We start from the raw sequence: 1047815 nt of genomic DNA, 5'->3' as shown, positions 1-1047815 counted from the left end.
GGGTGGGAGGTGTGTGTGAAGCAAGCAGGATCTGAAGACTCCCACCTACTGTGTTACCCCCCTTCCACCTTCCAGCGTCACTCTCCTCCCCTGGGAAAGTGGAACAGCCGATCCGTCCCTCAGCTTCTGCCCCACCTCCAGGAGGCCCTACCCACGCTCATGACCTTGCTATTCTGGGCCTGTGTCAGTTCTGTGGGGAGATGGACAGGAGACAGCTGAGCTCACAGGCTACCTAGGATGGGGGTTGACTGGGGGAAGCCTGCAGGCTCTTATTTTACATTATCCCTGGGGCTCCCTAAATCTTGGCCTTGACTAGGGATTGAATTGGCCCTGTTGTGGAGGTTGGGTGGAAGGCAGCTGGAGACCTGGGTGCTGCGTTCTCCAAGTGAGATTGTTAGAGACAGCCAATGGCCAGTGAGGCTGTAGCATCTCAGTGGGAAGGCCTGATCCTCTTCTAATCTCATGGCAACTGGTGCTCAGAGGCTCCCCTCCCCCCATGCCTTGCCACCTTCAGGGACTTGCCATTCTGAGGTGGGCAGAAAGATACCCCTAGACTACCCTGTCCTGGCTAGAAGAGCCCAGGAAAGAGACAATGAGATACCTGGTGCCTGAGTCTTTGTGAAACTCAGGAATGGGCCAGGCTTTGCTCTCGCACCTTTCACAGCCAGGCCTTTCCTCAGTCTCAGAACTCAGGAGCAAGAACACCTTTAATCTTGGTGGAGTGGGAAGTGGTCTGTAAAACTGCCCCATCTGCCCTTTCCCACCACAGGTCAAAAGGTGTCATCCTGAAGCTCTGAGCTGGTAGCTTTCTCTCTCCAGCCTTCATTTATCTCTCTGGGAAGCTGGGAGAGGTAACCTCAAAGAGCCTCTTTGGCAGGAGTGTCCTGTAAAGCCTGCGTCCTTTCCTCACTCAACTGCTTTGAAGCTGTGTCCCTACTCCCCCTCTCCATGTTTGGGCATTCCTGCTGCTGGAAGACTGTGCCCCTGTCACTCCTCCAGGTGCTGCTGGGGAGAGGCCAGCTAGGGCCTGAGCCACCATGGCTGCTGAGCCTGCCTCTGGCCCCAGATGGAGGGTCCCAAGCCAGGCAGAGATGCCTGTTTATGTGACCCCTACATTCTCACTCATTGTCTAAGCCCCTCCACCTCGGGTCACAGCAGGACTCTACCTCAAGGGAGGGGTTTGTGGGAACTGTGAAAAGAGGGTGGAAGGAACACCTTGTCCTCACTTCACCCCTCCCCCAAGTCTGGGCAGAAGGCAGGATGAATCTGAGGTTCAGCCTTTCACTTCTATCTGCCACCCATTGGCCAGCCCTCACCCTGACAAGCAGGGCTTCGTTTTGTTCTGAGGGCTCTGCTGCTTTATCATTCTGTCTGTGTGCTGAGCCCTTGTGTGGGACTTTTCAGGGAAACCGAAGCCTGGGTAAAGGTGGGACCTGTGTTCCAGGTGTGCTATGCTGCTGGCCCTCACTGACCTTTCAATCTCTAGTCCCACAGAAACTTCTCTGCCTCAGTTTCCTCCCTGCTTGTATCCTGGCCCACATACCCCGTCTGCTCCTCCAGCAGCTGCCTTGGTGGAAATCAAAAGATACCCCAATCGTGAAACGGGTGGGGAAGGGTGGCTCAGAGCAGCTGCTCTTCGGAGGAAGCTGACACCCAGGCCAGGCCTTCAGCAACAACTTGTGGCTTTGCACCCAGCCTCTGGGGCCCCGCCCACATGACTGCCACTGCCCGAACCCTGCTGTTTCTTTTCCCTCTTCTCCTCAGGCTTAGGAAGTCTGTGCTGTCTTTGCTGCTAACTCTGTCCTGTCCTCTTTCTTTATACCTATCTCCACCTTCCTCTCTCTGGAGCCTCTGCTTCATCTAGCTTCAGGGGTCCTGCCCTTGGTCCCTCACATGGGGCTGGCCCAGCTTCAGAGCATGCCTACCAGTCCTGATCCCCACTCCCTCTGTGGGCTGTTGCATCAGGGCCAGAGCTTCAGAGAACCCCACATCTCTGAGGGGTCACCATGAAGCCCTGGGGTTGAAGGCCAGTGTAGGGTGAGGAGATCCTTACTCCCCTGCCCCACCCTGAAACACTCATCCCTCCCCCTCTGCCATCAGCACATTCTGTAGCCTCTTGGGTTACCTGGCTGCCTGGGTGTCCCATTTTCTTCGGGGGGGATTCCCTGCCAGTTTCATGGGGGAGCTAAAGGCTGTGTTCCCAGAGGCTGAGCTAAAGCGGTAGTGGTGGGGGGAGTTCAGGAGAGACAGACAGTCCTGGCTTTGCTTACCAGGGCCTGGACACTAAATCCCTTGTTGATGGCTGCAGCAACCCCTCCCTAGGGTAAGGTTACCATCTGCACTGTCCCCTTGACCAGCTCCCTTCCCTAATTCCCTGTGTCTCTCTAGAGCTACTTCCTCTGTCCCCAAAGATGCTCTCCCCTTTACTTTGACCCCCCAAAGGCTTGGAATACTTCTTCTGTTAACTGAACATACTAGGCAGGGGAGGAGACTGTGACAGTGGAAAGGGGTTCAGGATGTCAAGATAAGGCTAAGGAGTGATGAGGCCTAAGGGCCAAGAGGGCTTACGGAAAGAGCTGCTCAGGGTGAGCTTGGAACGGAGCATTTAGTGTAATTGGGGAAGTTGAGGCAACTGGGGGTGGGGTCAGCAGCAGATAATAGAAAGTGACTTTACTCCCCCTCCCCTCTGGGGCCAGGGCCACCTTTGCGTCCCTTATGAGTGACACCTCAGGCTGCAGCCCCACTGTTCCTCTCTGTCAGCAGAAACCTCTCTCTCTCTTGACCCCTCCTGCTGGGGTCTCAGCCAGCCAATCCCTGACCTGGGGGAAGGGGGAGCCTGCCCCCCCACTCCCTCATAAGGACCAGCTGGGGGCTGGGGGGGTGGCCGGCTGCACAAGTAGGACTGGGGTCAGAACTTCGTGGAAAGGAGAAGAATCTGGGGGGGCAAGCAAGAAAAAGGAAGGAGCCCAGGTTAACAGGCAGGTGGATACACTGAAGAAGTCCCCCCACAAGTGAGAGGCCCCTAAGAAGGAATACATCACCCCCTGGCCCCCAAGAAGGGAGCAGAATGGAGGCCGCACACTCCAAGTCCACAGAGGAATGTTTGTCCTATTTTGGGGTGAGCGAGACCACAGGCCTTACCCCAGACCAAGTTAAGCGGCATCTGGAAAAATACGGCCCCAATGGTAAGTATCCCTCAGAGGAGAAGCTGGTATGGCTGCCTTCCTACCCCTACCAGTGGGAGCTGCTTCTTCCGGGTGTGTACGATCAAGTAGGGCAGTGGTCTGTTTTCCTGTAGGAGGAGGAGGATACTAAAGAAAAGTTCTAAAATCTGGAGTTTGGGGAGGTTCAATGTGACCTTGAGCCTCATGGGATGCCCTTTTGATTCCCTTATGTTAACCACAGAGTTTGGGGTGCTGGGGGACATGAAGCTGGGCCCCCACTGAATTTGTTCTTTTCTTCTTTTTTCCCTGGGTAGAGCTCCCTGCTGAGGAAGGTAAGTTACCCGGGGCCCTCCTGTGTGCCTCATTCCCAACTCCCTGCCTTCTCCTTACTGAGACCCATAGCCTTTACCCAAACGACAGAGGCCCTTTCTCAAAATTTAGTGTCAAAAGTCTCCAGACACTTTCCCTGAGGCCTCCTGCCCTGGAACAGTTGCCACAGATTTGAAGAGCCTTTTTGGCTGTTTCATCCCTTTCTCTCATGCCAAGCTGGGCTGCCCATCAACTTAGAGGACCAGGGCACTCTAGACTCTGGGCCCCAGCCCATCCAGAGCTGCAGACACTCATCGTTTGGACCTTAACCCCTGGAACTCCTCTTCTTGCCTCTCCCAGGCAAGTCTCTGTGGGAGTTGGTGGTAGAGCAGTTCGAAGACCTGCTGGTGCGGATTCTCCTCCTGGCTGCCTGCATTTCCTTTGTGAGTACTGTCTGAAGAATGACACGAGGCTTGGGGTCTGCCTGTGGCTCTTACCATCCTGGATGCCCTGGTCCAAACCCTAAACACCCTGTTTTCCACGCTGGAGCTGGGGGTGGGGTGCTGATTTGCTTCCTCCCCAGCAGAGAGGTTTTATTTTAAGCCTTGAGAGTGTTCTCAGCCAAAACACTGAAGCTAAGCCACCCTCCCAGCTTCAAGGGCTTCAAGAGCTCAGGTTACCCCCCCTAAGCATAGGGCTCCGGCTTCAATAAGGGCTGCCATGTCTACTGTGGGGCCATCATCACTCCCTGCCTGTCCTGGTTGCTCCCTACTCTGCTTCATCAATCCTGCCCTGCCCTCTCCAGCTTGTGATGCTGATTGACTAAAAAAAGAAAGACCTGCTTAGAGGAGTGGAGAATGTGCTTTGGTACAAGGGCGACTGCCAGTGTGGTCTCCAGACCTTCTAACCTTCCACACCCCACCCCTCAACTGTCTCCAGGCTCTACCACATCCTACTTCCATTAGGCCTGGAGCTTCGTGCCTACTTCTCTTTATCCAGCCTTATTCATCCTTACCTCTTGGTGTCTCCCGTTCCCTCAGAGCCTCAGGCTACCCCATCCCCTTGTTTCAGCTCCAGTATTCATAGCCCACGCTGCTGGCTGCTTGTCACCCTTCATTCCAGCAGTCCATCTTGCATTTTAGAAGTTCTTTAGCATCCTAGTTGGAAAATAAGACCTAGGAGAGAAAACAAAAACAAGAACCAAACAAACAAACAAAACCAATACTGTGTAGGCCCCGTGCGCTCCTGGGCCTAAGCTGGCAGAGCTCCCTTCTCTCTCCTCAGATTTGCTCCTTGACATTTGCCTGTGGCTGCTGTCTGGCAGTCGTAACAGCTGGGGTGGGGTGGGTGCAGGAGGCCTGTAACCCTACCTCCCTCCTGTTCTCTCATGAAATCGGAGCTTCCATGCCTTGGTGGTAAGGGAGGGCTGTGGGTGGGCTGGGCCCTTCCAGAACCGTAGGGATTTTCCTATTGGGCTTGGGTCCTGTGGGATGGTTGTGGCTGTAGGGTTGGTTGACCCTGGGTGTCCCCAGAGGTTTGCTTACAAGCCAACAATTTGCTCAGGGAAACCCGAAAGCTGTCCCAGGTAATCCCCAAGTGTGTGTGGCTGCATCACCAATCTGCACAAAATCACAAGGATGGCTGGGTCTGTGTGCTTGGGGCCCTGTGGCAAAGGGAAGAGCCTCATGTTTAAGTGGGGCTTCAGCATGCCACAGGCCCCTTAGCTCTTGTCCACCATCTGACTTCTGCAGCCACCTTCAAAAACCTTCCAATTCCTTTTGTCATTTAGGGGCTTTGTTATCATCCGTTTATTCTCCCTCCCCCTCTCAGGTGCTGGCCTGGTTTGAGGAAGGTGAGGAAACTGTCACTGCCTTTGTGGAGCCTTTTGTCATTCTCTTGATCCTCATTGCCAACGCCATTGTGGGGGTTTGGCAGGTTAGTTTTGACCCCTCCTCCCACCTCCTGTCTCAACACTGAGCAAGGGGCCACATTTCCTTCCAGCCTCCTCCAATATTCCCCTGGCCTTGCCCACTCTTCTGGTCTTCTCATCCTGCTTGGGAATGGTAGAGGGTGTTGGAAAGAGCCGAGGGATCATTTGCTTACATGTGACCACGTCCCTAAGCCTGTTTCCTCACTTGTGAAACAAGGCTAGTAAGCTAAGGGTAGTGGCACAGCCCTGCAGCACCCCAGAGGCAGAGGCAGGGGTCTCTTTACTTCTAGGCTAGCGGGGACTACAGTGTGAAGCTAGGCAAGGTGGGCACACACTTATAACCCCAGTACAAAGAGAAAGGAAAGGGCAAAGTCAGATGTGGTGGCACACACCCTCAATCCCACAATTGCAGGGGCAGAGGCAGGCAGATCTCTGTGAATTTGAGGCTCACCTGGTCTACAAAGAGGGTTCCAGGTCAGGCAGGGCTGTATAATGAGCCCCTGACTTAAAAGGAAGAAAGGAAGGAAGGAAGGAAGGAAGGGAGGGGGAGGGAGGAAGGAAAGAAGGGAGGGAAGAAGGAAGGGAGGGAGGAAGGAAGGAAGGAAGGAAGGAAGGAAGGAAGGAAGAAAAGAAGAAGGAAAGAGGGGTTGGGGATTTAGCTTAGTGGTAGAGCGCTTGCCTAGGAAGCGCAAGGCCCTGGGTTCGGTCCCCAGCTCCGTAAAAAAAAAAAAAAAAGAACCAAAAAAAAAAAAAAAGGAAAGAAAGAAAGGAAGAAAGAAAGGAAGGAAGGAAGAAAGGAAGAAAGAGAAAAGGAAGAAACAGGACTCATAAAACCGTGTTCTTCAGGCTTGATGCAATTAAAAAAGAACTGGAAGTTCATGGCACATGGTAGGCACTCTGTAAATTACTGGTTGATTTCCATTTCCACTCACATGACCACTTTGCTTGTCTCTTGCTTTCTGTTTTGTTCGTTGTGTTTTTCTTTTTAAAATTCCGTTCGTTTCAGCCCAAACCCCTCTCACTTGTTTTTAGCCACCATGACATTTCCTACAACAAACACACTCCTGCTCTCTGTGGGTTCTGTCCACCCCTCCTGTAACCGGACCTGCCTAAGCCAGTCTTTTCTCCAATATCCCTATTTCTGCTAGGACCCCAATCCTTCTTCCTCCATCTGTCTGTCCCTCACCTTTCCTGCATGTACACAGACCAGTCTCTTGCTATTTCAGGACCTTCTTTCTGACTCTGATCTTGTCTGCTCTCCTCCTCAGGAACGGAATGCAGAGAATGCCATCGAGGCGCTGAAGGAATATGAACCCGAGATGGGGAAGGTCTATCGGGCTGACCGAAAGTCAGTGCAAAGGATCAAGGCTCGGGACATCGTCCCTGGGGACATTGTGGAGGTGGCTGGTGAGTGCTGGTATGGATGGTCCAGAAAGGCAGGCCTGTCAGAGGACCTGTCAGCCCTACTCTTGCTGTCTATGAGGATGGTGCTTTGCTTCTCCTTCCCAGACTCCTCAGGGGTCACTCCAGGACACGCAGGCCACAGCACCCCTCCCCACTAGAGTCTCAATAGGAACAGCTAGTCCTTTCCCTGAGGCAGCAGACAGACCCCTGTCCCCCCTCCCCTCAACCAACACTTGCAAGCAACAGGTGGAAGCCAGTCCCTGCCAATGTCCCCATCTCCACCCCTTCCTGGGCCTGGCTCTCCTCTCCTTCCACCCACCAGTGGTAAGCTTTCAGTCTTGACCCCTAGTGTCCTTGAGGCCTCTCAAAGGGGAAGGAATGAGAGTAGAAGGGAGTGAGGTGGGGGTGGGGGTGGATGACTACCCCAACCACCATGTAAGGGTAACTCCTAGTTCTCTCCGGGCTAGGAGCACGGGACCTATGAGGAGGGCGCTCAAGGAGGGCCCTGCCCCCTCAGGGACACTTAATGCCGCTCAGGGAGGGGTGAGGCTGGGTAGCTAAGATTACTAGGATTCTGCCCCCCTCAGCGCTTTTTATATTTGCCCTGAGTAGGACTTTCCACCTCTCTTGGTCCCTAGCTTAGTGAATGTGTATTTCTAAGCTTCTGTCCCTCATGCTGTGTCACCTTCTATACCATGTCAACACCAGGAGAAGCACAGGGTGGAAAGCTGGTGGGCTGAAGACCCCTCAGCTCCATTACAGGGCAGTTCTGCTGTGGTGACAGTTTGGAGTCAGTGCCATGAATGTCTAAAAATACCACCTGGGCTTCAGTGACGAGTGTGTCAGTCTAACTCCATTGCTGACCTCCTCCCTCCTCCTGCTTCCTTTGGCACTGGAGGAGGGACCTTAGAAACCAAGAGAAAGGAAAGCAAGTGAACTTTGCCCCAGTTCCACCCATGGGACTAAGGTGGCTTTAGGCAGAGACCTGAGGAGGGGTGCATGTCCCCCAAAAGGTCTCTAAATCTGTCAGAGTGTCCTCCTCAAGCACCTCCCAAGGTGGGGCTTTCAGAGTCTGGCTTCCCAGTCCCTGTCTGTGAAGCCCTGAATTGCTGTCGGGAATGCTACCTCCACTCGTCCCTCCCTCTGTGCGCTCTGCAGCTTCAGGCACCGGTCATCCTCACTTGGCCTGGATTTTCTCAGCCTCACTCTCTGATCCTCTGAGTTACCCTCATCATTGTGTTTCCTTCTTTACCTTTCTCTGGCTTCTCTTTCCCAGTTTGAGCTGACTTGTCCCTAATGGCCCTTTCGGCTAATGAGATTACATTTAGTGAGCACACACGACACACCAGGAATTCTGGGGCTTCCTTCACAGGCTCACAGCTGGTGGGGAGACAGGCGTTTAATGGCGGACCATGGGATAGTATCATCTAGGGCAGGGGTAGAGCAGGATGGGAAATCTTGGGCTGGAGGCCTATGCAAGGCAGGGCTGGATGCTTGCTGTAGGAACGAAAGGGCAGATGAAGGGGAGGAGACAGAGGTTGTGGTGAAAGTAAGCTCTGCTCCCAGCTGAACTCACTCCTCTCTCTCCAGTTGGGGACAAAGTCCCTGCAGACATCCGAATCCTCTCCATCAAATCCACCACCCTCCGGGTCGACCAGTCCATCCTGACAGGTAGGCTGGCTCCGTGGGAGAGCATAATGAGAGAGGGGCTAGGTAGACAGAGAACAGATCTTGGTTGGATGAAAGAGGGCATCCTGCAGTAGGACCGCTTTCTGGTTCTATGGTAGCATTATCAGTGTGGGGTGGGCTTCATCCTGTCACAGGGGCATGGGAGAGGAGGTTTGACTACACTCCATGTAGCCTTTGCCCTACACCTTGTATACTGACCTAGGAGTGCAACCCTGCCACAAATTGCCTTATCTTCTCCAATGTCCCAGAGAAAAGCCCTCAAATGAGGGATTCTGGGATACAATGTGGACTTTGGATACACTTTAAACTCTGGGAGGAAAACAGTGCAAACTGAGCCCACAGCGGGAGGATCTGAGCCGTCGTCCTTGGTGGGGAGAGCACAAGGGTAGTAAGGACTTCTGTTTCCCAGGAACGTGCTATGGGGTAGACGGGTACTCCACACACACTGCTTATTTGGTTCCCACCAGGCCCTGGGGAGCAAATGGAAGTCAAGTTATCAAAACTCCGCAGCGCGCTGGGCTTGCTCAGTGTCTTTTAACTCTAAGGCAATGGACTTCCTACTTGTCCCAAGCACCTTCCTCCAGAGGCAAGACCTCTCCTGGAGAGCTTGCTTGCTGATTGGGAGGGGTCAGGATGTTAAGGAGAGGCGCACAGCAACACCCGAAAACTCTTTGGCCCTTTCTCCACAGGAGAGTCTGTATCTGTCATCAAGCACACAGACCCTGTCCCTGATCCCCGAGCTGTCAACCAGGACAAGAAGAACATGCTCTTCTCGGTAAGCAGTCATATACTCGGCCAGAGGACCTGGGTGTAGGAGGGAGTCATAGCAGAGGAAGAGGAAATGAGGCTCCTAACCTGTGGCAATGGGGACCATCTTTTGCCCGACTTAACCCTTCCTTCCCTTCCCTTCCCAGGGTACCAACATTGCAGCCGGCAAGGCCGTAGGCATCGTGGCCACCACTGGTGTGAGTACTGAGATTGGCAAGATCCGAGACCAAATGGCTGCCACTGAGCAGGACAAGACCCCGCTTCAGCAGAAGCTTGATGAGTTTGGGGAACAGCTGTCCAAGGTCATCTCTCTCATCTGTGTGGCTGTCTGGCTTATCAACATTGGTCACTTCAACGACCCTGTCCATGGGGGCTCCTGGTTCCGGGGGGCCATTTACTACTTCAAGATTGCTGTAGCCTTGGCTGTGGCAGCCATCCCAGAAGGTAAGCAGTCATTCCTTGCTCATCTGCTATCTCACCACAAAGAGTATTTCCAGATAAAATAACTATGATGGGGCCCATGAACAAAAACTTGATAGCGGTTGAAGAGATGGCTCAGCGGTTAAGAACACTGCTCTTCCAGAGGTTCTGAGTTCAATTCTCAGCAACCACATGGTGGCTCACAGCCATCTGTAATGGGATCTGATGCCCTCTTCTGGAGTGTCTGAATACAGTGACAGTGTATGTACATACAACAAATAAATAAATAAAAAATAAAAAAATTTAAAAAAAAGACCTGGTAGCTCTGGTGGCTGTTACATAGCAGCCATAGTAGGCCTTGCTCCTCCTGCTTTGTTCACTCACGATATCTCTGTCCCTATAGGGCTTCCTGCTGTCATCACCACCTGCTTGGCCTTGGGTACCCGCCGGATGGCAAAGAAGAACGCCATCGTGAGGAGTTTGCCCTCTGTGGAGACCCTGGGCTGTACCTCTGTCATCTGTTCTGACAAAACAGGGACCCTCACCACCAACCAGATGTCAGTTTGCAAGGTCAGGAGAAGCATAGGCCGTATGACAGATTGGAGCCTTCCTGGGGGTTACATGTGCCCTCTCAAGATGGGCTTCTTAGCATGACCTGGGAGATGTCAGAGGGTAGATTAAGTGCCACCCTTTGATCAGGGGAAGAGCTGTATTAGTTTGCCTTCTGTTCCTTTTCTAAAACTCTGAAACCAACTTGGGGGAGTTGAGGGTTTATTTGGCTCACAAGTCCCCATCACAGACCGTCATTTAGGGAAGTCAGGGCAGAAACTCGGGTAGGAGCAGAGACAGGAACCATGGAGGAACGATGTCCACTGGGTTGTTCTTTGTGGCTATGATAAACACCATGACTAAAAGCAGCTTTGGGAGGAGAGGGTTTATTTCTTATAGCTTATGGTCTATCATTGAGGAAAGTCGAGGCAGGAACTCAAGCTAAGAGCTCGAAGCAGATACTGTGGAGGGGCAGGGAGCAGTGCTTACTGGCTTGCTTAGCCTGCGTCCTTAATACACCCCAGGAACCCTGCCTGGGGAGGCCCTGCCCACAGTGGTCTGAGCCCTTTCACATCAGTCATTAATGTCCCTATAGGCCAATCTGATGGAGACAATTCCTCAGTTGAGTCTCCTCTTCTCAGGTGACTCTGATTTGTGTCAGGCTGATACAAACAAACAAATCCCTCCCCCCCAAACCCAAAAAACCCAAGCACAACAGCATGGTCCCTTGGCCGAGTGTCTCTCTGATCTTCACACCAGCCCATTCAGGGATATTCTCTTTAACCTTAGTTTTCAGGAAAGTAAACTGAGGTTTAGGGAGATTTAGGGGTCCACCAAAAGATATCAAGTTTATAAATAGCAGAGCCACACATTGCATGCCTGGAATTCCTGTTCTCAGGAGGTGACGGCAGGAGCATTGTGCCTGTGGCCTGCCCTGCATGCGTATTTAAAGGTCAGCCAGAGCTTGCCTCATGTATCTGGAGTCCCAAGTACTTGGGAGATTGGGGTACATGGATCACTTACATTGATGAGTTCAATGTAATGTTGCCTAGCAACAGTGAGATTTTTTTTTTGGTCTGGGGGGTGGGAGGGCAGCAGAATTGAGTTCCAAGACCAAGTATGTGTGGCTCTAACTTCTTGTAACTTCTGTCTGTGCAGCCAGCATACCCCCTACCCGCAGTGGCCACCACACGACAGGGCCAGCAAGTCTGACCATGCTAGTTCTGAACAGCATTTCTTTACAAAATTTAAAAACCTTTATTTATTTTATTTTAATTATTAATTTTTTTGTTCACTTGTTTTTTGTTTATTTTTGTTTTTCTAGACAGGGCTTGTCTGTGTGGCCCTGACTGTCCTGGAACTCACTCTGTAGACCAGGTTAGCCTTGAACTTAGAGATCTGCCTGCCTTTGACTCCCAAGTGATGGGATTAAAGGTGTGTGCCACCACTGCCTGGACTTATTTATTTATTTATTTATTTAAGAGCGAGTGTGTGTGCATCCATTCTCTTCTTTCACCATGAGGGAAGGAAATGATACACATCAGGGGAAAAAAGAGAGAAATTTGACTTTTTTTTTGTCATATAAGAATATCCTCCCTCCCTCTTTCCCTGTCTTTCCATGATAAGGTAGTATGCAGCCCAGGATGAGGCTGGCATTGAACTCCTAATTCTCTTGCCTCCATTTCTCAAGAGCTGGGATTGCTGGCCTATGCTACTATGTTGGGCTTCAAGGGCTCTTTTAGGTGTTGTCCATCGATGCCTCTTTCCCTGCTCTAAACAGAGTTCTGTGGAATAAAATGGCTTTTCTGTAGGGCTGAGGCTTTAGTTCAGTGGTAGAGTGCTAGCCTAGTATGCACGAGATCCTCTGTTCTAGCCCCAGCATTACAGAAATGAATGGATGGATGAATGAATGAATGCCTGGTGTAAGTAATCATGCCTGACACAGGAGAACTGCCAGGAGTTTAAGGCCAGTCTTGTAAGTTCCAGGAGAGACCCTGTTTCAAAAAGTAAATGAACAAAAATAAGGAAGTAGATAAAATATTTAAGAGGTGAAGACCAAAGAGTTTCTAGTGGGATGGAGGTGAAGTGGACAGTGTGGGCGGAAGGAGTTGCTAGCCTGAACATCATGTCCTCCACTTCTCTAACACATAGGCTTCATGGCCAGACACAGGCTTGTGGGACGTGGCTCTTGTCCTCCTATAAAAATAAGTTAAGGCACAATGTCATAGCAAAAGAACCCGCACTTTTAGCTCTTCCTGCAGGAAGTCCTGACCCCGTGTCGATGGTGGCGAGAGCAGTAAATTGAGCTGCTGCTCCCAGGTGCACTTGGCCCCAGTTCCACCACACCAGTTAAGCAAATCTGTGGACTGACCTGAGGAAGGTCTAGCATAGTAGCCACAGGAACTGTGGTGTTGTTTTATTTTGTTGAGACAATGTTTCTCCATGCATTCCTCAATGTCCTGGATCTAGCTCTGTAGACCAAGCTGGCCTAGACTCAGAGGTCCACCTACCTTTGTCTCCCAAGAGCTGGGACTAAAGCCTTGCACCACCACCAGCCAGTTCAGTAGCGTTTTTTTAAAAGGCAGCTGATGAAGAGCATGAAGAATTATTGCAATACAAGAAGTGACAGGGAACAGTACAGAGAGGTCAAGGAGAAAGGAATTGGGGGGAAATGCTTGGAGAGTTGCTTAGTCTGGACTTAGGGGTGCCTATGCTCAGGGGTGGGGATGTGGAATATTTGTGTGGTCCCTCTCCCCTGCAGATGTTCATCATTGACAAAGTGGATGGGGATATCTGCTCACTGAACGAGTTCTCCATCACTGGCTCTACTTATGCTCCTGAGGGAGAAGTGTAAGTCATCCAGGAGTTTCCTTAGTACTGTGTGCATACCCCCACCCCCATGTCTCTCCCACGGAACGATCTATTAGTTTCCCCTTCCTTCTCCCCCTACTTTTGCAAGCTTGGTCTCTCTCACCTCATCCTCCACCTCTCCTTCCGGATGCCTGTCTGCTTCTCTCTGCATCTCATGCTCTGTTCTCCATTGTTTCTCTCCTGCCTTCCTCTCTACCTTGCTGCCAGTTTGAAGAATGATAAGCCAGTCCGAGCAGGGCAGTATGACGGGCTGGTGGAACTTGCTACCATCTGTGCCCTCTGCAATGACTCCTCCTTGGACTTTAATGAGGTAACCTTCCATTCTATCCCACGCCCCAAAGGCTTACCCCTTCTATTCCTACTGCTCAGAGTCCACGCTTCCTTCCTGGGCAATCCAGAGGAAGGCATCTTAGGAAGCAAATGTAAAGGCAAGAAGGGAGTGGTTGGCTGGCTTCTTCTTGTTTCATCCAAACAAAGATGTGTGTGTTGGTTGAGGACAGGGGACAGGGAATCCAGGCATATACTTCCTCTTTCTCCTCTTCCGTTTCAGACCAAAGGTGTCTATGAGAAGGTGGGCGAGGCCACCGAGACAGCCCTCACCACCTTGGTGGAGAAGATGAATGTGTTCAACACGGAAGTGAGAAGCCTCTCCAAAGTGGAGCGGGCTAATGCCTGCAACTCGGTGAGTTGGGACACCCCTCCGTAGGCCTAGCCCCAAGAGTCATGCTGACCCAGACAGATAAAACCTTGTGTCTGTGCTGGGACCCCAACTAGGTAGGGCCCCAATGGCTTTACCCACTGCTTTTTCAATCTAGGCTGAGCTCGGTTAAAATACCCTTTCCCCATATTAATATAGCTAGTGCTGTCTGGTTACAATACCCTGGGATGTCACTTCCTCCTGATGTGACCCAAGATTGGACAGAGCTGGACAGAAGCCATGGTGCCACTTGCTGGGCTGGCCCTAACTTTAGCCATGGTACCTTGGTCTTCGTCCTTGGTCTTGGTGTGGGTTCTGGGCTGTGCAGCCATCTATCCCACAGGGTAGTGAGGTCTTCTCCAGGGGACAGGGTCAGTGCTTTCACTCACTGGGCTTTTGCTGTGACCACTTGCTGGTCTCGTGAATATAATGCTACCTCTCTTTCTTGACATCCTCCTGCCTCAGTCTTTAAGAGTTGGCATTAAGAGTATGTACCTGCATGGTTGGCTTCCCTCTATCTCTCCATTTCATCATTGGTCCTGGGAGATGGAAGCCAGAAACGTACATGTGCTAGGCAAATTTTTTTTTTTTTTTTTTTTTTTTTTTTGCCTTTTGGTTTTTTCAAGACAAGGTTTTCTCTGTGAAGCCTGGCTGTCCTGAAGCTCACTCTGTAGATCAGGTTGGCCATGACCTCAGAGATTTGGCAGCCTTCCTCTCCTGAGTGCTGGGATTAAAGGCATCCACCACCACTGCCTTTTTTTTTTTTCTTTTTAAATTTTAGTTGCATTGGCGTTCTGTCTCCATATGTCTGTGTGAGTGTGTCAAATGCCATGAACTGGAGTTACAGACAGATGTGAGCTGCCATGAGGGGGGTCCTTTGGAAGAGCAGCCAGTGCTCTCAACCACTGAACCATATCTCCAGCCTTATTTCTTTCCTTTACAAAAATCATTTTTTAAATTAATTTAAAAGCTCCCTTGTATGTGTGAGACATACACGCTGCTTTGCTTATTGTTCTGCATTTGTGTGCAGTGAGGGTTACGATATGTAGTGCGGAGCTCAGGTACTGTGGTGTGTATGTGGAGGTTGGAGAACTTTTGGGAATTGTTTCTTATCTTTCACTGTGGTTCTAGAATCCAACTCAGGCTTTCATAGTCATCAGGTTGTGTCCCAAATGCTTTTTCCACTATGTCTGCTTTAATATCACAAAAGAGTAAAACTATTTTTTTTTCAGTGTTAAGGATTAAGCTTTATGCCTGATAGGCAAATGCTACCTCCTTGGCTCTTGTTATTTCTAGTTGATTCTGTGGAGGGTTTGTATGTCTATCTATCTATCTATCTATCTATCTATCTATCTATCTATCTATCTATCTATCTACCTATCTATCATCTTTGTATCTATGTATCATCTATGTATCTATGTATCTATCTATGTATCTATGTATCATCTATGTATCATCTATGTATCTATGTATCATTTATGTATCTATGTATCATTTATGTATCTATGTATCTATCTTTGTATCACCTATGTATCATCTATGTATCTATGTATGTATCATCTATGTATCCATGTATCATCTATGTATCTATGTATCTATGTATATATCATCTATGTATTGTCTATGTATCTATGTATCTATGTATCATCTATGTATCTATATATCTATCTGTATGTGATACTGGGCCTGAGCCCCCAAGCCTCTATGTATCTATGTATCTCACATGCTAGGTTGGCACTTTACTACTGAGCAAGAGCCTTAGTCCCATCTGCAATATAGTTGGTAAATAAAGGCTGTCATTATTTTCTTTCACTTTGTTTTGTTTTGAGATAAAGCTGGGCTGCACAGGCCGGATTGGTCTTGAACTCACATCACTACTGTAGCTTTAGTATGCAGGTGCTGGCTTTATAGGTGTAAGTCATGCTGAGCCATGCTGGGCCTTGGCTCTACTTGTTTTTCACTGTGTGCTTGGTACTACTAAGCCTACACTGTCTAGTAATTCATGTGTCGTTTAAATTCAAATTAAACAGAGGTGCTTGGGAAGCAGAGGCAGGAGAATTATGGTAAGTTAGTTCAATGCCAACCTGGAGACCCTGTTTCAAGAGTCTCGGCCACACTGGCCACATTTCCCACTGCCACCATATCCGACGGAAACAGATTGTACATTTCTTTGCTCACTGAATGTTCTGTTGGGCAGCAACGTGCAATGCCACTCTGTTTCTGATGTGCTTTAAACTGGACACTTGATCTTTGGGTGTGGCTCAGAGGTAGTGCACCTGCCTGGCATGGATGAACCATGAGGTCTAGCCTCAGCACTACAAAAATGAAAGTCAAACAGCCCACCTTCAAAAATGGTAGGCTCCAGTCCAGGACTTCTAGGTTTGCCTGTCTGTAGCAGACTTTGCTTTAGGCCCAGCCTCAGCGTGGAGTTTACCCTGCCATAGATGCTTTGGGGGCTGTTTTAAAGTGATCTGGTCTCTGCCTCCCAGGTGATCCGCCAACTAATGAAGAAGGAATTCACCCTGGAATTTTCCCGAGACAGGAAGTCTATGTCTGTCTACTGCTCCCCAGCCAAGTCTTCACGGGCTGCTGTAGGCAACAAGATGTTTGTCAAGGTCAGGAGCCTTTTCTCTCTAACACTAGGACCCTTTCCTATGCCTGCTCTCCGAACCCTGGAAGGCAGGCAAGGATCTCTGAATGCTGTTCTGGTTTTCTAGGGTGCCCCTGAGGGCGTCATTGACCGCTGTAACTATGTGCGTGTTGGCACAACCCGTGTGCCACTGACAGGCCCTGTGAAGGAGAAGATCATGTCGGTGATCAAGGAGTGGGGTACTGGTCGGGATACCCTACGGTGCCTGGCACTGGCCACCCGGGACACACCCCCCAAACGGGAGGAAATGGTTCTGGATGACTCAGCCAAGTTCATGGAGTATGAGGTGAGCCAGTAAAGGGCTTTTTGTCCAAGGACTTGTGTTTTCCCGATAGCTCCCTCTTGCCTGCTGCTAGGATTCTCATCCCCTAGTGGGTCAAACTAATGGCTGTCCTATGGATCCCCAAATCACCAAGGCATTAAGACAGTTTCATGAAACATCTAGCCCAATAGGCTGAGATAGGCCAACTTCACAAGCAAGACCCCGTTTCAAAAACTACTATGAAAACAAAAGGCAAGAAAAGAAGACAGGATCATTTAGTCCAGTGCTGCCCATGGTGCTGGGGGCTGGAACCCAGTGCAGGCAGGTGTGCTCTGCCCCAGTTGGACTGGTGACACTGAGCATCAGAAGGGAATCATTGTCACCCAGTGCAGTGTCTGAACTTGTTTCGAGGCAACTGATGCACTTCCTGCTGTGGACTCTGAACAGCCCCAGAGCTCTGCCAGCATTTATAGAGGGAGACTGTGGCCTGGCAGGTAACAGGGTGTGCTCACAGTGACAAACCAGGGAGGGCTCTGCCAGGAGACACAAACTACCTCACTAACATGTAGTTTTTCCTTTCCTTTTCTTTCTTGGTTGCAGTTGTTGTTGAGACAGGGTTTTATAATGTAGCCAGGGCTGGCCCTGAGCTCGAACTCATGAACTTTTCTTTACCTCCTGAGTGCCAGAACCACACCCAGTTCCAGCCTTTTTTAAAAAAATAGTCAGTCAGTTTATCTGTCTGTATCTATGTACCTATTTTATTTTTTAGTATAGAATAGAGTTTATGCAGGGCATTGGGAGGGAGTTAAGAGGGTAGTTGGGGCAAAGACACATGCGTGTGCGCGCACACACACACACACACACACACACACACACACACACACACACGGGGTGGGGGAGTAGAGGAGTAGAGGCCGGCCATATGCACATGGAGAGAAGGGAGGAAGGGAATGGGGAGTGGGGGGAGGGAAAAGAAAGAGAGCAAGAGAGAACAAGAGGGATTTTTTTTTGTTTTTTGTTTTTGTTTTTGTGAGATAGGGTTTCCTCAGTGTAACAGCCCTGGGAACTTGCTTTGTAGACCAGGCTGGCCTTGAATTCACAGAGATCCACCTGCCTATTGCCTCCTAAGTGCTAGGATCAAAGGTATGCTCAGTCTTTCTGACTGAGCAGGCCTTGGCATTGCCAGTATATGCAGGCATTATAAGGAATGAAAAGTATTTCCTGGCCCTTTGCTTCCAAGATCCTGCTGTTTTCCAAAAACCAGGTCCCAAGGCAGCAGGCCCCAGCTTCACCAACATTACTGTCCATCTTCCTCTGAACTTCCTCCTGTCTGTCCCAAATTCCTTCCTGACCTGTCCCCATCACTCTCTTTCCAGATGGACCTGACGTTTGTTGGTGTGGTGGGCATGTTGGATCCACCCCGTAAGGAGGTCACAGGCTCTATCCAGCTGTGTCGTGATGCCGGGATCCGAGTGATCATGATCACTGGGGACAACAAGGGTACCGCCATCGCCATCTGCCGACGAATTGGCATCTTTTCGGAGAATGAGGAAGTGGCAGACCGTGCCTACACTGGCCGTGAGTTTGATGATCTGCCCCTGGCTGAGCAGCGGGAAGCCTGCAGACGCGCCTGCTGCTTCGCTCGTGTGGAGCCCTCACATAAGTCCAAGATTGTGGAGTACCTGCAGTCCTATGATGAGATCACAGCCATGGTGAGAAGTCTCAGAGGGCTGCCTGGGTCAAGGCTCTGAGTGTCCTCATGCATGCCCAGAGGGGATGGGCTCTTTCTGCATGGAATCTGGAGAGGGGAAATACAAGGCATCTAGAATCTGGACTTGCTCACGTTCTCCTTCTGTCTTCAGACAGGGGATGGTGTCAATGATGCCCCTGCTCTGAAGAAGGCGGAGATTGGCATTGCCATGGGATCTGGTACTGCTGTGGCTAAGACTGCCTCCGAGATGGTACTGGCTGATGATAACTTCTCCACCATTGTGGCTGCCGTGGAGGAAGGCCGTGCCATCTACAACAACATGAAGCAGTTCATCCGCTACCTCATTTCCTCCAATGTGGGCGAGGTGGTCTGGTGAGCAGCCAGGGCAGGCATCCAGAAAAAAACAGGGCTGAGGCGGGTGATCATGGGACTTGAAACAAATTAATATATGACCTCCTTCCTCTGGCAGTATCTTCTTGACAGCAGCCTTGGGGCTGCCTGAGGCCTTGATCCCTGTGCAGCTGCTATGGGTGAACTTGGTGACTGATGGGCTCCCTGCTACTGCCCTGGGGTTCAACCCACCTGACCTGGACATCATGGACCGTCCCCCCAGGAGTCCCAAGGAGCCTCTTATCAGTGGCTGGCTCTTTTTCCGCTACATGGCAATTGGGGGTGAGCAAGAAGGGACTCAACAACCTTTCCCAGTCCTTAGGACTGACCTCATCCCTGATACCAACTTTTCCCAATTCAAGTTGTCCGAAGGGGCCTCTTCCTTAGCCAGCTGTCTCCAGCTATGTGAGGCCCTCCTGATACTCCACTCCTCATTCCTGACTCCAGCTCCTCTCTTCTTCCCACCACAGGCTACGTGGGTGCAGCCACTGTGGGAGCAGCTGCCTGGTGGTTCTTGTATGCAGAGGATGGGCCTCATGTCAGCTACCATCAACTGGTAGGGAGGAGGATGGAGAGGTGGGTCCTGGGAGGGCAATGTTGAAGGCTTCTGTGGACCTCAGGCTTCTGTCTCTTCCTTTGTAGACTCATTTCATGCAGTGCACTGAGCATAACCCTGAATTTGATGGCCTGGACTGCGAGGTCTTTGAAGCCCCCGAGCCCATGACCATGGCCTTGTCTGTGTTGGTGACCATCGAGATGTGCAACGCCCTCAACAGGTAGGTCCTGTTCACTTGGGTGGGCTCTGATCTGCCTTCTCGAATCGTTTTCTTGTTCTCCCTACCTCTCTCCTCCCTCCACTCTGCCTTACCACATCTTTCTCTTGTCTCCCCGTCCCTTCATCTGCCTGGCCTTTGTCATAGCCTGTCTGAGAACCAGTCCCTACTGCGGATGCCGCCCTGGGTGAACATCTGGCTTCTCGGTTCCATCTGCCTGTCCATGTCCCTCCACTTCCTCATCCTCTATGTTGACCCCCTGCCGGTGAGCTATCACTCCTCCTCTACCCTAGGGAGCCCATGCAGAGCATGCATCCATAGGGTGCTCACAGGGTGTGGTAGTTCATGCCACCCTGATCCCCCTTTCCTTCTGAGGAAGCACTTGTCATTCATGATGCCTGCTGTGTTCCCTTCCCAGATGATCTTCAAGCTCCGGGCCCTGGACTTTACCCAGTGGCTCATGGTCCTCAAGATCTCACTTCCAGTCATCGGGCTAGATGAGCTTCTCAAGTTCATTGCTCGGAACTATCTGGAGGGTAAGGGACATCCCTTTTTCCTTGTACCCAATCCTGAGCAGAGCCCCTACCCTCTGCGCCGCGAACACGCACGCGCCACAAGTCATCCCCCTCTTCCTTTGTAGGTAGGTAAGTTCTTTTTGGCCCTGGTGGGACCAGTGTCCCCAGGGAGGGCAGCCCAAGCCCTGTCCCCACTCCAGCCATGACTGGTGGGATCTTCCCCCTAACCCGCTCAGCTCTATGGCTCCGAGGGCCTTCTTCCCTCTTGATAACGGCCTCTCTCTGTCCTCTCTGGCCATAGGATAACCACCCCCCTCCTCCATGTCTTTGAACCGTGTCACAGGTATTTCCCTACCCACCCTGCCCCAGCTGCTGTACCTTGCCGCTCGCCCACCAGCCCATGCGCACCCCTGCGGTCACTTGCGCTCGCAGCTCTCCCTGGAGCCACTGCTGCTGCTGCCACTGCCCGCTTCCACCTGTGGGCCATGCCGTTACTATGGGCACTGGCAGCTGTGAGGCTGTGTCCTGGCCGTCCAGTCTGCTGGGCTGCGCTGCGCTGCGTCGCGCTGGCTGTCTCTGCTGCTAGGGCTGCGGTGGCTGGGGGAGGGTTGGGGTCTGGCACACCACAGGTGAGTAGGGAAGGGGCCCACAGGCCCCTCCAGGTGAGTGTGCGGGAGACGCACATGGAGATGCAGCTCTCCCCCCTGTGCCCACCTGCTCCATCCCCTGCCTTTCTTCTTCCAGATCCAGAAGACGAAAGAAGGAAGTAACCAGCCCTTGTGCCCTGTCTTCCCCACCCTAATGGCAAGGCGTCTTCAGCCAAAGCTGAAGCACAGAGCCTTCTTCCCCTTGATTCTGTTTATAAATAAAGTTCCCCACCCTCGTCCCCTTCAGCAACCTGCTCTCCCTCTGAACCTTGTAAATCCCCTTCCCGACCTCACGACCTCACGGGGCTTACAGGGACAAGGCAACTAGCTGACTGCTTATTTATTGAAAATAAATGACAGAAAAGTCTGGCCTTGCTTCCTTATGTCTTGGGGCCTATTTCGGGTACCTATGGACAAAAACCTTAGTGTCATACAGTCCAGAAAGCAGCTGTGTGTCCCAGGGCCTCTATGTGAGGAGCCACTGAATCCAACAGCTTCTAGCCATAAGCTGGGTACGCAGAGAGTGGGACTGGCTGCTGGCCCGAGGTGATGGGGTGGGAGAACTGGATCCATGAGGGAGCATGGCAGCCTGAAAGCTTTGGTTCTGGGAGGAGGCTAGGACCCTCTTCCAGGTATCATCCCTGAGGGCAGGGCCAGCCACCCTGGGTGGAAGTAGTGGCCCGGGACACCACTGTCCAGGTTTGCAGCTGACGGACTCCATTCTGAGACCTGCAGTCCACACCTCACAGTTCTGGTAGAGAATGGGGCAGCTTCCCCAGCAGGGAGGCCTCTCGCCTGGCCCCTCACGAGTCCTTAATGTCCTTAATGTCCCTGAGGGGTGCCTCGTCCAGAATGCTACGTACTTGCTCCAGAGTGTCTGCTTGGCGGATCTGCTCCAGGCGCACCTGTGTGGTTGGGTGGGAGATATGGAAAGCCCCGTGGAGGAAACAGTCTCTGCCCAACCGGCCAGCCCCTCCAGTCAGCTCCACAGAGGCAATCTGTGTTTAGATGGGGTCAAGGGAAGGACTGAGTCCCAGGAGCTAGGCTTGAAGTCTGAGTGTGACTGGCCATTGCTGTGGCTGAGAGCATGAATCTGTCACAAAGCAGGGTACGCAAGAGAGTGTCTGTGTTTTGAGGAATATCTCAGGCGTTGGTCTGAGGGGTTGGGGTAGAGACCATGCCAGACCTAGGAAAAGGACCCATCCTAATTAGGGACTGTCTTTTTTTTTTTTTTTTTCCTCTTTTTTTTTGGAGCTGGGGACCGAACCCAGGGCCTTGCGCTTGCTAGGCAGGTGCTCTACCACTGAGCTAAATCCCCAACCCCCACCCCCTTTTTTTTTTAAAATAAAGATTTATTTATTTTATGTATATAAGTGCACTGCTGCTGTCTTCAGACACCAGAAGAGGGCATTAGATCCCATTACAGATGGTTGTGAGCCACCATGTGATTGCTGGGAACTGAACTCAGGACCTCTGGAAGAGCGGTCAGTGCTCTTAACCACTGAGCCATTTCTCCAGACCCCAGGGACTGTCCTTGTGAGACCCAGGACAACAGAGCTGTACCAGCTAGGTAGGAAAGGCTGGGTCATACCTGTAGGGCCTGGGACAGCCGTACGAAGTCCCTCTGCACCTGTTCACTGGTCTCCAGCTCAGCCTGCAGCCGTAGTGCCTTGGCTCTCTGTTCGGAGAGGAGATCTGTGAGCTGGGCCTGCAAGGACAAGATGTGGAGCGGGCCTGACTCATCTTAGGCTAGATGAGAGGGTGGGTGGCCATAGCCACGACGTGACCCACATCGGTGTCCCTTCAATACCACCAGACTCTGGCCTCCTCTGGCTCCAGCCAGGTGGCTGCTGCAGGGTTTCCTGCCACCTGGTCTGAGGGAGACAACAAGGGTGTGAGGGGAGCTATCACCACACTGTATTAGTCAAGCCAGGCCACCGGGGGCCACTCACCTTGTGATGCTCTTGTTGGACCCGCTCTGTCTCTATTCTCAGGCTGCACAGGGAGGCTGGGAAGTCAAGGTGCAAGGAGACTAGAAGTCAGGCCCGCATGGTCCAAGCCCACTGTGGTGACCCTCCACAAGGCACTGACCCCTACTCACCCTCCAGCACATCTGTAGGGAGTGAGAGAGAGAGAGGTCAAGACCGACTCTCCACTGTGCCTCCGCCTGATGCCCCTCCCTGATCCAGGAGGCCCTGTGCAGCTTGATCGTCTTCCCTTACCTGTCTCTTCTCGCTGCACCCTCAGCTGTCCCTCCAGACTGGCCTTGGCTGCTGTCTCCTCGTCTAGTGCCTCCCGCAGCTTCACAATTTCAATGCGCAGGCGCTCAGCCTCATGCTCCTGTGCCTGCTGCCTGGCCCGAGCCTGCTGCCGGGTGTGCCGCACCAGCTGGTGTAGCTCCTGCAAGAGACACAGGGACCTGCTGGGTGCAGGGCAGAAGAGGAAGGCAAGAACCACTGGCCAGGTGGAGAGTGTGGAAACGGGGAGGGAGAAGGGAGTTAAAACACGAAGAAACCAAATACCACAGTCAGAGAGGAAAGCAAGCTGTGGATTTACCAGGGTAGGGGGGGGGATGAAGGATTGAGAGACTATGACTACCACATAATAGAGAACTTTCATGAACAGTGTAGAAAGTTCCAGAATACTTATAAGCTTCCAAAGAACTCAAGTTAAAGTCTCCATTATGTATGTAATGAAAACTCCAATAAGGGGTAGGGAGGACTGGGGATGTGGCTCAGTTGATAGAGTGCTTGTCTAGCAGGCATAAGGCCCCAGTTTTGATCTCTAGCACTATGTAAAAACCGAGGACAGTGCCAGGCAGTGGTGGCGCACACTTTCAGTCCCAGCATTCAGGGTTCAGTGGCAATTGGATCTCTGATTTCAAGGCAAGTCTGGTCTAGAGTAAATTCCAGGACACCCAGGGCTACACAGAGAAATCTCTTGTCTTAAAAACAAGCAAATAAACAAACGAGCAAAAAAAAAAAAAAAAAAAACCCAAAAAAACAAAAAAAACCCAACCCATAAACAAACAAACAAACAAAAACCCGAGGAAAGATGGTAATGTGGGCCTGCAATCCCAGCACTCCTGAGATGGAAGCAGGGAAATCAGATGTTTAAGGTGTCCCGGGCTTTACAGGGCATTTCCAAGCTGCTTGGACTATAGGAGATCCTCAGCAAACCAACCAAACAAGAACAGGGAAGTGAGCAATCGAAGACACGGACACACTGGAGTGGCTGTCGGCAATAACCCTCAGGGTAGAAGAGGAACCAGGTGACCTCCTAGTTTACGAACAAATTATTCATACAGTAAAACAACAGAACCCATCATGGAGAACAGGTTCAAAGACTCTGAGGAACTCAATCTTCAGGACCTAATGTCACTGAGAAACAGCAAACAGCTGTGTGGTGAGTAGGCCCTACCTGTGATCCCACACTCAGGAGGCCAGCCTGTCACAGAGAGAGACCCTGTCTCAAAAAACTCAAGGGCTCAAAATATGGTTCAAGTGCACAGTGCTTGTCCAGCATGCGTTGTACGGTGGGTAACCCCAGCAGAGGTGACAGTACGGGTGGCAAGGGGTATAGTAGAAAAATGGCAAACATAACCACTGTCCCCTTCACTTTGGCCAGCACTTTTTAATTCTTTCTCTTCATGCCGATCCTGGGAAGACAGTGTGGATCTAGTCATCAGATGACAAAGTTAGTCTTAGATACAGTCAACACGAGAGAGCCAGGGTCGGTCCTCAGGTCTCCTTGGAGAGGCGACAGCCACAGGCTGTTGACACTAGGCTTTTAGTGTGATCTACCTGTATGGAGCTTGGCAGGGCCTCGTCCTGGTCCTCCTGCTGCTCTGAGCCCTGGAGGGCGGAGGATGGCAGCTGCTCAGCCCGGAGTCCTCGATTTTCTTCATTCAGTCTTTTAACCTCTTGGCTCAGGCACTTGTGAGAAGTGGCCAGTTCTGCCTGGGAGCAGTCCAAAGCACAAGGCGATTAGGCAATGGGTGTCTCTAGTCCCAGAGGTTAACCCCAAAGTCCCATGGTTAGCTAGACTGACATCTAGAAAGCCCTGGCCTTCTGACCTGCTGAGAGAAGAAAAACAACTTGTTTTTGAGGTGGGGTTTCTTTGTGTAGCCCTGGCTATCCTGAAACTCACTATGTAGAGCAGGCTGGCCTCAAACTCAGAGAGCCACCTGCCTCTTCTGAATGCTGGGATTAGGGTGTGTACCATCACCGACTGGTTCAAGAAGGAATTCTTTATTGCCCTTTCTGGCTCTAAGCTGTTTGGATTCTGTCCCTGGGGATACACTGGCTGCTTTAGCTCCCTGTGGGTATTTCATTTAGATGGCATGTTTTTTTTTTTTGGTTCTTTTTTTCGGAGCTGGGGACAGAACCCAGGGTCTTGCGCTTCCTAGGCAAGCGCTCTACTATGGCATATTTTTTTAAAGACTTGTTTTGTGTTCATGAGTGTTTGCCTGTGTGTGTGTGTGTGTGTGTGTGTGTGTGTGTGTGTGTGTGTGTGAGAGAGAGAGAGAGAGAGAAAGAGAGTGTTTGTGTGTGTGTGAGAGAGAGAGAGAGAGAAAGAGAGTGTTTGTGTGTGTGTGTGTGAGAGAGAGAGAGAGAGAGTGTTTGTGTGTGTGTGTGTGAGAGAGAGAGAGAGAGAAAGAGAGTGTGTGTGTGTGTGTGTGTGTGTGTGTGTGTGTGTCTGGTGCTCATGGAGGCAAGAGGGGGATGTCAGATCTTAGAACTGTAGTTACAGACAGTTGCTAGCTGCCACATGGGTGCTGAGAACTAAACCTGGGTCCTGTGAAAAGAGCAGCCAGTGCTTTTAGGTCCGAGGCCATCTCTCCAGCTGCACTCCTCCACCTTCCCACCCCACCTCCACCCCCTGCTTTGAGACAGAGTCTCAGTGTGTAGCCCTGGTTGGCCTGGTGACTCTCCGATCTCAGCCTTCTGTCTGAGTGCTGGGACAGGTACGTGCTATCCTTGGCAGTAACACATCTTTTGTTTTTGGTTTTTAAGCCCAGGCCTGAAACCCGCTGGGTAGTCAAGGATGACTTTAAACTTCTTTTAATTTTTTAAATTAAAAAATATTTTTTTTTAATTCACGAGTATGAGCATGAACATTTGCCTGCATGTCGTATGTGCACCACGTGTGTCCTGGTGCCTGAGGAAGCCACAAGAGGGCACTGGGTACCCTGGAACTGGAGTTACAGGGAGATGTGAGTCACCACCAAAGTAGTCCCTGGGAAATGGCTGCATGTGAGAAGGGGGCGTCAGATCCCACTACAGATGGCTGTGAGCCACCATGTGGGTGCTGGGAATTGAACTCTGGACCTCTGGAAGAGCAGTCAGTGCTCTTAACCGCTGAGCCGTCTCTCCAGCCCAATGTGTTTTTAAAAATACTTTTTATTACATCGTGTGTTTATGTATGTGGGTACCCATGCACTATGGTGTGTGTGTGTGTGTGTGTGTGTGTGTGTGTGTGTACTGTGTAATGTATCACCTTGCTTTATAGTCCAGGCTAACCTCACACTCATGATTCTCCCATCTCAAACTCCTGCCTACTGGGCTCATATGTGACTTTAAATGCACATGTGTGCACACACAAGCATGTGTGGAGGTCAGAGGACAACCTGCCAAGTCAGTTCTCTCCTTCCACATGGGTCCTGGAGATCAAATTCAGGTCATCAGGATTGGTGGCAAGTGCTCTCCACCTGAGCCAGCCTGCTAGCCCCTGAAACATGCTTTTTTAAATGCTAAAAAGTAATCACCAACTTTAAAACTTTAGACAATATATGAATTTCCAGATCTCTGACGTCTCTCTCTCTCTCTCTCTTTTTTTTTTTCTTTTTTTCGGAGCTGGGGACCGAACCCAGGGCCTTGCGCTTTTGGATGTCTGTTTAAAATCAGGCCATCTGACCACAGGGCCCTCACACACTTCTGAGTGGGGTTTCTCAGTGTCTTTTTGCTTTCAGTTCTTCTGACTTGCACACTAGATTCCACTAGCTCAGTTCATAGAGGTGGGAGCACACTTCAAGGTTGTGGGGTTAATTCAAGATTGCACAGCTCTGATGAGGCCACCTCCAATATCTTCACTCACCTAATGAGAGCAGCTTGGGGTGGGGAGCAGGACTGATATCCTGCCTTTCCATGCCCTCTGGGGCCCCACGTGGTCCTGACCCTTCCTTCCTTTGACCCCAGGCCCGGCACTTACCATCTGCCGCTGCACCCGCTCCTGGGCCTGGCTCACGATTCCCTGCAGAGTTCGGAGCAGCTGCTCTGAGTTCTGGACCTGGGCCAGGAGCACCTGCATCTGAGGCCGAGAGAGGGTGAAAGGAGAGGGATGCAGTAGAGGCCAGGGGACGCTGGGGGGGGGGGGGCGCTGGCTGGCAGTGAGGCTGAACTCACCTGCTTGGCACAGTCCTCATTGCTCCGGCTCAGTCCTTCCTGCAGTTCATCCCGCTCACGGCGGACACTTTCCAGCTCCTTCTGCAGCTGCCGCCCCTGCCAGACCCAGAGCTCAAACTTACTTTTCAGCTCTGCTGTTAGGGGTTGTACCTGGTCTTCCCTTCCCCATTCTTCCCTCAGGAGGTCCTGCTGCTCCTCCACAGTGGGAAGGAGAGATACATTTTACTTCTCTCTATCTCTGCTGCTATCTGTTGAAGTTTCATCTTTTACTGTGTATTGTATTTTTTATTCCTCACGCTAAGTGCGGGGTGGGGGTGGGGGAGACACGGAGTCTGCAATAAACCTAAGTGACCCTGCTCCTAAACTATTTCTGATTGGTGAATAAAGCTGCCAACAGCCAATAGCTGGGAAGAGGAGACATAGATGGGGTTTAGGTTTCCTGGGTTTGGGATCTGAGAAGAGCCACAGGAGGAAGAAGGTGCAAGAGGAAGACGCTGCCTTGAGTGAGGTGAGCCATTAAAAAACAAAACAAAAACAAACAAACAAACAAACAAACAAACAAAAACCAAAAACGTGGCCCTGAGGTCTGGCCAGTTGGAGTTAAGAGCAGCCCAGACGAAACAGAGTAAGCAGTAAGTGGTAACTCGGGGTTACAGATAGGAAAGTAGATTCTAATGGCATAGAGGGCAGGTAACAGCCCAGCTCTTACGCTGTTTAAGGCTTGTTGTAAATAAAAAACCGTGTGTGTCTTTTATCAGGGAACTAAAGGGTCAAAGGCAGGGTCAGGATTAAATAATTCCCACATTAGTTATCTTCTGGGCTAGTTGCTGGGGACTGAATTCTGGGTCTTGCACAGGCTAGGCAAGTCCTCTCCCTCTGAGCCACACCCCTGCCCCTTTTCAGTTGTGTTTTTGACATTTCTCGAGGTAACATTATTTTCTATGGCACCCCTGTGCATGCCCTTCCCAAGTTCCTTTGCTAGGAGGGGGCCTTTCTCCCTCCCACATCTATCTAGGGAGGCAGGAATGTCCACAGGCCCTAGCCCAATCCACTTACCTCTACCTGCAGTTGCTCCCACTGGCTGTCTGGAACAAGCTGGTACCCCGGAGGGGGTAGGTAGATGCCCTCGGGGACCAGAGTGCCAGTAGACACCAGAGAAGCTGTCTCTTCCTGCTCAGGGCTGAGGCCTTGGGGACCTCGTAGGGAGACACTACCGGCGGCCCCACCGAGGGAGAAGGAAGAGATGGAGGCACTGTCATCACAGTTGTGGGCGAAGGCCTCAGCAGCTGGGCCTGCGTCTCCACTTGGTTCCTCCGAGGGTTCCAGTGGTGGTGAGGGGTTCCTTGATAGTGGAAGCAACTCTGTGGAGCCATGCAGGGAGGCAGGCTGCCTTGGTCGTCTCTAGGGAAAATGGCAGGGAAGAGGCTGCTGGCCGGTGTCCTGGGCACCCCTCCTTCCCTCAGCACCTCTGGGTACCCCTCACCTGGATCTCTTGGATCAGCTCTTCCGCCCTCAGCAGCTTCACCTTCAGCTCTGCAATCTCCTGCTCCATGGGCAACACGATCTCCCGAAGCTTTTCTGAGTCTTCGTGAGCCTGGAGGGGCAGGGCATTGGGAAGTGACAGCCCCTTGATCGTGAACTACGGCCACTGTCTGTTCTCATCCTCCCTGAAGGTTATGCCCACCCATTCAAGACTCCAGAACACACTCCCTCTAAGTGCTTTCAGGGAAGGGAGCCAAGGCCATGACCAGCTCCTCTTGTCCTCTTATTCTTCACACAACTCTGCCCCAATATCCATCTTGTAAAACTGTTTTCATGGTCTTTGAGAATTTCATATCTGTATAGAATTATCCACCCCAGTCCCTTCCTGGCCTCAACACGCATCTTTTTATATCATAGGAACTCGGGTTTTTTTTTTTTTTAAAACTGGGCACAGCTGAAAATGGTTTTAGTTTTCCAATACCATCTATACCTCTCAGCTGCTTTGGAACTAAAAGTGATCACATAACTTAGTTCTAGCTAATGGGACGTCAGCACATGCTCAGTACATGCATTTATAGACCACCTCCTTATAAAGTGTGCCTTTGTACAATACTGCTGGCTGGAACGTGGCTATGATTGATTGGCACTCAAGCAATCATCTTGGACCACAAGGCAGCCTACTAGCTACAGTCAAACTGCAATACAGAAGCCTAAGTGTTTCTTCTTTAAGAAAAATTCAATTTTTTTATCTTATGTATATGCATGTTTGGCTGGCATATATACATTCCCTGTGTGCATATCTGGTGTCCTCGGAAGCCAGAAGAGGGCAGCCAATCCTCTGGGACTACAGTGTGGACAGTCGTGAGCCACGGAGTAAGTGCAGGGAACTGAACCTGGATCCTCTGGGAAGCTGGCAAGTGCTCGTAGCTGCTGAGCCATCTCTCAGTCCCAGAAGCCTGGGTTTCTAATGACTTGCTGAACTACTTAAAGAAGGAAAAGAGAACTTCCTATCCTATTTAAACCACTGCTCATTTAGGTTTCCAATCTCATGCAGCTAGTACCTGCTTTCCCATTCTCCCATCCCAACCCTCAGGCTTAGCTGACACTCCTTCCCTTTCCACTGTCCTAACCATAAAGAGGACCATTTCTCGGTTGTCTCCTTTCAAGCTTGGGATCCTGCATGGGGTCAGTAAAACAAAACAAAACAAAACAAAACAAAACAAAACAAAGCAAAACAAAACAACAACAAATAGTCCTGCCCCTGCCACATCTACAGGCAACAGCCGGTCATGTTTCATCTGTTAGCACCTTTCTCAACCGATTCCACTTCAACCTCTTGAATTCCCCCAAACTCTCCTTGGACAAACTAAGTTAACACTCCATGTGTCACAGACAGAGTAAGCCATCTGAAGTCCTGGGACACACACGCTATGCACAGGCAAAACACACATCCCAGCTGAGTGTGGGGCAGCCAGTATCCAAATCTGCAAACAGCGCCTTCTAGTGGAAGCTGCAAGTCAAAGATTTTACTGGGTCCTGGTTTTGTTTTGATTTTTTGAGATAGGATCTTACATCCCAAGCTGGACTTGGAACTTGGGTTTCTGATTCTCCTTCCTCCACAATGCTAGGAGTACAGACATGTGTCACCCTAACCCTGGGCTCCTGTTTGCTCTCTGCTTCCATAGGAGGGAATTTACTCTAGCTTTTGTTTCCTTGGGTTCTAACTAAATACCCACATCACAGAGCTTCTGTGAGATCAATTAAGAGCACATACTGCTGATAAGAGGGAGCATATGGAAATATATGTATCTAGAGTTTAATTCTTTCTACTGTCTTTGAGATGGAGTTATTACTATGTACCCTTTCTAGCTGGCTCTGGATGTGCACTCCTATAAATACCAGCACTCAGGAGCTGAAGCAGGAGGCCTTTGCCAAGTTCAAAGCCAGCCTCAGCTACATAGCAAGACCCTGTCTCAATGAGAAGGGGGCAGGGGAGGAATAGGACAGAAAGACAGATGGACAAACACTAAGGGTCTTACTTTGTTATCCAGACTGTCTTGAAGCCCTGGTCTCAAGCCATCCTCCTGCCTCAGACTCGAAAATAGCTAGGACAACCAGTACCTGTCATCGCACCCACCTTCCTATTGTGGTTAATGAGTGTTAAGAAAGCGTTATGCTGGGGTTGGGGATTTAGCTCAGTGGTAGAGCGCTTGCCTAGCAAGCACAAGGCCCTGAGTTCGGTCCCCAGCTCCGAAAAAAAAGAAAAAAAAAAAAAAGAAAGAAAGAAAAAAGAAAGCGTTATGCCACAATGGCTGAGAAAAAGACAGTTCACACTGGTGAGCACTTTGTACAGTGTCTGGCACAGAAAGAGTTACTTCCCTTCCTCTGCATGACTGACCTTGTTTCTAGAGGCAAATAAACTTAGTCACTTTTAGCAAGGATCCTGCTAAGCTCTTAACAAAGGGAAGGCTCTGTGCTCTACCCAGAATCATTGAGGTGTCCAATGACAGGTTACGAGACAACAATCCATTATGGTGTCCAATGACAGGCTACGAGACAACAATCACTATCATTTCAAACCCCAGCGATAGGGTAGGCCATCCCACCCCCACCTTTTCCATTTGCTTCTCCAAGGAGTCCAAAGGGTGGGCCCGGGCCAGCAGCTGTTTGAGGTGGCCCAGCTCTCGCTCCTTCTCCTCAGAGTCCTGTTGCTGCTGCTGCCGCTCCTGTTTCAGGGCTGCGATCTGGGTCTCGTAGCTGCTGATGGAGTCTGTGGGCAGGAAGGGTGGGTACTTGGTGCCTGCGCTCTCCAAGGTGATCAGCTGCAGAGGTTATCATGTGAGCTGGGCAGAAATGGCCCTGGGCAAGACCTCAGTACCTCTTGCACTAGGGTCCCCAGTAGCAAAAGGGAGTGGATGACCCTGAGTAATCCGATGACAATGAAGTAAGAGACATGTGGAAGATGTCAACCACCTGGCAATACAATAAGGGCCAACTAGACGATACGTTGCTCAGATATATCCCAACTGAAGAACTGACCACAGGATATTTTTACTAAAAACAGGCAAGTACGAGGCCTCGCTATTATTATTTTTTTTTATTTTTGTTTGTTTGGTTTGGGCTTTGTTTTTTCTCTCTGGTATAGCCCTGGCTGTCCTGAAACTTGCTCTACACACCAAGTTGGCCTCCTGAATGCTGGGATTAAAGGTGTGAGCCACCAATGCCCAAGGCCTTGCTATTAGTAAAAACAAAGGAAGCAATACATCATAAGGGCCAAAAATCCACTTTGTCCAAGCACAGCTAACATAAAACAAACTGAGGTCCTCCAAAACACAAGCAGAAAAGTCTCCTAGCAGGAGATTGTTCTGGTATGTGCAGGAGAGAAAGTGTTCCTTTCAAATCACCCGTAACACATTCACTCAAAATGAGTCCTCTATGTTGCTGGGAAGTAGCCCCAACAAAGAAAGTGACCTTTAGAGCTAGCCTTGGCATGGTGGACACCAAGAACAGACTGGACTCCTTGAGACACAGCCTGAAGCTTGGAGTGAACGGGAGGGCTGATTAAATAATAATTGTAAGATAGCCAAGTTAGGCAGACTCGTCACTGACAATTTCCAAATAGCCAACAACTGGTTGATAGGTAGTATGTGGGGTCCCCAAATGCCTACTCCCCTCTCTCAGAACAGTGTGATAGTATACTTGATTTTGTGGCTAACACAAGACCTGCATCCTAAGACATGTCAGATATAGTTCATGGCCCTGCTTATGACGCAGCAGCCTATGACAGAAACTGTAGACATTGATTGCAGTATGAGCTTAGATTTTTTTTAAATTTTTTAATTTTTTTGAGACAGGGTTTCCTATATAGGCCTGGTTGTCCTGGAACTTGCTCTCTAGACCAGACTGACTGTCTCCTGAGTGCTGCCACCACCTAGCAAGCTGGAATTCTTGTTATGGCTGTTGTCACTTCCTCTGTGACTTACTGCAGGGGTAAACTGTACAACTGAAGAATCGATTGTGGTAGCAGAAAGCCAGCCATGGTGGCTCCAGCACTCAGGAGGCAGAGGCAGGTGGATTTCTGTGAGCCAACTCCAGGACAGCTAGGGTGTATGTAGAAAGACCCTGCTTCAAAAAAACAACAAAAATCATGGTAGGCCTGTGGTCTCAATGCTTGGTAGCCTGTGGTGGAGGATTATACGACTGAGGCTAGCTTATGCTACACAGTGAGACCTGGTATCAAGCAAACCAAACTAAACTAAGGGAAATATATCACCAGTGTAGGGCTGGGAGCTGGCTCAGATGCTAAAGTGCTTACCTTGTTCAAATCCCAGGTACCATGTTAAAAAAAAAAAAAGTTCAGAGGCTGCTTCTCTAGAGAACTCGGGGTTCAATTCCTAACACCTATAACTCAAGTTCCAAAGGAGCTGACACCCCTTTGTGACCTCTGCAGGCACAGACACTCATTCAGACAAAAGACCCATACACATAAAATACAAATAAAGGTTAAAACAAACAAATATACACAACAGCATGTGCCTGTGATCCCAGGGGTAAGGAAGCAGACACAGGCTTGCTGGCCAGTCAGCCTAGCTTAATCCTGAGCTCCAGATTCAGTAAGAGACCCTGTCACAAATAAATACTGGCATCTGGCTTTCACATGGAAATGAGCACATGTGCACACAACACCACACACACACACACACACACACACACACACACACACACACACGTACAAATACATACAGAAAAAAATGGAAAAATCTGACCTGCAGAAACAAAATTGCCCAGTTAGCTCTATAAATGCTAAAGATCTAGTATCTATTCCTATTAGTATATCTGGAATAATCAATATTTGATAATAGTAGATATTTTATAATAATCAATATTTGATTCTGTAGATACAGCAATTAATCAGACAGCCCCACCATTTGGCGCTCACAGCTCAGTGAAGATAGCTGTGACGACAGTAGGGGTGTGGGATGAGAGGGCCCACTCCTCAGCTGTGGATCCCAGAGGATGGGTAGGGGTGTCCTGTGGGCCTGGCCAGAACAGGGTGCTGGAGAGAGAGAAGAAGGGGGGACAGAGTGACAGGATCGGAATGGACTGATGTGTCTGGGCATGCTGGCACATCAGAAGAGCGCAAGTATGAGATGTACAAAGGATGAGGGGAGAGGCGGAAAAGGTGACAGACAGCATATGACTCTCGAGGATCCAAACTCAGAGGTCTGGAAGTTCAGTCACAGATTAGCAGCAGGTGGCGGTGATGATAAGTAGACATTAACCTTTTGTATTTTTTCAGCTACTTATTCGTTTGTTTCGTTTTCAAAGCAGGCCTGGAGCTTGGGCTCCTTCAGAGTCTGCCTCCTAAGTGCTGGGACTATAGGTATGCAATACCAGGTCTGGCCAATATGTGGGGTAGTTTTGCTTGCTTGCTTGGTTTTTTGAGATAGGGTCTAACTGTGTAGCCCTGGCTGGCCTGGAATTCATTACAGAGACCAGGTTGGTCTGGAATTCACAGATACTCTCCTGCCTCTACCTCCAGGTACTGGGACTAAAGGAGTGCATCACCATACCCAGCTCCTTTACTTACTTTGGATTTATTTATGGGCTGGTAACATGGCCCAGGAGGTAAAGGTGCTTGCCGCCATTGCTGCCAGAGCAATAATCTGAGTTCTGAGTTCCTTCTCAGGACCCACTCAGTAAAAGGAACTCCTATGAGTTGTCCTCTGTCAGGGACACACATACAGGCGCACACACACACACACATACACACACACACACACAAAATATAATAAACTTTTAAAAAATTATTTTATTTCTGTCAAAGACTGTTGGCGCAGGCCTTTAATCCTAGCATTCTGGAGGCAGAGGCAGGCGGATCTCTGAATTCCAGGCTAGCCTGGTCTACAGATGGAGTTCCAGGACAGCAAAGGTTACACAGAGAATTCCTGTCTTGAAAAATAAAAACAAAAAAAAAAAACCTTACACACACACACACACACACACACACACACACACACACACACACAATTGTATTTCTTTGTGTGTGATCCTGTGTCAGGTCACACATGTGGAGGTTAGAGGATAATTTTCAGGGCTTGGTTCTGTTTCTGATGTTAAGGGTAGAGGTCAGGGACCAGCATGAGGGAGCTGGCTTTCTCCTTCCACCTTGCGGGTTCTAGGGGTTGTAAAGTCACCAGGCTTTGCCCACAGAGCTATCTCCCTGGCCCCAGCCCATTAGCTTAACATGTACTAGCATTAGATATAGACTTACTGGGTTCGAATCTGCTACTATGTGGCTATATCACTCTGTGCAGGTTAGCCTGTGTGTGTTTCTGTGCTTCTTCTGTAAACAGTCAGTTAATGACTCCTATCTCAAAGACTTTGTTATGAAGATGCAGCCAAGGATGATAGCTCCTACCCACATCCCTGGTACCTGTGAAGCTGAAGCAGCAGGTTTGTTTGCCTTTGGGTTTGAAGCCATAGTGGATTATAAAATAAACTCTAGGCTGGCTCCAGTTACAGCGTAAGATCCTGCCAGTGAAAACAGGGCAACAAAACAGGGCAACAAAACAGGGCTGGGGATGCAGCTCAGTTGGCTGAGTGCTTCCCAAGCACACACAGAGCCCTGGGTTAGATTCCCAGTATTGCATGAAGTGAAGCATGGTAGTGCATGTCTTAATCCTAGCACTCGGAGGTGGAAGCTCACCAGTTTAAGGCCATCGAGATGGTTCAGTGGTTATAGGTGCTTGTCACGAAAGCCTGACGACTGAGTTCAATCTCTGGAACCCACAGAAAGGTGGAGAGAGAGAACTGAATCCACAAAGTTGTCCTTTGGCCCAACATGTATACCATGGCATGGAATAACACCTCATATCTACACACATGTGTACATACACACACACACACACACACACACACACACACACACACACACACCCTGAAGTCAAGAAGAAAGAAGAAGAAAAGAAGAGGAGGAGGAGGAGGAAGAAGAAGAAGAAGAAGAAGAAGAAGAAGAAGAAGAAGAAGAAGAAGAAGAAGAAATAGAGTTGTTGTTTGCATACAGAGTATGAAGCCAGTCTGGGCCTTGCCTTAAAAGAAAAGAAAAAAAAAAAAAAAACCCGCTTACTTTATAGAGCACTTAGCTCTGTTTCTGGTATATGGTAAATGTTCAATAAAGAGCAGTCACAACTTAGGATACTCCTTTCTGTGTATGTGCACACTCACATAAGCCAGAGGTCAGTATTAAGTGTTTTCTTTATTTGCTCCGTCTTATTTTTTGCGATAGGGGATCTTATGGACTTTGGAGCTCTCCTTTTTGGCTGGCCAGCAAGATGTTGGGGATATGTCAGTCTCCAACCTGCAGAGCTGGGATTACAGATAAACTGCTATGTCTTGGCAGGATGGGGAGGGAATTTTAGGCAGTTTACTACGGGAGCCAAGGTCAAGGGCAAACCACAGAGGGAGATCTGTGAGAGCCTGGGGCAGCAGTCCAGTAGAGCTAGCCACAGTAATACTGCTGCTAGGACACAGAGTAAGGGCAGGTCTGTCATCCTTAAGGAGACTCTGGCCTCTGCCCAGAGAAGGGACAGAGAACAGGAAAAGGTGGAGGATATGGGACCAAGAAAGATGGTGTCTACCAATCTACAGAGGCCATGAGACAGAGGGAGAGAAGGAAGGAGATGCATGTATTTGTGTAGGGTACTGGGGTGGAGGGTGAGGGGTGGGAGTGGAGCTGGGAAGGAAGGAAATCACAGAACTAAGCGCAGAGAGAACAGGCTGAGTTTCGAGCCTCGAGGCCCAGACGAAAATGAGGTTGGTTCAGGGAAATGAGAAGTTTCTGGTTCATATTCAGGGCTGATTTGATGTCAGCAAGAATAAGAAATGACAACGAGGGAAAGATGATTGCTACACCTAGCTGTGACTGGACAGGAGTTGCTGACAACATTTGTGTTTTTCTGCAAAATGGAAAGGGGTACTCAGGGATTCTGGGACAGTCTTTTCTCTGTTGAGCTATCTGAAGCTCATTTGAAGCCTTCCTCACCCTGTATTCCCTGTGAGAGGGATGCAGACAGACAGACTGTAAGGTGGGTGTTTTGGGAGCAGGTTCCTCACCTTTCAGGATGGCCTGCAGGGAAGCCACCTCCTCTTGGCACTGTCTCTGCACTGCAGCCACCGCCTCTGCCTTGGTGCTCTCGCTCACCTCAGCTACAGCCTTCATGGTTTCCATTTCTGCCAGTGCACCGGCCAGTTCGGCACGAAGCCTACTGAGCTCACTTGATTCGGATGCATCCTTTTGCTCCTCTTGGGGCTGGGGATCCAGCGCTGTGGGGGCGGGGAGGAGGGACAGTGACCAAGATTTCTTTCCACGGTTCGCCGGGATCCTAACACGTCAGGCCATCTAGCAGTCCAGTATTCAGTTCCAGACTCTATCTGCATGGGCCTCATCCCACTCACTTGGCCCTGCCCCTCCCCGAGTCCCGCAGCTAACTTGACTGGACTGTCCAATCCCCTTCCAGTGGCCCCGCCTCGCCCCCTTACCTGCCTAATCCAAAGACCACGCCCACTGCATAGGCCACGCCCACAATGGTGGGCGCTATGCCCCGCCCCCTTCCCAAGTCTCAGCGCTGGCCGGCTGCCTCCAGCAGTCGGCTCTGCCCCCATTCCCTTGCTCCCTGCATGCACGGCGGCGCCCTCTCGCACCGATCCCTGGCCACCCGTGCCGTCGGTTCTCACCTAGGGCTGCTGGCGCAGCTGCCATCGTCTCAGCCCAAACGGCGGATTCCCGCACTCACTGGTGATGGCACTCCCGCTTCCGGGTCCGCTCGGCTGTTTCCGGATCCGCTCGGCTGTTTCCGGATCGGGTCTGCAGGGGCCCCGGGGGTTGGCGGGGCGGTATGGTCAAGAGAGGCAGAAGGCATTCGAGTGGACGCGGAGTGTGGGTCCCGCCTCTCTTGCGGCCGCGTGGACCGCCCCCGCGCTCCCGCGCTCCCTAGCTCCCTAGCTCCCTGGAAGCTCGGAGCGCTCCCGGTCTTCCGTAGTCTTCTTCTGGTGCCTCAAGAGTCTTCTCAGGCTCCACTCGAGGCCACCTCCTGGAACGCCTGGCCTTAGTCCTGCAGCGCGCGGCCTCCCCCTTCTCTCCGCCCGGCAGCCCTTCCGCCGTAACCCGGCTCGCGTTACAGCGAAGTGCTGCCCAGCCCGCCCAGCATCTCCGCCCCGTGGGCCAGGGCTGGGTTGGCGTTCTGAAGCCTGGCGCAGTCAGTGGCAGAGGTGCGAAACCTACGTGTCTCCACCCCCATTTTCACACGGCTTGGCTTTCTGCAAATCTCTTTCTCCACTCTCAGGGCTGTAAATCTTTTAGCCTGGGTCTAGGTCAATCTCTCATTATGTATGACCTCTCGCTTTGGAGGGTCACAGCAATTCAAACAAGTACAGAGCCTGGGTTCCCCGGCCTCCAAACCGGTTTTCTGTGGAAGACGTTTGAACCTGGAAGTCCTTGATTCGTTGTGGACTCCTTGGAATGCACACCAATGTACTTATACCAGGATGCGTTCCTCATTTCTCCAGCACTAACACCTAGTCGTAGTTCTCATTACTCCAGAACTAGCAAGATAACCCTCACCTATGTGCATACTGGTGGACTTTTAGTGTTACAGGGAGCCCACCACATGTGATCACCCACACAGCCTGTGGTGGTTTGAATATGCTTGGCCCTGGGAGTGGCACTATTTGGAGGTATGGTTTTGTTGGAATAGGTATGGCCTTTCTGAAGGCAGTGTGTCACTGGAAGCCAGTTTTCTCCTGTTTCCTTTCAGAACATGATGTTGAATTCTAAGTTCTTTCTCCACTATGCCTGCCTGGGTGCTGACATGCTCCCGCCTCTAAAATCTCATGAAAGAGATTTATTGGAGGGTCCAGGGTGTGGAGGGACAAATCCAGCGATGACTGCCCTCTGCTCTCAGGAACAGACAACAGTGAATTAATTAGAGGGCAGAACTTATATAGGATTTCTTAGGGGGTGGAGCTTTTCAGGGCAGAGATTTCCAGGTTTAGGATTGGTAGGATTTCAAGTTATGACCTTAGGGAGCTCAGAGGTTGGTGGGTTTTCCCGTTCAAGGATTGGTGGGGTTTTGTGGGAAGTCCAGGGATTGGTGGGTTTTCTTGCTTAGAGATTGTTGGCTTCCCCCCCCCCCCACTCCCTTTTTTCCTGCATCCAGCCCATGAGTTAGGGTAGGAAGTCCTTCCTGGCCACAGCCGGCTTTTGCTAAGGTGCCATCTCTGTTGGGGCTGCTGGGGAGGCTGGAGAGGTGCTGCTACTCCGGGCGGCTCTCGCGGTGATGTTTCACCGAGGCTGTAGGCTGAGGCAGGAAAGGTATTGCCACCGTGGACAGCTCCTGCTTAGGAGAGGTAGGAGGAGATGCATCCAGGTGGACAGCTCCTATGATGGCTGCAGGCTGAGAAGTCCCCCTCCTGGCCGCCATTTTGACAGGAGCTGCCATTTTTGACAGCTCCTGCGAGGGCATTTTATTGTGGCTGGGGCTGACTGCCGCTTTGACATATTTTGCAGGATACCGCTTAGGGACTACATTGTATTTGCTGTGAAAGCCAGAGGTTAGTAAACTAAGTTAGTTTACAGCCTCAGCACCCACATGAAAGCCAAGTCTAGCTGATAGTGCCTCTAATGTAAGCAATGGGAGACTGAGGCAAGCAGATTTCCTCTGAGCTACAGGCTAGCCTTGTAGAGGAATTTCAATCAAGCAACATGGTAAGGGATCACATCCAAAGACCTAGGTGTAAGTTTTATTCTATTTTTTTTCTGTGTATTTGCCAATTTTGTTTGTGGGATCTTCATGGATTTTTCTCCTGCCTCCTTATAATATCTTCTCTGTTCAGCTCTGCTTCTTCTGTCTCAACTGTCACCAACTGTCTTCTCTTCTCACTTAGCTCCCTGACCCTATTTTTCTGCCTACTGGAACCTTCTCTCTGCTATCCCTGAATCCTATTTCTGAATCCTACTCCCAGCTCTCAGCCCCTGCTGGCTTTTTATAACCTCTCCTGTTATCAGAATTCTGAGGCAAATGACAGTGAAGGGTATAAGGTCCTTTAAAGGGTCATACACACAAAATAAGTCATGCTACACCTAGGTCTGTGTGATCTGGCTGGAATTACACATCTTTAATCCCTATGGCTGGATACAACATTCCCTTAGTTTACACCTTTAATCCCCAACAATGTAGAGAAGGTTTGTAGAAGGGAGCAGCTATGTTTGAAAGTGACATCTCATTGAGAGGCAAAGTGATGGATCAGAGAAAGATTTGACAGAACGAGTCAGAGATAGGATATGTCCAACTCTCACAGAATAGCACAGGAAAGAGAGGCTACTTAAGAGCAGCGTAGAGAGAGCAGAGAGTTGAGTTAGTTCTGTGAGTGCAGTTGAGTTCAGGCAATGCAGTTGAATTCAGATGAGTTCAGTGCAGTTGGTGCAGTTCAGTTGAATGTAGCTGAGTTTGTGCGGTTCCATTCAGTTTGTGTGGTCAGTGAAGTTCAGTTTGTGGAATTCAGAGACAGTTTATCCAAGCAGAGCAATTGAGCCAAGAGAAGCCAGATTGAATCAGTTAGCTTGGAAGATCAGATTGTACAAAGACTAGAAGCTTTCAGCCTAAGCCTAAGGAGAACAGAGAAAGAAATACTCTGGCTTATCCCAAGCAGTATACAGGCACAGCTTGGGTACAGCTTTAATCTCATCCCTTCATCTAAGGAGATAAAAGTTACTTTTACAAGCCTGGTCTACATTACAAGTTCTAGGCCAGCCAGAGCTACATAGCAAGTCACTGTCTCAAAAAATAAACAAAACCATTAGTTTCCTTTAAAATCAAATATGCTAGCAGTTGCAGTGGTGTAGGGATGTATAAGATTCCACTTGGAAAGCTGAAGCAGGAGAACTGGATGTTCTGGTCTAGCCTGAGTTACATAGCAAGACCCTGCCTCAAAAACAGTCCCCCTCTAACCCAAGTGCTTAGTAGCTCAGGCCTGTAATTCTAGCACTTGGAAGACGGTGGCAGGACAATCAAGATTCTAAGGTCATCATGATGAGGCCAGCCCCAGTTACATAAGACTCTCAAGAAAAAAGAAGAAAAAAAGAAAAAGAAAAGAAAAAAGAAATGAAAGAAAGAAAGAAAGAAAGAAAGAAAGAAAGAAAGAAAGAAAGACAGACAGCAACAGAAGCAGTGCAAGCTCTCGGCTTATTTCCATAATTTAAGTACTTGGTAGATGGAGGCAGGAGGATTGCTGTGTTTGGAACTATCTTGGGTTATATAGTGAGTTCTAAAACAGCCTGAGCTATAGGGTAAAACCCTATCCCAAAATTTGAAAAAAAAAATCAAGGGCTGGAGAGATGGCTCAGTGGTTAAGAGCACTGACTGCTCTTCCAGAGGTCCTGAGTTCAATTCCCAGCAACTACATGGTGCATGGTGGTTCACAACCATCTGTAATAGGATCCGATGCCCTCTTCTGGTGTGTCTGAAGACAGCTACAGTGTACTCATATACAAAATAAATAAATAAATCTTAAAAAAAAAAAGACTACCATAACCACCAAAACCAAACAAAACCCAAAACCATGTCAATGAAGAATTAAGTCTAGCATTAGGGAGGTAGAGAGGCAGGACAGTTCAGAAGTTCAGCATCACCCTCAGCAAAATAGCGAGTTTGAGGTCAATATGAACTACATGGGACTGTATTTTAAAAACAATAGAAGAGGGAAGCAGTTAGGCCGTGTCCATCTCTTCTTCCTGGCCTCCAACTCCATTCTCCCAGTCTCAGCCCCAGCTCTGTAGCAGACAACCTGTTGTGGCCTTTCCTCACTCTCTGTCCCTACCAGCAACAGCATAGATACACAACCTTCTAAGAACCAGAGGGAGCAACAGAAACCAAGGAATAAAATAGCCACCCAACAAAGACAAGACCTGATATCAGTGTCTAGATTTACAGTTTCCTCAAGTGTAAATGCCTAGACATGATCATAGAAAAACAATGACAACCAGGGCAGTCTGTCTCACCAGAGCCCAGCCCCCCTACCACAGCTGGCTCAGAAAATGGCAACATAACTGAGACACAAGAGAAAGACCTTAAAATAGCCCTTATGAGTATGCTAGAGATTCTTAAAGAAGAAATGGATAAATCTCTTAAAGAAATCTAAGAAAACAGAACAAACTGGAAGGAAACAAACAGAACAGTTCAAGACCAGAAAGTGGAAGTACAACCAATAAAGAAAACTCGAACTCCGGGAAATCAGGAAATGAACATTTACGGGTTTGAACAGGAAAGCTTCACCAACATAGTACAAGAGATGGAAGACAGAACTGTTAGACTGGAACCCCTGCTCATCTCCGGCACAAGCTGGGAAACCCCATCTGCCCTCCTCCCCCCCAACCCCACCCACACAGAGGAAATGCCCTCATTTGCTTGGAAAACTACTTTGGGCTAACGTGAACTCCTCATCTCTGCATTTCCAGCAACCCACCCAAGAATGCCTGCCCAGGGGCTCAGCTTTGACCATGTATGGACACATCCCAGCTCCTAGTTTACATGTCACCACTCCTTGCTTAAACTCTGTAAAACCCCGTTGCTTTAGCCCAGATGTATGATGTCACCGATCTCCACCTGTGAGATCAGGTAAGCCACTGAGAGCTGCCTCCTAATAAACCTGCCTTTATCTACTTTTAGTCTGGTCTAATATGGCCTATATCAGTGTCATGAGGGAGAGAAGCGCCTAGCGAAAATCTTAAGCATTGAAGACATGATAGTATCATAAGGCCCATCTTAGCATAGCTGATTACATACATGATGAAGTACCATTCAGGTTGTGGAACTCAGCATGTAGACAGCACCACCAGCCAAAAAAATGAAAAGAAAGACCTAATCCGTCAAAGTCCATAGTTCTGGGACAGTCTCTGAATGTACTAACTGCTGTGAGTTGATCTAATGCTTGTATTATGTTAATGAGTCCCCAAAATTGCACGAGAATCTGCATGTAAAACACTGAGGGGCCTTGCTCCCAGTTGGTTTTGATTGGTAAATGAAGTTGCTAGCAGCCAATGGCTGGGCAGGGAGACAGAGGTGGAACTTTTAGGATTCCTAGGCAAGGGATCAAGGGAGGAGGAAGGAGAGCCATGCTAGAAAGGAGTAGCTGCCATGCCTGACAAGGCAGGTCAGAGAGAGAGACAGTCAACATGTAAGAGCTGGGGGTCGTGGCCCATGAGGGCTGCAGGTCTGGGTCGGGGCAGCCAAGATAGAATATAGGTTTTAGTAAGTGATGAGTTGGGATTATTGGGAAGTATGTCAGCCACATAGAGGTTAGGAAGTGGCCCAACCATTGAGCTGTTTAAGGCGTATTACAATATTAAGGCTGAATGTGTGTGTTTTCATGTGGGAGCCTAGAACATTGGGGCAGGTAGTAAGGAACGTGTGCCTCTGCTGCTGGGGTCAATTTGAGTAGAGATTAATTGGCTACTACTACAACTAACCTTGCCTTTGGCTTCTATAGTTCTGCTTCTGACTAACTGTTCTTGTTACTGGAGTGTGTCAACACAGAACATGTTTTTTGAGCTTAAAAGTACATGCTGAGGTCAGGTGGGGGTGGCACATGCCTTTAATCCCAGCACTTGGGAGGCAGAGACAGGTGGAGTTTGAGCTCAGCCTGGACTACAGAGAGAGTTCCAAAGCAGCCAGGGCTACATGGAGAAACCCTGTCTAGATAAAAGAAAAAACAAAACAAAAAAAAGTTTATGCTGAGAAATGCTCACAGCTATATTGAGATAACAAGAGCACCTAGTGTAGTTTCCAGCCCAATGACAAAGACTTTCTAAGGGTTTTTTTTTTTTTTTTCTTTTCTTTTTTTCGGAGCTGGGGACCGAACCCAGGGCCTTGCGCTTGCTGGGCAAGCGCTCTACCACTGAGCTAAATCCCCAACCCTGACTTTCTATGGGTTTAAACCCATGTTTGAACAGTCTTTTCTAGTGAATATCCCACAAAAATAGAAGAAATGGATACCTCAAAGAAAATGTTAAATCAAAAAAAATTATCAGTCACAAAACATCCAGGAAATCTCGGACACAATGAAGAGAACAAATCTAAGAATAGGAGGAATCTGAGAAAGGAGAAGAAACAACCTGGGTCACAGAAAATACGTTGTTTCTTTCTTTTTATTTTATTTTATTCATTTATTTTTGTGAGACAGTGTTTCTCTGTGTCTCCCAGGCTGTTCTAGAATTTGATCTGTAAACCAGGCTGGCCTGGAGCTCAGAAATCCGCACCTGTCTTTCAAGTGTTGGTATTAAAGGAGTATGCTACCACATTACAAATTTTTTTTTTAGATTTCTTTCACTTTATTTTATGTGTGTGTGTTGGGGTACATTGTGTGAAGGTGCATCTCTGTATATTCAATGGCTGATTAGCTGGCAGAGAGCCAAATACTTGCAGGATTCTGGTATTGCCATTTCTGTGGCTCATTAGTGGCTTTTCTACTTTGTAAATATTTGTTCTTCCTCACCTGCCTGAGGCAATCTAGAATATATCAGAGATTGTCTCACTACTGATTGGCTGTAATAAAGACCTGACAGCCAATAGTGGAGCAGGAAGTGGAGGCCAGAACTCTTGGAGAGGAAGAGACGCTGGGAGAAGAAATCGGGTGCAAGAGATTTGCCTGCAGATATAGAGGTGAGCAGTTGGACCAGAACAGAGCAGAAAGGTAGAGCCAGCCACATGGTGCATACCAGGATTAGTCAGGTAAAGCTAGATAGCTGGCTGGGAGGCTGCCTAGTTAAAAGGTCTCATCTTTAAACCATGTTTAAAGGCCTCCATGTCATTATTTTTACCACATGGTGGGTGTATTAGTCAGGGTTCTCTAGAGTCACAGAACTTAGGGAATGTCTCTATATATTAAGGGAGTTTATTTTGATGACTTACAGTCTATAGTCCAACTAACCCAACAACGGGCAGCTGTACCTGGGAAGTCCAAGAGTCTAGTAGTTGCTCAGTCCCACGAGGCTAGTTGTTAATTCTAGCCTTCTGTAGAAGTAGGTTCCAACAGATGTCCTGGCAAGTAAGGGCAAGCAGTTGAAAGGTGAATCTTCCTTCTTCCAATGTCCCTTTGTAGGTCTCCAGCAGAGGGCCTTGAATTTAGAGATTTCCTTGCCTCGGTCTCCTGGGATTAAAGTCGTATACTGCCTGAGCCTAAGCGTCTCATGACCACTATGCCTCAAGATCTCCATGTCAAGATCCAGGTCAGAAACCTGTCTATCTACCTTAAGATCTGGATCACAGGTGAGCCTTCCAATTCTGGATTGTAGCTCACTCCAGATATAGTCAGGTTGACACCCAGGAATAGCCACTACAGAGTCTGAGAAAGTCCTGCTCTATGTGTGCTTTTGTCTGCATGTATATATTTTGTGCCCGAGGAGAAGAGGGAGTCAGATCATCTGAAATTGGAGCTATAGACAGGTGTAGGCCTGTGCTGGGAATGGACATAGGTCCTCTGTAAGAGCACCATTGAGCCATTGTTCCAGCCCTCAAGATATTTTTCAACACAACCATAAAAAAAATTTCTCTACCTTAAAGAAAGAAATGTCTATCAAAGTACAAGAAGCCTACAGAACACCAAATAAACTGGATAAGACAAGAAACTCCCCTAGGCACATAATAATCAAAACACTAAATGTACAGAACAAAGAAAAATATTAAAAGTGCAAAGGAAAAACACCGAGTAACATATAAAGGTAGACCTATTAGAATATCATCTGATGGGCTCAGTGGTTAAGAGCACTGACTGCTTTTCCAGAGGTCCTGAATTCAAATCCCATCAACCACATAGTGGCTCACAACCATCTCTAATGAGATCTGATGCCCTCTTCTGGTGTGTCTGAAGACAGCACAGTGTACTTATATATAATAAATAAGTACATCTTTAAGAAAAAGAATATCATCTGACTTCGGTGGAAATTCTAAAAGTCAGAAGGGTTCTATAGACTCTTAGAGATCACAGATGACAGCCCAGATTACCATACCCAGAAAAACTTACAATCACAATAGATGGAGAAAATAAGACAGTCAAAGATAAAAACTAAGAATAAGCAAGAGTGTCTACCAATCTAAGCCTACAGAATGTGCTAGAAGGAAAACTCCAACCTAAAAAAGTTAACCACACCCAAGAAAACAGAGAATAAGCAATCCCAGAATCAACAGAAGGGAGACTGAAGTGGAAACTTTGTTTCTTTGGAAAATCAGTTATGTGTAATGCTGTTTTGCTGGGGCACACAGGGGAAAGAATGTCTAGGTAAAGTGAACACATGAAAGAATGTTTTCCTGAAGCAGACCCAGGGGAAAGGATTTTTGCTATAGCAGACATGTGAGAGGATGTGTGATGAAGGAGTATAAATACGACCCCACAGACAGTGGGACACGAACATCCAGCATTGGTTTGCTTGATCCACCTCCCTAGTCTTCACTAGCTACACACATGTATTGGTTTGCCTCACACAGTATGGGGCTCCAAAGAACTGCTCAAATGGTTCCTGCAGCAGCCAGTTGGCAAGTCTTGCAGTTTCTTCAGGATTGAACTACAGCTGCTGGTTCCTGTGTGGTGCCTTCCTGCTGAGAGGACTGGACTGTAGCTGCTGGTTCATATGTGCTATTTGTCTGCCTACTGGATTGGTCTGCACCTGCTGAGTTGTATTTGGTGTTTGCTACAGGACTGAACTGCTGACAAAGAAGACTGAGCTCACCCCCTAAGAATTATTGCTAATTTAAAAAAAAAAAAAAAGGGCTGGAGAGATGGCTCAGTGGTTAAGAGCACCGACTGCTCTTCCCGAGGTCCTGAGTTCAAATCCCAGCAACCACATGGTGGCTCACAACCATCTGAAATGAGATCTGATACCCTCTTCTGGTGTGTCTGAAGATAGTGACAGTGTAATCATAATATATAATAAATAAAATATTTAAAAAAAAAGAATTATTGCTAAACAGGTTCACTTCCTCCATTTCCTAATAACTTTCTCTTCCATTACTTCTGGTGGTTGGTGGGCTAGAGGAGAGATTGAAGGTAGGTTGCAAAAAATTTATGCTCACAGAAAACACACACATACCACCACCACCACCAACAACAACAATAAACATAGCTCATTGATATCTCTCAACATCAATGATCTCAACTCCTCAATAAAAATACATAGACTAACAGAATGGGGTGAAAATGGGGTCTATGCTTTTATAGCAAAGGACCCTAGGGGCTTTTGCCAGCCTTATACCCACTGCCTCAGGTCAAGATTAGGCCAAGTACCAGCTTCTGGCCTTGGGTCAAGGCTAGGCCAAGTTCCATTCTCTACCCACCGTTCTCAGGAGGAGCAGGGACATTCTTGAAAAGCCAAATGTACTGACTGATAGTCACCTGACCCTCTGGTCCCAGATAGAGTTTGAATGCATGTTATATGCTTGCTAGCCAATAGACTTCAAAGGTCAATATGCTTAGCCAATAAGTTAAAACTGTAACCTTAGGGGTTGGGGATTTAGCTCAGTGGTAGAGCACTTGCCTAGCAGGTGCAAGGCCCTGGGTTCGGTCCCCAGCTCCAGAAAAACAAAACAAAACAAAACAAAACAAACTGTAACCTTGCTGATGTAACCTGAACTCCTAAAAAGTATAAAAACTGCTTATGATAGACATTCAGGGTCGTCTTCTAGTCATTTGCCACAAGGGGCTGATTAAGGGTTGATCCTGACGTGCCAGAAAAATAAACCTCTTACATTTGCCTCGAACTCCATTCTCGTGTCTCACTTGAAGGGGTCTCCTGGTAGTTAAGACTCACTTCCAGCCTTACAATAGCATCCAAGAAGCACACTGTAATATCAAAGATAGATATCACTTTAGGGTATAAGGATGGAAAAAGATTAGATTCCAGTAAATGGACCTAAGAAACAAGATGGTGTGGCCATTTCTTTAAAAAGAGTTATTTTATTTATTTCATGTATATAAGGACACTGTTGCTGTCTTCAAACACACCAGAAGAGGGCATCAGATCCCATTATAGGTGGTTGTGAGCCACCATGTAGTTGCTGAGAATTGAACTCAGGAGCTCTGGAAGAGCAGTTCAGGCTCTAACTGCTGAGCCATCTCTCCAGTCCTGGTGTGGCCATTTTAACATCTGACAAAATAGACTTCAAACCAAAACTAATTAGAAGAAATAGAGAAGGACACTGCATACTCATCAGAGTGTTGGGGCCTAGATAAAATATTAAGACCTAGATGGAAAATTAAGGCCTAGGTAACAGTTACCTGGCTAGCCTGCCATTATAAGGAAACGTTCTCATATGTTTCTGCTGTTACTAAAAAACTTTCAAATGCTTCGATTGATTATGTAATTCTGTTATGTTCACAGAATCACAATAGAAGTCAGTAGAGCTGTTTTGTATAGTTACCCACTATAGGCTTGCACCCAAAATAACCACCCTATAGCAAGTTCATCTTGTACCTTTGTATAAGCTTTTATGCTATAAGCTGCCCCTGGGATGGACCACAACATAAGTGAGACACTTGCCCAATATAAGAAACTATTCGGAATAAGACTTCTATTTTGAGCAGTGCTCCAGTAATGTTTAAGTTCCCAAGACATCACTGGTAACTGATCCCGCTTGGCGAGTTAAGACCTGAATGTTAGACAAGTCCCATCCTTGTAGACAAGACATGAATATCAGACAAGCCAAGTCTCCTGCCACAGTTGAATACCCCAACCAATGGGAGCAGGGTAAGTGTACAACAAAGACACGTTCCTAAGGAAATCCCCATCCCTAAATCCTGATTGGTGGATAACTTGGCACAGATGTTTGTGGATTTTAGGCTTAAAAGCTCTGTAGAGGGCTGGCGAGATGGCTCAATGGTTGAGTGCTGACTGCTCTTCCAGAGGTCCTGAGTTCAATTCCCAGCAACCACATGGTGGCTCACAACCATCTGAAGACAACCATGTCTGAAGATGACAACAGCGTACTCATAAAAAGTAAATAAATAATTCTTTTTTTTAAAAAAATTTTTTTTGATCTGTCTCCCCTAAGCTGATTCTGGAACGACCTCATTTCCATTCGTGGGCCTTCCTAAACCCTGTTCCTCGACTCTGTTCTCTTAGTCCTCATAGCCAACCACCCTAGGGAGAAGGGAGACCTACAGGCCACTGTAGATTAAAGGTGAATATCAAAAACAGGAACAGCAGAAAGCTTACTGAACACATGGAAACTGAACAATTCACTACGAAGGAACACCAAGTCAGAAATTAAACTTCCTAGAATTGAATGAAACTTAATACACAACATACCCAAACTTACGGGGCACAATAACTCAGGCCTAAGAGGAAAGTTCTTAGCATTAACTGCCTACATAAAAATTTGGAGAATTCTCACACTAGCAACTGAGTAGTAGCTCACCTGAAGGCTCTTGAAAAAATTAACCACTGGGCAAAACTGCCCCATGACTCACCTGCTGCCAGGGCTGTACACAAACTGTAGCCACTTTTGGGTTATTGCCCTGTGTCTCGGTCTGGCAGACAGATACCCACTGTACTCTGCGTATCAGCTGGAAATTAAATTCTGTAGAACAGGCAGCAACAACTGACCACTGCCAGCCACGTAGAGACCATGGGAGCCTAGGGCAGGTAGTGGGTGAATCTCTGTCATTTTAATTGAAATAGCTATAATTTATTCTTCTCCGATCTCTGTGATATTGACTAACTGTAGCTTTAACAGCAGCAAGCATGCCAGCTCCTCCCCCAAGGCCATAGCTGCCTTCTCTTCCTTGGTAAAAAATCAGGCCTCAGGCCTCCTTTCCTAGAGCGACCCTCTCCGGCTGAGAAGACAGTTTACCTTGCCCAGACTCTGAAAGGAGATAAATTCAGAGAGGCTTTCAACCCAGAATCATTTTAGGGTTCCCAAGCTTTTACTATAACCCTAAGGCACGAATCTACTGCTCTTTTTACAATGTAGATTTCAGGATAGGTTACAAACAGAGGTAATGCTAACATATTTAAAATTTCTTATATTTTTGAAAACTTAAAAAAAATTATTGTAAGCTTCGGGGTCAGCAGGTCAATCAGATTCCAGAGAAGTACCGTCAATCAGTAGACTTTCCCCCCACCTGCCTATTCCACCCATTCCTGAAGGTAGGGGTCTCGATCTTTCTTCCCTAGTCTTAAAACTCCCCTCCCCCAACTACCAGGAAGGAGGGCCTGGAAGTTTCAATGGCACAAATAATTTTCCCCTAAACTCCTTAACTTTATCGTCTGTCTTTAGTTTGTCTGTCCCAGCAGATTTCAAATCAACTGCAGACTGCTCTAGCTGCTCGCCAGCCCCTGAATCTGCATCCCAGACAGCTCCAAAAGTGGCTAACCCCAGCCAGCCCAGCATCACAGACTGCTGTACTTCCCTAGCCCCAGATGGTGGCACAAAGCCTGGACAGCAAGTGTACCTCTTTCCCTCCCTCCCTCCCTCCTTCCCATCACCCTTACGAAGCATTCCGGCTTTTGTGGATCCCCAGCAATGACACCTCAGAGTCAAAAGGAAGTAGTCATAGAAAAGATTACATCACTCCTTATCAGGATGGTCCTTACTATCTATCAACAATGGAAGTTAGGTCTCAAACCTGAGGCAAAAGGCGGATTTAACATATCAAAACAGATCAAGTCACCAGGTTCTCCCAGCATCTCTATTCCTTGCCTGTTACAGGGTATGGCTGGCATACCCTGCCCCCTACCCTGAAGGCTCCAGTCCAGGGGCTGTCCTTCTCCCAGATGCTCTTCTGCATATAATCCAGTCATTCGGTTATGGGTTCCTTTTTACCTTTTACCCTTTTGGCCTCTTGGTCTCTTGGCTTTCCCCTCCCCACTTTCCTCACAAGGCCCAGCTCGGGGTCATGTTCATTCTGGACTTTCCCAGAGTCTCTGCCTCTGCCTTTGCTCTCTCTCATGTCTACAATAAACTTTTTCCTCCAGCATACTTAGGGGGAGTCACATGCTCCGTTTTTATTCCTTTTTTTCATTCAGGCACATGTGTGTATGTGAGGGTCCATGCATATAGAGGCCACGTGTAGATGTCCAAAATTGCCCTCCTCTGCTCTTCCACCGTAACTCAAATGAGCCAGGGTCTCTCAATCAATAAGCTAGTGTTGCTAGTCAGCAGGTCCTGCGAAGACTGAGATTTCAGTCAGGCTGCTTGGCATTTATGTGGCCTCTGGGGATTGTGATCCTCACACTTGTGTAGTAAGCCCTTTACCCACCACACCACCTTCCCAGATCGTGCCTGGCAATTTTACACAAGACTCTGGGGACAGGATTCAGGTCCTCACGTTTGGAGACAAGCCATCGTTCCACCTCAGGGAAAGGTTTTCTTTACTCTTCCCCACTTGTTTTCTTCCTTCAGTCAATAAATACATATTAAACCTTCATTAAACCAGAGTGCATCTAGGGACAAAAAAGATCTCTGTTAGCATGAACAGCCTAGGGCTGTGGATCCCCCCTCACAGGTAGAGCTCACCAGTGACATAAGACAAGGAGAGGACAGTCTGCATTCTGACTCGAGATGTAAATAATGAGATTAACTCCTAACGAGTATAATTTAAAACTGAGGCAAATGCTAGAACGGAAATAAAACAAGGATGTGAAGTACCTGGCAGTTCTGGGCAGGCCTTTCTGAGGAAGTAACATTTGAACTGAGAGCTAAGTGATAAAAAAAAAAAAAAAAAAAGGAGCTAGCCAAGTGGAAAGTGTTGTGTGGTGGAAAAGGTCTGTGGTGGGAGAGATGCTTGGTAAGTTGAATAAGAGGAATGAAGACGAAAGATGGAGGAATGAATAGAGAATAGTGTCATTTCCTCTGGATGTGGACTGGAGGGTTTTCTTGTCTGTTTGCTTTAGATGAATGGAAATCCTTTGTGGGTCTTAAGAAGGGAGAAACACTGCTGGGTGTTAGGCAAGTTTGTGCCCACTGTTAGAAGTCTCTTCTTCCCAAGCCTCCTTCTTTCTCCTTGGCCCCTCAGCTCAATCAAGGGAAATGAGGGCCCACCACCTGTGGTGTCCCCTGAGGTTTGCCTGTGGCAAACAGGAAGTCACAGCCCAGTAGAGATAGGCCTGGGACTCAACTCAGAAACTAGGTCTCTTGGGTCTCTTAGTCTTTCCTCTGAGTGCTGTCATCAGTGAAAGGTATGCACACATGCTCGGGCACACAGACTTGGGCACACAAACATGGACACACATATACACATACACACGCACACCACATACACACCACATACACACAGGCACACACAACACACACAGAGACAGAGATACACAGACACATCGACACAAGAGACACACAACATACACACAGAGGTACACACACAGACACATATATATACACACAGGCATACACACACACACACACACACATGCATAGACACTGTACTATCACTGTGTGACTTTAGATAATGCTCTTCCAGTCTTGAGGCCTAAACTTAATGTCTGTGAGTCTCTACAACAGAAGCAGGAATTACCTGGAGAATAAAGGGATCTTAATAAGAAGCCATTTCTAAAGACCACTGCAAAGCACATGGCTCTTGGTCACCATACTGCTGTCTAGCCTCTTCCCAGCTCTGATTGCTGTGCCCCCAGAACAGTTTCTGGTCAGCTCTCTTACTAACTTGCTTAGAGATAAGGAAATTTAACCATGGTTTTGCATGTAGCTGAGTGGGCGCCACTCTCAGCCACAAACTGATGATGACTCTCAGAAACTGAACTGTAAACCAAAAAAAGCTACACACACACACACACACACACACTCCACACCACATATATGCTCCCCTATATACTACATACAAAGTACATACACATACACATCACACCACATACACACGCCCCACACCACGTAAAAACTACATGCACACACACATACCACGCTACATACATACTCCCACCACACCCATATAAACTACACGCACACACACACACCATATACATACAAACCACACACATACACATACCCCCACCCCACAATCAAACTACATACACACACACACCATACCACATACACATACCCCCACCCCACATACAAACTACATGCACACACACACCATACTACATGCATACCACACCACACCACATACAAACTAAATGCACACATACACACCACATACACACAAACCCCACACACATACACATACATACACACATCATACTACAACCACCCACACACATACACCCTAGACACCACCCACTGTTTTTTCTTGTGCTGCAACTCAGGGAATTATATATGGTAGGCAAGTGTTCTACCATTGGTCTACATTATCTACCCAGCTCACATTCCTTTTTGGGGATATTGGGGGTGGGATTGACAGAGTCTCACTAAGTAGCCGTGGCTGGCCTGAAACTTCCAAGGATCCAGCTATTGTTGCCTTTCAGTTGCTGTGATTAAAGGTGTGTGCCTCTGTGCCTGTTTGGCTCCTCCTTTTCTGAGAGGGGGGTCTTGCTATGTACCCTAAGCTAGAATGAAGTGTGGTATGTGTGTGTGTGTGTGTGTGTGTGTGTGCGCGCGCGCGCGCGCGCGCGTACCTGTCTGTCTGTCTGTCTGTGTCTATGCCTGTGTGGTAGCAGGGATTAAATCTAGGGTCTTTTGTTTGCTTGTTTGTTTTTTGTTTTTTCCGGAGCTGAGGACCGAACCCAGGGCGGCTCTATCATTGAGCTAAATCCTCAACCCCAAATCTAGGGTCTTATATATATACTTTATCACTGAACTATGTCCTCAGCTTTTTAAAAAAACTTTTTAATTTTCAGTTAAGTTCTCCCTGAGTACTGTGGATTGGCTTTGAACTCACTCTGCAGTCCAAGATGGCCTTGACTTTTGTGATTTTTTCCAGTAACTGGAATTATAGGCCTGGATCACCAGACCCAATATAAAATCCTAATGCTATCCTCAGATGATAGAGAAAAAAAGTGGAAGCCAGGCACGATGGCGTATGCCTTTAATTTTACCAGCTGGAAACAGAGCTGTAAAATGGGGTCAGAGCTTGGAGCCTGGAGAAAGGAGGAGAAAAAAGACCCTAAATCTGTACCCACTCATTTGACAAATGTTTACCAGGTGCCACTGTGTGGAAAGCACTGTGCGTGCAGTGGTGAAGACATTAGCCTTACCGGACTTCCATGCCGAACCATACGTAAGATCACATACTTGGTTTAAATGCTGGGTGACAGGAGGGGACAAGTGTTGTGGATTTGGAAGAGTGCCTGCAAAAGGGGGCCCAAGGTGTGACCACCCCCTTTCCTCTATGTGGGGACTGCCACAACCCTCACAGACACCCATGGTTCATTGCCCACTAGGCTCCTGCTTGCCCCAGCATCCTCTGCGCAGCCGCGCAGAAGCCGGGTGCCCCAGGGAGCCTGGCTACCATGCCATCTCCTCTCCCTGTCTCCCTCCTCCTCTTCCTTACCTTAGTAGGAGGCAGGCCCCAGAATTCCTTACTGGTGGAGGTAGAAGGTATGTCTGTCTGTCTGTACGTCTGACTGGAAGGAGCTAGGGTTGGGAGCCTGGGTTCCTGGTTGAGTAACTGGCCTTCTTTGAGCCTCCATTTTCTTACTTGTAAACTTCTGAGAGGTGTCAGAAAGACCTTTAGGGCTTTCCATATGGTGAACTTCTGGGGTCCTTTGATTTATGAGGAGGGAAAAGGGGTTGGGGCTCTCCTTTTCCTCTCCCCACAGAGGGAGACAATGTTGTGCTGTCATGCCTCCGGGACTCCTCACCTGTCTCTTCTGAGAAGCTGGCTTGGTATCGAGGTAACCAGTCAACACCCTTCCTGGAGCTGAGCCTCAGGTCCCCGGACCTGGGTCTGCACATCGGGCCCCTGGGCATCTTGCTAGTGATTGTCAATGTCTCGGACCATAGGGGGGGCTTCTATCTGTGCCAAAAGAGGCCCTCTTTCAAGGACACCTGGCAGCCTGCCTGGACCGTAAACGTGGAGGATAGTGGTGAGTGCCTGGGAGGGCTGGGCTGTGGGGGTGGGCTGTAAAGAGGGTTTCTCCATGGACACAGGAAGTTCTTAGGTCTAGTGACGCTACAGCGGCAGGAAGGAGTTAGTTCTAGGCACCTGGTTCCTACGGCTTCGTAGCTGCTCTGAGCTACTCTGTCTCTGTCTCACTCATCTGTTAGTCATAGTGGCTTTCTCCCTGTATCTCTGGCTCTGCTTTTTGGGGCCTCTGTATCTCCCCCTTCTCCTGATCTGCGTCTAGTCTGGGGTCTCTTCTCAGGGGAGCTGTTCCGGTGGAATGCTTCAGACTTGGGGGACCTGGATTGTGACCTAGGAAACAGGTCCTCAGGGAGCCACAGGTCCACTTCTGGTTCCCAGCTGTATGTGTGGGCTACAGATCATCCTGAGGTCTGGAAAACAAAGCCTGTATGTGCCCCACGGGAGATCAGTCTGAATCAGAGTCTAATCAACCAAGGTAGGGGAACAGGGCTGTTCGAGTGCTGGGAAGTGAGGGCTCAAGGATAGGGATGGTGCTGGGAACTCGGGGGTGGGGGGAAATGAGACCCCCCCATGATACTTTCTTTACCTTTTATCTCCTGCCTTAGATCTCACTGTGGCCCCTGGCTCCACACTTTGGCTGTCCTGTGGCGTACCCCCTGTCCCAGTGACCAAAGGCTCCATCTCCTGGACCCATGTGCATCCTAAGACGCTTAACGTTTCATTACTGAGCCTAAGCCTTGGGGGAGAGCACCCAGTGAGAGAGATGTGGGTTTGGGGGTCTCTTTTGCTACTGCCCCAAGCCAAAGCTTCAGATGAAGGTACCTATTATTGTCTCCAAGGAGGCCTGACCATCAAGATGCACGTGAAGGTCATTGCAAGGTCAGGTAGGGTTTCTTCCAATTTTGGGAGCTACTGGAAGAATTAGAAGGGCTAGGGGTGTGGTTCTGTGGTAGAGTGTGGGCATAGCATGTATGAGGTTCTGTTTCCATCCCTAGAACTAACACACACACACACTCTCTCTCTCTCTCTCTCTCTCTCTCTCTCTCTCTCTCTCTCTCATGTGTGTGTGTGTGTGTGTGTGTGTGTGTGTGTGTGTGTGTGTGTGTGTGTGGAGAGAGGGGGCAGACAGACAGACAGAAAGACAGACAGACCAAAACTGGTGGTGTACAACTGTAACCTAGAACTTGGGAGGCTGAGGCATGAGTACAATACCAAGACAGACTTGGAACTGGCACCAGAACCAGCTTCAAGCCTCATCCCAAACTCCAGTTTGTACACTGAATCCTAACTCTAGCTCTTTGCTCATTGCTTCTGAGATCTCGTTTTTCTGGTTCTTCCCTGTGAGCTTTGCTGGCTTCTTCCTCCACCACTGCTCCCTTTTGGAGCCCCAGGCCTTGTACTCACTTCTATCCACACCCTCTTCTCATTTGGCATCCTTTACTCCCATGGTTCCTAGGTTACCACTCCTTATACCTTTCCTGGGCTCTATACTCCCCAAAACCAGTCATCTCCTGGGATTGCCATTTCATGTCCAGTGGACATCTCAGGCTTAATATATAAAGTCAAATCGACATCTTTCCCACATAGACACTTTGGATGGCTTTGCACAAATGGAGCACTGAGAAGCATATACAGGGTCCATTTGCCCAAGTTAGGAGCCTGACTGTCTTCTCTTTCCTCACTCCCTCCATCAAATTCGCCACAATGTCTTGCCTTGCTTCTCCTTAATACAACAGTACCATGCTATCCTGACCACAACTGTTAAGTGCTACCTCTGCTTCCACTTCAAACTTGATCCCAACATATGTTGGATCTCAACTCTAACTTGGAAGATTCACTTTTGCCCTCCATGTTGACCATGGTTATCCTTAACTGCAGAATTAACCATCTCCTAGTCCTCACATTGCTAGGATAATACCCATGCTTTGTATGTGACTTGTTGGAGTCTTGTGCTCTGTGGCACAACCCTTGTTCTCCTGGGAACAACTGGTTCTTCCTTAGTGGAAGGGAGAAGAGCTCCCTGAAGAGATTAAGACTTTGAGTCTGTGTCTTGCTCTAGTCTCTCAGCTGTACGACCCTTGAGGGGTTGGGGAATAAGATGTGTTGTGGGGTTCTTGTCTCATAGCACTTTCCTCTTAGCAGTGTGGCTCTGGCTGTTGAGGACTGGTGGATGGATAGTCCCAGTTGTGACTTTAGTATATGTCATCTTCTGTATGGTTTCTATGGCGGCTTTTCTCTATTTTCGAAGAGGTAAGTCATGCCCCTGAGTTTCTCTAAATTCTACCCCATCTTTCTCAGAATAAGCCTATGCTGGCCAATCTGACACATCCCATAGCCTCATGCTTCTTTACTGTCTCTCATACTTCCTGGAGGCCCTAGAATTTGTATGATCATCTCCTATATTGACCTAAGTGACCTCCCCTGTATCCCCAAATTCACCTCCTGCCTGCCAAACCCTCTCCTGATCCACCTCTTTACATCCCATCAGCCTTCATCCTGAGGAGGAAGAGGAAGCGAATGACCGACCCTGCTAGGAGGTAAAGTACAAATGCCCTTTTGCTGCAAGCTTTACACTCTTTGTCCCGTGGGCCTTGGGGCCATCTCTATTGGTTGAAATACTGCGCAAGTTCAGAGACCACCTTCCAAATCACCTTGCTTGGCATGGTCACAAACTCATTGGGTACGCATCCCTACACAGTTAATTTCCAGAATAGACTGGAACTGGGAATCCCTACGTGGTTCAGCCTTAAGGTACACCACCAACTCTTTCTTCCTCCAGATTCTTCAAAGTGACGCCTCCCTCAGGAAACGGGACCCAGAACCAGTATGGGAATGTGCTCTCCCTTCCTACATCTACCTCTGGCCAGGGTGAGGGACTACCCACCCTTGGGAGGCCTTCAACTTCCCTCTGGCAGTAGCCAGCTATGCATTGTCCTCATTTCTCCAATCTTCTTGGAGCAGAACCTTCCCCAGAGTAGAGCCCAGAACTAAATAACATCAGATCGGCCAAGTCCAGTGTCTGGACCCTGGCCAGAGTGAGCCTTGTCCTAGAACTTAAGGCCAAGGCCCACATTTCGATCCCTTCCCCACGGCTCAAGGCCAGTCACACAGGCACACAGAGGCTTTCTGAACAGCCTCTGACAGCCATCTTAAAACACTCTTTCCACCAGCCCATGCTCAGCGTTGGGCTGCTAGCCTAGGGAGTGGTCCTGTGTCCTATGGAAATCCACGCATTGAAGTCCAGGATGCTGGAGCTCAGAGACATGAAACAGGTCAGATTGAAGGGTGGTTCCTCAACTGGAGAGTGTCAGAGCAGCCTCTGGTGGGGTTAGCGGACTGCTGGTAGAGGAGAGATGCCACTCAGTTCTCCACACCGGTCCCAAACTCAGGACTGGAAGAAGAAGGGGAGGCCTATGAAGAGCCAGACAGCGAGGAGGGCTCTGAATTCTATGAGAATGACTCCAACCTTGAGCAGGATCAACTTTCCCAGGGTGAGGCCCCACTCTCCCTGGTCCCAACATTTCCCCAACTGTGGGCTGCTGACCTTTACTAGAGATAACCCTCTTTCTCTATCAGATGGCAGTGGCTATGAGAACCCTGAGGATGACCCCGTAGGTCCAGAGGAGGAAGACTCCTTCTCCAATGGTAATGTGGGGTCCTTGTGGGGCTGGTGGTTAGGAAAGCACTCTTGGTGCTGCAGAGCTCCTATTGCCTGAGCAACTCCTGGGCTCTCTCTTCCACAGCCGAGTCTTATGAAAATGCAGATGAGGAGCTGGCCCAACCAGTTGGCAGGACGATGGGTGTGTATCTGAGTGTTTGAGGGCTGCCACTCTTGGAAGAGGCTGAAGACCAGGAGAAAAAGTGACATCTTTGTCTCTCTTCTTGTTCCAGACTTCCTGAGCCCCCACGGGTCTGCATGGGACCCCAGCCGGGAAGCATCCTCCCTTGGTGAGAGTACTTAGGACATCTTTCTTTGGTCAATCTCAGATGATATAAACTTAGCTCTGATCCCCAAGCCTAAGCTTGACCCTGGCGTTGGACCCGATTTGTAACTCCACCCTCTAGCCTGTTTCCCAGTGTTTCTACCATCTCTAACCGTGAAGATCAGTCTTGACCCCAATGAACCTGACATAGTTGTGTCTAGAATTCCAGCTTGTGGGAGGCTAAGGCGGGGAGATTTGAGGCTAGCTTGCCGTACTTTGTGAATTCCAGGCCAGCCTAGGCTGAATGAGACTTTGTAACAAAAATTTAACAAAAAATAATCAGCCAACCAACTAAAGCATTGACCCCCAACATCTCCCCTAGAGTTTGACCTTTACCTCACTCCAGTCTAATAGTGCAGACTTCATCCTTGACCCCAGCTGTCTGTATCATTTCCTATGACCTTGGCTTTGACTCCTCCCAACTCTGTTCTCGACCCTTCCTTTGACCTTAGCCTTCTTACAACTGAGTAGGATCTCGATGATGACAAATCATTCCCACTTTGACATAAGGAGCTTCTACTCCCTGCCTAGCTCCTCTCTCCTGGGTAGGCAGCACTTCCCTTCCCCAAGCCCCAGCAGGGTTTCTGGGTCTCTAATTTTCCATCCCATGCCTAAGCAGGGTCCCAGTCCTACGAAGACATGAGAGGGATCCTGTATGCAGCTCCTCAGCTCCAATCAATTCGGTCTGGTCCCAGTCATGAGGAAGGTGGGTGTTTCTGCACTGTTCCTTGTTGTCTCTGGACCCCCTCGCCCCCAGTTGTCCTCTGGACCCGGCCGCCCACCCAGAGCTTCCTTCTTATCCTATTTATACTTTCCTTTTCCTGGTCTTAATCCAGATGCAGACTCTTATGAAAACATGGATAAATCTGACGACCCAGAGCCAGCATGGGCAGGAGAGGGCCACATGGGGACTTGGGGTGCCACGTGACTCCCAGGTGACTAGGTGAGCTGGACACTGCCCCTCAGAGAGGGGAGGAAGAAGGAGATAAACAAGGATGATGATGCAGCACTGGCTCCTGGGGAGAGGAAGGGGACCCGTTTCCTGGGTCCAGTGAATAGGGCCTAGACTTCTTCCCATATTTGTTTGTTTATTGGTTTGTTCTTTTACGTAGCCTGGACTTCCTTAGGTCCCGAGAACCCCATCTTACTCTGAAATCTGGAGATCCCAAGAAGATGGTGTCAGTCAGTGAAATAACCTTGTTTAGGATGTGTGTGCGCACACACACACACACACACACTCATATGCATGTACAAGCAAAGCTTCCTTTTGACTCTTTTTGCTTTCCCCAAATAAACTCAACAAGCCACTCAAATACTCTGAAGCATGCCCTTGTGTGGGAGAAGAAGGAAAGATGAGGCTGAATCCAGCTCTGAATCACCCAGAGGAAGGAGAGCTGGTCTGAATACATCCTGGCCCTAGCATGATATTTAGCCACTAACATCCAATGATGCAAATATGTTCAGCCATTATTCCATGGTGTCCCACAAGGGACAGACAGTGATGGGATTGGCACCCCTGCACAAACTGGGAAACCCTGTCTGCCCTTCTTCCCTTAACCCTGGCTGCTCTGGGCTAGCAGGTCAGTACCCCTCATCTCTGAGTTTCCGGCAACCCACCTGAGTGCCCGCCCAGGGTTTCAGCTTCTGACCATATGTGGACACCACCCCAGCTCTGAACTTACATATCATCACTCCTTGTCTAAGACCTATAAAACCCCCTTACCTTAGCCCAGGTGTGCCATTTCCCTGCTCCCTCCCCTGTCCTTGGGATCTGTGAACGTACTCAAGAGCTGCTCTCAATAAATCTGCCTCTATATGTCTTAATTTGGCTTGAATTGGCTTATTTCTTTGGTGGAGAAAACCTATTATCTTAGTACTGAGAACCTAGGAGGAATTGAGCCTAAAGCCCTGGCTTTAGTGCTGGGCCTCTAGCCTTGTGGGGAACTGATCCTCTCCTCTTCCCTCTCTCTCCTCCCAAACTGCCCCCCCCCCCCCGCCTGCCACTTCCCTGCATTCTCACAGGATGGTTCTTTTCACTTTCTTTTTTGATCATGCCCATCTGCCTGATACCTTTACTTGACTGTGATATCCTCTGCTGTTTTGGGGCCACCTCCTCCCCCTGGCTCCCATAATCTCTCCTGACTCCCATCTTCTTCTTCCTCTAGTTGCCTCAAGGATCACTACCTGAGACTGTCCTGTTCTACCCTACCGGATTCTCTCCACTCCTGAGTATGGGCTATTTCAACCCTGGTGATTGTTACTCATCACCAGATGGTCCTAGTTCACTTCAAGGACCCTTCTCCCTTCCCTTCCCAACCCTAGTTTCCCATTTCTGAAACCATCACCACAGACTCAAGCCCATCATTAACCACCTCCTATTTCAGGGACTTCTCCCCCCCCCCTTTAAAAATAATTGGATATTTTCTTTATTTATATTTCAAATGTTATCCCCTTTCCCTATTTTCCCTCCCCCTGCCTCTATGATGGTGCTGCCCCACCCACCCACCCACTCTCTCCTGCCTCCCTGCCCTGGCATTCTCTTACACTGGGGCATCGAACCTTCACAGGACCAAGGGCCTCTCTTCCCATTGATGCCTAACAAGGCCATTCTCTTCTACATATGTGGCTGGAGACATGAGTCGCTCCATGTGTACTCTTTGGTTAGTGGTTTAGGCCCTGGGAGCTTTGGAGTGTCTGGTTGGTTGATATTGTTGTTCTTTCAGGGACTTCTAATGCAACACTTCCATTCTCCCAGTGAATAAGCCTACCAGTTAGTACAGAACCTCTACCTCATTAACAAGGCAGTAATCCCAACCTACGCATGGTTACCAACCCCTACATCCTCCTCTCTAACATTCCTCCTAAGACTTTCAACTTACCATCCTGGACCTCAAAGATGCCTTCTTTTTTTTTTTTTTTTTTTTTTTTTTTTTAAGAACCATCTTTTATTGGGGGAGGGGTCATCAATCCTTCTTGGCCGCCGCCTTCCGCATGGCTGCCAGCACGTTGCTCAGCTCCTCCCTCTTTCTCTTGGCCCGGATGTGCGTGCCCACCCTCTTCTTGATAAACTTGAGTGCTCGCTTGTCCTTGGACACCTTGAGCAGCTCCATGGCACGCCGCTCGTAGGGCGCGAAGCCGCACACCTCCCGGATCATATCTCGCACGAACTTGGTGTGCTTGGTGAGGCGCCCGCGGCGGCGGCGGCTGTGTCTCGGCTTGCTGACGTTTTTCGTCACTTTGTGGCCTTTGTTGAGGCCCACGGCCATGGGGTAGCGCAGGGCCATGGCTGCGGGCAGCGGGAATAAGACAGCGACTGAGATACCGTACCTCGGCCCGCGCCCGCCCGCCTGCCCGCGGGGGCGCCCCGCGAGGCGGGAGGCCCGATGGCGGCAGATGAGCCCAGACGAGACGGACTTACCTGCCCAAAGATGCCTTCTTTACTGTCCCCTACACCCTTGTCTCAGATGGGGGTTTTACTGCTGTGAAGAGACGCCAAGACCAAGGCAACTCTTATAAGGACAACATTTAATTGGGGCTGGCTTGCAGGTTCAGAGGATCAGTCCAGTATCATCAAGGTGGTAACATGGCAGCATCCAGGCAGGCATGGTACAGGAGGAGCTGAGAGTTCTACATCTTCATCTGAAGGCTGCTAGCAGAACACTGGCTTCCAGGCAGCTAGGATGAAGGTCTTAAAGCCCACACACAGTGACACACTTCCTGCAACAAGGCCACACCTCCAAATAGTTTCACTCCTTGGGCTAAGCATATTCAAATCATGACAACCCTCCTTTCTAACATTCCTCCTGTAACTTCCCACTTACCATCCTGGACCTCAAAGATGCCTTCTTTACTGCCCCCTACACTCTGATTCATATTTTCTCTTTGCCTTCACCTGGGAAGAGTCTGATTCACAGGTGAGACGGCTTACATGGACAGTTCTCCTAGGGCTTTTATTTTATTTTATTTTATTTTTTGGTTCTTTTTTTCGGAGCTGGGGACCGAACCCAGTTCTCCTAGGGCTTTTGAGATAGTCTGCATTTCTTTGGCCAAGCCTTGGCCTGTGACCATTCCTCCCTTAACCTTAATCGAACTACACCTCTTCCATACACAGATGACCATCTACTTTGCAGCTCCTCCTTATCACTGTCCCAGAGGGTCACCGCTTTACTTCTAAACTATCTTGGCTCCCTAGGATACCCCATCTCCGAATCTAAAGCTCATCCATGCTTTCCCACCATAATATACTTGGGCATTCTACTTAGCCAGGGATCTAAGACTCTCACCTCTGACCGGGTGCAGGCTTTGGGGGACCTACAGCTCCTAATGACAATGGATCAGATTCTTTCATTTTGGGACCTGGTGGGGTTCTTCAGACATTGAATCCTCCAGACATAATTTTGCTATTATGACTAAGTCAGGATACCATGCAGCCAAGGAGACCCCTGACCCAGCTTTTTTCCTACTCTGGGATGTTCTTTTAACAATGCCAGCGTTGTCCTACCAGACCCTACTGGCCCTACCACCTCTTCACCAATGATAGGCTAGGGGTAGCAACAGGGGTCCTGGTCCAACACCTTGGGCCTTTCTCCCAGACCATCCCTTTTCTACCTAAACAGTTGGACTCTACTGTGTACAGCATTCACCTGTGAGGACCTCAAGATGACCCTACTCCAGCCAGTATACTCCACCCACCCGCTCTCTGATCTCCTGAGACACACTCTCTCTCTTTCTCTCCTTGGACACTCACAGTCCATACCTTTCATCTGTTATTTCTGGAAAACTCCCAGGTCACCTTGATCCCTAACCCTGTTCTTTTTTTTTTTTTTTTTGATTTACTTATTATACATCTAAGTACACTGTAGCTGTCTTCAGATACACCAGAAGAGGGCATCAGATCTCTTTACAGATGGTTGTGAGCCACCATGTGGTTGCTGGGAATTGAACTCATGACCTTTGGAAGAGCAGTTGGGTGCTCTTAACCGCTGAGCCATCTCTCCAGCCCCTAACCCTGTTCTAAACCTGCAACCCTTCTTCTGTTCCATCCTCTTCCCACTCCTGCCTAGAGGCCGTGGAGACCCCTTTTCACCCCCGACTCAGCCTCTTAGGCTTACTTCTCACAAACCCACCCTTTTTGTGGCTGGAAGTCCCCTTATAGATAACACAGGAACACCGGACAGCACATGTAGTGGTCACCTTGGCTGAAACAGTTGAGGCAAACCGCCTTCCAGTGGGAACCTCTTTATAAAAGGCTGAACTAATTGCTCTGACATGGGCACTCCGTGTTGCCAAAGGACTACAAGTTAACATGTACATGGTCTCAGAGTAGCTCATAGCCACTCTGTCCTATGGAAGGAAAGGGGGTTCCACCAAGGAGTAGAAAGGGGGTCCCTCACCATCATGGGCACGATTGTTGTCAGTGGTCCCCTAATAGCCAAGATCTTGGAGACCCTCCAACTCCCAGCAGAGGTTCCCACAATTGACTGCCAGGGGCACCAGACCTCCACAGACCCAGTGCCTCTGGATAATGCCAGGGCTGACTCAGTGGCCTGGGGTTTCTCTTCCAGTGCCTCTAGACCCACAGAGCACATCCTCTGCCTAGCATCTTCCCACAAACCTCAGCACCAGCCGCAGGAAAAAACCCAAATTCCTTGGCAAAGAGGCCACACAGGTGAAAGATGGATGACTTTACCTAAATCACCTAAATCACCATCTTATTCTTCTCCAGAAGTAGATGCCTTCCATCCTCTCTGACGTCCACCAAAGCCTACACCTGGGCCCCGAGGAGGCCCTATTCCAATTTCTAGGATCCCTTTTCCATCCCACTGACCTTCAAGCTCATATTTTACAGGCCCACACACGCTGCCAGATGTGTGCCGATACAAACTGCAGGGGGCTCTCCAGAGACATCAGTCTTTGCACCGGCTTTGAGGATACCAACTGGGCAAAGACTAGAAAACTGGCTTCACACACATGGCTACCCACAAGAAACTCTGCTATCTCCTACCTGTTGACACATATTGAGGAGCTCCCCACCTCCAGAGAAACATCAGACATGGCCCAAACTCTCATGGAACACATCATCCCCTGGTTTGGGCTGACAACAGCCAGGCTTTCACCTTCAAGATGGCTGAACACCTGTCTGAAGCTTTCATATCCCTTATAGTCCACAGTCTCTGGGAAACGTAGAAAGAACCAACAGCCTCACGGAACAACTCACCATGTTCTCCTTTGAGCTCAGGTTGTCCTGGTCTTCCCCTCTCCCCATTGCTCTCACCCACCTCTGAACCACCCCACATTCTCCTACAAACCTCAGTCCCTTCGATCTCCTGTACAGAAGGCTGTTTCTCTTCAATCTCCATCTCCCAGACTAAACTACCATGTTGCCTGGCTACTTACCCATGTTCCCTTCTCCACTGGCACACTGACAACTATCTCCGTACCCCCAGGTCAGTGGACTCAGCTGCTGCTGACCCTCTCCCCCTTTCCCTTGGAGACCAGGTACTTCTCAAACAATTATCTCCTCAGTCTTCAGAGCTCTGGTGGACAGGACCCTCCACTGTGAGCCTCATCACCCCCTTAGCCACCAAACTCCTGGGACATCAGTTTTGATACCATCTACCTAGGTTCAAAGGGGCCCCAGTTCAAGATGGATGGTCCATCCAGCAGTTGGGATCCAGTACTCTCAGGTTCTGCAGAGATCCTCAAGAACAGGTCTGAATGGCCGGCTATGGCTGCGTTCACACTCAGCAGATTCATCTTCATCTTTCTCTTTCTGGGTCTTGCTTATTTTTTCTCTCTGTTGCCACTGCCACACAGTGACATTGTGGGCCAGGCTGGCTGTCCCTCTGTGGGATGCCAAGATGTTCTTGCCACCCCGGTATCCCTCTTTAAATCTATAGAAAGGTTCTGTTACCCTGTGCTTTGCTTTACCTCTGATAAGATGGACAAAGCCTGTCACACCCAATGAGTCAAAGAAAATGGAGGTTGCCATGGGGCAATTGTAAAACAAAAAAGGCCCCTAAGACTGTGCACAAAAATGCTGTGGCTAATATGGTCAAGAATGGGCCACAAAACTGGTTCGTTCTTTCCCAGTACAATACAATACATCCCAGATCGTTGTGATGACCAGCGGGCTTAGGAGTAAGAGGCAAGGTCTAGCAAAGGAAACTGACTCTATATCCACCTGACTGGGCCTCATCCAGGAGGGAGCAGCCCTACTTAACCTCACCAAAATCTCCAACCTTAGGAACTGTTTTTTTTTTTTTTTTTCTGTGCTGCTTGGGTTGCTCCCCTTTAACTACAGTGTTCTTACCTAGTCCGTTCATGATGCCAGGGACTGACCCCCCAACCACGGGCAATTGCTATACATGTGCCCCTCTTCTGGGACTCTCTTGGACACTGAATCCATTTCTGCTGCACAGTACCCCACTCTCTTTGCAATACTACTAACACAACTTGGATGTCTGCCTGGTTGTCCCCAGTGGGGTGCTTCTGGTGCAATGACTTAATATCAAAAAACTTGTCCCCTGGTAATCCCTCTTCTCTGTGTACCCAGTGGTGTTTTATGGGAAGGCCAAAATGGCCACGCTCTCCTCTCCTATTGACTCCTCCCAGCTTCAGGCACTCTTTACTCAGACACACCCAGGGGGCCCAATTGCCGCACAGGCAGGGATGGCTACAACGACTTCAATGAGAGCAACCAGCTTAAATGTAGGCACCATGGGATACTTGGCGTTGGGATCTAAGGGGTCTGACCGTCTCCAAACGTCCATCAACAACTCAGCAGCAGCACTGGCCTCCCTCCAGGATTAGATCATATCAGTGGCCCTGATGGCCAGGCAGAACCGGGGAGCATTGGACTTCCTCACGGCAGACAAGGGAGGCACCTGCATGTTCTCAGAGAGTGCTGTTCCTATATCAATGAGTTCAGCCTGCTGGAAACTAATATCAGGTCACTCCACAAATTGAAGAACTTCACCAATATACCAGGGCCTATCTCTATTCCACTCTTTCTGTCAGTCTTCACTCGTCAAGGCTGAAGGTAATAACCTACTTTTTCTCCTAGTATCTTGCCTCCTCTAATTTCTCCAGGAATAGATTCCCAATGTTTCTCAAGCAGTGGTCAACCAATTGCTTCTGTAGCCAGACCTCCAGCTGAGCATCTGAGCCTGAGCCTACCAACTAGTCTCTCACCCCAAGCCATCCATTTTCAGCAAGAAATAGTCCTATCTTCAGCGATGCCCCTATATCCAGATAGGTTGGGATATTTGGTTGGAACTCATATTCATCACTGCACAATCGGGGAAACCCTGCCTGCCCTTCTTCCCTCAACCCCACCTTCCCAGAGAAAACTCTGGGCTAACATGTCATGACCCCCTCAAACACAAGACTGCTAGCCCAGGAGTTGAGTTTTTGAGCATATATGGGCATCATCCCAGCTCCAAACTTACACATCATTATCCCTCACCTCAGACCTATAAAAACCCTTACTTTAGCCTGGGTGCACAATTCCCCTGGCCCCATTCCTTGGAACTGGTGAATCCATTTAAGTGCTGCCCACAATAAACCTGCCTTTATATTTTTATTTTGTCAACAGAGAAAGCTTATTGCAGTCTAGTTAGAAAACATTATCTACCACCACTAAGGACTTAATTTAAAAAAAAAAAATTTATTTATTTCATGCATATGGGTACACTGTCAATGTCTTCAGACACACCAGAAGGGGGCATCAGATCCCATTACAGATGGTTGTGAGCCACCATGTGGTTGCTGGGATTTGAACTCAGAACCTCTGGAAGAGCAGTCAGTGCTCTTAACCGCTGAGCCATCTCTCCAGGCCCCACTAAGGACTTATTGCTTTCTCTATTCTAAGCATTAACATGTATGAGCCGTTTCATTGTTGCAATAAGTACAAACTTCTTGAGTATGCCAATATTGATCAAAGTCAATTTATATGTAGAATTGAAGTGTGTGTGTGTGACTTTTCGAGATGAAGTTTTGATATGTATCTTACTTAGGGTTTTTATTTCTGTGATAAACCATCTTGACCGAAGCCAGGGCAGGATTTGGAGGTGGGAACTGATGCATGGGTCATAGAGGAATGCTGCTTACTGGCTCTCTCTCCATGACTTGCTTAGCCTGCTTTCTTATCCCATCCTGACATTGGCCTGGACCCTCTCACAGTCATTAATTAAGAAAATGCCACCACAGACTTATCTACAGGTCAGTCTGATGGAGGTGTTCTCTCAATTGAGAATCCTCTTCTCAAATGACTCTATCTTATGTCAAGCTGGCAAAAAACTAACCGGCATACTATGTGTCCATCCCGGCCTTAAGCTTATGGGCTGAAGCGACCCCTCATCATGAATAGTTGGAGCTTCAGGTGAATGCTACTGTCTTTGTACTTTCCTTGTTGGTTCTCAGACCAAGCCTAGGGCCTCACACATGCTACTGAGAACACTGTGCTAACCGAGCTTCAAGGAATATATGTTTGCTTCTCGCTCATATCTCCTGGTGTTGGGTGTCTAGAATTCTTAGCCTCTCTGAAGTGAAGTGATATGTGTGTGTGTGTGTGTGTGTGTGTGTGTGTGCGCGCGCGCGCGCGCGTGCGTGCTTGCGAACATGCGTGCACGCTTGCGAACATGCGTGCACACCTAAGCATACCAGTAAGTTGACTGATGGTTGGCAACACCGAGGTAGCTTCAGGGTGGAATGGTCACCAGAGAGACCAGGTGGGATTAGAGGGTTGGGAATCTCAGGCCGTCCCACCTCTAGAAAGGAGAGGGGACCTGAAAGGTTAAGTTGATGGCCACTGAAGAAATTAATCATGCCTACATATAAATCTGGAGGGAGGAAGCAAGAGGATCATAAGTTCCAAGCCAGCTTGGACTATGGAAACAAAAGCAGAAAAGAGAGGACGGGCTTGGATAGCTCAACATGTGGAAAGTGAATTTGGAAAGTGAAATGACCCTGCGAAGGGGCTTGTGGGAGCCCTGGTTTGTATCAGTTTCTCAAAAGCACAGGTGTGGTGCACTACAGATAGTCTTAGGATTTACCAGGTTAAGGCAGGAAGATGGGGTGGCGGGGTTGTGCTCAAGGCCGTCTGGTCTCAGACAAAAACAAACTCGAAACAGCGCAAGTAGAACAGCCTTGGGTCTACAGCAGGGGCCAGCCTTGGGACTATTGCCCTGGTCCCGTGGGATCTGACCACTGTGGGTAGATACTGTCAACACTCAGCTAGATCAAAGGCTGTTACCTGGTGTCACCAAAAAGTTAGTTGCTTGTTGGTGGGGAGAAATCCCCATACCTTTTGGGATCACACAGATGTGTGTTGATTGCTGCTTAGTGAGAGTGTAGGAAGGGAAGAATTTGAATATATTTGTTCCTGTATTATCAGATTACGTTTATTAACTCATCCCCTTCACAAAATCCCTCCAAGTACACTAATCTGACAACTTCGTGGATAAAGAGATTGAGGCGGGCGGAGATCAATAACATGCCAAGACTTGTCTAGTTATCAGGTGGCGAGGCTGTTGGAGCTAGCTCTCAGGTGACGTTCAACCCTGATGGGTCTCCCTTCTAGTTCTTTATCTGTGTGCTTTGTGGCGCTGGGGATTACATGTTGGGCTCTGGGCATGCTTGGCCTGTGCTCTATCGCCGAGCTCAGCCCCCTCCCTCCCGACACAATACTATGGAAGGGGAACTAACCATCAGAGAAGCTAAGTGACACATCCTCAGTCACACGGTTCAAGTCTGAGCATATAGTCTCTCTCTCTCTCTCTCTCTCTCTCTCTCTCTCTCTCTCTCTCTCCCTCCCTCCCTCTTTCCAGTCGCCTGTCCTTATTCAAAACCATGCCTGCAAAGCCGTTCTGAGTAAGTCTGCAGCCCTGGAAACTGCCAGGAGCCAGCACCATGCCACCCATTTTGTGAAATGGCATTGGCCAATGATTTCCTGATGTCTTCCTTTGGTCCTGCTCTCCCTGCCACAGGTGTCACTAGCTCCAGTGACCTTCTGGAACTCAGACTGGCATCTGAAACCCAGTCTTTCTTTTAAGAAGTTTAAAGATTTTCATTATTGTATGTGTGTGGGTAGTTTGTCTGCATGTCTGTCTGTCTGTCTGTCTGTGCACCACATGCTTGTCTGGTGCCTGAGGAGGCCAGAAGAGTATGTTGGATCCCTTGGGACTGGAATTACAGATGGTTGTGAACAGTCACATGGTTGCTGGGAATTGAATCCAGGTCTTCTAGAAGAACACCCAGAGCTCCTAACAACCGAGTCATCTTTCCAGTTCCTAAAACCCAGTCTTTCTTACAAGAGAAATTTCAAATTTCAAAACTTTCTGTGAGACTGACTACATTAAAAAAAAACTTACCAGTATTCTTTTTATATTTATTTTATGTGTATGAGCATTTGCCTGCACATATGTGTACCATGCATGTGCCCGGAACCCACAGAGGTCAGAAGAGGGCATCAGATTCCCTGGAACAGGAGTTTCAGATGGTTGCGAGTCTTTTATATCTGTAAGAGCTGCAGGTGCCTCTTAACTGCTGAGCCATCTCTCCAGTCCCTATAACTTATATTTTATCTTTCTTTTTCTTGAGACAGGTTCTCACATATACCAGTCTGGCTTCCAGTGCTCTCTACAGCTTAGCATGACCTTAGGCTTCTGATTTTCCTGCTTTTACCTCCTGAGTTGTGGGATTAGAGGTGCGTGCCACTGCACCCATTAACCGTGATACTGGATGGAACACAGTACCATGCATATTAGTAAACACTTTCAACTGAGAGATCCTCAGCCTGCATGACAATGGCCTTAACTCCCATGTTGAACACCAGGGCTCTTGGAAGGATTTTTCTCCATTGTCTGTGCCCTGAAGAGAGGCATTCCTTTGCCAGTCCCAACTGCTGTCCCCAGGCCAGTATTCAAACTTCAGTCCTTGGGAGCTGCTTGACCACACATTTCCTCACCAATTACAGTGGCTTTGAATCTTATTTCTGGAATTATGAAGATTTTTCTACTTTTGAGCTCAATTATTTAAAAAAAAATGGCTGGGGGTGTGGCTCAGTGTTGTAGCACTTGCTTAACCTGGCTGAAACCTGGGGTTCCATTCCTAGATCTCAAAAGCCAAATCAACAAAGAAACACTCCTTATTAAATTTTCATAATGTATGCATGTATTGCATGTAGTTTAAAAATCTACCACTTTTCCCTGAGAGCAGATCGTGCTCTGGCCCCTCCCTGCTTCCCCTTTGTCCTACTTGGCTTAGCTCCGCTTAGCTCTGAGAGGTGATCTAGCTTCAAGAGGTGATCACGCAGCGCACTCCCAAGACCCTTGACTCTGCAGATAAAAGACACACACACAACTTTGTTACTTTAACTTGCCTGCTAGGCACAATTTCTGGGCGCAGATATCTCCCGCCTGGAAAAGCGTGCCCTTACCAATTTATTATCTCTGCCTCTCCTCTTGCCTTAAACCTAGTGGCTAGTCCCACCTAGCCCCTGGCAATCATCCTTGGCCACCCGCATGCAGTGGAGGCCGCAGGCTCTACCTGCCCCCTAGCCCCGCCCTCGGAGGCCTTACATGACTGTTGCATTTTTATTTCTCCAAAACATGACAGAAAAACCCCTCTCCTTCCTTGCATCTGTCTTTTTTCCCTTGGGACCCGGAAGTCCCACCTGTACCGTCCGCCCAGCAATTGGGGAACAGGGTTAGCACCAGAACCTCCCCTTACACGCATGCTTAAGGGTATGAACCTCCAGCAGTTCCTTGGGCTTCCATCTTGAACGGAAGTCCCTAGAACTCATGTTGATAGAGTGAGTGGACTGTGCAGCCACTTGGGTCCATGTTGATGTCTGTGACCCATGTTACCACCAAAGGCCATGCGGATGTCCGAGGTCTGTGTACCTGAAGCCATGTTAATGTCTGTGGGTCATGGTGCTGCCAGGGTCCACGTTGGTTTCCTTGACCCGTGTTATCTTGGAGTCCAGGTTGATGTCCTTGGCCGATGCTGCCACCGAGGACTGTGGTAATGTCTGTGGCTTGTGCTGAGGTAGAAGGTTGTGTTGATGTCCATCGAGTGTACTGTCACCGGAGACCATGCCGAAATCTGTGGCACGTGCCGACACTGGAGGCCATGTGGATGTCGGTGGTCCGTGCGGTGTGCAAGTTTCTGAAGAGTGTTCCTCCTGACTGTAAAGGACATCAAGAAAGCTAGTTCTACAGTGGTGACGGCATGCTCGCAGCTGATGCTTTCCTTTTTAAAATTATTTAACCTTTTTTTATGTGCATTGGTGTGAGGGTGTTAGAACCCTTGGAACTGGAGTTACAGACAGTTGTAAACTGCCATGTGGGTGCTGGGAATTGAACCCTGGTCCTTTGGAAGGACAGTGCCTTTAGCCTTTGAACCATTTTTCCAGCACCCTGACTCACAGTTGAGAAGGAGGGACACAGAAGGCATGGATGATAACCCTTCCCCTCCACAAAATAACAGCATAGACAGGAAAGCATCAAAGAGAACACTTAAAAATTAAAAGAAGGATGCTAAAGTGTAGCGCTCCACAGCTGATGGCTTCTGGTTGGAGTATGGGTGGGAAAACTAAGTTTTCTTTAAGGGGCTGGCCACAGGTAGTTTGACCATGTTGCAGTGAGGATACAGACAAGACAAATTGGACTTGAAGTTTTTTTTTTTTTCTTTCCCTTTCCTTCATTTTTATGGTGGGGTGGGTGGCAGACCAATTTCCTCTGTAACTGAAATAATATATAGATTTCAATCATCAACCCTCACCATTTTTTTAAAGATTTATTTATTTTATTTATATGAGTACACTGTAGCTGTCTTCAGACACACCAGAAGAGGGCACTAGACTCCATTACAGATGGTTGTGACCACCATGTGGTTGCTGGGATTCGAACTCAGGACCTCTGGAAGAGCAGTCAGTGCTCTTAACCACTGAACCATCTCTCCAGCCCCCTGCTTACTCTTTATATTTCTTGACTGTGGTACCCTAGTTCCTTCATCCTTTCCTCCTTCCCCACCTCCATCTTGACATAGTCTTGTTGTTTAGCCCAAGTTGGTCTTGAACTCATGGTTCTTCTGCTCGATCTCCCTTGTGCTGGGATTACAGGCGTGTGCCACAACCTGGCCTTATTGTTGACATTTCTTCTACAGAGGCTGATTTTTCAGAGCTGCACCCAGGTCTGCATTTCTCTAAACAGTCACCACAAAATGTGTCACAGGCATACACTGCAGGGTGACATGTTGTGGTCTGCATTAGGGCATTGGAGTTGAGGCAGAAGACCTTGCTTTCCTTTGATAGGAAAATATCGGCCCCTGCTGGTGGCTGCATGTCTTTGGTCCTGCCAGGGTTGAGTCACTTGGAGCATTTGGGGGTAATTTTGAGTTGGGGCAGGTGTGCAAGGGGTTGTCACTGCTGTGTAGTAGAAGAGGATGGACTGTGGGTAGCAATCCAGAAGCTGGTAGTGCACTCTTGCAGTCCTGGCACTGAAGAGGCTGGAGCAGGAGGCTCTGGACCTGAGCTATATAGTCAGACTCTCATCTAAATAAAAAGGAGCAGAGAGAGAGGAGGGATGGAGAGATGGTGTGATGGTTTGGTTCAGTGGTTAAGAACACTGACTGCTCTTCCAGAGGTCTTGAGTTCAATTCCCAGCAACCACATGGTGGTCACAGCCATCTGTAATTGGATCTGATGCCCTCTTCTATCTGCATGCATACAGGCAGATAGAGCACTCATTTACATAAAATAAATAAATAGTTTTTAAAAGGGAAAAGGAGGATTGGGGTCACAGCTAAGAGAGCACTTGTCAACTGACCAGAGTTGGGATCAAATGCAAACCTGTCGGAGCTGTGAGGGATCTTTTGGATCAGATTATTTGAACCTTTGCTGATCAGTCTATGATGTGCCCATCAGGTTTCAGGTGAGAGGTTAACGTGGAGATATACCATCTCAGTGGTAGGTGTTCGTCACTTTATGGGCTCCTTAGGAGGAAGCTCTACTCTTTTCTTGGTTTGGTCTGTCTGATAAGTTCTTGGATCTGGTTTCCCCAATTTGATTTTTTTTTGGGGGGGAGGGAGGGAAGTTGAGACATGCTGGCTGTCCTGGAACTAACTCTGTAGGCCAAACTGACCTTGAACTCACAGAGACTTGCCTGCCTCTGCCTCCTAAATACTGGGATTAAAGGCATGTACAGTCACTTCCTGGCCTCAAGTTGATTTTTAAATAAAAATTAATTCATTTATTTTTGTTGGCATTTCATTTAGGGTCCGTCCCACATGTCCCCTCCTCTCTCTTTTGTTCCCTTCTCTTCTCTGGTTCCTGCTTCCTTATCCTCTTTCCCCCCCTCCCCATTCTGCTCCCCTCTCTTGCCACCTGCTCATGGCCGGCCTTTACTCCTCTCTCTCTCTCTCTCTCTCTCTCTCTCTCTCTCTCTCTCTCTCTCTCTCTCTGCCTTTCTCTTAACTCCCCTCCCCATACCCTGGTAAACTGTATTCTAAACTATACCACCATGTGGCTGGTATCTCCAGGGGGAAGGGATGCTTCAGCATGGGCCCACAGAGGCGCCCCTCCCCCCACACCTTGCCACACTTCCATCAAACATATCCCTTCCTTCTTTTTTTTTTTTTTTTTTTTTTTTTTTTTTTTTTTTTTTTTGGTTCTTTTTTTCGGAGCTGGGGACCGAACCCTCCTTCTTTTTATAAAACACATTTTTTATTTTATGTATATGAGTGTTTTGTCTGCATGTATGTCTCATGAAGTGCCTGAGGAGGTCAGAAGAGGATGTTGGAGCCACTGGAACTGAATTCAGACAATTGTGAGCTGTCATGTGGGGCTGGGAATTGAACCAGAATCCTCTGGAGGAGCAGCCAGTATTCATAACTACTGATAACATCTTTTGGGGTGTGTGTGTGTGTGTGTGTGTGTGTGTGTGTGTGTGTGTGTGCTTATCTGTCTGTGCACCATATGAATGAAGGCACCTATAGAGGCTGGGAGCGGCTATTGGATACCCTGGAAATGGAATTCCAGGCGGTTGTGAGCTGCCCTGTAGATGCTGGGAACTGAACCTGGGTCCTCTGAAAGGTCTCTTAGTTACTGAGACATCTGTCCAGGTCCATCCATCTGAACTATGTCATGGTAAGTGGGGAGAAAAACTCTGTTAGTTAATTGGCTTTGGGGTTGGGGGAAGAGTGATACAACCAACTTATAATTTATGACAGTGGTAGTTGAATGTTGGAACAAGACCACCTCTGAGTCTAGACTCTGGCCCTCTCACTTGGACCAGGAGACTGGGTAGCTAATTCCTTTGATGTCTGCATTTCAAAGAATAGGCTCTACCTTGAATTGCTGAGTTGTGAAAAGGCAAGGGATTTATTAAGATATTAGAATTAACATGCACAGCCATGGTACTGACTGACAGAACTTACATTTTTCCAGTTGATTTTCTACATGCATGCGTGAATGTCAGCAGGGTATTGACCAGCAGAATTCAGACCTTTCTGAGTTTTGAAGTTGTATCATTTCCCAAACTAGCTAAGTGTGCATAGCATGTTGTGCTGGCTGCGACCCTCGAGGCACAGCTCCCAGTCAATCTACAATCATGAGCTTGAACTCTGTACTACATTGTGTAGATGAGTTGCAGGGTTCTGTAGGCAAGGTGTAGTAAATGCAAGGCCTTTATCAAGAGTAACCCCGCTGTAAGCCGAGGAAGCATTTATATTTCAATGGTCAGAAAAAGGAGGAGCCCAAAGGAAGCCTCTTTGCAAAAGGGAGAATGAAATAGGTCTCTTATTTTAATTTGTAATTGCCTTAAAAAGTGTTTCTGAATCGTGTTATGCTATGATATGTTGTGTTGATATTGTGTTTGAAGAGGATTTCCGAGGTGACATGCATGAAAGTGTTTAGTGTTGAATGGAACTCTTGCTACACAGAGGTTGAGTACACAAAAGGAATCTACAGCCTATGGTCTTCAGCTTCTAATGTTGGGCTCACAAAGCTTTTCCTATGGCTTCCGAGTATGAGGACTACAATTCCCAGGATGCGCCAGTCTTTCACAAACCAGGAAAATGGATTTCTCCAATGGGAGGGCCCTGGGGAGGTCAGAAGGAAATTTAGCCAATGGGTGAACTGTACAGAGTCAAACCCTCTTTTGATTGTACCAAAGGGATTGGAATCTTTGGCGCCTTTGTTTTAGTGGAGGGTAGATAACAGACAGGTAAATTGACCAATGAAAAGTTAGACAGGCGGATCCAGAGCGTGTGGGCGGGAAGAGGTGATGACCGGCAGGCTGTTCGTCCAATGAAAGGTACAGACGCTAATGTGGGGTGCCGGAGGCTTGTAGAGGCCGGTGTTTGTGGAAGCTGTGTGAGAGATGGCGGAACCCCTGAGAAGACGTGGTCCGAGGTCCCGCGGTGGCCGCGCTAGCCGAGGCGCTCGGAGAGCCCGAGCCGCCCGTGGCCGGTGTCCTCGCGCCCCGCGGTCTCCGACTAGGCTCATTCCAGACACCGTGCTTGTGGACTTGGTCAGTGACAGCGACGAAGAGGTTCTGGAAGTGGTCGCGGACCCAGGAGAGGTGCCTGTCGCCCGCCTCCCCGCACCGGCCGCACCTGAGCAGGACAGCGACAGTGACAGTGAAGGGGCGGCCGAGGGGCCTGCAGGAGCCCCGCGTACATTGGTCCGACGGCGGCGGCGGCTGCTGGATCCCGGGGAGGCGCCGGTGGTTCCTGTGTACTCTGGAAAGGTGCAGCAAGGTCCCCAAGGAGGGTTGTTGAGGGAGTGCTAAGACTGGCGTGGTGGGTTTGGTCTGGGGGAGTGTGTGTGTGTGTGTGTGTGTGTGTGTGTGTGTGTGTGTGTGTGTGTGTGAGAGAGAGAGAGAGAGAGAGAGAGAGAGAGAGAGAGAGAGAGAGAGTGATACCTATAGATTGGGGATACGAGGGAGTTCGGTAATGTTAGATGTATGGAGTTATCCTGGATTGTATCTTCGGGCAGAGGGAGGCTGAGGGACTAGGTACCAGAGAGGATCTGGAAGGACCGGGGACTAGTATTTTTGGGGCTGGATTTTGGGGTTAGAGGGAGTCGGAGAGTTGGATATTTTTGGGGGGTGGCATGGGAAGGTCTATGGGGATTTAGAAAGGACTGGGTGTTCCCAGGAACACAGGATCCTTAGATATTAGGGTGAGCCATAGGGCTAGGGCTTTAGAGGTAGTTTAGGAGGAGTAACTAAGCCTGCAGCCTCAGAGTGCCTTAGGGAAACGGGGTGAGAGGAGGGTACTGGACCATGGGGAAGATGGCCTCCTAGATGCCCTTTAGAGATTGGAGGCCTTCAAGAAGACAAGTGCTAGAATCGAGGGAAGAACCATTCCTGTCTTGAGTTGAGTTGGCAGGATGTGAAACCCACCTCCTCTCCCCCTTTGTCTTTGTAGGTACAGAGCAGCCTCAACCTCATTCCTGATAATTCATCCCTCTTGAAACTTTGTCCCTCAGAGCCTGAAGATGGTAAGAGTGGGCTTGGAGGGAGTATCCTAGACTTTACATTCCTGCAGTCAGTGATGTTCTCTCTCTCCCCCCCCCCCCCCTTCTCTCTCTGCTTCAGTGGAATCTAGGGTTTGGAGAATGGTTTTCAGGTGCTGTCCAGTTGACACACATTTTTGATTTTAAGTGGCATTGGGAAAATGGATTCCTGTATCTGACTTAGGGGAAAGTGATGGTCCAGAAAGGAGCTGGCTCATTAATCAGAAGTCACGGGTATAAGTATATGTTAGTGTACAGTTTTTGAAGTACCTCCCCTAGCCATTCTGATCTGTGTTATCATAATAGGGGTGAAGAGAGTGCTGAGACTTTGTGACATCTTGTTACACCAGCACTCCTACAGTGTTCCATTCCTTGGGAACACTCTAGAGTCAGAAGACTGTCCTTTGACTTTTATCAGGACTGCCCATTCTTTTTTATTCTCTACTGATAAGTTTTTGCAACCCTTTAATAAGGCCAGTGACTAAGAGTCAAGGCTAATAGGGGAGTGATGCAGTCTGCAAAGGCCTGGAACCAAGACTTCTTTCCTTCTGTTAGGTGAGGGAGTGTGGTAGGCTGATTAAGAACCAGTTCAGGGGGTTGGGGATTTAGCTCAGTGGTAGAGCGCTTGCCTAGGAAGTGCAAGGCCCTGGGTTCGGTCCCCAGCTCCGAAAAAAAAAAAAAAAGAAGCAAAAAAAAGAACCAGTTCAGGAGTCATGTGGCCTGTACTTGAATCCTTCATAACCGTAACTTTGGGCAAATTTTCCTCATGAGGAAAATGGGGATATTAGTGGACCTATCTTAAATGATTTTTGGTGAGAACTAAAGGGGTTTATGTATATTTTGTTTGCCTTGTACATGGTTAGGATAGCACCCGGAATATAGAAGTGTGACATAAAAGATGCCCCGATGTCCAGTAGAGCAGGGTGTCTCAGGAAGGTTCTTAAAAGTGTGGAATTGGAGTTGGGGAGATGGTTCAATGGGTACAAGCACTTGCCACATAAGCCTGACACCTGACACCCACATAAAAAGCCAGACAGGGTGGTCCACCCCTGTAATGATGCCACTCATGCTGGGTACAGGAAACTGCTAGAAGCCCATAAACCCAGTGGCGAAAATAATGGGAGACACTGACTCAGAAACAGGGTAAAAGGAGAGAGAAAATTGTCCTCTGACCCCAACATGTTTGCTATGGCATGAACAATGCCCCCCTCGCCTCAGTAAATAAGTCTTAAAGGAAAAAAAAAAAAGCAGGATCTCAGTCTTATAGTAGCTGCCACATTTAGTTAGGACAGTGTTTCTTAACGTCAGCATCACTGACAATTTAAATTGGAAAACTCTTTACTTAGGGAACATCATACACAGCAATTTTAGGATCCTGACCTCTAGTCATTAGCTGTCAGTAGCACTCTCTACCCGACTCTTGTGACAGCCAAAAGCACCTTTAGACCTTGTGACTTTAGACACATGGGAGGCAATCTTGTCTCTGACTGAGACTCCCGTGTGGGGTTTATCATCATAGTTCCGTTTGCCTGGTCTTTATTTTGTGAGAACTGAATGAAGAGCAGCTCATACTGAGCATCATAAAGAAACTTAGGTGTGAGTGAGTGTTGTAGTGAAAAAAGAATAAATGGGGTTGGGGGATGGCTCTTTCTGTAAAAGAGCTTGCTGAGCAAGCCCGAAAACCTCACTCAGTCCCAAGAGTCCACAGTGAGAGGAAAGAGCCAAGCCCTGAGAGTTGCTCTGTGAATTCCATATACTGCATTCACCTCACAGACATGTGAGTTTTTTTAACATGTGAGTTTAAAAGCATAGTAAATAAGTAAACATTTAAAAAAAACCCTCACATACTTGTCCAATATTGGAAAGAACTACATAGGGGCTGAAGGGATGGCTCAGTAAAGTGCTTACTGTGTTACCCTAAGGACCTGCGTTTGATCCAGGTGGAAAAAAGCTGAGTATGGAGGCAGTGCTGGAAATCCCAGCACTGGAGAGCTGGAGGTGGGTGGGTCTCCAGGGCTTGCTGGCCAGCCAGCCTGGTCTAGTCAGATGCATGGTGCCCGAGGAGTGATACTGGAGGTTGACTTCTGGTCTTTTCATGTACACATACACACTCAGACATGCACTTATACATGTGTACATATACATTTAAACTGCTATATGTGCCTCCTATCTTTTAGCACCCTCACACCCCTTTGTTAGTGGGGATTGAACTCAGTTTTCAGGGCCTCTGGATGCTAGACATGTGCTCTATCACTGAACTACACCACCACCTCTTGTCTATTCACTCTTAGAACAAAACTCAAAAGGACAAAAACTCCAGAGTGTCTGTAGTCCTCCAACTCCTGACCTCTGTCTCAGCCTCTCCAGCAGAGATTTTCATGTGCCACCAATCCTGGCTTCCTCTGTTCCTTCCTAAAGCCTTTGACTTGTTTCTTCTTGGCCTCTCCAACCATCTTTTAGCTAACTCTTTCCTCTCTCTTCTCTGCTCCTAGAGGCAGATCTGACAGATTCTGGCAGTCCTCCCTCAGAGGATGCCCTGCCTCCAGGTTCCCCCTGGAAAAAGAAGCTGAGGAAGAAGCATGAGAAAGAAGAAAAGAAAATGGAAGAGTTTCCGTGAGTAAGACTAGGGCATTAAGGCCCTAGGAGCAGGAAGGGCACTGGAAAGATAGGCTGAGGAAACAGGACTTGGTGGCTTCCAAAAGGCCAAGGAGAAGTGTTGCAAGATGAGGCTCATGTAGAGGAGGGTGTCTCATCCTGGAGAGTGGCACAGGACCTAGACCATCCTTAGGATGGTGATGGAAGTGGTGTAGGCTGTAACTCAGACTCCTCCTGCTAGCTGACCCTATCCTCTCTGCTGCTTGTTCCTTATCTGTAAAATGGGGCTATTCATGATACTTGAGAATCGTTGAGTAGCTGAATTTTTTAGTAAGTTAGTGCCTGGTGTCTGTTGAATAATCAACATTTTCCTAAAGTGAGATGTTTCCATTCCTCATTTTGGGGTCATGTACATATAAAAACAATGTCTCTTACTACACATGTCTTCTGGTAAAGAATGCTGCCAGGTTTCCTCTAGATTCTCTACTCTTAGTTAGGTTCCTGGAAGTCGCCAGCCTGTGAAGGGGAGCATGTAGGAGCGTGTGCTGGAATCTCCTTTGCTGCCATCCTGCCTTTCTCTTCTTTCTGTAGGGACCAGGACATCTCTCCTTTGCCCCAACCGTCATCAAGGAACAAAAGCAGAAAGCATACCGAGGCGCTCCAGAAGTTAAGGTGCTGGGGTTGGGGACTTCGGCTGTAGTGGAGAAGGGCAGTTTGAGAGGATCTTCAACCTCAATTGTCCCAATGTCTTCTCTATACCCAGGGAAGTGAACAAGCGTCTCCAAGACCTCCGGTCCTGCCTGAGCCCCAAGCAGCACCAGAGTCCAGCCCTTCAGAACACAGATGATGAGGTGGTCCTAGTGGAAGGGTCTGTCTTGCCACAGAACCCTCGACTCTTTACACTCAAGATCCGGTGCCGGGCTGACCTAGTCAGATTGCCTGTCAAGACGGTGAGTACTTGGAATCACCATAGACAGGATCAGTATCTTCCCTTGGAGAGACAGGTATTGAAATGGTAGTATACTAGCAGGAGGAACCCATCTTCCTTCCCATCATGCTCTCTGGGGGCACCCACCTTTCCTTCATCTCTCCATGCCTTGGCACTTGGTGTTCTGTTTGTCTATATTTTTCCTCATTCTTATCTCTTTTTGGCAAAATTTACCCATTCTTCAAGGCTCCTTAGGCATACCATCTTCAGGCCAGGCATAATGGTTAGCATGTCTGTAATCTCAGCACATGGCAGGTGAAGATATGAGGATCTAGAGTCTGAAACCAGCATGAACTAGACAGCTAGACCCTATTTGAAAAAACAAACACATACACAAAAATACACTGGATCTCTATGAATGTCTTAGTTAGGGTTTTAATGCTGTGAAGAGACTATGACCAAGACGACTCCTATAAAAGAAAACATTTAATTGGGACTAGGTTACATTTTCAGAAGTTCAGTCCATTGTCATCATGGCAGGCAGCATGGCAGCATGCAGGCAGGCGTGGTATTAGAGGAGCGGAGAGTTCTACATCTATATCTGAAGGCAGCCAGGAGGAGACTGTCTTCCACTCTGGGCAGAGACTGAGCACAGGAGACCTCATAGTCCACCTACACAGTGATGCACTTCCTCCAACAAGGCCACATCTCCTCCATAAGGCCACACGTCCTAATAGTGCCTCTGTGGCCAAACATGCAAACACGTGAGTCTGTGGGAGCCAAACCTATTCAATCACCACATTCCACTCCCTGGTCCCCCACAGGCTTGTAGCCATAACATAATGCAAAATGTTTTAGTCCCCATAGTCTATAACAGTCTCAACGGTGTTTAAAAGTCCCAAGTTCAGAGTCTCTTCTGAGATTTCATGTAATCACTTAACTGTAATCCCCTAAACAATCAAAATCAAAAGGCAGAACACATACTTCCAACATCACAGGATATACATCCCTATTCCAAAATGTCATGGTGAGGAAATACTGGGACAAAGCAAGATCAAAACCAGCTGAACAAACTCCGAACTCTGCATCTTCAGATCTGATGTCCAACTTTATTTTTTAGCTTTGTTGATGCAGCACACTTCTTTCTCCTGGGCTGGCTCCACTCCCTGGTAGCAGCTTTCCTTGGCTGGCATCCCATGGCCATGTTCCAGCCCAAGCAAGCAGCAGAACTCAGCAGCTTTGGCCATGTGGCTCTGGCTTTAGAGTCAAGAATAGAAGGAGCTACTGGGACAGTTGGTACTGGAGATGAGTATCGCTGAGGTGAAATTTTCTGGGAAGTGTTTTCTGAGATGTTCCAGAGAGCCAAGGTTGTACCTCGTGCTGCAGCTGGACTTGGTAATGTGTAAGAATCACCCAAGTGGTACTGGTTTTGAAGGCATGAAGGAGTCATAAAGAGCAGCTGAGGCTTTGCACTGTGAGAGGCCAGGGAAGGCCATTGGTGAAGGGGCTGCCTCAGTTGCAGTTGATGACCCAGGATTGAAGGGGTCATGCAAAGAAGCTGAGGCTTGGCACCATGAGGGGAACCTATGAGGGGCTATTGGTGAAGCCTAGTTGCAGGGGAAGACTTGGGTGTATTGAGATGTCAGTACTGTGGGGTGACCACCAAGAGCAGCAGCAGTGGGGTGGAGTCAGCCAGAGCCTAATACTCCTGCAGAGGGCAGAGCTGGAGAAGTGACCTAAGCAAGCCCTTTGGAGGAGCCCGGGAGATCAGGTGTGGATCCCCAACATGAGACAAGAAGCTGTGACGTTGAAGTTGCCTTAGATACCTCGAGATGTTAGAGATGTCAGAGCATGGGATACCTGACAAGGAAAAGCTGCTAACGGAGTGGAGCCAGCCCAGGAGAATGAAGTTTGTTGCAGTCATCAAAACTGAAAGGAGTTGGAGATCTGAAGACTGCTGTGACATTAGACATAGAGATGCAAACCTTGGAGTTTGCCCAGCTAGATTTCGGTCTTGCTTTGTCCATTTTTTCTTCACTATGACATTCTGGAATGGTAATGTATGTCCTGTGATGTTGGAGGTATTTGATCTGCTTTTTTATTTTGATTTTATAGGGGATTATTACAGTTGAGGGGTTGCATGAATTTCAGAGACTTTTAACTTTGTTGAGACTATTATAAACTATGGGACTTTTGAAGTTGGACTAAAAATATTTGTATTATGCCAAGTTTAGGTATGGCCCCCCCATAGACTCATGTGCTTGAAGAAGCCTATGGGGGTCAGGGAACGGCACTATTAGGGAGTATAGCCTTGTTCAAGTAGGTATAGAGGAAGTGTGTCACTGTGGGTGTAGGCTTTGAGACCCTCATCCTAACTGCCTAGAAGCCAGTCTTCTCTTTGCCTTTGGAACAAGATAAAGAACTCTCAGCTCCTCCAGCACATGCCTGACTAGATGCTGCCATGTTCCTGCCTTGATGATAATGGGCAGGAAACTCTGAACCTATAAGCTATCCCCAGTTAAATGTTGTCTGAGAGTGGCCTTGGTCACAGTCTTTTTACAACAATGAAACCCTAACTAAGACAAATGGTTTCCTTCATTGCCTAAGCTTGGCTGTCCTGGAAGTTGCTCTGTAACTGACCTTGAACTCAGAGATCTCCATGACTCTGTCTCCTGAGAGTTGGATTTAAATGTGTGTAGCACTATGCTTTTCTTTAATTCCTTCTCATAAGGTCTTTTATAAGTCCTGGATTGCAGTTCATTCCAGATGTAGTTCCTCAGAACTGTCTCTGGGGAATCTCTGGGACACCAGAGATCTTGAAAAATGGCATAGAGATCTTTTATTAATTATGAAAGTTTGACCTTAGCTGGCTTGTTCCCATCTAGACCATATACCTTTTTTTTTTTTTTTTGGTCCTTTTTTTTCGGAGCTGGGGACTGAACTCAGGGCCTTGCGCTTCCTAGGTAAGCGCTCTGCCACTGAGCTAAATCCCCAGCCCCTACCTTTTTTTTTTTTAAAAAAGATTTATTTATTTTATTTATATGAGTACACTGTTGCTGTCTTCAGACACACCAGAAGAGGGCATCAGATCCCATTACAGGTGGTTGTGAGATACCATATGGTTGCTGGGAATTGAACTCAGGACCTCTGGAAGAGCAGTCAGTGCTCTTAACCACTGATCCATCTCTCCAGCCCTAGACCATATAACTTAAAGTAGCTTGATTATACTAATCTATGTTTTACCTTGTGGCTTGTTATCTCCTGAGTACTGGTACCTGCTGCTTCATTTGCATTTGGCTGGTGAATCTCCTCCCTCAGACCCTTTCCTAGAGTTCTATTTCTGCCAGATGTCCCGCCTCCTCTCCTATTTTGCTATAGGCCATTCAACTCTTCATCAAACCAATCATGAGGTGTTGGAGGGAGTGTTACAAGATATGATGCAGCCAGGTGAAGAACACCACCAAAGTCTGGTCTCCATTCAGCTCTGTCAGCCAGAAATCCACATTTGAATAATTCAAAGACAATCTTCACACGATGCACAATTTTTTTTTTTTTTTTTTTTTGGTTCTTTTTTTCGGAGCTGGGGACCGAACCCAGGGCCTTGCACTTCCTAGGCAAGCGTTCTACCACTGAGCCAAATCCCCAACCCCTACACAATATTTTTTAAATTTATTTATAAACTTTACAATCCAATATCTGCCATTCCTCTCCTCCTAGGACCTCCGAACATAAGTCCTCCCCCATTCCCCTTAGAAGGGGAAGCCCCCACTCTGTGTGTCAACATCAAGTCACTACAGGACTAGGCACATTCTTTCTTACTGAGGCCAGACAAGGCTGTCCATTTAGGGGTGCAGGATCCACAGATAGGCAACAGGCTCAGGGACAGCCCCTACATCAGTTGTTTAGGGGACCTGCATGAAGAGCAAGCTCCATCTGCTACATGTATGCGGGGAGCCTAGGTCCAACGGTGCTCCTCACTCTCTGGTTGGAGATTCAGTCTCTGGGAGCTCCCTAAGGCTCCAGTTTAGTTGAGTTAGTCTTCCTGTGGAATCCCTGTCCTCTTCAGGTCCCTCAATATTTATCTCAATTCTTCTACAAGACTCCTGGAGCTCCATCTACTTTTTGGGTGTGAGTCTGCAACCCTTTCCATTGGCTGTTTGGTGGAGCCTCTCAGAAGACAGTTATTTTAGGTTCCTGTCTGCAAGCATAACGGTATCAATAGTGTTGGGGCTTGGGTCTTGCCCATAGGATGGGTCTCAATTTGGGGCACTCATTGGTTGGCCATTCCCTTAGACCCTGCTCTATCTATGTTCCTGCACATCTTGTCGGTTTTGAGTCTAAAGATGGCTTTGTGGGCGTGTTGTTGTCCTTATCTTTCCATTGGGAGTCCTGCCTGGCTACAGGAAGTGGCTGTTTCAGGATCCATATCCCCCACTGCTAGGAATCTCAACTAGAGTCGTCCCTTGCTGCCTTAGGACCCTCTGGGGGTTCTCCTTATCCCAGACCTCTGGCATGTCCTAGAGATTGCTTCCGTGCCCCAGCTGCTCTCCCTTCTTCCCTACTTGTATGATCCCTCCCCTCCCTCTCTTCCACCCAGTGTGTACAATAATCTTATCTCAACATATAGTCAAGTTGACAACCAAGAGTAGCTATCACAATCCATCCATTGTCAATTTGACACATAATTGTGTGTCCTTATTTTCAAAGAAAAACAGTAACCAGGTCATAATGGCTAACCTGATCTAATGACAACAGACACATAAAAAATAAGCTCATCTGTGTGTGATCTTGCCCAGAGGTCACTAGTCCCTTAATTCCACTTAATATCCTTAAGCATAGAATTCTGCTCCACTCCACTTCCTGGTTCCCCTTTAATGAACCACACATTTTGTATTTTTCCTTCCTAAGCTTGCCAGGCTTGATCAAGACGCTTTTCATGAGAGAGAGCAACAGCCTAGAGTAACTACAGCCTAGAGTAACTACAGCCTAGAGTAGCTACAGCCTAGAGTAACTACAGCCTAGAGTAGCTACAGCCTAGAGTAACTACAGCCTAGAGTAGCTAGAGGATAGAGTAGCTAGAGGATAGAGTAGCTAGAGGATAGAGTAGCTAGAGGATAGAGTAGCTAGAGGATAGAGTAACTACAGGATGGAGTCCATGCCAGGTTTTGAAATGTCCTTTGTCAGTGCAATTAATCTAAATCTCTTCACTTTAGCCTCAGGCAAACTCTTCAGAGAAGGGTAAAAAGCAGCTACATTGTTCACCAAAATATCACAAGAACAGTCTGTAGGCCACATACTGAAATTCTTCTTCTCTCAAACCCCTTGAGCCAGACCCCACAGTTCAAATCACCCTCAGCACCACTGTCTTCCATGTTTCTACTAATTTGGCCTACTAAGCCCCACTTGAAGCATTCCACTGCTTTCCAAAGTCCCAAAATCCACATTCCTTCGAACGAAAGCATGGTCAGGTCTCACAGTAATATCCAGTCCTTGGTACCAACTTCTGTCTTAGGGTTTTATTGCTGTGAAGACACACCATGGCCAAGGCAACTCTTACAAAGGCAAACACTGAATTGGGGCTGGCTTACAGGTTCAGAGGTTCAGACCATTATCATTATGGCAGGTAGCATGCAGGCAGACATGGTGCTGGAGGAGCCGAGAGTTCTACATCTATATCTGAAGGCAGCCAGGAGGAGACTGTCTTCCACACTGGGCAGAGACTGAGCATAGGAGACCTCATAGTCCACCTACACAGAGATATACTTCTTCCAACAAGGCCACATCTCCTCCATAAGACCACACATCCTAATAGTGCCATCCCCTGTGGCCAAACATGCAAACACGTGAGTCTGTGGGGGCCAAACCTATTTAAATCCTACAATGAAGTTTTTGTTTTTTAAGATTTACTTTTTAGGCTGGAGAGATGGCTCATTGGTTAAGAGCATGGACTGTTCTCCCAGAGGCCCTGAGCTCAATTCCCAGCAACCACATAGTGGCTCACAACCATCTGTAATGGAATCTGATGAAAGATTTATTTTTTAAATTATGTCTAGGTGTTACCAGGTGGCATTGGTGTGTGCCCTCAGCACAGAGGCAGGTGGATCTCTGAGTTTGAGGCCAGCGTGGTCTATAGAGCTAGCTCCAGGACAGCCAGGGCTACACAGAGAAACCTTTTCTTGACAAAGAACCCTCTCCCCAACCCCCAGCAAACATTATGTCTAGGTGTGTGTCTACATTTGGGCATATGCACAGGAGTACAAGTAGTGTAGAAGTAGAAGCATTGAACGCCCAGGTGCTAGAGTTACAGACCGTTGCGAGCTGCCTTATATGAGTGCTGGAACCCAAATCAGACCCTCTGGAATAGCAGCAGGACCATCTCCCCAGCACCTGAAGCTTTTGTTGTTGTTTTTTAGAGAATCCTCTAGGCTGACTCTTCTGCTTCTGTCCTTCCTGGGCTCTGTGATTCTCTCTTATGGTCTTACTGCCTTGGACCTGGCAGACAGCACACAATAATCCTGAGCTCCCCAGCTTCCTGGCAAAGGTTTATATTTGTGGAGGATGATCAGTTCAAGAGTGCTAGCAGAAATGAGCCTTCGTGAACACAGACCTAACATGGGCAAGCAGCTAAGCCCAAGCTTGCAAACTGGCAGCCTGTGGCCTCATGCGTGTGCTTTTGGCTCTCTAGGGTACGTCTAACAGAGACGAGTGCTTGGAGTTGTGTTTCACTGACAGAGAAGTTGGCATAGCTTATGTGACTACTTCTCTAGCACTGAGAGAAAACAATGAGTTTACCAAATCTTTAACAGGAGAGTTCCTAGATGTCTTGGTTTAAGAAAAACCAAGTAGTAGCAGTGTCTGGAGTGCAGATGAGGCTGTACCTCCATTCTCTCTTTACCTTCTAATCCACAAATCCATGCCTCCTGCACTTATTCTTTATTTGCTCTGTGTGTGTGTGTGTGTGTGTGTGTGTGTGTGTGTGTGTGTGTGTGTGCATGCATGCATGCATGCTTGTGCTGTCTTTATGGGTATGTGCCTGAGTGCATGGGGTGGGTGTGTGTGCATGAGTGTATGCATGCATGCGCCTGTAGAAGCCAGAGGACGGTATCTGGTATCAATTGGTTTTTTGAGATGGGCTCTTCCTCAACCAGGAGCTCCCTGGTGCCGCTCTTTATTTCCACCTCTTCAGCACAGGGATTTCAGGTGCTACCTGTCACGCCTAGCTTTCCATGTAGTACAGATGACCCAAGGTCAAATCTTGCTCACATGCTAGGCACTTTCTGACTGAACTATGTCCTTAGCCCCAGCTATTTAATGTCTCTGTGCTACTTGCCGGGACCACAGTTTGCCAGGTAAATATGAAGAATCTCACAAGTAGCTCAGGCCAGAAACATGTTTGGGGTGGTGGCTCAGGGGTGGGGTGCGGAGTCTCAAGGCTGGAAGATTCCCTTTTTTGTCTTCTAGTCGGAGCCCCTTCAGAATGTGGTGGATCACATGGCCAGTCATCTTGGGGTGTCCCCAAACAGGATTCTTTTGCTCTTTGGAGAGACAGAGCTGTCCCCTACTGCCACCCCTAGGACCCTAAAGCTTGGAGTGGCTGACATCATTGGTGAGTAGAAGACAAGGAAGAGGGGCCTTGCAGAAACTGTGCCATGGGTGGCAAAGTTCCAGAGGCAGGATCTACTTCAGTACTCCTGCCACTTCACTGTTACCTCAATCCTGCTTTCCACAGATTGTGTGGTGCTAGCAAGTTCTTCAGAGGACACAGAGACATCCCAGGAGCTTCGGCTCCGGGTGCAGGGGAAGGAGAAACACCAGATGTTGGAGATCTCACTATCTCCTGTGAGTAGAAGTGCTGGCCATGCCCCTTCTCTTTCCTTAGCCGGGCTCCTGTCAGTTGGCCAGTTGCCAAGCAGTGAATGCCTCCTAACCTGACTTGCTGCAGATGCCCCTGTTCCTGGTACCTACACAGTCTAGGTCATGAAGAGAAAGAATTCTGTTCTGTACTAGTTACTTTCTTTTGCTTTGATACCAGACCATGACCAAGGCAACTTACAGAAGGAAGGGGTAATTGGGGCTATGGTTTCAGAGGTGAGAGTCCATGATGACCGAGTGGAGGCTGCAGCTGAGAGCATCCTGGGGAACACCTAAAGGACGTGGGGGTTTTGTTATGTTTTTAATCACTTTATATCCTGCACACTGCACCCTTGCCAGTCACCCCCTCACAATCCTTCCCTCCATCCGAGAGAGTGGGGGCCCCCTGGGTATCCTTCTACCCTGACACTTCAAGTCTCTATGAGGCTTGGTGAGTCCTCCCCCAGTGAGGCCAGTGAGACAGCCCAGCTAGAACACAGGCCACCGTCAGGCAACAGATTTTGAGATAGCCCTGCTCCAGTTGTTCAGGACCCACATGCAGACCAAGCTGCACATCTGTGACATATGTGTGGGGAGGCCTAGCTCCAGCCTATGTATGTTCTTTGGTTGGTGGTTCAGTCTCTGAGAGCTCCAAGGGTCCAGGTTAGTTGACTTCGTTGGTCTTCCTGTGGAGTTCCTATCCCCTTTGGGGATTTTTAAAAATTAATTAATTAATTTTTAATGTAGGATGCCTCTACCACAGCTCGTGGGCTTGGAATTACAGAAATTGATTCTTACAGTTCTTTAGACTCAAGCTCCACATCTCCACATTGAATCCTCTCTCTCTCTCTCTCTCTCTCTCTCTCTTTTCCTTTTCTTTTTCTTTTTTTTCGGAGCTGGGGACCAAACCCAGGGCCTTGCGCTTGCTAGGCAAGTGCTCTACCACTGAGCTAAATTCCCAACCCTCTTTCTCTCTTTATAGCTTTGGTAGCATCCAAAGTTCCTTGGTGTATTTATTCCTGGTGACGCTCTGTTTTCCCTTGTGAAGACCTAAATCATAATGGATTAGCCATCTGAATAAGGTGTGACCACATCTTACCTTGGTTATAACTGCAGAGGCAGGGGTTGGGGATTTAGCTCAGTGGTAGAGCGGCCTTGGGTTCAGTCCTCGGCCCCGGAAAAAAAAAAAAAAAAGATAAAACTGCAGAGGCTCTAAATCTATCAAGGCCCCATTCACCTGTGTATGGCTGGGTGTCTGTGGGGCACACAGTTCAAGCCATAACACTTTTCTAAGTCACAGAACAACTTACTTTAAAATCTGTGTTTGTTCTGTCCGTGCTTCTGTTTCAGAGGGGTGTGACTGAGGCTTAGAGAGTCTGTTTATCCCAGAGAGGGGCCTGCCTTCCCCTCCAGGGTTCTCAGTCTCCTGATGTGCCCTTGTCTTCCTTGTGTCATGGCTTGGTTTGTTTTATTTTGCTCAATTTATTTTCAGTCAGGGTCTCTTTATGTAGCTTCGGGTGGCCTGGGACTCAATTTGTATCCCAGGCTGGTCTGAAGCTCACTGTGTAGTCCAGGCTAGCTTGAGACTCACTGGATAGCCCAAGCTGGTCTAAAATTATGATCTTTCTGTCTCCACCCTGCAAGTACTGTCATTTGAGGCATGTGTTGCGTGTTTGGCTAAAAGTTAACTTTTCTGTTTTGGTGCTGGGGAATAAACTTAGTAGCTCATTGAACTTGAAAGACTGTGTGTGTGTGTGTGTGTGTGTGTGTGTGTGTGTGTGAGAGAGAGAGAGAGAGAGAGAGAGAGAGAGAGAGAGAGAAGGGGTTGAGGGGGAGAGAGAGAGAGAGAGAGAGAGAGAGAGAGAGAAGGGGTTGAGGGGGAGAGAGAGAGAGAGAGAGAGAGAGAGAGAGAGAGAGAAGGGGTTGAGGGGAAGAGAGAGAGAGAGAGAGAGAGAGAGAGAGAGAGAGAGAGAGAGAGACCGAGACCACTGCTCCTGGACGCTGCCCCACGTCCTGTCTGCCCTGTAGGCTCTCCTGCCCGCCTTTCACATGTTTGCATGTTGTTTGTGTCTCTATGCAGGATTCTCCTCTTAAGGTCCTCATGTCACACTATGAGGAAGCCATGGGACTCTCTGGACACAAGCTCTCCTTCTTCTTTGATGGGACAAAGCTTTCAGGCAAGGAGTTGCCGACTGATCTGGGTCTGGAATCCGGAGATCTCATCGAAGTCTGGGGCTGAAGCTCCCTCACTGTGATCAGACGCAGAGCCAAGACATGTGGACATTAGTTCCCACTTTCATTATTATTATTTCTTGCCCCATAAGGGCTAACAGAAGCTGAACTAGAACTCGTTTACTTATTTATTTCTGGTGCTGGGGATCAAACCCCGGACTCTGCACATGCTAAGGATGTATGAAATTGAGGCAAAACCAAAGCATTCCCTTTGGCCTGCCTCCAGTAGACTGTAGTGTCAAGCAGGTGACTACTTGGTAGTTGTATGACTGTGTGTATGTTTATGCTGTATTTGGCATCCCCTGGGGCACAGAGAAGGAATCTCGGCTTCCCTACCCTTTCACGTTCACTAGTGCCCTTTACTTCATCAGATACCTGTTCTGTGAAGCTGCCTACGTTCAGTGTGTTGAACTAAATGAGCATTGCTTTGGATGTCCATGCCTGGGGTTTGTGCCACAGCTGGGACCAATAGTGACTTTCATTCTTATTCGGGGGCTGAGAATGCAGTTTGAGATACATTCCCTGGTGGGGACACTCGGTTGCAGGAAGATATACAGGCGATGACATAATGCTGAAGCTGAGGACTAGGTAGGAAAATGCGTCAGTTTAAAAGGCTTAGTCGTGTCCCGCCCTGCGTATCCACTCTGCTGGGACTCTAGCCAGGGTCTGGTACACACTTCCTGGCATGGACACCTAGCCACATTCAGGCACATGCAGCTGTTGAGTGTGAGATCTCTCTAGTTCTTGGTCTTCCTCCCTCACACTCTCCTGTTAGTATCTACCTAGGATATTTGTACCTTCGATATGAATGTCCATATGAGAGAAAGTTCTGAAAGTATGTGGTTTTACTGTATGTACACAGTGTTGTGCAATAGACCGCCTGTCTTCACTCAGAGTGAGTAACAGTCTAGCCATGTTAACACTTTCTAGATCCGTTGTTGCTCTGATCTGTGGGTGCCACATTGTGGCATTAGGTGATTTTACTCACACATTGCCTTAATGGGGGGAAGCCTGAGTCTCCAGCTCCTTGGAACCTATGCCAGGCCACAGCAAATATCTTTAATGTGTCCCCTCTGGGCCACGGTAGGTCCTGCTCTGCTGTACTTGTCAAGGCTGGGACTGTGGGCTACACAGGCTCATTTTTTTCTTTCGGTTTCTCCAGAGTTTTCTTTAGAATGTGGACTGGCCTTTCTTGGGACTTCTCTTTGCTTATCCTTACCAGCATGGTGTTGTTGAAATCCTGATTTTGGCAGTTGGTGTGTATAAAGCACCACATATCTTAATATCCCTTTACTGATGACAATTTCTTATGCATGGCCGCCTTCTGGATTTTCTTTGTTTAGCTGCTATTTTCTCATGAGGTGGCTTCCTTTTGTGTGTGTTTCTTTTCCTTGAGGAGTTGCTTGTGTTCTGGGCAGTTGCAAAAAAACCCCTCAGAATAGCACTTTGTGTATCCAGGGGATTTTCACCAAACAGACATTCTTAATTTTAATGTAGACAGTTGGCTTTTGTTAGGAAGTTTTTGTTTTGTTTTGTTTTTAAGGGAAAATACTAAAGAGCTTCAAGAGTGGGAGGGACTCTAGTGGAGAATCTCAGGATTGATACTTTTGGATTTCTAGGCTAGTTTAAGAAACTTTGATTTTCTTCTGTTAGCTTCATAGTTTTTTGTTTTTTGTTTTGTTTTTTTTTTTCTCTCATATTGAGACCACTAATGAAACTAGAGTTCTAACTGGTCTACCCTGGTGTAAGTAGACTGTTCTGAGCCCTCAACCCTGATTCTCAGTGGTTGCTTCTGGGCTGTGCTGGTTGCTGACTATTATATGTTACTTATAAACTGTCTGAAATGCACCTTTGTGGGGGAGAACAACTTTTATTTTTAATTATAATGAGCCAGTTTTCTAAGCTTTATCTATTAAAGTAAAATTAATCTACTAATATGTGGTCCGATTTTCACAAAAGTATGTCAACTCTTTTTTTTTTGTGAGAATATATGCTATTCCTTTGACTTTTGTAACATTTAAAAAATCCATGATATACTATGACTTCCAGGTCTTTCAGGTCTTGAGTGCCCACTAATGAGTCTGAACACACTAATATGTATCCAATCTCAGCTGAATAAAGGGAGAGCACTTGCTGGTTTCTGTCTTTGTGGTTCTCATGGGATCCCAGTTGATGTTCTTGTGATAGGAACCGTTAGTTATTCCCACACACCCATTCTTCCTTTCCTTGGTTAACAAAATCCACAGCTTTTAACCCACACAAAGACTCTCAGAATGAAGACACTCTAGACAGTCCTGAGAGTCTGAGCCACCATGGACTTAACAATGAGTCAAAATTATGATGGAAACTTGGCCATGAGATTACCTTACCTGTAATCTCAGCGCTTAGGAAGCAGTAGGTTTGTGAACTTGAGGCTAGCCTGGGTTACACACCAAGACCCTGTCTAATTTTTTATATATGGGAAAATATTTGTACCAGAACTCATACAGATTCTTCATCACTACTCTCTGAAAAACATGGTGTAACTGTTAATATAGCATTCATATCGCCTGAGGTATCAAAAGGACTCTAGCTAGGTGTAATTCAGCCTCCTAGGGCTGCCTTACCAGCGATATCTGTAGAGGCTGTCTGTGTACAGGCCTCTGCTTCCTTCCTTCCTGACAATTGGAGGTAGAGTTCTATGGACACAGAGACTTTCAGTACTGGAACTCAATGGGAACACAGACAGGGAACCTGTGTCTCGTCTCTGTGCCATACCTTAGGAGTTCCACAAGGCTCAGATAACTGCTGAAATCACTTAACCTAAGGGTTTCTGTCACTTACAGCAGCACAAAAGATGCGACTATTGCAAACAGAAAATTAGTGATTCCCATTGGGCAGTGGACTAGTTTCCCCAGATGTCCAGTTGCAGGGGTGGAAGGGGCATGAATATGTACCTAACTGCTCTCCAGGCCTGGTGGTACAGGCCTATGATCCTGGTTACTCAGCAGGCCCAGGCAGGGTGTTAGGAAGCTCAAGGCCTGCCTGGGATAGAGTGAGTTCAAGGCCAGTTTGGCCAGTGCACTAATACCCTGTCTCAAAACAAAGCCCTGGGCTACAGCCGCAGCTCAGGAGTAGTGTGCCTTCTTGGCTTTAGGGTCAGTCCCCAGCTTGTTGGATTCTGTAGGACTGCTCAGCCATGTGCTTGGACCTTTGACTCCTTAGCTAGAAGGTCTAGTTTCCTCCAATTTTCCCTTGTACTTAACAAATACTATTCTTTTTTGTTTTTAAAGATTTGTTATATACACTGTAGCTGTCCTCAGACACACCAGAAGAGGGCATCAGATTCCATTACAGATGGTTGTGAGCCACCATGTGGTTGCTGGAATTGAACTCAGGGCCTCTGGAAGAGCAGTCAGTGCTGTTAACCGCTGAGCCATCTCTCCAGCCCAACAAAATACTATTCTTTTGATCTTCAATGAACATTTAACTCGGCATTGCGGGTCATGGGTGGCATTTTCTATGATCTCATTCTTCAGAGCCCCACTATGAAGCAGAAGTATTAGAGAGAAACTAAAGCTTAATGAGAACCTGCCATAGTCGCCTACCACAGAGCCAGATCTAGACACAGGCAGGCCTGACCTGAGGAAATTCATGCAACTGCCATACTTGAGTGTGTATATAGTGTCCTGGGAACCTGGAAAACGCTGGAGAGATGGCTCCGTGGCAGAGTAATTGCTGCAGAGGACCAGAGCTTAGTTCTCAGCGCCCACATGAGGCAGCTTGCATCTCCCTGAAACGCAACCCAGGGGATCCAGTGCCCGCTTCTGGCTTCTCCGGGCGTTTTTTTTTTTTTTTTTTTCCTTTTTCCTTTTTTTCGGAGCTGAGGACCGAACTCAGGGCCTTGAGCTTGCTAGGCAAGCGCTCTACCACTGAGCTAAATCCCCAACCCCTTCTGCGGGCATTTGTACACATGTGGCCTGTACTCACACAGGGCCAGCTGTGGTGGTACACACCTTTATTCCTGGCACTCAGGAGGCAGAGGCAGAGGCAGGGGGATCTCGGTGAGTTCAAGGTCAGCAGGAGTGTCAGAGTGAGACCTCTAATTGGACTACCACAACAACAGAAGAACTAGGTAGGGAGCTGGAGAGATTACTCAGAGGTAAGGAGCACGCACTGCTCTTGCAGAGGACCCAGGCTCAGTTCCCAGCACCCACGTGGTGGCTCACGACCACCTGTTAACTCCAGTTAAAAGGGATCCCACATCATTTTCAGACGTCTGAGGGCACCAGGCATATACATACATGCAGACATACACACATATTCATAAAACGTGTGTGCGTTCACTGGATCATGGGACTGCAAAATGAGTGCTCTGAGGAGCCTAGGATGCCTTTCTCTGATGAGCACACTTGGCAGTGGTTTTTCTGTGTAACCCAGGCTATCCTCTAACTCAGGATTGTAGATGTGTGTCACCACACGGGCTATTTTACCCTTTCTTATGTTTCTTTGCAATCTCCAATCTCCCCAACCCCAAACTTTCTAACTCAGAGGTCACTTCTTCCTGGAAGCTTCTGCAGAGCTGGCCACATTGTACTATAGCATGAGGCAAGGCTCTAGCTGCCTCTACTTCTATTTGATTGTCTGTTTCTTGCTTTCCCATCCATTTGTAAGTGCCCGGCAAACACTGTCTTGTTCTTTTCAACCATGTCTAGCCCGGTGTTCATGATCTCACACACAGCCATTGCCTCCCAAAGTTTACTGAAGGAATAAATTTAATGTCTCAGAGAATCCCACTGTCATGCATGTTAGTGAGTGAGCCAGAAAAAATGTGTCGCCCCTGTCCCCTTTTTGTGCTGAGGGTGAAAACCAGGCCCTCATTTAGGCTGGGCAGGTGCTGTACCACTGAGCTATGTTCCAACTAGACTTCATACTTTGCTTTGTGATGCTAGGGATGGGGCCTGGGGTCTTAATGCTGGAAGTGCTTCCCCATGCCATGCATGCATCTGTAGCCTTGCAAGCTTCCCCCTTGATATTTGCTTCCTCTTCCTTATCTACACCACGTCTGAACCCCATACCTCCTGGTGGGGATTTGATCTGTAGCCCAAAAGCTTCTAACTTCAGTTTGTTCTCACACTGGGGCCTTTCTGCTCCTTTCCATCCCATGCCCTGCCTGAAGTCTGGTGGTAACACTACCTTCCTAGGACAATAGTAATTTGTATTCAGATTGTATGTATATTAAGGAAAACAAGCAACCTGGGGGGAGTGGTGGTATACACCTTTAATCCCAGCATTCTGGAGGCAGAGGCAGGTGGATCTCTGTGAGTTCATTCTTATCCACTGCCCACCTCCTAATTCTCTTCAATCTGTCTGCCACCGACTCTCTGCTTTTCTCAAATGCCAACATGATTTTAATTTTTTTTTTCCCTGAGACAGAGACTCATTAGATAGCCCAGATAGCTTCAAGTTTCTGGGTTCAAGTGATCCATTCGCCACAGCCTCCTGAGCGTGCGGGATGATAGGTGCCTGTATCCAGCCACTAGGTTTCCTTTGAATTGAGTGATGCAGTAGGCTGCCTATTATGCCATGCTCCTTCCATTTAACGGTGCTTTAAACTTTTAATCTATTAAATTGTTATTTTGTGTGCATGTCGTGGCACATGTGTGAGGTAAAGAACGGCTTGTGGCAGGCAGTTCTCTTTACCATTTGAGTAGGGACAGAACCCAGATTGTCAGCATTGGTACCAAGTATTTTATCCTCCGAGCCATCTTGCTGGCCCTTACGGATTTTTGAATTCTGTCTTGCTGTCTCTGTGTTGTCCCTCTGTGTCTCTGTGTGTGTCTCTCCCTCTCCCTTCTCCCTCCCTCCCCTATCATTATCTAGTCCAGGCTGGCTTATGACTCTCAATACAGTCCAGTCTTCAAACCCTCAAACTGCCTCAGTTCGCCTTTTCCTCCTCAGTGCTGACTGAGAGATCTTTAATTTTATTTTTTTTTTTTTTTGAGACTGGGTCTTATGTAACAAAGCTCGCCTTAGACTTAACTATTGCTATGAATCAAGGACCACTTTGAACTTCCAATCCTCTTCCTCCTACCTTCTGCCACTGGCCTGGTGAATGAGATACTGGGGACTTGAACCCAGGGTTTTAGGAATGCTAGGCAAACATACTATCAACTGGACTACACCCCAGTTCTCGAAGTAGGATCACAAAGCAGTATTTTTATAGGATTATAGTATTTTGTTTTTAGAATTTATGTATATTAAGGGAAACTAGCAACAGGGGTGGGGTGGGGTGGGGTGGGGTGGGGTGGGGTAGGGTGGGGTGGGGTGGGGTGATTGCCAGCAAACACCTTTAATCCCAGCATTCTGGAGGCAAAGACCAGTGGATCTCTGTGAGTTGGTGGCTACGCTGGTCAAAAAAATGAATTCCAGGACAGTCAGAGCTGTTATACAGAGAAACCTTGGAAGAAAATAAAAGCAAGAAAAATGTAAAAACAAGTCAAAACGAGAGAGAGAGAGAGAGAGAGAGAGAGAGAGAGAGAGAGAGAGAGAGAGCCTCTGCCCCGCTGAGATAAAAGGCTTAAAGGCTTAAATCACCACACCTTGTGGGATTTTTTTCCCCCAAGACGAAGGGGATTAAAGGCATGTACCACCAGACAGATTGGATTTGTTGTTTTAAAACAGATTCCTCGGGTTGGGGATTTAGCTCAGTGGTAGAGCGCTTGCCTAGCAAGCCCAAGGCCCTGGGTTCAGTCCCCAGCTCTGAAAAAGAAAAAAAAAAAAAAACCAAAACAGATTCCTCTGTGTAGCCCTGGTCATCAGGGAACTCCCTCTGTAGACGAGGCTAGCCTTCACCTCAGAGACTGGCTGCCTCTGCCTCTTTAGTGCTAGGATTAGAGGCGCATGCCATCGCCAGCCCGGTTTTCTGTGCGCGGGGGGTGGGGGTGGGGTACTTAGTCTTGGTTCTTCCCATTGCAGTTCGTTGGTTCTGAGCCCCTGCCTGTCCTACAGGAGAGACACCAGAGGGCGCGAGGACACCAGTAGTCTTGGTTGGTTGGAGGAAAATTCGTTGCGGCCATAGATAGGCATCTTTTGTTTGAAGCAGGGTCTCTGTATGTAGCCCTGGCTGACCTGGAACTCGCTATGTAAACCAGGCTGTCCTTGAAGTTGCAAAGATCCCCTTCCCTCTGCCTTCTGAGTCCTGGGACTAAAGGCATGCGCTACTACACCTGACTCTAAAGCAATCTAAAAGTCGACAGTGAAAGCTCGTGGTTGGTAAACAAAAGAAGGCAGCTGCTCACCGCTATTTATCCAACAATTACTGAGCAATGAAGCCATCAGTCACTGAAGAAGGAAAAGGAAACTACTCACTAGCATCTGTAGAGATGTATTATTTCCAAATAATCCTCTAGCTCATATGATGACGTGAAATTAGATAAACGGGTATCTAGGGTGCTTGACTTCGCCAATTTGCGAGGCCCCCTGGAGGCTGCTGGTGGAAGTAGGAACGAGCGTCGGGTTACCATAGCGCAGGAGCCCAAGAAACCCTGGAGGCTTCCGTAGTCGGTGGCAGGTCACGTGTTCAACCTTGCACCGGGTGACTTTCTCCAGTAGGGCTCCGGTGTCACATGACCTGCTCTTGGGCAACATGGCGGCAGTTGTAGTGCTGCTTTTGGACTGAGCAACAGCGAGTGTGGCGCACTCATTCCCGGGGTGAGGAGTGCGTCAGCGTGAGAAGAGGGGCTGGGTCGTGGTCTTCCTGCTCCTGTCCCAGCATCACCTGCATCTCACGTGTCCTCTCCTCTGTCGGAACCAGAGGGAATGACGAAACCCAGGGCTTTTCGCAGTGGTGCACTGTGCATCGGAGCACGCTCCTAGGCGACGGTGGGCAAGTCTCCTCGAAGTCCTTTCTCCAACCTCCTTCCGTCGGAGGTGGGGCCGAGGCGTGGGCGGTTGCGATTCCCCAGGGACCATGGCCGGATCCGACACGGCGCCGTTCCTCAGCCAAGCAGATGACCCAGATGACGGGCCAGCGCCTGGGCATCCGGGGTTGCCAGGGCCCATGGGGAATCCCAAGTCCGGGGAGCTCGAGGTCCCAGACTGTGAGGGGCTACAGCGCATCACTGGTTTATCTCGGGGCCATTCGACCCTCATAGTGGTGGTGCTGTGCTACATCAACCTCCTGAACTACATGGATCGCTTCACCGTGGCTGGTAGGCACTGATGCTCCGAAAAAGGAACATAGGCAAGGGAGGAGTTCCCCAGGATGGGGTTGCCTCTCCGCGCTCATCCTGTGCTTTTTCTTTTCAGGGGTTCTTACAGACATCGAGCAGTTCTTTAACATCGGAGATGGTAGTACTGGCCTCATCCAGACTGGTGAGTGAGGCTCCTGCTCACACAATCCCTCCTCCTTTGCTGCCTCAACTAGGCCTACATACATGTAGGTTTGCCTAGTGAGGCCCTGCTGACCAGGGCTCTTGGAGGTAATAGCCCTGGCTGCTCTAGGGTTATCGAGTTGAGCTGGGACATCACACAGAAGGAGCCAGCTAATTACTATGAGTCGGTAGGCAACACACTCACCTTTTCTAAGCCTCATCTTTCTGGTCTGTAGAATGAAGCTAATAATAAAATGGGCCAATTAGACAGGTGTGAGGACTGAGAAATGCCTTGTGTGGCACACAGTGGGAGCCAGTAAACAACAGCAGAGGTACTGGGCGACAAGGACTTTGGCGAGGCGTTCTTGCCTATCCTTCTATCAGCCAGGGAAGAGTGTTGTCTTTCCCATTTGTACCGATGGAACTACATGGAACTGCCTGTATTCTTATCAGAAGAGTTAAGATTTGCCCAGGGTCCCATAAGTAGATGGGTGAATGAACATTTGAAGCCAAGTCTTGAAGTATTTGTTTTCCCTACTCCAGGCCAATGAGGAACTGGAGGCCTTTAAATGTGGAGAAAATAGAACAAGGTCACGGGTCAAGAGGGTGTTGAGTTAGAGAAGAAAGAAATCTTTCTAGAAGGTTCCATTTATTCTTATTCAACGTGTGCATTGCGTGCGTGTATGATGCTAGGTTGTGGGTTAAAGGAGACACAGTCCTGGCCCACACAGAGGCTGACGTGCTGCTGTGCCTCGGCAGGGAGGGGGTGTAAAATGGGATAATTTTGAGGTGGATGGGGCTTATGTAAAAGAAGCATAGAGCCAGGTGTGGTGGCACATTCCTTTAATCCCAGCACTTGGGAGGCAAAGGTTGGAGGACCATTGTTAGTTTTACGTAATGAGACCTTCTCTTCTCCCCACCCCCAGAAGGAAAGGAAAAGAAAGTGAAAATCTGGTTGTATCTGAGTTGGAATTTGAAGCAGTTGGGTTTTTGTGAAGCTCAGGAGAGAAATGAAAATGTTCCAGATAGTTGGGACGTTGGGTACTGAACCCTAATATGATCTGGGCAGTTACCTTGAAGATGCAGAGAAGGGGAAAAGGAAGGGGGTGGGTTAGATAAGACACGTGGTGTGGAAGGTGGATTTTGTTTCAGGCTGGGTAGAAGGGAGGGACCTCAGCTGGATGATCCATTCTGTAATAGAAGTTTTGAAAAGTTGTGACCCTGGGCCTGGATTATCCCTCTGGCCCTGGTGGGCTGCAGGGTTCGGTTGGGGATGTGACATCAGTGAGGAGGGGGAGGGTGGTGAATTTCTGGTTAGGCAGTTTGTACCCTGCTCTCTAACTGGAAGTGTGTGTGTGTGTGTGTGTGTGTGTGTGTGTGTGTGTGTGTGTGTTGGGGGTTGCTGAGGGGCCTGGACTGGGCTGTGACTCTCTGCTTCCCCCCAGTGTTCATTTCCAGTTACATGGTGTTGGCACCAGTGTTTGGCTACCTGGGTGACAGGTACAATCGAAAGTACCTCATGTGCGGGGGCATTGCCTTCTGGTCCCTGGTGACACTGGGGTCATCCTTCATCCCCAGAGAGGTGAGGCCCTGAACTCCCTCCCCACTTCCCGTCAGTACTTGCTTTTGTTCTCTGGAGTCATTTTGGATTGAAAGTGGGGGAGCCTCCTTGCTGTGCCATCTTCCATTGCCTGAGTTACCCTGCCCACTCCATCCATCCTGTTCCCTTTTCTTCTAGAGCCTTCTTCCACTCACCACGTGGCTTGTCCCCTAACTCTCTCACTGCACACCTGACCACTAGGGTTCCCCTTCACCTCTGGCCTCTGTGCAGACGGCCATTTGTCCTCTCCCTCCCCGGTGTTGGGCTTGCTCCTGAGCCCGGTGCTAGTGTGGGTGAGAGAGCAGCCGGGGTCAGCTGCCCCTGTCACTGTCCGCTCTGTGGACAAATGTTCTCCTGGGTGCTTCATGTAGCTCCCTTTCTGGCCCCATCCTTGCTAGATCTCAGGGGAACTTCTGACACAATGACCCACTTCTCCCTTCCAAAAACAATCTGAAAACACATGATGCCATATGTTGCAGTTTCCCTGGCCAATGCTTTTTTGTGATTTTGAAACCTTCCCCTATGTGCTGCCCTCAGCCCCAGGCCCTAGTGCCCTCAGGCGACCATGTAGCCTGGCCTTAGCTCCAGGTATCTTCGGTAAGCAGATAACCCCCAGTTAAGTTGAGTATTCATCACTGGGGTGTCTTAGGTGGGAGGGAATGTAGGCTTATTTTACACCTATTGAGTGCAAAGTCCTCACAGCATTGTGAACAAACGATTGTTGTTCCCCTTTTACAGATGAGGAAAGTGAGGCTCAGAGAGGTTAAGCTATTTTCTCAAAGTCACAGCTAGTAAATGGAGCCAGGATTCCAGCCAGGTCTGTGTGACTCTAAACCCAGGCCTCCCTCACTGCCTCTGCTGTTTCTCTAGCGCTAGCTGGAGAGGTCTCCTGGGAGGCTGGCTCCAGGGTGGGGTGCCACCTCCCCCATGTCTCCTTTCCCAGCATTTCTGGCTGCTCCTCCTGACCCGGGGCCTGGTGGGGGTCGGGGAGGCCAGTTACTCCACCATTGCGCCCACCCTGATCGCCGACCTCTTCGTGGCAGACCAGCGGAGTCGGATGCTCAGCATCTTCTATTTTGCCATCCCTGTGGGCAGGTGAGCAGGCCGTGGTCCTGATGTGGGGCAAGGGCTTGCTGGGGCGTTTGACCGACCACACGTCCCTCTTCCTTCCCACAGCGGTCTAGGTTACATTGCTGGCTCCAAAGTGAAGGATTTGGCTGGAGACTGGCACTGGGCTTTACGGGTGAGTTTGGTTATAGTGTGGGGAGCAGCCGCATTCTTAAGGAGCTCCCTTTGACCTGTGGATACTCCCTTTTTTAATTCTCTTTTTAAAAAAATTGTGTGAGCATCCCTCTTGATGGTCAACTTTGGGAAGTTGATTTTTCCCTTGGCTTGAGGGTCCTGGAGATTGAACTTGGATCTTCTGGCTTGGCCTTTTACTCACCAAGCCAGTTCACTGATCTTATATACGTCCTTTTTGGTGGCAGTGCTCATTCCCCTGAGCCTGTAGCAAGCCTGGTCCTCAACGGGGAGACAGAGGTGACAGCAGCCACTGTAAAGCTCTGAGTGATGCTGACCTGGGAGTTCCATGCCGTCCCTGGAATCACTCATTTTTATTTCAGTTTCCCCGCCCTGCATTGACTTTATTCTCATGCACTTAGGAGTCCAAAGCGATCCCTTTCAACTGAGCAACTATAGTCATGAGATGATATCTGATTGGATGATCATGGGCCATGTGCCTGTTACATAGTTACTGAGGGCAGGAGCTTAACGTTCCTTTTGGTTAGGTCTTAGATCCAATTTGAACTGTGAGGTGAGAGAATTTGAGTGGGGGGGTGTCCCTGAAACAATCAGGGTGCTGTCACCAAAGAAGAAACAGTGTTGGGCTTATAAAACCAGGGTGTCCCAGTAGCAAACCTTCTGAAGCCCTCAGCCCCAGTGTCTCTGGTAGCTAAGTTGCCTTTACCCCTTGATCTCCAAAGCACCAGAGGTTCAGTATACCCCTACCCGTGTTCCAAAGCTTGCACTTTCCCCAGGTGACACCAGGTCTAGGCGTGCTGGCCGTCCTGCTGCTGTTCCTGGTGGTACAAGAGCCCCCGAGAGGAGCTGTGGAACGCCACTCAGGTTCACCACCCCTGAGCCCCACCTCTTGGTGGGCAGATCTGAAGGCACTGGCACGAAAGTGAGTTTACCCCTTTCTTCCACCTCTGAGGCCTCGGCGGGGGCTGGAGTCCTAATCAGTCCCAGTGTTGTGTCCTGCCAGGAGGCCTTGTATTTAGGGCCAGAGATGCGGGCACTGTTGCTTGCTGTGGCATTTGCCTGACATCTATGAATAGATCATATCCAATGTCTGACAGTAGACTAAGCCAGGGAGAGAGAGGAGGACATAGCTGCGGGGTCTGACTTCCTCTCAATATCTGCAGTCCTAGTTTCGTCCTGTCTTCCCTTGGCTTCACCGCTGTGGCCTTTGTCACGGGCTCCCTGGCTCTCTGGGCCCCAGCATTCCTGCTGCGCTCCCGTGTTGTTCTGGGAGAGACTCCTCCCTGTCTCCCTGGAGACTCATGCTCTTCCTCTGACAGGTACTTGTGAGGAGCTGGGTGGGTGACTGCATGTAGTGGGGCGTGAAGGGAATTCACACTCAGGCCAGGAAAGTTCAAATTCAGACTCTACCAGCTACCTCTACTCTTGGGAGTCTCAGTTTCTAAGATCAATGTGGTGAGGTAACACATGGGCCTGGGGTTCTGCGTTGGATGGATTTGGGTGTGAGGGCGGTTGGGATGGACTGTCCTCTCTGGGTCAGAGGGCCTTGCAGAAGGAATAGCTCTTGTGCCCCTACCACCCAGTCTCATCTTTGGACTCATCACTTGCCTGACTGGAGTCCTGGGTGTGGGCCTGGGTGTGGAAATCAGCCGCCGCCTTCGCCGCTTCAACCCTCGGGCTGACCCACTGGTGTGTGCAGCCGGCCTCCTGGGTTCCTCGCCTTTCCTCTTCCTGTCCCTGGCCTGTGCCCGAGGTAGCATCGTGGCCACCTATGTGAGTAGGATACTGGGGTCTGGTAGGTATCTTCACATGGGGGCAGGAGGGTGGCACGGCTTTCGGGGCACCACCATGTCCACCGGGGATGACCACCAGCAGGCAACTCATATGCAGGGCCTTCCAGCAGAGTAGTTGAGAGCAGACTGGAGGTGGAATACCTCCTTTCAAATCTCAGCTCGGGGCCTTCCCAGCCGGGTGATACTGGCCAGTGAGCATGACCTTGCTGTTTCCTCGGGTGTAAGGTGGTACTGAGGCTAGCACCTGCCTCGTGGGGTGCAATGGGGACTGAGTTAATGGATAGGCCTGGTCATGTGAATCTCTTCCACTTGTGCCACCCAGATTTTTATCTTTATTGGGGAGACCCTGTTGTCCATGAACTGGGCCATTGTGGCTGACATCCTGTTGGTGAGTAGCTGGGCAGATAGAGGTTAGTCCAGAGGCTGACGGGAGCAGGGCCGGGGTCAGGAGGTAGTGTTTAATCTTCAGACATCAGCCCTATGTGTACTTGAGTCCAGCCACAGAGGGACCTCTGGGCTTGGCCCACCTCATGTCTGCCTGCCTGTAACTCGAGTGAAAATTTGTCATGGACCTATAGTGGGCATGGCTTTTCACTGAGTTCTTCCCTACCCCCATCCCCACCTCCCCAGTATGTGGTGATCCCAACTCGACGGTCCACAGCTGAGGCCTTCCAGATAGTGCTGTCCCACTTGCTAGGTGATGCGGGGAGCCCTTACCTCATTGGTCTAGTAAGTGCTGTTCTTGGCTGGGATGGGATGGTTGGGGGACCTGGTACTCCCTGGCTGGTGGCTGGTGGCATGAGCCTGGGTGGATGGGATAGTCTGGCCCAGTTTAGGCAATAGATGGCTGTGGCACATCTCCCCTTAAATCCTTTGGTGGATGGGAAGAAGCTGTAGGAAGGCTTGCCCATTAGGCTGTAGGCCTCACCCTACGGCCCAAACATTCCCCTTCCCAGCTTCTGTTCATTTTCTTGGTCAGGGCTCCACATCCCCGTGTCTCTGACTCTCCTCTCCCTGCAGATCTCTGACCGCCTCCGAAGGAGCTGGCCCCCTTCCTTCCTGTCCGAGTTCCGGGCTCTGCAGTTCTCTCTCATGCTCTGTGCTTTCGTCGGGGCCCTGGGTGGCGCGGCCTTCCTGGGCACCGCCATGTTCATTGAGAATGACCGCCGGCGGGCACAACTCCACGTGCAGGGTCAGTGAGGGCCACTGTCAGGGTCTACCTTCACAGTGCCATCTGTCTGTCTGTCCATCTGCCTGTCTGTCAGCCTCCAAGTACACGTTCCACGGTTCTCCCTCCACTCAGACTGTCCCATACATTCATGCCACCAGCTACCTGCCAGGGGCAAGAGCCCAGCTTCCCTGGCTCATCCAGCTCAGCATTGAGTCTATCAGAAAGTGGATTGGACTTTCTGCCTGTGTGCAGTTCTGAGGGCCCTCACTGCTGTTTCGTCTGTATTCCTCTGCCTGTTTGTCCTCTGTCCCCTTGCTGGCTCTTATCTTACTGGCTTTGGCTCTGATCCCTTTCTCAAAGGTCTGTTGCATGAGACCGAGCCCTCAGATGACCAGATTGTGGTACCTCAGCGAGGCCGTTCTACCCGAGTCCCTGTGTCCAGTGTGCTCATCTGAGGAGCCGTTGCTCGAGCCCAGCCATAGATGTCACAGCTGGTCCTGGGCCCACCCCAAACGGTTCCCAGGCAGAAGCCCTCACCAGGCCCAGGTCCAAGAAGGAAGCCCTGGGATAGATCCCAGCTCCCAGACACTACATGGGCAGCCCAGGGAAGAGATGGGTGTCCAGAAATGGGGGTTGTCCTCTCTACTAGGGTAGCCCAAGGGGTTTGGTGCTATTTGTAACGGATGTAAATAAAATTTGTAATCAGACTCCCGACTGACTGCTTGTCTCTCTGTGGCTGCCACTGGCTTCAGGGAAATATCTGTAGCCTCCGGATTCACCAGGGGCTGTCAGGTCACCCTGTGGGTAAGTCCCTGTCTTCTGGGCTTGGTAATCTAGAAGGAGGGCTGCTCTTTTCTGAGTGAGCTGGCTCGGTGTGACCGTGACTCACCGTGGTCCTCTGGAAGTCGCTCTCCCAGTACGTGAGCCTAGGAGCTGGGGGCAGTGGTACCCTTGGTCCACACAGGCCCTGGCAGAGCCTCCTTGCAGTTCTCCCACCTGAGGAGGCTACAGCTGGCCTGGTTGGCACGTGTCTCCTTTCCTAGTGGAGGGGTTGCCTCATTCTGCAGCCTCAGACCCTTCCTTCACACAGTCCCTTTGCCTCCTCCCCCTTCCCACAACTGGGTGGGGGTGAGTGGGCAGGGGGCAGGCTCAGCCGGCTGAGGAGCCTGATGATTTCCTGCCCTCACCACAGCTTCCTGTCGCACGCGGGTGGTGAGAAGGAGAGGCAGGCGGGGAGCAAGAAAGGCAGGTACAGCTGGGCACAGGGATCGTGCAGCTGGTGGCTGGGGCACAGGCCCCAGCGCTGGCTCCGGGACTAACACCTTTCCGGAGCCAACGCTAATCTCAACTCAGTCGAGCAAGAGAGCAGACGCAGCTGCCGGCTGCTGGATCCCAGGCTGGGGCCCGCTTGGTCCCACACCCCTCCAGGGGCTGCGGTGCAGCAGGGCCTGGGGCAGGTGCTCTGCAGATGGAAGCAGACGCCTTGAGCCCTGTGGAGCTGGGCCTCCTGCTGCTGCCCTTCGTGGTCATGCTCCTGGCTGCCCTATGCGTGCGCTGCCGTGAGTTGCCAGGTAAGTGGGGAGCTTTGGGCAAACGGGATGCTGGACACTCCATCGAATCCTCATGCCGTCCCCGGCCCTTCACCCTCCAACTGTCCCTACTTCAGTCCTGGGTGGGGGTGGGGGACCTGCGTGTCTTGTTCCAATGTACCTGATCCTGCCTCATTGGCTGTCTCTCCTCTAGCCTCCTATGACAGTGCTTCCACAGAGAGGTGAGTGGCAAACCCATGGCCCTGTGTGTCTTCCCTTTGTTCCAATCAAGGACTTGGGGCTGGGGCCCAAGGCCCAAGCCCTTGTACTCAGGCTATCTCTTTCTTGCCAGTTTGTACCCAAGGAGCATCCTCATCAAACCACCTCGTGAGTTCCGTGACCCTGGCCTTCCTCGAGGTTTCTTAAGATTGTGCCTTTGTCCTGTTCATCTTTAGCTGTCTGAAGGGTTATTACCTGGCTTGGGATAGGGGGAAGTGGGAGCCCCAATGTCTGTCTAGGGCATGGTTTTCAGGGGTACATCTGTCCTTAGAGGCCTTGATGAGGGTGGGGGGATGTCTGGCATCATCCCTTCAAGCTTTCTTTGCTCTGTGTCCTCAGAAATAACCGTCCCCCGAACACCTGCTACTTCCTACCCTCTTGTCACTTCCTTCCCACCCCTGAGGCAGCCAGACCTGCTCCCCATTCCGTGAGTATCCCCCAACTCCCTCCCTCGGATCTACTGTGCTTCCACACCTTCTAGGTTGGGGAGGCACTTTTTCCTGGTTTAACCCCTCTTGCTCCCAGAGGCCTACCCAGATGTAATCTCTGGCCTTTGGCTTCCAGGAGATCCCCACAGCCCCTCGGGGGCTCCCATCGGATGCCATCTTCCCGGCAGAATTCAGATGATGGTAAGGGTGTAGAGCACAGGAGGGCGTTGGGGAGGAAGTGCAACCTGAGCTGACTCGGTCTTCCTTTCCCTCTCTCTTTGAAGCCAACAGTGTGGCGAGCTACGAGAACCAGGGTGGGTCTGGGGTCTAGGGTAGTGGGTGGGGTGGGGAGGCTGGAGCTGTCCAGGTCATGTTGACTCCCCTTCCTCATAGAGCCAGCCCGTAAGAACGTGGATGAAGATGAGGATGAAGATGACTATCCTGAGGGCTACCTGTGAGTGGGGAGGTGGGAGGTGGCCGTGGAAGTTGGGTACCCTTTATCAACTCATTCCTTCCTTCCAGAGTGGTGCTGCCTGACAGTAGTCCTGCTGCCGTCCCTGTTGTCTCCTCTGCTCCGGTGCCCAGCAACCCTGACCTTGGAGACAGTGCCTTCTCTAGTGAGTCAGGCTTTCTGTCTACCTCCTTCCGCCATGTGCTGCCAGCCTCTCCTTCCCTCCCTCTGTCTCTGTAATGATTGCCGCTCTTCCATTTCCTCCTTCAGATGTCCAGCTTCCTGCTCTCCACCTTCCATTGTCTTGTTTTTCCTTTCACCTTTGCTCCCTCCTCTCTGTTGTCCAAGAGATTTCCTGACTCTTCTTGAACCCTTCCATTGAAATTTCATTTCTCGGCTGGATGTGGGGGTGCATGCCTATATTCCCAGCATCAGGAGGCTATGGCAGGAGGGTTGAGTTGGAGGTTAGCCTGGGCTACATAGTGATACCCTCTCTTCAGAAACCAAAACAGCACTACGATCAACAAAAAGAAAATAAAAGAATCCATTTCTCTTATCTGAAAGTCCCCCCTCAGTTCTTTTTGTATAGTACCCTGTTCTTGTTTCTTGGAAGCAATATCATCTAATGTGTCTGTAAGAACTTTGATTACAGATTGTTTCTCTCTGTGTCTCTCTCTTGTCTCTGTCTCTGTCGTTCTGCATATCTGTCTGTCTCTCACCCCCTCTCACTGAAGATGTCTTCTGCGTACCCACATGGTCTTTGTTTCTCTTGGACCGCTTTTCTCTGCTTTGGTCTTTCTCCTTCCCTGAACTTTCCTCAAGGTCTGGTGATCTTCAGTTTTCTACCCTCTTGTCTCTGCATAGCATGAGTATCCTTTACCTGAAACACTTCGATACAGATTTAGAAATATTTATAAATATATAATAAATTCTTTTGAATATGAAACTCAAGATTAAACATGAGATTAATTCACTTATGTTTTATATACACCATTATATAATATATACCAAGTCTGAAGGTAGGTTTTTGTTTTGTCTTAGTTTTATTGACATCGGGCTTCATGGTCTAGTCCTGGCTGTCCTGGAACTTGATATGTAGACCAAGTAGACTCGAACTCAAATTAAAGGTGTAGGTTACCATGCTCAGTCTTGAAAATCTTTTGCATGAAATCAAAGTTTCATGGAATTTTCCATTTGTGGTAATGCACGAGTACTTAAAGGGTTTTGGATTTGGAATATGCTGAATTTTGGAGTTTTAATTCAGAAACACCCAACCTTCTGCATTTACCCTAGACTATTTACCCTAGACTATCATGTCTGTAATCTGGCTCTGGTTTTGTTGTTGTTTGTTTTTTGTTTTTGACAGAATCTCACTGTGTAACCCTGGCTGCTGTGGAACTCACTTTGTAGACCAGTCTGGCCTTTACCTCATAGAGTTCCAATTGCCTGTGGCTTCTGAGTTCTGAGATTATAGGTGTATTTCCATTTGGTTTTTATTGATAGTCCCCCCACACTCCCATATAGGGTTTCTCTGGGTGTCCCTGGCTGTCCTGAAACTCACTCTGTAGACCAGGCTGTCTTTGAACTCAGATCTACCTGCCTCTGCCTCCTGAGTGCTGGGATTAAAGACGTGCACCACCACCATTTGTAACCAGATTTCTAATCTGTCATTTCTCTCCTGAACCCTCGAGTGTTTGAATGATCTCTTCCATCCATCCGTCTGCTCTCACTCCTCATTTCCTGGTTATGTCTGCTGGCTTACGCTAGGGATTTAGTGAGCCAATTCAGCAAACTTATACTGGTAAAAGCATCATTGCTAGGGGCAAAATGACTCTTTTTAAATTCAGCAAGAGACTGTGTCTCAAAGAACTATGGTGGAGTGGATAAAGCCTCTATGTGTTCCCGAGTGTGTGCATAACTCACACAGAGATACTAAGAGAACTGCTGTTAACTGAGGACCTACCTTATGGCCTCGTAGTGTGTACAACTCATTAAACCTCACAGTTTGTGGGTGCTCTGCTGACTATACCCCCTTCCCCTCCTGCCCCTCCCTTCTCTAGAGTTTAGTTGTTTAAGTTGATACATTCTTGCTGTTGTGATGCAGTCTGTCCGTTAAGTCCTGAGCTCAAGTTACCTCAGCCTTCTGGGCCACAAGGTTTATCAATAGGTACATGGTAGCACATAGCTGTGAACTCCATTCTACAGACAAGGAAACCAGAGAGCATTTAGGGTACCTGTCTGAGGTTAGATAGTCGCTTAGTGCTGGAGCTGGGGTTCAAGTCAGTTTATTCGACTCAGAAGCTCAGCTTGTCCGCGTGCTCGCACAGAAACCAGGTAACCATGAAGCCAGAAAGCAAAAAGCCATGTAACATTGTGAGTGACCTTCGTGGGCCTGGGAGGTACGGTGAGGGCAGTGGCTGGTAATGTTGAGAAGCCAGACAGGTCTGAGAAGAGGAGATGCCAACTGGACCAAATGGGCCACCTCTTCACACATCAGCAAGCAACATCACCAAGCACTCTGCATTCTGTACTCTGAGCTCCTTGGATCCCTGTTCCCCATCCTCACTACCCCCTCTGTTCCATTTCCCCAGAGGCACTGGTCCAGTAGATCTTGCCCTGCCCAGTCTTCTCCCCGTGCTTTTCCTGAATATTCATTCTCTCTATATTGTGAAACTGCCTTGGGCGAAGGTTGTGTGTAGAGACCTGGATGTCTGAGTTGGGGGAGGAGGTGTTTCTGGGGACCAGTGCCTGGCTGAGTGTCTTTTAGTAACTGTATTGCAATGGCTGTCCTCCAGTGGAGTCATGTGAAGATTACGTGAATGTCCCTGAGAGCGAGGAGAGTGCAGAGGCATCTCTGGGTAGGTGACCACACTCCATGCACGGCCTTTAGCTTCTCCCCACCCTGTGCATGGCCTGCCCTTCACTCCATTGTCCCTGCTGATCTGTCCCCACAGATGGGAGCCGGGAGTATGTGAATGTGTCCCAGGACGCACAGCCAGTGATCAGGGCTGAGCTGGGTAAGTACCGAGGTGTAAGGGGGCAGGAGCTGGCTTGGCCTGCAGACTGAACACCAGTCTCCCTCTGCCTTTCCCTCTCAGCCTCTGTGACCTCCCAGGAGGTGGAAGATGAAGAAGAGGAGGATGTGGATGGAGAGGAAGCTCCTGACTATGAGAACCTGCAGGAACTTAACTGAAAGCCTGGTGAGTGGCCTCTGTCTCCACCCCTGCCCTGGGCCCTCTCTTCTTGGCCATCCCCAATGGTTAGGCACGTACTTTGTGGCTCTGGATACCCGAGTGGTTTCATGAGTCCATGATTGTGTCCCCCCTGTGTCCCCTGCCCTGCTGTGTTTCAGCTGCAGCTATCAGTCCTGGAACTGGACTTGCTGGGGGTGTCGCTAAGGGAGTCCCATTTGACCTCTGCCTTGCCTACAGCCTGAGAATCTCCCCTAACTTATTGTGACTTTGGAGCTCAGTCTGTGTCCCCAGTATTCTGCACCTTCTGATGAAGCCTGAGAATGAATCTAGTTCCAGCCGGACTATGTCATAGAATAAAGGCCACGTGGCCCAAAATCTCCCTTTTGTTTTATTTATTTATTTTGCTTAACTGGGATGGGTCTTGCTATGTTGATCAGGCTGGCCTCGAACCTGTGGGTGATCACCCTGCCTCTGTCTCCCAAGTGCTGGGATTACAGGTGCGAACCATAATTCACAGCTGTCAGCAGCACTGTGAGTTCTGGGGTCCTGGAAGGCTGGGAGATGGTAACTATGGGTTGAAGACGACCTTTTTCTTTGTGGGATGTTTGTTGAATGTGTATATACATGTGACCTTTGGGTCTAGGGGTGTGTGTGTGTGTACGTGTACATACAAGTCTGCAGTCAGAGCATCCAGATGGCCCTGTCTTTCTGTCTGTGGGTCTCCCTCCTCTACAGGGGTCCTACCAATTTCTCAACAGTCTTGATTAAGAACTGTAAGTGACAGCAGACAAGGACTTGGACACAGCCATGTTCTGAGTGAGACCTATGACCCAAGCTGTCCCTTCTGGGGCTCAGGATGTATCTCCTCAGAGGTTCATGGAAGTGCGTCTGTTCATAGTGACAGTGGCAGAGAAGGGTACTCTGGGTGGGAGCGTGCCCACCCTGAAAACTCCTATTCCCAACACTTGCGAGTCAAAGGACTGGCCTTGACAACACCTCAGCAGGTCTTTTGGTGCTTACCTTTTGTGTGATTCTCAGTGAAATAACTGGAGTGGTCAGACGCGGGAGTGACCACTGGTTAATCTCAGCTGCTCCAGGGGTTGAGGTGGGAGGATTCCTGGAGCCTAAGAGTTCAAAGCCAGCCTGACACACATAGTGGAAACCTATCTTTTACCAAAGTGGCCAAGGCAACTGCAGTAGGTACTGCCATCAAGTTTCAGTCCCGCCGTGGTAGCGTGCCCGCAGGCCTCACTGCTGCATCAGTTTACTAGGTCTGGAAGTGGGCAACGGTCTGATGAGTGGTTGTCCACTGGGCTGGCTCCCTCACCTGGGTTCTGAGAGTTTTCTCTTGGTCTCCTTCAGGACCCACTCTTCTCCCAGTTCTGTGTGGATTTAGAGGCACCAGCACAGGCCCCAGTCCTGGGATGTCAGCTGATCCTCTTCCTGCATTGCACGATGGTTCAAGTTGCAGATTTTGCAGATACATTTCACTGCAGCTCACTGGGCAGTGGGGTCAGCCTGGGGTCTTTGTAAGAGACCCCTTTTGATCCTAGCTGTAACTGGGCTGGAAGCTGTAGTTCTGGAGACCCCATTTGCATGCCCTGCCTCTGAGAGAAGCTGTGGAGAGGAAGGGTGGCTTAGACATGGATGTTTTCCTGAATCTACTCACTTATGAACCTCTACATCTCAGTCATGTGGGTCAGTAAATCACAGCGTGTGAGCAACTGGTTTGAGTTGGAGTGTGTGTTGTGTGGTCAATGCTGCTCCAATGGATACACAGAGTTAGTGGTTCTTTCTGGATGCAGAGGTGATCTAAACACCAAGGTACCCACTGAATCCCATCGTTTAATCACAATGGTGTCCCCATTGACATTTAGGGCATTTTGTAGGTAAGCGAACCAGAGAAGTGAGATAACGTGCTTGAAAATGCACAGCCAGAAATGATCTATGATTAGATCTGGGCCTCCAGAGTCACACTTCTTGGTAGCCTCTTTGCTCTGTTTATTTTGCAAAGTGCCAACAACAGGAGATGGGGAAGCCCTTTAGACAGCCAGCTGCAGCAGATTGAAGAGGGAGGGTTTAGGAAGTCTTGGCGTAAGTTGATGAGCTTAAATCCATTTATCTGGGTTGCTGAGGCAGGAGGATGAATAGGCAGAGGAGCCAACAGCAGTTTACTAGCAAGAGCAAACTCGCAGAAAAGCCTTGTGGAACAGTCTAGCAACAAGTGGTACAGCTGAAGTCAGGCAGGCCCTCTGCTTAGTGCATTGGCTGGATGGGACTTGGCCAACTTGGTGGATGCTCAGGCACAGCTCTGCAGGCAGCATTTCAGCGGCCACAGCAGCAAACAGTGGAGGACCCATTCCTTATGAATGGGTGGGATGCTGTACTGGTGGGTGCCAGCAGCAGAATGAGTCTGACCCATCAACAGGAAGGACATCGCTGACAGAACATGTGTGCAGGGGACAGCAATGGAAGCCATGTGCAGGCAGCTAAAGATGTAGGATGGGCTGTTGCTCCTTTGCTACAAGCAAATCCACGCTCACTTGGATTTGTTTAGACAAGGTCTCACTGTTTAGCGCTGGCCGCTCAGGAACTCCATCTGTAGACCAGGCTGGCCCTGAATTCATCAGACAGAACTGCCTGCCTCTGCTTGGATTTTTTTTTTTTTAATTTGGAATGTTTGGCTATCTTGGGAATGGGGTCCAAATGTAAACGTGAATTCTTGTGTTTCATATGTACATTATACAAAAGAAGCTTTAATCATTCTGGAGTTTCTCGGGAGTTCAGGTGTTTGGATTAGGGCTGTTCTCTGTGTGTGTGGCTCAGAGACACACGTGCGTAGTGTAGCAAGGGAGGTGGGGGTGGGGTGCAGATCACCATATTTGGGACAGTGTTAACTTAGCTGCGTGGAGAGAAATGAGATTGGAGGTCAACAAAAGCCTCAGCAGACTGTGCAGTTTGGACCTGGGGTAGTCAGTGGCAGGGAACTTGTACATGTGGGAAGTCCTGAGTTCAGTCTCCACCACAGCCTCAGTAATGGGGGAGGGCTCCACAAGTGTTTGATAAGTATTCTTGAAGTGTTTTCAGATCTGAGTGGTCTTGTAATAATTAAGACCAAGGGCCCAGGGCATGGTGGTTCGCATCTTTAGCCCCAGCGTTTGGGAGGCAGAGGCAGGCAGATCTCTGTAAGTTCAAGGCTAGCTTGGTCTATGTATCAAATCCCAGGTCAGCCAGTGCTACATAAGACCTTGTCTGAACAAACAAACCAAATCATCAAACACAAAGCAAGATCAAGGACCAGGAAGGAACGAGAGGGCACAAGCACGTGGCTTAAGCAGCCGTGGGAGAGTGTCACTGGTTGGTTTGTGACAATTGGATGAATTGCTTGAGATGCTCCAGCCTTTAGGGACAACATATACTAAAGACCTGAGGTGAGCTTGAGGAACTAACAAAAGACCATGCTATGACACTGGAGAAGGCATGGACTCCAGGGAACAGACAGGGGCTTTGCAAGCTGAAGGCTTTGTTCTGAGACCCTGGGCGGTGGAAATGAAGGCTATGGAGCCCAAGGGCAAGTTTGCATTTTAGCAACTATCTCTCCATTAATTGTGGAGACTAGCTAGGGGAGGCGGATGGCCTAGAGATGGGAGAGCATGAGGAAGCTGTGGGCTAGCAAAGAAAGGGCCACACAATGCAGGGGCCACATGGCTGTGGCTGGGAGGCACAGGACAGTCTCGGTGATCATTGCCTTGGTGGCTGAGGACGTTGAGGGACATCCAAGAATCAACCAGCGTTTTCCATTCATGATTCTTAGCTCCAGTAGGAGGGTGTTTTTGTTCCCTCCATTTTTGAAGCAGGTAGGACAGAAGAGTGGTCTGCCTCCTAGGCTGGGCTGGCCGGTGGGGAAATGGCTATAGATGAGAGCTGTTCAATAGCAAATGAGAACGGTTTCCACAATCGCGTTTGGGGAAGACAGCTCTTTGCTTCTAAAAACCATAAGTGGAGATGGTTTTCTGGATTTCCTTTCTTTCAGAGGCAGATCTGAGAGGAGGCCCTGGGATAAGGGTTTCATGTGGGAAATCTGGTCTCAGAATATACCGTAGGGGAGGAGGGCACATGTGACTAGACAGGAAGAGCAGTCACCTGAGGGTGCATGGTGAAGACCAGCAACTATGGTGGGCGCTGTCCTCGGGCCTGTAAGGGTCCTGGATGTGTGTGGAGCACACCCTGAGGACGGTGTGTATATCTTCCCTCCCAGTTCGCCACCAAGCGTGGATTTTTACGTATGTGTTGGGATCTGAACTTAGGCCCTCGTGTTTACAGCAAGCCGTGTACCCACTCAGTCATTTCCCGGCTCTCAGCTCTTTCTTCTCTATTGATCTATCACACGGCTTTCCCCTGCGTGGGTATGCCATGGTGCCGGCTGCTCTAGGGACCACATCTTTTCGGGATCCCATGAACTGTATGTACCCCAGTCTCTCCAGCAAAAGCACTAAAATTATTCTGATTGGGCTAGATTGGGACACGTGACCCCAGTGAGCCAATCACTGGCCGATAGTACTCATACAGACCAGCTAGTCCTGCGCATGTTAAATATCCTAATCCGAAAGCTAAGGAGATGCAAGTGAGAGGTACCTGAGGAAAACCAGGTACTGTCCTCTGAGGTGTGTGAGATACACTTACCGAACCACTCACGATCCATGCGCAGAAGGTCCACTCTGTAGACAAGGAAACAGGTCCAGGGCGTTAAATGATTTTCTTAAGGTCACACAGCTAATTTCAGAATTATTAACAGGAGCGCAGTTTACTGAGAGGTAGAGGAAAGGGGGCTGTGTACTGTTAGATGTTGGCAAAGATGAGAACACGGCAAAGCAAAGTCCATAGTCAGCAAATTCTCCTTTTACACGGGAAGACACTCTCCCTGAGATGGCCCAACAGCACAAGGCCTGCAGCTTCTGGGATCATCGCGAGGTCATAGGCCGCAGAGAAGGCAGCATGGGGAGGTGAGGGAGGCAGGTTTCTGAGAAGTACACTGAGGCCTGGAGCCGCCCGAGGAAGAGGTCAGGTCAACCCATGAAATTACTGCTGCGGGACATGGCTCTCCGGCATCCTTCTTTGGTCTAGATGGGCTTCAGCCTGTCTGCTGTTTGTAAATGAAAATGTCCTGACTCACAAAGACAGGATGCCGTCGGAGCATCAGCTGCACACAGCAGGGACCCTGGGTTCAGGCACCTGCAGTGCATCGTGTGCAGCGCCCCATGCTTTGTGTATAATCTGTTCGGGTGGCTTCGCTATGCTACCGTTTGTCACATGAGGAAACCGAGGCTCAGAGAGGGTAGGTGGTCAGGCTCAGCCAGGCATAGTCAGGATTGTGGTTCTCCCTGCAGGAGTAGTTCGGGGCCAGTCTTGCTTTGACTTTTCCTTCTCACCCACCACACACTCTTGTTAGTTTGTCCTTTGGAGTGGCTCCCGGGACCCTCTCCCTCTGGACCGCCCCCACAGGACTTCCCACTGGCGATTATTATATAGGACACAGCTTTGTGAGCTCAGTGGGGTGGGGACTTAGAGCATCAGTATTCTGGGGGTCTGGTGAGCCTAGAGTGCCTTGAGGAAGAAGTTGGCCATGCCCCGTTGCCCTCTTGCTGAACCTCTAGCCAGCCCCTCCTCCCCCTTGCATACCTGTAGGCGCTAAGCACTTCTCACCCTCTCCCACCAGGCTCACAAGCTTACTAATTTTCTCTCTTTCTGGGTCCCTGCAACACCCCACACCCCAAGCTCTCTCCCTTCCCTCTCCCACAGACTGCTTTCGGTTTTATCTCATTCTCAATGTCCACGCCTCTGCCTCTGTCTCCCTTTGTAAGTGTGTCACCTTTCTGACTCTATCTTTTTTTTTTTTTGAGACATTCTAATGTAGCCCAGGCTAGTCCTTAACTTTGCTATGTACTTGAGGATGACCTTGATTTTTGCTGTTGACCAGGGTGGCTTTGAACCCATAGAGATCTACCTGTTTCTGCCCCTAGTGCTGGTATTAAAGTCAACCACCGCAACTGGTAACCCTGAACTTTTGATCCTCCTGCAGGGTTTTTTTTTTTTTTTTTTTATTTATTTTTTTAACCATACCTGTTGTCTCTTTTTTGTATGTTTGCCTCTGTTTCTCTCTGTCTTTCTGTCTGTCTGCTTCTATCTTGGAAGCATTTTCTCTCTTGTGTCTGTTATTGCCCTTTTGGTATCTGTCATTCCCTCTTTTTTCTCTGTGTCTGACTCTGCCCTCTCCCTCTGCCGTCCCCCCTCCCTCTCTCCTCTCTCTCTCTCTCTCTCTCTCTCTCTCTCTCTCTCTCTCTCTCTGTCTCCTCCTCCTCTCCCTGCCCCTCCTTCCCCACATCCTGAGTTGTCTTTGGGGAACCGGAAATCTGGGGGATCAGAGAGATACCAGGAGGCTCAGCTGCTGCTGCCTGGAGATAGTGCCTTGGGGGGGAGGGGCAGGATTCCAGCATCTTTTAACCCTGTGCAAAGGCAGGCAGGCTCAGGGTCTTGCCACCAGCCTCCTCTGCAGAAGGATCTCTCTGTGGATGGGGCCCATGGAACCCACCTCCCTCACCAGTCTATGTGTGTTAAGGGCCAGACTGGAACAGTTGAGGGTAGTAGGAGAGAGCACGTGGTGGATCTTCTGACACTCGGGGTGTGGTGGTGGGGGTTAGTCAGCCAGGACTGGCAGGGGTCAGAAGAGAGGCTCCTGGGATGAGAGAGGTGGGGTGCCCTTGCTCTTACTGTGGGGCACTTATTTGGTGGCACTTTGTGACATGTCCCACTACTTTCATTTTACAACCCTGTGAGGTAGGTACCCTTAGTAACTCTATTTTGTAAGTGTGGAAACTGAGGTACAGAGAATTTGAGTCCTCCTGACAGGACCCTAGTCTGATTAAGCTGGTCTTTGCCAAAGTCTGGATTGGCTATAAGCCTGTTCATTTTGCTTGTTTGTTCAGACAGGATCATGCTATAATTTTTTTTAAAAAGTAAAAAAAAAAAAGTGTAAAAAATATATTGTTGGGCATGGTAGCATGGGTCTTTAACCCTAGCTCTTGGGAGACAGAGACAAGCAGATCCCAGCTGACACCCAGCCCTGAACTTTCCAGCCCAGGGGTTGGGCTGCCTTCCCCCAGAGGCTCCTTCCTATATAATCCAGACATCTTGGCCTCTCATCTCTCTCTCTCTCTCCTCTTTTCTCTTGAGGCTGTTCTCTTTTTTTCTCTCCACACCATCTCCATGGCAACTCCCCTGACCTTAATCCATGGGGCAAGTTCACTGGCCCTAGAGAAGTTTCCCAATAAATCTGCCTTTAATCCAATCTAATCTTTCTTGAACTGGCTCATTTCACCGTCAGGGAAATAACCTATCAGTATAGAGTGTCCAAATGTTGAAGTATCCTGGAAGACTATCCAAGTCCTCCAAGTTCCTGGTGGAATCTGCAGAAACCAGCTGGAGTTTTTTTTTTTTTTTTTTTAATTTACTTATTATATATGAGTACACTGTAGCTGTCTTCAGACATACCAGAGGGCATCAGATCCCATTACAGATGGTTGTGAGCCACATGTGGTTGCTGGGATTTGAACTCAGAACCTCTGGAAGAGCAGTCAGTGCTCTTAACCGCTGAGCTATCTCTCCAGCCCCCAGCTGAAGTTATTTAAAGCCAGAGAAACACTGGAGGGATGGCTATGCTGGGCATCATGGGAGAAGAGCAAGCAGTCAATGAGGAGGCAGGGGTGACACACTTTATAGCTCCTGTCTCCCTCTGATGACCTATACTAATCCTTTGAGTCAGACTAAATCCTACTCCCAAGGCTACTTCAGGGTCAGGGAGCATGACTGACCCTTTAGGGTGAGTGGGGCCTAGATTTCTCCAGCCCTACACACAAATGGGGATTGTCCCACAGAAGCCATTCCCCCAGACTTCCCACCACTCTCCAGATGATCTGCCCCGGTCTTGCTTCCCACCCCCATTCTGGGCTTCAGCGCATGCACACAGTGCGCAGGGTGAAGGAAGTCAGAGTGGACCGGGGTCTTTCAACTCTGGATCCAGAGGATGTTGAGGCAAAGGTGGGGCTTTGTGAGGCTTGTAGTGACTGCCCAGTTTCTATCCAGAACCAAACGGCTGGTCGATATAATTAATTTTCTTGTCATAGTAATATATTTGGGCTCCACCCCAACCTGCCCCACACCCCCATCCAGAATCTCAATGTGTGGGCCTGAAACTCATAATCCTACCGGACTCCTTCATAGTGGCCAATAGATGGCTTTTTATCGGATTGTGCATATGGGGTGCCGGTAATGCCTCCCGCTTGCTTGTTCCCCAAATCACTCTTGCTGCCTCCCAGATTCTGTTGGCTCAGGAGCATCTTTCTGCTTCTGGGCCTTTTCACTTGCTGCTTTCTGTCTGATGCTACCTATGGCCTTCTTCTGTCACATGGATCTGGGCTGAAATTCTCCCTTCATGCAATCCCTTCCTTCTCCCCGTGTTTCCGGTGACAACTATGGGGACTGCCTTCATCATGGTAATCTTTTTACTCTTCCAGTGTCAGGGATGGGCTCTGGGCCTTGACGTGCTAAGGACATGCTTTGCGTCTGAGCTCCACCCCTCGACCCCTAACAGTGACGCCGTTGATCCCTCGAATCTGTCCCTTTCTAAACTGTGTACTGCCTGCTCTCCAGTGTCACCGTGGGGTTCACATAGAGCTTGGTGCAGCCAATAGCGCTGGAGAAATGAGTTCGGGCTTAGGCTGCTTCCGTTCCAATAGAGCCGGAGTCACATAGCTCTTGCCTGGCATACCAGAGCCCTTTGTTCAATCAGGCATCACTGTCAAAGCAAACAAACTGCGTTTAAAAACTGGCAGATTAGTGAGTGCTGGAGCCATGGCTTGGTAGTTAAGCCACGCTGCTCTTATCCCGACCTGGGTTCAGTTCCCAGCACCCACGTGGTGGCTTACAACTATCTGTGACTCCAGTTCCAGGGGATCCTGACATCTTCTGGCTTCTGAGGGTATCAGACACACATGTGCACAGATGTAAGCGCAGGCAAAACAATCCTATAGATTAACTAAAAAGAAAAAATCATTTTAAAAAAGAAAAAAGAAAGGGGCTGGGGATTTAGCTCAGTGGTAGAGCGCTTACCTAGGAAGCGCAAGGCCCTGGGTTCGGTCCCCAGCTCCGGAAAAAAAAGAACCAAAAAAAAAAAAAAAAAAAAAAAAAAAGAAAGAAAAAAAAAGCCAGGCGCCTGAGCTCCACAGCCTTCCTGCTCTAACGAGACAGTGTGGGCCCGACTGGGGAGGCACTTTGTGAAGCAGAGTGAAAGTGGGAGACGAGAGATGTGCTTAGTTATTAAAAACTGTAGTAAAAAACTCCCACAGAACATAAATTACCATGTCAGCCGCACAGGAATTCAGTTCATATGTTTGTGTTGCCAAGGGACAGACAGATCTCCAGAATTCTTTCATCTTGTAAAATGAAAACTCTGTACGTTTAAACAATGTCCCACTTCCCCCCTCCACTACCGTAAGCACCTGGCATTCTAGTTCCCCTCTCTGGTCTGCCTTGTGACTGGATTCACTCACTTAACATAATAATGTCCTTAAGATTCACCCATGTTATAGCATGTATGAAGATTTCTTCTTTTTGAGAGAGAGGGGGAGAGGGAGAGGGAGATTATGATGATGATGATGATGTAGTCCAGGCTGGTCTTGATCTGGGCTCAAGTGATCCTCCTGCCTCAGCCTCAGCCTCCTGAGTCACAGGCCATCTTGCTCAGGGTTCCCTTCCAGAGGCTAAATAACACCATGCTTCACGGACAGACCACATGTCTCGTATCCTTCCGAGACTCAGAGGTGGTGTTGCTCTTGTGTGAGTGATACTGTTGTCTTCATGAGCGAGTACCCACCTCTCTGAAGCCTTGTCTTTAATTTTTTTATACATATTCCCAGAAAGAGTTGACAGACCGCATGTGTTGAATTCTTTCAGGTCAGGCCATGCGGTTTCCATGGTGCCCACACTGCTCTGCGTTCTCATCAACAGCACATACAACTTCCAGTTTCTCCTCCACATCTGGCTGACACTGGTTTCTCCCGCTCCACCCCCATTGCCCGCCCTTTCCTTTCTTTCTTTTTTTCTTCTCTTTTCAGACGGAGCCTTTGTCAGGCCACCCTAATTCAGAACTAGTTTAAACTGGCCTAGACCTCTGACCTCCTGCCTCAGTCTGTTGGGATCTCCACTTTCCTGGGGCTCAAACTTGGGTGTCAACCTGTGAACGTGTGCTTTCTCCTGCTGTCCTACCTTGCAGTTTTGTTGGTGGCTGACAGCTGTCCTGGTAGATTTGGGTTGGAGTCTTCACTTTGGTTTGGATTTGCATTTCCTGAGAGATAGTAAAGTTAAGCTTCTTTTACATTCTTCTTGGCCATTTTCGAGGTGTTTTTTGTTTGTTTGTTTGTTTGTTTGTTTGTTTGTTTTGTCTCTCTCTTTTTTCTATTTGTTGGTTTTGTTTGTTTGTTTGTTTGTTTTTTCAGAGCTGGGGACCGAACCCAGGGCCTTGAGCTTGCTAGGCAAGTGCTCTACCACTGAGCTAAATCCCCAACCACCCCTATTTGTTGTTTTTTGTTTTGCTTTGTTTTTGTAGAGATATGTCTGCAAATCTTTTACCTATTTTCAAAGCTGGGCCATTTTTATTGTTGATTTATAAGAGTTATTTACTTATGACATTAACTACGTATCATATGTATGATCTCACAGCTTTTTATTCCTGCCCTGCAGAAAATCTGGATTCTTTGATTTTTTTTTTGATGGAGTTTTAATTGTTTTAAATGTCTGCGGTACGTGAGTCTATATTCGTATGTGTGCCTGCCAAGAGAAGCCAGAAGATGCAAGAGCTGGAATTCTAGGTGAGACACCTGAGGTGGCTGCTGGGAACCCAACTCCTGTTCTCTGCGAGAGCAGCAGGTGCTCTGAACTGCAGAATTCTCTGTCCAGTCCCACTTTTAATTTTTTAAAACTAATTTCTGCATGAATTAAAGATTTAAAAAATAGGTACGATTTGTCAAATCATAAGCATATATTTATGGCACGCATAAATAGGCACCAGAAGGGTTTACTATGTTTTCATTGTTTGAGACAGAGTCTCTAAGTAGTTCAATCTAACCTCAAACTTGTGGTCCTCCTGCCTCAGTCTCCAGGGCGCTGGGGCTGTGAGTCTGCTGCCGGCGTCCTGTCTGACTATAGTGCATTATCTTGCTATCAGCTTTTTCTTGTGCTTCTGGGTATAGAAGTCAGGTCTTCTCACTTGCAAGGCGTTTGCTCTTCTACAAGTGACACCCCGGCCTTACCATTAAATACGAGTGGAGGCAAGCGATCTCACCACAGAGGCAGAAACGAAATAGTACATTACATTCCTTGGCCAAATGAAAACAGCTTTATTGCTTCATCCTTGTTTTTAGCTCCACCTCAGAGTGACAAGCTGATGGCGAATGGGTGAGAAAGAAAAGGGGAAGGGGGCCAACCGACAGCCTTCCCACCAGCTTGAGGCTTGTTAGAGAAATATGAAGACTCTCCATTCAGGGAGGTCACAGCTGAGGTCAAGGCTACTTATCAATGTAAAGATACTTGGAATTGTACTTTTGAATCTGGCCCCATAGCAACCTCAAATACAAACAGAATTCTGTAACTAAGGAGGAAGCACTCAGGCCAAAGAGAAGGCAACCACAGGCTGCCTGCTGTGGCTGCCATTCTGAGCACAGATGGCTTCATGGGCCTTTTCACTGCTGCCTCACTCAGATGCAGACCAGCTCACAGAGGCCTGCCGCTTCGGGTGTGTATGCTCTCGCTTGTTTTATTTGTAATTAAAACAATGTTTTTATAAGTCAGGCCATGCACTGCTGTGTCTCAGAATCCCAAAGGTGTCAAAGGGTACTCTCTATCCACGAATCAGACATCTCCGGGGACAGCCAGCCTCGAATTAAAAATGTCTGATTTTTAATCCCACCACTCATGAGGTAGAGGCGGGCTCATCTCTGTGAGTTCAAGGCTAGCCTGCTCTACATGAATTCCAGTCCAGCTACACAAAGAGAAGAATTTGGAGACGGGTCTTCTGTACTGAGCATGCACAGTCCTTCTCGTCGTTATTTAAACAGTACGACTCAGTAAGGCCATTTCACTGTAAGAACGCATTAGTTACCTTCTCTCCTTGTGGTGACAAAAATACCTGGCAAAAGCAACTTCAGGAAGGAAGGGCTTCTGTTGGTTACAGTTTGATCGTGAGCCTTTCATGGGGCTGAATCATGGTAGTGGGAGAGTGAGGCTGCTCACGTGGTGTCCACAGTCAGAAAGCAGAGCAGGATGAAGGCTGGGGTGCCGCTCACTTTCTTCTTTTATTCCGTGTCGGACTTCAGCTGAGAGGACGCTGCCATCCACATTCAGGATCTGCTTCCCTTCCCTGCTCTCTTAAACCTCTCTAGAAAAAGCCTCACAGACAGTGTGCTTGTTTTTTATGGTGATTCTAGGCCCATCAGATTGGCTGTGAAGATTCACCACGACAAGGAGGTGCTCCAAATATTCCAGAGTTAACTTAAAGCACAGGGGAAGACGTCCCAGGCTACATGCAAACACCAGGCCTCTTTACACCAAAGACGTTGGAATCTTCTGGGTCCTGGAATCAGAACCCAGGATCGATTCTGAGGGACAGCTATCCATGGAAAAGAATCTTCCTCTCCTTCCGTCCCAACAACCAAATCCTATCCTAAGCACAGGTTATCAACCATCAAGTGTTTGTGAGCTGGCTCACTGGGCAAAGGCGCCCGCTCGCTGCCATGTCGGATGGCCGGAGTTCCACATGGAAGGACAGCCTCAGCTCCAGCAAACTGACCTTTGACATCCATATTGCCGCTGTGGCATGTGTGAATACATGCCCTTTTTCAATAAATGAGTAAATAATAACAAAATCCACAATAATTTACATTTTAAATGATTTATAATAATCCAGGTATGTTGGCTTATGCCTGTAATCTCAATATTCAGCATGCTGAGGCAGGAAAATTACAAGTTTGAGCTCAGCCTAGCGTACATAAATCCCGTTTTATACAATAATAAGACAAAATGACAAACGACTTTTTCCGTTACTATAGAAGGGAATGCACACGTAGGCTCATTCCTTACCCTTCGTTCTGACGCAAATGCTATAATTCTGCACCGCTTGGATCTGGCATTCTTTACTCATTACCTCCTCCTCTGCCACTCTGTCATTCCAAGTTACCTGGGGCAAACTTCGTAAATCAGAAACAAACTGATTTTAAATTGACACCATTCCTTATAATTTGATGCTTCTGTCCAAGACCACACTGTCCCAACACGCACTGTCCCAACACGCACTGTCCCAACACGCACTGTCCCAAACACACACTGTCCCAACACTCGCTGTCCCAACACTCGCTGTCCCAACACTCTCTGTCCCAACACTCTCTGTCCCAACACACGCTGTCCCAACACACGCTGTCCCAACACTCTCTGTCCCAACACGCACTGTCCCAACACACGCTGTCCCAACACACGCTGTCCCAACACACGCTGTCCCAACACTCACTGTCCCAACACGCGCTGTCCCAACACACGCTGTCCCAACACGCACTGTCCCAACACGCGCTGTCCCAACACGCACTGTCCCAACACACGCTGTCCCAACACACGCTGTCCCAACACACGCTGTCCCAACACTCACTGTCCCAACACGCACTGTCCCAACGTGCTGCCCCTTTGTCCCCTTGAGGACAACAGTGGTTCTTGTGACTCACTTAGCTGTTGGCTCCGTCTGTGGATGGACTATGGTGCTCACTTTTTCTTTAGGATTTATTTATTTTATGTGTATGAGTGCTGTGCTTTTTGTTTTGTTTGTTTGTTTTTGAGTGTTCTGTCTGCATGTACATGTGTACACCAGAAGAGGGCATCAGATCCCATCACAGATGGTTGTGAGCCACCATGTGGTTGCTGGGAATTGAACTCAGGACCTCTGGAAAGACAGCCAGTGTTCTTAACCACTCAGCCATCTCTCCAGCTCCCCCCCCCCCCCCCCCCCCGCTTTTTCAAGACAGTTTCTCTGTGTAACTTTGACTGTCCTGGAACTTGATTTGTAGACCAGGATGGCCTCAAACTCACAGTGATCTCCTGCTTTTGCCTTCCAAGTACTGGGATTAAAGGTATGCTTAACCACCACCCAGTGTTCACCTTTTTTTTTTCTTTTTTCTTTTTTCTTTTCTTTTTTTGAGATATAGACTCCATGAAGCCCAGACTGGTTCTCAGCTGATAGGCATTTAGAGGCTCTGCTGTCTCTCAGGATGAGGGGAACTAGAGATGTTGCAGGGATAGTGTATCCCTTGCCCCTTGTACCAGGTTAGGACTGGGCCTCAGGTGTGAGCCACCACCTTGTCTGCACTGAGTCCCGGCTTCACAGCAGGTGTGAGAAGCTGCTCTGAAGTTCAGCGGGGGTGGGGTGGGGGTGGGGGCGGGGGAGGGTGGGAACCAAGAAAAGTATCTGGCAAGATGGGACCTGATAGGCTCTCACGGGAGGGTGAGTCATGTCGGGGCAATATGAAAGGTGTCAGGGTATGCAGGAGCTGGCAGTGTGGGTGGCTGTGGAAGGCTGCTGAGCTGCCCAGATTCACAGGGGACACAGCCCAGAGTTAGGAAGATTCAGTACTCTGTGGCTGTGCGACCTCCGGTGAGCGTTTTACTTCTCCGTACCTCAGTTTTCCCATCTGCACTATCAGGTTAACCCCACATCCCCTACAACCATGCTACTTTACCTCTGAGCACTAACCGGTTTTCTCATGCTTTATTGGAGCTGGGTAATTCTTACATCCAGTCCATTCAACAATGTGCAGTTCTCTCCTGTTGGAGGTGATGTGGAGTGGGGGACGGGACGTCTATGGAGAACTTGCTCTGAGGCATTTAACTTTTTAAAGCTCCATGCAAACTTATTTTATAGCTGGGAAAATTAAGGCCTTGCAGGAACCTGCTAGCCAGTTCTACAGTGGAAGCTGGCTTCAGACCCCATCTGTCTGGCTGTCCCCAGAGTCTATCTGTTGCCCACATAATTTCCACAGCAGGTAAACACCAAGGGTTTAAATGGGGGCATGTTTTCTACTGAAAGGAGGAAAAGAAGAATAAAGGAGATAAATCCTGAGCTGCACCCCAGTGTCTGACTTCTGGCAGGGAACCTGTGGAACCTGACTTACTGTATGTGAATAGACAGCATCTGTTATGAAAAGGCGGTGGGGTATCCCTTGCCTTGCCCTTGAATCATGGTGACAAGGACAGGAATGTTATAAGACACCTTTACTTGACCCTTGAGTCTCCTTTTTTTAATGTTATATAACATTTCTTATACTCATAGCATTAGCATGTGGGATGCTAACACATGCTCACCTTTCATCCCAGCACTGTGGAAGCACAGGCAGGCCAGTATCTGTGCATTTGAAGGAAGGCTTAGACATAGCGAGTTACGGGTCAGGCAGAAATTAACCTCAAAGAATGACTTAGAAAGGTAGCAGGTTTTTTTTTTAAATTTTTAAGATTTATTCATTTATTATATATAAGCACACTGTAGCTGTCTTCAGACACACCAGAAGAGGGCATTAGATTCCATTACAGATGGTTGTGAGCCACCATGTGGTTGCTGGGAATTGAACTCAGGACCTCTGGAAGAGCAGTCAGTGCTCTTAACCACTGAGCCATCTCTCCAGCCCCAGGTAGCAGGTTTTGATGATTTCAAATCCCTCCAGATAAAGTGATATAAACAAAGGAACACACTGAGACCTTACACCTGTGAGATTTCTAAGGTTTTAAGTGTATGGAACACATACGCACATTCTGAGCTGTCCAGTGTGTCTGGGCCAATGGAGAAAAGAAAGGGGGTGTTCCAGGGTTATCTAAATCACTGTAGGTTATAGCATTGAAGGAAACTCTTTTTTTAGGTAGGCAGCATAATCTTTTTTTTATTTTATTTGTGTATATGTGTGTGTGTGTGTGTGTGTGTGTGTCTGTGTCTATGTCTGTGTGTGTGTGTGTGTGTACACTACAGGTTGATATCAGGTGTCTTCCTCAACTGCTTCTCTACCTTATTTCTCTGAGACAGGGTCTCTCACTGAACCTGGAGCTCGGTGATTAAACTAATTGGCCAGCAAATCCCAGGCATCCCCCTGTCTCTGTCTCCCTAGTGCTGAGATTACAGGTAACATGATCTTCATATAGAAACCTGAGGCACACAGCAAACCAAGAAACAAACAAGAAGAACAAAGTGGAAAGAGAAGTTGAGAGACATCGCAGACCAGCCTCCCCACGTTCTCCGTGAAATGTCAGTCTACACGAGACCGAGGCCAGATGTGGTGGCTTACAGCTTTGATGCCAGCACGTGGGAGACTGAAACAGGGGGACTGAGGTTTGAGTTCACCCTGAGTGACAGAGAGAGACTCTGACAATGTATATATTTTATATTTTCATCTGGTATAAAACTATTGGGGAAAGTGATGAGGAAGGACCAAGCCAAGTTGAAGGCTAAGTTATACTTGCAACCAGGGCAGGCAAGTGAGAACAGTAAAATGGAGAAAAAGGAAAAGAACACACACACACACACACACACACACACACACACACACACACCACACACACACACACACAACACACACACCACACACACCACACAACACACATACCACACACACACATACCACACACACACATACCACACACACACACATACCACACACACACCACACACACACACCACACACACACATACCACACACACACATACACACATACAACACACACATACCACACGCGCACACACACACACACACATACACCACACACATAACACACACACACACACCACACAACACACATACCACACACACACACCACACACACACATACCACACACACACATACCACACACACACCACACACACACCACACACACACACCACACACACACATACACACCACACACACACATACCACACACACACACACACACATACACCACACACATAACACACACACACACACACACACACACACACACACGTGCGCGAGAGCGCAAAAATCAGTCCACAAACAGCAAATTAAACACACAACAGAGTCTCAACCTCACTAGTGGCCAGCGAAATGCAAATCAAAGCGCCAGAGGGATGTGCTGTCCATCGGGTAGAGGGAAATCTGTCGGCTGTGGGCTGTGTGGAGAAGCACAGCTTTTATATACAGCGTTTATATTGCCAGCCGCAATGCTGGAACTTATGCACCTAATATTAGTAATAGGGAGGTGGGGTAGAAGGACTGAAGGCTAAGCCTGGGCTGGATGAGAGAGAGAGAGAGAGAGAGAGAGAGAGAGAGAGAGAGAGAGAGAGAGAGAGAGACCCTGTCTCAAAATAAAACAAAACAAAAACAAAAACAAAAAACCCCACAACAAAGCAACAACAAACTTAAAAACAACAAAACAAAGAATGCAGATGTCAGTATAGACAGACAAGACACAGATGTTGTAGCAGGCATTTTGGAGATTGATATGGCAGTAGCTGATGAAAAGTTTTTTTGGCAAACTTTCAGATAACTCGTAGACCATTTGTTAGGAAAATATAGGAAAAGCTGCAATCTACAACAACAAGAGAAACCCCAATAAGAACAGACAGCTCCTGGTGGGGACTGAACGTCCAACGCAGGAAAGAGAAGAGGCTGCTCAGGGAGGATTCGGAGAAAGGACCAAGATACCACAGGCGTGGGGGCAGGTGGCCCAGCTCACTGCAGTGGAGAAGTTTCTCGAGGTAAAATTTGCAAACCACCTAAATCCAGCTGAACTGTCGAGAAATGATTTAAATAACTGGCGGAGTGTTCAAGGCTGAGCCAAAGGTAAGTATGGTACTGTTCTAAGCGGATAAAGAGGCGTCAGAATAAAAGTATCTCAAGATGAAATTACTTTGTGGGCGTACTCTAATGCTTGTGTTTTAGTTGTCAATGCTTGGCTTCGGGCTGGGACAAGGAATGGAGGTGCACATTTTAAGTGTCAAAGCAGATCTGGCCTACAGCTGCTCTCAGCACTTCTTAGTCCCTCATGGCATACCCTGGGCCCAACCTTGAACTTTCCAGCCCAAGGGGCTGGGCTGACTTCCTCCAGAGGCTCCCCCTTATATGATCCAGACATTTTGGGCCCCCTTCTCTCCCTCTCTCTCTGCACCCTTTCTCTCTTCTTCTCTCCCCTCCCTTCCTCCCCATGGTGATTCCCCTGGCCTCAATCTTTGGGCTTTGTGAACTCACTGGAGAACAGCTTCCCAATAAACCTGTAATATAATCCAACCTGGCTTGAATTGGCTCGTTTTACTGGCAGAGAAATAACCTATCGGTCATATTTAAATAAAAGCTTACCAGATAGCTCTTTTTAATGGTGTCCTGGGATTTTCTTTAAATTTGATTGATTTTATAACGGAAGTTTTTTTTTTTTATCAAGACACACCTATTTACTGAGTGATCAAATTTTGGCTTAAGGCATGGGTCTGCACCAGGCCCTCAGCGTATAGTATGGCCCTTAACTTGGTGGGTTTTTGTGGGACTCCTAACAGTGGGAGCAGGTGTGTCTCTGACTCTTTTGCCTGCTCACGGGATGCTTTCTTCCTGTTGGGTTGCCTTGCCCTGCCTGGATGTGAGGGCTTTTGGCCTCTTCTTATTGTATCTTGCTTTGTCATGTTGCTGTTGCTTCTTGGAGGTCTGTTCTTTTGAAGGGAAATGGGTCAGGAGGAGTGGATCTGAGGGAGCTGGGAGGTAGGGAGAAGCTGGGAGGAGTGGCCAGAGAGGGAACTGGTTGGAATGTATTGTATGAAAGAAGAATCTATTTTTAATAATAATATAATTTTAATAAAATCATAACAATGACTATTACCAATGAGGGAAAATGAATAATTCCAATAGTCCATTAATAATTCACTGGGGTTGGCACTCCCTGTGATGCAAGAGAAATTCTCTGAACACTTCGAACTCTTTGGGGGCCATCGAAAAGCAAAAAAGAAAATCAAAGAGGGAAAGAATCATATATAAATATAGTCAGTGGATGAAGCAAGACAAGTTCCAGTAACTTTACACATACATATACATACATACATACATACATACATACATACATACATACATAATACATGTGCAGGTAGGCATACACATTCATGCATTGGGTGGACAGAGCAAAGCTCCAAACAACTTTACATATATACACACATACATATATTTTTGGCAAACTCCAATGAGCAGGCTCCAACAAACTTTACACACACACACACACACACACACACACACACACACACACACACACACTGGATGGAGCAAACTCCAAGTTGACTCTTAAAAACTGAAACTTTTTCTACCTTTTCTACCTATATACTCTTAGCCTTTTCTACCTGTATACTCTTAGTCTTTTATACCTATATACTCTTAGCCTTTTATACCTATATACTCTTAGCTTTGTCTACCTATATACTCTTAGCTTTGTCTACCTATATACTCTTAGCCTTTTATACCTACATACTCTAAAACAGAGTTCTCTATGTAGAAAAAAGATTACCTCATAGCTATGTTACATATTCTCTAAAAACAATCACCACAAAAGCATACTTTTCAAGAACAGATTAAAATCATTACACAAAGGAAATTACAACCAAATTATTGATTATGTATTGTTCTTGTGAAACTCACACCTAACTAAACATCTCTCATCTATCTTTCTCTCTACAAGTTCATCGTAACCCCAAAGGTTATAAATCTTTTGTCATTGATTAACAAAGGTTAAGTTAGTCACTCTATAGTAGCAAGTTTTTTCCTGTGCTTAGCTGACGACAGTTTGTATTTACCAAGAAACAGATCATCATCTATCTTATGTCTTATTTTCGAAATCTTGTTCAGTTAAATCATCTATTTTCACACTCAGAATAGAAGTATTTCCTTCTTACTCATAACACTGTCTTTTTCTGGTGCACACTGAAACCTGTGGTCCCTAGATCACAGGATCCAGGACCTCGGGCCCAACCTAGAATGAATGCTTTCTTTGATCATTGACTTGTCCCAAGCCAATTTTCCTTCCTAGTACAGTCATGTGCTTGTGACCCATGAACGCTCACTGTGCTCCTTTTTTAACCTGTGCAGCCCTCGCTACTCTGCAAGGAGGGGGCACATTCTGCTCTTAATTCTATTATGTTTCTGGCAAAACAACTTTAACTGTTTCCTTAAACTTCCTATCAACTACCCTAACTTTCTAAAACTATTTAAATCAAATCAGGAATTCATCCATAAAAATCACTAATTCATCTAAGTGATATTATTTTATGAAAGTTTGTCTCCATGTTGATCTGTAGGAAAATTGTCTAGCAGAGTGGGCTATCTATCACCCAGGAGGTAATCACACCAGGCTATAGGCAGTGAGGGTCTCCCATGCCCAGTCACACCATCCTAGATATATGAGGGATGTAATAATGACAAACTTGAGAAGGCACAGCAGCAGCAAGAAGCAAGCCTGCCACGAAGCCCCTAGGGCTGCGCCTCTCCAGGGTAGACCGGTTGTAGCTGTGCAAACCCAGGGTTATCTCCAAAAAGCTCACCCGTTGACCCTGACTGGCCTGGCGCTCCCTATGACAGACAGGCCCAATTCATGGAAGAGCTGGGGTTAAAGGTGCTCTCTGAGGAATCTGATGCAACGATGAAGAATGAGGAAGCTGACTCCTGAGGGTGAATGTCCTGCAGGACAGGGTAGATGATCCAGTTAAAGCCCTGTAGATATAAAACTACACGCAAGGGCTGGGGCGATCACTCCGGGTGAAGTGCTGAGTTTGGATCCCCACACCAGTACAAAAGCAGGGTGTGGTGATGTGTGTCTGTACCCCAGCTCAGGAAGCAGGGCAGGGGGACAAGCAGATTCCACGAGACAGCAAGTCTAGCTGAAACCGAGCTCCAGGTTCAGTGAGAGATCCCACTGAAAAAATAAGTTGGAGAAGAATAGTGATCATGGGTCTCTGGCCTCTATATGGACACAAATGGGGCATGCATGCAAATAAATTCACAGGCACACGCACATGCACACACTCACACACGAGCACGTTCACTCGCTACACCTCAAACAAACAGCATACAGCTGAGCCACAGTGTGTATGGACCTTGTACTCTGACCGAGTCGTGGAGTCGGAACGGAACTAAAAAAAAAAAAAAAGTGACAGTGTAACTGAGAAAGTTCCCGTCCCGCCGTGTCTGGTGGCATAGGCATCCGTGAGGCCGTGAGACCGTGTTTGAAGATAAAGACAGGCTGGGATGCCCTTCAGTGAGGGAGGTTCAGCCTCACCACCACAATAAAGAGGGGGGGGAGGGAAGGAAGGAGGGGAGGGCCTAGTTCTGGGGCTGTGAGAGGGCCAATACTCTGAGACAAAGTGGTGGAGAAGGAAGCTGATCTCGAGGCTGGCGTGGTCGGAGGGAGAGCAGCTCACACCTGTGACTCTTTTGCTTCGCTGAGAGTACGGCACATCTTGAGAACTGTTATCATCCCAATTCTTTAAAGGAGCTATTTTCATTTCTTTAAATTATGTGGATGGCTGTAGGTTCATGTGCGGGTTTTTGCAGGCAGTGCAAGCACCCACAGAGGCCAGGGGTGCTGGATCCCCTGGGGCTGGAGCCATAAGCAGCCATCCATCCGATGTGGGTGCTGGGAATCTAACTTGAGTTTTCTGCAAGAACAATAGATGCTCTGATTGCTGGGCTCTCTCTCCCGCTGGTCATAGCATGTTTCGTTACCTCAGCTTCAGGCAGCTGGGTACCAGGGTAGTTCATTAGCCTTGAAAACTAACCAATTCTGATATACGGGCTGTGAGCCTTTGATATCTGTCTGGAGGTGACTGAGTCATGTTGCCCCTGTGAGTCTTAGCGATTGTTCTAAGCTTGGCTTCTGAAGGTGTGAGGTCTGGTGTGCAGCTAACCTTTTCTTTGTGATTTTTTTCTACAGCCTGAGAAGGAGCACCACACAGGAAAGGGTTGGTGCATTTCAACTAGTTCTACATCTTGTTGTTAAGACACGGGGCAAGATGCCCAGCAAAACAAGATTTTGCCTGTAAATTGAAAAGAAGAATGTCGGGAGGAAATTCCAGGAGCTTAAGCGGCAGTGCACACGTGTGTGTTGTGGAGTAGACGGAATCAGTATTCTGTAATACAGAAGGGAGCAGTGTGGTGAGACAAAAGGCCAGCCATAAATGGGTGTGCCCCACAGTGGCCAAATAAAGGTGTTTAGGAATGGAGGTGGCAGTCGGTGAGCCCCTGAAATGTCTGAAGCTGGGACAGTGTGGAGAAATCACATGGATTCCCGACACACTGGAGGTTGTGGAGAAGCAGTGCAGCGAACACCTTCTGTTCCACAGATAGCTTCTCATCCTAATGTGATTGATTTCCCCGTTTTCTCCAGGGATTATTTGAAGTGGACAGCAAAAGAAATCCAGGCCATCAACACCTTTGGTGAAAAGAAATACTAGGACTTCGGTCTTGGGCCCAGGCCCACTGCTGACAGCATGATGGAAGGATGCACTTGCGGTCTAGACTCCCCCTCCCGCCTCCTGGAGTGGGGGTGAGGCGGCGTGGGCAACGGTTGGGAAGCTGTCTGGAGGCCTCTTGCAGAGACATCAGAATGCTTTGTTAGAACAAGCGCTGGGGATCCATCCTGTGGCTCACCCTATCAAGCTGAAACCGGATGTTGCTGCCAAGTTCTTTGGAAGGCTAAACATTGTTGCCCTTGAACATCTGCGTCTGCAAAAAGGTGAGCTTGGGGACTGAGGGTAGGTTCTGCAGTTAGGGTGCAAGCACCAGTGCATGGGGCTTGCACTATTGCTCCAAGGTGACATTTTGAATCTGACCACTCTAGTGATTCACTTGTTTTCAATATTTGTTGTCAGTTCTAGATGTCAACCTTGTGACTATACTAATAAAATCCTTGAAAGGTGAACAGAGGACAAACTGTACCAAGCCTCTGGTCCAATGGCATCCTGGAGTGGAGGGGGCTGCTCTGTGCGTCCTGGAGGTCTCACCCTAACATGCGTCAGGGCAGAGGAAGTCTTGAGAACCTTGTGGACTTATCTGTGGCATCTTGAGGTAAGCAGTTCTGACCGTGGGGACAGAGTGGCAGTTTTCCCAGCTTGCTCAGAAATGCAAGCACACACAGGTTCTTGGATAAATGGCTGAAGTGAGGTGTTCTTCTGAGAATCGGGGGCTGCTCTTTGTTTCTCAAATGAACACGCACAGACAGGTGGGCAGGGAGAGCAGCTTCAAAACACAGCATGGACCTGGGTTTCAGTCCTGTCTCAGGAGAAGTATTGTTTCTTTTCGCTACAGACTAGGAACTAAATGAAGGTTTTATACGCAGGGTCATACAGGACGCCGGACACCGGACACTTATAAAAACTTACAAGTGTTAGCAAATGTTCTGGGTCATTCAGAGACTCACCAGTATATTAATAAATTTTAACAGAGAAGAGGCTTTTCATTCAAACACCGGTACCGTTCTACACTGGAGAACAGAGACTCAGGATTCCAGAATGCAGCCCCCAGCCACTTCAGTGAGGGGTTTGTAAAGGCAAAGAATACAAAGTTACAGTTTGCTCTGGTTCAGCAAAAACAGTCCTCTTTACAGAACCAGAAACAGCCATAAAAAATGTAACCTTAACAGCTCTTAATGTTTGGAGGTCTAGATGGGCTTTATGGTTCTGTTAAGCACAGAGATGTTAAGTTTTTAAACATAAAGTTAGCCATTGATGTGACTTTAGCCACCGTTGAGTTATACCCTGAGTCAAATCCTTGACTCTGCATTGGGTACCTTTTCATATTGGGACTTATTTACTATCATCTTAATAGCTCATAAGCAGGATTTATAGATCTGGTCTTAACCTTGGCCTTAGTTAGTGTTAATGATGCAGGGTCAACTATAATCAGCAGGCACCCAAGGAAGAACATGGGAGCCATTTATTTCCTCTCTGTGAGGTGTTTTCAAAGTTCAGCCAAATTATCCTTGATACTCCTGAGTGGTTTGCCTAGAAGCAGATGGCTACAGTAACCTCCTTGCCCTGTGTAAAGCAGATCAAGTCCCTACCATGTTGGAAGACTACCTCAGCCAAGAGTCAAGGTGTTCTTTTAATTTTGCAATGGACTTTTCTCAGGCAAAAAACATCTGGGTTATTTGAGGCCCTAAGTTTTTGTAGTTGACATTAGTTGTGCTGTGCCTGTTGTCCTGAGCGTGGCTCAAGCCATTCCCAATCCTAAATTTACTATGGGGGATGTAAGGGCCGGTGCCTGTGCATACATGTGTTTTCTCCCTACTGGACCATTATAAAGGCACATGCAGGGAACAGGGTTATCAAGACACAGATTTTCAGGGATTAGTGCACCTGCCAAATAGGTAAGCAAGGTGCCAAGGGTTAGCACATGTGAAACAATGTTTCAACTGGGAGGTGAAGGAAGGAACATTCACCTGAAGAAGTGATGGCTGGGAACTGTGAGACATCTGTGACAAGTTTGTATCTGCTCTTAAGGGGGATATAGAAATACATCCCACAAAAGAGCAGGAGTTAAATATAGTCACATAAAACAGTAGTAGTCTATAATTGTGTCCAGTTTATCTTTGGTGGATCCTCTCGGGCATTGTGACAGTTCATTTTTCTGCAGCCAGGTCATTGTGGCCTGTGTTGTGCTTGACCTGCCAATAATATACCCAGCTGTAGATAGATGCCATCTTCCTTAGCAGCCATGGGGGTGGTCAGGATGACAAAGCATGATCCCTTCCAACAAGGTCCCAGATCCTTCAGACCTAACATGCCAGCTTTTTGTTAAGGGGGGATGTGCTTACTTCTGTAACTGCTTCTCACTGAGATTAAGACACCCTCGTAAGAACCCATGAAGGCTGGAAAGCCAAAGGCCCAGGGGTGGGGCTCAGATTGGGGGGCTGGAGGCATTCACCATAAGCATCTGTTTTGCTGATCCAGCTGAAGAGACAAGGAGCAATTGTATTGGCTGGTCTGATTATAGGGTTGCACATCTGTGATCTTAGCATTCTGGAGGCAGAGGCAGGAGGATCTCCATTTGGAGGACATCCTGGGCTATATAGACTCTCATGCATCTATAAAGAAACTTTTGTTGTTCCTGTCTTGGGGCTGAATTAAAGCCACTGAGTACAAACCCCGCTGTTGTACTGTGGCTGCACCTGAGGAAGTCCTCTTGAATCTTAACGTTAACATATTAAATACCCAAACCTTATATTATGACCAAGTGATAAGAGGGAGGAGAGGGGTTGGGGATTTAGCTCAGTGGTAGAGCACTTGCCTAGCAAACGCAAGGCCCTGGGTTCGGTCCCCAGCTCTGAAAAAAAGAAAAAGGAAAAAAAAAAAAAGAGAGAGAGAGAGAGGGGAGAAACTGACCACAGAAAACACATCTGAGATCTGGTTGAGCCTTGGGTCCCTTCAAAATGGCTGCCTAGCATATGACAGACAGGTCCAGACTACCACTGGAGGCAGCAGAGAGCCTCTTGGTCTTCCTCCCAAATCTGTTTTGCCAGACAATGGCATCTCCCATGGTTGGTCTTAAGCATTGTCCTCTCAAATGCTGAATCCCAGGAGGTGGCATCTCCAAAGATGGAGCCAAGAAAGTGTCATCTCTAATGGTGGGTCTCAGATGGTGGTACCATCAGTGATGGAGCCCAGGTGGTGAATGTTGAGGCCCAGACCACAGCAAGCGAGGGGCGTTGCCTCTTGTGATGGTGGGATGCAGGGAATGGTACATGTAATAGTGTGTGGAGAATGTGGAGACACAGGTAATAAAATCTTTAATGTTGGGATAGTAACCTCTGTCCTAGTTAGGACTACCATGGCTGTGAAGAAACATTATGACCAAAAGCGAATTAGGGAGGAAAGGGTTTATATGGCTTGCATATACAGACAGAGTCATAGAGGGAAGGCAAGGCAGGATCTCAAACTGGGTGGGAACTTGGAGGCGGGAGCTGATGCAGAGGCCATGGAGGGTGCTGCTTACTGGCTTTCTTTCCTAGCCTGCTCAGGTGCTTTCTTATAGACCCCAGGACCAGCAGCCCAGCAGGAAATGGGCCAGGCCCTCCCACATTAATCACTAACTAATAAAATGCCCTACATCCCAATCTTATGGAGTTATTTTTTCAATTGAGGCTCCCTCCTTTCAGATGACTCTAGATTGTGTCAAGTTGACATAAAAATAGCAAGGACAGGGCTGGAGGGTTGGCTCAAGGGTAAAGACCTCTTCCAGAAGTCCTGAGCTCAAGTCCCATCACTACATGGTGGCTCACACTTATCTATACTGTAATCTGATGCCCTCTTCTGGCATGCAGGTGTACATGTAGATAACGCAGTCATATACATTAAAAAGAAGAAGAAACTGGGACAGCTGTCCAGTGAGATGTCATCTCCAATGGTGTGACTCAGGTGGTGTCTCTCCTCTTATCTTGCTAGCTTTGTATATATATAGATATATATACATGACCCCATGCGTGGCTCTGCCTCCATACAGCTTTCTCCACACTCATAGCTGTGTCGGTGGCATCCTGCATGTCTGTTTTCTGTGTGCTTAACATTTTATTTGTTTTCCCGTGTCTGTCTGAGTCTCTCTGCTTTTATGGGCATTGTTGGCGAATCCCATGCAGGAGAAGCTAGAGTGAGCAAGTGAGCTTCTAGGGTGACAACCCGCTCTCCCGGGCCACTTTCTGTAGAGCAGTATGAAGATGGAACTATTATAAAACAATACTGTTTAGAAGAATTCATGAATTTTACAGAATTCCTGATTTGATTTAAATAATTATAGGAAGCTAGGGTAGTTGATAGAGAGTTTAAGGAGATGGTTAAAGTCGTTTTTGCCAGAAACATATAATAACTTTAGAATTAAGAGTAGAATGTGCCCCCTCCTTGTAGAATAGTGAGGGCTACAGAGGTTAGAAAAGTACAGTGAGGGGTTGGGGATTTAGCTCAGCGGTAGAGTGCTTGCCTAGGAAGCGCAAGGCCCTGGGTTCGGTCCCCAGCTCCGAAAAAAAGAAAAGAAAAAAAAAAAAGAAAAGTACAGTGAGCGTTCATGGGTTAAAAAAAAAAAAAAGAAAAGTACAGTGAGCGTTCATGGGTTACAAGCACGTAACTGCACTAGGAAGAAAAATCGGCTTGGGACAAGTCAATGATCAAAGAAAACATTCATTCTAGGTTGGGTCCAAGTTCCTGAATTTTGTGAACTAGAGAAGTAGTCACAGGCTTTGATGTACACCCTGAAAAGGCAAGGTTATAAATAAAGAGTAATTATGAATAGAGAATAGAGAATAGATTATTGCCTAATGTAGCTGAACAAGACTTCAAAAGCAAGATGTAAGATAAATGATCTGTTTCTTGGTAAATACAAATTGTAGTCAGCTAAGCATAGGAAAAAACTTGCCATTCTAGACTTGGCTTGCTTAAACTTTGTTAATCAATGACAAAAGATTCATTGCCTTGGGGTTATGGTGAACTTGAGGAGAGAAAGAGAGATGGGAAATGTTTAGCCAAGTATGAGTTTTACAGTAATAATAATAATAACAATAATAATCAATAATCCTGTTGTGATTTCCTTTTGTGTAATGATTTTAACCTGTTATTGAAGAATATGTTTTGTTTTTGGGATTTACTTATTGTATGTATGTGAGTACACTGACACTGTCTTCAGGCACACCAGAAGAGAGCACTGTATTCCATTTCCGACAGTTGTGAGCCCCCAATGTGGTTGCTGGGATTTGAACTCAGGACCTCTGGAAGAGCAGTCAGTGCCCTCAACCACTGAGCCATCTCTCCAGCCCCCAGAGAATTTGTTTTTGTGGTGATTGTTTTTAGAGAATATGTAACTTGTGGCTATGACATAATCTCTTCTTACATAGAGAACTCTGTCTTAGAATGAAAAGGCTAAGAGGAAAAAAAAAATAAAATCGTTGGAGCCTGCTCGTTGAAGTTTGCTCAATCCACCAAATATGTGTATGTACACAAATGTATACAAAATGGTTGGCCTTAGTGCCAGTGGAATGTTAATGAAACCCAAAAGACCAGACAGGAGCCAATCACCACACCAGGCTCTTTATTCGAGCTAGTTCTTGCCCCTCAGCCCACTGCTAACAAGCAGGATGATTTTGGTTGAGAGGAGCCCCAAACATCTATCAAGCATGAGTGTGTGTGTGTGTGTGTGTGTGTGTGTGTGTGTGTGTGTGTGTGTGTGTGCACTCTCGTGCACTCGCGCACCTAATTGGAGAGCTCCTGTGACCTTAGCATAACTGGTTGGTGCTGTGAGTCAAACCATAAACTTAACTTCTGCTTCCCTCTGCATTGGTGATTGTTAGGCAGGGGCAGGCTTGTTGGAAATTAACCTGGAAATGTTGGATTTGTTAGGGGTTAGCCTAGAAACTGGAGTTGGGCTCTGGTTTTGTTGGGGGATAACTTAGAAACTAATGCGAGGTACCGGCCTGTTAGTTTACCTGAGTTCAAGTTCTCTAAAATGGAGTCTGAACCTAAAGGATTTGGTCTCTCAGGAGCTTGTTCATTGGAGCTTTGCTCCATCTCTCAAATGCATGTATGTGTGTGTGTATGTAACATGGTCAGAGCTTTGTTCCATCTACCAAATACATGTATGTGCATGTATATAACATGCTTGGAGCTTTGTTCCATCTATCCAATGTGCGTATGCATGTATGTATGTATATATATGTATGTATGTATGTATGCATGTATGTATGCATGTTGTATTTATGCATGTGTGAAGTTGTTGGAGCTTGTTGAAGCTTGCTCCATCTAGCCACTGTGTATGTGTATGTGTATGCGTATGCGTATGCCTGTGTGTGTGCATGTGCATGTGTGTATGATTCTTTCTCTCCTTGATTTTTTTTTCCTTCTCTCAGATCCCGAAGAATTCAAAGAGTTTTCCGCTGGTTACAGGGAGTGTTGGTGCCTATGAATCAAGCTTTACTCCCTCAGGAAAAGGTCTGCTGAATGTTCAGTCTCTGGCTTTACACCTAGCCTCAGCTTCCCTCGACCTGTCAAAGCTGGCTTCGACACATTGTTCTGTTGCTTCCCATTCATTACTGCTTATCTCTCTTTCTCTGTGTTCCTCATTTCTATTTCTCCTGTTCCAGTTACGTCTCATCCCCTGTTTCTGTCTTTGCCTCCCATTGGTTGTCTCTGTCCTGCCTTTGCATCCATTGGCTTCTAAAGTAGGCATTCCATCATTTTCATATATCGTTATTAGTATTGCATGCACGCCATGGTGCACCTGTGGAGGGTGAGGACAGTATTCAGGGCTTGTTTCTGTTCCCCCACCATGGGACCTGGGGCTCACACTCACAATATCCGCTCATGGGGCAAAAGCTCTCACCCGCTGAGCCGCCTTGCCAGCCCCCATTGGTCTCTTAACTGGTACTCATTCTTACAGCCCTTCCACTGAGACAAGCCAAACACTGCATGGTTTGGACTTCCTCCTGCACACCTCCCACCTATGATTTTGGAGGAATCGTCCTGGCAGCACTCTGTCCACACACTGTACGTACTCTCTTCGGATAACTTGGGATCTGGTTGTCCTTGCTCTGCACATTATGATCTGCAGTCATTAAATCTGTGAGAGTCACCTCCTTGATAGCTCAAAACCAGCCTGTCCAATGACCGGACCCCGGCAGTCAGCGTCCTCTTTTGAATACTCTTTCTTTTGGTTTCTATGCTGTGGCATACCCACAGTTCTCTGACCCTCTGCTTTCCTGCTCCTTGGACATGGACACAAGGCTTCCATGCTGAGAAGTAGTGTGTGATAAAATACAGCCGAGAATGCAGCCCAGCCTGAGCAGGGGTCTCGCCTGTGTGGTGACAGAGAACACACAGGACAGCTAACCACAGGAGTGGGCCTGGGCTGACAGATAGGTGGAGTGTCATTAGGTAACCATGGGGCTTTGTAAAAAGTATTTTTGAAATTTGATTTATTTATTTTTTTTTTTCGGAGCTGGGGACCGAACCCAGGGCCTTGCGCTTGCTAGACAAGTGCTCTACCATTGAGCTAAATCCCCAACCCCGAAATTTGATTTATTTTTATTTTGTGTGTATGTGTATTCACCTGAATGCATGCCTGTACACCACATTTGTGCAATGCCTGTAGAGGCCAGAAGAGGGTGTCAGATACCCTGGGCTGTACCCTTGTTAGCAGTGCTCTTAACCTCTGAGCCATCTCTCAACCCAACAAACATACATTTAAAAGTGTCTTAGCATTTTCGTTTTGCCTTTAAGATATAGAGTGGTTTTGCATGCAACAATCAGAGGTGCTAGGGGCTGGAGAGATGGCTCAGTGGTTAAGAGCATTGACTGCTCTTCCAAAGGTCCAGAGTTCAATTCCCAGCAACCACATGATGGCTCACAACCATCTGTAATGGGATCTGATGCCCTCTTCTGGTGTATCTGAGGATAGCGACAGTGTACTCACATACAAAATAAATAAATAAATAAATAAATAAATAAATAAATAAATAAATAAATAAATATTTTTAAAAAGAAGTGGTAGGAACAGGATTTGGAAATGTCTAGGAGCATCTGCAAACTAAAGTGCCCAGCGTAAAACATCAAATCACTTCGTTGGCCCATTTCACAAACATACTTGCTGTCGTTTGACGACGGGCAGGGCCAAGAACTGTATGCTGAGGCAGTCCATTCAAAGAGCCCTCCCTTTGCTAAAAACTGTTCACATTCTTGATGCCACGGTGCTCAGACACTCTCCTGCCAACAATTCCCATTGTAAATCTAGCCACATTCCTCTAGGGAAGGTGCTTTTTCTTTAATAACATCAACCCAAAATCTATCAATGCTAGTTGAGTTCCAGGGGCAGGTAAGAGCTCTGTTTATCTCTGTATATCGCAAAAGCCTCTAAGAAGACAATTCATTTCTGTGGTCACCCGTTAGTCATCCTAAGATATCTGATAGACGCTTCCCATTGAATTCGAAATGGACACCCTTAAAATGTGTTCTTTGTATTCAAGTAGCAGATATAATACTCAGCCTTCTATTTTATTTTATTTGTTTGTTTATTTTTAGATAGGGTCTCACAATATAGTCACAACTGACCTCAGACTTCCTACATAAACCAGGCTGGCCTCAACTTCAGATATCCACCAGCTTCTGACTCCCGAGTGTTAGGATTAAAGGTGTGTGCCACGATGACTGGCCAGAGCAATTCTTTTTTTTTTTTTTTTTTTTTTTTGGTTCTTTTCTTCGGAGCTGGGGACCGAACCCAGGGCCTTGCACTTCCTAGGCAAGTGCTCTACCACTGAGCTAAATCCCCAACCCCCAGAGCAATTCTTAATGGAAAATAATCCTATACTTAGAAAAAAATCCTTGAGAAAGGTATGGTGGTGTACACTTTTAATCCCAGCACTTGGAAGGCAGAGGCAGGCAGATCACTGAGTTTGCAGCCAGCCTGGTCTACAGAGCAAAAAAAAGAGGCCATGTTTCCCCATTACACTTAAAGGCAATTGAGACAAGCAGATAGTTGCAGTTAAACTATACTATTTTCAGTTAACAAGTGCTATTTCCAAAATACTGTTGCATGCACACACACATTTACACACATGACAGATATTCAAACATCCACTCACTCACTGACACGTGAGCACATACATGCATACAGCGTGCACATGCATACACAGAGGGTAGAAATGTGGCTGTCAGGGAATAAATAGTCAAGACCAGGGTGGGCAAATGAGTTGAGCAGGGACCTTCCTGAAGGCTTGTCTTACTGATTGAGCAGTAATCATTCCCTGACATCTTTTCCATAACAAGAAACTCTGAACTTTTAAAGTAACAAAATGGTAGTGAATAAGACAACCTTAGTATATTGGTATCTTTCTATTAGACAAGTTGGTCAGAACCTATTTTAACACATTTATCTATTTGGTTTTTTTTTTTTTTTTTTTTGGTTCTTTTTTTTTGGAGCTGGGGACCGAACCCAGGGCCTTGCGCTTCCTAGGCAAGCACTCTACCACTGAGCTAAATCCCCAGCCCCTATCTATTTGTTATGTGGTGCTTTATGTTGTGTGTAATTTTAAAAATATGTTTGCTCTTTCTTGAGAGCTCTGCCCGAGCTCCCTGCTTGAGTCCCCACGGTTAGCTTCACCAAGCCACCTGGCCTCACTCAGCTCCACCCAGCTGCCAGCTGGCGCTTTTCCCAAGAATGCCCATGGAACTGCGATTGCCCCCTCAACCCCTCACAGCAAGCTCCACCAAGCCACCACACCCACCCTGACTGTGCCTTTTCTTCTGCCCAACTTAGTCGCCTCCGATGGAAAACACCGGACAACCTTAATTTTTTAAAACCAGTCAGATACCTCAATGGCTGGGCAAAGAATTTATTGCCCTAACTGGATCAACTAGCTATTCTAGCCCTCCGCTAGCATGTTCAGCTCCCCAAGATCTTACATGGCGGTTGCATCCTCCCATTCCAAAAGCCTGCTCTCTCCCTCACTGTGTCCCCTCCTCTTTTTCCTGGGACCTGAAAATCCCACCTTTCCCCCTTCACCCAACGATTGACTTCCTCACCATCTTTATTGACACAGTCAAGAATCAATTAGAGAAACAATACCCCCACCTACAGTTTAAATATGCTTGGCCCAAGGGAAGTGGCACTTGTTGCAGTAAATATTCTTTAACGGTTTCTACTTCACCTTAGATCATTTAGTTCCCAAATAAAAGACACAGAACCTTTATATTTATAATAAGTCTTAAAGCATTGGAGCTGGGCAGGTATCAATTCTCTATGCTACTTTGTCTACTTCCCTGTCACTAACCTGGGATTTAACACTTGCTGTGTTCCTCCTAGGCCACTTGTATTCCAAAGGGCTGGCCTTCATGGCCATGAGCTCAGGATCCACCTGCCCCCAGGGCTCCTTCCTCCTCCTCCTTCTCCCTCATGGCATTGTCTCTTCTTAGAGCTCCAGGCCTGGGAACTGAAACCCCGCCTACCTTTCTTTGCCCCACTACAGGCTGTAGGCATCGTTTTATTAACCAATAGTTTTAAATCAAGGAACAAGGTTTGCACAACAAAAGCTGGCATAGGTGAGAGTTCACTCTTCCTGAGGGAACTAGACCTCAGGATACAGAATTTAGTAACAACACAGCAACAGATACTACTGGCTGGTAAGGCCTTATCGGAGGAGGTGTGGCCTTGTTAGAGGAAGTGCATCACTGTGGAGGTGGGGCTTAGAGGTCTCAAATACATGATCAAGTCTGACCAGTGGACTCAGAGGCTCCTCCCGGCTGCCTGTGGAAGACAGTCCTCTTCTGCTATCTTCAGATCAAGACTTTGAACTCTCAGCTCCTCTAGTACCATGCCTGCCTGCCTGCTGCCATGCTTCCCACCGTGATGATAATGGACTGAACCTCTGCAGCTGTAAGCCAGCCCCAGTTAAATGTTGTCCTTTGTAAGAGTTGGCTTGGGGCTGGAGAGATGGTTCAGCAGTTAAGAGCACCATATGCTCTTCCAGAGGTCCTGAGTTCAATTCATGGTGATCACAACCATCTATAATGGGATCTGGTGCCCTCTTCTGGTATGTTGGAAGCGTACTCATCATATATAATATAAAATAAACTAAAAAAAATAAAAATAAAAAAGAGTTGGCTTGGTCATGGTGTCTCCTCGCAGCAGTGAAACTCCAACTAAGACATGTTATAATAGTTAAATAATTATTTGGAACATAATTTGAAAGACTAGTTTGTTGTTTTAGTCTCTCTCTCTCTCTCGCTCTCGCTCTTGCTCTCTCTTTCTCTGTGTTTGTGTGTCTGTGTCCTTTGTCTTCTTGTGTGTGCAGGGTGTTGGTATCAGGAACTGCTTTTCCCTCCAGCAGTGACAGCACCTGTGCATCGGTTGCCATGGCAATAGCCATACATTCCCAGCATACATTTGGTTCAGTTCGTACCTTCATCTGGGAGCAGTTATGTCATGGTTCAAATAAAAAGCAGGCCCTTTCTACCTCCTTCCTCTCTCTTTCCTCTCTTTTCTTTCTCTTCTCCCTCTCTCACCCCTCCCTGTCTCCATCGTCACAATAAATCTCCTCCCTGTGGGACCATGCTGGCCTGGTGTAGTTTGTCTAGAAGCGAGCTGTGATTTCTATGCCAACACAGGGTATAGGTCAGTGCCTCTTCATGTCGTTACTGAGGCAGGATCTGTCACTGAACTCGAGCTCACTGATTCGCCTAAATTCAGGGATTACAGACTTGGCTGTTGTGCCTGGTGTATGTCTTGGTTAAACTTTTGTCTGTCTAACATATCATTTGGGAAGAGGGATCGCAACTGAGAAAATACCCCAACCAAATTACCCTGTGAACATGTCTGTGGGACATTTTCTTGCTTAATGATTAATGAGGGAGGGTTCAGCCCATGTGGGTGGTGCCACCCCAGGCCAGAGGTTCCTGGTGTATTAGAAAACAAACTGGGCATGCTTCAGGGAGTAAGCAGTAAACAGGGCTGCTCCATGGCCTCTGCTTCAACTCTTGCCTCCAGGCTCATGCCTTGAATTGCTGCCTTGACTGTTTTCAATAATGCACTGTGGTGTGGAAGTACAGAGATACAAACCTTCCTCTTAGGCTGCTTTTGGTTTTGGTATTTACCTCAATAGAAATCCTGACGAAAACACCCAGCTTCACGGAGTTGTTACATGGGTGCTAGGGATGTGAATTCAGGCCTTCACCTTTGCTTACTAAGCACTTACCAGCTAAGTCATCTCTCATAAGCTGTTTTAGAATCAAAACTATTTAGTCCTCCACGTTGAAGGTGGTAAAAATAAGTAATTATCTCACCCAAAGCTTTTGTTTGATCTTTCTTCTGTCTTTTTTCCTCTCTCTCTCTCTCTCTCTCTCTCTCTCTCTCTCTCTCTCTCTCTCGTCAAGTGTCTCAGAGGTCTGGTTCATTTCAGCTCCTTCGCTGCCTTTTCCTTTTCTGTTTGACCAGGCTGTAAGGTGCCCGCTGCAGCAAACTTTGAACCTCACATTATCCTTGTTCTCCTTGATCATGACAGACTTAGCATCCTTCTGCAGGCTGTGAGCAGAACGTCCTTGATTTTCCTCAGTTTTCCAGGGCATGCTGGTGGGAAAAACTCACAGCAGTGAGAACTAAAAAGAACGGAAAAAGAAGCAGCATTTGACTTTCTAACAGTTAAATTTCATAAAGTATACAGTATGCAGCTAAACATCACTACACAGCTGACCTCCACCAGAATCTGTAGCCCCCAACCCAGTAGCCCCTCAGAATGTTCGCTGAGACAGCCTGTCTCCCATGATAGTTGGTCTTGCTAGAAATAAGAAAGAAGGACCAGGAAAGCAAGACCACAAACCTACACATAAGCTGACAGATACATCAACTTTCTCATTCCCAAGTCTCTATATAAGCTCCAAGCGTTCCCCTCCCCCTGGCACATCCCCCTTCCAGAATAGGGGAGTCAATGCCCCTCACACCTGCTACTAAACACGATGTCATCTGTTGAGGTCAGACTTCAGTCTCTTTCCTGTTCTGCACCCCGAAATCTAACATACTTGGTGAGTCTTCAGAAAATCTGAAGTTCAGAAAGATTAGTGCCAAACAAGGAAGCCGGTCATATTACATGAAGTTTGTGTTTTAATTCCTTCCCAGTGTAGAAGGTTGCTAAGCAGCGTTCCACCCATGCCAATAAGATTCCATCGATACACCATAAATCAAAAGGGGAGGCTGGGAATCACTTCCCACATAAAGAGGCTGCTGGAAGCTAATATCCTTACCTCATGCCAGTCAGCTTGAAATACACCTTTTCTTGCCTGTCCATAAACCAGGTAGGTACCTCAGACTATCATACGATCCAGGATCTCTAGGCGGTATAGAAATGGACTGAAGTCATTCATACGACCGTTCTAAATCTGTACACTTTGCTCTGTCTCCTCCCACCAGACACCAGGTCTGTGCAGCCCTGGGCCTTACAGATACTTTCTTCTCCATTACCCTGGCGCCAGTGAGCCAGCACATATTGCCTATGAATGGATTCAACTGGATGGTAGGTTCTGTCACCCTCAAGAACTAATTTTCAGGGATGTGTCCTTCAACTGCTTGTCCCATCCCAGAAGCCAGTATACATTGGATGATGTGACTGGACATGTTTTATGTCTGGTTACTGAAAATTACCTCCATTTTGAGTCTCTTGTAATACTAGTGTCATGGTTACTTAGAAGTTTAATTTCACTCCTATAGGAACTTGGTTTGTCTGCACTGCCAGTGTCACCCGCTGTGTGGCCTCAGAACACCCGTATAATAATAATTCAGTTTTTGGTAAGGTGGTGCACAAGTTGCCCCAAGTGCATGCTTATTCAGGACCAGAAGGAACCCACCTCTCATTCCCTTTGGGTTGCCTCACTGGCAGCACAGATAGCCTCCTCTCCCCTTGTTCCAGTAACATTAAGAATGGGGGTGGCGGGGACTTTCGCCTTGTGTACTATGGCCCTAATTTGAGGAGAAACTGGGCCTACAATGAATGCATCATCAAATAGATGCAGACATTAGACACCTTTAATTCTCTGTTGATAGGCTCTATGCCCAGGCCAGTATCTGGCAGAAATTGTGCCCCAAGCCAGTGAGGAATAGACTTAGCTTTCATGTCCCAGGGAGGGAAGACTGTGTGTGACATTAGGAGAGGCTTTTTGCTTCTATGGCAACAAATTGGGAGTTATGGAAGAGATTTTACAAAAGGTTGGAGGTAGTTTAGGTACGAGACAACAGGAACATGAGTCAAATAATCCCTGGTATTATAAAATGTTTGATTAGAACCCATGACTCACAACCCTCCTCACTGGCCTGGCTGGTCCCTTACTACTCCTGTGTATAGGACTTGCTCTGGGGTCTTATATAGTAAATTGTCTTATAAAGTTCATCGGACAAAGAGTTTCCTTGATCAGAAGGGCAACAGTGATGCACGCCCTTGATCCCCACACTCAGGAGGCAGAGGCAGGTGGATCTCTGTGAGCTTGAGGCCTGCCTGGTCGACAGAACTAGTACTAGGACAGCCAGGGCTACACAGAGAAACCCTGTCTTGGAAAACAAGAATTAAAAGAAGAAAGAAAAGAATTCCATGGGTTAGGTTAATGATCCTCAGGACCCCAGTATTTACTCATTAGCCAAGATCAGACACTTAAAAGTAACGGGGCAGGGGCACTAGTGAAATGACAAGGGTAACACCATCCTGACCCAAATTTATTTTGCCTCTGCCCAACTCACTTCTCAGTAGCCACATCTGCCTTGGCAATGCTTTTGGGACTGTCCATGACCGGGACCATGGTCCAGACGTCTATAAAGTGTCTGGAAGACACTGCAGAGCTTTGCAAAGTCTCAGACGTGACTAGGCCACCCTGAATCCCTCACTAATGTAAACCCCCAACTCCCCAACCGCTGGTATAATTATTGTTTTGTCTTTAAAAATTGCTGTAACCCCGAGCTTAAATACCAGGAGGATTTCATTAGCATGAGCTTGCCCTTGGTGTGAACGTGAATAACATGACTAAAACCTTGTAGTTGGCATAATCAGCACGGTTGTCAGGAACTCTCCCATGTGGATCTTTTTATGGGGTCCTGAGACCTGAACTCTGATCCGAACAAGAGCAGTGTGTACTCTGGTGGATAAGCCATCTTCGGCACCCTCAGTATTTTTCTTTAAGAAGGAGGATGGAGATGGGGCTGGAGAGATGGCTCAGTGCTTAAGAGTGCGTATTGTGGTGCACATGGGAGCTCACAACCATCTGTGACCTCAGTTCCCAGGAATGTGGCACCATCTTCTGCTTTGTGGGCACCAGACACGCATGGTACACAGACATGTATGTATATATACATGTATGCATATATATATGCACACGAAACAAATAAATACAATTAAAATATAAAAAGGGAAGATACTATGAGGTAAAAACTCAATGCCTGAGCTGGAAAATCCACCAATACTGATCCCTGCATTCAAAACCCCCACCAATCCCTGGGCTCCCCCCAAGTTCGGGGCTTGAAATCTCCTAAGTCCCCATCCTAGAAATCTCCACCCTGAAAAACACCACCCCAAAGAAACCCTATCTAAAACCTGCCTCTCACTCCATTCTCTGCTTCTCTCTGGAACAGATGCAGCATCCTATTTTTCCCTATAAATCTTTCGTGTGAGGTGTTTGCTGTGTGACTTTGTGGTAGCCCTTGGATCCTGACTGCCAGGATCCACCCCCACCCCCATCCCCTGTGAGCTGTAACTCCTACACTAACAATTCAGGTAGAAAGGCTCCTTTGTCACACTTTGTCTGTGGACAGGGCCCTGGTTCCTGTCACACAAGGACAGCATTTCTTTCAAGTCATGGGAGACAAAGGTAGGAGGGCCAACCCTGACCCACCCTATTGAGAAGCAGACTTGTGATTGTTGCCATGAGCAACCTAATTTTTTTATGCTGCTGTTTCAGAAGAACTAAGATCCTTACTTCAAAGATTCCAAGTGAGAGTTAATCACCTTATTTGTAAAGTGTACTGCAGTAAATTGGTGGCAAGGCTAAGAAATTAGGATAAGAAAAGGAGAAAAGTAGTTAGCAAAAGGTGTCATAAATATGAGAACAGGTTTCTGGATACAGCAATGTAAGCAGACTTCATCAAGGGCACAGCATAATTTCCAAGCTGATGGAGTCTCATTTAGAGGGCTTTCCTGAGCAACTCCTAGATAAAGCAAGTATGCATGGGTTAGTAACTTATCCCAAGAGGATTCTGTCTGTTTTTCTTGATAGTCTACAGGTTCATATCTTCTTCTAAGTGAAAATACTGAAAGTACTCCTCAAGAAATTTCAACAGGGGTAAAACTAGCTAGTAAATTGTTGTGTAGCGATTTCCTATGGCTTGAAATATTCCCTCCAAGAGACTCAGAAAGTACACAACTCACAAGTCTCAGGAAGTTTCTAGAACTAGTAGGATTTACAAAGTCCTTACCCAAGATTATGAAGGCAGTAAACAGCTACTGGGGAGATGAAACTATTGACCAGCTGAACAGCACAGCTATTGGGAAGGCTCTGATGTTCACAACTGCCTAAAAGTCTCACAGAAAGCTCCAAGGATGCCATCCTTGAGTAGCCATCCAGGGTTTGGATGAAGTAACTCCCTTGGAGTCAGCTACATTCCTCTAGGGCCCTTAAGATAGCTCAGCAGGCAAAGGCACTTACTGCCAAGCCTGATGACCTAAGTGGGATCACCAAACCCCTGGTGGTGGAAGGTGGGAACACTGTGAAGTTGTGCTCTGACCTCCACTTAGGTACAGCATCCCACACCACCTCTCACCTAGATTTTTAAAAAAGAATGCAATAAACACACAAACAAACAAACTCTTTTTTTTTTTTTTGGAGCTGGGGACCGAACCCAGGGCCTTGCGCTTGCTAGGCAAGTGCTCTACCACTGAGCTAAATCCCCAACCCCACAAAGAAACTCTTTTATCATTTCCCTTTTGTGTCCATGAGGCCTGCTGTCCTCACACTCACTTGCCTGTAGGTGTTTGTAGTTGCTATTCCTTCTGCTAAACAGTTTCTGTTTTTATTTCTTAGTCTGGGAACTCTTTCCAAACACCTGACGCCTCTCAATTTGAGTTATGCTTTTCCTTCCATATGCTCTTAAGGAGCCCTACACATACTCTAACTGAGCAGTTGCCACGATCTAGTAAACAACGAGTTATTTCTAGGCAGCATTTTTAGTTGCTATCTCCCTGAAGCCAGTCCCCAAGTGGCATAACAGAAAATTTCATGTGTGCCAACTTAATACTTTAAGTCTTGATGCCAGCACAGTGTCTAAAACATAGAAGATGCTGAACATGGACTTGTTAAATGAGTGCAAGCAGTCATTTTTTTTAACCTAATGGTGGAGAAAAGACTAATACAAAGAGAGAAAGCAGAGGAAAGATAAGTTCCCAGAACTTATCCACTCAACGACCATCCACTCAGAGTAAATCCACTCTTCATCTTTGTGTTCTCCTGAAAAACAAAACAAAACAAACAAACAAACAAACCCAAAAACTAGTATCCGGGAGACACTTAGAATGTCTATCAGAGCAGAAATGAAAAAAACAAACAAACAAACGAAAACTATCCCATAAAAAGAAAATTTAAGAATGCTTAAATAATGAGGGATTCTAGCCGGTGTTTCCTTTATTACTTTATCAATGAATACGAGTTCAGAGGGGCTGGACAGAAGGCTTGACAGTTAAGAACACTTGCTATTCTTCCAGAGGAACCAAGTTTGGTTCTTAGCATCCATGTGGTACTCAAACTGTTTGAAACTCCGCTTCCAAGGGACCATGAGCTCTTCTGTCTTCTGTGGCACCACGCACACATGTGTGCACATACACAGATGCAGGCAAAACCCTCAGTCACATAAAGTCAGTAAATTGGGAGGGGAATTGAATAGGAACGGCTCCCATAGACTCATGTGTATGAATGCTTGGCCCACAGGAGTGGCGCTATTAGGAGGTGTGGCCCTGTTGAGGAAGTGTGGCCCTGTGGAAGTGGGCTTTGAGGTCTTCCTTGCTCATGCTAGGCCTAGCGTGGCTTATAGTCTCTCCCTGGTGCTTGTGGATCAAGATGCAGAATTCTCAGTTTCTTCTCCAGCACCATGTCTGACTGGATGCCACTATGCTTCCTGCCATGGTGATAGTGGACTGAACCTCTGAAACTGTAAGCCAGCCCGCCTCACTTAACTGTTTTCCTTGAGAAGAGTTGCTGTGGTCGTGGTCTCTCCTCATAGTAATAGAAAACCCAATTAAGACAGGGGAATTCAGGGGTTGGGGATTTAGCTCAGTGGTAGAGCATTTGCCTAGGAAGCACAAGGCCCTGGGTTCGGTCCCCAGCTCCGGGAAAAAAAAAAAAAAGACAGGGGAATTCAAGGCTTGCCCTATCTTGGCACCACAGTTGGAGGAGTCATCAGGGAGCAGTTATATAAGGACCACCAATGTTGTTACTAAATATCAGCCCACGCCTGTCCGGATTGAGCACACCAAACCAACACCAACACAGTTCCACATGGAGAGATTTAATGGAAGAACGAGACAAGGGGAAGGGGTGAGAGAAAGAAAAGAGAGAAGAGAAGAGGGAGGAGGAGCAGAAGCTTTTATTTAGAATATGATGTAACTACTCCCAGGTGGAGTTTCGAATTGAGCCAAAAGGTCTTCTGGGAATCTATGGCCATTGCCATGGCAACAGTGACCAAATGGTGTCCCTGCTGAAGGCAATTCCTGATACCAACAGTCAGAGGGAGAGTTCACCTATGAACTATACGAGAGAGAACATCCTCATCTTACAGCTGGCATGTACTCATGAAAAATCATTCAACTTTGTTATTGCCTTGGCTAAGGAGGTGAAGCAATGGGAGAGGGCAAGAGGGGAGAGCCCAGGAGGCCTACAACGACCAGGCCCCAGGCTTGGTGGCCTCTTTAGAGAGCACTGTCACTTGCCTTTGTTTAATAGACATGCTAAACTGTTCTTTCTCTAGCAGCAGTGTTCACTCCCTGCCATCTTCAGCGTGTGGCTCCAGGTGTTAGCATTCCTTCTAGGCTCCGCTGCCCTACGGTTGCCTGGCAACAGCCAGCCATGCCAGACTCAGTATAAAAGGGGCTATTTGCCCCTTCCTCACTCTCTTTTCACTCTCTTACTCTCTACTCTCTCTGTCCCTTCTCTCCCCATTCCCCTCCCCATTCTCTCTCCACATATTTATGGCCAGTCTGGTCTACAGAATGAGTCTCTCTCTCTCTCTCTCTCTCTCTCTCTCTCTCTCTCTCTCTCTCTCCTCTCTCAACTCCCCTCCCCCATGCCCTAAATAAACTCTATTCCATACTATAGCTTGTACCTCAGAGGGAAGGGACACCTCAGCATGGGCCTGCAGAGGTGTTATAAAATTAAATGGTTCTTATTGCCCCAGATACTACTGCACAGAGTTGTGGAAGTGGAATCACTAATCACGTAAGACAAGCCTTTGCTGTCAGCATGGCGTCCATTCCCACAGCACTGAGTGGGTAGGGGTTATGACTTGGTATCTAACCTCGGGAATTCGTATATTAAGAATGTCCACCTTACTGGCTGGTGGTGGCACAGGCACCCCCTTCCACCTCACCATACCTCATTCTAACAAATATATCCTGGTTTGTTCTTTCTTTCTTTCTTTCTTTCTTTCTTTCTTTCTTTCTTTCTTTCTCTCTCTCTTTCTTCCTTCCTTCCTTCCTTCCTTTCTTTCTCTCTCTTTTTCTCTCTTCTCTCTTTCTTTCTTCCTAAAACACACCATGTACGACCACAGCTCTGCTTGTCTCTTTTCGTTTCCTGCTTTCCTTCTTTAAGATTATTCTTCCATCTCATGATTATTTGACAAATTCAACAGATACCTTTTTTTTACTAACGAAAGGTTTTGGCTGCTTGATTGTTTTCAAGGCTCAGTGCTTCCACTGATAACCCTAGTTATCGTAGACTATGCTGGCATTCATGACCACAGAGCGGACCGATTTCAGAGCTGCATAGAACCTCACCCAGTGATGGATTCTGTGCACAGCCTCACCTGACTCTCACTGGTGGAGCAGGTCCTAAGTCGGTGGCCCTGGAACCACAGAAGCCAAGGCAGCCCCGCATGACAGAACTGCTCTGAAAATGTGTCATTTTGTTGATGAAGGCAGGGGCATGATCTGTTCCTCAGCGAAAGGACGGTAAAGAACCTATGCATTCTGAGGGAATTTATTCTCACCATGGTACTATTTACTGACTTTCCTTATGTACACAAACGTCTTCCCCTGATTGCCCAGTGGGGCAAACCCGCATCGCCAAAGAACCAGACCTCAAGTCAAGTGCTCACCATGGTCCTGAAATTGGCTTATGAGGCGGATGCTCATTTGCTTGTTTTTGTTTTTGCAAGACGGGATTTCTTTGCATAGCCTTGACTGTCCTAGTACTCACTCTGTAGACTGGGCTAACCTTGAACTTACAGATATCTGCCTGCCTCTGCCTCCCAAGTGGTGGGATTAAAGGCCTGTGCCACCACCAGCCAGTAAGGTGGACATTCTTAATATACGAATTCCCGAGGTTAGATACCAAGTCATAACCCCTACCCACTCAGTGCTGTGGGAATGGACGCCATGCTGACAGCAAAGGCTTGTCTTACGTGATTAGTGATTCCACTTCCACAACTCTGTGCAGTAGTATCTGGGGCAATAAGAACCATTTAATTTTATAACAATCTCAAGGAATATCTTTTGGCAATTTAATGTTAATGGTATTAAAAACTTACGGAATTCAAGTCCTTAGAAATGACTGAAAACTGGGAAAAAATTATACATGCACAGAAAGAAACCGAATATCAGAGAAAAGATTGTCCTTTTTAACAATGATGCCCTCTGGCCATGCTTCTGAAACTTCAGTAACGAATCCATGTAGAGAAGGAGGAAGAGAACCGGCTCCATCTGCCCTTTACTACAGTAGATGTAATGTGCACACACATACCCCTCTATTACACACAGTACAAATTAATCAATTTTAAAAAAAAAGGAAATTTCAGTGCTAGAGCCTGGGAAAGTTCTGTGCACTGCAGCGGGTAGAGCTGAAGCTGGTGGTCCGGGCTCCTTGAAGGCCAGATCTAAGTGGATTCTAAATGTCAATCACTGAACCTTTTATCCTGCCGAAGTTTGGTTTTCTTTGATTTAATTGATTGTATCCTGGTCTTTTCCTCCTAGAATAAGAAAGTATTCAGCTTGTTACTTTATTTTACAGGAACTCATAGTTAAAAGACCTTGGATGTTTTAAAAGACTGGAATTTTAAAGAGACTTTGGATATTTTAGAGAGACTATGAACTTTCAAAGATACTTTAAATGTTTTAAAAGAGACTAAGAGTTTGAATTTTTAAAGGTTATGGGACTTTTTAAAAGTTGGAATGTTTTACATTGTGTTGGTATTAATACAAGATCTCGAGAATGAATAAGAAAGGAGAGGTTGTGGTTTAATAGGTGATACATTCCTGTGTCAAGTTGACAATTGTAACCAGTTGTCTTTTCCTAACTGAGGAATCATCTCTGTAAGACTGGCCTGGGGCAAGTCCGTGGGGCGTTGTCTTATTAGCGATTGGTGAGAAAGAGCCAATCCTAGGGAAGGGGGACATGACACCCCTGGGCAGGTGGTCCTGGAAGGGAAAACAGGGTGAGCAAGCCACGAGGAGCAAGCCAGGGAGCAGTGGTCCTCCACGGCCTCTGCCTCAGCTCCTGCTCCAGGTCCTGCCTTAAGTTCCCAGCCTCACTTCCCTCAGTGGTGGACTGGGACCAGACCCGAGTGAATGCTGAAATGAATTATTTCACGCCCAAGTTGCTTTTGGTCAGAGTGTTTTACCACAGCAATAGAAATCCTAACTAAAGAAATGCCCATCCCAGTGTCAGGTGCTAACCTCCGGTGACAGCCAAGAGGTGTAGGAGCCTGTGTAAGAAAGCTGTGAGCATTCCCTGAACTGTGGACGGGGCCCAGTAGAGAATGTTCTTCCCACAAGGTGGTCTAGAAAGAATTGCATAAACTATGATACCTGAATGCTCTTGAAAGCAAGGACATGAAGGGTATGCCCTGGCACGTCCACATTATCTCTGCAGGAAAAGCACAGGCCTGGAAGGAGTGTTCTTGGCTCTTTTCATGTGACCCAAGATGATCTGACATAAGGTGCGTCCTTCTCTGTACTTGTGCTAGCTTAAGCCAGCTGTAAATGTCACCTCATGTTCTGCTTGCTTCAATACTAAATGAGACATGCTTTGTTGGCACTACTCTCTAGCTTAAATGCTTGTTGTGCCCAGGTTATCCCCATATATCAGCTCTTCAACAAACCCCTTTGAGTCTTAAAAACTTAGCCTCACTGGCCATGGGGCAGGTCGACAAGGAGGCCTTGCCTTGCTTACCCAGAGATGATAAAGTACCCTACCCATCTTAGGGACTGATGCCCACATAAGGGAATGGGTTGCCTACGCAAAAGTGACAGGCTGGCCACCCTGAGGTGGTGGATTGTCCTTCACAGGGGCCTGACCCACTCCCAAGTTTGGCCACATGTCAGGCAGCTTGAGTTCTCTCTGGCCTGAAGACACACCCACGAGACACAGAATAGGAGGTGGTTTGGGGAACCTCATTTCCCTCTCTGAGCATGGCGGCATCCCGTGGTGACCTTGCAGCAGAAAGGACATCAAGTGTCATGTTCCCTCAGGGGTGAGTAATGAGAGAACTACCTGGAACTATACATCTGTCAGGGCTGCTAATGGGGACAGTAACCTTGTGATCCTCAGCTGAGGTCATTTCTTTTCTCTGGGTTTGTATCAGGTAGAGCAGGGCATAAAACAGAGAAGCCATGATGATATCCACTCCTTGCCTAATGAGGTCCCACCCATTAACTTTCAACCCTGAAAGGCCTCTTTTTTAAAACTTGTATTTCGGGTTGAATTAGTTAGTTTACCCGTGAATCTGTGACTTCCCATTTTATTTAGCTAATCTGCAACTGCCAAAAAGTTGCTTCATTTTTCATTTCATTAGTTACTAGTTTTCTAGAGCTGTGTACCTGCTGCAGGCGATGGACACAATGATTCTAGAGAATTAGGATAAGATTACTTCTAGAGAGAAGTACACATAAATACAATTTCAGCCATTTTTCTTCTATTGAAATATAGACACTCACACATATGAGAAAGTTAGAACAGAAATGTCTAGTAGTAGCAACAGATAAAGCTAATATTTAGTGACATTAGTAATCTACAAGGTGAGATATTGGGAAAATTGAAATTATAAGGAGTGGGGCTGGGTAGGTAGCTCACTGGTAGAATGCTTGCCTAACATGTGTAAGCCGTGGGGTTTGATTCTGACCCTGTCAGGAAATTATAAATCATTGAAAGAATGAATTGTACACTTTATATCTAAGATGAAATGCACAGTTATGCAAGGGTTTGTATGCTACCCAGTATTTATACTTCCCCAAAATGATAAGAAATAAAATAAGAACCATAATAACATAGACTAGTCAGGTCACACAGCCTAGAAAAGTCAGTTTAAGTCATTTTGTAGTGTAACAAAATAAAACCAACTATAAAGTCTTCACAGGGACCTGGGACTTACCATCAGTAAACTACTTTTTGTATGCTCAAAGCCATAGTTCAGTTTCAGCACAGTATGAAATGTAGTATTAAATAAAAAATATATTCTATGACCAGGTGTAGTGGCCATGCCTTCAATCCCTGTACCCAGGAAGCAGAGGTAAGGGGTGGATCTCTATGAGTTTGAGGCTAGCCTGGTCTACATGGTGAGACCCTGTCTCTCTCTGTATATATACAACTTCTGCACTTAGACCAGCTCTGAACTTCTGTAACCTCTGTTCAAAGAGGAAGCTGCTATGGTGAGGGATGAGCTACACGTATCTGTGGGTAAAAGTGTTTAGAATACCAATACCGTCAGGAATTCTATTGACTTATGGAAATGGCCATCTGCCAAGTGATTCTGTCCCAGCTGCAGGAAGCCCGGATGCTCTCTGGAGGGGCAGGAGTAAACAAGAGTGCAAGGTCGAGGGAACAACTATGGGGGAGCTGTCACTTATGCTGGGATTTCTGGTGATGCCGCTGCTGTGGGATCGACCACACGCTTATAAGTAACCTCTTCCCGGTCTCTGAACAGAACCCTAATAAATTCATTGGTTTTGCAGCTTGGAATTTGGGCTGAAAGGGGGATACTTCAGGTGGGGATTATTCTGTCAGAATCTTAGCCACTGCTGAGGGGAAGCTGGTCTGTAGAGAAATACTTCAGGTAACTTGGAGAAGACGTAGTTCTCTGTATGTGTCTCTGTGAAGAAGATGGCTGCATAAGCCCAGCTTCACCTCAAATGGGCCATTAGGAATGTTAAAATAAAATGGCTTCCAGTAGGGATTTAGGACAACCAGGGTTACAATGTAGCAGCTATGGCAGTACTGTTGGTTATACTGGTGTTATTATTTTTCACAGAGGCAATCTCTTTATGTTGCTTGTTTGCTTACTGTCTATTTATTTGGGAGCTGGGCATATGGAGTTTAGGCTTACACATGGAAGTCAGGGGACAACTTGCAGGAGTTGCTTCTCTCCTTTCACTGGGTGGGTCCCTGGGATGGAACCTGAGTTGTTTAACTTGGAGGCAAGCGCCTTTCTCTGCTGCATCTCCCTGGCCCGAGTTCCTCACCTGTAGCTCAGTGCCACACTTGCTTCATGGAGTCTCAGATAGAAGAGGACACTCGATTTCTTATAAGTCCAGAATTCTTCTGTCACATGGGAGCAACCTGTGTCTTTCCACATTTGCTTCTTGGCCTTCGGTGCTGGACTCTGTCTAATGGTTAGCTTAAGTTATCTCCCGTTGGGGCTTTTCCAGTTAGTAGCCTTGGAGACATCTGTCTGTCCTTGAAAGGCAGGACTCTCTCAGCAGCATGATAGAGGATGATTTCATCCGGTTTCTGTGGGGTCTCATGTTGAAATGTTCTGTAACTTTATTAACACCTGATTAACACCCACCCGGCGCCGCCATCACCGCCCTGGGACTGTATCATCTCTGAAAATTTCTTCAAATAATGCTGTTCATTTACAACTCAGGAACTCTCTGCTTCTAAAACATCTCAATCTTAGCGAGGAGACTGGGATTCAAGAGAGGGTAGACACTGCCACCTCCTGGACCAAGCGAACATTGACAGAGGCACTACATACGCTATGGAAGGAACCCGTGCCATTTCCCACAACGCGTAAACTAAGACACCTTAACATTGTCCAGGAAAATCCTGAGGATGCTTCGGAATAGCCATATACGGGTTGTCAGAGTTGGAAGGGATGTCTTGTATGAAGGAGTGTTGTGGTATCTGGTTATTCCAGAAGAATGATGTGTTGGGCTGTTTTGCAGAGTTCCCCTGGGACAAAAATGCAACATGATGGGGCCCATGGCTAGACCATCAGAGCAGTTTTTAAGCACAAAAGGAATCTATGGGTGACAGGACCGACTTTAACCACAGGGTTCTAAAGATTGTGGAGATCTCCATGTCACTGGATTAAAATCACTAATATGATATGATCAATAGGTGCATAAAGCCACCGGGTACCCCAGCCACTTTGCCTTCCCTGCCACCACTGTTCGCTTTCTTAAACTGAAGGCCCAAAGTGACACTTCCTCCCTTAAACTGCTTCTAGTGTTTGTCACTATGATAAGATAATAAACTAATGGAGAAGTTGCTGCCAATCTCGGGCAGGTTGCTGTTACAAACCTGACCCTGTAGTTTCCAGGCTTTTGGAACTGATTTGTAGAAGGAATGTGGAGGAGTTCGCTGCTGTGGGTTAAAGACATCTTAAAGTGCTATATACAGACTTCAGGGCACCATTCTGGGGGCATCAGGAAGACAAGAATAATGAGAAAGATGTAAACATGGGGAGCTTATTCGTTCCTCTGCTCATTGCCATGAGCAAATCTGTGACTAGAAGCATTTTAAAGAAGGAGGGTTTATTCTTGTTGACAGTTTGGGGGTTCCATAAGCACAGAGAGGCATAGTGATAGGAACAGGAGGCCAGCAGGTCATACATCACTAGCCAAGAGGAAGAGGGAAATGAATGTTAGTGTCCAGGGAGCTGTCTCCCTTTGACTAAGTCCTAGACTCCAGTCCATGGGACATCGCCACTGACAGTTAAGGGTCTTCACACCTCAATTAACCTAATATGATTAGATAACCCTTTACAAGCATGCCCAGAAGTGAATCTGATCTAGACTCACAGGTGTGCCTCCTAGGTGATTCTAGAGTCCTCCAGGTTGACATTATTATTATTATTATTTTTTTTTTTTTGGTTCTTTTTTTCGGAGCTGGGGACCGAACCCAGGGCCTTGCGCTTCCTAGGCAAGCGCTCTACCACTGAGCTAAATCCCCAACCCCCCAGGTTGACATTATTAATCATAGCAACTCCACCTCTTGTCAACTTATTGCACAAACATATCACTTAAAGTCATGATTTTCCTTCCTTGGTTTCCAAAGACTCGTGTCCATTTCATAATACAAAAAAATGCATCCAGTCAAACATCAAAATCCCCATGGTTTTTAAAGGATTCCTATAATGTCTAAATGTCACTGGAGACTCAAGCGACCCCTTTACCAGTAGGGTCTATAAAATAAAAAGATGGTCATAGCTTTTCACCGCACAGTGGTGCACGCAAATGTTCCCACTTGCCTCCGTTACTGTTCTGTGGCTGTGACAAAACACCGTGGCCAAAGCAATTTATGAAAGCATTTTATTAGGCTCACGGTTTTAAGGGCTAGAGCCCATGGTGATGGAGCAAAGGCACGACAGCAGGAGCAGCTTAGAGCTCACATACTGATCCAAAATCTGGAAGCAGAGAGAGAACTGTGGGCTTTTGAGACCTCAAAGCCGAGCCCAGTGACACGCCTCCTTCAACAAGCCCACACCTAATTGATCCCAAACAGTTCCACCAATGAGAACCACGTATTCAAATACATGAGCCTTTGAGGGCAATTCTCATTCAAACCACCGCACCATTCTTTTTTTTTTTTTTTTTCAAAGATTTATTTATTTATTTTGTATACAAGTACACTGTAGCTGTTTTCAGACACACCAGAAGAGGGCATCGGATCCCATTACAGATGGTTGTGAGCCACCATGTGGTTGCTGGGATTTGAACTCAGGACCTCTGGAAGAGCAGTCGGTGCTCTTAACCTCTGAGCCATCTCTCCAGCCCCCACCGCACCATTCTAAAAGGGAAGAATGGAGTCATACCATGGAATGGCCACACCAAAGCAAGACTGAAACCCAGCGAAGGAACACTAAAATCCCCACAGTTCATGCCTAGCATCTGGTCTCCGTAGGTCTTGGGTAGCCGCACTCTCCAGCTTGGTTACTGGCGGCATCCACAGGGCCCCACCCCTTGTGCCAGCTCCACCCCATGCCTGCAGCTTTCCTTGGCAGATGTCTGTGACCCTGGTATCTCTAACATCGTGAAATCCCCCTATGTTTCTCAGGTCCACAGCTCCATGGCGTAGCTCCTCGGGGGCTCCTTTCAGGAACACCCTTCCTGCCTCACACTGCTTGGTTCTCTTGAACCTTGATGAAAGCCTCCATGACTCTGTCAATGGTAAGAAGCCAGTATCATGTGACTACTGCCGTGTTCTGCTCTCTGTGCCAGATGGAGCCTGTGCTACAGCGGCCACTGATCACGAAGAACTCTTCCCGAGCTGTGCTAGTTAGTTGGGCTTTTGTGTTTGTGTTTATATGAGCCTATGGGGGCATTTTCATTTGTTTTGTTGAGAAAGGATCTCACTATGTAGTTCCTGCTAGCCTAGAACTTGCTATGTAGACCAGACTGGCCTCAAAATCACCAAGATCTGCTTGCCTTTGCCTCCACAGTGCTGGCATTAAAGGAGTGTGCCCAGCTTGTTACTTTTTGTTTGTTTGTGTCAATTTGATACAAGCTAAAGTTTTCTGGGGGAAAAGAACCTCCACTGAGAAAATGCCATCAGATCATCCTGTAGCAAGTCTGTGGGGGCGTTTCTTGACTAATGGTAGATATGGAAAGGCCCAACTCACTGCGGAGGGCAGTGCTACACCTAGGCATGTGGTCCTGGGTTGGATAAGAAAGCAGGCTGAGCAAGTCCTGGGGAGCAAGCCAGGAAGCAGCACTCCTCCACCGCTTCTGCTTCAGCTCCTGCCTCCCTTTGTAACAGACTGTAAGCTGAAATGAACCCTTTTCTCTTCAAGTTGCTTTTGGTCATGGTGTTTATCACGGCAGTAGAAAGCAAATTAAGATACAAGGTGTTTTGTTTTCAATTGTTAATTAATTCTGCGAGAATCCTGTACAATGTGTTTTAGTCATCTTTACCCCCAATTCCTCTCACTAACCTCCAGATACACCCCCTTAACACTACCCCACCAACTTGCTGGGTTTTTGTTGTTGTTGTTGTTGTTGTTGTTGTTGTTGTTATTGTTGTTTAGTAAACCACTGACTCTAATCTGCCTCCCAGAGACTCTCAAGTGTGAGTTCATCAGGAGTACGGAGCGGGTTGACCTACCAGGAAACTTGCTCTTACAGAAAGCAGTCCCTCTCATCCCCAGAAGCCATCAGCTATTCATAGCTCCCCAGTTAGAGTTGAGGACTGAAGAACCCCTTCCTGCTCCATGCTAGGGTATTGACTGGCTAGATCTGGTACAGGTCTCCTTCAGGCAGCCACAGCTGCCCTGAGTTCATGAGCGTAGCTGTCCTGTCATATGCAGAGGACCCTGCTTCTATCTGGTTCTCCCAAACCTCTGGCTCTTCTGATCTTTCAGCCAACTCTTCTGCAATGGTCCCTGAACCTGGGAGGAAGGGAAGAAAGGTCTGATGTAGCTGTCCTACTTGTAGCTGAGCACGCCACACACACTTATTCTCTGTATTGTGTGACCTGTTGTGAATTTATGCATCAACCACCACCCATTGCACAAACTTTCCTGATGCATTCTGGGAGCTGTACTAATTTACAGGTAGAGAGTTATGACTCTGTTTTTGATTTAATCCCAGTGTGGGGTATGGAGCTGCTTCAGTGTCCACAGCAGCTGACTACGACTTGCCTTGTGCAGATACTTTCTGTGAATGTGTGGTACTGGAATTCTGGGGACTTTGAGAGGTATATAATGCTAGGTCCCCGAGAGGTGGGGTGGGTTGTTGTTGTTTGTTGTTTGTAAAGTAGCACAAAGAAGAAATTTGACGTCCTGGTTGTGCTCTTTGCTTCCCAAGCTGCACACTCTTGACGCCTTTCTGCCTGACTTCACTTTCGACTTGGGTAAGTGCAGTGAGCAGTAGCCATAGCACAGCCTGAGTGCTCTCCTGCCTTGGTATTCTCAAACTGGTGGATCCGTTATCTTTGATTCAACTTCACTTAGAGTTTCAGGATGGGGCAACATGAAGGTCACACAAATGGCCTCAAGGCCAGCTCCGGGAGAGCCCTCCTTCACAAGCCAGGCCTTCACCATCCTCTTTTGTCTCTGCATTCCTGTCTATCAAGCGTCCACCAAAAAGGCCCGTTAAGTTCCATATGGTATTTGAGGGTTTTGTTTCCCAAAGTTCCAAATTCCTGTACATTTCTTCAGAAAAACCAGTTCCAAAGGCCGAGAGCTTCATGGCCCATCACAGCAGTAGCTCCTCTTCTAGGTGCCAATTTCTTTTTCTTTCTTTTTTTTTTTTTTTGGTTCTTTTTTTCGGAGCTGACCGAACCCAGGGCCTTGCACTTCCTAGGCAAGCGCTCTACCACTGAGCTAAATCCCCAACCCCTCGGTGCCAATTTCTGTATTAGTTACTCTTTTCTTTGCCGTGGGCGAGGAACAATTCCGGAGATAGGAAGACAGGAGGGAGAGGAGGGTGGTTGGCCACAGCAGTCAGGGAAGGTGTGATGAGTGGTGGTGGTCAGCTTGCTTTCTCCCTGTTTTTACTTCCCCTCAGGCGCTGCCCATAATTAAATTGAGCTTCCTCAGCTCAGTTAACCTAATCCAGATAATCCCTCACAAGTGCACCTGCAGGCTTGCCTCTCAGGGGATTCTGGAGCCTGTCAAGTTGGCAAACAATACCAACAGTCACAGGAGGAACCAGGACTCTGCTGTGAGCTGGGCTATAGACCCATTACATTACAGTGTCAAAAAGAATCTGGCTTCATGGGGCTGGGGATTTAGCTCAGTGGTAGAGCGCTTACCTAGGAAGCGCAAGGCCCTGGGTTCGGTCCCCAGCTCCAAAAAAAAGAACAAAAAAAAAAAAAAAAAAAAAAAAAAAAAAAAAAAAAAAAAGAATCTGGCTTCATTCCGCTTGTGTCCTGGGAGCTTAGGGAGGCTGAATTCCAAATCAATGGACCAGACTCGTTGGTGAAGGACATTTCAAAGCAGTAAACATTAGTTAATGTTAATTATTAACTTGACTGGTTCTAGAATCACGTAGGAAACAAAACTTTGGGGCTGCCTGTGAGGGATTATCTAGGTTAGATTAGCCTCTGGCCATGACTACGATGGGTTAGCTCAGTTATATTAACTGAGGTTAGGAGAGCCACCAGGAAGACCCATAGGTGGCACCATTCTCTGTGCTCGGGGCCTGAACCGCCAGGGTGTGTGTTTGGGGTTGGGGTGGTGGGGAAGTCTTCACTCTGTTTCCTGTGGACGCCATGCGAGCAGCGGCCTCACACTCCTTCCGACATTACTTCCCTGCCAGGCTGGGCTGTACTTCCAGACTGTGAACCGAGCAGACCTTCTCCCTTAAGTTGCTTTTGTTCGGGAGTTTCATCAGAGCAACAGGAAAAGCAACCAAGACGACATAGCTTCCGGGTTGTGTCATGGCTTTGGCAATGTTTGGCTGCTGCTTCTATGTAAAATAATCCTGTGTTTTGACTGCGGTCCCAAAGTATGCAGTGCCATCTGGCATCCTTCTCACCACTCAAAACCCACAGACTCGGTGAGAGGGAGCCGGGCTGAGTCCTGGCTGCCTCCACTCAGTCCTCTTTGTATGAACCCAGCGCTTGGGGAGTTTGCTTAGGGGAAATACTTTCCCGTTCTATTTTAAAGACTTGTTTTTATTATTTTAAATTGCGTGCATGGGTATGTGCCTGAGAACGTGGACTAGAGGCATCAGGGTACCCTGGAGCTGGAGTTACAGGAAGTTGTTGGATGCTGGGAACTGAACTTAGGTCATCAATGAGAACACTAAGCGCTCTTAACTGATGAGCGCTTTCCAGACTCCTCACAGAAGTCTTAATGTCAGCATTCGATTCCCTTCCTTTGTAGAATGTATCTTGGGATTTTCTGGTTTGGGTTGGAAAGTTTCAGATTCCCGCTTTTAAGCAAAACAAACAAACAACCCAAAGGATTTGGTGGTATAGATAAGATAAATCTTATAATATTTCTCTTGGGGCTGGAGAGATGGCTCAGTGGTTAAGAGCACCTACTGCTCTTCCAGAGGTCCTGAGTTCAATTCCCAGCAACCACATGGTGGCTCACAGCCATCTGTAATGGGATCCGATGCCCTCTTCTGACCTGCAGCCACATATGCAGGCAGAATGCTGTACATAAAATAAATAAATAAATCTTTTTTTTTTTTGTTTCTTTTTTTCGGAGCTGGGGACCAAACCCAGGGCCTTGCGCTTCCTAGGCAAGCGCTTTACCACTGAGCTAAATCCCCAACCCCATAAATCTTTAAAAAAATAATATTTCTCTTGGTTTTTAAGTTCAAAATTATCATTTTTTCAAGAATTTATACATTAGTATGGTTCCATCCATCCATCCCTCTCTCTCTCCAAGTCCTCCTGCACCCCGTCCCACACCTCCTTCCCAAATTAGTTATCTCATCTTAGTCCAAAAGCAACTTGGGTGGAAAGGGTCTATTTGGCTTATATTTCCACACCACACTCCGTCATTGATGGAAGTCAGGACAGGAACCCAAATGGAACCTGGAGGCAGGAGCTGATGCAGAGGCCATGAGGGGTGCTGCTTATTGGCTTGCACCTCCTGGCTTGCTCAGCGTGCATTTTTATAGAACCTAGAACCACCAGCCCAAGGAATTTAACCTCAGCCTAGAATCACCCACAGTGGGCCAGACTCTCCCACATCAATCACTAATTAGGAAAATGCTGCACAGGCTTGCCTGTAACCTGGTCTTATGGAGACATTTTCTCAGTTGAGGTTCTTCCTCTCACATGACTCTGGCTTGGGTCAGGTTGACATAAAACTAGCTAGCACATCTATCTCGTAATTACCACTACCACACACACACATGCTCACAAGAGTCTACATAGTATGAAGATTTTTCACTGTTTTGTGGACCCTGGAAAATTTATACACATTTATAAGGTCTTCTTTCAGCCATTTGAAGATCCGAATATCACAGCATTCTCTATTTTATTTATATGTGTATTCATGAAAGTTATCCACTAATGGTGGGTGTAGTGGCATATTCAGAGGACAGAGGCAGGGAGATCTCTGTGAATTCGAGGCCAGCCTGAAGGAAGTATAGTGATTTCCAGGCCAGCCAGAGGTACACAGTGAGATGTTGTCTACAAACCAAACCAAACTACTCAGAACACTCACCCCACCTTCATCCTCCTGAGCCCATTTAGTGTCGCTCTTACGTGTGTTCATGGCTGCCCACTTGGACTTCACTCTTTAGGAAATACACTTCATCAAAGTGGTAACATCACAAACCCCAGCATACATTATTGCGATCTTCATATACAGGTCCAGCAGTTTCCCTCTAGTTCACTGGTTCTTACCCTTCCTAAAGCCAAGACCCTCTAATACAGCTCCTTGTGTCGTGGTGACTCCAACCGTAAAATTATTGTTGTTGCTGCTTCGTAACCGCAGTTTGCTACTGTTCAGAATTGTAATGTAAATATCTGATATGCGGGGAACCTGAGCTCGACCCCTGTGAGAGGTGCTGGCTTCTCACACCAACTCACACATCAGGGAAAGAGCCTTCTGGGCAGGACTCCCTGGGTGAGCTGTGTAAACCTTGTACACTTTGTAAGTGTTGTAAAGCACCACGGCAGGAAAGCAGCTAGACCCTCACCTAAGGAGCTCCAGCAGCCAGGCCTGGCCCCCAAGACTTCCCTAATGGCCCTAACTGACATTTTATCATGGTTATAACCGTCATTCCCAGCCCTGAGGTGGGAGAGCGGCAAAGCTTGCTCTGCAAGAAAAAAAAAATCCCACTAATCCCTGAACAGGAAAACCCACCAATCCCTGAGCTCCCCCAAGCTCAGGACTTGAAATCCCACCAATCCTTACCCTGAAAAGCACTGCACCCAAGAAATCTTATATAATCCCTGCCTTCTGCTCGGTTTTGTAGCATAACTTTTTCCCGCCTACATTATTAAGGGTTCAACCTCCCCTCTAGCCCACCAACCAGCAGAGATAGTGGAAGAGAAAAGTTTTTAAGTCATGGAGTAGTGGATCTGTTCAGAAATAGTTCTTTGGGGGCGAGTCCAACCTTTGTTGTCAGGATATCAGTACTTCAGTCCAGTAGCAAACACCAGATACAAATCACCGACTGCAGTCCAGTCCTCTGGCAAAACACCAACACGAATCCACGGCTGTAGTCCAGTCCACCCAGCAGACATCACACAGGACTGCAAGGGCAGGTCAGTCCAGAAGAAGCAGCGAGGCTCACCAACTGTCCCGAGTCCACCACAAATGACTTTCTAAAGAAACTAGCAGTTTCCACTTCTGTTTCTTACCTGAGCAGAGGCAGCCATCCTCCTGGGTTTTTCCCTCCCAGTAAATCTCCTGTGTGAGGTTCGCTGTGCCCTGTGACTTGGTGGTGTTCCCTGGCTCCCGACCTTTCCCCTCAGAGCTGTAGCACTTGTAAAAGTGATTGACTCCCAAAGGGGTCAAGACCCACAAGTTGAGAATCACTGCTCTAGCTGTAATTTGGCTGTACTTGAAAGTGAAGGTCTGAATCTGCGCATTTAAACTCTTCCTCTAGTATTCTAATGGCTCTGTCAGGAAACATTTGAGGAAATCATTTTCTGCAGACTTCCATTATGCATCCCTCATAACACAACACGCACAGAACTTGAACAGAAATGTTCATAGGCCCTGGGAGATCTCCAATCAAGCACCACATTCCACCTCCCATTAAACAGATCTCGCTGTCTCTAAAACATAGCCAGCCACATTTCCATAGCAAAGTAAAAAGCAGATGAGTGTGAAGACAGGAGACACAGGAGCCCTATATGGACGTATGAATCGGAGGACACATGCGAGTTGCGGAAGCAGAGAGGGAAGGAGAGTTTAACACGTTGGGGAGAATCAGGGAGAGAGGCTCTACTGCAGTGGAAATGCAGATCCTGCAGTTACTTTTCTTCTTGTCAGAGAAGGATACCAGACATGTGTTTAGCATATTTTTAAGTTCTCGGGGCTGGGGATTTATTTAGCTCAGTGGTAGAGCGCTTACCTAGGAAGCGCAAGGCCCTGAGTTCGGTCCCCAGCTCCGAAAAAAAAAAAAAAAAAAAAAAAAGAACCAAAAAAAAAAAAAAAGTTCTCTAAGCCGCTGTTCCTCTCCAGCAACCTCTGAGTGAATTTACAGTTATAGTCAAGATCCTTCTTTTTGCTCATGGGGGGTCTATACGATCTGAAGTTTTCATTGCCTCGTGGACCTCAGAACATTTGCACACATTTCTAAAGACCTCCACCAGGCCATTTGAATATATCAATGTCATAAGAAACTCTAATTTCGTTTACATTCTGTCTACCCAGAGGCAGCTGCTATTGCTATCAGAGAGCAGCAGCCATGCCTGCTCCCCCATGGCTCTGGGCCTCAACAGGGGCCACGGCTGATGAAGGATGTCAACAAGCTGACGCACAGCTGGTGCTGCCGGGTGCCTCAGCAAACACACCAGGTTCACGGGGGACATGATCTTCGATGTGTGCAGCTTTGTGCCCTAAGAGGAGTGGTGCCAAGGACAAGGGCATGCTCAAGTTCATCAAGAGGAGGGTGGGCAAGCACATCCATGCCAAAAGAAAGCAAGAGGAACTGAGCAGTCATGAGGAAGGCAGGGACCAAGAAGGACTAATGCTGCTCCCCAGTAAACATTTGTCCCCAAGCAGATGCTCACGTGCACGCGCGCACACACACACACACACACACACACACAGAGAGAGAGAGAGAGAGAGAGAGAGAGAGAGAGAGAGACTGTCGTCTACCCAGAATTATTATACTCTTGGGTATTCTGCCATACACTGAGTGGCAGTGATGTTGATGTATAAACTCACAGCTGAAAAGTGAAATAAGCTAGAAGATTTTAGACCATGGACACTCATTCAGGATTGTATAGATAAGGTTCAACCACACGTGGTGACGCACAGCTTTAATCCCAGCACTCAGGAGGCAGAGGCAGGTGGATCTCTGTGAGTCTAAGGCCAGCCTGGTCTACAGAGAGAGTTCTAGGACAGCCAGGGCTACATAGAGAGAGACCATGTTTCAATAAACAAACAGAGGTTCTCCTTTTCCTTTTGTACTATTTTTAGTAGAGTGCTAGGGACCAAATGCAGGCCCGCCATGTGCTATACAGATACTGTGCCACCAAGCCACATCCAAAGCTACTGCTGTTCTCTCTCATTCGCTCTGCAATTCTGCTTTCTGCTTTATCTTTTTAGAATAAGTGTCTTCACATTATTTGATGTTTAATATATTTTAGATTTTATTTTATGTCATGTGTATGAGTGTTTTGCCTGCAAGTCTCTACACTTGATTAGGTCAGAAGAGGGCACTAAATCCCCTAGTCCTGGGGTTACAGATGATTGTGAGCCGCAGTGTGGGTGCTGAAAACCGAACTCAGTTCCTCTGCAAGAACAGGAAGTGCTCCTCATGGCACAGCCATTTCTCCAGCCCCATCACTTGAAAAGTTTAGTTTTAACTTATATTTTATGATTGGATGGCAATTTTTAAATACTGTGTGCTTTAGGTCAATATAGGCTTTTATGCAAAAGGGAGATACTGGGTCAGATTGTCCATTTGGGTAAGAAGTTAGGAGAAAAACTGTGGTGGAAATTCTTCATAGTGCTCAATCCCATGGAATTTGGTGCAGTTCCCGCTCACACAGGTTTGTAGTGGAAGAGAGGGTCTCATTCCATGTAGTTACTAAGTAGCCCATAGCATGTACTATAGACAGGTTGCATCCAATTCCCAGACAGCAGAAGGGGGATAGGTCTGCCCTTTGTCACTGCAAGGTAGCCTGCCATCTCCTTGCAGCAGTACCTGGTAAGGAACTAAAGGGACACAGCCTGATCTATGTATGACCCAGTGGCTCCTGTCTTTTTTTATTCATATTTTATTTTATTTTTTCAAGATAAGGTCTCACCATGTAGCTCTGGCTGTTCTAGAACTCATTATGTAGACCAGGGTGGCCTTGAACTTACTGAGATCCCTGTCTTTTCCTCCCAAGTGCTCGTGTTAAAGGCATGTGTCCCCATACCTGGTTTTGTTTATATTTTTAAAAGGAATTGATGAATGATTTTATAGAAAAGGAGATAGATGAGGAGACATAAGATGTAATGAGCATTGGTTCAAATCTGCAACTGCTTTCTGATGAACTGGGTTGTTAGGTTTGGAGGCCTTTCCTTCTCTGGAAGTCTGGGTGAGAGGATGGTATCTGTGTTCATGCATCAGACCCATGGCGTCCAAGGAAATCTGTCTGGCATGCTGCATGGCCATCTGAAAAAATCAAGTTATCAAGTGGCCTAGAGTGGCTATGGATACAAGACTCAAAATGGTTGTTAAATGAGTAACTACAGGCATGAGTTATGAGGTCCGTGATGAATTTTGAAATAATCTGGGGGTGGGTGAGATGGTTCTGTGGGTCAAAGTACTTTTCACACATAGACTTTTATTGGTACATGGCTCATGGATATCTTTATTTTAGAATACTACTAGGTTTATTTTTTAATCTTTATATAGATATGTAGCATGCTGAGCTTATCCCTCCCTAAGCCTCCAGCCCTGGGTTTTCCAGCTCCTTCCCTTCCCAGGTTCTCCTTCCCCAATAGATGGGTTCATGGATACTTGCATCTCACACAGGCATGCATGGGTTTAGAAAGCTTAGGAACCACAATGAGAGAAAAGAGGCCATTTGTCTTTCTGGGACTGGCTTAATCCACCAAATATGATTATCTCCAGTTGCATCTATCTTCTTGGAAATGTCAAAATGTCCAAAACAGATGCCCTCCCTCTCTGCTGCTGCCAATCAGAGAAGACAAACACATGTAAAAACAGATGCCCTGATTTTAATTGTAGCTGTCCTTTTTATGACTGAATAATATTTATACATCTGCTCTTTATACATTTCATTTTGACTCAAGCTTCTCAGGTCAACGGAAGTTTCATTTGCTTTTGTCTTTTGTATTTTTGGATAACGTTTCAGTGTATGCTGGCATGCAGATGTGCCTGTATTCACCCATGTATATGACAGTACGGTACTCTTGCTCAGTTTAGCATGGGCGACCATTTCCATGCAAAGAAAAGCCTTTGGAAGAATGTGGTGAAGTCTTTATTGAGAATTCAACCGTCATTCAGTGGGAGAGAAAACCATGACTGGGGAGCTCATAGGCCCCAAGGCGGAACCTACTACTAACATTCTGCTCAGTAGATAGAATTTTCAGCTGCCCTCTAAATTTGTGTCTCTCTTCAGATGAATACAGCTCTCAGACCTCATCGGAGAAGCGTCTTTGTGCAGTGGCCATTCATTGATCGGTACAGAGACAAGAGGTCCAAGTGCAGAGAGTGTCTGTGGGGTGCTCAGCCACAGAAGGGACATCTGTATCACATTCCTCTCCCTACAAGGCCATGAATCATCACAGAAGAAGAGACGGAAAATCATAATACAAGCCAGAGGCTGGGGGAGACAAGACTAAAACATTGTCTTCTGGACACGACAGAAGAACACCGTCTGTGGTTACAAGGCCTGCCAGTCCAGCATGGAATGAGGATTCTCTCATGAGTCCCTATCCCTAGATGAGAAACTATTGACAACTGATGACTTCTCTGTGTATGTGTGTGTGGGGGGGTCAGTTTTCTTTTCTCTTCCTTTTCTTTTATTTTGTTTTTTGAGACAGGATTTCTCGAGCCTTGGCTGTCTTGGAACTCTCTCTGCAGACCAAGATGACCTCGAACTCAGATCTTCCTGCCTCTGCCTCCCCTGTGCTGGGATTAAAGGCATGTGCCACCAGTACTTGGTGAATCAGTTTTCTTTAAGAGGTCCACGGTACCATGGCACACATGAATGTCTGGGCAGCTGTTAAAAAGAGGGGGATAGGAAGTTGAGAGAGGGTTAGGAGTGGATCTGGGAGGAGTTAGAGAGATGAGTGGGGTGAGTGTGACCAAATTATATTTATGCATGCATGAAATTGTCAAAAATTAATTTATATGTGTTAAAGAAAGAAAGTGAGGTGGATATAAAAGAGATAAAACCTATGTTTTCTTTCACATGTAGAATCTGGAGCAGGGTGATGGGAGGGTCGCAGAATACATGGGCCATGGAGGTACAAGTGGAGGTATTCTGAAGAGGTTCCACCAAGGAGGGAGGAAGGGGGGCAGGAGAGAACATGTAGGAGACCGATGAATTAAAATATGCTTTCACATATGAAGATACCTTAATGAAGCGCTAGACAGAAGACCCACTAGAGGGATGACCCACTAGACAGGTGACCCATTAGAATGATGACTCACTAGACAGATGACTCACTAGATGGATGACCCACTAGGCGGGTGACCTACTAGATGGATAATCCACTAGACAGATGACCCAGTGGTTAAGAGCACTTGCTGTGGGGTTGAGGATTTAGCTCACTGGTAGAGCGCTTGCCTAGCAAGCGCAAGGCCCTGGGTTCGGTCCCCAGCTCCGAAAAAAAAGAAAAAAAGGAAGAGCACTTGTTGCTCTTGCAGAGAACCTGAGTTCAGTTCCCAAAAACCACATCTGGCAGCTCATAAATGCCTGTGATTCCAGCCCCATGGATTCTCTGACCTCTGTGGGCACCTGCACTCACATGCACACACCTGTACACAGACAGGCAGATACACATAATTAAGAATAAAAAAAAAGCATTTTTAAAAAGGAAATGCTGTAATGAAACCCATTACTTTTTGTACTAAATTAAATGCTAATAATTTTTTTAATGTTTTCCCATGGAACTTCTTGTCCTGGAGTATACAGAAAACACCTAGAGCCTTAGAAAATGCTTTCTTACATAACAATCTGTTTATAATAGAGGGAAAATATATGGCATGACAACTTCTGTTCTGGAATTTGAGATCATACCACATACCTACCCCTATGTGTGGATGCATTTTAGAAACAACATAAGAAACTTCTTTACAAAAAAAGATTTATTTATTCTATATAAGTACACTGTAGCTGTCTTCAGACACACCAGAAGAGGACATCAGATCTCATTACAGATGGTTGTGAGCCACCATGTAGAAGCTGAGAATTGAACTCAGGACCTCTAGAAGAGCAGTCAGTGCTCTTAACTGCTGAGCCATCTCTCCAGCCCCCCATAAGAAATTTCTTGGGGTTGGGGATTTAGCTCAGTGGTAGAGCACTTGCCTAGCAAGCGCAAGGCCCTGGGTTCGGTCCCCAGCTCCGAAAAAAAGAAATGAAAAAAAAAAAAGAAATTTCTTTTTTTTCCCTCCATCTTTATTAAATTGGGTATTTCTTATTTACATTTCAATTGTTATTTCCTTTCCCGGTTTCCAGGCCAACATCCCCCAACCCCTCCCTCTCCCCTTCTTATGGGTGTTCCCCTCCCCATCCTTCCCCTATTACTGCCCTCCCCGCAACAATCACGTTCACTGGGGGTTCAGTCTTGGCAGGACCAAGCGCTTCCCCTTCCACTGGTGCTCTTACTAGGCTATTCATTGCTACCTGTGAGGTCAGAGTCCAGGGTCAGTCCATGTATAGTCTTTAGGTAGTGGCTTAGTCCCTGGAAGCTCTGGTTAGTTGGCATTGTTGTTCATAAGGGGTCTCAAGCCCCTTCAAGCTCCTTCAGTCCTTTCTCTGATTCCTTCAACGGGGGTCCCATTCTCAGTTCAAAGAAATTTCTTAATCAGTAACTAGCACAGACCTGCACTGAATAGGGAAAATGGACTTCTAAGTAGAATGGGTTGTGCTAGATAGCAGATGTATGGTCAGAAAGTTCTCTTGTGCACTGGAAGAATTGCCGCGTAATCGCCCATTCCTCTGCCTGTGTTCTGAAAATCATCTAAGCCAAACAGGAAATGTGTACTTGAAGAATAGAAGCTGTCCGTGCCGTGGGGAACTGAATCGCACAGAAGCTTTGCTCACAGAAAGGGGGAATGTGCACACTCTAACGCACACTTGGATGCAGTCTAGAAACGCTTTTGCTTTCATGCACACACGTGCTGACACTGAGGAACAAAGAATGTTTGTTTACAAATCAGAATCACCTCAGAGATGCACTCTGTCACAGAATGGGAGAGTGTGCTTTCTCCTCATCCTTCTGCCATGCTTTTAGAAACAGTCTGAGAAGCAACTTCCCCCATGGTGCAAAGAGGCCTACACTGAGTGACTGGGAATATGGCCTTATAAAAGTCTGTTTGAGCTTGTTACAATGAACTGAACAGCTTGGTCAATGAATCCGTAGTTAAGAGTATTTATTGTTCTGAAGACCAGGGTTTGGTTCCCAACAGTCGTGGGTTTACAACTGCCCATAATTCCAGTTCCAGGGGATCCGATGTCTTCTTCTGGCCTCTGTGGACCCCGGGCACATATGTGTTATACATATATACATGCAGGTACAACACTCATACACATAAAATAAAATTTTATACACACACACACACACTAAACACAACCTCTATTGTGGAATGGAAGAGTGCATCATATTTATGCCATTCTCTATGATCTTTGCTCTGAGAAGCACATTTCTCAATGAAATATGTCTGTCTTGAGAGGTGAGTGATATGTGCTTTTAAAGCAAATGGAAGTGAAAATCTACTATATACTGTCTTAGTTAAGGTCTCTATTGCTGCGGTGAACACCGTGATTGAAAGCAAGTTGGGGAGGGAAGGGTGTATTCAGCTGATGCCTCACCCTCTCTGTTTATCACCAGAGGAAGTCAGGAAAGAATTCACACAGAGCAGGAACCTGGAGGCAGGAGCTGATGCCGAGGCCATGGAGGGGAGCTGCTTATTGGCTTGCTCCTCATGGCTTGCTTTGCCTGCCTTCTTATACAACCCAGGACCACCAGCCCAGGGATGGCTCCACCTACAATGGCCCTCTCTCATCAATCATTAATTAAGAAAACACCCTGTGGCTGAACCTTATGGAGGCATTTTCTCAACTGATGTTCTCTCCTTTCAGATGACTTTGGCTTGGGTCAAGTTGACATAAAAGTAGCCAGGACATAGACAAACTTCTCTAATGAGGTTGGAGAGTGTGCCTCAGTCTCTCCATTGTTTGCACAGACATGTTCTGACTTGTTCCATGTGCAGGTGAGCTACCCTGAGTACCAGTGGATATGTACGTACAGAACACATACGTTCATGCTGCATGAAAGACATGTCATGAACTCTAACGGAATGGAAAGACACACCACACTCTCACCCATCTCTGTATCTGTGTTTTGGCGGTGAGCTTCTCTTCTATCAGTTCATATACACACGGTGATGAGAAGTGTGTGCTTTTGAAATAGAGTCTATTCGTGCTTCGTGAAAGATGCACATTATGTGAACACGTCTTGTGAACAGAAAGATGCCGCCACAATATTCAGCATTCCATGGAAGTGTGATTTGGAAGTTGGCTAACAAGAATATGCTTGTAGTAAATATAAGACTTTGCTGAATATACAGGGGTTTGTTTCTCTGCTAACTAAGGTCGAAGTCTACCGTCGTCCTGTTAGCCTTCTCGGCTCGGTGCAAAATGGTGGACTCCTTTCCCAGCAGGGCTTCTCTTTCTCTGAACTTGTCTGAGGAGTTAAAAAAAACTTCCCATACACCTCTCCCTGTAGAATATCATCTAGTGTCATTGAGATAACAGGTTCAGTAGCTAGCACCTGAGATTCCCGGAATCCCTCCTCAAGCTAACGAGGCATCTAGGTACCATAAGCCTTCAGCCAATGGCCTTTGCCCACCCTGAATATTCATACCCTCTCCCCATCCCCAAACCACATAACCCTTGAATCATGCCAAGTAAAGTCGAACTGTCTCCCCAAGATGGTCCCAGTGTGTCATCATTACCGTATGTACTCACAGGGCTTCCAAAGTCCTGTTCCATTTTCCTGAGTGCGCAATATCAGCCAAGGATTCCTAAGGGCAGGGAGGGTCACGTGTTATAGAATATTGTATGTTTACTACAGATGAGGGGGCTTCATACACAAACACCTTATATGGGAAGAATAAGCTGCCACATTTCCTCCTGTCTGCACAGCTGACTACATCTATAAGGGCCCTGTGAGCTGCTTCATCTGGCATAGTCAGGAGTGCTCTGCACATGAGGTACATCGGGGCAGTAGGAAATATGTGCTTATAAAACTGACTGTGGACACCAAATAAAAGATATAGCTTCATAAAAGATAGATGTATATATACAATTTTCACAGTGCAATCAAAGAAACTCAGCTCACCTGTGTTTATAAATGCACTCTAGAAATCCACTAAAAACCCTTTCTCATCGTGCATATAGCCCTACAATGAGCAATGGAGATGCATATTCTATTTTATTTTTACCGTTTGATAGATTTTACTTTTTAAGTGGATATTTTATTTATTTATATTTCAGATGTAATTCTCTTTCCCGGTTTCCCCTCTGTAAACCCCCTGTCCTATCTATGCCCCCTCACCCTGCTTCTATGAAGGTGCTCGCCCACCCACTCCTGCCTCACTTCCCATTGATGCCAGATAAAGCCCCTTCAGCTCCTTCAGTCCTTCCCCTAACTCCTACTTTGGGGTCCCTGGGATCAGTCTGATGGTTGGCTTCGAGCATCCGCATCTGTCTTGGTCAGAACCTGGCAGAGCCTCTCAGGAGACAGCTGTATCAAGCACTTCTTGGCATCAGCAATAAAGTCTGGGTTTGGTGTCTGCATGTGGGATGGATCCCCATGTGGGGAAGTCTCTGGATGGCCTTTCCTTCAGCCTCTGCTCCACTCTTTGTCCCTGTATTTCCATTAGGCAGGAGCAATTCTGGGTTAAAATTTTGGAGATGGGTGGGTGTCCCTATCCCTCAACAGGGGAGGGAGGTTATGCCTAACCTCTGGATATAGTCTCCACAGGCTCTCCCTCCCCTTTGTGGGGTATTTCAGCTAATGACATCCTCGTGGGGTCCTGGGAGGCTCTTGCTTTCCTGGCATCTGGGACTTTCTGGTTGTGACCCCCAGTTCCCCATCCCCCATTGCTTCACAGCTCTGTTCAATTTCCTGACCCTCTCCTCTGTACATCTCCTCCATTTCCTCCCATACCTGATTCTGACCCTCTTTTCCCCCTGCCCTTCCTCTCTTCCTCCCAAGTCGCTCTCACCCTCTACTTCCCTTGATTATTTTGTCCCCCCTTCTAAGTGGGACTTAGAAGGAATCCACTCTTTGGTCTTCCTTCTTCTTGAGCTTCATATGGACTATAAGTCGTATTGTGGGTATTCCAAGCTTTCTGCCTGATATCCACTTATCAGTGAGTGCATACCATGTGTGTTCTTTTGTGACCAAGTTACCTCACTCAGGATGATTTTTCTAGATCCATTCATTTGCCTGCAAATTTCATGAAGTCATTGTTTTTACTAGCTGAGTAGTACTCCACTGTGTAAATGTACCACCTTTTCTGTATCCATTCCTCTGTTAAGGGACGTGTGGGTTGTTTCCAGCTTCTGTCTATTATAATTAAGGCTGCCATGAAAATAGTGAAACATGTGTTCTTATTATATGTTGGAGCATCTTTTTGGTATATGCCCAAGAGTGGTATAGCTGGGTCCTCACATAGTGCTATGTTCAAGTTTATGAGGAACCACCAGACTGATTTCCAGAGTGGTTGTATCAGCTTGCAATCCCACCAGCAGTGGAGGAGTGTTCCTCTTTCTCCACATCCTCGCCAGCATCTGCTGTCACCTGAGTTTTTGATCTTAGCCATTCTGACTGGTGTGAGGTGGAATCTTTTGATTTGCATTTCCCTGATGACTAAGGATGTTGAACATTTTTTTAGGTACATCTCAGCCATTCGATAGTCCTTAGTTGATAATTCTTTGTTTAGCTCTGTTCCTCATTTTTAATAGGGTTATTTGGTTCTCTGGAGTTCTTTGTATATTTTGGATATTAGTCCTCTATTTGATATAGGATTGGTAAAGATCTTTTCCCAATCTATTTGTTGCTGTGTTGTCCTAATGACAGTGTCCTTTGTCTTACAGAAGTTTTGCAATATTATGAGGTCCCATTTGTTGATCCTTGATCTTAAAGCAAAGGCCATTGGTGTTCTGTTCAGAAAAATTTCCCCAGTGCCCATGTGCTCAAGGCTCTTCCCCACTTTCTCTTCTATTAGTTTGAGTGTATTTGGTTTTATGTGGAGGTCCTTGATCCACTTGGACTTGAGCTTTGTACAGGAAGATAAGAATGGATCATTTTGCATTCTTCTACATGCTGACCTCCAGTTGAACCAGCACTATTTGTTGAAAATGCTATATTTTCCCCACTGGGTGGTTTTAGCTTCTTTGTTAAAGATCAAGTGACCATAGGTGTGTGGGTTCATTTCTGGGTCTTCAATTCTATTCCATTGATCTACCTGTCTATCTCTGTACCAATACCATACAGTTTTTATCACTATTGCTCTGTAATACTGCTTGAGGTCAGGGATGGTGATTTCCACAGATGTTCTTTTATTGTTGAGAATAGTTTTTGCTATCCTGGGTTTTTTGTTATTCCAAATGAATTTGAGAATTGCTCTTTCTTTTTTCTTTTTTTTTTCTTTTCTTTCTTTTTTTTTTTTTTTCAGAGCTGGGGACGGAACCCAGGGCCTTGCGCTTGCTAGGCAAGTGCTCTACCGCTGAGCTAAATCCCCAACCCCGAGAATTGCTCTTTCTAACTATGAAGAATTGAGTTGAAATTTTGATGGGGATTGTTGGAATCTGTGGGTGGCTATTTTTACTATATTAGTCCTGCCAATCCATGAGCATGGGAGATCTTTCTATCTTCTGAGGTCTTCAATTTCTTTCTTCAGAGACTGAAAGTTCATCTTGTATAGATCTTTCACTTGTTTGGTTAGAGACACCCCAAAATATTTTATATTATTTGTGACTATTATGAAGGGTATCATTTCCCTAATTTCTTTCTCAGTCGGTTTACCCTTTGAGTAGAGGAAGGCTACTGACTTGTTTGAATTAATTTTATATCCAGCCACTTAGCTGAGGTTATCAGCTTTAAGAGTTCTCTAGTGGAATTTTTGGGGGGCACTTAAGTATACTATCATATCATCTGTAAATAGTGATATTTTGATTTCTTCCTTTCTGAATTGTATTCTTTTGATGTCCTTTTGTTGTCTAATTGCTCTGGCTAGAACTTCAAGTACTATATTGAATAGATAAGGAGAGAGTGGGCAACTTTGTCTCGTCCCTGATTTTAGTGTGATTGCTTCAAGTTTCTCTCCATTTAGTTTGATGTTGGCTACTGGTTTGCTGTATATGGCTTTTACTATGGGCCTTGAATTCTGGATCTTTCTAAGACTTTTCACACGAAGTGGTGTTGAATTTTGTCAAATGTTTTTTTAGCATCTAATGAAATGATCATGTGGTTTTTTTTTCTTTGAGTTTGTTTATGTGGATTGATGGATTTCAGTATATTGAACCACCCCTGCATCCCTGAGATGAAGCCTACTTGATCATGATGGATGATCATTTTGATATATTCTTGGATTTGGTTTGTGAGAATCTCATTGAATATTTTTGCATCGATATTTATAAGGGAAATTGATCTGAAGTTCTCTTTCTTTGTTGGGTTTTTGTGTGGTTTTGGTATCAGAGTAACTATGGCTTCATAGAATGAATTGGGTAGTGTTCCTTCTGTTTCTATTTTGTGGAATAGTTTGAAGAGTATTGGTATTAGGTTTTCTTTGAAGGTCTGATAGAATTCTACACCAAACCCATCTGGTTCTGGATTTTTTTTGGTTGGGAGACTTTTAACGACTACTTCTATTTCTTTAGGAGTTATGGGACTGTTTAGATGGTTTATCTTATCATGATTTAACTTTGGTGCCTTATATCTGCTTAGAAAATTGTCCATTTCCTCCAGATTTTCCAGTTTTGTTGAGTATCGGCTTTCATAGTAGGATATGATATATTTTTTTTAATTTCCTCAGTTTCTGTTGTTATGTCTCACTTTTCTTTCTTTTTAATTTATTTATTTATTTTAAATACGAATGTAGAAGAGGGCATCGGATCTCATCTTAGATGGTTGTGAACCACCATGTGGTTGCCGGGAATTGAACTCAGGATCTCTGGAAGAACAGTTAATGCTCTTAACTGCTGAGCCATCTCTCCAGCCTCTCCCTTTTCATTTCTTATTTTGTTAATTATTTTGTCTCTGTGCCCTCTGGCTAGTCTGGCTAAAGGTTTGTCTATCTCGTTGATTTTCTCAAAGAACCAGCTCCTGGTTTTGTTGATTCTTTGTATAGTTCTTTTTGTTTCTACTTGGTTGATTTCAGCCATGAGTTTGATTATTTCCTGCCATCTACTCCTCTTGGGTGTATTTGCTTCTTTCTGTTCTAGAGCTTTCAGGTGTGCTGTCAAGCTGCTAGTGTATACTCTCTCCAGTTTCTTTTTGGAGGCATTCAGAGCTATGAATTTTCCTCTTAGCACTGCTTTCATTGTGTCCCATAATTTTGGGTATGTTGTGCCTTCATTTTCATTAAATTCTAAAAAGTCTTTAATTTCTTTATTTCTTCCTTGACAAAGTTATCATTGAATAGAGTGTTGTTCAGCTTCTGTGTGTATGTGGGCTTTCTGTTGTTTTTGTTGTTATTGAAGACCAACCTTGGTCTGTGGTGATCTCATAGAATGCATGGGATTATTTTAATCTTCTTGTATCAGTTGAGGCCTGTTTTGTGACCAATTACATGGTCAGTTTTGGAGAAGGTACCATGAGGTGCTGAGAAGAAGGTATATTCTTTTATTTTAGAATGAAATGTTCTATAAATATCTGTTAATCTATTTGGTTCATAACTTCTGTTGGTTTCACTGTGTCTCTGTTTAGATTCTGTTTCCATAATCTGTCCATTGATGAGAGTAGGGTGTTGAAATCTCTCACTATTATTGTGTGCGGTGCAATGCATGCTTTGAGCTTTAGTAAGATTTTTTTTTATGAATGTGGGTGCCCTTGCATTTGGAGCATACATGTTCAGAATTGTGAGTTCATCTTGGTAGATTTTTCCTTTGATGAGTATGAAGTGTTCTTCCTTATCTTTTTTGATAACTTTTGGTTGAAAGTTGATTTTATTCAGTATTAGAATGGGTACTCCAGCTTGTTCCTTGGGACCATTTGCTTAGAAAAAAATTTTCCAGCCTTTTTCTCTTAGGTAGTGTCTATCTTTGTCACTGAGGTGTGTTTCCTGTATGCAGCAAAATGCTGGATCTTGTTTACATATCCAGTCTGTTAGTTATGTCTTTTTATTGGGGAATTGAATCCATTCTTGTTAAGAGATATTAAAGAATAGTGATTGTTGCTTCCTGTTAGTTTTGTTATTAGAGGTGGAATTATGTTTGTGTAGCTATCTTCTTTTGGGGTAGCTGAAAGAAAATGACTTTCTTGCCTTTTCTAGGGTGTAGTTTCCCTCCTTGTGTTGGAGTTTTCCATCTATTATCCTTTGTAGGGCTGGATTTAGGAAAAGATATTGTATAAATTTGGTTTTATTATGGTATTATCTTGGTTTCTCCATCTATGGTAATTGAGAGTTTTGCTGGATATAATAGCCTTGGCTGACATTTGTGTTCTCTTAAAGTCTATATGATATCTGTCTAGGATCTTCTGGCTTTTAGAGTCTCTGGTGAGAAGTCTAGTGTAATTCTGATAGGTCTGCCTTTATATGTTACTTGACTTTTTCCCTTACTACTTTTAATATTCTTTCTTTGTTTTGTGCATTTGGTGTTTTGACTATTATGTGATGGGAGGAATTTCTTTTCTGGTCCAATCTATTTGGAATTCTGTAGGCTTCTTGTATGTTTATGGGCATCTCCTTCTCTAGGTTAGGGAAATTTTCTTCTATAATTTTGTTGAAGATATTTACTGGCCCTTTAAGTTGGGAATCTTCACTCTCTTTTATAAGTTTGATCTTCACATTGTGTCCTGGATTTCCTGGATGTTTTCAGTTAGGAGCTTTTTGCATTTTGCATTTTCTTTGACTGTTGTGTCAATGTTTTCTATGGTGTTTTCTGCACCTGAGATTCTCTTTTCTATCTCTTGTATTCTGTTGGTGATGCTTGCATTTATGACTCCTGAACTCTTCCCTAGGTTTTCTATTTCCAGGGTTATCTCTCTTTGTGATTTCTTTAATGTTTCTATTTCCAGTTTTAGATCCTGGATGGTTTTTTTCAATTCCTTCACCTGTTTGATTGTGTTTTACTGTAATTCTTTAAGGGAATGTTTTTTTTTTCATTTCCTCTTTAAGGGCTTCTACCTGTTTGCCTGTGTTCGCCTGTATTTCTTTAAAGGAGTTATCTATGTCCTTAAAGTCCTCTATCATTATCACGAGATGTGATTCCTAAATAAAAATCTTGCTTTTCATGTGTACTGGGGTTTCCAGGGTTTACTGTGGTGGGAGAACAAGGTTCTGATGATGCCAAGTGGCCTTGGTTTCTGTTGTTTATGTACTTGCTCTTGCCTCTCGCCATCTGGTTATCTCTGGTGTTGGCTGGGAGACAAGCTCTCTCCCAGAAGAATTTGGATATGGAGAGCTGTGGCACAAGATCAACTCCATGGCACAGACAGAAACCAGAAGTGAGATGCACATTTTAAAACTTAATATGTAGCAGGGTGGAAACACAGAAAGAGCCAGTCTGCCAGCAACCACAGAGTAGAGTCTCCAAGTGCAGAGAGCCACTCCACGTAGTGGCAGAGGCATGGAAGAGGCTGTCAGTGAGCCAGTAGGGAATCCAGGCACTGGGAGTCATTTCATGCAGCAGCAGAGGCAGGGATGTGACCCAGGGGTGAGTAAGCAAAATTCCTCATGGAGAAGCAGAATACAGACTCAAGCATGGTCAGCTTTGCTCACAGCCCAGAGCTGTGTGCTTGGTGCTTTACCAGCACACAGGGCACACAGGGCACATGGGCTTAACCTTCCTGACCCACCGAATGTAGTTTTATTCTCAATGTGATCACATTGTACTGTAGTACATGGGCCTGAAGGGATTTACAGAATCCCATTGAGGGGGAAAAACATTGTGACTTTGGTCTGGTGTCACTTTCCTGGGGTGACTAGATGTTCAGTCACATGTCCCCAGAAAAAACATCACAACACACTTAGTTCCGAAACAGAGGCCTACAGAACCAAAGATGAGTTTGGGTGGAGTGACTGGATGGTCTTAGTTGTAGGTAGCAAGACATGCACTGAAGCTCAATGGTCTGAGGACAGAGCATCCATGGAGGAAATTCTGATATAGCCATCTGTCTCCATGTGGTATGTGGTAGTATGATGTTGCTATAGCAATAGCTTTATGGATCTTGCTATATGTGTTGGTTTGAATGAGCTCCTATATTGGGGTAACTTCCTACACACTTACTGTATCAACTGGCTATGAAATGTGTCCCTATATTCTCAACTGTTAATTGCTGTGCCAGTACCATGTGGTGCTGGCAGGCTATGGAAATATTTGTTCCTTCCTCACTTGCCTAAAGCACTGTGATTGGCTTTAATAATGATCTGATGGCCAGTGGCTGAGCAGGAAATGGAAGGCAGAACTTTTGTGCAGAGAAAGGGTCTCTGGGAGAAGACAGAGGTGGGAATTCAGCCAGCAGACCATAGAAATGGATGGTTGATTCAGAGAGAACAGAGAGGTAGACCTGGCCACGTGGGAGGATGTAGCATGAATTGGTCAGGTTAGAGTAGCCTGGAGGGAGCTCAATATAAAGCCATAAGACTTTAAAATATATAAGAAGAGTCTTCATGTCTTTATTTAAACTGCTGGTGCATCCATGAAAGTCATGTTATACTCATATGTTTAAATACTTGGTCCCATTGGTGGAACTTTTAGGGAAGGATTAGAAGATGTGGGCTTGTTGAAAGAGATTGTCACTGGGGATGGGATCTGAGGTACCAACAGACTGGTACCATTCCTAATGTGCTCTCTCTGCCTCATGTTTGTAGATTAAGATGTGGGCCCAGCCATTCCTACTGCCATGCCTCTGCTCTGCCATTGCGGACTTGAACCTTCTGAAATGGTGAAATCAATTATTTTCTTTTGTAAGTTGCCTTGGTCATGGTGTCTTATCACAGCAATAGCAAAGTAACTAATGAACTCTGGGTAGTAAGACGGGTAACTAAGGTCGAGCCCTTTGAAAGTGAGGTGTCTGTGGAGAGAATCTTCTTCCTCTATTCCTTCTTTAGGAGAGGGCCACTGTGTGAGGACTAAGATGCCCTGATAATGGTTTGGAGTTTAAATTTACAGTAACATGTAAGGGATGAGAGTACCAGCAAGCTGCCATAGAGGTGTTGTGGCCACCGCTGTGTGTAATGAGAAATACATCTGAGGCGAACATGGCTGCCCAGTGGGAACCTGTGTGTGAAAGGAGGAGCTACCATTGTTACAGGCACAGGGCTTACACCCTCTGTGTTGGCTGCTGCTCTGGTGGTGAATTAGACAAGGCAGAGGATGAGATGGAGGGACTGGATTTTTGTTTCTTTTTTAATTTTTATTATTATTTTACAAATATGGATGTTTTGCCTGAACGTGTGTCTATGCCTGGTGTCCTCAGAGGCCCGAAGACAATGTGGAACTGGAGTTACAGATAGTTATGAGACACATGTGGATGCTAGGGTCCTCTAAGAGAGCAGCCAGTTCTCTTAGTCACTGAGTCATCTCTCAAGCCATTGGTTTGACATTTCTCTTGGCCGGGGACCCATAAGGAAAGGAGAGGACAACTTAGACCTATATTCAAAGGGCCTTCCTGGGCTCCAAACACTTGGAACTCACAAGAGAAAAGGGGAGCAAAGAGGAAAAAACCATGGGAGAAACACTAGAAGACACCCGACCTTTAATATAGAGGAGGAAAACCAAGATTCAGTATGCGGATAGGGCCTTAACAATGGCCAAATTAAAAACAAAACAAAACAAAACAAAACAAAAAACCAACAAGAAAACCACAACAACAGGGGAATACTCAGCACCAGAACTGCTTGAATTGGGAAATACCGTGGTTTTTTTTGTTTTTTTTTTTTTTTGTTTTTTTAATTGCAATGTGAGGGGCATGTGCATAGAAGTCAGAGGACAGCTTGTTGGCCCTCTCCTTCCATTATATGGGTCCTGGGGACTGAACTCAGCTCACCATGCTTGGGGACAAGTGCCTTCACTTGCTGAGCCATCTTGCTGGCCCAGGAAGGACTTTTAAATAAGCAGTGAAATGGCTTGCCACAGTCTGCACATGGGGGTAAACATGGTGACTTTGAGTTCTGTGGAGACAGAAATTTAATTAAGATAATCATCTTCCCTGAAGACGATCTGCAAACGCTGAGACAAGATGAACAGGGTTAGTCCCGGATAGTCTGGTTTATAGGATCCATTAGGAACACTTGGTTGTCACACCGAGTTCCCCTCTTGTCTGATTCGATTCTGTTGGCCTAGACACTGACAAAACTACACAAAACACTGACAAAAAGCAACTTGGTGGGGTCAGGGGAGTTACTTGGTGTCTTACATTCAAGTCACAATCCATCATCAAGAGAAATCAGGGCAGAAATTTGAGGCAGGAACCCGGAGTGGGGACCATGGAAGAAGCTGCTTGCCCACCCCCTGGCTCATCTCTAGCCTACCCTTGTCTAGTTTTCTCATGCAGCCCAGAGCCACTTGCCTAGAGAATGGTGACTCCCTCAGTGGACTGGAGTCCCCTGTATCACTCACCGATCAAAGCAATCCCTCACAGGCATCCCCAAGACAAACCTGGTAAAAACAAGTACTCAAGATTTCCTCTGCAGAGGTTGGAGTTCTCAGCACCCAAATGTAGCTCACCATACATATGTAACCAGGGATATGGTGTCCTCTTCTGGACTCTGTGGGCACGAAGAACACACACGATGCACGTAACACATGTTCAGGAAAAACATTTATACAACAGAAGTGAAAGTAAATAGATCCTAGAAGAAAAGCCTCCGTTTCCAGATGGCTTTAGGGCATATCAGGTTGAGAGCTAATGCTAACCAGGACATCATGAAATCAAGAAATGGAAGACCACAGAGGGCAGGCAAGCATTACTGGGAACTGAGATAAGAGACATGGCGTTTGACCCCCAGTTGACAAGGCCAGAAAGCACTGTCCTCAGAGAGGTTTAAAGAGAAGCTGGGGGCTGCAGGGAGGGCTCAGTGGCTAAGGGCTTGTACTCCTTTTCCAAAGGACCTGAGTTCAGTTCCCACACCCATGTTGCAAAGCTCACAACTGCCTGTTATTACAGCTCCAGGAGATCTGATAGTCCCTTCCAGCCTAGTGGGCACAGCAAGCACATATACAAACGCACACACACACACACACACACACACACACACACACACACACACCCATACACATAATTTTAAAATAGTAACTCTAAAAAGAACTTTAGTGGAGACCTTGATCAGTATGTGGCTTTAGTGGCTTTGCTGAGCCCCATAATGAGGTCTTTATAAAGCAGGAATGGCTCTGACAGATCTGAGCTATCAAGACAGGCTATAAATCTAATTTGTAAGATGCTAGAGTACTTGGGGTAAACTAAAGGAAGGAGAAAGCAGATCTGGGTCCTGTCTGAATTACCTGAAAAGCAAGCATGATAAGATTTGTGTTAGTGTTCCAAGGAGGAGAGGTGATGAAAGCTAAATGCTGTGCTGCAGAAGGCTTGGAAGTCTGAGCAGCAGCTCATCAGAGGGTTAAAAGCAGGAGTGGATGACAGGCACAGGTGGTCCTCCTGCTGTGGAGGAAGGGGACATTCTGGGGGCAGAAACTGCTCCAGCTGCTCCTCTAATGAGGTGGCCATGGTTGTCAATGAGGGCCATGCGCAGTGATCAGAGGCTTCATGTCGAATAATGGATTCATTTGTCCTATTAATGTACGGAATACATGGGCATCCATGTATGAATAAATGGTGCATCCAAGTGCACCTTAATTCATGGCACCCCCTCCCCACACACCCCAGCACTGGAGACAACAGCAGCAGTGGGTGATATGGACATAAAGGTGAGGTCAGAAAGACCAAGCTTGTCCTAGGGGTAAGAAATTATACACACACGAACATGCATGTGTACACACATAGACACACACAGACACACACACAGACACACACACACACAAGCAGACACACACCCATACACACACATACAGAGACACACACATACACACTGACCCACAGACACACACACAAAGACACACATACACACACAGAGGCACACCCACAGACACAGACACACACACACACACAGACACACACAGACACACAGACACATAGACACACACACAGAGACACAGACACAGACACATACACAGACACACACACACACACACACACACACACACACACACACACACACGTGTGCGAGCACTTGGTCTTTACTTCCCTAGAGAAGGAGGGCCTTCTGGGGAGTAGATATATTTCTGTGATAAAGACTGTGACCAAAATATCTTGGGGAGGACAGGGTCTCTTTCATCTCATACCTCTCTGGTCACACTCTATCACGGAGGGAAGTCAGGACAAGAACTCAAGGCAGGAGCTGGCCTTGTGGTCCTAGATTCTAGAAGAAAGCAGACAGAGCGAGCCATGAGGAGCAAGCCAGTAAGCGGCCCTCCATGGCCGCTGCTTCAGCTCCCGACTTCAGGTCCTACTTGAACTCTGCCCTGGCTTCCCTCGATGATGACGTGTGACCTGTCAGCCAAATAAACCAGTTTCTCTCCAAGTTGCCTTTGACCAAGGTTTTTATCCCTGCAACAGAGAATAAATGAGAATATGACACAGGCCCCACAGGTCAAGTGCCACATGTCCCCTCTCATGTGTGGATCGCCACAGCTTCCATTTACACTTGCTAGTTTAAACTGGAATGTTTGTAAAGACCTGAAATCGAGAAGGGAGCCCTGGCTGGGGCACAGGCAGCCTTAGTGGGGAACATTATAGAACATGTGCTGTGAGAATAGAGAAGGCTACTCAGTGCTGAAGCTTCGGAGGGGATGGAAGTGAATGGACACAGGGGAGGGAGGGGTAAACAGGAGCCAAGGCTGTGTAAAGAAACCCACTGCCTTATGGGACAACCTTAAAGCTCAGCTTTTTAAAATGACTTTGAACAGAGGCACCGCACATGGATACTGCCAATCCCAGAAACCCGGGGTTAATGGACAACCACCCTAGGAGCAGGGGTGGGAGCTGCTGGTGACAAAGGCTCCAGAGCTCCCGCCATGCCACTGATGGTCATTATTCTTGGGCCACCAGAACTGTCCGATAGCAAAACGCATACTTCAGAAGGCACCACGCACGTTGGTTGCTGGAACCGGACCAAAAGCCTCTTTGCTGATGGCCACCCTTCACAGTACTAGAAAGTGCTATGAAGGCAGCTGGGGGAGAAAAACCAGAACTCTTTGGTTTTTTTTCTAACTATGAACTTTACATGCTACAATGTCAACTTGTACAATGTCAAGCAATAGGACTTACTGGTGCCATGGTGACAACTGATTTTTGGTTGGATCTGAATCTCAGTCTACAGGAGAGTGTTCATGCCTAGCACTGAAGACATGATCAAGGGCCCATGACCAGAGTGATCATGGCGCTGGGACTGAATCTACCTAGTTTTGCTAAGTATGTTGTCAAATTGCCTTCTAAATACTTATATGTATACCCACCGTCAGCCATGACCAGAGAAACTTCTCTTTGTAGCAATCAGTGGTTAATTCAGAAATCTGTGGCTGGTTAAAGTGCTGAGAACAATCGACTATTGTGTGTTCCACCTTAAATGGCACAACCACATCACCATTCCACCTTAAATGGTGCACCTACATCACCAGCCCCAGGGATCAGGGGACATCACAGAAGAGGGTGCAGAGGGAATTTAAGAGCCAGCAGTAGGGAGGAAGGTCATGGAATGCTACTTTATGATATGGGCTGTGACACTCATGAACATCTGCGGTTGTCTGCGTGGGACCTGCATAAGACACTGTAAACAGTTACAGATGGAGAGGGACTCCTGGGACCCTGTCACACCCAGGTAAGCTAATGGGGACAGGAAGTTAATGTCTTCAGTGGTCTACCCTCTGGTGAGTTACTCCACTGCAGGGGGCAGCTCCACATTCATGCCCATGGGACTATCCTTGGTTAAACCCAGTAGGTCATAAGGCCAAAAGCTACACAAAATGACAATAAAAAGAGATAGTGGAGTGTACGACCAGAATGCATTGTGCACCTGTATGGACTTGTCAAAGAAGACAGCACTCACATAAATACAGGCATGGTCAGTGCCTGTGACCCCACCACTAGGGTCAGAGGCAGGCAGATCCCGAGAGGTCACCACCCGACCAGTCTAGCCAAATCTGATGACCTGGTTCAGTGAGAGACCCTGCCTCAAGGCAATAAGGTGGAGTGTGAGAAAGGAAGACCTCTGAGGTGCTGTTCTTGCCACACAGGCATGCGTAAGCACAGGATGTGTACACAACACACACGCACAGTCCTGTAGGGTAGGTGTATAAATGAATGAAATAAAGGCAGCTGGAACGGAAAAACAGAAAGAAGCGGGGTTTGGGGGAGGAAGTTCTCAATGACTGTGTGTTGTTGGCATTGGCTAAGCCTTCCCCAGGTTAAGCTCAGAGGGATAGGCTGCCTTCCTTTATGGTCTGAGTGTGTGGGCTAAAAGTGTCCACCATAGCAAGAGCTGTTTATAATATCCGTGGCCTGAAGACCACTCCCCACAGAGACTCTTCCTATTGAGATTAGCTAAGCCTGTGTCCTTGGTCCAGCTGTATAGCACAAACCCCGCCTCCTTATATCTGTACGCAGCTGCATTTTCTCCATCCAACGGCCCAGACCATCTGATGTCAGCTGAGGTGGCTTGAATGAGATTGACTCCTCCATCGACTTTTATATTTGAGAATTAGGAGGTATAGCCTTGTTGGAGGAGGTGTGTCACTGAGGATTTCAGAAACCCACACCATTCCAGTAGGCTTTCTCTCTGCTTCCAACTTTTAGATCCGGATGTAAGCTCCTACCCACTGCTCCAGCACCATGCCTTGCCTGCTGCCGTGCTCCGAGCCATGATGGTCATAGGCTTGCCCTCTGAAATGTAAGCAAGCCCCAGTTAAACGCTTTCTTTTATAAACTGCCTCGGTCATGGTGTCATCCCACAGCAATAGAAAGTAACTAAGACACCAGCTTTCTGTGTGCCCATGGGTCTGTATACCCACGGGTCTGTGTGTTCATTCCCTCAGCAAGTCTGTGGGAGCTGTGGATGAGGGAGAGCAAAAGGTGAAACAGAAGAAAGGTAAGAGCGGAGAGGTACACTATAAAGAGGGAGAAGAGAGAGCAGGAGTGGTACATGCTTTCAAGCTTAGCACTCTCCTAACTCTTGGGAAGCGCAGGCAGATCTGTGAGTTAGAGGCCATCCTGGTCTACATAGTGAGCTCCAGGACAGCCAGGGCTTTGTAGAAAAATCCCATCTTAAGAAAGAAAGAGAGAAAGAAAGAAAGAGAAAAAGAAAGAGAAAAAGAAAGAGGGGTGGATACGAGAGATAAGAAAAAACTTATTCCACAATAGCTAATAATAATAGTAGTAGTAGTAATAATAATAATAATAATAATAATAATAATAATAATAAATGAAAGAAAAGAACTACAAATAAAAACATGAAGCTTCGTTCAGAGTCCTCTAAAATGATAAGGCATTCTTGTCATTCTTGTGACTGGGTCTGGTGTTCAGATGTCTGTCAGAAGTGTCTTCTCTTCAGTAGCTGCCCTGGTTAGTTTGTACTGTCAGCTTGACAACCTAGTGTTACCTGGGAAGAGGGAACCAACTGAAGAATTGCCTTGGTCAGATCAGCCTGCGGTCATGGCTGTGAGCCTTGTCTTGACTGATGGTTACACCTACAGGGGGTGGCACCAGGCCTAGGCAGGGGCATCTGGACTGTAAAGAAAGCTGACAGAGAGGAAGCCAGAGCAAGCCAGAGGTGGAGCCAGTCAGCAGCCTTCCTCCTAGGTTTCCGCTACCACTTCCTGCCTTGAGTTCCTGCCCTGATTCCCTCAAAGACAGACTGTTACCCGGCGGTGTAAGCAAAACGAACCCCTCTCTGCACCCTGACCTGCTTTTGATCACAGCTTATCACAGCAACAGGAAAGCAAAATGGGACAGTTAGCTTCCCTCTGTGGGCCAGGAACCTCTGTGGCCACACTTAGCCTTGTATCTGGGCCTGGGCAGATTCTCCCACCCCCCTGAGTTAGGTTCCCCAGGAGAGGAAGTAAGAGGAGCGCACAGATCTGGACATGCAGACGGTCTCCGTACTTTCGTACCTGCTCAGCACTGCATACCCTGCCAGAAGGCTGAGGCTGCGCATGCCAAGAAGCCTGCAGAGCTTCGGATGTCCTTGTCACTAGGGCAGTGAACTTCACAGCAGACAAGCCAGCTCAGAGGCTGACCCACTGGCTGATGTTGGACTTGGAAATATCAGCCTCCATGGTTATCCTGAGGTGACAGGCTCACTAGCCACCGATAATGGGGCTACCTGTGCTTCGAAACCTAAGCCTTCTCCATGAGCTTTCTTTGGTATCCCACCACCCTGGCTACCTCCAGGGACTATCTCTTGTCTCGGGATCATGGCTGGTTGACTCCTGGCTCCCTGGCTTGTGACATTCTTCTTTGTTCTCAGTTCTCCGGGAATATCTGTCTTGACTAATTGGTTCTGTGTGAAAATGGTGCACAGCTCTGGCTCTCTGAGAAGTGAGCCTCTTTCCCACTGCTGGCCTGTCCCACCAGAAGACTTGCTGAGTCACCACCAAAACCTGCTGGATTTGAGGCGTGTGAGGACCAGAGGCTGGTCATGTTGGTAAGACTGTGGATCCTTTTCACTGGGACCGCCTTGAGGCTGATTGAAAGATAATAAAGTCTAAAGGGGCATGGGGCAGGGAAGAAGCCCCACCCCAGAATCCGGATGGGAATCAGGAACTGCAACACAACTGATAAAGTAAAACAGCTCACAGATTCTCCGTTCCTATAGCTGCCATGAGGCAAGGACACCAAAACCATAAACACACCATGCTTACCCAGAACCAGAATGGTCCTAGCCTTTGAGATAAGACAACCGCCTTTTCTTATCCCTACAGCTAAACACATGACCTTACAAACTACCTTACAGTTTCATTCGCAAAGGGAAATTCTTTAAGGAAAAGTATTTTTACACTTAATTTTAAATTTCAAAAATATTTTTAGTATGTCTGAATTTTTTGTTTGCGTGCTATATAAATGTGTGTGTATGTATGTATGTATGTATGTATGTATGTATGTATGTATGTATGTATGTACGTATATGCACCATGTACTTGCTTTGTGCTCTCTCAGGCCAGCAGAGGAAGCTGAGACCCTGGAATTGGAGTTACAGGTGGTTAGGAGTCACCATGTGGGTTCTTGGGACCAAAGCCAGGTCCTTTGGAAGAGCGGCGAGCGCCCTCTACAGCCCCACTTCATTTTATATCGTGCTTAATCTAAGTGCGTTGTAAATGCTTTGGACAATGTAATTTACACAGCACCAAGGCAGGCTCGTTGGTTGGCTCATCCCAAATCACAATGAACACAAAGGCAGAAGGACCTCCTGGGTGTTTGGGGCCAGCCTCTTCCACACACAGAGTCTCACCTGCTAAGGAGAGGCACTAAAATCTCATCTTGAAGGAAGAGGAGAGGAAAAACAAGGAAAGGGAGGAGGAAGGAAGGAAGGAAGGAAGGAAGGAAGGAAGGAAGGAAGGAAGGAAGGAAGGAAGGAAGGGTGGGTTCACAGAATCACGTGCCTAAGGGGAGCTCTCTCCAGGGCTTCCACCTGAAGTGTGTACCCTCCCTCATCTCCCCTATGATAACCTTACTTCACTCTGACCCTCCTGAAATTCTCTCTGTCCTGTAGTCTAGGGTCCAGCCTTACCAGAGTAGAATGGCAGTTTTGGACTCTACCTCCCTTCTTACTCCTGCAGGTGAGATTTCTCGCTTCCCTCCCCTGCAAAGGAGCTCACACAGCTAACACCTGCACGCTGCCTGCCCCTTTCCATTTTATTGCCCTTGTGTCTCTACACACTTAAAAAATCTATTTTTATTTATATACTGTGTGTGTGTACTCGGGTACTCAAGACACCTTGTAGCTGGAGTTGCGAGCCACCTGACTTGGGTGCTGAAAACCAAGCTCAGGTCCTCTGGAAGAAGACTCTTGACAGCCGCCATCTCTCCAGGCCTGTGTGATTTCTGATGCTATGTCACTATGTCTAGCTTGAGGATAGGGCAGTGGTTCTCAACCTGTGGACCAAGGCCCCTTTATGGGAGTCAAGCACCCTTTTCAAAGGGTTACATAAGACCATGGGAAAACATATTTACATTACAATTCATAACAGTAACAAGATTACAATTATCAAGTAGCAATGAAAATGTAATGGCTAGGGGGTCATGTCCACATGAAGAACTGTATTAAAGGGTCAGGGCATTAGTAAGGTTGAGAACCGAGGGGATAGCCTGTTCATTGTCTTCCTGGCTATTTGGCTTCTTCTGTTTCTGAATACCAGGATCCACCACTAGATGGCAGAAAGAACCTTCATGTTTGCTTTTGAAATTTTTCCTTCCAATATCCTTTGTCTTGCTGTGCTTAATAGAGACTGGCAAGGAGTCAGAGAATTCTGCACAGGACTCAAGAAGCATTCTGCACAGAAAGAGAACTTCCTTCTAAAATCCAATGTCAACTAGAACTTTTTTAAAGAAAGTGGTATTTATTTGTTTATGGGAGCAGGGCACATGTGGGCTGTAGGGGGGATATGGAGGTAAAGACAACTCACAGGACTCAGATTTCTCCTACCTTGTAGGTTCCAGGGACCCAGCTCGGGTCATAAGGCTTGTGTAAGGTACTCTTACCATGTGAGCCGTCCCACCAGCCCAATTAGAACTCTTTGTATTGAATTAGTCTAGAATGAAGACTCTGGACAGGAAAGGACAGTAAGACCCCAGCTTGAGCATCTCAGAGGCTGTAGGGACAGCCTGATCCTCCTGTAGCGTGTGAGGCTGGATTCCTTATGGTTAAACCATTGGCATGGCAGACAATGGTTTTACCTTAGAAGCTACAGGTGAGCGCTCGAGTTCACAGCTGGAGGAGGCTCACAGCCCTTGGTAAATGTTGGGGTTGTTCCCCTCCGATGGCCTGGAAGTTCTGAGTGAACACCAAGCTGTGTCCACTTGCCCGTGTAGATTTCCTTCCGCCCTCGTCATTTCAGAGAAGTGATTAGGCACACTGGAATGACTGTTTGATTTAATCTCGGATAAGAGTTCTCTCACTGATTTGCTGAGTGGAAATGTCTCTTTTTCTCTCCCCTCTTCCATTTCATAAATAATTATGTAACCTATTAAACATCTTGTTTTAGACACTGAGCTTCAAAGATGAACTAGAGATTCTGTCTTGTTTATTTGTAGACTCTCAGCCCCTAAAATAGTCTTGGATGTTCATTAATGAATGACAACTTGTGACAGTTTCCTTACTGTGTCCTCTGTCAGGCATGGAAGGGCCTGTGAGAAGCAGCACCTTGCCCTCGTCTGTCTCTACTCTAGAATTTACAGTCTAGCCAGAAGACAGGGGTGACAACACACAGCACTGCAAGGGGTGACAGTTGGAAGAAATCACCACCCTTCCTTCTGATTCATGGAGGTTTCTCACTGGGTTGGAGCAGGGTCTGAAGAAGGAAGGGGGAGGAAGGAGTCCTGGGAAGGTCTAGAGAGACCAGAGGGAAGTTAAAAGCCTTAGGGTGCAAGCATGCTCAGTGTCCATGGACGAGTAAGGCACCAGCAGCAAGTGGTACCAGGAGAGGCAGTGGACTATGGCTGGACAGCCAGCCCAGGTGGGGTCTGAGGGGCACTCTAAAGGCATCAGCTTTGACTTGAGGTGTCAAGGGGAGCTATTTAGGTTTTAAACAGTGATAGATCTTTTAGAAGAAAATAATTTTTCAGGCTGCTAGAACTTGAGGGGACTCCAGAGTTGTGGGGGGGGCAGAAAGGAAACTGCTGAAAGGGAGGGGTGCTGGATCCAAAAGTGGGCAAGCTGGCTGTTAGGTGGTCAATTCTTGATGTGACGGGGTTTGAAAGCAGACACACCCTTCTGCTGGTCGAGTAGGTAACTAGTGAGTGTATTTGGTATGCTTCCTGACAGCCGCCCCAGCATTAACTCTTACCCTGAAACCATTCTTAGTGCCCCACTGTCCTCCCCTGGTTCAGTTAACTTAGAATTCTCTGGTTGTCTATCCAGAGCTTCCTGTGACATCTTAAAACCTGTTGAGCTCAGTCACATGTCTTCCCAAGCCCCGGCCTTCTGTGAGTGACACACTTGTGACAATTTTGTAATTTTGATTTCTTTAAAAACACAGACATATTATGTTTTCATTTTATCCCAGGTGTGGGACATGGGGCTGCTTCAGACTCCACAGCAGCTATGACTTGCCTCGTGCTCTAGCAGGGGCACGGTTTTGCCAGCTGCAGATGGTTTCTGTGATTGTGTTTAGAATTCTGGGAACTTTTCAGAGGGTCCATAAATGCAAGGGCCCTGAAAGGCAGGGTGGCTGGTGGTTGTTCAGGGAGGGATCTCTCTCTCTCTCTCTCCTCTATCCTTTACCTTGCGATGGGGTGAAACTGGGAGGACAAAAGTTGGGAAAGAAGAACCCACAGAGCAGCAAAGCTACACACACTCCCATTGTTAGACTGCCACTGATATGTATACCAAAGGTGCTCACTAAACACTGCCAAGACGGTGGCGAGGAGCTTTCTATTCTAGTCCGGGCAGCATGGGCCTAAGCTGAAGCTGAATTCCAAGCTAGGACAACTCTCTGCCCCTCTCGCAGAATGTTCAGGAAGCATGCTCCCCCTCAACCCTGACCTCCCCCTCAAGAGACCTGGACACTGCAGATGCTACCCCAGAGTATGCTGGAAAGGAAGATCTGTGCACCCCTCCGAACCTGCAGCTGAAACAATCATTTTTCTAAATTTTTATTTTATAGCAATTGTCATAGTTAGAGAAGTAAATAACACATTTAAAAACCTCCTTAGGGCCAAAGGAAGCCAGAGTATTTACAAACACATGGGGTAGGAGTGGGAAGACAGGGGTGTGAGGCTCTACAGCTTGAGAACCCAGGCTCTGCCCCAGACTGGGACACTGATGCCAACCACCAGGCCTGTCCTGTGGGCTCAGGGAACATTACACAGCCACAGGGCTCTCCCGCTCACAGAACCTGGTGGGAGACCTCTAGCTACCCCGAGGCCTCACCTCCCATCCAGGGAACTCCCCTACACCCCACAAGCCAGCTCAAAGGGGCCCCTGGGAAGCACCAAAGGACAGGGGGCAGTGTGAGGGAAACACAGGCTGGGACAGGTGTCAATAGATGATTTGGCCTGCCTTGGGGTGAGACAGAGATGTGCACATATGTGTGCATACGTGAACAAACTGTACTTCACAGAAAAATTGCAAAGGAGGAGGTTCCTCTGTGGTTTGTCTTCTATGCCTCCATGTCTACTATGTTACTAATTTTTTGCTATTATTATTGGTTTCTTCAACAGAGACAAACTGAGGTAAACATCTGTAACCAACACCTCTCCTAAGGGGCAAAGGGTCCCAACCCAACCGACATAGACAGTACCAGCAGTGGCAAGAGCAGACAGAGGCTGACCCAGCCTGAGTCAAGCTGGTTGCTACCTCTAAACAATGGGGCTGGGCTACGTACCTAAAGTCTCTTCTGAGGACTACCATCCTAGATACTACAAGGGAGAAGCCTCCCACACAGGATCTCAACAGAGAGGGCGCTTATGGGATGCGGGATGTCTACTGTGGAATCTCGCTTCCTTGTTATTGCAGATCAGGGTGGAGAGGCCTAAGGCAAGAGGAGAAGTAGCGGCTGGGAAGGAGGGCCTAATGGCCCCAGGTGGGCCAGGGCAGTGATGGGGGCCTTCTGAGACTCGGCTCTTGGCAGGAGGAGGGGTTTGCTACTTACCTGGCATATGTGGGCCCTGTGTCCACTAGGGAAGTGGTGGCACCCCAGGAGAGTAGGACCAGGCCCTGGAGCAACCACAGTTTGTAAACTGGACTCAGGCAGGGCAGGGAGACCTATAGCCCTTTGTGGTGGGAGTAAGGGGGTGTGTAGAGGTGGGGGCTCTGGGCGGAGGGGTGGTTGGTGCCCCTTGTAGCTAGCCAGCCAGCCCCAAGATGGAACCTCCTTGAATGACCAGGGACTTTTTGGAGGGACCTAGGAGAGGCAACCCAGGTTGGCCAGTTGCGTGGTGCCAGGTAGAAGGCTCAGCCTCCTGGTTAAGGTTATTGCAGGGTTCCTCAAGCCTCTTGTGTCGGCTCCCAAAGGAGAGCCGGGGCAGGGTGAAGTCCTGTTTTGCTGCCTAAGAACCTGAGCCAACAGCAGGTATCTCCTGGGATTCCCTGAGGAGTGTGGTAAAACATAGGCCTGGCTCTTGGCAGCTGCCTGGTGAGGTGTGTGGACACTGAAGTCAGCAGACACACGTCACATTCACTCCTGTCATTTCAGTGGCGTCCTGTCCCATCCGTGATGTGCTCCACTCCTGAAAGGGTACTGGCCTAGAACCGAGGCTCAGGCATGTGACTCCAACAGAAACCCAGGAATAGCTGACACAATTGTTCCCCTGCTTGTGGAGTGCTCAGGGAGGGAGCAGCTGGGCTGTGGATGTACTCCCTAGCCCTAGGGACACAGGAGTGCCGAGCCTCCTGTTCCCCAGCCATCTGCTCCCCTACTCCCAGGAGGGGCACACATTGGAGCTCTGTTCCCAAAAGCCTCGTGGCTGCGGTAATAGCTCTCCCTCCTGGGTTCAAAGTCCCCATCAGCGGGAGGAAGTGAGGGGTACCACTAGATACTCAGGTCTGTTCCTGCACACAACTTTTGCTACATGTAAGGGGCTTGGCCTCTTCCTCTGACCTCCTGGACACCATTGTTATCAACCTAGTGCCTGTCCCTACCAGTTTCTAAGGATCTCGTGCCCATATCTGCCTGACACCAAAGCCCCCTTTCTGTGCCCAGGTTTGGATGGAATATTGTAGGGTTATCTGCCAAGGGGTATGAAGCGCCAGGAGTGTTCAGGTTCCAGAGCTCAGAGTCTGGCCCACAAGCTCCCGGCCTTTGTCAGGGGCCTCGGCTGCTCTGTGCTGAGGCCGGCCATATGCACGGTCATTTTGCTAGCTATGTCACCAGCCCACCACCCACCCGGTGTCTGGGCCTCCTAGTCTATGCTACTCCTTCCCACTGCCGCGCAGCGGCTGCTCCTTGTCCCTAGTACGGGTTAGAGCGCGCGGCTTCCCCGCAACAGCTGTGCTGCAGCGGCTCAGACGCAGATCTCGATGGCTGTGGCCAATACCACCTGCCCTTTGCTCTTGTCCGCACGGCCGTCGGTCCTGCCCGGGGGTGCGGGCGGAGCCAGACCAGCCTCAGGTACGGGTACTGGCACTGGCACTGGCACGGGTACCACGGGCCCTACGCTGGGTGGGGAAGGCCGCGAGCCGCTGCCACTCTCGGTGAGCACAGTGCGCTTGAGTGGCCCTGGAGCCTCAAGGCGCAGGGGCCCAGGCAGGCGGTCCCCAGGTGGCTTTCGTGCGCGGTGCGATGGCCGCCGCCGCAGCTCAGATGTGAGCTCATGCTTGAGGAAGCGAAAGACCTCCTTGGCGGGCCCACGCCGCTCAGGCTCCAGCGCCAGAAGCCGCTGGAACATGCGTAGAGCAGGCTCCGTAAAGCGTCGCCACTGGGATGGCAGCCCGGGCAGGCGACCCCGCTGCCAGCGCACAAATTCCTCGAAGAAGGCATCGGCACCTGACGCAGCCTCCCACGGGAAGTTGCCAGTGAGCACGCAGAAGATGAGCACGCCGAATGCCCACACATCCACGCCCGTGTCCACCGCGAAGCCATCGGCGCGGCCAGCCTGGCACACCTCGGGCGCCGTGTAGGGTATAGTGCCGCTTACTCGCTTCACACGGCAGCCTACGCGCCGCGTCATGCCGAAGTCAGCCAGCTTCACGCGGCGGCACTCACGGTCAAACAGCAGCACATTCTCGGGCTTGATGTCGCGGTGCACCAGCTGCCTGCTATGCATGAAGTCCAGTGCCAGCCCCAGCTGCTGCACACAGCGCTTCACCGTGTCCTCCGGGAGCCCCACCTGTTGGGAACAGAGAGTTGCTCAGGAGTAGCCAGGCCCGTCGGCCCTCATCCCAGTTCCTTCTTTTAGACCATGTCACCTGCCCACTTGGGGGCCACAACTCTCCTGCAGTACTCTGAACCTGTCTTGATCCTGGTGCCTGTTTGTCCTCCTCCCAACCTGGTGGGACACCCCTCCTGTTCCTCTGCTAGATGGCTTTTGACCTCGACCTTCACCCAAGGATCCCAGCCATGCACCGGGATCCTCCCCCGTTTGCTGCAGAGACCTCTGCGGCCTCAGTGCTTGTTCATTCACTTATTTATTATTTGCAGGGCCGAGGAGGAGTCAACCCAGGCTCATATGTATGCCAGATGAACACTACCACTAAGTTACACTCCGGGCTTTCCTGACAGGGTCTCACTACTCAGCACACGGTGGTACAGAATCCATGATCGTCCTGCCTTCGCCTCACTTCCCTGTTGCTGGGATTACAGGCATGCACTACACCATCCCCGGCCTTCTGATGATCAACCTGTTCAACTCCTTCCAGGATTTCATACTCTGGCAGCCCCAAAGCCCATCTCCCTCTCACTGCCACTATCTGAAGTACCTGAGGAGGGATGATGTCAAACAGGTCCCCAGCAGGTGCATACTCCTGAGCAAAGACATAGCACTCCTCCGTCTCGAAGACCACGTCGAAGACCTTGATGATGAAGGGGCTAGACGACAGGCTGTTGGTGATGCTCACCTCACGCAGGAAGTTCTTCAGCTTGGTCTTACTCTTATTCACAAATTTCAGGGCCATTTTAGTGCCTGTCAGGGCCACAACAACGGCAGTGAGACCCTGTCTCTGACACACCCCACATCTGGCTGGACAAGCTGTCGCTGCAATAGGCTAGTTGGTGGCCAGAGTCAGCACGATGGCCTCATGGCGCAGATGGGAAACTGACCCGGTAAAGAGAAGAAGGCGTGTCTAAGTCCACCACGCAGAGTGGTGCGGACACAGGTGTTCTACCTTGCAGCCCCTGATGTGAAAAATAGCCAGGAGGGCTTACTGCCTCCTTCCCCGAGCTGTTTTCCTAACATCCTGTCTACTTGTCTATCAGATTTATCTCCCTACCTAGAACACCACTCCCTGAGTGGTACCAGTGTCTCCAGAATTCACCACAGAACAGCTCATCAAATGCTTGCCAATGGGTGGGTAAGAGAGTCCCCTGTAGGGAACTAGTCCTCCAAACTGGGTGGGCATGAGTACTGTACTGGGCACACAGCTATGCAATAGCAACAGAATGCCACGCATCATAGGCCCTTCCTTCCTTCCTAAGCAGGGAAAATAAGTCCCACTGCCCAGGCTCATACCGAAAGCACTAAGGCGTCCCCATGCAAGGGTTCTGCAGCTGCCTTGGTTCTGTCTTAGAGACTCCTCCTACCTGGTCAGGAGAGAGTGTCATCCTAGTTCAAACTCACTGTAGTGCTGTGGCCTTGGCTGCCTGGCCAAGGGTCTGTGTCCTTATTGGAGAAACATGTCCAGACCAACCCCATAGGGCCATCTCCCCATACCCTCTAAATAAGGTGTCTTGTTCCCAAAGGCCTGTCCTCACCTCTGCCCAGCTCCTCAGCATCAGGTGTCACCAATGTTCTTCATGCACCCTTTCAGCAGTATCTTGTCCCTGCGTTCATCTGTCTCAAAGGCACTCAGATGGCCCCAAAGTAGCCTAGCCTTGGTTTGGGCACGTTGCCAACTCCTCCTGCTCTGCCCCCTTGCTGGCCTCCGTCCAGGCATGTCCCCAACCTTAATACCCTGCCACCCTACCAACACTCACCTGTGCCCTTGTAAGCCACCAGGTCGACCTTCCCGTAGGTCCCTTTACCCAGCTCCCGCACGAGCTCGTAGTGCTTGGTGACGTCGCTGGCAGCCAGTGTGCGCAGGGTCAGGGCTTGCATGTCTTCTGTGAGGAGGGGCACACCTGCACCAGGTACAGGGGCGGCCCCCGGCCCACAGCAAGGCAGGGAGTGGAGCGGTTCAGGCTCAGGGCAGCCCACGCTCATCTTCTCCCTGTTGTGGGGTATGGCATGATGAGTGACAAGCCCCCTCACCATCTTCCTCCCACCACCCCCCCCAGCGCCTAGGAGATTCCCAGCTGGGCCACATGGAGGTTAGGCATCATTATTCGACACCCTCCCTGAAGTTTCTTGAGATAGTCACTGTCCCTCGTTAGCGCTGTGTATCACAGACCCATTTGTCTCACGATAACCCACACAGTACCCAGCAAGCACACAGGTTTATGTCACAAAGCAGTGGCCACACATATGTTCTCATTCACAAGTTCTGGGTTTCTGTTGTGGGCGGTGCTGGGGAGGGGCGTCAAACCTACAGTTCTGCACATGCTAAGCATGCAATCTGTCACTGACCTACAGCCCTAGCCTTATTCACGAATAACGACGAAGCATCTGTTGTTTACCGGGTGACATCGGAGCCTTTGGGGATCAGCACTGCACAAATACACGAGAATCCATGCCCTCGAGGTTCATGCATCAGAAAGATGGGACAACAAACATGGAGAACCTATGAATGGCATTTCCCAGTGAGAGGCAGAGTGGGCTCAAGAGCATAGGCTGGGGCAATGACGTCAAATACCTCAGCCACACCATTTCACCCACACAGGCGAGAGAGCGCCAGTGTGGCCACACAGTAACAACGCATGCAGCCATGACCAATGGCATTCCCGGGGAAAACACAATGCCCTCTGGTACATACAATACCCATAGCCCACCTGTTCCACAGAAGTCCTGCCTGTCCTCTACAGCCCCAGCCTGAGACCCCTTTATCCACAGCAGGGGTGGTCTTCAGGCATACGTCCCTCACGGCTGCTGTATGCTTCCATACGGACCATCACCCTCTGCCACTCAAGTGTGGACAGCAGGATAGAGCACCACCTCGGCTGAAGCCCAGGCTGGAGACTGACTGACAGTAAAGCCGATACCCAATTTGGGGCCCTTATGCCTGCTTTCCACCCAATACTTTGCTTCACTTTTCTGTGGCTTTACTGGGGTTTGCTTGGTATATGATAAACTACATATTTAAAACACGATTTGATGAGCTTAACACATAAATATTCATGAATCCATCACCGCAATCAACATAATGAGCATATCTGTCATCCCAGAGTTTCCTTTGTCCCAGTACAAGCCTGCTCTGTCTCCATCCTTATCTTCCAGGCAGCCATCCAGAACCTTCTCTCAGCTCTGTGTGTGTGTGTGTGTGTGTGTGTGTGTGTGTGTGTGTGTGTGTGTGTGCGTGCGCGCGCGCGGGCACTGGGAGAAGAGCCTCTCCCAGGTACACTGGGCAGGTGTGTGCATGTGCATGAGTGTTATCAGCACTCAGACCTCCCATTGGCTGCCTCTCATGCACCTCCATTAAGCCTCTTATCCCTGAGCCCCCTGCCCACATCACAGTTATATACCAAGTCCTTATACCAAGGCATGACCTCTCAGGCTGGGTTTGAACACCCAATGTCACTTACTAGTTGGACACCTTGGGCAGGTTACATGTGTGCCTGTTTCCTCATCTATCAGGAGGTTAACAGAACTACTTCCCATGAGGCTCTGTGAGGTTAAACAGCAGGAAACACTGGTACACTGTAAGTGTGCGCCATGCCAAGTCTCCAGAGTTGCAGCTCCAGACAGGCTCCATGGGTGACCTGGTAAGGTGCAGTTGCTCCTTGGTTTCAGGGCTTCGAGGACCATACATCCATGCTGACTTGTGCATTCCCAGCTAGAAGCTGGGGGTGTTAGAAGCTCCCTACCCGCCATGAGCCCTGGCCAGCCACTCCCTTCCAGGTCAAGCCCTTTCCCCTGTCTTCCCTTCTTTTAGGCAGCACGACCCAGCCTCCCACTTCACACAGAGAGGAGGAACATCAGGAGGGAACTTCCTGGCCTCCCACCAGCCATAGGCGGAGTTCCATCTGTGCCGTCTTCAGCAATGGCTGAGACAGAGGCCCCTCCCTGCACTGGCTCCCACCTCGTCTACTTCCTCAGGCTCCTGCTCTCTCCATTCATGAACCAGCTCTGTTCCTAGACCCTGTTCTCACAGAACTGTCCCACCCCCAGCTGCAGCCTTTTCTGGGTTTTATTTTGACTTTGGATGTCACAGCATCACCCTGGGATCTAGTCTGTGGCATGGCTCTCCTTTCACAAACCCAGAGGACGGTGGGAAACCCAGTCCGGCTCCCCCTCACACTATGTGACTGGGCTCTGTTGTAGTGTCCAGGCTACAGTTCTGCCTCAGCCATGACTGAGCCATATTGAGGAACTGGGGAGAAGTGTCTCAGCTTCAGGGACCACTGAGTTCTGTCAAATGTCCACCACCTACCTAGTGAGGAAGACAAGTTAACTAGCTTCATCTCAAAAGGGAAGGGAAACCAATTTTGAAGGTGTGCCCAGGCCGTTGTCTCTAACCTTTCAAGGACGGTGTGGGGGTTTTCCTGAGGGTTTCTGATGAATAGATGGCCCTCTAATCTGGAGTCTTCCTTAACCCCCAGGGAGATCCGGGCTGCTGTCCTACCCATCTTATAGTGTGTGCACTCCTGGAGACAGAGACAGATGGCCTAGTGCTCAGGCATGTGTTCTCTGATACCTGATACAACTCCCCCACTGAGAGCATCAGCTCTGCTCCGTCACCTCAGAGGGTTTCTATGTCGTCTGGAACTTTGACTGACACTGTAAAAGGCTTTACTCCTTCCAAGTGCTTGACCCCTGGCCTCAGGACTGCCTCTAGGCACTCAAGCCAATGCACTGCCTCTGCAAACTTTAGTAGCTGCTAGACAGGTCACTGTTCTTTTTTTTTTTTTTGGTTCTTTTTTTTGGAGCTGGGGACCGAACCCAGGGCCTTGAGCTTCCTAGGCAAGCACTCTACCACTGAGCTAAATCCCCAACCCCCAGGTCACTGTTCTTAAACCCCTCTATGACTTCCTGTTCCCCTGCCTGACCTCTGTCCTTGGGTCCCTCTCCTCTATTATCCTCCGCTGCCCCAGCAGGTGCAGTTACTGGCACTAAAGAACGTGCATCTGCGCCTCCCCGCTGATCAGGAGGGGTACGACGTCAGCTGTGCCTACCTGTCAACAAGGCAAGAGCACCTGAGGGCAGAGGCCAGCCCCATCCCAACCCATCCTGTATTGCACCCTAAATTTACTGGGTAAGTTTCGGGGCTGCCCAGCTGTCCTCTTCCTGCAGTCAGGTTCTCGACAAGGTGTCAGCAGGAGGAAATGGCTGACTCCACACGTCTGTCCCTGCTGCTGCTGTGCCACCCCTCAGGTACACACTGCCTCTGACCCAGTTACCAAGCATGACTTAGCGGCACAATGGGGAGCTACAGAGATGACACGAGCCTGGAACAGTCCGGGCCTTGATCCTTCTGTGAGCCATTTCAGCTGAGTGACCTACGGCCAGTCCTGGGCCTCAGTTTACACATCCACACATTAAAGAAAACAAAAACATTAACCCAACAGTGCCTACTGCAGCCAACCCATTATGAGGACTCAGCAGTCGGTCTTAACTCTACAACGCAGTACTGTTATTCCATGATGAAATGAAACAGACCAGTAGCCTACCCGCAGAAACAGCTCACTCTGGAACCGGATCTAAATCCCATGCTTTAAATCGGTTCTTTCTTAAGACAAGTGTTGGGAACAATACACCCAGATCCTGCAGTAGCTGCATTGGAACCTCTGCCAAGGACACCCATGTCATCCTCACAGCGATGTCACGTGGCTCCTGGTGTATGTGACAACTTGAGACTGAGTGAAGCACGACATGTCTAGCTCCTGAGTGGTTGGAAGGATAAAGACATGTCTGACATTAGGGGACCACTGTTCTCCAGGTCCTGACACATACCCTTTTGAAGGTACTCAGCTACACAGTGTGCCTGTGAACTCCCAGCAACCAGGAAGTAGAGGTCTCTGTTGACCTTTGTTTCCTCTCTGCTGGTGCTCAGCAGGGCATCCTCCCACACTCTGGGTGACTGCTGCCCCAAGAGACCCTTTGGGAGGTACCCTACCAGGGTGTGTCCCATCTGTGTAGTGATCTGGAACTTCCCCCACCCACCAGGGAGATGCTGGGCTGCTGTCCTGACCATCTGATGTGTACACTCCAGGAGACAGAGATGGACATCCTAGTGTGCAGGCACAGCAGTCCTGGCTCTGTCACATGCTGGAGGGCCACCAAAATGGGGGAGGGTTTCCCAAGCAAGAAGCAAGACTGAACCGCCTACCACTTCCTGTTGGCAGGCAGCCTGGGTTGGGTGCCACCCTGTGATGCTACACCCAGCACAGAACCTAGCTCACAGTGCTTCGGAACTCTCCTACTTCACCACAGCAGAGACAAACGCACACAAGCCATAAGCGTATGCACACACACAGACATCAAACATGCACACAGACATACAAACACATGCACACGCAACAGCACCACCTTGGTAACATTTTCCTTGCTAAGTCCTCACGAGAACCCTGAGGAGAGGGCAAGGAGCTGCCTGTGCTTTATAGAAGCACTTACCTGTGGTGTGTCGCACACACCCATGAACACAGCAGTGATTTCAGTAAGTGTACAAACTGGGCAGCCACTGTCACCATCGAACGAAGTTCTCTGTTTTACAGATAACAACAGAGGCTCAAGAGTGTGGTGACTTGTCTGTGGCTATGGCAGACAGCCAGCTGCCATCAAACGGTCTCCTCTTCCACATTACAAAGTCACACTCATCAGTTTCCTTCATGTGGCCATGTGGCTGGCTCCCCCCACACTGGGACACGAACAGTGCGTGTTACTGCCAGCTCGGGACTTTTTCCAGGTGCAGAAGCCTTCTGGATGCTGACTTGAGCAGAGGACTCCCAAACCCTCAGATGTGGTAGAGCCCCCACTAGAGGCCCCCAGGAGGGGTGAGGATGGCACGCCCTGTATTGTTCTGTGAATTTCTGTGTTCCACCCCTAAAGCGAGGCTTGTGGCAACAACTACTGCTATGCTCAGGAAGGGCTATGCAGTCAGGAGGCAGAACTGTTTTGTACCTGCCTGAAACATGGTCAGACTACCAAGAACGGTGACAGAGATCAAGGACAAAAATGCCATCACAGGAATGGGCGGAGGGTGACCCATCTGCAGAGAGGGGGTTTTGCCTCATCCTGTTGGTGAGAGAATGGCGCCGCTGTATTTACTGAGCACTCTGGATGCTCTGAGCAAAGTGGGCTAGACTTACGGAAAGTAACAATCACAGCGAGTGCTATGGTTGCTACACTCTCACTTCCAAGTCCAGCCGTGAAACCTAATTGCTTTTTTTGTGTCCTGCATAGCCTGTGCCAGCTCAAACTCTTATTCCTCCTACCTTAGCTTTGAGGTAGGGAATTACAAGCCTGTGCCACCACATTCAGATCTGTCTCTTTAATAGTATTAAGTGAGATCTGGCCAGATGTTGGGGCACATACGTTTAATCCCAGCACTTGGGAGGCAGAGGAAGGTGGATCTCTAGAAGTTACATAGAACCCTCCTCGAAAAAGAACAGACAAACAAAGGAGAAGGAGGAGAAACCTGGGCAGGGGAGGTGAGATGGTTCAGTGGGTAAAGGTGCTTACAGAGAAAATCTGGTGACCTTAGTTCAATCCACAAGACACTTTAAGGTAGGAGAGAACTGTCTTCACAAAGTTGTCCTCTGACCCTCACATGCACACTAAGCATGCGTGTGTACACCCACCCATAAACATATACCATGTACACATACACCCCATATACAACAATACTAATAAGTATGATTTTAAAAAGACAGACTTGGAAACTGCTTAGAGGCAGGGTCCTTTCAAGGGCTCATCCTAGTCTTTGTTTCCTCTCCACCTTCTACCATTGGATGCCCTTGACCTTGATGTCCTTCCCTCTAGAACTGAGACATGCATCTGCTCATTACAACCGCCCAGTTAGAGGTCCTTGGTGGCAGAAGCAGCAAGCAAACCAAGACGGTTATTGGGGTACACATGGACTCAAAGCTGGCAGAGCTGGATCCAGACCTGGGGCTCCTGTCCTGTAGGACTCTGCAAGGCAGACATGGTACAGAGAAGAGAAAAGCATCCTCCATCTCTGGGGGGTGCAACAGAGGCTAAAGCTACCTGTGGGGACTTCGGGGTTATAAGATGAGGCAAGGCCAGGTCTTTCTTTTTTGTTTGTTTTCTTATTCTGACTGACCTGGAATTTACTGTCAACAGGATGGCTGAGAACCTGTGCTCCTCTTGCCTCTGACTTCTGAGGGCTGGAATTACAGGAGTGAGTCACAATGCCTGGCTCCAGCTGAGCCTTTCTGATCCTTACACTAGAGTCCCAAGACTCTAGAGTCTCTTGGACCTATGTCCAGGTCCCCTCCCTTGGGCCCTGGACCTACACTGTGTCCCATGCAAGGGCAAACTCCAAGGGTGTCTTAACAAAAGCATGGCCTCTCTGGCTCTGACTACTCACCCTCCCGGTGGGGACATCTGTGTGGTAGAATTTCAGAACTGAGTGGGGGCAGCTCAGGGCCTCTCTCCCTTCCATCATTGAAAGACAAGTGAGCTGCAGCTGCATTCTGACTCCAGCCCCAGTCCTCACCCTGTCTCCCTCAGAAGTCCTTAGACTACCATCAGACGGATGCTTTTCTCTCTGTACTTCTTTCAGTTAACACACACAAGGTAAGGACCTGTGGCATTTCACACAAGCCCGCCGCCCGCCTGCTGTTGCACCTTGCCCCACCCCTGCCCCAGCCAGACTGACAGTCAGATTTGACTCACTTTTTGCCTGGCTCACAAGGCTGCAATGGAGTTTGGATCACCTGACTGTTATCTGAGACAGGGTCTTGCCAGGGTGGCACTGAATTCTCCATCCTCCTGCCTCCCCCCAATCCCCCGAGTGCTAGGACTATAGCTGTGCACTGCACTTGGCCGTGCAGTGCTGTGGTGGCTCCTTCAATAGCCATGTGCTGTTTCCTTGGGTAGCGGCCATGTCCTGCTCTCTACACTGCTGTCAGGGGCAGGCCTGACTCAGGGATCCATTATTCCATCTGCCTTAAGATGGACATGTGCCCAATGGTGACCTGCTGCAGCCAAGCCCTGGGACGTCTGCAGGAGCTGTGGAGAGGCCAAGCAGAGGACACAGGGCTACAGCTGTGGGAAGCTGGCTGGCCACACCTACAGGGAACCTGCCTGACAGTGGGGTGGAAGAGATGTGCTGAGGCCACTTATGCTCCTGGACATTTGCTTCATGAATCGGTGATTTCTGTTCTGGCTTAATTAAGCCAGCTGAGTTTATATAACTCTCAAGCTAGACTCCAGACGAGTGTACCTAAAACCCAGCGAGAAAGCCGCAAGCTCCTTGAAAGCCAGCCCCGCCTTAATCATCTTGCTATTCCCAGCACTGAGCCAGGGGGTGACAAATGCCGGTGAATAATTCCTTACGTGTTTGGAAGTTGTAACTTTTTATATCTTGGCTTTCCTGAATATGACCCTGTAGGCACACAGTTATTTTTCTAGCACCACGTGAAGAACTGTTCGCCCCATTCTGCAGATGGACAGACTGATGGTCACAGTCACAGTCAGTGGCGGGCCACCTCAGGAGCCAGCATGTCTTTGGGGGTGAAGTGCTATTGTCCTCTAACAGCCTGACACCCAGGTGGCATGGCAGAGAAGCTGTGAGGAGCATTGGTCACTGTGGACAGTCTGGAGACACAAACAGAAAGTGACATTGATGAGCTGAATCCCATGGACCCATCACATCCTTACACTGTCTCAGTGTGGGAATATACTGACTCCAAGTTACAAATGAAGAGATGTAGGCATGGGTATTGTCTTCTTTCTGTATTTAATGCTGGGGATGGAGCCCAGGCAAGTGTTGCACCCCCAGCCCTTCTTACTCTAAAGCAAGAGTCTTGCTATGTAGTCCAGGCTGTCCTCAAACTTTTCACCCTCCTGCCTCAGCCTCCCAAGTACCACCAGGCCCAGCTTGGTCACATCATTATAGCAAAATCCAGGAAGCAGTAGAACCAGGCATCATCATCCTGTGACCCAAGCCTAAGCACTGCTCTACTACCTCTAAAGTGAAGTGGTAAAAATTACCATCTATTTTGCCATTTAATCTCTAGCAACTCCTTTTTCACAGAGCAGGATGCTAAGGCTCCGAGGAGCCTGCCTGCCCATGGTCATGCAGCCCACCAGCCTCAGGGCCAGGACTGAATCCTTAGTTTCTTGGCCTGCACATCATCTTTTTGAGTTTTAGTCTTCAGCTCTGGGCCCCAGGACTCCCTACAACCCATGTTCAGCACCACTGGTCTGGACAGCACCCACTGACGCCGGGCTAAGTGCCTACTGGAGGGAAGAGCAATCAGGGGTAGGGTGGGGAAACTGCAGAGCTGGATCTCCAGTGTCCATGCTGTCATTATAAAAAGTAAGCGGCCTTGCACAGAAGCAATCTGACACGCAGTAGAGTTAAGGGTATCTGCACACAGCTTCTAGAAACAGGCATGCAAGTTAAAGGGTGAGTGGGTTTGGAATTTTTGCAGAGAGCCATGGACCAAGTTGCTATGCTGATGGACACCTTGCCAAATCAGAAGTCTGCCTCTGGGAGAACACAGTAGCGGTCACCAGTTGGCCTGCCCTCTGGGCTCCAGATCACCAGATACAGTCAGACAGTTAGAGCTCTACTCTGACAAGGGGAAAGTAAGAACAGGTTTTTCATTTGTGAGTTCTTATGTTAAGTAGCTCCAGAACCCACACATTAGCGATGGTATTTGACCTTGAACCAATTAGCTTCCACTTCTTCTGCCTCACCCTCCAGAGTAGCGAGGACTGCAGGTGTGTGCCACTGGGCCAGGCTACGCTGTGACAGGACACAGCATCCAGTGTCACTCCACTCCTCCACTAGCCCATCTCACCCCAGTCTTTCCACTAGTCTTGTCCCCTGTGACTTGCAGCTCTGCCCCACCCCCACCCCTGCTTCCCAAACAATCCTATGCCAGCCTGGAGCTGTTCCCTCTGCCTGAAGAGCGCTTCCCTCTGGTGCCCACATGGATCTTTCGTCAGTGCTCTGCTTGGGTCCCACCTTCCCTTCCTCCACACCTTGCTCTTTCTCCCCAGTAGAACGTAGCACCTTTGAATACATTACATAATTTCCTGACTGTGATGACATCTACTAACTGTGTCTTTCTCACACTGGAACTGAAGCACCCCAACAGCAGGGACTTTTATGGCCTGGTCTTGTTCACTGTGGACTCTCCAGGAGCTGGCACGGCACTTGGCACAGAGCAGGTGTTTAGTAACTTTCTGTTGACTGAACAACTGAATCTCTTGGGGAGTTGGGGACTGAATAAGGAGGAAAGGAAGGATGAAACCTTACCAGGCTCAACCCGGCATGGTCTGGGGAGCAGAAGGGACAGCTGGCTGAGGCCAGGTGAGAGGAACAAATGAGAAACCTGCCTAACAGCCCATTAGCACCAAAACCCCATCTCCAGGGACGCCACACCCTACAGCCTGTGCTTAGCAAGGTCCCTTCTTCCTAGAGCAGGCATCCAAGTCTGGTGACGATGTGCTCCTGAATGGTCTCCCTCAAGGCTGTCCCCACCCTCCACCCTGGCTTACCCAGGACCACAACCTGTCTGCACTTGGACCCTTCTGTTCACAGCAATATCACAGCATAGGCCTGTTCCCACAGCCAATACTGGATGGCTGGGGCCTCCTAGGACACAGGGATTCTAGACAAGCCCTCTCTTTTGTTTTATCTTTTCAGTCAGGGTCTGGCTGCTAAACAGCCCAAGCTGACCTCAAACTCAAGATCTTCTTGACCCTTCCTGAGTATTGTGTGTACAGACATACAGCCACCATGGCTGGATTGCCCCAGTCCCTTGACAATCATATATAAGCCATCAAGTACTGTATCCTGGTCCAAAAAGCAAAAGGAAGAAAAGGGTATTCATAGTCTCCACCTTCAGGGAGCAAATCCTGCCACTGTGCAATGTGACCTTGGGTAGGTTGTGCCCCTACAGATGCCTCAGCTTGCCCATCAGTAGGACAGAGATAAGAATCCCCACCGAGCATAATGGGTTAGAGTGGAAACTAAAAAGGCATTTCTTACATGCTGGCTTGAAGTAGATACTTGGTAAGAATTGATCAGATGGAGGGACCTGAGGTCTAGTTCTCCCACTGTGCAGGCAAATCTGCCCTTCTAGTCTACACACAGAGGCCATCTTTCTGCTGCTAAGTCTTACTCTTAAACCAGCTACAGCCAGAAAAGTCTGTCCCCATTTGCCAGGTCTGTAAAATAGAGACTCAGGAGTGTTCCTGGGTCAAGCTATGACGTACAACCTTCCTCACTGTCCCTGCCACCAGGGCTGTCAGAGATCACTGTGCTATGAGAGACTCCAAGACTGACTTAGAGCCTCCCTCCCTCTCTTCTACCTGGCAGCCCACCCCTTCCCTAGGCAAAGCCTTGGCAGCCATGTAAGTTGGTGACTCTGTTACCAAGCAGGTTATCTAGCCTCGCTGGCCCTTTGGAAGGTGGGAGCCTCAAGTCACAAGGGGTAGGGCCCTCAAAAAGGGCCATGAGCAGGCCCAGGGTTTGTAAAGGCCCCCAAAACTCAAGACCTGGAAGATGCAGACAATTTAGCCCTCAGGATCTGGAATAGAGCAGGACACTGCGGGCAGAGCAGTCATCTACTGTTGGATGATGGGCCAGTGCCTTTAGCTAGGTTGTTCCTAGTGAGCAAGTAGTGACTGCTAGAGAGATAGCTGGGTGAGCAGAGGCTCTCGCCCCAGCCCCAGATCCCCTCAGGCCTGCAGCCTGCATAGCATCTACACCAAGGTTCAGGTGCTCTGCTAACATTCCTAGCCGCAGGGTCCTGTGTAAGTTATTTGTCCTCTCAGACTCAATTTCTTTCAGTTAACTAGGTGTAAGAGTTAAAAATGTGGCTCAGTGGCAGAGCACCCATTTGGCATGCCCTGAGCTCCAATGGGAGAGGAAAATGGGTATAAAATTGTTCAGGTTCAAGCAGAACTTACGGGAGCCACCCACCATTTACAAGCCACTCAAAACTGTTTTAGACATACCGACTCATTTAAACCTCAACTACCCTGGGGAGAAGCTATTTGTCCTTACAGCCAAGGAAACTGAGGCACAAAGAAAAAAATTAAGTGGTTCTATCCCAAGTCACAGAGCTAGCTGGTCATGGTTTAGAGATGATTTGTCTGATCCTGAAACATTTCAAAAGGATACATTGTACGCCTGCCACGTGTTCGTTCCTGTTCGGTGCTGCCCCTGGATCTGAGATTACCTGGGAGCCCTGCAGCCCAAGCATGAGAGCTCATACTGTGCAACACAATAGCCAAGCTCTAACCTCCCAGGGGAACTGCCAGGGAGCAAGGGGAAGGAAGCTGCCAAGGAAGCAGAACAGATCTCAGAGAAGGACTGAAGCCTGGGGACATCGAAGGCACCACAGGAAGTGGCTTTCCCTCTCAGCAGCCTGAAGTCCCCTAAGACCCTTGTTCCATGAGGGGTGAGGCACACAGCATGTGACCCTGACCTGGGCCTTACCTTAGGAGACTCTGATACAGCTGGGCTATAGAACCCTGAAACAGTCTAGTGCCTAGGTAAAGTCCCTGAGAACTTCACATCCACCAAGCCCTGTACTTTGTGTATGAAATAAGTGATCAGAACCTTACTTGAACCCCAGGGTGGAGAGAGCCTTGTGGAAAGTCCTTAGCATCAGAGTCCCATTTTCTTTTTTTCAGACAAGATCTCACTTGCAGTTTTGACTGGCTTGGAGTTTACCATTAGACCAGGATAGCCTCAAACTTAAAAGAGATCTGCTTGCCTCTGTCTCCTGAGTACAGAGATCAAAGGTGTGTGTGGCACACTAGGCCAGAGACCCATTTCATCTCTAAAGGAGAAGCTGCCATCCCTTTCTGCTCAGGGCTTTGAGCACTCTATCAGAGGCAAACCTTTGGGGTGCTGCAGGTGATATTCATAGCGCTTTGCAAACATCCATCCCCTCAGCCCTATCAACGCCCCATAAGGGTGCTTCTTATAGAAGAGAGAGCTGAGGCACAGAGAAGTTAGGGACTTGCCCAAGGCCAGGCCCAGTGGGTAGAGTTGTGTACCCTCTGAGGTCATCCTCTCAGGTCTGACAAGCGAAAGAGGAAGTTCTATGATATCCAGCCCAACCCTGCCCAGTCTCCCAGTGGAAACCGAAGCAGCAGCTGGTCTATTCTGGAACCTCTTGCTCAAACTGCAGGGAAGGAGTGCTAGGCTGAGAGAAGTCACGGCAGGTCTCCTGACTAGGGTCAGCTCATCTGCAGATGGTAGCTCAAGGTGAAAGAAGACCTAGAACGTTTGCAGACACTGCTGAAGCCTGCCTCACTGGTTCAAGGCTCAAGGACCCCTCCCCACCACTTCCACTGTTGGGAGTTCTGGGCACCCCCTTTGCAGTCAAAGCACAGGCCTCGAGAACTGACTAGTCCAAGGTCAGGTTAGTTAATGACTAGGCAGCCACTGCCAGTTCACCACAAACACTTGGCGGACATAGAGCTGGGCTCAAATCCTGCCGTGGGCTCAGGGCTGTGCTGGTCTAGGGGTAAAGTGAAAACCTGTCCAGAGCCTGGCACTGCAAACTGACAGTAAAAACTACTCCACTGCCTCCTTCCAAGCACGACATTAATGACATGGCTTCCTGGGTGGGGGAGGAGCTAGGAGCACTGGGGACAGAAAGGAAGAAGGGGGTAGCCACCAAGGGGACTTTGGCCCCTCCAGACTTGGAGGGTCTACCTCATGGGGCAGAAAGCCTTTGGCTACTCCCTCTTCTCCTGGAGAGAAGCAGAGGACAAAAGGGGCCTTCCTCCCAAGGACCGAGAGCTAACCTCCCCCAGACCTCCGAGACTGGGCTAGGAGTCCTCTTTGCTTCCCATCTTGGAGCTCTGCAGCCCTGCAGCCTGCCAACCACCAACTTCAGCAATGACTGCTTTCCCCAACCCCACCCCAAGCCCTACATTCTCTAGAGCAGCTCGCAAAGGAAGCTCGGCCATCCCTTGCAGTGCCCCTTTAATAAGACTGAATGATCTCTGGCCTAGGCTCCTTTCGGGCTTAGTTCATCCTACAAAGTATTATTCCTATTCTATAGATAAATAAACTGAGGTCCAGAGCAGCTAAATGTATCGCAAACCTATGGCGAATCCAGAGCTGGTGCTCTCCACAGGGCACTCTGCCACCTCTTTTGACCTTTGGGTACAGGAGACTTTTGTGCAGGAAGATTGCACACCTACCAAAGCCAAGGCCAGTGGCTAGGGCCTGGTGCTGGCCTCTGGCTCTGGCCCAGTTATTTGGCAATAGCCATCAGCTTCATGCTTAGGGAATGACACAAGCTGGGGAGGGACAAGGTTACTTTGTTTTGTTTGCTGGTTTGGGGTAGAACCTTGAATGTGGCAGACCCACCAGGTCCAACCCAGGCACAGAACTCAATGCTGGAAAGTCCAAGAAGAAGCCTGGAGAACCTCCACTTTCATCTCTGCCCAGATGAGTAAAACTGAGGCCAATAGCAGCCATCCTGAAGTCCTTTGTCCAACTGGCAAACCTAGAACTCTGGTCTACTGCTCCTAGCAATGACTATGCCTGTGCTTCCGGTGTGTGTGTGTGTGTGTGTGTGTGTGTGTGTGTGTGTGTGTGTGTGTGTTGGTGCTATGGGCAGGTAGAATGAGAGTCTGAGGAAGTCTGGCTCCTCTCCCTACTGACCCTAAGAACCCCAGATGGGCACTCTGCTCGTCCTAACCCAGCGTTGGGGGTAGCAGGGAACATGTGCTTGTAGACTACGCACACCCAGTGCTGAGCAATCATTTTTCCAGCTTCCACTCTACTTGGCAAACCTGGAGGTCAGTAGCTAGGCTGGGAGTTCACACCAATCAAGAACGGGTCAGGAGTTCTTGGGACAACTCGGAGCATGTGCCCTGTCCAAACGTGGCCATTCTCTAGCTCTGGGCCTCGAGTCACTGCATCCCCTGGTTTTTCAGGAAGATCTCCAAATCAGCATCTGAATATGAATTCTCGAGCACCAATACCAAATACAGACATGTAAAATGCACTGATCAGCACACTGGAGCTCTAAGCTGTATTATCCAAATGCTAAGACACCAGGCTGTAGGTTCAGCCGTGCTGGTGTGGCCAGAACAGGACAGCCCAGACTCCCAAAGCTGAGCCTAGAAATGGGGTCTCACAGCACATGGAAACACATGTCACTAAGCTGTCCAGCCACCAACCACTCAGCTCTCCACTGTGTGCCAGTCTAAGCCAGAACAAAAGCGGAGGTAGAGGTAGAAACAGCTGCCAAGTCATCCTAGAGTGGGACTCTGGGTCGGGGAAATTTCATATGATAAAGAATTAGAAGTATGGAGCTGAGCCAGGTATAGTGGGGGTGCTCGAGACGTAAATGAGGGCAGGTTGCAGAGAGCTGGGCTGCCAAGCTACTTTATTAGGGCTACTCAATGGGGAGCCGCTGCAGGTTAACAAGGAAAGAAAGTCTGCCTGCCAGTCCCCTTCTGGCCTCATAATGGTTCTTTTTGCTCTCAGTCATTTGAACTTCTGCTCTCCAACCTCTGCTTCCACTTTCTTGCCTGTGGAGTGTGAGACAAAGCCCTGGGCTCCAATCCACTGCACAAAATAAACTTCCAAGATGGCTAGGGCACACCTAAATGCTCCTGACAGTCTGGCTTCGATCTATATCCACCATGCCGGTTGCAGTGTATGTAGTTCACTATCACTCTCTCTGGGAAATGCCACAGGCTTGATCAAGGTCACCTAATCTTCAGGGCAACTGGCTTTTGAAATCCTCTCCTGGGGGTGACTGCCTTGACTGTCCTTGAGTCTGCAGGAGGCTCTGCAAGAGTGCTAACCCAGGCTACATCCTCACTCATGGGGCAAAGCTAGCAGTAGGGAAGAGTTCAGGCAGGGGTGATGGGAAGGCACCAGCTGCTCAAGTCTGATATGGGGTATCAGGTGTCTCCCGGGCAAGGGCAGCTGGTCCTGACATGGTCTGGACAAACAGAAAAGCCCAAGGATCTGAAGCCAGATCATTAGGAAAAGATGAGGGGAAGCCCCAGACTCCAGGGCTGGAACTTCAGAGGTTGCAATGAATGGATAAATAAACGAACAAACTTCTACAGGGCTCTGTGTCCAAGGTCCTGCCTTCCCTGGCCTCTCTACTCATCTCTACCTGACTTCCCACCTGCCTGTGAAAGGCTGAGAAAACCTTCCTGCCTTTTCTTGGGTTACAACACTCCCAAGATCTTTCGGACTTTGTTGAGGCCCTCTTGCTTACAGATGCTTTGGAAAGCTTAAGCAAGAACTCAGACTCAATCCTCCATGTAGAGGACACAGTGTCCTGGTCCTGGACTTGGCCCGAGGTGTTCCTCGGGTCAGGAAAAGGGAAGAGACTCAGGTTTGCTGTCCTTGGGACTTAGAGGGACAGAAAGGTGCTGTGACCTGAAATGGTTTTTCACTCAGGGCACCTCCCCTCCCCAAAAACTAGCTGTTCGCTTTGAGAGGGCTTGCCCTCTCCCTGTTCTGCAGGGAGCACAAAGAGGGACTGGGTGAAGAGTGCCACTGAGACCTGAGTTGGGGTATGGGAGTCAGAAAATAAGAGATTTCCAACTCATTCTCTCAAACACGCCCCTTCCCTGTCCTCTCAGACAAAGGCGCACACCCAAAGCCCCAGCTGTCACCAAGAGCTGCAGAATGCAGGCACCTCTCACCTGTGGGCGCCCCAAATTTTCTCTTTCCTGGGGGGAGGTGACACTTAAGAACTCAGGTTGGCCTTTGGGAGATGATATCTCCATTTCTTTATTCTTCAAAGGACCTAAGGTCTAACGCTCCAGGTTCGCCTTATGGGGAAGACTCTACACCCTCTTCCCCAGGGCATACTCTCTCCCGGGGTCCGAAGCTGTGCCAAAAATCTTAGGGTTGGGGTGGAAGGTGGGGGAAGGGAGAGGAGGAGGGGGCGGCTCCTCCAAGCGAGACACAAAGAGACGTCCTTCAGCCTCGGCTCCATGGCGACGCTGAGGAGGGGGAGCGCGCACTCTGGACTTCCTTCCCCACCTGCGGGGCTCTGGGGACCTCGCTGCCACTCACCTGCCGCCCCTCACCTAGGTTCCACTTACCTGGGCTGGGGCCGCGGGGACGCCGCGGCAGGGGGCCTGGGCGCCGTGTCGGTCTTCGTCTGCCCGGCCCGAGAGGGGCTCAGGGCACCACCACCACCATGAGCAGGGACGCGAAAGGCGTCGCAAGGGGTTTGGTCGCCCGGGTCCCGAGGCTTTGGGGCGCCCGCGGCTTCTCGTTAGCAAGAGGATCTCGCTGTCCTAGGTTTGGAGTCCCGGTGTGCAGGAGCAGCGGAGAGGGGGGCTAGCGCCCCAAGGCTTGGTCTCTGAGTCTTGAGGTGTGAGGTTGTAGGAAGCAGATCTTGGGGGGCCCGGGTTGGAGCTGTCGCTACGTCCCGGCAGCCGCGTGCAGGGATGGAGGTCACTACTCAGCCGCTGGGGGGTTCGGGCGCCGCCGCTGCGAGCAGCCCGGCTCTGCGGGCTCCTGCCCCGGCCTGGCGCGGGCTGAGGCTGCGGCTCCGGCTTCGGCTCCCGCTCCGCCCGGCGCTCGGGCTCCAGCGCCGGCGCCCGCCCGGGCTGCGCTCCATCGCGGCCTCGCGGCTCCGCCTCCCGCCGGCGCGTACCTGCCCGCCCGCCCGCCGCTCCGCCCTCCGCCTCGCGCGCCGCCGCACGCGCCTTTGTCCGCCGCGCCGGGTGCGCGCCCCGCGCACGCGCACTCCCGCCGCGCCCTCCCGCCGGGCGCCGCGAGCCTGGACCTCCCCCCAAACCGCGGGAACCGCGCGACGCCCCGCCCGCTTTCCAGCCACGCCGGGTCCTAGCGTCCGCCCTTCATTGGCACAAGCTTCTTTTCTAGGTCAGAACCCAGGAGGGGGCCAGAACGAGGTTAGAGAAGGCTCGGGGGAGTCACAGAGGGTCACCTGGTCCAGCTGCTTGGTCCCTGAGGGGCCAGACTGTCCCAGACTATTCCAGCCTGTGCTTGTGGGGCGGAGCCTGGATCTGTTTCAAAGAAGAAAAATAAATCCGAGCCCTCCTATTCAGAATGCACTCACTCATTCAACTACCGGTCCATCTGTTCACCCGCCTGTCTGCCCCATTCATCCTTCTACCTATCTATCCGATTTCCATGGGACATCAGAAAACTACCAGGCTACTTAGAGACTTGGGGTCTCCCGGGTCGTGTATGGTTCAGGCAGAGCTTTCAAGCTCTGTTGTAGGGAGACGGTGAGGGTTTAAGGAATAGCTAGGATGAAAGGTGTATAAACAGAACGGAAAAGGGGGGCGCGCGGCGGCGGGGCGGGGTGTGTTCTTGGCTGAAGCAGCAGCTGTGCAAAGCCGCCCGGGTGTGAAGATCTTTGTTCATTAACCGGAAATTGTAGCCTGGATGCAGGTGGGGTGGACGAACAGAGATGGCGACAGAATGGGAACCACGAAAGAACGCATCCTTCCGGAGGCCCAATCTCCCATGCCTCATCTCTGCAGCATACTATTTTATTCGTGGGACAAAAAAAGCCCCCAACACACCAAAAATCTCTCCTCCTTTTAACCTCTGATCAGACTGTTTTCTCAAATCAGCATCCTCTCCCAGCCACTCTGCTTGTAGAACTTTTAGAGCCATGTATTGCAAACTCAGGTAACCTTAGGTGGAGCTGGAAAGATGGCTGATTAAGTAAAGTGCTTGCCAGGCAAGCACGAGGATTTGAGTTCCGCCAGTGCCATGACACCTGTAGTTCTAGTATTCAGAAGGCCGAAGCAGGAGGGGATCCTGGGAGCCAGCCTAATCTGATCGGTGAGTTCTAGTGAAAGACCCAGTCTCTAAATAAATAAATAAAGGAGGAGGGATGTGAGACGCTGCTGAAGACCAGGGTTCAGATCCCCTGGACTCAGCTGTTGCTGGGCAGGTGTAGCAGCCTGTGATCCCAGCATTTAGGAGGCAGACAGGATCCCCAGAGCAAGCTGACTAGCAAGACTAACCAAATGGATAAGCTCTGGGTTCAAGTGAGAAACCATGCCTCAAAGTGGAGAACAAGTAAGAGGAATACGGCAGTCCACCCCTGTTTCCACGTGCACACACATGCATGCAAAAACACACATATGCATGCACACCACACACCCACAAAAAAAAAATAGTAAGTGGCCGGGGAGCGATTGAAGAATACGCTTCAATAAATTGTCAACTTCTGCCCTACACACACACACACACACACACACACACACACACACACATCTAAGTTGCATAAACTACAGACAGGAACTGGAGATGTGGCTCAGCCCTGGCATATGGAAGGCCCTGGACTCAGTCCCCAGAACTGGACAAAGAAACAAACGAATGAACACCCAAACCACAGACACCCAAAGCACAGACTTCTACTTGGCAACCTGTACTATTGATACTAATACTTTTAATTCCTTGCCCACCGTCCTCAAACCTTTACTTAAATTATGTTTTCTGAAACCAGTCTTTGTGGCCACCAGCTCTGTTGAAAGCAATTTCGCCTAGGTTGTATTCCTAAAGAACTTGCCAAGCACTCCCTGTGCCCTCCAGGGTGAAGCCCACTCTTCTTACCCTGTACTGTGGTTTGAATGAAAGTGGCCTCCATCGGTTCTCAGAGAGCAGCACTATTAGGAGCTGTGGCCTTGTTGGAGGAAAGTGTGGCACTGGGGTTAGGCTTTGCTACCATGCTTCCCACCGTGATGATATTGGGCTGAACCTCTGAACTATGGGCCAGCCTCAATTAAATGTTTTCTGATAAGAGTTGCTGTGGTCATGGTGTCTCTTCACAGCAATAGACACCCAAAGACGCCCTGTGTTGCAGGCTGTCAGCATCTAGTGCCTGCTTGCCACACCAGTCCTGGCAAGTATCATGGCAACTGGTGGAACCTCTCTTCTCCATTCAGCCTGGGCATCAGCAAATTCTTCTGGAACATCCATTTCTTGCTTTCCCACGTCTTTGTGTATTTGGTTCCTTCCATCCACAACACCAACCTTGTCTGCTGATTTCCACACACAAGTTATCCTCTAAAACAATTGTGTGGCTGCCTGCTCTCTTCCACTCCATCCCACCCCTGTCAGGGCTTTCAAGTTGACCCTGTCTTTGTCCTAATACTTGCCAAAGGAGGTATTAGTGCTTCAAACAAGCAAATTGGGGGTGTCTGTGTGAGTGATAGGGTGTGAGAACAGGAGACTGGAAGAGGAAGGGTGTCTTCTTGTATTTTCTAACTGAGTCCCGAGACACTCAAAGCTTAGAGAGTACTTCCTCATTCATGGGAACAGGCCTTGACATGTTCTTGGCCATGGCAATTGCTATAGCTGGCTCTTAAATGGCTCCCAGAGGCTTATATCAAGAGCTTGGCCCTTGCACTGGAGAGATGGCTCAGTGGTTAAAAGAACTGGCTGCTCTTCCAGAGGACCCGTTTCACACAACTCTCTGTAACTTCAGTTGCAGGAGATCTTGTGCCCTCCTTTGACCTCGAGAACCGCTCATGCATGTAAGTAGTGCACAGAGACACGCAGGCAGTGCACTCATAAAGGAAGATAAAATAATTAGAAATACCTTTCAAAGCAAAAAGAAAGGCTTGGTCCTAAAGCTTTGTGCCATTGAATGGTAATGGGAACCTTTAAAGGGTGGGACATTTCAGGTAACTTGAGGACATGCTCTCAAAAAGAATTGTGGAATACTTTTCTCTCCTTTTGTTCCTGGCCATGATGTAAACAGGCTTCCTCTGTCACACGGTCCCATCATGGTGCACTGCCTTGCCACTGGCCCTACAACAGGGTCAAACAAATGGTTAAAGCCTCTAAAACCTTGGGCCAAAACACAACTTTCCTCTCTATAATTCTATTGCCACAGGTGTGTTGTTACAGCAACAGACCTCTGACTAACAGTTGTCAAGAGATACCCAGTTCAAGACTTCCTTGATTCCTCAATTGGGGCTTTGATTATCCACAAAGCAATTACAAAAAGTTTGCTAGAACGAATTGTGGGGAATTCCTTCTCAGTTGCTCTCTTAGCAATGCAGGATGGGAAGTCCTGATTCTCATAGGCCAAGGACTCTTGTAGGAAACACATACTGTCCTTAAACACAAGCTAGGAAGCTGTGGGCTCCGTATGTTTTGGGACTAGCAAGGAAGATGCAGAACCCTGTAGAATAGGGCAGGACCGACTTCACAAAGCAGAAAGTAAGAAAAGATAATGCACAATTTGGGTATCTGTTGATTATGAAAGCAGCTGGGCCATGGTGGCATATGCTTTTAATCTTAGTGTTCAGGAGGCAGAGACAGGTAGATCTCTGAGTTTGAGGCCAACCTGGTTTACAGAGCTAGTTCCAGAACAGCCAAGGCCACACAGAGAAACCCTGTCTTTAAAAGCAACTGTCTCGAAGAACAAGCAAACAAGAAAAAGAGAAAGCCAAGCACTTGGATCTGTTCGGCCTGGAGATTGGGTCATGCCACTAGGTGACCCATCACAAGCAGCCCAAGCCTTAGTGAACTCAGTGGTTAATTTAGACTGCACGTTGGGAGAGGAGAAAGTGAGAATCTGCTATGGCCGCCAGCAGCCTGCAGCAAGGTAGAAAGAGCTCAGCTTCTTTCTCTCGCCTTCCCTTTCAAACTTTTCCCATAGGAGGAGGCTCACGGGATCTGTGGAATTGTACAGTGTAAGTGGTGGAGGTGATGATGTCTGAGCTTCTGCCACTGAGACCTGCCCTGTTTGGGACTGGAATCAACCATCACCAGTAGCAGCAGCTGGGAACCAGCCTAAGGTTCACAAAGAAGTTTCCCATTTGCTTCCTGTGGCTGATCCCTAGTCTGGGGAACTAGGGTTGAGCAGTTACTTGGGCACATAACATTCTTTTGATAGCAGCTTTGTGTCCGGGACTCCCCACTGGCTTTATGGAAGCATTCTAGGCTCTTGCTGCCCTCCCCAACCCCCTCTTCAATTGCTAGGTCTCTTGCAATCCGACACTCCTCCAAGCCTCCTCTAGTTCCCTCCGAAGCATTTTCCACAGTAAATTGCTTGTGTATCTGACCCTACCTTGGTCTGTGTCTCAGAGGACGGAACCTGTTCGGTCTATCTGACCAGAGGAACAAGGCAGCTGACGAAAATGCTACAGTCCTTTGTCCTTGACACCTAGAAAGGTGCCCATCAAAGCTGCAATTTGAATAGTAAACTGTGGAGTTACAACTTGGCCATGATTTCCACAGCCACAAAGAATACTGGAAAACAGAGATCTTCATGCATGTTTTCTTTGCTCAAACATACAGCTTGTTCTCTTTTGAAATGAAGTCAGTTTTGTTTTGTTTTGTTTTGTTTGAAACACTGCCTTGCCATGTAGCTCAGGCTAGCCTTAAACCCAAAGTCCTCCTGCTTCCACTTCCGAAGTGTTGGGACTATAGGGGTACAGCACTGTACCAGCAACAATGGCTCCTGGGTAGCTAGGGACTGCCTCCCACACAAAGAAACACACAAGGCCAGGAAACCCAGGGCCTTCTGAATACTGAGTTCTCCCTGTGACTGAGTCAAGTTTCTACTTCTTGGGGTGTCGGTAGAGGAGATTTTAGGAGGAATCATGAAAGTCTGTGCTCTAGAAACTATACATCACAGCATTCAAACTACTAGATTCTGGGTAACATTAACAGCTAAAGAAAGTGACCTTGGAAGAGCTTGGATTGGGTATATTGGTCATCTCCATGCTGAGGAGGATATCGGAGCATCTTGGACTACAGCTTTTGATCTTGTCCTGGTCATTACACAGAGGCAATCCTGAGTCATTGGCCCATGTACAGGAAGAACTGCCTCCCCTGAATGGCTACCCCATGCCTACAGCACTGATGCTGGTGACCAGCTCGTACAGCTAGTGATACTGGTGACTGGGTAATTCAGGAAGAAAATTAGGTTTAAGATGACAGATATGATGTCATTTGGGTGCACAGATATGGAAAGTACAGGCAACTGGAGCAGAAATGTCCAGGGCCCTGAGGACAGAGATAATCAGCTTCTGCTAGGGTTCCACAAGAACTCAGGCTGGCTCAGTGAGAATCAGGCATTCGGGATGCAGTAGCTGGGGGCAGGAGGTCTCTGAAATCTCTGTTTGGAATTCATCCCACGGGAGCATCAGAGTGTTCCAGCAGTGCTCTTGTGCTCTCTGCCCCACGTGGAAATACAACTGGGACCGTGGGTGGCCAGCAGGAAGCCACTGATGCCGACAAGTGCCGTATGATGCAGTTGGAGCAAAGACCTGCTTCTCTGTGGTTCTGCAGGCCTGCTGTGCTTTGAGGCAGGAACTCTGCTCCTTACCGGTGAGCCAGCCAAAGGCAGTAATGTACTGTCTGTAATATAAAGGCAATGTCTGTAACGTCAGGGAAGTGGCTGCTCCTGGAATAAATTCAAGATCTGGGATTGGGAGGAAGGGTTCTGATGGGATCCATGTTGGCTGTGGTTCATTTCTTAGTAAAGATATGGGATGTGAAGATGACAATCCATCAGCATTGACCTCCGTGGCAAACACCACTCACTGTGACTACACATTTTTCAAAACAATTGAAAATCACTCTGTGAAAGTTTTAATAAACGTGATTATTTTCCCCCTCAAGACAATCTCACTGTATACACGAGGCTAAAGCAGAACTCAACCTCCCAGGTGCTGACATCACAGGTTCATCTGCCTCCTTCGCTCCCTCCCTCCTTCCTCTCTTTCCTTCTTTCATCTGGTACTGACTCTCAAATAGCCCACACCAGTCTTGAACTTGCTGTATAACCAAGCATGACCTTGAGCTTCTTCTGATGTTCTTGTCTCCACTTCTCAACTGCTAGGGCCACAGGTGTGCATCACCAGGCAAAACTTGGAACTTTTCCACCCTGGGAGTCTGTGTTTCCTAAAGCCAGGTCCTAGAAATACTCAGGATAAACCCCAGTGAGGAGGCTCCCACCTATATATAACCCTAGTGTTTCAGAGGCAGAGGCAGGAGAACGGTACAAAAAAAAGGCCAGTCTTGATTTATCAAAGAAGACCCTGCCTAACACACACACACACACACACACACACACACACACACACACACACACACACTTATGTATGTATATATGTATGTAGGTATGCATATATTACACACACACAAACACACACACGCATACATATCTATATCTATATATACATCACTTACACAGAATGACCTACCTCATTGGTCATGCTTAGAGAAGCAATAGGAATGGGGAGACCTTGGCATTTTGGCATTGCTGGCCCTTACCACCCTGCTGTCTGGTTACCATAGTGATAGATGCTGTACTCTTCAGGCTTGGATGCAATTGTTACTTAGGTCAATAAGCACCTGATGGGGCCCAACCCCAGCCACCTTCACTGCATCTCTGTAGTCCTCTGACTAAGGCATAGACTCTCAGAGCTCACTCCGTTCCCACTCCTGGAGAAGTGACCCCTGGGAACACAGGCATTTGTAAGGGGTCAAGTGTGTCTAGCACACATCCCAGGAGGCTTGGAGGTGGGGGTGGCTTCAACAGTGTCCTAGTTTGATTTCTCTGAGACTGAGTTGAGTAAGTCCTTGATCTGGTAGAGGACCTCAGGGAGGGGAGTAGAAAGAGCAGGAAACAGAGACAAGGTGTGTATCATGGAGTCCGCCACCACTGCAGAACCCACACAGCCAAGCCCACTGAGGAACTCCGAGACAGCGCAGGACATGCTGGCCACATCCTGGAGGCAGGAATGGATAAGAGCTGCTGGGGTGGGAGTAGGGATGGGGGTGGAACCAGGAAGCCTTCAGGAAAAGAGATGAAGATGCAAAAAGCTGGGAAGGAGGCCAAGGACATCTGGGTGGGGCCTGGCAGGGACTGCCTCACATGCCTGCATTTGGAACTTTCCTGAGCTTGGCATGATGCCCACGCAGTCCAAGCAGCACAGACTCCGTTACCTAGCATCTGTCTACACGTTCTGCTCCCAGAGCCCCCGTTTCCCTTTAGGAACCTACATTCCTTGCCATCCCCTTCATAACTCAGGGGATCTGATGGTGATGGTGTCTGACTCCTGGGCTGGTCTTGTGACCCAGCCCCACCAATCAGTGTATAACACCTTTCCTTGGCTACAGGGGTCCTTTCTGAGACCACAGTGAAAGGCTGAGTGTAAGCCTGGAGTTGTCCCACCAGGGAGAGCCTCCAGAGGAGGACACCAACCAGCACAGCAGATGTAGAACTGAGATGGGGACAAACCTAGTCATGAACCCCTTGACATCATCCCTGTGTGCCTGAAGACTTGAACCTTTTAGTTCTGTGACCCAGTAAAGTCCCCTTCGAGTTTATTCTATTATTATTATTATTATTATTATTATTATTACGTTGGCATTCTGCCTCCATGTATGTCTGTGTGAGGGTGTCAGATCACCTGGAACTGGAATTAGAGACAGTTGTGAACTGCCCTGTAGGAGCTAGGATTTGAATTTTGAATCCAGGTCCACTGAGCCATCTCTCCAGCTCCCTCACCCCCTTTGAGTTTAAATCAGAGAGACTTGGATCTCTGTTACTTACAAACCCAAGTTCGCTCTCTCTCTCTCTCTCTCTCTCTCTCTCTCTCTCTCTCTCCTTTCTCCTCCTCTTCCTCCTCTTCTTCCTCCTTTTTCTTTTCTCTTCTGAAACAGGTTTTTTTGTGTGTATCCCTGGGTGTCCTGGAATTCACTCTGTAGATCAGGCTAACCTAGAGCTCAGAAATCCTTCTGTCTCTGTCTCCTGAGTGCTGGGATTAAAGGTGTGTATGGCCATCACCCAGATGAATGGGAAGTTCTAAAATGGTTAAATTCTGCGAGTGAGTTAAACAGCTGCTCATCTGACCCAGGTAAACACCACTTCTCCATTCTCTATCCTTGCTTTTGAGGCAGAGTCTCACAATGTAGTCCAGGCTAGCCTCCAACTTGACCTCCCTGACTCAGTTGCCCCATTCTCTATCCTTGCTTTTGAGGCAGTCTCACAACGTAGTCCAGGCTAGCCTCCAACTTGATCTCCCTGCCTCAGCTGCCGTAGTGTGGGATCACAGGTATGTGCCATCATGCCCAGATCTACATGCCTTTCCTCGTCCCAATGCCCAGCACATTCCTCCAGGACTCCAGACTGTAGAGCCTGACCCGGCATGGTACTCTCCCGGGCTATCTCCACCCTCCCTTCGATTCCTCAAAGTCCCACCCCTAGCCTCTTCACAAGGTCACTTGTGTACTTAACAGACACAGACTTGGGGCAGGCTGTGTTCTATGCATACTAGCATCCAGACCTCTCCACACAGGGGCTGTCCCTCTATCTCAGGGCACAGACAGAGGAGAGGCTGGATGGAGCTTTCAGATAGCCTGGGACTCAAACCCGTATTGCCTCTGGGGTCCAGGCCCTGGCATCTTCTCATGTTCCTTAGCCCAGCTTTCCCTAGCCCTCCTTGACACCAGCTCAGGCTCATCTCGGTCCATTTCCCCTCATTCCATCTGTTGCCCTGACCTGTTTTCATCTCTGCCTTGTGCTGCTGCTACGAAAAGCAGAGTCCTGGTGTCCTGTGGCAGAGAACAGGACACGAAGGGAAGGGAAGACCTGGGTGCTGAAGGCACTCGGGCAACACCTGCAGGGTTCTCAGCCTGTTGGGGGCTTGGCTGAACCAGGGCCTGGAAGAGAGACAGGCAGGGGTGGGAACTGGAGGGGGCTGGGTGGAGCTGGGCCTGCAAGCCCTAATTAAGCGAGTTAATTAGGAGGGGAGGAGAAGCCTTGTGGGAGTTAATAAGCTTGGCTAATTAAGTGGATCCTAAAGAATGGCTTGGATTCGAGTGGCTGGGGAGGTACGAGGGGTTAGCCAGAATGGAGGACAGAGAATGAAACACAGGCTCCTCCCAGGTATCACCAGGCTGTTCTCAAGGTCTACAGCTACCCACCAGACCTAAGGACACTACCACATCCTGCAGCTTCCCCAAGTATGGTCTGAAACCACGGGCAGCGTCTGCAGCCCTCAGTGAAGCCATCACTATTTTGGTCACTATGGTTCTAAGGTCACTACTGAGCTCCACGGTGTTCCTTCTCACCCATCCTTTGGAAGTAAAAGGTAGAGCCCCATTTGAACATTTCAAAGAGTAAGAATATAAATAGAGTCTAGGCTTCTAGATTTTGCAGAATAACCACGGACATGATCCATGCTGGTCAAGGACCGTGGCTGCTGATCACTGAATGCCCCCACACCCCTGAGGTTCCATGTGCAACAGGTTTCCGACTAGTTCATAGATGTGACAACAGAGGCCCAGACATCCAGTGGCTTGTTCCAGCCAGTTCTTAGCCTGTTGCTTAAGCTACAGGGACAAGGTCAGATGCTAGTCACCTCAAGGCTTTTGTCTCAGGTTTGCTCGGCCTGGCTCTCCCTGATGTGGCGTCCAAAGTTCCCTAGCACTGAGAGCTCCAGTAGACAAAAAAGTCTAACCCCCACAATGCACCTGTGCATTCTAGTTACAGACCCTGGAGCCCGGGGGCTGACCTGTGCTGCCCGTGTTCAGAATGCAGGGCAGAAGACTCTCTTTCTCCTAAGATCTTTTCCAAGTGGCTTTCACCTCTATTTAATACCGTACTCCCCTGGGCAGGAAGACATTCGCAGGACAGTTGCCTGGGGCCACCCTGACAGTGATCCATCCAAATGCAGTCCCCAGTGGAAAGGTTCTATCAGCCTTCAGTCACAGAGCCAAAGACAAACAGATGGAAAGATTCAAGACACCAATCTCAGGGTGCTTAGCTCCAAAGGTGGGCTCTATGCTTCTGTGTTGACAGGTCCAGCAGCCCCCTACACTATCCCACTCAGGCCTGGTTGGGTCACTTGGTACAACCAATGCCTTCACTGCACACTTTCATCTACCCACTAACAGGCAAATAGTTCCTTTGTTTGTTTGTTTGTTTGTTGTTGACATAGGGTCTCACTGGCCTAGACTGCACTATGTAGACCAGACTAGCCTTGTACTCACAGAGACTTGCCCACCTCTGCCACCCAGGTGCTGGGTTTAAAGACCTGCACCACCATGTGCAGCCAGGCAAATACTTTTATCTTTTTGTTTTCTTTTGCAGTTCTGGGAATTAAATTCAGTGTCCCTGATATGCCAGGCAAATTCTTTCTACCTCTGAGCTACAGTATACCTACAAATATTTATTACGTTCTCCCACACCGTTTGCAACTCAACTAACAACACAGAAAAGTCTCTGTCTTTGCAGAGCTTCTGCTCTAGTAAAGAGAGACGGTGACAAATAGGACACTGAAGTAATGATACAGGTCAAGGCATTAAAGTGGAAAAAAAAAAAAAAGAGCCAGGAAGAGGGCGCATGGCATGCTGGGAAGTCCTTGCAGAAATGGTGGTCTCTGAGCAGAGACTAGAATAGGGTGAGGGAGGAACGTGCAGCCCAGGAGCCAGGCCAAGGAAACAGCTAGTGCCAGGGCCCTGCCGTGCTTGGGGTGTTCAGCAGTGATTTCAATGCTGGGGGCCTGGGACAACAGGGTCAGTAAGAGGTAACTGGAGCCACTGGAAGCTTTAACTTTGATGGAGGTGGAACTCTTTTGATCAGAGAAGGGTTTGGGTGTTTAAGGAAAAGCTGGGGGTATGTAGGGAGACTTTATTGTGGGGGAGAGAACTCAGAAGCACCACCCGGGTGTGGGAAGTACAGAGGGCCTTGTGCTCACAGATAAGCATGAGGGAACCCAGGAATGTTATTAAACACACAGGGTTGTCTCTTCAGGGGGAGATGCATGATCTGGTTTCCACCCAGAAGGCTGGGAGTGGACATGATTAATAGCCTGGTGACTCTCGAGATATCTGTGTGGCTGAGGCCACACCAGATCCTCCTCCCCTGGGCCCTATCAGGAGCTTGTCAATCTGTAGAACCTATCTTCGTGGAAGGTGTCATGTGGAGTCCATCTATAGATCCCCATCGTTACAAAAGATGCCACTAGCACTTTACCAAGGGTTCGCTGTAGCCGTGTCTTAAGCCTTATTGTGTGTACAGGGTTGAGTTATCACCGGGAAATGTCCACTAAATTGTGCTATGTTTAAAGATGCCTGAACTAAACTACTGAGGGTCACGCTGTCAAAGTTTGAACCAACACTGGCTACTTAGTTGTACTGAGTCACAACCACCTTCTTGCCTCCCGTGGATCATCATGGAGGGCTGTGGTGCTGACAGACTGTAGGCAGGATCTGTGAGAGAGTCGCTGACCCATGCTTGGGGCTCATCTCCACACAGCTGTGCCTAGGTTAGCCGTGTGGGAATGTAGACTCGGGTTCTCCGTGTGGTAGCTTTCCAAAGACCTTGCAAATTTTGCTCCAAGAGCAGAATGCCCTGGGTTTTAAAGTGTTGGCTCCTTATATTTTTCTCCTTTGAGTCAGAGTCTGTCTGTACAAACCAGGCTACCCTTGAACTCAGTGCCCTCAACTCACTATTTTGATGTAGCCTTCCCCCCCCACCCCGCCCCAGAGTTGGGACAATATGTATGCATCACTACAAACTACATCCATTTTATGGCTCTTGAAACCACAATACAGAACAGTTAAGTTACTCTGCCAAGTTCACATAACCTACAAGTAGTGGACCTAGAGTATATGGTTTCAAACTCTGAACCTGACCAGTCATTAGACTGGGGGTGGGGGAAAAGTCAAGCTTGAGCAAACAGCGCCTTGCAGGGACAATCCCTGGAAATATGAGCACAGGGCTCCCTCTAGTGGCCAAAATTCTACAGTGCAAGACAGGCCAAAGGATCGCAAAAGCAGCCCTACACCCTGACACATTATTCCTTTCTGGGAGCGAAGAGCACATTTTCATCACTTGCTCCCCATCACCTAGGACATTTAAGTCCGGGACTGGTGCCTCTGGTCCACTCAAAGCCTCCTCTTTGGTTATGGTTGAACAGTGCCAGACCCAGCACATCTTGTTCCCCTGTGTGTCTTTCCCCATCTCTGTCAAGAACTTTGTCTCTGTCCACGCTGTGGTCCTGAAGCTCTGCCGCACATTGTGATGTCCTAGGAGCCTTCAGATGTCCCAGGCCCCAGAACAAATGACTGTGTTTAGACTTGTGAGGGACAGAGTTTAGAGAACAAAGTCATGTCAGAGAGCAGTCCTCTCATTGCCTGGATGTCCTAATGTCACCTCTAACCCACTCTGCCCCTCGGGACCATGTCCCCAGGTACAAGCTCACCCATCAATCACTCATCTTACCCTAATCTCTAAGTCAGTAGCTTCCTCACCGTTTCTGCCCTCTATCTACTCCATGTTTGTCCAGTTCCTCTGTGTGACAGCCCTTTGACTGCTTAGAGACAGACACCCAGTACAAGTTTATATTCTTACTGCCTGGCTGCCGGGTAGCCACCACAGCTCACCTCGTCCTGTCTGGGATCCACTCTCCATCACTACACTGATTATCCTGGAAAGTGCCCACTTGCTCCCCTACCCATCACCCACCCTCTTACTGCCTGCATCAAGCAAGTGGCTTCACCAGGGAGAGCCACATCCCAAGCAGTCATGTCCCTTAACCTCTAGAAGCATGGCTAGAGGGAAAAACTCACTGCTGCTGTCTCTGAGCGTTGCTACCCAAGCTTCCTTCTGCCTATGCATGAGTCTCCGGAGGATCTCAGTGAGGCCAGACATCCTGCACTTCAAGGTAGCTCCAGGTGATGTCCATGTGGCTTCCATAGACCCAACACTACACGGCAAGGCATGGATGACCCTTGCCAATGTCTCTTCTCTCCTCAAGGCGTGATGCATGGGGATATGAGTCACCACACTGACTCTGGCTACCAAGCCACGAACCTGGCAGCCACCCTGAAAATCAGTATGGAGGTCAAAGCCTGGAAACAGAACTAGCACATGAAACAGCAAAGGAACCTGCCAGCACAACACAGAGACACGTGCATACCCTTGTGTGTCGCTGCTCATCAGGATGCTCACCAACAGAGCGACAGACAAAAGGTAAGTTATATGTATTACAAAGGCAGAACTTATATATATGATAAAATGATATCTATTACTCTGCATACTAACCAAGCACCAACAAGAACAATAAACTAGAAAAAGAAAACACAGGAGGCTAGAGAAGGGGCTTGGTGGGTCAAGTGCTTGCTGCGCAAGCCTGGGGACCTGAGTTTGGATCCCCAGTACCCACATAAAAGCCAGATGTGGCAGCCCATCCCTATAACCCCAGACCTTGGGACAGAGAAAGGAGTGGCAGATTGTGGCAGGGTAGGGGGTGCTTCCTGGCAAACCCATTTAGCAGAAATGGTCAGCCATAAGTGAGAGACCCCAACTCGATAAATAAAATGGAGGCTGAGAGAGGAAGACACCCAGTGTCAGCCCCAGCTCCACACACACATCACAAACGAGCACATCCACAGCCACCAATGCCTCCATCCATCCATCCAGAAAGGAAACTGTGGTGGTTTGAATACGGTAGGCCCCTGTAGATTCATATGTTGAATGTTTGGCCATAGGGAGTGGCACTATTAGGAGGTGTGACCTTATTAGTGTAGGTATGGCCTTGCCGGAGGAAGTGTGTCACTGTGGAGGCGGGCTTTAAAGTCATCATTCATATATATATGAATATATATATGGCATAAGCTCCACCCAGTATGGAATCACATTAGTCTCCTGGTTCCCAGCAGAAGACAGTCTCCTCCTAGCTTGCCTTTGCCAAGATATAGACCTCTTGGCTCCTCCAGCACCATGCCTGCCTGCATGCTGCTATCCTTCCCGCCATGATGATAATAGACTGAACTCTGATACTGTGAGCCAGCCCCAGTTAAATGTTTGCCTTTATAAGAGTTGTCTTGGTCATGGTGTTTCTTCACAGTGATGGAAACCCTAACGATGACAGTCTCTGTACACAATAGAGTATTATTAAGCCATGAAGAATGAAATGATGTCACTTCCAGGGAAATGGATGAGCCTAGGGACCATCATGCTAAGACTAGCCATGCTAAATTAACTAGGCTCAGAAGGCAGGTGTCACCTGCCCTCTTGCATATATTGAATCTACACTTTTTAAAGGACATGAAAGAAGGGGGTCTGTTTAGAAAAAAGAAGGGGGGCAGTAGGAGAGGTGAGAGAGGGTTGTAGAATATGTGAATAGAATCAAAGTACATGGTACAATGTATGCAGTTGTCATAATGGAACCATAATTTTGTATAAGTAATATATTTAAAAAAAAGCCGAGGCTAAGGATATGACTCCGAAGTAAAGAGCAGGTACTACTGTTGCAGAGGGCCTGAGTTTGGGTCCTAGAACTCACATGCACACACACACAACACTTTGAAGCAAAATAATAAATAAAAATAAATCTTTTTTTTAAAATCTAGGGCTAGAGAGATGGCTCGGTGGTTAAGAGCACTAGAGTTCAGATGCCAGCACCTACATCAGGCAGCCCACAGATGCCCACAACTCAAACTCCAAGGGTTCAAACTCCCTCCTGACCTCCATGGGCTCTTGCAAGCACACACACACATACATGCACAAGCACATGCACACACACACACACACACACACACACACACACACACACACACACGTAAATAAAAGTAAAAAATAACCCAGCTAGTTCTCCCCAAGGATTTAGCCTGTTCACCCTTCCCATGAGCAGCCCCAGATGGGAATGGAGGGATCTGGTCTTAACACTCCCTTCTGCTGAGCCACCACCCTCTGAGCCACCACCCTCACTTTTTCAGGCTCCGGGGCGGCTCCCTGTTGGTCTCCTAGTCTCTTTTGGTCCTTCTGTTATCTCTTACAAAAATAAAGCAGGGCATGGTGGCACGGACTGGGCACTGAGGAGATGGGGGCAGGAAGATGACAGGTTCCAGGACAGCCTGAGCTACATATTGAAATGATGTGTGTCTTAGTTTGGGTTTCTATTGCTCGGACAAAACACCATGACCAGAAAGCCGGTTGGGGAGGAAGGGTTTATTTGGCTTAAACTTCCACAGCACTGTTCGTCATGCAAGGAAGTCAGGGCAGGAATTCAAACCAGAGCAGAAACCTGGAGCTGATGCAGAGGTTGCTTACTGGCTTACCTTACATGGCTTGCTTGGCCTGCTTTCTTACAGACCACCAGACCAGGGATGCACCACCTACAGTGGGCGGGGCCCTCCCTATTGATCACTAATTGAGAAAATTCCCTACAGCTGGATCTCATGGACCGGTTTTCTCAGCTGAGGCTCCTTCTTCTCTGACTACTCTAACTTGCGTCTAGTTGACGCAGGAAACCAGCCAGTCCATTAGAGTTGTTTTTCCCTTTTGTTCTCCCCCCCCCCCCCCCCCCCCCGGAGCTGGGGACCGAACCCAGGGCCTTGCGCTTCCTAGGTAAGCGCTCTACCGCTGAGCTAAATCCCCAGCCCCTAGAGTTGTTTTTATGAAATACCCTTAAATGTATTTTGTTTTCACACTGGGTCTTCCTAGACTCCAGCCCTAACTTTTGTTGCCGTCGTTTCTGGAGACACCCTCAGTATTTTTAATAATTACAATGTATTCTTTTAGTCTCTGAACACAGAGCCTCTATCTTGTTTGAAAGTTTTGTTTCTCTGCATACATTGTTTTCTTGTTTGCTTTGGTTCTGTTTAGATTCAGGATTTTCTGGGATCCCTGGTTTCCTGCTAACTCTCAGGAGCTTTCAAAGATTGATACAAACTGTAGTAATGCCCCTACCCCTTTGTGTGTGTGTGTGTGTGTGTGTGTGTGTGTGTGTGAGAGAGAGAGAGAGAGAGAGAGAGAGAGAGAGAGAGAGAGAGAGAGAGAGAAACTTTTTGGAAAGAATTGCCTGGATGGAGGTTTGGGTTACCCCTACATGGAGGCTTGGGTTACCCCAACATATACATATGTCAGAACTTCTTATGCTCATTGCTTACAAACTTCACATTCACTTTGAGTAAACCATGCACCCAATTTTTAAAAAGTGAAATTTGCAGTTGAGAAACCCAGTGCTTGAGGGGAGAGGGGTGCTGGGTGACAGAGGTTCAACATGAAATTTGGGCTGCGCCATTCTCTCTGTTTTTATATATTGTTTATCAGTGTAGCCATGGTTGTCCTGGAACTCGTTCTGTAAGACAGACTGACCTCCAAATCACAGAGATCTGTTTGCTCTGCCTCCCCAGTGCTGGCATTAAAGGCATGCACCATCACAGGCTCCTAAACTGCCCTGCTATACCTGACCTCCGAGCATTGTCCTCCCTTCTAACCACGTCATCAGCTTGGGAGATCTGAAGAGTTAACCGTAGTTCCGTGGGTTTGTCCACGCTCAACTTTTGGGGTTCTGTGAGGGATAACTTTCTTAGTCTATTGAATTAGTCTCCCCACATGCTGCCTTTCTCTCCTTTTCCAGCGAGTGCTTCCAGCTGATGTGTGCTATAACAGGCAGATGGAAAAAGAGAGAACACTAGGGGCCCCACAGTCCTCCCTGCAAGAACCTGCCCCACGGAGACCCACCTTCCTCACAGCAGGCCCCACCTCTTAATGACTCCACCACTTCCCAGGAGTGTCACCCTAGGGACCAAGCCTTTAACACACGGGTCCTTGGGGTACATACAAGATCTGAAATAAAAAAAAAATGCAGGTAAGTCTGTCCTGCACTGCCCATTTTTTGAAATGTTCTAAATAAATTCATCCTTAAAAAAAAAAAAAAAGAAAGGAAAGAAAAAATCTGCCAGAAGTCAGTGAGTTGGCTCAGTGGGTAAAGGAGCTTGCTGCCAAACCTTGAGGACCCGAGTTTGATTCCCAGGACCTACATGTTGGAAGGAGAGAACTTAGACTTCCATGTTGTTCTCTGATCTCCACACTCATCATGGTACTTTGTGCTCTCTCCTCAGAAATAAATAATTGAAAAAATAAAATAGAATTAATCCCGACTATACTTCATACTGGCTGACCCAGAAATTTTTTATATTAAAAAAGAAAAAGAAAAAAGAGGATGGGCTGGAGAGATTGCTCAGTGGACCCTAGTTCAGGTCCCAATACCCATGTCCTGTGGCCCACAACTTCCTATAATTCTATAACTCCAACTGACCTCAAAGGATACCCACACATGCATGGCATACACTTATAAGATATATAGATATAAGTTAAAATTCTTAATGGAGTCTGTGTGTAGGTTTTCATCCTGGAAGTCCAGGTAGCATTGCACAGTCTCTGTGGGGAACAGGAAGGTGTTGGCAGATACATTATATCAGGCGGGAGTACACAAACACCTGGATAGGTTCCATTCCCTCTGCTTAGGAAGCCACCGCTCACAGGCGCTCTCACCCCAGTGAGCTAACCCATTGAAGTCACCAGCTCATCTCTAATACCACAACTAAATTAATTTTCTATCTTTTGATATTATTGACCTAAGTCTTTGGAGATTGAACTTCTGTGTGAATTCCTGGGATAAATCATATTCAAAATGAACTTGCAGTCATCTTCTTCCCTTGACCCTGGCCGGCCCACAGGTCACCCACCCTACACATCCCTCCGTGACCTCAGCACCACCTTCCTCTATCCATGCTGGCCCGGTAGTCATTGATTTGCCCAGAGCAGCCCCAGGGACCTTTTAAAATGTCAACCAGATTTCACTGTTCCCCCCCTTAAAAGCTTCCCTATCCCACCTAAACTTCATTCTCAGCAGGGTTATCAAGGTCTGATTGATCTGGTCTATCCCAATCTCACCCTTGTCACTGTCCCACAATCCTCCGGTTTGTCCACACTGGCCTACCAGAGTGAGTGCTCACTGCCTGCCAGTGTCCTCTGGCCCTTGCATCTCTGTTCTGTCTGCATGGACGGCCCGTCCCCTTCCTCTTCCAGGTCCCGGATGCCAGCTTCTCAGCTCATCTTATACAAGGTGTGTGTTTCCTGTGTGTTGCCGTCCATCCCCCCGCCCCCGCCTGCCCCCCCACCGTGGGTTTGAACCTGATGATGGAGTTATAAGTTCACTTATATATCATCTGTCTCTCGTTAGCCCTGAGCTTCAGGACGGTGGAGCTGGTGTTTCTCATGTGGCTTCTAGCTCTCACCCATGAACGATACCAAGCAGCTTTGCTGAGTGACTGAATGAGCATGATTGGCACCAAAGGAGGCTTGTCTTTATAGACCAAACTATTCCATGATCATAATACCCCAGTGAGGTTGCTGCACTGGACTGCCTTTCCCAGGATCCCTTGCAGAGATAGCCAATGCACGCAGACACAGGTAAAAGACGCTATCTCCAGTTGTGACTCACAAAAACCTTGGCTGACATTTTAATGTATTTGTTTTGAGATAGAGTATAGCCTAGGCTGGTCTTGAACCCACAATTCTCCTGCCTTAGACTCGTGAATGCTGGGCTTGTGGGCACGAACCACACCTGGTTCCTCCATTCTCTCTTCTTTCTCTGTTAGTGGAATGTGGTTCTGAGTGATGCCTGCCCCATCACAGAAGGATCCAGGGTCAGTGAGAGACTGCTTGGAGCAGAGCCTCTCTCACTACACTCTGTTCCGTGGATATCAACCGTAAAGAATGGGATCCTGGGCTGGAGAGATGGCTCAGTGGTTAAGAGCACTGACTGCTCTTCCAGAGGTCCTGAGTTCAATTCCCAGCAACCACATGGTGGCTCACAACCATCTGTAATGGAATCCGATGCCCTCTTCTGGTGTGTCTGAAGACAGCGACAGCGTACTCATATATATATCGAATAAATAAATCTTAAAAAAAAAAAAAAGAATGGGATCCTATGCTCCAGGCTCCTGGGCACAACAGCTGCCTCACTCTAATTAACACCTGGAAACAGCGTGAGCAGGTGGTTAGTGACATGGTCGCTGACATGGGGCACAGTGTGCATCGACCCACGGCCTCTGGGGCCACAAAGCTCACACTCTCATTATAGCTCATGGAGATGCATGTTCACCCACAAAGCATTGGGCCCCATTAGGAAGATATGCCTGTCTCTGTGGCCTCAACATCCAGTCCCAGGAGGCTTCAGGAATTTCAACCTAAAAATGAATGAGCAGGTTGCCTATACCCCTTACAGCCTCTCTGTCTTTAATTTTGCTTGAGAAGAGATCCAAAGAGACCTCAGGGTTACACAGAAGAAGGCTGTGGCAGAATCATGGTCTTTAGAGATGGAAGTTGGGTGTTCCAGAGAAGCCCTGGTGCCAGAGAAAGGCCAGGAGAGGTGGTGAAGGGGTTTGGTGCACCACACACTCTCTAAGTCCAAGGTGACCCCACCCAGTGTCTCTGCCCTCCCAGCCAGCTCTGTTTGGCTCCCACAGCCTGGCTGTCCACATCACTCAGTATTTTTAGCTTCACTACCTGGCACCTGTGGTCACCATCTCTGCCCAGCCTGGCAGTGTCCCCTCCCTAGGCCTTAAAGAGCCAGAGTCCATCAGTTAGAAAGTATAGTAGCCTCTGCTATAACATAGGCCATTACATCCCAGAGTAGGAGAGAGGCCTCTGCTACACAGGAATCCCCAGAGCTGCAGGTGGGGTGGAGGAAAGATGAGGGAGAAAGGGCATAAGAGCCTGGCCCTAATGCTTGAGCCTCATCCTGGGGCTTCCTGAGTCACTCACTGGTAGGGATTGATTTGCTCCAAGACCTGAAGCCAGGGGACATCAGGGCAGGGCTTGACAGTGTGTTGTTGACAGTCAGCTCAAGGCTGAGAATTAACCTAGAATTAACCTTGCACATTAACATAAACGTGCAGGGCCCTGGGTTTTATCCCCACTGAGAGAGAGAGAGAGAGAGAGACAGAGAGACAGAGAGAGACAGAGAGAGAGAGAGAGAGAGACAGAGACAGAGAGGAGACAGAGACAGAGAGACAGAGAGACAGAGAGACAGAGAAATAGACACAGAGACTGATACAGAGAGACATGCAGAGACACACAGAGGTACACGCAGATAGAGACAGACAGATATAGAGAAAGACAGAGGCACACAGAGAGACAGGGAGAGACACAGAGAGACACGGAGAGACAGACAGAGAGGTATATAAACATAGAGAGATAGGCAAAAACAGAGAGACAGAGACAGATATAGAGATAGCAGAGACACAGAGACAGACACAGAGAGAGATAGACCCGGACAGAGACAGACAGATACAGAGATAGACAGAGGCACAGAGAAGAGAGATAGAAAGACAGTCACCACAGATGATGCCAAGGCCCTGTCTCCTCTGTCATTTCATTGGCTGACACAGTCATTCCCCAAGCACTCCAAGACTCCACTATGAAGAGTGGCTGTACTGGGGCTGTGGAGTTCAGTGGAGTAAAGAACAGTGTCACCCATCGAGCCTCACTGAGTCTTTTATCCGCCTGTTTGGCTTCCAGCCCTCCATGGCTGTTCAAATGCTCAGCTTGGAAGTCCAGGTCTATGTGATCTGATATACTACTGTCTTTGCCATCCTCAACCCATCCTTGTCCAGTTACTTTCCCAAACCACCAAATGCCGCCCCACAGCCCACCAATACCTCTTCTTGGGCCTCCTGCATTCCCTGGGAGACATCTGGACTTCTAGAGAGATTAGATGGAGTCTACCGTGGTCCCTGTGAGCAGAAGTGGTCCGTTCATCTTGCATCCTGACTCCATGGGCGCTATGTACCCACTCCCACTAATGTGCCCCCAATCTTTGCCCAACTTATCTACTAGCAGACCTCACCAGGGCTGTGCCAGGATTCCAGGCCCCATCTGAAGCCTGGCACTCTGCAGGTGTCCAGTCATTGTTTTGCACGGTCAGCTGGCAACCAGGGCAGGAAGCAGCTTCCCACTTCACAGATGATAACACAGAGGCCCCTGGCAGGGAAACCACAGATGTGGGGTCTAATACAGTCATGAGGGGCACCTCGTCCAGATGCAGGAGCCCACATTTTCTCTTCCTATTCTTTAGTGGACATGGACGAGACCCTAGCTGAGTCCTGTATCTGCCTTTCCCACAGTGGCACTGGCTTGAGCATACTGGGGTGGAACAGAGGTGGTCCTGTCAACTTGTACATCCACAACCAGAGGCCTGGTCACAGCTTGGGTAATCCACTTGGCTGGAGACAGGGTTTCCCTGAGGGTTGGGGTCACTGGCACCATGCCCAACTCCTCTCATCCCAAAGGTACTCACATCTGCTCCCACAAACCTGTATACACAGTCACAAATATGCAATCCCAACTTCAGAAACCTTCATCTTCTTTCTCCCTCCCTCCCCTCTTTTACACACACATGGGTGCTTGCACATGCACACACACATGTGCACATGCGCACATACACATTTTCACTATTAATTCAACAAGGACTGAACATGTGTTAAATGCCAGTGCAATGCTAGAAGGGCAAGGGGCTCTTAGATTGGAGCGGACCCCATGTCTTCTGGGAGGCCTTCCTGGAAGAAGAGGCATTTCAGCTGGGCCTGAATGGCGGGGAGCCAGGGTATTCCTGGTAATATTGGGGAACCAAGCGAAATGGGGCGTTAACACCAATCACACAGGTCTTGAATGTTGAGTGCTGGTTTTCTGTTGTAGGAACTGAGGAACCATGAAGGTCTCTAAGTAGGGACAAGACATGACCACAATGGGAGTGAAGGGACAGGTAAATCAATCTAGGTAGGGCCAGAGTGGGAGGAGTGGGAAGGTTGTGGTGACAGCCAGAGAGCTCAGCGGGAAGGAGGAGTGTGTGGTAAGCCTGGGCAGACAGATCCCATAAACATCTGTACTGGGCCCCTAAGTTCCTGGTAGAGGGCTGCACAGTGGTCCTGCCAGCCCACTGCCCACCCACCCCAGCACTGACCTCTGTAGTGGAACTTCTTCCAGTTCCTCCTCCTCTCTGTGGAAGCAGACCAAGCAGAAAGCTGGTACATCGTCAGCGCCACAGCCCAGGGGCCAGGCAGGAGGCAGCCGCAGGACAGGGCAGGGGTGACTGTTGGTGACCTCCACAGCATCATCCCCAGCCAGGACACGGTTCTCGGAGCCAGTGTGCTCCAGGGTCAGCAGCCTGTCGGCCTCAGGACCCCGGACCTGCCTACCTGCCACCTGCGCCTTCTCGCCCACGTTACCCGTCGCCTCGGTAGGTGGAGGAGCCTGTAGCTCTCTTGGGGCTCCTGTCCTGAGGCACAGGGGTTCCAGCCACGGGGTCCACACTTGAACGGCAGCTACCGGGCTGGATTCAAGAGGTGGCCGGTAGTGGACTGAGGTCCTATCACCGCCTCTGGAGAAGTCCTTAGCTCCTTAGCTGTCTACTCTGCTGATGTCTGCCAGGGGCAGGACTGTGAGCACAGACCCACGGCTGACTTGGCCTTCTGTCTGTCTGTCCAGCAGTCTATTCCTCCTAGTTGACCCGCAGGCACGTTGGTGGGTGACAAAGTTTGTTCTCTGCTGTAGTAAGTAGTGCAGTGGCCTGCAGGAGAGCCAGCTGACACCTGAAGCTGGAGGGTAGGCAAGGGCAGGTGAGCTGGCACAGTGTCTCCAGTGTCCCCAGGAAAAGTTCTGACCCTTGAAGTCAGGTGCGGGTCAGCCAGAGGAAGCTGCTCTGCTCCCTGCTCTCTCTCCTCAGCTCTGGGGCTCAGCCTTGTGGTGGCTGTAGATGGCTGGGCTGTGGGTATTAATAGCTCCACATTCACGCTGAGAAGCCTGGAAGTTAACTCCTTCTCTGCCAGAGCTGGGAGGCTGCGGCTGGCCACTGTGAGGAAAGCAAGGACCACGCCTCTGCTGGGAGCCTGGTGCACCAGCAGACACTCCGTAATCCCTCCTGCCCGTGAGCCTGTGCCGCACAGTCCCTGGGGCTTGGTCAGATTTGCTGTGCCACCTGGACCCTCCATGCACAGGTAGGGTGGATCTGGGTGGGACTCAGAGCTTTGAGCTCCGGGGAGCATCCCCGGGAGAGCCGTCCAGTTCACACCTACACTGTAACCAGTCCCTCCACATTCCCAGAAATCAGCATTGCTGACTCTGGGTCCAAGTGCATGACCACTCTGAATGGCAGCCAGGGATGAAGCAGACATTGTTTAGTGGATGCTCAGCTCGGGGATACCAGAGTGGGTCTTATTTACCTGTTTCCTTAGCATCTTTATGTGTTTGTCAGGCTCTGGGCAGGACGCAGAGCTCAGAGTCAGGGAAGGCAGAGGCTCCTCCTCCTTCGGTGGGCTTGTACCCCACAGGAGGCCGAGGGGCTTGCTGTTGGTCTACAAGGGGCGGATAAATTAGAAAGAGTGCTTCCTCCAGGCAACCTCTAAGCACCTGGCTGTAGTGGGAACCTGGGCTGGTTTTCAGCTCCCCTCACCTGTGCAGAAATTGACAACACAGGCAACCATTCCAGTGGCCCTGGCAGCAGAGGAAACAAAAGATGAAGAAATTCAGGCTGTGAAAAGGGCGGGGTGGGAGGGGAATTAAGCCGACTTGAGAGGGGCTGGGATGGACAGGCAGGGACTTAGAAAGGCTGCTTGAGGAAAAAAACAAACAAACAAACAAAAAACAAAAAAACAAAACAAAACAAAAAAACTTCCAACAAGGTGATGTCGGAGCAGCACCCTACAAGAGGGGGAGGAGCCAATCGAAGATCTAGACTGTAGGGGGAGAGCCTTCCAGCAGGAACACAGGAACTAGTTGGCATTTGGGGAGGAGAGTGAGAGGCAGGCAAAGTGTTTAAACTGGCCTTTTGGTATGGAGTAGATCTTTCCTGGGCGATCAAGAGGTGGGGCAAGACCAGCAGACCAGAGAGAATGACGGGGTAGTACAGTGCCTTACAAAACAGGAAGAGATAAACATGATCAGAGGCGTGGGAAGTGTTTGTTCTTAGCCACTCTGCTCACTATAGGGAGATGAAGAACGGGGGAGGGGGAGGTGTGGATGGGGAAGATGAAGTGGGAATTTGCCTTGAGGCTGAGAACCTGGGGAGTTTGCGGGTGGGAGAGTTAGGAGCCTGGAAGGGCCATCTGAACTGAGTTTCACTAGCTGGAAGAACAGGTCTAGACTTCCTTGGCTAAGAAGAAAATGGGGCTGGTTCCTGAGCAGTACACAAAGGGCAGACTGGCAGATAGCAGCTTGGGGCCGGGATCCAGCTCTGCCAGCCTGGCATGTTTGTATGGGACTTTGGGCTTGTTCATTAGCCTAAAAGGCATCCATCTTAACCAATCCTCCCCATTTCTCTTCCCCTTCTTTCCTCTCTTTTTACTTCTGACGCCTCAGTGTATAGCCCAGGCTGGCCTTGAATTCGTGATTTTCTCGTGGAGACTTATCTCAAACTGAAACTCATGCCTGTTTCTGGGAACAGGGTCTCTTTATGGGTTGTCTGCTCTGACCTTTACTCTTCTGGATGGCCTTCTATGAATTGGCCTGTCCAAAGCAGGTGCTTCTTTCTGCTAGCTCAAGATTGAGCTGGGGAGATGGTCTGGGGGCCCTGAGTCCTCCACAAGCTCTGCTGCAGCTTCCATAAGTAGTTTTAGACTTCTGTCCCCGACTAGAACCACAGACTGACAGACATACCTGGAGGTCAGCTGGTCCAATCCCTGCACTGCTTAGTGGAAGAGAACGTGCTCAGAAAGGAGGAGTAGCATCTCCCTTAAGGTTGTGATACTCGGGGACTTAACCTCTTCAAGGCTTAACCTCAGGTCTCTCAATATATAGACTTGACAGGGTGCCCCTCCAAAAGGTGGGGGGGGCATGAAATAGGAAGGGACAAGAGACAGGGTGGAGGGGGAGAGACAGCTCATGTTACAATTTCTGAGGTGGGAGTCAGAGGGGTCACATTGGCTCTGGACTCTGGATGTCCCTGCCTGCCTCCCCAGGTCCCATGGGGTTGTCATTTGCAAGTGTTAATTATTCATGAAGCTGTTCTTTGCCTGGTTTTAATGCACTCTGATGGCAGTCTTTAGCTAATGGGGAAAATCGATAGGTTTTAATTCTTAGTGGCTGTGAAGCTCTGACTGTCTCCTATTTGGGTGGCTGAACCTAGATCTTGGGTTAGGGGCAGGGTGTGACCTCAGATTCAGGCACAAAAGCCTAAGTCTTCACCTTCCCTGTCTATACGCCACTGCCTTTTGCCTCCAGTCTAGGGAGGAGAGGATCGTGGTCACCATGGCACCTCAAACTACCCCAAACTTCATGGAAAGCTGAATCAGACGGTAGCCAGCCTAGCCTTTGAGCTACACCTACGGCTCTGATAGGGCAGCTCCTCCCCACCAGCTTTGGGGGCTGTTGTCATGCCTGCAGCCTTTGACCTTGGAGCTGGGGGACCTAATAGGAGTATAGCTTCCTCTGCTCACTGCTCAGGATCAGCTCTGGTCTACTTTCCTCAGCAGAGGGAAGCTGGTCTGAGCCTGAAGAGCTACAAACAGAGCTCACTGTGAGAAGTTCCGCGTGTACACAGGCTGAGAATTGTTCTGGCAGGACTGAGAGGCGGTATTAGGCGGCCATCATTATAAACATCCCATTCCCAACCGCAGCCTGACCCGAGTATATGGCCTTCACGATTCCTGTAATTATCTGGAGAACAGAGCCACCACTTACACTCTGTGTGTGTGTGTGTGTGTGTGTGTGTGTGTGTGTGTGTTCTTGCTAATTAGACAAGTGTAAGCCTGGTGGTGGAGATAATACTGTTCTTTTAAAAAAAAAAGTGTTGGGGTTGGGGATTTAGCTCAGTGGTCCAGCGCTTGCCTAGCAAGCGCAAGGCCCTGGGTTTGGTCCCCAGCTCCGAAAAAAAGAAAAAAAAAAAAAAAGTGTTGGTGCTTCCAAAACACAGCAAACCCTCAGAAGATGAGAGGTCTCCACAGGGGTGGGTGGAGAATGCGCTGCCTGTTCTGTAGGGGTTGCTCTGGTGCTGCTACATCAGATAATAAATTCTGTACCCCAAGATCTGGCTGCCCCAAGATGAATGAATTCCCATGCATACCAGCTTTTGTTGTGCAAACCTTGCACCCCAACTTAAAACAATTGGGTAAATTAAAACGGCAGACAGCCAGTTACTGAGGAGAATAGAAAGGGGTGGAGTTTGAGTTTCTGGGCTGGGGTCATAGGTCGGGGCTACGAGGAGAGGAAGAGAAGGGAGGAAGAAGACAGAGAGAACAGGCAGTCTCCATTAGACATGATGGACCAGGAGTATCCTAGAGAAATCGTTCCCTAGGACAGACTGCTGGAGCAGAAGTCACCCGGGTGAGATTCAAACAGCAAGTATTTGGGGAGCACAGCTGGGAATTAATAGTCTAACAGATAGAGATATAGATTAGGGGTGATCCCCCCAGTAATTGTTCAAGCACTAAGTAAATAAATCATAGTCTGAGTCTCATTTATTCAGAAGCTAGACAGAGATAGACATAATCCAATTAATTTACATGTTTCCCACAGTCCTGCCTTTCCTGGTGGCCCAGAGTCCACTCCTGCTGGTTGAAAGGGCTCTGACCATCTAAAGACACTGACTTCTGGGGTCTGAGCCAGGTACGGGAGCCTCCATGACCCAGACTTGAAGAGTGGTGATGACCAGGCCTCATTAGAGATATCAAATGATGCCCAAAGGATGCCCCTTAAGGCGCATAGGTTGGCAGAGTGGCTCCCAATGCAGTAGTGCCCTGGAGTGGGGCCTCTGGGAAGGGATTTTAACTGCTGGGCATCTTTCTAGCCCCAAGAAGGAGTAACTTTTAGTTAATTGATTAATATTTTGAGACAGGGCCTTGGGAACCAGGTTGGTGTGTAACTCATAGCAATTCTCCTGTTCCAGGGCCCTGACCTCTAACCACCACCCCTCAACTCAGTGCTGCTAATACAGTTGTAGAAAAGCGCCAAAGGCTCTTCACTGCTGGGCCAGCTCTCCAGCCACAGAACAATGTTTTTAAATCTTTGCTCCTGTAAGTTATTTCCGCCAGGTACTTTGTTGCAATGACAAAACTCTAACCTCCCCAGCCCATCTAACCCTAAGCTGGCCTCTTCCCTGTCCCTACTCAGGACGCAGCAGAGGGTGGGCCAAAACCCAGTTTGAACGGAAGCTTTTGGGGCACAAGCTGTACAGGACAGACTTGAGTCCTCCCCAGGCCTCCCTCGCACTCCCCAGTGTCTGTGCAGCAGGCTGAGTGAGCCTTCATAGTCACCCTGTTACTTACTATCCGTGTAGGCCCCTCCCTCATCTCAATTCACATCTTCATTAATTAATTAAATTTTCATCTTACGTGCATCGGTGTTTTGCCTGCATGTCTGTCTGTGTGAAGATGTCAGATTGCAGACAGGTGTGAGCTGTCATGTGGGTTCTGGGATTTGAACCCGATTCCCCAGGAAGAGCAGTCAGTCCCCCCCCCCCCCAGCTGAGGACCGAACCCAGGGCCTCTACCACTGAGCTAAATCCCCAACCCCCAGTCAGTACTCTTAACCACTGAGCCATCTCTTCAGCCCCTCAATCCATATTTTGATTCCCCCATCCCACCCACCATGGATGCTTGGCAGGAAGGCCATGCATGAAGGTTTTCTCCAATCCTTATCTTGTGGGGTCTCTCAGAAAACTGTATTAGCCCAAGTATGCTAAATGTTTAAGTTGTTGCAAGCATACAGCAACTGACCGGATGCGAATCCCATTCCCCTCCCTCCTCCAGGGGGCCTTGGAGGCTCAGAGGAAACACCTTTTTGTTTGGTCCACTCAGAGCTCCTAAAACCCAAGTGAGCCTCCAGAACAGAACTTAGCTTGCTTCATAGTTCAAAGAGAAGCAAATACTATTGCAGCGCGCTCGCTCTCTCTCTCTCTCTCTCTCTCTCTCTCTCTCTCTCTCTCTCTCTCTCTGTCTCCCTCCCTCCCTCCCTCCCCCCTCTCTCCCTCTCCCTCCTTCCCTCCCTCTCTCTTTCTCTCCCCCCTCTCTCCCTCCCTCCCCTCCCCTCTGTGTGTGTGTGTGTGTTTGTGTGTGTGTGTGTGTGTGTGTGTGTGTGTGTGTGTGTGTGTCTCGGGCTCTGGCTCTGACTCTATAATTAACCTAAAGATTATTGTTATGTAGCCCAGGCTGGTCTCCAACTTGTGATTCTCCAACCTCAGTCTTTTAATGTACCACCATGACCACCATAGTCCTTTCCCTTTTAGATAAGAGTGTCTCAACAAAACACAATAAAAAAGAAAGTCCAATGCCAGATCACTAAAGCCCTGACGGAAGACTGACAGCAACATAGATAAGAAGCCAGCTTCCCGAAAGAGGCTTTACTTAAAATTTATCAGAATGTGGCTTAAGCATCTTGGCAAGAACGTCAATGTCTTCCTAGAAGGAACTTGTGAATTATCCTGCATAGACAAAAAATTATGCCCCAAACCAGATCTGGTCCAGGCTTTATCGGTGGAGAGATTCTGTTTCTCACATGGCTGTCAGAGGCTGGTGATTCTCTTGCTTGAGGGCATCTTGTTACCATTTTAGTTCTTAGGGAAGGTAGGGGGATACAGAAACCATATCTGTACTTTCAAATGTTTCTCTCAGCTAGCTGCAAAGGAAATTTAAAATAATCAGTTCCCAGTTGCACAGCCATGGGCACTGCAAACATCTGGGATAGAGGTGGGGTGTAACTGAAGGGAGGGAGGCAGTCTAGACAAGCAGCAGTCAGGAGGACCTAGCTCAGAATGGAGACTCCTCCCACCTGCTTCTGGCAGGTACCTTGAACTCTGTGGAGTAACTAACTTGTCCATATGGGACCTGGAGGACAGGGCTCTAAGATGTAAGGGTTTTGTTTGTTTGTTTGTTTGCTTGTTTGTTTGTTATTATACAACGTCTTGCTATGTAGCCTTGGATGGTTGAAGGTTGTCATGAAGATCAAGCTGGCCCCAAACATAGAGACCCACCTGCCTCTGCCACCCAAGTGCTGGGGTTAATGGTGGATACCACATACTCAGATTATATGTAACTTTTGTGGGACAGTTGGGTCTACTAACCAAAGATTTTGAGTTTTATCTGGAAGTTTTGTTGCTTCAATAAAGGTTGGTCAATAATAACTCTAGGAAAGTACAAACAGGATTTAAAAGTTGAACAAGAAAGGAAATGTAATCACAGCATAGTATGTGGCTAAAGTGTGAAAATTATCTACAAAGGTATAATAATGTAAACACCAAAACCTAGTTGAGCCAAAAAGCACATATAACTCTGCAGGGTTAAGGACAGGACTTGAGTATGTGGGCGAGCAGATATTGGTAAAGGAGAGATACGATTTCATTTTCTACCGTAGGGCGTAAGGTCAAAACCGGAGAAATGGAGAAATAGCTGTGTCAGCATCTTAGTTCTAATCTGGACATTCAGAGAGTGGTCCATAAAGCAGCATCAGCAGCACACGGCGGGGTATTGGAAACACAGAATCTTGGAAGCTGCCCTAGAGCTGCTGAATCAGACCCTGCTCTGTAGTGGGAGAGGGAAGTGAGTGTATTTCCACCACACCTCAGGGCATCATGCATGCTGGGTAAATGCTCCTCCACTTGGCTATACCAGAGCCCCAGAACCCAGAGTTATCAAGGACCTCCTGTGATGTGCATCACTGCTAGGGGGCCTGGCCGTCCAGCTCAGGACCTGGCTTAGAAATAGAACAGCAAATGGAAGGACAGAAGTGAGGGTTGAGTTCCCTGCCTGTAGGAATAGATGAATTCAAACACAGGTGGAAGAGAAGGGGACTGTTTTATTTTATTTTATTTATGAATCCTGAGGCTTTCTTTTAAATTTTTTGGAGAAAAGGCATGCACGAGATTTTAAATTTCAACAATACAAAATGGATGGAAATAACTTGCTCTGGGTAGAGACTCCAGGCTCCTTCAGAGTCTCCTAAGACATTTCTCTGCACATCCAGCCTTGGGCTGTGTGTCCATTCTGTTTATTTCTTTTACAAACACTTCCAAGGCACTCTGGGGCATCTTGCATTTTTACTCACTAACATTTTTGAGGTCACTCCATGTAAGCATGTATAGATCTGTGTTAAGTCACTTATGGACTATTATAGGAGACTTAAAATCGTAACTCGCTTTATTATTTCCTTCTGGGTCCATCTGAGCCTCCCACACAGTGCAGCCATCAGCACTGTGTGACCACAGTGCAGTCTACGTTAAGTGCAGAGTATCTGGGCTTGGAAACCCGGGGCTGCTGCTAAAGCCAAGTGTTTTCTCTACAAACTTCAGTTTTTGTAACTGTGAGGCGGTGATAAAAAGATATTCCCAGTAGCTGCTCTATGCACTCACATTCCAGATACGGAAGATTTGGCACTGAACAAAACAGATCGGAATCCCTGCCCTTGCAGAGCTCAGAGTCTAGCGACGGAGGACAGATGGTGAGCAGGGTGACGCTGAGAGCTAAAGCAGGTGGGACAAAGAGGAGAATTGGCTGGGAGGTTTGAGGTCTCAGATAAGGTGGGTGCAGGTAGCTCCCCAACAAGGCGATGCTGAGTGGCACACATCTGAGGAAGGGAAAGTGGCACCTTAATAACCAGCAGAGAGCAAAGAGCAGGGACAGGGAGTGCCACCGCCTTCTACACAGCTGCAGGCAATAGAAAGGACCCCCTGTTCTAAGGCTCTCCCAACTCTAAGTCTGCCCCTGAGGACCTCTAGATAATAAGTAGCCCCTTCCCCTGACTGCATTAATCCCAGTGACAGCAGGGCAGATGCCCCTGCCCTGTGAGTGTGGAGTGTGATGGAGCCACTAGAAGGATGACAGTGGCATCAGCCACCTCTAAAGTAGCTTGGTGACTTCAGCAAGGGTTCTGGATTCCCAGCCCCAGTGTCTTTGCTTTCTATCGCTGTGATAAGACACTGTGACCGAAAGCAACTTGAGGACAAAGAGCTTTAAAGACCTTGAGCAGGAACTTGGAGGTGGGAACTGAAGCCGACTCCATGGAGGACACGGTCATGGCTTACTGGTTTGCTCCCATGGCTTGCTTTCTTATACAATCACCCAGGGGTTGTGCCATCCTCAGAGGACTGGGTCCTCTTATATCAGCCAAGGCAATACCTTACAGACTTGCCTAGAGGCCAGTCTGATGGAGGCGTTCTTCCAGTTAAGGTTTCTCTTCCCAGATAACGCTAGCATGTGTCAGATTAACAAAAAAGCATCAGGGATAACCAGATCCTGCCCCAGGTTTGGATTTTTTTCTGGGTGAGGTGGCATTGGAGAGGGAGAAGCAGGAAGCAGGAATCCCTTCAGATGGGCACATTTGGATGCCAAACTCAGGGCAGAGGTTGGTGGACAGGCAAACTGTGTATGGGCAGGCAAACTGTGTACAGAGCTCACCAGTCAAAGTAAACCTTTCAAGTTCTCCTTCCAACCCATTATGATCAGGACTAAGATTTTTCTGTAGAATCTGAAGGTTCTGGCAACAGCCGTGTTGGGAGAGGGGAAGGGTGCTGGCTTTGTTGTGAGCAGCAATCGAGAGTAAGCATACTGTTGAACTTACAGTGTATTTCTTCCGACTATATTGGTTGTGGGAAGGCTAAAGTTCCCCTTCTCCAGCTATCTCAAAGCATCACTATGGCCTAGGAACTTGAAGTAAGGCCCTCGAGGTTCTAATCTTTACTGCTTCTCGCCCAAGCAGAAGGAATCAGCAGCCACCCCCTTGCGTCTCTCCCAATAAATCCCTTGTGTGAGGTTTGTTGTGCAATGTGCCTTTGTGGTATTCCTTGGCTCCTGACAGCTCTTCAGAGATGCAACACTTACTTGTCTTTCCCTTCAGAGCAGTAACACAAACCTTCGCCTCCAGCCTCCCAACCTCCTCTAGGGCTCCCTGTGGGCGGAGTTTGCAAGCAGTAGCAGCCTCTGCTTCACACAGCTCAGATGGATGCCGGTAGGTCTGAGCCAAAGGGTTCAGATAAGTACGAGGGCGGGCTGTTTCACAGTCTTCATAAAGTATAAATCTAGACTCTCACTGACCAGATGCCTCGCTGCTTAAAGCGTAGGAAACAACAGATGGGTCAGGCATTTCAAAGTTAAAAATAAAACTATAAAATCATTAGAATAAAATATGAATGAATTTTTAAAACGAGCAATGAGTCAGGCACGATGGCACACATCTGTAATCCCAGCATTTCTGAGGCAGAGGCAATGCAGACTGCCATGAGTTCAAGGCCTGCGCAGTTGACATGTTGAGATCCTGTCTGGATAAAACAAAAAAAAAAAACCAAAAAAAAAAAAATGTTGAAACCCAAGGGAGGTTTTCTAGGTCAGTAATCAAACTGGTGAATCATAAATATGTCTATCAAAAATTAAAAGAAGAGTTACAGGCCCTGGGTTCAATATCCAGCACCTGGGGGGAGGGGAGAGTTACACAGTGATAGGTACTAGAAACAAAATGAAAACAAGCAGTAAACTATTTTTAAAGCGTGTAACACAAAGAGCCGTCGTAACACAAAGAGCCTTCGTGTCTGCGATACAAAATTAGCTCTTACAAGGACAATGACTACAAACCACAGACTGTGAGCTGGGAGTTTCAAAAGCAACAGAAACAGCCGGAAAGTCTGTGGGAAAGATACACGCAGCTGCTCTCGGTTCTCAAGTGTCTTCACACTTCCTGTGCCTTTGGCTGGAAGCATCCTCCCTCAGACAACAACGGCTGCTGTTCTCTTCCTTCTCTTCAGAGGGACTGTTGGATGGAGCCTTTGGAAGGTGGTAGAGCCTTAGAGAGTTAGGGCCTTGCAGGAAGTCCTTTAGGGCCCTTAGGGGAGAGAGGCTTGCCTTTGAAGAGATCTGGGACCCTGGGCCCTTCCTCTTTTGTTCCCCGGCTGGGAAAAGCAGGGTTCTTTTTGTTCCTGTTGCTAGCTTCTTTTCTTTTCTTCTTCTTCTTCCTTTCTTCCTCTTCCTCTTCCTCTTCCTCTTCCTCTTCCTCTTCCTCTTCTTCTTCTTCTTCTTCTTCTTCTTCTTCTCTTCCTCCTCCTCCTCCTCCTCCCCCTCCCCCCTCCCCCTCCTCCCCCTCCTCCCCCTCCCCCTCCTCCTTCTTTTTTTGTGCACTTTGTGTTATGGTACTGGGTGTTGAAGTCAGGGCCTTGCACGAGCTTAGCAAGCACTCTGCCAGTGTGATACATGAGGAGCGGCTTTGTGCCCGTGTGATAATATACAGCTTGCCACAGGTCAGAGCAACATCGACCAGACCTCCCAAATCACTGAGCCAAAAGAACCTTTGAATGAAATAAATGAGGACACGTCAGCTCCTAGGATGCTCGAGGAGAAGGCTTATCGTAGATATGAGGGTGAGAACAGCCAGAGACATCTGGAAGGGTCCAGACTGAACATGGCCAGTGGACTGGACCGTGCCATGGGTGGGTCAGGGGGCATGGAGAGAGGGAACAGAGGTACTTAGGTACCTATTAAGTAGGAGTAGTTAGGACTGAAGGAGACTGCTGGCCAGAGTCTGCTTTGACACATTAAGTAGGCACCTCAGTTAGCCATTTGTCCTGAGTTTCAGACTAATCATTCCAGCCTTTTGTTGATAATAAGGGGGTGACATCTCTTCTATAGCAGCTTCCTTCTGAAACTGGGGTATCATTGTGGGGGAGGCAAGAAGGCTGGAATGATGGTCAGAAGGTAGGAAGGGAAGGGAGTTTAGGATGGTAGACATCGTTTCACTCGCTGCCCAGGTTCTGTGGACCACCTGGGACTAAGTGCAGGTTGCATTAGAGCCATCTGGTGCAGGCAGCTTCAGAGCAGTCTACAGTTGGTTGAAATCCACGGGGACAGATATAGAGTAGGGACAGAAGGTAAAGTTAAGGAGTTTAGAGGAAAGCTTTCATCTTGGGTGTATGTTTGAAACTTCTAGGCCCATGGCCCTGGTAGCTGGGGGAGCAGAGGAGTCCCAAGACCAGGGGAAGGGGGAGCTTACTCTTAAGGGTAAGCAGTAGGTGGGGAAACTTAGGCTGTTGATTGGCAGGAGTACTTATCTGGAGTCTGTTTGACTTGTGAGAGGTGGAGCCAAGTCAACCTCCTGAAATGTACATGAATTTTTTTAAGTTTACAAAAAGTGATAAAAGTTCTAGTTGTTGTGTTTATAAAGAGCTAAAGGGAGAGGCATTACGTTCTGTGGATGTGTAGTCAGGAATGGGGGAAGGGGGTGCCTCTGAAGGCCCATGCTGAGGCAGCCCTTCCTCCTGAGGGACCAGCCACATGATATAGAATAGAGTTTATTCAGGACATGGGGAAGGGAGTTAAGAGGGTAGTGAAGGCAGAGAGAGAGAGAGAGAGAGAGAGAGAGAGAGAGAGAGAGAGAGAGAGGAGGAATAGGGGAATAGAGACCAGCAGTGGCATGTGGAGAGAGAGAGAGGAAAGAAGGGAATAGGGAAAGAGAGAGGTAGGAAGGGGAGAAGGGACAGAGCAGGAACAAGAAGGCAAGAGCAAGAGAGACTCGAAGGGTCAAGCAACCCCTTTTATAGTAGGCATACCGGCTGTTGCCAGGTAACCATGGGGCAGAGCTTAGACAAAATGCTAACACTAGTTATGTTAGCATCACCACTGCTTGTAGTCTGTCCTGAAATCCACATTGTAGACAAAGCAATAAACATGATTTTGAGTCATATTTGTTTACCATGAGACACATGTGGTTGATTACGCTTGTCATTATAAAGAGCAGAAGTTTGAATTAAAGCAAGAAGTATATCCAAATGGTCTATATACTAGTTAAAAAGTCAGAGACTTACCCACTACCTAGACAGTTGACCTAGGCTCCAATGGACTCAGTGGCTTCATTGGGAAGAGAAGTAGTCTGTCTTTGGCTGTCACAGAGAACCGCATTAAACTTTTAGCTATTGCACAGGACAGCATTGGCCTTCAGCTGCCAGACCCAGAAGATCTAAGACATTTCCCTGTGGAAAAAGAACCTGACCAGCTGTGGCAAGAAAGAGCAGAGCAGTCAAGCCAACCTTGACTTGGAGAGGTTGGGAGAGGTAGGAGAGGCATGGGGCAGTTCTGCCCAATGATTAGTGTTACCACAGTCCAGGTGGAACCATCTGCCCCATTGTCTTTGGAAATTTTTGAGCTGCCATGAGGAGGAGCTGGAATTTCTGTCTACCATGGGAAGCCCTTTCTTTTTGGTTCTTTTTTTCGGAGCTGGGGATCGAACCCAGGGCCTTGCGCTTCCTAGGCAAGCGCTCTACCACTGAGCTAAATCCCCAACCCCTGGGAAGCCTTTTTATTGTGTATTTTGAATGCCATATTCAGTGGATCTCTGAAGAATTGGAGAACCATTATCTTTTAAGTGTACCTTATTTTAGACAAACTTTGTTTTTAGTTACTTGCTTTAGGCAACCTTGAAAACACATACAGGGGGCTAAATAAAGCTTGTCATTGTAAATTAATTTCATTTGTAATTAGCATCACTACAAGCCTAGTTTTGAGAACATTATGGGATTTGATCATTTATAAGGTGACTGAGGATTAACTTGCCTGTCTTACTTATCTTTAACAGTTTACAAGTTAGTAGCTTTTATAAGATTAAGATTTTACAGCTGAGTCTTAAATTTTTGAGTTGAAGATTTAATTGAAGATTTTTTTTATCATCAAAATAAAACTTTAAGCCATTGATGCTGTAAACTTTAAACTATAGACACATTCCATAGGAAGATGGGGAATTTTGGGATCCTTTTTATAGGATACGGAAAATCAAGTTTCTTGTAAGACTTAGTTTATCCAAATAATTAAAGCTTAATGAAGTTGGCAAAGACACAGATGCTAGACGTATATTTTAAGGCTGTTACTGTGTTACTGTTAATCTGAGTAGACTACAAGAGTGGAAAGCAGGTGGGTGAAGGAGAGCTGGCCCTGCCCCTTGCCAGCCACCACACAGTGGTGGCCTGGCAGAAACCCAGGCTAACCAATTCAGCTACCACCTAGACCCGGATGCAGGGCTTTGAGTTGGTCTACCCCAACATCTACCCCATCTGTGAGCTGCTGGAGCACGTGAAGGGGCCTGTACTATGGATATGGCTTCAGGATCTCCATCCATAACTCGACCACAGCAGGATACTGAGGTGTCTCAGCAAGGGTCCAGTCTTGATGGTGTAGCAAAAGTCAGAGGCCTTGAACCAGAACAACAACTCATGTTAATGAACATTTGCATTTGAAGCTGTTTGGCAAAAGAGTATATTGTGAGATACACTGCAGCTTCCAATGCCACTATGCAAATGTGTGATGGAAAGGTGGGGAAGATGGAGGGGTGGAGCATGGTGGAGCTGGAGACTCGACAGCTGTGAAGGGTGTGAGAGACGGCTGTGGTTGATGGAGGAGCAGGTTGTTACTCAGTAGGTCAGTCAGTCGGCCAGACGATGGTCAACAGTCTGGAGCTTGCTCAAACTCAGTCCCTAAACATGGTCACATGATTGCGCTGGTGCTGAACAGGGACAGGATGTTCTAGATGAAGAATGGTCCATGTGCTGGGTCGGATCTCCTCAAAAGACCTCCATGGTCCATGCTTTTCCTGCAGAACATGCTGGTCAGTGCCCGTGCTTCAGAAGAGGACCATGTTGATGTCAGAGTCCGTACTGCCACGAGAGACCAGGCAGAGGTCCTTGGTGCATGCTTGTGGTCTGTGATGTTGCCAGAAACCACGCGGAAGCCTCAGATCTGTGCTCCTGCTGACTATGAAGGGTGAGGAAGCTAGTCTTGCAGTGTTTTCGATGACTGCAGATACACTGTTGAGAAAGAGGAACATGAAAGGCTTCTGCAACAACTCCTCCCTCCACCCCACGCCATTCCACACCCCCATCCCCTACAAATGACAACCTAGAGAGGAAGCCATCAAGGAAAACTACCAAAAAAATTGTGATGTAAATGGTGGAGTGTAGAGATTTCTCCACAGTTGATGGCTTCTGGTGCGGGTACAGGTGGAGAAAGATTCAGCTTCCCTTGGAGGGATGGCCACTAGGAATTTGACTATGTTCCAGTGAGTATATAGACAACACAAAATGGACTCCCCACCCTGTTCTTCTTTGTTTGTGTGTGGGGGGGGGTAGCCATGGGGGAGGGAAGGTGGACATGGGAGGACTGGGAGGTGAACTCAGTTGGGATGCATAATGTAAGATTCCCAAATAACAAATAAATAAAAATAAATACTATGTTCAAAAAAGAAAAAGAGAAACAACAAAAACTCACACCAAAAATGTGGAAAGAGATGAGACTTTAGGGAGTGAAGAGCAGAGAAAGTTTAGATAAAAGAGGTTTTGGGATCATTTGTTTTGGGCCATGGCAGAGATTGTAACTCTATGAGAGAATTTAGAAACCAAGGCATGGCCATTGCGCTGTACTGAGACCAGGCAAGACAGCCAGGACAGAGGGGCTCTAATAAAATCTGAGCTGAAGGAGAGAGGAGGGAAAGGGTTGCAAAATAAACTCCGCGGGAAGGGGTGTCCCTATAAACTTCAAGAGGGAGCTGAGACAGAGAGAAGCCTGGAAGGACATTGAGAAGTCACAGGACTTTCAGGAGGGAGCTAAGAGGGGACAGGGTTGCAAAGTGTAGGAGCTCTATCCAAGGGAGGATTCCTCGAGGCCCAGGAGGGCTTAAGGAAGAGACAGAGCAGGCAGCTCCGGAGGGGAGGGGCTAAAACTCCGGGAGGAGCTGTGAAGCTCAGGTGAAGCAAGAAAGAGTTGTGGTACAGGCTCAAGACGGTTTAAAGAAGCTGTGGGACTTCTAGGAAGGAGTTGAGAGACAGAAAGAACAGGGTCACAGAGACCCAGAAGGGTTTAAGAAAACCAGGCATTTCCTAGGGGGAGGAGAGGAAATTCATAACCTCTAGGTCCAAGAAGGCCGGAGAAGAGATAGAGAAGGTAGCTTCAAGGGGAGGCAAATAGCCCAAAGGGCTTAAAGGAAACATGAGACTTAGCAGAGAACTCCCGGGGTTTGGGTCAGGAGTTGGTCTGATGCTTGTGTTGGGGTTGGTCTGGTGCTGCTAATTATTCAAAGGCTAAATACTGGCCCCTGAGATCTGGTTGCAGTGTCCTTCAATGGATTATGAGAGTTTGTTGTGTCCTTTAAGGCAACTGTTTGCAAGTTGTTAAATGGTTTTGATCAGGGAAAACACAAGGAAAGGAGGTTAGACTCGGGGATTTCTCTCCTTTCTTTCTTTCTTTCTTTTTTTTTTTTTTTTGAAGCTTAGTGGGGTTTTTTTTTTTGTTTTGTTTTGTTTTGTTTTTAAGATTTATTCATTTATTATATATAAGTACACACTGTAGCTGTCTTCAGATACCAGAAGAGGGCATCAGATCTCTTTACAGATGGTTGTGAGCCACCATGTGGTTGCTGGGAATTGAACTCAGGACCTCTGGAAGAGTAATTGGGTGCTCTTAACCGCTGAGCCATCTCTCCAGCCCCTCTCCTTTCTTTCTTTCTCTTTCTTTCTTATATAGGGGGAGAGGGGTTGAAAAGGAGGAATATAGAAATATTATAGGAATAATAGGGGGAAAAGGTAGATTATTGAATCTACTCTTAAACCAAAGAACATGTTATAACCAAAGTCATACATTGATATAGTTTTTTGTATATTGATACATATTAAGGTTATATTTTGTTACAGCAGTATACACTTTATATTTTAATAAAAACTAAGGTTATTTTTGTTACTACACACTATATGTTTTCAACTCTTATTTGAGGTAATGTACTCAAATAATTCTTAATAATGTAAAGTGAAGTTCTAGATCTTTTGAAAGCTGCTACTACAAAGTGTTAAAAATGTGTAAGAAACTCAAGTTAATAGTTAAAGAATCAAACTCATGGTCATGTTAGGTACTGGTCTAGTTAATTGTAATATGATGTTTTCATGGTTATTGGGATAGTAAATAGCTAAAACCAAACAATTCAGATATACTATAAATAGATAGATGGTCTTTAAAAACCTCAGAGATCCACAGAATATGGCCTTTAAAGATGTTTTATTAATGTAAGCCTTTTTTGAACAATGAGACAGGTCAGCTTCTTGCAGAACCCCATTTTACTTCAAAGAAGATGATGAGCATCAAAAAGCCTCCACGTGGAGTTTGCTACATATGTGACAAGCCGCCATAGGGCAAACAAAACAAAACAAAACAAAACAAAACAAAACAAAACAAAACAACAAAAGTCTGCCCTTGCTTCAACTACAAGCAAGATGCTGTCTACGCAGGACTAAGGTGACACAGAGAAGTCAGCTGCTAAGCTTTGCCAAGACAAGGTAAGTAGTCTTTCACATTTCCTGCTTCACAGAAAAGTGCATCAGACATACTGGGCCAGTAGGCTGAGGATGGATGCTCCAATGTTATACAGACAACTTGGGGGGACTAGCCAGGCAGCCAGCTCCTCTGATATTTATTCCTTCTCCAGTCCCTGATGGAGGTAAAGACAAAATAGTTATATTCTCACAAATAAACTTACGTTGTTTAAGAAGATGGTTTTAGGTCTAAAAATATGTTTTTAGGTTAGCAATACAAGTTGTGGTAGAAACTAACTTATGTACAGAACTCTGAACTCACCAAGATAGGATAGATAATAGAGTACTTTATCCAAAGTTGCCATGTATAGAGGGACTGGACATTGTAAAAGTAACCCCTACATAATAGTTTTCATAATTGTTTCATATTTGTTATTACTATAGAGGTGTGTTATTGTTAGAAAGCCTTTTTATTTAGACAAAAATGGGGAAATGTTGGGGATTAGTGTGGTGTTGCTATGTATTCAAATGCTAAGTATTGGCCCCCAAGATCTAGGTGCAGTCCCACAAGCACATTCTCAGGTACACCAAATGATGTTATGTAAACTTTGCTCACCAATCTTCTCTGATTGGCTAAGTAAAAGTAGCTATCAGTCAGCTGCTGGGGAGAATGGAAGTAGGCGGGGCTTCGGTTAGATTAGGAGCATGTGGTCATGGACAAGAGAAATGAATCATGTAAACAGACTGATGGAGTAGGAACAGCCTGGGCAGGACTCAAATAGCGAGTAACTTGGGGAGCACAGCTGAGAAATAGCCAGTCTAGCACAGAAAAATGGATTAGGGATAATTACTCAGTAACTTTGCTAAAGCTCATTAAATTAATAGACGATGTCTCAATTATTGGGGGGGAGCTGGCCATGTCATATTAAGAGCTGATAGAGTTATAAATACCATACCACATTGTGTGTGTGTGTGTGTGTGTGTGTGTGTGTGTGCATGCACGCACACGCATAAGTTCCAGGAAGCAGCAGGGAGAACAAAAGAAGCAGAGGAGAGGTAAGTGTCATGAAGACAAAAATTTTATTCTTAGGGCATCCCCAAGTGAATTGAGAGACTTGTCATAGAGAAATGTCCCACATCACCGAGGAGAGGTGTCCATCCTTTTCCAAGTGATAGGGGGCCAAGTAAGGTGAGAGGGACTTTCTAGCACGTTAGTATAGCTTTTGTATTAATAGTAGAAAACATATGCAGCTCTGAGGTGACACTTATGCAGTAGAGAGAAGAGAGCAGCTGAAGAGGTGAATGGGGGTGGGGGGTGGAAGGAGGCTTTTGGGAAAAGGGAGGAGGTATCTTTAGTACAGAGATGCTCACATGGGCACCCCAGGTCAGAGAGGTGAGATGTACCCAGGTAGGGCATACATTGTAGGCTGCAGAAGCCAGAGGATGAGTGCCCAGGAGGTGTAGCAGGCTGCAGGAGGCAGAAAGACAGAGAGTAGAGAAGCAGCTGAAGACTCTAGAATTTATAGTCAAATCTGGCATGTGGCAGAAGCCAGAAGAAACAAAAGATCCACACATACCTTAGGAGAGTCATATCAGCAGTTCAGTTCAGAGAGGGCAAATTCCTGGGAAAGGAGGTTGTAATGCCATTGCTGGGTTTCAGTGCCAGATGAATGAACGAGTGTGGACACGATTGCTCCCAGGTGTGTTGAGAAGGTTTAGTGTGCATCTGAAGGAGAAAAGAGGCAGAGACATCTGAAAGGGTCCAGACCAAACGTGTCTAGCAGACTGAACCAGGCCATGGGGTGAGGGTGGAGGGCAGCAAGAGAGGAAGAGAAGAGAGCACCTGGGAACCAAGAGGCCAAGAAAGTACATAGTCAAAATGGCTGGGTCAGAGAAGCTGGGGGAAGGGAAGGAAAGCTCAGGGGCTGGAAAGGTTGAAGGCATGGGGTGGGGTATGCCAGGCAGGATGAACTGAGGAGGAATTGATGGGGGCTGGCAGCCAGAGTCGGCTTTGGTATGTTTAACAGGCACCCCAGCCATCCATTTCTTTGAGATCCCACAACCTTTCTCTCTCTCTCTCTCTCTCTCTCTCTCTCTCTCTCTCTCTCTGGTATTTCATTACAGTGAGGCAAAGCTAACTAATATGATTTCTCCATTTACTTCCTATCTAATGATATGAAGATCCCACGAGATACCATGCAGATCTTTCTAGAAGTATGCTTGTGGAGAGTGGGAAAAAAGCTAAGGTAGTTCCCGAAAGGATCAGGGCAATACTCTATTTTTGAAATGTTAAATATTGACAAACTGTCTAACTTTTTGGCATTCGTTTTCTGCAGTGAGTAAAAATAGCCTCTTATTGTGGCATTTCTCTGGTTATGAATGACCTTGGTATCTTTTCTTAGGTAGAGAAGTTTCTCTTTAGAGACTAGCTTTTTTGATGGTTTGTTTGATTTTGTTTTAAAGACTTATTTATTTTTTCTTCCATTTTTATTAAATTGAGTATTTCTTATTTACATTTCAAATGTTATTCCCTTTCCCGGTTTCCTGTCCATCAGCCCCCTAACCCCTCCCCCTTCTATATGGGTGTTCCCCACCCCATCCACCCCCATTATTGCCCCCCCACAACAATCCCCTACATTGAGGCTCCAGCCTTGGCAGTCCCAAGGGCTTCCCCTTCCACTGGTGCCCCAACAAGGCTGTTCACTGCTACCTATGGAGTTGAAGCCTCGGGTCAGTCCATGTATAGTCTTTGGGTAGTGGTTTGAGACTAACTTTTTCTATTGGATCATTGAACTTTTTAGTATAATTCCAGGGATTCTGTGGAGTGGGCAGAATGCCCCTTCATGGGGATTATAAGCTGCAAAAGTTTGCCATTGTTCTTTTGACTCAGCTGTTATCTGGCTACAGGTTCAGGTCTACCTGGGTCTCAGCAGCCTTCCTTTCTCTTAAGTTTTGCAGCGGTCAGTGATGGCAGGAAGCACACAGAAGAAAAGACAATATTCCAAGTGCCCTCAACCCAAGGGCCGTCAACCCAAGGGCCGTCAACCCAAGGGCCTCTCTCTACTGTGCTGTCTCTCTTTTTCTTTTGAGACAGGATCTCAAGTGTCCCAGGCTGGCCTCAAACTCTCTGTGTAGCCAAAGACAAACCTGAACTTCTGGTCCTCCTGCCCTACCTTACAGGTTTGAGCTACTAATCAGGTTTCTGTAGTGTGGGGAATTGAAGCCAGGGGCTCATGCATGCTAAGCAAGTACTCTACCAACTGAGCTACAAAGGCCTCTGTCCAAAATTGTTGTCCAAAAGAAACTTAAGAAACTGAGTTGGAAGGAAAGACAGATGTATCTACTAGAGGTCTTGTGAGAGCTACATTGTTGCTGTGGTATGAGTGTTTGTGTCCCTTCAAAACTCATATGTTTGCCTCATATGAGGCAAATTTGCATAACATTAAAAGGGGACCGGGACTTAATTAGTAGAGTACTTGCCTTAGATTCAGCCTCAACTACATACTAAGTTCAAGCACCAATCAAAAGCAAGAAAGCAGTGGAGTCTTTGGGCAGCTATGAAATCACAAAAATAGAAATCTTTTAAATGGGATTGGCATCTTTGTTTGCTTGAATATGAAATGGCAACTGTACTGGCTGATTTTCTGTGTCAACGTGACACAAGCTGGAGTTATCACAGAGAAAGGAGCTTCCCTTGAGGAAAGGATCTACTGTAAGGCATTTTCTCAATTAGTGACCAAGGGGAGAGGACCCAGCCCATTGTGGGTAGTGCTTTTCCTGAGCTGGTAGTTTTGGGTGCTATAAGAAAGCAAGCTGAGCAAGTCAGGAGAAGCAAGCCAGTAAGTAACATCCCTCCATGGCCTCTGCATCAGCTCCTGTTTCCTGACCTGCTTGAGTTCCATTCCTGACTTCCTTTGGTGATGAACAGCAATGTGGAAGTGTAAGTTGAATAAACCCTTTCCTTCCCAACACACTTCTTGGTCATGATGCTTTGTGCAGGAATAGAAGCCCTGACTAAGACAGCAACCTTCGATGGTGGCGTTATTTTGGAAGGGGCCTAATTGATGGAAGCTGGTCATTCAGATTGGACTTTTGGAGGTTTACACTGGGTCCTTGGTCTTTTCCTTTCTATTTCTGGTTACCCAGAAGGTCTGCAGCCTTTGGAACCCAGAGCTGCCAATGTCTTTTGCTTATAGTGGCTAGTTTATACTTTGTATCTGGAATGGACTGAGACTCAGGCTAAACAGATTTCACTGCCCTCTCCCCTAACACTGGACCTCATTTGAAGGACGCTAATCCCATCTCTCAGTAGAGATGCCAGGCTGAAGGCTCTTTACTTTGATAAGTTCTTTCACTAGTATTGCCCTTCAATACTGTTTCTCAACAAAGTCACCAGGGATTGGAAAGGGACAGTGACAGTACAGATCTGGCCAGAGTTGCGACGTGTATGTCACATAGACCCAATGCTTCACATCAGATTTTGGCCAGTCCAAAAGGGATGACCCAGAATAAGTTAGCACCTTAGCATTTCTTCTAGGCTCTGCCCAACAGTTACCTAGCAACAGCCAGGTAGGCTTTTTTTTTTTTTAATAATAATAAAAAGGACTGTTTGGCCTCTCCCTCTCTTTCTGACTGTCTTCTCTCTCTGACCCCTTTCTCCCTCCTTTCCCATCTTCTCCCTCCACGTTCTGGCAAACCTCTTCCCTTTTCTTTTTCTTTTTTCTCTTTCTCTGTCCCCTCTCTCTACCTCTACTCCTATCTTAACTCCCCTTTTCATGCCCCTAAATAAACTCTGTTCTATACTAGACCTATTGTATGGCTGGTCCCTGGTGGGGGGTTGGGGGGATGTCTTGGCATGGGCACCATACCGCTCTACAAAACACATCACTGGTTTTATAAAACATATCAGAATAAGTTCTAGATTTTTTTTCCAAAATAATTTTTTTTGGAAGGGGGAATAAAGTAGACACTTTTAGTTTCTTGGGGGTTGTGTCATGTGATTTTTTTTCTTTTTTGAAAATTGCCTTATGAGATGATGTTTTGCTGAAGCAGACATGAGGGAGGGTCTTTTGCTGAGAACAGCCATGAGGCATTTTTCTGGAAGCTGCCTGGAAAGGGGGCATGTGGTGTTTTGCTAGAGCAGACGCTCGAGAGGACACGTGACGTTTGGAAAGGGTAGAAGTATAACCCGACAGAGTGGATGATGCTGTGGCACTGATTTGTTTCTTCTTTTTTACTAATCATCATTTGTCCTGATTTTATAGGAAGAAAAGCTCCAAAGAACTTCTTGTGATATTCTGGTGGCTTCTGGCTGCTTCTGAGGTCGCAGTTTCCTCTGTGTGGACTGCGGTTGCTGATTCGTGAACGGTGTTTGCGAGGGATTGAGCTGCTGCTGCTGATTCATGTAAACTGAACTGCTGATATCCTGACAACACAGGAATTGCCCCAAGAAACTATTTCTAAAGAGGTCCACATGTCCCTTTGCCCTGTTAGCCTTTCCTTCCCACTACCTCTGGCGGGTGGTGGGCTAGAAGGGAGGTTAAAACATAAGAATCCTTATTAAAGTAGGTTTTGAAAAATCTAAGCCAACAGGGAATAAAAACAACCAAACTCCTTTCCTTTAGGCTTAATCCTAAGAGGCTCTCAGCCCTGAAGAGCAAGGGTCTGTCACTAGGAGACAAACTTGTTCGAGAGCAAAGCAAAGTCTAACAGATAGGCCAAGCCCCCAAACACGGTAAGAGCCCTGGATCCAGCCATGCCTGAAAGCCACAAACAACTAGCTTTTCAATCTATGCGAGTCAGAGCACAGCACTGTTTGGTTAAGGCCAGTCTGAATCGCTTTTTTTTTTTTTTTTCAAATCATATAAACTGTCAATCCCATGGCAAACACTGGGATGCAGGCTGCTTGGCTGGGGTTTAAAACAGTCACCGCCCGGGGCTGGGGATTTAGCTCAGTGGTAGAGCGCTTACCTAGGAAGCGCAAGGCCCTGGGTTCGGTCCCCAGCTCCGAAAAAAAAAGAACCAAAAAAAACAAAAAAAAAAAAACAAAAAAAAAAAAACAAAAAACAACAACAACAACAAAAAAAAAAACAGTCACCGCCCACTGTTAGCTCCATTAGGAGGCTCTGGATGGCAAGAGCCTGAATCTGAAGTGTCCTGGGATGATTTACGTGCACAGAGTGCATCCTGATGGGCTCCGCCCCGCCTTTGGGGATTTCCCAGACTGTTGGGTTCAGCCTAAAGTGCGCCTCTCTGCCCACGCTGGTGGAGCTGCCCATTTGGCATGAAGAGTTGTACCGTCTCCTCTGCTGCTGTCCTGAGCTGGTCTTTCAGGCTTGGCAAATGGACCGCTCTTGGACGTTTCTGAGATGAACTCCTCCAGGCCAGGGCTGGCTCTTACTGACTTACTCTCCCATATAGCTTTTAGTAGAGGTCTCAGAATATGGACTGAATTTCTAGGGGAAGTGGGGGGGGGGTGGGGAACCGATGACCTGGAGTCCTAACTCTGCTTACTCTAGCTAGATGGTCTTTGGCTACCTAGGACAGCCTATTTTGAGCCTTAGGAGAATTATTATGGAGACTGACAAGATCTAGTCCTTTCAGTACAACAACAAAAAGATGTGAACTAGGCCTTTTATTTTTAATCTATCTGTTTATTTTGCTCTTCTGGGGATCAAACCCAGAATTCTGTGCTAAGCAGCAACTCTACCATTGTTGATATGGTCCTTGCCCTCTCCCACAACCTGGGGCCTCTTTTAAAGCACACTAATCCTATCCCATTCATGAGGGTAAAGCCTTCATGATAAAATCAGCTCCCGTAGGTTCCCTGTCTTAACTGTTACCATCACCTAAGTGATTTGATTTCAAAGTATGAACTTGGGAATGACATAATCAGACCACAAACAACAGTACTTTATCTACTCATCCCTTGTTTATTTTTATTTGTTTGAGACACTGTCTCATTGTGTCACCTAGGCTGGCCTGGAATGCACTGTGTAGACCAGACTGACCTTGAGCTCACACTCCTGCCTCTGCCTCCCAAGCACTGGGATCCCAAGTGTACATCACCATACCCACTCACAGTCATCTATGCTCTGTGTACTTGGCCACACCTAAGAGTATAGCCATGAGGTTCTGCTGGATACAACCTGCTCTTCTTGTAGAGGATTTGTTCCCAGCACCCTCGTGGTAGCTCACAACTGTCTATAACTCTTGTTTCAGGACATCTGATGCCCTCTTCTGACCTCAGAAGGCACCAGGCATACACATGAAGCACATATATAAATTCAGGCAAATTTTATAAAAATAATCTTAAAAAACATTTTAAAAAAGACATACTGACTGAGTTGTGGGACACAGAACTTGGGAGGCAGAGGCAGAGGCAGAGGCAGAGGCAGAGGCAGAGGCAGAGGCAGAGGCAGAGGCAGAGGCAGAGGCAGAGGCAGAGGCAGAGGCAGAGGCAGAGGCAGAGGCAGAGGCAGAGGCAGAGGCAGAGGGATCTCTGAGTTCAAGGACAGTCTGGTCTATAGAGCAAGTTCCAGGACAGCTAGGTTTACACAGAGAAACCCTGTCTTAAAAAGCAAAACAACAACAAAGGGGCATCCTGGTTGCAAGCAATGGTGGAGTATAAATGGACAACACGATCACTCCATGGTATGGTAAAGGGAAGGTTTTCTGAAGGAGAAAACAGCCAAAGGCATCTGGAAGAGCCTAGAGAGAGAAAAAGATTGAACCTGGCTATGAGAAGTAGGGGCAAGGAGACAGGAGAGGAGAGAAGAGGAGAGAGAGGAGAGAGAGGAGGGGGAGGGGAGGGGAGGGAGGGGAGGAGAGGAGAGGAGAGGAGAGGAGAGGAGAGGAGAGGAGAGGAGAGGAGAGGAGAGGAGAGGAGAGGAGAGGAGGGAGCCAAAACAACAGGGTTATAAGGAGAATGGGTAGTTGCGGGAGGGAAGCCCATGGAATTGAGAGTAGGGGAGGAGGTAAGAAGAGCTAGAATCCCAGTATGGACTTTGAACTGTGTAACAGGGTCTCCACTGGAAGACCCTGGAGCCCAGCATGTGCTTTTGTATGCTAATAGGCATCATAGAGGGCCGTCTGTCCCTTGTGGCCATGAAAAGTGAAATGCTCCTTTTGGTAGAGGGAACCTGTTTCACAAGAGAGCCACCTGCCTCTGAGCGCTGGAATTAAAGGTGTCTGCTACCAAGTCTGGCTAATTTTTCTTTTATTCTGTTTTAATGTGGGTGCTGGAATCAAAACTTGAGTTCTCATGTTTGCACAGCAAGTGCCTTTACACACTGAGCCCGTTCTCCAGCACTTAGACTACATTTCATGGCCTCTCTGCAATTGGGTGGGGCTGTAAGACTAAGTTTGGGCCTGTGGAATTTGGGCATTGAAGGTCTATTCAGTTGAGACCTTCCTCCTAACCCCCTTTCAGGAGAGCTGCTGAAGGGCCCTCAGGATGAACAGAGATCTTGATCCCAAAGATGGAAAGAGCCTGGGCCCTGAATGACAAGGTGGAGTATAGTCCCACTGCCGACCAGGCCCTCTAGGACACGAATATGAAAGACATTTTAACTATGCTTGTCTCCTAGAGCTTCATTCAGGTTCTGTATCATAGCAGCGCAGCCTACCCTACCATTAACCAGTGCCAACTTAAGTGAACGTGGACTTCCAGGAAGGAAATGGGCTGCTCATGCGGTCAACGACAGGCTCAGTAATGGGGTGAAGGAGGGCTTGTCACAAAGAGGGGTGCTGCTTCAGGAACTACAGCCAACCATTTTTATGCCTTAGTCTTAATGTTAAAATTCCTGGAAGAAAGATTAAGCTGATCTTCTTTGTCTAGAAGGTAACAGATAACAGATATTTGTTTAAGTTTTTTGTTTGATTTCGGGTTTGTTTTTGAAAGGATAGTGTCACTGAGTAACTGAGCTGACCTTGAATTTAGAGTGGATGCCATGTTTGGGGGCTTTTCCTGGTCATGACATACTGATCAAAAAGCACAGACAGAAGTTGAGTGTGGTGGTGCATCCCTTTAATCCCAGAACTTGAGAGACAGAGGAAGGTACATCTCTATGAGTTGGAGGCCAGCCTGGTCTGCCTAGTTAGTTCCAGGGCAGCCAGCCAGCACTCTGTAGAGAGAGACCCTTCCTCAAAGGTGAGAAAGCACCAAGAGGGTCTTGCCACATAGCCATATGTCTTAGGTTGTCCTCAGTCTCCCAAGGTCTAGAATTTCAGGTGTGAGCTGGACTGCCTGGTTAGGACCTTTGATCTCAATTCGTACTAATTGCGTTTAATGAGAGGATGGATTTTTCAAGAGGAAATAAAGGAGAGGCAGACAGAGGGCAGGCGCTCTGACTTAGCACATTTGCTTTGTGTTCCACACCAGTCACATGTTCCCCCAGTGGATGGGGGACAGTCATGGTGAATATATGCAGGAAAGCAAGACTTGCTGGACCAAAGAGAGGGGATATGAAGAGAAGAGCATAAACAAAGCCATAACTTACATGCAGATGTCTCTCTTGGTCCCCACTGAACATACAGGGATGAAACACTGACATTTCAGCGTTATGTAAAAACAGAAACAGGGAGGTCAAATCAACATGGCTTGCAGGTATATTATTTATACCTGAATTTTTGCTGCAAAATAAAATAGGCTAGGTGGAGCACACCTGCAGTGCCTTCGTGCAGGCACTGAAGGAAGGAGGAATGTAAGCTGGGAGACAGCCTGGGTTGCACAGTGAGAGAGACTCTTACCTCAAAAAAAATAAAAAATAAAGATGGAAAATTTCAGTGAGTTGTCTGGGTCTAAAATTAAGATAAAGAAAAAATCAATAGCTCTTCCACTTATACCAACACGGTCCTCTGAAAGGGCATAGTGGAAGCGGTGACCACACTCACTGTAGCAGCAGAGAAGACCGAGGGCCTAAGAATAGACTCAATACAAAAACCCATGCAAAGGAAACTCCCAGACACTGCTGAAAGACACCAGAGAAGACTGGAGATGGGGAGGGGGGTCTCACTCTAGCCCAGGTTGCCCTGGAACTCACGGCCATTCTCCTGCTTTAGCCTCTCAAGTGCTGGGATTGCAGGTATGATCTCTTAGTTTAATTTTTTAAATTGTATTTGTTTGTTTGTTTGCTTTTGTTTTGTTTCCCCAAACAGGATTTCTCTGTGTAACAGCCCTGGCTGCCCTGGAACTTGTTCCGTAGACCAGGATGGCCTCAAACTCACAGAGATCCATCCGACTGCCTCTGACTCCTGAGAGCTGGGATTAAGGTATGAGGCAGTCTCCTGGCCTTGAACTTGATCCTCCTGCCTCTCCTCCAGAGTGCTGGGACTATATCACAAACTGAGCTACTATGCCCGTTTGTGATTGTTGACTTGTTTTTGAAAGAGAAAAGTCAGCCCTGTTGCAGTTCAGAATAACTCCCCATCTGTTAAAGACTCACCCAGAGGCGTGGCCCCACAGAGACCTCCTGAACCCATAGTTCATTGACTCTCATTCTGCTTTTGGTCACTTAGCAAGACTGGTGGATGATGACTATTCCCTTCGCCTGGCAGTGGTGCTGCATGCTTTTAATCCCAGCACCTGGGAGGCAGAGGCAGGCGGATCTGAGTTCCGAGTTCCAGGATTTAGCCAGAGCTACACAGAAAAACCCTGTCTCGAAAAACCAGAATAAATAAATAAATACTCCCTTATGAATAAGCGTGTGCATGTGCATGAATGTGCATGCACATACACATGTGTGTATTCAAGTGGGTGCTTGTGCACATGTGTGTATGTGGAGGTCAGAGGACAACTTTGAGCATCATTCCTTAGGGGCCATCTATCTTATTTTCTGACACAGGGCCTCTCTCTGAGACCCAGGGTTTGCCCATTGGGTGAGGATGACCAGCTGGCGAGCCCCAGGGATCCCATTGTCTCCTCCTCAGGCCTGGAATTACAGGCATCTGCCGTCATGCTTGGCTTTTATAGAAATGCTGGTGATCAAACTCAGGCCTCTGCACTTACAGGCAGCCGGCTGCCCACCCCATGGATGGGGTCTATTGATGGTGCATGGCTGTAACTCCTGGACCTGGGGAGTAAAGGCAAGAGCGGCAAGGATTCAGTGCTGGGACTGGGGAGGTGATCCTGTGTGAAGAGCCTGTGTTGCTTACAGAGGGTCCAGGTCAAATTCCTAACGCCTGCCTGGTGGCTCACAACCATCCTGTTCCAGAAGCTCTGATGACCTCCTCTGATCTTCACAGTCACCAGGCACGCTCATGATGCACATAGCATATACATAGGTAAAACACATAAAACAAAACAAATACGTTAATAATAATGATAATGATAATAATAATAATAAGTAAATAAAAGAGTTCAAATCCACCCTGAGTTACAGTGTGAGCTTGAGGCCACCCTGAGTTATGTGAGAATCTGTCTCAAAACAAAAAAAGACTAACGTTCAGAAGGCAATAATGCTCTCATGTGCCTCTGGGTATCAGGTTAGTAGGGTTTTGGGTAGTGGTGACCTTGAAGGCTACAGGATCCTCAAAAGTCAAGTCATGAGCGGAGGTGGAACTCTATCATAGAGTACCTGCTTAGTATTACAAGGCTGGGTGCAGTCTCCAGAACTTAAAAGCAGAAACACAAGACCTAAAGCCACAGGCAGGCTTTGTCTGGAGCAGGAAGCAGCCAACACTCCTGTCCCTTCCCTTGTATCTTTGTTCCTCAGCTGTCTGGCCCTTGGGGCTTGCTATCTGATTCTCCTCTTGTCATCACTCCTGCTGCTCTTGTCATCACTCCTACTGGTGCTGCCTCCTGCTATTCTGGTGACTGAATTTGGCCAGCTCTGGGCACATCTTTTGTTCCAAGCATCAGGGTCTGGCAACTGGCCTGGCCTCTTGCTGGGAACTAAATCACCTTAGGCTGCCCCTGGTTTGGTTTGACTTCTTGAGTCTCAAAACAACGGTTGGACTCATATGTCATGCTGTATACCAAATATAGAAGCCAAGCAAATTGATGATTTACCCACCCACACCCTTTTAAAGCTATACAAGTATTTAAAAATTAATGGGCATGTTAGAGCACACCTTTAATCCCAGCACTCGGGAAGCAGAGGCAGGTGGATTTCTGTGAATTTGAAGTAGGTGTGACCTACATGTGAGTTCCAGGACAGTCAAAAGATGCGTGGAGTGACCCTGTCTCAAATAACAACAACAATAGATAATAGAATATGATATTGCAGGACTAAAAATCAGAGATGGAGACAGAAGAATGGATAAGAGTTCAAGGCCAGCCTGAGCCACATGGTGAGTTTGAAGCCAGCTTGAACTACCCTGTCTGAAGATCAAAACAAAACAAGGGTTGATTAAGTAGCTCTGCCAGGGAGTAGCAAGGTCTTGAGTTAGACCCCGCCAACTGAGCAAAACCATGGGCAATCTTCTTTATCATTTTGCCTTAACAGCAGCCTTTTAAAGTATTATTCAGAGAGTCCAGAAGCCTCTAAGGACTTATCAACTCAACTGTTAAAAAAAAAATCATGGAGTCTGGAGAGATAGCTTAGCAGTTAAGAGCACTGACTGCTTTTCCAGAGGTCCTGAGTTGAATTCCCAGCAACCACGTGGTGGCTTACAACCATCTGTAATGGGATCCAGTGTCCTTCTCTGGTGTGTCTGAAGACAGTGATGCACTGTATTCATATACATAAAACAAAAACTTAAATTAAAAAAAAGGACCTAGAAAATCACACTATGATCTCAGCACTGAGGAGATTTGAGGCAAGGAGTACATGGAAAGGTCGAGGCCAGCCTGGACTACAGAGTGGGATCATATATTAAAAACAAATGAATTTAAACCTGGGCATGGCAGGGCTGGAGAGTAGGTGAGTCATTAAGACCAGGGGTGGAGTCCCAGAACTTTCACAACTCCAGTTCCAGAGGATTCAACGCCATCTTCTGGTCTCTGTAGGCTTGGGGCTTAGGGCCATCTTGATCACAAGTCCTGATGGCTGTGGCCCACTCAAGGGAGATGAACTGGGAGAGCCAGTGGGTGTGGAGAAGAGCTGGGCTACTTGCTGGTTCTGCTGGAGCTCAACTTCTTCTCAATCACCAGGTTCAAACTGGCCTAGCAGCAGGTTATGCCACCCCACTGGAGGTCCTGCCCTGTAGAGCATCCTATGCAGACATGCCTTCCAAGAGCTCAATTCAAATGCTACTTTTTTTTTTTTTTGGTTCTTTTTTTCGGAGCTGGGGACTGAACCCAGGGCCTTGCGCTTCCTAGGTAAGCTCTCTACCACTGAGCTAAATCCCCAGCCCCATGCAACTTCTTTTTATAAAGAACCATTAACCAAGTCAGCATATATGGACACCAGTTCCTGGTCCTCAGCCTCCTCTTCCTGGTATTCTAGAACCTCATGACTGAGTTCCATAGAGAATTAGAATGCCTGCCTGCTAAGGACACCCAGACAATGTCTGCATCAAGCTCCCTGTGTCTCTCAAGCAATAGCCAGTGGAGGGTAGCTACAATAGTTGTTGGCCAAGAGAAATGTTCCCACCAAGAGCTTCTTTATTGCTGTCCTGCTTGCTACTGTTTGGATTTATTCTCAGGATGAGTCGATAAGGCCTTTCTCAAAGACCATCTGGATGCTCTTCAGCACACAGGAAGGGAAGGTAGATTGTGCCAAGAATTAAGGTTGGTTCCCAGGTCCCCACAACTCAACTAATCTAGCTTTGCCACCCAGTGGCAGAAGCTGAAACACACTGCCATCTCTTCCTCTGAGCTGGCCAAACATTAACAAGAAGGCCTGCAGCTGGGGATGCTTGTCTGAGTCTGGCTGGGCACACATAGTTTGTTCAAAAACCTCAGTGCAGGCTACCTCAATAAAGGTAAAGTAACATCTTAAACACAACAGACAATAAAAACCTGCCATATCACAGGGCTCAGTTTATTGTTATCTGTGCAGGGATAGAAGGTCTCTTCTCTCTTTTGTCAAAATTTGGATTCATCTGTTCATCATAAGTTTCACCTTTTTTATTTGTTTGTTTTTCAAGACAGAGTTTCTCTGTGTAGCCCTGGCTATCCTGGAACTCATTCTGTAGACCAGGCTAGCCTTAAACTCAAAGATCTGTCTGCCTCTGCCTTCTGAGTGCTGGGCATGCACCGCCACCAACAGTACCAGTACCACCACCACCACCACCACCACCACCACCACCACCACCACCACCACCACCACCAGACAGCTTCAGCATTTTTGTGTGCCTTTTAAAAAAATGTAATTAGAGGGCTGGAGAGATGGCTCAGTGGTTAAGAGCACTGGCTGCTCTTCCAGAGGTCCTGAGTTCAATTCCCAGCAACCACATGGTGGCTTACAACCATCTGTAATGGGATCTGATGCTCTCTTCTGGTGTGTCTGAAGACAGAGACAGTGTACTCATATAAATAAAATAAAAAGATATTGATATGCTTTAAAATAAATAAATACATACATAAATAAATGTAATTAATGCCAGGCATAGTGGTATATGCCTGTAATCCCAGTACTGCACAGGCTGAGGTGGATTTTAAGCTTCAGTGAACCCCATGTGGGGGGGGCGGGGAGGGAGAGGGAGAGGGAGAAGGAGAGGGAGAGGGAGAGGGAGAGGGAGAGGGAGAGGGAGAGGGAGAGGGAGAGGGAGAGAGAGAGAGAGAGAGAGAGAGAGAGAGAGAGAGAGAGAGAATCTATAAGCAGGCGGTGAATGCCTTTAATCCCAGAACTGGGGAGGTAGACACAGGCAGATCTCAGAGTTAAAGGCCAGCCTGTCAGCCCTGTGTAAAGACTGTCCTTGTATTATTCAAATGCTGATTTCTGTCCCCCCATATCAGGTTGCAATCCTTATTCTGAGTATCTCCTATCTCAGTGTTGCATAAACACTGTGCCCCCAATTATTGCCTGATTGGTCAATATAGAGGCTGATCCACCAATGACCCAGCAGAGTAGAGAATAGTGCTGACTTCCTCCCAGCCAGGGGAGGAGGAAAGGGGGTAGAAGTGGGGATTTTTCATAAGGAGAGGGTCCAGGAGACACCATGAGAACATACCCAGAGCAGAGAGAGCCAGGTCATTGCTAAAATGCAAGAATCTCAGGGATTTAGCTGGAAGGTAGCCAGATTAGAGGCTTGAAATAGATTAATACTGCTCAGTTGTTGTGCCTGAAGCTGTTAAATAAATCTAATGGTCCTGTCTCAATTATTTGGTTCTAGCCACACTGAGAGAAAAACTGCAGCACTTATAAATTTTCACTAAGAAGCCTGGTTTACACACACACACACACAGAGAGAGAGAGAGAGTTCCAGGACAGCCAGGGCTACACAGAAAATAACCCTGTCTCAAAAAAATCAAACAAAAAAGCTGAAGCTTATGATGAACGGGTGAATCCAAACTCTGACAGAAGAGGAGAGAAGGATGTCAGGTGTCCTACTCCATCAGTCATCTCCACTTAATTCCTTTGAGGCAGAGTCTCTCACTGAGCCTGGAGCTGGGCTGGGCTCCGTAACCTCAATGATTCTCTTGTCTCTGCCACTGCAGTGCTGGAGTTACAGATGTACCGAGCTGTTGTGGAATCTGAAATCTGGTCCTTGTGTAGGCATAGCTGGCACTCTTTCCCACTGAGCCTATTTCCAGCCCTGGAAGTTCTTTACTCAGCCTCCTCAGTACAGGGATTGTAGGTTTGCTCCACCACCCCCAGCTACTAACAAGATGTTGATGTGGCAGGGCTGCTTCTCAACATTTCACAGCCAGTAATGGCAGGCAGCCGATCTCTTTCGCCTATGGCCCTAGAATCACATTCCTTCCTCGATCTGACCCTGTTCCCACAGGTTGACCTCTGTGAAGAGAATCAGTGGACTCCCTTGTAGTTTGGCTTCTAAGTGTGTTGATCTAGTAGAGACCCAGCAGCTGGAGTTCAGGGAGGCCCCCTAGCTGGCGGGCTGGATTGCCCATCTCCTGGGCTGGCACTTCCCTCACTGCCCTCCTGTGTTCCCTGCCTTCTACCTTCTGGCTTTCTAATGGTCCTTCTGGTCCCAGAGATTCCCTGGGAAATCCTATTATTCTTTGTAGACTTGCTTCCCTCTGTCCTAAAAGCAACCAACCAACCTAAGAGTCAACTCTTCCCATCCAAGTTTGCACCTCCCAGAAGAATCGGATGATACAGGTGCCGTCCAGCCAATCAGCGCTGTTAGTCTCGTCTTCTGGACAAGAAATCTGAGATCGAAGAGAATTGTCAGGTAAAGGAAAGAAAGACTCAAAGCAAAGCATTGAACCTCAGACTAAGCCTTGCAGATATCTCCAGAGGGAGCCAGATTCCCAATCTTCCTTCCTCCTTTAAATCCACATTGAGTCTCTGTCTGCTGAGAGTGTGACACGTTTCTAGATTTGTGAAGCCAAGAGAAACCTCTGGGATCTGAGAGAGAGACCTCCCAGAACTGTGATTACAAGACCTTGGCAATTAATGAAATGTTCTGGAGCTTGTGGGTGGGAGCATGTGAATCAGGTCAGTCAGGTATCGGGTGCACTGATCACCATGATTGGTTCAGGAATGAGTGTTTGACCTTTGATGCAATCATAGCCAATGGTATTGCTTTCTTGGGACCGTGTAGAGACATCCCATCTTTTCTGCCAGGCTACAGCATGCTGACAGATAATAGCTGGTCCTGGCCTAGGCCACCATGGAGGTAAAGTACTTCTGTGGTATTGGGGATTGAACCAAAGGCTTCATATGTGTTAGGCAAGGCACCTACCACCTGAGCTTCAGTTCTAGCTCAGATAGAGGACCAGAAACAGGATCAGCAGATGAGAGAAACTGAGTTCTGTTTTCATTTGAGACCTGCAATCTATCAGGCTTGAAATACACACCCACCCTTAGTAGTTAATTTACATGAGACAATGCATTCCCTTCTCCATATAGTAGGATAGAGTCCTGTTCTAGAGTCCCGCCCTTGCCACTTACAATGGAAAGAGTTCTGACACAGTGAGAGACAGCCTGGCATGGGAGAAGAAGACTGCATTAGCCAGGTAAACTTGCATGCATCCATCCAGAACCAACACAAAGGTTACTGTATTTGTTCAGTCTTGCAAGGAATTGTTTCAAGGTATGCCTACCACACAGATGCTCTTAAAAGTCAAAAGGGAAGTCTTTATTGCTGGCCACTAGCTGCATAGGGGACTTACCCAAATCATGCAGCTCTAAGGTCCACAGACCTTTTGTCTTTTAAGCACAAAACCCACATCTTGGTTGTCATACCTCACTTAGTAAGAAGCAGAAGTTTAGAAGCCACAAAGTGAGGTTAGTGCATTTAGGGACTTTCCTGGAACTGTGGACTAGGTCTTCAATGGATTGGGTCTTTGTTCCTATTTTGGTAGGTGTTGGGGCCTATATGCTGGGTTTTAAGGTCAGAATGGTGTCAGCGATGCTAAGGTCTGGGGGCCTGTTACAGAACGACAGAAGTGTTTGCTCCTTCCTATGTCCTTTCATTCTTCAAAAGCATATACACACAAAGATGACAGCACGCACCTCCACGACAGCCCTCCGCACACAATGTTAAAAGTGTCTGTCACTGACACCTTTAGTCAACACATTTTCTGAATCCTGTTCATTTTGGAAGTTTTAGTTTTTTAGCAAAATGCATGATGCTGGGTTGATGCTAGTTCTTTTAAGGTTTGCTGACAGAGCAGCCAAATGAAGAAAGGCGGGGAGAGACAGTAGGATGGGCGGTCGGTGGGGGAAGGTGGATGGGGGCTGCCCCTGCACTGCCAACAAAAAGTAACCACAACCCTTAATCCTTTTTTGGAACAAGATGGACTTGAGATTAATATTAATAACAAATTGTTATTTAGCTGACCTGGGCAAACATCCCCGGGGTGAGATTACTAATAGCTGCCATTTGTTTCCTGCCTCATTGGCAGGTGTTTTATAGTGCACTGAATTAAAGCCTCCCCCAGCTTGGCAACGGACGGACAGAGGAAGGATGGTGGCTTCTGCTCAGTTTCTTTAGCTTCAAGAGAACCTATTTTAAGTCCACCAGAGAAGCTCATCTTTTTTTTTTTTTTTTCATCTTTCTTTACTATGGTGGGATCAAGGGTGGGCAGATGTGGGCCATGAGGAACAGAAGGATGAACTTTATTTTTCTGAGAAAGACTGTTAACAAAAACGGAGACTCCATGGATGTGAAGGGAAGGTTCACAGATCTGGCTGTACCTGGAACCTACCTGCATGAAACCGATACATGGCAGAGCCGAGCCAAGAACACCCTGGACTCAGGGGCACTCGCCATGCCTAGACAAAGCTGATCTATCTCTGAAAATCCATCCGTGGGAGTTACGTCATCCCAAAGTGTACCTTTGAGTGTGGCTTGGATACCTGTTTCTCATCCAGTTTCTAGTAAGGAAACAGACTTGTCCAAGGTACTTCAGCTAGTGATTAGGTATGGTGCCCATATTTATGATGCCAGTACTTGGGAGGTAGAGGCAGAAGGATCTAGAATTCATGGAGATCATTGTTACATAGAGTTTAAGACTAGTCTGAGCTATATAAGCCCATAGCAAAGATGGTCTTGGACTCCCTGTCTTCTTGTTTTCATTTTCTCAGTTCTGGGGTCCATTTGCTACAATGCCTGGTTGTATGAGGCTCTGGGATTGAAGGCAGGGCTTGGGGAATGCGGGGCAAACACTCTACCTAGTGCACTACATCCCCAGCTCATCTCTAGCGAACCTAAGAGCTGTCTCTCATTTCAAACACACCAAACATATCTCTTCCCGTCCTACTGACACATGAAAAGAGGACAGGTGACTCAGACCTGGTCCCTAAGTGATCTGGTTACCTCTTCTGGTAGCTTCCCCTGGACAATGCTATTTCTATGGCCTAGAATGTTCCATGCTTCCTTCCTTTGCCTAGCAACACCCAACTTGTTACAAACCTCAGTTTACATGTCCTATCCCCACCTTCTCCCAGATTAGCCTAACTCCCTAGGTAAGTTGATACATAACCATTCAAACCATGGTAATCTATATTTTTCTATTCTTACTTTTATCATAATTACAATTGATTATTGCACAATGCTTTAAAAAGTAACTTCTCTCAATTCCTAAGGGGCAAAAGTGTGTGTGTGTGCTGTTTAGTGTGGAACAGTGGCTGTCACTTGAGAAAACATGAAAACCATTGCTTTCCATAGTAATGAATTTGGAAAAAAAAACTTAGAAGGAAGAACAAAATCAAAAACATCCATGAGGGAGGGGCGTGGAACTGTACTCCTGAAGTTGATGGCCCAAACAAAATGGGGTTACCTATGCTGAAATTCCACATCACTTTAGCTATCATCTGAGAAGCTCGGGGACAGGGTATTGGGGAGCAAAGTTTCCTAACAGGCTAGTTTTGTCTGGCATGATGAGGAAATTAAATACTGCCCTGCTTTAACCTTTATAAGGAAAATAATTTCAAAATGACTATCTGACGTTTTCATATTCTTTTTCTGTTTCTGTCTTACTTAGGGATTTTACCGCTATGAACCGACACCATGACAAGGCAACTCTTACAAGAATAACATTTAATTGGGGCTACTTAGGTTTAAAGATTTGGTATATTATCATCAAGGTGGGAACATGGCAGCATCCAGGCAGGCATGGTACAGGAGGAGCTGAGAGTTCTACATCTTCATCTGAAGGCTGCTAGCAGAATACTGACTTCCAGGCAGCTAGGATGAGGGTCTTAGAGCTCACACTCACAGTGACACACATACTCCAACAAGGCCATACCTTCTAATAGTGCTACTCCCTGGGCCTAGCATATACAAATCATAACATTCCATTCTCTGGACCCCATAGACTTGTTCAAACACATGAGTCTATGGGGACCATACCTAAACATAACATAATACATTTAGTCCCACTTCAAAAGTCCCCATAGTCTATAGCAGTCTCAACAATGTTAAAAGTCCAAAGTTCATCCAATCACTTAACTGTAATCCCCAATCAAAACAGGAAACCAGCTGGGCAAACTCCAAACCCTGTTATCTCTATATCTGATGTCAATGTGGTCTTCAGATCTCCAACAAACTTCTTTCTCCTGGGCTGTTTCCATTACTGTTAGCAGCTTTCCTCGGCAGATAGCCCATATCTCGAGCATCTTGGGGCCTCCAAGGCAACTTCAACGTTACTGTTCTGGGCTTCCCCAAAGGGCTGCATCACATCTCCAGCTGTGCCCTCTGTAGCACTCTAAGCTCAGGTTGGTCTACTCCACTGCTGCTGCTGTTCTTGGTGATCATCCCATAGTAATGTCATCTTCAATACGTTGGAATCTCCTGCTACAGCTAGGCTTCACCAATAGCCTCTTGCAGGCCCTCTTCATGATGCCAAGCCTCAAATCCTTTGCATGACCTCTTCGGTCCTGGGCTGTCAACTGCAACTGGAGCAGCACCTTTACCAATGGCCTTCCATGGCCTCTCACAGTACAAAGCCTCAGCTGCTCTTCATGACCCCTTCGTGCCTTCAAAACCAGTACCACCTGGGTGACTCTTGCACATTACCAAGTACAGCTGCAGCACGAGGTACAACCTTGGCTATCTCTGGAACACAGCTTCTTTGTGCTCTCAGAAAACACTTCTCAGAAGATTTCACCCGAGTCATGCTCTTCCTAATCCCCACTAATTTCTTAGCTCCAGCTAACCAGCATCAATTGTCCTAGTAGTCTCCTTCTTCTCTTGACTATGAAGTCAGAGTCCCATGGCCAAAGCTGAAGTTGCTGAGTTTTGTTGCTTGCAGCAACTGGAACATGGCCCCTTGTTCTATTACATTATCACCAGCTTCCTCTTTTCCAATTCCTTCACTGTCTAAGCTTGGCTGTCCTGGAACTTGCTTTGTAGATTGACCTCGAACACAGAGATCTGCATGCCTGGCTCCTGGGATTAAAGGTGTGTGTCTCCATGCTTGGATTCAAGCTTTTCTTCATCTTGAATTTGCTCTGTCTCAGGGTGGTCTTGAACTCAAGAGATCTGCTTGGCTTTATCTCCTGGGATTAAAGGTGTGTACCACCATGCCTGGATCTAAATTTAGCTGGTTAGTATCTTGCCCCAAAGTCCCAATCCCTTAATTTGTTATATCTTTGAACACAGGGTTCAGCTCCATTTTACTTTCTGGTACCCCTTTAATACTCAACCATATATTTTATATTTTTCCTTTCCCAACTTGTTACACCTGTTTAAAATGTTCTTCATGGGCTGGAGAGATGGCTCAGTGGTTAAGAGTGCCGACTGCTCTTCCAGAGGTCCTGAGTTCAATTCCCAGCAACCACATGGTGGCTCACAACCATCTGTAAAGAGATCTCATGCCCTCTTCTGGTGTGTCTGAAGACAGCTACAGTGAACTTATATATAATAAATGAATAAATCTTTAAAAAAAATAAAATGTTCTTCATGGGGTTGGGGATTTAGCTCAGTGGTAGAGCGCTTGCCTAGCAAGCGCAAGGCCCTGGGTTCCGTCCCCAGCTTTGAAAAAAAGAAAAAAAAATGTCCTTCATGAGATTTAACCAGAGAACAAAGTCTTTTTTTTTTTTTTAGACTTCCTTTGTCAATGCAATTAAATCTTTTTACCTTGGCCTCAGGTAGACTCTTCAGACAAGGGCCAAAACCAGCCACATTCTTCACCAAAACAAAAACAGTCTCTATGCCACATACTGAAATTCTTCTCTGAAACCTCTTGGGCCAGGTCTGCACAGCTCAAATTACACTCAGCAACAGAGTCTTTCATATTCCTACTAGGAAGGCTCATTAAGCCCCACCTAAAACGTTCCATGGCTTTCCAAATCCAAAGTCTCCAAAACCACATTCTTCCAAACAAAAGCATGGTCAGACCTATCACAGCAATACCCCAGTCCCTGGTACCAACTTCTTAGTTAGGGTTTTACTGCTACGAACCAGACACCATGACCAAGGCAACTCTTACAAGAATAACATTTAATTGGGGCTGGCTTACCGGTTCAGAGATTTGGTCCATTATCATCAAGGTGGGAACATGGCAGCATCCAGGCGGGCATGGTACAGGAGGAGCTGAGAGTTTTACACCTTCATCTGAAGGATGCTAGGATGAGGGTCTTAGAGCCCACACCTACAGTGATACACTTCCTCCAACAAGGCCATACTTTCTAATAGTGCCACTCCCTGGGCTGAGCATATGCAAACAGTTTCCTTCAAACTTTTCTTGTCTATGAAAACGTAAAGATGATGCTGGGAAGATAGAAGAGCTTGGTCTGCAGGCATGAGGACCTGAGTCCCAAAATCAAGAATGTTGTGTTCCAGCATACTTGTATTCCCCATGCTGTGGAAGGTGAGACAAGAGAGTTTCTGGACTTACTACCCAGCCAGACTAGCCTAATTGGTAAGCTCCAGGACAGTAAAGGACCCTGCCTCAAAGAAAGGTGAATTACATTCCTGTCCTCTGGCTTTTGTATGCACACATGTACATGTACACCGGCACAAACATGTATACCCTCCTGTGGTGGTCTGAATAAAAATGGCCCCCATGGACCCATAGGGAGTGGCATTGCTGAGGCTTTGTCAGAGTAGGTATGGCCTTGCTGGAGGAAATGTGTTACTGGGAGTGGACTTTGAGATTTCAGAAGCTCAAGCCAGGCCTAGTGGCTCACTGACCCTTCCTGCTGACTTTGTATCTGGATGTAGAGCTCTCAGCTCCCTCTCCAGCACCATGTCTGCCTGTGTGTCACCGTGCTTCCCGCTATGATGACAATGGACTGAACCTCTGAACTGTTAAGTCAGCTCCAGTGAAATGTTTTGCTTTGTAAGAGTTACTGTGGTCATGGTGTCTCTTCACCATGCAATAAATTCTAAGACACCTCTCAAAAGAATGCACACATAATTTAAAGTAAAACTTGTGAAACCAACCTTTTCTGTCCTGTGCCTATTGTGACAGTTCCGTGTTATGAGAGCCCCTGAGTCTTGAATTGCAAACAAAGGCCAGCTAATTTCTTTGTTTTATTTTGTTTTGGTTTGGTGTCAACGAGGGTGTTGAGGGTGCCTGGAAGAGAATGGGTGACAAGAGACACAAAGAAGGACGCCAAGACAAGAGTCTGATCAAGGCAACAATTTTATTTTTCCCAAGGTTGAATTTATACCATAACAGGGGTAACAGAGGGAGGGGGGAAGTGTGAAACATTTACGAAGGCCAAGGGCACAGTATTCGTGTGGTCAGTGATGTTGACAGGATGTCAGAAATGTCACAGGTTTGTCATATCTATTAGTCAGCAGGATGTTGGGTTCTCAGAAAGGTTACAGGTCATCACATTGGGCATCTCGACATCAGATGTATTTCTCAGCAAGGTCAGAGCTTTATCATATCATTCATCTTGACCACTAGATTTGTATTAGTCTTCTGCAGCTGGCTGGGGATTTCCCATGAATCCAGTCATACTTAACTCTAACCATAATATTAACATCAATAATGGAGGGTTTCAAGGGCATCGCTCCCACCAGTTTGGTTTGGTTTGGGTTTTTTGGAGATGGGGCTTCTCTGTGTAGCCCTGGCTGTCCTGGAAATCTCTATGTAGACCAGACTGACCTGGAACTCACAGAGATTCTATGCCTCTCCCTCCATGAGTTCTGGGATTAAAGGTGTAAGCCATCACCATTGGCTCCAATTAAGATTCTTAAGGGCCAGCAGTTAGCTCAGTGTGATTAGCATAAGGCTTAATGACCTCAGTTTGATCCTCAAATTCCACACAGTGGGAGGACAGAATCTTCCCTGGTACTACAGGAGTGATGGCACACATGCACACACACACAAAATAAATAACTAGATACATTTTAAAATGTAATTCTAAAAATTTTAAAAAATTTATTGTCATTCTGTCTTTTCTTCCTCTTGACTGCTATGCTATTGAAAGCTATACCCTGAGCTACACCCCGTGGTTTTGCCTTTTGACTTGAATTGCATCATTGGCTTTCCAAATGTGACCTCTGGGCCTGACGCATCACCATCACTGGGGAGCTTGTTTGGAAAATATGAATTTTAGGACCCACCTCAGATCTACTGAGTAAGAAGCAAGATGGCCGGAGTGATTTCTGATTTAAGGTTTGTGAGCCCCTGGGTTAGGTGGGAGTGCTGTGATCTATGTAGTGGGAACACCTAGGGACTCAGTTTTGCTGCTTGGGAGAGCTTCTTGATGGAATCTCTCAAAACTGGAGCTGGAGAGATGGCCCAGTGGTTAAGGACACTTGCAAGAGGATCCAGGACCTGTTCCCAGGACCCACATGGCAGTTCACTTCCACCTGTAACTACACAGAGTTCCAGAGCATGCAGCACTCTCTTCTGGCCTCCCTGCAACAGAACACATATAGTCAGGCAGGAACAGACATAAAAGAGTAAAATTCAAAACAAACAAACCCCAGAACTCTGTTTAGTAAAGCAGGTTAGAGACTAGAGCAAGAATCACTACGCACTTGGCCCTCTGGGACTTTTGCAATTGCTACTTTTTCCCTCTGTCTTCTAACTCAGTGGTTCTCAACCTTTCTAATGCTGTGACCCTTTAATACAGTTCCTCATGTTGTGGTGACCCCAACCATAAAATTATTTCATTGGTACTTCATAATTGTATTTTTGCTACATTGTGCTTTCCAATGGTCTTAGGTGACCTATAGGAAAGGGTCATTCAATCAAAGGGGGTCATGCATGGCCCACAGATTGAGAACCACTGTTCTATCTCAACCCTTTTTTTTTCGTAACACTCCTTTTTTTTTTTTTTTTTTTTTGGTTCTTTTTTTTCGGAGCTGGGGACCGAACCCAGGGCCTTGCGCTTCCTAGGTAAGCACTCTACCACTGAGCTAAATCCCCAGCCCCGTAACACTCCTTTTTATACAGTTAACTTATTCTCTTATTCATTACTTGTTGCTTATTGTCCTCCAGGGCAGAAACCTCTGTCTGTCTGTCCGTCTGTCCATCCATCCTTTTTTTTTTTTTTTTTTTTTTTTTTTTTTTGTTCTTTTTTTCGGAGCTGGGGACCGAACCCAGGGCCTTGTGCTTCCTGGGCAAGCGCTCTACCACTGAGCCAAATCCCCAACCCCCATCCATCCATTTTTGATACAGGGTCTCTTCTATGTATTCCTGGCTATTCCTGAACTCAGTATGTAGATTAGGTTGGCTGCAAAACCATAGCGATCCTCCTGCCTCTGCCTTCTTAGTGGTGGAATTAAAAGCCTGAGCTACCTGCAAAGTTCTTTTTAAATGAGCTGTTGCTAAAAAGTACTTCTCAATTTGGGTTACAGGAAAACTAAAAGAAAGTTAAAAGCCTGGCATCTCTGTCTTCATTTTTTTTCTTTTAGGTCTCTATTGCTCTACAGTGTCCAGTTCAGCAAGAAGCGAGACTCTCCCCAACCCCCACAACTGCACTTACCTTGGATTCCAGGAAAATCAGAACTGACATAAGCACCTTTAAGACAGGAGACTGAAATGACCAAGAAGCAACTAACTATAAGCCTCAAAGGACAGACCACTCCCCAAATGAGGGCAATTATCTCTGATGGCAGGGCTGCTCCCAGAGGGAAGACATTATCACCAGGGAGGCAATTCCCTCCTCTAGTGAGGGCTGTAAATCACTTCTTCCAAACGTGCAGAAACAGGACTGCTAAGATCCACCGGTTACACCTTGACCAAGACTGCCTGATTGCACACACTTCATGCCCTTTGCCCCATTTTTCTATTTAAATCTGAAGCTCATTCAGGTGTTTGAAAGATTGGTGAGACCTCATTCAGGGTCTCACAGGAACACTTGATCTGTCCCTTCTCCTTATATTTTTGGTTGTGAGCCTAGCCTTTAACGGCTGAGCCATCTCTCCAGCCCCTGTCCCTTCTCCTAAGGGAAGCCAATTACGTACCTCAGGACAGCTCTGTGTATGGCCCGATGCAAAACTGTACACTTATTTATCATGAGGGTTCTTTTGCATGTTTTGCTTGTGCTTTTACAGTGCGGTGCTTAAGCATGAACTTCATAGAACTTTATGCTGGAGTGCAGTAGGTGGTATGCTCTGTGTGGTGACCACTTTCACGCCTCGGTGGCAAACATATCTTAATTCCAGCAACAAGGAGGTAGGGGCAAGAAGATCTCTGAGCTCCAGGCCAGCTGAGGTAACATAGTGAGACCCTGTCTTAAAGAGACAGACCCAAACCCAAACCTTCCTGCTGTGATGTCAGCATACCAGCAGCTTTGACTAGATCTCACTTCTGTACTTCTTCATCTCTTTAGTTGGCTTATTAGAGAGAAAAAACTGCCACAAAACCCCAAAAATCACCTCATTCAACATCTGTTATAGGCCACAAGAGACTATTTAAAAACCAAATTGTAATCCCGTAACTCTCAAACTGCATCTCCACATCTCAAACTAAACAGGGTCTATTCAGTCCAGGTTGGTCTTAAATTCATATCAGTCCTTCAACCTTCCAATTGGGGGGCTCACAGGCACAAGCCTCTATGGCTACTTCAAACTTTTTCAAGTTTATGAGAAATAATGCCAAATTTCTCAAGCAGACCACTCCCTCCCCCTTCCCCACCAGCTTCTCTCTCTCATTCACATTTTCATGATTGCTGGGGGAGATAGTAAAGAAACTACAACATGACTGCTCCGTCAGGGGAAGGGTTTTATTTTGAATAAGAGAAAACACCAGAGGTCCCTGGAGGAGTCCAGAGCAGAGAGCAAAAGCAGACTGGACATGGCCAGGGCCATCTGGAGAGAAGAGAGGGAGGAGATTGGGAGGAGGGGGTGGAAAATCACTGTTATAAGGAGGATGAATAGGTGGGGATGGGAAGCTGCCGTGAGTTGGAGCAGGCCTGGAAGTTTTATGGTAGAAGGGGAGGTGATGAGGGCCAGGATGCTAGTGTGGGATCTTTGAAGTGAGTATCAAGTGCTTGTGAGTAGGGACTAGAGGAGCCTGGAAGCTACTGGGGATATGCTGGAAGTGCCACAGCTGTAAGTTGAGAGCCATGTGTCCCTTCTGCCAGAGGTAAGAGGAGTGACTCCTTTTGGGGGGGGGGTAGGAGCCTGTTTCACACGTTTCCTGGGAATGCTGGTTTTTATCTAACCACCAGAAATCCTTCTATACTCCAGCTTGAACTCCTTTCTGGATATATGGACTGCCTGAGACCTAACATGTGTGTGTACATATGTGTATGTATGTGTCCATGTGCAAACACATCTTGATGCTAGTGTGGTCAAAAGACAACAATTTGTGGCAATTCATTTTCTCCTTCCACAATTGGGTTTTGTCTTAGTCATTGTCTTATTGCTGTGAACACATACCATGACCATGACAACGCTTGTAAAAGAAAGCATTTAATTGGGGGCTTGCTTATAGTTTCCAATGGTCAGTCTATTATTATCATGGCAGGGAACATGGTGACATGCATGGTCCTGGAACAGTAGCTAAGCACTACATCTGGTTCTTTTTTTTTTTTTTCCCAGAGCTGGGGACCGAACCCAGGGCCTTGTGCTTCCTAGGTCAGCGCTCTACCACTGAGCTAAATCCCCAGCATTACATCTGGTTCACAAAAGCAGAGAGACTGACAGACTGGGGTCTGGCATTGGCTTTTGAAATTTAAGGCCCACCCCAAGTGACATACTTTCTTCAACAAGAGCACACCTAATCATTCTAATCTGTTTCAAATAGTGCCACTTCTGATAACTAAGCATATGAGCCTATGGAGATGGGGGTGGGGCAGGCATTCCTTTTTAAACCTCCACAGGTTCTGAAGATTGAACTTAGATTGTGCTGTCAGACATAGTGGCAAGTGCCTTTAAAGGCTGGGCCATATCCCTTAAAATTACTTTTTTTACATGTATGCTTGTGTACCTATGTATGTGTATGCCATGTGAGTATGGGTGCAGGTGTCTCCAGAGTCCAGAAGAGGGTGTCGAGTCTCACAGGATTTGAGCCATGAGAACCCCACTGAAGATTCTCTGGGAGAATCATACAACTTCTTAACTGAAGAGCCATCTCTCCAGCTCACCCTACCTTTTGATTTAGGGTCTCACTAGTCCAGGCTGACTTGAAGTCACTGTATAGCCAAGGATGACCTTGAACTCTGGATACCCCTGCATCCACCCTCCGTGTTAAACTTATCAGTTAGTGACCACATCTGGCTCAGAATAGTTTTACTTCTTTTAAAACTCTAGGATCACTTTTAATAGAATGATAAGGACATCCCTCTTCTTGATCTCCACACATACAAAAGTAAACTATTATCTAGTTCTACCCCTCAGCTCCCTTCTCCTGGATTCATAAATACCTTTCAAACCAGTGTTTTCTCTAGGCTCCCTTTCATCTATTTATAAGACCAATGAGCTAGCTGTTCTGTTCATTGCAACGTTTGTTCTGTGTTTTCTTCTATTAAATATTGTCTGTCTCTAGAACTAGGGATGAAGCCAATTAAGATTGTGACTCTTTTTTTTTTTTTTTTTTTTTTTTTCTTGGAGCTGGGGACCGAACCCAGGGCCTTGTGCTTGCTAGGCAAGCGCTCTACCACTGAGCTAAATCCCCAACCCCAGATTGTGACACTTTCAATTTCATCCTGTGACACATTCTGGTCCTAGGAACTGTGGACTGAATGAATAAAGTCCCAGGAGAGCATAGGCCAGAATCGCCGAACTTCTAGTCCGGTGTCAAGGTCCGGAAAGGTGCTCAAAAAAGATTTACGGAATGAATGAGTGAAAGGAAACGAAAGGGAAACCTTTCCTTTACCAAAATGGCCGCGTGTCCCTTTACCAACGCGGCGGTCCCCGGCCGCTTGGGCAGGGACGCGATGGGCGGGGCCAGTGAACCGTCAGGTGCGGCCCCGCCCTCCTCTGCCCTCACTTGATTCCGGATTGGTCCGGTTCCAGCGCCGCAGCAGGCCGCGGGCTGAGGAGCCGCCTGGTGCTCGCCACTTCCGGCGCGTTGGGCTGTTGGCAGGGGCTGGTCGCGAGGGGCGAGCGGCCGCTGCGGGTAGCGCGCAGGGATGCGGAGGGGGCCCGCCGCGAGGACAGGGGTGGCGAGGACAGCGCGGGCCCGTGGGCCTCTCTTCTGAGCCGGCCGCGCCGCCCAGGCCCAGGCAGCCTCTGCCCCTTCAGTCTTAGCTGGGGCCCGTCGCCGCCTCGGGCCGCGGAGGCCAGGGAGTCCCTGCCTGGGCCCGTAGCCTCCCTCTCGGGGGTCGGGCCCAGGCGGGGGGCCCCGTGTAGCCGCCTCTGAACCCAATTTTCTGCTTTTGAGTTTGTCTGGGGTGGGCCGAGGTCTGGATGAATCGCTTCGGGGGGTCCCTGAAGGGGCCCGTGTGCTCCTTTTAAAGGTGTCGGCTGGACCCGGGTGGGGAACGGGTTGTCTTTGCATGGGCGGGGGACTCCCCGAGCCTGCCGGGACCATGACCTGAACTGTGCGAGCGGGACGCGACGGATCCCAAGAGCCAGCTCACCTGAGCCACCCACTTCCCGGCCAGCATGGTGAGTGGGTTTAGTGGCTGGGTTAGAAGGGTGGCAGTGGGCCTCAGAGCAGCTGAACTATCTCTTCTCTCTGGGGCGGGGAGAGGCGCGTGCGAGCCTGGCCGGTGACACATGCGTGCAGGGTGTGCTACCGGCTATACGCTCCCATAGCCCCCACCCCCACTGGATGTCTCGAGTCTGGTTAGGAGGATCTTGGAAGCGCCATGGCTACAACCCCCCTGCCTCACTGTTGGCTGTGTTCCTTGTGCAGCAAGTCGTGATTACCAGTACTTATTTATTGATGGCATACTGTGTACCATTTCCTTTGCTAAGTGAGTGTTAATACATCAACTCCCTGGTTGGAAATGGGGAGACTGAGGCACGGAGCAGTTAATTACCCTTCCCAAGGTCAATCGACTCTTTTGGGACAGTGGCACTATTTGAACATAAGCAGTCGGTTACAGAACTGGCTGGATTTTTGGAGAACATCCATCCTGCAGTAGTTTTGCATTTGTAGAAATCTAGAGTGGGATTTATAGAGGTTACAGGTAACAGACGATGGCAGAGTCAGCAGTGGGGTCTTTGGACATCTTGATTGCTGTTCTTTCTGCTTTCTGCTCCGGCCTTTTCCCTGGAAAACGATGCGCTTTTAGGTTCCGTTAAAAAACCTCTTTGAAAGGAAGATACCTCCCCCCTTGCGGGCCCTTTGACCCTTTCGTACTCCTTTGGGTTTGTGTACTTAGAGCAATTGTACTTAGAGCGCTTGTCTTTTGCCATTTTAATGTTTCTGAGCCTTATCTGCCCATCACAGTAGGCAAGGTGAAGTTAGTCTGATTCATTATCTGCCTCAGTTTGGCAACTAACCCATGATGAGTGAGTGAGTGCCCACTGTGCACTGTTTCCCCCAGTGCCTGGTGAATTAGTGGTGTATTGGAGATGCGCTGGCACAGCTTTTTAATGCACACACCAGACCAGACTGTTAAACTGTTGAGGAGTGAGTGGGTGGTGCATAAAGCCATGGTTAATGGAAAGAGGGTCTAAGGCACTAACTTTGGCCTCCTGGGTTTACAATCAAGCTGGGTAAAATACCATTAAAGTTGAGCTGCATGGCGTAATTTATACTATGTATGGTGTATACGTTTATATAAATACTATAAAAGGTAGTAGATTTGTTGAACTCAAGTTTGTTTCCTCATCTATACAATGTACAAACAAGGAACATCTATGAGTTCTCATTCCTTCATTAACAATTTTATGAAAAGTTTGAGTTTAAATCCCCTTCCCCTCCCAGACAGGGTCTCCCTATATAGCTCCCTCTGGCTGCTCTGGACTCAGTAGTATATAGATCTCCCTGTCTCTGTTTCCCAAATGCTGGGCCATTGTACACAGCTAAAATTTTGAATTTTTAAATTGTGATAAAATACACTTAACTACTTATATTGATTTCCAGTTCACTGACATTATGCATATTTCTATTGTGTGACTGTCACCTGGTGTTTACATCACTGGGGGATTTCATCTCCCCAAACTGAAACATAGTACCTGAACTACTAAATCTCTTGGTCCCTCTCTTTTACTTTTAGCAGTTCCTCTCCTTTCCCCCTGGGTTCCCATTTGTTTCCCTTTCTGTTTCTGCTCTTTTTTTTTTTTTTTTTTTTTTTTTTGGGTAGAAGAGTGTTCTCTTTTTATGACTGCCACATTTCATTGAATGGAGTGACTTCAGGGTGCATCCATGTTGTCGATGTGCAGGATTTCCCTCCAGTTTGTCTGAGTGCACCACCTTTGTGAGTGATGCTGCTGTAAGGAAGCGAGTGTGTAAAGCTCTGGGTTAGTTCTAAATGGGCTTTATATGCTACACCCTTGAGAATGCGGATACAAGCTAGACAGACCCTGTCCTGCCCTCAGGGAACTTAGCATGTTGCTGGGACAGAATTTTCTGTAGGTAGAGCTAGCAAGTCACTCATGTGCTCAATTTCATCTAGTTGGCAGTAATTAGGGCATTACAAGCATGATTACCTTTGAGTAATTAATTGTGAAGCTGTTGATTTTGTATGTAGCTCTCAATTTAAGCATGCAGGGAATAGCCACTACTCCCTGCTACATCAGGAAGCCACTGCCTGGTTTGTGTCTGACAGGACAAGGGTCTTTTCTAAGGGATCACAGCCCTTTACTTCAGTAATTCTTTTCCTCTTCATTTATACAAGCCCAGACCCTGTGGGGCTTGAAGGGTGGTTGTATACTAGTCAGGCCTTTGAACTCACTAAGTTGCCTAGGTTGGCATAGAACTCCTGTTTCTCTTGCTTGAGCCTCCTGTGGGGATTACAGACCTGTATCATCAGGCTTGGCTACATATTTACCCTTAAGATAATTGTTGATCTAAATTTAAGTGTTTTAAGCATCGTTTTTAAATGAGTAGACTGGCAGAGCAGGTTAAAACTATGTCTCTGACCAGGTGTGGCCCCAGCACCAAAAAGAGAACAAAAAGTTATTCTTTCAGGGTAATGTTCTGCTTGCCCTGGAGGGGAGCAAGTTTAGTGGGGATGAGTCACGTGGAGATAAGTAGATAATGGCGATAAGAATGAATGTAAACGATTGCTGAGGCAAAAGTGTTTGCCCAAAGAATGGCTGATTCAAATTAAGGGAACTGGGAGAAGTGAGGCTTCCTAGAAGGTGTGTTTGTGTCTTGAGGATAAAAGAAGAGAAAGGTCTTCCAAGTAAAAGTGCTGTGGAAGAGGTTTCAAGACCTCTTTCACAGAAAGAAAACAGGTGTCGGGTGACTGAAGGGGGGATGAACACCTGGGTACTTGGGCTTTCTAGCATTACCCATGTGCCACACAGTAATACACCATTTCTTTCGTCTTCAAAACCATTTTCTCCCTTTCATTTTTTGAGATGGTTCAAAAATCTAAGTTGGCCTCAGACTCCCAAATATAGGGTTACTTGGGGTCTATTACCATGCTCAGCCTGGCTAAAATGTGTCATGTTAAGAAAGCACCAGATAGGGGTTGGGGATTTAGCTCAGTGGTAGAGCGCTTGCCTAGCAAGTACAAGGCCCTGGGTTCGGTCCCCAGCTCGGGGGGGGGGGGGGGGGGGGGGAAGAAAGCACCAGATAGGGGGTGGGGATTTAGCTCAGTGGTAGAACACTTACCTAGCAAGCGCAAGGCCCTGGGTTCGGTCCTCAGCTCCAAAAAAAAAAGAAAGAAAGCACCAGATAGATTTGATTGCCTATGGTACTGAGGTACTGCCTTCTGTGAAGTATCTGGAGAAAGTGAAGCATAGGTTCTTCCAGCTAGTTGGGGGAGGGTTTCTAGTACTATTTAGCTACCTTACAGTAACTAAGATTTCCCTTAGAAGAAAATAGCCCATCTGCTGTGCCTAGATTTCATTGGTAAGGGAACCATAGATTAACCCTGTAGAATGTGTGTCAAAGGCCTGCTCTTGAATGTGCAGTTCAGAGTGGCCCAGAATTTATTATGGAGACCAGGCTAGCCTCAGTCTGCCTGCTTCCTGAGTGCTAAGTAGTTTAAAAAGGTGTGTGTTACCATGTCCTGAGAGAATTGTCATTTTAAAATCTCTTAAATGATTCCAGACTTAATCAGTGAAGGAAGGTAAAAAGCTAAATTGATTTGGAAAGCCTTTAACATGGGACTGGGAATAATTACAAACTTGAATCAGTTGGTGATTAGTAGGTGTGAAGAGTTAAAAAAAGAGTTGACAGATTGGTTATGTACTGACAAAATACTGGATTTGACTGTGTCTATTGTGATGGAGGAAATTGTGATGGAGGTGATTGGCACCTTGGAATACAAGGCCGACTTGAAGATTTTTAGGTAATTGAACTGTCCTGTGCACATTCAAGTTACAGAGAGCATGCTGGCATAGGTTGAAGCAAGAGGGACTTAACTCAAGTGTACCTGCTTCTCTGTTTTTATTCTTCCACTGTGAGGATTGAACTCAGAGCTTCAGGGGCGTTAGGCAAACACTCTACCATATAGTAGAGCTATGCTCCCTGCTCTGCCTCTGTTTATTTTAGATTTCCACTCGCCATTTCTACATCATTCATTGTGTAACCCATTGCACATTGACTTATAAAGGCATTCTTAGTATTTTATTTTGTCTGAGGTTCTTGAAAAGCACTTGTACCTATTGATTGGTACAGTGTGATATTGTGCTCAGTTAGCATGTCACCTTATAATTACCATTCCTTTGTAATGAGAACATTCAAAATCCTATTCTGTAGTGATTTGAAATTAATACATCAATAAAGTGTTAGTCAGCAGGCAGACTTTTGGTTTTTCAACTACTTTTAAAGACCACCTATAACCTCAGTGTGTTGGGTTCAGTGTAAATAGTTCAATAGCAAATCTAGTCTGAGGAGGCTGAGGCAGGAGTATGGTGATTTTTGAGGCCAGCTTGGGCTACATACTATTCTGTTTAAACACCACAGCCTGTTTTTAGTCTTTTTGTTTCTCAGCTACTTGTGGTCTCTGGTATTTACTGTCTCCTTTTCTTGAAATACACGCACGCGTATGTACACACACAACACACACACACACACACACACACACACACACACACACACACGCACGTATGTGTGTCTCCCTTGAATCTCTTTGTATCTTTCTCCATTTTATTAAAAAACATTTATTTTTAAGTTTTGTGTTTGTGTGGGCATGTGCATGTGAGTGCAGGTACACTTGGAGGCCAGAGGTTTTAAATCTTCCTGGAGTTGGAGGTATGGAGGTGATGAGCCCCTCAATATGGATGTTGAGACTCTGGAAGAGTGGTGAATGCTCTTAACTGCCGAGCCATCTCTCCAGCTTTGCTATTACTTTCTTGATTTAGTCTCCCTTGATCTTTGCTGCCTATGGCTGCAGTTGTGATCTGTGTACTGGTAGAAACTAAACCTTCTTTGGACATAGATGTGTACCTTAGTGAGCATTACTTAATATCTGAACCATATCTGTCATCTTTCAGGGTAATGCTCTTTCCCCGTGGCCTAGTTCTCTTAATGATGACCTCATTCATCCACTGTGCACGCTTAATGTTGCATCATACTTAACTTCCTTTTCTGCTGTACCTGTTGATGGTATTGCCAATATGTTTGTGTCCTATTTCTGGCCTTCTCGTCTTGCTTGGGTCAGGCTCTCAGTATCTCTCTTTTTAAAGATAGGAACCTTGTGTGCTGGCTGGATTCAAACTCAGGATCCTCATGCTTGAATGCTGGGATTACAGATGCTCACCACCACACAAATTTTGTGATGGTTAGGGATAGATTGGCAACTTGTCATACTTAGAGTTACCTGGGAAGAGTCTGGACAAATCTGAACAAACCTGGGATTGTTTAGATCAAAACGGTCAGCGGATATGTCTGAGGGGTGATTGTCTTGATTGTCTTAATTGATGTGGGAAACCCAGCCTGTTGTGCTTTTCCCAGGGTTGAGTCCTACACTGTATTAGAGAAAGTGAACTGAGCGTAAGGAGCATGGATGCATTCGTTTTCTCTGTTCCCGACTGTGTGTGTGTGTGACTAGCTGCTTTGTGCTTCTTTCTGTCTTGACTTCTCTGTGGGAATAGGCCTTGAATTATAAACCAAATACCCCAGATGCTTTTAGTCAAGTATTTTAATCATAGCAACAGAAATGAAGTAGGATAGGCTCCTGCAGCTTCCAGGTTCTCCTTCCATCAGTCTGCCTAAGTGCACTTTGCTACAACCACTCAGAGAGCCAGTATGTAAGGTGCCACTTGACATAATTCAGAGCAGTGCTGAGGGAGGTTCCCTTGGTTCTTGGAAACCAGGTTTTTTCTTTTCTTTTTTTAAAAGAGTTATTCATTTATTATATATGAGTACCCTGTAGCTGTCTTCAGACACACCAGAAGAGGGCATCAGATCCCATTACAGATGGTTGTGAGCCACCACGTGGTTGCTGGGATTTGAACTCAGGACCTCTGGAAGAGCAGTCAGTGCTCTTAACTGCTGAGCCATCTCTCTGGCCTGGAGACTGGGTTTTTGGTTGGGCAGGGTAGTTGGAAGACATGGACTATGGATTGATTTCCACAGGTAGTTTGACTTTAGACTTCTCAGTAGGGGAGAGGATGATGTATTAGATGCTAAAAGTGATGGACCTAGAATGTCTTTTAGACTTCACAAGTCATAGCTCATTCTCTTCTCACAGCCTCCCAGTCATCAGTCCTAGAACCCTTGGCACACTTTGCCCTTTCCTTCTTTCTCTCTCCTGCTGCTTCTGCCTCTCTTTTTCTTCTTTTTTTTTTTTTTTTGGTTCTTTTTTTTGGAGCTGGGGACCGAACCCAGGGCCTTGCGCTTCCTAGGTAAGCGCTCCCTAGGTAAGCGCTCTAACCACTGAGCTAAATCCCCAGCCCTCTCTCTTTTTCTTCTTTTGCAGATAAGATACCATCGTAAAGCATCACCTTTTTTGAGGTTTTCTAGGTCATTAGTTTAAATCTGTCACCTTTGATTATAGTGGGGTTTTTGTATTTGCCTTTAATATGTAATAATTAAATGGCTGCAGCTTTGTAGTGTGTCAAACAGTTGAGAAAGTTGAAGATGAGCCTCCTTGCCCACTGCTTTGCTGTTGCTGTGCCTAGTAACATTCAGCATGTTTGGATACTTGAATGAGGAGTGGTAGTTTGTAAGCTTTTGCCCTGGGCAAGTGCAGGACTTAGTGAGGGAGTTAGAACTAGTGCATTGTGGGTCATATGCTAAAGCACAGGCAGCCAGAGTGAGGGCAGAAAGGGAAGGGGACAGGTTTAGAGGAAAAGAATAGCTTATTTCTTAGTTACATTTGGTGATAGCCATTGTGTAGGGGCCCTAACTACTACCTCTGCCTCCTCATTTAATCTCTCTGTCTTTGTTCTGTGTAACTATTATTGTTTCCAATTTACAGTTGAGAAAGATAAGGACGTCGACTTAGAGAGAGTAAGGTTAATAGCTTGTCTACAGTTAATGATGATTGCTGGTTCCAACCTCCACAGCCATGCTATACACCGTATTACTAGATTTCTATAGTACACATTTATTGAAAATGTAGACTGTTCTAGAAAAACAATGCATTTTGTTTGCCAGCTGAATTTACAACTTGACAACATTCTCTCCATAGTGGACAGGTTGAGTCTTCCAGCATCTTTTTGTCTCTGGCTATCCTATAACGTGATAGGATTGAGGAAGTGTGAGCACTGAGGACCGACCCCATGGTGTACATAATGGATGTTCACAGGGAGGGACAGTTGCTTGCCTTCAAGTTTCATTTCAGATAAGTTTACTAGGCTTAGCAAGTTCATTTGTAGTTTGCCTCCTCTTTATCCTCACCTCTTCCTTTTTTGAGGCAAGGGTTGTAGGTCCCAGCTAGCCTGGAATTCACTGTAGCCCCAGCTGGCTTCAAACTTGGATTAATTTTCCTGCTGTAACAGCCCTGATGCAGAGCTCTAGCAAAAGGTAGCTAGTGGGTGTTTGGCGAGTTGAATGAAGGTGTAACAAAAGATCAGTGCTTTATAAGTTGGCTAACCAGTTCTGGGAAGCTTGATCCATCATCTTCTCATTTATCGTTCTATTGGTGTGAAGAGATAACATGAATAAAGCAGCTTTTAAAAGAAAACGTTTAGTTGGGGCTTAACATTTCAGAGGGTTAGTTCATGGCATGGTGCTGGAGCAGTAGCTAGCTAAGCAGTTGGCTTACTTCCCAATTCATAGACACTAGACAGAAAGAAAGTGAGAGACTGGGGCTGGTGTGAGCTTCTAAAACCTCAAAGTCCACCCTCTGTAACATACCTCCTTCAACAAGGCCATACCTCCTAAGTCCTTCTTAAACGGTTCCACCAACTGCTGACCAAGCAGTCCATGGGGGCTATTTTCTCATCCAAACCACCATTTCCCCCTTTTCTTTCTTCTATTAGAGTGTCAGCTGCATACATTCCTTAAAAGTGATCACTTGCTGATTAAAATGAAACTCCAGGAAGTATCAAAAAGTACAAAGAAGGTAGCAAAAAAGGGAGTAGAGTGTGTGTGTGTGTGTGTGTGTGTGTGTGTGTGTGTGTGTGTATACACATATAGGGAGGTAAGTACCTAAAATCAATACTTTTGTTAAAAAAAAGTGGTAGTGATAATTTTCTCTTTTGCTTTCTGTGCTTGTCTTTTTTTCTTGTGTGCCCATGCATATGGTAGGCAGAGGACAACTGTGGGCACTGTTCCTCAGGCACCCTTCTTCCACTTATTGGTTTGGAACTAGGTCAGTTATCTTGCTATTAGGGACCCACTTGTCTGCTTCCCCAACATTGCAATTACAAGTGTGTGCCACAAGCATGCCTTGCTTGTGTGCCAGTGTGTTCTGAGAATTGAACTCAGGTCTCCTAAATAAGTTATCTTCCCAACCTCCTCTTTTTGAGACAAAGCCTTATTCTGTGTGTAGTTCAGGCTGGCTTTCAGCAAAGCCTCCTGCCTTGTCTCTCATGCCATTATCATAAGACCCATTCAGAGTACGATGCTACCATGCCTAGATATGTTGACTTTTTGGGGAGGGCATCAAAATAGTTAAAAGATACTGCTGCTTGGGTTAAAAAACAACCCTTTATTTTGAAACAATTGTGTGCTCATAGGAAGTTGCAAAACTAGTGCAAAAAATCCTGTGTCTACTTTACCAAGTACTTAGTCATGTCCAAACCAGGAAATTAACATTTGATGTTTACCAGTTATTATTGTGTATTTGTTCACTATGTATTCATGGGTGTGCAGGCGTATGCATTTTATGTATATGATTGTACAGAGTCCAGAGGCTGGGGGTCTTCCATAATTGCTCCCAAACCTTATTTTGTTGAGACAGTACCTCTTATTGAACTTAGAGTCCACATATTAGGCTGGCCTGGCTGGCCAGTAGATTCCAGGGATGCTCTTGTCTCCACCTTCCCCTGTTGAAATTACACTTGCACATTGCTGTGCCTAGTGTAGGGATTTGCGTGAGAATGGCCTCCATATGCTCATATTTGAATGTTTGGTTCCTGATTTGTAGACTGTTAAGAAGGATTAGGAGGTATGGTCTTGTTGGAGGAGGTGTGTCACTGGAGGTGGGCTTTGAGATTTCAAAAGCTCACACCAGGCCCACTCTTGGTTCCTCTCTGCCTCCTGTTTGTGGATCAGAAGTAAGCTCTCAGCTGCTTTGTCAGCAGCACCATGCCTGCCTTCCAACTGCCATGCTCTCCGCTGTGCTGATCGTGGACTAACCCTCTGAAACTGTGAGCTAGCCCCCAGTTAAAGTTTTATTTTATGAGTTGCCTTGATCATGGTGTTCACAGCAAAAGAACAATACATGAAGCTCCCCCAATACCTGACGCTCCCCCCCCCCCCCAATGTGAGTCTAGGTGCTGGAATGTGTGATATCTGTAACTGTTTCCTAAAAATGAAAGTTAAGAAGTAGAACAAGTACTGTCTGTGAATGAATGTAGAGGATCCATTCCAGCAAGGCTGCGGAATCACACATTCATCTGGCCTGCAGCTGTTAATGGTGGGAGGGAAAGGATGAACAGAGGCTTTTATAGTTTTAAATTTTCCTGCCAAGAAGGTGGCGCACACAGGGAGGTCTGGAGTTCAAGGCTGGTTGAGTTCAAAGCCAGCCTGGCTAACTTGGATTTCCTAAAGGAGATGGTAGCAGCTTGGATTTCAGAGCAGATATGGGAAGTCTCTAGATAGAGTTTGGGGCATTTGGGGTATATGGTACAGTGGGTACATGTGGAGTGGGGAGCTAGATTGTGTGCTTCGTGATGTTCATAGTGGATGAATGGAAATGTGGAACGAGGTGTTTGCTAGGCAGTACAGATGTTGTTTGAAGGTATGACCTGGGAAGGGAACCCTTGACCTCATGAATACTCAGAAAATTGTTCATCTGAGTCTTTAGTCTGCTTAGAGGAAGAAGTGATCTATCAAGAATTTGTTTATTTTAAGTATTTTTTATTTTGAAGATAATTTTAGAAGTTAGGATAGTTCTAAATTCAATGAGGATGTCAGGAAGCACCCTGAGTGTTGATTTGTGACCAACTCAGGTTTTGCACTATCTTCATCCTAGTACTGATAGGCAGTTGAAGCTGGTGCTGCTTATTGACTTATAATATTATGCTACCTCTTGATTTTGCTCAGTAGTTACTCTGGTTGCAAGTTATTTTGAACTCTAAAATATTGGATAGCTTTCTTATTTTTAAAATAATTTAGTTTTATTTTATGTGCATTGGTGTTTTGTTTGCATATATGTTTGTGTGAAAATGTCAGATCTTGGGAGTTATAGATAGTGGTGAGCTACCATGTGTGTAATGGGAATTGAGCTGGGTCTTTTGGAAGAGCAGCCAGTGCTCTTTACTACTGAGCCATCTCCAGCCCTTGATTCAGCCCTATTTAAAAAAACAAGAAATTACTACCTGTATGTTTGCTTCTTTGTCTTGTTTTCTATTTACTTTCTAAATGGTTGTCTTTGCACTGTAAATGCACCTTTCCCATTTAGCAGTATAGTAGACGTGGTTTTTCAGATTGTTAAATAGTTCCCAAGTATTTATGATGACGGTGTAGCATTGCATTGCATGGATTCTTAGGCAGGTAAGATTCATGCCATAATAAACAATGTGTGGTTAATGCCTTTGTGAAAAGCCTTCTCTGAATATTAGGAGTTGCTTTAGGACAGATTCCCTGAAAGGCTCAACGGTAGGGAGATGCTCCTCCACCCTTTCTCATAAACCTTTTTTTTTTTTTTGGGATAATTTTAAGTTTACTGTGAACTTTTTTTTTTTTTGTTGTTCTTTTTTTCGGAGCTGGGGACCGAACCCAGGGCCTTGCGCTTCCTAGGTAAGTGCTCTACCACTGAGCTAAATCCCCAGCCCCTACTATGAACATTTTAAAGACACTTCATCGTGTCTTCCAGAAAGGTTATGCCAGCTTATTTTTCTTCCTGTCAATGTTAATAAATATCAGTTGCATTGATAATCTTAAGAAAGTACTGCTAGCAGAGGTTAGCGGCTGCTTAGCTGCTCCTCAGTGTTGTGTGTAAGTAGGAAGAGTTACTTGGGTTAGAGTTTACTTTCTGTCTATAGGAGCAGCTCTACTGTTTTGGAGGTAGATCTGTCTCTAGCTGGGGCTGGCTTTCACATCACAGTCTTCCTGCCTCAGCTCGTGCTGACTGACAGCTGTACTCAATCATCATGCCTATCTTAAAACTTGACATTCTAAAGTGTGCCAAATTCAGTGATATAGAACAAGAGGTGCAGCTCACTTGTAGAGCACCCATCCCACATGTCCCCATTTCAGTTTTCAATGCCGCAAACATGTGACATTGGTACATTTGAGACATAGAGTTTTAGTGTTTTGTCATTACTCCAGAGGGAGTCCTGTACCTACTCAGTTCTGTCTGTCTTTGTGTCTGTCTCCTCCAAGCTTATGTGTCTATGGATATATTTGCTGTGAATATTTTTATATAAATGAAACCATACAGTATGTGACCACTCAGTCTCTCCCTCCTTTGGGGTCTTGCTTATGTTGCCTAGGGTGCCCTTGAACTCCTAGGGCATCAGTCTCTCAAGCACATAGAACTAAAGTATTTTTTTCTAAACCATATAAAAGATGACTTAAAGGTTACATTTGTGGCAATTGGTGGTGGTGCATGCCTTTGACCCCAGAACTCAGGAGGCAGAGGCAGGCAGATCTCTGTGACTTAGAGGATAAACTGGTCTACCAAGTGAGTTCCAGAACAACCAAGGCTGTACAGAGAAACCCTGTCTCAAAACAATAGAAAAGATTACATTGAATCACACCTATGTATTATATAGTTAGAAAACGGGTAATCTCTTTGGTGGCAGTCTAGAATTCTGGAGAATTGAGCAGGCTGCCTTAGGCTGTACCATGAGGAAGAAGTAGTTTTTACAGTTAACTAGTAGAGGACAACCAGTGACTATAGGACCCGAGATAAGAAGGAATCTGAGACAAGGACAAAGGTGGCTTTTAACGAAATGGCAGCACGTTTCATGCTGGGGATAGGTAGGAACCTTGTAGATAACACCCTTGATTCTGTTTACACAGATAGAATTCTAGTGGGCATGCGCTGCTGTTGGCACACTTTGTTTTAACACCGGTCAGTAACTATAAATATGAAGGGACTAGACATGGCTCTGTGGGTAAAGGTGCCTGTCATTGAGCTTGATTAGTTGGTACCTAAGAATGCATGGTGGAAGGAGGGTGGAGGGCCAATATTTCAGTATTTTCTATATTGCATAAGCTACTATAATGTCATTATCTTGACTTGAAAGCCATCATAGATATGAATGAGTGTCAATAAAAATATAAATATTAGGGCGGTGCTGGGTATAGTCAGAGGGATAAACTGGTAACAACTTTGCGACATTGTCTTCATAAAAGTGAGTGAAGAGGCTGGGAATATAGTTCAGTGATAGAGCATGTGCCTGGTATATGTAAGGCCTTGGATTCAGACAGATGAAGTAAAATGCAAATGTTCACATGAAGTTCACATAAAAGAAATCTGTAGTAAGGGAGAGATTGCTCTTAACCAGCAGTTGCACACTGAGGTGTACTCCTGATTGTCTTTCATACCTCTGGAAGCATGCAGCTTTCCTCAAGTTACACAGGCTTGAATCAGTGGACTGGCTCTAGCCTGTCTTTTTCTACTGCCATGAATGATCTCTCTCAGTGGAGGCACTAGTGCTCATCTCACCTGCTGGTTTGTGTAGATAGCTTCTTTCTGTGTCCTTTATTCTTGTTGTGGTCTACATTTAGGGGTATCCTTCAGTACCCCATGCTGGAAGAACAGTTGAACATATTCTTCTGGGTCTGTTCTTCCTTGGCTTAGGAATGGTTTCTCCTTATGGCGTACTGAGGAGAACATCACACTGTGGGTCCACTTCTGCCAGGTGTGAAGTCCTGCATCCATGCATCAGAACCCTGCCTAGCTTTATATTAGAACTCTCACTGCCCTGTGCTGGATGTACTCTGCATCCTTGCTGAGGTTAGAGCTAGCTCTTTTCCCTAGCTTTGGAGTTGGGAGAAGGAAGAGGAGGATGAGGAGGAAGAAGAAGAAGAGGAGACAGACAGTGATGTCAATAAGAACATTAGACTTTGACTTGCACTTTGGATTTTGAGATAGAAAGCTACTGGGTAGATCCTGGATAGAAGAGAAAGGACATGCTAATGTACTCCAGTTCACATCTGTCTACAGACCATCTGGAGGCTTCTATCAAAATCAGGCAGGTGCTACTTGTTAAAGTTGTTAAAGTGTGATATCTGATAATAGTTTTGGATGAAAGTGTATAGGTTTTACAAAAGAGCCTTGCTGTTGGGACACTTGGTAACAACAATTGAAATTGTTTGCACAGGAGCAGTATTGTTGGTAGTTAGTTTTTCTTGATTGCAGAGTTGCAGTGTGCTCTTACTTTGGTGATCTGCTAATGTCACATTCATTACCTGATTGCATTCAGTGCAGTGCCAGTTCATTTTATCTTCAGACACTTGGAGCAGAACACTGGTGTGGAGGAACCATCCGTCAGTGGGTAGGAGCTCTGGTATTCTCTTGACTTCACTAATAACTGGGTAACTGTGGACAAACAGCTTTATTTTCCTTTTTGCTGGTGAAAGGTTGCACTTGCTGTTCACTGTGGCTATTTTTTCTGTCTTAAGATTCTTAGTCCTGTTTTAGAATTTCTGGATAGCATCTTTGTGTCATTATGCTCAGTAAGTATCACTGGAATGTAATTGATTAAACATGTTGGTGCACATGTCTATCTTCTGAGATCTGTATGTGGGAAAGAGAAGCAGGTGTGATGAAGAGAATACCTGTTGGTGATGCCTAACTAATTTTGGACAGTTTTCTTGTAGAATAACTTTTTATCATTCTTTTGCCTGTCTAATTGAAGCCCTCTGGGAGACATTTTTAATATCTAAGTTGTGTAATATCCCCCCCCCCCCAAAATGGGTGAAAATCTACCTGGCTTCTGAGTAATTTAATCTTTTTTCTATTAGACCCTGTCCCCTTTCTCATTTGCAAAGCTGTCTTGGAGCAGTGAGGAGCACAGTGAAAGATAATGGTCCACTAGGAGATTAAAACCTTTAGTGGGGCTGGAGAGCTGGCTCACAGTTAAGAGTCCTGGTTGCTCTTCCAAAGCTTTACTGCTAGCACCCACATGATGGCTCTACAACCGCCTGTAACTCCAATTCCAGAGAATCTTATGGCCTCTATGGGCACTACATGCATGTGGCACACAGACATACATACAGGTAAAACACCCATACACATGAAATAAAAATAAACAAAGCAAGCACACAAAACACAGTGCTTGTTTGGCAGCATATACACTGACATGGAGTGATACAGAGAATACCAAGACTGTATACCTGTGCAAGGAGGGCATTGCATTCCTGGAGCATGCCGTTTAAAATAATACCTTTTTAAAGGGGCTGGAGAGTAGTTAAGAGCTCTTGCTACTTTTCCTGAGGACCCCAGTTCAGTTCCAACACCCACACTAGGTGTCTTACAATTGCTGGAAATTTCAGTTCTAGAGGATCTGATACCCTCTTCTGACCTTGTGTAAGCACTTGTGTGTGTGTGTGTGTGTGAGAGAGAGAGAGAGAGAGACAGAGAGAGAGAGAGTACTCACAACAACAGAAACAACAATAGTAGTCTTAGAAACAAAACAAAACAAAAATTTATTCCATGGACAGGAAAGATGGCTCAGTGCTTAGGAATATTTGCTGCTCTTGTGGAAGAGCCAGGTTCAGTTTCCAGCACTCAGATGGTGACTCAAATGCCTGTAAACTTTAGTTTCAGAGGATTCAACACTGTCTTCTGGCCTCTGTGGGAGCTAGACAAAACTATGCACATTTATATGTGGAGGCAAAACACTCATACACAAAAATCAAAATAGATCTTAAAAATCATCACCTTGCTAAAACTAGGCATGCTTATGCACACTTGTAATTCTAATACTTGGGAGGCTGATACAGGAGGATCATGTGTTCTACACATGTAGCCTGGACTACATAGACTATGGAAACAAATCTTAGCACTAGGGAGACAAAAGCAGGCAGATCTCTGAGATCAGTGAGAGGTAACTGCTAGTGCTCATCTAGCTTTCTGCCTCTTACACTGTATGGGACCCCAGCCCATGGAATGGTGCACTCATATTTGAGGTGGTCCTTCCAGCCTCAGCCTACTCGAGGGAATTTGTCATAGCCATGGAGAGAAGCTTATTTCTGTCGTAATTCTAGGTTGCATTTAATTGTCAATCAGCATTTACACCACACTTTTTTTTTTAAATCATAGACTGGCTAAGAATCTACATGACCTGGTGTGCTGAGCATTCAGCTGGAGGTGTTAAGTGAGTCCTTTAGAAACACTGAGTGTGAGTGACTGTTGTTCTGACTACTCGGGCTAGAGAGATCAGCTGGATTCATTGGCTTGCTCAGAGAGAAACACAAGAAACCTTTGTTGAAAGGTGTTCAGTTTGGGTTTTAGAAATGAAAGTACCTGTAGATTCTAACAGAGGAACAGAAAAGCCGAAGGAGGAGGGGGTTTGAAGGGCGTGTATCTTGGCACTAGAGCTTCCTTCCTGTTCTTTGCTACTTTCTAGCTTTTTTGAGCCAAATGGCATTGGTGTGGGGGAGGGACACCCTCACACTGATTGCCATGTGTGTTAGTGTATGTTACTTTACCCTTGGATCTTAACTACAGTCAAAGACTTTTTTTGTTTTGTTTTCTGTGGTGAAAACTATAAGGAAGGAGTGTTCATTTGGGAGTGGGGATATCTATGGTGATGGTGTTATCTTTGAGAGAAAGTTTACTTGAGAATGAATTTCCTTGCTAATTCTATACTTTTGAACCTTGGTTGGCAGATAGTGCCAATATCAGTATCAATATCAGCGAGGCTGTGAACCTATAGGAAAGATGTCTGTGGTCCTCTGGGTATAGGACAGGAAGCAGAAAGTTTGAGAAAGGCTTCTTTTAAAGCCAAGGGCTATGTTGCAGAGACAAGTGTTTTAACTTCTTTTTACATTTGTGAACATATATGTTTCTGTGGGTGTATGTCCCATGGTACACATGTGGAGGTCAGAGGGCTATTTATAATACGTGGGCTTCAGGGATCAAGGCTTGAGCTAGCATTTTACGTAATGAAACACCTCTCTCCAGCCTGAGATGGTTATTTAGAGGTCATTAGGTGGAACATTATGGAATTGGTCAGGGTTTGAGAAAACTTACGTATTCATCTTGTCGCAGGAGCAAGGCCATGTAGACCACACACTATCAGGGCTTCTGTTAGGCTTTGTTAAAGGTACTTTAGCAATTATTTACACATTTATATTTTTAAAATAAAGATTTGTTATTTGTGAACAAAAGTCATATTTACAGCTCTCTGATGGGAAATTAATACCATACGTGCGTCTTTGGGGATCTGCAGTGTTCCTGAAGAGCCGGAAGCGAAAGCCGCACTATAGTAGCAACCTTGTTTTAAAACTCACCTAGAGGGGCTGGAGAGATGCTCAGTGGCTAAGAGCACTGACTGTTCTTCCAGAGGTCCTGAGTTAAATTCCTAGCAACCACATGGTGGCTCACAACCATCTGTAATGGGATCTGATGCCCTCTTCTGGTGTGTCTGAAGAGAGCGACAGTATACTCACATATATAAAATAAATAAATTAAAAAAAAAAAAAAACAACAACACTAGAATTGATCTGAGAACTATTGGAACCCCAGACCTGTTGGGTATTGTAGAAAACACAAACCTCAGACATAATCTCTCTCTCTCAGACAGCTTGTGTTGTGCTTAAAGAGATCATAACACTGACAGCATTAGCTTGGTTTTTGAGTCCCTACTTTATGCCTGGCATTGTGCTTATTATATGTGGTTTATGTATATTATCTTGTTTAGTCCTTAGAAGGAGTTACTGTCTTAAAATATTCATATTTTCATCTTTTTTACATAGGAGGCAAAGGTATCTGTTAAAAACTTGGCCAAAGTTCAGGTGTATTTGAATTAGAGCTTAGGGAACCTGACTTCAGAAGATAATACTCTTTATCTAGTACTTTGGATAGAAGTCTGTAGAACTGATTACAAGACAAAGATAAAGGGGGAGAAAGGGGGAGCAGAGAGGGGTCTAGGCTATAACCTTCGTGAGAAATTTAATGAAGGCTGAGCTGTAAATTTTCTCTCCCGCAGCAAATCAAGATGGAAGTCCCCGTGAGTGTTCAAATGTCATGATGATTCTCTTCCAGGGAGTCTTGGGACCTAGACAGCTTTTGAGTCTGTCCCCCCATCTCTGTAGATGTTTCTGCATTCCCCAGGACCCATGCACTAGATCCCTGGTTCTGGGCATGGAAGCTGTTCATACAGAACCCCTGCTGTAGGATGGTAGCCATCAGATTCTGTTTTCTCATTTGTAGCTTCTATTGTCTGCACCCTCAGGATCCTTCTGATCCTTTCAAATCAGGAACTGTCTGATTTATCTTTACATCTCAGGAGTATCAAGCTCATTTGCCAAATAAATAGCTTAGTTTCTCAGGTTTAGATTTAAGGGCTATGTAAAGCTAGATGTAGAAGAACCAGGGTTAAGTCTGCCTTTAGGGGAGTTTATTTGGCTATGAAGAACAGATTGCATCAGAGTTGGAAAAGTTGGTTTCAAAGTGACCAGCTAAAAGAAGCTAATTTTACAGGCAGTAAAATATGGAGTGGTAGAAATTGTGAGGGAAGAGACACTGGAAAAGTGAAAAAGCTGGAAACTGCAGTCTCAATGGAGCCAGCCATAGAAAGTTGGAAAAAGTCAAAATGTCAGAGTCTGTGACCTTTGTCTTCCTTTTAAGTTTTCTTTCTTTCTTTTTTTTTTTTTTTTTTTCCCCCCGGAGCTGGGGACCGGACCCAGGGCCTTGCGCTTCCTAGGCAAGCGCTCTACCACTGAGCTAAATACCCAACCCCTTAAGTTTTCTTTGATGAGGTGATTCTGAGCCTTGATTGGCTTTGGTTCCTTAATGAGTCAGAAGCACAGGTCTCTGAACTGCTTATCCAGACACAGAAATAGACAGCAGCAGAAATCTAGGCAGGCAGCTGTGTACACATGAAAAGTTCTGCTGCAGAGAATGTAGCTTTGTCCTAGATATATGCATGGCTCTCTTAGAGGATTCTAGAACAGCCATAGCTCATCATCTCATTTTGCCCAAAGATTTTAAGTATGTGTGCCTTTTTCTGTTGGGGTTAGCCAGGTTAGCCTTGGGGAGGCATAGGCAAACGAAACAGCAATCTATGAGTTTGCTGTGGTGGCTGTTTGGATACACAGGCAATAGTGGGACTCACATGGAGACTGCAGGTCTCATTACACTGTAGTGAGTAGTTGTGCTAACTGATGAAAATACCATTGAAACTCACGGTCTAATTTATAACTGTTACAGCATGTAACACTTAAACCAGCAGTAGAGTATTCTTGGAGTTCCAAGGTAATTCTTCCCCAGAGTAAACACTATTCTGATTGTAATACACAATTTAGTTTTGTTTAAAAATTTTAATATAAAGCAGGTTGGGCATAGTGTTGCACACTCTGAGTTCCAACTCTCAGAAGGCAGAGGCAGAGGGAGGGGCAGAGGCAGGTGGCTCTCTGAGACATCTACTAGAGAGTTCCAGATCAGGTAGGACCTCACAGAGTGTGTGTGTGTGTGTGTGTGTGTGTGTGTGTGTGTGTGTGTGTGTGTGTGTAAAACAATGTCTTTCATTTGTTCATTTGTATTTATGATATTTTTGTTGTTGCTACAAGATTCATTCATTCATGTTGTCTTATAGTATTCTCTCATATAAACAAACCAGAACTCTTTTCATTAGTGATAGACAATTGAGTTTTTAAATTTTTTTATTCTGTGTAATCGGTCTGTAAATATGTATGCACGTTTTATTTGATGTACATGCACAGATTTCCATTGGTTATCAGAATTGCAGTTATTAGACATACCAGTTTTCTCAAGTGTGTATGTTCCTGCCAATAATGTCTGTGTATCTCAGTTGCTTAGCCAACACATGGGACTGTCAGTTTTAGGAATTTAAAAAGAAGTTTTACTTATTTTTCTGTGTGTGGGTGTTTTGCCTGTGTGCTTGTCTGTGTACCATGTGCATGTCTGGTGTCTGACAGGGTCAGAAGGCGGCATTGGATTTCCTGGGACTGGAGTTACAGATGGTTGTGAGCTGCCTGCCATGTGGGTGCTGGGAACTGAACAGACAGTGCTCTTAAATGATGGAGCCATCTCTTCAGCTCACTGAGTCTAATTTTGCTATTCTGGTGGTTGTGTAGCAGCCTCTTACATTTTAAATTTGTATTTCTCTGCTGAGGTGAACACTTATTTTGGTCTTTCTTTTATAAGTAACTTTGTCCAAAGGCTCTTGACTTTTCTTTGTTTGTTTGTACTCTGATATGGGTTCTGTCAGTTTTCATTCAGTGTTTTTTCCCACTCTGCAGCTTCCTTGTGCCTTTTGATGAACAGTTCTGTTTATTTTTGTGTTTAGTGCTTTATGTGTCACAACCTTAGAAAGAATCTGTAACCTTGGTCATATAGGACTCATCCTGTAGAAGCTTTATGTGAAAGTTTTACTTTTCACATTTTGTGGCTTAAATTTAAGTTTTTTTTCTTTTTGTTTTTGATCTGTTGTGTGTGTATGCGCGTGTTTTATTTTAATACATTTAGTTGTGTTTTTATTCAGGTGAACGTATGCTTGCTAGAGGACACCTTTTGGGATCTGTTCTCTCCTCAGATTGGCAGGCTTGGTGTCAAGGCCTTTACCAGCTAAGTCATTGTGAGTGTCCCTCACTTAGTTTAAAAGTTAGTTTTTCAGACCTAAAACAGAAATCTCAGCAGAAGTTGTGACTCTAACACAGAAATCTCAGCAGAAGTTGTGACTCTAACAGATCGGTCTAAATCCTGAGACGCTGACCCGTCCGTCCCAGTTTAGAGTGTGTGGGGGGGGGGGCTTTCCTGTGTGTTCTCTGTCTCATTCCTTTAGAGTGTAGTGCTGTGTGGTATGTTAACTCACTGGTCTGGATCAGGCTTTGCCATTTGCTTGAAACAGCTGGCAAAGGATTCGGTGGCCTTCCTGCCAAAGGGATTTGGGGATCTCCAGTATTCTTTAACTATTTTCAGGTCTTGAATGCATCCTGTTTGTCTTCCACTTCTGTTGTGATTGTTTACTCAGGTGAAGCCTGGGACTCCTTTATTGTCCACTGTAAGTGAACACAGTTTGGTTTTTGGGATCTTGTGTGGGAAGCGCTTGTGTTTGGTATCCTCTTTAGGCATGAATGAGTACAGTTTTGTTTTGCAGTGTTCCTGCCTGTTTTTATTTGGTATCTAAGACCCTTCTTTGCTTTCTAGTTTATCCTGTGGTTTTGTATATAGATCACCTTATTAGATCTGGAGTTCTCAGGTAGATAATGCCAATGAGGATTCAGACATAGCCTGTGGATGCTCAACTTTTCTGCACACAGAAAACCACATGGGACGGTTTTTGCTACTGTTATTTAATTTTTTTTAAATGAGATCAGGTCTGTAGTCTAGGTTGGCCTAGAACTTGTCATCTTGCTTCAGCCAAGCCTAAAATCATAGGAGTGTGGCATTAGACTTTGCATGGGGTTTAGAATCACGCTTACTGGTGCAGCAGCTATTCTCTTGCTGAGTGAAAAGGAAGTGAAGATCCATGTGCCAGAGGGAACTGGGGTGTGCTCACAGCTTCGTGCTTGGTTGTTTTTTTTTTTTTTTTTTTTTTCCTTTTTTCTTTCTTTTTTTGCTTTTTGAGACAGGGATTCTCTGTGTAGTCCTGGTATATTGGAACTCACTTGGTAGTCCTCAAACTTAAGAGATCAGATCCACCTTCCTCTGCCCCTGGAGAGCTGGGATTAAAGATGTGTATCACCATGCCTTGTTCAAGGGCCTCCCTCTTACCTTGTCTCTTCTCACTCTGTCCTTTGGGGTCTGTGGCAGAGCTTAAACTTTGAGTGCCTGCCTAAGCTTTGCTCTCAGCTGTATGTACATTTATCTCTTGGCAGTTCATGTGAGATTGAAAGCTGAATATATGAAGCACCTTCAGAAACCCCAAGAGGCCAAGTGGTTTACATTCTCTATATTAACATCTGGGTAATTATCCAGGCAAGGGTGCCCAGGTCGTGTAGGCCTCCCAGGAGGCGTTCGTTCTCCTGTTCTACCCAGGCTCATTTACTTTCAACATTGTTTACAGTTGGATTTTGAATTACTTGTTTTTCTTTTCTTTAACATAAATAATTAAAATTACATGGTATGTATTTGTAGAAGATACTGAAACAGGATTTTAAGCCAGATGAAAATTTCTCTTGTTTTTCTGGCTTGCATTGTACATTTGCAGAATGTTGAACGAAGAATTTGGGAAGTAAATTACTCTTGGTGTGGATGGGACTTGGAACTGGGGCAGAAGCAGTTATTGATTTTTCTCAAATTCCTTTGCCAGGCATCTGAAGACGCCTCGCTCAGGGCATTGGAAAGCCTGATGACAGAATTTTTCCATGACTGCACAACCAATGAAAGGAAGCGTGAGATAGGTAAGTGGGGTGTGGGGAGGAAGGCATTGATACCCTTGGTTGCTCAAACCTGCATGTGCCCTTGAATTCTTGGCTGCTTTGCTCTGGTTCATGTTGGGCAGGTAGGGCTTGCACACCTAGCATAGTGATTGGTTTTCATGCCTTTCGGTCAAGTGGAGAAACATCTGCTTTGTTTCTAATCTCAATACTGTTGTTGAAAGTGGCCCACAACCATTAATTTCAGAACAAGAACAGTTTATCAAAGTGTTAGAACGGTCACAGTGGGACAGAGTAGAGTCTTGATGAGTCAGTCCCTAACTGGTTGGCCTCAGAGACTTCTCTGTGGTTTTCATGAACAAAGGCTCCTCAACAGAGAACATGGAGGTGTAAGCACCTTCTGACTTGGGGCCTCAGTATGTTTGAGAACCCACTTTTTTATTTTTATATCCATTACCACAATAATGTTAATCAAACACACTAGAAAGAAGATAATTTATTTGTGTCATATCCTGCCTCAGGGACGATCTGTGCTGCTTAAGCAGTCTTTCTCCTTTGAGTCCTCCCTTGGTCATTCTTCTGTGTGTGAGACTACTCTGGACTCACTGTATTGTTACTTTCCTTTCCTTAAGGCCTTTCTTTGCCTCAGAACCTTAAACACTCATTTCTGTCTCCATTGGCTTGACTAATGTTAGCCAAGTAAGCCTCCTGGCCCAGTCTAAGTACCACCCAAAGTACACATGGGGTCGAGACTTTCCCAAGGGGCTAGGAGATCTTTGCTATAGCCTGTTTGATACATCTGAGAGCTGGAACTCCCAATAGCCTCCACCCTACATCTACCTTTCTTTTGTGAGAGCGTACATTGTAGAGAAATAGAATGTGTATAGACAAAGGACTAGGAGATGAGCATCGTCTGCCTGAGGAGGACTACTTTGCTTGCTACTCTGGTTCTCTAATTACTCTGGTTATCCTCCTGCCCTATTGTGACCTCCTCTCCAGTTTTATGCTACTAACATAGTTATTTATAGTGAAGATACTAGATACAATTTTTACCAAAAAGATAGATCTTTTATTTTTTTAAAGATTTGTTTACTTATTATATATAAGTACACTGTAGCTGTCTTCAGACACACCAGAATAGGGGATCAGATCCCCATCACAGATGGTTGTGAGCCACCATGTGGTTGCTGATATTTGAACTCAGGACCTCTGGAAGAGGAGTCAGTGCTCTTAACCACTGAGCCATCTCTCCAACCCCCTAGATCTTCTCTTTGTTTGTCTCCTATAATCACCCACTCTGATTCTTTCAAACTCTTTTGTCATTGTAATAGAAATGCTTTTGGTTTTCTTTTGATTTGCTCATCAAATGTTGCTTACGTTTGCGCATTTCGTGGGTTGAAAGTGGAAGCTCTTGTATAAGATCTTCATGTCTGAATCAAACTTTTATGTAAACTAGGGGTGCAGCTGCGTGGAACAGCATTTGTCCAGTGGGGATGCTGTGAGACCAGCTGTGTTTTAATGGGAGCAGAATGTAGACCAGTGGCTTGCTGGAATCTGGTGACTTGAGTCCAGCATGTCATTTCTAGCTGTAACTACATTCTCTGTTTTTGTTTTGTTTTGTTTTGTTTTTGGTCTCTGGGTTACATAGAAACTTTTAATTATCAGGACATGCCATCATCTTTCACAGAATTTTTAAGACTTAATTTTTTAAAAAATTTTATGTATGTCAATGTTTTGTCTGAATGTGTGTCTGTGTACTGTGTACATGGAGGAGGTCAGATCCCACTGTGTACATGTGGGATCCCCTGTAAGTGGAGTTGTAGAAAGATAGGAGCTGCTGTGTGGATGCTGGGGATTGAACCCAGGTCTTCATAGCCCTCCTTCTGTAGAATGTTTCATGAGACTGCCCTGTTACACTTAGGGTTGCAAGAACTGGCACAAAAGTCAGCTGCAGTATTGTCATGGCAACCTTGCACTGGCCAGGCTTGCTGGCAGGTATCATGGTTAGTGCATGAATCAAGGTGGTTAATAGGCATTGTGCCCACAGGTGATGGTGGGAAGCTAGACAATTGATGCTTGCTAATTGTGAGTTTTGGCTGATGTTGTCAGGCCTGTGAGGAGAAGAGCCATTTTCACTTGACTGGATGCACAGTCAGGGCTGCTCTGCTAACTATTAGGGTTTTTACTTTTTTAAAATTTTTACTTATTTATTACTTTGTGTGTGTTACTGTTTTTAAAAATATTTTTGATTGGGGCTGGAGAGATGACTCAGTGGTTGAGAACATGGGCTGTTCTTCCAGAGGATCCAGGTTTAGTTCCCAGCACTCACATGGTAGCTCAACTACCTATGTCCAACTGTCTATTATAACTCCTGTTCCAGAGGATCCTACACTCTCAGGAATATATACAAGTGGGCAAAACACCAGTGCACATGAAGTAAAAATAAATAAATTAAAAAATTAAAAAAACCTATTATTTCTACTTTACGGGTACAGCTGTTTTGCTTTCGTGTATATCTGTGCACCCACTTTCGTGCCTGGTGCTTAGGCTGAAAGAAGGTGTCAGGTTCCTTGGACTGGAGATGCAGACAGTTGTAAGTTGCCATGTGGCTGCTCGGATTGTTAGTTTTCTCTTTCTGCTTCTCTAGCCTTCATGTTGACTGGGCATGTGAACAGTGTAGCTGTCACTGAAGAATTGTAGAACATGATGGTTTGTATTGCTACCTGTGGGGGCTAGTTGGTGTCCTTTTACATTTTGGAAAGGATTGCTCACATACAGCTTAAATAAGAGCTTAAACAATGGCTCTGTACTCTCAAAAGGTGTCTTTAGGAAAGTTAGTGACCTTGATGGCAGGGTCCGTTGCCTGTGTTGATGGTCACCCCCTAGTCAAGAGTATTATATAATCCCTTCACCTGGGTTTTGAGGTTGGTTTTTGAACTATTTGTGTTATGTGGGGAGGTAGGCATATTTTCAAAATGGCAGCAGTCTGATCTTTGTATTAATTTCATGTATTTTATAGACTTGTTTTGTACTGTTTAACTCTTCCAGAGGAACTTCTTAATAACTTTGCCCAGCAAGTAGGAGCTTGGAGATTCTGCTTATATTTTCTGTCCAGCACAAGGAATGACTACGTAATGATGTACAGCTTAACGGTTTTTGAGGTAAGTTGCTGGGTCATTTTATATTCCTGAAAACCATAGTGAAATTTACACTATTGGCACCAGGTTTTTGCTTTAATGTACAGATAACTGAGAAGTAGTAGGTTGACCCTCCCACATGGCACCTCTGTCTAGTTGCCTATTGTCTGGGGACACCTTTATAGCCAGGACTCCAAAAAGATGAGGAATGTGGTTGACTTTTCTGGTCTGCTGGGTAGGTCATATTTGGTGACTTACCTTTTCCCTTTGTCCTTTGAAAGACAAAGGTAGCTAGACACTTTGGAAGGACAGTGGTACTTGTATTGCCATCGTCTTCCAACCACAGAAACACTCATGCAAACTCTCATCTCTCTCCGTCTGCTGGGCATGCTCACATCAACCTCTTTCCCACTCTCCTTTCTGTTATGTTCTCAGAAGTGACTGCTTTATTCATTAACCCATTTGTTCTTTATGGGAGTGTGGAGTGGTACCTTGGTTAGTGTACCTCAGGCTAGCTTCAGACTTAACAGCCTCCAACCTCAACCTCCCGTGTGATTGGATTACAGAAGTGCGCTGTCATGTCTGGCTCATTCACTTATGTTTGAACATTACTTATATTTGTTTCTGTTACTATTTGGTGGCCAGATGGCCAATAAGACATGTTAGAAACAATGATGACATAGCAAATTTTTATACATAGAACTTTTTATATCTTAAATTGTTCAGCAGATCTCCCAAGAGGTGGGAGAGATGGGAGAGATGGGAGATGGGATTGTTTTGTCCTAAGTTTTTTTTAGATAGGGTTTCTCTCTGTTGCCCTGGTTACCCTGGAACTAAACTCACTCAGAGGTAAGTCCGCTTGCCTCTGCCTTTTGAGTGCTGGAATTAAAGGTGTGCACTACCACCATCCAGCTTGCCCTAAGATTTTAATATTTATGTTTATCTCTTTGCTAAATGTCCTAAACTGGTAGAGAGGGGTAGGTAGGTTTGTGCATGTATGTGACGTGTTACAGATAATTATAGAATGAAAACCACTTGTATACAGCTCATTAATTTAAAAGACATGTATTTGTTTTTCAGAATCTAATCAATAAAATGTGGCTTGGGGTCCCATCTCAGGATAAGATGGAAATCCGCAGCTGCTTACCCAAACTTCTCTTGGCTCACCATAAAACCTTACCTTATTTTATTCGGAACAAACTCTGCAAAGTTATTGTTGATATTGGACGCCAAGATTGGCCCATGTTCTACCATGACTTTTTCACTAATATTTTACAGGTAAGGATCTACCTGGGGATCTGTCTTATAAATTGTAGAAGTGATTGTAGCCCTTGACTTGAGTTTTTGCAGTTAGTCCTTGGGACTACAGTAGTAAGTGTTGCAGACTGGATTCGTACATTGGCTGTCTTTATGTTCTGTACCTTTGCATAGTGGAGGAGGAGGAGAAGGAGGAGGAGTGGAGGAAAAGGAAGCCTCGCTGCTTCCTTAGCACCTGTGAAGTTCTGCTCAGCAGGCCTTTGAAAGCCTGGCTCCTGACACGGTGGCTTTTGTGGTGAAAGGAGGGTTCCAGTGGTTTCAAAATTGTCAGGAAATAATCACAGACTGTAAATAGCCATTCATAGGAGAATAACTGTGGAATGTTTGCTGCTGAGGTATGTGTTACATAGCCTTGGGATTGATAAACAAGACCAAACTGGTTTTAGAATAAATTTCATCATCAAATGGTTGTATGTTAGCTGTCTAAAGTTTCTTTTGGCTCAGTTCTACCTTGATCTATTGGTAGTCAAGAATGTATTGTGACAGTTGGTGGGGAGTGCAGTTTATATTGTGGTAACTTCAATCGAGACTCAGCCTCCAGCTCTCTGCAGGTTGTTTGTACCTTTCTAGGCCACTGGGAAAGGAAGTGATAAGGTGAAACTGACCAGAGTTTTCCACACGCCGTAGTCTGTGGGTCAACACACCATTTTGTAAGATTTTCCCTGAGATTTCTGAAGCCTGCTGAGCCAAACCCTTGAACACATATTTCCTACGGCCAGATTACTAGGAACAAGCTGAGTTGGAAAGGGCGGCTTCTTCTTCCCTGATGGGGCTTGTAATGAAAACGGTTGAACCGTTGCAGGCTCACTAGAAACCTAAATCTGATCTGCAGCCCAGAGGACTTACTGCCTGTTGAAGTAAGGTGCAGAAGCGAAGTGTGTTTAGAATTTTAATTCTGTATTTAATTGATTGCCTTTCTGGATACAAGAACAATAAAAATAAAAAGTTACACGTTTTCTCCAGTTTTTCCAAGTAAAGGATTATGTGGGTGGCAATTTAAATAAGACCACCATAGTTCCTTGGTTTATTTAATTGATCCTCCACCCCCTCTGTCTTGGAGATAGAATTTTACCACTGTGCTGTTTAGTCCAGAAGTCACAAGAGATCCACCTGCCTCTGCCTCTGTTTCCCAAGTGCTGGACTCAAAGGTGTGCACCACCACACCTCACTCCATTCTTACTTGTCTGACACATTCTCATGTTTTATCCCTTATTTTAGCTTAAATAAAAAAGAAGAAAAAAAAAACCAAAAACCAATCAATCAAACAAACAAACAAACAAAAAACCCCAAAACCATCAAGAGTAAAATTTGCTCTGAAATGTTTCCTCATTGAAATGTCAGTTACTAGCTGCAGTTGTGTCTTGGAAACTGAAACTCCAAATATTTAATGAGTCCAGATTAGAAGTAGTTCCCATTCTACTGTAAACCAGCTAGAGTAGCCGACAGGAAAGAGGAGGCCAGAGAAAGCAGCTGAGCAAGCAGCTGCAGAGGTAGTCGAGCAGTCTCCAGGAAGTGCCCTTCCTTTAGAGGAGGTGGGAAGGTCACACCAGCCATATTCAGTTAGTTCATTGAGTCTCAGGAAGGAAGAAGTTAAAGTCAGCTCAGCTTTGGTTTGTAACCCAAGCGAGGGAACTTAGAAAGGTTCTAGCATTGACAAATTGACAATTTGTCCTAGCATTGACAAAATGAGGCCTAAGGTCAACCCTGGCTGGAGGTCAGGGAGTTAACCAGGTTTAAACTCTTAAGTCCTCAGAAGTGAGGAAGGTTCTCAAAGGCAATAGAGAGGGAGCATAGAGAGCGGAGAGGGGAAGAGCTCTGCTAGCTGAGAGTCAGCTTAAAGACATCTGGATGATGAAGGAAAGAGAATGAATGTCCTCTTTTTTTTTTTTTTTTCTCTCTTTTCGTCAGATCCTGGTGGGCCCTACAGGAAAGGTGGATTAGCTTTTGTGCTTTATAGGTTAATGTGGGAGGCAGCTAGGCCAGTGGTTCAGTCATTCTGTTCTGTTTGTTTTTTGAGACAGGGTTTCTATGTATTCCTGGGTGTCCTGGAACTCTCTGTAGACTACTCTGGCCTTGAGCTCACAGATATCCACCTGCTTCTACCTCCTGAGTGCTGGGATAAAGGTGTGCACTACCATTTAGCCACTCTTACCAATCATGATGATTTTTAAAAGGGTTTTTTAGTGTGTGCATGCACATGTGTGTGCCTGGGCCTTTGGAGGCTAGAATAGAGTGTTGGGTTCCCTAGATCTGGAGCTATAGGTGGTGAGCCACTGATGTAGGTGCTAGGAATTGAGCTCAGGTTCTGTGGAAGAGCAAGATGCTCTTTTTTTTTTTTAAATAAATATTACTATTTTTATTGGTGTATATTTGCATGTATCTGTGTGAGTCTGTGAATGCAGATGCCCTTAGTATTACAGGCAGTTAGAAACATCTGATATGGGTGTGGGGAACTGAACTGGGCTCTCTGCATGAGCAGTCAGTGCTCTTAGACATGGGACCATTTCTTCTTAATCCCTGAGCCATCTCCCTAGCCACTCAGGATTTTATTGAGGATGGGTGGCCATTGCTTCCCTTGCTGCAGCCTCCTTCTCTGAGCTTTCGATTTCTTCTCTGTCAGTATGTCCATCATCCACCAGCTCTTAGGAATTTGTGGGCCATGCGCAAAATGAGGCAGGTCTAGAAGATAGGCATCCTCATCATGATGTTGAGGTAGTGCTGATGAAAAAGGCGCGAGTGAGCAGCTCCAGGGTGTGGTGTAAGAGCCAGAGGGCAAGCCAGCCAGCCAGGTGATGGTGAAAACAATGGCAAAGATGAGGGAGACGTTATTGGAGATGATTTTCCGTGCTGTATAATTAAAACATCTTGGCTGACTCTGTCAGGTAATCAGAACACCATGATGGTAAGGGTTACTGTGCAGAGTTGACAAACTAGGAAAAACTAAGAATGATGGTGACCACTTGATAGATGATCTGTTTGTTAAAATTCAACTGCTTGACCACAGAGGCATCGCTGAAAGACCAGGGACCAATAGAAAGGAAGTTGAATCATGTAGTATTTCTTGTCTTGGGAATCTGAGTGGTTTCAAATGGGGTGCCCTTCCCAAATTTTGGTCATGCCTTAGAACCAGGGTTTAGCTACAGGGCTGGCCATGTCAGCACAAAGGGAACCAGGTAAGAATTCTTCTGAATATGTCTTGAGAAGACTGGAGACAGGCCAGTCCTGAGTGTGGCGGTGCTGGGAATGGTCATTATACCTGGTCTTTGCTTAGATGAAAGCTTCACCTCCACCTACTTGGGCTGCTGCCACTGGTCAGGCAAAAGTGCCCCAAAGTGGTATTGAAGTTGCTCACAGCTAAGCTATTTCACCATTCAGGAGGGTAGCTGATGGTGTAGCCACATGAAGCTCAAAAGGATATCAGATGACAAGAAAGCAAGGCCAGGGCAGGGGTAGTGTGATGTCTGAGGCTTTGGTACCAACTATTCATCTCAGTCTTCTGGACTGGCACAGGTTAATTTCACTGCAGCTGTAAGTATTTCCATCAGATGTAATCATGTAAGAGTTGGAGCAGAGTAGTAGGCTGGCCTGAATGGGCTCTATCCCCATGTGAACTCTATGGGCCACATGTTTTCATGCTTCTGTCCTCTTGCCAGTTCCCTCTTCTTTCCTGAAGCCCCAGAATCAGCCACAGCCAAGTAGAGAACACAAGAATGACTTACTTTTTTTATTTGTATTGAGACAGGGTCTCATGTGGTCCTGGTTGGCTTGGAATTCTCTAGGCAGACCAGTCTGGCCTTAAACCAGTGGTTCTCAACCTTCCCAATGCTGTGATCCTTTAATACAGCTCTCTTTTTTTTTTATGACCCCCCCAATCATAAAATAATTCTTGTTGCTAATTCAGAACTGTAATTTTGCTGTTGTTATGAATTGTAATGTAAATATATCTGTCTTCTGATGGTCTTAAGCAACTCCTGTGAAAAGAGGTTTGGACCTGCAGGTTGAGAACCTTTGCCTTGAACTCACAGAGGTCAGCAGCCTGTCTCTGCCTCCTGAGTGCTGGGACACAACGAATGTGCAACCACACCGAACAAGAGTGACTTCATTATGTTTTAGATCCTATATGTTTAGTCTTTAGTACTGCCAAAAAAGGAAATAAGTCAGGAAGAATGAATTCCTTCCTTCCTAACTTCTCTCTCAGGATGGAACCTAGGGCCATACAGTTCTGGCCAAATCCTTTACTATTGAGGGTCTTGCTGTGTAGTCCAGGCTGCCCTCAAATTCACGATCCTAGTGCTACCTCTGCTTCCCTAGTGCCAATGTTACAGTGTGTGCCACCGTGCCTAGTGATGCTTTCTTTTTCACCGGATTCTTGCTTGTGCTTTCTTTCCTTTGAATAAAGAAAGGAGATTTAAGATGGGTTTTCTATATTGTAGAGTGTCTGACAGTAGGTGAGGAGCACAGAGGTGTTTCATAGTTAAAGGAAAGTGATTATCTGAGCTGGAGAGATGGACATGGCTCTTAAAAGTACTTACTATTACAGGAGAACAAGGTTCATTCAGTTCCCAGTATTACAGGCAGCTCAGTTTCAGGGGAGTTGATGTCCTCTTCTGGCCTCTGCAAGCACTTAGACACTTGTGCACATAAGTTCATATAGCTGGGTGCACATGTGCACACATCTCTCCCCCCCACACACACACTTACTTTAAACCCCTCTTTAAAAAAGTAAGTGCTCAGTTGAAAATAGACATAGAAAAGAAAAAGGCAAAAGGAAGGAAAAATCTCAGAGTAGGGTTGAACCCAGAAATACCTACATAGAGAGCCTTAAAGAGGGTTTCTTATTTTTATTTTAGCCAAAAATTACACTGAGGCAGACATTATTTGAAGGTGTTAGAAATAATAACATTTTGTATAGAATAGAATAAAGAACATGTGGAGGGTGTTTTGAGAAGTTTTAGCTTTCAAGAGAGCTGCCTTTATAGAGAGCATCTCCCCCCTCCTTCCCTCCTTTCTCCTTCCCCCTTTCTCCTGATTGGTTCTTGGGTAGACTCGAGAATTCTCACCTGTAATTGCTGGGATTATTGTCAGCTACTGGCTTTCTTGGACTGCTTCTGAGTATAATGGAATTGCCCTTGAATTTCATTACTGAATTTAAAAAAAAATGATTTGTGTGTGAGAGGAAAAGGGAGGGAGGGAAAAGGAGAGAAAGGGAAGGGAGATGGAATATGTGTGGGCACACACCAGTGTTCATGCCCTGTCATGGTAGCTTAGCTTCCATCGTGAGTTTTGAACTTTGTCTAGGTCATCAGTCTTGTGTCGCAGGTGCTTATTTTTAAAACAAAAACAAACCTGCTGCGCCATTGTGCTATCCATCCCCTGGGTGTTTTTCTTGCTCTTCAGGGAGGGATAGACATTTCTGTAGTCTGTGATGGGAAGACAGTTAACTTTCTTTTTCTGAAGCTTAGAAACTTTGTGTAGCATAGGGAAGATACAGCAGGGAAGAGCCACATTTAAAGTCACACATGCTGGAAGAAAGGTTTAGGTACAGTGGTTTGCTTTTTAATTGTGACAGATACTTGTCCACCTTTATAAAAGTAACAGCTCACTTTTTAATAATATTGTTGAATTTTTTAAAAACCGGTAGGGTGCTTTAAGTAGCATCATGCTTTTGAAAGTGTTCCTTCTCCATCTCTTGCTGGAGACAGTATTACAGGGGATAGAAATAGTTACTTAATCTATTAAATGAGTATTTTAAAATTAACTGTAACTGGACATGCGTATAATCCCAGCATCTGAGAGGCTGAAGCAGGAGGACGGCCACAAGTACCAGAACAGCTTGGGCTACGTCGTCGTGTCTCTAAAACTCAGTGACCGCGGTAGTTGTTTAATGTTACAGATGTGTTGCTCTGCCACATTTCTTTTCTTTTCCTTTTTAATTAAAAATTTTGAGACGACTTTGTGGTCCATGTTGCCCTTAAACAAACTCCTTTTTAAAAATTGTATTTGTGTCCTTTGGCAAGGGAATGGTGGATATTATAACATGTATGTGGATATCATAACATGCATGTGGAGGTCAGAGGGAAACATAAATGAGTCAGTTGTCTGCCTCTACCGGGTGGGTCCCAGCGAGCAAACCTAGATTGTCAGCCTTGGTATCCTCTGCCTGCAGTCGCCATGCTGTCTCTTGCCTTGAATTTTGATTTGTCTGCCTTGGTCTTTGGCTGCTGGGATAACAAGTGTGGTGACACACCTAACCTCGCCTCATGTTTAATTCTAAACTTTCTTGCAACATGCTAAGGTCAAAAATGTTAAGATGTAGAACTCTGAAGCTGATTTAATGTGAATGTTGAAAAGGTCGCACAATTGATCTATATTATCACTGGTATGTAAAGTATTGTATTACTGCCATGCATATCACCTGGTGTCCTTGACAGGGGGATGCTGGGAAAAGTGCAGTTGGCTGACTGTGGTAGAGTATGCTTGCATACACCTGCATGGTAGAAAGAGCCTAGTCTACCGAGGCTGTGTGGTGTAGCCTGTTGTTTCTTGACTATAGACTTGCACCACATATCATCACACTGAATGCTACAGGCAGTTGTGACAGTATGTTGTTATGTGTCATAACTATATCTAACCATGGAGAAACTACAGGAAACCTAGTAGAAAATAGGAAATTTTAGGTCTAGTGTAACCTTAAAAGACCAATAGGTCTTTCAAGGATACAGTAGTTGTCTATGACAGAATTGTCTGTCATTCAGTATATAAGTATCTCTACAAATAACCAAAACTTGGGTGAGACTTGTACAAAATTTGTCCTGTTTGTTCCCAGCTGCTTTTTAAGTGCCTGCTGGTAGAATTTGAGAACTTGAGAATAAAATTTGAATGGTTAGTAAAACAAAGTTTCATAAATGAGTCTTTTGCAGAAGTGTTGCTTAAGGTGGTCTGTTCATGAGCTCAGCCCTTCACAGCTGAGTTTTGCAAATCCTCTTTGTAACTCATTGGTTCTATTCTGCTCAGAATTTGCTTTTTCCTGCAGTTGATCCAGTCCCCTGTGACAACCCCCCTTGGGCTGATCATGTTGAAGACAACTTCGGAAGAGCTAGCTTGTCCCCGTGAGGATCTCAGTGTGGCTCGGAAGGAGGAGTTGCGGAAGCTGCTGCTGGACCAGGTGCAGACAGTGCTTGGGCTCTTGACAGGTGAGTGAGTGCTTTGGTGGTGCCTTGAGACAGGTCGGCTGCAGATGTGCAGAGCTAGTCTTCTAGCTATCACTGACTTAGTGTAAATGTGGGAAGAGCTTAGTTCTGGTTTCCTAGCGCTCAGGGCCACAGTCTAGTGCATGGTAAAACCTCAGAGGAGATTTGTAACTTAATTTTCTAAGAGTCTTTTCTTAATTGGTCCTCACTGTGTGACTAATGAGGTACATATGTAGGCCAGGTCTTAGGAATGTGATTCGCATGTTATAGTGTAATTTAAGTAGGTAAGTGCAAGCTCTTTATTTAACATAATTTGAATTTAAGATTAGAAGTGGGAGTAGCAAGATGAAAAAAATTCCTCTGTAGAAAAGTGAGACGAGTTGTGGGGTTACCCCTGTGCCCTAGGTTGTAGTTTTATGTGGCATTCCATCCCAGCTATCTGATCACAGTCTGACTGTGCAAGGGGAAAGAGGAGAGGAAGTCTATCACACAGTGAGGCAGGAAGGTAGCAAGAACATCCCTGAAGACTGGGATGTATTGTAGAAATTATTTAATCCCAATTCTGTGTCTACCCTGCCTTTGATCGTTTAGTTCCTGGATAAAAGACACACAGCTTTTATGGTTTACAATAAACCTTAAACAGCATAAGAGTTGGGCAGATCTCTACCTTCGATGTTACTCAATTCTACTTTTTTATTGATAACCTGGAGTTATTACTTACTTTGTTTCATTTGGGCTTCTTTTAGTTTCATTTGGCCAGCCCTCAGGGCCATGTTTTCTTGACTCCTTGACCCATGGTGTCTTTTTTTCCTCCTCCACCTTTTTCCAAATCTCTTGGTTCTCCTCCAACTTCCAAGCCCAGGAACCCTCAACCCAGTCTTTGTTTCTTCTGTTCAGCTACTAGGCCCTTGAGGTGCCTGGAAATCACTTCTTAATTTGTAGTGGGAAGACATTTTTCCATATTGTATCTTTTCTATTTGGATATTCTGGAGCTTTTTTCCTTTTGTATGTCTGTTTTAGGGATTGGCGTTTGGTGGGTCCTTTAAAACATTGATTAAAGGAATGTTTGTTGGTGGTAAGCTTGTGTGCCACACACGTCTTCCTATCCAATCCTTCTCTTAATCCCGGATGGAAACTCAAGTCTCAGAGCATCTATTCATTCAAAGCACACGGAACTGGTGTTAACTGGACATTAAGTTTATAATCAGGAACTTATCTTGTGCACTTGCCCTGCATTTTATTCCTGTATACATATAAAGCATTGAGAGCAAGTTTAAGTGGTTTTGAAAGTCTTGCAGCCATCAACTCTAATTCCAGAACATTTTCCATCACCTCAGAAAGCAACCCTGAGTCCACAAGAAGTCACAATTCTTCTCCAGTCTCTGGCAATCACTAATCAACTTTTTGTCCATAGGGATTTGAGATTTTGTTTGCCAGTGCAATTAATCTAAATCTCTTTAGATTCAGGCAGATTCTTCCAACAAGGGCGAAAAGCAACCACATTCATTACCAAAATGTCACAAGAATTAAGTTTCTAGGCAACATACTAAAATTCTTCTTTGAAACCTCTTGAGCCAGACCCCTACAGTTCAATTCACCCTCAGCACCAATGTCTTCTATATTCCTACTTGGATAGCCCATTAATTCCCCCTTGAAGCATTCCACTGCTTTCTTAATCCAAAGTCCCCAAATCCACATTCCTTCAAACAAAGATATAGTCAGGCCTATCACAGCAATACCCCAGTCCCTGGTACCAACTTCTTAGGGTTTTATTGCTTTGAAAAAACACTATGACCAAAGTGACTCTTAAAAAGAACAACATTTAATTGGGGCTGGCATTTGGGTTCAGAGGTTCAGTCCATTATCATGCCAGGAAGCATGGCATTTTGTAGGCAGACATGGTGCTGGAGAAGGAGTTGAGAGTTTCTTCATTTGATCCAAGGCAGCAAGGAGGAGACTGACTTCCACACTAGGCAGAGCTTGAGCATGGGAGACCTGAAAGCCTGTCCCTGCAGTGACACACTTCCTTTAACAAGACCACACCTACTCCAACAAGGCCACACCTCCTACTAGTGCCACTTTCCATGGGCCAAGTATTTAAATACATGGCTCTGGGGGCCATACCTACTCAAACCACCACACCCAGTAAGGAAGGTATTGGGATCATCCTATAGGTTCGCAGGGGTAAAGAGTGCAAGTGGTTTGACCCAGGAAGCATTTGGGTATACTGATCTATCCTGACTGGATTCCTTGTCTGCTTTCTAAATCCCTTTCATGTAACCATAGAGCTGGTGCATTGAGTCAAATGAGTTTTGTGCTGGGAAACATTTGGTTGAAGCCACACAGTAGACAGTTTCTCCAGCAGAGAGAGTAAGATAGGAGAAGAAGGTTAGTGAGGGAAGTAGAGGAATGGTCAACGATCTGAATGGTGGCTGGGCAGAGGGTGGCAGTAATGAGGCTTGGAACCAGAGACAAGCTGAGAGAATGACACCACATGCCAGAGAAGGGTTTGGATAGTGTCCTAGAACACCAGGATGGCCAGGAGGGTAAGTGTGAAAGTGACCCTTGATAGATGTAGCGGTCATGAACAAGGTTGGAGAAACAGTTGGGGAGAAGCCACACTGTAAGGTCCAGAGGGAACAGTAGACATGCTGCACTGGGACAGGACTGTCAAACGAAGCTGGAGACATGGTTGAGTGGTTGAAGCACTTGGTGCACAAATAAGGAGACTAGAGTTCAGATTCCTAGGACTCACACAGATGCCAGCTGGGTTGGAGTGGGAGTGGGACACCTTTAGTTTCAGGCTCGGCTCCCAGAGCAAACTCCCTAGGGATACTAGGAAAGATATCCTGCCTCAAAAGAGTAAGGTGGAAGAACAATCAAGGAAGAGTCTCAATATCAATCTTGGACCTTCATGTGCATATGCTCATGCACATGTAAACATGTACACTGTACACCTACATGCATGAAGAGAGATAGCAACGAGTGGACTAGAAAGGCACAACTGTGTAGACATATAGAGAGGAAGGGAGATATGAATATTGGTGTTTGGTCAGTGGTATCAGGCTTTTTAATTTTGATTTTGTATGTTGGACTTAGTATCTCTCAAACTGTTCCTTTTTTTTTTTTTGGTAGGTATCTTGGAAACTGTCTGGGACAAGCACAGTGTTACTGCTGCCACCCCACCACCATCCCCGACATCAGGAGAAAGTGGTATGGTCTGCTGCCCTCTATGGTATCTTTGGCTAAATGTAGTTAGGGTCTCAGCTGGGAATTGCAATAGCGAATCTAATCCACCTAGGATGCAGATGTTCGTTCTTTCTAATCTTTTCTGGCCTTTCTGCCCAAGTCTTCTGAGGAGCTAGCTTTCTACTGTTTCCTTCTGGATAGTTGTACTTTCTAATGCAGTATTTTGAATAGCACGTATTGCTTCTTGCTTATCCGTCATGAAGATGACACCTTTGATCTTGTGCCGTTCACTTCTGTTCTGCCAATTTATTATTAAAACTTTTTATACTTATTTATTTTGTGCACAATGCTTGTGTAGAGGCCAGAGAGCAATGTTCAGAAGCTGGGGATCAAACTCAGGCTGCCAGGCGCCTGAGTACCTGCTCCTACCAGTACCTTGCCTGCCCCTGCCGGATTATACTTGCCATCCCTTCTGTTTTGTAACATCTTTGTTTTTTTCAGGTTCCCTGGCTGTTTTGTTTGTTCTGAGTTTTGCTATAAGCTGAGGCTTGAGATGACAAAGGGAGAGAAAGCTATCTTTTCTATTGACTGGGACAAAGGTCATATTGCCAGGGCAAATTGAGCACCAATGTGCAATAGTGTTGAGTTTACACTTTTCATGTAAATAATTGAGGATGTAAGAGTAATTCAGTGAAGTCTCTAAACAGTGGGTAAGTGATTCTGCTTATCCCAGATGCTATAAACGATTTCCAGGTGGGGCACAGGAAAGAGCATATTTCTTTCTGTCCTATAAAAGCTGATATGATGATAAGAGATACTTTTGCATTTCCCACCCCCTTAAGGAAGTGGGCTGTTGAATTAAACTTCTAAGCCCTAGGCTGTTCATACAGTTTGTTGGCATGTGTCTTGGTTAGGGTTTTATTGCTGTGAACAGACACTATGACTAAGGCAAGTCTTATAAGTCTTGCTTGGGTCTAGCTTACAGGTTCAGAGGTTCAGTCCTTTATCATCAAGGCAGGAGCATGGCAGCATCCAGGCAGACATGGTGCAGGAGTTGCTGAGAGTTCCACCTCTTGTTCTGAAGGCAGCTAGGAGAAGACTGCCTTCCAGGCAGCTAAGACAAGGGTCTTAAAGCCCATGCCCACAGTGACCACCTATTCCAACAAGGCCACATCTCCTAATAGTGCCACCCCTTGGGCCAAGCATATACAAACCATCACAACATGGGAGTTGAGATTCTTATAGACATCCTGTATCACTGAGAACACACTATGGTTTTGGGTTTAGGGCTACTCATAGAACAGTACTTTAATCTGTGTATCATACTCAGATTAAAAACCATTAGTCATTTTTCACAGTACTTAAGACATGGAGTTCTAGAGCATATATCAAGCCTTCACTAATGTGTGACCTTTGTGCTTAGTGACTATCTTCAGGTATTTTCAGTGGCTCAGCAGATACACATTTTTGCAGTATTTGAATAAGTAAGAAGAAATTTTGCAGATATAAAGAGAACTGAAGTTTTGTAGCATTACTTAAATTTAAAAGTTTACACTATCAGTACAGGTAATGAACTTCTTTATGCTCCGCAGCCTATAGCACTTAAATCATCCTGGTATATATGTGGTCTTGTTCATTGGTACATGTGTACTGAGTTGCACATGTGGAAGTCAGAGGATGCCTTTTCCCTTTCCACCTTACTCAAGGCATGCTCTCTTGTTGCTGTGCTGTGCATGCCAGGCTAGCTGGCCCCTACGCTTCTCGGTGATTCTCCTGTCTCTGACTCTGAACTTGCCATAGGAGTGCTGAAATTATAGATGTGTATACTGACTGCATTTGGCTTTTTATGTAGTTTCTGGGAATTACTCGAGGTTGTTAGGGTTCCATGGGTAATTCTTCTGCCCACTAATCTTATTTCTCTTTTCAATTTTTGTTTTGGTTGCTTGTTTGTTTTTGGTAAATTATGTGTGCCTGCCTCTCCTTCTGCCTCTGTCTCATAGCCCAGAAGACGACTTTGTTGGTTCTTCTCCTTCTCCCATATGGATACTGGGTATTGAACTTAGATTGGCAGGCTTGGCAAGAAGGACATTGACTTTCTGAGACATTGCAACCCCCACTTTACCTGTCTGTCTGTTTGTCTTTGTCTGTCTGTCTCTGTCTCTGTGTGTGTCTGTGTCTGTGTTTAATTCCCTTTCAAACCTGTTCTCTAATTCTCCCTTTCCCAAAACATTTAACTGTATATAGTGCATGGCCTCTTTGGGAAACTGATTGATGTTCATACATTTACTGTATAAGTAACATGGTAGTGTTGTACTCTGGTGCTGTCTGCCCTGTGCCCTTAGACACAAACTTCTGCATGGTTGTTGTATGAGGTGCTTGTCCTCAGTATTCTGTTTGTCTTCTGGCTTCACTAAGGAGCCTCGATCACTCCCAGCTGCCCCTATACAAGAGCCTCTATCTGTCCCCCATAGAGTTGTGTGAGAGTTGCTTTGAAATATGCTAGGAAGTCAATTGACAGAAGTGGTGACAGGATTCTAGAGGGCCAGATTCTGTGACAGAACTCTGTGAGGACTCTTTTGGCTTCTCTTGCCCCATGCGATGTTGCCAGCAGTGCTGTTTTTCTTTTTTGCTTATTAGATCACATTTTCTAAAGCCCAAACTCTGCACATCTTAATAAGCTGGCTGATCTGTTGCAAGTCTATAGAAAATTGTTTCTTCATGCCTACCACCTACTTGCATATGTAGATGCTACTAGTGGTGGGCAACAGTTCTTTGTGTTTGAAATTTTAGTTCTTTTGGTGTTAGGAATTATGGCTGACTTCTGATAGTTAGCTATCTTTCTGGTTACATCCTTTTCATCAATAAGAAACTATTATTTGATGATATGTTGTTCAACAACTCATTGGTATTTTTTGTCAAGGTTTGTGTTGTGATTGTTTTAATAAGTCTTTATTCTCTTGGTGTGGTCATATTTTCATGTTCCATTTTGTTTTTTTATGAAGCTTTGTCTTTGGTTTAAGCCTATAACTCACGTGGTCTTTAATTTTATATGTGGTGTTTTGGTATTATCTTTAGTTGTATTGACTATAAAGCATACTGGTTTTAGGGTTTGCTTTTATGGTGACTAAAGTGTTTTGGGAAAAGGAGAATTCATTGCAGTATTTCAAGAGGTTTGGTACGGGGTGCTGTAAAAGCATGTTTTGAATTTCCAGGTGATTTACTGAGTAACCTGTTGCAGAGTCCTAGTTCAGCCAAACTGCTGCACCAGCCCATCCCCATCCTGGATGTGGAGAGTGAGTATGTCTGTTCCCTGGCCTTGGAGTGTCTGGCCCACCTCTTCAGTTGGATTCCTCTGTCTGCCAGCATCACCCCATCCCTCCTCACCACTATCTTCCACTTTGCTCGATTTGGCTGTGATACCCGGGCCAGAAAGATGGCGTCAGTGAATGGCAGCAGCCAGAACTGTGTTTTGGGTCAGGAGCGTGGCCGACTTGGGGTCTTGGCCATGTCCTGCATCAATGAACTCATGTCCAAGAACTGTGTGCCTATGGAATTTGAGGAGTACTTATTGCGAATGTTCCAACAAACCTTCTACCTCCTGCAAAAAATCACCAAGGATAACAATGCCCACACGGTGAAGAGCAGGCTAGAGGAACTCGATGAGAGGTAATGAGAACAGGCGGGAGTCCTGTCCGGGAAAGGGCCTGGCTGCTTGTCACACCATGTCATGTGGTGTCTGTAACCACCTTTGGTTTCAGAATATGGGGCTACCAATAAAGATAGAAAGGTAGGTGTTGCAGAATGTTCAGACTGAACTAGAAGGGCTTGGGTGGTTAAGGGAAGTGAACTGAGTGTGAAAAGTGCTAGTGTAGTGTAGGCCTGTTGTCTCTTTCCCCATCCATCCACCTCCTGTCCTGTCCATACTCTGTCCCTCTTCCTCACTGTCTGCCTGCAGGTCTCATGTGTGCAGGAAGTGAGAGTGCGGCTCCTTCATAGGCAAGAACAGAAGCGGTCTGCAGAGGTACAGGGTTATATCACCCTTCTCACTTGCTACTGCTTGTTGGTTTTCACTACTGGACTTGCAGAGTATAGGAATGCTCTTAGTATTTTGAGTTTCACATAAATGATAGCTGTTGATCCAAGATAGGAGACATCTTAGAGTGGGTATGGTTTAGAGGCATATACTTGAATTGTATTGTTTGGTTACTGCCTTCTTGACCTAAAATTCCTCAGACTCATTTTTCTTGAGTACAAAAGATGACCTTAGTAAAGTATTTAGTCTGAGTCAAGGTTTCTTTATTACCATTGCAGGTTGATATTATCTGTTTATCTTACGGCTTTCTGACTCTCTCCTCCAACTCCAGTGGTGCTAGGGCCTGTGTCTGCCAGGCAAGTCTTTCTGCCACACATAATGGGATGTGCCCATGGGATGTAGGAGCGAGGCCACAGCATGTTCTTGGATAATCTGGTGCTGCTGCTGTGAAAGATGAAGGGCAGCTGGAGCTTGTGCTTCTAACAGTGTGGGCGTTGAAACTCCAGAGCTCTTGCGTGTATTACGCTAGTGAACAGTTCCGGACTTCCTGGGGCAGCCTGATTGTTATCTAGGGATGAGTGAGCTCAGCTTTTGTCTAGAGTAAGTGTGGTAAGCTGCAAAGTCAGCTGCCCCAGCTCAAGATAGATCTGTCATTTAAAGTGGGGCTTTTAAATTCCTGCTTAAAAACTGAGTGGAAGATTGGTTTGATTCATTGTAAATAAACTTTTTGAAACATTTGATTTTTATAGTCACGGAAGTACTAATAATCCATCCAATAGGATCTTTTTTGTTTGTTAAAAAATTTATTTATTTTGCAGTTGGGGGTGGGCACATGTTGTGTGTGTGTAAAAACCAGAATTGCTAGAATTGGTTTTCTTTTCCACCATGTGGATCCCTGGGATCAAACTTGGATCGATGATCAGGTTTGCCAGTAAGTGCCTTTACCCGGGCCATCTTTCCACCGCCCAGTAGGATTTCCCCTTATTATTTAGTAGTACCTTTCTGTATGGTTTTAAATGTCTCACAATTCACACAATTTCATATTCTTTCTAGCGTTGATAAAGAAAGGTCATCTTGTCTTCATATGTTAATAAAAATGTATATAACTGCTTATACCAACTGTGTTTGTTTTGACTTGTCCTGGATTCGAAGTGACAGCTGAGAGGTGCCTGGAAGCAGAAAGGTGACAGAAACCAGTGTGTGCTTGCTTCCTAGCTCTTGGTCCCTAACTAATTCTAAACCATTAGTTGGTGGTCAGATATTTAGGAGCTGCTTAACCAGGTCCTTGGCTTTTTTTCTTCCTCCTGCCCTTTTTAACTTTTACATTAGCACCTGTACCAGGAGGGTGGGCGAGGGGGAAAGTGAGGTGCAGACATCCCTAGTATCAGCTGTGCAGGAGCCTAGTTCTCGTTTGCGCAGGGACCCTTTCTTTCTTTCTTTCTTTCTTTATGGACAAGGTTTCAGCCCCTGGTTGGCCTGGAATTTGCTGTGTAGCTCAGCCTGGCCTTGAACTTGCGGCATCCCTCCTAACCTAGCTTTACTGGGTTGCTAGGATTAACAGCATGGTTCCCCATATATAGCTTGCATTTTTAAATTTGGGTTGAAGATTAAACAAGATTGATGGGTACTTTTCTTTTATGGTTAATAAGTGTTCCTTAAGATCAGTACGCTGGCTTGCTGGCTGGCTGTTGCCCCTGAAGATCCATGTAAAAGCCGTGGAACAGTACATATGCTCCATGAGAACTTGCTGTCCCCAGGAGTTCCTGGAGGTTGCAGAGAGAGAGGTTGTTGCTTTGTACTTTGCTTTCTCAAGATCAGTTTTAGTGCTGGGTCTGTGGCTCACATTTGTAATCCCCAGCACTGGAGAGGGAGAGAGGGAGAGAGGGAGAGAGGGAGAGAGGGAGAGAGGGAGAGAGGGAGAGGGAGAGGGAGGAGAGGGAGAGGGAGGAGAGGGAGAGGGAGAGAGAGGAGAGTCAGTCACCGAAGGTTTGAGGCCAGCATGGTCTATATAGTTCCTGGGCCACCTAGAGCTACGTAGCAGGACCCCATCTTAAAAAACAAAAAATCCCAACCAGATGATTTAATATTTAATGTCTTATTCTATGAGCCAGACATCTAGAGGCCAGGCAGGAGGGTTGGCCTCCCTAAGGACAGCAGGAGACTTTGGATTTCTGGGCCAGTTTGGTTCTTCTGAAAGGTCTTTTTTCCCTTCTGCTATTTCATGTATCTCTGCTTTTTACAGTTAATGATTTCAGATTTGCCTTTTCACATTAGTTAATATTCAGCCACGGTCTAGTATGTCCAGATAGTTTTTTGGAATTTGAAATGGGAAGGCATGTTCCCATCTCTCTAATCACTTTTTGTATTGGGACTTAAAATGCCAGTTTCTGAAACATGTAAGTGATAATGTACTGTGTGTTTAATAACAGAAACCTCTTACCTTGTAACCGTGCCTGGCTCACTCAGCTGTGAAGTGACTTGGGGATTATGGGTGAACTGAGGTGCTACTCCACAGTGCACAGGAAGGGCATTGCACGGGGAGTGAGTGGTAGTATCCTCTGCTGGGAGGTGGCTGAGGGATCTTGGTGGGCCACTTTACCTCTCGGAACCTCACCTATAAAATGGAAGCATGAGACTAATTTGCCTTCTAGCAGCCCTCCTCCCTTGGACTGGAAAGTTACTTTAGAGTGCAGTAGCAGTTCTTTGTTAGTTCTGGGTGTCAGAGGGGAGGACAGAAACTGGAGTGTGAACCTCACTGTATTTATGTAGATGCTGTCCTCTCTGGATAGACTGGTTCTGTCTCTGCCTAGTGCATTTTAACTTAATACAGCCTCCAAGCAAAGACCTGAGTTTTTTAGGTTTGCCAGATTTGAAAATGGGCTCATCTCCCCAGCTCCTTTCAGCAGCAATTCTTCCCCCTTAAGTGGGTCCTAACACTAATGCGTAAGAATGTGGTATGTGAGCTTGAGTTTGTAACAAGCAGGGACAGATAGTGTCTGAGGATTAAAGCTGCTTTTCTGCTGTGTTTCAGGTGATAATGGAATGAAGGGTTGCCTGTCTCGTAGGTAATTGTTGCAGGCCTTTGTGTCTTTAACTGAAATGTATTGTATGTTTGTATAGTGATGTACTGAGAAAGAGTTTGATTGAATCTAACTTTTCTTCTATAAAGGCGGCTGTATTTCTTATGCACCCTTTGTCTTGTCTTGTGTAGCTACGTTGAGAAGTTTACTGACTTTCTGCGGCTCTTTGTGAGCGTTCACCTAAGAAGAATCGAGTCCTATTCCCAGTTCCCTGTGCTGGAGTTCCTGACCCTTCTGTTCAAGTATACGTTTCACCAGGTAAAGCACCCCAACTAGCCTTCCTTTCCTAAACAGAGGGCCTCCTTCTTATTTCTAGGAGAAAGACCTCTTCCCTGGCATTTATTGTAGACTTTACTGTAGGAAGATTAATGCATTCAGTCTTTGTCAGAGCCCTATGCTGTAGCTCTTGCTATATTTGCATATAATCTCTATTTTATGGGTAAAGAGACTGAGGCACAGGGAGCAAGGTTCCCAGGGACATACAGTTCTGTGTGGAGCCAGGATTGAAGTCTGTAGTCCCTTCTAATTGTGCTAGATGAGCGGGATAGAGGAAAAATCTGGGTTTTGAAATATTTTGTTTTTTGAGATTATAATATAATTACTTCATTTTTCCCTTCCTTTTCTTTCCTTCAAACCCTTCCATATACTTGTTCTCTTTCAAATTCTGGGCCCTCATTCCCCCCAATTAATGGCTGTTGTGGTGGTGGTGGTTGGGGAGTGTGTGTGTGTGTGTGTGTGTGTGTGTGTGTGTGTGTGTGTGTGTGTTGTGTTCCTAACATAATTACAGGGCTTTCTTTCTGTTATGGAGCTGCTACTAAAGTTCTCAAGAAGACTACAGTGAAATACTCATGAGTTAAGTTTGGGTGGCACCTAGTTTTGTCCTCATTTAGGAGCTAAATACATAACCTTTTGCATAGCTCAGAATGGCTCTGTGTATGTGGTAATCCTTCGGCTTCAGTCTCTTTGAGAACTGAACAACTTGACCAAACAACTTTTAAAAGAAACCATTTAATTGGGGGCTTGCAGTTTTAGAGGCTTTTGATCATGATATCAGGGAACATAGTGGCAGGAGGGAACGCATGGCACTGGAGATGTAGCTGAGAGCTTACATCTGATTCATAAATTGTAGGTAGAGAGAGAGCAAGGATGGGCCTGGTGTGGGCTTTCGAAAACTCTAAGGCCATCTTTAGTGACACACCTTGTCCAATAAGGCCACTTTATTCCTAATCCTTTCTAGTCCACCAACTAGGAAACAAATAATCAAATATATGAGCCTATAGGGGCCATTCTCATTGAAAGCACCACATCATACACAAAACAAAACAAAACAAAACAAAACAAAATAACAACAAAAAAACCCCACATCAACCATAGGTGCACAGTTTGAATTTTCCCCAAATGAGTATAGCCCCTAGAACTACGATTCACATTAAGAATGTACTGACCACTGGAGATCTCTGTACATGTGCTTCCCTTCCCCACTCTTCTCCTGCCTTCTCTAGAAATAACCCAGCTTGATCTTAACAACAAAGGTTAATTTGCCTATTCTAGAATTTCTCTGAAGGAAACCATGTGATGTGTATTTATTTGGTCTGGCTTGAGGTATAACTGTTTGATATAGTGCTTTGTTCATAATCATTGTCTTCTACTAAATGGGAATCCTCTCTGCCGATCTGGGCCTTTTTGGTTTTGGGGAACCATGAATCATGGATCAAACAGTCTTTGTTTTGTTTTGCTTGTAGATAGGATCTCATGTAGCCTAGGCTGACCTTAAACTTGTGGAGCTAAATATGACCTTGAGCTCTTGAGTCTCTTGCCCCTACCTACCAAGTGCTGATATTACAGTTGTGTATCACCATCCCTGTCCTTTCTTTGCTTATTTGTGAGATAAGGTTTTTCTACATATATCAGAATGGCCTTGAATTTGTGGTAATCCTCCTGCCTCAGCATCTCTGGGACTATGATTACAGTTAGGCACCAGCCCATCTGACATAATCTTGAATATATTTTTTGATGTAGTCAGATAGCTTTCTATTAGTATATCCCTGGAATGGCACTGCTGGGTGAGTGAAGGATGAGGAGAAAAAGTTGATCTAAAAAAAACAAAACAAAACAAAAGCCAGTTTTCCAGCTGCAAGGGTCCAGGCTGAGAGTGCAGTATGTGTGTGGAAAAAAAAAGCAAATGGTTGTTCTGAAAGAGGGTCAGGGCGTGCAAAAACTGGAATGCCAAGAGGTGGCAGTGAGCTGAACCATTCCTGGGAGCAGACAATGGAGCAGGAGGTCATAGAGGAGGATTCAAGCTGAAGAAGTGTCAGGGTGGAGGGGTTAATGCATGCAGAGCCAGAAGTGAAACATCCTGTGTGTACCAGATCACTCAGTGGGCAGAGGCTGGGGTGGCTAATGAAGAGATGGTAGGTGAGGATGGAGGAAGAAAGCAGCTGCTGGAATGGGAAAGCTTTGAGACAGATTCAGAGATGTCTTAAAAGAGCATTTGAAAGAAGGTGAATCAAGTGTCAGTTAGAAACTATAGCTTAGCTGGAGCAGAAAGAAGGGTTAAAGAGCTAGTGCTGAGGTCGGAAAATAGGGCTTATATGGGAAAAGACATTCCTTAAAACTCATTGGACCCAGTTCTGTGTGTAAGCTCTGTTTTTTTTTGTTCAGTCTGTGCCCTGGCACAACTCATTTTTATTTCTGTTGCTTTCAATGTTCTCATCTTAGAAGATGGACTATGGACTACAGTAGGGATAAGTCAGGGCCATTCCCAGTGTGTATCTCTCAGTAGACTTGTATGTTTTCCATTGAACTGATGGTGATGGTTTTATATATTTGTAGGTCACTTAGAATTGGGAAAGAAAGAGTCAGACATGGTCAAGAAGCAAACAAGCCCCCTTCCTTCCCTTTACTTGGAGATTGTTGTCAGTCAGCTTGCTTCTGTTCTTCAGGCTTCCCATAAAAGAACCTTCTTTCTAGATGCACGCCAACCAACTGTGGGAGAGTAAGCTTCAGGTTTGGACTTTGCTGAGCACCAAGCTGAGGAACAGGAGTTGGCAGAAGCTCTGTGCTGGGTCACTGTAGGAAAGGTAGAACAGAGCATTAACTTTTCCTGGGGAGATGGGAACAAATGTCTGTTCACCCCAGATAGGGCCCAAATTGTAACAGATCAAATTATAATTTCACAAAAGTCAATTTGGTGAACTCCCAAGGACTAGCCTCAGCTTGGAGAGGGAGGGGTTCTGAGGAAGGGGTATTCAGGAACTGTGAAAGAACAATTGGAAGTCAATCATGGGTTACAAGCTAATAGCCTGACAGCTGACAGCTTGAGACAGCTCTCCAGAGATCTCCAGACAGCTCAGCTCTCGAAGACCAAACCCCAGTCTTTTATTTACATATTAATTCAGTCTTCCACTTCAGGTTCCCTTTTGACTATCCTACCAATCAGCATTTTTTTTTTTTAATCTTAGTTCCTTGAATCCTAAGAAAAGAGAAAAAGCACATTTTTCTTAACATTGCAAATGAATTGAGCTATCTGTCTGCCTTTTAAGTACAGACAATAAGCTAGCTGGGTGGGATCTGTTTCTGAGATCACCCTCTTCCATCACACATGTGCCTAAATTCGATCTGTCCTACGCTGACCTTCAACTCAGGAATCTGCCTGCCTTTGTATCTTTCTGACAAGCTGGCTCATAGTGCAGCTGCCTCTGTTCTTTTAGGTCTATGAAGCTGGTTCCACATATAGTTCATATTACATCCTTATATTTTGCATAGTTCAGAAATCCTGTTTATATATTTTTAAACTCATGTTTTCAGAGTTCTTTCCCACAGTGTTACGGTCTGTCCTGAAGGTCACAGCATTTACTTTACCAGTTTTTACTAAGGACATAGACATACCCTCTCTTCCTGGATGATTATCAGGGAATCAGTAGCTTTGGCAGAGAGAACATTCCCCAATGACCTTGGCAGGGAGAATATTTCCCGAAACAAGCCACATGCCCAGCAACTGTCAATACTCATGGAGGCCCATGCCTGCTGGCTTTGCTCCAGGGTAGGAGGCATGTCATAACATCCCTTTCATGACCACGCAGGACTCAGTAGTGAACCTATAGATTTATAGGGATTGATTACATATTTATGGGCAAGAGTTTATTTACAGGAGCACGGGTGACCCTCAAACAGCTACATCACTGTAAACTCCCACTGCATTATGGAGAGTGACCACATGGAAGCTGTGTCACAGCTTTTTAGTTAGCGTTTTACTTCCTGTACAGTCTAGCATGTCCCAAAGTAATCTGCAATTGTGGGGGGAGAGGTGACTAATGGGTAGACTCCTAGGTGAGGATTCTGGACATCCCCCATTAAGGGACGCTATAGCTCCATTGCTATATACAGACCTGGCTGTCACTATATTCTGCTCATTAGTAGCTATGGCTACTGCTCTAGTTAGCTTTCTGCTGCTGTGATAAACACTAAGACTGTAACACAGAGAGGAAAGGGTTTATTTGTCTATAGGTTATAGTTACAGTGTTATTGAGGGAAAACCAAGGCAGGGACTCAAGATAAGCCTTAAGCCGAAACCACAAAGGAATGCTGTTTATTGGCTTGCTCAGCTGAATTAAACAGCCCAGTCTCACCTGCTTGTGGATGGCATTGCTCACAGTGAACTGAGTCCTTTTGTATTAGTTACAATTAAGAAAATGCCTCACAGACATGGCTACAGGTTAATCTGATCTGGGCAATTCTTTATTTGGAATGTTCTCCTTTTCCCAGGTGACTGGGTTTGTTGTCAAGTTGACTGCTGAAGCTAACTGACAACTACTAGGCTGTGTTGTCCAGTTTATTATTGTTACTTTTTTTTTTTTTTTTTTGGTGTGTGTGTTTGTGTATGAGTTATGGGTATATGTGTGAGTTATGTGTACGTGTGTGTATTAACTTGATACAAACCAGAGTCATTTGAGAGTAAGGAAGCTCAATTGAGAAAATGTCTCCATAAGATGGCTCTGTAATGGGCAAGCCTGTGGGGCACTTTCTTGATGGGTGACTTAGGGGGCGGGGCCCAGCCTATTGTGGGTGGTACTGTCTGGCTAGGTTGTCCTAGGGTATATAGGAACATCACTGAGCAAACTAGGAGGAGGAGCACATGAGTAAGCAGCCTTCCTCCACTCCTGCTCCAGGTTCCTGGCCTGGCTTACCTCAAGAGGGTGACCTGAGAACTGTATGCTGAAATAAACCTTTCCCACTCCAAATTGTTTTGTCATGGTGTTTTATTATAGCAAAGAAACCCTAACTGTGGCACAAGCCAAGTTAATCTCTACACCAAGATGGCATCATGTTGTGATAGGAGTAAAAGACTGCCATGTAACATATGCTGTACATTAAGACCAGGGTAGAGTTCAGCTTTGGGGGAATTTAAAAGAAAGAAAAAAAAAAGGAAGCATTCTCAGGATTTCCAGTTCTATGCTCACTCACAGTGGGCTCTTTGTCACAGTCTCCTATTTATGAAGTGGGAAAGGCTGCTTTTAGCTTAGACCGTATTGTGGCGTGTACTTGGAAATGTCTTTTCTCAGATTCATGGAAGAAGCAGAAAGAAGCAGTTGGAGAAGGCTGGTGTCTTTTTTCAGCGGCTTTTCCTTTTCTGCTTCCTTCCCACCTTCTTTAGTCTAGGCTTTGCAGTCCTGTGGCTGCTTCGTACCACCCACTTGCTTTTATATGACTCTGGCTGCTGTGTCTTTTGGGGTAAATCTGTAAGGCTGAGCTTTCTGTTTTCCAGCCCCTTGTCTCACTGTGTTCTCACCAAATCCCTCATGAAATTGCTCATTTCCTTTTGTTCCTTCCCCAAAGTTATACCTGGGGTGGCTCAGTACAGAGAACAGGCTCTGGACACTGGAAGCTGAAGTTCTCGCTCTGTCCCTTAGCTGTTCTGTTGACTTGAGTGGGCAACTTTACTTTTTGGGTTTCAAAACTGTAAAATATGAAGAAACAAATGTTCACTTTCTAGGGATGCTACAAAGACTGACACAAGTGGTGAATCACCACTAACCATTTGAAGGCACAACTGATATGTGATCAGTTAGCCCTAGAATCAGAAAAGTAAATCTGAATACAGTTACTTTAATAAATGGATCAGAGAGAGTTCTGAAAATGTGAGTGATTCTAAAAGTCAGGTCAGCCTATCCTCTGCATCCATAGCTGTTGTCCAAGGCCAGCACATAGCCTGTGGGCAGGGCACTGGCTCTTACAGTGATTCCATCAGATGCAGGAGCGATGGGTAGTGCTTCCAGCTGTGCAGGGCTAGAAGGGCACATGTTTCTAGCTATGTATCTGTACATTGAGTGCATGCATGAGTGCATGTGTGCATGTGTGCGCAAAACCATAAGGTTTATTTGTTCTGGCTTTTAGAAAACATTTCCATGTGCATCTGATCAGCACATTCTTTTCAGGGGACCAAAGGGTATTCTCAAACCAAGAGAAGACAGTGAGGTGACTTACTTGAGGGGAGTTCAGCAAGTCAGCACTGTGAGCTCAGCAAGTCAGTGCTGTGACAAGACTGTAGGTGTTGTTATGGACAGCTTTAGTGGGCCAATCTATCAACTCTGTGTTACTTCTCCATGGTTCGATAGTCCATTTTCCCTGGTTCTCTGGGTTTGATTTATTGTGTGGACAGTTTGGTGGCGTGGGGTATCCTTTTAGCTTTCTGTGTGTTGTGAGACGGCTGTCTGCATAATATTTAGCATCTTTTACCTCTTTGGTTCTGGGACCAGAGCTCAGAGTCATAAGCAGATTAGATACATGCTCTGCTGAGCTACATCATGGCTTATTTTAATTTTTTTATATGTTACTTTTGTTTTAAGACAAGATCTTACTCTGACTTTCTACTGACTTTGAAATCTTGGTAATCTTCTTGCTTCAGACTCAAAGGAAAGAGAAAAAAACTTACATTTTAACTATATTTTTCCTGCCAGAGATTTCAGTTCCCTACTCCCTGTGTCCTGCTTGCTTCCTTGCTTGCTTGATTCTTTTCTTCCTCCCTTCCTTCATTAGTTATTCTTTGAGAAAATTCTTTATATGTCATTGAAGACTTTGAATTTCCTTGTGGATCAGAAGTAGAGGGAATCTTGTACTAATTTGTTTTCTGTTGCTGTGATAAACACCATGACCAACAGCAGCCTGGGGAGGAGCGGGTTTATTTGGCTTACATGTCCCCATCATAGACCGTCACTGCGTGAGTCAGGGCAGGAAGCCGAGCAGGAGCAGAGGGGGGAACCATGGAGGTTCCTTACTGACTTTCTCCCCATGGAGGTGGCACTGTCCTGGGCATTGTACATCAAACATTAAGAAACTATCCCAAAAGTATGCTCCCAGACCCTCCCTGGTGCAACTCCTTAGTTGAATGTCTTTCTTCCCAGTATGTAGCAGTGGACAAAAACTAAATTTAATAGAAACAGCTCATGTTTTCTTTAAAAAATTAAAAATTTACTTATTTATATATTTATTGTGTGTATATGATGTGTGTATTTATGTCATGTGTGCATGGAAATGGCACAAACATGTGAAGATCAGAGGACCACTTTTGAGAATCGATTTTCTCCTTCCACCCTGGGATCTAACTTAAGGTGGTCAGGTTTGCAAAACTATCACTTTTACTCTAAGGTATCTCTTCAGCCAATCTCTCTGTCTCTGTCTCTCACTCTCTCTCTCGTGATCCTCCTGCCTCTGCCTCCTTCAGCAAATCCTACCGGCATGCGCCACCACAACCGGCTCTCTCTCACTCTCTCACTCTCTCTTTCTAGCTCTCGCTTTTGGGCCCCAAGGATCCTAGTGCTTCCCACATGCCAGGAACAGGTTCACACATGCCAGGAACAGGCATCCCTCATTGAATTACACCCCTAAACCTTTTTGTTTTGTTTTGTTTTGTTTTTGTGATATATTTTCTTTTTGGAGAAAGAATCCTGTACCTCAGACTGTCCTCAGACTTGCTATGTATCAGGCTGGCCTTAAGGTCCTTCTTGGTCCTCTTGTTCTGCCTCTAGAGTGCTAGGATTATAGTATAGGAATGTACTGTCATGCCTGATTTAGGGAATGCAAAGGGCCTTGAATGCTAATCAACCCCCCACGCCAGTCCAAGTTTAGTCTTCACTTTGCATTTTGTGACAGGGTTTGGTTAAGTTGGCCAGGCTGACAATCAAAGTCACTCTATGACTCAATAAGGCTTTAAGCCTGAGATCTGTCTTCCTTAGCTTTTTGATTAGCTGATATTACAGGCCTGCACTACCAAACTTCTTTCCCCCAAATTCGGGGCATGGTGAGGTGACCAACTAGCAGAATCAAAGGACTCTTGTAGGTGACCAGAGTTAATCTGTTAGGAGGTGGAGAGGAACACAGGTTAAAAGGAAAGAAAGAACTGTGGTTCCTAGGTTTTGCATGAATAGATTCTCAAGGCTTTTAAGACATTTGCTAAGGCTAACTATCCAGGAACCAGGGCCCCAACTCTTCTCCTCTATTGTTTGTCTTTGTCAGCTGGTTTGATGTTGCTGTTGGCCTGTTTGCATGAAGCATAATATCCCGGATGCTACTCAATAGCTTCTTTTCAGTCTCCTGTGTGTAGAAAGACCTGCCATTGTACTGCTTCTGAAGGCACTCTGACTTACATTTGGTTTTGTGGTAGTTTTTAGTAAAAAGGACACAGCTGTGGTCAGAAGAGCCTGCCTCTATTGATGACCTTGAACGTTTCCTCTAGAGCTCAAGGTTCTTTTTCACAAGTCATACAAAGTAGGTGGCTTGTGAGAGCCCTCTCCACACAGGCTCTTGTTTTCTTGGCACCTGCTGTAAGCTCTCCAGAGCAGTCTCCTTAGGAGGTGTTCCATGCTGCCCTTGTCCTTTTCCATTTCACAGGGTCTACTAGTGAAGATGCCTCACTAGAATCCTTAGCGAAGGTTACTAAGATGGGACTGGAGGCCTTGGTTTTGCTGTTCTGGTGTGTGTGTGTGTGTGTGTGTGTGTGTGTGTGTGTGTGTGTGTTTCTAAGCATAATAGTTGCATTAAATAATTCCATTGTCTGGATTTCTTTTGTATCATAGCCCACTCATGAAGGTTACTTCTCTTGTTTGGATATCTGGACACTGTTTTTGGACTATCTGACAAGTAAAATTAAAAGTCGTCTGGGAGACAAGGAAGCAGTTCTCAACAGGTAAACTTCAAAACACCGATAAACAGATAGGCACTGTTGCCAGTTATTCTTGTGCCCTCAGGGGCCGTGCTGCTGGGCCTGCTCAGTAGAACTGAATCAAGGAAGCTGCCCAGAGCAGCTGAGCATTTTCTTTTTTAAAAAGTAACATACATTTAAATATTTGTAGGTATGATAATACTTTTAAGGTCCTAGTTTTAGAGATACAGTAAGTATTTGTTGGATGAAGTAATATGACACCTGAGATTTGCTTTACAGCCCATTGGAGGTGTAGAGGGCTCAGAGTGTGGCAGACATAGGGCTGACCTCCCAGATAAGTGACATGGGAGGAGATCAGAGCTCATTATGTTGTTTCTAAACTTTGAGATGGGTCACATTTGTTTTTTCTTTTTCCTTTTTTTTTGTTTTTTGTTGTTGTTGTTGTTGTTGTTGTTTTTGTTTTGTTTGTTGGATTCAAGACAGGTTTTCTCTGTGTAGCCCTGGCTGTTGTGGAACCAGGCTGGCCTTAAACTCAGAATGATCCACTTGCTTCCCCGTCCTGAGTGCTAGAATTAAAGGTGTGTCACTACACCCAGCTTCTTTCCTAACCAGTATAATGCTTGTGCCATGGGTCAGGGAGAGGAGGGGGGAGGGAAGCGTGTGAATTCAGCATGCTAGTAATGGCAGGACCCACACACAGGAAAGGTTAAACAGCCGCTTTTCTTAGCAGCATAAACCTTAGTTAGCATTTTAGCTACATAGGAGAATATATAATATGCTAAGGAATTCTTGCTGGCTCCTTTAAATGCTAGGAAATTTTCTCATTGATAGTTTTAGTTTTCCTTATCAAACATAATTTTTATGACTTATTTTTTAAAGGTTTATTTGTTTATTTGTGTGTATGTGTGTGTGCGTGCGTGTGTGTGAGATTATATGCCATGTAGGTACTTGTACCCATAGAAGCTAGAAGAGGGTGTCAGAACTGGAGTTCCAGGGAGTTGTAAACCACTCTCTGTTGGTGCTAGGAATCAAAATCAGGTATTCTTAGAAGAGCAGAGCTATTCTCAACTTCTGAGCCATTTCTCTATCCTCGTGGCTTTTTTTTTTTAGTCATAATTGTTTATTTTTGTCACTAAGATTATATGTTAATATAGTAATATAAGTTATGGAATAACTTTAAAAGTCTCACTGTCATTACAAGTTTCTAGTTTTAAGGTCCAGGATCTCTTTCTAATTTAAAGTCTCAACTGTGAACTCCTATAAAATAATAAATAATTTGCTGATTTTATTTTATTCTGCACATAGGAGTGATTTAATTTTTAAATATTTATATGTATACACACACCTTTAGCAAAGCAGAAAAATGAAAGCCTCTAAACTGGTCTGATTTCTGTTAAACAGTAGCCGCCTCCTTGGACCTGTTTTTTCGTACTTAACACTCTAGTGTAGTTGAAGGAGCGGACTGAAAGAGCAGCCCCAAGATAGTCTGCTTGCGTGTACAGAGGAGGACACTGACCTCCGCCCTAAGTTGGGCCTTACATTTTCATCTCCATAGCAGTGTGTGAGCGCAAAAGCTTCTGAATTCAGGGCTTGGGAGTCACTCCTCTGCCTAGTGTATCAGAACTGAGCAGTGTTGTTACAGGAGTAGCTGATAAGGATCATTAGTGCTGGTGATTACCATACTTATTTTTACTATGAGCATGCAAATGTGATCGAATGTTTGTCATCTAGTAACACAGGCATGTTTTCAGAATCACGTTTGTGACTTAAGCCAAAACTTCAAAACAGACTCATGTATAGGAAGTAGTCAGAAATTGTTTTCTTGGTATCTCAAATGGGAAATGTAGGTGTGGTTAAGTCACAAAGACAGTGCTCAGTTCCTTTCTTTGTGGTTTTTGAATTTTGCATCATTCGTTACAACAAAGTGGCATTGTAGGGTACAGACAGACTTTGAAGTACAAATTACTGAGATTTATTTTGTGGTTAGGAGCTGGGAATTGAACATGTTGGAAACTGCATGTTGCTTGCTCAGTGAGAATGATCATGTTTCTGGCTGAGAGCTGGTGGGACTTCAGGACCCAGAGACCAGTGATAAGATAAATGCCTGTATTTGAACCACGGATGGAGTTGATTGTCCTGCTCATTAGTTAGAGGTAGTGGCGTAGAGAACCCAGATCTCAGGTTCCATTTGTTCCTTTGTGTTGGGAGTGGTTGTATCTTCCCCATTCTGTGGATGAAAGCCCTGAGCCAGCATGTGGGGCCTTGGCTTGCAGTTAGTGCTCACTGAGAAAGAGCTTGCTGCCTGTTCTCCCTTTTCTCTTGGTGCTCATCCACAGGGCCGGGCATTTGTATAGAAAGTTGGGTTTTACAGGAAGAGGAAGAAAACGGTGTGTGAAGCAACCTAAGTTGTTGTGTCATGTTCTGTGAACCCCTTTGTCACAGTGTCACAGAGTACTGGTAAGTGTTGGCTACAGAGTAGCACAGGAATTTGAGTGTCATTAACTTAGACCATTAGCCAGTTAACACCAGTCATTATTTTATGGAGAGGGAAGCATCATGGAGGGTTTTGTGTCAGTCCCTTGCAGTCACTCCCATGAACTCTGTCTGGTTTCTGTGTGCTGACTCATTTTCATGCTCATTTGCTTACTTGTATTTCCTGGGTACCTACTTTCTTTCTTTCTTTCTTCTTCTTTTTTTTTTTTTCTTTTCTTTTTTTTTCCGGAGCTGGGGACCGAACCCAGGGCCTTTCGCTTGCAAGCACTCTACCACTGAGCTAAATCCCCAACCCTGTACCTACTTTTTTTAGTTGCTTTACCTTGGCTGGTTTTGTCTAGCTAAGTTTGGGTCTATTAGGGCTTTTCTCCATTTATACATACATACACATGTTTTAAAAGATTTTTATTTTGTGTGTATTAGTGTTGGCCTGTTTGTACATGTACCACATTCATGTCTGGTGCCCAGAATGGTCAGAAGAACATCATATCTTCTGGAACTGAAGTTACAGACAGTTTAGTTACTGTGTTAATGCTGGCAACTGAACCTGGGTCCTGTAGAAGAGAAGCAAGGCCTTCTTAACTGTTAAGCTGTTTCCCTAGCCCAGCATATGCACATTCAATCCTATAAATTTTCCCCTAAGTGCTACTTCAACTCTATTAAGAGGATATGTGTGTGTGTGTGTGTGTGTGTGTGTATATATGTATATGTATATCACTAAAATTATTATCAAATTTCACTTTAAAATCTTATTGTTTAATTTCCAAATATTTGGGTTTTCCCATATATCCTTGTTAATGTTTTCCAGTTCAGTTTTGTTTCCTGGATCTAACTGTATGATTTTTAGTTCTTTTAAATTTCTTAAGGGACTGGAGAGATGGCTTGGCAGTTACGAATATTAGCTGTTCTTTCAGAGGACCTGAGTTTGCTTCCCAACACTCATGATGGCTCACAACAATCTGTAACTTGGGTTTAGGAGATCTGAGCTCTATTTTGGCCTCCTCAGTCACCAGGCATTCAGGTGGTAGACAGACATAAATGCAGGCAGAATACCCACACACATAAAATGAAATAAAATTTATGCTCAGAGGGACTTCTCTGTCATGAGGACAGTGCTGCTGGTTAAGATCTAAACTCAATCCTTCTTTTTTTTTTTTCTTTTTTTTTCTCTCTTTTCTTTTTTTTCAGAGCTGGGGACCGAACCCAGGGCCTTGTGCTTGCTAGGCAAGCGCTCTACCACTGAGCTAAATCCCCAACCCCAACTCAATCCTTCTTACCTCTTTATACATCCTGTGCCCTGAGGGGCAGTTCTTTTACCTCATGGGTTGGGGTGAGGAGAGACACAGTTCATCATTTTTCATCTGAAGAACCTCATAGAGGATTGCTTACATAGTGTTAGTGCCTACTGACTAACACGACATTGGCACCTGCTGGTGGTGGTTGTCTTTCTGTGGGAAAGGCAGCTAGAGGGATTCCTCAGACAGCACATGCAGGACTCTGCCAGTGAGCATGAGCAGAGGAGAGGAAAGGCGAGGTCCTACTGCCTTAGTCAGCGCTCTCTCACTGGGAAGACGCGATGATCAAAAGCAATGTGGAGGAGAAGGTTTATTTCAGCTTATAGTGCCACATCACACTCCACCTCTGAGAGAAGACACAGCAGGAGCTGATGCAGAGAACGCTGCTTGCTGGCTTGCTCTCATGACTTGCTTAGTCTGCTTCTTATGCACCCCATGATCACCTGCCTGGAGTGGTACTAGCCACAGTGAGCTGGCTCTCCTACTTGAATCACTAATTAATAAAATACCCATAGATTTTCCCTACAGGCCAATTTGGTGGGAACATTTTCTCAGTTAAAGTTTTCTCTCCCACTCTAGTCTGTCAAATAGACATAAAAATTAGCTAGTATACCCAAGTCAGTAGTTTCCTTTACAGTCTTTTTTGTCTATTGGGAAATGCTGTAACTGTCCTTAATGCCAGCGTTCACTTACTCAATTCAAGGTGGGAGTGGTGGAGGAGGATAGATATAGACAAGCAGTTAGGGCCTCTGTCCTATCCAGAGGCCTCTCTGACGCCCACCATACACTTTGGGAGATGAATTGCCTGTGTGCCTTTAGTACAGTTCCTGATGGGCTTTAATCTCCAAGTATTACAGGACTTTCGCATGTGAGTTACCAGTGAGGTTTTTGTCTCATTTAAGAATCCTGTGTGGAGAATCTTGGAATTCCCTTTTAGTTGGGCAGTGGCAAAATGTATCTGTCTTCTACTGTGAAAGGGATTTTCTTCCTGTGAGAATGTTTTGATGTGACATAGTAACTTTTAGTAAAACATCTACTATTTTATGTCACAGACAAATAGTGCAGTTTTGTGGGGAGGGAGCCGTGTCTGCCCATAGGTAGGAAATGAGCTGTTGTTCCCACCTAACTGAAATGGGATAGCCTTGGGGAACTGTTAGAAGCCTTAGAGTATATCTTTGGCTTGTAATGCTTAAGACTAGAGGGACTGTAGTTGACCTTGGTTTGATTCCTTCAAGTTTAGCTCTTGGATTGGGTGGTACATTGATTTAGGATACTACCAGGAAAATGGGTACCACACTTATTTTAACCGAGATTGTAATATTGGTTAAATAGGTGTTAGAAGGGTAAGTAAACAATGAGGGAGGTGACGCAGTTGATAACTACAGGAAGCAGCTCAACCTATAAGCCAGGGGCAGAGGAAGGGTTAAATAATCTCCCTGTAGCTGGTGAGGGTTCAATCTCTAAGGAGTAGGCATCCTTTGTCCCAGGAGCTTTGAGGAGGCCTAGGAAGCTGGCATAAAGATTCCTTCAAGAACTCCTGACCCACTGAGTATGCACTTGGGATAGGTGCTGGGAATGTAGAGTGACATTGGAGAGGGTGTAGGGGCATAGCTAGGCAGCACTGACAGAGAGCAAGCCCATGATGGAGCCCTTCACTGTTCTTGCTACCTTGCAGCCTTCTCTAGCATCTCTGTAACAGTCTAATAGGCCCAGGAAAGTATGCTCTAGAGAGCCTCAGCTCCAGCTCACATTGCTTACAAGTGGGAACCATGTCTTAACTGCTCTTAGAAGCTAGATTCTCAGGAAAGACAAGCATTTAGCCAGCTTAATCTACTCTTGAAAATAAGTGGTTTAGGGCCCATGTGGTGTGCTGGGTATTCTCTAATAACATGGTATCTTCTGTGCTAGGTTCTTACTATGGAAAGTAGCCAGATGTAGGGCTTGAGACATTTCTTTGACAATTACTTTTAGATACAAACCAGAGGGTTAGGATTTCTCTGAGGCCTTTTAAATTTTTCTTTAATTTCTAAATGGTTTTAAAATTAATTGAAGATTGAGTTTTGGGTTTAAATGAAAGCCACTGGTAGTTTATGTGTAAAGAGAACATGAGATTTGAGTTAGGGAGTCTTGGTTTCAAAAAAGCTAGCTTTGTTAATCTTGAGCAATTTAATTGTAGTTTTATCTTCAGAAAATATGGGCGATATCCTTTTCCTCTCACCAATATTAAAAGTGTTAATGTGGGTATGGTGCACGTGCCTTTAGTCCTAGCTCTTGAGGTAGAGGCAGGTGGGTCTCTGAGTTCAAGGTTGGCTCGGTCTACAAGGTTACACAGGAAAACCCTGTCTTGAGGCTCCCCACCTCCCACGAGCCAAAACAAAAAGATGATATTCACATATAGTACCTGTATTCCCTAGGGAAATGATATTAAAAAAAAAAACAATAAACTAACAAACACTTAAAAATATGTAGTAAAATAAAAGGGGTTTTAAACTGCTGCACTAGAAAATATGTATTTGACACAAAAGAAGGTAGTAATTGAGGAATGTATGACATAGACATGGCAGAAATAAACCTTGCTTTTTTGATAATTATATATAATAGATTAAATTCTGTGTTAAGAAGCAGAGATGGGCAGAATGGATTTAAAATCCATGATTGAATTACCAATTAACAATAAGCACAAGAGCTAGTCACAGTATTAACTGTAAAAGAGAGTCTGCAAAAAAAAAAAAGTGTGACTAGTAAAGTAACTGCTTCTCTCTCCCACACCCATGCCAACTCAGAATAAAAACACTAGCATTTTAGGTGTGTCCAAGGTGAGTGCTGCTCCTATAGTCCAGAGTCCTGGTCAAAATCTGGAGCTGAAAGCTTTCTTTCACTTGATATTGAACCTCTTCCTTCTCCCTAGGTACGAAGATGCCCTGGTCCTTTTGCTTACAGAGGTGTTGAATCGAATCCAGTTCAGATACAACCAGGCCCAACTAGAGGAGCTGGATGATGAGACTCTGGATGACGATGTAAGAGCATTTCTCTCTTGCTGCTCTAGCTCATCTCACTGCTTCTGAAACATGCTGTACAGGCATTTTACCTGTATGGACTAGAAATAAAATTTGAGAGACCAGATGTGCATGAGAAATGCTTTAATGAGAATGTTGTAATCCAGTCCTCTGTTCTCTGGTTACCTAGTTAGATACTGACAGGAATAGTTGAAGAGGTGTTCAGATGAGAAGCCTGGGATGATAGTCTATGCTAGCCATATGCTGTGAGCTGGGTTTTTGGTTTTTGATTTTTGCTTTGTGTGGGTTTGTTGTTGCTGTTGTTCTTGTTCTTGTTTTTTGTTTGTCTGTTTCGATTTTTGTATTTTTAAGACAGTTTTCCCTGTCTTGGACTGACTGTCTTGGAACTCACTCTGTAGATTGGACTGGCCTCAAACTCTGAGATCTGCATGCCTCTGCCTTCCAAGTGCTGGGGGATTAAAGACGTGCACCACCACTGCCTGGTGTAAACTATTATTTTTAAACTGAACCTTGAGTATATTGCTGTTGGTCTGTTCAATTAATGAGGAAATATTTTTATGGGTACCATTCTAGTGGTCCTTGTAACTACCAACTACTTAAAAATGTCTAGTATTACTATTATGCTCAAAGTCAGAGTGACTGGTGCCATGACCATGACCTTGACCTTGAGAGTAGATTCTTAGAGTAAGAACAGAGATACTCAGAACCAGATGGCTTGGATTTGAATCTCTGCAGCTTTGGGTACAGAGGAGATGTTGTTTTCCATTTTTATGAGCCTCAGTTTCCTTGTGTCCGCAATAAAAATGAACTAACTACCTTGTGTTGACAGTTAGATGAGGCTACCACAATGTGGAAAGGTGAGTTGTGCTACTGACTGAACTGAGGTCAGGGCTTCCTCACCTTTAACTCTACTAAACATCTTTAGAACAGAATGTTGAAACATACTGATTCTGGAGGTTTGAGATGGAACCACTGTTTGTGTCCCTGGCTGGTTCCTGGGGACACTGATGCTGCCTATGACCCACGCCTTGAATGGTGCTCATTGAGTCAGATGCATGTAAAGAGATGACTGGTCCCTATTAGTGGGATAATAGAAAAGCCACTCAGACTTTTCACATGTGGCTCTCTGAACTCTACACATCTGTGATTTCAGGAGGAAAAGTGTATTGTTCTACATGAATTATTTGCTTTCTGAAGAAATAACTTTAGGAAAGGAACTTAGATTAAGTTCCTCATCTAACTGTCAACACAAGGTAGTTATTTAGTTCATTTTTATTGCGGACACAAGGAAACTAAGGCTCATAAAAATGGAAAACAACATCTCCTCTGTACCCAAAGCTGCAGAGATTCAAATCCAAGCCATCTGGTTCTGAGTGTCTCTGTTCTTACTCTAAGAATCTACTCTCAAGGTCAAGGTCATGGTCATGGCACCAGTCACTCTGATTTTGAGCATAATAGGAAGATTAGACATTTTTAAGTGGAACTGGAATCCCTGGTTTCACTATTTCCTGTTTTCTCAAGATTTAACATTTGAAAATAGATTTAAGGCTAAAGGGTCACTGATGTTGAAGAGGACAGGGTTCTGCTTGTTCAGGAAAACTGATGCCTTTGTTTCCCCCACAGCAGCAGACAGAGTGGCAGCGGTACTTACGCCAGAGCTTGGAGGTAGTGGCCAAAGTGATGGAGCTCCTTCCCACACATGCCTTCTCAACTCTGGTAACTCACCATTTGAAGGGGATCTACTTGGTTCCTGGCATAGAACATGACTTTTGTACTTACTTGTGTATTGATCTTTTCTCCTCCCTTTCTCTCTTTCTCTGTATCTACACATTATTTACTTACTTTGTGTTTGCATTTATTCATGTGCGTGCATGCGTGCGTGTGCGTGCGTGCGTGCGTGCGTGTGTGTGTGTGTGTGTGTGTGTGTGTGTGTGTGTGTGTGTGTGTACGCATGTGCGTTTTAAAGACAGTACCTCTTAGTGGCCTGTATAACTCACCAAGTAAGCTATGCTGACTGCAAGCCACAGAGACGCTCTTTTCTTCGGCTCCCCTAGTGCTGCGAGTACCAGAGCTGTGCCACCACGCACAGCTTTATATATTTAATGTGAATTCTGGAGGTCGCTCTCATGTCCCCTTGTTTGTGCGACAAACAAGCCATTTCCCTTGTCCTTGTTTATTTCAGAGATTAATTGCTATAAACCAACTTTCAAATTTACTATTAACATTTTCATAAACTATTTTAAACCAGGTTCTTGAAGTACTGTTTAGTCTTAGTATGAATTTTAGAAATGTCTTAATGTTTTTCATTAGTAGCTGGGAGGCAACCAGGTCAATAGCAGTGTTACTTGCAGAAATTGCATTGATAAAAGACTAGCCTGTGTTGTTCTCACCATGGACAGATTACCAAATCTCTCTGCGTTTATATGCTGAATTTCATCTCCTCCTTAAAGGCAAGATGAGTTACTGAGGTCAGCTCTGCATATAACAACTACAAGCCACTAGTTGGCATCCTCTCACAGGAAGTATCAGCTTACTATGCTAGCTGTAAGTCTTGATTTACCTTAATTGTGAGCGTAGAAGCCTAAGAAAGAAAGGGAGCACTATGAAGTCCTGTCTTCTAAATGAGCAAGGGAAATATACCTAAATAAGTGGGCCTGCCTTTTCTCTTTGCCATGCCCATTAATAAGACCTATGTGATTTTTTTGGGGGGGGGGGCAAGGTAAGGGACCCTCTCAGACTTGAGGGATGATCCAGCTCTTTAAGTTGCAAGTCTTGTTGAGGCCCCCCCTCTAGGACTATAGTGGTCACGCCCCAGAATCATTTGCTATCACTTTTAAAGCAATCAAACTGACATGGATTTCTTTATTCTGGTACTAGCAGGTTTATCTGTAAGAATTGAGGAGGGTACTGTACTTAGTACCTGTAAAAGGGATGCTGTCTCCCCATAGGCACTTAATGCTTTAGTGTTAAAAATAGTATCACAATTTGTATTTATGATTTTTGTTTTAAACTTTGTTTCTTTGTTTTCAGTTCCCAGTTCTTCAGGACAATTTAGAAGTTTATTTGGGATTACAGCAATTCGTAGTTACTTCGGGGTCAGGTAAATTGGTCTTTACTTTCAAATTTAGCTTAGCATTAAAAATATTGGACTAAGACTTAATTATTGTCACCTCTGCTGTGATAATGTGGTTTGCTTTGTATAGCTTTACATCTCTTCAACTCCTAGACAGAAGTTTTAAAAATTGTTGCTACAAAGAAGCGGTGGGGGAAGCTAATCAGGGCAAAAACTAAAAGCTCTGAAGTGTTTTCTTACATACCTTAAAACAGCAAGTGTGCTGGAAAGAAAATGGCTGTGGGCTTTCACTAAGGTAATGTCTACCTCTGGCTTGTAGAATGAGGCAGCCAGAGCACCAGCTCCAGTCATTCCGGAGCTCTCCTGCTGTGAGCGGCCTGCGCAAAGACTTCTGGTGTCCCAGGTTGGAGTGGAAGTTAACGTTTGTTACTCTGCTGATAATAATTACAGCCTTTTTGTAGAACACCCATTATATGCCAGACTATGTTGTTTACTCTGTTGTTCCATTTTTTCCTCTACTGTGAGATAGAAGTATTCTTGCTACTTATCTGTACTTTACAGAAGAGGACAGTGCTCTTCAGAGATGTCAGTTTACCCAGGGCCGCATAGCTGGTTTTTGCTAATAGCAGGGTTAGGTATAATGAGGAGCAATGGAAAGATGCTATAAACTGACATTCATTTTGCCAGGTGAAAATAGCAGCAACCTCAGTTTATGCTTCGCCCACCCCACCCTGTCCCTTTTATCCCACTTCGTACTGCTTTTGATCAGTTCTGTATGGGCTGACCTCACCTGTGGCTTCTTGTCAGGCCTGAGACTGAGCTTCCTCCCTCAGAGGACAGCTTGCTCCTGGGTGAACTAGTCATTCTTGGTAGGACCTTCATGGGGTCTCTTTGTGAGGCTGCCCTTCTTGGTAGCCTGTGACAGCTTGTTTTCATGATTATTAGTCATTCGTGTGCCCTAGGATGGCAGTAGGACTTGGCACACCTCAGGTACAGGCTCTGGCTTTGTAGCCTGGATAAGAACAGCTTATATAAACTTTGAGAAGGCATTTGCATAATGAACCCGAGTGTTTGCACTAATAAAGGTCATTTGATATGGAAATGCTTGGTGTGTTAGGGTATTTTCTCTCCCCGAGAAACATTGCAATTAGAATTGTACTTTTAAGAATGTTATCCTTGATCTAATTTTAAAAAGAGTATATCCCATCTTTCACTATTGACAATGAGGTCAATTCCGTGCTGTAGTTGACTCTTTTTTGGTGGTAGTGGTTTATCACTTTGCAGGCCACAAACTTGCTGTATAGACCAAGCTGCCCTAGAACTCACAGAGACTACTTGACTCTGCCTCCTGAGTGCCTCCACCATGCCTGGCTGTCATTGATTTTTGTCTCTGGGTAAATGTCTACTTGGGTTTTTAATCCTTTTCTGAGATCTCTGACATTCAGCTTCCTTCACTGAACAACAATCTTATGTCTCCCTGACCTCCCTGAAACCCATCTCCTGCTAGTTTCAGAGAGATCGTCTAGGTCATTGTTGCAGTTCATACTCTAGTGTAAAACCTCAAGCTAGAGAAATCATTATTTCTTGCTTTAAAATGAGTTTTCTTCTCCATGATGAAGCATCCTTCCACACCATAGTGTTGAAAGCCCACATTTCCAATGCAAAGGTTTTTGAAAAATTGAAAATGGTGAACAGTTTGTTCTTTGGTTCCCTGGTGGGTTTGTTCCCTGAAATACCCCCTGCTGTGCTGGTCGGTCTTCTTCCCTGGTGGGTTGCAGCTCCTTCCTTTCATTTGTGGTTTACCTCTTTGTAGTCTGCAGTCCTTCAGTCTCAGGTGATGGGGAGTGAGGTGCAGTTTGCCCTTCATTTGAGTCTGACTGTTTATGGCATGTGAGGATTATGATTGAGTTGCTGTGAAGCTCGGGGTGCTCTTCTCCCTCACCAATACATACTCACATTAGACACACTTGTTAGCGTATCTGCTATGACTGAACTTCTTTTCAATGCTCCCCTGCTAACAAAGCAAGGCAAATGTGTGCCTGTATCAGCTGCTATGTGCCTCTTGCCCCTGGCAGGTCAACCTTTGTTCTTATCATCAGTTTGTCCTGTGTAAGGAATGAGCCCCTCTCCGTGACTGTTCTCCTCATCCCTGTCTTTGTATTTGACTTTTGCTGTTCCTCCTTGAGATTCTCCTTGAGCTCTCAGTAAGTCTTTTAAGTTTCGGTCACACATGAGCTTTCTTGCCTAAGGGATTGTATTATTACAGGATAGAAAAGCTTGACATTTATGTTCTTTGCTATGTGAGGGTTGATTTTTGATTCATATATTCTCTCAGTGGAATACCTTAAATGCTCATATTTATACCTCTACCCCTTCACTTCTTGGACAAGGAAGCTGTTCTTTAGACTGCTTCCTGATAGCTTGGTTTATTGGGGAGAGGACATTTTAAAAAAGCCTCTGATCCTGTATGCAACGGGATATCCATCTAAAGGCTGTACCTCCCAGACATCCTGTTCTGTGCTACTGGATGTGCTCCTGTGAGGGATCAGTAAAGAGATGGGCTTGCAGATGGTTGTGGAGTGACAGGGAGAAGATTGCCAATGACCAAACCTTGGTCAAATAAGAAAAGAATGCGTCACTATACATAGTAGTCCTTCCCTGAGTGCTATGTGTGCTATGTGGTGGGGGAGATAGGGTTTCCTAGAGGAATGGAACAGGGCTAGAGAATTGAACTTGGGGTATGTCCTGCTTCTGTGTTTGTCTACCTTACAGATAGCTCAGGAAAGTTTCATCTGCAGTTTTGATTGCTGTGAACCTTCGATTGAACATGTATTAGATTGAACTAGACAGAATTAGTTCTATTCAGTTCAAAGTAGTCAAATACATAGACTTGAATAAAATATTGTATAAGCTGTTTTTTATTCAAAGTGCAATGTACATGGTTAGACAGACCCAGGCATGCTTGAAGGGGGATCACGTGATGGCGCTGTGAGGGTCCTCAGTAGCAGGGAATGAAGTTGTTCTTTAGGCAGCCTGAATGTAGGAAAAGGTGCAAACACAGGGCAGAATGGCTGTTTATTCTGACTAGTGGCCATGTTGGCTGTTGGGCATAGCCCCACACAAAGGGTTTTATAGTCAGTAAGGAGACAACAGATGCTGGTAGAGCAAACACCAGGGGAGGAGGTTTGGTGGTAGATGATGAAAGCCTGACGTGGCTATGGGAGGCAGATTTGAAAAGGGCTAGGGGGAGTGAGTTTTCAGGAGCCCCAGGCTAGGTCTTCATTAATGCGTCCCAGTTTGTCATTATCACACTCTAGTCCTTTTCCACACTGAGAATCCTCACTGCCTTCTGGCTTTTGAGTATTTGTGAAGAAATAAAGAGTGACTAAATTGAGGATATTTTGTCATCTTAACATCACACTTACTAGGTTTGGATGTTTATTGAAAAATAAAGTTTCAGGCCTTAGAAAATTTCTAGTTCTTTATGATCCATAATAAATACAAAATTAAATGATGCCCTATAGGTTGGAGGGTTTTGATGTAGTTGGTCTTATAGTGAATTAGGTGCTAGCATCTTTCTCATTTTAAGGTTGAAGAGATAAGCTGGGAAGGGTTGATGGTGCTCACAGAGGGAAAGTAGCAGGGGCTGTCTACTGTACCTGAGTCCTATGTCCTTTTTTCCCTGTTGTGCTAACCTAAAACCTGGAATAGAATGCATAGCACACCCCCGTTCATTTTTAGCTGGGTGGATCTTCTTTCAGCTTAGGAGTGTTCATTCTGAGACAGCCATGTGCAGGGATAGCAGAGCTGGAGGGACTGAGCTCAGAGTTCCAGCAGTAGGACTGTGCTGGCTCTTACTTACTGGACTCACCCATTTGCATGTCCTTTTTCTTAGGTTGGTAATGCCATAACTGTACTAGTATCCAAAGGAATCATCAGGGTAGGCCAGGCTGTCTGTCTTTGCCCTAGGTCCCTGGAGCAACTTAAAGTTGTAGGTGGAGGCTGTGCTGGGAAGCAACTGAAGATTTTTACTGTTGGAGCATTAGCTTACCCCATTTGACTTGTTTTGGAATGGTTGTTCATTACTAGAGCTTGTTCTCTGGGAAACTGAGAGATATTGTGTTCTAGGACACAGGCTGAACATCACAGCGGAGAATGACTGCCGGCGTTTGCACTGCTCCCTGCGAGACTTGAGTTCCCTGCTGCAGGCTGTGGGCCGATTAGCTGAATACTTCACTGGGGATGTGTTTGCTGCAAGGTTCAGTGATGCTCTCACAGTTGTGGAGAGGTAAGTTGGCTGTGCCATGCCCCCTTCCTTCAGAGCTCAACTCTCCTTTTTATGGGAGGGCAGCATGCAGCCCCATCAAGTGTCCTTTGTCCTTTTAGTCATGTACAGGTTAATATGGAGCAGACTACCGTTTGCTGTACTGAGCTTTTAAAGTCCCTCAGCTGCAAAACAGTGGGAAAGTTTCTTGTAGTTTTACTATGAGAATTAAATAAGGCACTTCATTTGGTATAAGACACAGAACAAGCAGTAAACACAAGCCAAGCTGTTACTTCATTGACAACCTTGTGTGTTGCCGTAAAGATGGTTTTGGACTCAGAAACTCTAGGCACAGTCAAGGTCCATCAAGAAAGCCCTACTGGGGGGTTGGGGATTTAGCTCAGTGGTAGAGTGCTTGCCTAGGAAGCGCAAGGCCCTGGGTTCGGTCCCCAGCTCCGAAAAAAAGAACAAAAAAAAAAAAAAAAAGAAAGCCCTACTGGGGCTGGGACAATACTTTGCAAGAGGGACATGAGTTTGATCTTCAGACCTAACATCAAAGAGCATAAAGCAAACAAACCAGCAAAAGAACAGTTAAAAACAAATCAAAAAAATCCAGGCACAGTGATGTGCACTTGTAATCCCAGCTCTGGGGAAGGAGACACAGTCTGATCCGAGACACCATCTCCTACTCAGTGAGCTTCTCACTGACAAAGGAAAAAAAGGAAAGGAAAGCCCCTGAGGAACAACACACAAGGTTGTCCTTTTGTCCTCTACACTGATATATAACATGTCCATGAACTTATTATACATGTACACATTTATGCACGAGAGGGAGGGAGGGGAAGGGGGCAGATTTCACTAGACAACAGCTTTCCTCTCCATGCACGCAGCTGGTGTTAGTGCTCTAGGTTTTTCAGGGTTGTTCAGTTCCATCAAGCTCCTGGGAAAGTTGTGCAGGCTGTAGTCCTGGCTGGAGTTTGGGTTCCAGGAAGAAATGCAGCTGTTTGCTGGGATATATCTCATTCGCCTGCCCAGTCCTCCCTCTAAAGATTTTGGACACTGAAGGACAGATAGAAGTGTTGGGAGCTGTAGACAGGTGATACTGGATTCGCAGCTGTGTAGGCACATGCACAGCTTGAAGCCTAGAGCCTGATGCTTCAATTCATGGAGTGGTCTCAACATGGGGAAGCAACCCCAAGAACTGAGCTAACTTGCATACCAAGTTTCTTACTTTGTTTATATGAGACAGGGTCCTGTTATGTAATCTGGCTAACCTAGAACTTACTATGTAGACCACCAGGCTGGCCTCTAATTCATAGAGATCCATGTCTCTGCTTCCACAACCCACTCATACCAATTTTTTTTTAAATGTACATTTTAGCTTAAAACTGACAATAACAGAGTTTTAAATCCCTTAACAACCACGTTAAGATAGCAGTAGTGAGCAGTAGTAGTCTGTGGTAGTCAGAAAAGTTCCCAGTGGTCTGACTCTTGTTTCATTTTACACTTTGAGAGGTGCGTCTTGCCGTTTTGCTTCTGAATAGATGTGGTAGTGGATACTGTGTTTGGTTCATATGTTAATGAGAAGGAACTTAAGATTTTAAGAGTTCGGGTTGGGGATTTAGCTCAGCAGTAGAGTGCTTGCCTAGCAAGCGCAAGACCCTGGGTTCGGTCCCCAGTTCCGAAAAAAAGAAAAAAAAAAAAAGATTTTAAGAGTTCAAATTCTAGGCTTTTTCCAAACTACAGAATTTTGAATTCCAGAGTGTAATTTTCTTCTCTGTCCTGTGCTATGCCCATTTCCACTAATGGTTTAGTAAGGATAGAATACATCTTCCTGTCTGAATTAGATAACCAGTATTTGAATGTGGCCCAGGAAGCAATTTAGATCTGTATGTCAGTCTGCTACCAAACACTGGTGAGATGACGTCAGAGAGCCTGAGCCATCATAAGGCCGTGTGTACCTGTCTACACAGCTTAGGGGTTCAACCTCAGCACTTAGACGCACCTGCTAGTTTGTCTGCATTAAGACTAGTGTGTGCAGTTGGTCGGTGGTGATCAGTGCCTTTAATCCCAGCACTTGGGAGGCAGAGGCAGAGGCAGGTGGATCTCTGAGTTTGAGGCCAGCCTGGTCTACAGAGTGAATTCTAGGACAGTCAGGGTTACATAGAGAAACTCTTGTCTTGAAACCCCACTCCCACCCCCCCACTCCCCGCCCAAAAGACTAGTATATGAGAGAAGGCTTTCCTATAGTCTCACGATCTGACTAGCCAGTATGATTACCAGTGTTTTCTTCTAGGTCACATAAAACCTGATATTACAGTTGCTGAACACATAGTAAATTACATGCTTAATGTACACACAATTTAAGGAGCTAAATACCAGAAGACTGGGAAAGATAGCTTAGCATACTGTAGGTGGCAAAGAGAGGAGGATGGCTGAGACTTGCTGCCCATCAGCCTAGATAGGTGTATCAAGAGAGTAAGGTAAGCGAAGCTAGAACAGAATACTTAAAAACCATCTATGGCCTCTGTACTGGCATGGCATACATACACAACTGTGGTTTTAACACTTGTTGTGCACAGTGCTATGTCGCTCACTGATAGTTGCTGTCGTTCCTGTTGCAGCAGAACTTCGTCTTAAGACTTTCAGTTAATGACTTGACTCTTTACTCTTGCTTTCTTGACTCTGTGGAAGTGCCCTTCACACTGTTCTCCAACCCTCAGTCCATATATGGTTTCCTTGTGGAATAAAGTTGTGCATTCCATACATCTGAGAGGAACATTTTCTAGAGCACAGGTTTCCTTTTTTCAGTACTAAGCTCTTTCGAGATGGTGATTTCCAGGCCCCCAACATGCCTTGGCCTGGGATCAAGCAGCTGCCCCTGTAGTGACCTCCTCAGTTGAGAGGTATGCTTGCAGGGTTGTATGGAGTTGGCCAGAATTTCTGCAGTGCTACTCTGCTCACTCAGCTCAGGAAGGACAGAGCATAGAGGGCCTTCCTGTGTCCTAAAGGAGCTCTCTGCTGTGCCTAGTGCTCGACATACACAGTGGTCCTTGAATAACCTACACACTTGACTGTTTAACTGTCAACATCTCAGTTTATTCTAGAAAGATCTGTTCCCTCCATCTGTTTGTTACAGTGTGCTATCATCAATTTATCATCAATAATTTCTAATCTTCAGAGAAGTTGACAGAATAATATGAGAAGAAGGGAGATAGGATGGATGGATATGAACCAACCACTTAGATTCTAGATTCTACAGCAGACATTTTACCCCTTATTATATATTGATCTATTGTAAACGTTGAAATGAGTTTGTTTCTCATGCAGATCTTTAGATAAATTGTCAAAAGAGCAGGCTTGCTTTCTCAAAATATTTTTTCTTTATAAAATAGTATATATATATATATCTGGGCAGAGATCATATGTATAATCTTAGCACTTGAGAGGCTGAGGTAAGAGGATCAGAGGACCAGTCTGCGCTACATAGTAATACACTGCAAAAAAGAAAAGTGTGTACATACATGCACATGGCATTAGATATCCATAGTATCCAATCTAGGGATGTAGAAAAGTAGAGAGGAAGCCGCAGTCTACCTACCTCCTCTACCCCACCTCTAGAGTAAACTGTGCCAGGGTGTTCTTCTGGTGAAAAAGTTTTCAGCCTTTCCTCTGTTGCATGTGCACATGTGAATGTGCCACAGTGTGTGTGTAATTGTGTGTGTATGTATGTGTGTGTGTGTGTGTGTGTGTGTGTGTGTGTGTGTGTGAGAGAGAGAGAGAGAGAGAGAGAGAGAGAGAGAGAGAGAGAGAGTGTGAGTGCGTGTATAGGTCAAAGGACAACTTGTGGAAGTAGGTTCTATCCTACTATGTGGGTTCCAGGTGAATGGGCTTGGTGGCAGGTGCCTTTACCCACTGAGCCATCCCACCAGATGTTGTTTTTAGGCTTTTTGATAATATAAATGCTGTGGTGCTTTAGAAAATGGTTTTATATATAGCCTTACTTTACAGCTCTATTTTCTTGGAAAGAATTGGAGATCAGCTTTTTTTTTTTTCTGTCTCAAAGTTAGCAGTCGGGTTTCCTTTGACACCTTGTCTGTGCTGGGTTTTCTTTTTGGGGGGGGGGCTCTCTCATGCTTATGTCCTTTCTCACCTACTCCTTTGTCAACAGGTTGGTCAAAGTTACTCTTTATGGATCTCAGATAAAACTGTACAACATTGAAACAGCCGTGCCATCAGTGTTGAAACCTGACCTCATTGATGTGTAAGTAAAGTGTTGTGAGTGCACCTTCTCAAGGGGGACGTTGATCCTATCTCCAGATGAACTGCAGTCACCCAACAGTAGTGGCTGCCACACATAGAGGGGGAAATTCTTCATTTGACCCTAGAAAGACAGATTGTTGAGTATTTCGGGGTTAGTGTAATTGCTTGAACTAAAGAGAGCAGGGGTGAGGCTCTACAGGGCAGGCACTACAGGAAACAGCAGGGAAGAGCTATGAAGTTAAGAATTGGTGAGCACTGAAAGGTACTTGGGAACGGCGTAGAAACACCTGAACCCTGTGTCTCTCACCCTGCACGTTGCTCACATCCACTGATAGAGTTGGTAGATAGTAGAAAAACCCAACCATTTCACACTCCGATGCATCCAACAAGGGGCAGGGGATATATGCGCTATAAACTGAGCATCCTCTAATTAACTCCAGTCTCATACTCCTTGTGGCCTCATGTTGAGGATTTAGTCCCCACGATAGCACTTCTGCATCTGCGTTCCACTGCCAGCTGCTGCTCCAGCTGTGCTTCTTATGCTGCTGGCTGGAAGTTGGGATGCCCATGTCTTCCTCTACAGATTGTGTTCATTTGCTGTAGTGAGTCTCAGAACTTGGCAAGACACATCTAGGTTTATTAGAAGAGATGAGTAGAGCAAGATTCATGAGGAGTTCTCTAGGGCCTCCCTGTCTTTGCTGGGCAGACTCCCTCCAAGAGCCTGCAAGTGTTCTGTGATTGAGAGCTCACATAGTCCCCTTCGGGTTAGTATGGAAGCGTGACTGATGGGCTAAGTCATCCGGGAATCCTTTAGTCCTTTTACCCTCTCCAGAGGCTAAATGTTGCTAAAATCCTAACCCACCAAGCACATTGCTGGTTCCCTGGCAGTTTGGCCTTATCCCCTAGCAATCTAGGGACTTTCTAGAAATTGCCTTGCTTAACATATGCTCGGGTGTGTTGGGAAGGGTTGTTAAAAGTAACAAAAAAAAAAAAGTCTTTGACCATTCTGAAGCTATTTCAGTAACTGAGGGCAAAGATCAAATGTTTTCAAGATGTCTTTATTTGAGGGAAGGTTGAAAGAACCATGGGAACTGTACACCAGCAATTTGTCCAAACCAAAATTCAACATTTTCCTTCAGATTTTAAGTTTGATAGGATGGCCCAGAGCCCAGATGTTTCTATATTAAATTAGAATCTCAGGTTACTTTGACACTTGACTCAAGATACTCATATAGAGTATGTATACTGGGAAGTGCATGGAAGAGTGACCTGGAAGGGTTAGCATCAGGAGACTGGAAATGAAACCTTATCCCTGTTAGACTGCCCAGAAGGCTTGCTCAGGTCTACAGCAGGGACTGATAAACCATGACCACACACACACACACACACACACACACACACACACACACACACACACACACACAACTTAAAAGTACAGAGAAGAGGACCAAGCTGCAACAGTTAAGACCTTTTTCCCCATCTTGGCTGAGGCAGTAGTTAATGGAGTAGAAGAGGTGTTCCAGTGAGTAAGCAGAAACAACAGACTCTCCATAGAGACTGAAAAGAAAAAGATGTACAGTGGGCTGGGACAGTAGAAACATGATGCTTAGCACCCAGCTACTTCAGGGTACCCTTTGTGTAAAGATTAAGTCAGAGGAAACTCATGCCTTTTGAAACTCCCCTCTGGGAAACTTGACTGTCAACTCAGGTTTTGCATTTGACAGACAGGTGAGCCAGCTGTGCTTCAGTTTGGAGGTGCAGAGCCTTTAGCTGAATCTGCTGGGGCTGAGGGCAGAAGTTGGGCAGAGAGTAGTGAGCCTGTGCACTTTGAGCATGCTTCATGGGAACACAGCCGTGGGCCTTCGTTTGCATAGCAGCTGTGGCCAGCTGACTAGCACTAGCTGAGAGTGTGTGGTCTCAAGGTCTAAATGTTAAAAACTTCAGTTCTAATAAAAAAAAATGTGTGGCTGGACAGTGGTGTTGTACACCTTTAATAACAGCACTCATAAGGCAGAGGCAGGAGAATCTCTGTGAGTTCAAGGCCAGCCTAATCTACAGAGTGAGTTCCAGGACAGTCAGGGATTCTTGGTAAAACCCTATCTTGAAAAAAAAAAAAGAACAAAAAACAACCAAGCAAAAACAGAACAAAACAAACCAACATGAAGAAAAAATGCTATTCTTTTCAGCTGCAAATTGAACAGGGGAAAGAGACTTATTTATTATAGTTTTATATTTAAAAATGTTACTTTCTTCTTTGAGAACTAGAGAAATCGGTTTGGCAGCTCCTAAGCAAGTTGCCAGTTGGCTGTTGGCCAGGACAGCTTGCACAGGCAGGGTTACAGGAGGCTGGAGGTCCCGCCTGACGCCGCCTCCTCCTCGTAGAGCTCTCTGGTGTATGCACTATGTAGATTGAAATGCTTAGATTCTAGTCACTGGCCTCACTGGCCTTAGTTTTGATTCTTAGACCATAAGTAAAAGGTAGAAAATGGTCTTTGGATTCCAAATATGAAAAAGAAACCAGCTGCCTGTTAAGAATTTCTATATTTTCCTGCTTTGTGCTACTTCGTTTCTTTCTTAACAAAAAGCTACAGATTTTTGAAAATCTGTAGAACGTAGTTTAAGAAGGGAAAACAAACAAAACTGTAGAATAGAATACAATACCTTCATTAGCCTGGAGTTATGAATTGATTTGCCATGTTTGCCTTTGGTTCTGGGAATTTCTGTATGTTTGCATTCTTAGGTCCTTTTTGTTTTTGTTGAGCAAGTTGACACAAATCAGATAGAGTGTTGCTTCATCCATAAACCCTTCAGGTATCTCTTGGGAGGAGCAGGGCTGCTTTATAGAACTACATTACCATTGTAACCCCTTAAACGCTGCAAGCTGGGCTGGAGAGATGGCTCAGCTGCTAAAGGCTAGACTCACAACCGAAAATATAAAAAGCTGCAAGTTATTGCATTGCATACACACATAGCTGAGGGTTTGATCATAATCCAACGTTAAGTCTATCTCCTATAATCTAGAGTAGTCCCTAGTTATATATGATTTGCAAGTAAGTAGAGGTGTGTATCAGAAAGAAAGAGGCAGACAGATACCATGGAACTCCAGGCCTTAAGCTTACTGTTTAAAGAATGTCCTACAGTCCAGACTTAGTTTCAGCCTTAGGCTAAGCATTTGCAGAAAGATGGCTGTGTCCTATGATGCCTTTTGTCTTACGTCATGTCAGTGGGCACTTGGCTAGTTGTTGACGCTGTTTTGAAGTGATCTCTGTCTCCATCCTAGCTCTGTCCATGAGCAGGCTCCAGAAACTGTGGTGCATGAGTTGCCCCTCGTACCGAGCTAGGCCTTGCTCTTTATCATTGTGATATCTCCACTAAAGGAACAGAACTCCTGTGGGGAATGCACTAAGTTTTGGGGCAGGATACTCCTGGAGAATGTTGTAGAGACACTAAATAAGGAAGTGGTTCCTGAACGTGTCTAGAATATGCAAGAACACATAGGAGCTGGCTTGAATTTCCTGGTTATACTTGGTCAGAAATTAAAAAAAAAAAATGACAGTGATTATACTATTTTGAGTAAAAATAGTCCATATGGTCATCCTTTTTTTGGGGGGGGAAAGAATCATTAGTCTGCATTGACAGTGTAATGGTGACTGAAAAAGGGGTCTTCATGGTGCCCGTATAATGGGGAACTCTATATTTAGACCTTATCAGAACAGCTCGGGTTGCTTAGTAGGAAAGAAGACTTTTAACTAGTGTTTTAGACTGGACTTCTGCCTTGCCTCTGTAAGATCTGTTTTTTAAATCATCTTTGATGAGTTGTGAGCTTTTGGAATTTTATATGTTCTGGGTCTTTGTCTGCTTTTTTCTCTAACTGACCTGGAATAGGCAGTGTAGACCACGCTGGCCTTAAACGCAGATATCTGCTTGCTTCTGCCTCTAAGAACTAAGATTAAAGATGTACCTGGCATGTTTTGGGGGTTTCGTTTGTTTGTTTGGCTATTTTCGGTGTTTTTTTAAACAGGCGAACTAAACAAGTAGTTTGGGCTGATTTGGAACCTGGAGTGTTCTTACCTCAGCCTCTGGAGTGCAGGGGTCACAAGTATGTACCACCATGCTTGGTTTCATTGCAAAATTTAAGTGTGTATTTTATACATGTGTGACCCAGTGCTGCCTTTGCAGAAGCCAGCCACCTGGATGCTCCAGGTAGACAGATACTTAGAGGGAAAGTTGAGCTTTGGAATCTTCTGTCAAAGCTGTGTAATACCATTACTTATCTAGACCAGAGTAAATTTTTACAGTTTTATATTTAGCACATTTTCCTTATATTTGTCATCTTAAATAAATTATGTGTCACAGAAAGATTAAGATCTGGTAGATATTTAGGAACTGCCATGTGTGTTCTCAGCAATGGTGGTCATATAGAGACAGTGTGAGCAGTTGATTGATTCTGTGCCATCCCCATGTCTTGAAATGCTCTGCACAGCGGATGGAGTTCTTTTCTTCCCTGTGGAGACAAGCTCATGCCACCAGGCTCACCTGGCCCTCTCAGATCACTGCTTCTTTCCTCCTTGCAGGCACGCTCAGTCACTTGCAGCTCTCCAGGCCTACTCCCACTGGTTGGCACAGTATTGCAGCGAAGCCCATCGACAGAACACACAGCAGTTTGTGACACTCATCTCTACCACAATGGATGCCATCACACCTCTCATCAGCACCAAGGTCTTAAGACAGAAAATGTTGCACCTGTTACTCAACTCTCTCCATAGTCATGTTCACCATAAGACCAAAATGCTATCCTGACTGGGTGGCTATATTGCTTCAAGTTCCCTTAAAATGTTTTTTTTTTTTTTTTTAAATCACCTTTATTTACTTGTGTGTGCCCATGTGTGCACAAATGCCACAGCATGCCTGTGGAAGTCAGGGAATAACTGGTAGGAGTTGGTTCTCTTTTTCACCATACTGGTCCCTGGGATCAAACTTAGGTAATAAAGTTTGTGTTGGTAAGGACCTTTCCCCTCCGAGCCTTCTTGCCAGCCCTCATGTGTCTTTTTCAGGTGTAGTCTTGTGTGTGCTCATATCGCTCATACAGTACCTACACACTTTTATTGATTAAAAAGTTTTGCTACTGTTTGATCTCATTCCTTGAAACAGTATTGCTCACAGTCAAGACTGGTGGCAGTCCTTCTAGATGTGTTTCTGTGATTTTACAGACAGTTGTAGGTAGTTGGAGGGACTGCTCTTATTCCCCATGTGCTTTGATTTCTTTTAAATATACAGAGCAACTCGAGTTTTCGTAGTACCCATTGTTTTCCTATGAGGATGTGTTTTGACTTTCTCATTGATGGAAAGATGCTCTCTTTTAATCTACTCTTTGACATATGCTAGAGGGCCTGGAGTGGTTTTCAGAAGTGAAGTTGCTAAGTAAATGTTATAGTTGTATAAAATGGACAGAACCTAGAAAGTCCTCAGCCCGGGAAGACTGCTGACTGAGTGGCACATGCATCCAAGGGCTCTTGCTATCCTTGCATACACAGGCAGTCAATTCTAATGAGAGCTGGGTTGACTTTCATAAACCTGTTGTATTTATAACGGTGATTTCTAAAAGTTCTGATGCCCCTGAGGAGTATGTTGCATAATTCACCTAGCTCTTGCTCCACTTTTAGGTAAATTTCATTGGGGGAAAAGTGGACTGGGAATTTAGCTCCGTTAGTAGAGTGCTTTCCTCACAGGTACGAAGCCTTGCATAGAAACTGGTTTGGTGGTACACACCTGAAATCCTAGCATTCAGGAATAAAGGTGGAATTAGGTCATCTTGGCTACATACTAAGTCCAAGGCGTCTGGACTGTACGAGACCTTGTGTTTAAATTAGTATATTTTTCGAAATATATACATTCAGAGATTATGGCTTTATTTTGTTATATGATTTCCTTAGAATAAGTAGAGATTATGGTGTTTAAAGGTGAGAAATATTTTGTGATTATAGGAATTACCATGATATATCCTTCTTAAATAATTCTGCAGACCGTGACCCTTTGGTGTGGTGTTTCTGCAGTCTTATCCATGTTGGTCCTTATTCTAAAAAGCCTTTTCAGATGCAGGCATGGCTATCAGTAGAGTGTGTGTGTTTAACACAGGCATGGCTGAGGCCAATTTCTAACCACTTCTTCCCAAGACCTTTTCTTTTATAGTTTGGAAATTGCCAGTGATTTGAACCAGATTTTTTTTAGGCATGTTGAAGTGACAGAAATAGGAGAGACCAGGAGACTGGTGAGATGAAATGCAGAAAGGAAGGGCTGAGTGAGACCTTGGCTTCATGAGGAGCCAGGGTAGGGACTCAGACTGCTACTGTGTTTGAAGAAAAGACTTGGACAGCATGCCAGCGAAGGCACTGTGTGATAGAACAGAGATATGCAAGTTGAGAGTGACTGGGAAGAAGGAAAAGAATGATGCTGACTTGAGGGCAGCAGCTAGTGGTGTGGAATAGAAGACAGTCCTTTGATTTGGGAGTCGTCATAGGAGACACTGCAGACACATCCTTCAGTGAATGGTATAGTTTGGCAGTCATTAGCTGCCGCCAACTGAAGAAACTGTCCAGTAGCAGTCACACAGAAGATGAAGTAAGCCAACATGTCACATGTCTTCTGTTTTTAGGTCCAAGACAAGTTGCTGCTGTCTGCGTGCCACCTACTGGTCTCACTAGCCACCACGGTGCGGCCTGTCTTTCTGATCAGTATCCCTGCAATGCAGAAGGTGTTCAACAGCATCATCGATGCCTCTGCCCAGCGCCTAACAGACAAGGTAGGACACATTCCATTTGGCTTCCTTGGAGTTCTGTGGTTGAGATCCAGGGAAGTGGAGGCAGAAGAGGCTGATTCTGATTTTACATTCTGAGTTGAAAGCCACCTCAACTACTCGAACTGCTTCTGTGGGCGGCACTGACACAACCTACTGGCTTTTCTGACTCACGGCCAAACTCCTGATTCAGATGGGAAAACTTTCCTATTCATAGGCAGAGACATCATTTGCCTCCTAAGGAGAGTCCCTGTGCTCGCCTAGGTTCAGGCCAGTCTGGCTTATATTCTCACACATGTTTGTTCTGGGGTTGAGAAGCTATTTGGAAGGCTTGGTAGTTAGGAGCAGGCGGTGGAGGAGGTAGGTGGATTAACAGATAGGTTCTTCAGAGACCTGAATGTGAGCAAGAGAGTGTTCTTGTGAGCCTGTTCTTAGCGGTTTCTTGTGGGTCAGAAGGCAGCATCAAAGGCCACGCTAGATTCTGTGTCTACTGAGATTTCTCCCTCTCAGGCTTTGGATGCCAGATTGAGCAGGGTGAACACCAGCTAGGCTTCTTGAGGCTGACCCTGTACATTGAGACCCAGACTTGGGGTTACTTTTGTTTTTCTCTTTCCTGCCTGGGTGCCTTTAGGTGGAGGATAGCCAGGCTGTAAGAAAGACATCTAGTATCTAAAGCAGAGTGTACAGGGTACTAAATGTTATGTATGTCTCTATTGACTATCAGCTTTCAATTCCTTTTGACCTTTGATGGATGCCTTTGGGTTCCTTCTAGGCACAGGTGTTGGTTTGCCGTGCACTTTCTAACACCTTGCTTCTTCCATGGCCAAATCTTCCTGAGAGTGAGCAGCAGTGGCCCCTGCGCTCCATCAACCATGCCAGCCTCATCTCTGCACTCTCCCGGGACTACCACAGCCTGAAGCCCAGTGCTGCTGCCCCCCAGAGAAAGATGCCACTGGATGACAGTAAGTAGCTCCTGTGTAGACGTTTGCACCTAAAGCCCTGGAGGTGACTTCCTTTGTTTATAGCAGCATCACTGCTCCACAGAAAAGGCTCAGATAGCAAGATACTTACCAAAGGAATTAATTCACTAGTACGTTTGCTGGACGTACTTCCTGAGAACATTCTCCTGAGGGTTGGAAGCCTAAAGAAAACCTCTGTAGAACCTCTGCGAGTGGGGTGCCTCCATCTATAAGCCCTAGGCTGACTGTGAACCTACTTCAGATACTTATGTGAACTGTCTTCTGAGTGGCCTTAACCTTTTCCAAATAAAAGCGTTTCAGAGGTTTTGGAAGAATATGTGCCTTTACATGTAATACTGAGATGTGAGTATTTACACATTAACAAGGAGAAAGAAATGAGACGATTCTAAATCACAGAAAAAGGATCAAGTTTCTTTGAAAATAACAACTACAAAATATTTTTAAAACATCTTTTCACATTAAGAGTAATGAAACATGTGGATGGTGTTGCTTGTAGATTAATGCCAACAGTAATGCCCTGAAATATCCCAGGTGGCAATAAAGCTCTTTTTGTTAGTGTGCTTGAGTTAGCTCTGACTGTATGTCTCAGGCCAGCTTGGAATGCATATAGTCCATGCTGGGCCAAAACTTGTGATCTCTCTGGCTCACATTTTCTTCACAGTAACCTGCTTTAACCACCGGTTTTCTTTGTTTTTTTGAGATGACTTTTCTAGAACTCATCACATAGACTAGGTTAGCTGACCAGTGACTACCAGCCCAGGATGGCCCCACCCACAAGGGGCCTTCCCACCCTTGATCACTAATGGAGAAAATGCCTTACAGCTGGATCTCATGGAGGCATTTCCTCAAAGGAGGCTCCTTTCTCTGTGATAACTCCAGAGACAAGTTGACAAACAAAACCAGCCATACAATATCAGACTATAGGCCTGACAGGCCAAAGATTGATCAAGCAATTTGTCCTGAAGCCAGCACTATTACACTGTATGGTAGGCTGTGCTTACGTGGTCAGCAGGTTGGGTGCTTGCTGAAGGGAGATGAGTCTGTTCTCCTCTGCTAATTGCCTGGCCGTTTGTCTCACCAGTCTCCTCATTAGTTATAGGGTGTTTGGTTGGCTAGTTGGTGTTTTGTGGAGAAGCAGAGGGTGTGTGTGTGTGTGTGTGTGTGTGTGTGTGTGTGTGTGTGTGTGTGTGTGTGTCTGTCTGTCTGTCTGTCTGTCTGGGAGTGTGTGTGTGTATGTGTGTTGAGTGTGTGTGTTTGGGAGTGTGTGTGTGTGAGTGTGTATGTTTGGGAGTGTGTGTGTTTGTGTGTGTGAGTGTGTGTGTTTGGGAGTGTGTGTGTGTGTGTGTGTGTGTGTGTGTGTGTGTGTGTTTATGTGTGTGTGTTGGGAGTGTGTGTGTGTTTATGTGTGTCTCCTGGAGCTCAGGCTGCTTCAGACTCAGCTCTGCAGCTGAGGATGACCTTGAACTTTCACTCCTGTCTCCTGAGTGATGGAATTAAAAGGCACCACTACACCCAGCTTCGATGTGATTCTGAGTATTGAGCCCGGGGCCTTGTGCTTATTAGGCAAGAACCTGAGCTATGTCCCCAGCCCACCATCTGTTTGATTGGTTACTAGTGGGTAGAGGGGGAGAAGGCATATGTCCAAGTGTGCAGACATGAGGACAACTGGAGTCTTGAAGGTAAGAAGGAAGAGGAGAGAGATAAGGACATGGCGCTTCTGGGGTCCTGTAATGAAAGAGATACATTCTATTGATTAGTAAGACTTCCCTCTTGTCTTCCTGGTCTCTCTGTAAGATTCTCCCCTCCCTTGTGTATGCTCCCTCTAATTATACTGTGTGTCAGACAACACATAACTCAGCTTCATCTTGACTTACAGCCAAAGTGATTATTCACCAGACACTTAGTGTCTTTGAAGATATCGTGGAGAATATTTCTGGGGAATCCACCAAGTCGCGGCAGATCTGCTACCAGTCACTGCAGGAATCTGTTCAGGTCTCCCTGGCCCTCTTTCCAGCTTTTATCCATCAGTCAGGTAAAAATTGGCTCAGAGGCCTGCGTCATGGATGATGGTGTTCACAAGGGCTAGAGTGCCTGCTTAGATCTGCAGAGCAGCCGGGCTGGGCTGTGCTCAGTGAGGGCATGCACACAGACAAAGGAAGGCAAATCGTGAGAGGAGAACAGAGAGGAAAGGAGAGGAGAACAGAGCCTGTCCTGTGACCTGGAGTTGCTTGCAGCCCCCTGCCTACTTTTCCTTTGTAAATTAAGGTGGGTGGGTGAGAGTAGGCATCATAACGGCAGGAAGGAGAGGAAAGAAGAAAGGTAGGTGCTGCTGACTTAGCCCCTGGCTGTTTCTCAACCCACCGTCAGTGCTGCTGACACTCTGGACATATTGTCTGACTCCTGGAGGCATTCACAGTAGACTTGTCAGTGTTAGGCAGCAGGGCATTTGTAGCTTAGATGCACTGATTGTAAGCACTTTGCAAATGGTAAGAACCAAAATGTCCCATGTGACTGACATTGCAACCTGGATATGGAACCACGCTAACCAGAATCAATAAGTCCATTTGGTGGCCCAGGGCAGTGTGACCTGAGTGCTCTGTCATTATCTACTTTTATCCACTTAACCTTGACCTACTACAGGGATGATTGGTCTTAGAGAGAAATGCCAAGGTACTCAGGTGTTGACCCAGTTGGATAATTTCTTGGATGTGAGCATAAAGTGGTTCATTTTCATTGAGAGTGCTGACCATGCTGGATGCGGGACAGTGTGCTGGGCTTCAAGATGAGACAACTCCATTTCCTACTGTGAGCAGTCAGGCAGCTGTTCCCAGGATCAGAGCCGTGTTCTCAGCAGGCCCTTAATCATCTTCCACTTTCTTTCATTGGCTCTGATGGTGTTGGGGACATTTCTTCCAAACGACGCATTAGAGAGAGATGACAGTGCAGATTGCAAAGGAAAATTGATGAAGCCAGGGATGTCATTAGTCCCCGTGCACAGGGTATTGACTGTTTGCCTTGTCCTTCCTTTAGATGTGACTGATGAGATGCTGAGCTTCTTCCTCACCTTGTTCCGAGGCCTTAGAGTGCAGATGGGCGTGCCTTTCACCGAGCAGATCATACAGACTTTCCTCAACATGTTTACCAGGTAACTACACACCACTGCCCAGCACTTTGGAGTCAAGGGACAAGTCTGCTACAAAATGCAGGACTTTCTGCTCCTTTCCTGTGCTTGCTGTAAGCACCACTTTCTCTTGCTTGCAGAGAGCAGTTGGCTGAGAGTATCCTCCATGAAGGCAGTACTGGCTGCCGGGTGGTGGAGAAGTTCTTGAAGATCCTACAAGTGGTTGTTCAGGAGCCTGGCCAGGTGTTCAAGCCTTTCCTCCCCAGCATCATTGCGCTGTGCATGGAGCAAGTGTACCCCATCATTGCTGAGGTAGGTGGGGCCAGGGGAAAGTGCCTTGTGTTTTCTCAATATTCTTGTAAATAGTTTTTGGAGGTTCCCCCCGCCCAGAAATGGATACATCATACACATAATACACAAAAAATTAACACAATAAAAAGAGTAAGTGTTTGTGGATGCCTAGAGTTTTTCAATGCTCATAACTCATAGCTGGAGAGATGGCCCAGCAGTTAGTATGTACTGCTCTTCCAGAGGACCTCTCCTCCCTGTCCCCAAGAATGTTTTCACCTTGGTGGTCTTATTCAAGGCGGGCTCTTGGTGACAATTCAGGTAGAGCTTTTAGTTGTCTGGGAACGTGAAAGGACAGGCACTGATTGACTATAGCAAGACCCAGAGTCAGCATAGACACAGACTGGATGTGACAGCAGTAGTTGGTGAATGGGAGCTGTTCTTACAGCTGTCCCCATGACCAAAGTCCAGGGTCCTGGGTACTGAGCCACACATGGCTGTGCAGCTGACAGTAATGTGGCTTGTGTGCTTGCCTAGGTAACTTGGACATTTGGGCTTAAGTTAGGAAATTGTGCTTCGGTGACCTCTGCGCTCTCAGAATCCTGATGGCGGCTGCAGGAAAAGGAGCTGCACACAGGCAGCAATTAGCACAGCGTGTTGCCTCTCCTGGGAGACCTTTAGATTCCCAGATTCCTAAGTGCTGTCCAGACTTTCTCTTGGGTAACAGTGCTGCTTTTAGGGCATCTTACTGTCATTAGCCTCTCAGGTTGCATAAAGGTTAGCCAGCTCCCTATTTCCATCCTGGGAGAGGGGTGGGCATAACCTGAAAAATAGGACCGAAGTGGCTGCTTTCTGAATAGAAGATCTACATTTTCATTGTCTTTGCATGTTGTAGCCCTTCTTCCTGTTGTTTAAAGCTGAGAGACTTGTTAGTAAGAGCTTCCTGGTACTCATCCTAATGTCTCAAGTGCAGTCCTGTCTCTCTAAGCACTCCTGGTGAACTGCCCCCTCAGATGGCTCAGAGCCTTCTGCATGGGAAGTGGCAGAAGTGTGGGTGGGATGTGAATACTGGCTACTGTTTGGCACCTCTTAGGCTTCTGTGGTGGCCTATACGCCAAGAGGCCTCCAAGCTGCGCGGAGGGAAGGTGCAGTGTTGTGTGAATTTCTCTGCAGCGCCCGTCCCCTGATGTCAAGGCTGAGCTGTTTGAGCTCCTTTTTCGAACGCTCCATCACAACTGGCGGTACTTCTTTAAGTCCACTGTCCTAGCTAGCGTGCAGAGGGGTATTGCCGAGGAGCAGATGGAGAATGAACCCCAGTTCAGTGCCATCATGCAGGTAAGGTAGAGTGCTTGCTTGTGAAGCCGCTGTGTGCCCTGAGAATATGTGGGCCTTGTTCCTGGGTGTCACCTACATTCTTTGGCCCTTGGCCCTTGGGTTCTTCTCAGGCATGTGGCCCCCTTCTTCCAACCTGGCCCTATAGCAAGTGTGGGGTCACACTGAGCTCTGACCCTGTTAGTATTTTAAAAAGTTAGATTCTTGGTGCTTCAGTCTCTTCATCTGTAAAGTGTTAGTACTGCTAGTTCCCAGGGTTATTGTGAGGTAAAGGAGAAGGCACATCATATACACGACAGCAGCAGATGTGTGCTGCATCACCCCTTTCCTTTATCAGCAGTGTCAGGAGGGACCTTTGTTGGACACATGTGGTGGCGCATGTAATTCCAGTCCACGTGGGCTGAAGAGTAAGACGCCATCTGCCTGAGAGCTGCCCGGTTCTTCTTTATAGGACACTACGCAGCTAGGATCTCTGGAGAGCCCAGCAGTCTGCATTTGGAAAGGACATTCTGCCTCCTATCATGATGCCCTGTTCAGGGCTTGGGCTTGGTGTGTTCTAGTGTTGGCAGACTTCTTTAACTGAGCTATGGCCTCTCACCCGAGGCTTATAGAAGTCTCTTTGAAAGAGTTTCATAGTTGAGCAATTTCTTAGAGTGTTACATATGTGGCTGAGCATATGATGTAGCAGTCTAAGGTAAATGACAGCATATGCTCACGCAGCCTGTAGAGACACCTGCAGCTGTTTTCATGATTGCTCTAGACTGGAAACAATCTAAATAGTCACCAGCTCTGCAAGGATGAGCCCACTGGCACAGGTGGGCCATCCCTCAGAAGTGAGGGACACTCCACTACAGTGGAGATGAACATACCTTGTGCTACGTGGAAAAAGCCAGAACCAAAGGCTTTGCCCCAGCCCAGCTTCAGTAACCCTGACATTAAGAGATAGATCCCACTACTATCGCATCGATGACAAGATTCCTTGTACAGCCAACAGCCCTGGGGTAGAGTAGCCACTTGATATAGGAAGAATTCCTGTAGGCTGCTAGCCTCTCCTCTCTGCCCCCCTCCCACCCCATCTCCCCATTTTCAGTTTGTATTGGAGCGGGAAATGTTGTATTGGGGTGTGTTTTCAATTTTCTCCTGAACTAGTGACTTCACACCTAGACATTTTACTTTAAGGCAGTTTACAAATATGCTGTTGCTTGACCCCAAAGTAGATGAAGTGATCGAGAAGGAACCTCTGAGGACTTGTGTCCTGTGAGGCATGTGTGCTAAGGAGAAGGAGAATCCCTGCAAGGATTGCCTAGGTAGGCAGGCAGGCTATGCTGTCTGCTCAGACTGCTCAAGGATTTGACTAGTGTGGGTGTCTTACTTCAAAGATGGGTTCTTGAAAAGATTCTAGAGCAGTGCTTCTCAACCTTTCTGGTGCTATGACCGTTTAATACAGTTCCTCTTGGTGGTGACTCCCAACCATAAAATTATTTTGTTGATTCTTTGTAACTATAATTTTGCTATTGTTATGAATTGTAATGTAAGTATCTGCTCTGTGACCCCTGTGGAGGTTCCGGCCCACAGGTTGAGAACCGCTGTTGTAAAGGTTCCTTTACAAAGGTGTAAATGAGACCAGAAGGAGTGAGGCCCATAGGAAGACTCGGGTGCTGAAGCACCAGAGGTGCACTACAGAGGTCTGCCCTGACGGCAGTATTGAGACTGGTGACTCGTCCTAGCCAGCCAGTGAGCTGCACGGTGTTGGTTCTGGTGTAAGGTAGAGGCCCTGGAGGGGTTGTGTCTGAGAAAGTTTAAATGCTGCTTATTAAATAGTAGTTTTACTCCTCAGGCTTTTGGACAGTCCTTTCTTCAACCTGACATCCACCTGTTCAAACAAAATCTCTTCTACTTGGAGACTCTGAACACGAAGCAGAAACTATACCACAAAGTAAGTACCCTCCTCTCCTGGAAGATCCCTCCTCATGTAGGAGTTCTGAGCCAAGTCTGAGTCCCTTGAGTCTGCTGGGGGAGTACTTTGGGGAACACACTAAGCCTGGGGTGGCCCCAAGGATCTTAGTGAGCCTCCTGTCCCATGCTCCTGCTCCTCTGCTTGCAGAAGATCTTCCGGACCACTATGCTGTTCCAGTTTGTGAACGTGCTGCTCCAGGTCCTGGTTCATAAGTCTCATGACCTTCTGCAGGAGGAGATCGGCATTGCCATTTACAACATGGCTTCTGTCGACTTTGATGGCTTCTTTGCAGCCTTTCTTCCAGAGTTCCTGACTAGCTGTGATGGTGTGGATGCCAATCAGAAAAATGTTCTGGGGCGGAATTTCAAGATGGATCGGGTAAGGAGAAAAGGCCAGGCTATGGGGAACACATGTGTGGGCGCTTGTGCTTGCTTCCTGTTCAGTGAGGGGCCTGTCTGGGTCTGGGTGTGGTTATCCTTAATAGTAGGTTGTCCTCAATACCTCAGAAACTTGCTGCTGGGGCTGGGTGTGGGGGGCACACTCTTTCTCAGGGACTTGGTTTCTGGAGCTTACACATTCTCTGTCTCAGCCGCTGAGACCCCAGGTCCTGGCCTCAGCAGGCCACACATTGTCAAGACTCTTTTTGTTCATCTCCCGCCCCTCAACACATATCTCTGCCTCCTCAATACACGTCTCTTAATGGTCTAGAAGGAACCATGCTGCCCCTCTGTGCTTTCAGGCAGGCTGAAAGATTGATACAACTTTGGGTCCTCAAGATATGTTGCTTGGCTGCCCTGGGCTTTCCTGTAGCTCTTCACAGTGCAGCACTGGCACAGCTCAAATTCATTAAAGGGGCCTCATAACACTGACCCTCTGTGCCACTGATCCCCCAGGGTGAAGTCACTCAAGGCACCACTGCCCCATGCTGTCAAGCTGTGTGTCTGCCCTCTTTCTGTGTTGTGTGGCCATAGCTCTTCCTTCCTGCTCTGTGTGCGTTAGGCCTTCTTTTGAACAAGTTCTTTTGGAAGCTTTTTGGATAAGCACTGCCCCTCTTGTCCCCTTGGGAGTTGAGACTGCTTGCTCCTGGTTTCTATTGGTGCTCTTCACTTCCATGCTGGAGTACTGTTCTGAGCACCTCTGGTCTCTCTCCCCCTCATTTGGCATGTGTTCTTGTGTCTTAGAATTGTCTTTTCTTTGGGGGTCTGTCTTGTTCTCTCTTTTCAGCCACTTGAATTGTTTTTCCTTGGTTTCCTCGAGACCAACTCCTAATATCTAATAGTTGTTTTGCAGTGGCATCAGTATTGGTCAACTTCTTGGTTAATACATTGGGTTCTAAATCTGGTCACTCCTAGGATGCATATTGAAAATGGAGAGGCGTGCTTGGCTCCACCGAGGGAGTTCTGGTTTGGTGTTTGGGAGCTGCTGACTGAAAACGTGCTGCTTGGTCAGTTTTTGGCTTGGTTTGGTTTGATTATTCTGAGATGAGGTCGCTTTGTAGCTTTTGCTGAACTTGGTTTGTGATCTTTCTCCCTCTGCCTCTCATATTTGAGCACTATCCACCTATTTTCTGCCCTCCTCCTCGATACACAGGGTCTTACTTTGGCCTGAAACTTATCGTATAGACCAGGTTGGTCTCAAATTCATAGAGATCCTTCTGCCTCTGCCTCCCAAGTGCTGGGGTTAAAGGTGAACACTACCAGGCCCTGTGCTATTCTTCAGGCTGAACTGAATCACTTTCCATGAGGTTGTGTATTGGTTCACCTTGCTGCCATTCAACTGCTTCCATGCATGCTTTTGTGGGAGACAGGCTGTGTGGTGTATTTTTGGGCCATGCTGTTCCTGGTACTTCGTGCTCTTCCAACCTCCTTCTAAAGAGCAGCTCTTTACTCCTTTTTGCAGATGGTCTTGGCTCAGAAGGGCACCTGGTAGTGGGACAGGCTCCCAGCTGATGTCGCAGGAGAGCATGCAACATGATTGATCTGAGGGCACTTTGAAAGTTCAACACAGGTGCTGACCAGACCAGCTAAGGCAAGGCAGGCAGTATCTGGTGATGGGGACAGGTTTGAGCTGAGTTCCAAAGGAGGAAGAAGGTGGGAGAGGCAGGAGCAGTATCAACTGTTTGATGTGGCTGAGTTTTGCACAGGGATCACCTTGGTAGCAAGGGCAGGCTGTCAGTTATGTTTGTGACAGTGTGTGTGTACTGTTCACATCCGCCGGCGCTCTGTTGTCTCACACTAAGCAGTATGGGAAACAGTGGAGCAATTTCCTGATTGCCACTCCCAGCAGGGCAGCTCTGTGGCTAGGCTCAGATGTCATGTAATTTGTAGGGACTTGTGGAACTCATGAGGAAGGACTCAGGTGTGCGCCATCAAAGGCTGGCCTCTGGGAAGGGGAAGGACAGCCAGGTGGTGCTGGAGCTCTTCCCTCCCTTCCTGTCTAACTTGCAAGATCCTGAGTTGCAAGCTGTGGGGCAGTTCTGAATTGCTTGCAGCAGGGGCTGGCCCGTGGAGCCCTGAAAAAGAATTTGCATGTGCATCTGACCCAACCAGTGCCTTGCTTAGGAATTGGAATTGTGTTTGCATAGAGCCAAACGCACAAGCGTGGGGGCAGCTCATGAGTTTGGCGGATGGTTAGCCTTGGCTGTTAGGGTATGGGGGACCTTTAAGAGCCAGGCTTCAGGGGCTGGGGATTTAGCTCAGTGGTAGAGCGCTTACCTAAGAAGCGCAAGGCCCTGGGTTCGGTCCCCAGCTCCGAAAAAAAAAAGAACCAAAAAAAAAAAAAAAAAGAGCCAGGCTTCAGTTTTTGCCCTGCCTTTCAGGACCTACCCTCGTTTACCCAGAATGTGCACAGACTGGTAAATGATCTACGTTACTACCGACTCTGCAATGACAGCCTGCCCCCTGGCACCGTGAAGCTCTAGGAGTGCCTGCTGCCACCGCCACCTACACCACCTGCACCTGTGCCACGGAAGTCTGTGACAAGCCTTGGCCACTCTCTGGATGGGCATGCCTTGAGCAAGTTGCCTGCCTCTGCCCTCTCCTGCTGCCACCAGCACAGCAGGTGTTGGAGTCCATTTGGCACTGGTAGAGTTTCCATGCATTTGGAGCAGGCAGAGGGCCCTGTGGCTGGATGCCAGGGAAGTACCAGAGACCCCACAGAGTGGTTCATGCAGATCATGTGTGTCAGTCCTGAGTCAGAATCGCCAAGGACCACTTACGACAGTGCCACCTTCTCACCATTCCACCTCTCCACCTCTCCTGGCCCAGCCAGCCCAGGAGAAATTCCACATTGGAACTGTTTCTGTCGAGCCTCCTGCCCCTCCAATTGCCTTGAAGTCTCTGCTCTTTGTCAGAGATTCTCGAAGACTCTCGGGTTTTTGTTCCTTGTTTTCTCATCATTCCATTGTGATACTAAGAAGCTTAATGAATAAATAAAATGCTTAAGTTGTTGTTATATAAACACTAGCTATGGGGCATCTTTGTACCTGGGCCATCACAGGCCAGCAGTGGAGCTCTGTGCTGCTGAGACCCGTGTTGTCTTGGGAGAGTAGTGAGAGGAGGCCCAACTGCCATGGACATGCCAACATCTCCCTCCTACTACCTCAAGAAACGTGCTCCAGGCTTGGGGAGCTGCTGTCTAGGACACTGACCTTGTGGTAGAGGCAGGCATATATCCCAAGGCTATCTTGCTGCTGGATCCATAACTTCCTCCCAGCTGAGATGTGTGGGACCCTGGGACTTGGGTCACCAGTGACTGGCCTTAGGGAAGGAGAGGTCACGGGCAGCCAGGCAGCAGGTGGGTATCAAGGATCAGGGCCAGACTCATCACAGGAAATGTCTGAATGGAGCAGACCTCAGAAGGTTAGAGAGGCAGAGGGGTGACAGTATCTCTAGGCTGAAAGCAGGGTGAAGTTGAGTGAAGATAATCTTGGGGACCAGACAGCTTTGGTTGGGTCCTGAGTGAGTCTTGTCATCCCTACCCCTTATGACACTAGGGAGTAGTAAGTAGACATTCTCAGTAGTAATTCTAGGACAGCATTGTATGTTGGGGCATGTCACTTTTGTCACGAGGCAACCCCTAGCTGGCTCTGTGTTATCCAGAATAAGTAGTGATTCCTGCCACCAACATCCCTTCCCTCTGGAGGAGTGTGGAGTAGACTGACAGGCAGTGCAGTGGGCCGTGTATTCAGAATGTTGGTTAATGTGCTTTGGCCACTGAGCGCTGTCTGCCTGCGTCAACTGTTCTCTGAGCCCTCCACTGTCTCCTCTCTCCACTGTCTCCCAGCACTGTGTCCCCTTGTGTGGTGCTGGAGCATTCACACTAAGAGGAGAAGTTGAAGATGGGAGTGCCCTGTGTTCCCAGCTTGATGCTTGGTGTGGAGCAAGGGCCTCAGACTGTTGAGTTGGTGAAGATTTTTCAGACGTTTGCACATGGCTCTTTCTCCGCAGGAGGCATGGGAGGAGCCTCCTGACTAACCCTCAGCAAATGAAGCAAGCGTCCTCACAGGGGCCTCACCTGAGCTCCTCGGGGAGGGCGCTCAAGTGCAGCTCTTCACTGACTGAAAGAGCTCCTGCTCAAGGGCTCTCTCCCTTTCTTCCTGCCTCTCAGCACTTGGAGCTGCCTTTAAAAGGCCTTGTTAATTAATTGACTGGGGTCTTCAGAATTGGGGAGTCATTGTTGATGGATCCAGGAAAACTAGCTCCAGAATCCACTGCAGGCACCTGTGGGAGGGGCATTTAGATAGGGTGGGAACTCACCCAGGAGTGCAGGTTCTCCCTGGGCAGGCATTTTAGAAATAGGTAGGTTTTGTTTTAAAAAACAAGCCACATTTATTTTTCCTGTTTTCAGTTTGGAAACGAATATGTTTGTAGATAAAGGAGAATGGAAAGACTTCAAGTCTTTAGCTTTGACCTTTGGTCCTCTTGCCTCTGCCTTCCAAGTGCTGCGGTTACAGTTGTGTACAGTTGTGTATACTATGCCTGCTCTCCAGAGGCCTCGACACAAACACACCACTTCCCTGCTTTGATCCTGTGCACTGTGATGGGGTTGATGCCTGAACTCTGGGTGACCTTGATTCCGTCCTCTGAAGGACAAGCAAGTCATCCTGGGGGGCAAGCTGTGCTCAGCCTCTGTCTCCTTAAAGGTTCCAGTCCCCTTACCCAGGACACCAGCCCGGGGATCTGCCTCCTGTAGATGCTAGCTTCTGTGGAGGCCCTGCCTGTGGGTCAGAGTGCTTACAGAAGAGGAAACAAGCTTGGGAAGGGGAGCATGTGCCCAAGGCCACACAGGCAGTCACTATGCTTGAGTCATTCTGGACCCTCAGCCTGGATGCTGTGCCAGCACTGAATCGCTCTCCTCAGCCCTGCCAGGGAGGCCTAAGGGCCTGAGATATTCATCTGCTCTCGCCAGTCACTCATTCACAGATGTCACCTTTGGTGACAGAGAAGGCGAGGATCGGCTGGGATGTGACTGTATACTCTGTCCTTGTCTTGGCTGGCGTACCACTGTCCGATGACTGTACAGTTACCGGGCAACTCTGCAGGAGTTCTAGGGCTAGGCCTGGCTGAAGGAAGAACAGGAAGCAGAGCCTCTCGGGCTCCAGGTTGGCCACACTTGCCTTCATCCTGCTCTTACTGGGTTGCACCCTCTAGGGTCATGGAGCCAGTGTGCACATGCTGCTTCCTGCTTCCTGGGGCTTGGCAAGGCTCTAGTCAGCTACTGCTGCAGTTTGCTTTGGTGGCTTGGTGAGTGGTTTGCAGGTGGCCCAGGCAGATTGTCCTTAGCATAGTGTGGGGTCCCTAGTGCTCTTCTGCAGTTGAGTTGGGTTTCCCTGTGGGCATTTGAACTTGCATTTCCTAAGACTCTGACCAGTATTGGATCAAGAGCGAGGTAGTCACAGGCAGAGGCAGCACACAGCCTCTGGTCTCAGGAGGGAATGGATGATCATAGGAAGTACCCTACTATTGAGCCACATCGCCCAACACAGGCTTATTAAGATACGGTGGCCAGCCACACGTGTGACGTGTGCTCACTAATGGTAATGGCCACATGAAGATGTCTGGGTCACCAGGGTTCCAGACTGGAGCTCTACACAAGCAAGGTGGGTCCCAGCCCAAGGAGCAAGGCGAGCTTGGGACCATTGTCTATCTGTCTTCTCTCCCAGTTCCAGGTCCCTCCCTCTGGAGGTGCCGAGGCACTTGGGAGCTTGGGGACACACAAGAGGCCTGATTATAAGTCAGCCTCCAGCAGGTATGGTTTTGGGTGTAGACACCATTGATTCCCAGGCCCTCAGCTCTGGGGAACATGGTGCTAGTGTTCCACTCTATCTCACAGTCATCCCAAGTCTGAGGGTTAACTGCCCAGCTGTGCCCCCATGTAAGGACAACTGTAGCCTTCAGGCAAGTCACGTACATAAAGTGGGATCAGGGCAGCGCCTCTGAGGTAGCTGGTGTATTTATTGGCTGCCACCATTGCTCAGTACACGGGTCCTGTAAACGGTAGCTGACTTTGCTACAAGCTCAGGGGTATATAACTCACAACCAGTGGCCCTGCATCAGTCACGGTGACCACAAGGTTCAGGAGACTCTTGATCTTTTTGTTGTTGTCTTAATGTGGTGATAGTGCTTTGTTTTTTCGAGTTGGGGTTTGAGATATCCGTCAAACCATGTAGTCAAAGATGGCCTTGAACTCCTGATTGTCCAGGCTGTACCTCCCAAGTGTTGGAATGGTGAGTGCAGCAACACACCTGGTTTATTTAGTACTAAGGAGTGAACCCAGTGCTTCATGCATGCGAGGCAAGCACTTGTTACCCGCTGAGCCATATTCTCAGCAGATTCTTGGCCTGGAAAGGCTGGAGTTGGCCTGAGTAAGGTGTCTGACCCTGAGTCAGGTGTCAAGAAAGAAGCCTGTCCCAGGCTGGACTCCAGGTCTTATCTCTTGCCTCCCCTTAAGTCCCTCATACATCCACCAGACTTGACACTTGGAAGAAGAGAGCTTTCTGTCCAGAGGTGTGCACAGCCCCACAGCTGAATGCAGCTGACATGACAGCCTGGCTTCAAAGGAGGACTGGTCACAGTGGGTGTGGGGTGAGTGGAAATGGGAACTGGATGACCTTAGTGGCCCAGGTCCAGGAGGAGTGGCAAGGGAACACCATTGATCACTACTGAGTGACTGCACCAAGGTGTGAACAGGAGTCATCCTCACTGCTTAAACATTCAGAGACATGGAGTTGAGGGTGTAGATCGGTGAGTATGTGCTTAGCCCTGCATTCGACCTCCAGCATCACAGAGACAATAAAGCAGGGGCTGCAGCCTTGTGATTCCCACTTGGGGAGGTCAACACTGCCGCTCATCCTCCCACCATGCCATCCTCTACAGAAACCTGAACAAGAACCTGTGGCTCGGCTAGTGCTGCATGTTGGTGCCCACAGCTGGCCCATGAACCCTGTCTCCTCCATGCTGTGAGAGAGGGCTTGAAGTGGAGATGCAGTGTGCATGCCACCAGCCTCTGAGGACACTGCCTGGACTCCTCTCAGGACGAGATATCAGGAGGTCATCCACCCTTGTGAACAAGAGGTCGGGGTTCCCTTGCAGTGGCAGCTTTCTCACCGTCATATCTGATACAAACAATTCAAGGCCATTTCAGAGGGCTCAATCCCTTGTCACTTGGCTCCCCGTGACCTGAGGATATGATGACAATAGGACCTTAGTTTTCACCTCATTACCAACAGGAAGCAGAGCATGGGAGAGGAAATGGCCAGGGACAGCGTACTCCCAAAGACCTCCCCTGATTCGCTTCCTCCAGCATGGCTCCACCACCTCCGTTTTCAGAAATATCCATGATAGCGCCCAGTGCTGTGTAAGGACCGTGTGTCAGGTCCCCATGGTGAATTGGTCCTTGTTGCACCGTGTACTTCAGAAGGTGTTTGTTTTATAATGCTGCAGAAGGACTGGAGAGAGGACTTGACAATGGAAAGCACTAGCTGCTCTTCCAGAGGACCCAGGTTTGATTCCCAGCATTTGTAGGATGGCTCAGGATGCAGCAGCTCCCTAGCCAGTGAGAGCTGCAGCCAGGGCATTCCTCTCCTCCCCTGCAGCCTTCCTGCCCTGCTTTCACTTGGACTTTGATGTTCACTGCCCGCTCCTTTCCAGGCCTCCATGTGCTCCCTCTTCTTTGAGGTCTGAGTTCAGGGCCACACACACAGCCCCTGTGCCTCAGCCTGCGCAGCTTTGGACTTAATCTGACCAGGGCAGTGGAGAATAAAGAGAGACAGGTGACACATGCACAGAAAAGTTGGGATCCAGTGGGCCAGATGGCACTAGCAGCTGCCTGGAAACTCAGTGGGATTAGCTACTCTTGGTCAGGAGCCTCTGACAGTCTTCCTGGAGGAGGTACCTGCCTTCGAAGAAGCCGTGGTGGGCACACCACCAGCACTGCATACTTGGATTCTGCCCCTCTCAAGGTTTGAGGGCCCGCGGCATGGCTGTGTTCATGTGCTGCTACACACATTCACTGGGCTTCACATGCTCCCCACAGTGCTGCCTGCCTTCCCAGCCCCCTGCCTCCCACCAGCTCCTCACCTGCTGCTATTTTCAGGGAGAGTGTGTCTGTCAGCTCTTGTCCAAGTGAGACCTGTGACAATCAACTTAAAAGGAGAGGTTTGTTTTGGCTCACGGGTTCAGTTTCAATCCTTGGTCTGAGGCAGCACAGACTCTAATGGCAGAAGCATGTGGTGGTCGCTGGTTTACCTCTTGATGGCTGGGAAGTGCAAAAATAGGAAGAGGCTGAGGTACCAACGTCCCCTCCAGGACTTGTATATCCTGACATGATTTCCTCTGCTAGGTATCACTGCCTAGTGGGACCTAAGGCTAGGGACCAACTCTTAATGCCTCCGGAAGACATTTAAGTTTCAAAGGGAACTAGCTCTTCTGTACAGATGCTCTTGTAGGGTTAAATTGAATGCTAGCTCCCTCCCCCAAATAGGTCTCCTTCCCAGAGTCCGTGTTTGAGTTTGGTTAAAAGATGGAGATGAGGTCATCCTGGATCATGCAGTTTGCGTCCAGTCTGATGACAAGTGTCTCCCAAAGAGTCACCCAGGACTGCGGGTGAAGCTCAGTTGGTAGAGCATCTGCATGGCTGGCACCAACACCTGGAATGTGTTAAAACTCCGAGGCAGAGGCCCTGTGGGACAGATGCTTCACCTGAGGTCAGGGCCCAGGTTTTAGGCTGAGGGGTCATCAGAGAGGCCAATCGTGGGCCTCCAGTGCTGGTTAGTGTGTGTGCCAGAGCAAGTGTTAACACAATAGGTCATAGTGGTGTGGCCACTTCCTGCAGAGAACTGCATGTGTGGAGTCGTAGGCTCGGTGAGGGTACATCCTGGGTTAAGGAGTTGTGGAAGGGGACTCTGGAGCACACTGGGATGAATTTACATGGGGAGGAGGATGATAGTGGTAAGTCCAAGGACATGGGATATGGCCAGGGATAGAAATGAGCAGAGTCTATCTGGGGTAAGACAATAGGACGTGGTGGGGACTGTGGTGCCAACAAACAAACCCACAGCAGTCATTCACCAGCTGTCACACGTGGCCCTACCAGCCTGTGTGGTAGACATGGCTGGACTGTCAGCAAGAAGGACTGGTTATGGTGGACTCAAGTCACAGGGACAGGATGGTGGCATTCCTGGAGGGACACATAACTATGTGGTACCTCCTTGGCTGATAATCAGCTGACTGGGAACACTCGTATCTGACAGAAACACTGACACTGTCACCCATGCTTGCCTGGGAGGCATCTTGTTGTGGAGAGGCCTTATATAAAAAGGTGAGTCTACCGCCTGTCTGCGTCCTCAGCACTGGGAAGCCCAGCGACTGGGCTTAGCAGGCAAAACAGCCTTGCTACGGTTTAGCTAGCCCTGTGCTGGGGGATTTGCTCGTAATGAATCTGCCTTGTTTTTCTGGTGCTGACAAACTCTTTCCCTTCATAAAACTTTCATGGCTCAATTTAGCACTGGGGAATGGACTCTCCCTCCCCCGCCCCCATGCCATGCAGAAATTGCCTCTAGTTCCAAGAACTCATTCTGGCTCTGACAGTGACGCCCAGCGCAGTGACTCCCCTAGTGGCCTGTAGGGAATTGGCAGGGACCTTTCTTGGTCTCAGATCCTGGTTCTACTGAAGGTGAGTGAGGAGCCACCTCACTCCAGCAGCCAACTGCACCTGCCCTAGTACCACTCCCCATAGACCTGCTAAGCCACCAGAGGGCTGCAGCCTGTGACTGAACCATGCCTGCCTGTGGACTCATGGGATATTCTTTCTTTGAAGTAGTCACTCAGCTCCCTCTCTCAGTCTTGGCCACGACGTTTAGGGGCAACTGGTCCCATACACAGTGATGTCCTCCTTACTGTTCTGTTGCTGTGAGAAGACACTGGTACCAGGTAACTTATAAAAGAAACCATTTAATTGGGGGTGTGACTACAGTTTCAAAGGGTTAGTCTGGGACTGTCAGGGTAAGGGGCTTGGCAGCAGGCAGGCAGACATGGCGCTAGAGCAGTAGTGAGGGCTTACATTCTGATCCACAGGCCCAGAGAGAGAGACTGAGCCTGGCAAGGGTTACAAGCCCACTCCCAGTGACACACCTCCTCCAACAAGGCCACACCTCCGACTCCTAAAAGGGTCAGGAACCCAACATTCTAATACATGAGTCTACGGGGGCCGTTCTTGTTCAATCCGCCACAGGAAGATTTTGACCAGTGGGGTCAGGGGGCAGTCAGAATATTTCATTTTCTCCCTGTGCACAGGGAAACTTAGGGAACCATTTGCTGGGACATCCGAGAAAGAAATTACCAACCGTCTAGGAGACGGTGTGGGAGGGGGCTGTGATGTCAGTAATGGAAGCAGCTGTCTCATCACACACAGCAAGACCTCTTCACAGAGCCAGAGGACGAAAGGATAGAAACAACACTGAAGAGAGAGCCGGAGAGCTGGGGAGCGGCCCAGGCCTTGGTGTATGTGCACGAGCTTCTGGACCAAGTGTGCCTAGAGACTGCCACTGAGCTGGCTTAAACCAGCACTGAGCGGTGCTCTGCCCTCCAAGGCGGGGCACGATTGCAGGATGGGGTACATTTAGTTGTTTTGTTCAGGAGCTGGACCTCTAGACAGACTTCATGAGAGCATCACTTCTGTGAAAAACCAAGTAAATTAGATACCCAGCAGCTGAAGAGTTTATACATCAATTCGGGGATATCACTCAGTTGTGACAGGTCTGGCATGTGTCACTTATTTCTGCTGACTGGGGTGGCCTCGGTTCAAAGACACCCATGGTTCCTGTCTCCTGTTGTCCTTGCCCAGAACCCTTTTCTCCTACCCAGGGCAAGACCAACCTGTGTGCAGGGCCGCCATAGATTGTAGGAAATAAGTCAGTGAGAGAAAATGAAAGAGTAGACTCAGTTCAGCCCTGAAATGGTGAGATCAGACTCTCATTGGTCTGAGAGGTGGGTGTCCTCAAACCCTGTGGCTTGGTATCCAGGGTGCAGGAGAACACAACAAACAGGGTCTGAGAATCACCGTTTTTTCTGTAGTCAAGAGTAGGAAGTGGGAAGGGCCTGGTTTAACCAGGTGCAGAAACTGCAGGGAGGGAAGTAAGGAAGACTGCCTGATTTTCAGACCTCCGGGCTCCAGGGAGTCTTATGCTGATGAGCTGTTATCTGGAATTCCATGGGTGGCATGTCTCTTAAAGGCTTGGGCTTGGTTTGTGGCCCTGTTCTTAGGGTGGTGGGTTTCTTTGGAAATGAATGTGTGACACCGAGGCTAGCTTCTAAGACAACTGGGAGACAGGCCTCATGTGGGTGTTGGAAACTGGAACACAGGCCCTCTGCAAGAGCAGAGCTCTCAGCAACTGAGCCATGTCTCTGTCCCCAGACTGATTGCTCAGGGAGTGGAGTAGACAGCCAGATGGTTATAAATCCAGCTGCTGCCCCTCCGGGTCTCCCGGTTTTTCCTCCACATACCTTCCTGCCCTTCTTCATCACATGACCCTCACCAGAAGCCGAGCAGACGCCAACCCCTCCTTTGTTTGTTTGTTTGGTTGTTGAGACAGGGCTTCTCTGTGCAGTCCTGGCTGTCCTGGAACTCACTCTGTAGTTCAGGCTGACCTTGAAGTCACAGAGATCCACCTGCCTCTGCCTCCAGAGTGTTGGGAATAAAGGTGTGAGCCCCCACTGCCTAGTCAAAATAAAACTTTTTACTTCATACATTATCTGCTTGTGGTGTTTGTTGTAGCAAGAGAACACAGACACATGAGGACGTGGTGGGGTTCTGCTGGGGAGAGGCCTCCTGCTCCCCTTTCCCATCTTCCTGGCGCTTGCTGAGCTGATGCCTACAGCCACTGTGGGACATGCCAAGCCGGGAGTGGTGAGACAGCTCAGGGTTGGATGCTGAGGGAAATAACCAGGGAGCAGATCTCCCATCAGCCTTTGCTCCCAGCACATGAGAAGTGGCCTCCAGTCCCCCTAACGCCACACTAGTTTGTTCTGCCAATCCTGGGGTTTATCGGCCAGTTCTCCATGGCTTAGACCTCACATCGGATCAGGTCTTCCTAGAATCAGCTGATAGCCCCATGTCTACCTCATCTGACTGTTTAAGCATGGCCCACAGTCAGGGAAGTGGACCTGCTCACAGTGGAAGCAGAGAGAAAGATCCACAGCAAAGAGGACAGTGCCGCATTGACTAAGAGCTGAGGCACTGATGTTATCCAACATGGATATAAAACTCACGTTGACACTTGGTCCCCCACTGTGGGGCCTGTAGAAATTGCTCATGAATGAAAGAATGGAAGAATGCTTTTCTCATGGGAATGGAGGAGCTGGGCCACCTCTCTCTCTCTCTCTCTCTCTCTCTCTCTCTCTCTCTCTCTCTCTCCTCTCTCTCTCTCCTTCTCCTACAGCCCAGGCTAGCTTGAACTTGCTTTGTCACCGAGGCTACCACAAACGTCAAATCCTCTCACCTCCACCTTCTTGGTACTGGGGTTACCACCACTCCCAGTTTCATGCAGTGCTGAGAGTTGAACCCAGGGCTTCATGCACGTTAGGCAAGCAGACTACTGACTGCACTGCAACGCCAGGCAGTTCCTGCCCTCTTGCTCTCTAGTTTTGCAAGCATACCTGCTGTGTGATTCGGTCCACCCAGATTCCTATCACAACAGCAGCAGACAGACTGTGACCTCCTTTGAGATCATCCCTCCCAACCTGGCAGGGCAAGGCAAACACAAAGGCCCCAAAAGTTATAAAATACTCCCAAGCCACCACAACAGGCTCTTCTTTCTTGCTGTGTGTCCCCAACCACATTGCCAGGTAGGTAGGAAAGGCGTCTCAGAGACACCACACCCAGCTGTTTTCACTTGTTGAACACTTTAGAGGTATAAGTTACCCAGACCCAGAACATCCCTCAGACTTAGTACCACCATTTTGTCACCAGGGTGCTGGTCTGCAGGTTGAAATTTTTCTTACATAATTTCGTAGTGCCTGGAATCAAACCTGGTGTCTCACACATGCTGGGAAGCTCCTCTCCATAAGACACCCCCAGTCCTGTTCCCCGCCTCGTTTTGTTTGTTTATTTTTTTCTTGATAATGTTCTTAACCCAGGAGGAGGTGCGGTCCCTTTCCTGGCTTGGTGTTCTGCTCCTCCCATTGAAGTTGATCATGAAGGCTGCTTTCTTATTGCCATGAGTGCGACACCCACCAAGAGGACCTCAGGGCAGCTGCCTGTACTAGGCTGTTCCCTGTTTAATGTGTGAAAGCAGGAGGGTAAAACGGATCAGTGAGGGAATCATACTGTTTCATCTGGAGTCCTGCAGGACTGGAAAGCCACACATGACTAACAGTGAGGGTCCACAGTGCTCCATACATCCTCCAGGGGGCGCCCACTCTCCCCTTGGCTAAGCTAGATCAGCTTGCCTGTGAATAGGAGGTCTCCACCCTTCTGTCAAGCCAGCTTCTCAAATAGAATCCTCTCCCTTGCCTCAGCCTGTCCCTTGATAGGACTGTCCTGTTATGCATTAAACAGCTGATGTATCCCCTAACGTTTCCCCCTGTGTCTCAGGGCTTCTCTTGGTTTAATGAAACCTTCCTCGAATGAAGTTCTTTCCTTTTCTGGTAAAAAAAAAAAAAAAATCCCAACAAGGATGAAGCTGGCTGCTCATACAGCTCCCAGGGAGGTTCCAGAGAATATGTGATGGTTCTTATCGTCAGCCTGACAGGATCTAGGATCACCTGAGAGCAGGTCTGTGAGGGAGGTCTAGCCTGGGTTAACTGAGACGGAAAGACCCATCAAGCAGTAGGTAGTGCCGTTCTATGGGATCCCAGACTGAATGAAAAGGAGTAAGCTAGCAGAAGAAGATGGCGGCTCTCCCACCCATCACCAACGTAGATGCAACGTGACCATCTATCACCCTCCTGCCACAGTGACTGCAGGGATGAGTGCAAAATCCTCAGTCGCTTTTGTCATAACAACCAGAAAAGTAGTTAATACAAATGGCCACCATGTCAAGGCCACTGTGTAAAGGCTTGCTAGGCCACTAAGATAGAGTCGCACACTCAAGGTTCTGCTTTTGCCTATGATCTGGATTCTCAGCCTCAGTTTCTCCTATGATAGGGAAACACAGAAGCAGCCGCCCTACAGAGAAATTGGGATTTACATAGTTGAAGAGAACTGACACACAAAAGCTGTCTTCTAGGGGCTGAAGAGATGGCTCAGCAGTTAAGAGCACTGACTGCTCTTCCAGAGGTCCTGAGTTCAATTCCTAGCAACCACATGGTGGCTCACAACCATCCGTAATGGGGCCTGATGCCCTCTTCTGGTGTGTCTGAAGACAGCTACAGTGTACTCATATACATAAAATAAACAATTCTTTAAAAACAAAAGCTGCTCTCAGCACTCTGTAGGCCCACTGTGGCACATGCATGTCCCCACACATGCACATATATGATAAACAAATGCAATATTAACAGAGCATATGCAACTGAAGTGCTGTTAGTACAAAGTTCAGAATGACTACTTAAAAGCCAATCGGGGGACAGTGGCGGTGGAAATGACTCATTTTAAATGAGTGACTGTGTAGTCTCTTCTTTGCACATTTTGGACTTTTACATATGCTTTCTACAGTGTTCATGGCGTGTAACATGGAGATGCTGCTGCCATGGTGGCCTCTGGTCTTTCCCACTTGGTCGACTCCAGATCCCAAACCCTGGCAGTTTTTAGTTTTTTGGACGTGGATGAGCAAGACTGGAAGTTCTGCTCTTGACCTCTAGGAGGCAGCAGAGGGAAGCAAACAAGAGCCTTGAGGGGAAAATGAGTGGAAAGCAGCCCTGAAAGAAAGGGCTGTCCCAGAGGCATGCAAGTTTCCCTCCTAGGGACGAGGGTAAAACAAACCACTGTAAGGACTGAGGAAATGTGAAGCCAAGCCAGCCGCCCCACGGCTTATTTTGAGTGGTGATGTTTTAACCTGAATGCTTGCCTCGTCTGAAGGCATCACGGATGTCGGCTATGGAAGGTCAGGGGATCCCAGGGTGGTCCTGGACTCTGACCCTTACTCTACTCCTCCTTGAGCCTCTTCTCCTCAGTTTAAATTTGAGTGTGTGGGGAACTTGAGGAGAACTCCATCAAGCTTCAGTTACAATCCTTTGGATCATGTGCCTGACATACACAGTTGGCGCCAATGAGTGTTTGTTGCAGACCTGACCCTTCTCCTGCCCTGATGTCTGAGCCAAGGCCAGCTTGCTGGGTGCTGGCTTCCTGAGCACCGTTGCTGCTGCTGTTTAGAGTGTGTAATGTGGTGGGCTCTGGGCTCTTCTCTGAGCGTGGCTGAGTTCTGAGTTCTCGGTTCCCTCTCATCACAGGGCTGGCTTCTTCAGTACTTGGCATGAACAGGATGTGAGTCTCCTGTCACATCTCTAAGACATGCCACCCACATGCACTCACCCGACTGCTCTCACAGCAGGAAACAGCCGCAGGCATGATGTCATTCTTCTGCCCCAGAGCCATCGCTGGGTCAAAGCCCCAACCTGCGCAGACCCTGAGATAGCAGCTCTCCCAGCCACAGCCACATCTTTGTACATACGCCGTGCTTCCTTCTGCTGAGGGCTTGTGCAGATGGTGGATGAAGCCGCTGAGCAACCTCAGTTTCCTCATTTGTAAGACAGACAAGATGAACCCATTGAGAGTTGAGACTGACGAATGGGGACATTGTGATGAACAGCACATGCTGCTGCCATCTTCCTGGTGCCTACTGCAGATGAGAAACTGAGGCAGGCAGGGAGGGAGGGGGTCCAAGCAATGACCCAGATGCACAGGCCAGATGTGCTGGAGGCAGGATTGTCATCTATCGAGGTTTGCTGCAGTGGGACCCTGTGTGCCCTTGTCCCAGGTTTACTGTCCCACATCCCTCTCCTGCCCTGTCACCGTTACTTCGGTAACCACAGGACTTTTAGTCATTGCTTTATTGATATCTTTCCCTGAAACTGAAGCTCCATGAGGTGCCGCCCTAGTATGTCTTTTTTATTGTCTTGGTTACTGTGTCATGTATTTTGAAACAACATCTCACGATGTAGCACAAAATGATCTTGAACTAATGACTGACCTGCCTCCCAAGTACCAGGATGCCACTCAGCCTGGCTTCCCATCTTGTCTTGTTCATGGAGACCCTAGGGTAGTGCAAGGACTGAGAGAAACTTCCTGAAGTGCTCATGGGGCTGGCTGTACTGTCATTGAAGACTAAGCTGAGAGGGTGCTGGTGGGGCTGCCGACAGGGCACTTCCCTCGTGTGTATGGGCCTGGATTTTATACTGGGTAGCGCAAACAACAGAGCGGTGGAGGAGTTCCAGCCCATCACTGTCTAATGAGGCCCGTTCCTTTCTCCCCGGAGACTCTGCCCTCTGGGAGGGAAGGCTTTAATTGTACAGAGCTCCGGGCCCCTCCCTCTTCTAAAAACCCTGCCCGAGTAGCATGGCCATGCTGGCGGGAGCAGGGGAATGAGGTGGGCCTTTGGCTTCGAAGCTATGAGATTGTTTAAAAACCTCCCTGGTGATTGGCAACTGCCTAATAACTTGCTATAATTAGGAGAGCCCAGAGGCTTGGGGCTCTGTTCTCAAGGTTTAGGAATCAGGAAGCTTAGAAGGAGCCGGCTCGCAGCAGCTGACTCCAAGGAAATCCAAGTCCCCTGGGAACATGTCCCTTCAAAGCACATTCGTTTTCCTGAAAAGTGCCACTTTCATTTTCTAATAGCAACTACTTTTTTTTTCTGGTAAAAATTTTTTTAATGTAAAACGATATACAATTCTCAACTGTACAGTGGTGAACACACCTAGTGACCAGTCCCAAGGCACCCTTGCAGCCCGTCCCGTCCATTGTTCCCTTCCTAAGGGCCATCGCTGTTCTGCGCTTGAACACGTGGGAGACAGGGCTGGGACAATAGCTCAGATGGTAAAGTGTTTGCCACACAAAATGAAGACCTAACATCAGCACCCACTTAAAAACCCGGCTGTGTTGGGGGCACACTTAATAATCCCAGGGCTGGGGAGGCAGAGATGGTCAGCCAGCCTAGCCCAAAAGCCTAGGGTCCTAGTGAGAGACCCTGGTTCAAAAACCAAGGTGAATTCTCCTGAGGACTAACACTGGAAGTTGACCGTTGGACCTTGATGTGCACACTCGTGTACGAACACACACACACACACACACACACACACACACAGAGAGAGAGAGAGAGAGAGAGAGAGAGAGAGAGAGAGAGAGAGATCATTCTGTTCTGATTCTCACCCTCAAAGGCACCTGTAGCCTGGCAGGTTCCCTGAGTGCTGGGAAGGTGAAGACCCTGTGGTTACCCTGGCTTCTCTACAGGAGCATCAACCAATGTCTTCCAGACACAGTTGCAGGCCTAGTGCTGGAAGGTAATTCGATCTTGTAAGAGAAGCCGAAACCTACATTTTTATGGCAAATCTTAGATTCTTGAATTGGCCAATGAGGAAATGTTGGCACATTGTGGTGCCAACTTCATTCAAGCCAAACCAAACATGCTTCTGGCTGGATTCGAACTGCCAGCAGCCAGCATAGGGGATCTGGAGGGCCCCAAGCCCATCGGAGAAACAGGTCTGAAGGTAAACCTCACCATTTAGATTAATTCACTAACACAGGGTCAGAGAGGGATAGACTGCAGTTGCCAGGACAGCAGGAGCAGGTCGGACACTCAGGATGAGGTGGCAAGGGCATTCCAGGCAGTGGGAACAGCTTGAAGGATGTGCAGAGTCAGGGACCACAAAGGGATTTGGTGTTGTCGTGGCAGTGGAGATGTGAGCAGAAGCCAGTGGTGTTTGCAGGGCAAACCAAGGTGAGATGGGACTGGGTCTTCTGGCAGCAGGTGCAGAGGAGGGCAGCTCAGGTGAGGGCTGGGGATGGCAGGCCTGGGCTATGGCAATAGGATGAGGTGAAAACCAAGGTCTTGGGTACAAATTTCTAGTTCCTTAAACCGCACTCAACTCCTGTCTATTGCCAAGGTCAATGCAGCCATGACTGTCTTTTCACTACGTAGTCCCAGTTTCCCTGAACTCATAATCCTCCTGCCTCCACTTCTGGGGGTCAGGCCGTGCCACCCTGCCTGGCTGCAGCTCTGTCATTATTTGGTATGGAAATATCCATGGTATCTAAGGGGCTTGCTGATGCATTGAGAGTGTTTTCAGGAAGGCAGAGGGAATGGTAGCTCCTCCTACTGGTCTCTACCCTCAGCTCTGGTGGGAGCACAAAATCAATCCCAATTTGAATTTTTCTCCATGAGCCCCTGACCTTGCAAATGTCCCTGACAAACCTCCTTACATCCTGTGTTCCATTTTGACTTGAACAAATTATGCTGGGTCTGCTTTTCAAACCACCACCCCACCCCCCCCACCCCCAGAAGGACTGGTCGAGGCTCTGTGGTACAGTGGTACAGCATTTGCCCAGCAGACGGTGACCCTGGGTCCCATCCAACCCTGGGTTGCATTGCCTAGAGCAAGCAAGCAAACAGAAATAACCCAGAGCTTCCCTGGCCTTTGATCCATCTTGCCTGGGCCCCTGGCCTCACTTACCTACTCTGAGCTGATCAGCAATCAACTTTGGTCACTTAGCAGCTGGAGTGCTCCTCTCTAGATCATTAGATTCTGCCCAGACCCTCTGCAGGCCCCACATGACTCAGATCTCTGTGATCTGTCCTTCTCTCCTGTTCCCTTGCTGTCCCTTGTTCAGACTGTGCTCCCTCCCCCCAACACCCCAGGGCCTGCACTGGTCATTGGTTCCCCTGCTAGGAACTTTCTTTCCCTGAATGAGAGCCTTTTGGTGTCTCCTTCACCCCACTCAGGGCTTTGCTCCAATGCACCTTCCTATGAGACCTTCCTCCAAGCTCCGCCCACATCTACCCCTCCCTGCCCTTCACCCCTGTGCAGTCTGCGCTGGTTTTATTAATGTCACTCATGTTCTCTCTTCTTTCCTGAGCTGAGCATACAGTGGCTGCTCAGTGAGCAAGAGGTTGGGTGCCTTCGACAGGATATTACAGCGGTCTGTGCTTCTCTCACAGCTGTCTGTGCTTTTTCCCGTGTTACTTAAGAAGAGTAGTCCCTGAGACTTTTTCCTCTGGGTTCTCCTTGCTTTGAACTCTCCCTCCCCCAACCCCGCCCCCGGCCCAGAGCAGGGTTCCCAGCTTGAAAGGAACACATCCTGCCACAGGAGTACTGAGTCTCAAGACCAAGGGCTGGCTTTAAATGTGGACGGGCTTAGACTCAGATGATACATACTGCATGCCTGTTGAGAGCAGCAGATTCCGTGTGGCGGGCGGGTCGTTCACATTAACCGATACTGGAATGCACCATTGCAACCCAGAAGTTCTCCTTCTGAAAATAGTTAGAAACTCCTTGCTCGGGGCCAGAAAGGAGCTCTGAGAAGCAAGTGCAGGGCTCCCCTGGCTGTCCTCACACCAGGTGGGCAGAGATATTGCCCACAATGCTTTAGACTCTTCTGCCCCCCAGGCAGCATGGCAGCAGCTGGCAGTGAGTGGGGCTCACCCACAGGAGTAAGGCAATTCGTAATCCGTTAACCTTGAATTCTGCAAAGCCTGCCACTCGACAAGCTGGGGGTGGCTGGAGTCATTCTTGGCTTGGGCAGAATTCAAATTAGCTCCTGCAATCAATGTGCAATTAATGGTTGCACACCCTGGGCATCCAGGCACTGTGCCCCAGGCAGTGGGAAGAGTGAAGGGTGTAGCTTATCGTCTTGGAGCAGAGGTGGGGATGGGGGTGCTCATAAATGAGCAATCCTAGTTTGAGAGAGAGATGCTAAAAAGGTCTGAGTTTCGTCAACTCCTTCGCCCAGATGTTCCTAATAGTGTCAGCATTTACTGAGTGCCTACTGTGTGCCAGGTGCCTTCCCCGCCCCTGGCTCTGGGGCACATTCTTCCCTTTTTATAGATAAAGAAATTGAGGGTCAGAGAGGGCAAGTGCCTTGTTCAAAGTCACACAGCTGGTCAAGTCCTGGATTTTACTGACTGCAAAGTCAGGCTAGTTGACCAACCCTATCCAGCCAGTCTTAAGCATTCAGCATTCTTAGACTTGCAGGACAGCCCATTTGGGTGACCACAACTTGCTGTCCTTTTTGTGACCTCTTGGATCACGTTCTGGATCACTGGTGTGGATAGCCTGGGTGGGAAAGCCCTGTTTGTCACATCCTATGCTGGGCCCGTTGTGCAGCCTGCCTCTTTGCATGCTCTCTGCCCTCCCGCATAGTGACAGAGAGCCTGTGGATAGGGATTGGTCTCAGATACCAAAGGTGACCAGGGACAAGCCTTTCAAACGCTGAGGCCCTGCGTCCGCATCCCTTCCTAAGCTCCAGATGGGTCTTGCAGCCTTGCAGAGGCCCCCTTACAGCCTAAAGACCCACAGAGGTTGCCTTGTCGCTTAGCTGGCAGGGCTATGAGTCTGGGTGAGAGGTCTTCTCCCGCCTTGAGTTAGGCTCCTTTGGGAGCGCCTTGCCTGGGATCTCTCACTTGTCCCTCTCCACTCCCGCGCGGCTTTGTCCCCCGCCCGCGCCCAGCGTGGCGCGCCCCCTCTCCGCGCGCGGGCGGGAGCTGAACAGTGTCGCCGGCCGCCTGCAGGTGTCTCCCCACGGAGGGGCGCGCGTCCCTGCGCCGTGGCCGCTGCCAGGCGCCGGCGGCTGCTCGCCGAGGCGCACTCGCGCTCCGGGCTTCGGGTGCGCTGGTCGGCTCCACTCTGCGGCCCCGGCCACTCCGCGTCCTCGTCGTCCCGCGTCCCCGCCGGGGGCCATGGGCCCGTGTCGCGAGAGCCGTCGCCGACCGCAGGCACCAGAGCCCCGGGGCGGGCGCTGACGCGGGCATTGCTGCCAACTTCGCGCAGAGCTGCGGGCGGCGCGGGCGGCATGAAGACGAGCCGCCGCGGCCGAGCGCTCCTGGCCGTGGCCTTGAACCTGCTGGCGTTGCTCTTCGCCACGACCGCCTTCCTCACCACGTACTGGTGCCAGGGCACGCAACGGGTGCCCAAGCCTGGCTGCGGCCAGGGCGGCGGCGCCAACTGCCCCAACTCGGGCGCCAACGCCACAGCCAACAGCACAGCCGCCCCCGTTGCTGCGAGCCCGGCCGGCGCGCCCTACAGCTGGGAGGCGGGCGACGAGCGCTTCCAGCTGCGCCGTTTCCATACTGGCATCTGGTACTCGTGCGAGGAAGAGCTCGGTGGCCCGGGTGAGTGCTGGCGCGGGGTTCCCCGGGGACGCGCGCCCGCAGGTCCCGGGCCGAGGAGGTGGCGCGTCCCGTTTCCCGGGGCGCGCACCCTAGCTGCAGGTCCCAGGGCGTGTGGTCCCTCTTCGGCTTGAAGTCATTTCCCCGCGCACCCCTCCTAGCTTCTATCCTCCCCGTCTCGGCTCTGGAGGTGATAGTGGGGGCCGGGGGCGTTTGCTGTAGGAGACCCTTCCCACCGCAGATCTAAGGGGCCAGGAACCTAAGGGTTCTGCTACTCTCATCTCCAAGCTGCGCTGAACCTCTACGACAGGCTGGGAAAAGCAGGGAGTAGGGGGAGTCTGATGAGCACCCTTATTTCCTTCTACAAGCTAGGGTATCCTGGAGCCCTCCCAGGAGTGGATGCGGGAGTGGATGCTGTGGGAGGGAGAGAAGGGAGGCAGGCGGGAAAACAGGGGCAACTCTAGGCATGGAGCTGGGGGATCCAAGAAGTCTTGGCTTAGCACAAGTCTCTTTCAGAACTGGGGAGGGGGCTTGCTATTTAGAAAGTAGATCAACACCTTTGTCCCCTCACCCAGACAGCAGGGGCTGAAGTGAATACCCCAAGCGATAGAGATAGACCGCAAGGCTGGTGCACTCAGGGGACCTCTGCCTGAGAGGGCACTGTGCGATATGGTGGGTGGTGCTGGCTGTGGACTCAACCCACTGCTTGCCTGTAGTAAGCCACTGTTTTGGCAGGATACCGCTGGAAACCCAGTCTCCCCCTTCATGTAGCTTTATCTTCCTCACACTCGGCATAGCCTGAAATTTCCCCAGCCTGTCTTTAGTCACTAGCATATTGTCCCTTTTTCCCTTAAGATGTCACTCTTGTTAGGTCTTTGCTGGGCCCCCCATTTCTGGGGATTGCTAATAAACACTTGCAGTGTGACATACAAAATAAAAATGTCGGGTAGGGTCTCAGGCTGAAGGGACTGGAGGTATCCTGTGCCACTTGCTGGGCCTTAGAGGAGGTGGGGGTGGACAATTGAACTTTTCCGTGACTTTGAGCGTGTTGGCTATTTGAGACACACAATATCTGAATAGGACTTGGGATTTCATTGTGACATGTGGTTAAAAAGGGAGAGAAGAAAAGAAAGAAAGAGAAAAACCAAAAATTAACCAGAAAGTCTCTTGCTAAAACTTCTTGCTTCCGCAACCCTGATCCTCCCACACCACGGCAGTCACGGAGCACCAGAGACATGTGCCTTCTTCCAATTGGGTCTCCATAGACCTTCATACGCAACAACCCAAAGACCGAGAAGGGATGGCGTGGATCTTCCTCCAACTGCAGGCAGCAGTTCCTGAGATCTGGGAGGCCCTGCCTTGGGAGACATGCCACCCTACAGTGCCTGGATGGCCCTTGTCCCTGGCAGCTTGAACCAACCTGCTCCTGCCTTTAGAGTGTGCCTGGGCTCTCACTGGAGTCTGGTGGCTCTCCTGAAAGTTCTCTGAAGGCTGCCACTCACAGCTCTGCAGCTCATCTCTTGTTCTGTGCTTTACATCCAAGCACAACTGCAATGTTTAAAAAAAATCAACAGAAGTGTATTTAAAGCACTGTCAGCTCCTGCACATTTTGAGCACCAGGTCCTGCAAAGTTGTCACCTGTGGAATCTTGTTATATCCTAGCCTCTGGGCCAGGCTTGTGGAAGACCCATTTTTCAGATTAGGCTGAGGGGGTTTTGATGAGGGAGCTTGGATTGTTTTCTTGGTGGCTAGAGAACAAGAGAACTGATGAGAAGAGGAGCCAGTTGGGGACCTGAGACAGGGGAACTTAAGGCCAACGTGAGACATTCATCCCCTGATCCCCTGGCCCCATTAGTCACAAGGTTTCTGGGCAATAAAAACCGAGTGCTGCTTTCCTTTGGTTTTCCTTGACTACAGCTTGTTCCTCCCAGAAAAAACACAATTGTCTTCCCCTGAGCTTGTCAAATAGTGGCTGATGAAAAATTTGGGAGGTCTAAGGCCATCCAGATGGGTTTCCCTCACTGCTCTGCACAGCCCCCAGATCTTGCCTTCACCACTGAGCTCCAAAGGGTGTCAGGATGTACCTGGCCTCAAACTTTTGTTGCCATGACAACCTGTCTTCTGGGTTCTGTGATGATTTTATTTTATTTTATTTTTTACTCAAAGAGGGAAAAACATCCCAACAAGGCCTGAACGAATCCTGCCCTATTCTCCCTCACTGCTGCTGCTGCTGCTGCTGCTGCTGTTGCTGCTGCTGCTGCTGCTGCTGCTGCTGCTGCTGCTGTCACCGCTGCAGCCGGGGAAGGACTAGGCCCCCTCTCGATGCAGCTGGGTCTGGTGGGGCTCCAGCTTGGGGATCCTCAAGCACGGACGCTTTCGTCTCTCTATCCCTGGGTACCTGTGAGGGGACATCTCCTAAGGTTCCTTTCCCAGAGATGACACTTCCAGTCTATCCTGAACAGACCCATAGTCAACCAAGCCCACCCTAAAGACCCCTTTTCTCCCACCTCTAAGAGGAGGTATTGGGCATCCTTGTGGTGCACAGCCAGAGGACAGCAGCCTAAATGGTCTCCAGTCCCTCCCTGCAAATTAGATTTCTTACTGGGTTTGATATTTAGAAGAACTGGGAGGACCATATTGAGAGAAGGGGGCAAGGTTCAGGCCTGGAGAAGAGACAAGGTCTTGGGGTGCCAGGGGATGTCAACCTTATGCTGACTGTTGCTTATGTGATGTGTGTGCCTTGGCCCTGTGTGTGTGGCCTAGAATAGGAATGTATCAGGAAGCCCAAGGTTGTGGGCCTGTGCAAGGCTGGCTGGGTGGGAGAGAGAAGGGGGTGGGCCTTGGGTGGGGAGGAGGTGTGGTCTGAGACTGATGTACAAGCATGTGGGCAGCCCTGAAGTAGAAGCAGAGACCCTGAACCTGTAGGTTTAGAGTCTGACTCTAGGCTGGCTTTGTCCTGTGTGGGATGCTGGATGGATGGATTCTCTTCTTGCTACCACGAGACTTTGGCCAGAGCCTCTGCTTGCTGCCCTGCAGATGGCGAGGGAAGCAGCCATCCCGCCCCAGGGACTGGGGTCTGGTGACCCCACAGGCACTGAGCAGTTTATGCACAAGCCTCGATTCTGCTACTCTGGCCTGAGCCATTCTATCTTCCAAGGACACTGTCCCTCCCTTAGGTCCTTCCCACAGTCCCTAGGGCCCAGAGTCACGAAGCCTGGTGCCACTTCCCTGCATTTCAGAACACCTCTCTTCCTGTCCCAGGGCTTTACATCCCAGCCATGCAGCCTTTTAACACAGCAGGCTCCCTCCAGGGCCTTTGCACAGGCTGTTCCCTTACCTGAGCGCTTCTCTCCAGATCTACCCAAGACTGTTTCCTATGATGTCAGTCTGCTAGGGCACTCCTACCACCTCACAAAGACCGGCCCTACCTCATGTTTCCTGCATACACTTTACCCCCTCATTCTGACCATCAGTCTCATGTCCACAGTAGTCAACCACACTTGTTCACTGTGTGCTTTGTGAACTCGGGGTTTGATGCTTAAAGTTATTTTGGGATTTATTTATTTTTATTTTATGTATATGAGAATTTTTCCTGCTTTTATGTCTGTGCACCACAGGGGTGCCTAGTGCCTACTAAAGCTATAAGTGGGTGTCTGGTCTCCTAGAACTGGAGTTACAGACAGTTGCTGAGAATTGAACCCCTGTCCTTGGGAAGAGCAGCCAGTGCTCTTAACCACTAAGCCACCTCTCCAGCCCCTGGAATGGATTCTTATCTATGCTGTCTGTGGCTTTATATGAAGCTTGGGGTGGCAGCACACAGTAGGCATTCAACAGAACTTTGTGGAATGTGTGTTAGTTGATGTCTCTGGCTCCTGGGATTAGTTCTTTCAGACCCAATTTGCTTCTGGCAGAGGCGGACCACACTTTCCAATGCAAGGCTAGCACACACTCCCTTCCCGGGGGAGGCATGAGTCAGGACCCTTGTAATGCCCCCCGCTGGGAGGTTGCTAGTGCCCAGGAGTGTGTGGGCATCATGCTAGACAGGCTTCTTGCTGGGAGTGCGTAGGGGTAGATGAGTTTTGAAAGGCATCGTAGTCCCCCCACGATCACCACCTCCTCTCCCCACATAACAGCAGGTACTACGGTCACAAGGACTTGCCCAAGGTCACAGATCTAGCAAGTGGCCAAAGTGGGATGTGAACTCAAGCAGGAGGCCCGTGTGCACCCCTCCCCCCACCGAATGCCTTGAATTCACACCTCCAATCCAATCAGCCTCTTGGGGCTCCTCCAGCCCTTCTCACTGAGGAGAGCACTATGCCAGGAGTCACAGGCCCTGGGTTGAGCCCAGACTCTGCTGCTTACTAAGTGGCTTTGCAAGTCACACCCCCCTCCCCATGCCTCTTGTCTTTTCTTTGCTTGGGTATAAAAAGGACATTTATTTGCTTCGGTTTCTGCTGTGCGAGTAGGGGCCAGAGCACTGTTCTCAAGGCTGCAGGTTTTAGGGTCAGTCTTGGTTCTAGTCCCCATCTCACCGTTTACCTGCTGTGTGACCTCTGGTGGGAGTTTGTCCTCTCTGAGATTCAGTTCCCTCAGCTTGGGCAGGAGGACCACCCTTGGCCTCATGATAGATTCACCAGGTTTAACCAGTGGTGTGGATAAACTTTCTATGGCCCAATCTGGTGTCAAGGTGCAGGTAAACATACTTCCTGTATGTCAAAAGCCACAGGCCAGCAGCATGGGCCATGTGCAGCTTCAGGGTCCTGCAGTGTCATTTAATAAAGGGTCAGTATCTGGAAATGGAGGCAGCTCACAGAGCCCCCTGGACTTGAAGACAGGATCTGCATCCCCCATCCTTCCTCCACAGTATAGATGTACCTGACAGTTCTTTAAGAGCTTGGGCCCCTGACCCTGAAGTCCCACAGAATACCCTTCCCATCACATCTCGTGTCAGAGCCCACTCTTCCTTGGCCAGCCTTGTCCTATGACCCTGGCTGATTGGCTTCTGCCCTGGGAACCAGTCAGCCAACAGCCGAAGGGGTTCTGTTAAATCCCGGCTGAGTCACTGCATTGCTGCTCCCGGTGCTTGTGAGGATCATGGGGACCCTCCCCAGGGTGGCTCTGGCCTCCCTTCTGATCCCTTTGCCCTATTACACCTTAGTAGTCGTCCAACCAACCCAGACACTCCTGCCACAGGACCTTTGCACTTGCTAGGCCCCCTTTTAAAGATCTATTTATTTTAAATTTTATTTATACGAGTACACTCCAGACACCAGAAGAGGGCATCAGATCCCACTACAGATGGTTGTGAGCCACCATGTGGTTGCTGGGAATTGAACTCAGGACCTCAGGAAGAGTAGCCAGTGCTCTTAGCCACTGAGCCATCTCTCCAGCCCCACACTCCTTTTCCAGCTTGGCTTTTGGGAGCGTTCTGTTGAGTCAGTGACCTCCCGTTCAGCTCTGCTTTTCTCTCTATTCCTCACGGCGCTAAAAGCTGCTTGTCTGTGGCAGTTAGCTTTCATTTCTCTTTTCCCTGCCCTCCTCTTCTCCACAGGACACAGATTTGGACTGCTGCCACTCAGCAAGGCCCAGTAGACCCTGTTGAATGCACTGGGGACCTAGGATCATCTTAGGACCCCTGTGTGTGGTAAAAGGCCAGACTGTTCTGTGCTGCTGTCCCTATGAACCTACTGTACCTTCTTCCTCTCTTGATCACTCCATTCCTGAACTGCCCAGGGAAACCCGGAACCAGAGGGACCGCTGTTTTCCTTTATTAAATTTGAGGGTGCTGTATGTCTGTCTGGTCGCTATGATGCCTACGGGGCACAGGGGTGGAGCTCAGTGATGCCAGGAGACAGGGACATGTGAAGGAGCTCAGTAGGACACCACCGCTGCTCTCACACCCAGCCCCAGACCTGGGTTTGAGATTATCTGCTGCCCAAGTAATAGCATTGGGCATTCTTGTCTGACCAGTCCCAGGATTCTGTATAGCCCATGCTCTCTTGGTCTAACCCCTGATTCTTTCAGTCCTACCTCTGCTCACTGATGACGTGGAGTTCCCAGGTGAGACTTTTTCCAGACTCAGGGCCTTTGCTTAAGCAAAGGTACTTAAGCCTGGTACTCCCTCCTCTCTTCACAGTTTCCCCAGTCCTCGGTGGTTCCACAGCCAGACTCACCAGCCACACCTCCCTTAGTCTCTTCTCACTTCACTGAGTTGTTGATTTCTGGACACTTTATAGTTTGTGCTGCTTTTTGATTGTTTATTGACACGTTGTCTCACTCAGTTGACAGAGTTGACAACACCCAGAGTTGGCTGGTCTATAACTTGCTATGTAGACCAGGTTGGCTTTGAATTCAAAGAGATACATCCTCTGCTGGGCTATGTGTGCCACCATGCCTGGCTGGGAGTTGACAGCTTGTACTCCTGTCCTAAAGTGCTCAGGTGAGCACCTGCAGAGCAGAGACCAGTCCCTGCTGTCCTAAGGTCTGGGGTCCTTAGAAAGTGGGGGTCATGTGGGTAGGAGATCATGGCTTGGGCAGGTTCTCGGGTCCCAGGATGTGCCAGCCTGGGTGGGGGACTGATAGCGGCAGGTACAGCCCTAAGTAGAGCTTTTCATGAATCCCTCCTGTTGCCAGAGGCAGCCCTGGCTTTCTTACTCCTCTGGGAAGTCGAGGAGGGCATCAAGAATGGCTGTTTGTGTCACTTCCTTCATGTGCTTCCTCACTGCCTTCTGTCTGCCACCGTGGGCGGTCGAGATCTGTCTAGGAGCAGTCCGGAGACTAATACAGCCCCGCTGCCTTTCCATTACACATGGGTGGCAATGTGGTCCAGACCCGGAGGTGGGCTGCCCACACTGTTCGAGTTTGCCATTTTGGGGGAACTTGGCTGTGAGTGCAGGGCCTCTGATGGGGATGTGCTAGTTGGGTTTTTTGTCAACTTGACATAAGCTAGTGTCAGCTGGAAAGAGGGAACTTCAACTGAGAAAGCGCCTCCATCAGACCAGCCTGTGGGCAAGGAACACCTCTTTCTCTCTCTCTCTCTCTCTCTCTCTCTCTCTCTCTCTCTCTCTCTCTCTCTCTCTCCTCCCTCCCTTCCTTTTTTTATTTATATTCATCTATCTATCTATCTATCTATCTATCTATCTATCTATCTATCTATCTATCTACCTATCTACCTACCTACCTACCTACCTACCTACCTACCTACCTACCTGTTTAATGGATTGCATGGGAAGCCTAACCAGTTGTGGGCAGTGCCATCATGGGTAGGTGGTGCTGGATTGTATAATAAAGCAGACTGAGCGAGCCGGTGAGCAGTGCTCCTCTAAGGCCTCTGCTTCAGTTCCCATCTCCAGGTCTCTCTCCTCCCTAAGCTGCTTTGGTCATGGTGTTTATCACAGCCAGGGGGAAGTCAACTGGGGCAGGGGACACAGGATGAGGAGTCCCAGCTGGGCTTCTGGGATAGCTCTGTGTGGCAGTGCTATGGCATCCCACTTTGGGTTTCAACTTCCCAGGCTCAGTGTGGTAGCCGTAGAGGAGGAAGGGAGATAGGGACACAGTGGTGAGGATGCAGGAAGAGTCTGAGAGGGACACAGAGCAAGGCTGAGGCAGATTTGAATGGAAAGCAAAAGGGAAGGCTATGACAGGGACAGGCACAGGGAGTCAGAGGGAAACAAATAAGTAGGAAAGGAGGCAGACACAGGCATGCTCCCTATACACAGCCACACATGCACACCCTCAGGTGTTCACAGGCACACACTGCACACATATGCATGGCACACATACATTAATGCACATGCAAACTCATTCATGCAATATATATACCCCATATCAACTTGCCCTCGTTTACAAACATGTCTACATACATGCACATGTACACACATGCACATGTACACACATGCACATGTACATATATGCACGTGAACACATTCATCCACATTCAGGCACATACAACCTATTTGTGCAAGAGCACACCCATACACCTATGAGTATCTGTATACAAATACCTCTATATATCATGCTCACACATGCTTTCACACACATGGATACTCATGCATACTCATGAACACCTCCATTTATGCATACATACTCCCATGTTCTCACCTAGCCACACATATCTACATGCACAGTGCATACTCATGCCCACAACCATGCATCCACTTGCATACATACACGTCCACACCTGAACACGCATGACTTTAGCTGAACACACGTGCCCCATGCTTGCCTGCACATGCACAAACATATCCTGACACCTAACACACACACACACAGTACACCCATGGGTATGCGGGTTTCTGTGCAGTATGCAAACACAGGAACTTGCTGTTAACCTCGGGAGTGGGGAAGCTGAGTTTCACCACAGTTCCTTTTCCAATCTGTGGAGGAACTCCCACACTGGTGTCCATCATGGCACTGGGCCACTTCAGTGAGTGAATCCAAGGTCTGACACTGGCTTTCAAGCCTGCTTGACATGGTAGAGCCTGAAGCATCAAGGCAGCTTTGGATACACTAGGAGATACGCTGACACAGAGGAGTCTGCAGTGGAGACAGTCAGTTCGTTTTTAATCCAGTCTCACTAAGTGAGACTAGCCTGGAGCCTTGGCCTCAGCCTCGACAGAGCACGGCAAGCCTGCTGACTTCCTTAGGCTAATCTCCTGACTACAGGATATATCCTACTCTCCTGACATATTCTGACTACCATAGGCCAATCTCCCATGGCTGGGCTCGTCTGACTCATGTTTTACTGCGTCGTGTTTTCTTAGAAACTTACTTTTTCAGCTGGAGTTTCAAGTGTATTGCATACATTTTAGAATGCAGAGAAAAATACTGGCTTTCCTATAAGCTTCTCTCTTTTTTCAACTCAAGTAAACATGAGTTTTCCTTTTCTCCTAATTTGTCCTGTAAAAGTGTCTGAGGGCTGAGGCTCTAGGGAGCCTGCTTCAGCCAGTGGCCCGGCACTGACAATTTGCTGTTTCCTGCTCCTCCTCTGAAGCCTTTGCGTTGGACAGTGTACAGTCCCCGCTCTCTCTCCCTGCCTTTCTCCCAAAGAACTGGGAATCTTGGATTTTTCAATTCTATTTTCTTACATTTTCTGGCACCTTCTTAGTTTCTTTTGGCTACCTTTCCCAAGGTTTGTTTTGTTAATATTTTCAAGTAAAAAATCTTGTTTGCATAGTTTAAAATGATGCCTGCATTTTTTTCTTCAAGTTTGCCTCTGAGTACCATGTTGGCCCTGTCTCATGGGTTCCCAGATGCAGTGTCTTTGAGACTGATTTTGTACTATTTTGACGGCTGCAGTTTTGATTCTGCGAGTTCTGAAATTTTAGTTTTGTTACTTCTTTATCCAGGCATAATTTAGTAGAGCGTTTACAAATTTCCCAGGGCATTTGTTTTGCTTGTTTGCTTACAGTTTTGTCATTAATTTTTAATTGGCTGAGTATTAGAAAAAGTGAGCAGGACAGGTTCCTATATACATTTACGTGTGTGTTTATGGTAAACGTTCTATTTGAAACAGCAGGTGGAGTCCCTAAGTGTATTTTAAGGCGTCTTTACAAAGAGTACTAGTGAAGACTCTGGGGCCCAAGAGATGGCCCAGCAGTTAGCATGGCTGACCTATGGAGTTCTGATTCCAGCACCATCTGGACAACGTGGGTGTGGTCCCACATATGCCTGTGACCACAGCCTTGATGAAGGTGGAGACAGGCAGTCAAAAAGTCACCCAAAGCACAGGATTTGGGTTCAGAGAGAGATCCTGCCTTGAAGGAATAAAGCAGAGAGGGACAGAGGACACTCGACACCCTCCTCTGGCTTCTGAACATGTGCCTATGCGTGCAGATATGGGCACAGACACATAGACTCAGACACACAGACATGCACAGACATATAGACACAGACACCCAGACACGCACCCACGCACCCACTCATGCACACGTGCACATACATGTACACGTGCACATACATGTACACGTGCACATACATGCACACACGCACACATGCACATACATGTACACATGCACACATGCATGTACACACATATGCACACACATGCACATGCACACACACACATGTACATGTGCACAGCTTTGCTCCCCATGTCTTCCATGAGCTGGGTGGAGCAGGTCACTCTCTTTGCAGCAAGGCTCTCTGTTCTTGCTTGCCTCTGGGATGGCTTGGTTTTTATTGAGTCCGAGTCTGTGTTATTCATCATGAGGAAATTCATGGCAGTTATATTTTCTTTGTGGAATTGTGGAATTGATCTTTTCTCTAGATAAAATGGCTGTGCTCCCTAGTGAACGCTTTCTCCTCTGACTACTGTTTTTCATATCTGAGCCTTGCTGTCCTTTGTCACATCTTTGACATTTCCTCTACGCTCTGCTTCCACATTTCCATGTCTCCTCTCGGGCCGAGATGCAAACTGTGTTTTCTTTTGGTACAAGCTGAGGGTCTTAACCACTTCACTCTATTACAAAGACAATTTGCTTTCATTTTTCTTTTAATTAAAATATTTATTTGTTATTGTGTGAATGGTGTGTATGTGTGTGTATGGTGTGTATGTGTGTGTTTGTATGGTGTGTATGATCTGTGTGTGCATACAGTGTATGTGTGTATGGTGTGTGTGCATGTGTGCGTGTGTGTGTGTGTGCACACGTGCGCACACACATTCACATGCTACAGCAAATATGTCCAGTCAGAGGACCACTCTATGTAGCTGTTTCACAAGTCACCAGGTTTATACAGCAAGACCTTTTGCCAGCCTCCATTCTCCATTTTGGTCAAATGCCCTCAGTTCATAGTTCTTTAATTAATTAATTTTTTTTGAGACAAAGTCTTACTATACAGCCAGGGCTGGCATGGAACTTGCTAAGGGGACTATGCTGGCCTTGAACTCTCAGATCCACCTTCTTCTTCCCCCAGCGATGGGGCTAAAGGTGAACACCATTCTCAGTCACATCATTTACCAATATTTTACCACACGGGTCCAAATTTTTGAAGGACTATTTTTATTCCCATAGTCACAAGTGTTACAGGTACCTGTGTAGGCCAACAGAGGGCGTCAGATCCCATGGAGCCGGGGCGTTGTGAACCACTTGAGACAGGTGCTGGGACCTGAGCTTGAGTTCTAAAGAGCGGCAAGTGCTCGGAACCACCTAGCCATCTCGGCAGCCCGTGTGGCTTCAGTTTGGCTTTCTTTACTAATGACTTAAAAACATACTGATGTAAACTCAGTTTTTAATACTTGCTGACACTTCTAAACATCCCATCTCTGGGAGGAGAAGGGCATTAATTGCTTCGGAAGTCTGTTTTGTTCATGGCTGTGACAATGATCATAGCTCCATTCTGCGCCTGCATGTGCTTCTATTGGCAGATTCAAACCCTCTTTGGAAGCTGTTCTTGTTTTTATATTGGTGGGTTTCCATGAACAGCATGATGGGACGTGTGTTGGCCACCAGCTGTGTGCCAGCCAGCCCCCATGCTGAATCCTGGCTACGGTTCGGAAGAAGATGGCCTGCCAGTTTTCATGGTCGTGACTAAATGCCGATAAAACAACTTAAGAGGATTTATCTTGACTCACAGTCTCAGGGGCTCCGTTGTGAGCAAATAGGGAGAGGAGACATGGGAGGGCAGATGTGCTGCAGATGGGGTTTGCCCTTATCATGGTTGGCCTCCCCCAGCTCCTGCTCACCATGTGCTCTGTGGCCTTCAACTGTAGATGTCTGTGACTGTCTCCCTTACATCTGCTGGACATCATCCATGTGTTCTGGCATTTAGGGTCAAGGAAGTGACTCTGGGGACCATCAGCCTTTATTTTTGAGACAAGGTGTCTTGTAGCCCAGGGTAACCTAGAATTCTCTACGTAGTGAATGATGACCTTGAACTCCTGATCTGTCTTCCTCTAACTTTTGAGTGGTGGGATCATAGGTGTGTGCCACCACACCCAGCTTATGTGGTACCACACTGGGCTTTTATGCATCTTAGGTAGGCTCTCTACCAACCGAGTTACACCCTCTTGTTTTGAAGACAACTCCCCCAAGTGTGTGTGTGTGTGTGTGTGTGTGTGTGTGAGAGAGAGAGAGAGAGAGAGAGAGAGAGAGAGAGAGAGAGAGCTTGAGAGCAAGAGAGAGAGTGAGAGCGCAAGAGAGAGCAAGAGAGCGAGCGAGAGAGAGGGAGACAGCAAGAGAGCAAGAGAGAGAGAGAGAGAGAGAGAGAGAGAGAGAGAGAGAGAGAGAGATCATAAGAGGGCACAGAATCCCCTGGAACTGGAGTTTCAAGCAGTTGTGAGCTACAGTGTGGGTTCTGGGAATGGAACCCAGGATCTCTTCAATTCTCTTAACTGCCAAGCCATTGCTCCAGCCCCAAATGGCTTTAAAAACTGTCCTGGTACTTACAGAGATCAGCTCAGAAAGGGTTGATTGTGATGATGATGATGGTGGTTATGACTTAATGGACTCCACTTTCTTTTGGTTTACAGCAAGCTGAATGGAAGATTTAGAGACCTCCTGTGTGACACACACTCAGCTCGCTATTGCCTGAATCCCACACCTACAAGGCCACAGCGAATCCTGGGTTATGCTGAGTAGCTTTGCCTGAGGCCTTGGATAAGAGCGGGACTGTCTTCTATGCCCTGACTTTTCCTGCTGTGGCCATTGCTTGGTTTCTTCCTCCATCTCCTTTCCAACCCTGGCAACCAATCAGTGATCATCTCACTGTCACCAGCATGTCACAGAGTTGACACGCAGTCTGTAGCCTTTTACCATGAAACAATAAGCAAGTAAATCCCTGCCCACACTCCCTTCTCTCCACCCTCCCTTCCTTCTCTCCCTCCCCCTCCCTCTCTTCTCTCCACCCTCCCTCCCTTCTTTCCCCCTCCTCCCTTCTCTCCCCTCCCTCCCTTCTCTCCCTCCCCCTCCCTCCCCTCCTTCTTCTCCCTCCCTCCCTTCTCTCCACCCTCCCTCCCCTCTCTCCCCCCTCCCTCCCTTCTCTTCCCCCTCCCTTCCTTCTCTCCCTCCCCCTCCCTCCCTTCTCTTCCCCCTCCCTCCCTTCTCTCCCCCCTCCCTCCCTTCTCTCCACCCTCCCTTCCTTCTCTCCCTCCCCCTCCCTCCCTTCTCTCCCCCTCCTCCCTTCTCTCCCCCTTCCTCCCTTCTCCCCCCTCCCTCCCTTCTCTCCACCCTCCCTTCCTTCTCTCCCTCCCCCTCCCTCCCTTCTCTCCCCCTCCTCCCTTCTCTCCCCCTTCCTCCCTTCTCTCCCCCTCCTCCCTTCTCTCCCCCTCCTCCCTTCTCTCCCCCTTCCTCCCTTCTCTCCCCTCCCTCCCTTCTCTCCCTCCTCCTCTCTCCCCTCCTTCTCCCTCCCTCTCTCCCTTTCCCTTCCCCTTTCAGGGCACACTGAGCACACATCCTACCACAGCTGCAACCTTGGCCTCCCCACATACTTTTCATTGCTTATTTATTTACTTCCAAGGCCAGGTGTAATTATGCGCACTTCTGCTGTAAACAGTTGAACACAGAGACCACCATTCTTAACACCAAATAATGCGGATTTGGGGGCTCCGGGAAAAGTTTACTCTTTAGGAAACCACCAGGCCGCCACTACCAGCTTGGACTTCCTGTTGCTCAAGCCCCTCCACCGTCTGCAGCTGTGGGCCCGCTAGGTTTTAGTCTTCACGCTGCTTCATTTCTGATCCTCCTCCAGAACACACTCACTGATGGGACTGACTGCTGGTCTGTTTTCCAGGTTGGTTCTTTTCTGTCTTGCAGTTTTGCTGGGGTTATTCTGGCTTCATTGCTGGCATTTACAGTCTAGATAGTTTAGAGCCCATTCCTTAGCCCCTGGCACCTCTGGGCCTCAAGCACCTCCCACTTTTCTACCCCCACCCATCCTGCGTGTAACCCTTGATGGCCTGGGACTTTCTGTGTAGATCAGACTGGCCTGTCACTCAGAGATCCTCTGTCTCTACCTCTCTAGTGCTGGGATCCCAGACATGCACACCTCCCACTTCTCTGCCCTGTGCCCAGGGTGTGTCCGTGCCAGACCAGCTCTGAGGCCTCTCAGTAGACTGAGGATCTTGCTTCCTCTGTGCTGTGTTTTGCATTTGCTTCTTTTTGGTTTTCTAAAAATGGGTAAGGCGATGCCAATGGTAGAGAAGGTTCTAGACCCTAGTTCCAGCTCCAGTATAGAGAACACATATCAAAGAAAGGGAAACCCTTGGCTGGTGGGTTGGAGAATGTCATACTTCTGTAGCTGCCCACCCTCCCACACATCCCACATTCCAGAGGCAGAAGGAGGCATATCTCTGAGTTTGAGGCCAGCCTGCTCTACACAGTGAGACGCTGGCTCAAAGTGCAAAAAGTTAAAGATAAAGCTAGTTCTGGAGATGTGGCTCAGTGGTAGAGTGCTTACCTAGCAAGGCCTTGGCTTCCACTGCGAATGAGTACTAAATAAATAAATAAATGAGTACTAAATAAATACAACAGATATAAACAAACTAATTAATTAACTTGTTGTCTGTCCCTGAGCTCTGCTAGCTACGGTTCCCACTGGTCATATTTGTCCTCTGGGAGTGAGGTCCGAGCTTCAGGCTGCTGACACTGTTGGAGCGATTGTTTCATAGGACTGAGCCCGCAGTTAGCTCCTGCAAGTGTGTCTTTCTGCCCTTTGTGTGTTTCTAGCTCTTTCCGGGGCCCATCCCTTCCTCATTTGGCTCCCGTCTCGCCTGCCTGGCAGCTCTCCTGGGCTAAATCTGTCCGTAACTCCCGAGCGCCGGAGGCTTCTTGGGGGTTTATATTTTCGTGGGAATCTGAACACACGCTTTCAGGAATGACTTTGCACTTCTCACAGTGAGTGCGTGAGAAGGAGCCCGACTCCCCCCACCTGAGTGTGCCAGGCTGCACTCCTCCCTCCCTCCCTCCTTCCCTTTCCTCCTCTTGGCTTTTCCTTCTCTTTTATTCTTTGAAACAAGGTCTCCCTATCTAGCCCAGGCTGGCCTCTGCCTCCTGAGTCCTGAGATTACTGGTGTGGACCCTCCCCTTGGCTTCCTTATTTCTTATCCTTGGGGATGAAAGGGTACCTTCTGGATTCTCCTTTATTCACAGATGGGTAATGGCTTTCTCTGGTGCGGGTTTCTTCTCCTCCTCACCTGCTTCCCTTCATTTCTTTGCTCTCCTTCTATGTCTGGCTCAAGGATTTAGCTTCTTTCAGAGTCTTGCTTTTTCTGGGTTTACAGGGTACAGATATCTGCAGGTAGGCTCTCTCTCTGTCTCACCTCCTGGGGATTGAATATGGGAGAAGGCCTGCTCCCTGCCACGGAGACAGTCTGTAGTCCTGTTTTAACAGAAAGGCATGGCGTGCAACTCCAATTCCCAGCGTGCTTCCGTCCTTCCAGCTGCAGGTTTACTCTGTCCTTCAGCTACCAACAGAGCAACCCCCAAATGCCATGACTCTCAGCCCTAGGCATCGTGGACGCTGAGTGGTGATGGGGGTGAACAGGTTGGTCTGGACCCTGGTGCAGCAGGAGGTGGAGTGTGTGGGGTGTGTGGTGCTGCAGAGCAGTGGCAGTCCGTGATCCTTCTTGGCTGCCTCTAGTGACAAGTGGATTTGTGGAAATCTCTGTGTGGTCTAGAAGTGACAACTGGCCACTGCCAGTTTCCCAGAAACTTGCAACCTGCCACTGCGTCTTCTGAGTCCTGAGCGTTGTGTGTGAGGTGGCTAGGCAGGGCCCTGGGCTTGTCCTAGAAGCTCCGTCCTCTGCTGAGAGAAGACTTCAGTGAGAGAAAGGATGAGCACAGGACTCAGAGGCAAGAGGGGAGCTAGAACTGTGCCTCTTCATCCATTTACTTCCTGTCCTCTCACCCCATGTCCATGATCCGCTTAGCACTGCACATCAAGGCAGACTCTCCCCTGTGCCCCACCCCCAGCACCATTGTCCCACAGACACTGCAGATGAACAGCAGGTGGCCTGGGGCTCTGTCCTGTGAGGGAGTCTCCTGTGTCATCTTGAGAAAATCACTCTACCAAATGGTGCCTCATTTTACTCATCAATAAAACAAGGCTAAAAATCCACATGGGGCTGGGGATGGAGTGGGATAGTTCCTAGGCCTTGTTCAGATTGTGGCTGGCAGTCAACCCCTAGGACACGCAGGACATGTTTGCTGTTCTCAAGTCCTTATAGAACACTTGGAAGGTGGAGAGTGTGACAGGCTGTGACACTGAACAGGAAGGTATGGGACTGCTGTGTCTGAGTTGCTTCTAAGAGATGTCTGGGCCAATCAGCTTGCCTCGACTGGTGTCTCCAGAGCCTTGTGCAAGTCTTGCTGCATATTCAAGCCACTAGAGTCCAGCAGATGAGGCTCTTGTTTCTTGGGGACCCCTTCCAGTAGCCGGAAGTACCCATCCCTGGCACTTGTGGTCACTACACTTCTGAGTTCTGCTGAATGTGCAGCACCAGTTCTCCTCCTCCTCTTCTTCCTCCTCCTCCTCTTCCTCCTCTCCCTCCTCCTCATTCTCCTCTTCCTCTTCCTCCTCTTCCTCTTCCTCCTCCTCATTCTCCTCTTCATCCTCCATCTTTTCCTCCTCCCCCTCCCCCTCCTTCTCCTCTTCCTCTTCCTCCTCCTCCTCCTCCTCTTCTTTCCTTCTTGTACTAAGGATACAGCGAGGAACAAACCAAGGTGTCTGCTCTTAGGAATCTTCTGTTGTTCTGAGGAGGCAGTGCTGAGAGGGAATGCCTTATTTACTGTTCTATTGATGTGAAAAGACACCATGTCCAAGGCAAGTTATAAAATAATGTATTTAATTGAGGGACTTAGCTGGGCAGTGGTAGCACACACCTTTAGTCCCAGCACTTGGGAGGCAGAGGCAGGCAAATCTCTGAGTTCAAGACCAATCTGGTCTACAGAGTGAGTTCCAAGACAGTCAGGGTCACATAAAGAAACCTTATCTTGAAAAACCAACCAACCAACCAACCAAATGAATAACTAAATCGGGGGACTGTTTCAGAGGGTTTGTCCAGAGCCATCATGGTGGAGAACATGACAGCAGACAGGCAGGCGTTGGAACAGAGCTGAGAGCTTACATCCTGATTCACGAGTTGGAGGCAGAGAAAAAGACTAGGCCTGGAATGATCTATCCTGAGTAACACACTCTTCCAACAAGACCATGCCTTCTAACCCTTCCCAAACAGTTCTGCCAACCATGAACCAAGTAGCTGAACATGCATGGGCTTACTTGGGCCATTCCCATTCAGAGCACACAAGGAGCAGGCAATTAGCATGGCTCTGGGAGCCAGAAGCACAAGGAAAGAAAGTAATGTAGACAGCAGGGCACGGCTCGCAGTTGCAAACTTGGGAGGTTGAGGCAGGAGGATCACCTCTTTGAGGCCAGCCTGGGTTACATAGTGAGACCTCATCTCAAAAATGTAGATAAACACCAGCATGGGACACCAGATTGCAGTTTCTGAGGAAAGACCTTCTCTAGGGTGGCCGAGATAGGGAGCACCCTGGGGTGATGGCATTTCCCTTGGGACCCAAATGCTCAAACAGGGCCTCCCAGTGGAGAGCTGGAGAGAGGACAAGACAGAGGGAAGGCTGTGCAAAGGCCCTGAGGTGCAAGTAGGGACCTGGAGGCAGACGTGTGGCTCGCAGTGGTCCAGGCAGAAGAGGCTGGCACCTAGAGCTGTGAAGATGGAGGCAGTGGAGTGGAGGTGTTGGGAATGAATACCCAACAGGCCTCAACAGCTGACGAAGGAAGCCCAGGAGCTGGAACCCTAGATGCCTGACTTCATAGACTAGCGGGTGATACCGTTCTCTGAGAATTACAAACACAGGGGAGGGAGCAGTGCAAGGAGAAAAAGCAGGTGTTTTAATTTCGATACAGCAGGTGTTTTAATGTCTAATGTGTAGACACATCTGTGTTCACTTCTGGACTGCTGAACCGAAGAGAGAGTTCTGCGTGACTGTGCATTCATGTTTATTCGGGTTCATGTGCATTCATACACACATGCATGTGTTCATGAGCACATTCAGTGTCTGTGTGCCCATGGAGCATGTGTGTTCATATGTGTACATAGTTTACACACTCTGTTCATGCAGACCTGTTCATGTGCGAGGATACGTTTGTGTGTATAGGAGTGTGTCTGTGTGTATGTTTGTGTATGCCTTTGGGTTCATGTGCATATGTATGTACTCATGTGTGCATGCATGTATTTATATGTTCATGTGTGTGTATGTGTGTGCACCTGCATATGCATGTGAGTTCTCCTAGGACTTCTTGCCTGCTGTTGTTGTGGGCTAGTTCAGGCTTTGTTGTGGGACTGTCTTGTGTTTTGTGGGGTTTCTAGAGCAGCGGTGTCCTCTGCCAACTAGGAATCTACAGCTGCCACCCACAGCTGGGACAACCACAGACATCTGCAACGTCCCCGAGTATCCTTTGGGGGGGGAATTTATTTCTAGTTGGGAACTTATATGGGACCTTCACAGAGACACTGACTATTGTCACAGGAAAGCAGGGCACAAGTGCCCTGTGTCCTTGTTCCAGTCACTATCCTGATCATATCGCTTTTTCCCAGAAACCTCAGAGAGTGCCTTGGAACTCTCCTTAATGATTACACACTAGTTAGGTTTGCACATTAGGTGAAACCCATCCATTTTCCCATTTCCAGAGATTTTTTTTAAAAAGAAAGAAAGAGAATCCAGAACGTTCCTTTTTTAGTCCACAAGCTGACTTACAATCAGACCCACATGGCAAACTTAAAAAATCATTTGTGCCCTAAAGTGTCCCTCAGTGTAAACACAGGCATCCTCAAGGGCTTTCCAAGGCCAGGGCAGAGCCTTAAGTGAGAGGATTTATGGGTGAATTCTGTAACTCGATTTGAGTTTTGGGAGGTGGGCAGGTTACTTCAGGAGGGCTGTCGGCTAGTGGGCGCCACCAACATGAGTTGGTAAATAATTAGAAAACAGTCAGTGGTTATCAAGCTCTGGAGTTAATAATGGGAATCCTGCAGCAAGAAGAGCCCAGAAGCAGGGCAGGCTTGGGGCTGGCAGCGTCCGTGGGCCATTGGCTGTAGGATGAGGTGGCTGTGGTCAAGGCTGTGGGAATCTGTATAAGGCTTTGTTCAGGCTCTGTGTAACCATGGAGACAGATGTCCCCCCTTCTTTTCAGGGAGCCAATCGAACTGTAGTGCAAATGGTGTCTACCACAAGCATCCTGCTGCCTCCTCCCAAAGCTTCTGAGGGCAACTGGTGAGGAGACCCTGGGGAGCACAGGGTCCAGGCTAAAGTGCTGTGGATGCAGGCTGCTTCTACCTCTTTCTGTGAACTTGGGTATGTCTTAGCCTCTGGGATCTTCAGTTCCCTCATCTGCAAAACGATGCTAAAAGCAGTTTTCTCTGCAGGACTGTGGCACAGGAGCTCTGTGAACTTTCAAGATTTCTTGAATGTGGCCCAACTCGCTAATTTTTAAAAGCAACCTGGCAGCCCATTGGGAATGAGAATACAAAACCTGCCTGAAGCCAGGGAACCAACAAGGTTCCGAGCATCCTTGGGTTCACAGGCGGCTTCCCTGGGTTCTGCATGAATATCTAGTGACAGGCCATGCAATTGGACATTCCAAGACTGTGCCAGTGAGTGACAGCCACAGCTGGGAGATGCGTGAACCCAGGCAGGACCAGCTGCAGTCGTAGGCTGATGATCAGCTGGGCTTGATGGGGATCAGATCTGTGGAGCAGGCTGACAGTTGTGCTGCTGTGGGAGCCCACCCATGGTGCTGGGAGGGTTCATCCAGGGCCTGATCAGAACCCAGCACCCCAGCACCAATCAGAGATGTAGATAGATACCAAGCAGTCTCGTGTGTGTGTGTGTGTGTGTGTGTGTGTGTGTGTGTGTGCACATATGTGCACTTGCATGTGTATATATGAAGAAAGATGGGGAGTAGGGGAGCTGCCTTGTCCTAGTAGAACATTTGTTGGTAAGCTCTGTTCAAGTCCACAGAGCAAGCGAGCAGGACCTAAAGGGTGCGCTAGCTGCCAGCAGGACTTCAGTCAGCTGAGAACTTAGAGGAGAAGGAACTTAAAATCCATGTGGGGATCACTGTTGGGACTGTGGTGCTGCTGTTAAAATTACTTTGTATCACTCACAAAAAATGGCTTCCCAGCACTAGAATGGGACCTTGGATAATATCAATAGAAACGTTATGAAAAGCAGGAGGAAGGACTCTCTCTCTCTCTAGTGGGGAGCACTTAAGCACTTAGGGTCAGTCTTGTTTGGCCTGGGTGAAGAGGAAGGAGGATGAATTGGCCTGGGAGCAGAGCTAGGCAGCTGATGGGAGGCATAGTTGTTCTAGTCATCCATTGATGGTTTATACGTCTAAGAGGGAAGGAAGCCACAGAAGCACTCTCCACTCTCTGGTGTGCACACCTTTCTAAGGAATCTGACCAGACGCCTGACTCACGAGTGTGAGACATGTAGTTAACACCGAGTCTATGGAGACAAGGATTTTAAGCCAAGGAAAGAAAGGACGAGGGTGAGTGGCTGGGGGCATCTGTGTCAAATGCCCGGAATCACCACAGAAGAGAGATGATGAGAGGAGACCGTGTGGCGTAAGCTCAGCTCAAGCCAGGTATTCATGAAGAGGAAGAGGGTATATGGAGGTTGACCCTGAAGGGAACTGCTGAGGTCCTGTCTGAGGACTTAGTTGGTCATAGACAGCAAGGACCCTGGGCAGGTTCCTCAGAGAAAGAGAAGCCATCAAGAAGACAGGGGACAGCACAAGGGTCATGACTTGGGGTTGTCTTAGTGGGGAGGGATCTGGAGTTTTCTCACACACCCTATGGGACATGCAATGGTCTCTGCTGGGCCCTAGCTGCCTCTATCTGTGACAGGGGAAAGCTGTGGCCGGGGTCAGAGCATTAGGCAGGAAGGAGCCTGTGGCATTGTGCGGACTGGTGAGTGTCAAACATGTGTGGGTGGCTATGGTAGAGGCAGTTCTCAACATGGTGCTCCTGTGTGGTGCCTGCTGGATGGCTCTGTGTGCGTGCGTGCATGCGTGCGTGCGTGTGTGCCTGTGTGCCTGTGTGCACACATGAGCATGTAGGTGCATGTTTACACTGGGTACCATTCTCTCTCTCTTGTCTGAGACAGTGTCTCTCACTGACGTGGACTTTGGCTATGTTGGCTGACCAGTGAGCTTCAGGCGTCCTTGTCTCTGACTCTGGGTTCTGGGGTTACGAACACAGGCGACCACGTCTCCTCAGCTCCTGGATAACCATTTGACAGGCATCACTGAGTTCACAGAAGCTACAGGAATCTTCAAGGCCCTTTGTACACACTTACCTTTGAGACACCAGACTGTGACCTTATCACTTGGCGGATGCCAAGGGGAGCTGGCAGGTATGTGGACAAGAAGCAAGGATCGCTTGCCTAGGCTGACTTCTGTGTCCCCATGTCACCTACTCCAGCTTCTCTTGGTCAGTTCCCAACAGCTTTTGGTCACAGTGTCAGTTGTAGGCTCGGGGGAGCCCTATACCAACAAGCAATGTTCTCTAGAGAGGTGTGGCCTGGTAAACTCTCAGCCCTACTTCAAGCTTTACCAGCTTGGAGCCTGCAGGCTGGCCCATGCCTGGCTGCAGCAGGCAGGTAGACTTCCCATCCGTAGGACTGGGTTGTGGGAGATCGAGCGCTCAGGCTGCCATTTGCAGTCCTGGGAAAACTCTGAATAAGACTTAAAAGTGATTTATTATTTGGGTCACTCTATAGATCTAATGTGGCGATGGGGCTCTCATTGCATGTGGCATTTTAAATGCAATGCTGGCTGACATTATGTTCATGAATGTGGACCCTGAAGGTTTCAGGGTGCAGAGTGATAAGTGGGTGTCAGATGACAGTCTCCAGTGGCTGCTCCCTCTGGTCTCAGGGAACAGACTGCTTGCCTCTTTTTATATTTGACTGGCTCTCTAAAACCTATTGGAAATGTCCAGGCATGAAGTGTTGCTGACTCTTGTGTTCTGGGGTGGGGGAGAGTGTGTTCACAAGTCACATCCTATCCTCCCATAGGACAGAAGTGGACTGGCAGCGAGAGGTGTCAAGTCACTTGTCCACCTCCTGGGGGACACCGCACAGTGCTTGCAGATGCCAGTGCTAGGAGTCAGAATCCTGTCCAGCGTTCTTCAAAGTGTAGGACAGCTCTGACCATGGCAGGTATCAGTAGCTGGGAACTCCCTGAGTCCTGGCCACTCAGGGCCTGCAAGGAGCCCAGGACACCACATCTGTCCCCTAGGGGGCAAGTAGGCTGAGCTGGGGCAGTATGCATAGTCTGCCCTGCACTGCTTGGAACAGTGCCAGACACCAAGTCGTATCTCCAGTTAATTTTCTGGCCTCCACTGTGCTCCGATCGCTCGGTGATAAACTGTTTTTTGTGGCCTTTCTTTAGATCAATTGCTGTTGTAACATTGCACCCCACTTCTGCGGTCTTAGTAGTGACAATGAGTGAGTGGCCTTTGTGCTTCCCCAGCCTACCCACGGAGCACTGTTTTCCAAGTCACTCCTACGCCGCTGGATGTTCATAGTAGTTGATTTTTGTTTCCGTTCAGCCGGTGACATGACGATTATCTCCCTGAAAGGTTTTCTTTGTCGAACCATTTCTTCAGGAAACTGCCTCAGCTCTTTGCTTTTCTTGTCTCTTTCCTTCCTTTTATTCTTTCCTTAATTAATTGTTTTGGGGGGAGGGATGGAAACTGGAGGTGATGGCCTGTGTTTGTAATATCAGCACTTGAGAGACTGAGGCAGGAGGATGGTGACTTCAAGACCAGCTTGGGCTACATAGCAAGACCTGATTTAGACAACAAACAAACTAATTATTCAAAAGTAATTTGTCCATGATTTAAAATGGAGGGTCAAAGCGGTGTAGAGCCCAGAGTTCCCTTCTTGCTAGCACAGCTAAGACTGCTCACCAGCCTTCTGGTAAATGGTGCTGTGCTGCCCACTCTCCTGACCTGTGGGTGTAGATGTGGGGCAGAGCTCTCCTGTGTGTGAAGAACAAAGTAGGGCTTTCTGAGGAGATGAGTGGGAGTCACCCAAGGCTGCGAAGAGAAAGACTCGGGAGAGAGAGAGCAGTAAGCGAAAAGGCCCTGGGGTGGGACTGGATTCCGTTGACTAGAGGAAGAACTCTGAGCAGATGTGGGCTGTACCAGACAGTTCAAGGCTATGGAAGGGGCTTCGTGCAGCACACCGTGGGGGGGCTGCAAGGGCTTCAATCTATATATGAGGGCTTTCATTTTGGAGGTGACGGGCTGGGATATGGTTCGTGTGACCAGTGAGCACACTGGCCAAAGAGTGTAGTGTTGGACAGAGTCGGAAACAGGAAGCTTAACAGGAGGTGCTTTAGGGTTGAAACATGGGTGGCTTGGGCCTGGGAGGTGGGGAAGGTAGGTGGAACTACATGGATTTTTGTGCCCATTGCTGAGAGAAGAAAGACCAAGGTGGGAGCAGGCTTCTTGTCAAGACTCTGTTAGGTTTAGTGAGAGGGGGTGAATTTGAATCCAAACCTGATTGTTAATGTGTGAAATCTCAGAAGCAATGCCAGCTAGCCAGGCAGATGACAGAATAAGTCAGAGACCAGGGGTACTGGTCTCCCAGACTGGAGATACTGGCTCAGGATGATGCATGAAGTAGATACGGGCCTGTTGATCTCCCATGAGCCACTTCAGCTCTGGGCATTTCATTTTTTACTTAACCTAGTTTTAAAAAGTAGCAACAACCTGTCATGAGCTTGAAGTGGCAGCGTGGCTGCTTGCACTTGGATTCCAGAGGTTTCCTTACTTGTCTCAGAGGCTTCTTGTGATCTGAAGTGAGAAGGAACAACTGGGGCTGACAGGCACAAAATAAAGGAGACATGGCTCCCCCAAATCTTCACAGACTACAGCCAGCTTTGCCCGAGACACGGATGCGCTTCCTGTAGAGGGCTGCTGGCTCCTCTCGTCTGCATCTCCAGGATCATGTGCTATCTTCCTCGTCCTTTGAGGGGTCCTGTGGGTCTCTCAGCTACAGCCTCAGCCAGAGGTCAACCTCGGGCATCACCTCAGGCACTGTCCAGCTTGTTCTTATTTTTATTTATTCTCTAAATATGTCATACATGTATATAATGTATCTTATTCATGTCCATTCCCCATTTCCCCTTCCAACTCCCTCTAGGACTCCCCCATCCTTCCCACCCATCACATCTCCTCCCAATCCATGTCTTCCTTCCATGATTATATTTTTTAAATCTATTGAGTCCAGTTAGTTCTGGCCACATGCACATGGGCATGGGGTCTTTTTCTGGGATCCGGGGAGCCAGCCAGGAGCTACACTCCTAAAGAAAACTGACACCCCCACCCCCAGCAGCTCTTCATCATCAATACTATCATGCCACGCCTTGGTTTCTGCTTTGTTTTGAGGCAGGATCTTGTAGTGCAGCCATTCTCACGCTGCATATCAGATATTTACATTCGTAACAGTAGCAAAATTACAGTCACGAAGCAGCAATGGACTAATGAAATGGTTGGGGGTCACCACAACGTGAGGAACCATATTAGAGGGTTGTAGCATTAGGGAGGTTGAGAGACACTGGTGTAGTGGCTACGCTGGCCAACCGGGGAGCCCCGGGGGTCTCCTGTGTCCGCCTCACTGGCGCAGGGACTGTGGTATCCTTCACTGTGCCCAGTTGCCTTTAGGTGCACTGGAGACAGAAACAGGAGAGAGAGCTCTGAGTCCCCAAGTGTGCGTGGAGCTAGCATCCTAGCCCCGGGGCATGTTTCCCACCCAGCGATATCACGGTCCAATGAGTAGCGCTCACTCTACACTGAGTGGCTTTATGTCAGACAGCTCTGGCTACACTCAGGAAGTGACTCTGCTGTTGTGTCACGGTGCACACAGGCAGTGTCTACTAACGCACCTAGCACATAGCTACAGAGTGTCTCAACTTGCTGTCCAGGAGCTAGGTATTCCCCAGGGTGCTAGATCCCAGACAGATGGCTGCAGCCACTTATGACCTAGAAAGACCTCGAGCTTGTGATGCCTGCTTTGGGGAAAATCAATAGGTGAGGGGAAGGCATGATTTCTGTGTCTCAGCATAGTGCAGATGTGGGACCACTGAGGCCGGGCTCAGTACCATTCCCTAGGCACCTGAATCCCTCCTGTTGCTTGCAGGGGACTGCAGACTAGAGTCAGGAAACCTATCTAGTTGCAAGTGGCTGGCACAAACCAAAAGGAGAGCCTGTATTGATTCGATTGATGGGCAGGAAATGCGGGTCCACAGATCCAATACTTACCTGATGGCAGTGGAGTCCAATCTCCATTTCCCACTCTTCTCTTTCTTTCTCTGCCTTCAAAACCCTGTGTCAGTTGTGGGTTCTATCTTATTGGCAGTGCTCTCTGTGGTCCCCCAACAGCCCTCATGTCTGCTTGTCTGGCTTGGGGTGAGGTACATGGAGTCATCACCTCCTCGTCTCAGCTCCAGCCTCGATGGTCCTTAATGCTGAGTCGGTGGAGCTAGGAGACTGGGATGAGGTACTCCACCTTCTCTCATCAGACTTTCCATGCCTCCGTGTGGCTGAGCATCCTGGAGAGTCCTTCCCCAAGGTTATAAGAGCCGCCCTCTTATCGGTGATGCTCCATCTGGACCTGACTCGATGACACTCTGCTCTGCATCCACAGCTGAGAGAGGCTCTCTGATGAGGTCATCTGTGGACGGGTGAACAGCCGGCCGCAGGAAAGGAAGCAGAATAAGGAGGACCACATGTCCAGTTCGTCTCATTTGGGTGACAGAATGGTTGCTGAGGCTTCTGGGCGGTCTCTAAGGTTTCTAAGCTGTTACTAAACCTCTTACATACTCACATCTGTCCTGTTCTCTTTTGACTTTGCAGTTGGGGGTGGCACCCAGGACCTTGTGCACGCTAGGCAGGTGCCCTGCCAGCTGAGTCACCAGGGTCCTGTTTTTGATACCAAGCTCTCTCATGCCTACGCTTACTTCTGATCACTGCTGATCTATTAATCTGTTTGTTTTTCTAGTCGAGTGAACCGAGGCACAGAGAATACGGGGAACAGTCCTATAGGAGGCAGTGGAGGTTCTTATACAGCAGCTTTGGCCTTTTAACCCCACAGAGGCACTCTCGGCAGCTCACTGAGGGTGAACAGGGTGATTGGGACACATGGGACATGAGAGAAGAACGGTGCCTGAGCGTGTGTGCGTGTATGTGTACATACACATATGCGCGTGTGTACGCACGCACGTATGTGTGGGTGTGCATGCTTATGTGAGGCGGACAGAAGACAGCCTCAGGCGTCAGTCCTCAGGGACTATCCACCTTGTTTCTGAGACAGTTCCTCACTGGCCTGGAGCTTGCCACATAGGTTTAGCTTGGCTGTTACAGGAGTTACAAGTGTGTACCACCATGCCCAGTGTTTTACATGGAGGCCGTGGATCAAATCCGAAACTCAGGCTTGCTGTCCGACATGCCAGCGCAGATTCTCCCCACTGCCCCCTTCCCTGCCTCCTTTACGGGTCACAGGAAGCCTCAGCACCTCCAGGGGGAAATGGCTCCTGCTTTAGTTAGATTAAGGAGTGTAGAGATTAACCACAGGACCTATTAATCCCTTCTAGACAGTGTGGTCCGCTCGGAGCCCGATGCCGACTCCTCCTTGTTCAGAAGAGATTAGCAGGCGCTGGAGAGGTGCCAGCTACACGCCAGCACCAGCCCAAGGCTTCCTGCGTGCCGGTAATAGATGCTCAAAGGAGCGTTAGGAAGGAATAGAGACGGAACACTTGGCTTTCTCTGGAAGTTAAAAGCCCGGTCTCCAGAGGAGGACTGCTGGGACTTAGTTCTCTCAGTGGACAACGAGGACTGCGTATTTCTGACATGACTCTCATCATTACCGTGGGCTGTTTAGGAACCGCAAATGAAAGGAGGCTCTGATGAAAGACTCCACTCTGAGGACAAAGCTGCAGGCCAGCATCCACATGCCACTTTCCAAGTGTTAGCTCAGTCACCTGCAGGGCTGGGGAGAAAATCACGAAACAGCCAGTGCTAGGAGTGGCCGCCAGAAGGTTCTAGGTGCTTCTCATGGAATGACTCTGTCTTCACAGCCCAATGAGGAAGAGACATTCCTAGACCCATAGGACAGATAGGGAAACTGAGGCAACCAGCGCTGTACTTTGCCCAAAGCTCCATAGTCGGTAAGTAATGGTAAGGGTGGAATTTGAGTCATGTGGCTTCCAAACATGTCAGGGCATGCTGGGAGGATGAAGAACGGATGTGTAGATGGCGTGGTCAGGGCCCCGTTATGGTAAGGTGAAGACAGAGGACAGGGCTGTGGAGGAACTGTGGGTCCCCATCTCCCATGTCGGTACTACGAGTACAAGCAGAGATAAGGTATCTGCTGGCTTTGAGAGGCCACAAAGTCAAGGTGGCATCAGTTTCTCTTGGCTACAGGGTCTGAAAGCAGCCGGAGGGTCCTTTTGTTTCTTAGCTTTTCCTGGTCTTTTCCACCCACACAGCAGCCTCTAACCACATGGGGCCGTTAGATTGAAACATAAGTGGATGAAAATCAAATCAAATTCTAATTAACCACCAAATCAGCTTTGCAACTCAGTTCCTCATTGTCACTAGACAGATGTCACCTGGGCCAGCGACCACTGTGCCTGGCAGCACGGATCTCCATCTGGTTAGCGTGCCTCCTCTGGTGCCCTGTGCCCAATTTTCCCTGCCATGTTTGTCTGAAATGTCCCCACGGGCTCACGTTTGAACCTTCTGCCCCCACTTTGAAGACTGTGGCACTTGAGGAGGTGAGGCCTGTCAGGCTGCAGAAGGATGTCGCTGAGGGCCTTTGAAGGTTACTCCCTCCTAGGTGTTTCAGACTCCTCTCTGCTTCTTGGTTCACCAGGGTTTGAACAGCTCCCCTCTCACTACCCCATCTATCACAGACTGAGCTGCCCCTGTCACTGTCGTGGACACATGGACTTCCTCCCCTGAGTTGTTTCTGTTGGGTGTTTTGGTCATAGTGACTTGATAGTAACCAATATAGATGGTATTATGGGTTCAAATTACAGTTGTTCCCAGGATCCAAGGGACGAAACACTTGGGTGCAGGACTCCCCACAGGTACCAAATCCGAGGATGCTCCAGTCCCTTTGGGTAAAATGATGGAGTATTTGCATAAAACCGACACGCCCTCCTGTATACTGTAAATCATCTCTAGATTACCTAGAATGTGTAATGAAATGCAAATGACATGGAAATAGTTGTTACACGCTACTGTTTAGGAAACGACGACAAGAAAAATCATCTGTGCACGGTTAGCACAGGAGCCGCTTTCCCTGAAATAGTGTTGACCAAGATTTGCAAAATCCACCCATGCTAAGTCCATTCCAGTCTTCTCCACCCAGCTGAATGTCCCCAAAGGTCATGCGGTCACGTGTGCCTCCCCACTTCTGCTGACGTTGGGCTTGGTCACATGTTTGGTTGACTGTGAGAATGGGAGTGGATTTGGCATCCGTCATATCTAGGTGTGGTGAGGTTCGTTCTAGGTCATCAGGACATAACACATCAGTTAGGGGCTGTTCCTGGCTTGGTCCCATACATGTCCAGATTCCTAGCCATTTGTTTCTATTCTAGTCAACACTGGACCTCTCAGGGCAGGACAGTACTAATCTGGAGCAAAAATCTATACCTATGAGCAAACTCAAGCAGGAGTGGGAGCTGGGAGGTCTTTGAAGGCTCCTTACTGGTTTCTTTTAGCTCACTATCATGCATTAAGTCATGAACATTTGCCAAGAGGCAGTCCCTGCCCTCCTGGTTATTAGAGTCTGTGGAGATAACTCTGGCTGGAAAGATAACAGAGACATAGCGGGACCCCGGTTGTGTCAGACCTAACACACTGGGGACTTTGGCTCTGCTGAGACCAGCCAGCTGGGAGCCAGAACGGTGTGCTCGTCTGATTAGTTTCTTTTAAGAGGGCCCCATTGTCACTTGTGATCTCCTCTGTGGGTCATGCATGGGGCTAGGGAATGGTAAAGGTCTTCCTTTCATAGCAGGGAGCCCTCTTCCTAGATCATTATCTGCCCAGTGACTGCCTTGGCATTTCTCTGCTTGACCATTGGTCACATTTTACTCCCGTGGCACTCACTGGGGCCATCAAGATGACAGGAGTGTCACACCCAACTGTCAGCCTTTCCTGTCCCAACATGCTGTTGTCTGACTTCAGGCCTTGCTACCCCCAATTATAAAAGGACAGCAGGGGCTGGGTCACCATGCTTTAATGCACTCTCGCTCTTGGTTCATTAATGGATGTGGCACCTGCCAGGGCTGAGGGAGAGCAGAGGAGGGATGTCGAGGGCTCATGAGATGGCCAACCCCTCTAGGCAAGCACAGGGATACAAGGCCTGGGGACCTCTGGAGTTGGTGTGGAAGTGAGCCAAGCTTGGAGGAAGGGGAAGATTGGAGGAGCAGGGAACACTTGGTCAGTGAGATTAGCTTGTGGCTGCATTTGCTGCCAGTGTTCTGGGGTGGGGCTCCTGGCTTCTTATGTCCATTTCTGTTCAGAGGGGATAACTCTGACCTCTTTGGGTGTTTGCGTTTGGGGGGGAAGGGGTCACTAGCATTACTCAGCATCGCGCTTAGGCTGCGTGTCAGCCCAGGGCTTCCTTCCCTTCCGTCTTGCCCCTTCTGCTGATATGGCTTGAGCGTGTCTCCTTGGCAAGCCCAGGACGCTTCCATTCTTCCAAAGTCTCTGCCCGGATCACGCTCCACCCAGTCCTGTGGTCTTGAGCAGATGGAATTCCAGGTGTGCTGACCCCTGGAATGCTACTTTGTCTCCTCTGCAGTGCTCACACAGCCCCAGCTTCCCAGTGGCACTCAGGAGGCTGTGGTTACAATGTTCCAGTTTACCATCACCCTCTGTGTGCCAGGTCCTCATGCAGCTGATGGAGCGATGGGGTCTTTGGTGCATTGAGGAATACTTGTCTGAACATGGGTGAGCTTGACAGGAACCTCATCTGGCTCTTGTCTCCCTGTTCTCATCTCTGTACAACCTGAACAGCTGTGCTTGGCTGCTGCGGGTCCTGCTTAATTGGTATCTCAGTTAATGTTAGCTGTGTGAGAGGCACACGTGTGCTGTCTTTGCTCGGGCTTTATGGTGAGGAACTGAGTCTCCCATGCTTTGGAGCTTTTAAAAAGGTTACGGGTCAATAAGAGGTAGAATTACCCCACACCAGGCTGCCATATTCACTCTCCCCAGCCATCTGCAGTCCATGCAGGCTCTTAGCTGATTTCCAAGTATCTACCTCTGTGGTTTTGGGAAATGCTCTTGTTCAGGGCTTTGCACCTGTAGCTCCCTGGATTGTTTTTGTTTTTGTTTTGTTGTTTACTCTCAGTGCCTTGTTGCTTGGCAGCTGTTGAGGCTCCCGGTGCACCCCTGCTTAGCTAGAAACATTGGCTAGGGGCAAGCCCATCCAAGCCCATCTACTCCACTGCAGCTCACCTTCTCACGTGGCCCATGCAGGTGGCAGGCTCCTCCCCTTCCAGGATCTCTGCTGAGTTGCCCCCTAAAGTAGCTGCTGTGGGTCCTGGGGACAGGAGTCACAACAAGCTCCATAGCTGGGACACTGAAGAACAGAAAGAACTTCATCTTAGAAAAAATGTGGGTGCACAGGCAAGAGATCTGAATTCATATTTTCTCATTGGCCTTTTCTATTCTGCGGTTTCAGACAGATTGCCTAAGTTCTCTGACCCATTTGTAGGCTGCCTGTAAGAGCAGGTAAATCCACACATGTGGCTAGTACAGGGCAGGCTGCAGCTGAGCCAGAGGAAGCATTATTCCAAAGTGTAGAACGTGCCTTTCAGGCCATCTGCATTTCATTCCTCCCTAATTTGTAGTCCTGTGTCATCCTCGGGTTACCCGGAAGGACACTCCAGGCCACAGTAGCACAAACAGTGCTTGGGAGGGCCCGGGCAGTGTTTGGGCCTCTGCACAAAGCTGTACCCTGTTAGACCAATCCATGTTGGATTCATTCATATATGGATTGAGTCTCCACTACTCAGATAGGCAATGGGGCCGACTTAGTCACCTCTGGGGCGGCGAATCCCTGACTTGGGTGTAGGGTGCACGCTGCTTTGCCCCCAGCAGCCTGGCTCCCAGCTTGTATCCTGTTTATGCCCATGGGATAGGTGCTGCCCTTTTTACGCCAGAGAGGTTTGTGTTGTAAGTTTAGGGAGCAGGTTCTGCATTTATTCTGCAGGTGACTGATGTCTGGGACACGGGTTCATTTGCTACTACTACCTCATCCGTTCTGAGTGTCTTTGTGTGTGTCTCCAGGGTCTACAGGGACATGGCCTGCTCTGGGGCACACACTCCCAGTACAGCTTAGTCAGGATCTCCCTGAAGGAGTGCCTGCTGGTGCTTCTTCTAGCTGTGGCTGGATGCTCCATGCTTACATCCCCATCAGTGTTCGGTCCCGGGCATGTTCTGCTCAGAACGACCCTGTGTCCCAGCATACTGACCTCTAACTTTTAAAGGTACCCTGCTCTGCTCATTGTTAATTACCAGCACGCAGACACCCTTGGTCAATTATGCCAGAATGCTGTGGGACCTTGAAGGAGGGCACCGTTGTCCTCCTAGGTCTTTCTCTGGGCTCTATTGATGTCACAGTTTCTAATGAGAGGGAAAAAAGCCGTTTCATATTCTCAGTCATCAAAACTGTACTTGCTTCAATTTGCTACGTGATAGTGGGGACTTTCCTTGAAGGTCAGCACTCAATTTCGCTCTCTTGGTTCTGTCTATGCATACTGAATAGTCATGTCTGAGAATGGAGACCAACTCCAGTACCCTTGGGCTTGCATACTGCACAGAGAGGAGTGAGCAGGGGGCATCATGGTACAGCACAGAGATCTGGAGTGAAGAGAGAGGACCCTCTACTGACTCTGATTCTATACCTCAGGCGGGCCGCTGAGTGGACAGCATGCATCCCTACGTACACAGCCATTTAGACACAGAAGTGCGAGGCCCCCTTGAAAGACAAATCACGGCACAGTAGATTTGCATTTCCTAAAGGAAGGGGGCGGCCCCAGGGCACAGTAAATGATAGACGGTCCTGCCTCCTTTGGCTAAGCCCCACCCCCCAGAGAGCAAGCATTTCCTGTTTCTTCTCAGCCACAGGCTTCCAGAGCACAGTGGAAACATGGATGAGATTTGAACTTCCCCCTCTTCTGGCAACGACCAATCCCAGGGGTTCCCCTAGGTCTGTGGGCATGGGTCATTCTTTTTCTCCTAATAACCATGTAGCAACCTTCCTGTCAATCTGTTTATTCAGGTCGTAGACTTCCTCTCATCCAAGTGGGATGCCACCCCCTTCCCCCCTTAGAAAGCCTTTCTCTGTTCCCATAGCACAGAAGGGCTACTTCTTGCTCCAAATTCTCAGGCTTCTGTCTCAGGCCTTTAGAAGCTCAATGAGGGTGAGGTTTTGCTACAGTGACAGAGGCCCTGCAACATGGAGGCTTAGAGAACAGAGAAGCTACTTCTTTTCTCGGCCAGCAGACCTGGTTGATGGGCAGCTGTGTTCCTGCCAGTCACCCCGAGGCCCAGGTTTCTTCTGGGTCATTCCTCCTCATCCTTGAGGACACACCATCATCTATAAAGTGAAAGTTGGGCCATGGGGAGAGCATGGAAGGCTTATGCTGTCCACTCTCCAACCATTGGCCAGGGGTACTGCCTAGGAGGCCAGGTGTCTCCAGTACCATGAAGGAAGGGAGAGTGGTTGTAGGGACAACAGACAGACCTTGGCACATGCCCAGACACCTTAGCCTGACAGTTGGGGGTTCATGTGCTTGTATTCTCTGGCTGTGTCAGTCAGCTTCCTGTAACAAAACACCTGAAGTCACTGAGGCCATTAACTCAAAATAAGAAAAGGGCTATATCAGTTTGCATTTGTGGAGATTCAAGATGGTGCCGTTCCATTGTTTTGGGCCTTTTGCCCCTTTGTAAGGGCAGTGCCTTGTGGGAACACATGACTCGACAAAATCACCCACAAGCTAGGAACAAGAAGGAGAAGGGAGAGAACGGGGGGCCCAGAAACCCCTTTAAGGAGACATCCCAATAACACAAGGACCCTTCTCTAGCACCCTCTCCTAGTATGTACTCAGAGGGCAGAGGGCTCTGGACATATATATGGTCCTGCTGCTTAGGCGGGTGTCTGGGACATGCCTGATGTGCAGTGGCCTGTCCTCAGCCATCACTGTCGGTGTCCTTTCCACCCCAGAGGAGGCTCTTTCTGCTTTAGGGTCTCTGCATACAAGGCACAGCCTTCCCTCTCACCTCTTCATAAGATCACTTCTGCAAAGGGACCTTCTCAGAACTTCTCCACTTAACTGTCTGGCTCTCCCCTTTGATGCAGGCAGCCATTTCTCCTTCCTGCATGTTAGCGTTGCTGCATGACTTTAAAAATAATATATCACTTCAGGTCAGCCCCCACTCAGGAGCTGTCAGCTCCACCATGCAGGTTTTTGTATGCTTGGCATGAAACAGAATGTCAGGCTGTTGACCTTGTGCTTGTGAAGTGTTTAATCAGGGTCATCACAGGCCTGAAGTCGAGGTAACAGAGGCTCAGAAAGACTAACTGGCCCTAGATCATACAGCATTTGAATCTGGGCACTGAGAGTTCAGCCTGCTTGCCTTCAGACTGCTGTTCAGAGCTTACTGCAACCACATCACCAGAAGTTTCGAGCCCCAGAGGGTATTAATAGGGTATGTTCAAGGGGAGGTGGGAGGGCAGAGGAGGGGTGGCTGACTCAGCCTGGGAGAGGGGGGCGGCTGCCTGGAGGAGGCGGTGACCTTGGAAAGCAGTTTGGAGTAGTTCTAGGGATTGTGAGGGAGCCTAAGAGATGAGGTCCAAGCCAGGCTGATTGGGACACCTTCACTCTAGGGTGCAGTTTGGGACTGGCTGAGCTGACAGGACTCCTGGAATTTCATAAGCAGAGACATGACAGGACCCAGAAAGTTCTGTCTGGAGCATTGTTATGAGGCTGGTGCTGCAGGCAGTGAATTGGGACTTCAAGTCTTGGTCAGCTGGTTAGTTCTGATCTAAGTTTGGCTGATGAGCCAAGCACCCAAATTATAGTGGCTTTGATGAGTTAGAAGCTTTCCTTGTGTAAAAGTCCAACCGGTCAGACACCATACTCTGATGGGGGCAATAAGATCCTTCTAGACAGACATTTCATTGCTTCCAAGTTCTAAGAGGGCCACCGTCACAGCAGATTACAGTCCCCTAAAGAAATGGTGAGCTGGAGACCTGGGGCCAAAAAATGGGCTCGATTTAAACTTAAGAAATCAAGGAGCCCACAGGAAGACCCCAGCAGCACTGTGTCACTGGGCCCCAGAATACAAGCTGAACAGTATGGGCCTTCCTGGATGGGTCACTGTCTCGTCTCTGCTGTCCCTACCCCACTAAAGCTGGGCATCTCATGCTGTCCATCTTTCCTTTGTCTTTGGTCACCTTCTGTCCTTGGGGAATGTGAATGGTCCTCTTGGCTGTGAGCTGGGACAGATATGAATGGGTCTGAGCTTTGTGCTAAAAAGGACTTTCTTCCTTTCATCCTATGAAGGCAGTTCCCAGGTCCTCAGCCCCCAGAGTCACAGGTAACCAGGCAACTTTGTCACATGACCATTTGGGTCATGTGGGGGCTGTTCTTCATTTTCCCTGGGGTCCCTAAGGAGAGAGAGATGGACTCCCTCTCCCTACTGTGGAGCTCCGACAGGGCCATAGCCTGAAGGTTGATGGTGGTCGCCCTTCCTGTATGATGCAGTCCAGACCCTGTCTGAGGTGGCTGTGGGTGGCCGGGCTGCAGGTAGGATTTCAGTCAGAACCCTGTGGGAGCTTGGAATGGCATCTCTCCAGCCCTGGCCAAAGCCTGCTATGACATTTGGGTACCCGTGATGTAGGCTTCCATCCAGGGATCCCAGCAGCCAATACGAAAGCTGCTTCTTCCCGTGCTGGGTGTTACCGAGCTGAAGGGATTCACAGACTGGGAATTCACAACCAGGGAAGTGACAGGTTCTTGTGGGTTCTGGTGTCAAGTTAGGTCTGGATAGTCAGAAGCTTGCTTCCCAGGGGGTCATGGGTTTCTTGGGATGGGAAAGGCTTGAGGTGGTCAGTGGCTCTGGGTTCAAGGTCAGGAGCAGAGCACATTCTGGTTTGCAGAGGACCTTCCGTAGCACCACTGGGGCGTTAGAGCCTTGAGGATCCGGATGCTTTTGTGTTGTCTCCGAGGATTACTTAAACTATAGTCACACCTCCCCTAGGGTCTTGGTTCTTCTGGCTAGCTCCTCAGGATGGGGATAACTTCAAGACAGGATGCTGTCCCCTCTGAGGTTTCCATAGTGATAAATCCCTTTGAGGAGCATCTGAGGCTTCTGCTGACTTAGATCTGTGGGAGGTTCTGTTACACAGTACAGGTTCTATGGTCTGTCTGTCATCTGGCCAGCTCCAACCCTGCAACTTGGGTTTCCCAAAGAGCCTCCTGCCCTCTGGCTTTCCAGGTTCTCTATGTGGCCTTGGCTGTCCTGGAACTTGCTTTGTAGACCAGGCTGGCCTTGAACTCAGAGATCTGCCTGTCTCTGCCCCTCTAGTGCTGGGATTAAAGGCGTGTGCCATCACTGCCTGACTTTTAGCCTTTCATTCTTTTTTTTTTTTTTTATTTTATTCTTTTTTTTTTTTTCAGAGCTGGGGACCGAACCCAGGGCCTTGCGCTTGCTAGGCAAGTGCTCTACCACTGAGCTAAATCCCCAACCCCTTAGCCTTTCATTCTTGAGGCAGAACCACTTCCTGTTTTCTGAAGTCATCCCAGTTGGTAGTGGACACTTTTGGTCCATGGACGTGGACATGTGTGCAAGTGTTTCTATGAGGTCACAAGTATGTATGTGCTCATGTATGAATGTGTGTGTACATAGGTGAACACACTGGACCCCTTGCTTCTGAGTTTACTTCTTTATAAACCCATCTTGGGGGGAGGGGCTGGAGTGGACATGACAAATGCATTTGTTTGATTATTCTGCAAAGGTAGGTGGGCAGGTCTGTGCTCCACCATCCACACTGGAGACTCAATGAAGAAGCCAGGTATCCCAAACTGGGTGAGCTGAGTGTCCAGTGGGAGACAGAGGATGAGCACCCATAAAGTCTTGATTTCTATCAGATGTGGGGGCTACCGAGAAAGGGGAATGAGTAGTCCAGTGTTACCATGTAATGAAAAATCAGGAAGTCCTCTTTCAGAGAATGAGCCCCAAAGGGATCTGGGGCAATGGGGACAGCAGAATCAGTGACTGCGTCCAGACTGTGAGGAACTTCAGGAAGCCAGAGCATGGTATCCAGGGCAGGGGAGGGACAGGGACAGCTGTGCCAGTTGGTAGATTTTGTTTTCTGTCTTGGTACAAACTAGAGTTATCTAAGAGGAAGGAACATCAGTTTAGAAAACAGCTGTCTGATTGGTCTGTGGGCAAATCGTGATTGATGTGCAAGGGCACGGTCTCCTGACAGTGGTTTAGGAACGCAGTCTGAGCAAGCCACAGAAAGTAAGCAGTAAGCAGCATTCCACCATGGACTCCGCTTCAGTTCCTGCCTCAGTTGCATTCCTGCCCTGAGGTCCCTCAGTGCTGGACTCATAAGCCATAGGTGAAATAAACTTTCTTCTCCAACTTGCTGTTGGCTAGGGCAACAGGAAAGGGATGAAGGACATCCCCATAAAGGCAGCTGTGCCCAGATTTGTCTGCACTGGTCACAATTTAGGAACCCGTGAGTTAACAGTACAGACTCTGGACCCCAGCTCCTGGCCACTATTTTTTGTTGTTGTTTTTAATGATTTAGTAATTGAACTTTAAAATTTATTTACTTATTTATCTCTGTATGTATCTGTGTGCATCTGTGTTCATGTGTATGGTTTTGTAACTCTCTTTGTATAGCTGTGTCTCTCTGTATAATTGTGTTTGTCTGAATGTGTTTGTCTATATGACTGTGTGTGTGTGCATGTGTGCATGTGTTTGTGTGTGTGTTTGTATGTCTATGTGTATGTGTCTGTGTGTGTCTGTATGACTGTGTGTGTGCATGTGTGTATGTGTTTGTGTGTGTGTTTGTATGTCTATGTGTATGTGTCTGTGTGTGTCTGTATGACTGTGTGTGCATGTATGTATGTGTTTGTATGTATATTTGTATGTCTATGTGTATGTGTTTGTGTGTGTCTGTATGTCTGTGTGTGTGTGCTTGTGTGTGTGTCTATATGTCTATGTGTGCGAGTATTGTGCAGGCCACAGCATCTTGCCAGCTGTGTATACCTGTGTGGAGGTCAGAGGGTGGCTTTCAGGAGTATTTTTCTTCTTCCATTGTGGGTCCTGGGGATTGGACCCAGGTGGCGGGGGTTGGGAAGCAAGTGAACTTACCAGCTAAGCAATGCTTCTTTTTGTGAAGTATGTAGCTCAGGTTGGCCTGGGAATCACGGTGCTCCTCCTGGCTTTACCTCCTGAGTGCTTGGTCACAAGCATGTCCCAGCACACCTGGAGATCACTGCTCTTTTTAAGATGTGCAGTGAGTGTTGAGATGTGTCACCTTGTCCCCTGAGCTATGGCAGGGACCGTATCTATTTCCTCTGGATGGAAGTTCTTAGAGGCCCAACAGAGATGACATGATCTAATTCACCTCTCTAGAGGTTGGGACAGCCTAAGGGCCATTAAGAGGAAGGCAGGGAGGCCACCAGGAGGCTGTAGTTGTGGTCTGGCCCAGGGTCGTGGAGACTGCAAGGTCCCCAAATTACCACAAAGTCAATGACATGAGACAGCACAGGCCTACTGTCTTCTAACCCTTAGGGTAGAAGTCTCAAGTGGGTGGCGAGGCTCCCTCTTTCTGGAGTCTCAGCTCCTAGAGGCTGCTGGGACACCAACCCTCAGGACCTCCGCCATGCTGAAAACGCAGCTTGCCCCCTTTGAGGATCTATGATGTCACTATTCCTTCCTCTTGATCAGCTAGCCTTCCCTTCCTCCATTGTTGTGGGGACAGAGCATCTGACAGAGGCAACCACCTAGATTTCTCCTGGCTCACAGTTCCGTGGCGAGAAGCTATAGAGATGTCTGCAGAGGCAGGCGCTGACCGGAAGTAGAGGTGGAACTCAGGCTAGAATGGGGGCAGGGCTATAGCCCAGGGCTGTTTTGAAAAACCCACCTTCTCCAGTGGGGCCCCACCTCCTAAAGTTCCCACCATCTCCCCAAATAATGCCAGCAGCAGGGTACAAGTGTTCACTCACAGGCACTAGCCTGTGGGAAACAATTCCCATTATCCTCTTTCTCTTTCTCCCTGTGATCCCTTTGCTTCTCTCTTAGAAGACTCTTGTGATGCCATGTCCACCCTGGGTGGTCTGGGATAATCACTGACGGGTGGGCTTTACCTCAGTCATATCTGCAAAGCCTCTTTGTGAAAAGGAACTGCTAAGGCTAGGGGTGACGATGGAGCATCTGGGCAGAGGAAGCATTACTTAGCTGGCACAGTCGGGCTCTTGTGAGTAGTAGAGGATGTGTCCGACGGGATCCCGGGCTCACTCAGGTATCCCACAAACTCTTTGCCTAAAGATACCATGACAGCTCCAAGGGCAGATGTGTAGGTCCCAGTTTGTTTCTGGGTGTGTTTTGTGGGTAGGGGAAAAGGCTCTCTGTGGGTACAGAGATGCTTCCTGCCTCTAGGGGCACTAATGTTCACCTGGCCTCTAGCTGGAGGGCGTGGCCCATCAGTCCATTCCCCCTTGATGGGAATTTCTTAGTGTATTAGCCTTCTATGGCTGCCTAACAAGTGACCACAAGCTCATCCTCTTCAACACTAACTCATGATTGTACAGCACACCTTAGGTAGCTGACATCTGGCTGCTGCAGGCTGTTGGTTTTTGAAGGGCCTAGGAGACAAGCCTCCTGTTCACTGCTGATATTCAGAATTCGGTTCTTAGAGTTGTAGGACCCGTGTCTCCGGGTTCTTGCTGGCCGTGCATTGAAGCTACTTCAGCTTTGTCTTTGTCTTACTTTCCGTCCCCGTCTTCAGAGCAGCGATGGTAGGTGGGGACCTATCGTGGCTGTTGCCTCTCTCTGATCTCTGATACTCTTTCATCTCCCTACCGCTGCAGTTCACAGTACCTCAAGTCTCCCATCTCAGAGCCTGCAATCTTCAGGACAGCGTAGCTAAGCTGTCACATCCTGGTCACATCGCATCGACAGGTTCTGAGACTGAAGGTGTAGAGAGAGGGGATATTACTGTGCTGGCCACATAGGACACTAACGAACAATCACAATGCCAGGCTGGAAGCTTGGCAGTTCCTCAGACACTAGAATGATCCTAAGGGAGAAAGGTCTTTACGCTCATTGCACAGCTGGAGAAACTGAGGCTTGGGGAGCTAACTGAAGCAATGACTGAACAGTGTCACCAAATTGATGCTCCAGTCACAATCCCCAGTACCTTCGAATGAGACCTTATTTGGAGAGAGCCCCTTTACAACATGATCAAGTTCCAATAGAGTCGTTCCCTGGGCCCCAATTCCATGCAAAGTAGGGGAATGTGGAAATGCTAACTCAGAGGAAAATACATGAACATGTGAGGAAAAGAAAGCCTGGTGAAACATTCTTCCCCATAATCCTTACAAGGGGCTAGCCTGCACCACTGGCACTTCAGGACAGTCTGGCTACCCCTTTCTCTCCATCTTTCCTCCTGGCCTGGCAGACTGAGAGCCTCACAACACCCACCCAGATATTGGCTTTCAGCCCCTCCACACCCCTCACAGGGCCCTTTTGTAATTCAGCAGTCTGAAGCCAGTAGGGCTGTGCCTAACATCCTGACTCTTCTTGGGGCCTCTGGCAGCAGTGTGGGCTGGCCAGGAACCAGCGTAAGGAGAGGCAGCACAGAAGCTGCCTGTCCGAGAGAGGAGGCCCCGAGCTTCAAGAGAAGCCAAGCTGGGCCCCCTCCAACCACTCTTTAGGCTCTGCTTCCGTCTTCTGCTGCCAAGTACACGGAACATCGCCATGGGCAGCTCTTCCGTGCCAGCAGAGTGCCTTTCCGCTCCTGATTCCAGGTTTCAAGGTCTCTGGAGCTGTCTCCCTGCCCTCTAGACCTGCCTCTACCTTTGAATTCGACTGTCTCCAGGAGTGCACGAAGCTCCATGAGATGCTCCCCATCCCAAATCCTAAGCCTATGGTTCCACTGTTGGGGATGGGATTATGATGGAGAGGGAATGGAGAAAGTCCACAGTTGCCAAAGGGAACTCTGGACGGCCCGAGGAGTGACACTTTGGAGGGGTCTCCCAGCCTTGTCCTCTTTGTACAGCTTGCCACTTATAGCCTGGCCCCATCCCTGCTGGTAGCTATGATTTTTAGGTAACCAGGTCCTTCCAGCCAGGCTAACTGGCCACTACATATGGCTTTTCTCTTCTGGGAAGCTGGAGAACTGATTGGCTGGGCAGACTCCTCAGGGCTCAGGTAGAGGCGGGGGGAAAGTGAAGAAGTTTGTACTCTGGGAGCTGAGGAGAGAAATTTGGAAGCCAAGATGACCAGAGGGAGACTCCATTGACCTAAGGCAGTTCTCTGTCCCTGCAGCCCTTGAGTTGAAGAAGAGAAGATTCTCATCTCTCCTGTCAGTCCTCTCATGCTAAAGCACGGTCTATCTCCACCAATCACCCTTCAGATACAGTGGTTAGAATGCAATGAATGGCCAACAAGATGTCTCAGTGGAGGAAGGTGCTGGTCAACCAGCCCCAGACTGGTCTGGGTTCGATCCTCAGAACTCCCATGGTAGAAGGGGAAATCTGACTTCCATAGCTGTCCTCTGACCTCCACAGAAATTTCATAGCATGCGTGGGCATTATGCACCCACAAAATGAGTAGAAATGCAATCAGAATGCACAGATCCGGGCTCTCCTGCCTTTCTTGCCTCACTCCCTCCTCGTTTCCCCAGGGCGTCACACCCTACCTCACAGTTCTTTCGAGGCCCGAGTGACCCCACCACCCTTCTTGCCTTTCCATCTCCTCCTCCTGCTGCTACCCCGGCCGGCATGCTGAACTCATTTCTGCCCCAGGACCTTGGGATGTGCAGTGACTTTCCCTCTGGTCTTTGTCTTCATTTGGTTCCAGCTGGGATGATCCCTCACAGGAGAAAAACTGGCCTGAATCAGCCACACTCACCCTGCCACCCTCCACAGAACCTGTGCCACTCAGGGTACCCTTTTGTTTTTTTTTGTCACTGTCATTTTATTATCTGTCTCACATTGCCTGCCCATAGTAGGTGCTCAGTGAACTTTATTTTTTTATTGGATACAAAAACAAGGTAAAAGATCCCAGAGCTTAGCCACATCAGTTGCAAGGATCTTCAGTGTCTCTGCTCTGGCTGGTGTGAGCTGTGTACCCTGGTTCTAAAAGTGGCCAGGGACAAGGTTGCCAGTTGTGGATGACAAACAGGAGGAGAACAGCTCTGCTAAGGCTACCTTGAGGCACCATCTATCCAGAGTCCAGTGGCTAGCCTTTGTCCTGTGGACCCTAGGTGCTACCCCATGACGATCCTTTGTCCTATAGTCCCTGGTTAGGGACTGTGGCTTAGGCTCACAAGACTGGGCTCTGTCTGGGGACATCCTTGTCTGGGCCCATTCTACCCTAATCTACCAGATAAGGGCTCCCAGAAGCCTGGACTGCCTTCTGCTGGCATCTTCAGGATCCAGTGTATTTATTAGCTATGTCATTAGGCAGCTGTCCCTCAAAATGCTTCAGATTGCAAAAAGACAGACCCTGTCAGCAGTCTGAACACTGTAGCTGACAGCCCCGTGTGTCTCCTATGTGCAGGCACATGCACACATGCACACATACTCACACAGTTGTCAAGTTCTTAGATGTCAGTGTCTGCTTGGCACAGCCCCACACTGGACAGACCCAAGCTGTTATTGGCTACACCCCTATCCATCTCGGAGGGGGGCCAGACTCACCTGGCTGTGCTAATGGGGAAGAAACATTGGCCCAGAGCAAGCCCAGAATTCTGCTGCCTCTGAGACTAAGCCACTGGGGTCTGAGGGATGGATGGGAGTTCTAAGGTTCCCCTCCCTGTTCCTGTGAGCTGAGGACATACAGCACAGGGGCCACTGAGAGCCTGAGCCATCCACTCTCAGCATAATCCCCCTGGATAACCAGTTTCTTCCTGCACGTACCTCCTCACCAGAGAGATGCTGGTTTTTGTTAGAAAAGAGGGCCGCTGTGAAGAACTGCAGTGCTGTGGGCCTGGATGTGACTAGCCGCAGAGCACCTCCCTTGCATGTGGCTCTTGGCTCAAGCCCTGTGCTCACTGGAGAGGGGTCTTGTTTCTGTGATTTGCTGGGCAGAGAGTCAGGGTCTGGGGCTTTTTCTTTTCTTTTTTTTTTAAATTAGAATTTTAAATTATAAGGGAAAGAGGCTGCTGCTGCTGACGAAGGCTGCGGAGGAGGGAGAGTGCACCGATAGGAAGCAGTAATATTTCTTTCTCGACAGTAAACAACTGCCAACTAACCCCCCCCCCGCCCCCCAAATGGCACTCTGCGAGCATCTATGGGAAGCTTCGAAAGCTGCGCGTCATGAAAGTTATTGGTTTCGTTCAAGCTTCATCTGATGCTTGCTTAAGAAAATAGATCTGGTTTCCCCTCTTGCAATAGTCTGCTGGGGAAAATCAGCACAGAACATCTGCCTCGCGTCATCGTTAGACATTTATGGATAGAGTAGCGTTGGCAGACCGAGCAGACTTGGGGAGACACAAGGCCCAGCCAACTCTAGTTATTTCCCTGCGGATTATCCGCTGACGGATTGGCCAGAGGAAATGCTCTGTCCCAGTATAGGCAAACACAGCATTGTCCCAGATGCTGCTCTGGCTTAGTCCTTAAGCATGAAGGCTATAGACATAATATGAGCAAGCAAGGAGGAGAGAGGGCTTGTGGGGGCAGGGGACAGACCTGGCAGAACGAGCACAGCCCATGCCCCTACTCTTCCACTCTCGGCTCCTGAATTGTTGGATGAGGACCGTTGCAACTGAAGATTTCATTGCTATGCCTCTTGAGAGCCATGTGCTCCTCTGCATTTCCCAGCCTCCTTTGCACTGAGGCTGGTCATGTGACTAGTCTGGCCAGCAGAGTAAAAGAGGAGGTGGACTGAGGCAGAGAGTGATGCAACCATGTCTTTAGCTCTTGCTTGAGCTCTTGCCCCTGAGCCTCTGCATGGATGAGTCTCAGGTAGAACAGGAAGCCCAAGAGAAACCTCTAAGAACTTGAGGTGTCAGTAACTGCAGCCAGTGTTAGATACTCCGGTGGCTATTGTGACAAACCCATGACCAGAGCACCTTAAGGTATGAAGGGTTAAGCTGGGTGTGGTGGCCCACACCTTATACCCAATACTTGGGAGGCTGAGGCAGGTGGATCTCTATGAATTCAAGACCAGCCTGGTCTACAGAGTGAGTTCCAGGACAACCAGGCCTATGTATTGAGACCCCATCAGAGAGGGATTGTGTTTGGCTCCATTAGGGTGGCAAGGCATGGCATAGTCACATCCTAGTGGATTAGGAACCAATGGCTGGGGCTGGGAGCAAGGCTGGGCTATATAAACCCCAAGACTCATGCAGCCAGATCCAGCCTCCTAGAGCTTTTATAGCTCCCTGGAAACAACGCCACCATCTGGGAGCCTGCGTTTGGGCACATGGCCCTTGGGGATCCATCACATCTAAATCCCAGCATCTCCCCAAGTAATCCAGCCACGTTCTGTGTTCCTGTGAGCACTTCTGTGGAAGGCAGGGCATTCTGACTTGTTCAAGGAACTACCGTGTGATATTCGCTTTCCCATGTGATATTAATATTCTCTATAAAATTAATATTAATGATATGAATACTGATATCCTGGTAATGCTCTGAGAAAGATTGCCTTGTTCATTTTAATGAGTGAGAACCTTTCAAAAGCCAAATGTAAGTTCTTTGCTTAATTAATGGGAACTTGGGTCACTTACAGTCCCTCGCCATTTCAATTACACCGCCCCTAGTGATCTCGACCGCGTGTGACTTTGCCTGAGTGTAAGATGAGTCCCGGGAAGTGGTGTCTCTGGCCACAGAGGTACATATTTCCCAGAGCCTGTATTTGAATAAGTCTGAGGACAGGGTGCTTCTGACAAGACCTGTGAACATGCGGACAGAACGCAGACTTTTGAAAGTGATCCTGGATCCCTGCAGCTGATAAAGGTCATGTGGATGGGGAGGCTGTGAACTGGTTTATGGATGGGTGAGGGGCATGTGTGTGCGTGTGTGTGTGTGTGTGTGTGTGTGTGTGTGTGTGTGTATGTGTGTGTGTGTGTGTATGTGTGTGTGTGTCTGCATATGTGTGTGTTTGTGAAGCATGAGTGCTGGATCCTTGAGGAGAAGTGAGGTCCACTCTTGTGTTCATCAGTGAGGCATGACTTCAAACCACGATCCTTCTTCTCTGCCACCGCGGGCCTGGCTGGATAATGAACTTTCTGGTTGGAGGGGGCCACATGACAAACCTCTTTTTAAACAGGGCAGTCTTGCCACAGGTGCTTCAAGAGGCACCGGTGTGACTTGTACGCCCCTGCCTCCACTCACAGGACTTTTGATGTGGATGTCATAGCAACTGTTTGGTCTGCCGTGTCCTTCGATGTCATGCCTGGAGGGTCCTTACCTAGCTCAGTGCTCTCTATTCTTGGGTGCTTTCTTTTTCCTGGGGATCCGGGTTTCAATGTCAGCTAGCTTTTTTGAGAATGGCACATGGGTGCCGCAGTCTTAAGTGCTTTTGTGTGTGAGATCTGCTGCCTGACACCTTTGTACTTGAACCTGCCATTCACCCTCCTGAACCCTCCATGGCTTATGCCTCACATCTCTGAGAGGAGCCTGTTTCTGTTTCTCTCTTCTCCTTCCTGAGGATGGGCTGGGTACCTCTTACTGTTGGGCTGCCAGATGGCCCCTTGAGCCCGATCATCATGTCAGATGATCATGAGCAGAAGAAAACATCATTCTGAGTGAGGAACTTTGCCTGCCAATCAGGGCAGCTGGCCGGAAGATTATCTCCCTTCCCTAGTTTCCTTGGGATATGTTACTCTAAAAATATGCACGGCTGCTGTGTAGGGCACTGCATGACTCTGGGCAATAGGATTCAAATATGCCTCAGTGTGAACTGTCTTCCAGTTTTATGCAGGGTGGAGGCCCTGTGAGTTTGGTCTGTGGGACTAGGAACACAGAATTCCTTTATCCCTGTGTCTTCCAGACTGAAGTCATTTTTTTTCATAGCATTTTTATAAACTTATTCTTACCAACAAACTCCTGTTCTGCCGGGATCGGTCTTGCTCATATTTTCCTTATATAATGAATTTAAAGGGGAGGTTTTCTAATGCAATTAGAAGTAGAGAGTCTGTAGTAGGACTTGTCAAAAGTAGAAAAGGTGTGAACATGTATGTGTGTGTGTGCATGTGCGTATGCATGTGTGAGTGTGCATGTGCGTATGCATGTGTGTGTACATGTGTGTGTGCCTGTGTGTGCATGTGTGTATGCATGTGTTTGTGTGCATGTGCATATGCATGTGTGTGTACATGTGTGAGCATGTGTGTATGCATGTGTGTGTACATGTGTGTGCATGTGTATACACTAAAGGAGTGTGAGCATAAGTTGAAGTGACACACGAGATGCGAGCTGGCAAGCTCAGTTTTTTCTTATTTTGTTTTTCATCCCTGCCACATGAGACTCCGCCCCCACACCCTGGCACCTGTGCCCCTTCTCTCAGCAAGCATTAGAGGAGCAGTAAAAAGCCAGCTTTTCTCCTGGAAGTAACCTGAAGTGTTGGAGTCTGGAAAGGGAATTGGTGGTGGGGGAATGTCTTAGCTAGGATTTTAATTGCTGCAATGAAACACCATGACCAAAAAGTAAGTCAGGGAGGAAAGGGTTTGTTTGACTCACACTTGCATATTACTGTTCATCACCGAAGGAAGTCAGGACAGGAGCTCAAGCACGGTAGGAACTTGGAGGCGGCAGCCATGGAAGGGTAGCTATTTACTGGCTTGTGTCCTATGGCTTGCTCAGCCTGCTTTTTGATAGAACCTAGGACCACCAGGCCAGGGGTGGCACCACCCACAATGGGCTTGGCACTGCTGCTTCAAGCACTAATTAAGAAAAACACACATGGTATTCACTCATTGATAAGTGGCTATTAGCCCAGATGCTTAAATTACCCTAGATGCACAGAACACATGAAACTCAAGAAGGATGACCAAAATGCGAATGCTTCACTTCTTCTTTCAAAGGGGAACAAGAATACCCTTGGGAGAGAATAGGGAGGCAAAGTTTAGAACAGAGGCTGAAGGAACGCCCATTCAGAGCCTGCCCCCCATGTGGCCCATACATATACAGCCACCAAACTAGATAAGATGGATGAAGCAAAGAAGTGCAGGCTGACAGGAACTGAATGTAGATCTCTCCTGAGAGACACAGCCAGAATACAGCAAATACATAGATGAATGAATGCCAGCAGCAAACCACTGAACTGAGAATGGGATCCCCGTTGAAGGAATCAGAGAAAGGACTGAAAGAGCTTGAAGGGGCTCGAGACCCCATATGAACAACAATGCCAAGCAACCAGAGCTTCCAGGAACTAAGCCACTACCCAAAGACTATACATGGACTGACCCTGGACTCTGACCTCTTAGGTAGCAATGAATAGCCTAGTAAGAGCACCAGTGGAAGGGGAAGCCCTTGGAACTGCCAAGACTGAACCCCCAGTGATTGTGATTGTTGGGGGGAGGGCGGTAATGGGGGGAGGATGGGGAGGGAAACACCCATATAGAAGGGGAGGGAGAGGGGTTAGTGAGATGTTGGCCCGGAAACCGGGAAAGGGAATAACAACTGAAATGTAAATAAGAAATACCCAAGTTAATAAAGATGGAGGGGGAAAAAAAAAGAAAAGAAAATGTCTTATAGGTCTGCCCATAGCCTGATCTTATGGAGACATTTCCTCAACCAAGGCTCCTTCCTTACCAGTTACTCTAGCTTGTGTTCTATCCTTGTATCAAATCCTTCTAACAAGTTCCTTGATGAAAAATGGGGACTCTGTTCCTTTCTTCTCGTCCCTGAGTTTTGAGGTGAGTCTCCTGACTTCCTGGCATGGATTTTTTATCCATGAAATGAAAATGCTGTTTGTCTTTAGATCACTGTGAGGGACCCACGGAGAGCACACGGGCATGACCACAGTGTGGACATGGACTGTGACTCTCTCCTGCCACCAGGGTTGGCTTCTTTGCTTTCTCTAAGGTTCTTCAGAGTGAGGGAGTAGAGGCCTTGAACCCCAGGTGCAGCTGAACATTTGGCTCAGAGAAAGATCACAAGCCATGCAAGGCCCTCCCTGGCTTGAACTTTCTGCATTTGGCCTCTGAATTTCCCAAGCCTTCTCTCATCCCAGCAGAGTATTTCCACAAGGGAGGCATTTCTGCAAGTCTGCCACGGACTTCCGGGATTCCCTGTAACTGCCCACCCTTTTTCAATTTCTAAGCATTTGGGGAAGAAGATAGGTCAGGTCTTGAAGGATTCCTGAAGACAGCAGGAAACAGCTCCCAGGAGACCTTGGGAATAGGGACAAAGGGTTGTTTGCTGTCTACTGAGCACATGCCAGGCCTACAGAGAACATGAGCTCGTTAGACAGCAGGCCGTCTTTGTCTGCAGCGATGCTGACTGCCTTGGGAAGAACACAGGCCTCCCTGTCCACAGGTGACACTTGCTTTGCCGCTCACGTGACTCTTCAATGCAGGTGTTGTGGAGAAAGGCAGTCTCCTTCTACCTGGTGGTGACTTGGGAACTGGATCTGGGCAACTCTCACATTGGTTCTCTGCCATTGCCTAGAGGAAGGAGAAGGTAGGCCTCTCTCTGTGTAAGAGCCCCATTGGGAGGGGCCGTGTGACACTCACAAGACCTCATCCAGACACAGGGTGTGCTGGCCTGGCTGCTATTTCTGGGCGTGGTAGCATTTTCTAGTGGATAGGTAGCACGTCCATCCTCACCGCATGTGCACTGTGTGACAGCTGTGTGGAAACTCCAAGTTTTGGGGTCAGCTAACGAATTGCATTTGCTAACATGGAGATGTTTGGTTTGGTCTGGGTCTGGCCTGATTTGGTTTAGATTGGTTCAGTTAAGAGAGGGTATCATGATGTAGTACAGAGCCCTGGACTCAATTTTGTGTCCATCCTGTGAGGTGTGAGAGGACGTAAGTGTGCAACCATCCCCTGTGGGGCTGAGAGCACAGAATTCCTTTATCCTGCGCCTCTCAGACTGCAGTATTTTCATAGCACCTTTAGAGATGACCATGGAAACTAAAAGACAGAGAGCCTGCCCTTGGTCACAGAGTTTGTAAAAGTGAGGACCAGAACACAGGACCCAGGAGCAGCAACACTGGTTTTTGAAACAGAGGCTTGCTGTATAGCTCAGGCTGGCCTTGAATATGTAATCCTTTGGTCTTGTGATGGAAGGTATACACCACCACACCCAGCTAGAATCTCAACAAGGATTAAGAATTTAGGGTGTGTAAGTCTGAAGTCTTGCAGAATGAATCTGCCTCCTTGGTTTACCCACAGTTCCTCAAATGCCAGAGCAAAGCTGTCTGGAGGCCGCAGTAGTGCCAGTCAGGGTGCTGGCAGGGGCTCCGTCTTCAATCTGCCCTCCACTTGTAGAGACCATTACCTCCAGAAAGATGTCCCAACTCTGGACTCCTGCCAGGAATCAAGGCCTGACACCATCTGTAAGAGATAAATAAATCGAAATATCATCAGCGAATAAGTGTGTGCCATCTGGTGCCCTGTCAGTTCAACTGGCTGAGGCCTCCAGAGAACTCCAAGAAGTGCTTGCCAAGGCTCTGCTGCCAGCCTGGTGTGTGAAGAGAAGCTCCCCGCAAGGGCCTGCTGGCTTGCTCTGGCTCCAGCCCCCAGCACTGTCCTTCCATCTGGCCAGTGTGGGGCTTTCGCCCCTGCCCATTGTCTCTTATTGGTGCATTTACTGGGGACCAGACTCCGATCTTTTCCGTCCTCCCAACAAGCTGGAGTTACCTGCTACAGAAAACGGTTCCTGCATGCATGTCCAAGGCTCTGGCTCTTTGTGGGACCCAACTCAAGACCAGAGTCCAACTCGGAACCAGCCTGATTTAAGCCCTGCAGCTGGGTCTCTTCTGGAAAGGTATGGGTTCTTCTGGCTATTTGTGGAGTTCTGTTTGGAGACTTCCCATAGGACAAATGAGATTCTCTAGATCCTGCCAATTCTGCTAAGAGACAGTGCAGGATAGTAGCCAGAACAAAGGCTGTGTCCCACACTGCCTGTGGCTGTGTGATGTCAGACCCAAGCTTCTCGTGCTTCAGTTTCTTCATCTGTGGAGTGGATGATGGTCGTCACACCTGCCTCTCGGGACTGTTGTGCTGATGCGCTGCATGTGTAAAGAACCTGGAAAATAGCTTGGTACTAAGGATGTGCACACCGTGTGGCTGCAGAACAGGGGATGGTATGGCACACTTATGTTCCTTTAGCACTCACGGGATGGCCTGGTTACACAGCGAGTTCAAGGCTCTGTATTACATAGTGATATTCTTCTTAACCAAACCAAACCAAACCAGACCAGACCAGACCAGTCCAGACCAGACCAGACCAGACCAGATCAGACCAGACCAGACTAGACCAAACCAAACCAAACCTCTCCATGTTAGCAAATATATTTGTTAGGCAGTTTTGTGAGGCAAAGGTTACACTGCCCTCCATCTCCTGCCTATTTTAGTCTCTTCCCACCCTTACTGCAGAAATCTCAGCTTTACCATCTGCTGGGGTGTTGAATGAAATCACAATCCCCAGGCTCAGCCATGGCTGGGGGCTCCCCACGTTCCTCTCTCTCACCGATCAAGCTCTAGACCTGAGCTTCTGTGTTTCCATGCCAAGGGCAACTTGGCCAGTCCGCAGCATCCTTGTATCTCTGCCAGCACCAGGCATCTGTCTCTGGCCTCTTTCCTTGTTTCTGCTTGTGGCTATGCCAGGTTCCCACCCTTGCTCCTGCTGAGCATGCAGAATTACAGCTTCCTGCTCCGGCTTCCAGGGATGCTCAGGGCTCTCCTTGTAGGAGTAACACTCTTTTACCTGAAACCCAGGGAAGGAGGAGAAAATAGCCCTGATAAGTGGAGCCAAACCCAGGGCAGGTGCTTTGCATTCTACTATTTCAATCCTTCCACAAAAATGAAGGAGGGGTATATTGATCCCTATTACCCATCAATTAATGTTCTGTGGTTTTTTCAATCAGTGGTCAGATATAATAAAAGTCGTCAGTAGGAAATCCCAGAAATAAATAATTCATAAGTTTTAAGTTGTGAGGCATTCTGGGTAGCAAGATGGGGTCCAGTGCCCTCTGTCTTGCCTAAGATGTGAGCCACCAGTTAGTCTGGTGTATCCATGCTGTATAAACTCCCCTCCCGTTAGTCATTCTCTACCGACAGATCATCTGCATCACATGCAGGAAAGACCAGATTCATAAAACTGTTACTACGTTCTCACTGTGCCTTAGAGAGCACACAGTATCTACAGGACCTGGACGCTGGTGTTTTGGGCAGCCATTGGAGATCTTGAAATGTATAGGAGGAGGCCAGCATATTTAGATCATTTCCACTTGGCAGTCAAGGAAAAGGATCAGAAAGGTGGACCAATATACCAAAGTTAGACAGATAGGCGGAAGTAGACGACAAATGGGAATCTAGACTTCATTTTCCTTAGAGTACTTTCCTTTCAAGCAGGGAGCCTTGATGTCCGTAGTGTAGGATGGAGTCAATGCCTTTGCCAGTGTTTCCTGATTTAAACCTAGCTAAGACATAGGGTTATACCCATTTCCTCATATAGACCTATGTCAGTGTAGAAGACTGGACGGTTCACACTTCACTGGGGAAGAAACTGTCCAACCGAATGACTAGAGAAGCATTATTTATCTGTGTCTCTGGCTTAAACAGGTGGCTGAGATGGGATTCGAACTCACGAGCACACAAAGTGTCCTTTTAGGGAGCTTGATCTGCCCAGCCTCCTGCTAACCCAGTGTACCTTGCCTTCTCTCATAGTCCACACAGCAGCCTCTTTCTCAGTGAGATCTAAACTGAAGGAGGAGCTGTCGCGCGCCCAATGTCCCGCCAGCAAGAACGACACGCGGCAACAGGATTCTTCTGCGAGCAAGCCTTTACTGTGTTACAGCTCTTCTTAGTGTTACAGCTCTTCTTAGTGTTACAGCTCTTCTCAGTGTTACAGCTCTTCTTAGTATTACAGCTCTTCTGAACAGGGACCCCGAGCAGCAAAATCGCTCGACTTATATAGACAACAGTATGCTAATTATCTCTCAGGGATTGGTGGGGCATGGATCACCGCACTACTTGTCCTCCAGGGATTGGCGGAGAATGAATCACCTCATTAGCATATTAACGGTCAACTAACACCTGGTGCATAAACCGCACATGTGCAGTACCGCTGCTCACCACTAGAGGGAGCCCTAGCAAGGGGACAAGCCTGCACATGCGCAGTAAGTCGTTTATATCCAGACAAGGCTGGATGTCGGCACCATCTTTGTTTCGCTGCGCCGCTCTCTACATCTCCCCCTTTTTTGTTTAATAAAATGACTGGTCTAGATCTGGGTGTCACGTCAATCTTGTCATTGCTCCTGTCTTAGGTCGTTCTCATCCAAACTCGGCCTTACCGTCATAGAGTTACCCTATCGCCACCGGGCCCCGTGTCTTAGGTTGGTCCGAGTTTGAGGAAAGTTGCCCATCCCTGGATACAATGACTCCACATGACTGTGACAAAAATGATCTAGGGCGAACTCTTGATCTTTCAAAGAGGCCAGCCATATGTTGGGAGAAGTACCCTTTTTAATGGTGGTCATAGCCTGGTAAACAACCACTTTGTGTCTGGCATGTTCTCTTTTTAAACGACCAATAAGCCAGAGACCTACTCCGCATCCCAGGAGGACAATAGCTCCCTGGGACAAACATGCCTGCCCACTCCTTGAAAAGGGAGAAAGCATTGGTAATCTATGAGGTAAAGTCTTCAACTGTGATGGGGTCCAGCCTAGTGCTGTTGAGGACAGCAATCTACATCAGCAATTGTCTTGATAGTTGCTCTGCTTTCATGGACCAGTTTCCTTTCAGATAATTCGAGATTTCTTTGCTCTGTTGAAAATGCTGAGAAAAGTTAGCTCGCAAAGGAATAATGCATAAACCTCTAAGGGAGGAAACACAAGACAGCTGTGTCATATGATACAGTGCTTCAATTTGTTCTTGAACTAAATCTATCCTTTGATTGGCTAATAGAAGGCCAGATGCCAAATGGGTATTAAATTCTTCTTGTATCTCTAGCGCCACTGCAGTTCTTTCTATAATCTGATTGACAGTCTCAGCCGTCTGTATTTGATTGGTCATAGCGATTGCAGCTGTGGTAGCTGCGGCAGCAGACAGCACAATGGCTGAAATTATGGCTGCTGTAATTCCAAAATTTCTTTTGTCTCTCAGCAAATTAAGAATAGGAAAGCTATCTGGGTTTGCCTCCACTGGGATTGGCACAAAGGAGGGAATCTTAACTATCACTGCGGTGTCATTGGTGCCATCCCAGCATTCAGCTAAATAGCAGACTACATCAGAGCTATTACAATTTAAAGCACCACTGCTTACATTAGTGCTTATCAGAAAAAAGGTGATCTAGCACATACTGAAGTACTAGTGGCAGTATTATTTACCAAGAGGTTATTATATTGAATATTGGTCAACCTGGTATCACCTTTTCTGGTAGCTGAAACATTATACAGCACGAAGTTCTCTCCCATCAACCTAGCAAAGGGGGTCAGGGATGTATATAACCCTTGCTCATTGGACAGCACCCATTGAAACCAAGGCCAGAGATTATGCTTGTCAGTCTTATTCTCAAAACAGTAGAATTGCTATGAACTGGCATGGGTACTGGCCAGGATCTGGCAATAGCCCACAGAGTGAGCGAATTAACCTGTATTACCATTCCCAGTAGTAATAGTAGGGTTCGTAGTCTCATCTTCAGGAAGAGCAGAAGGCAATTTTCGAGTCAAACGCTCAGGTACCCAAATTGGATTTTCTTGATTCTGCGGAAAAACACAAATCGCTCCCCTAGATCTCGAAATCACGGGATCTGGGCCACGCTATTCATCAGTTAAGACATCCTTTCACTTTACTTCTACATTAGTTATAGGTGTAGTAGCAGCATGGTGATCCGCGGCAGAACGGCCATGCACATCCAAAATTAAGAAATTTAGAGTAAAAAGAGCTAAAGAAAGTTGTTCTTTTGGTGTTCGGCTGCTGGCAATTCCCTTTTTGTTTTTGTATAAGCTCTTTTAAGGTACGATGTACCCTTTCCACAATTCCTTGACCTTGGGGATTGTATGGCAATCCTGTAGTATGTTTGACCTGCATTGTCTGGCAAAATGCCTGAAAGGACTTTGCAGTGTAGGCAGGCCTGTTGTCTGTCTTGAGACTATCAGGCTTTCCCCAGGCTGCCCATGCCTCTAAGCAATGGCTAATGGCATTACGAGTCTTTTCACCAGTCATCAGAGTAGCGTGTATAATACCGGAACAGGTATCAACAGAAACATGAGCATATTTTAAATTTTACCAGTTTTATGTCAACTTTCTGTTATCAATGTTACATATTTTTAACCATATCCAATAACTTAAAAGCCAATAGTCCATAACCAAGGCATGTAGAGAATATTTATACATTTAAAACTAGTCAGAAAACAAAATTGAAGTGGCTACACATATCTTAGCTACAGGTGCAAGGCTCCAAGGGCTGATTGAAACTGCTTTTTTAAGAGAAGCACCTTGTCACTTGCTAAATCTCCTTGAGACCAGGAATCCAAGTAGGCACACTCAAGTTTATCTTTTTGTTTGATTCTCCTGAATAAATTTTCAGGCGGTCTACCTCTATCAAATCTGATCAGTATGACTCTGTGAGGTTTCCAGAGCCTAATCACATACCTAGCAATAACCTCAACTTGAGCCACAACAAAAGCTGCACTGACCCCATTTTTTATCTTTGCCTTCTCTCTGTTCCTTTTATCTCCTTTTCTTTTCTTTTTTTCTTTTGAGACCTTTTCTCCCTGACATACTTTCTTGTTGCTCTGTAAGGACCCTCTGACCTGTCCTAACGGCTCTAAGGGTTCCTCACATTGTTTATCCTCTAAGCAGGCAGGGACCATTTGCCAAAGAGGTTTTGGTCCGGGCTTAAGCTTGCGGTCAGTGGCTTCTCTATCCCACACAAAGAAAAAAAGAAACAAAATTACCAGCCTTGCCCACAAAGGATCCATAACTTTAGGTTTCTTCACAGTGGCTCTCCACCTAGGCCCATATCTTTCTTCCTCATATATGGCTGCCTCTTCCTTTAATTCCTCCTCCTCCGACTCTGACAACTCTTGCTCAGAGTCACTGCCAGCTAGTTCTAAGGCTTCTAATTCTTTTAATGGATACAAAGTATCCTCTCCGGTTGACTTGTACTTCGTCCTCTGGGGCATACCTATTTTTTTCCTCTGGCAGCGTTTCTTCCGCCTTTTGTATCTCTTTCACTTTTGTTTTAGTAACCTTTTTCTTTTTTGTGCGCTCCTAATTTCTCACTCCGCTCCATTTCTGACATGCTCTGTTAAATCCAAAAAGGGGCATGCCTCTCGGAAGCCTAATTTCTCACTGTGCTCCGTTTCTGACATGCTCTATTCCAAAAAGGGGCATGCCTCTCGAAGCTTACCTTTTAATTTACCTTCTCGCAGTTCTGAATCCTCTTCAGCACACTGAAGGGTCCCCTCGGCACCGGCGATGTTGGTTTCCGGGTTTCAGCACCACTTGTCGCGCGCCCAATGTCCCGCCAGCAAGAACGACGCGCGGCAACAGGATTCTTCTGCGAGCAAGCCTTTACTGTGTTACAGCTCTTCTTAGTGTTACAGCTCTTCTCAGTGTTACAGCTCTTCTCAGTGTTACAGCTCTTAGTGTTACAGCTCTTCTGAACAGGGACCCCGAGCAGCAAAATCGCTCGACTTATATAGACAACAGTATGCTAATTATCTCTCAGGGATTGGTGGGGCATGGATCACCACACTACTTGTCCTCCAGGGATTGGCGGAGAATGAATCACCTCATTAGCATATTAACGGTCAACTAACACCTGGTGCATAAACCGCACATGTGCAGTACCGCTGCTCACCACTAGAGGGAGCCCTAGCAAGGGGACAAGCCTGCACGTGCGCAGTAAGTTGTTTATATCCAGACAAGGCTGGATGTCGGCGCCATCTTTGTTTCACCGCGCCGCTTTCTACAAGGAGCCTATTAGGGTGACCTGGAACCTGGCCTGGATGTGAAGTCAAAATAAACCAGCTTTAATGGGGCTGGGGATTTAGCTCAGTGGTAGAGCGCTTACCTAGGAAGCGCAAGGCCCTGGGTTCGATCCCCAGCTCCGAAAAAAAGAACCAAAAAAAAAAAACAAAACAAAAAACCAGCTTTGCCCTCAGCTGGTGATTTCTGGGAACCTCCCCTAGACCCCTGGCTGGCTCCCCTGGATCTGAGTAAGCGTGGGTCCACTGAAAACTCAGGCTGCTGCATGGAAAGCAGCTTTTGGGTTCCAGTCTTCTAGTCATGCCCCTGAGGACAGTGGACCAGGGGTCTTAGGAGGGAGGGAGGTCTGGGCTGCAGAAAGCCAGCAGCCTTGGGGGAGTGGAACCTTGGAGTCAAGGAAGCTATGGGCTTCCTTTTTGTCTTATTGAGAGTCTTCAAAGGATGATTTTTTTTTGACCCAGTGTCTGGAATTTGTTTCAAAACAACCATGCAGTGGTGGGTCGGGAGTGTGTGAAGGCTAATTGAGCTTTGCCCTGGTCAATGGTGTTCCTGGTAGCCTCCTTCTTGTCTGGACTGGCTCTCCTGGGTGTGAGTAGGGAGCTGATATAAAATTGTTATAAAACATGGACCTTCAGAGTGAGGCTCTGTGATGGGCAGACGGTTGGTGAGCAAGGGAGGGTCCTGTGACAGAGCTGGGGGGGATTTGAGCTGGATCCTCAATACCCCCCTCCTGCACTGAATAGAGGGTAAAGGTTTTGAGTAGAAAGGATCAAGCATCCTGTGTGTAAGGTCTCTATTGCTGTGATGTAACATCGTATCCAGATCTTCTTGGAGGCATTATTTCAGCCTTTCCCACATCAGAGTCCATCTCTGGGGAAGTCAGTGCAGGAACTCAAGCAGGGCAGCAATCTGGAAGCAGGGACTGACATGGAGGCCACAGCGGAGTGTGACTTACTGGCTTGCTCCTCATGGATTGCTCAGCCTGCTTTCTTACGCGTCTGGGACCACTAGACTAGGGGTGGCAGTGCCTACAGTGAGCGTGGCCTTCCCACATCAATAATCAAGAAGATGCACTGCAGGCTTGCCTCACGAGCCAATTCGGAGGGGGCATTTTCTCAATTGAGGTTCCCTCCTCTCAAATGACTCTTACTTGGTTGACACAAAACTATCCAGAGCAGAGGGTCAAATGGTGGTGGCAACCCGTAGAGTGAAGGGTGGTACTCATAGACATAGTGACTATGGGGTTGGTACCAAGTGCATACCGTGATCCCTGCACTCAGCAAGCCGAGAAGATCATGAGGTTAGCCTGGCCAATTTAATGGGCTGTCTCAAAAAGAACTGGAACTAGAATCCACCTGAAAGATACAGTGTCTGAGGTGATCTCAGTGTGTTCAGATCTTCTGCTTGGTGACAAAGTATGCTGCCCTCAGAGCCATCACTGCCCCTGTAGTGTCAGCATCCTTTCTTGTGTGTCTCTTCCCGCGTACGTCCACCGGACACCCCCCATTTCCACATCTGCCTTCCCCATGCTTGCTGGTAGGCTGGCCGCCCATCCTTCAGAGCACCCCTCTGTAGACTTCTTGAGAAGGCCGAGAAAGGGTATTTGTTTCTTGCAGTCATGTCCGCATCCCCCTTGAATGTGAGGACACAGCAGTGAACAAGACTCTTATGTTCATGAAGCTTTGTTGGTTACCAAATCCAGCTGACCTCCGGGCAGATGCTGTCCTGTTTAGAAGAGCCAGGGTACCTTTCTCTGATCTAGGGTGACTGATGCACAAAGACGCTTTGCTGCCCGAATGGAGGTAGTGCAAGGGCTTGGCTTTTGCCTTTCTGGCACACTGCTCTGTTACCAGCACTCAGAACCATGCCAGGCACACAGTAGGCTTTCAGTAAAGTTTGGGGGAATACAGCTGCATTGGGTCTGAAGCCTTGGGGGCGGTGGCTTGTTTTTAATCCGTGTGTGCGCTACAGGATGGGGGCATCATTATGACATGTTACACACGCGTGTCTCATGCTTTGGCCACTTTCAGCTCCCCTCCTCCTCCTTCCCACATCCTATTTTCATGTTTTTGTATTTGTTATTATTATTCATTATTAACTTGCGTATGTGTAATGCGTATGGATATCAGCATTTGTGTAGAGTCTACATCGTGCATGCGTAGAGGTCAGGCGACAGCCCTGTGGAGTCAGTTCTCTCTCTCTACCATCTATGGGTCCTGGGGATTCAACTCTGGCCGAGGGCTTATGTGCAAGCTCCTTTACTCACTGAGCCATCTCTTCTGTTCTCTTTTTTCCCCTCAAATCTAGATTTTTGCATGAATGAAAACGCACAATTTTTGTCCTCGTGATACTATTGATTTTACTCAACATGACAATTTCCAGTTTTCTCCGTTTTCCTGGAAAATTTCATTCTTTATGGCTGAGCAGAACTCCATCATATGCCCTTCCACCCCTCATCTCCGTTCACCTCTTCCTGGGTGTTGTGTCTGGTCCTAGAACTCTACAGTTGTGAATACTGCTGTGATAAGAGTGGATGGGAGGCAGGGAAGAAAACTTAGTTTTTAGGACTCAAAATCAAACACTTCTAGGTAGCTTACTTGGGACATTGACTTTGATTTTGACTCTTGAGAGAAAGTGAGGGGACAGGAGAGAGAGGGGGGGAGGAAGAAGAAAAAGGGGAGGGAGGAAGGGAGGAAGAGAGAGAGAGAGAGAGAGAGAGAGAGAGAGAGAGAGAGAGAGAACGCTATGTGTGGGGTCAGGTGTGCAATCTCCAGGCTGTTTTAAATGCTGTCTACACATTCACCTCTACAGTTCTGTGGAGCAGTGTGTTCTGTGGACAGCAGGGATAATAATAAACAAAAAGTCTTGCAGACTTGCCCTGACTGTTCCTCCAGACTGTGGGTAGTGAGAACCTCCTGGTTGCTAGGTCTTCGCCCTGTCTATAATTCTATAAATAGTCACAGTACACCCCTGGGATGGTACCATCTGTTCCCTGCCAGGCCCCAGTGACCCAGATGGCAGGGATGTCAATCCTCTCTCAACCAGACAACGGATCGCCCATTCCCACAGGCTCTCTTCAGTTACTGGGACCACTGACATCTTGGTGGGTGACTGGTACAGGCTATGTGCTGAGTCCCACTTGTGAGTCTCTGAGGGTGCACGGCCCTGGTGAGGAGGGCATTCTCCAAGTTTGTGGGAGTGAACATGCTCCATCACTTCTGGGGTACATCGGTTTCTCTAGACACAGTGCCTACTCGGGGTGGGGGGATGCAAGCCAACTTCCCCACAGCTAAGGACCCATTTCAGACTCCAAGTCGCACAGCGTTTCCACAAGGTCTCAGGCACCCTCCCATTCTTCCTGTGGGACAGACCAGATTCCTGTGAGTTAGGTGTCTTTCCCAGGTGAGTACTCCTCAGGCCCCTTGCCACCTCTTCCAGGTGCTGCTCACGAGGCTCAGCTTGCATTCTCATTTGCTCCTTGTCACCAGGCAGTTATCTTCCGCTGGAGCAGGACCATATCCCTCTCCTGTGGAGCTCTTGGGATACTGTGGGACTTTTAGGATTGTCCTTCCTGGGGACAGGTGCTGCCTTTGCCATCTTAGAAAGTCAGGTGGAGAATGATCGATACCCTCTGATGCACATTTGAATCATCTGAGGGTTCTAGACCCTCGAAATCAGTCTCTGTGTGGGGCCCTTTCCCTAATGGAGACCTCTTAAATCTAATGATTCAGGACCCTTCCTGTCCTCTTCAGTTCGTGGTCCAAGAAAGAACACTGCCATCAGGTGGCAGCAAGTGGACAGTGCTTGGGTCTGGCCTTAGGCTCATCTGTATGTTCGATGAAGGGGTCAGTGCACTTGTCTTTGGTTTTATATGCATCATAACCCTTTAATTAAATGTATCAACTTAATAATACCTGACACATTGATGCTAGTGCCGTAAGGGCCACTTGTAAAAGCAGCAAATCAATATGGCGCCAGGCAGCATCTCCCCATTAATGTCTAGTGATTAATCTCTATTGGGGAAGGATGAGCCATGTCTCCTCTTTAGATGTTAGCTGTTACACCTTTCATTGCGGAGGTGTCCTGCTTTCCTCATGTCACCTCTACGATTTTTCCTTAAATGTCAGCTTTACCCTGTATAGGCAGTGCAGGCTGAGGTTGACCCTATCTGCTCAAATGTCTCTTTAGCTCTGTGAAACAGGAATAAAAATCTATGACAGCCATTTATTTATCCCCGTGTGTATTTCCCTGCCTGTTTAGAATGAAGTTCCCAGGGGATTCCTTACAGGATCCAGCTGCAAGACGCAGCAGCAGCAGCAGCTGACGCAGTAGGAAACTGGCAAAGCAATGAAAACAGAGGACTGGGGTATTTCAGGGCCCAGAGATTGGAGTCTGTGATCCTGGGCTGTACTCCATTACTTGCCGGCTCTGTGGTCTTGGGTGAGTTACAGAAAGTTCAGAGCCCGGGCTTGTTATTAAAGTAGGGATTTTTGGAGGCTGTTACAGGTGATAAAACCACTTCGCAAACAGGAAGACAGCATCAAACAGACAACAGGCAGCGTACCGGTTCCGTACTGCTTACTTTTCTGTTGCTGTGGTAGAACACCATGAGCAACGCAATTTGTAGAAGAGAGAGCTTATGCAGGTGTGCAGTTTTGCACAGAGATAAGAGTCCAGGATGGCAAGGAGGCATGCGGCAAGCGGCAGGCAAGGCAGTGGGAGCAGAAACTCACACTTTTTTTATTGGATATTTTATATATTTACATTTCAAATGTTATCCCCTTTCCTGATTCCCCCCTCTCTGGTGCCCCTTCCCCTTTTTCTATGAGGATGTTCCCTCTCCACCCGCCCACTCCCACCTCACCACCCTGGCATTCCCCTATACTGAGGCATCGAGCCTTCACAGGACCAAGGTCTTCTCCCATTGATGCCAGGCAATGCCATCCTCTGCTATATATGGAGCTGGAGCCATGGGTCCCTCCTTGTGTACCCTTTGCTTGGTGGTTTAGTCCCTGGGAGCTCTGGGTGTTTCTGCTTGGTTGCTATTGTTGTTCTTCCTATGAGGTTGCAAACCCCTTCAGAAGCTCACACTTTAAACCACAAGCAGAAAGTGCAGAGTGAACTGGTAACAGGCACAAGGCTTTTAAAGCCCAATCCTGTCACCTATACTTCCTCTGGCAAGAGCTTATCTCCTAAGCCTGCCTGTCTTAGTTAGGGGTTCTAATGCTGTGACCATGACCAAAAGCAACTTGGGGAGGAAAGGGTTTCTTTGGCTTATGCTTCCACATCACTGTTCACTGAGGGAAGTCAGGACAGGAACTCAAACAGGACAGGAACCTGGAGGCAGGAGCTGGTGCAGAGGCTGTGGAGGGTGCTGCTTACTAGCTTGGTCTCCATGGTTTGCTCAACCATGCTTTCTTACAGACTCCAGGATCATTAGCCCAGGGATGGATCCACCTACAATTGACTGGATCCTCCCATGCCAATCATTAATTAAGAAAATACCTTACTAACTTGCCTATAGCCCAATCTTACAGAGACAATGTTCTCAATGAGGTTTCCATCTCTCAAATGACTGTAGCTTGTGTTAAGTTGACATAAAACTAGCCAGCACACTACCTAAATGGTACCACCAACCAAAGACCAATTATTCAAATGCCTGAGACCAGGGGGGATATCTCATTCAAACCACTACAGATGAAAACCAACCAACAGCTGACAGAAACTTAATGGAATGAGACGAGCTCCCCCGACCCCCAATAAGACCAGGGACAGGTGTCCGCTCCTGCTGTTTCTAGTCAACATTTTACTGTAGGTTTTAGCCAAGCAGATGGTCACAAAAAGAAATGAAGGAGCCTAGGATTGTAAAGACTGAACATATCATCTCTTCTGAAACATGACATGAGCTTGTATTTTGTACAATAAATCCTGCGAACTCAGTAAGAACCATCAGACCTGGTGCATAAGTTCAGCATGGCGGCAGCACATAGCATCTGCATCTAAAACTCATCATTTTTACAGAGGCAAGCAACAAATTACCCAAATGTGGACGCCAGGGAACGATTCTGTTAACTGCGAGCTGGTGAAGTGTGAGGAGATGTAACAAAAGAACGGAAAGCTACTCTTTAAAACTACAGAATGTTGGAAGAAGTGCAGGTTGACCTAAGAAGATGGGAAGGTGGCCAGTGGTCATGGAAGGAGGACTGAAGACATCATACTGAGCTAGCTCCTCGACCCTAGGTGCTCTCCGGGTTCAACACAATCCTGAACAAAACTCCAACCTGCTTTTCTGCAGAAATTGAGAAGTTGGTCCTAAAATTCACATGAAAAATACCAGAAACCTAGAATAGTCAAAACAAGTTCTAAACAATATAGAGTTCGCATAATGGCAGCCATATTAGAGCAGCTATGTATAAGCCGGGGTAGTGAAGCCTGTACTCTCACCGATGGGTGTCTGCGAAAGAGATGACCCAGTGTTGAGAAGCCATCTTAGCAGGGGTGCAGGAATAGCTGGGGACCCTCATGCCCAAGCAGACCTCTTCATACACAGACACGTGGTCAATGCTAGCACAGTGTTAAAGGTATGAGATTTGGAGATTGAAGGTGTGAATCTCCATGAGATGGGTTAGGCCAGCCTTCTTAGGTGTGATTCCAAACCACGCAGGATGAAGAAAAATGCGACAAGTGGGTCTTCATATAGCCTGAGCACTTTATTCTATCATCTGCTTCTATCTACCATGTATCTCCCTATCATCTATCACCTATCTCTGATCTATCACTTATTGATCTGTCATCCATGTATCAGCCATGTATGTATCATCTATCTTTCTATACCTAGAATCTGCTTCTTATATCTATTTAGGTATCTCTTAGGAATCCAGGTAGCTTAAAGTGACAAAGGGTTGGCAGTCCCAGTGTTGGGAAACTAGAGGTGTCATCACTGTGGGTGGGAGGCCAGATGGCCCAGCTGCTTGGGAGACAGCCTGGGTCCCTTTTAGGTCATGACCCACAATTGTACTCCCAGGGAATGCCCCAGAGAAACAAAAACTTGCCAGCAAAAAACTTGTCCATGGACACTGGCAAAGTCCTCAAAAAGGGACACATTCAAATGCTCATGAACCAGAGAATGGATGGCTGAATGCGGTACCAGCACTCTCTGCCTTATCTTCGGGGCATGTGGTCTAAGACTCAGTGGATGCTGGGACCCTCCCATAGGGCAAGCCACATGTGGACTAGTACTGCCCTATGCCCTGCAGTACTGCCCCAAAGTCTGTGAGCTCTCTGTCCTTTCACATCCTCCGCACCATTAATCTCACACTTGGGGCCCTCACTGAGTAACACAAGGGTTGCCTAGATACAAGTCTTGCCACACCATGATGCTCATCAGATAACAAAGAGGCTACTGAGGGATGGACCAGAGACATTGTAGATGTGTGGATTGGTCGCTCAAAGGGATGGGGTGTGGGAGGAGCGTGGGACTGAGCACTCACTCACCATGCTACTGAGAATGGAGGGTGATGAGAATGTCCGAGTTCTTCATTTGTAGAATTTTCCATTGATTACTTTGAGACTGTGGTTGACCACATGTCACTGAAGCTGCAGAAAGCAAAACAAAGAGGTTTGACTCTGTACTAGAGACAAAATCAATGAAGTGCCAATACACTGTACACCTCGGGTATCTCAGAACCATGATTCTAAGAGAAAAGCCAGTCATAAAAGGCCACAAACCCAGGGGCAGAAAACAGACTAGTCCCAGGCTAGGGCTGGGAGGGTTGCAGGAAGGGAGTGAACTACTCAGGTACAGGGCTCCATTTGGGGAAAATGAAAATGTGTAAACTCGATCATGGGGATTGTTCCCAAGACCTGTGACAATACTGGGGATACAAGGAAAATGTTAACTTGCCTTGAAACAGTGAGTCCTGGGCCCTGGGAATTATACCTTCTGCAAGCACTGTTTAAAGGGCAGAGACAGCTAAACCATGGTGCATAATTCTTAAATACGACCTGGGACTGGAACCAGAGCTGCTGCTGGGAGCCTGCCCTCTTGAGAACCAAAGGAGAGCCAAGGGCCACCACATCCTCATAGGCCCATGCAGATGCTTTACTTTATTTTAAAATCATAAAAAAGGTTGATCTGTGATGCTCAACACACTCATCTTTATACCAATAAGGTTGTAAAGTACAAAATGTCCCGACACTGTACTGGCTAGTTTTATGTCAGCGTCATCTGGGAGGAGGAAACTTCAACTGAGAAAATGCCTCCATAAGATTGTGCTGTAGATAAGCCCACATTTTCTTGATTAGTGATTGTATTAGGGTTTTATTGATGTGAAGAGACACCAGGCCCACCGCAACTCTTAAAGGAAAACATTTAATTGGGGCTGGCTTACAGTTCAGAGGTCTAGTCCATTGTCGTCATGGCGGGTAGCATGGTGGCACACAGGCAGACATGGTGCTGGAGACGGAGCTGAGAGTTCTATATCTGGGCCCTCAGGCAGCAGGAAGGGTCAGTGAGCCACAAGGCCTGGCTTGAGCTTCTGAAACTTCAAAGTCCAACCCCAGTGACATACCTCTTCCAACAAGGCCACACTTCCTAATAGTGCTACTCCCTGTGGGCCTTTGGGCGCCAATTTTATTCAAACCACTATAGTGCTTAAAGTTGGAGAGCCCAGCCCATTGTGAGTGGTGCTATCCCTGAGCTGATGGTCCTGGGTTCTATAAGCAGGCTGAGAAAGCCGTGGGGAGCAAGGCAATAGGCAGCATGCTCCATGACTTCTGCATCAGCTCCTGCCTCCAGGTTCCTGCCCTGACAGCTTTTGATGCTGATGACCTATGATATAGAAGGGCAAATTTGATAAGCCCCTTCCTCCCCATGTTGTTTTGGTCATGGGGTTTATCATAGCAATATTAGTCCTAACTAGGATATATAGCTAGGAGATTGCATCCTAGTTAGGGTCTCACTATGAAGTTCGGGCTGTCTTCAGATTCACGCTGCTCCTACCTCAGGCTCCTGCTGATTATAGGCATCTGTCACTATACCTTGATCACATGATTTCTGACATTAGCTTTCTTTTCTGTATAGGAACAAGGTCATGAAGACAACCCAAGATCTAATCAGTATGGTGCTGGTCTGGTCTGGGTTTGAACATCCCACTTATCTCCCTACAGCTTTTGGGAAAATGTATCATTAAAGAGAGTTTAAAACAATTTGCTGAAAAATCTAACAGAAAGTTCAGTTTTCTTTCTTGAGGGGAGGTGTCATTGGACTTGAGTCCAGGCTTGTTGCTCTGCCCCCAGACCAGCCCTTTCTTCTTATCGCTCCCTTCCAGAATGTTCTTGCTTGTCACCACATCTCTCTTTATATTGCTGATCATAATCTGAGCAGCACCGTTTTGCTGTTTGACCCAGGCTTGTGGCTGAGCATCTCAGAGCCTTTCTGTCTTCATCTGTAAAGGGAGCTGAGGGTCCTGCCCCCCGTGCAAAGCACAGGGGTGAAAACAATCCTGCCTGAGCCACCACCGTGGCATCTCCCCACCTGTGTGTGGCCTGGTGCATCTTGGGCAGGAGTGACACACATTAGAGTAGAGAGAAGTTTTTGGAAGGCCTTTTAAGACCCAATGTGTTCAGGCTTTGCCTCCCTTAACCCCTCTGCCAGCACTGTGTTCCAGGCCTTGTCATTCCGTGTGGCTGCCAGGAAGCTCGGGAGTTTCAGGGGACATTGTCTGAGAACTATGGTGGCTCCAGACAGACAAGAGTGATTGAGGCAGGAAGGGTGTGGAGAGGAGCCTGGATAGGCCAGTGCAAGCCTCCCTGGGCCCACTTTTTTTTTTATGAGATAATATCAAGTGTGTGTCTGTGTGTGTGTCTGTGTGTGTGTGCGCGCGCGAGCTGCTGCTTCACGTGATCAGCATACAGAATGGACAAAGGACAACAGGAGGCACAGCCTGGGCAGGGTGGAGGTTAGAAGGAGATGCAGGACAGAAGGTGGAGCTCAGGCCTCTGACTTGGCCAGGTTCCCACCCCAGCTCTTGGCACACAACAGGGCTGCTTGGAATCATGGCTAAGGAAGCTGCCTTGTGGGTGGGGTTGGGAGCAGTGCTACTTCTGAGATTCTTGGAGGGGGGCAGGCAAACTGGGAAGCTGTGTCCTCTTGTTCTGAAACCCTTCTTTTCTTTCCCAAGGTGAGAAATGTCGCAGCTTCATTGACCTGGCCCCAGCTTCAGAGAAAGGTAAGTAGTTAGCTCTGCCCTCCCTGGGGACCTGCGTTGGCCTGGTGGCTTGTCAGAGCCTGGGGTTTCTTTCTTGCAGCCATGTGCTTCCTGTTACACAGCATTGTCTGTCTCTGGGGGCAGAGTATGAAGTGAGGAGGCCAGTGGAGTTGGGGTGCCTTGGCTGGGTTACGATCCTACCCCACAGACCTGCCATTTCCTTGGAAAGTTCCAGCAAGCCACCCTGGGGAGACTGAGGGACAAGGGACAAGAAAGTCAGTGCCCTTCAGCAGGCAGGAAGGAGTCAATTCCTTCAGCTGAGTGAGTGCCCACTGCGGGGATGGACTGTTTCCTCTGCTTCTTCAGGTTCCCTGGAGACATTTCCTATTTGTGCATAAGTCTGATCCCGAGACACTTGGTTGAGCCACCAGGATCTGTCGGTCTTCAACCAGAGATTACAAGCAATCACTGTGCAATCCAGCATTTCTTACAGACGGGGATGGTGGCTACTGGGGGCTTGGTTACTAATTGTTGGTGTCCAGCTTCGTCACCAGGACCTCCATTGACCTCCTGATGAGGGGTCTATCCCTTGCCATTGACGATGGAGAAACATTCCAGAGGGATTACATCACCAAAATTTCAGAGCAAAGGGCAGGCAGAGTCAGACTTTTAAGGCAGGACCTTGAATCCAGTGTGGGTTTGCCTGAGCAGGACTCTAGGTGAATGCTTGCTTCCTTGGCATGGTGGGTGAGTTCTGCAAATGCATTCAGTGTGAGGATGTAGGCACCAGGGTACCTCTGTGTACTTGTGGCCGTGTTCCAGGGCACCTGCAATGGTATGTCCATGTGGTGCCCCCTGGAAATATCACATGTCTGTGTACAGTGTACATTGTGTACTGTGTACAATGGCTGTGCTCTTCCAGAGGGCTCAAGCCTCCCTTGCTTTCTTTATGGGGACTGAGAGCCCCCAAGGGTGAACGTCATCTATTTTACTGGTGGTGCAGTTTGACTTTTAGGACTTGGTGGCCGCACAGAGGACCGTCTGATGGCATATATCAAATGTTTACGAGGACGCTGTGTGTCAGGCTTTGTTACCTAGTGATAGAAGGCTTTTCTGTCCCTACTGCCTCTCAAAGTCTCTGGCTTTAACTCTGTGTGGCCCTGTTGGTTTGTGACAGCTGCATGGCTCTCCCAGCTGCCCCCTGAGGTCCCAGATGCTTTTAGGTCAAATTCACTAATCCCCATCTTCCTTCGGTGCTTGACTCTTCACTTCAAACAGGAGCCCAACGCAAAGAGAAGAGTAATCATTCGACCCCTGACCCCTGGGAGGTCTGCATTGAGCATTTCTGCCTCTTTGTGTTCATATCCGAGCTGGCTACACCAGCTTCCTCCTTCCTTGGGTCCTTCTGGTCTGCTAATGTACAACCCTTTCCTACATTACACACACACACACACACACACACACACACACACACACACACGCACACAGGCCTCACTCACTGGACTGTTCTCTGGGCTCGGTTCTTCACACACAGAGTCAAATGACCCTCCTCACAGGTGAAGAGACAGGCACAGTATAGTCACATAGTTAGGAGGTGGGATTAGAACCCAGCTCTTTCCTTGTTTCGTTTCTTTTACAAAAATGCTTACCTCTGCATACTGTGTGTGTTTGCATGCAGGTCTGGAGGTCAGAGGGTAATCTGTGGGAGTTAATCCACCGTGTGTGTCATGGGGTGAACTCACGTCATTGGGATTGGTGGCAACCCCATGAGTCATCTTGCTAGCCTGTTTGTTTCTTGAGACAGAGTCTCATGTAGGCCAGGCTGGCTTTAAACTCCACATCCTTGTGTCTCTATTGAACCTGGTTCTCAGATGGCTGGCTCCTCTGCTGACAAGGGACATCTAAGGGGTGTGGGGCTCCTGGGGCCCCTGCTCCATGGCATCTGAGTGGCCAGCACTTCCCTCCTTGCCTTCAGCTCTGCTCTAGACATTTTCAGGTTTCTGTGACAAATTATCAGCTACTGAGCCTCTTGGCCTTGAGCCTCATGATCTTACTGCTTAATTATGGTGGGGTGACCCGAGGCCTCAAACATGGGCGGGAACTCACCAGTGAACCATATCCTAGAGTCAGAATGGTTTAAAAGTTTTTATTTATTTATTTATTTATTTATTTATTTACTTATTTATTTTTATTTTTTAAAGAATTATTTATTATTATGTATAAGTGCACTGTAGCTGTCTTCAGACACACCAGAAGAGGGCATCAGATCTCATTACAGATGGTTGTGGGCCACCATGTGGTTGCTGGGAATTGACCTCTGGAAGAGCAGTCAGTGCTCTTAACCACTGAGCTATATTTCCAGTTCAAAGTTTTTATTTATTTATTTTATGTATATGGGTGATTTGCTTGTATGTATGTCTGTACAACTTATGTGACCTTGGTGCCTGAGGAGGCCAGAAGAGGGCATGGGACCCCCTGGGACTGGAAAACTATGAGTCTCCATGTGGGTTCTGGGAACCAAACTGGAGTCATCTGGAAGAGCAGTCAGTGCTCTTAACTGTTGAGATCTCTCTCTCTCTCTCTCTCTCTCTCTCTCTCTCTCTCTCTCTTTCACTCACACACACACACACACACACACACACAGAGTCACACACACTCTGTCTCTCACACACAAACATTCTCTCACACACATGTGCACATGTGCACACACACACGTGTGTGTGGGTGAGAGAGAGAAGAGAATGTGTGTGTGTGAGTGTGTGTGAGAGAGAGAAAGAATGTGTGTGGGAGTGTCTGTGTGTGTGAGAGAGAATGTGTGTGTGTGTGAGAGAGAGAGAGAGAGAGAGAATGTATGTATGTATGTGTGTGTGTGTGTGAGAGAGAGAGAGGGAGAATGTGTGTGTATGAGAGAGACAGAAAGAGTGTGTGTGAGTGTGTGTGAGTCATGTGTGAATGTGTGACTGGGTGTGAGTGTGTGTGAGAGTGTGTTTGTGTGTTGTGAGTTTGTGTGTGTGTGAGAGAAAGAGAATGTGTGTGAGTATGTGGGTATTTGTGAAAGAAAGAGAATGTGTGTGTGTGTGTGAGAGAGAGAGAGAGAATGTATGTATGTGTGAGTGTGTGTGAGAGAGAGGGAGAATGTGTGTGTATGAGAGAGACAGAAAGAGTGTGTGTGTGAGAGAGAATGTGTGTGTGTGTGTGAGAGAGAGAGAGGGAGAGAGAGAGAGAGAGAGAGAGAGAGAGAGAGAGAGAATGTGTGTGTGTGAGAGAGAGAGAGAATGTATGTATGTGTGTGTGTGAGAGAGAGGGAGAATGTGTGTGTATGAGAGAGACAGAAAGAGTGTGTGTGAGAGAGAGAATGTGTGTGTGTGTGTGTGTGAGAGAGAGAGAGAGAGAGAGAGAGAGAGAGGGAGAATGTGTGTGTGTGTGTGTGTGTGAGAGAGAGAGAGAGAGAGGGAGAATGTGTGTGTGTGAGAGAGACAGAGTGTGTGTGAATGTATGTGAGTGTGTGTGAGTACATGTGTGAGTGCATGTGTGAATGTGTAAGTGTGTGTGAGAGTGTGTTTGTGTGTTGTGAGTTTGCGTGTGTGTGTGTGTGTGTGTGTGTGTGTGTGTGTGTGTGTGTTATATACTGTATCATCTTGTTACAGCCCAGGCTAACCTCAAACTCTTCATCCTCCTGTCTCAGACTCCTGTGTGCTGGGCTTACACCTAACTTAGAATGATTTTTTTCTTTTTGAAACATGAATCACATGACAGGATCCCCTTGCTTAACCTTCCTGTGGGCCACATCTTACTTGGTTAAACTGAGTGTTGTTGCTATGGCCTCATAGGCTTTGTGTGACCTGGCCCTCTACCCAGGATGCCATCTCCTGTCACCTCCCCTTCCTTACCACACTCCAGCTCCAGAATACTTGCTGTGCCCTGGGCCAGCCAAGCCGATGTGTGCCCCAGGGCCTTTGCACGTACTGCTCCTTGGACCACCGTTCTACCAGGACTCTCACAATGATACACACTTGGGAAAGTTTTAGTAACACTTGAGTGCATATTCTAGAGACAGAGGACTCTACAAGCTCCCCACTTTGATGGTCACTAGTACTGTGTTGCTTTATCAGTGTTTGCAAAGATATGCACATGCATACGTATCGATGTAGCTGTTCATACATCTTACATATATGGAATCATAAATTCCTTTTCTTATCAGTACCCTTGACTCCCTCCTCTTTCTCCTTCTGTGCTATTGGTGAACGAAGATCCAGTCCATGGCTCAAACACAGTTTCTACCCCTGAGTCGCATCCAAATTCTGTCTTCCTTTTGTGAATGTCTATAGAATATTCTGTCACATGGAGACTTCATTTAAGCCTCAGAATGCTCGGTCTGAGTTGCCTTTGCACTTGGAGTGTCCTGTATCATAGCGAACCCTTGGGGAGCTGCACACCTCTTGCCCTCTGAGGCTAACACATTCCCTCTAATCTTTTAGTGACTGACCGACTGTGAGTCAACAGTGCTACCTGCATGCTGGCATGTGACCTGCTCTTTGACAGAGGTCTGTGTGGCAGGCCTCATCATGGAGGGAGCTGACTGAAGTTGCCTGAGCTGACCCCCAGCACTTTCTACCCGTTACATGTTACCAACTCCATTCTGAAAATAGACGGAATTCCCTTACTTCTGCCTCTCCCTTCGCTCTCCAGTTTCCCTCTGTTTTAGCACCTCAGTTACTATTCACAGGGACAAAAGTGTCTTACCAGTCACCCTGAGCAGCTAAATAATCCTGAAAGTCAGTGTAGCAGTCACCAATATCTATAGCAATGCTGGGTAACAAGCTGATCTGGCACTCGGTTGCTCGTGTGTGTGGGGCAGGGGTTGAGATTCTGTGATATAAGTTGACTTGATTCCAAGGATGCAGACTGGTCTTAAGCCTGCTGTTCATGGACGCATTCAGGGGCCAGGTCGAGGATCCTCTGACAGAAATGCCAGAAACACAGAGTAGGAGAGGCTCACTACATGGGCATGCATGAGGCCTCTGCTTGTGTCAGGCCCAATGACTTCTCATTGGTTAAAGGGAGATTCAGGGCCAGGTCCAACATTAGTGGGGCAAAATGTGTGCCGCCCACACGGAGGCTGGAATACAGCAGGTTGCCAACAGAACCCCCCACTTGGGTGTGGCCACAGATAGAAGATGGCGTGGCTGATGGTGCCAACATGACTTTGACCAGGTTGTGAGTGTGTGAGACTTGTTCATTTGTTTGCTAACTTGTCCCCTGAGGTGACCTGACATTTGGTGTGTTGTGTGTGGGGTAACTGTCCACTCACTCATCACACACCAGTGGGGTCCCCTGCGTGTCTGTTACATTCACACAACCTTTCTGACAGATACGTCTTGAGCACTCCCTTACACAGGGCAGCCTGGGCAAGCACGGGAGGAACAGGGAGCTCGAATACTGTTCCTGGGGAAGGAGCTAAGCAAATAGTTACTGACGTGGCTGGCAGCGGGCTCTGAAGTAAGAAAGAAAAATCCACTCTGCTGTAAAACATCGGGAGAATCTCTTTCCTGAGAACCAGAAAAGGCCATGTGATACCTCAGATCCACAGCAGTCATGAAGTTGGAGTTAACAGGGATGGACGCCAAGCTGTTGGCCAAGGTGTGGCATGGGGGCATTTTCAGTTCTGCCCCCTCCCCACTAACATTCTACAGAGCCCCTTGTTCTCCAGCCACTTCCTCCCTCCGTCCCTCCCTCCCTCCGTCCCTTTTTCCCTTCCCTTCCCCTCCCTTCCCTTCCCTTCCCTTCCCCTCCCTTCCCTTCCCTTCCCTTCCCCTCCCCTCCCCTCCCCTTCCCTTCCCCTCTCTTCCCTTCCCTTCCCTTCCCCTCTCTTCCCTTCCCTTCCCTTCCCTTCCCTTCCCTTCCCCTCCCCTCCCCTTCCCTTCCCCTCCCCTCCCCTCCCTTCCCCTCCCCTCCCTTCCCTTCCCCTCCCCTCCCCTCCCCTCCCTTCCCTTTCCTTCCCCTCCCTCCCTCCCTTCCTTCTTTTCTTTCTTTTTCCCCCAAGATGGTACCCTGACTGTCCTGGAACTCACACTGTAGCCCAGTCTGCCTGCCTCTGCACCCTGAATGGCGGGATTAAAAGTGAGCGCTATTTTTTTAGGGCTGCTGTTGTGGAATCTTCTTGAACATTATCTTGGAATTCGTTCCCTCCTTCTTGTTGGTTCTCAGTTTCTTGGACCACAAGGCCATTGTCTTTCTGCTGACTTCCTCTCTGGGAAAACATCTTGAGGAACTTCCCAAAATGGGGGGCAGGACTGCCGGAGGCCATTTCTCTGTCAAGCTAAGCTAATCGGGCTGAGTGGTCCATTGTCTGAGCCCTGTTCCTGGGCTCTTGTTTTTCCTGTATGGGCATGAGGTCTCCTCTCTTTTGGAAGCGGCCTTTGAAAAATCCCCTGCTGTACTCTTTACTCTTCCTGTTTGTTCCAAGATCCTTGACTTTAGTTTTTACCTCTGTACTCTTTTTATCCTGTATGTTTTTCTTAAATATATGTTTTTTGTTTGTTTGTTTGTTTGTTTGTTTGCTTTTGGAGGCAAGGATTCTCTGTGTAGCCTTGGCTGTCCTGGAACTCACTCCGTAGTTCAGGCTGGCCTCAAACTCACAGAGACCTGCCTGCCTTTGTGTCCCCAATGCTGGGATTAAAGGTGCCTGCCACCATTGCCCAGCAAATAGATAAAGTTTAAAACTCTTTGTTTATTTGTTATTTTTAAAACAGAGTCTCACTAAGCGGCCCTGGCTGGCCTTGAACTTATGATTTGCAGTCTCTAGACTACTGGGATGACAGGTATGTCCCTTATTTAAGAGCAAGGAATGGACCAAGAGCGGTGGCTTCCTGGGCCCTGCTACTTCTGTGTCTAGCGTCTGCCTCTAGCTGCTGTTGGCCACCTCCCTGCGGACTCCTCAGATCTGCACACACAGCTGATCCTCCACAGGAACGGCTACCCTGTTCACTCCCCAGGCCTGAGAGTTAGCCTTCTGCAACTTCTCCTTTTCCAGGTCCAAGTGTATGACAAGTGCCACACCTCTTGTCTCTAGAGGACCTTGAACCTCACCCTCTCCTCATTTCAGAGTGTCTTCTCAGCTAACTGCCTGTATTCCAGGCTGCACAGCTTAAAACCCACTCTGCAGTCACAGAATCTTCTAGAAGAGGCCAATCAGCGTGAACATCTGACAACTGCTTGCAGCAGCAACATGGGTTGTGAGGCAGGAGCCTGACACACAAGAGTGCCCAGAGGAGAGCCCTGGAAACCTGGCTCCCTAACTTCCATCCCAACAGCTGCAGCCCGCTTCTCTACTAACATCCCTTTCCCTACCTCTCCAGCATTTTCTCATGCCTTACAAACTTCTAGTCATACTTCAAACCCTTCACAGACATGACCCATTTTAAAGAGCTATCCCTGAACCTCCCCAGGATGCCTGTCTATAGTGATGTGTCCTGTCAGCATCAATCACATTGCATTGGAACCATGTCCTCCACTGGGCTGACACTCCCTGAGAACAGGCAATGTGTTGTCCTCTACTGCTCTAGAGTGCAAATTGTATGGGCACGACAGGAATTTAGTAAAGGTTTGTTGAAGCAGAAAGGGAAAGGGCAAAGGGGCCTGAGGCAGAGATGCTAGGAGATGCCTTTAGTTCAGGGCCTCCATCTGACCTCTGCAGCTCGAGTCTGCTCCAGCCTGTGCAGCCGAGCGACTGAAACCATCTCCACCTTGGTTTGCTGCAGCCAGAGAGCCAGGATTTTTGAAGGGCACCAGGTAGAAATCTGTGGGAAACAATGCCACAAGCAGCTGGTTTCACATCTCGGGGCCTTGAAACAGCTCTGAGCTGATCCAGGCTTTGACTGAGTCGGGTTCTCAGCCACGCTCCTCCTGTTTCTCCGTCTCTCAACTGCTCTGCCCCGAATCGTACAGCATGCAATTCTTCTGCTCACTTAATTTAGTGCAGGTTATCGATTGTGTTGTAGAAGTAGGGGTGTGTGGAGGTGAGAACATTCTTGGGAGAGGGTGGAAACGACTCCATAGGGGTCCAAACTGCTGTTGGCATGGCGTCACTGCTACCCAGCAGTCCTCAGCACCACCACCTGGGCTCTATACTAAGTTTCAGACCAGGATCCTTAGTAACACCCTGTCTCAAAACAACACACAGCAAAGCCAGCTAACCTGGTGCCAGTCTACCCGTTAAGGTAGGCACATCATCGCCTTGTTCAGGAGCAGGCTGTCCCATGCTGTGTCACCTAACCCGGTCCTGCAATTGCCCCTCTGCGTGTGGCAGGAGCTAAGCATTGGGGAGAATTCCCAGCCCTGTTTAGAACAGCCCACCCTCTAGAGCAGCAGTTCCAAACCTGTGGGTCATGATGTCTTTGCCGGTGTGTGTATGTGTGTCAAACAACCCTTTGACATGTGTCACCTAAGGCCATTTCTACACCAGATATTTTCATTACAATTCATAACAATAGCAAAATAATAGTCAGGAAGTAGCAACAAAAATAACTTTATGGATATGATCCATAACCACAACATGAGGGCCTGTATTAAAAGAAGGTTGCATTAGGAAGGTTGAGAACTATGGAGCTAGAGGGAACAAAGTATCAGAGCCACATTCTGTGGACAGAGACCTTAAGGAGGGTACGTGGGGGTGGCTGAGAAGCGGTTTCTTGTCTGACCTCAGGGCAGCAGGAAACAGCTCTGGGGGATGAATGGTCTGTGAACGTTGACTGTGTTGGCAGTGTGGGGACAGCAGTGTGGGGACAGCGGCAGGTTTGCAGGAGACAATGATGAAGAACTGAACAGTGGAAGGAAGAGAGAACACAGAGAGGCAGACATATTCCTTCAAGGTCACACAGCAGTGTAGGTCAGGGCCGTCTTGCCTCCTATTGCCGAGGACTTTGGATCAGTGTCCTGTGTGCTCTGCCACCCTTCCTTCCAGTTGCTGAACCTCAGGGCCGCCGCCCCCCCACCCCCACATCCCCCGGCTCTCTCCGATCTTGCCTTTCTTTCCTGGAGTTCAGCATCTCTAATTATGGACTTGTGTGAAGCCCCTCAGCCTGGGGAGGACGGCTCCCAGATCACAACATCTAATGATTACTTTAGCTGCTCCAATTCCAATTACACAGGATTACCTTTCCAGGTAATTAGGGATCTGGGTAGCTTTGCCTGCTCATTCTCTTGCACAGCGTTGTATTAACCCTGACCAGTGACCGGCTTTCATGTTCTATAATTGGAAATACTTTCTCTGTGCTGAGAAGCCTGTTGAGCATAAACAGCGGTGATTTAAATTTCTAAGTGGCTCTGTGGGCTCAGCACACTCTGCTGAGAAATCGCCGTGCGGCCCTGGGGTCCACGGACCTGGCACGGGATTGGGCAGTGCGCATCCTGCGCGTTTGTGTGAGGGGGCCAGGATCCATAGCTTTAGCTAAGAGGACTTTTGCCTGCGAGTCTACCCTGCTTGGGATGTGCCGACATTTGTAACCAGATCGTATCCTGTGTGTTAGCTCACTGACATTGTAACAAATACTTGACATAACCTACAGAGAGGCAGGGTTACTTCAGCTCTTAGCGTGGAAGGCTCCATTCCCTGATTCTTGGCTCTGCTGTTTTGAGCCTTTGTTGGGAACACTTCTGTCAGGGTTAAGTGACAGAACATACACAGAGGGAAGGCTGGACCATGCTCCCAAAGTCCTCGCCAGGTCACGCCTCGCATGACCCCACTTCCTCCCCAAATCTGCACCTGTCCCATCTCTTTTTTTTTTTTTTTCTTTTTTTTTCGGAGCTGGGGACCGAACCCAGGGCTTTGCGCTCGCTAGGCAAGCGCTCTACCACTGAGCTAAATCCCCAACCCCACCTGTCCCATCTCTTATAGAAATTATGCTATATTTGTGTCCAACGTCTGTCATGTGCTTGGTACTATGTACTCTCCATAGTGGCCGTGCAGTACACAGGACGTATGTTGCAGATAGCCTAGACTACCAGACACAATGCAAATGAGATGCAAATGCTATGTAAATGATATAGAAACAGGGGCTGCTCTGCCTTGTTAAGGCAATAATAGAAAAAGCCAATCTGTGTTCAGTATCACTTTCCTGTTTGTTTGCTTTTTTGAGGCAGGATCCCATTCTATTGCTCAGGCTAACCTCCAACTCAGTATCCTCCTGCCTCAGCCTCCTGAGTGGTCAGATGACAGGGGTACACCATAGTTCCTGGGACATTTCTTTCCAAGTGCTCCCATTACACAGCTGGACCTGGGAATAGACTTGTGAATATGGAGGGCGGACCATGGTCTCCTCTGTGCAATTTACTAGTGGGAACACACAAGTGGTAAATGGGCACTTCCTGCGTTTACGAAAAGCACACAGCTGAGGGACCCACCACCTGGTTAAGACACAGAATCAGAATAGCTCAAGGATGTGAGATCTGCAGTCACCAGCACCCCAAACAGAGGATCCTATGTGTGGTTCCCATGATATCCTCTCTTGGGGACACTGCTTGCTGTCTCTCTTGGGGGTTGTTTTGGCCCCTTCCCCAGCAGTGGCTCTAGGATGCCAGTCTGTTTATCTCAGTATGCTCTTAAATGACGAAGGATAGAATCAAAAGCATATGGGGCTGAGAGGAGAGGTACAAGCACGAGGGTCTGAGCTTGGGCCCCAGAATCCAGACAGAAAACCCTTGCTGTGGGTAGCAGGAGCCTGCAAGCCCAGTGCTGGGAGGCAGAGACGGGGTCCCTGGTGCTCACTGGCCAGGCAAACTCCAGGATGTGGAAAGAGCCCCTATAAAAACAAAACAAAACAAAACAAAGGTGGATGAGGTCTGAACCCAAGGATATTCTTTGGCTACTACAAGCCCCAATGCACCTACACACCACATACATGCACACACACATCACACACCACACACACACACACATGCTATACACCACACACACACCATATATACATACATACTACACATATACTACACACCACATACACCACACCCATATACCACACGAATACTACACACCACATACACCACACCCATATACCACATATATACTACACACACTCACACACACACACACACACACACACGCCACACACATACCACACATATACTATATACACATACCATACACACCACACACCACTCACACACATACCACACTTATACCACACACCACACACACACACACACACACACACACACACACACACACATACTACATACCATACCCCCGCACACCAGCTTACTCCTGTTGTAGTAAATGCCAGGCCCACCTGATCCCTACAACTAACTTAGAAATGTTGAAGCTGTCTCTCTGCCAGGCTATGCTTGGGGAAGCTGAGGCTGAGAGAGGCAGAGACATCTTGTTTGATTGGCAGGGGCTGTGAAGTTCCTTTTGTCATCAGCATGTCTCCTCCAGGGGGAGCAACCGGTGTGAAGAGAACTCTGGGTAAACTGGGGCAGGGAGGTGAATTGGGCAAGGAGGCCCAAGAGAGTGTGTACCGGGAGGAACTGCTGGGGGGAGGAGTGGGAGTTCAGGGGCTCTGGTGACTTCCCCCAGCCCTCTGCCTCCTGTGTCTTACTTTGGTACCTCCTTGCTCTGCCTGCTGCTTCAAGAAAGGGACCAGCTCCCATTCCCAGCCTGCCAGGGTAGGAAGGGGCCAGGGTGGGATCTTAAATGTCCGCAAAGGCCACATGTCAAAGACTCATCTTTCAGCCTAGGGCACCTCTCAGAGACAGAAGAAACTTCAGGGATAGGGCCTAGTGAGGGCAAGTTAGGTTGTTGGGGATATGCCTCAGAAGGGGACATCAGGACCCTTCTCCCTCCTCTCTGCTTTCTGCCCACCAGGAAGGAAGCCGCTTTCCTGGGTGTACTTCTGCAATTCACAGGGGCAAAGCGAATAGCCAAGAGGCCATAGATGAAGCCAGCCACAGCCATTTCCTCCAGGTTACAACACTTCTTTTGGGCTCAGGAAGCCCAAGGAAACGTCTCAAAAGGACAGAGCTCTTAGGACCACTTCTGCACACAGGGACAACTAAAGGGTGGCATCTGTAGGGTGAAGCTTTTGTGAGTTGCCCAGCTCTGTAAGTGACCTCAGCAACCTCACTGGCTTGCCAGGCTGGATTTGGGTGGGTCATTTTCTTTAGTCTCTCATCAGAGGCTTATCTAGAGTGAACAGAGGTCCGTTCATGTCACCCCTGAAAACTCCCATGACACTGTAAGCCATGGCAAACCTTTCCCCATTTCAGTTGACTTTCTGGGAATTTGTCCCACGGAACAGAAAGCTGATGCAGCGATCTGGTCTCAGCTGCCGTTTTTTTTCCAGGTGAGGAGCTGAGATCATTGATGGCGTCACCTACTCTGTATAGTAAGTCTGCCTTCAGCATACATCTCTAAGAAACAGGGTACCCCTTGCAGCACCCTCCCTCAGCCCTAGCACACAGTAGACACTTAATGCCAGTCCCCTGCAGGCATGCAATTCTACTGAAGCCTCATTGCAGCCCACAGAGGTGTTTTGGTTTCTCGTGTTTCCTGGATGGGGAAGTTGAGGCTTAGAGTGCTAGAACACCTGCTCTGGACCACCCAGTGTCAGAGCTAGGGTTTAATCCTGCAGCATCTAAGGGCCATGTGGGAGAGCATGCGGTCTGGATTCACATTCTGACTGTGCCTCAGACACCAGACCCATCTCTTACGGCTCAATGCCCCTTCTGTAAGACGGGGGTTCTGAGACCCAAATGAGATGATTCATGCAAGAGTAGGTTGACAATATCTGGTTGGAAACTTCAATCTCTTCCCCAGCTCTTCAGTTCCCCCCTGGCCAGCTGCAAGCTAACTTTATGTCTGTTCAACTAATATTCAGCTACTCCACTGAGGGTGGCACAATTTCCATCCACCCCAGGCACTTCCACAGCCTTTCTTTCATTGTATCCCATAGCTTTCTGTCATGGTAACCTTTAGCTCTGGTGTATGTCAGAGTTGTAAGACAGACGACTCAGAGAGGTTGAGCAGGGAGCTCTATGACACACAGCACAATGACAGGTCCTATTTGGCTTCGTGCTGCCTTTGCTCTGTGGGAAATGCCTTCCCACCTACAATTCTGGCCCCTTGTTTGCTTCTTGGACTCTAGACATTCTTTGGGCTGCTTACTGTGTGTTCCCACAGCCTGGGAGGCCCCTGCCTTGAAGCAGACAGCTGCCAGGGTCCACGTGTTGGAGCAGCTGAGGGAATCCAAAGCACCCTCTGCTCCTGCTGCATCCCATCTGCTGCCTCCCACAGCCTTGTCATCGGCAACCATCTGCTGGGTTCCCCAGAGACATTGCCATGCTTGGATGTGGCATAGATGCCCAATAGGTTTTGTGGCCTTGTGGGATCAGGGAGGCGCCCATGCCTGCAGGCTCTGGAACCTTGAACTCCTGACAGCCTCCAAGTGGGTGTCCTTGGAGGCCAGAGTCTACCTAGCCTGGTGCCCTAGGGCCAGCTGGATGGCAACAGATGCCAATAAGGCTCCTCTGGTTCCCCATCCTAGGCTGGGCTGGCCCGGCTTGCCTGCAGAGGCCGACGTAATGGGCTGGAGGCAGGGCTTCTCTGGGCTGCTTCTGCCCGGCAGCCTCTGGCCCTCGTCTCTCCCTGATTGTGGATTTGAGTGGAGGCTGTCCAATCCTCTCACTAGCTTCTGTTGTTTGTAGCGCTGAGGACAGAGGAGCCTTGAGCTTGCCAAGCTAACACTCTCATGTCTAGTCACATCCCCAGCCTGCTTTACGTCACTGTGATGATGGTTTTACTGCAATTTCCTTGTCCCCTTGGGGAATCGGCGCTTGGAAAGTGTCCACTCTAGTGATAGCTTCAGAGCCGTGTGCCCACTGCCACCCAGTGTAGCGAATCTTTGTCACTCAGCATCTGTCCGTCCTCAGTTGCCCTCCCACTCCCCAACTAGACAGTAGCCATTGTGGAGTTGTGGCCCTTGTGGCTGCTTTCACTTCTAAGGGGTTTTCAAGAGTTTCTCTCTCTCTCTCTCTCTCTCTCTCTCTCTCTCTCTCTCTCTCTCTCTCATGTGTGTTCTCAGTTTTTTAAATCTTTTTTTCTTTTGGAGACACAGGGCCATTGAACCTGGGTTTCCTGGATTCAGTAGACTAGCTGAGCTGCAAGGACCTCTGGTCCCCCTGGGGTCACTGGTGTGTGCTACTGAGCCAGGCTCTCTGAACCGGTGCTGGAGTCACTCAGGCCTTTCTAATGGTACTGCAGGCACTTTACCACTGATCTACCTCGCCAGCCCCCTCATTCATTTCTTTGATCACCAAATAATGAGCTTTTAAAATTGACACAATATTTGTACTTATTTACGGGGCACCAGACTTTGGCGTGTGGCTGTAACGTGTAATTATCAAATTGGGTAATTAGCATTCTCAGCTCCCCCAGCAGTTGCTTCTAGATGCTCTGAAATATATAGTAAACCTCCGTGGACTGCACCAACCCTCTGGCTCTCTCTTATGAAATCGGCTTTTAAAAAAATATATATTTTTGGTATGGATAGAATACATTTTGCTGAGCTATTATTTATTTGTTTAAACCTTTTCAGAATTGGAGAAAATAGCACAATTCAGAGGCGTGGGAAACATGTGCAGAGAGCTTGACAGGGCATCATAAATCACAACCTCCAGGCTGGGAAGGTCCCTGCCAGGCTCCCAGAGCCGCTTCCCCACTGCCTCCTGCACAGGGAGCTCTTGCTTAGCATTGCTGCAGCAGCTGGCAAGCCGAGGCAGCCCTTCCTCCTTTTGTAAATAAAGTTTTATTGGGATGCAGCTGTGCCTGTTCTTTCTATGTGGCCTGTGGCTACTTTTGTGCTATGATATCAGAGCTGAGCAGTGGTGACTGAGAATGGCCTGCGACATAAAGCATTCACTCTCAGGTTCTTCATAGAAAAAGTCCTCAAGTGTCCCCCATGGTGTGGCATAACTTATGTGTCTTTGTGTGTGTGCATTTGATGCATGTATGTGTGTGTGTGAATGTATGTGTGTATTTGTGTGTGTGGTGTATGTGTGTGTGATATATGCATATGTATGTGTTTGTGTGTATGTGATGTGTGTATATGTATGTTTTTGTGTGTCTTTATGTGTATGTGTGAGACCTGCATATATGTGTGTGATATATACATATGTATGCGTTTGTGTATGTCTTTATGTGTATGTATATTTGTGTGTGTATGCATGTATGTGTTCGTGTGTCAGTTCACATACATGAGGGTACACATGGAGGCTAGAGTTCAACACAGGTCTTTCTCAATTACGCCACTTCTTATTTTTTGGGATAGGGTCTTTCACTGAACCAAGAGCTTGCTGTTTGGGCTCGTCTAGCTGGGTATGCCCAGCCTCTTACACGGGTGCTGGAGATCTCTAACTCAGTCCTCATGGTTACACGGCAGGTACTTAATGACGTGAGTCCGGTCCTTAACCCTGCCCCCATGGTCAGCATAGTCCACACTTACCTGTAGAGGACCTCTTGGCTGTCAGGATGAGTGACACTGATCACAGATTTAGAAATATCAGCTTGCATCTCAATTTTATTTTACTTTGTGGTTAATACTGAGAACTGCAATTCCTGATCCGTTCAGTGATTCAATGTTTACTTGTCTGAGGACTCAGCACGCTGTCTTTCAGAGCAGCGAGGCTGTCCCACATTCCTGTTGCTGATCCAGTTTACCTCCTGGCCAAGACTGTCCTTACCTCCTGCCACCCACTGGCCTGGAAGCGTATCATTGTGGGCTTAGTTTGTGTTTCCCTAACTTGATGAGGCTGAGCTGGAAGAGTCTGGAAAATGTTTATCTGGGTTTGTTGTAGTTTGTTTTCTGTTGCTGTGATAAAGACCATGACCAAAAACAACCTGGGGGAGAAAGAGGTTATTTGGTTCACAGGTTATACTCCATTATGGAGAGAAGTCAGGGCAGGAAATGAAGGAAGGAGCTGAAGTAGAGACCATGGAGGCATGCTGCTTACTGCCTTGCTCCTCAAGGTTTGCTTGGTTTGTTTTCTCACACAGTGCAGACCACCTACCCAAGGGTAGGACTGCCCATGGCGGGCTGGGCCCTCCCACATCAATCATGAATCAAGGAAATACCCCACAGAACCACTGACAGAGGCAACCCCTCAGCCGAGGCGCCCTCTCCCCAGGCGGCTCTGGTTTGTATTAAATTGACAAGAACGATCCAGTTCGGGGTCCTTGTCTACTCTTGAAAAGAGGTGGTTTGGTTGTTACCCTGCTGAGGCCTTCTGTGTTCAGGCCTCAGCCTAGCCTGCTGTTGGAGCTGAAGTTGTTTTCCCCATCCCACGTATGTTCCTTACCCACAGGCAGCGTCCTGTGATGCACAAGTTCTGATGAGGTCGGTTTAATCTCTCTGTGCATCTTTACTTGGTATTGCTCACAAAACGTGGTCCCTGAATCCAGCATGGTGGCACTTCCCACATGGTTGTCTTCTAGGGTTCCTTGTCTTAGCTCGTTGATCCATTTCAGGCTAATTTGGATAGAATTGTTCCAGGAGAAGCTGATCCAGGCTGCTGACTTGGCTCCACCCTTTAGAGCCTGTCTGCTCCTTTTTGTCTGCGCTTTCTGGTTTGCTGAGTTTTCTCCCTGGGCTGGGTGCACCAACCCAACATCTCCATGTTTCTTACCTGTGCCTCTGCTCTGTGGGTACAGAGAAGGAAGTACTGGGGGACCCTGTCTCGCTCCATTCTTTACCCACCACTGTGTCCTTCTGTTTCCTATGAGAGGCCACAGAACCTCAACTGTCACCTTGTTCGGATCACAGATGGAGTTGGATGAGCTCTAACCAGAGGCAGCCCCCATCCTTGTTGTCAACAGTAAATGTCTGAGGGGCACAATCTAAACTCCTACAGGTCACAGTCAGCTGAGACAAGGCATGAGGGAAGAAGTACAAGGCCTAGCCAGAGGGGATGTATGGATGCTCAGACCAGGGTCTATGTAATTCGGAGGATGTGGAGTGTATGTGAGCCACACTTTAGGGACAGCTGCAACCCTGCTCCAGCCAGCTGTGGCCATCTGCAGAAGCCAGGTGCTGCAGAGAGAGCTAGCCCGCTGTGTGGGTTCATTACTGGTTTATTTAGTAGAAGTCAGAACCTGTCCTGGCAGCCACATTCTATGGAAGCTGAGTTCCTAGGTTCAAAGCTGGCCATCTCCATTCTTCAATTATTTGTGGGGCTTCAGTTTGCTTACCTGTGGAGATGGACATAGTGTCTGCCTGCCAAGGCTTTAGGGGACCTTAGCTGTGGCAATTAAAATAAAAGGCTTCAATTAACAAAAGGAAGTGATTTGGGTTTGTTCATTGCTGTCTTTTCAGCACTGAGAACACAGTCAGTCACACAGGTGGATATGGCTATGAACCACACCCAGAACTGCTTCATCTTCCACTCACCCACCCACCCTCCACCCACTCACCCATCCACCCACCCTCCACCCACTCACCCATCCACCCCCCCTCCACCCACTTACCCACCCACTCACCCAACCACCCACTTACCCACCCACTCACCCAACCACCCACTTACCCACCCACTCACCCAACCACCCACTTACCCATCCACCCTCCCTCCACCCACTCACCCATCCACCCACCCTCCACCCACTCACCCATCCACTCACCCAACCACCCACTTACCCACCCACTCACCCAACCACCCACTTACCCACCCACTCACCCAACCACCCACTCACCCATCCACCCTCCCTCCACCCACTCACCCATCCACCCTCCCTCCACCCACTCACCCATCCACCCTCCCTCCACCCACTTACCCACCCACCCACCCTCCACCCACTCACCCATCCACTCACCCAACCACCCTCCACCCACTCACCCATCCACCCTCCCTCCACCCACTCACCCATCCACCCTCCCTCCACCCACTTACCCACCCACTCACCAACCACCCACTTACCCACCCACTCACCCAACCACCCACTTACCCACCCACTCACCCATCCACCCACCCTCCACTCACTCCACTCCACCACTCACCCATCCACCCTCCATCCACCCACCCACTCACCTAACCACCCACCCTCCACCCATGTATGCACCCCAGTCACCCATCTACCCGCCCTTTATCCATCTATCCATCCACTCATTCATGATATCCATTACCCATTCATACATCCATCTATCCATGCACTCATCTTCCTACCCTCTGTCCATCCATCAACTCATCCATCCACATATCCATTCACATGAGCATCCATCTATCCATCTATCCATCCATCCATCCATCCATCCATCCATCCATCCATCCATCCACTCATCTATTCACTCATCTCTGTGTCCACTCACCCACCCCTTGGTTATCCACCACACCATCAGTCACTGGGGCTACATGGATTGATCCAATCCTGAAGCCCTCTTAGTTCTGCAGCATCTGCACCATTTCTTTTTCACCTGAAAAGCATCAAAAAAGGCTGCCCAGGCCTGTTTATCTAGATGCCTGTTGCAAATATTCCTTTGTGATTGTCATGTGATGTTTCTACTCTTCCTTGTCTTTTTGAGTAGTGGGAGGTTCCTCTGTGTTAAGATTTCCAGTAGGGGGGCTGGGGATTTAGCTCAGTGGTAGATCGCTTACCTAGAAAGCGCAAGACCCGGGGTTCGGTCCCCAGCTCCGAAAAAAAGAACCAAAAAAAAAAAAAAAAAGATTTCCAGTAGGTAGGATGTGTGTATACTGGGGGTGAGGTACATGTGTGTTGGGAGAGGACGGTAGCCCAGGCTCACTCCACCAGCCACTCCACCAGCCCCTCCACAGCATTGGGGACTCTCTTCATTTTTCCTGGACATGGTTCATCCTATTGGCTATTACTCACTAATATGGTTGTGATCAGCTATATGGAACATAGGGAAATGTAGTTTTATTGTGGGCCCACAAGGGACAGGAACCATGATATGTGGAAATGCCTGTCATATTTCTGACTCTCTTCCCTGCCCCTTAGGCCAGCGGAGCCTGGAGGAGGGCTGTGGGAGAGAGGCTACTCAGGTCTTTTCTTCCTATAGATGTATGGCAGACAGTGAAGCCTGTAGCCTGTGGATGTGAGCGCCCAGACTTCTGTAACCCACAGTTGCTGCTCAAATGGCCTGGAGCTGGCTTTCTGCATGTGAGGCTGGGAGCTTGGGGTAGGGGCAGTGGTGGACGGTGAAGGGAGGTGTAGGTAGTTATCTCTGTGTTGGACAGAGATTGCCCAGGAGATGTGAAACTGAAAGAGAGCAGACACATCTCCAGAAGCAGTTTCTCCATGAAATGGAGGTTGGGTGAGCTCAGCATGGAAGGTATCTGGTTAAGGGGTTGAGGAAGGGGGAAGTTTGAGGGTGGAAGCGCCCATCTGCAGATCAGTTTCCCCGTAGTCTGGTAGTGGTAGTCAGATTTCCTTCTGGAGCTTCTCAGTCCACCAGGATTCAGGTCATTAACCTTTTACCCTGCCTGCTGGACCCTTGTCCATTCAGAACCACTGGAGTGGCTTCCACCCTCTGGATGGCGGCTGTCATGGCTTGTCGCTTTGAAATTGAAGCTGAGAATCAGAATTAGAAGCTTTACCTGCTTTCAGGTGCTCGGCTCCTTTCAGATCCCCAGGTCACTAAGGGTCACAGAACACCTATTGATCTACTGGAGGGCCACCACAGCCGTGTGTGTGCGTGTGTGTGTGTGCGTGTGTGTGTGTGTGTGTGTGTGTGTGTGTGTGTGTGTGTGTTCATGCAGAAAAGCAAGGCCTTGCCTTCCTTTGGATTGGTTTTGCTTTGCCAGGATTCACTCTGTCCTGTCAGTTCAGAATGCTCTTTCTCTACCAGGGAAGCCAGCGGCCGTGCAGAATTTGGGGAGACCTTTGACTCTGTACCTTTGACTGGAGCAGCACTTTGTTTCCTTCAGTTAATATGGTCCTGAGTATGAAGGACGCTTATTAAAGGATGCTTTCCTCAAGGAAGACCTCTGTGGAGCTGGAATGCTGATCCTTGGGAGGTCAGGGGTCCCTGTTTTTTAGCACCTGGGATGTTTTATTCACAAGATGGTTTTCTTCAATGGCAGAGACTCTGCAAGAGGAGGATGGGCAGGACATCTTCATGCTGTCATTGGGCAGGGTGTGCTGAGGTTCTTAAAGAAGGACACTCATGGGCTGACGGTCTCAGATCGCACAACCCATGTGCAGTTACCAGGGTGATGTCTGGCTATACTTGAGGTGGGATCAAGTTGCCAAGCAGTTCACTGGGGTGCGTCCTCTGCAGAGCATCCTATGGACTGATGGATAAGGTAGGGAAAAGCATCCTAGGTGGAGGATCGGCGTATGTGAGGTCCATGAACAGATGTTTGTGGGCTGTTCTGTCCACAGCAGCTCCCAGCTCTAGACAACAAGGACTGGAGAATAGAAGGGAGTCAGGTAGGAAGTGTCAGTAGGGCTGGGGTGCAACAAACATCAAAAGTCACCCCAAGAGGGGCTAGGGAGGCTCAAAAGTAAAAGAGCACTTGCTGCCCTTGCAAAAGACCTGAGTTCAGTTCCCAGCACCCATACTGGGAATTCACAACAACCTGTTACTTCTATTCCAGGGGATCCAACACCCCCTTCTGCCCTCAGTGGGAACCTGCACCCATGTGCACATACATACACATAGACACACATATATTGATAAAAAAAAGAAGTCCTTTTTATAAGTGTCACTCAAGAAGCTTGGGCTCCCTGGAAGCCATGCAGAGGGAAGTCTATGGCAGCTAAGGCAGAATGGTCTGATTTGAACTCTGAAGGCTGATTTACTGTGTCCAGGCAGAAGGCAGCGTCTGTTGGAGCAGCATCCCAGAAGGCAAGTGAGTAGGGGCAGAGGGCTGGGTTCTGTGTGTGTGGAGGAGTCCAAGACCAAGAGATAGCTTAAGATCTGGACTTAGTTTCCCCAATTGCAGGGAGAAAGACCCGTCAGACCAGTGTCCCAGACACCTCTCACCACTGGAAATAAAGACCCAGGCAGAGTCTGTCACACTGTCAGCTCTGAATCTCCCCCTTTTCCATGGTGTGTAGCCAGAGGGGAAAGGACGAAGGGGAAATAGAGGTCTGGCCTTTCCCAGCAGCCACTCTGGGGCGGATGGAGGATATTTGCTGCTGGGGCCATTGCTGGAGTAGACAAACTTTGTCTGCGTGCTACTCAAAAGCCTATACTTGAGAGGCAAGATCTGGTGAGAAGAAAAGCAAGTTTATTTTAGGATCGATAACAACATGGAGGGTTACTATCCTCCCAGCACCATCTGGAGGAACCCTCGTATAAAGTCCTCTTACAGGGCAGGAAAAGAAAGCAGGGAATAGGTGGAAGTCTTCAAGGACCTGTGCCTCTGTACCCACCCTCCCCACCCCACCCCCACTCCCACCCCCACCCCCATCACCATGGCCAAAATATACCAACTGGCTGTGACCTCAGTGCTAGCTCCTCTAAATCTTTAGGAAAACCCATTCTGTCCATCATCACCTTACATATCCATATAATCCGAAAGTCACTGGATGCTCTGGGGTCTGTAAATCTGAGAAAGGTTACTTAACGCAATCATTTAGACTGTAGAAGGCCAGCAAAGAATGGGGAGGAAGGCACAGGAGACTCCCACGGTGGCCACTGTTTCCAGGGTGGGGCTTCCCACACTCTCTGTGCACTCGACACAGTGCACCCTCAACTTCAGGTTTCCCTCAGTGGGTGTCTTCTGTCCAGAGTTCTGCTGTCATCTGTCTTGAACATCCCCTTGTCACACCCCACTTCCTTCTGCCTGTGAATCCCACAGAGCCCTGTTCTATGAGCCTCCCTGTTACCTGCCTTGCTCTCTTTATAGGACCTCTTTGAGGGACCTGCCTGCTTCATTTATGGTACTAGCATGGTACTGGGCATCACTGGTCACTTGGCAATGGTCTAAGCCTGTGCTCCAAAGCCTCTGCCAGGACTCTGCCAGGACTCTGCCGAGGCTCTGCCAAGACTCTGCTCAGGCTCTGCTCAGGCTCTGCTGAGGCTCTGCTGAGGCTCTGCTCAGGCCCTGCTCAGGCCCTGCTGAGGCTCTGCCGAGGCTCTGCTCAGGCTCTGCTCAGGCCCTGCTCAGGCCCTGCTCAGGCCCTGCTCAGGCCCTGCTGAGGCTCTGCCGAGGCTCTGCTCAGGCCCTGCCCAGGCCCTGCCCAGGCCCTGCCCAGGCCCTGCCCAGGCCCTGCTCAGGCCCTGCCCAGGCCCTGCTCAGGCCCTGCCCAGGCCCTGCTCAGGCCCTGCCCAGGCCCTGCTCAGGCCCTGCTCAGGGCCTGCCGAGGCTCTGCCCAGGCTCTGCCCAGGCCCTGCCCAGGCCCTGCCCAGGCCCTGCCCAGGCCCTGCTCAGGCCCTGCTCAGGCTCTGCCGAGGCCCTGCCCAGGCCCTGTCGAGGCCCTGCCCAGGCCCTGCCCAGGCCCTGCCCAGGCCCTGCCCAGGCCCTGCCCAGGCTCTGCTCAGGCTCTGCTCAGGCTCTGTTGAGCATGCTCCATCTCGTCAGCCCCGCATCCTTTCAGCAAGCCCACGGCACAGCTGTTGCTCCAGCTCCTCTTTGTAGACAGGAGAACGGGGGCTTGGAGAGGCTGACCACATTGCTTATGCTTGTACATCTATGAAGTGATAGAGTCAGTCTTCAAGCCTGGAGCTCTTTGCGGAGGGGGTGTGTGTGTTATTTTCTTCTGGGTTCCCTCAACTTCCCAGTCTCTTCCGCACCCTCTTGTTCATGGAAGTAAACTTCATGCTTCACGTTAAATTTTTTTTTTTTTTTTTTGTCTCTCATGTGTTACATCTCAACTGCAGCTTCCCCTCTTTTCCCTTCCTCCAGTCTCTTCCCCCACCTCCCCTCAGACAAGAGCAGGCCTCCCAGGGACATCAACCAAGCATAGCATAACAAGCTACGGTAAGACCAGGCACATAGCCTCACATTAAGGCTGGATGAGGCAACCCAGTAGGAGGAGAAGGATCCCACACGCAGGCAAGAAGTCAGAGACAGTCCCTGTTCTCATGTTAGGAGTCCCACAGGAACACCAAACTACTTAGCCATAACTTATATGCAGAGGACCTAAGTCAGACCCCTACAGGCTTCCTAGTCTCTTCAAGCCCACTTGAATCCTGGCCAGTTGATTTTGCGGGCCATGTTCTTGTGGTGTCCCTGACCCCTCTAGTTCCTCAGATTCATCCTCCTCTTCCCCCCTTCCTCTGCATGGCTCCCCAGCTCTGATTAATGTTTGGCCTTGGGACTCTGCATCTGCTCCCATATGCTGCAGGGTGAGGTTTCCGGTCTCTCTGATGATGGTTATGGTAGGCTCTGGGCCCAGAACATGGCAGGAAAGACAACCTGTAGGTTGCAGGTTTTGTGACTGGGTTGGTGTCCCAGTCTCAGCACTTGCAGCCTTGCCTGGTTACAGAAGATGGTTGGTTCAGGCTCCATGACCCCCAGTACTAGGAATCTTTGCTAGGGTGACCCTCATAGATTCCGTGAACTTTCCATTGCACTGGGTTTCCACCTCAGTCCCCAAGCACCCCTAATTCCAGCCGTTCCTCCCAATATTTTCTCCCCCAACAGCTGATTCCTCCTGTTCTCAACTCTACCCACCTCGAAATCTATTCTCCCCTTCCCGGGGAGATTTCGTATCACCCCCTAACCTCTCCTTGTTACTTAGCCTCCCTGGGTCTGTGGGTTGTAGCACGTTTATCTTACTTTATAGCTAATATCCACTTCTGAGTTAGGACATACCAAGTTTGTCTTTCAGGGTCTCGGTTACCTCACTCAGGATGAACTTTCTTTTAGGTCCATCATTTGCCTGCAAATTTCATGATGTACCACATTTCCCTTATCCATTCTTCTGTTGTGGGACATCTAGGTGGTTTCCATTTCTGGCTGTTATGAGTAAAGCTGCTGTGCACGTAGTTGAGAAGTGTCCTTGTGGTAGGTTGAGCATCCTTTGGGTATATCTCAGGAGGTACGGCTAGGTCTTGAGGTAGATCGAGCCCCAGTTTTCTAAGAAACCACCATATTTATTTCCAGAGCGGCTGTACAAGCTTGCACTCCCACCAGCGATGGAGGAGTGCTCCCCTTGCGCCACGTCCTCGCCAGCATCTGCTGTCACTTGTGGTTTTGATCTTAGCCATTCTGACAGGTGTTAAGATGGCATCTCAGAGTCATTTCGATTTGCATTTCCCTGATGCCTAAACGTTTCTCGGCCATTAGAGATTCCTCTGTTTAGAACCCTCTGTTTAGATCTATACCCCATTTTTAAATTGGGTAATTTGGTCTAGTTTCTGGAGTTCTTTACAGATTTTGGATATTAGTCCTCCATCAAATGTGGAGTTGGTGAAAATCTCTTCCCATTCTGTGGGCTGCCATTTTGTCCAATTGATGGTGTTCTTTGCCTTACAAAAGCTTTCCAGTTTCATGAGGTTCCATTTATTCGTTGTTGGTCTTGGTGCCTGTATGATTGCTGTTCTGTACAGGAAGTTGTCTCCTGTACCAAGGCATTCAAGGGGATTCCTCACTCTCTCTTCTCTCAGGTTCAGTGTATCTGGTTCTATGTTGAGGTCTTTGATCCACATGATCTTTAGTTTAGTGCAGGGTGATAGATATGGATCTGTTTCCATTTGTGGCTTCTTGATAAAAAAAATCAGGTGTCCATAAGTGTGTGGGATTACTTCTGGGTCTTTGATTTGATTCCATTGATCAACATGTTTGTTTTTAAGACATTACCAAGTGGCTTTTGTTACTACTGCTCTGTACTACAGCTTGAAATCAGGTATGATGATACCTCTGGAAGTTCTTTTATTGTTAAGTATGGTTTAACTTCCTGGGCTTTTTGGTTGTCCATATGAAGTTGAATATTTTTCTTCCAAGGTCTGTGAAGAATTGTGTTAGAATTTTGAAGGGGATTGCATTAAATCTGTTTATTACTTTTGGTAGCATGGCTATTTTTACTATGCTAATCCTACTGATCCATGAGCATGGAAGATCTTTCTATTGTCTGATAACTTCTTCAATTTCCTTCTTTAAAGACTTGAAGTTTTATCATACAGATCTTTCGCTTGCTTGTCTAGAGTTACCCCAACATATTTTATACTACTTGTAGCTGTTGTGAAGGGTGTTGTTTCCTTGATTTCCTTCTCTGCCCATTTGTCATTTGTATATAGGAGGGCTACTGATATTTTTTTTTCAGTTAATCTTGTATCCAGCCACTTCGTTGAAGGTGTTCATCAGCTGTAGGCGTTCCCTGGTAGAATTTTTGGGGTCACTTATGTATACTATCATATCATCTGTAAATGGTGATACTTTGACTTTTTCATTTCCAATTTAGATCCCCTTGATCTCTTAGTTGTCTTATTTTTCTAGCTATACTACAGTTTTAGGTACTATATCAAATAGATATTGAGAGAGTGGACAGCTTTGTCTTGTTTCTGATTTTAGTGGAATTTCTTTGAGTTTTTCTCCATTTAATTTGGTGTTTGGCTGTGGTCTTGCTATAAATTGCCTTTATTGTATCTAGGCACATACCTTGTATCCCTGATTTCTCCAAGATTTTTATCCAGAATGGGTGTTGGATTTTGTTAAAGGCTCCATTTAATGAGATGATCATGTGGTTTTTGTTCTTTCAGTTTGTTTACATGGTGGATTACATTGACAGATGTTTGTATGTTAACCATCCCTGAATCTCTGGGATGAAGCCTACTTATTCACGATGGATAATCTTTTTGATGTGTTCTTGGATTCAGTTTGCAAATATTTTATTGAGTATTTTTGTATCAATGTTCATGAGGGAAACTGGTCTCTATTTTTCTTTGTTGAATCCTTGTGTGTCAGGGTGATTGTGGCCTCATAAAATAAATTTGACAATGTTTCTTCTGTTTCTGTTTTATGGAATAATTTGAGGAGTATTGGCATTAGCCCTTCTTTGAAAGTCTGGTAGAATTCTTAACTCATACCTCACTTTTTAAGCCTCCTCCCACCCTTGGTTTGGTGATACTTGAGAGGAGTATCCCTCAAAATACAAAGGTGGCTGCAGCCTGTGGGTGTGGTGCTGTCTCCTTGCTGATGACACCTGCCTGGAGGGATCACTTATCCCCGCTGGAGTTCTCAGCCTTCCTTTAGAACTGAAGTTGACAAACTGTTTGAGTTGGAGAGCTGGAGTTAATTTAGTTCAGCTTGGCACCAGTAGCCCATGTGATTCACAACATGGGCTTTGGCCTCCAACACAGCTTGGTCTCAGGCAAGGCTGGCCCTTGGCCAGCACTGACTCCAAGCTTACCCCTGGACCCTCCAGACTGGAAGATTAACAATGTCCCTTTAGGGTATTTGAGTTCTGGTTTTTGATAAGACTCTCAAGTGTCTTTCTAGATGAAGGTTGAATATCCTCTGACCTCCACACTGGGTCACAAGCACCGGCCTGCTGTTTACTTATTAAATACAAATTGTGTTGAGGAGACGAGCAAGCTGATGCCACTGCTCTAATCAACGCCACGGTTCTGATTGTCCTTGCATATTTCCAATGAATTGACTAATTATGGTTCATTCCCTCTAGTCCTGTGCCATCATGCCCCAGTATACTGGCCACATCCAGTTCTGTGTGAAGATTTAGGTTTGCACTTGTCCTGATGCACATGTTGCTTTCTGTATGTACTTAAATGTAGATGAATCATGTATCTATCAGTCAGTAATGTCTACAATAAGGCTGTGTAACAAATTACCCCACACTCAGTGGTCAGTTTATAAAAAGAAGCCTAAGTTTTCTTGCTTGTGTCTATTGGTTGCTGTGATAGGTGCCTAAGGGCTAATGGATGGGTAGGGTCCAGGTTAGGGTTTGGGTTGACTTAGCCTACAGGTCTCCCATCATTCTGGGGTATCTACCTTGAGAATATTGCCAGAGCAATGGCAAAAATGCAAGAGGGATGAGTGTAAATCTGTGATGCCTACAAAGACTCAGCTGGGTTGAGACATGGTCATTTCTGTCCATGCTCTCTGGACAATGCATGTTAGAGACCCACTGTCAATGTGAAAGGAGCAGCAAGTGAAGATGTTTTGCCAACAGTGGGCCACATGAATGACAGTGGTTCCATGAGACTAAAAACAGTAAACACCCCCACCAACCTAATCACTCCTTATGAGTGGCCATTGCAGTGACACTGTATAACATGTTATGTGTTTGTGGCAATGATGGTGTGGACCTGCCACTTTGCCTGAAGGAGAGCAGTGCACTCATGAAGAAGCCCCCTCATACCCACCCGCAGTAGTAACACTGGGCAGCACTGCTTAGCAAGTTATTGTTCTATACTTTCACTTACTTTAGAATGTGAACCAGTTTCAGAGCTGGTGCAGTATTTAAAACACGTGCCTCCAAGGCTGGTGACTTGAGATAAATCTCAGGGCCCAACACAGTGAAAGGAAAGAATTAACTCTCACAAGTTGTCCTCTGCCCTGCACACATATAGCATGATAAGTATTCGTGTGTGCATACACACATGTACCAGATAGATAGATAGATAGATAGATAGATAGATAGATAGATAGATAGATGGTGGTAGATAGATAAATACTACTTTAGGGGCATGCATCTTGGTACATCTGTGGTATCATCATTTGCAAAGCTGGGGCAGGAAGATGACTATTTCAAGATCGGCTTGGGCAGTATATCTAGTAAGGATCCCCTATCCCCTGATATACATAGTGTAAAGAATGCCATGTCATGGTATCAAAAGCAACCCCACTCCCACCCCTGGCAGCTTGTGTGCATCTAGTCTCTTGATGCATCAAGAGAACACATCAAAGCCAGGCATGGCGGTGGCCATCTGTAATCCCAGAACTTTAGAGGCTGAGACAGGAGAATTTCAAGTTCTATGATGGCCTGGGCTACATGAAAAAGAAAAATTAAAAACCACATTGGGTGAGTGACATCTGTCACATAGGTGTGTAAGGGCCCTGTGAGTGTGCATAAGAGGATGAGAATTCTTCATGCTTCAGGAAGTGTTCATGTTATGAAGTCAGACAGCATATTCAGCTCAAATCTGGAGAATGCTGAGTTTCCAGAATAATGACCCAGGCTATCTTCCTGCTTCTTAGTTCTCCACAAGCCCCATGTTTGTGACCTGCTCACAAACTGACTGTCTATACTGACCCTTGCCAGAAGCTATAGCTGGGCAGACCCTGCAATGCGTGTTTCTAGTGGCAGAAAGTGACATGGTTCTGATTCCCTATAACCCTTGCTGCTACATGGAAACTCATTTGCTGATCCTGTTCAGGACCTGTGTAAAACCCTCCCTGGGGTGGGCTCCACCATGAGGCTACCCAGCACATGCCATGGTATAGGTGTACTTTTTGAGATGCTTTATTGGGTTCTTATTCCTATTACCCTTCCAACCCTTATTCTACCCTAATCCCTTCCAATCACCCAACCAAGGAGAAAAAGAAAGCTAGAGGGGAAAGGGGTTGTAGGCAGACCTCTTTAGGCTACTTCCTGTTGATTAAAGGCATCAAGTTCCTTGGGTCAAGTCCAGTCGTCATCATCAGAATATCTAATTTCTTCTTGTTGTTGTCTCTTTGCTCACACCCACTTGACAAACCACAGCAGCAGGAACCAACAGCAGCTTTTTTTTTTCTTTTTTTTCGGAGCTGGGGACCGAACCCAGGGCCTTGTGCTTGCTAGGCAAGCGCTCTACCACTGAGCTAAATCCCCAGCCCCAACAGCAGCTTCTTGAGAGCACCCCAGCCCCTCTGGGCCTCTGGCACTTATACCCTCTCAAATGTTCTCAGAATTCCAAACATCACATATTCTCAGACTGATCATACACTCTGCAGCTGGCAAAACCATGTTCCTCCTAGTGCATGAGGCAAATCATAATCACCTGCTGTGAAGCAGCCTCTTACCCCACACCTGGGATTAAAACAAAAACACATTCACATAACAGAACTGGGCTTCTAAAGAAACCAAAGTGCTGTTAGATGGAGATGGTTATGGATGTGTGTAAGTTGGGTGGGCAGTCTAGTTCTGCAGCGTACCACGTATCCAGGGAAGACTTGGTCCAGCCTGCTGCTCCCACACCCAGGGCTGTGATTCATGAAACACAAGATTAAGTCAATCCTGAGAGAAAACAAAGCCACAAGACTGCCTGGGACAGGGCTAGGGTGGTGACCAATGGAAAGCACATAAAAGGGAGATGCTGGGTTTCACCTCACATTACAGAAAAAGGCAAAACCAAGAGCTGCAGGGGGCTGCTGCTTACAAATGTGGGTGCTCTTCACAGTCAGCCCCAGGAATACTCTCAAAAATATTGATAAAGTGTGAATGTGGACTGGTAGCCAGAAGCATGAGGCTTGTCCTCACCAAGTTCAATGTACAAATACTACTTACCCACTCTGATTTTTATGACTGGGTGGGCCATAGGCCTGTTGACCCCCGTGTCAACACACAAGGGGCTACAGATGCCATCAGGGAATGTAGATTTTTCTGTGCCCACCTCAGATGGGTCTCACTATGTAGCCCAGGTTGACCTGGAACTCATGACAACCCTCCAGCCTGCTTCCTGAGTGCTGTGATCCCAGGAGTATACTACCGTGTCTGATTCATTAGTTCATGGGCCTGCAGTCATACATGTTTCTGATGGTGACCTATAGGGCATCATGCAGTTCAAGACTATATTTCATTTTCAACCTTTGGGCTGCATGTGCCCACCTAGTCAGTGTAGGACAGGAAAACACTTCTTCATGCCTTTCTGCACTTCCTTGATTAATTAGTAGGGGGTCCAAGAATCTCTTCATGCCCTGGGACTCCAATTAAGAATCCTCTGATCTGGGAGGATTCCTCCCACCCAGCATCTGGCTAGTCTTCCTGTCTAGAAGCCTTTCCTTGTGCTTCTTCCAAGGAGAAAGGCTGTGGTTAGAGAGAGGGTTGGCAACCCAGACACTGTGGCCAGAGTACAGGCCAAGGATTGAACAAGGATGAAGCCAAGTTTGTCTGCCTTGTCTTGGGCATTAATTATTTGCCTTAATTAGCAGCTCTGAGCAGGGAAACTTGCCCCCGATTGGTGCCACAGAGAACCCCAGTGAAAACACAGATGTCACCCTGACAGATTTTTCTTGATAGCTGGGGCATTAGCTCTAGGAACCCTCCCCCCCTTATAAATTCCAAGACTTCTCCAATACCTTATATAAATGAACACAGCATCTGCATGCACACACCACACACACACACACACACACACACACACACACACACACACACACACATGCACGCACACACTCCTGCATGTGATATACTGTCTCTAGGTGACTGACAGTGCCAGTGAGCTGATGTCATCCTGCACGCGCTCAGTTATGGGCACAATGCGTTTAAGAACACATTTTCTTTTTTTGTTTTTTCTTTTCTTTTTTTCGGAGCTGGGGACCGAACCCAGGGCCTTGTGCTTGCTAGGCAAGCGCTCTACCACTGAGCTAAATCCCCAACCCCAAGAACACATTTTCAATATGTGGTTGTTTGGATCTACAGGTCTGGGACTCATGGATAGAGTTAACCATGTTTGCTTTGTAGTGAATGGCATGGAGAGAAAGATGACAAAGCCTTTCCCGGGCACCCTCCTCAGTGCCCTGCTGATGAAGAAAAGAACATGAACGTGTGAGTCAGACGCAGTGTGCTCAGCATCTGCTCCGCATGCAATCTTTGGTTCTTTGACATCTCCCGGGGAATGACAAATGACAGGCCCGTCTGGGTTCTCTATTCATTCAGTCTGCGTGGTTCCAGCATGGTACCTGCTTTGAGCTGGCTCATTCTGGCCCTGAGGAGGCACAGAGAGCAGCTGCCCTGCTTTCTCAGGCCAACATTTAAGAATGCAGATCCAGACAAGCTACCCTCGTCAGCTTTTATTCCATAACCAAACCCTGGGAGAATGGCGGTAAGGGGATGGGGAGTGAGAAGTGGGGGATGGGGTGGGGATGGGGTTCTTTTGGCTCACAGATTCAAAGGGTTCAGCTGAGAACCATTGATGGCCCACAAGCTCACATTCAGCTCCTGATTAATAGCTACAGAAGGTCCTATGGACCTTGAGCACAGCTAATCACAGAGTATCTTTGCAAGAGGTCATCGGAGCTACAGTACATGGGAATGGGAAAAGTTGGTTGTGGTAAGGGTGTGCTGGAGGAGGGTAATGGAGCTGTGTGTTCCAGCCCTTCTCCATTCTTTTGTTGGGCCCTTGTGCCCTAGGGCATCAGGAATCTGCCCTTAGTCTCGCCTCACCACCATGATGCAGATAAGCAATAACCGAATCCTTAGTCAAGACGTGTGTGTGTGTGTGTGTGTGTGTGTGTGTGTGTGTGTGTGTGTATGTGTGTGTGTGCGCGCGTGCACTGTAAATATGTGTTCCTGGATGTAGTGTGGATGTACATGCCCAAAAGTATGTATGGAGGCTAGAGGCTAGAGGTCAATATTAGCGCTCTCTCTCTCTCTCTCTCTCTCTCTCTCTCTCTCTCTCTCGACCAGGTCTTACTGGTTATCCTGCATGGCCTGGAATTTGAACTTGATTGGTAGACAGGCTAGCCTTGAACTCACAGGGATCCACTCGCTTCTGCCTCCTGACTGCTGGGATTAAAGGTGTGTGCTATTCCATCAGGCACTCCACTTTAATTTTTGAGGCAGGGTCTCTCACTCAACCTGGAAAGCATTGATTTGGTGAGGCTGCCTGGCCAATGAGCTGTCTTCCTTTCTCCCAGCACTGTGCTTATAAACACACACTGAATTGCCTGACTTCATGTGGGTGCTAGGGATATAAACTTGAGTCCTCCTGCTTCTACAGCAGACATTTCATCAATTGTCCCATCTCCCAGCTTCCCTCATGCCCCACCTCAACCCCCACAACAGAAACACACCTCTGATAGTTTGAAAGGGAAACAAAGAATATATGGACTCAAGTAAATGAAAATCACCATTCAGGCATGGCTGGATCCAGAACCCAAATGCTCTCTGGGATGTGTCTCTTTTCAGCTTCTGTTCTTGTGGGTCTTCTGCTCTGGCTTCCTTCTCAGAGAAGCCATTTCCAGGAGTTTCAGGGTCTCTGGGGGACACACACATAGTAATCGCAGGGGAAAAGATACCCATAGAAACTCCATGGCAGATTCGCATTAGTTAAGTTGGGCTGTGTACCTTTGCTGAACCCATCACCATCATGGGTTCATCATGGGAGGTCAGAACTCTGCTTGGTGAGGCCTGAGTCTTGTGACCTCCCTTGGGGTCGAGAGTAAGGCCAGTTCCAAACCTCAGGGACAAGGCAGGGGAGGGAGAATCCTCAGATGCTAGCAGCAGAAGGGAGAAGTCTAGGAGCTAGCCTACTCTCAGACCATGAGCTTATTTCTGGCATTCAATCTATTCTCCTGTGGGGTGACTCGAGTCTTAACTGACAGCAGAGATGTCAAAGAAATACAGGCCCTGAGCAGAGGTGGGAGGCCTAGGCTGGGACATACAGCCTGGGTCTTAAGCAGCAGCTCTGGTAGATCTTCTGGAAATAGACTGTGTCCTCTGTTTGGTTGGTTTGAAGTGCTGGCACTGAGCCTCAGCTCAGCTCTTTCTTTGACATTTTCTTTTGGATGCAAGATCTGGCTCGTTGGCCTGGAACTTGCTATGCAGCCCAGGGAAGTCTGGAACTCATGTAGTCCTGGCTGTCCTAGAACTCGTGATCTTCTTACATTCCAAAGTGCTGGAATTATAACAGTACACCAGGCCTGCATTCTTACTGAGAACCTCTGAGAACAGGAGCCTCTGTGGGTCCCTCAGGAATTCTACATTCTGTTATTCTCTGTTGTGATGAGCAAAAAGCCCATGGGAAGGAAGTTGGGAGGGATAAAACTCCACAGCTGGATGCCACCCATGACCATCTGTGATGCAGTTAGAGACTGGGGCTGGACTAGCAGACTGTGCTTCTGAGCCATGTCAAAGCCACTCTGGTTAAATGCTTGGCTTCTGGGCCCTGGGGAGCCAGCCTGAAGTGACCCTCTGACCTGGCCACTCACCATGCAGCCCCCATCAACACAGTGTCCGCAGGAAGCTGGCAGCCACTGAACTGGAATCCAATTAGAGGCCTTGCCTGGTGCGAGGCCATGAGGTCACGACAGAGTGGCTGCAGCTTTGTTTGGGTTTCTCAAAACTCCTGAGGATTTTGCTTGCCTTAGGACAGGGCTGGGAGCTGTCAGAGGGGCTTGCAGGCTAGAGAGGAGCGAGTCTGGCACATCAGAGTCTCGTGCATCTCAAGGCATCTTAGTGGACACCTTTTACAGCACTCTAGAGAGTTGGGCATTCTGGAGTCACTGAAGACTGGGTCACAGTCAGCTGCCCACTCCCACACATACTCAAGCTTCTGATTGGCTGGGGTTGACCTGGGGTGGGTGCCAGCATTCTTTAACTCTGCAGAAGGGGTGCTAGCCTGGTTGAGATCACTGGAATAGTAGGGGGTGAGGAACGCCCTGGAAGTCCAGATAGACTCTGCCTAGACTGGGAAGCCAGAAAGCCTACCCCAGGGAACTGTCTGTGCGGAGGACAGAAGCATGGACAGAAGGCAACTAAGGTGTGAGCATAGAGGGCAGTAGCTGGGGAAGAGTGTTCAGGAAGGGAACAGAATGTGCAAAGGCCCATGGTAACAAAGGGCAGCGTGGGGTATTTGGGAGAAGGGCACCAGGAAGGAGGGTGTGAAATCTTAGGAAGGCCCAGAGCCCATGATATAGAGTCTGTCTGAAGATATAGAGAAATCATGAAGAACCCACTAAGAAAGGGTAAGGTCATGCCACCCTGTGTCCATGGCAGACAGCTAAGGCATGAGAGCTTATGGTAGGTTTCCTAGGATTCACTCACAGTAGTGTAAGTGCCCAAAGAGAAAGGAGGGGTGGGCGGCTCTGTGCTGACATCAAGAGCTTGGATCCTAGTCTCTCACTCTGAACACACATTCCTTGGCTCCTCTGAGCCTCAGTTTCTTCATTGAGACACATGAGTGGTGCTTGTCTCCATTTCACAGAGGCTGTGAAAATTATATGTGGAATTAAATGTCCCCATCCCAGGGGGCCTTTGGTTGGTGTCAATGCTCTCTGCCAATGCCTCTTACTACAAAGACCTCCTCTGCACTGCTCGCTGGGACTTCATGTCAAGGCATTTTATAAAGCCCGCCTGCATTTGCCACAGACTGACCCTGAGCTCCTCAAGGGCATGGCTGTTTTGACCTTGATTCTATCTCTTAAGTCACTGTGTGACACAGAGAAGTTGCTTTGTAGATGTTTGTGCAGGGCCAAAATGACTTAAGCAGGAGTGGACAGGTACCCTCTCTGAGCAGAGCTAAAGTTGAACCAGCTTGTGGTCTGATGCTGTGGTCCTCAGTGGGTACCCTCTCTGAGCAGAGCTAGACCTGGGTCAGCCTGTGGTCAGGTGGCTGTGGTCCTCAGTGGGTACCCTCTCTGGGCAGAGCTAGACCTGGGCCAGCCTGTGGTCAGGTGGCTGTGGTCCTCAGTGGGTACCCTCTCTGGGCAGAGCTAGACCTGGGCCAGCCTGTGGTCTGATGGTATGGTCTTCAGTGGGTACCCTCTCTGAGCAGACTAGACCTGGGCCAGCCTGTGGTCAGGTGGCTGTGGTCCTCAGTGGCAGATGTTTCCCTCTGCACTGTGTCCAGTGTCTCTCCGGGCAGGTTGGATGTGGCTGCGGGTGAGGGTTGTCACCCTGCTCTCCATCCCAGTCTCCTGCAGAGTTTAAACAAATCCACCTGAGAGGCTGCTACTGTCTAGACATGCTCTTCAGCATGCGGCTGTCTAGACAGTCCTCAGCACACTCCAAACCCAACCTGACCTTCAGTTCCAGGGGCCCCCTTCTCTCTGATGCTGTGCTGAGTGTTTCCAGTGAACCAGCAGGCTTTCTGCTGTCCCTCTGAACACAGTGGCATCTTGCCCAGAAGCCTGGGACTCTTCACATGTCCCAGGCAGGGCCCTGTTCTTAGTAGACCCCGTCTTCTCTCTTTTGACTCACACTGTCAATGTCCAGCGCTGTCCCTTCACCCTGTTCCTGAAGTAAATATACCCAGCTGTCCAGCGAGGCTTCCTTGCAGTGGGAATTGCTTCCTCCTTCTCTTGAGCACAGCTATGGGATGAGCCCACATTCATGATGTGGCATGTTCCTAACCAGTCCCCTCCCACCTCTTCCCAGTCCTTAGCTGTGTGAGTGTGTGGTGTGTGTGGTGTGTGACACGCATGCACATTAACGGTACTGCACTAAGTCCACCCATGTCCCTGTAACAGCGCCTCTCCCAGAAACCTCTTCAGGGAGGAAGGGTCTGTCCTGGCTCAGTCCACGTGACTTTCTTTCCCTTATATTGGGGTGCACCTGGCAGACCCGCTCCCCTCTAGCTATGGGAAGGTGGGAAGGTGAGCTGATGGCTGTTTACATCATGGTTGGCCAGGAAGCAGGCAGGAAGGCAGCTGCAGTCCAGGGGACAGCTAGAACTCTGAAAGGCCTGCTCTTGGTGCCCTATTTCCACTACCCAGACCTCCCTCACCTTCTGACATCTCTGCAGCCTCCCAGAATAGAACCACCAGCGGGGAGTGGGTCATTTAAACAGCCTATGGGGGACACATTAGACTCAAACCATAACAGACCTCTAATCTCTAGGGCACAGTCATTCCCCTATTCGCATCTAGGGCACTCCCAGTGAAGCTCAGGTTCTCTGTATCCTTCCTTCTCTTGAAAAGCTCTCAGGGAGAACTTTCCCTCGGGATGGAGACCCTCCAACTCCAAAGACCAGACCGAGGCACCACAGGATGCAATCAGCAAGAGGATTTGGTTTATTGTCGGGATACACAGGCACAGGCACCTGCGGGCGCTTCAGTCACTCGGGGGACTGGCGCACCCCACGGAACCAAGGATGGGCTTTTATAGGATTTTGGGGAGCAGAAGCAAGCATACAGAAGCAGATGCATGGTTACAGGGATATAATTGGTGGATTCTAATATGGCAAGGGTTTAGCCCGGGGGCAAGTTTCCTAGCTACCTTCTTGAAACATAACGGCTGACTCGGCCCCCCAAGGGTTCAGCCCGGGGGCAAGTTTCTTAGCTACCTTCTTGGAACATAACGACTGACTCGGCCCCCCACCAGGGTGTGGGACCTCTCCCGGAGCTTTTTTCATTGTCAGGTGCTCAACTGCAGTCGTCCTGTTGCCAGGCCTTCAACCAAACACATCCTGCTTGGCAGCCGCTTTGTACTCAGTGTTTTAACCTTTCTCTGAACCAGTCATCTTAAGTACAGCCTTGCAAAATGGCGTTACTGCTGCTAAGCTGGGGTCTTTCATTCCCCCATTTTTTTTTGCTAACTTTGAGTGAAATCTTTCACTCGACTTGGTCAAGAAATTTCTGTCTGGTGGGGGCTTATTCCCCCACTGACTCTAGGCCACAAAAGGACTAGGAGGAGCCACGTAGGAGTTTTAACTTTAAGGGGTTTGGAGTGTGCTGAACTCTCCATGTCTGGGGTGTAGTGATGTGATTAGTCAATTCCTCAGACCGGACTGTCTTGACGTGTGGTGTGTGGATCTAAGCCGAGACTCCGTCTACCTTTAGGGCGGTCGGGGTAGTCAGGAGGATGGTGTAGGGTCCTTTCCACCGTGGCTCGAGATTCTTGGTCTGGTGTCTGTGCACCCACACGGTGTCTCTAATCTGGAACGGGTGTGGCACCACCGGATGTTCAAGCTTGTCCTGGTAAGCAGCGGCCAAAGGTCTCCAGACGTCTCTCTGTACAATCTGTAGGGCCTGTAAATGGGCCCTCAGAGAAGGGCTGTCAGCAAAATCAGCAATGTTTGAATCAAAGAAATGGACAAATGGGGGTGGTGTTCCATACATTATTTTAAAAGGAGTTAGACCATGGGGGCCCGGGGTATTCCGGGCCCGATATAGAACTAGGGGAAGGAGGGCCACCCAATCCTTTGAGCCAGTTGCAAGCGTAAGTTTGGATAAAGTCTCCTTAATTGTTCTATTTATGTGTTCTACCTGACCTGAACTCTGGGGTCTATAGGCACAATGTAATTTTTAATCAATCCCCAACAATTTGGCCACCAACTGACTTACTTGGGAGACGAAAGCGGGCCCGTTGTCCGACCCCAACGCTTGAGGCATGTCATACCTGGGAAAGATTTCCTTGAGGAGCTTCTTGGTGACCATTTTTGTAGTCTCGTGTTTTGTGGGGAAGGCTTCGACCCATCCTGAGAAGGTGTCTACAAACACTAGGAGATACTTGTATCCATATATACCTGGTTTAATTTCAGTAAAATCAATTTCTCAATGGATGTCGGGACGGTGTCCCCTAGGACGAACTCCTTGTCCAATCATGGTCCTTTCCGGGTTAACCTGAGCGCACGCTTTGTAACTCTCAGTCACCTTTTGTATCGCTTTGTCCCGATTCAAAAAAACACAGATTTATCTCTTCCCGATCTAGTAAGGTTTTTATCTTCTTAAACCCCAAATGGGTTAATTTATGTAGAAAGGAGATCAATTCAAAAGTCATTTTTATTGGCATAATTGTCTTTCTTGAGGGTGGTAGATGGCCCCCATTTTTTCTAGGAGCTCTATGTCCTCATGGGCATAAACCCAACTAGTTTGTCCCACTGGTGGGGGCGTGGGTTGGTCTGGGCTATTTAAGGGCAAGATTTATTTGCTCATGGCCGCTTCTCTCGCCGTGGCATCGGCCAGCCGGTTTCCTCGTGCCTCTGGGTTGTGCCCTTTCTGGTGTCCTGGACAATGTATAATACTCAGTCTTTTGGGCAAGAATAGGGCTTCTAAGAGGGCCAGAATTTTAGCCATATTTTTACCCTCAGATGTGAGCAGCCCCCGCCTCCGGTAGATCTCCCCGTGGATGTGTGCCGTGGCAAAGGCATAACGGCTGTCTGTATATATATATTTAGCCTCTTACCTTTTGTCATCTTGAGCGCCTGAGTCAAGGCGATGAGTTCAGCCCGTTGTGCGGAGGTACCAGCAGGCAGGGCTTTCGCCCAAATCACTTTGTCCTCCGTAGTGACCGCAGCTCTAGCCTTTCGCTCTCCCTCTGCCAAGAAGCTGTTATCATCCGTGTACCATGTGTGGTCAGCATTCTGAAGAGGCTGGTCCGATAGGTCCGGCCTGGTTCCATGTACTTCTGTGAGGATTTGTAGGCAGTCATGTTGTTTTGTCTCCTCTGGTAGAGGAAGCAAGGTGGCAGGATTGAGGGCGACTACGGGCCCAAACTGAACCCGTTCTGTATCCAGTAACAAGGCTTGGTGTGAGAATTATAGAGCCAGCGGTCTGGGGGCTGCTTTACCAAGGCCTCCACTGCGTGGGGTGTTAGGATGGTGAGTGGCTGTCCCAAAGTCAATTTTCCAGCATCCTTGATCAGGACAGCAATAGCAGCCACCATCCTTAGGCACGGTGGCCAGCCGGAGGCCACAGGGTCCAATTTCTTAGACAGGTAGGCCACAGGGCGTTTCCAGGGTCCCAACCTTTGTGTTAGGACCCCTTTAGCATACCCCTGTTTCTCATCGATGAACAGTTACTGAGCAAATTGTAAGGGTTTGGAACAGTCGGATGAATATCTTCTATCCTCTTGTTGACCTTTCTCAAGTCTTGTACTGGCCTATAATCTCCAGTGCCGGGTTTCTTAACAGGCAGAAGAGGCGTATTCCAAGGCGACCGGCAGGGGATTAGGATGCCTTGATCTAGAAGCCTCGTAATGTGAGGCCTTATACCTTGATAAGCTTCATGTGACAGGGGGTATTGTTTTATGGAGACTGGAGTTGTAATTAAGGGGGGCTGTTGGAGCGCCAACCCCATCCCACCAGTCTCTGCCCAAGCCAGTGTCCTGTCCCGGTTCATAGGGTTAGAACTTGTAGGGGAGTTCCGTGGGGGCCAGTTATTTGGGCCCCTCTTTCTTCAAAATGAATTTGTGCTTTTAGTTTGGTGAGCAGGTCACGGCCCAGCAGAGGGTACGGGCAGTCCGGAACATGTAAGAAGGAATGGGTCACCTTACCGGTAGCCAGCTGAACCCGGCGGTCCGTAGTCCATCGGTATTGTTTCTCACCAGTAGCTCTTTGTACCCAGGCCGTTCGGTCGCTGAGTTGTCCTGAAGCTTGGGTGAGGACTGAATGCTGGGCTCCTGTGTCTACCAGGAAAGTAACCGGCTGCCCCCCAACTTTAAGCGTTACCCTGGGCTCAGGGGGGGGGGCTCCTGGCCCTGAATTCCCTAATCTTTATCTAGAGCCAAGAGGGAGGTTCGTGGTCGAGGCTTTCGGGGTCCGCCAGGCTTCTTGGGGCACTCTCTGGCCCGGTGCCCTTTCTCTTTGTAATAGGCACATTGATCTTTATCTAGCTTCAGCCCCTTTCGAGCTCCCCCCTATCTCCCTTCCTTTCTTGGCCCTGTACTACGGCGGCCAAGATTCGACTCAATTCTCTCTCTTATTAAAAATCTTTTCAGCTTCTTTAAGTAAATCCTGTAATGTATAGCCCTGCAAATTTTCTAACCTCTGTAACTTAGTCCTGATATCTGGAGCAGCCTGCCAGATGAAGGACATAGAGACACTCGTCATTTGTCCTGGGTCATCTGGGTCATAGGGAGTGTACATACGGTAGGCCTCCTTAAGTCTCTCTAGAAAGGCGGAGGGAGTTTTCCCTGCTTCCTGTAATACCTGTTTTACCTGAGCCAAATTAGTAGGGCGTCGTATAGCCCCTCGGAGACCCGCTAGAAGCAACTGGCGATAAAGGCGTAGGTGTCCCTTACCTTCAGCTGTATTAAAATCCCAGTTTGGTCCTCAGGCAGCTGGGTGGGACGCCCATCATCTCCCAGAACATGCTTTCTGGCCTCTAGGAACACTCTTTGTTTTTTTTTTTTTTTTCTGAGGTTAAGAGGGCCTGTAAGAGCTGTTGGCAGTCATCCCAAGTAGGCTGGTGGGTAAGTAAAACAGATTCTATTAGGTCGGTGAATGTCACCGGATCTTTGGAGAAAGAAGGGTTGTGTTGTTTCCAATTGTAAATGTCAGCTGCTGAAAACGGCCAGTATTGGGTCTGGCCACCGGTTCCCTGTCTAAGTGGGAAAGCCTGGGAGGTTGTATCTGGCATCACCTCGAGCTTATTGCGCAATCTCCCTGCGACAGGGGAGAAACCCTTATCAGACTGTGGCCCGGCAACTGATCTGGCCGGCGGCTCTGCCTCCTCTGTTTTAGCCGGGCCTGTCAGAGAGAAGATCTATGAGAGGGGAGTTTGGGTCTGCCGGGAGGACAGGTTTCTTAGAAGGCTCTGATTTCACAAAGGTAGAGAGAGGAAGACGTGGCCGGCAGACCGGGCGGGGCCGAGGGGACAGGCTGGGGGTTGAGGGGAGGCCAATTCGGGTCCACGAAGGGTTCCGCCCGGGGGGGGGGGGATTAAGGCGAGACTCTCTCAAGTGATAATATAAGAAACCTGGTCAGGATGTCCGTGGACGACCCGATCTTTAACCTGTAAAATAATGATCTTATTAAATGTGCCATTCACTGGCCATCCCGCTCCGAAAGTGGGCCACTCGGATGTGCAGAGAGTCTGCCCTTTTCCTTTTTTAACCTCGACGGACTGGTTGTGTGCCCGGTCGTGGACGTCTTTCTAATGATCAAGAGTGAGACTTAGGGGCATTGTTAGGGACTGTCCCATGTTAGTTCTAAGGAAGATTAGGACACAGAGAAAACAAACAACACCAACAGTCAAACAAACAACAGACAGGCGTGCTGCACGGCTTTGGTACCAAACTGAAAGCAAAAAGTCAGATGGAGGTGGCAAAGGTCCGGGGCCCTCTGAAAGCCAAAAATACAGACAGAGGTGCCGTTAGTCCGGATCCTTCTCCTCTAACCAGAGTCCCAGATTGGGCCCCGAAAAGTCGGGCCCTAACACCCTTGGAACGTCTTCCAGGGCTGCGGGGCGAGAAGTCCGAGCTCGTCAGCTCCTTCTTCGTCCCGCCCAAATTCCAAACAACCTGGCTGAGCGCTCACAGAACAGACCTGGCTGAGCGCTCACAGAACAGACCTGGCTGAGCGCTCACAGAATAGACAGAATAAGGCAGAACGAGACAGAATCAGACAGACGCCAGCCGGCTTACCTCCCAGTGGGTGGTCGGTGGTCCCTGGGTGGAGGATCTCCTTTCCCGGCCAACGCACCAAATGAAAAGCTCTCAGGGAGAACTTTCCCTCGGGATGGAGACCCTCCAACTCCAAAGACCAGACCGAGGCACCACAGGATGCAATCAGCAAGAGGATTTGGTTTATTGTCGGGATACACAGGCACAGGCACCTGCGGGCGCTTCAGTCACTCGGGGGACTGGCGCACCCCACGGAACCAAGGATGGGCTTTTATAGGATTTTGGGGAGCAGAAGCAAGCATACAGAAGCAGATGCATGGTTACAGGGATATAATTGGTGGATTCTAATATGGCAAGGGTTTAGCCCGGGGGCAAGTTTCCTAGCTACCTTCTTGAAACATAACGGCTGACTCGGCCCCCCAAGGGTTCAGCCCGGGGGCAAGTTTCTTAGCTACCTTCTTGGAACATAACGACTGACTCGGCCCCCCACCAGGGTGTGGGACCTCTCCCGGAGCTTTTTTCATTGTCAGGTGCTCAACTGCAGTCGTCCTGTTGCCAGGCCTTCAACCAAACACATCCTGCTTGGCAGCCGCTTTGTACTCAGTGTTTTAACCTTTCTCTGAACCAGTCATCTTAAGTACAGCCTTGCAAAATGGCGTTACTGCTGCTAAGCTGGGGTCTTTCACTCTGAAACCTTCTGCAGTTCTCTGTGGCCCACAGATTCCACGGCCAGCGTCTCCAACCAGCATTTGTCCCTTCCATTACTTTGGCCCCCATCTGGCTTTACCTTCCAGCCATCTTCACTTCTTCCCTATGGCACTCCCACTTCCAAGATCCCCCATCTTTCCCAGGAAATGCCCCAGAGTGCAATGGGTGGCACTGCTTTTGCTGACCTCAGTCTGAACTATCCCTCCCACTACATACGGTCACACACCCAGGAAAATCCAGCTCAGGGTCATCTCCTTTTGTGATCTAAATTCCTTTGCCTGGAATTCATTGCTCCTCCAAGGTGAGGTGGCGCTGAGAGCTGCTCTTCCCTCTGCCTGCTCTGCTTTTCCTCAGATGGCATCTGTGTTGTTTTCTAACAATTCAGAGAATGTGAGCCCAGTCCCCAGCCAAAGACCTAGTCCACAAGGTCAAAACTGGGTTGGCTATCTTGTCCTTTGATAGTTGGGGCCTAGCTCTATGAGAGCTTGTAGAATCTTCCCTATTCCTAGGAGAAGTCACAGATTCGGCCTCACCTCACCTCAGCTCAGGGCTCTTCAGGCATCTAAGAACACAAAGGCCAAAGGGGGAACCCATCCCCAGTTCCTCTCAGGAGGGAGCAAAGGTCCCTATCTGTAATGATACCATTGAGCAGAGATTTCCCTCCAAGGGTTTTTGCATGCTGGTAGGGAAATCCGCTAGCCAGGCATGGTGGTGCATACTTCAAGGACTAATGCTTAGAGGCTAAGACAGGAGGATCATGAAATCAAGGCTGTCTGGGCAACAATAAGACCCTACTTCATTTTTTTTTTAAATGGAAAAGAAAAAAACAAAAACAAAAACAAAAAACCAAAAACAGGCTGGAGATATAAACCGGGGATAGGGCCCTTGCCTGTTTTACATGAGGCTCATGGTTCAATTTCTAGTACCACGTAGATACAAAAATAGACAACTCTGAACTATGGGTTAAGTGGTTTGATCCAGTGGCTTCTGTAACTTGCAACCTAAAGTGTTCTCGTGGACACAAGGTCAGGTCAATCACTGGACTTCCCATCACCAGAAATAAATCAGTAGACTGTGGTTGGCCTCTGGCTCTGACAGTAGTTGTCAGAACAGTTGAGCTAGAGAGCTCAGTAAGACAGCACAGTCGCCGACTGCCCAACCCAGTGTCAGCCTGCACTCAGCACTGGATTCTGGCGCCACTGTCAGGTCTCCTTCTATATCTGAGTGATGCACGTTGAGGCAGATGTGACAGACTGAGCAGATAGATTATAAGCAACCACACGATGCGGGAGACTTTACATGGCTTCACAGCAGACTTCAACACTACCCCATAACTCCCCTCAGCTGGCTGGTCAAAGGGCACCTGGGAGCTGTCCATTGTGCAGTTCTGAAATCACAGTTGCTGAAGGAGGAAGGCGAACTGGAGGAGACACAGACACTGGGGGATACAGAGAGGCCCTGCATCACAAAGTTTCCACCTTTCCAGAAAGGTGACCGGTGGTACTGGTCAGCTGTGGATCCATTATAATTCAGTGGGGACACATCAGGTCGAAAAGTAAGGTTAATGCAATGTTTTTGGTCAAGGGTACGTAACACAAAAGGTAGAGTCATATGACTGCGTATGTTGGGAATGATTCTGTAGCCAGTTGGAGAAACAGAATGCATGGCATCCACTGAATTTGGTGCCGTGAGCAGTGAGGTGCTTGGAGCATGGGCACAATGAAGAGGAGAGACCCACAGTTTTGACATTCTTGTGGCCACTAGAGAGATGGAGGGATGGGGTAGTACAGAGGAGAGAGAAATAAGTCATTCCAGGCAGGAAGGACAGTTGATGGATAGGACGGGACGGATGGGTCTGGCCATGCCAAGGACAAACAGATGAACTGTGATGGATGTGTTTATTGTGTCTCGTTCATCCCCGTAGCTGATTGGGGAGCTTGTGGAACCAGGGAGGTGGAAGAACCTACCTGGTTGCCATTTGTGGTTGGCTTGAGACATTAAAAATGATGGCACTGTGTGTCACAGTCTGTATCCCAGCCTCCTGCCACTGCTCCAAACGACAAACAGTAGGTATTGTCTGGGAGGCTATTGTCCAAGAGACATCATTAAAACAGGAGCACTCGGGGCTGGGGATTTAGCTCAGTGGTAGAGCACTTACCTAGGAAGCGCAAGGCCCTGGGTTCGGTCCCCAGCTCCGAAAAAAAGAACCAAAAAAAAAAAAAAAACAAAAATACAAAAAACAGGAACACTCCTCCATTGTTGGTGGGATTGCAAGCTGGTACAACCACTCTGGAAACCAGTCTGGAGGTTCCTCAGAAAATTGGACATTGCACTACCTGAGGACCCAGCTGTACCTCTCTTGGGCATATACCCAAAATATGCTCCAACATATAACAAGGACACATGTTCCACTATGTTCATTGCAGCCTTATTTATAATAGCCAGAAGTTGGAAAGAACCCAAATGTCCTTCAACAGAGGAATGGATACAGAAAATGTTGTACATCTACACAACGGAGTACTACTCAGCTATCAAAAATAATGACTTCATGAAATTCATAGGGAAATGGAATGAACTAGAAAATACCACCCTGAGTGAGGTAACCCAATCACAAAAGAACACACATGGCAGGCACTCACTGATAAGTGGATATTAGCCCAAAAGCTCGGACTACCCAAGATCAATCCACATGAAGCTCAAGAAGAAGGTCAACCAAAGTGCAGATGCTTCAGTCCTTCTTAGAGGGGGGAACAAAAATATTCACAGGAGGAAATACGGAGATGAAATGTGGAGAAAAGACTGAAGGAAAGGCCATCCAGAGACTGCCCCACCTGAGGATCCAGTCCACATACAGCCACCAAACCCAGACAATATTGCTGATGCCAAGAAGTGCAAGCTGACAGAAGCCTGATACAGCTGTCTCCTGAGAGGCTCTGCCAGAGCATGACAAATAGAGACAGATACTCGTAGTCAACCATTGAACTGAGAACAGGATCCCCAATTGAGGAGTTAGAGAAAGGGTTGAAGGAGATGAAGGGGTGTGCAACCCCTTAAGAACAACAATACCAACCAACCAGAGCTTCCAGAGACTAAACCACCATCCAAAGACATGGACACATGGACACATGGACACATGGACAGATCCCTGGCTCCAGCTGCATATGTAGCAGAGGATGGCCTTGTTGGGCACCAATGGGAGGAGAAACCCTCAGTCCTGCCAAGGCTGGATGCCCCTGTGTAGGGGAATGTCATGGCAGGGAGATGGGAAGGGGTGGGTGGGTAGGTGGGTGGGTGGGGGAGCATTCTCATAGAAGTTGGGGGATGGGGCATGGGATAGGGCTTTATGGACAGGAAACCAGGCAAGGGGATAACATTTGAAATGTAAATAAAAAATAGCCAATTGAAAAAAAAATCAAGCAAACAAACACAGGAACCTGAAACCACAGTAATAAAAGTAAACCCAGGCGTGCTCTGGTCACAGTGAGGACCAATCCAAGCCCTTGAGCTAATTCATCAAATATGCAGGAAGCCGTGTTTTATTAACTTGGCAAGACTGAAAAGGCTTTTGAAGGATGGAGAGGAGTATGGGAGGAAAGACGGAAGGAAAGGAGATTACATTATACCTCTGGTTTCAGGAATGGTGGGGGTGGGCATGGAGGTTTGTGCCTGCGAGCCTAATTCTAAGGAGTTGAGGCAGGAAGATGTTGAGTTCCAGTCTGGCATAATAGTGAGCTTCTATCTCAAAAAAAAAAAAAGTGAATTCATATAGTGTTTGGTCATGATGGTTGTTTTGCAGGAAATGGGGGCTGGAAATTAAAGGCTCGTATCACTGAAGAGTGCTTGACAGTCTAATAACACAGGTTCTAAGTCCTGAAAACCACACTGGCCATGCTGCTGGACCAAGACCTGGAAGAAAAATATCTGTCTTGGACAGGCAGGCCAGCCAGGGAGAGGGACAGCCAGGAGGAGGTGTGAAGAAAACAGTTGCTTATTATATGACCAGGTGGGAAAGCATTTTAACACTTGAGCTGACAGGATGTCTGCCTGTGTCTGCCAGTGGCCATGCGTCTCAGCTGGGAGTCAAGAATGACACCGTGGGATGTAACCTTCACAAGCCACTCTGGTCACATACTGTCCCTTGCTCACCAGGGACATAGAGATTTAGAACAACATAGGACCAGCGCAGACTTCTTTCCACCTGTCAGAGTCTAAGAGTCTCCAACCCTTCTCAGCCAGATTCTGGTTAGAAATAACCTGCTTCCTCCCCCTCACTTCCTGAGATGAAGCCTCCAGTCTTCTCAGTTCAGCTCCTCCTATCGCCTGGTAGGCCACTGCAGCCAGGGCAGCCTCTGTCTGCCTAGGTTGTCACTGTCTGGACTTGCTTGCCTGCTGTGCCCCTCTCTTTTCTCCTCTCACCAGCGGGAGAGCTGGCAATCTTTTGGGATTTAATTACAGGTTCCCTGAGGGCCTTTCAGCCGTCACACGGCTTCTGTAGGCTGCTGGCTAGGGGGGGTGACAGCAGCCTGCTGTGATGAACAGCTTTTCCCTGTGTGGTGGTGTCTGTACCCAGTGGCCGGCCCACGCTCCTTGGGCTGCTTAGCGTTTGTTTGAGCAAAGCAAGCCTTGGTCCCATTTTGCAAGATCAGATGGCCAATGGGGAACGCTCCTTGGGCTGCTTAGCGTTTGTTTGAGCAAAGCAAGCCTTGGTCCCATTTTGCAAGATCAGATGGCCAATGGGGAAAACACTCTCTGCAAAAAGATGTTGAGAGAGGGTGAGCTGTGCAGGCTGGGAGGCAGCCAGTAGGAAGGCGCTCTCCTGGAGGGCTGCTTGTCCCCCAAGGATTCTGGAAACCTCCCATGGCTAAATAATGACTTCAAGACTCTGCCCACATTAATTAAGTCTGCCTCACATGCAGACAGCATATACCCAGGTGGGGATTACTTTGACCTCAGGCTGCCACATTAAAACCCCAAGGTCAGTGGGTTAGGATGAGGGAGCACACAGAAGACCCCCATCCTACACTCAAGCTAACACTTGGCTGGCCCAGTACTATAGGCTGAATGCTTTAGGAATTTGAAGGGGGCTGTGACTACTCAGGGTATCTGGAGAGCTTCAATTAAGTCAGCAAGAGTTGTTTCTTGGGGAGGAGTTGGGGCAGGGTTGACAAGATGGCTCAGTGGTGCTTGCTGCTAAGCCTGACAATCTGAGTTGGATTCCAAGTGGTAGAAGGAGACAGCTGACTCTCATAAGTTGTCCCCCGACCTCCTTAGGTGTCAGGCACGTGTGTGCATGCACTAAGAAATTAATGTAGAAACAAAGGGTAATTTCCATTGCATTCTTAAAGCCAATGACCATGTGGGAGGAAAGCAATGAGGAGGTGTGTGTGTCTCAAGGATACCTCGAAGAGGACACAGGACGGATTTCCCAGTGCAATTCCCTCTGTTGAGAATAGATTTTACTATGTAGTCTCGGTTGGTTTTGAACTCATAACCCTCCTGCCTCTGCCTGCTGAATGCTGGAATGATAGATATACTCTACCACTATGCCCAGCTTTTCAGTCATCTCCAAAATATGCTGTTTGGTGTGTAACGGTGAGACAGTTCCACTGGGAAGGATGGAATAAACTCTTCACTTCTGGTTCCCTTTCCTTTTCTGTGGAAAGATTGGAGTGTGTCTAAACATCCTGCACACCATGCTTCTGCGTGAGAGTGCAGTGTGCCTCCCTTTCTTGCTGCACTGCCATTTCTCTCAAGCACACCCTTCTTCCTATGACTGGGCCTTGATAGAATGGATGAAGAGACTCCACTTCCAGGGACATAGGATCTAAGCGCACCTCCCATCTTCTTGCTGCTGTGATGGGCACCAGATGTTGGGTGGTTTACACCATGGCAGGGTTTACAGAGAAGTAACACTGTCTTTCTGGGCACATGGTCTAAGCTGAAGGGATGCTTGCCAGGAGCTGCTGGGGTGTGGGCTTGTCACCTTCTCAGGTGTCCTGAGAAGGCTGTGAAGTGGCCAGAGCTCAGGATGCCTGATGGTCAGAGAGTGCAGCACAGCCAAGGAGCTAGTCAGGGACATGGGGACTGGAGGGTGGATGGCCTCAGAATCTACCATAGGCAATTAGTTCATTCTAGCAGCAGTGGGAAGCCATCTTCCTCTGGGCATCCCCATTTTCTAGAGCTTTCTTTGTTCCCTGACTTATTCCTCTACCTCGAGTTATCCAGGTTTGACCAAGAGCTGGGAGGTTCAGGGTATCCCCAGACTCTGCTGACAGCTTGCTGAATGAAATGTGAGTCGAAATCCTCACAGGGCCCGCTTCAGCTCTGCTCATGATGGAATTGGACAGGTTCAAAGGAGAACAGAAATTGGGTCTTTCGTCTCTTCCCTGACCAATTGGTAGTAGCTGCCTGGATATCTGGAGTTGGGGGCAGGGGAGATCGTGAAGCAACTCCTGGACTCTGTGGGACAGGATCATGATTGGTTAGCAATGTCTGCCTCGGGTAAAGAAAAGGAGCCAGTGACTCGTTCATCTGGAGCACACAGGGCCCGTACGCGCCTCCTACAATGCTGGATGTTGGTTTAGTGTGATATATTGGCAGCTTGCAGCTCCAGACCAAGAATAAAAATGTCCAGCAATCTGGAGAGCCTACACAAGGCTTCCCACTCTATAAAGCTTTTCAAGTCTGTTTTTCCATTAGATCCCCCACAACTTCCTAATATTTTACAAGAAGGTTTATTTGATGCCTAGCCAGCATCCCATTTCCTGGCATTCACTCTCCAGTCTTGCCCTGGGTATCCATGCCCATGTCCAGGCCTCTGCTTTGGGATCAAGAATGAGGCAAGAGACTCACAAAAGTCTATAGACCCCCTAGCCAGAGTGATTGGATAAGATGTAGCCAGACACAAACAGAGGTTAGGTGATGTCAGGATTATGGCTAGACATATTCTATTCTAGTACTATTCTAGTACTGGAAAAACTAAGGCAGGCATGTAGAAAGCTTGAAGCCAGCCTGGGCTATGAAGTGAGTTTAATTCTAATCTTTACAACCATAAGACCTAAAAAACAGAAGGGTTGTAGCCAGCAGATTTGGAGGTAGTGGCTATGGCCTGCAACCTTGTATATCAGTCACTATTCTGTCTGGTGTAACAAAGTAGCTGTGTTTATTCTGGCTCACAGTTCCTGGGGATAGAGTCCTTTATGATGGAGAAGGCATAGGCATCATCAGTGGGAACCAAGTGTCCAAACAGGTGAGGCCAAGGGAGATGGTTCACATTCACACCACAGCACCTTGGCAGCTCGCTTTGTACATTTCTCTTAGCACGGCATTTGGTAACATCAGCTCTGAGCTCAATGTCAGCCACATTTGCTGCAGACCGCCTCTGAGAACTGCCTTGGTCATCAACAATTTTCATGCCTCGGCATGCAACCTGAGACCCAAGTTACATGATAGAAGGTCCTCAGCTAGAGAACCGAGTCCTGGATCCAGCTATGTCTGAAGCTCCAGATCTGTCTTTATGCATTCAACTGGTCTGTCATTGAAACCTGTCTGGGTTGTACTTTTGTCAGCCGTGTCTAAAGCAAGTCAGCTGTCCATTTTACATTCAACAGGTAAAAAAGAGGGGAGGGATAGTTCAATATTCATTAAATTGTTTCCAAAGTTTGTTAATAGTTCCTTTCTGCCTTAGAGGAGAGTTCAGAGCCTACTTTGGCCCCAAGGACTTGCCCAGTCTGGGTCCACCTCTCTGGTTTGGATCAAGACTTTCCGGGCTTTGGCATCACCAGGTTCCTTCATGGTCTCCAGCAGCTGCCTCCTGTCCCATCTCCTGCTTCTCAGTACATTTGTCACCTCCGTCTGGAATGTTTTTTCTCCTTTGGGGCTCTTCATAGTCCCGGGCCCAGCTTGTGGCTTCAGGCCATCCCTGCTTTCAGTCTTTACCCCCAGCGCATGAAGCCTTCCTGAGGCTCGCCACCGCTCTGGACTGGAGTTCCTGGGAGCTCTGGACTACATCAAGTTTCTTCAGAGGCTTCTGAATTTCTGTTGCAAGAACCTTGCCTCTGAGATGCTCATGAGGCCATCGAGTCTGTCCTCATCCCAGCACCCAGTGTGGTTTACTGTAGATGAAAGTCCGTTCAGACACACTGGCTTCTTCTGTTAGAGGCTTTAAGAACACACAGATGTGCTTCTATCTCAAGCTGTCTGTCTGTCTAACCACAACAGCTTCTCTGTTTCTACCCCAGGGCCCTTGCACTTGCTGACAGAGGGCTTCTCTCAGAAGCACTTTTTTTTTCTTCTGACTTTCCCTTTTTGTTTTGGCTGCAGCCCAATTTCACCTCCTAGACTTGGTCCCTGGGTGACCCTAAGAAATGAGCCCCTTTCTTATATTAAAAACTTACTTTTGCTTAGTAATGATGAATACTTGCATAGCAGAAAGTACATACAGGAAGGCTGCTAGGAGAGGCACCATCTCCCCAGAGCAGTATCGGCCTCTCCACAGCTGCTTGAGGGGTCACAGCAAATAGCCATGACCTTGCAGTCCAGCCCAGGACATTTCTCTGAAGAGTGGACGGTGAGAGCCTTGGCGGTCTTGTCACTACAGTTAAGGACTCAGGGCCTTGTCATTGGAGCTTTTACTGTGAAGAACTTCAGCTGCTTGTCTGGGGGACCCCACATAGTGAATGGTTTAAAAGTGAATTTTAGCAGAGGGCTCCCCAGGGTGTGAGCTCATGTTTCCTCACAGCCCCATGTTCAGTGTTCAGTGCTCTAAGCAGCAACCTGCACTCAGTACATGCTTATTGAGTACTGTGTTTAAATGGTGGACCCTGTGGTCCAGGCCCAGGAAGCTGCCCTGCTGCTGTTGGAGAGGTGCGCGGTCTATTTTTTTTGTTTTGTTTGTTCCCCAGACAGGGTTTCTCTGTGTAGCTCTGGCTATCCTGGAACTTGTTCTGTAGACCAGGTTGTCCTCAAAGTAACAGAGATCTACCTGACCCTGCTGCCCGACTGCTGGGATTGTAGGTGTGAGCCACCACTGCCCACCTTGAGATCCAATCTTTATTTGTGGTCCCACAAAGCAACCTGTACATGGCTTTCTTTGCTTTCAAATAATTCTTTTGTAACAGAAATGGAAAGCTCGCTTTCTCTCTCTCTCTCTCTCTCTCTCTCTCTCTCTCTCTCACACACACACACACACACACACACACAGAGAGAGAGAGAGAGAGAGAGAGAGAGAGAGAAAGAGAGAGAGAGAGAGAGAGGTTGAGAGTTGAAGTCATCAGGTTACCTGGCCCTGCTGACCCATTGCCCCTGACCTCACACTCCATTTCCTGGGAAAATTTCTAATCCAGTATGGTGCCCATGGACATAGGCATACATACATCCTCTAGGGGTGGTTGTAGCAAATGCTTTGCACCTGCGTCCCCTCCCCACAATTGTCTCTCAGCTTAGACTTCTTTTCTAGTCACTGATGAAGATCGTGTGATCTGCAGTCTCCAGAACCTTCCTTGGTTACAATTCTCTTCCAAGCCCCTTGGGAGTGGAGGGCCTTCAATGCTTATAGAGACACTGGCACCTGCTCCTGGGTGGCACAGGCTTGTCAGCCTCCCAGAGTGGTATTTGCATGCCAGGATGGGCGTGGCCAGGAACAAGTGTCAAAATATTTAGCTGGTAGAAACAGGGTGGTGGGACTGGTACACTTACCTAGTTTCAAACTCATTCCTGTCCAGCATATGTTGTTGTTTGTGCTGCTGCAGCCGGCGTAGTAATAGTGGCCAGCCGAGGGAACACCACTCTAACACCAGGTCCATTCCTGTCCAGCTGCCTTCGAAATTCCTCTTGGCCTGGAGTGCAGCTCAGGGCACTTGCCTAGAATGCAGGAGGCCCTTGTTCCCATCCCCAGCAGCTCCCCACTAATCCTCCCCAAGGAATTCTGGGAGGCCTGGCCCTCATTTAGTAGGTGAGGGAGTGGAGACTCAGAGAGATGAACATTTCCTCACTCTTGATCATCCGGTTTAACGACTCCAGAATATTCTGTCTGCTGCCGCACGAGAACACACTAATCCCCATGGCCAGGCCATTCATATTGTTTCAGGGCGTCTGTGGGAATCAATAATGTAGCCGTGACAGCTTTTATATTATTAAGATGCCTTTAAGAATTCATTTTGGACGACTCTATGATATTTCATAGTGTCAGCCAAGACATGTGTACGTGGTCACTAATTGCATCATTATTTATCATAGCAAAAACGGAATGTAATTAAGTGACACATAAAAATGCCCAGAGATGATATTAAGGAAAAGAGACAGGGTACAAGCTGCATGATCAGCATCTCTGAATCTCAGGGTCGGGTGGTGCATGCGCAGTCCTGGATGCTGGGAGGACGTAGCCCTTCATCCACCAACAGAAGCAGTGGGGCCATGAGAAGGAAAACTGTTTCGCGTTTTCTTGTGCTTATAGAATCTTTTTCCAGATTCTTTTTTTATTATTATTGTATTAGTTAGCTTCCTACTGATATATAAACATCATGGCCAAACACCTCCTCAAGTGGGCTGAGCCCTTCCACATCAATCCACGGGCAAGAAGATGCCCCACCGACACGCCCACCGACACGCCCACCGACACGCCCACAGGCCAAGCTGAGGGAGACATACCTCAGCAGAGGCTCCTGCTTCCTAGGTGGCTCTACTCAGTGTCAAGTTCCCAGACACCAACCACTGAAAGTGTACTGCTTTTAAATGTAAAAATGAAGCAGAAGCTGGGGGTGACGCAGGCTTGATAGTCCCTGTCCCATCTGCTCAGGAGGCTGAGGTAGGTGGATTGGCAGGGGCTACGGAGCAAGACCCCATCTCAGAGAGTAATGCAATGGTGAGGGCTACAGACTTATCTCAGCGCCAGGACGCATGCCTGCTCCTCCGCAAGGCTCTCTCTCGAGTTTATACATGGAGAAAGTGTAGAAGAATATGATTAAGTCCAGCCTGCAAGTTTAGCTCGTTGTTCTCGTTCGGGGTTGGAAGACATTTTTTTTTTCTGCCATTATTTGTTTTGTTTGGGTTTTGCCTGACAGTAAAGATGGGCACCACGGTTTCTGCTGGAACCATTCAGCCGCCCTGGGACTCTGAAGCAGCTGCGGCTTGCATGTAAAGCTGGTGCTGTGTTCCGATAAAACTTTATTTGCACAACAGGAGGCAACCAAACTCAGGCTGTGCATCTGCACGCCCACTGCCAGTTCCCGCAGCAGCCCACCTACCTTGTTTGCCTTCGAGAAATGAACTTTATTAAATATTGGAATAGGTACAAAAGAATATTTATGAGACTCGAGCACCAGCAGTAAAGACAACTGAATCACCATTTAGGCAGCAAGCCATCGATTGCTCTCCACAGAGGCCCTGGGTACCCCCTCCAGCCTTGGCCCCTTGCAACCGAGGAACACTGACTTTTCTGTATCTCTCCTTATCCTCATTTCTGCATCGTTTCACTTCTGTCTGAACTCTGGGTAGACCTGGAACATGACTCATGGGTGATTCCACGATGGAAATACATGGTTTCTTAGGATTTCTCCATAACTGATGCCCCTGGCCATGATCTGTTTGCTGCCTTTTATAGCTCATACTCTCCCGTGCTAACACTGCAATGCCGTCTAGACATACCATCTACTCACGATTGGTATTTGCCTGGTTTTGGTGGTGGTGGTTTGTTTGTTTATCTCTGGAGCACGTGTTACAGCACCAGAGTTTCTTTATGCTGCATGACTAAGACTAGCTTGTCCAGCCTAAGGAGCAGGCATGTTAACCACATGAGGCAAAGCCAGATGGGTGTCAGAGTGGCTGTGCCCGTCCCCAGTCCTCTCACGGGCTGCTCTGCACTCTTGTCTACACCTGTTGCACTCAGACACAGGCAGTGTCCTCAGTGACATCTCTGACTGTGTCACTGACCCCTTGCGACTGTATGTGCTCAGAGGCATAAGGACCAAGCCTGACCATCAGTGCCAGTCTTAGCTGGCATGGCTTGCCCCTGAGGCATGCTGGGAGCTTGAATGGGTGCATTGGAGGTGAAACAATGGTGGGAGTTTATCTCTCTTGTTGACAATGACAGATCCCTAGCTTGGGGCCACACAGCAAGTGGGCCTCACAGAAAAGGTGACATTGAGCAAAAGATCAGAAGGAAGTGGAAGATAGAGATGCTGTGGGAAGACACTCTGTGCATCAGGAGCAGCCATGCCCAGGCCCTGAGGCAGGGGAATGAGTGAAGTACCACCCAGCAGCAAGGGGAGCAGGCTGGAGGAGAGAGAGAGAGAGAGAGAGAGAGAGAGAGAGAGAGAGAGAGAGAGAGAGAAGAGGGAGAGGGAAGGAAAAGGAGGAGAGGGAGAGAGAGGAAGAGGGAGAGGGAGAGGGAGGAAAAGGAGAGGGAGGAAGGTAGCTGGCGTGTGTGTGTGTGTGTGTGTGTGTGTGTGTGTGTGTGTGTGTGTGTGTGTGAGGCAGCCATTGGGGAGAAGTAGGACATGACCATACATTGTTCTTACCTGAGAAACTCAGGACATGGACTGCAAGTTTGAGGAGACTGAGGCCTAGCTCCCACTTGTGCAGCTGAGTGTGCATGAACCTGCCTTGCTTGGTTATCCTCAGTGAGAAGTTCCTATGTGGGGCTCAGTCTGTAGCAGCATGAAAAGGCCAGATTCCACTGGCCACATCCCATGGCCTTGGAGCCCACCATCCCCACTACTGCCCTTTAGAAGCTCCGGGACCAAGTGGATGCCCATGAACTGTCAGGGCTTGGTGCTTCCCACTGTATAAAAGGGACAGTGGTCACAACCTCCGAGCTGAGGTTTTTGTGACACCATGTCAGCTGCAATTGACTAGGAACGAACACAGCACAGGATGCCGGCGTAGTTCATAAACACCCCTCCACCCAAACAACCGTGGCTCAAAATTATTCTAAAAGTTTAGATGCATACCCATAATCATAGGCTAAGGCAGGAGAGATGCGAGTTCAAGGGCAGCCTAGGCTGCACAGTGAGACTCTCTCTCTCTCTCTCTCTCTCTCTCTCTCTCTCTCTCTCTCTCTCACTCTTTCTCTGTATATATATATATATATATATATATATATATATATATATATATATATATATATATATATATATTTGGAAGTGACTTTCTGGCTACACCTCACATCAAATGTCCCAAGTGCTCATGTGAGAATGTGTCTGTGTTCATGGAACTTAAGTTGGTGCCCCAGAGAGCCTGGACTCCAGCCCTGTGGACACCAAGGAACTCCTGTTTTTAACTTGGCAGCAGTATTTCCCCTGAAGAGAACCTTTCATTTCCCTCTATATCATATTGGTCCTTGTACTAAAAATGCACAGGGCAGCGTGGGAGGATGAAGGATGTGACTATTAGTTCACTATCAGATACTGTAGGCTGGTGACTATGCTTAACTTAGCCTTTCTGAGCAGGGCAGTGGGCTGTGTGTCACAGCCCTTCCCAGAGGACCGGCAGTGGTGGCTTCTCAGAGCCGGACAGAACACATCACAGTGAGAAAATCCTCTGCTTCCTCCAGTGTCACAGTGGATCTACCCTCCCTGGGTGGTCGCTGGCCAGACCACACTGGTAATGGGGGAGGTGAGGGGGTGGCCTTGATGTCATCATTGGGAGGTGAGTCCTTGCAGGCTAGGTATACAAGGCACAATAGAGTGCGGTGAAGCTCCTCCGATGATGCAGGCAGAGATGTGACTATTGCCTCCAAAAGAGGAGACCAGGAGTCAGACGAGCCCCAAATCCCCGAATCTGAGTGGCTGCAGGGATAGCCATACTTTGGAGTAGCCCAGTTTGGCATGGAGATACCATGAGGGCCCAGCCTTCCATACCAACCCCTTGATCTCAGTCTTCAGCCTCCAGAATCCTAAGAAAACAAGCTCTGCTCTCTGTAGCTGACTCACTCTCAGGTGTTTTGTTGTAGCCACTCGGTCTGTGGCACTGATCACAGCAGGGGCAGGAAAGACACGTTAGACAGCTGAAGAGTACCTGGAAAGCTGAGGGGACCCAGGGCACCTAGATGTATCAGCTACCTACACAACCATGCTGTGTAACAACCACATCCCTCAAAGGTAAGCAAGGCAGAGTATGTACTCCAAAAGCTCCTGCCAAAGCTGGCCAGAAGCTTCTGCAGACTCGTGGCTTGCTTTTACCTTAGGGTTGTAGACTGACTCTTAGGGGGGATCTGGTTACTCAGTCACCAATGGGCTAGCCTGGGCATGTCCTGGTTAGAGACAAAGCCACCAGTGGCCAGCACTCCATTTGCAGAGGTCACTGAGGACAGTGTGTGGAGCAGGGAGGAGGAGACAAACCAGGCAGCAACATGGGCTGTGGGAGATGATAGTGTGTACTCAGCCTGCAAGAACCAAGACAGGCTGAGGCATTTGGTCAGCTACACAGATCCCCGGACACCTCTGGGACATAATTGGCCTTGGCTTCCACAGAAAGGTTAATTGCTCGGATCACAGTCCGGAGCTTCTGGAACTGACAGAGCAGCCCCTCCATTAAGGCCCCAAGCTGCCTGGCTTTATCTGCCTGACTTTTTCCTCTCTTCCCTGGAGGCTTGGTCAGTGCTGTGCCTAACGGCTCACACAGAGGGGTGAAGATGCTGCCCAGGAGGCAGACAGACCACAAACATTTCTGTGATAAACATCCTCACAGGGACAGCAAAGACCAAAAGCTACTAGTGCTTAAAGGACTCCGCCAGCAACCTACACAAGACTTGTTTATGCACAGTTCCTTCAGGCATAGCTGGATCCAGGGGCTCTGACCACCCCATATGCTTGAGCTCAGCTCTTTCCTGTACTAGTTTCCTGAGGACAGATTGTATGAGGACAGAGGTGTCCCCACCCCAACTTCCATTTTCCCCTCCCCAGTTTAGCAACTCCCAGTGGGAAGGAGATCCAAAGGTTTCCAAAGTCTCAAGTTGGGTCCTGACTGGCTCAGCTCCAGTCACATGCCCAGTCCTTAGCCAAACACTGTAAACTCTGATACCCAGTGCTGCCCTGGGCACAGCTCCCAGAATGCAAGGAAAAGCTGTACCCACAGGGAACACTGCTAGGCTGTCCAGAGCATTGTGAGGAGAGAGTAGAGGCAGAACGGGCAGGATGTGAGGGCCTGCCTATGTCCCTGGAGTTATGAAGAAGGAAGGACTAGTAGGAGCACCCATTTCACAGATGGGAAAGCCAAAGCACGGGAATGCTGTAAAGGGTTAACAAAGAGGCGTCTCGGTGGGGGACCTGCAGGGTGACAGGGTGAGTTGGAGTCCATCCTCCTTTCTGGAGCATCACGGAGGAGTAGAGAATTGAACTGAGACCGGAGTGAAGAAAAGCAGCCAGCTATAGGATAAGACAAAAGAACATTCCAGAAGAAGCAGCCAAGACCAAGGGTGCCCAACATGGTAGCCAGCCTGGGTAGCCTGGCCCTTATCTGCAGAGAACCTGGATAACTAGAGAAATCAATGTGTCTTCGAGGGAAAGGCACTTTCTCTTCTCTGCCTCCCAGAGTTCATCTTTAAAAGTCTTTGCTTAATAGGCCTGCTTCCAGAGCTGCCTCATGGGATTTTAATCTAAATTTTATTACTACTGAGGTCGGATCTATTTTTTCATCTGATCTTAACTGGATTGGCTCCTTCTTTTGTGAACTGTCTGGAAACCTAACCTTTTGGGCCTCCTTAAAAAACTTCCCCTTTTTTTTGAAACCTCAAACCCCAGACTCTGGGAAGCCGCTGTTCTCAAAGGCCGCCAGCCTGCTTATTCCCTGGGACTTTGATCTTTATAAACACCAAAGGAAAATGCCGTTTTTATTGGCAAAAGCTTTGTGGGTACCTCCAGATGAGAGAGCAAACTCTAATAGAGCTGGGGAGTCTGGATATTTTTAAACTCCTCTGCCAAAGTGATAAAGCCAGGATCCTGTGGTCCAGGTGGGGGTGGCGGGGAGAGGGCAGGATGAAAGATACTGTGTCCTTCCAGAGTTGGCACAAAGTGGTTGTCAGACTAGACAGGATTTCCCCACCCCCACCCCCACCACCCCTTACATGGCATGTGTGTGCACGCGCACACACTCACACAGTGGTACTGTTTTCCCTCTAGGAAAATGTCCCCTGTGTCTGAGTAATCCCAATCTAGCAGTGAGGCATGGCGGGCAGCCTACCCAAGCACTGGGGAGGCCCAGAAGGAGGAAGATATCAAGTTCAAGATCAGCTTGGATACCCGATGAAACCTGGGTGTCAAATAGTCACCTTGGCTGGAGCGGCCTAAGAGTACATATATACACTGTGGAGATTTGGGGAGTTTATCAATCTTCTGTCTATGCCTTGGAGACCAGGTTGAAGAGTGTCTTCTTCTTTGTGTGTCCCATTTGAGTATTTCGTCAAGCACTGGAGTCCCCAGCAATGCTGTGGCTGTCCAAGTCTCCCACCCTGTCTCAGGGTGAGTGGGATAAAGAGGAACAGACCCCCTATGACCAGGTTCTAAGTCCATGAGGGTTATAAAGTGCAGTCCCAGAGCCCATGCTGCACCCACTTGAGATGCTGACCTGCATGAGGTCAGCCATGGCTCCCATGCGTGATGCTGAAGGGGTTAGACACAGTGGGCACTGCTATTGGCAATTTTAAACAACAGGGTCAGGAAGACGAGGCTGATGGCATTTAGGTATGAGATGATATAGGTCTTACATTTGAACACATGAGCACCTAGGGGACACAGACAATATCTAGGTCACTGTGGACCCTGGGAAGAACATTTATGGTAGATGGAGCATCAAGTTCAAGTGACCGTAAGATAGAGTAGGCCTGTTGCCTTGAAGGAACAGCAGGAAGGGTACCATGATGAGAGGAGACAAGCAGGGGTGGAGGAGAAGATAGAGTGGCCAAGGAGGGGACACTTGTGGCTCTTCAGAGGCCAAGGTCCCCATCTCAGCTGTTGGAGGCTCTACCATCATGAAGACTGGAAAAAGAGTGGTGGGAACAGATTGGTGGACTCATGGAGTTGCCCGTCCTCTTAAAGACTTGGTCATGTGGTCTGAGGCCATGCACACTGAGACCTGCAGAGGCAATGCCATAGTGGGTACCACTTTGCTGTGTCTACCACCACCTGACGACTGTCATTGTCACTGGGGAACCCACCATGGTCTCTATGAAGTGTTCTCTTTTTCTCCTCATGCTCTTGGCTCTTCTTGGAAGCTTGGAGAACTTATCTACCCAGCCTGACCCTGTGGCTTCCTCAGCCACTTCTGCTCTCTCCTAGCCCTTCAGTGTGGCCTTCAACTCAACCACTGAGCTCCTAGCTTTCACATCCTCATCTGGTCAATGTTCCCGGACCTCCTCTCATCCTTGTGGTGGCATCCCCCCAGGGACTCTCCAACCAGACCAGCTGCTTCTTTCTCATCCTCACAGCCCTGCTGGCTCCATGGTCTGCCCCACAGTGGCCTTCAGTCCTTTGTTCCCTGCATCCTGGGCACTTTCTTGTGTATTTTGTTGTTTCCTGGAAGTCCCCACTGGGGCACTGTCACTAACATCCCATTATGGAGATGAAGCCACCTAGGCCCAGCAAGTTTAAGTCTCTGCCCACACGCTTCTGGGTACAGGAAATGGCACACAAGCTCTCCCTTCTCCCCTCCCCATCCCTTCCCACTGGATCGGTCCCAGATCCGCCCCCTGCTTGCTGGAGCTCTGCACTTAACTTCTTCGTACCTCAGTTTCCTCCCATCATTTTTGCAGGGTGAGGATGCGTGCTCACTGTCAGAGGCAGCTATGGTGCTCGGTGCTCCTGGCTGACATATACATGGCCATGGTCAAGATCCTCTTGTTCAGTTTGGGGCTCCTGGCGAGCTGGAACCAGGTTCTTTTCCTCTGCTGCTCTACGGTGCTGATGCAGGGTCGAGGCCTGGGAAGTTGTCCTGTTTTTCTTTCCTCACTGCCAAGACAAAATGTCTTCCCCAAGGGAAAATCTGTACTTTTGGCTTGTGGTTTTAGAGCACTTCCACCATGGGAGGGAAGGCATGGTGGATGAGTCCATGATAATGGGAATATGGAGGAAGCTGCTCCCATCTGGTGGACCAGAAGTACAGTGGAAGGCCAGAACCAGAGGCAGGTATTACTTTCAAAGGTCTCTCAAACTCGGGCTATGCCAAGCTGATAGAAAAGGCAGACAGACAGACAGACAGACAATCATGAACCAGGACAGGGGACATTTCCCTTCCCCACCCTAGTAACAGCCTTACAACTCTAGACCTGCAGCAGGTGGCATGGAATCAACTGGTGCCTAGGAGGTACGAGAAGCTTCCCGCCATGGCCTGATGGCCTCATCCTCCTCCCCAACTCCTTGAGTGCTTCTGACCTCCATGGTTGACTGTGCATCCTAGCTTCTTTCCCACCCCCCGATACACACACACACACACACACACACACACACACACACACACACACACACACACAGAGCTTCCTCCAGTTGGCACACAGAATAACCTGTCTGTCCACACTCAGCCAGCTGCCACTCAGCCCTGGGCACTATCTGCAAGTGGGAATGTGGTTCTGGTCTGGCATAGTCTCAAAAGAATCTTTATTCTTTAAAAGTACAAACATGACATTGAAATAAAAATGTAAGAATATCATAGGTAGCTGGAAAGGAACAGAAATGAATTGAGAGGGACAGAAAAGGCACAGAAAGAACAAAAGAAAGGGGGAGCAGGTCACATGGTGGGGCACAAAGCCACAGGAGCCCAAAGCCTGCCCTTGGAACTTCTCGAAACTTCTCTGACTGCCTCTATTCCGTTTGGCTACAAGGTACAGATAGAAAAGTAAGGTTGGGAGGTCAGTGTCTTGGCCAGGATGGCCTGAGAGGGAGTTGCAGGCGTGCGTGTGGGGCCAGAGTTCAACCTTGGCCTTGGAATCTCCAGCTCTTCTCACCTCCTGACCTCTGGTCCCAACACGTGAGGCAGTGGTGTGTTCCCAATGTTGGCTTCTGTTTCCTGAGGAGAATGAGCAATTCCTGTTATCTGCTGTCGAAGGCCAAGGTCACAATGACATGTCTCAGATGCTCTGAGACGGCCCTCCAGAAGAGTCCTTTCTAAAGGGCACGTCTGCCAGAGATGGTTTAGAATTGACAGGGACTGTGGCCTCTGAGCTCTGAGGAAGGGTAGCACCGTCAGAGACAAGTGGTTTGTTCAGTAGTTGTTGCTGAGGGAGGGAGGGGGACTTGTTCCTGAAGACCTCCCGTGTACTGAGGCTCAGAGATCAGGGAAGGTCAATCAATTCCAGAGGTCTTGACCCATGTCCAGGCTCTTCTCCTATAGGAGACACCAAGTGAAAGGGTCAAGACATTTTATGCAAGGGTCTCCAAGGGGCCACAGGTTTCTTGGAGGAGGTGACTTTGAAGGTGGCTTAAAACAATAGATTTATCTATCAATGAGGTCCCAGTGTGAAGTCAAAGTGTCTGTCATAGGGGATGGATTGCTTTCTGGAAACTTCATGGTGCTGGAGATGGAATCCAGGGCTTTGCTCATGCCAGGCAAGTGTTCTACAGCTGAGCCCCACCCCCCAGCCCTTCGTGGTACTCTGGATGCTTCCGAGAGCCTGCTCTTTTGCCTCGTTTCACTATAAAACAGATTGGGTCCCTTGGCTCATGTCACCTCTGATGGAGCATCTCCTTTCTAACACACCCCTCCCTCCTTGCACAATAGTGTCCCGTTGTGATAACACTTGTGGACCCTCTCATTAGGCTTTTCCAACCTCAAGGTCTTAGCCACTTCTGCGAGGTTCACTGACATGCGAGGTGGCATGGGCATAGGGCTGGGACGTAGGGTAGGAACATTTTTCATGAGAATGAGGCTGGAGACAAGCATCTCTGCTTGGGACTCTCTTAGCTCAGGCAGTAAATGTTTCACTGACACATTTGAACCTGTTGCTACAGATCTCTCCCTCGACTCTGATTATGCATTTCAGCCAGCAGGGGAGCTGGCCCACTTCTGACCTGAGTCAGTAGTCTAGGTGGCAGTAGTCCTGAACATCCCAGAGCTCCTGGACATGCCAAGGCCTTGGTGTGCTTTGAGTCATGTGGCATATGAAAAGACAGTTTTAGCAAAGCTGGATCTGCAGAAACAGCCAGGCTCCATGTTCTCGAGACCCTGACTGTTGACGCTGGAATGCCACTCCAAGTGCCCTGCTACATCCCACAGAGCAGCCACTGAGGATGTCCGCTGTGACCCCGAGTAAAAGCCTAGAAGACATCCTTACTTGTTAAGGGGACTCAGATCATTGTGACATTGAACACCTCGCCATCTCTGGGCCTCTGTAGAAAGACTATAGGATGCAATGGGGGTAAGTTACTCCTCTGGGCACAGTGCATGCCTGACAGAAGCGACTTAGGAGAATGGTTTTAGAAGATCTCAGTCACCATGGCAGGGATGGCAGGGTCGGGGTGGGGCATCTTTCTATGCTGCCCAGTTGGAGGCAGACAGCATGGACCAGAACCAGGAGTGTGTATGTCCTTCAAGGTCCACCTCTTATGACTTGCTTCAACTAGACCCAAACAACACCATCAGCTGGAGGCCAAGTGTTCAACTATGGAAGCCTGTTGGAGACATTTCAGCCTCAGACTGAATTGTGGACAAGAAGACTCTTTTCATATACTTGGCTCTGATAAGGAATTGGAGCTAAAGGCCTTTCCTTCCAGTTAATACTGGATATCGGCCATCCTGCTTGATTGCTAAGACCCTAGCCCAGAGTAAGCTGGTGACTCAGGTGCTAGGGGTGTCTCCAGCATGTGGTCTCGGTACCACCCAGAGTCTTGAAATATTACATCCGTAGTCAGGAGGAGTTGGGGGGCACATTTGCAACAGGAGAGTTTGGGGCACTGAAGCAGGAAGTTGACAGATTCGGGGCAGCCTGAGCTACCTTGGGAGACTTGGTGTTGTGAGTAATCAATCAAACAATAAACAAAGCCAGAAAGAAAAAAAAAACTGAACCCCTGAGGTATCAGGGACAGAGATGGTTTTAGACACCGTCATGTGGGCTGTTAACCCAGGGAGCAGCCATAAAAGGCTGAGGCGGGGTCTGTGCCACCCTGTCAGTGCGTGCTCTGTTGGGAGGTAGCCCTGGCTTCACTTGGCCAAGTGGGGGTTCAGCTCATCATGCCACACCCACCCGATTTGCAAATGAACTTCAGAAAACTGCAGTTTGATGAGGCCCTTCCTATTTTTAAATGTTGACAATGAATGCAGATATTTTTAAAAATATTGTGTGGGCCAAACAAGACATTTCTGCTGGTTGGATTCTGTCTGCTGGCAGCTTGTGCGAGAATCCCTGACTTTCCCAAGGAGAAAACTGAGGCCCCACCCCCACCCCCACCCCCACCCCCACCCCCACCCCCACCCCCACCCCAGCAGCAGGTGGACCTTTGAGCCCTGCCTTTGGGACTTCGAAGGCAGGGATGCTAGCAACAGGGCTAGACCTGTTGTTTCCTCTGCAGTTTCCCTTTCTGGATGGTCCTTTCCTCCAAACTTCTGTCCCCTGTCTGCTGACAGAGTGGCCCTGCCCTTGAGTTCCCGTTCTGCCACAGTGAGCCCCTTGCCTGCCTCTGCCTTCCTCTGAGACAGCCCATCCCACCTTACAGTGGACAGAGAGCCTCGCATTTGCAGGCAGTCTGGAGGCTCTGTGACTCCAGAGATCCTCCTCTTGCTTCTTCAAGGCCTCTGGCCTTTTCTTGGCAGCCCACACCTTCTGGCCACTGATCTCCCCACGCTGACATTTCATAAGCAGCAGCTGTCACGGAGCCATTCCCAGCCCGGGCAGACTGGTTCCTGTCATTTACATGATTTAACATGCTCTCTTCAGGGCGCGCTGCCGAACTCAGCCCACAGCCGCCGTGCTGTGACTTATTGATCCAATGTATTAAACTGATGGATTCTTATTTGTTTATTTATTTGTTTTGAGATAAAATGATTGGTTTTTCCCCCCTTGAAACACTATCATATCTTGGTTTCCTGTGACTTTGCAACTGTTCCTCGCTGAGCCCTTGAAAGACTTTATCTAAGGGTGATAAGCTGTTATCCCAGACCTTGGGTCCCTGGGTGACATCACACCGGGAGCACTGAGGATCATAGTAGGAACAGCAAAGGCTTCACATAGCATGTACAGACAGAGAGGGGCTAGCACTTGACTCACCAATGAGTTACCCAACACTTACAACGGGTCAGGAAGTGGGAGCAGAGAGCCCACTTTTAGGTGAATACACCGGGATTCAATAGCGGTGTGTCATCTGTCCTGGCTCTCTGGTAAAGTCCACCATTCACACTTCTCTGTCTGAGCATTGATTATTATGACCTGGTTTTCACGCATGATACAGGAGCTGTAGCTCCACATGGTGATGGCTACTGCCCCAATCTCAGGCTCCCCCTCACCAGAGTACCCACCTACAAATGATCAGCAACATCGTGCTGGACCCCATCAACCTGTGTAATGACGGTCACATGGCCACACTGCTCCCATGAGACTACAACGGAACTGAAAATTCCCATCACTGTCTTGACATCCCAGGACTTCAATCTTCTGCTTGTGGCGGTGCTGACCTTAACAAACCTAGCACACGGTCAGTCACATGGAGGCAGAGAATGTCCAATTGCGTATAGCACGTTATACTTGATAATGGTAGTCATGGAAGGTGCCTACATATCTAGCATTCTATACTTTCTGTATGTGCATATGAAGGCATTTTTATATTTCTACTACTGTGTATTTTCCGTGTGAGTGTGGTGCCCATGAGAATGTTTACATGTCTACTAGTCTATGCTTTCTGTGTGTGACGCACATGCAGGTGATTTACATACACTTCCGTGTGTGCCGCTCTTGGGGATATGCGTGCAAGCATTCATGCGTGCAAGCGCAGAGGCAGAACGAGAATGAATGCTGAGCATCTCCCCTCTGTGACTCCTCGATTTTTTCCTTACTTATTAGGATGGGATCTTTTGCTGTACTTTATTAATTAACTAATTCGTCATATTTTAGATAGAGTCTTGTACATCTCAAGGGAGCCTTGAATCAGATATGTAGCAGAGCATGACCTTGAACTCCTCATCCTCCTGCCTCTCTGAGCTGTCCTGGGCTTAGAGGCCTGAGCTAACACACCCCAGCCATGGTGACTGACTTCCTCTGTTATTTAGTGTGAAATCTACATAAAAACATGTTTAGTGTAAAAATGAGCCTTTCTAGGGTAGCTCCTTCCAGCGAGAGGCCTGACAAACTGCATGGCTGGGTGTGTGGTAGGTGCATGCTGTCCTCAGACAGCTCTTGGACGCTATCCCTCCTTTGAGGCTGGACTATGACTGCTAATAATTATACTCGTTCACTAGAAAGGGTATTTCTTAACCTTCACATGCATGTGTACACGCACACATGCATGCACACACGCATGCACACACACATGCACACACACCAGCATCAAGCCCATAGTCACGTGTACCGGCATCAAGCCCTGAGCATCCACAGGTGCTTGCTTTTGCCCTGTCTGTCACTCTGGTTCCATGTCTACCAGGCTGACTTCTCCAATGAGGGCAGTGAGGGACCAAGGTGAGCCCACACTCAAGGTCACGGGAGGCTGAGGCTCGACTCCCCCTGGTGTCTCTGAGCCCAGTGAGGAGTCAGCCCTGGAGACTCTCAGCAAGGAAGGGAATCGTCTGCAAACCCATCAATTCCATCGATGCGGGTCAGAGTTGACCTCGCCAAGCTGTTTTTTAAAAAGGCAAAAAGTGCAGCTAACAGGATTAACTGTCAGCTGGGGCCCACCTGATGAGAAATCTTTCCATTTCTTCTGCCCCCGAAGGTCACCCAGTCTCTGCTGCAAATCTAGCCATTAGCAGCAGCAGCAGCAAGTTGGGAGACTGGCCTCTCTCCTGTCTTTGACTACCCCTCCCCATAACCGAGGCCTGGCTGCTGCTCCTTTCTCTGCCCGTCTCTGGCGTCTCATACCATCTCCCGCCGCTTCATTATTCCCACCGTCTGCGATGTGTCCTCCAGACACCAACACTTGCCGTTCCAGCACGGGCTTATGTTTACCAAAGTCAACTCTCTTCCATATGCATGTTGAAAAGGAAGATTGGAGCATCTGAGCCCGAGTTATACACATCCCCTGCAGATTCAGTAAAGTCAGAGAAGGCTCTGCCGTCAGCTGGTGCGCCTTTCTTGTCTCTTTGTGTGTTAATTAGAGTATATTATTCGAAAAAGAAAAGAGACTTCACTATGACATTTACATATGTAAATAATGTATTTCCATCGAATTCATCCTTCTGGTACCCTGCGCAGTATCCCTTCTATTTTAATTTGAATACAGATTCCGATAATGAGAAGAGAAAAGGGATTTGCCTTTCCGGGTCTGGCTTGTTTCACTTAACATGGTGACTCCAGTTCTGTCTAGTCCCCTAAAAATGATGCAGTTTTATTCTTTCTTTATGACTGAATAGTACTCCACTGCACTTATGCAACGTTTTCCTTGTCTGCTCATCTGCGGCCGCTGAGCAGTTGGATCTAGCTACTGTGATTAGAGGGGCAATAGACACCTGTATGCAGGAGCCTCTGTGACATACCAAAGGGGACTCCTTTGAGTCTTCCCCAGGAGTGGCCTAGCTGGGTCACATAGTCATTTATTATTTATTTATTTGTTTGTTTATTTATTTATTTAGCAATGCCCTCCATGCTGAGTTCCACAGTGACGACAACAGTTTATCGTACACAGTGTTCAGTTCCATTGTATCAGGTGAGGCCCAAGATTCTGTATGCCTGTCACCAGGTCCTGTGCTTCTATATGACTGGTCAAGATGCTACTGGGACCATTGACTTGGATCCAGCTCTGATAGAAGACGAGGATTGACCACCACAAAGAGATGAGCCAGGAAGGGTCCTGGATGGCTGGGGATTCTCCAAACAGCAGGGGAGTCACTCTGGTGGGAGGGTCTCTGGGGGAAAAATTGTTCAAATGGCATAGAGAAGTTACTTGTATGGAACTGAGGGCTCCAACATCTTCAAAGGCTGGTAGTAGTGGGAGGCTGGTGCTACCCTAGCCAGGAGGAGAGGACGCTTAGAGCCAAGAAGGCAGAACACAGCAAAAGCAGTCCTCGGCAGGGTGGAACAGGCAGAGAGAGACAGGGGTGTCTTTCTCGTCCTGAGGGCTGAGCCATGGGTCCAGGATGCTCAGGGCCCTGGCACAGAGCATCCCCTGGCAGAGGCATGGGAGGATGTCTGTGTGGGCATAGCAGGAGGGGCAAGGTGAAGTGAATCTACAGAGGGTCAGCAGCACAGTAAGTACCTGCACAGGGGGTGCCGAGCCTGAGGCTCAGCCTCCTTTTAACAGTTGATAAGTATGGGGCTTGGGATGTGACTCAGCTGGCAGTAACTCGCCTGGCCTGAATCCCGGGGTATAGTTTCTAGTGCCATGTAAAATTAGGCATGGTGGTCAATCTGTTCACCTGGGTGGTGGAGGCAGGGGGAGTCCATCCTGGGTTACACAGCAAGGTGGAGGCAGCCTAGGCTGAACGAGACCCTGATTTCCCCACCCTACTCACAGTGTTAGGAAGGGTTTAGGAACACATTATTAATGGAGGTAATAATCACTTTTAGAATAATGGGAATAAAACCGCTTCATCACTTTGGTTCAACTCAATGTTTCAGTCTTCGAGAGGAAATAGACCTGTGCCACCTACATCTCAGCCACCTCTTCAGGGGACCCTTTATCACCAGACTGTCTCAACCTACCAGCTCCCAATAATGACACAGAGACAATTAGTATCTATTTCCCAACTATCTTGTATAACGTAATTAACCCTGTCTATACTAGTTTGCCATGTGGCCTGTTACCTCTATGTCCTAGTATATGTCACAGACTCCCTGACTTCCTCCTTGTCTGACTGGTAAATATTCCTCCCCAGCCCCACCCCCCACACCTGATTCTCTCCCAAAGAGCCTATCTTTGCCTGGATGTCCCACCTTTTCTCTCCTGTCCTGATATAGGCCATCAGATCTTTATTAAACCAATCAGAAGATGATGATGATGAAGAATGTTTACCAAATACTCAGGCAGGTGACAATTCAATAAAAATAACAGTACCAAGGTCAAGGTCCTTGTACTCTGTGCCAGTACAGAAATCAACATTTGAATAATTCAAAGACAGACAACCTTTGCACTGGGCACAAGAAAATTATCCCAACAACTCTTACTTGCCTGAGAGTGAGGTTGGTTCCTTGGGGTGGAGTGAGTACTGGTGACCAGGGCATCACTTGGAAGTCAGACAAAGATGCCAGTGTAGAGTACACGTGGGTCTGGGGCATGAGGATGGGTTGCTGAGGATGGAGTATCTGGCACTTGTACCCCAGAACTAGGCTGAGGTGATTGGCTGGTTCAGCTCCTCGTCCTCTCACTGGGCTCAGAGGCACATGCATGAGGACTCCACCCATCTCACCCAAAGGAGCCACGAATCATAACAGACTAAGCATGGTGGCACACGGAGCCCTTTCTGCAGAACATGCATTTCCCTCTGTTCCCTCCAGCCATGTTGACCAGTGAGGACTGCAATGAGCCCCTGGTTGGGGCAGCTCTGAGATGCGACTTCCCAACACCTTTCCTCCTGTCCTTCCTGCATCTCCGCATCTCTCACCCATGCCTCTTGGAAGCATTTTCTCAATCAGGGCTGCAGTGACTACTGCTCTGGGGAATAGTCACTTCCTGGATCCTCCTCACAGACACCCATTCCACAGGAGAGATCACTGCAGTTCTGTGTGGGCCTCTGCTGGCCAGTGAAACAGCCTGGACTTGATCCCGGGTCCCTCAAGTCCCGAGAGTTTCTGGGCAAGGACAGAACAGAGGATCCTGTGAGGAACAATCCTCTCAGAAGCCTGATCTGCCATGCTTAGAGGCAGGAATGGGAAGCAGCTTGTCGCATGCACAGTCAAGCACAAAGAGAATGAATGAATGGATGCTTGCCAGAAGAGAATGAGTGCGTGCTTGCCGGCCACTCACCTCACACAACCCAAACCCAAGGATCGTTGCCATCCTCGTAGACTTCTCTCTCACATCAACTGATGTGAGAAAAACCCCTCAGGCACACTCATGGTCCAACCCAATCTGAACAAGTCCTTATGGAGGCTCTCTTCCCAGGTGACTCTAAATCGTATCAAGTTGACAGCAGTCACCATCCTCACCTTCCCAACCTCGAGCCAGGTCTCTCTTTTCCACCTGCTTTTGAAGCTCTCTTTCTTGTGGCCGGCTCTTCCAGAACCAAGTAGTCTTGGGTCCATCTCCAACATGCCAGGCCTGACTCAAAATCCTTTAGCACTTCGATGTGGGTTGGATGGGAATCCGTGTTGGATGGATCTCCATTCCTACCGTTTACTCTCCGCCCCCTTCCATGGACTCATAAGCTCATCTCTCCCCATCGACTCCATCTTTATTTGTGACCTCAGTCAGAAGCCCCTCCCACAAGTCACCATGTTCTTTCCACACAACAGTATCACTAGGACAGTGGCCAGGTCCCTCACTGGGCTGACTAGAGTCTTACACTGTACCAAGAAACTGTTTCTCCTCAGTGCTGGCACCATGGCTCTGAGTATTACCCCCACTTTGTAGATGAATAAACTGAGGCAGAAGCTCATTCCTAAGTCCTGAGTTGGGGTGGAAAGGAATTTGAACTGGCTACATAGGAATTGCATGCTCAAGACATGGTGCCAGGATACGGGTCTGCAAGGAAACCAAGTAGACCCGAAGAAAGCAGATGCTGTGCGAGTGACAAGCATATAGGAAGAAGAGAGGGTGACAATATGGGACAGGAAAGCTAGCAATGCTAGCAGCCCAAGGTGGACTGCTATAAAGAAAGAAACTGGCAATCCAGAAGCCACACTGCACACTAGAAGGCTGAGGGACAGCATCCTTCAGGAAGGGCTGGAGCCAGGTGATTTTTCTCACTGCCCTGTGACCTCCCCTCCTGGTCTAGCTGAGTGACATCATGCTCAGAGTCCTAGAGAAGTTCAGAAACAAGTCAGCTCTAGGTCAATGACCAATCATCTGTGTCCGGGAGAGCAAGCTCATAGCCAAACATGGCAGCTATGACCTGGGAGAGCCACAGGTCAGTCATGGAATCGGCAGTAGTGGTTTCGAGAAAAAAAGCAGGGCAGGGTACAAAGGAGAATGTAGGGCAGGCAAAGGGGTAGGCAAGGCTTCAGGTCAGGTAATGGGGTTTAGAGACCTTTGTAGCTCAGGTAACAGAGGGCCTCTCTGCAATGGACTTAGCAATAGAAAATTTGCCCACGTAGAGTCTAGAGTAGGGTGGCCTTTGGGGCTGGGATGAGGGGGCCCAGCAAAGGCACCTCATTTGGCTTTGCTTTATGCCTTCAGTGTCAACTGTATCCCACACTGATCCTTCAGGGCACCATAGCACTGGAGTATCTAGAGCTGAGCTTGGGTTTGCAATGACCCGCTGTTCTTAGTGGGTGGTGCTGGCCCGGTGGACTGGATAGTCTCTCATCTACTGCCTCACTCTCCAGGGGTGCTGTGGCTGTCGGTGGTCTCCGAGGTGCTCTACATCCTTCTGCTGGTGGTCGGCTTCAGCCTCATGTGTCTTGAGCTCCTCCACTCCAGCAGCGTCATAGATGGGCTCAAGCTCAATGCCTTTGCTGCAGTCTTCACGGTGCTCTCAGGTAAGGAGGGTGGGCAGCAGCTTAGCACCAGGGGATGCTATGCACCCGGGCCCGGGCACATCCCCTGTGAAGATGGGAGGGTACAGGCTGTTGTACCTCCTCTGAGCCCTGACCTACCATTTATAAATGTCCACAGCATGCTGGGCACCACGAAGGACATGCACACACACAGCAAGGGCCAGCCTTGTGATGCTTAACATGAGTGTGAGGTGCAGTGGGTTGTATGCTTGACTTGGACATGAGACAAGGAGGCAATAGGAGTAGGTGCATGGAGGGGGCTTTCCCAGGGCTATAGAAGAGAGGACCCCCTCAGGCCGAGTTAACCTGTGGTAGAACACATGCGTAGTAGCATGCATGAAGACCCAAGTTCCATCCCCAGCAATGGGAGCTAGGAAAAGAAGAGAGGTAGAAGGAAGGAAGGAGGGAGGAGAGGAGGGAAGAAAGGAAGGGAAGGAGATAAGGAAAGAAGGAAGAAAGAAAGGAAAAGACATTTCCCCGCATGAGCTTCCTCCTATGGAGGTGCTAAGGAAGAAGGCCACCCCCCATCCCAGGATTCAGAGAACACACCAAAAACAGGCTACTGGCCCCAAGGGCCAGGTGTGTAGCATGGTATCTCCAGACCCAGGTCCCAGAGGGCTGAGCAGGGAGTGCCCTGGAAGAATATCAAGGTGTTGTCACTGTCCCCAAAGCTGGCTGGCCTCTGTAAACCACACATCCCTTAAAAAGGCACACGGGAATTGAATTTCTATAAACCCTACAATCCCATTCTTCATGCACTGAAAGAGCTGCCGTGGGATGAAACGGAAGCAAGAAGCTCTCGACAAGGGGCATGGTCACCTCTAATTGATGTATATATAGAAACCAGACGGCTGTCTCAGAGAACAGAGAGCTGAACTCAACAAGTTACAGCCTGCTCCCTAGATGCACTGCAAGGACCTGGGTAATTCAGTGCAAAGGAGAAGGGTTGAGCAATAGCAGTGCAGAAGCTGGCTCCATCCAGTTCCCTGCTGCTCTAGACTGAGACCCCTCTGCCCTTTGCTTCGGTCTTTCATCCATTTACTCAGTCAACATCCGCTGAAGGTCTTCTGGGCTCCAGCTACTGCCCTGAGTTTGGGAGAAAATGAAGGAGAAGGACTCCCTCTTGTGAAGTTGGCTGTGCTGTGGAAAGATTCAAGGTTACATAATGTGCCTTGGGCACTTCTCTGTCCCAGGCAGGGCAGCCATCCTCACCTTCCCAGGGAGTGAGGTGGCTGAACTGAGGTGTGGAGGAGCCGTGTGGGGTAGGACTTGGGAACCAGGCTGTGTTTCCTTGGCACATAACTCAGGGAGGGACTGGCACAGGCAAAGGGGTTGGGAGGAGTGTAATCCTGGGACTTGAGGTATTCAGATGGCAAGAAGGCAGAGACAGGGAAGAAAGGTGTTGAGAGATAAGCCTGGGTGAGGACCTCGCTGACTGTCAAAAGCCTCCCAAGTTCATCCTGCAGGCAACACGGAGTCAGTGAGCAGACCAAAGCAAGGGGGCGGGGGAGTATCAGGATCAGCTTTGAGGGTGTGTTCCGGGTTCAGGGTAGGGCCTGGATGCAACCAAACAGAATGGTGGTAGGGATCTGGGTATAAGCCCACCATCCCAACTATTATGGAAGCTGAGACAGGAAGATCACAAGTACCAAGACTAGCCTGGGTTACAGTCTGAGTTGAAGTCCTGTTTGGGTAACTTAATGAAACTCTGTTTTAAAATAAAAGATTAAAAGGGGAGCTGGGATGTGGCTCGATGGTAGCGTTTGCCTAGCACGAATGAAAACCTAAGTAGCATCTCCAGTGCTTGGGGACAGGGGTGGGAGGAGGTTCAGGAGGCAGAGGCACAGAGAGACTGGGAATAGAGGTTAGGGAGGCTGCTGTGGTAATCAAGGAGAGAAAAAGTGGGTACAGAAGATTAAAACAGAGACCCCTCCATGCAGAAGGTGAAGCCCCTAGGACTTTGAGATGGTGAAGGAGCAGCCATTAGGGAATGTCAGAGAGATGAGGTCAGGCATGGAGTCCAAAAAATCCAGAGTCTGTGAACCGGTTTGGAAAACAATTTATACCTTATTTCTGCAGCTTGTAAATTGTCACTTGTCATTTCCTCACACCGTGGTGACGGGGCAGGCGCTGGGATGCAGTGACCTGCAACGCCTATCCTTCCTCACCCCTCGGCAGCTGCTGCAGCTGCTCTGATGCATGGCTTCTGGAGCGGGACGTTTATTAGGCATCCACCGAATCTTGTTAACATGCTCACAAAATGGCGTGCATGTTCCCACATGAGGGGTCTGTGTGCTTCGCCAAATTATTTCTTGCAGTTGGTTCCCTCTGTAATCATATGCATTTATTTTATGCAGCTGAAAATATTGTTCTGGGGGGTGTCCATGGCTCCAAATGTCCAGGGAGCCCCTGACCTGGTTATACAGAGGGTCTCCCTAGCTGGCCCTTGCCTTTAGACAGGCTGAGCACTGGGATGACTAAGAAGGGGTGACGGGGACAGAGGCAGTGAGAGGGATGTAAAGGGAATAAGTAAAATAATAATAAATACATAAATTTAAAAAAAAAAGATGGGGGAACCAAGAAGGAGGGGTCAGTGATGGAGGGGGATGGGCGTACTACGCTTGCAGCAGCCTCCTTTCCCTTCCTTCCCTTCCCTCTGCCCCTCCAGGCACCTCTCCCACAGCCTCCAAAGCATCCAGTTCTCCTCTCTACCTTCTTCAGTCCAAACAAGCACATGTCAGTTGTCAGCCAAAGCAACTATAATGGTTAATATAGTCAACTGCACAGGATCTAGAATCGCTTAGGTGACAAGCCTCAGGGCATGTCCGTGAGGGAGGATTTAGATTGGGCTGGTGGCAGAGGATCCATCTTCACTGTGGGCAACACCATTCCGTGGGCTGGGCTTGCAGGCAGCATAGAAAGGAGAGAGGCTGCCGAGCATCCCATGTCTCCCTCTGCCTCCTGATGCTGATGCTGCCTTGCACTCGGCGGCCATGATGGATTGTACCCTCAAACTGTGAGCCAAAAAGCAAGCCCCGCCCCCTTACGTTGCTATGTTAAGGAGTCACAGCGATAAGGAAAAGCAGCTAGCGCAGTGGGCACTGCCATCCCCCTGAGCTTCACACAGGGCTGCCGAGGTACTCTGTCTTCTTCCCCCAGCTCATCACAGCCTTCGCCCATCAGAAAAAATAAAAGACCTTCTGCCTCCCAGCAGGAAGGCCAACTGCTAGAGCTGCTAGAGCACACGGCTGTCTCCATAACTCTAGACATCTGAACAACCAGGGCTCAGGGAGGTTAATTGGCTTGCTCTTGGTGGCACAGCTGGCTGATTGTGGCACTGGAATTAAGCCACTTGGAACTGGCTTCAAAGGGTCTGCACTGCTTCCACAGAGTCTTCCTGTGGGTGCGACTAGGTAGGACGACAAAGACATTTCTTTCTTTCTTTTTTTTTTCCCGCCCCAATTCATCTACAGAAAATATAAACTCAGGAGTTAGTAGCAGCCAGGTGAAGAAGTGAGGACAGAATTCAGCAGGTGGCAGAGCGAAAGGGCTTACTATTCATTCTCAGAGGCAGAGGCAAACCACGAGACTATTTACAAAGAAAGATTGGTGTCCCATCTGCTGATGGAAAGACGCAGGAAGCTGGTTGGGGCGCTCCCTTGAGTACAGCATGCTCTGGGCCTTCGAGGGGTGGCGTGATGTTGGTGGAATCCCCCTGGGTGGGCGAGGGAGCTACTGCAGTCCAGGAAGAGATAGTCCAGGCTGGACGAAGACCAGTGCTGACTCCTGGGGTGCTTTGGGCCCTGCCATCTGCTGCACCAGATGAGCCCAAGGTCAAAATGTTTCTTTGGTAGAAGGGAAAGCAGAGCCAGGCAGCCCTTATGCAAACCAGTTATTAGGGTTAATTAGCAATTATGAAAATTAGCCCACTGATTGTCATTGGTCGTGATGGCAGCATTATGGGGGAGACAGACTCCTGTGGCCCAGTCTGACTCAGACCCCTCCGAGTCTTCGAGCTAACCAGCCCTGACCTTGAGCTCTATCCTTGGCCTGCTTAGTCTGGTTTTAATGAGAATCTGGCTGAGTTGGTTGAATAAAATCTTGTACCCTTAGCCAGGCATGGTTTCCCACTCCTGAACACAACATTTAGGAGGCCGAGGAAGGGCAGTTATGAGCTGGAGGTAGGCTTGCTGTCCTCTCAAAATAAGAAAGGAGCCAACTGTATGGCACCAGGGTGGACAAAGGTAAAAAATTCAAAAATCCAAAACATACACACCAAGGTGAAGCCTAGAATCGTATGAGGGGTGCTCTGTGTTTGTGGTTGAGCTGACCTCTCACGATGTCTTTAGCCCACGTGTCTGTACACCTCCAGACAGTGGTACCGTTGTAGGGAGGCTCCAGTGGGGTAAACCGTCTGTGTGTTCCTTCTATTACTCCTCAGTGGCGGTAAGGGCTGGACTAATGTGACCACTGTGGAGACGGGAAGCTGGTCTGTCTGCAGTCCTAGTGACAGCTATTGAACCTGGTGCCTGTTGTGTTGAGCCACCCAGGGCGAGGCTTAGCACTTGGCACCCAAGCTGCGGTGGTCATTATTCCTAGCTGTCCTTGAACATACAAAGAGATGGATGATGTCAGCATCCTCTGGATGGGGCACAGGGACTCACGTGGGACCCTCAGTACAGGGAGTCAGGACAGACATCTATTTGATGTCTTCCCCACGCAGTGATCATACAAGTGGTGATCCAGAGTAGTGTTGTTCCGCTGGTTCCATGGGTTCGCTAGCTGTCAAGGGGTCTGAGGTGTACCCGCACCTGTAGGGACCCACAAAGTGCTCTGAGTTCAACTGCTTAAACCAGAAGGGAAAATTAATATAATAAATAATTAAATGAGTATAGGTAGAATAGAGGGAGAAGTAATGGTCTAATGTTTTATTATATAGAACCATAGTTATGGTTGACAATAATTAATTAATCGTGTATGTGTTATATAGCACGACCCTGCCAGAAGAAAAAAGCAGAGGAGAAAAGGGAAGAGGAGGAAGAGGAGGAGGAGAACGGGGAGGAGGAGGAGGAGGTGGGGAAAAAAAGAGAAGGGGGAGGAGGTGGGGGAGTAAGAGGAGAAGGAGGAGGAGAAGGGGAAGGAGGAGGAGGAGGTGGGGGAATAAGAGGAGAAGGAGGAGGAGAAGGGGAAGGAGGAGGAGGAGATTCTCAGTGGTTCCAAAACAGAGAACAGCTAAGTGTTTGAGAAAACATATATTGGTTATTATTTTTCTTGTTGCAGTTACAAAACACCCAATAAAAAGCCACTTGAAGGAAAGGAGGAAGGAGGGAGGGGTGTAGGGAGGAGGGAGGGGAGGAAGGAAGGAGAGGGGAGGGAAGGGAAGGGAGGAAGGGGAGGAAGGGGAGGAATGAAGGGTTTACTTTGGTTCACAGATCAAAGGTGTAGTCCATCATGGTGGGGAAGACACAGAGACAGGAAGGTCACCGTGTCCACAGTCAAAAACCAGAAGACAGATTCTCATTCCATTTCCCCTTTTACTGAAAATGGAGTGGAACCGCCCACACCCACGAGTGGGGTGGGAGATGCTCCCTGTTCTTCGGAGCCTTTCTGGGAACACCCTCATAGACATACCCGGAGGTTTGTTTCCATGGTGAAACAAACTAAAGCTTATCAGGGTGACAAGGATTCACCATCGCAGATGGATATGTCAACTGATCTAATCATTTGCCACTCCACATGCATGTAGTGAAATGTCACACCACCCCCAAATGTGTATAACTACTGTGTATCACTCAAAATAAAAACACCAGACTGAGGTCACAGCTCATTGGTTGAAGACTCTCCTAGTTCACACCTAGCCTGGGATTCACAGTGTCACAAAAGTGCACCAACTATTTCAATTAAAAATTTTAAATTAAACATTTAAAAAAAATGACAAAGTTGTAAGAATGATTCCAGATTGTGTTATATTTATATTTTTATACAATTAGAAGTCAAACCAAAGAGCCAGGCTTAGTGTTAAACATCTACAATCCCAGAACTTGGGAGGCGGGGCAAGCGTATTCGAAGTTCTAGGTTAACCTGAGTTACATAGAAAGACCCTATCTTAAAGCAATTCAAAAAAGAAATTCAATCCTGCATCCAGGAAGGGACTGTGCTCAGGACCCACAGAAACCATGGTGAGACCCCCAAAGTGGGCCAACAGGGCTGCTTGTGCTTTGGAGATCAAAGGGTGCTGGAGCCTCTCCGGTCTCCCAGGGAACAGAGCCTTAGCCCCACAAAGACTGTGTGAGCAGGCAGGATGATTTCTGCTTCACTCCAGCTCCTGGGGAAAGTGCAGCTGAGCTAGGAAAACAAGCCATTTGGAAAATTCCTTCCCATTCCAGCTCACTGTGGGCTTTCAGGAAGATCCACGTGGCATATCGAGACACCTGTCCGTTTCCCTGGAAATAACCAGCTGTGTGACTTCAGCAACAGCCTATTTCGTTATGTAATGAGAAATGGAACTTTAGGGATAAAATAAAAATTAACAAGAACTTGAAAGCCAGGTTTGGGGGCAACGTTTTAAAGGCAAGCTGTGGGTCTAAGAACAGGGCCGGGGGGGGGTGATGGGGAGAGATGTAAATACCACCACTGAGTTGTGTCTAGGCAGAGGACTTGGAACTCTGGAGCTCAGTGACTCCCCTGCATTGCCTGAGGAGCTCAGGGATGGGGATGGAGTCACCCCACTCCCCACTGAGCTCAGGGGGGAAGAGGTGACTACTCACCCCCCCCCACCTTGGGACCTGGGAGCCGGAACACCCTTGGGTCCCACTCCAACCCATCTGCAAAGACTTCATCTCACCACCTGGTCTGTGGCGCTGGTTATGGCCCATCCCCGTCTATGGCTGACAAGTGTGTCTTCCCTGGGCTGTAGGAGGCTGGGTGACATTCCATGCTGGGTCCCTGCCCTCCCTTGGTGACAGTCACACATGCCACTCTTTCCTCTATTCTGTGCTTCTGGGACTCACTTTACTTTGGTGACTTGTGGGCTTGTGATGGGTTTAGTTCTTGCTGTAGCCTGCCATGAAGAAGAAGAGTTCCTGGGACCCTAATTCTACTCTACCGTCAATCCCCATGCTGAAAGAGCCCATGACCCTCACCTTGCCGTATCTCACTGAGTCTTTTGCCCACACTCCAGAGGGAAAGTAACTTGGGTTGGCTCACAATTACTAAGGGTGTCACAGTGGTAGCTCATGCCATGTCCCATGCCCCAGGAGGCTGAGGTAGAGGGATCATGAGGTCGAGACCAGTCTGGACAGCATACTGAGACCCTGCCTCAAAAAGAGGGAGTTGGAGGATGAGAGGAAAAGAAGGAGGAAGGGGAAGAGGAGGAAGAGGAGGAATGCTGTGTTACTTTCCTGACACTGTGGCCACCCCTGACAGAAGGGCCTCATTTTGACTCACGGACTTGGAGGGATTTCAGTCCCTCACAGTGAAGAAGGTAGGGTGGAGTAATGTGTCCACAGTTGTTCACATCAGGATGGCCCAGGAAGCTGGGGGGCCAGGTCAGAACCTGAATCAGGCATAACCCTCCAAGGCCCCTTGTGAGCTACGTTTACCAGCCAGTCCCCACTCCCTCAAGTTTCCACCGCCTTCAAAATCATGCCACAAGATGGGAGCTAAGCACTTAAAACACGAGCCTGTGAGGGACATTGATGACTTAAATACAATGCAGAGGGTTCAAGTCACATAAGTGAATATTTGCATATTATTAAAATCCTTTTGGTTGCAAGTGACAAGAACTGAATCAGTCAGATGAGGGCAGAGAGGGTGGTGATAAAGCCAGTTTGCTCAGTAACTGTAAGTATATGCTGCCAAGTCTCAGGCACAGCCACGCCAAGGTCCTGAGAACGCCACCTGCATTAGCAGTCATTCTCAAGCCCTGTCAGTATGGAGAGAGGGCTCGTCACAGGACTCCAAATGCACAGAAGTCCTCCAGGTAGAAAGGCCTATTGGAGTTTCCTCCATATTGTGGGCTTAGCACAGGGACCGAGCAGGGTTGGGGGCAATAGTGGGCTCAAGGCAACCAGTTGACAACAGATCCAGATGGGTTGTTAAGACAGAGGATTAGCAGAGGGCTTGAGGTAAAGCCAAGGGACTCAGGGTCCTAGGAATAAGCATTTCCTTCACTAAAAACCTTTTCATCCTTATGACAAAATACCATAATTTAAAAAAATGCATTTTGGCTCTTGTTTCCAGAAGGTTCTGGCTATGGTCTGACTGGTTCCGTCGTTTCCATCCTGTGTAAGGCAGAGCATCATGGAAGAAGAACATGCTGGGGCTGGGGATTTAGCTCAGTGGTAGAGCGCTTACCTAGGAAGCGCAAGGCCCTGGGTTCGGTCCCCAGCTCCGAAAAAAAGAACCAAAAAAAAAAAAAAAAAGAAGAAGAAGAAGAACATGCTGTAGTAGGGCTGATCTCACCATGGTGGCCGGGAAGGAAAAGGAGACAGACAGGCACAGAGACAGAAAGACATATAAAGACAGGAAGAGAGACAGAGACAGAAACAGAGAGACAGAGACACCCACAGATAGACACACAGAGAGATAAAGAGAAAGGGCGAGAAAGAAAAGCTAATAAAAACAAGAGAGAGAGAAAGATGGAGATGGAGAGAGGGAGGAAGGGAGACAGGGAGAGGGAGAGGAAAGGAAGGAGGGAGAGAGGATGAGATGGAGAGAGATGGAGATGGAGACAGAGAGGAAAGGGAGAAAGGGAGAAAGGAAGAGGAGGGGAGGGGGAGAGGGAGAGGGAGAAGAGAGAGGGAGGGAGAGGGAAAGGGAGAGGGAGAGGGAGAGGGAGAGGGAGAAGGAGAGAGACTGAGGAGGAGGCTAGGGCAAGATACAGCCTTCAGTAACACACCCACACTGACCTACTTCTTCCAGTCAGGCCCTATTCTGAAGTTTCCAGCAACTCCCCAGGTGACTATAAGCCTGTGGGGACAGTTGACGATCAATCTATAACATCCCACACTTGGTCCCAAGGATTCATAGCCATCTCATAATGCAAGATGCATTTAGTCTACACCCAAGAGTCCCCAGAGTGTTAGCAAGTCCCAGCATTGTTCAAAAGTTGACGGGTCAAGTCTGAGTCCCAAGGAAAACTCTTAGCATGGGGCTAGAGTTTTAAACCTCAACGAAACGAGCCACAAAGAACTTGTCACATACTCTGGAGAGTTCATGTGACAGTACATATTCCTGTTCCAAAAATGGAAGGATGGGAAGACAACAGTGACCACATGCTGATGCCTGCAGCTTTCTGTATGGCACCTGAGGCATGTGGTGGCACGACACAAACGCTGAAGAGCCAGGTACCATCATGCCCTGCCAGCCTTGCTGCTTGTGGTCCATCTAGTTTCTCTCCTGAGCTGCTTCTGTGTTGGGTCTCAGCAGACCCTGCATGCTTTTGATATCTCCAGCTTCCTGTGGTCTCCACTGGGCGGCTCCTGGCAGCTCCCCCACTACCATCCACACCCTCAGCCATACAGTTTCCCAACCACTTTCTCAGGGGCCGACTTAAGGGAATCTGGCTTAACTGTATGATGCCCATCTTGGACCTTCTGAAACCTGGGCGGAAGCCTGCATGCCTTGTGAAACTCTTACATTCTGTGAGCCTGCAAAACTAGCATTGTGCGGCTGAAGTAGGTTCTGCCAGAGACTGAATAATAGCCAGGACCTTGGATGGCAGCTGAGTGCCTGCGTCCTGGCAGAGGGGACAGGATGCTCCTTTGCAGTGCATTCTTCTTAAGGGACAGTCTTCAGAGTGCTTTCACTTTGATCCAACTGTACAAAGTCTGGATTTCGTTAGGCCATTTACACACACATACACACACACACACACACACTCCAATGTGTCATATGCTCAGATCACATTCATTCCTCAATACTTTTATGGATTTTTTAAACAGTGCCATTCTCTTTAACAACCATAACCTCCACGCCAACGGCACTAAGTGTGATCCTTTTCAGATCAGACAAGCTGTACAAATCTTTCTGCTCTGCCCTTAGCTCCTAATGATCACTGTGAACTTGTTCAAAGCCACTTTCTGAGTCCACACCGCCACCACCAGTTTCCGTAGGCCGTTGCCTTTAGATTTAGCTTTGCACAGAGTCTGAGGACGTGAAGAATGTTGACAAGTTCTTTGCCACAATGCACGTGAGTGGCGTTTAGTACAGTTCCCAATAAAATCCTTGCTCCCACGAGGATGCCCAGCGGTGCTGCTTGTCTGCTTTCCCACCTCTGTGCTGGACCTCTGAGCTCCCTCCAGAACCCCCCACTAAACTAGGCTCACAGCTGAGTTCTACAGCTTCCCTAACCTGACCCTTCCACCATCCAAACTTCTGTAATCCAATTGCAAAACCTTCTCACTTCTCCAGTACCAAGTTTCTGAGCATTGATAGCACTTTACATAACAAAACACCCCAGAGAAGCCAGTGTCAGAGGGTCCTGCATGGTCAGCCAGCTCTGCTGCTTCTAGACCTGGAGTTAAGCAAGGCAACATGGTGAGCAGAACTGCTCACCCCATGGAGGCCAGGAGGTGGGGTGGTGGTGGTCAGGGCAAGGTACAGCCTTTAAAGACATGTAGCCCCACCTCCTAAAGTTTCTAGAACCTTCCCAAATAGCTCCACCAGCTGAGGATCAAGTGTTCAACACATGGGCCTGTGAGGCCAGTTTCATACACTAGCCTTAGCAGAGACCCTAAGCTGAACTTTCTTGGAAGGCAAACCCAGGGAGTATGGAGAAGCTAGTCAGGAGGAGCAAAGCAAGGAAAGGGAGCACTACTGAGCAGGTGAGCACTGCTGGAGAGCACTGCTGAGCAGATGACCACTGCTGGGGAGCATCACTGAGCAAGTGAGCACTGCTGGGGAGCATCACTGAGCAAGTGAGCACTGCTGGGGAGCACCACTGAGCAAGTGAGCACTGCTGGGGAGCATCTCTGAGCAAGTGAGCACTGCTGGGGAGCACCTCTGAGCAAAGTGAGCACTGCTGGGGAGCACTTTTGAGCAGGTGAGCACTGCTGGAGAGCACTGCTGAGCAGGTGACCACTGCTGGGGAGCATCACTGAGCAAATGACCACTGTTGGGGAGCACCTCTGAGCAAGTGAGCACTGCTGGGGAGCACCTCTGAGCAGGTGAGCACTGCTGGGGAGCATCACTGAGCAGGTGAGCACTGCTGGGCACTGGGTTCATAGGAGGCTCCAGAGCCCAGGCAGATCTGCTTGCTCAGAGGTCTCTCCAAGAGGTGGTTGGCTATTCATTAGCTCCTACCCAACAGCAGCTTAGGGTCCCTCCTTCACTGAGATTCTCCTCATCTCCCACCCAGGAGATCAAGTGCTTAAGGAAGGAAGCTCCCAGGTAACCTAAGGCTGCACAGGGCCTATGGCCTGGACCAAGAAGACATGCATTGGAGGCTGCTGGGGCTGTCACAGGAAGTCACCTGCAGAGCCGACAGGCTAGCGTGACACAACCCATGTGGTTCTAGCGCAAACCACCCAGATGCTTGAGTCCTTTCTGGATTGTTCTAACAGAAGACCATGGAGCGAGAAGTTCATCATGCCATGTCTTATTTCTTAGGCATCTTGTTGGCCTCGGTCCTGCCAGACTTGCTCAAAGCTCCCCACCCCAAATTGTTCTGGGGACCAGATCCAGCAAGTCACTTCATCTCATCTGCATAAGCTCACGCATAGTGTGAGGGGCTCCTACTCTGGGAAGATTCCTCATCCTCCCTGAATCAGGGACAAAGCCCAAAGTCCGTTTTTGTTTTCCTAACAAGGGTCTAGTGGGCAGCCAAGCTGGCACGTGTTCTTAGTTTAGTTCTTAGCCTTGGTTTGGAAAACTGACAACATTAGAGCAGTAGTTCTCAACCTGTGGATTATGACTCCTTTGGGGTCAAATGACCCTTTCATGGGGATCATCTATGACAATTGAAAAATATAGGTATTTACACTACCATTCATAACAGTAGCAGAACTACAGTTATGAAGCAGCAAGGAAAGGAATCTTATGGTTGGGTCACCACAGCATGAGGAACTGTATTCAAGGGTCACAGCATTAAGAAGGTTGAGACCACTGCAGTAAGCATGGTTGCTTTCATCTGAACCAAGGCATACAGGGACAACACATCACACCTACTTCTGCCTGGGATGTTAATTCTGACTCTAAGCGCCCATACCTCAGGGCTGGTCGAAGATTCCAATTCAGAAATGTACAGGCCCTTTCCCCTACTGCTACAGAGCTCCACCATGGTTTTATAGCTTTATGTGATGTCATGCAAAGTAGGACAGGGTTTGGTCCTGGTCATAATCCTCTTCCTTATACAGGCTACAGTCCTTAGTTTTCTGGGGGGACTAGAATGTTCTGGAATTCAGCAGTTTTCGGATTTGTAAAGTGACATAACACACAGACTGCCCATTCCATAGTCTGGCAGCAACTGGACTCATATGCCCATATTTCCACATGACAATAGGACATGTTTCTGTGGTCAGCAGCGGTCTTTAGGAGTTCAAGCCAAACTATGGCCATATGAGTCCTAGGTTTCAGAACTTCTGGGGATTGTAAGGTGCAGGGCAAGGTACCTGGTGTGGTGGCTTACACCTACAATAGCAGCACCCAGGAAGCTAGGGCAGGAGGATTGTGAGTTTGAGGCCAACCTGGGGTACACAGCGAGCTCTGGGCCCACAGCGAGCTCTGCGCCAGCTTGAGAGCTTGGGCTACACAGAAGGCCCTGTCTAAAATGATGGATGGAATCACTAATGTACATTTGTTTTGCTCCCACTGTGTGCTAGCAAAGCGGGTGCTATGAGGTTGCTTTTTCACAGCTGAGAATAACAAGGCCTAGACCTCAGCAGCAGCTCTAGCGTTCTAGCCCGAGTGCTGCACAGAGCCTCCATCCCCACCCACACGAGCGAGCGTTCTGCCCCATGCACATCTGTTGGGGACAGACACTGGAAGGGAGAACGAGGCTGGGAACTTTGACACTTGTGGTTTTACCACTCAGACGGAGGCTCCCGCCCACTGTGCAAGCGTTCTGTACGTCAGCAAAGACACCCAGGTATGCCTCAGCAGACAGTGCAGCGGCCAGGGAAAACTTAGGGAATGCATGTCCCATGGCTTATCGTTACCATGGAGACATATACATGGCATTCAGGGAAAGCCAAAAATCTGTTTTTTTTTTTTTTTTTTTTTTTTTATGGACGGCTCTCCTCAGTTTTAATTATAAAAAATGTTTTAAAAACAACTTTCTTAAGGTGTAATTTACATATCATAATCTTTTCTATGCAAAGTATGGAATTTTTAAGTAATTTTTAGTAGGCATTGCGATAGTCTAATTAAAAAAAAAACAAACTTCCATTAACCTTAAATAAATCTCACACACAAGAGCAGCTGCTCTCCATTCCCAACCCTGGGTGACCATTGTTCACTCTTTAGCTCCATAATCTAGCCTCGTCTTGACATCTTGCAGAAACAGGTCGTGCGGTGTGTCACCTTTTATGACTGTCTTCTTTGGTTTGGTACAATCTGTTTGAGATTTATCCACATTAGAGCAGGGACTGGCATCATATCCCTCCTTATTGCTACATAAGTGCTCATTGTATAAACACACCGCCTTTCCTTTATAGATGCCTTAGCTGAAGGGGACTGGGCCATTTCCTCCTTCAGGCTACGGGAATATCGATGCCGTGGATGTTGTAAGCAAATGTTTCTCTGGACACATGTTTTTGTTTCTCTTGAGCATAAACCTAGGAGAGGAACCGCTGGGTCACGAAACTCAACATGCCTTTAACCACTGTGTAGCCAAGGAGCCATCACCCAGGCCCTCAGCCCAGTCTCCTGTCTGTCCAAGAAAAAGTCGTCTTGTATTGCCCTGAAAGTGACACTACCTCTCTCCCTGCCTCTCCAGGCCGGAACTCACCCAATCCCTCATCTCCTCACCCTCATCCTCAACTCCCACCTGCCCCGAACCCCAGCAAATCTGCTCAATAAATTTGGGCTTTGAAGATGGGAAGTAAGCAGGAAGCCTTTTGCCAATAGGTTTTGCTTTCCCCTTGAAGCAAAGGGTGAAGAGTGGAGCCTGAGAGTCCAGGGACTGTTGAGCAAAAGCAAAAGAAAAGGGGGAAATTATAGAAAAGTACAAATCACTGCCTGGCCATCTCCGGTCACACAGGTGACCCACAGGTGTAGTGCTCTGTCTCCACTTGGCTCGTCTGACTGATGGTGGGTGGTTATCAAATTACAATCAGCTTTTCGTGGTACTCAGGTTCTAGTCCCTCAAAGGTGTCATGATCTACTGAATTACGGCCTCGTTTGACTGTCTTGGATCTATCATTCTCATGGATGTTTACTCCTTTGCTAGAATAGAACCCAAGAACCCAAGCTCTGTGGCATGGACACAGGCTTAGCTGGCCTCTCAGTATTCCTCCCATCTCTTGGTGTTCTCTTTGCTCCGTGTTGCCTGACTCTGGGAGCTTGCCCTCCTTGGGTCTGTCTTGCTTTCAGACCTCTACCTCAGTGCCTCCTTCACTACTTGGCTGTAGCTCACTTCCATCTTCTCCACTCCCCAGGGAGGTTCTTTGGGCTGGGGAAGAAGGATGGGAGCCACGGGGGAGGGGGCTGTGATGGGAGTGGGTATATGGTCCAGGTGTGTGGGACACTGAGGGACATCTATCCAGCTCCTAGACTGTGAGGCTGGAGGCAGAAATAACAGTGGGAGACCCTACCCTTTTTTAGGGCTCTACAGAGTGATGATGGAGGAACCAGAGAAAGGGAGAGAGGGGCCTAGGCAGGAAGGAGACAGGAAGCAGAGGAACATGGCTGGCAGCCAGGCCCACCCTGACAGAGAGACACACTTGTATGGAGGGAGGCACAAGAACAGAGAGGGACAGAATGAGCAGTGGATGAAAGGAAGTGTGAGGCAGACAGGTAGGACACAAGGACACAGCCACATAGGCCTAGATCACCCACTGCCATGGGTATAGCTGACTGGTTATCAAAGTGAATCTGAAGCTAAGGCTGTTAGCATTCTGTCTAAGCTCCACCCCCACAGTTACCTGGCAACAGCCAAGTATGCTCCACCCCACAGTTGCCTGATACTATAAAAGGGGCTGCTTGCTCTTGCTCTCTCTTGTTCTCTCTTGCTCTCACCCTCTTCCCCTTTTGTCCCTTCTCTCCCCATTCCCCTCCCCCCTTTCTCCACATGCCCATGGCCAGCCTCTGCTCTTCTCTCTCTCTCTCTCTCTCTCTCTCTCTCTCTCTCTCTGCCTCTACTACCCTCCTAACCTCCCTCCCCATGCCCTGAATAAACTCTATACTATACCATTGAGTGGCTGGTTCCTCAGGGGGAAGGGATGTCTCAGCATGGGCCTGCAGAGGCACCCCCTTCCCCCAGACCTCCATAGAACATATCCTCTCTTTATCTTTTTATAAACACAACATTGGTGCCGAAACCTGGGGCCTATCCTCTCTTTATCTTTTTATAAACACATCAAAGGCCTATCATGTCTGAAAAGGCAGGAATGGGGTCTGCCAATGGAGGCTAGAGGGTACAATTCAGTAGTGGAGCGCTTGTCTTGTAAGAAAGGCCTTGGCTTCCATCAGAAGTGAGCCACAGACCCTTCCCCTTCTACACTACAACCCTGAGGTGCTGTCTTTGTCCCCCACAGTAGTTCCTCACCCAAATACTTGTTCTTAGCTTTCTGGGGTGAGTGCAAGGAGACTGATGGAGGCCAGGACTCACCTGAGTCAGGAACTCCTGGAAGTAGGTAGCCCCCTTCTCTCCCCACCCCCAGGAAAAACTGGTATATGTCCTCTAAGCTCCATTCCTTTTGTGAAGTTGTTGGGAAGGCCAAGCCACACAGGGCTATGCTTATTCCTTCATGTAGGAGCTTAAATGCCATCCGCAGCCTAGAGAGAAACACGGGCATGTGAATATACTGGAGTACTGCACAATAGCCAAGGACAGTGGCCAAAGCTGATGGCACCATGGTGTGCCTTCTATCAAATCCCCTAACTTCCTTCAGCCCCATCTGAGCCTCAGCTACAGAGCAGCTCATACAACTCAAGAGGAGAGTGTTAGCCTAGTCAACAGGAGCTAGAGTGAGAAGACCAAACACTGAGGTTGCAAAAGCCCAGGATCATGACATTAGCAACTTGGATGCCTCCTGGGGACTTCCTGGTTTATGAACTGCACCTTCTAGCTACACCCCCTTGGTTTGGTGGAAGACCCGCCCCCATGACCTACTTTCCCAAGATCTACCTAGTGATACCTAACTTCCAGCATCACGGTGGGTGAGTTGGGGTGGGGGGATGGGGGTGCAGGTCCAAAGCAGCTGCCAGGAAGATGGGGACCCAGTGTGGCCAGCATTTCTGACTTTCATAAGAGAAGCCAGAACTCCCATATTTTAATGGAAATCCTCCAGCTTTTAAATGTTGGCCAAAAGCCTCATCCGTTCTCCTGGCTTTCACCAACACCTGCAGGTTGGATTCAGCCCTGCGGCTGCCAGCTTCAATAGCGGCCGCACGTATTTCTATTTCTGTATATGTAATGATTGATTTTACTTCGAGTTATGTCCTTTTCCTCATTAGCCTCAGGGAACAGCCGTGCCGAGGCTCCTGTGGCTGTTCCCATGCCTGGCATTTAGATGATGTCGCATGTTAGTGCAGTGAATGAGGTAGAGGGTTCCCAGCATGCAACAGCCCCCGTGGGGTCTGAAGGCTCTAGAGGGGAGCCAGGCACTGCTGGCTGGAACAGCCTGGAAGTGTGAGAATCCTGGCTGCAGGGCAGACAGCTCCTGGTCATTTGTGATTCAAATTCCACTACGTCCTTTGTTCGCTCCGGCAAGCCAGGGACTGTTTAGGCCGCTGGGCCATTCATACAGATCAGCCTGGCCTCAGGCACAGGGCCAGGTAGAAACTGACCTTTTGGAAAAGGTAAGAATTTTAACAAGTTTAATAAAAATGGGAACTAAAACCTGAGCTGTCGGAAAGGCTGGTTTCTATCAGTTTTAATGGACTTAGAGGACTGGTGGAGCAAAGGATGCTGGGAGCTCAGGAGTCTGGGAGAGGCCTGGGAGGCCCAAGAATAAGTCCTAGGTCTTATCCACCTTTTTCTGAGTGTCCAGGAACCTGACTTGCATCAGCCCTAGAGGAAGGGCTTAAGTAGGGAAACTGAGGTCAAAACTTCATAGCAGGGGAAAAAAGTCAAGGTTTTGGAATCCCTTAGACGCCATACGTAAGCCATACTCCAGTATGTCCAGGAAAGTTCACGCAGTCCATGACTAACCCAAGAAGAACCCACTTAACCCTAGGCCTCCCATCCCCTGACTCCCTACCAACGCACTCTGTCTTTGGGGCATGGCATCCGTTTTTAGAGATGAGGAAAAGCAAGTTTAGAAAAATCTGCTAGCATGCCTAAGGTCACTCAGCTGTGGGTGGAGAGCCAGACCCAGAGCCCTGCAGTGTCCACCCTGAGGTTGCATATTGCCTCAAGTTTGTGTTTACTCCACCTCTCCACTGCCCAAGGCCAGGACCTGGTCTGTCTCCTTTTGTTCTCACATTTTTATACTTAGTAGGGGATGGTTTGAGCTTCGTCAGGACCCAAGTCACTCCTGGTGTACGCACCACACACTTTCTCTCAAGTGAAAGAAGTCTGACGATTACTCTGTAGCTGGCTCTCAGGATGACAGCTACACAAAGTCCAGGATGTCCTCTACAGTTTCCAGAGCCTAGTGACACGCCCTCTGATTCACATGCTAGATCAGAAGTCTCAGAGACAGATGAAGTGCCTTTGTGTGACAGGACAGAGACACAGAGACAGAGACAAATGAAGAGTCATAGAGAAAACCTGAAGAGAGACACAGCAGTTCCCACTCAGGTTGAGAGACATACGCGGTGCTAATCTGTCACTGATACCACCCCAATGTGGCTACCTCCACTGCCCTCTTCAGCCCTCCATTCTCCTCCCCCCTATGCAGCAAGTGCTGCATCCCCAAGGATTGAAAGTTTTCTGGGTTCTTGGTCAAATGGTCAGAGCACCCAGAGGTTGGTCCCAGCTTGTGGTGGTGTAGGGATCCCTTAACAAGGTAAGCAGGAGGTACAGTGTCAAGGTTGACCCCCAGTGCCTACAAGCCCAGTTCAGAAAGAGACACTCCACAGTCCAGGCCAGAGCTTCATGTCCCATAGCACAAGGCTGTCACTGTAAAAAGTGGTTTCTCTTATCCTGCGCTAGTGCTGGCCCCATAGGGCCACATGGCATCTGCGGGATATTTTCACTTCAGTCAACAAAGTGTCTCACCCGCTAAGGTCCATCCCATCTCGCACTGCCGATAGCTACTCTCCGAGCCTGGCAGCAATCTCTCTACCCATCTAGTTACCAAGATGGGATGCCACCACACCAGGCATACACATCCCAAATTCCATGGCAGGCCCGGTGCGTCCCACCACCACACACTCTCCTGAACTCAATTAAGTCGCCACATGAATGAACACACCACACAGTAACCTCTGACCCAATTGATATGATATAATTTGCCCATCTAGACAGCACAAAATCCTGTACACACCCATCCCTTAAAAATAGTCGTAACAGCCTGTATCTACGTGCAGAGAAGAATCCTAACATCTGCCTCCATGTTCTCCCAGCTCCTTCTCCTCCCTGCGGTTCCTTCTCTCCTTTCTAAAACTTTCCTCTGGCCCATCCTTCCTTCTCGTCCAGTTGCAGGCCTCTTTCTATCCTGTACCTGCCTTCCTGCATAATGACATAAGCCTACGCAAGGCCATTAAAATCAAGGTTGGTAGGAAGCAAGGCGGACTCTGGGACTGAAGCTCATGGTGGCTGGGAGCTCAGATATATATGTAGTTGATACCATTTTAACCCTGAGCACCAGGCAGCAGAGCCGAACCCAAGTTGAGGCCTGGGGATGTGTACAGCAGCTGCTGAGACCACAGTGGTGACTATGTTTGGTTACCTCAGTGTCTCTGGTACCTCCTGAACCAGCCTTTCTGAGTGTGTCATCTGAGAAGGTTACTGTCTGTCTATGTGGGTGTGTCCTTCCTGAGTCCAGTGTACAGCTACCAGAGAAGGCCTTGCCTTAGCCTTATTGGCCGAATTGAGGGCTTCCCTGAGAGCCATCCACAGGGCTTGTGGCCTTCATCTTTGCTGCCAAAGCTTTCTGGGCTCTTTTTTTCTGGCTTGGGATTAACTCGATGTCCAAGCAGCTGAGACTTATTTGACCTGAGGCAGAGTGGTAGTTTTCTGAAGGTCGCCACATAATTTCATCTCATGATACATTGCTTGGTGGTAGCTGCAGGTGGCAGAGGAGAAAGATGACAGCTACTCCCAAAGAAGATTCCGTCCAGCCGATGACCTTGGGTTTTCAAGGCTTGGTTTAGAACTGCAGGGGAAGGCTGTTATGGGGGGGGGGTGTTGAAGTGACAATAGGGATTCTACTCTACAGGTCTCTGACTGTGCCACGGTTGTTATATGTCTGGTGGGTTTCTGCTTTACCTTTCTGCTATCTTTAAAGGCTTGGGCTGTGCCTTGTAAACTTGTTCTCCAATCTCAGGCTGTGTTGACCACATTCTACTCCTACCCCATAGCCCGGTCAATGCAAGCATCCAAGCTCCACCACTACCATGCTTGATCCTGGAGTAAACACGTAGTTTTCATCTGTGGAGTAATCTCTTAGACTAGCAGCTGTGAGCTTGTAGCTTGTGGAGTCGCTATAAGGAGGAAATATTCCTAAGGCTGAGCACAGGAGATACAGGCCCCCCTCTTCACCACCCCAATGCCCAACTCATGTTGTGCCTGTGTATATGTTCACATGCCTTCAGTGTCTTGAGTTGTCGTAGCTTCTCTCACCTTAGTTGCAGCTGTGACAATACCACTTGTGACCATGACAGTTCTAACAGTGCTGGCATGGCTTACCTCAGAATAGCAAGTCCTTGGTGAGGGGCAAGTAAGGCATCTTCACAGAGCTACAGGATCTTTCTGGGAACTTAGCTCTGCTTTACTGCCTCACTATGATGAGTTTGAACTTTCTGATCATCACATCAGAACCATAAGATTCCTATGAGCTGCCTAGAGCTTCTTTGGGCCAGCCTGAGCCTCTGGGATGTTGGTGACCCAATCATCAAGTGCTGAAGCTGTATAAAGAAATATGAAATATACTAAATGTAACTGGGTTAAATTCAGCAACTAATAGGAAGAGCTCTTGGATTATGGAAACAAAAACAAGGCAGACTTAACAATACAAGAAGTATGCTCTAAGAGAGGTAGATATGCGGGCTAGAGAAGAATGGGTAAAGACGTACCTGGAAAGTAGGAACCGAAGTGGTCTGAGCAAACACTCTCCTTATCTGACTAAGTAGAATTGAAGAAAAGGACCATAAGGGTCAAAGAAAGAGAGATATAAAAAGAATAACAAATCAAGAAAGCATTTACTTACCATAGTTATGCAACTACCTGGCAATACAGGATTTAAAGTGCCAAATAGTTGCTTCTCATGATGCTCTAGCTTGACAAAATGGTAATGACAAGTAAAAACATCAAACAGTAACCAGTGAAACCTCAGGAAGAAATGGATAACCCCGCAGCTGTGATCAGAGATGTTTCACACGCTCAGAAACAGAAGACTGAAGTTAGAATTACTAATATAAAGAGTTATATTATCCCAGCCACAGATAAACCCCCGGAGAACAATATATCATCTTCAGAAACTCAGAGAACATGAACAAATGTGTTGAGATCTGAACTCTGCTCCCTCGGTTTTCCAAAGCTGTGTATGATTCTTCCTTGTGTGGGTGAGAACATGGGTGTGTGTTTTTATGTGAGTTCATGTGCATGTAGTGAGTATGTGTATTCTTTTGTGCATGCACATGTAAGCGCACATATGGGTGTGCATTTATATGTGTAGAAGATAGGACTTGGTAAAGAGGAACTGATGTGTAGGGTGGGACTCAGGTTGTGAGGCTGGTTTTAGGAAAGGGGGTCCTGGATGTCTGTGTGGTGTAGGTTGAACTGAGTACTTGGTTCTCCCAGCAGACCTAGTGCAGTGAAGTATAAAACTACTTCTAACTCTAATACTAGTGAGATGAGGCTCACAGCCATTGCCTGCCCTGGCTAGCACACCTATGTTACTCACCATACATTATTCACCATACTTTTGCCCACTTCCTTAGTTACCTATTACTGCGTAACGATATTGCTACAGACTTAGCAACCTAAAGAGTGCACGTTCAGTGGCTCTCAGATTTGTGGGTCAGGATGTGGTTAGACCTAGGAGAATCACAGTTAAGAAGCTGCCCAGCCGTGCTCTCTCTGATGCTTGTCTGGTAAAGGGTTTGCTTCAATCCTGTGTGGTTGTTGGTGGAATCCCATTTAGTGTGGTGGACTTCAGGGCTTCAGGTCCCCACTGGCTGTTGGCTGGAGATTTGATGTGGCTACTTACACCATTGGGCCATCCTTAGAGTAGAGGCCTGTGCTTCCTTCACCTCTGTGAGAGCAATTGAGGGAAGAGGATGCCCCACATGCTAGTCACCCTTAATAAAAGGCACGCTGGCAGAAGCAGCAAAGGATGTTCTGGGGCTACAGAGCTAAAAAGCACATAAGTCATCTGTCTTAGTGTTAATGTAGCTGTGATCATGACCAAAAGCAGCTTGGGAAGGAGAGGGTTTGTTTGACATATGTATCCTGAATCCTAAATAGTCCACCAAGGGAAACCAAGGCAGGAGCTGATGAAGGACTAATGCTTATTGGCTTGCTCAGCCTATATTCTTATAGAACCCAGGACTACCAGTCAGCAGTGGCCCCACCCACAAATGGCTGGGCCCTCCCACATCAATCACTATTTGAGCACATGCCTACAGCTTTGCCTACAGCCTGGTTTCATGGAGGAATTTTCTCAGGTGGGGGTTTTCTTCTCTCAGATGACTCTAGTTTATGTCAAATTGACATAAAACTAGCCAATCCACTCTCCCTCTGGTTTGATTCATCTTGGAAATGGGTAATAATTTCCTAGGATGATGTTTCCCCTGGGCTCAAAGGTTTCATCAGGATGGCTGTGTGTACACTGGCTTTTCCAAAGCCCATGGAACCTCCAAATGCCCTAGCCACGCCATGTGGAGAAGCCTGGGACAGAGAAGTAGCAAAATGTGGACATCAGAGAAGACCCTCTCTAGTAATGATGACAGTAGGTACAAAGGTCCTGAGGCAGAGATACGCCTCAGGCTCTCTAAAGGTAACATGGAGGTCAGAGGGGCAGGAGCCAAGGTCAAGATTGACTATAGACATCTCCATTGCCATGGTGGATTTTTAGGCTTTTCTAAATACTGTAACACATACCCTTGACTATATAACTGCCTGTGGGTGAAGTGTATCTCAGGGCATACCCCAAGAGCTGGAGTTGCTAACTCTAAGAAAGTGGTGTCACTTTTACAGCCATTGCCAAAGTCCCCTCTGCAGGGGCAGCCCCTCTGCTAGCTGTGTAAAGGGTCCTTTCTGTCACTTTCCTCTGTCCTCACTTGGCCATCTTCCCCCACCCCTGCCCCAGAAGCTGTTTGTCTTCCTGAGCCTGCTTTCTTTCATACCATACCATCCCCCCCAGTTGCCTTTTCTGCTGCCACAGATGACCAAGGAGTCCAAGAGCCCTCAGAAGCCTCAGAGGACATATCTCTTGATGGAAAATCTACACTCTGGGACAACTCTCCTCATCAGTGGTCTGTGTGCCTTGTTCTCCCAGAAGCTGCCAACTCCCCGTCAGTTGTTTTGGTCTGAGGAGTGAGCACAGGCTAGTCTGCTATTAGTCCCTGGAAAGGTAGTGTCAGACACAGGACAGGTGCTCTGCCTCGAAGGAAGAGCTCGGTCTCCTGGGTTCCACACTCTGGATAGAGTCAACTCATAAATTACCTATGTGGCACTGCAAGACTTTGACAGGTCTGGGAGTCTGAAAACTGTCCCCTGGACATGGTTAGTGCTTGAGATTGACTGACTAAGTGAATGTATGGGAGGTAACAGGATGGCCAGACATCTGGACTCAGGGTTGATCATGCCCGTGCTTTTGTGCTGTGCTGCCCTGGGTGGGAAGTTTTTCTCTCCGAGCTTTAGTCTTAACTGTCCAACAGCCTGTGGCCATCTCAGTTTGCCAGGGCCAAGACAAGGACTGTGCAGGATGGCTGGAATGTTTTGCAAACTGTGCTTGAGAATTGAGGCTATTATTATAGGCTCTCTGTGGTGTGCTGCAAGACAGTAGCCTGCCCCCTCGTTTTCCCTGTGTGTGAGCAGTTTCCTGATCAGAAGTCCAGAGCAGGGCATGCTGTTCGGCTGATGCCAGGGACAGAGGGATGGGAAGGCTGGCAGGGAGGCTTCAGTGGGCAGGGGTGAAGATATGTCCATCCTCAAACTATTGTGGGTGTGTCCCTTGTGTGCTCAGCACTCCTGTGGGCAAAACGGGAGAAAGGGAGAGAATCTGGCGCCGAGCTGCCACTGGGAGCAATCTTTGGCCTGTTTATCTTGTGGGCAGATGATCTGGGGAGCCTGGGAGGTGGGGGGAATACTGAGGGAGATAGAGAGGGAAAGATTGGAGAGAGACTCAAAGGGACATTCAGAGAGGCAGAACAGAGACAGATAAGAGAGGGACAGTAGAGGCCAGGGTGACAGAGAAAGACAGATGAGAGAGCCCAGAAGGGAGTCTGGGCAGGGTCCCACACAGTTTCCAGAGGCCCCTGTGCCTTCCAGGAGGTATTTCTAGTGCCTGAATTCTCTTGTTTTGCTTCTGTTTCGGAGACTCACTTGCTGCTTAGTTCAGGCTGATCTGGAGCTTGTTTTGTAGCCCAAGTCCAGGCGGATCTCAAACTCAAGAGACCCCTGCCTCTGGTGTCCAAATGCTGGGACTGCAGGTGTGAGTCACCACAGCTGTCTCAAGTGTTCAGATTCCGCCTGCCACAGTCAACAAAGTCAAGCCAACCCCTTCTTCTGGTGCTGCAGAGAAGAAATATTGTCCCTAAGGATGCCGAAGGGAAGCTGGCTTTGAACCTTTGCCCTCTGGAAGCTCTGCCTTGGGATGCTCGGGCTTGTTACCTGCAGGTCATACTTCTAGAGCGTGTTGCAATGTTCTAGAGGGCTGCTGCAGCCGTCCGTTCCTTCGGGAGTGCCCCTCATCTCCCTTCCCCAGACACTCCCCCAACAACTGTCACCACTGCCACAGGCCAAACTCACTCACACCGACATAGCATCTTTGTCTAAGTGACTTAATTTCAATGTAGCTGAGATTTTCTCAGAAAGGAACCCCGATCACTCTGGGAAACAGTGTCACTGGCAGGAGAGGGAGGAAGACCACACCAACCATTGTCACTGAGAACCGGTGCTGCATATGACACAGGGGACTCCCTGCTCCCGGACAGTTGGCAATGCCTGTAGACATGGACTGTTATGCTAGCAGTGTGTGTGTGTGTGTGTGTGTGTGTGTGTGTGTGTGTCTGCCACAAAACAGTCTGCAATACTCAAGACAGACCCACAGTCAACATCACTAAATGTGTGTAGTGCAGGGTTTATAGACCAAGATCATAGGCAGCTGGTGCCAAGCAGACGCATATGTTGCACAATACTGACCAGCTTAGGACCTCAGCCTCCAGGCTCCATTGAAACGCCTGGCCCAGGAAAAGAACCCAGGACTCCAGGTCCCTCTGCTCCTAAATCCCAGGCCCTCGGTGGATCTTTTAAAAATGTTTCTTTTATTTTGTATGAGCGTTTTTTCCTGAATGTATGCCTGGGCACCATGTCTATGCCTGATGCCCAGAAAAGGCCAAAGAAGGCATGTGATCCTCTGGGACCAGAACTACGGTGGTTGTGAGTCACCAAGAGAGTGCTGGGATACTGGTCCTCTATAAGAGCCCATTGTGCTCTAAACCACTGAGCCATCTCTCCAGTCCTCCTCTGGATGGTTTTCTGCTTTCACAGCCTGTGTTCCCACTAGACCAGAGGTTCCCACTGGGCAGGACATCTGCCTAGTTCACCTTTCAGTTCTTATGGATTGATTATGTGTGAGTGAACGAACGAACTATGCTGGGCTCAGAGGCGTGGCCTCTATCCTGAGACTCAGCATACCCGCCCACATGCATTCTCGAAACTGAAATGTGTGCAGGACCAGCTGGCCAGGGGCATCCTCTCAGCAGAGGAGGATTCATCCTTGTAGACAAGACCTCACATATTGCTAGTGCCCCACTCTCCTCTGGCATGGAGATGACTGTTCACAGTGCCCTCTTCCTGCTCACAAAAGTCCCAACTCTGACAGTAATTCCTTGGATTCTCCAGACACCAGATCTTTTAGTCCCACAGGGCAGGCAAAGGGCCCAGCACTGAGACCAGGCAGGGCCATCCATTGAGCCCTGGAGTCACCCTGCACTCTGTGTTGGCTCCAGCCTTTGAACTGGAGAGGCTCTTAGAACTGCACACTGTCTGAGAGCCCCTGGGAGATGCTTCTGAGAAAGCTTTCATGGACCTGAGGTCATGAGTCTTGAGACAAGGGCCTGAGGTCATTGACCCTGGAGGCAGCTAGACTCCATGACTTTGGGCAGTGAGTTCCTGAGATAGACATCCCAGAATGGACAGGAGGGAGGGTCCTGACTAGAGAATATGTTTCTGAGGGGCTGGCTGTGGGAGGGGCTTAATGGAGGTACCTGAAGGAAGGCCAGGCCTTTCAGAGAACCTGACTCTACTGACTCCACATTCTCTTGGTCCTTGTTCTTTTTTCCCTGCTCTTTGTCACTCCTTTCCCACTCCTCCTCTCCTGTCTCCCCGTCCTCTCTTCCCCTCCCCCACTGCCTCCGTCTTTGCTCCACCTCCTCCTCTGTGTCCCTCTCCTTTCCTCTCCTTGCTCCTCCCCCTCTTTTCCTTAGCCCCTTCCTCCTCTCCCTCCTCCTTTTCCTCCTCTCATATATCTTCTTCCTCCTTTGTCTTAGTTTCTGTTCTCTTCCCTCTCCCCCTTTCCCTCCCCCCCCAACCCCCTACCCCCTACCTCCTTTTTACCTGATCTGGTGGTGGAGGGGAAAGCCACTTGATTATGTATTCTGCCTGTCCTGTTTCCTCGGTGCGGGCTTTTGAAATCCCCAAAGCCACAATTTGCCTCTTGTTTTCTGCCTCTCCTGCAGCTGAGCCCCGAGGCCATGAATGTTTTATATCTAGCTGCCCAGTGAGGAGGGCATGGGCTACCAGGAAATATTGGATGACAGACATATTTGTTAATATTAAAAATTACCCCCTACATATTTGCCCTGAGTCACTGAGCCCCACAGGACCCCTGTGGACCTCACCTGCATGGTCGGAGCTCCTCCATAGCCTCAGGCTGTATGGGGTCGACGGAGTGCACAGGCTTCTGGGAGCCCAGGAGACCCACTGCGTGACATTGGAAGGTTCCTGTTAAGTGCCACCTCCGATTTGGGCCACTTCACTTTAAAAGGCAGGATCCACACAAGAGCGGTACTAATGACTCAAGTGGTCTGAGATTAGACCCGTGGAGAAGGGCAGGGAGAGCCGACAGTCTCTGCTGAGCGGGCTGGGTGGAGGGCGCCCACTAATTGCCACACTCTGGAGAGGATGCCAGCCAGCTTGAGCCCTCGTCCTCGGAGGGCAGAGCAAGAAATTAGCTCAAATTGGAGCTGGAAAGATTTAGGTTATATGTAAGAAGGAACTTTCTCAACTCTGAAATATGCTACCAAGAGAGGCTGCGGGTTCTCCACAGAGAGGCTAAAAATAGCTCATTCTTTAAAAATAGGTCTGGGCGGCTTTAAACACTCCAGCACAGGCATGGGGATGGTCTGCAGTGCTGTCTTCCTGGCCCTGTGCCCCTCAGACCCAAGAAGGCTACCAGCCTTAGACATTGGTCCCTATGGGGATAGCATTTGGTTATCTCAGATTTGTGGAGAACAGCTTTTTCCACAGCCCTGTTGAAGCACTCAGAGCTCTAACAGGGAAAGCTACTCTGTGCTGGCTAGTTGCACTGGTCTGGCCCCACCCTCATTTATTTCTGGTTGCCCTGCCCCTCCCTGTTGCTGCACCCCAGCTCTGAGACTTGCTGGGGGCAGTCTGGTCCACCTCCTGCTTCTCAGTTTCCAAAGGGACTGACCACCTCCCCAGAGAGGACAGCAGTTCTTCTCCCAGGCTTCCAGCCTGCTCTTTCTCCTAATCCCTTCCGCACTAGGCAGTCAGAAGGGATTTCTAAGAAGCAGGTCTGGGTTTGGGGTGCAGCTCAGTGGTAGAGTGTGGGACCAGGCATGACGCTCTCCCACCATTGCCCAAACAAACAATCCACGTATGTCTTGCAGCAGGAATTTGCTTCCCCCTGCTTCCCTCACAGGATCTCAGAATCAAGTCCAAGGCGGGCTTCGACCTTTCCTTGAAGGGTTCCTATTTTCCCCTCCAGCATCGCTCACCACTTGCCTGCCCTACCCAAGCCCCATCTCAGATCCATTTTGCCTGGGAGCTTCAGCCTAGCCTCTCCCCTCTTTCTTTTGGACCCTCAGCCTGGATGGTGCCCACTCCAGGGACTTCTCACTCTACATCCCTGAACCTCCTGTTTGACACACAGAAGTCCCCATCTAATTTTGAGGCAAGCCCATATCCACCCCTAGTAATGCCTCCTGCTCAGAGAGAAGGCCTGGCGCTTCCAGCCCCAAGGACTCTGAGCTTACTTGGAATGGAGAGGAATGGCAAGATACACACTGCTCATTGGGATTGGTCATGCCTTTATTCCTAGCCGAGGCTATCCTGGGCTACAAAGTGAGAGTTTGTAAAAAAAAAAAAAAAAAAAAAAAAAAAAAAAAAAAAACCCAACCAACCAACCCACCAAACAAACAAACAAACAAACAAAACTGAGGAGTGGGGGGAAGAGGGAGGCTGCCATGTGGGTTTGCCTTATGAAGTATTGCTTTCTTTTTAAACCAGGCTTGGCAACCTGAGATCCTAGCACTGTAGAGGCAGAGGGCAGAAGGTGGGGAGTTAGAGGGCAGCCTTGGATAGGGGGGGGGGGGAGAGAGAGAGAGAGAGAGAGAGAGAGAGAGAGAGAGAGGAAAGTGAGAGGGAGACAGGAAGGAAAAGGGTGAAAGGGGGAACCGAGCAGTTTCCCTACCGTGTCCTGTCCCTCTGTCCCTCTGTCCATCTGTCTACTCTGATCCATTCTAGCTGACCAGGACAGACTGGGCTGAGCTTAGGGCAGACAATAGAGAAGGAGACATTGATGACAGGCTTTTCTCCAGGCTGACCCTGGCTGTAGGAGCCATTTAGAACAGAGGGGAAAATAAACAAATCAATTTGGTTGTGTGTCAGGGGAGAAGCCTCGGCTGGGAGTGAACCCAGTTGTACACTGGGGAGTCACTGTCACGTGGCCATGAAAAACAGATGAAAGTCCGCTCGGCAGGGCAGAGTGAGACCCAGGTTAGTCACAGCGATGGTAGAGGCCTACGTGTGTTCCTCCGACACTAGACCACAGATCCCTGTGTGTGCTTGATGCTGGTCCTCAGTATCCCAACCAGGGGAGGGGAGAGGGGAGAGGTTATGGAGATCACCTCACTTCCCATCCCCCTCCTTCAGCTACATTATTCAGTTAACTCCGCAAGCATGTGATTTGAACATTTTAATTTCATCTGTGGCCTCTCAGTTCTCTCATCTCGAGATGACCTGCCTGGCAACGCACTCGAGGCTGCCCATGAATAAAGTTAATTTGCCATAAAAAAAAATGGAAAGGAAAGGAAAAGTCTAGCAGCCAGCAGACACTCAGCGCAGGTTCAGCGACAGGCTGCATGCACCCGTCCTGCCCTCTTGTATCTGCTTCCAGCGACCAGTGTGTCCCCAACTGCTCTTCCTGGTCCTCAAGTCCCTGGGGATCTCTGGCAGCTCCAGATCACCTCCCGATGTATGCAAGGATATTTATTTAGACATGAATGCTCCCCAAGTGTTCTCTGTAATAACCGAGGCTTTAATAACATCTTTAATAACAAACCTTATTATAAGCTAATTAATCAGCTACCTCTACGATCGGGCCATTAAATGGAGCGTGGCAATCATGCAAGGCATTCAGCCCTGCAAAAGAGAGCTAGGCCAGAAGGAGCCATGGCCTGGAAACTAGGTCGCTGCCACTGCTCCAAGACCTCACTCTGTGCAGGCGCAGTCTCAGGGTCAGAGGGTGTGTCCTCAGAGTGGGTCACCTGGGCTCTGACCTGCCAGGTCTCTGGGATGACTAGGAAGTGGTCCCTTTCTTCACCTCCCCCACAATGGGAGGAAACAGGACTCGGCAAATGCCATGTGCCGAATCCTGAGTGGTCAGGTCAAGCATTCTCTCCGCCTGCGTCTCCCAGCCTCGCTTTCTGGGCTAGCTTTAACTCATGAGCAAAACCACATACGCTGCCAGCTTGCCTGCACTTTTCTACATTCTGGAAAGACTATTTCACATCTCCTCAGCCCTCAAGCCTCCAGTGCCCCTATTTACCTGCCTAGCCTCACTCAGGGTTAGCGACCTTGATTCGCCCTTGCTCTGTGGTGAGGAGAGTCTTGAAGCTTGTTGTGGAGCTCAGTCAGAGCCTGTGGTTGTCTGAGGAAGATCTTTACAATATCTGGCTTGTTTGTGTTTCCTCACGGGAGGAGGAAGGTCACGAGAGTCTCACCTGAGGTCTCAGCTTCTTTCTTGACATTCATTTACATAATAAACCTGGGCTGGCTACCCAGGGCCTGAGGAGGGGCTCAAGTTAAAGTGGGTGGGGATGCGTGGAAGGCTGGCAGGGAAACATGTCAACATGCAGCATCAGAAGGTCGTTGCCCCAGCTGTCTGAGCCTCTCTGTGGTCTAGGTGCAAGAGTCACCCATACTCCTGGAAGTAAGCAGGACTTGGGTGGAAACCATTTCTTGTGTCTGTCAATGCCCTTTGTCTGGATGACTAGAAATAAACTCCCCAGGAAAAGCACACAGCACCACTGAACTCAAATCTCACTCAAGTTCCTGCTCCCCTGTACCCTTTGGGTAGAACATCTAGTTGCCAGCGAGCCACTGTATTCTAGAACCCTCTATCATCTGTTTACCTTCTGTCTTGCTTCTAGGATTGATTAGGTTCAAGTTTCTGTGCACTGGATGCACACACCACCCCCCTCACCCCACTGCTATTATCTGATCTTCTAAGTAGGTGGTAGACCAGAAGATCCATCTCCTGCTTAAACTCTACCCTTTTGTACAGTCAACCCCAGCCTGCTACTCTGAGACACTGAGCCTGGAGCATCCTCTATCACTTCAGCCCCAATTATTCTCAATCCATGCCCACTGAGAGCCCACCCCTACCACGATACTCCAATGGGAGCCTGTTGTGGTCACCTGTGATCTCTGGTTGGCCAGTCCACAGGTCGATTTTCCATCCCATTCATCTTTCTTCTGATAGCCACTCTCTTGAGTGCCCTTTCCCCTGGACCCCAGTCTATTCCAGTTTTCTTTCCATGCCTGTCCCCAGGTTAGCTTCCTCAGCTGGTCTCCTGACTCAGCTCAGCCCCAGATGCCTCTTTTTCTCTCCTCTTCCAATCTTTCTGCCGTCTCTTCCAGGTTGCCACCGCATTTCTTCTTCTATGCTGATGATTTGTTTCCAGCTCTGACAGCTCCCAACCACAGAGCTGTATATTAACTGCTTGCTCGATGTCTATGAAGACAGAAAATAACCATTTCAAGCAAATATGGCCCGTGAAAGATGCCATCCAGACTTCTTCCCTTCCTCTCTTGGGCTTTTCTATCTCAGCAAATTCATTGTCATCTGCCCAATCGCTCAAACCAAAGGCCAGTTTGGACTTTAAGACAGTCACTCTACCCATGTCCACCCACCAACAAATCCTATCGGCATGAAGCCTCATCTATTTCTGTTGCTGAAACAAAATACTCGAGACTAGACATTGATACAGAATAGAGGTTTATTTAGTGCATGGTTCTGGCTCTGGGAAGGCTGGGAGCAGGACACTTGCATCCACTCTGCACCAGAGTGTTGGGTCTGATGGTGCAGTGGCACCTGGGAGAGACATCATGTATTGACAGAGCGAGAGAGGCAGCTTCCTCTGCTATACACCAACATCATTGTCTACTTCAATCAGCCCCACAAGTCACACCTCCAAATGCCATTAGATCCAAATATAGGGGTTATGTTTCCAACACATGACATAAGCTTTGGTGGGACATACATAAATTTTGACTCTCAGTTTCAATCACTTGCCCAGCTCAACCTCTTACCTGTCCTCCTTTCTTCTCCCTTCCCCTTAACCTTCCCACTACCCAATGAGCAGTAACTGCAGTGCTCTTTAAAAGATAGTGGACTGGATTCGAGGCACAATGGTGGGTTGCTTTCCCAGCGCCCACAACTGTGTGCCTGGTTTTCAAAGCAGACTTTAAAATGCAGAAAGTTCCACTGTGTCTTTCAGAGATGTACAATTTTCATTCATTGAGCTTTCTTAAAGTGTGGCCCTTCCTGTTTGGGGATAAATAGAATTCAATCTAGGGATCAATGCTGTTCTAAGCCAGTGGTTCTCAACCTTCCTAATGCTACCACCTTTTAATACACCTCCTCACGTTGTAGTGACCCCAAGCCATAGTATTATTTTGTTGCTGCTTCATAACTGTAATTTTGCTACTGTTATGAATGTAAATATTTGATATGCAGGATATCTGATATGTGTGACCCCTGTGGATGGGTCATTTGACATCCAAAGGAGTCACAACCCACAGATTGAGAACTGTTCTAAACCAAGACTGTGAAAATGAATTATTCTGCCAGCAGCTGGGCCTGGCTTTGGTGCACAGCTGGGAGATCCTGTGTTAAGTCCTTATGTGGCCTTGCCTCCTCTCCCCTAACTAGAATCAGGAATGCTGATTCCTGAAGCTCTGTTGTGAAATAGCTAACACAGAACTTAAGGGGAGAAAGGTCTACTTTAGCTCATGGTCTTGGAAGGTTCTGAATGTAATCACTTGGCCCATGCCCTTGAGCAGAGAGCATCATAGTGTGGAGAGTCTCTGGTGGAGGAGGCACAGGAATGAGCCAGGGCCCATGTAGGGACCAGTACCTGAACAGGTGAGCCATTTGGGAGACAATTCGTATCCACTCTGTAACTGTTCTCACTAATGTTCTCCTTCCGTCAGAATGTTCACAGAGGCTTCCTACTGTTCACACTGTCAATGCATAGTTACTCATTGTGAGTATGCGTGCATGGAGATGGCAGAGCCTTGTGTGTGTTGGGGTCAGAGGACAGCTTTCAGTAGTTAGTTCTCTCCCTCCACAGTTGTTGTCAGGCCTGTGTAGAAAGGTTTCGCTCACTGAGCCACCCTACTGGCCCCATTTTACAAGCCAAGCGACCATACTCTTGAGTGTCCTGGTGACTCTCAAATCCTTTGGGCAAGCGTGTGGTGCAGCCTCAGGAAAGCAACCGGAAGAGGCTGAGGGAGGCTGGAGGTGGGATGCAGGAAGGCAGGCGCACCCAGCAACATCAGAGCAAATGAGAGAGCACTGGGCAGGAACACAAGGGAGCACCTTCTCCTTCCAGGCCATGGTTTCCACAGTAAAGTGTAATGGTTAAAGTGTGTGTTGACACAACACGAATAGTGGGTGTCTAGACTGCTGGAACAGAACACAGGTGAGACAGGGGCAGAGCTAGGAAACAGAGCTAAAGTGTGTTAGGAGCCTCGGAATGTCATGTGGGTGAGCATCCCCATCTGAAATTCTGGGGACCAGAAATATTTAGAATACTTTTTCCATCTGAGGTACTTGTGTATGCAAATGAGGTACCTTGGGAGGGACCGAAGGTTAAACAGGGAGTTCACTTTGCTTTATCTCCACCTCAGACTCAGCCATTTTTACATGATGCTCACACCTGTGTTTTGACTGTGGCTTGTCACATGAAGTCAGGGGCAAGCTTGCCGCCTGTCAGCACTGAAGAGGTTTACAGTTTTAGAGCATTTTTTTTTTTTTTTGGTTCTTTTTTTTCGGAGCTGGGGACCGAACCCAGGGCCTTGCGCTTCCTAGGCAAGCGCTCTACCACTGAGCTAAATCCCCAACCCCTAGAGCATTTTTTAATGTTTTGAGTTTGTGTTATTCTCAGCCTGCATAAAAGAATCATTCAAGGCCAGTGGAGAAAGAAGGAGCCATTCTGTTGGGGTGCAAAGCGATGAGCTGATCACTGAGGAGGTGACATCAGGTCGTCCCCTCACACCATGCAGCAGGCTAGAGTCTAGGTGGACTAACAAACTTCTGTAAGTGTGTTGGGGAAATACAGGAGAATGTGTTAAGTAGACACAAGAAGCCAAATCCAGAAACGGCCGATAAAGGACTCAGTCAGTTGCAGAAATATAAGGCAAAAGCAGCTAGATCCATAATTGCCAAACCCTCGAAGCAACCAAGCTGCACTTCTGTACATGAATGGATAAACAAACTGTGGTCCACCCAGATCTCGGACGTTTCTTCAGAAATAAAAACAAATGAGCATTCCGGCCATGGTGAGAAGACATGGAAGGACCAAAACGCTTATTTCTTGGTGACAAGCCAGCAGGGAAGACACAGTGTGGACTCCAACACCACCACATGTGGAAACGCCAGAGAGGAGACAGGAAACAAACATGAGGGTGCCAGCAGCTTAGGAGCCTTAGGGAGGAAGCAGGTGAATCAGGAGAGTTCCAGAGACTTGGAACTCTTCTGGATGGCACTGAATGGCCAACATGCACTGACCGCTATGCCAGACAGGAGTCATGGGCTCCACTGCAAATTTTAGTGACTAGCGGTGAGCCCACTTTGGCTCCTCCATAGGAAAAAGGTCCCACCTGAGGAAAGAAAGTGATTCCTGAACTGAGTGTGTGGTGAGGATGTGAGCACTCTGTGCCTGCCAATCAAGCTCCTTAGAAAAACAAAACTTACTGCTGAGAAAACATGTGTGCAGATGAGACACGGGATTACTAGCCTGAGCACTTATACCAAGTCACAGGTAGATGGTGTGTGTGTGTGTGTGTGTGTGTGTGTATGTGTGAGTGTGTGTATGTGTGTGTGTGAGTGTGTGTGCATGTGTGAATGTGTGTGTGATGTGTGTGTATGTGTGAGTGTGTGTGAGTGTGTGTGATGTGTGTGTGTATGTGTGTGTGTGAGTGTGTGTGATATGTGTGTATATGTGAGTGTGTGAGTGTGTGATGTGTGTGTGAGTGTGTGTGATGTGTGTGTGAGTGTGTGTGATGTGTGAGTGTGTGTGATGTGTGAGTGTGTGTGATGTGTGTGTGTGATGTGTGTGTGTGATGTTTGTATGAGTGTGAGTGGTATGGTGTATGTATGGTTTGTATGTGAACGTGTATGATGTGTATGTGAATGTGTGTGATGTGTGAGTATGTGTATGTGTTATGTGTGTGTGAGTGTTTTTGTGTGTGTGTGTGTGTGTGTGTGTGAGAGAGAGAAGCGGTATATGTATGGTTTGTGTGTGAGTGTGTATGTGAGTGAGTGTGTATATGAGTATGTGTGTGTTATGTATGAGTGAGTGTGTGTGGTGTGGTATATATATGGTTTGTGTGTGAGTGTATATATGAGTGAGTGTGTGTTATGTGTGAGTGAGTATGTGTGGTGTGGTATATATATGGTTTGTGTGTGGTGTAATATATGTATAGTTTGTGTGTGTGTGTGTGGTGTAATGTATGCATGGTTTGTGTGTGGGTGGTATAGTATATGTATGGTTTGTGTGTGAGTATGTATATGAGTCAGTGTGCATATGTTATGTGTGAGTGAGTGTGTGTGGTGTGATATATGTATAATTTGTGTGTGGTGTAATATATGTATGGTTGGTGTGTGTGTGATGTGTGAGTGTGTATGAGTGCATGTGAGTGTGTGTGGTGAGGTGTGTATGTATGGTTTGTGTGTGTGTTTGCATGATGTGTAAGTGTGTGTGTGAGTGTGTGTGTTTGTTTGAATGATGTGAATGATGTGTGAGTGTGTGTGGTGTGGTGTATATGTGTTTGGTATGACTGTGTGAGGTGTGTGAGTGTATATGTGTGTGGAGTGTATGTATGGTGTGGTGTGTGTGAATGTATAGTGTTTAGTATGTATAGTGTCATTTGGCATGTGTGGTGTTTGTGTGTGTACCTGTAGGTGTTATGTAGTGTGTGAGTTAGGGTGTAGAGTGTGTGGTGTGTTTATGAGTGTATTGTGGTATTTGTGTATGTGTTTGTTGAGATTTGGTCTGTTGCTTCGTATTGTAATGCTAAACACTGGTTGCTAAGATCTAGTTGCCCTAGATCTCCAGGGATGAGGAAATCCTCACATACACCAAGTGATGCTATGAAAACTTATTCCTTAATTTAAAACTGGTTAAATCTTTATTGGTTAAGTAAAGATGCTGGGCAGAAGAGACTTAAGCAGGAGCTTCTGTTCCCAGGCGTGGGGTCTGAAGCAGAGACCATGAGGAGGACAGAGAGTGAAGAAGAGAGAGGAGGACTATGAGAATGTGGCCATGAGGGCTGGCCAGACTGAGTAGGAGCAACTGGGATGGAGCCTGGCAAGTCATATCTCGGGGTTATTGACAGGGAAGTAGACAAAATAGCACAGAGGGCTGACATCTACCCAGCTCTAGTGATTTTAAGGCTTATTATAAATATAAAGGTTTGTATCTCTTATTTGGGAACTAAATGATCAAGGTGGGGTAGAAACCCCCAAATAACTCAGGAGGATAAAGCTGTTAAATCCAGGCTATTCTGATCTGCATAGTAACATTGAGGCAAAAAACAAAAACAAAACAGAAGAAAATAAAACAAGCTACACAACAAGAATAAAATTCAAGATGACCTGAATCTGAGCGCCTCCTGGTTAGTGTTTTTATTTTGTTTTGTAGTTTGTTTTTATCAACTTGACACAATCTGGAGGCATCTGGGAAAAGGGAACCTCAACTGAGAAAATGTCCCCATTTCATTTGGCCAATAGACAAGTCTGTAGGTTACTTTCCTGATTGACGGTTAATGTGGGTGGGCCTAAGCACACTGTGGAGGCACCACCCCTGGGCAGTTGGTCCTGGCTGCTAAGAGAAAGCAGGCTGAGCAAGCCATGGGAGCAAGCCAGCAAGGAGGGCATTCACCCATTGCTTCTGCAGCAGCTCCTGCCTGCAGGTTCCTGCCCGACTCCACCCTTGATGGGTAACTTGAATGTTACCTGAGAGCTGTAACATGTTGGTCTCCTGTCTTCCTCTTATCATCTGCCCCTTCCTCTTCAGGGCTGTCTCCCTCCTTAAGTCTGAGTCTGTAGCTTCAGGCTGAGCACACAGGAGGCCTCAGATGACAGGGTCTATAACCTGCTCCCCAAGTCAAAAGCTGTTTGGTAGTCCTGGTGGCTGGAATGATTTGTGCTTAGCTGGCATCAGATACCAAGGTTTCCTTATCTTGGGTCCCTTGAGATTCTCCACATTTGCCACAATCTTCATCTTTTGGATGAGGAAGGATTAGGGGTTCAGAGGGGTCAAGTGCTTAGTCTGCGATGGAAGACAGCCATTCCCATATTCTTCCAGCTCAACTGGACAACTACCTACGTTATACACTGCACATGCTCAGAGCTAAACAGTCCACAAAACATAAACCCCAGCTGCATTTGACTGTGTCACAGGTTACCTTCGTGTCACCATAATGACAATACCCATCAGAAACCCTTAGGTTTAAGGGGAAAGGATTTATTTTTGGCTCATGAGGCAGGCTGTGCAGCTCATTCGTGGGAGGGGGGTGTAGGGCAGCAGCTGCTCACATCATGGTGGACCAAGAGGCAGAGAGCCAGACAGGTTGAGGCACAGGGATAATGGTTTTTTTCCTGTGAGCTATCACCTCCAGTTGGGCCCTACTTCCTACAGCATCTGTAGTTTCTACAAAAGCACCACCAGCTACAGCGAGATCAAGTGTCCAAAACCTGAACCAGTGGGGACAGTCCTTGAAGGACAGTTCAGATTCAAACCATACACCATCCCATTTAAAAATAAAACAAAGCAACACAAAACACTGTGCTGGTTGTGTTAAAAAGAAATCTGCGAAGTTGATTATGACCCTCAACAGTGAGCTTTGGGAATCACCACAGGCCACTTGTGTCATGTGGTCTTTCTAAGATAGGTGTCAGCACATACGACTGCAGGCTGAAACCAGCCCTTTGAATTGTTAAGAAAGTCTTACTGGAGAAACTCATTAGTTAACATAGCTCTCACAGCCAGATGGATGAGTTAAATGGTTTTTGGAACAGACAACCTGGCCCCCAGACTCAAATGGCCCCTTTTAAGAGCCAGTTTCTAACATATACCTGTTCCCTTTGCTTAAACTTCGAAAGGGCTAGCCTGGATCCTCTGGCCCACCCCAGCCTCTGCTCTCAATGATGTTCCTTCCATGTTCTTTCCTAATACTAACAGGCCAGCTGGAAAGTGGCAGTGATGGGGTTGGGGTTTGGGTGTCCTAGACATGGGGACAAGTCCTTTCCTAGATCCTGACGCCTGCTCTGCTCTGCAGGTCTCCTGGGAATGGTCGCACACATGATGTACACACAAGTGTTCCAGGTCACTGTGAGCCTCGGTCCTGAAGACTGGAGACCTCATTCCTGGGACTATGGGTGGTCCTTCTGGTAAGTGGACCTTCAGGTACTAGAGTCTGCGTCATGCTGGGTACACTAAAGAATGTGTCAGGGTTCTGTGGCTTGTGAATGTGAAACCCATGCTGTCTAGAACAAGGGTACTTACTCAGTGCTTTGACTCAGAAGCCAGGATGAGGTGGTGTACGGGACAGGGTCAGGGGTGGAAGGTGGGCATACACAACCAGCTGGGACTCTGGCTTGTTGCCATCAGTCTAAGTGAAGAGACTCTGCAACTTCCCTCAAGGCCAGTGACTCCTCCACAAGCACAGATGAGGCCTATCTCTCTCCAGCATGGGCTGAGGTCCTGAACTTCCCTCTGATGGACACAGGTCCTTTTATTTCTCCTGAATGGTCATGGCAGCTGGGGAATGGCTTGAGAGTTGTGGTTCACACAAGTAGACCAATCTCTGGAGCCAGGGATAAGCTGCACATGGTCCAGTGGCAACTAGGTGAACTGCATGCTGGGTGAGCACAGCTGGATCCAGGAGATCTGGGGCTTTCCTCAAGGACCCAGTCTTTTCCTCCCTCTTCCGCAGTCTCCCATGGCTTCAGTCTCAAGCAGCTTCCCTCAAAGTGGTGGCAAAGATGGTTGCCAAGCACTGCTTCCAAACAGCCCCTTACAACTAACAAGGGGCAGGGTGGGGGGGATGAGGAGTGGGAAGTGGAGGTAGGGTGGTTCCTTTTCTGACCTTGCTGGTAAAAACTCATTGGCTTAGCAAGAATCACGTGATTATCCTTGAGCCACATTTAAATACTGGGGAAATGAGAAGGATCTTGACCGGCCCTCCCCGAGTCACCTGGTCCAAAGAGTCCCTTCAATAGGGATTGGAGAGGTCCACGAGGACACTGGAGATAACAGTGGAGGGCACTCTTACCTGACAGGAATGGGCTAGAGCACAGTGCTGCTGGCCTTGTCCTGATGGCTGGAGACAAATGCTGGCTGAGTTGTTTGCCGTACGCCTGAGCACTGTGGCCCTGGGCAGCTGTTCTCCATGGTTTCAGGGATGCAGCTGTGGTGGCTCAGGTCCCATGGGTTCCAACAGGGCTCCGGGTCAATACTCAGGGAACTGAAGAAACCTGACTGGGGACTGCAGCCTTGGTAGCAGAAGGGACCTGAGTCCCAGTGGTCTGGTTCTCAGCTACAATGAGTGACAGGCATTCCAGGCATGGTGCCCTGTGCTAGAGCACTCCACAGCCTTCTTAGGCTGCTGCCATCCAGATTGGACATGAACAGTGACCTCCTGTTGCCTACTGGGAACCAACTCAGGCAGGGTAGAACACTTGCCCTGGGTCACACAGCTTTAATGCAGCACTGGGATTTCTCTGTACCCAGCTCACTCAGCAGTCCCTGGATCCCACTACAGCACTGGGCTCCCAAGCTGAGTCTGCTGGTTTTGACCATGGCCCTGTGTTTCCCTTGGTCCCGACTCCTTTGCCCACACTGTCTCCCACATAGTACCAGCTTCCTCGGGACTTGTTAAAGCCGCCTACCACAAGGCTCAGATTAGGGCTGACACATTCGTCCGTGTCACAGAGGCCCACGGGACAGGTAACCCCATTTCTCATTCCTTGGCCAAAGGAGGCCAAGGCCAAAGGAGGCCATCTCTTTTGCTTATATGTGAGGACACTTGTCATAATTCTGGTCTAAGCCTCTCTGGCTCACTCCAGGCAGGGTGTAAGAGACCAGCTTTGAGGGAGGAAGCCCCAGCCTCCAGCTTCAGGACCAGCAGAAGCCTGAGGCTGAGGACCCTGGAGCACTGAGCACTCAAGGCTGCTGAGCGTCCTCTGGAGGCCACCCGTGCTACAGTCAAAGATCCCCACAGTTAGGTGTGTGGTGCACTCCAGTCAACGCATTTTGAGCAGCCCCGCAGGCACCCATGGCAGTGCTGAGGGTGGCAGACAGTGAGACATTAGGTCAGGTTCAAAGCTGACCCTAAGCCCTGCTAGCTGTGGATGCTGGCCAAGTTCCTTACCCCTGTGTGTCTCAGCATTGTCTGCTATAAAAGAGAGACGACCGTTTCTGCCTCATGGGGCTCTGGAGTGACAGCCCCTTTGCTGTCTGTTAGTGAGTGGCGTATCACTTGGCATCTACTCGGCCCAAGGAAGACTGCATATCGCGTCCTATGCCTTTGCAGGCTGCCAAGGCTCAGCAGGTTGGTCCTAGCTTGGAGACTTCCATAACCATCTGGTTCACATTGCTGAGGGGTGACCTTGGAGATAGCTCAGCACAGTGCTGGCTAGCATCTCGTGGTGACCAGGGTGGCTTCTCGTGCCTGGAGGCTGGTACCTAGGGACAGCATTCCAAGATCAAACATATCAGGATACCCCAAGTGGAAGCTGCAGGCTTGGTGTGTGAGGTCCTATGTCACTCTGTGGCACTCTGTGGGTAAGGGGCAGGTGCAGGAGCCGCAGCTCTTGGTTGAGGTAGAGGTTCTCATAGACAGAAGTGGAAGAAGTAAGGCTGTGCCTTGGAGTCACCTGGGCTGAGGTAACCATGCAGGCTTGACCGATTTCCTGCATGTGTGAGGCCAGCTTATGGTAGCCAAACAAAGCAGATGCTCTGCGAACAGCAGGGGTCGTGAAGGATACCTCAGCCCAGATAGCCAACCGCCCATACTTGGAGGAACACTGTTCTCTTCAGGTGTCTCAGGTTTCCCTAGCCTCCCAGAACACGCCAGGCAAGACTATGGTGGGCATCCAGCTGGGATGAGGAGATCCAGGCTGGCTATAGTAAGAACCGAGCGTGCTAACAGCACCACTCCTGCGTCAGAAAGTTAGAGAGTGTGGAATGTGTGTCCCCAAGTGACTGAGCCTCAGTTAGCCTCAGAGGTTGCCTGCTGCCTGAAGCACCAGTCGGCCTGTGGCGGGTTTGCTGGGCCTGAACCTACACTGATCGTTTTCTCATATCTGCAGAGCGTGGACTGTGGTGTGACAGTGTGGGCTCCGGCTTGCAGCTTGTAGGAAGACTTGCCTTGCCTGTGCCTAACTAGCTGGGTTAGGTGACAGTGCAGCTCAGGCAGGACAAACAGTGACTGGCCTCTGCCCTCCAGCTCTCCCCAGTCTCTGCCATGACCTACTCCCTCCTCACCTGTCTGTGAGGGCCAAAGAGCACAGATGCAGTCCTGAACGAACATTTTTTTTTCCGTTTTGTTCTTGATAAATTGTGGGGGGAGGAGAACCTTCCTGATTTAACACACACATCAACTCCCACCCTGAGCAGTCTCTTCACACACTGTAAACCAGAGCAGCCAGCCCTAGTGGCACATTCTTGGAAGCATTTGGGAGGTAGTGCCATGAGGGTTATAAATTTGAAGCCAGCTAGGGTTTACATGTGAGACCCTGTCTCAAGCATACACACACACACACACACACACACACACACACACACACACACACACACCTAAAAGGCCCAGAGAGGCTAAATACTTCAGTCCAGGCCACACAGGAAAAGAGTGAGTTGGGTTCCTGGGAAGTTTGTCTCCTGGCCTATGAGTGATCCTCTACACTGAGCCCCTTGTCCTGTGGACTAAGGGAGCCTCACTGTTACCCTTCCTTCCTTTCCCATCTCCCTCTCCCTATGGAGCTGGGAACTATGGTCTGCTTTCTTGTTGAGGACTTCTGGACAGCCATTCTGCGGTCTGGTCCCAAGTGGGCCCCTCTGCTCAGCACTCTAGAATTTCCTGATGGTCCCAAGACCACTGGGGACATTTTGCTGGGTTGGCTGGTGTCCTGCCTAGAGACTGTGGTCAGTAGATACTCTGGCCTTCTTTTCTGTTAGATCAAGGCAGCAAAAGGGTTATGGCCCACAGGGGTCCTGATGGCCATACCTTGGAGACACCTAGAGCCTGCAGTCATTTTGTTCCTAACGCTCTTGGGCTCAGAGGGTGGCCTGGGTTAGGTCTTTGTGCCCTGTCCCTAACAGTGAGCCCATGTCCTCAGTCTACAGGTGTCTGTGAGAGACCTTCCCCAATGCTTTCTTATTGTCTACCTCTGTGCAGGCCCTCGATGGCAGAGCAGCGCCTCCAATCTGTTCTCCAGCTTCTGCTTGCCTCTGTGGCTCCTGGGAGACACAGGGGGTGGACAGCCACACTCTCCTGTCACACCACCTTCTCTCTTGTCCCCAAGTGTCTACTGTGCTCTTAGCTGTGAAACCAGGCCAGCCACCCCCATACTTCCCTGCAGCAGCCAGCAGTGTGAACAGCAGACACCAGAAGTTTCCAGTCTCAGAGGCTCCAAGCTGTGCCCTGTGCAGGCAACTGGAGGTCTCAGGGAGAAAGACAGGAAGATAAGAGTTGGTGGGGTGTGGCCTGAGCCCCACCCCCAACCCTGGCATTCCAGGGAGACAGTGTGTTCTTATCTGCTTTTAATCTGTTTTTGTTTCCTCTGTGTTACCTCATTTGCTTATTCATCCCACAGTTATTTATTGAGTACCTGCTGTGTGCCAAGCTCTGGTCTTGGTGCCATGGCGTTAGCAGTGAACCAGGTGAAGCATTTGAGTCTGTGGGGGAGGAGTAACCACAAACAAAGCAGGATCACAGCTTCTAGGAAGTTAGGGTAGACATGTCTCCCACTGTTCCTACTCTACATGGCTAAGTCCTTGTGTGGGCCATTGCAAACAGAGTTGGAAGAATCTGGACATTGGAAACAAGCCAGGAGACTGAATGGAGGAGTAGCAATCAGATGTTCTCTTCCTAGAATTGGAGCTGATGGCATGGAGGACACAGACATGTCCAAAGGCACAGACAGAATGACAGTCAAGGATCAGGAAGGGTCACAGTCTTAGACACTTCTGTCACCATGATAAGCAAAAGGAACTCAAGGGAGAAAGACTTTATTTTAGCTCACAGCTCAGATGTCTGGTCCATCCTAAGAGGTCAAGGCAGCAGGAGTTGGAGCAGCTGGTCATATCATGCCCACCACAGTCAGGAAGAAGAGGGTAATGAATGCTTGCTCAGCTCACTCCTCTATGCTGTCCAGGACTCAAGCCTAGGGAATGGTGCCACCACTTTTAGTCTGGGTCTTCCTACCTCAAGTGACTTAATCAGCATAGTTCCTCACAGGCACACCCACAAACTGAACAATGCCTCACAAGGGTGCCTAGATACTTATTTTCTAGGTGATTCCAGGACCTGTCAGATTGACATTGACACTACCCCACTAGCTGTTAATGGAGACTAAAACTTTAAGGCAAAATTTCCCTGTTTCAGGAAATCCTTGTGGTTCCCCACTCTTGGCAGCACAGACGGAACTGAGATGTTACCTCAGCAGACCTCATTGAGGTGTCCCGCTTCCTCACTTGCTGTGTGGTACCAGAATGGGGAGCCCCATATCTAGATCAGTAGCAAGCCCTCCCACTCAGTACAGTGAAGACCATATGGGATATATGAAGTTGGGATACTTTCAGATGTAACAAACACCCCATGTGCCCCACTCGAAGGCACTAGTGGGGAGCCAGGGATTGCCAGCTTACCCAAGGTGATGAAACCACCTTCCCATAGAGCCACGGAAGGCAACGAGGAACAGGATGACACACCCCTGCTCATCTCTGGCAGGATGTCAGTAGAGGTGTGCTGGGAAGCCAAAAGGCCAATTGTCTGCCTAGGAATCCTTACCACCTTGAGTGGTGCCTACTGGGAAACTTGGGTTCTTATGCTTACTTTCTAGTTACCTGGTGGGGCTCCTGGTTTTCTTGCTGGAATATGGTCAACGGAAGCCAACTGAAGCAGAGGATTAAACAAGACCCAGGATCTCTGTAGAAAAGTCCAAAATGAGCCAGACACAATGGCTCATCTCTGTAATCCCAGAGTTTGGGGAGGCAGACTCATGTGTGAAAAAATAATAGAAAGAAAAGGAAACCATATAAAGTTTGTTTTCTGGCCGCAATGAAATCTAAGAAAGATGGAGGGAAATCAGGAAACAGTTGCAAACTAAAGAACAAACTTCTCAACAGTGCCTGAGGCACAGAAGGGGCCTCCAGGAAAACTTTAAAATACATTAAATGAAAAAAGTTAAAATACAACTCAAAAACCTGTGGGGCTAAAGTAGCACCGAGAGGGAAAAGGACAACACTGGATGATTCCTTATCAATGAAAGAGAAAGACTGGGGCTGGAGGGGCAGCTCAGTGGCTAAGAGTACTTGCTGCTCAGTCACGAGGACTAGAGTTCAGATCCCAGCTCTGAGTGGGCAGAGATAGTAAGATCACTGGAGCTTCCAATCTAGCCATGAAAATACGAGGCACATGTTCAGGGAGAGATTGTGTCTTAAAGGAACAGGCAAAGAGTGAGAGAGGGGGATACTCAATGCTTTCTGTCCTCAGTGTGCACACTAACATAATACATAAGCCGCTGCACACACGTGTACGTGCAGTCAAACACTCACACGGGCGCACACAAGAATGAACAAATAAATGCATCTTTTAAAAAAATGTTTTAAATCAGTAATGAAAGTTTTCACTCCAAGATTGTAGAAAAAAGAAGGTTTAAAATAACTCTAAAAACAAACGAGAGAAAGATAAGAGCAGAAATCAGCAAAATTGAAAATGAACAACGATGACAAAAAAGAACCAGAGAAAAATCAATGAAGCAAAAAATCTGCTTTTTAAAAAACATGGCAAATAAAATTGACAGTCCCTAGCTTTTTCAAAACTAAAATGAGGTATGGCCGTGACAGACCCCGAGGACATCAAAAGCATAGCAAGGACATATTACAAACAGCTCAGGACACGTGCACTTGACAATTGGATGGAACGGAGCTGTTCTTTTAAAAGCACAGATGGGTACTTCTCACTCAGCAGGAAATAAGTCGTCTGGATATTCCAGGAACTACTAAGAACATTGAAACAATAGTTTTTAAATGCTCAAAAAGAAATCTCCATGCTCACATGATCTTACTGGAACATCGTGCCAAATATTTAAATAAGAATTAATACCTATTATCTGTCAGGTAATAGAAGATGAGAGAACATTTAGCAATTTATTTTATGAGATTAGTGTTATTCTGATATTAAAATCAGACAAAGAAGGTGCAGAGAGAGAGAGAGAGAGAGACGCGCTAGACTATTAGTTTTCTTAACCTGTCAGCGAAGAGTGGCAAATAGGTGTCCAGAATATAAGAGTAGTGTAAACCATGTTGAGGAAAGTTACCCAGTTATGAAGAATTTGAAACCTACTCAGTGCCATCAACCACATCAGCGGCCAAAAGAAGGAATAGCACGTGATCATATCAACTGACACAGAAAAGCACCTGGGCTACTTAATGTCCTTAATAATTCTCCCAGAAAACAAAGATGAGTGGGAATTTCATCTTGATAACAAAAATTGATAAACGTCTATTGACAGCACTGAAATAATGTTGGAGAACATCTCTGTGACACTGAGAATCCCACTGGAGGTCCTGGCTAGCACAATTAGGTATAAAAGGCAATCAAAATCATAAAGATCAGAAAGAAAGAAACAAACCACTCCCATGTGCAGATAACGATTATCTGTGCAGAAATACCCAAGGAATGCACCAAAAGTTTTACAGACTGGACCAGTGAGTTCAGCACAGTCTTAGGCCATAAGAAGAAAACAGAGTCAGTTTTATTTCTATAAGCTGACAATAAAAATTTGGACAGAAAAATATAATTATATTTATTAGAAAAAATAAATTCATAGGCATTAAACTAATAAAGCATTTCTAGACCCCATACGTTAATAATAACTGAAAAACTCACATGAAAGAAATCATTGATCTTAATAGTAGGCTGTATTCACAGATCAAAACACCCAACATGAGGTCTATTCTCAAAGTAGAAATACAAGTTTAATATGATTCTTATCAAAATTTCAATGAGACTTATAGAAATACACAGGATATTTTAAAATGAAGATGGACATGCGAAAGAAGCAGAATAGCTAAAAAAAAAATTTTAAAGAAGGAGAAAGTAGGGCGACTCAGTCTACTCAATTTCAAGACCTATTAAAGCTATAGTAACCCAAACTGATATTAGAGTGTGTGTGTGTGTGTGTGTGTGTGTGTGTGTGTGTGTGTGTGTGTGTGTGAGGGTGCGCAGGGAGGTAGACACATCCATCAATGGGACAGAACACAGGGATCCAAGGGCAGACTCAAACAAATGCCTGCTTAGTTTTTGACAAGAAGAGCCAGTCAGTTCAGTGGAGTGAGGGCAATGGTTTCCACAAATGATTCTGGAGCTATTGGACACTCATCACAGAAAACCAACCTTCCTCTAAATTCTGCATTAAAGCAGGTCACAGGCCTAAGCATAAGATGTAAACTTATAAAGGTATTAGAAAAATACAGGAGGAAAACCTTTGGGAATGAAGGCTTAGCAGACATTTTTTAGATTTCACTTCAAAGGCATAAAAGGAAAAAATCAATCAGTCAGCCTATTAAGAGGCTGACAAGGCTTGCTGCAACTATGAGTGTCTTTAATCCACACGTCTGACAAAGGGCTAACATCTGATGTGGTGTTTTCAAAGAGAGATGCCCGCCCCCCCCCCCCGCCCCATAGGCTCGGGTATTTGAACACTCGATCCCCAGATAGTAGTGCCGTTTGGAGCTAATGTGGTACAGCCTTGCTAGAAGCTACATCGCTGAGGGCAGGCTTCGAGGCTATTTATCTTCATCCTACTTCCAGTTCCCCTCGCTGCTTTGTGCTTACGGTTGAGGATGCGAGCTCTCAGCTTCCTGCTCCGGCCTCTAGGACTGCTGTCGCTGCCATGCCTCCACTCTGCCATGATGGACTCAACCCCCTGGAACCTAAGCCTACATAAACTCTTCCTTACGTTTCCTTTGGTTGTGGTGTTTTATCCCAGCCACATAAAAGGAACGAACCCACCTAGTACACAGAAGGAACTGAGCTCTGAAAGCTAAGAGGACAGCAAGAACAACCAAAGCTCCCAATTAGTAAGTGACCTGTGGAGAAGCTATACAGATAGCACAGACACAAAGTTCAACACCTTTAGCCATTAGGAAAGGCACGTTGGAAGCACGATGAGCTAGGACTATGTGTCTCGTAGAGCAGCTAAAATAGCAAATACTGGCCCAATTGAATGCTGGTGGGCTGAAGAGACACACACATCTCAGCAACAACGAAGAAAACTATTGATGGATGTACTTCGAGTCACTCTCCAGAGAACCGCTAAGTGAAAACAGTCGGCCCAGACATGCGGGCTGCATGATTCCACCTATATCAAATGCTGGAAACGTTAGGATTCTAGAAATGAAGACCAGAATAGTGGTTGCCAAGGGCCAGAGGAGGTCAGGAAAAAAAGTGGATGTGGTTATGAAATGGCAAGAGGAGGGATCCACTATGCGCTGTCATTTGATTATGACTACTGCGTACATACCTTGGTTCTGATACTGTGCCATAATTGCACTCATTTTGTAATGTGTTGTAATTGCCAAAAACTGGGTAAAGATGTTACAAATCTTCCCATATCCCTATGCATATTATAAGTTTATTTGAATCTATAAGTACCTTAATTTTTTAATTAATTTAAAATTTTAAAAAATGATTAAAGGGAGAAAAGGTTCCAAGAAAATTGTAGGGTGTGGTAAGGATGGTGAGAGGGGGCTGAGGAGGTGACACTGGAGGTGAGAAGTAAGAAGCTGGGCTGGGAGCCTGGGGAAGCTTAGACAGGAGGGAGGACCAAGGTGGGACAGGGTCATTGTTGTTTGAGAACAAAGGGGGCTTGGGTGGTGGCTGGAATGATAACACTGGGCTAGCTCAGGGCAGCTCTCCCTTTAAATGAATGTCCTACATGGACAGCAGATGGGGTATGGATATGACATACAGGTCAGCCTGCCTTTGTGTCTGCCCAGTAATTTCTGTCTGCCTCTGCTCTCTCCCTGGAGCCTCTGTTCCCTCTCTGTAGCCTGGGCTCTATCCCGACAGCCTAGACTCCAACCCTAATGTATGGACTTCACCCCTACACCCTAGGCTCCATCCTTATAGCTTTGGATCCTCCCTGTCTTCGTTAAGCTTCAGTTGCTGTGATGAAACCCCATAACCAAGAGCAAACTGGGAGGAAAGAGCTGATTTCACCTGACACTTCCAGGTTCATCACTAAGAGAAGTCAGGACAGGAACTCTAGCGGGGCAGGAACTAAAGAAGAAGCCAGAGTGGAGTGCTGCTTGCGTCTTGCTCCCCATGGATTGCTCACCCCGCTTTCTTATACCATCCACAACCACCTGCCCTGGGGGTGGTCCTGCCACATCAATCAATAATTAAGAAAATGTACCTACTCACAGGCTTGTGGTGACAATCTTATAGAGGAATTTTCTCATTTGTGGTTCCTCCTTCTTAGACAACCCACTGTTGTCTAGTTAACAGAAACTAGCCAGGACAATCCCATGGCTTGGGCTCCATCCCACAGCCTGGGCTCCATCCTTTTCAGCCTTTTGCTTTGCTTGGATCTCTGCCTGCAGACTTTCTGCTTCATCCTCTGGTTGGGACCATTCAGAGTAGGAGTAAAGGTTTAGTTAATGTTAATATTTCTGGCTGTAAGGACTGAAAATTCAGCCTAAAACTAACTTATGTGAAAGAAGGTGTTTGCACAGATAAGTAAATAAGGACTTTTGTTGCCTGTGGCAGAAAACCAATACAAAATGACTGATGAGGAAAAAAAGAATCCAAAGAAAAGGATCTGGGTTTCCATGAGGAACAGGTTCAAGGACAATGGCGGCAGCTCCTTGCTGCCTCTGCTTTCTCCAGCTTAAGTCTCAGGTTGGGAGGTGACAGGACTGTCCCCAGCAGTTACAGATAGACAGCTCACCAGGTCAGTAACCCAGGAGAGATGTGGGCTCTTCCCTACAGTGTTTGAGATGGTGTCTTCAGATCCAGACCTAGGCCGTGGCCACATCCCTAAGGGCTGAGGCAGCAGAAAACAATACTTGCATTGCCCAGGGCCGTAGTCAGGTACTCACTCCTAGAGACTAAAGGTAAGCCAGATCCATACAAACTATGGCCCTGAGAGATGGAGGTACTGTTATCAGAAGCAGGAATGGATGCTGAGCAGGTTAAACCAACACTCCAGAATTCTCCACACGAGCTTACTTCCTCATTCTCTCACCTCGGGGTGTGAGCTCCTGCCAGGAAACATCCCTGACTTAGCAGGCACCTCAGCTACACTGCTCAGGAGAGAGCACTTGATGATGGATCAGCTTTGGCCACAGCCCTGGTCCAGTCATATTCATTCATTCATTCATTCATTCATTCATTCATTCATTCATTCATTCATTCTGTGTGTGTGTGTGTGTGTGTGTGTGTGTGTGTGTGTATGTGTGTGTGTATGTGTGAGTATGTGACACATTGTACACTTTAATAGGCCTGGAAATCCTCAGAGAGGCTGACACCTTAAAAATGTCTATTATAGACACTCCAGGCTTCTAGAAAATCTAAATTAGCTCCAAAAGGTGAGGAACCTATTAGTGGGTTAGGCATGGACGGAAATAGGTGATTATTGAAGATCTATTTGAGAAAAGCTGAATCCACAGACTTTTCCTTTACTCTCCTTCTGGAGTTCGCTCAGGCTGTTGTCAAGAGGGAAGGAGGCAGGGCTTCCCTGGAATAGGGATTGGGGATGACGGTATTCAGAGACCTACAGGTGGGCTGTTGGCAGGGGGCAGCCTGGAGCTCCCAGGTACTGTGGTGCTGGGAGAGCAGAAATGAGCCCATAAACTGAGACCAGAAGAGAGTCATCAGCTTGGATAAAATCAGGCCAGTGGGACTGGAACTAGGCTGACTCCCCACTCCTGGCACTGTGTGAGTATACAATCCAGATCAGAAGAATCAGGCAGGAGGCCATTTCTAGAACTGAGTCTGGCTTTGGGATGAGTTCAGTGCCCTCATCAGGTAGGGCAGCCAAGCAGTCCAGCTACAGGAGGAGAGCAGACTGTCAGCCAAGAGGGACATCAGAACTTCATCTCTCAGTGGGACGACTGCTTACATCCTGAATCACAAAGAAGTGGGAGTAGGAACTCCTTTCCAAGTAGTGGCAATAAGGACAGTGAGCCTTTCCTAAGTGCCTTCACATGCTGGCTCTAGTCTGGTGTATTCAAGAACCAACTCACAAGACTGGATGTAAGGGGGGGTGCATGGCACAGAGGTCAAAGGTATTTTCCAGGGGCATATGGGAGCAAAGATAACTTTAACTCTCATGCTAAACATGCCTGCCTCCTTCTCCAGAGTCAACTTCAGTCTCTTTAGACATCCCCACTCTAACATCCCTGCCTCCCACCGTGTGTTCATGTACTCTGCTAACTCTTACCTCCATAGTTTTGCTGTCCCCCCTTCCAGGACGTCCTTTGGCCAGGACTTGTTCATCTCCCCAGGACCAATGTTGTCATCACTGCATCTGGATGACTGTTCCCGATTCTCTCTCACATTTCTCTTACAGTAATGGCTAAGTAATGTGTCTTTGTCACAATGTGAGGACCACTGTCATTCTTCCAGATCGAAGTGGAGTGGGGACCAAGTCTCAGGGCTTGTAGCTGTGCTCAGTAGACAAATAGTGTGTGGGCGAGGCTCCTTGTCCATACCCACCCTCACTGTGGCATCTCTTTCTCTTGGTCTCTTGACAGCTTGGCCTGGGGTTCATTTACCTGCTGCATGGCGGCGTCCGTCACTACGCTCAACTCCTATACCAAGACAGTCATTGAGTTCCGGCACAAGCGCAAGGTCTTTGAGCAGGGATACCGGGAAGAGCCGACCTTCATAGACCCCGAGGCCATCAAATACTTCCGGGAGAGGTCAGTGCATGCATGGTTCTCTCTGGCCAGTACTAGGAGTTTGAAGTCCAGCGTCTAACCTCAGTAAACCCAAGACCTCATTCAAGACTGGGACAAATGGTCTGATTAAGGTGATCTTGGAGGCGGGACAAACTGGGTAAGATAGGTTATGGACTTTCAGATTTCTGGGACATCGAATGTTTTGTGGGCATAAGATTGCTCAGGACTTATATGACCAGATTATAGTAAACTCAAAATGAAACAACATGTGAGTGGTAGCCATTCAGCCCCAGGCTATTTCAACTGCAATCAGGAGGCTGAACCATGGTCTCCTTCTTGAGTATCGTAACAGTGCTGTAAGAAGGGATTGGCAGCAGAGTTGGTGATGGCCACCGGAAGTTGAAGACTTCTCAAGGTCAGGAACAACACCTAATTACCTATGTCTCTGGAAGTGATATGGGAACAATGTAGATGACAACAAATAGTGCATGGGTGGCTAGATAGATAAGTGGATACATGGATGGATGGATGTGTGTGTGTGTGTGTATGTATGTATGTATGTATGTATGTATGTATGTATAGACAGTCAGTTGAAAGGTTACATCTGGATAAGTAGGTGAATGAGTAGATGACTGGATAGCAGATAGATGGATAGATGGTTAAATATATGGCCAGATATGTGAATGGGTGGGTAGAAAAGGGAGCTGGTAGATAAGTAGATGAATAGATAGATAGGTAGGGGTTGCAGAGATACACCGATAAATGGGAGGATGGATAGATGGATAGGTACATTGCTGGATGAATATGGATAATTGAGTGATTGGATTTGTAGGTGACTGGGTGGATGGATAGCTAGGTAGGTGGGTAAGTAGGAAGGCGAACGGGTAGATGAGTCAGATGGATGGATTCATGGAGGGAGAAATACAGGACAGGATGGGCGGCAGATGGGTGGAGGATGAATTAGGCCACCCCCTGTCTAGTCCCAGCTTAGGGGTTCTGAGCCCACCTCGTTCTTTCCTCTTATTTCCTAGCTCCATCCACAGTCACTCCTGTAGGCTGGCTACAATCCAATGCCTCCCTGCCCAGCTTTGCTGGGATCTCTTCTGGGCCACAGGAGGTGCTGCTCTCATTACTGCTTTCTGCATGCTGAGGAAGCTGTCCGCCCAGTCAGGGCCAGTGCTCCCCTCAGAACTCTTGTCTACTTCTAGGCAGGTGGGAGCTGATGACAGCAGAGGCAGGGGCAGAGGTGCCTCACATCCTGGCCACACACAGACCATCCTGCCTGAGCCGGGTGCAGGAATCTGTAGGAGTCTAAGAATAGCTGATGTGGGCCTGGGGTCTCCACTCCAGTGTTTCCCCTGGGTGCATCAGTTTCCCCCCAGTGCCGGGAACGGAGCCCAAGGTCTCATGTATGCCAATACCATTCTCCCACTACTGAGCTTCACCAAAGCCCACGCCACCTTCCGTTGAGTGGAATCCCAGACAGCCATCCAGCTATGGCTGTCTCACATAGCTGTGCTAGGTCCTGTGTCTGGCATCTAACAGCATACTTGAGACCTCCCATTGGGCATTACTAGCTTCCTTTGATAGATGAGGAACATGGGACTCAGAGGTGTGAAGATCCTCATTTAAAGCTGCACAGTAAGAAGGAAATGGGCTCAAGTCTGTGCAGTTCAGAGGCCGAGCCTATTCAGAACTGGCCATGTCCCCAAGAATCAGGCCACCTGATGGGAAGAAGCTGACTCAGCATCAAACCTAGGGATCTGCCTGGGTCTACATAGGTGTCCTGAAACTGTGGGCACATCTGCCCAGTGTTCACAGACAGTGTATGTGGGAGTGTTGGGGGCTCTTACTGCTGATGTGGGAGACTCAGGAATCAGCCTTCTCAAAGGCATGGTGCTTTCTAGAATGTCCAGGAGGCTGTCAGCAGTGGTGGAAGAAGGCCTGGGCCTCCTACTCACAGGAGAAACCACACTGAGCAGGACCCAAGCCCTGAGTGCCAGCCTGCTCATGAGAACACCTTCCCTGATCCTTCCCTCCTCCCCTGCCCCTTTCTCCTCTCCTGCGTTTCTTTTTTTTGGGGGGGGGTTCTTTTTTTCGGAGCTGGGGACCGAACCCAGGGCCTTGCGCTTCCTAGGTAAGCGCTCTACCACTGAGCTAAATCCCCAGCCCCTCTCCTGCATTTCTTAAAGCCACATTCCAGATAAGCCCTATACCCTGTCCTTGGGTGTGGGGAGAGGGGGCTGAGACAGAGGTAAAAGCAAAGCTCTTAGTGGGTGAAACTGAGCAGCCCCAGAAGCACACCGTCAGGGTAGGTAGAGGACCAGAGGGAAGAAGATGGGCCAGAGGCTTTTTAAAGTAGAGTCAGACCATGCATGCCACATAGAGTGGAGGATCGGCCCCCGTGTGATTATTCTAGATCTTTCTCTGCCTTGGTCTTTCCTCTGCCTCTCATCCCTTCTCCCACGGGTACTCCAAGTCTGCCCTATTCTGGGCTTTTGCATTCATGGTGCTCTCCCTGGGGTACATAACAATTCACCCCTCTTCCTGGTCACTCTTCTGCATGTGTACCCTGCATCCTTACGATGGGGTTAGTATCACCTGGTACCACTTAAGGCACTCCAAGTCTCCAGGAATGTGCCAGTGAGAACTCGTGAGGTGCTTTCCTGGTGATCTGGTGACCCTTGGGAGCTCTGGATGCTGCTTCCCTCTTGCCAGGCATTTCACTCCAGTCTCCTTATCTGTAGACAGTGTCCTGGCAGAGAGGAGGCCATTGGTTCCCAACATGCTCAAGAGCTTGTCCCAGCCCAGCATCAGTAGCCAGGACCCAAGGCGGGCAGCCTTCAGTGCTTAGTGCTGTGGTGAATGGCCTGAAGCTCCCGATGCCCCATTAACACTACAACTACGCGTTACACTTCGATATGATCCAACTGGGGAAATTGCATTCTACACTTGGGAGGGAGCAGCTCAGACTATGCATACCCCACCCTGTCAGCAGCTCTCATCAAGACCCAGTTCCTGAAGCCCCAATGGCTCTGGCTCGTGATGAGTGCTTCCCGGCATACGTGTGGAATATCACTTTGCACATTCATAACTTAACATTATGCAGAGGTTCATCAAATTTGATTTCCCTTCCCTCCGAGGAGAATGTTTCAGCTCTGCTGCTCTGTTCTATTTTCTTCCTTCCTCTCCCCCACCCCACCCCCCAGCTCTTTGCCTACAAGCAGCTCGGAGCACATGGCTTTGTTGCATGGCTTTCGCAGGGCAGCTGAGAGACACACAGAAGGAGAGCCGTTGGGAAGCAGAGGGGCAGAGGGTGCTGTGGTTGGATCGGGCTCTTCGCTGCTGTGTGACTTGGCTCTAGGCAGCAGACAACTCTGGGCCTGTGTCTTTTGCACATGAAGAGAATCCAGAGCCCTTGGCATCTGGAAATGCTGACATTTTGTTCCCCTGTGGTGCATTTGACTCAGGGCCTGGCATGAGAAGAAAAGGGGGAGGGGAGGGGGAGAGGGAAGGAAAAGGGAGACGGGGGGGGGGGCAGGGGGAGAGAGAGAGAGAGAGAGAGAGAGAGAGAGAGAGAGAGAGAGAGAGAGAGAGATTGATTTTGTCCCTTCTCCTAATGGCCTTGTTGGGCCTCTGAGTGTAGCTTGGAAACCACCTGCTTAGGATAGAGGCAGAACAGGGCTTCAGATGGGTTGTTAATCTTGGAACAGCTCAGCCTGACCCACACCCTCTAAACACCCCAAGTGTGGCTGACTCATTGATTCCCACAGAATCTCTAGGAGGTGCGGGTAAAAGTGGTGTTGTCCCTACTCCACATATGCCGAGTTGAGGCCCAGAGGGGTGCTGTGATTTGTTCAAGGCCACACAGCTGGCTAATGCCATCCCAGGCCACATAGTCACCATGGCATTTAATCTCAGTCCTGATGACTACTATGTGGCAGGAATAGAGTAGCCTTGGCTACTCAGAGGAGGGTGCTGAGGAGTCTCCAGGTGGAGACTCCGCAGTGCGAGAGGCAGGCAGGGCAGGTGCATGCAGGCCGGGAAGTGTGAGCATCTGGCTCCGACTACCCCCATTGCCACCATCAGGAGAGGAGTCTGCATCCCACCCTATCTACTTTTCTGAGGTTGCTGCTCTGGGAAGCTGTTGGGCAGACAGGCCTGGGCTGTCTCTTCCCTATGTCATCCATACTGTCACCCGAGGTCCTTTTGGAATTTTCTCAACGAGAGTCCTTCAAAGGTGTGAGGGGCTGTTAAGCAGGTTCTGAATGGCTAGGGACTTTGAAACATTGTGGTGTGCGTGTGTGTGTGTGTGTGTGTGTGTGTGTGTGTGTGTGTGTGCATGTACCACATGTATGTGCACATGTGTTAACATATGTCATTCTCACAGAAGAGGGCAGGTCATACCACCAGGCTGGCTGACCCAGCCCCTGGAAATGGTATGTCCCAAGTCTGCGAAGCCCCCAGAATTCAAGAGTCCCACTGTCTGACTGCCAGCTGTCCCCAAGGAGGGAGTCTTAATTGGCCTCCTGGGGAGTGGGTGGGAACTGCTGAAGGTAGGCAAACATTTGCAGATCAGGGGTTCTCCTGAATAGTTAAATACACAGATCTGGTAACAGCACGTGAGAGAAAATAAGACCTGTTGGGTCAGACCCTGGAGAGAATTCAGCCGCACTGAACAAGCAGCCTGCCTCCCTGTGGATGCAGTAGCCTATGAAGAGCCCAGAGCTGCTTGGGAGGACGCTCCCACTCGAGGCAGCCTCCTGCCACCGGCTTTCCTCCTGCTTCTCGGCTGTTCTGATGACTCATAGCACATGCTCATTCCTCGGCTCGCTGTGTGTCAGCCTTTCCTTCTGAAGGGAGTTTGCTCTTGCTCTCCAGCATGTCCCAGCGCATGGATGCACAAGGGCTCTGTAGTGCAAGCGTTGTTAATTAGAAGCAGGTCAGCTGGGGTTTCCCATAGCAGCCGCCCTTCTAGCTCTCTGCCTGCACCGAGCCCTGAATCCTTGTGGAATCAGACTTTGAATTGAGTCTGTAAGCTGGGCTTGGTGGCAGAAATAGTGAGCTCAGATACTCCTGAGGGTGAGAACGGCAAGTTCAAAGCCTGTCTGGCCTACAGAGTAAGTTTAAGAGCAACTTAGTAAGACTGACTTTAAAAAAGAATAAATAAATTTAAATTTTAAAAAAGAGAGAGCTGAATGTCATAGCAGACGCTTTAGCCCTGGCACTTGGGAAACAGAGTCAGGTGGATCTCTGTAAGTTTGAGGCCACCCTGATCTACATAGTGAAACCCTATCTCAAAATAAATGAATGAATGGATAAATAAATAAATGACATAGGTTTAATCATTAGTACTGCAAATACACACACACACACACACACACACACAGCATATATGTATGTATACATATGCGAGAAAACAAATAGAATGACCCTGGGTGTGTGAGGTGTGAGTCCCCTCACCAGTTGCTTCACCTCTGGTGAGTCCTGTTGTCTGGCTGGAGAGTGACTGTGTCCTACCTCCTAGCCTGGTCATGAGGTGACAGCAGCTGCAGATTTAGTAGGAACATCCTCTCTAGCTCCCTGTTAGCCTTTAGAGACCTCCTTCTGTGCAGGGAGAATAATACTACCCCATAAGGAAGAGGTATGTGGCATCCTTCAAGTGGATGTTTTTTATCTTGTAACCACTCCTAGCAGAAGAGTAGAGACTCTGGGTCTCTCTGTTGACTATCTGACTACTAAATCAATGGGCCCCAAGGAACTGGCATTTCCTGGGATTCTCATGCTGAAGGCTGCTGCTTCCAGGGACCTGCTTGTCTCCTAGGGAGAGATTTCACAGGGTACTGAGGGCTTATTAAGCACCTGCCCAGCCTAGTCCAGAGCCCAAACAATGACAGGTTAGTGATGGACAGATGGGCAGACAGACCATACCTTAAACCACACCTCCTTTCAGGACTTCGAAGATGGATGTTTGGGGGTTGGAGTTGAGGTCACCATTTCTCTGTATTAGTCCTCTTCCCAGTGTAGACACATTGAGTGAGTCTCCTTTCTCGTTGTGTCATATGGGGTAAAAACCATTGCATAAGCCCCCCCCTGAAGCCAGATCTCACCGAGTTTCTCAGACAGTCACAAAACAAGCTGCCCTGCTTGTCAGGGACCTGCATGACATTGTCATTCCTGTGGGGTGAAGGGTACCTCTGCCAGCTCAGTGGCCAAACATCTCAGCAGCCCCAAAGGTTGTTCTGAGTCCACCCCAGCACCACAATCCTTCTTCTGCTTGCTACTGGGCTGTGTGGAAGGCCTTTCTCCCATCCTCACTTCCCACTCATGACACTACCCACGCCAATCTGTCTCCCAGGCCCTCCTCGACCCACTAAGGCACTCTCAGTAGCCCGTACAACACACTCTGCCCAGTCCTGGCTTTCAAGATCTACTGTCTTGGTTCTGTAGCCCCCGCTTCAGGCAACCCCAACCAACAGTCCCCCCTCTTAGTCTTCCTGATGTTTTCCCAGGGGGTGATTTCTGCCCTTTTCATTTGCAGGGCATCTGTAGGACTCTTTGAGCACAGCAGTGTAGCAACTGAGACAGAACTGACCACCCACAAAGATCACTCAGAGTTTGGACACGGGTACCATCTTCTTCGTTTCCCACCCTCCTTCCTCTCCTTGGTATTGCTAGGTGCCCATGGGCCCTTGGCACAGTGAGCCCTCCTCTTCTTCCCTCACTGACCACATGGCTGAGGACACCCACATCTCAGAAGCCCACTCCTTGTTGCACTTATAATACTTCCGATTTTAGCTTCTAGAAGTTACTGCCCATCAACACGGCTAGACTCACGTGCTTGTCCTCCAAACTCAGTGCAGTGTATTTGGTTCTCTGTCCCAGTTGCATGTTTCTTTTGCAGATGTCCAAGCTGGTGAAAGCTGGGCCCCGGTCCCACAGCTCGTCTTAGCCCAAGACCAGTGAATTCTCATCACAGCCAAACTAGACTTCTGCCTTAGTCCCTGTTTTATTGCTGTGAAGAGACAGCATGACCAAGACAACTCTTATAAGAAAGCATTTAATTAGGGGCTGGCTTGCAGTTTCAGAGGCTTAGTCTATTATCATCATGGCAGGGAGCATGGTGCTGGAGCGGGATCTGAAAGCTACATCCTGATCCATAGCCAGCAGACAGAGGCACTGGGCCTGACTTGGGCTTTTTGAATCTCCAATCTCACCTCCAGTGACGTACTTCCTCCAGTAAGGCCACACCTCTAATCCTTCTGATCCTTCTCAAATAGTTCCACTCCTTGGTGCCTAAAGCACCACAGCCTCTCTTACCTATGTGCCACCTCTGCAGCTTCAGATACCCATGAAACAGAAGCCAGCAAGTCATCAGTTTTAAATACTGCCCTTCCCCTCATACATACACAACAGCATTCTACTATGCTACCCTGGGTATCCTGGAGCTCTGTATGTAGACCAGGCCAGCTTGGACACACAGAGATCCATCTGCCTCTATCTCCTGACAGTTGGAATTAAAGATTTGACAGTGTTTCCTTATTTCTTGCTTCTTGTTGTTCTAAGTGTTTTTTTATTTATTTTATTTTTATTTTTATTTTTAGCTAGGCACAAACCTATAATCCCAGCATTGGGAAGTGGAGGCAAAAATATTGTGGATTCAAGGCTAGCCTGGGCTACATAGTGAGACTGTGTCTCAAAATAAAAGTTTTTTTAAATGTTTTATTACCAGATCTTAAAGTCGATCTCTCACTGTGTCTGAGTTATGAATTAAGTTTTCCATGGGTGTATCCAGAGGGAAAGCAGTGTTGTATAGGATTTGGCACAGCCCTGGGCTTCAGGACCTACTGGAGTCTCAGAGCACCTTCCGTAGATAAGTGGGGATAGCTGTAGTTCACACAGGCTTGAGTCACCTCATACTCACCTAGGTGAACCCGGCAATCCCCCAACGTGTTCCATTTTTTACTCCAGAATCAATTCTTCCAGTAGCCATTGCTCAGCAACACTCTGAAATGATCAGTATAATGGCCCCACCTCTTCACCCAGAGTACTGATGGGACTTCCAGGACATCATGGGAATGCCCCAGGCTTGCCACGTGTTCTGCCTCATTCTTTGCCTTCCCCAGTGTCTCTGATCTGCTTGCGCTCTGGGCATCTAAGCATGAGCACATGATCATACCACAGGTAACATGGCTTCCGGACTGCTGGCTGTGCCCATTCCCTATGGGACAGTCCTCAGGATGGTGGAAGGGTCTTCTGACACAAATGAGGAGGTCATTACACCATCCTTGGGGACTTGCAATAGGAGGAAACTTGTGGAGGCTTCAAAGATGGCATGGAAGACGGTGTTCTGATGGGACTAATGCTGGAGACCTCATGTATTTTCACCCTTGCCATTCGCAAGATGTCTGCCTGCCTCTTTGCAGAAACTGAGACAAAATAAAGCACTCCTAAAGACCAGGCCAGAACATGAACACAGTGGGAAAATGCTCTTTCCTCATATATTCTAAATGACTCATCATGCAAAAGAAAGGGAAAAAATTAGAAAATGAAGTATCTTAAAACCCATCTGGTTCTCCTTCTCTTGGAACTGCCCTTTTGGTGGGATGTTATGGAATCTTAATTTACCATCTACGGGCCACTTATTTCTTTTAATTCTATTCTTCATCCCCTTCTAAATTGACCATTTAAAATCAATGTGTTTTTTGTCCTCTGAGGCTGTCTTCTGGATCTATAACTTTGGAGTCTCAGATCTACCTTTGAGGAGGCTTTGATGGGATTTCTCAGGGTCCTTGCAGGGCACTGCTCCAGGTTAGGGTCCTTTGAAATGTCATTTCTGGGAGTTGTGTGATCCCCGGGATTTAGAGATTGCTGCCCAGAAGATCACAACACCATCACATTGCTCAGATTGACACAGCTGATCCACACCAGCATTGGAAGGGAGAACAGAGAGCAGAGGGTGGTCTTCAGAGTAAGAAATGATGGAGGGAGTGTGGGAGGAAAAACCGGAAGCAACATCTGGAAGAAATGACACTTTCTAAACAACTCAGCTTCTTCCTACCAACTAGCTGGACAGAGAAACAGTTGGAGGAAACTCCCCTCCTGCAGACCCTACATTACAGGAAAGCCAGGAGATCTAGGCCTAGCTGTTGTTCTCAGACTCAATGGGATTTTTCAGCCCACAGTATGAGTCTCCATAGAGCCCATGAGAAAAGCATAATTTAACCCTACACTCAAGACCAGTCGCTCAGAATCTACATAATTGTGCCTTTGGGTAATATCTGTGCCCATTAAATTTGGAAAACATTGGGCTGTGAAACAGAGCAGATACCAACCCCAGGATCCCAGGTGGCAATGTGGTCAGCAAGGGTCAGTGGTTGGGCAGGGACTACTTAAAGTGTTCAGAATTGAGATGCCACCTTGGTGGATTTTTCCTTTGATGAGTACGAAGTGTCCTTCCCCTTCTCTTTTGCTTACTTTTGGTTGAAAGTCTATTTTATTAGATAATTAGAATGCCTACTCCAGCTTGTTTCTTGGGTCCATTTGCTTGGAAACCCTTTTGCTAGCCCTTTACTCTGAGGTAATGTCTATCTTTATTGCTGAGGTGTGTTTCTCATGTGCAGCAGGATAATGGATCCTGTTTATGCACCCAGTCTGTCAGCCTATGTCTTTTTTTTTTATTAAAGGATTGAGTCCATTGATGTTGAGACCTATTAATGAACAATGATTGTTAGTTCCTGTTATTCTGATGATGGTGGTGGTGGTAGTGGTGGTGGTGGTGGTGGTGGTGGTGGTGGTGGTGGTGGTGGTGGTGTGTGTGTGTGTGTATGAAAGAGAGGGGGTTCTTTTCTTTTGATTTGCTGGTGTGAAATTATTCTGTTTGCAAACATCTTCAGAACAGAAATGGTGGCCAGTGCAGGCTCTTCTAGCTGATACCGCTGGGAAGTTCAGGCCTACCTGGTATGTGTGCACAGGGGTACATAGAAAATGGAGAGGAAGAAGACCTTTCTCACAGGAAGCACAGAGCCAAATAGTGGAGGCTGCGGCTGAAAACAACTGACCTGGGGTCAGGGAAGGGAAGCTGACTTTGAGGATGGCTCTGATGGGATATTGTACAATGGAGGCCATGCAGGGAATGAGGCAAAGCTGATGATGGGTCCCTGCCCACCTTGACCATCTTGGTCCCATTTGGCTGTAGCCCATCTAACTACGTGAGAAGACTCGGTCTACAGAGGTCTACTGTGCACTGGGTTCTTCTCCCTCTCTGAGAGCCAGGGTCCCTTTGCACTACCACCCTCCCCTGTGGCTCGTTTGCTTTCTGGACACTGCTCTCAGCTTTGGCCATGACTGCCCTTGGGCCTGGATAGAGCAATTCAGTGGCTTCTGGGGCAGGAGGTTGTGCATAATCACCAGTGAGTCCATTGACCCTGGCTGCACCAGAGTGCCGACAGCTCAGTCTTTCCTCTGCTTCCTTCAAAACATGACTGTTGGGTCAGGCAAGGCACAGCAGGCCTGTCATCCTAGCACTCAGGAGGCTGAGGCAGGAGGATCTCACATTCAGTGCCAGGCTATATAATGGGATCTTGTCTCAAAAGTCATCAAGAGAGCTAACTGGGGTGGAAGAAGGACACATGGGCTGATGTAGTAAAGGAACACTTCTCTGTAACTGGAGCTTCGTGGTGACACTGAGTGTGTCCCTGATGACAAGAAGACTGTCAGCTATGGGAATAATGAGGGCAAATGGTGACGGAAGTTCTGGATGGGTGAGTTTGTCCTATGCTGGCCACACACAGCCTTAGGCAACAGGTACTACATGCCCACCCAGTGGATGAAGGAATTGGGACAGGGGACATGGGAGACATGGGAAGGACAGAAGACATGTACAGACTTAAGCAGCCAGAACAAGGTAGAGCCACAACTCAGAAGAACCTGAGGCCTGAAGGTGTATGTGCCACATCCCATGTGCCTGTTCCCACCTGCCACCCATCAGAGTGTGGGTTCCACCAAGCCCTGTCAGTCCTTCAAGACACTTTCTGTATCTCTTGTGATGGCTCACATGATCCTTTAAAAGGAGAATGCAAAACAAAATTATTTCCCAAGAAATTTCTGCTCAAATCATAGATGGGTCATCTCGTGACGTTTGCAGTTGTTTTCAAACATGAGCTTGATGTCCCTAGGGGATGTCATGGCCAGGAGCAGCCAGGGTTGGAAGCTCCTGTGTGGGGACCAGTGGAGGCTTAGAGGACAAGATGATGTTTGACCCAGCAACCTGGACAAAGGCTAGCCCTGCTGGGCCTCAGCACTCCCCCTGCCCCCCGCCACAACTCCCTTTGCTTTTCTCTTCCCTCCTCTTAACCTTTGTTGAGACAAGGTCTTTGCTTTCAAACTCATGATGCTCCGGTCTCAGCCTCCTCTGCTGCCATTCTAGAAAGAGCCAGTTTCTGTGCAGTCCGTGTGGCAGATTCTCCAGTGCAGGCCCCTATCTGCTGCCTCTGCAGGGCCGTGGCAGGAAAACACAGGATCCAAGTGAGGCTTTGGACATCTGAGGATCTGGGACACTGGGGTGGGATGAACTGTGGACCTCAGTTCAGCAGTGACCAGGCAGTGTGTCTGTAGCACCCAGCTCCCCTTTGCCTCGTTTTCCTTATGTGTTTGGTGGGTGCAGTGGTTGTCATTGCTGCATTGATAAAAGCAGCTGCTCCACTGCGGCTTCTTCCATATTAAGTAACAGCAGCCGCCACATCGTGGTCTCTGCAGTCAGTAATGACAACCACCAGTGCACCTCTACAGTTGTTTCGAGAACTAAAGCCCAGGAGCTTAGGGATGGAAGGCCCACATGGGGCTTAAAACTCCTAATGGGTAACTTCTAGCAATAGCCAAGTTGAGACCTGCTGGGCTGGCACAAGCAACCTTCTGACAGGAATTAATTTTATTCATATATGTGTATAGTGCGTCCCGTTTGTCTCTGTCTCCCTCTTTCCTTCCCTCTCTATCCTCTTCTTCTCCTCCTCTCCATGTGCATGTATGTGAGTCCATGTGCATGTGCACACATGAGGGTGTACGTGCATGTGGTGTGTGTGTGTGTGTGTGTGTGTGTGTGTGTGTGTGTGTGTGTGTAAAAGGCCTGGCTGTGTGAATGGTTGGTGATTGCTTTGCAACCCAATTGTCCCTTGAATGCTTCAGTTTCTTTTCCATAAATGGAAAAAGGAAAATGGAAAAGGGGGAAGCCATATCTCAGGGTGTGGGCAACAGGTAGAAAGCTATGCTGAAAGTTGGCATGGTGCTCCTCCAGCCCTGGGTACCCTCTCATTCCAGCCTTGGGGCTTTCTTTTGTTTCTTTCCAGGATTGAGAAGGGGGACGTGAGTGAAGAGGAAGACTTCCGCCTTGCCTGCCGCCACGAGAGATACCCCACCCGTAAGTGCTCACGTGGTGGACAGGGAGCTGTACCAGTAGCCTCCCCCAGACACACCACAGAAGGGAAGCAGAGTCTGGCAGCTCCAGGCCTGGCTGACTTCACTAGTGGCCTTTGAGATCAGCTCTGGGCGGGATCCACCAAGGCAGGGAGAACACTGGACAGATTAGCTTGGGGGCTCCGAGCACATTCACTTCATCTGCCTCACTCTGACGGACACATTAGGAAGGACGCAGGGCAGCCATGAGAACTAGTGTCAGCTCCAGTGCCAAAGGGAGGCAGAGCCGAGAGTGTTTCCCACATCACAAAAGAAGGAGCTGCCAAAGACGGCAGGTGAGGCAGTTACAGCTCAGTGAGCAACTTTCCCCTGCCAGCTTCATCCCATATGGGTGCTTTTCAGACTTCCATAATTCCCTAACTCCTAACTCCCACAGGCAGGGAGCCTAGCAGGTAAGTGAATTAAGCCTCAGAGAGGAAGAGCAGCTTGCTAGTTAGCACACACCTCTCTCTGCTCTGCAGGCTTGTCTATACCCAAGTCTCTATGCTTGAAGGCCAGGAGTGCTGGGAGCGGGACGTAAAGCCCAAGCCCTCTACTCTCAGCACTCTCTGTCTCTCTTTGTCTATGTATGTGCTCATCTGTCTCTCTGTATCTGTGTCTGTCTGTCTGTTTGCCTGCTTGTCTGTCTATCCATCCATCTATATACCCGTCACCTCTCATCTATCTCTCCACTTATTATCTACCATCTATCTATCTTCCTTTGGAGCCTCATCTGTTGTAGGACTCTGTCGACCTTTCTGTCCATGCGCATGTCTCTGCAGTAAGCTCAGGGTCAGAGGTAGAGGACTGTGCTAGCCGCAGGCAGGCCAGCCTGGAAGCTGGAGTAAGCCCCCTTTTCCTGGGGAACATGATGGTAGCTTGCGTGTGACCATGTGGAAGCACAGATCTGGGAGCTTGCTGATGGCGTTGTCAGGTTGAATCAGACTGGGCTTCTCTGGGATCAGACCCTGACATATCTCACACATGCATGCACGTGTGCACACATATGCACACACTCACTCTCACACACACAACCTCTCTCACACAAACATACAATCTCACACACACACTCACATATATACACATTCTTACACATACACACACACACAATGCACACTGTCTCTCATACACACTCTCTCTCACACACACTCACACACATACACACTGTCTCTCTTATACTCACATATTCTCTCTCATACACACACACTGTTTCTTTATACCCACATGCTCACACACACTCACACATAACATACACTCTCACACACACTCACATACATACACAATGTCTCTCTTACCTCCATACATACAATCTCATACACACTCACATATGCACACACTCACACACACAATCTCTCTTACACATACACACTCTCACATGCATACACACTCTTATACATACACACTCACACACACTCTCATATACACTCACACATACACACACTCACACATACACACACCCTCTCACACATACTCACATACACTCTCACACACATACACACTGTCTTTCTTACACTCACACTTAAACATACTTTCACACACATGCTCTCTCTCACACACACATGGCACACACACACACACACACACACACACACACTCTCTCACAATGACAATAACAGGCTGCATCCACTGAAATTCATTTTGCTTGGGGGGTTCAGACACCACAAGCTAGAATGGGGATGGCACTCAAGGAAGAGGCAAGCAATTGGTTCTAGCTGAGAACATCAGGGCAGTGATGCAGGCCTTATACTGTCCCTTCTGTGACAGGAAGTCTCCAGGTTACTGGTAGGGGCTACCGGAGTGAGGAGCCATGATGTCTCTGGTTGGCACTCAGCAGGTGTGTGCCCATGATCACACACGTTAGAGCAAGAGTAGGGAGGGAAGAGCCCTAGGGTCACCCAGAACTTATGCAAGAGACTTGAAAGGTGTGTGTCACAACCAATGGAAGAGTTTGGTAAGAAGCCTCAAGGCTTTGCAGGTGTTGAGTCTAGCGCCTGTGGGGGCATCTCTGAGGGAGAAGGTGGATGGAGGAGATCACGGGTTCATAGGTGGGAATGTGAACTGAATGGTTGGTGCTGAGAGACTACAAGATCATCTCTGGAGGAGGGCAGGTGCAGGGATCTGTGCCCAAGGGCTCCAGTCACTGAGTAGGGAAGGCTTTCTCCACCCTGGCTTCACAGGGAAGAAGAAAGTCTCAGTTCCCAAGCATCCCTGTTCAGTGTCCATTAGGGCAGATAGAGATGTCTGTGCTCCTGGGGTTTCTGGGACCACCATGAGTACTGAGGATGGATGCCCATGTCAAAGCAGGGAAGGAATTGGTTTCTCTAAAGAGGCCATGAGAGGCATTTATTTGTTCCTTTACATATTCACCCATCCATCCATCCACCCATCCACCCACCCACCCATCCACCCATCCATCCACCCATCCATCTACCCATCCACCCATCCACTCACCTATCCACCCACCTATCCACTCATCTACCCACCCATCTACTCACTCATCCACCCACCCATCCACCCATTCATCCATCTACCCAGCCACCCAACCATCCATCCATCCACCCTTCCATCCACTCATCCACCCATCCACCTGCCTACCCACTCATGCACTCACTCTCTTATTTACTCACTCACTCATTCATCCCTACTCATGTGCCTCTGGGCCCCAGGAGCAGAGTGACAAGCAAGGCCATCTGTGGGACCTTGACAAGTGTTCATGCCTGTAGGGCAGCAAGGCCCATTCTGTTACTGCACAGTGTGGCAAAAGCTACTATGGAGTCCCCACTAATCAGAGACATCAGGGTGTGGCACCTTATCTAGGGCACAGTATAGGAGCTAGAGAGGATGAGCTCTCTCACTCACTGAGTCAACTCAACCAGGTAGAAGACAGGACAAAGAATCCTAAGAGGCCAAGAATAGGTCTGGCCTGACATGGTGACATATTCCCGGCATCCCAGTATTCACAGGCCAAGGTAGGATGATCATAAGTTAGAGGCCAGCCTGGACTGCACGGTGAGACCCTGCCTCAGCAAACTGAAAGACTGGGCTTATGCAATATCATAGTCAGGCAGCAGCAGAGGGGATGCAGGCTCAGTAGTGTGGAGGAAGTGTCTGTGTGGACCCATGTCCCCAGGCTGGGTCCTGAGGATGGGAACCCAGCAAGAGACGAGCGCTAACAACCTAGAGAAGCAGCCAGTCCCCCAAACCCGGCCTCTTAGCGGCTGTGGGGTTGCTGCCCAGAAAATATTTTGGAACCGCCTGGGCGAGTTTTGCAATATTTCCTCATGAAGCAGCTGCTCAGCTCCTGCCGGGCACAGCTTGCCGGCAGGAGGCTGGGGGAGGAGGGTGTCAGGGAGCCACATTATTAAACACTTGCGGTGTGCGCTCTGCAAAGCTCCTGCCTGCTAGCTCTTTGATGGCTGATCCAGACGTAAGAAGGAAGAATTACCAGGCAACTCTGCTGAGCAGAGACCTCACATAATCCAGGTTGTGATGAAACCCAGCTCAGCGCGTAAATGTTTCTGTTCACCGAGGGCTCCAGTTCAGGCCCCGGGACCCCGACTTCATGATCCTCCTCCCTCTTGCCACTTTAGCAGTGCTACACCACATTTAAGCGCTTTCTCTTCCTGCGACCTTTGCACTTGTGGATGCGCTCCCTCTAAAGCCTTGTGTGGTTTGCTTTGTCTCCTGAGTTGTGGACTGGTTTCCTGGGTGCCATGTTCTTTCCTTCCCAGCGTCTGACCCTCCCCAACTCACCGTGTTATCATGGCCCCCACTACCCATTTCTCGCGTCTCTCTGATAAACACCTCATCCATCTTGTCTGTCTCTAGCCCAAGCACCCAGTTCAGCAAGTACCACGCAGTTGGCGCTCAGCTGTTGCCTCTGCATCTCCGATCATCTCCCACAACTTCCTCCCGGAGCAGCTACTCTGACAGGAAGAGTTATATAAACTTTCTTTCCCTTCTAACTACTGCTAAAGTTGCTGTTTCTCCCCTGGTCCTTCTATGATTTGATTCTGCCACAGTTTCTTGCTCCGAGGAGAAGCTGCCTTTGAGATCTGCCTTTGGGGCTTTGCAGTGCCACCAGCTAGCTTGGGAGCACATCAGATGTGACATTTGATGGAATTGATGCTGCCATCTGATCTGGGTATCTGTGTCATCCTCTGGGGTGATTGGGGTTTGCAGCTCATGGCTCCTGTCAAGTCTGATGCCTGGGACAAGCTTTTGATTTGCCAGGTGTGTCTGTGAGGCAGGACTCTGCAAGAGCCTGTCATTCTCAGGACACAGAGGCAACTTGTGGGAGCGCTGTCTAGATGGGCTTTGGCCATAGCTCCCCCCGACCCCCAGAACAGCACAACGAATTTTAAGGAAGACTTTTCTATGGGCCTAGAGCAACTTGGTATTTTGATTAGATCAAAATCAAATTCAATAGAACATTGCAAGAGTTGCTTCCATTATTAAAATGGAAGCAGACCAGACCATATTTTCAAAATAAATATCAAGGCCAATATCCCGGGCACAAACGGGCATGCAGCTTGAGGACATCTGAGACTCTGCCATCTGGAGGTCAGGGGTCCCAGCTGGAGATAGTGATATCACACTGGGGTGGAGAGTCGAATGGAGAATGGGAGAATGATGTTCAAGCTGGCGTTCTGCATTTTGTTCTGAGGTAGAATTTCACTATGTGGCCCAGGCTGGCCTCAAACCTTGACTTGGTCTGGGTCCTGTCTCCACCACCTGGACTGGGATGGTAGGTATGTGGCTCTGCTCCCAGCAGGCTTCTTCTGTGTTTGAAATAGGTTGCCTGTGCCCTTGGGGCCCACTAGTCACAGAGCCAGTGCAGGGTGGTTCCTGCCTACAGCAGTCTGCTTTGGTCATAGGCTGGGCTGCTCAGCAACTTGAAGGCGGAAATTGCTGCTTCTAGAGTCAATCTCCTTGACCCATCATTTTGAGAAATGAACCTGCCTCCATCTTCCCAGCCCTGGAGCTAGGCACCTCCCTGCCTAGGGCATGGGTGGCAAGGCATCCCCCAGGGGCGTCTTCCCACGGCTCCTGCCTGCTACTCACTCCCTCTCTTTGACCTCTGGGCTAACTTGCTCATTTCTACTCTCTTCCCACCAGAGTGTTGACCAGCACAGGAACCTGATGTCATTCAGTGGTAGTTCAGTGCATCCACACAGTAGGTCCCCATGAAATTCAGATATTGATTTGGTCCCTCTGAGGTCACGAGCATTCTGTCTTGAAGCAAAGGAACTGGCTCTTAAGACTGTCACTTGGCCCAGGTCACAGGCCTGCTCAACTCTATTCATGCCGATGCTTTTCTGTTTGTCTGATTTTTGATCCAAGGCAGTAGTATTCCAGTCATGCTGGTTGCTAAGAAACACTTGGGGACTCTCATTAAAATATAGGTTGCTGCAAGGCAGGGTAGCCCATGCCTATAAGCCAAGCACAGATGAGAGGCAGAAGTTTGAGGGCATTCTGGGTGATATAATTGAGATGTGTGGGATCCAGGCTTATGATGATGGTGTGTCTTATGACAGACTCCTAAAGCCTTAGAGATAGGGTGAGTGGTCCTCTGTACCTGGTGCAGCCCTGGATTCCCTCTGCAACTGTGTGTTGCTTGCCTTCCTCCAATAACAAGATTGCTGGGCATTCACACCTCCTAAAAGCTGCCAAGAATCTATTTTACACCTCGTTTCTTCTGCCTGAAATGACCCATCCCTGCCCTCTAACAAGACAGTAAACAGATTGCAACAGAACCTGGAGCTACTGCAGAGTCCAGCTGCAGAGTCTGGGAGTGGCCGCTATCGCCTGGTGTCCTGCATCGAGAGCCGTGCAGGTCTCTACGTTACTGTCCCGTGCTGTGAGGGTGAAGGGGAGAATACGTTAGGTTTCCATGTCTGTGACAAAACACTTCACAGAAACAGTCTATGGAAGGAAGAGTCGATTCGGGCTCACAGTTTGAGAGGAGTTGATCCATGTTTGCTTGGCCCCATTGCTTTGAGACTGAGTGAGGCAGAGCATCATGGTAGACTACCCTGGTGGGGCAGAGTTGTTCCTTTCGGTGGCCAGACAGCAGAAATAGTGTGGGGCTAGGCCAACAATCCCCTTGAATGGCTCTCGCCGGTGACCCACTTCATTCAAGCCGGCTCCACCTTTCCAGGTTTACTCCACCCTATATAAATGCAGATTTATATTTCATCAGTGAATAAAACTGGATCCACTAGGTTAGAACCATGATGATGTAATGGTCCTGGAAACCCACCCGCAGGCACCCGGATCTCCTGGGCAATTCTCAGTCTAGTGCACTGACAATTAAGATGTATATCATGGTGCTCATGAGTCTAGGGTTTAGGGTTCAAATCCCCGTGGTGACACTTTGGGTAAATGACTTCTCCCAGGTGAGCCTCGGTCCCTCAGCTGTGGACAGGTACAACCACAGTCAGCACTTGCCTCACTGAGTGCAGATGACAAGAATTAGTTCTGGGTGACTGGGACAGCTATGGTAGCGCTGCTGTCTCTGACAGCCATGCCTGTCTCTGTCCCCTCCCTGGAAGCATCTAGAAGGCAGGCAGTGGTTTCTACATGTGTAACCCAGCAATCATTGTGACTGGGGCCATGCTTAGTAAAAGATCCAAGTACTTGGTGGTTCTGGGGAAGATGCATCAAGTAGCCTCAAGTAGGAGGAAGAGAACAGGGTTAGTAATGGTTCAGAGGTCCAGGGTCCCAGGCAGAGCAGACAAACCCACCCTCCTCAGACCTCATCCTCTCCTTCCCAGGTGAGTCCACTTAAGCCTGGTCCTTGTCCTGAGCCCATATCACATATTCATTTGACACACATATACCATCAGCATGGGGCTGGCCAGTGGCTGAGGGCCTGCTGTGCCCCCAGTGGAGTTGGCCTCTGTCCTCTGACAAGCAGCCTAAAAGGAGAGACGAGGAGGAAGCTGATATTGGCATTGCCATGGTGCACCTGAAACCCCTCATGATGGATGGAGGTAGATGGCGAAGTAAGAGCCACACTGATGTTGGGCCATCTGACACATCATAGTGTCTCTAGCTACTGGGTCCCGAAAGCTAGGTGCCTCAACACTAGCCTTAAATCCTTTCTCCACCCCCACCCCACACACATTCTGTGTCTGTCTTTTTCTCTGTCTTTCCCTTTTTTCTTACATTTACAAGGGGTCTCATGTAGTCTGGCTGGGATGGCCTCAAACTCTCCGGGCAGCCAAGAATGACCTTGAAATTCTGATCCTCCTGTTTCTATCTCCAGAGAGATGGAATTACAGGTGTGTATCATCATAGCCAGTTGACAAGGTGTTAGGGATTGAACTCAGCAAGCACTCTGTAAACCAAGCTACATCCTCAGCTCGGCTGTGCGCAGATGTTAGTTAGAGGTGCCAGAGCTTGTAGTGGGATCTTGAGTCCTAGAGGGTGGGTTTCAGAACCATGGACAGTGGGTGTTGCCCAATCTAGTCAACACTCTCCCCCACCTCACCAGTGACACACACACACACACACACACACACACACACACACACACACACACACACACACGTGCTTGTGTGAGGTCTCAGATGCTCTAATCTGGGCAACTATGAGGTCCACTAACCAGCCACCTGCCCACCTTTGGGGTCTCCAAATCCTCATTCTTCCAGTCACAAAGTGATTCTAGGCAAGTCAGTTCCCTTCTAAATGCCTTAGTTTCCCCATGAACAACAGCATTGACATTCTTGGTCTTGAAGGGCCTCCCCATTCTGTAAGAACAAAAGTAGGCGAATCCCTGGAGCAGGTCCTGGGACAGGCTGCTGGAACTTTGTGCCCTCAGGAAAGATCAGAACAGAGTGTGACACAGACGGACTGGGCCCTTAGGCCAGTGCTGGTCAGATATTGTGTGTGTCCATGTTTTTATATCAATTTAAAAGAAAGGATCTGGGTGTGATGAAGCAGGCCTATAACGCAACACTCAGGAGGCCAAGGCAGGAGGATCATAAGGTTGAAGCTGGCCTCTCAGCACAGTGAGACCCTGTCTCAAAAACAAACAATAAGAAAGACAATTAAAAGTAATGACAAATCATGTTTCTAGAGCCTTGTACCCATCAAGGCTTGGCCAAGCTTAGGGGAAAGGGGCGTCTAAGGGGAAATTAAAACTCCATGTTACCAACCCTCCCAGTGGGGCTGGAGCCAATTTCTTTCTGACTAAGAGCCTGTTTCTCCATCTGTGAAGAGAGGTGTGGAGCCCAGTCCTATTGAACACTTGGACCTCGTTATTTCCACACCGTCCAGAGACCTCAGTGCGGGGCCAGTTTCTGACTCCTGTGTCTCACCTCTGTCTGCTCATGCTCAAAGAGCTGAAGCTGCCTGTCAAAAGCCACACAGCTTTACAAATGTGCATGGGGCTGAGAGGATGTCTCAGCTCCTACCATGGATACCCAGCGCACTAGGTAAAAAAGGAAAAGGCCAGGTATGGGGGTGTGCTTGGGAACTCAGTACTGGGTAAGGGACTTAAAAAAAGCTCTGGGCTCACCAGCTGCCAGTCTAGAACTGGTGAGCTCCAGGCTCCATGAGAGACACACATACACACATTCAAGTATGGGCACCCACACAGAAACACACACATACGCACAGGCACGCATGCATACATGCGTACATGTGCACACACATATTCATGCTTCTGTACCCATTCACCCAAACACATCTTCCAAATGTGAATGCACACACACATGCACCCACACATGTAAACACACACACACACACACACACACATGTTATATAGCTTGTATGTGACAGAGTATAGAGTTGAACCTCTAACTACCAGACCTAAGTATAGCTTTATCCCCTTGGGCATTATCAGAAGATGGGGTCTGAGGGGCTAGACAGAAGGCTAGACAGGTAGGATAGAGTGGTGGGAGGAGATCGCCCTAAGTTCAGCAGCCCCCAGTGCCACTTCTTGGCTTTACTTCTTAAGAAAATGTCAGCTTAGGATTTGATTGGACCAGGCAGAGTGGAATGGGCTATGGGCTCCCATCTGGGCATGCAGATGGCCCCACCCCAGGTAAGTTACTCTGAAGGGCAGGAGTGGGGATAGGGGTGGGAGCAGGATCTAGAAGAGGCCTTCACCTTGGGCCCCTCAGTGTTTCCCAGGGGAGCGAGTACAGGAGAGATGGGGTGCGGAGTAGGGGTAGGTAGAGTATTCAGTGATACATCGGAGGGTATTTCCAGCTGGAGGACAGGGTGTGGGAAGCCACAGGACAGTGTCCACAAAGACAGGCTGGAAAACAGCAGGCCACACAGGTCCCTTGGGTCACATCAGGGACCTGTGGCTTATAATATGGCTGAAAATATTTTAAACACTTTAGTTCTTATTTAAAACTGGATGGTTTTTACATTGAAATCCAAAATTTCAGTGTCTCTGAACCTTCTGGAAGATCTGAACTCAGGTTCCCTGTGATAAATGTTGGTTGGAGTGGTACGGGCTGGTTCTGTCCCCACTTGTGATACGTTCTTGGGTCTAGAAGCAGTGCTGAGTTGGGATTCCTAAATCTGAGCACAAGGCCTCTCTGGCTGATGTTGTCCTCAAAGTGAAGAGACCAGGAAAGAAGAGGGGTGGGTGGAGGGCTTTGTGAGGATGATGGGATGTAATGCCAATGGCTCTGGGCCCTGAGTGCCTTCTAAGAGGTAAGAGGTGAGAGTGAGGGGAGCCCCAGTCTATGGTGGGGTGGCCACCCAGAGCAAGGGGTCAGAAAGCCCTTTTTATCTCTAGGAATGAGGTAGATTCTGCCTGATCATCCTTAAAGCACACACACACACACACACACACACACACACACACACACACACATACACACACACATAACACACACACACCACACACACATACAACACACACACAACACACACACATACAACACACACACATACAACACAAACACACACACACACACACACACACACACACTTTCTCTGTTCCATTTGCAGTTTTGCTTACTGGCTCCTGTGAGAGCAGCTATAGTCATTTCTAAATACTCATTTAGAAAAATAGTCAAACCTTTCTATGCACCAAATATTTGCTACTCATTAAGTGGAGGGGAGGGGGGGACTCAAACACCTTTATTTCAGCAACAAGCTCATCCAAAGACTGCAACTGTTTTGGTAGCTGGGGCCAAAACAAATGTTCCTCCCCCAAGGCCAAATGATTCCAGAATGTTTGCAAAGTGTTTTTCACTCCTTTAAAAATACAGCAAAATGTACAAAGCACTACCATTAAAGAATATTAAAAACAGAAGGGGAAAAAGCCAAAAGACCAAGATGACACACATCTTGTGCCCCTCCCAACTTCTACATCCAGCGAGCTGCTCTTAGTGGCTGGTCCCATGGGGATGGAGAGGCCATGAGCTCTCTGCCCGGAGAGGTATGCAAGTATCCGTGATGTGCTCAGAATCTCACCCTGATGGGTTCTCTCTGAGCTGTCTGACCCTAAAGGATGCTGTAGTCACTGGAGCTCAGAGTACAACGTCTCTTGATGGAGAAGGTGGGAATCAGGAAGTGTTGACCCATCTAGCTCCACATGGCTGCCACGCTGGCCCAGCTGCTGGTCTGTGGTTGGCCTCTGCCCCGTCTATATTATAGGGAGACAGAGTTTTGGTCTGGCAGGGGAGGCAGGCTCCCCATTGGTGGGGGCAGTTTACACTCTGTCTAGAAGGCTCCACTGGACAGCAGGTGTTGGGACAGTTAAAGTGGTCCCCAACGAGTGACAGGATTGGCTTGGGCATATCAGAGAAACTTTGGAGAGATACCTGAGGGAAGATGGGGTAGGTCTAAGAACTAATGGTGTACAGGAGGGGAGGGGAGGCGCTTTATTTTCTTCAATGTATGAGGTCTCTTAAGAGCAGGGCAGTGGGTAGTGTTGGGTGGGGACAACATACTCAAGGTCGCCTTGGGCTCACCGATCCATACTCAATACTGGGGTGGGGCATAAAACCTAGGTGCTTGAGAAGCCTGTCTCTGAGGTGGATGGGAAGGCTGAGAGATGGTAGGGCAAGTGACTGGCTGACTGACTGGGTGACGGGGTGGCTGGCTGTGTGGTAAATGGGGAAGAGGGGACTCAGTGAATCTGCTCTGAGGAGGGCTGAAGGGGATGCTTCGGATGTTGATTAGGGTGTGACTAGGGTAGGTGGTCAGTATGGTATGCGCTATTGAGCCTGTGCGCACACACACATGGGTGGGTGGGCAGACAAAGCAGTGGACTTGTCTGTTGGTGGGTAAGCTGGTGAGTGCAAGCGTTAGAGCCTCAGTGTCTAGATTACAGGGAGACGTAAGTATGGAGAGAGGGCTGGTGGGTATGCAGTAGAGTGGAAGGGACTGATGGTTGGGGGGGGGGGCTGGTGGGTGGGAGGGGCATGAATGGGTTTGGGTTGTGAGTGAGTGGGCTGGTGGGACCCTGCTGGGTTGATTGGTGGCTGGCACGTAGCTCTGGTTGCGTTTCCATATGCTAGTGAGTCCGTGGCCGGTGGTGGATGGTGCAGTGTGCTGGTCTGTCAGGAACAGGGGGAAGCATGCCGAGGCTGGGCCAGAGGTCAAGGTGGTGTGGGTGGAAGAAGGCCACTGTCAGCAGCATCTGCCTTGTCTCTTTCAGGGCACCAGCCACACATGGGAGACTCCTGGCCACGGAGCTCAGCTCATGAAGCAGCAGAGCTAAACCGTCAGTGCTGGGTCCTGGGGCACTGGGTGTGATGTGGCCCAAGCGCCCCTGCCTTCCTGCCATCACTGGCACACCCCTCCCACAGGACATGGAAGCCTGGTCTCTGTGCTGTGGACTCAGCTCTCCTGTCATGGAGACACCAGGCCTAGACTGCCACCGCTGCCTGGGTCTCAGGGCCCCAGAAATGGGTCAAGTGGGCCTGAGGGACTGTCCAGGTGGCACAGAGACTCAGAGACAGCAGCCACCACCACACCTAGAGCTCCACCCAGCTGGAAAGCCAGGAAGATCATGGGCATTGAGCACTGGATGCTGGACACCCACAGCCAGCCACCAAGTCAAGCGGGTGCCCAGAGGGGCAGGGTCCTGTGGGGACAGGGAGCAGGGCTTATTGAGGGAGAGGCAGTGTCTGCCTCTGTAGGGGCCACACAGCAGGCGCACAGTAGGGGCTCAATAAATGCTTGTTGACTCTGTTCTCTTGCTATGTATGGGCTGGCTCCCCCATCATTAACTTACCCCAGAGGTGTGAGCCCTGGACACTGAGATCAGGGCCAAACATTATGGATGAGCTAGAGTCCGGCCCAGCCTGGGGAAGATCAAGACAGAGACAGGTGGGCAGAGCAGGAAGGACAGGCCAGGAGCTAGACGCAGAGCATGTGTCCAGGAACTTCAGCAATGTGACACCACCCTGACCCTGGAGATGCTTTACCCTGTGTCTAGGGCTACTTTACATACAACCTCTGGCTCAGCTGCGTGGGGAAGATAACAATTGCCATCTTGACTTTGAGAGCTTGGGGTCCAGAGAGGGAAGGTTCTTGCTTGAGATTAGAGGTGACATGTGGGACATTAAACTAGACTCACTCCCAAAAGCCTAATCCTGCCCTGAAGGATTGGCAGACCCAGGCAGAATGTGGTCTTCTCCTTCACTCATCTACCCATTGCCCATCCATGACCCACCATCCCGCCAGCCAGCCATTTAGTCAGCATTTAGCCACTCATCTGCCCATCCATTCATCCATACAAGATCCATCCATTCACCATCCACTCACCCATCATCCAGCATTTACCCACCCGCCCATCTATGTATCATGACCCTTTAATCAACATCCACCCATCCACTCATATATGGTTCATCTATCTAATCATTCACTCATTTAGCAGCATGTAGCCACTCATCACCTATCCATCCCTCCATCTACCCATCCATCCATCCATCCATCCATCCATCCATCCATCCATCCAACCATCCATCCATCCATCCATCCATCCAACCATCCATCCATCCATCCAACAGTCCATCCATCCATCCATCCATTCATCCATCTAACCATCCATCCATCCATACACCCTCAACTATCCATTCACCCATCTATTATCCCTTTGTCACTCTCATTCCTCCCTTTGTCAATCATCCATCCACCCATCCATACCTCAGCCATCTTTATCATCCAGTTATCTATTGGTGCATCTGTCTACATACAGGCATCATCTATTGTGCCCCTACTGTGTGCCACACAGTGTGGTAGGCCCCTGAGATGGGACACTGAAGCTTCCAGAGAAGCAGACAAGGGGTGGAATAGGAGGTGACAGTTCAGTGTTTGAGTGCTGGGTGTGGTACCTGCTCTGGAGTCAGACTGCCTAGCATCAGATCCTGTCTCCTCAGCCCCGGTGGCCTTACCCTGTAGATGGGACTCTTCACTGTACCTACCTCTTATAGCTGCTGGGGGTGGGGTGTGGGAATGGCATAGACTGGTGCCTGTGAGCACAGGGAGCAGAGTCTGGACCATGGAAAGCACCCTGCCATCATGTCAATGGGGAGAGTTGAGGCCATGGACCTGGGGCGGTGCCTGTTGGAGACTACCTGAAGGATTGGTGATCAAGGAAATGATACCCAAGTCATCTTGCTGATGTCAGATTGTGGAAGGAAGGACAGGACAGGAGAAGGCTTTCAAATGGCCCAAAGACAAGCATGGAGGAAAAGGAGGTTTGTGGGGAGTGGAACCAGGCTGCAGAGAGGATTCAAAGCTTCCTCGGAGGACCTGTAGCTTGGGAACAGCTCTGGGCAGGGTGGGACCGGCTAAGGTGAGGTATGTAGAAAGTCACCACAGCTCCAGGCTAGAGATGATGATGAGGGCAGGACTCCCGTGTGCTTGCAGCCCTAAGTGGGAGGAGAGTGCTGTGGTTGAGGAAAGAGGCCCATGGAGGGTCGGGTGGCTGACTCAGGGGCCATGAGGAGGGATTGGCATGGGAGGAGAGGACTTCAATGTCTGTTCTGGGTCAGGAGGAGCACCTAGGGGCAAAGGATGACTACATGCTTCTGTGTGCAGGTAGGCCTGTGCTCAGAGGACACCAGAAAACCAGTATGGGGAGCTGTGGCACGGACCTTTCACAAGTGGGAGCCACTGGGCTGGGTCCTGAGCATGGTCACTGGTCTGAATCTGACCCTGCCACCAGGAATTCTGTAGGTCTTAGTGGTCATCCACGGGCCTTGTGAAGTTGGCCACGGGCCCCAGAAGGTCCAAGAAATGATTTTAGTTGCAAAACTGCCATCTATTTTAATAGCTGTGTTTATGTAAATGTGTATTAGAAAACAGTGTATGGGCGTGTCCACGCTCCAGATGCAGGCGCTTCTGCGTAGAGTGAACCACAATAGGCGTTTCAGTAAAAAGAGTTGGCTTAAAGAAAAATACTAAATAAATAATCATGCAAGTGGTCTGTGATTGTGGTATGTGGGTGACTGGAACGGGGTTATTGCCAGGAGAGAAGAAAGGGAGGGTGGACATGGAGCCGTGAGACTTCAGATCCTCCTGGGAAGCCGTTGGAACCAGCTGTCTTCCAGTATAGCAGGAAGGCTGCTGCCAGATAAAAGGAAGCAGTTCCAGATTAGTGACAACATGGGTCTTACAGTCCCCTTCTTGAGAGCTGTCTTCCTGTTGGGAGCAAAAGCCACTGTACTTCTTGCCTGGAGCTACAATCGGAAGGTACCACTTGGTCCGGGAGAGGCCACAAACCAACCACCCAGAGCCCTGGAAGTGGGGCGAGGGCCGAACTACACGGGCTCAGCAGCTGCTTCACCCCCTGAGCAGGTGCACGCCTGTCACTCTTCCCAGGCCTGGACCACATGTGGCCATTGATCTTCAGAAGCTGACTTGGGCCAGGCCGACAGTTCACAGACACCATGCTAGAAGTGCAGTGTATCATTGTTCAGGTCTGGGGGTGTGACACAACTCCCAGGCCTCAGCAGGGGCTGTCTCAGAGCCTGCAGGCTCCCTGATGCAGAGGGACCCATGGCTGTCTTTCCCTGGCCAAAGCTGATGGGCAGGCCCCAGTCACCACTGCTTCCCTGTGTTTGTGGCCTCGATGAGTGGTCACCCGCCGCCCCACCCCACCACAGCACCGGGACCTGGTCACACACTCATCTCCCAGGTAATGGAAATGTCAGGTTGATTCATGAGCCTTTGCTGCCAGGCCTGATGAGAAGGCTGGCAGGAGTCACAGCTATGGAGGAGGAAGTGAGGGCTGCACAAAGCCTCCTGATGTGCACTTGGACAGACCTAGGTGTGAATCCTGCCATCTCAGTGGCTGACCCCAACAAGTCACCAGGAGACCAGGGGCACACACACACAGAGCATAGCTGTACACTGAGCTGCCACAAGGAAACAAGATGGAGAAACATAATAGGGCAGGAGATTACCCATGCCACCCCTAACAATAAGAAAGCCACTTCAAAGAGAGAGCGGGGCAAGTGGAAACTGTAAGGGGCCACGGACGCCATGGCTGAAGCATAGGGCAGGAGACACTAGGTAAAATGTGTGTTATACACACAGCCCGTGCAAAGGCTCTGGGGTTGAGAGGTACCCTCAGGTAGACTGCATGGTACTGTGGCAGAACCTAGTGCTTGAAGCTTGGGGTAAGGATGGGCTGCCCCTGAACAGACTTCTGGGATTTGATGTTGGAGACCCCAGGACTATGGCAAAGACTGGGGACCTCATGAGGGATGCCAGATTGATGGGGTCTTTGGACAGGTAGGGTCAGTACATGCTGCTCTTGTGTTGAGGTTTCCTTTTGGCTGTGTGTGCCTGGAGACAGGGTGAACTGAGGGACTGAACCAGGCCTTGGGGGAGGTGGTAGCTTAGGCATTAGAGTCAAATGTTCAGAGGGAGGGAGGGTTAGGAAGGGTGGCTGGAAGCTGGCCTTGCTGAAGGCTTGCTCTGGATGTGATTCTGGACAGGCAGAGACACGGGAGGCCAGGTAGGCCTTGAGAGATTCAGGCAACAGTTCTCTGGATGGAAGGATAGGGATGTGTTCCCTACCTCTATGGAAATCAGATTCTGGATGGTGTGTGAGCTGGGAAGGGCTGAGTTCTAAGAGTCCCTGGCCTGGGCTGGTTGGTGCTCTGGGCTCTTAGTACCCTTGTACTGACTAGTCTGTCAACTTGACACAAGCAAGCATCATCAGAGACGATAACCTAACCTGAGAGACTGCCTGTGTAAAACTGGGCTGTGGGCAAGTCTAGAGTGATTGCTGCACAAGGGCTCAGCTCATTGTGGGCAGTACCACCCCAGAGCCTGTGGAACTAGCAGTATAAGAAGGCAGGCCGAGCAAGCCGTGAGGAAGCAACCAGTAAGCAGCACCCCTCTGTGGCCTGTCCATTAGTTCCTGTCTCCAGGTTCCTGCCCAGTTTGAGTTCTTGCCTTGGCTTCTCTCAATGGATGGCGACTCTGGGTATGTAAGCTAGATAAACCCTTTCCTTCACAACCTGCTTCTGGTCATGGTGCTCCAGCACAGCAACAGAGACTAACAACCCACAACTGCTGCTCAGCTCTACCCAGGCCACTGTGTGTCCGACCCAACAGTGGTACAGTCACTGCCATGAGGAGAAGCCAGTCTTCTGCCCTGGGGATCCCACTGTGGACAGACAGGAAAGTACTGTAGGGCTTTGCCTGTCCCCTGGCCAGTCCGTCTTGGACTACTCGCCACTGAGCTCCCATACTGTCACCTGTGATTTCCTGGGAGACTGTGGCCTGCTGATGGAGTGGGTCTGACTGAGCTAGGGAAGGGGGCTAGGAGGAGGCAGGGGGCTGTTATACAGAAATAAGGTCTGAGACAGGGTGAGGACAAGCTGGGGACAGGGCTAGCTGGGGTGTGCCCCCCCTTCCCTTGCTTGGTAGAGAGCAAGTTGGGTGGAGTCTCAGAATTGGTAGAAAAGAGAGCCTACTACAAAAGACAGGGGTAAGCATGGAGTGTAGGGTGGGGCATGGCTTTGTCCCATCAACGGCTGTGAGAAGCTTTTGGAGCAATCAACTGTGGCTGAACACGGAAGAGGGGCAGGCCAGAGGGTGGCTTATTGCCCTGGCAGTCTCCATTAATGTCACACAGTTCCAAGATCCCTGCATCATGCTCTTAAGAGTCTCCCTAGAAGACTTAGCTGAATGTCTCTTGGAGGGATGCCTGTGAAGTCCAAGGTCTGGATGCTGGGGCAACTCCAGAAGCTGCTGTGCAGTCTGGGTAGGGAAGCCTGGGTCGGAGCCCAGACTCCATTGGGGTAACACCACCGGGGGAGCTCAGGAGAGGGGGACTTGGGTTGGGCATGGAGGATGGTGCACCTGTGCTACAACTCAGGTCAGCCAGCCGTAGAAGCACTGCACAACATGCAGTGTGCTGGGAGGAGGGCAGCCACAGCAAATGAGGCCTGTGTCCATCACCCACAGGCCCGTTTACCTGGAGGAGGGTATATGCTGGCTACTATTGACACTGTTGCTCTTATAATGAAACAAGCAGCCAAGAGCTGCCCTTCTGCTGTGAGCCGACCAGTTTCCAGGGAGGCCTGCAGACCGCATGTGCATGGTGTTAGGAACGTGCAACGTCTGTGATCTGGGACACAGCCTTGGCACTAGTGGGCATGCAGCCTTGTACAAACTCTCTGGCCTGTGGCAGGTCCTCAAGGCTGGGGCCTCCCGGCAAACACTGTTGCCACAGCCTTGCTCCTTCCCTTCGCATGTGCTCCTTGCCTTGACCTCCTGGCTGTTAAGGACATGAAATCCATCAGAACAAAGGGGCCATGGGGGCATCTAGAGAGTACCACCCTAGGACATTTCTACTGCCAGCCTCACTCACACCCAGTCACTTCATATGTGACATGGATTAAATGGTTTTCCGGTGTCTGTTTTCATGGTGGCAGGCGGATTCCTTGGAGAAAGAGAGTCCAATGCCTCGTCCCCACCTGCGGGCAGTGCAGGCTCAGCTCAGAGGGGCCTGAATGTTCAGCAAGCCTCAGGCCCCCCAGCCCTGGCTTAGGGCTGGAGACAACAAGGACCTCCTCTGGCTGACAACATCCAGTGCACCACACTCTATTCTTAATAACATCTTTTATTGATTTTGTAAGAAAAAATAAACATTTGTTTGACAGTTAATGCTTGTGCCAGCGCCTTCCCTCTGAGAGTGCATGGAATACACACTTATAAACACCCACCAAGTATCTGGAGGGAGCACGCCAAGGTCAGTCTTAGGTGTTCCAGAAAAATCTACCTGAGCCCACCCCAAGGAGTAGAAGCTGGATTCCTGTTAAAGGAGTGGCCCTGATTCGCCTAGAGTTGGTTTGATGGCTCTCCTGGGAGTAAGTGGAGGAGCCAGGGGGTGGGGGTGGGGAGGCCCTGGAGGCTACAGAGATGATGGATTCTCATCAGAGAAGCAATCCTATCTGCTTGTCAGCTGGATCTGAATTAAAACATCTGTACAGCTGCTGGGTGTTGCTGCTTAAAAGGGTTTGTGATTCTTGGTAGTATCAGAATGTACTGAGTTCGGCACCATGGCACCGCCCCACTGGGCCCCGAGCCAGGAAAATAACAGATTAATATTTGGAAGCAGAAATTACCCACTACTGGGAGACTGATTAGGTCCCTGATCTGAGCTTGTTCCATAGATGTACACACAGGTATGGGGCTCTGGGCTGCAGGGAGAAGAAGCAGGGCTGAGCCTAGGCCCTCCCAACTCTGACTTGCAGGTAGAGGGTGTGTGTGTGCACGCGCGCGTGTGTTGTGATAGGAGGAGATGTAGGGGCTAAGGGCAGGTTTCAGCACTCGCTACAGCTCACTTCCTCTCCTCAGCAGGACACATGTCCTTGACCCATCCTGAATCAGGCTTGAACAGAGGACTAGCCCCATCAGGTCTCCAGAGGCACTGGATAGAGGAGCTGCAGCACAGTGGCCTCTTAGCAGCTGTTGCCCTTAGTGAGGAGGGCTGTGTAGTGGAGGAGGGGCACAGGCTCCATGGTCTTGGTACTGAGTTCTGGGCCTGGGTCAGGGGCTGCCTAGGACTCGGGTGCCAGAGGCCCTGCTCTTATGAACCTCACAGGAGAGGCACAGAGAGGAACCAAGTGTTCCTGGCTCCCAGCAGCCAGCCCTGTGTCGCAGGGAGCAGCTATCCTGTTCTTGACCCTTTCGCCTGACTCCTATGGCTCCTGGGGCTGTGATTCAAGTCCCTTGTCCCTCCATGCTCTTCCAGCCCGAGGGGTCCCAGCTGGCCAGCCCTGAAGTCTGAGGGACACCGGTGCTGTTTGGGGCTGGTGATGGAGCCTAGCCAGCCCGAAGAGGCTCTCCCTCCTGCTCCAGTCAGCACCGCCAACGCCTTGAGCTCTCCTTCTCACGTATGCAGGTTTTGGGACGTAAGGCTGTGGAAACAGGGCACAGGAGGTGTGAGTTACACTGCCCTTGAGAACAACTATATACCTGGCTGGCCATTCAGATAGGTGGAGACCTGGCTAGGCCTAAGTTCTGGGCACCCTGCCTAACCTATCCCATGCATGGAATGGACTCTATCATGCCATCCTCAGGGCCTTTGCCTATATTATCAGATGTCTTTTAGGACTCAGCTCAAATGCCACCTGCCCCATGGAGCCTTCCACTTGGTTTTCTTTCCTGTTTCCCCACAGTGTACCTTCTCTCTTGACCACAGGGAAGCTACTCTGGGACAAGAGTGAAGGGGAAGACGTTTTAGGTGGGCAGGGCAAGGCCAGTGTACTTGACTTCCTCTCCATATAGACCAAGCCTCTGACAGGCATGCCCAGGGCAGAGGCATGCCACCCACCTGGGTCAGCAGTGGCTGGCTTCCTGCGAGAGGTGGTGATGACCTGGTTTTCATTCATCATTTGTATGTCCTGGTCTTCCTCAGGCTTACTGCAGAAGGGGAGACAGAAGGCGCATCAGGCCCCAGACCACGTCCCGCCATCCATCTTCATTAGGGCTGGTGAGGGGCATACCTGATGATGGTGTGTTTCTCCTGGTGACAGAGGTCAGTGTCCTCGGCAAAAAGGATGGTGTGGTGGGGCACGGTAGGCTCACATGTGGGTAGGATGCCCCCAACCACGTGGCTCACCATGGCAAGAATGCCATTGTACACCAGCAAGTCATCCACCAGCAGCTAAGAGACAGAGTAGGAGTGAGGCCCAGGCACCCTCCCACATTTACCCCAACCCTAGCAATGCAACCCAAGCCCAAGGATCTCCCCCACACTGGCAGGGAGGGCATGTGTTGTCAGCTTGGGCTGCAGATTTGGAAGTTGAGGCTGGGGGATGTTCTCAGCACTGGGTGACCAAATGTAGAGATGAGGCAGACTCAGTCTCTATCCCCCACGGCTTTGGATCATTTCCAGGCCATTTCCCTGCTCTCAGGACCAGGTACTTCCAAGGTTATAACTGGGGATCGAGACTAAACTGCACCAAATGATAACTGCCCCAGCCTAATTTCCAGCAAGCACAAGGATCTCCCACACCAGCTAGTGGAGACTCACGCCAAACTCCTTCACCCCTCGCTGAGGTGTTTTCGTGTAATTCCACAGTTTGATCATAGACACAGTGGTGGGCAGATCGAAAATGACATACACTCGGTTCACCTGTCAGAGAGCAAAGCTAATTGAAGCAGCTGTGTTTGGAAGCAGAGCTTCGGGCAGGGCCCAGACACCAGGGCAGGGAGCTGGGCCCCACTCTTCACGTGGGAGCCTGGCGGTCTGTTGCTTCTCTTCTCCTCAGAGCCCATTTTGAGTCAAGTCACGTGTAGTTGCGTTTGGAATAAACTGCTGAGCTGGCTCTGGAAGGGCCTTCGGCCTCCTGCTGCTGTGGCTCTCATTTAAATACTGGCAGAGAATTGAGGGCAGCCCTGCCTTCTGTTCATCGGGTCAAGCCCAGGGACAGTTTCCACCTGCAGAGGCCAGGAGCTTCTCGCCACCAAACAATGTGCATGGTGCTGACCCATTTGTCCTTTCCCAGGGTTTCTTCCAACCCATGCCTGCTGGGGAATTATTCAGTGACTAGCACCCAGCCCCAGATTAGCAGCAGGCTCCACATCACAAAGGGGCCACTTGGAAGGCCAAATAAAGAACTAAGTGTGAATGAGCCCGGCCTGCAGCATGCAGTGGCCTGCAAACAGCGATGGCTGTGTGGAATCCTTCTGCTCAGACCCTTAGATTCCCACTAGGAGTATGGCAGCAGCCAGAGGAGAGCAGTGAACTCTGTTTTAGGCTGGAGTCTAAGGGACACAGGGCTGGTGTAACCCTTTGTAACAGAGGATGGGGCTGAGGAGTTGGCCCTGTGGTCTTTGGGAGTTGTTCTCTCTTTTAAGTGGAAAATGTCCATTTTATTATACACAGTTACATGAGCAGGAAAGAATCCCACCATGTTCTGAAAATAGGTTCTGGCTCTGAGGTGGAGGTGCTGATGGCCTACACCCTCTCCTGGACCTCCCTCCCTCCTCTCTGGGACGATGGATCAGGCCCGCTGCAGGGTTTAAGAGCTGGAAAAGGCAATCAGCGTAAGAATGGATGACATGACCAACTGGAGCTATAGGGAGGGCAAGGTGGCCACACTGTGGCCGTGGGTAGTCATGTAAGGAGCAGAGACAGGCAAAGGAGAGGAGGCATGTGGACGATGCCAGGGTAGAGTGGGCTGAAGGGGGCTTTGACAAAGAGAGGCAGCAGATGCACATGAGGCCAGTGGTCTCTGTCCTCCAGCACCTGTAGAGAGACTCCTGACTTCAGGGTTCCTGGAGCTCCTCACACATCTGGTGTCTGGTGCCTTTTTGGGCAAAGTTTTTAGAGTGAGACAAGGGACTATAGGCCTGGAAGGGCTACACCCACAGCTGTTAGCCACAGCTGCCCCTCTCTGATGGCTCTCAAATGTTTCAGCTGTCACTGGGCCAAGGGCAGGCACCTATCCAACCCCAAGGCCAGATACCTACCAAGCCAGGCAGGATGGGAGCCAACCACATGTGCCTGCCATCACTGGTGTCGTTGACTTGGTCGATAAGCTTGTCAGGGGTTCTCACATCCCCACATACACCCTCTAGTGCATTCACACTGTCTGGAAAGGCAGCAATATCTGAGGTGGAAGTTAAGCTGTCAGAACCCAAACTCATACACTTAGCACAGTGCGTCACCCTCAAGTGTGTGGAGCTGTCAGCAGTGTGTGTCAGGAGATGCTGGGCTGGAGATTTCCTACCCTCTAGCAGTGTGGGAAATGACAGTGAAAATAAATGCATTCTAAGAAAATGGGGTTGTGGCCAAGGGGATTCATCTGTGTGGGGCTAAGGGGTCAAAGTCAGAGGACCACAGGTGGGCTAGCTGGACATAAGGGGTTTGCAGAAGCACAGGTAAAGCCCCGCTGGGCAGGCAGGTGACTCTGGCAGGTCATGACCTTATCAAGTTTGCCACCCTGGCCCAACAGGAGCTGACTAGAGAAGAGACCTCAACATGTGTGTGCAGAATCTGGGTTCAGCTCTGTCCCTGTGACAGGAAATCTCAGGCCAGCCACTGGACCTCACTGATCCTGTCACATCACCTGTACTGAAGCATAAAATGTCTCCAAGATGGGCAGGGGAGCCTCAGAGGATACTGGCTATAAGCCCTCTTGGTGATGATATCAGTGGAACTTTTTATTTAGTTCCAGGAGTCATTCACTAAGTTATGAGGAAGACAATAGCTGCAGAGACTCCAGGCCCCAGGCAATCACAGGATGCTCTGGGGCCATGCCTTTCCTTACCTGAAGGGCTGCTGCTAAGCAGGTGACACAGAAGAGAGGCAAGAGACGTCTCAGCTTTACAACTGGGCTGTGTGACCTCAGGCAGACAACCTCTCTGTCTCAAGTTCCTCCCCGGGACAATTAAGATTCCAGAATGTTCTGTTCACAAGATTTCTGTGGAGTTCATGGGATAAATTCTAGCAGTGCCTGGCACAGAAGGAGCCCTCAGGAGCCATCGAGTTTAGAGGGCTGTTAGCTAACAGGAGCTCCTGGAGTCGGCACTGAGGTAAACTGTAAAGGCATCCATGAGTCCTTTGCTTTAGTCACGGTCATTCCATATGACTGAGGGCCTTGTACTGACACTTCTCAGATTAAGTTCCAGAGGCTGGCATTTAAAAATATCAGTCGCCAACAGAAATGTCTCAGAAGCCTCCGGACCAACCAACAAGCTCCAATGGGCACACCGCGAGCAAAGGGTCCAGTTAATACACTTCTCTCACTGAGTTCTCCTGCAGACTTAGAGCCTTTAGAACACCAGGTGCTGTGCTCTCTGAGAAGGGCCTGTGAATCTCCCACACTCTCAACCATAGAACTCTGGTCTTAAGAGAACCAGATGCAGTGGCCTTGGCAAGCTCTAAGGGGCCAGTGACAGCCCTCCACGTTGCCATTACCGTCATCATCAGTACCATCACGATCATCACCACCATCATCCCAGTATCACAACTACCTTAATTATCACCACCCCAATCCTCCCACCACCACCCCTACCACCCACCAGCAGCATCAGATCTTCCCTTTTGTTTTGCATTTTGGGACAAGATCTCACTAAGTAGTCCAGGATGGCTTCAAATTCACAGAGATCTGTCTACCTCTGCTTCCCAAGTGCTAGGATTAAAGGCGTGGGTCACCATGTCTGACCTTCATGGTCTTCTGAAATAGGGCCTTGCTATGTAGCTCAGGCTGCCCTCAAAACTGTATTGGCAATTTGCCCTCCATAGGCAAAAATCTTCCTGCCGCCACCTCCTGAGTGCTAGCATTATAGGCTTGGGACCCTGCCCCCATCACCAGCAGCATCCTCTGTGCCAGCTCCTGCTCCCAGTGGAAAGGATACTGTTCTGGGACAACGGGATCCTCTCCCCATGCTCATCATACAGCTCCAGCCCCGTGAGGCCAATGTAGTAGGGATCTCCCCAGCTGGACAGCAGCTGGAACTGGAAAATGACTGTGTGTGTGATTAAGGAAGAGAAGCTCCGAGTGCTGGAGAAAGCCACACAGTGGCGGATGTGATGGGCTCTTCTTGTTTGTTGATGGAAGAGTCCCCCAGAGATGGATGTCTGTCAAAAGGAACACAGCATCACACTTGCCACACCGCCTGCCCTGGGCCCTGGGAGGGGACGGGAAGCAACAGGAATCCTAGGAGCAGACCATTGGACAAAGGATGCTGGGACTACTCTCATCTCGAGCCTCAGTGTCCCCAGTTATGAAATGGTTAGAAGAAGAAACTTCCTTCCTCCTCTGTCTTTCAGGTTCACGGGAACAAGCATGTTGAGGACAGGGAAACAGCCTCAGGCTACAGCAGAATGATTCCTACGAACAAGGTCCGCAGGGCAGCACCTGCCCCCACCCAGGCTTCATCTTCCCAGGCCCCAGTTTCTAGGAGCAGGAGTGGAAGTCCTGAGTGCAAAGACACACCCCAGGCAGTCACAGGCAAAGCAACTGCTTCCTTCTGGACCTGGACCCTTCCACACAGGCAGAGGCGAGCTATCTGTCCTCTCTGACTTGTTTCTTTTAATTCTAGCTTTTGGATTTCTTTTTAATTTTCTTTTTCTTTTCTCTCTCTCTCTCTCTCTCTCTCTCTCTCTCTCTCTCTCTCTCTCTCTCTCCCTTCCTTCCTTCCTTCCTTCCTTCCTTCCTTCCTTCCTTCCTTCCTTCCTTTCTTTCTTTCTTAAGAGACAGGGTCTCATTATGTAGTCAGGGATGGTCTGGGAAGGTCTCATGATCCTCCTGACTCCTCTGCTATGCCTGGCTCCTGCACTTTAGCTTTCACGGCTGGGAAGTGAGGCTGTCACTGTGACCTGCTCCCAGGGCTGATGCTCTGCTGGCCATACAATGAGGTCACACTGGGAATGGGGGGTGCTCTTACTGCCTCTGTCCCTGCCATCTCCTTGCCATGCTCCTGAGTCACCTGTCTCTTTTCCAGCCCCCCTCAGCTGGGTCTTTTGTGCCACCTCCACAACTCCAGTCTTCCACAGGGCAGATGGGTCCCATGCTGCTACTATGTCCTAGTGACACCTTCATTAGTTTCCCTTTCCCTGTGTGGGCACTGGGCTGCTGGGCTCTGTGCTGGTTGGGAGAAGGATACAGCCACAGGGCATGAGTGGGGCCTCGTAGTCCATGCTGGCTCGCTCCAGGCTCTTCGCATCTAACCTGGAAAGAGACCAAAACAGCACTATGAGCCTTCTGCTCCAGAGGCTCATGAGACAGACGCTCCTCAGCCACGGACTACAGACATAGCAGCCCAGGGGAGATGCAGTGTTTGTATAGGGGCAGTGGAGGACCTAGCTCTTTTCTGTTACAGACCTTTGCTAGCCTTAAGAGTACCTAAAAGTGCAGACATGTTTAACTCAGACATAGATGCAGACCAGGACGGAGTGATGAAGCCACTGTGCAAGCCAGGCACTTGAGTGGGGCGTGCTCTGGGGTGATTCTCTTAACCACACCTCCTGCTCTTTAGAGGGACCTGAGGCCGGGAATCTTAGGGTTAGGTGCTGCTGATGGGGCAGGATGCCTGATAGGTCATTTGGATGGGCAGAAGTCTGAGGAGGCCTCTAATGGCGGTCAGACTGGACACAGTAAAAGCCCTGGAGTGTAGGCAGGATGGGGATGCAGAAGAGAAAGGGGAACAATAAAAAACCCCCAAACAAAATCAAAACCAAAACCCAAGTGCATGGGCCATACTGGCTCCGGGAGAGAGAGCCCCGGCTCTGCCGTCTCCTCCAGCTCCTCTCTATAGACCTCCCTGGGCTGTCTTGAGCAAGGGCATGGTTACAATTTTTACCACTGGGGAGTGGGAGTGGGCTCTTTTGTCTCCCTGTTGTGGGTTCTGGCACTCAGACACTGGGGACTGTAGATGGGCAAACCTCACTGGGTTATGCTCTGATGCTGGAGCAGCCTCCGGGACGCCCAGCAAACGTTTCATCTGCTCTTCAGGGACCAGGGCTGGGGAACAGGAGCGGCCTGGAGGCAACCAGGGGTGTTCTGGACAATAGGCCCTGAGGGTGCACACACATGCAGACCCAACCCCTCACCTCCTGCTGGGTGCTGGTGGTAGCCGGGTCTGTAGGTAGTCCCCAAAGAGGATTTCTTGTGCAAAATCAAAATGGCAGTTACCAGGCCCCTTTCGGATGAGAAAGCCTTCTGCAGGAGACACGCACAGGCCATCCAGGGACACATGTGCGATTTTAACCTAGCAAAGGAGACACAGATTACCAGGCCAGGGAAGCCTGAGTTCCAGTGACAGTTACATTCTACTTTGAGCCCAGTGACTTACCTATGTTCCCCATGCATGCATTTCAGGGGGGTGAAGGGACTCCAGACACCAGTGGCAGGGACCTGTGGCAGTGCTGTGCAGGCCTCCAGCTCTCTCCACCTCCTTCCCCACCTGGGAGATGGGCATAGGCTCCATCTTCCTACTTTCAACACTTGCTAAGTCCTTTCTGGGTACATAGCAGAGATCCAGCTGGTCCTCCTCACAGCCTCAGGGCTGACAGGTAGTGGCACTGTGCTCGCCGAGAGCTTACTGAGCACATGTGCACACTCACACACGTGCAAGCACGCACACACGCATGCATATACTGTCTAGGCAGGAATCCTCTAGCCATGCTACTAGGATCTGCCAGCAAACTGCAAAGACATACAAGCCTTCTGAGGCCACCTGCCATCCCTGCCTTCCCACTAGCAATCGAAAAAGAGTGTGGGCTTCATGCTTGGCAGACCAGACTCTAGCTGTGTAGCCCCAACAGAATGGCAGACTCTTTCCCAGCCTTCCTTGGAGCCCTTGGAGATGGGGCAGTAGAGGAGGCAGGGCAAGAGCCTGATGAAATGAGGTGTGCACATGAGCCTGCCGACAACACCCTCCCCAGCCAGTGCTCAGTGGACACAGGCCTGCAGCTGACAGACAAGCCTGGCAGTGTGGGAAGGGCACGCACAGTTCCAAGAGAAGCAAAACCCTGCAGTTCCCCAGGCTGCCCTGGGCTGCTGGCTATACTTGCTGTGTGCAAAGGAAATGCAGCTTGCTCTCTCCCTGGGTATCGTCCCCCCACCCCCTCCATTGGAAGGTTCTGGAGGATTTATGCTCCTCTCCAGCACCCACGCCAGCCATTCATCATGCTGCCTTCCTGACAGTGGACTCCGCTCTGCCCGGCTTACCCCTCGGTAGGTGTCCTCCGGAGATTTATTGTAGTTCCAGAGGCGCAGGCCAGCAATGCTTTGGGCTCTGTCAAAGTGGATCATAACCACATGGTCCAACCCAGGGGAAAAGGGGATCAGCCACATGTGCTCATCCTCGGTGGTGATGTTCATGCCATCGATTAACCTGCAGGCAAGGAGATCGGGTCAGCAAGATGGTGGGAAGCCTTTAGGAAGCCTGCTTCCCTCATCCTGCTTTGCTTTGGAAGGTGGGAGAGCAGTGAAGTCGAGCAATGCTCAAGAAGGAGCTGAGAGACACTCATCCTCAACACTTCCACAGAGACAGCTGTGTCCTCCTTGGGAATCCCTCAGCCTGGTGACCCCAGGGTGGGAGACTTCTGCTAAAGATGAACATTCTGTGTGTCAGGAAGGCTGGACGTAGAAATACGCTCATCACAGAACTGTGGTGCAGGTACCCTACCTAGGATGTGCCGTGGTTAATGGGATCAAGAGATGTCATAGTATGGCCAGGCAGGCAGACCACAAGAAGCAGGGACCAACTGCAAGCTGGGAATGAGGTCATGACCTCAGCATCAATGCTCAGAAAGGGTGCACTGGGGGTGGGGGTAGGGCTTTTCTCTGTTGCCCAGATGTTCTGCAAGCTGTGGAGGCAGTTTGCTGGAAGTGCATCCCCTCTCTCTTGGCGAACATCAGGGAACCTGGCAGACCTAGGCCAGGGACAAGTGCCAGAAGAGGCACGATTGTGATGAGCTAATCTGCTTGGTAGCCACAGGTCTGCGTGTCCCAGGGAAACCCTAACTAGCAGGAGGGATTTCCAAACTAGTTACCTCAGCCCCTCTGCATCTGTACCTGCCTCAGCCTCTTTAGCCTGGACCCAACCTCTGTCCTCTGTTGTGGCATGGCCACTTGAAGACCCCGACTCAGAGATAATCAGCCCCACCCCACTCTACCCTTGAACCCTAAGGACCTTGAGGACGTCTGTACTGTGAGCAACTCTGGCTGTGGCCACAATTCCCATATCTAAAAATCAACTTTTCCCCTTACCATTTGATAGTTTGAGGTTTAGAATAAATCTAAGTGTTCATCCATGGAGGTAAAGCGTTCTCTCTCCCGTGCTCTAAAAGGCTGTTATTAAATTGATGGATGGTGTGTCTTACAATTGCTGGCATGTTAAAACTGAGGAAATTCAGCAGGCTGACCCTGCTGTTTGTGAAGGAAGCTGGCTGCTCAGACTGCTGTTTCCTTCCAAAGCAATCACTTCTGTCTTGGGGACTGGGTGCCAGCAAAACTGTTACAGTTTGGGAGAGGGGACACTGGAGATAGATGGCAGACAGGCTGGTGGCAAAACAAGTCTCCTCCTTTGCAGTCACCTCCTGGTTCTGCCCTTCAGAGACCCAGTAGCAACAAGCCTCTTTCATGTGTAGATGGGGGTCTCTAAACTCTGTGGCCACCATTGGGGCCCTGTCATTGCAGGGATATGGTAGAGGACAGATGGGGCAAGAGAGACAAGACCTGGGCCATCCTGTCATATCTGAAGGCTGGGAAGGGGCAGTTGGAAGTAGAATGCTTGCCAGGGGGCTCTGGTTTCTATCCCCAGAACTCCAAACAAACAAAAACTAAATATTGCAAACAAATACATAAGTGAGCACAGATACTCCCAGAATCTGAGATCACCAACAAGGATAAAGGATGGCTTGAGGCCAGGCCCCATGCCCAGCAGTAAAGGGCAACAGAAAAGGTGCTCAATACCATCCTTGCAGGTTCTTGTCTCACGTTTTGCCAGGACATTTTTTAAAGCCTTACAGGTCCTTTGCATATACATCGTGGCTCCCAGTTTAGTGCTTTTATGGGATCCCTGTGTGTGCAAATGTGTGTCTGTGTCTGTGTCTGTATAACATTCTTATGTTTTTTCTTTGGCCCTTTCCTTCTATTTGTTTTGTTCTATTCCCATTTGTTTGTTTTTGTATTATTGTCTTATTTTATTATTATTCTTTAGATTCCTGTTTGTTTTTTAATGAGACAGAAAGGGTGTAGGTCCTGATGAGAGAGGAGGAGGGGAGAAAGTAGGAGGAGTTGGGGGAGGGAAACTATAATCAGAATGTGATGAATGAAAAACATGTTTTTATTTTTCAAGACAGGGTTTCTCTGTATAGCTCTGGTTGTCCTGGAACTTGCTAAGTAGCCTTGAACTCAAAGATCTGCCTGCCTCTGCTTCCTGAGTAATGGAATTAAAGGCATACAATACCACATCTGACTAAAAAAAAAAATCTACTTTAAATAAAAGAAAAATAGGAAAACAAACAAACAAAAAAGAGTTGGTGGTATACTTCTATAATCTCAGTACTTGAAGGTAAATCAGGAGGATTTGAACTTGAAGTCCTGTTGGTACACACAGAAACCCTGTCCTAAGAAAACCAGAACCATGGAGGTGAGGAGTGCTCCAGAGTGAAGAGAGCCTATAGAATGGGGACAATGTTTGTCAGCTCCATATGGCAGGATTAAAGAGAAGAGATCAAAATGGCCAATAAAGATTTGGGGGAAAACAAAACAAAAACAAAACATCATTCCTAAGGATCAGGGAAAACTGCTTTGAGAATCCATCTCACCCTGTCAAGAAAATAAACAGCAACCAATGCTGGAGAGAATATGGGGAATGAGGGCCCCTCATTCCTGCTGTTAGGGGTCACAGAAATCATTATGGGGGATTTTCATACCCACTCCCCCATAGATCTACTACCTGGCCCAGCTCTAACTCTCCTGGGTTTAAGTCAGTGTTACCATGAGATACATGCACATTCGTGTTTACTGCTACAACATACAGAGGCAGCACAACGGACTGAGTCTAGGTGCAGTGCATACACATAATGGAATTTTATGCACCCATAAAGAAAAATGCAACCATAAGGTGTTTACAGGAAAACGGATGCAACCAGACTTAGACTTCTATGTCTGAATGTCTTCTAGCTATGGAGCCTAAAGCTGTGTGTGTGTGTGTGTGTGTGTGTGTGTGTGTGTGTATGCATTTATATTGAAAAACTAGAAAGGGTTTCACTGGAGGGAAGGAAGGGATCTTAAGATGGGGATAGAGGGGTTGGGGATTTAGCTCAGTGGTTAGAGCGCTGGCCTAGGAAGCGCAAGGCCCTGGGTTCGGTCCCCAGCTCCAAAAAAAGAACCAAAAAAAAAAAAAAAAAAAGATGGGGATAGAAGCATAATAGAACACTTGGCAGCAAGCGTGGCTTAACTGGGAGAAAAAGGGACGCGATTGAGAGGGTACAGGGAAGGATGGTTGGGGGGAGGAGTGAGGACAAAGTGTGATGACATGTGTATGAAGTTGCCCTAATGAAATCCAATTTTTTATTCTAACCTAAAACATAAAAATAAATGAAGGAAGGAAAAGTGAGAGAAAGAAATTTATTGAAGCTTGAGGGCTTCTCAGACCACGGCACACTTGGTTACTGGATCTTAGCTTAAGTACAAAAACATTAGGAGGGCCATCTGGTGGTTCAGGCAGCACTACCCACAATCTAGATGTGACAAGGTCACTGAGGGTGGCTTTGCCCTTTCGAGTGCTCCCTGGTCAGAGATGTGCACAGGAATGTTTAAGGGTGACGTTAAGATTGGGCTAGAGGCTGTCTGTGATCTGTGGGGTGTCAAGTAGGTGACGGGGATGCTCAAGCTGGGCAGGTGTGGGTTTCTTCTGCAGCTGAACAGAGGTAGCTTATGGGGTCAGTCTAGGTCTGCCAGCTGACCTGCCAGAGTCTACAGCCCACAATGACCCCAAGCAGTCCGGCCCGCAGGATTGAAGGCCACAGTGAAGGGACACCTTAAACGGACCGCCAGGACTAGGGCTACAGTGTGACCACCCTACTTCCACCTGTAGCCATGGGGATGATTATCACAGATCTGTGGATACTGAGGCAGAGGAGGTGCCTGACTCAGCAGTTCAGTGCCATGTGTTAACCGGTCGGCCTCCTTCTGACTTCAGCCTGCTCCTCTGTACACAGGGATGACACTGGCGAGTCAGTCTGTGCTGTGGCTTTCATGGATGGACTTCTGCAATCTACTAGCAGATTAGTGTCTGCCACTTACCACTCCAATGGGGCGCTTGCTCTATTGGTTATTCTTGTCCTCACTGTTGCAATTGTGAGGTTTGAAAACTTAAAGGAGAGCTTTGAACTCCCATCCTTCAAACTGTCCTTGCTTCTAATAAAGTCACATAGCTGTTTATAGCAGGAGGCCAAGAGCCAGTCTATGAATGACAGGTGTCTGTGGATGGATACCATAAAAAGCTTGCCCATTCACCCTGGCTATAGTCTGTGGGATGTACAGAGAGCAGAGCAGCCATCGTGACCAACACAGACTTTCTTATCAAAGGGGAGAGGCCTAGGGCAGGTATGTGCAAGCAGAGTGGGTCACCACCGAGGCCGACAGACTATGCTGAGGAGGCCCTCACTGAGGCCTGTGCAGCATCACAGCATGCAGCATCTGCAGATACACCAGTCTGACTTCTTATCCTGACTGCTCTGCAACAAGGACCACCTGTGGGAAGGGTCACCTCTACTTCTTTTGGCCACATTGCTCTTCCAGGCAGTATCTGATGTACCTGATGCCTGGGACACAGAGCATGTCTCTAGACCCCAACTGCTATAGTCAAGCTTCTAACACTTACTTGTCCAGGGTCCGTGAGTCATCACTGTACTCGGGCAGGTCATTTAAGTCCCTGGGAGAGGCAGAGAGCTGCTGTGGTTGGATGGGCAGGGCCTCGCCGTCCTTGCCTACTACTTCCAGGCCAGTGAGTCCTATGTAGTGCAGGTCCCCCCAGGAGGCTGTGAAGTTTAGTCGGAGGCCTGTGAGGGAAGGAATGCAGACAGTCACCTCCAGACGCTCTGGAGCCACGAGAGAGCCAACCTTCATGAACCTTCTGTCAGGTGTCCTCAGGCCAGACTGATGCCTACGCAGGACATGCTGCAGGCAGGAAACCCACACATGGCTGGGCCAGCTCACACCACACCTTGAACCCTGTTGGCTCCCTCATGTTGCTTTGCGGCAAGGTCATACATCAGGACCTTAGTCCTACCCACATCATCTTTCCATTGCTCATTTGTCTAAGCTTTTCTTCTGTCACAAGGCTGCTCCCATCCTCTGGCTGCAATCACAGCCTGCCATGTCTTTGTATACTTCCTCTACCAAACCCCAGAGGCCACTACTTAGTAAATACTAAGTTCCTACTTAGTGGCCTGCCAGGTGACTGACTCCTTAAGGGAACAACCCCACTTGTCTGTCCAGACTGTTGTGTACCCAGGCACTGGCACAGAGCTGGCACAGAGTAGAGGCTCAATGCCAACCAATGCGCGGCACTACCTATACTGGCCAGTCACGTCAGGAAGCCCCACACCCAGACTTTAACATTTTATGCAAATGAGCTCCTCCTAGGAGCCCTCACTGGACTCAGGGTAAGAGAGGTGACTGCTGAGCCCATCCTTCCTCCTCAGCTTTCACCCCCTGCACCAGACACCATTTTAGGAAGGACACTTTCTGTGCTCCTGGGACACACATGCCAGGTGACTCATTCCATTGCCCAGAAAGGTCCCCTCTCTGGGTCATAACCTGTCACCCTGTCATAGGCTTGGCTGGAGTTCCTCCTTTACCAGTAGAGCAGGGCCAAGTTCATGGCCTCTCCTATCCTGTAGGTGCTCGGCCTGCTTAGCACCTATGGTTTAATTCTCTAGACTTTTGCTGAGTGACTTAGGCTTGGAGGAGCTGGCAGAAAGCCTGGGGTCATGAGGTGCTCCATATTTTTCACAAAAGGATCTGCAAGTCCAGGAAAACTTCAGAACTCTCTAAGGGCCAGGCTGCAACCTCTCACCTCCCTGCACTTGACATCTTGTCCTATGCCCTGTCATTTCCCAGCATCCTCTTGTGACTCAGCCTTCTGACTTCCTCTCTGCGGTGCCGACGTTGTCCTGAGCATCTCAGGAGTGAGTTGGACCTGGGTCCTAAGCAGCACTGAGCAGATTGCTGGTCATGCACACATATCCTCCAGGGTATGGATGGGGGCAAAACAGCTGGCTGCCCCTCCAGCCTGTGGCCATGCTGCTCTCCACACAGAATTGGGTCAGCTTCTCCACCCTGCTTCTGGGCTGCAAGGCTTACGTGTACAGGAGCTTGTCTTTTCTTTCTGCCCTGTGCTGGTGCCAAAAGAGCTCAGTCACCTGTTGCTGCGGCCATAGCAGCGCATGCAGGCAGTTGCTGGTCTACATGCCGGCTGCTCCGAGTCATGAGCAGGCTGAGGGCTGATATCCAGGCACTCCATGGCAGATTTGTCTGTTCTGCAGCACAAACTGATGGATATATCCTTCTACTGGCCACGCCCAGATGTCATCTCTCAGTGACTTTCAGATGGTGTCCTCGTGGCTCTCCAAGCCCTTGCTCCTCTTGCTTTCATCCTTACCCCGGAGGCATTCCACATTGATGTGAGTTCCCTGAGCCAGGGCTGACTCTTCTATCCTCAGAACCTCAGTGCTCAACAAGTAGATGCTTAATCAGATTTTGTTTTGAAAGCTCTGATTGGTGGGAAGTAGGTAGGAGGGCGGTTCTGATTGGTGGGAAGTAGGTAGGAGGGTGTGTCTCCTCTGATTCACAGTGAATAGTAAACAAATACTCAGATCGGCTATATGCGCCAACTATGGTTTACAATTAGAGGTGAGGTAGTAAATCTCAGTGAGCAGTGCTCATTCTGCAGTCAACAGATGCCTGGCAAATGCTAGGTACCACAGCTGTACACACTGCCACATGCCCCAACAGAATGATGGGATGGGTGGTGAGCGGCACAGTGGGGGCTGGGTGTTTAGGGAAGGGAGGTGGCATCTGGTGGCATGCTAGGATGAGGCATGCTATCCTGCATTCCTAGAGAAAGGTCATTCTAGTTGAGAGAACAAGTTGGGCCCACATCTGGAAGCTGCTAGCCAAGGGAGGAGACGGGCAGGAAACTTAAAAGGGAGGCTAAGCTGGGTCCTACATGGAAGTGGAGAGGCTTGCGATGTGAGCAATGGGAAGTGCTAACAGGTTACCTTCTCTGTTTGCTTTGTTGAGACACGCTCTCCCTTTGTAGTCTACAATGGTCTCAAACATGTGATCCTCTAGGTTTTGCCTCCTGAATCTGGGTACTACAGATGTGCACCACCATGGTGGCCCACATAAGGGATCAGGGCAGCGGTGCAGACATTGGTGCTGAGAGAGGCCTCACCCAGGGTGCTCTTAGTGGAAGAGGACAGTAGGGGACACAATCAGGGTCTGTTTAAGAGGCAATGGAGCCTAATGGCTTGAACACAGAAGGAGAGGGGATTGATCCAGGTGACAGAGTGGTGTGGGAGAGAGAATGCCTGGAGGTGGAAGAGGGAGTAGGTTGGGAAGGGAGGGGCAGGAGGAGGCAGACATATCCCCTCTCCCTGGGAATAAGAAGCCTTCCCATGCCTGCAGTCCCTTTGTGTCTGGTAAGATGCACCTGATCCCATGGATTCAGGGCTCTGAATGCAATGGTTCTCCCTGTAAGCTGATATCCATGCTCCATATTCATTTTCCTCGGATGCATCAATTAGTATTTATACAAATGGAAATTAATTTTGTTATTTCTCTCATGTTTTGGCCCTCTCGACTCCTTCCCTATTCATCGTGGCTGATATTTGCAAAACTTCCCAAATGAGTGTCATCTGCAAATTAGCAAGTCATATATTCCCCTTTCAAAGCATGAAGAGGATTGGCCATGTCCACCCACTGCCTCCCCCCAAAACACATACCCCTGGGGCTACCTTATTAAAGTGCCCTTCACGTGCATAGGTTGCTAAGCAGGTAGAGGGTGGGATGGAGGTTCAGAGAGAAGAAATGTAGGAATCTTGGGGCTCTAACCTCATGAGGGAGGCAATGCTACAGTGGAGAGGCCTCAGTGCTTTCCGAGCAGGTACAATGAACAAAGTCACAGTACTCTACTCCATGGCCAACTGCAGTGTCATCTCTGAGAAAGGCTGGATTAGCCCATACAAAGGGCATTGGTAAACAGGCTTTGGGGGGAAATTAGCGGTAGATAGGACAGTAGTGGCTTCTCCCTGGCTGCGCCCTCACCTGCCTTTCTTCTCCTCCAAGAAGAGGGTCTGGCTCAGCCAGGTTGTCTGGGCAGCTGGCCACTCTCAGCAGGCTACAGGGATGGCTAATAATCCATGTCTTGTCATATATGATTTTCATGTCTCGTACCTGTCCAGCCCCACACAGTGAACTGCATAATGAATTTATGGACAGGCTTGTGATACAAGCTAGACCCAGAGACTTTTAATTCTAGGACTAGATCTTCTGGACAAACAAAGTGGTTTTTACTCTTGGGTTGCTAGTAATGGGTGGATGTGAGCACAAAGCTCCCTGGAGCCTCTGGTGTATAGCTTTCCCATGAGCCACTGGTACATGGCTCCCATGGAGAAGAACAAGAGCTAACAGGGTAGAAAGGCAGAGATACAGCGAGTCTCCATGATGTCATTTCCCTGTCTACATCCAGCTGCCTAAAAAACTAGTGACCCTACCTTCTAGGTGCACAAAGCCAACAGGTTCTCTTTTTGCTGAATTCAGCTTGAATTCAATTTCCATTGTTCGTGTGTGTGTGTGTGTGTGTGTGTGTGTGTGTGTGTGTGTGTGTGTGTACTTCAAACCCCAAGGGAAGCAAACTAGTAAAAAAACAAAGGATTGCTATCTTCTAGGACCTTGCAGCTTCACAGGAAATGCTGTCCCTCACAGAGGCCTCTGTCATAAAGTAGCCTCTTAACCAGAGCCCTGAGGCATGCTGTGGTATGGGGAGGATTTGTACTCTTGGAGTTAGATCTCCTTGCTTCTGGTCCCAACCTTGGCTCCCTGAGCTTCAGCTGTCTAATGTGGAAAATGAGGACACTAAGGACAGGGAGGTCGGGCAGGGAAGGCCCAGATCTGCCTCTCAGAGAGATAAAAACACACCCAAGCCTGGTTCTCACCTAACATTGGTTGACCATTCATTCATTCATTCATTCATTCATTCATTCATTCATTCATTCATTCAGCGTGTGTGTTTCTGTGTATTAAGTTCTATGTATGTGTGCATGTGGAGGCCAGAGGACAACCTTGCCTGTCATTCTTCCTTACTGGGTCCTAGGGCACACTCATTAGGACAGACTGGCGGTCACAGAGCTCCAGGGTTTTAATTGTTTCCATCTTGCCAACACTGGGATTACAGGTGTGCACTGCCATGCCTGACTTTATGTGGGCACTAAGAGCCAAAATTACTGGGGTCCTCCAGTTTGCATGCCAAATGGACACTTATTCAGGCAAGATCTCTCATAGAACACAGGCTGATCTGGAACTCAGGTCTTCCTGCCCCTGCCTCTCAAGTGCTAGAGTTACAGCTCTTTAGTTTGTTAGTCTAAAGTAATTCAGTGACCTGGAGTGGGAAGACCTATAGGGATTCAAAATAAGTCACCTTTCTGTCTAACAGACCATTTTTTTCCCTTTTGGGCAAGCAAGGAATAGGGGAGAGTTCTCACTGAGAATTGTGGGAAGGTTTGGAGAAATCAGCTGCAGAAGAGCCTGAGCAGGAAGAGGTGCAGTAAACATTAGGTACCATCAGACCCTTGTCCTGGGCAGGAGACTGCCTGTGTTACAGGGTTAATGAGTATCTTCAGGAAGGTGTGTCCTTCCTGGATGTAGCCTATGACCACTGACATGAAGACATAGGGACATGAAGACCAAGCTTTCTCTCAGCTCAGGTTATCACCAGCCTCTAGGTTTCCCATCTAGCTGCTGAGTCCTTGATGAGGCCACCTTTGCTTTCTGTCCAGTCCTGCCTGCCCCTCAATGTAGGCCCCAGTCATTTTTCCTCAGAGCTACCTTAGAGACCCCATACTCAGACTACACAGACTGGGTAGGCAGGGAGCCAGAAGAGACATTCAGACCCAGAAGCCTCCACCTACTAGGGTGGCAAGAGAAGGGGCCAGGCTAGGCTGGGATGAACTGGGAACTGAAGGTGTGAGGCTGCTTCTGAAGAAATTGGGTTGGGTCACAGCTCTTGTTTTCAAGAGATAAACTGAAAGCAAGTGACGCGGCAGCAGGAGGAGCAAGAAAGCGTAGGAAGCAAGGCAGCAGGCCATACGGAGAACCTGTTAACAGGGCCCTGGGGTAGGGTAGGTAGGGTGGAGTGATTGCAGATAGCCACAATCTCAGCTTGGAGCTTCCTTAGACAATGGGGGGCTGGCATGGATGTGAGTGAACTAAGAGAGGAACTTGTCTGGAAGGAAGGGGAGAGGCCCAGGGTCCAGATGAGATCTCTTCAGGGAGCAGCCTTATGTATGCCAACATGTGAAATCAGCCAACACTTCACAGTCTGCCTAAAATCACAGGTTCTGAAGAAGTCAGAAGACCTAGGCCTTGGGCCATGTGATTCCACAATGCCCCCACCCTAACCCCTTCTTTCCTTTGTGTAAGAGCTGAGCTGTGGCTGGGTTCTATGACAGCTCTAACTACTAAGCCTTCAGCAGCCTGGAGTCAATTGGCTCCCAAGTCCAGATTCCCAGTGGGCACAAATGCCTTTCTGACAGTGCAAAGAAAACAGAAGGCCCGGCCAGGTACCTGGGGAAGGTACTCACATAGCCCGTAGAAGATGCCTGGCTCAGGAGTGAAGACATCAGAGACAGGGGGGCCGGATTGTAGCTCTAGTCCTGGTACCTATAGGATGGTTGGGGAGAAACAGGGAGAAGGGAGGTTTTAGTGGTATCCACACAGTTCCTTTACCAGATTCATCGTCCATTCCGTGCCCTGGAAATTCCTGTGTCTGTTTTTGTATGCCTTCCCTTCCTATGACAAGGCATGTGGGTATCTGGAGCCTGGGACCACATCCCTACCCATAGCTCTTACAGCAGCTAAGGGGCAAGGATCCCCACAGGGCTTTCACACTTTTCAAAGTCTCCTAAAGACCCTTAATGCTTACTGAGTGAGAGGGAAGGAAGACAGAGGAGAGGGATAGAGGAGGAAGGAAGGGTGGGGGAGGGACACAACGAAGGAGGGAGATGAGGAGTCAGAGAAGAAGGGAAAAGGAGGGAGGGAGAAAGATAGAAGAGGAGAAAGGAGGATGGATAAGGAAGGAGAAAGGACAGGAAGAGGCAGAGCTGGAGGGAGAAGAGAAGTGGGAGGAAAGGAAGAGGAAGAAGAAAGATGGAGGAGGGAAGGTTGACAGGAGAGAGCAGGAAGAAAGAGGGGTGGTGAAGAGAGAGGGGGGGAGAAGACTGAAATGAAGATAGGAGGAAGGGAGGAAGAAGGAAGAAAGGGGACCTCAAACCACACCGAGTGGCACACACATTGGCTGTCCAGAATGAACATCTTAGGAGTGAGCTGAGACTCCTATATTGTTAGAGTTCCTAGCTGACCCCATGGGCAACCCGTCTTGTCTACTGATAGGTCAGAGCAGTCTGCTATACTCTGCTTGGGGTCTCCACATAAGACTAATTTATTCATTATTTTATATTAATTCTCCTAGACAAAGAAGCCTCCAGTGCTTCAGACAGGGATGGTGTAAGGCAAAATGAAGTAAGAAGTTTGTCTTCCCAGGATCAAGCAATCCCTCATGCCTTGCGGGTCAGGTCCATCAGCAAGTCCCCCTGGGCCTTGACTTTTGGAAATCACTGAACAGATGGAGGACTTCAAGGTCAGCTCCCTGGAGGCCCATAGGTCAAGAGCAGACTGGTGTGCTTTGTGGGCAGGGAAGACTTGGAACTTTCAGTTAATTGCCATTTTAAACTGAGATCATTTATGACCCAGATTTCTGGCTTCTTTTGAAAAGATCATGAGAACAGATAACAATGGGTGATGAGCTGTCACTGGGCAGAGTGGGAGTCCCTTCTCAGGCTCCTGCTTGTGGCCATCTTACCCCATGCCTGCCTAGCCTTGCTGTTCCAGCCCCATCGAACAGGGATCTGGTCTCTATGCCAGCTGCCTGCTTTCCTCACACACTTCTGTGGGCCAGCCTGTCACCTGGGGCTTCTGGCTGTTCTTTCTATTCCTCTTTCTCTGCATCACAGGACTCTCTCAAGACCATGTAGCCTCTCCATTTTCATCAATGGACCCCGACACGGGCTTACTATTGCCCATTTTCTTTAACACTATGCACTCAGATTCTGGCTTTGATACCTTTGTGGTATAACCTCAGTTAAGGCACTTACTCCATGCCCTCAACAGGAATACAACAGTCCCTACTTGAGGGTCATTTTGGGCTGGGCTTACAAAGCCCATATTACTAGTGAGCTTGGGTTAGAGCATGTGCTCAGACAGCCAGTTGTTCTCAGTTTTGTTTATAAATGGTTCCTGGGGTAGATTCTGGGCCTAAAGCATGCTAGGCAAATACTTTTCCAATGATCACATCTATAATTCTTTTCTTTTTATTTTGAGACACAGTTTCTCTAACTTAGCCAGGATGGTTTTGAACTCATTCTACAACTCTGATTTGCCTTAAACTCACAAAAGGCTGGCTTTGAGGCCTATACCAGGATGCTCAGCTCTGGTCATTTTTTTCCTTTCCATGATTTTTTTTTCTACATTACATCCCCATTGCAGCCTCTTCCCTCTTCTCCTCCCAGCCCTGCCCTCACAAATCCTTCTCTTCACTACCCTCTCTCCTTCTCCGAGAGGGGGAAGGCCCCCTTGAATACTCTGCTCATTGTTTTAATTGAGCATTTCTGTTCTACTCACAATGGTGAGTGATCATGGTGAGTGATGGGAAGCAGCCCCAGGCACACCCCCTCCCCAAAGACAACACAACCTCTATATTATACACATGCAGCACCGAGCCCAACATCTAGCCTATACTTCCTGGCTTTGATGAAAATTTGAATCCATACTTCACTTCAGTTTAAAAAAATTAATTAGAAAGTGAAATATGAAATACCGGATAGAAAATGAAATAGAAAAAATGGGGACTGTCAAGGCAGCAGCCCCAGCAGCATAAAGGACATCCGTCTTCCTTTCCCTCCCTGCTCCGAGTCAGGAGCGGTAATCCATTTAGGAGCTGCCCCACCACTTGGGAGGCTGAGGCAGGAAGAGAGAGAGTTCAAGGCCAGACTGTGCTGCATAGTGAGACCTGTCCAGGTACGGGTACTCCCCAGGCCCACTCCAGTCCTACCTGGTCCTGGGCACCCAAGCCAGCCTGTGTGAAGGGCCTTTCATCCTGACCTTCACCATCGGCAGTGCTGGGCCTCCTTAGCGCCTCTTCAGGCTGAAGACCACACAGACTCTCAGCATCCATGTCAAAAGTATCATCCAAACAGAATATGGCCTCTAGGATGTCCTCATCCGTGGTGAATAGAATAGTGTCTCCAAAGTGCTCGGGGGCTGGACATATCACCAAGAAGAGAGAAGATTCAGCTATCCCCCAGTCCCAGTGATCTGCCACCTATAACATGTCATAGTGTCCCATACACTATGTGGTCTTAAGCAACTGACAGTTCTTGATGTGAGCCAAGAGCTCGCCCCCCACATTTCACCAAGCTGAGAGTCACATTGGTGGGACCTCATGGAATAAGAATTCTTGCTATCTCCCTGGTGTGTATGAGGCACTGGGTGCCCAACCCAGATTCCTGAGCCTGTTTCTTTGGTGCTGGGGATACAAGACCCTAGGGCCTTGATACTCAAAAGGTCTACCACTGACCTATGGCCACAGACATCCCATGCTTTAAATCTTGAGACAGCCTTGTTAAGACTCAGACTGCCCCTGAACTTAAGTCTACAGCTCACATGAGCTATAGTCTTTGGTGAAGCAGGATAGGAATAGTGTGTATAGGACAGGGGTGGTCTCGAGCGAGGGTGACTTACCATCTATGCATACATAAGCCTAGGGCTGGAGTCACTAGGTATGCACTGCCTAGCCTGGCTTCCTGTGGGCCCTTTTATAAAGCACCTCCCCCATAAGGTGTGGGTATTCTCCCAACCTGGAGACCTGGGCTCCAATGACTGACTGGACCATTGGCTCTCTAAATATCCCACCCCTTTGCCTAAAGGCAAGAAAGACACTCTGAACTTGCAGAAAAGCCCCTTTTCAGGTTCAAGATCCTACCTAGTCTCTAGAAAGACACTTAGTGTTAGAGGGCCGACTCTGGCCCACCCATCCTGGAGGAGGTGAGGGGTGCACCCCATGTCTAGGAAGACCTTAGCTGTCCTGGACTAGATCATGGGTTTCCACTCCATGCCTCAGTGAGTAGCAAACAAGGACTTGTAGAAAATCCCCACAGATATACTGTACCTCCCATCAGGGTTCCTGAGGCTTTGGCAATTTCTCCTTCAAAGATGCACTGAGTATCCAACAGCATTGTGATGTCTTTCACACCTCGGAAGGAGTGGATTCGAGACTTATTGTAATTCCAAATCCTAATCAGGGCAACTTGGCAAGGGTGTGTGAATTCAATAGAGATGGTGTGGGTCATGCCTGGTGTGAAGGGGGCCAGCCAGACATGCATGTCATCCTGGGTCCTGTTCACCCCATCAATGAGGTTAGACACTACACGTGGGTCTTTCCCATAAGCTGGTAAAATATTGATGTCAGGAGGGTCCGCTGTAATGCTGGAAATCTGTACTGGTTCCCCTGAGGAGCTGAATATTTCTATGCCATTAAGGCCAACATAGTGTCTATCTCCCCATGTAGACTTGATGTCAATGACCAAGTGCTGTCCATAAGGGAGGACTGGAATTTTAAAATCGCTGTCACCATCTGTCTCTGTGGAGGGCTCTGACTCCTCCTCTCTGCCAGGGGCTGGGTACTCCTCATGCCGGCTGCTCCTCTGCTGCTTCAGGAACTCATCCAGGATGTCCCCCTGTGGCTCCAGGGCAGAGATGCGGCCCCGGTGGGCACGGTCGAAGGCAGTGAGGGAATCCCACGATGCATGCAGTGCATGCTCCTGCTCACCATCCCACTGCAACCAAGGCAGTGTCTGGGTGGCCTGGGCGTCTTCTGAAAGAGAACACAGGAGGGGGCACTCTGTTAGTGTCACACCTTGGAAACTGTCTCATGCATTCCCCAGGAGCCAGGGAAGCTCTGATATTTCATTAAAGCCACTGTCTTCTTTGTCCCTCACAACTCTAAGATGGGTGCGTCAATCCTGTCTTAGAGATGAAGACACTGAGGCTCAGAGAGCAGAGTGCCTGCAGTCAGATTCATTCAGACATTACTTAATGAGGTGAACTCCACAGCACAGAGATGGTCCACATGAGTACTCTACAACTTCACGGTAGGCTAGGTGAACTGTGGCTTCTTCTCCCCCATGAGCTTCGGTGTTGGTCTTGACAAAGAACTGTTTATCATCAACCAAGTCTAGACTCTCTTTTCAGGAAAAACAAGAGTCTTTTAATAGACTTTGAACTTTCTAGGAGTACAGCTGTTGTGCTAATCAGAAGAGCTAGAGTTTGAATCTTGAACATTCCCCAAAGGCTAGTATGTTTCAGGCTTGGCATCCATGCTGTGGCACTCCTGGGAAGGTGGAGCCTTTACGAGGTAGGGACACATCCCTGAAGGGGATCCTGGGATGTTCTCTCTCTCTTCACTTTCCAGCTACATCAGGGGAGCAGCTTCCCTCATCACCTGCTGCCATCACATGCTCCTTCTGTAGGCCCAGAGCAACATGGCCAGATATCTCAGGCCTGAGCCTCTGAACCTGTGGGCCACAATGATCTATCCTTTGAAATTTGTTCATCGTGGGTACCATGGTGACAGGAAGCTGACCCGGGAAGGCTATTTTGGTGTTAAAAGCTTTACCAGAAGTCACCCCACTTTGAAACTCCCATAGCCAGGGACATATCATGGCCATGGGGTCTGAGTTGGTCACAGTGTAGGCTGTACTGCACTGGAAGCTGGCCCAGTCACATGGCTCTGGCAGCACTAGAATGTATTACTTAACAACAGGATGAATGCTCAAGAAAGAATGAGAAGTCTGAGTACTAGCATTGGTCTATGGAGGCAGGAGGATCACAAGTTCAAAGCAGTCAACTTCACCAAGTGTATTAAAGGGTAAGGCATCTGTCTACTCCTATGTAAGGACAAAGCCTGAGTCCCAAGCATGAGGACTCAACCAGTACTTCAAGAAAGGCTCTGAAGCCCCTCTCAGAATCTCTGAGCTCAGAGTGACCATCAGGCATTGGCCCTTGCCGGCAGCCATGGAAAGGTGTCATTCTGAATAGACAGCGGCATGCAGCACTGCCATTCTAGGCTGCTTTCATACTGAGCAGTGCCTGCACTCCACTCCCTCCCTGCCTGCGCTCTAGGGAGCTTGGCACTATCAAATACTCTCTCTAGAGTCTTCCAAGACTGCTTCTTCCTCCAGTGCTTTCCACTGCTCTCTCTGCCTGCAGACAATGTATAAACCTCTCCTGTCTAGAAAAGGGAGGGTACCAGATGCTGTGGTTCCCTTCCATCATGCCCTGTTCTCCCCTATTCTGTACAGACATCCTGTTTCCTGTCTCAATAGTGGCCTTTCAACTCCACCCTGAACTCAGCCTCTCCTCTTTGGGAAACAAGCCTCAGCTTTCTGAAGACCATCCCACTTTGAGGCTATCTACACTGATGCTCAAGAGGCTGTCATTCCTCTGGCTGAGCCAGGCTGATGGGATATGACCACAGGGTTGAACTGTGGGGGGCTATTTGACTACACTGTGGGGAACCTTCCTAAAAATGACAACTTGGGGAGCAGGAACCAAAAGATACAGAGAAACTCTGATAGCTTTATATGAGCTCCTGTATCCACCTGTTCCCAAGAGCCTTGGTGGCCTTTTGCACTTTAAATGCCTAAGACACCTCTGAACTCCCCATTTTCAGCAAGTGACAATGACTCTCAAGTCTTTGTCAGTCTTCACTTCACAAGTGACATCCCACACAAAGGTCTTGCACTTGAGAGTCTGTCTCCCAGTGGTCTAGGAAACATACCACTTCAGCTCCCTGACCCAGAGAGCTAGCTCCCCACTGCCTCTCTTTTTTCTTTGCTTCTTTCTCCCCAGACCTTTGAGATGGGATCTTATTACATAGCTCAGGCTGGTCTCAAACTGTGAGCTCCCTGCCTTAGCCTCCAGGATTTCAGGAGCACAGGTGTGCCTACCACACAAGCCTACTCAAGCTTCTTATCATAGTAGTGCCACCTTGCAAAGTCTAGGAGACCTGAGACTTACTTGATCCTTGGCTCCACCCTGCTGCTTTTGGTTTTACCCAGCTATCACTCTCAGCCCCATGGTCTCTCAGCTCCCACACAGGCACTGGTCAAGCTCAGATCAAGTTCTGCCAGGGTTCTCCAATTCCAGTGACAAGACTACTAGGCTCTTTGCTGTCAGCAGATAGGAAAGAGGGGGCAAGCAGGCATGGGAGAACCCACAGATGACAGCCTCCACACTGATCTAGGGGACTGAAGGCAAGAAGCCTCTCCATCCTAGAAAACACCTTGTAGATATTTCCAGCACCTCATGTTATCTCTGTGTGGTCTGGTCACTTTAACACCCTGAGCCTTGAGCCTACAGCAGAATTTGTCACATGCTATTTTCATTGCCACGATCATTTCTTTTTTTAAAAAGATTTGTTTATTATTATATTTACATGAGTACACTGTAGCTATCTTCAGACACCAGAAGGGGTCATCAGATTCCATTACAGATGGTTGTGAGCCACCATGTGGTTGCTGGGAATTGAACTCAGGTCCTCTGGAAAAGTAGTCAGTGCTCTTACTGCTGAGCCGTCTCTCCAGCCCACCACGATCATTTCTTTTGCTAAGAATAAAAATGACTTTGCTCACTGTGCCCTGTTGTGGTTCTTCCCATTTCTGCAACCTCCATCTCCCGCAGCCGCTGCTATCCCGCTCTACCCCACCAGATGTCTTCTTTAGTGAGTCTTTGTCCTTCTCTGCCTTCTGCTGGGACAGCTCTTCCTCCAGATGGTCACTTCCTTTCAGTGCCCCTCCTCCACCTCATCCTTGCTTCCTGGCATGACCAAGTGCCATACACAGAAAGCATGAGGTGCTAGAAACACCTACAAGTGTTTCCTGGGACAGGAAGACCTGTCAATATTAGCTTCTTGCCTTCAGTTTCTTGGATCAGCCTGGCGGTTATAACCAGCAGGTTGTCCCGTGCCTGCCCTGCCCCATCTTCCTATCTGCCAATAAAGAACCCGGAAGTCCCCATAGTCCTCCTCCCAGAGACTGGTACGACATGCAGCAGAAGAGGCTCTAGCAAGGGCTGTCAGCACTCGGGTCTCTGTGATGTGAATTCCTCTGCCTGAAAGCAATGGCAGAGTTGGCCTACAAGCATGCCAGGAAATACTAAGCACCACACATCAGGAACTTGGCTGGCGTGCCTCTGCCAGGGACCAGGGACTTGGCACTCCTTCCGAGTCTGCCTTCCAGACTCCTCCCTCAGTCACAGACTTGGTTCTAAAAGGAGAGGTACAGAATTTCTCCTGGCCCTGTTGGGTGTGATGGCAGCTGGACATCCATGTGTCTCTGCTGGGAACAGGCTCTGACTACTACTTGGGACTAAGCTAAGGCTTGGCTTGTCAATGCTGACAATACTATCCTAAATCTGTTAGTCAAGAAGTTTCCTATTTCCTTTTTTATGGTACTATGGATGAGACACGTTAAGCACTTTCTCATTAAGCCATGTCCCCAGCTCTGGTCCTAAACCAAAATGAGCAGCAGAAGGCCATTGTATCCATCTGCAGTCTATGGAGTCTAGAAGGATCTCTGATGATGACATGACAGAATTCAAGATGCCAAAAGACTCCTCCTGTGTGGAGTCAGATATGGACAATTGAAGCTCAGAATTTATAAAACTGCCCTTGTCACCAGCACCATATCTGCGTCAATGGCTACTAACACAGGAAACGAGAATGGACAAGGAGAAATACAACGCAACTACCTTTCTTCCAGTGCACCTGCTTCAGCCATTGCTGACTGGACAAGGTCTGGACAGCTGACCCAAGTCTACCAATCAGTATCTCATGAGACTCTAGAACTGGCAGGGCCCAGAACCGGCACTCTGTTACTTGGGGCTGAAAGGCCTTTGGCTGCCTCTGAACAAACTAGCAAGGAAAAGGTGACGGACGGTCCGGTGGACTTTTGAGCAGAACCAAGGGAACAGGGAAAAGATGCTACTAGCCTTTGGTATTTCGGAGTTCCCTGAGGTTTCCACCTACTCCTCTTCACTGTGCATGGTAAAGGCTGATGAGACCTCATCCACCTGTGGCCAACACACCCACTTCCAGAATGGCCATGGCTTTACAGTACAATACGATTCCCTGGTGGGCCACACAGTAAAGGCACTGTGGTGGACTCAACATGGTGAATTCTGTGAAGCTTATCACCCCACTAGCATTTTAGTGGACTCAGCTAGAACACTTCTTAGAGGCCCAGGCAGTGGGCTTTGGAGTTGGGTGATGGGTAATAACACTATTTCTAAACAACTTTCCTTGTTAGCAAAAGCAGCTAACAAGTATTGAATCTCAAGGACTTGAGAGCCAAGCAGGGAAGTGCCTGCCAAGAAATTCCAGTGAGATTGAGGCCTCTCAACTTGGACAGCTGGACTGTTGCCTGTAACCAAGAACTCCCTGCCGCTCCATGTCTGTTTAAAACCTGGCTGGCCACTCAGTGAGTGTTGGCAGTTATGCTAATAGGCTCAGAATGGTGGGACTGATCCACTGTGGTTCAAAGTCTATACAGCCCCACTGATTGTGGGAAAGGAATCTCTAGAAAAGTTACTTAAATTTCACATTTTTTTATCTGTTAGATGGGGCTGTCAAGAGAACCAGTAAGGTTGGACCAGCCCTTGGCAAAGAACACATGGATCCAGGCACTGCTTGTCACCACTGTCCTGCCCCACGGCATGTCACCTAAGGCAGACTTTCATATTCAGAAGGCTTCTCTTTCTTTTACTGTCTGTTCTTTAGTGTGCATGTATAATTGTGTGTGCATGTGTATATATTTTGCATGCCTGTGGAGACTAGAGGACAAACCTGGTTTTCATCCTGAGGGAATGTCCATCTCTGCTGACAAGGTCTCTCACTGGCCTGGGTGTCATTATTTGGCTAGACTGGCTGGCCAACAAGGGATCCTCCTGCCTCTGCTTCCCCCAGAGCTGGAATTGGGTGGGTCTGGGTATCCAAATCAGGTTCTCAAGTACTTTACCTGTCAATCCCCTCACCCTCAACCATTTTAATGTTTTGGGGTTTTGTTTTGTTTTGGTTTGGTTTTTTTTTTTTTTTGGTTTCTTTGTTTTTGTTTTTGTTTTTTTAAACAGGGCCTTTCTATACAGCAGAGGCCTGTCTTGGTGATACTCCTGCCTCAACTCCTTGAGGTTAGAGATTTCAGGCTTAGCCCTTCTGGGATTTCCTGATCTCTGCTATACCCACTATTAGAGTCTAGCTGAAAGGTGGGTGGCAGCACAGACCCAGAGGACAGCCAGAGGTTTGGGGTAGCCCTCAGATTCTGAGGGATAAAAGAGGAACCAAGCAGACACTCACTGATGTAGTGACCAGAGATGACTAAGGACGATGGGCAGTGCCTGTGGCCACACCAAGAAGCAGACTCAGAGCACAGGTGATGCAGGCTGGACATGGGAGCGCAAAAGCATTAACCATTTGTTGAGGCATGCTTCTCTGCCAGGTACCTGCCAAGCATAGTCCATGGATCTCAAATAGCCCACCTAGAATCCTTGAGGAAAGGGGTGCTTTGTGGAGGCTTTGTAGTAATAGGAGGAAAAATTGAGGCCAGTAGGTTTGTGGAGTGGTACAAGGCACAGGCTGATGTCTCACTTATTACTTGCTGAACACTCCCCAGGAACCAGGGAAGCTCTGCTGTTTCATTAGAACCATTGTCTTGTTTGTCCCTCACAACTCTAAGAAGGATACGTCAATCCTATCTTACAGATGAAGACACTGAGGCTCAGCGAGCAGAGTGCCTGCAAACAGTCAGATTCATTCTGATTAATTAATTAATCAATGAATAAGGTACTCCCCAACACGGGCAAGTCTGGTTGTCCCTACCAGTGTCCCCACCTTGGTGCCCTTTTACTCAGGATGGATATGTGAAGATGACACCCTGAGCCCCTTTCACATTCAGGATGTCCTTGTAGATAACCCACTGTGTTTTGAGACAAGGTATCACTAAGTTGATCAGGCTGGCCTTACACTCATTCTGAAGCCTAGGTCAGCCTTGGACGTAACTCTCCAGCCTCAGCCTCTGGAGTATCTGAGATTACAGGCCTGAGCCATAACCATTTCTTTTAAATACACACAGTGGTTTCAAAACAATCGCCGTCATTGCTAACACTGTAAAGCAAGGCCTTTCCTTCCTCCAGTTTGTACCGACAAAAGCGAAAGCAAACTGGCACACTGGCCATGCATTCCTGGAGGCCAGCAACAAGTCTACAGTGTGGAGGCTGCTTCTGACCAATGATCTTGGGCCTTCAGACTCAGGTAAATTACTAGGGACTAATGCCTTTATCAAAGTGGAAAATCAAGTCCACTTTGGAAAACCTTGTAGTGCAAGAAAAATGGGCCAAGGTGCCATCCTGGTGCCAGTGACATCACATCTAAGAGTTTAACAGGCAGAGTTCTTGGTTACCTCATTTGTACCACCTTTCTGGCTGAGACAGTAGATTTGTGACCCCCTACTTGAGAACAGCCTCCTTGTTTTATAGATAAGGAAAGCAGGGTCCAGGGAAATGAATAGTTTCATTCCAATGGGGACAGCTTGAAGCTTACCTTTGCTGGCTGGCCGGTCATCACCATGGCTACTGCTGGCGTCCTTCTTCAGGGCCCTCCTCCCACTAGCAGGGCGATCCCTGCTAGGAGGCTGGCTAAAGATGTCTAAGTCACTGCCACAGGCTTTGGAGGATGCCTTTGGGGGTCTCTCCTCAGTGATGACATTCCAGCTGCTACTTCTCCCTTGCTCACGCCTCGGGCCTTTTTCTCTGGCCTCCACCTCTCCAGAAGCATCACCAATAACGTCATAAGATGGAAGCCTGCTCTTCTGTTCCAGATCTTTTTCAGGACTGAGCCACAGGGGTTTGGGCTTCCTAACTGTCTGTTTTTTGCCCATTCCTGTGAGAGAAGGCTGTAACCAGTGGGGAGTTTTCCCAGTGGGTTCAGGGATTTTCCTACTTCTGAGGTTTTCCAGCTGTTGGATGAAAGAGAGCTCCTCTTCTAGAGGAAGACATTTCCCAGGAGAGGAGGAAGAAGGGACACTGGGCCCATCACCCATAGACGCAGGGGTTGCCAACAGTCTTACATCTTCCTGTAACTTGGACAAACTTTTCTTCGGGCAATATGTAGCATTCACCTTTTCACCAAGGAAATCTCCTTGTGAGGAAACACTCATATCCAAGGATTCAGCTGGCTGTAAGCAGCTGAGCCCAAGCTCCTTATCCTTACCCGTGGCAGCCATCTTGAGGGCGCCTTTGCTTTCTTTCCAGTCAGTCCTCAAGGCCTTCTCTGGGTTCTCATTCTTCTCACTCTGCAGATCAACAGGGATGGTACAATCAAACGGGGCTTCACCTCCTCCTTTCTCTAGCACGCCATCGAAGAGGAGGCTTTTGTTGACATAGAGTTTCACGTTCTTAGCACCAATGTCAAGATCCTGAATGCACAAAAAGGAGCAAAAGGAAAGCATGTGTCATCAGACTGATGTGTCAGACTGTGAAGGTGGAAGATGCCCCCAAACAGAAATGTAAAGTGCTAGAAATGTGAGCACTGTGCCAGCACCTGTGAAATGGATTCCCTCTCCTCTCTCTGCACATACTCTACAAATCAAAGAATTTTCTCAGAGAGGCAGCCTCAGTACTGTCTTGGCTTTCATCGCCTCCTGTCAGGACATTGGTAATGGCCCACTAATTGGTTTCCCCGTTTCCTGGTCTCCTGCTGCTATCATCAGAGTTAGCCTCCTACAGGAGCAAAGATGCCCACTCCCTTGTGAACCCTTGCAAGGCTCTTCTCACCCAGCCAGTCTCTGAAGGTACAGCGGTATACACCTGTCATTCTAGCACTTGTCAGGCCCCAGGACATAGTGAGTTGGAAGCTAGCATGGGCTACAAAGTGAGATTCTTATCTCGAACAAAACAAAACAAAAACCAACCACCAACCAACCAAACAAACAAACCTCTCAAATATATGTATTTTAAGTAAACTAAAATGTAGTGTAGTTCCTGGGGCTTCTGCATCAAGCAGATCTGGTGTGCATGTTCAATGGAGTCTCCTTGGATATCTCATATTGAATATCTTAGAAGAAGAGCCTACGACAAGGACTTGGTGTAATCAGGAGGTAGGAAAAGTAGGACAGGGTAGGAGGATGTTCCCAAAAATGTCTCAGTACTTCACAGCTGGGGGCAAGCCGGGTCCCCTCCTGTTAAGGCTCTCCAAGGAATCCAGGACATGTAGTTTGGAAGTATGTCCCCAAAACAGAAGTTAGTGCATTTGTTCACTGCTCGCTAAAGGTGCCCTCACACATCACAAGCTGGGCATGTTCTCTCGGCAGATAGCAGAGCAAGCAGAGCGAGCAGTGCTGAGCAGCGATGCCAGGGAGCATGCCAGGGGCCCACTCACTTCAGCTGCACACAAAGAAGGGCCCAGGGGATGTGGACCAGGTACCAAGGCTTCAGCCTTGATATGACAGTTTCTAGGGAATCCTTGCTATAGTACCAAGGTTTCTAGAGGTTTCCACCGCATCAGAATGTGGAGAAGGCAGGACAGCATGACACAGTGACCTTTGCAGAAAGATCCCTATCCCTTCATTCTCTAAACGCATGGCCTTTTCTTATGCATATATTCATGCTTAAAGTAAGATCACCCCTCCTCCAGATCCTGGTTACTTCCCTCCTTTCTGTGGTAGAACTCTTCCCAGGCTTTACCAAGGAATATAATGCATACATCAAACAGTAAACACCTCTTTACAGCTACTTGGTAAGTCTTAACACGTACATCTCCCTGGAACAATCTCCACACTAGGATACAAACACACCCATCACCCCCAAGTGATGCATTTTGAAATCCATCTCCTTCCCTGCTTCCCCAGACAACCACCCACCTGCTCACCAACATCACCGAATTTTACGTGTGTGTGTGTGTGTGTGTGTGTGTGTGTGTGTGTGTGTGTGTGTATGCGTGTGTATGTTTGTATATACATGTGCTGTCAGAGGACAATCTGGGGGAGACAGTTCCTTCTAATCCATGTATCCAAGGGGTGGAACTCAGGTCATCAGGTTTGACACTAAGTGCTTTTATCCACTGAGACACCTCAACAGGTCCCTTTTTATAAAGTAACACATTTTCTAGAATTTTGGCATACAGCTTGTAATGTGTACTCCTTTCTATCTGGTTTCTTTCACTTAAGCATAATTACTCTGAGATGCATCTGAATTGTGAGAATCTGAGGTTTTCTTCCTGTCTGATCACTGAGTATTCTATTCTACAGAGGTACTCACAGGTTGCTGTCACACCTACAGTGAAAGTCCTTGTTACCCTTGCCCCTCTTTCTTGCCTGTTGCCTCCTCTCCCAACAGGTTCCTGTTTGAACTCAATATAGAATCCACTGTGTCAAGGCATCAACAGCCAGGGCAATGGCTTAGCCCTGCCATCTGCACCACCATGACAGACCCCTTTTCTCAGCTTTGATGGTGGGTATAGGGTCTGACCCTAGGCCAAAGCCAGGGGTATTTCTTGCCCCCTGCTACACCTGACTCAGCAGATGGATAGATAGCTGTTCCTCCTTCACAATGCCATTTGCTGGGCTTTGGTGATGATATGCCCGTGCTTGTGATATCTTGGCTTCTGGCTAACTGGCTACTCTCCTGTCCAGCCTCCTTAGTTTGTCTCTATTTCTGTAACCCCCACCAGTTCATCTGGGCCTCAGTACCAGGGCTGCCCTAGGTTTAAGGCTAGTTTTCTGAGTGTCTTGTACTCCCCATGACCCAAGGCTCTGAATGTCTCTATGGACCAAGGATAAGTATTCCCTGACTCTCTCTAGTCCTGAATTCTCCACTGGACCCTAAGGGATGACTAGTGCTCTCTCTCCTCTTGGGAATTTCAACCTATATATGTTTCAGATCCATCAAATACTTAAACAAACAATATAGGAATGGAGCCCAGGCTAGCCCTGAACCTAGGGTCTATGTGCCTCTGGCTCTTAGGCACTGGAGTTACACCCAACAGATTTCTACATCACTTCCTCAAGCCAAATCTCTACCCTCTTCAACACAGTTCTGCTAGTCAGCCAGCTTCCCAAATCCTAGGCTCCCCTCTGACCTCCCAGCCACATCCAACCTGTCAACGAGTTCCCTGTCTCTTTCTTCTCCAGTGTGACTTCATCTTCCACAGACACTGCTGCCCCAGTGCAGGCCTTTGCTATCTCTCCAGAGACACCAGAATCAACTAATTGGTCTCTCTGCTTCCACTCTGCACTGTCAGCCTGTACACACATTTCCCACACAGCAGCCAGACTCACTTAAAAACAACTTCAGACTACAGCAGCCTCCTGACTAAACCACCCAGTGACTCCATGCTGTCAACTCTAAGTACCTACCTATTTATAGTCCCAGGTCCATGTCTGCTTGCCTCCATGCACTGCTCCTTAATGCCACAGCCCAACTCCTTGCCTTCAGAGACTCATCAACACCAAGCTTTATGGAACACCCCACCCATTCCTCTCTATATACTGATGCTATTCAGTTCCTCAGTTTCTGAAATGGTCTCTCTCATCAGCATTTCTAGAGGGTTGGGACAGGGTTTTTTTTTTTTGTTTGTTTGTTTGTTTGTTTTTTGTTTGAAGACAAGGTAGGTAGCCTTGGCTGTCCTGGAACTCACTATGTAGACCAGGCAAGCCTCAAGCTTAGATCTGTTTGCCTCTGCCTCCCTAGTGAGAGATTAGCTGACAGACAGAGCCTCAGACTTGAGATCTCACATTACAAGTGCTGGGATTGCAGCTCTACACCTCCATGCCTGACTTGGTTGCTAATTTGTCTCTCCTAACCAAGTGAAGCTCCAAGTCAGAAGAGGTCCTCCATAACTGCCTGAGGATATAGCACATAGTAGGATCTTGGCCATCATGAGAGAACTGATATATGACTAGCCTGGATATTCTCCTAAGACAAAAAGGGGAAAAAGATGGCAGCCTATGGCTACCTCTCCATCCTCCAACCCAGGCCACTCCTGATTTGCTTTGGCTTCTGATCTGTGTTTGGCATGTGTGGGCTCTGAGACCCTAGCGCTGTCCTATCCACCTACCCTCAATCCCCATGCCTTAGCCTCCCTGCAAGCTAAATCTTCATGCTCTAACTAAATTCCTAGATCACCACAGACAGGTTTGCAGAACAATTCAGAAGGAGAGCCATCAAACCCGAATCCCTCCACAGGAACTTGGCTTCAATCATCCAATTGTGGGATGGCAGGCTACTATTTGCTGGCTGTCAGAAAAGTCGATGTTCAAAGCACGCTTTTACATGTTTATATGGATGTGTGCTCTGTTTAGTGGAGGCACAGAGCAAGCATGTGCTGTGAATTAATCAGAAAGCAGCTCGTGGAGAGGGATGGCATGGGCAGCTTTCAATGAGCAGTTCTGAAAATTACCACCATGGAAACATCTGGTGAGACAGAAACACTCATTTAAAGAGGTGGCAGGATATAGTTGGGCTTCCTATCCAGACAGTGGTAGATGGGCAACCTAGCTTTCCTAATGAGATGTCTGGCCCCCAAAACATGTCTGCTTCCCTTATGTGAACAGTTGAGAGCCTCACCTGACCATTGATGTCTACTGCTCAGCATTACCTCAAGAATTATGACTGTGGCAGAGAGGAAGGCAGGTAAGGGAGGTAAGAGATGAGTGAGCTCTGTGCAGCAGGGGCATTCATAAGTTCCTGTGGCTGTCGAGAAGGGGAGGCCCCTGCCTGGCCTGCAGCTTGTGTCTCAAATATTTCCAGTACATACTACTGTATCTGTGGGCAGATTTGATGAGGACTGTCTGAATAGGGAACAGAAACATAAAGTCTGCACTGTCCCACAGTCCTGGACACCCTGCAAGAAAGCATTAAAACGTTCCCTCCTCCTCCTTGTCTAGCTAGAGCTTAATCCTGGCTATGGCTGGCCCAGTCTGAATTAATCATGTGGGTGGAACTCTGAGCCCCCAGTCTCCTAATTAAGTCCCCACATACCATCTCCTGCTCCCTAGAGGTAATAGTCTTGGGCACCTTGTAGTGGGTGTGGGTGTGCACACACCCGCTTCCAGACTTAATCTCTCAGTATCTGTGGGGGAATTTATCGCAGGATGCCTGTGGGCACTAGCATTGTCTCATGCTGTAGTCCCGGGTATAAAACATACCAAATTTGCACATAACCTATGTACAGCCTCCTACTTCCTCCAAACCATCTCTAAGTGACTTATAGAGCCTAATACAATGTAAATGCTATGGAAATTGTTATGCTACATTATTTAGGAAAGAATAAGATAAAAAGATATAGTGTAGAGATTTTTTTCTTGACTATTTTTTATGCTGCTGGATAGATTCTGGAACGGGAACCTGTGAGTAGACAAGTCCATTGTTATATAGCTGGGCCACACAAAAATTGTCAAATCTCAAGGACTGTACTAGGGAGATGTATGGGATCCATACCCACACCACAGAGCCTTGGGCCTGGGGGCTTGCAGGTGAGCACCCCTTAGCATCTGCTCAGCGAAATTCTAGAAGAAGGATGCCTTTATGGATCCAGGGGAAACTTCCTGCTATAAAACCCAGCCTCTGCACCATGTCCAGTTACTAGTGCTTCAACTGAGGCCCTTCCTTCTTCACCTCAGATCCCAGTATCTCAGAAATCCCATGCTTCTGACAGCCTCACCTAGAACCACTTGTGAGTGTGCACTTGTGTGCAAGTGCTGAGTACACTCTCCTGTATCCATTCTTTGTTTAATGAGGAGATGTGGTGTTACTTGTATTGTGCTACCTCAAGTGACACACTGAAGCCCCATGGCTGCCACATGGTCCTTTTCCCAGATCTCATTTCCCCTCCCTTTCTTCTTTCCAGTTCTTAAGAACCAGACACACTGAGATGATAAATCGTGTTTATCGCATTCATTGAGTATCATTCCAGCCTAGATAACTCAATGAACTAGCCAAGGCTACTTTCCCCCTAGCCTGAAGTAGATAACTGGGCTGCCTCTTCCAGTGAACACACCCACTACTCAGCAAAGGTGAGTGGTCATGTGGCTCTCATCTCTTTATGTGGACAGTGCAGATCCAGCTCCATGGCTAGGCAAGTGGTCATCTCTGATCTTTCCTAAGAAGAGTATTTTTCTGCAGGGACTGCCCAAATCAAGAGCAGGCCTGATGTAACCAGAGGAAGTCATATGGGGGCCTGAAGATAAAGCCATTAAGAGGGCAGTAAAGATAACTGTCAGATTTCTGGTGACACTACAGAAATTTCCTGGCTTCTGCCACATCTGAAACCAGCACCTAGGCTAATGTTTCTCAACTTTCCTAATGCTCCGGCCCTTTAATACAGTCCTCATGTTGTGGTAGACTAAATTAAAATTATTTTGCTGCTACTTTATAAGTGTAATCTTGCTACTATTAATAATAGTAATGTAAATATCTGGCATGCAATCTCGGGGGTGAGGTGGGGTCGGGGGGTTGCGACCCACAGGTTGAGAACCACTTGCCTAGACTCTTCTGTCATAAAAACCATAAAGTTCTCTTTTGTGATTAGCCAAGTTTGGTGGTGTTGGTATTTGTGAGACAGGGTCTCTACATAACCCAGGCAAGCCTTGAACTCTCAAGTGGGATTCAGAATTCCAAGTGCTAGAATTATAGGCATGTGCCACTTTACTCAGCTCTGAGTCACTTAATGTGGCTCCGAGACAATCCTAGCTGACATCATAGCCCTGCTTCTGAGACTTGCTATCCACAGACTCAGCTACTGATTCGCCCTGCCACACAGCTGCCCTGCATAGCACACCGTGCTCTTGATCATGGGGCCTCAGCCACCCTAAGTTTGCTAGCAAACTATCTTGCTGGCAAAACTTGGCCTAGGCCCAGCCTCTAAGGTCAACATTTCAGCCTTATGCTAATGATCAACCCCATGCTCACCAAGTACCTTGCTTAATGCCACCAGGTTACCCACCTCAGCTAACTAAATATTTGCTATGATCCAAATCAAAAATTTAAACTGCTTTTTTTTTATTAAAGAAAAAATTTTGAGACAATTTGGGATGTTTAAATTTGGAATGGTAAGGACTAAGGAACCTGGAGGGTATAGGGACTTCACAAGAAGACCAACAGAATCAACTAACCTGGACCCTTAGGGGCTCCCAGAGACTGAACCACCAACCAAAGAGCATACATGGCTGGACCTAGGTCCCACCCCACATATGTAGCAGATGTGCAGCTTGGTCTTCATGTGAGTCCCCCAACAACTGGTGCAGGGGCTGTTCCTGACTCTGTTGCCTGCCTATGGATCCTGCTCCCCTAAGTGGGCTGCCCCGTCTGGCCTCAGTGGGAGAGGATGTGCCTAGTCCTGCAGTGACTAGAGATACCAGGGTGGGTTAGTACCCTTTCTCAGAGGTGAAAGAGATGGGTTGGGGAAGGAGGGACCTTGTGGCAGGAGGACAGGGAGACCAGGCTGTGATGGGGAAGTAAAGTAAATAGATTAATTAATGAAAAAAATGGAATCATGATTAGAGCAAAATAATAATTACTGTCAGGCCTCATGATGTTGGACATTTGGGTTATTAGAAAAACATAAACTTGAATGTTCAGGGGCATTAAAGTATTCATGACTTGAAAAGGGCATAGCTAGGGCTCATGTTCCAGTGTTCTGAGATAGAACAGGAGTGGCAGGGTAGGGATGCTCTTGTGTTGACACTCAACATACTCCACATTGGCATCATCTGAATCCCTTCCAGAAAAACAGCTACCAATGCACCTGTTATCACCGGAGGAGTCAGGTACACGCAGGAATGGCTGCCGTTCCTAGCTAGGCAAGGCCTGGAGGCTATTACCTGGGTCCTCCTGCCCTCAGCATCCCTCAGATAGCAGCCATGGTGGCCTTTTAGGTCCTTTGGTCAGACTGTCTCCTATTAAGAACATTTCGGTGATTCTAAGGCTGGTATCTGCATGGAGGTAGAAAGCCAGTTCTTATCTGAACATTCTACATACATTCAAAACAACATTTATGGCATTATGCTCTGAAGACTGGCATCATCAAGTAACAAGACTAAGGCTTTGTAGACTGCTCTCTTGAGGGAAGGTTCTAATAGGGGCTCTTGCTCTGACCACACCTCTGTTCTCTTACCAATAAGGCCTAACCATTCAGGCCATACCACTTGGCTCTACCTCCCTTAAGGGCCTCCTCTTTATCATCTACGTCTATTTGGTTCTGGTCACTCATGTAACTTTTGTCCTAGCAGTTGCTAAACATGTTCCTGCCCTTGGATTTCCTCTTGCTATGCCCCTACCAGGAATATTCTTCCCATGGCTCCTCCTCTTATTCCTCTTTATGGAAGTTTGAATGAGAATGGCCTTCATAGGCTTGTATATCTGAATACTTGGTTCTCAATTGATGGAACTGTTTGGGAAGGATTAGGAGGTGTGTCTTTGTTGGAGGAGGCATGTCACTAGGGAAAGGTTGAGGTTTCAAATGACTGGAGCCATTCCTAGTGTGTCTTTCTACTTCTTGGTTGTGGCTCAAGATGTGAACTCTCAGACATATATGCCTTTGCTCTACCGTTATGATTCTAGCCCTCTGAAACCATAAGCTCTCCCTTTTGAATGAAACACTTCCTTTTATAAGTTGCCTTGGCCATAGTGTTTTGTCACAGCATTAGAACAGTAGCTAAGTCATTTCCCTAGCCCAATGTCTTCACAACACTTGGCTCTGAATTCTCACACTCACTTATATCCTTGTTTTACCCTCACATTCCTTCCAGAAGGTGCAGGGCATTCACATAGGGCCATCTCTATTTGCTCCTTATAGTCTGAGCACTAAGGTCTGTGCAACCTGTTGTACAGTCACCACCTTGTATATAGTTATTTAAAATGGAATTTAAATTAACTTTGAAATGCAGTTTCTCAAGCCTACTGGCCACATTTCACTCCCTATGATATCTAGGCTGAAGGTGACTCTTACATTTGTACTAAGAGTGAGGGTGGCAGTGTGCTTAACAAGGACAACACAGATAATTCAAGACTGTTATAAAAGAAAATGGAGGATCAGTGGAAGTCCTTTTTGGATGGAGTAGTTGCCTGTTTTCTGCTATGATACTGAGTTACCTAAGGCTGCATAACTACCAAGAAAAGAGATTTATTTAACTCACAATTCTAGAGGTTCAAGGGCAAGGTACTAGCATCAGCTCAGCTTTTGTGGAAGCTTCAAAAACCAAGAACATCACAACAGGGGTGTGTTGGAGTGGGAGATCACATAGAGTACAGAAAGCCAAAGAGCTCAGAGAGCTTGTTCTCTTTAAACCAGCCATTACCTGAGAGCCGGCATAGGGCCTCATGAGAACAAACCACTTCTTCAAAGGGCAATGAGTTACTTTTCTCATAATTATGACAAAATGTTTGACAGAAACTGCTTATGAAAAAAAGGTTATTTTGCTTACAGGTTCAGAGGGCTCAGTTCACTACAGTAAGAAAAGTTGGCAGAGTTTATTACAGTAGGTTTGAAGCAGAGTCTGGAACTACAACTGAGCTAATATTCAAGGTTCTTATCCTAGTGACCTACTTCCATCAGCCAGGTCTCTCTTCTCAAAGGCTCTAGAACTCCCCAAAACCTATCCCCAACACTGAGAAACGGGTATTTAAAACATGAACCTATAGATGACTTTCCAGATTCAGACAGAGTCACAGCCTATTTCCAAACCACAGAAGACACATAATCATCTATAGAGACTCCTGGATTCCTTCCTGCCACAATTATCACTCTGCTAAGGAAACCCTCTTTATCCTCATATTCCCTAACCAGCCCAGACCCTTGTACCTTCCAGCTGGATAAATCTTCTATGAATGTGGAACATAACAGATGTAGCAGACATGTTATCCTATCCTCCTGCCCTAAGCAGACATTGCCAATCAATCATAGTGAACCCCGATGAACCAGAGGGAAGGGTCTCAGGGCAGCACCCCAGGCATCGACTTTCAATCACCTGATGAAAGCGACCCAGGTCATCTGCAGTATGGGGTATTACTTTTCTAGACTCAGCTTCTTCTTCATCAAGACAAGAGTACTGTCACAAGCCATAGGATGGCTGGTGGTCGGATAAGCTACTTCCCACCTTCAGTTACTCATTCTCACATGTATGTGCCTCTCATAGGTCTAATTTTAGAGTAGTGAACAAATGACAGCTGTCACAGCAGACATGGCTGTGCCATGTTCTGTGTGGTGTGAAGTGTGGTCTCCTGTTCTTCCCTAAGAAGTCCCTCTTCTCAGACCAGCTCACACTCACAATGCAGCCTAACGAGAGGAAAGGAGTTTGTAAATGTTAACCCAAGGATGTGACAGGCAGCACATTCCCATCAAAAGGAACCCCCTTTCTCTAGAACTCTCCTCATTCCAAGTCAGCCTTGACTCCTTACTTAACTTTCCTTCCTCGAACTCCCAAACACAAAACACTGCGTTAACAAGCCGTGTCTGCAGGCTAAGCTATATTCCCTATAAACTCTCATTTTATCTCCTCCCAAACACACAGCAACAGCGTTCTCTGGAGAATATTAAATCGACCAAGCCACAGCTGCATTTGTTTGGGTTTTTCTGCCCCCAGTAAGTTCTGGCAACAGATGGTTGTATGTCACATAAGCAGTGCTCTGCATTGCCGCTCCATGCTCTGCCCTGGATGTCAGAACCCCACTTTCCCACCCACAGTAAGCCTCCAATACTCCCCTGACTCAAAGGGCCCAGAGCCCTTTTAATATTCTGCATGTCCCAGGAAGGCCAAGTACAGGTGAAAAAGGGCCTGTCTTGGCTGAGGCATACAGCTTCTCAGCAATGGTGGTCCAGTGTGTAAAATATGTCCAAAACCATGGTGAGCCACTGGGCATGGGCTCGGGCAAGCTGCAGCAGCACACTTTTCATTCTAGAATAAGGTGTGGGGAACACTTGCAGGAAAATACCAGCAAACCTAGGACCTTCAACAGCATGGACATGGGGTTCTGAGCACTTAAGAGATGGCCAGAGAGAAAGGGAGATGACAGGTCACGGGTCATAGGTTCTTGGGATCTTCCTTACATAACCCAGATATTTACTTTTCTCAAATTTATACTTTAGGACTCTATTAAGACAGAAAGACCTCAAAAGATAGAATGCAAAGGGGGTTTCCTTTTGCTGGTCTGGGCAGTAGGGCCCATGAGTAGACCCATAGGGACTGTATCCACCTAGGATCTCCAGGCTTGTGGTGTCCAGCACTTGGTGGGTGCTGAGGACATGTGCTAGCCATAGGTAGAGGCGGTTGAATGAAAAACTAGATGGGAGAAGAGCAGGGGTGGAGGGTAGTTAGAAAGGGGAGGACAGAGGAGAGGGAGATGGTGTTAAGGGTTCTTCTGAAGGATGGTTAGCTTTGCTTCAATTCTCAAATCCTTGTACCCTCTCAATCTGGGTATAAGAAAGGGCAATATAGCTGCTCATGGGCTACAGAAAAGCAAACTCATCCATCCATCCATCCATCCATCCATCCATCCATCCATCCATCCATCCATCCATCCATCTGTCAACTGCTCATCTCCTTGGCATAGATGAGTAGTAGAGACTTCTGACCCTACTGTCTTGGAGCCCACAACCTATTGAGGGGAGGCTCACAAAGCCCAGAAGTGGCTCAAGGGCAGGGACAGATCCTTTGAGAAAGCATCACCTGGATTTTTGAGAAATCTGCAGGACAACCATCTGAAGCTGAGTGAGATGGGGAAGTGGGCAGGGACAAGGGTGTGACCACAGCAGCCAGCACTCAGGATGCCTAGCATGAGCAAGGGGAGGCACTATGGGGGTGGGGGTGGGGTGCAGAGACTGGAGCAGGAACATCGGAGGTGCTGTTGTCACACCAGCTTGACCTTGATCCTTTGGGTCAAAGGGAGATTCTAGGGTTTGAAGCCGAGAAGAGTATGTCAGGGCTTCCCTAGGGGCTGCTAGAGATGGACTGGAGAGCTAAGGCAGGAAGATTAAGAGTTCAAGGACAGATTTGGCTACAGGGTAAATTCCAGGTCATCCTGGACTACATAATAAGGTCCTTTCTCAAGAAATAAACAAAGAAATGAAGGAACAAACAGTCCCATGCCAGTTTCTAAGCTGGGGGAATCGTTAGGAGTCCAACAATATGGCTTGGGTCTCCTCCACAGAGGCTATTCACTGAAGCTGTGTCTTTCCTCTCTGGCTATAGATTTACAGATGGCTACAGATCCCACAGTTCCGTAATATCTTTCTAGCAAGATAGAGGCAGGGGTTAACTTCCACTCACCATCTTTCCTGCGCTTTGGTCCCTTGTGTCTTGCATAAGGCATGACCATTCTTAACCTGAGTCTATTGAAGAGGGAAACAAGGCAAATTGACAGTACCCTGCCCTTCTTGCTAATTCTGTGCCTGTGGGTGTCCTCTGGAACCCCCGTGTGACACACCTGCTGCCTGCTTCACCTTGCTCAGGCCTTCAGCATACTGCATGATTTGTCTACACCATGTCTGTCAGCAGCTCAGCATGGTTGCCTCCAGGGCAGTCTGTGTCTTTGTATCTGTCTCCCCAGAACACATCAGGAGGCTGACAGCTCCTGGTGTTCCCACATAGGTAAAGAACTAAAGCAGATCAACTCATTAAGACCAGGCTGGAGAAGGAGGATGAAGGCAGGACAGTGTAGGGAACTGAGCCAGGATGGACTCTGGAACCAAATGGGCCTGCAGCTGAGGTGAGAGCTAGCTATGAAGAGCTAGCTCCAAACCTCTGGGATGTGGTAACCTGAGCCTGGTCTGACACACGGAACCCCTGTCCCACCCACCAAATTACCAATAAAAATCTGCTTTCTGCCATGCACGGTGTGAGCATCTTTAGTTCAGTACGAAGGAGGCAAAGGCAGGAGGATCTCTGTGAGTTTGAAGCCAGCCTGGTCTATACAGAAAGTTCTAGGACAGCAATCTCTGTGAGTTTGAAGCCAGCCTGGTCCATACAGAAAGTTCTAAGCCAGTGATCTCTGTGAGTGTGAAGTCATCCTGGTCTATATAGAAAGATCTAGGACAGCCAGGGCCACATAGACCCTGTCTTAGAAAAATACCTCTGCTTTCTAGCAAGTTTTCTAAGCTCTGTCACTGCATATTAACTAGATACAGTGGTTAAATGAATGGGCCTGGAGTCAGAATGACATGAGATAGAACATCATCTTAAGCCTTAGGAGCTGCAAGTTCTGTTCCTGTTCCTGGTGGCTCTCAGGGAGACTCGCCACCGGCAATTTGCTAAGTGTGTGCTCCACCAGGTGAGCTGTGAGGAGGCAGACCTGCTACTTACCCCATCTGCTGTCCAATAATTCCGAACCTTGATCGTGGCCAGACCGAAGTCACGAAGCTGTTGCATGTTGTGAATAATGAAATAGAGCTGAAGTGGAGGGTGGAAAGGGCAGGTCCACACTGGAGGGTCCTTCTTGCTCTGAAATGCCAAGGGATGGGAACTGTTAGGGACATTTCTGCCTGTCTTCAGGGCAAAAGGCCAGTGATTCTGGCTAATTAAAACTAGCAGATATCCAAGGCCTGGGCGGGGCCGCCTTATCTCCATAGTGAGTACTGCCCTTTGCTCTCGCCCCTTTCCAGTTGCGCTTCATAGCGCCAACAACCCTGTCCCTTCAAAATGCTGCCAGCCAGATGGAGCTCAAAATGCAGTAGGCTTTATTTTAATCAGCTTAATGGGCTTTGAGGAGGGCACTGGGTGTGGGGAGGGACACCAGGAGGGCCTAAGAGGGCCTCTGCTGGCACTATGTGATTAACCTGGCAAGCAGAACCTCGGATTTTCTTTTGTCAAACCCTATGGGATTTTTCAAATTTGAGCATAGAGGAGAAAAAGAAATGTCTGAGCCATGTGCTGGAACGGGGCCATGGCATGGAGCAGGCTGCTCCTTTCAGGGTTTCCAAGTGCAGGGCTTCTGTTTGTATTTTCTGTATGAGGCAGGGGGTAGCCAGAGCGTCGCCAAGGATGCCTTGAGGACACAGGACACCAGGGCCAGGTGCTTGCTGGTATCTTTGTCCTCACCAAAACTATTTCCCATGGGAGATCTTTGGTGGCAGATGGGTAAAGTCAAATCAGAGGACTTTCTGCTCCAGCCACCTCCTAGGATATTTCTGCATTCTATGGGAACAAGAGCTGCAGCTGGGCTAGCGTGATAGTTCAGTGGGTAAAGGCACTGTTGCCAAGGCTAACAACCTGACTCTGATCCCTGAGACACACAAGGTAGAAAGAGAGAACCAGCTCTTAAGAATTATCCCCGCCCCAATACACACAAACAAATACAATGAATGTAATTAAAACGAAAGAAAAATTGGAATCATAGCTCATCCTGTACATATACCCTGGTAGCTGGCTGGGTACTTCCTGACTAAGGCCTGTGCTCCCACCATGTTCCCTACACTTTTCACCCTGAGATGTTCAACAAGATATCCCATGGCTCCTTATTCCCTTCTGTGGCCCGGGCTCTCCTCTAGGCAGCTTCATTTCCCTGTGGTCCCTGAGGTCCCTGGACTCTCTGGGTACCTGTCCCAGCAGTTCAGCTGTGCTCTGGAAGGGGAACCCCTAGTCTTACTCGTTACTGAATCCCAGCATTAGGCACAGCTCCTCAGCAGGGGCTAACCTAGTGGCTAAGTGACACGGGTTCCTAGCATTGGTCCTAAGTTTAGCTTTACAGAAGGAACTACCTTGCATGTGGTTAAAAGGTATCTGCTTCAGGAGACATTGGAAAGGAAAGAAAAGAATGACCAATTCATTGCCAGAACCGAGAAATGGTTTGGCTTACTCCACAGAGCCTGGCTTCTGAATTCTCTACTGACTTAGAATGCTTGGTACTTAGGTCCCACACAGTTGGTCTGAAGTTCAGTATTGCCTAAGCTAGGCTACCCTTCTCAGTCCCTCAGCCCCCACTAATTTATCACTATTCTCTGTCCCATCCTCATATCCCTCCTAGGTCCTGCCTGGTCCCATAGCCATCTTGGCTTTGGAATACTGGGAGGTGGGGTAGACAATATTTTACTCTAAACAGGTATCACCTGATACTGAGAATATCTTAAAGACTCTTATCACCAAGAATATTCCTCTCCGGGAAGCAGGGGAGGAGGGCTGGTGACTCTGATTCTGAAGCCTGGCTTCAGCTGCAAGAACAGCTAGGGCTTCTCTCCTGATGATGGTGCTTGTGGTAAGGAAGAAACAGTTTTGTGGGTTAAAGGGATGCTGACTTACTCTGGAAGCACCTTGGCTGTGTTAAAACTCTGTGTTCCTAGCAGCTGTGTGGGGTTCAGAGACCTCATCCCAAAATCCAGCATGTATACTCCCCCTCTCCCTATGGCAGTCTGGTACTGGCAGAAAGGGAGCAGGAGTCCATTTCTATTCTCATTTCTGTCAGCAGAAGGAAAGGCAGGAGAACTAAGGGTACACTGTATCATTTGAAAGCCCAGGGCATTAACCTGAGGCTAAATCATGGGCTCAGTAGTGGCCAGGCCTTCTGGTATTTCCTGTTTAGACAGAATCTGTGTGAGGACCTGGTGGGAAGCCAGGAGTTGACCAACAAGTCCTGACGCACCTCAGTGCCAAGCCAGCAGGCAGAACCATGTGTAGCACCCACACTACATCATGGCAGCCTCTAGCTGCTGCTCCAGTGAGAGGCCCTGTGGGGCAAGTGGACTGATTCAGGTACACCCTGTGCCTTCTGGTACATCTTGGCTTCTGGTCTGCCTTAGGATGCCCATAACCTACATGCTGGAGGGAGGGTTTGCTCTCAGTGATCACCATAAGCATTTATGGGACAAGGCAGAGCATGAATATGCTGTTTTAACTTGTATTCTAGTAGCAGACCCCAAGGCAAGAAGCTCTGGGCAAGTGGCTTATTTAAAAGACAGTGCTAGAAGCCTAGGCCAAGAGGGAAGGCAGGCTGTTCATGAAGGGTATGTGAGCAGGTTAGCCATTCCTGCATGGACCTTGAGCATAAGACCACCATGGAAACAGGGAGCCAGTATGGACATACCAATGATTCTACCCACAGGAAAAGGAAATGGAGTACTTACACTCTGACCTCTATACCAGCATGGGCTGAATGAAGACTGCTTCTAGATGCTTCAGTACCCCTCTCCAGCTTGGGCCAGCTGCATGGAGGCCCAGGAGAAGAATCCTCTCTATGTGATGACTAACTACAAAACCAAAGCTGTTTTTCTGTCTCAGCATTGATTAAACACAGATCCAAGCACCATCAGAGAAATGCTAGCTGCCTTGTAACTAATATGTTAATAAACTAGTCGTTTCCAAAGGAATACGCTACCAATAAGAAAATAGCCAACAATTTGGAAGAATGTCAAGGGCACTCTGCTTGGGAACTACTCAACCTCCACATGCATCAGATTGTAATAAATAGTTTTTCTTTCTGGTTTTCTCTTCCTTCCTTCCTTTTCCTTCCTTCCTTCCTCCCCTTCTTTCTTCCTTCCTCTCTCCCTCCCTCTCTCCTTCCCTCCTTTCTCCCTCCCTCCCTCTCTTCCTTTATATATTTTTGGGTGCTGGGAATCAAATATAGGGCCTCACACATGCTAGACAAGCTATCTATCACTGAGCTGGACCATGACCCCCTTTATAACATTTTTGAAATGACAGAGTCTAGAGATGAGGATGGGCAAGTGGCTCTTGGTGCTAGGGATGGCCTGGGGGTGGAGTTGTACTGTATCTTTATATGCTGGTAATCACATACATAAAGTCACACGACAAAATGGCATATAAACGCGCGCGCGCGCGCACACACACACACACACACACACACACACACACACACACACACACACAAGCTAGCTCTTAGTACAGTGATGGCCTCTGTTATCTTTGGGGGAAACTAGGCAACCACACATAGCATCCCTGTGTACTGTTTGCCCTTTAATTGAGATATAACTCATACTCCACATCCCTGTATATTGTTTGCCCTTTGAGATATAACTCATACTCCACAAAATTCATAATTTTCAAGTGTGTAATCCATGAGTTCCTAGCATATTCACAGGCTGCACAACTAGCATCACCATCTTTGCCTAGCACACTTCACTTCCCACTATGGAGCGCGACACCCATTAGTCATGCACTTCCATGCCCTGCTCCTGTTTCTGTGGATTCGTTCAGTCTCTTTCCTGTAAATGGGGCCATCCACACTGTGGCCTTTCACACTTAGCTTTCAAGGTTCACCCTGTATGTTGTAGCCTGTACTAGCTAGCACGTCATTCCTTCTCATAGCTGGGTATTAGTCTATTGTATGGTGACATCACATTTCAATTTTCTGTCCATCAGCCTGTACTGTTGGGTTATTTCCATCTTCTGTTGAGAGATTCCATGACTTTGTGTGTGTGTGTGTGTGTGTGTGTGTGTGTGTGTGTGTGTGTGTGTGTATCTCTTGGTTATATACTTAGGAGTGGAACTTCTAGGCCACAGAGTAACTCTGCTCCTTACTTTCTAAAGAATTGACACACTGTTCCCCACAGTGGCTGGTCTATTCACTTTCAACAGTATTTGTCATTTCTTCTGGCCATCCCAGTGGATATGATTGGGTCCCACAGTGGCCTTCATTTGAGGTTTCATTAGACCAATGGAACAGAATTGAAGACCCAGAAATGAACCCACACACCTATGGGCACTTGATTTTTGACAAAGGAGCCAAAACCATCCAATGGAAAAAAGATATCATTTTCAGCAAATGGTGCTGGTTCAACTGGAGGTCAACATGTAGAAGAATGCAGATCGATCCATGCTTATCACCCTGTACAAAGCTTAAGTCCAAGTGGATCAAGGACCTCCACATCAAACCAGACACACTCAAACTAATAGAAGAAAAACTAGGGAAGCATCTGGAACACATGGGCACTGGAAAAAATTTCCTGAACAAAACACCAATGGCTTATGCTCTAAGATCAAGAATCGACAAATGGGATCTCATAAAACTGCAAAGCTTCTGTAAGGCAAAGGACACTGTGGTTAGGACAAAACGGCAACCAACAGATTGGGAAAAGATCTTCACCAATCCTACAACAGATAGAGGCCTTATATCCAAAATATACAAAGAACTCAAGAAGTTAGACCGCAGGGAGACAAATAACCCTATTAAAAAATGGGGTTCAGAGCTAAACAAACAATTCACAGCTGAGGAATGCCGAATGGCTGAGAAACACCTAAAGAAATGTTCAACATCTTTAGTCATAAGGGAAATGTAAATCAAAACAACCCTGAGATTTCACCTCACACCAGTGAGAATGGCTAAGATCAAAAACTCAGGTGACAGCAGATGCTGGAGAGGATGCGGAGAAAGAGGAACACTCCTCCATTGTTGGTGGGATTGCAAACTGGTACAACCATTCTGGAAATCAGTCTGGAGGTTCCTCAGAAAATTGGACATTGAACTGCCTGAGGATCCAGCTATACCTCTCTTGGGCATATACCCAAAAGATGCCCCAACATATAAAAAAGACACATGCTCCACTATGTTCATCGCAGCCTTATTTATAATAGCCAGAAGCTGGAAAGAACCCAGATGCCCTTCAACAGAGGAATGGATACAGAAAATGTGGTACATCTACACAATGGAATATTATTCAGCTATCAAAAACAATGACTTTATGAAATTCGTAGGCAAATGGTTGGAACTGGAAAATATCATCCTGAGTGAGCTAACCCAATCACAGAAAGACATACATGGTATGCACTCATTGATAAGTGGCTATTAGCCCAAATGCTTGAATTACCCTAGATGCCTAGAACAAATGAAACTCAAGACGGATGACCAAAATGTGAATGCTTCACTCCTTCTTTAAAAGGGGAACAAGAATACCCTTGGCAGGGAAGAGAGAGGCAAAGATTAAAACAGAGACTGAAGGAACACCCATTCAGAGCCTGCCCCACATGTGGCCCATACATATACAGCCACCCAATTAGACAAGATGGATGAAGCAAAGAAGTGCAGACCGACAGGAGCCGGATGTAGATCGCTCCTGAGAGACACAGCCAGAATACAGCAAATACAGAGGCGAATGCCAGCAGCAAACCACTGAGCTGAGAATAGGACCCCCGTTGAAGGAATCAGAGAAAGAACTGGAAGAGCTTGAAGGGGCTCGAGACCCCTTATGAACAACAATGCCAAGCAACCAGAGCTTCCAGGGACTAAGCCACTACCTAAAGACTATACATGGACTGACCCTGGACTCTGACCCCATAGGTAGCAATGAATATCCTAGTAAGAGCACCAGTGTAAGGGGAAGCCCTGGGTCCTGCTAAGACTGAACCCCCAGTGAACTAGACTGTTGGGGGGAGGGTGGCAATGGGGGGAGGGTGGGGAGGGGAACACCCATAAGGAGGGGAGGGGGATGTTTGCCCGGAAACCGGGAAAGGGAATAACACTCGAAATGTATATAAGAAATACTCAAGTTAATAAAAAAAAAAAAAGTATGTGCTGAGTATCTTCCTGTGTACTCACGGGTCTGTAGTTTCTGTTCTGATGCTTCTGTTGGCTTCAGGAATATGGCTTTAGAGAATCCACTGGGATATGCTCCCTCCTCTTCTATATTTTATAAGATTGAAGGGACTATCAAATGATCATTCTTTAAATATGTCAGGATTCACTAGGGGCACCATTTCACCCCAGGCTTCCTGTATGGTTTTTGATAATCAGTCCAATGTCTTTCTTTTCTTTGGACTGGCCTTTTTAGATTTTCCATTTCATCTTGAGTCAGATTTGGTAATTTGCCCTCTGTGGCATTTATACAGTTCATGTAGGTTATCTGGCTTATTGGCATACAGTCTCATAATCTTTATTTTTATAAGATAAGTAGTGATAGTCTGTGTATTCATTGAAACCTTTGCTTCCTCCTTTATTAGTCTAACTAAAAGTTTTTGATTGTATTGATCCTTTTAAAGAACCAACTTTGGTTCCATTGATTTTTCTCTATTGATGATCTTTTTTCTGTGTCATTTTTATAACTTTCTGGGTTTATAGTCATTTCCAAATAAAAAGTTTAAATCTGTGCAGCACGTGATTTTATCTATTGAGGATATGGTGTGACCAAGGACAGACAAGTGCCTATCAGTTAAATTGGGGCGGCAGATAAGCCCAGGTATAGGAGTGTTTGTTCTGGTGAGAGAGGCTCTGAGGAGAATAAAAACCAAACCACAGGGCAGGAAGGGGCAGGGTTCTCTACATAGTAGGCAGAGAAGCCTTGCTGAGAAAGTGATGCTTGGGCTGAAATCCAGACCAGGCTGGCCTCCAACTCTGAAAGATTAGCCTGCCTCTGCCTCCTGAGTGCTAGGATTAAAAGAATATGCCATCATATGCCTGGCTGCTTTTGAAGATGTTTGTCTCTCCCTCCCACCTCCATTCCCTTCTTCCTCCCTTCCTCTGGTCTTTCTTCTTGCCCTTCTTTTCTGGTAGACCTACAGATAGAACACAGGGCCCAGGCCATGCTAGAAAAGAAATATACTACCACTAAGCTGTACCTAAGCCTTGGTTTTGTTTGTTTGTTTGGTGGTGGTAGTGCATTTTTTCCCTTTATTTTTGGGTGAGAGACAAGATACTGCAAGAATAGCCTCAAAAACCTTATCCTCCTGTCTCAGCCTCCTCTTGAGTATTAGGTCTACAAGTGCTTGCTTCCATGCTGCCTGCCTATAACAAATGTCCTTTAAAAATATATGCTCAAGTGGAACTGGAGAGACAGTTGAGCAGTTAAGAGCACTTGTCGCACTTGTAGAAGACCTGGGGTTGGTTCCTAGTACCCACATGGTGGCTCAGAAACTCTAGTTCCAGGGGATCTGGTGCAGGCACTGCACAAACTTGGTACAAATACTCATACACACAGAATAAAAATAAATCTTTAAAAATATGCTAAAGTGGGCCAAACTCAGTCTCTATTGCTGAACATCTGAAGGTTTTTAACAGATTTTACCTCCTATCTCCTATTTTGAAGGGAGCAGAAAGGTAGACTCTCAGAGATGGCAGCTAAGTTATCTAAGATCACATAGAAAGAGTAGCAGCTGGGAATTTCGAAGCTCCCCCTTCTTGTTTCTTCTTCTTTAAATGAGGGCCCAATGTGACCATCTCTTCCATGTTTACAGGGCCCTTCCAGCACTGACTAGGTCTGCAGTATCATGCTCTCCTGGTAGACAAGAAACCAAAGTCAAAGCTAAGGGAAGTCATCTGTGGGCAGAGGCTGTGAGCTGGCTTGGACCTCAGTCTGTCTGCATCTCCAGCCTGTAGTTAGGGAAATCAGTATCTTACAGGAAGCACTCGGAATTATACCTGGTCCAGGGTAAGGCCTGAGAGTGTGTGTGTCGGGGGAGTCTAGTTAGGCTTATATGGCTTTGATACATCACTGACCAAACCCAACTTGGGGAAGGAAAGGGTATATTTGGTATACAGGTCCTGATTATAGTCCATCTTTGTAGAAAGCCAGGAAAGGAACTCAATGCTGGAACTTTGAAGCAAGAAGTAGAGCAGTGACCATGGAGGAATGGGCCTTAGTGTGTTTTCCACGGCCTCCTCAGCCTGTTTTCTTACACTGCTTAGGACTACTTGCAAAAGTGAGGGTCCAGCCCTCCCACATCAATCATTAATCAAGATACAACACAGAATTGCCCATAGGCCAATCTAATGGAGGCATTTTCTCAATTGAGGTTCCTCTTCCCAGATAACCCAAGCTTGTGTCAAGTTGAAAAACAGCCAACCAGCACAGTGGAGTGCATCATCCAGGTATGTGACGTGGCTTCAAGAGATACAGAAGAGCACTTGTGACCTGTCCCATCCCCTGCTCTGCTCTCTGTTCCACAGACTCTACTAAGGCAATCTGGAATGGAGGCCCGCACAGCACAGGAAGGCCATGTGGCTGGCTGTGCTGCTAACTGACAGTGATGGGAAGAAGCAAGCATGGTGGTTTGTACCTATAACACCAGAACTAGGCAAGCAGAGGGAGGAGGGAGTCAGTTCACGGTTATTCTAGGCTCTGTGGTGAGTTCATGACAGCCCAGGCAATATAGTCTTAAAAACAAGCAAACAAACAAAAACCACAAAAATCAACAAAAAGACGGAAACAAGGGAAATACTTTGCTTATAAAAATAATCTCTATTAACTATCTAAAAGAAAATATATACTGTCTGCTGGGTATGGGGACCCGTGGTTCAAGAAGCAGCGCCCTGAGGAGGTGCGAGCACAGTGTGTAGAGCAGGCTGCAGTAGAGCACACTGCAGTTTGTGACTTGGTCTCACTAGCTTCCTCTGTGTGACCCTGGACATTTACACGCCTATCTCCAACTTAGCTTCTTTACCTACAAAACAATGACACTGGCCTTAGTGACACCTAGTGGCCTATGTTTCATAGTCACAGCATGATACAGAGCTGCCATTTTGGCAAGACCTCAGCAAACACACCAGGTGCCTCAGAGGGCACCATTCCCAAAGACTCCTCCTCACTTGGTTGCAGAGAAAGACTAGGGTTGATGACAGCATTCTTCCCCAACCCAAAACAACACCCTCCCTGGTGCAGAGAACACACACCAAAATACACTTACCACTAAATCCCTGTTGACAAGGCAGCCCAGCTCGCCTGGCAACACTGCGTTCCGGATGTCCACATCATGAGGTGAGACATAAAGCTTTATGTTGTTCAGGTCAAAGAACTGGACTTCTGTGAGACCCACCCATGATGCATTGCCCCAGTTAGACAGGATTTCCATAGTCACATAGATGGCATCTTCAATTTCATCTATTCTTGCTTTCCACTTTTCCTGAGGAGAAAAAACCAAAGGGCAGCAAGCCTGAATTTAGTGCTTCTACCCACCAGGGCCTTCACCCAGTCTTCAGCCTCATGGTGCCTCAGTCCCCAACCGGGCTCTGCAGACAATCACAGCACTTGCCCACTGTGGCTATTACGAGGCTAGCAAGGGTTCCTGTTGGTATAGTATCTAAAACATAGGGAGTGGACAGGAGAGATGGCTCAGTGGGTAGAGATACTCGATGCCAAGTTTGACAACAAAACCTACAGTAGAAAGGGAGAACTGACTCTGCAAGTTGTTCTCTATCCTCTACACACACACACACACACACACACACACACACACACACACACACACACTGACATGCACATGCACACACACACGTATGTTAATAGTAATAAATAAAACATAAAAATTTAAAATAATATATAAAACACAGGGATTGGGTTGGGTGTGGCTCAGAGTAAAGCACTTACCTAGAATACATAATGCCCTGAGTTCTAGCTCTAATCCAGAAAAATAAACATAGATATATATGACAACTGTGCCCCAGCACTTACTAAGTATCACACTTAGAGGCTTTCAAATGGAAAAGAGATATTGTAAAAGATTGTATTCTGCCTGAACACACACTTCTTGCCCCACTGCAGTATTCATGGCCCAAGGGCATGCTGTAACATCTGAAGAAGGCGGGTGGCCTGGGTTCCCCCAAACCCCATTGCTGAAACCCTAATGCTCAGGTCCTAAGATGTGACTGTTTGCAGTCAGGGCCTTTAAGAGGTGATTAAATCAAATGAGGCTTCTGGGGAGGGCCACCTTCTCATCTGTGTGGAGGCTGTATAAAAGGAAGAACTCTTAAGCCCCCGGGATTAATACCAGGGACACACACACAGAGAAAGACAGTGTGTGAACCCATTGAGGAAGCCACCGCTTGCAAGGCAAGGAGTGGCACCGAGAAGAAATCAGCCAGGCAATACCTTGACCTTGGACTTGCCATCTTTGCAGCTATGAGAAAGATCAGTCTGCTGCTTAAGCTGCCAGTGTATGCACCGAGTGTAGTATGACAGCATGTAACAAAGTCCCCTGCCTTGGCCAGTCACTTGACATTCCCAGCCTGGCAGGGGATGCGACCATTAACGTGAAGGTCCCAGTCTGGGGGTAAGCAAGAACCCAACACACACACACACACACACACACACACACACACACACACACACACACACACAGAGCCCATGTGTGCTCAGGCAGAAATGGGCTCAATTCCTGGCTCTCCTTCACTGATTTTTAAAGCCTCCCTCCTTCCTGGTGAGGCTGTCTGGTCTGGAAGTGTGTGTGAATGCCATCAATAAACAGCAGCTCTGTGCCAGGGCTTCCTAGAGGCCCTCAGGGCCCAACTGTAGCACTGGTCACCACGGATCAGCCACTCATGAAATGGTGCGTTTCCCTGTGTCCACGGGTTCTCTGTTAATTAGCATCGGTATCTGCAACGGTTCTGTGAGCAGGGAGCTGAGTAAATGAACAGCAACTGTTCCCCACTTATTTTTTTAATTAATAGCCAGTGAGACGTGTGAGCACTCCCAGCATGGGTTTGGACAAGCTGACTGCTACACAAAGAGAATGGGAATGGAGATGGGGGTGATGGTGTAAAGACAGGTCAGCTTGGAGCTCCTGGCAGGAGCATAGACAGGTTGGATTACCTGAACTGTAAAAACCCAGAGCTCCCTTGTCTTTCTCAGCATGAAGGCCCTTGGCTGACCTGGGCCTGAGTTCCAGGCTTGCAGAACTGGCCTGCTTGACTCTGGTGTTGGCAGGCCCCTGAGCCTGAGTTTGACGGAGCATTCTGGGGCCAAGTAAGTTTGCTGGTTCTACGGGAGGGAGGAAGTCAGATGGGAGGAAAACTGCCTGCAAAGGACTGAGGACCCCCTGCCCAGTGGAATCGAAAACACACAATTCCTGCATGGAAATTCTAAATGCAGAGGCCAGAGTATGAACTGAGAAGTATCACCACTGTGAGTGTCCCAGGTAGAGAGAGGCTGAGGCTAGGATGTCAGTGGTCCCTGGCACTCACTGGCCCCCTCACTGAGACCACTTGGTTTCCTCTTGCTTAGTCATTTACCACATATCCTCCCTCGGTCATAAGTTATGGTATAGCAGGCTAGCCCTTTCGAAAGCAATCAGTGTGTGCTTTCCCATGGACCACTGGTAAGGAGGGGTTTGTTGATGAAGCCCAGACTAGTGGAGAGTGCTCTTCTCACAGACAGTGCCAGAAGCTTCTGCAGCTATTACAAAGAGCAGAGGTGAGGCCAATACTGGGATGGAGCTGAGGGCTGGGGGAGCAAATGACTCCGTGGAGACCCAAGTGGAAGGCTTAGCTGGCTGCAGGATGCAGTGCCCACCAGGCCACCCTCAGTGTTTTTGATTTTCTGTCTCCTATACAGAAACTTAATCTATATGGGCTCTTACTAATGTGGCTGGAGTCATAACACAGTCTTTTCTGTTCCATGCTGGGGTGGGGATGTGGGTAGGGCAGGAGCTTTGATTTTTCCTCAAAGATGGACTCTGAAACTTGTATTTGTGGGTTCCTCCTACTCCGTGCCAGGCTCTAAGTGGCACATCTTCACCATCCTGTGTTGTTCATGGCGCTCAGACGATGTAACAACCCACTAATCTGCTCACTCACAGTCAGTAAAACCACACTGCACCAGTGTCTACAGCTGACTGTATGTAATTAAGATTCCATATTTACTTATTACTCTCTCTCTCTCTCTCTCTCTCTCTCTCTCTCTCTCTCTCTCTCTCTCTCTTTCTCTGTGTGTGTGTGTGTGTGTGTGTGTGTGTGTGTGTGTGACATGTGCGTGCTCATGTGGAGGTCAGGGGCCAGCTCAAACTTTCAGGAGAGTCAGGTCTCTCCTACCAAGTGAGTTCTGGCAGCAACCTGGGGTTACCAGACTCGGCAACAGGCACCTTCCTCTGCAGAGCCATCTCAGCAGCCCTGAGTGTTTATGCTCTATACTTCTTCTCCTTCTGTTTATTGTTACATAGTCCAGGTTGGCCTCTGACTCAAAATACTCCTGCCTCAGCTACCAACTACAGACATTTGTCACCACACCCACCACGCTTACTTTCTGTCCTTGACTGTGGGTAACACTGGATATTGTCCTGTGGGCTTATGGGTTATTGACATTTTCTTTGCCAGGAACTTCCTCTGGCCACACCTTTCTTCTTTGCCTGTATTGCTCAATCATGTACATGACTTGGCAGACAGATGTTCAGATGACCATCACCATTGTCATCGCCACCAACCAGAGCTGACTGCTCCAAGGGGCCCTTCTGTCAGCTTTCAGGGCAACACGCGTATACTGGACTGTGACCCCCCAGAGGCTCTCACCTCTGGATCTGGTCCTGGCTTCTCTGTTGGTATAGCCACCTGGCTGGGATGGGTAGTGTCACTTTCCACAGTCTGCAAGACTCCCAGAAGTTTATGCTGTTGTCTGAAAGGGATTTTGTTTCAGCAAAGAGGCAGTAATGAAGAACACACAAGAGAATAGTCCCATGAAAGGAACCACAGGGTCTTTAGTGCCCACTTGAAAGCTTGTCTGCACCCTGCAGAGAGCTCAAGGGCATATGTGGATGTCCTCTCTCTTTAAAAACAGCTGGACAATTAGTAAGGAAATCAGAGCCCAAGTGGAGAGGCCAGCTGACCTCTCCAGCTGACTAAGAACTTGATCACAGACAGAGCAAGGAGTCAGCTTTACTAAGGGCCACCAAGCCCAGGGCCTGTTTTCTATGACCTGGCAGCTAAGAATGGCTTTTATGTGTTTTAAGCACTGTTAAGAGTAACAACAATTCACAACCCCCCAACTTCCAGGCTGTAGGGCTTCCCAACAGGCCCTTCACAGAAACTGCCAACCTCAGGCTGAGACCCACCCATTCCCTTTGCTACAGATGCTATGCATGCCACAGGTGCAGAGCCCTGAACACAGAGGAGTCCCGTGGTGAAGACGGCAGCCGTTGGCTAGTGCTGCCTGCTGCAGAGCTGTCAGATGCAAACCAGCCCTGCCGGTGGAAGCCCACTGAGAGAGCTCTGATTTATGGCTGTGGTGAAGTGGAGCGGTTTCCACCTGGGGTCTGCAAACATGCAGGAATGGATGGCTGTGCCTTGAGCCATCTAGTCTTTCAACACGCTATGAACAGGTGCTCCCTGGGGGATGGGCTGAGAATTGGAGGCCATATGGCTTGGCAATCATACCCCACTCTGTGCGACAGAGTTGTAAAAGCCTTACCCCCTTCCTGGCCTGATGCCTCAGGTCATGTCACTGAGTCACCAACATTTGGATGTCACTGCAGTCCCCTCCTGCTCCTCAGCCAGGCACTTGTACAGCCTGCAACATGGATATGGCTGCATAATGGCCCCGAGAGTATGCCTATGTGCCAAGATGTATGTGATACTGCAGGCTGCTGCGTTTTCTGGATATCGATTTCCCCTGAAGATCAGGAGTCTATTTTGCTATTAACACTTGATAATTCTAGGGTTGCTGTCACATGTTAAAGGACAGAATGCTGCATTGACCATATTTTGACAAAGAAAAGAAGTCTCAGAGGGTACTGATGCTTGAGTCACTCTTGTGACAAGTCAGTTTGGGCCCTCTCCCAAGCTATGTGGGGTACTTCAGTGAAAACCGGATGCAGATCAAGCCACTTGCTTTAAAGAAAGCATATCGGTGCTAGTATGCTCTGGGGCTGGGGGGCTGACGGGAGGGTGGGACTCTAAAGTGGCTAGTCAAAAGCTCTGGAGTAACATGGTGGGATAGGTGGACAGGGTCACTGGACAGGATGGGGAACATCTAAGACACTGAGTAAGGCATACCTTAAGGCTTCTGTTTGAGGCATTTCTAGATTAGCTCACAAGAGCTCTGCTCCAGTCAATCACCCACCAAGAAATCTCTGATATGAAGACAGTAGTGGAAGGTAGTAAAAAGTGGGAGGCAGGGCCCCTGGGAAGTGTTGTCAGGGTGATTAGCTTGCCTGACACCTTCATGCAATTGTTTCTGCTTCTTGGCTATTATGACAGAAACTTCTCTCCTGTTACAACCTCCCCACCACAATGAAAGGAGACTTCCAAAACTGCACCAATTCAACTCTTAGTAGTCAAAGCTAAGCAAAAAAGACTAATGCAACAAGAAAGGCAATTGTTAATGAGACCCTCTGGCTGCACTGCTGTGGGTCATCTGGATTAGGCTCTACATCTGCCTTAGAGAGTACCTGCTTCCCAAAGGGCTCATTCTGTCCAGGGCTTGGCTGACAGCTTTGGCTCCCCCTGCTGTCCTGCACAGCTCAGGATTAGTGGTCACTGGAGTGACAGCAAGCGGCTGAGGGCAGAAAAGCTGGTTAGATAGATATCCAAGGGAACCCTGCAGCCTGACACCTATCAGGGCAATGGTCAAAGCATGGGCTTCTCAGGTACCTGGTCCCACCAGGCAGATATGGGTCACAGAGGTGAGAGTGCCAGCTTGGGGAGGGTCAGCTTAGAATCCCTCATGTATTCTCAGATCACGGAAGGGTGGGTGCGGGGTCTGGAAAATAGTGCTTCTTTGAGTGACTGAACCCTTCTGTCACCTGACCACTCACCACTTCAACCTACTTGGGTTCAGTTTCCTCCTAGGAAACCTGACTCCACACAGACAAACCAGCAATTCTCTACATTTCCTTCTTTCTTCTCTGTCACCTAAACTGGAATGGAATCTAACACCTGTCTGCAAGTGACAGTCATACTTGGAAGCTGTGGGAGTCAGGGGTTAGGCTACTCAGGAACCCTGGATCACAGGGTAGTCAGAAATACTGACTGGCTACTGCCCAGGGTGACTGCTATCTAGTAGCACAAAAGCAATTGGAAAAGAAACTCATTTGGGGACTCTGGAGTGTTGTTACCCTTTTGCCAGTCGCCCACCATCACACCAGGCTTCTTTCTGGTCCTTAATGCAGCTAGCTCATTGCCACCTTCCAGCTGTTCCCGGTTTACCTTCCAATAGAAACCTGAGGCCACCTGCCAGAGCAAGCACTGCCCATTCCCAGGCACTCTGACCCATGTGTGTGTTACTGGCTCCAACCACTGTATCAGTAGTTCCTTGCAGCCACAGGTATTCTCTGCATACCCATGTGTACACTGGCAACACCCGCGTGCCATTAATTCACTTCCTTTATGCCCGACTGGCCTGGCCAGATACATAGAACTTACTTATTCTCAAAACTAAGATCCACATCTTAGTGTTCTCTCATTGGAAAATAGAAATGGAAAAGGAAGCAAGTCAGCAGGCCTGGCTGGACTCCAGCTTCAATTTGCAAATCTGGCCAAGCCACTCAAGCCCAACTTCCAGAGCTATGAAATGGGTAGAAGGCCAATACTCAGGCAGCAGGGAAGCTCCTGGGACTGTGGAAGAGAAATGGCTGGAGACCATTTGTTTACAGGGTATGGGTGGGGTTGTTATATCTATATCCAGCTGAATTGGGCTCAGCCTCACACTGACCTCAGGGATGTCCTCCTTGGCCTTCAGCAGACTGGGCCGTGATTTTACTGGTGGTTCCTTGGCATCCTGCAAAGACAGTATCAAATGACATAGGAAGGAATGAAGCCATTGCTGTGTATTCCTCCCACAGAAGAAGAGCAAAGCAGCAGAACCCCTTTCCACACATCCCAGACAGACTGGACAAAAGACAACCTCAGGGAAGGTTCTGCTCAACAACCAGAAGAACTGCCTCCAGACGTTCTCCAGAGAGCACAGAGAGCATGGCAAGAATGTGGGCTGACAGCCAGGCTGACCTTGCAAAGATGTGACCACCCCCCCCCCAACTGCTACATCTGTAATCCAGGCAGAGAACCCTGCCTATTGTAGGGTCACCATGAGCTTCTAGTTGGACAGGCCAGGGGTCTCAGCAGGAGAGCCAGAGGCTGGGCAACATGCTGAGGAGTATATAAGGTCTCAACTTCTCAAAGCCCCTGCTATACCCTACCACTGACCTTCCAGTTTGTTACTGGATATCTGGGCGGTTGCATGAATGAGGGAAGTAGGTCAGGGGAGCAGTAGGGACCCTGTGAATCACATTCTGGAACTTCAGAATGAGCCACACATTGTCCATTCAACCATACACTGGCCTGGCCTTTTTGTAGTATGGTCCTAAGCCACTGCAAGTCAGCAGGGAAATGACCAATGAGTCACAGGTTAGTGCTTAGCTGACAGAAATAACCTAGAAGCTCTAAGACGGTGGCTGAGTGGGGCTCTGGATAGATGGAGAGCAGCAGTCTATAAACAGTCTGAGAAATGCAATCTGCAGTCAGAGAGGGCTGTTGCTCAAACATTGCCTATCCTTGAGTGTCCCCAGTCCCTCCTTAGCTCCCCCTACTCCCCAGGGGCACGCACCTGCTGTGGACTGGTTTGGAGCTCAGGATCTTGGCTGAGGAGCACCTGTTGCAGAGCTGCATTCTCCACCTGGATGGCTTTCAGCACAGCCGAGGCATCCTCCTCTCGGTCCTCGGCTGCACATGCTTTGCGGGTGGCTGACAAGGGCCTATCTCTCCGGCTTCCAGATCCTGCAGAAAGAAAACAGAGATGTTCTTTAGCTTGTGTTCTCAGAAAACAGCTCAAAATTCATTAGATACTATTGAGGGACACTCTGTAAAAGAACTGACCAGTTCCATTAAAAAATGTCAAGGTCTCGAGTGATGAAGGAAACCTGAAGAACTGTTCCAGATTAACATTACCCAGGCAGATGCAGTAAGCAGCTATAATGGACACTCAAAACTAGGGACACGCACACGCACACACACACACACACACACACACACACACACACACACACACTCCTGAACACCTGAGTTCAGATCCCAGCCATGTAAAAAGGACATGGTCATGTTAACCATACCCCAATTCTACAGGTGAATTATAGGCTTGCTGGCCTGCCTGTCTAGCTGAAATGTAAGTTTCCAGTTCAGTGAAAGACCCTGCTTCAAATAATAAGGTAGAGGTGGCACAGAAGAAGAAACCCAGTGTCAACCTTTGGCTGCCACATGCAGCTGAATGAACATGCACACATTCACATATATACACAGAACCCACCTCGGGAGGGGGCTATTGTAGAAAGAAATCTAAATATATCCTGGGGCATAGGAAACAGTTTAATTCGAATGCTAAGAAGTTCAAATTCGGTCGGACTGTGGTAGTACTCAACGGACATGCTTGTTCTGGAAACCCTTGCTGCAGTGCTGAGTGCTGCAGCTGGCTGCTTAGCAACTTTGTAGGTTCTTTCTTTTACCCTTTCCCCACCCTTTCAACCCCTAAAGCTAGATGGGAAAGAAAAAAAATAGAAAGGAAAAGAAGTGATGTTATCATTAACCTACTTCCTGCTGATTAGGACCAACGAGTTCCTTGGGGTGAGTTTGATCTTTGCTATCAAGATATCTAATTTCTTATTTTTTCTTCTTTGCACACATGACTGCATAACAAACCATGACCAACCCACAGCTCATCTCTCAGAACCCTAGCATTTATATACCCTCTGAAAAGTCCCCAGAATTCCAAACATCACACAGTTGCAGCTGGCAAAAATTACACCCCTGCTAGAGCGTGAGGCAAATCATAGTCAGCTGCTGTGGACAGTCTGAAGCAGCCCCATAACCCATACCTGGGGTCAAAATGAAAACATATACTATTTCTGTGTTTTTCAAAGAAACCAAAATTCTCACTACAGAGTGCAAAGAGGAATGTTATCTATAACTTATTACCAATAGTTTAAGGAATAAATAGAGACAGAGTCTTCCCTCAGTCCTGATCCATGGAGGATTTATTCCAGAACAGCAAATACTGAGGTTCCAGGATGCTTTTATACACATAAAAGGTATAGTGTTTGTGTTGGTATTGTGTCTAAGCTCCACCCACACTACCTGGGAACAGCCAGGTATGCTCTGCCCCACAGTTGCCTGGCAGCAGACGGCTGTGCCTGACTATTTAAGGGCTGCTTGGCCTCCTCTCCCTCTTATCCCCTCTTGCTCTGTTCTTTGCTTCTCTGCTCTTGTCCTCTTCCCTGTCCATTCTCTCTATCCCTCTGCCTTCCCTCCACATGCTCATGGCCGGCCTCCTTTATTTATCCCCCCTTCTACTCTTCTTCTCTCATTAAACCTCTCCACGTGGAACCATATTGGCTTGGTGTGCTTTATCCGGCACAAGCTGAGATTTAAACAACAGTTTGTACATAACCCCCACACCCTCCACACACTGTAAGTTACCTCGAGATAAAAAAGACTGTGCCCCTGTTCTGATGCAGTCCGTCATGGACACCAGGGCAGCTGTGTACAGGTGACCTGGTGCAGGCTGAGGAAAAGTGCCCTTCTACTTGCTTACTTTTTGCAAATACTGGCAGATGCTGACTAGCTTCCTGCCCTGGCCCTCAATTTTCCTGCCAGGCTCTCATCAGAATGCTGCATCTGAATGAGACTGGGGATGGCACTGGATGCTTATGGCTGGAAGAACTCATATTGGTAAAATGTCCATACTGATCAAAGCCATCTTCAGATTCAATATCATTCCCATCACCAAGTCAAACAAAATCAAACAACAATAACAAAAACTAACCAAACAAAAAGTAATTCATGGTTCAGTCAGGTAAGTGCTTGTCAAGAAAGCAAAAGGATCCAAATTCCATATCTGGAATCCATGTAAAAAACGAGCAGGGGCCACCTATCTCCTATGCAGTGGCATGGACAAGGACGAGATACCCTCCTCCCTCCTGTGGAAGGTGGGAGACCTGGCCCTGGGGTGATGAGAGCAAGAGAGCTGTCCCTGACTCTCACCAGCTGCAGCATTCAGGAGGGCAGGTCCTGAACCTTGCCTGGGTAGCACAGTAGAGCTGGCCCTGGAGGTGGGGGTTGTAGGTAAGCCGTCCCTGAGAGCATGAGTCAGTCAACTCTGCCTCTTATCTGCTGTGCAGTGGTGTGGTGTGGAGGAAGGAGAGACACCTTCTTCTCCTCCCTTGTCTCTGGGCACCTATGGCAGCTGGGAGAGCTGGCCCGAGGGTCATGAGAATGGGAGAATTGGTCATGTCTTTCACCAGCTAAACCACTCAGGAGAGTGGGTTCTGCACTTCAACCTGGCAGTAAGCTAGAGTTGGCCCTGGCTCTGGGGGGTGCCAGTGAGCCACCCCAAGGGTGTGAGAGGAAGAGAGCCAGAAGACTGATCAGGTACCTCTCAGGCCCAGATCCAGGGTTCTGAATTGGCTCATCCCAACATCTACCACCCCATTGATGAACTGCTGGAGTGCAGTTCCTACAGATCCAAGACACAGATCCAAGATCTCCATGACACAGGGCAGCAGTAGGATATCTGAGAGGAGTCGCAGTGAGGATCCAATATTGATAGTGTAACAGAAGCCAGAGGTCTCGTATACCAGACCAACAAGTCATTGCAACCAACATTTGCAAGCAAAGAAGTGTGGATAGAACTGTGGGACACACTCTGACACACATAATGAGAGTTGTTTTTCTGTGTTGGAGGGGAAGTTACAAGGGTGAAAGGTGGGGGAAGATGAGTGGGATTGGAATGCATGATGTAAAATTCACAAAGAACTAAGAAAAAGTTAAAAAATAATGAGCAGGGTAGTGCCAGATTGTAAACCCAGTGCTGGGGAGTTGGAGACTTGTGGGTGCCTGGGCCTCACTGGCCAGCTAGCCTACTCTACTTGGTAAGTTGTAGACCAAGGAGAGACCCTGATGCAAAACAGGACATGAGGGATAATAGGACAACCAAGGTCAGACCATTAATGCACTAACATAGTAACACAGTTTATTCTATATTTTTACTTAGCTTATTTACATATTGATTGAATAATAGACGTGTGTGTAGGCATGCATGTGTGCATATGTATGTGGGTGCACTGTAGAGGTCAGAGAACAGTTTGCTCTCTCCTTCTACCATTTGGGTGGGTCCTGGGGGTTACATTCAGTTGTCAGGGTTGGCGTCAGGCTCCTTTACCTCCTGAGCCATGGCGCTAGGTCACTGGAGAGAGCCTTTGAAAGGTACATGCCATCTTTGACCCCTACCTTGATTTGTTTGTTTGTTGATGCAAAGGTCTCACCTTATAACCCAAATGGGCCTAGAACCCATCACATTCCTCAGCCTCTCAGAGGAATACGTGTATATGCTACTGTGCCTGGTTCCTAGTTACCATGAGGTCAACAGATCTCCACCTTTCTGCCATGATGTCCCCCATAAAAGGGGGGGGAGCACGGGGGAGTGGGGTGGATGCAATGAAGTCAAGTGGCCAGGAACGGAAACCTTTGAAGCTGTAGACAAAAAAAGCCTCTTTGTCTCTCAGCCTTTTCTTTCAGATATTTGTTCTAAGATGGAAATCTGGATAACACAACTGGATAATAGTTTGGCAGAGCTGATGGTTCTTCTGGAATGTAAGCCAAGGTAGAGAGTGCCCATCTCAGACAGCCAGAGTCAGAGTGACTGCAAATGCCTGAGAACTGAGGCAGGCACTGTGCTTCTCAATGCTAGCCAGCATTCCCCACATAGGAATCTGCTCCTCATGGAGATAAATGCTTTTTCTTTTCTTCTTTTCGAAAGAAAGAAAGAGAAAGAAAGAAAGAAAGAAAGAAAGAAAGAAAGAAAGAAAGAGAGAAAGAAAGGAAGAAAGGAAGAAAGAAAGGAAGAAAGAAAAGAGTGAGCTGAAATGTGGCATTTTTACAGAATCCTTTATGTTGTGGGAATCCATAGGAACCAGGCACAATGGGACATACATGTATGGGTGGGTAAAGAGTGGTGATGACTATACTCAGTACAAAAGATCATGTATCTACAAAAGCCCATGAGGCAGGAAGCACTGAGGGGGGAAGCTGAAGGTAGTGGTGTTGGGCTTCTCTGGGCTGGAGATCCTAATTCATAAACTTGCTGTGATTCTAGGGCGTCTGAAGCAGGACTGGCTCCCCAGGCTGGTGGAGGTGCGGAGTGGCAGGCTCCTGACCCACAGTGCATAGCGGGCTTGCCTAGTTAAGGGAGACACTTCTCCAGGTGCAAGACAATGACAGTAGGTGGGACAGCTATCACCAGCCCTCAGTGACCTTAAAGTCAGTGCTTAGCTTGAGCAGACATGGAGTAGACACAGAGGAAAGGGCTAGACCTGATTAAAGCAGGCATATCCATCACTCCAGATGTACAGTCAGGGAAGAGCACACCTGAGAGGAGACTGGAGGCAACAAACCCATGAGTAGCAACACAAGCAGGCCATTGTAGACCAAGGAGTAGCAGGTGCTAAGGTCCGAAGGAAGGCAGAGCTTGGCATGCTGAAGAATTATGGGGGAGGGTGCTAGAATGGATCAAGGTTAAAAATGGTTGGTAGAAATCCTACAACAGATAGAGGACTTATATCCAAAATATACAAAGAACTCAAGAAGTTAGACTGCAGGGAGACAAATAACCCTATTAAAAAATGGAGTTCAGAGCTAAACAAAGAATTCACAGCTGAGGAATGCCGAATGGCTGAGAAACACCTAAAGAAATGTTCAACATTTTTAGTCATAAGGAAAATGCAAATCAAAACAACCCTGAGATTTCACCTCACACCAGTGAGAATGGCTAAGATCAAAAACTCAGGTGACAACAGATGCTGGTAAGGATGTGGAGAAAGAGGAACACTCCTCCATTGTTGGTGGGATTGCAGACTGGTATAACCATTCTGGAAACTAGTCTGGAGGTTCCTCAGAAAATTGGACAGAAAATTGAACTACCTGAGGACCCAGCTATACCGCTCTTGGGCATATAACCAAAAGATATAACAAAGACACATGCTCCACTATGTTCATAGCAGCCTTATTTATAATAGTCAGAAGCTGGAAAGAACCCAGATGCCCTTCAGCAGAGGAATGGATACAGAAAATGTGGTACGTCTACACAATGGAATATTACTCAGCTATCAAAAACCATGACTTTATGAAATTCATAGGCAAATGGATGGAACTGGAAAATATCATCCTGAGTGAGGTAACCCAATCACAGAAAAAGACATGGTATGCACTCATTGATAAGTGGCTATTAGCCCAAATGCTTGAATTGCCCTAGATGCACAGAACACCTGAAACTCAAGAGGGATGACCAAAATGCGAATGCTTCACTCCTTCTTTAAAAGGGGAACATGAATACCTTGGCAGGGAATAGGGAGGCAAAGTATAGAACAGAGGCAGAAGGAACACCCATTCAGAGCCTGCCCCACATGTGGCCCATACATATACAGCCACCAAACTAGATAAGATGGATGAAGCAAAGAAGTTCAGGCCGACAGGAGCTGGATGTAGATCTCTCCTGAGAGACACAGCCAGAATACAGCAAATACATAGGTGAATGCCAGCAGCAAACCACTGAACTGAGAACGGGACCCCCATTGAAGGAATCGGAGAAAGGACTGGAAGAGCTTGAAAGGACTTGAGACCCCATATGAACAACAATGCCAACCAACCAGAGCTTCCAGGGGCTAAGCCATTACCCACAGATTATACATGGACTGACCCTGGGTTCCAATCTCATTTAAAACAAAAAAGGTTGGTAGAAGGATGGGGAGCCGGCAGCTGGCTTTTTTTTTTTTTTTTTTTAATAATAGCTTTATTAAACCATTTATAATGCATTTTGGAGATTTCCTTTTTTTTTTTTTTTTTTTTTTTTAGAGCTGGGGACCGAACCCAGGGCCTTGCGCTTGCTAGGCAAGCACTCTACCACTGAGCCAAATCCCCAACCCGGCAGCTGGTTTCTTGAAGCAGCACAAGGCCCTGGGTAGGCTCCAAGGTCTCACGTGCTCTTTGGGGCCATCCCCATCTTATTTACTGCTACATCTCTGCATCTGGCATTAGAGCTTCTGTCAAATTAAGGGGTGGGAAAAATCAGTCCCAAACCTGTTTGATGTAGGGCCTGAGGAATAGGGACCAAGGTGTATACCTTTCCTATCAAAGCAGACATTGCCTCCAGGCTCTCCTAGTATCCCTCAGTTCCTACCTGGCATAACCTACCCCCAACCCCAAATTTTCCAGCTGAGGGACTGGGCTACTCTTTCCCCAGAGGCTCTTCTCTATATAATACAGACATTTTGGTTTCTTCTTCTTTCTCTGTTCTCTCTATGAACATGCCCTTTCTCTCTTTCTCTTCTTCCTCACCCTCTCTTCCCTTGGTGAATTCCCTGGCCTTGGTCCTTAAGGCCAGTAAACTCTCTGAGAGCAGCTTCTCAATAAATTTATATTTAATCTAATCTAATCTGGCTTCAACTGGCTTATTTCACCAACAGAAAATAACTTATCAAAGCCCTGTAAATCTCAGTGTTTGTGGATAGAATACCTTCTCTCACGAGTAGAGTACAGCTGAAAAGCCCATATCTGCTGCAGACCGTCCAGGTGGTCTTGTATATAATCACCTAGGACCATGTGCAGGGCTCAGTGAGCATGTTAGCTTTCTGTTCACAGGAGGCCCACCAGGACAAGCAGACTCTGAAACTCTCATAGTCCTTGAACATAAACCCCTATCCACTGACCAAAACACTCAAACATCAGTGCCAAAGAGCTACGTGGTGACTCTTGCCTCATGACATCCAGCCTGTAGAGATGAGGCTTTTCCTCTGAGGTTCGGAGATCTGGGGCTGCACTAGACCAGTGGTCTAGAGAGAGCTAGAAAGTCTATAGCATGGCCTCCAAGACAAGAGGCAAAAGTCAATCACCTAGGCCTAGAAAGAGACCAGTTTTGTCTGTATGACAGTTTTGGCACATTCTTCCATAGCATGATCATGGGTGCTGTGTGTGCCTTTCTAGGCAGATTATGCTAAGAAGGTGGGTTTAAAATTGTGACCATTCTCAAAGAGAAGGTTGGCTCTGCAGCTCTACCACCAGTGCTGAACTGCTGCTGCCTTTCCTGAACAGAGTCCCCCAAGTCCCACTGCTGATGGCCACCGTCTTTCTGTGTGCTTTCCCCCACTGCAACCACCCTTTAACTCTTTTGGATGCCCACATCTCTCACTTGCACCAACACTGGCCTGAATGTCACACGGTGGTGAATTTATTCTCATCTTGGATCCAGGGAATAGTGGATTTATTCACTCTGTAAATCTGAGCTACTAGCAAAAGCCAAATTGCACATTTTAATTTATCCCAAACTGCTCTTTTTGGATGGAGAACCATCCTTCTTCCAGTAACTCCACTCACTTCACTTCCCTGGTGCTTGGCTTTCTTCTCTTACCTAAAAACAAAAGGCGTGTCATTCAGGAGACTGGCTGTGAATTCAATACACCACAAAGCACTTACAGCAAGGTGACCTACCTCTCTACCAGCTGTGCCTCAGTAGGCTTTAATTCAGAACCACAGCAAAACATGCCAGGGCTCTGAGGGTCACCCAGGATCGACTGCAGTGGCAAGGATGAAATGTGAGATTGGCAGGCATCCATTATGGTGATCACAAACCAGTAGCCCACAGTGAAGCCTGTGTGGTTATATGCTATGCTAGCCAGTTCTCTTGTTGCTGTGACCAAATGGATACCTTAAGGAAAGGAGAGGAGGAAATACCCCAGTGCTCCAGCCCACTGTCCTTAGCCCTGATGATTCCAGGCCCACAGGAGGCAGACCATGGCAGTGAGACAGGGAGGAGGAGGCTGTTAACCTCATGGCAAGTAAGGAACAGTGAGAGAGGAAAGGGCCACAGCAAGTTCCTTGTCTAGGCTTGTCTCCAAAGACCTACTTCCTTCAGTTGGGCCCTGCCTTCTAGTTTCCAGAGCCCCCCAAAACAGCAGCAAACCAATCAAATGTGACGAATGGGACGTTTCCTATTCAGACCATTACAGACGATGTGCCTTAAGAAAATGGAATGGATCCCCAGAAAACAGACCTACCTAAATCTGGAAAGGGTTTGTTACTGGGTAGCCTCAGAATAGTAACTCAATATGACAATGAATGTCTGCAGTAGGAAGTGGTACCAACAGTTCATCGGACAGAAGCACTCCAGCTTCCACAGTGAGTTTTCCCTCTGTTGTCAAATGTTCACTGTCCTAGAGACTGCACCATGCCAGACAGCAAAATGCCCAGGATAATAGCTGTGGGAGATGCTCACGTCCATCTCCAAACTCTAAGTGGGACATCTCTCCCTGAGGTCTCTCCCTGTTGAACTCTGCCCACCCTGACTGCACTGTACGAGGCTCCTATCACTAGGCGACTTCTCCCATGCCTACAGACTTCCTCACCTTGAACACAGGCCACACTGCAATGGGATATTGCAGCATTTCCCAGAAGATGCAATGCCAGCACTCAGGAGGCTAAAGCAAAGAGATCGTGAATAACAGGGCTACTATTTGAAGCATTTCACTGTAGAGAAGTTATTAGGCAGAGATTATCAATGAACGGCATAGCTGGCTTATTGAGGCACACTCTAGTTTGTTTGGGGTTCTCTCCATGGCAGGTGCTACCCTACAGCCCTGTACAATAATTACTTTTCTCTCTGTTGTGACAAATGCATAGTAAAACAGCAGCTCAAGGACTCTTGGCTCACAGTTGGAGGGAAACAGTCTATTATAATGGGGATGTGGCAGCAGAGCTGAGACAGTAATCACACTGTGCCCACAGTCAAGAATCACAGAGGGAAGCTCTCCTTCCCCTTCTCATTCAGCCCATGGAGTAGGGCTGCTCCACATTCAGGGTAGGTCTCCCACCTGGACTAACCCTCTCTGCAGATGCTTTCGCATATGCCTGAAGATTTTGTCTCCTAGGTGATTCCCAATCCAGTCAAGCCAACAAGGAAGCTGAACCATCTCACTTGAACATTCATTCTTCAGCTGCTCTTTTCCTGCATCCCTGCTGTATAATTTTCAAGGAAGGCAACTATGGATCTAGATGAAAATGACATCTCTTTCCTCAAGGGTGTTACATGGCCAGCCAGCTATTGTGTCCCAAGGAACTTGGCTGGGAATGTTCAACTCTACTTGTGATAGTTGTTCTTGGTTTCAACTTGATGATATTAACTAAAACCCAAGTGACTGGGTACATCTGTGAAGGATTTTTCTTATTAAATCATTTGAAGTGGAAGGACCCACCTCTAGTCAGCATCTTTTGAGGTGGGAAGATCTACCTTTAATCTGGGCCACACTTTCCGGTGGCAGCCTATGGAAGTACATGGAAGAAGGAAGCTTTTGCTCTTTGCCTGCCTGTTCTTGCTCTTGCTGGCAAGTTCATCTACTGTTGGACTAGCTGGACCACCCTGATAACCACTCTAATAAATCCTCTTTGTCTGTCTGTCTGTCTGTCTGTCTGTCTGTCTGTCTGTCTGTCTGTCTGTCTGTCTATGCATCCATCCAATCCCATCAGTTCTGTTATCTAGAGAACCCTAACTAATGCACTGCTCTAGGAAACAAATACCAGGAGTAGCTGGTGATCTGTGTTTTATCAGACCAACCCAGTGACATGCATTTTCTTTTGTAAGCATGTGATGATTTATCTTAGTTGTCAAATTGATCAGCCTGGGAGATTAGTGGGACACACCTATATGCGACTGTGAGGTGTTTCTTGAAAAGTCTAGATCTTCGGAGTTCTGACCCAAAGTACAGATTATCTCTTAAAGGAGCTATGATGGCAGCATTGGGAGCTGGTGAAAGGTAAGGGGTAAGGCCTAGCTGAATGAGGTCAATCACTGAAGACATGTCCTTGGGGCCTAGGTCTTGCACTGGGTTCTTCCTATATGCCCCCTTTCCTCTGCTTCTTGTCTACCACGAAGAAGTTGTTCCAAGACACACTCTGGCCACCATGATGTTCTGCCTTAGAATAGACCAGGAAACACAATCCAACTGGCTAGGGAAGAAACCTGAAACTGTCAGCCAAATTAAATCCTGCTTCCCTTAATTTGCCTCTGCCAGTCATTTGGTCACAGCAATGAGAAAAGTAAAAAAAGCAAAGTGCATTGTCTTTGCCTCAGCTCTAGCTGCTTCAGCACAACGGCCTGCGTGACTAACTCCAACATGGAAGGAGCCCTTCCCAGCACCTGTGGTATCACTCAGGGAAGGACACCCTCTGCACTCTTCTCCCTCTAGATGGATCTGATACATTTCTCCCTGCTCACAGAGGCTGCAGACTGGCCCAGAAAACAGGGTTTTAGAATTCACACTATGATTCTTAGGAAAGGAGCATTCTTCCCCCCTTTAGGTTTGCATAGCAGAAAAAGGATTAGGGAGCCTGGAGCCCCTGGGCCATTTCTGGCCCCCAGGGAAATGCCTGTCTGCTTGTGTGTGAGAAGTGGTTCCCACAGTGAGTTTCCTCACCAGCAATACAGAGGCATCTGAGAACTCTTGGAGACAAATGCTTAGGCATTTATATCCAGTGAATCTGATAGGATGGGATGGGAAACTCCACTACTCTGAGGCAAATTCCAGTCTGAGAACACAATCTGAGGAAAACACAACTAAGTTCAGAACAAATAGCCCTCTGATAAGAGCCTGGGCAGATGGACCCTACAGGCCTTAGGCCTCACCCAAAGACATGGGCTTTTATGTCTATGGTGAGCCACTAAATCGCTTCCTTTGTTACTTAAGACTCCTTTTCAGACAGAGGCTCATGTAGCCCAGGCTGGTCGCACACTCACTATGCAGTTGGGTTGACCTTGAGTGCCTGGTCCTATTGCTTTCACTTCTTGGGTGCTGGGATCTCAGGTGTGCACCAGCATCCCCAGCCAGTTTGATGTTTTACCACTCGATGTTAATGAGGACTGACTGGAATGTTATGAGACTCTGGACTTTGACATATGACGCTTGTGCTGCAGGTGTTTGTACAGGAACACTAACGACAGGGCTGTCAGCATCCTCTAACTCAACTCATGCTGAGGGTGTTACTGTATTTCTGCAGCTGGTGGCTTATCTGGCAGAAGTGCCTCTGATATATCACTTTCCTAGATCACCCTGACAACAGGGATGGCAAACTTTCTGCATCAAAGACAAATGTTCACTCACCTTCCAGAAGACAAGAGGTCTCTGGAAGGAGATACCAATATTTTTAGAAAGCTAATGGCTAGGCACTGGAGCAATACAGGGTAAGAATAAGAACCAGGGACCTTGACAGCAAGGAAGAGGGATGATGCTACATGTTATATGAATGTTTAATTGACATAAGGTCAATGGTATATGGGCTTAGGAAATAAGAGGAGAAACAGTGCTTAAGAGAGTACAGGAAATGGGTTACCCTTTTAGAATGGTAGACTAGTTCATTGAACAAGCAATCTTTCACTGAAGTACACTCTGGTCTGAATATTACAAAAGTTGGTTTATCAAAAGGAATCTGTTTGAAGACACAGGCAGGGAGGGAGCTGTGAAACAGTACTGGGTCAGGAGCAGGCATAAGGTGAACACAGCACGTGGGAGGCCTCTTTAAGGTACCTACGATGCTGAGAAGAGCTGCCACAAACTGGAAGCTAAGCATGGCTTATGATGGCCTCAAGGGGTGACAGAGAGCAAGAGTGACCTGAATATCCAGGAGTGAGGGGTGTGGAAAAGTTAACAGTGTAGATGCCTCAAAATTACTACTGACTGTACAAAACAACAACAACAATAATAATGATGTCTAATGGGATTAAAAACCTGCGGGGAGTTAAAGTGAATAGCGATAGAATTTAAAATGGGAGGGGAACAAACATTTAGAGCTGAAGGTCTATCCACTAAATTAGAATCAGCAAATGTGCTAATTTAAAGTAGATGTTAATAAGTCAAGAATGCACATTGCAATCTCTAGTAATGAGTAAAAGAATAAAAGAATGTATAACTAACAAGCTAATATGGAGGAGAAAGAGGAATAATACAAGACAATTGGTTCAAAAGGCGAGGGAGGGAAAAAAGAGAAATGTGAAACAGGCAAAACAAATAAAAAACAGATAATAAGATTGCAGGTTTAAACTCAAATATATCAGCAATTACATTAAATGTAAATGGACTAAATGCTCCCATTAAAACACACAGATCATTGGAGGATAAAAATAAAAGCCAATTGCATCCTGCTTACAAATAAAAAAACAAACAAACCTTTATATAAAGATGTAGGAAGTTGAAAGGAAAAGAATGAAAGCAAGATACAGGCCATAAACACTGGCCAAAAGAAACTGAAGGCAAAGCAACATGACACAGTGATGAGAGGTAACTATAACAATGAAAGGCTCACTTGCAAGCCACTGAAGAAGTCTTTTTACACACCTAAACCACAACCAACCACACAAACACAAGTTAACATGCAGGAGCAGCCCACCTTCAGTGGTATAAACATTCTAGCTCCCTCTGCCTAGTGTTGTGGTTTGAAATATACTTCTCCTGCAGCCTATACTCATAACAAAGCCAAGTACTTCATCTGGGGTCAGCCAAGAGACCATGACTCCCCATCCTGGGATGAAAGAGAGACTCAAACTCCTTTGGGTCTACTGAGAGATGCTGTACCCTTGTGGCACTGTCTGCAAAGCCATATATGGCTGACCTGGTCATAAATTTGCTGGCTTCTGAAGACACCTTTGGCCACTGTGATCTAATTGTACCTAGAACATTGTGTAACAAGATCATCTTTCCACTTTCACTTCAGCTACCAAACTTAAGATATTCAGCTGGTAGGGAAGCCAGGTATACTGAATAGCCCATGGCAGAACAATAACCTTTCATGGTAACTACTTTAATACCGACAAGCTCTTCAAAGTGAGGACGACATCTCAAACAGCATCTAGGGAATAATTCCCAGGAACTGTGAATAGGATTTCCCACAGATGATTTGGCAATATGTGGATTCTTATGAGCTTGAATATTTTTTGGCCATGGAACCAGGAATGTGTCCACCTCAGACATCCATCATCCACCCCTGGACTCCTTCTAATTTCCCACTATTGTTCCCCATTCCTATGTCTCCTCAATCTGTTAGACCATGGCTTGGGAGAGAAGAAGATTATGAATTAGTTTATTAGGCTCTGTCAAAATGACAGAGCTAAATTGAATCTTGAGTCATATCTTCTAAGAAGATGGTGGGCTGGGCATATGCCTTGGTGGCACTATATGTGCAAGGCTCTGGTTAGTCACTAGCAACGCACACACACATGAACACACACACACACACACACACACACACACACACACACACACACACACACACACACACAAGGACCTATTGAATTCTAGCTCCAGTGCATATGGCTGTGTCTTCATTCAGAAAAAAAGGGTCTCTGCAAATGACAAAGATGTGGCCACAGGGTGGATGCAGTGTGTCTGGTGACTACAGAACTGCTAAGTTTGAACACAGAAATACATAGCCATGAGCTGGGTCATTGTGGAGCTACAGAAGATGGGAGAGGGCCTGGAACAACCTTTCCTGCATCTGTGAAGGATGTTCCTGTCGACACCTTGACTTATCTGAGCAACTGTTCATGGCACAGTTTAAGGAGCCCTGGAAACAAATCCAGGGTACACAATGACTTTATTTCAAATATTATTTACTTTTTAAAATTGTTACTATTAAAATGAATAGTAATATACATCCATCAGGGCTGGGCTATAGACTGTGGTAAAGTATGAGGTCATGGGTTCTATGCAGCTTAGTTTTAATTGTCAATATGATAGTTCTCCTCAATGAGGGACTGTGGTTGTTAGTTGATATGGGAAGGCCTAGCCACAAAATAGGTGGCACCCTTCCCTGTGCTTGGATCTGGATAGTTACAAAAGGAGAACCAGAGCCAAGTGTGTGCATGTGTGCATTTGCTCTCTGCTCTTGACTACTGATGTAACTAGCTGCTTCAAGTTTCCTGCCTTGACCTGCCTGCCATGATGGGACCATAACCTACAACTGTGGGCTAAAATAGGCCCCCTCTCCCTTAAGTTGCTTTTGTCTGGGTACCTCATCACAGGAACAGGAAATAAGTACATGGAAAATAAACCTATAGGTTCCTCACCTAGCATTGGAAAAAAGTAATTTAAAGTAATAATGAGGGGCTGGAGAGATGGCTCAGCGGTTAAGAGCACTGACTGTTCTTCCAGAGGTAGCGAGTTCAATTTCCAGCAACCACATGGTGGCTCACAACCATCTGTAATGAGATCTGATGCCCTCTTCTGGTGTGTCTCCAGACAGCAATAGTGTACTCATATAAATAATAAATAAATAAATCTTTTAAAAAATGATGTTGATAATAATAACAATATTTTAATGACCACTAAGAAACTGTAGCAGGTGAGTCAAACTTGAATTTTAGGACTGCTTTTGCTTAGGGCTAGACTGACTGGATATGCTGTATGCAAAGAATGGCTGAATTAGAACATGAGGGGGCTGCATGGGTCATAAGTAAAAGTGAGGGAGACTCTATAGCCCAGGTTCTCTATATAATGGCTTTGCTGGCTGTGTGACCTTGGACAGATTCCTTAATGTCTCTGTGCCTGTTTCCTTTGAATGCCATGTTGGTAATGCGATAGTTACTGACTACACTGTTTGCAGGTGTGATTCTGGTACAGCTTGGGGGCTCATTTAGGACTCTGTTAGGACTAGCTTCATGTTATTTCTTGCATATGGAGAAGATAATCATGGCACGTCCCCTCTGAGAATAGAGTCCCAGATGCAGAGCAGGTTGGCTGGGAAAGAGCATGACCACCATTACAGAACCCCACTCTGAGACATTTGTACACAGTGGCAACAATAGTAAAACCTCCTGTGCTGAGAAGGAAGCCCATGCTGAGGACAGTGAGCCTGGAGCAAGATATCTGAACAGGAGTCATGGAGCCCACTGGGAGACCACAAAGGGACACTACTATGTTCCCCGCTGCTGCTGGGTTGAGCAGCCTTTCACTTTGTACCATCAGCCCCCTCCTCCTTCCCAGCTCCTCTCTACTCAGAGTCAACAAAGTCAATGCTGCCAGAGCTTCCTCTAGCATACATACTCCATGTGGTCTTTGCCAGCCAAAGCATTCAGTACAGTGCATCTCTATGACCCCATCAGCTGCAGCAAGTGTGTCTGGCCGTCCTTGACTGGGCTCTGGAATATCACGGTTAGAGGTCACAATGGCCTGAGAGGCTGTGTCCATCACATACACAAACCCTGGGGCCTGGCTGGCTGACCCTCCACTGCTAGGGGCAGAGACTCAGAACCTGCCTCAACCATGTGACTGCCAAGCCTGAGCTTTTCTACCCTATCTTTGCTCTCTGGCTTCTCTGGGCCCTCCAATCTCAGGTGGGAATTTACTGGAAGGACAGAGGTAAACTGCAGGTACAGAGTAGTTGTCTAGATTCAGCTATTTCTGAAGGTCATCCTGCCTTTTCACTTCTCAGTCTTGTAGACAGATACTCTTTTTATATAGTTGCTATTAAAAACTACCTGTCTTGTAGGGTTTTGTGAAGTGTGTGTGTGTGTGTGTGTGTGTGTGTGTGTGTGTGTGTGTGATATACATATAAATCTATGGGTATATACATATGTGTGGAAGCCAGCTGTTAATGTCAGGCGTCTTTATCACTTTCCAACTTGATTTTTCTGAATCAGGGTCTCTCACTGAACCTGAACTGATTGGTGTGGCCAGCCGACCAGCAAGTCCCTGTGCTGGGATTGCAGGTATGTGCTGCTACAGGTTTTAATGGTACTAGGGATTCAAACCCATGTCCTCAGGCTTGCACAGCAAGCAACTACAGTGTCACCTCCTAGCCCCATGCCTCATACTTGCAAGTCTTTTTCTATTACTAGATTTGGTAGTTGTGAACCAGATAATGTCTGGGTGCTGGCCTGACTAGACCTCTAGCCACAGCAGATTAAATCTGCCAACCCTCATAATCATGCACAAAATTCCGCCTCAAAGCCTCTTGTTTTATTTTCCTTTTGAGGACTCTAAATCAACACATTGGCTCAAGGTCAGCTCAGTCCTCCAAGGAGAGTAAGAACCAAGACCCTTCATCATGATGTCCACTGGGAGTATCTACCTCAACTCCCAACCCACTTAACCCAGGGTCCCAGTGCTTACTGGAACAGGCCCTCTCCTGGTCTGGGAACACCGCCGGGGGTTGTGGGTTCAGGACTGATTCTGGTTTGCTGAGGATGAAAACCTCAGCATTCTCTTTCCGCTTAGCAGATAAAATCCGTTCCATTTTATTACCTGTGGGGAAGCAATGGATTCTGTTAGCCACTGAGCACAGGGAAAGCAGGGCATCCCTCTCAGACATTTGTTTACCATTTTCTCACTTATTCAATCAACAAATATTTATTGAACTCTACTGTGCCAGGAACCTTGCTAGTAGGAGATTTGGGGAATACTGCAGACAGCACTGATAAATAAATGAGACACCTTGAAATGACACGGCTTTCAGCATCTAACATTTCCAGACAGGAGAGGTCCTTCCTAAGAAGTGTGTGCACACACAGAGACAGCGACTGTGGTGAGGCACTTGCTCAGAATGTTAGTGTGGTTGGCCAGCCAATGAGCTGCTGGCTTTAACTGATCCAAGTAATGGTGCCAGCAAGGGCATGTTGGAGATGAAGGGGCACAATAAGATGCATTCTCAGTCCTCAGGGACTCGTCTAGCTAGAGAGGAGAGCTGACCAGATGAGGAAATAGGATGTAGACAGAAGTCATGAAGATGCAGCTAGAGGATGAGGCTAGCAAAGATGCCCAGAGTAGTGATGGAGCGGGATTCTCATGGATGACTAGTGTATTACCAGGGACACAAAGGTGGAACCATCCCAGATTCAGGAACAGCATGTGCAAAGGCTCAACGAAAGCTTGGGAACTGAGGCCTGTCCTGGCTGGAGGTTTAGATGGTGGCCAAACCCACCCTCTTCAGATCAATGTTTCCACAAAAGCCCTTAGCACTAGTGGCACACAGGAGACTTCCAATGCCAGGTGCAGATAGTATTTTATGAATTTGCATGTATTATGGCAAAGGGACAGAATCTAGAACTAGGGTATCAGGCATGTTAGTAATTCACTCAGCCCCAAACCCAGACCTGAATGCATTTCTGTATCTTAATGTATATGGGAAAATGTGTAACTAGCATGTCAAACCTTTGAAGGACATGAAAGTCACACACAGGTCAAGTGTAGGGAGGAAGCTCAAGGGCATATGAGAAACACCTAAAGACCCCCAAAGGCTGGGACAGTGTTTGGCTCCTGTACTGAGGGAACTCCCATCCTGGAAAACAAGCAAACCCGGAAGGTGACTACCCAAGCATGAAGTACGAACTAATATACTCCCTTGCTCACACTCAGTGGGCTCTGGCCACACTGACCCTTTTCCTGTGCTTTGGCACACTATGCTCTGCCCCTCTTGGAGTCCCTGCCCCAGAAAGGCTGGGTCAGTGCACCCTCTGCTGGGAACACTGCCCTGACTACTCCAGCTACAGCAGCCCAATCCCATCCCCGCCAGCATTTGCTGTAACTGTCAGAGGTCACCTAGAAGCAAGTATCCCCGAACACTTGTGCCCCACTCCACTAGTGTTCCTTCTACTTTCCAAGGTTGTTTTCTGTAGAACAGAAACTGGTGGACAGCAGCTATTCCTGCTGGCCTAGCTTCCTTCTTATTCCCTCAGATTCCCCTCAGCCACACATGAACAGGTCGAGGACAAGACCCCTTAACCCTGTTAGCTAGCCTGGCACATCAGCCCCCAAAGAAATAAATTCTGAGTGGCAGCGACCTGTGGTAGACTGCTACTGTGGTTTTTGAGAGCCAATCCTCAGCTTTGGGGAGAAAGAAACGGACTTTCTAGTGATGCTACAAGGCCATATATACTAGGAAGGCAACTGTGCCTCTGAATGCCTGAAAGCCACCTCAGAACGGAACTAAGGTGGGAAATCTGATAGAAGAAGAGAAGCAATAGGAGGGGGAGAGGAAGAAACAGGGTAGAGGAAAAGGGGGGTATAGGACAGGAGGGAGGGGAGAGAGGACGGGGGGAGGGGAGAGGGGACAAGAGGGAAGGGAGAGGGGACAGGAGGGAGGAGATGGGGTAGGAAGGAGGAGAGGGAACAGGAGGGAGGAGAGAGGACAGGAGGGAGGAGAGAAGACAGGAGGGAGGGGAGAGAGGACAGGAGGGAGGAGATGGGGTAGGAAGGAGGAGAGGGAACAGGAGGGAGGAGTGAGGACAGGAGAGAGGGGAAAGAGGACAGGGGACAGAAGGGAAGGGAGGGGACAGGAAGGAGAAAAGAGGACAGGAGGGAGGAGAGGGGACAGGAAGGAGGAGAGGGAACAGGAGGGAGGAGAGAGGACAGGAGGGAGGAGAGAAGACAGGAGGGAGGGGAAAGAGGACAGGGGACAGAAGGGAAGGGAGGGGGGACAGGAAGGAGAAAAGAGGACAGGAGGGAGGAGAGGGGACAGGAAGGAGGAGAGGGAACAGGAGGGAGGAGAGAGGACAGGAGGGAGGAGAGAAGACAGGAGGGAGGGGAAAGAGGACAGGGGACAGAAGGGAAGGGAGGGGGGACAGGAAGGAGAAAAGAGGACAGGAGGGAGGAGAGGGGACAGGAAGGAGGAGAGGGAACAGGAGGGAGGAGAGAGGACAGGAGGGAGGAGAGAAGACAGGAGGGAGGGGAAAGAGGACAGGGGACAGAAGGGAAGGGAGGGGGGACAGGAAGGAGAAAAGAGGACAGGAGGGAGGAGAGGGGACAGGAAGGAGAAGAGGGAACGACAATGGCCTAGTCCAGCTCTAGCCTTATAGGTATTCAAGGCTAGTTGGAATGCAAATGCCACTAAGTCCCCTACAATACACTGGGGACAGTTTCCTTAGTCTCTGAAGTCTTTAGGAGCCTTTCCCCCTGCAGTATTCAGGGCCCAGATGAATTCACCCCTGTTCTGGAATTTACTCTGAGCTGAATTTCAAGCACTGTGGAACATTAAGTCCTCGGACTAGATGCTGAGACTCTCAAGGCCAAAAAAAGCTCATTGGAAGAGCTCATGAGAAGAGCTCACTTTTAGAAGCTGGGTTAAACTCCATCACCACAAGGGTGTCTGTGGTCTGGGGAGGCCGGCCTTCCAGTTCCTGGTCCTTGGGGACATCTTTCAGCACTGCATCATGGCTGGGAAGGGGACATTCATCTCTGGCATACACTGGCAATACAGGGTCCTCGGTCTCTGTCTCAGAGAGGACGTCTTCCTCAATAGAGTCATACTCGTCACTGGAGCCGTCCTCTTGAGTCTGGAGGCTTGTGCTGAGTCCAAGACCTTTTCTCAGCTCCTGCAGAAAGCCCAGGAGACGTGAAAGGTAAGAACTTGTGTGGAACCAGACATGTGGAATCAAAGAACAATCTCAGCCAGATGCTGGGGCTGCTTTGAGGATGGGAAAGCAAAGGTCAGAGGGTATGAACATGAGGGGTGCTGTGAGGAGACACCACGACCATGGCAACTATAAAAGAAAGCATTTACTTGGGGCTTGCTTACAGCCTCAGAGGTTTGGTCCATTACCATATTTAAGTTTATTGCTTGTGAATTTAAAATAAGCAGAACAACTCAAACTGACTGATGGTGGACACCTGGATGTGAGAGCTGCCCTGGCATGGGCTCAGGAAATGAGGGACACGTAGCTGGGAGAAAAAGATCCTATCACGGAGTAACTCTGAGGTTCCACAGGGCACAGAGCTTGTCAGGGTTGAACCTGGGTATTTAGCTGGGCAGTTTTGTAAGTGATGAGTTGAGGGTCTACTCTCCTCTAGCAAATGAGGAGAATGAAGAGGTGGCAGACAGACCTGAGGGAGGCCTGCCAGGGAAATGGATCTAAGGCTCATTTTCTTCTACCCAGCTTGCAGAAGAAGCTGCCACTAGCAGACCTACTGTCAGGAAGGTGGATCCTGGAGAGAAAACCGAAGCAGTAGCAAGCCCTTCCCTGTAGTTTGTGGATTCCTTGGGCTACTTCAGCAGAGCCATGTTTATCAGGAAAGATTAGGGAGAAAAGGAAAGCTGGATGGAGGGAATCGTACAGACATCTATAGTAGGCCCACATGGTTTCTGAGAACACCAAGTTACCACAAACACTTAAGAGAGAACTAAAAAAAAGACTGAATAAAAACAAAAGCAAAAGCATAAATACTGCTGTAGTGCCAGTCTACTGGCAGGAAGGGGGCCCGGAAGAGACCCCCGAACTCATGCTGTCCTCCCAGAGGAAGCAACATTCTGAGGACTACATCAGGGCAGAGGCTGGACCCAGAGAATCACTCCCAGGCCTGGACTGCTTTGAAAGAGCTGGAGTTTGAGGGATCCTTTCTTCCTCTTGCCTCAAATGTCTGTCTGTTGTTCCACAAGTAAAAAAGATAGATGTGAATCTTGGTGTGTGTTTGTGTGTGTGTGTGTGTGTGTGTGTGTGTGTTTGTGTGTGTGTGTGTGTGTGTGTGTGTGTGTGTGTGTGTGTGTGTGTGTGTGTACAGGCATGCAGTGGATAATTGTAGATTTAATAACTCTGCAGAAGATGTTCCCTGCCACCTGTGAACATGTGCCCTTCATGTTTGCCAAGATCACCAAGGAAGGCCTGATGTAATTATGGGGTAATCATGAGAGAGGCAGGAAGAGGAACATCAACAAGATCTAAGAATGGAAACATACATCAGGAAGAAGAGGAGAGAAGATGCTCGGATGCTGGCCCTGAATGGGAAGGATGGGGCCAAGCAGAGCAGGTGGCTCTAGACAGGTTCTTTCCTGAAGCCTGAAGAAGAAGCACAAGCCTGTCAAGGCCTGGAATCTAGTCTCAGGACAGTGAGTTTCCATCTCCAGCTCCCAGTACCATCAGATAAGCTGCTAAGGTGATAGGAGTTAGAGCAGCAGCAGGAACTCAATATAAATGCTGTCTTTTCCAGCTCTTTCTCTCCCTGTCCCACCTGTATCAATACCAGGGATAGTCACTTAGCAACGGCACAACTATCTGGAGCACAGTGGGGCTTGGTAAATACTTGCTGAATAAGTAAACTATGTGGAAGCCTGGGTGTTGACTTAGCAGGGATAGGACACACCTCCACACCTCAGAGGAGGAGACATTGATGACAGGACCCTTCCTGAATTAATTCACTCCTCTGAGCCACATTTGGATCTTCATCAAATGGCTCACCTTGCCCCTGACACAGTGCATTGTGAGAATACAGCCATGGTCTGAACTCGGCATAGTTCTCCTTAACAAGAGGACATCTGGCAATGACTAGATCCATTTTAATCATAATGTGTGTTGAGAGAGAGTGCTACTGACAGCTAATAGGTGGGAGCCAGCAGTGATGGTGCTGAACTTTCTGGAAGGCAGAAGACAGCATCCACTTCAAAGAATGATCTGGTCACAGTTCCGACTGTGTTGAGGTCAAGGAGCCCTGTGTTAGAGCAAGAATAGATTCACCACTAGTGCTCAAAAGATAATGTAAGATCTTCTGGTTGTCCATGCTGAGATGGCCTGCACAGGCCTCATGGGAGCCACACTGAGGTCCTGACTCATGTCACCAAAGCCTGGCTGTCGTGGGCAGTCAGAGGCTCTTTCTCCCCAGGGGAATGTGAGTTCCCGGATGGCCTGCTGTTGTGGTAGGCAGCATCAGCTGTAACTCAGTCCTTTACTGTAGACTGCTGCCCTGAGCTCTGTACAACACTCAGGTCCTTTTCCTTTGATCTTCACAATAACCAGGTCAGACAAAAAAACCAGAAGCCCCGTGATCATTTGAACTTGGTAATAACTCTCAATGGGGTGAGCTTAAGTTCCTAGGAAAAATTCTCTCTGTTCATGAGCCCCTATTTTTTGTTTGTTTGTTTGTTTGTTTGTTTGTTTTGGCCCAGCTACTTTTAAGATGAAGAAATGGGAACCAGCCGGAAGGGTGATTCCTTCCACTGTCCTTGAAATCCCACTCTGTGGCCCAGAAGAGTTCCCACTGATATCCAAGACTGAAGCTCCACTCACAGCTAATTCCAGGCATGAGACACTGGGATCCATATGTACAGCCAGGGCCAATGAACAGGATTCTTCTGCTATTGACCACCTTCACAGGGGCAGCTCCACATTTCTATGATTGCAACCCTGTATTGATGGGGTCCTTAAAGAAGAGAGCCTCTTAACTCATGCAACTTCTCATAGTGATTATGTGGTAGAGGTGGAACTTCTGTTCTCAGCCACTAGTCCTTATTCTTAGAAACCCACAGATAATGCTGACTTTCATGTTTTCAACATGGCCCTCAATAGGGCACATAATGGGGTAGTTCTCCTTTGATAAGAAGGACAGCCATTCCATAAGAGGTCCTCCACAGCCCAGTAGCTACTGGGTCAGAAACTTCAGAGCACATTGCTTATGCTTTAACTTTAGGACCCACTCTGGTCCGGGGTGTGTGTGTGTGTGTGTGTGTGTGTGTGTGTGTTTGCGCCCTCGCATGCGCGTGCACACGCGCACGTATGCACTCATAAATAGCACATGGCAGGTAAGTGGGCCTCTACCACTGAGTTACAACCTAGTTCTTGGTTTTATGAATCAGGGTCTTACTAATCATGTGCCTGTGCTTACTGGGATGCTGTGCTGATGGCTAGTCACAGTAGAAACAAGCAGACAAGACCTCTGCCTTCACCAGAGCATACAGTATGCTGGGTGAGTTAGCAGAAAAAATCAAAAGGCAACTAATTCCCATGGCTCTGTGTTAGTTCATTATTTACTAAGATGATGGATAATTTAAGAACTTACTGCTATACTTATAGATTGGTACCTAGTACAATTGTCATCAGAGAGACATCATCCAGCAACTGATGGGAGCAGATGCAGAGACCCATAGTCAAACACTAGGGGGAACCAAGGGAACCCTACAGAAGACAGGAAGGACTATAGGAGCCAGATTAACTAAGCAGGGCTCATAGGGGCTCACAGAGACTGTACTGACAATCATGGAGCCTCGTAGGTCTGTGCTAGGACCTCTGCATATACGTTATGGTTGTCCAGCTTAGTGTCATTATGGGACTCCTAACAGTGTGTGTGTGTGTGTGTGTGTGTGTGTGTGTGTGTGTGTGTGTGTGTGTGTGTGTGTTGGGGGGGGGTATCTAACTCTTTTGCCTGCATTTGGAATCCTTTTCTCCCTACTGGGTTGCTTTGTTCAGACTTGAGATGAGGGCTTGTGCCCAGTCTTGTTTGTTAATCTGTTATACCACGTATAGTTGATATCCTTGAGTGCCATGTTCCTTTTTGAGGGGTGGGGGGAGTGAAATAAAAGAGCAGTAGATCTGGGGAGAGGGGTAGGAGGAGGGAGGGGAAACTAGGGTCAGGATGTAATGCATGAAAATAATAATTTTTAAAAAACTAGTATTTTTCATGGCAAAGAAGTGAATTTCAATAATCCCTGTTTTAACCTGCTTTCTTTTTCTTCTACGAAGTCAATGTAAATTTAAAGACCATACTGATTTACAAGTACAAGTACACACACACACACACACACACACACACTCTAGACTCTACATGGTTGTTCCTTTTCCCTAAGAAAAAGACTCCATTTGCTCACAGGAGGTGAGTGACCTAGGGAACCTAGGCTGCTCATGTGATGGGAAACCATCTGTTTCAGAGGCAAAAGGGAACTGAGCTAAGAAGCTGCATCTCCCTAGAAAGAAGCCCATTCAGAACCTTCCCATCTGCGAGAGCAGGACCTTGGCAGGGATGATAGCTTTGAAAGCCAATCTGCCTGCATTTCAAAGCAGTGCCCTGCTGTGGGATCTATGAGGGGCTTTGAAGTTGTCACCCAGAATTTTCTCTGGAAAAACTTACTTTATACTTTGCTTTAAAACTTGGATACATTCAATTTCAGTGTTCAGTGTTTCAAATGCTAACTTCAGAAACATTCCATCAAAGCCTTCCTTGTGGGGGCCAAGGTACAGACATCATGGGAACTGAGCTGACGACTGGGCACACAAAATGCCCTCCCCATGGGGAATTGGAATGCTTAAGGGATCGGATGGATGTTGCAGACAGAAGGTGTGGCTATAGAAAACACTACTAAAATGTAGCCAGGTCCTGATGTCCAGGAGTACAGTATCTGTCTACAAGCCTCCTCTCTCTGCTGGGCTCAGAGTGAAGTTCACTAGGTGACTATTAGATGCCAAGGTCACACAGTGGCAGAACCAACACCCATGTCATCAATAACAACACAGAAGTTTTAACTGCGCAGTTACTGCTGTATTTCATATACCAGCTAAACTCACTATGTACCTCATTTTAGCCCTCCGACACCCTGGTCTGGGAATGGCATCATATTGGCCCAGTGAGATGAAAGACAAGCCTAAGGTCACACAGATGGTAACAGCCGAGTCAGTGTTCAAATAATACCTGGCTGGGTCCAAGGCTAGGCTACTGGCCATACCACACTCATTTCCTGCCAGGTACCAATACAGAGCAGCCAGTCTCCAGAAGAACTGAAGGCATGTGCTGGATGTCCTAAAGTCTGTGTTATGGTCTGGATGTGGCGTGCCTCACACAGAGCTGTGATTTGAACCCTGAGTCATCAGCTGATAGCACTCTGAGAATGGGTAGAAATGTTGAGGGAAGCTTTGTAGGTCATCGCCTGGCCCTGGCTTTAGTGCTCTCTGCTTCCTGTCTGTTTCCATGTACACAGCCTGCCCTGCTGCATGACCAAGATCCACCAGTCTTTTTCTGAGAAATGTCCCTGAGACAGCACATGGTGAACATGCGTGGATGGAGCGTTACACCCTGAACTACCTCAGAGAGGAGAGAGAAGCTGTCTAAGTTCATTCACACCACCCTCATGGGCCTGAAAGCTTTTTTTTTTTTTTTTTTTTTTTAAAGATTTATCCATTTATTATATATAAGTACACTGTAGCTGTCTTCAGATACACCAGAAGAGGGCATCGGATCTCTTTACAGATGGCTGTGAGCCACCATGTGGTTGCTGGGAATTGAACTCAGGACTTCTGGAAGAGTAGTCGGGTGCTCTTAACCACTGAGCCATCTCTCCAGCCCCGCCTGAAAGCTTTTTATCCTGCACTGGTTGATTGATATGTTCTATTTGATCATTCATTTATTTAAGAAATATTTGGGGGTCAGTAAGGTGACTCAGTGTGCAAAAGCAATTGCCACCAAGCTTGGTGACCTGAGTTTGATACCCAGAACTGACATGGTAAAAGGAGATATCCAATTTGCACAAATTATCCTCTGACCTCCACAAGTATGCATGTATGAGTATACATGCACATACAAATGTAAATAAATGTAATTTTTAAAATTAAGAAAAGAGGCCGGGGTTGGGGATTTAGCTCAGTGGTAGAGCGCTTGACTAGCAAGCGCAAGGCCCTGGGTTCGGTCCCCAGCTCCGAAAAAAAAAAAAAAGGAAAAAAAAAAAAGAAAAGAAAAAGAAAAGGGGCCAGACAGATGGCTCAGGGGGCAAAGGTGTATGCACTAGTCTCAAACCTAATGAGGTCCATTTCTAGAACCAGACAGAAGGAAGAAGCCCACTACTGCAAATTTCCCTTTCATCTCCACACATGGACAGACATATCTGTATACTTAAATAAACAAATGTAAAAAATTAACTAAAAAATAAATATTTTTGGTGAAAATGTCTGTCTCTCATAAGCAGATACAGATAATAAAGGCAAGGAACAGAGTGATAAACAGGAGAGGAAGCTCCTGTTCTCATGGGATCCTGATAGGACAACAAGGATAGCCATCTGATAAGAGACCTCCCACAGCCCAGCGATGGCCCCCAAGTCACAAATAGGATATGATTTGTGTCCTAACTTTAGGGCCCACTCTTTGTGTGTGTAGTTGTGGTACATATGTGGTGTATGTGTGTGGTATGTGCTTGTGTGTGTGTATAATAGATATGTGTGGTTGTAGTGTATGTGTGGCTTACTACAGATTCAGTTCTTGGTTTTATGAATCAGGGTTTCACTAAGTTTCCCAAGCTATCTTTGGACTTAAGTAGCACAGCCTGGCCTAGAACTCATGATCCTTCTGCCTCTACCTCCTGCTCTCTGAGTTTATAGTAATGTCTCATCATGCCAAAGTATACTCTGCTCATTTTAAAATCACATTCTTCTATATCATTTTCCATAGAACTATGACTAAGAAAATTATGAAGTATACTATGTATGTATTCAAATATTGTACAAGAGATGAAATGAAGGCTCAACAGATAAAGTGTTTATCATGCAAACATGTGAACTAGAGTTTGGATCCCAGAATTTTCCTAAAAGCTGAGCAGGCACAGAAGCCAACTATAATCCCAGCAGATGGCTGCTGTGCACACTTGTGTATGCAGCTGAGTCACGCAGGGTCCAACAAGAGGAAGCCTTCCAGCATGCTGCCATAGCTGCTTTAGGGGTACATGGGAAGCTAAGTTGTGGGCTTAAGGGCAAGATAACAGAGCACACGCCAAAAAGAAATCTTCCCAAGGTCGACAGGGAGTTTACCATTTGGAGGAGAAGCCAAGGTTCCCCACCTTACAGAACATGTAGCAGTCACACTCAGGTCCTGCTCCTCTCCCCTGGTATCTATCAAGAGGCAACAAAGAGCACAGGAAGAAGCAAGGACAACCAAGAAGAGACAGATGCTCTGGTGACTCAGCCCCTTGAAAGATAGGCCACAAACTTTGATTAATTTAATTACAGAAAGCACTAATACCCAGGAAAAGAGAGTTTGACAGGAGAAGTGGAAGCCAACTGTAGAAGCTGGGAGACTGTTATCCCCAGAGACACGCACAGGGAACTCATCCGTGAAAAGAAACAGCTAGCAATCTTACAACTTTTAATTTCACCATTAACATTTCTAGAAAGATAAATTAAGTCGGGAAGAGCACCAAAGGGTGACTAATTAAGTATGCTAGAAATCATGCCAAGTGACTTTATAAGAATACAGTGCCCAAAAGACAAAAGGAAAAGCACTCACACTACTAGGTGGAGAAGTCTAGACAATGTTGTCCAAATCAAGTTCCAGTGGATAAACATTCAGAGAGAGCAGCCTCAACTATTCTGTTTTTCTTCATTTTTAAATGTTTATGTGTATGGGCATTTCCTTGCATGTATGTCTGTGCACCACATGTGTGCAGTGCCCATGGAAGCCAGAAGAATACATCAGATCCCCTGAGACTAGAGTTACAAATAGTTGTGAGCTACCATGTGGGTACTAGGAAGGGAACCCAGGTCCTCTGCAAATCACCACATATTCTTATTGAATTTGCTATTCAAGTGAGAACATTGCACCGAAAAGAGAATGGTTAGCCTTTTGAAGTATCATGGAGGATTCATGAAAATAAACTAACAGGTGGCCACAAATCAGACCTGAGAAACTTCCAAAACTAGGAAATCAAACAAGTTATCCCAATGCAGCCAATTAGAAATCAACCTGAAAGGCAAAATTAGAAAAATAAAACCTACTTAGAATGTTTAGAAAATCTTTAAAATATGGAAGAGGAAACCCTTCTAAAGTCCCAAGTTTATTAGAAGCAAATGACAACAGTCCTACAGTGAGGCGTGCAGGGTAAAGACAAACTTCTGCCTGAAGGAGAACTCAGCTGTTCCACCGCAGAGTAGAGAACAGGGCTGAGGCAGTTTGAGTAGGAATGGCCCCCATAGGCTCATAAGTTTAAATGCTTAAGTCACCAGGGAGTGGTACTATTTAAGAAGGATCAGGAGGAGTGGCCTTGTTGGAAGAATGTGTCACTGGCTGGTCCAGTGTCACACTCTCTCTCAGGTAGCCTATGAAGTGGGATGTAGCTCTTAGCTACTGCCCCAATGCCATGCATGCCGCCATGCTCCCTGCCAAGATGATAGCCTGCCATGCTCCCTGCCATGATGATAGTCCTCTGAAACTGTGAGCAGGCGCCAATTCAATGCTTTCTTTCATAGGAGTTGTCTTGGTCAAGGTGTCTCTTCACAGTGACTAAACAAGGGCTGAGGGTAGGTGAACAAGGACTTGTGGATCTAGATAACAGGGAGCCTGAACAACCGACTAGGCCCAAATGTCTAGGGAAGAAAGAAGTAAAGGCTAACATGACATGAAATAGAAGTTTCAGAGGATAAGCTAAATGGGGTGCACATGGCTCAATCCACTCAATCCAGCTAAAAGCAAGGAGCTCTTCATAATTATCAGGTTCACCTCTAGACTGTTGAGTCTTCCTAATGAGAAAGCATTATGCATTAGCTGTTACATAAAATGACAGAAAGAATGCAAATTAGCTAAGAAATTCTAAGTAGGCTATATATGTGAGGCATAAGCCAGACCATTTATACTATTACTGACCAAGAGGTCACTCTTTATTGTTGGTAAATTGGAAAAGCTGCTTTAGAGAACCACATTCCATCTGTCAGCTTCCTCTGCATAAGCATCCACAGGGTGCCGGGAGGCCACGCAGCCCTTTCTGGATGCCCCATTAGTGTCAGTTCAGCATCACTGTGCATGTGCACGCATCACTCACCCAGCACTGTACCAGCCTTGACCTAATGGCCTCCTGTTGCTGCCCCACTGGCCCAGGGTCCACTAAGACCATTGGTCGATTTGTTCGTCATTCAGCTTTTTTGGGCTAGGTGTCTCTGGCTATCCTAATTGTCCTGGGTATCACAGAGGCTAATTGTAGTGCTACTGGGAAAGAGAAAGTCCCCCTCTTTCACCAAACTATCAAAGCTTTCAGTCTGAAATGGAAGTCATACATTGGAGTTAGGAGAGCCAAATCTCAGCAGCAGGTTTTTTTGTTGTTGTTATTGTTGTTTGTTTGTTTGTTTTGTTTGGACCACAGAAAATTATGAATTAATCAACAACATAAAATATGGAAGATACCTGGATGTGCAGCAGTGGTTTAGTGGCTAAGAGCACTGGCTGCTCTTTCAGAGGAACCTGGGTTCAATTCCCAGTACCTACACAGCAACTTACAACTGTCTGGAACTATGCTTCTAAGAGATCCGATGCCCTCTTCTGGCCTCTGAGGGCACTGCACAAAAGTGTGACAGACATAACATGTAGTCATACACAAAATAAAAAATTTACACATACATAAAATAAAAAATTTTAAATTTCACAAAATCAAACAAACCTCTCATAAGCTATGTGGTTTGACTCCATAGGGCCTGCATTTGTATGGTGACAGCTGATTATGGCTGCCCTTGGCAGTTTCCACCACTCCTTCCTTGCCTTGATTGAGTCATGTGATTTAAAATGTACTTTAAGTTTAGAACACCTATCAAAATCCAATATTTTAGGAGATAAGCTACATTCCCCCCACTGTCTCCACTACTCTAAATAGAACAAAATTTCTTTTCAATTTTTAAAGCAAACATAATTACATTTACTCACCTATTTGTATATATGTGGGAAGTAGGGGACACATACCATGACATGCATGTGGAGGTCGAAGGACAACACATGAGAGTCAGCTCCTTCCCTCTACCATGGAGGTCTCAGGGGTCACACTCAGGCGATTGCATTTACTGCTGGGCCATTTGCTGGCTCCTCTTTACAATCTTCTGTGTCCTTACTCAGAGCTTAGAAGATATCGCTCCCACAATTACATCAAGGTGATGCAGTGAGGCCTCAGGAACACCTGTGCCATTCCTCCTTCCCTCTCACAGACCCAACTGCTCAGCTATCCAATTCCCTTTCTTAATAATGATTTGTGTGCAAGCTAAAGTAGAGAGAATATCTTGTACTGAATGGAAGCATCACTTATCAATAAAACGCTGTTGGCGAAAGAGCCGAGGCAAGAGAGAGAGAGAGAGAGAGAGAGAGAGAGAGAGAGAGAGAGAGAGAGAGAGAGAGAGAGGCGGGGGAGGGAGGATTCTGGGATTGATTCAGAGTGGAGATTTGCCCCAAACACAGAAGAAGATGGTCGTTTGAAACTGAGGACCAGCCATGTAGCATGATTTAGAATAAAATAAATGGGTGATTAAGATATGAACTACGTGGGGAACAGAGCCAAAGCCATTGGCCTAAGCATATATTCATGTATAAGAAGTCTCAGAGTCATTATTTCTGGAAACAAAGTGGACTGGTGGAAAAACACGAGGTACAGATGGCTTTTACTACATACTAACTATGCAAGGCAGTTTTCTACAGTCCCAAAACACAGCTGGGCATGTACACACTCACCTCAGCACTCAGAAGAGGAGGTTAAAGGATCTCTGTGAGTTTGAGGCCAGCCTGGTCTACACTGTGAGTTCCAGGACCGTCAGGGTTATGTGGGTGGTGAGATCCTGTTTGGAAAAAAAAAACTAAGAAGCAAAACCCAACGAAGTACAAACCATCCCAGGCAGCACAACAGAGCTGGGGTCTGAGAGTGGGGGTTGTGTCTACCTGCCAGTGACCTACAGGATGGCTTCCCGGATAAGCTACCCCCTGTGTACCTCATGTCTTCTCTGTTACTATAGAGTCTGGAATATGAGAGGATGTTCTACAACCAGGAGCCTCAAGTTCAGAGATGGCAGGAAAAGGAAATACTCAATCCACCCCTTCCTGTTGGAAGAGGGAAGGGAGCTCCAAAGGCAGGCTACTTAGCCAAGGCCTTTCAAAGGTTAACGGCAGGTCAGCTGCTGTCTTAGGTTTGTGAGTCTCTATCCTGTGCTGTCAGGCTTCAGGAAGACAGCAGACACAGCTGAGTGTCATGACAGCCAACATGGAGTAGAGGGCTGGGAAAGCTTGCACTGTCAGAATTAGTTTTCTAAGTCAGAGTGCGACAGCGGCAGTGATGCCCACGGTGGGTTAGGCGGGTTGGCTGGAGGCTGCCTACCACTGCTGCGGCCCTCCTTACCCTGAATTTCTACATTTACTTTTCAGACCTTAACTAATAATGTATTTCCTACCCAACTCTATCTTGTTGGCATTGTTTGTCTTTCTGGTCTGAAATTCTGTTTTTGAATATGACAGGTGCTTTATCCATGGAGCCATCTTCCCAGCGCTAGCTTTTTGATTTTTAAAAACTTGTTTTGAAAAATGCAATACCCACAATTTATCAACTAGTATGATGGACACCCAGATATTTATCACCTACAATCACCAACTGTTATCTTCTGCCATCACATTATGTACGGTCTTCATTGGTTGCATCTGCAACACTGTGACCCTCTGTCTTCTACATTTTGTATCTCTCCTAAGTATAAGAAAGTTTTCTGAGAGGCTGGAGTTAAGAGCATCGGCTGCTCTTCCAGAGGACCAGGGTTCCATTCCAATCACCCATCTTGTGGCTCACAAGCTCACAACTGTCTATAATTCCAGTTTCAGGGAATCCAACACCCTCTTCTAGCTACCTAGGCATGCATGTGATACAGAGATATATATGCAGGCAAAATACCCATACACATCAAATGAGAATAAATATCTACTACAAATAAACCTTTAAAAAGAAAGAAAGGGAGGTTGGCGAGATGGCTCAGTGGTTAAGAGCATGGACTGCTATTCCAGAGGACTTGAGTTCAAACACATGGTGGCTCGCAACCATCTGTAAATGAGATCTGATGCTTCTTCTGGTGTGTCTGAAGACAGTTACAGTCTACTTATAAATAAATAAATCTTTAAAAAAAAAGAAGAAAGAAAGAAAAAGAAAAGGAAGAACATATTTTCTAAGAAGGCAGAGTAAAAAAAAGTATCAAGCTCTGGAAATTTAATATTTTGTGTGTGTGTGTGTGTGTGTGTGTGTGTGTGTGTGTGTGTGTGTGTGTGTGTGTGAATTTAGCAACTACTTAATTTCCCCCAAACTTGCTGATCCTTCCCTGGCCCATTGTTCTCATTAGATACAATTGTGGTAAATGTCTTTACTGTCCTGTAATCTGAGACATCATATTCATTCATATCCTCTCTCTCTCTCTCTCTCTCTCTCTCTCTCTCTCTCTCTCTCTCTCTCTCTCTCTCTCTCTCACCACTGACATTTTCCAAGATCACTACAGCTATTAGTAGAGCAGGCCTCCATTCCGGTTTGCCTGGCTTGTCCTCAGGTGATTTTGGCATTTCTCACCATCATTCTCAGCTATGCGGTCACCACAGAGAGATTCAGCTGAGAGGAGTTTCCCTCTATCACCATGGAAAGCACCATGAAGCAGCACTGATGGGGGCCCTGCTGTAGGCCTGGCTCCCAGGCTCAGATCAATAACAGCCACAACAGCCTATGGCACCTTCTTCTGGAGCAGACCCAGCCCAGCTCAGTTCCCACCTGTGAGTGCACCTCCACGGACCCCATCATCCAGTACAGGTCTCTGTTCCTTAGTTTCTTCAAATACCTAGTGCTCAACTCACGGATTATGGTAATGGAGGTTATGACCCCAACTGGTATGCGACTCAGTGCTTAGTCATTGTGAGCTCCGTCACTTCAAAATGCACTCTTTGCCCAAACATCTCAGGTATTATTTGTGTGCAGGTGTGTGTGTGTGTGTGTGTGTGTGTGTGTGTGTGTGTGTGTGTGTGTTTCTGCATGCATGTGTATGCATGCACACATGTGTAGAACCAGGTGTCTTCCTTGGTCACTCTCCCTCCTATTTCATTAGACCATGTTTTTCACTGAGTCTGACACTCACTGATTTGGCTAGCTTGCTTGGTGAGAAAACCTCATGGGTTATCCTTGTCTCCAGCACTGGGGTTACAAATGAGCACACCATGCCCAGCTTTTAACATGGGTGCTGGGGATCTAACTCAAAACTTCATGCTGGGCAGCAAGCAGTCTACCAACTGAAGCACCTCCTCAGCCTGTAGCGCTTTTTGTGTTAACCCAATCCTGCTGCTCATCTGGGTCATTTCCTGACTCACTCAGGAGCTCTGCACAAAAGTCCATCTTACCACTGCATCCTGAATCATTGTCCATGCTGCAGGGAGCAATGGGGTACCCCTGTGTGTTCAGAAGGGAGAAAGTCATGAGGCTTGTAGCTGGTGGGAGAATTGGCATCCTAGGTATAAGTGCAGGGACCATGCACAATATCTGTACCTCTCTGTCTGAAAATGTGTGTGTGTGTGTGTGTGTGTGTGTGTGTTTGGGGGGGTCCTTGCTCTTCTGCTGCTCTCCCTGCCACCTGCCTTTCTTGACCATTACCTTCTGTTGCCACTCCTGCACCTGTCTGCTCACACTCTTTCAATCTGTCAAAACCACTGAAGACACAGCCACTACATGGCCAAGCCATTGTATTCCAAACAGTGCTCTAAGCTACTTGTTGAGGGAGTTACTAGTGTGGAAAGACATCCATAGTGTGCTGTGGAGAATAATAATAATAATAATAATAATAATAATAATAATAATAGTGTAAGCTTATGAAATAGGATAAATGGCAAACCCCGCTTATGTTAAACTAGCAATAAAAAATATGGAAGACAAGCCTAGCTACTCAGAAGGCTGAGGCAGGAGGATTACAAGGTAAAAGCCTACTTGGGCTACATAATGAGTTGAAAGCTGACAGAGGTAACCTATGAAGGCCCTGCCCTGACATTTAAGATGTGAAAAACGACTGAGGGTGCCTGCATAGCATATGAAGGGCCTATGTTCAACCCTGCATACTATGAAAACCCGATAAATCAAAATAAATGAAAGGAAGCACTTGCTTAAGGGTCTGTCATCTGGAGTTCCTAACAGAAGTACCCATGTAACTAACAGACTTTCCCTGTCAGCCAGCACTTGCTTTTAAGTCTCGCTGTAGAAGCAGCCCACCATAGTGCCTGCTGTGGTGGGAAAGGCCCTGCTGGGGATGCCTGTACAATGACAGCCTTAAGATGTCAGCATGCACCTGCAATAATGACATTAGGCTGTAACTGTGGGTATAAGATCTTTACCTTATTGTTGAACCCACACTGTGATGGTGGTTTTGTCAACTGGACACAACCTAGAGTCATCTGGGAAGTGTCTCAGTGAGGAACTGTCTAGATCAAGTTTTGGCCTGTGGACATATTGTGATTGTATTGACTGACATAGGAAGAACCACTCACTGTGGACAGCACCATTCCCTAGGCAGGGATCCTGCAGTGTGTAAGACAGTGGCCAAGAGCTGAACACTAATGTGCAGAATTCATTCACGACTCTCTGCTCTTGACGGTGAGTGTAGTAACACTGCTGCTTCAGTTCTTGCCACCTTAATGTCCTTGCTATGACAAACTCTCATCCAAATTTCTAACCAAAAAATAACCCTTTCTCCCTCAAATTACTTTTGTTAGGGTACTTTATCATAGCAGCAGAAGTAAAACTAATATACACACAATGGGAAAAAAGTTATGAAAGTTTCCCAGTAGTTATGGCTTCCTGTGGCATAACGGGGCCTGGTGATCACTAAATATGGAAGGACCTCTGTCTGAGATTGACACAGGCTCTCTGCCCCTCCCCATATCCCAGTCCCTCTGGGTACAATGGACAGGTCACCTATTGCAGTCTGGACAATGATGCACAGGGCAGGGAGGCTCTAAAAAGACTTTTGAGATGGAGAGATGGCCACTGACTTAGTACAAGCCTGCCATACCTGTGTTCAGTCTTTGGATCTCACAGTTGAAGGAGAGAACCGACTCCTGAACGCAATCCTTTGACCTCCACGAGTGTGAACAGTGACACACTTGGGCTGCCCCTCCCCCACACAAATAATAACAAATAAATACAATAATTTTACAACTTCAATTTTTCTGCCTATCATTTGGGTTCACTCTTGATCCCTAAAGAAAGCACTTCCTCAGATGGAGATGGAGTCTCCCATGGCAGCACTTACAGCACGGGCCCGGTACTGGGCTCAAACTCTCTAGAAAGAGCTACCCTATGCTGGAGTTGGAAAACCGGTCAGAACCCTATGGAGGCCTCTTATCCAACAAAAGGAAAATCCTGCCTCTGCCACAGTCTCCAGGACCCCGTCCTGCCTTACAGCTGCTCCTTCAACCCCCCCCCCCACCTCAGGGCCTTTGTGTTCCACTCTCTGCCCCCTTTGCCTGGGACACTGCTCCACAGGCTCACTCTCCTCAAGGTCCCACTTCATGGCTGCCACACAAGAGGCCATGTCTCAGTATTAAACAGGAACCTCTGCCTATCTTCCCTGTCTCCACTTTCTACTTTGCTATTTCCAGAGCCCTGTCACCTCCTGCACACTACATGCTTTTTTATTTGGCTATGAAGCCCCGAATGTCTTGAAACTCACTGTGTAGACCTGGCTGGCCTCAAATTCCCTGAGATCTGCTTGTGCCAACCTCCGGGGTGCTGAGATTAAACATGTGCACCATCAAGCCCCGCCTATACACTTATTTATCACCTGCTTTACCTTCAGCATCTGGGACAGTGTAGCATGGACCATGGCACCTTGGGGACACACTTCTGGTCCCAGCAGTCAGCCCAGTCAGCCCTCATAAGAAAGTATACCATGGACAAGTGTATTGACTCATGCCTTTGATCCCAACACTTGAGAGGCAGAGGCAGAGGCAGAGGCAGAAGCAGATGGATCTCTGTGAGTTCAACGCCAGGTTTGCCTACATAGTGAATTCTATGCCAGCCAAGGCTACATAGTGATACTCTCTCTCCAAAAGAAAAAAAAAACCCACAAAAGAAAACAAACAAAAAAGTATAGTAAGGTGAGAGTACACACCAAGGAGTTGGGAGATAGGAACATCATGGTTCATGACTAGCCTGGGCTACAGTGTAGGTCATTGCTGGAAAAGAAGAGAAGGAGAAAGAGAGGAAAGACCAGGAAGAGGAGAAGGGAGAGGAAGAGGATGAAGGAGGAGGAGGACCCCAATCACCTGACTCTTTTTTTTTTTTTTTGGTTTTTTTTTTTTTTTCGGAGCTGGGGACCGAACCCAGGGCCTTGCGCTTCCTAGGTAAGCGCTCTACCACTGAGCTAAATCCCCAGCCCCCACCTGACTCTTTTTAAAGGAAGGAAACAGCCAATTCAGATCATCACATGGAACTCTTGATTGCATCAGTGTCGGCTGCTAATTGAATCTTCCCACAGCACCATACAAGGCAGTACACAGGGGCTGAGAGAGCACGCCCCCAGCATGCCAGTCTGTGAACTCAGAGGCACCAAGAAACTGAAGTTCACAGGCTGTGCTGGAAAGCAAAAGGCTGGCACGTTCCGGCCGCAAAGGTGAGGTGCACAGCCTCTGCAGATGAGGATCCCTTCTGCTCCAGCTCAGGCCTCACTTGCTTCATCCGTGCTGGCACATTCAGCCGTGCCTGGCGTTTCCTCTGTGTCTGTGCAGATGGCGGCTCTCAGTGCTTCTTTCTGCTGTGGCAGGCAAGTAGCACCACTCTCTCTCTCTCTCCCTTTGCAGGGAAATAACTCCAAGGGGAAATTGACTGTGAAGCCTTAAGGAGAGCCCTCTCAAGATGTGGAGAAAAAGCAGGAAAGAAATATAATCAGGTGCTCACAGTGGGGAACGTGAAGTGCTGGCAGAGCAGCAGAAGCTGCAACTGAGCATGTGCACTGAGGACTGCTACTAATGCTGAGGGCAGGAGAAGCCGGGGGTGGGGGTGGGGGGGGTGGGTGGTGTCTCTGCTGTCCAGTGTGCAGGCTTCTGGGAGCCTGCCAAAGAGGAACAAGGGATCAATTTAACAGAAGGTGCCAGGTGCTTCACCGTGGGCAAACAACAACTGTCTCTAGCTCAAACGGCTAACAGCACTCTGGGACCTGGTATGGAGGTAGGATTTATATGAGATTGAACATGGCTAAGATCCAGCTGAAAGAAAATGAAGGTGTGTTTTTAACAGACCAATCCCTACTGATGCTAGGTTCAAAAGCAAATAGTGAGCCAGGTGTGGTGGTGCTAGCAGGAAAATTCTGACTGTGAGGCTATCGGGGACTGCATAGTAAAGCCTCTCTCAAAGAGAGGAGGAGAGGTGACAGAAGAGAAGAAAGTAACCCGGTGAAGCTTCAGTGGGGAAAGTGCTAGCTATGTAAGCCAGACCTGAGTTCATCACCCAGAACCCACATAAAGGTAGAAGGAGAACTGACCTAATGTTGACTTCTGAGGTCCCATATGAGCTATAGCACGCGTGCACGTGCGCGTGCACACACACACACACACACTGAAAACAAACTACATGTGTGCAATCTGTGCAAGTGTACACAGACCCCTTTCACCCAGCGTGTGAGGTAGAAAGATCCCAGCTCCTTCCCTGTTTCTCCCTCTTCAAACAGCAAACACAGAACAGGTTTCTTGGACAGAATTCCCAGCTCCTCTCTCTTTGTCATTCACATTTCAACAACGCAGAAGTCACTGAAGGTAAAGGCCCTGGCTGAGGCCGTGAGCCTGCAGGTAGGGCCCATAGCTGAGCGATACAGCTCAGCAATGGAGCGTGGTCTGCTTAGCAGCTTGACTTTCACCTGCAGTCTCTCCAGAATGTTGTTGCTTCTATGCAACATGGAGAAATGATGTAGTCATTCATTTTAATTATTAAAATTGTTTCCTTAAAACATTGGTTCTCAATCTTCCTAATGCTTCAACCCTTAATACAGTTTTTCATGTTGTGGTGACCCCCAACCATAAAATTATTTCGTTGCTACTTCAAAACTGTAATTTTGCTACTGTTATGAATTGTAATGTAAATATCTGTGTTTTCTGATGGTCATTCAACCCACAGATCAAAAACCATTGCCTTAGACTAAACTCCACTTGTCAAACCCTATCCCACATTTCAGCCCAGGCCCACTATGCACCTCCCCTCTTAGCCCCTTCTTCATTTAGAGTGATTAGATGCTAGCTGACCCACCCACAGACACAGATGTGTAGCCCACACTCTATGTATCAAAACGTGTGAGGTGAGGGCAGGCAAGATGGCTCAGTGGGTAAAAGTGCTTGCTTGCTGCCTGGGCCTGATGACCTGTGTTCAATCCCAGGAACCCATAGCAGGAGAGAACTGACTCCTCAGAGTTGTCCTTTGATCTCTACATGTGCTTCAGTTTGAGACACGCAAACTTTTTTTTCTAATGAGAGAAGAGTAAAGGGCAAAGGAAGGAGGTGCTAGAAAAAGAGCCCTGAGGGTCCAAGAACACCAGACCCTGATTTGGTGGGAGCTCCCTACCTGTGTGTGGTCCCCAGTGGCATCCTCATGCTTGTCAATCACATCCTCATGTGATTCAAAATCTTCTGAACAGTCCAGAGGAGGTTCAATGTGGAGACGAGAGCCAGCTTCAGTTCTGATCTGCACAGATTTCTAGACACAGAAATTCAGTGTTGAAATAAGAACAAACGACTCAAGGACAGGAATGAGCCAAGCCGAGTTGCCCACAAAAATGGCATTCAAGAGGTGCTGTGCCTGAGCGGGATAGGATTTTGGTGAGTTTTTGTTGTTTAAAGATCAGGTCTCTTATGTAGTCTAGACTGTCCTCAAGCTAGTGATCCTCCTGCCTTAGCCTCCCAAGTACTAGGATTACTACTGTGGCCACTGCGCCCATCTCAGCAGTTGTGACCTCACAGGGTCCATATCACCTTTGCCTGTTTCTTTCTTATGCTTACAAAGTGTGTAGGAGAGAATTTCAGACTGTTAATGATTATTTCTCAATAGAATTTTTATAAGTGTTAAGCATTTCCCCAGAAGCCATGCGAGCTGACTGACCTCATGTTTGGGAAAACCTGACTGATGCACTGTGGGTATGCTAACGGGAAACAACACATAGGACACTCGTGAAGCTCTCTGAACTGTACAAACCGTCCTTGCTGTAGCCTCTCTTCTTTCAAGAATTCTTTGCATCTTTAAGAAATAAATAAATACCAGCGGCAGGTGTTGGGAAGTAGGAACCACTCCAGAACCCTCCACCTCCACATAGCCCACCTCTATGCATCCAGGAAGGACCAAAGGGCCCATATGGACAACAAAAGGAGTGGGTCACATGGAATAATGCCAGTGCCTCAAGTCTGGCTCACCTGGCCTGAGCTAACAAGGAGATGCTTCCCTAACGCCCCCAGATGTTGCATCAACAGACTACATAGAAGGCTTTTAGCACTTGTGACTTTTATCCTGAGTAGCGGTGAGCGCATTGGTGACATAAAGAGAAGCAGCAGGGGGGTGGCAGCTACAGCTGGGGTGGGGGTGAGGGGCAGCTACAGAGTTCCAGAGAGTGGGTGGGGCAGAGTGGGGGGGTGAAGATGACTGAGGACAGTGCAGTATTGAAAAGAAACAGCACAAAGGTTGGTAGGCAAGATGCTGCAGCCCTTGGCTTCTAGAAGAGCTCCTGGGAGCTGCCAACCCCAAAGGCTCATGGTCTTGACGCAATGGTTTGAAAGCTATACCACTAGTCATAGTAGCCATCAGAATCCCAGAGCTGGAGCACTTGCTACTGCTGCCTGCTCCCTGCTGCCTGACTGCTTAGAGCCCACGATCTCACTGGCTGCCGAGTGCTGGACCACTGGCAACTGGGACTCAGAAGAGGGAGCCTCTAACCTCTGCACCTAGAGCTGCCTCTGGCCTCTTAAGACCTGAAGCCATACGTCTCTGTTCTCAGGGCTTTGAGTCAGTCAGCCCACCCTCAAGCCTGCTTGTCTGTCCTGCCCTTTGCCTTCTGTAGAAGCACCTTAGCTCTCTCTTGGGCCCAAGACTGCCAATACTAGAAACTACTCACTGTTCACTAGTGATTTCCACCTGAGCAGAACTTAGCTGACAGATGACAGGCTGTCTCATCTTTCAAGCCACTGTTAGCAAACCCAGACCTTACTTGATACATCCAGCACACAATGCCTCCTTACCAATCCCTACACTTTCTAACATGTGTGACTGTTGAACCTGTTGGAGCCACTGCCAGGGCCCTATCAGTCCAGCTGAGCCCACACAAACCCTTTCCTGTATCTCTGTGGGCTTGTTTGCCTTCCTACCCTCAGTCCATGTGTGGCTCAAGGATGAGAATGGAGCAGGCAGCTGTCTATGCGAGCAAGGAAGATGTCCCACTAGAGAAACAAGGGCCCTCAAGTCACCATGTAATGCCTTGGGATGGTTCTAGAGCCACACGCCCTCATTCTCCACCTTTCCTCTTCACTCCAAAGCCTTGGCTACCTCCAGCTGTGGTATGGTTTCCTTCTAGACTTTGCTACTTTGTTCTCTTCTTCAGGCTAAGGCAAACATGCTAAGCTTTTCTCCCTGGGACTTTCAACAACACGGAGGCCTATTGGGCAGGAAGGGAGGATGGGAGAAAAGGCTGACCTCAGACGTGGGTCAGGCCAAGGAGGAGGTAGCTTGGATCATCAGCCACCCAGCTCCTTTTAGGGCCTTCTGGTCCGTTCTCTAAAGTAGGAAGGGCTTAGACTTGGGCTTTGTGCTTCTGAATGCTGCCAGTGGACCTGCAGTATTATTAGTCTTTCCCTCATCACTTTCCTAAAATCCAGACAAGTCTGGGCATAGACTGCCAGTCTGTCCTGTTATTTGTCTCTAGAGAAAGCACTTTAGTTCTTTCTTGGAGTCTCCTGCCTGCCTCTGATCCCAGTGGCTCTTTTAGAATTAAGTTCTCCCTCCAGGGGAAGATGCAGCATGTGACCTAAGCTAGAGTGGCAGATACCACACCCCTTTCCGGCCCACCACTGAGCGATAGTTCTTGGGAACAGGAGATATAAAATTGGGGAACGGAATGTAAGTGAGGAACTAACTGTTTGGGGCTATCATAGCATTCTGGGGCACAGGGAAAGCCCAGGTGAGAGGCAGAGATTGGGAGCCTGCCCAGGTCTGTGGTCTTGGACAATGTGCATTGCTTGAAAGGAAGCTGGCCAATAACAGTGGGAGGTGCAGCTAGGCCGGCCTCTGGCTTGGCACATCCACAGAAGGAGCTCTACATCCAGCAAGGAGCCAGGATCACAGCCTTCAGTAACTTCCCAGCCTCCTCCTCAGCAGCTCAGCACAGCAGAGCTTCCCAGTGATGCCCAATATGCAAACACAGCTTTGTGGTCAGCCCCAAGGCCCTTAGTCAGCAGGCCCTCACCAAGCTCTAAGAGCATTGAGTTCCAGATACCAATACCCTGCCCCCGAGTCCACTCAGCACCATAGTGAACACTGCAGGTTATGAAGCAACAGTGCTGAAATTAACTCTGGTCTAGAAAGCACTCACAACACCGAGTGGGTGCCCGAGGGTAATAAATAGCTGCCATCTGGCCTGCTCTCCCACCCTAGCCTGGGGAGCCTCCTCTGCCCACAACGTGGGGGGCTGCCCCACCCACACCAAGGCTGGCAGACTGTAACCCAGCCCAGCCACATGCATGCTCCTAGCTTCCCACCTCCCACTCCGCATGGAAGGATGACGATGATGCTCCGGGCTGGCTCCCCAAATGGCGTTCTGCTTTACCAGGAGTGGGTGTTCATGCGCCGCTGCTTTTTACTGCCTACTTGCAAACCCAGACCCTAGCAGACCTTTGCAGTACCTATGCTGGAGGAGGATTTAAAAGACTCTCCACACAACCCCACCCCCCCACCCCAAAGCTGCTCACTTCATGCTCAGCCCACACTCCACCCAGTTCATGCCCGGAGTTATTTGTGTGTCTTCTGCACCTCCTCATAGAGTGTTCTAAGAGGAGGCATTGGAGTGTGCTGTCAAACACAAAAAGAGCAAGTACAGGGGATGCCCTGTATGCTTGTGCAGGTTGTGTGCTATATTAATGGCGTCCCCTAGAGGTGGAAGGGCTCTACCAAGACCCTAAAGACAGGCTGGGTGAGGAGCCATCTTCTTTGATCAGCTCTTCCCAGGTTTGTCAGCTCTTGTCATGATCAGAAGTCAGAAGGCACCAAAAGAAGGGGCCCAGCTTCGAAACCTGGAAGAGAACTGTACTGCAGATGCTCATATGTCTGCAGCAACCCAGGATGCAGATGTTGCAGTGAGGGACAGCCAAGGCCACTTTCATCTCACAGCAAACGTTCTGTGGAGACCTTTCCTGAAAGTCTGGCCCACAGTAAATTGTCGGAAGGCCAATCCCTTCACTGCCGATTTAATGCTGAGAGCCAGTGACGTTCATCAAAGCTGACAGCATTTTGGTAAATGGCGGCTCTGTTGATTAGGCCACTGTCTACCCAAGTATTACAAGGCTGAGGAAGCCATAAATCTTAATCCACTGATGGCAGCAGAGAGATCTAAGGCTGCAAGGGAAAGACCAGCAGGTACGGATGCCCAGATATCACCTGCAGGCCACTCTGCAGTAAAGGTGGTGACTGTGGAGACTGCTATATTTACCTAGTCAACCTCTAGAGCTCCCAACCCTCACTGACTGGGCCATGGCCAGCAAAAGTGGTAGTGTAACCTCACTGGCCCTTTACGGTGGTATAGAGAAACTCTGAAGCTAGAACAAAGCCATGTCCCATTCCTGGTGGGTGGCTTTTAAGAACTGGCCACTGGCTACTGGGGACATTGCTACTTTAACCTCTAGCTATCCCTAAAGACAAGGTTATCATGGATGGTTCTACAGCCTTCTTGCCAAATGAGTTTCAGGCTTATACTCTTGAGAAAGTCTCTTCTAGGTGCTGGAGAGATGGCTCAGTGGTTAAGAGCACTGACTGCTCTCTCTTCCAGAGGTCCTGAGTTCAAATCCCAACAACCACATGGTGGCTCACAACCATCTGTAATGGGATCCAATTGACGCCCTCTTCTGGTGTGTCTGAAGACAGCTACAGTGTACTCATATATATTAAATAAATGATATTAAAAAATAAAAATAAAAAGAGAAAGTCTCTTCTACTGTAATAGCTAGGCTCTAAAGTGTTCCTATTTGCTGGTCTAGACCCAGAAGAAAGGGATTCCATGCACCACTGATCAGCTAGCTGCAGGAAGAGGTAAACTGTCAGACTGGGGCAGTGGACGTAAGAAATAAGGAAACCCACCAGGCAGACAGAGACAGGGCCGTGGTCCCATTCCTGGTGGAAATTAGCTTTTAAGAATTAGCCACTGGCTACTGGGGACACTACTACTTTAATTACCTGCTTCCTTCTGGCTACCCACAAAGAAAGAGGTGCCCAGACAAAAGGGTGGAAAGAGGTGGACATGGTGGCTCAAGCCTGTAATCCCAGCAAAAGAGAGGTGTATGTAGGAGGATCAAGACTTCAAGGTTAGCTGTAACTACATAGTTCAAGGACAGCATGGGCTATACTAGACCCTGTTTCAATCTTCTATAAAAAGCAAATGAAGAACTGGGCAGTGGCACATGCCTTTAATCCCAGCACTTGGAGGCAGAGGCAGCTGGATCTCTGAGTCCGAGGCCAGCCTGGTCTACAGAGCAAATTCAAGGGCAACCAGGGTCATATAGACAAACCTTGTCTCGAAAAACCAACCCCCCTCTAAAAAAAAGTTTAGAGAATTAAAAACTCCAGAGGCATAAGGGCAAAGACTGCCCTCTCTGTCTTCTGTGGAACCAAAGGCCTGCCTCGGAACTTTCTACCTTGGAGATCACTTAAATCCATTTCTCATCCTGGTGACAATAATAACAAGGTAGCCAACATACCAAGGCTAGCTGTCCAACTCCAGCACATCCTAGACAACAGGTTGTGACATCACACACACACACACACACACACACACACACACACACACACACTATGGTGGCTTGAATATGCAGGAGTGGCACTATTAGGAGATGTGGCCTTGTTGGAGGAAGTGTGTCACTGTGGGGGTGGGCTGTGAGACCCTTCTCCTAGCTGCCTGGAAGCCAGTCTTCTCTTGGCTACCTTCCAATCAAGATGAAGAACTCTCAGCTCCTCCAGTGCCTGCTTGGATGCCGCAATGCTTCCTGCAGTGATGAAAATGGACCAGACCTCAGAACCTGTAAGCCAGCCCCAATAAAATCTTGTCCTATAAAAGTTGGCTTGACTATGGTGCCTTTTCACGGCAATGGAAACCCTGTATACACACACACCCTACCAGGCTATTCAAGGCCAGGCAGGATAAGGATCAGGTGACCTTGAGTCACAGCCCACTCAGGTAGCAGTCAGCACCACACCAAAGTCAAACTACTACAGACTAGACCATCCAAGTAAGACAGATGAGCTGAGACGTTCAAATCGTTTCTCTTAGAAATTTCAACCAATCCAGGACTAAGAAACTGACCTGAAGGGGTGCAGTGGGTCAGTGAGGCCAGCGGATTGGGCATAGAGTGGGGCTGTGGAAAGCAGCAGAGAAGAGCTATGTGGATCCAGGAACACAGCCTCAGAGCTCTTGCAAGTCCTAAGGTAAGGGGAGTTAGTTAGGGTGGTCCTATCTACACACAGCAGCCAAGATCTTTCCAAAGGGAGCCCCTCCACTCAGACTACTGTCCAGACTCCTCAGTTTGTATGATCAGCCGTGCAACTGTGGGCCAGGCCCCCAGTGCTTCCTTCAGTCACCATGTACTGATCATAGCTAACACCTTTCCATCACACTCCACTCTGCCATTCCAAGGAGACCACAATCCCCACACTCAGCTTTGCTGCAGTGCCCCTGGGCACCTCTGCCTGTCACCACCTCCCCTGCATGGCTGTCCTTCATAGCAGTTGCCATTAACTTGCTGGCTACTGTTTCCCTGGCCTGGCCTGTCTCCCACTCCCATTCCATAAGTTACAGGGCAGCAGGGCTGGCCTGCTTCACTTGCAGCTCACAGACCAGCAGTAAGGATCCAAAACTTTGAAGTGCTCCATAAATGGCCAGGACTGAACAAAGAGTGAAGTCAGACATGGGAATGAAGTGCCAGAAGAGACCACTCAGCAGTCAAGACAGACTGACACATAGCCATGAGGACCATGGTTTGGAATCTAGCACCATGGAACAAGAGGGCCTCCTGAGCAAAGGCACGGCAGAGTGTGCTGGAAAGGTGTTAACGCCTTCCAGCTCTGATGGGGCAGAGACAGGAGGATGGCTCGTGTTTGATAAGTTTCAGCCTAGCTGAGAAAATGCAAGCCCAGGTTCTTTTAGAGAGACGGATTCCATGGTACAGGCCGAGAGTGAATGAGAAGTACACCCGGGGCCTTCTTCTGGCCTTTGCACACATGCATGTTCCCCACAAATAAAATAAATATGTAAACAGAAATGACAGAATGAAGAGCCTGGAACCCTCCAGACTGCCCTCCACCTACCCAACAACAACCAGCACAGCCAATTCATCACCTCTGGGAGGAGTGGCAGGAACCTCACAGACACTGGCTGGATGGTCCTCACCAGCTACCCTCTGAGGCAGGTAACCTACTGACCATCCTCTAGATTAAAAAGCAGGCACCACAAGGAGGGGTGGTATAGCCAGAGAGCTGCAGGCACTAACCTCATCCTAGCCTCATCACCTGCCATTAGGGGCACCTAGCTCAAGAAACACACAGCTTATAGACCTGTGAGACACCATGCACATGCTGCAGGAGGCTGTGATGATTACACAGGGAAAGCTCAGAGAGGTCCATTACCAGCTCCAAAACACACACCAAAGAAGCAGCCTGAAGCCCATTCTCTTCAATTCCCAGGAGCCACATTCAAATGCCCTGAAGAGCCAGCTGGGGAGAAAAAGTAAAGTAGAAGAAACAGTATGTAAGCCAAATGATATGATGCTGCTCTGCCAAGCTGCTGAGACGCTGAGGGTGGTAGCTCCATGGCCTCTCTCTGCAGCTCCTCATGGCTCAGGCTGGGTCTGTGTGCAAAGGAGGTCAGCATCACATTGCCACAGCAAGGAGAACAAATGTGAGGGGGGAGGGAAAAGGTGGGTCAGTGCTATTTCTGAGCACTGTCCTGAAGGGCCACAGGTTTTTCACCTCCATCCCACACTAGCCCCCAGACCACAGAACAGGATCTGTCCTGGCATCCCTGAGGCTGTGTCCCCACTCTCCCAGCTGTCCTGGGCAGCAGCTCTCTTAGAGGCCAGAGCAGAAAAGTGTCCAATGCGGGCTGAAGGCCTCCTCCAGCCTGCCCAGCCCAGCTCACCAGCCCCAGGACCATGCATGCAGCACACTCAAACTGGCCAGCTTCCTACTCAAACAGCAGTCAGTCCCATTGTTGGGCACTGAGTGACCCCTGACTGCTGCAGTGCTGAGGGCAATTATAGCAGAGGGGCTTTGGGAGGCAAGGGGAAATTAGCCCTGATTAAGTCTTGTGAAGTGGGGAGCCACAGGAGAGATGGGAGGGATGCTAATTAATCTTAGGCCAAGCCTTTTAAATTGCACAGACTCTGGGGCCAGCCATTAAGTCCCAGTCTAAGACACAAATATGGCTCGTGATAATAGGAAGCACTCCAACAAGCAGAAGAGCTATGTAGAGTGAGGCAGGCAAGAAAGGCCTCATTAACAAGAAATTAACATTCATGGCTGGGGACAGACACAAGCACCCAGGCTGGTGCCCGGTGGGCCTGCTCTTTAGACCCCGGCTACAGCAGGCACAACTGTTTCCAATGAGCATAGCGGGAAGAAGTTCTCAATACAGGTGTGAAGGAGTCTGCAGCAACAGGCCCAATCCATACCCCAACCCAGCCGCCTCCCTTAGGGATCATGTGACTCTGAACAAGTGCCTTTGGCTCTCTGGGCCTCACTGTCTATGCCAGCACCATGAGGACACACATCACCTAAATGGGTGTCATGAAGATATGTTAGGTGGCAAGCACATGAAAGTCTTAAACTGTAAAATGCAGTGCCCGATTTCCCCCATATACAGATTAGTAACAACAATGACCCTGCCTAAGCCTCCCAATCTGTATTGTGTAAGGCCATCCTAATGTGCAAAACATGTGATAGGAACTAAGACCACATGACCCAACCTCAGTACATACATGGTACAGTGACACTTGGGTGCATTAGGCAGCTCCAAACATAGCCACAACCTCTCCTAAGGGAAGCTAGCAAGGGGCCATAGTAAGGCCTAGTTGGTCAAGAATATGGAACTCAGAGCCAAAGATCTGATTCTTCCACTTCTTAGCCATAAGCTTGGGCAGGTCCCTGAGATTTTGTAAGTATCTCTCTCCTCTCCTCTTAGTAAGAGAGAACAACATGAGCAGCCAGGCTTCAGGTGTGCTGTGAGTGTAAAGCAGAGGGGCTGTGTGCAGCTGAGACAGTGCTGGACTCAGGGGCAGGACTCAGAAACACTCAGCAACATTGGCAGCCATCTAAGTGGGCACCTCAGTTCACCAGGGCAGGGTTCTGTTCTGATCACTTGCTTTATCTATGTCATGCCTCACACATAGTAGGTATTCGATAAAAAGCAAGTAGATAAGTGAGCCCTCAAGATTGAGCATGAGTCTGCTCTTCCTATACTCCTTTGTGGGCTCTGGATGTCCCAGGCAGAGGGAGGACCCTGCAGCTGGGTAGGTACCCCAGAAGTCAGTCCATACAGAGAGGGTGCCCTACAGTGCCCAGAATAGTCACCAAGCCCACAGGGACTTAAATGCTTAACAGGCTCACTCTTCATTCTAATGCAAGTGCCAGAGCCTAATGCAAGTTTTCAGACCTGGTGCCATCCTCGGCGCTGGACTTTTCCTGGTGCTGTCCTGGAGCTGCATCTTAAGACTTCTTCAGCTTCTCGGAATAGGGTTCTTCGTCCATAATCTGCAACAGAGACAGAGAAGCAGCTAGTGAGACATGGGAGGCAAGTTCACAGTGATGGCTATTCTGAAGCCTACATCTGGAATCCAGTCCAGCTGCTCAAGGTCATACATATGAGGGTTGCATCTGCCCGAAGTAAACTGCAAGTAAGCCAATGCCCAGCAGAAAGTGTAAGAGTGGCAGAATGTCCATAAAATGACATGTCTAATGTCACATCAGGCAGTTCGGCAGGTACAAAGAGCCATCACCAAACACAGACATAAGGTGTAGTTCCTACAGTAGGCAGACATGTGTAAAAGACAGTGGGTATAGACATATTTGAGGAATAAATTTACTGCTGGGTCCCAAGTTAAGATAATCCTGTTTTCAGTCCCCCCTAATTCTACCAACAAGTGGTATGCCCACCATGAAAGCTGGAGGAGCCATGCCATTCCCTCTTAGCCATAGGGGCTACAGAACTCCTGGTAAACTGCATTTAGAATACTGCAGTGGGTCTCTGGGGATATTTTGGAATGTCACTCTCTCCCCGAGTCCCTTTGCTGCTGTGTTTATTTTTCCATTATGTAATGGCCTGGAAGCTCCTCACACCCTAGAAGGCCATATTAATACGGAGAGACCAAGTAGATTCCTCAGAGTAACACGGTCAACCCGAAGCCTGGTCCCACCTGTTCAGTAACAGATCTTTACATTCAGTACCAAGTCATTTCCAGTTCGCCTGCATAGACTAGGTAGAGAGCTTCTGCAGCGCCCTCACACATGAAATCCCTTTAAAGCATGAAGGGCTGGATTGGCTAAATGTACAAATGAATAGTGGAAGCAGATACTTCATGGGTGTTAGGTATTAAAGTTGATATGTGCGTGTCGGTTATTATCTAAAACTTCCCTTAAATCATGGACATTAGAGCCCCAGACAATGTAAAGACTAGAAAGTTTTTGCTCTAGCTGCCTTTAGTTTTGGGCACGGAGGTTTGAAAAGGAATAAAAAAGGATTTAAGCTTGAAGTGGTTTCTTAGCACATGTGAGGCCCTGGGCTCCATTCCTATCGCCTTGAAGAGCATTTACCTTCCTTGCTCTGAGGCTCTTCCTGGTCAGGTGGAGACAGTTAACTCATTTGCTGGTGAGCTCACACATACAGGATGCTTTCAAAGTCTCTAACTTAGCTCTTTAATTACTGTTCTTTTGCAGTCCTGCGGACTCATCCCAGGGCTTCGTTTATGTTAGGAAGGTGCTCTACCCCTGAGCTACACCTCACCCCTTAATCTTCAACTAAAAATGCTGCTGCCTGGCCTGGGAGGGTCTGTGCTCACCTTGTGACCCCTCCGCCTGTGAGGCACTTCTGGAGAAGTCTGTGTGCACAGCTTTCCGTGGGGATGTCTTCAGCTCTGAATTGGCCCCATTGACATAGACAGAGAAACCTTGCTCCAAGTGTTCCAACCTCAGCTGCACGGGGTCCTTGGCTTTCAGATGCTTTAATATCCTTGAAGAGAAAAACAATCACCTGCCTGGATCCCAGCAATGCCTGAGGCTCCATGTCCCCAAGGCTAGTAGTAAAGTGCTTTGGCAAGGTGACAGCAACGTCTTTGTGATGGCCCCTAGGCTCCTATGTGTGGATATTTAGTCCCCAGTTGATAGAACTGTTTGGGAAGAATTAGGAAGCATGGCCTTATTGGTGGAGGTGTGTCACTGGGGGCAGGCTTTGAGGTTTCAAAATATCCCTACCATGACCACTGTATTTCTTCTCTGCTTCATGTATGCGGGTCAGGATGTGAGCTCTCAGCCACTGCTCAAGTGCAATGTCTGCTTGCCTGCTGCCATGATGGTACAAGGATTCTTACCGCTCAGAAACTGTGAGCCCGATTAAACACTTTCTTTTATAAGTTGCCATGTGTTTTACCACAGCAATTTAAAAGTAACCATGACAGTCTTTAACTCATTGCTGATATGACATTGCTTTGTTTTGTTCTGCTTTTTGTCTCAAAGCAGTACACACTGTCTTCATTAGGCTCCTCCCAGAACCATGGCTATAGAATACTTGATTCTTAAGAGTCTTTACAAATACCTCTATACATCAGTCATTAGATTCTCAGGTTGACAAGTGGGTTTCACCTTTAGTGATTAATTACCCAGCAAGTTAGTAAAAATTTTAAATTATTATTTTATATGTATGGGTGTTTTGCCTACATTTATGTCTGTGTACCATGTGTGTGCCTGGTGCCTATAGAGGTCACAAGAGAGTGTTGGGTCCCTGGAACTGGGGTTACAGAGGGTCGTGAGCCTCCATAGAGGTCCTAGACTTGAACCCAGGTCCTCTGGAAGAGCAGCCAATGCTCAGAACTGCTGAGCTACCTCTCTAGGCCTCAAGTTAACAAAATTTTAATATAATACCCATCACATTGAGGTAAGCATGGTATACCAAACTCGACTCTTAGCACAGACAGTGGCTTTAGGTTACCGTCCTGGAAGCCATCATGAATACAGAACTACCCTGTGCTGACTCATGGCTCTAGGGAGAAATTGGATATGGTTCTTGCCAGGTCTGGCCACAGCATTTCATCAACTGGTCATCCAATCAACATGCTTGTGTTTGTGTTTAAAGGCACCTTCCTGCCAGGCCTGGTGGTTATACCTGTAATCCCACCTCTGGGAGCAGGAACAGCCAGCCTGGGCTAAAAAGTGAGGTTCTGCCTCAAGACAAAAGTAAATTCACTTGGCTGGGGACAGCTCGGCTGGTAGAGTGATTGCCTTGCAAGTGTAAGGACCCGAGTTCGATCCCCAGACTCAGTAGTACAGGCCTTTAATCCCAGTACTCAGGAGACAGAGGCATCTCTGTGAATTCCAGGCTGGCCAAGCTACATAGTGAGACCTGGTCTCAAAAGTCAAAACGACAAATAAGGCTGAGGAGAAGAGACAAGCACATGCTGTGGCTCAATGACCAGCCACTCCAGCCAATCACTGTGTTCCAGGCTAGTAAGAGACTCTAAAGTCTCAAAAACAAAGTAAATGTACCCATGGAACAAAATGGACTCCACATTCATGTACACACACACACACACACACACACACACACACACACACATCTGGCCAGCTGAAACAGAAAAATGATCAAGGAAAGCGCAGAACTGCAAACCAAGATATATAGTGTCCCTCAACAGCTATATAGGAGAGATAATGAGAAGACCAAAAGCTCCCTGACTTTGTCTTTGCAAACAATGCATGTCAAGCGACTAAGATATTCTGCGAGCCTCGTTCATCTGTGAGTGACTGCGAGCGCACGGGAATGCTGGTACACATGTTTCTGTGAGCCGCCAAACACAAACACAGAACATGAGAGTAAGTTCCAACTGAGGAGGACATTGCTCTTCGTGATTACTTTAGTACCCCTCTCCCCCCTCTCCATAAACAAGGAAGGCGGGACACCTGCCCAAGGTCACCCAACTGCTCTGTGGCAGGGGTGAGATGCAAACTTGGGGTACTTTAACTCCAGAGTCATCACTAAAGACATGTCACTCCTGGAGCTTGTGAGACAGTCTGGCCACTGGCAAGGTCAGACACTGCCGACAGCTCACAGCTCCTCCTCAGGCGGACTGGGAAAACAGGCAGTGCTGCAGATTTGACCTTCTCCCAGGAAGCACTCTCCAGCACTTCTCAAGCACTAACTTTGGGCATGAAAAGGGTTAGTATTGAGATCAACAAATGCTGAACACATGTCAGGGCCTGATGCCAGGGAGTACAGGCCAGGACACTGTGCTGAAGCAGTCACAGGAAAGACCCCAGGACACACTGTGGTCTCCTTACTAGGTGGGGGTAGGCATTACTCACTGATATGTTCTCCAAAAAGCGTGAAGGCCTGAACTACAAAACTCAGATCTAAAAAAAGCCAAGTGGCACAAAACTGTCATCCCAGGGCCCTAGCCTGACTGACAAGGCAAGCCTCAGGTCAACAGCCACTGGGGAATGACACCTAAGTTGATCTCTGACTTCCATATGTACACACATGTGTGCATACACAGACAAACATACACATACACTTATACACACCAAACAGTAAATAGAAGAGAGAGGTAGCTATGTATATACAGATGCCATGATGAAATTAATGTTGTACACTAACTTTAAAAATTAATCAAATGGGCCAGGCAGTGGTGGTGTACTCCGTTATTCCCAGCACTTGGGAGGCAGAGGCAGGGGCAGGGGCAGGGGCAGGGGCAGGGGCAGGGGCAGGGGCAGGGGCAGGGGCAGGGGCAGGGGCAGGGGCAGGGGCAGGGGCAAGGGGAGGGGCAGAGGCAGGGGCAGGGGCAGAGGCAGAAGCAGAGGCAGAGGCAGAGGCAGGGGCAGGGGCAGAGGCAGAGGCAGAGGCAGGCAGACCTCTATCAGTTCAAGGCCAGTCAAGATTACATGGAGAAACCCTGTCTTGACAAACAAACAAACAAACAAACAAACAAATCAAATCAAATCAAAACAGAGTACGTGTGTGCTAAGTATAAAACTGGAAGAAAAACCTTGGGTTTGTGGGCCTTGAGTGGAAGATGACGTCAGTCATGGAAGAAGATGGTGGCTTATGGACGCCTTCTTTGTTTACTTTTCAGCCATTTCTTCTGCAGCTGACACATCCATCTTTTCAACAAAGATGGCAGGAACACTGATTACAGACTGCTTATCTTTTGCCAGCCTGAAATGTGCCTGATTGTTGGGCAACAATGTAGAACAGAAGGAAAACACAAGTCACTAAGTGCTGATCTACAAACAGCCATCAGCACACTCCTGGGAACAGGGAGTGCAAGAGCTCTATAGATAGAGGTCTCAGAAGAGTCAGCAGCTGGCCACCAACAGACCTGCCAGGTGAAGGACACACCTTGACTTTCCTCCCAGAGACTGCCTTGGGATCCAATATTACTGTTAAAACCCTGTCCCTTGGCCCAGGATCTGGGGCTGGCACTGCATGTGGGCCTCTACTTAAGGAGGATGATTTATGAGAATATAGATGTTTGAAACTGATAAATTAGGAGATAATTACTCAGACTGTGAAAAGAATGGGTAAAAAAAAAAGCCCTGCTGCAGCTGAGTGCAGTGACATTCAGGTGGCACCACTGAAAGCAGCTTTCTTAAAATGGATGGCTATGCTGTATAGAGCTGTCCAGGGTGTAGGGTCCCTGCTTGTCCAGAGCCGAGCCTGCCCACTGCTGCCCTGCCATCCACATGAGGAAGAGAACATTTCGTTCCTAATGCTTCCAGTACAGCCCCTCCTGCAGAGGGCTCCTTTGGGCCTGGTTTAGAGTCACTCCCACCCAAGCAACGTGGAGTGAGGAGAGAGGTACTGCTCCTGAAGGAACTCTCAGAAGCTGTGTTTGGAAGGTGAGGAGAGCTGCTGGGCAGAGAAAGGGGACAGGTGAGATGTTATAGCCCAAGCCTCTTCCAGGATAAGCTCCCTGGTGGGGTAGGGTGAACATGAAGCCACCTTGCTTGTAGCAGAAGCAGAGAGTCATCATGTGCTGTCAGGAGAGCTAGGGAGGGCCAAGGGGGAGGTTCAAGAGATGTGGCAGCCTTGTCTGGTCCTAGCACCCTCTTAGTGATCCTGGTCACTTACCTCAGTGGAGATGTAATCACACCGGGGCAGACTTGAGCAAGACTGAGCAGCATGATCAAAGGGCTGAGTGATGAGGACTGACTGGGAAGATTAGGCTCATGTCTAATCGGCTGGCAGCAGAGGGGGCTGCAGTGTGGAGAGTGGAGGGGAAATTTTCACCAGATCCAAGAGTCTGGTAAGTGTGTTATTTGGTCTTAGAGAAAGGTCGCTGAGGGAAACTCAAGGGGCCATGTTTGTAGACCATGACCTGTTATCCCAGGTGGGGAGATTCAAGAAAAAGAAAGAAGAGAGGCAGCTACTGGATCAGTGAGGGCCACGACTGAGAATGATTCTTACATGGGAAAACAGAGGGGAAACGTTGGCACTAGGTATGCCTGAAGTCAGAGGGCCATGGTGGTGATAGAGCCTAGGGCCTAGGTGGGCATAAACACCCAGTCCCCACAATTGAGTTCTTCACTCCATAAGCCAGTTGTTTCCTAGTTGTAAGCCCACGTAACCATGGGATTTTAGCTTTACAACCAAACTAGTTAGCTGCTAACTAATAATAACTATGGGGCTGGTGAGATGACTCAACTAGTACAGGTGCTGGCTGCCAAATTGAAGATCTAAGTTCAATTCCTCATAGTCACAGGGTGAAAGGAAAAACTGGATCCTGCCAGTTCTGATTTCCACACACACATGATGATGTACATGCCTTCTATAAATAATTTTTAAATGTCAAAACAAAATGAGAAGCACAGTCTGTGTCCTTTTTCGTGCACTAGTTCCTTTCCTAGGTGATGTGGGCACATGGAAAGCACTCAGAAATAACAAATGAATACAAGGCTCACTCATGCCAACCAGCATTCTCAGCAGACACATCCTGAGCAGATCTCTGCTAGCAATGCCCCCTTCCCAGTTGCTCAATGCCAGCTAAGCATCCTGGGATCACTTTCTTCCCGAGAGCCAATGCAGTCAGTCCTCAGCCTCTACCATCATGCCAGGCACACAAATAGGTCTCCAAGTAATCCACACCTTTGTCCCACCAAGTCCTAGTATATTTGGGCCACTGGCAGCCCTGGCAGCTTTCTCTCCTTTTGATCACAATGAAAATGTCAAAAAATGTAAATAAAGTATAATCCAGTTCCACCACTTCCTACTTGCTACAATGGGGCCTGCTTCTTTGTCTGTCTGATGGGTGCCATCACTCCACCTGCCTGTCTCGGTGGCCTAAAGACAAGCCGGTGAGCAATGGCACCTAGGCTGTGGCTGGCACTTTGTAAAAGGCATCCTGAGGCTGAACTGACCGCTGCTTAGGGCATCCCCTTCTTCACAAGTTCCTGGTAGGCTCCCTTTCCAGCTTCTTATTTCCTGCATCCAGTGATACCCACTCCCACCCCATTTTACAGCAACTCAATTGTGATACATTTTTAATTGTCTCAATACTGCAATCTTGTCTGTGAAATTCCCATCTCTGCTGTCAGCTGGCAGCTCTGGGATAGCACTTATTGATCCCCAATTAATGAGAAACAATCTGCTCATGAGGAGCTATGACACTCTTTCCCCAGATGAGCACCCAGGATGATTAAACCATCACCCAGGTGTTCAGTGGCAGCATCCAGCCTGCCAGAGACTGAATAAAAACATCCAACCCCCTGCCATAAATGCCAGGATAAACACCCATGGGGGTCTAATCAGCATGAGCTATCTGCTGTTCTCACTTGAGCTACCTGCCCCTGGGAGGATGGGAAAGTTCTGCTAAGTGGCTGGGCACTACCTACTGACTTGGTATATCTGGAAATGAGGGTGTGAGCCTGTTGTCATAGACACAAATTATATATACATATACATATATACGTATATATATATACATATATGTGTGTGTATATATATATATACATACATGTGTGTGTGTGTGTGTGTGTGTGTGTGTGTGTGTGTGTGTGTGTGTGTATGAATGACAAGGTCTCATGTAGCCCAGACTGGCCTTGAACTCACTATTTAGCCAAGGATAATTTTGAGCTTCAGATCATTCTACCTATATCTCGCAAATGCCAAAATTACAGGCATGTGCACCACACCCAGGTTTTATACAGTGCTAGAGACTGAACCCAAGACTCCTTACACCGTTTCTTACAAAGTTCCTTACAAGGATTCTATCCACTAAGCCACATCCTCAGCCTAGAGTCAGGGGTCTTGATGAAATTCTACAACTGGTGGAGTTGTTACAAAATAATGTGTTACACTCCCAAGACCATCACAATGGCTCCCCAAACCAAAAGGTATCCAGACAGCCAGATAAAAACTAAATGGGATTTGAGGTGACACTTTTCAGACCACTTACCTGCAAGACAGGAATATTCCCATAACACAAAGATTCTAATTCCTGCCTTTGCTGGGTCTTCCCAACCCAGGCGGATTTGTTTGGTGGCTCTGAAGAATTCTGTTTGGCTTGTGGTTTGACTTGAATTCATTACCAATATTACAAAATATCAATCTAGATCCTAATTTCTCTTCCAGTATGGAGGCTCTCTGCCCCTCCTCTCCCCATGTCTCTATAAACCCCATGGCAGTGCCAAGCAGTACGGAAAGGGAAGTTCCAGGTGACCCCTTGCTCCAGCTCCTTAACACCAAGTGACTCCTAGGCTCTGAGTTGTCACATCTAGCTCATAGGAAGGTTCAGGTCTGAATATGAACCACAGAGAGCTGGAAATAAACTTGCTTGGCCTTGAAGAAGAACAGAGGCCTTCAGATCCTGCCAGGTTGCTATGACCTTGACCACTACACACTGAGTGCTTTAAGCTTTTGCAACAGGAGCCGAATACCAACCCCCCCCCCCTCAACTTTAAATGATACCAGAGCACCTTTGGTCACAGGTAAACTGGCTTCACACTCCCACAGACTTAGCTTTCCAGGGAAGGTTGACACCCAAGAGATGCCGGCCACCACACACAGGTGATGCACAAGGGTCTGCAGTGCCCCTGATCCCATCCCTCTATCATGAGACAAGAGGTGGTTCCTGTACAGCCAACAGTTTGCTATGGGTCAATCAAAAGTGTAAGTAAAGCACTGGGTAGGGTGGGGGTTGGGGGAGGTGTGGAGCTACAAGTACTGGTAATAACCTTAGCCTCTGCATGGAGGGGGACCCCATTCCCGTGTGCTATTAATAAATCAAAATAAATTTTTATTTGATTAATAACAAGGGTTGCCGTCAGGCAGCTTGCTCTTACCGGTTTCTCTGCTGAAGCAATATTAAATACTCATCATGTTTCTCATCAAAGTCTGTCACCATGTCCTTACTGTAACCCTGAAAAGAAGAAACAGAGTTTGGTGAGAACAAAATGCAGGAACACCTTCACTGAAGCAAGGCGCTGTACACAGCCTGCAGGAGCCAGCTGAGCTGGGAGGCCAACCTTGACGAAGGGCCGGTTCCCCTTGGTATATCACTCTGGCGACCCAGAGCTCCAGGGATTGTGTGGAAGCCCAGCGGGTCTCAAGCTTACACAGCTTTACCAATCTATGAAAGAAGGTTGGTTCCCCAGCCTCCTTACTGTCTCCTCATGCCTTATGAAGTCCAGGGCTCTGATAAGAGTTGGCATCTTCCAGAATATCCACAGCTACATAGTGAGATGCTGTCTCAAAAAACAAATAGCCAAAAACTAACCACCCAACCAAAATTAATAAACAAACAAACCTTGGCATCTCAGATTTTTCTGAACTACTCAGCCATCTCAGTCATCACCACCAGATCACCCCAACCTGGCTGATGAAAAGGGACCTCCAGTTTTCATTTCAAGAGCAATCCCCAATGATCTCACACACACACACACACACACACACACACACACACACACACACACACACACACACACACACTGCCACAGAGCCTTGGCTTGGAAGCACAATCATCATACACCTTGCCTAGCCACAGGGAAGAACAAGGCAGGTCAGCCTTGGAACTTTGCTGATACTCTGGGGAAGGAGCTGTTCTTCCCTTTCAGGGCTCAGGTTTGGAAAAGCCTTAGAATAACGGTGGCAAAGATAGCAAAGTCAAGTGATGGGGAGAGATTCCCAACACTCTCTTCAGTCCCTGGATTCATCCTGACCTTGACTTGCAGCAATTTTCCTGCCTCAGACTATGGAGTGCTGGGACTAAAGGCATGCACCAAGCTGGAGAGATGGCTCAGTTGTTAAAAGCACTGGCTGCTTTGTCCAGAGGTCCTGAGTTCAATTCCCAGCAACCACAAGGCTCACAACCATCTGTAATTGGATCAGATACTTTGTCTGTCATGCAAATAGAGTACTCATATCCATAAAGGCATGCACGTCATGCTTGGATCCTCTGTACCTTTTCAATTTAAAGTATTTCCAGCGTATACCAGGCTTGCTGGGGTGTAACCCTGGGTGAGCAAAGGAGCACCTGTGCATTTGCTTCTTTCTCCATGCTTCCTGCAGGCCTGGCCAGGGGCACTCAGTTTCCTCTATCCTCCCAGCCTCTTCCTTGACATCCACAGCCCTAGGACCCCTTCCTGCAGAGCTCTCTGCCTGGGCCTTCTCTAACCAACTTTCCTCCTCTAGCTTCAGCTATGGATGTTAAACATCTGTTTGGTTCCCTCTCGATCTTCCCTTCTCCCTCCAGTTGCCAGGCAATGGGGCCTTTGGGATGGGGAATACTGACAGCTATTCTCAGACCAGTGCTAATGGCTTAATCCCCCTTTCTCTACCCATGTCCTACAAACCCCAGGTTGTGGCCATCTGCTGACCTCTTCCCTTGTCAGCCACACTTTCCCTTTTACCCAGCAAGCCTTACTTCTTGCAACTTTCTGCTGGTGTGTACACACGTCACCCTGGGACTGTGAGATTCTGTCTCAGGAGGAAGGGTAGGCCCCATGGGCATCCCTAACCAGTTCCCAGCTGATGCCTGTGAACTACATTTAAACAAGCAAGACCCTGTACTAGGTATGCTCTGCCATTAAGCCACATCTCCAGCCCCTCAAACCTCTGAGTGTCACTGGACTTCATGCTAGCTAACCCAGCTGCCCAGCCAGTGAGCAATAACAACAAAGAGTGACATTGTGAAATTAGAAGACACTTTAAAAACTGGTAGAACTCACTGGATTCCTGAACTGCCTAAAGAGGTTCCTGTGTCTCTTGGACTGAGTCTGGCACCTCCCAGCATGCTGGAAAGTACAGGAGAGACCTCGGCACCAGGAGAGATCCTTGTAGCATCCCGACTCTGGGGAGGAGTTAGTACACCCAGCCTTCTTTTTTGATGTTTGTAGCAGTTCTTGAGGTAGTTGTTATTGCCCTACTTAAGAGACAAGAAAATCCATGCTGTCCCTATTCCCAAACACCACCAACTCCATAGCAATTTACATAACCATTCTGAAATATTAAAGTGATCAGCAATACATTATGGTATTGAATGAAACATTCCAGGGGCTGGAAGAAGTGGGCTATCTGGGTGGCCTTGGTCTATGTCTCTCGAGTGGCATCTGCCTCTTGGTGAGTGGGAACCAATACATTCTGCAAAGGGTCTGAGTGCATCACGGCACACACACACACACACACACACACACACACACACACACACACACACACACATCTCTTTGAAGAGACACACAATCATTATAAAATGTACAAGTGCAGCAGCACAGGGGACCAGAAATGCCTCAGAGGATGTGGCCAGGCCTTGGTTGTTAGAGGATTTTCAAAGCCCCACTCCTCTCACATAACCTCTAATCCACCAGCTCCAGGCTCAAACAACAACACAGTGGACCCCTGAAGCCAGAGCGGTGCCAGACCTAATTTACAGAACACTTTGAGTATCCTGTCTCCTAGCCTCATTGGTGGAGTTTCTGCTCTATCATTTGGGTAGCTTTTATTTTTATTTTTATTAATAAAAGACAGTACATGGTGCCCTTCTTTTCTTCTTTCTTTCCCTCCCTCCCTCCCTCCCTCCCTCCATCCCTCCCTCCCTCCTTCTCTCCCTCCCTTTCTTTTTGTGGGGTGGGATCTTGCTTTATAGCCAAGAATGACCTGGAACTTGCTCTGGGACTCAGACTGGCTTTGAACTTGCCATCCTTTTACCTCTGCCCCTGATAGCTGGCATTCCAGGCATGTGTCACCATGCCCAGCTACACTCCTGTCTTTATTCAAGACAGTTTGAACTGTGTAAATATTAACTTGTCTAGAGTTCTAGACAGTATGGCAGAAGAGCTAATGGTTTTCCAAAGTCCTCACGTTTTTGATGATGCTAGTAACCAAGCCTAGGGCCTCACACATGCTAGGCAAGTACACAGTATTAAGATATACCCTGCAGCTTATGATCCCATGTTCTTAATGCTCATATGCCCACAAGAAGGGTGACTACATGTACCTTAAAGTAAAACTCTTCTTCACAACCCACCCAGATCCAATGTCTCCGTGTCCCTGGAGATTCTGTCATGTTCTAGTGTTGAGTGCTGACTCCTCCGTTCATTTTAGCTGAATGTCAAAATTCTAAGCCTGTTTCAACCACATTTGCTAACCCATCTGATGGACTCTTTCCCTCAAAAATCCTCTATACCCAATTTGCCTATACTGCAAACAGAAGCAGAACAATGAAGACCTAAAGCAGCAGCTGAGGCTGCCCCCTAGAGGTGAAACAAAACAACAAAAAGCAAATGTTTTTTTCCTCCCCAAGGCAACTAAATAAAGGGAGACCCTGGGGTAGTGTTTGACTATTTCAGGCTACCATTCCCTCCTGGCTATGCGCCACAACTACCTGATAAACAGATCTGGAGATTTCATATGTGGCTTCAGGGTTTATAGTCCCCATGCAGATCTGAAATCTAGGCTTTCCCCCTGGACTCTATGCCTCAGAATACTGGATTTTATGGGGGGGAGGAGTACCCTCCCTGTAGCCATCTGAGGAATCCTTTTCAACCCACATCTGATAGAAAAAAAATCACATTTATTTCTTTTTATTCTCAGAAAAATTCTCTTGTAAAATTGTTCCATGGATTATAAATTACCTTCTAGTCTGGTGAAGACAGAGGACTTAAAAACCTTCAGTGAGTTTACTTTAAAAGGAAGCTTCTACAAGAGCTGTAAGTGGAAAATATAAGCACCCCATAAACAGCAGGCAACCACAGGTGTAAATACAGACCTGCTTAAACAGGAACTGTGCCTGAGGACCCTCTAGGCAGGACTCCCTCATTCATACCTCACACACCCCACACCCCAGGCAGGGAGGGGTAGCTCTCATTAACAAATCCATGCATCCTTCACTATTTCTCAAGAACCTACTTTGGTCTGGTGTGCATCTAAGGTATTGGGATGGAACAGCAGTAGCTGGAGCTCACAGTTCAGGGGCAAGGGGGTGGGGTGGGAGCCAGTGAGCAGGAGCACTGGCAGGCACTGTTTCTGCCAGTGGCTCAAGAAGGCCTTTGTGGAAGCTAGAAAGACGGCTCAGTAGTTAAGATGCTATTCTGTCTTCCAGTGTACTCAAGTTCAGCTCTCAGCACCCATATTAGGCAGTTCAGAACCACTGGGGAATCCAATGCCCTCTTCTGGTCTCGAAGGGCATTGCACTTGTGCGGATAACCCCCTCACACAGACATATATTAATTGGCACCTCATAAAACTGCAAAGCTTCTGTAAGGCAAAGGACACTGTCATTAGGACAAAACGGCAACCAACAGATTGGGAAAAGAACTTTACCAATCCTATATCTGATAGAGGGTTAATATCCAATATAATATCCAATATATACAAAGAATCCAAGAAATTTAGACTCCAGAGAATCAAATAACCCTATTAAAAAATGGGGTACAGAGCTAAACAAAGAATTCTCAGCCGAGGAATATCGAATGACCGAGAAGCATCTAAAGAAATGTTCAAAATCCTTAGTCATCAGAGAAATGCAGATCAAAACAACCCTGAAATTCCACCTCACACCAGCCAGGATGGCTAAGATCAAAAACTCAGGTGACAGTAGATGCTGGCCAGGATGTGGAGAAAGAGGAACACTCTTCCATTGGTGGGAGTGTAAGCTGGTGCAACCACTCTGGAAATCAGTCTGGAGGTTCCTCAGAAAATAGGACATAATACTACCTGAGGACCCAGCTATACCACTCCTGGACACATACCCAAAAGATGTTTCAACATATAACAAGGACACATACACCACTATGTTCATAGCAGCCTTATTTATAATAGCCAGAAGCTGGAAAGAACCCAGATGTCCTTCAACAGAGGAATGAATACAGAAAATGTGGTACATCTACACAGTGGAATATTACTCAGCTATTAAAAACAAAGACTTCATGAAATTCTTAGGCTAATGGGTGGAACTAGAAAATATCATCCTGAGGGAGGTAACCCAGTCACAGAAAAATACACATGGTATGCACTCGCTGATAAGTGGATATTAGCCCAAAGCTCGGAATACCCAAGATATAATTTACAGACCACATGAAGCTCAAGAAGAAGGAAGACCAAAGTGTGGAGGCTTCAGTCCTTCTTAGAAGGGGGAACAAAACACTCACAAGAAGAAATACGGAGACAAAATGTGGAGAAGAGACTGAAGGAAAGGCCATTCAGAGACTGCCCCCCCTCCAGGGATCCATCCTATATTTGTCACCAAATCCAGACACTACTGCAGATGCCAAGAAGTGCATGCTGATGGGAGCCTGATATAGCTGTCACCTGAGAGGCTCAGCCAGAGCCTGACAAATACAGAGGCGAATGCTCGAAGCCAACCACTGGACTGAGAACTGGGTCCCTAATGGGGGAGTTAGAGAAAGGACTGAAGGAGCTAAAGGGATTTGCAACCCCATAGGAAGAACAACAATATCAACCAACCAGACACCCCAGAGCTCCCAGGGACTAAACCACCAACCAAAGAGGACACATGGAGCAACTGATGGCTCCAGTCGCATATGCAGCAGAGGATGGCCTTGTCTGGCATCAATGGGAGGAGAGGCCCTTGGTCCTGTTAAGGCTCGATGCCCCAGTGTAGTGGAATGACAGAGCGGGGAGGAAGGAGGAAGAGGGTGGGGGAGCACCCTCAAAGAAGCAGGGAGGAGGGGATGGGATAGGGGGTTTCCAGAGGGGAAACTGGGAAAGGGAATAACATTTGACATGTAAATAAAGAAAATATACAATAAAAGAAAAAACTTAAAATATTTCTTGAAAATGAAGACCTCTTTAATGAGATGATCTATAAGTCACAGAGTTGATCTTGAAGGTATGTGGACTAGGTGGTGGGAGGCAGCAGGTGGCCAGATCAGACAAAGTCAGACTCAGGTCCCAAGGCAGCTCATAAGGAAGCCCATGGTTTTATGCTGAGGTGGTCAAGAAGCTGGAGGGAGGGGACTCAGGCATGCACTGTACACAGACTTTGACTGACAAGGAAGGAATACTATGTTTGCATCCTGCCCTACAATATTGTGAGAATGGCTTTTACAGTTCACCTACTGGAGCTTTGTAGTCCTGCTGGAATGGTCTCTGGACCTGAGAGAGAGAAAAAAATGACCAAGGTGGCAGTGTCCCTCTGTAGCCTCCAATCTTAGGCTCCACCTGCCTACTTTACACCCCAACCCTTTCCCAGGTAAAGGACTCTATCCAAAGACAGTTCTGATCACTCCTCACCCAGCAGGCATGGCTGCTTGAGCTGGTGTTATCCTGGAGCCACCACCAGACCTCAAAAGCAGGGAGAAATGGGGGGGGGGGCACATTCCGATTAATCCTACCACTGTTCCCAGTGCTTTTCCTATAGCCAGGCATCAAGCTACAAGATAGAAACAGAGATAAATGTCAGCAATGTGCTGTCAGTAGTCTCCATGGGCCTCATCTCTGTCTTCCTACTACATCCCATGAGTCACATGTGGCTTGTTTTCAGGGAAGTCTATTCTCCAGACTGCTACCCTTGCTGCCTCCCCTACCTTGAATGCCTTCTGCAGGGAGTGTGAGCTTACTTGACCAAGTACTTCTTCTAGGCTGTTCCCTATGACCCCAGTCTTATGCCCCACCCCACCCCCTCCTTTGAGGCTGGTGATTCTCACTGTAAACATCTGCTCATTTGCCTATGGTCTCACCTAAAGAAAGGATGCTCAGCCCCAAAGGCAGAGACACTACTCACAGGTTCCTCACTCTATCTCTCAGGGCTGCTGGTTCCTAGCACATACAAGGAGGTGACAGAGTGTTTGTGGAAAGGAAGGAAGAAGAAGGAAAAGAAGGAAGATTGAAATCCCCATCTCCAGAAAACTAAGAGGTGGAAAAAGAACGATTGGTCTCATGCCATGTGGTAGACAACAGAAAAGGTGTCTGTGCCATGCAGTAGTAAGTAGGGTGCAGAGCATGGCATTGCCTATGGTGGCTGGGTGGGCTTCCCACAACACGGAGGCCAAAAGGAGCTCACTGGGTGAGGACAGTGGGGTGGACAGCCATATGGGCAGAGCAGTGCATGTGAAAGAAAGCATAATGTGAAGGGACCTGGAGTCCATCTTGGAGCAGGGACTATGGTCAGAATGTGCTGTCTGACCACAGACACAGTGACATGGAGGCATGTCTGGTACCTGGTACACCCAATGCCAGGTGCCAACATCTCTCTCGTCTAGGGGCAAGCACCAGGATCGAGGGACCCACACTGAATTTATGCTCATAAGTTCCCTAGTACACTGGCACCTAAATCCCAGCTCTTCATTGAACACTTGTGTTCAACGTTCTGTTCTCTAGTATATGGACACATAAATCCCAGATACTCTGAAGCCTGAGCTTTAGTCCAGCCTGGGAAATATAGCAAGACCTTATCTCAAAACACCAAAAAGGGCTAGTCAAGAAATTCAGCTTGCCATTTGGGAGTCCTGGGCTTGAGCCCCAGAAGCACAAAAAATACTCCAAAAAAGCCGGACAGCACCAGCTTTCATAATACCTATCTAAGAATATAGATGTGGCAGGTCATTCCTTACCCTCTTCCCCCCATACCCCCACCCCCAACCTTCCTGTCCCTTGCCAGGATATGGCCCTTCCTTTATGGAGCTGATTGTCTGTCAGGGAAGATAGGTTTTTAAACAAGCTACTCTCCACATACACACAGCATTGCATGCATCAGTGCATACTGATACCACATGTGACTTGGAAAGGAAATGTGACTATTATGGGGATCCGAGGAGCTTCCTGATGGTGTGAGCTGTGTCTGAGCAGGATAGTCAGCATGTGCAGAGAGGAGGCTCTTTAGCAAGCAGATGCTCAGATCAAGACCACAGGTGAGCAAGAGCAGCAAGAATAGAAAAACCAGGGCTTCCAAGGGCCTGCCACCGTGGGGACAAAGATGCAGAGCATGGCACAGGACCACAAGAAGTACAAGGACACAGCAAGGACAACTGCCCTTAAAACCAACCAAACAGGAAGCCATGAGGTGTTTGCTTGAGTAGAGGGCAGGAGTGTCGGGAAGCACTGAGGGGTTGGGCTGTGCTGTGCTCACATAGGTGTTAGAGGCCTGGAGTGGGTGGAAGGGATTTGGCTGACCAAGGCCTAGGAACAGGAGTAGGAGGGAATATTATCAAATTTGGGGGTCTAGGGTAATTCATGATTCCTCCTTGACCTTGGGCTGCAACAGCAGATCTGAGACTTATATCAAAGGCTGCCCTCCAGAGCATTTCATGGATAATCCTGATTTAGCCAGGATTTCCCACAATGACCCAGATTAAAACTGTCCACTCCCAAGTCCCCAAAACGCAATTAATTTTTTTAGACCATGGTCTCCGATCTTTAATCTGAAATATGGTTGTCATGTGGGTGTGTATCACAAAGCTGTCAGTTCCTGGATTTGATATCTGAGGGGCCAGGCTGAGAAGTCAGGACTCCATGTTGTGAGCCTGGTTAAGGATGATAGCAAACTAACAAGAAGAAGCTGGACACGCACACAGAGGAGGATGGGAGGACACGCACACAGAGGAGGATGGGAGGACACGCACACAGAGGAGGATGGGAGGACACGCACAGAGGAGGATGGCTGGACACGCACACAGAGGAGGATGGGAGACACGCACACAGAGGAGGATGGGAGGACACGCACAGAGGAGGATGGGAGGACACTCGCACAGAGGAGGATGGCTGGACACGCACAGAGGCAGAGGAGGATGGCTGGCGGGCTTGTTGTTTATATTAGTTACATGCATGCGTCCCTGTGTAGGTATGCATATGTGAATGGAAGGACCCGAAGAAGTCAGAGGCATTCAGTCCCCTGGAGCTGGTGTTACAGGAGGGAAGGAAGGAACTGGGAGAGAGTCCAAAAATGGCAGTCATCTCCAGAGGTGAATCATCCTCCACCTTAGGATTTTGTTTTGTCTTGAAACAGGGTACCACAATGCAGCCTTAGCTGGCCTGGAGCTCTCTGTATAGACCAGACTGGACTTGAACTTAGAGACCCATCTGCCTCTGCCTCACAGGTGGTGGGTGTCAGATGTACACACGACCATGTGCAGCAGTCACTACCTTCGTTTTTTGAAGCATGGTCTCTCCCTGAAGATGGACTCCCCATTTCAGCTAGACTGACTGGTAAGCAAGTCCTGGGGATCCTCTTAGCTCTGTACCCTCAGCACTGGGCTTATATAGAAGCACACCATGCCTGACTGTTCTTTGGGTGCTTGGGATTCAAACTCTGTTCTCACATTTGCACTTTTCCCACTAAGTCATCTTCCCAGTCTTACATTTTTCAAAGTAACTTTACTTTCCATGCAGGAAGCAGCTGGGCAGACTATCTCAGGGAAGGCAGCTGGGGTAGGATTGGGTCTGCTTCCCAGAGAGAGACTGCCATCACACCTTCAGATCAGGCAGCTTGGCTAGTGACAATCACAGCCTGAGGCTGTGCACCAATCCTTGAAAGTGTTGTTGTTACAGTGGCAAGCATAGAATGGTATCGGTAGCAGAAGGCAGGATGTGGAACATCAGCAGGGAAGAAGGGAGCCAGTGACAGGGTAGTTGGCCTCCTCTAATCAAAATAGCGCTTTTACAATGTTGCTCCTGGCATGCTGTCAAAGGGGTGCCTTCAAGCTGTAGAAGTAGTCTAGGAATGGCAGAAGCTGGCAGGAAAAAAGTCAGGCTTGCAGACTGCTCTGTTTTCAAAATGAAAGGAAGGGCTCAAGAGTCTTTCTGGCCCCCAAGGTAGTGTTTAACCAACCAAGGAACGTATTCTTAAGGGTGAGAGTAGCCCACCACCTTTATGGGCTCTGGGCCCCTAGGAACAAGACATTTTCATAAGAGCCTGCTCTCAACCAGATCTGAGCGAGTCCACTGCTGCACTGTACCCCTGCCAGATCACACAGGCACTCTGAGAAAAGAGATAGAATCCAATGAAATAGGAAAGACAGAACACTGTATATTCACTGTCACCTGGGACTGGGCCTTTCTAGTCCCTAGAACCCATCTGAAAGGGACTCATAGGGGTCCTAGGAAAAGGTACAGAAAGCTGGTTCAAATATCCCAATGTCCTCCAGTGGGGATAGCTAAACCCTCTGCAATACATCTGTCCCCATTAGTCCTCTTTGTTTGTTTGTTTGTTTGATTGATTGATTGATTGATTGATTGACTGACTTTTTGAGACACATTTTCACTCTGTGGCCCAGGATGGCCTAGAACTCTCTATGTAGCCGAGGCTAGCCTTGAACTTCTACTTAGCTTCTCAAATTATAGGTATGTCACCATGCCCAGTTTTGTTTTGCTTTAGATGAAAATTATTTGTGTTTTTTTTAAATCAGCATATATTTGAACCTTTACAACAGGTTAAAAAGACATGAGCCAATAGCTACTCAAGATAGACAATGCTATAAACTGAGCCAAAACCACCACAAATGCTACACATATTTTGTGGGCCATTCAGCCAAGCACACACGCAAAGAAAGGTACAGAAGAATGCACGCCAGGTTTCAGTGGCAATTGTTACTCCAAGAGAGGTTAGGGGAAAATGGAAAAAAGAATTAGCATTTCAGCCTGGTTAACAGTAACTTTTTATCTATAAGCAAGCTAGTTTTGAGTGTTATTTAAATAACAAGTCAAATCACCTTCTCTCCTCCAAAACAGACAATCAAATAATAAGTGAATAGGATCGTGGCTCTTCAGTTCTAGATAGCCTCCAGAGAATCACTGCTGCTCCCTCTGCAGTGAGATGATGGAGGTGCCTGCAGTCTGCTGTGGGCCACCTTCCTAGCATTCCCCTGAAACTTTTCACACCTTTATCTGACTTGCCAGACCTTCTTTTCATCCCATTCTTTCCCATTCACCCTATCCAACATAACAGCTACCAGCCCCTTCCCAGTACCCTCCACTGCTGCCCCCAAACAGCCATCAGCTTGCTGGGGCTCCACAGTGGCTCACCTGGATCCCCTGCTCTAGCCCATGCTGCTCCCTCTACAGATCTTTTGTTTCCCAGAGATCCCAGTGGCTTATCACTTCCTCTAAGCTCAACAGGAACTTCCTCAAGTCCTGACCTAACAACTCTCACACTCTGTGCTGCCTCAACCTCAGCCCAGTTGTTTTTCTGATGTTCTTCGTATTTCATTTATTGCTCAGAGTCTGTCTCTAACCACGATGGCACATATTAAAGGTGAAGGAATAAACAGATGAATGATGACAGAGTCTTCACCATCAAGCCGTTCACCCTGTGTGCTATGTGTTCCTTCTCACAGGGGACTGCTTGTGGCCCCTGTGATCTTGCTTGCAGTTGACACTGATTCTGTTCCTCTTCTCCCCGTTTCTGCCAACTAAAGCTGCTTCAGTGCGATTCTTCCCGAAGCCCCTGTCTTACAGACTGAAGTCTTTCTTCCCTGGACCCTGAGCCTTTCTCCACCATTGCATGGTTAGGAAAGCCTAGGGCTCTGTGCTGGGTAAAGGATTTGCCAAGGGTTTTGTGTGCACAAGGTCACCAGATCATCCCAACTGTAGAGCAGCCATTGCTATCCTCCCTGTTTTCCAGCTGCAGAAGGTGAAGCACTGAGCCAGCAGCCAAGAAGGGGAGGAAGAGGTTGAGGTAGAGCCTAGCCTCGCTGACTCCATGGTCTCCATGAAACTCGAAGCTCTGAGACTTCTGCAAGGAAAAAGTGCCAAGCAAGCTCTCTAGACAAGAGTCAACCATGGCTCCCACTGAGCACAAAGGACAGACTGACATCACAGACCTCGGACACTGGCCAGCCCTCCCTGACACCACATCTAGCCTGAGGACCTTTCATTTGTCAAATAAAAACAAGCAGCTGGACTGTGGACTCAACCCTGTTTTGTTTGTCACAAGTCACAGTCTAAGATTCCTGGAAGCTGGTCAAGACCTGTGACCGTGCTGCTGGCTGCGGGTGGCCCAGGAGCCAATAATCCTAGGAAGCTTAGATTAGAAGGTCTAGGATATTCTCTCTTATCCTCTCTTCTTCCATCCATCCCTCCCTCCTTCCCCACTTCCCTCACTCATCACTATTTAGCCCACATCTTCCTGCCTGGGTGCTGATGGGATAGAGGCCTGACTACTCTCCTAAGGGGGTAAACAAATTTAGAAGTCATTGGATTTTCTGCCAGATGAACTAAGAAAGCAGGAAGGCTAAATTAGTCATGGTGGCTCCTTCCTATAATCACAGCACCTGGAATGATGAGGCAGGAGGATTAGATGAACTTCACTGGACCAGTGAAGTCTACCTGGCAAGACCTCTTCTGAAGAGACAAAGAAAAGAAAAAAATAAGAAATAAAGAAAGGAAGCCAGAGAACTGGCCTGCACCAAGCATGAAGACTGTTGAAGTAAGAGTGAACTATCAAAATAGAAGCTGAGAAGAGGACATCCCGGGAGCTTACAGACATCTGCTCATGACCCTCCCTACTCTTGGATTCTGAAAAGCACCCCCTCTTCAGAGCCTTGCATTGCAGTACACAGACCCCTTCTGCTGCCTCCAGATAGACTTTAAAAAAAAAAAATTCAAGTCCTGAGTAATGCAAGACTTTGCAGAGGTACTATAAGAAATAATAGCATTACATGGAAAACACTTACCTCAGTGCCTGGCTATGGTAAATAACACCCACCCTGTGGCTGCTAATATTATCATAATCAAGCCTCAAGGACATCCTATTACAGGAACTGAGCAGATTCATCATCTTACCCTGCCATCTAAATTACTCTTCCTGGGAAGGGTGGCATGCCATGGGACTTTGTCCTTGGTCCCATCTCAGGCCATAATTTTATCAATGGCTGTTAGAGGCTGTTTATAAAGTCTGAGGATGACATCTAGATGGGAGACAAATGGATGACGGAATCTAAGTTCAGGACAATTTTGACAGGGCAGAGATGGGCCATGGAAGGTTTGCTAGACTGCATTGGGAAGGGAAAGGTCCCAGACAAGGAAGCAGTGGGAGAGGAAGCACAACTGAAGGAAAGTTCACAAGAGTGAAGACGGAGTGTAAAGTCCGCAGTATGGGCTGGGGAGACGGCTTCATGCTGTGCAAGCCTAGAGGCCTGAGCTCTGGTCCCTAGCACAGATGTAAAAGGCAGGCACGGCCATGCAGGGCTGCAACCCCAGTGCTGGAACAGGCAGTCCTTGCAGCTCACTGTTTCCATAGCCTAGCCTAATGAGGAGTTGCAGGTTCAGTGAGAGACTGATGGTGAGCAATTGAGGAAGACACTGGACACTGACCTCTGATCTACACACACCCGCATACGTGTATTCAGAAAGCTAGCGATGTGCTGTAACTCCAAAAACTATTGGCACGACACAAACAATAAGTATACTAGGAACACTGGCCCTAAGCTACATGTGGTGGTGCATACCTATAACCCAAGCACTTGGGAGGTAAGGTGACACCCTGTCAACAAAGAAAGGGAGGACGAAGGAAACCAGAGGGATGTTTGCTCAGAACAAGAGAGGAAGATATGTACTAAAGTGTTTTAGTATTTCCTGTGCACCAAGCCCCAAGTTGAGCACTTGGCACCCACCACTATTTCAAGGAGCACTTTCATTAGCTTATAAAGTGCCTGTTATTATTTTTGTCCTCCTTTGACAGGTGAGGAGGTGAGGCATAACGAAGTGAAGAGACTTTGCCAAGTAGGCTGGAGCAAAAGAACATCTAAACCAGTCATCACTAGAGAGCACACAGTCCCGACAGTCTACACTAACTCCATAGCTGGGCTTTTTCATGGTTTCCGAGGCAGAGGAAGGTGGCTAGGAAGATGGACATCATGCTATGAGAAGTCACCATGAGCACTGATCAGACTGGATCAGCTCAGGCACAGGAGAGCAACTCTGCACAGTAGTCTCTCCTCACCCACATCCAAACAAGCAACACCACTTAAACCTGTGACAGTCTGGGCAAATGAGGGTACTGATGGCAGATTTCAAATGTTAAGAAATCCTGAGAACTGGATGGCAGACAGAACTGGGTTAGCAAAAAGAAACCCAGAAACAGAAGCTAGGAAGGAGCAGGGCATGGGGGAAGGTATTGTGTGCTGCTTCAGACCCAGAGGTAGTACAGTCTTCAGGGAGATAAGGCACCAAACTGGAGTCAGAAACTAAATGGAAACACAAGAAGCAGGAGAAGGTGGTCCTTCCACCTGCTCGGTGTTCAGGAACTATGATGGTGGACTTATGGTACAGAAAGGCATGACACATCTGGAGGAAGAGTGAGCAGGGCCGGGCTCAGAAGACTAACTAATGGATCAGTGTCACACTACTTCAGCAAATGTGGTCCAATGCCCACAATCACGAGTGGTAAATTACATTAAAAGACAAAAACAACAAAATCAGGATCCAGAGGAAGACAGGCAATCAAGGAACACAGTCAAAATCCCACACTAGGAAAACCCACAAGAGGGACAACACGTCCCAATCTGATCATCGTGAAAAATAATCAGACACATAGTGAAGTAAACAGAGCCCTCATAACATATATAAGCCATACCTCCTGGCTCAGAACTGTTCTGTTTACTTTTCTGGTGGTTAAGGCCAAGACAGATGGATCTGAGTAGAGACTCTTTCTCAAAAAAAGCCAAAACCAAACAAAAAGCCCCAATGCCAAATCAAACAAAACCAAACCAACCAAACAACCAAACAAACAAAACAAAAACCCAATAACTATATTTATTATGATCAGAAGGGTAAAGGGAGATAGATATTGCATCTATCAAACAGTAAGTGCCTATAAAGGTAAGAGTTAATTTGAAATTCAACAGAGAAAGATGTAACCACTGAAACAGAGATGAAGACTAAGGAAAGACTGAAGATACAGTGAGAGCAAACGTCACTGCTCTACATACAAGACTGCATGGAGGCATCCACAACACAGGAATACGGCCCGAGAAGGTGCAGGGTTCACTGCTGGCAAGGTTTCAGTTAGATGAGCTTTAAAAAAAAATTTTTTTTAAGTAAAAATTAAGTTTTTCTCATAAGACTACTGGCAGTTTTACAACAACCAAATTCATCTTATCATTTAGGCCAAGGGTCTGTAAATTCCAATCAGATCAAAACTGGCCAGCCACATACATTTATAAAGTTGTAATGGAACAGAGGAACACTCACTAAGGTTGCATGACAGAAATGAGAAACTGATGGGTGCCGTAGCACATGCCTTTAATTTCAGCACTTGGCAGAGGCAGGTAGATCTCTAAGTTTGAGGCTAGCCTGGTTTAATAGTGAGTTCAAAGACAAGGACAACGATTAAGACGATGAAGAGGAGCAACTCAGACTATACATGCACATAAGCAGTCAAGTGATTATTTACTCTCTGGTTCTTTTTAAATAGAGGTTGCTTGTGGCTGGTTTAGGGCATTCTTAGTGGGATTTTCTGTTGTTTGTGGTCAAATGCACTTTTGATTGAACAATAAAGAAGTGTTTAAACAGAGAGTTCTAGAAAGGCAAGTATCATGAGCCATATGTCTTGGCACACACCTAGAATCCCAGCACTTGGAAGGCTAAGGGAGGTTTGAGGTACATAATGAGAGAAATTCTACTTCTAGAAAAAGAGAGAGGGGGGAGAAAGAAAGAAAGAGAGAGAGAGAGAGAAAGAGAGAGAGAGAGAGAGAGAGAAAAGAAAGAAAGAAAGAAAAAACATCCAGTGGATCAAACTGCTAATAGTGGGAAAGAATGAAATGAGGACTATGTGGTATGTTGTAGGAGGTACATGTGCACACATGTGTATACAGGCCAGAGGAGGATGACAAGTGTCTTAAATCCCCTTCTTATTCCCTTGAGGCAAAGTCTCTCACTGAACCTGAAGTCAGCAGTTCAGCAAGGCTAGCTATCCAAACAGCCTTCAGTATCTGCTTGTCTCTCCCCACAATGCTTGGAATATAAGCATAAGTGGCCACTTCATATGGGTGCTGGAGATTCAAACTCAGGTTCAGCAAGCACTCTCACCCAGTGTGGCACCTCCTCAGCCCCATGAGGTATAGGTAATACACAAAGACAACCTTTTTAGTAATGACATTTTGTTCTAATTATTTTGCAATGTAAATTTTCTAAGAAAAACAGATGGTCTATTCCACAATGACAAAGAATGAACTTCTGGTACACAAAGCATACACAAACCATCAAACTTTATAGATACATTTAGAAGAAGGCCTAGACATAAAAATTACATACACTGTGACTCATCCTACATGAAGTTCAAACCAGACAAAATTGTGTTGCTCTGACTCCAGGTCATGGTCGCTCTGGAGAGGTGTTAGCTAAGAAGGCTCACCAAGTCTCCTGGGATACTCTCTCTTTGACATAGGCAGTGTGAATATGGGCACATTCACACATAAGTTCATAAGGAGCATGCACTTAAGACCGTCCACTTCGTTATACACAGTTATACTTTAGTCAGTGGAACAGTTAAAGTGGAGCTGGAGAGACAGCTCAGCAGTTAAGGCCCAGCACACACATGGCTGCTCACAACCATCTTCAACTCCAGTTCCAAGGAATCCTATGTTCTTGCCTGGCCTCCAAGAACACCAGGCATACACATGGTATATATACATGCAGACAAAATATCCAAATATATAACAACATGAAATACAAAACTATTTTTAAAGTTAGATGCATAATGCAAGACATTTTTTAATTGGACCTAATTAAGAGATGAGATGATCCAAAAAAATTCTTAAGTATTCGTTATTTTGTGAACTCTAGAGGTTCACGAGATGGTTCAGTGGACAGAGATGCTTGCTACCAAGCCTAAGGAACTGGGTTGGTCCTCCTGGATTCATATGTAGAAGGAGAAAACCAACCCCTGAATGTTGTGCTTGGACCTCCACATATGCCCCGTGACATAAACATGCAAGAGCATACACATACAGGTAAAGGAATATAATTAAAAATGTTTTTCAAGCAAGATTGATTAGGTAGTTGTTTTAGTTACGGTTTTACTGCTGTGAACAGACACCATAACCAAGGCAACTCTTAGAAGAAACAACAATTAATTGGGGCTGGCCTCAAGGTTCAAGGTTCAATTATCAAGGCAGGAGCATGGCAGCGTCCAGGCAGGCACGGTGCAGGAGGAATTGAGAGTTCTACATCTTCATCTGGAGGCTGCTAATAGGATACTGACTTCCAGGCAGCTACAGTGAGGGTCTTAAACCCACACCCACAGTGACACACCTACTCCAACAAGGCCACACCTCCTAATAGTGCCACTCCCTGGGCCAAGCATATACAAACCACCACAGTAGTAAAAATGGAGTAATTGTTATAGCTTTATGTAAGTTCTAGTTCCTCTACAATTAGTATTCAGTGGTTCAAGAATCAGAAAAAGACTAAAAACTGTAGATGGCGCAGGTCCCATTGTGGCAGTGTTGACAGATGTTGAGTGCCACTTCTCCTGCCGCAACCCCACTGATACCAGACAATACAGCATGGAGCAGAGAGCGCCCAATGAGGGATCAGAAGAACGAAACTGAAAACACACAGCACTTGCGGATCCTCTTCTGGGGACTCTACACATATTACTCCCTTGATTAATTCTACAACTCCACAAGGAGGTAGTTGGCAGCTCCATTCTTCAGATAAGCTAGGTGCAGAGAGCCTATAACTCCCAGAGACTGTAGCTATGAAGTAGCATGGCCTGGATGCAAACCTTGGCAATGTGACCCAGACCTAGATCTAGATTGCTCTGCCATGACAACTCTTTCCATCAGCCAACCTGAGTGGCCTGAGGATGCTGTCTGAACAATGTTAGATTTCTCAGGGGAAGCAGATGAAGTCCTGACTGAATGTGTAGTGTTGATATGAACATGGCCATGACAAAGACTCCAATGCCTCAGACCCATGGCAAAGCCTCTCCCAAGTATAGATGTTGATAGTGTGTATAGAAGCAGCCATAGCTTCCTCCTCCCAGATGACTGTAGCCTGACACTGTTCCCTGACAGTGACCCCTGATGCAGCATGACAATTACTTCCAGGACATCCACACAGCACTGGAGATTGTAAGCCATCTAGAGATAACATAAATTTACAACAAGTAGGTTGCACACAAATGCCAAGTACAGCCTGTGCTTTCTCATATCCATGGGCCCCTGCAAGCAACTTCTGTAGAGACCATGTGTGACAGGGAGATCCGCAACCATTTCGATGGCCTCTGATCAGAACCCATGTGCGTAACTATTCCTTTAGTTGGGGAAGCTGACTGCCACCTATCAGGTGAATAACAATTGAGTCTTATGCCATCTGGCCATTGCCACCTTGTCCTCTTACTTACCTGTCCAGTTCATGGACACAGGCCAGGGTCCTTTTTGTAACTATAAGCCTACAATAAGGACCAGAAAAAGTGGTGGCATGTGGCCAAAGTTGGGCTGGGCCTGGTGTTTATCACTCTAAACTCTGCCCACCAGTAAGAGAAAAGGCCTGCTGAGCACTACTCTACATACAGAGAACTGAGCCTCGGGAGAACGGCAATGTGCTCAAGGGGCTTCGTGCGGGCACCTTTCTCGGATGGCACACAACAGCACACTGGCTCAGTCCTGTACTTACTAGGGTACCAGAGGCGTGCGCACTGCACTCTGAGCCTAGACTTCTCACATATGAGAGAGAACAGCACTGCTGAGTTCAGTGAGTGGAGATGGACTTTCAGTGTGAAGCTTCTTTTTTTTTAACGCTTTTTTTTTTTTTTTTTTTTTTTGGAGCTGGGGACCGAACCCAGGGCCTTGCGCTTCCTAGGTAAGCGCTCTACCACTGAGCTAAATCCCCAGCCCCCAGTGTGAAGCTTCTTGACAGACTACACCCATCTGTCAGCTGTCACTCTGTCATAAAATGGCCATGTGGTCGATGGCTGGCTTTTGCCTGCCCACTATAATTTCCCCAGCCTTCTGTGATGCTAAACTAATTTTCTTTTGGGAAATTATCCCTTTCTAACTATGTTAATATGGGATTCCTCACCCGACTCTTGTGACCCAGCTGGTAGGCCTCTGTCTAGACACTAAACTTGGCTAACCTCCTGGTCCTTCTGCTAGAACTGCTGACAGTGAAGGAAGGCACTGTCAGAAAGGAGGAGGGGAAAGGGAGGAAACACTACTTACATAGGGCTACAAGGTAGGTGCTCCAAGTCTCTAGTTCCCCGTGAGGCTGGGGCGGCTTCCATAGCCATCCTACATATGAAACAACTAAGGCTCCTTGGTGTTTACTAGCCAGACTCTCTGACTCCAGTCCCTGGACCACACCAGCAGCCACCTTACTACAGACAGAGAACTGTCTTCATGAAGAGTGAATTGCCATGGGAAAAGAAGTCCAGAGTCTGAACACTTGGATCCAGCTCTACCTGATTGGACTGGCTAGTTTTATATCAACTTGACACAAGCTAGAGTCCTTATGGAAGAGGAACCTCAACTGAGAAAATGTCTCAACTAGGCTGGCCTGCGCTCTATGGTTTTTGTTTGTTTTATTCTTTTTTTGTTTGTTTCAGTTATTTGTTTTTGGTGGTGGTGGTGGTGGTGGTGGTGGTGGTGGTGGTGGTGGTGGTGGTGGTGATTGATTTAGAAAGGCCTAGCCCACAATAGGTGGTACCTCCCTTGGGCTGGTGGTTCTGGGCACCATAAAAAAGCAGGCTGGGCATGCCATGGGAAGCAAGGTAGTAAGCAGCATTCCTCCATGACTCTGTACCAGCTCCTGCCTCCTCTGGGCTCCTGCGCTGCCTTCGATGATGAACTGATATGGAAGGATAAGGGGAATAAACCCTCTCCACCCCAGGTTGCTTTTGGTCACACTGTTTCCTCACAGCAACAGAAACCTTAGTGTGGACATGGATGCTGCCTACCTCTGAGGCAGCAGAGGACTTCCTTCTATTGCTTATACAGAGCCCCAGTCCAGGCTGTGGATCCTAGTAAAGTTGAAGCCACTGGCCTTTGCCAGACCTAGATGACCAGAGAGCTAACAGCACAGAGATGAGGCAGGTGTCCTTATGTCAGCGGTGGCAGCAGGAATGGGTTCACGTGGCTGTTGCCCACCCTGTGGTGGAGCTGCTTTCACCCTGAAGACATCTTTCCTGAGACACTTGCAGGCACAACCTTTCTCAGATGATACCATTCCCTTTTCTAATCCCATTCTATATTCCACACACGGCTTTTTCCCATGTGGAGGGAGGAGACAAGCGTTAAAGGCAATTTCATGCCTCAGATCGGAGGATAGAGGAGACTTTGATGATGCTCTGTACAAGGGCACATTGCTTATCCAAAACAGCCTCTTTCTGCTCAGAAATTGCAGCTCTCTGAGGGGTTTTTTTCCTAGAGTTTAATCTTGTGCTGGAAGCTAAGCTGATACCAGAAAGGTTTTAGACATGTCAATCTTCTTCCCGGCATTTTATCAGAAATTGATTCTCTTTACTGTTTGGCGTATGAGTGTTGGCCTTGCCCTTGTTAGACTGGGGTTCCGAAGGCTTGGTTTGAAGACATTATCTCCTGCAGCTCCCAGGGGTCTCAGGGCAGCTGGGGATTCAGAGGTAAGGCAAGTCCTACAGGAAGGATTATGGCTGCTCTCTGACGGCATTACATAGTGACAAACACTGGGCTTGCTCGTGTTTAGCTCTTTCCTGAAAACACTTTTCTGTCTCTTGGCTTTGAAACATTTTTTTAATCTATCTATCTATCTATCTATCTATCTATCTATCTATCTATCTATCTACCTACCTACCTATAGTGTGTGTGTGTGTGTGTGTGTGTGTGTGTGTGTGTGTGTGTATCACAGGATAACTTGTGGCAATCTGACCTTTCTACCATGTGGATCCCAGAGATTGAAGCCAGGTCATCAAGACTGGCCACAAGTGCCTTTAACCATCTGGCCAGTCTGGCCTCTTGGCTTTGAAGGCATTTACCTCCCAAACATGCTCATTTGCCCCCTGCAAGCCCAAAACTATTATCTTCAACATCTATAGAATTCCTGGGATGTGCAATACAGCTACAGAATACTTACCACAACCGTATGCACCAGTCGCATCACCCCTTCCTTGAGAGGGCAATGTGGAGTCACAGAGGCTGAGCTACCCGAGCGAGAGTGAGCCAGGAAGCTGAGCTGCTCACTGCAGTGGGCACAGGCTTCCTACCTTGCTGCATGACTTGCCTGCCCAGTTTTTAAGTCTCGAGGTACCATTACTAGTAGCCAGCCAGACAATTTCTCAAAACCTACAGAGACCAAGACCTCCTGACGTAGAAAGACAGACAATGCTAATTTCACACTGGGAAAGCATTTGGCAGTTGAATCCAAAATGGATTTCATTCTTTGCCCAGAAATACGAACTAAAAGGTTCCGTTCCCGTAAAAGTGCACATTTGGAGAGCTGACTGCCACAGCAGGCTCTAGTGCCTCAGCACGAATTCTCCCGTCACTTGCTCCTATCCTTTTTAAGTGTTTTCTTCCTTTCCCTCCTTTTCTTCCTCTTCTCTTCCTCCTCCTCCTCCTTTCTTTCTCCCTCTTTTTCTCACACTATTGATCAAACCTAGAGTTTGTACATGCTAGGCAAGCACTCTATCTACCACTGAACCTAAACATTTTTTTCTTCAAAAGATAAGATCTTATATATATAGGAGAAAGGAGGGATGGCTCAGTTACCCAGAAGGCCAATGCAAGGATACGGACTTACATCAGAGAAGGAAGAAGGCTGTGTGTGCTCCTGGGTAGTTAGTGTTGGGAAACCTACAGGAACCACCACTCTCACTAAGCTAAGGGCTAAATGGCTCTCAAATTTGAACGTCTAGACACACCTGCAAGTCCTTCTCAAACAAACAGACCCGCTGCCGTCCACAGTGAGACGAGAAGCCTAGGGAAGCCTGGGGTGGCCAATGGGATACAAGCACTGTAACCGAAGCCTGCCAGCCTTGATTCTGGCCAGCACTCCAGAGATGGTCGGCAGCTAACAACTCTGCCCTCCAAGCACTACTAGCAAATAACGGGGAACATTCACAGTTAGTGCTTTCAGTAAAGTGTATACCCTTTGATCAACTGATTCTAGTTTAAGGAGTTCACCTTGGGCAGCCTTTGTACATGTGTAGTGTGTCCCTGCTTTTGATTATTCCTTAAAATATTTTTATTGTAGTAAGAGACCGTTAATAGCCTAGACAGTCACTATGAGGAACTAGCAGTACACTCACTGTATCTCTCAGTACCAAATCCAATCTGAGCTAACACGTACTGTGCAGACTACACTTACGCTACTTGGTACGTTCTTCATGCTTTCCTGTGCATGTGGGAACGTGCTGCCTCACACCGTATTTCTACAGGACCCACTGAGACACTTACTTTCCAGATCTAAGAAAATGAAGTACACTTATCTCCAAAGTTTCAAATAAAGGATGATGTTCTAGTACATCTGTGGTGAAATAGAAAGACATCATAAAAAGAACAAAGGCAGTCCATGTGTCCACAGGAGTCTTCCAATATGGGTTAGGTGTGAGAACAAAGGAAGGAGGAGGGAGAGAGAAGGGATGGGAAAGGAGAGAGAGACCTGTTGGAGTTGGGACTCAGTGCAGATGCTGGAGGTCATGGGAGTGATCAACAGACAGGCACCACAATTTAATAAAAGAAAGACATTTCTCACTGATGGACAGTTACCTGGAAGTATAACCTGAAATGAACGCTTTCCTCCTCTAAAAACAGCACAGCAGGAGGAGAAACCAGACTATATTGCACACTATTGGGTTAAACAAGACTGGGTATGTAGTCCTCCAAGAAAGTCCTTTTCCCAAGATCAGGCATTTAGACAAAAGTCCCCATTCCCTCAAGGACTTGAAGAAAGAGCCCACTTACTCTGACAAGAGGAATACTTGGATCCTCAGTACCATATGACTGGTGCCTATTAACCTGTCAAGGCCAATGTGAGCCTCTAGGCTCCCTCATTCCCTGCACACAAGCCCCACTCCAGCTCACAAGACCCCTTTCTCCCATTCCCATTTAATCCCAGAAATCTTTCCCCTGTTGCTTCTCTTTGCTTTCTCAGGAAACAGCCTTTGAAGTTTGGAATAAACTTTTTTGGGGGTTTCTTTACTGTACCTATTTTCACTAGGGAAATAGTTCAATTAGTATAGAGCTTGCCTTACAAGCCCAAGGACCTGAATTCAATCCCTAAAACCTGATTAAAAAAAATTAAACAGCCTGGTGTGGTAGCACCGATTTGCAATCCCAGTGCTGGGCAGGTGACAGGCAGCTATATGCTGCTCTCTGGCCGACTTGGTGGATTCCAGAACAGTGAGAGACTTTCTCAAAAAATAAGAAAAAAAAAAAAAAGATGGACAGAACCTCAGGAGCATCACTCAAGATGTCGTCTGACATGCAAGCACATGCACACACATGCACACATAGCCCCCATCTGACATGCACACACATGCACACACATGTACACACATGCACACATAGCCCCCATCTGACATGCACACACATGCACACATAGCCCCCATCTGCACACAGGAACCAAGAAGAGAGTAGGTGGATGGAAACACCTATGACTACTAATTGGAAGGGCACATAAATGGTTGTGTCTTGGAAAGGGAACTGAGGACTGCTATCAGGAACATAGTTAACATTCAACTGCTTCTTTTTTATTGCTAGGTTGGGGACTGAACTTGGGGCCTCGGCATATTAGATAAGTGTTCTATCATTGAGCCACATCCCCAGCTCCTTCTCCCAAATATCTCCAGCATTGATTGATGGCTGATCCCACTCCTGGCCTCTGAATGGGGATCCTAGATAGGAAGAGTGAAGAGAGCAATGAATTGGAGTGAGAGCCTAACCTTGGTGGCACATTGAAGTGACAGAGGAGGCTAGTTCCTGAGATCCAGGTCTCCCCTGCTTCGCCTGAGAAAAGAAAAAGAAGCTTCTTTAATCTTGCACCCAGAGGAATGGTGTGAGAGTGTGCATGCATGTACAAGCAGGCAAGCTTAAGGTTTCTAAATGGGACAGTTAAATGGCTTTTACAGTCCTTTACAAAGTGAGCTCACAGATGAGTGGTTTTTAGAATCTCCAATCAACTGCAAAAGATGGCAGTCCATTATCACGAGAGCTCATGGAGTGGTTAAGAGCAGAGGCCCAGGAGGTAACCTAAATAGGGCTTACTTACCAGGGACACCCATCCAGGAAGTAGGAAGGTTGGAATTCACCTAAAGCCTAGCCTGAGCCAGCAGGACCTCTAGAGGAAGAAGGGTAACTGTGGGTTTTCTCTCTGTTGACACGTACACAGTAGACAGCCATATATTTATGGGACACTATGGAGCAAATGCCACTGAACAAACTGAACTAGACAGCTGCGCTGCAAACTATCTCTCCCTGGAGAGTACTGTCAAAGTGAGAGGGTTCAAGGTGCCAGAGGTCACCTGCGCAGCCATGAGATCTATGCAACCCGCTCTGGAACCTAAACTTTGGCCCTCAATGCACATAGAGGCTCTAATTCATAGAGCTGCAGGGGTTCCTATGCAGCAAGAGGACATGTCCCCTACCATCATGTCCCCTGGTTAGCAGTGCACACACTGAGAGAAGATGGGAGGGTTAGGTTAGATGGTGAATAAAAATCAGTCTCTCCTCTGGGATTTTCTCTCACTTTTTTCTTAAGCACTGTATGACAAATTTGCTTCCTAATGATTTTTGAGTAAACTACAATGGCCACAATTTCAAAATCATTAATAATTCATGACCAGAGGCCATAAACAGTACATAATCTCTACAGGCAGGAACCATGAATACTCGTTAGAGGCAAGGCCAAGAATATTTTTACCAACTGAACTGAAAGCACTTGCTGCTGCAAAGCAACCGTCAGGGGACATTTCAGAACCAGCTGTGCCCTTTCCAGTACCTCAGCTCAGCCTGCCTCTTCCAGGCAGCCTTTCTTTCCTCTGGAACCCAGCAGCTGAATGTGGGTACTTCTGTGCTGTCCGTCAGTCTCTGTGTGTACCTGTCTCTGTGGTATCTGGAGTCAGTGGTGGCTGAGGGGCTGGGTGCCAGGCAGGCTGTGCACAGGACACAGGGAGCCCATGATCAGCAGACAGGGCTGCCTCACACTCTGGAAAATCATTCTTATCCTTGGCTACATGTGGGCACTGCTGGCAGTTAACGAATTCAGATGTCTGGATCCACACCCAGAGCAGAAGAGCTAAAAACTGTCAGTTAGGCCAGGTGTGATGACCCAACCCTGTAATCCCAGCACTCTGGAAGCAGAGGTGGGAAGACCACAGGTTGGAGGGCTGGAGAGATAGCTCAGTGAATAAAACATTTCCTCACAGGTAAAATGACACAATTCAGATTCCCCAGAACCAACACAAAAGCCTGGCACGACTGGCAGCTACATATCTAATCCCAGTACCTGGGGGGCAGAGATAGGGGATCCCTGGGGCAAGCTGGCTGGCTAGACTAGATAGAATAGGCAAGCCCAGAGCTCAGGGAGAGACCCTGTCTTCATAAATTGAAGAACAATAATAATCAAGTAATATACTCAACTTCAAGTTTGGGTCTCCACACACATGCATATACTACCCATATGCATACCACACACATACATAGGAGAAAGAAAGGAAAAAGAAAAGAGGGGGGCAAGAGAAGAGAGACAGAGACAGACAGATAAACCAACTGACTGACTGACAGACCAAACTGTAATAGGGCATGAGTCACATAACACTACTTTGGGTTGATTGTGGCCTGGCAAGCTCACTGGGACCCATACCCCCCCTCACTGTATCAGCCCATGACTCCACATAGGCACAGTCCTCATCTGACCCAGGTGGAAACTACATTTCACCCCCTGGGGATAGAGTAGGCCACAGAATGTCACTGGGAAAGGAACATAAGTGTCCCCAGCTGCTTGTTCCAACCAATGCTGACAGAGACAATGGGTCTTTGCCTTACCTTTCATGGTGACTTGATTTAATCTATAGCTGGCCATCTACATAAGGCACACAGTGCTACCAAGTAGTGAGGGAAGGGTACAGAAAGGCAGGGTAGGAGAAGGCAAGTTCAGGGGATCTGGGAGTCCCCTAAGCCAGCAAAGTGCTGTTGTGCTGTTCTGTTTTTCTGGACAGTTGAAATAGTCAGCCAGCACCCCCTCTACAGAGGGCCTGAAGCCATCTTATCTTTCAGAATTAAACCTGGGCACTGAGATAAACAGCCTCATGTTTTGTTTTTCACTTCAAGCACTTTTTAGTAGAGAAATGATCTGAAATGCTCTCAGGCAATCGGCACAATGGAGATCCTGGGAAAGTGGCAATTAGGAGGTTCTGTTGCTAAGAGAGGGCAGAGGAAGAAAGAATATGAAGCTGCATTTATTCCTTACATCCCGTCCTCTCCCAGAAACACGGGACTTGATCAGAGCCCAGTGGAAACATATGAATGCTGTTTCCGCCCACCTAGGCTTTAAAGGTCTTCTGTTTTCTTTATTCATGTCTCTCTGACTTTGACCATGTTGTTTTCTTAAACTAAATAACTCCTACTCATTCTTTAAGAGGCAGCCTGTCTTCACCCTTTCTGCAAAGTCTTCTTTCCTTTCATGTTCCCTTAGACAAGGTCTTGCTCTACATGCTATGCTAAACTTGAACTTCAAATCATCCTTCCTTGGCTTTTCAAGAGTGGAGATTTTAGGCCTATCCACACAGCTCTTGAAAAGCTTGTCTTTTTTCTTCTTTCCTCTCTTTCTTCCTTCCTCTCTTCCTTTCTTCTTTCAATTAATTTTATTTCTAATTATGTGTATGTGTGTGCCTGTGTGGGTATGTGCACATGAGTGCAAGCATCTGGGGAAGCCAGGAAGAGTGTCAGATCTGGAGCTGGAGTTACAGGTGGTTGTAAAGCACCCTATGTAAATGCTGGGAACCCAACTCTAGTTCTTTGGAAGATCAATGCATTCAATTAGCTGCTGATTCCACCTCCTTAGACCAGCAAAGTTTCTTGATACTTCAGATAGGATTAGATGAGCCCTTTGAGCCCACTTTCTCTGCCTATGATAGTTTCTCACACTGCAGAGTGATGGTCTAGGGTTACTTGTCTTCCGAGTACACAGCACATATAATAACCATTGTCACACCATCCCTTAGTCCCGCTGATATCCTGAGCAAATAGTGGGGCAGCTTTCAAGAATGGTCAAATATGGTGTAGAAGTGAGTCCTTGGGCTTAGCTAGGGTGACAAATGCTAGAGTCACAACCAAAAGAACAAGAAGTGAGACCTGGTCCTAGGTGTGGTGACATACACCTGTAATTCCAGAATTTAAGAGAAGGAGGGTCTCCAGTACAAGGCCAGCCTGGGCTATAGTGCAAGTTCTAGACTATTTGACTATCTGGGCTGAGAGCTCCTGTCTTGGTGGGGGAATCCCCCCCTACCCTGTTCCCTCTGTTAATTTTCCCCACTCTTAAACCTGGCCTGCCCTATGGCTCCTAGACCCAGCTGAGCTTGAAAAAACAACCTTTTCTTCTTAGAAATGACAGAAGTGACCCTGTACCCTTTGGAAATCCAGGATTCAGGAGGTCTTTGTCGCTGGCACTCCATCCTCTTATACTCTAGAAACTCCATGTGAGTAAACCCTATTGGTTTGCTGAAGGAGGAGACAGCATGTGGAGTATGAAGCACCTTGACTGGCACCCAGCAAGCTTTGCAGACACAATTGAGCCCTAGTTGAGAGCAGGGGCACCTGGCCTGTCAGCAAGAACCCCAAAGGAGGCCAGGTTGCTGACTACAGACTCAGGAACCAAATGCACAGCTGTTATTCTAAGTGGCTGAAATCAGGGGTGAGTGTCACAGCAAGCCAGCTGATGTGCTCCACAAAAGATCATTGTTACAAGTGACAATGGGTTGACAAGTCCAGTAGCCAGCTCTCACTTGGCCCAGGACTCACAGAACGCCCGTTTACACCAGGCTCTTGCAAATAGCAGGGGGTGTAGTTACCTCCTTTCTCTCCTGAGAGCAGGACCGGCTTCTCTCCACCTTCCGCAGGGCCTGACCTGTAGCAGTTCAAAAGCAGAAGCAGAGATTAAGGCTGCTTGGGAACAACTAGTTTATCACTGCAAAAGCTTTTTATTTGCAAACTGAAAAGACAGGACCAATCATAATGAGATGATTCTAAGAAAACGCAGCCTGTTATTATAATAGGAAAATGGCACACTTTTGAAATGGACCAACGGCAAAGAAAATGGTAATTCACACACAGTATTTGACTATAATGAACAAAGCACCAGCCCTTTAATCTGGGCCATTATCTGTACTCTGAAAGGGCCAAGGGACTGTAGTTTTCCCTGTCGAATTACATTTCTATTAAATTGTTTGGAATTACATAAAACACCTTCCATAAAAATGCCTTCTGCCATGCACATAGCCATAAACTTAGGTGGGTGCATTTTGAGGTGCTGCACCAAGCCCCAGACTCACAGCTCAGGTGATGTGCAGAAGTGAATTAGAGGTAATCACATGCGCTTCACATAATGGGCAATTTCAGAGAAAATCGCTGCTTTTCTCAGAATGCCTTAGACTAGCATTTGAAGGTATGTGTAAATTCAGGAGGCATCATCTGCTGCAAATGTGTCCTTCCCAAAGCACGTTTTCACACCTATGATGGAGTGTCCACTAGAAAAGCTCCTAACAGACTGCCTTGGTACTGAAATCTAAAACAGAAGTCACTGTATGTTGTCAGTGTATCTACTGAAGCCCCACTTGACTCCCAGGGGCTAATACAGCCACAACCACAGGTTCCACAGGGTAAGAGACCTCAGAAGGCAGAATCAAAAAGGTACAGGGGCAGAGGAGGAGATGGAATCCAAGTCTCAGAAGTGATTGTTTTAGATAGTTTTTATGTTATCTGCTTCTAAAGTTGGACCCTGAATGTCCGTAAGTCATGCTTTGAGCTTTTAGGAATAGGACCTAGATGCAGGAAGTAGGGGCTTGGCCTTTGCAAGTGATGTTCACATCTGGTTCTGGTCCCTGTTCTCTGCTTCCTGGCACATTCATGCCATGGGAATAGGCCCCATGGCAGAATATAGCTAGACAAACAGAACCTCAAAACCGTAAGCCAAGATTAAACCTTTCCTTCCTTAAGTTGTTGCTTTCAGGTATTTTGTCCCAGTAAGAACTAAAGTGACTAAGATGCTATGTGTTGAAGCCTTGGCCCCATCTTATGTGGCTACTGGAAGGTGGTAAAACCTTCTGAAGATAGGACCCAGTGCAGGGACATTAGGTCTTAATGAGAACCTAGGCCTTCCTCCTCTCTCTTTGCTTCCTGGTCACCATGAGGTGAACAGCATCCTCCAAATGTTCCCACCATGTTGTTCCTGCTTTACCACAGGCCCAGAATAATGAACCAAGAGACTGTGAGCTCAAACAGACATTTCCTCTTTACAATCTGATATCCTCAAGTATTTGTTACAATAACAGAGACCGGGCAACACATCAGCTCCACTCACTATGATCCCTTAGTGTAACCTTTTGTTTTTCTCTCTCCACAGTTCACAGGTCTAGACCCCTGGCAGCCATGAACATAGTAACCCATGCTCCAAATCTCAGTATGTCAGACCAGGGATGACACCTGACCCAAGCACAGCCCAGCAGAATCCCAGCTTTGGGATTTGAAGTTGTTTTGGGGACAAGGCAAGGCTAATCCTGTTTGTGAGCTCTGAAGCCTGTGCATGGTCCTTGATCACCTGCCCTAGGAAGACAGACAGCAATGCGTGAGTGTCAGGACAGTAGGAAGCTATATGGAACATCAGCATGCTTTGTGATCACAGACACCCTTTGAAGCTGTTCTGATACTGTATGTTCTCCTTTCCACCTCACGACAAACTGTTTAGGGTGCAGTGATTTTTTTTTTTTTTTTTAAGGAGCCTAGAATAAGGCGCTGTGACATGGAGTATCCATGGTGGGAAAGACTAGGGATAAATCTACTGACATAGTACTCACCTAACATGAGTAAGGCCCTAGGCTGCATCCCCAGCCCACAAAAATGATGAGAGGTTTCATGTGTAAATGGAGGTTATATGGGAATTCTGAACTTTCTGCTTAGTTTTGATGTGAATATAAAACTGCTTTTAAAAAAAATAAGTTTACGGGCTATAGGGATATCTCAGTGGCTAAGAGCACGTACTGCTTTTGCAGAGAACCCAAGTTCAATTCCCAGCACCCCTATCAAGCACAACCATCTATAACTCGAGCTTTATGTATTGTTCTGGCTTTCATAGGCACCTGCCACACCTCCTCCCACATACACAGAGAGTATACTTATACATATGTACAAATCAAGTTAACCAAAAAGACAACAGGGTCTCACAGTCAGGACAGCTAGTTCTTGGTCTAAGTTAATCAAGGCTTCATAAAATCCAATGTTCTGGGATAGTACCTAGAGAGAACACTCCAGAACCTCTTGGCCACACTTTGACTGTCAGCATGTGTATTCCAAGCAGAACCTTGGGCTGGCCAGTGGCATGATATGACGATAGTCTAGTCTGCCCACACAAAGCAGACTCAAATGGGTCTGAGCTAAAAGAGACTACATGGGCTGGAAGCCAGGGATGCTAAAAGACCAAGAAAGGTCCGTAGGGGTGAGAGTGCTAGCCAAGGGCAAGGCAGGAGCAGGAGGGTAGTTAGGGACCAACAGGGCAGCCTAAGTCTGGCAAGGCCCTTCCTTCATCAGTCACACCAACTGAGATTCTGCTCTGGGAGAGCACAGAGCAATCTGGAACCTTTGCAAAGTCCCAGGCTCTCTGGGGCATAGTTGTCTCCTGGATTGTGTTAACATATGCCTTTAATCTCAGCCCTTGGAAGGTAGAGATAGGCAGATTGCTGTGGGTTTGAGGCCAACTAGAGCCACATAGTGAGAAATAAATAAAATGAAATAAAGGTGATTTAGTCCAAATCATCACTGGATTTGCTGTTCATCTAAAATTCCATTATGGGCTGGGGAATGACCTGATGCTAGCTGAATCCCTGTCTAGCTTTGTGTTTCATCACAATACCTCATGCATACACAAATAAAATAGTTTCAACACACAGTTAAAATAAAGCTTAAAAATGGGCCATATACACAAACCTTAACTACTGGTTAAAACCTGAAGGCACATCTCTCTTCTGGAGTTAATTAGAAGTGTCTTTATTCATTAAATTGGAAAGTAATTTGCTTATCTTCCAATGAAGATAATGCACTGTAATTATGAGCATTTAGATCTGAGCTCCCTAGAAGCTGGTTGTCCTCACACCCAGGAGCCTCTCTCTCCTGCTGGTAGCTCGATGATGACCACTTCTTTCCTGGCAAGAACAGGAGAAATGAACTCAGGTTCCACTGTACCTGCCTGCTGTTTCTGACCTCTCAGTGTGTCTTCCTACCTGTAGCTTATTTATTCTCCCAACAACAGAGAGAGAGAGAGAGAGAGAGAGAGAGAGAGAGAGGTGACATTAACATCAATAACCACTACCTGCAAAGTGAAAGAGGTGTTCCTCTGCACTTTGCAAGGTGACTTGCCTACATCAGTTCCAGAGCAATAAATAAGGCCAGATGTAAATGTTAGGTGTGTGCTTCGCTTTAGAGGACAGATGTGTGCCTGGGGAAATGAAAAGAGACGTGAACCTGCTGAGCTTTTGTAAATAGAACACGTTTCCTCCGTTTATGGCCTGAGAAGGCCTTTATCTGCACTTAGGATTTATTGTCAGTGGTTAGGATCTGACACTTCAGTTTTACTTTGCTCTAGATGTACATAATATCCACTGCTACCATTTAGAAGGAGTCACGTCTTCATCTGAAGTCATCAGGCAAGGGGAAAATCATGTCAAAATTACCCTTGAAAATGAGCTTAAGCCATTCACAATGAACAGGGTACAGCCTCTTAGACCCACTGCTGCAGACTAATGCATGTGTGTAAAATCTGGTGCATCTGGAAATATAAAGTACATGATCAAAATACACATGCAAAATATATCTTCATGGTATCCCTCATTAATCTATTCCTATTCAGCGGCTCCCTCGTCTTTTTTCTAGTCAGGCACGGGGAGAGGTGGGGATATAGGCAAGATCGTGGTTCACAGTCATGGAAGGTCAGCAGCACCTGGCTGCCTGCCACAGCTCTGCCACCTGGCTGCAGCCAGTGTTTCAGGGTTCTTCCTGAAGCCTCACGGCCTCTTTTGTTAACCAGGGATTAGGAAACATCTTCTATAAAAGTCCACATAGTGAGTATTATTGGCTGTGTGATACATGAGGTCTTAAGACCATAAGGGCTTTGGCACTTATACTTTGCCACTGTAGAGCAAAGTAGCCATTGGTAATAGGCAATTAAACAGCATAACCAGTCCAATAAATCTTTATTTACAAAAACAGGCAGCGGGTGCTGGGGATTGGATCATTCTTGCTTTAGAGGACTGTTATTATTCTCATTGGGATAAACCAATGTAGTAAGAAGTAAACTGCAGGTGAGTGACTCAAAGGCTTACTTATTGTCATAACAGTGTGCACTCGATTGTTGTCACCATCACCATCACTGTCACCAGGATCATCATCATCATATGTGGTCAGGGCTTATCACATGCCAGGCACTAGGCTCCAAGCTAGACCATGTCTCAACCCACTGACACATCACAGCTACCTAGGAAATTGATGCTGCTATCATCCAGTGTCAGATAAGGTCATGAGACCTAAAGAGGTTAAAGACACTTGCTCAATATCACAAAGCTGGTGAGTAGAGCTGTGCCGGCGGTGAACTGCTTTAACCACTATGTGCCACTGTCCCTCAGCCAGGTTGTTAAGCTTTGTCTAAGAACAATGACAGTACAGCCAAGTGCCGGGGAGGAGCAAGAGAGAGAAGGAGTCACTCTGTGATGCAGCATTTAATCTGCCGCAGGCTCCCAGAGCAATTAATAAGGAGATTAGGAGCAAATGGCTCCCTGGTGAAGCTGGCTCTCCCTCTCCACCAGATGGCTTCCTGAGAAGATCTGGAACAAATGCCAACCATGGAGGGGCAGACTTGGCATTCCACTCTCCCTTCCGGCTTTGGAGAAGAAAGGTGACTTGTGCAAATCCCACAGCACAGACAGTCTGGACCACAGATTCCATCATAAGGAACAAAGGACTTGTTAGTCCCTAAGAGAGTGATGGTGCTTTTACCATGTGACCAATGAGACCAACTTATCTTCTGTTGACTACATGAGTGTTCATGCTGCATTTTGTGTGTGTTCACACAATTTAATTTACACTAAAATTATCCCTCATCTAACAAACAGCCTGAGAAAAATCAAAAGGATCTAAGAAAGACCTTGATGGAGGGAACACAAAATGGCTTAGAAGCACAAAGGCCATTTTCCTTTGGAGCTGGCAACATCTTTTCTAGAAACTTGCTGAGAAGTTCACAATTTCCAAAAGCAGGAAGTGTCTGTGTATGTGCATACGTGTGTGTGTGTGTGTGTGTGTGTGTGTGTGTGTGTGTGTTCCACAGGATCACAATTTGCCAAGTAGTGGGCTAGTGAGATAGATGCCCACGGTGCTCTTGCAGGATTGGAGTTTGGGTCTCAGCATCCATGTCAGGTAGCTTACAACTGCCTGGAAGGCAGGCTCCAAGGCTCTGACACCCTCCTCTGGCCTCTGAGGGGTGTGGCATCAGTGAGGAAATACTAGATAAGCACGCCAAGCCACGAGATGAGAAGCAACACTCAAATACTGAAAGAGATTTGAGCTCAGTGGTAGAGTGCTTGCCTAGCATGCGTAAGGCCCTGAGTTCAATGTGCAATATGAATAAAAAGTGACTAGAAAATGTTTTCTAGTTTAATGTTAAAATTAAGCAAAAAATAGACAACAGCTGGGAAAATGTCCAAGTTCCAGATGATATACTCTTTACTTTTATAAGATGGTCACATCTAATAAACGACAGGGGCTAGAGAGGCTCAGCAGGTAAAAGCACTGGCTGCTCTGAGAGGACCTGGATTCAGCTCCCAGAACCCACCCAGGTACAACAATCAGGTCTAGGGAACTGATGCCCTCTTCTGGTTTCTATGGGCACTGCATACATGTGGTGCACAAACGTTCATACAAGTAAACATTTGTAAAATGAAAGTAAGTAAATCTTAAAAGGAGAGAGAGCCTTTGCTGGGATGGGAGGGAGGGAGAGAACGAGGGAAGAAAGAAAGAAAGAGAGGATGAGCTGGCCCAGTGGTTAAATGGAGTTTGATCTCCAGAACCTGCATAAATGCCTGGTGAGTAAATCCAGCCTCGGAAAACAGAGATGGGGAATCCCCAGAGCAAGCTGGCTAGTGAGACCAGCTGTATTAGCAAGCCCTGGGCTTAAATGAGAGATGTCGTCTCACTGAATAAGGCAGAAGAGCCAGGATGATTCCCAACATCAACCTTGGGACTCCACATACACAGGTTCACACACACACACACACACACACACACACACACACACACAGTGCCCACACAAACGCACACACGTACATACACACCACACACAGGCATAAAAATAGAAAAATTAAGGTTTCGAAAAACATAACATATGAGAAGTTCTAAGAGCTTTCCTACAAGAGACCTGAGAGGGCTCAGAGGGAGGCTGTAGAGGGCATGGAGCAGCTCCCTAAACCCCATGCCTGGAAGAACAACACAGCATTGGCAGGACACATCTCTCGAGAGACCACTCTGGAGTGCAGAGAGGTAAGAATGAAATGACGGCAAATGTACCAACAGTTTCTTAGCTAAGTCTATGATGGCCTCACACTAATTTGAGGGCAAGGGTTTTACTGACTGGCTAGAGAAAGAGGGGAAATGGAGAAAGATTAAAGGCCAGCCAAGACCTGCCCCATGGTGGCTGGAGATGCTTTCCCTAGCACTGACTCTCCCAGCATGATGATGATGGCTGTTGGAATTCTTTACTTTCAACCACAATGCTCCAGGTCACAGAAGTTAAAGGACTTGCCTGGGGCCCCAGAGCCAGGAGGGGAATCTGCCAGCTTAGCTTCAAGACCCAGTGCCATTTCCACTTGAGGCCCACACGCCCTCTGCCCCACTTCAACTTCCTGAGAGCCTCTGAATCCTAATTCTGGCTTCCCGCTACTGCACTGTAAACACACAGGCCAGAGTCAAGAAGATAGCAGCAGCATGGCAGGACCGGAACAGTGAAGAGAGCTGACCAGGCTGAGAGGGGCTTAGCTCCAAGGACTGCTTTCTATGTACGTATGTGGGCCTTTTCTTGCTAGCTTTTTCTGTGTGTGCTTCTGCTTTGTTGTTAAAGACTGTAATCCAGTCTGGCCTTGAACTCTGGGTAATCCTCCAGCCTCAGCCTCCCCAGCACAGAGATTACAGGTGTGTACTATCACACCTGGCTTGTTTTGTCAGTTTTGTTTTTCCCAGAGATACCAAGAGGCAACATTTCCTTACTTCTAAATCCATGAGTCCCTGTTTTTTGGATACTTAAGGATTTGCAGAATTCTGCTGGACAAGAGCAGGAGCCAGGTGAAGGCTCCCTTGCTCCCGTGCACCCCGGGTAGAGCTGGGCATTTAAGCTACACTCCACATTGAAAGCCTGAAACCATATTCCTGTCACTCTTCTTTCGAATTTTCCTTGTAACTAGAATTCCCAGGGCCCAGCTTACTGCCAAATTACCTGAGATAAACAAGTCATGCTAAGACCCTCCTCTCCTTTCCAAATCCAAATCGCAGCTGGCAGCTGGAAGTGGTTATTTATAACCTGCACAGAATTCTCTGCACTGGCTTGCAGCCTTACACCCGGATGACTGAGAACAAGACAAGGCAGGACAGTGGCTGAGGTTGTCAGTGTTGGGTAGCAGGGTCTACCTGTCAAAGGACTGATCAGTCACAGTTTCCCTGAAGTCTAGTCACAGACATGAAAGAATATGCGGAAACCTACAGAGAGTTTATAAACTATAAGCTGGGAGGTTTATATCCCTCTGCCCAGGTCTACTGACATTCAGGGACTTGGGTTTGTTCGGAGGAACTCTGGCTCCCACATGCACTCCACACTTATCCACTCTTCTTCACAGTCTCTCTTTTAGCCCCTGACTCTCCTCCTAGATCCCGAATTTGCTATACAGGATCTCGCTCTAGCCCAAGCTGGCCTCAAACTCACACTCCCCGCGCCTCAGCCTCCTGAATGCTGGGTTTCCAAGTGTTCACCATCACGCCCAGCTCCACCCTCCACTCTTACCCAGACTTTCCAGTGGCAGCTGAGTAGATTCTCAGGGTCCACAAAAGGGCTCAGCAGGAAAGGAATTCCTGGCAAACCTGAAGACCATAGTTCTATTTTTGTTTCATTTGGGTTTTTTGAGACAGGGTTTCTCTGTTTCTCTATGTGCAGCTTTAGCTGTCCTATAAATGTGGCTGTCCTCAAACTGACCTCTGATTCTGCCTTGGAGTGTTGGGATTAAAGGCATGCGCCACCACCTCGGTGCTGACTACCTGAGTTTTTTTTTTTTTTTTTTTTTGGTTCTTTTTTTCCCGGAGCTGGGGACTGAACCCAGGGCCTTGCGCTTCCTAGGTAAGCGCTCTACCACTGAGCTAAATCCCCAGCCCCAACTACCTGAGTTCTAATCCTGGGACCCACACGGTAAGAAGGCAATGACTCCCATAACTTATCCTCTGATCTCTATGCACACACATGTACACATGTGTACACACGCACACACACACACACACACACACACACACACACAAATATGATAAAATCTATAAACAACAGAAGCTCAGAGGTAGAGCCCTTGTTTAACAGGCACAAAAGCCTGGGTTCCAGCCTCAGCATCAGACAGAAAAACAGACAATTTTGAAAAGACCATTATCAGTTATCAGCTTACCTTCTGCTCCATGTGTAGCAGACAATCCAAACCAAGCTCTGGCTGAACAGGCTCCACATGTTCCTGGTCTGAAGCATCTCAGATTCCCCTAAGCTCTCACTCCTGCCATCACATCCATCTTTATTTTGCTCCTTGCATCCCAGACTCCTCTTTGGACCTCTACACTCCCTAGGTCTGGGCCATTCACCCCTGGGCCTTATTCAGCTCCTCCTTATCAAATTAGCTTTCAGCTCAAAGGGATAGAATCCTCTATCCTGCCATAATCTCCCACAAACACTATTTTTTGAGACTGCAGTCCTGGAACTTGTTATGTAGACCAGGCTTGCCTTAAACTCACAAAGATCTACCTGCCTCTGCCTCCTGAGTGGTAGGACAAAAGGTGTGAACCACTATACCCAGTTCCCCTTCACTTATGTGTTCATGGTCTGTCTCTTCCACCATGGTTGTTATAGGGCTTTCTGGAAACTCAGTTCTCTATGCTTGGAATAGCACCTAGCCTGTAGGCATCAGCAGATGTTTCTGGAATGAAAGGATAATGCTGGGAGGGGCATGGCCATCTTCAATGAGAAGTGCTTTCTGGACCTGACATTTTCCAAATCCTCCTGCCTATCTCCCACTATTCCTGGTGTGGTGAAACAGAATATGATCGAATGTACTTAATACTCCTCTGGAAACAAGGAAGTTATTAAGAAAAAAAAAACACACTTCTATACTGTAACCAATGGCTTCTGTGAAAACAGGATTCCCAGGCTGAAATAGATTCTGGTCTATCTCTAGGTGGGTCACATAAGTTACTGAATCCATTCTCCTTCCATAACCCAGCTGTCCTTTCCATCTCTGGGCTTGCCACACAAGACAAGATGACTCCCAAACGACCTATTCAACTGCCCTGAAAAGTGCATGAGCTCCCATGAGAATGCATGAGTGCATGAGAATCCTGTGAGAGGTGCCTGCTGGCCAGACACCCCTTTCAAGGGACTCTGTTCTGATTTGGTTTAGTCTTTGGAGATGAAATCTCTTGGTGAAGCCCAGCTGGCTTTAAAATCAAAATCCTCCTGCCTCAGCCCCCCAAACATCTGATACTGCAGTTGTGTACCACCATAGCTGATTTTACTGAGCATCTACCAAGTGCCCAGCATTCCTCTCAAGCTCTATAAATGGAGTGTCCAGGTGCTGTGGGATGGAGGAGCTAGCTAACGATTGTAAATGTCAGAACTTGTACTTCCTCCTCGCTAGAAGCCTGATGGGGGATGTGGAGCACCCACAGAGGGAGGAGAGACCTGACCCTCTTTTATGCATTTTTATAGCTTGCTTTTGCAGGCTTAAAACAAAACTATGCAGAGTTCATAGAGTTATCTGAAGAAAGAGTTGGGGGATGGGGATAGGCTGAAATAGGCTGGGTACTGCCCCATCCCTGGAAGTCACAAGTATCAGACTGTCAGCTCTCCTGGGCTGTAAGTAAGCCTCCACAGCTGATAAATAACACTAATCAGGCTAGATCCAAGAATCTCTCAGCAGCTGAATCTGGGCACAGATGTTCATCTAGTCTCCACTATTTTTTTTTGAAGTATATTATCTTTTCAGCCAATAGTTAAAACTTAGGAGCTGTCACATCTTAGAATCCCAAGTTCTTGTGAAAAACTGAAAGATCTGGCGGTCCAAGGCCTGTCATCCTGCCTGGCAAAGTTATCCGTAGCCAAGAGCAGAAGCTGCCAGATGGTGCAAGGCCCTCCCATTCCTACTCCTACCTTTCCTAGTTGTCTCCCTGTGGCTGTGTCAAGTCCAAAGTCTAGGGGGTTGGTCCCTCCAGCAAAGCTTCAGAAAAGCAAAGGCTCACATGTCAGAACAATTGATCAAGAGTGCAAAATCATTATTGCTGAAGCTAATGCAAATGTACTTTACATGCTAGACTCTTGCCTTGGGCTCTGCACATATATAAATATAATTATTATAAATACCCTAATAGGGAGATATTGTTAATATGGGTTTTGTGCGTTTGAGAGGGTATTCTTGGAGTTCTGTTTTTATTGGTGTTGTTTCGTTCAAGTTTTTTTTTTTAATTCTTTTTTTTTTTTTTTTTTTTGCGTTCCCCTCCCACCCCACCCCCTGCCTCACGGGTTTGCCCAGCTCGTTCAAGTTTTTTAAGACAAGTTCTCCTGTAGCCCACGCCCAGGCTAACCTTGAACTCTTAAACCTGCTTCCACCTTCTGCACTGGGATTGTAGACGTGCACCACCACACCAAACTGAGGAACACCACACTCAGTTCTGTTTTATATACCAAGGAAATCACATGCTCTGAGAAACTAGCAAGCAGGTCTTCACAAAAATGACTATTCCTGAGTATGCAGAGCAGACTTGGGAGTCACAAGGCACTGATGGAACAGCTCTTACAGGAACCTTGGCCACACAGACCTCACAATTTGTGACCCCTGCCTAGAATCCTCTGAGCACTAAGACAATTCAAGACCCCCAAAATGGAACTCTGGAAGAGAGCCATTAAGTTCCTTCCAGCTTCTCTCCCTGGTTATGTCAATCCAGAAAACATGTTTGCCAGGCCTCAGCATGTAACACCAAAGTGGGTCTCCACTTCCTCTGGGAATAAGACATGATGCCAGTCCTACTACAGCCTGGTGGGAAGCCTTCTAGGCAGGAAGAGGTAATTGTGCATGCCAGGACCTATCTCCCCAGTGGGAGAGACTTGAGAGGGTGCAGATGGCTAGGAATGCAGCACAGGCAAGGCAGAAAGCTGGGAAAGAATGTGACATGTGCCAAAATGTGACATGCTCCTGAGTGGACAGCTGCTGGTAGCTCAAGAGAAATCTCAGGTGCCTACAGGGAAGGCCTGTGTCATGAAACATGCGCTCTTGAAAGCTGCTGCCACCAGCCAGAAGGGGGTCAAACCATCAGCACATATCCAAAGGTAAGGGGGCAGCCACATGTAGTTTTAATAGGTACAGTCTTCATATACCCGGTTTGAATGCTTGGCTATAAGTAGTGGCACTATTAGGAGGTGTGGTATTGCTGGAGTAGGAGGAAGTGTGGGGGCAGGCTTGGAGGTCTCCTGTGCTCAAGCTATGCCTGATGCAGAACAGTCTCTCCTGCTGCCTGTGGACCAAGATGGAGAACTCTTCAGCTCCTCTCCAGCACCATGTCTGCTTGCATGCCTCCATGCTTCCCATCATAATGATAATGGACTGAACGTCTGAGACTCTAAGCCATCCCAGTGAAATGTTTTCCTTTACAAGAGTTGCCATTGCCATTCATGGTCATGGTGTCTCTTCACAGCAACAAAACCCTAAAATACCACTGTTTATCACCAGAGGACTGGGCCTAACTAACAAGGCAGGCTCAGTGTACCCAAAGTCCCTCATCATGAGAATGGAACATCCAGGAACTCATGTAGAATCAATTTTGAATGAGAAAATATTGCTATGAGCCCAATACAGCCCAGTATAAAACCTCTGGCATGAGTGGGATGTCTCAAGGTAGTTGGGGCTAAAGAAATTCTCAAAATAAGGTGACACATCCATAGGTCACTTGTGGCTACATGGGCCAGGCTTTTCAAATCCCCACGAGACACTGGGAATTCATACTTTTTTGTTTTGCTTTTTGAGATGGATATGGCTATGTAGCCCAGGTTGGTCAGAAACTCAAGACTCTCCTCCCTCAGCCTCCTGTGTGCTGAAACTGTGTGTGCCACTCCGCTTACCTGGCAGTCATTATCTCATTCTTAAAGTACTTCCAATTAACTCCCTGTTCCTCTTCTACAACTCTCCTACTTGGGGACAGAGGCATAGTCAAAGGGCCACACCCTGTGAGTCCAAAGCCAGTTAAGCTGAGCAGCAGAAAGCTAGCTCCACAGTGGGAACTTCCCCATGAGCTCTTCTTCCCCAGCTTTGTGGTGGGGAAGCTGGTGACTTCTACAGCAGACTATTTGGCTAGGCCACTCACTGTTCCACAGCCTTCTAGGTTTGATAGAAGATGAGCACAATCAGTGACATATTGAGCCATCTAGGAATTAAATCAGATTAGATCCTCCTTGGCAGCAGTTGGTAAACTGGCTCTGGACAGGGCCAGACAGTAAGTGTTTGGGCTTCATAGACATATATTCTCTGCTAAAAGCAGGCAACTCTGCCACTGCATCATGATAGAGCAGCCATACATGATATGGACAGGACTGGGCATAGTTGTGTTCCAATAAAACTTTATTTACAAAAGCAAGCAATGGGGCAAAATGCTTTGGGAAGGGAGATGGTCTTTGTTCTCTCCTAGACTCCCATGATGAATTGACATCATTTGTCTAGCTTTCTCACAGCCTGTGAGTTAAGCAGGACAGAAGCTATCTTACCTTTTTCGGGTACTAGGTATAGCATAATATAAATGCAACATTCCATAGGGATCTTCAAAGGTGTTCACAGCCATAGGGTAGCAGGACTATGACTATAGATGCTGGGTTCTCAAGCAAGTGACATGCGGTCACTGGGTGGCACTGGAAAAGACAACTCCCTCTCAGGGTACCACTGCTTGAGAGAGTAATTCCCATGCAGAATCCCAGTCCAGTATCATCAGCCTCTTGATATTCGAAACACCCCAATAAGCTGTTGATGAGAAGTCTCCCCATTCTTCAATACAGACAAATAGTGCAAGTATATAAAAACATTATAAGCCAAATAAGCACGTCTGTGGGACGTCTTCACAAGGTTACTCTGTAGCCTCTGATATGCGGAGTCCACCTGCTGCTACTTCTTGTGTATGCTTGTTTGCATGTGTGTGTACCTGCGTCTGCAGGCCAGAGGGCAATCTCAAGAGTCTTTTCTCAGGTGCTGCCCATCTTTTTTTAAAAACTACATTTCTATTTATTTTGTGTATACATTTGTGTGTTTATATATGGAGAGCAAAGACAACTTGCTACAGTACGTTCTCTCCTTCTGCCCAGTGAGTGGGTCCTAAAGATCAAACTTGGGTTGCCCGGCTTGGCAGCAGGTGTCTTGCCAAGCCGTCTCACCACCAGCCTTTCTTTTCAGACAGGATCTCTCTCTGGTGGAGCTCACTGAGTATGCTAGGCTGGCTGGGCACCAAGCTCTAGGCATCTGCCTGGATCCATGTCCCCAGTACTACGAACACACCGAAATGCCCAGCATATTATGTGGGTTTGGGGAATTAAACCTAGACTCTTAGACTTACAAGGCAAAGTTTACCAGCTGATTTCCTTCTTATTTTTTATTTAAACATATGTCTGTGCATGCCATGTATCTGCATGTGCTAGCAGAGGCCAGAAAATGGTGCCAGATCCCCTGGAGCTGGAGTTATGGGAGGTGACTCCACCCAACACAGGTGCTGGGAACCAAATTCTCTGGAAGAGCAACAAGTGCTTTTAGTCACTGAGCCATGTCTTCACCTCAACATCTCCTTTTAAGACTGAGCATTTGATCCAGTGAGGTGGCTCAATGGGTAAAGCACTCATTGTCAAGCCTGATGACCTGACAGATCCACATCTCAGAGAACTGCCCCCCTCAATTGTCCCAATTCCACATGAGTGCTATAGTATGTCTGTCTCTGTCTGTCCATCCCCCCGACACACACAACACACACACACATTTAAAAAAAAAAAAACATCCTTTTTAAAAATCATCTTTACAGACAAGGTTCTATCTATTTTGTTTGTTTTTCATTTCTCTTTTTGTGGTGCTACAGAGGAAACCCAGTGTCTAGCATATGCTAGGCAATTATTTTCCACTGAACAGCATCCTGAGTCCTTGGGGTTGGGGTGAGGGGAATCTGAAAATGGGAACAAAGCTAAAAGAGATGGTATGTACCTCAACCTGGGGAATTGAGGCTGGAGGATCAGGAGTTCAAAGTCATCCTTGCTGCACAGTAAATTCAAAACCAGCCATTTGCTATATGAGACACTACCCAGAGAGAGACTTGTAAATGAATCCCCACATTCTCCTCACTGGAATTCAGTTTTACTTATTTTGCCATCTCTAGATCCTGCTGCACAAACACACTGATGTTGAGTCACTACCATAAAAACAAGCAGAACACACACACCAAGTTCCTAGGGGCTAAAGTGATAGGGCAGAGGAAATGCTGGGATATAAGAGAACAGGCACCTGAAGAAAGGAGGAAGCAAAGAAGAGAGCAGACACGAGGCACAGAAGGCACATATTTATTTTGCCAGCTGAAGACCAATCTTCTGGTTATCTCATGCTTGGTGTAAGTAACAAGAAAGACAAACATTCCTAGAAGCCAGGCATGCACCCATACAAGACCCGGGCTCCTGCTCTGTGACTGGCAGTGGCTCCCAGGAAAGCCCCCTGACTCATCACTGCCTGCTCTGCTTTTTGAGATCATCTAGACAAGCCAGGCAAAATTTCAACTTGACATTATTAATCTTTAAGAAAGTTTGCTGAGCAAACGATTGATATCAACAGGGGAAATGTTGAATATTTGCTTCCAGGGCAGCAAAGACAAATGAACCAACTTTAAAATCCTTTCTAATGGCACTGATGTGGTTAGCTTTTCTCTAATTATCATGTCCCCCAAAGACGGAGAACAATTGTTTTTCTCCTTAACCATCTCACTAGAGAAATTCTAACTTTAATACAGAGGCGAACGTTTTCCTAGGCAGAGGACTCTGGGAAGGCCGTTTACCTTCATAAGCATTAAAAACAAACAAGGACACAAACATAAACCGGAAAGAACAGAAGAGTACACTAGTTACAAAGATTATCCTGTAATTCTGGAGATTGCTGGTAGATCAGGAGTTCAAGGTCATCCTCCCTTACAAATCTAGTTCCAGGTCAGAATGGGCTACAGGAGACCTAGTCTTGGAGAGAGAGAGAAAGAAAGGGGGAAGGAAAAGAAGAGAGAATGTCTGTTCTCTTCAGCAACAGTTTGCAAGAAGTCTGTCCATCTGCAGCCACCAAGCCCATCAGCTACCACTGTAATACTGTTTTCCTTGTTTGAGACAGAGGTGGGGGATAGGGATGGGTGATGGGGCACTATTAGCCTAGGCTTGCCTTGAACTCACAATCTCCCATCTCAAGTGGTGGGATTATAGTGTGCACCACCAAACCTGGCCTAGAAATATTTCACCATCATATGTATCTCATTGACAGGAAAACAGACTCAGAGAAGGCACAGTGGAGAGCTACTTATACCAAATCTAGGAGTATCACCCAAACTGTTATAAATCAACAGGCCAGAGAAAAACAGGCACAGCAAACAGCCCAGCTTGGGGAGACTGGTTTAGACATTTAAACTATGTGCTCAGGAAGCAAATGGTTTTCTGATGAGGCCACTGGCTTACCCAGTTGGCTAGAATCACAATTCACTTAAAGCAGGCTGCTCTTCAACAACAGATCAGACACAGGTCTATAAAGATTCAGTGTAAAAATTACAGGTGCAGTAGCACCAGGGAGGCAAGCCAGCCAAGTTCTCGTTAAGTTTGAAGCCAGCTTGGTTTATATACTGAGTTTCACGCTAGCCAGTGAGAGTCTTGGATCCCTGATCTTTATGGTGGCCTCCACAAGCATGCCGGAGCACACAGGCCCTCATACATTTAAACAAATTAAAAATTAGATTGGAAAATAGGATTTCTGAAGGTTAAAGTCTAATCTTAGGGTAAATACCTTTGTAGAGTAAAGCATTCCTCAAGTAACCTAGCTTAAAATGCAGATTCCTCAAAACATCCTGTAACAATTCAGATCCTGGGCTTTGGAGGGGCTTACGAATGCAGTGATTTTCACCATAACACTGCAACCTCTGTGTTTCATTCTGACTGATAAGGCAAAACAAAAATAAGCAAAGATGCTTTTAGCTGGCATCCAGGCCAAGCTTCAAATAGTATAAACGGCTGTGTCTGTACTGATATGTACTTTATGACACAGCAAACAAATGCAGAAGAATCTTCACTGATTAGCCAGGTGAAATTGTACACACTTTTAATCCCAAAGACAGGTTTATCTCTGTGAGTTCAAGGCCGGGTTGGTCTACATAGTGAGCTTCCAGGACAGCCAGGGTTACATAACAAGACTCTCTCAAAACCAACAAAACCAGCCTGGTAAAACAACAAATAATTATTTTCTAAACTCTTAGCCCAAATGTATCATTTTCATATTTCATGTGAAGAAATGGAAGCATATAACAAGAAATTCTGTTACGGGGTTGGGGATTTAGCTCAGTGGTAGAGCGCTTGCCTAGCAAGCGCAAGGCCCTGGGTTCGGTCCCCAGCTCCGAAAAAAAAAAAAAAAAAGGATGGAAGTTACCAGGTGAACTAATAGTATCTTGTAGAGAATATCATTTTTACTTTTATGAACAAGACACAAATTGACTCCAGATTTGGGGATTTGGCAGATATTTTTTCACACACAACTGGAATGAGCCTGTCACCAGGGAAACACCTATTTGTTGCCAATGATAAAACCAGTTGTCAAGGGAAAGTAAGTAGCAAGGTGCTTCCATTGCTTTAGCCCTTTCCAGGGGCTTAATCTCTTTCTTACAAAGCAGAGAAGATGGTGACAGCAATAATATTACTCATTATTCTGGGTTTTTTGAGATAAAGGCTTACTCTGTAACCCAGGATGGCCTCAAACTTGGGCTTTTCCTGTCTCGGGGTCCCAAGTGCCAGGATTACAGGTGTGAAACTCCTAAGTAACTTTTTCTTTTTCTCTCGTTCATTCTTTGATAGTGGATTATATTCTAATGTCATCATTTAGAGGACTTGCATGCTATTGAGCCAGCTTTTTCCAAATGACCGATAGCTGAAGCCATAAAATTGGATATGGGGAAAATAGCCTATAGATCAAAGGGCAGACAGACAAATGGAATTTATTATATGAGTCCCAGGTTCACTAACCACATAATGATTAGTCTTCTAGAAACTGTCACTTGCTAAGTTCTGATGTACTGCCAAAATGTCTCCAGCTATCTGAAAAGGTGATGATATTAATTTTCCCATCCACTTATGTATGGGACTCTATCTGTTCAAAGTCATTGGCCAAAAGAGCATAATTCTTAGTAGAAGTTAGGATTCTAAAGCAGAGGAGTTCAGCTTCCTCCTTTTGGCTCTTTGAGGCAAGATCTCACTGTGTAGGTCAAACTGGCCTTGAAGTCATGATTCTGCCTCAGCCTCCAAGTGCTGGGATAACAGGCATGCAGACCCCGTGTGCATCTGGCTTAGATGATTCCTATTAAGTTAGACATGGAGAATAGGGAAAATATAAAATAAACCATGTATAGTTATCATGCCAATAATCTTAATTAATCAGGAGGCTGAGGCAAAAGGTTCAAAAATTCAAAGCTAGCCCAGGCAACTGACTGAGACTTTGTCTTAAAAGAGATAGGACAGCCACTTGGTACATAGCTCAGCTGTGGGGCAACTGCCTAGGACAGCACTTGGTATAGAGCTCAACTGTGGGGCAACTGCCTAGCACAACTGAGGTCATGAGTTTAATCCCTAGTCCTAAAAAAGTAAAAGGAAAGAAAGAGAGAAAGCCAATTAAATGGCATGATAGCATGTGATCCCTGCACCCAGGAGACTAAGAGGACTGGGAACTCAGATTCATCTTTGTCTATACAGCAAGTTTGAAACTAGACTGAGCTACCTAGACCCTGTCCCAAAACAAAACCAAGAAGGGAAAGAAAGGGAGAGAAGAATTATAAAACTATCCTTTTTTTTTCTAATTGGGGGAGGGGTATGCACAGCTATTTTCATTTCCAATATCTACATCCAGGAGTCAAAGTTTAACTGCTTCTTGTTTAAGACAGGCAGGCCCTCCCTATGTAGCTTAGCTTTGGTTGACCTGGAACTCACTTTGTAGAACAGGCCATCCCAGAACTCACAGAGATCTCCTAAGTACTGGGAAAAGAGACACCCACCACCACTACTGGCCTGATGTCAATTCTAAGTGAACTGTTGTTTTAAAATTTTGTATTTATGTGGCAACATCACAGATATAATACGTGCTTATATTGCTTGAAGGTCTTTTAAAGGAAAGGCTTAAAGGAGTCCGAGGCATTCAAGATTCAAGAACTACTGTTCTACAGCAGCACTATGTGGACTTTCCCACAGGGCAAACTGATAAAAACACTTTTTTTATAGCGTATCAAGTACAAAGGACAAAGGCATCCTTTAAGTATATGTAACACATTCAATGGTAACATGTCTTTCCATGCTGTGTCCACTGGCTTTTACAGGAATGCAGAAGTAAGTGGCAGTAATGAACTGTGAAACAGCAGGTTAGCATGGACCCTTGCAGTCTCCACAAACATCAGTGTTCCCATCTGAAAAGCTGGATATCACAATAGCTATTCCCAGGGTGCTTCTGAGTGCCCAAAGTGATTCTAACCAGGCTGCCTCTGGCCTTAGAACTAACTGGCTGTCACAGTTTGAAACTTGCTCCTAAAAACACTTGACTAGATCTGAGTAGCTGCTTCTGGACAGATTGGCAACTGGTTTTCAGTCACAGCCCACCAAACTTGCCCCTGTAGACATGTGCACTGGCAAGCTCTGGAATGAAAGGCTTCAGATTTCAAACCCCCATAATTCTACTTCAGACACAATGTCCAGGAGTCTTACTCATGCTGCCTCTTTATTAGCTATTTGACTTTGGGCAGGCAAGTTGCTTGTCTTCTCTTAACCTCAGCTCCCTCGCCTGTAAATTAAGTAACTATTCCAAAGGACTACTGTGAAACGTTTGCCCTTGTCAGTAGTTACAGAAACCCTAGCACTGAACAGTACTTAGTTAACGTGAATTATCAACAATACCAAAGCACATAAAAGTATTCCCAGCCGTTTCCCTCCACTCCTGATGCCAGTAGTTGACAAACCTACTCCCAGAGGACACGCTTACCTCCAACCAATTTCCACATACCCATTGCCCATCCCAGGACCCCCGCAATCCTCCTCAAGCCTCCCCAACGCCAATCCCTTTCCTCCCCCCTCCCTAGGTATGAGGGATTCCTACACAACCACTCCCAGTCAAGGTCCCAATCCCGCACCGCCCATCCCGTACCGCCAGAACCTTCCCCTCAAGCTGGACACTATCTTGGGCCCGGGTCCCTGTGGCTTTGAATTCCACCCCGAGACACCTCCGAAGGATGAGGGACAGCCGCCCAACCTCCCGGCGGGGCCCACGGACACTAACCGTCCATCCCTAGAGGCGGCGGTTCCGGCCTCCCGAACCGGAAGCGGCCCTGACACTGTTTGCAGTTCCCCTGGTTACTACGGGGTTCCGGACCAATGGAGAAGAAACTCATCTCATTGAGCCCGCCCTCGGGTAGCGTGACGTCACGGCGGAGCTCTGGGACTCCCTCTCAGCTCTGGGCAGCTGACCCGCCTTCCCTAGGCCTTGGGTCGCTGTACGCAGGCGCATTGGGTCCTGGCCTCGGCGGCGAGGTGCGCAGGCGCTCCGGGCGCTGCTAACTGAAGAGGCCATGGACGCGCTCGAGTCGTTGTTGGACGAGGTGGCCCTGGAGGGGCTCGACGGCCTGTGCCTGCCCGCGCTGTGGAGCCGCCTGGAATCCCGCTCGCCTGCCTTCCCTTTGCCGCTGGAACCCTACACGCAGGAGTTTCTGTGGCGGGCCTTAGTCACGCACCCGGGCATCAGTTTCTACGAGGAGCCGCGAGAGCGACCTGACCTGCAGCTCCAAGACCGGTCAGCTACCAGGGATGGGGCGGGGGCTGAGAGCCTGGAGGGGGACGGGATGGTGCGTGCGTTGCAAAGCGGGTATCGTGGGACGTGGGGGATGGGCGCGGGAGGCGAGCTAACCTGAGCTCTGCGCCCTAGCAGGCCCGAGTATGATGAGCTGGGGGAGGGGGCATCCGCTGTGACCTAACTGTTTCCCAGTGTGTTGAGAGAGTCTAAAGAGTTCCTTTAAGTTGGATGATAGGACGGGAGTAGGAAAGTGGTTGAAAAGTGGAACCAGGTGAGGTCCTTCAGGGGCCTCTAGGGAGCATTCGTTCTGAAAGCTAAGGCAACTAACTGGAGGTCTGCACAGCACCAAACATAGCAGTGAAATAGTAGCCGATGTGTATTGGGCACTTTCCATAAGTGGGTCCTGAGACCCAGTTCTGAAAGTGACAGAACTCAGTAGAGCAGTTCCGAGACTCTGAGCGAGACACTATTGTCTTTTCATTTTGCAGAGGAGAAAACTGACCACAGAGAGGTTAAGGCACAAGTACAGGATTCAGGGATTGCTAAATGCACGTTTTCCTTCTATCCGTCCCTGTTGAGGAATAGAACCCAGCTCCTTGAGTGCTCTAGACACGAGCACTACCACTTGAGAACACCCTTAGCCTCGGCCCGCCCCTTTACAGTGTTTTGTTACGGGCTGACAATATAGTCCATTGTGACTTCATACCCTCCTGCCTCTGCACCCTTGCACTTGTATTGCAGACATGCCCCACCGTGCCCTGCAAGTCGGAATTCTTAAGCTATATTATGAAGGTCAGAGGAGGTTTGTAGAGGTAATGATGAACTTACCTAGAGGTAAGTTTAGATTTAGGTGGCCACTTGGCAAAGAGTGCTCTGAACAGGCAACACCAAGTGGGATAGCTTAACAGGGGATAAGTAAACTGCATGCACCTGAAGTGTCAGCCGGAAACAGAGAATGGGGAGTGATTGTTGCCACTTAACGTGTGCTTATTGTGAGGTGTGACTGTATGAGATACTTACATGGTGCAGAAAGCTTTGCAATACCCTGAAAGAGGTGGGTATTCTGAAGAGAAAACGAGGCTCAGGGGTGAAGTGGTCATCAACTAAGAATCCAGGAAATTTAGGTCCAGGATCTACTCTACCTTTGACTAAATTTGTCCGAGAAAGAACCTGTGATTATCTAATGCCCTTGATGAAGCCATCCTTTACTATAAAGACAGAAGGAAGTCACTGGAGGGAGAGTGAGACTGGTGACAGTGAAGCTGAGAGACCTAGCCACAACCAGTCAGGGACTGGTTTATCATGGTGGGGTGGGAATGAAGAAAGTGTGGGATCAAGACATCCCAGAGAGCCCTGCCTAGTAGCACACACCTGTAAGCCCTGCAGGCAGGCTCCGGCAGGAGGATCTGAAATCAAGACCAGCTCCAGTTATATGGTGAGAACGTATGTTTAAAAAAGACAATCCGATGGTGGTGGCAGTGCATGACTTTGGGCAGAGGAGATCTCTGAGGTTGAGGCCAGCCAGGTTTACAAAGTGAGTTCCAGGACAGCCAGGGCTACCTTGAAAAAACAAATTAATTGATTAATTAATTGTTTAAGAAAAGTAAAAGGCATGTTAGAAAGACAGTCCAGAGAATCTGGTGACTGGTGATATGGAGTGTGGAAAGACAGAAATGAAGGTCTGTGTATTTGGTGTCTGCTGCTGAGACAACCGGAATGAACACTAATCCCCTTCACAGAGTTGGGAGGAAGAGCAGTGGGTGAATCTAGGGGAGGTGCTAACTGTATCTCGAGGTCTTTTGAGTGTAAGGGAATGTTCTGTTTAGTAAGAGAATCCTGGTGGGTAAAGCAGCCAGGGGGAAGGGCTGAGTTAGACCTCTGTGAGTCATTCTGGGCACTTGGTAATCAAGAGATCATCCCCAGGAGAGTGTTATGATTGGACACCTCCTGAAGCTACACCTACATTCCAAGGCTGGATGGAGGAGGCTGCACTTTCAACCAAGATTAAAGTGTGGGTGGAGAAGGAGAGAGCAGGCCCCAGTATGTACTGGTAAATTAAGAGTTATATAGGACAGAGTTCACAGAGAGGAAAACAGTTTCCAAAATGTTTACAGATACAGATGTGGCGCCTCAGTGACACTAGAGGAGGATGCCAGCCCGCCTGACTCCAAAGGCAAACAGTGCCTTACCTTAGTTCACCCGCTTAAAGAAGGAAGCTCAGAGATGGCGGCTGATAGGAGGCAACTGAGCCGTGTGCTGGCTCCAGGGACTTGATGGGAGGTGGGAGACAGGCCTCTGAGCGCATGGAATTTGAGATGTTTGGTAGACTGCTGAAGGCATCGAATTGTTGTTTGAGGGGAAATAGGAGGAACCAAGGGGCTGGGCATTCAAAGATGAGAATTGTTTGCATGCAGGCAAATATCAAAACCATAAAAGTGGATAAGAGAACTGGAGAGATGACCAAAGAGAAAGCTTCAGAGGAGGACATCCTTGGTGGGTGATCTAGAGACCAGGAACTAGATCTGGAAGGAAGGCAAAAGGCTCTGGCCAACGAAGTGGATCCAGTCTCTGATTCTGAGGTGTTGAGATCCTAGAAAGGCTTTTCTTTTCTCTTCTCTTCTTTTCTGTTCTGTTCTGTTCTTTTCTTTTCTCTTCTTTTCTTTTCTTCTCTGAGATAGATAAGAACCCGGACTGGAGGTGCAGCTCAGTGGGTTTGAGTTTAGAACTGTAGAAAGCAGTTACAATGGAATTATACCTGTGGTTCCAGCATGCAGAAGGTGAAGCAGGAGAATCAAGACTTTAGGATCATTCTTGGCTATGTATCCACTCAAGACCCTTTTTCAAAATGAAAGAAAGGCAGAAACCTGCTTGTCAAGATTAACTGTAGGCCAGCACAATGGTGCCTGTTTGTAACCCTAGTACTCAGGAAGCTGATGCAAAAGCATCAAAAATTCAAGGCCAGTCCAGACTGCAGAGAATTGTCTTAAGAAAAAAAAGACTACTTGTGAGAGACGAGACTGAGTACCTCCTGTTCTTCCCTCTGGTCTCTGAAGGGAGTTGGAGAAGACGCCAGGTGCATGTTATCTCTGAGCCTGAGCTGCAGTTTTAATGTAGTGTTTTCCTCCCTAGATATGAAGAAATCGACTTGGAAACTGGAATTTTGGAGTCCAGGAGGGACCCAGTCACTCTGGAAGATGTCTACCCCATTCATATGATCTTAGAGAATAAGGATGGCATCCAGGGCTCCTGCCGATACTTTAAGGAGAGAAAGGACATCACCAGTAGCATCAGGAGCAAGTGTTTGCAGCCTCGTTGTACAATGGTAGAAGCCTTCAGCAGGTAATTCTTGGAAGAGACACCAGGTTCTGTGTATCTCCCTCTTCCCCTTCCTTGTACTTCTGCTTCCTGCAGATCTGACTCGTATCTGACACTTTGACTTTTAAGATCCCAGTCTGCAATCCCTTAATCCCTGAGATGGAGCATTGCCCCTGGTCTCTCTTCCCCTGCTTTTGGTGAATTCCCTGTTCTCCCACCCTGTCAAGGGTTACCTGTTCCCAGATGGCTCGTGTAGTATTTCAGTTATGAGCCCCTCATATGCTCTGGTGCTTGTTTCTTCCATCTCAACCCTGCTTCTCCCTCTCATCTCTTTGACCTGGTTAGGGGCATTCTCATGAGCCAGGCTGTGTATGTCAGGAACTTGAGTCTTTTCCTAGGCCTCCTCTCTCTGAGATGTCTACACTGAGTTGTCAGTCATGTCTGCTGACTTATCTTTCTAAACTTGTCTCCAGTGATGCAGAGGTCTCTTCACACTGGTGTGGTCTCGTCTCTACCTCCTGTAATGAGTGGAGGTTTTCCTAAGATGACAATGTGATGGACGAATGGTCTTTGAGTTGCTCGCAGCCAGGGTTTTGAACTAGCCACTTCTTAGCCACAGGCAAACTTGGTTTGCCCAGACTGAGATTGTATTTATTTTAGAGATTACTTCATTGCTGGCATCTGGAAACATGGATTTCCCGTAGCTCTTAAAAACCCACATAATTATCTTTAGGAAAGACTGGTTCTTATAAGCAACATAGGCACAGTTCCCGTCAAGTAAGCTGGGTACCAGCCACTCATTCCACACCAGTGATCTTGTTTTCATTTGCCACCTGTTCTGTTCACTATGGCCCAGAGGCCCCTGGTGACCTTGTCCCCACCTGCCAAGCTCTCTCAAGTAGTTGTTTTCCATGTACATCAGGTGGGGCCTGTCAGGCCCCCGTGTTTCTGAAGGGAAAGGTGTGTGCTGTTCTGTGTGCTTAGAATATTCTGCCCTCACCCCAGCATCCCATCCAGCTTCACCTGCACCCCTCATTAAGTGTCTTGGCTGCTCAGACACCATCAGTTTACTGTGGTGGTCTGGTTAGAAAAGTGTGACACAGTGAACAGTTAAGGGCATTTGGGTCTTAAATTTTGACCATTTGCAGTAAGGCCATTGAATTGTGCCAAAGTCACTTGACATGTTCGTTGGCAGCATTCTTCCCTCACCAGATCATCACTTCCCACTAGTAGAGTTGTGCTCCACACTGAACCGCTCAAATCTCACAGGTGCTCAGCCGAGAGTTGGTACATGTAGTTTGCTTCTTCCCTTTAGGCTATCCTACTTGGGTTAGAAGTTGAGGCATCAAATTGGGAGTTTCCACCATGCTGACCTTGTGAGCTTCTCTTAGCTATCTGGTTGCTGACATGTACCACACTCCAGCCATGCCACCGCTGGTCCTCCAGTGGGCAGGGCCTGCTTTCTTGCCCTTCTCCCTCCCACCCACCTCCCTGCTAGCTCCAGAGGTTTCTGAGACTACGGTGTGCTCCCACTGCTGACCACACAAGTGCTTTTGCTAAAGTGTTGTGCCCAGAGCTATTCTGTCTGGAGTTAGAGCCCCCTGATGTGGTTGTTCATTTTCTCCCTTGTAAACTTTTTAAAGGTAGATTATTATTTTTTACTTATTTGTCCTGGCACCTTATACTCTGCTCAGTATCTGATCACCAAAATGATGGTCACAGTCCACAGATGTACAGTAGCAGGAGTCATGGAACCAGCGGCTGGACAGCCTGAATGCAGATGAAATTGGGAGCCTCCAGGGTGATGTGGCAGTTGATTCTTAACAGAACTGCTGGCCTGATGACAGTGCAGGGTGGGATTGACACGAGGAAGGAGGGGGAATAAGATTAGCAAGCTTGTCCCTGTGTTTGCAGTCACTTTCCCAGTTGGCCTCTTGTGGTTTGTTTTGAGCGGAAAAAGGCTTAGGTCTAAGTCTTTAAGGATGGACTATAGACTTGACACATGCTATACTATACCACACATGTTACAAAGACTACCTCTTGCCTGTTGTTTGCTTGGAGAAACAAAATTATCTGGTAGGTGCAGGAGCACAGAAATCTGTGACTAAGCAGAAAGTATTTGGGTTGCTGAGAACTCAGGGTCAGATGTTAGGAAACAGCAGAACAGAAAGGAGCCACAGTGGCTTCAGAGGAGAGTGATGAGAAGCCATGCTTCTGTAAATCTTTGGTGTCACTTTGATCTGGAAGAGATCATGCATCTTCCAGCTCAGTCATTTAGAGCCAAGCAGTGAGTGAGGGTCTTCCTGAGGCTAGGCCAGAGTGTGAACAAAGCAGCCCAGTACACAGTTAGTTGTAAGCAAGGCAGCAGTGAGGTTTAGCCATAGTGTGGGGATACACGGTGTGTTATCTGCCTTTTTCACTGTTGTGATAGAGGACCTGGCAGAAAACAACTTAGGAGAGATTTACTTTGGCTTATGGTTTGAGAGGGTACAGTTAGGAGTGCATCGCAGGAGGCTGAGGCTGTGTGCATCTTGACAAGTGAGACGGATGCTGGTGCTCATCTGGCTTTCTCCTTGTTTCCTTTCGTTCAGGATGCCTGGGGGATAGTACAGCCCACATTGTTCAGGGCAAGTCTTCTCCACTTAGTAATCCCCTAGAAAAGCTCTCACAGACACACTTATAGGTGTGCTTCAATAATGTTCTTGTTACTAATTAACCCTGTCAGATTGACACTTGAAATTAAAAATTAAACATCACACACACTGTGGACCCAGACACCCCAGCAAAGAGAATCAGTGTGTAGGTACACACAAACACACACACACACACACACACACACAATATATATATATAAAAGCTGGTGTTAGTGGAGACCAGAAGCGCCCTGGAGTTACAGAGTACAGGTGGGTGCCTTCTGTGAGAGCAGCAGGAGCTTTTAAGCACCGAGTTGTTCCCCGGCCCCTAAAGTGCTCTACTTGAGACTGCACCTTCACCAGTGTTCCCTTCCTTCTCAGAGACTGAGTGTGTCATGTGGTGCCAGCTTAGGTCTATGACCTCCAAGTGGTTGGCATTCTAGTGAAGCTGAGGCTACAACTTCACCAGCGGCCTCCCTGGGCCTCTTTTTAAGGAGACTAACACTGCCACACAGTGCAAAGCCTCACCTGCTCTCCATGACCCCTTCATGCCTTCTAAACCAGTACCCTGTGGGAGACTCCTAGACACTGAAGTCAGCTTCCAGCTTGGGATACTGACTTAGCCACCCTCTCTGGGCTGCTTCTTCTATGTGTTTGCTCTGAAAAGAACTCTCCAAAAGATTTTGCCTGTGTGATTTTGATCTCTTAAAATCATAGCTTATTCTCAGCACCAGTTAACCAGCATCTGTTGTCTTGGTAAACCAAAGGCTTTACTTCCACAGTCTCCCAATCCAGAGTATCATATGAACATTAATAGTCTTGACTTCCCTATTAAAGTTCACAAGCGAGGCCTCCATTGGCTGGACTGCTATTAGCATTGTCTTCTAGGTTCTCACAGCAGCTCATTGAACTCAGAGCACTCAATGGCTCTTCTGTCCACAGCTCCAAAATCCTCCACCTCTTTCCCCAAAACAGTCCAAGGCATAGCAGCCTCATGGTCATATCCATCACAGCAATGCCCCATTCCTGATACTAACTTCTACCCTAGTTTGTGTCTCTGCTGTGCTCATACCAGGTGAACAAGGTCACAACCTGCCTCCAGTGACAGTACTGAATGAAGGAGACAGTGTTACAAAGGCAGTTGCCAAGAGTACTAAGTACTATGAGAATCTGGGCATGGTTTGGGTGGGATTAGCATCTTCTGGAAGGTCTAAGGAATTGACAGCTGAACTGTGATCTGACTCTGAGATCAGGAATTATCTAAAGATCCATGAGAGCCACAGCCAAGCAATAACCTTGGAGCTGTCGTCCAAGATAGAAGGTAGATTACTGAAAGATGTACATAGTCAATCAGTTCTATGATGGTAAGGAGTATGAATGTACCTTAGTATAGAGCCAGGCCTTATCTGTCAGATCACAGCAGTTCTGACTCTGAACTTTCGGAGCAGAACTGGGGTTCTATGAATGTCTCAGAAGGAGCAGAAATGACAAAAGGCCCTGGTTTCTTGTGCTTTGGTTTCCTTACAGTTGCACTGATGCTACATGCAATTGTGACTTGCAGGTGGGGTAAGAAGCTCATCATTGTGGCTTCCCAGGACATGCGATACCGGGCCTTGATAGGCCTAGAGGGGGATCCTGATCTGAAGCTTCCTGATTTCTCCTACTGCATTTTGGAGCGGTTAGGTCGATCGAGATGGCAAGGGGAGCTGCAACGAGACCTTCACACCACCGCTTTCAAGTAAGAGCTAAGCTAGTATCTCCACTTTAATGTACACAGCCATTGTACTGCACTCTAAATGCAAGGGCCTGCTGCTGTGTCTTCCCCAAGGCAAGGCTTTTTGTTCCAGGCCATCGCCTCTCGTGATTTTCTCTTAAGCTAGCATGCTAAGCAGTGTGTATGTCCTGTATTCATGTGCAAGTGAGAAACTACATTGTAAGGCTAAAGCCACCAGTAAAAAAAGTGGACTAACCACTCACTCTCTTCTCCTGCAGGGTCGACGCTGGGAAGCTTCATTATCACAGGAAAATTTTGAACAAGAATGGGCTCATTACAATGCAGTCACACGTGATCCGACTGCCTACTGGAGCCCAGCAACACTCCATCCTCCTCCTCCTTAACCGGTTTCATGTAGACAGGTGCGGCTGGTAGAAAATATTTAATTACTTTTATGTTGTAACTACCTGTGTTTTTAAGATTCTTAAAAGCCAAAAAAGCTAAAGCTTTTCTTAAAGATGTTTTATATTTGTTTCTGATGAAAGTATATTCTACTCATTTAGAAAGCCTAGCAATTATACAGAAAGGAAGGAAAAATACTATCCAACAATAGGAATTATTAACATTTTGTTGAAGAGTGGGGAAAATTTTGAAGTAAACCTAATTTGAGCCAAGAGTAGTATATCTTAATCTTCGGGCAGCAGCAGGAGACTATGCCTTATTGGCCAGACTTGAGCATATATAAGACCTGAAAGCCACCTCCACCATGACAAACCTCCTCCAACCAGGCCACATCTGTTTCAACAAGGCCATATCTTCTATTGCCATCCCTAACATTTCAGTCTATAAGGGTCACCTATTCAAACCACCACACACATTCCCTTCTAAAGACCTGAGAATCTGGGATGTTTTTCCTCACTTATCTTTAGAGTTGGAGTGAGTAACTCACCTGGAAAGGGCACAGGGGAGAGGGCTGTGCCGCTGGCCTAGTCTCCCATACTCGTCTTTATAGGAAAGCAAAAGCCAGGATGGTTAATAGCCACGCAGGTACCAGACCTAGAAAAGCAGCCCTGGGTTGCTTGAGCTTCACTTAGGTCTGATCACCAGGACTCTGGTAGAGATGGGCAGTACCAAGAGGCATTTGGAAAACAGGTAAAAAGACACATCCGTGGACCATAACTGATTGTCCTCCAGCTGATTTTTCAGAATCCCGTCCTTTCCCTCCTTAGCTAGATGCACCCTCAAAGAGAGAGGCAAGTGTGCACCCTGGAGTAAGTGTAACTTCAGTTTTCCACACTCACTGCAATACATGTGCCTTGACACGGGGTGAATGCTCAGGTGCAGACTAGTGACTGGGCATCCAATAAAATTCATGTCTGTGCTCCTGTCAGGCATCCTGTAATTCTGCTTTTCTGTTACACCCGTACACTATCAGAATGTCACAAGTCCTAATCCATGTTCTAGCACCCTGCCAACTCTGCCATCTCCCAGCCTGTGTGGAGAGAGAATCATATTTACAAGTTTACATTTTAATGGCTCATACTATCCATTAGTTAGGTGAGTATATTGCCAAACTGTGACTGACATAGCATGGTGGCAAGTACCTGTGATCCCAGTCCTTAGAAGGCTAAGGTGTGATGATCCGGAACTTGATGCCAACTTGGGATACAGAGTGATACTGTCTCAAAAACCAAAACAGCAACAAAGACCCACTCAAGCCGAGGCCTGCAATTTACCAGGAGCCTAGATGATAGCAGAAGGGTTGGGGAGAATGCATAGGGAGGCATTTAATTGAGCAGGAGGAGAAAGCACTCAGGGTAGGTCAGCATCACTCTTTTACCTTTGCCTCGTTCCTGGGCAGAGTGCCTTACCTCTACACTGTTATTTCCTCTTGTGTAAAGTGGTCATGGCAGTGCTTCCCATGTGCCAGAGCCAGGGACAGTAGCCATCTCTTCTTCGTTCTTTTCCTCACTGGGGGCACCATGCATGTGCTTTCTCTTCCTCTCGGACAAGGAGTCAAGCCAAGCTGCCTCACTCGCTTCTACAGACACAGGCTACATAGGCATCGGCTTCCTTGGAGCCATTGTCTCAGAAACATTTACCATGACACACTAGCTTCATGCTGCAAAGGACGTGGGAGTCAGGTCAGTCACACCAGGAAGCCAAAAGGAGAAACAGGAGAGGGCTTGGGGGAGTGAAGGGAGTGCAGCAGACACACAAAAGCTTCACGTCTTGGACCTGGACTTTGGAAAAGCCTTCATGATGAAGTAACCCGACTCTTGGTCAAGGGTCACACAAGCAGAACGTGAGAGGGAGGCCCCTAACCTTTAAAGTGCTGTAGGAAGGTGAGGAAGGGTAGAGAGCGCTGCACTGATGTGTCTGCCCTGGAGTCTGATGTACACTCACCATAACTTTTGGCCGTGATCTTGTCATCTGTAAGGATCAGGTGGTCTTCCGGGCTGGGCTCCAGCAGGTGACAGGCTGGTGTTTGTTGCAGGAGGAGCAAGTACGACATCCTCATGGAGAAGCTGTCTATGATGCTGAGCACACGGAGCAACCAGATCGAGACTCTGGGCAAGCTGAGGGAGGAGCTGGTGAGTCCTTGAGGCAGGGGCTGGGTGAGCGCTGCACACTGCACATGACCTAGAGAGCTTGGAAAGGGGGTGCACTGAAGACTTGCAGCCTGACCCAGACCCAGCAAATGGCCTTTTCCTTTATTTTTGTAGTGCTGAGAATGGACTTGAACATTAAAACCTCATGCCTGTTAAGCGTTTTACCACTGAGTTGTATCCCCAGCCCTGGTCTTTCTTCTTCACAGTGAGAAAATGCTGTTTTTCATTGAAATTCTTACCCTTGACTGACTTCATTCCCTCTGGGGTTTGCTCTCAGACTCACTGCCAGAGTTCCTGTGGGATGATAAAAAAATTTGACATTTAGATTTTCTTTCATCATGAAACTTGTAATTTTACTCCCAGTGGTTTTATGCTGAAGTAACAGGGAGGAAAAAGCAATTACTGAGCTGCTCCATCTCAGGCTCAGGAGTAGCAGCCGTGAGGAAGTGAGTGTGAGAGGATGCAGGCTCATGGTGACCCTGCTGCCTGGCTGCCAGGGATAGCTCTCAGTGCAGTGTTAGCCAAGAGCCAGTGTTAAACATGGAGAAGAGACCACCCGGGAGTAACCCATGGAGCTGGAAGCTGCACATCAGAATTTGGGCAGTAATTACTCCCTGAAGGTCTCTGATCACAGGACAGTCATCAGGAGTCACCTGTGCCATGCTAGTCCGTGATTTCATTGTGTACAGGAAGAGAGCAGGGCCTCTTCCTGTCCTGAGAACCATTGCATCCCTATCTCAGAAGGGCAGTAAACTGGCCTGGTGTTTTTGTTTTTTCACCTGGAGATTTCAGATAGTAATTTAAGTATGAGAGTTTAGGCAGGCCTGGCCCCACCAGTGCTCATGATGACAACCAACTGGAAGTAACCAGCCCCATCAAGTTCCTCGACTTCCTGTTACCTCCAAGATACTGGCTAAATCAGTGCCTTTGCTACCCCAGATATCCTGCTGTTTGGGATAGAAATGTATTTCTCTGTCTCAGTTGATAAAAAAAAAAAGGGGGGGGGGGTCAAAGGAAGATTGAAAAAAGCCTTTTGGGAGACTTAAGTAAAAATGAGGAAAGTTGCTACAGGCTGAAGAAAGCCAGTGTCTGCCCCTTTGTTCCTTTATGCTCCCTGTCCCTGTGTATTCTCTAGGAATTGGGACACTGGTGTACACCTCTGTCAGGCAAGGGCAGCAATAGTCTTGTTGAAGTCAGCACTATGGTGTCACTGTTCTAGAACATTGTATCTTTGAGCACGTGGCACAGTGAGTGTTTTCAGTCAGAGCTGGATCAAAGTCGAAAGTGGCAGACGTGGGTGAAGATGGCAGGTGGGACTGTCACAGGGCCGTGTCGTCAGGACTAGTGGATGAACGCACAGTGAGAGATGTGGCCCTAGACCGCTTACACCTGACAGCAGTTCACAGAAGAGTTGTGGCTCTTAGAAGCCAGCAGTGGTTGGATCTAGTAGTGGGTGAAGGTGACGGAAGAGGAGGGCGTTCTTAATGGCCTGGCTTAGACTGGAGTCTGCAATCTTCAGCTCTGGGTAGTGCCTGTATCAGTAGCTGCATGGAGAAACCAAGGAAGAAACAGTGGTGGCATGAGACACTAAGAGAAGGAGGACGGAGGCTAGATCCTGGCCAGCAGGCCACCACTGCACCTTGAATTGGAGATGTATTTTGAAAGTGACACATGGTGAGTGGTAACCCAGCAGGGACATAAGAAGACTGACAGATGCCACTCAGGCTTTTAGTTCAAGTGGCTGACACTCAGGTAGGCTGGCTGGAATGTGACGGCAGGCTGGGGTGAGAAGGCTGGAGTCCAGGACTCATACTGGGCTGCTCTGTGTTCTGTGAGCCAGGGACAGAGTGTGGGTGAGGCGGGGCTCTGCGGACTGAGACTGAGACTTATGGAGCACAAAGGCATTTTGGGTGTTCTCTGGAGAGGGCTAGTCTGCAGCTGGCGGTAGACCCCAAGGAGAGCCAACTAAACCAGCCTGTAGCTGAAGTGGGTGCTGCCTGTCGGGGCTCCTGCTATCCTCTCTGCTGGACAGAATGTGCAGATTCCCTGAAGGTAAGACCACACCGTCCTCCCTCATTCTGCATGGTTCAGTGCTCAACACCATATGCTTGGGGGTAGGACTTGATGGATTGATTTCCAAAGGCTCTTTCTAGCTGATAGGCTCAGCTAAATTAACAAAAGGCACCGCATACAAACCTGTGTGTTTGAAGGAGACAGATGGGATTCATCTAGATTTCTTGGACAGCCATATGTTCTGTAGCCCACTGGTGAAAGTGCTGGCTCCTTTGAGTGGTGTGGGCTGCAGGTGTGTGCTGAGGCTCATAGGCATCTGCCCTCTCTGCCCCAGTGCGCCAAACAGTCCCCAAGGCTCAGCAGCGCTGAAGGATGAGTGCCTTCTCTTCACTAGTTCATTCTTTGCTTGCCATGGGCTATACAGCCAGGTGGCAACAAAGCTAGTAGCAGATTGGCTGGGGGCAGGACACTTTGTGCAGTATAGATTTTAAAATGTTGTCAACAACATCAGAGAAGAGCGACATACATGTGACAGACAGCAGACAGCAGCTGAGCTTCACCTATGCTAGTCAAGGGTCTGCCAGGGAATGTAGACTTACAGCACCCTGAGGACCACATGCCCTGCTAGCTACAGAGATGTTTGATCACTTCTTCCTGGTTGGTGCCTGAAAAGCTGTGTCAAATGACAACTTGCTGGAGCTGGTTCTCTCATTTATTATGTTGGTCCTGAGATGGAGCTCAGGTCTTCTGGCTTGATGGCAAGTGCCTTTACTTACTGAACCATCTCTGGTTCCTTAGGTAACTTTAATTTTTTTCTCTCCACTGCCTTTGAGAGGACTTTGTTAATGATCCAAGCACACACTTGGATTTTTTTATTTAAAGATTTATTTATTTCATGTATGTAGCTGTCTTCAGACACACCAGAAGAGGGCATCAGATCCCCATTACAGATGGTTGTGAGCCACCATTTGGTTGCTGGGAATTGAACTTAGGACCTCTGAAAGAGCTGTCAGTGCTATTAGCCACTGAGGCATCTCTCTAGCCCACAGACTTGGATTTTAAAAGCAGTATGGGAAAGTCTTGTGGACAGTCTCCTCTTAGCTCTGTCTCCACCCTTCTCACCCTACTCTGTCTCCCATTCGTGGGTCTCTGAAACACATCCCTTTCCCTCTTGTATTCACAGCAGGGCGGTTTCTGTTCCGCTCCCCGAGTGCAGCTTGGCAGTCTCGTTAGTACCTATGCATTTCTTCAGCTATTGTCAGTTGGTAATTGTCATCCTGACCACTGGTGTTTCTGCATTGCTGGGATTCCCCAGTGCCTTCACTTAGCAGTCCCTGTGGGCTTGTGTTTTACAGGGACTGTGTGAAAGGACGTTCAAGCGTCTGTACCAGTACATGCTGAATGCTGGGCTGGCCAAAGTGGTGTCCCTTCCCTTGCAGGAGATTCACCCTGAGTGTGGTCCCTGTAAGACCAAGAAAGGTAAGAGCAGAGCCTTGTGGCCAACTGGCTCTCCCTGTTGTCATTTTCTCTGGTCACATTCTGCCTTGGAGTGTGAAGATTACTCTCTCCAGTTCCTTACTGCTCAGTGCCTTCCATCCAAAAAGGATCCGAGAACTGTGCTCTGCATTCTAGTGAGCACCTCTGCAGGGATGTCCCCCAGCAGCCTTCTCTCTTGCACCAATCCCTTCTTTATGCCTTCAGTCATTCCTTTTTTGGTACTGGGGATTGAACCTAGAGTGTTGTGCTTTCTGGGGCAAGGGCCCTACCACTGAGCTGTTTACCAAGCCCTGTTTGAAATACAGTTATGTCACACAACAGTAACAATGGGTTCCAGGGATGAGCAGCACAGCATGCACTCACACATAGATAGCGAGGGTCAGACACTCAGTGTGGCTTCTTGTGATATCAAGAGATATCACAAAGTGTACATGATTGGCTGGTTATACAAGCATACTGCTTATAATAATAAACATTTTCTTCAAGAAGGAAGAATATGTTCTAAAATTATCATGGTACTGTGTAAACCAGTAACATAATAGTTGATTATCGAGCAGTATGTACTATCTGTCACTGTGCTGTGCTATTGCCACAAATGTAGGAGAAGCCATTACACTGTCACAACAAAGGTCATTGAGAAAGGTTTTCAACTTCTTTCTAACTATGATACTGCTGCTGTGTGTGCAGTACACATGTCTGCTCTGCATCTCATATCCTTCTGTAGCCCTACAAGATTGAGCTTAGCATCAACATCTGACTTGTAAGAAAGCTCAAAGATGCTAATAGAGTTGGGAGATGGCTCAGTGGGCAAAGTGGTGAACAAGCATGAGGTCTGAGTTGAGGTCCCCCAGAACCCAGGTAAATAGCTGAGTATGCTGGAGTGCGCCTGTCGTCCTAGTGCTAGGGGGCATAGGATGGTGAGATGAGGATAAACGCATCCCTGAGGCTTGCTGCCCTGCTAGCTTAGCTTAATTGTTGAGCTCCAGGTTCAGTGAGAGACCCAGTTTCAAAAAATGAAGGTAGAGATGTAGAGGAATTTTAATCCAGCAACATGGCTACTCTGGCTATAATGTAGACACACCCTTAGTACACACCTTTAATCCCAAACAATGAAAGTAAAGTTAGTTTGTAGAGAAGGAAACAGCCATAGTTTGAAGGGGATGTCTAATTGAGTGACAAACAAAGTGATAAGTCAGAGGAAGATTTGACAGAATAGAATCTGCTTAACTCATGAGAAAAAAGGCTACTTATGAGAACAGTGGGGGTGGGGGGAGGCAGTTTTACTGGGACAGTAACAAAGAGGTTGCAGAGAGAGAAAAGCTAGACAAAGGTGAAGGCAAAAGGAGCCAGAGAGTGAGAAAAAGTCAGATTAGGACAGAGTTCCAAAGTTAGAGCCAAGCAGGGCAATTCAGGAGAGGCCAAGAGAAAGAAGCCAGATTGAATCAGTCAGTTTGGAAAGCCTTTGAGTTAGAACAGCTGAATTGAACCAGCCAGCCAGAGTTCAGAAAGAACAAGAAAGGGTGAGCTTCTTCAACCCCAAGTCTCAGAGGATGAAAACATTCTAGACCTAGATAAGATTGTAAGGAGGCTAGAAGCTTCCAAAACTAGGTCTAGGTTAGCAGACTCTGGAGAAACAGTTAAATCAGGTGAATAAAAGATACTTTAACATCGAATGCAATTGACATAGGTTTAATAAAGACTTCTGACTTCTGTGCAAGAACACCTGCAAACACATTAGCACCCCTTGCACACAAAGTTTTGGACAGTCGATATTCAACAGGTATAGACTGTAAAGAAGCTGGAGAGATGGCTTAGTGCATAAGAGCACCAAGTTCTCCTCCAGATAGACCCAGGTTCAATTCCTGCACCCCCTATTGGGGCTCACAACCATTGTAGCCTCATTCCAAGGGAATCTAATGCCTCTGAGATCACTGCATCCATAGATACACATGCAGACAAAATACCCAACACATAAAAATTTACAAAAAGAAACTTACACAATGACAGGTAGGTTATAATAGCTTAGCAGCTTCACCCTATGTCTCTGGCTTGACCAAATCTTTGTAAAATCTGAAAGTTGGAGCTTTCAGAAGATCAGGATGGTGAAAGATAAATGTTTTTCTCTGCTCAAATGCTCCTGAAATGATGATAGAGACATAGCAGGGTAAGGCAAGAACCCGGCAGCAGACATGCAGCGGCTCTCAGCAATGCTTGGTGAGGTAGTAACAGGAGAGCAGACTGGGAAAGCTAAGTACCAGTGAGGGGTGGGTAACTAGAAGCTGACACCTGAACTGAAAATCAGAGATTCACAGTGCCTTTGAAGGACAAATACAGATGGGGCAGAGACTGGATGAACTGACAATCTGCATGAGAAGCACCACACCTCACTTCCCTCCTACATCTCACGTGTCAGGGACCTAGAGGGTTTCTAGATATGTGGGCGTGAGAGCAGGCCTGAGACAAGATGGAGTGCTGGCAGTGGAGGATGTGTGGCTATCTTGAGGTGTGATTCCCAGCAGCTGCTGGTTCTTTTGACTGTCTCCTGGTCCATTTCATTTGATGACATTCTTCCATGGTTTCCTAGACTTTTCTAGCACAGCCACATGCGGCAGGCAAGACCAGAGGAAAGGAGTTTGGGCTGGAAGTTCTTATCTGTGCTGGTTTAGGCAAGCTTCAGGATCTCCAGCCATAGCCTCTGGAACAGCAGAGGGACTAGAGCCTTGGACATGGGGCCTCTCTGAGCTAGGCATGCCCTGTACCACTGAGCTCCACTCCACCGCATCTGATACCTCTCTAAAAGGAAACGTCAGCTCTTAGAACTGTCCAGCCTCTAGAACACTGACAACCAGAATTAAAAGGCCTGGGCCTGGAGACTCCTGTTCTGAAGAAAGTGACCAGTTCAAGAGCAAAGTCCTCTACATACTGAATGCTGAAGTTTTCCAGCTAAGGAAAATAGCTCATCGCGTTTCTAACACATCTGACGCTCACCCTTCACTGGGCCCTGGGTGATGCAGCTTTTCTCACCTCCTTCTCAAAAACTGACCTCATGCAGTATCCTAAAGCAACCACATTGTTGAGGAAAATGAAGCCTAATAAAATCCAGGGAACAGAAACCATTGAAAAGTAGATAAAAACTCAGTTCTCAGAAAGGAGTGGGTGTTGATGAGAGCAGAGCAGGAAGCCGTGAAGACAAAGGGAGGAAAGAGGTCCTCAGCAGTTCAGTGGAATGGGAGAGAGTAAGAGAACGTGCTCAGAAAGATCTCAAGAAAGTGGAATGCCAAGGCGAAACTAGAAAGGGCTCGGGTGGGCAGGTGGGTGGGTGGAGTCCCATGTTTCCTGAAAGGGGTGCTGTTGTGCTGCTGGTACCCAGTCTCCTTCCCCTGGCCCCCAACTCTTAACAGTTCCAGCACTCTGTAGCAGCACAGACTGCCAGCCAGGCCTTTAGCAGTGGGCCTTCAAGGACACTTCCAGACCCTAGCACAGAGAACAGAACAGAGAGAAACAAAAGGAACTGTCTTGTTTCTAGTACAGTGAACAAAAATCTGCACTAAGAACCAATCATGGAAGACTTCTCCAAGAAACCCTAGGTTTCCCAGGGGACTGTAACAGAATCAGAACTGTTAGAGTTCTGCAGGAAAGGCCTAGCAGGATGATCGGTGGATAAAAGCACTACCAGGTGCTCCTTAGAGCGGGCCTTTCTCAGGCCCACCGTGCTGGAAATAATGGCTCGAAGGTTTTTAATATGGATTATAGCTTAGACCTTTTGCTGAACTGGCTCATCTAACTTAGCCTGACTGTCCAGCTTCCTACCTGCCAGGTGGCTAGCTCTGTACCGCTCGACACAGTCCTGTCTGTCCCATCAGCTATTAACCCAGCAGCTCTTCATTACAGCCAGCCAGTCAGCAGCAAAACAACACCTCATACGTCTCTTTTAAGCAGATGAGGAAGTGTGTTGAGCGTCCGCCTTGCTGCTGGGTGCCGACTGTGACATGCCACTCAGGGAAGGAAAATGCAGTCTGAGATTGGGGTCTCAGCCCATTTCTCCAGGTGAGAAATGGCGGGGAGCTCGGACTGAGGTTGTATATTCTCAAATTCCTGTGCACTCAGACACCGCTGAGAACTTCTAGCAGTTGACAATCGGGGCTGCGGCCTGAGCTGAGGCCAGGGAATCCGGCTTAGGTCAGAGTGAGTGCCAGAAGTATGGAAGGGCTTCTGTGGGAAACTTAGGTATGGCTCTATATGATGAAGGCCTTCCCCCACTGCATCCTGATGAAGAGACAGTCCTTGCTTGTCCAGACTGCTTATTCATGGTGGATGAAGACGCATTGGTCTTACTCAGGGTGAACCAGGAATCAAATACCTTTTGCAGGAAGGGATGCCCAGGAAGGAAAGCTCACTGGCTAAACACTTGAGTCCTATCTAGATACCTCATTAGCATAAAGAACATTAGGTTCTATGCTGTGTGACCCGTTGTCATGGTCCCTTTAATGGTCACATGCTCCAGGACAGGAACATGGTCTGAGGTAGTTTAGACCCCTGCCATTCTCAATAATGAGGTTTATTGGGGTTTTGGACTTGCTACAACCCTACCAATTCTTCTGTCTGGCACAGTTTACTGCCCCACAAGGAAAGACAAATGTTCACAAAATAAGAAACCCAGTTATGGGCCATAGAAATGACAATACTAAAGTCCTGCCAGCACTTGTTCTCTGTTGGTACAGTATTAACAATTGAAACTGTCACAGAGACATGCCTTAATACAATATGAGAAAAGTCACCCGAACATCTCTGATTTATACTTTCTGTTGCTGTGATAAACACCATGACTAAGACAACTTATAGAAGGAGGGGCTTATTGGCTTATGGTTCCAGAGGGCAAGAGTCTGATAGCCAGGAGCCTTGACAACAAGTAACGGGTAGTGGCAGGGGTAGGGAGCTGAGCACTCACGTCTCAACCACAAGCATGAAGTAGAGAGGCCAGATCAGAAGGCCTTGTAGTCCCCCTCCAGTGACATACTTTCTCAAGCAAGGCTGTGTGACCAAAGCCTTCCCCAAATAACACTTCTGACTGGGAACCAACTGTTAAAATGGCTGAGACTGTGGGGGGACATTTCTCATGGAAACTACCATACATGGTAACTTGAAGTTGATCCCCAGAACCATCAGAAAAAAACTAGATGTGGTAACTGGCATCTGTAATCCTAGGTCCAACACTAACACATTAAATTGGAAGGCAGGCAGAGTTGGCTTGAAACTCACACATGCAAGGCAGCACAGCACAAAATGTAGCCAATAAAATAACAGGGACTCTGCCTCAAAGAGAAGAAAGGAGAAGGCAGGTGGTGGTGACACATACCTTTAATCTCAGTGCTGAATTTGAGCCTGCTTTACAGAGATTTCCAAGATAACCAGGGCTGTTAAACGGAGACACCCTGTCTTCAAGGGGAAAAAAAAGGAAAGAAAGAATGAATCAACCTTTGAAAAAAATTGTCCTCTGATATCCACATACACACCGTTACACACTCATGCCTGTAACCCTCCCGCCAAGGACATACAGTAATTGTGTAAAATTCTGAAGGAATTAGACCATTGATCCTGAAGTCCTTTCTTTAGTTTTGCCATGAATGAGTCCACACTTGAACCTGTCTCCTCCTTCCTAGGAACTGTCAAGCAGCTGAGTAAACCAAGACACAGGGAGACATGGTGTCTAGGAAGCCTGGACAGGTGCAGGAGAACCTTAACAAGATACGACAGATGCAGGATGGGAGGGCTCAGGAGGGCAGAGGTACATTTTAATATTCTGGGCTGTTGGAAGTAAAGTTGTTAGAAATAACAGACTCCAATAATTTGATCTTTTCTTCAGTGAGGAGACACTAAGGAAGAATCTGTTTTGCTATGCAGGCCACTGTGGCCATAGTTTTCTTCCAGGCTGAGGTTCCTGCAAATTCAAAGTAACCACTTGACAGGCTTTTGAAGTCAGGCACTCCTAGCTTATGACTTCCTGGCGGGACTGCCTTCAAGAAATTGCTTGACCTCTGTCTCAGCTTCCTTCAGAGGCTTACTGGGATTATAGCACCTACCTTCTCAGGTGCTGTGGTACTCATGTGGGATGGTGGGCTCTGCGTAGGACCAGAGGCTCGTAGCAGGTAAGATAGATTTAGAGGGGCTTTTTTAAAATTTGTTTTAGACAGCTTTACTTGTATAGCCCCTGCTGCCTAGAACTCATTAAGATCTAGGAGCTGGAATTAAAGCCATGTATCACCACATCTGGCTAGATGCGTGTTCTGTTTGTCTACAGCATTTTTTTTTTCATTGACTGTGTTTCTGGAATTTAAAACAGATTTTTTTTTAAAAAACCTGGGAAGTCTTATTTGCACAGAGAATATAGCAGTACATTTCCTTCATGATAATGACTGGCAGGTGGAGCCCACCTCCCCGCGCCCCTTTCACCAGTGACGCCGCCTGCTGCTACATAACAGTCTGTTTCCCTCTGGGGTGTCATCACCTTCAAGATGTGTCTGTCCATGGGGATTCTCCATAAGCCTGGCCTGGGAGGTCAGCATGACGAGGAATACGTTTGATAAAGAGGTGGCACCCAAGGTGTTCAGTGAGGACAGTTGGACTGGGTAGACTGTCACGTGCACACCACGCCTGTCCTGATTGCTAGAGGTTGTTCTTGGCGGTGGGAGTCCCTGTACCTCTCCAGTCTTCCATCTCTGTCTGCTTCTTGGGTTTGCAGCCTGGGCTCCCAGCCAGCCTTTCCCTCTGTTTGGTGACCCTGGCTCTCTTGCTTTTCTGAGTGACCTTGTGCTGAGTTCTGAGCTCTGGGAGGAGCTGGTCACACCCTTTGCATGTTTTGTGTTCCTAGTACCTGGGCAGAATCAGCTTAGAGCCAGGTGAGTTCTTGTTCAAGTAATTTAACCAAACTCCATTTCAGTTGCTGTTCTTGTGCAGGAGACAGAACTGAAATAGTTTCCAGGGGTTTATGCCTTGAGCTGTGTCAGTTCTGTTTTAGAAAAAAATAGGAAACATTTTTTTCCAAAGCATTATGGAGTAGAAAGACTTAAAAAAAAAATAAAGATGACGTTTTATTTGATGTAAATGTACAGGCGTTCCTGATATATATGAATTGTTTCTGAACCACTTAAACAGAGTTTGGATTTAGGCATATTTGGTATACACGCTTTGCCATATCTATTTGCCAAAAGCAAACTAAGCTTTGTAATAAAAGCAGTTGTCCTGAACTGCTCTGATTTATAAATTCTAATTATTTCCTCAAATATTTACTAGCCACCATGTGTTATTAAATTGTGCTGATAAAAATAAGGACGGAGAAGTGAATTTGGCAACCCCTTCCAACAGGGTCTCAGTTGGGAGCCCCTGGTGGGACACTTCTGAGTGGGCTAGCTGATGACTGAGGCAGTCACCTCACATCCAGTTCTGAAGGGGATTGGGGCTCTCCAAAGCTGATATCTTTGTGAGTCTTAATAAACAATTCTGCAGAAACTAACTTGGATATGCATCCCCACTCCTAGGTTTCTACACTTAAAATGAGGAATCTAAACGTCAAGATGAGAAATCAATTCTGTTTGTAGTAACTTGGAACAAATTTAGCAAAATATGTGCAGATCAGTTACTATGAAAACTATAAAATACCGTTGAAATTTAAGATCTGTGTAAACAAAAAATGGCTCAAGCATGCTAATGTTATGCCCAGACTCCCCAGATTGATCTGATTCAACACAGTCCATGTCTCATTCCAGACGTGGGGGAGTTGATTCTAAAATCTATAAATGTAAGGAACCCAGAAAGCTAAACAGTCCTGAGGGAAAAGGAAATGTAGAACTCACACTTTTGTTTTCAAACCCTGCTGCAGAGCAGCAGAAATCAGACAGTAGTAGACGAGCACAGAGGACATGCAGGTCAGTGAAGCAAATCAATAGCGCAAAGAGGCCCCTTCCTGTGGCTCCGCTGGTTCTCACTTTAGTGAAGAAAGAGTCACCACGTAGTCGCATTGTCATGTGACTCCACCTGTAGCGAAGTCAGTGGGAAAATCTGGACTAGGATTGTTAATGTTCAGGGGGCAAAAAGGGTAGAGGATTGGGGGTGGTAGAAGTCAGGTTGAATTTTAATCCATAGGCTGTGACTTATACCCACTGAAAGGATGGATGGATAAACAGAATGTGAAATAAATGTCAGTCAAGCTGTTAAATTTAAAATAAATAAAACTAAACCCCAAGAAACATACAGGGTATAGCAGAGTAGTAAAATTATGACCATTAAGGGGGGCTATTCAAAAAATTATAGTAGGATTAAGATATACAAACTACGAGAAATGAGCCATATAAAGAATAATAGAAGTGCAATAAATTAAATATGCGGGCCTAAAAGAGAGTCAAAGCCAAGAAAAATGAAAAAGAATAAAGAACAAAAAACAGGATCAAAGGCGAACAAATGCATAAAGACAAAGGGTCAGCGTTGTCCCAGATCTTTAAAGTGTAGAACTTTGTGTTTTGAAAATGATGAAACAAAGCATTTTAATACAAGTGAAAGTGATTAAAAGACACTAGCTATAAGAGTGAAAAGTAATTATTGTCAATAATATGTATAAAAGAAGCAAGAGCATTTAATATGGCAGAAGGGGAAACTCAGGTAAGGGGTGAACATTATCAAGCGGTCCACACCTGGATCACTTGCACAGGGCAAGGGTGGTATCTCCTGGAACAGCTCCTGTCTTTTCCAGAGGTAGCAGCTATCAGCAAGAGTGGGCATGAATGTCCCACCTTTGGGGGATGGGGTCAGCAGTGATGGCGGCAGACAATACACTCTTGACTAGTGACTGGCAAGTGTTGAAGGAGAGGTGGTCAGGATTTCCCTTTGTCCCTTCATAGGGTATAGCCAGCTGATTGCTGGTTGTTGTTACCAGGGCTCTTGTTTCCTTGTTCAGAAAACAGACCTGTCTGTGGGCTTGTCCTAGACTTTAAAAACAGGTAGGCAGGGGGTTGGGGATTTAGCTCAGTGGTAGAGCACTTGCCTAGGAAGCACAAGGCCCTGGATTCGGTCCCCAGCTCCGAAAAATTCTGGGCACCGTTCTAAGTTTTTCTCTAATCCTCTTAACCTCTTTATTCTTTTTCTTCATTGTACATCCAAGAAAATGAGGAGCATGGCTCAGATCATCAGGAGGGATGGTGTTGCTGCAAGGATTTGAGCAAAGAAAGCAAGGATTTGGCGGTGTCTACAGTGCTTAGGTTCTCAGTCCCTTGTGCTGCCACTGTTGAGAGACTGTAACTCATGGAGAAAGGGAAGTGTATGGGCCTGAGCCTTTGCTTAGAGCCACCAGGACCTCAGCCTCTGCAGATCTCCTTCCCGCAGGCTTCCCATCAAGCCACTGGCCAAATTCACCATGGCCCCAAACATCATGTCTACAAAATAGTGTTACTTATGTGGCATATAGACATTCCTTCCACAGCCTGCCTTGCTGCTCAGCCCCGTCTTTATTCTTTCCCTTTCTTTGACTTCTTCCTCTGCCTAGAATGCCAGTCCTCTGTGACAAGGCTACCCCATTCATCCTTCATTGTCCCTTACACTAGATAGACATCTGCTCCACCCTACCGAATAGCTCTTTTCCAAGCCCCCCCAAATGTGCTGGAGATAGAGCCCTGGGGGCACTGTGGCACGTCCGGCAGAACAGAGTCCCTCAGTCCTCCGGCCAGAGGGCATGTTTGTAGCACTTAGTGTGTCAGGTATGGGTGAATCACTGTGCCTGCCCTTGCTCAGTCCATTCAAGATGCATTTAGAATTAACTCTGCTTGAGGCTCAGAGAGGAAAGGAGCTTTCCTGTGGTAGGCAGAACCAGACTGTCAACCTGGGCTGTCTCCCAGCAAGCTCAGTGTCCTCTGGTTTGCCTTGCCAAGCCTCAACTTTGTCTCCTTTTACATCAGAGGAAATCTGTCTGGTTTGTGTCTGTTCTGAATGCAGTACAGAATAAATGTTTATGGAATCTGATTGAAACAAAGGTCTCAACAATCCAGCAGCTGGGTGTGATGTTTGTCCCTGGCTGTGTTTGAAGGCTGCAATAAAGGTAATAGGCAGGAAAGAAGGTACCATCTCGGGGATCTATTACAAAACTTTTTTTTTCCTTTGAGAAAGCCTTGCTACTGAAACCCAGAATGGCCCTGAGCTTGAGTTCATCTTCTCCTCGGAGCAGAAAATCTGAGGATGGAGCTTCAATATCAGGCCTGCATATAAGAACCTGTCTGAGCCATCTGGCTCACCCTGTTCATTTCTGTTCCCTCAACTCTTGCCCTTGCTCATCAGAGATCTGAAATGGAGTTTCCATTATTTTAATATACTTTAAATATTTTTATCGTTTGAGAATTTCAAACAATGTATTTTGATGATATTCCTCCCGTTTATTTCACCCACACTACTCTGTTTCTTTGAATTCCATAGTTGTATCTCTACATTAAATTATTGTTTAATAACCCCATGATAAACCCTTACAGAAAAATTATTCATCCCTCCACCAGAAGGCACTGTCAGTTAGGAGTAGGGGCTCATGGGCCCTTCCTACTCCATGCTTGACTGTTGACTGGCTTGATGCTATGCAGATGGCCACAGCTGCTATGCGTCATGAGGACAGCACTCCTGTCTTGTCCAGAAGATACTGTTTTCCTCTGATCTTCCATGACTTCAGGCTCCTACAGTCTTTAACAAGATTGTCATACCTTTGGCCAAGTTAAGCAAAAGAAAGAAAAGGGCGGAATTAATAAAAATTAAAGAGAAGAAAGGAGACATGGAGAAAACACAAGTCTTTTAAAATTTACATTCCACCAAACAAGAATATTCTTTTAAAATATTGATGATTTTTCTGAATGTATATGAAGTTTTCCATTTTTAGTGCAAGAAAAGTCTGCATATATCGTTAAAATTATCTTTTGGGGTTCAGTAATGGTTCACTGTCTCAGAGGCTCCTGCATTATCCCTTGCTCTGGGCTCCAGGCCACCATTGCTCTGGGGTCTCCTGGGTGTCTCTGAGCGTCCAACAGAAATCAGAGAGCTGATGTTTCCTCTGCAGTGGATCCCAGGTGAATTTTTCCTCTGTGCTGTTCTGTCCGAGGTCCTCTGCTTTTTGTAATGTTGGTGGGCTTTCTCTTGCAGTCGTGTAGGACTTTTCTTCCAGCCACATTGAGCGGCAGATGTAATAGTAAATAACTGATAAATACCCTGCAACAGCACAGAAAGAACGGATCACATTGGCAAACAGGCTTCCGACCTGTGTGGTTGTCATCACTAACCACTGGCTTCCTAGGACTTTGGGACTCTGGGCAGGCCCCTTTGCAGTCACCTAAGACTGTTGTTACCTCCCCCAATTGTCCTAGGGCTTTCTGATAATTTCCCAGAGTTCTCACACTAGGGTGGGGATCACACTGAATTTGCATGCCATTCTCTGCTCATCCTTGGCTTTCTCCTTTTACTTGAGGAAACCTGACAGAGTAATTTGCTAATCACTGACAAGCTGTAGGGAGCCTGAGCAGGTGATCTAACCCTTCATGCTTCAGTTCCCTTGTATATAAAATGACTCCTGGAGCCCTTTAAGACCAGTGAGCTGGGGGCTGGGGATTTAGCTCAGTGGTAGATCCCTTACCTAGGAAGCGCAAGGCCCTGGGTTCGGTCCCCAGCTCCGAAAAAAAGAACCAAAAAAAAAAAAAAAAAAAAAAAAGACCAGTGAGCTGGCATACGTCTGTGCTGTGTCTACACTGTTTCCCATCTTTGCTGTCCTTTTCCTTGGGCATAGTGTGGGTTTTCCCCTGACATGGTAGGTCGCTGCAGGCTATCTGAAGGTAGATGCATTTCCCTCAGAACTCAGCAGCCCAGAGCATGGTTTGTGCTGCAGTGAGGCCCCGCCTTGTCTGTGTTCGTCACTGGCACTGATATAAAGGTGCTGGCTCAGACCTGTTAGTCCTGTCTGCCCTGGCCTCTTTTTGAGTTATTTTGTAAACTAAGTTACCACTCTCTGTTACCAAAAGGGCTCTTGTTGGCTTTAAAGGAAAAGTTGTTCTTCATGTGTGAGCCCTACCTGGAGGAATGTTGAAAGGAATAGGCCATGTCCTCCACCTACACTGACAAGCTAGCAGGGCAACACCCTGATCCTTTTGTGGGTATTTCTTCTTGCTCTAAATCTGTTAACAAAGAACTATAGTCTTGCCCCTAGTTGTAGGTATTGTAGGGCTTTTTCCAAATTTATATTCATTTTATCTATTAATTTTCGTTCTATTTATGTGTATATTTTTGTGAGTATGTGCCACATGTGTGGGGATGCCCTGGAGGCTGGACAAGATCATCTGATCCTCTACATTTGGAGCTCGATATAAGCAGTTATGCTCTCTCTGATATGAGGTGCTAAGAAGCAACCCTGTGAATGCTGGGAGCTGGACCCGGGTCCCCTAAGTACAGCAAATGTCCTTAACCAGCACGCCGTCTCTCTCTCGGGCCCCAGACTAGTAGTTTTAAACTTTGCAGACACAGCTCTCGGGGCATGACCGTGCTGTGATCACAGGTCCGCCATGGCCTTTCAGGATGTCATCAGCTGCTCTCCCATGAGGTGCTGTGTCTGCCGTCTGCTGACGTGTACCCTGTTCCTAGGGACTGATGTCATGGTTCGGTGCCTTAAGCTCCTGAAGGAGTTCAGGCGAAAGATGGAAGACGACCATGACGACGATGACGATGAAGAGGCCATCTCCAAGGCTGTACCTCCCGTGGACATCGTGTTTGAGCGGGACATGCTCACGCAGACCTACGAGCTCAGTGAGTCCTGCTCGCAGCCCTTGCCTGAGGTCATGAGCCCTGGAGAGGGAAAGGTGCTCCCCATGAGGGAAGTGGAGCTCCAGCACATAAAGCCTAGGAGGCTGCAGGCTTCTCTCCAGGCTTCAGCTTTGGATCAGGTTTGCCGCCTCCTAGATATGTGACTTTAACAAGATCCCTGCTTCCCTGTCTGTGAAAATGGGGTGTTAAAACAGAGTTCTCTAGAGATGCACCAGTAGACGAAGAGTAGCAATGTCTTTGAGGGGATTTATTAGGGAGATTGTTTGATATGATGTGGACATTGAGGCCTACCCAGGGAAACCACTAGAGAGCCTATGGGTTTTCATGATCCAGAGCAAGGGAAGAAAGTGCTCCTGACCCAGGTAGGAGTGACCTGGGGAGAGTGCGAGTTGTCTTTCCTGGCTGTTTGTTCTTTTGCTCTCACTGGCTCCCAGTGAGATACCGTACTACCTATCTGGGCATATCCTCCCCATGTTACCCTTTGACTCCTAGGATGGTTCCACCAGAAGTGAATACCTTTATAGACCCACTTAAGAATAATGCTTACCATCTGAGAATCCCTTAATCCACCTAAAATAAACATCATATTGGATGAAACCCACACGAGCACATTCTCAGGATAAAAGGCGCAAGAGTAAATTAGCTACGACAGCCCACACAGAAACACTCAAGAAGCTTCGCTAGCTGTTTGTCTTACTCTGTTTTCTGATGCGATAACAAAGCATCCAAGAGCAGACAGTATTTAAAGACTTGTAGTTCTAGAGGCTGCTGAGTTTGGATTAGGTGCTGGCATCCGCTCTGCTTCTGATGAGGGCCTGTGCTGCTGCGTGAAGGAAGAAAAGCAGAGGCTAAGTAGACACGTGGAGAGAGCACCACATAGTGCTTCTCCAACAGCCAGCCCATAGAGGAGAACTCACTGCAAGGGGACGGGTTCTACCCCATTATTGCAAGCACCTTGAAGTCTGCTGCACAGAGGAAGTGAGCATAGCCATTCTACTGAACACAGCAGAACTCCACCTCTGCCATTCTGCTACTCAGCTTCTGGTACCTCCATTGCCTTCTGACTTAGACTCCACCAGCAGGTCATGCTGGCTCATCGCTCGTTATGAAGGCTTGTAGATTGACAGTTCTCATGGTGGCTCAGATTCCTCAGAACACAATTTAGAAAAACAACTGCCTATAGCCCTCTGTCCCCATGTATGGCCTATGAGCCATCTCCTCTCATTCTGATGGCCTTCTTTATGCGTGTCTGATGTAGAAAGCGTCTTGTGTTCCGATTGATTTTTGCCTGGCACCCTCAAATGTGTGAATGCATTAAAACAAAAATGAAAACAAAACTTTTCTGTACAAAGAGCTTTGCAGTCATCTGTCTAAAGCTCATGTAACAGCCTCCCACCAGGTTCCTCCCTGGAATATTTGATCCCAGGGTATTTAGAAAGGGCTGTGGAAGGCAGGTACCATACTGATATTGAGTAACAGGCATGGACTACATACACGGTACCAAAAGAGACAACCAGTTCTCCTGTTCTCTCCTATGGGGCTGCTGCCATCATTTCCTCTGTACTTCTGCCTGGTCAGGCTGTGAGAAAGGGGCATTGCTGGTCTCCACAGGAACATGGACATGCACATCCAGAGAGGTTTTCAGGAGATGAACATGGGCGCACATGAGCTGAGGCAGATGATCACATGTTCAAGGACAGCCCTCCCCGCTACTCCCAGATATTGTCCTAAAAGTCATTGTGATGCTTTTTGAAAGGGTCACTTTCATTTAAGTAAGTTCATTTATGAGAGTTTAACTTCCTACTGCTGCTTAAAGGTGATGTTAGAGACTTTAATAGGTCAGCTTCTCTTGGAATATACCCACAGTTTACTTTCTCTTTAATGTTTTAGCATGGAGAACTAGAGAGCTAACACACAAAGTGAGCTGCTAGTGTTCTCAGGGTCAGGTAGTGCTCTTAAGTCTGGCAGTGGAATGCTCCTTGGGAAAGAGGGGGAAGTGCTTTCTCTGTCTGGTGGTTCCACTTTTGTGCTTAGCAAAGGAGCAGGGAGGTAGCTGTGAGCAGCTGCCGCTGTGCAGTGGCGGGGTTCAAGTGTGGTGTTTTTCACAGTTGAGCGCAGAGGAACGAAAGGAATTTCCCAAGCTGAGATCCGAGTTGCTATGAATGTGGGAAAACTGGAAGCAAGAATGCTGTGTCGGCTCCTTCAGAGGTTCAAGGTTGTCAAGGTAACACCCTGCCATCCCTATAGTACCTCATCTGATGCGCGCATGGGACTAACCATCAGAGAAGCAGATGCCGTACTGTCTGTCCACGAGGCAGCTGTAATGGGCTACAAGCATGCCAGACCTCCCTTCTCTAAGGGCTTCTCTGGTTCTGCTTCTTAAAACTGAAGCACTGGAGAGAGTGACAGGGCAGCAGCTGCCCTTGCAACTCACTCCTGGGTGAGGGCAGTCAGCTGGACAAGCTGGCTGGTGTCTCATAAGCTGCCTATCCTCTCATTAGTGTGCCTTGCCTGGCACCTGGAAGCATCAAAGACACTAACTGAGACCTAGTGTTCCCCTTTTGTAATTTAAAGCTGTATCTCAGCTCCTGAGGCTGATATTAGTCAGCTTTCTGTAGCTATAATGAGGTAACTAAGGCAGTTAATTATAGAGGAAGGTTGCTTTGGCTTGTTCTGGAGACTCTAGTCCAAAATCAAATGGTTCTTGCTGCTTCGGACCTCTTATGAGACAGCAAGCACCTCATGACAGGAGCACACTGGTAGAATAAACTCACATCCTGAACCAGAAAGTGGTCCAGGGACATAGACACATACATGTAGATGCACATTCACTCACACACACCCCCTTTGGGAGCACTCCTCAGTGACCAGGACTTCCTATTAGACTCCCACCTCCTACAGGTTCTGCCCTTCCCAATAGTACCCCCCTTGGGTACTCATTCAGAGCCTCTGGTGGGCCACTGTGGACATTTTACCATAAGGCAGGGATTAGTTGATTGATGTATAGCAGGGCTCTTGGCATATCCCTGGCATATAATAGGTTCATTGAAGATTTTAACTTTCTCCCACTATATGCTGTGGGATGAGCCTCTTTCCCATTTTAGAAGGCAAGATGATCATGGATTAGTAATGAACCAACAGGTGTCCACAGATGTGGCTGTGTAGAACTGGTGCCTGCAGTGTGTGGAACTCTGAGCTCTATATAATTAGCACAAGCCTATTCCTGACTGTTTCTGCAAGCCAGGTCCAATATCACACACAGGGTACGTGGAAGATCACGTTAAGGCCCTCTCCACAAAGGGCTCCTAGCTTCAGAGAGCAGACACAGTCCAGATCCTGTGTAATCCTGTCATGGCAGGCCCTGCCGGGAAGGTGCTGTGAGACAGGGAGACACTACTTGGACCATTTGTGCACCTATGGGTGTTAACACCCTCTGAAGTAGGCTAACACATGCGATTGCCCTAGGGATTCATGGAAGATGAAGGCCGGCAGAGGACCACCAAGTACATTTCCTGTGTATTTGCGGAGGAGAGTGACTTGAGCCGCCAATATGCGCGTGAAAAGGCCCGAGGAGAGCTGCTAACCACTGTGAGCCTCGCCTCAGTGCAAGATGAATCCCTCATGCCTGAGGGTGAAGAGGCCTTCCTCTCTGACTCCGAAAGTGAGGAAGAGAGCAGCTGCAGTGGCAAGCGTAGGGGCCGAGGGTCCCGGGGGCATTCAAGAGCCTCTGGGGATGCTGGGCCTGGCTCTCGGCCTCATCACTCCACTCCAGCCAAGGGTAAGGGCTGCTTGAAGCATAAGGGGGCATCATGGCCATACACCTTAGAACCACCAGCCGTAATCAAGGAACAGTTGTTCAGCTCAGCAAACACCTGATAGCATCTCTTAGGTGCTGTCATCACACCATTATAGATGTGGGGGATACAGTCATATGATGTGTCCTGGCTTCTTGCAAGGTAGTCATTCTCCTCGAATAACATTTTTTTACATGTTTACTATTAAAAAGTTAAGAGTTCTATCAGCTTCATTCCTTCCCCCAGTCCATTCCAGAAGCAGAGTTTAGTTTATAGAACTACCTTGGAGACAGGGGTGTTCAGTCTAATGTTCTCCCAAGTGAGCTATTACAACCTAGTAAATTTTATTTGTTTTGAGATTGGATGTTACTATGCAACCCACCCTGAGCTCACTCACCCTTCCTGCCTCAGCTTCCCGAGTGCTGAGGTTCCAGGAGTATATTACCCTGGATGCCTTCAGATCTTTAAAAGGTGTGTAGACGGTGGGTGGTTGATAGACTTGTGGATCTCGTGTTCAGCTTTGTTACTTCAAGACTGTAGAGGAGCCCAAGGAGGTCCCTGGGCTCACCTGCCCTAGCTACCAAGCAGAGAAGCCCTTCTTGCTTTCCACTGACCAGCTGTGTCCACCCTCATTGCAGGCGGGTGGAAAGTCCTAAATCTGCACCCATTAAAGAAGCCCAAAAGTGCCGCTGTGGAAAGATCCCGCCGAAGCTCTGCTTGTAGGGATGGCCTGGACACCAGCAGCTCATCCGAGCTCAATATACCCTTTGACCCTCACAGCATGGACAGTCACAGTGGTGACATCGCTGTGATTGAGGAGGTCCGGCTTGATAACCCCAAGGTTAGTAACAACCCTAGGGGATTGTGGCAGGAAGACTCCAGTCGTCTTGGTTCGGTACTTGAGTCCAGGGACAGGAACAGGTGATAGTAGTAAGAATGTCACCTGCCAGACACAGGCTGTGAGCCAAGTGATGACAGCAGTTCCATAGAGTGACACGGAACCATTTGCTGCCTCTGCCCCATGCTATGCCTCGTCCCAAATGTCTAGTGACCTCTGACAAGATAGTCTCTTCACTTAGGCTCAGAGGGAAGTCTGTGTGACTAGTTCACATAGCCAGTATTGCTTGGAAGGCAGCTGGTAGCACCTGACCTTCTGACTCTCACACTTGGGAAGAGAGGGCTGATGAGCAGGTAGAGGGTGGAGGGCTGTGTTGCTGCTGTCATTATTTTGAGGCAGAACCCACTGCCGACCTCTTGTCCTCCAACTCCTAAGCTTAAGCACTGGTGTGGACCAGATCTGCAGCCAGGTGACTGGCTGCTGCCCTTTTGTTCAGGCTTCGCAGCCTGAGGAGAAATATGGAGTCTGGTCTGTGAAGATGAAAGGAAGTGCCATGGAATGGGAAACTGACCGCTAAGAGATGGCAGCCTAGGGCCTTACCAGCTTCCATTCTCGTGTACTGGAATAGCAGCCTACACTTTGGCCATGGCCCTGTTACAGAAGTCATAGGCTCTGGGTCATTTGATCTAGACTCTTTCCACTCTTTAGTGCTTGCTAGATGCTGCCCACTACCTTCTTTTTAGGTCCTAATCCTGATGCAACAGGCCTTCCTCTCAGGCCAGAGTTCTGTGCTGTCTGATAAAAATCAACAGCAGCTGGGGGGAGGGTTGGGAGGAGGACACCCATAAGGAAGGGGAGGGGGGAGGGGGATGTTTGCCCGGAAACCGGGAAAGGGAATAACACTTGAAATGTATATAAGAAATACTCAAGTTAATAAAAAAAAAAAATCAACAGCAGCAAACACTCCATTTTATATCCATGGCTCCCTGAAGGTTTTTGGCAGAGCATAGCTCTGCTTCTGCAACTTCTGGTTGCTTGGGGCAGTTTCCTCCAGAATGTTGTTCTGAGACATGAGGGACAGCAGGCTGCCACTTTGGGGACCTTTCTGAAATCCTCTAGATTTCCATTCCTACTGTGAGAAAACCCTGTCTGACCTGGAGCACCTGTGGTAGGCAGAGAACAAGCTAGGCTCAACTGTCCCCACATTGTCACCCCAGAACCTGAGATGCATTTCCATTTCATAAAAACACTAAGCCATAGCCACCCAGCCAAGCATGCCCTGTGGCTGCCACAGGACGTTGGGGTAAAAATTAAATGGAACGTTTTCTGTCAGTTCCCGAGAACCAGATCCACTCCTTCTGGCTGCTACTCTGCCACACTGTCGGCAAGCCGCCCTCTCCTGGATGTCTCCCTTTTATCCTCCCTCTCCAAGTGGTCCCCTAGGCGGTAGTCACCACACCTGGTACGCACGCGTGCATGCACACACCACACACACCACACACACACACACACCTCATTCTGTGAGCCTTGTGCATTCTGCACGGGCAACAGGACCAGATTGACACTCTCCAACTGCCTCTCAGCCATTTCTTTTTACACTCTGTCCTCTTTGGCCCGGTAAAATCAAAGTTCCAAAAATTTATAATTTAGCAATTAGATTTATATGTTAAATTCTCAATCCACAATTCATCCACACAATAAATTCACTGCCAATTGACAAAGATATAAACCGCCCACCTAGACAAGATAAAATTGATGTAGTTCATCTAAATCTGAACCATCCTCCTCTGTAGACTCCATCTTGATCCCCTTCCTTCCTCCTCTCTCCTGCCTGCCTTATAAAACTTTGTCTCCACCCCACTCTCCACTGTGTAATCAGCTGTCACCTTGACATCAACCTACAACAGGTATTCTTCCTTCTTCAGGGATCATGTTCAGACTTGCCTGCATACTGGCGTGATAAAGGCACAGGTTTGTGGTCAGCTCCTGGAAGACAGACGATCTTAAGAATGAAAGTCGAGTGGGTGGGGGCACAGGAGAGATGGCTCAGTGGTTGAGTATTGCCTACTCTGCACTGAGAACTTGAATTCAAATCCCAGTACCCAGATGCCAGTTCACAGCCATCTATGGCTCCCAGGGCATCTGATTCCCTCTTCTGACCTCCTGTGGTGGTGAATACATACCAGCACATGGATATACAGGAATGCAGGAACACTCATACACATAAAGTAGAAATAAATAAAATATTTTTAAAAATTAAAGTTGTAGGTGAAAAGATGCCTCAGCAGCTTAAAGTGCTTGCTACTCTTGCAGAAGACCTGGGTTCAGTGCCCAGCACCCACACTAGGCAGCTCACGACTACCTGTAACTCTAGCTCCAGGGGATTATACCCTCTTCGGGCCTCTCTGGGCATCTGTTCACATATGGCAGACAGACACACACATACATAGAAAGGGGAGAAGCACAGACTCCTCCCGCTTCCATCCATCCCTTTCCATCCTGGTAACCCCAGGAAGCCTAGTCCACATTCCCAGCCTGCTCTGCCTTGACCTCCAGAAGGTTCCTAGTTTTAGAGTTGGAAGCCTTGTCCTAGTGTACATGCATACACACATGCATGCGTGCACACATTTGTTCTGTATGATCTTGTACAGCTTTTTGCCTCTCTGCTCCCTGGTTTCCTCTTGGGATCTGAGAGCAGCAATGAGGGTGCTGCTGAGCTATCATGACCTGACAACAGCCTTAGCAGGGGTGCTGGGCTTTCCCTCCCACTGGGGAGAAGCCTCGGACAGGGAGCTGCTCTTTGCTTTTAGAAGTACCCCAGTAGGTGATGCCCCAAGTCACCCATGATCATCAGCTGACGGGTACCTCTGATGTTTCTGAACCCTGAAATGAGAGTGTAGTAGGGTCTTGTATAGGGAGCTGGCCTTGGGGATTCTCCTTGAATAATGGGACCTGACTTCCTTGAAAAAGGAGTGCGCCCCTCAGGTATGGAGTCTGCCTGGTCCCACCCTTTCTGACCCCTAATCTGTGTTTCTGATATGTAGGAGGGTGGTGGCTCCCAGAAGGGCGGACGGCATGGCTCAGGCCAGGACAAGCCTCACAAAACATACCGACTGCTAAAGCGCAGAAATCTGATTATAGAAGCTGTCACCAACCTCCGCCTGATTGAGAGCCTGTTCACGTAAGTGTGCTGGTGTCTTTGTGACCGCCCTTCTCCCTAGCAAGAAACAGGAAGGCCTTGAGCTGCTGCCTCACAATGTGTGTTTTACGGTGTCTCATCATGGTCAATAGGATGTAGATTTTGTATCCAGTCTTTGGCAAGGGTAGACCTAGAGAATTAAAATGCTAGGTGTCTCAGAGCCCATGTTGGTTTTTCAACTAACTTGAGTGTTACTTTTTTGTAGCTGTGACAGGCAGGTAAGGGAACAACATGAATGAGGATCATGGTTTGGGCTCATGGTTTCTTGGGTTCTTGGTGTTGTCTCTTGGCTCTGTGTGCGTAGTGGCAGAAATATGTAGCCAGAGAGCTTCTTCACTTTATGACAGCCAAGAAGCAGAGAAAGAGGGCAAGGTCTGTCTCCATAACCTACTTCTTCCTGCCAGGCCGCACCTTACAAAGCCTGCATTGTCACCATCCTCCGGGCCCAAGTCTGTGAGGCCCATGAGTTGCAGGGGCATATCATATTTAAACTGTAACACTGGGAATTGCTACAAGAGAAGGGGACCAAGAACCTTCCTGCAGTCATGGCAAGAGACACAGACAGGACTGTGTTAAGGATAGAGGAGCTAAGTTTAAGGTCTGGTCTTTGTAGCTCTTGAAGCCACTACTCTGGTGGGGCAGCACCTCCAGATCTCTGAGCCCAGAGTAAAAACCACTGGGCAGAAGGGCCTTACCCTGCAGTCACAAATGCTGATTCTTTGCTCTGTCTCTGGCTGGCTGGGATGCAAGGACCACCTCAGATGCCAGGACACCCTGGTCCCTCCTGTGCTGTGAAGATTTTTGTCTGGGTGTCTTGGTATTCATATTGGCCCTGTTCTTCTGTGATTAGTGATCTAGAAATGTCACAAGAATCAGAAAGATTGAGAGAGATCAGTAGAATGGACAAAAAGAGCTTCAGACAGACCAAGGAACAAGTGGTAAATTGAGCTTTTCCTAACTGAATGTTTAATAAGCGTGCAGACTTGGAGAAGACAGGTTTCCAGCCTTGTACTCTGTGCCCTTCCCCCATTCCTTTTCATTGTAAAGTCCTGTGATCTCTTGCTGTAGAGCTGCTGTGGGTAGTGGCCTTTCTTTAGCTAGTTTGTTTACTCTAGAAAGATGATATTTCATGTTCCAAGAAGCCCACCTTCATAGGGTGTGGAAGACTCCTTCAAGGTTTCCCTGGTTCCTAACAGACCTCTGTACCCTACATATGTGAGAGTGACCTTCTCTGCCATTCAGGATTCAGAAGATGATCATGGACCAGGAGAAGCAAGAGGGTGTCTCCACCAAATGCTGTAAGAAGTCCATTATCCGCTTGGTGCGGAACCTGTCTGAGGAGGGTCTCTTGAGATTGTATAGGACTACAGTCATTCAAGATGGCATCAAGAAGAAGGTAATCTCTTGGGCCTCCCCTTAGCCCACCTAGCTAGCTCCATGCTATGGGAAACTTTCTGACCTACTGTCTTTTCATTGTTGTAGCCTGACTGATCCTTTCTAGTTAGTGATTGGGGCATCCAGTTGTGCCTCTTAATGTGGAGGGTATGGGTCCTACTGGTACACTTCCTATGGAAGCTGGGAGCAGCCACTCGAACATTAGAGCAGTGGGTTGGCTTAGCCTGGAACAAGAAGGAAGCAGACCTGTTACACACAGAACAGTGTTAAGATCTCGAAGGGTTGTGGCCAGTCTGGGATGTGTTTGTTTCTGTAGCACTGTGATGGGAGCTGTTCCCATAGTAACTGTAGCTCAGCGGCTTTGCAACATCTTACAGCATCAGTTTTTCAGGGTCAGAGTAATTGCCATGGTGCACCTGGACATTCAGACTGAAAGCAGTAGGAATGTCTTCACAGCCCCGTAATTTCTGACTGGATTTTTGTCTCCACTCTAAAGGAGCTCTGCTTTGATAGTTAGTTTCACTATAAGTGAACAAGGTCATTTCTACATTCACAAATCATTTTTACTTTTTTTTTTTTTTTTTGAGATATACAGCAATACCAAAAAATGGCTTAAGAAACAGAGTTTGCTGTTGCGTGTAGACAGGACTCATGGGCTTTTATATCTGCTGCAAACCACTTCAAAATAAAGCCATCAAGTCTCCTTGACCTAGTGCCTTCATCCACACTTGTCTGCCATGAATCCACTTGAGAAGTGGCAGTTAATCATGTGCCAGCCTTCCTCACTGAAGGACACATCACAGCCCCTATGACTTCAGCAGGTTTTCCAGAAGCTACTCTGTCAGACTTCCTTGGTGTCATTGTCGAGGGCAACAAATCCATCCCTAGTTTGGGCCTGGGGAGACTATCTGGCCTCAGGATTGGCTTAGCTAGTGCTGTTCTAGAAGGCTAGCTAGTGAAGATCAAAGCCTGGGAGAACTGGATGAGGGTGTCAGGTCAACAGTTAGGGTCACATAACCACAGAAATGAAAATTCGTGGAAACGGAGCCTCTACCTGCAGGGCAGCAATGGAAAAACCTGTGGTATGCTTCTGAACTGAGTTTGAAGTTCACTGCTGAGGCTTATTTTCTTTTCTTTTCTTTTTTTTTTTTGGTTCTTTTTTTTTCGGAGCTGGGGACTGAACCCAGGGCCTTGCGCTTCCTAGGTAAGCGCTCTACCACTGAGCTAAATCCCCAGCCCCGAGGCTTATTTTCTAATAGGGCTTGCTTGGCACAGGCTGTTGATGATTGGCTGAAGCCCATGCTCCTAACCTGTCCTAACCCTTGGGCTGTTGATGAGTTCACTGCTGGCTTAGGACAAGGGGCCAACAGGAGCTGCCATCTCTAAGTCCTTTTCAGTTCGTGGAGAAGTCACCTAACTGGATCTTGTTTAGGTCTTACAAAGAAGTCAGCAGCACAGGTGGACTTTTGCAGAAGTGGGCATGGGGCATTAGGGGGAGCCCAGGACTGCTGCTGTCTGTGCCAGCCCCCACAGCTGCTGCCCTTCACACTGCAGTGACAGCAGCACAGGAAGCTGTCTCCTCACTCATGGCCTGGCTTGCTCCCTCGACCTGTGTGCTTCTGCCAGTGCTAGAGTTGGTGTCCTGACTCCTGCCAGCTGCTACTCACCACCCACATTTTTCCCCTTACCTCGGGGAACAGCAACCAGCCATAACCATTCTGCCTAGATTCCCAGGTAGAGGTAACAAAAAAGCCACCCGACATCCTCTGCCAGACACAGAGGTGCACCACACAGGGAGGCTACTATTACGCCACACTCACCTTTCCAGATTAATGAGCAGGTGTGAGGAGCTGCCTCGCTATGAGAAGAGCTGGTGAGCTGTGACAGCCTAGTCAGGGAAACTGCAGGGGCAGTGGTGTGGTCCAAGACATGGTGACTCAGTCCCTGAAGAGTTCAGATGCCTGCAGCTGAAACAGCAAACTGTCTACCTTACATGTTCTGCCTTACTCTGAATTGTGGGTGTGCTGGGAGTAACTGCTGTGGACTCTCAGGTCACACCTGGCCTGCCCTCTGGGGACACTCCAATCTCTTCCCATAGGTAGACCTGGTCGTGCACCCTTCCATGGACCAGAATGACCCTCTTGTGAGAAGTGCTATTGAGCAGGTTCGCTTCCGGATCTCCAACTCAAGCACAGCAAACAGGCAAGTAGAAGAGGTCATAGTTAACTGCCCAGGCCTGCAGCTGCCGCAGCAGCCTTCCAAGGCTTTGCGTGCACTTCATGAGGCCCTGGGTTTGCTAGCTAGAGGCTGTGGCTCGTTCTTTGTTCTAACTTTACCCTTTTCCTTTTTTTTTTTTTTTTTTTTTTTTGATGGTGCTGGAGATGGGACCAGGGCTTTGCATACACTATGCCAACACTTTCCCACTGAACCACACTAGCTTCCCTGATGCTTGTCCATCTGGTAAATGTAACCAGTCGGAGCACTCCCGTTAATGCTTTTGTGAGGAAGCTCAGTCTCGTTGTGGCATAAGTCATTGTACTTCCTTTCTTGAAGGCTCGATCATCTTACCCTAAGTGGCTGAAAGCACACCGGTAAGGGAGCAGTTTATAGATATCTGGGCTCCTGGTGGGCAGAGGTTGATCAGAGAAACTGAGCAATTTGCCAGTAGTTTTTCTGTTGTTGTTGTTGCTGGTTACTGGCATCTATGAAGCATCAGGAGACAGCATACTGAGCTCCCTTTTCCTTCTGCTGGCTAGTAGCCTCTGAAGATCCCACATGAGCCCGTCATGATTTAGAGACCATTCACTTGTGTCATCTGCCTCATCTCATGACCAGTTGAGTCTGAAACCCCAGGCCTGGCAGATAAGCCTTGTTTTTGCTTCCAACATGTTTCTGCACCTTATGTTTGGACTGCAGGGTTAAAGTTCCACCGGCCCCAGCACCCCAAGAGGAAGCAGAAGAGGGAAACCAAGAACCAGAGGTCCCAAGTAGATCAGCAGACTCTGAAGCGAACACATCCTCGAAGCCAGAAAGCACACGGGTGAAAAAGACAGATGAGAAAATGGGCATAACCCCACTCAAGAATTACAAACCTGTCATAGGTAAAGAGCAGCTTCACAGTACCTTGGTCTGCTTTGTTCTGAACAGTGTATATACATCATCTCCCTGGCACTCAGACCCTAGCTAGCCCATGGTAGCTGTGGGATGAACTGGACCAAACACAATCTGGGGTTGCTTGAGTACTGCCCACACCTTTCTCCCTACAGTTCCTGGACTTGGGCGCTCCATAGGGTTCCTTCCCAAGATGCCACGCCTTCGGGTGATGCACCTGTTCCTGTGGTACCTGGTGTATGGGCATCCTGCCAGCCACACTGGGGAACAGCCTACTTTCCACAGTGAGAGGAAAACAGGCAAGCAGGAGCCCAGCAGACCAGGGGTCCAGCCCTCCTCAGGAGATGACTGGGACTCCTCTGAAGCCAAAAACAGCACAGAAAGCAGCTCCTGGGAGGCAGAAATGGAACTCTCCACAGAGAGAGGTGAGTGCCATGGGTTTGTACTTTGGGGTGGAGAGTGTAGGGAGAGAGATAAACGAAGGAGATGGCAGGGTGAGTCTGTTTTCCTCTGACCATATACTAGCTACTTGGAGTGACTCTTGATGTCTTCCTAGTGTATGTGGATGAGATCTCATGGATGCGCTACGTCCCTCCCATCCCCATCCACAGAGACTTCGGCTTTGGCTGGGCTCTTGTCAGTGACATTCTTCTCTGCCTTCCCCTCTCCATCTTTGTCCAAGTTGTTCAAGTCAGCTACAAGGTACCTGTGGTTCTGGGCCGTCTTATATCTATAGGTAGTGGGGCTGGAAGCCTGTGCTCCGTGTGGTCAGGGAAAGAGTTTGGAGTTCACCCCAGTGTGAATGAGTAGAAGGATGAGTGGCTACTGAGATGGTCAGTCAAGGGAAAGCATCTGTTGTTCCACAGAGAGTAGGGGTAGGATTGATAAAGGAACTGGCTGGGTGGATGGTGAGTCATGTGTACTTGAAATGGCTGGCTAGGTAAGAAGATAATAGATACGCTGCAGCATAAAATACCTTTTAGAAGCCCCATGATGTCAAAAAGGAGCAAACAGGAATGACCCAAAGCCTAGCACTCAAGGTTAATCACGGGTCATTCTCATTCATTTAGTACATTTTCTTCTAGTCTTTAGTGAGAGAGAGAGAGAGAGAGAGAGAGAGAGAAAGAGAGAGAGAGTGAGTGAGAGTGTGTGTGTGTGTGTGTGTGTGTGTGTGTCTTAAAAACTGAATTATGATTATACTCATATCATATGTCCTCTCTACTTTTTGGCAGTGTTTTCTATTTAGGGAAGAGAATCGGCAGTCAGCCTTCCCTGCTGAGAGGATGCCCCTTTTTGCCTCCTGGAGAGGCTTAGCAGCTGTGTGCCTCCCTGCAGGACCAGAATGTAGTGTTGCCCCTCTGCCGTGATCTGGGAGTGATCTGGGAGGTTGATACAGGACCCAAAGCAGAGATGGGGAGGTCAGAGTGTTAAGTGGTCTTTCATGAGCCTGTGGCTGAGCTGAACCTACTGGTAACTTATCTCTGTAGGTGGATAACCTGGAGGATTTTCTGAATGACCCTCTGAAGAAGCACACACTGATCCGCTTCCTCCCTAGGCACATCCGGCAGCAGCTACTGTATAAGAGGTGAGAATAAGTCCCACAAAGCCAGGTCCCGATACTCAATCCCAGGAGAAGTGAAAGGCGTTGTCTGCCTGCTGTGCAGCCTTAAGGACTCAGTAGTTCATCCACCAGATACGTGAGCGAGTGCATTTAGTACTTGATTTTACTACGTAAAATTTGCTGCTAAGAATTGTAGCTACTGGAGTATTCTGGATTGTTCTCTTGTATTTACTTTTCAACTCGAACCCTAAGGTGACTGATACCCTAGGGGACTAGGTATCCCAGGCAAAAGAAATAGCTCATGCCTTACCCTGGCCTCAGGGCTCTGTGAGGTGTGTGGAGGGGGACCAGCTGCGGTTTGTTCTAGGCGGTATATTTTCTCGGTGGTGGAGAACCTGCAACGGCTGTGCTACATGGGGCTGCTACAGTTTGGACCCACAGAGAAGTTTCAGGATAAAGACCAGGTAGTGCCTCCGAGCCCAGTGAGGTGGGCCTGATTATCAATCCAGCCCTAAGCATCCCACCTGGTGCTGATCCCTGTGTGCCTCCTCTCCTGATCGGTGTCTCCTATAGGTCTTTGTTTTCCTGAAGAAGAATGCAGTCATTGTGGACACCACCATCTGTGACCCACATTACAACCTGGCCCACAGCAGCCGGCCTTTTGAGAGACGTCTCTACGTCTTGGATTCCATGCAGGATGTGGAAAGCTACTGGTTTGACCTGCAGTGTATCTGCCTAAACACCCCACTAGGTAGGTATTTTGGCTTACTGAGCCCCTGTTTTTTTCTCCTCAGTGTGGCCAAGGTTGCAGAGCCAGTTGAGAGCCTGGGGGCTCACAGAGTCCATTATCATTCAGACCCACTCCCTTAGGCCCAGGGTGTCCCTGGAACTTCTTGTAAAGCCCTATGTTCAGCCTTGAAATGAAAAGCTCCTGTCCCATCCCAACCCCATCCAGCATCCAAACCCAAGTGTTTCATCTTCACTCACAAGCACAGGTTGGTATTTATCCAGCATCTGCCTTAGGTAAGGAGACAGAGACCACTGCTCAGCTAAGTGCTGTAATCTGAGGCCACTGGGGCTAGAGAAGACACTTGCAAGGCCTTCAAGAGTGTTAGAGATACGTTGGAGGGAAGACAGCAGCTGAGAGTGGAAGAAGGGTTGGAAATAGACTTGGGGACCCTGTAGAAAGTGCAGTTATTTGAAAAGCAAGAAGCTGTGGAATGTTACATGCAAGCCATGCAAAAAATGACTGAATGCCCATCTTCTATGCTGGGCATTGCTGTTTAACTCTCATCCCCCAGAAAGCCTGTTCAGCATCTTGCTCTATCTTGTTTCCTCACAGGATTCTCTTTAGTACATCTCCAGGGTATTGCAAAGTGCCTCTCTGGAGTGGGCATCCTGTATGTGTGCAAGGGCAAGTACAGCCCAGGGCTTGGCAGGAGGTGGTAGAACTCTCCTTTGGTACTCCTGCTACAGAGCTCCACAGTCACCATCAGAGTGTTCTCTCCACATGAGAGAAGCACTACTTGGGTTCACACCTAGAGGAGGGACTGTGGCTGGGTTAGGGATGCACACACTTAGGTACTCTTGCACTCAGGAGCTTTAAGGAGTCCAGACAAGTCTTACTGCAGTGTGTCTCAATAGTGTTTGGTATTTAGTAGTGAAGGAAGCTCTTACCGCTGTATGTTTTCAAAGCACAAGCCCTCCTTTAGTTTATACCAACATAAAATGTTCTAACCTAGCATATAGTTTGCATCAGTCTCAAAGGCCGGGCAGTTGCGTCTTTGTCCCCCCTCAGGTAAGCTGGATGTCACAGGCTTATTACAATCATTTCGCAGACATCCATTGTCCCTTTCTTCAACAAACATTTGTGGAGTTTCTGTCCCAAGTAATGTGGAGAAGTGTAGTCTGCAACATAGGCTACAGTCGTGCTGTGAAGTTGGGGTGTCTGAAATGCCAGAATGCACACAGGTCACCTTGACAGCATATTAGAGTGCTGTTTCCCAGGTCCGGACCCTGTCTTGGGAGGGCATTTGTTTTGTTTCTGTTTTTAAATTTTGTTTTTTAGTACTTTTATTTTTTGAGATTATATAATTTCTACCCTTTTTTTTCCTCCAACTTCTCTAATATATACCACCTCTTGCTCACTCTCAAATTCATTATTGCTTTTTCTTTAATTGATGTGTGTGTGTGTGTGTGTGTGTGTGTGTGTGTGTGTACAGTGTATATGTTTATCCTAAGTATAAATATAACCTACTCTGTTACATGATGTCACTTGTGTGTGTGCTTTCAGGGCTAATCATTTGGTATTGATAAACAGTTGGTGTGCTCTTCCTCAGAGAAGATGCTCTCTCCTGCCCTTGGCACTTCTTAGTTGCTACTCTTTGTCTAGGGTTGAGATCTAAGCTTTCCTTCCCCTCCACATTAGTATGGGTATTGGTGCCATCCTTGTTTGGGTCTTCTGTAGGCAGCCATGTTGGTAAGGCTTCATCTTACAACAAACTTTTTATTTCTTTGCTCTTACAATGTGTCCATCCCTCTAACATGGCAATCCCTGAACCTGGGTACAAGAGTTGTGTTGTAGATGTGTGCATGCAGTTGGGACTGGTTGGGGCTGGTTATAGTTTGGTTATAATGGGCTCTGTCTGTTTTAAAGATAAGTGAGAGATGGGAACTACACTTATGTTTGGGTGTGTATGGATAAGGATTTAGAATGTAGTTAGAGATTATGCCACTCTAGTAAGGAGTGGTTGTAGGTTCTCCAGAATCCATGACTTCACTAGCCCTAGGTGGTTGCCTTGACTTCCAGTACCAGGCATGGTTCCCTCTTGGTGAGCAGTTCTAAAGTCCCATTAGAGAGCTGTTGGTGACTGCCAAGGGGTGCGTGCCACTGCTGCAGCCTTGGAGGCATCACACCGTGCTGCTCATTGATGTGGTTCATAGGCATCATAACTGAAAGGCTATATATGCTGCTTCTTGATACCATACAAGGAAGTCCTCAAGAGGCAGGCTTCGGGTTAGATCCAGCTCAGGTCCTCAGTGTCCTGTGTTCTAAGGGTATGGTATCTTAAGCAGTAGGAATTTCCCCTCCTGGAGGCAACCAAGGGCAGCATCAATAGTCTAATGTTTTGGAAATTTTTTTGGACAACAGTGGCCAACAGCTCAAAAGCGTGTTGGGATCTTTGTTAGATGGTGTATGGCTCTGGAGGGAGCATCGTCAGCCCAGCAGGAGTGATTTCATTTAAACTGTATATGTGTACAGACTTACATGTATGGGGGTGCTCTTACATAATTGTTTATAATTTTTCCAGACTTTGATTTCACCTTCCTTCTATATTTATCTCCCACTCCTGCCCTGATTAAAGCCCCTGTTTTTTACCATTTCCCTAACTGTACCTTGCTTGTTCTCTTTATTGACCACCCCCATGGTAGTGTTTTTTGCTTTTAAGAGAGTATTTTTGAACATATGTCAGTGGGTACCTTGGGCCTAAGAACACTTAAGTGTCACATGTCTACTCAAATGAACAATAGTCTTGTACAAAGTCTTTGTAATCTCCCTGAACTGAGTTCCTGGCCTTCTAAAACCAAAACTGTCAGCACACCTGTGTGAGTGCAGTAAAGCTGAGCAAATTAGCTTATATACCACTCTAGCCAAGAAAAGCTGTCCTCACTGTCATAACCAGGAAGGTGGCTTGCCCTAGTTGTCACTTGCTTCCCTGTCCTTACAGACTGCATCAATAGAGACCCCTCAGAGGTTCCCATTGCAGCTTTCACCTCTCTCCACTCTCTTCACTCCTCATCCTGTGTGACATTGCCACTGGGGCTCCCTTTCCTTACACCTCACAGACCGATGTCCACTCTTCACTCTCCCTCTGGCTGCCAGCACCTGGCAGGAAACGTGACTGAGCCCTGCTTTGGTTCTCCAGGTGTGGTGCGTTGTCCATGTGCACAGAAGATCTGCCCTGATCCGGGCAGTGACCCAGAAGGCAGCTTGCGGAAGGAGCAAGAGAGCGCCATGGACAAGCACAACCTAGAGCGCAAGTGTGCCATGCTGGAGTATACCACGTGCGTGCCACCCCACTCATCTTTGTGGCCCTAGACTTGGCTAAAAACTCAGGCTAGAAGCCAGAGACAGCAGTTTGGTTATCGTGTTTCCAGCATTACTGTTTTCTGAAATTCCATCTATTGTCAGAATGTAGAAGTTGGCAATTTCAGATGAAAATCAGATTTTTTGACTTGTGAAAAATTAATTTGCCAACCTAGGGGTCCAAGCTTTCTCTTTCTGCTGTTCAGCAGTGTCCTGGGAAAGTGCGCACTGTCATACATACACATAAAGGTTCTCCCACTCCACGCTCAGGCTCCTCACTTACCAGAAAGGGTTCTTTTTCTATTTGCCTTGTCTCAGGGGGAGCCGAGAAGTTGTGGATGAAGGCTTAGTCCCTGGGGATGGACTGGGAGCTGCTGGGCTGGACTCTAGCTTCTATGCACACCTGAAGCGCAACTGGGTCTGGACCAGCTATATCATCAACAAAGCCAGAAAGGTAGGTTCCTGGGGACACAACATCCCAGCACCTGGCACCATCATCACTATAAAGGGCCTCCTGGCCCTTTGACCGTCTAACCTAGCTGATGAAGGGTATCTGCCCAGCCGTGTTTGGTTTCTGTCTTAATCTGTAAAATGGGTGGTTGTTCCTTTTTAGAGGCACACAGAAAGTCTGGTGGCACAATGCCTCCAGTAAGGGGGCGGCAGGGGTGGGGGAGGACCTGCGAGAAATGAGTGGCTGTAGAGACCCAGGGAAGTTCTCAGCTCACCTCAGCGCTTATGCTTACCTTTCAGAACAACACCTCCGAAAATGGGCTCACAGGAAGACTCCAGACTTTCCTGTCTAAGCGCCCAATGCCACTTGGGTCTGGAGGTATGTGTTGGGTGTCCACATGAGAGCAAGGATGAGGCCACCAACACCATGGATCCTGCGTGGACCCTGTTGGCCTGTGTGGCCCCTGCAGGGATTGTCCTCAGCAGCGTATCCTCTTGCTATTCCTAGGCAGTGGCCGTCTGCCTCTCTGGTCAGAGGGGAAAGCTGATGCTGAGCTCTGTGCTGACAAAGAGGAACACTTTGAACTGGACCGAGAACCTACCCCTGGCAGGAACCGAAAAGTGCGTGGGGGCAAGAGTCAGAAGCGGAAGCGGCTGAAGAAGGAGCCCATCAGGAAGACCAAGCGAAGGAGAAGAGGTCAGTCTCGCCTGGCTGTGGCCCACTGCAGTGCTCCTCCCATAGGGCGAGGTTCATCCTGCAGAGTGTCTGTTCCCCTGTCTGTGACTCTGACATGGCTGCACCCCTGACCAACCACAGGACGGCTGTTTCCCCAGTTTTCTCTGGCCGCGTACTTGGCCAACTTTTCACTTTAGCAACTTTCTGATTCAACTGGAAAAAAATCTCCCTAGCAGCATCTTGTCATCTAAATGGAGTTCCTCTCTTCTCTTGGTCTGCCTCTCAGTGTTATATGCTCCAAGCTTAGTCCTGTTGAAGTGAGACTAGAAGGAAGCTGGGAGTGACTTAAGTCTGCACTGTCCCCTCAGAGCCAGCACCGTCCTCCTTGGTACTTCCTAATCAGTGTTTCCTCCTCTGAGCTGCATTTCTAATGGAGTGAGTGCTAGGGGACTGTCCCTGAGTAAGTAGGCTCCATGTTTTATCATCAAGCCTGGATGTGGGTTCTCGAGAGGAAAAGCTGAAGCAGGAACCTACTTTATTAGTTTGTGTTGCAGACATTCATAATAAACAACATCCCATCACTTGATGTAGCCCTCAACTTAGCCTGTTGCAAATACATGAAAGTCCAGAACTCCTCCAGGGAAAATGGGGTGGCTGGATGTGTTTATGTGGATCCTAGCCCAGAGCTCCCCACAGTATGAATTTGTGATGATGCTGTCACCTGTTCTTAGTTACCACTTTGTGCTGTTGTGGTTTCTCTCTTGTCATTATGACACTTTAGGAAGGAAGGAGGTATTTGACACACAGTTTCAGAGGTTGGTGGATGGTCTGTTTCTGAGCTGGTGAGGCAAAGCTTCTTGTCGGGGTGTGTGGTAGAGCAGAGCGGCTCAGCTCAGGCGGACAGAAAGGGCTGCTACCTGTGCTAGCAGCGCCCTCCTTTCTGGTATTCCATCAGGGCCTCAGCCTATTGCAGTACACCCAGAGGCATGCTTTACTGTCAGTCTCAGGGGCTTCTCTGCTCGGTGACGGCTAAGGTCAGTCTCAAGGTGGGCTCTGCAGGAAATGATCTTTAATAGTTTTGGACTAGTATGTGTATGTGCACACATATGTGCACACAAGTCACAGTGAATGTGTGGAGGTCAGAGGGCAACTTGCCAGAGTTCTCTCTACTCTACGGATTCTAGACTTCAACTTGTTGAACTTGGTGGCAAACCACTTTACCTGCTGAGCCATCTTGCTGATCCCAGCACATGTTTTTATACCATTGCTTTTAGTCTTCAAGACAGCCCTAGAGTGTAGACTTTGTTATCCCTATAGAATTTGAAGATCTGTATGTGCTCTGAGGTCACAGGCAGACAGATATTTGGGGGTTCAGGGACTGCTTTTGTTACTCCATTTACTCTGAACATGTTATAAAAGTATCTATATGAGTTACCTCCAGAGGACTTGGCAACCCAGTGGAAGCAGGCAGAGATTGACAGATGATGAGAGGAGATGATGAGACTTACAGAATTAGTATATATAAAGGGGATTTTTTTAGAAAGTCTGTGGCCCAGCTAGCCCAACAATGGCTGTCTACCAGTCAATCCAGTAGGTATTCAGCCCATGAGGCTGGATGTCTCAGCTGATCTCCAGTCTATGCTGGAATCATGAAATAGGCTCGAGTGCTAGAAAAGGAGTGGACTTGCTAACAGAAGCAGGCAGTCAAAAAGGGAACAGGCTTCCTTCTGGTACTCATTCTGTTTTTACTCCACTGAAGAAGCTTGGCAGGTCTCGGTTCGTTTTCTGGAAAGGTGACCCATACCTTCATCCCTGAAGGATCTATGACCATTGTCATCCTGCCTGGATTAAGTTGTAGTTTCCTGTTGACTTTTTCTCACAGGACATGGTAGTACCAAGAGACACCCTATAGATTCTCACTGTTCCTAATTTTGTGATCTTTTAATACAGTCCCCCATGTTATGGTGACCTCTAACCATATTTTGCTACTGTTACCAATTGTAATATAAATACAATAGATAAAAGATAGAGGCTTACTAAAGGGATCATGACCCACAGGTTGAGAACCACTACCCTAAATGATCTGCTGTACTCCAGAAATAATATTTCTTACTTCCATTGCAGAGAAGCCATCCAGTTTCCCCTTAGTAATCTGACACTTATTCCTTTCTTAGCCTGTTCGCTTAAGGGCATTAGAAGGCCAAAGTAACCAGGAAGTCTGAGCTTCCAGTTCAAAGGAAAGTTTGTTCTGGCTCCTGGCAGAAGCACTCCAAAACTTTTAGGCCAGCAGAACTTAGGGTCGCAGGAATAGGAACCAAACATTTTCATAGAGGGGCATTAGAGGTAATAGTTGAACTATCCCTTTCCACCTCTTAATTCCTGGACCCATGAATCCTAGCTATGGGAAAACAACATACTGATGGAAAGCTTCTGTAACCTCTAGGCTTCTACCTAATTGGTGCTATAACTGTGTCTTCAAAAGGCCATTCTATCTTTCTCTCAGGCTAACTGCTTCAGATGGTGGGGAACATGATAAGACCAGTGGATACCATGATAGTGGACCCACTGTCGAACTTGTCTGGCTGTGAAGTGAGAACTATGTTCACATTGCCTAACCTGAACCCATGATACTCAGCCAAAGGGAAATGGGTGAAGAACTGTCAGAGGATGTTGACTCCTTCATGGTTTTCCTTGGTTGGAGTTGGGCATTTGATCACTTCTTACCAGTATAGTTGGGGCTCTTTCCTTCTGGAAGAAAAGCTAGCTCAAGCCAGCTGCTGAAGGTCCCTCTCCTTTTCTGTTGTGTTTCTAGGAGAGCATCCAGAAGCCAAAAGCAAAAAACTACGCTACCAAGATGAGGCTGACCAGAACGCCCTCCGGATGATGACCCGGCTTCGGGTTTCTTGGTCCATGCAGGAGGATGGGTTACTAATGCTCTGCCGAATTGCCAGCAATGTCCTCAACACCAAGGTACCTCCCATCACCCAGGCCCCTGGGAGCAGCCCTTGGCTGTGCTTTGAGAAGTATGGCTCTGAACTTTCCCATTCCTAGAGGCTGCCCAGAAAAGTATTTCCCAGAATCTCATGCACCTATACTACCAGCCTACATTTCTCCTAGCCTTCAGATGCATGTACACTTCTACCTGGCTGCAGTGGAGTAGGTCAGGCCATTTTGCTTTTCTTTATGTTGTCTGCCTGTGGAGGCTTGGTGTGTTCTGTACCATGAACCATTGATTGCCACCTTGGCTCTGTAATTTTGGTACCTATGGGCCCTGGAGTACCCTAAAACACTTCACATTTGTTTTCCTGGCCATAGTCCTGTGCACTTGTGTTCCAGATACACTGTAACTTTCCTGCTTTGTTTTCAGTCCTCAAGCTCTTCCCTGCTTCTAGTGGTGACAGGGTTCCACAGCTTAGCCAGAGCTCCTGCACTTCGCATTCCGATAGCTCCCTGGGGCCCCCTGGCTCTACTTCCTGCTGGCATGTTGTACAGCAAGGCATGAACAGGCTCATGCTTCTTTATAGAGGGCAGCAGGACTTGAGCTCCATGTCAGCAGGGTCAGGGCCTCCCAGGTAGTGATGCCAACAAGTGTAGCAGTTCCTAAGAGCTCATCTCTCCTCATCACCAGCACACCAGCCAGGAGAAGCCAGTGAGGGTGTGTGTTGCTTTCTTTATCCTGTTCTGATCGATTTGTCTCTGATCCACCCTCTCCTAAATTTCATCCCTATTTTTTCCCAAGGAAGATGGAGAGGTGCCCATTAAATCCATCCTGAACTCTGTCTGCTACCTTTCACATGTCTCCTTATTGCAACACTGGTGGCAAGGAATGCCTCTCCTCCCCCATCATGTAGCCAACCATCCTTCACTAGAACTTGTATTAGACTTGTTACAAATATCACCTGTCTTTAAGTCCCTTCCTGTGTGTTATTTTCTGACATGTTCTGAGTCTGTATCTTAGTTCATTTTTACCAGTGCGATGCAGATGATACAAACGTTACAGATGCAAAGGATACAGAATGACTCTGAGAACACAGACTGTATTAATCTTTAAAACTCTACCTACCCAGCAAGGTGATGAACACCTTTGATCCTAGGAGTCAAGAGTTCAAGGCCAGCCCTGACTACACACAAAGAGAGCCCTATCTCAGTGTGAAAAAGAAGGAAAGAGAGCTCTACCAAAGCACATTTACTCTTAACTTTACCTGATACTAAGGCCTCCCTCACAGTGCTTGCCAGAACACACAGTTCCATAGGGTGTTGAGGGCTTGTCCTGTTTTCCTGTACCCAGGCCTTTGAGGTGAGCACTTCAACGTCCTTGGGGAAACAGGCTCCCAGGTGTTAGCTGTCCTGAACATGGACTCTGCAGATACTAACTGTCACATTCTATATTTGGACTAGGTGAAAGGACCATTTGTCACCTGGCAGGTCGTGCGTGACATTTTGCATGCTACCTTTGAAGAGTCTTTGGATAAAACATCTCACTCGGTTGGACGAAGAGCTCGCTACATAGTCAAAAATCCCCAGGCCTTTATGAACTACAAGTAAGCCATATTCCCAACTAGGTTGTGCCTAGGCCCTTACTCCAGCATTGCAGCTGGCTCCCTTCTCTCCCTTCACTTCCCTGTTCAGACTCAGCTGTGACATCCAGATGAATGACTTGAGTGCTGTGGCTGTCCAGGTGTTGGAATTTGTAGTTGGGACAGACAGAACCAGGTGTGGTTCTGGGCACTTCCATGTACATGATCTTATAGACCCTCCTTGGGAACAGATGTAGAGCAAGGCTCTTAAGGCTGCTGGTTCACTGTGCATCTGTCCTGGTTATCCCCATGCACGGAGGGCAAGCAGGGCAGGGATACTGACTGATGCTGCTGTAATCAGAGCAGTCCTAGGGACTCTTCATGGAGCTCCCTCTTGGGAGAAGCGTGACAAGGATCACTAAACAAAAACACTGTATCCCCTTGGGTTGTCCCAGGGACTTTCAGGTGGGACCTGGGAATAACAAAGCATCTTCTTGGCTGCAAGGTCAACCTACCATCTCCTTACAGGCCTTCTGGCCCTTCCCCAGGGGGCTAAGGAAAGAAGGTCACAGATTCTGTGAAGTTGGGGGGTAGCTACAACGTGCCACCAGTGTAAGAATTGGGTAAGGTGGGAGGAGGGACAGAAGAATCTCTTACATTGTTCTCGTTCCAGATCAGACAGGGAGCCTGTGCAGGCATATGGTGATTCTGCACTGCAAGTCACCTTCAGTCAGCAGGCCGTGGAATGACCAGCCCTGTGGGTCTCCACACTACATGCCTAGGGCCTTTCTTATAGGAAGCCACTTTTTCTTATTTGTAGAATGTTCTTGATTCCTACCTGAGTGAATTTTCTCTGAAGGAAAAATGCCCACCGACTTCTTCAGAAGAAGAAACACCCAGAGAGATGTGTCAAGGTGGTAGAGAGTTGGCAGAGAATAAAGTCTGAAGCTTGGGCTCCCTAATCCCAGGATAGCCTGGGACAAAGGATAAAAGGGCCTGGGGTTCTGTCCTCCTGTGGACTAGGTCTCCGGCCTGTGTCCTGGGGTGGGGTCATGTGCTCACCTGGAAGTGGGCTGATAAAAAACAAGATCAGCCATCTCCGCCCAACCCTTTCCTTTCCCTGGCGGCAGAGATGGTAGAGTCTAGCCTTTCTTCACAGACGTGAACAGGCAGGCTCTCTCTCGTTGGTCCTATCCAAATCCCTGTGATAGGGTAGGGCTGAGGGAGAATGTTATTGTCCTCAGTCCCTTCGTGAAAGATAAAAGCCAAGATGGAAAACGTGGGTCCTGACCAGCCTGACTTGGATGCTGCCTGGTCCAGGGTGCTCTTCCCCAGAGCTAGCTGTCCCACCCATGCTTCAGTAGATCATAGCTCCCAGCAAGCTGAGGCAAGCCAGCCAGTGTTTGAGGTGCAACTTGCCGCAGCTCTGGATCTTCCTTCCCACAGAGTCTGCCTGGCAGAAGTGTACCAAGATAAGGCACTCGTTGGAGATTTCATGAGTCGGAAGGATAACTACGAAGACCCAAAGGTAGGTCCCATGCACTGGCAGCGTCCAGTGTCCTCTGAAGACAGGCATTGAGGGACTGGCTAGCTCTCGTGACCATAGGTCTTGACTCTGGACGTCAATTTTAAAGATGACCACATATGACTTGCTACTTTCAAATGCTCTTGAGCTTAGGGTCTGTTTTGTTGAGAAAACAAAGAAACTCTTTAGAAATTGCAGGCAGAGGCTTTGAAGCTGCTCAGGTGGGCCAGATGGCAACTGACAGGAAGGAGATAGCTCTGCGATCTCAGGTACTTCTAACTGTGTTAGACCTGCTGCCAAGGAAGCCAAGGGAAGCAAACGTGGCTGCTCATGGAAAAGAGAGAGTGTGCACTGGCCTTCACCACATAGGGCAAGCCTTCTCCCAGAGGAAGAAGGCACAGGCATAAAGGGAGTCAATGGTGAAGTGCACACAGCAGGCAAATACAGCCTGGCAAGGCTGAAGACCTCACCTGTCCTGTAAGCCAAGCAGTCCTGGTGTAGTGGTTTGACACACTGGCTCTTCCTGAGAGTCCAGTCATACCGTGTCCCCACACCAAACCATAACACCTCTACTAATCAGAGAGGCTGAGTGCAAGTCAGCCAGTAAGCATGTCTGCCCCTGAGGGCATTTTAGAGGTATCTACTCTGACCTGAAACTGGGAGGCCGAAGGTGACTGAATAGATGCAACAAAAGAGGGGTTACAGCCTCCTTGGAACATAGTGGCACTCCAGGTTTGCAGCCATGTCCAGGGAAGAAACCCATCTTCTCTAATTGCACACATTTCAAACTTTAGCACTGCTTCTCTGGGCCTGAGCTACAGGAAAAGTATGAGGCTGAGTGGAGGCTCATCTAGGACGGTGGTCTGCATGAGGTGGCCAGGGAAAACCAAGCTAAGACAAGGCTAGTGTGTTCACGTGCATAGCGGGGGCAGTATAGGTACTGTGTGCATCTCTCCTCAGGCTGGGGGAGGTGGGCTGTCAGTGTCACTTGACTCTTGGACTCAGTTACTGGCATAGCAGTGAGTGGTCACCACTTCGGTGACACGTGGACTCGGAATAGGGTGTAGAAAAGATAGCGAGCTTGGTGTTTCTGGGATGTGACTGCAAAGGAGTTTGCCCATGATGCCTGTGGTGTGCGCACAGCTGCCGCCGTGAGAAGGTGTAGCATCAAGCTTTTGTGTTGCAGGTCTGTGCCAAGGAGTTTAAAGAATTTGTGGAGAAGCTGAAAGAGAAGTTCAGCTCTGGCCTGAGGAACCCCAACCTTGAGATCCCAGACACACTGCAGGAACTCTTTGCCAAGTAGGTGCATTGTCCTCGGTGGGCAGAGCCTTTCACTGTGCAGGTGGATAGCAGACATTAGCCAGCTGGGCAGAGCCTGCCTGGCTGTACTTGGCTATGCAGTTGACCTTTCAAGGGCCGCCCACCTGATATCAGGTGACCTGAGGGTCTGCTTTTCTGGCACCTATATTTTTTCTTCCCAAGTCCCTGCTGCCCGCTTAACAAATCAAGGCTCCCTGGTATGTGTGGCTTTTGCCAAGTCCATTGGTTTACTTATTAGATTGCACAAGGCCAGATGTCAGGACAGCCACATCCGTCCTGCACAGCATCAGTCCTGGGGAGACACAGGCTTCTATAGAACCCCAGGCTAGGGTCACAGGGCTTGAACGCTGTAAGCAGAGCCAGGGCTTTCCGGCTCAGCCTCTTGTGTGGAAGAACATACTTGTGTGAGAAGGGGAGTAAGCCAGGCCTGTTTCCACAGCCGTGTCCAGATCCGGGTGCCTCCTCCTCCACCCTCATGGACACCCCTTTCTCCCTCCTCATGGAGACACCCTTTGGTCTCAGTGTTCAGTTGGGGATCACATTCTAAGATTCATTCAGTAATGAGTATGGTGTCCAGTCTTTCAGATCTCCATGGTAATTGCCCTTTTCTGTGTTTGGTGACAGAGATTTGTGTAACCGAGGCTAGCCTTAAAATCACCACATATCGTCCAGGCTAGTCTGGACGTGCCTCCTGCCTCAGCCTCCTTCAGTTCCTGACATAGCAGTGAATGGTCACCACTCGGGTGACACATGGGGCTCGGGATAGGGGTAGAAAAGATAGCGAGCTTGGTGTCACCATGCCCAGTTCTAGCTATTCTCTGGGTTGTTCTGAATTGGCAGTCCAGCGAGTGCTTGCTCGAATCCCCATGTGTGCATGGGTGATTTGTGCTCAGTCTTCGAAGGGATCTCGGTCTACACCCATGCTTGTGATGATTAGATATGTGCATTCGAACAGGAGGTCACTGGTAATCCTAAAAGAAGACAAATAAAGATTTAAAAGCAGAGCTCTGCACAGAGGAGGAAAGGCGAGTTGCAGGTGTGGCTGATAACACTGACTTGGGTCCTAAGACTGGGGGCCAGGCAGAACAGATCCTTCGCATATAAGGAAAGTGGAATTTCCTGTCAGTAGATTTTTTAGGTAAACTTTTACTATTGCAGTTGAAGGTTTATGTGTTTTGGTGAGGCCTGTGGTTTTAACTGTTAATTCCATGAATTTAGAGTGACTTGAGTTTCAGGTGAGGTGATACTGCATAAAACTCAAAGGAAAAGAAATGCTCTGTTCCTTTGCCGTTGGGATTGGTGTTTGCGTTACTTACTTGTTTTTATTTCTGTGGTACTAGAGACTAAACTTGGGATGTTATACATGCTGGGCAAATACTGTATCTCAGAGCAAACCCCCAGTCCTTCAATTTTGTGGGTGGTGGTTGGTTTGTGTGTTTGGTTTTTGAAGCAGGGTCTTACTTGTAGCCCAGGCTGGCCTTGGGTTCATATCCTCTAGCCTCATCCTCCCAGATACTGTATTACATTCAACTTACTTTTTTATTGAAAAATGATAATGGTATTTATTTATAAGGCACCTAATATTTGTTACATGTCATATGTTGTTATGATCTGTAAGCACAATACAGTACTAAAATTCATTCCTTAGCTTCACTGTAGGCTTCTGCCCTCTGCTTGTCCTTCTTCCTGCCTTCAGCCTCATAGCACCTTGCTGTTTGATTTCCATGAGATCAGACAGACCTCCAGCACCTACCTCAGTGCCAGGTGATCATAGCAGCCCAGGAGGCGGGGACAGAATCCCAAATAAACTGGCTAGCTAGACCAGCTGATCAGCTGTGCATGCTTGTGAGCGACCCTGCCTCAGTAAATAATGCAGAGAGGGACTGAGGAAGATACTCACAGTCAACCTCTGACTTCCACACACTTGGGCACTTGCAAGTGTGTGTCTGTCTGTCTGTCTGTCTCCCTCCCTCCCTCCCTCCCTCCCTCTCTCTCTCTCCCTCCCTCCCCTGCCCACCACACACACATCCTGGTACCCCTGCCCATCTCTGCGTGACCACTATGCTTTGAAAGAGCACACTGCCTTTCCTGATCCTCAGGTCCTAAGAATGGACTTGTTAGATGGATGAAACCTAATGTGCCAGCTCAGTGGAGAGCTGCCCTGCCCCAACAGCATGCTCTTCTGCCTCCTACACAGATACCGGGTGTTGGCAATCGGAGATGAAAAGGACCGTGTCAGGAAGGAGGATGAACTGAATAGGTAAGTGCCGTTTCTCAGCTGCAGTCCAGATGGGGAAGCTAGGGCCAAATCCCGCCTACCGCCTGCTTTTGTGAATGGATGTTCGTTAGAACGCAAGCCATGTTTATTTGATGTGCTGTCTGTATTCTTTCCTTTCTGTGCTGAGAGGTTTCAACAGAGAAAATGGAGTCTGGCCCTTTATAGAGGAAGTTGGCCAAGCCCTAACTTTAGATGTCATCCTCCTGTCTTACAGGAGCTCAGCCTAACAGAAAATGTTTTCTCATCTCATATAAGCAATATTCAGCATTTGCAGTACAAAATGATTCTTTTTTTTTTTTCTCATTTGCAGTCAGGAATATAAAAAGCATATCTTTACTAGCTGGTTTAGAGCTGATTCCCCACCATGTTGCCCCTTACCCATTAAGGCCTTATTCTGTGGAGACAGTGTCTTACTCTGTTTCTCACACTGGCCTGTAACTTGCTCTGTAGGGCAGCTATCCCATAGGAGCCTCCCAATTCTGGGATCACAGGCAGACATCCAGCTGGGAACATTTTGTGTGTGTGGACAATTTGTGAACAATTAGTATGTTCTAGAAACTGCCATTTAATTTGTTTTGTGACTGCTTCAGCATCCGTACCGTTTTGTGGGTTGAAATGTCTTAACTAAGGACTCTTGCGTGTATACTCGCCGTCTCAGGAGTGCTGCTGCAGACCAGCAGCCCCCTCCTACAGCCTTGTACTTACTGTGTTTCAGTGTGGAGGACATCCACTTCCTGGTGCTACAGAACCTGATCCAGAGCACACTGTCCCTCTCTAACAGCCAGTCCAACTCTTGCCAGTCCTTCCAGGTGGGTGCTGGCCTCAGCACAGAGGGCCCTCGGGGCCTTAGGGATCAGAGCTCTGTGGCTGCTTACTCTGTCTGCTCTTCTCAGCCGTGGCATCTCAGGGGCCCTGAAATGCCTTGTATTCTCGTTTATTCGAGTTTTGACTTGTTTATTCGTTGCTGTTATGATCAAACCTAAGGCTTCCTGCATGTGGTACAGTCACTCTTCAGCATGCTACCCTAGTCAGCCTGTGCCACTGTCACTGGTTCTGAGTCAGAGGCCCTGGACCACGGTCTCAGTGTCTTTTCCTGTTGTTATGATAAAGTTTTCTAGTAAGCAATTCAAGAAAGTCTTGTGCCAGAGAAGTCGAGAAAGCAAGAGCTTGAAGCACATGGCACCTGTAGTGAAAAAGCAGAGCAATGAATGCTTGCCGAATTTGCTGCTCAGGTCCTGTTCGCCATGGTTCCCAGTCAGGGAACGGAGCCACCCGTAATGGGCAGGTCTTCCTACCTCAATTAATGTAATCAAGAGAATCCCTCGTAGGCATGCTCAGAAGTCTGTCAGGTGATTCTAGATTCTGTAAAATTGACATTTAACACTACCTGTCAGAGCCTCCTTTCATGCTGAGGCCGCAGACACCTTCTCAGTAAGGCCTGTGCCATAAAGCTGGAGAACTGCTGATGGAAGATGCCTGGTTTGGAGTTTTGTTGTTCTAAGTTTTTTTTATTTTTATTTTTGTGTGTGAATGTTTTGATAGCATGTCTATCTGTGAGCCACATGGAGTACATTGCCCACAGAGGCCAAAAGAGGGAGCCTGGTCCTCCCTCTGGAACTGGATTTGCAGACAGTTGTTAGCTGCAATATGTGATTGCTGGGAATTGAACCCAGGTCCTCTGGAAGAGCAGCCAGTGCTCTTAACCTCTGTTTTCTCTCTGGCCCATTTTTTAAGATGGTGTCATTTTTTTTTTTTAAGATTTATTTATTTATTATATATAAGTACACTGTAGCTGTCTTCAGATACACCAGAAGAGGGCATCAGATCTCTTTACAGATGGTTGTGAGCCACCATGTGGTTGCTGGGAATTGAACTCATGACCTCTGGAAGAGCAGTCTGGTGCTCTTAACCGCTGAGCCATCTCTCCAGCCCGATGGTGTCATTTTTTAAGATAGTCCTGGCTAGCCTAAAACTCACTGTGTATCAGTCTGGCCTTGAGTTCACAAAAACCTGCCTCTTAAGTGCTGGAATGAAGGGTATGTACCGCCATGCTTGATGGGAAGGTGTTTTTTGATACCCTGCTTCAGAGCACTGCCCTGACCTGGACATTGAGCAGCAGTGGACATGCCTCAGCTGATCCCTGAGTATCGTTTGATCTCTCCCACTTTGTCACCTGGTACCCTTGTTTCCCACAAGGACACCTGGAGCCCTGGTATCCGAGAGCACCAGCCAACGCTTGTCGCTCGGTAGCTCGGTAGCACTTTGATACCCAGAAAGTGTTCACAGCTCCAAGTGAGAACCTGTTTATTGGTGTGCAGCTGGAAAACATGAAGCCCTGTAAGTCTGAACAACAGAGAAAGTAGGCAGTGAAGCACAAGTCCCAAGTCCTCAGCCATGGCCACACCAGCTCTCTACTGGGCTCATACTTACTTAAAGCCAAAGGTTCCTCAGCAGGGAGTCCAGGCCAGAGAGCTGCCCCAGAGAAGAAAGTAAACAGCTACCAGTTGCTCTTCCACCTCCAGTTCCAGGGACTTCTAGGTTCAGGTGGAAGATGTCTAAGTCTGGCTTTGTACCCCAGATGCTTAGGAAGTCACATGAAAAAGACTGCCTGACCACCCATCCCCCCCCAGAGCAGGCAGGATGCTTCTGTAGCTCCTACTGAGGACTTAAGGGCCATCAGTGACATCAGAGGCTCATACAGTACCTCTTAGGCTCCCCTGCAACTCAGGTTCTCAGACAGTTACAAAGATACTTTCCTGTGGCAACCTAGGCTCTCAGGATCCAAGGCTTGGTCAGTGTGGTTCAGCACACAGTAGCAAGTGTCTGAAGGTTGTACCCTGCAAGTTCCCCTTCTAGCACCTCACCCTTGCATGTGCTATTATAGATCTTCCGCCTCTACCGGGAGTTCCGGGAGCCTGTGCTGGTGCGGGCCTTCATGGAGTGCCAAAAGAGGAGCCTGGTCAACCGACGCCGTGTCAGCCACTCCCAGGGTCCCAAGAAGAACCGTGCTGTGCCCTTTGTGCCCATGTCCTACCAGCTCTCCCAGTCATACTACAAGTGAGTATGTCCTCAAGAGCAGAGAGCTCAGCCCAGGAGGCAGTTTTCTTTCTGCCTCTCTCTCCCATGCAGGAGTGCTGCCATGAAGCAAGTGGAGGGAAGTTAGTAGTTTTGTAAGCAATCCAGTGAACCTGCCCAGTGGGCTAGCCTTATCCCTTCCTCCCCCATTCATCTCAGAGTCTTTGTGCACCACCAGCCCCTGACTGCAAGTGTGGGAAGCCCCTCACTTAGCATATCATGCCAGCCTCAAGTTAGTGGGGTCACGTTTGGGCACAGCAGCTCCTCCACTGCTTTTTTCGGCTTCCCCATTTCAGCCCTTCCTACCCCCCAGGTCCTTACCTCATGACCTGTGGGCTCCTTTCCTTCTGGAGTCCCTACTCTCTGAGCTCTTGTCAGAGGATTGGCCTCTGCTTACATCTGCAGGCAGTGAGATTGGACACATGTGTCCTGTCAACTGTCACAAAAGGAGGTTCCTCTCTGGTTGGCACGAGGCACTGCAAAGCCTTTAGTTAGATGTAAACACTGGCCCCACCTTAGATGTACACGGTGAGTTGGGGAGAGATGTCTAGACTGCATTGGGCGGCAACACTCTCTCTCCTATCTCAGTGGGCAGGAGTGCTTCAGGCATGAGGGTGCAGGCTGTTTTGAGTACAGTGACTTCCACAGGGTGGCCCAACACGGGCTTCAGCGGCAGCAGCTCCTCAGCGGCCTCTCCTTTCTGCCTTGCCTGCAGGCTTTTCACCTGGCGATTTCCCACCACCGTCTGCACCGAATCCTTCCAGTTCTATGACAGACTACGGGCCAACGGCATACTAGACCAGCCTGATCATTTTTCTTTCAAGGACATGGATAGCAATGACCCTTCAAGTGACCTGGTGGCGTTTTCTTTGGACAGCCCTGGAGGACACTGTGTGACAGCCCTGGCCCTCTTCTCCTTGGGCCTCCTCTCTGTGGATGTCCGAATCCCAGAGCAGATTGTGGTGGTAGACAGCTCCATGGTGGAGAGTGAGGTCATGAAGAGGTCAGAGCCCAGAGCAACACTGTGCATGTGGCTCTGCTCATGGTTTGGGAACACAGATTCTTGAGGCATTGGGCATGGTCATTTCCTCTCATTGTAGGACAGCCAGGGTTACCTGCTCAGCCATCCAATCTGAGTATGTGGTGTGTATACATATACTTATGGGAGTGTAGACATGAAAATGGAGGTATAGAACTCAGAAATTGAATCAGGGGCCTTTCCCTTCTTTTCTCATTTCTGAGACCATCTCAAAATTCTCAACGATTCCACTACACCGACTGTCCAGTAAGCTCTAGTGATCCAACACTTGGAATACAGAACTGTCTGATTTGGGACTAGGAGCTTCAGGGCAGTGTCCAGAGAGTTTTCTGTTGGTACCTTCCAAGGGGTCACAGGAAGTGCCACAGGGAAGAAAATATGAGTCCAGGGCCCTTACTGTGTCAGAGCCAAGTAGGGCCTTCATGGGGAGGTAGAGGCTATGGGTGGTGACAGAAAAGGAGGGCACCTCAAAATGAGTGTTGCCTGTGACAATTGCCACTCGTGATGGCTGTGTGGCAGGTGGGCCATGTCCAAGGCCAGGCACCTAGTTGTCTCTCTTCTGCAGCTTGGGGAAAGATGGCGGCTTGGATGATGATGATGAGGAGGAAGACCTGGATGAAGGTTCAGGGACCAAGCGTCAGAGTGTGGAAGTAAAGGCCCATCAGGCCTCACACACCAAGTACCTGCTGATGAGAGGTTACTACACAGTGCCTGGCATGGTCAGCACGCGCAACCTGAACCCCAATGACAGCATTGTGGTCAATTCCTGCCAGGTTAAATTCCGACTGCGCAATACCCCTGCACCCACCCATCTTGGGCCCACTGGTGAGTGTCCTGCTACAGTTCAGGTATGGGGCACCCCTGGGGTTCCTGGGACCCTGGCCAGGCACACAGCCCTGGAGCTCTGAAGATTGGCATTGCTGTCTGTATCAGTCACCTCCCTTTGCTTGTCCTTGCTTCATGCCTCTGACCTCATTTGTGACACGTTCAGATCCCATAGTTTATGGCATTGTTGAATATTGTCCTTTATTTCTTTGCTATCAAAGGTGAGACTTCAGGTTCATTGACACCACCCAGCTTCTTTGTGGGTGCTGATCACTCAGGAAGCTCTAGATAGCACAAACCTTTTCTCTTGCTGGCAGAGAATGGGATTGGAAAGACCCTGCCGTTCTCCACCCTGCAGCTAGATGTCCTTTGTGTGGTCAGGGTGGATGGTGTTTGCTATCCTTTTTCACCCACAGTCAGAACTCTGTTTTGTCTGAAGTTTGAAGCATGCAAAGATACAGTGCCAACCTGTAGGTTGTTGTCTCAGCTAAAGAAGCCCTCCTGGCTATTGAGCAAAACCCTGACTAGGTGGAAGGGGCCTCAGGCACCACTCAGGGTTAAGGGGTAGGAAGACATGAGATTTAGGAAGGGTTCAGGACAGCCGCAGTGGGCCTGCAGTCTGCTCTATAATTACATACCAAGAGTGGACCTGCGCGGGCCCAGTATGTCCCCAGAAGGTGACCCCATGGCTCCTTAGGAAGCAGTAAACTAGTGCTGGAGCAGATCTTGCCTCAGACATATGTGTTGGTCCCAAGAAGGGTTTCTGTTTGCTTCTTCCCTCATGTTCTCAGGGCCCACAGCCACACCGCTAGAAGAGCTCCAGGCTGGCCCTTCCTGCCTCCCTGCCTCCTTTACCAGCCTGGTGGATCCACAGCTGCACACCCGCTGCCCAGAAGAGTTTGCCCACCAGATGGCACAGTCTGGGTACAGCCCTGAGGACGTGGCTGCGTCCCTAGAGATCCTGCAGGCTGTGGCAGCTGCTGACTGCTTCGGGGTTGACAGGGAGAAGCTGAGCAGACAGTTCTCTGCCTTGGAGAAGATAGCGGACAAGCGCACCAGGACGTTCCTGGACTATATCCAGGTGAACTGAGCTCCAGGCATACAGTTGCAGAAGTGACCACTGCACTCCAAAATAGATACACAATGCAGAAGCAGTGCCTACCTGTGACTTCCCTTTAATTAGATTAATTGCTAGTATTTAAGTCAGGACATGTCCCCTAAACTCCATTAGCCCCCATGAAGACCTGCCTGAGCCCTAGAGTGGCTATCTCTCCTTGGGATAGGCTACATCCTCCATGGCTCTTCTGTCAGTGCCCCCTCCCCACAACTCACAGGCCTCCCGTACTCCCTGGACTTATCTCGCCACCTGCCTGGTCCCTTGGAAAGGCTATGTAACCGTTGGACCCAAAGAATATCATTCTATGTGCTATGAGCAGCTTCTAGGAGTAGGATGCAGATCAGTGGTCTGATTTGGAGGCTCCCATGTGGGGTCTTTTTTGTAAGACATAGGGCTAACTGGGACCATGTAGCCTCCAAGGGCAACTGCAGGAAACCCAGCCAGGTTAAAGACCACCATCTGGCTCTGAGAAGCTCTTAGCTTAACAGTTAAGTTACTGTTTGCGCGGTTTAAAGTGTTCTTTCTCTGATTGTAGCCTTGGGAAACTAACTGGGAGCCCTCAGGTATTCTCAGGCTGTGGAGAAAGAGCCTGCTGACCCCAGTCAAGGTGCAAGGCTTGGGTGCTGTCTGTCAGGGAATTTGAGGAGAAAAGGAGTGCTGCTGGTGATTTTGGGTACACTCCCTACACAGAAGCAGACAGTGGGGTCAGATGTGACATAAACACAAGGGAGTCTGGTCATTGTGTTGAAACATTGACCGCTTTCGGGACTGTCAGGACCACATGAGGATACACAGGCAGGAAATTTATAGTCATATCAGTTGGAGCTATTCTGATATAAGGCCATGTTGTGAGTAACACAGTAGGTATAGGAAGAGCCCACGTAGGCCCATGCAGCTTGTAGCTCCAGAGAAGATGCTAGGCTCTTGCCTTTGGACCGGAGTGTGCTGCCTGCTCAGAATACTTGACCCTAGCTGGAGGGCCATCTACTCCACCTACCTAGTAAAACACATCTTCCCCAACAGACCCTATGCCCTTTTTTTCTAGGACCTCTTGGAACAGCAACAAGTCATGGAAGTTGGAGGCAACACTGTGCGCCTAGTGGCCATGGCCTCTGCCCAGCCCTGGCTCCTGCCTTCAGTGCGTCTGAAAGATGTGGAAATAGACACCAAGGCCTCAGGGGATGACAGCCAATCTAGACTCCCTGCGGGGTCTTCCATCGAAGACCACACCTCTGAGGGTGCACCAATTCCTCCAGTCAGCTCCAATGGCACTAAAAAGCGCCCCTACTGCTCTATTCAGAGCCCTGAAACTGATGCTGAGGAAGCTACAAGGCTCCCTGCCAAGAAGCCCACATTACAAGATGTCTGTGTGGCTGCCAGTCCTAGGCCTGGAACAGAAGAGCAGACAGAGGCCCAGGCTCAGTTTGCAGCTCCTGAAGATGCAGGTGCAGAGGGCCCCAGGCAGGAGAGCCAAGAGAGTGTTGGTGTCTCAGGCCTAGAGCAGCTGGGCTGTGAGTTCCAGCTTCCAGAAAATTCTGAAGACCCCAGAGGTATTGACTTTAAAACCTCTCCCATTCTAGGTCCCTCCTGTGACTATTCCAGCCTACTGCCTCAGACTAGGAACCTACCCTGCCACCTTTCAGCTAGTCATAGTAGACCTCGGTTGTGTTCAGAAGCAGAGGCTCCCTGCCCTCAACAGGTGTGCCCACAGGTGTGCCCACAGGGCCAAGCTGTGCAAGCATCTCATGGGACTTGATGTAGTGACCATGGCGAGGTTCTCTGGACAGCAAGCTTACTCCTAGAGTCTCTGAGCCTTGGCCAGCGACAGGGCCTTCCCCTGACATCTGCTGCTGTTCCTGTGGGCTCAGCTTTATGGACACTTGCCCTGTGGTCAAGGCTCTCAACTGGGAAGTGAGGCGCGTGCTGACTTCCCCGTGCTAGGGTCTCCTGGGTACTATCAATGTCTGTGCTGCCCTGGCCTTCACCACAGCAGTCAGTACCATGCTCTGGGTAGAAGGCTATCTTTCTGGTCTCTGCTTATCTACTTTGGTGCCTGTCGAATGAGGGCAGAGGGACAAGGGACATGGCCTCCCACTTTGCCTTCTAAGAGCCTGCCATCTTTTCTCTCTTACAGGACTTACAGAGAGCAACATGGCCCAGGTAGCATGGGAGAGGTAAGTGGAGATCTTTCACAGGGAGGGGCAAAGCATGAAGTAGTGTGGACTCAGCTTTCAGGATAGTGGAAGATTTCCACCTAGTGTCAGTCACTGTATGAAGCTCCTTCAGAGGGTGCAAGCCTGTGTAGTTTACCCTAAACAAATTCCCAGCCAAGGGCTTTCTCACTCCCCTGGGCCTCTTTCCATAGCCCACTGTATCCTTATACCCATCTTCAATGAAGAGAGGGCCTTTACAACCAACCTATGACCTCATTAGGCAGAACTCAGAACTCAGGGCAGCCCCTCAATCCTGTAGCTGAGAGATGGCATTCCAGAGGGTTGTACTCTTCTGCCTTGAAGAGGCACCTTAATGGCCCTCCCTCCATGTGTATGTGGCCTCACCCACCAAAGCTTTGTACCCTGGATCTGACCCCCAAGGTACAGATGGATCTTCCATCTCAGCCATGGCCACCAGAGCTAGCAAAGCCTGCCCCATCCATCAGCCCTGGGTTAGTGGCAGCTTTGTGCCAGAAGCAGAGCTGCTGCGGGGCTATCTGTGAATGAGGCAGCGGGTAGCTTAGCCAGGACTCCCCTGCCAGGGAACAAGTAGAGACTGGAGAGCAGTGGGCAGATAGTGGCCAAGTTCTGGGCCTCCCTAGCCAGAGTAGCCAGAGTGACCAGTGTGTCCCCTCCTTCTCCCTAACATCAATGTCTGTCTTACAGCGGCTGTGAAAGAGTATGTTTTGTCGGTCGCCCATGGCGTGGTGTGGACGGGCGCCTGAACATGCCCGTGTGCAAAGGCATGATGGAAGCCGTGCTGTACCACATCATGTCAAGGCCCGGTGTTCCTGAGAGCTGCCTGCTACAGTACTACCAGGGCGTCCTACAGCCTGTTGCTGTGCTTGAGCTGCTCCGGGTAGGGCCCAAGGCATCTCAGCCCACTGTGGTAGCGTCACACCCCAGGTGTCACCACCTCAGCTTAATCTTTAGCGCCTTCTGGCCTCTGGGAGAGGTGTCTGCTACTGTTCTTGAGGCCCTGCCTGGCTCCTGATCCCCTCCCCTTGCCTGCTACAGCCCATCCCCGCAGCAGGCTCCCTGTTCCTTGGGTCCGTTTGCACTTGGTCTGTCTTAGTCTGCCTGCTGTTGTGCTCCTGTCTCACACTCAGGGTCACATGCTCACAGGTCCTCAGGAGTCCGGTTAAATAGATGGGGGTGGTGTGCAAAGCTGGGGACCATGTGACCGCTACACAAGCAGCTGCCATGAGCGCCCATTCCCATGATGTTTGCTCCAGTCTAACAAACTAGGGACTTGACCTTTAGTGTGACTTCCCTGAACTTCCTAGTGAGAAGCCACTGCAGCCATTGTTGGCTGAAGAGCACGTCCTCCAGAGGTCACTGTGGCACCCATAGCTGCCATACTTTCTCCTTCCCATCTTTATGTAAGCCTTCCTGCTAAGCCCTGCCTCCCTCGAGGCTGTCTTTAGCCGTCTGCTGCCTGGGAACAGCTATATACATTCCATAAGTGCAGCAAACCAGATCCCCGGGCAAGCAGGGCCCCTTTGTAACCCCATCCATCTCTATCTGCAGGGCTTAGAGTCTCTCGGCTGTATCCAGAAGCGGATGCTGAAGAAGCCAGCGAGTGTCTCACTCTTCTCCAGGCCTGTGGTGGAGGGCCTAGGTCAGGCCAGTGAGGCCGAGGCACTCTCCTGTCAGGGGAGCACTGTCACCTTTTATGAACCTACTCTGGACTGTACCATCCGTCTGGGCCGTGTCTTCCCCCATGACATCAACTGGAACAAGTGGATCCATTTATAGATGCGTCCCAGGCCAGCAGAGGAGCCTCTGCCCGTGCTTAATTGTTCCGCCTGGACTGTCCCAAGAGCCCCGTCCTTCACACAGCTGTTACCAGAGCTCGGCCCAGCCTAGCACAGGTGTAGCAACTAGCAGGTGACTTCAGTCCCCTCTGCTCTCGGCTGCTCTTGGTCCCAGGTGCCCAGCCTTCCTGCAGCCCTGTGTCCTGCCCTGGACTCAGGCTCTAGCATCAGCAGTATCTGCAAGGGATGTTGTTTAGGGAGCAGGCTGATGACCAAGCCCTGAGTCACCTCACACGCACCACACCATTCAGACTCAGAGGAAGACACATCACAGGTGTACCTGGCAGAGTCTGCTCCTCTTAAGGTAGGGCATCCCAACTTGGCCTGAACTGAGCTCAGGTCTCCAGCTCCCAAGGGGCCCCTCCCGCCAGAAGCAAGGCCTGTAGGTTTTGCTTTTGTTTTTGTTTTATTTTGCGCTCTTTTCACTAGATACAAGCCCCTGGCATGTATTTATTTATTTTTTAATTAAAGTAAGATGAAATGCATTTTGTGTGTTTGCCTAGTGATTGTTGTTTCCCAGAGAACTCCTCTTCTTGAGATTTTTTTTTGGGGGGGGGGTGCTTAGATTTTCATCCTTTTGTTGAAAAATGCAAGACTTGCCTTCAGAATGACAGTCAGGGGTCCCACACAGAGACCACTTAACCACAGCTGGCTGAGCCTCCTCAGTCCCAGGCCCCTTCCTGTCCACCTTTCCTCCTTACTGAAGAGGCATGGGCTCTTGGTGGCCTCACCCAGCTTGCAACCTGTCTCATCCATTCTCTATGTCACTGTGAGCCCAGCACAACTAAGCTGCAGCAGTGTAAGTGTTAGTAGTGTAAGTGTTAGCAGTGTGTTAGCAGTGTAAGTGTTAACAGTGTAAGTGTTAGCAGTGTAAGAGTGTTATCAGTGTAAGTGTTAGCAGTGTAAGAGTGTTAGCAGTGTAAGTGTTAGCAGTGTAAGTGTTAGCAATGTGTTAACAGTGTGTTAGCAGTGTAAGTGTTAGCAGTGTGTTAACAGTGTAAGTGTTAGCAGTGTGTTAGCAGTGTGTTAGCAGTGTAAGAGTGTTAGCAATGTGTTAACAGTGTAAGTGTTAGCAGTGTAAGTGTTAGCAGTGTGTTAACAGTGTAAGTGTTAGCAGTGTAAGTGTTAGCAGTGTGTTAGCAGTGTAAGTGTTAGCAGTGTAAGTGTTAGTAGTGTAAGTGTTAGCAGTGTGTTAGCAGTGTAAGTGTTAGCAGTGTAAGTGTTAGCAGTGTAAGTGTTAACAGTGTAAGTGTTAGCAGTGTGTTAGCAGTGTAAGTGTTAGCAGTGTGTTAACAGTGTAAGTGTTAGCAGTATAAGTGTTAACAGTGTAAGAGTGTTAGCAGTGTAAGTGTTAGCAGTGTAACCTCACTAACGTTCTGGGCGTGGTTGGGCAGGGGAGGCGGTGTGCATGTGAGCAGAGCCTGCATGTTACACACTGCACAGTAGGCTGGAAGCCAGCAGCCAAGCTCTCTCAGGTCTCAGAGCTGCCTCTGTTCAGCTGAGGTGGGAAGCCTAAAGGAACTGAAGGGCACCAAGCCTGAACACAGCCCAGCAGCACACCTTCCCCAAGGCGTCCTACAGGGACCATCTGGGGAGAGGACATGGGGACTCAGGGTACAGCCCAAGCAGATACAAGGCTTATGTGGACATTTGTCATTCCCAAAGCCCCCTCCCGTCTTTGTTACAGCCACCAGTCCTCAGTGTATCCCCTCTCTCACCGAGCTTTCATCTGTCGTCCACTCAGCCCTCCACCCATCTGCCTGACCACTCACCAACTAGCCACCCAAACGTATCAACACACGATCTCCAGAAACCACAGCCATGCTGGTGGGTCAGGGAGAGTCCCTGGGGAAGGCAGGCAGGAGGCCTCCAGTTAGAAACCAGGTGCTGCTGGGCTGCTGAGGACTCCAGATCTAGAAGAAATGGTAACATTCTACAGAGAGGCAGTCTAGAGCTGCTGTGCATCCCGACCCCCAGGGCAGTTCCAGCTGTGGCTCCACCTCACCTTGCCTGTCACTTCTGCCTCCCACCAAAGACTTCGAGATGGCACTGGGCCCCGGCTTGCCACACCACACAGAACAGCATGTCCTTGGCTGCACACTCAGTCCCATGCCTGCCCATGTCTGCTCCCTTCTTCCCATTTCTTTAGGTAAACAACACACAAATGGTTCTCTTAGACGTGGAATGGCACATGGTTCAGGCCTCTCTATCCTACACTTGGAGGCCTACTGCACTTACACACATGTGGGCAGACCCCAGGAAACATGAGCCTTCATGCCATTTAATGTGAAAGATACCTATTGTGCAGCTCACTTTCCCTCTATAATAATCCTGGGATACACGGAGCTACTCGAGAGCAGCCCAGCCTCCAGCTCTGAGCCCTAGCTTACACTCTCCCTCACTGAGCAAGCTCACAAGGCCTCCAGCCCCCACCTCGACCCCAAAGCATGTTTCATGCAGAGTCTTCACCCTCAAGCTCAGCCATGCTCAGCTCACCGAGTACTGACAGAATCCTCTCCGTTTCTGCTGGCTCTACCTAGGACTAGAGCAGCCTGTGGGTGACCTTTGATGGAGCACCTCTTACCCTCTGACCTCCCTCCCGCTCTCCATCCTTCCCCTGGGCTCTGACTGCACCAGTTCTCCAGTTGTGTGAATGTGTGTGTGTGCATGCGTGTCTCACCCACCCACTCCAAGTACCCAAAGTAGTCCCCATTCACTCGAGGCTACAGTTCAGACCTTGCTGAATTAAACTGCCACTTTGTCTTCTGCTTGGCATCTCCCGATTGCCCACTGTTCTCTCTGGATGGCTGAGAGCAGGAGAGCGGTCACTGACTCCCACCCAGCAGCAGGGGGCAGCAGCAAGCTGTGAAGCCTCCCAGGCCCAGGTGACTTCCAATAAAAATGCTATTACTGTGAGCACCTGCTGGTCCGTCACACACCATCAGGACACTACTGAGAAGGGATGTCACAGCAGCCCCGAGAAGCACACGTGACTCGTGTGCCTATCTCATGCATGAGGAAACTGAGGGCCATGAGGTTAAAACAGCTCCTACAAAGTCGGAAGCTAAGGGTAGAGCCTGCATGCTGGCTTTCCGGCTAGGCGGTCTGCCTCGGAGCTTCCTCTACACCACTTGAGGTGAGGGATGGGTAGTCAGCACCATGCTCACTAAAGAGCACTAGTGTTCCTATCTAGCACCATCAAGGGAGGAAAGAAAAACTTCCAAATGAGTGGGGGCAGGCCCCTCAGGGTGTCGTGGTTGGGGTTGCAGAGCGGGGTAGTTCTGGTCTCTGTGTCTTTGCAGGTCCTGTGAGGGCAGTCCTCCTCTCTGCTGCTCCGTCATTCACTTCTCAGAGCTGAGCATCTGTTCAGTGCCCTACCCAATCTGGGCTCCTTCACAGCAACTTCAGTCCTTGCCCCACCAGCAGGGACAGACAAGCTACCAAACTCCAAGGAGGGTCTTGTTAATCCACATTGGTTAGGGCACAAAGCCAGGCAGGCATGTGCTGCAGCCAGGAATAAGGGTGCAATGTGCAAACTGGGCCCTGCTCTTTACTCCTTTGAGCACATGGATGACTCTAGACCAGTGCTTCTCAAACTTCCTTACACTAAGACCTTTTGATACAACTCCTCGGGTTGTGGTAACACCCCACACACACCCAGGCCATAAAATGACCTAGTTGCTACTTTGTAATTGTAATTTCTCCACTGTTAAGGATGGGGATATAATATCTGATATGCAGGTTTCTGATATGTGATCCCCAGAGGGGTTGTGATCCGCATGCTCTGCTCAGGGCATGTCCCCTCTCCAGTTTGTCATCAGGGGTCTCTACTTCTTGTTTCACCTGCACAAAAAGCTGCTACCACAAAGAGGCAAGGCTACTCACTGACTGCCCCCTCGTTCCCTGGGAGTCCTTCACCTGCTTCCTGTGGTGGGTGTGTCTGGGGCTGGATGGGCCACATGGGCTCTGCTGCCTATTAGGTGACAGCCATGTCCAGGAAGCTGCAGCCCCAGACACAAGGGGAGAGATCTCTCCACCCACTGGGGAGGCCAAGAGGGGCACAGCTTGCAGAGGCCTAGTGGACTTGGGCAGTCAGTCCCTCACTGGGGCTTCTGTTTACGGGGTGAGAGATGGTTTTTATTATCTCCTTCCCATTCGAGACCCTGGAGACCCCAGACCACATCACAGTGGGAATACACGGAAACACTGGGGTCAGGTTGCTGGCTTCCTGGCAGAGATGACTGAAGCTTTCAAGAGCTCTCGGGGAGGGCAGAGGAGTGCTAGGAACACACACACACACACACACACACACACACACACACACACACATACCTGCCCCCCCCCACACACACACACACACCTGCCCCACACACCACACAGTCCCCAACACCTGCTGTCAGAGGCAGCTCAAGGTGAGGCCAGAAACAAACAGCTCTAAGAACTATGCCCTCACCCCTCCACCCTTGAATGCCACACAAGCTCTATACTGTGAGCCATGCCCCTGCTGGGTTCTCTCCTCTCACTGTATCCACTCCTTAGGGTTGGAATTGTCTTCATTTTCGGAATCCACCTCAAACCAGCTAACAGTTTACAAATCAGCGATTTATCAGCGGGTCCACTGGATCAGGATGAGGTGAGGTGTGCTTGGCGTAACAGTCACACCTCTGCCACAGCAAGTGACCAAGAGTTCATTCCTAACTCTTGTTCTTACCACCATAGTTCATACTGGCACGGGGACAGAAAACTTGGTCCTCGCCTTGGGCAGAGAGAACCAGAACTGGCCAGAGCAGTCACCACCGGGGCCCACAGCACAGAAAGATGACCGGGTGGCCCTGTGATCCCAGATTAGTTCTCCATCAGAAAATTACAGAGTTCTGCTTCTGCTTGCATGTCCTCTGACCCCAGAGGGCTGGGAAGTTCTCATGCCTAGAAGGGTGGCATGTACAATGACCACTCCACTCAGGGGCCTCAGTCAGGCATGGCTCAATCCAGGAGTCCCGAGCTTTCTACCCTTCTGCTCTGCTGTGCTGTCTTTACCCCAGGCCAACTGTTCTCCTACCCCTGGCTCCCAGCAGCCCCAGGCATGGCTCCTCCTAGTCACCCTACATGTAATCCCAGAGGGAAGGATGAAACAGTCCAGGGGATTTGGAAACCGAAGCAGGAGGACCAAGATTTCAAGACTAACCTGGGCGATTTAGACTTTGACTCAAAACAGGAAAAGTAAAAGAGAGTCTAGGGACGATAGCTCAGTGATAGAGGACACACCCGGCACCTGTGAGGTCCTGGGTTCTAACCGCAGCACCACCACAGAGAAAAATTAAAACTACACAGCAGCATGGTTTGAGGGGCATCTAGTGTCTCCCAGAGCTAGTGAAGTGGCAAACACCCACATGTGTTTGCTAAAAGGTTGTCTCTTTGGTTGCTTTGGTGACAGGTCTCAGACAGGTCCAGCTCATCCTGCCCAAGGGAGAGCCCCGTCCCCTCAAAGCCAAGATGGGCAAAGCCCGGGCAAGCATTGGCCGTGCACACTTGCAGAGTGTGGTGTGAAGCCTTCTTCCTCTCAGAGCAGCTTACTGGCGACTCTAACTGGCCTTATGTGACAGGGACCTACTGCTTCAGTTGGCCGTGGCTGCTCTAGGCCCTCACTGTAACAGAGCTGCACATTGAATATCCTATTCATTTCCCAGTGTGTGACAAGCACTACCTACTTCCTAAAGCCTCCCCCTCACTTTGTGCCCTGGATGCCCAGCAGCAGCTGGCCAGCTCCTCCCAGACAGATGTCCCTCACCATCTATGTCTACAGTCATCTAGTCCTGGAGTCTGAGATCCTGGAGATAAGGCAGCTACCATCCGGGCTTTATTGAGGCTTTATTAAGCACCTGTTGTGTGTAGGGCTGAAGGTAGAACTGAGAGCAGACAGAGCAATTAGCTTTACAGGCTGCATCCGGTCAGTCAGCTCTTGTGCAGTATGTCTGTCTCTCCGTCCACCTGTTGTTCCTTCAAGCCTTTCAGCATCCTCCCACCCACTACTAGGTGCCCCAGCTCTTGCCTTCAACTTTGCATCCATGTTTGTTCATGAGAGACACCCCTTCAAAATGGAGCTGGTGAGGGCCAGGACCTCAGTTCTTCCTGCCCACACCCCAGTCAGGAGCTCTCCCTGCTGAGGGGCTGAACTAGTTTCCTGGACAGCTGCCAAGAGCACCTGCAGTCTGGGGCTCCCAGAGTACGTGAAAACCACAGCACACTTTGGTCTAAGTGTCTGGGGTGCATCGGGGTGGGGCTGTATGCACGTGCAGGAAAGAGCTGTGGGTTTTGCTGGTCTGAGCCTCTCACAGCCTGGTCCTAGACTCAGTCTCATTGTTGAAACTACCGGTATTCCAGAACTTTCTAGACCTGAGTCAGATATGGAGGACACACATGCATTTCTTTGGTGATTCTACCAACTACCTTGCCTTACAAATGAGTGCTGCTAACATCTTTCCAGTCCAGCTCTGAAGACTGGAAAGACAGATAGCTTTTCTTCTTTGAGAGGAAACTCTGCAGCTTGGAGCCCCAGCCTCTATGCAGGTTTCCCACCAGGTCTAGAGCAGGGTCAGGCTCTCTGTTGCCTCAACCCTGCCTGGTTTTGCAAATACCATACCAGATCTCAGGTGTGCTCTTGCAAAGAGAACAGACCATTCAGGAAGAGGACAAAGGAAGGGAAGAGGGAAACAGGAATGAAGGAGGGAGAAAAGAAAAAGACAACAAGGTCTATGCAATTCCAGCACCCTCGAGCTCCTACCCTGGAGCCAGGGGGGAGCTTTCCAATACCTCCCAGCACTTCTTAGCTTCCCTCACACAGCATACATACATCATGCTTGAAAGAACCACTGGATGCAAGGGAACCTCCTCTAAACCCCTAAGATAAACATGGCACTGCAGGTAAGGAGAAAAGAGGTATTGGCTACAGAACCAGAGCTGAATCTTGATGGCCTCTCTGCGTCCCCTGCCCTCTGTGGGTGTCATACAGAGGGTTCTGTAGGTACTGAACTCTGTACCCTCTCCCTGTGCCTCATAATTGATAAATATCTCTGGGTACTTAAAAGAATTCTTCTTCCTCTTCTTCTTCTTCTTCTTCTTCTTCTTCTTCTTCTTCTTCTTCTTCTTCTTCTTCTTCTTCTTCTTCTTCTTCTTTCCTTCTCCTTCTCCTTCTCCTTCTCCTTCTTTTTCTTCTTCCTCTTCCTCCTCTTCCTCCTCCTCCTCCTCCTCCTCCTCTTCTTCCTCCTCCTCCTTCCTCTTCTTCCTTCTTTTGGTTGGTTGCTTAATTTTGGGTTTGCGTTTGTTGTTGTCTTGGTAGTGGTTTAAAGTTTTTTGTTCCGAAAAAAAAAATTTAAAAAAAAAAAAAAAAAGGCTGGGGATTTAGCTCAGTGGTAGAGCGCTTACCTAGGAAGCACAAGGCCCTGGGTTCGGTCCCCAGCTCCGAAAAAAAAAAAATTAAAAAAAAAAGTTTTTTGTTAGGGTTGGGGATTTAGCTCAGTGGTAGAGCGCTTGCCTAGCAAGCACAAGGCCCTGGGTTCAGTCCCCAGCTCTGGAAAAAAAAAAAAAAAAAGGTTTTTTGTTTTGTTGTTGTTTGTTTGTTTGTTGACACAAGTTGTCCTGGAACTCACTCTGTAGACCAGATTGGCCTTGTACTCACAGAGAGATCCAGCTGTCTCTGCTTCCCAAATGCTAGGATTAGAGGTATGCGCTAACACTGCCTCAAAGGAATTTTCTTTTTAAAATTCTGGCTTTAAGTAGAAGCCAGAAAACAAACAAACAAACAAACAAACAAAAGAAAACACAACTTGGTTGTTGGGGCTGCTTCTGAGAGAGCAGACTATGTATGTCACAGCCTGGAAACCTGCTGAGTGCCCTTGGTGGGAGGATAGCCCACAGGTATCCAGGCTGGGGGTGTAGGCTGACTTTTTTATATCCTTTCACTCCAGAGCATGCACCTGGGTCCTAGGGGCCACAAAAGGCAGGAAGCTGAGTGGGGCTGCACACTGTATAAGGCTGATCCAGGGACACACATGTCATTCCTAATGTCCAGGCAAGCAAAATCAGCACAGAGTTCAGAAGTGACTTCTCCAGGCTGCATAGCCTAGAGCTGCCAGAGCTGTGGTTTACAGCTTACAACCCTAGGTTCCAACAAAAAATCTTCTCATTCCAATAGGTATTGTGGGCTCACTCCATCCCCTGCCTGAGGAGAAAAGGTAGTCAGGACCTCATAGGTCCTGGAGGTAGCCCCTGGTAGGGTAGAACTTGGTGATAACGCTGGACCAATCTCTTGACACTGAGTGTGACCACCCCACATTTCTGCAGGGGGGGAGTCAGAGGCTCCCGTCTAAGAGGCACCTGCACACGTATATACACACGTGAGCTCAGGCACACTCATACAGGCCTGACAGTGAACACTGGACATGCATAGGCATGGCTCACAAATGGATGAGTAGTACAACCAATTTCAACTTATCCCCTACTAGCGTACAAATAAATGAGACTTGGCTATGGTTACTTTGTTTGCCTTTGACAACTATTGGGGGGGGGAGGAGGCTCACTCCTAATCTACTCTTCTAACTGCTGGCCTGACTACCTCTTCAGAAGTGTATCCCTGCTGTTTCTCCTGGCCATGTGCTCACGGTCCATCTCCCCTCATGGCGACTTCCTCCTCTCCTCTCCTTCCTCCTTCTCTTCTTGGTCTTTCCTCTCTCCTTCTTCTCCACTTCCAAACAGATAACTCAAAAACCACCTACCTCTAATCCCTCCAGTAATTGGTTGTAGTCAATTTTATTTAACCAATAGTATTAAATTAAGGAACAAGGTTTACACAACCAGTTTGTAAACATGAGAATTCACTCGTAAGCCTAGAACTTTGGGTACAGAATTTAGCATTACAATACATAGCAACCGACCAAACCTCAACACGGATGTGCTAATAACACTCAAGCCACACACACACACACACACACACACACACACACACACACACACACACACACACACACACACACTCCTACACATTCACACTGTAAATGTCAGCTCAGAAGCCTACCAAGAGGTCACAGGCTTCTGGTCTCTTCTCATTAAGCTGGCTATTAAATGCTAGCTGTTCTGGGCTCCACTGTCCACAGGTGGAGGAGTCCTGACCACCCACTGGCGGAGATAGCTTCGAGGGGGTCCTTCATCAGTCTCCACAGGGCTGCCGCAGTCTGAACCTGCAAAGCCGCTGTCAAATGTGTCCATGTCCAGACCAGGGGGTGAACCTGCTTCACTCTCAGAGCCTCCTTCTAGGGACCCAGTTCTCCAGGGTGGGCCTGCTGTCCAGTCCCCTTCCTTGGCAAATGACAGCCTCAACCTGTCCAGTAGGCTGCCTGGGGAGCCTCCTAGCCTGAGTCCACTCCCTGAGACACAGCCACAAGACAGAAAAGCAGGGTCTGTGACCAAGAGCAGGTCCTCTCCGTTAGGGCCAGACTCTCGGACAGCATCCAGGTTCAGGGCTGGGTAGCCATCATCTTCACAGCTAAAGGGCCAAGCACCCAGGCCCTCTGCATCCCCCACGGTCACTGTGTCAATGGACACCAGACCATATGGCCGGTCTCTCTCCTCACTGTAGGCTGAGACCCCTTGGCACTTGTGACCAGGTCCAGACATTCCATCACACTCCAGCTGTTCTTCCAGACCCAGCGGCCCCAGGAACTTCTTCCCCTTGGCTGGATACAATGACAGATGTAAAACTGATGTTGTGGGACTCTGTGGCCCCAGCTCCACGCTGGAGGCCGTGAAAGGGGTATTAACCCATTTCTATGAGAAAGAAACACATGGTTATGGGCTGGGAACAACGATGTCAGGCATGAACAGATAGAGCCAAAGATAGGTGGGCACGGGAGCACAGAGACAAGCCAGGGACGGAGAAAGCAGAGGAACAAGGAAACCGCAGAGAGACAGACAGACAAGACCATGCTGTCTGTGAAACCTGCCCAGTGGGTTCCCAATACTGCCTTTCTCTTTCAGAGCCCATGTGCCCACCTTCAGTAAGGACTGATTGCCCTCAGTCTCACATCTATGCTAGTTACCAATACCCCAGTTAAGGAACAGATGGGCACTGGGACCAGGTTTCTAAGTCCTAAGGTCTTGAGGACGTATTCAGGGAGGCGTCTAAGTGTCCCAGTCTCTATTCTGTCTCCTGACACTTCCTGAATTTTTGCTTATGTGTTCACGCTAGAGTAAACACTCGGTCAGGAGTGAGCCCTGCTCACAACTGTGTCCTCAGTACCTGGCACATAGTAGGTGTACCATAAATATTTATAGATGGAGTGAATTAGTAACAAGCCATGTAGAAAGGCCTTTGGGGATGCTGGACTGGAGACAGTGGCCCTGAAGCCTCGAGGACCCTCTTGTCCCTTACCTACCAGGATATTGCTTATGGTAAGAGACCCTCTATTGCATTGGGGAGATCACCCTGCAGAGTAGGACCACAGTTCTGAACATGTTCCCTCAAAAAACAAAAAATTTTTCTGAACCACTACATTTCACTACCCCTGACCTGGAATCACTCCTTAGCTGTGTGGCCTTGAGCTAGACCCTTGACCTCTCTGTGTTGCTTCACACCTCTACAGAAAGGACCCAGTGTCTTGAAGATTAAGTCAGGCAATGTTTGTTTGTTGACAGTGCTTGTCATACAAGAGTAACAGCAACAGCACACAGCAGATAGCCGTGCCAAGCTTCAGGGGTAAGGAAGGGATGTGTGCCTTGCTCTGAAATGCCCACTGGCCACTCCGAGCCTAGATCTCCTGCTAGAGACTCAGAGTTGCAGGGAACCCACACAGGAGCTACTATAAAGGTAAGGCAGCCGGCAAGCTGCACAGCAAGTGTCCCTTGGGTGCCCTATAGCTTCTCATCTCCCTGGCCTGCTGCAGGCTCCCTATCCTGATACCACATGCTTTCTTCGGTGTCTTCTGCCCTTTTCGGTTTGTGCCACAGGGCTGGCAGACTCTAGAATGGCAGTAGTGGCAGCTGTACTTGGCAGGGAGAAGGATGCACCATGGAGAAACAAGGCCACCTTAGGAAACCCCAGGCACCCCGCTCATGCCCCCCAGTGCCACCCTGTTTGCTCTAAGCTGGAAGTGAGTCTAAAGGAAGCCCCACACCTGGCAGAATAGGGAAACTGAGGACGGGTTCTAGGTCAGGTTGGGCCTGAGTACTCTGGGCCCACGGAATGGTCTTGGGGTTAGGGTGAAGGTTGGTAGGGTTCCCCCAAAGGGTAAACGATCCAGAGGGTGCGTCCAAGGTGGCTCACCTTGAAGTTCCCGCTGTGCTCCCTGTACAGGGGCTGGAAGAAACTCTCGGGGGTGGGCACCGGTGCCCATATCTTCTTGCATAGCCTGCAAAGAAAGGGAGTGGGCAAAGCCCCTATAGCAGCAAGTAGGAGAGGTCTGGCCTCTCTCCCACAGAAGCAACAATTTCTACTGCCAGGCACCTTCCTGCCTACCCAACAGTAAAACGGAAGCAACAGTCACCCTCACCCCCAAGCTTCCTGCAGATGTTCAAGTTCCTGCCTCTGCCATCTATTGTGGCCTGGGCACATGCTGCCCTCTGGGGCCTCGACTTCCTCCTCATCCACCATGATGGGCTGGAGCTGACAGTCACTTTTCAAAGGACATAGTATCCTGCCATGGCACTTGTACCAGGGCAGTACATTTTAAATCAGCGACCTCCTTTCCCATGGCACCCAGAGCAACGGTCCTGTGTGTAAACACAGCAGCCCACCTTCCAGCTGAAACGGAGAGCTGGGGAGGGGATGGATGACTACCCCCTGTGCCTCAAAGTTCATTCCCTGGGCAAAGTCACAACCGAGGTCTCCATAAAGAACACAAAGTTTCTACCCCACCCTCGCCACTCCACAGTCATGTGACTTTGGGCAAGTAACTTGACTGCTCTGTGCTTCAGTTTTCCCCATTTGAAAAGTTAAGGTGTCTGTAGTGTGCCAACCTCACAGGGCAGCCATGGACCTGGGGCAGAAGTTCTACACAGTGTCTAGCAAATGGAGCACAGACTACTCATTAGTGTTAGCGCTCTCACCAAGTCCCCTGGCCAGAGTAGGTCTTGGTTGGAGAGGCTGTGGCCCAGGCTGACCCTTTCTCTGCCTCCCTGAGCCCCTGGCCTCACCTCCAAGGCAGATGGTTCTTCAGACCCATGAAAACCAGAACAAGGATCAAGACAGCCAGGAGCAGCAGTACGTGAGGGTCCCAGCCTGCCTCGGGCTCTGCACAGAGAACAAACCATGGGTCCAACAGAAAAGCCTTCCAGAAGTACATGGGTGGGTGTGCTGGGAATGGTGGGGTGGGGTGGAGGGCTGGAAGGAAGCTGGGTTTGGATCCCTCCCTTCGGAGTTTGGGTGTGAAATGACCCCTCCCCCAAAGGCTCCTGTGTCAGAGGTATGGTCCCAGCATGGGCTGCTACTGGAAGGTGGTGGGACATTTAGAAGTCAGGGTCTAGTGGGAGGAAATTAGGTCATTAGAGACACATTGAAAGGATATTGGCATCCCAGACCCTCTCCATATTTATGTCCTGACCACCATGATGTAAGTAAGCTCCCCACAATGCAACAGGGCTTTGTAATCATGAGCCAACCCTTCTGAAACCATAAACTAAAATAACTGTTTTATTCTATAGAATGGATTAAATCAGGTATTTTATTCTTATTCCAGTCAAATGTTGTCATCTCTAAGCCTTAATTTCTTCTTCTATAACATGGGGCAACAGCTTTCCCTTCAGAGTTAGGAGTCCTTCCCATCAAAAGAAGCAGCTCCCCTCAAAATAATGAGTGGTTGCAACAGGGGGTGAATAACTGAGCACAAACCTCCCAGCCATGCTGGGACTCTCAGGGCTTATGAAGCAGCAGCAGGACAAGGTTTAGTACCAGAAGTGGGGTGTCCTACCAGCATCCTACTTACCCTCAGCCTGGGTCTGAAAGATGATGGGGTCACTCCACTCACTCCAGGTCCCCCTGAATGAAGTGCCTGGCTGAGGTGCTGCCCGCACCTGCAGCTGGTAGCTAGAATCTTTCTGGAACTCTTGAGGGAGAAGAGAGATGTTTCTCGAGTCCACTGAGATCAGCTTGGTCACCGGCCTCTGCCAGGACATAAGAAACAGGACACTCTGTAGTCACTCAGCTCATCAGTAAAGCACAAAGTCCTTCCACTGGAGTCACACCAGGCAGGTCCCACAAAGAGCATACATCTCTGTCTAGAGCTGTCTAGAAAAGGAGCTCCCTCTGTGGCAATAGCTTGACCACCAACCATCAATGTCTTGGGAGCAACCACGGACACCTCTACATGTCCTGACTAGAAGTTCCACAGATGTGAGCCTCTGGGCTCCCTGTCTCAAATGACATAGGACATGCTTAACAGTGGGCCTTTTTGGAAGTCCCTAGTTACAGCCATCTTATCAATGGATGGCTATAAATGTCTCCCTGGGAACATTCTAGATGATGCCCTTTATAGAAATCCTCAACCAGGCCATTCTAGTTCTAAACAGTGAGCCATTCTGGAAATTTCCAGCTGGGCACTCCACATTCAAAGTAAATGGAATGCCCCCAAACTTGCCCCACTGTGACTGAGGTGGACTGTAGGGAAGGAGTCAGGGTGGAGATGTAGCAAGGGGTTCCCTGGCCCGGGGAGAAGGAAGGAGGGAGCTGCATGCTGGGAAGGAATGCTAAGCCTGGTTCCCTGTGCCACTATGCTGGGACCTGCCTGGCCATCCCTGTAGCTCCCACCCTAAAGCCCTACCACCTCACCACAGCATAGGGGTCTCTGAGGTTCCGATACTGCAGCTCATATTGTAGCTTGCCCCTCAGCACGTAGTTGGAGGGTTCTTCATAAATTGAGTCCCAGGAGATATCATATCGTCCTGAGAAGGTCACAGTCACATTCAAGGGGGGAGCTGGCTTGACTTGGAAGAAGACCCAGAAAGATGAAGCAGGGTAAGAATCTGCAGGCAGCAGAATCCCTCCTCACAGTCCCCAAAGGTCGCTGGATAACTTTGAACAAAGCACTCCGTGGCCACAGCCCCTGTTTGCCTGGATTAGATCTAGTCACTGCAGGCAGATGACTGAAACAGTGACACAGGACTGGGGACAGTGGGGAAGGAAAGAACAACTCCCAGGCTTAAAGGCTGAAGTCAGGACTGGGGACAGGCGTACAGAGAAAGATTCTCTGTCCTTTCTTGGTAGAAAAGAAAAACGAAAAGCAAAACGGTGAGAGCTGGGAATCCAAACGGCTGAGGAAGTTTCAGGTTTAATATTAGTGTCTAATGCAGAAACTTCCTAAGCAAGGTGCCCACTGGATTCTGTTGCTTTCAATTTCCCTCCCATAGAAGGGACCCTGTACCACACAGAGATGCATAAATGTAAACATAAAATATTCCTATGTGTATATGTGTATACAGATACGCACACTGCTATGTGCCAAAGCTGCTGCCTGCCTCAGATCCTTCCTTTCCCAGCCTGGGCTCTGTAGACAGCTACAGCCAGGTCCATCCTGGGGCCTTCCTAACCTTAGGCCCCTCGCATCTAGCTGCGAGGATTCCGAGGATTTCGAGTTAGCTGACTGGTGCTCATACTAAGAGCAAAATCCTAGGGGGTCATGTATAAAGGGTCTTTACAAGGTAAACCTTGTTTGGGGTCAGGCAGAGAGGGAGGGCTGAGCTGGGTCCTGTCCCACACCCTTCTAAGCCTCTAATGTTCCTCATGGGCATTTAGCCCAATTCCCATATCAAAGCATCACACCCCAGTTAAAAGCTGTGCATCTCAAAAGGACACTCCAAAGACAGTAGAGAGTAGAGCTTGCTCTGAGGTCACAGAAAGGTCCTAAGTCCCCCTCCGCTTGGGGCCCATGGTACTCACTGCTCTCAGCCAGGACAAAGCTGCCACACTCTTGGGAGCTGTTGCTAGACTGGTCCATCATGTTGACAGTGAAAACGTCATCAGACATGAATTGAGACAAGCGCATATGGCACGTGTACCACATATGTGTGGTGTTGTGGCCAGACGCGTGCAGGCTGCAGGATGTTTCTTTGTCCTGAAGTTCCTCGTATTCATCTTGCCTTTGGGAACAGAGTAGCCAGTCATGGCTGGGGACAGTGGAGTTCAGTGCCCAGGGCAGGACAGTAATTCAAAGCATGAGGCTGAGAGGGGCTGGAGGTAGGGCTGAGGGTCAAGGTCCAACCAGCCCCCATCCCATGGTCAGTCCCCTCCCTACAGCATCCGGCAAGCCGAGGACCAGACACTCACTATCTTGCCCTTTGGAAATCTGGGCCCAAACCTGTTCCTGTCGGTCACAATGGGTAGCCTGCTAAGTTACAGGAAGCCTGGGGCAGGTTTTCTCTCCTTTCTGCCCTCCACCACTGAACACCCGCAGCTCTGTGCTCAGAGGTGAGTAAAACGTACTTCTCTGCTCTGACAGATTTTTCCAGGGACACTGGTCAAGTGGAGCAGTGGGAAATGCTTTGGCTCTTTAAGTCTCACTGAGCGGCAAGGATGGGGTTTAGAGTATATATAGAAGTCCAGGTACATTTACTTTCTTCCTTCCTAAACATGATCACCCTCCAGGATCAATTCCTATCTGCCACCTTACTCAGCTCTTCACTGAATTTCCTAAAATGCAAACCTTGCCGAACAATCTTCTCCAAGCACGCCTCCAGCCTCTGTAACGCACTCCAGCACTGTAATGGCTGTCTGTCTGAAGGTATTGCTCCTCCTCTGCTGTCTCTGAGACCCAATCCTCTCAGTGTAGCAGCCAGAGGGGCCTTCGAAGCTCCCTACCACCAGCTGCCTTCCCCATGTAGCACAGATGGCTATTGCACAACCACTGACTTCGGTGTCTCCGATTTTCCCTCCCGCCGGTGTACTCTACTCAGATCACAGTCAGCTGGCACCGTAAGCAAGAGCTTACACTCGCAGCATTTGCTCCCCCCATGACCTTTGCACGTGCTGTGTCCTCTGCCGTGATGCCCTGGTCAGCCACCTGACCATCCCTGACTCCACAGCCTGCAGTATTGAGTCTTGTTTTCATCCTCAGCACCCACAACACGTCTGGCAAAAACTTTGTTTAAAGTGGATGAACACATGAAGGACAAGTGGTCTCTAGCCTAAAACAGCGTGTGGGATCGTAAGCGCACTGGCTGAGAATTTGAGCTGGTGGTTAAACCTCACTGAACTTCAGTATCCTCAACTGCAACATGGTAGCCAGAATTTCAGGATTGTTTATGGTGAGAACACAGCACCTAGTCAGTGCTTAGAAGGTCACTGGGAACTGGCCATCCCAGGACTGCTAACCCAGGAAGGTCTGTGAGGGAAAGCGGAGTCAGACCTGTGAGCTTGGTCATCTCAGCTCACAGTCTTGGTGGCTGACATTTCTGGTGGAAGGAGTGGGCCCTTGCTTGTAGCTAAGTTTGCTCCTGAGAATGCCTCAGGTTAGCTCAGCCTAGGGCTCAGGAGGCAGCCCCTTCACATCCTGTCATCCTCTCCGAGCAGCTCCTCAGGGCTGGAGGCATGGTTACTCACCAGGTGAGACTGAGTATGCTAGGGTTGGGGCTCCATGTCTCCAGGACACAGGTGATGGTCCAGAGGTAGTCAGTGTAGCAGGTGAGGTCCAGGCAGCTCCAACCTGGAGGGGTGACAGAGAGGCCTTTTGGGGTGAGACACAGTGGAAAGGCTTTGGCAGGTTGTCTGAGGCTGAGGACGAGCTTGGGCAGTCATAGGCTGGCGTGAAAGCCTGGGACACAGGGACTGTCGTCATCTAGAGTTCTTTGTGTAAGTTCCAACCTCTCGAGACTAGTCACGGTGATGAAGTCCTTTTTTTTTTTTTTTTTAAAGATTTATTTTATTTATTATATATAAGTACACTGTAGCTGTCTTCAGATACACCAGAAGAGGGCATCGGATCTCTTTACAGATGGTTGTGAGCCACCATGTGGTTGCTGGGAATTGAACTCATGACCTCTGGAAGAACAGTCGGGTGTTCTTAACCACTGAGCCATCTCTCCAGCCCGATGAAGTCCTTCTAATGTGGAACTGAGCCCTATATTTGGTCCCAAGACCACTGTCCCTTGTAGCGTAATGAACTCTGAATCCAGTTACAGGCAAAGAACAGATAAACCCCGAGGTCAGGGTGAGTGCCACAGGGTCTTGAGCTCATAGCCCTGTCCAGGAGGGGAAGGGTTAGGGGAGACGCTGAAAGAGTGAAGACTTTGGCAGTTTGCAGAAAAGTTGAGTTGACTGTGCTGCATAGCTACCAAGATGAATGCTGCGGCAGGCGCTGGGCTGGAAGAGTCACCTCTCCCCCACCCTCTCCCCCTCCTCTCCATTACCCTTCCCCACCCCTCCCCACCTCTCCTCCACTCCTCCCTCACCCTCTCCCACTCCTTCCTCTCCTCTCCCCACCCTCTCCCCCCACCGGTCCCCCACCCTCTCTCTATCCTCTCCCCCACCCTTTCCCCCTACCACCCCAACCATTTGTTTCCTTTGCAAATGACAGGTCCAGCGGGCATGGGACACATCTGCTTTCATAAGCATTTGGGGAACAGAGGCAGGTGGATTCCTAGTTTAAGACCAGCCTAGCTACACAGCCAGATCCTGTCTCAAAGGGAAAGAAAAAGTATCAGACTAATTATGAAATAAAAATAACATAGAATTGACAGAGCCGTGAGCTGAGGCAGGAGGATTACAAATACATACCAAAACCTTGTCTCCAAAGCTCAAAAATGAATGAATGAATGAATGAATGAATGAATGAACTAGCAGCAGCACAACGAGTGCCTGGGCCCTGGTAAAATTAGGAGGTATGTGCTCCATCAATGCTCAGGCCACAGAGCATGTGAGGAGGTGGGGCCTCTGAAGAAGCAGAGGCCCCAGGCAGAGCTCCTAAGCGGGTTATGAGTGGCTGGAGGGACCAGACTTCTTCCTGCCCACAGCCCGCCTCACATCATGAAAACAAGAGGCTCAGCACAGTGCTGGAACGGGATGGCTGGACTCTGAGGGCATTAGAGCTCCCTAAACTGAGCACCCAGCCCTAAGATACACTTTTGGCCCTGCACACGCATGTTCATGTGCAGGTTGGAGACAGAGGCCTTCCTCAGTCTTTCTCAGCCTGGTTCACTGAGACAGGCTCTCTCGCCCAGCCTGGGGCTCACTGGTTTGGCTAAGCGGCCTGTCCAGCCTGCCCCTGGGATCTGCCTCCACCTCCCCAATACAGGGACAGCAAATGCTCTCAGTCCCTTCTGTGGGCCTTGATGCTGGAATGACAAGCACATCGCCAGAACCATCACCCTGCCCGTGCTTCTGCTCCTTATTTGTTGTCTTAGTACCATGGCACTGGAGTCAGGCAGTCACTCACAGGGTGGCCACAGGGTCTGTGTTCTCCCTGAACCTCTGTCTCTCCACTGATGGCAACACAGCCAGGCTCCACAGGAGGAGCAGCAGATGACATTCTAGTCTCAGTGACTAGTGCCTGATATCCAGCCCCCACCCCTTCTCCCCGATGCGGGAATCACAGGGCTTTCCAGAGCAGGCAGGGTGTCTCAAACAGAAAGGGAAGTCAAGGGTCATGCCTGTCTCCTACGGGAACTAAAGTACTGGATATTTCTGTAAAACCCAGAGCAACTCTGCTGAGTCTGCAGAGAGTCGAGTTCCCCTCACCCTAGGTAGCTTGAACGTCCTCTTATTTCCTGGCTCTTGAGGGGGAGCACTGCTGAACTCTTGGCTTTGGGAAGAATGCCCTAAGCAAGATTCTTGACCTGCAGTTCTGATGCCTTTCCTCAGGGACTGCCAACAGAATTCTAGCTTCTCTCTCTCCACCTCCTTTCTCCTCCAGCCTACCGAGGGTTCATGACCCAAGTGAAAGTCTTGCACAAAGAGAAGGTTAGACCAAGGGCAGGACTTCCATTCTACGATGGTAGAGAGCCTTTCTGTTTACTAGAGCCGTTTGGCTCCATGGGTTCTGGTCAAAGGAAAACGAGGCACTCAGCTTTGGTGTCAGGTAGACAGAGGCTGTAGACTGTGGGTTGTTGGCCAGCAGCCATGACCAGGAGCCTATAACACCATGTGGGCCCTGCTCAGCTTTATGGGAGGAGATGGTCCCCATCTGTCCTGCAATCATGGTGCTGAGACTTACCTCCATGGAGAATCAGTAGGAGTAAGGGAGCAGCCAGGCCCCGTGGCATGCTGTGTCCCAAACCTGCAAGAAAAGTGTGTGGTATATGTGGTGAACCAGCTGAGGCCATATACTGAGTGGCTTCCCAACCCAGGGTCTGTCCCTGCCACATCAAAAGAACTAGTCCAAAGCTTACAAAGAAGACCCCTCTTGAATACTAAAGATGAGGTTAGCCCATGGGGGAGGGGGAGGCAGGGAGGGATTCTTATTCAAACAGGAAGCCTAGGGTAGCCTACAGTGGCACACTAGGGAAGCCAGGGCACCACACAAAGTTGCTGAGAGCCCCTGGCTGGCTGAGATAGGAAAGGGCCCCTGTAGGATCAAGGGGGTATTAATGCTGTGGGCAGAAGGGTAACCATAGGTGGACAACACCAGGCTCGTCCTGCCCTTTGCCTGTAGAAGTGCTAGTTCAGGGAGATCACCTGTTCAGGAGCCTCATGCAGGCCAGTTCCTCCAGTGTGGAGCAAGGACCAGGGTCTTGAAGGAAGGTGACCCAGGCATGAATCAGGTCAGACCCGTGGTTTTTTTTAGACACTATCTCAGACCTCACAATAAGACTACATTTCATCTGGGGTTCCCCCAAGTCCAGCAGCATTGAGTAGCCTATCAGAAGCCTCTTGCTCTCTCTGGGCCTCATAAAATGAAGCAATGAGGGCCTGTCTAGAGCTTTGTGACAATTCAAGCAACTGGTGTGCCAAGAAAGCTGAGGGTAGGCTCTGACACATGGCATGCGCAGGGCTGACTGGGCTAGAACAGAGTCCACAAGGTTCCGGAACAGAACAGCAAGATTGGGGCTTCCAAAATGCTCCACTTTCAAATTACTCAATGTTTTTTTCTATAAATGGTCTTAAACATTTTATTCCAACCCCATTTTAAAAATTAACATTCGTGGTTGTACATTTTTTTTCCTTGCAGGGGTGTGTTTCCCCCTGCCCTCCCCCTCTCCACTTGAGACAGAATCTTAACTATGTAACCAAGACTGACCGTGACCATCTGAACTTCCTGCTTCAGCCTTATAACTATTGTAATTATAGTCATTATTATGACATCAGTATTAGAATAAAATACTATGGAAAATGTCAGTTCAACCTGCTTTGAGTAACACTGATCTTGGGTGGCCCCCACCTTCACAAGCCCTGTAGTGTGGTTTGTGTCTCACACACACACACACACACACACACACCCCACACACACACTTTGTGTTAGAAACCTAACACCCAGATCATACTTTAATAGAATGGAGGGAATCAGGATTAGCTGGCGTCATGAGGGTGGAACCTGTGTGTGTAGGAACGGAACTCAGTGTTCCAGCATTTGCCTAGACGTAGGTGAGTCCCAGCTTTCTGCCTCCAGCATTGAAAATGAAAGGCAAGTGGGGAGAAGGACATGGAGGGAAGGAAGGGAGAGAGATCCAAGCTGGTGCATTTGCTGTGCCTCCAGGTATAGCAATCCACCAGGCTGTGGTGGTACACATGCCCTTGGCTCCCCAGACACCAGACCCTCAGCTAAATAAATGTCCTTCTCATTCCCAGTGTCCGCTGTTTCGTTGCAGCATCAGACTGAGCACAGGCCCCTCCCCCGCCCCTGATATCACACTCTGACAAGGTGAGCTCTGACCATAGTAGGGTTGCTGCAAGCCTGCTCCTGGGACCAAAGCCCCCGCAGAGCAGAACTCTGTGTTGCATGTCAGCCAGAGGGAAAGTCCTTTGTCCTTTGTCAAGAGCCTCTTCTCTTCCACTCCATACCTCAGCTCTGCACAGGTCACAGGCAGACATCAGCTGCTCTCCTGGCCTGAGTTGGCAATCCTCACAGCGTGCTCCCTGAACCGCAGCCCCTCTGCATGGTCCACAGATGAGGCCTGGCTTGTCCCAGTGTTCCCTGCCACAGTGACCAGATAGGGTAAGACACAAGCTCAGGGAAGCAAGTGGCAGACAGCTTGGCCTCATCTCTAGATTTCTGATATTGATGCTTTTCTGGGCACCTACCAGAAACCTGCAGACACCTTGGTCATTTCTTAGTGATGTACATTGGCTCATGGTTTCAGGGGTTCGGCCTGTCCCAACAGGAAGGTGTGGTGGAGTGGTGATAAGGGTGCTTGGCGGAGGCATTTCTCCTCGGGATGGCCCACAAAGCAGGGAGCAAGGCAGGAAACAGGGTGGGTATCACCCCCAGAGACCTACTTCCTTCATCCAGGCTCCACCCCTAAATGTTCCTATCAAACATTTAAATATATGACACTGTAGAAGACACTTCAGATTCAAGCCACAATAGTAGGGCTACATTAAGAACACGAATCAGGTTATATCTGATGTCCATATGTAAACCTTACGTTTACATGAACCCAAAACCCCTATTCCCCCATACTGTGTTAGTTTTATTTCTGTATGCTTTTTCCTGGCATAGCAAAGTGGAGGAGGGGCTCAGTATTCAGTTGATCTCTGATCTGCCAATGGACCTCAGTTGCTTGCTAAGAGCAGCCAGTGGGGAGCCGGGTGTCAGGGGTAAGCCATACCCACTCCTTCTGAGCTCCCATAGCTGTTCTCCTTTGCTTTCTGGTTCTGTGATAAACACCATGATCAAAAGCAACTTGTGGAGAAAGGGTTTATTTCAGCTTACAACTCTCAGGTCATACTCCATCACTGAGAGAAGTAAGAGGCAGGAACCTAGAGGCGTGATCTGATGTAGAGGCCATGAAGGGGTGCTGCTTACTGGATTGCTTCCCCATGGCTTGCCCAGCCTGCTTTCTTTCATAACCCAGGACCACCTGCCCAGGGATGACACTACCCATGGTGGGCTGGGTCCTCCCACATCAATCATTAATCAATAAAATGTCCTACAGGCTGCCTACATCAATCTGATAGAGGCCTTCTCTAAATTGAGGTTTTTCTCTTTCCAAATAACTCTAGTTTGTGTCAAGTTGACAAAAACCTAAGTAGCATAGTCCCCTATCCCAAACACCACAGCCCCAGTGCCTGGCTGCCTCTGTAGATCCTGAGCCAGCTCCCTGAACCAGTCCTTCCTATCCTAACATGCTGCTTTGTGGTCTGTCTCCTCTAGTCGGCTGGGCTAGAATGTTCTAGAACCTCCACCACCACCTTCAGGGTTTTCATGACCCTATCTCTACTTACTAACTTTAACTTGCTGATCACTGTTGTACTCTAACAAACTCACGTCAAAATAAAATAGTGCATTACTAGTACAGCTAACCAGGATGAAGCCAAGAGGTGGTGGGCAGCATGCTGGGTAAGCACGCTATGGAGCTGGCCCAGCCTCAGTTCAAACCCAGGCTGTGTGAGTCCCTGACCTTCATCTGTAAGTACCAATGATAAAGGAACCATTCTGTCAGAGCCCTTGGGAAATTAACCTGGTGCTTATAAATACCTGTAACAGCCGCAGGCACAGGGTAGATGCTACATGTTTCTGTTCTTAATTATACTGTGTGTGTGTGTGTGTGTGTGTGTGTGTGTGTGTGTGTATGCGTGTGTGTGTGTGCACGTGTGTGTGTGTGTGTGTGTGTGTGTGTGTATGCGTGTGTGCACATGCCATAGCACACATAAAAAAGTCAGACAACAACCTGCAAAAGCTGGTTCTCTCCTTTCACTATGGGTCCCAGATACTGAACTCAGGTCATCCAGCTAAGCACCTTACCTACTGAACCATCATCTCATGGGCCCACATAATAGTTTCTTAAGCAAATCACAACCAACTTTCTGAAAAGCTAACCCGCAACTGTGAGATATAACATTAGGATATAACTGTGAGCTGAAAAAAATTAAGCCCAGTCATGCCACCTTCCTGATACTCCAGGAATTGGGGGTCACCTCTGCTTATCTTTAAAAGTGGGAGAGAGGGCTGGAGAGATGGCTCAGTGGTTAAGAGCACTGACTGCTCTTCCAAAGGACCTGAGTTCAATTCCCAGCAACCACATGGTGGCTCACAACCATCTGTAATGGGATCCATTGCCCTCTTCTGGTCTGACAGTGACAGTGACAGTGACAGAGTAAGTACTCACATACATGGAATAAATAAAAAAATAATAATAATAAAAATAAATAAAAATATAAATAAAAATAAAAATAAAAAAATCTTTAAAAAAAAGTGGGAGAGAGACGTGTTGAAGATGGGCGAGCACCAAATGGAGATGCTGGCACTCTGCACTGACAGCTCTTTCACCCTCTTGCTCTGGGGACTTAGGGATGCTGCACCAAGAGAACAGTGATGTCCCCATCACTCCTTTTCCATATTCTTGGCACCCAAAGGGGTCTTCTGGTCATGCTGGTCTCTTTACCCTGACTTCTCTCCTGGGATGCACATGAGGCCTGTAAGAAGGCAGGCAGTATTCCAAGAGCTTCTGCATATCCTCACAGTAGGTGTGCTGAAGTTGGCTGTGAGTGCTGCGTGCACGACTGCATGGGGCGTTTATTGCAGGGTGTTTATCGGGCCCCAGGGCTGGGGTTGGGATGAAGCAGAGGAGTAGCTAACCACATTTCAGGAACTCGAAGGGAAGTGGAAAAGGTCAGGGGGAACAAATGAAGGCCTCAGAGCACTCTAAGAGCCTAATCTCTCAGGGAGCAAAGAAATGCAAATAAAACCACACCGGCTTACCACGGGCATTTTATCAGATTGGCCTGGAACAAAAGCTCATTCACAGACTGATACACAGGAACTGCCATTCACGGCCAGGGAGAGGTGACTGGTCTGGAAAATCGTTTTGTGTGACCAAATGAACGTGGACAGCAACTTCCCTCAGAGCCAGCCACGCCATGCTCACACGACAAACTTAGAATCAGCTGTCCCAAGCAGACGCTGTGTGTCTATTAGAAGGAAATGAAAAATCTATCTGGAAAGCATCAGCTTCATTCAAAGGCTCCATGTCTTCATTCACAGTGCCTGCAGTTCCATTAAAGTGACAGAGGAGCTGTGTACAGAGCCCATGACCAGCAAGGCCGAGCACAGGGCAACAGCACAGCACAGTGACTGAGAGTCTGCCCAGTTACAGTCACTGCAGTGGTCCTGCCTGCGAGTTCCTGGAGCCTGGAGTGATGGCACACACCTTTAATGTTAGCACCAGGGAGGCGGAGGCAAATGGATCTCTGTGAGTTCGAGGTTGGCCAGGGTTACATAGTGAGACCCATTCTCAGAAAAATAAATAAAAAAAGAGTTCTTGGCGGGAGGGTGTGAGGGCTCTGACGGCAGGAGGGGAGGGGGAAGGGAGGAAGGGAGGGGGGAGAGAAGAATGGGAGGGAGATAGGGAGGAATAATTCTTCTCTGAATTTATAAGAAGTGACGGCCCTTTCCGACGGTGACGACCTCCCTACAAGAAAATGCCTCTCGCAAAGGATCTCCTTCATCCCTCTCCAGAAGACTTTAATAGGTTCAGAAATTTTATTTAATGGATAGAGATATCCATTCATGGTTTTGAAAGCTCACCAAAAAATAAAATTCCTCGATTGCAGGAACAAAGGAACGCTCTTTACTCTGATACACACGCACACAGTATGCACAGCAAGCAGTCTCCTTAATGGCCAAATTACTCAGCATATTTTTTTCTTGAGTTAAGAATCTTGCTACATTCCTAAAATGGCCTCAAGCTGTCCGTCCCCTCTGCCTCAGCCTCTTGAGTGCTGAGATTATAGAGGTGCGTCAACATGCTCAACTCAAATATTGAACATGTTCACCCTAAGGATAGGAAAAAACCCAAGAACATCTATTATGATAACAGTTTTACTCAACACAGCAAGGTAACAAGAAAAGCCTCGTGAAGATTAGAAAACTAAGTGTCTGCAACGATATAAAGACTGAGTCCCTAGAAAGGTCCAGGACGTGCCACAGAAATCACAACACAATAAACGCCCACATAAATGCCCACAGTAAAACAAGCAAGCTTATTCTGAGACCGGAAACAAGGCAAGGACTCATGCTCGCCACTTCTGCTCAACTGGGAGTCTTAGCTAGGACAATTAGGCAAGAAGGGAAATGAAGGACACATAAGAAGAAATAAGTAAGTTATTTCTGTTTGCAGATAGCATGAACTTATATGTAGAAAATCCTAAAGATTCCACACCAAAAAAACCTAGATTGAACGCAGGAATCCCGTAAGATTGAAGGATACAAAATTAAGACATAAATATTAGTTGTATTTTCTATCCACAAACAATGATCAAGTGGGAAATTAAGGGGCTGGAGAGATAGCTCAGTGGCTAAGGCATTTGCTGCCCTCCCAGAGGGCCCTACATTCTCAGCACCCACACCAGATGGCTCACTACCGTCTACAGTTCCAGGGGACCCAATACCTCCGGCCTCTTCAAATCCCAGAACTCGTGTGTAGGTATTCACATGCAGACACAGGCCTGTATATAATTAAAAATAATACAAACCCTAAAATAAAGCAAATAAGACAGTTCTATTTATAATAGCACCAAAACAATAAAACACTTTACTTGGAGAAATGTAACACATTATTGAAAGAAATTGAGAAAGTCGCAAATAAATAAAAAGATATCCTTTCATGGGAGGAAAGGCAATACTGTTAAGATGTCAATATTGCCTAGAGTAACTATAAAGTTAAATAATTTCCACCAAAATGCCAGTAGTGCTTCTTGTAGAAATAGAAAAATCCATCCTAGAATTCATCTGGGATCTTGAAGATCCGGAGAAGGGGATGCAAAACTGGAGGCTTTCTTGGTGTGAAAGCATTTAAAATTACAGTGATCCATGGGCTGGAGAGATAGCTCAGAGGTTAAGAGCTCTGGGCGGTCTTCATAGGACCCGAGTTCAGTTCCCAGCACCCTCATGGTGTACACAACCCTCTGTAACTCTAGTCACAAGAGATCCTATGTCCTCTTCTGGACTCCACAGACACTGCGCTCTCCTGCAGTGCGTGCGGGCAAACTCCCCCCCACACAAAAGAAAAGTAAATAAGTCTTTGAAAAAAGCTAAATCACAATTATAATTGGCACTGGGATTAATATAAATGTGGAGTACAACAGAAAAGAATGGAAAGCCCTCAGACGAGCCCACAGGAGATGACCAAATAATCTTTTACAAGGTCGCCAGGACCACCGGGGTGGAAGGACAGAACTTCAAGAAACGATGCCTATCCAGCACTTTGGAGGTGGATGCAGGAGCATCTGGAGTTGCAGGCCATCCTAGGCTACAGAGTAAGTTCGAGGCCAGCCTGGGACAAGCAAAGAAGACAATCAAAGAAATGACCCTGGGGAGGAACACATCCTCATGTGTCAGGATTAGGCTGCTCTCCTCTCTTGACCACACTCAGGAATGAACTGCAGCTGGTTGGAGACCTAAAATTACAGATGTCCCAGGAGAGAGCACAGGCGACCAACACAAAACCAGATAAACTTCAAGCAGCTAGAGAGGAATGCTCCCCAAACCAGATGTCAGGCAAGCGCTGAGGGCCGGGCATGTAAAAAACAGCTCTGCAGCTCGGTAACTGCATCCTGAATGGCCCCATGTTAAAACAGACTAGGGCCTTTTCTCCAAAGGAGCTTACCATGGCCAGCAAGCACGAGGACACATCTCAGTATCACTGATCATCAGGAAATCAAAATCGAAGCTCCCAAAGGAATTACTTTACACCAGACACAATGACCATTGTCTAAAACTAGAATAAAGTGACGCGTATCGGTGAAGATGTGGAGAAGTTGCGACACTTCTCTATATTTGGTAAAAAAAAATGTAATTATGATGAAAAATATGTAATTAAAACTAGAAATGGCAGGTATATATCCAAAATAGTTTAAAGTAACAGTTCAGTGATGTGTTTTCACACTCCCGTTTACTGTTTACACGTGTAAGCAATCTTAGTCCATTCGCAGACATAACGTGCCGTAAGCACAAGTGGAATGTTATTCAGCCTTCTTAAAAAGAAGGAACTCCTGTCATATGTTGCAATGTGGGTGAAACTTGAAGACATCATGCTAAGAAGTGAAATAAAACAGTCACAGCGAGACAAATGCTGCCTGGACCCACTCCATCTCAGAAATGGAGCAGACCGGAAAGGAGAAACAGGGCATTGCTGTTTGAACGATCTAGAACTTCGCTCAACCAGCATGGAGGAGGGCTAGAACTCTGCTGCTTGCTGTGTCTGTCTGGAACAGCGTTGCACTATCACTGATGGTGACAGTATAGGGGTGGTAGACAGCTCATTCAGTAAGGTGCCTGCTGCCTAAGCGTGGGGACTTGCATTTGAAACCCCACCCCCATGGAGAAGCTGGGTGAGACTGAGACTGGAGGATCCATAGAGCTCTGCCAGCCAGCCAGTCTAGCCAAACCAGGGAGTTCTGAGTTCAGTTCTTAAAACATAAGCTGGGGAGTGATTGAAAAAGAAACCAAGGGTGACTTCCGACATACACAACACAACACAGACAGACAGACAGACATACTCAAACACACAAACACACACACACTGAACCCCAAGGCTGGAACTTTACACCTTTTTTTTTCTTTTTTAACAAGATTTCCAAAAGCAAAGGCAAGCTACATAAACTCTCATGTGCAACCCAGCTTTCAGGGGCAGAAGCAGGAGCAGGAGGTTGCCATGCATTTCAGGCCAGTCTGGAGGGTTATCAAAGAAGAAGAAGAGGAGGAGGAGGAGGAGGAGGAGGAGGAAGAGGAGAGAGAGAGAGAGAGAGAGAGAGAGAGAGAGAGAGAGAGAGAGAGAACACGCAACTCTGAGCATAAACCTGTAGTCCCAGCTCTCAGGTCAGCCTGTGACTATTATGCGACTTTATTTGCAATTTAAAGGAGAGAAAGAGAAGACAGATGGAGAGCTAGAGGGAGGAGAGAGGGGAGACAGCAGTCTGCCTGGATCTGGTGAAGTGATGAACTCCACTTACAGCCAGCTATTTCTTCCTACCTCTGGAACTTCAGCTTAAGAAGTGTGGTAATGGGGCTGGGGATTTAGCTCAGTGGTAGAGCGCTTACCTAGGAAGCGCAAGGCCCTGGGTTCGGTCCCCAGCTCCGAAAAAAAGAACCAAAAAAAAAAAAAAAAAAGAAGTGTGGTAATAACGGTAAAATGTGCAAAAGTCTACTCCCACATACCAAGGGAAATATGAAATCATGTCGTTTTAGGCCAGTGGGGTGGCCCAGCAGGTAAAGGTGTTTGCTGCCAAGCTGACCTGAGATCCATCCCTGAGACCCTGTGCTGGCTAGTTTGGTTGATATTTTTTGTCAGCTTGACCCTAGCTAGTTTTATCTGACAAGTGTCTCAATTAAGAAAATGTCTCCATCCAGATTGCCTGCAGTCTGCAGGGCATTTTCTTGATTTGTGGTTAAGGTGGGTGGACCCAGCCACAGTAAGGGAGGCACCCCTGGGCAGGTGATCTTGGGTGGGACAAAAAAGCAGACTGAGCAAGTCAGGAGGATCAAGCCAGTAAGCAGCACTCCTTAATGGCTTCTCCTTGAGTTCCTACTCTGGCTTCCCTCATTTTGGGAGCATGACCTAAGACATATAAGCTGAAACAAGTTCCTTCCTCCCCAAGTTGTTCTTAGTTGTGGTGTCTTATCCCAGCAATAGAAACCCTAGGACAGAAATTGGTACCTGGTTATTGCTGTGACAGACCTGACCTCGACTTTGTTTGTTTGTTTTTTTTGAACGGTGGGGAGGTCTGTGGGAAAACTCTCAAACTTTGAGCTGGAAAAGCCATTGAGTGTCTGGAGCTTAATGAGTTGTGGGAACTTGGAAGATTGTGGAGGCCTGACTTGTGAAGCTCAGAGGGAACTTTGAGACTCTGCTGAAGCATTTCAATATTTTGAGTGAAGAATCTGTGGTTCTGGTCAGCTGGGAATAGAAAAGAAACTACCAGCCAAGTGGTGGTGGTGCACGCCTTTAATCTCAGTGCTTGGGAGGCAGAGGCAGGCAGATCTCTGAGTTCAAGACCAGCCTGGTCTGCTGAGTGAATTCCAGGACAGCCAAGACTACCCAGAGAGACCCTGTCTCTAAATAAACAAACAAAAACTGAACAGGAAGAAAAAAAGAGGACTGGGGAGATGGCTCAGTGGTTAAGAGCACTGACTGTTCTTCCAGAGGTTCTGAGTTCAATTCCCAGCAACCACATGGTGGCTCATAAACATCTGTAATGGGATCCGATGTCCTCTTCTGGTGTGTCTGAACACAGCTACAGTGTGCTCATATACATTAAATAAATAAATCTTTAAAAAAGAAAAGAAGATACCAGCATTATTGAAGTGAAATCTTGTAGGAAGTGTTTCCTCAGAGTCTGCACACAGAAGCCGTGTTCCAGAGGTGCCTAAGGCTGAAACCTCATGCTGGCAGCTGAACTTGGTAACGGGTAAGAGTTCTCCAGGTGATACTGGATTTAAAGGCATGCAGGTCTTATGGAGAGAAGCTGAGGCTTGGCGCCTTGTGGCAGGATCAAAGTTCCTGAAGAGAGCTCAGAAGACACTATTGGTGAAAGTGCAGGCCAGTTGCAGTGAGGACCCCAACATTTTAGAGACCAGGACCACGGATGCCTACCAAGGACAGCAGCAGCTGCCAGAGGGCTCAAAGCCAGTAAGCTGCACTCCTCTATGGCCTCTGCATCAGTTCCTGCCTCCAGGGTCCTGCCCTGCGTTCCTCTGACTTCCCTGGATAATAAATTAAAAAGCTGGAAGGTAAAATAAATCCTTTCCCCTACAAGTTGCTTTTTTTCATTGCAGCTAGAAACCACAGACTCACAAGGTAGGAGAGAGTCGACTCTGGAAAGTTGCCTCTGTCCTCTGCATACACGACATGTTACACCCCCCCCCAAAGGAAATAAATAAAAATGTAATAAAAAATTTCAAAACAGTGTAATTCACATTAGCAACAAAAGGGCAGTCCCCCAAGAATGGCTCAAATGATGTCAGGATCACAAAGATGACTGAGAGGAATACAAAAGTAAGTGGCCGGACAGACAGACCGTGCTCGTGGATGGGGAGGCTTCAAGGACGTCTCAGCAGGCACACGGTCTCCAGCAGGTTTCCCTGGGGAAACCGACGAGATTATTCCAACATCTGTGGCATTGTTTAAGGGAGGCTGAGGCTTATGGAGTGATGGACTCAAGGAGCTGCTGCAAGGAAACCGGACTGCCCGATGGGAAAGATGGAAAGACTGTAAACAAGCCAGCTCGCAACGGCTGGCCTAGCAACTAAATTGCCCTCGCATTTGGGTGGAGGAGGCCTGGCGTTTAAAAAAGAAGACAAGGCCTGGCATGGGGCTCCATGCAACTACCTATAAGCCCTGTACTTGAGGAGGCTGAGGCAGGAGAATAGGAAGTTCTAGGTTAGCCTGAATAATGAGACCACCATCTCGAAACAGTAGCTGAGGCAGGTGCGGTGGCCACATGCCTTTAATGTCAATACTAGGGTAGCAGAGGCAGGAGAATCTCTGTGAGTTCAAGGCTAGTCTGTTCTTTGTGGCAAACTCCAGGACAGTCAGGGTTACACAGCGAGGCCCTGCCTCAAACAAAGAAACAAATAAAAAACATCAAAGGAACAAAGACGGCATAATCAGACAGAAAAAGTAACTCCTGCTCCCTACTTCACATAGAGCACAAAAGTCAATTCCTAGGGCTGGGGCCATAGTTCAAGGGCCTGGCATGCACGAGGCCCTAGTTTCAATCATCCAGTCTTGTCAGAAAGTAAAAATCCATTTCGGACATACTAATAAGAAAGCAGAATAATAACTGATCCAGAAGGAAAGTGGGATGTCGTTCTCCTGGCCTTGGACCAGTCGTACTTCCTAAACATACCTCTAACTCAGGAACGAAAGGGATAAAGGACGGATACACTAGATCTCATTAGGAAATTTTGTTCATCAAGAGGGGAGATAAAATGGTTCATCGAGTACAGCGGTTGCTGAACAAGTACAAGGACCCGAGTTCAGGTCCCTGGCATCCATCTAAGAGCCAGCCGTGGTACTCTGCATCTGCAATCCAGTGTTGGGAGGCAGAGAGCGGCTGCCAGCCCAGGCCCTGTGGTGAGCTCCAGGTTCAGTGAGAGAGCCTGTCCCAACAAACAAGATGGAGAGTAAGGGAGGAAGTCACTCAGTAGTGACCACTGCTCAGCCCACGTGACACCCAAAACAGAAAAGACAATCCTGAGTGCAGGGAAGAGTGTGCAGTCAGTCCTTGTTATAGTTTCCCTGCATTCTTAGGGTCTACACTGAGTAGAGGCAGGCGTGCTGTGGCTGCTTTGAAAAGGTGCCACGTGGGTCCCAACACCTCTACTTCAAGGTTCTATGGCAAGTAGCAATGTTCCCTAGTGGGTCTAACCAGACCTACTAAGCATATTCTCGGAATACATTCTATCTCCCTGGAAGTCCATGAGTTCTTGGCTTCCCCGCCCTGCCCCGGCTAATGATCAAAGAGTGGAATCTGCTTGATCCATCAGGCTGCGGTCACCTCAGTACAGACCAGGTAGGAGCCACGAGGTTGAAAGTGAAGACTGAGAAGCTTTTGAAAGTAAAATGTCCCGAGTAGGAGTAGGACAGAGAAGAAATGAAGCAGACACAGAGGGGCTCCCCAGAAGAGCCATGCGCAAGAGCCAGCCGGTCACCAGAAGGAGAAGTGTATCTGTTCAGGGACTTCCCAAGGGGGAACCAGAAGGGAGGGCTTCTTGGTCCCCCAGGCATGAACTGTCCCACCTGCTGACACTCTCCATGGGCCTTGGCCCCTGGCTGCATCTTCCAGCCCACTCTCCCTCCACATCCAAGTGCCACACCTTTGGCTTCAGGGGGACAGTCTGCCTTCACCTAGCTTCCACCTCTCACACCTTCAGCCCTGGGAACTTTCTGTGCTCCCTAGCTGACTGTCAGCCTCCTACTGGGTCTTCGAACTTAAGTTCAAATGTCAAGGTTGTCTTTGAACTCTCCAAAGAGGGTGAGTCACATCTTCCTTTGGGGTCTGTTCCTCCACCACAGCCCGTAGCCAGCCCATAGCCAGCCCATAGCTCCGGATGTTTCCATTCACCTTTTTTTAAAAAAAAATATTTATTTATTATATATAAGTACATTATAGTTGTCATCACTCACACACACACACACACACACACACACACACACACACACACACACACACCAGAAGAGGGCATCAGATCTCATTACAGATGGTTGTGAGCCACCATGTGGTTGCTGGGATTTGAACTCAGGACCTCTGGAAGAGCAGTCAGTGCTCTTAACCACTGAGCCATCTCTCCAGCCCTCCATTCACCTTCTGAACAACAGCCTGGCAGGAACCGCACTGGCTCAGCTCCTGCCGAGCCCCCTATGACTAAGCTCTGCCTAACACACAGTGGGCACACACAGGTTACACAAATGACTAAATGACAAGGACCCTTTTCTTTGGTGATGAGTTCGTGCACCCTGTGCACTTCAGAGTTAAGTCTGGCTCTCTTTGGTTCCTGTTTCTTAAATTCAGTGAGCCGAGCTAGTGAAGGCTCCTGCGTTTCTGTAGGATGAGTACATCAGTGCTCCAATGTTCCCTGTCTCAGGACCTTGGTATGTGAAGTGGTTCTGCCCAAACTCTCCCCCAGTTTCTCCGCACTCAGAGCTCAACTTCAATGTCACCCTCACTCTGTGGTCCCTTCATAAGGGACAGTGATCGTCTTGGTCTTGTCTTTATGACCTATTATTGTCTGGGCGCATCAGATCCCAGAAGTTGATAAATCACCAATTTTGCTCACCACAACATCCCAGTGGCCACAACGGGTGCAGTATGCATTGCTAAGGAGGGGAGGAAATGTGTTGCTAATGAGGTTAATGATGAATGAGCTCTCTGGGGGATGGAGCAGCCACTGAGCAGTCCCTGGAGGCTCAGATTTCCCATCAGCTTTGTCACTATCCCCAGGAGGTATCCCCCCCACACCCCAGGCAGCAATCCCAGCTCCAAGGGTCTGACCGACCGAGAGGACTGTCCTCAGAGCAGTGACACAGGGGCGGCTGCGTGCTGCTGCATTGCAGCTGTGTGCTTCCTGGTGCTTTGTTTTCCTCAGTGAGGTGGGTTTGGGTTACAGCTGAGGACATCAGACTCATGGCCTTAGTGGGGTGGCAGCAAAACACGAAGAAGGACCTGGCCCAGTGGCTATGTATACGCAGTCTCCATGGTCCAGAACCCCCTCTATCGTGGTTAACCTCCGCAGTATCAGTAGCCTCGTCCCACCTGTGCAAACAGCCCGTATGCTTGCATTCTTGCCCAGGTGTGCAGCCTCTCTCTGGGGCTCTCAGACAAAGGCTGTTTGAAAGCATGACTGCTTGAAGCTGCTGCAGAAAGTTGGGGCCAAGCCAGCACCTGCCCCATCCCCCCCCCCCCCCCCCCCCCGCGCGCTTCTCAGCAGCTCATCCTGGCCTAACTGAAGCTTGAGCCCTTTAATCAGCACTGGAGAAAATGGGAGACTCCAGTCTTGGCTGTCACACCAAACCTGCTTAGCGGATCAATAAACAGAGGCCCAGAGCCACATTGGTGGGTGATACTCAGTGAAGAAAGCTGATGTTTGAGGGGGAGCCAGACCACTTGCCCCTCCTCCTGGGGACAGTTTTAGTGTTTTGATCCTCCCTGGGGACCCTAGGGACAGCTGGCAGAAGCCCTAGAACAGATGTCCTTAAGGGGCCCCAGCCAGGGAATCTTCTCAGGTTGGTTCAGAAGTTCCAAGTTTAGTCAGCGCTCCTGTTTGACTTGTCATGAAAAGTCCCTTCGCCTTGGGCTAGGGTGGTGGGGGAGGGGAGGCGACACCTGCAAGCTGCAGACTGTGGGTGGGGCCTCTCCCAGCTCCCCCACCCCCACCCCTACTTCATGTTTCTGGGGCTGTAGAGCAGCTTTTGAAGGAAAGGCTGCCAGGGCGAGACCACCTTCCTCAGGGCTTCCTTCTCTTCCCTCTTTGGGTGGCCCCTGAAAACCACCCTTTCTCTCTGAATCTCAGCACTGTCATCTGCAAAGTGCTCTCCTGTAATCCCAGCCCTCAGGAAGCTGAGGCAGGAGAATCACAGATTTGAGGCTGATTGGGTGTCCTGGAGAGACCCTCCCTCACAAACTGTCATTAGCAACAGTAAGCCCAACACCCAGTGTTTAAAGAAAACCAGCTGCTGCTCCTGCCTCCTGAGTCCTTGTAACCCTCCCCTCCTGAGGACATTGGTCATGGCTGCCCCCACTCCCCAGGCTCAGAGGCCCAGGACCCCCAGGCCTGTGGGGATCAGAGATGATGCCCCCTCCTGGCTTTGGAAGAAAGCACACCCCGTTTTCTCATGCCTATCTGATGCGGCTTGGCCCTGGAGATAAGGAAACCTCTTCCCCAGCAGATAGCCTGCCTGCCTCTCTTTTACCTTCCACACTGCTCTCCTTTCTGGAAGCCCCTACCGCTTATAAGAAATCCCTTATGGTGCCAACAATCGCATCTCCCTCTCAAGCCAAAGGAGTAGCCTCTAGAGGTGGGAACCTTTGAAACCTTGGGCAAGCGTCCAATTTCCCCTGCCAGTCAGGACTTCTATCATTCTCTCTGAGGTCCACTGAAGATTGGACACTGGGCCCTAGCGCAGGGCTACTGCAGAAAACACCCCACTGTGGGGAATCACGTGGCTAGGCGCCCTCTGAGGAACGACATTAAACAGTGTTCCACGGCTGTGAATTTGCCCATGGGACGGCATCCTGCCATACAGGCTGGGTTCCAATTTCTCTTCTGACTCTCTCCATCACTCTTAACCAAAAGACGAGTTTGTCCCCACTCGGTATTGCCATCTATGCACTGAGCTGCATGGGACCATTGGCCTCACCTGGACTCTGAGGATTCTGGGAGGTCCCCAAATGCCTACAGTTCTGCAGATAGGGCAGTTCTAGCCTTCCCTGTATTCTCGGTGGCTCTCAGTGGTTAGCCTTTCTCCTTAACTCAGTCTTAACATTCCAATGTCCTGGAATTCTCGTAAACAGTCTCACAAAGATAGAGCCACCTCGATCCCCATTTTACAGATGGAGAAAGTAAGGACCCAGGAGGCTCAAAGAAGCAGAGAGGCTTGCCCCGGTTCACCAGCTAGAGGCTACCATGTGCTCTGCTTCCGAGAGCACAGACATTCTCTTATGAACTACTCGTGACCCTCTAATGCCTCTATGACCTGCTGTGGTCCCCTTGACAAGTCCTTAGCACAGACATCATCTCCAAAGCCATCAACCCATCTGCCTCCTTCTCCTTTTCCGTCCTTCCAGACTAGACCTTCAACGACCTCCAGGCTTCCCTCTCCTCCCGTGGGAGAGGTGTTACCTCTCATCATCTGACCCATGTCCTGGATTTGGGTAGTGACACCTGATTAGACTGCCCACCTTGCCATATCATGACAAGTCCTATACGGAAAGTCACGATTCCCCTGTGGACCCAGGTTTCCTTATCTGTGAAATAGGCATTCCACCGGCCTGGAGGGATTAGATGGAGTTAAAGTAATAAACCATACTGGCTGGTAGTATCGATGCCCTCCCTTCAAAACTCCCGCCTGGGAGATTCCTAATGTCCCTGCCTACCGCCTATCACTACCTGGCAGACTTCCACCATTCAGAGTCCCGCTCTTTTCTCCTCACCACTTCTTGCAGGCAGTTTTGCACAGGCAAGGGATCATGCTAGCCATGCTCCTGCCTCTGTAACCCTCCGACATACTGCAAGCACACACCAAGGACCCCAGTCATTCTTAGCCGAACAAGGAACTCCAGTCCCGACTCTAACTGCCTAGCGTTCTGTGCCTGTGTCCCACCATAGTGCTATGCAAAAGACAGAAAAGTATCCCAGGCTCGGGAAGAACCAGGGCTCAGAGTCTACTTACCTACTTCTTCAGGGTCTTCTTCAGAAAGCCATTCTTCAGGTTGGGGCAATTGGATGGCCTCCCAGGATGGGAGTCACAGCAGAATTCAGAGTGGTGGTGGGAGGTGTGGGTTTGAGAAGGTAGGCAGGATTTCAGTCTGGTGGAAGTCCAGAATCTCGGTGAGTCACCACTGAGATTGTCTTGAAGCTGAGGACCAGCCGGTCATCTGGACAGAGCCTACACAGAGGGAGACAGCAGGGCTGGGGCAGCCAGACAGAGACAGGGCCCTGCTGGAGCAGGGACTGAGGCCAATTAGCTGCCCCAGGGATGGACAGACTTGCGGTCAGACAGGCAAGTGACTGTGAGGCACACCACAGGAGAAGTGGGCAGACAGCTGTGCTCGGCTGAAGCACACCAGCAGAGGCTGCAGTGTCTATCTGAGGCAGGCAAGGGGTGGGGAAGGGGATGTGGTAAGCAGTGCCCCGCCCAGCCCAGCCAGATCCTCCAGAAGGGGCAAGAAAAACCAAGATGCCACAGGCAGGCACCCACGACTCCCCAAAGGTCACCCTTAACACGATATTTAGGACCTGAAGGGTGACATCTTGCAGACAATGACGTCATCCCAAAGGCCTTGCAGTCACGTCCCATGAGGCGGGCAATGAAGTGGGACTTGCCACTTCTTGAAGATGTAGAAACTGAGGTGGAGGTGTGACAAAGTAGCACAGCCCACCCGAAGTCCTTGGCATTTACTTTGAGCTCCTCAGCTCAAACAGAAGAGACTGAAGGTGGACGCCTACCCCATGTCCATTCTTCTGCAGGTGGCTAAGTGGTCTGTTTTGTCTGTCCCTTGCCTGCCCCAGGGTTCTGACTTCAGAATGGCCCGAACTCTCAGACTTTCTGCCTTAAGCACTGCCTCTGACATCCATGCCCCAGTCCCCAGTCTCTGCATTGTGGGAAGGAGGACCTTCCCTGGTACCCTGGAGGAGAGAACTCTGACACACCTCCTGAGAGCCTTGCTGTACCCATTCGTCCAGCCAGGAGGGCAAGGCAGACACACAGAGATGGGAATTCAAGAAAGAGAGGAAATAAATTATTTTTTCTTTCTTTCTTACTTTCCTTCCTTATTTTCTTTCATTCCTCTTTCATATAAAGGACTTTATTATTCAAAGTTCAAATTAATTCCAAGCAGTGAGGTTTCCATTTATTTTCTGACCACGCTGAGGCCGTCACCATTCCTGTCAAACCATAGGTGACCTCCTGTCTCTGCCTCTTCCCTTGTCAGGCCAAGAGTGGTCCCCATAGTTTAGGGCAGCTTTTAGAATTCTCTAAGACTTGCCTCCAAGACTCATCTCTTCAGAGCCCACAAGCTGGTTTATAAGATGATGTCCGTCCGTCCTGTGTAGACTGACACTCGGACCCCATGCCTGCACCCAATGTTCAGTCAACCATTGAGAGGAACTGACTTGCTGAAGACCCACCCCGTTGGTGAGAGGTGTGCTGGTCCAGTGCCCTACCTCGGGACTACTCTCAAGACAGTGCCGAGGTTCTCACACAGCTGTAGCATCTTTTCCCTCAAGGTACTCCCTCAAACTTAGAGGCAAGCTTTGTCTATGTGTCAACATTTAAGCTTAACACGAGCAGTAAACGCTTATCCACATTCAGCAAAGAAGACGGCCAGTCCCTTGAGTTCCTCCAGTCATCAGATCTCTCACTTCCCACTTCTGGAGAAGGTGAGCCTTCCGTGTCCTTCTTATCACGAACCTTCTAAGTCTTCTATGTGGGCTACACATCTCCCAGCTGGGGACCCATGGGAGAGACTTTGCCTTTGCCAGCCTCAGAGTCCTCTGCCCTGGGAGAAAAAGCAGGGGCTGAGAGGGATCCGCAGCTGCTCTTGGCAACCAGGAAAGCACAGAGGCCTGAGAACTCCCATTCCTGGAACACAATGAAGCTGCTGTATGGACAGCAGTCCCTCTGACCTGTGGAGGAGAAAGGAAACTCTTAAGCCTGTTTTCTGTCTTGAGGCAAGTGAGGGGTGACAGCTAAACACTTGGAAGCCAGGCAGCTCCTGCCCACCATCCACAGAGAGGGAGAGCAAGACAGAGCCACCACCGCCTCGCATTGTACAGGTGCCCCAAAGTCACTTGCCCACAGACCCTGAGTGATAGACAGGCCTGTTCCCATTTCACAGATGAAGAAATTGAGGCTCAGGGGAGCAAACCAGCTCCTGGGCTATGAGGCATTAGAGCTGTATTTGAACCTAAGAGGAGTGCAGGCCAGACCAGGGTTTGTAGGAGGGATGGGGGCTGCTTTGAGCTGTCTCCATGGCTCTGATTGGCTCAGATGTACACACTGCCTCCACCAGACCCGTGTTTTCTGACCAGTGTTTTCAGAAAGGCTTGGCAGCAGTCCACATGACTGACCAAATTAAGAGAAAGCGTTCTGCTTTTTGTGGCTGTCTTGATCTTTCCTTTTCATAGCTGTGTTTAGGAACTTTTTACAAGGTCTCTCATGGTTGAGACAAGAGTGTCTGCCCTGTAGACTGGTGGCTGTTGGCTTCTGCTTTTATTTCCCCTCCCCCTCCCTGCTTTCCTTCCCACTGCTCCCTTCCCCCCAACCTCCCTCCCCCCCACCCCACATTCTTCCTCCTGGTTTTCCCCCTTTCTCTGATTTCCTTTCTTCTTCTCCTCTCTTGATCTCCACAGTGAATCTTCTAAGGTCTTAGCCTGGAGTTTGAGAAAGCTCAAAGGCAGGATGGCGGAGGAGTTACTAATCTGAAGAGTTCTTGGTGTCAGTGAGCAGAATTGTACGCTGTCACAGGGACACTCTCCCCCTCCCCCTTCCAGAGGGCTGAACACTGAACACCGTCTTGCCACCAGCATTTTCATGCTCCCCGCGTTGCAGTTGAGACAAGGATGTTACAAAACTTGCCTAAGGTCACACCCCAGTGAGTGGCAGAACTGGGATTTGATTTCCAGAGCCACCAGCTCACTAATCTGTTTCCCAGTGTGAGTTAGGAGGAGGCTGCTCAGTTCCTCACCCCCAATCCATCCCTGCCCACTCATTCACTCCTGATCAGCCAGCCCTTTCTTCCTTCCCTCCATCCTTTCCCCTCAAGTGGGTCCTTGGGTATGTCCTAAGAAAGTGGCACAGAGGGGCTGGGGATTTAGCTCAGTGGTAGAGTGCTTACCTAGGAAGCGCAAGGCCCTGGGTTCAAGGCCCTGGGTTCGGTCCCCAGCTCCGAAAAAAAGAACCAAAAAAAAAAAAAAAAAAAAAAAAAAAAAAAAAAAAGAAAGTGGCACAGAAAGGTGTGTAAACAACAGCCCCCATGGAGCCCATTTCTGGTAAGAAGACGGACAGACTGACAGCATGATGACATTGCATGTGCAAGGCAGGTAGGATGGTAAAGAACAGAGAGTGGGGAATCACAGAGTCACATAGCAGGCTCACCTCTGGATGAGGATTTGATTTGGATGAACATGAGAATATCTATGGAGTTGGCAGAGGAGAAACTCGATCTGATTTACATCTGTGAAAGGAGAGCATAGAGATCACTCAGAATTCTATGATGCAGGAGGATGCCACGTTCAAGACCAGCCTGGCTACAAACTAATATACTGACTCAAGGAAGGGGACAGTGCTCCTGGGGACACAGGGATGGGGAATACAGCCGGGCTGCTTCATCCTCTGGTACTTAAGTGGATGATCGGGAGCTGGTCGTGTCTAGCTGGGTGAAGGAGCATTGACCTCCGAAGTAGACATGTACTAGGGTGAGGGTCCCTCCAGCTCTGTAAGTCACCAAGAGTAGCTGTTAGCCCTGGAGAGATCTCTGAGGCCCTTACGCCCTTCCCTAGCAGTACAAACAGCAGAGCTGGCCAAGTGGAGGAAGTGGTCACTCTGCTCTTCTGCCCAGGGGTCTTCTGAGAAGACATAACAGGATAAACCCTCTCTAACCTACTTCCTCTTTTTAATTTTTTTTTAAGAAATCACTTCCTTGAGGAGAGATTTGCTTACATATATTTTGGGCACTATAAATGTACATTTCAGTGATTTTTTTTTTTTTTTTTTTTTTAGTAAACTTGATGAATTGGACACCCGTGACGGCAGCTAAGTTGGTAGAATGTTCCATCACCTAAATAGGTCCCTTGTGCTTGATGTCGGCCCCATCTGAGCTCACGGGTGCACCTGATATGCTTGCCCTGACCCCCAGCTCACTTTTCTTTTTTGGGAATGTCATATAAGCTGACAACACTCTATCTTTTTTTATCTAGCCTCTTCCACTGTGAATAGGGTTTGACCTGGCTGTGTCATAGTGCATATTGGCACCTCATTCCTTTTCCTTGCTGAGTAATGTTCCACACCACAGAAGTACAACACAAAGTGTGCTTTTATACATGGGCAGACATTTGGATGGACAATGGGCTTTCCTAACCCCCTGGATTTTGAATGATATAGCCTTTGTGTAAACAAGAATCCTCAGGCTTTCCATGGGTATATCTGGGACTAAGCTGCTAGTCTGCGTCACAACCTCGTGTTTAACTTAGAGAGCTGGCCAGCCATTTCCCACAATGGCTGCATCGTGCTATGTACCCATCAATCAGAAGGGCTCACTCTCTGTACTTGCTGATCCTGATTTTTTCCCTCATTTTCCTGTGTGTGTGTGTGAAGTGTGTATGGGTGTGCGAAGGCCTTAAATGGTGTCAAAAGTCTTCCTTAATCACTCCACCTTGAGCGGGGGAGAAGGGGGAAAATCACTCTACCTTATTCATAAATGCTGGGTCTCTCTCAAACCCAGGGCTTGCCTCTGTGGCTAGTCATACTAGTTAGCTTGCTCTGAGATCTTCTGTCTCCCACTTCTGATCCTGGAATTACGGGTGGGCTCCCGTGCCCACCTGTCATTCACGCAGTTCTAGGGTATTGAACCCTAGTTCTCTTGCTTGCACAGCAAGTACGTGTGTTCCATTTGAAAAACCCCTTTTAGATTTCCAGCTGCCCTCCGATCTCTCCAGGTCCACCCCATACTGGTGACACTCAGTTTGAACATTGGAGATCTGTGGTAGGTTCTGAAACTGGGAGTTTATGTTCTCCAACTTTATTATTTTTCCCAGAGAAGGTTTCAGCCATCCTTGCCCACGTGCAAACACAGGCTTCTCCATTAAAAATAAAAGGGGGCATTGAGATTTGAGAGGGATTACATTTAGCCCATAGATTGCTTCTAGAAAGGCTGCCATCTCAGCAAAGTTAACTGTCTGATTCCATGGGCGTGGGATGTTCTGTGGCTTCCCTGAGTCTCCTTAAATTCCTCTCAGGATGTCCTGCAGTGTTCACGGATGCATCTGTCTGGTTCTCTCTATTGCTAAACCTTTACCTTTGAAGCGCTGACCTCCATGCTCACATGGGTGCACATGGACACCCTGGCACCTGCACACCACTGTTCTGCTAAACCATTCATCATGTCTACTGATTGCTCCACAGACATCTATACTTTATATATTTAGGATAATGGCACTGTTAACAAAGATAGTATTACCTTTATTGTTGTTGTTGCTGTGGATTGGGGGGGTGCTTTGTTTTTTTTTTGTTTTTTTTTTTTGATTTATTTCTTTTTCCTGCTGACTTGTCTGGTTAAAACTTTTGGTGCAAAGTTGAATATTGGTAATAAAGTGGGTGAGCTTGCTCCTGACCTTAGGGGAAACTTTCAGGTTTTTTTGGGGGGGTTGTAAGTGTGATCTTAGCTGTGAGTCTTTTGCTTATGGCCTTTACCAGGCTGAGGGAAGTCCCTTGCATTCCTATTTTGCATTAGAGCAGATGCCCACGTGGTGTTCCGTTCCGCTAGGTTCTATCGATGTGGACCACAGTGGTTAACATTATCCTGAGCTACCCCTTGCCTTCCAGAGAGAACTCCACACAATCAGACATTTTCATCACTGGCAGATTCTTGATAGGACAATGGGGGGAAGGGGGGAGATTTGGGAAGCTGAAGGTTGCAGTAGCTTCAGTCTACTTGACCTGTTACTTTGGGTCACTATGAGGGAGAGCATCATGGCAGAGAGTGGGTTGAAGAACAAGGTTGCTCACCTCATGTGGGCCAGGAAACAGAGGGAGACAGAAAGGGATGAGGGAGTGGGTAGATCCCTCAAGGCATACCCCTAGCGATCTACTTACTGCAGGCTCCACATGCAGGTTTCTACCACTTCCCAATAGTACCATCTGATCATGAGTCCGTGAGTGGATGAGCTGTTGATGAGCTCAGAGCCCTCATGAGCCAGTCGCTTGCAAACAAGACCCACACCCAAACTTCAGCAGCCGTGGGTTATACAATCTGTTTAGCTTGAGACTCATTTCCCCCAGCACCTTGATGTGGATTTTTTGTCTGTGCTCATGAGGACCGTTACCCGTAGGGTTTTTGTTTTTGACTTTTTAACTTTCCCCGTGGCGTCCTTGTCTTGAGTTAGCATCACAGTGAGTTAGGAATCATTTTTCCTCTTCTATTTTGTAGAAGAGTATGGGGAAGAATAAAGTTAATCCTTTCCGTGCTTGGCAGAATTCCTCAGCAAAGGCTGGACTTGTTTTTGCTGGGAGTTTTGTGGGTTACCAGTTCAGCCCCCTACACATTATTATAATGTCCATTAAGGGCTTCTTTTTCTTTTTGACTCAGTTTTGGTGATGGGCGCTTATAGAAGTTTTATGTGCAAGGGGGGCACGATCTCTTTTTCCATTTCTGATCTTATTTTAACTTTCTATCTCCTTTGTTTAGTCTAGCTAAAGGTTTGTTATGCTTTCCCGATTTTTGTTCAAAGAAATAACTTGGTTTTCTTGATCCTCTCTGCTGTTTTTCCAGTTTTTATTTATCTTCATTGTAACAAGTATTAGTTAATCTCTTAGGCAACCATTGGGTTTCAATTTCTTTTTCTAGTTCCTTAAGGAGTACAGTTAAGGGGCTGGAGAGATGATTCAGCAGTTAAGAGGCCGTGCGGCTTTTGCAGAGGAGTAGAGTTTAGCTAGGAACTGCCTGTAATTCTAGCTGCTGGGGAACCTGACATCCAGGCCCTCTTCAGGCACACAATTAAAAAATTAAAATAAGAGGCCATGATCCCAGTGTTTGAGGCCCCTGACAATCATGTAAAAGAGTAAAGTTAGGTTCTCTATCTTTGCTGTTATTTTAATGAGTATATTTGTGGCTATAATTCTTTTGGTTTTCAATATGTCCCTAAAAGTTTTGGTCTGGAGAGGCTCTGGCTTTCCAGCACTATGACGAAACACAGAGAACTCAATATAAAACGAGCATAGGTTTATTTTGACTCAGGGTTTCAGAACTCTCACCGTCTAGTTGCCTTTGAACTTTAGCAGGGAAATGTGTCATGATAGAAGCATGTGAGGAAGAAACACGTTTACCTCATTGTGGCCAAGAAGAGAGGCTGGAATTCTAATATCTCCCCCAAGAGTACATACCTCCAATTGCCTAACTTCCTCCCACTAGGTCCTGCCTCCTAAAAGCTCTGCCACCTTCCAGTAGCACTCAGAGGCTGACGGCCAAGCCTTGCATAGATGGGCCTTGGGGGGACATTCAAATCCAAACATTGGTTCATTCTTGTTTGCTTTCTGGTCTCTTTTGTGAGTCCTTCTGTGACCAATTGGCTGATTAGAAGTGTGATTTGCAACTTCTATACAGCTGTATACTTTCCACTTTTCTTTCTGCTATTGATATCCAGATTTCTTTCAGTGTGGTCAGAAAAGACAGTGTAATTTCTTTTCTTTCTTTCTTTCTTTCTTTCTTTCCCTCCTCTCCCTCCCCCTCCCCCTCCCCCTCCCCTCCTCCTCCTCCTCCTCCTTCTTCGTCTGTAGTCCCGAGTCCTGGCTGTCCTGGAACTTGCTATGTACATCAGGCTAGCCTCTAACTCACAGCGTCTGCCTCCCCATTGCTAGAAGTAAAGTGGGTACCACCACACATGGAAATTTCAATCTATTTAAGTCCATCGTCTTAGTTACTTTTCTATTGCTGTGAAGAGACACGACTACCCAAGGCAACTTGTAGAAGAGCTCATTGGAGCTGAAAGCTCCAGGGTGTGAGTCCACAACTACATTGGTGGGGAGCATGGCAGGGGGTAGGCAGGGCATGGAGCTGGAGCAGTAGCTGAGAGCGCACACATCTGATCCAAAAGCACAGGGAGAGAGAGAGAGAGAGAGAGAGAGAGAGAGAGAGAGAGAGAGAGAGAGAGAGAGAGAACTAACTGAGAACAGCATGAGCTTTTGAAACCCCACAGCCCACCTAGTAGTACAACAAGGCCCCACCTCCTAATTCTTTTGATCCTTCTCAGACAGCTCTACTCCCTGGTGACTCATCACTCAAATGTGTGAGTCTAAAGGGCCATCTTATTGGTTTGTGGCCTAACATGAGATCTGCCTTGTAGAACACCCCTTCTGTCCTCTCTGGCCCTGGTTACGGTTGATGGGGTACTATGTCTGTTGCTCCAGTTGGCTTTTTATATCATTCTAATTTTCTTTCCTCAACATTTTCTGCCTAGCCAATCTCCCTATGATTGGAAGAGTGACACTGATGTTGCAAACTATTATGGTATATCACTTTGGGCTCCAACATTGGGTGAGTATGCTTATGGATATTATACATTCTCCATGAGTTTATATGTGACCTTGTTTATCTTTTGAAAAAAAATTTTCTTAAGCCTGTTCATAGGGTAACTACTCAGTACTCCTCAGTTTTCTTTGCATAAAATGTCCCCTTAAATCTTTCACTTTAAATTATGTGCGTCTTGTAGACAACATACAGTTGAGTCATGCATTTTGTTGTTGTTCTTGTTTTGGTTTTGTTTTGTTTTGTTTTGTTTTTTGAGGCAAGGTTCTCTGTAGCTGTGACTGTTCTGGACTCTGTAGACCAGGCTGGCCTTGAACTCAGAGATCTACCTGCTGCTGCCTCCCAATTGCTGGGATTAAAGGTGTGTGCCACCACAACTGGCTTATGCACTTGTCTCTTAAGTTATATGGGAAACAAAGGCTGTTGAGAAAAAAAATGCAAAGTCAGCTGTAGTTGCTCACACCTATTGCACTTGGGAAGCTGAGACAGAAAGATTGTCCTAAGTTCAAGGACAGCCTGGGTGATGAGTGAGTTCTAGACCAGTGTGAGCTGGAGTGAGACCTCGAGAGTGTTTGCATAAGTTATATCTGTCTTCTGTCTTTCTCAAGGTTCACATCTACTACTCTACTTAAATTTTAATACTGGATGACTTTACCAAACATTCATCAAACGAATCAGCATCTCGGAGTGCCAGCTCACTGGAGAGTCTACTGTGGGAAGAGGTTTTCAAAGTTCTGAGGCACTTGTATCATCTTCTCAAATCACATCCATGTTGTTTCAGAGTCTGATAAAAGCTGGGCGCGGGGGAGGACAGCAGGATGACTGTCCCTCTGCTCATTCATAAGAGTGCTGCTGTTTACTACTCTTTCCTTTCTGTTTGACCGTTGATGAATAGGCCCATAAAACAAACACATGAGGCTAACTGGGTGACTGAGGAGAGGGTTCCTAATACCAGTTACATGCTGTGCAGTCTAACCTTCCTCCCTGGTTTGTTCCAGTGAAGTGTCTCCTAGCCTCCCTTGGAAGTGTTCCTCAGAGCATTTTGTCTATCAGAAGGTTTCTGCAGCTTTGAGTTTCAAAGGGGACTGGAAGAGTTAAAACCCTGAACCATGGAGGGTCACATGGCATGGAGCGGACCGTGTTTGAGCTGCCCTAAAGGGGAGAGGGTTTGTTTTGGCTCAGAGGTTACCTGAATTGCTTGGCTCCGTGGTTCCATTACTGTGGTCCTTCAGTGAGGCAGAGCTTCATAGCAGAGAGAATAGAACTGCTTACCCTTCATGGTGGGATGGAGAGGGCAAGATGGGAGTGGTGGTCTGAAAAAAATGGCCCCATAAGCTCCTATTTGAGTCCTTAATCACCAGAGAGTGGAACTATTTGAAAAGGATGAGAAAAATATGGAAGTATGGTTTTGTTGGAGGAAATGTGTCACTGTGGGGTGGACTTCAGGTTTCAAAATCCCACACTAGGCCCAGTGTCTTTCTGTGTGTGTCGTGTGGAGCGGGATGTACAGCCCTCAGCTACTGCTCCAGCACCTGTCTGTCTGCTTCCTGACAGGATGATCATGGACTGACCTTTGACACTGTAAGAAAATCCACAATTAAATGCTTTCTTCTTTTTTTTTTTAATAAGAGTTGCCTTAATTGTGGTGTCTTTTCACAGCAATAGAACAGTAACTAAGACAGTAGATATTTCAGAGCATGTGCACAATGGATGGCCCACTACCTCCTGTCAGCACACCATCGGAAGTTCCCAGCAGCCAGTCAAGTCAGAGTAATCATGGAGTTCACTACTCATGATTCAATCATCCCTCAACGGTCTTTACTAAAGGAACTGTGGAGTACTGGGGAAGGGTAGAGCAGCCAATCAAAGCATTTTAAGGAGTAAATAACTGCTCTAGGCAACTAGCGCTGAACTGCTGGGACTCCTGGGAGACAGGAGACCATGCTTGCAGATTGTCCCAAAGGAGGAATAAGAAATCTGAACTATTTCTTCACCTGTTTGGGAAAGGAAGATTTATGTGCACTTGAGCCGCACTCTATGATGGCAGTTTGTATGAAGGTCAATAGGAGTGGAAGAGCAGCCACTGCTAATTATGGCTGCATCATCTGAGGCAGGCTGTACAGACATGGGCACTGGAAAGTCCCTTGGAAGGACAATGAGAAGTTGAAAAGGTGGAGAAGGATACCCCAAGCACTCCAACTGTGGACTCACTTCTAAGTCAGTGAGGGGTGATAAGATTCACAAAGAGAAAGTGGAAACTGGGCTGCCCATCAGAAGGGTGGGGTCTGTGGGTGCAGCAGCCCTGCAAGTCTATACAGAGAGGAGGAGGCAGTGATGCTGTTGAGAAATTGGGAGGTGACAGCAAACCAACTGAGGAGAAAGAGAAGGGAGGTGGTGAGGGTGGGAATTAGAGGATACCCAGGAAGATACAGAGGGCCAGAGGGCAGAGACTGAGCCCAGACTCAGCTCTTGGACAAGCCCCAGACATGGGTGTGTGACTGCAATGGCCAATTCTGGGAATGATGAGGGGCTAGTGTGGGTGGACCTGTGGCTATGAGAATGAGAGGAAGTGGTAAGGCTAGAGCTGGGAGGGGCCTCCCACAGGGGTGGGACTCAGTAGCCATGGATGATGGGTTCAGTGAAGAGGAGGGAGATCTGGGCTGAAGGCCTGAGGCTCCTGGAGACCGTCAGACAAGGAGGGCCAATGAAAGGGAGAGGAGCCGCAAAAGAATGCCGAGTTCAGCTTTCCAGAAACCAGACCATGTTGTGAAGTAAAGTTGTCACTATAGCTGCCCACTGCCTCTTGACCACAGACTTGCTTCCTTTTTAAAAGGGCCGAAGTCCTCAATGGTCCCTGAGAGGAACTGTTGGAGGCCACTCTACCTAGGCAAGTCTGCAAGTCAACCTTCACCAGGAAGCTATCCTGGGCATCCTCAGGTCTATTCTCCCTCGGCCATGCTCCCACCATAGACTGTGAGAAACAAAAGTGTATCCAAATCTGAGGCTCCCCTGGACACCCAAACTTCTCCCAGACTAAGGACCACAGATTCTATCAAGAATAGATAGAATCTATTCCCCAGAGTCAGCATGACGGCGCTATGACAGCTGGATGACTGCGGAACAGTGGAGGCATGGCTAGGGTTCTGTGATCAGAAACCAGTACCAGGCTAAAGGGTACTGAGGGAGGGCAGAACTGACCCCAGAATGCTCATGGCACCATCTTTGATGCTTGCATTCCGTCACCACGTTAGCCTCACTGGTTGAGAATTACTGCTGGTTCTATTTATCTAGCACGTACCCCAAAACCACAGCCACCACCAGAGCCAAGCCACCAGCATGCCTGCCCAGGTAACAGAAATGGGCTCTCCTTGATCTCTGGGCCTCCTCTACCAAAATGTACCATTCTCACTGTAGCTAATGCCGTTTCTACAGCAGGCGTGGGGTCAGTCCATGTCTGTGGCTAAGCTTCCAACGCTTACTCTGCACCAGCACATTGGGCATGCATTCCTCCTGGGGTCCCCAGCCCCTCACCTTCTTTCCCCTCTCCTGTCCACACTTCTCTAGGCTCCTACACAAGACTGATGCTGTCCCTCCCCACCTGGACACCAGGCGTTTGTGTGACTTGTTCCTTTACTTCATTCATCCTGTGGTTAAAAGTCCCTTCGTCATCATGGTCTTCCTAGCCACGGCCTGAGATCTAGGTGTTTCTCCAGCTCCTTTTCTGCCAGTGAATAAGCATTGGCTGCTTAAGACCAATGGCTTGGTGACTTGAGTCCATGCCCGGAACCCACCAGGGAAGAAGGGTACTGACCCCAGGAAGTCATCCTCCGACCTCTGCTGCTATGGGGTGGCATGTGCACATGATCATAATAAAGAAAAATTCATTCAAAAACTTTTTTAGTTAGTATTCGAAACGTGTATACAGCATGTGCAGCACCCAAGTGACAAGAGCAGAAAGCATGCATTGAGCACTTCCTGTATGCCTGGTGCTACTATCTTTTTTTTTTTAAGATTTATTCATTTATTATATATAAGTACACTGTAGCTGTCTTCAGATACACCTGAAGAGGGCATCGGATCTCTTTACAGATGGTTGTGAGCCACCATGTGGTTGCTGGGAATTGAACTCAGGACCTCTGGAAGAGCAGTCAGTGCTCTTAACCACTGAGCCATCTCTCCAGCCCCTGTTGCTACTATCTTATTTATTCCCCTCTGCAAACAGCCCTGGAAGGCAGATGTTACGACGGACTCACCTCACAGAGGAAGAGACTGAGGCATGGGGAATTTAACCCCCCCCCCATGTCACCCACCTATGAAGACATGAAGCAGGGAGTTGTATCTGTTAGCTACTACATTGTCAACATAGTAGGATAAACCTTCATCCTCACTCCCCCCTCCCCGCCAACATGCCAATGAACTCAGACCTCCAGCACTCCTCCCTAACAAAGAGATGAATAGTGGTAAGAATCAGAGAAGAGAGATCCATCCCTGTGAGGAGGAACAGGTAAGGAAGGGGAACAGGAAAGGACGCAGGATATAGGATAGTCAACAGCTTGACTCTGCCAAGATAGGGTAAGCTAGCCCTTCATAATTTCTGCTTCACTTAAGGTCTGTTAGATGGTTCTGGGCCAAAGGCTGAAGACATGAGAAATATAGGGGACTGTCCAGGCAGTCAGCTGTCTCTACAAGTTGTTTAAGTTTTGGAAGCTATGTTTTTGTGCTTCCTTTATATTCAGTACTATTTGATTTGTTCTCAGATCTCTGATGGGCTTGAAGACTAGTTATAGTCTCATAATCAAACTTAAGTTGCTTAGCATTAAGGAAGATGACCTAGATTTGAAAAGATGGTTTTCAGATGATAATCCAAGTTAAAATCAAAACACAATTCATGTATAGAATTGAAAACTCTTTAAGTTAGCATAGATGTTAGAGTAATGTACCTAGATTGACAAAATTGAAAGACTGGACATTATTAGGATACATCAGACCTTATAGTTTATATAATTGTTATAACTATGTTCAGTGTATATCTGAGAGAAAAGGCCTCAGAGAGAAATGGACAAAAAGGGGGAAATGCAGGTGCTCCTATTATCATGCTAATTAAGTTTACAAAAAACCTGTTTGCGGTCTCCTGTATGTAAAGCTGAGGGACCCTGCCCCCAGTGGGTTTTGATTGATAAATAAAGTTGCTGGTAGCCAATGACTGGGAAGGAAGACAGAGGCAGGATTTTTAGGATTCCCGGGCAAGGGAACAAGGAGGAACAGGAAGGGGGACAGCTGCCATGCCGGGGAAGGAGAGGAGACATCACATAAGAGAGGTGCAGAGGACAGAGAGCACAGATGACATGCAGGTGCCAGGGGTTGCGGCCCCAGAGGGCTACAGGTCTGGGTCTAGGGCAGCAAAGATGGAGTGTAGATTTTAGTAAGTAACACCTCAGGGATGTCGGAGGGGATTGGACCAGCCATGGAGGTTAGGAAGTGGCCCAGCCATTGGCCTGTTTAAGGCAACTTTATTTACCAATCAAAACTAACTGGGAGCAGTGTCCCTAGGTCTTACAGGGGTGACATTGCAAACAGGTTTTTGGGAAACCTAATTAGCATGAGATCAGAAGCAGCTACAGGAGTCCATCTTTGTCTTGGGACCCTGACAAGAGCTTTATGTTAAGAAGAGGGAGAGATGGGTGCAGGGCAGGAGTCTTGTGTGATTGGCCAGCCTGGGGCAGTGGCCTGTGCTCAGTTCTAGTCTTTCAGGACAATTCTGAAAAGAGTCCTTATTGCTGCCATCTCCCGAGGGGTGCTCTGGTTCCCCCAGGTGCTCACTGCGGCCTCCATCACCTGGAGTGGCTTGTCTGGAACAGCTTGTTGCTCCTTTGGGGTGGTTTCAGTTTCTGGACATGAGGATGTTTGTCAGTCAGTTCTGTTGTTCCTGGAGTCCAAGGTGACTCAGGAGAGCTACCCAAGAAGGACGAGACTAAGTCAGAGAGGAACAAGCTGGAGTTTGCCATGCCAGGGACTAGAACTCTCCTTTACCCTGTCTCACAAATGCTCATGCGGACCCCCTGCATACAGAGAACACACCTCACAAACGTCACTTGCCAGCACTCCTGTAGACACCATCCCTGTTGCTTATGTTCTATCTGTATCCATGCATACATACCCAGAATCAACAGACATAGATCCCCACAGATCGCAAGGTTTATCATGATTAACAGGCCAGCAGAGATGCGCAGGCTCACATGTCCTGGTCCACATGCCTATATAAAAAATGCAGACACCCCATCCACCCTGGCTCACATGTACAAGGAAGTGGCAGTGTGCAGAGGTGCGTGTGTATACATTTTTACATAAGAACAGATATTTATGGAGTACCTGCTGTATGCCCTGTGCTGTGCTAGAGGCTGAGAATGGATCAGGGCATATCCCACGCATAATCTAGCTTGACAGGACATGCATGGACAATGGCCAAATCTGAGAGAGCCCCCACCTCCCACGTGTTTCCTCTGCACTCAGAGTTGACTCTGCTGTGTATCGAGTGACCATATTGACTTCACCCATGTGATATGTACATACATGAGCATGCATAGCATTCTCTCAGAAGCGATGTAGCACAATTGAGCACACAGAGCTCATCATTACATTCTTCCCAGCAGTGAGGTCCATGACCATGTATGCACAGGCTTGCAAGCTTCTCGGTATCCCCTCCCTCCCAGGGCCGCCTACTCTCCCTATGCTCTGCCACGGTTCACAGACACTGAGTCTCCTGAGAATGGGTGCCCACAGGGAGGAGGGGATGTGGTGACTTTGCTTCCAGGCAACTGTGGTGAGTTTCGGCAGAGACTCCCTTCCTCACAGAGGCCCTGCTTTACTGAAAGCACTGGCTACTGTGGTTTCCCCACATCAAAAAGGTCAGACTCTCACAAGAATATTTACTGAGAATTGTCAATCAATAAGCAGTTACTGTAGCTGTTGCTTATACTCTGGGGATAGATCAGAGTGAACAAACCCAGGACGGGTCCTATAGAAGTTTAGGGCAAAGATAGAGCCATGGTTAAGCAGAAGAAGAGACCTGTCTTAGTTAGGATTTTACTGCTGGGAACAGACACCATGACCAAGGCAACTCTTATAAGGATAACATTTAATTGGGGCTGGCTTACAGGTTCAGAAGTTCAGTCCATTATCATCAAGGCAGGAGCATGGCAGCATCCAGTCAGGCATGGTGCAGGAGGAGCTGAGAGATCTACATCTTCATCTGAAAGCTGCTAGCAGAATACTGGCTTCCAGACAGGTAGGATGAGGGTCTTAAAGCTCAAGCCCACAGTGACACACCTACTCCAACAGGGCCACACCTTCTAATAGTGCCGCTCCGTGGGCCAAGCACATATAAGCCATTACATTCCACTCCCTGGCCCTCATAGGTTTGTTCAAACACATGAGTCTATGGGGGTCATATCTACCCATACATAGCATAAAAAATACATTTAGTCCAACTTCCAAAGCCCCCATAGCCTAATAACAAAACATTAAAAGGTCAAATTTCAAGGTCTCTTCTGAGATTTATTCAATCACTTAACTATACCCCCCAAAGCAAGACAAAAAACAAAAACAAAAACAACCCCCCCAAAATAAAACAGCTGAGAAAACTCCAAATTCTTTATTTCCATGTCTGATGTCAAAGCGATCTTCAGATCTTCAACTCCTTTTTCACCTTTGTTGACTGATTTTTTTTCTTTAGTTGGTTCCACACCCTGTTAGCAGCTTTCCTCAGCAGATAGCCCACAGCTCTGACATCTGGAACATCTTGGGGTCTCCAAGGCAACTTCAACATTACAGCTTCTTGTTCCAATGTCTGGGATCCACACATGATCTTCTGGGCTCCTCCAAAGGGCTGAGTTCATTTCTCCAGCTCTGCCCTCTGTAGCTCTCTAAGCTCAGGTTGATCCACTCCACTGCTGCTGCTGTTCTTGGTGTTGATCCCATGGTACTGGCATCTCCAATACACTGGGGTCTTCTGCTGCAACTAGGCTTCACCAATAGCCACTCATAGGCTCTCTTCATGGTGCCAAGCCTCAAATCCTTTACATGACCCCTTTTGTCTTGGGCTGTCAACTACAACTGAGGCTCTACCTTCACCAATGGCCTTCCATGGCCTCTCACAGTGCCAAGCCTCAGCTGTTCTTCATGACCCCTTCATGCCTTCAAAACCAGTACCACCTGGGTGACTCTTACACATTACCAAGTACAGCTACAGCACGAGGTACAACCTTGGCTATCTCTGGAACACAGCTTCTTTGTGCTCTCAGAATATACTTCCCAGAAGATTTCACCTCAGTGATGCTGGTCTCTTCTTAATCACCACTAATTTGTTAGCTCCAGCTAACCAGCATCAATTATCCCAGTCTTCCCTTCTATTCGGGACTCTAAGGCCACATGGCCTAAGCTGCTGTATTCTGCTGCTTGCTAAGGCTGGAACATGGTCCCCTTTATTCTATTATCAGCTTTGTTTTCCAACTCCCTCTCTACCTAAGCTTGGCTGTTCATACAATTTAAATCACTCTCAGTAACAAAGTCTTCCATATTCCTAAGAGGATAGCCCATTAAGCCCCATTTAAAAGCATTCCACTGTTTTCCAAATTCAAAGTCCCAAAATCCACATCCTTCCAAACAAAAGCATGGTCTGGCCTATCACGGCAATATCCCAGTTCCTGGTACCAACTTCTGTCTTAGGGTTTTACTGCTGTGAAGAGACACCATGGCCAAGGCAACTCTTGTAAGGACAACATTTAATTGGGGCTGGCTTACAGGTTCAGAGGTTCAGTCTATTATCACCAGAGCAGCATCCAGTCAGGCATTGTGCAGGCAGAGCTGAGGGTTCTACATCTTCTGAAGGCTGCTAGTAGAAGACTGACTTCCAGGCAGGTAGGATGAGGGTCTTAAGCCCAGGCCCACAGTGACACACCTATTCCAACAGGGCCACACCTTCTAATAGTGCCACTCCCTGGGACAAGCATATACAAACCATGACAAGGCCAGACAACAGGAATGCATGCCACCAGGAGACCAAATCAACCGAGTTCCCGGTCATAATTGGGCTGTGCTGTGAGTTGGTAATTGACAAAAAGAACCTGACCACTGTGTTGTGGTGGTTGACTGTCACATGCTAGTCAACAAGAAAGGACACAGAGCCACAGGCAGCCACAGCCTGAGGAGTTGGCATTTCTCCCCTCCTGGTAGACTAGGCCAGAGCTTTGATGCCCAGGATAGGACTGTGCCATTGGGAGGACTGGCGGTGTGGTGTGTTGACTTGTTCTCTCATTGGGGAAGCACTCACATTGTGCTGGGCTCCTTCCGAGACTGATAAAGGAGGGCAGGCTTGGAAGACCCAGAAAAGAGACATTTGGCCAAGGCCCAGGAGTCTCCTGAAGGTGGTGGCGTTTGAGCTGAAAGGTGATGAAGCCCCAGGAAGAAGCATGTGCCACCACATGAACCATGTGCAGTGTGTGTGTGTGTGTGTGTGTGTGTGTGTGTGTGTGTGTGTCCATCTGTGTATCATGGTGCATGTGTGGAAGCCGGAGAACAACTTGTGGGAGTTGCTTCTCTCCTTCCTCCATTTGGGTCCCACGTTGGGAGGCTTAGAAGCAAGCCCTGTTCCCCGCTGGGGCACCTCACCAGCCTCAGTGAGTGGAGCACTTAAAGGCTAGAGGCTTTGCAAGGACCCACTCACGAAAACCCCCAGACGATCCTCTGGAGATATCAAATATTGTTAGTCTCATGAGAAGGTCAATGCTCATACACCTGCTCTGTTCTGTCTGCCACTCCTTTGCCTTGAAGTGTCTGAGGTAGATTCAGTCTAGGGATGGCTTTATAGGGTACCAAACCATGGCAAGTAACTGTCAATTTAGTTCTGCGTTTAATTACCTGCTAATGTGGGAAGTGATCAGTTCCACTAAAATCCCTTCCACCCCTCCCCACCACAGCCCTTCACACACAATCCAAGTATTATCTAATGAGGATGGGTTACCAACGATGTAAGTCAATCAGCCAATCAACAAACACTGACAAGAATTTTTATGTCTTGTTCTGACCCAGGGATGAGCTGGAGGTTCCTTGTTTCCATTATTATTATTATTATTATTATTATTATTATTATTATTATTACTACTACTACTACTAATACTAATACTAATACTAATAATAATAATAATACCTGTGTCAGTCTGGCCTGGGACTAGGGCCCAGGACAGAAGAAAAAAAAATGGATCTCAACCATTGAGGAGATTACTAAGGAGTGAACAGGAATCACAATTTTTATCCATTTAAAACGTTCCTCTATAACAAGTCTGAGCAAGCCTGGTGTGGGGGTGCACATCTGTGAGACTGACCAGGAGACACCGAGCTCCCGACCTCCAGGGTGAACCCACTACTATTATTTTGCTGAATGGACGTAGTCCCAAGCTGACCTCTGAAGTCATCTCTCTGCTGGTGCAGCCCTCAAACTGCGTCAGGGAAGTTTCTTGGTAGCAGTGAATGGTGGTTAATACAAAGACTCTCAATTGATCAAAGTGCGGGGCTTGTTAGTGGAGTGCTCAGCCACATGGGACATCCACGCAGCTTAGGGACCATTGAGGATGAGGGGGGAAAATTGTTAGAGCCAAGAGACTGGAGAGAACCACAGTGAACCATGTCAGCTGTGGTCACCTACAGAAGACTGTGCAAGCCAGAGCCAGTCAGCAAACCAGTAAAGAGTTTGAAAAGCTTTATGAACCCCCACCCTGGGGGGATCAGTTTTCTTTGAAGGTGTGGCCGCATACCCCAGTGAATGGCCCCACACCACAAATGTGTGGGCAGCCTAAAGTGGACTGTGTGGGTTATTATGAAAGAGAGAGAGAACAGGAAGTTGAGTAGGGACGGGGGTGAGGGGTGAATCCGAGAGGAGTCAGGGGAGGAAGTGGAAGATGAACAGTATTGAAATCTACTGTGGGTATGCACGCGTGATAGTACACATTCATGATAGTATGCATGTGTGATAGCCTCAAAGAGTTAACATGAATGGTATATTAAAAAGAGAGCGCTCCAGACTAGCCTAGACTACACAGTGAGAACCCGCCTCAAGCCAAGAAGCAAACATTATTAATAAATGGTAAGAGATGGATGTGAGCATAGAGAGAGCCTCAGGAAGAGCCATGGTGGCTGAACCTGAAAAGAAGATGCTTTGGTTATGGGGTGTGGGTAGGTGGCGGCACGCCTGGAGGAGAGCTGCTGCTGAGCTGTCCTGGAGCTCTACAGTGACGGGGAGTTCATGGTAAGTATACTAAATCCTGCTGGGTGGCGTGTGCATGTGTGTCTGTGTGTGCTCGCGTGTGCATGTGCACGAGTGTGCATGTGTGTGTGTGTGCGCGATGGAAGCCTAAGGCCAATGTTAATGTCTTCATTGTCCCTCTCCATCTTGTATTTTGAGATAGGGTTTCTCACTGAGCCTGGAGCTCCCCACTTCAATTAAGCTGGCCAGCCAGCAAGTACCAGGAAGCCTCCTGTCTCTGCATCCCCAGAGCTGGATTACAGGTGCCTGCCCCTATATCCAGATGCTTTTGCATGGATACAGGGTACAAGACCTCAGGTCTTCAGGTTCCTCCAGTCAGGTTCCTCCAGTCAACACTTTACTGACTGAGCCATGTCACCAAACCTGGAATATATTTTTAAATGGTTACAATGGTACATTTTCTGTTACATGAATTCAATCTTTTTTTTTTTTAATTTTATTTATGAGTGTTCTATCTGCCTGTAGATTTGCACACCAGAAGAGAGCATCTGATCCCATTACAGATGGTTGTGAGCCACCATGTGGTTGCTGGGATTTGAACTCAGGACCTCTGGAAGAGCAATCAGTGCCCTTAACATCTGAGCCATCTCTCCAGCCCACAAGAATTCAGTCTTAATGGAGGATAACTTCATGAGGTTTTGGGTTTTTGTTTGTTTGTTTGTTTGGTTGGTTGCTTGGTTGGTTGGTTTTTTTGGTCAATGTGACAGAAACAAGAGTTACTTGAGAAGAAAGATCCTCAACTGAGGACTTCGCTCTCTCAGACTGCCCTGTAGGCATGTTTGTACAGCATACTCTCAATTAATGATTGATGTGGGAGGGCCCAGTCCACTGTAGGTGGTGCCACCCCCTCGGTGGGTGGTTCTGGCTTGCAAAAGAAAGAAGACTGAGCAAGCCATGAGGGGCAAGCCAAGAAGAGTATCCTCCATGACTTTGGCTTCAGTTCCTGTCCTGGCTTCCCCTGGTGATGAACTGTGAGGTGGAAGTGTAAGCCAAACAGCCTTTTCATCTCCAAGCTGCTTTTGGCCAGTGTTTTATCACAGCAAACTAGGGCAGGCCCCAGCACCTCATAAACCCACCACAGCCGCTTGTGGCCACACACTCAAAGCACTCAGAAGGTGGAGGCACCAGGATCAAGTTCAAGGTTGTCCTTGACTACATAGGGAACGTGAGGCTTCTATGTCCCTCCCCCCAAAAGACCAATCTCTGCTTCAATCATCAGTCTTGTGGCTGCAAAGAGCAGAACTACTGTGTGTGTGTGTGTGTGTGTGTGTGTGTGTGTGTGTGTGTGTGTGTGTGTGTGTATGTGAGTGTGTGTGTGTGTGATGCTAGTTTTCAAATGTGTGTGTATAGGTATACATGTGCATTCGTGTATGCACATGTGTCAAAGACCAGGGGTCATCAATTACTCTCCACCTATTGATTGATTGATTGATTGATTGATTGATTGACAGAGTCTTTTACTGAACCTGGAGTGCATCCATTTGGCTAGGAGGGCTAACTATCCAGCTCCATGGATCTGCCCGTCATGCTCCACCCCCCACCCCCCACCGGCTTTTTACATGGTGCTGGGAATCATGCAGTCCTTACACATGCCAAGCAAGCACCTTATCAACGGAGCCACCTCCCCAGGGTTCAGAACTGGCTTTTCAAGGTAAGTTCTAATGCACATCTGCAACCCCAGGATTTGGGAGGCAGAAGCAAGAGCATATTTCCAAGCACAACCTGGGCTCCACGGGAAGACCCTGCACCAAGATAAACTGAAGTGCATTTACTGGCTTATTATTTTAAAGGTTTAAGGCTGTGGTTTAAGCATGTGTGAGTCAAGGGAGGGGGTGAATTCCTTCAGAGTGGAAGGCTTGGGTTTTGGGGTGTGCTTCATTTGTATGGACAGTTGAGTCTCAATGGGAACAGAAAGCGGTGGTTGTGGGGTGTCAGAAGACTAGGCTTGTCACCTACAAGCCCGTGGATCCCAAAGAAAGCACCCAGGAGGTCCAGTACTAGTTCTGGGAACGCTCTCAATGGTCAACTTTGATCACATTGCTTCCTGTGCCTACCTACCACTGTACCAGCTAGAGAAGGGAATTCTCTGATCGGCTGAACATGAGTCACATGCTGGATAGTTGACGGGGGTCTGCCAGGTCCACAGAAGCCTGTGAACTAGGAGTTACAAGCTGGTCCCCAAGGAGGCCACTCTGTTATCAAGAGGACAGACTGCGATGTGTTAGTGTAGGGTCCTGGGAAGCAGGGGCCCCTGGAGAAGTGGGAAGGAAGGCCCACCAGGGAGGCCAGGGTCTGAAACTGCATAATGTGGCAAGGTCACACTAGCTAAAGCTGTAAGAGTTAACAGGTTAGATTAGGAAGTGGTAAGCAGTGAGGGAGTGGGGTCTTGGTGTGGAGAGACCTGACTGTGGATTGCTTCCTGTGTGCCCAGCCACACGCTGTATCTGTGTGCGTACTCTCTGTTCCTCCCTCCCTCCCCTTCCCGTGTGTGTGTGTGCCCATGGGTGTTCTTGTGTATCCTCACATGTGTGGATGCCCCTGTATATTACAGTGAAGGTCAGAGGTCAATACTGTCTTTTTCAATGACTCTGCACCCGACTTTTTGAGACAGGGTCTCTTACTGAACCTGGAGCACACGGACTCTCCAAAACTGGCTGTCAAGTGGCCCCAGGAACTTCCTGTTGCTGTTTCCCTCATACTGGGGTCACAGGTGCTTGGCACCATCTGGAATTCTGCATGAGACCTGAGGATCTGAACTCAGATTCTCCGGCCTGTTTATCAAACACTTCATCCAAAACGCTGTCTCCCAACCCCCTAGTTACACTTTTCCTGTTATTAGTCTCTAGACTTTAAAAAAATGTTTTGAGTCTTTTATTTAATTAACTTTATTTTCAAAAGAAACCTCATCTCCCCAAGATGGAAAAAATGGTGTCTTTACCATAAATTGGAGGGAAGTGCAGACAATGAAACAGAAACCCACACTGCCTGCTGTGGGCTGCTGTCCCACCCTGGTGGGTGATCAGCAGAGGAGAACTGAGAGAGGGCTCAAGAAGAGAGAGGCAGAGAGCCACAGTGAGTTCCTCACTCACTCCACCAGAGGCCCAGTACGGCATCAAGACAGTTTTGGTGAGCAGTTACTATGTGTCTGGGCTGCGAATGCAGCATTGTGGCCATGGTCAGAAACCTCAGCCCTGCAGCCCACCTTGGAGGAGAAGACCCACTGGAAGGGAAGGAGGAAGGGTCTGTCCATAATGCCCATAATATGTGGTTGTACATGTGTGGCATGAGATAATGCCATGTGCCAGCTGGGCTGCTGACGTGGCTGAACACTGTGTGCAAATGCCCAGCAGCTGCTGTGGGTGACCCTGGAGTTTACACACACAGGCACCGAAAAGAGACAGTGGGATATTAGTCCCTTTGTCAGTCATCTACAAGTCTGTCTCTGTAGGACCAGAGTTAGAAAGAATTATGATTAACTTAGTAGGTGAAGAGGGGGCAGAAGAGAAAGGAGGAGAGAAGAGGAAGAGAATGGGGGAGTAAAAGAAGAGAGAGAAAGGGGCTGGAGAGATGGCTCAGTGGTTAAGAGCACTGACAGCTCTTCCAGAGGTCCTGAGTTCAGTTCCCAGCAACCGCATGGTGGCTCACAACCATCTGGAATGGGATCCGATGCACTTTTATCTGAGTACGGCAGCATACTCATATAAAAGAAAAGATAATAAATCATTAAAAAAGAAGAGGAAGTAGAAATCCAAAGGAGGAGGAGAAGGAGCAGGAGGAGACTGAGATGGACCGCAGCGCCACCCCTGACACACACACACACACACACACACACACACACACACACACACACACACACACACACACCAGTGGCTACAGGGAAGAAAGAGGCCCCTGGGTTGGTATGTTGGCACTGTAATTTTTATTCTGACTGTAACATTCACTGCTTCCTGCAAGCATAAACGTGTGCAGGTTCCGGGAACTAGGGCCTGCCTGCCCTGGCAGTTCCTGTCCCATCTGCTAAACACTGAAGATTGCTTTCCCATGGCCAAGAACTCCGGTTTAAACAAAAGCACACAGCTTAGGACTTGGGAGGCAGGCTTGATGGTTCGATGATGTGTTGGAGGACCTTTTCCTCTCCGCCACGCCGCATCTGCCTTTATCTCCCATCTCTGTGCTGTCTCTTCACGATCACAAGGTGGACGACAAAGCAGCATACCTTACACACAGAGCAGGCAGAAAGCAGCAAAGGACTTTCTCCTGTGCTTTTCCTGGTGAGGGAGAACTGTTAGTGTGACCTGTGGTCCCACAGTAGCAAAGGACAACCACGTAGAATGACTTAGGCTGAGATGGCCAGATGGAAATTGAGACAGAAGGGTAAGTCAGAGTAGCCAGAACCAGTGCTCATCAGAGGACCAAGGGACAGGCTCAAAGGACAGTGTGGACTACAACTGTGTGACGCCCGGACCACAAGTTAATAACATTATGGAGTGGCATTCGATGTAAGGGACTGGATCTGGGTCTGCATGGAAGGTGCTGGGACAGAGGACCTGGACCTTTGAGAGTTGGTGCTATGCAGTGGCAGAGGGGGTGGGGTTGGCTCCCCAGTGGAGTCCTTGCCTGCTGTGAGGCCCTCTGCTCATCCCCTCAGCACTGCAAAGGAAAACGTTGCACATATGGAGAGATGGGGACATGTGCAGACACAGCGTGGTGACAGTGGGGCACATTTTACCCTGGACTTGTTTTGTGCTGTACTTGGGAATAAGGATGCCATTTTCCTTGAGCGTGATTTACTGCTCCACTCCTGCACCATCCAGACGCACTCAGTAGGACATCAAGAATAAGCTTAGCGAGTGCTTTTAAAGAGTCATGTGTGCAAGAGCCATTCCTGGGGCTCACTGAAGCGATAATGTATTTAACTCTCACCACAGGCTCCTGAGACAGATGTGTATGCGAGTTCAGAGAGAGGCTGCAGACTGGCCCGGCGTCGCACAGTTGGGCTTAGGGTATCCTGAATGTCTGTGCTGTTCTCCAGAGCAGGAGCATTTGTGGGAGAAAAACAGAGGAAGCTGGGCTGCACCTACTTGGGCTGCAGCTGGGGAGCTCCAGGAACGCAGGATGGTGCTGGGACAGTCGCGGCCACCAGGGGGCAGCAGGGACCAAGGCATAGCTCTTCCCTTCTCACTGTATACATTGGGCCCTCTGGACACAGGAGCTCCTGGGTGTCTCTTGCTCCTGCCTTCATTTTTCCCCTGAGTTTCACCCCAGAGTGATGACACGCCATGCCCACGGTCCCACGGACACTGACGTCGCTTGAGTTCTCTGTGGTATCACCGCAAATCCGCGACGTCACCGGCGCTGCAAACCCACAGTGCGCAGTGCTCCCGCGGTTTTGGTTTTTATTTAATGACCTAAGTGGGAAATCTATGTCAGAAAAGTTGAACAGGACACGCGCGCTTCGCGACCACCCACGAGGCAGGAACCAACCCAAAATAAACCCAAAGCAGCGTTTTCTTCCACCGAGTTAAAGCAGATGAAGTTTGCTCACAGTGTCTTCCAGAGCATCCAGCACAGCGGGGGCTGCTGGGAAAATCCCAGCCCACAACACCTGGCTGGATGCACCCACCAGCCGCAGGGACCTTCCACAGACCCTTGGGTCCTTTCTTTTTCCACTTTTCTAGACCTTTCCCTGTCCTTTCCAGGTGGAGGTCGTTGAGATAAAGGAAACGTTGACTAACAAAGCTTAGATGCCAATAAACGAATAAAAGTGTTCATTTTAAGTGAAAATTTCAGTTCCTTAGTCGAACCAGCCACATTTCAAGACTAAGTACCCGGAAGTGTTTCCTGTGTGGTTTGAATTTTGTGTGCTGCCCTGGGAAACTTGGCTGGATTTGAATGCCTGTGGAGACGGATTAAGAGGAGGATTACTCACTGTGCTATTTAGAGTCCTTTGGGAGGGATCAGGGTTAGGTAAGCTCATTAGAGTAGGCTCTGGAATCATAATGATTATCCACAGAAACCAGACACACACGTTCACACCACACACACATAGAAGTAAACGTACATATGCACACACATACATAAATGAGCACACACATATACTCATATACTCACACCACACACAAACTCCACACATAATACAAGTCACATCATATACATACACAAACAGGTACACCACATACATACACACATACACAAGCACACACACCAACAAACACAAGCACACACACACCACACATACATAAGCACACACACATCACACATATACACACACTCACACATACACGAGCACACACACGTATTCTCCTATGGGATGCTCTGACTCACCTGAGGGCTCCACTCCTTGACTTCAGAACTATGAACTGAAATAAGCCTCTTTTCTTTATAACTCACTTGTGTGTGCTACAGGGTGAGAGCACAGAGAGCAACCTTGGCTGCTTCTATTTCAGCACATAGCTGTGTGGGGTAGAGCTGCTGTACACAGCCACTTGCTTACAAAGTCCCTTTTTCAGACTGAGCTTTGAGCCAGCGTCCTATGGTTTGGATATAAAGTGTAAACCCATAGGCTCATGTGTTTAAATACCTGGTCCCAGCTGGTGACCCTGTTCCGGGACATGGTGGAACCTTTTGGGTACCAGGCTTTTCTAGCAGAAGGCAGCCACCCGTGGTCCTTGGTGATGGCCACCTCTAGTTCCTGTCCCTTGGGTGTAGACAAGCCCCACGGCAATTCTTTCCACAGCAGAAAGCCACTGAGGCCACCATGCCATCCTCAGCACGGTGGAAGGAATACTCTGAACTGTGAACCAAAACAGGCTTCTCGTGTAGGCTGCTGCTCCCTGGGGCTTTTGGAAGTTGAGAAATGTACCTGGCATACTCATTTCTTGGTGTGTCCTGATTCTCTTTTTGCAAATTTGAAATGAAATTTTGATTTGTGCTCCTGATCTGAGAAAACTTGACAATTGACTAGCATGAAGAGGCGGGATGGGTGAAGGTTGGAACTCACAATGGGGAACCTTAGCTACTGAGTGAGTACGGGAGCCAGGAGGGCACATGCTGGCACCTTCAATGACTGCAGGCGGGAGAATCTGGAAGAAGCCAAGGCAGAAGGCAAGGTCACAGTAGGACAGAGAATCCCAAGTGCCTAAGGCTTGTGTACCTTTCACTCTGGCACCTATGTCACCAGAGACACCCAGGAGATGGAAAGAGGGTAGTAATGGAGCTCACAGAGATCTTAGCAGCTTCCTGGTTTGCAAACGACGGGAGTGGGTGCAGGCAGTGTAAAGGGAGAGGAGGCAGAGGACAGAGGACCAGTGAAGAAACCCTGGGCTAATCCAGAGGTCAGAGCTTGAAGGTCAAGTGTCAGACTGGGGAGCTGGGTTTTTTGAAACAGGGTCTCACTGTAAGAGCCTAGGCTAGCCTTAAACTCTCTGGCTCTTTACCACTGTTTTAGACAAGCACCATCATGCTTTGAAAAGGTACTTTACAGAGGAAGTTCCAAGGCCATACTGGGAGCAGTTTCCCAGACAGTTAGTTCATTCCTGTGGAGTCATTTCCCTCCAGAATGCAAACATGAGCCATGGGGATTTTAAACCCAGACTTCTCCTTCAGCCAGGTGGGAGGGACACCCCCGAAAGGTAGACCTTGGAAGGCTCCATTTCCTCTCAACTCCTGCTTAGGGGTGTGGTAAGCTTATTCTGGGAAGCTGGGTGTAGTAGCACACACCTGCAATCCAGCACTCAGTGATGTTAGAGGCCAGTCTGAGCCACAGAGAGACCTTGTCTTTTGGAAGACTGTTCTGAGATGTGAAAGTGTGAGGCTGGCAGAACTAAGGTACACTAGTATCCAACGGCACACCGGCCTCCATCATGCCAGGACCCTAATCTCTGATGCTGTGACCACACCAGTTCCTTGTGCCTCAAACTTCAGACACGAGTCCTCTGCTGCGTGTTCTAAGTTCGTCTTGGCTTTTTGCAGATACCATGCGCTCACCTCAAAAGTGGCCTCCTTCAAGCCTCCCTGAGTGACCTGTCTCTGGTCTTTCCTTCTTAACATCATACTCAAAATACAGACTACAGAAGTTCTCCGTTGGCCTGGCAGATTGCCAAACCCCAACTCCTCTGCCTAAGACGTAGGGGGCCTACTGATGTCAATGCCTTACCACATCCAACAATCCTTATCAGCCAATGTCCCGTCCTCTGTGGGCTAAGGAGTGTCCAACAGCTCTAGCACTCGGCCTAAAGGAGAGGGACAGAGGAGGACCCCTGCCCTAGAAATGGCCCTCACTAAAGACGGTGGAGCTGGAGAAAGGTCCTCCACTCTCTTCCCTGAGCAGGTACACATGGGTACAAGCTGTGGCTGCAGGGCTGGAGGGGGAGGATGAGGATGGAGGGGCCGAAGCTCTGCCCCATTCCCAAGTCATCCCCTTGAATCAACTGCTGTGGCTTTGCCCAGGCCTCATGCTGCACATTTCAGCTGTTGCGCACAGCTGCCAGGAGGCCTCGGTGAGCTCCTGTAGGTCTGGTGTGTGTGTGTGTGTGTGTGTGTGTGTGTGTATGTGTGTGTGTGTGTGTGTGTGTAATAAAGGACAACTGACAAGATAAAGAGTCTTTATTGACATAGAGCTCCACGTGACCTCTTCTGTCCTGCCCTCCTTGCAAACATACTAGGTGTCCCAAAGGTAGGGACACGAGCAGACAGTCCTGAGCCTGGTCCCGTCCTCCAGAATGCAGTCAGACTGCAGTCTGCCATCTGCCATCCCTATCATCTGGCCACCAACCAGAACCAGCCCCACAGTTCCCTTGTGGTCTCGCCTTGGCTGCCAGTGGTGGTGTCCACTGGGACCTGCCACTAGGCTGCTGTGTTTGTTTACTGGGATCCCACTTCCACATCCTGGGAGCCCTGGCTTCTGGCCACATGTGGGTAACTGGCAGTGACTTTGGGCAATCAAGTTTGCGTTCTTGTTGCTTTCCACAACTGGGCCAAGCTGGGACAGCAGGCTCTGCTTCTAGTCTCAGTCCGAGCTGTTCAATGAATAGCCTCCTTGGGGCAGTATCTACCCTCCCTTAACTCAAAATTTCCACTAGTTAGGGCCTCCCAAGCCACTGCCAGGCCAGCTGCGAGTTTCTAGGACCAGCTTCCAGCTGGGAGAACCCGACAGCTATGCCAGGACTGCTGTGAGCCTTGGGCAAACGGTCTATTGGGTGGACAGAATGGGCCTGAGCAGGTAGGGCAACAAGAGCTAGGAGAGCCCAGGGCTTAAGAATATCAGCACTGCTGTGGGAGAAAGCAAAATGAGTCCCTGAATCCCTTGTGAGGGAGGAGAGCCCAGGCCAACGGTAGGGGAGACAGCCAGGCTCTGAACTTCTAGGGTCAGGCCAAGTTCACATCTTCACTTCACCATTCTTTCGATTTCTGGGAAACCTGCCAGCTGGGCTGTCTCTCAGGAAGCACTTCCCTGGCTTGGAGGAACCCCGGCCTTAGCACAGACCTCAGCAACAACAGCACACTCACCTAAGACACAGTGACGCCCAGAGTGCCCACAGGTACCTCAGTAGTCTGGCTGGGAACAGGAGAGTGGCCAGGGCCCTTGCCCACCCCTGACAAATTGGAGGGTGTCCTGGGTGCTAAGGTGAGGTTGGCTTCCTGTGACATTTCCCCAGGACAGCTCTCCAAGGTCCCCGAGAGATTCCCCAAGGATGGTGATTTTTCATCATAGCAACAGCCGCAGCCAGGGCTAGCAACGACATGGATCTGACCATCTTCCTCCTGGCTGTGGTGTTGCTTCAGGTGGCCACACAGATGGCAGGTGAGGGACGAGTACACAATGCCAAGGCCCAGGTCATCCCCAAAGGGCTTGGGCACCTGCTCTGAAGGAGGAGGGGCCTTCAGCCAGGTGCCTCCTTTGAGCCCCAGCTCTAGACCAAGGCATTCTGGGGTGCTATTGGGTGGGGCTGAGTTCAGGGGACTGGGTGGCAGCTCCATGTCCAGTCCGAAGGTGAATAAGGGCATGGAGTTGGGGGACTGGTTAGGAACAGGGTTCTGGAAGGGCTTGTACCCTCCACATCCACTGTCAGTCCCTGCTGCTGCTGTGTCCGTGCAGACGCCACTGCTGCTGAGCAGGCTCGAGAAAGCCTTGTAACCAGTGTCTCCAGAAGGCCCGACACCAGGCACCCCAGCGTCCTGGGACGCACCCTGCTTCACTGCCTGCACAAACTCTTGGTAGCCACTGGTAGGGGCTGGGGTGGAGCCAGCTGTCCCGTGCTGCAGGACACTCATGTGAAGGATCTGCTCCCAGCTCTCCGCTTGCTGCATTGGTGGCCCTGAAGAATGGGGGTCAACCGGGCTCAGAAGATCCCCTTCTTCCAGATGTCCAGCCTGCTTCTGTTCTGAAGCCAGCTCTCCAGGATTTGGGGCGGGGCTGGAGAAGTCACTAAAACTCCGGTAGGCAGGATTGTCTGAAATGACAAGGGGGACCTGTGTGCAGGCTGTGCCAGTTGCTCTCTCAGGGTCTGGGTGTGGAGGCTGCTGCCCTGTGACCTGGCATGTGGTCTCACTGGGCCCCGTGGGGAAGCAGGCCCAGGACGTAGAAGCTTGCCCACTTTCTGAAGGCAGAAGGGAGGATGACTCTGCCATGCTCGACTGGCCAACGCCTCCATTCTCAGCCCCCAGCAAGTCTGAAAACAGGTTCTCAGTGAGCCGGGCCATGATGTCTGCCTGACTCTCCTGGAAGCCCCCTCCGCTGTTCTCAGGTGACATGCTCAGGTCCCCTTTGACCATCTCATCCTCTTCCTCCTCCACATTCTGTACTGGGGCCTCAAACAGCTCCATACAGCGCACCACACTGACATGAACGTTCTCTGGCCAGAGGACGGTCCTGCTGACCTCCGCAGGATACCAGCCTGCTTTTTCAGGACTCTGGAGAGGCTTGGTTTTGGCAGCCTTCGGGGATTCTCTCTCTTTCTTCACTCTATGCTCCAGCAAGCAGGGCAGCAGCTTGGTTAGACAAGTCTTCCAGTGCCTGCAGAAGTAAAACTTAGCGTTCAGTTTGCCACCCTTGGAAAACTCCTATTCATCCTTCAGAATCCTGCATGGAACCACCCTGTATTGATACTGGGGTGTTATAGACATGGTCTTCTGACTTTAAAAATCAATACTTAGCCTGTTCTCACTGCAGAATGGAGACTCAGCCGCCCACAATTGAACCCCCTGCCACCCTTGGGGCTAGGAAGAGAGGCGGCAGCTGTGTAGGGTCAGGGAAAGGGAGTTGATAGCTACCAGCTGATTAACTATCACATTCCCACACAAACCCACAGAAACGATGACCCGAGTTCAAGTTCAGATACATACCGGCTCTTGGTTGACTCCTGGCTTCGGGTCTGCTTCTCCCAGAGGGACACCTAAAATAGACAGTCAATCAGTGGGGGGATGCCTGTCAGCACCACCCAGCCGCAGAAGGCTAGGTGTTTTGACAGACAGCAACCATGCCTAGACAGCTGAGATCCACACAAGCCCCACAGAACTCTGGGAGCCTCAGCCTCCCCCTGACCCCCGCCACCTGGGTGAAAGGGCATCAGAGATGGCAAATGCCCTCAGATACTCCAGCTTGCCTGTGCTGTCCTTGACTCTGATCTGGCCACACAACTCCCTGTGACTAGCAGAACACGGCAGAAATAGTACTGGGCCCACATGGATGTGGGCAGGGGCTTTGCAAGTGTCCAGTGTGTAGTTTCTGCCCGTGCACCATCCTGCCTAGCCCTGACCGTTTGTTCCTCGAGCCCACCCTACCCATGGCTGGGAGTCACACTATGGATTACCTTCGTGTCCTGAATGATGATGGCTGCTAAGGGACTGCGTGCTGGAGTGGGAATCTGGTCCCACCATATCTTCTTAATCCTGAGGATGGAAAGGGAGTGGGTTAGTCTCCGAATGCACAGTGGCCAAGGGGCTCTTCCAAGTGTCCTAGCCAGCACTCCTCCCAGGGCACCAAGGCCACACTGATTCCCTTTTGGTTATACAACAACCTTGATCCTAACTGTCATCGCCATCGCCATTCTAAATGGGCAGAGGAGGCCAGGGAGAGCATGATACTGGCAAAGCTGCTTTGCAGACCTATCTTCCGGCAGGCTCAGGGGAGGATACCTCTCTGCCCCAGGGCACAAGCAAAGACTCAAGCTGTATAGCAAGGATCCTGCTCCCCCAAGAGTTCCTTTGGGAGCAGGAGGAGCATTGTACCACGCTGGCTTTAACAGGCCTGAGAGGTCAGAGGCCATGAAGAAGCAGGCTTCCCCTTTCTTCCTGGACTGACTGGCCCCTGTGGCTTTCACCCCACCATCTTCCCACAGTTTTCTGAGCACCTACTATGTGTGTCAATCCCTGTGCAAGGGCCACGGGGACTAAGTCAGAAAAACAGCCAAAAGAGAAGCCGCTGTGGATGGCCTTCAAGAGAAACAAGACGTATACATATGGCCAGACCCATGGCTCCAGCTGCAACATGTGGCAGAGGATGGCCTTGTTGGACACCAGTGGGAGGAGAAGCCCTTGGTCTGGCCCAGGCTCGATGCCCCAGTGTAGGGGAATGTCAGGGCAGGGAGGTGGGAAGGGGTGGGTGGGGGGGGGAACACCCTCATGGAAGCAGGGGGAGGGGAGAAGGGATAGGGGGTTTATGGATGGGAAACTGGGAAAGGGGACAGCATCTGAAATGTAAATAAAAATATCCAATAAAAAAAAGAAAGAAAAAGAATGAGTATGTCCATACAGATATGTATATGAATGTTAGGATGACGGATGAAACAGTGAAATAAGAGGCCATGGATCGGGCTGGAGAGATGGCTCAGCGGTTAAGAGCACTGACTGCTCTTCCAGAGGTCCTGAGTTCAAACCCCAGCACCCACTCAGTGGCTCACAATCATCTGTAATGGCATCTGATTCCTTCTTCTGGTGTGTCTGAAGACAGTGACAGTGTACTCATATATATACAAATAAAATTAATAAAAAAACTGCAGTTTTTAAGAGGCCATGGATTTAAAGGAGAGTGGAGGGGAGTTTTTAAAGAGGTGTTTGGAGGAACAAGATATATGGGAGAAATAATGCAGTTAAAATTTAATGTTAAAAATAAATTTAAATTTTTTTTTTGGTTCTTTTTTTTTTTTTTTTCCGGAGCTGGGGACCGAGCCCAGGGCCTTGCGCTTCCTAGGCAAGCGCTCTACCACTGAGCTAAATCCCCAACCCCAATAAATTTAAATTTAAAGGGCTGCTGTTATGGCCATTATTGGAGGAGGAGGAGGAGGAAGAGGAGGAAGAAGAAGAGGAGGAGGAGGAAGAGGAGGAGGAGCAAGAAGAGGAGGAGGAGCAAGAAGAGGAGGAGGAGCAAGAAGCGGAGGAGGAGGAGGAAGAGGAGGAGGAGGAGAAGAGGAGGAAGAAGAAGAGGAGGAGGAAGAAGAAGAGGAGGAGGAGGAAGAGGAGGAAGAAGAAGAGGAGGAGGAGGAAGATGAAGAAGAAGAAGAGGAGGAGGAGGGAGAGGAGGAAGAAGAAGAGGAGGAGGAGGGAGAGGAGGAAGAAGAGGAGGAGGAGGAGGAGGAGAAGGAGGAGGAGGAGGAGGAGAAGACATTAACCATGGCATACTGTGGACACTGAGAGGGACAGAGGACAACTCCATCTCCTCTATGCCAAAATCGACCCTTCTTTAGCCTCAACTCAGCTCCTTCTCTCCAGAGCACCCACCATTACTGCCTCCCACTTGGCTTTCTTTTCTCCAGAGCACAGCCACTGTGGAGAAGCCTCCAGCCACAGGCTGCCCTGGCCTGCGAGGCAGACTTCCAGCCTTTTCTCAGCCAGCACAGTGACTGTGACCTCTGGCAGTCAGGAGAGGTAAGCAGGGCATTCACATCAGGTACTGCAGAAGGGCCAGCTAGAGGCACCAGCCAAGTGAGAGCCAAGGAACTCACTTGATAATGCTGAAGTAACAGGTCAGGCAAAACAATAGGATGCAGATGCAGGAGATGCTGACACCCAGCGGGAGGCGCTGCAGCAGGGGCAGCTGGAAGTCTGAAAGGAGAAAAAGAGTCATGAATTGGGAGGCCACCCTGTGTCACGTGCGTGCGTCCTCACTTGGGGTTCCCAGGGACCCTTGGTTACCTGGCTGCAGATAGCTCTCACACCTGTCTCCCCAACCCCCCAACCCCCACCTTACACACCAAGTCCTTTCGCACCAGTCCCTGTCCCTGTCCTCACTGTCCCTGATCCACATCCAGATCACAACAGCTTGGAGTTGTCTCGTTTTCCCAGAGCTCAGAGGTCAAGTGCACTGGAGGGCTCAAGTTCAAAGCCAGCCTCCATCAAGTCCTGAGTGACCCGGGGCAAGTTGTTTGCTCCCTTGGGGTTCTCCTCTGTTCAGCGGGGCTAAAAATATGCTTCCCTCACAGGCTAAGAGGGCCGTGTGGTTTAAAAGATCACACATTCAGTGCAAGCACAGGAATCTTTTCTTTGTTCACGGACTCAGAGGTATCTCTGACATCGTCTCCCACCCTCTCCTCCACCCAGGCCCGCACTCTGCCTCCTTTCCTTCCTGGCGTTTGCTTTCACCTGGATCTACCTGGTTTCTTTGTTTACATTTGTGCTTTTTCAACCATTTTTAATCTTTTGTTCACGATGCGTGTGTTAGGATCTGAGCGCAGGAGTGTGCGAGCCATACATGTGTCCATCCTAGCCTTTCACACTGTTTCAGATGCTCTGCTCTCACCATCTGCACAGGCTAGCGGGCCACCGGCTTCTCCTAATTTCTCTGTCAGGATTATGCATTCATGCTACTGTGCCAGGCTTTTACAGGGGCTCTGGGGGTTTAAACGCAGGGCCTTATGGCACTGACCCATCTCCTGCGTTTCTGTTTTTGGCATACCAGCTCCACTGCTCTGTGTGCTCTCCTCACCACTGGAGCCCCCAAGGTCATTCAGTCACAGATTGACATTATTTGCTGAAAAAAAAAATGTGTGCTGTACATCATGCCTGCTCCGGACAAGCCCTCCTTCTCCTCAGCAGTACCACTGCGTTAACCTCACACAATTTTCCTCAGTCCTGACTATGCAGCTATTTCTGACTGTATAGAAAGAGGACTCAGTCAGTCTGTGGCACCCATCAGTGACAACCATGGAAACTGTGGGCCTATTTGCAGCCCTCTGATCACTACAGCATAGCCACAGGGAGGTATAGTTAGAGAAATCCCAGAACTGAAAACCCAAGGTCAGCCAGAGGGAATTTCTGAACAGAGAATACACACAGCTGTAGAGATCCTCACAGCCCAAGACCCTGATACTCACGGTTGTACCACGTGATGCTGGGACTCCACTCACTCCAGATGCCAGGGAAGCTCTGGGACAAGACCCTCACACGTGCCCTATAGCGCACCCCTGATGTTAGGGTGTTGACTGGGAAGCTCAGCTTGGGTTCCGTGTAGGTCACATTATAGACTTTGAACTGAAGGAAGACAGGGACATGTGAACACAGAGCTGGCAGGTATGTGTGTCGGTTCCCAGCCTGGCTGCTGCCCTGGGTGCTCCCTCAGTGCTGGGAATGGCATCATTCCCACACCCCTGCCACTGCTAAGAGGAGAATGAGGCGGAGGCTGCCAGCCCTCCCCTGACTTCTCCAATGACTGGCATCAGCTATTATCTGGATTAAACTGGGTTTGAACACAACATAAACCAAGGCTAAGCTGTATGATCTTGAGTAAGTAATCTCAAAGAGGTCACCCTTGGGTTTCTGGTCATCCCAGTAGTGGGGATGCTAGAAAGGAGGGGAAGGAAGACATGAGTAGCAGGAAATGACCTGTTTCTAAAGCAAGAGCCAGGCTGCCCCTACAGACTCCTGCCTTTGTCTATCTGATGATCCCTTCTGTGGAGAAATTATTTTTGGGGAGAAGGAGGGTAGAATGATTTTGTTTGTTTGTTATTGTTGTTGTTTGAAAGGGCCTATGTAACCCAGGCTAGTCAAGAACTTCCCATCCTCCTGCCTCAGCGTCCTGAGAGCTGTGGTTACAGGCTGGGCCACTACACCCAGTTCAATTCTGCTCCCATCTACACACTGAAGACAGATCACCATGAATAACACACAAAGGCAAATGTGACCAGGAGTGTGCCCAGTCTGAAGTCACTACTCTGCTACCCATAATCTCATGTGTACCCCGCTGGGAAGTAGGTGTGGCCCAAAAGCCCCCTTACTAAGTGAGTTAAGACTGCAGGGATAAGTCCCCCTCCTGATGCTGTAGTCTGCATCCAGAATGTTCCCTAGGGTCCATGTAGTAAAGGCTTGGTCCCTAGAGTGGAGCTAGTGTGGAATGGTGTCACCTAGTATGAGGAGGAGGAGTCACAGGGCATGTTCTCCGGGATATTATGACAGTGGGTGTATGCTTGTGTGTGCCCACCCCATCCCCTCTCTCTCTGCTTCCTGGCCACCATGAGGTGAGCAGCTCTACTCCATCATGTTTCTGCCATGATGCCTGCATCAACCCCGGGCCCAGAGTAATGGGGTCCTAAGACCACAGGTTGATCTCTAGGAACTCATGCGTTTAAATAGACATCTTCTCTTACAGCTGATGTTCTTGGCTCTTTGTCTTAGTAAGGGAGCACCGGCCCACATGACTGCACACTGCAAACGCAGGGTCAGGAAGGGGACGAACATGCCCGGGGCAGAGCCTAGCCAAGAGCAGGTTCTCGTTCACTACCCCCCACCCCAGGCTCCCAGCTCCACGGACGGAGCATGCCTTCCAGCCCTGTTCCCAGGCAACGGCAGGGATCTGCGGTGCCCACTCACTTCCGCCGGGTTGTCCTCTCTGGAGATGTTGACCATGCAGATGAGGCCTTTGTGCAGGAAGTTGTTCGATGGGTATGGGTTGCTCCACATCAGCAGCAGCGCATTGGAGACATTGGTGTGGAGTGTGAGGTTGTCTGGAGCTGGGGGCTTCACTGGGGAGGAAGGGCACCTGGGTCAGGAGCTTAAGCCCTGGAATCTCTTTTGTTTTGATGTCCCTATTAACAACTTCATCTTGAACTTCTGATCCTCCTCCCTAGACTCCTGAATGCTGGGATTACAGGGGTGTGCCACCTCACCAGGCCTATCACTCCCGAAGTAACCTTACCCGTGACATCATGACGGCAGAGCGTATATTAAGGTCAATGTGACAATGATTTTAAACCCATCCATGGGTTAATCCTAGTATTTTGTAGGTGCCCAGTGGTCTGAGCAGCAGTTCTAATCACAGATCGAAAACTGTGAGATCTTGTCTCGGATATGTGGTCTTCAATTCTGCCTCTGGCATTGAGAAGCTGTGTGACCTATGGCAAAGCCATTGCCTTCTCTGATCTACAAAATGAGACTAATCAGTCTCTTTTGGAAACTGAGGTTCAGATAAGTGATGCGATTTGCCCTTGGTTGCACAGCAGCAAATTCTGGCTTTCAATTCCTGTTATCACTACGCTTGCGCAGGGGTTTAGCTCAGTGGTAGAGCATCTGTCAAGTCCTGGGTTCCCTCCTCAATAACACAAACAAACAAACAAACACAAGATAAAACAAAACTATGTGGGAGCTTGTGGTAGGGATTGCTGCGGGGACTCTGGGTAGAGTAAGGTCAGCCTTCCACACTCAAGGCACAGGACAAAGCAGCAGGTGACCTGCGGTCAGTGTGTGCCCACCTCCCGCACTGGAGCACCCAGACAGGCCTTACCATTGTCACTAGGCTTGAAGGAGCCTTGCCACAGCTGTCCCCGCTCAGACCACAGTTCCAGCCAGTATGTGTCTGCCTGGATCGGCTCCTCTATGGCCATTTGGCACACACACACGGTGTCGGCACTGTTCTTGGGGGTGCATGTGAGGTTTCTGCAGACATAAGAACGATGTTAGGGAATCACTGCCCATAGTTACCAGCTACCCTGGTACCCCCACAACTTCCCAGGTTACCCCCACCTGACAGGAAGACCAAGGCAACCAGGACCAGGCATGGAAATGACTTGGGGTTAGCATCTTGCTGGCCAGAGACCTTGCCCACCTCATTCTGGACATGGCCGTTCTGGCTGTGGTCCTCACCCCAGGCTGGAGCATTAAGTAATTCACAGTGTCCCAGCATCCCTTGGTTTACAGGGGACTCTGATAGGCTGTAGCACACCTCCCACAGGCTCCTGCCCGTACACATCGGGATATAATTCTGCCAAAGGGCCACCAAACAGGCCACCCGCATCTCATAGACCAGACCAAGGGCCAAAACTCAGTTTCTATAAAATTCCACACAGGAAGTTGAAGGCTTTTGAAAAGACAATATAGTTTCTGTCACTACAGCGAAACTGCAAAGCAGCCATAGACAGGACGTAAATGAAGGCAAGGGTGTATGCTAATAAAACTTTATTCATAAAAGCGGTAGTCTGCCTGCTGTGGTTGGGCACACCTTTAATTCCAGCACAGGCAGAGGTGGGCAGATCTCTGTGAGTGTGAGCGCAGCCTGGTCTACATAGCATGTTCCAAGACAGCCAGGGCTACATAGAGAGACCCCGCCTCAAACAAACAAACAAACAAACCAAACCAAACCAAACCAAACCACAAAACAAGCAGTGGCCAATTGACTTGAGGTCCATAGTTTGTCAGTGCCTGGTCTGTGCAGATGTGCAAAAGCCCAGCTCACTTGCCCTGAGGCAATAGGAGGGTAGAGGGTCACCCCTCAGGCATTAGGGCAGTGTCTGTGTGTCTCTGGATGCTACTGAGTGCTGAATCTGTGGACTTGGTTTAGACCTAGGCACAGTGCTCACAGAGCACCTAGAAGCCAGGGAATGTCCCGGAGCAACCCCTGGACACCATGCCTGCACCTTCACAACAAATCCCACACAGCCTTGTCCCATGGCTAAGCGTGCTCAGACGTCGTCAAACTGTTCCATGGTTCTTTCTTTCCTGACATGTGGATCCTGAGGGTTAAACTCCAGCCCTCAGGGATTGGCTGAGCCATCTTGCCGAGCGTATTTGCAATTTTTCCTTTTTTGAGGCGGTATTGTATCTCTAGTCCTGGCTAACTTCAAATGCTGGTCCAGTCCAACATTGCAGCCCCAGGACACAGTGACAGGGATCCAGAGTCCCACAGTGTCCTCTGCAGCCTGTGGGTGGTGGTGGCGGGGGGTTGGTAACAGAACTCAGGGTCATCCATCAGACAAGCTTTCTGCCAACTGAGCCGCACCCTCAGCCCTCTCACTTTTCATTTTGAGACAGAATCTCACTAAATTGCCCAGCTGGGCCTTGAACTTGTGATCGATCCTTCTACCTCAGCATCTCAAGTTGTTGTAGATCTGCACCACCAAGCTCCAAGCTTGGCTCAACTGAGGTATCACGCAGGATTCGTTATCCTAGACCTGGCTCCACCTCAGACACCGCTCAGTGAGCTGCTGCGAGCCTACAGCACAACATATCCCGGTGCTCGCCTGAAACAGCAAAGGTCTGGACAGACCTCTGGGCGCTGCCCCACTATCCCACTTACTCAGAGAACTCAAAGAGCAGCCTGTAGTCCAGGAGGAGCTGAGAACTGCAGTCCACAGTGCTATCCAGCTGCCACTCACACGTAGAAGTGCGGATGTAGTCAGAGAAGCAGGTGGGGTCACCCAGGACCTTGATGCCCCCTGCAGACACAGCCAGAGCAGTGGAGTCATGAACAGGTCAGAGGGAAGCTAGCACAAACAGGATCATGACACACATGCAGACGATAAACATGCCTGCCCACGCACACACAGCTATAGAGGTGCACTCTCCCTCAGAAGCACCCATCTTAAAGCACTGGGAGAAGAGGTGGTGCCCTATATTGTTGCCTACCCTACACATTTTCTTCCCCCAACCCCTTCCCTAAGAGGCTTAGCCAATGGAAGAGCAGGAAGGAGGGAGGAGGAGGGGACAGGTACTTTACCATCAGCTCCCTGCCAGGAATTCAGGTGTGTGTGTGTGTGTGTGTGTATGTGTGTGTGTGTGTGTGTGTGTGTGTGTGTGTGTGTGTGTGTGTGTATGTAACAGCCAGTGAGTGTGGGGCTTTGCTAAGTGTTGAGTGACTACTATTTGGGGCCCTCAAGAGCTTCCTGACCCACGCCCTACATGGCCACTGTCCAGACAAAGTCACAATACACATGCCACTGGGTGTGCAGGAAATGTTTATACAGCAAACAGAACTCTGATCTCCTGACCCCTCTCCCCCAACAGCTGCCCTGGGCTTTCCCATCACACAGAATAGTCTGCCCTTGTCTGGGCTTGGGATAGAATCTGTGTGTCCATTTGATTTTTTTACGGTGTCTCCATAGCCACCTCAGGCTAGCCTCCGGCTCATTATGTAGCTCAGGGTAGCCTCAAATTCACAATCCTCCTGCCTCACTCTCCCAAGTGCTGAGCTGACAGGGGTAAGCCACACCTGCCCACATGAGTGAGAAACATGTGTCCACATGCTGGCCTTCTAGACTGACCCAGAAACTCTTTCTCTTTCCAGATCTCTGAGCCACCCTGGTCTTCACTCAATCCCTCTGATCAGACTGTGCAAGGTCTTCTGACTCAGGGACCCTGTGACGTGTGTTCCCACCCCATGACAGGCAGGCTCTCCCTGGGGGCCTCACCAGGAACACACCCGCAGTTGATGCCACTGTCCCTTGTGCACCCTACTTTGAAGTGCAATGCCCCCTCCCTATCCACCCATTTCCCAAGCCTCCCAGACTCAGTCCTGAGCTACATTTTCCCTTCATCTTTTGACAACCTTTGGTATATAACTCAAATTATTTTCTACTTAGTTCCCGGACAGCCTCCACTTTCAATTTGAATTAGTGTCAATGAAAATAACCAGTCATGGTGATTTGTTACCGTCTACTTCCGCCCTCCCTCCGCAATTCCCACAAGGGCTTTGTTCTGTTCAGTGATGGACGAGAGGACCTTGACATGTCATTAGTGGTTGATGAATGAATGAACAAGAGGTGGGGACTTACCAGAGCCAGTCACCCATAGCAAAATCAGACAGCTCACGGAGGACAGGAACTTGGTGCAAAGCCACCCCATTGCGGACACAAAGGTGCCTGCAGAAAGAAGAGTGGACAGACGATGATCTGAGGTCAGTGGGGTCCATTTCACTTGTGGCATGGCCTCGCTCTTCCATGTCTCTGTGCCCCTCTCCACACAGAGCCAGAGAGCATGCCCCTGTGTGCCTGTCCCAGCAGAGCTGTGGCACACATTCACAGCTTCCTCAAGTTCAAGTCCTGGCTCCCTTACATACCAGCTGTGAACCTGAGCAAGCTGTACCCAGTGCCGCAGTTTCCCTGTCGGCTCAGTGGCCATCCACTGACAGCCCCATCTCAGAGGTGCTGGCATTACATGAACAGACAAACCCAGCAGGGCACACAGTGGAAGCCCTTTGGCTGGCTCAACTATAAAAGCAACCTAGGCTGGGGGAGTCACAGGGGAGGAAATGACGGTAGACCCCAGGTCTGAGAGTACTCTGGGACTGGGGGCAACATAGTGCCTGCTTGGTATATACCAGGTCCTGGGTTCCACCCCCAGAATCTGGGAGGGAGGGAGGGAGCAAGACTCAAAGTAGAAGGAAAGAAAAGAAATGAGGTGGTGGTGGGAATTTGGGAGTGGGGGATGGGAGAGAGAAGCATTGCAAGGGGCCCCCAGTGCCCCCCCAGCAGTGGGTCAACCCCAGTGCCTCCCCAGCAGTGAGTCAGCCTCCAGTCCCCCCGAGAAGTGGGTCAGCACCAGTGCCCCCCTCTGTCTGGGTCTCTATCTGGAGGTTGTATCTAAATTTGCGGCCGCAGACCCATTTGCCCCTGAGCAGCAGCTATGAGCCCACAGCCTCTGGAGTTCTGCTTCCTCCTGCTGCAAGGACCTGTCAGGCTGGGTCTGGCAGAGCTTCAATGAGGAAGCAATGCACAAGGTTGTCACCCTGCCATACATGCATCCAGTTCCAGCCACAGGTGGCTCATGCCATCATCAATCCTGCCAGATACTGCCCTCGCGGTGCAGTAAGCACTCAAGGCAGAGACACGTCTGCACTGTCACCAAGTGTTCATTCGTAAAGTCACTGTCCTTCATGTGTGTATACCTGCAGCAAGCACTCCGGGTGTGACGCAGCCCTCAAACAATGCTGCACTGTGACACCATGAGAGCTACCATGTCCCTAGTCACTAGACTTCTTCAGCTCCATTGTATCCTGGGACTGACTGCCTTCTCACACCGGTCCATCATAACCAAACTGTTGTTCATTCCATGTGTGTGTGCAGTCTGAGACCTGCTGCTCCAGAGGGAAATAGACGATTTCAAAAAGGCGAGCATTAGATGAATTAAGGGAATGCTCATACAAAGAGAGTATATGGGGAAGACACAGGAAGCCCAGCACAGAGTGTGTTGAGATGGAACAGACTGAAGCAGGCAGATCGTGAGTTCAAGACCAACCTGGGCTATACAGGGAGAGACTGGAATGCAGCTCAGTGGCAGCGTACCTGGCCCCCAGATCCTGGGCTCCCTCTCCAGCACCTTCAAAAGAAAAGCAAGTGCAAACCCTGAGTCCCAGGTTATAGGAACTTGTCCAGTAGGCCCCAGAACTAGCAACACACAGATCCAAAATCAGAAGCCAGGTTCCTCTGCTTCTGAGCCCCAAGTATGTTCCTCAGCTTCTAGGACTACAGCCAGAACCTAACAATGAAGTAAAATGAGCCGTGGAAACAACCCTTGCACCTGTCAACTTCAAATGTCAACCGGCCTGTGTGACACACTGAAGCCTGGCTAAGCCGTGGTAAGGTCAAGAAAGGGCTTCACAACTGACTGACGGCGGAGCAAAAATTGTTTAGCAACAGTGGTCTTCTCGGGTCCTGGTAACAGAATCTGAGACCCAGGGCCAGGGAGGTGACAAATTCCAAGCCCCTCTGAGACTCTACTCACTCTCCCAAGGCCCCACAAGTCTCCAGGGCCTTCTGAGCAGTGACCACCAGCCCCCTTCTCATTGATAGCCCAGAAACATTTCAGTGAGCCACATCTGGCTCTCCCCATGTGCTGAGAACTCTCCTTGCCCTGTCACCAGAACAACCACCCCTGCCTCAGTCTGGCACAGTTTCCACCCCAACACGGGAGGCTAAACAAAAATGTGTCTGGCTCCAGCATGGGCGGCAGAGAGACTGGGAAAAGGACAGGGCTGAAGATGTGGTCCATTGGTAAAACTCATGCTGAAACCCTAAGTTTCATCCCCGACATGCAAAGGGAAAGAATAAAAACAAGAAGAGCGGAAGAAGCTGCCAACAAACAAATAGTGTAAACACACAAAGATCCTGCAAGCCAGTGCCCCTACAAGCCAGTGCAACACCGCTTGGAGGAAAGCAAGCTAAATATACAAATGGTTTAACAAAGAATTTGGGACAGACAGAAGACATGGAACCCCCTTAGGATGCTCCTAGTTTAAGAAATGGAAGTGTAAGGGGTAACCTGTGGCCAGGCATGGTGGTAAATGCCTGTAATCCCAGCATCTGGGGAGTGGAGGCAGGGGGATCCTAAATCAAGGCCAGCTAGCACAACTCAGCAAGACCCTCAACCCTTCCCTGAAGAAGGAGCTGATCGTTTAAATCATGCATGTGTCACCAGAGCTAAGGGTCTGTCCCCAAGAGTGCTAGTCATAAGAAGCCAGGTTCATGTCTGCCCTCATAGTTCCTTTTTCCCTAGTGCCCAGAACACGGCCTGGCATATTATGTAGTGGGAGCTCAGTAACTGTCTGTTAGAGGGTGAGTGGTAAGAATTAGGCAAGGACAAATTCAACAATCTCCACACAGGCCTTTGGTGGAGACTCTGCCTACACAGTGATATGTGATGGTAACTGGTGCCCTAGCTTACTTCACAGATGCCTTACGAGGCAGATACCATTCTATAGACAAGAACGCTGGAGCACAGAATTGGTAGGATGCCTGCTGTGGTCCCAGAGCTGGAATGGGATCCACAATCTGTGGGCTTGACCACTGTGCCGCTTCTTGAAATGCACTCCAAAACAGGAAAAACGGAACTATGACGAGCAGCACATGCAGAGGAAGAGAGATTAAGGGTCAAGGGGGTGTGGTGGCTTCTGAAGCAACTGACCCAAGACTCCAGTCTAAGTAGGCCTGCTACTTCCTCCCAACTTCAAGACAGCTGGGCTGGGCTGGCTGGGAGCCAAGGACACATTGCTTCTAGGCAGCCGCCACTGGGGTTCCCAGAAATGGCGGCCACGTCAACAGCCCCACCTCAGACAGGGACGCAGGGAAGTCCAGGGCCCCTATTTGTGCTGGCTCAGCCCAGGGAGGGGCTAGCACAGCCTGCTCCTGCTCCAATAGTGGAGCGAGAAGCCCATAGGTGTTACCTGCCTCCCTGCGTACCCTTTCTTATCACAAGTACTTCAAAGCACCTACTATGTACCACTTCCTACAGTTGTAAATACCACTGTCTTTCAGGGGACTGAGTCCAAGGTCTGGTACTTGCTAGGCAAGCACTCTACATCTGAGCCATTGCCCAGTCACATGTATGTGTATATGCATTATTTTGGGCCAGGGCCTTACTACATGATCGAGTCTGGCTTTGAAGTTCATCCTGTAAACCAGGCAGGCTTTAAAACTGGGATCTTTCTTGAGAGGCATGTACCACCAGCTGGCTACACTCCTTTCTTCTTTTAACAAGGACCTGAGTGAGATAAGAAGATACTGGAGAGTTTCAAGCAAACATAAGATTGTAGGGGTGATCCTGTGACTGATCTAGGAGCCAGGGATGGTTGTCAGGCCAGGTCGTAGGCCAGCAAAAGGCTCCGAGGCTCACACCAGACTGAAGGGATCATGGGGGAAGAAGGATTGAGGACCTCCCCATTAGGAACTGCTAACACAAAGGCCAGTTGTGGTGGCACAGGGCTTTGGCCCCAGCCTCAGAGTCCGAAGCAGGCAGATCTCTGTGAGCCAAATCAACTTTCAAAGCCCCCTGTGAAGGCAGCATAATCCCACGTCCATTATGCAGTCTGAAAAAGTCTTAAGGAGGCCTGGAGGGAAGGTGACTGACCCACCAGGCAAGCAGGGAGGGCCTGGTTGCTTCCTGCCTGCAGCTGAATTCTTGGCTCAGCTGAGATGTGGGTGTGGTTGGCAAAAACAAGAGAGGCTGGCAGGACCTGGTGGCAGCACTGTCTGCCAGTCCAGAGAGACCAGGGATGTCTGAGGGGACAATAGGAAGCCATTGAGGACTCTAAAGAAGGGCAAGAAGCAGGTCCTTTTGGAACTGGGCAAAGGGCAGGGCTATCGAGACCTGATTCCTAGTGCAAGGGTGAGTGTCCTCGGGCACCCTGCCATGGAAGAGACATAGGAATGGCATGAACCGTGGACACCAGTCAAAGGCCTGGGGGCAGAATATCCTCATAGACAGCTTGAGAGTGCTGAGAAGAGAGGTGCTAAGGCCCAGGAGGCTGTGTGATGACGAAAGCCTCTTCCAGAAGGGACAGGGGTATCCTGGGATCCCTTCGTGGGCCAGGGCTCTAAGCCCCTGAAAAGGGAAACCATCATGGGGTCGGAGTTACCAAATGCAAGCGTCCCTTGACAGTTGTGAACACACAGGGCTGACAATGCCCTCAGGGAGTCCTTTGGGTAGTTTCATGGGATCCCTGAAGCTTATCTCTGGAAAATTCTGGAAGCCCAAGAGAGAATCGGGTCCAACTCCTTTCAGCGCCCACTCTGGCTGATTATGCCTGCATAACCTTTTCCTTGTGAACTCTGGTGGCACCTCTGTGCCACACCAGCCTTGCTGCACGGCAGCCCACAGCAGCCAGAACTACCACTGCATCACCCCGTGTGGACATCTGAAGTGGGTATGAAGGGTTTCCATGGAGACATATTGATGCATGATACCCCATCCTTTCCTAGAACTTTATGTCTCTGGCCCACAGCAAGGCTCTGGGCAGAGGCCAGCGAGCTGTGATCAAGCACCACTCTAATCATTACTTACTGTTCCAGAAACAGGATACAAGGCTCCGAAACACTGATTACTGATTAAATTCTGTCTAGTGTGGTCTGGACTCTACCAGGCTCCTGCCAGAGACCTGCAGAAGCTATAGCTCCTCACCTCACGACAGCTGGATGTACTTCACTCCCTCTTAGGGACCCCCTGAACGCTGACACCAACGGAGAAGATTGTCGATATAGGTGTATCAGCCCCATTTTAGGGATGGAGCAACCTGGCCCAGAGAGGTTCTGAACCTGTAAAAGGATGCACACTTGGTCACTACTGTGGGTGGGATCTGAACCCAGGCCTCGGAGTGTGTAATTCTTGGTCCGATGCCTGGCAGAGAGGTAACAGGGAGTGGTCAAACCAAAGTCCAGAGTCTGCCATTGTCTTCATTGCCTTCAACGGGAAACTCGTCTAGTGGTGGCTGGGACTTCGTGCCCCTCCCCCACACCCAGAGCAGGCAACACTGGGCATAGTTAAATCCCCTGTGCCAGCTGCAGACAGGTGTGGTAAGGGCAAGGGGCACTCGTCTGCATTCTTCCTGCTGTCTCAACCCTGTACTGTTATGGGCCTTGGCAGCAAGGGCCCGCCACTTGGGCAGGGACCCCAGAGTACCTAAGATATAGGTCATGACTCTAGGACAAAGCGCAGCTCCACACCGACTGCGAAAGAACTCTGAGTCATGGTGAGGTCCTCTCAGAATGCAATTTCCTTCTCTGGGAAGTGGGAACAGGTTTTCTTGTCTCAGTGGGCAGTTTCAAGAAAGCAAAGAAACCGACCATGGCCTGGGACAGGGTTTACAGAATGGTGAGAAAAAAAAAAAAAAGGCAAAAAGACTAGTTGCCATGACAACAGCAGGAGTAAGTTTCTCCCAGGTACAAGCTTCCTTCCCAGTGTGGGATAGAAGTCCAGGATCTCCAATTCCAAAACACACAGCATGGGGTAAGTGGGACCAAGTCCCAGGAAGATGGGGCGACCTGCTGGGGAGGTGTAAACTACCTGACTAGCCAGGGCTTTGTTTGCAGGGAGCTGACAAGAGGGCTGTGTGAGGGGTGCCCTGAAGCCAGGCACAAGGACATTGAGACAGGAGTTCAAGGCCAGCCTAAACCTCATGGTGAGGGTTATCTCATAGAAATGGGCAAAGTGAAGAAGAACAAATGATTCTCCAGGGTCAGGCTACAAAGACCACAGGGCAAGGGGCTTGGCCTGTGGGGTCCCTAGAACCCTTTAGTGTTGTCTAGGCCCCTCAAGCATCCACCCCACCATGACCTAAGAGCCTGCCCAGGATAGCAGCTGGTTCTCTACATCTGTAAACAACATTGCCTAACCTGTGCCTGACCCTGTGCCCAACAGTAAAAAAATAACTAATCACTAATTCACTTAAGCTTGTGGTCCCCACGTGACTACCATCATTAGCTGGTGTCCTGCGGGTAGGAGCAGACCTGAGATGCTAGGAGATCCCAGAAAGAGGAAAAGAATGGTAGAAGGGGGTCCCCACTCCAGAACTGGCCCCGCCAGGGAAAGTCCACCCTCTGTTCCTAGGACTACTACCATGTCCCAATGCTGGGTTCCATGGTGATAGGATGGGAGGTGGGTTGGAGAGCTTCCTCACCTGCTCATCAAGGAGCCAGAGAAGATTCTAGAATGTCTACAGCCCTCACTACCATCTTCCACACTGGGCGATGAGGAGCCAAAGAGTTGTCCTTATCAGCCCATATCCCCCTGCCACCCAAGTCCCCAAGTATACCTTGGGCAGTCCAGCTTGCTAGGTCACCTAGACTGTCTCCTTCACTTCCCACTCTCCTTGCCCAGCACGGATCTCCTCACCTAGACTGTCTCCTTCACTTCCCACTCTCCTTGCCCAGCACGGATCTCCTCACTACTGTTGCTCCACCGACCTGGGCGAGCCCACTCCCACATTAGTCTACCTTCCACAGTCAAGCCAGCCCTTTCCTTTCCACCCCCTGAGCTTTACTGGTTCTGTGCTAATTCTCCACCGAAGGTCCCTCAAGGTCCACGTCTCACCCACAAAAGAGGAGGCAGCCAGACTGGAGTGATATGCTGTCCCACAACATTCATCCTGGCCAGGTGATTTCCCACGACAGGGCCTTTGCCTGTGCCAGCCTCACTGCCTGAAATACCAGCCAAGAAGCTTTTGCCTGAGGAGGAGCGCATGCACATGTCTGCAATGCCTGACTTCTTCAGTAATGTATTTACTTTCCCGTAATGCTAAGGACCCAATCCAGGCTCAGAAGCACACATTGGAGACAAGTGCTCTACCACTGAGCTACATCCCCACTACAGACAGGCAGGACAAGCTGTACCCCACTATATGACCAGCAAAACAACATGCTCAGGATCCTGGTTTCTGAATAGAATGGAGTGCTAGCCTCCTAGAAGCAAACTGACACAAAGTCTCCAGGAGAAAAGCACGCTTGACTGGCAGAGAATAGGACAATTCAAGTGTGACAGAGAGGAACTCAGGCTGATTCACACAGAGGGAGAGAAAGTGACATCCAAAGTCTGCTGTGTCCGCTTGCTGTGCGTCTGGCTATGCTGCTTCAAAAGCTAGAAAAAGACCCAGAGAAACTGAAGGAGCACATTGAGCAGAGGGTGTCTGGGTGGGGGTGGGGCAGAGCCCACATAAACAGAACGCAGCTGTGGCGTAGCTAGTGGGCTCACACCGACAGCTGCATTATCTAGGACTTCGCTCTCGGTAGACGACATACTTTTTACAAATATGGATTTACTTGCTATGTCATCCAGGTTGGCCTTCCACTCAGGATCCTCTGGTCTCAGCCTATTGTGTTGGAGGGTTACAGGGCTATGTGCTGGACCTCAACTACACCTATCATTGGTGCTGGAGAGATAGCTCAGTAGTTCAAGTGCTTGAGATGCAAACATGAGAACTAAAGTGTGGATCCCCAGGACCCATGTAAATGATCCACCTATATTCCCAACACGAGGAAAGGAGAGACGAGGTATCTACCAGTCAAACTGGCTAGGGGGACTAACACCATCTGCTAACTCTGGGGAATAAGCCTGACTGTGCATACGAGGTGACGGCGGGTGATTGAGGATTTCAGATTTCAGCCGTTGCACATGCGTGTATGTACACGTACACACGTAGACATCCTTTGAATACATCAGGACATCCAGAAGAGAACAACTGGAAAATCCTTTCTGAGAGAGCAGTAAATTCTCTACCACTGAGACAGAGCCACATGTGCCTACACAACGGCTAGAACAGTCAGTGTTGGAATCCAGCAACACAGATAACAGAAATTCCACCCACCACCAAACACTTCAAAACCACACACCACTTCCAAAAGCTCCGATGGCAGACACGAGGAATTAACAACTCTTTGGTAGGGACAGACAGATGGCCAGCACAGGCCTAATTAGCCAAAAGCATACTTGGAAAACAAGAGAGACCAAAAACAACTGTAACCTCAACCAAGACACTTCAGATGAGAAGATACACGGAAGAGAAAGATGGGAGGCTTCCTCAGATCAACCACGGCAAACACCAAAGGCTCTCACAAACTGACCGCAGAAGCATGCAGCAAGAGGCGCTCTAGAAAGATACGAGCAGGCGAAAGCCTCCCTCGGCTCTAACAGGACCCTGATCAAGTCAAGTCTGAAGCCAGACTGAACTCCAAAGTTACCAAAGGTAGAGGGAATGCCTAAAATAACCATAGAGGGAAAGCCTGAACTAGAGGACCCCTTGGCTGGAGTGGAGCAATGGTCAGTACCTCCAAGGGAGTTGAACTATGGCCAGGAACTTAGGTTCCCAGAAAGGCAGCCTCGGAGATCATCCCCAGAGTGAGCACACAGTTGGACCTTGTTCCAGAGGCAAATAGGCAAGAGACTGGGGCTCTGTGGTTGGGAGGACACTCAGCCCACGGCCATGGCCATGGCTCTCCTCCCACAGTCTCACTTCCCCTTTTGAAAAGGCAGACACCCCTGCTACCCTAGGGAACCTCAGGCCACCCAGTTCTCCAAAGTGGACCTGTGAACGATGGTTCCCAGATCCAACTAAGACAATCTGATTCTCTTAAACTCTCCTCTTCAGTCAGGGGACTTGGGCAGGAGTTGAGCATGTAGGCTTGTGGGTGACCTGTGTCAGAGTGTCGCCTGACAGATCGCTACACCAGTCTTGGGGATAGGAGCTCAAGCCAACAAACGCTTGGCTCCTTATGTACTTGATCTCCCTTCCTCACTCTGTGGGACTGCGAGGAAGGGGTTCATCTACCAATAATCTGAAAATTGACTGCATGGAGGCCTGGCAGTATTCACAAGATTATAGTCAAATAAAGAGGTGGTCTTAGTGGTAGGTGGTGGTGGCTCACCTTGTGACCTAATTTTCATTCTTTATAACCAGTGGAGACTCTGGGAGGCACGAAAGGTGACTCTAAATAAGTGACTAGACTTCTCTGTCCCTTCATCTGGAAAACTTGAGTGTCTTACAGCTCTCACCTCTTAGGGCTTAAACAAACTAAGATAAAAACAGGTGTCAGATCCCGCCCAGCCCCCTGACTTCTACTCCTGCCCCTCCCTGTTCCCTCAGTCCCAAACAATCTCACTGTTTCCTTGCTGTGGGTAAAACACAAGGACCCTGTTCCCTGCCTAGAGCCTTTGCATCTCTGTAGTCTCAACTCCGAGGCTAAAACTCCTTGGAGACACCTTTTCCTCAGGACTGTCAGCTTCCTGGGGGCCTTTAGCGCTGTGCCATTCACGGTTTTGACCCTGGCCTATGGCTTGGCACCCAACACACATGAGTACTGCCCTTCATTCTATAACTACTTCTGGGGGCTGCAGGTCCCAAAGCCCCCCAACCTTCCCACAAACCTCATGAAACTGAAGTCTCTGAGCTGGGGCCCCACTTTAAGCTTCGCCATCTCCAAGAGGCTGTGGGCCCCAGAGGCTGTGTGAGTCAGTGGTGGCAGCACCCAGAACTGCTTGACATCAGTGCTTCTTAGAAAGGCTGTGCTTAAGAGACTGCACGGCACCCGCCAGCACGCAGGCTGCAGGAAGCCCTGTGTCACCAACCCAGGAGGCTACTACTGACCTTTGTTCCTCCCCTGTCTGGTCCTGTCACTGACTGATGGTGCCTGTGAAACACCAGGAGCTTAGACACACCATCTCTCCTCATTGTATGAGATGCCACTCATTGATGCAACAGGTCTGGCCTCGCCCCTCAATTAGTTGCAAGGGTGGTCTCCAGCACAACCCTGGCTACTCTTCGGGACAGTGGAGCATGGCTGTGAATATGGTGAGACTCTGTTCCTCTCGGGGAGTCTGAACTGCAAGGACTTTGTCAAACACCTCATCTTTGGCCTGATACAGCACCTGGCACCCCTAGTCCCTCAGAGCAAGAAGGAATGGCAGCTTGAAAAAGCAAAACCATCCTAAGTGGGAGGAGACATCAAATGCCTTGCCCCTCCATGAGTAATGGTATGGAAAACCCATTCCTTGAACATTCTCATTCTAGATACCTCTGACAAACGGGAGGTGTGGGGATGTGGAGTGATTTTCTTGGGGTCACACAGATCTGAACCTGGACAACCCTCGCCCCCCCCCCCCATTTCTACCCTCACTTCCTGCCTCTGGCTCTGACAACCAGAACAATGGACTCTGATCCATGCTGGGTGTCTGAACCTGGGTCACTGTGAGTCTGTGCCAACCCAGGCAAGCCTCACGCAGATGGAAATCCAGCCAGACATAGCTAGGCTGGGCTCAGAGGCTCAACCCGAGGAATGCTCAACAGTGTCCTGTCACAGCAGGCACAGTCACAGTGCAGCCCCTGCCTCTGCCACTCTCTGATGAAGGACCCCCAGCAAAGGTCACTGCACACATCCATGGTTGTCAGTGTGTTCTCATTTTGCCGAATGAATCCTTGGGGGGTAGCAATAAAGATGTGTTCACTTAACGATCCGTCGTGCCTGCCGCCCCTAGGTACAGTTTCGAATAGGGCATACGTGACGCCCTGGACCCTCACTACGATGCTTGAGTGTTCTAAGAACGTTACGACAGAGACTGAGCTTAGAGCCCACAAGGAACAGATCAAGCCTTTGCTACCTCCAAGCCTCACTTCCCAGGTGGCCCTCCTGTGCCATGGGGACCATGACAAGTTCCTTTCCACACATGCGAAGTGTGAATATGTACCCCAGCTAGGTCCCTGACCCAGATCCCCAAGGCAGAAAAGTAGGGTGTGGCGTTTCATCCCCAAGTGAGGGCGTAGTCATTGTGCCTGCCTCAGGGACAGCCTCCCTGGTCACTTTGACCTTCCCCAGTCTGGGATGGCACTGTATAAGACCTCCGCACAAGCCTCAAATGGTGACAACCCTGCCCAATTACCAGTGTGTGGTCATTTGGGCAACTCGCTTCGGTTTCCCCATCCATACCCTGAAGACCCAGGATCAGGTCCAGGACTAGGAATCTGTCCTGTGACTTCCCTGTGCCCCACAGCAGGGAACTCAGGGGCTTCTGCAGAGCTATCTACACTCCCACATATCTGCCCCTCTGTGATAGCTAGGTGGCACACTGAGCTGTCCTACCTTCTAGCCTTTGCCCATGCTGTACCCACAGTTCAGCATGCCTTCTCTTGTCTCTGATTCTCGACCTGCCCAAGTGCTCCCCCACACCCAAAACTGACTCAGGGGTTGCACTGCCCTAGGAAGAGGTGTCTTGTTTGCCCATCATACTCCGTCTTGTGTGTTTGTCCCTCAGTCAGAGAGCACAGCCTGAAACAGCAAGCAGAGCACAGATGAACTGGAGAACAAACACATGACATAGTGGTCACCTCAATGTCCCCTAAGTAGTCATGACTCCTCTGGCTGATTCCTAGAGACCTTACCAGGACTGTGGAATCTCAGTACTCTCTTCTGGCCAAACATACCCTCAAGTCTCAGTTTCCCCATTAGACTTTAGGATGGGACAAATGTCCCAGCAAACGCCCCAAGACTCTCAAAAGACCACCTGTAGAGGAAGGCCAGTGAGCCTCACACCTCCCAAAGGGCTGAAGAAGGGCAGGGCCCAAGAGTGCTGGTTTGGGGACAGACTGAATCAAGGACTAGCTGGCTTATACAACGTCCAGTTTGCCACAATAAATACTCAGGTTCCTGGGTTACTGAACCGGAACCTGGGAGGAGCCTGGTAGTCTCAGCTTCTAGAAGATCCCTGGAACGTCTTTGTGGGGACCGGACTGCCGAGGCTGCCTGAGTTTCACAGTACGCGAGCTGTTCACTCGCTCGACCTACACCGACGGCAGCCGACCCCGGCTGAGAGAGGAGCCCAGCAGCCCCACGCCCACCCGAGGATCCGCGGGCTCTGGTTCCAGCCCAGATCGGTTCCTTATCCATCACTGGCCGGTCCCCAGCCTTCCCCACTGCCCGTTCCTACCTGTGTGTTCAGGCTCCACGCGCCGTGCGGGGCTTTCCTGCGCGAAGGACCTCGCCCGGTTTCCTACGCCGCCTGGTGCCCCTTATTTACATGCGACGCCCCGCCCCGTGCAGGTCATTTACATGCCCCGCCCCCCGCCAGCTCATTTTCACCCGCGGTCCTCTGGGCCTTGCGAGATCGCCGGCTTATTTGCATGCCCCACCCCAAGCGTCCGTAGTCCTAGAGGGCTCCGGCTTGTGAGTCCCAAGACTTTAGGATTCTAATCTTTGCCCTTTCCCTACAGACCAGCTTGGCTTGTGATTGCGGCTGTTGCTCTTTTTTTTTTTTTTTAACTTACCCAGCGCCTGTGCCAGAGAAATTAGAAAGCCAAAACAGCTCATCAATTAATAGCGAGTGCCTCCTGCCAGATCCAGGCACTCCATGTCCTGTACAGCCATCCCTTTCCAGATGACGAAGCTGAAGCATGGACCTGTTAAGGAACGTGCTTAAGGGTTGATGAGATGATCTGCCAGCCTACGAGCATAGGTCTAGCCTTAGAAACCACGGAAAAGTGAAAAGACAGAACTGGCATCACAAAGTGACATCTTGCCCTCAACAGTGGTGCAACTGTGACCCGCCTTTGCTAGCTAAACCATCCCACGGGCTTGCCATCCTGCTTGGGGGATTATGGTTTGGTTTGCTTTGGCTTAGTTTTTTTGCTATTTTGATATAAAGCTTTGGCTGTCATATTGTAGCACAGTCTGAACTTCAACTCACAGTAATCCTGTCTCAGTCTTCCAGGGAGGATTGCAAGTAAAAGCCACCACATCTTGCTGTCTTCTGAGTCTGCAAGCCACCTTCTGATCCTGCCTGGCTGGCCACTTGTCTGAATGTCAACTCTGCCTTATAGCGACTGGATTATATGACCCTTGTCCAGGGAAGAGGGGGGCTAGATGAGATACATCTGTATGTGACAGGATTGGGCCGGCCTGCCATGGTGCTTGGAACCAGCCCTGCTTGGCTCAGGTGCTCAGAGAAGCTCAGCAGAACTAGGCTGAAAAAGCAGCTGGGCCAGAGCCTGAGAGCCTGGTTGTGAAATCAGAATCTACCCAGTGCTGACAGACCGACCGGAAGGCCATCAGGAAGGAAGGCCAGCGCACATGCGGTCAGGAAAGGCATTTGGAAATGTCTGGTGGTGGGAATTCTTAGCACTCCTCTTGCAAACCTTTTTATGAATCTGAGCTGAGATCAGAACAGAGCCAAAGAAGGAAGCTGACCAAGAAGACAGACTATAGCAGGAAGCTTATCTTCCCTCCACAGTCCCAGCCTTCTTGAGTGACCACTCTGTCTGGCCCAAAGTGGGCTGGGAGTCCCAGATAATCCAGGTTCCTCTTCTAGTTGAAGGGCTTCCCAAGCTCGCCTCATGACAAGCTTAGAGCACGTTCCAGCACAGCAGACAGAGCTGCCTTTGTGCTTACCTCAGTTTTTAACAGTAGACTAGTTCTGGAACAGAGCTAGTGTGAAAGAATAACTAGATAGTGCAGGAGAGAAAGCTCCGTTTGGTCCCCTCGGTAGATCTGAGTTTGAACCCCAGTCCCCATGTTAAAAGGCTGAGAGTGGAGCTTGAAAGACTACACAGTAGATAAGAGTCCTTGTTGTACCAACATGGAGCCCAGCATCTGAGTAAAAGGCTGGGCTTGCCTGTAATCCTGCACTGTGGGAAAAGGACATGGGAGGATTTCAGGGGCTTTTCTGGCTGATGGCTTGGCCTGAGTTCAGTGAGATACTCTTTCCCAAGGGAATAAGGCAGAGAGTGGTACAGCAGGACACCCAGTGCATACACAGACATGCACGTATTCCCCACCACCACCAACACACACACACAAGCCAGGCATAGTGGTATATACTTGTAAATAGTAAGGAGGTAGAGACTGGGGCCTGCCAGCTAGCCAACCCAGACTACTCTGTGAAGCCTAGGTCTCCGTCTTAACAATCAAGATGAGGGAGGGGCAGTAGTTCAGTCCGGACTAGCTGTGTGAGACCCTGAGTCCAATCCTCAGCACTACAGGATCTCAGTGCAGTGGCACATGCGTGTAATCCCAGTGCCAGATTGAAGTTGGAGGGGAAAACAGAGGCAGACGAAGTCCAAGGTCATCTACAGCAAGTTTGAAGTCCATGTGTACTAAAGACCCTGTCTCAAAGCCAAGTACACACAAGGTGTGGACTGGGGCTAGAGCAGGGCCTAGAGCACTTCACATGTGAAGTCCTCCACTGGCTCATGTGCCACAGCTTGATCTGCAACCTTTGGACACAGTCATTGAGAGGCGACCAGATCCTAAGACCTCTGACCTGGGCCTAAGGACCCTGGGCTGGCCCACCAGTAGATTCATTGTCTGATGGCACCACCGGGAGGCGGTGGACCCTAGAAGGCAGGGCACAGTTGGAGGAAGTGAGGGATATGCCTTGGAAGAATAGATTTCTCCCAGGCTCATTCCTCTTGTTTCTTCTGCTTCCTGGCTGCCTCGAGGCAAACAGTTTTCCTCCACTTTGCCCTTCACCATTGTAACCCATCTGCTAGGTCCACATGGCAGACCCCACCCTCTCCCAGGTTGTGGATGAAGAGGTAATGCTTATAGCCAATGGTACTTCCCTAGGTGTGACATAGAGCAAGTTGTTCACAGTGTCTCAGTTATCCTTCTAAAGGATGGTCTTTATTTCAGGGAGCGAGGCCTCTTCCAGGCCATGAGCTGGGGTCCCAGGGGAGCATGCTGGCTTGGGTCTGTTCTGTTTTGAAACAAAGTACTGTTTCGAAGACTTTTATCTATTTTATTTTCTATCAAATTTGAGGAAAGAGGGCTGGAGAGATGGCTCAGAGGTTAAGAACGCTGGCTGCTCTTTCAGAGAACCCAGGCTTGAGTCCCAGAACCCACGGGACAGCTCACATTCATCTGTAACTCCAGTTCTGGGGATCCATTTGGGATTTCAAGGACAGTGCACGCACATGGTACACAGATAATACACGCAGACAAAACACCTATGCACATACAATAAAAATTTTAGTTTTTTGAAATGGTGGTGAATTGCTCATAATGTCCCTTTATTATTCCCTTTCTGTCCATAGAATTAGTGGTCATGAGCCCATTTTCTCTGTTACTATTTTTTAGACATATGTCATATGTATGATTGTTTGCCTGCATGTGTGTCTGGGCACCATGTGTGTGCAGACCAGAAGAGATCATTAGATCACCCAGAACTGGAGTGACAGAGGTTAGGAGCTACTGTGTGGGTGCTGAGACTTAAACCTGGGTCCTCTGCAAGTGCAGCCGGTGTTCTAAGTCACCAAGCTGTCTCTCCAGCCTCCCTCCTCCACATAATAAACCCTGTCATCTTTCTTTCTCTTAACTACTCTACAGTTTTCCCAGTTCCATTGATCTTTTCAAAGATCTTTTCCTTCCATCATTTTATTCCCACACTTTTGGTTTTCCATTTCTAGTTTCATTGCTAGGTGCTCCATTTCTGTGACTTTCCTTCATCTCTGTGTTAGGGGTATATATTGATTTTCTTTTTCTGGCTTCCAAAGGAATCTTCAGTCATTCATTTTAGAACTTTCTCCTGAACATGTGCGGTCACTACTGTACATTTTCTTTGAGCACTGCACTTGCTGTGTGTCATAAGTTTGGTATACTACATTTAAATTTTCACTTATTCAAATACTGTGTGTATATGTCTGTGTGTGTATATATGTGTGAAAGTGTGTGTGCGTGCGTGCGTGCGTGCGTGCGTGCGTGTGTGTGTGTGTGTGTGTGTGTGTGTGTGTGTGTGGTTGCACATGTCCTATCTGAACTGCATGGAGAGGCAGTTGGGATGTTCTCAATCACTCTCCATTTTAATTTTGAGACAGGATTTTAGGCTGAACCTCAAGCTCACTGTTTCACTAGCCTGGCTGGCCCTGTCCCTGCCTTGTCCCTGCTCTCCTAGGGGTTAGAGGAACCAACTTTTACATGGGTGTTGGAGAGCCTAGCTCAGGTTCTCACTTTACTCACTAAGATACTTTTCTGGTCTGAACAATAATTAAGACAGCACAGTCTTAATTACACACGTTCACCCTAGAATTGGGTGGCTGAGGCAAGAGAATCGTGAGTCTGTGGCCAGCCTTGCATGTATAGTAAACTCTCCTCCGTAAAAGGTTTTTAAATTATCTTGTGATTTCTCCTCCACCCCATGTGTTATTTAAAAAATATCATCTTTAACATGGCATATAGCACATACCTTGAATTTCAGCACTCAGGAGGAAGAGGCCTATCTCTGAGTTTGAAGCCAGCCTGGTCTACAGAGAGAGTTCCAGAGCTACACGGAGTAACCCTTTCATGAAAAACCAAAAATAAAAATAAAATGTCATCTTTAATTTCCAAATAGTTGTGTTTTTCCAGCTATTTATTTATTTATTTATTTATTTAATATATGTGAGTACACTGTTACTGTCTCCATGTACACCAGAAGAGGGCATCAGATCTCATTACAGATGGTTGTGAGCCACCATGTGGTTGTCCGGAATTGAACTCAGGAACTCTGGAAGAGCAGCCAGTGCTCTTAACCGCTGAGCCATCTCTCCACCCCTCCAACTATCTTTCTGCAGTTGACTTCTTGTTTAATATCATCATGTCCTGGGAATACCCTTCAAATGACTTTCAATCTTGTGAATTTATTGGTTTGTTTCACAGCATAGAGTGTTGTCTATCCTGATGAGTGTTCCGTGGGTGTTAGCTGTGGTGTTCTTTTCAGAACATTTATAAAGCCATTGGATATGGGTGATTGTGGTGGTTTGAATATGCTTGGCCCAGGGAGTGGCACTATTAGGTGTGACCTTTTTGGAGTGTGTGTGGCTTTGTTGGTGGAAGTGTGTCACTGTGAGGGTGGGCTTTGAAATCCTCCTAGCCACATGGGATGCAATCGTTTCCTGTCTGCCTTTGGATCAAGATGTAGAATTTTTGGCTCCTCCAGCCCCATGGACACTGCCATGCCCCTGCCTTAATGATAATGGATTGAACCTCTCTGAACCTGTAAGCCAGCCCCAATTAAATGTTGTTCTTATAAGAGTTGCTTTGGTCATGGTGTCTCTTCACAGCTTAAACCCTAAGACAGTGATTGACAGTACTGGTGAATACAATACGTTACAATGTAATACAGCCCTGCTGATTTCCTTCCTGCTGCTCTGTCAATCACTCTTGGAGATGTCAGCCTCTAACACCCAATGAGTCGTTTGAAGATTTGTCTTATTCTCCTTAAACTCCCACTGGTTTGTGCCTCACACATGTTGACTCTGTTGGAGGGAGTATATACACTTACTCAATCACACACACATTTATTATTGTTGTTGTTAGATCTTGTTTCAGTTGCTTCGAGACAGGATCTCACACTGTAGCCAGCCTGGGCAGGTGCTTCCTATGTATTTTATACTGGGCTTGACTCATGGCAATCCTCCTGGCTTAGCTTTTCTACTGGTGAGATTATAGACATGAACACCATGACATTTTTTTCAATGGTCATTTTAAATGTGACTACTGCAAATAAACCAGCTAAAAAAGATCGTTGCAGTGGAATTTTTTAATGCAGGGATTTTCATTTATATTTTTGTATAGAATTAACTATTATTATGTTCCTTTAAAAATATGTACTTATATTATTTTTAAATCCGTATTAATATTCCTGTGTGAAGTCTACCTTATTAGAAACAAATGTAGGTACTCCTGGTTTCTTTTAATTTATTCTTATATTTATTTTCCTACAGATATTCTCTACTTGGGTTGTTTGTTTGTTTGTTTGAGACAGGATTTCACTGTATAGTCCTGACTGGTGTAGAACTCACTATGTAAGCCAGATTGGCCTCAAACTCACAGAGGTCCTCCTCAAATGCTAGGATTAAGGTGAACTGCACCACTTCCGACCTAACAATATCAACAACAATAACAAATCAATGGGTGTGTGATTGAATTAGTACAGCCATTCAGCAGTCAAATGCCACAGTGAATGGTTGATACAGTCCATCCAGAAAGTGACCTCTGGAGTAGTTGGGGTCATCTCAACCATCCAGAAAGAAAATGTGTGTGAACTGGGCTGAAAGTGGTGTAGCTAAGCATGGAGAAATCATGTCAATGGGGACCTCTGGTGTAACTAGGCTTGTATACCATTGAAAAGCTGTCTGTCAGTGCCACTGTGCTAATACCAACTGTCCATAAAGTGACACTGGCATCACAGGGCTAGTATCAATCAAAAAGGTGACTTTTATATAGTATTATAACTGGGATAATACCAAGCATCCAGAAATAACTAACTGTTGGTGCAACTGGGCTGTGGTTACCTTCCACAGAAGAACCTGTGGGAGCATTTCACACTTGAACTACAAAAGAGGTGGCTTCCAAGCCCCCTTTGTGCTGGATGACCTGTCTCCCGGGTTTGTTGTTTTGAAAGGGACCTCGTAGAGATAGGCTGGGCAGGAGCTCACTGTGTAACTGAGGTCATTTATACCGGATGCCGACTGGATAGGGACAACTCTGCGTGTGGCTGTGAAGGGTTCTCTTGGCTAGGTAACCGAGGTGTCCGTCCTCAGCGTGGACAGCATTTTCCAGCACGAAGTTCCAAGCTTCGTAAAAAGCAGAAAGCAAGGTGACAGCCAGCACACGGTGCTCTCTGCTTCCTGACTGTGGACTAGCTCTCTCAAGTGCACTGCTGTGCACTGAATCCAGGACCTTATTCTCATTCTTTGTTTGTCTGTTTGCTTGCTGTTTTGTTTGTTTAGTATATATGCATGCATGTGTATGTACCACAGCACGTGTGAGGTCAGAGAACAACTTTCAAGAGAGGGGTCTCTCCTACCACGTGAGTCCTAGTCCTAGGGATTGAACTCAGATTTCAAGTTTGATAACAAGTGCCTTTACCTGCCAAGCCACCTGGTGGGCACAAGTCCCCTGGAACCTTGAGTGAAAACAAACTGTTCCTTCCTTAAGTTGAATGTCAGCTATTTTGTGGCAGCATCACAAAAAGTAACTGGTCAGGCAGTGGTGGAGCACATGCCTTTAATCCCAGAACTCAGGAGGCAGAGGCAGTCTGATCTCTGAGTTTGAGGCCAGCCTGATCTACAAAGTGAGTTCCAGGAAAGTGAGGGATACACAGAGAAACCCTGTCTTAAATGTGCCCCCCCCCCAAAAAAAGAAAAGAAAGCAAAGAAAAGAAAAATGAACTAATACAGTAGACAAGGATGATCTTCCTTCTGGCCCTTCTGCCCCAGACCCTGCGTGCTGGGATTATAGGCATTCTGGGATTGCAGCCATGTAGTACCACCTCTAGTTTAGGGAGTGCTAGGAATCAAATCCAGGGTATTGTGCATATTAGACAAGCACTCTGCCCATTGAGCTGCAGTCCTCACTTTCAGAAGGCGGTGCTTAGAACACAGTCACCATCCACATCATTCTCCCTCTAATCTAATGGTCTACTGTCCAGTCATGTTTCCAACTGTCAGTGAGAGCCACGGTCCACACATTTCACTGTTAAAACATTGCCCATCCTTCATGGCTTCTCTCATAAAGAGTCTAATTTCCTCCCTTCTTCACCATGGCTAGACTCATTGACTCTCTTCAATGGATAGAATATGCTAGAAACCTAAACTGAACATAAGAATTAGCTTCTTCAGCATCCCCTTTCCTAACACACACACACACACACACACACACACACACACACACACACACACAATTATTTGTGGCTGCCCTCACTATAGTCAGATCTGTCTTAGATTTGCATATCTCCTGCCTCTTCTCTGAGTCTCAGGTTGTGTCACCATGCCTAGCTCTCCTTATGTCTTGAGATCCTTGAGTGACATGTGACCAGTCAGTCCACCTTAGAGTCACTACACTGGGGAAGCACATTAGAGAGCCCATGTACAGTAGGGACTGAAGTATGCAACTGCCCAGATAGTACGGAGACTTGGGAAAGCCTTCAAATGACTCCCAATGCCAGCCCTGAGTCATCCCTGCTGACATCAAGTGAAACAGAGATAATGGAACCCACTGGAGTCCGACCTAGTTGCTGAACCATCAGCAAAATGAATGTGGCTGCTGTTTTAACCCGACACCTAGAAGACAAGAGACAGCTGCCCCAATTGAGTCCCGCCTGACTGCAGCTCCACATGGAATAAATGATAAATACACTCCTTCTGGGGAATGCAGCCAGGTCTGCAGCCCACACCATCATTTGGACTTCTGGGTTATTTCCGTAGGCCACTTGGCTGGATTTTCCATCTTCACTGTCACAGAGCTGAGATGGGTTGGTCCCCAGGATAGAAGGTATGAAGACCTTAAAGCTGTGCTGTGAGCAGGGCAGTACCCTACCCCACTGTCTGTCTTGCCATCTTTCGAGAAGATAGGAGGTGGTACCGGGTTTTCTGAAAAGGGACACACATGGTGGCTCTCCCACATGGAGGGGCTGCCCGACTCTTGGTCCCCACAGCCTGTAACCAGCACGTGTTGATCATTTTTGAAGATGTCCTTCACTGTCCCTTTCATCTGCATATCTTCAGTCTGTTCTCTCATGCGGTGTCTTCTCCCTTCTCCTTATCTTGGACGTTCTTCTCAGGAATGCTCCAGCATGTCTCAACTCTGTTACTCTCAGTTCTTGGAACCTTCTTACACGTCCACCATCATATATTCAAACTGCTCACTGGAACTCAGTCACTCTCCTCAGAGCCTGTGGATTGCCATGGGGGCCCAGTGTCCACATTCTTCTGGCCAGAACTGGCAGCACAGAGTTCAGCCCCACACCCCTCCCCCACAGTGTGCCAGAACCACTGGGCCACACTTCCTCTTTGGAATTTCTATCTAGAGGCCCCACTTCTGGCTTCCTTGCCTGGAAGGCAGTGTGCAGGCTGCTCTACTTTTTGATTATTGGTTTGATTGGATCAAGAGCTGCCTGTCAAATTAGGAAAGCATAAGTCTGGGTATGTCTGGGAGGCATTTCCACAAAGGGCTAACTAACTAAAGGGACACCTGCCCTGCCTGTGGGCTGCAGGGTCCCACTGGCTGGCATAGTTACTTTCTCTGCTTCTTGACTGTCATGATGAGAGTCACTCTGCTTCAGCATAACAACACCACTCCCACAGACACAGACACACACACACACACACACACACACACACACACACACACACACACACACACAGAGTGACGAACTGAGCTCTCTTAGCAAGCTGAAATGGAGTTTTCCTCCTTTTCTCTTTATATAGTTCAGGTTCCTAGCCCAGGGAATGGTGCCACCCACAGCCTGAGAGCCCTTTCTCTTGGGTGTTTCTCATAGGGTTAGGGAAAACTAACTCACAGAATGAGATAAGCCAGTGTCATGAGTTGGTTCCTCTGTGTCCCCAGTACGGGCCATTACCAGCTTCCTGCTGAAAGCATGTGTTATTTTCTGCCTGAACCACAGGAACCTGTTCAACCTGAACCAAGGCCAGCCACAATGGCCAGGGGAAGGAAATGGCAGATGAGTGCCTCAGGTGTGTGTGTGTGTGTGTGTGTGTGTGTGTGTGTGTGTTCCCCTAGTTTCAGCCTGTTCATCATGCTCACTGAACCGGCTTCCTTACCTCTCCACTTACTTCCTACTGCCTCCCCAGTGTCCTCTGTGGTCACCCCCATCCCCGCCCCAGGTGAACCACTTTCACTGCCTTCAGGGCCAGCAGTTGGGGATGTCTAACCTAAGTCAGGTACCTGCCATGAGACACATTCTTAATATGCCTGCCGTAAGCGTTCTCCTCAGTTCTCATCCATGCAGATAGAATTGAGTCTCCCTGCAGCAGAGTGGGCAAGCAATGCCAGGGTGGCCAATCAGAACAGTAGGTGATGCCAAGGTAGCCAATCAGAACAAGGGGTGGTGTCATGAGGGCCAATCAGAACAGATGATAGCTCTAGGGTAGCCAATCAATATACTAAAAGTTTCCCGTCTCCGGGGAGCTCAGAGATGGGTATGTGGCCCAACTAGAGCCAACAAGGCCCTCTGAGGATTGTTGGGATGCTGAGATAAAGTCACTGTCCTTTCTGTAGGTGTTTGTCACTTGTACCCCGATAATGGAGGCAGGTGGGGGGTTGGGCATCCATCCTACTTCACAGCCTTGCTTTTGCTGACTCTGAAGACTGCATGTCTGTTCTGACGGTTGCCGTTCTTACCCCATCTTCCATCAATGTTCCCCACCATCAGACTCATGAGTGTTCTGTCTCTGTCTCTGTGTGTGTCTCTCTCTGTCTCTGTCATCCCCCCACCCCCACTTTCTCTCTGAGCTCACCATTGGGCTTATTTTGGTCAATGGATGTTAGTAGCTGGCAAGTGGCCAAGAGCCTGCTCAGTTGAACTCCTTGTACTTCTGCTTTGCAAGGAGAACGTCTCAGGGCTTTCCCATGAGGAAAAGAGACATGGAGAGCAAGGTTACCCTGGTGGTTCTGACTAAAACCAATCTGAAACAGCCAGGCCAGGCAAGAGCCCAGACCAGCCAGTAGTCACTTGACATCTATTACTTTGAGAGCCGCAGCCATGCTGAATACCACCGAGGCTCCCAAGGCATGACATCAGCACAGATACCGCAACCTTCAACTAGGAAGTTGAAGTGATATAGAAATGTAACTGGAAGTCATGTGATAGCTCAGAAGTCACTACTGGTGATGTTTTGATAACAACCTCTCTGCATGTACGTATGCAAATGAATAAGCCACACACAATACTTACATAAAAATATCATCCCAAGCAACTGAAGTACTCATCAACAACTGGTCATTTCTCCTTGTTTGTGAATACAGTTCAGAGGGCAACAAACTGTAGCCTACTGGCCCATCTTCTCTACTGCTCATTTGTAAATGAGAAGTTTGAATAAAGTTTTATTGGTAAAAAGCCACACCCATTCATTCATACATCACCTACAGTTAGTTGCCTTAGCACAATCTTAGTGGGTTTGAGTAGAGGGACTGTATCGGAAGGTAGCCCATGAAGCTTCAATGTTGTTCTCACCAGCACTTGAGAAGGTTTGCTACCCCACCCTAGACAGCCTCCACCACTGCTGGCATTTGGATCTAGATTGGTCCCAAAGGCCCATGTTAGATATCTGCTTTCCAGTGCTTTGAGAGATGCCAGAGCTCTCTGTCTTTCTTGTTGCTGTGAGAAAACGTCACACAAGTGCCCAGTGGAAGAAGGTTGGTTTTGGTTTACGAGGACATCAAGCCAGCAGAAACATGAAGAATTAGCCACACTGCATCTCAGAAAGGAGAGAGGCAAATACTTGTGCTCAGTATTTCTTCTTACAGTCTAGGATTCCATCCCAGGAAATGGTACTGCCCACAGCAACTAACCTAATCAAGATAATCCGCCAGGCATGCCCAGAGGCCTGTGCCTCAGGTGACGACAATTCAGACTGAGCATCACTTTTATATGTATGAGTATTAGCATGAGTATTAGCATGAGTATTAATTACTATGAGTATTAGTACAAGTATTAATTAGTATGAGTATTAATTAGTATGAGTATTGGTATGAATATTAATTAGTATGAGTATTGGTATGAATATTAATTAGTATGAGTATTGGTATGAGTATTAATTAGTATGAGTATTGGTATGAGTATTAATTAGTATGAGTATTAATTAGTATGAGTATTGGTATGAGTATTAATTAGTATGAGTATTGGTATGAGTATTAATTAGTACGAGTATTAATTAGCATGAGTATTAATTAGTATGAATATTGGTATGAGTATTAATTAGTATGAGTATTAATTAGTATGAGTATTGGTATGAGTATTAATTAGTATGAGTATTGGTATGAGTATTAATTAGTATGAGTATTAATTAGTATGAGTATTGGTATGAGTATTAATTAGTATGAGTATTAGTATGAGTATTAATTAGTATGAGTATTAATTAGCATGAGTATTAATTAGTATGAATAATGGTATGAGTATTAATTAGTATGAGTATTGGTATGAGTATTAATTAGTATGAGTATTAGTATGAGTATTAATTAGTATGAGTATTAATTAGTATGAGTATTAGTATGAGTATTAATTAGTATGAGTATTAGTATGAGTATTAATTAGTATGAGTATTAGTATGAGTATTAATTAGTATGAGTGTTAATTAGCATGAGTATTAGTACGAGTATTAATTAGTATGATTATTAATTAGCATGAGTATTAGTACGGGTATTAGTATGAGTATTAATTAGTATGAGTATTAATTAGTATGGGTATTAATTAGTATGAGTATTAGCATGAGTGTGAGGCCTCCTTCACAGGCTCCCAGGTTAAGTGTCTGGTCCTCTTGCCAGTGGCACTATATGGGAGATGGCAGGACCTTTAAAAGGTAGGAAAAGCTAGAGGGAGTACACCGAAGGTAGAATGATGCTTCCGTCTGTTCTGTGAACCCTTCCTCTCTGCTGATCCTGCCACAAAACTTCCTACGGCGATGTTCTGCCTCTGAAACATGAGCCAATATAAATCTTTTCTTTTTGTAAAGTCTAAAGTTTCCTCTTTGGGAAGTTTCCTGTTGGGCATTTGGGCACAGCTCTAAAAACTTACACAAATACAAAAGTTTTAACTTGGAGGATGTTGGCCTCCAGTCTCTTCTTTCCTCTCCTTTGTAGCTTAGCAAAACTCTGCTTGACATGACTTCATCCATGCTCTGAAGGCCCAGGGCCCTTGTACGTGTAAACTTAAATTGTGAGTCAGAAGAGCCCATCCTCCTCCTGAGCTGATTAGGTCGAATGCTGTTACACGATTGGGAAGCTGACTAACACATTGGGTATTTAACCAACCTCTTACTGGTAGTGGCTTAGGTTGTTTGCCGTCTTTTCCTCATTCTAAACCACACTGTGGTGTGTGTCAGAGCACACTTGTCTGCTGGGAAAAACACTGAGGATAGTTGCTGAACTAAAGGGTGTTTCCGCATTTGCTCTTTAAACCCAGTTGTCCTGGGGGATGGCTGAGGGGGTAAAATGCTTACTGTGTAAACCTGACACTCTGTCCTTAATCCAGGGACTTGGTTAAAGGCAGATGGAGAGAACTGTCTCAGTTAGTTTTCTATTGTTGTGAAGGCACCATGACTAGGGCAACTTAAAAAAGAGTTTATTGGAGGCTTACATTTCCAGAGGGTCCATGACCATCTTGGTAGGAAGCATGGCGGCAGGCATGGTGCTGCAGAAGTCGCTGAGAGCTTATGTCTTGAGACTCAATTGTGAAGCAGAGAGAGAGAGATAGACACAGAAAGATGGAGAAGAAAGGAACCAAGGAACTTGGGTATGTGTAGTACTGGTTTAAAGAGAGAAGACTAGGAGCAAGGGAGTGTTCCAGAGGGAGAACTAATCAAGAGGGCAGCTGATAGAAGGGCAGTTCTTTAGCATCAGTACTAGAATAGAAGAGAAAAGAGTAGCCCAAGGGAAGGAACAGAAGGTGGCCAATATGAGCTGAGCTGGACACAAGTGTTAGGACAGGTGGGAAGAGCCGAAAAGTCCATGCGAACTTTAAATCTCTACGTTCCTCCCCAAGCACCTCCTCTTCCTACTCCTTCCTCCTCCTCCCTTTCCACCCCTCTTATTTATTTATTTATTTATTTATTTATTTATTTATGCTTTTGAAACAGGGTTTCTCTGTATAGGTCTGGCTGTCCTGGAACTCATGCTCTAGATCAGGCTAGTCTTGAACTCACAGAGATTCATCTGCCTCTGCTCTCTGAGTGCTAGGATTAAAGGCATGCGCCACCTCTGCCCAGCTTCTCCCTCAGAGTTAAGAGAAACCCCACAGAACAGGAAGCTATAATCTCAGCGGCTTCAGGGAAGAGATAAATGGAGACGAGGGAGAGAGAACGTTGTGCCTGCTTGAGTTAGGACAGGCAGCATGTTCAGTAATGGAGGTCAGCAAGCAGCTGCAGAGTAGATAGGGAGGGAGGCTTCAGAGAAGCAGTGAGAAAGCCTCAGTGTCGGGGAGAACACGCACAGGCTTTGGGCTGGAATCAGGAGCTTTCCCTGCAGATGTCATGACAGACAGGAAAATGATCCTTGAGGAGGTGAGAATAAAAACTAGATTCAGCCCGACTTAGGTGGATTGGATCAAACTTCAGGAGTCTGATGCCAGGAGGTTTATTGCTTATTTAAGCACAGCACAATTTGGAAAAAAAGTTTTCTGGTATGATTCAGTTCCTGGTGCACAAGGAGATGTAATTATATCAAAACTCAACTCAAAATATACATCATTACTGCCAAGAAGATGGGTTTTAGAGAAAAGCTACCTGTATTAGATTCAGAGCAACAACAACAACAACAAATGGCTGAACTAAGAAATCAAAAGGGCTCTCTCTGATCTCTCATTTCTGAAAGGGTTTCAGAGTTGGCTGTGCAACTGGAAAAACTGCAGAAGTAGAAGCACTGGGGAGGCAAAGAGCACTTGAAAAGGCTCAGTTCTGGTGACTGAGCAAGAGAGTGGGAGTTTCTTGCAGGAGGGGGAGAGAAAGAAACTGTGGTGGAGGGCAGCCAGGTCAGAGAAAAGCTGAAAAGAGGGGAGGACAGTCTGATGAAACAGCCCAGTTTGAAGGAAAGGGTTAATCTCAAACGAACCAAGCCACCAGAGTGGGAGAAGGGGTGGCCTGATGTTCTGAGATCATCACCATCAACTTTCCCAGGAGTCATACAGCATATACCTGCTAACAGTGGGGAACAAGGTTATGACAAGATAGATGAATGGCATGTGTGTTAGTTAGGGTTTCATTGCTGTGAAGAGACAATACGACCAAGAATGCTCGTACAAAGAACAGTATTTAATTGGGACTAGCTTATAGGTTCATGGTTTGAAGCAAGGCATCATGCATGCAAACAAGGCACTGGAGAATCTGGGAGTTCTACATCTTGTTCCACAGGCAGCACAAGGGAACTGTCCTCCACAGGCAGCCAGGAGGAGGGTCTCTCAATAATCTGGCCAGACTTGAGCATGTGTATGAGACCTCAAAGCCCCACCTCCACAGTGACGCACTTTTTCTAACAAGGCCACACCGCCTAATAGTGCCACTTCCCGTTGGCCAAGCATTTTCAAACCACCACAGCATCCTATAGAAAGGATAGATCCAAAGCATTTTAAAAGAGGTCATGATTTCATAGAGGATGCACTTACCTTATGTGAAAAACAAATTCTAAATAATTTGGCAACTTAAAATAGAATTATTCCCTAGAAGGGATTGGTGACAGTTGTAATGAGCCTGCTCTGCAATTACAATCATTAACATGGTGGAAAGAAGAAGCCAAAAATGTTAAAATAGAGCAAGGGGAGTGAATACAGTAAAAAAAAAATCAGTTGCTGGATTAAGGGCACTTCTCTAATATACAAAACAAACTCAGTCTGATGACCCTGTTATAGAACAATGTTGCTTAGTAGCTTGAAGAACTTGGGACAAAGTTGTGGAGCCCAGGAAAGGTCCATCTCATTTTCAAAGATTATACAAGGCTCTGGAGAAGACTTTACTGATTTATTTTTATTTATTTTTATTTTTTTCAAAAATTAGTCTCAGCTATGAAAAAGCCATATCAGAACCTGATACAAGGTAGGTGTTGACAGAGACTGTGGCATATGAAAATTTGAATACATAATGTAAAAAATTTGTTAGACCATAAAAGGCTGGAGCAGTGCCTATGGATGAGTAGATAAGGGATATGACTGATACTAGTTCTAATGTGTACCTAACATCTAGTGTAACCTAATATCATAGGTCAAGCTATATCTAGAAGCCTCCCATATCAAAATGCCCAGTTCTTCAATTTCATGAAATAAAGTCATTTTCAAAAAGACTGTGATCAGGCTGTTACAGGTCTCAGATCACAAAATGCTCGGTGCTTTAATTGTGGGAAATTTGGTCATTTGAGTGAAATTATAAACAAGGCCTCCCTAAGGGCAATGATTTTCCTAAATACAAATAAGAAAGAAGGGTTCCAGACATGTGCAGGCGTTATGTCAATGGATCAATGAGTGTAGGTCCAAGAGAGATATACAAGGTAATTTCTTCTGTGTATAATTTCCCACTATACACAGCATAATTAATGGCTTAAAACAGAAGAGGGGAAATGTAGTGACAGTTTTGGAATTTGGTTTCTTCAAAACAGAAATAGTTTAAGAATATGTTCTCATTTTAATCCCAGGTATGGAATTTGAGGCTGCTTCAGATTGTCTGCAGCAGTTGATTAAGATTTGCCCAGTGCTCTAGGAGGGGTGTGATTTTGCCAGCTGCAGACAGTTTCTGCGATTGTGAGATGTTTGGAATTCTAGGGACTTTTCAGGAAGTATCTAAATGTTAGAGCCCTGAGAGGAAGGACTGTTGCTGATGGGTTGTTGGTTTGTTTGTTGGTTGTTGTTGGTCGAGGTTTCTTAAGTAGTAAGCTGTTCACAAAAAAAGAAGAAACAAGAAGAAATTAGAGATCCTGATGGTGAAGATCAAGCTTGCTCCAAGGAACTCGATGATCCTAACCAGCAGGAAGTAGTCTAACGACAATGTTGGCCTGCTTTCTGACACCTCTCTCTCCTTTCTTCTCTATCCTTTTTTCTCTCTTATCTAGGGTTTGGGGGTTAAAAAGGTGGAGAAGAGTGGAATCAAAAAAGAATTGACAAAGTAGTAAAGAGCAGTTACATAAAGGTCATTTGGGCTATTAGTCATATTCAGGCCTGGTTGTGGGAGCTTGCTATGGCTTGCCCAACAGATAATGAACATCTCCAGACTATTAATCACCTCCACCTCTCAGCTTTCTAAGTTGAAAAGCAGGTCTTACATCCTTTCCATTGAAAGGACAGTTCCATATATTTAACATCCTGGTTTCCATAGAGATCTGTGGACGGAAGGACCTTCAAGCTCCCAAGGAATTCAAAATAAAAAGAGAAAGAAGGGAAAGACTTAACTGTTCTTTGTATTGTGGTGCAAGGTGAAGTGGACATTTCTGGTTTCTTTGGAGACTCAATTGTGTCATGTGATAATTTTCTGGAAGCAGTCTTATGAAAGGATGTTTTTGCTAAAACAGACACGTGGGAGGATGTTTTGCTGAGAACAGACGCGAGTGTGGTGTTTTTCTAGAGGTAGCCTGGAAAAAGGACATGTGATGTTTTGCTAGGGCATACTCTTGAGAGACCATGTGACCTTTGGAAAGGGTATAAATCTACCTCAACAGACAGTGGACAGCGCTCTGTGGCATTGGTTCACCTTGCCACTCTGCTGGTCTTAGTTGGGCTTTGCTGGTCATTGTTTGTCATGACTGACTTCATAGAGAGAAAGGTACCAAAGAACTTCTGGTGGTGTTCTGGTGGCTTCTTGCTGCTTTTGCTGATTGGAAGAGCCTTGGGATTTCTTCGGGATCGAACTGTAAATGCTGATTTGTGAATGGTGTTTTTGAGCTAGCTAGAGATGCTGATTCTTGTGATCTGAACTGCTAATATCCTGACAATGCAGATTGGATTCACCCCAAAGAACTATTTCTAAGCAGGTCCACAGCCTCCGTTGCCCTACTGACCCTTCCTTTCCTCTACCTCTGGTGGTTGGTGAAGTAAAAGGGAACTTAAACCATTTAAGTACACTTATTAAAGTAGGTTCTGAAAAATTTAAGCCTACAACAAGGAATTGAATTCAGGCCTGGAATATGCTTGGCACATGATCAACTATGAAGCTGCAGTCCCAGCTGAAAAACTTAAGTCATTTTGTTTATAATTCACAGTAAGAGGCTGGGATATAGTTCAATTGATAGAGCATTTGCCTAGCATGTATGAATCCCTGGGTTCACTTTCTAGCACTGTGTATATCATTCCAGAGGTAGAACATCAGAAATTCAAGATTGTCCTTGGCTATCTAAGATGTTTGAAGTCAGCCTTGGCTTTGTGAGAAATGTTTTCTATTTCCACTGAGGTCAGACAGTCAATTTCCCTTCCCTCATTTCTCTCTCTCTCTCTCTCTCTCTCTCTCTCTCTCTCTCTCTCTCCCTCTCTCTCTCTCTCACACACACACACACACACCACATACTTTATCTCTCTAATATTTTATTCTGAATATTTATGTTCTAAAATGAAGATTGCCAGAGCAAAGTCTTACACTCAGTTGTCTATCATTTTGTGTTTTGTCAGAATGAAATAATCTGGTCACAAAAATAGTGCGTATCATCTGTTTTCACTTATGGGAAAGTCCATATTGGATAAACTCAGCTACAGCGTTGAGATTAGATGGGGTCACCTGGGTATTGACGGAATAGGCCAGGCTTCTCTGGAAAAGGATAAAGAGAAACTCTCAGGAGATAGAAGTGCTTTGTGCCTTGGCTCAAGCAGTGATTCCTCAGGTATAAGCATTTTTTTTTCAAAAGTAAATATGTAAAAAATAAACACATGTGGGAGAACTTGGGGTCCTGCCAGAGCTGCAGCCTGACAGGGGTTTGCGCTGCACAGGTAAATCCATAATGTCATGCATTAGAATGGCTGCTTAAGTTGTGTGTGTGTGTGTGTGTGTGTGTGTGTGTGTGTGTGTGTGTGTGTTTAACTGGTGCATGGTGTGGCATAACTTTAGTCACATGGATCTCTGAGCTCAAGGCTAACAGGACGCCAGAGCTACAGACTTGAGAGAGGGAGAGGGAGAAGAAGAGGAAGGGAAAGAGGGTGGGGAGAGAGAGAGAGAGTGAGAGAGAGAGAGAGAGAGGAAGAAAGAACAATAGAAAGAAAAAAGTGTGTTTTACTATAAACTTTGTACTCAAAAGAATAAACTTGTCTGATAATTCTAACAACATGGCACCAGAAAATGGGCTAAAGGCTCAACAGATAAAGTTGCTTGCCTCTGATGACCTGAGTCCCATCCCTTGACAATATGTGGTGAAAAGAAGAGAACCAGCTCCTTACCGTCACCTGTGCTGTGGCATGCACATATGAGTGCATGCGAGTACACACTGTTGCTTTATTATGGGGTATAATCGAGGCATTGACAATGGGATACCTTGTGGGCCCATGCCGAGGTGTCCCCTGAGGAATCATGCCGTATAATACAGGCCTAGTATAAAGAAGGTTTATTATGGGGGGAAGGGAACAGGGACCTGGGGAAGCAGGGAACAGAGGTAGGAGGACAGAGAAAGTGGGAGAGAGGACAGAAAGAAGAGAAAGAGAGGAGGGGAGGAAGAGAGACCTGCTGGGAACACATGGGAGGTGAGAGAGAAAGAGAAGATGGAGAGAGGGAGGGGCATCGAGCAGTCTATAGGCAGCCACGCCTGGCTAGCCCCTGGAAGCAGGTGATGGTTGTAAACTGTTGCTAGGTCATTGTTGAGTGGAGCCTAGCAGAATTGTCTATAAGCCAACACACACACACACACACACGCACACACACACACACACACACACGCACACACACACACTAAATAAATGTGAAAAGCAGTGGACAAACCTTGAGTACTTCCTGAGAGTTCTGGCATCTGCGGCTTGCTTTGGAAATGCCACAAGAGACACGGTAGTTTGGTGGCTAGATTGATGGATCTGTGATAAAACTAATATAATACATGTTGATGTCTGTCAAGACAATTTTATTAAGAAAAAAAGGCTAGCTTCAATTCCTGCCTCCAGGTTCCTGCCTTGAATCTGCTTTGACCTCTCTTCATCCTGGCATATGATCTTGACATGTAAGCCTTTTCTCCCAAGTTGCTTATAGTCAGTGTCTTACCATAGCAGCAAACTATGGTGATTCATGCCTGTAATCCCAGCACTCAGGCTGTGGAGGCTGGAGCATCATGAGTTTAAAGCCAGCCCAAGTTACATAGTAAGACTTTGTGAACACTCAGTGAGATACTGAAAATAAGGGGCACTTGCTCCCTCCCACTCCCAAGTTTGGCTATGCCAGGGGGAACACCCCATGGTAGATAACAGCCTCCTAGGGAAACCCAAACCTGGTTCCTGAATCAGAAGGAACTTTATTGCCTCACTCGGGAACACACATGAGAGATTCGTCACCTACTGTTGTGAGTCCAACTCATGTTTGCATAAATGTGCAAGACAATCCAGGGACCCAGTAGTTGAAGATGAGCTCAGGTAAAGCTGAGAAAATTGACCCTAAAAGCAGCACACAAAACTGACCCCAAATTCCACATATTTCCTAGATAGTATAGACAGGCCATCTTTCAGTAGTGTGGACACACACACACACACACACACACACACACACACACACACACGAGTTTTCCAAAAAGGAAAAGAAATGTTTGGGGATAAACTGCCATCTGGTATTCTAGTTGGCTTTATGTGTGATGATTACTAACCTGCCAGGATTTGAAAAAACGGGGACATCTAAAGATAACTTTACTGAACTTTTACTACTTCCAAACGGGTTAATCTTGTGGGTTTAACAAAGTTCTAGGCAAATTTTTTTTCATTTTCTTTTTCTCGTTTCATTTCCTTCTCTTCTTTTACTCTTTAAAATTACAGATTGGCAGCCTGCTTTAATTCAAGTGTAAAATGATTTATAAAAACTGATAAGTTGGTAGTTGGTGATGACAAAGAGCTTTCTAAAAACCACATGTAAGTTAAATTAGATGCTAAGATAAAAAAATTAGTTTAGAAGGTTGTTTAAAGGCTGGGATTGCAAGAAGAAAGACACTCAAGCCCCAGGTTGGCTCTGGGGTAACCAGAAGATTTAAATACACCTGAGTGCTCACCAGGTCAGCCACTATGATTGGCAAATGTGTGATGGAGGGATGGGAATGAAGAAGTACTCTGGAGAGATGAGAGAGAAATCGAGCTGGTGTGTTTGTACACGTGAAGAAAGGTGGATCAGGAGGCTCAGCATGGTGAGGAATAGGTGGCTATAGGAAGCCTGCCCAACCACCTAAGGACATGTTGATATCTCGGCTCAGGTTGCAGCCAAGGGCCAAGTCTGGGTCTGTGGTCCTACAGCAGCTGGGGTCTTTGTTGAGGTCTATGGCTTGAGTTACCATCAAAGGTCATGCAGATATCTGTGGTCTGGGCTGCCACTGGAGGACATGCTGCTCTTAGTGGCTTGTGCTGTCACCTGACACCATAGTGAGTGACATTGATGTCCCAAGCCCCTGTTACTACCAAAGGCCATGCAGATGTCCCTGGTCTGGACTGCTCCCTGAGACACTGTGCTGCCCCCAGCCCTCACCTGGGCAGCACAGTAGAACTGACTTTGATGGTGGAAGAGTGAGTGAGCCAGTCCTGAGGATGTGAGCACAGGAGAGCTGGCCCTGTCCCTCTCCTGACATTTGGTGGTGTGTACAAAGAAGAGGTGTCCTCTCCCATAACTCACCCCTCACCACAAACAGCAGGCAGGAGGTCTGGCCTCAGTCATGAGATCGGGAGACCTGCCCCTCCCCTTCACCAGCTGCAGCACTTGGGAGAGTGGACCCTGCACCTTGTCTGAGCAACACAGTAGAACTGGCCCTGGTAGTACAGGGGTGGGTGAACCAGCCCTGAGAGCATAAATGTGGGGGATCTGGCCCTAACACTTACTTGCCATACAGTGGCAGGAGCAAGGAAGAGATGACTTCCCCTACCCTGGCCACCCATGGCAAGCCAGAGGGTTGGCCTCAAGGTCTTGAGAGCTGAAGAGTGAGAAGGAGCAGGTTCTACAGATCCAAAGCTGAAGGATTTCCATGACACAGGGTGACTACAGGATATCCTAAAGGAATCCCTGTGAGGATCCAGTACTGATAGTGTAGTAGAAACCAGAGGCCTTGAACCAGACCAATGACTCATTGTAATAAAGATTTGCAAGTAAAAATGTGTGCACAAAAGGGTATATTGTAGAACACATTGTGACACACAACAGTCCACAATGAGATTCCCCCCCCCCCCCCCGGGAAGGGAGGTAGAGGTTGCAAGGACATAGGGTGTATACAAAAGGACTGGGAGATGAGTGGGATTGGGGTGCATGATGTGAAATTCACAAAGAATCAATAAAAAGTTAAGAAACAAAGAATATGAACAACAAAATAAAGAACAACCAAACCCTAAGGGAGCTTTCTGAAATAGCTCCTATTCTGTTCTTCCTTTGCCTCGCCCTTTCATCCCCTCCCCATCTATAGTTTTTCTTGATCAGACTTTTACACTCTCGTGCTTACAGTAAACCTCTGTGTTACACAAGCCAGTCCTAAAATGCCTTCTAGCCTCAATGCTAAGACTCTCAGTTTGGACTCCAAGGCTTAGGGGAATTCCTGTAACTGTCGAAGATGACCAAACGCAGCTACCTCTGTGTGCCCCTCACCCCTCTTCATCCTGGGGATTTATCCTGACAGCCATCTTCACTCACTTTGGTGAGTGTCCTCATCTGTCATTCAGCTAACCCACCCCATTAAACATGGGTTCTGTTTCCCTTCACCTCTGCCTTTTAAACCAGAAACCTATTAAATGGGTGCTGCTGACATCCGAAATCAACATTTCCTAGACTCATCCACACTTTGCTCCTGGGTCATATGCACTAACATATGGCTTTTCTAGGGAATAGCTTTATAAAACCCCATATAACTGGTCTGGAAGAAATAGAGTCTAAAGAGACACTTGTGTCTCTCAATCAGACTATCGGGCAATTGAAATATTGGATCCCCCAAAGATGGGACTTTTTCAAGAGTCTCCTGCCCAGAGAAGGCAAAGGCCCCAGCCAGAGGGGACTGTGTCTCCCTGAAAGAGGTCTCACACAGTTCCAACAACTTGACAACCAGATACTGATGAGTCAATGGCAGGGGATGGGGGTAACGGGGTCTCGAATGAAAAAAGGAAGGGCAGACTACTCCTAGGTATGGTGGAGGAGAAAGTTTACTGTAGATAAAAGGGAGACCACAGCCAGAGGCAGGGATGTCTGTTAGAGTCCACAGTGAACATGACCCTGAGCTGGGCCAGGGGAGGGGAGGGGAGAGGAGATGGGGGAGAGCAAGAGAGAAGTCACTGACCAAGAGGGGTAGCCTGGACCAAGAGACTGGCATAGCCAAAATGGCTAAGTTACATAGGGGCCAGAGGAGATGGGGAGGGCAACCCACCCAATACCTGGACTTGAGACTTCAGGGTAGGGGCAGGATATGACTGCCAGGAGAGCCCTGTAACAGGTAGAGACTGAGTAAGTCTGGGCAAACCCAGAGGCCAGTGTCTGCTTTGATATGTTAGTGGACACCTCAGTTAGGCATTGGTCGCAGGCTTGAGACCTAACAGGTGTGGCAGGAATTGCTTAGATCTGCATATCCTGGGACATTATATGAACTTTGATTTCACTTCAGGACCCATTTGCTGGACATCTTTGTCCTTCCCAAAGTGGTGAAACTGAATAAAGCACCCTTTTCTGCTTTCTACCTTTAATTTGGCTCTTTTGATTGTCTTACCGAGAGATAGCCCAATGTGGCTTAGGGCACAAATTATGACTTCCAAGTTTGATAACATCTCTACATCCTCAGCCACTTTTTTTAACCTCTTAAAAATCAACTATTTGGATGTGTGTCATAGAAGTCTGTAAGATGTAACTCACTTTTCATCTTCTGTGTTACTAAGCCTTTCTCACAGCTTTTGGGGTGGAGTTTGAGACAGGGTTTCTCTGTGTAGACCTGGCTGTCCTGGAACTCGCTCTGTAGACCAGGCTGGCCCAAAATCACAGAGATCCAACTCCCAAGTGCTGCTGCCACCACCTCCCAGACATCCTCATATCTTTTTTTTCATCTTTATTAACTTGAGTATTTCTTATTTACATTTCGATTGTTATTCCCCTTCCCGGTTTCCAGGCCAACATCCCCCTAGCCCCTCTCCCTCCCCTTCTCTATGGGTGTTCCTCTCCCCATCCTCCCCCCATTACCGCCCTTCCCCCAACAATCACATTCACTGGGGGTTCAGTCTTAGCAGGACCAAGGGCTTCCCCTTCCACTGGTGCTCTCACTAGGCTGTTCGTTGCTACCTATGAGGTTGGAGCCCAGGGTCAGTCCATGTATAATCTTTGGGTAGTGGCTTAGTCCCTGGAAGCTCTGGTTGTTCATATGGGGTCTCAAGCACCTCAAGCTCTTTCAGTCCTTTCTCTGATTCCTTCAACGGGGGTCCCGTTCTCAGTTCAGTGGTTTTATGATGGCATTTGCCTATGTATTTGCTGTATTCTGGCTGTGTCTCTCAGGAGAGATCTACATCCGGTTCCTGTCAGCCAGCACTTCTTTGCTTCATCCATCTAATTTGTCTAATTTGGTGGCTGTATATGTATGGGCCACATTTGGGACAGGCTCTGAATGGGTGTTCCTTCTGCCTCTGTTCTACACTTTGCCACTCTATTCCCTCCCAAGGGTATTCTTGTTCCCCTTTTAAAGAAGGAGTGAAGCATTCACATTTTGGTCATCCTTCTTTAGTTTCATGTGTTCTGTGCATCTAGGGCAATTCAAGCATTTGGGCTAATAGCCACTTATCAATGAGTGCATATTATGTGTGTTTTTCTGTGATTGGGTTACCTCACTCAGGATGATATTTTCCAGTTCCATCCATTTGCCTATGAATTTCATAAAGTCATTGTTTTTGATAGCTGAGTAATATTCCATTGTGTAGATGTACCAAATTTTCTATATCCATTCCTCTGTTGAAGGGCATCTGGGTTCTTTCCAGCTTCTGGCTATTATAAATAAGGCTGCTATGAACATAGTGGAGCATGTGTCTTTGTTATATGTTGTATGTATATTAATCCTGCCAATCCACGACCATGGGAGATCTTTCCATCTTCTGAGGTCTTCTTCAATTTCTTTCTTCAGAGGCTTGAAGTTCTTATCATACAGATCTTTCACTTGCTTGGTTAAATTCACTCCGAGGTACTTTATATTATTTGGGACTATTATGAAGGGTGTCGTTTCCCTAATTTCTTTCTTGGCTTGTTTCTCTTTTGTGTAGAGGAAGGCTACTGATTTATTTGAGTTAATTTTATACCCAGCCACTCTGCTGAAGGTGCTTATCAGCTTTAGTAGTTCTCTGGTGGAACTTTTGGGATCACTTAAATATACTATGTCATCTGGAAATAGTGATATTTTTGACTTCTTCCTTTCCAATCTGTATCCCTTTGATCTCCTTTTGTTGTCTGATTGCTCTGGCTAGAACTTCAAGAACTATATTGAATAAGTAGGGAGAGAGTGGGCAGCCTTGTCTAGTCCCTGATTTTAGTGGGATTGCTTCAAGTTTCTCTCCATTTAGTTTAATGTTAGCTACTGGTTTGCTGTATGTGGCTTTTATTATGTTTAGGTATGGGCCTTGAATTCCTATTCTTTCCAGGACTTTTACCATGAAGGGGTGTCGAATTTTGTCAGATGCTTTCTCAGCATCTAATGAAATGATCATGTGGTTTTGTTCTTTCAGTTTGTTTATATAATGGATCACGTTGATGGTTTTCTGTATATTAAACCATCCCTGCATGCCAGGGATGAAGCCTACTTGATCATGGTGGATGATTGTTTTGATGTGCTCTTGGATTCGGTTTGCCAGAATTTTATTGAGTATTTTGCGTCGATATTCATAAGGGAAATTGGTCTGAAGTTCTCTGTCTTTGTTGGGTCTTTGTGTGGTTTAGGTATAAGAGTAATTGTGGCTTCATAGAAGGAATTTGGTAGTGCTCCATCTGTTTCAATTTTGTGGAATAGTTTGGATAATATTGGTATGAGGTCTTCTATGAAGTTTTGATAGAATTCTGCACTAAACCCGTCTGGACCTGGGCTCTTTTTGGTTGGAAGACCTTTAATGACTGCTTCTATTTCCTTAGGAGTTATGGGGTTGTTTAAATGGTTTATCTTTTCCTGATTTAACTTCGGTACCTGGTATCTGTCTAGGAAATTGTCCATTTCCTGCAGATTTTCAAGTTTTGTTGAATATAGGCTTTTGTAGTAGGATCTGATGATTTTTTGAATTTCCTCTGATTCTGTAGTTATGTCTCCCTTTTCATTTCTGATTTTGTTAATTTGGACACACTCTCTGTGTCCTCTCGTTAGTCTGGCTAAGGGTTTATCTATCTTGTTGATTTTCTCAAAGGACCAACTTTTGGTTCTGTTGATTCTTTGTATAGTCCTTTTTGTTTCTACTTGGTTGATTTCAGCTCTGAGTTTGATTATTTCCTGCCTTCTACTCCTCCTGGGTGTATTTGCTTCTTTTTGTTCTAGAGCTTTTAGGTGTGCTGTCAAGCTGTTGATATATGCTCTCTCCTGTTTCTTTCTGCAGGCACTCAGAGCTATGAGTTTTCCTCTTAGCACGGCTTTCATTGTGTCCCATAAGTTTGGGTATATTGTACCTTCATTTTCATTAAATTCTAAGAAGTCTTTAATTTCTTTCTTTATTTCTTCCTTGACCAGGTTATCATTTAGTAGAGCATTGTTCAACTTCCATGTATATGTGGGCATTCTTCCCTTATTGTTGTTGAAGACCAGCTTTAGCCCGTGGTGGTCTGATAGGACACATGGAATTATTTCTATCTTTCTGTATCTATTGAGGCCTGTTTTAAGACCAATTATATGGTCAATTTTGGAGTAAGTACCATGAGGTGGTGAGAAGAAGGTATATCCTTTTGTTTTAGGATAGAATGTTCTATAAATATCTGTTAAGTCCATTTGGTTCATGATTTCTCTTAGTCTGTCTATGTCTCTGTTTAATTTCTATTTCCATGATCTGTCCATTGATGAGAGTGGGGTGTTGAAATCTCCTACTATTATTGTGTGAGGTGCAATGTGTGCTTTGATCTTTAGTAAGGTTTCTTTTATGTATGTAGGTACCCTTGTATTTGGATCATAGATATTTAGGATTGAGAGTTCATCTTGGTGGGTTTTTCCTTTGATGAATATAAACTTTTTACTCTTTTTTCCTAAACTGGGTGTTCCTAATCTCCTCAAATTGTGTTACGTATGACTTTGACAATGATTTACAAATGTTTTTGCTTGTTATGTTGTTTATGTGAAAAAGATAGACTGTGTTGTTTTTTTTTAACAAGCTGTGGCCTTTTTTTAGTTTTCTCTTTTTTAAAATTCATTTTTGTTATGTAAAGTTTTCTTGCCCTACCCAATTAAAATGCATGTGCAGATTCGCAAATTTCAGTATTGTGATCATATATCAAGGCCTGTTAAATACATAATACTTTATAAATTTGGGTTCTCTAAACAACTTAAAATCTATTAAAATGATATATTTGGGTATATTAAATGTTTCATAAACTTTAAAATGCTAATTGTTTATATAAAACATTTATTAGTGTTGTAAGATTTTATTGAGTTATAAAATTTAATGATAAGGATTGTCTTATAAAATAGATTCTAAATATATATACTTATATAAATTTTTATCTCATTTAAATAATGAGTAACATAAAATTTATATGATTTCTTCAAAATAGACAACATAAAACTATTAAGCTGGGTGGTGGTGGCTCACACCTTTAATCCCAGTCTCAGAGGCAGAGGCAGACAGATCTCTGAGTTTGAGGCCAGCCTGGCCTACATAATGAGTTCCAGGATAGCCAGGGCTACACAGAGAAACCTGTCTCAAAAAACAAACAAACAAACAAAAAAACCAACCATAATAAAAACACTATCAGAATTAGGTTTTTTATTTACTTATGCTGCCATACTTATACATTAATACATGTTGGATGAAAGTGAGGGCATGACTCGTTTTGATGAGGGAGAGTATGCCAGAGGCATGTGGAAGAGTCCTGACTGAACATAGCCAGCAGTAAAGACTGGACCCAGGGCAGGGAGGTAGAGGTGGGGAGCAAGAGAGGAAGAGGAGAAGGAGACAAAACCAAACCAGACCAGACCAAAACACCAAGAGGACAAAGAGAACCAAGATATAACCTGTACAACCATAGCCAAAATAACTGGGTTACATAGAAGTCAGAAGCTGGGGCGGGGGTAGGGTTAGGGACAGGGGTGGGGTGGGAGGAAAGGAAGTGAAGCTCAGGGCTGGAGAGGTTTAGGGCAGGGTGGAGTGAATAGTGTTGATGAGACCATAATAGGTGGTACTGAGAGGACCTGGTGCCAACACTGGCCTCAATAAGCTATCAGGCACCTCAACCAATTGTCCCTGGTTTCTTTGGGACCTGACATATGTGTTTATTAAAGATTGTTAGAATGGGATTGATTGAGGTGATGTGAAAATACAAGACAGGGAGACCAACCTCTATAGAAGAAGTGTGTGCTTTATCAGAACCTTGCAGGGCAGCAGTCTCTTCTTCGGCAGGAAGACTGTGCATTGGCATGGGGGAAGGGGGGAAAGGGGGAAGGGGAGAAGTCGGGGACAGCTATAGGGCAGAAAAGGGAACTTTGGGGGTAGAAGATTCCGTCTGAAGATCTGTCCCTCTGCAGTCTCCACGTTGTAAACACCAGTTGTTGCTAAGTCAATCTTATCAGGAGCTTCCCAGCTCCTAACTGCCTGCAGATGATGTCATATCCTGAGGCTTTTAGGTCATTGTGACCCTGAGTATAGATAACACAGACTTGGAGAGGAGGATGTCCTGTTTAATTTGGAGTACCGTAGCTGCCAAAGAATCAAGTTGGTCCTGAAGGATGTTGAGCTATTCCAAAACTTTTCTAGTTTTCTGAGAGTAGTTTAGACAGAGAGGTTAGGTTAATGGATGCAGAGAAGCCCTCCACCCAGCTGTTTTGGCTGTAAAAACAAATGAAAAAAAAATGCCCAGAGTGGTACAAAGAGGGACAAGTTAGATGGCTTATTAATTCTTTTCGGAGGTCACCTGAACTGCTGTTAGGGGGGTTGGGGTACAGTTTTCTCTTAACTGTTTTAAGCTGACAGTAGGGGTGACATAGAAAAGGCAGCAGTTATGAGTGCCTCAGAGGGTCCATCTAAGGGACCATAAGACTCGAGAGAGCTAAGATCCAGAACAAGAGACAGTCGTTTGGTGATAACATGTTATTGGAGTGTGCTATCTGAGGGAGGTGGCAACTGTAATATACAAAAAGCAAGACTGGTAGCCCTATTATAATTCTGACTGAAAGTGTAGTTAAAGTATCTGAGGGCAGTTTTGCTTTATTGAAGGGAGGGAACAGGCAAGAAAATCGTCTAAAGAAGCTTGGCAGGCTTTGCCATCGGTGTTAGTGAGACTGATAATTTCTGTCACTGCGGCTCAGTATGGGATGTAAGACTGATGTGGGCATGATGGAAGAGCTTGAAAGGGTTTGACCAGCAGCATAAGCTCAGAATCAGCCACTGAGTCTCCTCCATTACAACCGTGGGGAACACCAAGACACACAGTTTATAACACAATTACGGAACGTACATTTTGCTTAGTAAGATAAAATACAATTAAACAACTGGATGGACCATGAACCACAGCCCTGTAGGTCACTGTAATCAGCGGCTTGTTACATCAGACTCTTGGATAAGGAACAAGCACCCTCCTAAGAGAGGTCAGTTAAGGTCTGAATCTAATTGACAATTTAAAAGAGGCAGAATCCTATTGGATCGTTTTTATAGGGTTATCTAGCAAGGTCCCATGCACCCACCTGAATATCCTGAGTTCGATTAGTATCTGGCAGCCTCCTTTAATTAGGTAATGTGGTTGCTTAGGATATGGAAGGACAAATTGCAGCTTTGAGAAGTACTCTACAAGTTGCATAGTTGATAGATACATGGTAGATACAGGTTTTAGACTTGGCCTTAGTACTAAAGATAACACACACACAGACACACACACACACACACACACACAGACACACACACACACAAATATATGTGTGTATTAGAAAAGAATCATTAGTGAGAAATGTTTGTCCAAATAACATCTCTTGTGGCTAAGTATAATGTCTCAAGCTTGAAGTCTATTCAACTGTCAAAGAAACATACTGATGGTTTTAATCTTAGTTATATTTCCTGCTGTGTGTTTAAGACCACATACATAGCGAAAAACAGTCTTTCTCTTTTCTTTCTTTTCTGTCAAAGACAGTTCATCAGCTAGTCCCAAGGGGTCACTTCGTTGTTGGAGGAATTCCTCAAGTATTTTTCTTTAAAAGCTAGTTGTCTAGCTGTAAGAGGAGAGCCAAGATTTGACCACTGTTTTACTTGGGAGTGTGGACAAAATTTCTAACTTCTCCTCTGTGTTACCCTTTCCTTTGTAGATTGGACACTGGTTAAAATGCACCAGATGGGATCTCCATGGCCTCCTTGAAGAAGTGAACAGATGACTTCCAGTGGGTTCAGAACATTTCAAAAGATACTCCACAATCCCCCCTCCCCCTCCCCCTCCTCCTCTCCCTCCCCTCCTCCTCCCCCCCTCTGCCTAGTGCTTGCAGTTCAGCTCTCAGCCATTGCTTCAGTGCCACGCCTGTCCTCTTTCCTTCTTGATGACCATGGACTAACCTCTGAAACTGAAAGCAACCCCCAATTAAATGCTTTCTTTTATAATAGTTGCCCTGATTATGGTGTCTCTTCACAGCAATAGAGTAGTTACTAAGGCAGCTTCCAAATAATGGTTATCAGACACCCAGAACGTCATTTTTACTGGTCTGTACTTTTAACTATTGCCTAATGTTTTAAGTCAGACACTTTTAAATAAACTTTAAGCATGTATTTTAGCTAGTTTTAATATTTTTTATTTTTGACCTTAGAAGCTTCAATACCATATGTGTCATATCTAAGAGCATCCTCTATTTATCTTAACTAGCCTACTCAGAACTTCGCAACCCGCAAAGCTTTTTAGTTTTCTTCTCCATTCTGGAAACATGCAGCCATCCTAATCTTTGTATATGATTTAGTTAGAATTCTATTGCTTTGATGAAACACCATGACCAAAAAGCAAGTTGGGGAGGAAAAGGTTTATTTGGCTTACACTTCTGCATTGGAGTTCATCATTGAAGGAAGCCAAGACAGAAACTCAAACAGGGCAGAAACCTGGAGGCAGGAGCCGATGCTTGGAGGGGTGCTGCTCGCTTACTGGCTTGCTCCTCATGGTTTGCTTGGTCTGCTTTCTTATAGGATCCAAGACCACCAGCCCAGGCATGGCACCATCCACAATGAACTGTGCCCTCCCCCATCAATTACTAATTAAGAAGCTACATTATAGGCTTGCTTACAACCTGACGTTTGTGGAGGCAATTTCTTAACTGAAGTTGCAGATGACTTTAGCCCATGTCAAGTTGGTACAAAACTATCCAGCATGGCATGTATAAATCTTTATTAAAACAATTTTCATCTTTACATCCTTCTACATTCTCTTTTATTTTTTTAACACCATGAGATCCAATAGAATTAACAAATGAATTTGCTATCTGTTGTGAGAATTTCTCCCCTGGGGCTGGGGAGATTAAGCAGTATCTCTTCCCTTCCCCATAAGGTTCTCAGTGACAAACCAGAGTTTAATTTCATCAAAGTTCCCCCTGGAGAGCCAGGGAGTTGATTGGGTTTATTTGGTTCAGTTGGGAGGACTGGCCCTGAGGTTATGAGAGCTGGTGGGCCAGTCCTCAGCTGCAGCACTCAGGAGAGTGGGCCCTGCACTTCATCAGGCAGCACAGTAGAGCCAGCCCTGCTGGGCATGAGGTGCAGGTGAGCTTGTCCCAGGGTCAAGAACATGGGAGAGCTGACCCCACCATTCCTCTGCCATGAAGAGTGGTCTCTGGTGTGGTGTGGTGTGTGTGTGTGTGTGTGTGTGTGTGTGTGTGTGTGTGTGTAAATGCATGCCCTCCTTCCTCTCATGCTTTGCCACCTGAAGCAGTTAGGAGAGCTGACTCATGGGTCATGAGAGTGGGTGAGTGGGTCCTGTCCATCTCCAGCTGCAGCACTTGGGAGAGTGGGCCCTGTTCCTTGTCTGGGTATCACAGTGGGCTGGCCCTGGTGGAGGGAGAGGGCACAGGTGAGCCAACCCCTCAGGGTGAGAGCACAGGAGAATTGGCCCTACCACTGTCTACTCATCTACCTGAGGTGGTGTGGGTGTGGGGATGATGCCCCCTCTCATCCCCCTCACCACCTTCAGCCGTTAGTCAGGAGGACTGGCCCTGGGGTCATGAGAGCAGGCAAGTGGGCCCTGCACTTCATCTGGACAGCACAGTAGAGCCGACACTGGTGGGGGGGGGGTGCAAGTGGTGCCTCTCTTGCCACATGCAGTAGCCAGGAGAGTGACCTTGGGGTCATGAGAGCAGGAGAACTAGCCTTGCCCCATCACTGGTTATAGCCCTCAGGAAAGTGGACCCTGCACTGTGCCTGGACTATATAGTGGAGCTGGTTCTAGAGGGTGGGTCTGGGTGAGCTGGCTCTGAGGGCTTGAAAGTTGGAGAGCTGACCCTGCTTCCTGCTGACGATGGCATTGGGTGGCTTAGCCAGAGCTCACCCTAGTGGTCTGGATAAGAGAGAGCTAGTGGGCTGATCCATGCAGGCCCAGATCCAGGACTTTGAATAGGTCCACCCCAAACATCAGTATCATCTGTGAATGATCAGGATACACAAAAGGACCAGTCCTGCTGTCCCAAGGCTGCAGAATCTCCATGATATAGGGCAACAACATCGGGATTCCTCATGAAGAGGATCCAATATTGATGGCGTCATAAAAGCCAGAAGCCGGAGATCTCAAACCAGACCATTAACCCATTGCAATGAACATTCGAAAGTGAAGATGTACAGATAGAGGGGTACACTGTGGGACACACTGTGACATACTTCAGCTTCCATGATGAGATGTTTTCTATGCTTTGTTCTTTGGTTATTTGGGCCTGTTTTATTTGGGAGGGGGTTGCAAGGGTGAAGAGTGGATATGAAGGGAAGGGGAAGTGAGCAGGACTAGGGTGCATGATGTGAAACTCACAAAAAAAATCAATAAAAAGTTAAAAGAAAGAATAGGTAGGTGGTTTCTCATGAGAATGTGGGTGACCCAGAAGCAGTCACACTGGGAAGTCTTTACTCCATATGCATATAGATAGAACCCCCCCCCTTTTTGGTCTATGTAAAATTGACTGGGATGGTCCATTAATCTCTTCTTTTTGTGAAGGAATATTAACATTTAACAAGTGTGATGGTTTTAGCCTGTCCCAGCTGAAGGTACAAGGTGGCAGTGATTTAACTCAGAGGACAGGACAGAGGTGTTTTAAGAGATGGACACTGGTTTTTTGTTTGTTTAATGTATGCCTGGCTAAACTAAGGACCTGAAAACCCCATTTAAAGAGGTCATGGTGCAAAAGAAATCCTTAAAATGTGTATATTTGTCTACATTCATACATATAAAATACATTTAAGAAGTACAGACATGGGTTGGGGATTTAGCTCAGTGGTAGAGCGCTTGCCTAGAAAGCGCAAGGCCCTGGGTTCGGTCTCCAGCTCCGAAAAAAGAAAAGAAAAAAAAAAAAGAAGCACAGACATAAGTTACTCTTAACTAAATGGAAGGCAGCTGTTCAACAGAAAAGAATGTGTCCTTCAGTAGTGGCAACCATCAATTAAAGTACGTTTATACCCCAATCGAGAGGGACCAAGTTCAAGAATCAGAACTGGGATATTTTTGTCCATAATTATAGTCCAGCTTCAAACTTCCCCCTGGTCTTTCACAACCTCTACACTGTTTTTAAGTCCAAAGTTCAAAGTCTCTTTCTGAGACTTAAGGCAGCTTTTTAATTGCAACCCTCTGTAAAAGCAAAAGCAAATCACATACAGCCAATCAACAGTAGCAAACTGTCCTCTGATGTCCACACGTGTGGCATTCACACACACACATATAAGCATTTACATATAAACACTTACAATAAATGTGATACAACTTTTATTGTGCAGTTGTGTAACAGCTTAAATTTTCCACGTGTTACTGATGGGAACGCAGACTGATTTGGGGATCTGGAAGCTTCTCAGTTAAACATCTGGTAAAACACACTCTCCCTACCCCTAGCTATTCATCCTAGAGAAATAAATACTCCTGTTTATATTTTATTTAAAAGTGTATCCAAACGTGTCAGTGCCTTTATTCACAAGTGCCGAGAGACAGAATTGCTTGGCTGCCCCTTAGCTATCAGTGGGTTAAAATGTGGATCTGTCTGCACAAGGGAAGGGCTCAGACATGAGACAGGTCTTTGATACACAGAGCACCATGATGGGTTGCAGATGCTTTGAGAGTTATGTGTCAGGAGAGGAGCCAGGCTCCAAATGCAAACCTCCATATGGTTTTATTTATGTGAGAGAGTATAGGGATGGAAAATAAAGTAGGGGTTGCTGGGGTGGGAAGAAAAGTCAAGTGCAAAGGGCGTGGGAGGATGTTTTGGGTTCAGTAAACTATTCTGCATTGGTGGTAGTGGTTAATAAACCACACGTAGCACTGCAGGCTGAGCGTCTTGATGACAAGATTAAGACATCACCCAATATGTTGATAATTTAAAAAATCTCTATGTGTGTGTAAGCAGAATATGTGGATACACATGTGCTATGGTGTGCGTGGAGAGGTCAGAGGACAACCTCATCTAATGGTCTTTGCCTTCTGTTTTGCTTCTCTTTTGTTGTTTGATGCTGTGGATACCAGAGTAGCTGGCCTTGGAGCTTCCCACCTCACCATAGGACCCCTGGAATGGCAGATGCTGCCATCACTGTACCCATGGGTCTGGGCATTCGAACTTATGACCTCATACTGTGTGGCACATACATTACCCACTGAGCCTTCTCCCAACCCCTTGTCTCATTTTTTTTTTTTGAGACAGATCTTGCTATGCAGCCCACGCTTGCCTTGATTCGAGGTTGTTATATTACTTGTTTTCCTCGTCGCTGTGACAAAATACTTGACAGAAGCAACTTGAAGAAGGAAGGGTTTATCTGTGCTTACAGTCTGTCATGGCAGATGAGTCGTGGCAGCGGAAACCCTAATTGGCTCACCACACGTGGGCAGTCAGGAAGCAGAGAGAGGTCAACGCTAGGCTTGCTGGCTCCTTCTCTTTCAGTCTGAGTTTTGAGCCCATGAAGGTTCTGTCCCCATTTAGGGTGGGTCATCCTTGCTCAGTTAAGCTTTCTGAAAACAGACTCAGCCATGTTGATCCTAAAGCAGGATAAGCTGATAATGAAGATGATCATCACAGTGATCCTCCTGCCTCCGCCTTTGAGGGCTAGGGTTATAGGCACGTGACACTACTCCAATGCTGTGTATTGAATTTATCTTGGCCATGACCGTCAGTTTATTAGAGCAGGTTGTAGCCAGAGTGTCTGCAGCCCCAGGGTCAGAAGCTGGAAATGGTAACCTAATTCCAGCATTGGGCCCAGGACTGGTAGTTGAAGGTCCTGGGATATAGCAAAAGGTAAAGTGACTGGGACCTGTCTCCTTCCTAGTCTCAGAGAGGATGTTAGAAGAAAAGGCTGCCTCTGGACTCCTGGGAGAGGAGAGTCTCAGGAAAGAACCTAAATTCTGTACCAGGGCGTGGTAGGTAGAGAGCGGCCACACTCTGGAAGCCCGACACAGTGATGCACCATCTGGCTAGATCAGGCCAGCCCACACTTGACTCCAGTGGGATGGACTCTCCCGGGAACGGAACACTTCGCAAGTTTAAGTGCTAGTGAGAGTAGGGCTGATTCCCCACACAGTTGTCCAGTTTTCTGCACAGCTTATTCCTGGGCCACCTACTATGTGTTGAAGTTGCAGGGTCCTCTGTTGTCTTATCATGCAGTAGGGAGGCTTGGGAAGAGGAGGAGAGATGGGGTTGCCTCCAGCCAGGGGCCAGGGGATGGGAGACGCAGGTCTCCTGCAAGCCACAAACCTTCTATCTCTGAGCTGCTCCCCTAAGCCACTTCTGCCTTTCCTATGAGCCGTACTGCCCCGCTGCAGGATTTGAAGGTCAAGATAAAAATCCACTCTTTCATACCTGTCTTTCCCCTCTGCCTGGGGGACCCTGGGGAATCCCTCCTCAGTCCTGAGAACCTACTCTGACTGACCTCTCTCGTGTGGATCCCTGGATTAGTTCTAATAGGCACAGGCAGTAGCTCTCTTTTCTTCATTTCCACAGACCTGGGCCTGCAACAGCCTGGTGGGTGGGAATTTTCTCGAAATGTATGAAATACCATAGAATTTGTCGTTCCAAATAAAATAAAGTCTGGTGCCAAGGCTTAAAGCTCTAGAGTCCAATAAACACTTTGTGATGGTTGACTGAACACAGTCTGTGTTTCCAGAGTTACACAGAGGTGGAGGAAGGGCCATCCAGGGAGTGTGGCCCATTGTGGGGAGGGGCCTGGGAGGTTGGGGGCGAGGGGTTGGGGGACAGGGGATGGGGACAGTCTTCTGATTCTTTGGTTCTTCGTTTTGTCAGGGCTCCTCTAAGCCAATGCCTTTGTTTCTACTGGGCTCTTACTTGCCAATATTCCATCCCTCTTGCTGGCCTGGCTTGCAGGAGAGGCCACACCCTGACCCCTGCTCATTATCTTAGCTCACTGGGTTATCAGAATTTATTTCCCCTTTGGGCCTTCTTATGAACTGTGGTCTTCTGAGATCATGGATGGTCTCACTAATCCTCACATCCAAAGGCCGAGTCTGGGCTTTCTAACTACAGGGCCAGGAGCAAGGTTTCAATGCTTCTCTGAGCCTGTTTTCCTGCCAATAAAGGGAGACATAACTTGCATTTTAATATATACAAGGGAGAGATAGCACTGACTTTAAAAAGATTTTTATTTTTAATTATGCATATAGAGTATGGGGGTGTAAGTATGTTCATGTGAGAAGTCTGGTCATTGTGAGCAGCTTAACCTCAGTGCAGGGTACTTGGGAAGAGCGGTATGTGTACTTAGCTATGCCCTCTCTCCAGCCCTGGTAACATTGATCTTGTGTTGACTCAGCATTGCTGGCCTGAACCAAGCCATTGCATGTTGATTATATAGCACTGTGTCCAATGTGTAGTAACTGCCAGGCCATGGAGGAAGACAGACGGCAAGCCTTGTTTGGAAAAGAATGTCCCCTTGGAGGGATCTCTCATGGAGGAGTGAAAACCAAAGTTCCTTCACATACAGGAATAGTTAAAAGGCAGAAGACGGAGAGGGCTGACAAGTTTCCTTATTTGGCCTACAGTTGGTTATAGCTTAGGGGTAGCTAGAGAGATAAGGTGAGCAATGAGTTAAAGAACATCAGGCAAATGATAAATGAATGCCTCTCCTTCCTGGCTGTCACTGGATGGATAGAGGGGAGCTGGTTACAGTCTAGAAAAAAAAAAACAAACATGGCGTACATTTCTAAAATTGGCATTGTTTAAGCAACATGGGGGAGCTTCTACAAAATGGTGCGGCCGTAGTTGACAGTAGCAGTGGCTTTTCATGCTGATCATTGTGATGGTGCATGTGGTGGTTTGAATATGCTTGGCCCAGGAGCAGCACTATTTGGAGGTGTGGCCTTGTTGGAGGAAGTACGTCACTGTGGGTATGGGCTTTAAGGCCCTTCATCCTAGCTACCTGGAGGCCAATCATCTCTTAGCAGCCTTCAGATGAAGATGTAGAACTCTAAGCTCCTCCTGGACCATGCCTGCCTGGATGCCATCATGTTCCCATTCTTGTGGTACTGGACTGAACCACTGAACATGTAAGCCAGCCCCAATTAAATATTGTTTTTATTAGAGTTGCCTTGGTCATGGTGTCTGTTCACAGAAGTAAAACCCGAAGACAGTGGGTCACCTATCAAATGGTCATTCCAGCTCCATTCTTCTACCACAGCAACCAAGCATGCCAGATGCTCACCCCAGCGTCTCTTGGAGCTAGGACATGGGCTTATAATTCAATCTGAGGTAACAGAACTTGAATAGGAGTGTGCCGGAAATGTCTACAAAGCATTTTCTCTACAATTAAGGTGGAGAAAAGAGGAAAGGTGAGAGACTTTAGATACTTTCACGGGAAGAGGGAGGAAGCTTGGAGCTTTGTCCTCTATCTTGTGACCATGAGGACAGAGCTAAGGGTAAAGTCAACATGCTGAATGTTCTGTCCTCCACCTAAGACTTCCTACACTACAAGACTTTTCCAGATCAGGTTTGAAATGTCTTCATTAGGAAGGGGACTTTTAAGTTGGGTATTCTGGTTCTAGTAAATGTATTACTGTGGACATTTACAGGTAGTCATCATTAAAAGACAGTTAAGAGACAATACCCTTCAAAGAGTGTCCTCTGCTTCCAGGCACACCACTTAGGGAAGAGCCGACAGATGCGAGAGTAAGGCATAGGACTGGGGTATAGCTTAGTGATAGAGTGCTTGCTGAGTATGCATGAAGCCCTGGGTTCCATCCTCAGCCCTGATGTATGTATGTATGTATGTATGTATGTATGTATGTATGTATGTATGTATACATATATATATATGTGTGTGTATATATATATATCTCTCTCACACACACACACACACACACACACATGGGCGGGGGGAAGGGAAGGAGGAGGAAAAGGAGGGAGAGGGAGGGAGAAGGGGGATGGAAGTGGGGAGCCTGGCTTCTGTGTCCTTCTAGACTCCTATCTTGCCATGTGACTTCCCCTCTCCTGCACATGTTCCCATGCGTAGCCACCCACCATACTGTGGCATGTTAGGGAGGACTCTCACCAGCTGCTGAGCTGATAGAGCTCTCTTGCCTTGGGCTTTCAGCCTCCAAAGCATGAACACCCCAATTCTCTTTATAAGGTAGCCAGCACACATGTTTTGTGCTTCCACTGGTGGATCAAGTGGTGTTAAAATGCCTTTTAAGGATCTGAAGTGTGCCCGCTGGGGGCATTGGACTCTAGCTTTAGACTTGCCTTGTTCAAATACTCCAGAGTTTTTTGACCCAGCCTTGTGGACATTCCCCTCCATTGGTCTCTTGGACGAAATCTGTGCCCAGGTTCACTTCTCCTTCTATGCACTAGCCTCCTGACTCGGCAGTATCCAGTGTAGCAAGCTGATGTGATTTGTCACCTTTGCTTTCTCTCCCTTCCTGTTCTTTGGTGACCACCAAGACCTGTGTGGCCTGTCTCTTCCACACCACCTTCATTTTCACTTTCAGGTAACCCGTTTCCCTTCCTGGTGCTCCGTCCCAGCCAGCTTTCACACCTGTCTCACCAGGACTGAAGTGACTTCTCCCAGCCACTTTCCATTTCTTGAGACATACTTTTTATAGATCCTAACAATACCACTCCTCTTCTATCTCCTTTGTTATTTGATGCCTGCTCCAAGAGTGACTCAGGCCTGGCGGTTCATCATTCCTTAGTGGGTTCTGGATCTTCATTAGGGTTCTCCCGAGAGACAGCACTGATTGTGCATCTATACCTGTCCAGAAGAGGTGAGCGTGGAATGCTGCAGACTGGCTCATATGATGATAGGGTATTTCATGCAGCAACCCTCTGCAGGCTGGAGACCTCAGCATGCTGATTGACTGGAACCGTGTTTGGAATCTCAGGTATCTCCTAAGGCTTACATTTAAGGGTTTGCCTGTCATCGGATGGGCTTCTGAGAGCGGATCCCTTATAGATGTCTGTGGTGGTTTGAATATGCTTGGCCCAGATAGTGGCACTATTAACAAGTATGGCCTTGTTGGAGTATGTGTGGCCTTGTTGAAAGAAGTGTGTCACTGTGGGGGTGGGCTTTTTTTTTTTTTTTTTTTAAGATTTATTTATTTATTATATATAAGTACACTGTAGCTGTCTTCAGATACACCAGAAGAGGGCATCGGATCTCTTTACAGATGGTTGTGAGCCACCATGTGGTTGCTGGGAATTGAACTCATGACCTCTGGAAGAGCAGTCGGGTGCTCTTAACCGCTGAGCCATCTCTCCAGCCCCCAGGGGGTGGGCTTTTAATGCTTCCTCCTAGCTGCCTGAGGATGCTAGTCTTCTCCTGTTTGCCTTTGGAACAAGGTGTAGAACTCTCAGCTCCTCCTGCACCATGCCTGCCTGGATGCTGCCATGCTTCCCACCTTGATGATAATGGACTGAACATCTGAACCTGTAAGCCAGCTCCAATTAAATGTTGTTCTTTATAAGACTTGCCTTGGTCGTGGTGTCTCTTCACAGGAATAGAAACCCTAAAGCAGCATCGTAACATGGAAAGGGACAATCTCATGGTGTCCCACCCCTAGACAAAGAACTAGAGGCAACTGAGTGAAGAGGGGGATTACCTTCTCCCATGGATGACTCACCTCATTGGTTATCTAACACCAAGTGGTCAGCCCTGAAATTATGTACACACAGTTACATTGAGTGGACCAAACAAGTTGTATATATGTTAACAATAATAATAAAAGGAAAAGAGGCTCCACCAACTTGAGAGGGAATGAGGAGTTAGAGGGAGGGAACATAGGTGTTAGAGGAAAGGGAAGGGGGAACTGATGCGGTTATATTTTAATTTAAAAGTTTGTAGTAATTTAAAAATTAAGTAAGTGGATCTTGACTCGATCAATGGATTGTTGACCCATTGAGCAATTCCTAACTGAGCAGGCCATTAGGAGGGATCTGGCTGGAGGAAGGGCCCTTGGGTGTCCCTTTGAAAGGTATGTCTTGTTCCTGGACCCTCCTCTCTCTCTCCCTGTCAACTTCCATAAGGGGAGCAGTGCTGTGTTGAACACGTTTCTCAAATTGATGCTCTGCCTTGCCACAGCCCAGGAGCAACAGAGCTAAGTAAGGGACTGGGGGTGGAAATGACTGAGTCTGTGAACCAGACAAATCTTTTTCCTTTCTAACATGTCTGTCTAGGTATTTAGCCACAGAGGTGTGAAGGTAGCGGCCACATTGGCTCATCCCATGTCTGAAAGTCTCCCTCTGAGTATTCTGTCCTGTTCTGAGGGCCTGAGGACCAGAATGCTGCCTCCGTGAGTTCTCAGGCCATCAGAGGTCAGGAAGACAGAGTGTGGAGGTCCATCAGCCCCCAGGAAACTGAATACTGCCCCCATACACTGAGAGGAGTCTTCCCCCACAGGCCCATGGATACTCAGATACTAGAAGCTTCTTAAACAGTTTCTCACACATAGCACATTTGCCCACACACGCTGTATTTCTTAATTTAAGTGATTGAATTCCTAAAATCAACTGTCACTTTTCTGGCTTCTCCACAGCACCAGCTGCTGATCAACTCAGTTCTGGCTGAAGAAATGGGAAGCACCCTGGTTCGTTTTATGTCAACTTGACACAAGCTACAGCCCTCTGAGAGGAGGAAACCTCAATTGAGAAAATATGTCTGTAAAATTCAGCTGTAAGGTATTTTCTTAATTAGTGATGGATTTAGGAGGTCCCAGCCCATTGTGGGTGGTTCCATCCCAGGGCTGTTGGTTTTGGTGTCTATAAGCAAACAGGCTGAACAAGCCATGAGAGCAAGCCAGTAAGCAGCATTGCCATGGCCTCTGCAATGACCTCAGGAGCATTTGCGTTCCTGTCCTGACTTCCTTCAATGATGAATTATGATGTGGAAATGAAAGCTAATTAAACTCTTTCCTCCCTGAGTTTCTTTTGGCCATAGTGTTTTATCACAGCAAAAACCTAAACAAAGACAGGAAGTATCTAGGAATTGAAAAGTTTGCACAACAAAAACTTTAAGACCTGGAGAAAGGACATTGAAGAAGATGGAAAGATACCCTATGTTCCTGGACTAGTAGTATTAAGATTGTGAATACAGACATTTTGTCAAAAGCAATCTACAGAATCAGTGCAATCCCCAGCAAAATTCCAGTGCAACTCTTCACAGAAACTGAAAAAAAAAAAAAAAGAAACAAACAAATAAAAATCCCTACAAATTCATATGGAAACACAAAAGATCCAGGAACCAAAACAAATTTGAACAATAAAAATACTTCTAAAGGAGCTGAAGTATTATTACAGCACTTAAAAGCATGTTTTGCTCTTGCAGAGGACCCAGGTCCAGTTCCCAGCACCTACATTAGGCTGCTTACAACAGCTTGCAACTCTAGTTCAAGGGGCCTGAAACTTTCTTCCCCCTCAAGTCACCTGTACTCATGCAGTGAACATACATAAACTCATATGTATGCAGATATGCACGTAATTAAAAATTGAAAATAAAATAATTTATTAATTTAAATGTTTAATTTATGGAAATTAAATTATTTAAAAAATAAAAATTAAATTTTAAAATAAATTAAAATTTTTATCTTTTTTTAGATTTATTTATTTGTTATATATGAGTACACCGTAGCTGTCTTCAGACACACCAGAAGAGGGCATTGGATCCCATTACAGATGGTTGTGAGCCACCATGTGGTTGCTGGGAATTGAACCCAGGACCTCTGGAAGAGCAGTTAGTGCTCTTAACCGCTGAGCCATCTCTCCAGCCCAAATTTTTTATCTTTTAATAAATTAAATTATGCACATAAATTAAAAAGTAAAAAAAAACCCACAACAGCAAAACTACTGGAGGTATCATTATTCCTTGATTTCTAATTATACTACAGAGGGATAGTTAAAAGCAAAGCAAAACAAAACAAAACCACGACTTGGTACTGGCACAAAACAGAGAAACTGATCAATAGAATAGAATTCAGGACCCAAATATAATAAGCTCATGTTCCTGCAGCCACCTGATTTTTGACAAAGAGACCCAAAATACATATTGGATAAAAGACAGTATCTTCAACAAATGATGCTGATTATCTGTTTAGCTATATATAGAAGAATGAAACTAGATGCTTACGTCTCACTTTGCAAACCCAGATGGATCAAGGACTTCATATAAGATCTGCCTGCAGTATAGACACAACTCAACTTACAGAAACAGGAAACGACTCTTCCTGTGAGCACAGACATTTGACAAATGAACTCACAGCACTTGTGACAGCATAAGACCTGCACAAGATCAAGCCAACCAACATTCCGGCATGGATGGGGGAAGGGCTCATGAAGTCCCACCCCTAGTTGAGGAGACAATGATAACTGTGGGCTTCTAGGAGAGGCAGAACTTCTTCTCTACAAGGACGTTGCCTCTGAGAAGCTGCCTGTGCTCCGGGAGATCGTCCCACTCACTCGCACATAGAGGCAGCACTAAGTGGACTTAGTGAGTTTTTAAATAAGAGCATATGAAATTGGATGGGAATGTGGTAGAGTGGATAGGGGAGGAGCTGGAAGGGAGAAAATGGGAAACAGATTTGATCAAATCACATGACATATGTGTGTATACATATATATTTATTTATCAAACAATAGGAGTTTATATAAACAACAAATCACAACACTAAGCTTGCAAGAATGGGAGGCACATGAGAGATGCCCTTCCATCTTGTCTCTGGAGAAAGAAAAAAGGAACTAGGAATGACCCTTTATGCCCAGTGCATGGTCTGCCCTAACCTAAGATCACCTCTGCCATTGAAATCAATGATTCCTGCCAGGTGTGATGGTGTAGGACTTTAGTCTCAATGCAAGGGAGGCAGAAGCAGATCCACAGAGGAAGCCAGCCTGGTCTACAAAGGAAGTCCAGGGCAGCCAGGGTTATTTCACAGAGAAACCCTGTCAAGAAAACAAAACAAAAAACGAAACAGACAAAGACAAAGAAACACCTCAATGGCGTCTAACATGGCTAATTCGGGGAGAATGTATGCACAGGGTTTTGTGTTCCTCACAGAGTGCACTTTTGGAACGACTGAGAAAATGGTCGGTGTTATTTTTAGGTGTTGTTTTTCTGGAGATTTTTAAGAGCAAATATGAAATCTTGGGTTATTTCTAGGTCAGTGGAATGTGAAATGCTTGTTATAGACTAGTGACCCAAGAGAGTATAGACTGTAGAATACAGTGACCCAAGGGAGTATAGACTGTAGAATACAGTGACCCAAGAGAGTATAGACTGTAGAATACAGTGACCCAAGAGAGTATAGACTGTAGAATACAGTGACCCAAGGGAGTATAGACTGTAGAATACAGTGACCCAAGAGAGTATAGACTGTAGAATACAGTGACTCAAGAGAGTATAGACTGTAGAATACAGTGACCCAAGAGAGTATAGACTGTAGAATACAGTGACCCAAGGGAGTATAGACTGTAGAATACAGTGACCCAAGGGAGTATAGACTGTAGAATACAGTGACCCAAGAGAGTATAGACTGTAGAATACAGTGACCCAAGGGAGTATAGACTGTAGAATACACAGAATCCCACTCCGGGCTTTGTGTTCTATCCATTGTGGGGAGTAAAGTTTTGCACACAAGCACATGTCCTCTGTGTTTTTATGATGCCTTATTTGGGATCCATGTTCTTAATTTTGTTGAAATCCTTCTCCTTCTTCCTCTTGAAAAATAAATCCCAAAATGTAGTATTTTGTATCTCCCGTCATGATGGGCAGCTCACACAGGCAATAAGAGATTCCTGTATCATTTATTTTGTGGCTCAAGCTCATTTTCACAAGGCTTCACCCTAAACTCCAAGCTATGTAATTGATTATTTGCCTGTTTATTAACAAATTAACTAAGAGTCTTTTGCTAGCAAAAGCAATTGAACCTATTGTGGTTGTGTTGCCTGCAATCCCAGCATTCTGCAGACTGAGACAGGAGCATCATGTGTTTAAGACCAACCTAGGCTACATGATAAGTTCAAGGCCATTGAGGCTACAGAGCAAGACCCTATCTCACAAAACTGGAAGAGAAGACGAGGAGGGGACACAAACAGAATGAATGAATTTGAAAATAGGTTGATGAAGAGAAAGCCTGTCCACTGAAGGTTCTAGAAGGTTTCGCTCTTTTGCCTGGCACTGACTGCCTGTGCAGTCCGCTTACACTGGTCCTTCCTCCAGCATTCCCTATTTCTCACCGGCTTCTTCCACGGAGCAGACAGAGGTTCCTCTACTAGTCATCTGCATAGTCTCTCTTCCTCCAAAAGGACTATATAGCTATGAGCATACACTATGCATGCCTACATCCTCCAAAGTCACCAGATAAAGTTGCTTCCCACATACCTGTTCCTGGACACTACCCTTCTTCCCCCTCCACACCCCACCCAGAAGCCTGTACAGGTCCCCTGAACAGATTAACTCACAGCACATGTGACGGTTAGCATTGTCAATTCGATGGAACCTAGAACCACATAGGGGATTAGCCTCTGAGCATGACTCTGAGGAAGTTTCTAGACTGGGTTGAGGCCAGAAAACCACCTTAAGTGTGAATAGCACCATTCCATGTGTGGAGGTCCTGGACTGAATAAAAAAGAGAAAAGCAAACTTAGCACCAGCATATCCCCCCCCCCCCAGCCTCCTCTGCTCTCTGTGCTTCCGGATTATAGATGTCATGTGACCAGCGGCCTCACACTTCTTTAGGTAGGATCCATTAAACCTTCAAACTGTGAGCCAAACAAAGTCCTCACCCTTAAGTTGCTGTTGTCACCTGACATGTTGTCAGGTGGTGTGTTGTCATAGCAACGAGGAAAGTAACTGTTACAGGGTTCAAAGGGAACAACATTGCCCAACAGCAAATGGCTCTAAGATGACCTAGCTAATGCTGGCCCTGTTCTGCTGCAGCCACTGATACAAGAAACCCGGATTTTCCCAGCCTGCCCATGAGGAAATGTAAGACAACTGTCAGGAAAGGCCCCGGTGGGGTTATAGCAGGAGCTCCAAATTCAGCAACATGCCACCCAGCCCCCACCTCCTCATGTCTCCCTCCTCTTCCCTCGCCACCTGCATCACTCAGAACATTAGTGAACCAGGGGCGTCGGAGTGGACAGTCTACTGGATGGGAAGGAAGGACTTCTTTTGGCTTAGGTTTTAGATGGTTTCAGACTTCGCCTTCATGGTCTGGAGAGATGAACAGAACGAATGTCAAAGTGGGAGGCAGGGGAATGCCCACATCCACTGATTTTTCTCTTTTCCTGTGGGATGGTGCCGCCTACACTCAGGTAGGTTTCCGTCTCTGGAAATAACTCACAGATACACTCAGAGGCCTGTCTCCCAGGTAATTCTAAATTCTCTTCATATTTATTATTTATCAACACAGTATGCAACAGGCATGCCAGTGGAGGTCAAAAGACACGCTGCAGGACTGGGTTCTCTTCACCATTTGGGGCTCGGGCACAGAACACAGATGATTGGCCCCTGGGTCATTCTAAATCCAACCAAGTTGTCAATAAAGATTAATGGTCACACCTTTTTTTTTTTTTTTTTTTTTTTTGAGAAGAGAAAATAGGAGAGATGGCTTAGCACTTAAGAGTAATAGTGGCAGAAAACTAATACAAGCCACAGGCCACAGGGCTTCTATCTGCAGCACAACCTAGACCAATAGTTGTGTACCCTAGATTAGCCTATCCTGATTAATAGAGTGCCAATACCCTTCCAATACCATATATTACCTAAACAGTAGTCAGTATCCTTGCACTCAATCTCTTACTAAATACTCCATCAGCATGCAACAATTTCCTTCTAGGTTTTACTTACTAATCTTCCTCTCAGCCATTGCAAGCAACGACTAAAAAGACTATTTTTTAAAGTTTTTTTTATTACATTAACTTATTGTGTGTGCATGTGTGTGTGTAGGGGTGGGGGTTGGTTGGGCACACGCACAGTCCTTATGTGGAGGTCAGAGGACAGCCTGAGGCATCAGCAGGAGCTAGTTCTCTCTTCCTACCATGTGGGCCCTGGGGCTTGAACTTGGGTCATCAGGCTTGGCAGCAGGCTCCCTTTCCTGTTGACTCTCCTAAAGACTATGAAGTTCTCTGCAGGGCTGAGCATGTGGCTTGCTGGAGCGTGCTTGTCTAGTGTGTATAAAGTCTAGAGTTTGATCTCCAACACTCTAGTTGCTGTCTGCTTATAAAGCTCTTGATGAATCCTAGGAGGAGTGCCAAAAGTGAATGAAAATGAAAAAAAAAAATCAAACCTTCAGTGAGTCAACTTGATACTTTCTTTTCAGCTGTGGTTTTCTCATCCATTTGCAAGAGAGTTCTAAGTAAGTGAGAATGAAAAACACGGTTTGACTTCCATCTTGGGGAAGATGACCGCCACACGTATGTGTTAGAAGCACGTCATCAGGACTGGAGTCACACTGCAGTGAACCCGTTTTACGATGAGAGTGGCATGCGTCTTTATGCTGTCAACCGTATCACAGTTCATACCTCTGTTCTGGGCAGCCCACCAGAGTCGACCGCTCGGAGGCCGTTTATATTGCTCTCTCCCTCTCGGCAATTGCAAGTGAATTCAAAGTCTTTATCCCAGCCAGCTGGGACCACACTCAAGCATTTGGGTCCTAAGTGTACTACGAAGTGTCCAGAGCATACGGATTTTGGAGGCAGAAACCAAGTCCTGGCAGCTGCGGTGGGGGCTTCTCGTAAGCAAGCAATTTGACGGAAGCTGAGATAAGAGGTTGGCAGAAGGGGTTTCTGCACACTCGAGCAGTTTAACAGAAGCTAAGATAAGTTAGCTGGGGCAACTTGACCTTGAGTTCCTAGAATAGGATTGGGTAATTTTCTATGGGATTCTCCATCAAGGAGATCAAATTCTAGCTAAACCTGAAATCTCTGTACTTGCTTGCCCTGCCACACCTCAAAAAAGTTGCTAGGTCTCAAAGAGTAAAGACTTTTGAAATATTAAAAGAATGTTGCTCACCGGCTCCTAACCTTTGACAAACTATGCATTCAGCCCTCATGCTGCCTCACCCCATCCCTGGCTGCTTTCCAACATATCACTGGAGAGAAAAGGAGCAGGAATGATTTGGAAATTTGGAATAAATTGTCTGCTGTTCCCAGAGGAGTGAATCAACTTGAAGTCAGACAAAAGGGCCCCTAGAGGCTGCTGTAGACTGAGGAGTGTGGCAAGGAGCCCATTCCTCAGTCCCGTGTATTTTAAAAGCTGTGAGTGTGAAGACCATTCCTGATGAGAGAATTAGCACAAGAAAAGAGAGAGCACAAGGCAGGGTGTGAAGGCGTTAACACAGGATACGGGCTGATCACACTGTCTCAGCACGCCTCTTTGCAGATATTGTAATATAGGGTTGGAGACGCCAGCTGCCTGGCTAGGTAGTCTCGCAGCCCCCAAGTCATTCTCTGACTCTTCATAGAAGGCCAACTGTAGATAGGAGGAGAAGTGTTAGAGTCTCCTTGGGGGTGATCTGAGGCTTTGATTAGCTTGCTCTGAATTCTGCTTTTCATCAATGTTGGCTGAGATGTTGGTAAAATCATTATCACCTGGCATCTTATCTGGAAATAATTTCTCTGGTAATTTCACTACCTTCCATAAGCCAGTCAGAAATAGTCAAGGATGCCAGAGCAGGCCAGACTGAGGGTGAGAAGAGCAAACAGGTAGGACAGGTCCTTACACCCGGGCAGCCTTTCGGTTTGACCACACGGGCTACATGGCTTTAAAAGGATGCAATTAAAATGGCATCTATAGCCCCAGTTGCTCCAGAGGGTTCTACTCCATTAATTCATTGTACGTGCATGTGTGGGTGTGGGCACGTGCTAGTGGCCCAGATGTGGAGGTCAGAGGACAATTTGCAGGCGTTGTTTCTCTCCTTCCACCATATGGGTTCCAGGAATTGTTTGACTTCTTAGAAAGCACCTTTACCTGCTGGGTCATCTTGCCAGATTAATTTTTTATTTTTTTATTTTGAGGTAGAGTCTCACTAAGTTGCCTGGACTGACCTGGAATGCGTGGCCTAGTTCTGATTTTTTTTTTTTTTTTGAACAGTTTGCCTGGCTAGCTGTTTTGTTTCCAAGGCAAAAAGCCAACACCACTGGACAGAAGTGAAGATGTGGAGGGAGCCCTGGCCACTCAGGCCCTCCTACCAGACTTCAGTTATACAAATTGCCACAGCTAAAGAATCCTCAGGAGCAGTCAGCTTAACATCTTAGAAAGGGATGATGCCCCCGCCATCCCCAACTTTTCCTAAGGTTCTGGTCTAAAGTCAGCCAAGAGCCAGATCTGGAGTGACAGGCATTAGAGGGAGTGGAAATGACTGTCTTTATTCAGGATTCTCAGTTGTGTCCACCAAGAACCCAGATGTATGTGTGTTCTTCAACCCTGCGGTTCTACTTCTGGGAATCAGAGCAAGCAGAGACGTCCTCAGCAGTTAATACGCAGACAATGCATCTTAGATTTCACTGTGTCGGGGGACAGCCGCTTGTCAGCAAAGAGCTTAAAGGGAGTGATGGTAGCACATGCTAATTCTGGGAATACGAGATCTCCCAAAGAGCATGACTCAGCAAGTATCTGGTGCCAGAACAAAAAAGTCATAATGCAGCGTATTTAAAAGGGGAACAGAGATTAGTGCTGGACTGGGGGGCTGTGCCTGTAATCCCAGCTACTCCGAAGTCTAACGCAAAGTTCAAGACCTAGTAAGAGCTGAGGACACACCCTTTCAGTACTAGCGCTTGGGAGCAGAGAGAGGTGGATCTCTGAGTTTGATGCCGATCTGGTTTACAGAGCAAGTTCCAGGACAGCAGGACTAAACAGAGAGAGAACCTGTCTCAAAACCAAACCAAGTCAAACAAAATAAAACCAAACCAAACCAAACAAAAATCAAAAACAACAGTAACAAATCAACTAAAATCGTTAGGAACTTGAGCCCTGGACTGGAGAGATGCCACACACACCTCATTTTTTTTTTTTCTTGTATATCACTAACCTTGCATAGATGGTAACCCTGATGCATGCAATCTTTTCTCTTGAGGTTTTACATTTCCATTTGTGTGTGTGTGTGTGTGTGTGTGTGTGTGTGTGTGTGTGTGTGTGTGTGTACTTAGGAGCATGGGTTAGCTCATTCCTTTTAAGGTCACGGGATCATGCATAAGTATATTTTCCTTTTCCATTCTTTCACAGTGGATGTGGAGGTTGTTCCCATCTCCTCTGTTGCAGCAACCCTCTTGGCATGCAAGTGGGATTCTGCAGCTGAGTTCAGACGATGGATGAGCTCTTGCAACACCAGAGACACCAAACTGTCCTCCACAGTAGCTAGAATGCTTCCACCCCAGCACATGACCATAAATTTTGGTCTCTTCTTAACTCTAGGCAACACTTCACAACTTTTATGGGTGAAATTTTGAATTTTTTCTTGTTTTATTTTTAATGAGTAGTAAGGTTGAATATTTACTTTTTTAAAAAAGTCTTTATATATTTAATGCATATTGATGTTTTGTCTGCAAGTACATTTGCATATCAGAAGAGGGTGTCGAATCCCATAGGACTACAGTTATAGATGGTTATGAGCCACCATGGGGGTGCTAATTGAATTCAGGACTTCTGGAATAACAGCTAGTGCTCTCAACCATGGCATTATCTCTCCAGACCTCTCCACTTCTTTGGTTACATTGGTGTATTGGTCAAGGTACTCTGAAGGAACAGAATTGATAGATGAACATATATGAATAGTCATATATATGTATTTATATGTACGTATGGGATATATATTCACATATATGGAAATATTCATATATATGGGCTATTTATTAGAGTTCCTTATAGACTGTGGTCCAGCTAGTCCAACAATGGCTGTCTCCCTACAGAAAGTCCAATAGTTGCTCAGTCCATGATGCTGGACGTCTCAGTTGGTTTTCAGTATACATCGGAATTCCAAAGAAATAGGCTCTAATGCCAGTAAATTGAGACCCAGGGCAAACAGGCAAAGAACAAGTGTCTTTCTTCCATGTCCTTTATATAGACTGCCACAGAAGGTGTGGCCCAGATTAAAGGTGGATCTTCCCAACTCAAAAAAAATCTGGATTAAAGGTGGGTCTTCCTACTTCAAATAATCTAATTAAGAAAAGCACCTCAGAGGTGTATCCAGCTACTGGGGGTTTAGTTAATCCCAGATACAGTCAAGTTGGCGACAGGAGTAGCCATCGCAACCAGTCAGCTGACTCTTTGCATCTGTGTTTGTGACAGAGCTGGGCTGTAGCCAGAGAGATGCTCAATGGTCAGGAACACATTCAGCCCTTGCAGAAGGACCTATGTTTGGTACCAGGATCCACCTTGGGTGGTTTACAACCAAGTGTAACTCCAGTTCCAGGACACATATAATCAGATACACACATATGAAAAATTAAAAATAAGTCTTTTCACAAGTAGTTGTACTTGGTGTTTTCTCTAATTGTGTTCTTGGTCTTTTGATGCGTAGATCATTACCCTCATAGACTATTAATAGCTTCTTTATCTTCATATTCTCATGAAACTTGCTTAATATGATCCTGAAACATCCCCCCGTACTGTCTTTCCCTCCCACGCCCTCTCCCTTTCCCTACCCTTTCCTCTCTTCCTTCACTCCCACTCTCCTCTTCTCCATGCCCCCTTCAGTTCTCCTCTCTCCTGTCCACGTAGCTGAGTTCTTGGACCTTGGCCTGGGCATTCTGGGAGCTGGAGCAAATCCATTCTTATTATTTCAACTTCATTGGTAATTACTGCTCTATTTTTTCTTCTTTAGCCAAGTTTCAGAATTTGCGTTCTTATCAAGAAAGTATCTCTTTAATTTAACCTAACTTTTCAAAGACTTTCGCCACAAGTTGTTTATACCGAGTCCGGTTTGGTGGTGTATCCCAGCCCCTGGAGGTGGAGTGCAGAAAGATCCTAGGCAGCCTGAAGTGATTGTGGCAAGTCCTGGGCCAGCCTCAGCTAAGCACTGAAAGTCTACCCTTCTCCCCACCATTGCCCATCAGCTTCTTGTGCTTCTACTACTGAGTGTCCCTGTGTCTGACGTACCCCCTTTGCCATTTCTAATATTGTTCATGCCATTTTCTTGATCGACCTTAGAAGTTTATATCACGGGTCTGTAACAGAGTACCAGCTTTCGACTTCTATAACTTCATTTTGTACCCATTTCTGCTTTTCTATTATTATGCCCTTCCTTCTGCTTTCTCTCTTTAGCTGACCCTTTCCTGCCGCTCAGCTGAGTAACTTACCCTGTGATAATGCCTGCTGGCTTGAATTCCTTGTTTGTCGGATCCCAGGCTGCCTTGCTACCCCAGCTCTCACCCTCATTCCCTTCTAATTTCTGCAGACTGCTTTGCCAGCCTCACACACTCACTCCTGAGTGTTCTGTAATTTCCATACTGCTTTTCTTGTTAACCTGCACGTATTTTCCAGTTTCCAGATAGGTTATTTTTCTGTTTTTTTTTTTTTTTAAAGTATGACAAAAATACTTTTCCAGAAGGCCCTAACGATGAACCCAGCAAACACCTGTGTGGACATTGCCTCTCCTGCAGAAAGAAAGCTCAAATGCATACTTACGACTTTTAATTTTTTTTTCTTTGCAAATAGGTGTGTACAGTAAAAGAGAAAAGAGAAAAAAGTCTCGTCTGACTTCCTGGCCCTTTCCTCGGAAGCAGCTGCGCTGACTGACGCCGGTTTATACAAGGCTTTTGGCCTCACCTGCTGTTGACTTCCAGTCTCACTGCACTGTGGCTCGTTGAGTGTGATCTGAAGATTCTCTGGAAGCTGTCAAAGCTTTGAGGCCAGCACGCAGTCAGCTTCCGTAGCAGTTCCAAGAATATCTGAAAAGAACAGAAGCCATCGAAGCCCTTTCTCAACACTACAAAGCTTAACTCTGCATTTCCTCTCCGGCCCCTTACTTCCACTGTCTGCTGGCAAATGACCCACCTGCTCATTGTGACCTCCGGCCTGAAGCTTCCTCTTCAGGCCAGGCCTTGACCATATACCTCAACCTCCTCGCTCTCCCACCTCAAACTCCTCTAGTGTCTTACCAGCACTTTCTTTATGGGAGTGAAGGAAGCTCTCTGACTTTCCTTGGGAGCATTTGAGCTGAGATGGCGTCATGAGCGGCCAGTCAGTGCTTGGCATATCAAAGTGGTAAACAGAGCCAGAACGAGATTTCATGTCTTCACTACTGCGGTAAAATGTGTCCTGTGGGGAACCCGTTCTCCCTGGTGGACCCTAGTCATCTCTCATATTTGCTCCTCTAGAAAGGCCTTGGATGTGGGCTGAAGAGGGATACCACCGAGATGAACTGTTGAGAGTATGGCGTTTATTAGAAGAGTTATTAATGCCACGGACAGACAGATGAGGAGAGGAGTCAAGAGCCCACGTAGCAGAAGTGGCAGTAATACTTTTCTGAGAAAAAGTGGTTTCACAACACAAGTCTGCAGCTTTCCTTTCTGACCAATGTTCTCTTTGATGTAAACTCATGTCCTCCGGTGAGAAATCCTGGCAGCTGGAAGTCTGCAACACTCAAAAGGCCATGCCACAGAAGGTGCCTGTGCTAGGGGAAGGACTGCTGCCACCAAGGGGACTGGATTTCAACACTGCGTTCTCAGACCCACTGAACCAGTTCACCTCACTGAGTCCTATGACCGACTTAGCCTCTTCATTCTCAATTGCCAGAACTTTCCCGTGTCCTGGGTTGAACAGAGATATCCACTATCCTCTGGTTTCTCTCATAACCACAGAGCATGGCTTTAAAGTAGCGCCCTATTGGTGCTTTGCAGGGAGTCGGTCGCACAGATCCACCAAAGGCCACTTTAAGATGGATCCGGATTAGCATTGCCTCTGGGCCCAGCTAACTATCACTTCTGCAGTCCTGGAGTCAATGCTCCCCTTCTGCACTCACCCTGATGTGTGCTCTAGATCTGGCTCCGTCCTCTCGCCCTCCCCGGCATTTCCTCTGCATCACTAGGCAGAGTGAGACGCCTTTACTGAGAAAATAGAAAACACCATGGCAGAGAAAATAGGAGACACTGCGGCACCAGTGCCTTTCATTCGAGCTGGCTTCTGAGTTTTCAAGGCTTCCCTTTCTACACCACACTTCCTAAGAGAATGCCCCCACTTCTCCGCTTCACTCCTTTTGGGTTCTGTTCCAGATTCCTGACCACCATACGGAAACTCCTGTCATCTAAACTGCAAGCCTATGGACCATCTTTCTGGAGCTCCCCCAGACAACTCTGACACTCCCAAGCACAGTCTAAGTCACCTGGTTTGGGCTGCCCTGCACATTGCTCTCTTCAGAGTCACCATTTCTTTCCTCCTCCTTCCTTAGGCCTTGGACCCTGGGGTCAATGCTGTTCCCAGTTCTAGGTTCTATCTTTACTCCCCGGCCTTTCTGTCATCGCCATGACAACAGAGGTGAGACTCTCCTCACTCCAAACAGACTCTGCCATGGTAAAATGCTGGCCGGTGGTGGCCAGATGTCCTGCTTTTCAGATTGGCTGGATGTGCCAGTCTTTAGTGAGATGCCCTGACTTTGATTACATTTATTTGCGTGTGTGTGGGGGGCACATGTAGACTGGAGGACAACTTTTGGGAGTCAGTTTTTCTGTTTGAAAGATGGTATTTTGGTGTCCCAAAAGAAACACATGGAAAACTGAAGAACGGATCTCAACTGAGCTGAGGCCAAGATAGAGATGGAGGGAGGCAACTCCGAGTCTGCCCCGCTGGGATAGAAACCCTGGGATCACCTCTGAGTAGTTATGGAGCTAAAACAGCACTTTGAGAAAGGAGGAAACTGGAGGCCTTTGCTGACAAACTCAAGCTGACAAAAGGATGCGTTAGGGTTTGCTTCTCCAAGAAAAGGCACGAGATGAAGCTTAAGCAGTGGTCTAAGGCCCACAAGAATTGGCAAATGGACAGTTACCACTCAACACCAAGAGGCGGAATCCCAAGGAGTCCTCTCAAAATGACCCCGGAGTCTCCGATGATTCAGAAGCCTTGAGGAGTCTTACACTCTCTTCTGGGTTCCAAAGCAGAGATGGCAATGTCACAGGATTTCTGACTCCCTAGAGTAGGCTCTTTTTGTTAGTGTTTTTCAACTTCCTTGTTGCGGCAGGGGGTTGTTGTGATTTATGTCTATTGAAGGTACGTTAATAATAAAGCTTGCATTCATAGAGAAAAAATGAGTTAACCACACCACCAGACAAAAGTTACCCAGCAAGGCAATGCTTTTTTTTTTGTTACAATGGTGTGCCATGCTTGAGCAGTAGATCACACATGACCAAAATTTCCTCTGTCTCATCCTCAACTGAAGGCTGTTCCTCAGTGGCCGAGGTTTAACCCCACAATCTATTCCCAATTGGCTAAGCTAGAAAGCGGCCCGAGAAGGGGCAGAGAATTGAGGGAGAATATAGACTATGGTACAGGTTTAAGCAGTTCAGGGAGCAGATTACACCTGGTCCAACAAGTGTCTTGGACAAACAAGTAACAAACAGACTTTTCAGGAACTGGGAGCATTAGGGAAAGTGGGTTTACAGCTTTTAAAACTGTAGGAAAAGAAACGACTGTATCTCTCATTTCAGGCTTGGTGGCAAGTGTCTTTACCCACTGAGCCATCCCCTTGACTTTGAATACTAATAATGGTTTGAAAAAAATTTTTTTCAAGACTGCAGGGCAAACCAACCATCGCAAGCTTCCCATCAAGGCTGTTTTTAGACAGTTTATATAAAGTTCTTTGTCATCGATAGCTCGGTTTCCAAGGATTTATTATTCACTCCACCCACAGTGGTTAACAGCTCATTTTCACTACCTCGTCCTCAGTCCAATACTGGGATTCTTTACACACTGGCAGGTTAAGGCTTGGGGTTGACCAAGTGCTTTGTCCTAGAGCTCAATAGATTTGGGGTTCAAGAATCATGATTTTTACTTGGCCTTCTACCTCCAGAGATAAAGCTTTTAACGACCTCTGTCCTGTTAGCTTCCCTAACAGTTGGAAGACCTCTTCAGAGGTTAAGAAGCCATCCAAGGCTCCGAGGCTCCAGGGGTGGTGAGAGGCCATGCGTACTTTCACAGAGATTAGATTGTGCACTTTGTACAGTTGTATAATTAGTCATTTTTCCTGGGCGAGGCTGCATTTCCAGCTCTGTGATTCCAGTCTGGAATGCACGGAAAGGAAATGCCTTCAGCAGTCAACTGAAGTGATTTCTTTGAAATTAGTCCTTTTGGCAATTTCATTACGTCTCACAATTGTTAGGTGAGAGTGGCTAAGGCTTGGCTAGCAGTACCATGCCAACTTCTCAGGTGCTGTCCTAGCTCTCCCTGCACATTAGTAAAACATTTCTGCCCCAGGTAGTAAATTTCTCTGCAAACTTAGTAAGTCAGATCAAGCTAAATTAAAAATATAAAAGCAGGTTTATTGGTAGCAACTCTGGGGCAGGTTCACTGGTCTCAGAGAACGAGGCCAGAGAAATCACCATGAGACAGGGAGAAACAGAGCCTAGCAAAAGAGAAACAGAAGGCCTAGTGACTGAGAACAGAGAGAGCACCTGGGTGAAGACTTAAGCAGTAGCTAGGTCCGTGTGAGTGAGTGAGTGAGTGAGTGAGTGAGTGAGTGAGTGAGTGAGTGAGTGAGTGAGTGTGTGTGTGTGTGTGTTGTGTGTGTGTCTCTGTCTCTGTCTGTCTGTGTCTGTCTGTGTCTGTGTGTGTGTGTGTGTCTGTGTGTGTGTGTGTCTGTGTGTGTGTCTGTGTGTGTGTGTGTGTGTGTGTGTGTGTGTGTGTGTGTGTGTGTGTGTGTGTGTGTGTGTAAACGTTAGATGTGGTTCCTCTGAAGGCCTCCACTTTGTTTTTTGATACAAGGTCTCTCTTTGCCAGCAAGCACTTTACAGATTGCGACTGTTTTAACTCCACTTAGTAGTTCCATGATCAACGCTCAACCAGTAGCAGCAGAACCAAGAAAGATCTAGCTCAGGCTACAGGAAAACAAAAGTCACATTTTTCGTCTCCAGTCCTGCATTACTTTTACTACGACGTGGGCCGTGGGTTGTCCCGCCGTGGGCTCTCCTTCAGAGAGCGAGAAGCGGGGGCGGCGGAAGCCGTTCCGGGAAGTGAGAAAACCGCGCGGGAAACCGCGTAGCTCGGAACGCAGCCCACAGGTGTCCAGGCGCCATGGCAACAGCGCGGGCGGGGAAACGGAAGTACTCTCGTGGTGAGCGGGAGAATGCTCACAGTTCACCAATAGGAGCTCCATATTGGCGATCTCTCCGCCCTGGAGGCGGGCTCTGAGGGTGGCTTCCGGCGTGACCTCGCAGGTTTGCGGTACGTATGAAAGCTTTGGGGTGCTGCGGGGACCATAGAGGGCGTTTGTGGGCGACGGGAGGAGGGACGTGAGGTCGGCGCGGGCTTTGGCGCTGACTAGATATTGAGGCTCGCAAAGGGCACGGGTTGGGACATTGCTCCATAACAAGTTGTTTACTTTTAATTTAAATTTTAAAAAATTGTGTCTTTGAGACATGCTCTCGCCATGTATCCTAAGCTGACCTCGAACTCGTGTAGCTCCTGCCTCCGTCTCCTCATGGGTCAGGCGGAGAAAGTGCGCCTTGTCACTGGCACTGTTAGGTGACAGCCACTTGTACCATTCTGTCCAAAACGACCACACCGCCTCGTCCCTCCCTTCCCAAGTCCCCCCTTTGGTTTGTGGAGCCGGTGTTTGAAAACCCTAGACTAAATGTGTTCAGAATCATCCGTTTGTCCGATTTTGGAAAAGTCTAGGATTCCTGTGTTATGTTGCACTTCTACTGATAACCCCAAATAACACCTCTAACCCAGACCAACTTTTCAAAGGGCAGACTGGAGAAGTGGAAATAAGCAACCTAGATCATGACAGAACCTTTGTTCTGTCTATCATTTACCTACCTACCTACCCACCTACCTACCCACCCTGGTTGTCCTGCAATTCACTCTGTAAATTAGGCTGGCCTCGAACTCAGATCTGCCTGCCTCTTCCTCCCGTGTGATGGGATTAAAGGTGTACACCACCATTGCCCAGCAACCATGGTTTTATTATTTGTCCAGTATTTTAGGAAAAAAAACAAAACAACTCGAGTAGAAGTGCCTTAAGAAGAGATACTGCTTTTGTAGTACCATCCACTTCTCATCGCCTTCACCTGGGTACGTTTGTAGCCTCAGCCCCCTCCTGTGAAATACTGTTCCTCATGAGGTTCTGGTGAGTTTCAAACCAGGCTGTGCCATCAGAGCATTAACACTGCCTAGCACAGGCCACCCATGCTGTGTCAGGCTTCGCTTATTCTGTAAACACTTGTGTTTTGAAGTCCTTTGAGAGGGCTGCATGGATCTGTGGTTAATCCTCTCTGTACAGTCCGTGTCATAGATAGTTGCCGTCATAGCCACAGGGCAGCATGGCTCCTGTGATCTTTTCCTCACTCATTTTCTGACCCCCTTTCCCCACATCACACCGTTTGACCTCTTCCTGTCACATTTCTCTCATTAATATTTAAGTTGGCTTTAAGTATTTTTATCTTGTAACATACTTATAAAAATAAAACGAACACCTCATATGTACCACCACCGAATTAAGAAATGTGTTATTTCATCCCCACCATTGAATCTCCTCTGCAAAGTTTCCCACTCCTCTGAATTCTGTTTTCCTTGGGGTTGGTAGGCCTCCCTGACTTGCTATGGCCTTGGGATGATCACCGTATACAGTTCTTCCAGTCTTTGGCATCCTGTGTGAATGTGTGACTTGCTTTTTTGCATATGGTATGGTTTTGTGTTTTGTTTGTGGTTTGTTTTGTTTTGTGACAGTTTCTCCGTATCCCTGGCTAGCCTGGAACTGGCAATGTAGGCCAGGCTGCCCTTGAACTCAGAGAGATCCACCTCAGAGCAGTCCAGCCTCAGAGTGCTGGGATGAAAGGCGTGCGCCACAGTGCCCGGCTTGCATGCAGAGTGCTTGAGCGCCCATGTGGATGTGAGTGCCTTGCTTTTGTCTTCACTGTCTGGATTCCACAGTGTGATTGTATGTATGCCAGACTTCCCTTACATCATGCCTCCATGGACAACATTTCCTGGGGCCAGTGTGGACACTTTTGCAAGGAATGTATATAATAATGGTGTTTCGGGGGACATTTCCTCCATTTCCAGAAGTGGAGGAAAGTCCATGCATTCCACCACTTTTACCCAGCTGAAGAGTCTTCCCTTTGCTTCCTGTCCTCACCCCTTGCCTCTTGTCTTCTCTCTCCCAGATTGCTCTTATTTTATATATGCGTATGTGTGTCTGGGTGTGTGAGATGCCCTCAGAGACCTTGGGTCCCCCAAGCTGGACTTAGGTGGTTCTGAGGGCCTGTTGAGGGTGTTGAGAACAGAACTCTGGTCCTTAGTAAGAACAGCACATGTTCTTAACCCCTGAACTGTGTCTTTTTCTTTTCTTTTTGAAAAGGTCTCTCTATAGCCCACACTGGCCTGAAACTCACTTTGGACAGAGTCCAGACTAACTTCAAACTCATTCTCTCTCTTGCCAAAGCCTTCTGCCTTCTGGGATTGCTGGTGTGTGTTACTGTGGCCGTGTCAGCACGTGTGGCTTTTATTCTCTTGCGTGACCACATTTAGGTCAGCTTTTTAATGTGTTCTTGTTTACACATCACCTCTCATGCCGCTTCTGCATCCGCTCTTCTCTTTATTTTTCTCTTCTTCTTGATCTGTAGGGGTCTTAGTGTATTCTGAAGAAGGCTCTTGTGGTTAGTGTATTTGAAACACCTTCCAGCATGTTGCCTCCTCCCCTTCCTTCCCCTCCTTTGGTATTTTTGGTGAGGTTCTATAATGACGTCAGCCAGGAGTGTATTCTTTTATGCTTTGTTCTGTATGGCTTTTGTGTCTTCTAAGGACAACCTTTCCTACTCTGTATCTTCGTTAGCTGTGTAACGTGAGCACATTTTATCAACTTGTTTTCTTTGTGTTCTTACTCAATACTCGCTTTCCCCTTCTTCTCACTTCCCCTGCATTGATTGATGCCAGTCCTGGAAGGGATGACTTATGTCTCGTCCTCGCTTTTCTTCTCTCTCGCTCCCTCCCACCCAAGGGCTGGGTTCATGAGGCCCTGCATCACCAGACCTGGCCAGAAGGGATTATTATAACTGTACTCCTTAAATCCCGAGCAAACGGACTTTTCCTTTTCCTTAGTCACCCCTGGAGTATTGGCTTGTAGTCAGTCCACTGTGTAGCCTGGCTGTCTGGCTGCCTTGGTGTGTCCTGTTCTACAGCCAGCAGGGGAGGTGTGATTGTCCCCTTCAGCTTTTGTTGTCCTGCAGATCACTTCTCCCCGTGTTCTCCCGGGCACTCAGCACTTCCTTTGGACCCTGTGTTTTTACCTCAGAGCCAGAGGACTGCAGGCTCTCCCACCCTATGGTGGATTTGTGTGTGCAACCACAACCCTGATAAATTAACGTGAAGGTTTGTGAGACCTCATCATAGAGGCCTAAACATCTGAGGAAGTCGAGTGTGTGCTTGTGTGACCATTTGCCCTTTGTGATGGTCTTCATTTCTGCCAGTCCTTTTTAAAAAAAAACAAAACAAAGTGTATTTTGACTCATTAATAAAACCACACTAGCTCTCTCAGTTGGCAGGGCAGATTGGTTTTTAATCTTTAAATTGGTTTTTGTCTTCCTTTTCTCTTCCCCTCTCCTTTTCTCCCTCCCTTATCCCAGGGTTGAACCTAGGGCCTGGTGCATTCTAGGTGAGCTCTCTTGTTATTGAGCTGTTTTTCCTCATTGTTACCATAAATCTAATTGTGTAGCCAGAATTCATGCTGCCTGTCACTCAGAGGCAGAGATTGAATCCTTAAGCCATGATTATTCATTAAGCTGGCAATCTGGGAAGACAGAGCTAAAATTTAAAGAAGAAACATCTGAGACAGGCACGGTAGTTCATGCCTCTAATCTTAGCATGCTCAGGAAACAGAGGCAGGCAGAGACAGGACTATTTCTATGAGCTCAAGGTTAGCCTAGTGTTCATGGTGAGTTTTAAGCCAACCAGGACTATATCGTGTGAGCCTTTCTCAAAAACAGACAGAAATCTGCTGCTTTCCTCTTTTCGTCTTAGAGTGCTAATTTGTAGGGATGGGGAAACAGAGGCTGTCGGTCACTCCAAAACATAGTCTTACACCTCTGGTCACATGGTCAGCCTAGCCTCCGAGACTCCGGATGCATTCCTGGGTATCCTCTGCAGAGTTTTCTTTGTGTTTGGAGAGGGGAGGACCAGGATGTAAGCTTGGTTATGTGTCTGCAGTGCCTAAACCATCCACCCAGCCTCAAACCCATGTGCGCAGTGCCTACCCGGCCCCGCCTGCCTGGCAGGAGCAGGTGTTTTGATCTGCCCTGTGCCGCGTGTTTATCAGCTCTGATCTTTGTGGTTTGTAGAAAAATAAGTTTTTATTACATTTATTTTTGTATATACGCGTGTCTCTGTATGGGCGTGGGCTCACACAAGTCATAGTATTTGTGTGGAAGTTAGAGCACTTGCAAGAGTCGATTCTCTCCTCCTACCATGTGGGTCCTGGAGACTGAATTCAAGATGTGAGCCTTTGTGGCACATGTCTTTACCTGCTAGGCCATCTTGCTGGATCCAAAAGATAGCTTTTTGTGAGAGAGCAGAGGACTGTAGAAATGGCCCACAGTCCATATTGGCAGCTGGGGAGAGGGGAAGCCAGAGTCTGTTAATGTCTTCTTGGCCATGTTCTTGGCAGTGTTCTCAGCAGTGGGTACCATACTTTTATAGGAAGAACATAGGCCTCGGCTTAGTTTCTCCAGGGCTGTTGAGTGAGTTAAGTGGTCCAGACTCAGGGTACAGGGTCCAGACTCGGAATTATCCTGTAGTGATTGGCACAAGTTTACTGCTTACTGCGGTACTACTCTGTCACCAGTTTTAATTCACTGAGCTTAGAGTTCTTGGGAGAACATTTCTCTCATCATTCCCACTTTTTAGTCTAGAAACTGAATAATCTGGAGACTTTAGTGGTCCGGTTCACTACTTTGTAAATAGTTAGTTCAGGAGGGCTGTCAACCAGTGGTTCTGGCTCCAGAATCTCCAAAACCAATGGAATGGACTTGAGCTTACCCCTGTTCTTTTCACTTCTGGAGTCATCAGCACAAGCTGAACTTTGACAGTCATAAGCACTGCTTGTTTCTGAACATAGTGGAGTGCCTTTGCTCCTGTGTGCACATAGGTGATGGTGACACTTGTTTTTCAGCTCCTTCCAACATGCAGGGCAGCACGAGAAGAGCGGGAGCCATGACAGATGTGCATCGGCGCTTCCTCCAGCTGCTGATGACTCATGGCGTGCTGGAGGAGTGGGAGGTTAGGCGCCTGCAGAACCACTGCTACAAAGTCCACGACCGTAAGTGCTGTGTTTCTGCTCCCAGCAGCTCCTGCTGCTGGAATGATGAGAGCCTAGCGATGTTGGCATAACAAATAGCACTGACCTGACCATTCAAGACTCTGATCTCATCTTTCTCTACCTCCCCGAAGTGACTGCCATTTAGTCCAAGAAGCAGATTCCTGGGTTCTGAGTGTGTGGTGTTACAGTTCACAGCAAGGCTCCACTGTGCACTCCAGCCACTGGTGTCCATGGCTTCAAGGTGGGAAGAGTGACTTACTCACAGGTTCCTGAGAGTTGAGGAGTGACTGAAGCCTAGCACAGGAAGAGTGCTGGGTGCCTGCTATTAGAGAGAGGACAGCTTGGCACATGAGCCGGGCACAGGCTGGAGCGAGTACCGGCTGTGTGCCCTGTGCTAACCTTAGGCATTTGGAGCATCTCTGCAGGTCACAGGGAGATATAAGATGGCACTTGGGGACAAGGCTGGCACACACCGAGGCCTCCTGTGACAAGGCTGGCATACACCGAGGCCTCCTGTCAGTGGAAGGACAGTAGAAGCAATGAGGTCAGTAAGGAAGGTCCCATAGTCTCTCAGGAAGCGACTGTTGAGTACCTGGGGACAAGGCTGGCACACACTGAGGCCTCCTGTGACAAGGCTGGCACACACTGAGGCCTCCTGTGACAAGGCTGGCACACACCGAGGCCTCCTGTCAGTGGAAGGACAGTAGAAGCAGTGAGGTCAGTAAGGAAGGTTCCATAGACTCAGGAAGCAACTGTTGAGTGCCAGGAGAGTTTGTAAATGAGGAAGAAAGCTGACCCTACTCTACGATGTTACTCTGTTAGGTTCTGGGAAAGTGCAAAATGATTTTCCTTTCTTAGCAAAGTACCAGAGTGGACTGACTGGAAGGTCATGCTGTGAGCTCCAGTGGTGCTGGCCTTTGCATGGGAGGGTGTAGAAGAGGATGGTCAGTGGGAATCAGAGACACTTCATCTTATGCTGTGCTCCTTTAGAAAAGAAAGTGGGAAGTGAACACATTATCGTGTTAGTGTTTTGTTTTTCCCCTCCATGTAGCCCTGACTGTCCTGGAACTCACTCCCAGGCTGGCCTCAAAATTAGAGATCTATTATATGCCTCTGCCTCCCAAGTGCCAGGATTAAAGGTGCACCACCACTGCCTGGCTGCATTAGTGTATTCCTGACTGTCCCTTCTAACTGGTGGTAATGGAAATGTTTGCTTTTGTTTTGCATTTTTGTTTCCCTCCCTGTATTTCTAATTTTAACAACAACAACAACAACAACAAAAATAATGGCTTTTTAAAGAGTGAGCCAAGGCAGAAGGAGTAAGGAAAGGGGTATGGGTAGAGGACTTGGAGGAGTGGACATGAGGAAAGCGTTCAGTTAGAGCTCTGTAGAGGTAAGGTAAGGCCCATAGAGATGGGGGTGCACAGACTGCGAGAGGAGGGCAGAACATAGAAACGGGGTTCCTTCAAGATATGCAGTGGGGAGAGAATGTAAGAAGGCAGCATGGAGCCTGTTTCCAAAGCAGTGGGCATGAGCCACTCTGGAACATCCTGGGAGGGAGCTGATGCAGAGAAGCAAGCAGAGGCTGGAGGCCTTGAGCAGGCCGTCTCCTGGCCTTGTGTCATCTGCTCTGGAGCTCAGCAGTACTCGCTGGCGTAGACAGGACACAGTTGTTTCTAGATGCAGTGCAGACGCTGGGAGGATTTGAAGCAGGACCTGTGATCAGTGTCTGGGAACTGTCCTCTAGAAAGCCTGTGAGCATTATTTGCCTGAACAGCAGTGGAAGGGGAACTTGGTTGAGAGACTGAGCACAAGTGTCCCACCTGCCCTCCCTGCTGCAAGCCCCACAGAACTTCATGTTTACTACTCAGCATCTTCCAGGGATGGCCTGGCTGTGAGATTGCCTCTTATGCTTTTTCCTCCCTCCCCCCCTCCCTCCCTCCCTCCCTCCCTCCTTCTCTCTCTCTCTCTCTCTCTCTGTCTCTCTCTCTGTGTGTGTGTGTGTGTGTGTGTGTGTGTGTGTGTGTGTGTGTGTGTGCGCGCGCGCTGGGGGTAGGGGTGGGAGTTATGAATGCAGGTACACATGTGAAGTCAGAGAACAACCCTGGATGCTGGTCCTCTCCTTCCACCTTGTTTAAGACAGGGTCTCCTGGGATTCTTCTGTCTCTGCCCCATTTCCCCATATGAGCACTGGGATTACGGATTTGTATTCCCTTACTTGGCTTTACATGGTTGCTGTGTATTTGAACCCAGTCCTCATGGTTTGCACAACTAACATTTTCCCAGCTGGGACACATCTCCCTAGTACAAGACCATCTCTTAGCTACACAGCAGGTGTCTCCCCTCTTCCTCTTAGTGTCCTGTTGACAGGACAGTTTTGTGGAGCCATATGCTGCCTTAGTGCTCAGGATGAGAGTACTTTTGCCTTTATTTCACCTCTGAGTTGCTATGACCTAATATAGGAAAGTCCTGAAGAATTTGTCTAGGAAGTGATTTATAGCAGTATCCCTTTGTCTGCTGGGATATGTTCCAAGCCTACCCAGGCACACCTGAACCTAGGCTAGTACTAAACCCGAGTGTTCTGTGCTTTCTCCTGTCCACACACACCGCACTGAAGTCTAGTGTGTGAGGGAAGGCACAGCAGGAGGCTGAGCAGAAGGCTTAGGAGCCGTAAGTCAAGTGAGTGTTTGCTCTTGTCTTCGTGCTGCCACACTGCCCTGTACTGATGGGTGCCTTGCAGCTGACATCAGGTGACTACAGCACCAGAAAGTAGCACCTTGGCTGGGGGAAGCCTCTGTGACTGCATGCACTCTGTCTATCTGTCTGTCTGTCTCTTCCCCCACCCCACTCTCCTCTCTTCCTCCTCTTCTTCCTTCTCTTCCTCTTCTCCTCCTCCTTCTCCTTCTTCTGGGTTCTTTGAGACTGGATTTCTCTGTGTAGTCCTTGAACTCACAGAGATTCACCTGCTTCTAACACCAGAGTGCTGGGGTTCAATTTCGTGCCACCACTCCTGTCCAACTGCACTATTTTTTGTGCTTGTGTATGCTGAGGTAAGCAGGGTATAGTCAGGCTGTCATTCCCCGTCTGACATTAAAGAAAGAAAAGGGCCACTTCCCAAGAATTCTTGTTACTAGAGAGATTTTCAAACAATTGATGATAGAGCTAAATGATGTAAGATCAAATATGCTTACAAGACCCAGTCTGTTTCTCTTATGTTCTGAAGCACTGCCCAGGAAAGTCCCCTGCACAGTGGGACAAACATTGAAAGAGAAGTGTGGTACAAAGTAGCCACTAGCCTGCCAGGGCTGTATTCACTCACACCAGAAGCACTGCTTGTCCTGGTCTCTCCTTGCAGCCCCTGGGAGAATGTTTATTCCCCATTCTCCTTGATGGGGAAGAGTTAGGTTTTGTCGTGAAGTCCTGGTGCAGAGCATCTGGCTTCTTAGAAAGAATCTGGAGACTGGTATATGTTGTTAAAGGACCTTGGATTCTATCCAGGGCTTATATCCTTATGCATGTACATTGTTCCAGTGTTATTGCCTGAGACTGTCAGCTCAGCTCTGTGCTAGCGACTGGTGACCTTGAGTCATGAGTCACATCATATCTATAGAAGCCTTGCTGGTCACAGGCACAGGAAGTTTAGAAAACAGAGGTTTGAAGCTAAGTGAGGATTTCCACATGGGATCTAGGTGGAGTAATGGGACATTTCCTTCTCCAAACAGTCCAGAGAGGGACAAAATGTCAGCAAAGGCCAGTGAACTCCTGAGAGACCATGGGAGTCCCTGCCCTACACTAGACAGGCTGCTTTGTCCATTCTCCAGGACAGGTGCCCAGCAGGTCTCTTAAGTTTGATGCTGTCTTTGTGAGAAAAGCATCAGATTCCACAAGTTAAAGGGTGACAGTCCCACACACTGTCCCAATCCAAGGTGCTAGTTGTGAGTCTCAGGTCACATGCACTTTTGACTATAAGTCAAGGGCTTTTGTGACCCATCTTCCTGTTAGCTACTTTGCTAGACTGATTCAGTGCTCAGGAAAGTACTTTGTGTACATTTACTGGTTGGTTAGGAAGTGGGATCTCTGGTCTTTTGACATCATGATATGACAGCTTCATTTGTGGCTGTCCTAAGATGCATGTGGCATGTTGGCTGTGGGCTGGACATGCCTGCCACAATTGTATAGCTCAGACATAGGCAGATAGAGAAAATGTGGAGGGTGGGGTTTGGGAGGTGAGATGTTGTGGTGCTTTTGAGCCTTCTACGTGTACCACCCTCCCAGAACTTGAAGTTTCTGGGGTCCCAGTACTGTTCAGGGGTTTTATGAGGGTCTTATTACATAGGCCTGATTAATTAGAGCATCTGATCTATGATTAACTCAGTCTTTAGTTCTTCCTCTCCCTAGAGTTTGGGGGATTCTGGTGCTGACACCATAGTTCTGGTGACCAGCCCCCACTTTGAAACTACCTAGAGCTTCCTCATTAGAACAAAAGGTGCCCTCACCCTGGAATTTCCAGGGTTTTTAGGAGTTCTGTGCCAGGGAGCAGGGGCAGAGGCTAGGTGGTGTTTCTTGCAATGGGCTGATACTTCAGCTGTCCTAGCTCTCCTCTGTGCAGGGTTTCAGCCATGGCAGACTGACCAGGCTGAATTGGAGGCACATCTAGAATACTTCAGAGGTTCCCAGTATATCAGGAGAGTCTGTGTGACCAGAGAAATAACCCCTTGACGGCCAGAGAGTCAGATAGCTTCTGGGAAGACTGGAAAGAGTTGCTTCTTTTAAGCTCAAGAGCCTTCCATGACTTTAAGTAAGAAATATCAATTGACAGCAGACTATTTAAGATGACTTAGTGGGTAAAGCCTGATGACCTGAGTTCAGTCCCCAGGACCTACATAGTGGAAGGAGAAAATCAACTCTGACAGCTGCAAAAATAAGCAAATGTGGAAGGAAAATAAAATACAGATTAGGGATGGAGAGATGGCTCAGCGGTTAAGAGCACCGATCACTCTTCCAGAGGTCCTGAGTTCACAACCATCTGTAATGGGATCTGATGCCCTCTTCTGATGTGTGTGTGTGTGTGTGTGTGTGTGTGTGTGTGTGTGTGAATCTTTTGAGCACCAGTCTGACACAATAGAAGGTTCTACACTCAGCCTTTCACACACAACATTCTTTATGCTGTTATATAAAATTATCTTTAGCCTGTCATTAAGTGTATAGGAATCGTGAGTGAATTTCATATTTAGACTGGGGTCTTATTCTGAGATGTGTTGTTATATAAAGTCAGGTATTCCAGGGTCTGAGAATGGTCCAAATGCTTGTCTGCAATAGCGATTCTGCCCTGACTGAGTGAACTGTGGTGAGAAGGGAGTGCCTATGCCCTTAGTTTATAAGGCCCACATCATTGTCATGTCAACGGCATTGTGAGGACAGATCACACACCATGGTTTACCATGAGCATGTTCAAGCTAATATTGCTGACTCTAGCCCAAAGATGATACAGCAGAATCAAGAGGGCTGATTTGAAGAGTGTTGGGTTAGTTTAATATTTGTCTTAGTTTTGGTTTTATTGCCATGAAGAGACACCATGACCACAGCAACTCTTATAAAGGAAAACATTTGAGTCTGGCTTACAGCTTCAAAGGTTTAGTCCATTATTGCCATGGGAAGCACAGCAACATGCAGGGAGACATGGTCCTGGAGAAGGATCTCGAAGTTCTACATCTTGATCCAAAACCAGTAGAAGGGGATTGTGTCTTACACTGAGCGTAGCTTGAGTAGATAAGACCTCAAAGCCTGTCTCCACAGTGACTTACTTTCTCCAACAAGGCCACACCTCCTAGTAGTGACATACCCTGTGGCTAAGCGTTCAGACGCATGAATGTATGGGACCATTCGTGTTCAAACCACCATAGTATTTGAAAAGTCAGCCAGGGAGGTCGTGTGGCTCAGGTGACAGAGTGTTTACCAAGTGCACATGACGCCTGGGTTCCAGTGCTGCACTACGTAAGCTGGACGTGGTGTGCACGCTTGTAATCTCAGCATTTAGGAGGTGGATACTGGAAGATCAGAAGTTCATCCTCAGCTACAGAGACAGTTCAAGGCCAGCCTGGGTTATGTGACAGAAGAAAAGAAAGTCAAGTCATAAAATTATGTAATGCAGCCTATTAACAAATTGGGTTCCAGGCCAACACCACACACTCATAAAGGTTACTTAAAACATTTTACATATTTAAAAAGGCTGTGGCTGAGGAACTCTGCACTTTTGACACCGAGAGTGTATCTGTGTGGAGCAGGCACAGCTGAAGTACTCAGTGGCTACATGAGATAGTTGTAGAAAGTTGCTCAGCTTCTCTTGTATGAAGCCTCCTCCTGCTTAGATCCAGGCTGCTTTCAGGAGTATGCAAAAGCCTGTAAAACTGGGGGTGGGTCCTCTCCACTCAGATGAGGTGTCAGGTGGCCAGTGTGTGTCTCACGGGGACATGCTTTAGAAGCATTGATGAGGGTAGGGTTGCTGTCCAGGGTGTGCTTGTGGAAGCAGAGGTCTGTGAGGTCCTTCCACCTTTCCCTGGGTTCTGGGAATTGAACTCACATTCTCCAGCTTCCATGGCAAGTGCTTCACCAACTGAACAGCGCCTAAGCCTGGGAGCCATTTGGAGACAGGGTAAATGTCCATTTGGTTCTCTGGCTCATCTTCCTTTAGCATTTCTCCCTAAACTCTTTCTCTAGGGGCTGCTGGTGCCGCTGACATATTGTAATTGATTTTGCTCTTAAGTTTTATATTAATTTTTAGTAAAGTATAAAAGTTATTCTGAAGATAAACTATTTAAAATTTTAGATATAGAAAATTAAGAGTTGGCCTTAGTGGTGCATACCTTTAATCTTAGCACTCAGGAGGCAGACGGGCAGAGTAGAAGAGGAGTAGAGGGGCAGATCTCTGAGTTTGAGGCCAACCTGGTATATAGAGTGAGTTCCAGGGCAGCCAGGGCTACATAGAGAAACCCTGTCTTGAAAAAAATAGACAAACAGATTGGTAGCTAAAGAGATGGCTCAGGGGTTAAGAGGTCAGGGATTGCTGCTCTTTTTTTTTCCCCCCAAGACAGGGTCTTTGTAACCCAGGTTGTTCTGGGACTTGCTATGTAGACCAGGGTGGCCTCAAACAGAGATCCACCTTCCTCTACTTCCCAAGTGCTGTGATTAAAGGAGGTGACTACTCTTGCAGAGGACCTGGGTGTTTAGTTGCCAGCACCCATATTGTGGCTCAAACCAGTAACTCCAGTCTAGGCGATCCAGTACCCGTTTCTGACCTCTAGCACATATGATGCACAGACATACATGCAGACAAAACACCCCTAGACACTAAATAAACAAACAAACAAATAAATCTTAAAAAATTAAGATTGGAAAACTTTCCAGTAAGCCCAACAAACAAGTACCGGAAACCTGCTGTGTAAACAGTTTGGTTAGCTCAGTGTCCATCAAACATGGGAGTCTTCCAGTGTTTGCAAACCTTTTCTGCTTTACCCGGATTTGACAGTATCAAGCTGCTGACACACTTGCCCCTCTCCTTTCTCTCCTGGTTAGTCACAGTGCTGCTGCATTCTAGCTGTGTTCTGCTCTGTCATATTGTGTAAACACAGCTTTCTGAGAGGTCTTAGTAGCAGTTAGGAGATAGCGCCAAATAAAATATTTTTTGTATTTTTAGTGAATGTATTTACACCTGCCTCCTTGGCTGTGATGAGCAGTTTGTAAGCTCACCTGGGTCTTGGCGTGCATCCCCTGCCAGGAGTGCTTAGACAAAGTGGAGATCTGAGCATGAGCCATGGAAGGATCACTGTACGGAAGTTCATCAGGAAAAGCTGTTGAGAGAAACGGGGTCTGGTTAAGAGTAAAGAGATCACCCTGAAGGAGGAACATGACACCTGGCTCCACTCAAGCAGCACATCGAGGAGGCCCTTCCACTGCCTGAGTGCAAGGTGCAGGAGCTCAGATGTAGAACTAGTGGCCTGTGCAGATGGGAACCTGCAGTCATCGTGACAGTGCACGCCTGCACCCACATCTGGCCTCAGGGATTGCACTGTACCTCAGACCTGAAGGAGCTGGGCTGCAGAATGGCTGGCTGTGAGCCTGTGCTACACATGGATCGCTTGTCCCTCCAGGTCAGTGCAGGCTGCTGGCCTGAGGAAGCTGGATGCAGGCAGATCCATAGGGATGCACACTATAGTTGAAGGCTTTCAGGTGTTAGCTGTGTCCTGGCCACTCTTGAGTCCATTAGCTTTGGATGCGTGGTTTGTTTCCTGGACTGGTTGTTAGAGTTGCGATCAGACACCACACATCATCTAGTGGTGCTTAAGAAGCTGGTTTCCTGAACCAGGTCTGTGGCATAAGGGTGGCCGCCTGGGTTGCCACTCATAGTTAAACTTCTATGTATGGCTGCCCACTGCCTGCCTGTCCAGTTTCTGGAGAAGTGTGTTCATCATCCTGTGTCAAGTCAGAAACGACAGCTCTATCAGATGGCCAGGGAACAGGGTAGGTCCTTTTAAGTCTCTTCACAGGAGGGTTCCAGGCCACATCAGAGTCTGAAAACTGGTAGAGTCCTGTGGTACCCTATAGTGGTCTAAGTCAGTTAACATGCTAAAAAGAAAACCCCAGGGTTTTGTATATTTGTTTGTTGTTTGTTTTTAATGAGAACCTGCTGAGGATGCCGTTGCTGTAGCCCACCCTTTTGGTGGGATGCTGCTCCCACAGCGGTATCTCCTGCCATCAGCTGGCATTACTCTCATGAAACCTGAGAAGAAACTCCATATCACAGATTCAGCAAGGTGAGGTGCTCTGGTTTCAGCTGGGCCTCTCCTGCTGCACTGGTGGCACAGAGCTGTCACCACTGCTGCTTCTGTAAAGAGTAGATGGACACCTGCTTTCAGAAAGAGCTGGGTCTATGCTGACAAGGTCAGTAGTAAAATTCTGCTGAAAGTAGTCTGCATCTGTGACAATTCATGTTGCCATTCGGAACTCAACCAGGATGTGGAATGGCGGTGTGGAGCAGTGCTGCACAGCAGACCTGTGGGGTGTGGAGCAGTGCTGCACAGCAGACCTGTGGGGTGTGGAGCAGTGCTGCACAGCAGACCTGTGGCCAGAGGCGTGTCCCCATATGGATGTACTGTGCACATGGCGTGGCAGTGCTCATGGGCATTCAGCGCACAGGCCGGACTGTTAGGTGCTCTATAGTGAGCACGCCATCCTGTCTTGTGCAGCTCAGTAGACCGGCTCACTAGGATGGCTTCGTTTGTTAAGTAGCGGTTGCAGCATGCTTGAAAATGGGCCTCTGAACAAAGAAAGCATCTAAAACCCAAACTAGTGAGCTGGATTTGGTGGCCCATGCGAGGAACAAGCCAAGTCAACTGCCCTCGTCCATGGCCTCTACATTGGCTCCGGCCTCCATGTATGCCTTGAGTTCCTGCCCTGACGTCCCCCAGTGACAGACTGTGATGTGGAAGTGTGAGCTGAGCCCCAGGCCCCACCTCCAGTCGCTTTGGTCTGGTGCTTTATCACAGCAATAGAAAGCCCAGCTAAGACAGTCCACCTCCTTATCGTACCCTAGAGGTTACCAAGGGCCACGCCGGCTACTTTTCTCTTTCTTGACTTGACTTCTGAAGATGGAGGAGCCATTTGGCAGTTGTGAGCCCAAGGATTTCTTTTAAACATGGATACATGGAAGAACAACCACAGGAGAGGGTGGAGACCAGTGCAGGAGGCCCCGTCATTCATGCCGAACCAAAAGGATGGCCCCTGTGTGATTTTGATTCTCTGATGCCTCACTGTGTGTTCATCCTGGGGGTGGTTCCTGAGGGTCTGCTGAGAAAAATGAGCAGTGCTGTGGTGAGCTGGCATGCTGGTGTGAGAACTGTCACATGTTCTGTGCTTCACGTGAGATGCTGCTCTTGCTCACTCTCTCTTCTGCTCTCTCTCTCTCTCTCTCTCTCTCTCTCTCTCTCTCTCTCTCTCCCTCTCTTCCTCTCTTCCTCTCTTCCTCTCTTCCTCTCCTGGCTTGACACGATAAAAAAAAAAAAAAAAAGATGCTGCTCTTCTCTCGCTGCCCCTCACGGCAGGGCACGCAGCTGCACTGCAGTGCTTCTCATTTTTGCACCCGAATGTCCAAAGGTCAAGATGGTTTTTTCTCCAGGACTGATGAGTGATATACTCTGAAGGGGGAAACCTCAGGGTCCCCATGCACCTCTGTGTCCTTGCAGCTTTTCCTTTGTTCCAGCTGAGTAGTTCTCAGCCTGTGGGTCTCAACCTCTTTGGAGATCACATGACCCTTTTACAGGCGTTGCATATCAGATATTTACAGCGCGATCCATAACAGTAGTGAAATTGTAGTTGTGAAGTAGCAATGAAATAACTTTATAGTTGGGCTCAGCCAGCACAAGGAACAGCATTAAAGGGCTGCAGTGTTAGGAAGCTTGAAACTCACTGGTATTAAAGGGTTGCAGCATTAGGAAGGCTGAGAAGCACTGCTCCAGCTGGACTCTGAACTTTGAGTCAGCTCTGCCTGGCACTTGGATCTGTGCAGGCCTACCTTGCTAGTAAACTCAGTAGGCGGCCTTCTTGCTGTCACTGGGCAAGTTGGCTCACAACAGTTTGGGCCCCTGGGGCTGATTTTTACTCTTATTTTCTCTGTCTAAAAATAGCATTTCCTATCTTTAGTTACTAGTTTAGAACAAAAATACTTGTTGGCCAGAGATTAGGGCAGCAGGCTTCCTGACCATCTGCGATTAAGTCCAGTGTGTAGTGAACTGTAAACCCACAGCCTATAGAAGCAGGCTGATTTAGCAGGAAGTACTTTAGTAAAGGCACACTAGATTCAGTTATACAAAAGGGAGAAAAACATCTAAGCCAGAGAAGAGCAGTCTCATTGAAGAACTCTTGAATCTGAGAGGCCTGTTTTGTTTAGTGGGATACCACCCCGTAAAGCTTGGCCCAGGTTCTAATTGGTTCTCTGTCCAACACCTCCTAATGGGAAAGCAGCAGAGCCTTGTCCTGGGCCTTTATGGATCTTTGCCTTTCTGTGCCCATCTTGGGGTAGGACCAGACAAGGACTGAGCTGATGTCATGCATGCTGAGGTCAGCCACTTGGCTTCTGGCACATCTCTCCAACTTCAGCAGCCCCTCCGGTGACTTCATCCGGGTGCTGTAGTTAATCTGCTCCCCTCCCATTCCCTGGCAGAGCCCTTTTTTGCGAGTGAAGTACTGTGACAGCTCTGGGTTGTGGTGGGAGGAAGGCTCTTGGGTTTTCTCTGCTGAGGGGTATGGCTTAGTGCCTGGGCTAAGCATCTGGAGCTTGGCAGGCCAGCTCTATGTCCTAGTTAGGGAAACTCAAGTGAGCTGTTTACTCTCTTTAGGCAACAGTGTAGAAAGAGGACATTAATAACGCACCTGGCAGGGTGGTTGTAATGATAAATGTACCACACCGTGCCCAGTGTCCTGCAGGCTTTAAGGTGCATTAATTATAGTCTCATGATCACAGCCTAGAAGAAGAGCAGGGACAAGTAAGGAGATAGACCCTGGTTAGGCCCAGAGCCCACTCACCTTGTGGCTGAGCAGACCACACTTCACAATGCCAGCTGCAGGCTGCTGCTAGTGGGGGAAGCAGTCTCTGATTGGCTTGCATGGCCCTCGGTGTTTGAATTAGGTGCCATTTTCTCAGAAGGGTCAAGATTCTGAAGAGAGTTTGGTGTGGGAAATGGTAACTAACTATTAAATCTTTCACAGTAGTATTTCATGACTGGAAATACTTGCCTTAGAGTCACTGGCACACTTGGGGGCACAAGGGGTCACATGTAGCGCTGCAGGTGTGCAAACTGTAGCTTCTTGGCCAAGACCTCCTGGAGCAGTAGAGGCAGAGCAATGACCACTTGGTGTTGAAGGGCTGCAGTGCGGGAAGCACCACCCCGTGTAACTTTGACCCCAAGTGGCAGCACCCTGAGTCTTGATAGCACAAAAGAGACCCCAGAGCTGGCCAGCTTAGAGTGGAGTGTGCTGAGAAGCTTCTGGAAGGACAAGGGGCTGCTTGGCTCCTAGGGCCAGGCTTGGGATTCCTGTGTGGGTGGCCAGATGTGGTGGTAATTGTGACCACCATGAGGTTGCTTGAGAACTCTGGAGGGCAGCGGTGGGAACTCTGGCTAGCTTGTCAGGGACAAACCTGGCCAGCAGGTTATGGAGATTAGAGGGCACCACTGAGAGCCTGTGTAGACCATGTGGAGTGGTTAAGAGAGGGTTTGAGGTAAAAAGTGTTGGCTTTCGGAGATGAAAGGGAAGACAAGCTCACAGAGAAGCCGGTCTTTGCTGCTGGCCCTGTTGCTACCAAATAGCAAAGCCAATTTGGAGATAGTGAGGGTGTGGGGACCTGTTGAACATAAGATCATTGGAGGCAGCCACATGGATGTGGCCCTCCTGGAGGATTGTGTGAAAAGAGGGTCGATCTCCTCCCGCCCCCGGAGTACTTGGAAAGTACAGTGTGTTAAGAGTGCCTTTGATCTGCCCACAGAGTGCAGTTTTCTGAATGACACCTTGAGGTACCTCTTTGGTGGAAAATGTGAATTGTCCCTCTCAAAGGGAGGTGAGACTTGTTCTTAGTGTCATATTAGGTGGACAGGGCTGAACCTGTTCACAAAGAATCTTGTCACTTACCCAGTGAGAGAGTGATGCTGAAGAAAGTCAAAGTAGTAAAACTGATGTTATGAAAGACAGACTGATAGATTTGCTTAAGTCACACAAGTGGAATTTAGCTAAAGGAACACTGTCTCCAAAACACCCCAAGGGTAAGCAGTCTGCTAACCAGGCCTGTGGGAGATAAGGGACATTTAGGATCCTGGATGTCAATGCTTACTTACCAGGAGTGACCAGCCTTTAGGTCCCATTCCTGTAGCAAAGGAGACATCGCTGACTTAGAACCAGCCTTTAGGCCCATCCCCAAAGATGTACCTCTAATGGCAGCTCAAAGGAGGCAGTGCAGGACCACAGCCATCAACAGTCCTGTTTGCCATGAAGTCCCCTGTGCTCTATCAGGAAGAGCACTCATCTGCCAGGTGGGCAAGATGGACCCAGGTAACAAGTATTGGAAAAAGAACAACACTGGTCTGCATAAGAGAGAGTTTGGCAATGTCTTCGTTGTGTAAGTCTCCCACCTGCCCCAGTGTATAGACTGGCAGTCTCCACCTGTATCTATTTAAATTGGTTTACGTGTGACTTGGAGCTGGGACCTAACAGATTTTATTAAAGAGGCCAGCTTATGTAAAGTGCACAAGCCTAGGGTATGTATGTTAGTAAAGTCTTGTTCAAGGCCAGTTATTCCCTGGGCAGTAGCCAGCGCAGGACACGTTCTTCCTTCATTTCTAAGTGTGTTGGGGGAGTCCTCACTGAGAAGGCTTGCTGCTTCCATCACAGTGGCTCTTGAGCACCTGAGTCCCTTGCCAGAATCAGTGCCAGTCTTCCAAAGTTGGTGCCTGGGTCTCAGAAGGGGTCCTCACGATGTAGTCAGCCATCTTACACGCCCAGGAGAGTGCTTCACGGGAAGGCCCACTCGCCTGGGCTCTGGTGCTGGGGCAGCACTGGGAGGTGGGACTGTCAGCTCTGAGTCCTGGCTTCCTTCTTCCTGCACCATTGCTTTCCACCTAATCGCTGCTACTGATTTTCATTTAACTTGCATTTCTTAAACGAAGGGGAAAGAGCTGATGTAGCACATGTATGTTACTGGTATTGTATATGCCCTTATGCAGGTCTTTCCTTGCTACCTATATGATCCTTTGTCTTTTAAGCTGACTTTATTTTTATTTTACAAGGTTAGAGATGCCCACTTTCTGTAGGAAACTAAACAGGGATCAGATCCCTGTAATGACCTTTGACTGACTCTCCTTTCTAGGGCTAGCCTTAGTCCTCTGTGCAGGAGCGGGTTAGGGGTGGGGTAACCTAGCCTTTGTCCTGTGCATGATTTTGCTGATTTTATTATGGTTTAAAACATAAATAGGGCATGTTTTCTGTTTCTGTTTTTCCTGCAGTTTTTTTTTTTTTTTTTTACTCAGTGATTCCATTTTTGGTTTCATTTTGCTTGTTTTTTTCATGACAGGGTTTCTTTGTGTGGCCCTGGCTCCTGAAACTCACCCTGTAGATCATGCTGGCTGTTGAACTCAGCCTCCAAGACCTGGGATTAAAGGCATGTGCCACCACTGCCGGGTTTCCCAAAGTAATTTTAAAATATAAATCTTGAAATTATTTTAATAAATGAAAACAGGAACACTCTTATCTTTAAAGTATCTCACTGCAGAGAGGTAATTCCAGCATATGAACCTGGCCATATGCCTTCACTGTGTTAATAATGAAGATTCTGTTGCCTACAGAAGGGCTGAATCTCCAAGTTGTAAACATGTGTAAACATGGCCTCTCCCTTTGCAGCCTTTCCTGGTCATTCTCACCAGCTAATTAGTATCTGTTCACCTGAGTCCCCTGCAGTATTGCTTCTGGATCTGCTTCCCTCCTTAGACTCATGGCTCTTTAAAAGGTCTCTGTCCTTGGCCTCCTAATGTTGGATAGCATGAGCTTCTGCCAGAGCCAGGCTCCCATAGCTCATATTATCTCTGCCTGTCCTCAGAGGGCTGCCAGGGCCTGCAAAGGGTCAGTGGGAGGACACTTGGGCAAAAGCTGCTTGGGATAAGCTCTTCTGCTGTGAGTGCCTCTCTTACCCTGCTATGGCTCTTTATTTAGGCCTGGGATGGCCCAAGACCTTCAGCTGTGTCCTGGATGGCTTCTTGGGGGCGGGAGCTGTGGAGGGCCTGAAGCCTGGGGGCAGAGGAAAGACGGACACCCGTCTCAGTGGTTTGATAGAACAATCTCGGTGGCCTTCCTGCCTCGTTACACCCTCTCTGTCTCAGCTTATCTTTGAGCACTCTGGGAAGAAAGAAACCACACAGTATTGGCATTGGCCCAAGAAAGCCAAAACCTTTCTGGCTAGGTTGCTAGTGTGGTCAGGTGCCAGTGATTGAACCAGGCTGTGTGTGCTTTTCTGACAAATCTACTCCCACCCCTGCCTGCTTACTTCCAGGAAATGCTACTGTAGATAAGCTGGAGGACTTCATCAACAATATCAACAGTGTCCTGGAGTCTCTGTATATTGAGATAAAGAAAGGCATCACAGAGGATGACGGGAGACCCATTTATGCACTGGTATGTGAGGCAGTGCCCTCTTGTGGCATTTTGAGAAACTGGCGCAGAGGGCTCTGCAGTAGCTCATTCCTGAACCACTCTTCTGAGAGGAAGGAGAAAGGGATCAATTTTGTGGTGGAGACATGGCCTGATCCTTATGTGGTTTATTTTTAGGTGAATCTTGCTACAACTTCAGTTTCCAAAATGGCCACGGATTTTGCAGAAAACGAGTTGGATCTGTTTAGAAAGGCTGTAAGTACTTCTCATTGCTGTGTTTCTGATGGGAGGAAGTAGAAACTGCAGTTGTGGGGGTCACTGTCATGCTCCCAGCTTCCTGGGTCTCACAGGGAGTGGCAGGCTGTAAGCTACTTGCCAAACAAATCACCTGAGAACTTGTTGGGGTGCATGGGTCCTGGTTTCTGCACCAGAATCCTTCAACCTAACCCTGTACTTTAATGAGGTGCTCACTGAGTGGCTGACGTGCTAGGGTCCTGTTCTTCCAACTCTGGTAGCAGTTTGCTTAGCCCATCTGCCACACAGGTGGCTAAGACTGGTTCTGAGTCCTGGAAACACATAGCAGTCATTGGAAAGGTAGGAAAGGAGCTTGACTGAGCCCTTCAAGGCACGTAGACTTTCTAGTTTGTTCGATGGTTTCATGGTGCTCCTAGGCTGTCAGCAATGGGGTGGAGAATAAAGCTACACAAGGGCCACAGCCCTGTACGTACATAGGATACCTAGCACCTGTCCTGCCACGGGCAGAAGACTTAGGGAGTGTGCCTGGTGAGTCCATGCAGCTTCTCCTGACCCACACTGCCTCTGCTCCTCTGCTGAGTGAGGAGAGGTGTTGCCTCATGTGCCCAGTCATTTGTTTTTCTCCTTCTGGGAGTTGGAGGCAGGGCAGGAACGCTACTCTGGGATGGTGTGACAGGAGTTGAATTGGACATGTCTACTGATTATACTATACATTCTCTTCCTAAAGGGCTGTCTGTACCGCTTTGGCTGTGTTGAGGCCATTTTAGCCCATCCGGGCCAGGGCTGGCTGGAGGCCTAGGTGCCGCATTTGTTATTCAAATAATGAATAAGGCACCTCTTTCTCTTGCAGTTGGAACTGATCGTTGACTCAGAAACTGGCTTTGCTTCTTCGACAAACATTTTGAACCTAGTTGACCAACTCAAAGGTAAAAAGATGAGGAAGAAGGAAGCGGAGCAGGTGCTGCAGAAGTTTGTGCAGAGCAAGTGGCTGATTGAGGTACCTGGCGGCCTCCCCTGTTCACTGGAAGTGCACACTCTATATCACAGCAGTTGAGGCAGGCCCATCTGCGGTCCCTTCTCTACTCTAAGCTTTCAGTGACCTATGAGAGGACAGCCTGTGCTCCCTGACACTCCAATAGTCTGTCTTGTGTGCTGCAGCCACAAGTGGAAGAGGCCGGGATCCATGGAAGGTCCATCCGAGTGAGCTCTGGTGCAGCCTGAGGCATTGTGTGGTGGTGTGAATGAAAACAGCCCCACAGGCTCATGTTTGCATACTTGGCTCCTAGCTGGTGGAACTGTTTGGGAAGGGGTAGGAGGTGTGGTCTTGTTAGAGGAGATGTGTCACTGGGGTGTGAGCTTTGAGGTTTAAAAATACTCCCATCATCCCCGTGTGCTCTCTGCCTCCTGCGTATGGATCGTGATGTAAGCTGTCGGAGACTGCTCCAGTGCCATGCCTGCCTTGCCTGCCTGCCGCCATGCGCCTGCCATGGTGGTCATGGTCTCTAGCCCTCAGAACTGTGAGCCCTAAAGTCAATGCTTTCTTCTATAATTTACCTCTGTCACAGCTATGAAAAGGTAACAGAGATAAAGTCTGTGGGATGAACATGGCCCTAATGTCTTCTTGGGTCTGATCTCTGGTACAAGTAACTGCTCTTTCGTTCCTGTGCTTGGAGATAGGAATCCTGGTGTGTGAGGGGCAGGTGTGAAGTGCCCTACTGGGCCACCTGCTATAGGGGGCTTCTAGAGTTCCTGTTGTGACAGCATTGCCAGTACTGTGCTGCTGAGGGCCAGTGCTCTTGGCCCTTCCACTTAGGACACTGACCTTAGAGGTGCAAGGGGTACATGCAGACACAGATGGCTCTGGGAGGAGCAGGATGTGTGGTGAGGCTTGGCTGGAGCAACGCAAACGCTTCCGGTTTTTCCCCAGGAAAGGCACTAACTGTTTCCAGAAGCCCAGACCTGAGCTCGTGTTGGCCCCATTGATCACAGCTCTGCCCCACATATGCCCCAGTTTACTGCTAGCCACATGGTCTCCAGCTTCTCCTGTGGTAGTCAGTGATGGCCTAAGGGTGATGTTTGTAGATTCAGTCACCACCCTTCACTTCCTCTCTGAAAACCCTGGTAGAATTCTAATCTGAGGTATCTGCTGGGAAAAGAGGTAGGAGTGGCCATGGGGAGTGAGGACCAGCCTGGGATAGTTTGTCCTGTGAAGGCTGTGTTGGCCTCAGCTTGATTGGTTTGCCTATGCTGACCCCTGCCAGCATGCTGCCCAGGTAACAGCCTAGTTGGGTGCTTGCAGCACACACATCAGCCACTCAGTTTCTTGTCCTCTCTGTGGTGGGTTTGTCAGTGTAGAATGTTCGTGATGTGGTCTGAGGGAGACTTCGAGAGCAGGGGTTCTGGCTTCATTGCCCTGTTTCAGAATGTGCTTGACAACTGCAGTGCTCAGTAAATGCTTGGGTGACTAGGCCAGCAGGTGAGGTTCCAGAGACAGTGTACTTGAAACTCCGAGATGGGAATAGAAGAGGTTCCTCACTGAGCTCCCTTGGTCAGCTCTTGCTGGCTGGCTGGCCACAGAGAGGAGGGTCCCACTTCCAGCTTCTGAGGTTTACCATGGTGTCCACGGCACCCAGACCCGTCCTTCTGGTGCCTTTCAGAATGAAGATTCTGACTGTGCCCTCTGCAGGCACAGCTCTGAGCTGTTACAAGGGTTTAATGGGAGTCCTGAAGAAATATGTGAGCTGCTGTGGAGGGGGAGCATGGAGACCCTCTCTCTTGGCACCCATTAGCCCCTCAGTCTCCTCACCCTTGCGTTCTTGTTCACCATGTGGCTGGTGAAAGGTGGCACAGGCTCATGTAGTAGAGGGTGTGGTTGGGACAGCACTGAGCTCCTCCACTATTTGGGCAGGGCTGCTGTGAGATCTAGGGGGAATCTGTGAGGGATTGTTGACAGGGTTGCTGGCTGGTCCCTGCCAAGCCTTCCTGGGCAGCCAGTTCCTTGAGCAGAGGGACTAGGTTTCAGAGTCATCTTTGGCCTCTGAAATGCACCTTCCCACAATTTTATTGCTCAAGGGCATTTTTCCTCCCAGGGGTCCCTGTCTTGGCTCTGAGGTACTTTGTAGCTGGATGGTCAACTAGGAGGCTCTGGACTGGAGGGTGATGAGTCAGGCATCAGAGCCCACTTCTCCCCGTATTCTAGGTTGGCTCCCTCTGGTGGGGTGCAGCCTCAAGAGCAGGGGAAGGAGGTTCAGGGAGCTGGGTGAGTAGTGGGCTACCACATGGATCTGGGATCTTTGACAGGTAACACCCACAAGACTGAGACTAGCTTGGAAGTTAGCCATGCTCCCAGCACACTTGAGGCTCCAAGTCCTTGTCTGCCTAGTAATAACCACTGCTCAGGATACTAGTGCTTTGTGTACAAAGGCCTTTCTATCTGAACTCCTTTCCCACTGCCCGTTCTTGCTCCTGACACTTGCTGCTTTGGTCACCAGGCCCCCTCATAAATTCCCTTCTCCCACCCTACCACTTCTGCCTTGGAAAGGAAGCCTAGCTTCCCAAGTACCCTTCTTCCCCACTGTGTGGTGGATGGGAAGGGAGCTCAGGTAAGACAGCAACAGCAGGACTATCCTGTCAGGCTGTCTCCTCAGCCTCCCTCTACTACAGGGCCACCTTTGTGTGTGGCCATCCTGTCAGCTTCCCTCTGTCCACTTCACATGCCCAGGACTCCCTGCTGGCTCTTCCAGCTCCATTAGTAAAGAGGCAGGCAGGGTTGGCAGTGACGGGCAACACTGGTTAGAAGGGGTCAGGAAGTGGGCACCCGGCTGGGGTTGTCTTGGGTTACCCACCAGGAGACTGTTCTTCTCCCTGGCCTCTGTCTTCCCTTGCTGAAGACACTGACCGTAACTAGCTGTGGGTGGCTGTGAAGATGGGGTCATTGCATCTGTGAAGGCAAGGGGGGTTCTGAGATATGGAGATAAGAAGACTCACCTCCATTGTCTGTTTGACATTCAGTTTCCCTTTCTTGAGGTTTTGCTAAGGGGACTTTGCTGACACTGTTTGGCTGGGCTTGGTGACAGCGTGCAGTGACTAGAGCATCCAGACCTAGTCCTCCCGCTTTCTGGGCTGTGGGACCAGGAGAGTCAGCAGTGAGTTAGCTAGCATGAGTGTGTTGTCTCCCTGCAGAAGGAGGGGGAGTTCACCTTGCATGGCCGGGCTATCTTGGAGATGGAGCAGTTTATCCGAGAGAGCTACCCAGATGCCGTGAAGATGTGTAACATCTGCCACAGCCTCCTTATCCAGGTACTGCAGGCAGCCGTGGGAGTGGGGTTCTGATGCGCAGCTCACTGGACCTCCACTGTTAGATCCCTCGGGATATGGCGCCTTCAGGACAGGCCATGGTGCTCCTTACTGATCTCCCGGGCCACCAGGGAGATATTGCTGGCTGATAGCTTTTCTGTAGAAAAGGTCTCGAGTCTTGGCAGCTCTGTGACGATTCTCTGTACCTGCCATTCTGCTTTCCAACTGCAGCTTTGCAGGCCTTCACAGTCCAGCCAGGCTGGACGCCTGAGTTGCTTCTCTTGGGCAACTGTGCTCCATACTGATCTTCTATGTGTGCATCCACAGGGGCCCATGATATTTCTATGTTTAGATTCTTGGACGTGGAGTCTGGCTTACAACATGCTTCCCTTGATTTTAAAGCGTGCGAGACATGTTACCACTTGACCTACTGCAAAGCTGTATGCCTCGTCTCCCACCAGGGACTCTGGTCAGGGAGCCTGTGCTTGGGTCTACAGGGGCCTGGCGGGGAGTGGTTTTCAGCATCTCCCACCCATGACGACTTGTTCAAAATTCTGTAGTGAGGGCCCTACTGTAAGGGCTTGGGTTTATTGCCAGCATTAAGTTGGGACCTGGAAGTTTAAACCCTCTAGCCTGCTAGCCATTTTCTTGCAGCTTTCTAAAGATTTGTGAAGTTGAGAGCTGTACTGGCCCATGGTCATCAGGCTTTCTTGTTTCAGGGTCAAAGCTGCGAGACGTGTGGAATTAGGATGCACTTGCCTTGTGTGGCCAAGTACTTCCAGTCTACCGCCGAGCCACGCTGCCCCCACTGTAATGACTACTGGCCCCACGACATACCAGGTAAGTGGCCCCCAGAGCGCTCATGGGATGGGGTGGCTGTCTGTGGGATCTCTGTTCTGAGGCTGGGCCCCGAGAGTACCCTTGGAGGGAGAGCTGAGGAGGACTCTGAGCATGAAGGTTATGGTTGGCAACCTGCTGAAGCACAGGCGAACACTGCCTGCCTGCCTTGTTCTGCAGGGCTCTAGAATCCAGTAGAAACCCCAAGGCTGTGAGAGTCCCAAACAAGGCTGTCCTTTTCCAGGGACAGGGAAGGGAAAGCCACTCCTCAGCTCCCTCAGTGCTCACCGTGCTGTGGGAGGAGGCTTAGCAGGGATGCAACCTCTCACTCATCTGTGTTATCAGTCTATTCCCAGGCTGCTCACTCTGTCTCTGTGCTGTTTTATACACAGAAGTCTTCGACCCTGAGAAGGAGAGGGAGGCTGGCATCTCCAAGTCGAGCAGAAAGTCCTTGCGGACCCGGCAGCACTAGCTTTGTCCTACATCCTTCTGGCTTTTGGTGGGCTGACCCTCACAGCCCATTTAGAACTGCTGGACTTCCCTTGTTGGTATCTGCTCTTAACATGTTTTTAGTAAATGTTTCCCAATGCCGCTGTGCTCTGTAATCCAGGGCTTGTGTGGGGCTGGGTTCTCCTTGGCGAGTAGAGTGAACTGGCCCTGGACGGCAGCACTGGGCAAGTGTCTCTTTGTCTGTCTCTGGGTGCCTTTGCTGTGTTTTGGTTTTAGTCCATGGTATTAGCCTTAGTGTCCACAGCTATAGTAGGGCCTTACTCTGGCCCTAAGTACAGTAGACCCCTGCAGGCTGGACTGGACTAGATTTGTGCTGTTCCCATGAGGCCTTTGTTCCCCATCAGCCCACTAGTTACCTCACCAAGTAGCCTGAGAGTTAGTCCAGCCTCTTTGCCCCTTGTGTCTACATCAGGCTGTTCTCAAACCCTGTCCAGACCAGATCCCACCTTGTTCCCAGCTGCAGCAGCTGCTCTGCTCCTGACCCCATCCCCCCCCACAGTCACATGCCACACCCTGCTGCAACCTTGGTTTGATTTCAGATGATTGCATAGAGTTAGGACTCAGTGAGGGGTCTCACCTGCTCACCTCAGCCTTCCTTTCTCATCTCCTCCTCTTTGGTCCCTGGCCTCACCACCACAATAGCCGTTGCCCTTCCTTGATCAGCACTTGTGGCATTGTGGTTCCCTGCCTGCTTCTATTCACTCCAACATGTCAGGACCCATACTGGCCCAAATGAGGAGAGACATGCTAATGTTCCTTCTGGAGAGGCTTAGGCTGGTGGTTCCAATGATGTCACCAGGTCACCCCACTTTTTACCTCTGTTGAACTCTGGCAGGAAGGCAGAACTGGTCTAGAATAGCCAGGGCTTGGAGTTGGGGGCTTTGGGTTGGGAGTGTGAGTCTTTGGTCCTAAGATTCCCTGCACCCTCACAGCCTTCAAGGTGAAGCTCAGGAGCAGTCCCTCAAGCCCTACCCTTAGGACTACACTGGGCAAGGTGGTTCTGCAGTCCCTGCTTTGGGATGGCCAGCTGTCTGCTTATTCTGTGTGGCAGTGGTACAGCTTAGGCCATCCCTGAAGGTGACCAAGGAGCTCTGGAGATAGCAGAGCCATCCACCTGTCTCCATGCCTCTGCCCTTTCTCTTATTATGGAACCAACCAGTCAGTGTGAGCATCCTACAGGACTGACACTCCCACCCAAGACTCTCCCCTTTCCAGATCCTAGTTTGATGGTCATCTATGCCTTTACAGTAGTCTGCCCTGCCCTCTGGTCCCTGTGGTGCCACTGTGTGGGAATCATTGACTGGACTAGGCCCTTCTGTTGCTGCCGGCTCACAACCTTCCCACTTGCAGGCCTTTTGTCTACACTGTGGCATCTGAAACTGGTTAGCTGGCGTCACTAACAGCCAGTACTGCTCCAGCCACATTGTTCCTTCCTGTCCCAGGCCTAGTTGTCCCTCTTGGGCCTTGTCCTACTTCACTCCTGTTGGTACGAAGTAAACTCCATGACCATAGGGATGGGGAGGAGAGACTTACTTCTTGTTACAGCCTTCAGCCCATCCGAGGTGCAGGAACTCAGGGTAGGAGGGAACTGGAGCAGGAACTGAGCGGAGGCCAGGAGGAGTGCTGCTCACTGGCTTGTTCCCCATGATTTGCTCAGCCTGCTTTTCTATACAACCCAGGACCACCAGCCCCAGGATGGCACTACTTACAGTGGTCTGGGCCCTCCTGCATCCATCATTAATCCAGAGCATGCCCCACACACTTGCCTCTAGGGCAGTGTGACGGAGGTGTTTTCTCAGTTGAATTTCTTCTTCCCAGATGACTAGCTTGTGTCAAGTTGACAGAAAAAAAAAAAAAAAAATCCAGCTAAACAGAAAAACCAACCAGGACAGGCTGCTGCCCCTGCTGTTGATAGTGGGTCCTAACCAGTCTGATATCCTGCTCTGTTCCTTATCATTTTGCCTTCCAATGTCAGCCACCCAACGTGTCCCCGAGCCCTCCGTGTTGCCCTGTCCTGTTACTCTTCGTGTCATACATATGCTTGGTTCTATTTGTCATAGTTTGGTCTTGCTGATCCCTATTCCATGGCGTGTCCAACACTGGGAGAACAAGAAGCCCATGTGGCCGAGTGCCATGTCTCCCGTGCCTTGCCCAGGGCCATAGTGTGGAGCAGATCCCGTGTGCTATGAGTGATGGGATGGTTTATCTTCAGACTTGCTCTTTTCTTAGCTCTGAAGGGCCTGTTGGCACTGTGGTTCTAAGCCAACTTGAGAGTCCACCCTCCTGAGTAAGAAGGGAGCCCTGCAGGCAGGTTCTTGGGACCTGCACATAGGTAGAGCCATTTCACGCTCCCCCACCACCTGATGATGACCATCTGCTGCTCCGGAGACTATGGAGCCTGTCAGCGGTCATGGTGATGCTGTGTGTGCCAGGCCACACAGGTGAGCCTTGTACACAGAGTATGCCAGTGCTCGAGCCCCTGGGGATGTGTGGCTGCTCCTCAGGTTACACAAGCTGGCTCTCTGCCTCACCCAGCAGCACTGGTTCTAGTAAACTGTCCAGGTGAGATTAACTGTAAACTGTGCCAGACAGGCTGCCAGCCTCTAAAGCCCTTGCCACCTACTCGCCCGGTGGGCGGGCTTCTGGCTACTGCAGCCTGCTATACATCCCTCCCTGCCAAAGCTAGCTGTCTATAAAAGGGCAGAATATTCTGATGCTTTGCCCTCCCAGACAGAGTGAACAAGTTCAGATTCCTTGGCCTGATCACCTTCTTGTCATGTGGGGTGAGCTGAGCCGTCAATCATCAGCCATCCCTGAGGCCTGATTCTTGGTTTGAACTGCAAGGACCAACAGTTGATACTGGGAGTCAAGATATGGGGAGGGAGATAGAGTCAAAACTATTCTCATCCCACTTCCAGAAAAGGGAAAACAGTGAAACCAAGGAGAGACCAGAGGTAGAGGAGGGAAAACAGGAAACAGGGGCCCAGTGCTGTAGGAACCCCCAGGTTTTACATAAGCCAGTTGAAGATAGGCTTTATCACTAACAACCCAGGCCTGTCTATCCAAGCTGAGTCCATACACTGTAAACACCTCAGCCTCTACTGCCAGCTCCATCCCACGCACTGTGCAGGCCCTGTGGCCTTAAGACTCACTCCTGCCAGCTACCAGCTCAGCAGAGGTCCCGACTGTACTGTGCTCTGTTTCTCTGAGCCAGCTTCCTGTGTGTGATATGGCTCTGTCTCCTTTAGTACTTCCCACTAAAGTCCACAGATGGGAGTGTTTCCTTTCCAGCTTCCACGCTCCTACTCCTTTCCCAATGCCTCTTTTGTTGCCTGCCCTACCACAGGCAGCAGGGGAGTTTGGTTAAAGAAATGTTTCTTTTTGTCTTTTACTTAAGAAAATATATTTTATTGTTATTGAAGAAATTTTAAATTACATATGGACCAAGTGACTGTGCCACCAGACAGAAGAACTGGTAAGGTTGAATAGGCTCAGACTCTGGAGTTCTCATGCTAATAAAGTATCTAGCTAGGCCCCAAGTGTTCAGCCAAATGAGGTTCCCTTGCATTCCTTCCCACAAGTATGCAATCCCCGGTTCACCCTGAGTAAGGTGTGTGTATTCAAACCCACCATCTAATAAAGCAGTTGGACCGAGCAAGGACCATCTCTTCATCAAGGACTGCCTGAGGGGAGGGGCTTCCTCCTAAAGGGCTGGCCTGTATCTCCTAGAGAAGACTTTGCTCCCAGCCCCTCCTTATTCCTGCCACTCACTCAGAACCAAACCAGTTCTGTCACCATCCCAGGCTCTGCCTTCCCCTTCCAGCCTGGTGCATAAATGCCCCGAGGGGAAACATGGACCCAAGGATCTCCAACTCCTAGTAGTAAGCCATCGGGCCTGGTGACACCTGAGTACACAGAAGACTAGGAACAATAGCAGCCGTCCCAGACCTTGCTTTTTCCCACCTGAGAAAACACACCCAAGGAACCATGGACTGAGGACCCCTATTACGGACTGTGCTCTGTCTCCTCTGAGCAGCTTGCCAGTGGCACTCAGGCACCCCAGCAGCAAGGCAGATACTCAGCCCAGCAGTTACAAGGAAAAGAAGCATCCATAATCTGGATCGCCTAGGCACACACACATCACATGGGTACACACAGCAGCTGGGCCACACACATGTCACGTGGTTACACAGCAGCTCTGTGACATCCTAACAGATACTGATTGTGGAGCAGGACTGCTGGAGTCTAACACTGTCACTGGGTTCACTGCTTTTGGATAAGGTGTCTTCCTGGAGGGTCCTTTCCACTCCGCCTTTGCTATGACCACCAGAAGCTGACAGAGAAGCTCAGGTCCAGGGAGCGCACGTAATGCCAGTACTTAGCAGGTATAAAGAGGGTGTCTCCTGGGGACAGAATGCAGGACAGAAACGGGGCCTCGGTGAACTTGGGGAACTTCTCTAGGTCGGGGTTTTCCACATCAACCTGCAGAAAGCAACAGAAGTCATCTGCTGGTCTGTAGAGACAGAAGGCACCATGACACCCTGATTTCCCGTATGCCCACCTGGCTGGTGTTATGAAGAATGTGTGTCTCATGAGGGTACACTGCCTCAGACTCTTGCGGAGAATACAGCCGGATGTACTTCCTTCCTAACACCTGAGGGGGAGAAGGCCCATTAGCTTCAGGTGGAGCTGTGGGACCCACTGACTGCAGGCCTGTGGACCAGGCTTTCTGTGGTCTGTTTTCTGTTGCCTTGCCCCTCCACATGGTCTGACATTCTGAGAGTGCTTAGCTTCAGGTACCTTAAAGATCAGTGTTCTACATGTAACTAAAGCTCAGCCCAGCACTGCGTGTGTTGACCTGGCTTAATCTCAGGGGTTTCCTCCTCGCCTTGGCTGTGAGGGTTTGTGGCATAGAGGAAAAGTGAATTGTCTGAGTTGATTAAGGTGACAGCTGGTGCTATGGAAAGCAGTGGGCCCTCTGGACCTGGCTCTTAGCTACTACTGAGCTGCATATCAGGGCTGGCCCAGTGCACTTCAAGAATCTTCTAAGTTTCTAGCAGTTGAGCCTGTGACAAGATTTTACAGCAGTGGGTGTGTGCTGTTTGCCTTGTGACAAACTGGTCTGAGTCTCTGGAAACATCTGAGTGACTGAGAGGCCTGTTCCATCAGTCCTTACCCACAGGTACAGCTAACAGTAGGAGTGGGGAGGTTGGCAGGCACTAGAACGTGCTAGACCTTCACCCAAGAGCTCTCCCATCTGGCCCCGGAGAAATCCCACTTGGATGCAGCCTTGACCTGGAAGAAGCCCTATCCCAGGGCCTCAGGACTGTTTTGTTTTTTGTCTATATCCCTTTCACTCCCTTTGCTTTTCCCTCTCCCTCCCTTTTGTGACCAGATGTCATGTAGCCCAGGCTTGCCCTGAACTGGCTATATGCTGAGGATGGCCTTGAACCTCCCAAGTGCTAGGATGAGTATTTACCATGTCAAGCTCCTTACTCCTGGCAGCAATTCCTACCTGGACCAGGAAGTTCTGCTGGGGGTCCTGATGCAATGGGGAGATGGTTCCTTGAGGACCAAACCAGGCATTGATAGTGATCTCTTCCTCTTCTCCATTGCCCAGGCAACAGTAATCGGGGATGCTGATGTCCTGCTTCAACTCTGGGATCTGAGGGTAGGGGCAGAAAGCAGAGGCCAGGGCTAGGTATGCCAGCCAGGGCCCAGCTGACATCTGACTGCTTGACACCTAGATGCACACACCCCTAGACGCACACACCCCTAGACGCACACACCCCTAGACACACATACTCCTAGATGCACACACTCCTAGATGCACTTCTTGTTTAGTTTTCAGACAGATTTTCTATTTCTTACCTCTTCCTTCAGCCTCCCAAGTACAGACATTGCATGTATGTGCCGTCCTACCCAGCTCAGTTCATATCTACTAAGTAGAAATCTAACAGACACAATGGAGACGAATTGCAACCTTGCTTCATTTGTTTCTACATTATATAGATATTTCCATTTTAGAAACTTGGTATTGTTGCATTATACTTTTTAAAAAAAGGTGTTAATACTGTCATTTACTAATGAGTAATATTTTCTTTTGTTTTGAGATGGGCTCACTCTGTAGCTCTTGCTGGCCTGATCTCACCACATAGACTAGGGTGGCCTTAAACTCACAGAACTCCATCTGCCTCTGCTGGCATTAAGGCATGAATCACCACACCAGGCAAGAGTTAAGTTACCACCACCAGAAACAAAACAAAACAAACAAACAAAAAAAAGCTCCCCTACCCCCCAATTCAGCTCTTGGAAAGCTAAGGCAGGAGCATGACAAGCATGACCCAGGAGGTAAGCATGGTGACACAGATCTTATTTAAAAAAAAAAAAAAATCCTGTGAAGTCCACTGTACTAGGTATTTATCAGATCTCTGGAGGATTATTTTCAAAAAATTACTACCATTGAGATCACAACTGGTATATTTTAAGTAAATTACTACAAAGACTGGCAAAGTAGGTTTTGTACTAAACTTACTCTGAGAAGAAAGTAGTTTCTTGAACAGTGTTCAGAAGCCAGAAAAGAGAACCTTGGGACCAAGTCCACCAGGGGACTAAAGCAGGTTCTCAGAAGCAAATTAGTGATGAGGAAGGACTTGGGTCTTATTAGCAAGTGAGTCAAACTAGATAGGCCACAATCCAATGTGGCTAGTACCCCAGGCTCCTAGCATACCACATTACTGCTTTGATTGAATGGCACTAAGCCTTGCCCCTGGATACTGAGCGTAACTCTGATTGGTTCCTGATGATGTCATTGGGAATTCTGAAGGGTGATTGGTTGGCTAGATATCAGAAAACACGTGCTCCACGGATATGATTATTGACAAGTCCAAGGCAGTGGCCAGAGGCTTCTGAGACACTGCATTGGGAGGAAAGTTGGTGCAGGGTTCCTGGCAAGTGCTTGTCAATAGCCCAAGCTGTGTCTATAGGCACAGAGGTCCTAGAAACAGCCGTGCCCTGTCTCCAGGACACATGGCTGCTCAAACGCCTCTTTGAGGTGCTCAGAACAGCAGGGGAAGATGAGTGCGGAGGGGCAGCCAATCTGCCTGGGGATAGCTGTACACTGTTCTGCCTCACCCTAAAGATAACAGCAGCTTTGCCTTCTAGCCTGGGTCAGGATGGGCCTCTGCCACAGCCTCTGTATCTTAACCAGCCAGCTTGGAAGGACTCCTTATGCAGCTCAGCCTCTAAGTGCTTAGATTCAAGGTGTGTGCACCACACCCAGGTACAGGCAGCTCACAATGGAAAGGCAGTGTAGCTGCCAATGCATAGTCTGTTTTCCCACAGTGATGGTCATACCCGCTGATGATGTGTTGGGTGGCAGTGGGTGAACACCAGGAGGGGCAGGTAATCTGCCCCTAAGGGTGCTCTGGGCAGCAGTACCTGCTCTGTCCAGAAAACATGCATTTATTTGTAACACTGCTGGGGATCTTGTTGCTCATCAGGAGCCTCACCGAACCCATCATTTCCAGATTAAATCCAGAATCCTGTCTGGCCTTTTAGGCCTCTAACACCTGGCTCTCCCACTCGGAGTATAACCTCCCAGCTGGTGGTCTCCACAATTTCCTAAAGCTTTGGGGCTGGGATGTTTCTTAACGGGAATACTCTCCCACCCAATCCCACTCCAGCTCAGCCAAGGTGCACTGTTAAGTCTTTGACAGGTCATCCTGAGGATCCAAACTGGGCCCCCAGCCTCAGCATACTCAATCTCTCAAGCCTGGCAGTTCCGTTTGCCTCACACTGCTACCTGTGATAATCAGTGAGACCCTTGCTCCAAAGCGTAGCACCAGAAGATAGCCGTGTGTGTTTCCTGGGAGCAGAGGAGCAGGGCAGGAACATGGTCCCAGACTCACCTGGTCGAACAGCTGGTGTTGAGCAAGGTACCCGACATCCTTTGCCTGACCCAGAGGAGAAAAACAGAGGTGACCATCAGTTAGTTTGTGTCAAGCGTCTCTTGATGGCCCTGTTGCTTAGCTGGATGCTGAGTCTTGGCCCTGGCCCCACCCACCACTGTCCCGTGTGGCCCCTTCCCCACCCTGGGGTCTGATGTGGTCAGTGACCTCCCAGGCAGGACAGAGCTGAAGGGCAGGAGACTTAGGGCCTAGGAAGCATCTCTGTTCTGAGTGGGCCACCAGCCCCTGCAGCTTCTTGCAGGAGTAGCGCACAGACAAGTGCTGCTGCTTTTCATTGGAAGCTGTTTTAAAAACCGTGCTGAGGTGAACATGGCGTGCCTTAAGTTCAGCCACACTGAGCATCTGTTATACAGTGACTTGCATATACCTCGCTCAGAATGTATTTGTGGATGAACTCATTGACTGTCATGAGAGTCTGGGACCAGTCTTCATCTGTGTATCTTGAACCCACTTCCACGGGGACAGTGCGGCAGCCAGCAATCTCCTGGATGTACTGTAGACTACAAAAAATGTCACCATAGTGTCAGCATGCATCTAGGACATCTAGGAATGGTTTCCTTTGTTCTCTTCATGCAAAACCTCATGAGGTGGAGACGACTGTTGCCTTTGCTCTCCCGACTGTTCTCACAATACAGAGGTGAGGCTGCATGCCTGAGACCACACGGACTCTCCTTACCACCTCTGCCATCCACAATCCTGCTGACTCCTCACTTTCCTCTGTCACTGCTGAGAAACCTTGGGATGAGTGGAAGGCAGTATGGGATGGGGAGGTGATGAATGCAGACTCTGAACTCTGATAGCCTGGGTGAGTAGGAGACCCTTCAGTGAGTTACCTTTCCCGAGACCCTGTTCCCCATCTGTTAAAGGAGGTGATGCCAGAACCTGCCCCCATTTGGAGCATGACTGTTCTGCTGTGGCTCTCACAGAATTCTTCCTCACTGGAGCAGGGGCTACTTCCTCCACAAACTCACAGCAGGCCGACCTGACTCCACCCACTCCTGTCAGCTACAGTTGTCTCAGGGCACTCAGGGTACTTTTACATGACTCCTGTGGAAGGCGAAATGTCTGGATTCTCCAATCCTTACAGGAAACATTAGTGTGGCCTCATTCTGAATCCTAGTGGGAGCCACTCCTAGGTGATTGCAGTCATGGCCTCAGGCCCAGAGAAGGAAGAGCAGTAGGATCTCTGAGATCTTGCATGAGCACCTAACAGCTCTCTGAGCCTGTTACTCAGGCGCTTGCAAGGATATGCTCAGGGTAAGTGTACGTCAGTGACAGCTTAGACCACTGCACACACTTAGGATGGCCCGTTAAATGTTTTGTTAATTTAAAAACTATTATTCCATGTGCAGGAAGTTAGACATGCCACTGTGTCATATGTGGAGGCCAGAAGACAATTTTGTGGTTCTCTCCTTCTACCTGTGTGGGTCCTGGGATTGGGATTTAAACTCAGGCCACTAGGTTTTTTTAGCCATCTTGCGAGCCCTAGGGTATCCCACTTTAAAGTCTTCATTAATCCTCTGTAATCAATCAAGGGGTTTTGAAGGTCTGGGGCAGTGATGTATGAGTGGCCAAAAGAGACCTTTGAGGAGTCCTGGGGACACTCAGGAGGAAGGACCTCAGGTCCCCACAGTGGCTACTCACCTCCACTTCTTCATGCACGGCCAGTGGTCAGCCACACCTTCCAAGATCACAGGTCTCCCAGGAACTAGAAAATGCTTCTTGAAGTGCTGCAGAGGTGGGCAGCGAAGCCTGGGCACTTCCCGATCTAATACCACATCAGGAGTTGAGCTGGCATCATGCTTTGCCTTCTGTTCAGAATATAAACAAAGCAAGATGGCGACTGTCTGAAATCTGCGTTAGTGGCAGGATGTCTTGGGTAGCGTTAACAGCAGATGGCAGTTATTTGTGTGCACATATGTGTGGCAGAGGATGGACCTTGGCTGTTCCTCTGTACCATGCACATCCTCCTTACTGAAATGGGGTTTTCCCCCTGGCCTGGGGCTCACTGATTCAAGTGAGGCTGGCTGGGTAGCAAGGCCTTGGGGTCCCCCTGACTCCACTTGCCCAGCTATGGTTTGACAAGAACATGCCACCATGCCAAGTTTTTACATTGTCCTAGGGATCAAACTCCAGTGCTCCTACGTGTGTGACCGGCTCTTGTCTGAAGCATCTTCTCAGTCCTGTGCTTCGTCTTGCTTTGAGATAGGGTCTCAACTTGTCTAGCAGGCCTCAACCTCACAGACATCACCTGCCTCTGCCGCCCACGTGCACAGGGTAAGGGTGCTCACCGCTACATGGAGCTGTGTTTTATGTTTTTGAGACAGGGTCTCAGTAGGAAGCCTGGAATGACCTTGAACCCAGAATCCCCCGCCTCAGATTCCAGAGTGCCCACCACACCCAGTAGTAGATAACGTTTCTATACCGTTTGTTTTCATGAACTCAAGGTCCCTTTTCCTGACCATGTCACAGTCTTAGAGCACTGTGGTGACAACAGTCCTGAAGAGTGAGTGCTAATGACATCTATCTTACTCATAAGTCACACCCAACAGGACATTCTAAAACTGCAGGAAAGCACTGAGAAATACATGTCAAACAGTCCAGAATGCCATAGCTGGCACCCATCACAGCCCCAGCCCTTCCTCTCTGAGGCTCAGGATTTATCTGACAACCTACAGATGAGGACACTGAGGCCCAAAGGAAATGGTCTCTGGCTCACCCAGTGGAAGCTTGGTAAGGACTATGTGTCTGCAGCCTTCGGGGTAAGCTGTGCTCTAGGCTTGGAAGGAACTATGAGACACTTAAACACCATGGCCAACCTCCATGAGGACTGGAGGGACAGAACACGCTGGGTATCTCTCCAAGACTAGGTGATGAGAAGGCATGCTGAATTTCCTTCAGAGCACTTTTTTTAGATTAAGAAAGCTGCCACCTCCCCCTCTAAAAAGGGCACTGCCTTTGCAGCTGCTAATTCCCCAAATCCACATGATGCTCTTTTGGCAGAGAGGCTACCTGTCTGACACTGTCCTGGGATTGGACTGGATTCTTCTAGAAGATGGGTTGGGCTGCCGGATGGTTCAGCTTTCAATAGTGACCCACCTTGGTAGCAGGCTGATCCTGGTGAGGGCCACAGGCAGGCTGCTTTCTAGGGAGCAGATGTGTCTGGAGGACTGTAGCAACTTTGAGAAGAATGTCCCCAAGGATGGCTGCCCCCATCAACAGGCCCATGTCACACACCCGCAGTGCTTCAGCCACAGCAGTGGCCTTCTGTGGTGCCTGGCACAGGCACAGGGTCTTCAGGAGGCAGCCGAAGGAATATACCCGGCGCCATTCCTTGTCTACATCTCGCCAGGGACCAGTGTTGAGCTTTTCCCAGGAGTAGTCCAGGACAGCCTCACTGGCCTGCAGGCACTTCTGCCAACGGCCTTCATAGAACAGACCCAAAGCCTGCCGTAGCAGCGTAGCCACGCTCCTGTCCACCTTCTCACTGAGATCCAGCTTCAGCTCCTCCTCTGTGTCTGGCAGGAGCACCCTGAGGTCCTTCCAGAGGATGCTGGGCCCCACTAGGGGCTCTGTAGTGTCCTCTGACATGATCAGCCCCTGAGAGGAACAGGACAGGAATCAGAGCCCACATACAGCCCCGTAGCTCACACCAGTGCACTTCAACAAGGTCTTTGCTACTGCTGCCTCGCTGGTGCAGGGCCTTCCTTTGGGGTCACTGCTCTACTTCAGGGCCTTGTACAATGCCCGGCTCTAAGTGGACTCTGGATGGATATCTTTTCATAGAGATGAGTCCTTTCTTTATCTAGAATGAATCCAACATACTTCCTCTGCCTGGCAAACTCCTGTCCAGCCTTTCAGGCCCATCCTGAATGATCTATGTGAAGTCTGAGGAAATTCTCCTCAGGGTTTGTGTCTACAGCCCTTGGGTTCTTCTATAGCACTTGTCACAAGCACGTGTGTGAGCTGCCTCTCCAAGGCTGGGTTGGGGCACATCCGCTTTGGTTTCCCTAGAGCCTAAAGCCACAGGTGCAGAAGGAAGTGCTCTGTTTTTTATGTCCCCAAAGGTCCATGTGTTGAAGGCTTAGTTCCCAGCCTATCATGGTACTTAGGGTGGCATAGCCTAAGTATGAATTAGAACCTAGGGGAAGAAACTAAGGTCATGGAGACACGGCCTTACAGTTGGACACATTAGGACCCCAGCCTTGAGTTTCTTGGTCACCATTAGGTAAAGAGACCTCCTCTGCCTTGTGCTCCCACAATGATGTACCAAGCTGTCACAGGTCTAGAGCACCAGGGCCATGCAACCTGCTGATATTCTAAAATCATGAGCCAACACAAATCTTCCTTCCTTCCTTCCTCCCTCCCTTTTCTTCTTCTCCTTTTCCTTTTATCTGCCTGCCTCTGCCCCGTCAAATGCTGGGATTGAAGGCATGTGTTAGCATCGCCCAGCTAACCTTTCTTTATAATTTATCCCAGGTATTTGTTACAGAAACGGGAAACAAACACAAAAGCCTAAGCAGAAAGACCATGCTCAGCTCTGGTAGTCTGGTGGCTTGGCCTGAGTATTGTGTGGACAACATCATTTGTGATGGTTTGCATATGCTTGGCCCAGGGAGTGGAATGTGATGATGGTTTGATATGCTTGGCCCAGAGAGTGGCACTATTAGAAGGTGTGGCCTTGTTGGAGATGTGTCATTGTAGGGTGGGCTTGGAGACCCTCCTCCGAGCACCTCCTAGGATGTGGAGTCTGTTCCTGACTTCCTTCAGGTGAAGATATAGAACTCAGCTCCTCCTGCACCATGCCTGCCTGGTCGCTGCCATGCTCCTGCCTTGATGATAATGGACTGAACCTCTGAACCTGTAAACCAGCCCCAGTTAAATGTTGTTCTTATAAGAGTTGCCTTGGTCATGGTGTCTTTTCACAGCAGTAAAACCCTAACTAAGACAGTGGGCTAAACCTCTGAACTGTAAGCCAGCCCCAGTTAAATGTTGTCCTTTATAAAATTTGCATTGATCATGGTGTCTGTTCACAGCAATAAAATCCTAACTAAGACATCGCTACACCAACACTAACAGATCTGCAGCTTACAGACGATGGCTTTGTGCCCTGCTCTATCTTCTTAGCTCTATCCTAACAGCTGTGGCATTTGCTATGCTGCATGGGATTTATCCATCAAGGTTCACGGGCAGGGAGTTTGGGCCTGAGGAAGGCCATTTAAAAGATGGGGCCAGGGAAGTGATTAGGTCATTAGAAGGGCACCACTGTGGGAGGGCTCAAGGCCCATCTTACAGGAGTGGGCTAGTTCCTACAAGGCTGGTTGTTATAAAGTGAGGTTCACCCTTATGTTGGGTCCTTGCATGTGCCCCCCCTTGTCCTGCCCCCCCCCCCCCGCCCGCCACTTCTCTACCATGTGGTGACACAGCTAGGTGGCCCTCACTAGATGTCTGTACCAAGCTGTTGGGACTCTGCAGCCATCAGAATTGAGCCGAGGAGCTCCCTTTCTTTATTCCTCTCCCAGTATGTGTGCGACAGTCTTACAGCAACACCAGATAGGGCAGGACACATCCTCTGCCTCCCGTGCTGTTGAGTGACGAGACCATCCTGTGTTTGGCAGAGAATGCAGATGGCCAAATATGAAACGTTAGGCTTTGTTGGCCACACAGTCTCCGTTGCCACTACTCTGCCAATCAGGAACCAGAATAAACAAATAGGGGTGGCAGTGTTCCATTAAAGCTTTATTTATAAAGGAGTGGGTGCCAGATGTAGTCAGACAACTCTTGTTCTTCTGTGTTTTACCCCTGGGCTTCATCCCTGGCTTGGGGTAAAAATCAAAAGGAAAAAAATACCCTTTATGTATTTTTCTTTGAGACAGGGTCTCTCTGTGTATCCCTGGCCATCCTGGAATTCACTATGTAAACCATGCTGGCCTCGAACTCGAGTTCTGCTAGCATCTGCCTCACAGGTACTGGTATTAAAAGTGTGTGTCACCACCTGCAGGCAGAAAAGACAGCCTTTACCTTTTTCCTGGCTCAGTCAGACAAGCTTCTGCTGTAATTTACTGGGGCAGAACAAAGTGCTATAGGACTGAATGCAGTGACTAATGCCTGGCCACACCTCCCACAGGTTTCCTAAAGGTGGAAGTGGGCGGTTCTCAGGCTCCAAGGATTTAAAGTTCTAGGTGGCAGGAAGCTGCCACATGGAAAGGGGGATTGTTGGAAGGCAACTGAGCCTGGACAAGCCACATGGAAATGGCCCAAGCCAAAAATAAGCACACTTAGCCAGTTAGCAGACTGCAGCTGGTGCTTCTTACATCCGTTAGTCTGTGCTGCCCGACAGATGACAGTCCCTACGGATGGCCATGTCCCAACACGGAATGGTAATTATGTTACCTAATGTGACTGAGAATGGGAGATTATCCTGGATCATCAAGATGGGCCGTATAGCATTAAAAAGATCGTTTTGAGCTAGCATCAGATTTGGAAGGACTTGGGACTTCAGAAGAATGGTCACAGAAAGGCAAAGTGGCTGGCTTTGATGACTAGAAGCTGAGAGGAATTCAGGACAACTTATGGAAGCTGTGAAAAATCAGAGAAATAGATTCTTTCCTGGGGCCTTTGTCGATCCCAGCCCACAGATCTGCGAGGTGGCACACCTTCAGTTCACAGCCACCATGCTCAGATAAAAATAAGAGACACCAGATAGAAAGCAAGCAGTGGTGGTGGGAAGTGACCCTGTGGTCAGACCACACGAGCCTGACTCTCTACTAACCGTATGTGTTAGCTCATGCCACCATGTTGGAAAGGCTACGTGGCAGAGATGAAAGGAGCCTGTAGTTAACAGAGAGCCAGGGGCTGAGGCTCTCTGCCCTTAGCTGCCCACACTCATGTGGACTCCTGCCAACAGGACTTGGCATGGGGCATAGGTCTGTTAAAGCAGACACTTTAACTCTTCTTCCCCTATGCAGAGCAGTCTTTCTGTGAGAGCTCAGCTCAGACCACAGCCTTGTAAGGGATTCTAACACCGAGGACTTGGCTAAGCCATGCACACACACACTCAGCTCAGGAAAACAGGTCCTGAAGAGACTCTGGCCAGCTTGGGCATGGTGAGCATGGCTCTGTTAGACCTTGCTTGTTCTTCTCTCCCATCCTCTCTGCCTTGCTAAAAACTGTTACATCACATTCCCGAGGCTGGCCACCAAAAGCAAGCTACTCCATTATTTGGCCACCTCTTCCTCTTGAGGCCGACCACTAAGGTCCAGCTTTCAAAGTATGGGAGTCCAGCAATCAAAAGCCCTCTTTGGTTACCTAATTAATACCCCAATCAAAATATACCACCACATGCTAGCCCATTCTAACAAAGACCTCCCCTTTTCTCTTAAAGATTACACCTGTAAGGCCATTGGCTGCTGTTTTTCTGCCTGAGTCAGGAGGCGGCCTCTTTAACTTTTCTTCCCTGCTTAATAAAGGATCTCTGTGAAAACAGGTGCTTGGGCGTGGTTTGTGCCTAGTTCTAACCTAAGATTATTTTGTCGATACTTCATAATTGTAATTTTCTACTATTATAAATGGTAATGTAGATATCTGGTATGTAGAATATCTGATATGTGACACCTGACACCTGTGAAAGGGTCATTTGATCCTCACAGGTTGAGAACTGTTGCTCTAGAAGAAAAGAACTGATAATGTGTGTGTGTGTGTGTGTGTGTGTGTGTGTGAGAGAGAGAGAGAGAGAGAGAGAGAGAGAGAGATTGAGATTGATTGATTCATTAAAGTGGGTGACAGGCTGTATTCCAGCTAATCTAAAGTGGCTATCTACCAACAGAAAGTCCAAGAATCCAGTATTTATTCAGTACACTAGTGTAGTGGTAAGATTAAAAAGGAACATTTTCTATCAGTTCCTGCGAGCCGGATCTGGCTGCTACTCTACCACGAGGTCTGCAAAGTGCTCTCTCCTGGCTGTCTCCCTTTTAGCTGCCTTCTCTTCGAGGTCCCCTAGACGGAAGTTACCATGCCTGATTCACACACACACACACACACACACACACACACACACACACACACACATCTCGTTTTGCCGGCCCTTTGCTCAGTCTTACTCCGTGCAGGCAAAAGAACCAGATCTGCAACACTGTCCTCTTTAGTCCGGTAATTCAAAGTTCCAGAAACGTGTAATTTAGCAATTAGATTTACATGCTAAATTCCCAATCCACAATACATCCACACAACAAATTCACTGCCAATTAATATTTAAACTGCCCACCTAGACAAGACAAAATGGACCCAGTCCATCTGGATCTGGATCATCCTGCTCTGTTGTCTCCATCTAGATTTTTCTCCTTCCTCTTCCTCCTCCCTCCTTAAGACTTTTCCCTGCCTACCCTTCCTTCTCATCCAATGATAGGCTACTCCTTAACCTGGGCCCACCTTGCTGCATAATGACATCATCCTACACATCACCCTTTTTGTTTAATTAAAAAAAAAACTTTTTTCATTAAACATAAGCTGTGCACAACTATTACCATTAGAAAAATCATCTAGACGACTATGTTTTCTCGAAGTTAATTAGCTTGGGTAGGCTATAAGGCTAATTAGTCTTTAACTCTGTCAGAAATCTGAGAATGACCAAATAGCTATAAACATAGGAAGCCTAACATGGCTTGCAGAACTGAGACAGGTTGTAGAGGCAAATTTCCACTAACGCAGTACCCTGTTAGCAACACGTGAGAGCAAGTCTTCAGCCTTCTGGCCTAGGACCATCTGACAGACTTTTGAAACACCAGGCTGGCTGTCTTGGCTGGTCTTCAGTATATACCCACATCATGAAGAAGTAGGCTCTACTGCTGCCAGTGAGGGATGAACTTGCCATCAAGAGTGAGGGCGAGCAGGCAAAGAGCAAAAATGGGTGTGGCCCACTTAAAATGCTTTAGTTAAGACAAATCCCTCAGAATTGTACCCAGTGACTTGGGGTTTGATTAATTCCAGATGTAGTCAGTCACAGCCATCACAGTGCAGACAGGAATGTTTGTAGAGACAGCCTGTCTTCCAAGATGATCTGTCCTGCTTGAAACTGACAAGTCCAGCAAAGAGGGACTGCAGATCCACATGTAGTTCTCTACAGCTGCAACAATTTCCTCATCCTTAAGCCTAGCACCCTGCCTGTATGAAGGGTTCCAACCAGCCTTTTCTCTTGCAGGCACCCCCTTTCCCACAGGAGTATCTGTCCTCCACTGTTTGAAATAAACAGATCCATCTATTAATGTCAGATTCTGTCTCTTTCTGCCTTCCGTTGCACAAAACAACTTTCCTCTGTAGCCTTAATTCTAGAGATCTTTAAACAAAGGTCCATTTGTTGGTGTACAAAACGACCCTTTTTGCAAAAGGATGTCAGCTAAAGGGTGCAGGATCTAATCTGGGCTTCCTAAGTGAACTTAGAAGGAACTAAGTTCTCCTGCTACTCATACCAAAAACAAAGGAGCTGAGAACGGGGCAGAATGGACTCAAGCCTTGTTTCCTAAGTGCACGTTTTTGGGACGCATTACAGAAATTGGTTTTGGTTGCCAAACGGGTTGATGAACTTAGCATGAACAAACTTCTAGGGAAAGCACGTGCAGTCAGTCCCTCCCTCTAAGTACCGGCAAAACCGCTGCTCATGCCCTTCTGCATAGTCTGCATGGGAGGGCTGGTTAAGTGGCCTAGGCAGAAGACACCCTGACTTCCACTAAGACTGTGGTCGTTTACCGGGACCTCTGTCTGCTTACGGGGGCCGGGGGACCTTGGCCGGGTTGGAGGGTGGAGATTAGAGATAGGGAGCAGTGGCCGCAGCCATGCCTTCCCGACAAACGGCGCAGGGGTGTCACGTAGGCCGGTCTCGCCACTAAACCTGTCCCCATACTTGAACCACTAACCAAAGCCTAGAAGGCGACAGTAGGGTCACGGCAATTTCACGCATGCGCTTTAGAAAAAAAAAACCACTCCTAGAGGATGACATAAGGCACAGGCTCTTTCCTTCCTACCGTTTGTGCCGAGCGGACAGCTGCTACGCATGCGGCTTCTCGAGCGGCTCCCAGGCCTCCCACGGCGCCTGCGCGAAACCGTTCCTGCTCGCCTGAGCAATCCGTCCTTCACGGCCAGCGCTTTGAATCTAAGCAACTCCCGCAGCCTGAGCGCCGCGGTGCTCCAACTAACCTCTCTGGCACTTGGACGGGCTTGTGTCTCTCGTCGCTGGCGACGACTGGTTCTGTCGGGGCGAAGATTCTTCGGCTGGCCTTAGCACAGACTACACTAAGAGTATCGACCACTTCTGACTCGGCTGGTCGGGACGGGTACCTAGAGGAGCGCCGAGCCATCAATGCTCGGCCCCGCCCTCCTCGGGTCAAAGGGGCGGCTCTAGCTTTCTTTTCCGGGTCATACCTTGCAAAACAGTTTTGTCACTTGCTGTTTTACCTGATCCTTCCAACTCAGATAATGAGTTCTCCCTATTTTGCAGAGTAGGAAACTGAGGTGGGAGAAAATAACGACATGGTTTTAGAAGTCACGTATATAATTTGAACCCACAAGTACAGCATGCAGGGCTGGTTCCCCTGAGTTCGCCTATGATTTCCTTGCAGAGACAGGCTGTGTGGAGTCAGCACGAGTTTTGTGTTTCGAGCATTCTTTCTCGGTGGACTCCAGAGGTGGCTGGAGCAGTAGCAGTCACCGATTCCCTGAATCGGTCTGCTATAGCCTTGGGTTTGGAGTGTAACTAGAAAAGCGTGTAGTGCATTCATCTACTGGTCAGCAGGGATGAGGGTGAGGCACTCCTCGCTTTTTATCTTCTCAGGAACGCTAAGTAGAGATGGGGAAACGAGTGGGAGTCTTTACTCAAGGCCAGTGCAACGAGTTATATCCTGGGTGCTATGATAGTGATTCGGACCAGGGGGTCTTGATCGGTTTGTTTTCTATGTCAGTTAAAGAATTAAAAGTCAACAAATAAATAAACAGATAATAAAATCTGGAGCTCAACAGATAGCTGTGGAGTAACCTCAAACACTACAGATAAAGATAGACAGAATCAGCAGACAGAGAAAAAGATCTGCAAAGCAGATTTAGGGCGGGCAGTAAGGGGGAGTGTGAAAAATCCAGCCTGCAGGCTTTTTCTTTTAAAGTCTTTTTCTCCCCTAATTTAGGGTAGATGGCTTTGAACAAAGAATGTTTGATTGTCCTGGACCTGTTGTGCGTCCTGATCTGACCTTGAATTTGTTGAGCAAATCCCTCAGCAGGGGACCTTAGTGGGAGGCAAAGCCTTTGTTTTAAGCTGTCCAACTTGTCTAAAGTCAGATGTGTAAGGAAGTCCATCTTGAAAATATGACCCCTTATTAGCTACCCTTGGCTCTTTGTGTCTGCCTACCTGACTCATCTCAGTAGGGCAACACACACACACACACACACACACACACACACACACACACACTCCTTTGACAACATTAAAATCATATCTAGTTAATGCTATCAGCATCCTCAGCTGTGGAGGGAAGAAACAAAGAACAAGAGGTTGTCATAATGACCAGGCTCACTGGGGTGCTGGTGACTGATCCTGCTTCCCTCCACTGAGTAGTGAGTGCTAATTTTACCTGAGCACAGTACCCCTGGAAAACATGGAGGAAACCAAGCTCATTCCCTTATACTGCAGCAAATAGCTCTCTGCAGAGAAGCATCCTTCCAATAGGACTTAGCTAGAGCTCCAGGATGCTCCTTCATTCCCTGTGACAGGCCAGACAGTCCTTCCACAGTCCCATGCTTGCTGTAATAAGTGATTCATCAAACTACTCACTCCCACTTATCAACAAAATGCTGGACAGCCAAATTAGGTCCCCACACGGCTGTATGCAGGCTGACCCACGGTAGTAACTCGGACCTGCTAAGCCAGCAGCCTACCTTTCTAGTTCACTTCCTGGATTTTCTAGCTTTGGATTTCTTTCCCGTGAAAGAAAAGCTCTAACTGGGAAGATGAGCAGTCAGGTAAGTGCTCGCTCTTCGAGTACGAGGGCCTGGCTTTAAATTCTCAGTTTAAAAGGTCAAGTGCAGGGACAAGCACCTGCAATTCCACAACTGGAGAGGCAAAGACAGGAAGGTTGCCAGGGTTGCTGTCCTGTCGGTGAGATCAAGGTTCAGCGAGAGATGCTTGTTTGGTTTTGGACCCCAGGACAAGGGACCGAGGTGCATATCTTACACACTGAAGCAGAACTCATCTCCGGCTCACTTCACCTGTCTCAAAAATAAGGTGGAGAGCAGTTTGGGAAGGTACTCACCACTGATCTCTGATTTCCATATGTTCTTTGCCCCTTCTCTGTGTGCTCTTCTTGTCTAGCCTACAGGGCACTTGCGAACTTTCTGACCACAAGCTCTCTACTCCAATGAGAAACTGTGGCCTTTTTTTTTTCTTTTCAAATATCTTTTAAAAAAAAACACACACTATAAGTCAGAATTTGATCTTTATTTGACAGTGGTTAGTGGAAGAGAGGTTGCTACAGAGATACTGTGGAAGGGTAGACGTTAGTTTCTGAGTGGTCCAATCAGATCCCACAGCAACTGCCGAAGGAAACTTGAACCCAGAACCTGCAATTCCCAAGCCCTCATGCACAGGGTTCAGGATGGGATTCGGGCAGCAGTATGTGGCTGGGAGTGCTGCCAACCAGAGAGACAAACACTCCTTTGTCAGTTTGATTCTGCTATTTGCTCAGTGCTGGGGATAGGACCCAGGGTCTCACACACTAGCACACTCTTCCACTGAACTATATACCCCAGCCTTGTGTGTGTATTCAAAACCGGCCTGTTAGGATGAGTTATAGGCACAAAGGAAATGTTTCCTTAAAAGAACTGCAATTTCTCACCACTGTAGGGCTTTACTTTCTGTCATCTGTTTGCCACCACCCCCTCCAATTCTAGCAGTGTTGGAATTGGCCATTAAGCTGGCAGACCCATTTAAGAGTCATGAAAGGCACCAAGCAAACAAAGGGAATCATTTATGCCCATATTTGTGATTTTTCTCCATTAGATTAGCAGCCTATAATTTAAATATCTCCACGTGCTCTGGGAACATTTGTGGCTTAATTATGAAATTTATTTAAAATACACAAACAAGACTCTAAACTCAAAAACAACATTTAGTGTGACTGCGGGAGAGATGTTTAATGCACTTCAATTGTTCAAAGAGGAGAGTGGAGACCTCCCAGTTTTTGGCTCTTGCCTTGTGTGCGATGGCCACTTATTATGCCGTGCCCTTCTCCAGTTACATCATCGCCTCAGCAAAGGGCTGGCAAGCGAGCCTACAGTCACCTCAGCAAGGCACAGTGATGTTAGGATTTCCAAACAAAGGTGGCTTTGGGCATAAGACCAACACTAAAAGCTCAGACACAGGCTGGCCGAGGGCTTTACTGTTATCTTCCTCCTCTGTAGAATGGACATAAAATCTTCAAGAAAAGACTGCTAGGCATTCCAGGTAGGCCTGGGAACAGCTCACCAGAGAATATTTTCTTACTGTGCACAAGGGCTTGTATCCCATCCCCAGCACTGCAAAGAACAACAGACACAAGTCAGAAAGTAAACGTCTATGAACCATGACAGAAAACCCTGGGGGTGGGGGAGAGGTTGGAGTGATGTTTTTGTACACAGATGTGTCCCTGTCCTTCCTTGCCTGCCTAAGATACCTTCTGATTGGTCAATATAAGAAGCCTATGGCCTTTAGCAGAAAGTAGACTAGAAGGACAACTGGCATAGGGAGAGGAACTCTGGTGAAGAATGAGGTGTGGGAAGATTCACCACCCAGACTGGGAGGAAGTCACACTTAGGAAAGTGAGGAGAGGAAACTAGCCATGTGGCAGACAGAACAGTGTAAATGGGTTAGCATGATCTAAGAACTAGTTGGCGAGCAAGCCTAAGCTAAGGCTGTAAGCACTGTAAATAAAGTTAAGCCTTTGTGTCATTACTTGATAACTGGGGCAGACATAGAAAAAGCCCAAATGATTACATTACAATAATAAAATACCCAAGAAGATCAACTTAAAAGAAGAGGGTCGGGTTGATGAGATGGCCGTGTGGTTAAGAGCGCTTGCCATCAAGCCTGATGTTCTAGGTTTGAACCTCAGGATTCACATGGAGGAAATTGTTACAGGATATTTGATCGCATTGTGAATCCTGAGATTGTTTTATTTACTTAAAAAAAAAAAAAGCTTCTAGTGGTGTGGCTCAGCCTTAACACACACCTTTAATCTGTTCGGAATAGACATGCCCTTAGCGCACACACACTTAATCCCAAACAATAAAGTTAGTTTGTAGAAGGAAGTCTCCGTGTTTATAAGTGATGTCTAATTAATTGAATGGCAGACAAAGTGATGAATCAGAGAAAGATTTGGCCGAATAGGATATGCCTTGCTAGGAAAACTGAACATACCTTTGAAGTCCCATCTCAGTCACTTGGCCAGCCCTGAGCGATCTCATCATTTCTCCGGCTCGTTTCAGCCTCATCACTAAAATGGCCATAGTGAGTACCCTTAGAGTTCATTGGAAGGTTAGATCACTAAATGCAGAACAAAGTAACACACAAGGGCCACCGCAAATCCTAACCCAGCTTTTTACCCTACCCCAGCACAGCATGTCCTTAACCCCAATCCCTAAACCCCCAGACTTCAAAACTTGGAATCTCTGGGTGTTGTTTGGTTTCATTCACAATATTGTTTTAAACAGTGAATAAGGGGCATTTCATGTTTAGACTGGGTCTAACCTCAACATTTTTCATTATGCATCTGCAAATATTTCAAAATCCAAAAAACATACCCAAATAGGAAGCCCCACTAGTCCCAAGTTTCTTGAGTAAGGTGTACCTGGCCTATACTGTCAGCTCCTTACTGTCCTGCCCCTCCAGGGCTGGAGCCTTCTAACTCTTCTAGGACAGGAGCCACACCCTGGGAATATCAGCTGCCCAGCGCATGTCAATGCACATGTGTAGCAGGCATCAGCCGGTCACTGGAGTCGGCCTTTAAAAGCAGCTGTGTTTGTGTACTGCTGTGGAATGAACCTCCCTGGCAGCTAGTGGTTGGCAGCACATTGGGTATTTTAAGGACCTGGTAGGTTCAGGCTGTCTGTGTCTACTTGGGGCCAGTAGAAACGTAGGGACTGAAGACACTTGCAAAGCTTCCTCACACTTTAAGTGGAGGTTTCTGGTTGCTTTAGAAAGTCAGTTGTCAGGTTGGGGATTTAGCTCAGCGGTAGAGCGCTTGCCTAGTGAGCGCAAGGCCCTGGGTTCGGTCCCCAGCTCCGGGGGGGGGGGGGGGGAGTCAGTTGTGTCAGATGGTGTTTCACTGGGGCAGACACATGAAGGAGTGTTTTTCTGGAGCAGACACGGGAGGAAGGATGTTTTGCTAAAGCAGACACATACAAGCATGTGTGCTGGAGGGTCCTTTGCTAATGACACACGTGTATTGGCTCACCTTACACTATGTTGCTGAGCTCCACTTGCGACATCACAGAAACTCGCCAGCATACTTCAGGTGGTGCACTGGTGGCTTCTTGCTGTTTCCATGAACTCGGGCGGATTGGCAGAGTGATATCAGCTGCTACAGTCTGCTAAGACAGACTCAGGTTAGGCAAGCCCCGTGGGAAGTTTGGAGGGACTATAAATAGGACTCAGTGGACAGTGATGGGGGCTTGCATAGCTAGGTTTGAAATGCTTCCCGGTCTCGAGTCTTCAATGACCTTCACTTCGTTGAGAGAGGCATGGCAGAGAACTTCTCCTGGTGTCCCTGCTGGTCTTGGTTGTTCCAGCTGACTCCTGCCAACTCCACAGAGGCCTGGCTGTCTCTGCTAGGTTGTGCCATGGCTGCTGTTGGTGTTTGCTATCTGACACCACTGAGCTGGACTGGAAAAGTGTTTGAGAGTGGATTGAGTTGCTGAGCTGCCAAGCTGCTGCTGCTGGTCTCTTGACAGGGCAGATTGGAATTGCTCCCAAGAACAATTTCTGAACAGGTTCACATCCCCCTATAACCTTTCTTTTTCTCTGCCTCTCTTGGGTGTTGGGCTAGAAGGAAGGCTAAAGCATTTAAGAACCCATATTAAAAGAATTTGAAAAATCAAAGCACCTCTCTCCATCACCTGGACTGGGTAACAGCAAGCAGATGTGGGGGGGGGGGGCTGGGAGCTGCCTGGCATCCCTGTCTCCCTACATGGTCTTTCTCCACCATCGCTTTGAAATGTCAGCCTCAGGAAGCTGGACCTCTGCATTTCGTCTCAAGGCACACAAGACGGGTGTCCAAAACAAAGACAGTATCCAACAGGAGCTGTGTGACTACAGACAGTTGCACTTTAATTAATGCTGGGATGGCACTCAGGGCCTCATGCATGCTAAACACATTCCCTGCCACCAAACTACAAGCTCATTCCAAAGTTAAGTTTAGAATATTTTTAGATTCAGGAGAAAGTTGCAAAGGTAGTTCTGAGTTTCCATACACTCCTGGCTCACTGTTCAGTTGTCTCAATTACCAAACAACATGGAGAGGTGCTTGTGATCAAAGCCTATGCCTGTCCTCAGCTGCCTGACATTCCTTTCTTCCATGATTCCCTGGTATCCAACAAACACTTACCCCACATCTGCTCCTGGCTGTGGCTGTCTCAGATCCCTCTTGTTTTACCGACATCCCCAATTTCGAGGAGTGCCGTTTTGTACTCTGCGAAAGTATTTAGAGGAACGTCCCATCACTGAAGTGCTTCTGATGTTTTTCTCAGAATCAAGCTAGGGTTAAGTGTTCAGGGGAGAGGACCACTCAGCTTGTGCCCTCACCCCAACACTCATGCTAGCAGAACCACGGTAGCCATCCTCCTTGATCCCAAGCATCTGCCTGAGGGCTGCTTGTCAACATTCTCCAAAGTCAAGTTACCCACCTCCTTCCTTCTTGTGTTCTTAGAGGTGATCATTGCCACAGCTCGAGAGTCGAGGTCAGAGGACAACTTGCAAGGGTTACTTCTCTCCTTCCACCATGTAGGTTTCAGGGATTAAACTCAGGCTATCAAGTTTAGTGGCTGGCACCTTTCCCCACTGAGCCATCTCAATATCTCAGTGCCGAACTGCAGATTTGTTATGTGCGCAGGCGTGTGTATCTATGAATGCTGAGGCTAGAAGTTGACCTCAGATGTCTATTCCCAGGGACCATCTACCTTTTTGAGTTGAAATCTCTCATCTGGCCTGGAATTTGTTGATTAGGCTAGGCTGGCCAGCCTTTGAGTTTTGGGGACCTGTTTGCCTCTATAGCATTGATATTACAAGTATTACTACATACGTGATGTTCTCCACTTCTCTCTCTCTCTCTCTCTCTCTCTCTCTCTCTCTCTCTCCCTCCCTCCCTCCCTCCCTCCCTCTCCCTCCCTCTCTCTCTCTCCCTCCCTCCCTCTCTCCCTCCCTCCCTCCCTCTCTCTTCCTCCCTCTCTCTCTCTCTCTCCCTCCCTCCCTCCCTCCCTCTCTCCCTCCCTCCCTCCCTCTCTCTCTCCCTCCCTCCCTCCCTCTCCCTCCCTCTCTCTCTCTCTCTCTCTCCCTCCCTCCCTCCCTCCCTCCCTCTCTCCCTCCCTCCCTCTCTCCCTCCCTCCCTCCCTCCCTCCCTCTCTCTCTCTCTCTCTCTCTCCCCCTCCCCCCCCCTCTCTGTGTGTGTGTGTGTGTGTGTGTGTGTGTGTGTGGTAGGGGCACACGTGTCTTGATACGTACACATGATAAGGTCAGAGAACAACTTGCAACAAGTTCTGGGATCAAACTCGGGACTTCTCAAGTCTTCCTGTCCATGGGGTGCTCCTTACTGATGACACAGAATGAGAGGCCACAATCACACACCCACCAAGAAGCAGGCACTGGACAGCCCAGTGCACTAAAGCTAGGCACATGCTCATTAGCCAGTGTCTTAGGGTTTCTGTTGCTGTGATGAAACAGCATGACCAAAAGCAAGCTGGGAGGAAAGGGTTTGTTTGGTTTATGCTTCCACCTTGTAGTCCACCATTGATGAAAGTCAGGGCAGGAGCTCATGCACAGCTGGGCCCTGCAGACTGAAGCGATGCTGACACCTTAGAGGGGTGCTGCTCCCAGCTTTCTCTCCATGGCTTGCTCAGCCTGCTTGCTTGCTTTTTTCTTTTTTTAATGTTCATTTATTTATGTATGTGAGTACACCGTAGCTGTCCTCAGACACACCAGAAGAGGGCATCGGATCCTATTATAGATGGTTAACCTCGTAACCACTGAGCCATCCCTCCAACCCACTCAGCCTGCTTTCTTATAGAACCCAGGACCACCAGCCTAGGGGTGATCCCCACCCCTGGACTCAGCCTCCCCATTAATCATGAATTAAGAAAATGCCCCGTGGGCTTGCCTGCACCCTGATCTTATGGCGGCATCTTCTCAATTGAGGCTCCCTCCTCTCTGGTGACTTTAGCTTGTGTCAAGTTGACACAAAACTATTCAGCACAGCCAGTAACTGGGTCTTGTCACAGTGGTCTGCACACCGGAAAGTGCTAAAACAGTCATTGTCCTGAGTGTATCCCTTCCAATTATGTGTCATAAATGAGAATTTGGGTGGCCATATGTTTTACTTTAATGTAATGGGTTTAACCTTTACTGAATGTATGTGTGTATGCCTGTGAGTGTGTGTGTGTGTGTGTTTGTGTGTGTGTGTGTGTGTGTGTGTGTACTTGACACTCTTTGCTTTTTCTCGGTCCTCTCCTTCCTTCTATCCCCACCACCCCCCCGTTTCCTTATCCTTCTTCTCCTGAACTAGTATATCCATCCCTCCAAGCTTCTGTTTCCTTATCCGCAAGCCAAGAATACTGTACCTAGCAGGTCTCATAAGCAGGAAGCACTCAACATTTCGCTTGGAACACAGCAAATGCTCGATAGGTAGTCATTATCAACATTTGCTTTACATGACCTTTCCTAACCTAAATTTCTCATCTGAAAACAGCCCTGGGCTTGAGAGATGGCTTGGTGGTTAAGAGCACTTGCTGATCTTCAAGGAGACCTTGGTTTGATTCCTATCTATCACTGGACAGCTTACAAGCTGTCTCCAGTCCCAGATGATCTGCTTCTTCCTCTAGCTTGTATGGGCACTATATCCATGTGGTTCACAGACATACACGAGGCAAAAAACACCCACATGTAAACTAAAGAAATTTTAAGAAGAAAGAAAAATAGGCCCATACCATTCCTTCCATCTGGTTATTGAGGTATCTGATAATCATTAGATATCCTTTCATTATATATTCAGTGAACAGGTGATGAGCAAATGCAATGGATCTGGAACGTTCTGCATTCTAGAGTAGAGTCCCTTCAGTAACAAATCCCATTCTGATGTTGGTGGATGGGAGTGATCAGGAACCCACACTTCTCCATAGGATGCCCGCTTCCTCTAGAGAACTCAGTGTTCTTTTACTGAAGATGGAGGCAGAGCCTGGCAAGCATTCTGAGGAGGTTGTGGGCCAGGTCTGGGGATCATCAACTCTGTTTTCATTCCCTCAGACTCTCAGTGAGTTGCGGAGCGCAGGAGGGCTGAGAGGTTTGTCTAGCTCCATGCCTAGGACAGCACAGGAAAGCTGCATCTTCCCTAGATTTTAGTCCCTACAAACCACGAAGCCAACAAAATCCTAAATGCTTCTGAGACTGAATCTGACTGGATGCCATAAACAGGGAGGAATGAGGAGGATTTGAGAAGAGGAAGGAGAGGGAAGGATTGCCTAGGACAGGAGGTCCTCTTCTACCCTGGGCTGGTGTCACGGCTGCCACCCAGCTTCTACCCACTTCCTCAGTCACCTGACCTCTGGAATCCATTCTCAAACTCTGCCATTGTTTGCCTGATTTCATTAAAATGCCACTGAGACAGGGCTCCGCAGTCACCACTTCAGTCCTAAGTGGGGCATTTCTGCTGGATGGATCAATTTTTTAAATGACAGCATCTGTTTGCTTGTACACATTTATTTATAATTCTTCCCTTGGTGATTAGAGCGGGGGAGTTGGCAAGCAGGAAGCAGATGTTTGCATTAGTGGGAAAGGAGGTGGCGATTTGCTCCGTGGAGTTTCAAAGCCCTGGCCAGAAGCAATAAAAAGGGAACAGATGCCCCCAAACACACAGCACCCCAGAGGGACCCGTAACTCACATGCCGCCAGCCCCAAGGAGAGGCTAGAGAGCTGGTGAGTGGGGAGAGCCTGTGAGAGCCCATCCCAGACTTGTTCGACCTCCCTGGAACCCAAGGAAGCCTGTGATGGAAACATTTATAGAGCGCTTACTGTATGCTTCTCCTTACAACTCCTTCCCTGGGCCTTCACTCTCACATCTGTGTTCACAGACTATTGCTTAAACTCCCTGTTTAGACTTGAGACCACATCCCTGTGCCCTCCACGCTCTCGGCCCCCTCTCTTCCTCCCTGTCTTTTAGTTTTTTCCTCCAATACTTGTAGTCTTTCTACTGTAGTCTTTCTAGGTTTTTTTTTTTTTCTTTTTTCTTTTTTTCGGAGCTAGGGACCGAACCCAGGGCCTTGCGGTTGCTAGGCAAGTGCTCTACCACTGAGCTAAATCCCCAACCCCTTTCCAGGTTTTGAAATGGATTTTCATAGGGCCTGGGTCTGGTGTTCAGCCTTCCCTGCTGACCCACAAATAGCACAGAACAGATGTTCAATGGGTGCAAAAGCAGTGCACAGACATTTCATGTTGGTGAACATGCTGTCGCTTTCTTCTACCCCTCCCCTGAAATTTTGGGGTAACAGAAAGCCTAGGTCACTGAGGTTGATTCCCTGAGGATACCAACCCCTGGTTATCAGCTTTGTGTGCCAGATACTGGAGCATACCCGGTGTTTAGTAAATATAACCAAATGACCCACGCTGACACTTAACAGTGTTTAAGGCAAAATCCAGAGGACACCTGTCCTCTTTTCCGTTCCACACCAGGGGCAAGCAGCAGCAGCTCTGAGGCTTGCTTTCCCTGCCTCCAGCTCCTCTGTGGAAGCCAGCCACCACCACCTTCCTTCAGCTCCTTCAGGTCCTTTGGGTTTTGGATGTCCCTCTTGGGCCCCTGCACTTTGATCTCTATACAATCTCATAAAACTGTCAACCAGATTGTCTAAGTCAGGGTTTTATTGCTGCGAAAAGATACCATGACCATGTTAATTCTTATAAAGGAAAACATTTAAGTGGGTCTCTGGCTTACAGTTCAGAGGTTTATTCCATTAGCATGTTGGGAAACGTGGCAGCTCACAGGCAAGAGTGGTTCTGGAGGAGCTGAGAGAGTTCCAGAGGCAGCAAGACCGTGTGTCACACTGGGTGTAGCTCGAGCATAGAAAACCTCAAAGCCCACCCCCACAATGACACACTTCCTCCAACAAGACTGCATCTACTCAAACAAAGCCACATTTTCATTGTACATTTCTCATGTACTACTCATTATGGGCCAAGCATTAAAACACATGAGTCTATGGGGACTGTACCTATTCAAAACAGCACATTCCGCTCCCTGGCCCCTAAAGACTTGTAGTCCTGACATAATGCAAAATGCATTTAGTCCAACTTCAAAAGTCCCCATAGTCTGTCACAGTCTCAACAGTGTTCAAAAGTCCAAAGTTCAAAGTGTGTTCAGAGATTCATGCAATCTCTCAACTGTAATCCCCATATAATGTAAAATTAAAAAACAGATTACATACTTCCAACATACAACAGCACAGAATATACATTACTGTTCCAAAACATAGGGAAGGGAGCATGGTGGAGAAATACTGGACCAAAGCAAGACTGAAAACCAGATGGCCAAACTCCAAATCCGCATCTCCATGGCTGATGTCAAACTGCTCTTCATATTCTCCAACTCTTTTCAGCTTTGCTGTCTACAGCACAGTTCTTTCTCCTGCGCTGTTTCTGCTTCCTGTTATCAGCTTTGCTTGGCAGGCATCCCGAGGCTCTGGCATCTCTAACCTCTTGGGTCTCCAGGCTTCACTTTCACAACTTCCCACAATGACCTTCTAGGCTTCCATGCAAGGACACTCCCATTACACTTCTGGTCTCAGCAACTTTCCTTAGTCATGGAGGGAGATTCTATATCTCTTTCCTCTATTCTTTATTCTAAGGCCAGGACCATGTGGCCAAAGCCACCAAGGTCTGCTATTTGCCAGGGCTAGCACAATTACATCTTCACCACCTTTCAGATTTTGATGGATTCCTTCACTGCCTAAGCTTGGCTGTCCGGGAACTTGCTCTATAGAGCAGACTGGCCATAAACTCAGAGGTTCTCCTACATCTGCTTCTGGAGTGCTGGGATTAAAGGTGTATGCCACCACTATAGACCTAAACTATTCTTTAATTCCTTTCCACAAACTGGAAGTTTAGCTGGGTGAGGTCTTGCTCTGAGGTTATACTCCCTTTATTTCATTCAACATCTGGATTTTTTTTTTTAAAAAAAAACTGTTTATCTGCAAGATTTAGCTCCATTCATTTTAGATCATTACAAGCATAGTCATTAATGACCACAGAACACAGTTCACACTATGCTGCTTTGAAATATCTTCTGTAAATGCAATTTATCCAGAACCCCAATTTAGCTTTAGGCAGAATTTTTTGGAAAAGGGCAAAAGCACCCACATTCTTCACCAAAATATCATAGGAAATATCTTCAGGTAGCATACTAAAGTTTTTCTCCTCTGAAGCTTCTTGAGCCAGGCCCCCACAGTTCAAATCACCCTCAGTATTACTGTCTTCAATATTCCTACTAGCATGGGCCATTAAGCAGCACTTAAAACATTTTGATGCTTTCCTAATCTAAAGTCTCAAAGTTCACATTCCTCCAAACAAAAGCATGGTCAGGGCTATCACAGCAGTACCCCACTTCTGGAACCAATTTCTGTCTTAGTTTTTTATTTCTGTCTTAGGGTTTTATTGCCATAAAGAGACACCATGACCACAGGAAAGCTCTTATAAAGGCAAACATTTAATTGGGTTGGCTTACAGTTTCAGAGGTTTAGTCCATTATCATCATGACAAGAAACATGGCAGCTTGCAGGCAAGGCATAGTGCTAGAGAAGTCAAGAGTTCTACATCTTGATATGCAGGCAGCAGGAGTCTATGTGTCACACTGGGCATAGCTTGAGCCTGGGAGACCTCAAAGCCCACCTCCACAGTGACACACTTCCTCCAACAAAGTCACATCTACTCCAACAAGGCCATATTTCCTTATAGTGCCACTCCTTGTGGGCCAAGCATTCAAACACAAATATATGGTCACCATATCTATTCAAACCACCACACAGATCAATTTCATCCTTCAAATGGCTCTCAAGATGAATCCCTTCTCCTGACTACTACCCTCATCACAATCTGGTCTGGTTTATCTGCCCTCCTTCTCCTCCCATTCACTGGGCTTGGCCATGCTGATATTCCCTCAACTGGGCTCCAGGCCTTTTGTACTTGCAAACCTTCTCCTGGAAGGTCACATGAATGACCCTTTGTCTTTCAGATACCAGCATCAATGTAACCTTCTTATAGAGGTCTTCTCTGGCCCCTCCACCTAAACCAGCAACCCAAGGGGAAAGGGGTGGGAAGCGATGGGTGGGCTCTATCCAGAGAGAACCAGACCTCTCTGTGGCTTTCCTTCTGCCTTTGTGCACAAAGCTGCATGTTTTGACATATTCCTTGATATCTTTTGTTCTGTTTTCTCTGTCCTCTTTTTATTGTGACCAGAGTAGGTAGCTGTTGCCTTGGAGGAAAGGCTAGAGCAGAAGGGAGGAAAGAAAGAGCCCATGTAGTTTTCTGGTTCTTCTCTTTCAGGAGAACCCAGAGAGTCCTCAAAAAAGGAAGCAGGACAGGTGAAGTACCACCAGGGACTTCAAGCAACTCGAGGAGATCAGGACTTCCTTCTGCAGATGGCAAAGAGTCCTTGTTTAGGGAAGGAGGAGAAGGAGCCATGGGTCTGGGCAGGGAGCCTGATCTGTTCCCCTTTCCTGCACCTCACTGGGACAGTTGCAAGGTCCTACAGAAGCAGCTTTGTGAAAGGTATTAGCATTCTGTCTAAGCTCCACCCCACACTTAGCCTGGAAACAGTTACCTGGCAATAGTCAAGTATTCCTGACACTATAAAAGGGGCTGCTTGCCACCCCCTTACTCTCTTGCTCTCTTACCCTCTTCCCCCTTTGTCCCTTCTCTCCCCATTCCCCTCCCCCCACTCCATGTGCTCATGGCTGTCCTCTCTCTCTCTCTCTCTCTCTCTCTCTCTCTGCCTTTCCCTGTCCCTACTCCTCCCCCACTTTTTTTAAAAAAAATTTTTATTTATTTAATATATATTAACTCACTGTAGCTGTCTTCAGACACACCAGAAGAGGGCATTACAGATGGTTGTGAGCCGCCATGTGGTTGCTGGGAATTGAGCTAGGACCTC

General features: G+C 48.0%; 16 protein-coding genes and 9 long non-coding RNA genes across 76 annotated transcripts; 14 read left to right on the top strand and 11 right to left on the bottom strand.

The window, feature by feature from the left end:
• The first annotated feature begins 2903 nt into the window (after positions 1-2903).
• Positions 2904-21116, top strand: Atp2a1 (ATPase sarcoplasmic/endoplasmic reticulum Ca2+ transporting 1). Its single transcript, NM_058213.2, has 23 exons — positions 2904-3185; positions 3479-3496; positions 3834-3916; positions 5304-5408; positions 6672-6810; positions 8398-8478; positions 9186-9271; positions 9411-9708; positions 10088-10254; positions 12995-13083; positions 13312-13414; positions 13655-13786; positions 16291-16416; positions 16519-16737; positions 18090-18425; positions 18576-18796; positions 18894-19096; positions 19285-19370; positions 19457-19590; positions 19735-19852; positions 20006-20123; positions 20404-20445; positions 20847-21116. The coding sequence occupies exons 1-22, from the start codon at positions 3068-3070 to the stop codon at positions 20406-20408; spliced, it is 2985 nt and encodes a 994-aa protein (NP_478120.1). The 5' UTR covers positions 2904-3067; the 3' UTR covers positions 20409-20445; positions 20847-21116.
• Positions 21073-44813, bottom strand: Rabep2 (rabaptin, RAB GTPase binding effector protein 2). Of its 3 annotated transcripts, NM_030585.2 has the most exons (13): positions 37372-37442; positions 36751-36960; positions 31248-31405; positions 28637-28747; positions 28210-28554; positions 27154-27249; positions 26960-27058; positions 24553-24708; positions 22972-23149; positions 22851-22862; positions 22702-22757; positions 22341-22457; positions 21073-21654 (listed from the first exon to the last, which is right to left on the bottom strand). In NM_030585.2, exons 1-13 carry the CDS (start codon positions 37394-37396, stop codon positions 21553-21555), a joined length of 1665 nt encoding a protein of 554 aa, NP_085074.2. In that variant the 5' UTR covers positions 37397-37442; the 3' UTR covers positions 21073-21552. The 3 variants fall into 3 exon arrangements, with proteins under 3 accessions (NP_085074.2, XP_063131026.1, XP_038947739.1); XM_063274956.1 differs by lacking the exon at positions 22851-22862 and having other exon boundaries at positions 21075-21654; positions 37372-44813; XM_039091811.2 differs by lacking the exons at positions 31248-31405; positions 37372-37442 and having other exon boundaries at positions 21075-21654; positions 36751-36873.
• A 9006-nt stretch (positions 44814-53819) lies between these two features.
• On the top strand, positions 53820-60461 carry Cd19 (CD19 molecule). 6 transcript variants are annotated; one of them, XM_006230316.5, is made up of 15 exons: positions 53829-54167; positions 54389-54655; positions 54935-55129; positions 55260-55538; positions 56797-56904; positions 57143-57191; positions 57434-57522; positions 57825-57926; positions 58044-58145; positions 58231-58299; positions 58398-58454; positions 58546-58602; positions 59257-59343; positions 59474-59580; positions 59750-60461. In XM_006230316.5, the coding sequence occupies exons 1-14, from the start codon at positions 54080-54082 to the stop codon at positions 59563-59565; spliced, it is 1641 nt and encodes a 546-aa protein (XP_006230378.1). In that variant the 5' UTR covers positions 53829-54079; the 3' UTR covers positions 59566-59580; positions 59750-60461. The 6 variants fall into 6 exon arrangements, with proteins under 6 accessions (XP_038941192.1, XP_006230378.1, NP_001013255.2 ...); NM_001013237.4 differs by having other exon boundaries at positions 54046-54167; positions 56794-56904; XM_039085264.2 differs by having other exon boundaries at positions 53820-54167; positions 56794-56904; positions 59474-60461.
• A 1075-nt stretch (positions 60462-61536) lies between these two features.
• On the bottom strand, positions 61537-62058 carry Rpl36l3 (ribosomal protein L36 like 3). Its single transcript, XM_039101197.2, has one exon. The coding sequence runs from the start codon at positions 61919-61921 to the stop codon at positions 61601-61603; it is 321 nt and encodes a 106-aa protein (XP_038957125.1). The 5' UTR covers positions 61922-62058; the 3' UTR covers positions 61537-61600.
• A 12946-nt stretch (positions 62059-75004) lies between these two features.
• On the top strand, positions 75005-92898 carry Nfatc2ip (nuclear factor of activated T-cells 2 interacting protein). 3 transcript variants are annotated; one of them, NM_001007692.1, is made up of 8 exons: positions 75901-76390; positions 77073-77145; positions 79653-79773; positions 80347-80427; positions 80519-80705; positions 88145-88289; positions 88413-88522; positions 90615-90881. In NM_001007692.1, exons 1-8 carry the CDS (start codon positions 76022-76024, stop codon positions 90771-90773), a joined length of 1245 nt encoding a protein of 414 aa, NP_001007693.1. In that variant the 5' UTR covers positions 75901-76021; the 3' UTR covers positions 90774-90881. The 3 variants fall into 3 exon arrangements, with proteins under 3 accessions (XP_063119319.1, NP_001007693.1, XP_038934228.1); XM_039078300.2 differs by lacking the exons at positions 75901-76390; positions 77073-77145 and adding an exon at positions 77268-77715 and having other exon boundaries at positions 90615-92898; XM_063263249.1 differs by lacking the exons at positions 88145-88289; positions 88413-88522; positions 90615-90881 and adding an exon at positions 80783-86668 and having other exon boundaries at positions 75005-76390; positions 80519-80737.
• A 5223-nt stretch (positions 92899-98121) lies between these two features.
• On the top strand, positions 98122-105651 carry Spns1 (SPNS lysolipid transporter 1, lysophospholipid). 6 transcript variants are annotated; one of them, XM_017589399.3, is made up of 13 exons: positions 98323-98458; positions 98562-98958; positions 99056-99121; positions 100566-100702; positions 101664-101815; positions 101897-101963; positions 102757-102902; positions 103144-103299; positions 103564-103753; positions 104096-104161; positions 104404-104502; positions 104794-104965; positions 105305-105651. In XM_017589399.3, exons 2-13 carry the CDS (start codon positions 98718-98720, stop codon positions 105397-105399), a joined length of 1587 nt encoding a protein of 528 aa, XP_017444888.1. In that variant the 5' UTR covers positions 98323-98458; positions 98562-98717; the 3' UTR covers positions 105400-105651. The 6 variants fall into 6 exon arrangements, with proteins under 6 accessions (XP_063123763.1, XP_063123760.1, XP_017444888.1 ...); NM_001039208.2 differs by having other exon boundaries at positions 98372-98958; XM_063267693.1 differs by lacking the exon at positions 100566-100702 and having other exon boundaries at positions 98122-98958; positions 101764-101815.
• A 147-nt stretch (positions 105652-105798) lies between these two features.
• Positions 105799-111203, top strand: Lat (linker for activation of T cells). 2 transcript variants are annotated; one of them, NM_030853.1, is made up of 12 exons: positions 106178-106515; positions 106688-106715; positions 106826-106860; positions 107092-107179; positions 107317-107381; positions 107465-107494; positions 107574-107634; positions 107703-107797; positions 110427-110489; positions 110586-110648; positions 110730-110831; positions 110984-111203. In NM_030853.1, the coding sequence occupies exons 1-11, from the start codon at positions 106413-106415 to the stop codon at positions 110822-110824; spliced, it is 726 nt and encodes a 241-aa protein (NP_110480.1). In that variant the 5' UTR covers positions 106178-106412; the 3' UTR covers positions 110825-110831; positions 110984-111203. The 2 variants fall into 2 exon arrangements, with proteins under 2 accessions (XP_063131113.1, NP_110480.1); XM_063275043.1 differs by lacking the exon at positions 107465-107494 and having other exon boundaries at positions 105799-106515; positions 110984-111200.
• Positions 111204-121810: 10607 nt separating this feature from the next.
• On the top strand, positions 121811-123799 carry LOC134483833 (uncharacterized). Its single transcript, XR_010060917.1, has 2 exons — positions 121811-122670; positions 123362-123799. It is a non-coding gene; the product is annotated as an uncharacterized LOC134483833 (long non-coding RNA).
• Positions 123800-125360: 1561 nt separating this feature from the next.
• Positions 125361-146014, top strand: LOC102548820 (uncharacterized). Its single transcript, XR_010060915.1, has 3 exons — positions 125361-132898; positions 133324-133671; positions 133808-146014. It is a non-coding gene; the product is annotated as an uncharacterized LOC102548820 (long non-coding RNA).
• Positions 146015-195819: 49805 nt separating this feature from the next.
• On the bottom strand, positions 195820-240637 carry Sbk1 (SH3 domain binding kinase 1). 2 transcript variants are annotated; one of them, NM_147135.3, is made up of 4 exons: positions 217176-217662; positions 200810-201042; positions 199597-199799; positions 195820-199007 (listed from the first exon to the last, which is right to left on the bottom strand). In NM_147135.3, exons 2-4 carry the CDS (start codon positions 201033-201035, stop codon positions 198183-198185), a joined length of 1254 nt encoding a protein of 417 aa, NP_671476.1. In that variant the 5' UTR covers positions 201036-201042; positions 217176-217662; the 3' UTR covers positions 195820-198182. The 2 variants fall into 2 exon arrangements, with proteins under 2 accessions (NP_671476.1, XP_017444131.1); XM_017588642.3 differs by lacking the exon at positions 217176-217662 and adding an exon at positions 239853-240637 and having other exon boundaries at positions 195821-199007.
• A 108-nt stretch (positions 240638-240745) lies between these two features.
• On the top strand, positions 240746-264934 carry LOC108349640 (uncharacterized). Of its 3 annotated transcripts, XR_005499463.2 has the most exons (4): positions 240746-240885; positions 254441-254604; positions 256920-257162; positions 262403-264934. It is a non-coding gene; the product is annotated as an uncharacterized LOC108349640 (long non-coding RNA). The 3 variants fall into 3 exon arrangements; XR_001835996.3 differs by lacking the exon at positions 254441-254604 and having other exon boundaries at positions 240753-240885; XR_005499464.2 differs by lacking the exon at positions 254441-254604 and having other exon boundaries at positions 240757-240885; positions 256916-257162.
• Positions 254085-270104, bottom strand: LOC120099931 (uncharacterized). Its single transcript, XR_005499465.2, has 3 exons — positions 269976-270104; positions 258716-258864; positions 254085-254648 (listed from the first exon to the last, which is right to left on the bottom strand). It is a non-coding gene; the product is annotated as an uncharacterized LOC120099931 (long non-coding RNA).
• Positions 270105-270468: 364 nt separating this feature from the next.
• Positions 270469-281213, top strand: LOC108349639 (uncharacterized). The gene is made up of 4 exons (XR_010063156.1): positions 270469-270810; positions 273214-273380; positions 275059-280260; positions 281042-281213. It is a non-coding gene; the product is annotated as an uncharacterized LOC108349639 (long non-coding RNA).
• Positions 281214-286175: 4962 nt separating this feature from the next.
• On the top strand, positions 286176-375595 carry Xpo6 (exportin 6). Of its 5 annotated transcripts, none has more exons than NM_001011935.2 (24): positions 286176-286619; positions 308091-308181; positions 311206-311318; positions 312375-312572; positions 319645-319804; positions 322937-323014; positions 326203-326656; positions 330235-330361; positions 339175-339284; positions 345957-346065; positions 347689-347781; positions 349096-349165; positions 353267-353426; positions 357574-357666; positions 362240-362384; positions 364318-364464; positions 365231-365420; positions 367315-367470; positions 368469-368583; positions 368700-368871; positions 370021-370182; positions 372017-372115; positions 372284-372514; positions 374955-375595. In NM_001011935.2, the coding sequence occupies exons 1-24, from the start codon at positions 286617-286619 to the stop codon at positions 375054-375056; spliced, it is 3378 nt and encodes a 1125-aa protein (NP_001011935.2). In that variant the 5' UTR covers positions 286176-286616; the 3' UTR covers positions 375057-375595. The 5 variants fall into 5 exon arrangements, with proteins under 5 accessions (NP_001011935.2, XP_008758092.1, XP_063142110.1 ...); XM_008759870.3 differs by having other exon boundaries at positions 286481-286619; positions 347692-347781; XM_063286040.1 differs by lacking the exon at positions 322937-323014 and having other exon boundaries at positions 286481-286619; positions 347692-347781.
• Positions 375596-393366: 17771 nt separating this feature from the next.
• Gsg1l (GSG1-like) lies at positions 393367-607280 on the top strand. 3 transcript variants are annotated; one of them, NM_001419662.1, is made up of 7 exons: positions 393367-393893; positions 459469-459516; positions 529863-530015; positions 567562-567673; positions 580269-580436; positions 592760-592830; positions 604498-607280. In NM_001419662.1, the coding sequence occupies exons 1-7, from the start codon at positions 393575-393577 to the stop codon at positions 604593-604595; spliced, it is 969 nt and encodes a 322-aa protein (NP_001406591.1). In that variant the 5' UTR covers positions 393367-393574; the 3' UTR covers positions 604596-607280. The 3 variants fall into 3 exon arrangements, with proteins under 3 accessions (NP_001406591.1, XP_038950571.1, XP_063127421.1); XM_039094643.2 differs by lacking the exon at positions 393367-393893 and adding an exon at positions 407346-407618 and having other exon boundaries at positions 604498-607273; XM_063271351.1 differs by lacking the exon at positions 393367-393893 and adding an exon at positions 459195-459271 and having other exon boundaries at positions 604498-607273.
• Positions 495314-500567, bottom strand: LOC134483828 (uncharacterized). The gene is made up of 2 exons (XR_010060905.1): positions 497450-500567; positions 495314-497270 (listed from the first exon to the last, which is right to left on the bottom strand). It is a non-coding gene; the product is annotated as an uncharacterized LOC134483828 (long non-coding RNA).
• A 3631-nt stretch (positions 607281-610911) lies between the features above and the next one.
• Positions 610912-777476, bottom strand: Katnip (katanin interacting protein). Of its 11 annotated transcripts, none has more exons than XM_039082889.2 (29): positions 777229-777476; positions 757201-757256; positions 729110-729186; positions 721624-721793; positions 720222-720319; positions 710897-711028; positions 691919-692183; positions 688987-689118; positions 672402-672571; positions 671511-671576; positions 670249-670355; positions 668375-668477; positions 664783-664998; positions 655522-655659; positions 642441-642645; positions 641772-642110; positions 634290-634994; positions 633174-633382; positions 630649-630727; positions 624666-624843; positions 619997-620162; positions 618877-619034; positions 617931-617995; positions 616680-616790; positions 614790-614929; positions 613348-613449; positions 612818-612978; positions 612646-612734; positions 610912-612229 (listed from the first exon to the last, which is right to left on the bottom strand). In XM_039082889.2, the coding sequence occupies exons 1-29, from the start codon at positions 777338-777340 to the stop codon at positions 612171-612173; spliced, it is 4608 nt and encodes a 1535-aa protein (XP_038938817.1). In that variant the 5' UTR covers positions 777341-777476; the 3' UTR covers positions 610912-612170. The 11 variants fall into 11 exon arrangements, with proteins under 11 accessions (XP_038938817.1, XP_008758115.1, XP_038938819.1 ...); XM_008759893.4 differs by adding an exon at positions 753076-753139 and having other exon boundaries at positions 641772-642645; positions 777229-777262; XM_039082891.2 differs by lacking the exon at positions 641772-642110.
• On the top strand, positions 777466-843669 carry Gtf3c1 (general transcription factor IIIC subunit 1). Its single transcript, NM_133541.2, has 37 exons — positions 777466-777738; positions 780868-781077; positions 785248-785424; positions 785679-785822; positions 787898-787994; positions 791381-791504; positions 804168-804329; positions 806456-806571; positions 807813-808125; positions 808780-808982; positions 812024-812160; positions 813421-813574; positions 815672-815775; positions 816490-816674; positions 816840-817109; positions 817241-817386; positions 818172-818269; positions 818613-818709; positions 818819-818996; positions 822172-822310; positions 822651-822786; positions 823083-823161; positions 823291-823479; positions 826271-826428; positions 827857-827999; positions 829422-829503; positions 830687-830799; positions 833018-833080; positions 833814-833907; positions 835983-836155; positions 836889-837176; positions 837778-838037; positions 838829-839118; positions 840200-840704; positions 841289-841328; positions 842034-842226; positions 842898-843669. Exons 1-37 carry the CDS (start codon positions 777518-777520, stop codon positions 843123-843125), a joined length of 6309 nt encoding a protein of 2102 aa, NP_598225.2. The 5' UTR covers positions 777466-777517; the 3' UTR covers positions 843126-843669.
• Positions 843670-851973: 8304 nt separating this feature from the next.
• On the bottom strand, positions 851974-879632 carry Il21r (interleukin 21 receptor). 2 transcript variants are annotated; one of them, NM_001012469.1, is made up of 10 exons: positions 879203-879561; positions 864156-864288; positions 862372-862434; positions 859764-859866; positions 858105-858304; positions 856998-857152; positions 856156-856333; positions 855368-855464; positions 854499-854583; positions 851974-853003 (listed from the first exon to the last, which is right to left on the bottom strand). In NM_001012469.1, the coding sequence occupies exons 3-10, from the start codon at positions 862418-862420 to the stop codon at positions 852305-852307; spliced, it is 1566 nt and encodes a 521-aa protein (NP_001012487.1). In that variant the 5' UTR covers positions 862421-862434; positions 864156-864288; positions 879203-879561; the 3' UTR covers positions 851974-852304. The 2 variants fall into 2 exon arrangements, with proteins under 2 accessions (NP_001012487.1, XP_006230323.1); XM_006230261.5 differs by lacking the exon at positions 864156-864288 and having other exon boundaries at positions 879203-879632.
• Positions 879633-898694: 19062 nt separating this feature from the next.
• Positions 898695-902058, top strand: LOC120097359 (uncharacterized). The gene is made up of 3 exons (XR_005494646.1): positions 898695-899070; positions 900540-900739; positions 901700-902058. It is a non-coding gene; the product is annotated as an uncharacterized LOC120097359 (long non-coding RNA).
• A 5616-nt stretch (positions 902059-907674) lies between these two features.
• Positions 907675-932575, bottom strand: Il4r (interleukin 4 receptor). Of its 4 annotated transcripts, XM_006230215.5 has the most exons (12): positions 932467-932575; positions 925180-925313; positions 921523-921603; positions 920061-920147; positions 918587-918725; positions 916799-916950; positions 915889-916040; positions 914397-914553; positions 913029-913128; positions 910899-910977; positions 910432-910481; positions 907678-910102 (listed from the first exon to the last, which is right to left on the bottom strand). In XM_006230215.5, the coding sequence occupies exons 4-12, from the start codon at positions 920128-920130 to the stop codon at positions 908596-908598; spliced, it is 2406 nt and encodes an 801-aa protein (XP_006230277.1). In that variant the 5' UTR covers positions 920131-920147; positions 921523-921603; positions 925180-925313; positions 932467-932575; the 3' UTR covers positions 907678-908595. The 4 variants fall into 4 exon arrangements, with proteins under 4 accessions (NP_596871.2, XP_006230277.1, XP_017444293.1 ...); NM_133380.2 differs by lacking the exon at positions 925180-925313 and having other exon boundaries at positions 907675-910102; positions 932467-932539; XM_017588804.3 differs by lacking the exon at positions 925180-925313 and having other exon boundaries at positions 921570-921603; positions 932467-932549.
• Positions 932576-977259: 44684 nt separating this feature from the next.
• Positions 977260-989126, bottom strand: LOC103691233 (uncharacterized). Of its 3 annotated transcripts, none has more exons than XR_005494645.2 (3): positions 984990-989126; positions 984658-984779; positions 977260-982626 (listed from the first exon to the last, which is right to left on the bottom strand). It is a non-coding gene; the product is annotated as an uncharacterized LOC103691233 (long non-coding RNA). The 3 variants fall into 3 exon arrangements; XR_005494644.2 differs by lacking the exon at positions 977260-982626 and having other exon boundaries at positions 984509-984779; positions 984990-985252; positions 986213-989126; XR_010063155.1 differs by lacking the exon at positions 977260-982626 and having other exon boundaries at positions 984509-984779.
• Positions 989126-1015513, top strand: Nsmce1 (NSE1 homolog, SMC5-SMC6 complex component). 5 transcript variants are annotated; one of them, NM_001039611.1, is made up of 9 exons: positions 990031-990114; positions 990769-990931; positions 994205-994351; positions 1009437-1009558; positions 1009712-1009789; positions 1010640-1010786; positions 1013972-1014088; positions 1014805-1014925; positions 1015315-1015512. In NM_001039611.1, exons 2-9 carry the CDS (start codon positions 990871-990873, stop codon positions 1015392-1015394), a joined length of 873 nt encoding a protein of 290 aa, NP_001034700.1. In that variant the 5' UTR covers positions 990031-990114; positions 990769-990870; the 3' UTR covers positions 1015395-1015512. The 5 variants fall into 5 exon arrangements, with proteins under 5 accessions (XP_006230353.1, XP_063123727.1, XP_006230355.1 ...); XM_006230291.5 differs by lacking the exons at positions 990031-990114; positions 990769-990931 and adding an exon at positions 989126-989262 and having other exon boundaries at positions 1015315-1015513; XM_063267657.1 differs by lacking the exon at positions 990769-990931 and having other exon boundaries at positions 989254-990114; positions 1015315-1015513.
• Positions 1015514-1018806: 3293 nt separating this feature from the next.
• On the bottom strand, positions 1018807-1033787 carry Kdm8 (lysine demethylase 8). 7 transcript variants are annotated; one of them, XM_063263223.1, is made up of 8 exons: positions 1033591-1033783; positions 1026502-1027002; positions 1025047-1025213; positions 1023770-1023902; positions 1023343-1023387; positions 1020948-1021097; positions 1019994-1020086; positions 1018807-1019914 (listed from the first exon to the last, which is right to left on the bottom strand). In XM_063263223.1, the coding sequence occupies exons 2-8, from the start codon at positions 1026991-1026993 to the stop codon at positions 1019750-1019752; spliced, it is 1245 nt and encodes a 414-aa protein (XP_063119293.1). In that variant the 5' UTR covers positions 1026994-1027002; positions 1033591-1033783; the 3' UTR covers positions 1018807-1019749.
• Positions 1033788-1036546: 2759 nt separating this feature from the next.
• Positions 1036547-1040104, bottom strand: LOC120097358 (uncharacterized). Of its 2 annotated transcripts, XR_005494643.1 has the most exons (4): positions 1040019-1040104; positions 1038870-1039002; positions 1037834-1037909; positions 1036547-1036953 (listed from the first exon to the last, which is right to left on the bottom strand). It is a non-coding gene; the product is annotated as an uncharacterized LOC120097358 (long non-coding RNA). The 2 variants fall into 2 exon arrangements; XR_005494642.2 differs by lacking the exon at positions 1040019-1040104 and having other exon boundaries at positions 1038870-1039263.
• Between the last annotated feature and the right edge of the window lie 7711 nt (positions 1040105-1047815).

The sequence above is a fragment of the Rattus norvegicus genome, chromosome 1, assembly GCF_036323735.1.
Source record: "Rattus norvegicus strain BN/NHsdMcwi chromosome 1, GRCr8, whole genome shotgun sequence".
Classification (NCBI taxonomy): domain Eukaryota; kingdom Metazoa; phylum Chordata; class Mammalia; order Rodentia; family Muridae; genus Rattus; species Rattus norvegicus.
The sequence above is the reverse complement of the archived record's forward strand: the minus strand, read 5'-3'. Positions and strand labels throughout refer to the sequence as shown.

Coding starts and splice junctions, on each gene's coding strand:
- Atp2a1 (NM_058213.2), top strand. CDS start 3,068: ATGGAGGCCGCACACTCCAAGTCCACAGAGGAATGTTTGTCCTATTTT. Junction 8,479..9,185: donor CGACCAGTCCATCCTGACAG/GTAGGCTGGCTC, acceptor CTTTCTCCACAG/GAGAGTCTGTATCTGTCATC. Junction 9,272..9,410: donor AGAAGAACATGCTCTTCTCG/GTAAGCAGTCAT, acceptor TTCCCTTCCCAG/GGTACCAACATTGCAGCCGG.
- Rabep2 (NM_030585.2), bottom strand. CDS start 37,396: ATGGCAGCTGCGCCAGCAGCCCTAG. Junction 36,961..37,371: donor AGCTGCGCCAGCAGCCCTAG/GTGAGAACCGAC, acceptor CCGCCCCCACAG/CGCTGGATCCCCAGCCCCAA. Junction 21,655..22,340: donor GGCTGTCCCAGGCCCTACAG/GTATGACCCAGC, acceptor CCAACCACACAG/GTGCGCCTGGAGCAGATCCG.
- Cd19 (XM_039085264.2), top strand. CDS start 54,080: ATGCCATCTCCTCTCCCTGTCTCCCTCCTCCTCTTCCTTACCTTAGTA. Junction 58,300..58,397: donor GGAAGACTCCTTCTCCAATG/GTAATGTGGGGT, acceptor TCTCTTCCACAG/CCGAGTCTTATGAAAATGCA. Junction 59,344..59,473: donor TGGTCCCAGTCATGAGGAAG/GTGGGTGTTTCT, acceptor GTCTTAATCCAG/ATGCAGACTCTTATGAAAAC.
- Rpl36l3 (XM_039101197.2), bottom strand. CDS start 61,921: ATGGCCCTGCGCTACCCCATGGCCGTGGGCCTCAACAAAGGCCACAAA.
- Nfatc2ip (NM_001007692.1), top strand. CDS start 76,022: ATGGCGGAACCCCTGAGAAGACGTGGTCCGAGGTCCCGCGGTGGCCGC. Junction 79,774..80,346: donor AAGAAAATGGAAGAGTTTCC/GTGAGTAAGACT, acceptor TTCTTTCTGTAG/GGACCAGGACATCTCTCCTT. Junction 88,290..88,412: donor TGGAGTGGCTGACATCATTG/GTGAGTAGAAGA, acceptor TGCTTTCCACAG/ATTGTGTGGTGCTAGCAAGT.
- Spns1 (XM_017589399.3), top strand. CDS start 98,718: ATGGCCGGATCCGACACGGCGCCGTTCCTCAGCCAAGCAGATGACCCA. Junction 101,816..101,896: donor TTTGCCATCCCTGTGGGCAG/GTGAGCAGGCCG, acceptor TCCTTCCCACAG/CGGTCTAGGTTACATTGCTG. Junction 104,966..105,304: donor GGCACAACTCCACGTGCAGG/GTCAGTGAGGGC, acceptor CCTTTCTCAAAG/GTCTGTTGCATGAGACCGAG.
- Lat (NM_030853.1), top strand. CDS start 106,413: ATGGAAGCAGACGCCTTGAGCCCTGTGGAGCTGGGCCTCCTGCTGCTG. Junction 106,861..107,091: donor CATCCTCATCAAACCACCTC/GTGAGTTCCGTG, acceptor CTGTGTCCTCAG/AAATAACCGTCCCCCGAACA. Junction 107,635..107,702: donor GACTATCCTGAGGGCTACCT/GTGAGTGGGGAG, acceptor CCTTCCTTCCAG/AGTGGTGCTGCCTGACAGTA.
- Sbk1 (XM_017588642.3), bottom strand. CDS start 201,035: ATGAGCGTGGGCTGCCCTGAGCCTGAACCGCTCCACTCCCTGCCTTGC. Junction 199,800..200,809: donor GGTGGCTTACAAGGGCACAG/GTGAGTGTTGGT, acceptor TGGCCCTGACAG/GCACTAAAATGGCCCTGAAA. Junction 199,008..199,596: donor TTGACATCATCCCTCCTCAG/GTACTTCAGATA, acceptor TGTTCCCAACAG/GTGGGGCTCCCGGAGGACAC.
- Xpo6 (NM_001011935.2), top strand. Junction 357,667..362,239: donor AAACCTGACCTCATTGATGT/GTAAGTAAAGTG, acceptor TCCTCCTTGCAG/GCACGCTCAGTCACTTGCAG. Junction 368,584..368,699: donor TTCCTCAACATGTTTACCAG/GTAACTACACAC, acceptor TCTTGCTTGCAG/AGAGCAGTTGGCTGAGAGTA.
- Gsg1l (NM_001419662.1), top strand. CDS start 393,575: ATGAAGACGAGCCGCCGCGGCCGAGCGCTCCTGGCCGTGGCCTTGAAC. Junction 393,894..459,468: donor GGAAGAGCTCGGTGGCCCGG/GTGAGTGCTGGC, acceptor TTCTTTCCCAAG/GTGAGAAATGTCGCAGCTTC. Junction 592,831..604,497: donor CCACGAGAGATACCCCACCC/GTAAGTGCTCAC, acceptor TGTCTCTTTCAG/GGCACCAGCCACACATGGGA.
- Katnip (NM_001395755.1), bottom strand. Junction 634,995..641,771: donor TGACCGGCCAGCCAGCAAAG/GTAAGCTTCAAG, acceptor GTTCTCTTTCAG/AAGACGCCCAGGCCACCCAG. Junction 619,035..619,996: donor CGGAGGACACCTACCGAGGG/GTAAGCCGGGCA, acceptor CTCCTTTGCTAG/GTTAAAATCGCACATGTGTC.
- Gtf3c1 (NM_133541.2), top strand. CDS start 777,518: ATGGACGCGCTCGAGTCGTTGTTGGACGAGGTGGCCCTGGAGGGGCTC. Junction 808,126..808,779: donor TCACTCCACTCCAGCCAAGG/GTAAGGGCTGCT, acceptor CCCTCATTGCAG/GCGGGTGGAAAGTCCTAAAT. Junction 815,776..816,489: donor AACTCAAGCACAGCAAACAG/GCAAGTAGAAGA, acceptor TTTGGACTGCAG/GGTTAAAGTTCCACCGGCCC.
- Il21r (XM_006230261.5), bottom strand. CDS start 862,420: ATGCCACGGGGCCTGGCTGCTCCCTTACTCCTACTGATTCTCCATGGA. Junction 855,465..856,155: donor CTTTCAGACCCAGGCTGAGG/GTAAGTAGGATG, acceptor TTCTCTGTGCAG/AGCCCGAGGCAGGCTGGGAC. Junction 854,584..855,367: donor AAGAACCATCTGCCTTGGAG/GTGAGGCCAGGG, acceptor CTTTCTTTGCAG/GCTATGCAAGAAGATATGGG.
- Il4r (XM_006230215.5), bottom strand. CDS start 920,130: ATGGGGTGGCTTTGCACCAAGTTCCTGTCCTCCGTGAGCTGTCTGATT. Junction 913,129..914,396: donor CAGCATCACGTGGTACAACC/GTGAGTATCAGG, acceptor TTCTCCTTTCAG/ACTTCCAGCTGCCCCTGCTG. Junction 910,103..910,431: donor CAGGAGTCAACCAAGAGCCG/GTATGTATCTGA, acceptor TTACTTCTGCAG/GCACTGGAAGACTTGTCTAA.
- Nsmce1 (NM_001039611.1), top strand. CDS start 990,871: ATGAAAGGCGTGCGCCACAGTGCCCGGCTTGCATGCAGAGTGCTTGAG. Junction 990,932..994,204: donor GCTTGAGCGCCCATGTGGAT/GTGAGTGCCTTG, acceptor CTTGTTTTTCAG/CTCCTTCCAACATGCAGGGC. Junction 1,014,926..1,015,314: donor CTGGCCCCACGACATACCAG/GTAAGTGGCCCC, acceptor TTTTATACACAG/AAGTCTTCGACCCTGAGAAG.
- Kdm8 (XM_063263223.1), bottom strand. CDS start 1,026,993: ATGTCAGAGGACACTACAGAGCCCCTAGTGGGGCCCAGCATCCTCTGG. Junction 1,023,903..1,025,046: donor CCGTGCATGAAGAAGTGGAG/GTGAGTAGCCAC, acceptor CATTTTTTGTAG/TCTACAGTACATCCAGGAGA. Junction 1,023,388..1,023,769: donor ACAAATACATTCTGAGCGAG/GTATATGCAAGT, acceptor CCTCTGGGTCAG/GCAAAGGATGTCGGGTACCT.